General features: G+C 35.9%; 4 protein-coding genes, 2 long non-coding RNA genes and 1 pseudogene across 10 annotated transcripts; 3 read left to right on the forward strand and 4 right to left on the reverse strand.

Moving 5' to 3' along the window:
• Positions 1 to 98120: 98120 nt before the first annotated feature.
• LOC141406301 (uncharacterized) lies at positions 98121 to 107025 on the forward strand. Its single transcript, XR_012413356.1, has 3 exons — positions 98121 to 98369; positions 98449 to 99105; positions 106094 to 107025. It is a non-coding gene; the product is annotated as an uncharacterized lncRNA (long non-coding RNA).
• Positions 107026 to 142298: 35273 nt separating this feature from the next.
• Positions 142299 to 846749, reverse strand: sbb (scribbler). Of its 5 annotated transcripts, none has more exons than XM_073991706.1 (11): positions 846615 to 846721; positions 846238 to 846465; positions 664051 to 664213; positions 634375 to 636268; positions 574791 to 574905; positions 472008 to 472944; positions 396709 to 397594; positions 301269 to 301452; positions 301010 to 301218; positions 229889 to 230883; positions 142299 to 142875 (listed from the first exon to the last, which is right to left on the reverse strand). In XM_073991706.1, the coding sequence occupies exons 2-11, from the start codon at positions 846250 to 846252 to the stop codon at positions 142802 to 142804; spliced, it is 5472 nt and encodes a 1823-aa protein (XP_073847807.1). In that variant the 5' UTR covers positions 846253 to 846465; positions 846615 to 846721; the 3' UTR covers positions 142299 to 142801. The 5 variants fall into 5 exon arrangements, with proteins under 5 accessions (XP_073847807.1, XP_073847808.1, XP_073847810.1 ...); XM_073991707.1 differs by having other exon boundaries at positions 846533 to 846680; XM_073991709.1 differs by lacking the exon at positions 664051 to 664213 and having other exon boundaries at positions 846615 to 846735.
• On the reverse strand, positions 272049 to 276834 carry LOC141406372 (small ubiquitin-related modifier 3 pseudogene; annotated as a pseudogene).
• LOC141406373 (uncharacterized) lies at positions 313191 to 347224 on the forward strand. Its single transcript, XR_012413373.1, has 4 exons — positions 313191 to 313319; positions 346444 to 346886; positions 346987 to 347066; positions 347143 to 347224. It is a non-coding gene; the product is annotated as an uncharacterized lncRNA (long non-coding RNA).
• Positions 807488 to 819356, reverse strand: LOC141406370 (uncharacterized). The gene is made up of 2 exons (XM_073991712.1): positions 817291 to 819356; positions 807488 to 817222 (listed from the first exon to the last, which is right to left on the reverse strand). Exons 1-2 carry the CDS (start codon positions 818685 to 818687, stop codon positions 814381 to 814383), a joined length of 4239 nt encoding a protein of 1412 aa, XP_073847813.1. The 5' UTR covers positions 818688 to 819356; the 3' UTR covers positions 807488 to 814380.
• On the reverse strand, positions 807488 to 821415 carry LOC141406371 (uncharacterized). The gene is made up of 2 exons (XM_073991713.1): positions 821328 to 821415; positions 807488 to 809297 (listed from the first exon to the last, which is right to left on the reverse strand). The coding sequence occupies exons 1-2, from the start codon at positions 821398 to 821400 to the stop codon at positions 808468 to 808470; spliced, it is 903 nt and encodes a 300-aa protein (XP_073847814.1). The 5' UTR covers positions 821401 to 821415; the 3' UTR covers positions 807488 to 808467.
• LOC141406012 (uncharacterized) lies at positions 834095 to 846057 on the forward strand. The gene is made up of 2 exons (XM_073990980.1): positions 834095 to 834244; positions 845272 to 846057. The coding sequence occupies exons 1-2, from the start codon at positions 834095 to 834097 to the stop codon at positions 845626 to 845628; spliced, it is 507 nt and encodes a 168-aa protein (XP_073847081.1). The 3' UTR covers positions 845629 to 846057.
• Positions 846750 to 928862: the final 82113 nt, after the last annotated feature.

Below are 928862 nucleotides of genomic sequence, written 5' to 3' on the forward strand. Positions count from 1 at the left end.
TCGTTCCCAACCCCACACTCACCCGTAGGGAGCGCGTACAACCCATTGTCCGAACTAGAGTTAACAGACAAATTTCTGCAACAATTTGTACAACTTTTGAGTAACCAAACAGACCCAATATCACACAAAGATCTAAGAGGATTACTTAATTCAAAGTTTGTTCCCAGGGTTTAAAAGACAGCATTTAAAAACCTTAGCTTTAGCTGTACACATTAACTACTATACAAAATTGACACACACGGCCAAATAAGCAAGCGACTGCATACTTATTTTTGTGCACCTTTGCTTATTTCGTATTTGACACCTAAGCTTTTTTCGCTACGCATAATCGACAACCATGCTACATATTTAGCACTCCACTGACCATTGGTCGCAGCAAATGTCCAAACGAGGGGTGTTTTCGTGATTAGTGTTGCCACTGCGCAAACGCAAAAAGATGACATTTGTTGTCAAAATAGCGAAATATTTATTTTTTAATATACCACATATTAATAATATGAGAAGATACATATCTCATTATTTAAATAATACAAAATAGTAAAAAAAATTGATATTATACGTATATCACGAATATTGTAAATTGTTTCATATTCCATTTCAGAAAAAAAGGATAAATTTGTTTCGTGCTACATCAACGATTTTTGATATGTAGGCTAAGAAAAAAATTCGCAGTACGAATCTGGTCGCGAGACAATTTTTGGTTGTTGCGGACAAAAGTTATGGCGCTTTTATTTCGCTTTTTAACAAAGAAAATATTATAAAAACGCTAATTATTTTAATGAGCACATATGTTACAAAAAAGTTCTCTCGAAGTGACTTCAGCGAGTAGATTGCATTATACCAGCAAAATGTTACACAGAATTCGCGGAATTTACATAAAATTGATAAATTATTGAATTTAAGTCCACTTTTTTTCAAAATTAAGGCCCATTTAGTTGTCATAAAATTACATAAAAATTTGTTGTGGATCAAAACTTCACGGCGAATCAAATGAGACTACACTCATAGTTTCGATGTAACAGCCAAGATAAGCACATATTTTGGCAAAAAAACAAAATAATTTTTTGTTTGAAAAAATATTTTTTCACATGCATTATGTAGTAGAAAATATAGCAATACTTCCTTCATTTTGCTTAAATCTCCCAATAAAATAGACGGATTTTGTTTTCTCGTTGGAATCGAGCTTGATGATCAATCAATAATGCAAGTGAAAAAGGAAAGCCGACGATGACTCGAACCCACACACTAGAGCTGGCAACCCATCGATATTCCCAACATTAGGTATTTTCGATATAATGTTTTAAAATATCGATTGCTATCGATATTATCGTTAAGATGCCATCGCCATTAATTTGGAGATGAAAATGGCGGAAATGTTAATGACTTTCTTGAAATTATGCAAAAGTAGTTCACAGAAATGTAAAGTAGAATAAACAACTGCTTTATTAAAAATGTAAAAAAATACATTTTATTTTACCGAAAAATGTGTACGTGTGACTACGGACTTACTTTCTTACACACACATAACCGAAAAGCAGCGAAATTTCTATTTATTTCAACGGATTTCAGGTTTGGGGTTTTTATTGCGATAATATCGATGGGCAAAATTATCTATCGATATTGAATTTTTAAATAACAATCGATATTATCAATAGTGCCATTGATTTTTTGCCAGCTCTACCACACACCCACCACTATGTGAAGTGACATGTTTCGACTTTGGTAAAGTCTCCTCAGACACATCTGATGTGAAGCGGCTTCGTTGTCCTCGAACTTTTCTTCTTTCAAATGCATATTGTTTTGTTTTTTACAACAACAATGGGGATTTTCCCATTTAGTTGTGCTTTCATGACAAACGCTTAGCGCTGCCTTTGAAAGTAATGAGTTTGGCTCTGAACGCTAACACTCCGTGACAACACTTTTTTCCTGTGTTTTTCATGGACGTGGGTTCAAACCCCAGCCTGGCTCAGCTGATTTTATTTTTATTTGAAAATTTTGCCTTTTTAGGCGAAGATCATTTTTAGTATTAATTTTTAATTAATGTCTCGTTGGAATCGAGCTTGATGATCAATCAATAATGCATTATTAACATTCGTATTAAAGCTTTCCCATTAGGGAAGGCAATGGGAAAGCCTTATGAGGATATATATCAAAGCTTCTGAAATGGAAATAGATGTCAAATAACCCATTTTAATTTATATGCATTTTAAAATACGTGTAAATCGCCTAATTATCAAAATCGTTTTGTCCTAATTTGCGCAAAGTGTATACAATTTTTGTCCGCATCCGATTTCAGTGTCCACCATGAAAATCTATATCTATTTCAAGGCGATCTATAAAGAACCGTGGATGTAGCATCACACACTATTTTTTGGGATAAAATGAATGTAGCTTCATTATCAGTGAAGTTTTTAAATCTCTGTTTCTGCTAAAACGAAGATGCACTAGTTTTTTCATGGCAGTGAAAACGATCCGCAGAAAAGGTGATAAAATACGCGATATTTTCAAAAAAAAAAAAAATTAGGTGATTTTTCTACTTTGGAATTTCTCGTAACTCGAGTTTTAGTAGATGGACTTTCACGAGGAATAATTTATTGGATCCGGAACGTAAAACACTAAAATGTCCAATGGAGTACGAGGTGTTCTAGAGACAATTGCAAATATTAAACCCGAAAAATATGATTTTTAGAAAAATGATTGCACAAAATTTCCGCATTTGGATGCAGATTTCTATGAAGCTGTGCAGACTACATTCACAATATACGTATCAAATAACTCAGATCCGCAAGCAATACAATCCTATATATGATATTTTGAAAACCCTGTTTGCGGAATGAAATTAGAAGAAAATTTCAAAAAACACTGTAAATCTGGCTTCAAAATGTCAGCATCATTTAATGGTAGAAGCAGTTCAAATTTTGAAAAGTAATACATTAGTGAGATGGTCCTTATTTAGTTTGCTTCTACTTTTACTTTGACAGGAAAATCATGAGAATTGTGGTTTACTCACAAATCGAGAGAAAACAAAACAACCCATTTTTACCCATTTTTTAAAATAAATTATTTTTTAAGGGCAATATTTTTTGCCACGTCCAAAAACATTTCATTTTATCCAAAAATATTTAATTTGTATAATATACAACCACAAGTCGCGTGTTCTAAAAGGGTAAACCTTGGCTTCAGCTATGTTAAATTTTTAAAAATATTAGTGATATATATTTTTTTAGATATATAAGATGACAAATCGAATAAGATGACAAATACTATCTATTATATTATTGTTTAAAAATAAAAAAAATATATAAAGATTCAAAAAGGTCGAAATAAACAAAACTAATAAAAAAATATTTGTTAAACGGCTTCATCAAAAATTTACATGGAAAAAGTGATTTTTAATGCCTTAAAAGTGGCACGAAAAAAGTGATTTTTAATGCCTTAAAATGGGCAACACTGGTCGTAAAAACTATTGTTTGCTGAAAGCGTGTCTGAGCAGTTGAAACTATGTTGCGTATTCTCTTTTCTGTTATGTGTTGATCATGTCGCTCATTTACTCAAAGTGTGGCAATACTCAAAAAATGTGTTTTCTGAGTTAACAATTTCTATTTTTCCCCGACTTCTACTTTATCTTGTGTCAAATTTTCAAGTTGATATCTCTAAAACTCAACGAGTTACAGCTTATTTTCTAGGAGTTTGGCATAAATCACCAAAAAAGTTTTTTGCATTTATTAAGCATTAAAACACTTCAAGTCATGCACTGATATCTGGCTAAATCTCTGCAAAATATGGTCCAACTAGTTATTTTAGTTTTTGTGTAATAATCTTTTTAAGTTGGTATTATGGGCAATTTTCTGAAGTCACTGTAAGCAGGTATATATTGAAAATAAACTTTTGAGCCATAAAAATGTAAAAGCTTCTTTCAAAGATATCATTTTTCAACAAAAAAATTCAAAATTTGTTCAAAGTGGTTTTTGTATGCCCTTTTTTCAATATTTGAAATAAATAAAAGTTATTATAATCATTATTATGCTTGAGTTTATTAATTCGTTCAAAAGGAAATAATTTTTGAGATTTTTTTTCATTTTATACATTATTTCACAAAATAGTTTTTCAAAATCGATTTGTGCGCTACCTTTTTCTTACATTTCGTTGGAATTAGCGTTATTTTAGTGATTAATAGGCAAAAGTTCAATCAGGAAATCATTTTTGAGAAAAAAATGCCGATAAGTCATAATAAATGCGAATATATCCTTTGTTCCTGTGTGTAAAAATATTCAGGTATAGCTGTGTTCCAGAACTAAAAACTTTTTACAATTTTTACGACTTTTACACATTTTACTCGAAAAAGCGTTCCCGTACACAAAAAAGTTGTAAAATGTTCACTTCTCTTTAAACAAAAATGGCGCTGAATGACGCTCTCTTTAAAAACTTTTTACACGACAAATTTGGGCGAGTAAAAAAATAGTAACATGGTTGCCGGCGTCTGATTGGCTGATACGCCGACTTTGACATTTGTTCCAGTTTTTTTTTTTGAAGTATTTTCCATTTTTCCGTTCCCGAACTATTTCAAAAAACTTGTGTGTGAGAACAAATTTTTTTCAGTTCTCTCTTTTACGAGTTTTACTATTAAAAAGTACGGGAACGAAGCTTATGTGATGAATTTCGAATCGATTTGCAATGAAAACGATTTGCCCAAAACGAGTGCATTGTTTTTAGATTTGATGGGAACCGCATCGAATTTCAATTCCACGTTGTTTATATTTCATTAAATTTAAAACAGACTAGTGATCCCTAATCTGCAGTTAAAAGAAGAAAAATAGAAATAAAAAACAATTTTTTTATTTTTGGCGACTGCAAAAGCCGAAAAAAATTAAAAAGAAATCAAATAAATTTGTGTTCTTGTTTAAATTGGCCTATATGGAATTTTAGTGTCGAGATTCTTTTTCCTATTTATCCTACTACATGAGAACTATTGACAGTGAGAACAACATTTTACGCGGGTGTTCACAATTTTTTAGAAAACAAACATGTTAAAAGTAGATATTTTTATCTGTGCTTTTTTATCAAAATATCAAATATTTTCGTATCAAAATATACCAAAAATAAGGCAAATAAATGTAAATTTATCTAGTCTATATCCGCGATAAAATTTCAAGATTTTTTTTCCTAAAAAATTCTGAAAATTCATTACATCGTTTATAAATGGACCACAAAACTATGACCGTTTTTAAAACGAGTTATCGGATTGCATCACACATTGTTTTGATCAAGTTTTCCATAGAACACAATGGAATATGAAACCGATATCGAAAACAATTCGAAATCGGAAAATGTACATGCACCTACAGTCGTTTTTGACTCGTTTTGCGCTCGAAATCGATTTACATCACATACCTGATTATATTTTACTAGCAAAATGCCCGCTACTTCGTAAGTGGAAAAGGAATAATATACAAATAAACAATATTTAATATGGAGAGCACTACCTATTTGAATTGATATTTAATTTCTTTCAAGTACTGCTCGTACACGTCAAAAAAACCTCTACACTTCAACAGCGGCCTACATTTAAAATTCCAGTTCATGTTTTATTAGAATGGTATGGGTATTTTGAAAATTTTATCCACATTTTCCAACCGATTTTTAGAATTTGTGATATCAAATGGGGGGCCATCGTGGTGCAATGGTTAGCACGTCCGCCCTGCACTCAGAAGGTCTGCGGTTCGAATCCCAAACCAAGCAACATCGAATTTTCAACGGTGGCAAAATTCCCTCTCAGTAATGCTAGCGACATTTCCTGAGTATTTAAGCCATGAAAAACTTCTCTGCAAGTGGTGTCGTAAGACACGCCGTTCGGACTCGGTAATAAAAAGTAGGTCCCATATCATTGAGCCAATATGAATCGGCGTGCACTCATTGATATGAGGGAAGTCCCCCTTGTCTCTTCGGGGATTTTGTGGGAACATATGTATGTATGTATGATATCAAATGTAGAAAACCATTATTCAGTAGTTCGATTCTCTAACTCATTTTTAGATTTACCGACATTTGTCGGTAAGATTAAAATGCTTTTAATTTCGGTTATTACCGATATTTTTCGGTAAGTTAGCGATGAATAAAAAACAGTCGTAAAGTTCTACCGATAGCACAAGTGTTGTCAACTTTTATTTGAACTTTTCATTCATAATTTTGCGTTCTAATTTTACCGGTTTTTGTCGGTAACTCAAAAAATGTGTTAGAGAATCGCACTACAGAAGATATTACCCTATATAACAGTTAATTTTTGAGACATTTTATTTTAGGCCTTTTTTATCAGGATGTAAAAAAGTTCTTGTAAAACATTAGCCGCATATATCTACCTTTTCAAATAACGAATAACGTTTAGAATAGACAATAATGGTAAAAACCATTTTGTTGAAAAGGTACGTTGACTTTTTGATTTCAGTACATTATTTAGAAACTGAATTCGTGTTAACCTAGTACATTATTCATAACAATTTTTAAAATCCAGGACCTTAGCTCAACTGTAACAGTTTTAGCTCTACTTATTCACCCAATGTCAATGGTATTACATGTAGAAACCTTTCATACATTTAAAGGCGGATTTAAATAAACATTCTGATCCAATCTCAACAGTTATCATTATAACAAATTTCATTTATCGATTCACTCAATACCAGTGCTTCAATATTTAGTATTATTTAATACTTCTAGTACACGACCACCTATAACAATGAACCTGACAAATCAATAATATATCAGAATTTCACTTCTATTCCTTAGCCCAATATTAAATTTATTGCAATTTTGTACTTTTCAAGCACTAATTTCAATTACTATCTCCAACAGTAATTGCGAGCTCCAAATTTAGTACCATTTATTACTTTTCGTACCCATAAGTAGGAATTTCCAAAACTTCCTCAATCCCACACTCCAACCGTAACCTTAACTCAAATTTTCAGGATTCCAGCTCTATTCGTTCACCCAAATATAAATAGTACCAAATTTAGTACCATTTAGTACTTTCCGTACCCATAAATTGTACCAAATTTAGTATTTATCGTACCCATAAGTACGAATTTCCAAAACTTCTTTAGTCCTACACTCCAACAGTAACCTTAATTCGAAATTTCAGGATTCAAACTCTATCCGTTCACCCAAATATAAATTGTACCAAATTTAGTACATTTAGTACTGTCCGTACCCATAAGTAAGAATTTCCAAAACTACCTCAATCATACACTCCATCCATTCGAAATTTCAGGATTCCATCTCTATCCGTTCAACTAAATTTAAATTGTACCAAATTTAGTACCATTTAGTACTTTGTACCAAATTTAGTACCGTTTAATACTTTTCGTACCCATAAGTAAGAATTTCAAAACTACCTCAATCCTTCACTCCACCACTAATCTTAATTCCAAATTTCAGGTTTCCATGTCTATCGAAATCCAAATTGTACCAAATTTGGTACCATTTAGTACTTTTCGTACACATAAGTACGAATTTCCAAAACTACCCCCATATCTCAATCGTACACTTCAACGGTAATCTAATTTCAAATTTCCGGTTTTCAGCTCTATCCGTTCACCCAAATCCAAATTGTACCAAATTTAGTACCATTTAGTACTACTCGTACACATAAGTACGAACTTCCAGAATCATTTCCTTATATCAACACCACTTCCCAACCTTAATTCCCATACCAAATATGAAGATTGTAGCTATATCCGCTCAAAATATACAATCGGTACCAAATTTAGTAACTTTTCGTACACTTATAGGTCGAATTTCCAAAAACCGTTTGGTACATCTTTCTAACTCTCCATCACTTACCCTCGTTCCAAACTTCAGAATTCTAGCTCTTCCCGTTTGCCTAATACAAAGGGTACTATATTTAGTACCTTTTAGTACTTTTCGTACCCTTCTAGGTCGAATTTCCAAAAACCCAGCCTTATCTCACCCCTACACACCGACAGCAACCCACAGTCAAAATTTCAGCTTTCTAGCTTCAGCGGTTTCGTCTGGGCGATGATATGTCAGTCACTCACTCAGTCACTCACTCACTCACTCACTCACTAAGCTCTTTTATATATATAGATAGCAAACTAATAGAAAACTGATTATATCTCATTATAAGAACTGCAGAATTAGAAGCAAATTTTGTTTATTTTGGATATTTAGTTGAATATAGTTGCAAACATAAATAAATAATAGCTGATGGCCTTAGTAGCCAATGCTACCTTCTTATTAACTTTGTATTTACTACTAGTTAATGTAAATAAATAAATAATAAACAAAAAAAATTTTGGTGCCCTAAAATACATACTTTAGTAACACATTGTTGTTATTTAAACACTTTGCCTCTCAATGCTCTCTCTCTCTACGAAAAACTGAAAATTTACCCAAGCAAAATTGCCCAATGTAAATCTCTTTTAAAGGCTCTAAATTGCCCTAGAGTAAGTTTACATTTACGAAATCCACTCGATTTCAACTTTTAATTTCATTGCTTAAACGTCAAATGAAATCCAATCGATTTCGGATGAGTTTTCATTTGACGTATACGCAAAGGCATTGACAGTTGAAATCGAGTAGATTTCGTAAATGTAAACTAACCACTAGATAATTCAAACAACAAAATATGACGAAGTTCGCGGATCTTCCAGTATTTGAATAAATTAATTAAAATTCAAATTGTTTTTATTTCGATTGCTTGAGTGGAGTATTCCCCCATTGGCTCAACTTCATTTATAACCCTGTATTACAGAGAGTACTGTTTTTCAAAACGAACAATAATTTTTCTTCTTTTGTTCATGCTGTAATATGCAAGTGATAATACCAATCTATAATTTTGGTCTCAAAATTTTCTACGCGTTATCTAGATTCTGTACGTATTTTTAATTTATTTTTTAAAGATATATATGGACTCTGGATAAATAAAATTTACTCCAAAATAGCTTCATAATTTTTTGATTTTGATGCTGTTAATGATTTATATATACATACATTTTCTTATTACAACACGAAAGGAAATTTTTAAATATTTTTTCTTTACAAAGGAATAAAACCCCCCATAACTTTTGGCGCAGCATCTAATTTTGTGAACGCGAACGGATTTGAAACCACGCAAAAAATATTTTTTCTTTACAAAGAATAAAACCCCCCATAAATTTTGGCGCAGCATCCAATTTTGTGAACGCGAACAGATTTGAAACCACGCAAAACATTTTTTTTAATTTTTTTTCCAATGGAATTGTAAAGGAAATTTGAAATTTACCATATACAAACATACGTAAGTGATACAAATGTATTCAAATTAGTTAAGTTCTTCACAGTCTATGAAGAAAATTGTTCCATAGACTGTAATCAAATGAAATAAAACTTTTAATTGTTTAAGTTCGGCTGAGCCGAACTTTTTATACCCTCCACCATAAAATATTCTGAACTAAAAGGGAATTATTATTTTCTATGCCGTCTATAATTTGAGGCGGAGATATTCTGTGACCACTGATACCTAAATAAGGTAAAAAATGTCTTCAATCGGCTGACAACCTTATATGGGGATAAATCGAAGTGTGGACCTATGTTGATAATTGTTGGTGGAGAAGTTTTGTGACCACTGGGAACCTTAAATGTCGAATTACAAATAGTTCGATTAAACATTGTTGTTTAAATCCCCAAAATACCAAAAATCTGAAGGTACCCTTATATGGGGGCTATACCAGAACGTGGACCTATGTTGACAGTTTTCGGTGGAGATGTTTTGTGACCACCGGAAACCTCAAACGTCAAATTACAGGTAGTTAGGTTAAAAATTGTAGCTAAAATCCCCAAAATACCGCAAATCGGGAAGTACCGTAATATGGGGGCTGTACCAAAACGTGGACCTATGTTGACTGTTTTCGTTGGAGATACTTTGTGACCACTGGGAACCTCAAACATCAAACTACAGGTAGTTCGATTAAAAATTGTAGCAAAAATCCTCAAAATACCGAAAATCGGGAGGTACGGTTATATGGGGGCTATACCAAAAAATTGACCTATGTTGACGGTTTTTGGTGGAGATTTTTTGTGACCACCGGGAACCTCAAACGTCAAATTACAGGTAGTTCGAGTAAAAATTGTAGTTTAAATCCTAAAAATACCGAAAATCGGGAGGTGCTGTTATATGGGGGCTATATTAAATCGTGGACCGATATACATAGGCCATCTTCGATCTTGACCTGCCTATGGAAAAAAGACATTCGGGTGCAAAAATGTAGGGCTCTAGCTTATTTATTGCGATCGCTAGAGTGATTACAACAGACGGACATGGCTAGATCGTCTTAGAATTTTATACTGATCAAGAATATACATATATACTTTATATGGTCGCAAATGATTAGTTCGATGTGTTACAAACAGAAAAACAAATTTAACATACCCTCCATACTATGGTGGAGGGTATAAAAATAAAGAAGCCAAGAAACAGAAGGGGTTGAAATTCTATTCTTATATCGAACCACCTAAGTAAGTAACCTACTTACTTACTTAGCTGGCCCATTACAGAACATTTCTTCCATAAGCTGAACTAACACAAGATCTCTAATTCTCTCTTTTTGTTGCTACGCTTTTTGGAATACTGCGCCTTGTCATCTCTTCTTCCACTTGTTTGCTCCATCGAACCCTTGGCCTGCCAGTTCTGCGTCCACCACCATGTGGGACGTGTTTATACGACTTTTTATCGCGTTCATCATCGCTCATTCTTATGACATGGCCTAGACAACGCAATCGTTTCATCTCGATGCGTTTACCTATACTGGTGTCGTCGTATAGCAGATACAGCTAGTGGTTCATACGATGTCGATATTTTTCGAAAAAAAAAATTTCTCTCAAACACACCAAGCACTGCCTTGTTTGCTTGTGCAAGTACCCAGGCTTCGGGACCATACACCAGCACGGTAGTATCAGTTTTTTGTAAACCGTTACTTAAGCCAAAGTAGCATCTGTTGGTCAATACAATTCTCCTTTTTATTCCACAACTAATGTTATTTGTTGTGTTTACGGCGGTGCCTTGGTAGACAAAGTCTTTTACTACCTCAAAATTATAAGAGCCAACTTCAACAGTTGGTCCGAGCTCTATGGACGCATTGCTTGTCGACACCATCAACCGTTTACCACCAGACCCACTTTAGCAGATTCTCCTTCGACCTTCATAAAGGTATCAGTTACTTCTTTTACTGATCGACCCATGATGTCCATAACATCAGCATAAGCAAATAACGTGTGGCTATTGGTGTATATTGTGCAATTTCTTTTAACGTTTGCCTCTCGTATAACATTTTCCAGCAGTAAAAAGCACTTTTTGGTACAAAACTCTTCGGAGAGGTTCTTTCCTATCTTAACTGAGGATCAAGTGTTAGTTAATATCATTTTACAAAGCCGACTGAGCTTTGCTTGAATACCAAATTCAGACATGGCTTGGAATATCGTTGAATGTAGAGGGCTGTATAACTTCGATACATTGGTTACGCCAATGTATACGTTCGATACTTTGTTTCCCCTTCCCAGCATTCCAATTAACTACGTTAATTGGCCGCTCGTTCGAGCTCTATGGGGAAATCTTCTCTGCACTTCTTCCAGGAGCCTTATTTGTAGGAGAGAATTCCCTCTTTTTCTACTATCTCTCCTGGAAAGCTTTATTCGCATAGTTCGGTTGCAGAGGGGCGCTTTCCAATGCTGCGGTCGTAGTTGATTGTCACGGCCTTATTATCGTTATTCTGCCCACCTGCAACTTCACTTGTTCTTTCGCTCTTGTTAACGACACACGCGTAAAGGTAAAGTCTTGTTTCCTTCAAACACACCAACTTTACAAATAAAGAATTGAAAATATTTACATAAACAAAATTACATACACAAATTGTTTATATTTTTCTTTTCTTTTTGGGTTTCTCACACTGGTATCACGCCAACATTTTGATCCAATCGGGCCGGATCAATAACCTGCAAGTGAAGTTGTTGCTAATTTTGTTTTTTCCCCTATTTCAAAAGGAGAAAAATCAACAAAATCATCATCCCCCCTCATCAGTGCGCATCGCCTCACCATCATCCACATCAAAAATCATCAAAATAATCTAAACATCATCCACAAACAACATCATACATTCAAAGGTACGTAGTTCAGTTTTTTTATATTGAGCATACCGCGAGTGTTGTTGTTTTGCATTTTTTCGGTTTTAAAAAGTGATATTTTTGATATTTCGTTCGCTACGTCGCGTACTGGTCGCCCTACAATTGCCTTAACGCGTGTGTTATAAACAAAAAATCATCATACAGTCCACTTATCGTCGTTCAATTTGCTAAATAATCGTATTAAAATAACCAATAATCTCAATATTGTGCCTTTATTTTAATACTTTCGCTGATTATTTACAAAAATCGAAATCATTCCAATTTAATTTCTGCCCAATTTGCATTTGTTCGCATACTATTGCTTTAATTTGTTTGTCGGTGATCGATTCTGTAGTGCTTTTTTATTATTTCTCTCTAAAGACTTTCTTACACACATTCTTTCTGTCGTTGAAATCGTCAGTCACTAGTGAGAAAATACAATAACAGCGCTACTATTATCCATCGTGCCCTTTTTCTTGCATTTGAAAAAAAATACCAACAATTTTCTAATCGTCCAACATTCAATCATCAATCATTTTTCGTTTGGGTTTTTGTCGCGCAATTGCAACAACAATAATACCCAAATATTCCAAGCAGCATCGTTAGTCGATCGGTCTATTCATATATAAGCTACCAACAAATTATTCCTCTTCCTACCACTAGTGCTGGTTCGTTGTCGTTGGTTGGTTTGGAGTGTGGTGGTTGACCGTGATAATTTTCTTGTGTATAAGTTCGATACATTGGTTACGCCAATGTATATGTTCGATACGTTGTTTCCCCTTCCCAGCATTACAATTAACTACGTTAATTGGCCGCTCTTTGAGCCCTATGGGGAAATCTTCTCTGCACTTCTTCCAGGAGCCTTATTCGCCTAGTTCGGATTGTAGGAGAGAGTTCCGCTCTTTCCTACTACCTCCCCTGGAAGCCTTATTCGCATAGTTCGGTTGCAGAGGGGCGCTTTCCAATGCTGCGGTCGTAGTTGTTGATCACGGCCTTTGATCGTTATTTTGCCCTCGGCAACTTCACTTGTTCTCTCGCATTCGTAGAGTACACACGCATAAAGGTAAAGTCTTGTTTCTTTGAAACCCTTAAACTTTACAACAAAGATTTGAAAATAAACATACAACAAAATAACATCCACAAATTGTTTTTATTTCTTTTTCTTTTTGGGGTTCAAATACTGGTATCACGCCAACATTTTGATCCAATCGAGCCGGATCAATAACCTGCAAGTGAAGTTTTTTTTTCCCTATTTCAAAAGGAGAAAATCAACAAAATCATCATCCCCCCTCATCAGTGCGCATCGTCTCACCATCATCCACATCAAAAATCACCAAATAAACTAAACATCATCCACAAACAACATCATACATTCAATGGTACGTAGTTCAGTTTCTTTTATATTGAGCATACCGCGAGTGTTTTTGTTTTTGCATTTGTTTCGGTTTAAAAATATTGATTTTTTGATAATTTGTTCGCTACGTCGCGTACTGGTCGCGCTACAATTGCCTTAACGCGTGTGTTATAAACAAAAAATCATCATACAGTCCACTTATCGTCGTACAATTTACTAAATAATCGTATTAAAATAACCAACAATCCCAATGTAGTGCCTTTATTTTAATACATTCGCTGATTATTTACAAAAATCTAAATTATACTAATTTAATTTCTACCTAATTTGCATATGTTCGCATTCTATTGCTTAATTTGTTTGCCGGTGCTCGATTCTGTAGTGCTTGTTTATTATTTCTACCTAAGGGCTTACATACACACATTTCCTTAATCGTTGAAATTGTCAGCCACTAGTGAGAAAATACAATAACAACACTACTATTCTCCATCGTGCCCTTTTCTTTGCAATTCTAAAAACTACCAACAATTTTCTAATCGTCCCAACGTTTGGGTTTTTTGTCGTGCAATTAATATATAATTGTTCCACAAACATCCCATGCGGGACAAGGGAGACTTCTCTCATACCAATGAGTGCACCCCGATTCATTTTGGCTCAATGATATCGGACCTACTGTTTATTGCCGAGTCCGAACGGCGTGTCCTAAGACACCACTTGTAGAGAAGTTTTACATGGTTGAAATACTCAGGAAATGTCGCCAACATTACTGAGGGGTATTTTCCACCGTTGAAATTTTTTTGATGTTGCCTGGCCGGGGAACCGAACCCACGACCCTTAGTGTGCACCACGGTGGCAATTGCAACAATAATAATCGTGCAATTGCAACAATAATAATACCCAAATATTCCAAGCAGCATCGTTCGTCGATCGGTCTATTCATATACAAGCTACCAACAAATTATTTTCCTTTGTTATTTATATTCGTTGCTGGTTGTCGTACCTTGGGCACCAGTGTAAAAAATAATATTTTTTGTGATAAATTTTTAATAATTTTTTTTTTTTGTTATTTTTTCTCGAATATAATTTCGTGTCGCGATTCAATATTGATTGTTCGTGATATTATTCGGATAAAGCACCCTACAATCGGCATTATTCCTATTATTTATATATTAAATTCGTATTTTTATTAATTTTTTGGAAATTATTTATAAATATTCATTTATAAATTCAATTTTAATTCTTTTTCGAAACATTTTTTGGATAAATTCGTTTTTATCACATAGTGTGACGTGCACCCTACTGTCGGAAATAGACGATTTTCTCATTTTTTTCAAAAACTTGTGATTTTTCGAAATTTTTCGTACTTTTTTTAAGCTTTTCGTTGCTATTAGCCATCGTGCTTATTTCTCCCGATCTTTTCCTGCAAATTAGGCCGTGTGCACCCTACATTTGGTTCTAATTGACTTTCTAAAATAGTAAAAAAAGTGATTTTTCGAATTTTTGTTGATATTTTTTTGGGTTTTTCATCCTTTCAATCATGTTGGTCACTTCTGTCACCGAATTCATTCGTGCTTCTGACAATGTTGTCAAATTCATTGCTGGTTTTAATCTGATTAGGCCAGAAAATCAGATGATAATAAACGCATTCTGGTCCATAACCATCTTAAGCTCCTATTCGACCTTCCGCTGTTCGAAGCTGGGACTAGTTCTAACTTGAAAACCTTGCTGCGTGGAATCAATAGTTGTATTTCTGCTATGTCAGTCTATGATGTAGCCACGGATCATTGGGATCCAGTTTTGGTATTTATTTGTCAACAGCGTTTGCCTAAATTAACTGCAACTTTGTGGGAACAGAGTATTGGAGACAAATCTTCTTTATCCTCGTGGGATGAATTAGATAAGCTCCTAATAGAAAGAATCCAAACATTAGCTTGCCTTAGGGACATGAGAGGTTCTTCTTCTATTTCAATTCCGAATAGTAGAGTCAAAACTAATCTTGCTACTTCTTCGGTCAAAGATAAGTCGAAATCGGCACTTTGTCGCAAAGAATCTCATTCATTGCGTTCTTGTCCTAAATTTAGGGCGCTATCATTTGAAAAAATATTTGAAGCCGCTAAAAAGCAGGGTTGTTGTCTTAATTGTCTTTCAGTGGGACATTCAGTCTAAGACTGCTCTAGTACCCACAATTGTAATATTTGCAAAGGTCGCCATCATACAATGTTGCATAAGCCTCCTTCAGCTCCTTCTAGACAACCTACCTCATTCCCCTCGTTTACCAATACCAATCCTCCTCAAGTACTTGATCATGTCGCATCAACATCCACTGGTGCTAATTCTAGAGCCATGAATAGTCAAGTGTTCCTGTAAACAGGGATCTATACCGAGGAAAGAACAAGAAGTCTTTCCCAGTTGAATGTTTAATATGCACTGTTTATTAAAATTAAAATTATTCTTAAGAACTAAATAGTAAAATATTACTTAAACTACTTAACTAGTGTGTAGAAAAGAGAAATTGAGAGTGCACATATGTGTACGAACGCATCTGCCATACAATCTTATGGAGAGGTCGTAAAATACTCTTATCTTACATGCGCATACATGTAGCAAGCAACCACATGGTTATTAGACTGCTCATAGATTGCCTGTACCAATCTATTTCAGACATACCACATGTGTCAATGGAAATTCTTATCTCCTTTCTTCTAACGACCTCCCACGATAAGGAGGTCTGCTTGCCACATGTTTACCCTTTTCAAGTGGACTGTATTTAAACTAGATCCCTATTTAACAAAATGATATCTCTAATCTACACACGCAACCCTCACCAAGACATTCATTATCTTTATTAGAAAATTAATATGTTCACGTGAACATCTTGGGGGCCCAAAAAATGCTTATGAAATATAATCAAAATTATTTTATAATACCAAAATTAGAAATACCAACTAAAATTCTAAATTCAATCAATATTATTGTAGCAGCAATCTAAGTAACAGCACCCAGAAAGCTTCTCCATCGCTTCAGCCACTCCTTCTTGCTCGTACCACCTTTGTCTGCCGGCTTCATCTTCCAGGCAGAGTCGTCTTCATCTGGCGGCTTCTTCACTCTAGCAGTAAAAACGTCATCCTTCTGAGGTGGCTTCTTCTTACTGGCTTTAAACATCTTCTTACCACGTTGAAGAAAGTCATCCTTCTCTGGCGACATCATCTTTTTGGCCCTAGATATCTTCTCCTTCCAACGTTCCAGGCAGCTATCCTCCTCCGGCTTTTGCTTGGCTTTTACCCCTGCCTTCACACGAAAATCCTTCTTCGTCCAATTGGTTTTATTTACTACCGCGTAGTTGATCTCTACTATATGCAATTTGTCTTCTGCACAAAATTTCTCATTTGTCGTCTTGATGAACTCGCTGCTATTTACCCTAATTTTGTTGGCCAAATGCTCACTTTCCACGTTAGCACTATTCGCCTTATCCAAATTTGCAACCTTCATCGCTGCATCCTCATTGGCTATAAGTTTTGCAGCCAATACATCACGCTCGTTTTCCGCTAAATGTCGAGCTTTCTCTGCGCTAGCCAATTCTTCATTCAATTTTCTCACTTCTGCCTTCACAGCCGCCAACTCACAATTTCCCTCTTGGATAGCTGCTATTATTTCTTCCTTAGCTATCCTCGATTCCTCAGCCTCACGCTTGACTTGCTCCTTTAGTGTAGTGGCAAGCTTGACTGCATCTTCCTTCTCCGATTGGCATGCGGTCATAGCAACTTCCATTGCCATGATCTCCCCTTCCATAATCTTCATAGCTTCTACCTCGTCCCTGCGTTGCATTCGCTCGTTGTACAATTTTTCCTGCAGGCCTCGGACTTCCATTTTGGCCTCTTCATCTTTAGTGTGTAGGTCTCGAATAACCTCACACTGAGCGCTCAGTCTGGCTTCAAGGCTTACTTTAGCCTCTTCAGCTTTCTTCAGATCCATTTCAAGAACCCTATTCATGGCTCTCGATTTCGCCGTTTTACGCTCCAATTCCCATATCACCTGGTACATGGTGTCTATTTTCTGTTTTTTCCTTTGTCCTTCTTCCTCCAATGACAGGGGTAAAATGGGAAATTTCAACCTTCCGACCATCTCTTTTACCGCCTGTCTCATCAGCTCATCCTTCTTGGTAAACAGTTGGAGCATTTTCTCCTTTACCAATTTGTTTTCAACTGCCAGGTTCGATGATGCAGCCCGTTGAGTCTCGACGTACTCACAAATCTCTTCGTGGTAGTCTTCAGACTGGGTTTCATTGATCTCCTCAATAGCCCAGATGAGGAGACCAAGAAGCCTCTCCACTTCATCCTTTGCCTTCGTTTCCATTTGAAGCAGCATGGTGAATGTCCCTTCCCCTATGGTCAATATCCCCAATTGGATATTAAGACTTCACCAACCAGCTGACCCAATTTCCTCCCTTTGAGGCAAATTATCAGCTTCCCAGCTCTTTTTGGAATCGGCCACTGATCCGGCTCGAAGGACCAATGTAAACAGGGATCTATACCGAGGAAAGAACAAGAAGTCTTTCCCAGTTGAATGTTTAATATGCACTGTTTATTAAAATTAAAATTATTCTTAAGAACTAAATAGTAAAATATTACTTAACCTACTTAACTAGTGTGTAGAAAAGAGAAATTGAGAGTACACATATGTGTACGAACGCATCTGCCATACAATCTTATGGAGAGGTCGTAAAATACTCTTATCTTACATGCGCATACATGTAGCAAGCAACCACATGGTTATTAGACTGCTCATAGATTGCCTGTACCAATCTATTTCAGACATACCACATGTGTCAATGGAAATTCTTATCTCCTTTCTTCTAACGACCTCCCACGATAAGGAGGTCTGCTTGCCACATGTTTACCCTTTTCAAGTGGACTGTATTTAAACTAGATCCCTATTTAACAAAATGATATCTCTAATCTACACACGCAACCCTCACCAAGACATTCATTATCTTTATTAGAAAATTAATATGTTCACGTGAACAGTTCCATACCTCCCAAAATCGGAACGTTTTGTTAGGTACTGCGATGCGATACAAAAGTTATTTGTTGCCCCAGCGCCTTGAAGCTTTATAGGGGCTTACTAAAAGTACAAAAATTCATAAAGAACGGATTCTGTATTATCTCATTTAAAATTTTGAATATGGAAACAATTCACATGAAACTGGTATGAAAATTTAAGGAAATAAAAAAAATTTACATCAGAAGTATTTCGATATTTCTTAACAAGTATAACTTTATTTCTCGTTTAAATGAAGAAATTCTTGAAAGATTTTTAATGTTGTCGGGTATATGGTTAAATTCTATGCACCCACTGTGCTCTATTCTTTGTTTCGATGTTTCCAGTCTGCATCTTTTTACTCTTAGATTTGCTCTATTCCTGGTGTTGATCATAGTTTGATTGATGTCAAAATGAATGGAACGTGGGCCAATATTATTAATTGCTTTATATATATATATATGTTATCAGTTGTAATTTATAAGTACCATACAATATGTTTTTGGTTACATTGCTATATAACTGCAAAGTTGGGTAAAGCCTTGGCAAATTGTAAACAATTTTAAGAGCTTTGTTCTGTACTCTTTGGAGCGATTTCAATTGCGCAGTTTTCCTATGAGCATAGACCAGTGCCATGTAGTTTAGATGACTTTGTATTAATGCATTGTATAATAAAAGTTTGGTTCTGGTATCAAATTTTTGTCTGAATTTATGTAGAATTCCTACAGCAGGAGCAATCTTATTTTTTAACTCATCAATATGCAGATTCCATGTTAGATTATGTTGCATATATATTCCCAAATACTTAAGAGATAGACTCTCATAAATAATCGTATCGGCAATTGTTATATTAAATGTTGCGTCATGTTGTGAACAGCGGGGTCGAAACCTTATAATTTTCGTCTTATTAGAGTTAACTGTAAGTTTGTTCAATCGACAGTACTCCATGATAAGATTAGCATCATGCTCCATTTGACATTTAAGCACTAGTTCGTGATTATATGGATATAGAAGTGCAATATCGTCTGCGTACATAATTAGTTTTCCATATAGATCTAAATTAGATATTAGTTTCGTATCCCGCTAGGGCTCTTATCGATCCCGGTTCAGAGGCTTCGTTTATTACAGAAAATTTGCAAAAGGTTCTTAAATTGCCAACTCGGTCCATTAATACATGCTTCTGGTGTCAATGGTTCTACCTATGCCACTTCAAAGAAAAATTGTCCACTTCGCATTGGTTCACCAATCGATTCCTCCTTAGTAGTAGAGACATTTGCATTTGTTCTTCCAAAAATTTCTGGAAGTCTTTCATCATTTTCCCTCAGTTCAAACATCACTTCTCGCTTGCCTTATCTTCGTTTCGCTGATTCCCACCTCTTTGATTCTAGACCTGTTGAATTGTTATTGGGGGCGAATTTGTATCCACAAATTTTGCGGGAAAGGACTCCTTGTTAGCCCAAAACACGATATTGGGCTGGATTCTGACTGGTCCCATGCCTTCTTCCTCAGTCCAGGTCTTTTCGACTGTGTTGGATATAGCTGAGGGGGAATCTCTCAACAAAACACTACTCCGGTTCTGGGAACTCGAAGAAGTTCCCAGATTAAAACATGTTTCTCCATCGGACATGTTTTGTGAGAAGAATTATCGTGCCACGACCGTGCGAGATTCGGAAGGACGTTACGTAGTAACGCTTCCCTTTAAATCCGAATTTCCGCAAACTTTGCAACTGGGGGACTCTCGTAGTAACGTTTTAAAACAGTTTTGTCGGTCGGAAAATTCGCTTCTTAGAAGACCTTTAGCCAAAATAGTTTATGGCCAAGTTCTACAAGAATACTTGTCGTTGGGACATATGTGCCCAGTTCAGCCCCCAACAGTCTACTAGTTCTTTGGCTTGCTACCTTCCACATCATCCATTTATTAACCCTGACAAACCGACCACAAAACTTCGGGTAGTTTTTAACGCTTCTAACAAAACTTCAAACGGTGTTAGCTTAAATGACCTTCTCCATGTTGGGCCAACTCTTTAAGCAGATTTATTTCTCTTAATTTTGCGATGGCGTTTATACAAATTTGTTTTCAATTGCGATATCACTCAGATGTATCGCCAAATTTGTGTCGATCGCAAAAATTTTCCATTTCAAAGAATTTTGTTTAGATCTTCTCCTTCAGACCCCATCGAAGATTTTGAGTTGCAAACGGTCACGTTTGGTGTTAACTGCGCGCCCTTCCTAGCCATTCGCACTCTTCTTCAATTAGCTCAGGACACTCAGTCCGATTATCCTCTCGCCGCGCATATTCTGCGCAATTGTATGTATGTAGACGACGTACTTGCTGGCGCTCACGATATTCACACCGCATTATCATATCGTGATCAGCTTGTTGAAGCCTTAGCTACTGCAAAGTTTGAACTGAGGAAGTGGACATCAAATCACAAGTCCATTTTATCTCGTTTTTCTCCCAACGAACTCGTTGATGCCCAGGTCCTTTCATTTGTAGAATCCAGTAGTTCCAAACCCTTAGGAATTCGCTGGAATGCCCATTCCGACACTTTCTTTTTCGTTGTAGACTCCATTCCTAAAAAGGCCCAATACTCCAAGTCTTGTCAATTATAGCCAAACTTTTTGACCCCGTATGTTGGCTTTCGCCTGCAATTGTTGTCGCAAAAATGATTATGCAGCAAGTTTGGTTAGACAAGATAGATTGGGATGACTATTTGCCTACCAATACAAAAGCCTCTTGGGATTCTTTTATTGCAAATTATTCTTCTGTTAACTCGATTAGTATCCCTCGTTGGGTTCAATATAGTCCAGAAGACCTAACTGAGCTACACCTCTTTTCTGATGCCTCGGAAAAGGCATATGCGGGGGTAGTTTATTTGCGTACTCAGTCTCCACTCGGTCAAGTTAATGTTCATCTTTTAACCTCTAAAACCAAAGTGGCACCTATAAAATCGGTATCATTGCCTCGTCTTGAACTTTGTGGTGCTACATTAGCATCGGAGCTTCTAAAGTCGGTAGTTCAGGAAATTCAAATTCCCGTTAATAGAGTTTATTGTTGGACCGATTCCACTATAGTCCTCTCATGGCTTCGTAAAACACCTTCCACTTGGAAAACTTTCGTAGCTAATCGAGTATGTCGAATTCAGGAAAATGTAGGGAATGGTCAATGGTTCCACGTTAGATCCGAAGATAACCCTGCTGATTTGGGTTGTCGTGGTATCTCGCCCCAGGACTTAGCCAATTCTTCACTTTGGTGGCATGGTCCTGAGTGGTTATTGTCAGATTCCTCTCAATGGAAAATAAATGATACCACATCCATAGATACTGATCTGGAAATTCGTCCTGTCAAAAGCAATTTTACTTTCTTTTCCTCTTACCAAAATATTGTCTTGTTTTTAGATTTTACAATAATTGTCGTCCACACTCTCAAAGTCGCAGAACATTCACTTCTACTGCTTTATATCCTTCTGAAATAAAATCGGTTAAGCTTCGTCTAGCAATTCTTGCACAAAAGGCGTATTTTGCTGAGCAGTATAAATGTTTATTAGACAAGTCTCCTTTGCCTTCAAAAAGTTCACTTCTTCCACTTAACCCTCGTTTGGACGATGATGGTGTCATGCGTCTTAATGGCCGTTTAGCAAAGTCCCCAACACTGTCATACGCTGAACGCTATTGCCATATTCTGGTAGATTTGTTCGTCTGCTTGCAGAATTCGTACACGCCATTTCCATTCAATTCCTGGGTTCCTCGCCCAAAAAATCTTGTTCGTTGTGTCATTAATCGTTGTAAGACGTGTATGCTTGAGAAAAAGCGGTCATGTAATCAAATCATGGCTGCTCTGCCTCGGGAACGAACGGTAGTCACTCGTCCCTTTCACACTACAGGTATTGATTTCGCGGGACCCTTTCATATCAAGACATTTACAGTAGAGCGTGTCGAATTAACGAAGGTTATGTATGTGTCTTCGTCTGCTTTTCGACTAAAGCAGTTCACATAGAAGCCACTTCTGACTTATCTTCTGCGTCATTTCTGGCAGCTTTCTATAGGTTAGAGTTGTAGATCTTCGGACGGAACAAGGCATTGTTCGGCGACCAGTTACGAAGTTAGTTTCAATTGATCAAGAATAATTAAACACATTTTTGCCGTATAAATCTTTGTTTAGATATGGAGTCATCATCGGAAGTTTTCCCCTTCGTGGTCTTGTCCGACAATGAAGGAGACATGATGTTGGACGAGGAAGTTGAAAAGGACATGTTACTGTCCCGAATTGATGTGGCGGTAGCAGCCTTGAATAAACCTGCTCCCGTTCCATAAAAATCGAGAGATGTCGCTCCTGCTCAACCAACATCGTCATCAACGCATTCAGTCGCCGCCACTAGGAACGAAGCCACTCGATGCCGTCTCTGCCCTTATCCACACGCCCTCTATCGCTGTCATAAATTTAACAAAATGTCGACCCAGAACCACCTTCGGTTTGTAATCGCCAATGGTTACTGTAGCAATTGTTTGCAATCCAACCACAAAGCTTCCTCGTGTCGTGTTTCTCGAGGTTGCCAACACTGCTCCGAATCGCACAACAGCCTGTTGCATTCCCGTAAACGTTCTCAGAACACACCTCGGCGTACAAGTACTGCCGGTCGTCCATCTCCTTCGTCTCCGTCCGTCAATCCCTCCGTTGCAGTGCCCGCAACTAGATTCCTTCCACCACTACCGATTTCTCGCGTCGTCATGCTTGGCCCCACTGCAGTGGTTCGCCTCTATTTTCAAAATGGGAGTATGTTGGGTCGAGTTTTGTTGGACCCGAGCTCGGGGGTCAGTCGAGTATGTGAGGATTTGGTCGCACGGTTGCACTGGCCCGTTTCTTTAGTCGATGGAGTGCGATACTGCGATCTAATGGTGACCTCTAGCTATGACCACTCACAGCGACAATATATTACAGCTCAGGTCGCGAAATTGTCATGTGGCCGAACTCCGGCGCTTTCGATACCCTCTTCAATTCTCGATTCCTTCGTCGGTTTGCAGTTAGCAGATCCTGAGTTCCACCGATCGAGTGCGGTTGCCATGATATTGGGCCCAGAAGTATATTCTAAAATTATAATACAATCTCGGGTCATGGCTCAGCCAGGATTACCAACTGCCCAATTAACCACGTTCGGCTGGGTAGTATCGGGTGCAGTACACCCCTAAACACAAAATGTAATATGTATTAGTAATTATATTGAATAAATGATGAAAATGAATTGAATTACACAAAAATGCTCAATAGAAACTGAAGTATCGTACCATTTAAAACATACATCACTACTAACTCTAGTTTAAGTTTGCTCGCGAATTAGTCTAACCCTGTTGCCTTGCAGATAGCGCGTCAAGGTGGGCGGCAAATGTATAAGTTCGATACTTTGTTTCCCCTTCCCAGCATTACAATTAACTACGTTAATTGGCCGCTCTTTAAGCCCTATGGGGAAATCTTCTCTGCACTTCTTCCAGGAGCCTTATTCGCCTAGTTCGGATTGTAGGAGAGAGTTCCGCTCTTTCCTACTACCTCTCCCGGAAGCCTTATTCGCATAGTTCGGATGCAGAGGGGCGCTTTCCAATGCTGCGGTCGTAGTTGTTGATCACGGCCTTTGATCGTTATTTTGCCCTCGGCAACTTCACTTGTTCTCTCGCATTCGTAGAATACACACGCATAAAGGTAAAGTCTTGTTTCTTTGAAACCCTTAAACTTTACAACAAAGATTTGAAAATAAACATACAACAAAATTACATACACAAATTGTTTTTATTTCTTTTTCTTTTTGGGTTTCAAATACTGGTATCACGCCAATATTTTGATCCAATCGAGCCGGATCAATAACCTGCAAGTGAAGTTGTTGCTAATTTTGTTTTTTTTCCAATTTCAAAAGGAGAAAAATCAACAAAATCATCATCCCCCTCATCAGTGCGCATCGTCTCACCATCATCCACATCAAAAATCACCAAATAAACTAAACATCATCCACAAACAACATCTTACATTCAAAGGTACGTAGTTCAGTTTCTTTTATATTGAGCATACCGCGAGTATTTTTGTTTTTGCATTTGTTTCGGTTTAAAAATATTGATTTTTGATAATATGTTCGCTACGTCGCGTACTGTTCGCCCTACAATTGCCTTAACGCGTGTGTTATAAACAAAAAATCATCATACAGTCCACTTATCGTCGTACAATTTGCTAAATAATCGTATTAAAATAACCAATAATCCCAATATTGTGGCTTTATTTTAATACATTCGCTGATTATTTACAAAAATCTAAATTATTCTAATTTAATTTCTACCTAATTTGCATTTGTTTGCATTTCTTTAGGCGATGGAGTGCGATACTGTGATTTAATGGTGACCTCTAGCTATGACCACTCACAGCGACAATATATTACAGCTTAGGTCGCGAAATTGTCATGTGGCCGAACTTCGGCGCTTTCGATACCCTCTTCAATTCTCGATTCCTTCGTCGGTTTGCAGTTAGCAGATCCTGGGTTCCACCGATCGAGTGCGGTTGCCATGATATTGGGCCCAGAAGTATATTCTAAAATTATAATACAATCTCGGGTCATGGCTCAGCCAGGATTACCAACTGCCCAATTAACCACGTTCGGCTGGGTAGTACCGGGTGCAGTACACCCCTAAACACAAAATGTAATATGTATTAGTAATTATATTGAATAAAAGATGAAAATGAATTGAATTACACAAAAATGCTCAATAGAAACTGAAGTACCGTACCATTTAAAACATACATCACTACTAACTCTAGTTTAAGTTTGCTCGCGAATTAGTCTAACCCTGTTGCCTTGCAGATAGCGCGTCAATGTTGGCGCAAATGTATAAGTTCGATACTTTGTTTCCCCTTCCCAGCATTACAATTAACTACGTTAATTGGGCGCTCTTTGAGCCCTATGGGGAAATCTTCTCTGCACTTCTTCCAGGAGCCTTATTCGCCTAGTTTGGATTGTAGGAGAGAGTTCCGCTCTTTCCTACTACCTCTCCTGGAAGCCTTATTCGCATAGTTCGGATGCAGAGGGGCGCTTTCCAATGCTGCGGTCGTAGTTGTTGATCACGGCCTTTAATCGTTATTTTGCCCTCGGCAACTTCACTTGTTCTCTCGCATTCGTAGAATACACACCAGAGGCCTGCAATGAATCACCGCAACAATGTAGTGTATAAAATCATTTCATAAACAAATCATTCATTTTACAGAGTAAAAATTTCGTTAGCATAATCGAATATGCAAAAATCAACATACGCTAAAAACTGCCAATGATTACCTTTGTTCGGTCAAACAATCGTTTTGATCGTTCACAAATATGTATGCATTAAAAACTACTAATGAATGGTGGGTGAATGTAAAAAACAACCACCGAATGAATAGAGAGTAGTACCGCTTAATTGAAAAGAGTATGAGAGAACATAAAACAACAACAACGCAACAGTAAGAACATAGCTGTCCAAAAATATAAAAAATTTATGAGAGAGATGTGTTCCTTTGTTGTGCAAAGGCTGTGTTAGGCAAAGAGAGAACACGTTTCGTGTGTTGTTACGGCAATGTACACGAGTGGACATAAATGTCATTACATTTGATCAACGATGCTCCGGCCACACGAAAAAGTGCAAACAAACACACTTCTTGTTTCTTTATTTTCATCTGCAGTGGTTTAACAATGTCAATGCTGGCTTACCAATATCAAGGCAACAATAATAATACCCAAATATTCCAAGCAGCATCGTTCGTCGATCGGTCTATTCATATACAAGCTACCAACAAATTATACCTCTCCCCAACACTAGTGCTGGTTCGTTGTAGTTGGTTGGTCTGTAGTGTGGTGGCTGACGTTGATAATTTGCTTGTGTTTTATTTTCCTTTGTTATTTATATTCGTTGCTGGTTGTCGTACCTTGGGCACCAGTGTAAAAAATAATATTTTTTGTGATAAATTTTTAATAATTTTTTTTGTTATTTTTTCTCGAATATAATTTCGTGTCGCGATTCAATATTGATTGTTCGTGATATTATTCGGATAAAGCTCCCTACAATCGGCATTATTCCTATTATTTATATATTCAATTTGTATTTTTATTAATTTTTTGGAAATTATTTATAAATATTCATTTATAAATTCAATTTAAATTTTTTTTCGAAACATTTTTTGGATAAATTCATTTTTACCACATAGTGTGACGTGCACCATACTGTCGGAAATAGACGATTTTCTCATTATTTTGTCAAAAACTTGTGATTTTTCGAAATTTTTTGTACTTTTTTTAAGCTTTTCGTTGCTATTAGCCATCGTGCTTTTTTCTCCCGACCTTTTTCTGGAAATTAGACCGTGTGCACCCTACATTCGGTTCTAATTGACTTTCTAAAATAGTAAAAAAGTGATTTTTTGAGGATTTTTCGAATTTTTGTTGATATTTTTTTTGGGTTTTTCATCCTTTCAATCACGTCGGTCACTCCTGTCACCCAATTCATTCTGACAATGTTGTCAAATTCCTTGCTGGTTTTAATCTGATTAGGCCAGAAAATCACAATATTTTCAATCTTGAGATTCGTATCACGGAACTTCAAGATTTGTGGAAAAAAGTGAAGGATACTTATGATAAGTATTTGGATCATTTGCTTTCCGTCCAGGGTACTACTTCTGAGGACATTTCTTCAGCCGACGCAAAGTATCAAACTACTTGGGAAAGCTACGTCGCTTGTTTGTCTACAATTAATGAAAAACTGGAGGAGCTTAAGTAGGTTAAGTCTCCCCCTGCTTCCCCATCTGCCTTGCTCATTAGTACTCCTCAAAACCGTCCATCCCAAAATAGTCAACAATTCGATTCTCCGATTCGTGGGTCTAATAGACTAAACCTTGGTCAACCACCTGCTTCTAATGGTGGCAATCTATCTATTAATAGTTCGATTCCTTCACGTTTGTCGAATACTGTTCATCCAGATTTTCAGAACCCTTCGGACATTTCTATTGCTAATTGGAGTTTGCCACCGTATGTTTCCAATAGCATGCATAATCTCAAGTTACCCCCATGTGATATTGAGGTTTTCCATGGGGACTTTTTATCGTGGCCCACTTTCCGGGATCTTTTCTCAGCCATGTTCATTAATAACGCTGGACTAAGTGACATTGAGAGGCTTTGTCACTTGGTACAAAAAACAAAGGGGGAGACTAGGGAAATCGTGGCAAAGTTTCCGCTCACCCATAGAAGTTTCGTTTTAGCTTGAATGTCGTTAAAAGATACGTACGAGATGATAATAAACGCATTCTGGTCCGTAACCATATTTTGCTCCTATTCGACCTTCCGGTGTTCGAAGCTGAGACTAGTTCTAACTTGAAAACCTTGCAGCGTGGAATCAATAGTTGTATTTCTGCTATGTCAGTCTATGATGTAGCCACGGATCATTGGGATCCAATTTTGGTATTTATTTGTCAACAGCGTTTGCCTAAATTAACTGCAACTTTGTGGGAACAGAGTATTAGAGACAAATCTTCTTTATCCTCGTGGGATGAATTAGATAAGTTCCTAACAGAAAGAATTCAAACATTAGCTTGCCTTAGGGACATGAGAGGTTCTTCTTCTATTTCAATTCCGAAAAGTAGAGTCAAAACTAATCTTGCTACTTCTTCGGTCAAAGATAAGTCGAAGTCCTAAATTTAGGGCGCTATCATTTGAAAAAAGATTTGAAGCAGCTAAAAAGCAGGGTTGTTGTCTTAATTGTCTTTCAGTGGGACATTCAGTCTAAGACTGCTCTAGTACCCACAATTGTAATATTTGCAAAGGTCGCCATCATACAATGTTGCATAAGCCTACTTCAGCTCCTTCTAGACCACCTACCTCACTCCCCTCGTTTACCAATACCAATCCTCCTCAAGTACTTGATAATGTCGCATCAACATCCACTGGTGCTAATTCTAGAACCATGAATAGTCAAGTGTTCCATACATCCCAAAATCGGAACGTTTTGTTAGGTACGGCGATGGTTGACATTGTTCATTTAGGAGTTTCGTATCCTGCTAGGGCTCTTATCGATCCCGGTTCAGAGGCTTCGTTTATTACAGAAAATTTGCAAAAGGTTCTTAAATTGCCAACTCGGTCCATTAATGCATGCTTCTGGTGTCAATGGTTCTACCTATGCCACTTCAAAGAAAAATTGTCCACTTCGCATTGGTTCACCAATCGATTCCTCCTTAGTAGTAGAGACATTTGCATTTGTTCTTCCAAAAATTTCTGGAAGTCTTTCATCATTTTCCCTCAGTTCAAACATCACTTCTCGCTTGCCTTATCTTCGTTTCGCTGATTCCCACCTCTTTGATTCTAGACCTGTTGAATTGTTATTGGGGGCGAATTTGTATCCACAAATTTTGCGGGAAAGGACTCCTTGTTAGCCCAAAAAACGATATTGGGCTGGATTCTGACTGGTCCCATGCCTTCTTCCTCAGTCCAGGTCTTTTCGACTGTGTTGGATATAGCTGAGGGGGAATCTCTCAACAAAACACTACTCCGGTTCTGGGAACTCGAAGAAGTTCCCAGATTAAAACATGTTTCTCCATCGGACATGTTTTGTGAGAAGAATTATCGTGCCACGACCGTGCGAGATTCGGAAGGACGTTACGTAGTAACGCTTCCCTTTAAATCCGAATTTCCGCAAACTTTGCAACTGGGGGACTCTCGTAGTAACGTTTTAAAACAGTTTTGTCGGTCGGAAAATTCGCTTCTTAGAAGACCTTTAGCCAAAATAGTTTATGGCCAAGTTCTACAAGAATACTTGTCGTTGGGACATATGTGCCCAGTTCAGCCCCCAACAGTCTACTAGTTCTTTGGCTTGCTACCTTCCACATCATCCATTTATTAACCCTGACAAACCGACCACAAAACTTCGGGTAGTTTTTAACGCTTCTAACAAAACTTCAAACGGTGTTAGCTTAAATGACCTTCTCCATGTTGGGCCAACTCTTTAAGCAGATTTATTTCTCTTAATTTTGCGATGGCGTTTATACAAATTTGTTTTCAATTGCGATATCACTCAGATGTATCGCCAAATTTGTGTCGATCGCAAAAATTTTCCATTTCAAAGAATTTTGTTTAGATCTTCTCCTTCAGACCCCATCGAAGATTTTGAGTTGCAAACGGTCACGTTTGGTGTTAACTGCGCGCCCTTCCTAGCCATTCGCACTCTTCTTCAATTAGCTCAGGACACTCAGTCCGATTATCCTCTCGCCGCGCATATTCTGCGCAATTGTATGTATGTAGACGACGTACTTGCTGGCGCTCACGATATTCACACCGCATTATCATATCGTGATCAGCTTGTTGAAGCCTTAGCTACTGCAAAGTTTGAACTGAGGAAGTGGACATCAAATCACAAGTCCATTTTATCTCGTTTTTCTCCCAACGAACTCGTTGATGCCCAGGTCCTTTCATTTGTAGAATCCAGTAGTTCCAAACCCTTAGGAATTCGCTGGAATGCCCATTCCGACACTTTCTTTTTCGTTGTAGACTCCATTCCTAAAAAGGCCCAATACTCCAAGTCTTGTCAATTATAGCCAAACTTTTTGACCCCGTATGTTGGCTTTCGCCTGCAATTGTTGTCGCAAAAATGATTATGCAGCAAGTTTGGTTAGACAAGATAGATTGGGATGACTATTTGCCTACCAATACAAAAGCCTCTTGGGATTCTTTTATTGCAAATTATTCTTCTGTTAACTCGATTAGTATCCCTCGTTGGGTTCAATATAGTCCAGAAGACCTAACTGAGCTACACCTCTTTTCTGATGCCTCGGAAAAGGCATATGCGGGGGTAGTTTATTTGCGTACTCAGTCTCCACTCGGTCAAGTTAATGTTCATCTTTTAACCTCTAAAACCAAAGTGGCACCTATAAAATCGGTATCATTGCCTCGTCTTGAACTTTGTGGTGCTACATTAGCATCGGAGCTTCTAAAGTCGGTAGTTCAGGAAATTCAAATTCCCGTTAATAGAGTTTATTGTTGGACCGATTCCACTATAGTCCTCTCATGGCTTCGTAAAACACCTTCCACTTGGAAAACTTTCGTAGCTAATCGAGTATGTCGAATTCAGGAAAATGTAGGGAATGGTCAATGGTTCCACGTTAGATCCCAAGATAACCCTGCTGATTTGGGTTGTCGTGGTATCTCGCCCCAGGACTTAGCCAATTCTTCACTTTGGTGGCATTGTGGTTATTGTTAGATTCCTCTCAATGGAAAATAAATGATACCACATCCATAGATACTGATCTGGAGATTCGTCCTGTCAAAAGCAATTTTACTTTCTTTTCCTCTTACCAAGATATTTTGGATAGATATCCGTCACTTGGAAGGGCTTTGAGGGTATTGTCTTATGTTTTTAGATTTTACAATAATTGTCGTCCACACTCTCAAAGTCGCAGAACATTCACTTCTACTGCTTTAGATCCTTCTGAAATAAAATCGGTTAAGCTTCGTATAGCAATTCTTGCACAAAAGGCGTATTTTGCTGAGGAGTATAAATGTTTATTAGACAAGTCTCCTTTGCCTTCAAAAAGTTCACTTCTTCCACTTAACCTTCGTTTGGACGATGATGGTGTCATGCGTCTTAATGGCCGTTTAGCAAAGTCCCCAACACTGTCATACACTGAACGCTATCCTATTGTATTGCCATATTCTTGTAGATTTGTTCGCCTGCTTGCAGAATTCGTACACGCCATTTCCATTCATGGTGGAAATCAGTTAATGCTTCGTATACTTCGTATCGAATATTGGGTTCCTCGCCCAAAAAAATCTTGTTCGTTGTGTCATTAATCGTTGTAAGACGTGTATCCTTGAGAAAAAGCGGTCATATAATCAAATCATGGTTGCTCTGCCTCGGGAACGAACGGTAGTCACTCGTACCTTTCACACTACAGGAATTGATTTCGCGGGACCCTTTGATATCAAGACATTTACGGGTAGAGCGTGTCGAATGACCGAAGGTTATGTATGTGTCTTCGTCTGCTTTCCGACTAAAGCAGTTCACTTAGAAGCTACTTCTGACTTATCTTCTGCGTCATTTCTGGCAGCTTTCTATAGGTTTATTGGTCATCGTGGTTGCCCCAAGAGAGTGTTTTCTGATAATGGGACCAATTTCGTCGGGGCTTCTCGTGAAATCGAAAAGATTTTCAAAAATTGCATTAAAGAGGGTCGGGAAAAAGTTTGTTCTTCGCTAGGATATCAAGAGATTTCTTGGCAGTTTATCCCAGAGGGTGCTCCCCATATGGGAGGCCTGTGGGAAGCTGCAGTTAAAAGTTTCAAGAAACTTTTTCGCCGTCACGCAAAAACATTTAAATACACCTTCGAGGACCTTTCCACTGTTTTAGTTCGGATCGAGGCTTGTTTGAATTCCCGACCCCTTTGTCCCATAAATGACAATCAAACTGATGCAGTCGCACTTACCCCGGGCCATTTCCTCATAGGTTCTCCTCTTCTTTCGCCTCCTGAAGAAGTAATAGTAGATTCCCCTCTAAGTTTGGTCAATAGATATCGCAAATTAAAAGCTCTCACTCATCAATTTTGCATTCGTTGGAAAGATGAATATTTAGTAGAATTGCACAAGCGATATAAATGGAAACGTCCTCAGCGCGATATCCAAGTAAATGATTTAGTTGTGCTCCGTCATGAGCAATTACCTCCTACTTCGTGGAAGCTAGGTCGCGTCGTGCAGGTCCATCCTGGAACTGATGGTCACGTTAGAGTTGTAGATCTTCGGACGGAACAAGGCATTGTTCGGCGACCAGTTACGAAGTTAGTTTCAATTGATCAAGAATAATTAAACACATTTTTGTCGTATAAATCTTTGTTTAGATATGGAGTCATCGTTGGAAATTTTCCCCTTCGTGGTCTTGTCCGACAATGAAGGAGACAGGATGTTGAACGAGGAAGTTGAAAAGGAGATGTTATTATCCCGAATTGATGTGGCGGTAGCAGCCTTGAATAAACCTGCTCCCGTTCCAATAACATCGAGAGATGTCGCTCCTGCTCAACCAACATCGTCATCAACGCATTCAGTCGCCGCCACTAGGAAAGAAGCCACTCGATGCCGTCTCTGCCCTTATCCACATGCCCTCTATCGCTGTCATAAATTTAAGAAAATGTCGCCCCAGAACCGCCTTCGGTTTGTAATCGCCAATGGTTACTGTACCAATTGTTTGCAATCCAACCACAAAGCTTCCTCGTGTCGTGTTTCTCGAGGTTGCCAACACTGCTCCGAATCGCACCACAGCCTGCTGCATTCCCGTAAACGTTCTCAGAACACACCTCGGCGTACAAGTACTGCCGGTCGTCCATCTCCTTCGTCTCCGTCCGTCAATCCCTCCGTTGCAGTGCCCGTAACTAGAGTCCTTCCACCACTACCGATTTCTAGCGTCGTCATGCTTGCCCCCACTGCAGTGGTTCGCCTCTACTGTCAAAATGGGAGTATGTTGGTTCGAGTTTTGTTGGACCCATGCTCGGGGGTTAGTCGAGTATGTGAGGATTTGGTCGCACTCTTACACTGGCCCGTTTCTTTAGTCGATGGAGTGCGATACTGCGATCTAATGGTGACCTCTAGCTATGACCACTCACAGCGACAATATATTACAGCTCAGGTCGCGAAATTGTCATGTGGCCGAACTCCGGCGCTTTCGATACCCTCTTCAATTCTCGATTCCTTCGTCGGTTTGCAGTTAGCAGATCCTGGGTTCCACCGATCGTGTGCGGTTGCCATGATATTGGGCCCAGAAGTATATTCTAAAATTATAATACAATCTCGGGTCATGGCTCAGCCAGGATTACCAACTGCCCAATTAACCACGTTCGGCTGGGTAGTATCGGGTGCAGTACACCCCTAAACACAAAATGTAATATGTATTAGTAATTATATTGAATAAAAGATGAAAATGAATTGAATTACACAAAAATGCTGAATAGAAACTGAAGTACCGTACCATTTAAAACATACATCACTACTAACTCTAGTTTAAGTTTGCTCGCGAATTAGTCTAACCCTGTTGCCTTGCAGATAGCGCGTCAAGGTGGGCGGCAAATGTATAAGTTCGATACATTGGTTACGCCAATTTATATGTTCGATAATTTGTTTACCCTTCCCAGCATTACAATTAACTACGTTAATTGGCCGCTCTTTGAGTCCTATGGGGAAATCTTGTCTGCACTTCTTCCAGGAGCCTTATGCCTAGTTCGGATTGTAGGAGAGAGTTCCGCTCTTTCCTACTACCTCTCCTGGAAGCCTTATTCGCATAGTTCGGATGCAGAGGGGCGCTTTCCAATGCTGCGGTCGTAGTTGTTGATCACGGCCTTTGATCGTTATTTTGCCCTCGGCAACTTCATTTGTTCTCTCGCGTTCGTAGAATACACACGCATTAAAGTAAAGTCTTGTTTCTTTGAAAACCTTAAACTTTACAACAAAGATTTGAAAATAAACATACAACAAAATTACATACACAAATTGTTTTTATTTCTTTTTCTTTTTAGGTTTCAAATACTGGTATCACGCCAACACTTGTGTTTTATTTTGCTTTGTTATTTATATTCGTTGCTGGTTGTCGCACCTTGGGCACCAGTGCAGAAAATAATATTTTTTTGATAAATTTTTGTTTTTTTTTCTCGAATATAATTTCGTGTCGCGAGTCAATATTGATTGTTCGTGATATTTTTCGAAAAAAGCTCCCTACAATCGGCATTATTGATAATTATTTATGTATTAAATTCGCATTTTTATTAATTTTTTGGAAATTATTTATAAATATCCATTTATAAATTCAATTTTAATTTTTTTCGAAACATTTTTTGGATAAATTCGTTTTTACCACATAGTGTGACGTGCACCCTACTGTCGGTAATAGACGATTTTTTCATTATTTTGTCAAAAACTTGCGATTTTTCGAAATTTTTCGTACATTTTTTTCGTTGCTATTAGCCATCGTGCTTATTTCTCCCGATCTTTTTCTGCAAATTAGACCGTGTGCTCCCTACATTCGGTTCTAATTGACTTTCTAAAATAGTAAAAAACTGATTTTTTGAGGTTTTTTCGAAGTTTTGTTGATATTTTTTTGGGGTTTTCATCCTTTCAATCATGTCGGTCACTCCTGTCACGCAATTCATTCGTGCTTCTGACAATGTTGTCAAATTCATTGCTGGTTTTAATCTGATTAGGCCAGAAAATCACAATATTTTCAATCTTGAGATTCGTATCACAGAACTTCAAGATTTTTGGAAGAAAGTGAAGGATACTTATGATAAGAATCTGGATCGTGTTATTACCGTAGAGGGTACTAGTTCAAATGACATTTCTTCGGCTGACGCAAAATATCAAACCACTTGCGAAAGTTATGTCGCCTGTTTGTCCGCAATTAATGAGAAATTGGAGGAGCTTAAGTCAATAAAGTCTCCCCCTGCTTCCCCATCTGCTTTGCTCGTTAGTACTCCTCAAAACAGTCCATCTCAACATAGTCAACATTTCGATTCTGCGATTCGTGGGTCTAATAGACCTAGCATTGGTCAACCACCAGCTTCTAATGGTGGCAATATCTCTATCCGTAGTTCGATTCCTCCACATTTGTCGAATACTTCTCTTCCAGATGTCCAAAACTCTACGGACATTTCTATTGCTAATTGGAGGTTACCACCATACGTTTCAAATAATATGCATCATCTGCATTTACCACCATGTGACATTGAAGATTTCCATGGTGACTTCTTATCATGGCCCACTTTCAGGGACCTTTTCTCAGCCATGTTTACTAATAACGCTGGGCTAAGTGACATTGAAAGGCCTTGTCACTTGGTGCAAAAAACAAAAGGTGAGGCTAGGGAAATCGTTGCAAAGTTTCCGCTCACCCACAAAAGTTTCGCTTTAGCTTGGAAGTCGTTGAAGGATACGTACGACAACAAACCTATTCTTGTCCATAATAATCTTAAACTCTTATTTGATCCTCCTGCATTTGAAAATGAAACTAGTTCCAATTTGAAAACTTTACAGCGTGGTATAAATAGTTGTATTTCGGCTATGTCAGTTTATGATGTAGTCACGGATCACTGGGATCTAATTTTGGTTTTTATTTGCCAACAACGTTTGCCTAGACTTACTGTTTCTCTGTGGGAGCAGAGTATTAAGGACAAATTGTCATTATTTTCGTGGGAAGAGTTAGATAAATTGCTCACAGAAAGAATCCAAACTTTAGCTTGCCTTAGGGACATGAGAGTTTCTTCTTCTATTTCAATTCCGCAAAATAGAGTCAAAACTAATGTTGCTACTTCTTCGGACAAGGATAAGTCGAAATCGGTATGTGTACTTTGTTGCAAAGTATCTCATTCATTGCGTTCTTGTCCTAAATTTAAGGCGCTGTCATTTGAAAAAAGATTTGAAACCGCAAAAAGCAGGGCTGTTGTCTTAATTGTCTTTCAGTAGGACATTCAGTCAAAGACTGCTCTAGTGCCCACAATTGTAATATTTGCAAAGGTCGCCATCATACAATGCTGCATAGGCCTACTCGCTTACCAATACCAATCCTCCTCAAGTACATAATAATGTCGCATCAACATCCGCTGGTGCTAATCCTAGAGCCATGAATAATCAAGTGTTCCATATATCCCAAAATCGGAATGTCTTGTTAGGTACTGCGATGGTCGACATTGTTCATTTAGGAGTTTCGTACCCTGCTCGGGCTCTTATAGACCCAGGTTTAGAAGCTTCTTTTATTACTGAACGTCTGCAAAAGCGCCTTAAATTGCCCACACAATCAATTACTGCTACTGTTTCTGGTGTTAATAGTTCAACATATGCCACTTCGAAGAAAAATTGTTCGCTTCGCATTGGTTCTCGTTTCGATTCCTCCTTAATTGTAAAAACTTGTGCGTTTGTTCTTCCAAAAATTTCCGGAAGCCTTCCCTCATGTCCCCTCATTTCAAACATCACTTCTCGATTGTCTAATATTAGTTTAGCCGATGATCGCCTCTTTGATTCTAGACTTGTCGATTTGTTATTGGAGGGGGATTTGTATCCACAGATTTTGCGGGAAGGGACGCGTCAAAATATTCTAGGCTCCAGTCTAGGTCTTTACGACTGTGTTGGCTATAGCTGAGGAGGAATCTCTCAACGAAACACTACTCCGGTCACCATCGGACATGCTTCGTGAGAGGAATTATCGTGCCACGACCGTGCGAGATTCGGAGGGTCGTTACGCAGTAACGCTTCCCTTTAAATCCGGATTTCCGCAAACATTGCAACTGGGGTATTCTCGTAGAAATGTTTTGGAACAGTTTTTTCGGTCGGAAAATTCTCTTCTTCGAAGACCTCGTTAAAAAATCGATTATGTTCAACCCCCCAAATCTAATTCCAATTCACTCGCTTGCTACCTTCCACATCATACTGTCATTAACCTTGACAAATCGACCACAAAACTTCACGTAATATTCTATCCTCCCAATGGTATTAGCTTGAATGATCTTCTCCATATTGGCACAACTCTCCAGACAGATTTAGTTCTATAGATATGGCAATGACGTTCGTTTAAATTTTTTAACAATTGCTATATCATTCATTTGTATCGTCAAAGTCATTTCGATCCCAAGCATTTTCTTGTCCAAAGAATTTCGGTAGAACTTCTCCTTCTGACCCTATACAAGATTTAAGTTGCAAACGGTCACATGTGGGATAAACTGTGCGCCCCTTCCTCGCCAATAATACACATTGTCAATTAGTAGATGACACTTAGTTTGATTATTCACATTCTTCATCGATGTAGGCAGATGACGTTATCGCTGCCGCGCATTCGTTAGCCTTAACTAGTTCAAAGCTTGAACTGAGAAATTTTACATCAAATCATAGGACAAATTTGTCTCGTCTTTCTCCGCATGAACTCGTTGATGCTAAGGTTCGTTTCTTCGTAGAACTATTAGAACATTTGGATTCTTTCTTTCGATCCTTGCGAAATAATCGCAGTTAAGCTTAATTTAGCAGTTCTTACTCAAGGAGTTATCTTGCTGAGGAACCCCTTTTAATAAACCTACATTTGGACTAAGACCCTCGTTTGCGTCTTAGTAACGGCCTTGATAAATGTCCAATACTGTCCTACACTGAGCGTAACCCGATTGTATTACCGTATTGTTGTCAATTTGTTCGCCTTCCTGCAGAATTCGTTCACGCTATTTCCATTCACGGTGGAAATCAGTTAATGCTTCGTATACTTCGTATCGCATATTTGGATCCTCGTCTAAAAAAATCTTCTTCATGCCAGTTCTTCCTCCGAACGAACTGCAATCACCCATACGTTTCAGACTATAGGAATTGATTTTTGCGGGACCCTTTGATATGAAGACATTTACGGGTAAAGCGTGTCGAATTACCAAAGGTTGCGTACAGTTCACAGTTCACTTAGAAGCCACAGCTGACCTATCTGCTGCTTCATTTCTGGCAACTTTCGGTTTTATTTGTCATCGTAGTTGCACTAGGACATTGTTTTCGAATAATGAGATCTATTTAGTCGGAATTTCTCGTGACATTGAAAGTAATTTCAAAAATTTAATTTAAGGGGGTCGTAGATCTTCGTACAGCGAACAATCACTATCTTTTCTATGCCATTATGGCCCAATTTGGTTTGCCCACACCCCAAATATACGTCACTTGCGTGCCTCTTCGAGTTTAGTACATCGCTAAATTGCAAAAATATATAATACTTGCTGAATTAAATACAAATTGAATTACAACAAAAAAAATGCTCAATAGAATCTGAATTATCGTACCTCTCACTTGAATCACCACTCCACTACTAACTCTAGTTTGAGTTTGTTCGCGAATTAGTCTAACCCTGTTGCCTTGCAGATAGCGCGTCAAGGTGGGCGGCAAATGTACAAGTTCGATACATTGGTTACGCCAATGTATACGTTCGATACTTTGTTTCCCCTTCTCAGCATTCCAATTAACTACGTTAATTGGCCGCTCGTTCGAGCTCTATGGGGAAATCTTCTCTGCACTTCTTCCAGGAGCCTTACTTGTAGGAGAGAGTTCGCTCTTTTCTACTATCTCTCCGGGAAAGCTTTATTCGCATAGTTCGGAAGCAGAGGGGTGCTTTCCAATGCTGCGGTCGTAGTTAAATGTCACGGCCTTATTATCGTTATTCTGCCCACCTGCAACTTCACTTGTTCTTTAGCTCTTGTTAACGACACACGCATAAAGATAAAGTCTTGTTTCTTTGAAACCCACCAACTTTACAAATAAAGAATTGAAAATATTTACATAAACAAAATTGATTACACAAATTGTTTTTATTTTTCTTTTCTTTTCGGGTTTCTCACACTGGTATCACGCCAACAAGGGCTGTCGAAGTTTGCTTTATAATCGACAAAAAGGTGGTGGTATCTGGTCAATGGTGGACTTGCCAGGTCTAAAGCCGCATTGGTGTGGTCCAATTATTTCGTTGACCATCTGGGCCGGGTGGTATACATTCAATACCATTCACGGTGCTCTTGAATCAAATTTAAATGGAAAGTTCTTACACCTGGGAAGTTTTTGCGGATTCTGAAACTACAATGTTCATAGATTTTTTAGGGTTTTTTAGGTTTTAACGATTTTGCTTGGAAACCGCAAGTCCGTACGAAATGGGACTTGTAGCTATGAAAATTCTCTACAAGATTGGTTTTTATGATATCTTGGTAGTTTTTACCATTATTGAGATATAGAAGCTCAAATTAGGACAATGATTGACTGTATCGCTTTCTTATAAAACAATGTCATGACTGCAATTTCCCAACTTAAACTTATATATCTCAAAAATGGTACAACCTAGGAAAAAATACAAAAGCCAGTCTTGTAGAGAATTATTACAGCAACAATATATTCTTTAGCCCCATTTCGAAAGAATTTGCAGTTTTCAAAAAAAAAATCCTGAAGACCTATGAAAAAAATCTGAAAGATTGATCTGAACCTCTACATCTCAAAAATGGTAAAACCTAGGAAAATATCAAACAGCCAATCTTGCACAGAATTTTCGCTTATAAAACATTTTCTTTAGCTATTTCAATAGGACTTGCGGTCTCCAAGCAAAATTGTGAAAACCTAAAAACCTTTTTAGAAACCTATTTTAGAAAATCTTTTTTTTTCGATCGTTCCCAACGCCACTCTTTCCCGCCCCTGCCGACCGAGGGGGCCACCTCCCCTTAACGTAGCGCACACCTCATATTCCCGGATATGGGGGATTAGTAGACTAGGGAAAACCAGCTACAGCAAAACATCAGCTGGTTAGAAAGTTACATTTTAAAGACAAACACATCAAATAATAACTAGGTCTTATCTAATATATTGCCTGGCAACTGCTACAACAACACTAAGAACGTCAGATAAAGTTTTTTATGACATGCAGAGGTTCGGATAAAGACATCCTATTATATAACTTGTTATATTCATCACATAAAGATCGGAGTGGATTACTTATTTCATAATTAGATTTCGCTAACGTTAATTTAAGTGGTATGTAGTTTCGAGTACTACGTGAAGGTACATTAAAATTTATTCCGCCAATTAAAAACTGTGATTCAATTTGTCCACGCAAGAGTTTAATAATGAATATAGATCTGAGCATTAACCGTCGTTTTTCCAACGTTGGAAGGTCAATTAACTTTAGACGGTTTTCATATGGTGGAAGAGATTCATTTGTGCTCCACCCTAAGCCTCGAAGAGCAAATAAAGGAAATTGAACTTGTTCTGATTCTATCTTATCAGAATAACATTGGTAAAAAGGACTCCAAAGTACACAACCGTATTCCAATGTTGGTCGGACAAGGCTAATGAATAAGCATTTGGTCACGTATGGATCGTCAAATTCCTTAGACCAGCGTTTTATAATGCATAGTAATGACTTAACTTTATTAACACAAGACTCTATATGTAAGTTGAAACGCAATTTACTGTCTAAAATAACTCCAAGATCCACAAACGAGTTTACATTATCCAATTTGTGCGGACCTATAAAATTAAAATTTTTTACATTTTTTAAGTTTAATGACATACCGTTGCCACTACACCAGTTGGAAAGAGAATACAAATCATGTTGCAGATTAATTGATTGATTATAAGAATCATGATTGCTAAACAGTTTAACATCGTCAGCAAACATTAATACTTTGGAGCAACGAATAACAGATGGAAGGTCATTTAAGTAGAGTACAAAAAGTAATGGACCTAAATTGCTACCCTGAGGAACACCAGAATGCACAGTTAAATTTTTTGACAGAATATCATTAAAAGAAACCCTTTGGGTACGGTCCTGTAAATAAAAACGTATCCAAGACAAGAGTATTGATGGGAAACCCATAGAATTAAGCTTATATATTAACAATTAGTGTACAAAGGTGTCAAAGGCCTTACTGAAATCTGTGTATATAACGTCAGTTTGACATTTATTTACGAATCCATTGTGAACGTGACATGTAAATTTGTCAAGGTAGACCAATAAATTTGTCAAGGTAGACCTACCCTTAACGAAACCATGTTGGTAAGGTGATATTATATATCTAGCGAAATGAGTTATTCGCGTGAAACCAGAGGCTCAAAAAGTTTAGGAATTGTACTTAGTTTTGCAATACCTCTATAGTTTTCAATCACACATCTACTATCAGATTTATGCAAAGGAATAATAAAGCTAGATCTCCAGACAAGTGGGAAATATCCTAATGTCAACGAGTCATTGAAAATAATTGTTAGGGGACGATAAAGTTCATATGCACATGATTTTAAAATAGAAGTCGGTACACCATCTGGACCTGGTGAGTTTGAATATTTCAATGACAATAAACCATTTAATACTTCATCCTCAGTGAGAATAATGCGAGGAAACTGGTTAAGTTTATGAATATTATAAGGGTAATTAAGGGAGTTAGTTGAAAATTTTAAGTAGGTATTTTGAAAAAAGTCAGCAAACATATTTGCAATGTCATTAGGGTCACATGATTCTCTACAACCAAGTCTTATGCTAGTCTCTCGCATTTTAATTAAGTAATTTGAATAACACCTTGAATTTTCTGTGTTGAACGCATTTCTAGCTTTTGCAACATTCTACTTTTCATATTGCGCAAACTCCTGAGATGTGGAGTAATAAAACAAGCAGGACCCATTTCTGACCTACTTACTTACTTAGCTGGCCCACTAAAGAACATTTCTTCCATAAGCTGAACTAAGACAAGATCTCTAATTTTCTATTTTTGTTGCTACGCTTTTTGGAATACCGCGCCTTGTCATCTCTTCTTCCACTTGTTTGCTCCATCGAACCCTTGGCCTGCCAGTTCTGCGTCCACCACCATGTGGGACGTGTTTATACGACTTTTTATCACGTTCATCATCGCTCATGCTTATGACATGGCCTAGACAACGCAATCGTTTCATCTCGATGCGTTTACCTATACTGGTGTCGTCGTAGAGCAGATACAGCTAGTGGTTCATACGACGTCGATATTCACCGTCAACGCAGATAGGTGAATAGATCATTCGAAAAAAAAATTTCTCTCAAACACACCAAGCACTGCCTTGTTTGCTTGTGCAAGTACCCAGGCTTCGGAACCATACACCAGGACGGTAGTATCAGTTTTTTGTAAAGCGTTACTTAAGCCAAAGTAGCATCTGTTGGCCAATACAATTCTTCTTTTTATTCCACAACTAATGTTATTTGTTCCTCAAAAAATGTTCGTGAGTTAAAGGGTGATGTGGAGGCATGTAAACAAGTTTCCTCGACTGTTAGTGATCTACAGAGCAAATTGGATAGTATGGAGAGTCAAAATAATGTACTGCAAAGGCGCTTGAACAGAGCAAATATTATAATTGATGGATTGCCTCAAGGGCTAATAGATATTAGTCAGGCTGTTATAAAATTGTGTAGCCTTTGTAATGTAGCTCTGAATGTGTCTAATTTGCAACACTGTTGCTATTTCGCCAAAGGTAAATCTATCCTGGTGAAGTTCAACTCTGTGTTGACCAGGGACTTGGTTATGGCGAGCTACCATCGTGCGAGCAAAATTAAAGTTAATGATGTCATTGGAGGTGAATTACTGTCGAGGGTCTACCTTAATGATCACCTTACTCCTGATGCTGCTAGGCTTGTTTATATTTGTCGTCAGCTGATTCGGCGTAAGCAGATAAAAAAATATAAGCTCATAAATGGTGATGTACCGAGAGTAGAAATTTCTTATTCTGATAAGCCAAGTCAAACACTTAATGTGAGAGAATGCGAAAGTATATTTGGAGATTTTAATAATGAATAATTATGTGATTTTGTATTAGAATTTTTCGATGAATGTATGTATGTCATTAAATTAAAATTTTTCAGGAACATTTTTATGAATATTTTTGAATTTGTTTTCATGATTTATGTTATGTTTTTCAACATTATTGTTATAATGGTAAATTTTTGGTTCCCCAGCATTTTTTTACACTTTTCTCAATGGCACATAATGTAAACATTGGGCCCATCGTTAATAATGCGGACTTTTTTAAAAATTCTCTTCGCAAGTATAAGAATAACATATCCTTTGCACATCTGAACTGTCAAAGTATCTGCCCGTCAAATTACAACCTGAAGTTTCTAGAGGTTAAAGATTTGATTAATGGGAGTAGTTTCGATATTTTTGGCCTATCAGAAACATGGTTAAAGGACCATATCGCTTCAAGGTCTATATCTATTCCTGGCTACTCTTTTGTAAGGAACGATCGACCTACTTCTCGAGGAGGGGGAGTTGGAATGTACATTTCCAACAACTTGAAATTTCGTGTAGTATATCGGTGCCAGGAATATGGTGTCTGTGAGTCAATTTTTGTCGAATTTTCTTCTAACAGTGACGTGATCCTTTTCGGAGTAGTTTACTTGCCACATGGTCAAGTAAATGTTTTTGAAGAATTTCATGATGAGCTTTTTGCCAGGTATTCGAATATAGTCGTGGTTGGAGACTTTAATTATAACCTATTTGACCTAAACAGGTCTGAGCATATGAGATCGCTATGTTCGCGCTTGGGATTATCTGTAGTGCATAATTCTTTGCCAACTCATCTCGATGTATCACACATGTCTACTTCATTAATAGATTTTTCTTTATTAAGTCGCAGCGAATTGTTGGAATACTCAGCACAGGTTCAATGCCCATCGATCTCACATCATGCACTTATTTTCGGTTCACTGAAAGTTTGTTTGCCTCAGCGTGATTCATTCATTGAATATCGTGATTATAATAGAATTAAATGGGATGATTTTCACCAGTTTTTATCGACTGTTAATGTCGATTCTTTCTCCTTTATAGCAGATGCCAATGAACAGCTCGAAGTTTTGAATTATATTATATCAAACCTGCACTCATTTGTACCTGTTATTAAAAAGAAAATAAGTTGTTCGAATGATATGTGGCTTAAGTCCAAATCCATTTTGTTATCGAAGTCCTTAAGGGATCTAGCCTACAAGGAGTATGTGCGTCGGCCTACACCAGAAAACTGGGACATCTTCCGTTCATACAGGAACAGAGCTAAATCTGTCCTTCGTCGTGAAAGAAGAAATTACTTCACTAAATTGTTTAGAGGATTAAATTCCTCACAGATTTGGAGTAGGTTGCGGGCAGGTGGTTTAATTGGTGATGATGCTGGATGTGTTGGTAGTCAATTTGATGTTAATGAACTAAATGATTTTTTTGTCCAGTCTGCGTCTGATCCAATTGCTGAGAGAGTAGACTTGTCTGGGTATATTGGAGAACATCCCTTTTTTTCTTTTGACTGTGTATTTGAGGAAGATATATTCAATGCGCTGAATGCTATTAAATCTCAGTCCTTGGGTATTGATGGAATACCAATTTCTTTTATAAAAATTATATATCCATATCTGTCAAATTTATTTCTTCACTTTTACAACACAATATTTACAACATCAGTATTTCCTACTGCATGGAAGGTTGCCCGTGTAGTACCCATACCCAAAACTAAAGGTTGTTGCTCTGTTGACAACATGCGCCCAATAAGTATTCTCCCTTCACTTTCCAAGATTTGTGAGCATCTCATGAAAAAGCAAATGTTGAATTTTATTGAAAACCATAAATTACTAAATCCATTTCAATATGGTTTTAGGCGTGGGCATAGTACGGTTTCGCACCTATTGCATCTTACAGAGACAATTAGGGAAGCAGTAGATGTTGGTAATAGTGGTGTATTGATTTCGTTAGATTTGTCTAAAGCTTTTGACAGAGTAGACTATGCGACCCTTATCCAAAAATTGAGTAGGGATTTCTTCTTCAATAATACTGCTTGCAGACTTATTTTTTCTTACTTAAATAGTCGCTCTCAATTTGTTGATTATAATGGGTCTGAGTCTAGAGTACGTAGTGTTAGTAGTGGGGTTCCACAAGGTTCAGTTCTTGGCCCCCTGCTATTTATTTTGTACATTAACGATTTCAATGTTTCCGTTGATATGAATACCTGTCTTCCATTTATATATGCTGATGATATCCATTTATTTTTTCAGTCTGCTAATACTATTAGCTTGTCACCAACAATTAATTCAACTTTAAATATAGTTGCTTCTTGGATGCAGGAAAATAATTTTGTAGTTAACGTTAGCAAGACAAAGTCGTTACTATTTGGTCCCGTTCGGCAGAGTAGCCATATGTTTACAATGAGTATGAATGGTAATGTGGTTGAAATTGTTGATAAAATAAAGTGTTTGGGTATTTGGGTTGACTACAAACTTGATTTTAGTCCCCACATTGATACTTTATTTCCTAAAGTGATATCTATATTGCGTAAACTTCGTGGTACAAACTTTTATCTGCCACTTTTTGTAAGGAAACAGCTTGCGCATGCCTTATTGATCTCCACTATTACTTATGGTATTGAAGTTATATCTGGCACGAGTCAATCATGCTTAGATAGGATTTTGCGTATTATTAATATGGTAGTTCGTTTTGTTTATGGATTGAGATATCGTGATCATGTTTCGAGCTATGTCAAGGAGTTTTTGGGTGTCTCCTTTCAATCGTATGTTAATACTCGTGTTTTGACTACTTTCTATAAAATTATAAAAAATGGAGCTCCTGAAAAGCTTTGTGAGAAATTCTCTTTTTCTCGGTATATACGCAATCAACAAGTGCGGCTTCCTCGTTTTATATCTGTAATGTGTGATCGATCATTCGTCGTAAGAGTGGCTAGGGTGTGGAATTATCTTCCTCTCAATCTACGTAGTTTCGCCAGTTCTCCTAGTACATTTAAACGAAATTATTTAATGTACCTTCGTCGACGTCAATCTGGTTCTTGAAATTAAATTTTAGGGTCAGCATTTTAACTATGAGTCTTTTTTATTTTTATTTTCATATATATCTTATTGGCTGGGGAGCCAAAGTTTTTCCAATGTTACATTTATATATATATATATATTTTTGATATTTTTATCTTAATTTTTTTCTCAATAATAAGTATAATCTAAATAATTTTCCTTAAAGAGTTATATTTGGTCATGTACATATGCTGAATTTTTGTATTCTATGTAATGCTAAATTTGGTCTGAAAGACTTACTGGCATTGTAATGTATGAATAATAAATGAAATGAAATGAAATGAAATGAAAATTATAAGAGCCAACTTCAGCAGTTGGTCCGAGCTCTATGGACGCATTGCTTGGCGACAACATCAACCGTTTACCACCAGACCCATTTTAGCAGATTCTCCTTCGACCTTCATAAAGGTATCAGTTACTTCTTTTACTGATCGGCCCATGATGTCTATAACATCAGCATAAGCAAGTAACGTGTGGCTATTGGTGTATATTGTGCCATTTCTTTGAACGTTTGCCTCTCCAGCAGAAAAAAAGCACTTTTTGGTGCAAAATTCTGCGGAGAGGTTCTTTCCTATTTTAACTGAGGATCAAGTGTTAGTTATTGTCATTTTACAAAGCCGAATGAGCTTTGCTGGAATACCAAATTCAGACACGGCTTGGAATACCTTTGAATGTAGAGGGTTGTCGAAGGCTGGAGAGAAGACCTATGGCCCTGTAGTTGGAGCATACAGTCTTATCTCCTTTCTTGTGGACGGGACACAGGATGCTCCCCAGCAAAATTTTAAGGAAGGGGTTCCATGCGATGACGTGATTTCACGGCATCTTTTGCATTGGTTAAAACGAAGTTGTGAAAGATCCCATCTTTTCATTAGCATTTGGACCAATGCAAAGGAAGTCGTGAAAGATCCGATCATTCCATCATCGTTTGAACCCATGCATAGGAAGTCGTGAAAGATCCGATCTTTTCATCAGCATTTGAACCCATTCCATCGATCCAATAGAGATGAATTTTGTGTTTTTATTTATACACATTTTTCTTAATATATAAGATTATTTATTTATAACAGGCTTGATGTTGTCGGAGACTCGAAATCACAACCAACGTTGTTAAAACTCTCGTCGTAATGATAACGTCATTGCAAAGGGTTGGTGAAAATGACATGCCAAAGCATTGGTTGAAATGACATGCCAAAGCATTGGTGAAAATGACATGCCAAAGCATTGGTGAAAATGATATGTCAAAGCATTGGTGTAAATGACATGCTTTGGATCCGAAAATGAATAGCATCTTTTGGGGTCCACGCTCATATAAAATTCATCGATGAAGATGCTTAAAAGATGACATGCCAGATCACTTTCACCCATGATTGAATAGCATCTTTGGCATCGAACATTTTGCTGGATCTTCCTGGCAGATGGTGCTAACTAGCTGATGCATACACCTTATCAGCGTGTCGCCTCCGGTTTTGAACAGCTCGGGTGGTAGGCCATCGGCTCCTTATTATTCTTCATCGGGTTAATTGCTGTCTTTACCTCATCTTGGAAGGGTGGTATACATTCAATACCATCCACGGTGCTCTTGAATCAAATTTAAATGGAAAGTGCTTACACCTGGGAAGTTTTTTGCGGATTCTGAAACTACAATGTTCATAGATTAGAAAAATCAAAAAAATAAAAAAACCGCCGGAGCGCTTTTTAAATAAATCGCGATTCAAGTTGACATTTTTAAGGGTTTTTTAGGTTTTAACGATTTTGCTTGGAAACCGCAAGTCCTTACGAAATGGGACTTGTAGCTATGAAAATTCTCTACAAGATTGGTTTTTATGATATCTTCGTAGTTTTTACCATTATTGAGATATAGAAGTTCAAATTAGGACAATGGATTGACTGTATCGCCTCCTTATAAAACAATGTCATGACTGCAATTTCCCAACTTAAACTTATATATCTCAAAAATGGTACAACCTAGGAAACAAATACAAAAGCCAGTCTTGTAGAGAATTTTTACAGCAACAACATATTCTTTAGCCCTACTTCGAAAGAATTTGCAGTTTTCAAAAAAAAAAAAAAAATCCTGAAAGCCTATGAAAAAATCTGAAAGGTTGATCTGAACCTCTACATCTCAAAAATGGTAAAACCTAGGAAAATATCAATCAGGCAATCTTGTACACAATTTTCGCTTATAAAACATTTTCTTTAGTGCCATTTCAATAGGACTTGCTTTCTCCAAGCAAAATTGTGAAAACCTAAAAATATGAATTTTGATCGCGGTTTATTACAAAATCTTTTTTTCTATCGTTCCCAACGCCACTATTTCCCGCCCCTGCCTGCATTTTGAAGGCAAACACATCAAAAAATAAATAGGTCTAATCTAACATATTGCCTGGCAACTGCTACAAGAACACTAAGAACGTCAGATAAAGTTTTTTATGACATGCAGAGGTTCGGATAAAGACATCCTATTATATAACTTGTTATATTCATCACATAAGGATCGGAGTGGATTACTTATTTCATAATTAGATTTCGCTAACGGTAATTTAAGTGGTATGCAGTTTCGAGTACTACGTGAAAATACATTAAAATTTATTTCGCCAATTAAAAACTGTGATTCAATTTGTCCACGCAAGAGTTTAATAATAAATATAGATCTGAGCATTAAACGTCGTTTTTCCAACGTTGGAAGGTCAATTAACTTTAGACGGTTTTCATATGTTGGAAGAGATTCATTTGTGCTCAACCCAAAGCCTCTAAGAGCAAATAAAAGAAATTGAACTTGTACTGATTCTATCTTATCAGAATAAAATTTGTAAAAAGGACTCCAAAGTACACAACCGAATTCCAATGTTGGTCGGACAAGGCTAATGAATAAGACTCTATATGTAAGTTGAAACGCAATTCACTGTCTAAAATAACTCCAAGATCCACAAACGAATCTACATTATCCAATTTGTGCGAACCTATGAAGTAATCGCAAGAATCAGGACGAGATCTATAAAATGACAATTTTTTACATTTTTTTAAGTTTAATGACATACCGTTGACACTACACCAGCTGGAAAGAGAGTACAAACCCTGTTGCAGATTAATTGATTGATTATAAGAATCATGATTGCTAAACAGCTTAACATCGTCAGCAAACATTAATACTTTGGAGCAACGAATAACAGATGGAAGGTAATTTAAGTAGAGTACAAAAAGTAATGGACCTATATTGCTACCTTGAGGAACACCAGAATGCACAGTAATATTTTTTGACAGAATATCATTAAAAGAAACCCTTTGGGTACGGTCCTGTAAATAAAAACGTATCCAAGACAAGAGTATTGATGGGAAACCCATAGAATCAAGCTTATATATTAGCAATTCGTGTACAAAGGTGTCAAAGGCCTTACTGAAATCTGTGTATATAACGTCAGTTTGACGTTTATTTACGAATCCATTGTGAACGTGACATGTAAATTTGTCAAGGTAGACCTACCCTTAACGAAACCATGTTGGTAAGGTGATATTATAGATCTAGCGAAATGAGTTATTCGCGTGAAACCAGAGGCTCAAAAAGTTTAGGAATTGTACTTAGTTTTGCAATACCTCTATAGTATTCAATCACACATCTACTATCAGATTTGTGCAAAGGAATAATAAAGCTAGATCTCCAGACAAGTGGGAAATATCCTAATGTCAACGAGTCATTGAAAATAATTGTTAGGGGACGATAAAGTACATATGCATATGATTTTAAAATAGAAGTCGGTACACCACCTGGTGAGTTAGAATATTTCAATGACAATAAACCATTTAATACTTCATCCTCAGTGAGAATAATGCGAGGAAACTGGTTAAGTTTATGAATATTATAAGGGTAATTAAGGGAGTTAGTTGAAAATTTGAAGTAGGTATTTTGAAAAAAGTCAGCAAACATATTTGCAATGTCATTAGGGTCACATGATTCTCTACAACCAAGTCTTATGCTAGTCTCTCGCATTTTAATTAAGTAATTTGAATAACACCTTGAATTCTCTGTGTTGAACGCATTTCTAGCTTTTGCAACATTCTACTTTTCATATTGCGCAAACTCCTGAGATGTGGAGTAATAAAACAAGCAGGACCCATTTCTGACCTACTTACTTTCTTAGCTGGCCCATTACAGAACATTTCTTCCATAAGCTGAACTAAGACAAGATCTCTAATTTTCTCTTTTTGTTGCTACGCTTTTTGGAATACCGCGCCTTGTCATCTCTTCTTCCACTTGTTTGATCCGTCGAACCCTTGGCCTGCCAGTTCTGCGTCCACCACCATGTGGGACGTGTTTATACGACTTTTTATCACGTTCATCATCGCTCATTCTTATGACATGGCCTAGACAACGCAATCGTTTCATCTCGATGCGTTTACCTATACTGGTGTCGTCGTATAGCAGATACAGCTAGTGGTTCATACGACGTCGATATTCACCGTCAACGCAGATAGGTGAATAGATCATTCGAAAAAAAATTTTCTCTCAAACACACAAAGCACTGCCTTGTTTGCTTGTGCAAGTACCCAGGCTTCGGAACCATACACCAGGACGGTAGTATCAGTTTTTTGTAAAGCGTTACTTAAGCCAAAGTAGCATCTGTTGGCCAATACAATTCTTCTTTTTATTCCCCAACTAATGTTATTTGTTCCTCAAAATTATAAGAGCCAACTTCAGCAGTTGGTCCGAGCTCTATGGACGCATTGCTTGGCGACACCATCAACCGTTTACCACCAGACCCATTTTAGCAGATTCTCCTTCGACCTTCATAAAGGTATCAGTTACTTCTTTTACTGATCGGCCCATGATGTCTATAACATCAGCATAAGCAAGTAACGTGTGGCTATTGGTGTATATTGTGCCATTTCTTTTAACGTTTGCCTCTCGTATAACATTTTCCAGCAGGAAAAAGCACTTTTTGGTGCAAAATTCTGCGGAGAGGTTCTTTCCTATTTTAACTGAGGATCAAGTGTTAGTTATTGTCATTTTACAAAGTCGAATGAGCTTTGCTGGAATACCAAATTCAGACACGGCTTGGAATACCTTTGAATGTAGAGGGTTGTCGAAGGCTGGAGAGAAGACCTATGCCCCTGTAGTTGGAGCATACAGTCTTATCTCCTTTCTTGTGGACGGGACACAGGATGCTCCCCAGCAAAATTTTAAGGAAGGGGTTCCATGCGATGACGTGATTTCATGGCATCTTTTGCATTGGTTAAAACGAAGTTGTGAAAGATCCCATCTTTTCATTAGCATTTGGACCAATGCAAAGGAAGCCGTGAAAGATCCGATCATTCCATCATCGTTTGAACCCATGCATAGGAAGTCGTGAAAGATCTCAGCATTTGAACCCATTCCATCGATCCAATAGAGATGAATTTTGTGTTTTTATTTATACACATTTTTCTTAATATATAAGATTATTTATTTATAACAGGCTTGATGTTGTCGGAGACTCGAAATCACAACCAACGTTGTTAAAACTCTCGTCGTAATGATAACGTCATTGCAAAGGGTTGGTGAAAATGACATGCCAAAGCATTGGTTGAAATGACATGCCAAAGCATTGGTGAAAATGACATGTCAAAGCATTGGTGTAAATGACATGCTTTGGATCCGAAAATGAATAGCATCTTTTGGGGTCCACGCTCATATAAAATTCATCGATGAAGATGCTTAAAAGATGACATGCCAGATCACTTTCACCCATGATTGAATAGCATCTTTGGCATGGAACATTTTGCTGGATCTTCCGGGCAGATGGTGCTAACTAGCTGATGCATACACCTTATCAGCGTGTCGCCTCCGGTTTTGAACAGCTCGGGTGGTAGGCCATCGGCTCCTTATTATTCTTCATCGGGTTAATTGCTGTCTTTACCTCATCTTGGAAGGGTGGTATACATTCAATACCATCCACGGTGCTCTTGAATCAAATTTAAATGGAAAGTGCTTACACCTGGGAAGTTTTTTGCGGATTCTGAAACTACAATGTTCATAGATTAGAAAAATCAAAAAAAAAAAAAAAAAAAAAATAAAAAAACCGCCGGAGCGCTTTTTAAATAAATCGCGATTCAAGTTGACATTTTTAAGGGTTTTTTAGGTTTTAACGATTTTGCTTGGAAACCGCAAGTCCTTACGAAATGGGACTTGTAGCTATGAAAATTCTCTACAAGATTGGTTTTTATGATATCTTCGTAGTTTTTACCATTATTGAGATATAGAAGTTCAAATTAGGACAATGGATTGACTGTATCGCCTCCTTATAAAACAATGTCATGACTGCAATTTCCCAACTTAAATTTATATATCTCAAAAATGGTACAGCCTAGGAAACAAATACAAAAGCCAGTCATGTAGAGAATTTTTACAGCAACAACATATTCTTTAGCCCTACTTCGAAAGAATTTGCAGTTTTCAAAAAAAAAAAAATCCTGAAAGCCTATGAAAAAATCTGAAAGGTTGATCTGAACCTCTACATCTCAAAAATGGTAAAACCTAGGAAAATATCAATCAGGCAATCTTGTACACAATTTTCGCTTATAAAACATTTTCTTTAGTGCCATTTCAATAGGACTTGCTTTCTCCAAGCAAAATTGTGAAAACCTAAAAATATGAATTTTGATCGCGGTTTATTAAAAAATCTTTTTTTCTATCGTTCCCAACGCCACTATTTCCCGCCCCTGCCTGCATTTTGAAGACAAACACATCAAAAAATAAATAGGTCTAATCTAACATATTGCCTGGCAACTGCTATAAGAACACTAAGAACGTCAGATAAAGTTTTTTATGACATGCAGAGGTTCGGATAAAGACATCCTATTATATAACTTGTTATATTCATCACATAAGGATCGGAGTGGATTACTTATTTCATAATTAGATTTCGCTAACGTTAATTTAAGTGGTATGCAGTTTCGAGTACTACGTGAAAATACATTAAAATTTATTTCGCCAATTAAAAACTGTGATTCAATTTGTCCACGCAAGAGTTTAATAATAAATATAGATCTAAGCATTAAACGTCGTTTTTCCAACGTTGGAAGGTCAATTAACTTTAGACGGTTTTCATATGGTGGAAGAGATTCATTTGTGCTCAACCCAAAGCCTCTAAGAGCAAATAAAAGAAATTGAACTTGTACTGATTCTATCTTATCAGAATAACATTTGTAAAAAGGACTCCAAAGTACACAACCGAATTCCAATGTAGGTCGGACAAGGCTAATGAATAAGACTCTATATGTAAGTTGAAACGCAATTCACTGTCTAAAATAACTCCAAGATCCACAAACGAATCTACATTATCCAATTTGTGCGAACCTATGAAGTAATCGCAAGAATCAGGACGAGATCTATAAAATGACAATTTTTTACATTTTTTTAAGTTTAATGACATACCGTTGACACTACACCAGCTGGAAAGAGAGTACAAACCCTGTTGCAGATTAATTGATTGATTATAAGAATCATGATTGCTAAACAGCTTAACATCGTCAGCAAACATTAATACTTTGGAGCAACGAATAACAGATGGAAGGTAATTTAAGTAGAGTACAAAAAGTAATGGACCTATATTGCTACCTTGAGGAACACCAGAATGCACAGTAATATTTTTTGACAGAATATCATTAAAAGAAACCCTTTGGGTACGGTCCTGTAAATAAAAACGTATCCAAGACAAGAGTATTGATGGGAAACCCATAGAATCAAGCTTATATATTAGCAATTCGTGTACAAAGGTGTCAAAGGCCTTACTGAAATCTGTGTATATAACGTCAGTTTGACGTTTATTTACGAATCCATTGTGAACGTGACATGTAAATTTGTCAAGGTAGACCTACCCTTAACGAAATGAGTTATTCGCGTGAAACCAGAGGCTCAAAAAGTTTAGGAATTGTACTTAGGTTTTCAATACCTCTATAGTATTCAATCACACATCTACTATCAGATTTATGCAAAGGGATAATAAAGCTAGATCTCCAGACAAGTGGGAAATATCCTAATGTCAACGAGTCATTGAAAATAATTGTTAGGGGACGATAAAGTACATATGCATATGATTTTAAAATAGAAGTCGGTACACCATCTGGACCTGGTGAGTTTGAATATTTCAATGACAACAATGAGTTTGAATATTTCAATGACAATAAACCATTTAATACTTCATCCTCAGTGAGAATAATGCGAGGAAACTGGTTAAGTTTATGAATATTATAAGGGTAATTAAGGGAGTTAGTTGAAAATTTGGAGTAGGTATTTTGAAAAAAGTCAGCAAACATATTTGCAATGTCATTAGGGTCACATGATTCTCTACAACCAAGTCTCATGCTACTAGGAAATTCACGTACTTTTCTTTGAGAGTTTACCAATTTATAAAAGTTTTTAGGATTTCTATGAAAATTATTTCGCATCTTAATTAAGTAATTTGAATAACACCTTGAATTTTCTCTGTTGAACGCATTTCTAGCTTTTACATAATTGGTAAAATTTAAAGTGGAATTACATCTTTTAAATATTTTATACATTCTACTTTTCATATTGAGCAAACTCCTGAGATGTGGAGTAATAAACCAAGCAGGACCCATTTCTAAGCACATCTTTAAGAGAGGGACTGATACTGTCAATGCATCATTAAGTACTTTATAAAAATTTAAAATACGGGAATCAATGTTGCCCTGAGGTAACCAAGTATTATTTGATAAGATAGAACGCAGAAGGACCACATTAGTTTTACCAAAATTTAGTTTACTTGGCTTAGTTTGCGATAAAGTTTTAGTAGTTGAAATATTATTAAGTTCAAGAGTTACTATAAGAGTGGGATGATACATATCTTCAGGTTCTGTGAATGGAGGACTTGCACATACAGATGAGTTTATGGTTGAAGAAAACACTAAGTCTAAGTTGCCTTTAGAATTATAGATATTATTTATTTGATAGAGACATTGGTCAAAAATATTTTCCCAGAAGGATAACATGTCTGTAGAGAGTTCTGTTGATGAAACAGGTATGTACATAAGTTTGATAAATTAAAATCACCAAGACAAATCAATGCAGAATTTGCTGAATGCCGTAATGAAACTTCTTTTATTAATTCGGAATGTTTAAGATAAATGCCTATGTGTGAATTTGGGGCAATGTAGGAGCACGTTATAATAAAGGATTGATTTAAATATTTTATTTTAACGAACACAAATTCAATATAAGGGTATTCTGTAAGCATAATTCGCTCTGATGCAATGGAACTATGAACTGCAATGATTACTCATCCACCAATTTTGTTTAATCTATCTTTTCTGTATACTTGATACTGATCTGACAAAATCTCAGTGTCACGAAAAAACGTGAACCTATGTTGACTGTTTTCGTTGGAGATATTTTGTGACTACTGGGAACCTCAAACGTCAAATTACAGGTAGTTCGATTAAAAATTGTAGCTAAAATCCTCAAAATACCGAAAATCGGGAGGTACGGTTATATGGTTGCTATATCAAAACGTGGACCGACATAGGCCATCTTCGAACTTGACCTGCCTATGGACAAAAAGACATTCGGGTGCAAAAATTTAGGGCTCTAGCTTAATTATTGCGATCGCTAGAGTGATTACAACAGACGGACATGGCTAGATCGTCTTAGAATTTTATACTGATCAAGAATATACATATATACTTTATATGGTCGCAAATCATTAGTTCGATGTGTTACAAACAGAAAAACAAACTTAACAAACCCTCTACCATAGAAGCCAAGAAACAGAAGGGGTTGGAATTCTATTCTTATATCGAACCACCTAAGTAAGTAACCTACTTACTTACTTAGCTGGCCCATTACAGAACATTTCTTCCATAAGCTGAACTAAGACAAGATCTCCAATTCTCTCTTTTTGTTGCTACGCTTTTTGGAATACCGCGCCTTGTCATCTCTTCTTCCACTTGTTTGCTCCATCGAACCCTTGGCCTGCCAGTTCTGCGTCCACCACCATGTGGGACGTGTTTACACGACTTTTTATCGCGTTCATCATCGCTCATTCTTATGACATGGCCTAGACAACGCAATCGTTTCATATCGATGCGTTTACCTATACTGGTGTCGTCGTATAGCAGATACAGCTAGTGGTTCATACGACGTCGATATTCACCGTCAACGCAGATAGGTCAATAGATCTTTCGAAAAATAAATTCTCACACCAAGCACTGCCTTGTTTGCTTGTGCAAGTACCCAGGCTTCGGAACCATACACCAGCACGGTAGTATCAGTTTTTTGTAAAGCGTTACTTAAGCCAAAGTAGCATCTGTTGGCCAATACAATTCTTCTTTTTACTCCACAACGAATGTTATTTGTTGTGTTTACGGCGGTGCCGAGGTAGACAAAGTCTTTTACTACCTCAAAATTATAAGAGCCAACTTCAGCAGTTGTTTCGAGCTCTATGGACGCATTGCTTGTCGACACCATCAACCGTTTACCACCAGACCCACTTTAGCAGATTCTCCTTCGACCTTCATAAAGGTATCAGTTACTTCTTTTACTGATCGACCCATGATGTCTATAACATCAGCATAAGCAAGTAACGTGTGGCTATTGGCGTAGATTGTGTCATTTCTTTTAACTTTTGCCTCTCGTATAACATTTTCCAGCAGGAAAAAGCACTTTTTGGTACAAAACTCTTCGGAGAGGTTCTTTCCTATTTTAATTGAGGATAAAGTGTTAGTTAATGTCATTTTACAAAGCCGAATGAGCTTTGCTGGAATACCAAATTCAGACACGGAATACCTTTGAATTCAGACATGGAATACCTTTGAATGTAGAGGGCTGTCGAAGGCTGCTTTATAATCGACAAAAAGGTGGTAGGTCGATCTGCATTGCCAGGTCTAAAGTCGCATTGGTGTGGTCCAATTATTTCGTTGACCATAGGCTTAGGCGTTCGCATAATATCTCTGACACTATCTTGTAGGCAATAGGGAGAAGACCTATGCCCCTGTAGTTGGAGCATACATTCTTATCTCCTTTCTTGTGGACGGGACACAGGATGCTCCCCAGCAAAATTTTAAGGAAGGGGTTCCATCATCATTTGAACCCATGCATAGGAAGTCGTGAATGATCCGATCTTTTCATCAGCATTTGAAACTATTCCATCGATCCAATAGAGATGAATTTTGTGTTTTTATTTACACACATTTTTCTTAATATATAAGATTATCTATTTATAACAGGCTTGATGTTGTCGGAGACTCGAAATCACAACCAACGTTGTTAAAACTCTCGTCGTAATGATAACGTCATTGCAAAGGGTTGGTGAAAATGACATGCCAAAGCATTGGTTGAAATGACATGTCAAAGCATTGGTGTAAATGACATGCTTTGGATCCGAAAATGAATAGCATCTTTTGGGGTCCACGCTCATATAAAATTCATCGATGAAGATGCTTAAAAGATGACATGCCAGATCACTTTCACCCATGATTGAATAGCATCTTTGGCATCGAACATTTTGCTGGATCTTCCGCGCAGATGGTGCTAACTAGCTGATGCATACACCTTATCAGCGTGTCGCCTCCGGTTTTGAACAGCTCGGGTGGTAGGCCATCGGCTCCTTATTATTCTTCATCGGGTTAATTGCTGTCTTTACCTCATCTTGGAAGGGTGGTATACATTCAATACCATCCACGGTGCTCTTGAATCAAATTTAAATGGAAAGTGCTTACACCTGGGAAGTTTTTGCGGATTCTGAAACTACAATGTTTATAGATTAGAAAAATCAAAGAACTAAAAAAATCGCCGGAGCGCTTTCTAAAAAAAACGCGAAATGGGACTTGTAGCTATGAAAATTCTCTACAAGATTGGTTTTTATGATATCTTCGTAGTTTTTACCATTATTGAGATATAGAAGCCCAAATTAGGACAATGGATTGACTGTATCGCCTCCTTATAAAACAATGTCATGACTGCAATTTCCCAACTTAAACTTCTGTATCTCAAAAATGGTACAACCTAGGAAAAAAATACAAAATCCAGTCTTGTAGAGAAATTGTGAAAGTCTAAAAATTTGAATTTTGATCGCGGCAACTGCTACAACAACTATAAGAACATCAGATAAAGTTTTTTATGACATGCAGAGGTTCGGATAAAGACATCCTATTACATAACTTGTTATATTCATCACATAAGGATCGGAGTGGATTACTTATTTCATAATTGGATTTCGCTAACGTTAATTTAAGTGGTATGTAGTTTCGAACACTACGTGAAAGTACATTAAAATTTATTTCGCCAATTAAAAACTGTGATTCAATTTGTCCACGCAAGAGTTTAATAATAAATATAGATCTGAGCATTAAACGCCGTTTTTCCAACGTTGGAAGGTCAATTAACTTTAGACGGTTTTCATATGGTGGAAGAGATTCATTTGTGCTCCACCCTAAGCCTCTAAGAGCAAATAAAAGAAATTGAACTTGTACTGATTCTATCTTATCAGAATAACATTTGTAAAAAGGACTCCAAAGTACACAACCAATGTTGGTCGGACAAGGCTAATGAATAAGCCTCTATATGTAAGTTGAAACGCAATTCACTGTCTAAAATAACTCCAAGATCCACAAACGAATCTACATTATCCAATTTGTGCGAACCTATGAAGTAATCGCAAGAATCAGGACGAGATCTATAAAATGACAATTTTTTACATTTTTTTAAGTTTAATGACATACCGTTGACACTACACCAGTTGGAAAGAGAGTACAAATCCTGTTGCAGATTAATTGATTGATTATAAGAATCATGATTGCTAAACAGTTTAACATCGTCAGCAAACATTAATACTTTGGAGCAACGAATAACAGATGGAAGGTAATTTAAGTAGAGTACAAAAAGTAATGGACCTAAATTGCTACCTTGAGGAACACCAGAATGCACAGTTATATTTTTTGACAGAATATCATTAAAAGAAACCCTTTGGGTACGGTCCTGTAAATAAAATCGTATCCAAGACAAGAGCATTGATGGGAAAGCCATAGAATCAAGCTTATATATTAACAATTCGTGTACAAAGGTGTCAAAGGCCTTACTGAAATCTGTGTATATAACGTCAGTTTGACATTTATTTACGAATCCATTGTGAACGTGACATGTAAATTTGTCAAGGTAGACCAATAAATTTGTCAAGGTAGACCTACCCTTAACGAAACCATGTTGGTAAGGTGATATTATAGATCTAGCGAAATGAGTTATTCGCGTGAAACCAGAAGCTCAAAAAGTTTAGGAATTGCACTTAGTTTTGCAATACCTCTATAGTTTTCAATCACACATCTACTATCAGATTTATGCAAAAGAATAATAAAGTTAGATCTCCAGACAAGTGGGAAATATCCTAATGTCAAGGAGTCATTGAAAATAATTGTTAGGGGACGATAAAGTTCATATGCCCATGATTTTAAAATAGAAGTCGGTACACCATCTGGACCTGGTGAGTATGAATATTTCAATGACAATAAGCTATTTAATACTTCATAATCAGTGAGAATAATGCGAGGAAACTGGTTAAGTTTATGAATATTATAAGGGTAATTAAGGGAGTGAGTTGAAAATTTGGAGTAGGTATTTTGAAAAAAGTCAGCAAACATATTTGCAATGTCATTAGGGTCACATGATTCTCTACAACCAAGTCTCATGCTACTAGGAAATTCACGTACTTTTATTTTAGAGTTTACGAATTTAAAAAAGTTTTTAGGATTTCTATGAAAATTATTTCGCATCTTAATTAAGTAATTTGAATAACACCTTGAATTTTCTCTGTTAAACGCATTTCTAGCTTTTGCATAATTGGTAAAATTTAAAGTGGAATTACATCTTTTAAATGTTTTATACATTCTACTTTTCATATTGCGCAAACTCCTGAGATGTGGAGTAAACCAAGCAGGACCCATTTCTGAGCACATCTTTAAGAGAGGGACTGATACTGTCAATGGATCATTAAGTACTTTATAAAAATTTAAAATACGGGAATCAATGTTTCCCTGAGGTAACCAACTATTATTTGATAAGATAGAACGCAGAAGGACCACATTAGTTTTACCAAAATTTAGTTTACTTGGCTTAGTTTGCGATAAAGTTTTAGTAGTTGAAATATTATTATCTTCAGGTTCTGTGAATGGAGGACTTGCACATACAGATGAGTTTATGGTTGAAGAAAACACTAAGTCTATGTTGCCTTTAGAATTATAGATATTATTTATTTGATAGAGACATTGATCAAAAATATTTTCCCAGAAGGATAACATGTCTGTAGAGAGTTCTGTTGATGAAACAGGTATGTACATAAGTTTGATAAATTAAAATCGCCAAGACAAATCAATTCAGAATTTGCTGAATGCCGTAATGAAACTTCTTTTATTAATTCGGAATGTTTAAGATAAATGTCTATGTCTGAATTTGGGGCAATGTAGGAGCACGTTATAATAAAGGATTGATTTAAATATTTTATTTTAACAAACACAAATTCAATATAAGGGTATTCTGTAAGCATAATTCGCTCTGATGCAATGGAATTATGAACTGCAATGATTACTCCACCAATTTTGTTTAATCTATCTTTTCTGTATACTTGATACTGTTCTGACAAAATCTCAGTGTCACGAAAAAACGTGAACCTATGTTGACTGTTTTCGTTGGAGATATTTTGTGACTACTGGGAACCTCAAACGTCAAATTACAGGTAGTTCGATTAAAAATTGTAGCTAAAATCCTCAAAATACCGAAAATCGGGAGGTACGGTTATATGGGTGCTATATCAAAACGTGGACCGATATAGGCCATCTTCGAACTTGACCTGCCTATGGACAAAAAGACATTCGGGTGCAAAAATGTAGGGCTCTAGCTTAATTATTGCGATCGCTAGAGTGATTACAACAGACGGACATGGCTAGATCGTCTTAGAATTTTATACTGATCAAGAATATTACATCTTTGTGTTTATTTCAGCTTTAGTCCATATTTTGTTGTATTCAAGTATTTGAATAACAACAAAATGTTTTACAGTGGATATGAAATTGATTAGTTGCGGGCGGAGGGTAGGGAATACTATAGTTTCAGTTGTCACCAAACAACTTCATCAGTTCCCTTTTCCGCCGACTCTGTATCGATAAACAGGTCAATAAGCCCATCCAGCAAATTAAACAAAATGAGAAATTTGCTATATGGCCCTAAAACTGATTACCCTACAATTTGAGTCGAACTAAAGAATTTTATATCCACCACTGTTTTTATGTCGTCTTTGCTTTGCAAAGAATACGAACATAGGAGTGTTGCTTCAATAAGCGGGGGTAAAACAACGAGAAAGTTGTTGTTTTTGCATTACGCATTGATCAACAAGGCCGTGCTGATGCCTATTATTGTTGTTGGCGTTTTTTTATTGTTGGACTGCAGAATTTTACATCTTTGTGTTTATTTCAGCTTTAGTCCATATTTTGTTGTATTCAAATATTTGAATAACAACAAAATGTTTTACAGTGGATATGAAATTGATTAGTTGCGGGCGGAGGGTAGGGAATACTATAGTTTCAGTTGTCACCAAACAACTTCATCAGTTTCCTTTTCCGCCGACTCTGTATCGATAAACAGGTCAATAAGCCCATCCAGCAAATTAAACAAAATGAGAAATTTGCTATATGGCCCTAAAACTGATTACCCTACAATTTGAGTCGAACCAAAGAATTTTTAAGAATTGAACTTGTACTGATTCTATCTTATCAGAATAACATTTGTAAAAAGGACTCTAAAGTACACAACCAATGTTGGTCGGACAAGGCTAATGAATAAGCCTCTATATGTAAGTTGAAACGCAATTCACTGTCTAAAATAACTCCAAGATCCACAAACGAATCTACATTATCCAATTTGTGCGAACCTATGAAGTAATCGCAAGAATCAGGACGAGATCTATAAAATGACAATTTTTTTACATTTTTTTAAGTTTAATGACATACCGTTGACACTACACCAGTTGGAAAGAGAGTACAAATCCTGTTGCAGATTAATTGATTGATTATAAGAATCATGATTGCTAAACAGTTTAACATCGTCAGCAAACATTAATACTTTGGAGCAACGAATAACAGATGGAAGGTAATTTAAGTAGAGTACAAAAAGTAATGGAACTAAATTGCTACCTTGAGGAACACCAGAATGCACAGTTATATTTTTTGACAGAATATCATTAAAAGAAACCCTTTGGGTACGGTCCTGTAAATAAAAACGTATCCAAGACAAGAGCATTGATGGGAAAGCCATAGAATCAAGCTTATATATTAACAATTCGTATACAAAGGTGTCAAAGGCCTTTCTGAAATCTGTGTATATAACGTCAGTTTGACATTTATTTACGAATCCATTGTGAACGTGACATGTAAATTTGTCAAGGTAGACCAATAAATTTGTCAAGGTAGACCTACCCTTAACGAAACCATGTTGGTAAGGTGATATTATAGATCTAGCGAAATGAGTTATTCGCGTGAAACCAGAAGCTCAAAAAGTTTAGGAATTGCACTTAGTTTTGCAATACCTCTATAGTTTTCAATCACACATCTACTATCAGATTTATGCAAAAGAATAATAAAGTTAGATCTCCAGACAAGTGGGAAATATCCTAATGTCAAGGAGTCATTGAAAATAATTGTTAGGGGACGATAAAGTTCATATGCCCATGATTTTAAAATAGAAGTCGGTACACCATCTGGACCTGGTGAGTATGAATATTTCAATGACAATAAACCATTTAATACTTCATCCTCAGTGAGAATAATGCGAGGAAACTGGTTAAGTTTATGAATATTATAAGGGTAATTAAGGGAGTGAGTTGAAAATTTGGAGTAGGTATTTTGAAAAAAGTCAGCAAACATATTTGCAATGTCATTAGGGTCACATGATTCTCTACAACCAAGTCTCATGCTACTAGGAAATTCACGTACTTTTATTTTAGAGTTTACGAATTTATAAAAGTTTTTAGGATTTCTATGCAAATTATTTCGCATCTTAATTAAGTAATTTGAATAACACCTTGAATTTTCTCTGTTGAACGCATTTCTAGCTTTTGCATAATTGGTAAAATTTAAAGTGGAATTACATCTTTTAAATGTTTTGTACATTCTACTTTTCATATTGCGCAAACTCCTGAGATGTGGAGTAAACCAAGCAGGACCCATTTCTGAGCACATCTTTAAGAGAGGGACTGATACTGTCAATGGATCATTAAGTACTTTATAAAAATTTAAAATACGGGAATCAATGTTTCCCTGAGGTAACCAAGTATTATTTGATAAGATAGAACGCAGAAGGACCACATTAGTTTTACCAAAATTTAGTTTACTTGGTTTAGTTTGCGATAAAGTTTTAGTAGTTGAAATATTATTAATTTCAAGAGTTACCATAAGGCTGGGATGAAACATATCTTCAGGTTCTGAGAATGGAGGACTTGCACATACAGAAGAGTTTTTGGTTGAAGAAAACTCTAAGGGCCATTATTATATATATATATATATATATATATATATATATATATATATATATATCTGATGGATTTGAAAACGCAAAATAAATCAATTTGGAGGCATTAAAAATCTAATTTTTACATTAAAAGTTAATGCAATGAAGCTCTTCCTTGAAATAAAATCATCATTTTTAACTTTAGGTTAACAGGAACGCAATATATTCGTTCGGTAAATCCAAAATATAACAAAAGAATACCCATAATAATGGGGGTATATCTAAAATTTTGCCTTTAGAATTATAGATATTATTTATTTGATAGAGACATTGATCAAAAATATTTTCCCAGAAGCATAACATGGCTGTAGAGAGTTCTGTTGATGAAACAGGTACATAATCTACTATGTTGTCGCCTGAGACCCATGTTAAGTTTGGTAAATTAAAATCACCAAGACAAATCAATTCAGAATTTGCTGAATGCCGTAATGAAACTTCTTTTATTAATTCGGAATGTTTAAGATAAATGTCTATGTCTGAGTTTGGGGCAATGTAGGAGCACGTTATAATAAAGGATTGATTTAAATATTTTATTTTAACACATACAAATTCAATATAAGGGTATTCAGTAAGCATAATTCGCTCTGATGCAATGAAATTATGAACTGCAATGGATACTCCTCCACCAATTTTGTTTAATCTATCCTTTCTGTATACTTGGTACTGATCTGACAAAATCTCAGTGTCACGAGTACCTGGTTTCAGCCAAGTTTCTGTAAAAGCTAGGATTTTGAGATCAAAACCAAAAGATTTTAAGTAAATATGTATTATTAAGTTTAGTATTAAGATCTCTAACATTTTGGTAAAGTAAGGATAGCGAACTTATTGTTTTTTGAAACAGGCACGACTGAAGGAATAACTACAGGATTATTAGAGTAAGATTTCTCTCTGTATACATATATATTCCTTAACAAGTGTACTTTCTGGCCAAAATTATTCATTTAATATAACATTAAAGAACTCATGAGGCACAGTTAATTTAAAAGATGATATGACACGAAGCGTTGATGAATTATATTTCATAATTTTGCAGTCAGTGTCACGTAAATCGTTCAATCTAGCTTTTAGGTAATTATAAATTTTTTCTACAGTTGTATTAGGATGTAATCTGGAAATAAAAATACTTTTTCTGGAAGGAATTACGATTAGTTCATTACTACCCCCGGACCAAGAAGGATTGGAATTTAAAGTTGGATCAGTTTCCTGAATTTGAGATGTAATTGGAACAGAAGCATTAACATTTGAACAGGGTGCATTAACAGTAACTAGAGGAACAGAATTAGTTAGAGAAAATATGGGTAACATTTCTGAAGAAGGCATTTCTATTGTCGAATTTATCTTTGAACTTGAGACGATTGGAAGTGATGAACGCTGCCCCGGAAGGGCCAGGCTATTTTCCGAAGGTAAGGTCTCAACAGACTTGCGTGGCGGAACCACAGCTGATGAATTAAGGCTAATTAAGTTATCACCAGAAACAACAGTTGAGTTTTTTTTACGTTTCGGAGAGCCATCAGCGAAATGAAAATTTTTAAAAAACGACTTCAAAATCCTTTCTCATGGCAGCAAGATTTTATTTTTTTTAGATTCCCTGAAGAGACGATAAAAATCTACTTCCAGGGACCTGCAATTGGCACATGCCCAACGAAATCCATTATTGCGATCAGTAATGATATCAAAATGCTTGCCAGTGAAACCTAAGCATTTCAAATGTTCATGCTTCTCACATAGCCAACAAGTCAACAAACGCTCTTTCAAACTTGTAACTTTACAGTCTTTATATATACATTCCATTAGTAATGAATATGCCTAAAAGTATGCTATACCAGAAGCCAATAAAAAGTTGTAAAAAATTTAAAGCTAGTTAATTTAAAAACCGGGTGACGCAGGGGATTAAAGATACCAAGCAACGGTCCTGACCGGGTTTAACATGGCAAAGCCCAGGATTTATCTTGGTCCCTCTTTCATCCCAAGTGGACACTGACCTCCCCGTGGTGTCACCTGGGGAACTGCCTTCAACACCCGTTAAAGGTAGTGAGCTAACATGTGCCGCGCGTTCACCCATAAGAATGTTAAAACTTGGGTTTGGGCGTCGGGTTAGTAACCCTCCCCTAGAAAAAACAGCCTACTATGAAAAACGAAAGAAAAGAAAAACAAACCCCTCTAAAGTTGACGAACCCCGCAAACGTTTTAAGGACCATGATCTGCGAATCTGCACCTGGAATGTTCGCACTCTTTATAGAGAAGGTGCAGTCTTCGCATTGGCAGACATACATGAAAAGTACAAGACCGATATTACTGCCATACAGTAAATACGATGGATTGGGAAAGGCGTCACAACAACACCTAAAGGTGACGCACTGTATTATAGCTGCCATGGCGTAAAGCATGAGTTTGGTTGTAGATTCGTAGTTAGTCGGAGACTAAAACATCTGGTATGCAGTTTCACCCCAGTGAATGAAACATTTGCTGCAATTCGAATAAAAGCTAAATTCTTCAACATCAGCTTGCGCTCATGCTCCCACTGAAGAAAAGGACGAACAGACCAAAGATATATTTTACGAGCGCTTAGAAGAAACATATGACCGTTGCCCTGCCCATGACATTAAAATAATTCTAGGCGATTTTAATGCCAAAATTGGAAAGGAGAATATCTTTGGCCCAACAGTCGGGAAATTCAGTCTCCACAGTGAAACATCTGACAATGGTATGAGGCTGATAGACTTTGCAGCTGCAAAAAACATGGTAGTAAGCAGTACCAGATTTAATCATCTCGATATTCATAAGGGCACCTGGCTGTCTCCAGATCAGAAAACAAGAAACCAAATTGACCATGTTGTGATACATGGAAGACATTCATCGAGCGTGTTGGATGATACGATCGTTCCGAGGCGCAAACATTGATTCGGACCACTACCTTGTTGCAGCAAAGATACGCACCCGCTTAAACGTAGCAAACAAAGTACGAACAGACACAACACGAAAGTTAGACATCGGTAAGCTGCAATCACAACAGATAGCCACAGCATATTCCACTCAACTAGCCCAATTGCTTAATCAAAGCACTCATCATCCCGATAACGTATCAGCGCAATGCACAGTGTCCGATTTTCCGAAAAACCTGGCCAAAACTCTAAAAATGAATGGATTTTGACCTAACCTTTGGTTCTTATGTTTTTCGGCCCGCTGATTACATTTTTGATATTATTTAACCCTCAGGCGGTCATTTAAGGGCCCTTTTTTGTCCCTCCTCCTATAAAAAGTGATCTTATCGGATCAAAATATTCTACAAATTTCTTCGCAATAAATTTTTACTATAGGTCCTAGAATACACCAAGACTCTATATCTTACCTTAACTCCAGAAATATGCAAATTAGAAAAACATTTTAGGGTTAATGTCGTACTTCATCAACGTTTTGGCAAAATTGTCATACAAAGCATCATTTTAGAAGAATGGCGTCAAAGACAAAAATGTTCTCAGCTAAATTTCACTACAAGTCACCAAAGAAATGAAACCTCTATTTGCATTACATACCAAGGAAATATCGGTATCAATTTTGCCAAAAAAACCAAGAAACTAAAATAGGGGTGCAAGCTTCAACCATTTCTACAGTCTTGGAAATATTTGAGTTAAGATTACTTGGAATCCTTGCACTTTAGTTGTATAATGTCCTTGGCAACTTTACTGACAAGAATGCAAGGAATATTTGTCTTAAAAAAGTAACCCTCGTGCGAGTCATAAAAAGGTTCCTTTTGGTCCCTTTTTCCACAAATCTTTAAAATCTCCTATAAAATGTGGTCGGATCAGACCAAAATATTCTAGAAATTTGTTCGCCATAAAATTTTACTATAGGTCTTAAAATATATCAAAACTCTAAATTATGCCCAAACGCAAAAAAGTGACCCTATACTATATTCTGACATTCTGAATGAAAGAAAATCTGTATATACCTGCAAGACAAAATATCACATAAAAACGAAAAGTGCAAATATGTGCAGGATGTTTCGATGGAAATTGGTAAAAAACCCTTCCATTTTTATGAAATGATAAATTACACGGCCCAAGTCGATCTTACTCACAACTATTTTCATAATTTAGTGTGAAAATTGATCTTGAAAAAAATTAACAAGTACGGACATCAATTATTAAAGAACGCACAATTCATTGGCGACACTTTCATTACAATTACAAAAAGAAAATATTTAATAACCGTTGTTTATTTTGCATATTATCATAGATTTATAAACAACTTAAATATTAAAAAGAAAAATAAAATTCCAAATAGGGTCACTTCGACCTGCTTTTATACCCACTTATTAAACAAGAAATGTATATATTTTTTCATAACTACACGCACTGGGATCCTATAAACAATATCTGACCCTTTTTAGTGTAAATTGATAAATTTGCTTTTTCGATTTTTGGCCAGGTTTTTTGGAGAATCGGACACTGTGCAATGGCAAAGCATTGCCCACTCCATGCAAACAGCCGCAAAATGCATACTTGGATACCAGAGACCTCCACCAAGGAATCCATGGTATGATCAGGAGTGTCGTGCTGCCACCGAAGAGAAAAATGCGGCATATAGGGCTACTTTACAATCCGTAGCAACGCGTAGCGCACGAGAGAGATACAGGGAGAAAAGGAGAGAGGAGAATCGTCTTTTCCGCAGGAAAAAGAGAGAGATGGAAAAGCGGGAGTGTGAAAAAATCGAGATGTACAGGAGCCAGAATGAAGTCCGAAAATTCTACCAAAGAGTCAAGCATCAAACTGATGGCTTTGGTACAGGCACATCCTCCTGTAGAGACCAGCAAGGTAATTTGGTAACTGATACAGATAGTGTACTCAGGATATGGAAAGAACATTTTTCAAATCTGTTGGTATCCACTAGCAGCGAAGACGACGAAGATACCACAGTCCCAATCCCAGAAGATGGTATTGAATGTATACCGCCCAGCCAAGATGAGGTAAAGACAGCAATAAATCGGCTGAAGAATAATAAGGCAGCAGGAGTCTCGCAGGACGAAAGCGTACACAACCATTGGAACCTGAGCATTCTGTGTCCCGTCCACAAGATGGGACTACAGGGGCATAAGTCTTCTCCCTATTGCCTACAAGATCGTGTCAGGGATATTGTGCGAACGACTAAAGCCTATGGTCAACGAGATAATTGGACCATACCAATGCGGCTTTAGATCTGGTAAGTCCACCATTGACCAGATATTTACCCTGCGGCAAATCCTGGAGAAGACCCAAGAGATGCAGATCGACATCTACCACCTTTTTGTCGATTATAAAGCAGCCTTCGACAGCCCGCTACGTTCAAAGGTATTCCAAGCAATGTCTGAATTTGGTATCCCCGCAAAGCCCATTCGTCTTTGTAAAATGACTCCAACTGACACAGGATCTTCAGTTAAAATAGGAAAGAACCTCTCCGAAGAGTTTGGTGCCAAAAGAGGTTTCGGACAAGGAGACAGCCTTCCGTGTGACCTCTTCAACATCCTGCTAGAAAAGGTTATACGAGAGGCAAACGTCAAAAGAAGTGGCACAATCTACACAAATAGTCACATGTTACTTGCTTATGCTGATGATATAGACATCATGGGCCGATCAGTAAAAGAAGTAACTGATACCTTTATAAAGGTCGAAGGAGAATCTGCTAAAGTGAGTCTGGCGGTAAACGGTGAGAAGACCAAGTTGATGGTGTCGACGCGTAATGCGTCCATTGAGCTCGGACCGAATGTGGAAGTTGGTTCCTATAATATTGAGGTAGTAAAAGACTTCGTCTACCTCGACACCTACGTCAACACAATAAACGACATCAGTTGTGAAATAAAAAGAAGAATTGTATTGGCCAACAGATGCTACTTTGGTTTAAGTAAGCAGTTTAAAAACAAAGCCACATTTCGTCAAACAAAAATAACGCTCTACAAAACACTGATACTACCCGTGCTGATGTATGGCTCCGAAGCCTGGGTACTTGCGCAAGCAGACGAGGTCGCATGAACCACGAGCTGTATCTGCTATACAACGACATCAATATTGTTAAACGTATCGAGATGCAGCGATTACGTTGGCTAGGCCATATCATAAGAATGAGCGATGATGAACCCGCTAAAAAGGCGTATAAATACGGACCGCTTGGCGGTGCACGCAGAATTGGCAAGCCAAGGAATAGATGGCGCAAACAAGTGGATGATGAGATGAAAAGGCGCGGTATTCAAGAGTGCGAAGCAACAAATATAGAGGAATGGAGATCTCTTCTTAGTTCGGCCTATAGAACAAATGTTCTGTAATGGGCCAACTAAGTAAGTAAGTAATTTAAAAACCGCCTCAAAGTATGCTCTAAATCTTAATCCAATAAAATATTACGAACAAATAAAAGCACAAGACAGAAAAATAGCAAATGTCAAAAATAAAAAAAAAAAAAAACAAAAAAAAAACACTAAGAAACACTGAGACAGACACAAAATTAAATTTTACTTATCTGCCAAACTAATATGTTATAAAACAGAACTTCACTGAGCACTAAAGCGTTAAATTATATATTTTTATTATTTCGGTAGATCAAACACGAAAAAACACTGAAACTAATAACATTTTTATAATAAATTATCCACTTTGCAGAACACAAAAATAACACAACTAAACACAACAAGAGTTGCCAGAGAATTTCTTTTTCTTCCAGATATTTTTTCTTGTTTTTGGAGTTTTCTCTTCTATAAACATAGCTGTTTCAAAATTTGCAAAAACTTCCCTGGTGTAAGCGGTTTTCATTTAAAGTTAGTTAAGGTGCACTGTGTATAAAATTATTTTATAAGGAGGCGATACAGTCAATCCATTGTCCTAATTTGAACTTCTATATCTCAATAACGGTAAAAACTACGAAGATATCAAAAAGTCAATATTATAGAGAATTTTCGTAGCTACAACATCTTCCTTAGTCCGATTTCAATAGGACTTGCAATTTCCAAGAAAAATCGTGAAACTCTAAAACCCTTGAAAATGTCAACTTGAATCGCGATTTATTTAAAAAGCGCTCCTGCGATTTTTTTAGTTTTTTTGATTTTTCTCATCTATGAACATTGTAGTTTCGGAATCCGCAAAACTTCCCAGGTGTAAGCACCTTCCTTTTAAATTTGATTCAGGAGCACGGTGCATCTTCTGGGATTGGATCTGTGGTATCTTCGTCAACTTTGCTACTATTGGATACCAATAGTTTGGAAAAATGCTCTTTCCATATCTTTAGCACACTATCTGTATCAATTACCAAATTACCTTGCTGGTCTCTCAGGAGGCTGTGCCTGTACCAAAGCCATCAGTTTGATATTTAGCTCTTTGGTAGCATTTTCGGACTTCATTCTGGCTCCTGAACATTTCGATTTTTTTCACACTCCCGCTTTTCCATCTCTTTCTTTTTCCTGCGGAAAAGACGTTTCTCCACTCTCCTTTTCTCCCGATACCTCTCGTGCTCTACGCCTTGCAACTGATTGTAAGGTAGGCCTATATGCCGCATTTTTTTCTCGGTAGCAGCACGACACTCCTGGTCATACCATGGATTCCTTTCTGCAAGAAGGTAATGCTCCGAGTGTATGTTTGCACCTCGGAACGATCGTACATACAACATGCTTATCTATCACAACGTGATCAATTTGATTTCTTGTTCTTTGATCTGGCGACAGCCAAATGTCCTTATGAATATCGAGATGCTTAAATCTGGTACTACTAACTACCATGTTTTTTGCCGCTGCGAAGTCCATCAGCCTCATTCCATTGTTAGATGTTTTACTATGGAGACTGAATTTCCCGACTGTTAGGCCAAAGATATTCCCCTTTCCAATTTTGGCATTAACAGAATAATTTTAACGTCATTGGGCAGGACAACGGTCATATGTTTCTTCTAAGCACTTGTAAAATATATCATTGGTCTGTTCGTCCTGGTCTTCGGTTGGGGCATGAGCGCTGATAAGGCTAATGTTGAAGAATTTTGCCTTTACCCGTATTGTAGCAAGTCTTTCATTCGCTGGTGTGAAGCTGGAGACCAGATGTTTTAACCTCCGACCAACTACAAATCCGCAACCAAATTCATGATTTGTGTCATGGCAGCTTTAATACTCGTACAGTGCGTCACCTGTAGGTGTTGTTGTGACGCCTTTCCCGTTCCATCGTATTTCCTGTATGGCAGTAATATCGGCCTTGTACTTTTCAAGTATGTACATCTGCCAATGCGTAGACTGCACCTTCTCTATAAAGAGTGCGAACATACACATGGTCCTTAAAACGTTTGCGGGGATCGTCAACTTTAGAGGGATTTGTTTTTCTTCTCTTTTGTTTCTCATATTAAGCAGCTTTTTTTCTAGGGTTTTTAATGTTCTTAAAGGTGAACGCGCGGTACATTTTAGCTCACTTCCTTTAACGGGTGTTAAAGGCAGCTACCCCAGGTGACACACGGTCAGTGTCCACTTGAGATGAGAGAGGGACCAAGATAAATCCTGGACTTTGCCATGTTAAAGCCGGTCAGGACCGTTCCTTGGCATCTACGTCACCCCAAGTAACGACGAAGATTTTTATTCTCATACATATTTAACTGTACTTTATTTATGACATTAACTTTCCGGTGATATTTACAATGCCGGGAGTCTAAATTTCAACGTTCAAACCTACCCTAAAACTCAGAAAGAAATGCTGCAATGACCGAGTTTTATTGCGTTTACACAACTGACTACTTACTGTTCACACTCTTTTCAAATTCTGCCAGTTTATTGTGCAAACCACTGAATTATATAGTTTCAGTTTACAATTTATTTACGACAATTGTCTGTGCCAACACAAAACAAGAGTCACAACATTCCCTATCATACTCATTATTCATTAGTTAGGTTATTTAATACAGTTCGGTTATTAGGGTTAGTTTTTTTAGACAGTTCGGTATGAAATAAAGCCATTGAAAATTTCAGCGTTTATTCCTTTCGATATAGCAAATGGATGCATTAACTTTCCCAAAAAAATATTCATAATTTAATTTTCACGAAAAGGGATCCACCTATTTATGAAAACCCAGACTCAATAGCTAACCACATCGGCAACAATTGCTTGAGTTTGCTTTAATCATGTACTTTTTCGATTGGTAGTGAGTGGTGATATTAACTTGGATCAACTATCCAACTGAGGTTTACAAAATTAAATACGCACGTAGAAATATTAGTTTCCGAATATCGAAAATTCTCTAACCACATCTAATGCGTGACCAGTTAATGAAACGATCGTCACTTAGAGGTTGATGTGTGATACAATCTCTTAGTAGATACAATTTTTTCATATTGCTCAATTAAGTACAATTATTAAAAATCTCATTAATAATATTAATAATGACATTCGCATTAATAGAGCAAAAATTAAACAAACGCAACAAATGCTATAAGTTGATCATTTCTTTTATTTTCAACCACAAAAAAGACACTTTTAAACAAATAAGTCTTATTTTAATCCATATTGCTTTTAAAAATTAAATCATTTTAAGATTTTGTTAACATTTGGAAATCAGTTAAAATTTCTTTTTTTTTGGGTGTTTATAACACCAACATATTTATTTCAAAGGTCAATAGTTTTTTGCATTTTTTGTTCCCATTCCAATTAATTTTGCATTAAAAATTAAGAAAATTTAAATATGTTGCTTAAATAAATTAGTTATTGTATATAGTCGGTAACTATAACCTAAGTGTCGGTATGCCACAAACGCACGCACTTCAAACTAGGTCTAATATGGCCGAAAATTATTATTATTGAAGTTATTTTTATTAATTATACTTTAAAGTATTTATTTAACATATTTTTACAATTTCGAGTTAAAAATAATTGAAAAGTCGCAATTTTTTTACCCCATGACGACTTCTGGAAAACTTTACATTTTATTGTCCCTAAAGTCGACATCAGCTAATATGGCAGAATTAAATTAATTTTGTAATCGGTCATGTTCTGAAATTCACCGTGTATCCATTTCACATCACACATGTACTTCATCTGTGAAAGCAATTGCGTTTCTGCATTTCACGTGAAAAGAGCTTTCATATTTCAAGAAAAGAACTTTCGAAAGCTTTATTAGAGCTTTCAAACTTTATCATTTACTATGAAAAACATATCAGTCTGCGTTGTTCGTTTGATTGATTACGAAACAGACGTAAATAAACGTCTAAAGAGCCACATGTTGAATAAAGTACTTTAAGAAAAATAACTTTTTATAGCATATTTTGTTAAGAGAATTAAATAATTTTTAAAAAGATCATAGAGAACACATTGAATTTTAGTATTATGCAGTTTTTTTGTGGAAATTTTCAATTAGTTTCTTAAAAAAAATAAGGATTCACTCGGCTCTCGCCATCAAAATTACAGTGTGAGGAATACTCCCCAATTAGGTGTAAAGAGTGTTGCAGAACAGCTTTAGGTGTGTTCGATACACGTGAGGTGCAGAGGTGAATGCCAGAACATGCCCGAATAATTTATTTTTCTAATGTGTTCTTTTGAATATTACACTGTGCAACATTTTTAAGGTAATCTTGTGCACACAATTCGAACTGAGAACGACAAGAAATCCTAGTTGGGTTTCGTTGTGTCAGATCCAGCTCGGATTTTATGGCCCCATCTAAACACGGTAAAATATTGAGTTTTTAAAGAAATTCGGGGCTATATCTCTGAAACCAATGCGAATCTTCTTCTGACCTCTGAAGCAAATTTGTAGATAAGGACAAGAATAAAATATTCGGAGAAATAATGAACTCGAAAAACTACATTTATTGTCTCAAATTTCAAAATATATGCAAAAATAATTGTTGTACATTTCGCACCGTATCTCCAAAACCGTTAATTTTTTCTGCATATTTTCTTTTGGAAAAATATTCCCTACATACACAAACAACTCTTCAGAACATGTCATTGTTGTAAAATGACTCTATCCCGTTGTTTTCAGTACATTTTTCAACGACGATTTAATAAAAATGTCAATAATGTAGTGAAATCCGAAATGCGAGAATAAACTGTTGGTGTGAACTGTGTTTGAAATACGTGTTGTGAAAGAAATGATGTAAAATACCGCTGAAACAAAACGAAGTAAGCATTTTAGAGTTTCAGAATGTTCTGAAGAATTGTTAACAACTTTATTTGGAAGATTTTTGCAAAAGGTTACTTGGTTCAACTCCCAATATTTTAGCTGATACTGACCAGAATTTCAGCAATTATGTAAAATTTTCTATATTTTATAGATTTTGATGCCATAGATGGAGTTTTTCTTATGTGGTCTGTTCAAAAGATAAGTTCTACTAGTTTAGGGCTACAATATTGCTAAAGACAACAAGGCCAAATTCCTATTCGTTTCTGAGATGAAGGCCTGATAAATCCGAACTGGATCGGACAGGACAAAACACTACTAGGGTTTTTGTAGTCTAAATATGTACTTTCAAAAAATGCATTCTACTCGTAGAAGATGTTTGCATTTTCAGTGTTGCATAGTGTTATCTACCATCACAACAAATTTTTTATTGAAAATTTGTTAATTTTAATATAATTACAGACATTTTTATGTTGACAACACCACTAATTTTTTCTTAAGAGACATGCATTTTCGGTTGTGGTGAAAAACGCTCACTAAAAGTTAAATTCCGATATAATAAATGGTCATAGTTCAATGAAATTTTACACAATGTTAGCTGAGAGCATTGTTGAAGCTTTTCTAACGTTATTTTTACAGTTTGTTACAGTAATTTTGAGTTATTTGAAATCAAATACGAAAGATGGTACATGCCGGAGTTAGGAGCATTTACCTATTCTATAAAACATTTTTGGCGTATTTTGTTGTTGAGAATTGTTTGGCTGTAGGCTTTTCATAAATAAAAATCCAATTTTCAGATTTTGAAGCTTTATTTTCCAATATTTCGATTGGACTCTCCAATCATCTTCAGGGAACTACAAATTATTTTTACAAGTTAACAACAATTTTATTTAAATATATTTCATAATTTATTTACTTGAAAGATAGTTGTGGTAACTTCTACCAAGAGCTTTCTTCAACTAAAACTTGGCGCGTTTGTATTTGTTCACTGTGTGTCTGTACATTTGAGCGCAGTTGTCAGTGTCTGTTTTGTAATTTAATCTAATATCGTTTGGAGTGTTAATAATGTGTAACATCTCAAGAGTGTAACGTTTATGATAGTTACTCTCCTGAGTCAGTATTTTGATGTTAAAATCCGGAGTGTGTTGTGTCAATGCACAGTGGGCTGCAAGCGCCGTCTTCTGTTCTGAGGGTTTATTAACTGCTTTCTGGTCTGATTTGTGACTTGACACTCTAGTCTTAAGTTTAGACTTGGTAGTGCCCACATATACTTTGCCACATGAGTTGGACTTGTCACCTTTACATTGTATGCGGTAAACCACATTGGATTTGTCTTCATCCTTAATTTTATCCTTAAGTCTGCTGAATAAACTGGAAAGGGTATTGTTTGACTTGTAAGCAAGTACATATTTTTCCTCATGATATATTTTTGATTTTCATAATCTTTCCGAGAAGCCTTTCGTATATGTGATGGTTTTGTAAATTTTCTGTTCTTTATTTGGATCTCTAATTGTATTGTTAATTGTGACACGTTTAATTAAATTGTCAATTGTTATGGTCGGAAAGTCATTTTTCCGAAGAATTTCTTTAATAGTGATGATATTTTTCGAATGAAATTCTTCGTCGCTAATCTCCAAAACTCTTCTTATAAAATTGCTTGCTGTGCTTATTATTGTTCTTCGTGGATGTTTAGACGTGAAATTTATGAGTCTTCCTGAAGCGGTGGGCTTCTGGTACCAATCTACCTTCAGCTTGTTTCCGCTTCTTATAACTACAGAATCTAAATATGGCAGTTTGTTATTATTCTCTATTTCCATAGTGAACTTGATTTGAGTGTTATATGCATTTAATATGTCCAGTGTTGACGCAATGTCATTTTTCTTTATAACAGTAAAAATATCGTCTACGTATTTTATCAAGATTTTGGGTTTGGTGTGCATTTTCTGTATAGATAATTGAAGTAATTTTTCCATGACGATGTCTGCCACGACTGGTGATGCCGGGGATCCCATTGGCATGCCCTTGTTTTGTTTATAAATTTTGTCTCCATAGCTAAAATATCGTGTATCCTTTATACAGAGTGTCAATATCTCCATGAAAAGTTCTTTTGGTATCGCTGTATAAGACCGAATAACGTCCAATTGTTCTTCTATCGCGTTCAGCGCAAAATTGACCGGAATACTGGGGAACAGCGATACCACGTCAAATGATACAAGGACTTCGTCCTCGTCGACTTTAATGTCCTTGATTTTGGTTCTAAATTCCTTTGCTTCCTTTATATTGTAGACCGACTCCTCGGTGAGATGTTTAAGAATATTGACGATGTATCTACAAAGTCCAATGGCGGGAGAGTTCACAGTTGAACAGATCGGTCTAAGAGGAGTTCCACTTTTGTGAATCTTAGGTAACCCGTAGATTCGTGGAGCAACCGCCGTTTTGGTAGTCAGTTTAAGTTTTTCTATTTCATTAATTATGTTTAATTTGTATAATCTATCTACAAGTGAATTGTTTTTGGTTTGTAGGTTGTATGTGGGATCTCTTGAAAGTCGTCTATATGTGCAAAGGTCACCTACAATCGCTGACATTTTGGACATATATTCCTTTTTATCCATGGCCACCGTTTTCCCACCTTTGTCCGCACTCATAATTAATATTTCTTCGTTTTCTTTTAAATAGGTTTTACACCGTCCCACTGTGTTAAGAATTAATTTGTCTGTGGTGTTAATCGCTGTATTCTTCATTTGATTATCAATGATCGAAATTAATTTTGTTCTCGCCACCTCCTGTTTCTCCTTGTCATTAATAGTTTGTACACAGTCTTCTGCTTCTGCAATGGCTTTCAGAAGTGGAAAGGTTTTTGTTGTTGTGGGTGTTGCGTACTTTGGACCTAACGAAAGTAACCACTCAATGTCTTCAGGTATGTCTTTTATAGTTTTGTTGACAAACCAACCATTATTGTTGTTCATTGTAATTTCTGTCTTCTCTTGTCGTAATGACTGGAGCTTTTTTATTTGCGAACTCTTGTGTGTGTTCGTGTAGCTCTCAAGTAATGATGTTTCGCTCTCCAAAAATCGTTCCATATCGATTTCTTCGAGGAGAGTAGCTAATTGTTTTTGTAGTTGAGACTGCGATAATTTGTTCTTGTGGGTCAGATTGTGTTTCTGTTTTATTAAGAGATTGAGAACTTTGTGGTGGAAATTGTCGACAAATTTGTCTAAACTCCATTTAAAGTTTGGCGGGATGTCATTGTTTACTTTAAAAAATTGATAAATGTTCTTTGTACTGTTGCTGATGAAGTTTGGTGTTATGCCAAATTGCTTGCATTTCAATAGAAACGATGTTGATGTTTTTAGTTTGGCTGTTAATTTGTTACCTTTCGTGTATCTTTTAATGATGCGTTGGGTATTCTTGTTGTAGTTTTCCTTTAAGGTTTTGTAGATAGTCATGTTTACGGCGAGCCTTCCGTGTTTTGTGTTGATGAGAGTATTGTTTGCCTTGTTAATACGATTTTTGTTGTTGAGAATTGTTTGGCTGTAGGCTTTTCATAAATAAAAATCCAATTTTCTGATTTTGAAGCTTTATTTTCCAAGTTGTGGTAACTTCTACCAAGAGCTTTCTTCAACTAAAACTTGGCGTATTTTAAAATGTTGAGCTAGCAGCAGAAAATATGTAATGGTTGCCTTTAATAAGCAGTATTTTAATTGGAATTATACTGTACCTTTGTGATTGAGTGCCCATTAAGAGATTTTTCAATATATTTTAATTAAAAGTTTTATTTATTTAAGAGAAATTTGGATATAATGGAATAAAAATTATAAAATAGAATACACTTAACTCAATGCCGACAACGAAGAGGGAAGGCAAAATGTAAATGTGTTAAAAACATTGGCAATTAATGACAGTGTGTTAGTACATAAGTTTGTATGCACGCAAGCTACAAAACAAATAAAAACATTTGCTGTCTCTTCAACGCTTTTTCTTTGCGTTCGGGTCGTGTGTGCGTGAATTGCCGAGAACTTCGTAACCAGCGACAAATGGCTGTTCGGCAATAACTTAAGCTGTATAACAATACCAAAACAGAATAACAAACACTACGCAGTTGTCTCTGCTGTCCCTCCGTGTGTTCAATACGTAAAGCCGAGCACATTTTTATGTTGGAGAATATTCTGCAACAACAGCAAAGCAAAGTAAAGCGGAGCACATTTTTATGTTAGAGAATATTCTGCAACAACAACAAATGTTTATGTTATACATACAGTGATTGTCAAACATATTTTGTTTTAAATTTTACCATTAATAAGACCTTAGTATTTTAGAAGCCCATACCCAAAAAACAAAAAACCAAGTACTTAAAAAATGTTGGTCCTATATTAATTAAAAACTGTGCATAACTAAACCTAAATAACGAGGGGACGTACACAAATATTTCACCAACCTACCAAAACAACGCTCTCTGAGCTTCCGTATTACCCAAATACGTTGAGTCCCAAATCACATTTAAAACACAAAATCCGCGACCGAAACTTATGGGTCGATTCCATATTGCGACGCGAGTTGTGTCGCGTTGCCAGTTGCAATTTTTACATTACGAATGGCAAAAGTCGCCCGACGACGTCAAATTCTGTCGCCATAAAGTTCATTTTCCGGCGACAACAAATTAGCTGTCGCCGTGCATTTTTGCAAACAGCAATTTGAAATGCTGCTTGAAAAAATGGAAGCCCTCCGAAACGTAGTCAGACTTTTTGGCGAAACTAAAGCCAATTTTGATGAGGTTTGGAAGGATGTTGTGGAGCAATTAAATAGTTGTGTGCGTACACCAGATGAATGGAACAGAGTATGGACTCATTTTAAATCCAAACAAAAGAAAAAAAAATGTCTCAAAATAAGAAGAACATTACAGCTACAGGAGGTGGACCATCATAAGAAATATCTTTGTAGTCGATGGAGTAAGCGGTAGCAGACTTACTGCAAATTAATATGGTTTCAAATCCTGCAGGTGCGATCTATGGAATTGAAGAGACATGGGATGATAATAACAGTGAAATTGGACAAATGAAAAACATCAAAATGAAGTAGAAATTAACGTACTTGCCAACAAAACGGTTAAACTAAAATATCCTTTTCTATCCAGATATAAATAGAGAACATCTTTTTGAATAAAATAAGTTTTTTTACGCTTTTCCTCTTATGTTAATTTGGTAACAATCCAAATTTTATACAGTTTTCCTCTATTAACTCCAGAACTTCTCTTAATACCTTTGACAATGTGGGTTGAGCCATCCCGAGGTTAAAATCATTGCCATGGGATCTTTGAAAGCTTCCTTCTGCAATGAAACACACACACACTTTAAAGAGGGGCTGTATTGCTGTTGATCTGTGGATTTTTAAAAGTCATTTTTAATGCCTCTACTATATAAATAACAGCGTCTTTTGGAAGCCGAAAATAGGCTTTAAACCTAAAAAATTAACAATTATTTTGATGAATGTTGGAAACCAAACAAACTCTCAATACTGATGGCAATTCTAGAGGACTAGATTTAACTCTTAAGTGTCGTCTGATAGATGCTACGTTAACTATAGCTCTGTTCCAGAACTAAAAAGTTTTTACAATTTTTACCGCTTTTACACATTTTGCGTTCCCGTACACAAAATTTATATGAAAATCGTTTACGACTTTTACCACTTTATAAAGTACGGGAACAGGCCATATATCTTCTTCACTATCATCAAAAAATAGTTGCACTGAGCTTATCATTTTAGAAAACTATAACTTTGGTGTACAACTTGTTCTGATATTTTTTCTAATTTATTATTTTTACGTAGTGCATTTTTTAAAATTTGTCACAGAGACGATAGACGACGCGACATGACTCGCCTCGCAATACGGAATCGACCCATTAAATGTTTTCATTCGTAAAACAAATAATTTTCCTTTGCAATGAATTGTATTTCATATTTTGTTGGGCTTTTTTTAAATACAAAACACACACATGCAAACACTAATGTTCTGTCAAAGTTAAACTTATTCAACTTACAAAAAGTATACGCTCGAAGTATTTCAGTAGTTATCATAAGAATACATGTGTTCTACTTTTTCACCACACACGCCCTGGGTATACGTCCGTATGACTTTTTTACAACTTCATATCCCTGTATTATAGCATGATGAGTTTCTACATAAGATTATATAAAATTGTAATAATAAGGTGATTCGGTGAAAGAACCTCATACACAAAATGATTTTAAAATTTGAATCTATCAGAATTATTGGCAATTTTTTTAAGTCACTGTAAGCAGATACATATATAATTGAAAATAAACTTTAGAGCCAAAAAATGTCGTAAACGCTTTTTTTCAAAGATATACATCCCAATCATGAATATTCTTGCGGAATGCAGTTCTCGCGGAATAGATTTATCTCGAGAGAACATTCCTGCTATCATGAATAATGTGAGAAAAATAATCTTTGAATTTGGCAGCACTGAAGGGTCTTTTTCATACCTTGTGTGCTCTAATTGTTGTGAAAACAAAGAGAAAATGTTAAGTGTTTGTGTTTTTAGACAAAATAAACAAATTTAATCAAATAAATCACACTTTTACACATCAAAGATATTCAGAAGATTTTACTTACTATGAAAAACATTAAATAAGATTGGAAAATTCCAAGCAAACAGTGCATTGTGCAATGGAGCTGCCACTATCATGAATGTATTAAAAACAAGTGTTTTTAATAAAAAGATAGCAAAAATTGATAAAATATGAATTTTGAAATAACAATAATTGAAAATATGCATTTATCCAGTGCTTTCAACAATAAACACCGGTGTTTTGTATGTGCAAAATTCTGCCATCCCATCGTTGATCGGTACAAAAAATTGAGAGAGGCTGAGTTTGCAAACTAATGTTATTTTGTAAAATATGTTGTTTTTAATAAATTTCCAACCGCGAATTGAAGATTTTAATATAAAAACCCAACAAAACTGTTTATTTTGCATGTTTTGAACAACATTTTTCGAAAATACCAACTTTTTTATAATCTCCCTTCAGTTTTGCAAGGGAGATTTTTTGGAGGAAAACACATGCTCGAGAGCGTTCATGATACCTACTTTTTCTCCATCGGAATTTTTTTCTGTGCGGATTTTTTGTTTGTGTTAGGACAGAAGAGAAAAGAGAGAAATTCCGCACGGAATTTTCATTCGTGATTGGGCTGATAATTTTAAAAAAAAAAAAAATCAAAATTTGTTCAAAGTGGTTTGTGTATGCCCTTTTTTAATATTTGAAAGGAATAAAAGTTTTTTTAATCATTAGTGGGCTTAAGTTTATTGATTCGTTCAAAAGGAAATATTTGTTGCGATTTTTTTGGTCATTTTATATATTATTTCAAAAATATATTTTTACAGAAACTTTATTAACAGATACTGAAAATCGTATTTTGTATGTACAGGACAGAGTTTCAAACCTGGAAAGAAAAACCTGCGAATGTGAACTTTTTAAAACTGAGATTGTTAATCTACAGACCGAGCTTACTAAGACAAGAGAACTCACATGTAGCCTGCGAAGTTCGAGTTAACGGATGCTAAATGCGAACACTTCGCAACGGTATTCCATAATATTTGCCGCTCCATTAACATTGACACCCACCGCACAAAACATATTCATCGTCTACATAACAAATAACACCAAGAATATAAACTCACCGGACGGGGTCATCCTAGTGAAATTTCTGTCACCTTATGACAAAATTTTTTTTCTGAAAACCGTTTCAACATTTAAAAAGGCCAATAATAAGTTGTGTCTGAATTCTTTTGGATTTTCATCAACTGCGCGATTCTACATCAATGAAAACTTGTCTAATACAAACTACTTACTCCTTCAAGATGCAATACAGCTGAAGAAAAAAGGCCCATACAATCAGCATATACATTTCGTGGCCTTGTTTACATCAAAGGTCTCAACTGCAATGATCCAATATGCGTTTACCATCCTACGATTATTGAACAGTTTCGCACTTCAAGGATTATATGATCAACAGCAACAATATTCACAAACTATTACTGAGTATCTATTTTATTTAATATTTTTTCTTATATTACTTATCAAAATTGTATTTAATTGCTCTCATTCCAAAACTGTTATGCCTTCATCACTTTTTAATCACACCATATTCAATCATCTTATATTTCACCTTCTACCTTATATCATCGTTTTCATATATTTTGAGATCGATATTTTCACTCATACACAGTGCTGATCTCTTCATTTTGAGTAAATATAATAACGATACAATTGGGTAGATTAGATAGTATTTCCAGAGATGTCACCTATAACTTAGTTAAAATCCTAGCCAAGCAAAGGGAAGGATTAAAAATCTGTAATATCACTGCACAGAGTCTGGTGAATAAGACTGAAGATTTCAAATACATATTTGAAAACTCAGGCATCGACATAGTGTGTGTTTCGGAAACCTGGCTTTGGTCTACAATTCCTGATGCCCTCGTCAATTTAAAAGGTTATACTATGTTCAGATCAGATGGGCAGCGTCGTGTAGATTTCTTACAAATAAGGAGATGAAATTAAGCATGTTTTTATCGAAGTAAAATCGAACAATAAAAAATGCTTATTGTTTGTATATATCGATCTAACAATAGTATCGACCTAACCATTCTCCAGGACATTCTTGAAGGCGTAACTCTGGTTTTCACGAAGTGATAATCACTGACGACTTCAATTCGAATATACTGGCAGATTCCACGTTGATAAACAATATGCTAGCGTTAGGGTTATACGCAGTAAATAATATCTGTCCTACTCATTTTTCCTCCACAACTAACACACTCCATGACCTATTCTTTATTAATAATACTGCAAATGTCCATTTATATGATCAGGTTTCTGCGTCATGTTTTTCTAAACATGACCTCATATTTCTTATTTACAACTTCGATACACTCCCTCTTGGAGAAACAAACTCTTTCCGTGATTACAATCGACTAAACTATGGTGTTTTGGAAGATAGATAGCGACAAATCAATTAGAAACAAATATATCATTTAAATTCCGTCGATCAACAATCCCAATTTATTCAAGAAAACCTTCTAACCCTTTATGACGATACCGTTCCCTTAAGAAGCGTGTCGTTGCAACAAATAAGCCCTGGTTCAACTCGACTGTCAAAGCTTATATTAATGATAGAGACAGAGCTTATAGTAGGTGAAAACGTTTTAAAACCCCCGAATTATATGATGAATTTCGGTCCGCTCGGAGAATAGTTAACAACCATATTAGTCGTCTTAAAACTGAATTTTACTTTACAAAGTTCAACCAAGCATTAGACTCCAGAAGTAAATGGAGGGTCATTCAAGAAATTGGCGTCGATAAGTCCAGGGATTCTACTTCTTGACGTTTCGGAGTCTATAATAAGTGTCGTCGACGATGAGAAGACTTGTTTTTAGTGATCTTAGATCATTCCAAGGCGTTTGATACAGTCGATCACAGCAATCTCTGCATAAAACTTAAACGCTTTTTCAATTTCTCCAACACTTCCACGTCCAAATCTTATTTGTTAGACCGTACACAATCGGTATACTCCAGGAGATCTATATCTAAGCCATTAGCTGTACGCAAAGGTGTGCCGCAGGGATCTATAATAGGCCCTTTACTATTTAGCATATATGCAAATGACCTTCCCAACCAACTAGTCCGCAGCAACGTGCATATGTATGCCGATGATGTCCAAGTCTTTTTAAGCACACATGTCAAAAATGTAAGTCAGTCCATACTTAAACTAAATGTTGATCTTGAAAGAATATGTAAGTGGGCTAACGCAAATGGCCTTCTAAACCCGAAAAAATCTAAATGCCTAATTATACATAAAAACAAAAATATGCAAATTGAAAACACTGACATATTGGTGAATAACGAAAAATTAAAATTGTTTCTCAAGCAAAAAACCTGGGTGTAATATTTAACTGCACACTAAGTTAGTCAAACTATATAAGCCAAGCGGTTGGACAAACTTACTCAAAATTACGCGCTTTATGGTTAACGCAATCGTTTACCCCCTTCCCAATAAGACAACTTCAACGAAAACCTTTCTTATACCGGGTTTGATATATGGATCAGATCTCTACACATACAGCGATTCCGTGAGTAGAAGAAAGTTGAACGTGGCTTTTAATACCATTATTCGTTACGTGTTTGGTCTGAGAAGAACACAGAGTGTGTCCCAATTTGTATGCTCTTTTTATGACATTAGTTCGATTTCTTTCTCCATATGAAAGCCATATTATATCTATACAAGATTATTTATAAACAAAAACCGAAATATCTCTATAATAGGATAAAATTTGCCAGGCCTTATAGAGAAAAAAATATACCCCTTAGACTGCGTAACAGGTCATCCGAAAGGCATTTCTTCATAAGGACCATACGTCTTTGGAATACCCTACCATATGGCTTACATTGCATCAGCAATGTGTATAGTAGAGATGGGCGCGTGCCTAAAACAATAGGCACGAACACGGACCAAAATTTTTATGCACATTTACGCACAAACACAGCGTTTTTCCAGAAGGCACGAACACGCACACTCACGCACGAAATTACAAAACCACTAAGGAAAGGATTAAAGTCTGGCGGGGCCGACTATATAATACCCTACACCACTGTGAATATGTAAAATATATATGGGAGCTAAATCCAAATCAGAACAGATTTAATTTTTCACTTTTATTTGTAGACCAAGTTCCGTCACATAGTCCAAATTTCATCACAATCGGACAAATATAGCGTGTTTCGTGCATCAAATACCTCAAATCTGCCTAAAATATATATGAGAGCTATATTCAAATCTGAACCGATTTCGATATAATTTGGCACACTTGACACACTAGGCCAAATCCCGACAAACATTCCAAATTTTATTGAAATCGGACATATGTGGCCCGTTTGGTGCATCAAATACATAAAATCGGCCGAGAATATATATGTGAGGTATATCCAAATCTGAACCGATATCTATATAATTTAGCACACTTATTTTTAGGCCAAATCCCGGTAAACATTGCAAATGTTATTGAATAGCGCGTTTCGTGCATCAAATGCCTTAAATCGGGCGAATATATATATGGGGGCTATATCCAAATCTGAACCGATTTTTACCAAAATAAATAGCGTTCGTCCTTTTGCCAAAAAACTATCTTCCCCAACTTTCATGCGAAGCGGACAATAAATGCGACCTGTACTTTGTTTACAAAAATACATGGGCAGACAGACGGACATGCGTAAATCGACCCAGAAAGTGATTCTATGTACATATATCCCTAAAAGGAACTATGGGTCTATCTCGTTTCCTTTTGCATGTTTCAAATTAATGCACAAAGACATAATACCCCTTACCACAAGGTGGTGTAGGGTATAAAAAGGAGAAATCGATATAGGTGTACATTTATTTGTTTTTAAAAAATATTCCTATGAACTTCTATTTTTTCTATTCTTCTTATTTAAAAACATTATTTTGCCGAAGTTAGAACTCAAAAGTCTAGTACGCCTTTCGTTGAGAATATTTCCAGATGCGGAAAAAATATCTCGCTCGTTGCTGAGCTGACGGGTATAGCAAAAAATTTCCTGGCTAATTTTTCTAAATATTTTAGATTAGACTGTTTCCAAAAGTTTAAAACATCAGTCGGGCTAGATACGGCACTCGATAATATGTATCAATTTCTGTATCAAGTGGAGACTTTTTCATTTTCGTCTTTTTGCCATTTTGATCCAAAAACTCTGATAATTAGTGTAAATGTGGCATTGTAATTTCCTGCTCATCATATGTTCTCACTTTGTATTTTGCTTTTACATTAGCTAATAAAAAATCATCTTCTTATAGGTCATTTAGATATGATATGACTTCATTAGCCGGAATTAGTGCATTATCAGGTTTTATTTGCTAAATCCGGTCAAAATCTACTAGATTTCCCATACAAAAATAAATCCTCGTATTGGGTGGATTTATTTTAAATCCGGCATAAATTCTCGTATACAACTCTGTTTTTGCAACATGTTGCTAGAAAATACAAAAAGTTGCAAGCTGGGACACGAAACAAGGTTGATGCATCGGTAAATTGCTATTACAAATATAATTACATAAAGTACCAGTTATATTTTTTTATGCGTGCACAATAAAGAAAAAACTAGAATCGTGTGGTGGACGTTGGAAACAGAAACCAAAACATAAATTTGAACATTATTATTATGGATCTTCACTAGCTTGCATATTCATTTTATTCGTGTTTTATGAAACATTCAATACAAGGCAAACATATCATTCATCATTTGTATAACTATATCACACATGCATTTGTTTAAATAAAACATATGCTGGGAACATCAAACTGGGAACGTCTTGCATTTAATCCGATTTGCAGTGCCACCAAAATAATTCATTTCCACAAATCGATATATGCACTCTCCGCCTTATGTGGGTACCACTGTTGACATTCAGTTGCCCACTGAATACTTAGGATCATCTTTTCGTGTAACAAACCTCACTGCAATTAAAACAAAAACACGATAGTTGAAACAGAACACTATTATGATATGTTGATTTTTAAACTCACTTTATCTTTTTTTCTTTTCTGGAGTAAAACTCTTTATGGAAATAACTCCATACTAAATATATTTCTTGCTTCATGCGTTTGCTGACAATATTTGATTTGTTGATATTCTCTTTGAACTTTCATTCATAAATTTTACTGTTCATTGATAGCATCAATTTATCTATCGTTTTACTATATTCACCACTATAGTAAATTTGCGGTTGCTGTCTTCGCTTTATAAATGTCACAGTATGCATAAATTATTTAAGAACCATTCTTTTTAGAATATACATAGGAAAAAAAGTAATTTTAGCATACATTTTCGTGTTCTACACTATTTATTTGTTAAATAAAAATTATTTCATTTATAAGTAACAATATCGATAAATTCGATAACAGAATATGTTGTGGGGTGGCAACGTTGAGGATTGCAATTTGTCATTATACATTATTTCACATTACATTTTGTACACTATTTCGTAGCAACCAACTTAACTTTGATTCCTTGTAAAGAAAAATTATTAATTCTTTCTATTGGAAATCGTTCAAGTATTCAGACATTCCTAAGTCAGAAGAAAATATCTAAAAAAATCTTTTCCATCAAGTTGTTAAGCATAACTTTTATTGAAAAATTGTGTTTTTACCATCACTTCTTCATACCATCATACAAATTGCAAAGGTAATAAGTGCAATTTTTACTGAAAATAAAGTTTCTAAAGTGATTAAATTATAGGAAACACACTTACATCAAATAGAAATCGTACAAGCCCTCTGGGCTTCCGACCAGTGGACCAAAGTGTTTCCATACCCCACCATAATCTACATAAATCAGTGCCACTATTGGAACAAGTTAAATTGCATAAACGTTTGTTATCCACCAACCCACAACATTTCCGGACAACACACTACATTCAGATCAATAGTGCTTGTCGATAGTCTGCTCACAATCCCATAGGATCTCACAATCCCATAGGGTCTTGGGAATCAACTAAGCAAAAAGTTCCAAACATTCTCCTGCAGTGGTGGTATAAGACGAAAGATCACACTACCCACAGGGTAGTTGTGCATCAATCCAACCCGGCTATGCAAAATTACACAACTATGAAATCCATATAACCGCATCATAACCTACAAATTCGGATCTTATGCACGGAATTATCCGCCATGATTGCATAAGACACAAATCTTTCCATAAATTCATCTATAAGTAAACTCTGGGCCTACATTTGTCAAAATTCGTATGATACCGAGCTTATTTCTGATGACTTACATCACCGAATAATGTCGCCAGGAGATTCTACATCAATCCCCAAACATCCAGCACGTCACGTTCTATTATACATGTCGAAATTGCCTATTGGAGGAGTTCGTATGGTCACAATCGAATAATGGTCAAAAATCAGATGTGATATTCATCTTCAATTCGGGACCACCCCAATAATCAAAAATATATAACCACCTTAGTGACCATGATGGTGGTCATGGCATTTTTAATGATTGAGTAGAATCGAATTGTCACAAAATATATTATAATATGCCTGCTGTCAACATTTATCATCGTTAAAATAAGTACAATATACATTTACATACGTACATTTTATAAACATGATATACATGGTTCTAAACATATGGTTTCCAAAAATCAATGTTATGATTAGCTTAACTAAAAACCCACTTGAATGGTGATTTTTGCTATGTACTACAATCAAAGATTGAACTCAAATTTCTTCCAGTGTATATCATGTTCATAAAGTTTAATTTAAATTTAAAATCTAATAGTATCTTTTATTGCATATTCAATCATTAGAATTCTATCGCATGATATAATTTTATGATATCACTTCATTAAGAGAAAGTTTAAATAATCACCAGGTGAATTAACCAGCTTCCACATATTGGAGAATGCATTTATCAATACCGGAGAGCGGGTAAGTGGAATGAAACAAGTGTGTATTACTCTTTAGGTATATTTTTTTTCAATTGGATTAAGAGATTAGTTGTATGAGAACAATAACAACATAGTTAAAGTCTCTTTATTATTATTTTTTAAGAGCCTTAAATATCTCGATTCTTATATTCTAATGATTGATCTCACTACATAACTATATAAATGTTCCACAAACATCCCATACGGGATAAGGGAGACATAACATAACTACTCAATGTAATATTCAATTTCTCATTTCAATGAATTATACTCTGTTTCGGATAATATTCCACCCAAATTATTAACCCATTAAGGGACTAAATTACATTAGCTAAAAGTTAATGTTTTATACGTTAATATTTATATAGTAATGAAAATAATCAGCATTCATAAAGATAGATCCTTTTAATATTGTTTAAGACACAATTTTGTCTTCTTCTTCTTTATTTGCCATTCCGTATTCGGGTTTTAGCGATCATACAATTACATAATGATAATTTGGTATATTTAACAGTTTATTAATTTATATATAATTTTCTGTTTTTGGCGGCATTCAGAAGAGTTCTTTCATTATGGTGTCCAGTCCAGTCTTGAATGTTTTTGAGCCATGATGTTTCCTGTCGCCCTCTTGGTCTTCTCCCATCGATTTTTGTTTGGATAATTGTTTGCAGAAGCTTATATTTTTCATGCCACATAACGTGACCAAGATATGCGATTTTTTGTGTTTTTATAATTGTTATTAATTGGCGTTCGACTTGCATGCGTTCTAACACTTCGTCGTTTGTAATGCGCTCGGTCCATGGGATCTTTAAAATTCGACGATATATCCATATTTCAAACGAGTTTAGTCTTTTTTCATCTACAGCTTTCAAAGTCCATGTTTCCGCAGAGTACAATAAAACGGACCATATGTAACATTTTACAAATCATATTTTTGTAGTAAGACTTATGTCGTGGCTAAGTAAAACTTTGTTATGTTTGAAAAAATTGCTTCTTGCCATTTCTATTCGGCATTTAATTTCTCTTGATATGTCCCATTTATCGTTGATTTGAATTCCGAGGTATTTGTAGGTTGTCACTCGCTCTATTTCATCGTTATTTATCTTTAGTTGCGTATTATTGTCGGCATGATTCCTGCTTACTACCATATATTTTGTCTTCTTAACGTTGATTTTTAATCCGTATATTTCGCTATTTTGTGTTACTGCGTCTATTAATTTTTGTAGTCCAGCTATGCTGCTTGCTACTAATACGGTGTCATCGGCATAGCGCATGTTATTTATTAAGGCGTTGTTTAGTTGGATACCAATATTCTTTCCACGTACAGATTCTTCGAATATTTTTTCGGAATATATGTTAAATAAAAGAGGGGACAATATGCAGCCTTGTCTTACGCCTCTTGAAATTGGAACATCGTCAGTTAATTCATTATCTACTTGAATGTTTGCTATCTGTTTCCAGTATAGGTTTTTAATGCAGTTTATGTCACTGTCTTCCAATCCGATTGAAAGTAGGATCTCTATCAATTTATCATGATTTACCGTATCGAACGCTTTTTCGTAGTCTACGAAACATAAAAATACATCTTTTTGTACCTCTCGACAATTTTGTATTAATACTTGTACAGTTAGTAACGCTTCTCGTGTCCCCATGCCTTCCTTGAATCCAAATTGTGTTTGTCCCATGTGTGCTTCGCAGATCGGATAGATTCGTCTATGTATTATTTTCAAAAATATTTTAAGAGCGTGGCTCATTAGACTTATTAGTCTATAGTCGCTGCAGGTCTTCGCATTATTTTTCTTGGGTATTGTGATAAATGTTGATTTGAGCCAATCTTGGGGATATTGTCCTGTTTTATATATATTGTTGAATAGTTTTAAAAGAAGCTTGGTGTTATTTCCGTCTATTAACTTAAGTACCTCGGCAGGTATTTCGTCTGGACCCATTACCTTTTTATCTTTCAGTGACATAATAGCTAGTTGTAATTCATTCTCAGTAATGAGTTGGATAAGGATGTTCGTTGGTGATCGATAAATAATTGCTTAATATATTCTTCCCATAGTTTTTTCTTTTCTGCAGTTTCATAAATTGCTACTTTATTATCATTGTAGATAAATGTTGACGATCTCTTTGGATAAATACCAGATGTCTCTTTTAATTTTTTGTGGAGATTGAAGTCGTCATGAAGTATTTTAAGTCGTTCAATTTCCTGACACTGCTTATTTATTTGCTCATTTTTTGCAGCACGTGTTGCGATTTTAATTTCTTGGTTTATCTCCCAATATCTTTCATAGTTTACATTTTTGTGTTTACTTCTTTCTTTCCGAAGTGCTCGAATTTCATCCGTTATCCATGGATCTTCTTTTTTGCGCATGTTGGTTCCAATTATATTTTTTGTGACATCTTTTATGGATTTTTTCACTTGGTTCCATAGGTTTTCGACATTACATATTGTTGCATTTATTTCAATGAGATCGGCATTTAATTGTTCCTTTATCGTTTGTTTCGTTAATGGGTCATTCAGTTTTTCAATATTGATTCTTGGTTCCGGCTTTTTCTTGCGAGTGGTAGCAAGTTTAATTCTTAAATTGCACATTAAAAGGTTATGGTCTGAGGGGACATCAGCACCAGGGTAGGTAGTACATTTGGACACACACGTACAGTACCTCTTATTTATCAAAATGTAGTCTATTTGGTTTCTCACTATGTTGCCATTATTATCCTGAGGTGATTTCCACGTATAAAGTCGCCTAGGGTGAAGACAAAATAATGTGTTGGTGATTTTGTATTTATATTCTTGGCAAAACTGAATCAATTTCTCTCCTCTTTCATTCCGTTTTCCCAGTCCGAATTTGCCTGTAACTTCAGCTGTTATTTCTTGCCCGACTTTGGCATTAAAATCCCCTTGGATTATTGTGATGTCGTGCGGTTTTGTCATTTTCAAAAATTTTTCCAAGTCGTTGTAGAACTGTTCTATTTCGTCGTTATTACTATCAGAGGTGGGTGCATAAACTTGTATTATGTTTATATTAATTGGTTTTCCAGATATTTTCACCATCATGACCCTATCTGATATTGGAACCCATCCAGTGACGCTGGCAGCTATTTTGTTCTTGATCAGAATTGCGTCACCTCTTTTATGAATTCCTTCAGGATTTCCGGAGTGATAAACTTTTATATCATGAGATACAAATTCTCCATATTCGGTCCACCAAGTTTCACTAATGCCCAGCACATCTATCTGTAACCTTTTCATCTCGTTTATGGTATTGTCCAATTTCCCAAGTTCGTAAAGACTTCTGACATTCCACGTTCCTACGTTTAGTTTGGTTTTACCTCCGGGGATTCTTAGCACCCTCGAATTGCCGGAGACTGAGGGCCGTTTGTTATTTCCTGTATTTATTGTAATTGTATGGTTTTCAAGGGATTATACTTCAGTGGTTTCCCGTTGCCTTCTGAAGGGTTTATAGTTTTCCTTCTTTTTTGTTCAGCCGTTCCTCTGGAATACAGACGCTGTTTGTAGCCGCCCAATATGGGTCAGACGCTACCGATGAAAATGGAATGTGCTTGGCTTGCTCCAAACCGATATTCACATTTCGCTATGTGTGTGCCGCTTTCGCAGTTTCTGCTACGCCACCCACTCTCCAAAAGCGACCATATTAGTCGACTCGACATCTGACCGCCAGTGATACTAAGGGACCAGCTGCAGTCCCTTTTTGCTGTCCAATTTTTTCACCCTTCTATAAATTATTTATGAATAAAATCGTCTTGTAAATTCAACATGAATCTATATATATAAAAATGGTGTAAAAAATGTATAGTAATTCATAAAATGAGAACGGCTAGACCGATTTCTGTAAAATTTTTTGTCAGTTATTCGTATTTTGGAGGAGAAGGTCTTTACGGAAGAAAATTTTGGAAAATCTCTCTCGAAAAGTCGGAAAATTGGAAAAATCAAAAATTGAGTTTTTGTATGAAATTTTATTCCTTAATAGCGAGACGAAGTTCGCCGGGTCCGCTAGTTGGTAATAAAATAACAAACGTTTTCTTGCAAAAGGGTAATGCCAATCTAGATTTAAAGTTATAGGAGTAGGGGTCCAATAAAATAAATATGCCTTTAGGACTAAGGTAGGAGTGGGTAAAGAGGTGATTTCTTAAAAACATCTGAGAAATTCTAAATGCTTTAGCTTCTGTTGAGACAACATTCCTTTTCAGTGTTTTTTTTTTTTTAATTTTGATGGGGTCATAGTATTTTTTTTTTTTGCCACATTTGGTCCACATAAATTTTAGTAAGTTTTTTTAGGGAGTCTACAATTAATACTTGTATACTAAACGTGCATTGGTTGGAAGTTCCCGACTGCAGCTACCTTTAAATGGCTCCCGCTGTCTTCTTGTAACCAAAGGTTCAAATACATCCTAGATGTCAAATAATATTCGTGTACGTTACAGTATTTTGCGCCCAGCACATGGGGCCTGGAAGATTATTGAATACCGGCTCTAGTTCCGTTTTTTTTAGATTTCAATATTTTCGGAAGTTATCAATTTGTTGTTATTTTGAGATGTGTTGTCATAGAATACTTGTAAGATTTCTTCTGGATTTTCGTCATTTGGAGTTTACTTCGAATGAATGACCGAAGACTGAACTACAACATTTTCTGTTTCAACCTGTTTCTAGTGAAAACAAATTGTTAACATGTCTTCGTTTTAGTATCTTTCCTATATGTTATTACATTTTTGACTTAGAAATTAGCGCCTTTATCGGCAGATGGAAATGCATTAATTTTGCTAATGGCGATTTAATGACCTCTGTTGAAAAGACGAGAGTTTAACATCTAAACTCTAAGCTGGTGTGTTATTTATAATAAGATTTTTAAATGATATCAAAAATTCTATAGACCAGTATTATTTGCCTTTGTCTTAATAGTAAGCGTTTTATCACTTCTTCTATTTCAAGCATTACCTAGCAAGAAACGTTAAAATCTTAATGAAAATTTTTCTTAAAATCTTTCTAATTATATCAAATATTTTCACCACACATATCACATACTGATATTATTGTTTCAAGTTGGAATACATATTCTAAATTTTCTTTGAAATTGTGCCAACAAAAATTTGTTTATAAACGGTTACACACTGTTTATATTTAACAATATAGATACAAGTTTTTGACAAATAATTTATTTTTTGCATCCTAAAGATGGCAGAACAAGCACCTAATACACCAGAAGACTCGTCTTCTGCTCCTAGTAATTCGGTATCATATGCATGCCGTATTTGTAATGCACAAATGTGCGAAGGACAAGATTGCTTGATAATAAGTCAATGCCTACACTCTTTTCACAGAGACTGCATTGAATCCCATTTGTCAAATTCTGCACAATGTCCTGTGTGTCAGCATCCTTGCCAGCTCAATGACCTAAGGACTTACGTTGTCACACCCAAAAGACTCGTATTAATAATTCAAACCAAGGGGCAAGGCAACAAATCTACAAGAGGAAGAGGGGCAATGTCCCGCACTTATAATACCAGAAGTGTTGTTAAGAATTTATTTTCTGGCCTGCAATTGACGTCTGTCAATAATGAAGCAAATTCACATACAGAACCACAACTAGGTTCAAATACTGGAAGTGCTGGCATTAATTTATTCTCCGACCTTCAAAACATATATTCTAATAATGTAGTAAACCAACGTCCAGAACCACAACAAGGTTCAACGCAAAACAATAATTCTTTGAATAATGATAATTTTATCTTATCACCATTCCCATCCAATGTTAGTCAAACTGGTGGAAATCCTCCCGCCATCGATTATGCTGAAATCAATCGGATGATTGAAACTAGCATAGCCAGAATTTTACAAAATTTAAATCTTACTCAAAACTCTTCAGGGACATCCAACAATTCTAACCCACAACCTTCTGGAAATAATAATAATAATCCTGGAAATAATAAAACTAGTGGTAACACCCCAGGTTCTACTGCCAATGGCGGCAGTGTCCCCAATCAAACCAATAATAGTATTCCACATCCTATAGCAATGCCAATAATTCACAACCTCATCAACCCCCTATTCTTAATACAACTTCTAATTTGTCTAACGCAACCAGTTTCAGCAATTTGCATGCAGATAGAGTTACGTCTATCATAAATAATTGGAACCTCAAATTTGATGGTTCTGCAAACGGTCTAAATATACAGGCATGTCACAGAAACGAATTCCGAACAAAAGTGGAATTAATTCCGTATTTAGCTTCTTCAGAAATCGAAAAACAAAGAATTTTTCGGAATGAAAGCACTTTTGATTTTGCAAACGGAATTGTATTTTTATTTTTTTCACTTTAAAGTACTCTAAAAACACTTAGAAGTAATAAAATGTTGCTTTGTTAACAAATTTACATTTAATTTCATATTTAAACTAAGTAATGAAGCTTTCCGATTTTATAAAATCGATCGGAATGTGAAGAAGCTAAAACAAAAACAATCGAAATGAAATTACGGAATTGAAACCATTCCGATCGGAATCTGTGACATGCCTGATAGACGAATTTTTGTATAGGGTCACAACCCTTACCGACGAAACTTTTGATGGCGACTTTTCTCTTATCTGCAAAAAGCTCAATACATTACTGGCTGGAAAAGCGCGTGAGTGGTACTGGCGGTACCATAAATTGGTCAAGACCATAACATGGGAAGAATTTTGAATGGCTATTAGAGGGCAATACAAGGACATGAAGTCCTCATTCGATCTCAGAGAAGAACTGAGAAACCGAAAACAGAAACCCGCGGAAAGTTATGACAACTTTTTCGATGCACTGTCTATGTTTAGAGTAGTTTATCATTATCATCCTAATTTAAGAATTTGAATTGTAATTTAAAAACAAAATGAATTTTTATTTATATTGTCATTATCTGAATTTTATAATGACCTTTTATATCGATAAATACAACTATGAGTTAATTCCTTTCATTTCATAATAATATGGCAACAATTGTAATCTATGTTTTATCCGTGCTTTTGTTCGGCCTTTCTCTTGTGGTTGCCGATGGGCAGCATGACAAATGACTTTTTCTTCTGGATTTAACACTCAAGCCGACAACAGCACGGATCGCACTTTAAGATCTCAATAACTCACAATAAACAACAAAGAATATGTAAGTTTGAATTCCGAACATATCTTCTCTTGTCATTAAAAGTCGACAGAATTCCTTAAGTAATCCACTTCTCAGGACCTTAGTCCTAATCCTACTGCGTTTTCCCATTAGAACCTTAGTTCTACACTTCGAACATTTGCTCAACCAACTAGAACCTAAGTTCTACTTCGATACGTATTTTCTCGTCATATTATGAGAGCTTTTACATTAATCATGGTCCTTCGAAAATTCAATGAAATCAGCCTATGAAATCACGTTCATTAATCCAAATTAAAACAAAAAACAAAAAAAAGAATTGTAAAATTCGCCATAATTCTAATATCCAAATAATTGGATTCCGTATCACACCTGCTGAACACCATTGTTATCACAACTGGATTTGACAGCAGTACGGTAACACGATCATCGTTATTGTGAATTGTCATTTTTCTTGACATTCGCAAAAAAAAATACATTTCTATCACATGGCAGACAAAATTTACAAGTAATATTTTCGCAAATTATAAAGGAAAACATATAATCCATATCTTCAAAAAACACAAAAAAAACAGCAACAAAATAACTTTTGCAGTTTGGCCGCAAAATAAATTGTGGTTAATTATTGGGAGGAAAACATCACTACTTACCGAACATAACCACAATTTAAATGAACAGAGAATTCCAGACAATTACTCACTCGCAAACTTAAGCGAGCACACTGCCTGGACATAAGCATTTTTATAGCGTAGAACAGGCCAACCCTTCAACAAATCAATTACTAAGCAATTCCTATCTTTTGCAATCTTTGGAAGATAAGAGGAAGTTGTTCTGGTGTTTGGTGCACTCTGTCCTAATCAGATTGCAAACACTGTTAACAACATTCACCCAGTGTCTACTTCCACATAAAACCTCAAGTTACCAAAATTGTGCCCACCATCAGAGAATTGTCCGACTACAGTGAAGTCGGAGACAATTAATACGCAAAAAACTAAAGTGATGTTCTTCGGGAACGTGCAGGATGACTCAATAAATGTTTCCATTTATAGTACGTCTATAAATGTTGTAAGCTCCATGAAGTGTCTTGGTTTGTTTCTTGATAGTGCTTTAGTGTTCGACGTGCATGTTAATTCTTTAGTGTCCAAGGTAAACTTCATTTTAAGGAAGTTATATTGTTTGGACTTAGTTCTGCCTAAGAACATAAGAATTCAATTGGCTCATGCACTCATAATGCCTCATTTTGTGTATTGTATTGAGGTTTTAGGGGGTAGTCGTGGTTTTGTCTTACGAAAGTTAAAACTTCTGTTCAATAAAGTTATGCGCTATGTTTATCATGTTAGATGTCGTGATCATATTTCTCTGTATGTTAAAGAGTTCCTTGGTTGCACATTTGATAATTTTGTGAGTATTAGATCAATGTTATTCTTCTATAAGGTACATAAAATGCATACACCTTCTACTGTATTAGACCTTTTTACATTCTCCAGATCGGAGAGGAACAAACAAATACATGTGCCGTGTTTGACTCCATTGTTGGAGAAGTCTTTTCTTGTAAGAGTATCTCGTGTATTTAACACTTTGCCACCAGAGCTTAAGGTATTTAATTCCTCTTTAAATTGTTACAAACGAAAGTTATATGAGCATTTTAATAGCAGTGTAATATGAAATTCATGGTTTGTTATGTTAATTTGTTATCGAACTATAATTGCATGGCTGGTTTAGAACTTTTGCTTTAACATTGTATTCATTTGTTAGATTTATTGTTTTAAGAATCAGATCATTGTTAAATTTAAGTTTTTGAGAGTAGTAAATGTATAGTGGTTTTTGGAACCGATCATGGCCCTATGGGCTAGGTTTTTACATGAGCATAAATAAATAAAAAAAAAAAAAAAAAAAAAGCAAAAACCATCCATAAATAACAACAGTTCTGTGTCGTACATACATCATAGATCCATTCTCTCAGAACAAACAACGTCATCAAGATCTGCTACCAAGGAACAGTACAAGATTTTCGCCGAGTTTCTCTGCAGAATTTCCAATCTGTGGAAAGGGAAGTTGCACAAATTTACATAGGTTCGTTCACATCAGAACCTTGGGAAGCTTTTGGTGTGCTTCTTCAAACTCGGAAACAAAACCTATGTAAGCTTTGGTGAGCATATTCACACTTGGGTTTGAAACTATCCCTTCAATTACGGCAGGTATAAAAAGTTCTGAGATAACAAAATTTCAAACGTAGAATCCAAAATTTATAATTCTCCTGTTTTCCCATTATAATAGGTTAATAATTGTGCTCAGTGACTTTTTCGAACTATAGATTCACAGAGTGCTAGTTTGCAAAGTTTTCTGTGAAAAAGTCAAGCACAATAACACCACCAACAGCGCCAAATGCTTATTGTGGACATTGAGGTAACATTTGGAGTTCTAGCAACATCGACTTAAATCGCAGTTACATTCCCAATTTGTCATCACTCTCAAAACTGTGGAAACATTGACTCAACATCTAGTAATTCAAGCAACATTGAGTTTTGTCGCTGCTACATTTCTGACTTGCACCCTTGGAAACATTGCATCAACATCTAGTATTTCAAGCAACATTGATTTTAGTCGCTGTTACGTTTCCAATTTGCCATCAGTATCAACATTTGGGGATTGCACATCAAGTGAGAATTACGTCAGTCAACCAGTGAGAGCACATTTCACTACTCCAAGAAAAAGAAGAGATTGACACCGCCATCGTCTTCAAAGTTGTGAATAATTTCTCTCTGCCATCAATTTCGGAGCACTGATGCTCGGATGGACATCCTGTAAACAACATACCCCGCCAACAGCAAAGAAAACGAGAATAACGTTTCCAAGAGCTCTCCGGATAAATAAACATACAAGACGGCCTTTACTTAATTACGAAGCAACAAGGTTTGAACTCCACGGAGACACGTAAGTCCATATTTACGAATGTATTCTTGTGTACCTCATACACATCATTTCAACCCGCAATCATAGCCATATTCCCACTTGCCATAAATAACTAACATTAAAGATCACATATGTTCTATAAAAAAGTAACTGAAACATCAACAATTGCAACGTATGCACATGCATACAATTTGGAAAAGAACTGTTCGATACTTTGTCAACCTTGCATCCAAAATTTGTTCAATCCTGTATTCATTCCATATCTTGCATTGTGAAGATTAATTTACACTTCTACTGAAATTACAGAAAAAAAATCAGGTTTATATCTGTAAAAATATAACTATTTTAATAACCTTTTTGTGGCACGAACAGTTTGAATATCGCCTTTGTAAATCCCTTTACATACTCATTTCATTAAAAGTAAAAACATTTAAATATACGTAAACGAAGGTTATTTTCAACGTCATTGGGAAAGGCTGTTGCACACCTTTTGGACATAAGAAGGGTTAAATATACATCTCGTTAAGTAAACAAACTCTAATATAGTTGAGCAACACACTCTGTTAATCGCAGAGAAATTATGTTTGCATCTGGTTAGACACACGCTGTTAATTACAGTGGGAGTAGCTTTCAGTAATTTTACTCTCCGCAGGGTCTGTTAACAATACCCTGTTCTCTCCCTGCAATTCTCTATGTACAAAAGAATTATTTCTTTCACAAATATACGTTAAATTGAGGACGTTATTTTGCAAAACATGTAACAGGGAAAGTATCTCAAATCGCAAACATCTGATGCCATATATCAATTAGTGTCGTATAATATATTCCATAAGCGCTTGTTGGCTTTAATTATTGAGAAATAACGTGTTTGGGAACAATTGTGAAATATATGTACATGCATATGTTCATATGAAGAGATCAATGAACAACATTAACAGCATAACACAAGGTTATTCAGCAAAGTTTAGACAAATGTAAATGTGAATGAAAGAGAAGTTTTCTTCCCCATTTGAAATCATTTCACAACACCACTCCACAAACCCTGTTAAGGTCTTAACAAGTAAAACTTTGTCTGTCAACTTAAAGAGTTTTTTATTCATTTGATAAGGGAGTAACAGCAGAATATTTCTCTTTTATCTACATTCTCAATGAGCGTACTATCTGTTTAAGCTGGCTGTTGAAGAAACGAAACACTTCCAATATATTTTAATGCTTATCTATGAATAACAAAAAGTGCAAAATCACACTGAAAAATACCATTTAATTGCGTTTTCAGAGAGAGAGAGTTTTCTGCCTACTTGGAGAACACATTTTTTACTTCATGTGGAATAGATAAAGTTGCCACTCAAATGAATTACATTGCTTTTCTGTAAATAAATTTGGTGACACACTCATGGAATATGTCTAGCAGCTCCAGATCTCAAGTTCTGGTAACAAACGAAAATTAAATTTGCAGCACAACATCTATTGCTCTATTGCTTTTACTGGCGTTAAATAATATCAAATTATAACCACTACTGTTGGAACTGAAGTCCCTTTATTCAAATCTCTTCTCTTTAATTTATTTACTGAACTTATCTCTTTTCATTTGTTTGGTGATTTTGTCAATCACGCTACTACATATTCCACTGATACAGTTGTACTTTTCTACCAGGGAAGACCATACAGATTTGCGTTATTTTTGTTCACAATATATGTTATACGAAATACATATATTGAATTAGAACAATTATATAGCGATTTTCCAAGGATTCTAAGAACAAACTGTTAACACACTTTGATATTTCAATAAATTCGGCGGAAATCTCTTTGCCAAAATGGAAAATGCACAAAGCGATTTCATTTTTGACTCTGATGATTTAATTATGTTTACATCTGCCCTTGATAAGATTCCCACTACCGAACATACAGATTCTTCACTAGATGTTGTTCTGCAAGATCTAAGTGAAAGATGGGTAAATGTTCAAAAGTCGTATCGGAAAATTTTCACGTATGCCAAAGAAATCGATGAAAAATTTAAGGAATCAGCCCAAGAAAAATATTCCGCATGTACCAAAGCCTTTCACTTCTCTAAGGCTAAACTACTAGACTTACAAAAAACTCTAAAAACTCAAAAGCCCTCATTCCGGGATATGTTCACAGCGGTCTACATTAATCATGCCAAACTAACATCTGTACAAAAGCTCCATTATTTACGTCTAAAGGTTAAAGGTCCCGCTGCAGGCATTGTTCACAAATATAAGTTGTGCGAAGAAAATTTTTCACTAGCGTGGGAAGCTCTTAATTCTCGCTATGAAAATAAGAGAATTCTAGTGGACAATCAACTCCGAATTTTGTTCAACTTAAAAGTAATAAATTCTGAGAGCAGTGAATCCCTACAAAGAATACAGACATCAATAAATGATTGCCTAGCAGCCTTACTGGCGCAAAATATCGCAACCAAGGACTGGGATCCTATTCTCGTCTATTTATGTTCCACCAAACTACCTCATGAAACTTTATCCCTGTGGGAACAATCCCTTAAATCCCATAGAGAATTACCCAAGTGGGAAGATATGAACGAATTCTTATCGAATAGATACGAAGTTGTCGAAAGACAGAAACGGTTCAAAAAAGACAGATATTAACACTTTCCAAACTGAAAGCGTCATACAAATTGAGTGTAAGCTTTGTGGAAGTAACCATGCCCTTAAAAACTGCTCACAATTTCTTCAACTAAGCCCTACAAAACGTAATCAGTATGTTTCTCAAAACAAAATCTGTCTTAATTGTCTTTCTTATAAACATTTACGGAAAGATTGTAAAAGCAAATTTGTTTGCATGGAGTGCAAACGAAATCATCATACATTGCTACACTTTCCCAGTTCAAAATCACAACAAAATTCCCAAAATAATACTAATGCAAACTTTGTCAGCACATCAACCCACAACTTCTCTGATGATATTCCTACCAGTTCTTCCCAAGGTGGAGAGCCATCAGTTCTTCAAGCATCTACACATATGGTTACAAACAATAATAATTCTACAAACGAAAATATTTTATTGCCTACCGCAATTGTTACAATTCGTCATAATGGCGATTTACAGCCCGTGCCTTTTTAGATCAAGGATCTGAAAGGTCATTCATTTCAAAAAGGTTACAACAACATCTCCTACTCCCTACAGAATGCAAAAACTATCAAATACGGGGTTTAGGGGGGCAAATTGTAGCTAATTCCAATTTATTATGCACTCTTTCCCTATTTTCTGAACTTTATAATCGTGCAATCGACATGAAAGCTATTGTTGTAAATAAAGTTACTCGTCTGTTACCTAGTTTTTTCATGACTAAATCTGACGTAGCCCTAGAAGGATTGGAAGGTTTAAAGTTGGCAGATCCAAATTTCCATTCACCTAGTCATGTTGATTTACTTCTAGGAAGTAATGTAATCCCAAGTCTATTACTAGACGGGGTAAGGAAAATTGGTCCATCTCTCGTTGGACAATCTACCATCTTTGGTTGGATCATAAGTGGCTCAGTCCCCACTGAGACAGTTTCCTCCTTTTCAATTGAGACGTCGGATGATCCTGAGGTTTCTCTTAGCCAACAACTCAGAAAATTCTGGGAACAGGAAGAAATTCCCGAAAAAAGTCATCTATCTGCTAACGATGAATACTGCGAATCACTATTTAAAAAAACCACCGTGCGAACTGCCGATGGTCGCTATATGGTTCGTCTCCCCTTCAAAAGCAATTATCAGGTTGAAACACCTACATATATCACCCTCTAGAACTCAAGCCCTAATACAATATGTTAGATTGGAACAATCTTTCAAAAACAAACCTGAAATGGCAAAAGCATACAATGACGTATTGCAAGAATATATCTCACTAAACCACATGAAACCCACAAATTCTACAGAATGTTTAACAAATGGTTCATCCAATTCGTTCTATTTGCCACATCATGCAGTTTTAAGACCGCAGAGTGTTAGCACTAAGTTGCGTGTCGTATTCAACGTATCAAAAAAATCTCATTCAGGATATTCTCTAAATGATACTCTACATGTCGGTCCCACTCTCCAATCCGACTTGTTAACGTTGATACTTCGCTGGCGTTTCTATAAATACGCTTTTAATGGAGATATTGAGAAAATGTATCGTCAGATACTTGTACATCCCGAAGATTCCAACTTTCAAAAAATTCTTTGGCGCCCTTCTCCAACCTCGCCCATAACAGATTATTCCTTAAAACAGTAACATTCGGAGAGAATTGTGCCCCATACTTAGCTATGAGAACTCTCCTCCAATTAGCAGATGATTCAGTGGAATTATATCCCCAAGCATCACAAATTATTAAAAAAGACATGTATGTCGACGATGTTCTCTCTGGAGCTCATAGCCCAGAAGCCGCTATAGATTCCCTATCTCAATTAATATCGATGCTAAATTCAGCAGGCTTTCCTTTAAAGAAAATTACTTCTAACGATCCTGAAATATTGAATTCCGTCCCAGAAGAAAACATTTTGAATTCAAAATTTTTGAAGTTCTACGAAACTAGTGGCACTAAAACACTAGGCGTTCAGTGGAACGCAATGCAGGATATTTTCTTTTATAAAGTCGAAGCCCCTTCAACGACTAACTCTATTACAAAACGACAAATTCTATCAATCGTTTCAAAAGTTTTCGATCCCGCTGGCTGGATATCTCCAGTAATCGTAGTAGCCAAAATTATGCTTCAACAGTTATGGATAGAAGGCACACAATGGGACGAAAACGTTAAGCCTCACACATTGCAAAAGTGGAACCAATTTGCAGAATCAATAGCTCAAATCTCTCAATTCCATATCCCTCGCTGGGTAAATTTCTCCCCTACCTGTATTTCTCAAATACATGGATTTTGTGACGCCTCTGAGAAGGCTTTTTGTGCTGCTATTTATCTTAGAGTAAGTCTTGGAAGTTCTATTCACACACAATTGCTTGTATCAAAAACCAAAGTAGCTCCAATAGATCCGGTAAGTCTTCCTCGTCTAGAGCTCTGTGGAGCAGTTCTTCTCTCACAGTTAGTTAAGCACATTACAGTCGGACTACCATTGCATAATTACGAAATATTTCTCTGGAGCGATTCTTCAATTACACTTAGCTGGTTAGACAAGCCTCCGCATACTTGGAAAACCTACGTAGCTAATCGAGTTGCAAAAATCATTCGAAACGTTGGTAATAATTCCTGGCGTCATGTCCGATCGAATGATAACCCAGCAGACTTGGGGTCTCGTGGTTGCACTCCAGAAGAACTCTTCAACAGTTCGTTATGGTGGCATGGCCCAAACTGGTTGAGCAATCCTCCCGAAGAATGGCCTAAAAGCCCTCTCATAAATGAAGAGCCCCCTGAAGCTCGGAAAATCGAAGTATTCCATACATCGCAATCCGACGAAGATTTTCTAAAGCGATTTTCACGTTGGGATAGAGCCATTCGTGTTATTGCCTACGTACTAAGATTCTATAAAGCTGCTCGTAGAATGACTAATTACCACTCTCATTTAATATCTCACGAAGAATTCTTAGAAGCAAAAACTCGAATGATTAGATTAGCACAGCAGCAATATTACAGTCGCGAATACTTTGGACTCAAACAATCGAATAAAGTTCATAAGAAAAGCTCGCTATTTCCTCTCAACCCTTTCATCGATAAGCAAGAAATTCTTCGGGTAAACGGAAGAATTTCGAACTCGGATCTCCCCTACAACTCACGTCATCCCATAATACTTCACAAGGATGCGGAATATACCAAATTATATATCAGTTTCATCCACGACGTTTTGCTTCATGCAGAAAATAGTTTAATGTTACGATCCCTTCGCGAAGAATATTACATCTCTCGGCTGCGATCATCAATTAAAAAATGTATACGGAATTGCAAAACATGCATTATTTACAAGCAGAAAGTTCAATCCCAAATCATGGCAGCCCTTCCCTTAGAGAGAAGCACATTTCACTCCCGTTTTCGTACACAGGACTAGACTTTGCCGGCCCATTCTCCACAAAAACTTCCAATGTACGACAAGCAATCTACCAGAAAAGTTATGTCTGCGTATTCGTGTGTTTTAGCACGAAAGCTATTCACCTAGAATTGTGCTCAAGCCTTTCCTCTGACTCATTTTTATCTGCATTCGTGCGCTTCGTGGGTCGCCGAGGGTTACCTCTGAAGGTAATGTCTGACAACGGAACAAATTTCGTTGGAGCTGAAAAGAAGTTGCGATACGAGTTCACACTATTTTTAAAAAGTACTGCGGAAGACGTAGTTAAAAAGTACACACCCCAAGGTCTTCAATGGTCGTTTATCCCTCCAAACGCACCACACATGGGAGGGTTGTGGGAAGCAGGTGTTAAGTCATTTAAATCTCTCTTCAAAAAAGTTGCTCAAAACCAAAAATACACGTTTGAAGAGTTTAATACGTTGCTCGTACGTATTGAAGCAGTACTGAATTCCCGCCCTTTATCCCCAATGACTGATAACTCTCATGATCTATTAGCTTTAACACCGGGACATTTTTTACGAGGTGCTCCACTCGTAGCGTTGCCCGAACATTCCTCCGACGATTTATCCCCCACCGATAGATGGGAAAAACTTAAAACTCAACAACATCAATTTGCTCGTCGATGGAAAAATGAATACATCACAGAATTACAGCGCAGATATAAATGGCAATCCACTACCGAGAATATCGAACTTAATCAACTAGTAGTAATAAAAGATGACCAGTTACCACCTTGCGAATAGAAACTTGGTCGAATAAAGAATCTACATTATGGTATTGACGGCATGGTAAGAGTAGTGGACATTCGTACCGCTACGGGAATCATAACTAGAGATATAACTAGATTATGTCCCCTCTTCTCTCATAATGATCATAATTAATCAAAATATATTCTAACATTCTCATCTCATTACCTTGAACATTCATTCCCTTGCTGTTACACGACATTTGGTTATATCACAGAAATAACTAATTCATTTCCTTTTTAACAGGGCACCCCGTAATCCTCAAATTCACAAATGCCTTGTTTGCGAACGTTTCCACTCATTAAGATTTTGTAGGAAATTCCTGGACATGGATATTGGACAACGTAGGAGAGAAGTACGACGCCTAGGGTACTGTTTCAATTGCCTTGCTCGGTCCCATAAAAGTTATGAATGTCCATCCGAAGACGCGTGTGCTCGATGTGGCGAAGAGCACCACACTTTACTTCACCTTCCTTCGGTACAAACGTTCACATACGATCAAATTCTGCAGGGTCAGAGAAGTTCGCTAAGAAGTTCATAAAACCATCAGCGTTATCGGGTAGATGACCGAATTAGCACATCGGCAAGGTCCAATTCCACACAAAGCGTAGGGAGGAGATTCCGTAATTTAGAAAGAGGAGGAAGGGTCAATTCTACAGAGGAAAGAGTTCGCACTCCAGTAAGAAGAGAAAGGTCTAATTCCACAAACATCGTTGAGAGGTCACAGAATATGATGAAACGACGTAGACTTTTACAACAGGCTATCATGGCATTAAAGCGTTTGAATGGAACTTTTGATGATTGACCCATGTCAAGAGGCGGGAGGATGTTTAGAGTAGTTTATCATTATCATCCTAATTTAAGAATTTGAATTGTAATTTAAAAACAAAATGAATTTTTATTTATATTGTCATTATCTGAATTTTATAATGACCTTTTATATCGATAAATACAACTATGAGTTAATTCCTTTCATTTCATAATAATATGGCAACAATTGTAATCTATGTTTTATCCGTGCTTTTGTTCGGCCTTTCTCTTGTGGTTGCCGATGGGCAGCATGACAAATGACTTTTTCTTCTGGATTTAACACTCAAGCCGACAACAGCACGGATCGCACTTTAAGATCTCAATAACTCACAATAAACAACAAAGAATATGTAAGTTTGAATTCCGAACATATCTTCTCTTGTCATTAAAAGTCGACAGAATTCCGTAAGTAATCCACTTCTCAGGACCTTAGTCCTAATCCTACTGCGTTTTCCCATTAGAACCTTAGTTCTACACTTCGAACATTTGCTCAACTAACTAGAACCTAAGTTCTACTTCGATACGTATTTTCTCGTCATATTATGAGAGCTTTTACATTAATCAGTCTACAATAGCTGACAGATTTCCCAGGCCTTTGTTAGAAGAAGAGTTCATTGAGATAATTGCCAGGAATTTACGGCCAGAGATACGACAAGATCTCTTATACGTACCTATAATGTCGTTGTCGCACTTAAGAAAACTTGTGCAAATGCGCGAGAATATCTTAAGTGACGAATACGTAAGGAAGACCTTGTCTCAACGTAACCCCATTCCTGCCGCAATTCACCGTAGAGTGGTTTCTGAACTAGATCAGGATCCATTCATAAATTCAGAACAAGAATATATTGTGGAAGCTGTTCAAAGAACCGAGTCTAACTTTAAATGTTGGAACTGTGATGGCTCTGGTCATCATTGGCAAGATTGCCTTGAGACCAGAACTATTTTCTATTACGGCTGCGGTACAAAGAACGTGTACAAGCCCCAGTTCAAAAAACATGAGACCCATGGGCCCTCAAAAGGAACAAATATAAACGAGGGACGCTCATTGGAATTAACTAAAGTTTTTAAACCAACAATAACCCCGAATTCTAAACTGGAATATAAAATTCCAAACCTTACCAAAACAACTGATATTCAAAAACTTACAAATACAAAATCAGATGCCGATCCGGAACGGAACCATCTTCATTCTGACCCAAATAAAATCGTCAGCCTTAAAAGACCACATATCTCTCCGAAGATTACTGCCGATGTACCAAATAATGTCATTTTCCCCAAGCTTCCTCTCCACAAGCGTTGGGAAATGTACATTAAACGGAGAAACGAAATCTTTAACGTTTCTTCCTTAGATTTTCCTAAAAAACCAGAGAGATCTACTCTTCGTCTACGAAGATTTTTCAAAATCAGTAAACTTTGTTCCAAATCCAAATTTCAACGATTGTATCCAACCCTCAAGACATGCGATACTACGCTAAGGTATTGTTTTTAGATTTTAAAAATTTGGGCTCCTCGATACAGGGGCTAATGTTAGCTGTATTGGTGGAAATTTGGCCAAGACCAATTTTTCAAAATTCCCGAACTTTTTTGATTGTAAGTCATATGTGAAGACTGCTGATGGCAATCGTCAACATGTTTTAGGGTGGATACAAGTTGATGTTTCTTTCATGAACAAAACCGAAAGTCTTAAGCTGTTCATTATTCCCACTATCTCCCAGAGATTGATTCTAGGGATAGACTTTTGGAAAAGTTTTAAATTATTGGACAATGTTTTAGGAGTTTCTGATATTATTGGCACTAGTGCTAATGGAATTTTTACCCCGGACATGTCCTCTATTGATGTCCCTACGGAAATGCAGAACTCGGTAGAGATAGATGACTCATTTTTCCCACTAACCTGTCAAGAACGCAAGCAGTTGAATGCAGTAATTGCATTATTTCCCAATTTTGAAGTGCAGGGTCTTGGCAGAACCGATCTCATTACACATTCGATTGACGTCGGGGACTCCAGCCCCATAAAACAACGATTCTACCCCGTTTCGCCGGCGGTAGAAAAGTTGATGTTTAAAGAAATTGACAGAATGTTGAGTTTAGGGGTCATTGAGCCATCCAACTCACCTTGGAGCTCACCTATGAGGCTGGTTGTGAAGCCTAACAAGGTGCGGTTATGCCTCGATGCCCGTAAACTCAATTCTGTAACAAAAAAGGATGCGTACCCACTTCCGAATATTGAAGGCATCTTCTCACGTCTTCCAAAGGCGAACATAATATCCAAATTGGATTTAAAAGACGCCTTTTGGCAGATTAGTCTAGACCAAAAGTCCAAGCATCTTACGGCATTCACAGTACCCGGACGGCCACTTTACCAATTTGTGGTTATGCCGTTCGCACAGCCCGAACGAATGCCCCGCAAACGATGTGTAGGCTTATGGACGAGCTAATCCCGCCAGACCTTCGCCATTCGGTATTCGGGTACTTAGACGATATGATCATAATCTCTGAGGATTTCAAAACTCACCTAGATGTCCTCATTCGCATTTCATCCCAATTCAAAAAGGCTAACTTGACTCTTAACGTGTCTAAGAGCAAGTTTTGCGTAACCAAGGTTAACTACCTTGGGTATGTAATTGGCAATGGTGGCATTACAGCCGACCCTGAAAAGATAACCGCTATATCCAACTGGCCAGTACCCAAAAACTTAAAACAAGTAAGGGGTTTTCTCGGACTAGCCGGTTGGTATAGACGGTTTCTTAGCAATTTCTCAACCGAAACATTCCCAATTACTGAGGTGGTTTCCACCAAGAAAAAATTTAAGTGGACCGAAGAGGCCCAAAAGGCATTTGTTGCTCCAGTGTTAGCGAATCCTGACTTCACCAAAAAGGTTTTTCTACACTGCGATGCAAGATTTTGGCATCTGCGCCGTTTTAGTTCAACATGACGAAGAAGGCAATGACCGACCAATAGCTTTTATGAGCAAAAAGCTCAACTCCGCTCAACGAAATTATAGCGTTACGGAGCGTGAGTGCCTCGCGGCTCTAGAAGCTATCAAGAAGTTCAGGTGTTACCTGGAACTTCAGGAATTCGAAGTTATTACGGACCATTCGAGTTTGGTCTGGCCCATGCGCCAACCCGATCTCAGTGGACGATTGGCTCGTTGGGTGTTTAAGTTACAACCCTATCGATTCAATGTCAGCCATCGCAAAGGGAAAGAGCATGTGGTCCCAGACGCTCTGTCTCGGATTCCCCCTGATGAGATTTGCAGCCTAGAAGTCCTTGGTCCGATAATTGACTTCGATTCCCCCCACTTTGATGATTCTGATTACGTCGATGCGATACGAAAGACCGCAATAAACACCCAGACCTTAAAATCGTAGACAAGTTCGTCTACTATAGGACTGAACATTATTCTGGCGTTGGATCCCAGGAACAACAATGTTGGAAACTGTGGATTCCCCAGAAATTGCATCAGTCCGTGATTTCAAAGGCCCATGATGCCCCTGAAGCTGCACATGGTGGCATGGCGAAGACCTTGGAGCTTCTAAGGCGGACCTTCTTCTGGCCAGGAATGGTCTTAGATGTTCGGGAATACGTGCGCAATTGCGACGTATGTAAGACAACCAAAGCGCCGAATATGATTATGAAGCCACCAATGGGTCAACTAGTCGAGTCCATCCGTCCCTTTCGACGACTCTATATTGACATACTCGGTCCTTACCCAAGAAGCAAGACCGGCCATATTGGGATTTTGATCGTACTTGACCACTTGTCAAAATTTCATTGGTTGTGTCCGCTTAAAAAGTTTTCGGCCTCCCCCATTCAATACTTTCTGCTTAAGCAGATTTTTCATGTCTACGGGGTGACAGAAACCGTAGTGAGTGACAATGGGAGTCAGTTTCGCTCGAATGAATTAAATGCCTTCTTGACCTCCTACGGCATCAACCACATATACACTGCCCTGTATTCCCCACAATCGAACGCATCAGAACGCGTAAATCGTTCACTGATTGCGGGAATACGGGCATATCTGAAGAAAAACCACAATCAGTGGGATGACAATTTAAGTCACATTAGTTGTGCACTACGGAATTCATTCCATCAGTCCATACAGTGCTCCCCATATCGAGCATTATACGGCTTTGATATGGTCACCCACGCCTCATCGTATGGTCTGCTAAGGAAGTTAAACGTAATGAACGAACCTACTTTTACCCTATCCAAGGAGGACAGTCTCCAAGTCATCCGTCATGATTTACGAGATCACATTAAAAAAGCGTATGACAAAAATCAAAGCTCTTATAATCTTAGAGCTAGACCACAAAACTTTTCAGTAGGACAAATCGTTTACCGGAGGAATTTTGCGCAGAATACTCTGGAAAAATCCTTCAATGCCAAATTGGCCCCTGTTTTCGTAAAAGCCAAGGTAAAAGAAAAACTTGGCCAACATTACTATATGGAAGACATGGAAGGCAAAGTTATGGGTACATACCATGGGAAGGCCATAAGAAGCTAAGTCGTCCTTTTTCCCTCTAATTATCGTTCGATAATTATCCCTTTAATTATCCTCGTCTAATTATAGGGTTTGTGGTGGACGTTGGAAACAGAAACCAAAACATAAATTTGAACATTATTATTATGGATCTTCACTAGCTTGCATATTCATTTTATTCGTGTTTTATGGAACATTCAATACAAGGCAAAGATATCATTCATCATTTGTATAACTATATCACACATGCATTTGTTTAAATAAAACATATGCTGGGAACATCAAACTGGGAACGTCTTGCTTTTAATCCGATTTGCAGTGCCACCAAAATAATTCATTTCCACAAATCGATATATGCACTCTCCGCCTTATGTGGGTACCACTGTTGACATTCAGTTGCCCACTGAATACTTAGGATCATCTTTTCGTGCAACAAACCTCACTGCAATTAAAACAAAAACACGATAGTTGAAACAGAACACTATTATGATATGTTGCTTTTTAAACTCACTTTATCTTTTTTTCTTTTCTGGAGTAAAACTCTTTATGGAAATAACTCCATACTAAATATTTTTCTTACTTCATGCGTTTGCTGACAATATTATTTGTTTTTTTGATATTCTCTTTGAACTTTCATTCACAAATTTGACTGTTCATTGATAACATCAATTTATCGTTCTACTATATTCACCACTATAGTAAATTTGCGGTTGCTGTCTTCGCTTTATAAATGTCACAGTATGCATAAATTATTTAAGAACCATTCTTTTTAGAATATACATTGGAAAAAAAGTAATTTTAGCATACATTTTCGTGTTCTACACTATTTATTTGTTAAATAAAAATTATTTCATTTATAAGTAACAATATCGATAAATTCGATAACAGAATATGTTGTGGGGTGGCAACGTTGAGGATTGCAATTTGTCATTATACATTATTTCACATTACATTTTGTACACTATTTCGTAGCAACCAACTTAACTTTGATTCCTTGTAAAGAAAAATTATTAATTCTTCTATTGGAAATCGTTCAAGTATTCAGACATTCCTAAGTCAGAAGAAAATATCTAAAAAAATCTTTTCCATCAAGTTGTTAAGCATAACTTTTATTGAAAATTTGTGTTTTTTACCATCACTTCTTCATACCATCATACAAATTGCAAAGGAATTAAGTGAAATTTTTACTGAAAATAAAGTTTCTAAAGTGATTAAATTATAGGAAACACACTTACATCAAATAGAAATCGTACAAGCCCTCTGGGCTTCTGACCAGTGGACCAAAGTGTTTCCATACCCCACCATAATCTACATAAATCAGTGCCACTATTGGAACAAGTTAAATTGCATAAACGTTTGTTATCCACCAACCCACAACATTTCCGGACAACACACTACATTCAGATCAATAGTGCTTGTCGATAGTCTGCTCACAATCCCATAGGATCTCACAATCCCATAGGGCCTTGGGAATCAACTAAGCAAAAAGTTCCAAACATTCTCCTGCAGTGGTGGTATAAGACGAAAGATCATACTACCCACAGGGTAGTTGTGCATCAATCCAAGCCGGCTATGCAAAATTACACAACTATGAAATCCATATAACCGCATCATAACCTACAAATTCGGATCTTATGCACGGAATTATCCGCCATGATTGCATAAGACACAAATCTTTCCATAAATTCATCTATAAGTAAATTCTGGGCCTACATTTGTCAAAATTCGTATGATACCGAGCTTATTTCTGATGACTTACAACATCCCAAACATCCAGCACGTCACGTTCTATTATACATGTCGAAATTGCCTATTGGAGGAGTTCGTATGGTCACAATCGAATAATGGTCAAAAATCAGATGTGATATTCATCTTCAATTCGGGACCACCCCAATAATCAAAAATATATTATGTACCACCTTAGTGACCACCATCATTTGTTTCATGGCCTTTTTTATGATTGAGTAGAATCGAATTGTCACAAAATATATTATAATATGCCTGCTGTCAACATTTATCATCGTTAAAATAAGTATAATATACATTTACATACGTACATTTTATAAACATGATATACATGGTTCTAAACATATGGTTTCCAAAAATCAATGTTACGATTAGCTTAACTAAAAACCCACTTGAATGGTGATTTTTGCTATGTACTACAATCAAAGATTTAACTCAAATTTCTTCCAGTGTATATCATGTTCATAAAGTTTAATTTAAATTTAAAATCTAATAGCATCTTTTATTGCATATTCAATCATTAGAATTCTATCGCATGATATAATTTAATGATATCACTTCATTAAGAGAAAGTTTAAATAATCACCATTGCAAATACCAGGTGAATTAACCAGCTTCCAGATATTGGAGAATGCATTCATCAATACCGGAGAGCGGGTAAGTGGAATGAAACAAGTGTGTATTACTCTTTAAGTATATATTTTTTTTCAATTGGATTAAGAGATTAGTTGTATGAGAACAATAACAACATAGTTAAAGTCTCTTTATTATTATTTTTTAAGAGCCTTAAATATCTCGATTCTTATATTCTAATGATTGATCTCACTACATAACTATATAATTACTATAACATAACTACTCAATGTAATATTCAATTTCTCATTTCAATGAATTATACTCTGTTTCGGATAATATTCCACCCAAATTATTAACCCATTAAGGGACTAAATTACATTAGCTAAAACTTTATATTTTATACGTTAATATTTTGTATAGTAATGAAAATAATCAGCATTCATAAAGATAGATCCTTTTAATATTGTTTAAGACACAATTTTGTCACCCTACTATGAATTATTTATGAATAAAATCGTCTTGTAAATTCAACATGAATTGGTAATAAAATAACAAACGTTTTCTTGCAAAAAGGTAATGCCAATCTAGATTTAAAGTGATAGGAGTAGGGGTCCAATAAAATAAATATGCCTTTTGGACTAAGGTAGGAGTGGGTAAAGAGGTGATTTTTCAAAAACATCTGAGAAATTCTAAATGCTTTAGCTTCTGTTGAGACAACATTCCTTTTCATTGTTTTTTTTTTTTTAATTTTGATGGGGTCATAGTATTTTTTTTTTTTGCCACATTTGGTCCACATAAATTTTAGTAAGTTTTTTTAGGGAGTCTACAATTAATACTTGTATACTAAACGTGCATTGGTTGGAAGTTCACAAGAACCCCCCTTCCCGACTGCAGCTACCTTTAAATGACTCCCGCTGTCTTCTTGCAACCAAAGGTTCAAATACATCCTAGATGTAAAATAATATTCGTGTACGTTACAATCGACAGAAGGTCATAAAAGCAAGAAATGTCAATAGCCTTAGAAAATAGAAGAAATGCCTTATGTCACCCAATTTGATTGAACCATGCTAAGGTGTTGGCAGCATGGTAGACCCACCCTTCCTGTTTACCATATAAATTCAACCCAGAGGAAAGAAAATTCTGTATGGCAAACCCACATGTGATTTCCCTTCTTTACCTTCCCGAACCTTTTCTAAATCAAATCCTTAGTAGTTAGTTCAGAATATGTTTATAAAAAACAATAAATTTATTGAAAGAAAATTCCATATTAAATCTAAATACTAAAATCTTACAAAATTCAACTCATTATATGAAGAAAACTTAGAACCAATATTCATTAAAAGAAATTCGCTCAAAGAAATTATCTATATCTTTTTAGAACTGAGATAAATAATATAAAAAAAAACAACTTAGCAATATTTTAATAATACCAACTAGGACCAAATGTCATTCAAAATAAACCTCAACAAAGTGTTCAACGTTATTGAAGAAACTATTCAGAAACAATAGTTCATAAAAAAAATGATATTCAAAATTTAAAAACATGAAGATATTTTAACGACAAAATGTTGGAAAAGTTGTTAGTGAAACATTTTATATCCGCAGGTAATGCGTTATGATTTTTATGTAAATTATTAAAATTGTAGGTATGTTCGTGTGTTTTTTCAGTTTTTCATTATCATTTCACTGTCGTTCCAACAAAACGATCAGCTGTTGTGTCATTGACCTCTATATCGAGTGTTCACACACACTCACTAGCATTGATTTTGCAAATTATTTTGTATCGAAATATTCTTGTATATTTTTCATCGTAATTTTCACCAACATTTTTTTAGTACGTGATACCAAGCGACAAAAATAAAATGAAGGCTGATAGAAGGATGGATACATATTTGAAACCGAATTGTTTCAAATAATCAACAATTTATTGTAAAAATCAAAAAGAACAAAACGAGTTATACACACTCACATTCAAAGCTGTTCTTTTCAAACTGTCATGTATAAAAGAGCGAGTTAACAGAGTTGTGATGTATTTAACATTCGTTCGTCTGTTAACCTAAAAACACACAACCGCACATCCATCCAACTAGTACAGCCATGTATATGAACAGCAGGAAATGAAGATGGGCAAAAACAAACGAGTGAGTCCTTTGAGTTATCGTTAGATTGCATTTAAAATCATTTATATTATATTTTAAATTATTTAAAAAAATGAATTATTATCAAAAAAATATTTCTCAAAAATTTTGCTAATTCCACAATGGGAGAATGAAGTAACGGTTCACTCCCTAATTGTGGGACTCATTTGTTTCTGCTCTTAATAAAAGAGATTGTGGCTTACCACTGGTTTGCTGGAGCTCCCACGACGAAAGGCCTTTCAAGGGTGGGTGAGGTTGGCAGAATTTAGCCAAAAACTCCAACACTTAGTGATTTTTGGTAAATAAAAGTTAATTTCACTGCACTTTTTCACTATTTTTAATTTAATTTTACTAAATTACGTTATGTATTTTTCTAAATTCAATTTGCATTATCAAAATTTAGCCAAATGATCAAACACAACAACAACAACAGTTAATTTTTCTCATTTAAATATTAGAAACCAATTCCACTAGATTATCGTATACAAATTAGCAATTCTTATGCAACAAAATTATTGATAGATGAACACTCATTATTTATATCGAATTTCTATGAAAATTAAACCATTTTATATAAATTTTCCGTTGGAAATAAAGGATCAACTAGGGATTTTAATAATTATTCTTCACGATTTTCTGTAATTCCCGATAAAAAACCTGACAATCACCAAAAACCGACGCCAACTCTGTCTGGTTGATCCCCCGACGGAACAGAAACAACTGGCTGGTAGGGGTTTTCTATGCTTCTCTCACCTCCTTATTGCATTTAGGTGGTAGGCAAATCGCACAAGGGAAAGGGAATCCTAGGAACAACGAAATGGGGTATGAAAGAAAAAAAATTAGATCTCATATATTTGAGAATCTAACAGAAAAGATGATCTTACCAGAGGAAAAATTCATCCACAAAAGGAACGAAAGGTATAGGCGGTGACAAAGACAGCTCCAACGAAAATAACAAAGGCCACAAAATGATGTATGTAAGTTGTGTTATCAAACCAAAAGAAGTGACTACTTGGTAAGTAGATCTTTTAGCCAATCAACACCACAAAATCAAAATCAAATGTTTTATTTTATTTATTATTTAACTTTACACAACTTGGTCACGGCTTTCAATCACCAATTCAAAGGATATGAAAACTTTAACGACGGATATAATCCTTTTGATAATAACTTGGTGGCAAACGTATAAATTTTGGGTGTTGACCGGTTAGACAAAAGAACAAAATGACCTCCATGAGTACCTTGCCACTGCCTTTTCTAACCTCGGCAATATCATGGGGCAAATAGCTGAATCACCAATACAAACAATAATCCCCAAAAATCAATATGGCTTCTTAAAAGTTTCTGCGGCATTCAAGTCTAAACGTCGATGTATTGGTATTCACTCAAACAAGAAAAATGAGGTTGAAAGATTGTGACCAAATTTCGCCACTTCCAGTAGGGGAAATTATGGTAACACATACTAGTTGAATACCAACAACTAAATTCGCCGATTATGTCAACCAATGCCTAAATCTCTCGCATATCAAATTTCGTACTATTTTTGTTTTAACATTTTGCCAAACAAAATGACATAATAAACAAGTAAGCAAAGGCTATAGTCGGACAGGGCCGACCATGTGATACCCTACACCACAACCCTGCGAATTAGCTTTCAGCAAATCAAAATTCCTTTTGGAACATGGCAAATATAATCCTTAAATGTCGCCAATATTACTGAGGGGTATTTTGCCATCGTTGGAAATTTGATGTTGGTTGCCCGTGCAGCGTGTAAGGCGGGTGTGCATACAATTGTACCTCGGTGGCACCAATAAATAATTTTACCATAGAAATTTGAGGATGTTGAACTATAGATCCACTCTTTGGCATAATATTATATTTTTTGGTATTGATCTTTAAAAATCGGAAAATGTAAAATTTCCATGTTATGACATTTCTAATAAGGTGCCAGCGTAGTGCAATGGTATTAAATTTTCAACGGTCGCAAAATACCCCTCAGTAATGTTGGCGACATTTCCTGAGTATATCAGCCATGAAAAACTTCTCTAAAAGTGGTGTCTTAGGACACGCCAATATTTTGAAGGTTGTGGCGTCAATATACCACTGAAATGGCTGACATTTTGTATTAAGTCTTTGTTGGGGTATAAAACTTTCCACCCGAAATTTGTGGGTATAGGTACGCGTCTACATATAGCTCCCATAGAACGGTACCTCTCGATTTCGGCATTTTTAAGGTTGTGGCCTCAATATCCCTCTAAAATGGCTGATATATTTATTAAGTATTCGTTGAGGGTATAAAACTTTCGACCTGAAATTTGTCGGTATAGGTCCAGGTCATCATATAGCTCCCATAGAACAGTACCTACCGATTTTCTGCATTTTGAAGGTTGTGGCCTCAATATCCCTCCGAAATGGATGAAATTTGGTACTAAGTCTTCGATGGGCGTATTGAACCTTCCACCTGAATTTTTTATACCCTCAGCCTTAAGGCTAAAGAGGGTATTTACACGTTGATACGACCAAAAATGTGCCTCATCGAAATAATGGTTTTAGACCCCAAGTATATTTGTACGATATCCGTTTCAGATAATTTTGAGTAGATCTAGCAATGTCCGTCCGTCTGTCTGTCTGGCTGGTGCGCACGATAACTCTCGAACGGATCAATCGATTCGGTTCAAATTTTGGGTATCGAAATATTTTGCTCAAACTTAGTCTACGTTCGAAGATGGGTTATATCGGTCCACTCCTTTCGGTACCTCCCCCACAAAAGTTCGAAAACGAACCTCCCACACAAAATTTCGGAAAAGTTCAGTTTAGGACATGCTCACGAATCGCGTTGATTTTTGTTGTAACAACATGTATTCGCAAAAAACCCCCCATGACACCGTGTGTAGTGGATGAAGCGCAACATAAATCTCGAACGGATCTGCCAATTCGGCCATAGTTTAAGTTCGAAGATACGAGTAAACCATATCGGTCCACTCCTTCAGGTACCTCCCTCACAAAAGTTCAAAAATGTTCGGAAAAATTATGCGCACGATAACTCTTGAAGGGAGTGACCGATGTAATCCATACTCTGCACATCCAAATATATCTACCAGATATAGACCAGGTTCGAATATAGACTATATTTGACTACTCCTTTTGGTACCTCCCACACACAATTTCGGATAAGTTCACTTTAAGACCTGCTCTCGAATCACTTTGATTTTTGTTGAAGCGATTTGCATTCGCTACCTCCATTACGACGGTAAAAGTTTTTTCAGGGGCAAGTCCATATTTCCCGAAAGATGTAAAAACCCCTATGTCACCATATGTGGCTCTCGAACTGTTCTACCGATGTGGTGCAACATTTGGTCTTCGTCATCTTTTATCCAAACTTAGTTTCATGGACCCTATTGGTCCTTCCTAAGGGTACCTCCCCCACAAAAGTTCAATATTTGTGTTAATTCCTAATCCACATTTTTGTCGACATGTTCAAATGTTCAAAAAGGGCCACAAAATTCTGAAGAAACCCAATTCTCATTGGCTGAGGGTATATCTCAGTCGGCAAAGCCGACTGACACATTTTTACTTGTTCGGTATAGGTTTAGGCCTTCATATAGCTTCCATAGAACGATAGCTCCCCATTTTCAATATTTTGAAGGTTGTGGCTGTGGTTACAGATTTCTCAGATTGACTTGCCTGAAGAGAATTTTAAACAGAAAAAATGTACACATAAACACTTTAGAAGATATCTTTGAAATATTTAATGCATACGAAAAAATGTAAAATACATATATTTTGCATATGCAAATATTATTTTTTATACATTATCCATATTTTTGGGTATGTGATATATTTCGATTAGAATTTAATCAGAAGCCAAAAATATGCCCAGTCCCAAAATTTGACAAATATAGAGTTAGCATAAAATTCCGCCGTCTACATATCATTGAGCTAATATAAATCGGGGTGCACTCACTGATATGAGAGAAGGCTTCTTTGTCCCTACAGGGATGTTTGTGGAACAATTATATATTCTATACATTTCTAATAAATGTTCTTAAATTAGAAAATTGGCTCCACGCAATTTGCAAAAACTGGGTATTTCTCTGTAGTGATAGAGACAATTTGTAGCATGGGAGGAAGAGGTGGTTCTCTTCACAAAACTCATTATATTTTAGGCCCGTTATCAAACACACATATTATTGCAATTTTCATCAGATGAGAGGTGAATAGTTATATTTCCATATATAGGCGACTTTGCCGGTATATGCCCTCCAGGAATTCAAAAATGGACGAAAAATAAAATGTGTTGCGGTCTCTATTGTGCTTATGATTACACTACAAGCAAAAAACTGGATATATTAGGCTGTAACTCTGTTATCTGAACGCGTAAATCAACATAATTGGTATCAATGGAAAGGGCAAGAGGTGGCCTTCTAAATATTATTTACTTTGGCGGAATGTGTTTTTCAGGAATAAAGATATAACCGGTATATTACAAATTTTCACAATTTTCACACAAAACTTTTGGTCCATTTGACCCTCTAAACATCACCCGATCACCATCTCAAATTGCAAGTATCTTCTTTGTCATATACTGTTACCTTGTTCGAATTTTTGCGGCAATCGGGCTATTATTACGACCAACAGAGCAGCTACAAAATCGGATAAAAATTATGTTTTTGGTCCATTTCACCCGCTAAATATTTCACGATCATCACCAATAAGAATAGGGATCTATTCTGGTCAGAACCCGACCTCCATGCAAAATTTCGTGACGATCGGTCCATAGTTGCGGCCTGGAGCGTGTTTACAATTTATAATGGACAGACGGACGGACGGACAGACACACATTTCAAAATCGCTTTATCTCGTCGAGATATGAAGATTGGTATACCACATTGGGGGTCTCCGACGAATATTTCGCGGTGTTACATGAATTTTTCCCAAATAAACTTATAATACCCCTCCCCACATAGTGGTGTAGGGTATAAAAATAAAAAAGAAAATTCTAACCAATGGACCTGGGAATAGAACCTGGGTTCCTTGGCACACAGCCGCAGACGCTACCACTAGGCTACTGGTAGCCTGCGAGTTACAGAAGCTCAGTGAATATTTAATCAGGCAAACACTGTAACTACGTTACAAACAGAGATCTATAAATAGATTAACACTGTAAATAGTATCCACAAAGTGGATTACATTAAAGGGAAATGTAATAATGTAGGATTATGTAGCGAGTAATGTTAAACAGCCTTAGATGTCAAACCATATCACCTGAGGTGCCATATGAAATCAAAATAAAAAAAAATTATTCAATTTGTGAAAAATCTACATGCCCCGCTATCAAACGATAAAATAATTCTTTATTTGCTCATTAGTTAGCATTAGTAGCATAATAAGCTAACATTTTCAATATTAAACAATAAATTTGTTATTTGCCGTATGTTTTTTGAGACGAGTTCAATTTACAACAACTTCTTCTGACGTTTCAAATTCGATCGGATGGGCTGATGCATCTACCTTGGTAATTGTGCTATGAACAAAAATCAGCTGATTGAATTTTAAATCCTCGAAAAGGTATATCTAAATGCAATGAGATTTGTACTGGATTTATTAAATCCAGATGAGGATTTATGGCTAGTCTAAATGAGCTATTAAACGGCGGAAATAAACACGTCCCTATACATGCTTAAGATAAATTTCTAAATAAAACAACAAAGCCAATGTAAAAAAATGTAATTTTGTATTGTTTTGGTAAAATAACAAATGTTTCACACGGGTATAAAGGAAAAATTGTATTGACAATTTTTAAAAAATTCAGAAAAAAAGTAATCGTCCGAATCCCATTACCACATAGGACTTAAAATTTGTGTAATTGAACGTAGTTTAATACAAAAATAATTAAAGAAAATCGAAGGGGTCGAACATCTTTAAAAATTGATTTTAAATATTAAATCGCGAAAATAGCACCCATGCCCACTTTGCAAATTTTTTTGCTATTTTTTATTAAATTGCTGATAAAACAACAAAACATACAAAAAAAGATTTTTTCAAATTGGACCAATATTAAAGAAGTTATGAGTATTTCATTGCATGTAGTTTTTACAGAATTTGACTTTTTCAAGGCGCGATATCTCTGGGACCGTTAGTCAAAAAAATCTGAAAATATACTAAAATGTTTTGCTGATGAGCAGCATCACCATAGCAAAAAATAAAGGAAATCAAAAACCTCATCTTGAAAAAGTGTCCGATTTCACTCAGAAACCCCCATATGTTGAATTCCAACGTGTTCTTATATCTTGTTTTAACATTTTCGACAGTTTGTTGTTTAGCTCCGAGTGTTTAAAATATCTTACAACGTTTTTTGGGCAGTCAATCAGTTTTCTCAATTCGGGAAGAGGATGTTTTTCAATAACATCATCCATAAAATAATACAGTCAGATAAACATCTGATTTGCAAAGAGAGTATATTGCGTTAACCCTCTGAGTAGATTTTGTATTTGCTTCTCTCATGAACAAAACAAATGGCAAACAAACATCATCTTTTTTCACTCATACTCTGGCATCTCCATAACAAAACGGCAATAAGTACCAGACTACAAAAGAGAAGCAAATAATTTTAGGAATATTTTGGTCGGTTTCTTGTTCGATGTACATGTTTAGTAAGGTATCTTGCACGACTTCTAAAGGGAGACCAAAAATTTAGCACGATCGTGTTACATAGTGCAGATCGTGTTTAGTCGTGTCGTGCAAAACCGTGTCGAACAAAAAAACACGATCACGCACGGCCAAAAATGCATTCCGGCATTCAGAATAGGGAAATGATGGCATAATATAAGTTTTCACGTTTTGCTAAATAATTATCAATTAAAATGTTCATATTAAAGATATTCATAAATTTATAAATGTTATTCTAATTAAAATTATAAGTTTTTGTAATTAGGTTAAGTTGGATGTATTTCTTAATAGTAGTAATCCTGCACTGTAATTTATAAGATCTTGATCTTGTTGCGCAGGAAGAAACAAATAAATAAATATTTACAACAAAACTGGAAAAAAGTCGATTTGTGCGTTAACTAGTATACATTTATAATAAATGCGAATATAACCTTTGTTCCTGTGTGTAAAAATATTATATTTTATTGATTAAATATTATACCAAGGAAAAACGCTATCCTACAAAGGAGAGAACTAGTTATATCTCATTATAAGAACGACAGATTTAGAAGCAAATTTTGCTTATTTTGGATATTTAGTCGAATATAGTGGAAAACATATTTCCATAGTATAAATGGTAACTCAATAAACAACATGAATGACGTTCGCAGTATACGCACTCTTCTGGTGCGTACATGTAAATAGTTATTTTAGTCTCTAAGTTAAACTCCTACAGTGAAGTCACATTTTAGTTTCTTTTTATTATTTCAATACACTCTTCTTTTTATAAACCGAACAACACAAGTGTTTTCATCAATAGGAATAATAGATTTCACGAATCAAATAATCCAGATTACGTAAATAAGCCGATGATTTGTTAAGTGTTACAAGGCTATGAAAAGCTTTTACCTTCTGATTTTTTGGAATGTAAGTACGTATTTTCTATCTTTTGAACTCATTTAGAACTCGGTGACCAACTTCAACACAATTAAGGGCGGTTTAGCTGTTATTTTTCAAACGATTTCGCCATCTTACCTCCCAATTATTGTTTTTGTCTGGCTTATTTGTTTCACGAAATGTATTATTCCTATAGGGTAAGTGCACCAATAGTCGGCCACTTAATTTGTTGTTCCTATTGTCGGCCACTTAATTTGTTGTTCCTATTATCAGGGTTATCATGAATATTTCCCTCGGAATTTTCCGCACGGAAAATAATTTTAAAAGGTTAAATTATTTTAAAATCAATATTTTAAAAAGTTGAAAACTACTAGAATCACTTAATTATGGAATATTCTTGCCGAATCGACAAACATATTCCCTTTTTGGACATAAATATGGAAATAAAAAATTATGAAATTGGGGAAAGGGAAAATTCCGCACGGAATTTTTATTCATGATAACCCTGTATACAGGGTTATCATATGCAGATCATTAATTTTATTAATTTGTGGTCTTGTTTGAGTATAAAAATAACTGTGTTCTTATCTTTCGACGTTTATATAAAATGTGGGCGAATACTGAAACCGGCCGACAATAGGAGCGTTTACTTATCGTAACTTGTGCACACGTTATGAACTGTATTCGACAAAATATTCAAAAATAAGCTAAATTTCCTTTTGTTTCTGCCGTTTAATGATATATAACCAGTTGTCTCCTTTTTAGGATAGCGATTATCCTTGGCGCCAAAATTAAACTAATTTGCTATAAAATATAATATTTTAGACACAACAACAAAAGCCATTTTTTAAAATGTATATAAAATTGCCGAAAAGGATGGATAATGACCTGTTATTTGGCAAACTACTTAACAAAAGTTAAAAAACGGAATATTTTTGACGCGTAGAAAACAGGGTTAACATGGTGTCGAAAAAACAATGTGATTGGATGTAGGATATATTTCGCATCTACAATTTTTTTAATTTCTTTAATATAAAGGCAGCACCTAATATCTCAACTTAGCGCTGATAGACTTAACATGTATGTACATGTGGTTCATATTGTTCTGTTATGCTAACAAGACGATAAGAACTACAGTGAAAATCATTAGGAGAAATGGTAAATTACAAGAATGAATGGTAAATTACAACAATCATGAAATGCAAAAATTTGAACCTTGGCAAGACTTTATGCACACTATTCCTAAAATACAGTAATTTTTCCTGTGTATAGGTAAAATTGAAATCCGAATACTTTTGACACTCACTGTATTAGGGGCAAAAAATTCACAAAATTATTTTTTTAAAACGCCTACCCCCTAGATTTTTTCCATTTGATCCATTAACCTTATATATGAAAATTTATGGCGATCGGTAAACCCGTGCCACCAGAGGGATCTTTGTTTCCATAGCAATTTGTATGAGATCAAAGGGCAATTTTCACGAAAATGCTCTAAAGGCCGTATTTATGGTCCAATCGATGAAAATACTTTACCAGTACATTGGTGTGGCTAAAAAACGATTTCTACAAACATTGTGATGATCGGTTAACGTTAACCCGTGCCCCCGACCGATCTTTATTTCCATAGTACTTTGTATGGGCACCAAAGGCGAATTTTCCGGAAATCGCTCTAAACGTCACGATTATTTTCCAATCGATGAACAAATTTTACCAATTCATTGTTGTGGCTAAAAAACGTCTTACAAAAATTTGTGATAATCGTTCACTTGCATTCAATTTATATTAATGAACAAAACCTGCACGAAAGTTTCCGAGATTCTTTTTTTTAACAAGTTCTTGTTACTTTAAAAATAAAACACAATTTAGACACTGAAGACATCAGACATTTTGTCACATTTAGATTTTTCTTTTTACTTTCATATCTTCATTCACAAATAAATAATAGTCTTTAATACCGTTTACAAATACTCGAACTATTTTATTCTTTGCTTGGACAATGAATATACAATGATATTTATGAAATTCCAAGTACACAGTTATATTTCTTCTCACTAATAAACAATGTTTAATACAACAAAAGTATATTCCATAATATAAATAACGGTAAATTTTACAAAAACCAAAAAATGATACTTTCAAAATTATACGTACGCCCCATGGAAATATCAGTATTACCGTACAATTAATAAAATTAGCAGCAAAATTTATGCATTTTATTGTTTTGGCGAATGTGCCTGGGAGTCTGATATATATTTTAAAGAAAAAATAATAATTTTTGGGGGTTAAATGCCGTTACACTGTGTGTAATTTTTTGTGTCATGGAAAATTAACCATATTCTGACACCGCAGCGTAATGGAAGACGAAAAATAAGAAGACACGTGTGTCGGCGTTTTTCCCTGTTACTTCGAATTTCGCGGTTATGGGCCCCCAAAAACCTGAGGCCTTGATGTCAAAAAGGACCATTTTGTCAGGCTCATATCTTCTAAACCGCTAAGAATTTTGGTTTACTCGTTGAGGCAAAGTTGTAGCTCTCATCTTAATGAATAACAATTGTGAAGACATAAAATCCATTCAACCTTATCTTCAAGGTCAAAATCGTTAAGGTCAAGTTTCCGTTATAATTTTTTCCCAGATTTTGGCCTACAGATATCAAACCGATCAAAATTGAATCAAACAACCAACTACAAAAATGTACCTTAGATCTTAATAAACAACTTCCTAGAACATACGAACCCTGTAGAAATGGTTCTTAAAGGTCAAAATAGCAAAACAAATGCAATTTTTATTTTCTTTTTTCGGTTTCTGCTCCATAGAAAATAAACCACTTAAAATTCAAGAAAACATTCAAACACAATGATGTAGCGAATATATCAGTATACAACTTTGTGGAACATCAGAGCTCTCCAGTGTTGCCGTTCAAAAAAATTTTTTCGGCCCAAAATTTTCCTAAAAACGGCCCAAAACGACCTAAAACGGCCCAACATTAAAAATTAAAACAAAAATATATATTTCTCATAGATACCTTTTATTACTTTAAGAAAAATCGAAAAAATATTGTCTATTTTTACGTAAAGGTAGTATGTCGCAAAAATTGTCTGAGATATAATGATTGGAAGGCAACAATTTATTGTAACTTGAATGTAGCATATAAACTTTAAGTGCGTGTTTCTCGAAAAGGCGTTTTTGAATCAGCGTTTTGTATAGTGTTATTTTTGTTTGACGAGATGTGGCTTTGTTTTTAAATTGCTTACTTAGACCATAGTAGCATCTGTTGGCCAATACAATTCTTCTTCTTATTTCACAACTGATGTTGTTTGTTGTGTTTATGGCAGTGCCGAGGTAGACGAAGTCTTTAACTACCTCAAAATTTTAGGTTCCAACTTCCACAGTTGGTCCGAGCTCTATGGACGCTTTGCGCGTCGACACCATCAATTTGGTCTTTTCGCCGTTTACCGCCAGATCCACTTTCGAAGATTCTGCTTCGACCTTCCTAAAGGTATCAGTTACTTCCTTTACTGATCGTCCCATGATGTCTATGTCATCAGAATAGGCAAGTAACATGTGACTATTGGTGTAAATTGTGCCATTTCTTTTGACATTTGCATCTCGTATTACCTTTTCCAGCAAATTCAACATATTATTCATGTGAGCTTATTAAATACATAAAACGCTTGCCTTTAAGCGAGACAGATTAAAAAAATTATTTTGCCCAATTTTTTGACAAAAACAGTAAATTTTTTTCGGTACAATCGAAATTTTGACTTTGACAGCTCAATTTTTTTTTAAATTCTGTTTTATTAGGTTCCTAAGACGCTTACCAAAATATACTATGATCGGCCCATCCGTTTTCGAGCTATCGTTGGCACCCCAAAACGCTTTTACAAAAAGATGGTCTCGCAGATAGCCACTTACCTCAAGAATATGCACTATTTTTAAACAACAAAAATTCCAAAGGTATTATAAGATGTGTTCAATTTTGGGAATAAGTTATTCAAGCTCGAGGTCTTCGAGCTTGAATAACTTATTCCCAAAATTAAAAGTAAAAAAGCTTAAATAACTTTTTCCCAAAATTAAAAATAAAAAAGGTCGAAGAATCAAAACTAATAAAATAAGATTTGTTCTTTGAGATGAAAGAAAGTATAGTTTCACCGAGTCTGGGAAAATGTAATAATAGGGAAAACTTCGTTTGAGGTTTCCTTATATGTGGTTATTGTATTTAGTAGTTTAGGGGCCATTATTAATTACATAACAACAACAACAACATTGTTCCACAACATCCCATACGGGACAAGGGAGACTTCTCTAATATCAATGAGTGCACCCCGATTCATATTTAGCTCAATGATATGGGACCTTAAGGCCTGCGTACATAAGCTGCTTTGCCTGATTGCCTTGCTTACCTGCTTCATTTCTGACGTAATAAAAATAATAGAATAAAGACGAAATTTCGAACTGGGTTGCCATCAGTTGGAAATTGGGTCGGCCTTCTTTGTTCTTTTATTTTTTTATTGAAGCAGCAAAGCAAGGCAATCAGGCAAAGCAGCTTATGTACGCAGGCCTTTACTGTTTATTGCCGAGTCCGAACGGCGTGTCCTAAGACACCACTTGTGGAGAAGTTTTTCAAGGCTGAAATACTCAGAAAATGTCGCCAACATTACTGAGGGGTATTTTGCCACCGTTGAAAAATGTTTGATGTTGCCTGGCCGGGGAATCGAACCCCCGACCTTCTGCGTGCAAGGCGGGCGTGCATACCAGTGCACCACGGTGGCACCCTTTCTTTTACTATTGGATGGTATTTCGATCACTTTTATAGTCTATTCTCTTATTATTTTGATCTAGTAATTTAATATAAAACTCCAAAACAGCAAATTTTATTTCAAACTTTTCATTTTCCGTTAAGTAAGACTGCATGAATGTAATTGTCTGCTTTTGTGCCCACAAATATTTATGAAGTTTCGAGCTGGTACGATTTATTTTTGTAGTCAATGTCAATATATTGATGCTCTTTTTCATTTATTTTTTTTATAAAAAAAAAGACAATTTGTGTTGATACTTGGATATAAATAGGATAAACCTGAACTATCTGCTTGAAATTCATTCTTAAGGTTGTTAATTATAGGTAAAATATATGACAAAAATAGAAAAAACCCTCTAGCTTGGCATGATTCCGTTGCCACCAATTCATTATGAACTTTTTTATTTATGAACACAATGCATGAATCTTTACCAAATACTTAAGTATCATGAAAAATATATTTCAAAATCCGGGTAATTAAAAGTTAAAAGTGACCATTAAGCTACTAGGAGGACCTTCTTGGCATTAAGTTTTAATGTAAAAATTATATTTTTAATGCCCCCAAATTGCTTTATTTTACGTTTTCAAATCCATCCAATAGTAAAACTAAGCATGTAATAATAGCCCAAAGACTAATATTTGATATTTTATAAAATATTGTTTAAAATTATTAGCATGAAAAGGGCCCAAAATGGATTTGGGCCGCCCATCGGCCCAAAATTAAAAATTATTTTTTATTCGGCCCAAATTTGGGCCGAAATGCCCAAAACGGCAACACTGGAGCTCTCTATGAACTGTTCTTAAAGGTCAAAATAGCAAAAAACTTTAGAAAATATTCGATTTTTATACATTTTTCTCCGACTCTGGTCCATAGATACCGAACCGTTCAAAATTCAAGAATAAAATTAACTACAAATGTTTACCTAAGATCTCAGTTAACAACTTCCTAGAACATATGAACATTCGGGAACGGTCCTTCATGTTCAAAATTCACTAACAATTATATTATGGTTAATGCTCAGGTCTGGAAATAACAAACTGTTCAACACTCTAGAAAAGGTTTGTTATTTACGGACCTGACCAGGAAAGAATGGGTAAAACTAATGGAATTTTGAGCTTAAAGGGCCGCTCCTAGAATGTTCATATGTTCTAGGAAGTTGTTAACTGAGATCTTATGTAAATTTTTGTAGTTCATTTTATTCTTGAATTTTGAACGGTTCGGTATATATGGACCAGAATCGGAGAAAAAAGTATAAAAATAGAATATTTTCTAAAGTTTTATGCTATTTTGACCTTTAAGAACAGTTCATAGAGAGCTCTGCAGTGGGATTCTGTAACTCATTTTTGCTGTTATCGATAATTGTCGGTAAAATTAAAATGCTTATAATTTCGATAATTAGCGAAAATTTTCGGTAAGTTAACGATGAATAAAAAGTAGTCGCTAGTCTCTACCGACACAAATAGTGATGCCAACTTTTCTTTATGTTTTTAGTCATAATTTTGCGATTTAATTTTACCGATTTTTGTCGGTAACAACAAAAATGAGTTACAGAATCCCACTACTGATGTTCCACAAAGTTGTATATTGATATATTCGCTACATTATTGTGGTTGAATGTTTTCTTAAATTTTAATGGTTTAATTTCTATGGAGCAGAAACCGAAAAAAGAAAATAAAAATTGCATTTGTCTTGCTATTTTGACCTGTAAGAACAATTTCTACAGGGTTCGTATGTTCTAGAAAGTTGTTTATTAAGATCTAAGGTACATTTTTGTAGTTGGTTGTTTTATTCAATTTTGATCGGTTTGATATCTGTAGGCCAAAATCTGAGAAAAAATTATAACGAAAACTTGACCTTAACGATTTTGACCTTGAAGATAAGGTTGAATGGATTTTATGTCTTCACAATTATTATTCTTTAAGATGAGAGCTACAACTTTGCCTCCACGAGTGAACCAAAATTCTTAGCGGTTTAGAAGACATGAGCCTGACAAAATGGTCCTTTTTGACATCAAGGCCTCAGGACTTTGGGGGCCCATAACCGCGAAATTCGAAGTAACAGGGAAAAACGCCGAGACACGTGTCTGCTTATTTTCTTCTATCACGCTGCGGTGTCAGAATATGGTTAATTTTTTTCGTGTCGCACAGTGTTATTAATTGTCAGACTTCTTGTATAGCTCGTTAAAGTGGACCCTTGTTGATCTCTTTCCTTTTTAGGTATTTTACTTTATAAAAGCCACAATATTAGTTTCAGATTGCAGATCTTGCGATCCTATGGGCCGATTCCGTACAGCGAGGCGAGTCGTGTCGCGTTGCGAAATGCAATTTTTCGATTCCGTATGGCAATATCGCCTGACGTCGTCAAATTTTGTCGCCGAAATGTTCATTTTCCGGCGACAACAAATTAGCTGTCGCCGTACATTTTTACTAACGAATAAAAAAAAATAAAAATAACTTGTTATCGACGATTATTTTCTATCGCTGTACGTAGTGCATTTTTTAAATTTTGTCACAGAGACGATAGACGACGCGACATGACTCGCCTCGCTGTACGGAATCGGCCCACTAGAAAGGTTTTTAGTTGTCCTTGTGCATAATATACCTTCCTGCGTGTCGATAAATTAGCATTTTTACTGGGGTATCTCAGGAAGTTAATAGATTCCGCGGAATTCTTGTCTCAAATTACATACAGAAGGCCTTGAATTGCCTTTTAATATGGTACAATACCATCCCTGGGTATTAATTGAATGAGAAAAGTGAAATATTCTATTAAAACATGCTCCCAAAGCAACAAAATATAAGCACTACTAAAAAAACATGAAATTTACACTGTGAACAACGTCGTTTTCGTATTATGATCATTACCGCCAACATAGTGGCGGAAAGTTCCGGATAAGTGTATATTATTTCTGATTCACTTGATGCCCAGGGATGGTATTGTACCATATTAAAAGGCAATTCAAGGCCTTCTGTATGTAATTTGAGACGCGGAATCTATTAACTTCCACAGATACCCCAGGAAAAATGCTAATTTATCGACACGCAGGAAGGTATATTATGTGTAGGGACATAATACATATTTTTGTACTTTTTATAAATATGTACTTTGAAATTGTTAATGTATTTTCATCAAGTTTGCTTTGAATAATTATATTGAATTTTCCATATTTGTTCATTTTCAATTGTATGTCATTCGATAAAAACTTATTATTAAATAAACACGTTTCTACAAAATATAAACCGTGTCCCTACATCTGGCGATCCTGCCTGGAGCATATAGAAGAACAATTTTTATAAGGATTCTCCTTCTCGATTCCTTATTGTTAAACAAGATTTAAAATTGGATTCAAGAGCCTGAACTTTTACGGGCATCGAAACTTTTGAAACAAGATTTAACCGGAAATTTAAATTTACGTGCTCAGATTGGATTCAAGAACCAGAACTATTGCGGGCTTCAAATACATCAATCAAATATAAAGGAAGATTATTGTTGCAGCTATGTTGGGTTTCCATGAAAAAGAATAATTTTTGCAAGTCAAGGAATCCAGAAGAAAATGCAACATCCACGCTAAGCTCTCTTCGTGACCACAAATTAAAACGAGTCAAATCAAACCGCAGAAAATTCATCTTTTTAAAACAATACCTGGAATTTAAAGTTAATTCAATGACATTTATGTTACACATTAAATATCCTGGATCTTTTGGATTGCTGTAAGTCTCGTAATTAGTAGGAAGGTAACGAAAATTTGTTACAATTGTATTTTTTTTTTGCATTAATTATATATATATAAGTTCTTTATATAAAATCTATCTCACTGTCAATATCCGTCAATCAGAAACAATAGTTTAATTATATAATACAGTTACATTTTACTGTAAACTCTCCTTCCACAATGAGTCACTCAGATCTAAATAGTAATGACTCGTCCAGCCGGCTGGGCGCAAGCGCAAACAATGTATGCTCAGATTCGGGTACCACGTCTTCAAACAATATTGAAATAGCAGCAGCTTCTGTAAAGCTACCTCAATTCTGGACCAATTGTCCAGAGGCATGGTTCGTGCATGCGGAAATGCAATTTGCAATAAAGGGTATAACATTAGTTGTGTCTTTTTACTTTTTCAGTAATAATTATTCAGTAACTTCTTTTCAGAGAGTAAGAGAGATTTTACTCTTTGATACGAAAATAGAGACAAAAGTAAAAAGACAGCATTTAGTAAACTTTAGCAAGATAACAGTTGATAACCAAAACAAAAACATTGCCGCCAATGCATGAAAGAAAACCTAACTCCAAAGCAATGAAAAGGTTCTTAAATTTTAAGCAAAATAAATAAAAAATAATGAATATATTAATAAAACAATCAATAAATATAGCTGATTTGTAATATTTATAGTATTTTTCCACAAAAATAAGATAAACATTGAGCAGCTGACCATTAGCAGATGATTAAAAAACAGCTGATCTAACTTGCTAAATGTTGCTGGGAAAAATTCTTTCAGCAACTTTTAGCAATTTCTCAGCAAACAACTGCCAAAATTGTACTCTCACTTCGCTCTCTTTTACTGAACATTTGTGTAAAAAGACAGCATTTAGTAACATTTCGTAATAATTATTACAAATTATCACGTAAAAAGACACACCTAATATCAAATACCAAGTATGAGTACATAGTCACAGCCTTATCACAAGATGTTATAATGAGTGTTCTCGATTTTATTCAATCTCCACCACAAGGAGATAAATATGATAACTTCAAGCGTATTTAAATTGAGCGTCACACAATCAGTGAAAATAAGAAATTGGATTTATTATTGTCAAATTCAGAGATAGGTGATCGCAAACCATCTGAATTTTATCGTTCCTCACTTTTGCTGGCAGGAAATAGTTTAAGTATAGATATTTTAAAGCAACTCTGGATAAAGAAATTGCCGAGAAAGCTGGCCGTTGCATTGAATAGCTCGGGAGTTACTGACATATCGGAACTGATAAAATTAGCAGATAGAATATGGGATGTCTTACAGGAAGATGAAGTCGCAAGTGTAGTAACTTCCGGAAAAGCAGGTAAATTTGAAAGGATAGTAGGCAACTTGACGCAAATGACAAACTGTTTGAGTGAGGAATTTAAGAATATGTCCGCGGAAATGGGTTCAATTAGAAGAGAACTAAATGATTATCGAACACATAATGGCCGCAAATTTTTGAGAAACAGATCGCGATCCCGACCAAGATCTGATAGCAGAGATTGGCTTTGTAAATTTCACTATAGGTTTGGGGAGAACGCTAAAAAATGTGAGGAGCCGTGTTCATCTGCACGCCGTAGACAACAACAACAAAAAAACTAGTTAGTCCTGCTGTTAGGGCGACAAACAGCGGCGAGCAAATATCTACAGTCGCCTTTTTGTTTACGAAAAAGCAAACAAAATTAAATATTTAATTGATAGTGGCGCAGATATTTCGGTTCTGCCGGTTTCTAAGTTTAAGAATGAAAAAGGAAATCAGATTTAGTTTTAACCGCAGCAAATGGTACTTCGATTCCAATATACGGTAAAAAGCTATAAAATGTTGATATAGGATTACGGCGTGAATTTCCATTCGTTTTTACAATAGCTAATATAGAGAAACCTATAATTGGAGCCGATTTCTTACACAAATACGGCCTACTTATAGATGTTAAGAATCGGGCATTACTTGACCCTTTAACGAATGCTTCGACAAAAGCGAGCGGTCAGTTATGCGATGTATCTTTACCTAAAATATTTGCTGTCGAAAATCGTTACACAGAACTGTTAAGGAAGTATCCATCACTCATAACTGAGCCAGACTATTCAAATCCAGTTAAGCATTCTACTGTGCATAGGTTAATAACTAATGGACCACTGCCATTTTCGAAACCCAGACGATTAGATCCAGTTAAATTCAAACTAGCGCGAAAAGAGTTCGAGTATATGGTTAAAACAGGCGTATGCAGGCCATCAAATTCAAGTGTTTGTTCGCCTATACATTTAGTCCCTAAGAAAGACGGAGATGATTGGCGTCCCTGTGGAGATTTCAGACGGTTGAATTGTATAACAGAACCTGATAGGTATCCCTTGCCACATATTCAAGACTTCAACATGAATATGAAAGGAAAAAGTGTATTTTCAAAAATCGACTTGGTGCGTGCTTATCACCAGATTCCGATGGCAGGCGAAGATATTCATAAAACTGCTATCACCACTCCTTTCGGAATGTACGAATTTACACGAATGCCATTTGGCCTTCGGAATTCTGCACAAACTTTCCAAAGATTTATAAATGAAGTACTTGGTGATTTCAATTTAGTTTTTGTATACATTGACGATGTACTCATTGCTAGCAAAACGGAGAAGGAGCATTTACTACATTTGGATAAAGTTTTCAAAAGATTAGTTGAATATGGTCTGAATATTAAACCAGGGAAATGTACGTTTGGAGTTTCAAATGTAGATTTTCTTGGCCACAACATATCAGCAACGGGAATTAAGCCATCAGAATCAAAAGTTTCAGCAATTCGCGAATTTGAGCGACCAACTACCCTAAAGCAAATTAATAAATTTATGGGAATGGTGAATTATTACCATAGATATATACCAAAATTAGCTGAGATGGCTTCTCCTATAAATAGAATGATCGCACAGGCACTAGAGAAAAAGCAAAAACTTTTGGAATGGACTGAAGACGCTACACTGGCTTTTGGACTACTGAAGGAAAGTTTCGCGACAAAGGTACTTTTCATCACTTTGACAACGATGCAAAGCTGACCCTTACAGTGGATGCATCTGGTGTAGCAACCCAGCTAAGAATTTCTGAAAAAATATCCGATTCTGATGACGAATTCGTACCGAAAGTTGTATAGACGTGGTCACCGAATTCGGAAAGAATTTTCTAAGGAAATTCTTAAAAAATATTAGAGTTTCGCGACGAATTCGGTCCGTATTCGGAAGAAAATTCTTGGAAAATTCGGAGAAAATTTTAGATTTTCTGACAGAATTCGGTCCGAATTCGGAAGAAAATTCTGGAAAATTCGATGACAAATTTAGATTTTCTTAAGAAAATCCGTCCGAATTCGGAAAGAAATTCTGGAAAAATTCGGAGAAAAGTTCAGATTTTCTGAAAAAAAAAATCGGAAACAATTCTGACGCTGATGCCTTTGATATTAACACAACACGTGTCGTGCTGTACTGGAAGATTCTAATTTCAAACTTTCTAATGATTGTGCCTGTTGTTATCATTTTATTATTAACAGTAGAACAATGTGCAGAAGCATGTTGAAGCTATCAACACTAGCTTGAATTGTTGTATGTTGCATTTATATTAGAAAAAATTTTAAAATTGTATATGCGAATTTTATGACCAGTCATTTTGTTCTTCGACATCAACCGAAAAAAATTCCCTTAGAAAATCCATTAGAAATCGGAACGAATTCGGAATGACGATTCTTAAGATTCTTTAGAAAATGTGCAAAGATTGTTAAAATAAACTTATAGAAAATCGGTCAAAATTCTAGGAAAATATTAGAGAAATCGGCCACATTTCTAAAAAATATTCAGAAAATATCAGAAAAAATCTGATATCAGAGCCCTCGGAAAAAATTGTTAGCTGGGAATAGGTGGATTACTACAGCAGGTTAGAGGAGACAGAGTAGAACCTTTAGCTTTCTTTTCGAAAAAATTGAGTCAATCCGAGTGCAAGTACAGTGCGTTTGGTCGCGAGCTGTTAGCAATATATATGAATATAAAACATTTTCGACATATGTTAGAGGGTAGGCAGTTCACAGTCTTTACGGATCATAAACCGCTGGTTTCTGCACTGAATTCGAGAACTGAAAGAAGTCCAAGACAGACTAGACATCTTGAGTTTATATCACAATTTACCAGTGACATTCGATACGTAAAAGGAGAGTCAAATTTGGTTGCGGATACGCTTTCCAGGTTTTTTGAAGTTGAAGCAATTGCAAATAGCGATTTAAATTTGAAAAGGTTATACGCGGAGCAGGAAAAGGACAACGAACTCAACGACATTTTGCTTGATAGGAATAAGCATCTCAATCTGAAAGCCATCGGCGTAGATTTTTTGAATATACATTTGTGGTGTGAAACTTCGATGCGAACTCCCAGGCCATATGTTCCCGTTAACATGCGTAAAGAAGTTTTTGATCAAATGCACGGTTTGTCACATCCTGGAATAAGAGCTACAAGGAAATTGATATCGAGTAGGTATTTTTGGCCAAACATGAACAAAGAAATTAACACTTGGGCTAAGACTTGTTTAGGTTGCCAAAAAGCAAAGATTACTCGGCATACTAAATCACCTATTGAAAAAATAGAAATTCCTAAAGGCAGGTTTGAACATATCCATATTGACATTGTTGGTCCCTTGCCACCATCTAACGGGCATCAATATATACTAACAGTTATTGACAGGTATATACGTTGGCCAGAACCTATCCTTTAAGAGATATAATGTCCGCAACGGTGGCGAAGACATTTTTTAATAACTATATAAGCCGTTTTGGAGTACCAGTAACAATAACTAGTGATCAGGGAGCACAATTTACTTCTAAACTTTTCGCGGAATTGATGCATTTATTAGGAAGTCATAGAATACAAACTACGGCGTATCATCCACAAGCTAATGGTATGGTAGAAAGGTTCCATAGACAGTTGAAAGCATCCATAATGGCAAGAGAAAATTCTCAACATTGGTACGAAACATTGCCGATTGTATTGCTTGGTCTGCGGTTCATTTTTAAGGAGAATTTGGGAGCTACTCCGGCAGAAATGGTTTATGGGCAAAATTTTCGGTTGCCAGGTGAAATAGTGGTGCAGAGCTCACAGGAAGTATCTTCTGATTGTATGGCTAAATTAAAAGAGAGATTTAAGGAAGCACATTCAAATTTGTCACATCATACAAATGTAGGTGGTAATGTTTATATTTCTAAAGATTTAAAAAGTTGCAAATACGTATTGGTTCGTGTGGAACAAAAAAGATCATTGCGATCCCCATACGAAGGCCCGTATAGGATTATTGAAAAGAATAAGAAATATTTCGTAATTGAAAAAAAAAAACGGTGAAGCTACAACTATTTCAATTGATCGGCTCAAACCTGCATTCGTGGAAGCGTCTGATTTTGAGAAAACGGATTCGAATAAAAAAGGGAGTATTGTAGGGACATAATACATATTTTTGTACTTTTTATAAATACATATGTACCTTGAAATTGTTAATGTATTTTCATCAAGTTTGCTTTGAATAATTATATTGAATTTTCCATATTTGTTCATTTTCAATTGTATGTCATTCGATAAAAACTTATTATTAAATAAACACGTTTCTACAAAATATAAACCGTGTCCCTACATATGCACAAGTACAACTTGAAACCTTTCTAGGATCTCAAGATCTGCAATCTCACACTAATATTGTGGGTTTTATAAAGTAAAATACCTAAAAAGGAAAGAAATCAGCAAGGGTCCTCTTTAACGAGCTATACAAGAAGTCTGACAATTAATAACGGCATTTAACCCCCAAAAATTATTATTTTTTCCCTAAAATATATCTCATACACATTCGCCAAAACAATAAAATGCATACATTTTGCTGCCAATTCCATTAATTGTATGGTAATACTCATATTTCCTTGGGGCGTACGTATACTTTTGTAAGTATCATTTTTTAGTTTTTGTAAAATTTACTGTTATTTATATTATGGAATATACTTTTGTTATATTAAACATTGTTTATTAGTGAGAAGAAATATAACTGTGTACATGGAATTTCATAAATATCATTGTTTATCTAAAACACGAGATTTATGGGGCGTACGTATACTTATGTAAGACTGTTTATATCGAGATTTTGTGATTTGTTGTTTTTTATATGGTGAACAGAATTAAAGTGGGCAATATGTATACTTTATAGCCTTTCAAATAATGTGTGCGCCACAAAAATTTTTTAGTGTCAGTCAAAATAAAATTTTGCCAATTACCATGTAAAAAATATTTTTTCTCTGTGTGTGTACTTTTATCTAGATCAGGAAAATAATTTCCTGTCTATTTCCATGGTGTATAATTGTAAATTCGATGGGATGCTCGGTGCATCCAACAGACTGCCGCAGCTAGTCTGTATATGAATTAATAAGATGAAGCAGTCGGTCTGCTTTAGTTGAGTGCGTGTAAGACACTAATTTATTCAAAATATTTACAATTTACGTGCTACTTTACTAAATATTTCTTAACCTAGGCAATCAATAACACTGCTCAACAAAATTGAAAAAGTTGAATGTTTCAGACGAAGTTGCAGTTGTTTCTAGATGAAATCGGCGAGTTATTTTCAAATCCGGTCCCAGGTTTTCTCCATCAGCTCTTGTTTTTGAGATATAGCTCAAAATCGGTTTTACGAGTTTTACCCAGACTTTCGTTATTTTCGGATACAAACAAATATTTTTGGTGGGTTTTTCGACATATATATATTAAGGGAATGTTGTACGCTCGATACAAATCGTTTTTTAAATAATTATGGTGAGTATATATCAAAAAATATAGAAAATATACGACGGACCTTGTAAAAATTGCATATTTTGAGTACTTTAAGCTGTAATTACGTCATCAGGGGAAGTCATAGGATCTTCATATGGTACTCCGAATATGCTTAGGGTGTTTACTATATAATCCAGTATTCAAATGTATAATATAAAGTTCATAGCGCCCATGATTCCGCCATAACCTAAAAACCATCATGAAGAATTCTATTGAAAAGTAAATGGCTTATGTGGTAATGATATCACTGGTAAATGATTTCCCTTTAGCAGTCTTCATGGTGATTTTTAGGTTATGGCTGAATCATGGAGGCTATGAACTTTATATTATACATTTGAATACTGGATTATATAGTCGACACCCTAAGCATATCCGGAGTACCATATAAAGATCCTATGACTTCCCCCGATGACGTAATTACAGCTTAAAGTACTCAAAATATGCAATTTTTGCAAGGTCCGTCATATATTTTCTATATTTTTTGATATATTCTCACCATAACTATTTCAAAAACGATTTGTATCGAGCGTACAACATCGCCTTAATATATTAATGTCGAAAAACCCACAAAAAATATTTGTTTGTATCCGAAAATAACTAAAGTCTGGGTTAAACTCGTAGAAACCGATTTTGAGCTATATCTCAAAAACAAGAGCTGATGGAGAAAAACCGGGACCGGATTTGAAAATAACTCGCCGATTTCATCTAGAAAGAACCGCAACTTCGTTTGAAACAAAAGTCGTGTTGACCAGTGTAATTCCTATCTCTAAACTCTTCATTGACCAAATCAAAAAACCCGTTGATCAGTGAAGAATTTTCCAACATCGTGTGTGCCATAAAATGAGTCATAAAACCTTAAGTGCGACAGCTCGTAATGCACACAGTGATAGCAGCTACCGCTGCATGTGGGATCTTAAACGCTATCTTCTATTTAATGTGTTCACGAAATATGGAATTATAATTTACCACTTATGATAAGAACTTATAATTGTAATAAAATATTGATTTATTTAGGCTGCTGTAAATTCTAGTGAAAGATTTATTTTTAATTATCAAATTTTCCAGCGCCTCGACATGAGCCGAAGGTATGTACAAAAGTTATTTTTACATTCTCGCGGCCGGCTAAAAAAATAGTTTGGAGTTTAATTATTAGTATTGAGATATGTATAAATACATGAAATTAAGAAATTAAAGATTCGTTGTGGACTGTATCTAAGAAATTTATGTTTAAGAATTAAACATTCTGGGGCGGGACTTAAATATGTAAGAATTTTTTAAAATATCAGAACAGAATTGCAATAAGTTTGAAATTAAAATAAAGTCGGGAATATAGTATAATTGTGACCAAAAATCTACCTCCGCATTTACGTGATGGCACCCGTCAATCGCTGCAACCATCTCTCCCAAGAATCTCTGGTGCGTTTCCCTCCACCTTTATCGGTCAACCTCATTCAGCTGGCTACTGAATTTTTCGGAAATTGTTTCTTCCAAAGTTTAAGGCAGTCATCCTTCTCTGAATCGCTATTCATCTCGCGCCGTGGTTTCCATTTCTCAGAAGTATACACTCTGCCTTCTTTATGTATCGGCATCATCTCGTTTTCAGCATTAGATTCGTCTGTAGTTGTTGTTCGAGGAAATGCTGGTTTCTCAGATATCTTTCTAGGCTTCGTATGGAAGCGATTTCAGCTGCTGATGATGGCAACTCACATTTCTCTTCGCTGTTGATTGAATTCGTTGGTGCATTGTCACCGGAAGAAGCATCGATTTCAGCCATAATTTCCATATTAGTGTCATTGTTCGTATTACATGATATTGGTGTCTTGGTTTGTAGTTGTCCATTACTGAAATCTGTTTCTTTGAATGTGAGGTTGGTGTTCTTGGAGGAATTATCTTCTTGTTTCTGCTGCTGCTGATTCATGTTGCCGATGATAACTATTCAGATGATTGTGGCGACTATTTGAAGCTGACTGGTCGTTTTAGATGTTGTTGCACCGTTGTTGCACTGTTGTTCGTAGAATTAAGATTCTATTGAATGTGGGTTTCTCGTTCTCTGATGAAATTTTTCGTATTTCGTTTGTTGACGACTCCTGCAATTTTTCTCCCACAACGGTGTTTATTTCTTCAGATTGATTATTGCCCATGGATGATGTTTCAGCTGCTGGTGACCAGGAGTATCTTTGTTTCCATAATTAAACGATTTCGTTGTGTTTTCCTTCGATTTAATTGAAAAATCAAATTTGGGCCGATCGTATACTTTATTCTTAATTTCATACAACTTCTTCCTAATTTTCGCTGCTCTAGGACGATATTCATGTCCGCCCGCTCCCTCTTTTCCTTCAAAAAATAATCCGCTCCTCCTTTAAATGCAATCTTGGTATAGATGTCCTCGAGTCTCCACATCTGGTTGTCCAACTTGTCGAATAATTCTCTTAGAAGGTATTCACTCTCCACGTATTCTCCTTCCGCTATTGTCTTCCTTATCTCTGCCAACTGAAGATTAAATTCGCCCTTCAGGCACCTCAATTCTACTGCTTGTGCCATAGCTTTCACTTATTCCTTTGTCGGATTTTTTCTTACTCTTAATCTTCTCTCGTCGTACTCGTTAATCTTCTCCTCTTCGGTTTACGAATAATGCGAACTCAAATTCGTTTTTGGATTTCTTGTAGAGTAATGCCCTTCTTGTAAATGAACACACTCTTGTTGTTTTTTTTTTTTTTTTTTTAGTAGTTCTTCTAGTTGCTTCCGTTGATTGTATTTCTTTTCTCGACGTCAATCGTCGCAGAATTTTTGTTCTTCTTCGTCGTTCTACTTGTCCGTTCGTTCTTCTTCTCATTCGTTTTCGCCGCCGATCTCCTTCGTAGTTCTTTCGTCTTCGTCTTGTTCATCGTTTCGCTTCTTCTTTGTATAACTTCTTCGTATCTGTTCGTCGTGATGAATAAACTTAAGCCTACTATTAACTAAAATAACCTTTATTCCATTAAAATATTGGAAAAGATCATGTACAAACCACTTTGAAAATATTTTGTTTTTTCTTTTTTTGTTACAAATTGATATCTTTGAAAACAGCATTTGCGACATTTTTGTGATTCTCAGAATTAGTGAGAAACAAATGTTATGTCACTGTGGTTGTCTAATGTGGCTCTAAAGTTTATTATCAATTACATATCTACTCATAGTGACTTCATCATCAGAAACTCATCACGCTATGATACAGGGATATAAGGTTGTAAAAAAAACATAAACCTAATGTACATAACGTGTTGCACCAAATGCCTAAAACCGATTACAATATAAATTGACAAACTAAAAGTTCTAAACCACTAAGGTTGGAAAAAAAAACTTTTCTGAACCACTATGCGCCGTTGAAATCCTACGATGCGGATTGTTATTAGGTTTAGCGTTCACCATCGACCTTATATATATACGTATAGGTGGCCCTACCAGCAGCGACATTGCTCTCAGGATCTTCACGCTTACTAGACCTCTTCATCGCGTTAAGATGACAATCCATCGAGGAGAAACATTAGTCAAAAACAATTTCACAAAATAACCATACGGAAACTGAGCATTTCCAAAATAGCCGAAAACTTTTGGATGTATAAGAATCAAATTCTGAAGTTTCACATTTTAATACGAACGACTAGTGTAACAAGCAAGCATAGTTACAAAAATAGGCTATATGGGCTAAATTCTAACTTTAACACGCGTTGTTTTTGAGACAAATTGCTTGTATTGAAATTTTTTGTTTGTTCGACTTTTTACATACTTACTGCGAAATATATACTCCACACAAAACCTTGGATTTAACGATTGTTGTTATGCTCCAAGTCTATTTAAATATTTATTGGCTACGTTACTCATAGAGAATCAAATACAAAGTTCATCAGTTAAATTGCGTTATTATAGTTCGATTTTGGGATGGGGAAACATTTAAATAAAGTACTTATAATATAAAATAAAGGTGTATGTACAGGTGAGAAATAATTAAATCATAACTAAAGCTATTTTAACAATAGTTCTTGTTAAGTATATGCGGCTTAATTAAACCGCACATTATTCAGCTTTTCTTAGCAAATAATAAAATAAATATTAAAATTATTATGAATTTGTAATTTTACCTTGATATTTTAAAAACTTATTTATTTAATAGTTGTAAGCATAATCATCTGACATCTGCTTTAGCCTTATAAGTCTGCCTTAAAATATCGAGCTACTTTTATTTAATACTATTTTTTTATTACCGTACATTGATACTCATAAATTAGTTTTTATTATATGATATTAAAATAATCTGCCAATTTCCTTTTACTTGGTTGGTCCTGGTGGAAAAGGATTTATCACAGCTACAGCAGCAGCTTGTTGACTTGCAAGTACAGCAGCTGAAAAGAAAAAAAGAGTTTGACTATCAGTAGATTTATAATCGAGCAAATTCGCATTTCGATATTCAATCAAACTTATAAACTGCCTAAATTGGCAGACCTCAAAATAATTGTGTATGTCACAATACTACGTGGAAACAAAATAAAACTTGTAAGCAATTTAATTTTATGCGTCAGTATAACAATATAGAGAATTGTTGCTGAATATAGAGAATCTAAAATAATATAGACAGAACGTTACATAGATAGAATGAAGGTGGATTTCAGAGGATGTCGCACGGTATTGCCGCAGTGGACAACAACTGAAAATGTGATGTTAACTTTTATATATGTTTACGTTTCTTTCTTACAGTATACACATCAGATAAGACGAATCTGAAAAAACTTGCTCTTAAAATATGAAAAATGTCCAAGGTAATCTAAAGCGATAATCATATGAAAATTAGACGACCTTTAAAAACAAACTATTTCCGAAAATGTTGTTGATAATATTAAAAGTTGTTGATGAGGATTTTATGGGTGTCCTATAAATATAAAATTTTAGTACAATAAGTTGACATCAACTGGACATGGGAAAAGTACCGTAACCAAGAATAAAAAATTTAAATTTAATAAAAGTATAAATTCTTAATATTTCGTAGAGTAGATCTTTTGATTGCCACCTAGGATCTTGGTTTCCGTTAAATGGACATCTCTTCCGAAGAGAAATGTGTAAAAACTTTCTGACCATCCCTGCAACCTTCTGAGATATATCAATATTTTAATGAATAGTCCATTTTATATTAATGAAAAACAGGCCGACTTTCGTATTGTCAGTTACATTGTATTCGTGCATGAAACTAGGGGTTCTTAAATCGAGTTCCATACTTGAGGGGGAAATCGATTTAAGCAACTGACAATACGGAAATCGGCCGCTATCAGACCAATTACGAATATGAACTTCCCGTGAGTTTTCGCACTTTTTCCTTTAAGTTGAAACGGCAGAAAGACAAAACTCACGGGGAGTTTACATTCATAATCACCCTGTATACCTTTTCTGTTTCTTTATGAATGTGTTGCCGTTTCCTTTTTAAATAGAAGGAGTTGACCTGGGTTGATGAATTTTTGTGCAAGATCTTATGACTGCATAGGAATGAAAATTGCAACTTTGGTCCATAACGGTTCAGATTTGGAGATAGTCCCAATATATATCTTTCCCCAATTTTTCTACAACTCGGTCAATTGTAATTGAATAGCCTTAAAATTTGATACGCGATATTTTCTTAAGCCCCTAACTATGTAGGTTTTCTAATTTTCACGAAATTCGGACCAGATTTGGATATAGCTCCAGGATATATGCCCAATATTAGTCCGCTTTTGGAAGGTCATAACATCAGCTCATCATGAGTTGTGTTATGTGCACTCTAATTTTTTTTCCCAAAAATTGTTGTTTTTAACATTGTAACTTTTTGGTTGATTTTTAAGAGGTGCATAATAATCACCAAAAAGCCGAGTAATTTGTAGAAAATAAGAAATAAGGGTGGGTATCAGCATAAAGTATTGAAAAAACTGCAATTAAGATCAAATATGCTTAAAAGTCAACACAAACTGCATTGATTCCTCACTTTTACAACAAAAAATATTTGAAACTCAACATAAATAACAACAAAGAGAAGACACGCGTCTTGACGCTCAGTTGGTTGTGGTTCTCTGTATTGCGTATATGATATTCTATTTTATTGTAAAAGATTGTACTTTGTGAAATAAAATAAATAAATAAAAATATAAATGTGCAATATATGTAAAAAAGTGTCCATAATTGTAAACAATAAAGTCGGACTGTTTTGCGACGCAGAGAGCAGACTTTAATGATGTGGAAAATATGCCAACAGTAAGAAATGTTTTGGAGAGCAGGCCAATGATGAATTTGGAAATATCAAGATGCACATCTAATTTAAAAGCATCCCAATGAAAGCTTATGGCTACTTTACACGATATGTTTTTAATATATGGGTTGTCACTTTTTAAATACAAAATGTATATGCAAAGTGACAACCCATATGTAAAAAACATATCGTGTAAAGTATCCATTACTCGGATTTTCAATATTGAGGGTGCAGAAGTTGTTAATGGTATCTTAAGGGCATTACGTAACTTTTTTATGAGATATACATAATGATTTTTAAGAAATATAAAGTACTATTTAGAACTATGTATATACTTGTAAACTGGAACATGTAACTAATGAGCATTATTTCTTCCACAACTTGTAAGTTACTGTATATAAAAGCTGATATTTATAAAAGAACATAAATGTATTTATTAATTGGATTAATCGAGCTAATATGGCCTAAGGAGTTTTGTATTGAAAAATGAATTCTAGCGAAATACCACACACTCAACCATTACGCTACGATCGTTTCGCCTGGTGGTTTAAGCCAGGCTCATCAGGCGTATTTGAATGCTAATGGCTAGAAGACAAAGGCTGATTTTTATAACTTCTATTTATACAAACATTTTTACAATTTTGTAATTATGAAGTATTTATGGAAGTCTTTTTCTTTATCAAGAAAATGATTCCTAGACAAGACACTAGGGTGACTTGATAAAGAAAAAGACTTCCATAAATACTTCATAATTACAAAATTGTAAAAATGTTTGTATAAATAGAAGTTATCAAAATCAGCCTTTGTCTTCTAGCCATTAGCATTCAAATACGCCTGATGAGCCTGGCTTAAACCACCAGGCGAAACGATCGTAGCGTAATGGTTGAGTGTGTGGTATTTCGCTAGAATTCATTTTTCAATACAAAACTCCTTAGGCCATATTAGCTCGATTAATCCAATTAATTAATTAAAAACTTTCATAAATAATGGCCTTCGTCCTAAAAAGACAATAATAAATAAAAATCTTCACAGCAGAGCCCGGCTGCCCCGGCTGAGGTTTGAACCTGGGTTCTCTCCAACAAACAGACAATGTTGTCGAGATCTCAGCGTTCTAAGCCACTGCCAATGTATCATATCAACAAACTAGTCGACATGATGCCAATGTATCATATCAACAAAACTAGTCGACATGATATCCAAAACTTCAAAAACTGAAGGCATTACAATTCATGAAGGAAACCCCCCTTCGATTGTATATGTGTATGTATTGAGAAAATGATTCCTAGACAAGACACTAGGGTGACTTGATAAAGAAAAAGACTTCCATAAATACTTCATAATTACAAAATTGTAAAAATGTTTGTATAAATAGAAGTTATCAAAATCAGCCTTTGTCTTCTAGCCATTAGCATTCAAATACGCCTGATGAGCCTGGCTTAAACCACCAGGCGAAACGATCGTAGCGTAATGGTTGAGTGTGTGGTATTTCGCTAGAATTCATTTTTCAATACAAAACTCCTTAGGCCATATTAGCTCGATTAATCCAATTAATTAATTAAAAACTTTCATAAATAATGGCCTTCGTCCTAAAAAGACAATAGTAAATAAAAATAAATGTATTTAATTTAAACAATTGTAGATACTTCACCAACAGATGAGGAGAGGAACCGAGAATATATTTCATACATTTGGTTGGAAAGGGAAATGACTAGCATAAAACCAAATTGTGATACAATTTCTTGAATCTTGCTACTAAAAATGTATTTTACTTGTGGAAATATGTGATTGTTTTAAATAAAATATCTTCCTTCTCCTGCCAGCAAAAATGCATTTTCATTGGATACATTAATAAATTACTCACAAATTTGCTTAATTTTTATTGCAATTTACAGGCAAAATTGTGTAAAATGACGACAAATTGTTGTGTAAAATCACAACATAAATGTGTGCAAATTTAAACACATTTTGCGTAAAAATCTTACGACAACAAATACATTGAAAATTTACATTTGTGCGGCCTATGATTACACAGTACAACAAAATCGAACTTTTTTTAAAATTACAAGACAATTCGAAAAGATTATGAAAGAGGGCCGAAAAAAAGAAGATACGTGTATCGGCGTTTTGAAAGTTTACGTCGGGAAGTAATCTAAATAGGCGTGGCAAGTTCCGCCCATTTCTACAGGTTTTGAAACATTCGACATTAGATTCCTTGGAATCCTTGCATTTTAGGTATAAAGTGTCCTTGGCAATATTACTGACAGCAATGCGGGGTATCTTTTTATGAAAAAAATTAATCCTCATGCGAGTCACTAAAGGGGTCTTTATGGCCCCTGTTTTCAAATACTATTAAAAACTCCTTTAAAATAATAATACGATTAGATCAAAATATTCTACAAAATTATTTGTCATAAAATTTTACTATAGGTCCCCGAATACACAAAAACTCCAAATCGTACCTAAACGCCAGGAATCTGCCAAAAGTAACATCACGTTTTAGGGTTAATGTTGTACTTTATCTAAGTTTATTAAGTTTTGTCCCACAAAACTTCATTCTAGATAGAAGACGTCAAAGACAAAAATAATCTTCATCAAATTTCAATATAATTCAGTTAATTTTATCAGAGCAGGAGTAGCTACCATCATTAGAGTATTTAGGACCATGCCAAAACCATGGATGTTAGGACTCTTATGTCAGATATATATTCACTGGACAATATCCGTAGACTATCCCTGCATTTTCACATACAATATCAGGAACCTTTGACTTATCCTGATGACGTTATTTTAGTTTATGGTACTAAAATACGTAATTTTGGGTTATCAATATTTCCCTATATATATTCACCATAGATATTTCAAAAACAGTTTGGATCGAGCACACATAATATTCTGAAAGAATTTATTATCAAAAAACTCCAATTAAATATATTTTGTTACCGCAAATAATGAAAATGTGAATAAAAACGTTAGATTATGGTTCTAAATCATATATAAAAAGCGAAAGCTTCTAGAGATGTTAAATATAATAGCATGGTAGAAAAAACCAGGTAAAGTAAGTACTACAACAAATACAACTCAACAACAACCAGATAGGAATTTGTTTTTGTTTGGAACGTTAGTGTCAAATATAAATGTAAGCAAAATAAGGAAATGTCTATAAATTATTGGAATTTAAAAACTAATAATTTTTCACATTTGCTTGAATATTTTGAAAAACATGAATGAAAACTTGTAAGATTTTCAGTTTGAATGTTTCCATATCATTCCACTAAATGCATAATATCACGCAGGAAGTAGAATTCTTGCAAAAATGTTTGGGGTCGCTGGTAATTCATTGAAAAAAGAGAAGCATGTCAATGATATGAAGGAGTCTTTATGGCAAATTGGTTTTATTTCAGATGAGTAAATTTTTTCTTCAAACAAGTAAGAAAAGCATTAAGTTCGGTCGGGCCGAACTTTTTATACCCTCCACCACAAATTTCAGCCATTTCGGTGGATTAATGTGGCCACAACCTTCAAAATACCGAAATTCGGAAGGTACCGTTCTATGGGGGCTATATGATGGCGTGGACCTATACCTACAAATTTCTAAGGGGAAAGTTTTATACGCCAAAAGAAGACTAAATACCAAATTTCAGTCATATCGGTGTGATAATGAGGCTAAAGCGTTCAAAATATCGAAAATCGGGAGATATTGTATTATGGGGGCTATATCAACACGTGGACATATATAAACATTTTATGGTAGAAATGTTTCTTAGCCTCTGGAAACACAAAATACAAAGTTACAGCCGATTCTTTGTTCAAATGGGTCTAATATATTCAAAATATATTAAAATGACGCGAGTAATGTATTTGGTGGTTTATCCAATTATTAAATCCTTTTGATATTCGTTCTTTTATCTTTTATTGAAAATTCAATATATTTTGAATTCAAATTGAAATTGATTTTTATTGTACAACTTATTTATTCAAAGGGAAATATAAAAAGTGACAAAATAATATTGTTTGAAAAATATGTTTAACAGGAAATGAAAATTATGAAATAACAGTAAATTCAAATATGTCGACAGGGAAATTGTACAAAGTGGTATTAAAATTACAATAGTGATGAGAACAAAATCTATAAGTTTATCAATATAATAAAAATGTATGTTAACAAACAATAAACAGAAAATTAAGAGATTGAAGGGAAGAGGGAATGATATTTAACTATTAAAAACATTAAGATAATAAATCATATTGATATATGTATTTGTAATGATAATACTATCATTACTTCTCCCCCATTAAACAATCATGTAATGTTGTTGTTTTTAGGATTACAATATTAAATTGAATTTGAAAATGCCTATCAAGTTACAGCTTTTAGAATAGAGTAAACAGCAGTAAATATCAATAATATGTAGATGAGAAGGGAACAAGAATTATTTACAAAAAGTAATGGTATATATAGATTACAATGATTAGTACAATGAAATATGATGAGAATGAATGATATTGATTTCTTATAACAAGTTATGATGATTTTAGGATTAAAATAATGATAAGCATCTTAAACGATAACATAGTAAGTTACAATTTTTTCTAGGCTTAATGTGTATGTGTATATATACTAATGATACAAACGAATACATACATCACAAAGATTGAATTTCTCTAACATAATTTAAACATTGTCTATTGAACATTCTGAGGTGTGTTTAATAATCCACTAAATTTGGCTTCACGTTTTATGTTACTATTATGGATATCTCGTAAATCACAAAGTCTAAATTTTGGCTCTTCCTTATGTCTAACAGATTTATAATTTTTGATAAATCCTATATCTCTATGTTCAGTGTAATTTTCTCTATTTAAATTCTTTTTTTGAATGTTATTTTTTTTATTTTCTAAAATTCTATCATATATTTTCGGTTTATTTCCAGATTCAACTACAAAAGGCTTCTCCTTAATTACGGAATGGTAGCTGTTATTATATTGTTCGATTGCTCTACTCATTTTATCTTTAATACCTAATGAGTTTCCTTCTATATACAATATTCTAATTTTTTCCGAAAGAGTGTTGTGCAATCGTTCTATATCTGCATTACCTGTATGTGTATTAGGTTTTACTAAATGTAACTCTATTCCTTCTTCTTTAAAATACTCTTTTATGTTTATACTTTTAAACTCGTTATCTGTTATTATTTTTTTAAAATATCCTTTCTGTGATTTATATAATCGTATTTTCTCAAGTATTGTCTGATTGTTTCTGTCCTCTAAATAGTATGCAGTGGCAAATTTGGAAAATCGATCGATAAATGTTAAGAAATTGGATTTCGAGTTAGTGTAAATATCCATATGAATAATTTGCCCTGTATCAGTCGGTGTCTCAGTTAATTTAAATTTATCTTTTATGGGCTTACGGTCAAACTTTGATCTGTTACAAGTGTCGCAGTTATTTATATATTTTTGTATAAATGTTTTTAAATTAGGATAATAAACTTTCCTTTTTAAACCTTCATAGTTCTCTGTAATGCCAGCATGTCCAGTTTCATGTCGATGATAATGACTTATTTGTTGATATGTTTCTTCTTCTGTATTTAAATCTCATGCGAAGTACGAACATCTAACAAACTTAACAGCAATATTCCCTTGAAATAACTCTTTTAATTTTTCTTGAAGAATGTTATATTTGTGATCATTTAATTCAGTATATATGCCTATTTTCCCCTTATCTATATTTTCCTTGAGAATTGTATCAAGATTATTCTCTAAGTCTGTAGATGATATGAAAATTCTTGTATTTCCATGTATGTGTTCTAAATCTTTCGTTTTGTTGTCTGTTAAAATAATTTGATGCTTAAATCTATTAACCACTGTGTCCAATATACCTATATAATCTTTATCACCTTCTGTTTGTGAATGAACTGTGGCTAATTCAGCATCGTTATTATTATATAATGAACTACTGTCGTCATCAATATGGTTTATCTCGCCAGTATCATTGTTTATCCTGCTTAGGAAGTCAGCTACATTGTTATCTTTGCCCTTAATATAATTCACATTTATATTGAATTCACTAAATTTCAGCATCCATCTAAAAAGTCGAGGATTTAAATCTCTACTTTGTGCCTTAACAAACAACCACCTTAAGGGTTGGTGATCAGAAAGGACTTCAAACTTAACTCCATATAAGTAGGGGCGAAAGTATTTTGTGGCCCAAACAATTGCCAAAAGCTCTTTTTCGGTAGCTGAATAATGTTTTTCATGCTGATTCAAAGTTCTGCTGGCATAACATATTGGGTGTCCATTTTGTTGTAAAACAGCGCCAATTGCGTCATTGCTTGCATCTGTAGATAATTGAAATGGTTTCTCAAAGTCCGGGTACTTAAGCACCGGTGCTTGAGTAAGAATATGTTTCAATTTCTCAAATGCATTTATATAATTCGGGTCATTTACATTTAGTCGTATTCCCTTTTTTAAATATCTAATCATAGGAAATGCGACCTTAGAAAAGTCTTTTATAAATTTCCTGTAAAATCCTGCCATACTTAGGAAAGATTTTATACCTTTTACAGTTTGAGGAATATTGAGTTTTAAAATCGCTTCAATTTTCGAAGGATTCGGCTTGATTCCTTCAGTAGTTAATAAATGTCCTAAATACATTGTCTCTTTGGCAAAAAATGTGCATTTATTTATTTGAATTTTTAAATTTACTTCTCTTAGTCTTTGGAAAATTGAATTTATATTTGAAATGTGTTCCTGAAAGCTTGTAGAAAATATGAGTATATCATCTAAGTATACGACACATATTTTATTTATGAACTCTCGCAGAACCCTATTAATTAGTCGCTGGAATGTTGCCGGTGCGTTTTTTAGTCCAAAAGGCATTCGGATAAATTCGTAATGCCCATATGGTGTAGAGAAGGCAGTTTTGCATCGGTCTTGAGGCTTGACTAAAATTTGGTGGAAACCCTTCGCCAAATCAATCGTGGAGAAATATTGGGCTCTTCCTAATTTATCTAAGATATTATCTATGTTAGGTATTGGGAATTTATCATCTATAGTAATTTCGTTTAATTTACGATAATCCACCACCAAACGAAATTTTTTCTCCCCGGAAAAGTCCTTCTTTTTGGGTACTATCCACAATGGACTGTTATATGGGGAATTACTTTCAGCAATAATGCCTTGTTTTAACATATCATCTATCTGATTGGAAATTTCCTTTTCATAGATATGTGGATAACGATACATTTTGGTATAAATAGGTTTATCATTCATTGTTTTTATTTCATGTTGTACAACATTTGTATTTCCTAATATTTGACCTTCAGTATATATTAAATCACTGAAAGTGTCTAAGAGATTTTTTAAAGCGGATGTTTCCTCTTCATTTAATTTCGAAAACAGATGTATCAATACTTTTTCATCAATATCGAGATGTTCTAGTTGATATATTTCTGCGGATTCATAAGGACAATATTTAAAAAATGGTATGATCTTCCCATTTATAGTCAATGTTTCAGTTCCTAAGTCTATTTTCGCTCCTAATGGTTGTAAAATATTTTGACCTAATATAGCGTCAAAGTATTTGTCACCGAAATCAGTCAATTTCCACGACATAGTGGCATCTTCTCCAAATTCTAGGGGTAAATCTGTTACAATCTCATACAAAATATCTGTTTTACTATTTAATGATGAAAAATATATTTTTTCTTTTAAGGGTTTTCTTTTATATTCTAACAATTTCTTTTCGTTCAACAATGAAGTTGTAGACCCAGTATCAATCAATGTTTTGATTCTATTTTTACCTATTGTGAGATTTATTATTGGAAGTGCCTTTTTGAGGCAGTTAAATGAAAGTTGAAATGATTATCTCCCTCCTCTGGATAGTCGACCATTGCATCCAGGTGGTCGATCTCCATTTCATTGGGAACGGACTGTCTATATCTGCTACTATTATTACTATAGTATTGAGAATTATTCTGGTTGTTAAAATTTTGTGTTTGATTGCTAAAATTGTTATTATAGTTATTTGGAATATTTTGAGGATTTGTTCGAAATTTTCGAGTTTGTGCGTTGTGATGCTGATTGCTATTACTGTAATTTATGTAACTCCTATTAGAAAAATCTGGATTTGTTGATCTATTTTGATTTCGGTTACTATAACTTAAATTTAATCTTGGGATTATAGCGTTGTTACTGCGGCTGTGATCATTATGACTGAAGTTCTGGGTATGTTGTGTCCTATTTTTAAAATTTGTAATCTGATTATAGTTTAATGGTTTTTTAAAATTATTTCTAATAAGACCTTGTTGTTCCAGTAAATTGTACTATTGTAAATTGTAATATTGGTCGAAAAGTTATCTAGACATGGACAATTGCCGAAATTTTTTTCTGTTCAAAGTGGTTCATCTCTAGATAAATTTTTAGCCAGTTTTTAGTCAGTTTAAAAATTATCGATCTATTATCAATCATTTTATCAACTGGTTAATAAAAGTCCGACAGGGATAATAAATCATATTGATATATGTATTTGTAATGATAATACTATCATTACTCGCGTACTTTATAAGTGGTCTTATGTGGGGACTATACCAAAACGTGGACCTATATAACCCAACTTTGGTAGGAATGTTTTCTGGCCTCTGAAGACACAAAATACCAAATTACAACCAATTCTGTGGTCAAATGGGTCTAATACATTCAAAATATATTAAAATGACGCGTACTTTATATGGGGCCTTATATGGGGGCTATACCAAAACGTGGACCTATATAACCCAACATTGGTAGGAATATTTTTTGGCCTCTGGAGACACAAAGTACCAAATTACAACCAATTCGGTGGTAAAATGGGCCAAATATCTTAAAAATTCCTTAAAACGACGACGCGTCACGCGTCATTTTGTATGGGGGGCTATACGAAAGCGTGGACCTACATAGCCCGCTTTCAATACCAAAAGTCCTACGTAAATATAACATATTTTCCCAAAATTTCATCAACCTACGTCAATCCGTTCGGACGCTAGAGTGATTTCCACAGACGGACAGACAGACAGACGGACGGACATGGCTATATCGATGTAGAATTGCACGCTGATCAAGAATATATATACTTTGTGGGATCTACAATGATTATTTCGAGTAGTTACAAACGTAGTGACAAACTTAATATACCCCCATCCCATGGTGGAGGGTATAAAAATATATATCCCTAATATACATCGAACATAGAAATAAATATATATATAAAATGTATGTAATTTGACACTAACACTACAGCCCAGTTCAGTCAGCTGGGTATTGCTGCTACCTTTTCTTGTTCTACCATTATATAATAGCTACAAATTTCTTTTGTTCAGAGACTCATAATGAAATTTGATTTGGAACATTTCTTCTTTTAACACAACCCCCAAAAAGTGAGGTATTTTAGGAGATTTTGACTCAGTATGGAATAAATTTTAATTAAAGCTGAAAACACATCCAACGTTTGGGTAAAGTTTTGTGTCGTTTTGGCCGTTTTTACACTGTTCGGCATGATGCCGAAAAATTCAAATTCATTTGAAATATATGCCGACAAACATATCAACGCTGGACTTTGGTGTCGGCGTCGCCCTGTTGTTGTTGTTTTTTTCTCAACTCCCAACACAAAACTTTACTCAAACGTTGGATGTGTTTTCAGCTTAAGAGTCTAAAAGTTTAACAAATATTTTCTACCTATAATATCTAATTTTGTAACGTCATTTTCTTAACAAAGTATTTTACTCAGATATAGAGTTTGTTCCGGGACATACAATGAAATTTTTTGTAGAATATTTCTTCTTTTAACACCTTTCGTCTAGAACTAAATTTTATGTTACTTTCATGCATCAACTCAAAAAAAGAACAAAACAAATTTATTCAAAAATATTTAGGTGTTTTGTTGGCAATCTTGATGTATATATTTTCTTGATATATATTGCAAATACATATTTCATTTATTCGGCGACATATGTATATTGAAATTTGATGGAGATTATTTTTGTCTTTGACGTCTTCTATCTAGAATGAAGTTTTGTGGCACAAAACTTAATAAAATCAGATAAAGTACATTAACCCTAAAACGTGATTTTACTTTTGGCAGATTCCTGGCGTTTAGGTACGATTTAGAGTTTTGGTGTATGCGGGTGGTGTATGCGTTAAAATTTAGACAAATAATTTTGTAGAATATTTTGATCTGATACGATCACATTTTAAAGGAGTTTTTAAAAGTTTTTGAAAAAAAGGGACCAAAAATACCCCTTTAGTTAATTCTTTTCATAAAAAGATACCCCGCATTGTTGTCAGCAATATTGCCAAAGACACTTTATACCTAAAATGCAAGGATTTCAAGGAATCTGATGTCGAATATTTCAAAACCTGTAGAAATGGGCTGAACTTGCCATGCCTATTTAGGTTACTTCCCCAACTAAACTTTCAAAACGCCGATACACGTGTCTTCTTTTTTCGGTCCTCTTTCATAATCTGGTCGAATTGTCTTGTAATTATTTTTTGTGTTGTTCAGTGTTATCATTGCAATCTTCAACAGAAATAATTTAGAGTGTGGTCCTCGGCAATCGCCAGAGGGATATAGTGCTGGTTGAGCAGATCGATAGCTCTACGTTTTGCACGGTCAAGGAGGGGCGAATTAGCGACACAGATCGCCAGACATAACCATCGTGTCACCTGGTCTGACGAATGACGTTACCTGGTAATCTGTCGTTTCTCTTGTGTCAGACCATCTCCCCATAATTATCTCCATCACAAGACCCGATTTCATCAACTCTGAACGCTGCACTTTTATCAATCATGGGAAAAATTCTCATTGATTCTCATTGAAGTTTTTTCTTTGTTCACCTTTATACTTCGAGCTGATGATTGATGTTTGGGTATAAAAAGTTTTTTGTTGAAGAAGTTATTGAAAAACAAGTGAACAAAGGCTATAGCCGGGACGGGCCGACCATGTGATACCCTACACCACTACCCCTGTGCATAAGCTTTTCACCAGTTAACATTTCTTTTTATCAAAATAGCGACCTGTAGCGTAATTGCAAAAAAAAAAAAAATGGAAGAATTGTATGCATTGCCGACTATTGTGGTATCCCCCTTGTTTGACCACCTTCACCACCCTACTTTACCCCAGGCATGACCAAAAAGAGAACGAAGAAAATGTGAATGTATTCAAAATATTGGCAACTTATAACAGTGTGTTAGTTAGTTTGTATTCACGCAAGCTGTAAAACAATAAGAAATCAAAACATTTGTTCTCTTTTGTACGCTCCTTCTGTGCATTCGGGTCGTGTGCGTGTAAATTGCCGAAAATCATCGACACCGCCGTGCCAAATGTGACCATGCTTGCTTTTTCTTTTTCCATTGACAGGCTTTGCCGTTGGAATACCCCTACTAGAAGCCGATATATTCACATTTGTCTCCACATTAGTTTTTCCCCATTCCGACCCCTAAATATTATCCGACTATCACCAAAATCAATAGGCTTCTTCCTCTGAGGGGCCCTAATCGTGATTACAAAAAATGTAAAAATTGGATATATTACTGACTTTTGCGATATCTCGGTTGTTTGCCCACTTACGCCAACATACTTTGCATCAATATAAACGAGATCTTTCATTGACGTGCTTTCCTTTTGGAATACTCCTACCTGAAGCGGAGATATTCGCATAAGAAAAAAACTTCGACTTTTCTCCGCATAAGCTTTTTGCTTATTCCGACTCCTGAATGTTATCCGACCATCACCAGACTTAATAGGCTTCTTCCCCTGTGGACCCGCATCAACTCCCAAAAAATTCGTGACGATCCGCTCAAAATTGCGACCTGTAGCGTGATTACAAAAAATCGGAAAATGGGATGCATTACCGACTATTGCGATATCTCTGTTGTTAGACCATCTACGACATCCTACTTTACGTCGTTGTAAAGGCGATATTTTCTACTTTCCTTGGCTTTTGATACACCTATTAAAGAAACAGAGATATTGGCTTTGAAATAAAACGTTGACATTTTCTCCAAATAAGTTTTTGCACATTCCGACCCCTGATTATTATCCGACCATCATCAAAATCAATAGGCTTATTCCTCTGTGTGACCCCCATTAACCCCCAAAATTTCGTGACGATCTGATCAAAATTGCGACCTGTAGAGCGATTTCGAAAAATTTAAAAATGGGAAGTATTACCGACTATTGCTATATCTCAGTTACTTAGCCACCTACGTCAACCTACTTTCCATCATTGTAAAGGTGGGATATTCTACTTTCATAGTCAGGCTTTGCTTTTGGAAGCTCCCCAGCCAAAGCTGTTATATTCGTCATTATTATTATTAAAATCGCAAAAATGAAAAGATGGGTTGTATTAGCGACTATTGCGATATCTTCGACAACCTACTATACATCGTTGTAAAGGTGATGTTTTCTACTTTCATTAGCAGGTTTTGCTATTGATATACCCCTTATAGATGCGGAGATATTCGCGTTGAAATAAAACGTTGACTTTTTCTCCAAATAAGTTTTTTGCCCATTCCGACCCCTGAATATTATCCGACCAACACCAAACTCACCCAAAATTCGGTGACGATCCGATCAAAATTGCGACCTGCAGCGTGATTACAAGGTTTAGATGGACAGACGGACGGACGCACATAGCCAGATCGACTCAGCTCGTCGAGACATTAATTTTGGTATATATAAATATGGGTCTGCGACCATTATTTCGATGCGTTACAAACTTTTTGACCAAAACCAACTTATAATACCCTCCCCACGTAGTGATGAAAGGTATAATAACTTCGGTGGAGAATATCCACACACAAGAAACAAGGGAACTGATGAGATCCAGTGGCGAGAATCGAAACTAGTCTTCCCTGCCTTACCCCTTGGTGTTTAAAATATTAAAACAACAACAATGGCATTAAGTCAGACTATTTTGAAAAAAAACAACATCCTGAATTACTATATCGTCGGTGTCATGCTTAAGTGTTCCATACGCCATTTTTGACTTTTTGAGATACAGGTTGTTTCTAGGGTTTTCCGGTATGCTCTTTCTTTCCTAACTGCTCTAGTTTCCGAGATATCCATGCATCGAGGCGAAAGCTTAAACATTTTTCAGTTATGAAATTAATATTTCAAAAATTTACAAGTTTAAAAACACCAGGGTTTAAAATGCTAACCTCATATTAGCAAAAGCAACGAATATTTGCAGCTTTGCCTGCTAAAATTTCTTCGTAATATGTAAAGCAACAATGAACAACGGCAACATGTAGCAACAAATTTCACAAAAACATTGCTAGCGGTGCTGATGCTATTTGATATTGTTGCTTTAATAAAAAAGCATCAGACACACATACTCATATTTTGCAGCACAGATGATCAACACATATTAGAAAAGAGAATAAGCAACAAAGTTTCAACGGCTTAGCCATGTTTTCAGCAAACAATTGTTTTGAGATCAGGGCTACCAGTGTAATGCATTAAAAATCACGATATAATTAATTCCACTTTTTCATTCAAAGGACATGTGAATTTTTGGTGAAGCCGTTCAAAATATATTTGTTTATTTTTTAACAATAATAATTAGTATTCTTTAGGTTCTACCATATGATGGGAGCATTTTGACATTAAATGACATGTTTTTTATTTCTGCGTTGGCAACTCTAATGACAAAAAACACCCTCTCTGGCTAATTCGCTGCGACGAATGGTCAGCCAACTGCTAAATATGTAGCGTGGTTGTCGATTATGCCTAACGCAAAAAAGATTAGGCGTAAAAAACAAAATAAGCAAACATGTACAAAAATAAATATGCGTTCGGTTGCTTATTTAGCCATGTGTGTCAATATTGTGAAGCAGTTGAAGTGTACAGCTAATGCTAATGTTTTTAGATGCTGGCTTTTAAACCCTGAAAAACACATTTCAAAAATCAGAACTTGAATTTCGCTTTAGAAGTATTTAATTTGTTGAGACAAAGATATGAAATTTTTTTGTCGCTTTGTTCCATGTGATTTACAATATTTCACATTTGTGTCATAAGTGTGGATATGGAACAAATGGACAAAAATTCTTTTTTTTTAAATCTGTATAACTTTTATATTCCAATACATATTCCCCTATATTTTTGCAAATATGTTCTATATACTATTATTAATATTTCAAGTCAAAAATATATATATTTTCGTTATTCAGCTCCACGCAGTTATTACGCAAAACATTAAAATGCGATTATCTCAAAACGGGCAAATGGCATATGGAACACTTAAGCATGACACCTACGATATGCCTTAAGACAATTGAATATACTAATATAAATTAATGATTTGGAAAATGTACTTATTATTTTGTGCATAAATTTTTATGGCTTGTTTTATTACTATCGCGTATAGAAGTTTATTAATCCTGAATATTTTTTATATAAGTTCAATACGTCTTTGGAACACTCTTTCCCCCGAAATTCAAAGCATCAGTAACGCGTTTTTATTCAAAAAGCGACTTTTCACTTTTTTCATGACAAAAATGTTTTATATATGTTAATTAATTGTTGTCATATTTATATCACAATGTATGTTTCACTTTAAAAATATCCTTATAAGCTAGTTTTCTTTTTATTTAATCATATTAATTTAAAATGTTTGTTTGTTTTTTTCATTCTTATGTGTACTTAAATTTTAAATTTTTTTTTGTATTACATTAATCGGATTAATTATAGAACAATCAAACATACACTGTAATTTATAAGATTCTTATCTTGTTGTGTAGGTAGTCAACTATAAAATAAATAAAATAAAAAATAATATAATATAATATATAATTTATGTTGTAAAAACTAAATATAAACAGAACTTCGTGTTACAATGAAAACATCTCTTGAATTGAAAATGAAAAATGTTTTTGGCGACAAGGGGTTGTGTGCAAAGGTATTCTTGCAATATATTAGCAAGGAAAATTATTTATTTCTTATTGTTTCAGATTCGTATTACATGTTTATTTAATATTGTAGTGATACGTATTATTTAACGATATATGATAAAATGTGAACTACCCTAATACCGATCACCTGTTGTATGTTAAGTAGATCAGCTGATTAACATCTTTAGTTTTACGGATTGTTTTTATGACTAAGAATGATCATGGCCCAATTACAGGTCCCCCAGCAAAATCAGATGATTTCGATTTGAGCTGTCGAAATTCATATTTGTCATTTGAATTCGCTGTGAGGTATGGAAATGTCAAACTGTACAGAAACAGGTAGATGTACCTCGAAAAAAGCAAACAAATAAACTTAATGTTGTACACGTAATATGTCAAAATTTGTTGTATTTTGTATGAGAATTTAATTTAGGCTGACTTCCGTATTGTCAATTGCTTCGTGTTTTTTAAACTTAGTTAAAATATTTCAATTGCACACTCATACATTGTACACAACAATGCAACTGTGAACATTGTTTACATTGACGATCTGGAACAGTTGGCAGATGTTATTAGGGAAAACAAAAAAAACATGAAGAACGCGGACGCAAAAAATTTCGTTAGAACATTTTTTTAATTTATCACAATGCGTGAATGGAACCTCCAGTCAAAATTTGCTGAGTGTGATAAACACAATAAAAAGAAAAGAAATGTTTTAGAATCATCTGAACATTTGCAACGCAGAAAGATTCCAAAGACATGTAACCATGGACCGAGCGCATTACAAACGACGATGTGTTAGAACGCATGCCAGTCGAACGCCAATTAATAAAAAATATAAAAACACAAAAAACCGCATATCTTGGTCACATTATGAGGCATGAAAAATATAAGCTTCTGCAAACAATTATCCAAACAAAAATCGATGGGAGAAGACCGAGAGGGCGACGGGAAACATCATGGCTCAAAAACATTCAAGACTGCACTGGACACCATAATGAAAGAACTCTTCTGAATGCCGCCAAAAACAGAAACCTATATATAAATTAATAAACTGATTTGTTAAATATACCAAATTATCATTATGTAATTGTATGATCGCTAAAACCCGAATACGGAATGGAAAATAAAGAAGAAGAAGAAAAAAAGTATATTTTTCGATACAAATTTAACAAACACTTAGAGTTTAGGAGATTTTAAGAAAAATCAACACAGAATTTGGCTTGCTAAACTTTAGTTAACAAGTTAATATATTATAACATTTTCGTGCACTGTGATTCTACTTCTTGAAGTCAGGTTGTTTTGATCCACTTTAGAAAGGAATTTTTTCGATTTCATTCAAATTTTATTTCGATTTTCATCGTTATGTCGGTTACTCCTCTAGACTGTTTCATCAGAGCTACAGATGCTCTCATTACGTTTGATTCCAACTTCACTTCTCTCCGAGATGAAGATCTGGATATCTATATTCTGTGTGGCATTCGACAAATATCGGTAAAATTAAAATGATTATAATTTCGGTAATTAGTTAACAACCAAAATAAAGCTGTTGCTAAATTCTACCGATAGCAACAGTGCTGTCAACTTTTATTGATACTTTTCATTCATAATTTTGCGTTTTAAAGTTACCGATTTTTGTCGGTAACTCAAAAAATGAGTTAGAGAATCGCACTACTGGAAGCTCAGGCCGCCGAATTTAAAATAATGTGGAAAAAAGTAAAAGAGATGTGTGACGAATGTCTTAATTTCCTAAAAACTGCTGATAAACCCGATCCCAACGGCATTACATCAGCAGAGTGTAAATATCAGGTAGCTTTCAAGGCGTATATAAATACAATTGCAATAATCAATCGGAAAATTTATGAACATAGAGCTAGGTCAATGAATTCTTCTCCCACTTCTGGCGAAAGATTTTCTGTTCCTGAATGTTTGAATATACAATGATGTTTTACATAGTTTAAACCTTCCACCATGCGATATTGACATTTTCAATGGCGATTTTCTTTCATGGCCTAAGTTTAGAGGTCTTTTTTTTGCATTGTTTATTGACAACAAGCGCTTGAGTGACATAGAAAGGCTATGTCACTTATTGAAGAAAACTAGTGGCGAAGCGAAAGATATTGTTTCAAAATTCCCTTTGACGAGTAGGAGTTTTAATTTGGCTTGAAATGCTTTGAAGGAGACGTACGACAACGTACGAATTCTGGTGAATAACCAATAATGTTATTGTTCGACCTTCAGGTCCTTGATATAGAATCATGTTCAGGATTGAAACAATTAGAGCGGGGTATAAATAGTTGCATTTCTGCTATGGAAATTTATGGTGTTTCGACCAAAGATTGGGATCCGATTCTTGTTTTCAATTGCATCCAAAGATTACCCACAAACACTGTTTAATTGTGGGAACAAAATGTTAAAAATAAATCGGTCCTATCTTCATGGAAAGATTTAGATGTCTTTCTTACAGGAAGAATTCAGACACTTACGTGTCTTCGTGACATTAGGGGAATTGAATCCAATAATAAACATGAAAGCAAGTTTTCCAAACTGAGCCTTTCCAATTCCTCATCCACCTCTTCAAGTCGATTTTGTATTATGTGCCCTAAGTTAGTTCATCCCTTAAGATTCTGTCCCAAATTCTTAAAATGCTCGATCGATAGTCGCTTTTCGGCACTTCGACGTCATCATTGTTTTATAAATTGTCTAACCCCAGGTCATGAAGTACATAAATGTCAAAGTAAGCATAACTGTTCAAAATGTAACAGGCGACATCACACGCTGTTAAGGCCAGAACAGAATCAATCGTCGCTTGCTAACAAATGTCAAATTATAAAGGAATGCCAGAGCCTCTTAAAGGGGAACGCAGGCGGATTTGCAAAGAGGCTCTGGCATTCATTTATAATTTGACATTTGGGGAAGCAAGCAAGCGACGATTGATTCTGTTCTGGTCTTTACATCGTGAAAATTCCTTCCATATGGGCTCTCCTAAATCGACTTCGTCACATTCTTATTCAAGTACGCCTAAAGTGTCGCAAAATGTATCAGTTCAAAGCCCAGACCTCTCTTCTTCGTCGTCTGGCACCTTTGCAACAAATAGGCAAGTGTTCCACGTTGCAGAAAATAGGAAAGTCGTATTAGGAACGGCTAGAGTAAATATTGTTCACCAGGGAGTTACACACCCAGTTCGTGCCCTTAATGACCCTGCATCAGAAGCTTTCTTCATTACTGAGGAGTTACAACAAAGGATTGGTATTTCTACCACATACACAGCGGTAACCAAGCAGGGGTTAATCACGCCGTTTCAATGAGATCGAACAAGATGTGTTCATTCTGTATTGGTTCCACAATCGGTGATGAATTTCGCATAAACCTTAATGCTTTGGTAGTTCCTAGCATTTCCAACAATTTGCCTTCTACTTTCATTGGTACTGGATTTTATTCGCGTCTTCCAAATATTCGTTTAGCTGACCCTCAGTTATTCGACTGTAGACCAGTAGACATTTTGATAGGTGCTGATCTATATCCACAAATTCTTTTACAATGAAGTAAGTTCAATGTTTTGGGTTCTTTGGTTGCTCAAAATACGGCTTTTGGTTGGATCATTATTGGTCCTCTTTCTCCAAGTATAAGAAAGAGTATATTCTACATTAGTGAGATATACAAATCATGAGGAAAATAAAAGTTCGAAATGCAATTCTTACAGGAAAGGAACTATTTGAATTCATTTTCTCACATGTTAATGTGAAGCATTCGCCCTTTTTTGAATTTAGTGTTATTGACTACATCAAAGTACTTTGCTACAAATCTTCTTCAACGTAATCTTGAATCTCCTCGACAATCGTTTACCAATTTCAAAACTGAAAACATTCATGCTGTAATACAAATACTATCTCTTAGAGGTGTAATAGTATTTTAATGAAATATTCAAAAAGACATACAGTTGTCATCGGTACACGATGTTCAAATGGACGATTTCGTGGTTCTTCTGATCGAACAATTCTCGCACTTCGCATAAATTGGTCGTTTAATATAAAACGTTTTTTCGGGCGTTAACCCTGGTCTTCAATTCGTGAAAAAATAACACGGTGTTGTGGGACGACCAAGGATTTAATTGGTTTCTTTTTTCATATAGTAGAAAATTATGGGTGCCACCGTGGTGCAATGGTATGCACACCCGCCTTGCACGCAGAAGGTCGTGGGTTCGATTCCCCGGCCAGGCAACATCAAAAATTTCAACGGTGGCAAAATACCCCTCGGTAATGTTGGCGACATTTCCTGAGTATTTCGGCCATGTAAAACTTCTCTATAAAGTGGTGTCGTAAGGCACGCCGTTCGGACTCGGCGATAAACAGTAGGTCCTATATCATTGAGCTAATATGAATCGGGGTGCACTCATTGATATGAGAGAATTCTCCCCTGTCCCGTCTGGGATGTTTGTGGAACAATTATAGAAAAATTGTATAAGACAACCTACTCTCAGCTATTACTAGTCTGACGAGTAAAAATGTATGAATATTTACAAATCACCTGTAGTTGAAGAAGATGAATAGTAGTCAAACAGAACCGGCCAATAAGGCGGAAAAAGTTGTGGTCGCTCCTATCCGTGAGATTGCAATCGGTCCTCCAGTAGAGTGTAGTGCCCTTCAGGCAAAAGAAGTGGTGGACACTCCTATTCAGGACATTGCACACAACCCTCCACTACATGGTTTTGCCCTTAAGGCCAAAGGCACCGAGGTCGCTCCTATCCGGGAGGTTGCACCCACACCTCGTGCTACTTGTTTAAAAGGAAAAATTAAAGTAGCTCCAATCCGGGAGATGTGATTGTATCGAATCGCTCCTATCCGGGAGGTTGCACTACGCTTCGGTACTAAGTAGTAGCGCCAATGGAAATTGGCATGGGTCCTCCGGACCACATGGGCTTTCCGAGCCATTTGTATTATAAAAATGTACAAAAAAGAAAGAAAATGCTAAAATGCTCAATCCTGACGGTTCCGCCATTCAATATAAAATATTATTTCATATGTATTCCTAATTTAATAACTAGAATATAAGTTGAAATATCGCTGAATATTTTAAGGTGGCCGGCAATGTTTAATTACGAATAGTTCTATTCAGTTTTCAAATTATGATGTTTCATTTCTTCCGTTAGAACTTGACCATTTAGCATAAGTGCAACTTTGTGTTTTCGCACAAAGTGAAAGATGTCAAATTCTAATGAGAATGTACTAAAAATTGGCGCTACTTTGCAGTGCCTCCACAACAACAACGACAGGTTGCAGGTCAACCCTATTTGGCGATCCTGCCAAACACGGGCACGACCAATCAGCAAGATTTACCACAAGGCCCAAGACGACAATGGAAGAGAAATTGACACAAATTCCCCCAACACAAAAACCAAAGCATAGCAGAGGAAGCCGAATGGTACGCCTGCGCCGACAAATAGCAGCGCTTAGAGAAGCTGTCAACACTGATCCGGCACCATCCTGGCAAAAATCCTCAGAAATTTGGTTACAAATTGATCCCCTAGAAGCAGAAATGAGATCTGGCAGAAAAACACAATGTTTAACCAAAAATGAATAAATAAAACACACAAAAAACTTGTATGAATTTTCGTTTATTGTTTTGTATAAATATGTATTAAGAAACACAAAATTTAAAAAAGGGAAGAAGAACACATCGATTGATACTACAAAAACATCATAAGCAAGAATATAAAAAGCAAAGCTAAAAATTACACACATGCATAAATTACGTTGATTATAGCATTTAATCACTTTAAATTAAACGAAACCTATTTAAAAAATTGTTAAATCACAATTAAAGCACTTTTTTAGTCGAAAATTAAAAATTTCACAAAAGAAGAACACAATAATAATCGCAAAATGATGTTTGTAGAAAGTAAAAAGAAATAAATAGTAGTGGTATCTTTTTTAAGTGTTTAATTACAATAGTTCTATTTAGTTTTCAAATTACGATGTTTAATTTCTTCCGTTAGAACTTGACCATTTAGCATAAATGCAACTTTGTGTTTTCGCACAAAGTGAAAGATGTCAAATTCTAATGAGAATGTACTAAAAATTGGCGCCACTTTGCAGTGTCCATCGTTTGGTTTTATTCTCTCCTTTGCAAATAAAGGGTTGTCATTCGATTTTCGTCGATTGAAGTAATATCTTGGATTTTCGTCCACCTACTATTGGATATTCGTCCACAACAACTTTGTAAACAAAAGGTACATATATTGTTTATACGAACAATATTTCTTAAATAAGGGATTAATTATTTTTATTATAACAAAATTGATACTGCTGGTGTTTTGTTTTCTTTTTGGTTTTTCTTTTTATTGCCTACGCCAGGGACGAGCTTCTTTGCTTAGATCGTATAGTGAGGGCGCCCACTGAGTTGTTTTTGCATTTGCTTCTCTCTCTCACGTACAGTGTAAATTAATGAAAACAAACAAAAACATAATGTGGTTGTTGCTTTTTTCACTCATACGTTCATACATGTCTTCGCTTTGGTTGTATTTCTGTGGTCGTCGCTGGCCTACGCAAACATTGATCGCTTCGAACCATATAAACATTGATTTTTTGAGCATCGATTGGTCCAATCGAGCCGAATACATTGCTTCCAGCAAAAGGAAATTCGGATTCTCTTCACTTGGGAAGCAACAGCAATTGGTTTTTTCTTGGCCCTAACATTGGCCCTACAACGCCGTCGCGACTTTATTGTTGTTGTTGTTATTTTCTCCAAGAATAACTACATTTCTTTTTCGGGTACTCACAATAATTAAAGAGTGTAGTGATCCGTATTTGTTGGCATTATTTTCTATTCGAGAAAAAAACATTCATATCGTTGTTAGTGTTTTTTCAATGCATATTCAAATTGCCAAATAAAAGAAATAAAGAAAGAAGAGAAAACACTAACAACTCTACTGGCAACTATCCGTTGAGTTGTAACAACAAATACCCATCACTTGCAGTCATCTGTTCTTGTTGATCGATTGTTAATACACACACACGTGTTATTAATATACGAGGGCCGCGCCAAAAGTTAAATATACGAGGGGTACGTGAAAAGATTATTATTCATTCTGAATATTTTAATGAAAATTCTTTTCGGTTTTTTTTCAAAATAATTATTTTTCTTGCTTCGTTGACAATTAGTGTGCATCTTACAGTCCGTGCACCCTACAATAGGTCAATACTATTCAACATTTTAGGATTTTCGTCTATTTTTTTTGACATTTGTGGAAAGTTTTTAGTTTTTTATTTCGTTTTCTCTTCAGAAATAATTTGTTTGTGTTTTATTCGATACTCTCACCCGAGATTTAGTACACTGAGAGAAATTTTCCGCACTTTCAGTACACGGTGTTATTTTTCATTTTCGTGAAATTTATTGTGTTTTTCGGTGCAATAAAATAAAAATAGAGTATTTTTCAATAAATTGAGGAATTTTCATATAATTATTGTTGACCTTTGATCAATATCTTCTTCTTATGTTAATTTGGCTTGAGGTCGGTAAAATAAAAAACAGACAAAGTTTGTTTTTTAATGTTGATTTATTTTCCGATATTTCGACTATCATCGATAGTCATCATCAGGGATTTATTGCTTTAAAAAACAAATAATTATTTTTACAAAGTTATAAAACAAATGTTATTCTATTAATTACTTGGTTTTTATTACTCTGACACCTTTTCACATCCTCTTTTGTTGACAGGAATTTTCCAACTAATTTTTCTTATGCTTTTCGATGACATTTCTGTATATTTGGGCACAGTGATCGGTGTCTGTTTTATAATTCATACGTTCTTTAATTGGTACATTTACAATGTGTAACATTTCTAGCATGTATCTACGTTTAAAGTTGTTCTCTTGTGCCAGAATTTCCACATCTTCGAAATTGGGTGTATGTCCTTCATGCATGCAGTGGGTAGCAAGTGCTGTTTTTTGTTCTGATAGTTTATTTCTAGCTTTTTGGTCCGACTTATGGGCACTGAGTCTAGTTTTTAGTTTTGATCTTGTTGTACCAACATATGTCTTTTGACATACGTTGGACCCGTCACCGTTGCATTTAATCTTGTACACTAGATTTGATTTGTCTTCATGGGGTATTTTTGACTTCGTTCTACTGAAGAAATTGTTGTTTGTGTTAGTGCTTTTGAACGCAAGTTGGTATTTTTCTTTATTGTACATGCTAGATGAAGAAAATCTTTCTGAAAATCCAGGTATGTAGGTTGCCCTCTTGTATGTCTTCTCAGCGTTTTGAGGAGCTTGATCTGGTCTATTACGTTCTGCGTGTTTAATCAATTCATTGATGGTTTTATTTGGGAAGTCATTCATTTTTAGTATTAATCGTATTTTGGTTTTGTTTGTGGCATGGAATTGGTTGTCACTGATAGTCAATACTCTTTTGATAAAATTTGTTGCCGTGTTTATTTTGATTCTACGCGGATGTTTCGAGTGGTAGTTTATGATACGCCCGGATGCCGTGGGCTTTTGGTACCAATCCATTAGTAATATGTTGTTTTGTCTGTATATTATGCAATCCAGGTATGGCAATTTATTATCTGATTCACACTCCATAGTGAACCGGATTTGTCTATTAAAAGCATTTAGTGTCATTAAGGTGTTTTCGACTTCGTGTTTCTTTATAATACAAAATATGTCGTCAACATATTTTGTTATTATCCTAGGTTTTGTAGTCAGTTTACTCATTGTGTCGTCAAGTAGTTTTTCCATTAAAATATCCGCAATTATGGGCGAAATGGGTGATCCCATTGGCATACCTTTTAATTGTTCAAATACTTTGTCTTTATATACAAAGTATCTGGCGTCCTTTATGCATACATTTAAAATATCAATGAAAATATTAATTGGTATGTTAGTATGTTTATTGATGATTGCCCATTTTTCTTTAATTACGTTGATAGCTACATTAACAGGAACGCTCGGAAACAAGGACACAACATCAAAAGATATTAAGATTTCATCCTCTTGAATTTGTTGTTTATTAACCCTTGATTTAAATTCGATCGAATCTTTCACGTTGTATTTTGAATCAATTGTTAACACTCTAAGGATATTGGCCATATATTTTGAGAGTTCATAGGTTGCAGAGTTTGTGAATGAGCATATTGGACGCAAGGGGGTTCCCTCTTTATGGATTTTGGGTAGTCCATATATTTTTGGGGGACCGAAGTTCTGTTTATCAGCTTATTCTTTTCCATCTCATTGATTATCTGTATATCGAATAATTTCATAACTAATTTATTACTCTTTTCTTGTAGACTAGTAGTTGGATCCTTTCTTAACCGTTTGTAGGTGCACATGTCCATTAAAAGCTCATTCATCTTTTGATCATACTCTGTGTTTAACATCGCCACAGTTTTCCCACCCTTGTCTGCATTAAGAATCAGAATTTGTTTATTCTGTTTTAAGAACTTAGCTGTTTGACCCACTGTGCTGAGAACGAAACGATCTCTCTTACCCAACGTTGACTTTCTCTTTTGGTCATTTTTTATTTTACCGACCTCAAGCCAAATTAACATAAGAAGAATAAATTGAGGAACATTTTGTGACTTTTCGGTACACCTAAAAAAATTAATTCCTCTTTTTGGTGGATTTTTTAGACTTTTGGTGTATTTTTCGATACATTAAAAATAAAGTTGGGTATTTATCGATACCAATTTACACAATTGTTATATAATTGTAATTTTTTGGAATTTTTCGGAACTTTCCTCTATTGTACGTTTTACATTGGTAATTTGGCACGTTTTATTGAATTTTTCGGTACGTTAAAAAAGTAGGAAATAACAAACGGCCCTCAGTCTCCGGCAATTCGAGGGTGCTAAGAATCCCCGGAGGGGATTTGTATCTCATGATATAAAAGTTTATCACTCCGGAAATCCTGAAGGAATACATAGAAGGGGTGTCGCAATTCTGATCAAGAACAAAATAGCTGCCAGCGTCACTGGATGGGTTCCAATATTAGATAGGGTCATGATGGTAAAAATATCGGGAAAACCAATTAATATAAACATAATACAACTTTATGCACCCACCTCTGATAGCAATAACGACGAAATAGAACAGTTCTACAACGACTTGGAAAAATTGTTAAAAATGACAAAACCACACGAGATCACAATAATCCAAGGGGATTTTAATGCCAAAGTCGGGCAAGAAGTAACATCTGAAGTTACAGGCAAACTATCCGTTGAGTTGTAACAACAAATACCCATCACTTGCAGTCATCTGTTCTTGTTGATCGATTGTTAATACACACACACGTGTTATTAATATACGAGGGCCGCGCCAAAAGTTAAATATACGAGGGGTACGTGAAAAGATTATTATTCATTCTGAATATTTTAATGAAAATTCTTTTCGGTTTTTTTTCAAAATAATTATTTTTCTTGCTTCGTTGACAATTAGTGTGCATCTTACAGTCCGTGCACCCTACAATAGGTCAATACTATTCAACATTTTAGGATTTTCGTCTATTTTTTTTGACATTTGTGGAAAGTTTTTAGTTTTTTATTTCGTTTTCTCTTCAGAAATAATTTGTTTGTGTTTTATTCGATACTCTCACCCGAGATTTAGTACACTGAGAGAAATTTTCCGTACTTTCAGTACACGGTGTTATTTTTCATTTTCGTGAAAATTATTGTGTTTTTCGGTGCAATAAAATAAAAATAGAGTATTTTTCAATAAATTGAGGAATTTTCATATAATTATTGTTGACCTTTGATCAATATCTTCTTCTTATGTTAATTTGGCTTGAGGTCGGTAAAATAAAAAACAGACAAAGTTTGTTTTTTAATGTTGATTTATTTTCCGATATTTCGACTATCATCGATAGTCATCATCAGGGATTTATTGCTTTAAAAAACAAATAATTATTTTTACAAAGTTATAAAACAAATGTTATTCTATTAATTACTTGGTTTTTATTACTCTGACACCTTTTCACATCCTCTTTTGTTGACAGGAATTTTCCAACTAATTTTTCTTATGCTTTTCGATGACATTTCTGTATATTTGGGCACAGTGATCGGTGTCTGTTTTATAATTCATACGTTCTTTAATTGGTACATTTACAATGTGTAACATTTCTAGCATGTATCTACGTTTAAAGTTGTTCTCTTGTGCCAGAATTTCCACATCTTCGAAATTGGGTGTATGTCCTTCATGCATGCAGTGGGTAGCAAGTGCTGTTTTTTGTTCTGATAGTTTATTTCTAGCTTTTTGGTCCGACTTATGGGCACTGAGTCTAGTTTTTAGTTTTGATCTTGTTGTACCAACATATGTCTTTTGACATACGTTGGACCCGTCACCGTTGCATTTAATCTTGTACACTAGATTTGATTTGTCTTCATGGGGTATTTTTGACTTCGTTCTACTGAAGAAATTGTTGTTTGTGTTAGTGCTTTTGAACGCAAGTTGGTATTTTTCTTTATTGTACATGCTAGATGAAGAAAATCTTTCTGAAAATCCAGGTATGTAGGTTGCCCTCTTGTATGTCTTCTCAGCGTTTTGAGGAGCTTGATCTGGTCTATTACGTTCTGCGTGTTTAATCAATTCATTGATGGTTTTATTTGGGAAGTCATTCATTTTTAGTATTAATCGTATTTTGGTTTTGTTTGTGGCATGGAATTGGTTGTCACTGATAGTCAATACTCTTTTGATAAAATTTGTTGCCGTGTTTATTTTGATTCTACGCGGATGTTTCGAGTGGTAGTTTATGATACGCCCGGATGCCGTGGGCTTTTGGTACCAATCCATTAGTAATATGTTGTTTTGTCTGTATATTATGCAATCCAGGTATGGCAATTTATTATCTGATTCACACTCCATAGTGAACCGGATTTGTCTGTTAAAAGCATTTAGTGTCATTAAGGTGTTTTCGACTTCGTGTTTCTTTATAATACAAAATATGTCGTCAACATATTTTGTTATTATCCTAGGTTTTGTAGTCAGTTTACTCATTGTGTCGTCAAGTAGTTTTTCCATTAAAATATCCGCAATTATGGGCGAAATGGGTGATCCCATTGGCATACCTTTTAATTGTTCAAATACTTTGTCTTTATATACAAAGTATCTGGCGTCCTTTATGCATACATTTAAAATATCAATGAAAATATTAATTGGTATGTTAGTATGTTTATTGATGATTGCCCATTTTTCTTAAATTACGTTGATAGCTACATTAACAGGAACGCTCGGAAACAAGGACACAACATCAAAAGATATTAAGATTTCATCCTCTTGAATTTGTTGTTTATTAACCCTTGATTTAAATTCGATCGAATCTTTCACGTTGTATTTTGAATCAATTGTTAACACTCTAAGGATATTGGCCATATATTTTGAGAGTTCATAGGTTGCAGAGTTTGTGAATGAGCATATTGGACGCAAGGGGGTTCCCTCTTTATGGATTTTGGGTAGTCCATATATTTTTGGGGGACCGAAGTTCTGTTTATCAGCTTATTCTTTTCCATCTCATTGATTATCTGTATATCGAATAATTTCATAACTAATTTATTACTCTTTTCTTGTAGACTAGTAGTTGGATCATTTCTTAACCGTTTGTAGGTGCACATGTCCATTAAAAGCTCATTCATCTTTTGATCATACTCTGTGTTTAACATCGCCACAGTTTTCCCACCCTTGTCTGCATTAAGAATCAGAATTTGTTTATTCTGTTTTAAGAACTTAGCTGTCTGACCCACTGTGCTGAGAACGAAACGATCTCTCTTACCCAACGTTGACTTTCTCTTTTGGTCATTTTTTATTTTACCGACCTCAAGCCAAATTAACATAAGAAGAATAAATTGAGGAACATTTTGTGACTTTTCGGTACACCTAAAAAAATTAATTCCTCTTTTTGGTGGATTTTTTAGACTTTTGGTGTATTTTTCGATACATTAAAAATAAAGTTGGGTATTTATCGATACCAATTTACACAATTGTTATATAATTGTAATTTTTTGGAATTTTTCGGAACTTTCCTCTATTGTACGTTTTACATTGGTAATTTGGCACGTTTTATTGAATTTTTCGGTACGTTAAAAAAGTAGGAAATAACAAACGGCCCTCAGTCTCCGGCAATTCGAGGGTGCTAAGAATCCCCGGAGGGGATTTGTATCTCATGATATAAAAGTTTATCACTCCGGAAATCCTGAAGGAATACATAGAAGGGGTGTCGCAATTCTGATCAAGAACAAAATAGCTGCCAGCGTCACTGGATGGGTTCCAATATTAGATAGGGTCATGATGGTAAAAATATCGGGAAAACCAATTAATATAAACATAATACAACTTTATGCACCCACCTCTGATAGCAATAACGACGAAATAGAACAGTTCTACAACGACTTGGAAAAATTGTTAAAAATGACAAAACCACACGAGATCACAATAATCCAAGGGGATTTTAATGCCAAAGTCGGGCAAGAAGTAACAGCTGAAGTTACAGGCAAATTCGGACTGGGAAAACGGAATGAAAGAGGAGAGAAATTGATTCAGTTTTGCCAAGAATATAAATACAAAATCACCAACACATTTTTTTGTCTTCGCCCTAGGCGACTTTATACGTGGAAATCACCTCAGGATAACAATGGCAACATAGTAAGAAACCAAATAGACTATATTTTGATAAATAAGAGGTACTGTACGTGTGTGTCAAAATGTTCTACCTATCCTGGTGCTGATGTCCCCTCAGACCATAGCCAAGCCGGAACCAAGAATCAATATTGAAAAACTGAATGACCCATTAACGAAACAAACGATAAAGGAACAATTAAATGCCGATCTCACTGAAATAAATGCAACAATATGTAATGTCGAAAACCTATGGAACCAAGTGAAAAAATCCATAAAAGGTGTCACAAAAAATATAATCGGAACCAACATGCGCAAAAAAGAAGATCCATGGATAACGGATGAAATTCGAGCACTTCGGAAAGAAAGAAGTAAACACAAAAATGTAAACTATGAAAGATATTGGGAGATAAACCAAGAAATTACAACACGTGCTGCAAAAAATGAGCAAATAAATAAGCAATGTCAGGAAATTGAACGACTTAAAATACTTCATGACGACTTCAATTTCCACAAAAAATTAAAAGAGACATCTGGTATTTATCCAAAGAGATCGTCAACATTTATCTACAATGATAATAAAGTAGCAATTTATGAAACTGCAGAGAAGAAAAAACTATGGGAAGAATATATTAAGCAATTATTTATCGATCACCAACGAACATCCTTATCCAACTCTGGGGATGAAATTAATTTTACAGGGACACCCATTACTGAGAATGAATTACAACTAGCTATTATGTCAATGAAAGATAAAAAGGCAATGGGTCCAGACAAAATACCTGCCGAGGTACTTAAGTTAATAGAGGGAATTACACCAAGCTTCTTTTAAAATTATTCAACAATATATATAAAATAAGACAATATCCCCAAGATTGTCTCAAATCAACATTTATCACAATACCCAAGATAAATAATGCGAAGACCTGCAGCGACTTTAGACTAATAAGTCTAATGAGCCACGCTCTTAAAATATTTTTAAAAATAATACATAGACGAATCTATCCGATCTGCGAAACACACATGGGACAAACACAATTTGGATTCAAGGAAGGCATGGGGACACGAGAAGCGTTACTAGCTGTACAAGTATTAATACAAAATTGTCGAGAGGTACAAAAAGATGTATTTTTGTTTCGTAGACTACGAAAAAGCGTTCGATACGGTAAATCATGATAAATTGATAGATATCCTACTTTCAATCGGATTGGAAGACAGTGACATAAACTGCATTAAAAACCTATACTGGAAACAGATAGCAAACATTCAAGTAGATCATGAATTAACTGCCGATGTTCCAATTTCAAGAGGCGTAAGACAAGGCTGCATATTGTCCCCTCTATTATTTAACATATATTCCGAGAAAATATTCGAAGAATCTGTACGTGGAAAGAATATTGGTATCCAACTAAACAACACCTTAATAAATAACATACGCTATGCCGATGTCACCGTATTAGTAGCAAGCAGCAAAGCTGGACTACAAATATTAATAGACGCAGTAACACAAAATAGCGAAATATACGGATTAAAAATCAGCGTTAAGAAGACAAAAATATATGTAGTAAGCAGGAATCATGCCGACAATAATACGCCACTAAAGATAAATAACGATGAAATAGAGCGAGTGACAACCTACAAATACCTCGGAATTCAAATCAACGATAAATGGGACATATCAAGAGAAATTAAATACCGAATTGAAATGGCAAGAAACAACTTTTTCGAACATAACAAAGTTTTACTCAGCCACGACATAAGTCTTACTACAAAAATACGATTTGTAAAATGTTACATATGGTCCGTTTTATTGTACTCTGCGGAAACATGGACTTTGAAAGCTGTAGATGAAAAAAGACTGAACTTGTTTGAAATATGAATATATCGTCGAAAGATCCCATGGACCGAGCGCATTACAAATGACGAAGTGTTAGAACGCATGCAAGTCGATCGCCAATTAATAAAAAATATAATAACACAAAAAACCGCATATCTTGGTCACATTATGAGGCATGAAAAATATAAGCTTCTGCAAACAATTATCCAAACAAAAATCGATGGGAGAAGACCGAGAGGGCGACGGGAAACATCATGGCTCAAAAACATTCAAGACTGGACTGGACACCATAATGAATGAACTCTTCTGAATGCCGCCAAAAACAGAAACCTATATATAAATTAATAAACAGATTTGTTAAATATACCAAATTATCATTATGTAATTGTATGATCGCTAAAACCCGAATACGGAATGGAAAATAAAGAAGAAGAAGAAAAAAAGTATATTTTTCGATACAAATTTAACAAACACTTAGAGTTTAGGAGATTTTAAGAAAAATCAACACAGAATTTGGCTTGCTAAACTTTAGTTAACAAGTTAATATATTATAACATTTTCGTGCACTGTGATTCTACTTCTTGAAGTCAGGTTGTTTTGATCCACTTTAGAAAGGAATTTTTTCGATTTCATTCAAATTTTATTTCGATTTTCATCGTTATGTCGGTTACTCCTCTAGACTGTTTCATCAGAGCTACAGATGCTCTCATTACGTTTGATTCCAACTTCACTTCTCTCCGAGATGAAGATCTGGATATCTATATTCTGTGTGGCATTCGACAAATATCGGTAAAATTAAAATGATTATAATTTCGGTAAGTTAACAACCAAAATAAAGCCGTTGCTAAATTCTACCGATAGCAACAGTGCTGTCAACTTTTATTGATACTTTTCATTCATAATTTTGCGTTTTAAAGTTACCGATTTTTGTTGGTAACTCAAACAAGTAAGAAAAGCGTTAAGTTCGGTCGGGCCGAACTTTTTATACCCTCCACCACAAATGTCAGCCATTTCGGTGGATTAATGTGGCCACAACCTTCAAAATACCGAAATTCGGAAGGTACCGTTCTATGGGGGCTACATGATGGCGTGGACCTATACCTACAAATTTCTGGGGGAAAGTTTTATACGCCTAAAGAAGACTAAATATCAAATTTCAGCCATCTCGGTGTGATAATGAGACTAAAACGTTCAAAATATCGAAAATCGGGAGATACTGTATTATGGGGGCTATATCAACACGTGGACCTATATAAACATTTTATGTAATGTTTCTTAGCCTCTGGAAACACAAAATACAAAGTAACAACCGATTCTTTGGTCAAATGGGTCTAATACATTCAAAATATATTAAAATGACGCGTACTTTATATGGTGCGTTATATGGGGGCTATACCAAAACGTGGACCTATATAACCCAACTTTGGTAGGAATGTTTTTTGGCCTCTGAAGACACAAAATACCAAATTACAACCAATTCTGTGGTCAAATGGGTCTAATACATTCAAAATATATCAAAATGACGCGTACTTTATATGGGGCCTTATATGGGGGCTATACCAAAACGTGGACCTATATAACCCAACTTTGGTAGGAATATTTGTTGGCCTCTGGAGACACAAAGTACCAAATTACAACCAATTCGGTGGTAAAATGGGCCAAATATCTTAAAAATTCCTTAAAACGACGACGCGTCACGCGTCATTTTGTATGGGGGCTATACGAAAGCGTGGACCTACATAGCCCGCTTTCAATACCAAAAGTCCTACGTAAATATAACATATTTTCCCAAAATTTCATCAACCTACGTCAAACCGTTCGGACGCTAGAGTGATTTCCACAGACGGACAGACGGACGGACATGGCTATATCGATGTAGAATTGCACGCTGATCAAGAATATATATACTTTGTGGGGTCTACGATGATTATTTCGAGTAGTTACAAACGTAGTGACAAACTTAATATACCCCCATCCTATGGTGGAGGGTATAAAAATGAGTTAGAGAATCGCACTACTGGAAGCTCAGGCCGCCGAATTTAAAGTAATGTGGAAAAAAGTAAAAGAGATATTTGACGAATGTCTTAATTTCCTAAAAACTGCTGATTAACCCGATCCCAACGGCATTACATCAGCAGAGTGTAAATATCAGGTAGCTTTCAAGGCGTATATAAATACAATTGCAATAATCAATCGGAAAATTGATGAACATAGAGCTAGGTCAATAAATTCTTCTCCCACTTCTAGCGAAAGATTTTCTGTTCCTGAAGGTTTGAATATAACTGAATGTTTGAATATACAATGATGTTTTACATAGTTTAAACCTTCCACCATGCGATATTGACATTTTCAATGGCGATTTTCTTTCATGGCCTAAGTTGAAGAAAACTAGTGGCGAAGCGAAAGATATTGTTTCAAAATTCCCTTCGACGAATAGGAGTTTTAATTTGGCTTGGAATGCTTTGAAGGAGACGTACGACAAAGTACGAATTCTGGTGAATAACCAATTGATGTTATTGTTCGACCTTCCGGTCCTTGATATAGAATGATGTTCAGGATTGAAACAATTAGAGCGGGGTATAAATAGTTGCATTTCTGCTATGGAAATTTATGGTGTTTCGACCAAAGATTGGGATCCGATTCTTGTTTTCAATTGCATCCAAAGATTACCCACAAACACTGTTTAATTGTGGGAACAAAATGTTAAAAATAAATCGGTCCTATCTTCATGGAAAGATTTAGATGTCTTTCTTACAGGAAGAATTCAGACACTTACGTGTCTTCGTGACATTAGGGGAATTGAATCCAATAATAAACATGAAAGCAAGTTTTCCAAACTGAGCCTTTCCAATTCCTCATCCACCTCTTCAAGTCGATTTTGTATTATGTGCCCTAAGTTAGTTCATCCCTTAAGATTCTGTCCCAAATTCTTAAAATGCTCGATCGATAGTCGCTTTTCGGCACTTCGACGTCATCATTGTTTTATAAATTGTCTAACCCCAGGTCATGAAGTACATAAATGTCAAAGTAAGCATAACTGTTCAAAATGTAACAGGCGACATCACACGCTGTTAAGGCCAGAACAGAATCAATCGTCGCTTGCTATGCTTGCTTCCCAAATGTCAAATTATAAAGGAATGCCAGAGCCTCTTAAAGGGGAACGCAGGCGGATTTGCAAAGAGGCTCTGGCATTCATTTATAATTTGACATTTGGGGAAGCAAGCAAGCGACGATTGATTCTGTTCTGGTCTTTACATCGTGAAAATTCCTTCCATATGGGCTCTCCTAAATCGACTTCGTCAAATTCTTATTCAAGTACGCCTAAAGTGTCGCAAAATATATCAGTTTAAAGTCCAGACCTCTCTTCTTCGTCGTCTGGCACCATTGCAACAAATAGGCAAGTGTTCCACGTTGCAGAAAATAGGGAAGTCGTATTAGGAACGGCTAGAGTAAATATTGTTCACCTGGGAGTTACACACCCAGTTCGTGCCCTTAATGACCCTGCATCAGAAGCTTTCTTCATTACTGAGGAGTTACAACAAAGGATTGGTATTTCTACCACATACACAGCGGTAACCATAGCAGGGGTTAATCAGGCCGTTTCAATGAGATCGAACAAGATGTGTTCATTCTGTATTGGTTCCACAATCGGTGATGAATTTCGCATAAACCTTAATGCTGTGGTAGTTCCTAGCATTTCCAACAATTTGCCTTCTACTTTCATTGGTACAGGATTATATTCGCGTCTTCCAAATATTCGTTTAGCTGACCCTCAGTTATTCGACTGTACACCAGTGGACATTTTGATAGGTGCTGATCTATATCCACAAATTCTTTTACAATGAATTAAGTTCAATGTTTTGGGGTCTTTGGTTGCTCAAAATACGGCTTTAGGTTTGATCATTATTGGTCCGCTTTCTCCAAGTATAAGAGTGAGATAGTGAGATATACAAATCATGAGAAAAATAAAAGTTCGAAATGCAATTCTTACAGGAAAAGAACTATTTGAATTCATTTTCTCACATGTTCATGTGAAGCATTCGCCCTTTTATGAATTTAGTGTTATTGACTACATCAAAGTACTTTGCCACACTTCGTGCTACTTGTTTAAAAGGAAAAATTAAAGTAGCTCCAATCCGGGAGATGTGATTGTATCGAATCGCTCCTATCCGGGAGGTTGCACTACGCTTCGGCACTAAGTAGTAGCGCCAATGGAAATTAGCATGGGTCCTCCGGACCACATGGGCTTTCCGAGCCATTTGTATTATAAAAATGTACAAAAAAGAAAGAAAATGCTAAAATGCTCAATCTTGACGGTTCCGCCATTCAATATAAAATATTATTTCATATGTATTCCTAATTTAATAACTAGAATATAAGTTGAAACATCGCTAAATATTTCAAGGTGGTCGGCAATGTTTACTTACGAATAGTTCTATTCAGTTTTCAAATTATGATGTTTCATTTCTTCCGTTAGAACTTGACCATTTAGCATAAGTGCAACTTTGTGTTTTCGCACAAAGTGAAAGATGTCAAATTCTAATGAGAATGTACTAAAAATTGGCGCCTCTTTGCAGTGTCCATCGTTTGGTTTTATTCTCTCTTTTGCATTTGTAAAGAAATTGACAATACGGAAGTCAGCTTTACAATAACTTGTTTTAGCAGTTCAAGTTCGATCAGCTGGTATTTTCTGTTTTGTCGAACAAAAATAACTACGGTAACAACTTTTTCTCGGAAAATGTTTTGTATGTATCTACTGAATTGGCAGAAAATAAATTCGCATCAACAATTTTTTTCGCTTCTGTTTATGAATTTTGACATTTAAAATCTTTGTTTTTCTTTGAATTCGCTTGCTGGAGGACCTGTAATTGGGCCATGGAATAAATTAACCCATTAGTGCATAGCGTCCGTTTAAACGGACGTTTTTATTTCTTACGCCAATTCTTTATTTAGGCTGATGCACTGTTTAAAACTGTTTGGAATGATTGGAATGATTGACAACATATCACAATTTATAATTATGAAGTGATTCCCTCCAATATTCAAGTTTATAGTGCTTTTTTATTACAAAAAATGAGAAAAATACTAAAGTTCATTGCTTTCAATAAATGTAAACTCGATAATATTCGTTACGACGTAAAATATCACATGATTTACTTCAATCAAACCCAAAGATGATGTCAAAAAAGTAAATGAACTTATCTCAAATGCAACAAATAACGCAAAACCAAGAACAGTAACAAAATATACCACACGCAAAGCGTTCAAAGTGGATAGCGTCCGATATAACGGAGGTCTGTAAAACCTAAGATAATGTATAAATGACAAAAGTTGTTCTTGAAATGTTTTATTTACCTTACTATTATTCTAAAACCAACTAAAAGTATGAATAAAATTCGCTAGGGAACTTCATGTATTAATGGGTTAAGTAAACAAAATCTTTGATTAAGTACCGTTATGTTGAGTATATATAATCGTATAACACGGTGTTGTGGGACGACCAAGGATTTAATTGGCCATTCTGGTCAAAAATGAAATGTTCGTGATGAATATAAATTGGTTTCTTTCTTTTTTCATATAGTAGAAAAATTGTATAAGACAACCTACTCTCTGCTATTACTAGTCTGACGAGTAAAAATGTATGAATATTTACAAATCACCTGTAGTTGAAGTAGATGAATAGTAGTCAAACAGAACCGGCCAATAAGGCGGAAAAAGTTGAGGTCGCTCCTATCCGTGAGATTGCAATCGGTCCTCCAGTAGAGTGTAGTGCCCTTCAGGCAAAAGAAGTGGTGGACGCTCCTATTCAGGAGATTGTACACAATCCTCCACTACATGGTTTTGCCCTTAAGGCTAAAGGCACCGAGGTGGCTCCTATCCGGGAGGTTGCACCCACACCTCGTGCTACTTGTTTAAAAGGTAAAATTAAAGTAGCTCCAATCCGGGAGATGTGATTGTATCGAATCGCTCCTATCCGGGAGGTTGCACTACGCTTCGGTACTAAGTAGTAGCGCCAATGGAAATTGGCATGGGTCCTCCGGACCACATGGGCTTTCCGAGCCATTTGTATTATAAAAATTTACAAAAAAGAAACAAAATGCTAAAATGCTCAATCTTGACGGTTCCGCCATTCAATATAAAATATTATTTCATATGTATTCCTAATTTAATGACTAGAATATAAGTTGAAACATCGCTGGATATTTCAAGGTGGCCGGCAATATTTAAATACGAATAGTTCCATTCAGTTTTCAAATTATGATGTTTAATTTCATCCGTTAGAACTTGACCATTTAGCATAAGTGCAACTTTGTGTTTTCGCACAAAGTGAAAGATGTCAAATTCTAATGAGAATGTACTAAAAATTGGCGCCACTTTGCAGTGTCCATCGTTTGGTTTTATTCTCTCTTTTGCAAATAAAGGGTTGTCATTCGATTTTCGTCGATTGAAGTAATATCTTGGATTTTCGTCCACGTACTATTGGATATTCGTCCACAACAACTTTGTAAACAAACGGTACAGATATTGTTTATACGAACAATATTTCTTAAATAAAGGATTAATTATTTTTATTGATACTGCTGTTGTTTTGTTTTCTTTTTGGTTTTTTTCTTTTTATTGCCCCCGCAAACATTAAGAATAATCGATTGATGAATACTGGGTACCCGTTCAACTGTATATGCAACCCTGTGTTTCTTAATTTAGCACTGAATGACCGTTAAAAATTTGAATAAATATTAAGGATTCTTTAGACTATACGATTTTTTAGTGATAAATTTAACATATTAAACTTTATTATGGGAAGATTAAATGAAGTAAAGAATTAAATGGAGATAGAAGAATGTATTAGTGAGCTAGAAAAATAAATAAATTTAAGGGAAAGCAAAAATAAAATTTTTACAAAAAAGTATATTAAAGAAAAATTTGATAGATTAAAAGAACTGGTAAATACGGTGAATAATTATAAATGTGAAAACGATAGTGATTTTCAATTAAAAGCAGATTTCAATGAATTAAAGATAGAAATTTAGGTTTTATTAAAAGGATTAAAGCATAAAGAAGAAAAAGTTCAACATAATTTGGTAGAAATGGCGCAATTTGACATGTCAATGGTGAGCAAGAATTTGCATGTTTTTATAATACTTCGAGCTGACGATTGATGTATGGGTATAAAAAGTTTTTTGTTGAAGAAGTTATTGAAAAATAACTTCGATGGAGATCCAGTGGCGAGGATCGAAACTAGTCTCCCCTGCCTTACCCTTGGCGAACAATGCCAACCTTTTTCCAGTAAAAAATTAGTTGTTTTAAAATATTAAAACAACAACAATGGGATTAAGTCAGGCTATTCTGAAAAAACAACATCCTGAATAACTATATATCCTAAGAAAATTGAATATACTAATATAAATTAATGATTTCGAAAATTTACTTATTATTTTGTCCATCAATTTTTATGGCTTGTTTTATTACTATCGCGTATAGAAGTTTATTAATCCTGAATATCTACACAAAAAACTTGTTTTAAGTACCATTTATGTTGGAAAAACTAAATTTAAACAGAACTTCGTTTTATAATAACAACATCGATTAAAGTCGAATGTAAATATTTAGAAGATTTTATTTCTCAAGCAGAATTACTACATGATTTAATTCAAGAAGATGATAGAGAGTTGTTCGTTTTGTACGTCCACAATTTCAAACTTTCAGCCCAAGTAAGGAGTATTTTAGGGCGTTCGAGTGAGCTAACAATATTTTCGCAGTTGGAAAAAAGTATTAGAAAGCGCAAATCCTAATCCAAGAATACTACAACAGTTATTAACTATATTAGGAGCAACTACACAAGGAAATTATTCAATGACTTCATGTAGAGAGAAAATTTCTGAGCTTTGCGATGAGTTAAACAGGTTTGAAATATCGAATCTAAAGAATCCATTTCAGGAGACTAAGAATGCGATATATAAAGTTAGTGAGAGTATGGCTCTGAACGTTTTTATTAAAGGAGTTAACCCAGAATATCAGCCTATTTTATTGCGAATATGCCAACAAGTTTGAATGAGGCGACCCAGAGATGCTTCACAGCTGAAAAGAGTTTAGGCCTGCATACAATGGTAATCCAGAAAACTGGAAAAAATCGAATCATGATTTCAACAAAAATCGTAACAACTTCCAAGGAAACAATAGCCGTAACAATAGTACGAATACAGGATAATAAACACCGCAGACACGGCAATGGTGGAAATAACAATTTTAAAGATCAAAGTTACAAACATTACGAAGGCAGAGATTATAAAGCTTTTCCATGTACATGTCAACAGGGAAACTCGGACGGCCGGATGAAGAAAGAATTGAGGATTTTTAATGTAGCTTTGACAACAAACGCTTTTATCTCACTGACATACTTAGGATCCAAATGTCTCATTTTGCTGGGAATCTAAAGCTACCCAGCAAACTGTTCGATGACAAATCATGAGTTGAATCATGGGTGTAAGTGATCTGGCATGTCATCTTTTTGTCATTTTCACTCATGAATTTTATATGAGCGTGACCCCCAAAAGATTACGTTCTTTTTGGATCCTAAGTATGTAATTTTAACCAATGCGCTGACATTTCATTTTCACCAATGCTTTGAAATGTCATTTTAACCAATGCATTGACATGTCATTTTCACCAATGCTTAGGCATGAAATGTTCGTGTCTTGTTTGGAAAATGAAAAATGCTGTATTAAAATATGATTTTTATGACCACCAAAACTCTTTATTAATTCAAATGAATACATGAAATAATCACAACTAATTTATCAGCAAAAATTTATATAAAAATTTGAAGATAAATTGGAAGAAAATTCTAAAGAAGCGAAGAAAATTGCAAAAAGCATGGCGGAGAAATTTGCCAAATTTGACGATAAATTAGAAGAAAAATTTGAGGAAAAATTTTCTAAATTCAACGATAAATTGGAGGAAAATTCCACAGTAATTAACGAGAAGCTCGAGAATGTTACACAAGTTATTGAAAAGCGAGTGGAAGAAGTCGAAGTACAAACAAAAGAGATGTACAGAATGGAATTAAGGGGAAGAGTCAAGAAGCCAAATGAAACCCGACAAGACTTTGCTACCGAAGTTGAGCGGTTGGCGCAGTTGGCATATCCGGGAGAGGACCAGCCATTGGTGAACCGTATGAGACTACTCCAGTGCATGGAAAAATCTACCAAAGGATAAGCATGGGTGACAAATCGAAAAGTTTCAAGTTCGTAGTGGCCGATATAGTGGACGAAGTTATAATTGGTGCGGACTTCATGATAGCCTTGACATCAGCTCGGACATGAAGCACCGCGTGATGACTTGGTCCAATGACGAAATACCGATAAATGTGGGTTATGACGAGGCTCTAGTACAGAATCTGACGAGATCGCTATAAATGTCCAATGCATGAAAAAATCTACCAAAGGATAAGCATGGGTGACAAATCGAAAAGTTTCAAGTTCGTAGTGACCGATATAGTGGACGAAGTTATAATTGGTGCGGACTTCATGTTAGCCTTGACATCAGCTTGGACATGAAGCACCGCGTGATGACTTGGTCCAATGACGAAATACCGATAAATGTGGGTTCTGACGAGGCTCTATTACAGAATCTGACGAGATCGATATAAATGTCCGTGAAAAATCCCATTCTTGGCGCAAGAAGGAAGATGAAGCGAAGATGTGCAAATATGAGAGGTCCGTTGGAAATGAAAATTAGTGGCGGTGCTGCAAAGGAAGTCAAGTCGCAAGTGCCATGTTCAAGACAGAAATTTGAAAGGTTTACCCAGGGTTGTTTTGAGAGCAAACGTTTCCGAATATCCCAATTAAAGGAGCAACGGCTCAAAGCCGTTAAAAAGCCGATAAAAAAGGATACCTGATCCAAGAATTGTGCCTAGTCAGGACGAACAGGATTAAGCGGGAGCAGTGTAACCAACGACTATCTCACCGAGCTGGAAGTGTGCCTATTCGGGACGAACAGGCTTAAGCGGGAGACAATGTTACGAAAGTAACTGGTAGATTTAAGACAATTTAGATGAATTTCTGTTAATTTAAGAATTTGAATTGTAACGTAAGTTTTCATTAACCATCTATTCCATTTAAATAAAATTTCAACAACAGTTACTTTATAAGAATTCCAATCACTACTTTTTTATGTTTGCTTTGATCTTGTTGTATACTTTCAGTTCTTTCTCTCTTATTTATTTTTACAACAACAACTGTATTAAATTCATTGCAATTATGAAATTATCGTTTAGTCTTAATTTACATTATTACTTAGCTATTGTTGTTGTACTCTTTCTTTCTATTTACTTTGACTATTCGATTATGCTTCTCCCCTCCTTTATCTACTAGATCAGCCCCATTAGTTGGAAACACTCAACGGTCTGTTTGCATATGCGTACATGCGTATATTTGCAAATTGGTTAGCAGTTCGTCTGAACATTGTAGAAGCTTCCAGAACAAGCGGACTAGAACAGTCTATGTAGCAGAGGGCACATATAAATGCGAGAAAGGGGAAGCTGGGAGTTTAGTTGTGAATACTAAACCGCTTTAAACCGTAAGAGTAATCTAAGGAGTAAAGAAGTAACCTAAATAGAGTAAAGCTGGGTGCTTACTAGAGATAAGCTTTGTGCTAGAAGATTTGGATTGTATTTTGCAACACAGTAAACGATTGATTCGTTCGATACACATTGTTGAATATCCATATTAGCCTTCCATAGCTCAAGTAATGTTGGATTATTGTAGTTAATCCATCGATCTACAGCTTTACGGTTTAACAAGCATATCCGGCCACCGTTTTGTTTAAGTTCAGCGGTTGAAGCATCTACTATGTGCGTTTGTGTGCAAACTGGTCTTGGCATGTTGAATCGACATACTGAAGAAGTCGGACCATTTTTCTTACACATTTGTGTATGATGATGAATCTGACACTTCTTTACTAATTCATACAATTCAGTTCCTTCAGGTGGCATTTCACATGAACATATCGTCGGTGTCATGCTAAAGTGTTCCATACGCCATTTGCCTGTTTTGAGATAATCGCATTTTAATGTTTTGCGTCACAACTGCGTGGAGCTGGCTAAAGCAAATATTTATATTTTTGGCTTGAAATATTAATAATAGTATATGGAACATATTTGCGAAAATTTAGAAGAATATGTATTGAAATATGAATGTTATAGATTTTTTTAAAAAAAGAATTTTTGTCGATTTGTTCCATATCCGCACTTATGATAAAAATTTGAAATATTGTAAATCACATGGAACAAAGTGACAAAAAAAATTTCCATCTTTGCCTCAATAAATTAAATACTGCTAAATCGAAAATTAAAATTCTGATTTTTGAAATGTGTTTTTAAACTTGTAAGTTTTTAAAATATTAATTTCGTAACTGAAAAAAGTTTATGCTTTCACGTCGAGGCGTTGATATCTCGTAAACTAGAGCAGATAGAATAAAGCCGACTAAAAATTCAGAAAGAGCACAACCCTAGAAACCACCTGTATCTCAAAAAGTCAAAAATGGCGTATGGAACACTTAAGCATGACGCCGACGATATGTTATTGATACGCTCAATCCCAGCAGAAGTTTCAATCGGATGGATGCCCTTCGATCCATACTACCATGTGCAAATGAGGGCTTCCACGAATACTTCCTTGTTGTTCTTCAAAAATTTCATTAGGGCTTTTACTCGTACCACGAAGTGACGACTTACAACTACCGGGTAGAGTTCAACGAGTCCTTGTATTTCATTGATAGCAATGTTCTTTGGATCTTCATCTGGTCTTCCATCAGCTATTAGCAGCGTTTTAAGCATATCAACCCAATGAAGATTATTACAACTAAAAGTCACGAAGTAAGTTGGTGGGCCAAGACGCCTTATTTGTGCTATTAGGTCATTCAAAGCGGTGAGCCAATATGCAGACGAATCCCTATGATTTTTCATATAGAGATGTAAATCTTTTGTACCATTTTGACCTTCAACCTTTCTTCCACATGCAGCTATTAGACAAAGCATAGTTTGAACTGATAGTAGTCCAACGGTATTATTTTTACATGTCTACTTTCTTTCAATTCATTTATACGTGTGGAAACAGATAATACCAAGCAAACTCTTGAGCTTTCAGTTCGTATTCTTCATTAACAATATTAGCCTTCATCTTGGGTCTTATTTCATTGGCATTATCTGATACCTCAATCTCATCTTCAACATCCGGCTGTACACGGTCAATAGGGATAATTACTGATGTTTGAATTTGGGTATGTTGTACTACGTTTGGATCATCTTGACATAATGAATAGACATCCACGTAGTTGATAATATACTGAGTGTTATTTGACCCAGTTGACCGCTTAAATACAGGGGTGCCAAGTTGGTGGTTTTCCCGCTACTTGTTGTGATTTTTGACGTACAAAAACCACTGTTTAATCAGGAATGTCAACTGTTTTAAGGTAAAAATCGCTACAGACCTATAGTGCGTATGTGGCTGTAGCGATTTTTACCTCGGAACAGTTGCCATCCCTGCTTACATATACGATAAAGCTCTTCTATACTATCACATTCGATTATACATGCTCTCCCGCTAGCTGCACTAGCTCCTTTGGGACCACAAGAATGAGAATCTACAGACTTTGATGTTGCTGTTAGAATTCCCGCTGACCCTGTTCTGGATAGTTCTACGAGAGATTCATACAACGTTTTACCGATATTGTCTCTATTCACACTGTCTTTTAAACTACCAAATAGAAGTGTATTTTCATCGTAATCTATTTGGAATGATCTATTGAATATTATAATATTATTCTTGATGCAGTCAAAGTTCTGTATTTCTAAATAGCCATTAATCGGTATTTGTTCGGCAGGTGCTTTTTGACGAATAGTTCTGTAAAGTTTATCACCTTTTAACAAATTTGCATCCAGAGTCATAGTAGACCATCTGTTTGAGTGAAAAAGAGTTGATCTCTATATATTAGAAACAGTCATTGCTGTACATTGAATTCCTGCAAAGTCTGGAAACACGTCAGTGTTCCCTTCATGTCAAGATGCTCGAACTATTCTTATTAACTACTTCAGATTGATTTCAATTGTCTCATTTATATTTTGGTTGACTACTTGGATTATATCTTGTTGGTTTATAATTACACCTTCAGTAACCATCACATGTTTGTATAGAGGGATTAGGGTGTCCAAAACCGAATCCGGTTAACCGGTTTTTCGTTAAAACCCGAAACCGGTTTTCATCAAAAAATAGTAATATTTTCAATATTTCATTACAATTTAACTCTTGAAAGTAAAATAAACTCAAATAACATAAAATACGACAAATTTTTAGATGCCAAATGTGTTTAAAAGTGAAAAGTATTTTGTTTAAAATGGTCTTAAAGCAGCTTTCGGCAGGTTATTTTTGTTGCATACTTCAGGGAGCTTTAATGGTGTGAGTGGAGAGAAGCTCTCTCTGAGGACACGAGTATTCCTTTTTGACGCACAGTGTCCTAAAAATTAAATAATATTCAGAGAGTATTGTTGTAATTACAATTTAAAACGAATATTTAGTACAATATTTTCATTATTCAAAGAAATAATTAGGCAAAACCTGCACATATAGTCGAAAAAAAAAATTCCCTTCTTTAGACCAAAAAAATGAATTTTCAAAGAAAAGTCATCCATTTATCAAGAAGGTGATTTATAACATATTAATTTTCGTCCCCAAGATATACTTTATGGAGAAATTTGATTGTAATTACCACGATCTTTAGTCGAATGCCAGGTTACAAATAAAATGTAATGATAATAAAATGTATGTTTGATTCAGACATTTCACAATAATATGAAGCTTACAAGCAAGGCGACGTAAATTGTAAATTTAGTTCATTTGGTACATAATTTTATATTAGTAACAGTTTATACTATTCTTAAAGCACAATTAATCAATTCAATCTTAATATTGCTGTCCCAATTTCAAGGTTGAATGTCAGATATCATGGATTTGATGAGATAATTATATAACAAAGTCGTTAATTTACCCCTTTCCACCAATTTTTAATCAAATTTTTATGAAATATAAGCAATTTTATAGTTATTTAAAACCCGGTTAACCGGTTTTTGAAAATTTTAACAACCGAAAACCGGGTTTTCAGTATAGCGAAAATTTCGGTTAACCGAAAAGAGTTTTGTTTCAAAAAACCGGTTTTTTGGACACACTAAGAGGGATACTAGTAGACATCGGATTTTGCATATTTTTATAATAAAGATACAAAGATTCTGATTGGACCAAAATTCGTTCCAACGAAAACTGAATTCAATAAAAGGATCATATTTTGTATTTTTGTTGCATATGCACAAAGTTTAGGTCGTGCCAAAGAAATTCTCGATCAGAGTGTTTCTTTGGATACGTATCTATTTGAGCGAGCAATTGACACTTGGGTATAAAAAGTTTCTTGTTGAAAAACAAGAAACAAGGGAACTGATAAAGATCTGTGGCGGGATCTGAAACTATAGTCTTCCCTGCCTTACCCCTTGGAAAACATCGCCAATTTTTCCCACTAATAAATTAAAGTTGTTTTAATAAAATATTAAAACAACGACTATGGGATTAAGCCTGACTACTTTGAAAAACAAAATAGAAGTCATCATCCCAAATAAAAAACGCCAACCCTCCTTATTGATCAGCATAAAATTCTATGTCGATTTAACCATGTCCGTCTGTCAGTCCGTCCGTCTGTCTGTTGAAATCAAGATACAGCTCGCAATTTTAAAGATAGAGATTCAATATTTGGTACAGAAGTTTTTATTACTTGCATCGGTCCACGTTTTTATATAGCCCCCATAGAATGGTACCTCCCGATTTTCGGTATTTTTATGGTTTTAGCTTCATTAACCTACCAAAATGGCTGAAATTTGGTATTTAGTTATCGTTAAGTGTATAAAACTTTCCACCTAAAATTTGTTGGTATAAAATGGCTGAAATTTGGTATTTAGTTATCGTTAAGTGTATAAAACTTTCCACCTAAAATTTGTTGGTATAAGTCCACGCATTCATATAGCCCCCATAGAACGGTACCTGCGATATTCGGTATTTTGGAGGTTTTAGCTTCATTATCCCACCAAAATGACTGAAATTTGATATTTAGTTATCGTTGGGTGTATAGAACTTGCCACCTGAAATTTGTTGGTATAGGTTCACGACTTCATATTGCCCCCATAGAACGGTACCTCCCGATATTCGGCATTTTTAATATTTTAGCTTCATTATCACACCAAAATGGCTGAAAAAACTTTCCCCCAGAATTTTGTCGGTATCGGTCCACGCCTTCATATAGCTCCATAGAACGGTACCTCCCGATTTTCGGTATTTTTATGGTTTTAGCTTCATTATCACACCGAAATAGCTGAAATTTGGTACTTAGTCTTGTCGGTATCGGTCCACGCCTACATGCAGCCCCCATAGAACGGTACCTCCCGATTTTCGGTATTTTGAAGGTTGTGGCCTCAATATTCCACCGAAATTGCTGAAGTTTGGTATATAACCTTTTTTTTGGGATTATAAAACTTCCCCCTCTAAATTTGTCGGTATAGGTCCACGCCTTCATGTAGCCCCCATAGAACTGTATCTCCCGATTTTCGGTATTTTGAAGGTTGTGGCCTAAATATTACCCCTAAATAGCTGAAATTTGGTATTCAAACTTCGTTGGGGGTACTCAAATTTCCCCTTTACATTTGTCGGTATAGGTCCACGCCTTCATATAGCCCCATAGAACGTTACCTCCCGATTTTCGGTATTTTGAACGTTGTGGCCACAATATTCCACCGAAATGGTGATATAAAACTGTTCCCCAGGTATATGTCTGTACAGGTCCACGCCTTCATATTGCCCCCATTCCCGTCTAAAATCCGTCGGTATAGGTCCACGTTTGATCAATATCCCACCGAAATTACTGAAATTAGTTATTTAGTCTTCCAAGAGGTTATAAAGTATTCCAGAACAGTATTATCAGTATAGGTCCAGGTCTTCCTATATCCCCATAGAAGCGTACTTCTTGATTTGCGGTATTTTTCAAGTTTTAACCACATTCTCTTACCGAAATATTTGGTATTTAGTCTTCTTTGAGTCTAAAAACTTTCCGTCAGAAATTTTTTTGGTACAGATCGTCGTGCCTCACATTGTTTTACCGAAATTGCTGAAATTTGGTATTAAGTCATACACGAAAGAAAACTATTCTATTTTACTTCAATACAACTCGTGGTGGAGGGTATAACAAGTTCGGCCCGGCCGAACTTAACACCGTTCTTACTTGTTTATTATTAAACTACGCAAAAATATAAAATTTTTTAAATTGTCAATTGTGAAATTCAATATTTTCTTTATCTAAATTTGCTGCATAAGGCTGGTTTTAACTCAAAGGAAAAAGTCGATGTCGGATTCTTTTATGCGGCACGCCCTAAAGAGTTTAGTTTGGTTAGATTTTAAGATTGTAAAGTTTGAGCACAATTGGAATATGTTAACACGTTTCACTGGGGCCTCGAAGTTATGCAAATCTCGATTTTTTGGCTATTTGGCGACTTCGGCGACCCATATCTCTGGAATCGTTAAAGCTATTATGCATTAAATTAAAGGCCATTCTGTTCTTAACATTTCTTGCTGAACAACAAAATACGCTTTAGGGCAAATGCGCTTTAGGGCAAAATGGAGTCTACCTGTTAGGGCGAAGATCATTTTTAATATTAATTTCTCGCACAACCACTACTATCTGACATGTTTCGCCTTTGGCTCATCAGCCATATCGGCTATGGAATGGCTTCGCTGTCGTCATACTTTTCTCTTTCAAATGCAATTTTGTTTTTATAAAGATTGATATTTGTCCATTCATTGTATGGCTTCCATGACAAAAGCTTACATTTTGTTCATATTTTATTTATTCAAGGGACTTACATAATGTGGTTTTGGTGCCATCTGGATACAGATGGCTACTTGCTAACGAACTTGACTCCTTGCTCTGCTATGTCGTTCACAACTTTCCAGTTGTTTACCATCCTTTGCCACTCGTGGTAGTTGATGTTCTGTGGCCAAACATCGCCAATTTTTTCCCACTAATTAATTAAAGTTGTTTTAATAAAATATTAAAACATCGACTATGGGATTAAGCCTGACTATTTTGAAAAACAAAATAGAAGTCATCATCCCAAATAAAAAACGCCAATCCTCCTTATTGATCAGCATAAAATTCTATGTCGATTTAACCATGTCCGTCTGTCTGTTGAAATCAAGATACAGCTTGCAATTTTTAAGATAGAGAGTCAATATTTGGTACAGAAGTTTTTATTACTTGCATCGGTCCACGTTTTTATATAGTCCCCATAGAATGGTACCTCCCGATATTCGGTATTTGTAATGTTTTAGCTTCATTATCGCACCAAAATGGCTGAAATTTGGTATTTAGTTATCGTTAAGTGTATAAAACTTTCCACCTAAAATTTGTTGGTATAAGTCCACGCATTCATATAGCCCCATAGAAGGTACCTCCCGATATTCGGTATTTGTATTTTAGCTTCATTATCGCCCCAAAATGGCTGAAATTTGGTACATAGTCTTCGTTGGGGGTATACAACTTTCCCCCAGAATTTTGTCGGTATCGGTCCACACCTTCATATAGCTCCATAGAACGGTACCTCCCGATTTTCGGTATTTTGATGGTTTTAGCTTCATTATCACACCGAAATAGCTGAAATTTGGTACTTAGTCTTCGTGGGGGTATAAAATTTTCTCCCAGAATTTTGTGGGTATCGGTCCACGCCTACATGCAGCCCCCATAGAACGGTACCTCCCGATTTTCGGTATTTTGAAAGTTGTGGCCTCAATATTACCCCTAAATAGCTGAAATTTGGTATTGAAACTTCGTTGGGGGTACTCAAACTTCCCCTTTACATTTGTCGGTATAGGCCCACGCCTTCATGTAGCACCCATAGAACTGTACCTCCCGATTTTCGGTATTTTTGAAGGTTGTGGCCTAAATATTACCCCTAAATAGCTGAAATTTGGTATTGAAACTTCGTTGGGGGTACTCAAACTTCCCCTTTACATTTGTCGGTATAGGTCCACGCCTTCATATAGCCCCATAGAACGGTACCTCCCGATTTTCGGTATTTTGAACGTTGTGGCCTCAATATTCCACCGAAATGGTGATATAAAACTGTTCCCCAGGTATATGTCTGTACAGGTCCAAGCCTTCATATTGCCCCCATTCCCGTCTAAAATCCGTCGGTATAGGTCCACGTTTGATCAATACCCACCGAAATTACTGAAATTTATTTAGTCTTCCAAGATTATTATTATTTAGTCTTCCAAGAGGTTATAAAATATTCCAGAACAGTATTATCAGTATAGGTTCAGGTCTTCCTATATCCCCATAGAAGCGTACTTCTTGATTTGCGGTATTTTTAAAGTTTTAGCCACATTCTCTTACCGAAATATTTGGTTTTTAGTCTTCTTTGAGTCTAAAAACGTTCCGTCAGAAATTTTTTGGTATAGATCGACGTGCCTCACATTGTTTTATCGAAATTGCTGAAATTTGGTATTAAGTCATACACGAAAGGAAACTATTTATTCTATTTTACTTCAATACAACTCGTGGTGGAGGGTGTAACAAGATCGGCCCGGCCGAACTTAACACCGTTCTTACTTGTTTATTATTAAACTATGCAAAAATATAAAATTTGTTAAATTGTCAAATATCTTATGTGAAATTGAATATTTTCTTTATCTAAATTTGCTGCATAAGGCTGGTTTTAACTCAAAGGAAAAAGTCGATGTCGGATTTTTTTATGCGGCACGCCCTAAAGTGTTTAGTTTGGTTAGATTTTAAGACTGTAAAGTTTGAGCACAATTGGAATATGTTAACACGTTTCACTGGGGCCTCGAAGTTATGCAAATCTCGATTTTTTGGCTATTTGGCGACTTCGGCGACCCATATCTCTGGAATCGTTAAAGCTATTATGCATTAAATTAAAGGTCATTCTGTTCTTAACATTTCTTGCTGAACAACAAAATACGTAAGTATTACTGAATTCGAGATAATAAAGCCTATGTCCCGAAAAACGCTTTAGGGCAAAATGGAGTCTAGCTGTTAGGGCGAAGATCATTTTTAATATTAATTTCTCGCACAACCACTACTATCTGACATGTTTCGCCTTTGGCTCATCAGCCATATCGGCTATGGAATGGCTTCGCTGCCGTCATACTTTTCTCTTTCAAATGCAATTTTGTTTTTATAAAGATGGATATTTGTCGATTCATTGTATGGCTTCCATGACAAAAGCTTACATTTTGTTCATATTTTTATTTATTCAAGGGACTTACATAATGTGGTTTTGGTGCCATCTGGATACAGATGGCTACTTGCTAATGAACTTGACTCCTTGCTCTGCTATGTCGTTCACAACTTTCCAGTTGTTTACCATCCTTTGCCACTCGTGGTAGTTGATGTTCTGTGGCCAAACATCGCCAATTTTTTCCCACTAATAAATTAAAGTTGTTTTAATAAAATATTAAAACATCGACTATGGGATTAAGTCTGGCTATTTTGAAAAACAAAATAGAAGACATCATCCCAAATAAAAAACGCCAACCCTCCTTATTGATCAGCATAAAATTCTATGTCGATTTAACCATGTCCGTCTGTCCGTCCGTCCGTCTGTCTGTCTGTTGAAATCAAGATACAGCTCGCAATTTTAAGATATACTTTATGGAGAAATTTGATTGTAATTACCACGATCTTTAGTCGAATGCCAGGTTACAAATAAAATGTAATGATAATAAAATGTATGTTTGATTCAGACATTTCACAATAATATGAAGCTTACAAGCAAGGCGACGTAAATTGTAAATTTAGTTCATTTGGTACATAATTTTATATTAGTAACAGTTTATACTATTCTTAAAGCACAATTAATCAATTCAATCTTAATATTGCTGTCCCAATTTCAAGGTTGAATGTCAGATATCATGGATTTGATGAGATAATTATATAACAAAGTCGTTAATTTACCCCTTTCCACCAATTTTTAATCAAATTTTTATGAAATATAAGCAATTTTATAGTTATTTAAAACCCGGTTAACCGGTTTTTGAAAATTTTAACAACCGAAAACCGGGTTTTCAGTATAGCGAAAATTTCGGTTAACCGAAAAGAGTTTTGTTTCAAAAAACCGGTTTTTTGGACACACTAAGAGGGATACTAGTAGACATCGGATTTTGCATATTTTTATAATAAAGATACAAAGATTCTGATTGGACCAAAATTCGTTCCAACGAAAACTGAATTCAATAAAAGGATCATATTTTGTATTTTTGTTGCATATGCACAAAGTTTAGGTCGTGCCAAAGAAATTCTCGATCAGAGTGTTTCTTTGGATACGTATCTATTTGAGCGAGCAATTGACACTTGGGTATAAAAAGTTTCTTGTTGAAAAACAAGAAACAAGGGAACTGATAAAGATCTGTGGCGGGATCTGAAACTATAGTCTTCCCTGCCTTACCCCTTGGAAAACATCGCCAATTTTTCCCACTAATAAATTAAAGTTGTTTTAATAAAATATTAAAACAACGACTATGGGATTAAGCCTGACTACTTTGAAAAACAAAATAGAAGTCATCATCCCAAATAAAAAACGCCAACCCTCCTTATTGATCAGCATAAAATTCTATGTCGATTTAACCATGTCCGTCTGTCAGTCCGTCCGTCTGTCTGTTGAAATCAAGATACAGCTCGCAATTTTAAAGATAGAGATTCAATATTTGGTACAGAAGTTTTTATTACTTGCATCGGTCCACGTTTTTATATAGCCCCCATAGAATGGTACCTCCCGATTTTCGGTATTTTTATGGTTTTAGCTTCATTAACCTACCAAAATGGCTGAAATTTGGTATTTAGTTATCGTTAAGTGTATAAAACTTTCCACCTAAAATTTGTTGGTATAAAATGGCTGAAATTTGGTATTTAGTTATCGTTAAGTGTATAAAACTTTCCACCTAAAATTTGTTGGTATAAGTCCACGCATTCATATAGCCCCCATAGAACGGTACCTGCGATATTCGGTATTTTGGAGGTTTTAGCTTCATTATCCCACCAAAATGACTGAAATTTGATATTTAGTTATCGTTGGGTGTATAGAACTTGCCACCTGAAATTTGTTGGTATAGGTTCACGACTTCATATTGCCCCCATAGAACGGTACCTCCCGATATTCGGCATTTTTAATATTTTAGCTTCATTATCACACCAAAATGGCTGAAAAAACTTTCCCCCAGAATTTTGTCGGTATCGGTCCACGCCTTCATATAGCTCCATAGAACGGTACCTCCCGATTTTCGGTATTTTTATGGTTTTAGCTTCATTATCACACCGAAATAGCTGAAATTTGGTACTTAGTCTTGTCGGTATCGGTCCACGCCTACATGCAGCCCCCATAGAACGGTACCTCCCGATTTTCGGTATTTTGAAGGTTGTGGCCTCAATATTCCACCGAAATTGCTGAAGTTTGGTATATAACCTTTTTTTTGGGATTATAAAACTTCCCCCTCTAAATTTGTCGGTATAGGTCCACGCCTTCATGTAGCCCCCATAGAACTGTATCTCCCGATTTTCGGTATTTTGAAGGTTGTGGCCTAAATATTACCCCTAAATAGCTGAAATTTGGTATTCAAACTTCGTTGGGGGTACTCAAATTTCCCCTTTACATTTGTCGGTATAGGTCCACGCCTTCATATAGCCCCATAGAACGTTACCTCCCGATTTTCGGTATTTTGAACGTTGTGGCCACAATATTCCACCGAAATGGTGATATAAAACTGTTCCCCAGGTATATGTCTGTACAGGTCCACGCCTTCATATTGCCCCCATTCCCGTCTAAAATCCGTCGGTATAGGTCCACGTTTGATCAATATCCCACCGAAATTACTGAAATTAGTTATTTAGTCTTCCAAGAGGTTATAAAGTATTCCAGAACAGTATTATCAGTATAGGTCCAGGTCTTCCTATATCCCCATAGAAGCGTACTTCTTGATTTGCGGTATTTTTCAAGTTTTAACCACATTCTCTTACCGAAATATTTGGTATTTAGTCTTCTTTGAGTCTAAAAACTTTCCGTCAGAAATTTTTTTGGTACAGATCGTCGTGCCTCACATTGTTTTACCGAAATTGCTGAAATTTGGTATTAAGTCATACACGAAAGAAAACTATTCTATTTTACTTCAATACAACTCGTGGTGGAGGGTATAACAAGTTCGGCCCGGCCGAACTTAACACCGTTCTTACTTGTTTATTATTAAACTACGCAAAAATATAAAATTTTTTAAATTGTCAATTGTGAAATTCAATATTTTCTTTATCTAAATTTGCTGCATAAGGCTGGTTTTAACTCAAAGGAAAAAGTCGATGTCGGATTCTTTTATGCGGCACGCCCTAAAGAGTTTAGTTTGGTTAGATTTTAAGATTGTAAAGTTTGAGCACAATTGGAATATGTTAACACGTTTCACTGGGGCCTCGAAGTTATGCAAATCTCGATTTTTTGGCTATTTGGCGACTTCGGCGACCCATATCTCTGGAATCGTTAAAGCTATTATGCATTAAATTAAAGGCCATTCTGTTCTTAACATTTCTTGCTGAACAACAAAATACGCTTTAGGGCAAATGCGCTTTAGGGCAAAATGGAGTCTACCTGTTAGGGCGAAGATCATTTTTAATATTAATTTCTCGCACAACCACTACTATCTGACATGTTTCGCCTTTGGCTCATCAGCCATATCGGCTATGGAATGGCTTCGCTGTCGTCATACTTTTCTCTTTCAAATGCAATTTTGTTTTTATAAAGATTGATATTTGTCCATTCATTGTATGGCTTCCATGACAAAAGCTTACATTTTGTTCATATTTTATTTATTCAAGGGACTTACATAATGTGGTTTTGGTGCCATCTGGATACAGATGGCTACTTGCTAACGAACTTGACTCCTTGCTCTGCTATGTCGTTCACAACTTTCCAGTTGTTTACCATCCTTTGCCACTCGTGGTAGTTGATGTTCTGTGGCCAAACATCGCCAATTTTTTCCCACTAATTAATTAAAGTTGTTTTAATAAAATATTAAAACATCGACTATGGGATTAAGCCTGACTATTTTGAAAAACAAAATAGAAGTCATCATCCCAAATAAAAAACGCCAATCCTCCTTATTGATCAGCATAAAATTCTATGTCGATTTAACCATGTCCGTCTGTCTGTTGAAATCAAGATACAGCTTGCAATTTTTAAGATAGAGAGTCAATATTTGGTACAGAAGTTTTTATTACTTGCATCGGTCCACGTTTTTATATAGTCCCCATAGAATGGTACCTCCCGATATTCGGTATTTGTAATGTTTTAGCTTCATTATCGCACCAAAATGGCAGAAATTTGGTATTTAGTTATCGTTAAGTGTATAAAACTTTCCACCTAAAATTTGTTGGTATAAGTCCACGCATTCATATAGCCCCATAGAAGGTACCTCCCGATATTCGGTATTTGTATTTTAGCTTCATTATCGCCCCAAAATGGCTGAAATTTGGTACATAGTCTTCGTTGGGGGTATACAACTTTCCCCCAGAATTTTGTCGGTATCGGTCCACACCTTCATATAGCTCCATAGAACGGTACCTCCCGATTTTCGGTATTTTGATGGTTTTAGCTTCATTATCACACCGAAATAGCTGAAATTTGGTACTTAGTCTTCGTGGGGGTATAAAATTTTCTCCCAGAATTTTGTGGGTATCGGTCCACGCCTACATGCAGCCCCCATAGAACGGTACCTCCCGATTTTCGGTATTTTGAAAGTTGTGGCCTCAATATTACCCCTAAATAGCTGAAATTTGGTATTGAAACTTCGTTGGGGGTACTCAAACTTCCCCTTTACATTTGTCGGTATAGGCCCACGCCTTCATGTAGCACCCATAGAACTGTACCTCCCGATTTTCGGTATTTTTGAAGGTTGTGGCCTAAATATTACCCCTAAATAGCTGAAATTTGGTATTGAAACTTCGTTGGGGGTACTCAAACTTCCCCTTTACATTTGTCGGTATAGGTCCACGCCTTCATATAGCCCCATAGAACGGTACCTCCCGATTTTCGGTATTTTGAACGTTGTGGCCTCAATATTCCACCGAAATGGTGATATAAAACTGTTCCCCAGGTATATGTCTGTACAGGTCCAAGCCTTCATATTGCCCCCATTCCCGTCTAAAATCCGTCGGTATAGGTCCACGTTTGATCAATACCCACCGAAATTACTGAAATTTATTTAGTCTTCCAAGATTATTATTATTTAGTCTTCCAAGAGGTTATAAAATATTCCAGAACAGTATTATCAGTATAGGTTCAGGTCTTCCTATATCCCCATAGAAGCGTACTTCTTGATTTGCGGTATTTTTAAAGTTTTAGCCACATTCTCTTACCGAAATATTTGGTTTTTAGTCTTCTTTGAGTCTAAAAACGTTCCGTCAGAAATTTTTTGGTATAGATCGACGTGCCTCACATTGTTTTATCGAAATTGCTGAAATTTGGTATTAAGTCATACACGAAAGGAAACTATTTATTCTATTTTACTTCAATACAACTCGTGGTGGAGGGTGTAACAAGATCGGCCCGGCCGAACTTAACACCGTTCTTACTTGTTTATTATTAAACTATGCAAAAATATAAAATTTGTTAAATTGTCAAATATCTTATGTGAAATTGAATATTTTCTTTATCTAAATTTGCTGCATAAGGCTGGTTTTAACTCAAAGGAAAAAGTCGATGTCGGATTTTTTTATGCGGCACGCCCTAAAGTGTTTAGTTTGGTTAGATTTTAAGACTGTAAAGTTTGAGCACAATTGGAATATGTTAACACGTTTCACTGGGGCCTCGAAGTTATGCAAATCTCGATTTTTTGGCTATTTGGCGACTTCGGCGACCCATATCTCTGGAATCGTTAAAGCTATTATGCATTAAATTAAAGGTCATTCTGTTCTTAACATTTCTTGCTGAACAACAAAATACGTAAGTATTACTGAATTCGAGATAATAAAGCCTATGTCCCGAAAAACGCTTTAGGGCAAAATGGAGTCTAGCTGTTAGGGCGAAGATCATTTTTAATATTAATTTCTCGCACAACCACTACTATCTGACATGTTTCGCCTTTGGCTCATCAGCCATATCGGCTATGGAATGGCTTCGCTGTCGTCATACTTTTCTCTTTCAAATGCAATTTTGTTTTTATAAAGATGGATATTTGTCGATTCATTGTATGGCTTCCATGACAAAAGCTTACATTTTGTTCATATTTTTATTTATTCAAGGGACTTACATAATGTGGTTTTGGTGCCATCTGGATACAGATGGCTACTTGCTAATGAACTTGACTCCTTGCTCTGCTATGTCGTTCACAACTTTCCAGTTGTTTACCATCCTTTGCCACTCGTGGTAGTTGATGTTCTGTGGCCAAACATCGCCAATTTTTTCCCACTAATAAATTAAAGTTGTTTTAATAAAATATTAAAACATCGACTATGGGATTAAGTCTGGCTATTTTGAAAAACAAAATAGAAGACATCATCCCAAATAAAAAACGCCAACCCTCCTTATTGATCAGCATAAAATTCTATGTCGATTTAACCATGTCCGTCTGTCCGTCCGTCCGTCTGTCTGTCTGTTGAAATCAAGATACAGCTCGCAATTTTAAAGATAGAGAGTCAATATTTGGTACAGAAGTTTTTATTACTTGCATCGGTCCACGTTTTTATATAGTCCCCATAGAATGGTACCTCCCGATATTCGGTATTTGTAATGTTTTAGCCTCATTATCGCACCAAAATGGCTGAAATTTTGTATTTAGTTATCGTTAAGTGTATAAAACTTTCCACCTAAAATTTGTTGGTATAAGTCCACGCATTCATATAGCCCCCATAGAACGGTACCTCCAATATTCGGTATTTTGGAAGTTTTAGCTTCATTATCCCACCAAAATGGCTGAAATTTGATATTTAGTTATCGTTGGGTGTATAGAACTTCCCACCTGAATTTTGTTGGTATAGGTTCCCGCCTTCATATAGCCCCCATAGAACGGTACCTCCCGATATTCGGTATTTGTATTTTAGCTTAGCTTGGGTGCCACCGTGGTGCAATGGTATGCACACCCGCCTTGCACGCAGAAGGTCGTGGGTTCGATTCCCCGGCCAGGCAACATTAAACTTTTCAACGGTGGAAAAGTACGTCTCAGTAATGTTGGCGACATTTCCTGAGTATTTCAGCCTTGTAAAACTTCTCTATAAAGTGGTGTCGTAAGACACGCCGTTCGGACTCGGCGATAAACAGTAGGTCCCATATCATTGAGCTAATATGAATCGGGGTGCACTCATTGATATGAGAGAAGTCTCCCCTTGTCTCGTATGGGATGTTTGTGGAACAATTATATATATATTTTAGCTTCATTATCGCACCAAAATGGCTGAAATTTGGTACATAGTCTTCGTTGGGGGTATAAAACTTTCCCCCAGAATTTTGTCGGTATCGGTCCACACCTTCATATAGCTCCATAGAACGGTACCTCCCGATTTTCGGTATTTTGATGGTTTTAGCTTCATTATCACACCGAAATAGCTGAAATTTGGTACTTAGTCTTCGTGGGGGTATACAATTTTCTCCCAGAATTTTGTCGGTATCGGTCCACGCCTACATGCAGCCCCCATAGAACGGTACCTCCCGATTTTCGGTATTTTGAAAGTTGTGGCCTCAATATTCCACCGAATTGGCTGAAATTTGGTATATAACCTTTTTTGGGATTATAAAACTTCCCCCTTTAAATTTGTCGGTATAGGTCCACGCCTTCATGTAGCACCCATAGAACTGTACCTCCCGATTTTCGGTATTTTTGAAGGTTGTGGCCTAAATATTACCCCTAAAAAGCTGAAATTTGGTATTGAAACTTCGTTGGGGGTACTCAAACTTCCCCTTTACATTTGTCGGTATAGGTCCACGCCTTCATATATCCCCATAGAACGGTACCTCCCGATTTTCGGTATTTTGAACGTTGTGGCCTCAATATTCCACCGAAATGGTGATATAAAACTGTTCCCCAGGTATATGTCTGTACAGGTCCAAGCCTTCATATTGCCCCCATTCCCGTCTAAAATCCGTCGGTATAGGTCCCCGTTTGATCAATACCCACCGAAATTACTGACATTTACTTAGTCTTCCAAGATTATTATTATTTAGTCTTCCAAGAGGTTATAAAATATTCCAGAACAGTATTATCAGTATAGGTTCAGGTCTTCCTATATCCCCATAGAAGCGTACTTCTTGATTTGCGGTATTTTTAAAGTTTTAGCCACATTCTCTTACCGAAATATTTGGTTTTTAGTCTTCTTTGAGTCTAAAAACGTTCCGTCAGAATTTTTTTTGGTATAGATCGACGTGCCTCAAATTTGGTATTAAGTCATACACGAAAGGAAACTATTTATTCTATTTTACTTCAATACAACTCATGGTGGGGGGTATAACAAGATCGGCCCGGCCGAACTTAACACCGTTCTTACTTGTTTATTATTAAACTATGCAAAAATATAAAATTTGTTAAATTGTCAAATATCTTATGTGAAATTGAATATTTTCTTTATCTAAATTTGCTGCATAAGGCTGGTTTTAACTCAAAGGAAAAAGTCGATGTCGGATTTTTTTATGCGGCACGCCCTAAAGTGTTTAGTTTGGTTAGATTTTAAGACTGTAAAGTTTGAGCACAATTGGAATATGTTAACACGTTTCACTGGGGCCTCGAAGTTATGCAAATCTAGATTTTTTGGCTATTTGGCGACTTCGGCGACCCATATCTCTGGAATCGTTAAAGCTATTATGCATTAAATTAAAGGCCATTCTGTTCTTAACATTTCTTGCTGAACAACAAAATACGTAAGTATTACTGAATTCGAGATAATAAAGCCAATGTCCCGAAAAACGCCTTAGGGCAAAATGGAGTCTACCTATTACCAGGTCAGGCAATGTGCGATTGCTGAGAGCAAGTGAGCGAAAACTTCAATGTAAAATGCATTGAAATGTATGCTCACTTGCTCTCAGCAAGCGCACATTGCCTGAACTGGACCTATTAGGGCGAAGATCATTTTTAATATTAATTTCTCGCACAACCACTACTATCTGACATGTTTCGCCTTTGGCTCATCAGCCATATCGGCTATGGAATGGCTTCGCTGTCATCATACTTTTCTCTTTCAAATGCAATTTTGTTTTTATAAAGATAGATATTCGTCCATTCATTGTATGGCTTCCATGACAAAAGCTTACATTTTGTTCATATTTTTATTTATTCAAGGGACTTACATAATGTGGTTTTGGTGCAATCTGGATACAGATGGCTACTTGCTAATGAACTTGACTCCTTGCTCTGCTATGTCGTTCACAACTTTCCAGTTGTTTACCATTTGTGAATGTCTTTCGTATTTCAATAAATCTTCAACGCGGTTTAGGTCTTGTACCTAAAAAATATTTCTAAATATAGTTTTCACTATTTTTTGTATTAAACTCAATCCATTGTCTCTATTCCTTTTCAACCTATTGATTATGTTTATCCAATCTATCCTATATTATATCTATATAAACATTAACTTGTTCATAATACGTTTTGTAAAATCAATAACCCACACTGTTATTTATAACACTCAGTTGTTGTTGTGTGGGATACCAAATTAATAAATAAAATAAAAAAGCATTCTGGGGGCGTTAAACCACGCTTAAATGATGAAAACACAAACGGCCTCTTGTTCTTGGGAAGTCAGCTGGGAAGCAGTTTTAAAGCATTCTCGCCTACATCGAACTTGGATTTGTCATTCGCAGACTATTCTTATAGAAATCGCTTGAATATGTTTGGTTGTTGTCCGATCAAAAATCCCTCTCTAACATCCGCTCCGGCTGGTGAGACCCTATTATTCTAGGCATTCGTCTTGTTACGCCCCTGAGCTACTATCAGAAGTTGTTCTTTACCCCCATGTGATACCAGAACAGCAACCCGCTCTTTCTGCTCTGTTTTGAGAATACCTGGTAATATTTTTCCATGCCAGTGCACGCAAATAGCCACCTTGAAGTTGTTGCGTTAAACATTCACAAACAAATATCAGAAAAATGAAATAACAAAATGATAAATAATCTGTGATAACTTAGTGCTGAACTTGTTGACCTGGCATTTTTGGTCCGACAGTGCAAAACGCCGTAATATTCGATATTCGATCCAAACATACAAAAGAGCAACTGCCGGAATTACTAGGAAAAGGTCTACCTGGCGTAATTAAAAGTGGGACTTCTTGTTGTGAAGAGATTAAACATTAACTCCGAATTTTCAGGAGGCGCAAGGGATGGTATAAAAGCTTGAGAGTTGTGAACGACATAATGGAGCGAGGAGTCGATCTCATCACAGATTACAACCAATTAATTACAAAGGACGAACAACTAAAATAATGCGTCCTCCAAGCAGTCAACTGTACCCAGATAGCTCCAAAACCAAATGATGTCAGTCACTTAAATAAACTAAATAAGAATAAAATGTAAAAGGCATTTCGCTCGTTTACTCAAAAAGTAAAACATCTCAAATTTCGAGAAAAACGGGTTTTGAGTTGGCGATTGAAATTTGACTTCCCAACATAAAAAGATTATTACACAAAAACTAAAATAACTACTTGGACCATATTTTGTAAACAGCTAGCCAGATATCACTGCTAATTTCGAAAAACGTTTTTGTTGAATTATGCCAAACTCGAAGAAAATGAGCTGTAACTCGTTAAGCTTTAGAGATATCAACATGAAAATTGGGACACAAGATAAAATAGAAGTCGTAGAAAAATAGATATTGCTAACTCAGAAAACGAATTTTTTGAGTTATGACACTCTTTGAATAAATGAGCGATTAGCTTTCCTTCAAAAAATTGATAAAAAAGAAGAAAATGTTTTTTTTTTTTAATATACTCCATTTTCGCCCTAAGGCGTTTTTCGGGACATTTCGAATTCAGAAATACATACTTACGTATTGTTTAAGTTAGATACTTTTTGGGTATTTTCACCACAAATCTCCAGGGAGCATTTGTTCGCCTAGTTGGGATCGCAGAGGGGCCTCCCTATCTTATGTATTCTCTACAAACCCTCCGAGAAACTATGTTCGCTTACGGCGGATCGTAGGGTGATATTTATTACCCTACAAATCTTCTCGGAGACTATGTTCGCTCAGTGCGGATCGTAGAGAGTATTCTCTTAGTAGTGGAATTTCTCTGCAATTTCTCCCTGGAACTATGTTCGCTCAGTTCGGATCGTAGTGAGAATATTCCAATAAGCAGTGATTGCCACATCATCTATTTATCCGTACGGAAGTACTTCTCGGTTTACTCGCGAATTGTAACGCGTCTCACCCACACCAGGTAAAGTCATCAGTACTTTTCGCCTTAATAAATCACCCACACCAATATTATTATTTATACAAACTAAAAACATTTGTTTTTTATTTCCTCCTCTTTAACACTATTCTCTGCGGCCTTTCTGAGCTACACCTAAACATTTGGTCCAGTCGAGCCAAATAAGTTCCTTTTGATTTTGTTGTTGTCCACTAAAACATTTCATCCAATCGAGACGGATCAGTGGACAACTTACACGGTGTTGTTTGTGCTAATCGGAGTTTTTTTGTTCTCTTCTTCACCACACAAAAGATTCCCCAATCACCCCCATCCTCATCATCTAAACATCATAAAACCAACATCACCAACACACATATTCCACCAAAAAACATACCAGATAGTGTTTTACATAAGTGAGCAAATCGCGAGAGTTCAATTTTTTGTCTTATTCGCATAAAAAATATTTCGGTATACTGATCGCCTTTTAATCACCCTATCGTTCGGTAATTACAAATAATATATTCATACAGTCCACACAATAAATCTTTTAATAGTTATTCTCACCAAAATACGGTTGTGTTCCCTTTAAAATTCATGCAATAAATCTAATATTCGGCATACTGTGTTTCTTTATTATTAACAAACAAGTCAACAAGTGTAGTGATCGCCAATACGTATTGTTGTTGTTCTTCTATTTATTTCGGTTTATTTTTCTCACTATCCCTACGTCCACAATTATTCCAAAGGGAGAGCCCTTTAATGAGAATTGCAAACAACAAACGTCTTACAAATCACCCACCTTTTTAGCTTCACCTAATAAAACGAAAAAACAAAACCTACCAACAACAATTCAATACGTTGTGGTCTCTCTACCTGCTTGCCTACTATTACATACCAGCATACGTCTACTGCGGCATCGACGCTAATTGTGTTTTCGTTTCGTTTTGTTGTACATATTCGCAGGTGGAAAAAATTATTTTTTTATAAATTATTTCTTAATGTTTTTTTCGGAAAAAGAATTATTTGCATATTTTTTGAAAAATAATAGGTATTCGGCGTAAACGGGTTTTTGGACATCGTACACCCTACAATCAGCATTATATATTTATATTTTTAGTAAATATAACATATATTTATTCAAATATTTAATATAAATTTATATTTATATACTAAAATCACATTTTTTATTGACATATTTGAATTTTTGGTTGCGGTTTTTTGCTTTTTTGGTTGTTCTGAAGCCGTGCACCATACATTCGGTCCCTTTGGAATTTAAAATTTTCCTTTTGCACAAGAAAAAATTCTCAATTTATTCGGTTTTCGATATTTTGACCATTTTTGTTCCCCCTTTCACACAAAATTAATCGGTTTTTTACATTCAGGCACTGATTCACCCTACACATAGTTGCTAAAACAATAAATTCAATTGATTTTTTTTTTTGCAGATTTTTGAAATTTGTTGCCTTATTTGCAATCTTTTGAACGGATTCTCGGGAATTTGTTTAATTTTTCGGCCATTTGGTTTATTTGTGTTTCCTCTTCATCTAAATAAATTTGTTTTGGAACATTTAGTCCTTGATTCACCCTACACCTCCTGCAAAAATAATAAATTCTACTGAATTTTTACAATTCTTCTTCTTCGTGGAAATTTGTCTAATTTTTCGGAACAAAGAAATTCTCTACAATGCCGGTCACGCCTTTAGATCTCTTTAGCAGAGCATCGGATGCTTTAATCAAATTCGATTCTAATTTCAACCAAATTCGGGATGATCACTTAGATCAGTACGAATTAGAGTTTCGTAGCACAGAAATTGACAAGCTATGGTCAAATGTCCAATCGGTAGATTCGAAAAAGGATGACACAGATTCATTAGATAGTAAATACGAAGTGTGTCATCAGACTTACATTACTTGTAGGTCAACTATGAATCGCAAATTGAGCAAAATTCTTCTATCCTCCAAATGTTCACATCACACCTCAATAAATCGTTCGGACCTCCCGGCAGAAGAATTTCACGGTGACCAAGCAAATAATATGAGTCGACACCTGCATCTCACGAAATCAGTACTCAGGTGGATCATCCAGTCCCTTCATTAGTTCAAAAAAGTTTTCAATAATAATGGAATAATTCGAATTTCAAATGGAATAATTCGAATTACAAATGGAATAATTCGAATTACAAATAGAATAATTGGAATAACAAATGAAATAATTCGAATTACAAATGGAATAATTCGAATTACAAATAGAATAATTCGAACTACAAGTGGAATTCTCGGATTACAAATGGAATGTTACGAATTACAACTAAAATGATTCGAATTACATCTGAAAAAGGTGTAGCGCCCATAATTGCAATATATGTCGTGGAAGACATCACATCCTCCTTCACCGTTCTACCCTCCCTCAACTCCTTCTTCATCAAATTCTACACCTTCTTCTTCTCGCTATGCTGTACTTCACCACAATGACAATATAGCTTCCACCTCCACCGGTGCCAATCCAACTATAGTAAGTCAACAAGTTTTCCATACATTACAGAATCGTAATGTTCTTCTGGGAACTGCTATAGTGAATCTAATCCATAACGGTAAAGAGTATCCATTTAGAGCTCGGATTGATCCAGCGTCTGAGTGTTCTTTCATTTCTGAAACCATTAAAAATCGGTTACATTTGCCCAATCGCGCTTCTCTAGCTCGTATTTCAGGCGTAAATGGAACGGCATCAGCTAATACTCAGAAAAGTTGTTCTCTGAAAATCGGTTCAAGAATCAATTCTTCTTTGGTACTTCAAACGGAAGCATTTGTTCTCCCTCGGATATCGGATGACCTTCCATCTGTCTCAATGGATCCCGATAAAACACATTGTTTGCCAAACATTCGGTTAGCTGATCCACACTTCTTTGATAGTAGACCTGTAGATCTATTGATCGGAGCTGACTTATATCCAAAAGTTTTAAAAGTCGGAACTCAGCAAAATATACTCGGCTCATTACTTGCACAAAATACGGTATTTGGATGTATTCTAACTGGTCCAATGTGTAATATAAAATTTGAATTTAACAATAAACTTGCCTGTACAGTACTATACCCTTGTGTATTAGCGTACGAACATCGATAACTTACTACTAGTTACTTTGACAGTTTGATGTGCTCTCTTCTGTTTGTGGTCTCTCTTTTGTGGTCTCTTTACCTGTTTGCCTACTATTACATACCAGCATACGTCTACTGCGGCATCGACGCTAATTGTGTTTTCGTTTCGTTTTGTTGTACATATTCGCAGGTGGAAAAAATTATTTTTTTTATAAATTATTTCTTAATGTTTTTTTCGGAAAAAGAATTATTTGCATATTTTTTTGAAAAATAATAGGTATTCGGCGTAAACGGGGTTTTGGACATCGTACACCCTACAATCAGCATTATATATTTATATTTTTAGTAAATATAACATATATTTATTCAAATATTTAATATAAATTTATATTTATATACTAAAATCACCTTTTTTATTAACATATTTGAATTTTCGGTTGCGGTTTTTTGCTTTTTTGGTTGTTCTGAAGCCGTGCACCATACATTCGGTCCCTTTGGAATTTAAAATTTTCCTTTTGCACAAGAAAAAATTCTCAATTTATTCGGTTTTCGATATTTTGACCATTTTTGTTCCCCCTTTCACACAAAATTAATCGGTTTTTTACATTCAGGCATTGATTCACCCTACACATAGTTGCTAAAACAATAAATTCAATTGATTTTTTTTGCAGATTTTTGAAATTTGTTGCCTTATTTGCAATCTTTTGAACGGATTCTCGGGAATTTGTTTAATTTTTCGGCCATTTGGTTTATTTGTGTTTCCTCTTCACCTAAATAAATTTGTTTTGGAACATTTAGTCCTTGATTCACCCTACACCTCCTGCAAAAATAATAAATTCTACTGAATTTTTACAATTCTTCTTCTTCGTGGAAATTTGTCTAATTTTTCGGAACAAAGAAATTCTCTACAATGCCGGTCACACCTTTAGATCTCTTTAGCAGAGCATCGGATGCTTTAATCAAATTCGATTCCCATTTCAACCAAATTCGGGATGATCACTTAGATCAGTACGAATTAGAGTTTCGTAGCACAGAAATTGACAAGCTATGGTCAAAGGTCCAATCGGTAGATTCGAAAAAGGATGACACAGATTCATTAGATAGTAAATACGAAGTGTGTCATCAGACTTACATTACTTGTAGGTCAACTATGAATCGCAAATTGAGCAAAATTCTTCTATCCTCCAAATATTCACATCACACCTCAATAAATCGTTCGGACCTCCCGGCAGAAGAATTTCACGGTGACCAAGCAAATAATATGAGTCGACACCTACATCTTACGAAATCAGTACTCAGGTGGATCATCCAGTCCCTTCATTAGTTCAAAAAAGTTTTCAAACTCGAGAATCCTTCTTTTCACCCAAGCCGGACAGTGTACATAATCTAGTACTCCCTCCCTGCGAAACCTTTCATGGTAATTTCTTGTCGAGGTCAACTTTCCGAGACCTTTTTACCGCGCTATATGTAAATAAATCTGGTCTTAGTGACATTGAGAGACTCTGTCATTTAATTAGAAAGACAGACGGCGAAGCAAAGGATATTGTACCTAAGTTCCCACTAACTCACCGTAGCTTCGTCTTAGCATGTACAGCTCTCAAAAATCGGTTTGACAATAAACGGGTTATTGTCAATAGTCACTTGAAGCTTCTTTTTGATCTTCCATACATCGATCAAGAAACTAGTTCGGGATTGAAACCCCTTCAGCGCGGAATAAATAGTTGTTTTTCTGCTATGGCCGTATATGATATCACCACAGTACATTGGGATCCTATCATAGTCTTCATTTGTATTCAGCGTTTACCGCAAATAACTGTCACTCTGTGGGAACAGAGTGTTAAAGACAAATCGGCTGTGTCTTCTTGGGAAGACTTGGATTCATTTATTTCTGAAAGAATCCAGACACTTGACTGTTTGCGTGATATTAAAGGCCCTGAACCCAATAAAAAAGTCTTCTTCGAAAGAATTTAAATCACCAATCACCAACAATTCGGTTTATAAAAAAATTCAAATCACCAGCTACGATAACTTGTCTTCTGTGTCCTGCGGAAATTAATTCTTCGAATTATTCCATTTGTAATTCGAATTATTCCATTATTCCGAGGGTGTTTGTCAGTTCTCCTACCGGGCGCGTCCCCACCGGCGGATAGGGGGAGGTGGATGGTCGGGCTACTCTATCATTTACGAGGGAAATCACTTGTGACATGACCCGTCTAGGGTGGAGTGGCACGACCACCTACCTCTGGAACCTCTGAGGTTCCCGCGGACAAAAAACTGACTACGGGGGTGTTCCCCTAAAACAAAAAACAAACATGGAGGACAAAGAAGGAATAAAAGTTACGGTGCAGGGCCTAAATAACCCAGTACCGGCGGGGAATAGTGATCTGCCTGCGAGTCACACCTCGTCGTCATCAAGCGATCGTGAGCAAACATCTCCCACAGATGTGGGTGCCTTGGCATCTGTGGTCGACGGTACTGCTACAAGCACGCAACCGAAAGGTAAAAAAGATGAGGAGAAAGGGAAGCGAAGGGAGAGTTTAATCTGGACCCAGCCATCCGAGGATGGGAGCGACCCTGACTCCGAATCAGACAGCAGTTGCAAAATCAACACCACCGTTGTGGAGAAGCCCGTTAACGAGGAGGTCCACAAGATGGTAGAAGAGGTAAGCGAAAGCATATCTAAACTTACAACGGAGAAAAAAGTTCGGTGGACTGGAGCCCAGAGACGTAGGTACCAGAGGATCCAGGCACAGCTAAACAAAAAACAGCGGGCCGCACCAAAAGAGATCAACAATCCCTCCACTTCCTCGGAAGCGGCGAAGAGGATTAGATCTCCAGAGGAAGAAAATACCGCCAAACCAAGTAAGAAGAAAATGAGCTTCCCACCATCAAATGCCCCAAGCAATTCCTTTCAAAACCCACGCGAAGGAGACTGCCCAAAGAACCCTTCGACGGAGGGCGAAAAGGAGTGCTCGGGCACGAAGAAGGTGAGCGCGACCGCGGAATCCTCTGGAAGTACCAAGGGCTCTGATAAGAAGCCCAGGGCCTTCCAGAAGAGGAAGATGGGCGCAGAGACTGGCTCGGAGCCGCCATCTACTTACGCCAAGGTGGCCAGGAAGAACTACAGGGACGAGAGGTGCTATGCAGTGATCGATACCAGTAGAGGGTCCGGCAGATTACCTAAAGAACACCAGCAGGCCATCGAAAATATGGTCAGCGATAAAATACTGGAACACATTCTAAAGAGTGGGCCAATAAAAATAGTCAGCAGCGAGCTCAAAGGGGACCTCTTAGTATACCACTTGGGACCGCACGCGAACCCGGCCGCTCTCGAGGAAGTCATCAACAGTGTGACAACTCCTTGGGAAGGCGGAAAATTGAAGCTGGTGAGGAAGGACGAGATACCTCATCTGACTAAAGCGACGGTTTACGTCAAAGGGTATGGCTGCAAGTTCGAGACAGAACGCATGCTCGAGGTCTTTGGCAAGCAAAATGAGACCTTGGAAGTGAAGAGGTGGGAAGTCTTCCACAGGGAGGAGAAAGAGGATGGCACTCTCCTTGTGGTTGGAATTGACGACCTCTCACTATCCAGTCTTACAAAGACAAAGGGTAAGGCGTACTACATCTGTAATGCAGTCACCTTTAAAGTTGGAAGGGCACGAGTCGGGGAAGAAGAAGAGGATGCCCACCAAACCAGCAAGGAGGACAAACCACCGAGCAATTCCGAAGAGGGGGTCGAAGCCATCAGCGACTCCCAAGAAGCACGCTTACTGGATGACTCATGATTGAGGTCATTCAGATAAACCTCCATCGGAGCGAAACGGCAACTCAAGCCCTGATGGATAAAATAAACAAAGGTAAAATACACATCGGGTTAATCCAGGAACCTTGGACCGTAAAGAACAAGGTTTCCGGACTAAACCACATTAATTACCAACTCTTTTACGCTAATACAGGAAACCGACCGAGGACCTGTATTATATGCCATAAAAACTTATGCTTTCTTTTCTCCCCAGAGTTGTCAACCTCGGACGCCACAGTGTTGAAGCAAGGGAATGGTAATATATACCTCGCATCAATCTACCTGCCGTTCGACTCGCCAACATTACCACCTTCGTCGGAGCTACAGCAACTGGTGAGGAAAATCAAGCAAACAGGTAACGAAGTACTAGTAGGTAGCGATGCTAACTCTCACCACATTTCGTGGGGTAGTACTAATACTAACAAGAGGGGTCAAGCCCTTCTAGAATTTTTGAATACTAACGACCTGATAACCCTTAACATAGGAAATACACCAACCTTTGTTAACAGAGTTAGGGAGGAAGTATTAGATGTAACAATATGTTCAGAAAATCTAATAAACGAGGTACATGAGTGGAGAGTTTCAAAGGAACACTCCTTCTCTGACCATAGGTATATTAGGTTTAAAATATCAAGGCCACCGCCGAATCCGATAACTTTCCGAAATAAATCCAAAACTAATTGGGCTAAATTCGGAAAACAAGTTAAAGATAGACTAGGGCAAGAAGTTGAGGTTTGCCTAAGCAAAGAAGATATTGATAGGAATGTCAATAAACTAACAGAGGCTCTAGTAAGGTCTTTCGAAGAAAGTTGTCCACTTCGAGAGAGGAAATCTGCCTACGAAAAACCCTGGATGACAGGGGAAATTCGTAACAAAGGCAAAGAGGTCCGAAGACTTTACAATAGGGCAAAACGTAAAAAAGCAGCTGTATTCTGGGACAACTACCAAACAAAACTAAAAGAATACAACAAAATGACAAGAAACGCCAAACGGAACTCCTGGAAGCTTTTTTGTGAACAGGTAGATAGCGTGAATGACGTCTCTAAAATTAAAAAGTTTCTATCTAAAACTCACTCACAACCCGAGCTTCTGGTTGATGAGACGGGTAAAAAGATGGAAACAGCCGAGGAAACTCTAAGCCTTCTGATGAGAACGCACTTCCCGTCGAGTACTACGGCACATACAGTGTCACCGATGGAGATAGCTTATGCATCAGAAGAAGCACCAAAAATCAACAACTTGATGATTAAAGAAGCAATAATGAGCTTCTCACCATACAAAGCAGCGGGACCAGACCAGATTTTCCCAGCCTTACTTCAAAGGGAAGTGGACTATATTTCGTCCAATCTGGTCGAGATTTTCAATGATTGCTTAAACTTTGCGTATACTCCATTGGCCTGGCAAGAGGCAAGGGTAGTATTCATTCCCAAGCCCGGCAAGTCAAGTTATGCAATACCAAAATCTTATCGTCCGATAAGTTTAACTTCATTCTTACTCAAAACAATGGAACGGACGGTCGACACCATGATAAAGAGTAACATCCCTAACGATATGCTCAAGTACAAACAACATGCATACGTAAAAGGTAGATCAGTGGAAACCGCATTACATGAGGTAGTACACCACATAGAGAGAACCTTCGAGATGAAATTGTATACTCTCGCAGTTTGCATCGACATCGAAGGAGCGTTCAACAACGTCAGCACCGAAACGCTAATCCACTCCTTAGACGAGTTTCAGGTAAACCGGGCCTTGAGGCACTGGATAGACCACATGCTAAGGAATAGATGGATAAGCTGCGCGCTACAAGACGTAACAAAAAGAGACAAAGTTGGTCAGGGGACGCCACAGGGAGGAATACTATCACCTCTCCTATGGGTTACCACCATAAATAGTATACTAAGGAACTTAACCGACGAAGGATTTGAACCCATCTGCTATGCAGACGACGTTATAATACTTCTTAGGGGAAAGAATCCAAATATACTCTGTAGAAGGGCCGAAACGGCTCTAAAAATAGCATACAACTGGGCTAGACCGAGAGGTCTAAATGTCAACCCGGAAAAAACAGAATTATGTCTATTCACTAGGAAAACGAAAATAGGAGCTTATGAAGAACCCGTTTTCCTAGATAAGATGATAAACATTTCTCCAACAATTAAGTACCTGGGAGTAATTCTAGACAGGAAACTTAAATGGAGAGACCATATTCAGGAAAGGGCTAATAAAGCCCACAGACGTTGGTCAACCTGCAGAAGAGCTATAGGCTCAAAATGGGGTTTCAATCCTAGGATGACACACTGGTTATACAGAAGCGTAATTAGACCGATTCTAACTTACGCTTCTGTGGTATGGTGGACAGCTACGGACAAGAAATGCAACGTAAAAGTACTGCAAAAAGTCCAAAGAACGTGCTGCTTAAGTATTAGCGGGGCAATGAGGACTACACCAACTAGGGCTTTAGAGACAATTTTATTTGTCCACCCAATAGAAATTCAGGTAAGGTATGAGGCAGCCATCGCAGCTATAAGACTTAAGTCGATGAGCGAGTGGATCGTAAGAGACCACCAAACATACCACCAAAACATATTACAGGTTACAACGGGTGAGTCAATAGATCATATTGTATCAGACCGTATACCTGAAACAATTGAATCCGCCTTGTGTGAAATTTTAATACCAGACAGGGACATGTGGATCGATGGAACCCTAGAACGGATGCCAACTGGAAGCTGTGGGTTCACAGACGGGGCCGTTCTAGGGGGGAGAACGGGTCTGGGTCTATATATCGAAGACCAGGAAACTAGAATCTCCCTTCGACTGCCGGATCATAATACGATCCTACAGGCCGAAATCCGAGCGATCACAGAGTGTCTGAACTGGTTTAAAGCTAACACAAGGCCAATCACTGTAAACATCCTAACGGACAGTAAAGCAGCAATTAAAGCAATAACAAGCAAGACGGTGAAATCAAAAACTGTCCTGCAGTGTAAAAAATCAATCAACGACTACTCCCACCATGGTTCTGTTAACATTATATGGGTACCAGGACATAAAGGGATTAGGGGTAACGAGATAGCCAACTCCTTGGCAAGGCAAGCCAGAGAGCAAGCTACGATAAGCCTAGATAATGCTAAGCCTTTAAAAGCGGCGCGTCTAGAGTTAAAAGCATGGGCAGAAAACGCCCATACATCCCTCTGGAATACTGAAGAGAAAGGGAAAAATACAAAAATCCTCTGGGGAAACCCAGACCAGGATAAAACAAAGGAACTCCTTCAAATGAGTAAAAAAGACATTAGTAGACTGACAGGCATCTTTACAGGACACCTAGGGCTACAAGCACACCTGCACAAAATCGGTTGTGCAGAAAGCAGCGAATGCAGAGCATGCGGAGAGGACGACGAAACGTTGGAACACTATCTCTGTCATTGCCCAGCCTTCGCGACGCTAAGAAACCAATTTCTAGGAAATAACACTATACCAGAACTCCACCAAATTAGGGCAAGCGAGTTCAAAAACTTAAGAGATTATGTCAATGGCACAGAATTTCTTAACTGATAAATTTATTTTCTTTTCAATAAATTAAGCAATAAAAAATTATTCCCCTTAGGCTTCCGAAATTAGAGCGCACAACAGGCCTATACTGGCTTAAGTGTATGCCCCATACGGGCATGTGGCGATTCTTATATTCGCCCCTCTTTTCAACCTAACCTAACCTAACCATTCCATTTGTAATACGAATAATTTAATTTGTAATTTCAACTAAAATAATTCGAATTACAAATGGAATAATTCGAATTTCAAATGGAATAATTCGAATTACAAATGGAATAATTCGAATTTCAAATGGAATAATTCGAATTACAAATGGAATAATTCGAATTACAAATAGAATAATTGGAATAACAAATGAAATAATTCGAATTACAAATGGAATAATTCGAATTACAAATAGAATAATTCGAACTACAAGTGGAATTCTCGGATTACAAATGGAATGTTACGAATTACAACTAAAATGATTCGAATTACATCTGAAAAAGGTTTAGCGCCCATAATTGCAATATATGTCGTGGAAGACATCACATCCTCCTTCACCGTTCTACCCTCCCTCAACTCCTTCTTCATCAAATTCTACACCTTCTTCTTCTCGCTATGCTGTACTTCACCACAATGACAATATAGCTTCCACCTCCACCGGTGCCAATCCAACTATAGTAAGTCAACAAGTTTTCCATACATTACAGAATCGTAATGTTCTTCTGGGAACTGCTATAGTGAATCTAATCCATAACGGTAAAGAGTATCCATTTAGAGCTCGGATTGATCCAGCGTCTGAGTGTTCTTTCATTTCTGAAACCATTAAAAATCGGTTACATTTGCCCAATCGCGCTTCTCTAGCTCGTATTTCAGGCGTAAATGGAACGGCATCAGCTAATACTCAGAAAAGTTGTTCTCTGAAAATCGGTTCAAGAATCAATTCTTCTTTGGTACTTCAAACGGAAGCATTTGTTCTCCCTCGGATATCGGATGATCTTCCATCTGTCTCAATGGATCCCGATAAAACACATTGTTTGCCAAACATTCGGTTAGCTGATCCACACTTCTTTGATAGTAGACCTGTAGATCTATTGATCGGAGCTGACTTATATCCAAAAGTTTTAAAAGTCGGAACTCAGCAAAATATACTCGGCTCATTACTTGCACAAAATACGGTATTTGGATGTATTCTAACTGGTCCAATGTGTAATATAAAATTTGAATTTAACAATAAACTTGCCTGTACAGTACTATACCCTTGTGTATTAGCGTACGAACATCGATAACTTACTACTAGTTACTTTGACAGTTTGATGTGCTCTCTTCTGTTTGTGGTCTCTCTTTTGTGGTCTCTCTACCTGCTTGCCTACTATTACATACCAGCATACGTCTACTGCGGCATCGACGCTAATTGTGTTTTCGTTTCGTTTTGTTGTACATATTCGCAGGTGGAAAAAATTATTTTTTTTATAAATTATTTCTTAATGTTTTTTTCGGAAAAAGAATTATTTGCATATTTTTTGAAAAATAATAGGTATTCGGCGTAAACGGGTTTTTGGACATCGTACACCCTACAATCAGCATTATATATTTATATTTTTAGTAAATATAACATATATTTATTCAAATATTTAATATAAATTTATATTTATATACTAAAATCACCTTTTTTATTAACATATTTGAATTTTCGGTTGCGGTTTTTTGCTTTTTTGGTTGTTCTGAAGCCGTGCACCATACATTCGGTCCCTTTGGAATTTAAAATTTTCCTTTTGCACAAGAAAAAATTCTCAATTTATTCGGTTTTCGATATTTTGACCATTTTTGTCCCCCCCTTTCACACAAAATTAATCGGTTTTTTACATTCAGGCATTGATTCACCCTACACATAGTTGCTAAAACAATAAATTCAATTGATTTTTTTTGCAGATTTTTGAAATTTGTTGCCTTATTTGCAATCTTTTGAACGGATTCTCGGGAATTTGTTTAATTTTTCGGCCATTTGGTTTATTTGTGTTTCCTCTTCATCTAAATAAATTTGTTTTGGAACATTTAGTCCTTGATTCACCCTACACCTCCTGCAAAAATAATAAATTCTACTGAATTTTTACAATTCTTCTTCTTCGTGGAAATTTGTCTAATTTTTCGGAACAAAGAAATTCTCTACAATGCCGGTCACGCCTTTAGATCTCTTTAGCAGAGCATCGGATGCTTTAATCAAATTCGATTCCCATTTCAACCAAATTCGGGATGATCACTTAGATCAGTACGAATTAGAGTTTCGTAGCACAGAAATTGACAAGCTATGGTCAAAGGTCCAATCGGTAGATTCGAAAAAGGATGACACAGATTCATTAGATAGTAAATACGAAGTGTGTCATCAGACTTACATTACTTGTAGGTCAACTATGAATCGCAAATTGAGCAAAATTCTTCTATCCTCCAAATATTCACATCACACCTCAATAAATCGTTCGGACCTCCCGGCAGAAGAATTTCACGGTGACCAAGCAAATAATATGAGTCGACACCTGCATCTCACGAAATCAGTACTCAGGTGGATCATCCAGTCCCTTCATTAGTTCAAAAAAGTTTTCAAACTCGAGAATCCTTCTTTTCACCCAAGCCGGACAGTGTACATAATCTAGTACTCCCTCCCTGCGAAACCTTTCATGGTAATTTCTTGTCGAGGTCAACTTTCCGAGACCTTTTTACCGCGCTATATGTAAATAAATCTGGTCTTAGTGACATTGAGAGACTCTGTCATTTAATTAGAAAGACAGACGGCGAAGCAAAGGATATTGTACCTAAGTTCCCACTAACTCACCGTAGCTTCGTCTTAGCATGTACAGCTCTCAAAAATCGATTTGACAATAAACGGGTTATTGTCAATAGTCACTTGAAGCTTCTTTTTGATCTTCCATACATCGATCAAGAAACTAGTTCGGGATTGAAACCCCTTCAGCGCGGAATAAATAGTTGTTTTTCTGCTATGGCCGTATATGATATCACCACAGTACATTGGGATCCTATCATAGTCTTCATTTGTATTCAGCGTTTACCGCAAATAACTGTCACTCTGTGGGAACAGAGTGTTAAAGACAAATCGGCTGTGTCTTCTTGGGAAGACTTGGATTCATTTATTTCTGAAAGAATCCAGACACTTGACTGTTTGCGTGATATTAAAGGCCCTGAACCCAATAAAAAAGTCTTCTTCGAAAGAATTTAAATCACCAATCACCAACAATTCGGTTTATAAAAAATTCAAATCACCAGCTACGATAACTTGTCTTCTATGTCCTGCGGAAATTAATTCTTCGAATTATTCCATTTGTAATTCGAATTATTCCATTTGTAATACGAATAATTTAATTTGTAATTTCAACTAAAATAATTCGAATTACAAATGGAATAATTCGAATTTCAAATGGAATAATTCGAATTACAAATGGAATAATTCGAATTTCAAATGGAATAATTCGAATTACAAATGGAATAATTCGAATTACAAATAGAATAATTGGAATAACAAATGAAATAATTCGAATTACAAATGGAATAATTCGAATTACAAATAGAATAATTCGAACTACAAGTGGAATTCTCGGATTACAAATGGAATGTTACGAATTACAACTAAAATGATTCGAATTACATCTGAAAAAGGTGTAGCGCCCATAATTGCAATATATGTCGTGGAAGACATCACATCCTCCTTCACCGTTCTACCCTCCCTCAACTCCTTCTTCATCAAATTCTACACCTTCTTCTCGCTATGCTGTACTTCACCACAATGACAATATAGCTTCCGCCTCCACCGGTGCCAATCCAACTATAGTAAGTCAACAAGTTTTCCATACATTACAGAATCGTAATGTTCTTCTGGGAACTGCTATAGTGAATCTAATCCATAACGGTAAAGAGTATCCATTTAGAGCTCGGATTGATCCAGCGTCTGAGTGTTCTTTCATTTCTGAAACCATTAAAAATCGGTTACATTTGCCCAATCGCGCTTCTCTAGCTCGTATTTCTGGCGTAAATGGAACGGCATCAGCTAATACTCAGAAAAGTTGTTCTCTGAAAATCGGTTCAAGAATCAATTCTTCTTTGGTACTTCAAACGGAAGCATTTGTTCTCCCTCGGATATCGGATGACCTTCCATCTGTCTCAGTGGATCCCGATAAAACACATTGTTTGCCAAACATTCGGTTAGCTGATCCACATTTCTTTGATAGTAGACCTGTAGATCTATTGATCGGAGCTGACTTATATCCAAAAGTTTTAAAAGTCGGAACTCAGCAAAATATACTCGGCTCATTACTTGCACAAAATACGGTATTTGGATGTATTCTAACTGGTCCAATGTGTAATATAAAATTTGAATTTAACAATAAACTTGCCTGTACAGTACTATACCTTTGTGTATTAGCGTACGAACATCGATAACTTACTACTAGTTACTTTGACAGTTTGATGTGCTCTCTTCTGTTTCATTATTGTACTTCAAGAGAGGCAAGGGGTTTGCTTGTTATAATTGATATTCAACATCATTCTTTTACATCGAACTATCAAGCCATACAGAACACCAATAAGTTTGCATAGTCTTAAACTTCAGCAGTTCATCCATATTTATACAAATTCCTTAAAATTTATAAGTTTCTATCAAAGAATACCTGCTAAAAAAACCCCAAAACCCTAATTTATTTCGCTAAATAATAATAATATATTCCGAGGTAATTATAATTATTATAAATTATCTGTAAAAATTGATAGAGTAGTCAAGCTCGAGGTCTATTTTTGTAAATATTTATTTATTTAATCATCAATATTTCGCAATTGCATTGAATTGCTTCATCAGGATTATCTACAAATACAGATGGATACACAATAATTTATTATTAACCCCGAGGTATACATCATATTACAAAAACAACTAACATACCATGTTCGCAAAATACGTAAAAACAAACTTAAAAAATATTTACTTATAACTAGAGTAGAATAACCACCATCGTCATGTGAGGTAAATATTGCACTGTCGTTTTCTTTCGCATTGCGATCCATTTACATTCTTTGTTTTGTTTATGAGTCCACGGTAGCTTAACGCACTGTTGTCAACGTCACTTTTGAAGTTCATGCGTTTTGTTGTTGACACATTGAGTATGTGGAGCATCTCCATCGTGTAGCGTTTGCTGTGGTGAGTTTCCGTATCTAATATTCTCACTCTCTCCAATTGTGGGTGATGACTTGCGTTGGCACAGTGGCTTACTAGTGCTGTTTTGGGTTTTTCGTTTTGATGCCGTAATTTAATATCGGACTTATGAGATGATAATCTTGTTTTCAACTTGTTTTTAGTTGTTCCGACATATAACTTATCACATTTTTCGTTAAAACTGCCGCCATCTGTGAAAAGTGCGTAAAATTAATTTTACCATATCAGCCATTGTTAAAATTTGGCCACTTAAAAAACTTTTTATCGTTTGTAGTTACTTCCTCATTATGAGTACAATAGTAAAAACTAGATTTAGCCGTACATTTAAAAGAATGCATTTATGAAAAGACATCTTTTGAATTCTCAGATTAGTTTATGAAGTTTAATGAATTATTATTTTGTAATAAATATGCAACTCAATGTGAGTAGATAAATTACTATTCTTTTTCTTACATGGTGTAATCAAATAGTGACTTAGTGGTGCATTAGGGATTTTAACCAAAAATATCCTCGATGTTAGATAGACTTGATTCGCCAATGCCGCAACAGGAATTGGTTGAGATTTTGACCAGAAACTTACGGCCTGAAATCAGACACGAGCTTCTTTACGTCCCCGTTTTTCCCACTGCACATTTGCGCAAATTAGTGCAAATGAGAGAATCACTTCTAGGTGAAGACTATTTTCGAAAAAATATGTCCTCAAACATTCCATTCAATCGCCGTGCCTGGTGCCTGGTTGAAATCATAGGTGGGGTGGGAACATAGCACCTGATTTCCTAACATCTGGGAGTCCAACATTGTATTTGATTGATTGTAGTTTTCCGAATCACTTGTAGAACGTTGACCAGTGTGGGGAATTTTGTCATCTATTTCATCGAGGTCAGTTTATATTATTTATTTTTTCGAACCAGTATGTCTTAGGGAGTCTATAAATTTATTTCTTGTGTGGACTATATTTGATGGAGTTGAGCGAACAAGAACGTCCCCAAACCGGCTGATAGCCAGCCCAATAAATGGCTCCCGTCCGCTCCTCAACACCAGTAAGCGATTGAAGTCTAATTTTTGAAAATTTTGAATTGGTCCATTACAGAAATTGGTGCCCAACGTGGGGCCTAGGAGATTTTAGCTCTATATAGTTTTGATCTTCTTGACCTTACAAACAATCCATGTTAGATTTTAGATTTCTTACCAAACAATGAAGGAAAATGTTTTAATCTGTTTCTTAAGGCAATTGTATAGATAAATTCAAAATTCGTTTTGGAAATTTTGATTGTTTGAGTTGTTTTTGAACATATCAACCAAATTAATTCTGTAATTCATTCTATATGAAAGTCAGTGAAGCAGTTTGATTCTTTGGATATCATTGTTATTTGGAATTCAATGACATTGTCTTTCAGGACAAGGCTACCTTCCTCCTGCCTTAGAGTAGGATCTACAAAATAGTTGCTGCTTTCACATTTTGTCCATTATAAGTAGACAGCGGAATTTTATGCAACCCCTATTTTTCGTCCGATTTATGTAAAATTTTGGGACTGGGCATATTTTTGGCTTCTGATTACATTGCAATCGAAACATATGACATATGCAAAATGCATAAATTTTTGCATATGCAAAATTTATGCATTTTACATATTTTCTTATGCAACAAATATTTCAATAATAGGTACAAAAATGTTTGTGTGTACAATTGTTCTGTTTAAAATTCTCTTCAGACAAGTCAATAAAATACCGAAAATCGGGAAGTACCGTTCCATGGGGGCTTTATGAAGACGTGGGCCTATACCGACAAATTTCAGGTGGGAAGTTTTATACCCCCAATGAAAATAAAATACCAAATTTGAGTCATTTCGGTGAGATATTGAGGCCACAACCTTCAAAATAATGAAAATCGGGAGGTACCATTCTATGGGGGCTATATGAAAACGTGGACCTATACCGATAAATTTCAGGTGAAAAGTTTTATACCCCCAACGAAGACTTAGTACCAAATTGCAGCCATTTCGGAAGGATATTGAGGCCACAACCTTCAAAATACCGAAAATTGGGAGGTCCCATACAATGGGTGCTATATGAAGATGTGGACCTATGCCGACAAATTTCAAGTGGAGTGTTTTATACCCCCAACGAAGACTAAATACCAATTTTCAGTCATTTCGGTGGGATATTGAGGCTACAAATTTCATAATACCGAATATCGGTAGGTACCGTTCTATGGAGGCTATTTGAAGACGTGGACATATGCGGACAGATTTCAGTTGTAAAGTTGCATACACCTAACGAAGACTTACTACCAAATTTCAGCCATTTCGGTGGGATATTTAGACCACAAATCCTTGAATATATTTTTGCATATGGTTTTGCAAACGCAGGTCCACGCTCTCTTATAGGCCCCATTTACCGGTACCCCGATTTCGAGTATTTACCCAAACCTGGGGTAAAAACTCTTTAACTGCCGAATCACTCGACGTAGGCTGACCAAATTTGGCTGAAATCTTACTTATGTCAAGAGAACACCTGGTATTGAAAATGGTCTCTGGGTCCATGTTTTGATATAGCCCCCATATAACCGTGCCTCCTGATTTAAGGTATTTTTTACCCATTAGCCACATTTTACAATCATATTGGCTGAAATTTGGCACAGTGAGTTCTCAATATGTAGACAATATCCTTGCAAAGATTTGTCAACATAGGTCCACGTTTTCTAATAGCCCCCATTTAAGGGTACCCCGATTTCGAGTATTTACCTAAAAGTTGGGTAAAAACTAATTGACGTAGGTTGCAAAAATTGGACTGAAATCTTTGTTTTATCAAATAACTTCTGGTACTGAAAATTGAATCAATGGGTCCACGTTTTGATATAGCCCCCATATAACCGTACCTCCCGATTTCAGAAACCCATATTGGGGCTACAAGAAAACGTGGATTTACGTGGACAATTTATTGCAAGGATATTTTATACAAATTGGACACTCACTGTACCAAATTACAGTCAGTACGATTGTAAAAAGTGGCTAATAGGTAAAAAATACCTTAAATCGGGAGTTACGGCTATATGGGGGCTATATCCAAACATGGACCCAGGAACTTCATTTTCAATACCATTAATACTATTGATATAAGAAAGTTTTGAGCCAAATTTTGTCAGCCTACGTCAAGTGGTTCGGCAGATAATACGTTTTTACCCAATATTTGGGTAAATACTCGAAATCGGGGTACCCTTATATGGGGGCTATATGAAAACGTGGACCTACGTTGACAAATGTTTGCAAGGATATTTTATACTCATTGAGGACTCACTGTGCCAAATTACAGCCAATTTGGTTGTAAAATGTGGCTAATAGGTGAAAAATACTTTAAATCGGGAGGTACGGCTATATGGGGGCTATATCAAAACATTATTAATACCTTTAATACTATTGATATAAGAAAGTTTTGAGCCAAATTTCGCCAGCCGACGTCAAGTGGTTTGACAGTTAACAACATTTGGGTAAATACTTGGGTAAAGTATTGTAAAACTGTCCATTTTGAAACGATTTCACAACCTATACCCAAGAATTGGGTGTAAGATGTTGTATTGGCGATTCAATATAGTAAATACCCAAATAAATACCCACAAATGGGTTTTTACCCGGTCGTCGACTGAATAAGTCGGCGTCTACCGTTCTTCTGTGAATCGTTCTTTTGCTAATTTTTAAACATACGCGATTTTGTATTTGACCAGAGGATGCTGTAGCATCATTTTTGGATGAATATGAACAATATCGGCTAATGTTTTGGTATAGCCCCCATATAGCGGTACTTTCCGATCTTCGGTATTTTGGATACTTAAGCCACATTTTCCTACTAAATTAGCTTTAATTTTGTACTTAGGGTTGTACCTCAAATTGGGGGGTGCTTTAGTTTTGTCCGCTTATATTTGTGACCTAAAATATTTTTTTTTTAATTTTAACTTTTGTTTATTAAATTCTAAATTCCTTATTTTTGTGTTTCCAATAATAAAGATATAAATAAGTAAAAAGAAAAATAAAAAATAAATTTATTACTTTGTTTTCTTAAAAAAATTATCATTTAAAAAAATGTACTGAGGGGGTGCTATAGTTTTGGCGATACTGTAAATCTGAAAAGTGTGCAAAGTTTCAGTTCAACTGCAACTGTTAGATTTTAGATTTCTTACCAAACAATGAAGGAAAATGTTTTAATCTGTTTCTTAAGGCAATTGTATAGATAAATTCAAAATTCGTTTTGGAAATTTTGATTGTTTGAGTTGTTTTTGAACATATCAACCAAATTAATTCTGTAATTCATTCTATATAAAAGTCAGTGAAGCAGTTTGATTCTTTGGATATTATTGTTATTTGGAATTCAATGACATTGTCTTTCAGGACAAGGCTACCTTCCTCCTGCCTTAGAGAAGGATCTACAAAATAGTTGCTGCTTTCACATTTTGTCCATTATAAGTAGACAGCGGAATTTTATGCAAACCCTATTTTTCGTCCGATTTATGTAAAATTTTGGGACTGGGCATATTTTTAGCTTCTGATTACATTGCAATCGAAACATATGACATATGCAAAATTATGCATTTTACATATTTTCTTATGCAACAAATATTTCAATAATAGGTACAAAAATGTTTGTGTGTACAATTGTTCTGTTTAAAATTCTCTTCAGACAAGTCAATAAAATACCGAAAATCGGGAAGTACCGTTCCATGGGGGCTATATGAAAACGTGGACCTATACCTATAAATTTCAGGTGAAAAGTTTTATACCCCCAACGAAGACTTAATACCAAATTGCAGCCATTTCGGAAGGATATTGAGGCCACAACCTTCAAAATACCGAAAATTGGGAGGTCCCAATCAATGGTTGCTATATGAAGATGTGGACCTATGCCGACAAATTTCAAGTGGAGTGATTTATACCCCCCACGAAGACTAAATACCAATTTTCAGTCATTTCGGTGGGATATTGAGGCTACAACCTTCATAATACCGAATATCGGTAGGTACCGTTCTATGGAGGCTATTTGAAGACGTGGACCTATGCGGACAGATTTCAGTTGTCCGTGCCTCCTGATTTAAGGTATTTTTTACCCATTAGCCACATTTTACAATCATATTGGCTGAAATTTGGCACAGTGAGTTCTCAATATGTAGACAATATCCTTGCAAAGATTTGTCAACAGAGGTCCACGTTTTCTAATAGCCCCCATTTAAGGGTACCCCGATTTCGAGTATTTACCTAAAAGTTGGGTAAAAACGAATTGACGTAGGTTGCAAAAATTGGACTGAAATCTTTGTTTTATCAAATAACTTCTGGTACTGAAAATTGAATCTATGGGTCCACGTTCTGATATAGCCCCCATATAACCGTACCTCCCGATTTCAGAAACCCATATTGGGGCTACAAGAAAACGTGGATTTACGTGGACAATTTATTGCAAGGATATTTTATACAAATTGGGAACTCACTGTACCAAATTACAGTCAGTACGATTGTAAAAAGTGGCTAATAGGTAAAAAATACCTTAAATCGGGAGTTACGGCTATATGGGGGCTATATCCAAACATGGACCCAGGGACTTCATTTTCAATACCATTACCATATAAGAAAGTTTTGAGCCAAATTTTGTCAGCCTACGTCAAGTGGTTCGGCAGATAATACGTTTTTACCCAATATTTGGGTAAATACTCGAAATCGGGGTACCCTTATATGGGGGCTATATGAAAACGTGGACCTACGTTGACAAATGTTTGCAAGGATATTTTATACTTATTGAGGACTCACTGTGCCAGATTACAGCCAATTTGGTTGTAAAATGTGGCTAATAGTTGAAAAATACCTTAAATCGGGAGGTACGACTATATGGGGGCTATATCAAAACATGGACCCAGGGACTCCATTTTCAATACCTTTAATACTATTGATATAAGAAAGTTTTGAGCCAAATTTTGTCAGCCTACGTCAAGTGGTCCGGCAGATAATGCGTTTTTACCCAATATTTGGGCAAATACTCGAAATCGGGGTACCCTTATATGGGGGCTATATGAAAACGTGGACCTACGTTGACAAATGTTTGCAAGGATATTTTATACTCATTGAGGACTCACTGTGCCAAATTACAGCCAATTTGGTTGTAAAATGTGGCTAATAGGTGAAAAATACTTTAAATCGGGAGGTACGGCTATATGGGGGCTATATCAAAACATGGACCCAGGGACTCCATTATTAATACCTTTAATACTATTGATATAAGAAAGTTTTGAGCCAAATTTCGTCAGCCGACGTCAAGTGGTTTGACAGTTAACAACATTTGGGTAAATACTTGGGTAAAGTATTGTAAAACTGTCCATTTTGAAACGATTTCACAACCTATACCCAAGAATTGGGTGTAAGATGTTGTATTGGCGATTCAATATAGTAAATACCCAAATAAATACCCACAAATGGGTTTTTACCCGGTCGTCGACTGAATAAGTCGGCGTCTACCGTTCTTCTGTGAATCGTTCTTTTGCTAATTTTTAAACATACGCGATTTTGTATTTGACCAGAGGATGCTGTAGCATCATTTTTGGATGAATATGAACAATATCGGCTAATGTTTTGGTATAGCCCCCATATAGCGGTACTTTCCGATCTTCGGTATTTTGGATACTTAAGCCACATTTTCCTACTAAATTAGCTTTAATTTTGTACTTAGGGTTGTACCTCAAATTGGGGGGTGCTTTAGTTTTGTCCGCTTATATTTGTGACCTAAAATATTTTTTTTTAATTTTAACTTTTGTTTATTAAATTCTAAATTCCTTATTTTTGTGTGTTTCCAATAATAAAGATATAAATAAGTAAAAAGAAAAATAAAAAATAAATTTATTACTTTGTTTTCTTAAAAAAATTATCATTTAAAAAAATGTACTGAGGGGGTGCTATAGTTTTGGCGATACTGTAAATCTGAAAAGTGTGCAAAGTTTCAGTTCAACTGCAACTGTGTTAAAACTGAGTTACTAGATTTGAACTAAACAGACAGGAAACAAAGCAAGTTAAATAAAACACTGTAAAAATAACATTAATTTTTCATACATTTTATAACTAATTTAAAATTTTTAAGAAAAATAAGTATATCGTAGCCATACAAAGATGAGTGGAAAAACTTGTAAACATAAAATACTGTCAGCTTATGAAGCTAATTGGTGTCGGGAAGTGGAAAAGAGCTAAAATATTTTTGATAGGAATCGCGGGATATTGTACAAAAATATCTTTCAATTTTAAAAAAAATTCAAATGCAAAAAATATGCAATTACCATCTCTCAATAAAGAAAGCGGCGCAGACAATTTTCTTTAAATCGCACGATTTTTTACTAAAATATTTTTCCAAAAATGCAAAGTTATTTAAAAATTATGTAATTACCATTTCTAAGTTACGAAAGTGCCGTAGGCGAAATTTTTTTTATATCGTGCAATTTTTTACAAAAGTATTTCGACAAATTAAGAAAATACAAAGTTTTTGTAAAAATATGTAAATATTCTTTTTTCGAACATATCTTTGTAAAAAATCGCTCGATTTTTTTCAAAAATATTTTTACTATTTAAAAAAATAAAAAGTTTTTGTAAGAATATGCAAATATTTTTTTAAAAATGAATAGCGCCGTAGGGGTAAAAATTTATTTGCAAAAATATTTTCACTGCTTTAGAAAATAGAAAATTGTTCTAAAAAATATGCAAATATTGCTTGAAACCAAAATCGGCGCAGGCGAAAATATTTTTGAAAAAACGCGTGATTTTTTTACAAAATTATTTTTACTATTGAAGAAAATATGAAGTTTTTATATTTTTTAAACGAGCCGCAAGCCACAATATTTTTGAAAGAATCGAGCCGTTTTGCTTCACGGACATAACTCCAAACGAATTTTGGGAGTTATGTCTGCAAAGCAAAGCGGACATAATACCCAAAATCATTTTGGGAGTTATGTCCGGGCTCCTTTTCTTACTTTATCGTATTCCACATTAACAACAACACCTTTGCACCCACTTGTTATGAACAACGTACACCGCAGACCTACAGTGTTGTTATTTATTTTCTGTTTACATCTTAACCGCAATGAAGATTCAGTCAGCCAGGTATTAGACAGAACAAGTCCTCATCATACAGAGGCAAGAACAAAAACAACAACAAATAGACCTACAGAAAATTAGAAATTAATGACAGTAAAACTTAGAAGAAAAGCAAAACATAAAATAATGTAAAACTAAACTTGTAAGTACAATTAAACGAAATGAATAAATTTAGAACAAAAAATAGTTCAAATTTCCAACGAAGTAGTTAATGTTTATAAAATCAATATACCCGGGATGGTTGCACCAACATCCCAACAGGGACAAGGGCGACTTCTCTCATACCAATGAGTGCACCCCGTTTCATATTAGCTAAATAATATGGGACCTACTCTATATCGCCGAGTGTCTTAAGACACCACTTACATGGTCATTTCACATGGCTGAAATGAAGCCAACATTACTGCGGGTTATTTTGACAACGTTGAAAATTTGACGTTTCCTAGAATAGAGATCGAACTCGGGCATTCAGCGTGGTAATTCACCCCTTTTTTACCAATCGTATATCTTAGTATTGGTGGCAGGGTCTTATTGTTTTCATTGATTATAATACACTTACCTCCGTAAGGTGCAGGGTACATTGGATAGCCAAGGCCAACGTGTGTGTGGTGATGGGTATGAACATGCCTTTGGGGAGGGGGGCTTCGAGAATCAGGACCCCCACTAGCACTAACGTTGGCAACTGTACTGCTTGATATAACTGAAGAATTGCTTGTCTGAGATTTCTGCGATTCACTGTGCGTAACACTTCCCACATTCGATCCACTTACTTGTGACTTTTGCCCCGAAACTTCTGCTTTATTTGAAGCCACCGGCATTGTGTGTGATAAATTGTGGGGTAGTTGTGATGAACTTGTCGATTGAGTTGTATTGGGATGATGACCAGCGGTATTGCTGTTCATAGTAGAATGTTGAGTGGTACTCAAGCTTGGACTGGAAACACTAACCTTGACAGTATTTGGCCCATTGCTATTATTATTAGGCGATTTAAGAGCTCTTTCACTGAGCTCATGAATTTTATGTGTAGTATAATATTGGCTTGCAGCATGATGGAGAACGTCCAAAGCTTTCGCTCCAGTATTTCTCGAAAGGTCTTCTGGAGCATGGTATCTGGGCAATGGTAAATGGTAAGGTGCCGTGTTGTATGGTGAAGCCGGGGGCATCAAAACATTTCTATACATAGGATGGTTTGGATCAAAACCAAACGGTGTTGGAGCTATGTATGATGGATGTAAAAAATATTGCGATGTCGGAGGAGGGGGTGGACCTTGTGTTTCCATTGTAGGTTTTTGTCCTTCTTGTTTTATAACTTTAATGTCTTCATCTTGCTTCTGTTTTGGTGGAGATTCTTTTGCACCCAGCATGTGTTTGTTGCTTATATTGAGTGTAATATTCTGTTTGGTTTTTATTTGCTGTTGTTGCGAAGTGGGGTTACCTTGGGCAGATAAAGAGTCATCTTTACATTGGTTACTACATCCCTGATTTTGATTATTCATATTAACACTCGATGTAGTATTGTTTTGCCGGCGCTGCTGATCGGAAAATATATAGTATCTATAAAAAATGAATGTTAATACAAGTAAGATGCCATTTCTACAATTATATTAACTTAATATATAAAATAACTTAGTGATAAGTGAGTTTCTGATTGAGTTACTGACAGATCATCGCCCAGAAGGAACGACTGATGCTAGAAGATTGATTTTTTTAACTAGAAGGGTACGAAAATGTACTAAATATAGTACCCTTTGTATTAGGCAAACGGGAGGAGCTAGAATTTGGAAATTTGGAAGAGGGTCACTGATTTGATTTGCATATTTTGAACAAATATGGCTAGAATCTTGAAATTTGGTATTGAAATCAAGGTTGGGAAGTGCTGTTGATATAAGTACACGATTTTGGAAATTCGCACTTATGTGTACGAAATGTACTAAATGGTACTAAATTTTAGTACAACTTGGATTTGGGTGAAAGTATAGATCTGAAATCCTGTAATTTGGAGTTAAAGTTATTGTTAGAGTAAAGGATTGAGGTAGTTTTGGAAATTCGTACTTATGCCTATGAAGAGTACTAAATGATATTATATTTATTACAACCATAGACTAATAAATTCATAGACAAAGAGATTGTAGTGTCTTCTCTTTTTGTAGGTGTCGCCGGTATGCAAAGTACCTGATCTTTTCACACAATTGCACAATGTTTTGGAGCAAATTACAATATTTTTTTGGATTTGTTTATATGAGGATGTTGATCTGGCCAAAGATTATCCATATTTTGTCTTTTATCAGAATAAATAGTTTAAAATCTATAGTAACTTTAAATAAAACTACTAACGCCATCTACCAATTTTCGAAAATTTCGAAGATAAATGCTGAGAGCAAATAAACGTCTATGAATTTATTAGTCTATGTTACAACTTGGATTTTTGGTAGACGAAGAGAGCTGGAATTATGATTACTATTGGAGTATAAGATTTAGGTATGCGTCCAGAAAGTACTAAATGGTACTGAATTTGGTACAATTTGGATTTGGGTGAATGGATAAAGCTGGAAACCTCAAGATTGAAATGTCAAGGTTCAGATTTCTGTTGGAGCGTAGGATATAGATATGGAGGTAGTTTTGGAAATTCGCACTTATGTGTAAGAAAATTACTAAATGGTATTAAATTTAGTACAATTTGAATTTAGGTGAAGGGATAGAGCTGGAAATCTGAAATTGGGAATTAAGATTACTGTCGGAGTATAGGATTGAGGTAGTTTTCGAAATTCGTACTTATGCGTACGAAAAGAAATTATACCCAGCAAAAAGAATAATTTCAAAACGGGAAGAGCTAGAATTCGAAAGATGAACAAGAGGGTTTTTGAAATTCGACCTATAAGTGTCCGAAAAGTGCTATTAATTACTAAATTTGATACTAAGTGTCTATTTTTTTTATCAAGAAACGTCATGTCGATCTTGCAGATTACCTTTTGAAGTCATTGAAGCTTTAAGAGCAAAAAGAAAAGCAATAGAAATTCATCCCTCCTGGACGTATTTTAAAGTGCATTAATCCTCTTCAATTGCGAATGTAAACACTCTTTAAATCAGGGATGCCAACTGTTAGGAGGTAAAAATCGCTACGAACAAGTTGTGTTAAAATTAAAAAATCACAACAAATCTCTACTGACTAAAACCAAAAAACACTACGAAATGTGTAAATACGGCAACTATCCGATCCCATGCTCCTCTATATTTTTGAAGACGATCTGCCATTTAAGTGTATCAATATCTATGTTAAGTGTATCAAACTCAATGTTGCGTAAAAATCGCTATAGCCGCTACCTTAAACAGCCAAAATCGTTACTGTAGTAATTTAAAATAAAAAATCACTACAACTCTTAAACTGTGGTTTCTGTACGTAAAAATCGCCACAAGTAGCGGAAAAACCACCATCTTGGCATCCCTGCTTTAAATTGATTTCCGGATGCACCGTATTTCACAATAAATTATTCCCAGTAGGGATAGGTAATGGAAAGCAATAATCGATTTTTCGATTTTGGTCTAAAACTAAAAATGGGATTTTTCGGTCTTGCGATTATTTCAGTTGTCATAAAACTCGACTTTCGACTTTTTCATAACCGCAGAAAATCGATTATAATCGACTATTCGTCGATTTTCGAGTTTTCTTTTGAAACTGTAAAACCTCCAAAAGTGTAAAATCGCCAAGTCAGCAATATGTGTGTTCGTTTACTTAGAATTTGTACAAATTGTTACTGGATTTTGTTCGTTTACTCTACAGTACAATGCAAAATAACTTAGTCGATTACAAGAAGTTACTGGGCTTGTACAAATTGTTGAGTAAACGAACACACCTAATATATGGGCAATTATGCGATTTTCCCTCCAGACAAAAGTCGACTACGATTTCTAGATTTGTGACTGCAAAAAGTCGATTAATCATTAACCGAAAATCGGCTTACCTATCCCTAATTCACAGGTAGAGCTATGCAGATTTGCTTCTACTCTAAACCTTTTAAAATATCCCCAAACTTTCATAAAACCTATACCGATTTCACTTGATTATAGACTATGTCACAGATGCCATTGGTTGATCAAGTATGGGATTTGAACAAATACTGACTAGATATTCCTTGACCGCATAAATGGAAACCTTACAAAACAGGTAATACAAACCGAAATATTAGTATAAACGACCTTGTTTTAATGGCAACATAGAGTTTTAATTTTGGTAATTTTATTTTTGCTGTTCTATGGAATATTCGATTTATTTGTCGATAAATCTTAAAACTGGCAAATTCCAAAAAATATTAATCTACGGATTATAACATAAATTATTTCGGCTTCCGCAAATTGTTGCTCCTATTAATAAACAGTAACGATGGCATGCTCCAATGGGATTCTTAGCACAAATTACTTAAATTTGTAGGTTTTTTTGCATCCAGTTAGCCTGTAAACATTGAATCTAGAGAAAGTCACTACACTCACTTTTCTTGTTTTTGACACATAATTTTCGGTTTAGACTTGAATTTAACTTTTTCTTCTACTCACTCCACGCCAATTGTAGTCATGGCACAATTATATGATTATACGAATATGATAATTTCCCCAACAACATAAGAAAATTTTGATGTAACATCTTCAAAATTTTACGATACCACTACCTGTAGTGGGATTCTGTAACTCTCTACCGATGGAATTAACGACAAATGTCGATAGTTAGCGATATTTGTCGGTAAGTGCTATTCTGTATACAAATTCTACCGATTTTCATGTCGGTAATTATCGAAAATCATCGGTCAGTTACCGACGAAAAAAGTCTACCGACATAAAAGAATTTTCATATTTTAAACAAAAAAATCAATTAAAATCAAATTTTTAAGAAATGATTTTGGAATATATTTCATTGCAAATAAAAAGTTAAGCTGAGTTACATTTTTTACGCATAAAAAAGAAAATTCTGCGACATATTGTGGATCCTTTCAATATAAGTAATAGGAAGCTTATGACACTTTACAAATTGGAAATGGATACATTTTTTAATATAATGGATGAAATTGGGGTTCATTTGGTAACCTCCAAAATTGCGCGAAAAATCTCTGAGAAAAAATAATTATTTTCAGTACGAACAAAATATTTTCTACCCATATAAAAATTTATTGGTGGTTTTGATTAGCATCAACAATAAAAGAAAGAATATCACCATGGTCGCCATATTCCCTGATAATACGTAATTCTGAAATAACATCAATAAAACAAATTTAAAAGATCCTGCTCAAAATATACATATTGAATGTTAGGATTCTACATCTTCTTTTCTTCACTCTATATTCGATCGAATTAAAAATACCCCTACACATCATACAAATTCTGAAAAAAAAAACAATTCAACCAATTTGTCGCATATTACACCACGTTTACATTAGAATTTGTCGGGTTATGAGGATTTTTACGTATACCCAATGGATTTTACAACAAAAATCCACTGGAATAAATAAAAAAATAAAACAAATATAGCTATATGTAAACGTACATTAATAGTTTTAACTACGATTTTTAATTTTTAAGTTGAATTTTTCTACATGTAATTTGAAACATAATCATTTTATATACAATTGTGATTAAAATAATTACATTAGAAATTTGAATTATGTTCATTTTGAATAAGCATTATGTCGTTTAAAGTGTTATTTCTCCATTTCTCCTAAAAATAACAAGAAACGTTTAAAAATTAGAATAATTTTTATACTTCGTATAGGCTTTTCATTTTGAAATGACGTACATCTTCTTTAAAATTCCGTCATTCTACCGATATTCGTCGGTAAAATTTTTGTATCGATAACATTGAAATACAGAATAGCATTTTCGGTATTTCAACCGAACATTTTCGTTAATTAACGATTTCGGTTCGGTAGAAAAAAAGTTACAGAATCCCACTACTGGTCGATTTGCTTTGCTTGTAGTATTTGTTTTTGTCGTTGTCATTCCTTGCTGACAAATTATTCTTATGCTCTATTCATAGAGATGGACAGTGGGTAAATACCCAATTGGTATTTACTATATTGAATCGCCAATGCAACATCCTACACCCTATTTCTGGGTTTAGGTTGTGAAATCGTTTCAAAATGGATAGTTTTACATTACTTTAAACAAGTGGGTAAATACCCGAGTATTTACCCAAATGTTGGGTAAAAACTCTTTAACTCATTGAGGACTCACTGTGCCAGATTACAGCCAATTTAGTTGTAAAATGTGACTAATAGTTGAAAAATACCTTAAATCGGGAGGTACGGCTATATGGGGGCTATATCAAAACATGGACCCAGGGACTCCATTTTCAATACCTTTAATACTATTAATATAAGAAAGTTTTGAGCCAAATTTCGTCAGACTACCTCAAGTGGTTTGACAGTTAAAGAGTTTTTACCCAACATTTGGGTAAATACTCGGGTATTTACCCAAGTATTTGCCCACTTGTTTAAAGTATTGTAAAACTGTCTATTTTGAAACGATTTCACAACCTATACCCAAGAATTGGGTGTAAGATGTTGTATTGGCGATTCAATATAGTAAATACCCAAATAAATACCCACAAATGGGTATTTCCCGGTATTTACCCACCGTGCGGGTATTTACCAGGTAAATACCCGGTAAATACCATCTCTAAAAATAGCTTATCTGACCACAATTGGCTGAGCTGCAATATTGATGTAAACACTAAATCTGATGATACTGTGAGTATAGAAAGAACCCATATTGACTATCGCAAGTTGTCTACCCTGTTGCAGAATGAGCTTAGAGGCATGGAAAGTCTAAACAACGTTTCAGACAAATGCGAATCTTTTAATAACATTGTTTCTTCAGCAGTGACGCGTACTACGACTACACACAAAACCAGGGTTAATATACAAGACAAATTAACCCCATGGACTAATGAAAGCGTGTATGCACTTATATGCTATAAAAGGACTGATTTGAAGAAAAGAAGAAAAGCATCAGATAAGAATAAATATCGTGAGATGTTGAAAAGGCTTAGTAAAGTAATAAAAAAATGCAATATTACTCTTATAAATAATTATTATATGGATAATATAAGATCGTGTCAAAACGATGTGAGAAAGATATGGTATTTTCTGAATAAAGATCTGGGACGTGTTTCTAAGCCTATAAATGAAGTTACAACAGAAGCTCGTGAAACCGTTACATCTGCTGAGAGAATAGTGGAAGAATTCAGTCGATATTTTGTAGAATCAGTTCAAGACCTAAAACAGCATTATTATGCGTAATGATGATAACATCAATGTATTTGGTACAATTCAACAGATATAAAACAATTTTTACTTGTCTCCGATATCCCCGAACTATGTGATGGACATTTTGAAGTCTCTTGATATGAAGAAAAGTGCTGGTTATGACAAAATTACACCGAAGGCATTGCTTGTTGCGCAACCATTAGTTGATGATGTGCTGGTAGATATATACAACGAAATGATTGTTAGTGGTACGTATCCTAAGTGTCGTAAAGTTCGTAAGATAGTCCCTATATCAAAAAAGCCTGGATCACGATCAATAAGCGAATTTTGGCCAATATCGGTTTTGTCAAGCATCTATTAAGTCATCGAAAAAATTATATTTCAGCAATTGTCTGATTATATTTCTGAAAATAAGATTTTATATGAATGCCAGTACGGATTCCAGAAAGGTATGGGGTCCGAAGAAGCACTGGTAGATGTAATGGAAACAATTTGCACTGGTTTGGATTCTGGTTACAAAGGAGTAGCAGGAGTATTTTTCGACTTCTCTAAGGCTTTCGACCTTGTATATCATGATATCCTGGTACATAAACTGGAAAGCATCGGCGTATCTGGAAATTCCTTGTGTGTGTTGGAAAGCTATTTGGATGAAAGATTTCAATATGTTCAAGTTGGAGAGAAACAAAGTAATTTGCGACAAATAAAGTATGGTGTACCACAAGATAGTGTACTTGGGCCCCTTCTTCTCAAGATTTACATTACCGATATCAAGAATCTAAATTTCTACGAGAAGCTGTTTATGCTTGCTGATGACGTTTGTCTTTTGTACAAGTTGAATATGTTCTGCATTACTTTCGGAGTTTGTTCGAGTTAACAAGTTAATCCTTAACTCTGCTAAAACAAAATTCATCAGGTTCAAGCCTCATGCAAACTTTAATGCAGATATGGTCATATACGTACATGGGTTGCCAATATGTGAGTCTCAGTATGTAAAATATGAGCCATAATTTATCATGGGATAACCATATTGAGAGTATTATATCGAAAATTTCTCCTGGCACCGGTGTGCTTTATAAATTTAAAAATAAACTGAGCAGCAATACAGAGATGATGATTTACATGACACGTATACACTCTCATCTCACATATTTACCTAATATATATGCTTATAAGAAGACCAGAAGCATGAAAGCAACGAAGTCTTATATATACAAGCAACGAACTCTTATATATACGTTTAGGGCTGAAAATAGCTCAAATAGAATGCTCTTTGAAACTAGCTATTCTCATAGTGAAATTCCAACAAGACATTCCAATAACCTCAGGATTGCGTGTTGTCGTCTTGAAGTCACAAAGCAACGCATTGGTTACGCTGGGCCTAAACTGTTTGTCCACATTTAAGTTGCATTTAAAAAACATCTATTGTAAAATGTTGAAACACTTCTAAATTAATGTTATTTCGATTATGGATTTTGATACGTTAATATAATAAATATATTGTTAACAAGTTGCCATTTTGCCTCTATAATGCATTTTTACGACGCAGGGGCTTTTATTGTAAAACTTGAATGAATTATGAATCGAAATAAATAAATAAAAAAATTCTGTTTAATAGATTACTCGATTTCATTTAAAAATGAGAAGGTTTTGATGAAGTAAGTTTTCTATATAAGGTATTGCTAGAAGCACTATCGCAAGGACACCCCGCTTTTCTAAAAATGGTCAATATTATCCAGCTAATTAGGGTCATACGTAGAAAAATCAACTTTAAGGTTAACAGATTCACATTTTTGTACAACAATTGCTTGTATTAGTTAGTTTATAGTGTATTCAACTGATTTCATGCTTAACACCCACCGCAAGTCCTTTAAGGGGCCGATGTATTACTATAATTCCTTATAATGTGATATTTATTTGGCTCTTAATAACAAAAATTATATTTTTAGTAACCCCAAACAACATTCAGAGCCATACACTGCAATTACCGCTCCTTAAATTGCTTATTAATCATTTTGTAGGGTGAAAATCCTATTTGAAGGATGAGTTATGAGGCATTTTTAATTAAAATTTTTCGAAACTCAACTCGTTTTTAAAGCTTTTCACGCATCTTAATGAGAAAAGGCCTTAGAAAAATTACTAATTTTGAAGAAAAAATTTATAAGTGAGTTTCTGAAACAAAGGACTATTATTCACGCCTTAACTAAAGTTGGCGGATTTAAAAAATTCCCTAAGCTTCGTTTTTCCTACTTATAACAATTCCTGTAATTTGCAAAGTTTACTAAATATTTTAGTTATAATATTGATCAAAAAATATATTTTGTTTAATTCTTTATTAGTATTAATTAACAATTTCATATTTATACAAAAACCACGCAGCTATGTCTAAGCTTGTCTGTGGGTAAAATACATACATGATAACTATCGTTGTATGCCATTTTTGGCTGTAGACTAACATATACTTATATATTTGAATTAATATTCATAATATATTCATATAATAATTCTTCAAGGACTTCATTCTGGTATATATATTTGTTTCGTATTCATTCGGGACTTCGTTTAGTGTAGATGGGAGAGCGACAGATAGAGAGTATTTTCCGTAGTCGTTTTTGTACTTCGGAACTTCATATTTCCCCTGGGATCTTGCTCTGGTGTTTTGGTTATGGCTAATTTTCTTCTCCAGATTATTATCATCCACGAACTCTTTGATAATTGTTATGGACTAGAGTTCTTTAATGTTGAGTATTTTTTGATTTTTATATAATTGTTTTGCTGTATTAGCAATAGAGTGTGAGGAAAGGTTTTGTGTTGTTTTGTATGAGGATTTCACGATCCTTGTTTGTGATATTTGTAGTTGGCTGCAGCTTTTAGTGTTTCCCCACGCAGTGATTCCATGTCTTAGGTAAGAATCGACCATGGAAAAGTATACTTGTTTTATCACACAGTATGGAGAGCAGTTTCCTATGTGATATAGTGCCTGCTAATTAGGGACATACGTAGAAAAATCAACTTTAAGGTTAACAGATTCACATTTTTGTACAACAATTGCTTGTATTAGTTAGTTTATAGTGTATTCAACTGATTTCATGCTTAACACCCACCGCAAGTCCTTTAAGGGGCCGATGTATTACTATAATTCCTTATAATGTGATATTTATTTGGCTCTTAATAACAAAAATTATATTTTTAGTAACCCCAAACAACATTCAGAGCCATACACTGCAATTACCGCTCCTTAAATTGCTTATTAATCATTTTGTAGGGTGAAAATCCTATTTGAAGGATGAGTTATGAGGCATTTTTAATTAAAATTTTTCGAAACTCAACTCGTTTTTAAAGCTTTTCACGCATCTTAATGAGAAAAGGCCTTAGAAAAATTACTAATTTTGAAGAAAAAATTTATAAGTGAGTTTCTGAAACAAAGGACTATTATTCACGCCTTAACTAAAGTTGGCGGATTTAAAAAATTCCCTAAGCTTCGTTTTTCCTACTTATAACAATTCCTGTAATTTGCAAAGTTTACTAAATATTTTAGTTATAATATTGATCAAAAAATATATTTTGTTTAATTCTTTATTAGTATTAATTAACAATTTCATATTTATACAAAAACCACGCAGCTATGTCTAAGCTTGTCTGTGGGTAAAATACATACATGATAACTATCGTTGTATGCCATTTTTGGCTGTAGACTAACATATACTTATATATTTGAATTAATATTCATAATATATTCATATAATAATTCTTCAAGGACTTCATTCTGGTATATATATTTGTTTCGTATTCATTCGGGACTTCGTTTAGTGTAGATGGGAGAGCGACAGATAGAGAGTATTTTCCGTAGTCGTTTTTGTACTTCGGAACTTCATATTTCCCCTGGGATCTTGCTCTGGTGTTTTGGTTATGGCTAATTTTCTTCTCCAGATTATTATTATCATCCTTGAACTCTTTGATAATTGTTATGGACTAGAGTTCTTTAATGTTGAGTATTTTTTGATTTTTATATAATTGTTTTGTTGTATTAGCAATAGAGTGTGAGGAAAGGTTTTGTGTTGTTTTGTATGAGGATTTCACGATCCTTGTTTGTGATATTTGTAGTTGGCTGCAGCTTTTAGTGTTTCCCCACGCAGTGATTCCATGTCTTAGGTAAGAATCGACCATGGAAAAGTATACTTGTTTTATCACACAGTATGGAGAGCAGTTTCCTATGTGATATAGTGCCTGCTAATTAGGGACATACGTAGAAAAATCAACTTTAAGGTTAACAGATTCACATTTTTGTACAACAATTGCTTGTATTAGTTAGTTTATAGTGTATTCAACTGATTTCATGCTTAACACCCACCGCAAGTCCTTTAAGGGGCCGATGTATTACTATAATTCCTTATAATGTGATATTTATTTGGCTCTTAATAACAAAAATTATATTTTTAGTAACCCCAAACAACATTCAGAGCCATACACTGCAATTACCGCTCCTTAAATTGCTTATTAATCATTTTGTAGGGTGAAAATCCTATTTGAAGGATGAGTTATGAGGCATTTTTAATTAAAATTTTTCGAAACTCAACTCGTTTTTAAAGCTTTTCACGCATCTTAATGAGAAAAGGCCTTAGAAAAATTACTAATTTTGAAGAAAAAATTTATAAGTGAGTTTCTGAAACAAAGGACTATTATTCACGCCTTAACTAAAGTTGGCGGATTTAAAAAATTCCCTAAGCTTCGTTTTTCCTACTTATAACAATTCCTGTAATTTGCAAAGTTTACTAAATATTTTAGTTATAATATTGATCAAAAAATATATTTTGTTTAATTCTTTATTAGTATTAATTAACAATTTCATATTTATACAAAAACCACGCAGCTATGTCTAAGCTTGTCTGTGGGTAAAATACATACATGATAACTATCGTTGTATGCCATTTTTGGCTGTAGACTAACATATACTTATATATTTGAATTAATATTCATAATATATTCATATAATAATTCTTCAAGGACTTCATTCTGGTATATATATTTGTTTCGTATTCATTCGGGACTTCGTTTAGTGTAGATGGGAGAGCGACAGATAGAGAGTATTTTCCGTAGTCGTTTTTGTACTTCGGAACTTCATATTTCCCCTGGGATCTTGCTCTGGTGTTTTGGTTATGGCTAATTTTCTTCTCCAGATTATTATTATCATCCTTGAACTCTTTGATAATTGTTATGGACTAGAGTTCTTTAATGTTGAGTATTTTTTGATTTTTATATAATTGTTTTGTTGTATTAGCAATAGAGTGTGAGGAAAGGTTTTGTGTTGTTTTGTATGAGGATTTCACGATCCTTGTTTGTGATATTTGTAGTTGGCTGCAGCTTTTAGTGTTTCCCCACGCAGTGATTCCATGTCTTAGGTAAGAATCGACCACGGAAAAGTATACTTGTTTTATCACACAGTATGGAGAGCAGTTTCCTATGTGATATAGTGCATAGCCTGATTGTCTTAGTTTTTTTGCAGGTATTGTATATGTGGTTTCCAATTGAAGTGTTCATCTAAGTGTATTCCCCGATACTTATACGTTTCGACGACTTCGAGGACTGTATTGCATTTATCTGTCATTTGGTTGTTACTGTTGTGTAGACATTCAGAATCGTGGAATTTTATGTGTATGTTGGCTTTACGTATATGCCTAGGCCTGATGTTCATAATTTTTGTTTTTTTTGCGTTTATTATTAACCCGTGATCGTGACACCAAATAGCAATTATGTTCATCTCGTTTTGTAAAATATTTTCTGCGATGTTCAATGATTTATGACAAACAATGATCGCCGTATCATCAGCGTATGTGAAGCCTGTGCTATTTAAATTCGTGCTATTTTAATTCGTGTATATCATGTATAATATTGGTCCAATTTTAGATCCTTGAGGTACTCCGTATGTAGTAGTCATTGTGCTACTTTTTGTATCTCCAACTTTTACGCTATACGATCGACCTGATAAGTAATTCTCGAACCATCGTAAAGTAAGTCCTCTTATGCCACTTCTATTCAGTACTTCTATTAGTTTTCCATGAGGTAACGTATCGAAGGCTCTGCTGAAGTCTGTTATTATGACTCAATGTTTGGTTAACGTGGTTAGTAAAATAACCTAGCAGTTGGTTGATATTTTTCCCTTTTTGGAAGCCAAATTGGTGTTTATTAATAATTTTGTATTTGGTTAGGAAACCATTGAGCCGTCTTACCATTATTTCCTCTAAGACTTTTTCCATAACTGGCAATATTGAAATCGGTCTGTAATACTGTGCTACAAAAGTTGACAACATTTTTTGCAGGAGTTCTGATGCATATTTTCAGTTTTGTGGGAGTCCATGGAAGACGAAAATACCTTTGGTTTCTTTGGGTCACTTCGTTTTTTGATTTTATAATGGTAAATGTAGTGGAATACGGGGTTTCTTGGATTTTCAGCTTAAAACGGACATAACTTTTTTCCACAATGGACTTTTACAGTTTATTTTTTATTTTAAAGGTAAAAATCATGTCTTTCGAACAAGACATAATAAAATCGGGTAACAAATGGTTAATTTATAGTGATTTAAGTGTGACAAAAACCTATTAAAAACAGGAAAATTCTTTTCCTCGTGCTCTTGGCTGCGTAGAAGACTCCAAACTGCATAATTAATTACTTTTATCAAGAATTTATTTAGCTTTATAAAACGGGGAAACCAATGAAATCGGTTGAAAAATAGATGAGTTATACCATTTTTTGTGTTTTAACTTTTTGGTTTTTCCTTTTTAAAAGTTGGTACCGTAGTGCGTATGATTGTAATTCGAATTTGTCTACTCAATAATTACGCACAAGGTACCAATCTTTAATAAAGGAAAAACCTAGAAGTTAAAACACTAAAGATGGCGTAACTCACGCATTTTTTAGCCGATTTCATTGGTTTTTACCATTTTGTAAAGCTAACTAAATTTCCTTCTTGATAAAAGTAAATAATGACGCACTTTGGTGTCTTCTATGCAGCCAAGAGCACGAGGAAAAGCAATCACAATAAACGAACCATTTCTTACCCGATTTTAAAAAATTATGGCTTGTTCACCTTTTAAATAAAAAATTAGCTGTAAAAGTCCATTGTGGAAAACACAAGTTATGTCCGTTTTAAGTTGAAAATCCAAGAAATCCAGATTTTCACTACATTTGCCATTATAAAATCAAAAAGCGAATTGACCCAAAGGTATTTTCGTCTTCCATGGACTCCCAGAATACCGAATTTATGCATCAGAATCCCTGCAAATTTTCACTGTAGCACAGTGTAATTATTGTATTCAGTTTTATTTCCATTTTTGCAAATGGGTCGTAATATCGCCTGCTTCATTTGAACTGGTACTAATGCTTCACTGATACTTTCATTCACAAGTTTTGTTATAATTGGTGTAAGTATATTGGCGTTATTTTTTATGTCTGATGATCTGATGTTGTCAATACCAGCACTTTTTCTTATATTAATTGATTGTAATATGTTATGAATCTCCGTTTCAGTCGCTAATTCAACGAACATTGAGTTTTGTATATATTTTTTTGTGTATTTGTGTCACAATTGAACAAGGATGTATTATTTTCATCACATTTTGGTTAAATTTTATGGCAAAGTTTCCTGTAATTTCTTTCAGCGTTTCATTTTTGAAGTTTCTTTTTATTGCTTCATCGATGTTATCAGTCTTTTTTCCGGTGATTTTATTAATCAGTTGCCAAGTGCCTCTTATATTTCTTCGATTCTGCACGAATTGATGATAAAAATGATCATGTTTAGCTTTATTTATTATTTTATTTAGTTGTTTCATTAATTTTGTTATTTTTGTTTCTAATCCATTTCTTGTGAAGTTGATCCCTTATATTACAACAATTTAATATATATTCATTCAACCATGGATAAGCGTTTCTCTTTTTATATTTTACTGTTTGCCGTGTTGAGCATTGGTATATTTCATTAAACGTGTTGCAAATATTATCAAACAATTCATTTGTGTTATTCGATATGTTAATTATTTCTTCCCAGTTTGTGTGTTTTATAAGGTGAGTTGTTTTTATGTTATTTATTTTAGATGTTTCATTGTATTGTGTATCTTGGATATAATTTGTAGTAGCTTTATTTACGGTCATGCTTCCGAGTATGGCATAGTGGTCGGATATATCCGATTTAACTACTGCAGAGTAAGGGGTTGCACTTTTATCATCCCTTCTGCAAAATAAGTGGTCACTAAAGCTGTCTATGTTTTCTTCTACGAAAATCATATTGAAGAAAAAACATTAGTTTAAAATGTGTTTATATTTATTCAGTTTTTTATATTACTTACAAAAATAGTTTTTATAGTACATTCAGCGCATATATGGAATTTTTATTCATTTATAGATTTGTACGACTGTGGGAAAAACGAGTTATTTTATGGTTTGGTTCATATGTACAGTTGCGTTCAAAATAATAGGAGTGCCCATACGCAAAATGGAAAGGTCCAAAAAACATGGTTAAACTTGTCCATTTTCGTAAATTCTGCATTTGTTTAACATTGTTGACATCCCAACTGTTAATTCATTAACAGAAATGTGGCAATATGTTTTAAATTATTTACTGTTTACACCAACATTATAAATCGCCTTCAACTTTTTTGTTCAAAAAAATAGGAGTGTGGAAGAAAGAGGACAATAAAAATATATTTAATTGAGTTTACAACCAAAACTGTAAATATTTTAGTTAATAGTAGTAAATTCAATAGATTTGAAGTTTGTTTGAAAACAAAAATCCTTTGGTGGTACCCAAAAACAGGATATTGTCCTAGTGGCTATTTTTCCCATAAATTGAGCAATTATTGGCCAATTAAATGGATTTTATAGACAAAACCTTTAGTGATTAGAGTTCTTTAACACTCTGGATGTTACATCGAACAATATATAATGATTATTATTCCATTAATTTGTGTATTTTGATCCTCGAGCCCCAGTTAAGTCAATTTCCATTAGAATTTTATGTAAGGATCGGCTTAAAAAGCATATCTATAAAGCATTTATTCCTCCACCAAATAATATTTTGAGGTCCTTAGGATGTAAGCTTTGTTTACACAATCAATTTCGCTTCTATTCAAAAAATTGTTAAAACGTGATACCTTGAAATGTAGTTATACCCCATTTTGTGATAGGCAGGCTTTGACTACACTAGGTTTAGTATACACCGTACTATATTTTTCTACATAAACTTACGTTTTTCATTCAAAAGTTCTTCATTTAGATTAGTTCCATTAGAAAACTGTGTTTTATACGATTCAAAACCTAATAAACGTATTCGTAGGGCAACTTCAAAAGTATTTCATTAAAGTTTGCTTTTTAAGAAAGCGTGTAAAAAAATGTTTCATATGTGCCAATCATCCAATTTTTCAAATATGAAAAAACGAATTATTCTGGGGGGAGATAAGATGTTGAAGGCCTCAAAACATTCTTTGGTCGAGGAATACATGCCTTATAGATACGCTTTTTTGGCCGATCCTTACATAAAGGGGTAGTGGAAATTGACTTATCCTGGGCTCAAGGATCAAAATACAAAACTTAATAGGGTACTAATCATTATATATTGTTAGATGTAACAGTCAGAGAGTTAAAGAACTCCAATCTCTAAAGGTTTTGTCTATAAAATGCATTGAATTGCTCAATAATTGCTCAATTTATGGGAAAAGTCGCCACAAGGACAATATCCTTTTTTTTGGCTACCACCAAAGCATTTTTGTTTTCAAACAAACTTCAAATTTATTGAATTTACTACTATTAACTAAAATATTTACAGTTTTGGTTGTAAACTCAACTAAATATATTTTTATTGTTCTTTTTCTTCCACACTCCTATTTTTTTGAACAAAAAATTCGAAGGCGATTTATAATGTTGGTGTAAACAGTAAATAATTTAAAACAAATTCCCATATTTCTGCTAATGAATTAACAGTTGGGATGCCAACAATGTTAATAAAATACAGAATTGTCAAAAATTTAGAAGTTTAACCATGCTATTTTGGACCATTCCATTTTGTGTATGGGCACTCCTATTATTTTGAACACAGCTGCATATCTGTTTATTTTTAGTTTGTTGAATTAATATTTTCGAGATCTGCGGAGTTTTTTATAATTGTATGAGAAGATGTTTCATTTTTTCGAGCGTAGATACATCCGTTCTTAACCCAGACAAATTTCCACCCACATTCCTTGGCCTTAGTTTTTGTCATCCCTAGCAGACGTTTGTTGTGTAGAGTGAGTTCATTATTTACAGATAGTATATTATTTTCTCCATTGTTTTATTCTTTCTCTTTTTCTTTCTTTTCTCTCTTTTTTATGCTGTGTGGAGAGTTCAACAATCACTTTATTTTTTCTTTTCACATTGAGTACTTTATTTATGTCCGTGGGGTTTATTTCAACACCAGTATTTTCACATATTTATACCCTCAGCCTTTAGGCTAAAGAGGGTATTTACACTTTGATACGGCCAAAAATGTGCCTCATCGAAATAATGGTTTTAGACCCCAAGTATGTTTGTACGATATCCGTTTCAGACAATTTTGAGTCGATCTAGCAATGTCCGTCCGTCTGTCTGTCTGGCTGGCTAGTGCGCACGATAACTCTCGAACGGATCAATCGATTCGGTTCAAATTTTGGGTATCGAAATATTTTGTCCAGATTTGATTTAAGTTCGAAGATGGCCCATATCGGTCCACTCCTTCAGGTACCTCCCCCACAAAAGTTCTAAAATGTTCGGAAAAATTGTCCGCACGATAACACTTGAAGGGAGTAACCGAATTAGTCCATACTTTGCCCATCGTGACATTTCTACCAGACATAGATGAGGTTCCAATATGGACACTATTGGTTCACTCTTTCGGGTACCTCCCACACAAAATTTTGCTTAAGTGCAGTTTAAGGCCTGCTCTCGAATCGCTTTGATTTTTGTTGCAGCCACTTGTATTCACTACCCCCATTACAACGATATAATTTTTTTCAGGAGCAAGTCCATATATCCTCAGAAATCAGCACGAAAACTGCAAACAACCCATATAATACCATGTGTCGTAGTTGGAGTACACGATATCTCTCGAACGGATAAACATATTTGGTTAAAATTTTGGGTCTTTCAATATTTTGTCCAAACTTAGTTTAAATTCGAAGATAGACCATATCATATACCATATATTATTTTCTCCATTGTTTGTTTTGTATTCGATTCTATGTCTCTTAATTTTATTTATTAGCTCTCTTTTTTTATGCTGTGTGGAGAGTTCAACAATCACTTTATCTTTTCTTTTCACATTGAGTACTTTATTTATGTCCGTGGGGTTTATTTCAACACCAATATTTTCACATATTTTATTTATTACATCTTGTACATCCATACTCTCTGCAACATTGCCAATCTCGATGTTGTTGTTTAATACTCTTTGCTCCAATTATTCAATTCTACCGTCTAGGTTTTTTGTTTCATCGCTATTTTCGTTGGTTCTTCTTTGGAGTTCAGTGACTTATTTTGTTATTGTTTCCACGTTCCTATTTATGTCTGCAATGTGTTGTTCAATTTTTGTATTAATGTCTGTTACTATCGTTATGTTAAGAGTTAATTGTTTGATGCAATTTTGCATATCGATCATTCCTGCTCTCATTTCGGATAGCTCTTTCCCTCGTGTTGTTGTTTCGTTTGATGTCATTATTGGTGTATTTCTGTAGCGTTTACTTGCAATATCATCCTCATCCCTTTGCTGTTTTGTGTTTATTTGTGTCTCATTGACATTGGATTTAGATATCTCCTTCTCATAATTATATGATTTGTATATGATGTTGGGAGATTTTGCATTTTGTTGCCATATGTGGCAAACCCATTCTCCGTTTTTTGCGAGACCCATGCTACGGTATGAGATCTCTGTGAGAGAACAACAAGGGCTATAGTGGAATTGCCGATTGCAGTGGAAACAACTCACATAATTATTCGTTTTAATTTTTGTTGAACATTGTGCACATATATTCCCAGCAAAATTTGAAGGAAGGGGTTCCATACGATGACGTGATTTTATAGCATCTTTTGCTTTGGTTCAAACGAAGTCGTGAAAGATCCGATCTTTTCATTAGCATTTGAAACAATGCAAAGGAAGTCGTGAAAGATCCGGTCTATTCATCAGCATTTGATCCCATGCAAAGGAAGTCGTGAAAGATCCGATCTTTTCATCAGCATTTGAACCCATTCCATCAATCCAATAGAGATGAATTTCCGCGAGAGAGCAAAGTATACAGACGTGTTCATAGTTGTCTCTTATTTAATTTGAAATATTTAAGTAAACAAACAGCTAAGTGGTAAAAAATTATATACATTTACCTAATTTTTTTATCGTTCGTTCCCACGCCTCTCACACCCGCCCCTGCCGACCGAGGGGGCCACCTCCCCTTACGTAGGGAGCACGTACACACCATGGACCGGTCAATGGCGGGTTAGTTGGGGACAAAACTACCGGCTACAAATTATATCAGCCGATATAAAAATTTAATTACAAACTAGAACAACAACATAATTTAATTAGGGAAATTAATATGTATTAACATTAAAGGCTCTTTAGGCTGAATACTACTGGTTCCGCTGAGGGAGATGTAGTTTGCCGTTAAACAGAGCTCAATTTTTTAGACACTCAACTTTAGAATGAACGAGGGTGATAGATATAAATTAAAAATAGTTTCTGCTCATTAGCTGTGTTCTACTGTTCCGCAGAGGGAGTTGTAGATATACATATGCTGAGCTGAAGGGTTCTTAACAAGCACAAGTAGTTTACAGAACAATAGATTCTGGGCGGACGAGGCTAACAAACAAACGTTTCGTAACGTATGGGTCATCAAATTCTTTAGACCAACGTTTTATAAAACCCAATAACGATTTAGCTTTATTAACACAAGAATCAATGTGCAAATTGAAGCGCATTTATGATCTAGTAAAACATCTAAATCTAGGAAAGAGACAATATTTTCCAATTGATGTGAACCAATATAATAATTAGAGAAAAACGGAAGTGATCTAGATAAGGACAATTTTTTTCACTTTTTGAGGTTCAAAGTCATCTCACTTGTGTAACACCAATTAGTAAGAGAGTGCAGATCATATTGTAGATATATTGAATTACTTAATGAATTCATTTGAACGAAGGAAGGAGGATCGTTAATATATAGTACAAATAAAAGTGGGCCCAGGTGGCTACCTTGTGGCACACCGGAAGAAACGAACAAGTCCTTGGAAAATGACTCGTTAAATAAAACTTTTTGGGTGCGTCCTCTTAAATAAGAGGAAATCCAATTCAATAAAGATTGTGGAAATCCCATGATATCAAGTTTATAAAGCAAATGTTTATGCACTACGGTATTAAAGGCTTTACTAAAATCGGTATAAATAACGTCTGTCTGTTTTTTAAGTTTTGCTATACCCCTATAATTTTCAACAAAGCATCTATTACCAGATTTGTGAATTGGAATAATGAAGCTCGATCTCCAGAAAGTTGGAAAGTAACCATTATTTAAAGAAAAATTAAAGATTTTTGTAAGAGGTTGATAAATTTGATTGGCGCAAGATTTAAGATTTCAAAAAAAAAAAAAAAAAAAAAATTGAAATAAAACATCAAACAAAGCGTTTCAATAATAAAATAAGGATAACATTACATCAATAATATACAATAAGAACAATGCAGTCTAACAATATTAAGCAGTCTCGCAAAATGTTCTCTACTCCAATAACAAAAAAGGCGCGTATCGATGATACCCGATCTCCTCGCAAAACAGATCACCCAAAATTCTCAATTTAATGGAAACGAAATTTATAAAACAAAATGAAATAATGATTGCCAACATAAAAGAGAGTGTAAAACAAAGTGTTGATGAAGCTTTCACTGACATAAACAATAAAATATCATCTCTCTCGCATAAAGTTCAAGAACTCAATGAGAAAATTAACTTCATAGAATACAAACAACAAGAAATGCAAAATATAGAAAACGAACTTCGTACATTAAAACAACAAGTTGCAACACAAGAAACCTCAACGTCTCCACAAACATGCGTCTCTGTGGAGTACCTTACCACCAAAATGAAAACTTATTTACAAATTTCGAACACCTGTGTACGTCACTAAATATTGTGCAGCCAGCAACTAAATCAGTACAGCGACTAAAGCGAAACAACAAAGGGAACACTGCAACACATTTCCGCCCAATATCTCTGTTGCCACTAATATCAAAAGCTCTGGAGAATATAATGTACAAACAAATTAATTACTATATTACTAGCAACAATCTACTAACAGAACGCCAATCTGGATTCAGAAGTAACCGAAGCTGTGTCACGGCTCTCATTGATGTCACCGATGATCTCAGAAGCAACATGGACAAAATGAAGGATTCACTTCTTATACTGTTAGATCCTAGTAAGGCCTTTGACACTGTGAATCATTCTATACTGATACAAAAGCTTGAAAAATTACTTTACTTTTCAACTTCTGCCTGTCGACTTATAAATTCATATGTCTCAAATCTTACTCAAACTGTCTTTCTTAATCGTAAATACTCTGTGCCATTAACTGTAAGCACTTGTGTACCCCAAGGATCAGTTTTGGGTCCTTTGCTGTTTTGTTTATATATAAATGACCTTCCTGATGTTCTGAATCACTGCAAATTACATATATATGCAGACGATGTGCAGTTATATATTGGATTCAATTCACGTAACATTCATACAATACTAAATAATGTTAATGATGACTTAGAAAGAATTAACACCTGGGCCAAAAACAATAATATCACGATAAATCCATCAAAATCAAAATGTATTTGCATTACCAAACATAAACAAATCCAAAATTTAGAAAACTTGAAGATAAATGGTTCCAGAATCGAGTATGTGAGCTCTGCTTCCAACCTTGGAGTAGTTTTTGATGATAAACTTTCATGGTCAAGTCATATAAATGCGTCAGCTGGCAAAGTCCACGGAATGCTAAGAAACCTTTGGTCAGTCCAAGCCGCAACACCTCTGGAAATTCGTATGCTACTAGCTAAGTCATATCTTATCCCTAAACTTCTGTATTCAATTGAACTCTTTTACAACTGTGATGTTTCCGATCAACTAAAACTAAATATAACATTCAACAATATAGTAAGATATGTCTTTAATAAAAGAAGAAGTGATCGAATATCTGCTTATGCCTACCACATTTTCAACATGAGTTTCGATAATTATCTCAAGTACAAAAGCCTCATATTTATTCACAAAGTTATAACGAGCAAGAACCCTACATATCTAATGGAAAGAATCCAATTTGCAAGTTCCAAAAGAGGAAAGCGAATCACACAATTTAAATTCAAAACCACAAGGTCGGAAAATCATTTTTTTATACCAACAATACGTCTTTGGAATAGCCTTCCACCAAATTTGCAAATATTAAGCAACAACCTGCGTTTTAAAAACGAGTTAAAGAAATACTTCAGTAAAAAAAAATAATACTAAAACTGTCAAATAATTAAAATTTATTTAGTTTATAATTTACTTTCCTGTAATTAGAAAATTATACCACACACCACTAGCACTAATCTAGTATAAGAATTCTATTATTCTCATTGTGCTAGGCTTACTGAAAAAAATTAATAAAAATAAATAAATTTATACACATTTTTCTAAATATATAAGATTAATTATTTACAATTGGCTTGATGTTGCTGGAGACTCGAAATCACAACCAACGTCGTTAAGACTCTCTTCGTAATAGTAATGTCTTTGCAAAGCATTGGTGTAAATGACATGATTTGGATCCAAAAATTAATAGCATCTTTTGGGGTCCACGCTCATATAAAATTCATCGATGAAAATGCTAAAAAGATGACATGCCCGATCACTTTCACCCATGATTGAACGGCATCTTTGGCATCGAACATTTTGCTGGGTTATTATTGGGCACTTCTAACATCGACATATTTAAAATATATTTCTTGACAGACTAGGAGTACTGATTAGATTTTGTTATAGCCGAGCTAGGTTTAGTAATAAGTAACACTGTTATATCGACCAGAGTTTAATGCGCGTTGCGAAAATGTACATCTGCTCACTTTGAAGTCTACAACCAGTGTTGCCAGTATTGGGGATTTTTCCCCAAACTGGGGATATTTTTTCGATAATAGGGAACAAAATTTAGGATTGGGGAGCTTGTAACGAACCACCACGCGGGCCCTACTTCCTCCAGGAGTGGCTACCTCCTTGCCCCGGCCGTGCTCAGTCTTGGGGCAGTTCTTTTCCCTTTGGAAGTAGACACGGTTTCGTATACACAAAAGTTAAAATAAGGTAGCTCTTTGTATAGATAGAATAGAAATGGAAAGAATAGATAAAAATAGGAAAATAGAAGGGAGAAGGGGAAATAAATGATGATGATGTTACCATGGGGGACAGTTTAAGATGGTATTATACCGCCTCAGCATACCCACCCTACCATGCTGATATTATATTTCAGCCCTATTGACCTCTTACTTACAGACCTTTATTTTTCGCAAATAATAATTGAGTGAACTTAAGATTTCATTATAATTATATTTAACAATTAGGTAAACAATAGTAAGAGTTAATATTGGTGAACATTAAATATGATCCAATATAATATTATATTATGGATATATTAATTATTATAATTTGTAAGACGAAAAAAAAAAAGAAATAAATATATCTATATTATGCGATGTAGTGTTCTATTAGATGTCTCAACGAGATCTTTTAATATAATATGAATGATTCAAGAGCTAATACAAACATAATAAGAAGGATAACTCACCATTTAACTCCCGCGATGTCATCAGGCCTGTTGACTTTGGGTTGCTCAATAGGTAAATCCGGCTGTTATTATAGAAATGAGATTATGTTTGCTTAGCTCAATCCTTAAGTATACTACTGATTAATGCGAATGATTGAAACAAATGTGTAGAAATTTAAACATAAAAATCTGGAACTGCGTGGTTCAAAAGATTTCAAAGTTGATAATTTGCTATTGCTTTAACTGCCAAAATGCTTGAATAATAGTCTATTGGGTTGAATTCATAATTGTAAAAGGTCCCAATAGATGTCCTGTTTAAGGAGAAATTGGTTTAGATTTTATTCCCTCCTTAGCGAGAATCTTCTTTAAATGAGCTTAATTGCTGTTGTTGCGGCTGGTTAATTATAAAGTTTACAAATCCGGTTTAAGATTTTTCTTAATTCAAATAACAATTGTCAGATAAATTCGTTTCGGTTTGATTTTCATTAAAAATTTATGGTTTCTTTTTTTTTTTTAACAGGATTATATTCTCAGAAACCAAATTTCAGGATCAGGGATGTTAAGGGCGTTCAAAATTATATATAATATTTGCCAGCGATTGAAGGTCTTTAGTTGATCTCGGATTCGCCGATTCTGTGAGGAATCGGCGGACTATACAATGAAATGATTTTTATTTATCGTTAACACGAAAATATTTCACAAAGAAAACGCTATGCTTACCGAGATAAAATTCCTATAATATAAAATTTCCGTGTGTCCTTTAATATTTCCCGTTTTGAAAGGATAACAAATTTTCAAAATTGTCCTTTTTATGTTTTCTGTTTTATATTTATTTGGATTAAATGGGAAAGTCTTTACGCTTTAACTGTTTGAAGTGAAATGAATTTTAATATTTTCTGTACAATATATGTATAGAAAATTTTGGAATTTTCCAACTCGAAATTCATAGCCTAAACAGTTGTAACAAAAATAATCGAATACAGTTTTTATTTTTTTATAGTGAAATTACTTGTAACTTCCCGCTGTCACAAACCATACCACGCTTACAAAAAAAAAAAAAAAAAAAAAAAAAAAAAAAAAAATTAAATACACTATGTCCAAATATCTTTCATATGATAAACTCCAATCTTTCCACTATCACAATCTTTTAACTCGTAATTTACTTTACCAATCTTTCGTAGAACTACAGCTTTAATGCCAACAGGTGCTAATTTTGAACTAAAGTGATTCAAATGAGAACTTTGTACAAAATTTCTTCGTATGACCTCTTGTCCGATAAATACTTTTCTATCTTTAGCTTTTGCATTATACAACCTTTCATTCTTTTTATATGCTGCCATCATTTTTCCCTGTATCTTATCTCGTATTATTGTGAATTTATCGTCTCGCTGAATTTCTAAATCATTTTCTTCCAGTAATTGTAGTTTCCTTAATAGTTTATAGTCTTGTCCATTTGTTATCATTTGCTGTCCGAACACAACTTGATATGGTGTTTTACCTGTAGTCTGATGGATTGTGTTCCTGAGGGCACAATTCACACTGGGGAGATATATGTCCCATTGTCGATGATCATCCTTTACATATGATCGAAGAGCAGCGTTGACACTTCTATTCACCCGTTCGCTAGCGTTAGCCTGGGGACTGTAAACCGCAGTGCACATATGTTGAACACCAAATTTGGACAGAAACTTTTCAAAATCATTGCTTTTGAATTGAGTCCCGTTGTCGGACACTAGTACCTCTGGTACACCATAGCATGTAAATATTTCATCTCGTAAATACGTGATTATAGGTTTTGCTACCAATTTCTTTAGAGGTTTAAGAAATATAAATTTTGAGAAATGGTCAAGTATTATCAATATCCCTATATTACCACTACGTGTACGAGGAAATGGCCCAATTATATCAACATATAATCTTTGGAATGGCCTCTGGGTCTTTACCATATTACCCATCGGTGGTCGTAAAGCCATGGCAGGAGCTTTTGATGTTTTGCAGACATCGCACTTATCAATATATCTTTTCACATCGGCAACTAACTTTGGCCAGTAAAAATATCTCCTTATTACCTCTATGGTTTTGGCGATTCCACAGTGTGAGGAATTGGGTATATCATGGACTGAATAAATAACTTCTGGACGTAATTCCGGTGGTACTACCAACTTCCAAGAACAAGATTCATCTTCATCAAGGTTGTGAAACTTTGTCCTTCGATAAATGAACTTTCCTTCAATTTTAAAATCAGGATGTTCAGTACTGCTTATCTCTTCTCTTAATTTACAATATTCTTCCCCACTAAAGGCATCTGAGTCAAGATTTATTAACGGTTTTACTTCAATTTCTGAAACATTGCATTCAAAACTTCGAGACAAAGCGTCCGGCACAATGTTGTCTTTCCCTCGCCTATGTTCAATAGTGAAATTGAAGCCCTGTAATTTCAATGCCCATCTGGCCAATCTCCCTGACAAATCACTCTGCTTCATAAGCCATTTAAGGCTGGCATGATCTGTTACCACTTTGAATTCATGCCCCTCTATATATGCCCTAAACTTCTTAATAGCAAGAACTACGGCTAAACATTCTAGCTCGGTTATCGTATAGTTCCGCTGGGCTTTATTAAGCTTTTGCGACATGTAAGCTATGGGCCTTTCAATACCTTCGCCGTCTTCCTGCGCCAACACTGCTCCAACACCGACAGTACTAGCGTCGCATTGTAGTATAAATGGCTTATTAAAGTTGGGATGTATCAGTACTGGTGCTCGGCACAGCTTGGATTTAAGTTCACTGAAAGACTTCTGAGCGTTATCGTTCCATTTAAAAGATTTCTTCTTCGATAACAACTCAGTTGGTGGAAAAGTAAGTGTAGAAAAATCCGCAATAAAACGTCGGTACCAACCTATCATTCCTAAAAATTGACGAAGAGTTCGTACCGATGTTGGGGTTGGAAAGTCTACGATTGCTTTCACTTTGTCTTGATCCACACTCAGGGAACCTTCTCCCACAATGTACCCCAAATACTTAACTTTCCTTATGGCGAAACTGCTTTTCTTAACATTAATGGTAAGTCCAGCCTTTCGAAATTGCGAAGCAACATCCTTAAGGTGCTGTAAATGTTCTTCAAAACTTTCGGACATAATCAATAAATCGTCTAAATAAACGAAGACGTGAGATTTCATATTATATGGTATGACCTGATCCATAAGGCGGCACATAGTTTGGGGTGCATTGCACAACCCGAATGGCATTCTTGTGAATTGGTAAAGTGGCCTGTTTGGAACCGTGAACGCAGTTTTTGGCTTAGATGACTCATCCAATTTTATTTGCCAAAATGCATCTTTCAAGTCCACTTTGGAAATAAACTGGACTGATGGCAACCTCGACAAAATTCCGTCTATATTGGGAATTGGGTAAGAATCCTTAATGGTTACAGAATTAAGTTTTCTGCTGTCTACACAGAATCTTACTTTGTCCGGTTTAACTATTAACACACCTGGTGATGACCATGGTGACTGGGGGCATTCCTCGATAACACCGAGTGACAACATCCTGTCGATTTCCTCACACAGGATCTTCTCTCTGGCCGGAGATATGGGGTAATACCTCTGTTTAATCGGCTTTGAATCACCAGTATCTATTGAATGCTCAACTAAATGTGTACACCCCAATCCTTCTCGCTCAGAACTCGGGAACATTTCTACCATCGTGTCCAACTTCCGTTTCTCATCCTTAGACAACTCTATGTATACATCGTCTGAATCAGTATTTCCAATCTCTCCAATTTCATTGGTCATGGATATTGAAATATTAAATTTCTTCCAAAAGTCAATACCACAAATTATGTCTTGTTTTATTGACTCAATAACTAAAAACTCAAAATTATATTCAAAATCTTGAAGCATAAATTTCACGTTGGCAATGCCAGATATATTTTGTCTCTGGCCATCGGCCGTCTTCACGTTTCCATGACATTTTCTAAACACTGGTAAATTTTGAATTTTGCGACACAATTCACCCCCGATAACGCTTTTATTAGCACCACTATCCAATAAAGCGAAATATAGTTTCCCATCGATAGTGATGGGGATATATGGTCTATTGTCATTATTCACTGTAGTTATGGAGGCAATTGTATATCTCCTAAATGATTTCAATCTTCTCCAGAAAGATTGTATTCGTCTCGAATTACGTTTTTGCTTTCCGTGTTTAAAGTTAATATGTGTACGTCCGGTTGTTGTAAGTCTATGTAAAATATTTTCATCTTTATTTTGTGTCTGGTTTAGATTCACTTGTGAAGGTAAGCTTATTATTTCTTGGGATGTCCTCTCTTCATCTGAGGGACACCCTTTTTGACGTTTCCCGGATCGTTGCATTTAGGGCAAGTTGGTCGATAAGTATTGATCAGACCACAACCATAGCAGAATATTGTTCGGTCCTTCATGCAACTTTTATATGTGTGACCACTCTGACGGCAGTTCCAACACGTAACATCACGATGAACTTCCATTACGTCGCCGTTGTCCGATTCATCAAGGTCCTGAAGTCCCTCGTTGTCAACTTCGGCAACTTGGTCTTTATTCCAGTATCGGTTCCGCTTGTTAGAAGCTTGCAACTCTCTAACGAATTTTTCGTGTTTTCTCACGGATTTTCTTAGCTGGGAAACACTTGATATTTCCAAATGAAGTAATTCATGCCTTATTTCTGATCTAAGATTTCGAACCATAGTTTCGCATAGTTCCACATCTGACATAGGCACTCGTAGTCGATCAGCTAACGTCATGATGGAATCATAAAATTCGTCGAACGTCTCGCCTTGTCGCTGTTTCCTTCGACGAATATCATCCTTCAAATCGAAATCAGTAAAGCAATCCTTGTATTGTATCTTTAACGATGTACATAAGCCAGTCCATTCAACTACCTCATTCTGACGATGGTACCTCCAATACCATTCCAACGCCTTGTCTTCAAACAGAATATGAATATAACGACATAACAATTCGAAATTGCCACCAAGGGTATTAGTGGTCATAATATTTACTCTATAAATAAACTCTTCGACTGGTATATCCGTTTTATAACCAGAGAATGATAACTTCCAATTTCGAATTGTATTCATAATCTTTTCAGGATTTTGAATGTTGTTTGAACCTGCATTTCTGTCGGATCCCGATCTCATTTCTGAATTATTAGAATGTCTGGCTTCGGTAGAATTTCCATTTATATGTAGGCCCTGAACTACCCTTTCAATTTCGTTGGTGATAGTAGATGTAATTTCAGCGCGCATATCAGTAATAGATTCTGAAATTAATAAACGGATTCTACTTTCATCTACTCTACTCGTTCTTTCAACACTGGCAGAAAGTGTTCTAGACCGATCTGCCTGTAAATTCCTTACCCTAGACCTAGTTCTATGAGCCACCCCAGGTGAACTAGTATCATCTTCCTCTAACACATAAGATGCATTTGCTTGTGCATCGCTATTAGTATTTCTCTCGTTACTACGCGTAACCGGCATTATATGTTTATTTAATATTATAAAATTCGGATTTAATATACAAATGTAAACTGAGTTTATTCAACCAGCGCAAAAATAGAAATTTCAAAGGTTTACGACCAATATTATAATATAATTTGCTACTCAGATAAAGGTACTATAAGTAGAGGTAATGTGTTATAGTAACATCATCATAAAATGAAAATTAATGTACTTCAGAATATAGGGTATTTTCTCAGTATAAACACCAAGAATACAAGTCCTCTATAACCTGAGAGTACAATTAAAGATATCTCTGAACTAACGAGGTGGTAATAAAACGACATAAAATCATTCAATTAAGTCCTATCCACGATAGTACAGGGATGTAACGATAGAATAGAAAAGTAGAAACAATTATTCCTCTAAACTACTGCAGCGGTAATTAAACGATTTCAACCATTTAACAAAATCCATTCTGAAATAGTTTAAAAGGAAATAGATAGAAGGGAAGATCTCCTGAAATAAATCTGGTACGAAATTCGCATTAGCTAAAATCGTAAATCCAAAAACCATTCAAAAGATCTTACAGTTAGATAGAAATGTTTTAGAGGACCAGCATTAAGGTGTTGAATTATTGCTAAAATTTTTACAGTTAGCCAGATAACGGCTTTTGCTGGGCCCCACGTTGGGCGCCATTTAATTTATGTAACGAACCACCACGCGGGCCCTACTTCCTCCAGGAGTGGCTACCTCCTTGCCCCGGCCGTGCTAAGTCTTGGGGCAGTTCTTTTCCCTTTGGAAGTAGACACGGTTTCGTATACACAAAAGTTAAAATAAGGTAGCTCTTTGTATAGATAGAATAGAAATGGAAAGAATAGATAAAAATAGGAAAATAGAAGGGAGAAGGGGAAATAAATGATGATGATGTTACCATGGGGGACAGTTTAAGATGGTATTATACTGCCTCAGCATACCCACCCTACCATGCTGATATTATATTTCAGCCCTATTGACCTCTTACTTACAGACCTTTATTTTTCGCAAATAATAATTGAGTGAACTTAAGATTTCATTATAATTATATTTAACAATTAGGTAAACAATAGTAAGAGTTAATATTGGTGAACATTAAATATGATCCAATATAATATTATATTATGGATATATTAATTATTATAATTTGTAAGACGAAAAAAAAAAGAAATAAATATATCTATATTATGCGATGTAGTGTTCTATTAGATGTCTCAACGAGATCTTTTAATATAATATGAATGATTCAAGAGCTAATACAAACATAATAAGAAGGATAACTCACCATTTAACTCCCGCGATGTCATCAGGCCTGTTGACTTTGGGTTGCTCAATAGGTAAATCCGGCTGTTATTATAGAAATGAGATTATGTTTGCTTAGCTCAATCCTTAAGTATACTACTGATTAATGCGAATGATTGAAACAAATGTGTAGAAATTTAAACATAAAAATCTGGAACTGCGTGGTTCAAAAGATTTCAAAGTTGATAATTTGCTATTGCTTTAACTGCCAAAATGCTTGAATAATAGTCTATTGGGTTGAATTCATAATTGTAAAAGGTCCCAATAGATGTCCTGTTTAAGGAGAAATTGGTTTAGATTTTATTCCCTCCTTAGCGAGAATCTTCTTTAAATGAGCTTAATTGCTGTTGTTGCGGCTGGTTAATTATAAAGTTTACAAATCCGGTTTAAGATTTTTCTTAATTCAAATAACAATTGTCAGATAAATTCGTTTCGGTTTGATTTTCATTAAAAATTTATGGTTTCTTTTTTTTTAACAGGATTATATTCTCAGAAACCAAATTTCAGGATCAGGGATGTTAAGGGCGTTCAAAATTATATATAATATTTGCCAGCGATTGAAGGTCTTTAGTTGATCTCGGATTCGCCGATTCTGTGAGGAATCGGCGGACTATACAATGAAATGATTTTTATTTATCGTTAACACGAAAATATTTCACAAAGAAAACGCTATGCTTACCGAGATAAAATTCCTATAATATAAAATTTCCGTGTGTCCTTTAATATTTCCCGTTTTGAAAGGATAACAAATTTTCAAAATTGTCCTTTTTATGTTTTCTGTTTTATATTTATTTGGATTAAATGGGAAAGTCTTTACGCTTTAACTGTTTGAAGTGAAATGAATTTTAATATTTTCTGTACAATATATGTATAGAAAATTTTGGAATTTTCCAACTCGAAATTCATAGCCTAAACAGTTGTAACAAAAATAATCGAATACAGTTTTTATTTTTTTATAGTGAAATTACTTGTAACTTCCCGCTGTCACAAGCTGGGGATTTGATGGGGAAAAGCCTAACAAATTTGGGATTTTATGGGGAAATTTTGTGTACAAATCAAAATGGATTTTTATGAAAAAGAAACACAATCGCCAATCAAATACTATTTGTTTTTCAAATCTTGTAGTTCTCATCGAGAATAATGTTCTTTGAATATTTGCATTTTGTTGGAACAGGCCGAAATTAATAAAATATGTAGCAAATAATATACCACAAGACGTGTAAGTCAAGTCTCTATGATTGTAGCCGACTGTTTTGGTGTGTACGTCAGATGACCTATTGAATTACTTCATATTTTCAAATGATGAGGTGGAAAATAAGATTATATTTGATGCCATCTCGATTTGAATCTTTGTCATGATAACACCAAATTTCTCAGAGGTTGTTAAACTCCTCAGTGGAAGACACATTTCTAAATATATCGACTACATAAAACTTCATCGAAAGGAATGTCGTATTATGCGCAAAAAGTTGTTTGAATTCAGTGTTAAGCTGGTCAGCAGACTTGATGATTTAAAATAAAATCGGCTTATATAAATTCATTTACCCTGCGTTTACACATGACAGGACAGTTGAGTACATCTATTGATTGTCAAAAACCCAAAACTTGCCTGTGTGACGTAGGCGTCCAGACAGCTGCAAAAACAGTTGTAAAATTATGAATGAAAATCGTCGATATCTTTTTGTTTTCCGTTCACATATTTTGTTTTTGTTTTCAACAGATTTCAATTATTATATGACCTATTTTTACAAAAATGTCAAAAATTTGTTAACCCGACTGTCTGTGAAAAAATGATGGACAGCTGGACGACAGCCGACAAATGTATGTATGTGTTGTATGTATTATGTAGTAAATCAGAGTTGTATTTGAAGACAAACTGTCTGGTGTAAACGCCTAGTTACACCCTTTGGAACAAGAAATTTGAATTTATGAGTTAGTATAGGGCGATGTTGCAAGTTAGAAGTTTTTATCAAGTCGGGTACTATCGATGAAATGCGTAAAGACAGCTTAAGTAGGTATGCAAGACAATTCGAAAGAATTTTTATCATACACGTAATAATTAAAGTTCTATTGGAATGTTCACATTCCAAACACTTCTTACACTTTTAAAATCGATAGAGGGAAGGAAATTTACATACCGGATGCACTAACATTGAGTCAAAAGTAATACGAGTAAATCAAAAACATTCCCTGATAGTAGTAACAAAAATGAGAAATCTCGTGGACAGATCTACCAGTAACAAAAAGAAGGGGACGGAGAAATCATCGTTTTCCTGAATAACCCGGCAATAAAGTGAAATATTGATACAATTATTAAGAATTTTCACTAATTTTCGTCTAAATATTTCTTGGGAATTTTTTCTGGGGAAAAAGGAATATACTTTCCAAGCATTTGTAAGAATCACCACTAGTTCCAAATTGAAGCCAAGGGTCCGAAGATTTCAAAACTGATTAGACATTTGCGGTTTGGGCAATTATGGCCAAAAGTTTAACTCGGGTTTTAGGTGCTTAATTTATACTTTTTGGAATATTTTTATATTCATACAATACAAAACCAGTAAGGATCAAAGTCCGGCGAGGCCGACGTTATGAGCTATATATGAGCTATATATACATAAATTAGAAAAATAAATAAATATATAATCAGAACCGATTTCGAAGTAACTAGGCACACTTATTTCTAGACCAAATACCATCACACATTCCAAATTTCATCAAAATAGGACATATGTATATAGCCTGTATGGTGCAGCAAAAACGTGAAATCGGCCTAAAATATATATGGGAACTATATCCAAATCTGAACGGATTTCGATAAAGTTTGAAGGGACATTTCCCGCGGGAGTTCGTCAGTTCTCCTACCGGGCTCGTCCACACCGGTGGATGGTAGTACCACTCTGTCAAATACTTGTTGCATGGTGGGTCTGGGGCAGAGTGGTGTCTACCTCTGGAAATCTTGAGTTTCCCACGGACAAAAAACTGACTACGGGGGGTGTTCCCCTAAAACAAAAAGCAAATATGGATGAAGGTAAAAATGATGAAAAAGTTACGGTGCAGGGCCTAATAAACCTAGTGCCGGCGGGGACCAGTGATTTGCCTGCGAGTCACACCCCGTCGATATCATGCGACCGTGAGCAAAAATCTCCCATAGATGTGGGTGCCTTGGTATCTGTGGTCGAAGGTAATGCTACAAGCACACAACATAGTGTTACAACGGAGGAGGATAAAGGGCAGCACAGCGGGAGATTTAACTTAACCCAACCATCTGAGGATGGAAGCGACCCTTAATCCGAATCCGATAGCTTCGGCAAAACTAACATCACCGTTGTGGAAACCCCTATAAAAGAGGAAGTCCACTGAAGAGGCGAGTTGTGACATGAAGAGGGTAGCGCGACGTCGGAATCTTCTGAAATGGCCCAGGACATAGAAAGGAAGCCTAATGTCATCCAGAAGAGGAAGATGGACGCGGAAACCGGAACAGAGCCGCCATCGTCTTACGCCAAGGTACCCAAGAGGTGCTACAAGGACGAGCTGTGCTATGCAGTAATTGACACTAGCAAAGGATCTGGAAGGCTACACCATCTATCGGAAATCGAGAAATCGATCAACGACAAAATATTGGAGCAAATCCCGCATGGACAAGTTTCAATAAAAATCAACTTCTGTGAACCAAGGGCGGACCTCCTATTGTACCACCTGGACTCACACACAAACTCTGCAGCTCTCGGGGAGGTAGTCACCAGCATAGCAACTCCATGGGAAGGTGGCAGGCTAAAGCTGGTGAGGAAAGACGAAATTCCTCATCTAAGCAAAGCATCGGTGTACGTCAAGGGGTACAGCTGCAAGCTCGAGACGGAGCGCATGATCGACGTATTTGGCGTACAAAAAGAGACTCTAAAAGTCGAGAGGTGAGAGGTCTTCTACAGGGAGGAGAAAGAAAACGGCACTCTCCTTGTGGTGGGGATCAACGATCTCTCACTAGCCGGGCTCACCAAGCCGAAGGGCAAGACCTTCTTCTTCTCGAACTCGGTCTTCTTCAAGATTGGAAAGGCAAGAGTTGGTGAGAAGGAGATTGCCAAACCTAACAACCAGGAGGTCAACCTACCAAACGACATAAAGGAGGAAGGAGCAGATGAAATCAGCGACTCCCAAGAAGCCAACCTACTGGAGGACCCATGATTGAGGTCATCCAGATCAACCTCCATCGGAGCGAAACGGCAACACTAGCCCTGATGAACAAAATAACTAAAGGTAATGTCATGTTCACACGAGCGTTTGAAGTACGTTGTTCACCTCTCGGCATACGTACACGAATTAACCCGTTTCCGCGACACCATTCGTAATTAAGAGAATCATAATTTATTTTCCTTACTTTTTGTTTCCTCGTTTTCATGAGAATTTGAACACATAACACGTGTAACACATATTAAATGAGCAGGAAAAACACTAACATTTCCTGCGAATGTATATTTTACATTTAATTTCACACTTTTCATTCATATTTTCTATTAATTCTGAAAATTTAGGTATTTTCTGTACATTTTTATATGTTTCTATTTTCAAAATTAATAAGAGAGACATGTCAAAGCAATATTGGGTATACAGACTTTCTGGGAGGTATTTGACTTTTGTTTCTAGATTCGTACGCAAATTTGAAACAATGGGCAAAAAATGTAACTACAATGAAAGAGAATAGAAAATTTGATATGCTTTGGATGTATACTAATCGTTGAACCGTTTACTTTTCATTCATGATTTGCAGTCTTTCTAAAAAAAGCCCTAAATTTTTAAATTTTGTATTTTGTCTGTCATAATTAATTTATTTCGATAAATGCTCTCATTTGTTAGAGATGAGATATATTTCATCGTTATTCGGAGAGTATTTCTACTTGAACAACGTAGAAAAATCGTCGTTCGTTCTTAGAATTTTGTATGTGTAGAGAGAACGAACGGCGTACCGTGGAAACGGGACCATACAAAGCAAGGTTTCTGGACTTAGCCATATAAATTATCAACTTTTTTACGCAGTTGAAAAGGTTTTTTGTGTAGTGCGGGCCCATGCCGCATACTGGGCAGATGTCTTGCACGGCGCGATCGATTTCCGCCCAATAAGAATTTAGGCGACTGCAATATCCCGAGCGTAGTTGAGCCAAAACTACTCTGGTTTGGCTGAGGCTCCTCAGCTGCGATAGATGGGGGATGTACTCCGAGTACTTTATTCACACTATAATTGCTTAAGGCCTTGGCAACTGCGTTCGTGTGAATGCTATTCAAACCTGCTTGATATGCTTGTTGATCTAGGGGTTATCTCCTATATTGTTGAACCTCCCTCTCTAGAGCATGAATATCCTTCCTGATATGCCAGCAGATGGTGATTGAGATGGTTCTCACGGTAACACCCCAGCAAGTACTGCAACGAAAGCATCTCATTGGGTTCGTTTACTGGAAGAATCTTTGCCTCCTCATGTAGATGGTCTTGAGGAGACGCCCTCTTGGTGTTCTCAGGGCGGCATTCTGGCAGGTTTGAATCGTTTTCCAATTCGTATCACATAATCCCGGGGACCAGACTGGCGCCGCATAGCTTACCACAGACCGACCTATCGCGTTATATGTGGTCAACAAGGTTTCTTTATCTGCACCCCAAGTGCTACCGGCTAGGGACTTGAGGACCTTGTTCCTACTTTTCAGTTTGTCGCAGATAGCTGTGGCGTGCGCGCATGACTTGAAAGTAGTGTAGAATGTGACCCCTAAAATCCACACATATAGTTGACTATCCAAAGTTTCAAGCTTGGCCGGAGGGTTGTCTGCTCAATGTCCTCAAACAGCGCGGAGTGCCTGACTGTATCAAAGGCTTTTGATAAGTCAAGCGCCACCATCACTCTTCTATCACACGGCTGTCTCTGGTTGAGTCCTTGACAAATATATGTGGAGATGGCACGCAGCGCTGTTGTTGTGCTGTGCTGCTTACGGAATCCAGGCTGATGATCATCAACTTGATAGCTATTCCTGATGCTGGGGAGGACTAAGGCTTCACTTTTGCTGGCATCCTTGCCTGGCTTCGGTAGCGGGACCACCTTGCCCATTTTCCAGACTTCGGTGTCTAGCGAGAAGTTGAGAACTTTAGTGAAATACTCCACTCCCGGCTTATCCAGCTGCTTCAGCATTACCATTGAGATTCCATCAGGGTCCAACGCTTTGGATGATTTAGCGTTCCTGATGGCATTCGCAACATCATCCATTGTAAACTGTGGTGGTTCATCCTCGGCAGGAAGGGATCTGATGCGACGTAATACTCTCCTCTTCGCCCTGTCACTCTCGGGGTGTTTGACAAACTGTCGATTGAAAAAACTTGCGAATCTCCTCGGGTCAGTCAACGTAAATTCGCCAAATGTGACTGAAGTTCTATCTTCCATCCTTCCAGGATTCGAGAGTGACGTAACCGTTGCCCACAATTCATTTATACCGGCTCCAATGTGGCAACTCCTAAGATGATTTAACCACTTGTTCCGCTTATGTTTGCCAACCAGCCTGTTAACTTCCAGTGTTAGCTCCCTGACTCTGGGGTCATATGGGTTGGCTCGACGAAGCTCATCACGCTCATTTGCTAATCCCGTCGCCTCTGCTGGGAAGTTTGGTCTTACTTCGGGTATTCGAACAGCAGGGATATGGCGAGCGGCTGCAGCAGTGAAACTCTCTGAAACTCGACCAATCAGCTTTCCTATGATTCACGAACGTGCGGCGTTCAGAGGTGATGAAATCGGGTGGTCTGCTAATGGAGACAATTATGGGGAGATGGTCTGATCCAAGGGAAATGACGGGTTGCCAGGTGAAGTTATTTGTCAGACCAGGTGAGACGATGTCTGCCGAACTGTGACACTCTCCTCTAATTCTGGTAGAGGTGTCCTCATTGACCGTGCAAAACGTATAGCTATCAATCTGCTCAGCCAGCGCTGAGGACCGAATACCACTTCTCATGTCGCGCATTAAAGTCCCACAGAACCAGACGATTATGACCTTCCAAAAACGGGCTATTATGTCAGTCTCGTAATATGAGATACAGCTATTTCTCGGCGGGATGTATACGTTCAGCTGCTCTATCTCGGCAGTCCCACACCTGACTGCTACACCCATACATTCCATTTACGGTTCATTAGAGACAGGCTCAAGCGAGATAGGTCTGTATTGGACAGACTGGTGCAATAGGAAAGCTAACCCCCCACTTCCATTTCTGGTTCGATCCTCCCTTAACACGTTGTAACCATCACAACGTTGTAAGCTACAGTTGTTGTTGAGCTTGGTTTCTTGCACCGCCGCGACCTTGATGTTCTTCCGACTCATGAAATCTACTATTTCCTCTTGGGACAACAACGGCTGGTGTTAAAGGCTGCGTGTGCGGTTGCTGTCGAGGGGACTGCGGGGGAGTTTCATAATCAGACGAGGAGGGAGTTTCATAATCCGATGACGACCTGCTGGGGACTGTATCAACGCAGCATGCAGCAACATAGTCCCTGTCGTAGCCTCTCACGTGGACAAGCCCTGAGCAACCCCTTTGATGCACCCACTCCTGACATCTATTGCATCTCACCGAAGGTTGGATATGGGTGAAGATGCATGAACAATTTGCTATGAGGATTTATTAAACCCATTTTAATTCTTAAATTTGTTCCAAGGATGCTTTTTCTCCTCATTAGAGTCTGTCTACTACCTTAAAATACGACTATGTACTTCGTACATAATATCAAACGTAATGACAGAATCTAATGAGTGACGTTTCAGAAAAGCCCGCCTCTCAGTATCTACGCTAGAGTTATTAAAACTAACACCAACTATAGGATCACGTCCTACTCGTCAAACCCTTTGTACAAAGGTAATACCGTTCCACGAACGTTAAATCAATAAAAATACAGTCCACTGCGATTAGAAAAAATACTTTCACATCGTGTTTTATTTTTCTCTAATTTTCTTTTCATATTATACGATCGGTCTCTGCCTTCATAAGGAAAACCCAAAAAGCAACGACTACGTCGCAGCAACAACAGCAAAGGATCAACCACATCAATTTATTTTCCAATAAATTGAGATTTTTACCATCACAACAAAGGTATGTACACATTTCATTACGTGAAAAAGTGACATACCAAAATTTACAAGTGTTGTGCATAATTAAAAGTAAAAAACAAAACCGTTTGTCGTTTTACACCTACGTCCGCCACCTACGATATTGCCGTCGGTAAAATTCATTTAAAAATACCAACAAAACTAAGTGTCAAATCGCCCACTATTTTCTCACATAATGGCAACAACAATCACAGTGAGTTTTTATGTTTATTAATTTCCACATTTATTGGTGTTTTCACACATTTCTTTTATATTTAATATAAATCCATATTGTTATTGTCATGTTTTCCTTTTATTATCTTCTTCGTGTTCGCCAAAAACACAAAAATCATCACAACAATAACAATTCTAATATAAAAGAATAAATATCATTCACTTGTCATTACTTCTGATTGATTAATACGGGTGGCAGATTTGGCACTCATATACCATTTACACTACGATCGACTGTATCAGGGGTATTCCCGTGTACTAAAAATTAAAATTATTTTCGTAAAGATATTTTAGTGCTGTTTTCTCGTATTTTTTGAGTTGAATCCTTCGGATATTAACTAAAAATAAATTTTATTCGTGTTTTTTACACCGTGCCCCTACCGTCGGTATTAGTGAAGTGGTTTTGCGAATTTTCATTTTTTTAATATTTTTGGAAATTTGTTTTCGCAAGTGCTATCTTCGGTACACTGCCATAGTTTACGTGTGTTATACGATACACTCTAAATATTTTGCGAAATTTGGAATACACTGAGAGAAAATTGGATTTAGTTTTACATTTTCTTCAAATTTATAGAATTTTTTGTGGTTTAATCACGTTAAACCTCAAATATATTGCCGTATCCACGATACATTATTGAAATAGTCTACGACTACTAATAAACTCAGTGTATTTAAAAAAATGTAAAAAATTATCATTTTATAGATCTCGTCGTGATTCTTGCGATTACTTCATAGGTTCGCACGAATTGGATAATGTAGATTCGTTTGTAGATCTTAGACAGTAAATTGCGTTTCAACTTACGTATAGAGTCTTGTGTTAATAAAGCCAAGTGTCCTTACTGGGCTTTATAAAACGCTGGTCTATGGAATTTGGAATTTGATCCATACGTGACCAAACGCTTATTCATTAGCCTTGTTCGACCAACATTAGAATACGGTTGTGTACTTTGGAGTCCTTTTTACAAATGTGATTCTGATAAGATAGAATCAGTACAAGTTCAATTTATTTTATTTGCTCTTAGAGGTTTAGGGTGGAGCTCAAATGAATCTCTTCCACCATATGAAAACCGTCTAAAGTTAATTGACCTTCCAACATTGGAGAAAAGACGTTTAATGCTCAGATCTATATTCATTATTAAACTCTTGCGTGGACAAATTGAATCACAGTTCTTAATTGGCGAAGTAAATTTTAATGTACCTTTACGTAGTACTCGAAAGTACATACCACTTAAATTAACGTTACATATAATCGGATTAACCCAGTGGGTTTGGGTTTCAGCTGTCATTTCCATTGCTTATACTTCAACTAAATCCTCATAGAGAAGGTTAACCCTGCAAAAATCTGTAATATAAACGCCGTGTAATTATGAAATAAGTAATCCACTCCGATCTTTATGTGTTGAATATAGTAAGTTATATAATAGGATGTCTTTATCCGAACCTCTGCATGTCATACACAATTTTATCTTACGTTCTTAGTATTGTTGTAACAGTTGCCAGGCAATATGTTAGATTAGACCTGTTTATTTTTTGATGTGTTTGTCTTTAAAATGTAATTTTATAACCGGCTATTGTTTTGCTGTAGCTGGTTTTCCCTAGTCTACTAACCTCCCATATTCCGGAATATGAGGTGTACGCGCTCCCTACGTAAAGGGGAGGTGGCCCTCTCGGTCGGCAGAGGCGGGAAAGTGTGGCGTTGGGAACGATCAAAAAAAAAATAATTTTATTTTGAAGCATCACGTGTTTTAAAATTATTTTTTCTAATACTTTAGTGAAAATTTACTACCTTTATTGGATTTTCGCATACAATTTTTGACATCACATGTCATTTCCAAAGTAATAAAATAATTTTCGTGCAATTTTGTTGAATTTGTACAACTACGTGCATTATTTAGGAAATTTATTTAGTCTTCGACTACATTTAATTTCTCAATACGACATTTCGTGTCACAAATTATCTTTTTTTTTTTACTTTAATCCTGAATTTCAGTCAAAATGCCCCTCACTCCTTTAAATTTATTCAACAGAGCTGCTGATGCTTTAGTCAAATTTGATGCCTACTTCAGTTCCCAACGGGACGATGAGCTCGATGTTTATATCTTAGAATGACTAGGAGCTGAGGCGAGAACATTATGGGAAAAAGTTAAAACAACAATCTGATATATGCCTCAATTATCTATATGAAGATAAAAATTCCAATAAGAACAACCTTGTAGCTGCCGACATCAAATTCGATGTCGCATACAAGTGTTTTATGAATGTTTTATCGTCCATTAATAGAAAGTTATGTGTACTCCGGACCTCGTCTCAGTCACCTACTTTCACTTCTCCAAAATCTCATATAGATAAACCTACAGTACCACGTTCTGAAGATACAACGACGATTTCTGATGTTTCACATCGATTGACACCTTCAAATAACTCATCCTTCACATCCTGTGGAGATGTAAATGCTGGTCACAGACATAATTTACCCACCTGTCACATCGAAGTGTTTAATGGCGATTTTCTCTCCTGGCATACGTTCAGGGATTTATTTCCTGCCATCTATATAAACAACAGCGGCATAAGTGATATAGAACGCTTATGTCATTTAAAGAAAAAGACCAGTGGTGATGCCCATGATATAGTGGCTAAGTTTTCGCTTACCCACACAAATTTTAGTCTGGCGTGGAATGCTTTGCAACAAACTTACGACAATCCACGTATTTTGGTGAACCACCAACTAAAACGCCTCTTTGACCTACCAGTTTTAGAAGAGGAAACTAGTTTAGGGTTGAAGTCTTTGCAAAGAGGCATAAACGGGTGTATTTCGTCCATGTCTAATTATGACGTGCCGACAGAAGACTGGGATCCAATTCTAGTTTTCCTTTGTCTTCGGAGATTACCTAAACACTGCGTTGTGTTATGGGAACAATGCATTAAAAACAAATCTGCATTGTCCTCGTGGGCAGATTTGGATCAATTTCTCACGGAAAGAATCTAAACTCTGACCTGCTTACGTGATATTAGGGGCTTAGACTACGTCGAACCTCTAAATCACAACAAAAGACTTTCCCATTCCACGAATGGTGAAAGCACTAAAACATCTGTGGCCACGCCACAAAGCACACTTTTTTTTTATTTCTCGTCTATTTACATTTGGATCTAGCTCTTATTAGTTGACTCTTTTTAAAAATACAAAAAAACATTAAGTTGTATTAAATTTATTTGTTTTTCATTTTTACAACTAAAAAGGAAATCAATTGAAAATGTATGTATATAACGCATTTTGTTGTTATTGTATGAGGAAATTATATAGAATGATCTGAATGCTGTGCGGGAAAGTTAAATGTGAATTTGAAGTACAAAAATTATGACAAATAGATGAATAGAGGTTATGAATTCGACACAATTTTCATTCATTTTCAACAGTTCCACCATACATTATTTCAATTGAAGCTGGGTTTGGATTAATTCGGTTTGGACATTTATGTTCGACTTTTTATATTTTTTAAATATATTAAAATTATTTCTTTCTTTTCATGAGTTTTTTATGTTTATTAAGAGTAAAATTAGATTTGTTGTATATATAAAATTAATAGTAAATGTTGTAGCCACCGTCTGTTGTTGATAAACTTCAATAGTATCGCCTTCTTCCATTTCCAAGGAGGTTGGTGTGTCGTTCTCGTTTATAGGTTGGCCATCAAAACGAAACCGAACAACTTGCATAGACAAATCCGCTCTGTCACAGTAGGCATTCATCAATTTTCTCAGTGGAGTATGTTTTTTAATTTTGAATTGTACCACTGCATTGCCCTGTCCCAAAACTTTCAAATTAATATGTTCGGTTTCTGATCCCTTCTTTTCGTCAGACATTTTTATTTAATTTGTGTTTAGCCTTTATTTATTGGAATTTACAATGTAAAAATATTTTTAACACTAGCAATTTTTTGTTACTTTGAACAATTTTACAAGTTTTCTCGCTGCTTGTTCGTTTAACACACTTGCGGGACAATCAAATACACCTCGTTCTTCACGGTATTCTCGTGCACCCTCGCCTAAATCGTGTGCTCACGACAAAGGCACCATCTTAGGGTTTGCCAAAAATTCCTTAGACTTTCAGTTCCTGAAAGGATAAGTGGAGTTAAGAAACATTACTGTTGTCTTAACTGTTTGTCTCACGGACACAAGGCTTCACACTGTAATAGTGTACATAAATTTTGCATTTTAATGTTACCGATTTTTGTCGGCAACTCAAAAAATGAGTTAGAGAATCGCACTACAGGTCCACTGCTTGAGTTTTAAAAATAGCAAAATCCTAATATTAGGATATATGTCGGAACAAGCGATATTTATTTGTGTGGGCTATTGTAATGTCCCTACATTTATTGTATCGAAATGGTAACACTAATTATCTCAGTTGAGAACTGTCTCACTCTTTCCTTATATTGTATTCTTAGTTAAGTGTTGAATTGATAAACGTCATGATATGAACATCTAAAAGCGCGTATTTCAATAAAATCAAATAAATACATAAAAGTGGAGAGAAAAAGTAAAGAAAAAGAGGATTCAATTCGATTAATTTAATTATTTCAAAACATAAATAATGGATGAAACACAGTTTGCGAGATTGATGGAAACTGTCCGACTTGCTGCAGAAAATTTTTCAAACACCAAGCAGCGAACCACAACAGCAACTGAGTGCTCAACCAATACAAGTATTGCTGCCGATATTTGAGCGCTTCGTTGGAAAGATGGAACATTTTTGGTTATACAAACAACATTTCGAGAATTATTTAACCATGAAAGAGTTTTCAACAATAAAACAACTTGTCATCAAATGCTCGATTGAGGCAACGCATTACAAACTTTTGGTGTCGATTGTTGCCCCCTAAGCTTGTAACCGAAATTGATCACGACGATCTAATCAAGAAATTGGAAGATCCTTTATGCCCAAAGAAGACTATTTTTGTAAGCCAGCAAAGATTCCTGTCAACCTTTCTAAAGGAAGATCAAAATATTGCAGATTACGTTGCATTGTTACGCCGGGATACAAATGAATGCAATTTTATGTCAACATGCGATTGTAACGTAGATATATCAAATATTTTTCTAAGGGCACAATTCTTTCTTGAAATACACGACAATTCAATTAGATACTTTCTACTACAGTCGGATGAAGCCGAGTTCTGCCAAATTAGCCGGGAAATCAACACAACAAACACACCAGTGACGTCAACAGAATCCAAACAAGAAATTCCCGTCAAGGCAATCGCCTGAAATACAATCGATCATCAAAATTAAACCACCGTTCGAAGTCAAGAGTAAAATACAGCCAGTTGCGAACTGATCACTTGTGCATAATATGTGGATGGGATAATCATAAAAGCAATGATTGCAGAACAAATCAAAATAACCTCAAATGAAAGTCGTGCAGGAAAGTATGTACCAAAACTTTATTAAAATCTTTAAACTATAATTCGGCGTATCACAACAATGAAGATAACACAGTCCACAAGATTTGTGGCATACACCAAATTTTTGAATTTGAAGTCGACTCAGGAGTTGGCTTTACATTAATTCCAAAGTCACAATACGATCCATTACAAAAATCTACACTTGCATTTAGATCATATACCAAAAACATCATAATTCCGGAAGGAAAGGCTAGAAATACACTGTTTAAAGAAAGCTTTTTTGTGCGAAAAGAAAGTTGATGTTTATCGGAATTTTAATTTTTTTTTTATTGTTTCTGTAATCGAGTTGCAAAGTAATTAACACATCATTGAAAAATACCTTGTTTGATTTCTTTCTTATTTTGTTTTCTTTTTTACAAATGTTCTCACGAAAAAATTATGTGGCAATACTTTGTAATAATTGGTTTTGTTAATTTAGAAATAATGGAAATTTGCGATTTGTTTTACTCGTAAATAAAATTATAAAAATATGAATTTAATTGTAATTTTGTTAATAAACAATATTTTTAAGTGTTTTTGAAGTGTTTTAAAAGGGACATGTTCCCAAAAAAAAAAAAAAAAAAATAAAATTCCACTTGAAAAACCAAAAGTGGTTTCATTCGGAAAACATTTTCGTTTTCTGAAGAAGCTAAATACGGAATTAATTCCACTTTCGACCGGAATTGGTTTCTGTGACATGCCTGATAATAAGAAAATGTCAAAACAGGAATTATATGTTGTGCCGGACAAGTATGATACATTACTTTGTAGGCTATGCGATATTTATTTGTGTGGGCTATTGTAATGTCCCTACATTTATTGTATCGAAATGGTAACACTAATTATCTCAGTTGAGAACTGTCTCATCTTTCCTTGTATTGTATTCTTAGTCCCGGTCCACACTAGCGTGAATTTCATTAAAAAATTTCATGAAATTAGGTGTTCTTAAATCGAATTCCCCACTACAGCAATTTTATGATTTTGCTCTTCTATGGACGTCGATCTAGAGACGCATAATTTCATATCAAAATTTCAGGGAAATTACTGTAGTGTGGCCCGGTACTTAGTTAAGTGTTGAATTGATAAACGTCATGATATGAACATCTAAAAGCGCGTATTTCAATAAAATCAAATAAATACATAAAAGTGGAGAGAAAAAGTAAAGAAAAAGAGGATTCAATTCGATTAATTTAATTATTTCAAAACATAAATAATGGATGAAACACAGTTTGCGAGATTGATGGAAACTGTCCGACTTGCCGCAGAAAATTTTTCAAACACCAAGCAGCGAACCACAACAGCAACTGAGTGCTCAACCAATACAAGTATTGCTGTCGCCATTTGAGCGCTTCGTTGGAAAGATGGAACATTTTAGGTTATACAAACAACATTTCGAGAATTATTCAACCATGAAAGAGTTTTCAACAATAAAACAACTTGTCATCAAATGCTCGATTGAGGCAACGCATTACAAACTTTTGGTGTCGATTATTGCCCCCTAAGCTTGTAACCGAAATTGATCACCGAAAATGCCCAAAGAAGACTATTTTTGTAAGCCAGCAAAGATTCCTGTCAACCTTTCCAAAGGAAGATCAAACTATTGCAGATTACGTTGCATTGTTACGCCGGGATACAAATGAATGCAATTTTATGTCAACATGCGATTGTAACGTAGATATATCAAAAATTTTTCTAAGGGCACAATTCTTTCTTGAAATACACGACAATTCAATTAGATACCTTCTACTACAGTCGGATGAAGCCGAGTTCTACCAAATTAGCCGGGAAATCAACACAACAAACACACCAGTGACGTCAACAGAATCCAAACAAGGAATTCCCGTCAAGGCAATCGTCTGAAAAACAATCGATCATCAAAATTAAACCACCGTTCAAAGTCAAGAGTAAAAAATGGATGGGATAATCATAAAAGCAATGATTGCAGAACAAATCAAAATAACCTCAAATGTAAGTCGTGCAGGAAAGTAAGTACCAAACCTTTATTAAAATCTTTAAACTATAGTTCGGCGTATCACAACAATGAAGATAACACAGTCCACAAGATTTGTGGCATACACCAAATTTTTGAATTTGAAGTCGACTCAGGAGTTGGCTTTACATTAATTCCAAAGTCACAATACGATCCATTACAAAAATCTACACTTGAATTTAGTTCATATACCAAAAACATCATAATTCCGGAAGGAAAGGCTAGAAATACACTGTTTAAAGAAAGCTTTTTTGTGCGAAAAGAAAGTTAATGTTTATCGGAATTTCAATTTTTCTATTGTTTCTGTAATCGAGGTGCAAAGTAATTAACACATCATTGAAAAATACCTTGTTTGATTTCATTCTTATTTTGGTTTTTTTTTTTTTACAAATGTTCTAACGAAAAAATTGTGTGGCAATACTTTGTAATAATTGGTTTTGTTAATTTAGAAATAATGGAAATTTGCGATTTGTTCTACTCGTAAATAAAATTATAAAAATATGAATTTAAATGTGATTTTGTTAATAAACAATATTTTTATTATTTTTAAGTGTTTTTGAAGTGTTTTAAAAGGGACATGTTCCCAAAAAAAAAAAAAAAATACAAATCCACTTGAAAAACCAAAAGTGGTTTCATTCGGAAAACATTTTCGTTTATGAAGAAGCTAAATACGGAATTAATTCCACTTTCGACCGGAATTGGTTTCTGTGACATGCCTGATAATAAGAAAATGTCAAAACAGGAATTATATGTTGTGCCGGACGAGTATGATGCATTACTTTTAGGCTATGGATTCGTCAATTGAACTTCGTCAAGTTGATGGTGAGTGCTACGAACATATTTACACCGTTCGGAAGGCAAATTTAGATTCCATACCAGATATTGTCAGTGAATTTGAAGACGTATTTACTATGAAAGTAGGATGAGTTAAACACGTTGAGGTGACCTTGTCATTAAGAGATGGAACCAAACCCATTGTTATTAAGGAACGTGAAGTTCCATTCGCACTTCGAGCTAGATGATGATTTGGAAACGTCTCCCATTCGGCATTAATACTGCCCATCAGAATTTAACCGAAAAACTAAACAAATTTGTTCTCTGGACTGAATAAAACCATGTCATATTTTGTTCATGGGTCCACAGAAGCAGAATGCAATGTTTAAAGCCATTACGGGAGCATGATCAACATTTAAATCATAATAAGTGCTCATTCTTACAAACAAAAATTGTATACCTTGGTCACGCCGTAGAATTCAACAAAATTTCGAAATCACCGTAAAAAATTCTTGCCATTTCAAATATACAACGACCAGCCACGACTACAGGGTCAATGGAGAAGAACGTCCTGTTGCGTATGCTTCACGACACTAACAGTAGCCGAAAAGAATTATAGCCAGATAGAACGAGAAACTTTGGAATTCGTATTTACGATTAATAATTTTTTATATACCTAATAGTCCGGTCAAAATAGACATGCGTATAAGGGGGAAATAGCAAAAATTCCCACAAAGCTGAATTTTGGTGAAGAGCTAGGGTTGGCCATTATAAGCAACGTCCTAAAAGTCCCCATCGATCCCATGTGTGCAAAACAAGTTGTTCGGGGTCAAAGTCATTTTTGGAGGCATTATTCAGTTTTTTTAATTTTTCTCAAAAACGGTAAGACTTAGCAAAAGCCGGCTAAAGTAAAAGTTGTAGATTCAATAATTGTCCATAAGAGTTGTCTTTATGGTTCTTAAAAAAGACTTACAATTTTCGACATATCGCGATCTAAAGGTCAAATAAAAAATTAGCCGCCTAAGTACATTATGAGGCGAACAGGTTAAAGTAACGACACTACGTGCTAGATACTTCCGTAAGCTTTCAAACTATATCCACTTTGTGCTAATCGGTTCAGTAGAACCGGGTCTAACCCGGTTTTTAAATTTGGCCTTTCGGGTCGAATAACCGGCGAACCGGATCAGCAACAGTTGAAAATTATACATTTCCGTAATCAGCGCAACACACCCTACCTTCCGACAAAAACGTGAAAAAAATCGGAGAGTTTTCGTTGGGGTCGTTCCCGTTGGGCTTTCGATTATACATGTGGGTTAAATGGTCTATTTTTGTATAAAATGACTTTAACATTGAATAATTCTACTAAACACTCTCCGATTTTGTTGGAATTTTTTAAAAGATAGCTATAATTTCGCTCTACAAGAAAATATATATTTTTTGGGGGACAGACCCGATTATTTCGCTTATTTTAGCCGGTTTGTCTGAATATGTGCATATTTCCCTTATAAGTGCATAAAAATCATGTGTTTTTTAGAACAGCTATATCTCAAGAATGGTTCCTTCTAGGGAAAAAATAATAAAGGTCAAACTTGTAGATAATTTTTCTGTCTACAATATTTACTTTAGTCCCTTTTTGATTAGATCAACCGTTATCAAAAAATAAATCAGAAAACCTAAAAACGCTTAAAATTCGACCTTTGACCCCGAATAATTTTTTTTGCACACATGGGATCGATGGGGACTTTTAGGACGTTGCTTCTAATGGCAAACCCTAGCTCTCCAGCAAAATTCAGCTCTGTGGGAATTTTTGCTATTTCAATGTCTATTTTGACCGGACTATAAATGGTCGGAAATTTCAATTGGTCACTGATAACAGACCACTAACTCGTATTTTTCATCAAAATAATAAACTACCATCAATAACAGCAACCAGACTTTTAAGGTATGTCGAGTTTTTACAAAGTTTCCAGTATGAAATAATATACAAAAAGGGATCTGATCATTCAAATAAATGCTGACTGCGTATCCAGAGCTACTCAGCCTCAACAGAAACCATCCACGGGTACACATATCAACGACGAAGTTAGCCAATTATACATTGAATTAATTTTGGAAATATCAATTGATTTTTGAATATCAATTTTGGCAAATTAAATAAATTCATCAAGCCATGTTGACACATATTCGCTAAATTCAGGAATAATTTTAAATGATCAAAGTGTAGTTATTCCACGTTGTCTTCAGTCTAGCATACTCCAAGAACTTCAGCATACTCATCCAGGAATAGGATTTTTCAAAAATGAATCGCTCCAGGGCACCCGAACACAAATGCATTAGTCGAGCGTACAGTTAAAATTTAAAAGGGCCAGCTCAAGGCAAAGTTATCGGAACCAGGCTCAATGCAAAACATAGTGAATGAAATTGTTTTTAAAAAGAAGAGAGTTGTATATTTAAAAAGAAGAGTTCGAATAAATCTAGATGCATTAAAACTTAAACAGGAATTCAAATATCAGTGTCAAAAGTGGGAGAACGTATTAAAGCCATACATATACAATAAATACATTTGGAAAACTGGAACTGTCTTAAAGAAATTTCGATAACTACATTACTTAATTTAACTGGATGATGGCTATATGGCAAAAACCAAAAATGTTTTACAATCGATGAATCCGAGTTTCACCCATTCAGAATTCGCGAACTGTTAACATATTCTATATAGTATGACTGAAATTCTTTAAAATTAAGTGTTTTAGGAGTAATCCCATAAGGTCGATCATTAAAATTAATTTACGTGGAAGCTGTGTTGGCATCATTGTAGAAAAATAGGTAAAAATGGGTTGAAGCCAACAAGTGTTTTTATGCTCCCTTCTGATTTCTTCGATATATCCACTGCATCCACCTAAAATTGATGGCATTTTGAAGCCGGAATATTGGGGTTTTTTTGATTTTTTTTTTAATAATTTGGAGGCGCAATAAGATAATATTCAAAACTCATAATAATAGGATTATAGAACTCGTGATTTTACGTTGTATCTCATGAGTGTGCTCCTTAGAGCATTCTAGTAATTGAAGTCTAAAGGCCAATATTTGATGCGTGAATTTTTTTAAAAAACCTTTTTTGTGCGTTTAAAATTTACAAGTGTCATTCAATTTCCTTTGTAGCCCGCGTGAATTCAGTTTTTTTTCGCGACGGATCTAATGAGACCTTCGGCGATCGAATCCATCCACTAAAACCGCGGATATAGATACCTTGGAAATACGAAAATCGGCAAAAATTTATTTTGACAAATCGGCGTATTAAACCGCGATTTTCTTTAACATTTTTTACATAAATAGAATCCTTTATACGCGATTATAATATGTGCGAAAATATGTGGAGGCACATCCGTGTTTCTTGAAGAATCTGTTTGAAATATGTGTATATAGACGTATTTTTGATGGGGCTACTGAAACCGGAGGCGCATCAAAATCGTATACAAGTTGCGCGATTTTTACCCTCTTTAAGGTTTTTTCCATTGTGTGATGCAACTGGCGGCACAATTTGACTGCTGAGTAAAACATCGAAATATGCATACATATTGAAAGAGATTGATTCGCTCTATCCAAAAACGGATGCGCATCAACTGGTTTTAACTTATTCGCGAATAATAGGCTTTTTAATTTTCACATTTTTTGAATGATTGTAATTTCAATATTACTCTTAATTTCCTATCCTTATAAGTTATCACAGTAAGCAAATAAGCTTTCACGATGGTAAACCATATTTCTTGATGAAGTTTTAGCAGTAAACATTAATTATTGTATGAGATTTTAGCGAAATAGTTGGAGAACTCTCAAATATTTTTTTTTTCTAATTTTTCGAATCAAACCAAAAAATATATTTGCAACAATATTTTCCAACAATAAGTTTTTCTCTTTTGTTGTTGCTATCATGTTCAATTTTGTGAACGCGAACAGATTTGAAACCAGATTTTGCTTTTAACCTCTATGTCAAAAATTGTATATGTGCTCGCAAAATTGTTTTTAATTTTTTCAAATGGAATTGCAGCAAAGGATTTTGGTTTTTGCCATATGTACTTTAAAAATGAACATAGTGGAAACCATCGAATCCTAATACGAATGAAAATAATAATCAACGGATGTATGATTTAAGTTATTATTAGGGATTTTCCATCCCGGGAATTCCCGCATTTCCCGCTTATTTTTCAATCCCGCAATCCCGGGATTTCCCGGGAAAAATCACTTTTCGAAAACAATTGGCAATCACCCTTGATCATGAAAAACAGCTGTTTTGTTAACAGCTGATGTGTAGTAATTTCTCATAAACATAAATTATTCCGGTTGTGTTCGAGGAAGGTAAGCAGAAAACGAAACTAAAACATAATTAATTAGTTTTTGTTGTTATTTTTGGCCAATTTTATGTTGTTATCCTTATGTTGTTAGATTAGCTATTTGACCTTAGGTATTTAAGCAAATAAAACGAACGATTTATTGCTGTTTCATCCCAACGTTTCGTCGCTATTTGGCGACTTTTTCAAGGGAATTGTCTATTTAATAAAAATAAATTATTTTTTTACAATTAAATTTTTTACAAAAAACACCAAGATAGTAAACAAAGTTGTACTTACAATATTAATATATTAAGGCGCGTTACATTGATTCTATACTAATTTAACATATAAAACAATTAACACGGCTTAAGAACTAATATCACAGCTAGTTTACGTTATTGCAATTCCATAACTTGCGCTTATATTGTGAGTATCATCTTTTAAATTTATTGTCCTGTCAATATTTTGTTGTATTCTTAGGCTTTCTATTAACATTCTCCTTTTTTCTTTCCTCTCCTTATCTAGTATTTTGACGTTGTCAAAATCTGGTGAGTGTCCTGTGTGCAGAGCATGTTGTGCCAAAGCTGTCGTTTCTTGTTTCTTCTCTATGTCAATTTTATGCTCTCCCATTCTAATGCTCAGAGATCTTTTTGTTGTGTCCAGAGTACGTAAAAATACTTTAAATAACATTTCCAATCGTTTCGTTTCGTATTTTCCATAGGAACAATACAAAACAAAACATAACCCTCGTTGGCCGAGCTCGCTGTTTGGTTTTGTTTTGTTTATATTCGTGAGTGCGAACAAAACGAAAAGCGAAAAGTACTCAACTCCACAAGAGCAGATAGAAAACGGAATAGTACTAAACACATGTGAATAAATCAAAAACGTTTGGTGGTTGATAAAATTCACTGTGGTATGCTGATTGGTGGTTGATAAAATTCACTGTGGTATGCTGATGCTATCTTATAGGGTTGTTAAGCAATCACATGTGTGTGTGGCTGAGTGTGTCATTGACAATACGCACGGAAAACGTTTCCCAAAAATACTTCCTGTTTCGGTGGTGAATGAAACAACTCGGCAAAGCATAACCGAAGTAACATTTCCGCAATCGTACGGTTTCCATCTTTTTACATTGAAAAGTTTGTGTTTTTGTTTTGGTTGTGAGAATGAAACGATTCAGAGAAGCTGAAAAGTTTGTGGCTTTGTGTGATTGGTACGGGAATAGTTTTGTTTGTTTCCGTTCATTGGTTGTGCCAATGTATATCTTATTACAATCGTCGTTTGTTTTCCCTTTGCAATCGATATAGACAACATTATTTTGTTGTTGTTTGTCAATTGGGGCTTTCGTGTTCGTAAATATTGAATTCAAAGTTGTGTTGGCTCTGTATGCAAAGGTTATATTGTTGTTGTTTATTACGTTACGTAGATGATAATTGTCAAAGAGGCCAGGTATGTATGTAAGTTACACTGTAAAAATGTTTATCTTTTTCTGGTTGTGAGCAATAAGTGTCTTTATAACCTTGATTGGGAAGCTATTGTTTCTCAGAATGTTTGTTATGGTATGTATTTTTGTTTTTGTTATGGAACTGAACGTCGCTGATGGTTAAAATCCTGTAGATTAGACTTTTAGCTGTATTTATAATTTGTGATTTTGGTTGTGTGGCATTGTAGTTAATTATTCGCCCAGAGGAAGTCTCTTTTGTGTACCAATCAAAAATTATTTTGTCTCGTTTTCTTTCCAATTTTACGTCTAGATATGGTATAGTTCCCTCCTTTTCCAATTCTATTGTAAATTGTATTTTATTATGGTATCTGTTTAAGGTTGTTAATATTTTATCCGCATCGTCTTTATTAATAATTGCTAAAATATCATCTATATATTTGACTATGTATTTGATATTTATGTCCATAAGTTGTAGCTCAGCTAAAGTGTCGTCAAGAAGTTTATCTAATACTATATCTGCGATGGTTGGTGAGAGAGGGTTTCCCATAGGCATTCCAAATATTTGATTGTAAATTTTATCATCAAATGCGAAGTAATTCGAGGAAAAGTTTCTTTGGAATCTCCGTCTGCTTTGTTATGTGGTCCCATTTTTCCATTATTATTTTTATAGCCGTATGGACAGGAATGTTTGTGAAGAGTGAAACAGCGTCAAAGGAAACTAGGATATCTGTTTCTGCTAATTTAAAATCTTTTAATTCTTTCTTCAATTGAGTGGAGTTCTTTATATTATACTTCTCAGATATAATATTTTTCAAAATTTGGCCAACCAATTTGGATAAATTGTAACATGGTTCGACATCAAAACTAATATTGAATTCCCATTTGAATGCAAATGGATACTATCGTTGGGTAAGAAGTTTGCCTTACCGATAACAAAAACAAACTTTTCACCTTTACATGCTATTGCTGACATTGAACAATGCATTATGGATTTAGAAGAAAGCGATAAGGAAATATATAGAACTAAAATTGCCAATAGAGTCAACAATTTTAAAAGGAACAAAAAGGAATCTCCAAAGGAAGAATTCATTTATCTATATATATGTATAAATGAGCTTGGTGATAAGTGATTGACTGACTGACTGACTCATCATCAACGCCCAGCCAAAACGGCTAAAGCTAGGAGCTTGAAATTTTACCAATGGGTCACTGTTGATGCAAATGTGCGAGATAAGGCCGGGTTTTAGAAAATTCGTCCTGGAACCACAAAAAATAACAACAACAAAAATCCTTATTTTTCATTACTATTACGTACTTATTCACTTAGTTGGCCCTCTGCAAGACATGTGTAAAATTAACAATGCCATAACTTCTTGATATCGTAAGAGATCACACATAATTTCAAATTTTGTAGTTTACTTCTAGGCGCACTTATTTTATCGTAAACCACTAAATAATAGAAAGACAAGACATTTGTTATCTTCCATTGCAACAGATGTCGCAGTTGGTGATAATGGTGTATAAACATCAATTACGCAAATGAACAAATGAGTTGCTGTTGAAGACAACATTAGGGGAATAAATTCAGAAATCGGCCAGAAATAACAACAACTAAAAACTGTATGGACCTGACTTTTTGGTAATAACTAAATGTTTGCAAATCAATGAAAGTGCAATAGAATTGTGCATATTACCACGATTTATTTGCAATTAAGAATTTTATCGTATATGGAGATGTACAGTCATAACTATTCAATTTTCAATTTCAAAATCTGTAATTTGATGAAATCGCTAAATAATTAATGAAATCAATAATAGGCCCCAGGAATATAGGAATTTGGTATGGAAATCAAGGTTGGGAAGTGGTGCTCCTAAAAGGAAATGGTTTGGAAAATTACCAATCATGTGTACGAAAAGTACTAAATTTAGTACAATTTAGATTTGGGTGAACGTAAAGAGCTGGAAACCTGAAATTTGGAATTAAGGTTACTGTTGTAGTGTAGGATTGAGATATGAGGGTAGTTTTGGAAATTCGTGCTTATGTGTACGAAAAGTACTAAATAGTACTAAATTTGGTACAATAGGGATTTGGGTGAACGGATAGAGCTGGAATCCTGATATTTGGAATTGAGATTACTGTTGGAGTGTAGGATTGAAGAACTTTTGGAAATTCGTACCTATGTGTATGAAAAGTACTAAATGGTACTAAATTTGATACAATGGGGATTTGGGTGAACGGATAATAGCTGGAATCTCGAAATTTGGAATTGAGATTACTGGTGGGGTGTAGGATTGAGGTAGTTTTGAAAATTCGTACTTATGGGTACGAAAAGTACTAAATGGTGCTAAATTTAGTTCAATTTGGATTTGAATGAACGGATAGAGCTGGAAACCTGAAATTTGGAATTAATATTACTGTTGAAGTGTAGGATTGAGATATGAAGGTGGTTTTGGAAATTAGTACTTATGTGTACGGAAAGTACTAAATGGAACTAAATTTTATATAATGGGGATTTGGGTCTACGGATAGCGCTGGAATCTCTAAATTTGGAACTGAGATTACTGGTGGAGTTTAATATTGTGGAAGTTTTGGAAATTCGTACATAGGGTACGAAAAATGCTAAATAGCACTAAATTTGGTACCGTTTCGATTTGGGTGAACGGATAGGGCTTGATTCCTCAAATTTGGACTGAGGATCACTGATGAAGAGTAAGAAAGATGCACCAAAGGGTTTTTGGAAACTTGAGTGTACGAAAAGTAATAATTGGTACTAAATTTAGTACAATTTGGATTTGAGTGAACGGATAGAGCTGGATTCCTGAAATTTGGAATTGATATTAGTGTTGGAGTGTAGGACTGGGGAAGTTTTGGAAATTCTTACTTATGTGAATGAAAAGTACTAAATGGTACTAAATTTGGGACAATGGGGATTTGGGTGAACGGATATAGTTGGAATCTCGAAATTTGGAATTGAGATTACTGGTGGGGTGTAGAATTGAGGTAGTTTTGAAAATTCGTACTTATGGGTACGAAAAGCACTAAATGGTACTAAATTTAGTACAATTTGGATTTGGGTGAACGTATGTATGTAGCTGGAAACCTGAAATTTGGAATTAAGATTACTGTGAAGTGTAGGACTGAGATATGAGGGTGGTTTTGGAAATTCGTACTTATGTGTTCGAAAAGTACTAAATTTGGTACAATAGGGATTCGAGTGAACGGACAGAGCTGGAATCCTGAAATTTGAAATTGAGATTACTGTTGGATCATAGGATTGGGGAAATTTTGGAAATTCGTATTTATGTGTACGAAAAGTACTAAATGGTACTAAATTTATTACAATTTGGATTTGGGTGAACGGATAGAGCTGGAATCCTAAAGTTTTGAATTAAGATTACTGTAGGGGTGTAGGATTGAGATAGTTTTAGAAATTCGTACCTTTGGGTACGAAAAGTACTAAATGGTACTAAATTTGGTACAATTTGGATTTGGATGAACGGATAAAGCTGGAATTCTGAAATTTGGAACTTACCCTGCGTTTACAAATGACAGGACAGTTAAGTTCATGTATTGATTGTCAAAATCGCACAACTTGCCTGTGTGACGTAGGCGTCCCGACAACTGCAAAAACAGTTTTAAAATTTTGAATGAAAATCGTCGATTTCTTTTTATTTTCCGTTCACATATTTTGTTTATGTCCATGTTCTTTTGTTTTCAACACATTTCAATTATTATTTCACCTATTTTTACAAAAATGCCAAAAATTTGTCTTCCTTACTGTCTGTGGAAAAATGATGGACAGCTGGGAGACAAACGACAAATGTATGTATGTGTTAGTAAATCAGAGTTGTATTTGAAGGCAAACTGTCTGGTGTAAACGCCTAGTAAGATTACTGCCGGACAGTATAATTGAGGTAGTTTTGGAAATTCGTACTTATGGGTACAGAAAGCACTAAATTCGGTACAATTTGAATTTTAGTAAACGGATAGTGTTGGAATTAGGAATTAAGATTACTGTAGGAGTGTAGTATTGAGGAAATTTTGAAAAGTCGTACGAGTGCGTACGAGAAGTACTAAATGGTACTAAATATGGTACAATGTGGATTTGGGTGAACGGGTAGAGCTGGAATCCTGAAATTTTTGTTTGGGAAAGAAATGGTACTAAATTTGATACAATTTGGATTCGGGTGAATTAATAGAGCTGGAATCCTGAAATTTGGAATTACGATTACAGTCGAAGAGTAGGATTCAGGTTGTTTTGAAAAAGCAAACTTATGGTTACGAAAAGCACTAAATGGTACTAAATTTAGTACAATTTGTATGTAGGTGAACGGATAGCGGTGGAATCCTGCAATTTGAAAGTATGATTATTGTAGCCCTGTTGCGTTGAGGAAGTTTTGAAAATTGGTACGAAAATTCTAAATTGTTCTAAATTTAGTACAATTTTAATTTGGTTTAACGGATAGAGTTTGAATCCTGAAATTTGGAAGTAAGATTACTACTAAAGTGAAGGATTGAGGTAGTTTTGGAAAATCTTTCTTATGGGTACGAAGAGTTCGACTTGATACTAAGTTTGGTACAATTTGGAATTGGACGAACGGATACAGCTGGAATCTTGAGATTTGGAATTACTGTAATTATTATGGAATTTACTGTAATTATTTTGTATTAATGTCCGTGTATGGCTGAGATATGTCGTCGAAATACGTACCATAAGTATACGAAAATTACTTAATGGTACTCAATTTGTTTTTGGGTGTAGGGACAGTGCTGGAATTTTTATTTTTTGGAGTTAGGGTGTGTATTGGTGGGCAACGTTGATCTCGCTGTTAATGTGTAAGGGTGAGATACGGCTGATCTTTTTTAAAAACGAACTTAAGGGGTACGTACAGTACTAAGATAAAAATAAATATTGATTCAAATTGGTATTAGTGCGACCAAATTTTCAGTGTTTGTCATTTCCATATTATATATTGTTTATTTGTTTTTTTTTTTTATATCCTTTCCGCATACGAAGTAGCGGGCATTTTGCTAGTACAATATATAAGAGAACAAAAAACTTCCTCAAGGCCAATAAAGAAATCATAATAGTACAAGCAGATAAGGGCAACAAGACAGTAGCAATGTTTAGGAAAGACTACACAAATAAAATGGAAACACTTTTGCAAGATAAAAACACATATAAAATTCTAAGAAATGATCCAACGAATCATTTCCAAAAAACAAATAACAAATAACCAATTAGTTCTACAATTGCACAAAAATAATTATATTAACCAATTTGAAAAGAAAAGACTACATTGTTCAGCGGCAAACGCCCCCCGTATCTATGGACTTCCAAAAGTTAATAAACAAAACACACCATTGCGACCTATTGTATCATCTGTAAATGTTCCATGTTACAATTTATCCAAATTCCTTGGCCAAATTTTGAAAAATATTATATCTGAGAAGTATAATATAAAGAACTCCACTCAATTGAAGAAAGAATTAAAAGATTTTAAATTAGCAGAAACAGATATCTAGTTTCCTTTAACGCTGTTTCACTCTTCACAAACATTCCTGTCCATACGGCTATAAAAATAATAATGGAAAAATGGGACCACATAACAAAGCACACGGAGATTCCAACGAAACTTTTCCTCGAAATTCTTCAATTTTGCCTAAAGGATAATAATTACTTCGCATTTGATCATAAAATTTACAATCAAATATTTTGAATGCCTATGGGAAACCCTCTCTCACCAACCATCGCAGATATAGTATTAGATAAACTTCTTGACGACACTTTTGCTGAGCTACAACTTATGGACATAAATATCAAATACAAAGTCAAATATGTAGACGACATTTTAGCAATTATTAATAAAGACGATGCAGATAAAATATTAACAACCTTAAACAGATACCATAACAAAATACAATTCACAATAGAATTGGAAAAGGAGGGAACTACACCATATCTAGACGTTAAATTGGAAAGAAAACGCGACAAGATAATTTTTGATTGGTACACAAAAGAGACTTCTTCTGGGCGAATAATTAACTAATGTTGTCTATCAAATAGATTGCAAAGGGAAAACAAACGACGATTGTAATAAGATATACATTGGCACAACAAAAAGATCTCTAGCCTTACAATGAGAGAGTATAAAATTGACAGAGAAGAAAAAAGAAACGACAGCTTTGGCACAACATGCTCTACACACAGGGCACTCACCAGATTTTGACAACGTCAAAATACTAGATAAGGAGAGGAAAGAAAAAAAGAAAATGTTAATAGAAAGCCTAAGAATACAACAAAATATTGACAGGACAATAAACTTAAAAGAAGATACTGACAATATAAGCGCAAGTTATGGAATTGCAATAACGTAAACTAGCTGTGATATTAGTTCTTAAGCTGTGTTAATTGTTTTACGAGTATATGTTAATTAGTATAGAATCAATGTAAAGCGCCTTAATATATTAATTTTGTAAGTACAACTTTGTTTACTATCTTGGTGTTTTTTGTAAAAAATGTAATTGTAAAAAAAATTATTTTTATTAAATAGACAATTCCCTTGAAAAAGTCGCCAAATAGCGACGAAACGTTGGGATGAAACAGCAATAAATCGTTCGTTTTATTTGCTTAATTACCTAAGGTCAAATAGCTAATCTAACAACATAAGGATAAAACATAATTATTTGTTATTAAATGGTGCAATTTAATATTTAGATGGAAACATAAGTGGTGTGGACACATTTTAAAAGAGGAACAGTGGATACTGCCGTCTGCAATATTTGTTCAAAAACTATTTCTTGTAAAGGGAAAAGTACGAACGGTATCATACGACATTTAAAAGGAATTCACTCAACAATTATTAATAATAAGGAAACGAGTAATCCAGTCAACACTAGATAAGTATACATCAAAAAAGGATTCTTTATGTGTTGTTGTTGGAAAACTTGCCGCTGTTGATGGAATGTCAATCGGAACAATTACAAGGAGTTCCTTTATAAGAGAGTCTATGTCCATTCAAGGTTTCCATTTACCAAAAACTGAGAGAGACATACCACAGCTAATAATTCAGCATTTCACGGAAGTGAAATCATGCATGAAAAATGACATTGAAAGTATGTTGAATAAACGGCAGAGATTTTCACTTGTTATGGACACGTATCAATCACCGAAAATATTTAAACATCTGTCTCTTAGGAGATGAGAAAACATTTTTCAACTTAGGTACGATCTATATTCCTGGAAAAAGTGGAGCCAATGAAATAAGAGATTTATTAGACGATCGTTTGCAAGAATATGGTATTAGTTTGGAAAACCAAATAGTTGCAACAATTACTGACGGTCCTAATGTTATGAAGAAATTTGTGAATAATAGCCCCGCCAATGGAATATTTTGCCTCAGTCATGCAATACATTTGGGTGTAACGGATGTATTTTTCAAGAAACCAACTGCTGAACATCCTGATAGTGATTCTTCTGTGAGCGATGGTGACGACTTTAATTTTGAAAATAATGACATTGATGGTGTCGGGGAGACTCTTTCAATAGATATTACCTAGAAAACAGTTTTGAACCAAACACGCAAAATAATAAAATTATTCAGAAGAAGTCCTGCTAAAAACAATATTTTACAAAAATATGTCGTTGAAGATCATAACAAGGTAATTGCATGAGAACTTGATATTGTTTTTGAAAAAAAAAAATCAATTAAAAAAGCATTGATATACATACTCGTATTTAAATAAGGCGGAACTGTGGATTGAAAGTAATATTAATGTGTTACAAACTTTAGTCGATGTTTTGGAGCACATCAAAATAACTGTTGAAGCGCTTTGTCGTCGGAATAGCAATTTAATTTCTGCTAATGCAATTTTGAATGTTCTCTGTAAGCAAATATCTACGATTAAAAATCCTGTGGCTCAAACAATGTTTGATAATTTAAAACATCGCATAGAAGAAAGAAGAGACAAAAGACTTTATACTCTTATGCAGTATTTAAAGGATCCAAACCTTTTTAATAGTACCGACCCAAATTGTTTATTTACGCGTGCTTCAAAGACACAAACAATTATGTATGCTGAAGATTTATTTGCTCGTCTTTTTGGTGATACAAATGCGAGTGACAACAATATAATTGTCGAGGAAGAACAAACATCAGATATTTCGTTCCAGGAAATTATCAATAAAGCTATTGATCAAGCCAACTTGACCACAAAGCCAATATCGAAAATGTGTCTGAAACAGGAATTTAAATATTTGGAAGGAAGTGGCAAGATGACGGATAACCTCCAATGTTTATTTGACGCTCTTTTGACAATACGTCCCTCATCAGTGGGAAGTGAACGTATTCTTACTTTGGCTGGAATATTTGTCAATAAAATAAGAAACAGACTTTCTGATGAAACTATAAATGCTTTGTCAGTTCTAAAAACTTATTTTTCTTCTAAACAAGAGAAACATGTTTAATTTATTTAGATTTATTTATTTATTTTTTGTTTGTTTTGTTTTACATACAAGGTTCCTGAATTGTTAATGAATTGATCTCAAATGTTTAAGTTTACTTTATTTTGCCCATTTGTAGTTAATAAAACTATTTTTAAAAAATGTTTGCGGCTTTTTCTTATGGGCGGGAATTCCCGGGATTGACAAATAATTCCCGATTTCCCGGTAAATGGATGGGACCGGGAAAAGAAAAACCCTAGTTATTATCTTCATGGAGTAGTTCAACAAAATCAACAAAATAATCCATCTGAAAATATACGGAGGAAACAAACGATGTTTGTAGCCTAGGCAGTACGCAGAGTTGCCAGACGCCATTTTACATTTCCATAGTGAATAAGTTATTCGCTGCTAAACATTTAATTTAAGGAATATTATCCGACTATCACCAAATTCAATATGATTCTTCCCCTATGGTATAAAAATTGCGACATGTAGCGTACTTACAAAAACAAAAAAAAGATGGAAAATTGGATGCATTACGGAATATTGCGATATCTGCCTTGATTGTCCGCCTTCGCAACCTACTTTGTATCAAGGTAAAGGTGATATTTTCTTTCTTCTTAGCCGTTGGGATACCCTACTGGAAGCAGAGATATTCGCAAAAGAATACAACTTTGAATTTTTCTCCACATTAAGTTTCGTCCATTCCGACCCCTGAATATTATCCGACCATCACCAATAGGCTTCTTCTTCTGTGGCACTCGCATCAACTCCCAAAATTTCGTGACGATTCGATCAAAATTGCGACCTATAGCGTGATTAAAAAAAATGGAAAATGGAATTCATTACCGACATTTACGATATCTCCATCTTTTGACCACTTACGCCAACGTACTTTACATCAATGGTGACCCAAATTGCGTGATTAAAAAGTGGAAATTTGGATGTATTACCACTACTGAGATATCTCCGTTATTAAGCCACCTACGGCAACCTACTTTGCATCATTGCAAAGACGGGATTTTCTACTTTCATAGTCAGGCTTTGCCTAGCAAGGTCCCCAACCAAAGCTGTGATATTCGTCATTATAATTAAAATCGCAAAAATGAAAAGTTGGGTTTTATTTGCAACTATTGTGATATCTCCGTTGTTTTACCACCTACGACAACCTACTTTACATCGTTAGAAAGGAGATATTTGCTACTATCATTGTCAGGGTTTGCTGTAGAAGCTGAGATATTCGTTTTGGAAAAAAATTAGTTTTTCTCCAAATAAGTTTTTTGCCCATTCCGACCTCTGAATATTATCCGGCCATCATCAAAATCAGTAGTATTCTTCCCCTCTGGGACCCCTCATTACCACCAAAATTTTGTGACGTTTTGATCGGATCAAAATGGCGACCTGTGATTTAAAAAAAAATGGAAAAATGGGATGTATTACCGACTATTGCGATATCTCCGTTATTTGGCCACCTAGGAAAACCTACTTTGCATCACTACAAAGATGGGATTTTCTACTTTCATATACAGGCTTTGCTTTTGGAAAGTCCCCAACCAAAGCTGGGATATTCGTCATTATAATTAAAATTGTGATATCTTCGTTGTTTGACCACCTACGACAACCTACGACATATTGTTCGAAAGGTGATATTTTCTGCTTTCATTGTCAGGTTTTTGCTTTTGGTATATTCCTTATAGAAGCTGAGATATTCGCTTTGGCAAAAAACGTTGACTTTTTCTCCAAATAAGTTTTTTTTGTCCATTCCGACCCCTTAATATTATCTGACCATCATCAAAATTATAGGCTTCTCCCCTCCGGGACCCTCATCAACACCCAAAATTTGGTGACGATCCGATCAAAATTGCGACCTGAAGCGTTATTACAAGGTTTAGATAGAAAGATGGAAGGGCGGGCGGACGGACGACTGAGCTCGTCGAGACATTCATTTTGGTACATATAAGTATGGGTCTACGAACATTATTTCATTGCGTTACAAACATTTTGGCCAAAACCAATTTATAATACCCTCCCCACATAGTGGTGTAGGGTATAAAAACAGTAATAAACATTATGAAATTTTTAGGAAAACATGAAAATTAAATTACATTTAAAGATCAAAAACAAAACAGGTGATCATGCCAAACGTTTTAAATTATGACAAATGATTTATGAAAAATAACTTTCTAGTCTTTTTTAAAGGTACTTACATTGTTGATGCATTGCAAATCGGATGGTAGCGCATTCCAATTGCGTATTGGGCCAAAAAAATTACCTTTCAGACACGAGGCTCCTCATCTAAAAGGTACAATCTTCTTTCCTCTATGTGATCTTGTTAATGTTAGTCTGTCGAATAGATACTTTGGGTATCTTTTGATAATAGTCTTATAAAGAAATTGTAACGATTCCATTTTAAGGGGAGTGTCGACATTTACTCCATAAAGAGATTTGGAGTATTGTGTGATATGTTGTTTTTTTTCTAGGCCATATACATAACGTGTTGTGCTATTAAAAACAACGTTCAGTTTACGACAACTCAGGGAATCGCAATTAGCGAATATTTCACATCCATACAGTAACCCTGGCACCAAAAACGTTTTTGGCAGCAGATAGAGAATGTTAGGAAGAGTGTATGAATGTGTTAGCCACAAAGTGCGAAGAGTAGGTTTGAAGAACGACATATATTGCATGAACCCGACATATCGTTTGAACCCGGGTTGATCGGTGGAAGAAATTTCGAAAAAATTCGATCGCTGTGCTTCAAAAGACGTTTATAAGATGGATGCAGGTGACGAATCATGGAAAATAGCAGCAATCGCCAGAAGATGCTGTAAAAGCGTTCAAAAACCACGATTTTGAGGTGTCTCAATCAAGCCACTGTAAAAAAACACAAGACATGATCGTATGTTAAACTGTCCCGAGTACGTCTAGCCTGCAAACTGTCAAACTTAAAAAAAAAATGTCAAATGGCATCTGGCGTCTGGCAACACTGCGTGTTGCCTAGGCCAGCACCTTTTTTAGTTCCGCTCGTAACTACTACTATTTTCAGTCATCCAGATAATTCACCAGTGGTAACACCTCGACGACTGCATCAAATGCAAACTCCTCCTGTTCTTCGAAGATCTGAAAGAGTCCGGAACAAACCTTGTCATTTACGAGACTATCTATCTATACTTATAAAAGAGTTGAGTAATGATGACTGACTGATTGATAACACTGTGCAACAAGGTTTCTGTGCGGTGGAAAATTCCTTTTGGAGATGAAAGCCCTTAGTGAGTATATTAAGAACCCAAAAGGAAATTTTCCCAAAGGTCAAGTTTCTGAGACATCGCGCTATGAATTTTTTTGAATTTTCGCCTGTGATGCTTGAGAAAATAGCTTTATATCTCTGTTTGCCGTTATTGTAGCTTCATTTTGAGATTACATGTCTTCAGTCAAATCGAATGGCGAATCTTTTTGTTGAACATTTCATTCTTCTAACTCAATTCCTTTCATGTCCTTTTCGTCCTTTCTTTCTTGAACCGTAGTAAAAGTACCACAAGATGAGATTTTTCAGCATCCAAATATTCTGCAAAAATGTTGCTCAGAAGATTTTAGGTACGGTTCTCTCTGACAACTAATCGATTTTGTCCCGTTTTCATTGTCATTTTTGACATTTATTCGGACTTGGTTCAGAATTAAACTATATTTTGTTTTTCTGTATATTTGTTATTAGTTATGTATTGGTAGGTAGACATACCCAGTTGTTCAAGAAATAGCAATTGTCTACTTTGACATAGTTATGTAACTAGTTACTCATTGATCCTAGTTACCTTACACCCAAAAATGGCACACAAAATAGCCTATAGCCTGCTTTTGTCACTGGAAATGGGCTTTCCTGCCTATCAAGTAAATTCACTAGTTACTGGTAATGCGGAGTGTAATATATTGACTATTTTATAGACTACCGATGGATAGTGTAATCAACAATGTTTCTCTCTTGTAATCTCTTTTCAAAATTATTATTTCTCTTTTTGAAAACAAAATAGAAAAAATGTCAATTTAATTTATTTTTTTTTTTTGAATTTATAAAAGACGTATTTTGATGCGTTGATGTGCAAAAATTTGTTGTTAAATGAAGATACAACAAACGTGAAGAACATTTGGTAAGTATCGATATTTTTGGGACAATAGATTTTTTTTATTATCTCATTACATTTTGTACATTTTATTTCAGGTACTTCTGAATTATCTGAAGGACACTTGAGATGAACATTCCCAGTACCAAATATAGAGTTCTAGTTAATGGATTCACACACAAGTTTCAATAACAAGAATCAAAAGATTAACATTAAATTGTCCTTTGTGATATATGTACGTATATACAGAGTAATGTAATTAAATAAAGCGTGGTTAGCGCATATACAGATTAATATAATTATATTTTTAAACTTATATAATATCCGTTACACGTTAAGCATTTACCAATTTAGCTGATCAAAATATACTAGTGGTTTTGGCTATCATTTCTAACTATCGATACAACTGGTTACTGCAATGAAGTTTGACCTACGGCATAACTGTCCTTCCGGGTTCATAATATTAAATTCATCCACTTTCATCGGCCAAAAGAATATTTCACCCACCAAGCTTGGATCTTCTTATTTACGCGCAGTGATATTTTTCCTTAAAAACGGTTCAAGAATACGGGTTTTTTGTTTTAGCACAGAACTCTGGTAAGATGCTGTCAAAAAATTTATTTTCCCTGATTGGCAATTTTATTAGCTTTCTAATGGTATACATATAACCTTAATCGGTTACTTAAAATCGGTAAAAAATCCGGGTTTTATATCGCTATATCCGGTTCAAAATATTAGATAACCGGATCTATTCTCCAAGAAAATTTGTCATTAACGTGTTCAGCATATCGGGAGCTATATATGGCAAATATTTCAGATACATCCCAGATGTCAATATAAGCGATAACCAATGGGTATGTCTACCTACCAATACATAACTAATAACAAATATACAGAAAAACAAAATATAGTTGAATTCTGAACCAAGTCCGAATAAATGTCAAAAATGACAATGAAAACGGGACAAAATCGATTAGTTGTCAGAGAGAACCGTACCTAAAATCTTCTGAGCAACATTTTTGCAGAATATTTGGATGCTGAAAAATCTCATCTTGTGGTACTTTTACTACGGTTCAAGAAAGAAAGGACGAAAAGGACATGAAAGGAATTGAGTTAGAAGAATGAAATGTTCTACAAAAAGATTCGCCATTCGATTTGACTGCAATGTAATCTCAAAATGAAGCTACAATAACGGCAAACAGAGATATAAAGCTATTTTCTCAAGCATCACAGGCGAAAATTCAAAAAAATCATCGCGCGATATCTCAGAAACTTGACCTATGGGGAAAATTTCCTTTTGGGTTCTTAATATACTCACTAAGGGCTTTCATCTCCAAATGAATTTTCCACCGCACAGACCTTGAGTTCCAATTTGTGGCACAGTGTAATCAACGCCCAGGCTAAACGGCTGAAGCTAGAATCTTCAAATTTTGGGTGAGGGTCACTCTTGGTCCGAAGGTGTCAGATAAGGCTGGGTTTTTGGAAATTCGAACTGGAACGGTACGAAAAGTACTAAAAGGTAATAAATATAGTACCATTTGTATTTGGCGAACCGGTAGAGCTAGAGTTCTGAAATTTGGAATGATGATCACTGATAGAGTGTAGAATAGATGTACCGAAAGGTTTTTGGGTATTCGAAAAATAAGTGTACGAAAAGTACTAAAATGTACTAAATTTGGTACCAATTCGTATTTTGTGAACAGATAAGGCTTAAAGGTTGACATTTGGAGTGAGTATCAAGGTTAAAAAGTACGGTTGACTGAATGAGGTGGTTTTGGAAAAGTGTACACCTGTGTACGAAAAGTACTGAATGGTACTAAATTTGGTACAATTAGGATTTGGGCAAACGGATTGAATATTGAAATTTGGATTAAGCTTACTTTTGGAGTGTAGGATGGAAGTTGTTTTGAAAATTCGTACTTATGAAGTACTAAATGTTACTAAATTTGGAATCCAGAAATTTAGAACTGCGATTGCTGTTGAAGTATATGATTGATGTAATTTTGGAAATTCTTACTTATGGGTACAAAAAGGACTAAATGGTACTAAATTTGTTGGTACAGATTGGATTTAGGTGAACGGATAGAGCTGGAATACTGAAATTTTTAATGAAGGTTACTGTTGGAATGCAGAATGGAAGTAGTTTTGAAAATTCGCACTTATGGGTACAAAAAGTACTAAATTTGGTTCAAATTGGATTTGGGTGAACGGATAGAGCTGGAATACTGACATTTTGAATGAAGGTTACTGTTGAAGTGTAGAACGAAAATTCATACTTACGGGTACAAAAAGTACTAAGTGGTACTAAATTGGTACAATTAGAACTTGGGCGAACGGATATAGCTGGAATACTGAAATTTTGAATGAAGGTTACATTTGGAGTGTAGAATGGAAGTAGTTTTGGAAGTTCGTACTTATGGGTACAAAACGTACTAAGTGGTACTAAATTTGGTACAATTTGGATTTGGGTGAACAGATAGAGCAGGAATCCTGAAATTTGGAATAAGGATTGCCGTTGGTGTATAGGGTTGAGGTAGTTTTTGAAATTCGTACTTATGGGTACGAAAAGTGCTAAATGGTACAATTTGAATTTGGGTGGACGGATAGAGCTGGAAATCTGTAGTTTTGAATAAAGATTGCTGTTGGAGTTTTGGGTTGAGGAAGTTTTGGAAATTCGCACTTATGGGTACGAAAAGTACTAAATGGTACTAAATTTGGTACAATATGGATTGGCTGAAAGGATAGAGCTGGAATCCTGAAATTTAGAATAAAAACTGCTGCTGGAGTACAGGATTGAGGAAGTTTTAAAAAATTAGCACGAAAAGTACTAAATGTACTAAAATTGTTTTTTATTTTATTTGTGCGAACGGATAAAGCTGGAATCCTGAAATTTAGAATTAAGATTGCTGTTGAAGTGTAGAATTGAAGTAATTTTTGAAATCCGGACTTAGAGTACTTAATGATACTAAATTGGGTACAATTAGGTGGACGTATAGAGCTGCAATCCATAAAGTTGGAATTGCGATTACAGTGTAGGATTGAGATATGGAGGTAGTTTTGAAAATTCATAGTTATGTGTTCGAGAAGTGTTAAGTGATAATAAATTTTGAACCTTTTATTTTAAAAATTAATATGATCACTGTTGGTGTTTAGAATGGAGATGAGAAAGAAATCTCGGAAATTAGTGCTTATGTTGTAATAAGTAAATATCGAGTGTAGGAATAGATGGGGAATTCGGAAATTTGGTACTAATGTCGGTGTTTGTATGTAGGGTTAATATATGGATGTGGTTGTGGAAATACGTACCATAAGTTTATGAAAGGTACTAAATGGTACTCAATTTTTATTTGGTGTCAGGGTGACTGTTGGTACGTACTTTCGGTATATGGAGTTTATTTAAGTAATACGTTCTACAAATTAGGTATTTGGTCGAGGAGAAGAGCTCGATTGCTAAAATTAGAGCCACTCTTGATGTGCGGGGTTAAGATATGGTAGGGGAAAAGGTAGAACTGGAAATGTAATGAGTAATTTTTGAAGTTTGGTCCAATTTGAAAAATTGTATTGAATATTTTACCATTCGTTTTATGTGAACGCGAAGGTGATTTTTATTTTTCAACAAAATTTAGTTTTTATTCTGAACGCACATAAATTGAAATACCTCGCTGCTGATTTATAGGGGTGATAAACGTCCGATTTTGGAAAATCTAACTAAAGTGTTACAAATTGTACTTAAATGAAATTAAATATCAATTAAAATAGGTAGTAGTACAACAAAATTTTCAGACATCACCATTTCGCTGTTAAATATTGTTTGTTATTAGTTTTTATTTCCTTTCCCCATACGAAGTGGCGGGCACTTTGCTAGTATTGCCTAATAATTGCATTCGCATTACAATATTTATACCCTACACCACTATGTGGGGAGGGTATTATAAGTTGGTATTGACCACAATGTTTTTAACGCAATGAAATAATGTTCGTAGACCCATACAACCTCTTTTGCCAAAGCGAATATCTCAGCTTCTATAAGGAATATACCTAGAACAAAACCTGACAATGAAATCAGAAAATATCACCTTACGAACGATGTAACGTAGGTTGTAGTAAGTGGCCATACAACGAAGATATCACAATAGTCGCAAATAAAACCGAACTCTTCATTTTTGTGATTTTAATTATAATGATGAATATCACAGCTTTGGTTGGGGACCTTCCAAAAGCAAAGCCTGAATATGAAAGTAGAAAATCCCGTCTTTATAATGATGCAAAGTAGGTTGTCGTAGGTGGCTAAATAACGGAGATATCACAATAGTGGTAATACATCCAAGTTTTCCACTTTTTAATCACGCAAATTTTGATCGGATCGTCATGAAATTTTCGGGGGTCAACGTTTTATTCTTAAACGAATATCTCCGCTTCTAGTAAGAGTATTGAAAAAGGAGAGCCCATCAATGGAAGAAGAAAAGTTCCCTGCTACATTGATGTAAAGTACTTTGGCGTAAGTGGTCAAAAGATGAAGATATCGGTAAAGTCGGAAATGAATTTCATTTTCCATTTTTTTTATTTATTTTATTTTATTTATTTTTAATTATTTATTTTATTTTATTTTATTTATTTTTAATTATTTATTTATTTTATTTGTTAACCTAGCACAATGAGAACATTAATATTCTTATGGATTAGTGCTAGTGGTTTAGAGTTAGCATCAAGATAGATTGAATGTAAATTATATAAAAACAAAAGTAAAAAATTATGTAATGCTTGATAAGTATGAAATTAAAACTTACTTATAATACTTTTTTAACATGTTTTTAAAATGCAGGTTTTAACCACGCTATAGGTCGCAATTTTGATCGAATCGTCAAGAAATGTTTGGAGTTTATTCTAGTGCCACAGAAGAAGAAGCCTATTGGTGATGGCCGGATAATATTCAGGGGACAAAAATTAATTTGGAGAAAAATTCAAAGTTGTATTCTTTTGCGAATATCTCGGCTTCCAGTAGGACATCCCAACGGCAAAGAAGAAAGAAAATATCGCTCATTTACTCAAAGAATAGCAATTTCTATTTTTTCTACGACTTCTACTTTATATTGTGTCAAATTTACAAGTTGATATCTCTAAAACTCAACGAGTTACAGCTTATTTGCTAGGAGTTTGGCATAAATCATCAAAAAAGTTTTTTTGAGGTTATGATGCACTTAAGCACTTCAAATCATGCTTGATTTTGCACAGAAATTTAGCACTGATATCTGGCTAGGTCTTTACAAAAGATGGTCCCATTAGTTATTTTATTTTTTGTGTAATATTTTTTTAAGTTGGGAAGTCAAATTTCAATCGACAACTTAAAACTCGTTTTTCTCGAAACTTGTTTTTTTGAGATGTGTCACTTTTTGAGTAAATGAGCGATATTACCTTTACAATGATACAAAGTAGGTTGGCGAAGGTGGTCAAACGAGGGAGATATTGCAATATTCCGTAATGCACCCAATTTTCCGTCTTTTTTTTTTTTGTAAGTACGCTACATGCCGCAAATTTTTATCCCAGAGAGGAATAAGCATATTGAATTTGGTGATAGTCGGATAATATTCCCTAAAATAAATGTTTAGCAGTGAAAAGCTTATGCACTGGGGCCCCGCGTCCCGACTATAGCCTTTGCTCACTTCTTTTATAATAAAGATATCATATAAACGTGGGAGGCTGTTATGCCCCAATTTTTTTGTGTCGATAACAGTAATTATCTCAGCAGTTAAGAACTGTCATCACTCTTTCCTTACATTGTATTCCTAGTTAAGTGTGGAATTAATAAACGTCATGAAATGAACATCTATAAGTGCTTGTTTTAATCGAATCAAGTAAATACATAAAAGCTATAAAGGGCCGATATATAACCGATATGTCGTTATCGTTTATATACAATAAATAATATAATTTAATACCTTCTTAACTCCTCTTCGCGTGATAACTGCTGAGAACTCAATGCCATAGGATGTCTTTGGTATATATTCGAGTAGGACCCCATACCTTGCATATCTTTATTGTGTGACGGAATTTGTGAAATTTGCGATGAGTTCATGTTCGCTGATTCTGCTTTCAAATTTTCAGTTTTTGGAATTCCTTCAGATTTCACGGCCTTATTTAACGTGTTCTAAAAAAAAATCTAATTAAAAAAAACAAATGGTAGTCTAAATCATTTACCTGTTGCTGGACTGTCGGGCTGTTTATATCGTTCCCCCTATCATCTTTGAATACAATAGAGTTATGTTGTTGATCATTTGGACTTAATGTACCAGAGTGTCTGTTACCTTTTCCGTCGTCGGCAGCAATTGGAATAGGAGTATAGTTTTGATCGACATTGAAGGGATAGCTAGGTGACATGTAGCTAAAATTATAGAATTAAAAAATGTATAATTATAAAATAGAAAAAGTAAATGTATTTAATTTTTTATCATCCTGCAATATATATATATATATATATATATATATATATATATATATATATATATATGATACAATACATTATATTTTAAGCAAACGTATTTATACCCATTGAAATATTTAAGGAATATTTGTGCACGTACGCAAAAATGAAACCCCGGCTGTTAACTAATTAAGCGCTTTTCTTTTAATCTGGTATAAAAATCATTGATGTACAACTACTTTTTTAAGAAAACTGAAAGAAAACTACGATATCTAAGATATATATTTCGCCAGTCAAATCGAATCTGCAGATTTTGTTATACCCAAGATATTGTGCTTATCTGGGTTCCAACGAGATCACAAATTTGGATAGTGTTTTAAGTTGTCTTGCAGGGAATGGGGATCTTCTCAGATGTGTACTTCGTTACGGAAAGTCTCTGATCGTCACTCACTTGGGAGTATTCAGAGATGATTCATTTGTTGATTTTTCCAAGCAGCTCAATACCTTCGATTTTATATCAAGTGTTCCCTGCTGATATCGAACAGACAACCGTTTGTTGATAGCTAGAGTGAGGCGACCTTGCCTAGAGGGTTTGTTGGCAACCCAACGCTAGGATCGGACGCTGTGGCCCGATTAGCAGCACGTCTTAAATTAAATCGATTAATACAAGAATGAATTAAGATACCCAACCCATTGAAGACTTTTAGACCACGAACAAGGATTGAGTTGAACAATGGAATGTTAGAATACCAATTCCAAAAATTAAATGTGATGGTACGGAAAAGATTAAACAACATATTCCATTTTATACGTAAACACGGAATGGGCATAAGAACAACAATGAAGAAATGTTAGTAGGAGACTGCCAAACTTTTGACATGGTGATTGGAGGATCCATAGGACAAAACGTGACGTGCGCTCAAAAAAGGCGCCGATATAAATAGTGAAATTAGAAAAGAACTACCGAAAAGTCAATGGAAACAATATCAAACGATTGGATGTAAATGTTGTATATGAGGAAAAGTCTAAATTTTTTAATACTCTATTAGAAAAAAATTAAAATTTTTTTTTGAAGCTACATGAAAGATTTTTGGAGCATGGATTGAGAAAAAATTCCCATTCTCAAATCTGTTCAAGATACTAATTTTGGTTATTGCGCGCAAAAGTTATGGCGGTTTCAACTCTGATTATAAGAAAAAATCTTATAAAAAAGATAATTATTATATTGAGATACAGTGACAATATGTGGCTTCCTACATACTATATCTTTACTGAGGTGCCATAACTTTGTTGAAGAAGTTGTAAATTTTCGCGGAAATTAAGAAATTATTCTGAAAAATTGCTGGCTTGCAACTTGTTTTAATAAAATATTAGCTGTTTATGGATCGGAAAAATATTTTAAAAATGTGTACGTAATCTAAACATCGCGAAGATTCAAATGAAATATACAAATCTGTTTAGCGGTTTGCATATTATATCAAAACCAAAAAATATATTGAGGGAATTATTAGGGTAACCCTAGTACTACCACATAAAATGCAACAATCTGGCAGCATCATAGCAGTGTTGCATGCATCAGTAGTTTTAAGTTATTATCTCTCTCTACTCATTGTCAGTACACAGTCGGTTAGTTACTTTGCAACCACCAATTAATAGACATCTCATCTGTACATATTTCGTTATATTTCATTGTTCTTCATAATTAATACTTTATTTCAACTCATAAAACAACTTAAAGTTTTATTCAATAAATGAATTGATTGTTATGTTTAAACATCGTCTTTCATTCAATCGACCACCTCCGTAAGAACATAACAATTTGGCGACGAGGATTTTGGAACAAAGATGTATCATTCTCGCTAACAATTTGGCGACGAGGATTTTGGAACAAAGATGTATCATTCTCGCTAACAATTTGGCGACGAGGATTTTGGAACAAATATGTATCATTCTCGCTAACAATTTGGCGACGAGGATTGTGAATTGAAAACAGCACTCAGTAACAAAAGGAATTTCACAATTTCATCAGAACTTTCAACAAGGCTGCGTAATAACATCAAGACATCGCACACAATAAAAGTTGTGGCAGGAAGATTTTCAAGGAAAACATCAAAACGCACAGGCGCAAGTTCATCAGGAATATTCTAACAAGAATTTTCAAGAAATCTTCAGCGATCAACACTCACACAAACAACAGTTTGCAGTCTCACACATACAGAAATTTTTTTCAGCTCCACACTCTAGAACATGTCGGAACAAGCGAATATTTTACAAATACTTGCGAATCAACAGGATTTGCTCAACAAACTCACACAAATCATCGCTGGACAACAAGGTGCAAACGCAGTTTCATCATCAGTTCCATGTGGAGAATCATCAGTGGCAAAAGCCCACCTCATGGAATCTTTAGCTAATTCCATGACGGATTTTTACTATGAGCCTGACAGTGATTTATTATTTGAATCGTGGTACAATCGTTTCAAACACATCTTCGAAAGGGAAGCAAGTGCACTGGACGATGCAGACAAAGTAGGACTTTTGTGGAGAAAAATGTCCAATCACATTCATGAACGATTCAAGAATTTCGTGTTACCAAAACAACCTCAAGAACTTTCATTGGCAGACACAATCAAGCATCTTACAAGACTATTTGGCAGAACAGAAACACAAGTAAGTCTACGATACAAGTGTCTCCAAATCACAAAGATGGAAAATGAAGATTTTAAAGAATACGCTAGTCGTGTCAATCTTCAGTGTGAACTTTTTAAACTGGATGACTTAACTACAGACCAGTTCAAGTGTTTAATTTTCATACTTGGTCTTAAATCATCACAAGACAGTGACATCAGAATCCGTTTATTAAGGCATCTTAATGAAAGTAAGGAAGTAGTCAACTTAGAAAAGCTAGTTGATGAAACACAAAGCATTTTGGATTTGAAAAGTGACACAGCACTAATTGAGGGAAGTCAAAAACAGTGCAACAAAATTGGTAAGCCTCAACAAAAACAAAAGATACCAAAAACAGCATGTTGGTATTGTGGAGATATGCATTATGCAAAACATTGCCCCTACTCCAAGCACAAGTGTACCAAGTGTCAACAGATTGGTCACAAAGATGGTTTTTGCAACAGCATGCACAGGCAGAGCAAACCAAATCACAACAACAACAAACCTCAACAGAGCAAAACCAATCATGACCAAAATTCTAAACAGAACAATGTGAGTCATCAGAATTTTAACAACAACAAAACAAAATTCAGCACAAAAACAGTATCTACAACAGATCCAGTCAAAATCAAGCAGGCAAGAAAATATGCTACAGTGAGTATTAATTCAAAGCAAGTGAAACTACAGTTGGACACGGCATCAGACATTACCATAATTTCCAAATCAACGTGGAAAAGAATCGGAACGCCGGATGCATTTGAAACCACAGACACCGCCGAAGATGCCGGTGGCAATAAACTTACATTTTTTGCAAAACTTTTTCCAATAGAAGTGTCAGTTGCAGGAAAGTCAAAAATTGTGGATTGTTACATTTCAAATTTGGAATCATTAAATGTCCTAGGCATAGATTGGATTGAGAAATTTAATCTATGGGATATTCCAATAGCAAAATGGTGTCATCAGATCAAGTTCACAGGAACTAAGTCATTTAACAATGTTTATCAAGTACTCAATGCTCACTTTCATCCCAGCCCAAATAGACAAGTCAAAACAGCACTCAAAAAAAGGGAAGAGGAAGGAGCGACCGCAAAAGCATCTTCAAAAAGAAAAACTCACAACGTATTCAACGTTCATAATAATCTATGTTCATCAGTCATGGACAGAAATCAGAAAAAGGAAAGTCAGTATAATTCCAAACACGGAAGGCGCATCAAGGTACATGCAGATAAACTTCAAACAAAAATAGGCGATACTTCTGCTTCATCAAACAAATTATCACCTTTGGACATATTACTTCGAGAATTCAACATTAAATTGCCGTATACAGATTCTACAGCATATCAACCAGAATCATCCACTGAAGACAACCAGTTGAAGTAATATCCCGAACCCAGGTTCAAACTTAAAAGGGGAGATATTAGGGTAACCCTAGTACTACCACATAAAATGCAACAATCTGGCAGCATCATAGCAGTGTTGCATGCATCAGTAGGTTTAAGTTATTATCTCTCTCTACTCATTGTCAGTACACAGTCGGTTAGTTACTTTGCAACCACCAATTAATAGACATCTCATCTGTACATATTTCGTTATATTTCATTGTTCTTCATAACTAATACTTTATTTCAACTCATAAAACAACTTAAAGTTTTATTCAATAAATGAATTGATTGTTATGTTTAAACATCGTCTTTCATTCAATCGACCACCTCCGTAAGAACATAACAGGAATTTATAAAATTTTCGTAAGAGAAAACATTTTTTCAAATTTATGTTGTGAGTTAGTTGAAAAAAATGTGGGAAAATTAGGTCGGAGTTATTCTTCTATTTCACTTAAATTTCACGCAAAAAATCACTTTTTTTCTAATCACTTCTCGAGTACACGCTAACATCTACCGGAAGATATGGGTAGTGTTCAAATAAATTTTGGGTTCCTTTGAATGGGGTATAATCTTCAAATAAAACTGTATCGGGTAATGTTCATTTTGAAATGCGTGTAAATCACGAAATCCTCAAAATCACTTGATAGAGTTGTATAGTTCATGAACGAACTAGTTCAATTGAACGATTCATTGAATAGAGCGTATGAACTAGATCAGTCGATATAGTTCATTATAGTTCAATAGTTCACTGAACTATAATCAGTCGGCGACCGTACAATCAACGAACGAACGATTCACAATCTAGTTCAACATGTCGTTCACATATGCATAAAGTTACGCCGTCGTCAGTGTTAATTGATGCCTTCGTAATGTGATGAGTTTGTTTACGTTTTGGATCAAGGTACAATGAATAGCTGTTTGAAAGTGAAGAGTTCTTCAAAAACACAACAAACTCCACATATTCCCATATTGTTCCCTTGTTCTGGGGCTCAATTCTGTTTCTATGAAAATGTGAAATGAAAACTTTTATAAAGGAAAAAAACTGTCAAATGATAAATATTGTAAAGAAAATATTTTTCATCTCAATTTTTCATAGAACAAGAACCCAGCACCTGGATAGAAAAAAATAAAAAGAAACACAAACGCACAAAGCTTTTTCGCATTGACAGTTTCTACACACACACAACAGAACATTTTTGCTATTGTTTGTTTCTATTTGGTGTATGTATGCGTTTGATTGAACGATTATGATCCGAATGAATGAACTGGATAGTGAACTATGAACTAGATTACTGAACTAGTTCAGTTAAAAGAGCTAAACTATTGAACTAGATCTTTCAAATGAACTAGATTGTACAACTCTAATGCGCATGCAGTTTATCAATACTGTGAATTCTTCTCTTTTAATTTGTATACATTTGCCAGGATTTACTTTGGCGGCTAAGATGTAGCATCGCCTGCAGCGTAGTGTGCAAAAAAACGGTATAATGCTTATAATTTGCACAAAGGGCATACACTTTTTATGCGCATCCGATTTCACTATCATACATGAAAAAATACTTCGATCTAAACCTATTTCGATAAAATCCATCAAGAACCGTGGATGTAGCATCACACACTATTTTTGGGATAAATCGGATACAGCTCCACTAAATTTTGTAAACCGCTGTTTTCGCAAAAACGCAAGTGATGACAAGGAAACAATCCAGAGAAAACGCGATTAAATCAGCGATATTTTCAAAAAAAATTTTTGCACATTTTCGCCGTTTTAGTGGATGGATTTTCTCGATCTATGATTTATTTGATCCGTACCATCAAAAAAACTATAATATTTTGGGGTTCCAGCACAATCAAAAGGATATTGTAAGTACTGTACCCAAAAAATAGGGTTTTCGAAAAAAAAAATATCTCACTATATTTTGGCCTTTGGCAGTGGATTACTGTGATGCTGTGTGGGCTACATATACATATAAAATTATGCGTAATCGCGAGTACTTTAATCCTATTAATGGTTCTTAGAAAAAGCGGAATGAGCGTCCCTAATAAATAAAAAATACAAAAAACACCTAAAATCTGTCTTCAAAATGTCAGCATCCATAAAAGGCGCAAAACACTAAAGATGGCATAACTCACGCATTTTTCAGCCAATTTCATTGGTTTTCCCCATTTTGTAAAGCTGACTAAATTTCTTAATAAAAGTAAATAATAATGCAGTTTCGTGTTTTCTACGCAGCCTAAAGCACGAGGAAAAGCATTTTCCTGTTTTTTAATGCGTTTTTGTCACACTTAAATCACTATAACTCAAACATTTGTCAACCGATTTTTAAAACTTGTGGCTTGTTCAAAAGACATGATTTTCACCTTTTAAATAAATGGAAAAAAGAAGTTATGTCCGTTTTAAGTTGAAAATCCAAGAAACTGCGTTTTTCACTACATTTACCGTTATAAAATCAAAAAACGAAGTGACCCAAGAAAAACAATTTTATTTTCGTCTTCCAAGGACTCCCACAAAACTGAATATATGCATCAGAACCCCTGCAAAAAATTTTTGTCAACTTTTGTAGCACTGTGTTATTATTTGTATACTCACAACAATTACTACTTTAGTCTTAAATAATATAATGTAATTTTATGATCAAAGTAAACTTTGCCAGTCTGTACTTAAAGTCAATCAATACTGAAAATAAATGTAATAATTCTGTTGTACACACTGAAAATTTTTTGAAAATAAATAATGGGGGAATATAATTCAAAGAACAAAACGTTTGCCTCCGCTTTATCCACAATGCAAATCGTGCAAAGGAATGGAAGACAAAATATTTCTAAGAGCATCAAATCTGGAATCAGAGACTGACAAACGAAAGGATGCGTTGATGTTACATCATCTTAGAAGTTAGTCGTTGGAGATCTTTAATCCCTTTGATGTGGATATTAATACAGTTAAGTATGAGGATCTAGTGCGAATGTTGGGGTCACATATTACTTCAAAGGCAAATATTGTAATGGAAAGGCACAGATTCTGCACGTGTAAGCAGCAAGATAATCAAACAATCGATGAATACGCAACAATTCTGAAAAAATTTGAGTTTAAACTTCGAATTTGGAAATTTGAAGAATGATTTGGTTCGCGACATTTTTATATGTGGATTGTCATATAAGTACTATAATATCAAAGAACAGCTTCTGACAGAGGACAAAATTAATCTAGAAAAATTGATTGAAATATGGTGTTGACCAAAGCAAATGTGACGACACTGCAAGAATATGGTTTTATTGAAGGTGCTGTTAATGTTGTGAGAAAAACAAATTCAAGAAGAATTTACAACTACAAACCGAACAATGTCAAAAGTGAAAACAGAGAAAATGCGATCAGAATCACAAATACAAGTGGCCAGCCGAAGGACAAAATGTTACAGATGCAACAAATTGAATTATTTCGCTCGAATTTGTATGAGACGAGGAGAAGCGGATGAAGTTATGAGGTGAAACGGGTGAAGGTGAATGAAATCATCCAACTTTTGATTTATTTGTTGGACTTTTGAACCAAAGGGACAAATCATAGATATAATCATAGATACAGGTGTATAGGCGAATATAATGTCGGCAGACCCGACTGGAATGCCGGAAATCAAAGATAAGTTGAAGAAAAGTGCTACGATAATCTTTACGTTTAGTGGAGAAAAATAAAAAAATTTGGAGTAGTTGATGTTAAGCTTTGTTATAAAGAACAGGTATTTTATTCAAATGTATGTAGTAATTATATTCTGCATATGTATTATTGTTTTAGAGACCGCTATAGATATGGACTTGATTAGACTTGTTAATAATAGTTCTATCAAAAATAAATTAGTTGAAAAATATCCAGTAGGTTTCCAAGGCAATCTGAAACTTAGGGATGGCCGGTGGTTAACCCACCACGTAGAATTCCATTCAAAATGTATAAAAGTTTACAAGAAGAATTAGATTGTATAGTTAAAATGAGTGTTATAGCCCCAGTAAGTGTGCCAGCGGAGTGGGTGAGTTCCATAGTTCTTGTAAGTTAACCCAATGGCACTATAAGACTTTGTTTGGACCCAAGACATTTAAATAAAGGAATAATGAGACCACAGCATCCATTCCCCAGCATTGAGGAATGTAAAGCAAAAATTAGTGGAGCAAACATTTTTACAGCACTAGATGCCAAAAGTGGTAGCTGAATGGTGACGTTAGATGACAAGTCCTCCAAGCTTTCTTAATTTAATACACCTTTTGGACGTTATCGTTTCCTAATGCTTGGTTTACATTACGAAATCCACTCGATGTCAACTGTCAATTCCTTTGCGTATACGTCAAATGAAAACTCGTCTGAAATCGACTGGATTTCATTTGATGTTTAAGCAAAGGAATTGACAGTTGAAATCGAGTGGATTTCGTAAATGTAAACTTACTACAAGATTGTCTTTCGGCATTAATGCGGCCCCGAAATATTTCATGCTGAAATGGTGAGACTATTTGGTGACATTCCCTGGTTGGTAATATATATAGCCAATTTTTTAATTTATTCATCGAATGTAATTTTTCAGGTATCCGAACCGATGACGAAAGGATTAGAGCAATAGTTAGTATTCCAAGGCCAGAAAATGTTAAAGATTTGCAGAGATTTTATGGTATGGTTAATTACTTAGCTTCCTTAATAGAAAACCTTTCGTAAAAGAAAAAGCATCTTAGGGAGTGTTTACGAAATGACGTCTTATGGCACCAATTCTTTATTGGGATTAAAATAAGTAAGGACCGGCGTTTTCGTACCTTTTTGAATGTAAGATTCATTAGAAATAATATAGATATGAATGTTACTTCATATTTATGTTCCGTAGTTGAGTACTAATGCCCTTTCTAAAGAATATGTTAGGAAAAGGCAACAAATTAATTAATTTTAGTGGTATAAGAATTTACCCTTGGAGTCGGAGCCGGAGTCGTGAAAAAAAACAGGTGTGGTGTCGGAGTCGAGGTATTTTTGGCTGCTTTCAGATTTCCTGCACGGAAACCATCTGCCTGATCCAACTTAACGTACCTGTGACCTAAATATAATTTTCAGTCCATTAACTCCACACTAACTCAATTCTTTGCACTCTTCAATTATAATATTAGTACTTTTCTCTTACGAATTTCCACAAAACCAGCCTTATCACACACCTACCCTTCAATAGGAACTCTCAGTCAGAATTTCAAGATTTTAAATTCAACCGTTTTGCCTCGGCGTTGATTTCCAGACATTTACCCACGAGTATGTATGTAAGTGCGTTTTGTAAGACATGTAAGTGCTTTTTGTAAACTTCTAGTACGAATTTTAAAAAACCCAGCCGTATCGACCACCTACGTCCCAAAACTAACCCTCACCTAACATTTCAAGATCCTAGAATCAGAATCGTTTTTTGCTGGACAAAATTCTTCATTGTGCTTTGAGGTTTGGTGTTATACCGGAGTTTGTTATGGTGTTTAATTATTCCTTATGTTGTGGTGGGTGCTTGTGGCTTTTTGTTTGTCTTTGTTGTCAGCCAATGCAGCAAACCATGTATTGTGTTCATCAATGATTGCAATATTATACGCGACATTTATATCCAAGTTATGTGAAAAGTGTATATGAGAAGTATATACACTCAAATCAAAAATTTCTGGGCTGGTTTTCTGGGTTGACAATACTTTTTGTAAACAAAATTAGATTATGATAGTTCCTACAATCGGTATTGTTAACGATTTTAACAATATTGCGGAAATTCGAAAGTTGTTTTTGTTTTCTATGTTTGGAACAAAAGATGGTATTTTTGGATTTGGATTACAATGTTTGAACAAAACAAACACATTTTTGGAACCAAAACAGATATTTTTGTTCCAACAAAAGCGAAAAATATTTTTTCTCTGCGTGTACCTTAATCAGCTTTACGCAGAATAAAAACAGTCAAATTCAAGGACAAAATTAAAATGTTGCGTTGTTTTACTATTTTTCGTCAAAATGTGAGTCTTTTTTGATAATAAAATCTCATATAAAAACTCAGATATTGAAAAAATGTCCACTTGTGTAAAAAACAGTAATTAATATGGACAAAACATTCTTACCTATGAAACTTCCTAGAAGTAGCTATTTCTTTCTCCATAAATTTGCAAAATTTATGGGGAACATTTGTCGTCTTTAGGAGCACGCCACACCTTACAATATCTTTTTACCAAATTTTTGGTTTCCTTAGTTTCATATGATTACTATGTCCCGGTCCACACTAATGCGAATTTCATTATTATATCATTTCTTAGATCGAATTCCTCACTACAGCAATTTCATGATTTTAATCTACTATGGAACTCGATCCAGAAACGCATAATTTCACGATTTTTTTTACTGAAATTGCTTTAGTGTGGACCGGGACTATCGAGTCCTTTATAGAAATTAACTATCGCTAGTAAAAGTAATTGCAAGTAAAATATACAAAGAAATATCTAAAAATTATCATTTCAGGGCCGCCCCCTGACTACGTCGGTGACCATCGGTGACGAACAAAATTAGGGGTTTGGCGAGGAAAATCAATTTCTGAACCATTGTACACCGTGTTTGTTGTTGTTGTTATATTTTATTTATTTATTTTTTTTATATATTTATTATTTATTTAAATATTTTATATATTTATTATTTATTTAATACTTATTAATTAATTTGCTTGGTTACTCCTGCACAACAACATAAGAATATTATAAGTTATAGTTTCAGGGTTATTGGTGAACTATAAATCCTTCTTAAACTAGGTACAATTAGGGGGTGTTTAAGTTTAGCTTTGAAGGCTGACACGTTGTTGATGCTTTGTATTTGACTTGGCAGGGAATTCCAAAGACGAACTGTACCAATAAAAAATTATCTTTGTCGCTTTCCACATTCTTTGTGTTTGAAAAAGCGTATTTAGTTCTATCCTCGTTACAATCTGCATACTCTTTTTTTATTTCAACTGAAGTGTCAAAATGCAGATTCTAACGAGTATGGAATTACCACCAACGCCACCTTTCCATGTTATTATTGTCACTTATCTCTCGCCTACCAACCAAACCAGGTAATCTGTCTTCCCTTTCTCTCTTTTTATTTACTTATTTCCCAATAAAGCAACTGCTTGTTATTTTGAATTTAATCAATAAAACGTTCGTGTTTTATTTGGTTTTTATTTTCACGCAATTTCGGCGTAAACATTAGAGCTGGCAAAAAATCGATGGCACTATCGATAATATCGATTATTTTTTAAAAAATACAATATCGATAGATAGTTTTGTCTATCGATATTATCGGATTAAAAACCCCTAACCTAAAATTCACTGAAATTAATAGAAATTCGAGGCTTCTCGGTTTTGTGGATGTAAGAAAGTAAGCTGGTAGTTACACGTAAAAATTTTTCAAAAAAGTAAAATGTATTTTTATTAAATAAAAGCAATTGTTTTTTTCTCCTTTTTGATTTCTGTGAACTATTTGTGCAAAATTTCAACAAAGCGTAGACATTTCCGCCATTTTCATTTCCAAATTAATGGTGGTGACAAATTAACGATAATATCGATAGCAATCGATATTTTAAACTATTATATCGAAAATATCTAATGTTGGGAATATCGATGGTTTGCCAGCTCTAGTAAACATTGGTCCTATCGAGCCTGGATACGAGCTTTTCAATTTTTTTTGGTTTTTTGATTCGGTTTCTCGCAGCTTAATCATCGTTAACAACATCATCATCAAGAACATCATCTTCATATTCATCTCTATTTACAAAACAACAGGTAGGTCAGTGCAGTAATCTTTTTATTTGTGAGCTCGCGTTAAAAGAATAAAAAAGTAAACTAACAAAAAAGTTATATTGCTTAAAATAATATATTTTACAACAAAAAAAAAAATATCGACTGCTTTACAACGCACCGCGTAACCCTTTTTGTGCCTCCGTCTATCGTTCCATCGTTAATTAGTCGCGGACGGACGTTTAGTGAACAGTGAAAAAAAAGAAAAATCACAAAAAAATATTTGGAAAAAAATACCATTAAAAATTAAATAATTATTCTAATTAAAATTGTGGTGTAATATTTAGTTGCAGTGAAAATTAGTTGTTAAAATAATCATAAATATTTCATTTACTTCCACTCTAGTGTTCATTTGTTTGCGTAATAAGAATACAAAAGACACCACAATAATACGCCAAATAATTTCCTCGCATATTCCCTTTTTTCGCTGATCAATAATACACAATTATATTTACAGATTTACGCGCAAACATACGTACGCTTGGCGGTCTATCGTTTAGCCATACACACACGCTAGCTACATACATACCATTGGTTTAGACAACCGTCGCATGCCTATTATAAACATACATACGTTTTGTTATTTCGTTTCTCTTTTATTACGTGTGCGCTACACCAATCGGTTCGGTCGATTGTGGTTAGTTAATACGTTTGTTATAAAGGAGAAATATTTTTGCTAACTATATTAGTAGTGTGTGTGTAGTGAACGAGTATTGGAAAAAAATAAATATCGTGCACCATACAGTCCACATTGGTCGACACTTTATTCGGTAGTAAGGGGAGAAATATCCAAATTTAGGAGAAAACTTCCCTTTGATTTTATTTATAAATTTTATTAGTTTATACTGGGACATGAATAAGTCGCAATGCAGTATTCGTCCTCAGTTTCTCTATTGCAATGTAACCTTAAGGTTTCCAAAGTCTAAGAGAATATTATTTTATATATTTTATTGGTTTTTCCAAATAAAACAAAGGCAGTTAAGCTTCACCAACTTTATTGTTCTGCAGCTCGATCACAATAGAAAGAATAAAAATCATTTCTATGACCAGCTGGACATCATAAAAATCTTTAACATCGTTTAGAACTTATCTACTATTCATACGTTAATATATTAATACGATAAGTAACAAATATTGAGTCTATATTGATCTGCAATCTGTAACAATGTAATAGCTACTTTGCATAAATATCGAGTGTTTGAGAACAATTGAGCAAAAGAGAAAACAAACAGATATATTGTCGTTAAGTTTAATCTTTGAGAGAACATTGACGAAAACAATGCAATAACAATTATAATATGTTTTTTAAGTTCAGAAGAAGAAGCGTATTTATTGAGTAAATGAGAAAGTTATTTAGTTGCTCCTTCGAGTGAAATTATTTTAACTCTGTAACGAAATATCGTTTAACATTGGATGTAAACATTGGACGTTAACATTAACATGAGAATGACGTTAAGATACATATGTATAAATGTAGTTGAAAAGAAGATGTTAACTAACATTATTTATCTTTATAATAATATGTATTTTGGTTATAGTCATAATATAAAATATTGTAATAAATAGTGAAACGGGCCGCTACAACCTCCCCCTCTGTTGCATTAATCGTCCCGATGATGCAAACAGGATACCATCACTTCTTATTCTTTAGACGCAAGGATCTTCTTAATGCTGGTTGACGGGAATGTTGATTTCGGTTGTGAACATTTTGATGGTTGGTTAGTTGTGGTAGATTTTGACCCTCTTCTTGTTTTTGGCGTTGGCTGCCTTGTGTAAGGTATTGTTGGCTATGTTGTTGTTGACGGTCTGGTTGTTGAAAGCGTTGTTGCTGTTCTGTGTTGCTTTTAGATGGGCGACCCCTTTTTCGTTTAGGATATATTGGTATTTCCTTCTCGCCTTCATATAGAGTTGATGCATGTAGTGTCGCTATAGGGATATCAGGTTCGGTTTTTGTAGCTATGACGTAACAATTATATCCTTTCTTATCTTTTATAATGTACGGTTCATCTCTACGAGGCGCGAAGTTGGAAGTTATGCCATCTTTTGCTTTGCTTAACATATGTGTAACAATCAAAGCTTTATTACCGATTTCACAATCAGGTTGCAATCTACGTTTCTTATCAACGAAATCCTTGTTCTTATCCTGCATCTTGGTTTGCGACTCATTTGCAATTTCCAATGCATTGGCGAGTTTTAAAAAATGAGGAGTTATCTGTGGGACAAAGTTTTCTGCCAAAACAATAGCTTTAAAATCATAATGAACTTCTGTAGGCGTTCTCAGCTCTCTTCCAAATGTGAGATAAGCTGGTGTTTTACCTGTACTATCAGATTTTGCAGTGTTCATAGCAAATCAGATTGTGGGTAAAAACGTATTCCAATTCCTGTGATCTTTTCCCACGTAGATAGATACTTGTTTGGGTTTTGAGATCACGGTTTCTCCTTTCTACTGGATTTGATTGTTGATGATAAATAGGCGTAAAAGTCTGTTTTATACCAAGACAGTAGGTTTGTTTCTGCATCAAAGCCGAAATGAATTGCGTTCCATTGTATGTGTGTATCCTGTGGGGAACCCCATATCTCAGAATAACTTCGTTCAGCAATGTCAGTGAACAATTTTCTGCTGATGCTACCTTCAACGCGAATAATTCCACTCATCTACTACAAATGTCATCTACTATCAGTATCCATTGGTGTCCTTCTGCCGTTTTTGGTAGAGGCACAAAGAGATCAACTGCCAAAATTTCAAAACGTTTGTTACTGCTTACAGTTTGTAATAAACCACACGGTTTCAGATTCGTTGGTTTGTAGCGTTCACATTCTTCGCAGGCTTTCACATATTCTGCTATATCCGAACGAATACCTGACCAGTAAAATAGTGGAATAATTCGATTTATTGTTTTGTCGATTCCATAATGTCCTGATAGTGGTTCCTTGTATTACTTTTCCAAAATTTGGTTATGCAGAGATTTCGGTAATACCAATTGACCATTTTCTGAGTCTTGTTCCGAACAATATCTGTAAAGAATTCCATCTATCATTATGTAACCCCGAGTAGGGTGCCTTGTTACATTTTCGTCGTCGCTTTCAAAGGACATTATTATATCTTTTAGCTTGTCGTCTTCCAACTGAGCTTTTCGAAAATCTTCTAATCCTTCTCTGGGAAAATCGATGTCTATTGAGTAACATGCACAAGATTCAATGCAGAGTTCATTCTCACACGGCGGTCGTGATAAAGTGTCAGCTATGACGTTTTGTTTGCCTGGTGTGTAGTTCAACTTCAAATTGTAGCTTTGTAATTAATAATAATGACTATCTGGCTAATCTACCAGTGGGTGATTTCAGTGAAAAAAGCCACTTAAGTGGTTGATGATCTGTAAGGACCGTAACTTCGGATCCTTCGATGTATCCTCTAAACTTCTGCACTGCCCATACTACAGCTAGTGCTTCACGTTCTGTCGTGGAGTAGTTCCTTTCTGCTGCTAGTAGGAGTCGGCTAGCGCATTCTATTTGATGCTCGTTTTCCTTCTCCCCCTGGAGTAGTACAGCCCCGATCGCGTTATTGCTAGCGTCGGTTCTTAGAAAAAATGGCTGATTCTCTTTTACTTGCTGCAACACTGGTGGAGATGTAAGCATTTCCTTTATCTTCTCAAACGAGTTGTTCTCTTTTTCTGACCATTTCCATACTGCTCTCTTCTTCGTCAGATTGGATAATGGGTTTGATATCTTGGCAAAATCTGGGATGAATCTTCGAAACCAGGAGCAAGTTTGTAAGAAGGCATTAGCTGCTTAACATTTTTGGGAATTGGCCAATTTAAAATGGCTGCAGATTTGTCAGGATCGATCTTTATTCCATCTTTTGTGAGAATATGCCCAAATACCTCACCTCGGCTTTACAGAAAAAGCATTTTTCGCTGTTTAAATGAAAGCCAATATTCTTTAATTTTTGAAAAACAACACTGGTGGAGATGTAAGCATTTCCTTTATCTTCTCCAACGAGTTGTTCTCTTCTTCTGACCATTTCCATACTGCTCTCTTCTTCATCAGATTGGATAATGGGTTTGATATCTTGGCAAAATCTGGGATGAATCTTCGAAACCAGGAGCAAGTTTGTAAGAATGGCATTAGCTGCTTAACATTTTTGGGAATTGGCCAATTTAAAATGGCTGCAGATTTGTCATCTTTTGTGAGAATATGCCCCAAATACCTCACCTCGGCTTTACAGAAAAAACATTTTTCGCTGTTTAAATGAAAGCCAATATTCTTTAATTTTTGAAAAACTTGAGCAAGATCTTTGGTGTGAGACTCGAAACTTTCTGAGCAAAAGATAATATCGTCCAGATAGGCCAGAATTAAGACTGGAACGAAATTTATCTATCGGGTATGTGATGAAAACCGAATCGACTCGATTTGCAGAATCGAAATGGTATATAATCGGAGTGCCGTTGATGATATATATAGTTTTGCTACGCAAGCGCCCCTTATTTGATAAATATTTTTAAAATCCATTTTAAATTTTATTAAAATATTCACCAAAAAAATTAGAGATATCAAGCTTTTTGTAGAAAATTAACTTATGTTGAAACTGAGGTATGGGGTATTGTAACTCGCGATCAGTTTTACTATACCATAACTTTTGACCGCATTTCGGCAAAATAAACTGTTTTAGCCCGATTCACCGAGGGATTTCTTAAAATAATAATTTGAGCGGAAGCTGTGGTCGTACTAATGTAAAAAAATCGGAAAAAAATCGTTGAAATAAACGAGTTTCATTATGTTATTTTCCAATTAGTGGTTTTACAACACAATGTAGAGCTTAATGTTCAAAGGAGAAGTTAAAGAGCACACTTCAGAGTTGAAGTTTCTAATGTATGATTTTTTAATATATCCACTGTATCTACCTCAAACGGATGCTGACATTTTGAAACCTGAAAAATTGGGTTTTTTGAATTTTTGCTCTAATCGGGACGCGCAGATGGATTTCCCTAAGAGCTTATTATTGGATTGTAGTACTCGCGATTTCGCATTTTTTTACGTATAACATGAGGGTGTAGCCCTCACAGGATCACAGTAATCTGCGCCTAAACACGAAATTTTTGTGCGTAAATTTTTCTTAAAAACCTATTTTTTTGGATTAAAATTTACAAACGTCATTCGATTTCCGTGGAAACCCGCGTAAATTTAGTTTTTTTTACGTTCTGAATCTATCAAGCCACGACGCGTAAAAATCCACCCACTAGATCGGCGGATATGATACTCCTAAAATTTCGAAAATTTGCAAAAAATTATTTTGAAAATATCGCATATTAAAACACGTTTTTGATGTGTCAGTTCTACTTAAATAAATAGATCGAAACGCGTGTTTAAACTGCGCGAAAACAGATATTTCAAAACTATCGCTAATCCAGAGATATAATAAATTATTTCTAAAAATTAAGTGCGATGCTACATCCACGGTTCTTGATGGATCGCATTGAAACGGCATAGAAAGATGTATGTTTTAATGGTGATTATTGAAATCGGATGCGCATAAAATGTAAATGAACTTCGCGGAAATTATGACCATTTTACTGTATTTTTCACCCTTAAATGCAGCAGATGCTACATCGTGGCCGCCAAATAGAATTTGACAAACTGTACATCAAATAAAAGGGATTGATTCGCTGTGTTGGAAAATCGGATGCGCATCATGTCATTTTCATAATTACGCGGTTTATATGCGTCTCAAATTTTGTAATATTCAATATAACATTATTTTAACGTTATGCCACAATTGGAATTCCTTGTGATTTAATATAAGGTTCTAATAATATTATCCAATAGGAAAACTATAAGCGAAACATTTGTTACAACGGAATATAATCATTGTTGCGTGAAATTTTGACGAAAATGCCGAAGAACTCAAACATTTTTTCTCCAACTTTTCCTATAAAACCATAAAAAAATAAAATTAGAATAATATGATTTTAATTTTTTCGTAATATTTTCTTCGTATTTTTGCAAATAACATGAATACTATAGCTCCAACCTTCACAACTTAGGTTTCATTTTATTCCTCAAAATGTCTGGATGCTGTTATAATTTTTTTATATATATTTTTCGTAACTATGAGCGCTATTGTTTCAAAAATATGTTTGTAAATACGAGAAATTATTTAACAAATTTGATTTTTCGCGAATCCACTGAGACTTTGCGGTTATTTTTTGCATCATCGCAAAGGGTACGAATTCAGTTAACGATAATAGGATATAACAGCTAACTATATTAAGCCGCGATTTTTTTAGAATTTTTTCTAATTATCATAATTAAAACGGTCATATCTTTTGCGCGCAACGATCAAAGTTAGTAACGAAAACATATTTGGAATGCTGATTTTTTTCTTACTCTATGTACCAAAAATCATTGATGTAGCATCAAAAAATTTTTTGAATTTTTTTGAAATGGAAAAGTCAATTTTAGACATTTTTCCTGATATACGATTTCGATTTATGGCAAAACGAGTCGATCGTTTTCCATCACATACCTGTATGACTCGTTGAAATGTTGCAGGAGCGTTTTTAAGACCGAAAGGCATTCTGTTAAAAGCAAAAATTCCGAATGGTGTTGTGAAAGCTGTGTTGAGTTTATCTTCTTCTGACATGCTAATCTGTCAATAGCCTGATATTAAATCCAACGTCGGCATGAATGGCGTGGTTTTTGCTGCATGTAGAAGGTCTTCCATACGTGGGAGTGGATATGTATCTGTTGTCGTTATGGCGTTTAGTTTCCTGTAATCGAAAGAAATGGTGTTGTCCTTTTTGGGAATAAGTACCACAGGAAATGCCCATGAAGATTCAATTTCTTCGATGATACCTTTCTCCAACATATTATTGATTTCGACCTTTAATTTCTCCTTCATGGCATGTGAAATTCTGTATGGTGGATCGGAAATTGGGGCATGTGTTCCTGTTTCGATTTTGTGGACAATGCCTTTAATTGGAGTGCAGATATTTTCAAAAATGTCTTTATTAGAATACAGAAAATCCACCAAGATTTGTTTTTCATCTGGTTTCAAACTAGATTTTTCTTCTTCGCATATTTTGAAATCAATGGAGTTTAGTTCGAAACCAATAGGGCTACAGACTGTCGAATTCTCCGTAGCTTTCTTTAATGGGGGAAACAAGTCTGGCTGATTCGGCATCTGGAAATCGTTGGGCAAAGTGTCTGAAAACATTCTGAGCAAACCACCAGGGGAATAATCTTCAGGTTTCGAGGAAATTTCCGCTAATATGGGGGGCTCTTCTTCATAATTTGATTCAAACCAGTTAATGAGATCGTTTATGTTTTCTGCAATTCTTGGCTTTTCCTTTCTCATTATAGTCTGATTGACTTTTATGTCCTTTAAATCAGACGATTTAGTTTTAAATGAAAATACTTCTTTTGGCGAGTGTTTAAAATACCAGATCCTCTGAGCCAAATCCATTACTATACCAGCTTGTTCGAGAAAATCAATTCCAAGCAGAGTTCTGTTATTCCTGGTATACCTGATAAGTTTTAGCCTCTTTCCAATCATAATTTTGACAACAGTGGAACAAACAATTTCTTTTCGTACCACTCCATCAGCCAATGTTATTTCGGCATACACTTTTTGAAATTCTTCCTTCATCTCCACTAGTTTTTTAAAAAGGTGATAACCGGCAACACTAGTCCTAGCGGCCGTATCTAAATAGGCTTCACCTTTGGGACCATTGACATTGACGTCTACTATAGGTACGTTGTGGCTTATTATTGTCGTTTGAACACTATTGAAATCTAAAAGTTTAGGGCTTACCATGACATTTCGGTTGCTGCAAGTTGGACAATTTGAACGATAATAACCAATAGCACCACAACCATAGCAGTTGAGCTTGGTTTCTTCGGGTTTTCCCCGCTTTTCCATCTCGATACGCTTATAACGTACATCAGCTGCAGTACGAACAACGTGACTGGAACTTTTCCTTTGCATCAAATTGATGGGACGACGTGGCCATTTTACTTTCATTTATGGACATTTCAATGTCCCGAGCAATTCTTGGAAAGTCTTTATGCTCTCTCGAGGTATTTTTTCACGAATTTGTATCGAAATCTGCGAAAATAGCATGGTTATAATTGTGCTTTCAGGTAGCCTTTCTTTTAATTGAGCGAAGAGACTACTTTTACGGCACACAAAAGCGTCAGTTGACTCATATGGTCGCTGTTTATCTTGGAAGATTTCCGCATAGATCCTCCAATCTGGTTTTTGGGGGAGAAAACGCGTTTCGATGTAGATCAATGGCTTCGCTGAAAGTTTTGGCCTCATACTGGACACCTTGACACCAAGAGGATGCATAACCTTCTAAAAGAAGTGGAAAGCTAAGAAGGGCCCTTTCATCCGAAACATTTTCGGCTTGCTTGAAAACTAGGATAGTCGCTATAAAATCTTCTACTTTTGACGTATTTTTACCACCATTAGAACGTGAGCTACATGAACTGAGACTGATTTTTATCTCCTGACGAGCGTCAATGCTTCCTATTAAAGAAGACAGCTGACTCAAATCGGAGATATTGAGACTCACAGGGGCATTATTTGAAGCTGAGCTGGACGGACAAGAATTCGTATTAGATTGGTTTGATGGCGCATTTTGCTTTCTACCAGAAGGCGCAGTAGAAAGAGTAGATTGGGTGTTAGGGGAATTTACTGGGGAACTAAACTCGTCAGAACGATTTTCCTGCTCTGCGAGGGGAATCATGGCACTAATGGAATTCATAGTTGTTTTCGGCACTTTAATTTTTCTTAGTTTCTCTACCAAGAACCAAATAACCACCACAATAATTTTCCACAAAAATCTAATATTCTCCAAATAACTTCCTTTCAACACTCGTTTATTTTCTTGAAAGCAACAAACAACACTTTTGCGCAGGAATCAGCAGTTTAGTTGAAGTTTTTTTCTATGACCAGCTGGACATCATAAAAATCTTTAACATCGTTTAGAACTTATCTACTATTCAATGTACGTTAATATATTAATACGATAAGTAACAACAAATATTGAGTCTATATATCTATCTGTAACAATGTAATAGCTACTTTGCATAAATATCGAGTGTTTGAGAACAATTGAGCAAAAGAGAAAACAAACAGATATATTGTCGTTAAGTCACTGATGGGCAAATTGCGAGAGACTCATGTATTTTTTACACTTTTGTGTATGAGGCAGAGCATTTCTGCCCATCAGTGCGTTAAGTTTAATCTTTGTGAGAACATTGCCGAAAACAATGCAATAACAATTATAATAACTTGTTCGTTAAGTCAAGAAGAAGAAGAAGCGTATTTATTGAGTAAATGAGAAAGTTATTTAGTTGCTCCTTCGAGTGAAATTATTTAAACTCTGTAACGAAATATCGTTTAACATTGGATGTAAACATTGGACGTTAACATTAGCATGAGAATGACGTTAAGATACATATGTATAAATGTAGTTGAAAAGAAGATGTTAAGTAACATTATTTATCTTCATAATAATATGTATTTTAGTTATAGTCATAATATAAAATATTGTAATAAATAGTGAAACGGGCCGCGACACGGTTCGTATAAATAATAATTTTTCGTATAATTTTATACTAAATTGAATACTTTTGGAAAATTATTGATTTTTTCCCTATTTTTTGATATGTATAAATTTTTTTATTGATCTTTTTATATATTATTATACACAAATATTTTAATATTTCATACTATTTGGCAAATTTTGTTACTTTTTTGATTTTTCGTGGGAAATAAGTTTGTTTTTTTTCGAAATTTTGGAGACATTTCGGTAATTTTTTTTTGAAAATTTTGTAATTAATTGTCGTTTGATTAACTTTAGTGAGTTCTTTGGAAAATTTTACAGTTTTTTGGAGATATTTTCAGTTTTTTTTTTTTGTTGAAATTTGGTGCCATTCCGATAATTTTGTTGAATTTCGTGGAAAAATATTGCGATTTTCCAAAATTTTATTGAATTTCTTGAAATTTTAGTTAACAAATGCTTTTTCGAGCAATTTGTTGGAATTTAGGGAAATTTGTGCCTTTTTGAGCAATTCGTTGAAAGTTTCGCTAGAAATCGGAATATATGTATCGATTTTAATTCTTAATTAATTCTTTTCTAGAAGCAATTGGTTTCTCTCGTGAATAATTAGGTGGTTTTTCGTATAAAATTTTAATCTTATCGAGATTTTGGTTGATTATAAATCACATTTTGTCTTTGATCGAGAATAATTTGGTTTTTTTTTGGAGAATTTTTGGAAAACTTTTGAATTTTTTTGTGCGAGTGTTTAAATAAAATTTACAAATATGCCATTCAGTCCCTTGGAAAGTTTTATCAAAGTTTCTGATGCCTTCGTTAGATTGGTGGAAAATATTCGGGCAATGAAACCTGAGGAAATTAATCTCTGTGAATTAGAAGTTCGTAGCGTCGAACTAGAAAAGGTTTGGAGAGATACTCAGGATAAGTTTAATTCGTTTGGAAACGTCTGAGGATACAACTAAAGATATGGTTGAGTCCGCTGATCACAAATAAGAGGTCGTGTATCAGTAATATATGAAATGTTTAACAAATTTAAATGTTCAACTGTCTGAATTACGAGGTTCTAGGAAATCGTTGAACTCTTCTAGTTGTAGTTCAGTAGTTTCGTTAGCTTTAGCATTCCGGTGATACTCCAAAAGTATTACAGTCTAACGATGCAGCAGCAGGTAGAACGAGCTCTTCTACTCATACTTCTAAGGAAGTAAGTGTCACTAGCTCCCCAATATCGAGTATTGGGTATCCTAGTGGTCGTCAGAGTTTTATGGATCCTCCTAATAATGACAATGTTCATAATTTAGCATTACCTCAGTGTGATATAGATGTTTTCGAAGGAGAATTTCATTCGTGGCCCACCTTTAGGGACCTTTTTAGCGCAGTGTATATATTTCCATTGACACACCGCAGTTTCGATCTAGCGTGGAATGCTTTAAAGGATAATTATGATAATCCTAGGTTACTCGTTTATAACCAATTGAAAACACTTTTTCGCTTTGCCAGTCCTCCAGAATGAGTCTAGTTCGGGTTTGAAGACAATACAACGCGGAATTAATGGTTGTTTGTCAGGGATGTCTATTTACGACATTCCTACAGAAAATTGTGACCCATTTTTTTTAGTATTTATTTGTCTTCAGCGGTTACCAGAATTAGGCAAACGCTGTGGGAACAAAGCGTTAAAGATAAATCGACTATTTCGCTTTGAGAAGATTTAGATAGCTTCTTAACATAACGAATTCGAACTCTAATGTGTCTACGTGATATGAGGGGTAGTGAACAGGCAACAAAATATAACGTCAGAAAGGTCCAAACGCACTTAACTAAATCGGATTCTTCGAATAATCCCAAGTCTCCACAAAAAACCGATTGTATTTTGTGCCCTAAACATAGTCATAAATTTTTGGAATGTCCTCGGTTTAAAAATATGTCGATCTCCACCCGGTTTTCTATTGTTAAACATCGTCGCTTATGTGTCAATTGTTTGCGAAAGGGACACGAGGTTAACACTTGTATAACCCAGAGAACCAAATGTCGGATGTCCGACAAGTCTGAACAATTTCGGAAGCAATGTCGTTCAGATTTCGTTCCGATTTCTAAACGATTTTTCGGTGTGGAAATAGTTCAGATTTTGTACCGATTTCGGAACGAATGTCGGAAAGAAATTTCCTTTCCGAATTTCCCAAGGATTTTCTTCAGATTTCGTTACGAAATCGGATCGAAATCGATACGATGTCGCTCCGACATTTCGTTCCGAAATTATGTCAACCACTTCATACAACTTTCGTTAAGATATCGTTACGATTTCGGATCAGACATCGGACGTATCGTCCGAATTTTGTTCCGATTTCGTTAAGATGTCGGTACGATTGGTTTGCTGGGTAAGTAAGTTTCGGTGTTTTAAATGTAGTGGTACACATCACCCGTTACTACATAGGAATGATTCTTCTTCCCACCAATCGACTTCTGCTACAAATGTCGTTAACAGAAATCCAAACAACGTCGAAAATAGGCCTTCTAATTCCTCAATCGAACCTTCTCTTCCTTCCACTTCAGCGGCAGGTAAACCCCGAAAAGTCTTCCACGCAGCTTAAAATAAATCTGTGCTTTTAGGAACGGCGCTGGTAAATTTGATTCATAGTGGTATCTCGTACCCGGCTAGGGCTCTGATAGACCCCTCTTCGGAATCTTCGTTTTTGTCTGATCGGCTTCAGAATCGCCTTAAACTTCCAGTTTCTTCTACGAATGTTAGTATTTCGGGCATTAACTGTGCAATTACAGCAAATTCACGCAAAGCTTGTTCAATTCAAATTGGAAGTCCATACGATCCGTCGGTTTCGTTATCAACTAACGCATTAGTATTGCCACTAATTTCGGGAAGTTTGCCATACTTTACTGTCTCTTCAGATTTTAGGTCGCAAATGCCAAATCTTCGTTTGGCGGACGTCAATTTATTTGATTCTCGTCCAGTAGATCTGCTACACGGTGCAGATTTATGTCCTAAGATCTTGTTAGAGGGATGTCGTTCCATTATATCGGGAACTTTGTTAGCACAAAATACCGTTTTCGGTTGGCTTGTCACTGGGCCAATTCCATCGTCGGAAATTAGAACCTTTGCTACGACAATTAATATTGAGGAAGAGGATTCTCTTAATTAAACTTTATTGTGATTCTGGGAATAAGAAGAAGCTCCTAAACGGAACTGAGTTAGGCGTAAACGGGTACTCAAGCAATTCCTTTGGAATGAGGCGTTGTTATTGAAAAAACCGGAGGTAAAAGTTATATAGGATAAGGTCCAGACTTAATATTTAGAGCTGAATCATATGAAGTCAGATTCTGCTGTCAGTGCTAGCACACTTTCGAGTTATTTGCCTCACCGTCCGGTCATCAACTGCGAAAATCAGACAACTAAATTACGGGTCGTATTTAACGCCTTGAATAAAACTTCCAACGGGAACAGTCTGAACGACATTCTACATGTCGGGCCCACTGTGCAGCTGGACATTGTACTTTTGAAGAATAATTTATACTACGAATATTTGAAGAAAATGAAGGAAGAAACTATAATCACAAAAGCTGACAAGAGTAACAAAACTGTAGTAATGTATAAAGAAACATATAAGAAAGGAATGAAAGATCTCCTAGACGATAAAACAACATTCAAGAAAATAAGAATGGATCCCACACAAAAATTACAGAGAAAAAATAACAAAACTGTTATAGGCCTTTACAAACAAAACCATATAACAAATCTGGTCCAACGCACCTAGACTTTATGGCCTCCATAACGTACATAAAGAAAATATGCCTCTAAGATCCATATCGTCCTCCGTAGAAGTACCGTGCTATAAATTATCCAAGCACGTTTACTAAAAAAATTTTTTTAGTTGAAGAATACATTAAAAATTCCTTCGAACTTAAGAAGAAACTAGACGAAATAACTCTCGACGACAATGATATCTTAGTATCCTTTGACGTGGTATCATTATTTACTAATATACCGATACATTTGGCCATCAAAAACATAATGACACAGTGGAGGAACATTGAGAAACATACGAAAATACCAAAACAACAATTCTTGAAAATTTTACAATTTTGTCTCAATGAAAACAATTATTTTATGTATGACGGAGATTTTTACACCCAAGCATATGGAATGCCAATGGGAAATCCACTATCCCCAACAATAGCCGATATAGTTCTCGACACCCTCTTGTCGCAAATAATAGACGATCTTGCCAAACAAAATATTAAATTCAAATTCTTTACAAAATATGTTGACGATATGTTTGCCATTATTAAAAAAGGAGAGGAAACCAAAATATTAGAAACACTAAATAACTACCACAATTAGCTGAAATTCACGATTGAAATGGAGGAAAATGCCTGTATACCGTTTTTAGATATAAAAATCCACAAATGTGGCTATAAAGTACATACAGATTGGTATATGAAAGAAACTAACAATATAACATCTGGCAACACCAAATACTATAGCGTGCAATACATACCAAGGCTTACAGAAACAAAACTAATAGAAGAAATTACTGATAATGAAGAAATAGGTCTAGCACACAAAGCATACAGAACGATATCATCACTATACACAAAAACCAAAACAAAAATAGAAAAGAATGACCAAAATAATGTTGTGTACCAAATAACATGCAATGGCAACAAAGAAGACAAATGCGGAAAATTATACATAGGAACAACAAAACGAAGCTTATCGACTAGAATAGCAGAACACTACAACGATATTAACAAAGGTAAGCAAACTACAGCTTTGGTGCAACATTGCATTGACAACAAACATACAGCTGATCTTGACAACGTCAGAATATTAGATAAAGACAGAACCGAAAATAAACGATACACAATAGAAGGCATAAAAATTCAACAAAAAATGGAACGTGATATAAATAGAAAAGATGATAAGGATAATACCAATGCAATATATACATTAGCAATATTTTAGTCGTATTCTAACTTCTGTGATTTTTAGCATTAAACTACTGTGATATTTACATTTATACATTTTAATTATTCTTGCATTTATTTTTATTTTATTTGTTGTGTTGTTTTTTATAACCTACAATTGACTTTATTTTTTAATGTAAAATTTGACGAAAGATTATTTGTAATATTGTATTATATTTTTATGCCAGGAACACCAAAGAGAAAAAATACACAAACTAATTATTGTATGTATATTTGTTGTCGTTTCCAGATTAATAAAAATTACCCCTGAAGATGTTGGAAAATCCCAACGAAACGTCGGGTAGAAAAACGGAATAAATAGTCTTTATTTTTCATTGATAAACGTAGACCTAATAGCCCGATAAGACGAAGTCCTAAAAACCATATATGTATAAAGATTCAAAAAGCTCAAAGAAACTTAAAATAAAGAGAAAAAAGTGACTTTCGGTTTGAATTGCGCCCCTTATCTAGCGATTAGGACATTATTGCAACTGGCGGACGAAACAGAAACTCAGTATCCCCTAGCAGCGCATATATTGCGAAAATCCATGTATGTATGATTCATGACCTTGAGACCGCGGTGACTGCTAGGGATCAACTCATTTCGGCACTTTCTTCGGCAAAGTTTGAGCTTAGAAAATGGACGGCCGATGATAAGTCGTTGAATCGTTTCCCTCCAGAACATTTGGTAGATGCGCAATTATTGGCATTCGTGGAAGCTAGTAGTTCGAAACCCCTTGATATCGGGCGGAATGATAGGTTGGATACAATCTATTTTGATGTCAAGTCCATAGAGAAAAAAGCTAGTTATACTAAACGGGAAGTTCTTTCGGCAATAGTTAAGTTGTTTGACCCTGTTGGTTGGTTAGGGTCAGTTATTGTCACAGCAAACATTATTATGCAAAATGTCTGGCTGGATAAAATCGGTTGGGACGATCCGTTTAGAGCTTTGTGGTGCTGTGTTAGCGTCGGAACTGTTGAAAGTCATCGTCAAGGAGATCGACATTGAATTTCGTCAGAGTATTGTTGGACGGCTTCGAAAAACCCCCTCTACCTGGACCACCTTTGTCGCAAATCGAGTCTGTAGGATTCAAAAAAATGTTGGAAATCATATTCTTTACGTCTTTTACATTGGCGATTCGTGCAGTTGCTTATATGTTTAGGTTCGTTCGTCAGACCAACTCTCGGTACCGAGGTAGATACACTTACCCTTCGAAAAGAATTACCACTTCGGAATTCAATGAGGTTCGGATGCTCCTTGTAATAAATACTCAAAAAGTCCATTTTGCAAATGTAGGAAGAGAGAAAATTAGGCCTACCACAACATAACAAACAACCCCCACAAGTTAGTGTTAGAGAAGCATTCAAACCGTGCAAGCGAAGAAGTCTAACCGAGTAGACGTGCATTCAACGACGCGCAATCGCAACGACGCACGTTGGGGCAAGATTGAAAAAAACGGGTCTTAATTGAAAAATTAAAACACAAATTTTTGATAATCTGTCTTGACAGGGTTAACGAGTACAAAATTCTACCTCACTAGCCAAAATAGCAAAGTCGTATGTTGTTTACTTTTCGTGTAGCACAGTGTTAAAGTTGAACATATTTTTAAAATTTAAGAAACAGGTGAAAATTATTAAATTTTGCTGCTTTTAAATCGCCATAACGTAGTTTTTGCTACATAAACTTGGCATTTTCAAAATAGATATTTCAAGCAGAAGTAATCCTTAATATTTTAGGAAAAAATTGTACTGAAAAAGTCTTGTAGAAATGTGTTTAAAAAATTCCTCAAAATGTGTCCAGATTTTGCATAATTTTGAAATGTATTGGAGTATAACAAAAAAGAGTGTCGAGAAGGTCGTGAGAACTTTTTTTGTATTTTTCTCTTGATTGTTTTCTTTGATATTGCGCAATCAAAACTTGCTCCCTGCTTGCTCATTTTAAGTTATGTCAAAAATGGTGGAAATAGCTGTGGGTCAAATGTTTGCATTTTAGGGTTTTTGTCTTCATTTTCCCTGTTACTGTTGTACAGTATGTCGTGTTTTGGTTTAATGTCTGTGGTCACCCTACATAACACAACTTGTGCAGGTCTACCATTATGTTATAGTTACTATATATAATGATTTATATAAAATGATGCCGATGTACAAGGGGTGAAATATCAAAAAATGGAGATTAATTAAAATAAATTAAATTCGGTTTTTGGTATAACTGTCGTTACATGGTAATATGGTACAAAATTGTAAGTCTTTAACCAAAATGTCAAGATCATATATTGTTTACTTCTACAGTTACACTGTCATAAAGCTAAAGAATTTTTAATAATTTAAAGAGCACCATAATTAAATTAAATTTTGGTATATAAAGAGAAATATTTTTTTACGCATCAAAAGTGCCGCTTTTAGTATGGAATCGTCAACTTCAGTTAGTAATCTAAGTCTTAGAAAAACATATTTATGGCAAAAGAAGTTTAGAAGCATATTAAAAATTAAATTAAAATGTAGCCATTTTCCCTATTTTTGAAAAGTATTCAGAGTTAAAAAAGTAGCGGAATATTTTATATGGAGCTTATTCCAAAACGAGAATATATAGAGATGATGTTTGATAGAAATATTTTCAATCCCTTCAAAATGTCCAATTCACAATTTGAACCAGTTTAGTTGCAATATATGCATATAATATTCGAAAACTCCCAAATTTGACTGCACCTCTATATGGGGCCTATACCAAAACATTGACCTATATGAATTCTTCCTATGAATTCTTAGGCATTCAGAACTATAAATCCTAATTTACAGATAAATGTACTAAAAAATGTGGTCAAGTACCTCGAAATACATAAAATTGGGAGATACCGTTGTATGGGAGCTACACTAAAATATTGGCCTAACTTAATAATTTTTTGCCAAATATTAGCTTAACCAATAATTTATCATATTAGAAGATTTTGGATTCATCAAATAAGAAATGAAGGCAAAACCGTAAAAACACTTCATGGTTTTATGAGAGCTTCGAATATACCTCTCCAATCCCTCAATTTGCACCAAAACTGTGTTCCGTTATATTGATTGAAGTGTAAACATTCGAAAAATATTAACATTAGTTCACTCAAATGCTTCCCTGAATTAATCTCCGTTTTTTGGAATCTTGCCCCAATGTGCGACGGGCGGGAGCAAATCATAAACTCCATTCGATTCATTTTATTTACTACATTAATCAATTCATTTTATTACATACATACTCCATTCCATATTATTTTAGTAACATTCAATAAACTCATTACTTTTAAATTGTTTAATCTTAATAAACAAAACTCTTTCAATCCATCTTGTGAAGGGATAAGTATAATCCGAAAGGGATTCTGCAAAGATTCCCATAAATTTGGGGGCTCAACCCGGATGTAAAGTGAACATTACAAGCCGAATGTAAAGTAATTATACCCCAAAATCGACGAAATAAAAAAAAATGAACATTGCAAACGGCAAACTCGACATGAAAAACAGAAATTCTAAGTGACGAAATTACTCACTGTAATTTGAAACATTGTTGCGAGAATTGAACAATAGAAAAACAACGAAATCTCTTTCGAACTCTCTAGATCATTTACTAAAATGAAAAGAAACGTGTGAAAGTAAAATTGTTAACCGTCAAAATGCCTATGCTCGGAGATTTTGTATTGGTTAGAAACAATTTGGCGACGGCGAAGAAAACGTCAGTTACTACTACTATTTTGGGCAGTTTTCATGCTAATAATTTTAAACAATATTTTATAAAATGTCAAATATTAGTCTTTGGGCTATTATTACATGCTTACTTTTACTATTGGATGGATTTGAAAACGTAAAATAAAACAATTTGGTGGCATTAAAAATAAATATATTTCACATTAAAACTTAATGCCAAGAAGGTCCTCCTAGTAGTTTAATTGCCACTTTTAACTTTTAGTTACACGGGTTTTGAAATATATTTTTCATGATACTTAAGTGTTTGGTAAAGATTCAGGCATTGTGTTCATAAATAAAAAAGATCATAACATTTTGGTGGCGACGGAATCAGAGTTTTTTTTTCTATTTTTGGCATATATTTACCTATAATTAACAACCTTAAGAATGAATTTCAAGCAGATAGTTCAGGTTTATCCTATTTATATCGGATTGTCAACTCAAATTGTCTTTTTTATAAAAAAATAAATAAATAATAAAATAAAAAAGAGCATCAATATATTGGCATTGACTTCACAAATATTTGTAGGCACAAAAGCAGACAATTACATTTATGCACTCTTACTTAACAGAAAATGAAAAGTTTGAAATAAAATTTGCTGTTTTGGAGTTTTATATTAAATTACTAGATCAAATATAATAAGAGAATAGACTATAAAAGTGACCCAAATACCCCCCTTTATTACAACTCTTCTTTTGTTATAGTTTGGATTTTGCGTACAGATTTATAGCGTTTCGGCTAACTTAAAGTTAAAAGTCATGATTAAAATTGAAGGAGGACCTTCTTTGTATTAACGTTTAGTGTGAAAATTACACTTTTAATGCATCCAAATTGGTTTTTTTGCTTTCAAATCCATCCAATAGTAAAAGAAAGGATGTAATAATGACCCTTAAACTACTAAATACATATAAGGTAACCTCAAACGAAGTTGTGCCTATTATGAACCAGGTATTACATTTTCCCAGACTTTTAGAATGTGACCCCGATTTAATAGCAACATATTGGAATTTGCTAAGACCCGGTGAAACTATACTTTCTTTCATCTCAAAGAGCACATCTTATAATACCTTTGGAATTTTTGTTGTTGAAAAATAGTGCATATTCTTGAGGTAAATGGCTATCTGCGAAACCATCTTTTTGTAAAAGCGTTTTGCCAAGCCAACTATAGCTCGAAAACGGATGGGCCGATCATAGTATATTTTTGTAAGCGTTTTAGGAACCTAATAAAATAGAATTAAAAAAAATATTTTTAAAACTATTTTGAGCTGTCAAAGTCAAAATTTCGATTTTAACGAAAAAAATTGATTGTTTTTGACAAAAAATTGGGCAAAATAATTTTTTTAATCTGTCTCGCTTAAAGGCGAGCGTTTTATGTATTTAATAAGGTCACATGAATAATATAATAAGGTCATATGAAGATAGGTGAATTCGTTTTAGAGCTATCGTTGGCACCGACTTCAAAAACTCCGTTTCGAGATACACACACTTAAAGTTTATATGATACATTCAAATCACAATAAATTGTTGCCTTCCAATCATCTCAGACAATTTTTTGCGACATACTACCTTTACGTAAAAATAGACAATATTTTTTTCGATTTTTCTAAAAGTAATAAAAGGTATCTATGAGAAATATATACTTTGTTATACCCTCCACCATAGGATGGGGGTATATTAAGTTTGTCACTACGTTTGTAACTACTCGAAATAATCATTGTAGACCCCACAAAGTATATATATTCTTGATCAGCGTGCAATTCTACATCGATATAGCCATGTCCGTCCGTCTGTCCGTCTGTGGAAATCACTCTAGCGTCCGAACGGATTGACGTAGGTTAATGAAATTTTGGGAAAGTATGTTATATTTACGTAGGACTTTTGGTATTGAAAGCGGGCTATGTAGGTCCACGCTTTCGTATAGCCCCCATACAAAATGACGCGTGACGCGTCGTCATTTTAAGGAATTTTTAAGATATTTGGCCCATTTTACCACCGAATTGGTTGTAATTTGGTACTCTGTGTCTCCAGAGGCCAAAAAATATTCCTACCAAAGTTGGGTTATATAGGTCCACGTTTTGGTATAGCCCCCATATAAGGCCCCATATAAAGTACGCGTCATTTTAATATATTTTGAATGTATTAGACCCATTTGACCACAGAATTGGTTGTAATTTGGTATTTTGTGTCTTCAGAGGCCAGAAAACATTCCTACCAAAGTTGTGTTATATAGGTCCACGTTTTGGTATAGTCCCCACATAAGACCCCTTATAAAGTACGCGTCATTTTAACAGATTTTGAATGTATTAGACCCATTTGACCAAAGAATCGGTTGTAACTTTGTATTTTGTGTTTCCAGAGGCTAAGAAACATTTCTACCATAAACTGTTTATATAGGTCCACGTGTTGATATAGCCCCCATAATACAATATCTCCCGATTTTCGATATTTTGAACGATTTAGCCTCATTATCACACCGATATGGCTGAAATTTGGTATTTAGTCTTCTTTAGGCGTATAAAACTTTCCCCCAGAAATTTGTAGGTATAGGTCCACGCCATCATATAGCCCCCATAGAACGGTACCTTCCGAATTTCGGTATTTTGAAGGTTGTGGCCACATTAATCCACCGAAATGGCTGAAATTTGTGGTGGAGGGTATAAAAAGGGCGGCCCGACCGAACTTAACGCTTTTCTTACTTGTTTTAATTTTTAATGTCGTTTAGGTCGTTTTGGGCCGCTTTTAGGAAAATTTTGGGCCGAAAAAATTTTTTCGAACGGCAACACTGGTTACTATGCTTCATCAATTTGTTTTTGAGAACGAAGGAGACAGAGGTAATCGTAAACGCCTGCAAAGTTTTGAAGGTTTCTCTTTTGGTGAAGACGACGAGGAGAAATACAACAAAAAATCAGAATATGTGAAGACACACATGAAAACATCAGACTTTTTTTCTATTTGCTGTTTTTTAGGAATCGACTATGACGTAGACGATTTGTTTCAACATGTTTTGCAAATTTGAAAAAGGGGATGTTGCTGACAACTGCGGATGTTGCTTAGGGTGATGACCTCGACGTCACCGACGAGGAGGAGAACGAAGAGAATGAAACCGATGAAGAACAAAACTCGGCTAGCAACGACGAAAACGATCAAACCATAAAGTCTGTCTGGTTCTTTTCCCAGCAAGAATTGTCCAGCAAGAACTTTCTCAGAGATTAAGGGGTTTTTATTCTCTTTTGCTAGAAAATTGTAAAAAGTAAACAGACACCTTCCCAGCAAAAACCAGCAAGCAATCAGCTGAATTGCCAAAACAATTTGTCCGCCAACAAAGGAAGCAAACACGTTGTATTTTATTACAAATAAAAAAGAAAATGAAACAAAAAAGTATTTTTCCACTTTACAAATTTGTTCTCCATAAAACAATACACTTTAACTACGTTATTTCCATAATAAAATTGATTTTAATTTAACCAACCAAAACTTAAAAACAGTTGATTGATTGTTTTCAGGAAGAGGTAAAAGTTCTTGCTAGAAGAAATTTGTGCAGCAAGAATTTGCAAACTCTCAGTGAAAGAACTGTCAAAATGTCTCTCTCGAATCGCTCTCTTTTGCTGGTTTTTTGTGTTAACAGACGACTTCCAGCAACAATTGGTACAAATTGTTACAAATTTTAGGGTAACCAGACACACCTATAGTCAACACTCAAAACAAATTAGAACTTTTACAAGACAACGACGAAGATAGTGATGATGATGAGGTTCCTGCTCAAACACGTCATAATGAAGTTAACTTGTGCGCCTCACGGTATGCACTGAAATATGAAGATAATGCGACGAAGAATAAAAATACATGCAACAATAAGAAAACACGAGAAAAATAATAATGAAGTTAACTCTGCGGTTAAACAGAAAAAAACGACTTAACAATAATCAAAACAAAACAAGCAACGATGAACATTTGATGTAGGGATACGCAAATCGATTCTCGAGTAATCGATTCCTCGATTCTTTGATTTGAAGAATCGAAAAATCGGAATCGAGTTTTGGCTTCATAGAGAATCGTAAGATCGATTCTCTATTATGATTCTTCGATTCTTGCAGTGGGAATCGAATGATCAATTCTGTTTTGACTTTTTGATGTACCACGAAAATGAAATATACAGATTACATTGGTAAGAGCAAGACAACAATATTATATTATTTGTTGTACTGATGAGCAAAGTTAATCTAACGGTACTATGAACACACTTTTTCTTTTTAAAGTAAACCAGTTGGATAATTTTAACTAATTTCCTTGAAAGCGAATACGAGAAACATGAATAACATAACATAATAACATGCTGGAAGGAGTATTACTCAATGACATTGCAAGTGAAAGAAGAAAAAACAGCCTTATACACAGGAAGCACAGAGAAATTCAAAGACACAACCAAAAACATCAAGTTCGGCCACAAATAAATACGTTGTCGCTGCCAGAAAAGTCATCACCAACAAAATTCACCAGTTGCAGTCCTTAACGTACCGCAAGAACGTTACCAGTAAGTGTTCACTTCAATGATAGCAATGTTGAAATGCCTACAAGCATTTCGAAAGGCCAGCTTCAAATGTATGTATATGTGCTTGCACATTTTCCACAATTTCGTCCCAACATTGCCAGGCTGGAAGATCAATATGCCAAAACAGAAAAGTGGGTGATGTTATATTATTTTGTATATCTTTAATATACTTTATCTGTGAAGAAGCTCAAGCGCTTCAAGAATTATTACTTCGCCTTGCAGTCGAAGAAAACCACTGTTCATACGACTTACTTAATGCTGTTAGTTTTGTTATGTCCGAAGTGACAAAGATTATATTGGGTCAATTGTTTTGTTTTGGCATGTAACGCTATGTGGTGGCTCGTTCCTTGAATGTTACCGTTTTGGCATGATGTGAAACAAACAAATTCAGTGAACGTTTTCCACAGATGTCATTGTCTATAAAGGTTTAGGTTTGATGCTGGGTTGGCACACAGGTAATACCTTCGGTATGCATTTCCTAACGATCCTCAAACAGTCCTTACACTACACTTAAGCGAATATATTCCACTTTTTTAAGGTAGGTACTCGAAGGTGTTGTCCGACAAACATATATCCTTTATCGTGGTTATCAGTTGTTGTAGATGGTGCCGGCTGAAAGTATGGGCACGAAGTTCTTTTCGCCGAGCGACTTTTGACATCGTTGTAAACGTAATGGGCGTTCGATTCGCGGTTACGATTTCTATAGCATCACGACTGTTCGGGGTTCAATTTGACCATTTTACCAAAGGTATTGCTTGTGTGATGTGTTATGTAATGTCTACCCTATGCACATTGTGATATTTCTTTGAAAAGTAAAAACTCCTTTCCATCACAGCTAAATCATCTCTTTTAAGTCCAGTGTAAGGGTTGTTTTGAAATTTTCCTTAAAAAAATGCTTCCAAAGTTATATTTAGCTCCAAGATGGACTATGTCATTCCTTTTCTGTACCGTTTTTTTTTTTTTGAAAAAGTGCAATATTTTTGCGCTTTAGTCAAATGTATCAGCAAAACATCAGCATTTGTGCAAATTATGCAAAAGTTCCAAAAATTCACAAAAATCTTCTTTACGTTTCTGTTCTTTTTTTGAAATTTCAATTAATGTATGTATCCCGATGAATACACAAGTAAGTAACTTGCAGACAGTTGTGTATACATACATATCGTCACCATAAATGCCGGAAGACGTAACCGACATGAAAATCGAAATTCGTTTTTTGGTGGAATCAGATACATAAAGCTAAAATACATGCTCTGGCAAAATTTCAAGCATCTATATTTAAAAATCACGATCCTATACAAGAAATGCCAAAAGACGTAACAACATACTGTAATTTTCATAAAACACAAAAGGCATAACCCTCACTATTTTAAAATGAAACATCAGTAGTGTTCAATGTATTCTATGATTTTTCCAGAAAATATTATGCCAAAAGTAGGGTTTATTGCGTTGATTACGAAAATGTATAATTTTCATGTGGAGCGGATCCGCTTATCCGGTTATTTGACCCGAAAGTCCAGATTCAAAAACCGGGTTAGACCCGGTTCTACTGAACCGATTACTACAAAATGAATATCGTATGAAAGCTTATGGAAATACCTATCACATGGTGGGTTACTTTAACAGTTTTGGCTCTTAATCAGCTTATTTCTCCATATGTTTAATTTGACTCTAAGATGACGATACCTCAAAAATGGTGGCTACTTTCAAAAATCACAAACACCATTCCTGTAGTTAATTTTTAAATCAAACACTTTTAGTTTAGATGGTTTTCAGTATGCCTTACAGAAAAAAATCCATAATTGAAAACAATTGAAGAGGATGACAGAAGACCTGTGCCCTGATTTAAATAAACATCTAAAACGGCATATATGGAAAACAATATGTTAAACGGCCAAAAGGAAGTGGTTATTGGGAAGGCAATGCAAGGCAAATGAAGCCTGGATGTACATCATCATTTTGCAAAGGCAGGTCGCTTCGAAATTGCTCATTTTTTCAAGAGAAAGAACGAACGGAAATACTCAAAATTTCTGACAGCAAAACGTACGTAACAAGAATATTGAGACGTTTATACGAAAACGTGTATATGTTCAAAATTCACGTCGTTCCAATACAAAGAAATTTTTGTATTGGTTTACTTAGACAAAAAGACAGGAGTTCCTACAGTCAATAAACTGCGAAATGGCTTATGATCCTAGTGATATAATCTGTTTTAAAACTGATATCAAAAACGACTACCAGATTCTACCATAGAAGAAGTTCCGCAAATTTTGAAGCAGTGCATCCTCCATCCTACTTTTATGACAAAATTCTTTATGAGAATTAAGAATTTCATTTAAATTATTACAGATCACTTAATTTATATTAACTACATTTTGATAAATTGACATAAATACAACAATAAATATAATATTCTAGATCTGATGATTTAAATATAGTCTAATACAATTGAACTTATAAATAATTATAGTGATGTTATACTTATAAATAATTATAGATAATTATAGTGATGTTCACCTAAGTGTGGTCCATTGAAATATCACCGTTAAGACTGGGAATTGAACCCAACACCGTCAGATTGCTAGTTTAAAGTTCGCTTAGCCGGGTAGGCCAATAAACTAATTCTAATTTAATTATAATTTTTCATTTATACACCTTTCTTCAAATGTATACTCAATAAATTGTGGGTTACGTCGTTTGGCATTTCAGAAAAATACAATACCATAAGACGTAACCCACACAGCTTCTAACATTCTGGAAAAAAATTTAATTTTTTTCCAAAAACATATTTCATCTCTGTCTTAAAACACGATACTAAAAATTTTCGATATTTTATAACACCGTATCCATTTTATAACGTTTTTTGCTTCTCCTGTAAAGTTTTATTTTTGTGGGTTACGTCTTCCGGCATTTATGGTGACGATATTATAATCGAAACTTCAATTTTGTCGAATTGACAATTGTATGTGTAGACTATCAAATTGGCTTGTCCATCCGATGAACTCCTTCTGTGCGTGTGTGTTTGATAATGCCGGGCATACACTATGGGCATGCAGGACAGCATTTGTAATAGTATTAGTAAATTTTGAAGTTTTTGTCAATGTATTTGGGAGTAGTTTTGGCAGGATTGAAATCAAAATAGTTTTGATTTTGTAAATGAACCCTTTTCAATCCGATGAATTTTGTTTATTTTCCAAGTAACCAACAAATAATTTTTGAAAACAACAAATATTATTTGTGAGGAAATTAAAAATTTGAAAAACTTCAACCCAAAATCGAGTTCTGGAGGAAATTTCATCATTTTTGCAATATGGATTGAAGGAATGCCACACACTATTCAATCACACACTTACACAAGGGTTCATCGGTTGCTGTCCTGCCTTCAATCTGCAACCGAAATCTTCAAATTGTCCTCTAAAAACGAATGAACTTAAATTTTTTTTATTTATTTTCAAACACAATGTTTTCTTTTTTTCACAATTTCTTTTTGATAATTTTGAAAATAAACCCTATTCATCGGATTGATTGGGTTTCATTTTGAAAATCAAAACTATTTTGATTTTCCTCAATCCATAAAATACACACACATTCTCATATTTTGAAAAATGTACACATACTACTACAAATGTTGACATCAAAATTTGATAGTGTATGGGGCGCTTAAAGGCCCCCACTCATTAGTCAGTCTGACTGCCAGCATATATGGTAGTATGTGTAAATTTTTGAAATTTTGAGAATGTATGTGTGACTTTTTAAAGACTGATGAAAATCAAAATAGTTTTGATTTCAAAATGAACCCCCATCAGTCTGGGTGAATTGTGTTTATTTTTAAATTGTCAATAAACAATTTTGAAAAACAGAAAATAATGTTCGTGTAGGAACACAAAAAACGTAGAAATCATTCATTTGTGGAGGAGAAATTCAAGATTTTTAGACTTGACTGATGGTTGGTGCTACACACTGGTCAGTCACACATACAGAAAGGGTTCATCGGACTGACCGCACAGACTGATAAATGAGTGGGGGCCTTAAAAGTTCGGAAAAAATTGAAGGAACTTCTTTCAAGTCACTTGCACTGATTAGTCCACATCCTAAATTAAGCGAGCAAAATATAATATTGCATACGTACAGATGTAGCTGTTTCTGATTTGACATAATGAGCTAAAACCGTAGATTCCACAACTCCCACGCAATAAGAACCAACTTATTTCTGGTAATTTTGACGGAGAAGAAATGATTAAGGATTCGGTGGTTTTTGGTCGAGGAAATAGTCTCTAGTCCCCTGAATAAAGAAGGCGCTATGGGACGTATTTTCACAAACGACATGGATATTGGTTTGGATATTGCCAGTGTATTAGCCGATGGGCATTGTATTGTGAACATAACAAAAAGGAAGACGGTCAACTATAGTCTGCAATACGAGCATACCCTTGGGGAATTTAACGGATCCGTTTACAGTCTCCCTAATTTCATTAGCCGAAGATGAAGATCAGCGTCCACAGTTATACAAAATCAGGTTTCCATTTTGTCATTTTACATGTACCAGTGGCAAATCAAAACAACAAGCAAGTTATGTCAAACTGTGGAGATTTAAAAAGAAATGTTGTCTTGTCCGTTGGGGTTGTTAATACTACCAGGGAAAATCTTTAATATTGTAACATAAACCCATATAAAAATATACAACAATATCTTTATGATGATCGCTGTTTTTATCGTAGGTGCAATTGAATTTCACAAAAAATGGATAACTAAGACATGGGAAAAATCACTTCTGCGCTTCTCTCTAAATATTATTAGAATAATAGAAGAGCCAAGATCCTTTCTCCACTATTTGTAAATATTTGCGGTAACATACATATCGTCACCATAAATGCCGGAAGACGTAACCAACAAAACGAAAACTTTACAGGAGAAGCAAAAAACGTTATAAAATTAAAAACTGTTTTATGGATTATTAATCTCATGAAGGCGAGTATATGGGATATTATCGATCATATACGAATGGTAATAAGTAGTGAAACCAAAACCGCTTAAGTGCTTAGTTTTGAGATCCTCCATTACAATAAAATGTGCAATATTATCCTATTTTCCGAAATGCCATTTCTTGAATAGGATCGTTGTTTTTGAACGTAGAAACTTGACATTTTGCCAAAGCATGTATTTTAGCTTTATGTATCAGATTACGTCAAAAAACGAATTTCGATTTTCAAGTCGGTTACGTCTTCGGGCATTTATGGTGACGATATGTATCTTTAGTGTGATTCTCTAATTCATGTTTACAATTACCCCGATTTTTGTTCGATAACTCAAAAAATTAGTTAGAAAATCATACTACTGAAATATTCGCGATATGTTCCTATATTACGCTGAGGGGTTTTTCTTGCCATCGTTGTGGCCTGGATCAGCGCAGTACGACATTCATGCTAACATTCTCTGTGATCATGGTTTACAGCGATATAATGCAATATAATGAACCTCCTCTGCAACATTTTTGCTCTTTAATCAACAACGTCTAAAAAAGTTCATAAAACACGAAAATAGTTTTCAATGTTTTTGTTCTTCAATTTTGAAGTTTCAATTTATGTTATTTATTCTAGGGCGAATTCATGGCACAATTACCAGGGTAGTGGCATCGTAAATTTTTAAATATGTTGCTATGTTTTTGGGGAAATTACCACAAAAAAATTTTTTGTAAAGGGATTTGACTTTTCATATTAGAACAGCTGGTGTGATACCACTACCTGGGTATTTGTGCCATGGACGAATTCAAGGCACATTTATAGAAGGTAAATTCATGAATTACAACTGCTAACAAATTTACAAAAACAACATTGCTGTTCAAGACACATTCATATAAGGTAGAAGTGACAATAAACTGTATATTTTTTTTTTGTAAATTTGGTTTTCAAAATGTAATAGGGTCTACTCATGAAAATTGAAACTTCGAAATTTGCTACCATTAAATACTTCATTTCACCATAAACGTGTCATAACAATTACCTATGACAGTTCAGTGTCCTTTAAACTTACATTTTGATTCAAACTTGTTCCGTTTTAGAGGATTTTCAAAATTTATTTTTATGTTTTTATCACCTTCTTTCTTGTACCATGTTAGACCATGGCACAATTACCCAGGTAGTGGCATCGTAAAATTTTGAATATGTTATGTCAAAACTTTCTTTATGTTACAACAAAAATAATTTTTTTATAAAGGGATTTGACTTTTCATATTCGATCAGCTGGTGTGATACCACTACCTGGTAGTTCTGCTATGATGTTAGACCGTAGACCCTATTACATTGTCACTTCTACCTTCTATAAATTTGCCTTGGGCGAATTCAAATTACAACAATTGTTTTGACATATTAGCTCTGTTCCTTAACGTACATATATTTTGTAGGTCCGGTTCCACACTAGAGTTATTTTACTGAAATTTTGACAGGCAATCTTTCGTTTTTAGGTCATTGGACGTTTGTCTGAACTATGTGTAAGGCAATAGTCTATTTGCAAAATCAATTTTTATGAGGGCTATTTCTATTAGTATAAACTTTCTTTTCGCTAACGAAGAAGAGGAATATAATAACTTTTTATAATAAATAAACCAGAGTGCCAATATAATTTATACAGTTGACAATTATTTTAGGTAAAATAATAATGGCACCGAGTTTTGTATGGCAGTATTTTGAAAAAATTTATGGAGGATCAAGAGTTGTTTGTGCAATTTGTAAAAGTGTGTTCAAGTTTAACGGAACCACTTCAACTATGGCAAAACATTTGAAGGCTATCCATAAAATACAAAACAATGTACAAAATAAAAACGATTCTGCCGAATCAGTTGTCAAACAACCTGAAGTTTTTTCTGGGCCCTTGGACAAAAGTTTTAGGTTGATTAATGCATTTGCAGGTAACTACTGTACGAATTTCTATATTTCAAAAATGTAATATACATTTTTTTGATAGACAATGGCCACAAGCAAAAGTCATTGCTTAATGCTTTGTTATTTATGATAGTGAAGGACAATATGCCCCTCCAGACCCCTCAAAAAGAAGGCTTCAGACATTTTTGCAAAAAGTTACAACCTCTATATCAACCCCCTTGTGTAACAACAGTTGTGAAACACCTGGAGAGTAAATATGAAGAGCTTTGTCTAAAAGTAAAGGGAGAAATGGCTCAATCTGACACAATTTGCCTTACCACAGATCTTTGGACCCACAAATTTACAATGCAAAGTTACCTAGGAGTAACCGCTCATTATCTACAAGGTATTTCACTTTTCAATACACTTATTAATTTATTAAACAAATATATGAGGAAAAGTCAAAATTTTTTAGTTTCCATGAAGCCAAGGTTTGCACTATTATAATACGCGAACTATTGTAGTTTACCAGTAACTATGACTATTGCTGGATTAATTTAGATGTTTTTGTACAAAGCTCAAAAATTTAGCAAAAAAATTTAAATTACGTGGTAGTTACGACCGCGTAAAGGAAAAAACATAGGTAAAAAACGTTGAAGCTAAACAGGTTTTTTACATTGCTATTCGATTTCTGATTAAACCATTCAAATGACGGACATCTGTCCAAAGTAAAAGTAGGAGAATACAAAATGAAGATTACACTTCTAATGCATCACTTTCCAAAATTTCCACTGCATCCACCTTTTATGTATGCTGACATTTTGAAGCCGGATTTCAGGTGTTTTTTGTATTTTTTATGTAACTGGGACGCGCATTCGGATATTTCGAAAAATACATTATAGGATTAAAGAACTCGCGATTTCGCATAATCTGATATGTATATTGAGTATGTAGCCCACACAGCAGCAGAGTAATCTACTGCCAAAGGCCAAAATTTAGTGTGATATTTTTTCTAAAAAACCTATTTTTTGGGTACAGTATTTACAATATCGTTTTTAGTGTGCTGGTAAGCCGCGATATTTTAGTTTTTCGACGATCCGGATCATATGAATCACAGATCGTAAAAATCAATCTACTAGAACGGCGGAAATGGCTACTGCAAAAATTGAAAAATTTGCGAAAAATGTTTTTCAAAATATCGCTGACTAATTCGCGTTTTATGTGGATCGTTTCCATTTCAATGAAGAAAGTGAATCATCACTCGCGTTTGTGCGAAAACAGCGGTTTGAAAAATTTAGTGGCATGGGAGCTGTATCCGATTTATCCAAAAAATATTGTGTGATGCTACATCCACGGTTCTTGATGGATTTTATTGAAATATGTTTAGATCGATGTATTTTTTCACGGTTGATAGTGAAATCGGATGCGCATAAAAAGTGTATGCACTTTGTGCAAATTATAAGCATTATACAGTTTTTTGCACACTAAACTGTAGACGATGCTACATCGTACCCGCCAAAATAAATCTTGTTAAATGTATTCAAAGGAAAAGAAAACAATTCGTTGTATCGGGAAACCGCATGCGCATCACCTGATTTTGAGGATTTCGCGATTTTCATGCATTTCGAAATATAGAGTTGTATTTCAAGACTATTCTCCCATTTAAAGGAACACAAAATTTATTTGAACGTTGCCCATATCTTCATTTAGATGTTAGCGTGTACTCGAGAAGTGATTAGAATAAAAAATGTAATTTTTTGTGTGAAATTTGACTAAAATAGGAGAATAACTCCGACCTAATTTTACTACATTTTCTTCAACCATCTCCTAAAACAAATTTGAAAAAAAAATTTTCTCTTACAAAAATTTTATAAATTCCCACAATATATTTTTTGTTTTTGCTATACTATGCAAACCGCTAAATAGATTTGTATATTTTTGGTTTCATTTGAATCTTTGCGATGTTTAGATTACGTACATATTTTTTTAAAATTTTTAGAATGCATAAACAGCTTGAATTTATTAAAACAAGTTGCAGACTACAATTTTTTTCAATTCTTTCTTAATTTCCGCGGAAATTTACAACTTTTTCACTAATGTTATGGGACCTCAGTAATCATATAGTACGTAGGAAGCCCTTACTTAACAATGTTTCGCAATATAATGATTAGAGTCTTTTAAAGATTTTTTTCTTTTTATCAGAATTGAAACCGCCATAACTTTTGCGCGCAACAACCAAAATTAGCATCTCGAACAGATTTAAGAACGGGATTTTTTTCTCAATCTATGTACCAAAAATCTTTCATGTAGCTTAAAAAAAAATTTTTAATTTTTTTTTTATGGAAAACTAAAAAATTTTGTCTTTTCTTCATATACACATTTTAATAGATGTAAATATGAAAACAGTCGAGCTAGGCGCATACCCAATGAATGAGCGGAAGACCATAGAGAATTTAAGGTCTCTTCTCAGAAAAATATGCAATCAGTGGGAAATTTCAGATGGAAAAATAACTGCCATACTTTCTGATGGAGGGTCCAATATTAAAGGGGCAATAAGGGAGGAGTTCGGGTTATATAAGCATGTGTCTTGCTTTGCCCATGCATTAAATAATATTGCTCAGCGCGTTATAGAAATTAATACGTCTCAAAATCTTTTGGGAGAAGATGAGGCTGCTGGTGGTATAAATATTCCCGATACTCCAAGCGACGAGGAAAAAATGGACGATTCCTTTGAATTAAATGAAATTCCGTTAAGTCCATTAAGAGAGATAATTAAAAAAGTAAAAACGATTGTCAAGTTTTTCCGAAAAAGTGAAGTGGCGACAAAAGAGCTGGAAAAACTGCAAACGGAGAGTGGACAAAAAAGTTTAAAACTCATTCAAGAATTCAAAACTAGGTGGAACTCCTGCTTCGAAATGCTTGATAGATTTATTTTGTTAGAAGACCTTGTGGGAAGGGTACTCATCCAAATGCAAATTGATCGAAATAGTCGATGTAAGCCTCCGGCTATGCTAACAGGCGATGAATTATACGTTGTCGAAGACATTCGAAATATTTTGAGACCACTTTACCTTATTACAAAGGAAATTAGTGCTGAAAAATACGTCTCTATAAGCAAATGCATTCCACTCGTATCTGGGTTAAAAGCAGTAAGTTTTTATAATCAAAAATTTTCACAAATAATTTTATTTGAATGTATTTCTCAGAAAATTTCTTCGTCGAGAGCTTCTACTCTTATCGGGAAACGAGTCAATGACACATTGTCAAGTGAAATTGATATTAAATTTCACGACATTGAACGAGTTGAAGCATTTTCATTGGCAACACTGCTCGATCCACGTTTTAAAAAATATGCTTTTTCCAACGCGAAAGACGTCTCAAACGCGTTAATAACATTAGGTATTTTTGTGTTTTATTACCCTTCATATAAAATTATTGAGATTTTTTCCAGGTGATCTAGTGGAAGCAGAAATACTTAAATCCAGAGAAGCTGCTCAGCCAGAATTTGAAAGTGTTCAAGAAACAGAAATGGTACAGTTAGACCCAGAAGACATATGGCATTTCGTAGATGCCAATATTGGAAATGTAAAGCATTCAAGCATAGATGATTTGGGGTTCCCACCCCAATTACGTCAGTACATTAGCGCACCAGCAGTCAGTCGCAAAGGTAACCCAAACCCTTTCTTGACATGGAAGGCTTTGGAAAATGAGTACCCGTTTGTGGCCAAAATTGCCAAAAAATATTTATCAGTTGTTGCAACGTCAGTACCATCCGAGCGCATGCTGGACTCATTGCCAACCAAATTAGATCCCGCCTGTCCCCCGAGCATGTAAATATGCTTGTGTTTCTAAGATCATTAGAAAAAGACATGTGGTCTTGAATTCTATTTATTGGTATGTCGGCTATATAATTATACAATTTCTCAAAAATTATAAAAATTAAATGTATATGGGCTGAGATTATATTATTATCACTTTTTTCATTTCTTTTCAGATTTTACAAATTTGCGAAACGTACCATTGACTAGCGATACAATTTAAGCTGTGATGAAATCATAACAGTATTTTTTCCTGGTTGGTATATAATTGACTTGTTAAAGTCTAAATTTCAATATTTGTTTAAAACGTAATAAAATATTTGATCTTGCAGTACTGGAACAAACCAAATGTTATTTATTCTCTAAGCACGAAATGTATCTTCCTGGATGAAAATGTTATCTATTATAACCATGTAAAAAACTAGATATACCTTAAATATAAATGTAAATATACCTCTACTCATTAAATTTAAAAATATCTTTAACAATAGCATAAAAATTCAGCAATATTAGCAAGTAAAACTAAAAATGTTTTAACATAAAAATTAATATATCGTTGCATATATAAATTTTATTTAAAAAAATCATTTTTCTCATGGTACAATTATTACAACAACTTCATATGTAAATAAAACCTAAGCAGTTTCAATAAATTATTTTAGTTTTACAATATATTTTTAACATCATTAATTCTGTATATAAAAATATAAATACCTCTATATAAATAAAATTTAAACATAAAATGTTAATTACATACAAATACAGTAATGTTAGAAAATAAACTAAAAATATTATTATAACATAAAAGTTAATATACAATGTATATAAATATGATAAAAAATCATATTTGTCATGATACAATTACTACAATGTACAAAATTATTACAACAACTTTATTTCAACAATAATCACATTGAAATCATATGTAAACAGAACATAAGAAGTGTCAAAAATTACTTTAGTTTTAAAAATAAATATTTTTACATTTGATTAAATGTATTGAAAAATTAATTTCTTGTATGTTTAGTTTATTCCATATTATTCCTCTAAATTTATAGTTGGTAGCAAAAAGTATGGCCGAATTCCGATTTGCAAATTTTATATTTCATTCAAATATCTCAGTCACACTCCAATATATTTGGATTAACCCATTGGGTTTGGGTTTCAAATGCATAGCGCAAACGTCAAATAAATCGTCATGGAGTGGGTTAACTCAGTAACCGTACTATAAGAAGCCTAATTTCATGAAATTTTTAATGAAATTCACGCTAGTGTGGGCCGGGACTAGGGAAGAGGGGCTAAAACTCTGTACACAAGGTTATTCAATCTGAAACTATTCTTTTAGTTCAAATTCGTAATTCTCAAACCAATGTAAAACAGTAAAAATAAAACAAGGAGGAAAAGCGTTAAGTTCGGTCGGGCCGAACTTTTTATACCCTCCACCACAAATTTCAGCCATTTCTGTGGATTAATGTGACCACAACCTTTAAAATACCGAAAATCGGAAGGTACCGTGCTATGGGGGCTATATGATGGCGTGGACCTATACCTACAAATTTCTGGGGGAAAGTTCTATACCCTCAACGAAGACTAAATACAAAATTTCAGCCATCTCGGTGTGATAATGAGGCCAAAACCTTCAAAATACCGAAAATCGGGAGATATCGTCTTATCAAAACGTGGACCTATATAAACATTTTATGGAAGAAATATTTCTTAGCCTCAGGAAACACAAAATACTAAGTTACCATCGATTCTGTTGTCAAATGGGACTAATACATTCAAAATATATTAAAATGACGCGTACTTAATATAGGGCGTTATATGGGGGCTATACCAAAACGTGGACCTATATAAACCAACTTTTGTAGGAATGTTTTTTGGCCTCTGGAGACACAAAATAACAAATTACAGCCAATTCGATGGTAAAATGGGACAAACCTACATAGCCCGCATTCAATACCAAAAGTCCTACGTACAAATAATAGATTTTCCCCAAATTTCATCCACCTACGTCAATCCGTTCGGACGCTAAAGTGATTTCCACAGACGGGCAGACGGACGGACATGGCTATATCGATGTAGAATTGCACGCTGATCAAGAATATATATAGTTGGTGGGGTCTACAATGATTATTTCGAGTAGTTACAAACGGAGTGACAAACTTAATATACCCCCATCCTATGGTGGAGGGTATAAAAATATTCATATGAAAAAGCTTTATTTGTCATTGTAGAATGATTTTTACTTCCATTTTAGAAATAAGGGTAAAGACTTTTCAATGAAAATTTTCATAGTCTGGCACAAGGCAACACCAAATTTTCAATGACAATATTTTAATAGTATATATTTTATGCGGTCCTATATAGAACATATTAGAAATCTTTTTATTCAATTTTGGAAAATCCTTATAAAAACTGTCAATTTGGTTTAAAAAGAGAAGTAAAACACCGCTGATTGTCACGTACACATTATTGATAACTCTATCATGTAAAGCAATGTAAAAAAATATTTTGAAAATAAAATCAAATGATCGAAAAGTAGACTTCTCCGTTTTGAGTAAGAATCAAAAGATCGATTTTTGATTCCTACGTAAGAATCGAAAGATCGATTCTTGAGTTCTAAGTAAGAATCGAAAGATCGATTCTTGAGTTCTTAGTAAGAATCGAAAGATCGATTCTTGAGTTCTAAGTAAGAATCGAAAGATCGATTCTTGAGTTCTAAGTAAGAATCAAAAGATCGATTTTTGTTTGGTAATACGTATCCCTAATTTGATGAAACAACAGTGTGACCTAGTTAAAGTGAATGTACCAAGATTTTCCATGAGTTTTCGAGACATAGAATATTCAATGCGATTGTTTGATGGATCTGGCACATTGTCAATCCAATCATGGCTCGAAGAATTTGAAGAAATGGCTAGTGTTATGTATGATTTCCAGAAATCTTTATTCGCAAAAAAATCATTGACGGGATTAGCTAAATTATTTATTTCAAGTGAAAGAGGAATCACATCATGGAACAAATTAAAAAATCCTCTTTTGTGTGAATTCGAATCATCCATGAACAGTGCTCAATTACATAAACTACTCACTGAGAGAAAAAATGAATAAAAGCGAAAGTGTGCATGAATATTTCCTACATATAAAAGAATTAGCATCTAGTGGTTCTATAGAGGACAGTGCTTTAATTCAATATTTTATCGACGGTATTAAAGACTCTATTTCGAACAAAGCAATTTTATACGGTGCGCGTAACTTAACAGATTTTAAAGAAAAACTTAAGTGTTATAAAACAAAGTGGTTTAAATTCAGAAACAATAACGATACGTAGAGATGAACAGTGGGTAAATACCCAATGGGTAAATACCCGGTAAATTGGGTAAATACCGGGTAAATACTCATTTGCGGGTATTTATTTGGGTATTTACTATATTGAACCGCCAATACAACATTTTACACCCTTTTTCTGGGTTTAGGTTGTGAAATCGTTTCAAAATGGATAGTTTTCTAATACTTTAAACAAGTGGGTAAATACTTGGGTAAATACCCGAGTGTATTTACCCAAATGTTGGGTAAAAACTCTTTAACTGCCGAACCACTTGACGTAGGCTGACGAAATTTGGCTCACATCTTACTTATATCTGGTGTTGAAAATGGAGTCCCTGGGTCCATGTTTTGATATAGCCCCCATATAGCAGTACCTCCCGATTTAAGGTATTTTTCACCTATTAGCGACATTGTACAACCAAATTGGCTGTAATTTGGCACAGTGAGTCCTCAATGGGTATAAAATATCCTTGCAAACATTTGTCAACGTAGGTCCACGATTTCTTATAGCCCCCATACAAGGTTACCCCGATTTCGAGTATTTACCCAAATATAGGGTAAAAACTCTTTAACTGCCGAACCACTTGACGTAGGCTGACGAAATTTGGCTCACATCTTACTTTTATCAAGAGAACATCTGGTGTTGAAAATGGAGGCTCTGGGTCCATGTTTTGATATAGCTCCCATATAACCGTACCTCCCGACTTCAGAAACCCATATAGGGGCTACTAGAAAACGTGGACATACGTCGACAATTTTTTGCAAGGATATTTTAACACATTGGGAACTCACTGTACCAAATTACACTCAGTATGATTGTAAAATGTGTCTAATAGGTAAAAAATACCTTAAATCGGGAGGTACGGTTATATGGGGGCTATACCAAAACATGGACCCAGGGACTCCATTTTCAATACCTTTAATACTACTGATATAAGAAAGTTTTGAGACAAATTTTGTGAACCTACGTCAAGTGGTTCGGCAGATAAAGAGTTTTTACCCACTTTTGGGTAAATACTCGAAATCGGGGCACCCTTATGTATATGGGGTCTATAAGAAAACGCGGACCTACTTTGACAAATTTTTGCAAGGATATATTATACTCATTGAGGACTCACTGCGTCAAATTACAGCCAATTTGGTTATAAAATATGGCTAATACATGAAAAACACCTTAAATCGGGAGGTACGGTTATATGGGGAATATACCAAAACATGGACCCAGGGACTCCATTTTCAATACCTTTAATACTACTGATGGTTGCGGAGGCAATAAAAGAAAAAACCAAAAAGAAAACAAAACAACAGCAGTATCAATTTCGTTATAATAAAAATGATTCAATCCTTTATTTAAGAAATATTGTTCGTATAAACAATATCTGTACCTTTTGTTTACAAAGTTGATGTGGACGAATATCCAATAGTAGGTGGACGAAAATCCAAGATATTTCTTTAATCGACGAAGATCGACTGACCACTCTTTATTTAACAAAAGAGAGAATAAAAACAAACGATGGACACTGCAAAGTGGCGCCAATTTTTAGTACATTCTCATTAGAATTTGACATCTTTCACTTTGTGCGAAAACACAAAGTTGCACTTCTGCTAAATGGTCAAGTTCTAACGGAAGAAATGAAACATCATAATTTGAAAAGAGAATGAAACTATTCGTAATTAAACATTGCCGGCCACCTTGAAATATCCAGCGATGTTTCAACTTAATTTCTAGTTCTTTAGTTATGAGTACATATTTTACATTAAACGGCGGAACCGTCAATAGTGAGCATTTTAGCAATTTCTTTCTTTTTTGTACATTTCTTATAATATAAATGGCTCGGAAAGCCCATGTGGTCCGGAGGACCCATGCCAATTTCCATTGGCGCTACATCCACTACTACTTAGTACCGAAGCGTTGTTCAACCTCCCGGATAGGAGCGATTCGATACAATAACATTTTCTTGTAACTAAAAGAAACGAAAAGTTGTTAAATCTCCCGGATAGGAGCCTCTTCGTTTTATTTCGCCAGAAGGGCGCTACTGACCAGCTAAATTAAAGTCAAAAACGAAGAATTGTTAAATATCCCGGATAGGAAAGTCTTCGTTTTATTTCGCCTGAAGGGCGCTATCGACCAGCAAATTCTAAACTCCCGAATCTGCTTCCAACTACATGTGGTTTATAAATATTCGTACATTTTTACTCGTCAGACTAGTAATAGCTGAGAGTAGGTTGTCTTATACAATTTTTCTACTATATGAAAAAAGAAAGAAACCAATTTATGTTCATCACGAACAATTCATTTTAATTAGAATGATTATCTAATTTCTTCGTCGTCCTACAACACCGTGTTACATTTGCACAAATTGAAGACCACGGTTAACACCCGAAAAAACTTTTTATATTAAACGACTCATTTACACGAAGTGCGAGAATTGTCCGATCAGAAGAACCACGAAATCGTCCATTTGAATATCGTGTACCGATAACAACTGTATGTCCTTTTGAATATTTCATTCAAATACTATTCCACCTCTAGGAGATAGTATTGGTATAACAGCATGAATGTTTTCAGTTGTAAAATTGGTAAACGACAGACAAGGAGATTCAAGATTATGTTGAAGAAGATTTGTAGCAAAGTACTTTGACGTAGTCAATAACACTAAATTCAAAAAATGGCGAATGCTTCACATGAACGTCTGAGAAAATGAATTCAAATATTTCTTTTCCTATGAGAATTGCTTTTCGAATTTTTATTTTCCTCATGATTTGCATATCTCACTACTGTAGAATATACTCTTATACTTGGAGAAAGTGGACCAGTAATGATCCAACCGAAAACTGTATTTTGAGCAACCAAAGAACCCAAAATATTAAACTTAATTCCTTGTAAAATAATTTGTGGATATAGATCAGCACCTATCAAAATGTCTACTGGTCTACAGTCGAATAAGTGAGGGTCAGCCAAACGAATATTTGGAAGACGCGAATATAATCCAGTACCAATGAACGTAGATGGCAAATTGTTGGAAATGCTAGGAACTACCAAAGCATTAAGGTTTATGCGAAATTCATCACCGATTGTGGAACCAACACAGAATGAACACTTCTTGTTCGATCTCATTGAAACGGTCTGATTAACCCCTGCTATGGTTTCCGCTGTGGATGTGGTACAAATACCAATCCGTTGTTGCAACTCCTCAGTAATGAAGGAAGCTTCAGAAGCTGGGTCGATAAGGGCACGAACTGGGTGTAAAACTCCCTGGTGAACGATATTCACCACAGCCGTTCCCAATAGGACTTTCCTATTTTCTGCAACATGAAACACTTGTCTATTTGTCGAAGACGTACCAGACGAAGAAGTGGAGAGGTCTGGGCTTTGAACTGATACATTTTGCGATACTTTAGGGGTACTTGAATAAGAATTTGACGAAGTCGATTTAGGAGAACACATATGGAAGGAATTTTCACGATGTAACAGCGTGTGATGTCGCCTGTTACATCTTGAACAGTTATGGTTACTTAGACATTTATGTACTTCATGACCTGGAGTTAGACAATTCATACAACAATGATGACGTCGAAGTGCCGAAAAGCGACTATCGATCGAGCACTTTAAGAATTTGGGACAAAATCTTAAGGGATGAACTAACTTAGGGCACATAATACAAAATCGACCTGAAGAGGTGGATGAGGAATTGGAAAGGCTCAGTTTGGAAAACTTGCTTTCATGTTTATTATTGGATTCAATTCCCTTAATGTCACGAAGACACGTAAGTGTCTGAATTCTTTCTGTAAGAAAGGAATCTAAATCTTTCCATGAAGATAGGACCGATTTATTTTGAACATTTTGTTCCCACAATTGAACAGTGTTTGTGGGTAATCTTTGTATGCAACTGAAAACAAGAATCGGATCCCAATCGTTGGTCGAAACATCATAAATTTCCATAGCAGAAATGCAACTATTTATACCTCGCTGTAATAGTTTCAATCCTGAACATGATTCTATATCAATGACCGGAAGGTCGAACAATAACTTTAATTGGTTATTCACCAGAATTCGTACATTGTCGTACGTCTCCTTCAAAGCATTCCAAGCCAAATTAAAACTCCTATTCGTCAAAGGGAATTTTGAAACAATATCTTTCGCTTCGCCACTAGTTTTCTTCAATAAGTGACATAGCCTTTCTATGTCACTCAAGCGCTTGTTGTCAATAAACAATGCAGAAAAAAGATCCCTAAACTTAGGCCATGAAAGGAAGTCGCCATTGAAAATGTCAATATCGCATGGTGGAAGGTTTAAACTATGGAAAACATTATCATTGTATGAAGCGGATACTTCAGCTGATGATCTAGTTATATTCAAATCTTCAGGAACAGAAAATCTTTCGCCAGAAGTGGGAGAAGAATTCATCGGCCTAGCTCTATGTTCATCAATTTTCCGATTGATCATTGCAATTGTATTTATATACGCCTTGAAAGCTACCTGATATTTACACTCTGCTGATGTAATGCCATTGGGATCGGGTTTATCAGCAGTTTTTAGGAAATTAAGACATTCGTCAAACATCTCTTTTACTTTTTTCCATATTACTTTAAATTCGGCCGCCTGAGCTTCAAGAATATAGATATCCAGATCTTCATCTCGGAGAGAAGTGAAGTTGGAATCAAACGTAATGAGAGCATCTGTAACTCTGATGAATCTGTCTAGAGGAGTAACCGACATAACGATGAAAATCGAAATAAAATTTGAATGAAATCGAAAAATGTCCTTTCTAAAATGGACCAAAACAACCTGGCTTGAAGAAGTAGTTCACAATGCACGAAAATGCTATAATATATTCACTTGTCAACTAAAGTTTATCAAGCCAACGTCGGAAATCAGTGTTGATTTTTCTTAAAATCTGCCAAATTCTAAGTAGTTGTAAAATTTGTATCGAAAAATACACTCTTTTTTTATTTTAATGTACCGAAAAATACAATAAAACGTACCAAATTACCAATATAAAACGAAAAATAGTAGAAACATCTCAAAAATTCCAAAAAATTGAAATAAACCAACAATTGTGAAAATCGGTATCGAAAAATACCCAACTTTATTTTTAATGTATCGAAAAATACACCAAAATCCAAAAAAACTGCAAAATATTCTTTTCGAAAAGTCACTAAATTTTGTTTAGTACACAAATGTATCGAAAATACACTATTTTTAATTTATTGTACCGAAAAATACAATAAAAAGAACAAAATTGACAAGAAACGTAAAATTTTAATTGTTCGCTGTGTACTGAAGACTTTTAAAAATTTCTCTCAGTGCAATAAATTTCGGCTGTGCGTATCGAATAATACACAAACAAATTATTTCTGAATTGAAAACCAAATGAAAAACCACAAACTTTCCAAAAATTTCAAAAATGGACGAAAATCCTAAAATGTTCAATAATGTTGAGTGCACGGACTGTAAGATGCACATTAATTACCAACAATAACAAGAAAAACAATTATTTTGTAAAAAATAATCGAAAAGAAATTTCATTAAAATATTCCGAATGAATAATAAAACTTTTCACGCGCCCCTCGTATATTTACCTTTTGGCGCGGACCTCGTATATTAATAACACGTGTGTGTGTATATCGATCGAACGATCAACAGAACAGATGACTGCAGTGATGGGTATTTGTTGTTACAACTCAACGGATAGTGGCTAGTAGAGTTGTTAGTGTTTTTTCTTCTTTCTTTATTTCTTTTATTTGACAATTTGAATATGCATTGAAGAAACACTAACAACGATATGAATGTTTTTTCTCGAATAGAAAATAATGCCAACAAATACGAATCACTGCACTCTTTAATTAGTTTGAGTACCCGAAAAAGAAATGTAGATATTCTTGGAGAGAACAACAACAACTATAACGTCGCGACGGCGTTGTAGGGCGAATGTTAGCAATAAATTAAACACTTTATTATATTTATTGGAGAACAAAAATTACACTCGCGAATGCTCACTTATTTGACGGTACTCACCTTACTTAAAATAATGAAGTTGTTGATGACAATTAATATGAGGAATGATGATGGTTATTTATGACTTTGTTGGTAGCTGACGGAGTCAGAGCGCCTTTGTAAAACAACGAAAAAACCAATTGCTGTTGCTTCCCAAGTGAAGAGAATCCGAATTTCCTTTAGCTGGAAGCAATGTATTCGGCTCGATTGGACCAATGGGCAATCGAGGCTCAAAAAATCAATGTTTATCCGGTTCGACTAGGACCAATGTTTGCGGAGCAATAAAAGAAAAAACCAAAAAGAAAACAAAACAACAGCAGTATCAATTTCGTTATAATAAAAATGATTCAATCCTTTATTTAAGAAATATTGTTCGTATAAACAATATCTGTACCTTTTGTTTACAAAGTTGATGTGGACGAATATCCAATAGTAGGTGGACGAAAATCCAAGATATTTCTTTAATCGACGAAGATCGACTGACCACTCTTTATTTAACAAAAGAGAGAATAAAAACAAACGATGGACACTGCAAAGTGGCGCCAATTTTTAGTACATTCTCATTAGAATTTGACATCTTTCACTTTGTGCGAAAACACAAAGTTGCACTTCTGCTAAATGGTCAAGTTCTAACGGAAGAAATGAAACATCATAATTTGAAAAGAGAATGAAACTATTCGTAATTAAACAACTGATATAAGAAAGTTTTAAGCCAAATTTTGTGACCCTACGTCAAGTGGTTCGGCAGATAAAGAGTTTTTACCCTATATTTGGGTAAATACTCGAAATCGGGGCACCCTTATATGGGGGCTATAAGAAAACGCGGACCTACACTTACAAAATTTTGCAAAGATATTTCATACTCATTGAGGACTCACTGTGCCAAATTACAGCCAATTTGGTTGTATGGGGGCTATACCAAAACATGGACCCAGGGACTCCATTTTCAATACCTTTAATACTACTGATATAAGAAAGTTTTGAGCCAAATTTTGTGAACCTACGTCAAGTGGTTCGGCAGATAAAGAGTTTTTACCCACTTTTGGGTAAATACTCGAAATCGGGGCACCCTTATGTATATGGGGCTATAAGAAAACGCGGACCTACACTTACAAAATTTTGCAAAGATATTTCATACTCATTGAGGACTCACTGTGCCAAATTACAGCCAATTTGGTTGTAAAATGTGGCTAATAGGTGAAAAATATCTTAAATCGGGAGGTACGGTTATATGGGGGCTATATCAAAACATGGACCCAGTGCCTCCATTTACAATACCTTTATTACTATTGATATAAGAAAGTTTTGAGCAAAATTTCGTCAGCCTACGTCAAGTGGTTCGGCAGATAAAGAGTTTTTACCCTATATTTGGGTAAATACTCGGGTATTTACCCAAGTATTTACCCACTTGTTAAAAGTATTGTTAAACTATCCATTTTGAAACGATTTCACCACCTAAACCCTGAAATAGGGTGTAAGATGTTGTATTGGCGATTCAATATAGTAAATACCCAAATAAATACCCACAAATGGGTATTTACCCGGTATTTACCCACCGTGTGGGTATTTACCCGGTAAATACCATCTCTAACGATACGAAACATTCTGCCGAGAAATCGAATGTTAAAAGTGACAAAAACATTTTATGCTTTAAATGTGGAAATAAAGGACACTTGTCGAAATCCTGCAAGGACAAAGGAAAAGGACTAAAGTGTTTTAATTGTGACAAATTCGGACACATATCAAAAGATTGCCAGTGCAAATAGACAATGAACAATATGATTTGACATTTCATGTCAAACACCATATCGATATAGACCCTAAAGCTAGCGATGATTCAATCCTGAAAGTGAAGAATATGATCCAGAATAATAAACCTCAGAAGATCAAGACGACGAATGTAGATATGCGTATTACCCTGACTGACGACAATCCGATATATTGTACACCACGAAGACTTCCATTGAAAGAGAAAATAATAGTCGACGAACAAATAGATAAATGGCTTGAATAAGGTATCATTGAACCATCGGAATCGGAATTTTGTAGTCCAATTGTTTTAGTCAAGAAGAAAGACTCTACACACAGACTTTGCGTGGATTATAGGAAGATAAACAAAGTCATCGTTAAAGACCAGCTCGATAGACTTCAAGGAGCGACGATATTTAGTACCATATATTTACGCAACGGTTTTTTCATGTCAATGTTAACAGCGATAGATGAAAATATACATCTTTTGTTACCCATAACGGACAATTCCAATTCCTTAAAGTACCTTTTGGACTAAGTAACTCACCTGCCGTTTTTCAACGACATGTAAATGCTATATTTAGAGACTTAACACGAGAATGTGTAGCGTTACCTTACGTTGATGATGTTATAGTTCCAGCGAAGACCGAAGAAGAAGCTGTATAAAATTTAGAAAGAGTTCTAGATACATGCAGGGATTACGGATTAGACATCAACATTAAGAAATGTCATTTTCTACAACGACGACTCCAGTTTCTTGGTAACATAATAGAGAATCAACAGATTTCACCAACACCAGAGAAGATATCCACAACCGAAAGATATTAAACAAGTAGAAAGATTTCTTGGATTAGCAGGATATTTTAGAAAGTTTATACCAGATTTCGCATTGGTAGCAAAGCCTTTAACCGAGTTAAAGAAGAAAAATACTCCGTTTAAATTCGACGATGAACATATAACAGCTTTCAACAAATTTAGACAGATTTTATGCGACGTACCTGTTTTAAGGATTTTTAACCCGAACTATGAGACTGAAGTTCATACAGACGCTTCAATAGATGGATACGGGGCTGTGCTTTTACAAAAGTCACCAGAAGACAGTCTATTACATGAGTCATAAAACCAGCGACCCCGTAAGGAAATACACCAGCTACGAACTAGAAGTGCTAACAATCATACAAGCTGTAATGTACATTCACCATGAACAATCCAAAACAATCATGCTAATTCTTATTAGGAAGAATTACACTTTAAAAACTCACTCACTGTGCATATTTCCAATTCCATGGCATATAAAGCATGTAGAGATTCGATCCAAAATTATTTACATTTTTGTCGATTTGAGTCAGCATCCCAATCAATCCAGAATTCCTTTTGTACCACTGTCTATCCATCCTCTTGAGATATGTAATTATGTACGCATAGCAATAATTTAGCTGGTTAATACACACTTGTTTACGTAGATATTTTCCAGTCAACACTTATTTTTACAAATATGCAACAAATCTTAAAATTACCACGATTTTGATCTCCTTTATTAATTTAATTCTTCACAAAATGCTTTCTAACAAATTTACCGTACGGCACAGATCACTTGTTTAATTAAAGATAGCAATAGTACGAATTAGTTAATAACAAATCAGATAAAAAGCAACATTGACAGTTATTCAATGATCGCTCTATTTTTCATTGTTTGTCTGATCTTCTGCGGAGTGGTGACTTCAGCTATAATCTGGATCGTAAGTGGTTTGTCACTAACAAACGGACATATGTTTGTCAAACATATCTCATAATAAATCAATCCAGTTATCAAAAACAATATTAGCAAAACAAGCGATTAAGGAATAGACATTTAATAATTCCTTATTGTTTAAGCCATTTTTTTTTATTTTTTTATGATTTTTTCATAAAAAATCAGTCTAAATGATCAATTTTATTGAACATAAAAACACTACTTTATGTTGCATCTTTCAGTCATCTGTCTTAATGTGGCAAAATTATCTGCTAATTTGCAATGTTTTAAGCAATTGTCATTTGTCAGAAATTTTAGGTAACAAGATGTGAAACTTCATTTGCCAACTTCCTTTTTCTTTCAACTCCTAAAGTGATAACATCTTGTGGATAAAAAAATTAATCTGTGAACAACTCATATATCTTATTGTCAGCAAGGCAAATAACTGTCAATTTTCATAAAAGTGAACATCATTTAACTTTTTTTTGAAAAACTAAAAGATGAGCATTAGGAAATGTGTCTTAATTCGCAAATTCTGACATAAGGATTTATTTCAAGGCTTACGCATTGGATGGTAAACAAATTTTGAAAAATCAACTAGCCATACAGAATAGCCAAACTCTCGGCATTGGAAGAAATTTGCTACTCCAGGGTTCACGCTGCCCACAGGGTAGCGTGATGAAATTTTTTACGTTTGGCTAAACAAATTCGATGAAGATGTTGTATTTGACATAACCAACAAGTGTATGGCCGTCAATCCACTGCAAGAATGTTTGTCTGGCAATTTTGCCCTATGTAACCCTTACGGACCATAACATCCATCTGGAATGTTTTCATAAACTGAGCCATTAAATGAAATTCCCTGGTCATCACTCGTTATCCAAAAAATAAGCCCTGAGGAGATTTTATGATATTCCATATAACTTAAACAGCACCAAGTGTCACTACAACTGAACAAACCACCTTATACATGCGAATTTTGTCCAGGAACATTGTTTTAAGAAACCGTCATAAATGAGATACACCAACGTACATCATTGGCGAAATAATGATGTAAAACCCCATATTGTCATAGCTGATGGTGATTCTTAGCTGACCACCAAACTCCAACTGGTCTTAACCACTCAATACCTTGATTTTTAAGTATTTAATTTTCATCATATTAAATTCATAATCAACAAGTAAAAAAGTATCAATCGGCTTTGCCGACAGAGATATACCCTCAGCCTGTGCATATTGAAACAATTTTTCCCCAAAATACGTATGTATTTAGAGGCTTTTATGATTAAAGGTCAACAGTTTTGCGGAGGAGATACTAAAACGAATGGATCAACATTGACCGTTATGGAAGTGCATCTCCAGCCACAACATATGGTGTCATAGGGGGTTTTTACGCTCTTTGGGCTCAAGAAGTACGGACTTGCCCCTAAAAAAACTTTTACCATCGCAATTGAGGCAGCGAATGCAAGTTGTTCGATATTAGGTCTTAAAGTGAACTTATCCAACATTTTGTGTGGGAGGTACCGGATGGAGTGGACAAATATAGTCCATATTTGAACCTGATCTATATCTGGTAGATATATTACGATGTGTAAAGAATAGACCAATTCGGCCACTCCCTTCAAGAGTTACCGTACAAACAATTTTTCCGAACATTTTTGAACTTTTGTGGGGAGTTACCTGAAGGAGTCGACCGATATGGCTTATCTTCGAACTTAAACTATGTTTGGTCAAAATATTACGAAGGCTAAATTTTGGACCGAATCGGCAGATCCGTTCGCGAGTTATCTTGCGCTCCAACCACCTCACACGGTGTCATAGGGGTTTTTGCAACTTTCATGCCATTTTCCCAGGAAGTATGGACTTGCCCCTGATGAAACTTGTACCGTCGTATGGAGGGCACTGAATACATGTTGCTCAAACAAAAATCAAAGCGATTCGAGAGATGGCCCTAAACTGAACTTTTCCGAAATTTTCTGTGGGAGGTACCCGAAGGAGTGGACCTGTTGAGACCATATTGAAACTTCATTTTACTCTGGTAGAAAGTTTACGCTATACACAGTATGAACCAAATCGGTCACTCCCTTCAAGAGTTATTGTGCGCACAAACTTTCCGAACATTTTCGAACTTTTGTGGGGGAGGTACCGGAAGGAGTGGACCGATGTAGCTCATCTTCGAACTTAAACTAAGTTTGGGGGAAATATTACGAAAGCCTAAATTTGAACCGATTCGGTTCATCCGTTCGAGAGTTATCGTGCGCTCCAGCCAGCAGGACAGACAGACGGACGGACATGGCTAGATCGACTCCAAATTGTCTGAAACACATTTCGTCCAAACATACTTGGGGTCTAAAACCATTATTTCGATGAGGCCCATTTTCATCGTATCAAAGTGTATATACCCTCCTTAGCCTAAAGCCTGAGGGTACAATTACTTGAGTAACCTATATTTTGAGACAAGACAAAAAAAAAGGAAGAAAAAAAAAAGAATCACACAACTCGATTTATATACTTATATTCAAATGTAAGTATGTAATTGCTGTTAACTCTATATTTTTTTGTATCTACGCTTTGTGATCACATATGTTTTGCTTTTAAATAAGAAAAAGATATTCAAGCTATATTAACACCTTAAGGGCCGATAACAACTCTAGTTATTGTAATGATATTTTATATATAAATTTATTACTCTTTAGTATCTATATAACAGAAAAGGTATATGGTAAATTTCAAATTTCCTTTACAATTACATAGAAAAAAATTAAAAACTTTTTTGGCGAGCACATCCGCCATTTTTGGTACATGGGTTACGAAAAAAATCGTGGTTTCAAATCTGTTCGCGTTCACAAAATTGGATGCTGCACTCAAAAGTTATATGCGGTTTTACTCTCTTGTAAAGAAAAAATATTTAAAAATTCCTATTGTGTTGTAATAAGAACATTATATATGAATCGTTAGCAGCATTTGATATCTATCCGTAGATGCTAAAATAGTTGCTAAATTTATTTTTATTTTCGCGGAAATCAAAAAATATTGAAGAAATCTTGCAATAAATTTTATTTATTCTAAATCAGAGTTCAAAAAATCTCTAAAAAAATAATTTAAAAATACGTACAGAATCTAGACAACGCGTAGAAAAATGTGAGACCAAAGATCGCGTTTATAACTTGCATATTACAGCAACAACAAAGAACGGAAACTTATTGTTGGAAATTATTTCAAAAATATATTTTTGGTTAAATACGAAAAATTTGAAAAATAAATGTTGGGAGTTATTCTATTATTTCGCTAAATTTCGATCCAAATCCTGAAGTATTTTGCTTAAACTTCTACGGGAAAAGTGATTAGTCATCGTGAAAGTATATTTGCTTTCTGTGATAAGCAATAGAAATAAGAAGTAGAGAGTAATATTGAAATTACAATCAAAGAAAAAACATAGAAGTTAAAAACCGTATAATTCGCGAATTGGTTTAAATCGGTTGAGGTGCATGTGCTTTTCGGATACAGGGAGTTCATGTCTATCAATATGCATGGATTTTCCCATGTTTCATTCAGCGGCCAAAGTGTGCCATCAGTTGCATCTTACTATTCAAAAAACCATCAAGTGGGCAAAAATTACGCGATGTGCATATGATTATAAGGTGCATCCGATTTCAATGGCCCCCTGTTAAAAATACGTCAATATAAATTATTTTAGACAAATTCATAAAGAACTGCGGATGTGCCACCGCATTCTATTTTGGGATAAATAGGGATATTACTCCTGAATCTTTGTAATTTGTGACACACCTTTTTGGCAAATATTATAATCGCGTATAAAGGATTACATTTATGCAAAAATAATCAAAGAAAATCGCGGTTCAATTCGCGGAATTGTCAAAATATATTTTTGCAGATTTTCCTACATTCAAGGTATCTATATCCGGCGTTTTAGTGGATGGATTCGACTGCGGAAGAGCTCATTAGATCCGGCACGTAAAAAAATTAAAATCACTCGGGGTTCAGTGGTACCTGTACGACAGTTGTAAATTTTAAAGCCAAAAAATAGTTTTTTTCAGAAAATTTACGCACCAAATTTTTGCCTTTTGACTCCTATTACTAGGAAGCTGTACGGAGCTCACTCATCAGATATACATCGAATGACGTGGAATCGCGAGTTCTACAATCCTATAAACTAGTTTGGATTATTATCTAGTTGCACCCTCTAATTATAAGAAAAATTCGAAAAACACTGAAATCAAAACTTCAAAATGCAGTGGGGGATGCAGTGTATATATCCAAAAGTCATACACTAGAACCATGTTGCCCAAGGGGTATTGTTTAGTTCTTTCTTTGAGCACAGGTTCGAATTTTGCGTGGTTTGGCCAGAAATCAAAAAAGAACACAAAAAAACATGTTTACTTACTTCAGCACATTTTTCCCATTTTTTATATTACCACCAACGCAGCTTCCACGAAAATTATTTGTTATGGTCCATATTATGAGATCGTGGCTAAAACACTTCAATTAATATAAATATATTCATATTTTATAAAATATATTAACAGTTCGCGACTTATTAAATGGTGAACCTCAACTTTAACGATTGAAAATCTTTTTTGAATATTAAAAAAAAACATTGTTCCACAACATCCCATACGGGACAAGGGAGACTTCTCTCATATCAATGAGTGCACCCCGATTCATATTAGCTCAATGATATGGGACCTACTGTTTATCGCCGAGTCCGAACGGCGTGTCTAAAGACACCACTTGTAGAGAAGTTTTACAAGGCTGAAATACTCAGGAAATGTCGCCAACATTACTGAGGGGTATTTTGCCACCGTTGAAAAATGTTTGATGTTGCCTGGCCGGGGAATCGAACCACCGACCTTCTGCGTGCAAGGCGGGCGTGCATACCATTGCACCACGGTGGCAATGGTATTTATGTTAGGATATCATGATAATTGTTTAAATATATTGAATTTTGTAGCCGAAATTATGGCTTGGTAATAAAATTCCTGTTTTCTTGCCCAATGACGTGAAGAAGAAACAAGTGTAAGTATTTTAGGGTACTGGTAATTATCTAATAAGACTCACAGGATAATGGTTGGGGTTTGAAGTGCGTTCTCACACAACATCGGCGAGGACATTTGTATGGAAGACAGCGGTATCTTCAGTTTCATATTCTTGTTTTTTTTTTTATTTATTTCATGTGACTAATTTGGGGCAGTTTTTTTATTTATTCATTCCGGTCCACAATAGAGTTCAATATTAAACAATTTTTTTAGAATAAAAAGGGAGTCTATTAATAATTTAGTGTAGTGTATACAGGTTTATTTTGGATTAAGGACCGAACCTCCCCACTCGACTGACTGCTAGTGACTTAATGGCTCATGCAGCCCTTGATCCTAGTAAATTCTTTGGTGTAAAAGATTTATCTTACGAAAAGGTACACCTAATCCTCCGGGTCACTACAAAGCTTTGAAAAAATTAAGAGTTTACCTGATCGGAATACGTTTTAAAATAGACACTGATTGCAATGCCTTTGTGAAGACGTTAGACAAAAAGGATTTGTGCACCAGAGTAGCACGTTAGGTATTATTCCTGCAAGAATATGATTATGTTATAGAACATCGTTCCGGAACACAGATGAGACATGTCGATGCTTTAAGCAGGCACCCGATTATGGTAATCAACAAACAGAATTTGACGTCGAAGATAAGTCGCTTACAGATACAAGACGAAGATCTCAACACCATTCGAGAAATTTTGAAAGATAAGCCCGACTATAAAGATTATTTAGTAAAAGGAGAAATTTTGTACAAACTAGTTGATGATTACGAACTGATAGTTGTACCGAAAGGAATGCGTAGCGAAATTATTCGGACTGCTCATGAGAAGAGTAAAGAAAACCACAGAGATAATTGCAAAAGAGTATTTCATTCCGCAATTAGAAGAGAGAATCCAGAAACAGATATCGAACTGTATCCCTTGTGTTATTTTAAATCGAAAGCGTGGTAAGCAAGAAGGCGAATTAAATCCAATACCCAAAGACGATACACCACTACACACGTACCACATATATTTTCTTGGACCTCTTCAATCAACAAGTAAACTTTACAACCATATTTTTGCCGTTAATGATAGTTTTACTAAACTTTGTTGGCTGTATCCCACAAAAACGACTTTTGCCAAAGACGCTATTTCCAGACTTCCAACACAAAGTACTATTTTTGGTAACCCTGCGAGAATTATATCAGATCGAGGATCGGCTTTTACGAGTGATGAATTCAAAACGTATTGTGAAGAAGAAAATATAGTTCATATCAAGATAACTACAGGACTTCCTCGTGCAAATGGTCAAATCGAAAGATTGAACAGTATCATAGTATCCGTACTATCAAAATAAGTTATGGACGATCCAGTTAAATGGTATAAGCATGTTAGTGCAGTACAACAACTTATAAACTCAACGTACCAGCGAAGTGTGGATACAACACCATTTCAAATGCTAATTGGAACGAAGATGAGAAGCAAAGAAGACTTACATTTGAAAGAACTACTCGATCAAGAACTTATTGCTATTTACGACGAACAAAGAGAATCTATAAGAAATTCTGCAAATCAACAAATTCTTGCCGTACAGGAGGAAAATAGGCGTATTTTCAACAAAAAACGTAAACCAGCGAACCAGTACAACGAGAACGACGTGGTAGCAATTAAACGATCTCAGCTTGGAGGAGGACTCAAGCTCAAATCCAAATATTTAGGACCATACAAGATCGTTAAAGTCAAATCAAACAACACTTACGACGTAATCAAAATTGGTAGCAGTGAAGGACCGAGATATACAACAACTTGCGCCGAATACATGAAAACATGGCCCGATGACCTAAGTGATGACGACATACCTGATTGCAGGATGGCCGAGTTGTAGGAAGAGAGAAAAATAGGCCTACCACAACTTAACAAACAACCCCTACAAGTTAGTGTTAGAGAAGCATTCAAACCGTGCAGACGTGCAAGCGAAGAAGTCTAACCGAGTAGACGTGCATTCAACGACGCGCAATCGCAACGACGCACATATGTAGATATTGAGTAATTAGGCGGCCAAAATTCTAAATACTAGCTAGGCACAAAATTTTGAATTCTAGGTATAGTAAACACTTCCGCGAATTACCCCCCCCCTTTGTTTTTTTAAACTATACGTCACCGATTCCGTGCAGTTAGACGCAATTTGATTGTTGACTTGATACGTATTTCTATTTGGGCGCCCAAATTATATCAAATTTTGCAATACGTATATATTTTTATTTTAAGTTGTGTAGTGAAGTGAAAGTGATAGTGATTCCTATAGCTCAAGTAAGCTTCTATTAAATAGATAATAGTTTTATCTTTAATTTTTAACTTTCGTTATATTTTTCAGTAGTTGAACATACCCTTTTTTTATTTTATGTTTTTTGTTAAATATGGAGATACCTAGTTCGTCGGGGGTGAAAATAGTGACCCGTAAATGTCTGTTTGAGCAAATGCAACTACAAAATTTACCAAGTTTGGATGGGAAATTGGAGTTTTTAGAAAACAACTTGCTATTGTCTTGCGGAGACTCTGTGGAAAGAAAAAAGAACCTTAAGCATAAATTTTCCTACATCAAATACGAATTTAAAAGGAGATGGCTAAAAGCTCATAAACTTGAAGACGTTTTTATGAAAAACAACCAGAAGTGGCTGGAAGGCACTTTTGAAATACCAGTGCATTCGCTTAATAAACCAGGTCGTCCGAGCAAATCATTTTCGGATTCGAGTGAACGAAGCAAGAGAAGAAAAACTGAGGAAATTCGATCAAATGTTGATGATGAAATGATTATACATGCCGCACAAGTCGTATTGCAAACGAATGGAAAAAGAACTGCCTCAAAATTGCTCAAAGAAATAGGAAAATCACCAACAAAGGCTAGTAAATATAGAAAAGCTTATTCCAAGACCAATGAAACAATTGCTCCTTTGACCCCGTTCCAAGCACTCTAAATGTTCGTAGAAGCTGATCTAACAAGACGACAATATGAAATAATAAGGGCAACTAACCCAAAGCATTACAATTGTTACGACCTTTTGTTGAAAGCAAAACAAAATGCTACCCACCAAAGACGGCATTGCGAGTAACGGCTACCAGCGAAGAAATTAATTTACAATGCCTAATGGATCATGCTATTCAACGGTTATCAATCTACCTGGAAGAAGTGTTATCAACCCTTAACGAAAGTGAAAGAAATTCATTAACGATAATTTATAAATGGGGGTGTGACGGGTCACAACAAGCTCGGTACAAACAAAAATTCTCGGAAGACGCCGAATCCGATGCTAGTATATATTTGAGTTTATTTGTCCCACTTCATATTATTTGTGGTAAAGAAAACAATAAAGTGTTGTGGCAAAACCCAACACCATCATCACCACGATTTTGCATAACAGGCATTAACCACGAATTAATACATAGATTTAAAATCTTATTAGAGGCGATTTCAAGTGGACACAAAATAAATACAACAAAATTCGAAGAATATGCCTTCAACACCGCGCAAATGTATGTGGAATTATACGACTGGCATCCCATGACTCCAACAATGCATAAATTAGTATTACATGGGGCGACCATCATAGATAATGCAATGCTGCCAATCGGTCAATTGTCGGAGGCTGCAGAAGCTCGAAATAATCACTTTCGGTCATACAGACAGAATTTTTCAAGAAAATTTTCAAGGGAAGAATGCAACCGTGATATTTATCAAAGATTGCTTCTTACTTCAGATCCACTCATAAGTAGTGAAAGATCGTTAAAGAAAACTTCACACAAGATGTTTTCCAGTGAAGTTATAGAACTATTAGAACCTGCCGAACTCCACACACAATCATGCATTGAGCACGAAGAAGTCGAGATAGAAACCTCTTTTAATAACACAATTTAATTTATTTATTGTTTTGTTCTTTGGCCAATTTTTTTATGTTATTAATAATGTTTATGTTTAGCTTTAAGGCCTTTGGTTTTTGTAGCAAATAAAACAAATTATTTTATTGCATATTGCTCCCGACGTTTCGTCGCTTTTTTGGCGACTTCTTCTGGGGAATTCGTCTATTTAAAATCAGAAAGTACAATTAATTTTTTTTGCACAAATCACAAACAAAGTAAACTCACAATATTATTTTTAAGAAGAGTTTACATTGAACTAATGGTAGAACATATAATAAACTATACGACTTAAAAATTAATATCACAGGCAGTTTCACTTTATGGCAACTCCATAGCACAAGCTTATGTTGTCGGTGTCCTCCTTTAAATTCATCGTTTTGTCAATATTTTGTTGTATTCGTAGGCTCTCAATCATTAGTCTTTTCTTCTCCACTTTTTCTTTGTCTAATATTTTTATGCTATCAAAATCTGGTGAATGACCAGTGTGAAGGGCATGTTGTGATAGCGCCGTTGTCTCTTTATGTTTTGCTATGTCTGCCTTGTGTTCATCCATCCTTGTGCTTAACGATCGTTTTGTTGTCCCGGTGTAGATTTTTCCACAGCTTTCATTGTCTTTGCCTTTACACTGAATTTCATAAACAACGTTATTTTGTTGTTGCTTGTCAATAGGTGTTTTTGTGTTTGTGAAAATGGTTTGTATAGTTGAGCTTGGTTTAAAGGCAAAGTTTATGTTGTTGTTTATTATTTGACGTAGTTGTTGATTGTCAAATAATCCAGGGATGTATGTTACACCGTAAAAAACTTTTTCTTCATTATTTTGCAATGTGGTGCTGTTATTGGTAGATGTCAATGTGTTATTTCTTACTTTTATTTTAATTTCGTCAATTAGTGAGTTGATGATTTTAATTGGAAAACTATTGCACTTGAGAATTTTTATGATTATTTCGCTATTTTTGCTGTGGAATTTGGTATCGCTGATTGTAAAAATTCGGTGAATAAGGCTTTTTGCAGTGTTGAGAATTTGATTCTTAGGCTGTGTTGCGTGGAAATTTATAATTCTGCCAGATGAGGTGTCTTTTGTGTACCAGTCAAATTCTATGTCCTCTTTATTTCGTATTTTTCTTCCATCTAAATACGGTATTGAATAATCTTTTTCCATTTCAATGGTAAATTGAATTTTGTTGTGGTATTTATTTAGTGTTTGCAAGATTTCATCCGCCTCGTCCTTTTTTTATAATTGCCAAAATATCATCTACATATTTGGCTATTTATTTGATATTGATGTCCTTGGTTTTTAGCTCAGCTAACGTTTCGTCAAGTAGTCTATCTAATACTATGTCAGCTATTGTCGGCGATAATGGGTTGCCCATGGGCATTCCAAATACTTGGTGGTATATTTTTTCTTCGAACATGAAGTAATTGTTATCTTGGAGGCAGAACTGTAAGATTTGGAGAAATTGTCTCTTTGGTATGGTTGTGTGTTTGCTTAGTTCATCCCATTTTTCCATTATAATTTTTATCGCCGTGTGGATGGGGATATTTGTAAATAAAGAAATCACATCGAATGAGACCAAGATGTCCGATTTGTCAAGTTTGATATTTCTTAGTTGCTGTTTCAAAGAAGCGGAGTTTTTTATATTGTATTCTTTGGAAATAGTGTTTTTTAATATTTGGCCAAGGTGTTTGGAGAGTTGGTAGCATGGAACATTCATTGATGAAACAATTGGTCTTAATGGTATGTCAGCTTTGTGAATTTTGGGTAGCCCATATATTCGAGGGGCATTAGCAGCTGGACATAATAGTTTTTTCTTTTCAAATTGACTAATGTGATTGTTTTTGTATAGTTCTGAAACAAATTTTTGTTTGTTTTTTTTTTTTTTTTTTTTTTTTGTAAGTAGGATCGTGTCTCAATATTTTATACGTATGTTTGTTCTGTAAAAGTGTTTCCATTTTACTGTTGTACTCTTTCTTATGCATTGCTACGGTTTTGTTTCCCTTGTCGGCTTGTAAAATTAGGACGTCTTTATGTGAATAAGAATTTTCAGAATCCTACGAAAAGATACTCTAATTGTCACATTTACTCTGAATGTTCCATTATACCTATTGGTTTATATGCACTTAACTATCGTAGAAATTTTGTTGATAGCTTGTCCAATCACGAAAATACATTGGTTAAAGACGTTTACAATCACCAACGTGAATTTAGCTGGTCAGATACCAAATATTTGTCTCCTGTTGGCATCATAAGGGAAAATATACCGAATGATTTTAATCCAACATCTTCGCTCCTCGCTGATTTTTACACTAACACAACTCCTGGCTCTCATAGAGGCTAGTCTTTTTTCTTTTCTGCATCTTTAATATTAAAAAGATTTCGTTTTGTATTTATTATTATTTTTTTTTAATTTTAAGTTAGTATTAAGTAAAATTAGTTTAAGTTGTTTTTATGGAAATAGCCACTATTATTTTAGACAAAGTGTCGGGAGCAAACACTGGTAAACTACTAATACATGTTCATTTTTGAAAACTCTTCTACGAAGCAAGTTGCTATTAACCTCTCAACGAATTAAAATAATACTTTAAAATTTTAATATCTCCTTGTTATACGTCAAATATTTCCTTATAATTGTGTAAAAGTCTCAATAAAATATATCTTGAATCTTGAATCTTGACGTCTTTATGTTTTTTGAGGAACTTTTTTGTATTTTCATATATAGCTTGGATAAATCGCTCTTTTTGATTGTATTTTTTGTTGCGTTTGAAGTTATTTATTCTGTTATCAACTTTTGTTCTGCATTTATCTTTGTCATTCTCGTCAAGATTTGATATGCATTGCTCAATATCTGCAATAGCATGTATGGGTGAAAAACTGGACTTTGTTATTGGCAACGCGAATTTTTTACCCAGAGACAATATCCATTTGCTCTCAAATGGGAATATGATATTAGTTTTATTTTCGAACCAATTGTCGTTATATTTGAAACCAAATTTTTGAAACATAATTTCTTCAAGTGTATTAATTTTCTTGTCTTCTTAATTGCATTAGCTCTACTTTTTTGTTGTGGTATGAATGACAAATAATCATTTGTCTCTAATGTGCTTTGAAGATGGAAGTTTATGCGTTGCATGATTTTATTTGTTGCTTTTATGTTAATGTTTGTTTGTGTGATTTCTAGATTGAGTATTTTTATGTGGAATCTCAACTCTATTTTTGAGTACTGACTTTGTGTTGTGTCGTTATGGAAAAAATGCTTTACCTGCATAGTTGTGTGTTGTGTGTGGTTAGGAATAATGCCGTAGCTTCTGCATGTTAAAAGGAATTTTAGTCGCATTTGCTGTTGTGTCTGTCTCTTCAGCTCGTTACAATAGTGCTTCATTGTTTGACTGGTGTTGTTGTCATATTTTAATGCTATGTGTTGAAAGTATCCCTTCATTTTGTGCTTTGGTTAAACGAATTGTTGATTTGAGATGTTTAAATATGAGTTTGCGGCAGGCTATCCGTGTTCGTTATTGTTTTGTTCTTTGGCCAATTTTTTTATGTTATTAATACTGTTTATGTTTAGCTTTAAGGCCTTTGGTTTTTGTAGTAAATAAAACAAATTATTTTATTGCATATTGCTCCCGACGAAAGTAAACTTACAATATTATTTTTAAGAAGAGTTTACATCAACTCACTAATTGACGAAATTAAAATAAAAGTAAGAAATAACACATTGACATCTACCAATAACAGCACCACATTGCAAAATAATGAAGAAAAAGTTTTTTACGGTGTAACATACATCCCTGGATTATTTGACAATCAACAACTACGTCAAATAATAAACAACAACAACATAAACTTTGCCTCTAAACCAAGCTCAACTATACAAACCATTTTCACAAACACAAAACACCTATTGACAAGCAACAACAAAATAACGTTGTTTATGAAATTCAGTGTAAAGGCAAAGACAATGAATGCTGTGAAAAAATCTACATCGGGACAACAAAACGATCGTTAAGCACAAGGATGGGTGAACACAAGGCAGACATAGCAAAACATAAAGAGACAACGGCGCTATCACAACATGCCCTTCACACTGGTCATTTACCAGATTTTGATAGCATAAAAATATTAGACAAAGGAAAAGTGGAGAAGAAAAGACTAATGATTGAGAGCCTACGAATACAACAAAATATTGACAAAACGATGAATTTAAAGGAGGACACCGACAACATAAGCTTGTGCTATGGAGTTGCCATAAAGTGAAACTGCCTGTGATATTAATTTTTAAGTCGTATAGTTTATTATATGTTCTACCATTAGTTCAATGTAAACTCTTCTTAAAAATAATATTGTAAGCTTACTTTGTTTGTGATTTGTGCAAAAAAAATAATTGTACTTTCTGATTTTAAATAGACGAATTCCCCAGAAGAAGTCGCCAAAAAAGCGACGAAACGTCGGGAGCAATATGTAATAAAATAATTTGTTTTATTTGCTACAAAAACCAAAGGCCTTAAAGCTAAACATAAACAGTATTAATAATTTATTTATAATTTTTATTTTTTTATGATTTATGAAAATAAAATGTGTTTTTATTATAAAATATATGTTTTTCTTATTTATTTTGTTAAATAAATACATATTTTTTAAAAATACTGTCTTTCGAAGCCATTAACGTCCAAAAATATCTTTGGCCGCCTAAATATTTCAAATCGACCACTGTGCGACGGGCGAGAGCAAATCATAAACTCCATTCGATTCATTTTATTTACTACATTAATCAATTCATTCTATTACAAACATACTCCATTCCATATTATTTAAGTAACATTCAATAAACTCATTACTTTTAAATTGTTTAATCTTAATAAACAATAGGGATTCTGCAAAGATTCCCATACAAATCAGTACAAAAGTTTGATGGGTAATAAACCGGTGTCAACGTCGAGTTGTTTAGCTCCTCTCAATTCCGTCCTTGATGAAGACGGTGTCATGCGTATGAATGGTCGTTTAGCGCAGTCACCCCCACTTTCGAACTCGGAAAGCTGTCCGATTATTCTCCCCTATAGGAGTAGGTTCGTTCGACTTCTGGTTGAATATGTTCACACGAAGTGCGTGCATGGTGGAATGCAACTGATGTTGAGGATTTTGCGAACGGAATATTGGATTCCTAGAGTTAAGAATTTGATACGTGCGGTTGTTCGTAACTGCAAGGTATGCTTGCTTGATAGAAAGAGACATTGTAGTCAAATTATGGCAGCTCTTCCGCCGGAAAGAACTATAGCCGATAGGGGGTTTAATACTACTGATGTGGACTTTGCTGGCCCTTTTGAGTCAAATCGTTTACTGGACGCGCTTGTAAAATTACAAAATGATATGTTTGTGTATTCGTTTGCTTCGCGACTAAGGCCATTCATCTGGAGGCAGTGTCGGATTTGTCGACTGCCAATTTCATGGCCGCATTACATAGGTTTATCGCTCGTCGAGGTTGTCCAAGAACTATATTTTCCGCTAATGGCACAAATTTCGTAGGCGCTTCTCGTGAACTTAGAAAAGATTTTATTCGAGATAGCTGTGATGCGGCCTCTGATGCTCTTGTACATCGAGGTCTTTCGTGGAAATTTGTTCCAGCTGGTGCACCACATATGGGTGATCTCTGGGAAGCTGGAGTTAAAAGTTTCAAACTGCATTTTCGGAAGCATTGTCAAAATCTTCGTTTCATTTTTGAGGAATTAGCGACAGTTTTAGCTCGAATAGAGGCTTGCCTTAACTCGCGTCCACTTTCTCCCATGTCCGACGATCCGCAAGAATTAGTTTCTTTGACACCAGGTCATTTTTTAATTGGCGCGCCGTTACTTGCTCCTCCTGAACCTTCATATCTGAACAACCGATATCGCTTGTGAATAGGTATAGAAAACTTCAAGCGCTCGTCTATTCGTTTTGTGATAGGTGGAAGGAGGAATATCTTAAAAATTTGCATATGCGGTACAAATGGAAATTCCCGGAAAGAGAAGTAGTAATTGACGATTTAGTCGTGGTTAGGCACGAGAATCTCCCTCCGACCTCGTGTAGAAAAGGTTTATCCGGGAGTCGACGGACACGTTCGAGTCCTGGACATTCGTACGGCAAACGGCGTTGTAAAGGGGGAAACCTGAATCCATCACTGTGGATTCACATATTCCCGTAGGCGAATCGAGCAATCGTCCGTAAATGCGGACGTTTAGGATGCTCAGATTCCATATAAGTACAGTTGTCGCGTATGTAATCATCGGCACTCCCTTAGGTCGTGTAGGGAGTTCCTTAATATGTCTCTAGAACTACGGATCCGAACCATTGCAAAACATAAATGTGGAGGGGATCATCACTATATGTTGCATGAGGATCGGAAAAATGTTGGCGCCACTCTATCATCCTCATCCAGTTCCCGTCAAACGTCTCATCCGTATAAGGTTTTGCTTCTCGTCCGAGCTTTAGGTCTGATTCTCGTTTGTCCGTCGATAACAGACCTATGGAATATTCGATAACTTCTCCTATCCATCGCTTGTCCCTTCAATCGGTGGCGACACTATCACCCAGTTTGGTGATGAATATTCACACTGGCGGACTAGAGTGCCCTGTTCGCTCTGTATTGGACTCTTGTGCAATACAAAGCCAAATATCCGCGTCGATGGTAGAGAATTTGAATCTATCCACCTCAAATCTTGACGGAGTCCGATTTTGTCGTGTATATGATCCGACGCAGTCGATAATAGTATCGGCTAGAGTGACAAATCTCCGAAATGTTTTCACGCCGACGGAATCGATCTCAGAAAAAATCAAGGACGCGTTCCTTGGATTACCTTTGGCAGATCCTTCCTTCTACCGACCTAGCCGTATTGCCTTAGTAATCGGTCCCGATGTTTATGGAAAGGTAGTGACCAATCGCGTACAAGTCTCGCCGGGTTTGCCTACCGCTCAGTATACCATATTTGGATGGATATTGTCGGATATTAGATCTATGTATCTTAAATATTGAAAAAAATAAAATAAATTGAATTGAACTGAATTTGCTCACCTAACTGCACTGCCTGCCTTACTCTTTATCATTAATTTTATCATGTAGTTTTAAGTTTTCTTGTCGTTACAACATTAATAATGTTGCAATGTTGCTTTAATTTATCTTTGTCGCTTTCCACATTCTATGTGTGTTGAAAAAGCGTATTTAGTTCTATCCTCGTTACAATCTGCATACTCCTTTTTTATTACAACTGACTGTCAAAATGCAGATTCTAACGAGTATAGAATTACCGCCAACGCCACCTCTCAATGTTATTATTATCACTTATCTCTCGCCTACCAACCAAACCAGGTAATCTGTCTTCCCTCTCCCTATTTGTATTTATTTATTTCCCAATAAAGCAACTGCTTTTTATTTTGAATTTAATCATTAAAACGTTCGTGTTTTATTTGGTTTTTATTTTCACGCAATTTCGGCGTAAACAACGGTACTTCCAGTTTTTTATTAATTATTTCAAGATTTTGTCTGTTGTGTTCTTTGGTGGTATTCTGTGTTGTGTTCTTTGGTGGTATTAAACATCTTGGGTAGGTCCATGGTCGATAGAGGTCCATGTTTTGGTATATCTTCCATATAAAAGTACCTCCCGTTTTTTTATTATTTCACGATTTTGGCCATATTTTCCAACTGATTGTGCTGAATTTGACATTTCATCCCAAAATTCATCAATATATGTCCACATTTTGGTATAGTCCTACATCATGTTAACTCCCAATATTTGGCATACTTAAGTATTTGGCCAACATTTTCTACAAAAGCGTTTGTAAAAATCATGACAGTTTATGAATTTTATTCTTGATAAGGATTAACTGGTAACAAATATTAACAGTATGAGGCACAGAATATTTTTACTAGGTGGGTTAACATATCGACCAAGGGCGTACCAAATTATATTAGATGTAAACAATGTCCTATAGGCCTCAATGTGGGAATATCTGGAAACTAATATCTTTTATGAGATTTTTAGTTCGCGAGGATGTGTTGGCATCTATTACAATAAATACTAGCTACCGATATTTCGATTAGGAAAGTTCCAGATCGACTAAAAATAGATATATAAACAGTAAACAAGACCAAACAGGTGGTCCTGCTTGAAGATTTACGTTGTTTAGTTTTCTGTGTGCAGCTTAAATCTACGGCAGGCCTCCCGCGTTTTTACTTTCAACGGCAGATAATTCTTGAAGTGACATGTATCCTTCAAAAACAAGGGTTCTTTTATGGCAAGCCAATTTGCATGATGTTTATCAATTTTTTTGTTCTCTTGTTCTGTATCCAGATTTTTGAAATTCCTTTGCAAAGATAGTGTATAGAATCTGATAACTTAGAGAAATCATATCGAACATTGGTGGCGTCGTTCTTTATTATTATTATTTTTTATTGGGATAGCTAATACAATTTTTTTTTTTCAAAATAGTCTGGCTTAATCCTATTGTTGTTGTTTTATTATTTTAAAACAACTAATTTATTAGTGGAAAAAGGATGGCATTGTTCGCCAAGGGTAAGGCAGGAAGACTAGTTTCGATCCACGCCACTGGATCTCATCAGTTCCCTTGTTTCTTGTTGGTGGATATTCTCCACCGATGTTATTTTTCCAATAACTTCTTCAACAAGAAACTTTTATACCCAACCATCAATCGTCAGCTCGAAGTAAAAAGGTGAACAAAGAAAAAACTTCAATGAGAAGTTTTTCTTTGGCAACTTAACACAACTCCGACGAAAGTGTTTGTGAAACAAACCAAACCTTTTCCCACTGCTATGTGCGTCGAATTTCGACGAATGCACATAACAAAATTTAGTTGGTAGCTTGTCGCAGCCAACCATACAAACGGTGACAGTGTTTCTCAAATCGAACATTGGTGGCGTCGTTTTTTATTGGGATAGCTAATACAATTTTGTTTTTTTTTTTTTTTTCAAAATAGTCTGGCTTAATCCCATTGTTGTTGTTTTATTATTCTAAAGGTAAGGTCACATTAGGCAAATATTTGGTCCAGCGCCAGGAAATGTGCGCTTACAGAGAGCAAGGGAGCGCAAATTATGCATTGAAATTTATGCTCACTTGCTCCCAGTAAGCGCACACTGCTGATCGTTGCAGCAAATATTTGCCTAATGTGACCTTACCTTTAAACAACTAATTTATTAGTGGAAAAAGGTTGGCATTGTTCGCCAAGGGGTAAGGGAGGGAAGACTAGTTTCGACCAATGGTGTGCACGGCCATCCACTGGTGGTTTCTGTAAAATACTCTTAATTTAGTTAATTCAACTACACTTGGGCGTTTAAGTATTTTTTTGTAATAATTCATTTGTAGCACGATTTTAGGTAACATTAGTGCTTAAAAATGTCTAAATATGTAACGAAACAACAAGGCATCAACCTATACCAACAAATTTCAAGTGGATAGTTCTATACACCCAACGATAACTAAATACCAAATAAAACCTCCAAAACACTGAATATCGGGAGGTAAAGTTCTATGGAGGCTATATGAATGCGTGGACTTTACCAACAAATTACAGGTGGAAAGTTTTATGCACCCAACGATAACTAAATGCCAAACTTCAGCCATTTTGGTAGGATAATGAAGCTAAAACCTTAAAAATACCGAAAATCGGGAGGTACCGTTCTATGGGGCTATATCAAAACGTGGACCGATATATCCCATTTTCAATACCAACCATCCTGCAAGTAATAAAAACTTCTGTACCAAATATTGACTCTCTATCTTTAAAATTGCGAGCTGTATCTTGATTTCAACAGACAGACGGACGGACGGACATGGTTAAATCGACATAATTTTATGCTGATCAATAATATATACACTTTATAGGGCCACCGACGAATATTTCGATGTGTTACAAACGGAATGACAAATTTAATTATTAATTATATAAAAATTGCAGATGTTCTGATGTACTATTTTTTATTTTATTACGGCAAATGGTCGACTAATATTCGAATAAGCTATATTTTTTTAAAAGCGATTAACAAATGGTTATGTTATAGTGGTTGAAGTGTAAAAAACGCATTTAAAAAGGGAAAATGCTTTTACTCGTGCTCTAGGCTGCTTAGAAAAAGCCAAACAGTGTAATTTATTTCTTATGTTATAATATTTAATTTATTATTTTTAAGTTAGCTTTCGAAAATTGGAAAACCCAATGAATTCGATTAAAAAATATATGAGATATATATTTTATACCCTCCACCTTTGTATGGAAGGTATATTAAGTTGGTTTTTCCGTCTGTAATGCATTGGAGTACTTATTTGCAACCCTATAAAGTATACATATTTTTGATCAGGATAAAATTCTGAGTCGATATAGTCATGTCAGTCAGTCTGTCGAAGGCAAGATACAAATTCAAATTTTTAAGATAGAGCTTTATAATTTGGTATAGACGTTTTTATTATATAGGTCCAAACTTAGTTCAAGTTCGAAGAGGGCCATATCGGTCCTCCTCTTAATTATTTGTGGTATCAAAATGTGTTGTGCCAGTTTTAAATAGATATTTTGATTTAATCATTAAAAACAGTTTTATTCAAGAGCGCATAGATGGAATTCTTTAAAGTATGTTTGGGCGATTTATGTCTCGTAGAAATATTGAGATATGCAAAGTATGGACCAGAGTTGTCGTGCGAGCCATTTTAGCGAAAAGTTTTGAATGTTTATGTGGGAGGTACCTGAAGGAGTGGACCGATTTGGCTCATCTTCGAACTTAAACTAAGTTTGAACAAAATATTACGAAGGCCAAATGTGGACCGAATCGGTTGATCCGTTCGAGAGTTATTGTGCGTCCAGCCAGCCAGAGGGAAGGATAGCCACCTCCTCGCCACCACGACTCCAAATTGTCTGAAACAGATTTCATCCAAACATAATTGGGGTCTAAAATAATTAAAATAATCTATGAAAGTGTATATAACCTCATTAGCCTAAAGCAGGGTCGCCCATCTGTATACTGCGGGCGCCCACTGAGTTGTTTTGCTTTTGTCATTCTCCCTCATTCACAGTGTACATGAGCAAAACACGACTGATAAACATAATGTGGTTGTTGTTTTTTCACCTATACATAAACACTTGCTTCAGTTTGATGGTATTCTGTTGGGCGACGCTGGCCTAAAGGCTGAGAGTATAAAAATGCCATACTAAAACGTGGACCTATGTTCGCAATTTTGACCACCTAGAACTTAGAATGCCAAATTTTAGCCAATTTAGGCCGAAAATTTAGGTAGTAACTTCCACATACCCAAACCCAACATTCAAAACTAAAGCAAATATACATATATGTAGATAAAATCTTGAATATAACTGAAATCGGGAGGTAGCGTTATATGGGGCTAACCTATGTCCATAATTTTTGGTACAGATTTGATCATCCTAAATACCAAATAATAGCTAGTTCGGTCTTTCCAAAACTTTAGTGCCCTATCTCAATTTTTGTGGATGATCAATTTTACCATACCATTTTACCATTACCCATTTCGTCCCGAGACAATTTTTTTTATTTATTAATAAATATACTTTTTATGGTAATAGGGCCCACTGATGTCAAAAATCTACTCAAAAATTCCAATTTTTTGTTTTCCCGGAAAATGGTGTTCGAAATTTCGAACACTGACGAGAACACTATACAGTGGCGGCCATATAATTAAGAACGACATCGTATTAAATAGTAGTAGTTGACTTGCTAAGTTCCAAATATTTGAATATTTACATGGAACAAAATTTGTAAATAAAGTACACGGTAAGCACTTTCAAATAAAGCCAAAATATGTTTTAATTCCCCCTCGTTTATACGAAAGAAACCATGATTTATTAAAATGTTTCATTTCCTGTCTACTACCTGCAGACAACAACCCTACCGATTTATAAGGTGGAAATGGCTCATACGAAACTATTTCCCAGATAATTCCCTCGTAAAGGACTCAAACAAGTGGGATAAAAGCCAATTTAAGGGTAAATAAGCGCCGATTATGGAACGACAATCACAGGGTATCGTTCAGAGCGTCGTCGAGGGAATGAGAGAAAGCCAAAACTGTGGCTTTAGATCCCAAAAATAAAATAAGTTCGTCAAATTATGGGCAAATTTTGGAAAACCTTAGGTATGCCCTAATTATCAAACGTAGACTCAATAATATGTACCATTGAAGGACATTTGATACTAAAAATTAATCATAGTAACCGATTTCTAAAATACATAACGATATATTCACATATTGTGTATGAAAAATTTTCATTGAAAATTACCTTAAAGTAACCTTTACTTATATCGTTCTTAATTATGTGGCCAGGTCGATTTATGACTATTTTAATAAATCGTGGTTTCTTTTGTATAAACGAGGGAGAATTAAAACAGGTTATGGCTTTATTTGAAAGTACTTACCGTGTACTTTATTTACAAATTTTGTTCCATGTAAATATTCAAATATTTGGAACTTAGCAAGTCAAATACTTTTTAATACGATGTCGTTCTTAATTATATGGCCGCCACTGTATGTGTAACAGTAAAAAATGATTTATTTGCTGTTTTATAGATTTATTTTATTTATTTATTTTTTTTTTTTTTGAACGAAAAAATTATTGAAGAAATGTTTGTAATTTAATACATATTTAGTCTTCTTTGGGGCTACTAAACTTTCCTCTAGAAACGTGCACTGGTCCATGTTATATATAGTCTCAGTAGAACGGCCCTTCCGGTTTTAGGGTTTTTCGGGATTTGATCCTGACTACGCCCGTGCTTTGAAATAAGTTTTTTCCCAAAATTTCGTGACGATCCAATCAAAATTGCGACGTGTAGCGCGATTACAAAAAATTAAAAAAATGGGATGTATTACCGACTATAGCGATATCTCCGTTATTTGGCCACCTTCACCAACCTGCTTTACATCATTTTAAAGATGGGATTTTCTACTTTCATAGTCAGACTTTCCTTTTCGATGGTCCCCAACCAAAGCTTTGATATTCGTCATTATTATTAAAATCGCAATCAAAATTGCGACGTGTAGCGCGATTACAAAAAATTAAAAAATGGGATGTATTACCGACTATAGCGATATCTCCGTTATTTGGCCACCTTCACCAACCTGCTTTACACCATTTTAAAGATGGGATTTTCTACTTTCATAGTCAGACTTTCCTTTTCGATGGTCCCCAACCAAAGCTTTGATATTCGTCATTATTATTAAAATCGCAAAAATGAAAAGTTGTGTTCTATTAGCGGCTATTGCGATATCTTCGTTGTTTGACCATCTACGACAACCTTGTTTAACTCCCATTGCTGGAAGCGCCAGTGACCAGAGCCATTCCACCACTCCCCATTACCCGTCTGGTTACTCTGGCACCTACCGCTTTTGTCCGTCTCTGTTTTCGAAACGGCAACATGTTGGTTCGCGCGCTAATTGATCCGTGTTCCGGTGTTAGTCGCATTAGTGAAACTCTGGTCGCTCACTTAAATTGGCCCACGTCGTCTGTTGATGGACTCCGTTACTGCGATATCATGATGATGTCACGTTACGACTCTTCTCAGCGGCTAGATTGTCTTGTGTTCGAACACCTGCTTTGTCTATACCGCCATCGATCTGCGATTCCTTTACCGGCTTGCAGTTGGCAGATCCCAATTTGTTTAAATCACGCGCGGTCGCAATTTTTCTGGGTGCAGAGGTCTATGCTAAAATCATTATACCCTCGCCCGTTATGGCCCAACCCGGCACGCCCACCGCAAATATTGTCTACCAAAATGTTATAGGTTTAAATTTCAAATCGATTTCCTTACTTCCTTATTTTGATTTTAAACAGCATATTATTGTTTTCACTGAAACATGGCTACAGTGCAAAATTTACAATTCAGAAATTTTATGTCAAAAGTACAGTATTTGCAGATGTGATCGCATAGATCTATACACATATATAAAGAAGAAAAATATTTGTACGTTTGTTTGTTTGGAGTTTATGGACTCATACCCCGCTGAACCGATCCTCCTCAAAATTTCAGAGTATACCACTACATGGCCTGAAAGTAACATAGGCTATAAAAATTCTGAAATTCCGCGTTCATCCGGAGATATAGCATCAGAGTCTGAGGTACCTCAAAGAAAATAGATTTCTTACGAAATATCTATAGAATGGTAACAGATAATGTCTCCAAATTTTGATTGTGCGAAGGAATTTGGTCTAGAAATAAATTTGCCAAATTATATTGAAATCGGTTCAGATTTTGATATAGCTCCCATATATATTTTCGGTCGATTTCATGCATTAAACACGCTATGTATGTCCAATTTCATTTTCGTCCGATTTCATGTATGTGTTTGATGCACCAAGCTCGCTATATATACTCGATTTTAATGAAAGTTGGAATGCGTGACGAAAATTGGTCTCCATATTCGGGGTAGCGAAGCGCACCGGGTTCAGCTAGTAATTCTATAGAAGCTGGTGGGGTAGTTCTTAAGCAGTATCTTCAGATTTCTTGTCTGAAGAAATTGTACATTCCGATAACCATATTGAGTTTGTAGCTGTGAAAATTCGTATTCATTTTTATTCACGCTCTTATGTTCCATCCCGTTCTGATATGGATGTTTATTTAAAACATACGGCTGCCATTAGATCCGCTTCTCAATCGTCAAAACCAGTCGATACGTTAATTGCGATTGGCGACTTTAATATACCATCAATTAAATGGGATACAACATCGGATACAAGCAAATTAATACATTTGACATTAACATCTTCCTGCAACGAGTTTACAGAGTCAATGTCTAATTTTGGATTGTCACAGTTGAAAAGATTATTTAATAGTAGTGGGAATCTTCTACTTACACTTTCTTTATGCGACACGTTAACTCGACCTGAAGACAGTTTTCATCTCCCAATAGAACTTATTACAATCCTCCTTGCTTCATCCTAACATGTCTAACATCAAACATCGATATTGCATTGCACAGACCGATTATAACAAATTGAATTCATTACTTTCTTTGATTGATTGGTCTATAATTCTTTCAAACAGAAGTTTTGATAATCAAATTTGTAAATTTTTTCTATTTCAAAATCTGTTCCAAAAACACTTCCTTTGGCCTCTGGAAATCCAAACTACTAATTAAATTAAAAGATAAGAAAAATTAATTATACAAAAAATTCAAGAAAATGGACTGTTTATGTGAGAAACGCTACATTGGTATCACTGTAGCGTACACTGAACATATCTAGCATAAACGTTGTTACTCATTATCACCCATTTTTTATTCTCTTTCTCTCTTGCTACTTTAATATGTACTATTATTACATGTATATTGTTGTAGAAATAACATAACAGAGAGAAAGACTAATAAATAGACACCGAAATCCTATGCAAATGCATATATGGTTAGGATGGTCGTAGGGAAAGTCTGATTAGACAGAAACTCGTTTTATCACAAACTAAAACGAACTAGGCCCAGAAATTTTTGCATATCTTGAATATTTTGACATATTTGCATAAAATGAGCATATGCAAAACCATATTCAAGGACATGTGGCCAAAGTATCCCACCGAAATGTCTGAAAATTGGTATTAAGACTTTGTTGGGAGTATACAACCTTCCTCCTGAATTTTGTGCGTACAGGTCCACGTTTTCATATAACCCTCATAGTACGGTACCACCCGATTTTCGGGTATAAAACTTTCGACCTGAAATTTGTCGCTATAGGTCCACGTCTTCATATAGCCCCCATACGACGGAACCTCCCGGTTTCCGGTATTTTAATGGTTGTGGCCTCACTATCCCTCCGAAATGGCTGAAGTTAGGTACTAAGTCTTCGTTGGGGGTATAAAACCTTCCAGTTGGAATTTGTCGGTATATGTCCACGTCTTCATATAGCCCCGCCCCCATAGAACGGTACTCCCCGATTTTCGGTATTTTGAAGGTTGTGGCCTCATTATCACCCCGAAATGGCTGAAATTTGGTAATAAGTCTTCTTTGAGGGTATAAAACAATCCATCTGAAATTTGTCGGTATAGGTCCACGTCTTCATATAGCCCCCATACAACGATACCTCTCGATTTCCGGTATTTTTATAGTTGTGGCCTCAATATCCCTCAGAAATGGCTGAAATTAGGTACTAAGTCTTCCTTGGGGGTAAACAACTTTCCACCTAAAATTTGTCGGTTTTGGTCTCTGTTTTATTGACTTGTCTGAAAAGAATTTGAAACAGAAAAATTGTACATACAAACATTTTTGTACCGATTATCGAAATATTTGTTGCATAATTTTGCATATGCAAAAATTTATGCATATTGCATAATTTTGCATATGTCATATGTTTCGATAGCAATTTAATCAGAAGCCAAAAATATGCCTAGTCCCAAAATTTGACATGAATCGGACCAAAAATAGGGGTTGCATAAAATTCCGTTGTCTAGTAATAAAGCAAGGGAAAATATTGAACTTGCTCTCGCAAATATCGATGGCATTAAAGTAGAACTACATTATAATTAGAACATCACTCGAAACAGAAGTGAATTACTCTAAGAAAGAGTTGTAAATATTTAGCCAACATGAAATAGGTTAAGTTTAGGTTAGGTTGAAAAGAGGGGCGAGGTTTTTTTGAAGAAGGGTCTCTACTGTATTTTATTTAAGGAACTCTGTGCCCTTAACAAAATCCCGTAATTGTTTCAGGTCGTCTACAATTGCCTGATTAAGATCTGGTATTGTGTCGTTCCCTAAAAACATGAAGTAAAATTCGATTTTATACGAAATAAATGTTTGAAAATAAATTACTCTACGAGTAAATGTGTTCGTTTGTTTGGAAATAAATACTATCCAATTGAGGAAGTCAATTGTTGTTTATTCGGAGTAAATATTAATTACCCGAGGAGCAAGTGATTTGATTTCAACCAAAGAACCAACCAGGCAAGTCCCACGCTTTCTCAAATTGGAGATACTAAGCAAGAGCTATGTCGTTCGCTGTCTCATGGGTAAGCTGTCACCAGTGGGCAGGTGGAACGTAGAGTTTAGACGAATTGTGTTTTCCTTACCCCGTCGCCTAGTAAAGGTGAATTGTTAGCTTTGCGTAAGGCCTATGGTAGTTTGCTCCAGCCAGGGACGGAAAGTTTCAATTGCTGTGACCGGGAATTTGTTGCTGGCAAACCGAGTTGACAAGGGATTGTGGATCCGTGGTGGTTATACTTTAGAGAGTTGGTGAGTGTCCCTAACAAGAGTATCTCCGTAGACTTTTCAAATTATTGTATTACAAGATCTCAGTATATTATAAATATGAAGAATAAACTGCAGAGTAATCTTAAAAGATTTATATATATATATATATATATATATATATATATATATATATATATATATATATATATATAAATATATGTATATATATATATATATATATATATATATATATATATATATATATAATTGTTCCACAAACATCCCATACGGGACAAGGGAGACTTCTCTCATATCAATGAGTGCACCCCGATTCATATTAGCTCAATGATATGGGACCTACTGTTTGTCGCCGAGTCCGAACGGCGTGTCGTAAGACACCACTTTGTAGAGAAGTTTTACATGGCTGAAATACTCAGGAAATGTCGCCAACATTACTGAGGCGTACTTTTCCACCGTTGAAAATTTTGATGTTGACTGGCCGGGGAATCGAACCCACGACTTTCAGCGTGCAAGGCGGGTGTGCATACCATTGCACCACGGTGGGACCCTTAAAGATTTTACCATTATAAAAATTCAAAACGTAGATCTTGTAATTTTCCAAAATGTATGAAATTTGGATCGATAGAGGCTGACCACGACCTTACTAACAGTAATATTTTTGCAGATTACGTCGCAACAACCTATTCGAATAAAGTACATATATGATAAAACTTGTAACTACACGCAGAAACAAATTTCCTCTCTAACATATGTCCCAAACATATTTTGCAGCAAACATATATTTGTTTGCAAGAAGTCCCAAATATAATATCGTCTTTCATAAAGAAAAAAATAATGATTTTTCTGAGAGATTAAAAAAACAATATTGGCGAGTTTTTGTTTTTATTGACTAACAACCACCACACACCACCAAACAAAGCAGAGACAAATTTTGCTGCTTTTTATTTATTAAGTATTTTATTTTGTAATATTGTAACATACCGTTTCTTCTAAAGATTTTCACTGTAGTTGTTATCGTAAGCATAGCAGAACAATATGAATCATAGGTACGTACATACATGTTGAGTATATCAGCGCTAGGTTGAGATATTAGATGTTGCCTATATATTAAAGAAATTACAAATTAGTAGTTGCGAAGTATTTGACTATACGAAATTTGTTTTTTTGTCGGTTTGTCAGTTAACTAACAACAATTGTTGTGACAGCGGTAGTTGTTGTGTGTGTGGTTTATTGATAAAGTCTCAATGTTATCGTGAGACGATGGTGGGGGTTGTGTTGTGGTTAGTTGATACATTGTCAATGTGATGGTGAGACGATGACACCAATGAAAATGTAGGAAATAACAGCCCAGCAAACCAATCGTACCGACATCGTAACGAAATCGGAACAATGCAGACAGCTCTTTATTATAAACCAGCATTCCACAGCTGCGAGAGCCCTGTTGTTAATCTCGTTGACCACAATCCTCACCACCCATACATATTAAATTGAGGTATGTTACAAAATGTTGCAAACATATATTTGTTTGGATCCAAACATATATTTGTTTGCAATCAGTCCCAAACAAATATTTGCTTGGATCCAAATATATTTCTAACATATATTTTTCTGCGAGTACCCATATAAGATTCAAAAAATTGTGCCAAATCAATGTTATGGCAATTAGTAAAGTAAAAAAAGTAAAGTAAAAGCTGTAAAAAGCACATTTAATCCTGTACCGGATGGTATACCTTCAAATATTCTTAAGTATTGTGCCAATAATCTCGTTCTTCCAATTTCATTACTTTATAATAAATCGTTACATTTTGGGTATTTGTCAGCTTTATGGAAGGAAACATTCATAATAACCCCATTTAAATCCGGTCCTAAAAATGTACGGCAGTACAATATTACAATATTTCACTGATTTCTTTTAACAACGGAGTTTTTGTATGAGCATATGATATGTTAATAAGGATAAGGGTACACAATGTAAATTCCGCCTTATTGCGAAAAATCTTCTTAATGCATTTACATAAGTGTTAACTGTGTAGAATAACATGGGGCAGTTTCGCGACTGTTGCGCCTTCGCTAGCGCCGATTTCATTGAAGCTGCATAAAGATCATCAAAGAGAAATTGTAGATCTTCGATTAACTCATCACTCTCCCTTGGACCACCTTTAAGTAGCATCAATTAAATCGGCGCTAGCGAAGGCGCAACAGTCGCGAAGCTGCCCCATGCTACCCTACGTATGAAGACTGCGCCAACCTTTGTTTTACTTATTAAAGAGGAAAAACGTTAGCTACTGCTTCAAAAGAACTCAAGTGTGGTACTGCTATGTATGACCTATACCAATGTCCTTAACACTATATTTCTACAAGGCTTTCGTTGGCTTTAATTTAGCATTGAGGCCAACACGTGAATAGTATTACTATAACCTACTTTGTTCTGTGATAATCTTATAGATTTAAACTCAGCATCACTAACAGTCAGAATACTAAAAATGGCGTATAAGCTTGGATTTTCGAACTTTTTATACTCTCCGCTATGAGAAATTTCATTTAATGTGGGCGTGAATTGAATATGTGAATATATAAACTCAAATGACGGTAACGTGGATCCACGATCACTGAAAGGGGTTTAGGTCATGTCAAAAATCAAAGCTCAATCATCATATGGCGAAGCTAGCTCTTTTTACACTGTTCTGAATTTCCATACAGAGCGCCACAACCCAAAATATGACCCCAACTTTTAATTAAAAAATACAACTGCGCTTTTAAAAAAGATTAATGATGATTTTATCACTTTTATTTCTTTTAAATCACACACACAATAAAAACATCTTAAGAAATGCTTCTTTACTGGCATCCGTAGTCATCGAAAAGACAAACATTTGAGCCACATTCCTTCAAAAATCTGAATTGTTTCCTTCTTAAATGCTTTATGTTTTGTATTCGCGACGAAATAATGTTTTCAGCTTCAAAATATATTTTAATTAATATTAAAATATAATAATTGACATTTTTCTTCACATTGATATTCGTCGGTATGAGTTAACGACTTCTACAATCGGTAACATAAAGTTACAGAATAGCACAATCGTTAAATCAACCAAATATTTTTGTTAATTACCGATGTCGGTTCGTTATTTAAAAAAATTGCAGAATCGCACTACTGAATATTATGCGACCATCACCAAAATCAATAGCTTTTTCCTCTGTAGGACCCCCATTAACCCCCAAAATTTCGTGACGATCCGATCAAAATTGCGACCTGGAGCGTGATTACAAAAAATGGATTAAAATAATATGGAAATGGGATGTATAACCGACTATTACGATATCTCCTTTATTTGGCCACATACGCCAACCTGCTTTACATCATTGTAAATTTGGGATTTTCTACTTTCATTGTCAGACTTTGTTTTTAAAAGGTCCCCAACCAAAGCTGTGATATTCGTCATTATTATTAAAATCGCAAAAATGAAAATTTGGGTTCTATTAGCGGCTATTGCGATGTCTTCGTTGTTTGACCATCTACGACAGCATACGTTATATCGTTGCAAAGGTTTTGCTTTTGATATACACCATATAGAAGCGGAGATATTCGCTTCGACACCTGAATATTATCCGACTTCTTCCCCTCCGGGACCTTCATCAACATCCAAAATTTGGTGACGAACGGATTAAAATTGCGACCTGTAACGAGATTACAAGGTTTAGATGGACAGACGGACGGACACAAAAGGCCAGATCGACTCAGCTCGTCGAGATATTCATTTTGGTATATATATGTATGGGTCTACGACCATTATTTCGATGTGTTACAAACTTTTTGGCCAAAACCAACGTATAATACCCTCCCCACATAGCACAGTGGATCCACCCATTGGCCAAAAATAAAAAAATTAATGTCAAAATGTTGGTACAACATCTGGCAACGCTGACAGCTATGACATGGACCTTTATAAAAAATATATTAGCTTTTGCTTCATTCTGACGCGATATTCTTAAGATTAGCTCCAAAAATCGGAACATTTGACTTCTATTTTTTGTTGTGAGTACAACATATATGTTAAGTGCAAGTAAATGTATTCAAAAAATCGCGAAACTAATACGTATTGCAAAATATTGTTACGAAAGTAACTGATAGATTTAAGTTAATTTAGACGAATTTCTATTAATTAATCAATTTAAATTGTAACGTAAATTCTTATTAAGCTTTTGGTTCATTGAAAACAAATTTACAACAACAATTACTCTATAAGAATTGTTATCACTACTTTTCTTTGTCGCTTTGATCTTGTCATTGTACGTCTTCAGTTTTCTCTCTCTCATTTATTTCTGCAACAACAAATATTACTGCAATTATGAAATTATCGTTTAGTCTTGATTTACATTGTTTACTTAGTTATTGTTGTTGTACCCTTTCTTTCTATTTACTTTAACTATTCGAGTACGCTTCTGCATTGTAACCCCTTCTCCTCTCCCTTATTTACTTGAACAGCCCCATTACTAGTTGTAAACACTCAACGGTCTGTTTTTTGCATTTTCCTGCATTTCGCCTGAACATTGTAGAAGCTCCTAGATCAAGGAGACTAGAACAGTCTATGTAGCAGCGGGCACATATAAATACGGAAGAGGAAAAGCTGGGAGTTTAGTTTTGATCATAAACGCGAGCTATAAACCGTAAGTGTAATCTAAAGAGTAAAGAAGTAACCTGAATAGAGTAAAGCTTTGTGCTTACTGGAGAGTTTGCTGTGTGCTAGTAGAGAAATAAAGGCTTGGGTGAATAACTGAAGTGAATAACGTCAATAAAGCATTGTAGAATCGTAATCCAAAACGAACCCTGTTTTATTTGGTACAAATCGTACTGGGTAATAAAACAACGTCTACACGGGATTAAGTTCAAACCCTAATTCCGTAACAATTGGTGTCAGAAGCGGGATTACCAAGATCGTACAATGAAGTACAAGGATCTACGAGTGGAAGACTTGAAAATGGAGCTTCGCAAGTTTGAGTTGCCGACTACCGGAAATAAGGCTGAGCTGCAAAAACGACTTTTGGACGAGTTCGAGAAACGCAATATGAACATCGATGCATAGGAGTTCGACATTCCGGAAGAAGGCTTACAGGCAGCTGCGGATAGAGGTGATGTCAAGGCAATGCTGGCATTGATAGTGCTGCAATTTAATGGCACAATGAACGAGAACTCAAGGAAACTAGATGAAAATACCAAAAGTTTGAAGGAGGAAATTGCCCAAAGCATGGCGGAGAAATTTGCCAAATTTGACGTTAAATTTGCCAAATTTGACAATAAATTAGAAGAAAATTCCAAAGAAGCGAAGGAAATTGCAAAGTGCATGTAGGACAAATTTACCAAATTTGACAATAAATTAGAAGAAAATTCCAAAGAAGCGAAGGAAATTACAAAGTGCTTGGAGGAGAAATTTACCAAGTTTGACGATAAATTGGAAGAAAATTCTAAAGAAGCGAGAGAAATCGCTAAGAGCATGGAGGAAAAATTTGCCGATAATTTAGAAGAAAATTCTAAAACTCTCAAAATGGAATTAAAGGAGAGCATAGACGAACAATTTTCCAAATTCGACGACAAATTAGATGAAAATTCCAGAATAATTAAGGAGAAGCTTGAGAATGTTACACAAGTTATTGAAAAGCGAGTGGAAGATAATAAAGTTCAGTCCGTTGATCAGAAATGTTTGGCTTATGATGAACAATTTTTGGCTTACGACAAGAAATTTCTGGACGTCGAGAAGAAAATATCCGAATTGGAAATCCTCCATTGATTTCCCACGAGAGTTATAGATAACACTGTGCAAATCAAACCTCCTGTGTTCGATGGAACTACGTCATTCAATGAATGAAGATTGAGTCTTTTATCAATGGTATACGGGACCCTGAGATAAAATATGCGACATATGCGGCACCGATGGGAATATTGAAGAAACCGTGTCGTTTGCATTGGCCCAAGAAACCGCGAGGAAAATTGCTAAACCTCCAGTCTTCAACGTGCGGAGGCTAGAAATTGAGGACAACAATCCGCAGACCGCTGTCGACCTGGTGAAGGGAGCCCTAAGGCAGATTATATACGAGGTAAAACAAGAAAACAGAAGGAAGAGGAGCACATGCTATAACTGCCAAAAAGTAGGACACATCGCCCGGGAATGCAGGGCAGAACGAAGAAGGGCCAGATCCGCTTCACCTTCCGAAAGCGATGTCCAATTGTTGAACAGGAAGCCAGGTAATGAGCCACGATGCGAAACGAAGAAGGTCGATACACCAAACTGCAAACGTTCCCCATCACCTACGCCACCGCCATCAAACAGTCGTAATGAGGTGATCCAACATGCATCTAATGAAGTAGCTTTAAATCGAGCTAGTCCAGCCGGGCATGAAGTGGCTTCAGTCGACGATGGCCCCACAATCTCCATAGCGATTGTTCAGCAAGAAAGTCACAACTTAACGGTTATAGGCTTCATTAATGGTGTAATGCGTACCCTGACGTTGGACACTGGTGCATCGAAGTCCATAATTAGACCGGATTTGGTAAAAGGAAAAGTACTGCCGCTAATTGGAGTCAAATTGCGTACAGCCACAGGCGAGACTACACCAGTGCATGGAAAGGTCTACCAAAGAATAAGCATGGGCGACAAATCGAAATGTTTTGAGTTCGTAGTGGCCGATATAGTGGACGAAGTGATAATTGGTGCGGACTTTATGATTGCCTTTGACATCTAATTTCGAAATACCGATAAATGTGGGATACGATGAGAAGAAAAACCGGTACGGCTCTAGCACAGAATCTGACGAAATCGCCGTAAATGTCCGTGCGCTAAAGGTGGAAGGTGCCGGTAATGGGTCGGTAGAAAAGTGGCGAGATCCCGCAAAGAGTAAGAAAAAGCGAAGGTGTACATCCAGCAGACGTCCACTGGAAATGTCGAAACGCGGCCGGAAGAAAGACCTTTCCAATGAAGGGCGGATGGTACTTGGAAGAAGTGAGACCAAGATAAAAGAAGAAATTAAATTAAGTCCCCAACGGGAATTTAAAAGATTCCCCCACAGTCATATTGAGAGAGCACAACGTCCAGTGTGTTATCCAGATGAGCAAACATCCAAAGCCAGGGATAAAGAGCCTGCATCAAAAGTGGTTACCGCCACAACGGAACGGGAATTGTTCGCAGCCAGGACGAACAAGCTTAAGCGGGAGGAAGTTTTTCCCAGACCCATCACACTGAGCGGGAACTGTGCCTATTCGGGACGAACAGCCCCATTATTAGTTGTAGATCAAGGAGACTAGAACAGTCTATGTAGCAGCGGGCACATATAAATACGGAAGAGGAAAAGCTGGGAGTTTAGTTTTGATCTTAAACGCGAGCTATAAACCGTAAGTGTAATCTAAAGAGTAAAGAAGTAACCTGAATAGAGTAAAGCTTTGTGCTTACTGGAGAGTTTGCTGTGTGCTAGTAGAGAAGTAAAGGCTTGTGTGAATACCTGAAGTGAATAACGTCAATAAAGCATTGTAGAATCGTAATCCAAAACGAACCCTGTTTATTTGGTACAAATCGTACTGGGGAATAAAACAACGTCTACACGGGATTAAGTTCAAACCCTAATTCCGTAAAAATATTATAGTGGATTTTGAAACAGGAGGTAAAAGCTTTTTTTTAAATAGTGTTTTAGCGTGTTGTGGTATTCCAGTATGCTGTATATTTTCTTAGTGTATTTTGTAATGCCAATTCGACCTAAGGTTTTAGTCATGATGCCCACCAGTGATTACCTCCGGAATAAGTTTCCAAAGTAGGTCATGGGTTTAAGAGTATCCAGTATTACTATAAGCTGCCACCTAGTGTGTTTTGTTTCCCCAAGCCTATTTTTGAATCATAAGATAATCGGGACTTTTGTTCATGTCATTTTGTATTAACAGCATAAAACAATTCTTTCCGTATACCCCCTCCAGAGGGGAAAGGGGGAGAATGTAACGCTCGTGATTTCTTAAAACAATCTTTGCAGCCGCACAAAGCTGTAACCGGCGCATTGGCTTGATATTTACACTGAAAATATTTTTCGCCACTTTCTCCAAACAAGTGGATCCACTGTGCATAGTGGTGTAGGGTATAAAATTGTTTTAGACAGTTCTTACGAACATTGCCATTCCAAGTATACTCGATATTATCCAATTGTCAACATTGTTTTAGGAAATCACGCTGAACCGTCACAAATTTTCTAGAATTGACAACAGTTGTAAATTAGGTTTTATGCAATCAGACACTATTCACACGGATTTCTGCAAGGCGTTTGATAAAGTGAATCATGATTTACTACTTGTAAAACTAGATAAAATGGGTTTTTGTAACTGCCATTTAAAATGGCTTAAATCCTTATTTATCAGGAAGAGCACAAAAAGTACAATTTAACAATGCTATCTGAATCCCATGGAAGTCATCTTGGTCTTTTCAACATATTTATTAATGATTTGCCAACAACAAAATATTCAAACGTAAAATTTGTTTGGTTCTTTCAATGATCCAACGGAGCAAAAATTGCTCGGATCTGACTTAGATTGTTTTAACAAATGGCGCAACGTAAATTTAATGGAATTAAGCAGACGCAAATGCAAACATATTTAATTTTTTAGCCTACGTTCTTTCCACGCGAAATATTACTTTGACAACAAGGAGCTAGAATCTGTAGAATCTTTCCACGATTTGGGGATATTGTTGGATATACGATTACATTTTCGTCAGCATACATCTTTAATGGTAAATAAAACCAAGGGTGCATTAGGGTTTATGAAACGATGGAGTAAGGAGTTTTTAGATCCTCAAGTCACTAAGCAACTATCTTTTTCTTCTGTTCGGAGTGTGCTTGAATATGGTGCTATAATCTGGCATCCCTGCTATGTAATACATTCCAACTTAATTGAATCGGTTGTTGTGGAATTCTGTAATGTTTGTCGTTACAAAAACAAAACGGTTAAATTAAAACGATAGTTGCAATGAGAAATTTAAGAAAAATTTTACACTTGTGAAATTGGTAAGTTTTAGTGACAAATTAATTTTAAACGCTAAATTAATCATTAATTAATTAATTGGATTAATCGAGCTAACATGGCCTAAGGAGTTTTGTATTGAAAAATGAATTCTAGCGAAATGCCACACACTCAACCATTACGCTACGATCGTTTCGCCTGGTGGTTTAAGCCAGGCTCATCAGGCGTATTTGAATGCTAATGGCTAGAAGACAAAGGCTGATTTTGATAACTTCTATTTATACAAACATTTTTACAAATTTGTAATTATGAAGTATTTATTGAAGTCTTTTTCTTTATCAAGTCACCCTAGTGTCTTGTCTAGGAATCATTTTCTCAATACATACACATATACAATCGAAGGGGGGTTTCCTTCATGAATTGTAATGCCTTCAGTTTTTGAAGTTTTGGATATCATGTCGACTAGTTTGTTGATATGATACATTGGCAGTGGCTTAGAACGCTGAGATCTCGACCATGTTAGCTCGATTAATCCAATTAATTAATTAAAAACTTTCATTAATAATGGCCTTCGTCCTAAAAAGACAATAATAAATAAAAATCTTCACAGCAGAGCCCGGCTGCCCTGGCTGAGGTTTGAACCTGGGTCCTCTCCAACAAACAGACAATGTTGTCGAGATCTCAGCGTTCTAAGCCACTGCCAATGTATCATATCAACAAACTAGTCGACATGATGCCAATGTATCATATCAACAAAACTAGTCTAGCCATTAGCATTCAAATACGCCTGATGAGCCTGGCTTAAACCACCAGGCGAAACGATGGTAGCGTAATGGTTGAGTGTGTGGTATTTCGCTAGAATTCATTTTTCAATACAAAACTCCTTAGGCCATGTTAGCTCGATTAATCCAATTAATTAATTAAAAACTTTCATTAATAATGGCCTTCGTCCTAAAAAGACAATAATAAATATTAATCATTAATAGTTTTCAATAATTTTTGGTGAAGTCAATTTAATTTTTTTAAAGCGGGGTTTCTTTTATGTAATTATGTGAAAGGAAAACATATTTGTGAATTTGTTCACGCAAATATTCGAAAGAAAGCAGACATAACATCTTAAAATATTTCTCTTAGCTGCACGCAGAGAAAAAAATATGTTTGATCCAACAATATTCCAAGAGCAAAATATGTATTGTTAACTATTGTTGGATTCCTCATGTAGTATTGTAAATCCAAAAATAGTTTGTGTCAACTGAACAATATTTCTCTCTTTTCTTCGAAAATTTGTTTCTCTTCTCTCGCTATTCGATGCCGTGTTGAAAAAACAATTTTGGTGAGTTGTAGTGTGTTTGTATGACATGCTGCCTTTACCTTTGTTTTTGTGTGTATGTACTTGTGAGACTCTTGTTTTTATTTGTTTCTGTTTTGTTTCATTCTTCTTTCCTTTTCATGTTTGTTATGGTGTTTAATTATTCCTTATGTTGTGGTGGGTTCTTGTGGCTTTTTGTTTGTCTTTGTTGTCAGCCAATGCAGCAAACCATGTATTGTGTTCATCAATGATTGCAATATTATACACCACATTTATATCCAAGTTATGCGAAAAGTGTATATGAGAAGTATATGCACTTAAATCAAAAATTTCTGGGCTGGTTTTCTGTATTGACAATACTTTTTGTAAACAAAATTAGATTATGATAGTTCCTACAATCGGTATTGTTAACGATTTTAACAATATTGCGGAAATTCGAAAGTTGTTTTTGTTTTCTATGTTTGGAACAAAATATGGTATTTTTGGATTTGGATTAGAATGTTTGAACAAAACAAATACATTTTTGGAACCAAAACATATATTTTTGTTCCAACAAAAGCGAAAAATATTTTTTCTCTGCGTGTGTATATGATAAACAACTATCAACTCCCAAGGAAAACGAGTCGATTTGTGAAAATAAATAATAACATATTTTACTTACTTAAATGCATAAAAATGAGAAACGGACTTAGAAGGGCCAGATGAATTTATTGCACTGGATCCTACAGGTAAGCTGTTTGCCACCTGGTTGGGTATAGTAGAATTCTGAACTTGGCTGGAGTCTTTATTGGAATCATGTGGAGATGGGCTAGAATCCGGCATTGTTGAAACAACAGGTTTCGTCATTAGATCTAGAGGTGGATCTTTTCTGTTGACATCAATATTTTTAGGCATTTGCTGCGACGTACAGGACACAGTAATTGATTGTTGGGCAGCATTTCCCATTAAACAGTTTTTGTTTGATTGCTGTTCAATTGAGGGTTGTCCCAGAAATTGCTGTTGCTGGTAAAATTGATAAACACCATATCCGCTCAGTGACGATTGTACTGAAGTTTGAACATTGGAAGTACAAACTGATCCCGACGAAAGCACCGTATCAGGGGATTTCTTTGCACTGTCAGTGTTTTTCTGAGGAACAGGTTTCTGTAAAATTTGCAGTTCATTAACAGGGGTAGAATCATCAGATATGTCGCTGTATGCAGGGCTCTGTACCTCTTCCCTCGATGGAATATTACATGTATTGAATCCATCAACATCGAACTCACTAGGACCGGGTGGACCAGGCGATTTTCTAACTTTCTTCTGTTTCCCAGTAATAGGAGATTTAGAAGATTGGTTATTTTCCTGACTATTGGAATTTGCTAATGATTCCTTGTTTTCGCACAATAACTCGCTTTTTTGCACTTGCTGTGTACTCTCTTTGCACGGTTCCCTCGTAGAACCGTCTTGCTGAATTTGGTTTAATGTTTCTTCATTTTCCACAGTCACCAAGATTGAATCGCGTTCGTTGGATTCTGCCTGTCCAAAACGTAATACTCCTGCATTATCTGTAAGTACAGACCAAATATATAATTTGTTATTCGTCACAATATTAAACAAATTATGGTTGAATAAGACTCCGTCAAATGCAAATTATTAATAAATAGAGAAATATAAAATCTTAAATACTATACATATACAGAAACAAATTTTTGAAAATTTGACGGTCAGGGGGCGAAGATCTTTTTGATTTTTATTAATTTTCTCGTTTTAGAGTTGAGCTTAATGACAGATTATTTATGCAAGTGAAAAAGGAAAGCCGACGATTCGAACCCACACAACCACCAATTTATGTGACTAGTTTCGCTCTTAGTTTTGGAGCTCATCAGACATATCGGCTGTGAGAGTCATACTAAAAATTAAAAAAAAAATTGTTTTTCTTGTTTTTATTTTATTATTTTATTCATCCAATATTTCGATCATCTTTGATGATCATCCTCAGGGATTGACTTTAAAAAATAAACAAAAACATTTGTTAATATAAATTTGAACAAAGAACTAGAAAACACAATAATTGCATTGATTTTTGATATTTTTGTTTCAAAAACAACAAATTGTTCTTCCACTCTTCTCCAAGTGCAAATATCAACTAATATTTGTGGTGTTTCTCTATGAGGCTTCGGTATTTCAGTGCAGTGTTCTGTACCTGTCTTATAGTTTACTCTGTTTTCCACAGGGACATTTACAATGTGCAACATTTCTAACATATATCTTCTCTTGTAGTTGGCATCCTGTGCTAAAGTCTTCACCTCCTTAAAATTGGACGTATGCCCAGTTAATGCACAATGCGTAGCTAGACCTGTTTTTTGCTCCAAAGTCTACTTTTTGCCTTTTGATCAGAGTTGTGACCACTTATCCTAGTTTTGAGCTTTGTCTTAGTAGTTTCAACATAAACCTTTTGTGTGTTTGAATTGTCGCCATTGCACTTGATTTGGTACACAAGGTTTGATTTTTTGTCTTCAGGTGTTTTTGACTTGGTACGGCTAAAGAAGCTGCCATTAGTATTGTTGCTTTTTAGAGCTATTTGATATTTTTCTTTGTCATAAAGGTTTGAATTTGAAAAGCGTTCAGAAAAACCAGGAACATAGGTCGATTTTTTGTATATTTTCTCACTTTTCTCAGTCCCCGTGTTGCCATTTTTGTTGTTTTTTGCATATTTTATTAGTTCTTCGATGGTTTTATTAGGAAAATCGTTCATCTTAAGCATTTTTCGGACGATTTTCAGCTTTTTATGATGGAAATTCTTCGAATAAAATTCGTAGCTGTGTTGATTTTTATGTGTCTGGGATGTTTTGAATGGAAATTGATTGTCCTGCCTGACGCAGTAGGTTTTCGGTACCAATCAAGCAATATATTGTTACCTTGTCTACATATAATAGAGTCAAGATATGGAAGTTGTTTATTGGATTCGCATTCCATAGTGAAACGTAGTTGTCTATTATATTCGTTTAATATCTTGAGTTAGGGATAGGCAGTGAATTGCAATAATCGGTTTTTCGATTATTCGGTTTTCGTGAAAAACTTAAAACTCGATTTTCGGTTAGTCGATTATTTGAGAGTGTTCTAAAAGTCGACTTTCGATTAATCGTTAACCGCCGAAAACCGATTATATTCGAATATAATCGACCATTTTCGTTAATGCGATCCGTGATGGTTATACATATGTATAAAAAAGTACGTTTATGCTGTTTTAGCACACCCAATAGTCAATTTCGATTAATATTCGACCACGATTGATAGCCGACTAAGAATAATAATAGACTACGACTAATGGTTGACTACAAATGATAGTTGAGTCCGTCTTCCGAAAGTCGACTAAGAATAATCGATTATCCGGTTTTCGCAAAGTCAATAGTCGACTACGACTTTTGGAAATTTTACGGTTAATAATCGATTAAACGAAATCGATTTTACCTATACCTATCTTGAGTGTATTGTAGATTTCGTCTTTCTTTATTATGCAAAAAAAGTCGTCAACATATTTGGTTAGTAGTCGTGGTTTGACAGTCAATTTGCTCATGTTTTCGTCAAGTAATTTTTACATGACGATATCGGCAATTGTGGGCGAAATCGGTGATCCCATGGACATTCCTTTTTGTTGCTCATATATCTTATCATTGTATATAAAATATCGCGAGTCCTTAATACAAACTGTAAGAATGCCTATAAGTAAGTTAATAGGGATATTTGTATAATCCTTGATAATTGTCCACTTTTATTTTATTATGTTTATTGCTAGATTGTCAGGTACACTTGGGAATAGTGATATTACATCGAATGATACCAGTAATTCGTCATCTTCAATTTGTTGATTTGCAATTCTTGTTTTGAAATCAATTGCGTCCTTTATATTATATAGCGAATCTTTCGTCAGGGCTTTTAATATGCTTGCCATACTTTGATAATTCATAATTGAGCGAGTTTATAAATGAACAAATTGGTCGGAGCGGAGTGCCTTCCTTGTGGATTTTTGGAAGTCCATCTATTTGTTTTTTTTTTTTTTTTTGTTGGGCGGTACTGCAGTTTTGTTTTTTAATTTATTCTTTTCTGACTCATTAATTAATTTGGTTCCAAAAAGCTTTAATACTAGTTTATTGCATTTTTTCTGTAGTCCTGTAGTAATTTGGTTCCAAAAAGCTTTAATACTAGTTTATTGCATTTTTTCTGTAGTCCTGATGTAGGGTCCTTCCTAGCTCGCCTGTACGTACACATGTCCATAATTTCCTTAATTTTTCCTTCATATTCGTTTTTTAACATCGCCACCGTCTTTCCCCCTTCCCCGAATTAAGTATTAGAAGATTTTTATTTTCTTTTCGCAATTTTGTCGTTTGTCCCACTGTATCCAATACAGTATTAGTGTTACTAAATTAATTCTAACATTCTTCTGTTGCTCTCTGTTACCTATCGTTTGAATACAATCTTCTCCCTCTGCTATAACGCTGAACAAGGGGAACGTCGTTTTTGTAGTTGGAAGAGAGAATTTTGGACCAATCGTTCACCAACAACTACAAATGCAACCGCTCCGTTTGTGTTGGGCACACACACGTGATTATCTATCCCTCTCTAGATAAACATCGTGTGCGTTGATCATTGATGCTCAAAATAAAAAAGAGAGTAATGTAGTGAGAGAATCACAAGAAAATTTGTATCAACATTTAGTGGTTGCTAGACCTGTGACCAGTAAACATTTGGCGGGTGTGTGCGGTTTTGTTCAGTGTCCCTACTAAAATTATGTGTATATCCACACACATGTTTACTTGTCGGCTGCTCAACGACGACTGATTGTTATTCTCACATACGTTAACGTATATGGATGATCTTGGCTGGCGTTGATGAAATAATATGATCGGTGGTGAGAGTAACGTTCAAACTCACCACAATTGTGATTGTGTGTGTTCACACAAACACGGCTCGCGAGCCCAGTGGTGATTAACACTGCAATAGACCAACCACCGTATATTACTTTAGAATAGACCAGTTACCACTTTCAACACCCATCTTATAAATCAGCATCCATCATCATCACATCCACCCCGCTAAACCACTCTACATCAACAAATCTGCTACATACCAATCACCGTCTCATCTTTATTATAAACCGTCACCTAGCGTCTATCATCATCACAACCTCAACAACAATACATAAACATCTCTATAATAGACCAACCACCGCACATCACTGCAGTATAGACCAGTCACCACACACAACAACTTGATTATAAACTTACATCCACCATCACAACCTCAGCAACAATCTATAAACTTACATCCATCATCACAGCATCACCTACACACTCAACTTCACAAACAAATCCGCAATAGTCCAGCATCTATCATCATCACATATAGTCAAACCACAACACACAGTTTCTTTAAGGATGATCACAATGGACCACAAGGTCTCCGAGTGAAGTAGCTGCCAACAACGGTAGCTGCGCGTCCTAAAACCAAACCAAACCAAATGTTGTCCTAGTATGTGTTGTTAGTTTTGAATATGTTACATGTATTCTTTGTTGTGTTAAAAATGAAGTTGGGTATTATACCAGATTCCTTGCACTTGTCAAGTGCAATGGTGACAATTCAAACACATGCCAAAAGTTTTATGTGGGAACTACCAAGACAATGTTAAAAACTAGGATAAGTGGTCATAAGTCTGATCAAAGGCAAGAAGTAGATCTTTGGAGCAAAAAACAGCTCTAGCTGCGCATTGTGCATTAACTGGGCATACGCCCAATTTTAAGGAGGTGGAGATTTTAGCGCAGGAGACCAACTACAAGAAATGTTGCACATTGTAAATGTCTCTGTGGAAAAATGATTAAACTATAAGACAGATACAGAACACTGTGCACATATGTATATACCGAAGCCTCATAGAGAAACACCACAAATATTAGTTGATATTTGCACTTGGAGAAGAGTGGAAGAAGAATTCGTTGTTTTTGAAACAAAAATATCAAATATCAATGTAATTATTGTGTTTTCTAGTTTTTTAAATTTATATATAACAAATGTTTTCGTTTATTTTTTAAAGTCAATCCCTGAGGATGATCATCAAAGATGATCGAAATAATGGATGAATAAAAAATAAAGAATTTCCAGGAAAAGTCCATACCTACCGGTTAAAGGTAAGGTAATTTTATTATTCTAAAGCTGGCAATATGGGTGTCGGTTTAGAGCTTATGCGGAGTAATGATGTGCGCGAAGTCAACATTTGCATCGCCTAGTAAATATATTTTTGGCTTAAAATTAATTTAATAGAACAACAAGATTAATTAATACGTTGTTAGATATTAATTTTGAGGAAATTATTCGATATGTTTGGTTAATACATCTTCCGATCTTCTTATCCAAAGAAGACCAGGAATAAATATGCTAAAAATATTGGGAAATCTTTTCGCGGAAATACTCTTGGTAAACATAATGACACGTATGCATTCTCTCATATGTGGTCTAGATATAGAGCACCGAAAAAGAAAAATTAAGGTAAGACAAACCATGGATATCTCATTTTGTATGTCAAAATGTGTGGAAACACTACGGTTATCTTCCACCGAAAAGAAAGATGTCAAAAGGGGTGTAACATCTGAGATTTTGGCGAGGGTCTTCACAATTTCATGATAATTTCTAGACATGCGTTGAAAAACTTCACATAATTTGACCTAGAACTCTAAGTGTTTGGACCAGACAATAGGCACTTGGGGGGGGGGGGGGGGACAGGTGCAGCAAAGGCTCTCCCAGTGCAGTGTGGTGTTATCGTTTCATTTATCGATACGTCCACCTATTGATCCCCAAAATATAACAACTGTTCCGAACTCACACCTGTTTTAAACACCAGCTGTTTTAGAGCACGTGTGTCCATCAGGGAATATCTGGTTAAGCAATTGAAAGCCCAAGAAGAGAGATTAATCAGAATTCCACCCACCGAAAAGGCAAAACATAATCGAGGAGGGAAACTTGTTAGACTTTGATGTCAGTTAGCTGATTTGAAAGCCCACATCAAATCTCATCTTCCTTGATTCACCAAGGAACATCGCTTAGAAATCTCCATGTCATCCTTCTCTCTGTGGATTCGGCTAATACCTTCTTCGCCACCATTGGCAGCCACTACGAAATCCAATGAATTATTATTATCCATTAAATCTTGATACTCTTGCCGCTGTTGTGTCATTTCATCATGGCACCGTTGTAATTCAGCTTCCACTTTGGCAATATCAGAAGCATGACGTCTACGTTCATTGGCCAGCAATTTTTCCAAATAACAATTTCGGCCATTCAATGCAGCATTTGTAGATTCCAATTCTCGAATGTAACTATTAAAGCCATCAATACGTGTACGAGTGGCACGTAATTCTTCAATAGCACTTAAAGCAGCAACGAACTCACGATTGGCTTCGGCATGAAGATACTTCATCTCCCTTTTTAGGAAACTCCCTCAAATATTCCATCAATATTGACGATTCAGTATTGTATCTTTCTTTGATGTCTTCTACCTTTGGAGACTCATTTCTTATCATTTAAAATATACTCAAAATTTCTTATTAAACAGCCTTTCAATGTAGTAGTATGGAGCAGTATGTATCTTTTCTTATACTGTTCCAATGGACTTAAGCTGTCCATCTCAGCTATATATTTATATATAGAAAGAATTCGTGTATCTAACGAATCCTTTTTTGATTCGATCTCAAAATCTATCCTTACTTGACGATTTAAGAAGTCGAACTTTTTTATTGCATACCGCACACCTGAGTCGAATATGCTATGCATTTCATATGGGAATTTTCCCATATCGCGGAGCTCCCTATCATTGTCTAAAAAATCCCTTCTTGCTTCCGTGAAGGAACTAACAATTTTAAACAACTTTTCCCTTGTCCCCTTGGCTACACTGTTCTGAGCAATTTTGCTCATTTCTAAATATAACGACACAATATACTCGCACAACATCCTTTGATGTTGGATGAATTCTTCGAAATGCATTTTCGGAAGCTATATTTTTTGCCACTTTATTTTCACACTTGGTTTTTATAAATTTTAGAATCCTAACATAGAAACTTTTTCACTACGCGATTCTTTACTAGTGATCGACGCAACACTGCCTTTTTCGACTGTTGGCCTTTCACCTAACTAACATCCAAAAACCTAACGTAGTCACTTTTTACTACGCGCCTATTGCGTTAGTTAAAATAACGGATAAATTTAACGTAGTAACTTTTTACTACGCGCTTATCTCGCTACTAAATTACGGATAGACTACAGCACTTTTCTTTTTTAAAAATGCGAGGCAACACGTCACTACACTAAAACGAATAAACTACACAAATTCCCTTTTTGAACTCGCGAGTCTATCACGTCATCTATCACCGCAGTATTTTTTTACACTACGTGAACTATCACTTTGGCGTCGACAAATGATGAGGTTGACTCCTTGCCTCATCACTAAGTGCAGCCAGAAAATCTAAGGAAAACCGAAATGAAACGCTGAGTTAGATGTTTGTTCGTCGACGTCTCTAAAGAAACTCAAATTTATTCGAATATTCTACCCATAACTAAATCTAAAATTAACACACATACAAATACATTTACTAATGCACGCTGTGCCTACATACATAAATGTACCCCACGCACACACTGCGTTGCGGGTGATGAGAAACATACATATTTTACGATCGTCACTTTTTATCTTAACTCAAGTATTTTGTTACATTATTTATGTTTACATTATTTATTGTTACATTATTTATGTTTAAAAATAGATTGTTAGCACGCACAAATGCATTGAAATAAATCTACCTGTCTGTATTTATACACAAAAACAGTTCTACAAAACTGTAGAATAATATACATACTCAGTTGAATTGTCAACATTAATTTTACCACTTTCAAAACTGATGTCGCCTGGCCCGGGATTAGAACCCGGGTATGCAGAATGCCAGCCGAGCATGCTTTCCATTGCACCACCGTTCCATGTTATACTAAGATAGATTAATGGCCTTTATATGTTCAACTATGTGCAAAATAAATAAATGTAAACAATCCCTTTTTTGATCTAAAGTAAGGTAAGCAAGGGATTCTACACAAGGTTTAAAAAAATAAGTTAGAATGAGATAATGAGCATGCTTCAATTAAATTGTTTTTGAAAAATGACAACAGTCGCTTTTTACACTTTTTCAGACACTTTTAGAAGACGCATTTGCTAAGAGAAGATATATTTAACTTCCAAATGTTTGGAGGGACGTCATTTGTAAATACATGTCACTAGAAGCACAGAAAGGACGGAAACATGGTGGTATACTGATTTTCCTGCTTAGACATCCAAAACTCTCCAATGTACATCAAGGTCAAACTTGAACTAGATTATTGGTTACGTAAATAAGCAGATGGCTTGGGATGTGTTACACGGGCATGAGAAGCTTTAACCTTATGATTTTTTGGAAAGTCATAGAGGACTCGGTGACCAATTTCAAAAAAAATTTATGGTGGTTTAGACGTAATTTTTTTCTATCAGTCCTTGGTTTTGGGTGGCGTATGTGTTTCACGAGAATAATAGATTCTTATATTATCGTGAGTTTTGCACATGATTTCAACTATATTCGCCTGAATATTCAAAAATAAGCAAAATTTCCTTTTGTTTATTATTATTATTCTATTTTCTAGGATAGGGGTTTTCCTTAGCGCTAAATTTGATTAATCTGCTGTAAAATATAAATATTTAATACAGAAACAAAGATTCTGTTCACAATTATTAAAATGTATACTAATAATCTTGCACAAAAAGGTCGATAATGACCTGTTTTTGGCAAAATATTTAACAAAAGTTACAAAAGTCAGTCTCCGTCTGACTGCTTGCTTATACGGTTGTACGCAATCTCTGTGCAAAGTGCTTCAATCCGCTAAAATCAAAATTCATCGGCTGTCATTTATGCCGAGCAAAGTTTCATTTAATCTGTGCCAAAAATGAAGACAAATTCGGCGAAGCTTTTATTAATAATCCCAATATTGTTTATAACTGCAATGACTGTGTTAAAGTTACAAGTCTAATTTCTCATGTTTCCTCATTGTCAAGAGCAGTGAGAGAATTGCGAGAGATTGTTGAAACCTCGGTGTCCGCTCAGTTACTTGCAATAAAATAGAGTATGACGGAGTGCAACAAACAAGGGAGTCAAAGAAAACAGTGTTACATACATAAATGCACCCCACGCACACACTGCGTTGCGGGTGATGAGAAACATACATATTTTACGATCGTCACTTTTTATCTTAACTCAAGTATTTTGTTACATTATTTATGACCGACAGCTGTTATGTTTAAAAATAGATTGTTAGCACGCACAAATGCATTGAAATAAATCTACCTGTCTGTATTTATACACAAAAACAGTTCTACAAAACTGTACAATAATATACATACTCAGTTGAATTGTCGTCAACATTAATTTTACCACTTTCAAAACTGATGTCGCCTGGCCCGGGATTAGAACCCGGGTATGCAGAATGCCAGCCGAGCATGCTATCCATTGCACCACCGTTCCATGTTATACTAAGATAGATTAATGGCCTTTATATGTTCAACTTTGTGCAAAATAAATAAATGTAAACAATCCCTTTTTTGATCTAAAGTAAGGTACGCAAGGGATTCTACACAAGGTTTAAAAAAATAAGTTAGAATGAGATAATGAGCATGCTTCAATGAAATTGTTTTTGAAAAATGACAACAGTCGCTTTTTACACTTTTTCAGACACTTTTAGAAGACGCATTTGCTAAGAGAAGATATATTTAACTTCCAAATGTTTGGAGGGACGTCATTTGTAAATACATGTCACTAGAAGCACAGAAAAGACGGAAACATGGTGGTATACTGATTTTCCTGCTTAGACATCCAAAACTCTCCAATGTACATCAAGGTCAAACTTGAACTAGATTATTGGTTACGTAAATAAGCAGATGGCTTGGGATGTGTTACACGGGCATGAGAAGCTTTAACCTTATGATTTTTTGGAAAGTCATAGAGGACTCGGTGACCAATTTCAAAAAAAATTTATGGTGGTTTAGACGTAATTTTTTTCTATCAGTCCTTGGTTTTGGGTGGCGTATGTGTTTCACGAGAATAATAGATTCTTATATTATCGTGAGTTTTGCACATGATTTCAACTATATTCGCCTGAATATTCAAAAATAAGCAAAATTTCCTTTTGTTTATTATTATTCTATTTTCTAGGATAGGGTTTTTCCTTAGCGCTAAATTTGATTAATCTGCTGTAAAATATAAATATTTAATACAGAAACAAAGAGTCTAGTCTGTTCACAATTATTAAAATGTATACTAATAATCTTGCACAAAAAGGTCGATAATGACCTGTTTTTGGCAAAATATTTAACAAAAGTTACAAAAGTCAGTCTCCGTCTGACTGCTTGTTTATACGGTTGTACGCAATCTCTGTGCAAAGTGCTTCAATCCGCTAAAATCAAAATTCATCGGCTGTCATTTATGCCGAGCAAAGTTTCATTTAATCTGTGCCAAAAATGAAGACAAATTCGGCGAAGCTTTTATTAATAATCCCAATATTGTTTATAACTCCAATGACTGTGTTAAAGTTACAAGTCTAATTTCTCATGTTTCCTCATTGTCAAGAGCAGTGAGAGAATTGCGAGAGATTGTTGAAACCTCGGTGTCCGCTCAGTTACTTGCAATAAAATAGAGTATGACGGAGTGCAACAAACAAGGGAGTCAAAGAAAACAGTGTTACATACATAAATGCACCCCACGCACACACTGCGTTGCGGGTGATGAGAAACATACATATTTTACGATCGTCACTTTTTATCTTAACTCAAGTATTTTGTTACATTATTTATGACCGACAGCTGTTATGGTTAAAAATAGATTGTTAGCACGCACAAATGCATTGAAATAAATCTACCTGTCTGTATTTATACACAAAAACAGTTCTACAAAACTGTACAATAATATACATACTCAGTTGAATTGTCGTCAACATTAATTTTACCACTTTCAAAACTGATGTCGCCTGGCCCGGGATTAGAACCCGGGTATGCAGAATGCCAGCCGAGCATGCTATCTATTGCACCACCGTTCCATGTTATACTAAGATAGATTAATGGCCTTTATATGTTCAACTTTGTGCAAAATAAATAAATGTAAACAATCCCTTTTTTGATCTAAAGTAAGGTACGCAAGGGATTCTACACAAGGTTTAAAAAAATAAGTTAGAATGAGATAATGAGCATGCTTCAATGAAATTGTTTTTGAAAAATGACAACAGTCGCTTTTTACACTTTTTCAGACACTTTTAGAAGACGCATTTGCTAAGAGAAGATATATTTAACTTCCAAATGTTTGGAGGGACGTCATTTGTAAATACATGTCACTAGAAGCACAGAAAGGACGGAAACATGGTGGTATACTGATTTTCCTGCTTAGACATCCAAAACTCTCCAATGTACATCAAGGTCAAACTTGAACTAGATTATTGGTTACGTAAATAAGCAGATGGTTTGGGATGTGTTACAGGGGCATGAGAAGCTTTAACCTTATGATTTTTTGGAAAGTCATAGAGGACTCGGTGACCAATTTCAAAAAAAATTTATGGTGGTTTAGACGTAATTTTTCTCTATCAGTCCTTGGTTTTGGGTGGCGTATGTGTTTCACGAGAATAATAGATTCTTATATTATCGTGAGTTTTGCACATGATTTCAACTATATTCGCCTGAATATTCAAAAATAAGCAAAATTTCCTTTTGTTTATTATTATTATTCTATTTTCTAGGATAGGGTTTTTCCTTAGCGCTAAATTTGATTAATCTGCTGTAAAATATAAATATTTAATACAGAAACAAAGAGTCTGTTCACAATTATTAAAATGTATACTAATAATCTTGCACAAAAAGGTCGATAATGACCTGTTTTTGGCAAAATATTTAACAAAAGTTACAAAAGTCAGTCTCGGTCTGACTGCTTGCTTATACGGTTGTACGCAATCTCTGTGCAAAGTGCTTCAATCCGCTAAAATCAAAATTCATCGGCTGTCATTTATGCCGAGCAAAGTTTCATTTACTTTTTGTTGTGACCAATAATGTATGCTTTTTATACTGAAATGTGTTGTTGTTGGGCTTTTTGGTCAGGTATTTTTAATGAGAATAAAAAACTAAGTTTTATTTCATTTCCACTCGACGTTTCGTTGGTTTTATTCCAACTTTCTCAAGAGTGTTATTTTATTGGCGAAATTCTAGTAACAAAATAAAAAAATAAAAAGGGGATTCTTATTAGACTTTTTTCTGTTAGATATTACACTTGTTTTAACTTACATTAGATATTTCACATTATTTTAAACTTTTTTCCTTATATTAAAAAACGGGACTGCACACACATAAATTAATATAAATAATAGAAAAATAATTGCAAAAATAATTAAAGTTAAAACTAAGCTAATATCACAGAACTGTTACTACTTGATTGCAATGGAATACTGATGTTTTGTCTTGTCTTTATCTTCTTTTGTGTTTACTGATCTGTCAATTCGTTGCTGTATCCTTAAACTTTCTAGTGTGTATCTTCTGTTCTCTTTTCTTTCCTTATCCAGTATTTTGACATTTTTTAAGTCCGCTGTGTGTCCACTATCTTTAATGTGTTGAGAGAGTGCTGTTTTTTCTGAACCATTCCTAATGTCAGTTTGATGTTCGCTCATTCGTATACTTAGCTTTCGTTTTGTTGTGCCAACGTATTCTTTTCCACATTCCTCTTCGTCATTGCCTTTACATGTAATTTCGTAAACAACATTGCTCTGCTGTAATCTGTCTCCTTTTGTTTTGCGCCTTTTAAATAGTGTTTGAAGTGTTTCGTTTGATTTGTATGCCAGTGATGTTGTTGTGTTATCAATGATGTCTTTCATACATTTAGTCTCTGTAAGTTTAGGAACATATGGTAAACTTAGGAAACATTTTTCCGTTTTCTCAATGTTTTTATTATCGTTTGTGTTTGTACTAGTTATGATTTGGTTTATTAGTGCAGGTGGATAGCAGTTTTTGGTTAAAATGTCGGTAAATTTGTGTATGTTGTTGTTTTTGAATTGCTCGTCGCTTAAGAAAAGGATTTTATTCAGTAAACTTTTTGCAGTATTCACTTTCATACTTTTCGGTTGTGTCGAATGGAAGTTTATTATTCGTCCAGATGCCATTTTTTTAGTGTACCAATCTGTTTTGATTTTATCCATGTCTCTTATTATCAACATATCCAAGTAGGCTAGTCTATTGTTTTCTTCTTTCTCTATTGTAAATTTGATTTTTTGGTGATATGTGTTAAGAAGGTGTAATATGATTTGTTCGTCACTTTTGTTTATAATTGCAAATATGTCATCGACATATTTGGTCAGTAATTTTATATTGATTCCCTTTTCCTTCAATTCCATTAGTACTTCGTCCAGTAGAGTGTCCAATACGATATCAGCGATCGTAGGGGATAATGGGTTCCCCATTGGCATGCCATAGGTTTGATGGTATAATTTGTTATTGCACTTAAAATAGTTGTTGTCATTGAGGATAAATTGTAGTATTTTGAGGAAATGTTGCTTTGGGATACTGGTTTTCTCTTTTATAATTTTCCATTTGTCCATTATGTTCTTAATTGCTAGGTGTGTAGGGATGTTTGTGAATAGCGACACCACGTCAAAAGATACTATTATGTCATCCTTATCCAAGGTAATGCTTTTGAGTTTTTCCTTTAATTCAAACGAGTTTTTTATGTTATGTATGGGTGAAATTAAGAATTTTAGAGTTTGTCCAATGTATCGTGCTAAATTAAAGCAAGGTACGTTGAATGATGAAGATATTGGTCTTAGTGGGATGCCATCTTTATGTATTTTCGGTAATCCATATAGTTCAGGTGCACTAGATGATGTGCATGTTAGTTTTGTTTTTTCCCATTTTGTTATGTAGTCTTTCTTGTGCAGTTCCGTAACAAAATTATTGTTAATTTTTTGTAATTTTTCAGTAGGATCTTCTCGAATCACCGTATATGTTGCCTTGTCTTCAAGTAATTGATTGAGTTTTTCATTGTAGTCTTTTCTGTACATGATAACCGTCTTATTTCCTTTGTCTGCTGTCGTAATTACAATCTCATCATCAAAGCTTTTGATAAATTTCTTAGTATCTTCAAATATGGCTGTTATAAATTTTTTTTTTTCATTGTTACATATGTTTCTTTTATACCATGAAACTCTATTTGCAATTTTTGCCCTTGTTATTTCTTTTTCCCTTTCATCCTTTATAGTCTGCACCCATTGTTCAATGTCGGCAATGATTGGTATGGCAGAGAAGTTTTTAGATGTAATTGGTAGGGCGAATTTTTTGCCCATTGACAATATCCATTTGTGTTCCTTATTAAATATGATATTTGTATTATTAATGAACCAATCATCATTGAAAATTAAATTCAATTTTGAAAATTTTTGATTTTTCAATCTATTGAACTTGGATAAGTGTGTCTTATTTGATTTTGATCTAATGTTATAGTATTTTTTCCATTGCTCGTCTTTAAATCTTTTCAGTTCTGTTTCGTCCTACCAGTTACATCTAAAAACTTCTCTGCCATACCAATCATTGCCGACATTGAACAATGGGTGCAGACTATAAAGGATGAAAGGGAAAAAGAAATAACAAGGGCAAAAATTGCAAATAGAGTTTCATGGTATAAAAGAAACATATGTAACAATGAAAAAGAAAAATTTATAACAGCCATATTTGAAGATACTAAGAAATTTATCAAAAGCTTTGATGATGAGATTGTAATTACGACAGCAGACAAAGGAAATAAGACGGTTATCATGTACAGAAAAGACTACAATGAAAAACTCAATCAATTACTTGAAGACAAGGCAACATATACGGTGATTCGAGAAGATCCTACTGAAAAATTACAAAAAATTAACAATAATTTAGTTACGGAACTGCACAAGAAAGACTACATAACAAAATGGGAAAAAACAAAACTAACATGCACATCATCTAGTGCACCTGAACTATATGGATTACCGAAAATACATAAAGATGGCATCCCACTAAGACCAATATCTTCATCATTCAACGTACCTTGCTTTAATTTAGCACGATACATTGGACAAACTCTAAAATTCTTAATTTCACCCATACATAACATAAAAAACTCGTTTGAATTAAAGGAAAAACTCAATAGCATTACCTTGGATAAGGATGACATAATAGTATCTTTTGACGTGGTGTCGCTATTCACAAACATCCCTACACACCTAGCAATTAAGAACATAATGGACAAGTGGAAAATTATAAAAGAGAAAACCAGTATCCCAAAGCAACATTTCCTCAAAATACTACAATTTATCCTCAATGACAACAACTATTTTAAGTGCAATAACAAATTATACCACCAAGCCTATGGCATGCCAATGGGGAACCCATTATCCCCTACGATCGCTGATATCGTATTGGACACTCTACTGGACGAAGTACTAATGGAATTGAAGGAAAAGGGAATCAATATAAAATTATTGACCAAATATGTCGATGACATATTTGCAATTATAAACAAAAGTGACGAACAAATCATATTACACCTTCTTAACACATATCACCAAAAAATCAAATTTACAATAGAGAAAGAAGAAAACAATAGACTAGCCTACTTGGATATGTTGATAATAAGAGACATGGATAAAATCAAAACAGATTGGTACACTAAAAAAATGGCATCTGGACGAATAATAAACTTCCATTCGACACAACCGAAAAGTATGAAAGTGAATACTGCAAAAAGTTTACTGAATAAAATCCTTTTCTTAAGCGACGAGCAATTCAAAAACAACAACATACACAAATTTACCGACATTTTAACCAAAAACTGCTATCCACCTGCACTAATAAACCAAATCATAACTAGTACAAACACAAACGATAATAAAAACATTGAGAAAACGGAAAAATGTTTCCTAAGTTTACCATATGTTCCTAAACTTACAGAGACTAAATGTATGAAAGACATCATTGATAACACAACAACATCACTGGCATACAAATCAAACGAAACACTTCAAACACTATTTAAAAGGCGCAAAACAAAAGGAGACAGATTACAGCAGAGCAATGTTGTTTACGAAATTACATGTAAAGGCAATGACGAAGAGGAATGTGGAAAAGTATACGTTGGCACAACAAAACGAAAGCTAAGTATACGAATGAGCGAACATCAAACTGACATTAGGAATGGTTCAGAAAAAACAGCACTCTCTCAACACATTAAAGATAGTGGACACACAGCGGACTTAAAAAATGTCAAAATACTGGATAAGGAAAGAAAAGAGAACAGAAGATACACACTAGAAAGTTTAAGGATACAGCAACGAATTGACAGATCAGTAAACACAAAAGAAGATAAAGACAAGACAAAACATCAGTATTCCATTGCAATCAAGTAGTAACAGTTCTGTGATATTAGCTTAGTTTTAACTTTAATTATTTTTGCAATTATTTTTCTATTATTTATATTAATTTATGTGTGTGCAGTCCCGTTTTTTAATATAAGGAAAAAAGTTTAAAATAATGTGAAATATCTAATGTAAGTTAAAACAAGTGTAATATCTAACAGAAAAAAGTCTAATAAGAATCCCCTTTTTATTTTTTTATTTTGTTACTAGAATTTCGCCAATAAAATAACACTCTTGAGAAAGTTGGAATAAAACCAACGAAACGTCGAGTGGAAATGAAATAAAACTTAGTTTTTTATTCTCATTAAAAATACCTGACCAAAAAGCCCAACAACAACACATTTCAGTATAAAAGTTTCATTTAATCTGTGCCAAAAATGAAGACAAATTCGGCGAAGCTTTTATTAATAATCCCAATATTGTTTATAACTGCAATGACTGTGTTAAAGTTACAAGTCTAATTTCTCATGTTTCCTCATTGTCAAGAGCAGTGAGAGAATTGCGAGAGATTGTTGAAACCTCGGTGTCCGCTCAGTTACTTGCAATAAAATAGAGTATGACGGAGTGCAACAAACAAGGGAGTCAAAGAAAACAGTGTTACATACATAAATGCACCCCACGCACACACTGCGTTGCGGGTGATGAGAAACTTACATATTTTACGATCGTCACTTTTTATCTTAACTCAAGTATTTTGTTACATTATTTATGACCGACAGCTGTTATGTTTAAAAATAGATTGTTAGCACGCACAAATGCATTGAAATAAATCTACCTGTCTGTATTTATACACAAAAACAGTTCTACAAAACTGTACAATAATATACATACTCAGTTGAATTGTCGTCAACATTAATTTTACCACTTTCAAAACTGATGTCGCCTGGCCCGGGATTAGAACCCGGGTATGCAGAATGCCAGCCGAGCATGATATCCATTGCACCACCGTTCCATGTTATACTAAGATAGATTAATGGCCTTTGTATGTTCAACTTTGTGCAAAATAAATAAATGTAAACAATCCCTTTTTGATCTAAAGTAAGGTACGCAAGGGATTCTACACAAGGTTTAAAAAAATAAGTTAGAATGAGATAATGAGCATGTTTCAATGAAATTGTTTTTGTAAAATGACAACAGTCGCTTTTTACACTTTTTCAGACACTTTTAGAAGACGCATTTGCTAAGAGAAGATATATTTAACTTCCAAATGTTTGGAGGAACGTCATTTGTAAATACATGTCACTAGAAGCACAGAAAGGACGGAAACATGGTGGTATACTGATTTTCCTGCTTAGACATCCAAAACTCTCCAATGTACATCAAGGTCAAACTTGAACTAGATTATTGGTTACGTAAATAAGCAGATGGTTTGGGATGTGTTACAGGGGCATGAGAAGCTTTAACCTTATGATTTTTTGGAAAGTCATAGAGGACTCGGTGACCAATTTCAAAAAAATTTTATGGTGGTTTAGACGTAATTTTTCTCTATCAGTCCTTGGTTTTGGGTGGCGTATGTGTTTCACGAGAATAATAGATTCTTATATTATCGTGAGTTTTGCACATGATTTCAACTATATTCGCCTGAATATTCAAAAATAAGCAAAATTTCCTTTTGTTTATTATTATTATTATTATTATTATTATTATTATTATTATTATTATTATTATTATTCTATTTTCTAGGATAGGGTTTTTCCTTAGCGCTAAATTTGATTAATCTGCTGTAAAATATAAATATTTAATACAGAAACAAAGATTCTGTTCACAATTATTAAAATGTATACTAATAATCTTGCACAAAAAGGTCGATAATGACCTGTTTTTGGCAAAATATTTAACAAAAGTTACAAAAGTCAGTCTCCGTCTGACTGCTTGCTTATACGGTTGTACGCAATCTCTGTGCAAAGTGCTTCAATCCGCTAAAATCAAAATTCATCGGCTGTCATTTATGCCGAGCAAAGTTTCATTTAATCTGTGCCAAAAATGAAGACAAATTCGGCGAAGCTTTTATTAATAATCCCAATATTGTTTATAACTGCAATGACTGTGTTAAAGTTACAAGTCTAATTTCTCATGTTTCCTCATTGTCAAGAGCAGTGAGAGAATTGCGAGATATTGTTGAAACCTCGGTGTCCGCTCAGTTACTTGCAATAAAATAGAGTATGACGGAGTGCAACAAACAAGGGAGTCAAAGAAAACAGTGTTACATACATAAATGCACCCCACGCACACACTGCGTTGCGGGTGATGAGAAACATACATATTTTACGATCGTCACTTTTTATCTTAACTCAAGTATTTTGTTACATTATTTATGACCGACAGCTGTTATGTTTAAAAATAGATTGTTAGCACGCACAAATGCATTGAAATAAATCTACCTGTCTGTATTTATACACAAAAACAGTTCTACAAAACTGTACAATAATATACATACTCAGTTGAATTGTCGTCAACATTAATTTTACCACTTTCAAAACTGATGTCGCCTGGCCCGGGATTAGAACCCGGGTATGCAGAATGTCAGCCGAGCATGCTATCCATTGCACCACCGTTCCATGTTATACTAAGATAGATTAATGGCCTTTATATGTTCAACTTTGTGCAAACTAAATAAATGTAAACAATCCCTTTTTTGATCTAAAGTAAGGTACGCAAGGGATTCTACACAAGGTTTAAAAAAATAAGTTAGAATGAGATAATGAGCATGCTTCAATGAAATTGTTTTTGTAAAATGACAACAGTCGCTTTTTACACTTTTTCAGACACTTTTAGAAGACGCATTTGCTAAGAGAAGATATATTTAACTTCCAAATGTTTGGAGGGACGTCATTTGTAAATACATGTCACTAGAAGCACAGAAAGGACGGAAACATGGTGGTATACTGATTTTCCTGCTTAGACATCCAAAACTCTCCAATGTACATCAAGGTCAAACTTGAACTAGATTATTGGTTACGTAAATAAGCAGATGGTTTGGGATGTGTTACAGGGGCATGAGAAGCTTTAACCTTATGATTTTTTGGAAAGTCATAGAGGACTCGGTGACCAATTTCAAAAAAATTTTATGGTGGTTTAAAAGTAATTTTTCTCTATCAGTCCTTGGTTTTGGGTGGCGTATGTGTTTCACGAGAATAATAGATTCTTATATTATCGTGAGTTTTGCACATGATTTCAACTATATTCGCCTGAATATTCAAAAATAAGCAAAATTTCCTTTTGTTTATTATTATTATTCTATTTTCTAGGATAGGGTTTTTCCTTAGCGCTAAATTTGATTAATCTGCTGTAAAATATAAATATTTAATACAGAAACAAAGATTCTGTTCACAATTATTAAAATGTATACTAATAATCTTGCACAAAAAGGTCGATAATGACCTGTTTTTGGCAAAATATTTAACAAAAGTTACAAAAGTCAGTCTCCGTCTGACTGCTTGCTTATACGGTTGTACGCAATCTCTGTGCAAAGTGCTTCAATCCGCTAAAATCAAAATTCATCGGCTATCATTTATGCCGAGCAAAGTTTCATTTAATCTGTGCCAAAAATTAAGACAAATTCGGCGAAGCTTTTATTAATAATCCCAATATTGTTTATAACTGCAATGACTGTGTTAAAGTTACAAGTCTAATTTCCAGAGTTCGAAAATAAACAGTACACTAACATAGTGTACCGCTCCGAGAACAGTATCACTAAAATATTTTTAGCGTTAGTGTTCCGGAACACAAACACTAAAAAATATTTTAGTGATACTGTTCCGGAGCACAACGAAAAACGTAGTGTACCACATTTTGGTACACTAAAAACGTTGGGTACCGCAGTCGGAACACTAAAAATCGTAGTGCTCCGCAGTCGGAGCACTAAACATCGTAGTGCTCCGCTGTCGGAACAATAAAAATCGTAGTGCTCCGCAGTCGGAACACTAAAAATCGTAGTGTTCCGCCGCCGGAGCACTAAAAAATCGTAGTGTACCACATGTCGGAACACTAAAAAATAACGTAATGATAATGTACCACACACGAGTTTATTATGATTTGGGAGGAAAATTAAATATTTATAATTTTTGGGATAAGTACAAATTAAGACATAAAAACACAGATACACCTGTTATATCCATGTATGTATACATATTAATTAATAACGTTGGGAACTTAAGTAGAAAATATGACAAACTTTAATTCGGTTCTTGTACAATGGCGCACTAAAAATTGTAGTGTTCTGACTGTGGATACATAGAAAATACCACAAAGGAGTTTATTATGATTGGTGAGGAAAATTAAATATTTTATAATTTTTTTAATAAATACAAATTAAGAAATAAACTTTAATAGAACACGTGAAAACGTCTGATTTGATTTTTGAGAATGGATCAATAAAAATCGTAGTGTTCGGCTGCGGAGCACTAAAAATCGTAGTGTTCCGACTGCCAGATCACTAAAAATCGTAGTGTTCCGACTGCCGGATCTCTAAAAATTGAAACAAAGGATCAATAAAAATCGTAGTGTTCGACTGCGGACCACTAAAAATCGTAGTGTTCCAACTGCCGGATCTCTAAAAATCGAAACAATGGATCAATAAAAATCGTAGTGTTCGACTGCGGAGCACTAAAAATCGTAGTGTTCCGACTGCCGGATCTCTAAAAATCGAAGCAATGGATCAATAAAAATCGTAGTGTTCGGCTGCGGAGCACTAAAAATCGTAGTGTTGCGACTGCCGGATCACTAAAAATGTTAGTGTTCCGACTGCCGGATCTCTAAAAATCGAAACAAAGGATCAATAAAAATCGTAGTGTTCGGCTGCGGAGCACTAAAAATTGTAGTGTTCCGACTGACGGATCACTAAAAATTTTAGTGTTCCGACTGCCGGATCTCTAAAAATCGAAACAAAGGATCAATAAAAATCGTAGTGTTCGGCTGCGGAGCACTAAAAATCGTAGTGTTCCGACTGCCGGATCACTAAAAATGTTAGTGTTCCGACTGCCGGATCTCTAAAAATCGAAACAAAGGATCAATAAAAATCGTAGTGTTCGGCTGCGGAGCACTAAAAATCGTAGTGTTCCACGAGCCGCAACACTTAACAAATAACGTAAAGGTAATGAACCACACATACGGTTCTTATGATCTGTGTGGAAATGTTAGAATTTTTGATAGGCGTTTTACATGTAAATGTGTCCAAAATTTAGTGGCATAATAATGTTCATTTTTGTTTTCATAATAACACTATCTTGTTATGAATACAAAAATAAACATAATTATGTCGGGTTTTTATATAACACATAGTAAATTTGCCTGCTACTTTGTGGTACCAATAAAAATATCTAAAATATATAAATATTTCATCTAAAAATTTAAATAAAAACCCTCTGGGGCACATAATATCTTTAAGTTAAATATTTTTGGTTCTGGTTTAGAAAAATTGGAAGTGCGTTTTGATTTTTGGTACATTATACTCATGTTCCTATAATTGTGTCCCAAATGTATAACAGATTTTAATAAATTTTATTTATTTATATTTAATTCAAATTAATAAATACATAAATACATATAAACATTAAAAGTTTAACATAAAAATTATATTATAAATAAACATAATACTACCTCAACAGATAACTTAGTCGTTACTGAACTGGTAATTAAAAATACCGTTAACTTTTACCATTAGTATATGCTCAAGATTTAACGCTGATAATCGATTACGCTGATCGGACAGAATGTATTTCATAACTGAAAACAACCGTTCCACACTTACTTGGGTTGATGGTATTGCCAGTACAATTTTAGCAATACCACTAATATTGTTTTTCTGAGAATCCCAATATTCTATAACATTTCCGTTCAGTGGTAATGTAGACTGTTGCTCGTAAATGGAGAATTCGGGTTCAAGATTTGCGAGATTTGAAGAATGCGGCGTATATGTAGTAGGATCTAAAATCTGCAGATATTCGGAAAAAGATTTCGCTGTACTGGCCCTGCTTGTTGACGGCATATCATTTAGTATTGTGTAGACTGTGTTATCTGCGGGGGATTCTGAAATATAAAATGTGATTACAGTAAAATTCTGTTCACTTGTTATGCAGACTTTAACACGTGGATCCAAAAACAAGGCTGCATTGAAGAGCTCGTTATCAAATAGCTTATCGGTTCGTGTTTTCAAGGACCCTTTTAGTAGAGTTTTCATTTCCGAGTTTGGCAAAGCGTCAATTTGGAATGTTATATCCATTATAATAATATATAATAGTGCGGTTACACTACAGTTTTTTGCCGGGTTAACCCACATTATGAGGATTTATTACTTAATCTGGTCAAATCCACCAAAAATACAGCGTTGTATTCGGTATTTGTGCAAAAAAATCCAACTCTACTCAAAAAGTACCAAAAGTTGCAACTGTTTTTGCAACAGAATTTGTCGTGTTTTACACGTTTACGATTGGTCGTATGAGATTTTATGGAGTTAGTAAATCTAAAGTTATTTGGAAATCATAAAATTATTTTTTTTTTTTTATTAGACACTTTTTTAACAAAAAGTACGCTTGATACCATGATACAAAAATGTATCCCTATGTAAAATATACCAATATGAGCAAAGAGGGGACGATATCTCATACGAGAAATCGTAAAAGTGTAACACACGACTTTATTAGTTATTTTGTATGTATACGTAAACAAACATCAGCTGACAGTTTATATCCTCGAAAAGCTAAGTGTAACCAGCAAAGATTAACCCACTGGATCTATTAAACCCAGTGGGTTAACCTTCAACAGTGTAACCGGGGTATAACTCTCTATAACACAGTTGTTCGGTTTGCAGCTTCAATGTAGCTGTATAAATAGGTTTAAATATTCCAACAAATTCATTGGCGAAGGACCAGTCATCAGAACAGAGAAATAATTCCATATTATTCGCGCTTAATGTAGTTACAATCTCTCTCATTTCCAAAAAGCGTTCAATCATATTGTATGTCGAATTCCATCTTGTTGCACAGTCGATTATAGGTTTTTTGTGAAGTTCATTTTTAAGAATATTTATAAACTTTTTAGTTGGAAGTTTTTTGACGACGTCTCTTAGGTTTTCTATTTTTTCTTTTATTGCCTGTTGCTTTAACACATCATTGACGCATAGTTGTAGCGTAAGTAGTTGTATTAAAGTCAATGGACTCAATATTATTAATAGCTGCTTGGCAATCCACATCATCATCATCTACGTTATCCAGAACTTCCTCATTCATCATCAGTTGTAAATCGGAGTTCAAATTATTAACAGTTTTTATCATGTTTGATCCGTTGTCGGTTGTTATACTCAAAATGTTGCGGGTATCAACTCCATATTCTTTTAGAACTTCCAATATAATCGATTTAAGGTATTCAGCTGTATGCCTGGACTTAAGCTCTTTTACTGCCAACGTTTTAATAACGATTTTCCCATCTTTGATGTATTGTACATTGATACCGAGCAATCTTTAGAGAGAGTAATATCCCCTTCAAATCATCACATATTTCCGTTTTAATATTTTTGGAAAAAGCTATTATTCTTTCCATTATGTTGTGTTCGTTGACGGTTACCCCAAGCAAACTTAGAACTGGTTCCATAAGAATTTTAAAGGCTCTATCTTCTGCCATGTGCAAAGGACGTCCATGTTTGGTGAATAGTTCCACTATTGCCAGTTCGATGTTTTTTGGATTCACACTTGTACGTAGTAACATTGTTTGGACACTATTTTGAGTAGTTTTTGCACGCTTTTGTTCGATATAGTTTGCATATAGATCAGGGTGCGATCTTTTTAGATGGCTTTCCAAATTTCCGGTATGTACACTTAAAATTTTATTGCTACAACTTTGAATATTACACACTATTTCGTTTGATTCGTTTGTATTAAACATGTCAAAAAGAATACTGTTTTTGGCCTTGGCATTTTGGTATTTATTCACTCGATGTTTGATAGGAACTGAAGAAGACCCACGATTCACTGTTAAAAACAAACTCTTTAACAGATACCTAAACGTTTACGGGTTTATCCAAATTCCAATAAGACTACCTGTACTCAGTGTTATATGTACCTGTACGTTGATTGGCTATGCGGAAAATCCGCGTAAAACTGCATTCATTGAGGAATATTTTTTGATGTACAAAAACCAACAAGTACAATTTCCCTAATGGCGGAAAATCCGCGTAGTTAATTGATGAATATTGTTTCGTGTACAAATGGCAACAGGTACAATTTCGCCAAAATAATAAGTGTGGTTATATTTATCCCGAAATCATAAAGTTGACTTTAAATGTACAATCCTACTTGCGGAAAATCAGCACATTCTCATTGAGTGATTTTGTTTGTTGTACAAATATCAACAGGTACAATTTCCCTAAAATAATAAGTCACAAGTCTACTTGGGAAAATCCACATACTTTCTTCAACTGCATTCATTGAGGAATTTTGTTTTTGATACAAAAAGTTACAGGTACAATTTCCGCAAACATTGTGTTGTTATCAATATTTTCTGTTTGCTATTTCTTTTGTTCACATTAAAAAGATTAAGTAATTCATGAAGATCAAGAAGACCATTTTTATACGAATATGTACATCTTTCTTCAGCCATGTAAAACTTTTCTACAAAGTGGTGTCTTAAGACACGCCGTTCGGACTCGGCGATAAACAGTAGGTCCCATATCATTGAGCTAATATGAATCGGGGTGCACTCGTTAATATGAGAGAAGTCTCCCGTATGGGATGTTTGTGGTTTATAAAAATTTGTACCGCATACATCTTGTCATATTTTCTACTAACATTCTCAAACTAATTTTAAGTACATGGATATAACATGCTCATATTAATTTGTATTTATTAATTTTTACTTGAGCCAAAAGCCATCAAATATTTAATTTTCCTCATAAATCATAATAAACAGATGATTACCTAAGCGTCGAACAGTAGCATTTTTACTGCTCCATTGTCCAAAAACCAGTCAGTCGTTTTTCATATTTCCTACTTATTTTTATTTCTTAATTTGTATTTATTAAAAAAAAAAAAACATAAAATATTAAATTTTCCTCACGAATCATAATAAACTCATGTGTGGTACATTACCTTATTGTATTGCTCGTGGTACACTACGATTTTTAGTGATCCGGCAGTAGGAACACTACGATTTTTAGTGATCCTGCAGTAGGAACACTACGATTTTTAGTGCTCCACAACCGAACACTACAATTTTTATTGATCCATTGTTTTGATTTTTAGAGATCCGGCGGTCGGAACACTACAATTTTTAGTGATCCGGCAGTCGGAACCCTACGATTTTTAGTGATCCGGTAGTCGGAACACTACTGTTTTTAGTGCTCCATTGTCCAAAATTCAAATCAGATATTTTACACATTTACTTCTAATTTTTATACCCTCCACCGTAGGATGGGGGTATATTAAGTTTGTCACTACGTTTATAACTACTCGAAATAATAATTGTAGACCCCACAAACTATATATATTCTTGATCAGCGTGCAATTCTACATCGATGTAGCCATGCCCGTCCGTCTGTCCGTCCGTCTGTCCGTCTGTGGAAATCACTCTAGCGTCCGAACGGATTGACGTAAGTGGATGAAATTTTGGGAAAATCTATTATTTGTACGTAGGACTTTTGGTATTGAAAGTGGGCTATGTAGGTCCACGCTTTCGTATAGCCCCCATAAAAATGACGCGTGACGCGTCGTCGTTTTAAGGAATTTTTAAGATATTTGTCCCATTTGACCACCGAATTGGTTGGTTGGTTGGTATTTTGTGTCTTCAGGGGCCAAAAAACATTCCTACCAAAGTTGGTTTATATAGGTCCACGTTTTGGTATAGCCCCCATATAACGCCCCATATAAAGTACGCGTCATTTTAATATATTTTGAATGTATTAGTCCCATTTGACAACAGAATCGGTTGCAACTTTGTATTTTGTGTTTCCAGAGGCTAAGAAACATTTCGACGATAAAATGTTTATATAGGTCCACGTTTTGATATAGCCCCCATAGGACGATATCTCCCGATTTTCGGTATTTTGAAGGTTTTGGCCTCATTATCACACCGAGATGGCTGAAATTTGGTATTTAGTCTTCGTTGGGGATATAAAACTTCCCCCCAGAAATTTGTAGGTATAGGTCCGCGCCATCATATAGCCCCCATAGAACGGTAACTTCCGATTTTCGGTATTTTGAAGGTTGTGGCCACATTAAACCACCGAAATGGCTGAAATTTGTGGTGGAGGGTATAAAAAGTTCGACCCGACCGAACTTAACGCTTTTCCCACTTGTTATTTATTAATATGTATGTATTTACCCAGCAAAATGTTTGTAGCCAATGAAGTAGTTGAATCATGAGTGCAAGTGATTTCGGACTACATCTTTTTACGTGAAAGAAGTCATGAATTTTACAAGGGAATGGTGCATTGAGGATACTGTCTAACAGGGACGTACGCAGGGGGGGGGGGCACAGGGGGCCCGGGCCCCCCCCGAAATGGTTTGGTCGAACAAAATTTGTTAAGCTACTGTAACTACTTATTATATTTTTTCTCACATAAAATGTTTGTATGAAGATTTCAAATTAAAACTTATACTTTTCTTAAGTTTCTGAACAGAAATGGTTCATCATTAACAAGTTTTGTGAGAAAATATTTGAAAAATTTTTGTTTGTATGCTGTTTTTAGAGAAACTTCCAATGAAATCTGAATTACTTCTTCATGTCATATCATTCCACTATCATGCGAATTCCATAATGAATATACTCCAACTTTATGTCGTATTCGAACTATATATAGCTCTCGAAGCTTAAAACTCATTCTGTAACAACAAAAATAACGAGTTGAGTATTGTGGGAATGGAAGTCTATGAAAAAATGTCTATTGGATAAAATGTATGAAGAGTCGGGCCTTCGTGGACTACATCATGAAAGCCATTTAGAAATTTGTTTTACTGGCATCGCCAAAATTTTGTTATCATATTTTAGACAAATTAGCTGCCAAACAGTATGAGAAAATAATGAAGACAAATGCATTTTTGTGCGTCACTTTTTTTTTCCTTATCATCACCGAGTATAATTGTAGCCTCAGACTTTAAGGTTACGAGATTATATACACTAGGATATGAAACAAATAGGTCTAATCAAAATAATGAGATTAGACTCCACATATGTTTGTACGATATTCGTTTCAGACAAGATGGAAGTACTTACCACCGTCCGTCCGTCTGTATCTCTGTTTGTCTGGCAGGTTGGAACTCATGATAACTCTCGAACGGATCAACCGATTTGGTCCAAGATATGGATCTCGTAATGTTTTGTCCAAATTAAATTGAAGTTATATCGGTACCTGTTGAAGCCACTTCAACAACATAGAATAAGATAATATGAATTGAAATGTATAGTATTGAATTAATGGATTTAAAACTAACTGAATTTAAGCGTAAAAGATGAAGCCAACATATGGCAACCCTTATCCACTAGAACCAAAAGCTTTTACTCAGTGGATAAGGAGTTCTTTCTATTTTTTGATTCTCGTTGTTTGTCCTAAAAGAATAAAAGTTGAGAGCATCGCTTGTACAAAAGCATCTCAACGGTAAGCAACATTTTTTTCAATAAAACGGACATTGCAGAAGTCTACGCGAATCACCATTTTTTTGTTTCTTTTATTTTCATATATATGAAATTGGAATGGTTTTTCTATAAACCCAAATGAAGCTAATACAACCCGCTAAATACAGTCCATTTTTTACCCACCGACGCATTAGCTCATTTGTTCATGGTCCATTCGATCCGTTCAAATAGGAATCAAAACCGCTTGGAAACCTTCCGCCGCTACTGAAACAAAAAATCGACTGAAACCGCTTTATATACATATAACCTTACTGCAATGGAAAAAAGGTATGTAAGTCTTTATTAATTTGTGAGCGGTTAGAAATTCAAACTTAGATCTCATACATCCAAAAGTGTTACATAGTACACAAGGGTTCAAAACGCTCTGGAAGTTATTCCGAAAAGAGTACATAACGTATACATCTGTACATTGTGCTTGTTCGATTCTGGTTATGTCATATCGATACAAGAACCAACAACATTTATAACTTCATATAGGTACGAACATAACAAAGTCAAAGGAAAAAAACAAGAGAAAAAAATCTCTTTACTTGGAAGTTTCATTAGTGCTAACATATTCACCACACAAAAAAAAAAAAAAAAAAAAAAATAAAAACAACTATCATTAACTCTTAAGAAAGAGTGGAAAAAACCAACATCAAAAACTCTATCTTCGAAAAAAGAGATCTTTAAATAAACAGCCGTCCACATACTCGACTGCAAAGATAACAGTCATTAGTTTGTGATCTAAATAATTAGCAGACGTCAATCGCTCTAGCCCACTTAGCGCCGAGTAATATTTTTTGAGAATTTTATGGGAAAAAAAGTTTACTCTAAAACGTATAGTTCTCCAGCAATCAGGCTTTCTTTAAAAGTGTCAAAAATTCCTGTTTTTTGATTGGAAACAAAATACTTACTACATTCCTAACAAATTCCTGACTTTTTTATGCTTAAACCTTTAACGCTTATTTAGAGTTTTCATCAAAAGTCAAAATTACCACAACAAACGATTTTTAATAGCTTGAGTTTTAGGCCTATTGCGTGGAATGCATAGGTCAAATAAAACTTTATAAGCGTGAAATAATAAACAACAGACAATACAATAACAAAATTAACAAGTAAAAAAGCATTAAGTTCGGCCGGGCCGAACTTTTCATACCCTCCACCATAAAATATTCATTCCTGTCCCCAACTTTAAGTGAGTACGTTAAAATGTCAGATAATGTACATAAAATGCTTCATTCGGGAGGCCGTTTTTTATTGTGCCTATATCTAACTGTTGACAATTTTTAGCGGACTAGAAATTGGGAGGTACTGTTATATAGGGGTTATAATAAAACATGGGCCTATGTTGACGGTTTTTGATGGGAGCCTTTAATGTTAAATAACTCCTAATTCGGTTAAAAAATTTAGCTAGAATCCTCAAAATATCGAAAATCGGTACATAACGTGGGAACTTCAAATCTCATTAACAGCTAGTTCGGAGGTATCTGGGCTATACGAAAATATGAACTTAAATGAACAATTTTTGTTGCAGAATTTTTGTTGACTTTTAAATTTCAAATTACAGAAAGTTCGTCCAAAAAATAAAGCTAAGGTAAGGAAAATCGGGAGGTTTGTTTTGGGGCTATACAAAAACATGGACTTACGTTCGGTTAAACATTTTAAGTAAAATCCTCAAAGTACCGAAAATAGGGAAGTATCGTTATATTGGGGCTATGTTGAAAATTGTGGATGCAGATGTGTGGTGACCACTACAACCTTCAAATGTCAAATTACAGTTAGTTCTGTTAAAAATTGTAGCTAAAATTGCCAAATTACTGAAAATTGGGAGGTACCGTTACATGGGAGCTATATCCGAACATGGACCTATGTTGACAATTTTTGATGGAGAGGTGTTGTGACCACTAAGAACTTCAAATGTCAAATTACTGCTTGTTCGGTTTAATATTGTAGCTAAAATCATCAAATTACTGAAAATCGGGAGGTACCGTTATATGGGGGCTTTCTTGACAATTTTTGGTGGAGAGGTGTGGTGACCACGAAGAATTTCAAATGTCAAATGTTCAAATTACAGATAATTCGGTTAAAACTTGTTGGTAAAATTCTCAAAATACCTGAAATCGGGCGGTAACGTTATATGGGGGCTATTCCTAAACATGGACCTATGTCCACTAGTTATATAAGTTTATTGACATTTAAGAACCCTAAATGTCAATTGATAGCTAAATCGGTCTGAAAATGTAGATAAAAACGTCAAAATGCTGTAAATCGGGGGTACCGTAATATGGGGGCTATACCAAAACTTGGACCTAGGTCCACAACTTTTGTTATATAAGTTAAGTTACACTTAAGAACCCTAAATGTCAAATTAGCTATATCGGTCTGAAAATGTAGCTAAAAACGTCAAAATACCGTAAATCGGGGGGTACCGTTATATGGGGGATATACCAAAACGTGGACCTATGTCCACAAGTTTTGTCACATAAGTTTATTGACATTTAAGAACTTCAAATGTCAAATTATAGCTAAATCGGTCTGAAAATGTAGCTAAACCCGTCAAAATACCGCAAATCGGGGGGTACCGTTATATGATGGCTATACCAATACGTGGACCTATGTCCACAACTTTTGTTATATAAGTTTATTGACTTTTAAGAACTTTAAATGTCAAATTATAGCTAAATCGGCTAGCTAAACCCGTCAAAATACCGTAAATCGGGGGGTACCGTTATATGGGGGCTATACCAATACGTGGACCTATGTCCACAACTTTTGTTATATAAGTTTATTGACTTTTAAGAACCCCAAATGTCAAATTATAGCTACATCGGTCTGATAATGTAGTTAAAAACGTCAAAATACCGTATATCGGGGGGTACCGTTATATGGGGGCTATACCAAAACGTGGACCTATGTTCACAAGTTTTGTTATATATGTTTACTGACACTTAGGAACCCTAAATGTCAAATTATAGCCAAATCGGTCTGAAAATGTAGCTAAAAACGTCAAAATACCGTAAATCGGGGGGTACCGTTATATGGGGGCTATACCAAAACGTGGACCGATATAGCCCATCATCGAACTTGACCTGCCTGCAAACAAAAGACGCATTTTCCCAAAGCGTCCTATCTCCATTTTTGTGGATGCTAGAGTGATTACCACAGACGGACGGACGGACGGACGGACGGACGTGCTCAGATCGACTTAGAATTTTACCCTGATCAAGAATATGTATACTTTATAGGGTCGCAAATGAGTATTTCAATGCGTTACAAACGGAAAAACAAACTTAATATACCCTCCATACTATGGTGGAGGGTATAAAAACTCCACAAAATTATTCGAAAGAGTCACATAATTAACAACTGTAAACATATAACAGGGTTAAATACAACACATGCTGTTAGTTCGCTAGAAGAGACCACACGTTTTCTCTTTGTATGACCGCCACAGCCGCCGTCAACGTTGCTTGCTGCCATCAGTATTAGCAGTATTAGAAAACTAACCGCCAACGACGCGGTTGTTATTAAAAGAGACTGCACAAGTTTCTCTTCTGTGTCAACCACAAACATACATCAACGCAGCAATGTTAATAACAGGCCGCAGTCATTAATTTGAAGCATTTACAAACATATGTGACGTTCGATTGCTGCTATGCAGTAACAGCACACACGTGTTCTCCTCAATAACAGCAAAAGAGGACAAGAAAAATTGATATTATTTTCTGTCAAGTGTCAGTCGGTTGGTGCCGGCAAACAAAAGAAATTAAATAAAATAATAAATAAGTGTAACTGGGAAAAATACATGTGGAATTTAATTAAGCTTTATAAAAAGAAACTAATTGCTGGATAATAAGCATAAGGAAACGAGGAATGCCCCGAAATTGTTGGAAGCTACAAATTAAACAACAAAGAGGAATGCCCTGAAATTGTTGGAGGCTATAAATTAAACAACAAATAAGGAAGAAGAAGAAACATAACAAAGGTAGAATTAGAACAACGCAACTGAAAAAAGTAAGTCTAATTTCTTCCATAAATAAAAAAAATACAATACAATAAAATAGAAAATATTACCTATAAATGGTTCAACAAAAAAGAAAACAACAGACGTAAATTCAGCGATTAAAGGAACATAAATCAACAACACTAGGTTTGCATGGTTTACGAAAATATGTATGATTTACACGAATAGTTAGTGAATGCTGTTTATTAGAAAACAAATTTGCAAGTTCTTCACTGAATCAAACGTTTACAGAAGAGACTTTTCTAGGAAACAAATATACGCATATTTTCGTCGAAGGGGGATATATGGCGTAAGTTGTAATACCTCGATTACAACTAAGCGGATTAACCCAATAGGTTTGGGTTTCAAGTGTGAATTCCATAGCGCAAAGGTCAAATACATCCTCGTAAAGTGGGTTAACCCGGCGAAAAGATTTAGTGTTAACGTGCTATAACAAACACGCAAAAGAATTATATCATGATAAGGTGTTTACAGTAGTCCTCATTTATAATTCATATAGGTTCCAGAGAACAAGAAAGTCGGACAACGCTAACTAAACCCTAGTTTTACCTGGACAAATAACTTCAATATTCCTAAAAAAGGCAAAAGTGGGTGTTTGTATTTTCCTTTTAAATGTTTGGTGACAAAACAAACAAAAAATCACATTCGAAGTTAGTATCAAATGTCATTTGTGTGTTTGAAAGACAAAGGAAACTATTTATTTCCAACATATTTCCTCACATTTTATGGGCTTTCATAACGGAAATTGCTGTGCTGTAAACACATTAAAATCAGGGACAAGTTATTAATAGTCATTTGAAATGATCATACATTCAAAGGTTTGGAAAAATTGTTTCGAAAAATGTCAGTAAATTGAATATCTTTTGGATCGTCACAAATAACAAAATTGTCATCAAGTTAAAACAAAAAAAAAAAAAAAAAAAAACAAAAAAAACAAAAACCAAACCAAAAATTTACAAAATCTACAACAATTTTGCAACAACCAAAGTTAAAACGTATATGTGTGTGCATAAACGATTCGTTGAGGGAAACCCGTCTACGGTCGTTGTTCCGAAACAAATCAAATAGGTTGTTTACTTACTCCGAAATTGGTAACAATTGTATCAATACTGATTCATCAGTGCAGACAAAGGAATTTATAAGAAATACATAATTGGAAAGAGCTGCCACCAACAATAGAGTTGGGCGTTCATAATTTAAATCAGATTGAAGAGCATAGATCTTGTTGCTCGTGTATTCTTAACATCAATATCCTAAGATTTGGACATTTCGTTTACTAAGAGTTTGCAAGTTCTTGCCGTACAAATTCCTTCTGCCAAGCTTGCAACTCTTCTACCTGAAGACATTCAATCGGTTTTTAATTTTTCGTTAATTTATGCATCTGAAAATTTAAAAACAAATTTATTGTAGAAATAGAAAGCCTCATTGTATTGCTTTTTTTCTATGGAGAACTACATTGCAATGTGAAAAAAATCTTTTTTCTCATTTCCTTTTAAAATACTAAATGTTTGTTTCCATCAAAAGCGGACAAATTGTTTGGGGAAGTCAGCTGATAAGAGAAAAAAAATCCTCACCCTCTCAAAAAAGTTCTTGCGGTGTTCAGCCAACGGTGAGCACAAAGAAAGCATTTGTATGGTAAATCGAATGGAACCGTAAAAGCGCTCGCTCTTCTTGTTCATATCTGAACCAAACATACCTAGTTTCTACTATACAAATGTTTAAACCCGATTGAAAAATTCGTTCAAAATTGCCTTATTACTTAAAAACTACACACTGTTTATAATATTAAAGTTTAAAATACAACCCAATGAGAAACTGTTAAATCGCTAACATTTCTGCTTCAACTGTGGATACACACATGCACTTTCGTTGGCGTGCAATATTCTTTTGATTTCGCCAACTTTCACTCTAGAAGTGTTCCCTTATTTCGGAGAGTATAGAATTATATGAAAACAGTTCGCAACTTTTACTACTTCTGCTAATTGTACCATTTGAAAAGTAAAGGAACAGGTCCATATAATTTAAGGGATTTTAAACTAAAGGAATTAACGTGAAATACGGTTACATTCCATACAAATAGAATTGGGTATTCCAAGTGTATGATGTACATTTATAAATCGTAATAGAGTAAAATAAACTTTATTGGAAAAAATTTTCTCAGTAATGTGTAGCAACAGTTGTCAAAATTTGAGTAAATGAACAATGTTCAATACAACTTGCACTAGCTTGGTGCTGTCAAATTCTTGAGGAATTGTGATAAATTCCTTTGAGGACATCGTTGTGTCAGTGTAAAATTAAATTCGCTCTAGCATTCACTAATTTTCGTAGTGTTTTCATAAACTTTCTTGTTATATGTTCGAAAACTAGTCGAGTGACGAAATATATTTTCATTGACTGCCTGAAGGATTTTCAATTTCATATATTCTGCGAAGAATAATTGATTGTTTGTTAGTTTCTTCGTTGATGCAGAGGAAATTTCACGAGAGAATTTCAGATAATCACACAAATTTTGCACATTAAAATGACCTCAAAAAGGTTTATTTTCTTCTCTGATCAGGTAGTGACTCATTGTGCTACCTTTGCCAGCATTCCGATCGAAGATCATACATCATCAAGTCTGCAAGTTGAACTTGACGACTTAGAGAGATGTTGGCGGCAGTTAGTTAACATTTACGAATCAGATATGACATCTGATGATCCCGATTTAACAGAAACAATGAGAGAGTCCATCTTTGCAAAATTTACAGAATCTTGCAAATCTTATAAAGGTTGCAAAGCCTCAATTTTAGATCTGATGTCTATCGAAAAACAAAAACTTGAAAAGTCACAGTCAACTACTAATTCTGAGAGTAAATGTTCCGAAGATAGCGGGTTTTCGTTAAAACTTCCTCCATGTGATACAGAACTTTTCAGTGGAGGTTATGATAAATGGCCAAGTTTTCGTGACATGTTTACTGCCATTTACATAGAACATAAAAAGCTGTCGCCCGCACAAAAGCTTTTTCACCTAAGGTCTAAAACGAGAGGGGAAGCAAATCAAATAGTGAAGAGATTTCCTTTAACAGACGACAACTTTGCCCTTGCTTGGGAAGCATTGCGACAAAGATATGAAAATAGACGAATTCTCATAAACCACCAATTAAGAAAGATGTTTGAAATAGATAATGTTCCAAGTGAAAAAGGGAAAGCCTTAAGGAATCTTCAGTACACAATAAATAATTGCTTATCTATTTTACGTACATATAACATCTCCGTGATTTACTGGGATCCAATCCTTGTATACTGGGTTTCTTCCAAAATGCCAGAAGAAACTTTAACCGCATGGGAAAATTCATTAACTGATCACAAAGAGATGCCATCTTGGACTCAGTTAGATGAATTTATTACCAAAAGACTTGACATGTTGGAATCCATTTCTGACATGAGAAAACCATCCAATCATCATTCTACACCATCCGCAAGATCAAATTCGTTCAATACCAATACTGATCCCAGTCATAGGTTGTGTAAAGTCTGCAAACAAAATCATCCGCTCCGATTCTGTGTGAAATTCAAATCGTGGTCTCTCTCTGAGAAGAAAAAATTCATAGCCACAAACAAAATTTGCGAAAATTGTCTTTCATATGGACATGTTGTTCAAAAATGCAGAAGTGAACATGTTTGCCAAAAGTGTCAACGCCCACATCATACTTCCTTGCATCCTGACTCTCAGTCAAAAACAGCATCTTTTCATCTAGAAACCCAATATGATGAACAGCCGACTACGTCAGCTACCGCCTATCCGAACAATGTTCAAACCGCATCATTTCATCTAGAAACCCAATATGATGAACAGCCGACTACGTCAGCTACCGCATATCCGAACAATGTTCAACCCGCATATCATATTGAGTTTCAACATAACCCATCTACAACGTCGGCTTCTACTCACGTGGACCCGTCGTATATTATGTCAAATTACACTGAGTCAAAAGAAAGAACTATTCTACCCACCGCTTTAGTCAATATCGACCATCAAGGAAGTACGTTTACACTTCGAGCTTTCATTGACCAAGGTTCACAGGAATCATTCGTTTCTAACCGCATCATTCAACGCTTTTCAATTCCGACAAGAAAATCGTTTACAATGATTTCTGGCCTTGGTGGAAAAGTTCTTGAGAATTCTACAAAATCATGTAACCTGACTCTAAAATCAAGAAAATCAAATTTCAAAATTGATTCCTCGGTCATAGTAGTCTCAAATTTGAACCATTTCATGCCTTCGGCTCCTGTTGTACTCTCGGATTGGACCGAGTTGAACGATTTGGACCTAGCTGATCCAGAATACTTCAAACCAGCTCCCATTGACATTTTATTGGGAAGTGATATTCTCCCATTTATTTTAAAATCGGGCATCCAAAAGAATGTACACGAAAATCTCCTCGCTCAAGAGACCGAGTTTGGTTGGATTGTCAGTGGCAATCCTACTGTAAGATCGATTACTTCTTTCGCCTCCTGGACAACAACACCGGATCCTATATGTGACCAGCTTCGACGGTTTTGGGAATTAGAGAATATTCCCGATGAAAAACCTCGGACCGAATCTGATATTTGGTGTGAAAAGTTCTATGAAAACACTGTTGAACGAAGATCTGATGGCAAGTACATTGTCAGATTACCTTTCAAACAAAGTTTACCACCCGAAGTTTTTTTAGGAGCGTCGAGACGAACTGCCATGGGACAATTTATTCGAATGGAAAAGACGCTTAGTAAATCTCCAGAGTTGGCATCAGAATACAACAATGTATTGTCAGAATATATTACCCTCGATCACATGGATCAAACTACAGGAAATGAAATATCAGAAAACGGACGCTACACTTCTTTTTACCTACCGCATCATGCGGTAATCAAACCAGAGCGAACAACTACCAAAGTACGGGTAGTTTTCAACGCATCCAAGAAAACTGAAAGTGGATATTCTTTGAACGATATTTTACACACTGGCCCAACACTTCAAAATGAATTAATGAACATAATATTACGATGGCGATTTTTTAAGTATGTATTCAATGGAGACATACAAAAGATGTACCGACAAATCCTTGTTCACGAAGATGATCAAAAATATCAAAGAATACTATTTCGAACAAATTCTCACACAAATATTCAAGACTTTTGCTTAAAAACAGTCACCTTTGGGGTAAATTGTGCTCCGTATTTAGCGATTCGCACATTACTGCAATTGAGCAAAGACGGGAAAGAATCTCATCCAACCGCTTCTTCCATTTTACAAAATCAAATTTATGTGGATGATATTCTTTCAGGAGCTCATACGTTATCAGAAGCTAAATCACATGTACTAGAACTAATTGATCTTCTAAACACCGCTGGGTTCCCTTTAAAAAAGTTGACCGCAAACCATTCTCAAATTCTTCATCTTTTGCCGCGGGAAGATCTTCTTAACGAAGATTTTCTCAAATTAGAGGACGTTAGCGAAACAAAAACGCTAGGTGTACGATGGAATGCTATGGCAGATCAATTCTTGTATAAGGTGGAAAAAATTTCTATACCCGATCCTCCTTTAACTAAAAGAAAAATTTTGTCAGTAGTGGCAAAATTGTTCGATCCAGCTGGTTGGATATCACCCATTATTGTAGTAGCAAAAGTCTTGATGCAGCAATTGTGGATAGAAGGCACAAACTGGGATGAAGAGATAACATCAAATTCGTTAGAGCAATGGAATGCATTTATTTCGAACTTCCTCGACATTGAAAACATACGAATTCCTCGATGGATTAGATACTCACCGGAATGTGATATACAAATACATGGCTTTTGTGACGCCTCGGAAAAGGCTTATTGTGCATGTCTATATATTCGTTCAGCTTCAAAAACTATGGTAGACTCTCACTTATTGGTATCAAAAAGTAAAGTTGCACCATTAAAAACTGTCAGTTTACCAAGACTCGAGTTATGTGGAGCCGCACTTTTGGCAAAACTTTTGAAATCGGTTTGCAGTAATCTCCAAGTTCAGGTACAGAAAATATACTTATGGAGCGATTCCACCATAACCTTAGCCTGGCTTAGAAAACCGCCATTTCATTGGAAGACATTCGTTGCAAACAAGGTATCTGAGGTTTTAGATAACGCGGGCAACGCAAATTGGCGACATGTTTCGTCTGGCGAAAATCCTGCAGACATGGGAACCAGAGGATGCACTGCTGTGGAATTAAAGGAAAGTATACTTTGGTGGCATGGTCCAAAATGGTTGCAGAAATCCCAAGAGCATTGGCCAAAACAAACCGAGCTTAAAGAGCCAACGATCGAAGTAAAGGTTGCAGCATTGGAAACAGAAATTTCAATTGAAAAATTCCTTGAAAAATATTCCAAGTTTACTCGAGCCGTTCGAGTTTATAGTTATGTGCTTCGTTTTATTTACAAAACCCGAAAACTTCCAGGCCATACAATGAAATTGACACAATTAACAGGTGAGGAACTGTTAATTGGTAAATATGGACTTTTGAGATATGCTCAAATTTCCCATTTTCCGTTGGAATATGAAGCATTAATCAACAATCAACCGATTCATTCCAAAAGCAAACTAATAACGTTGAACCCATTCATCGACGAAAATCAGCTAATGCGATTAAATGGTCGCTTAGCAAATTCCGATATGAGATTCAAAGAAAGACATCCAATTATCCTTCCAGAAAACTCTCGCCTGTGTAAACTAATGATAGAACATACTCATGAAGAGCTTCTACATGCAGAACACCAGAGTATGTTGCACGCTATTCGACAAGAATATTACGTCATTCGTCTCAAAAGCAAAATCCGGCAATGTATACATAGCTGCCGAACATGTACAATTTTCAAACATCGTGTTCGAAATCAAATTATGGCGGCGTTGCCACCAGAACGTTGCACATTTTCTCTTCCCTTCACTAATACCGGAATCGACTTTGCTGGACCTTTCGACTTGAAAACGTCACGACTTCGAAATGCCAGAATTCAGAAGGGTCATTCAGCTGTTTTCGTTTGTTTGTCTACTAGAGCAATCCATCTAGAAGTTTGTTCCGAACTGTCATCGGAGGCATTCCTGGCAACTTTTTCAAGATTCGTTGGCCGTAGAGGTTTTCCAAGCAAAATCTTTTCCGACAACGGAACAAACTTTGTAGGTGCAAATCGAACTATCACCAATGAGTACAAGAAATTTTTAAAATCTGCTGAAATAGCCATTACTGACAAATACAGTTTGCATGGATTTTCTTGGCACTTTATACCTCCTCATGCGCCTCATATGGGTGGTTTATGGGAAGCCGCCGTAAAAAGCATGAAAACTCATTTACGTAAAGTTGCTGGCAATACCAAATTCACATACGAAGAGTTTTCAACACTACTGGTACGAATCGAGAGTGTCTTAAATTCACGACCCTTATCACCTATTACCGAAGATCCTACCGAATTAGTTCCTTTAACTCCAGGTCATCTGTTAAGAGGTGCTGCTCTTATCGCCACTCCCGAAGACTTTTCTGACAATTTGACTGTTATCAACAGATGGCAACGGTTGAAAATTATTCAACTTAATTTTGCCAAACGTTGGAAAAATGAATATATTTCAGAGATGCAAAAAAGATATAAATGGAAATCTGCTCAACAAAATCTCAAAAAGGACGATTTTGTTGTTGTCCAAGATGACCATTTGCCGCCAACTGAATGGCGCCTCGGTAGGGTAATCAAAGTCTATACTGGAAAGGATTCAAAAGTCCGTGTTGCGGAATTACGTACCCAAAATGGGAACATAGTTCGCCCATTAGTTAAACTATGTACACTTCCAAACTGTTAGCAAATTTCTCCCGCTCACAAACTTAATAATGCCTTACATTTTAGCAATTCCTCTAGTACCCCAAGATGTCGAATCTGCAACGAACGACACTTCCTGAAGAACTGTCCTCAATTTCAAACCATGTCTGCACCCAAGAGGAAAATAGAGGCCCAACAAAAAGGATTTTGTTTTAACTGCCTATGCACCTCCCACAAACGCGAGTGGTGCCCCAGCAGGAACACGTGCATGGTTTGCAATAAGAAACACCACACAATGCTTCATGTGGACGAAGACGTGAAAAGTTCAACAACATCTTCCAGACCACACAAACGCCAAGTATCCAGATCACGGAGCTCTAGTCCAGAACCACCAAGGCAACAACATCAGAGTAGAACAACGAAACGCTCAACGAAAAGAGAAACACGCCCGCGATCATCAACGTCCACAACCACTCAGAGCTCAGCTAAACGTCCACGCACCAGTGTCAGTGATCGCCTTAGTGTCCGCTCAAAGACACACATCTTCCTGCCTACAGTGCTCGCTAGGGTTCTGACCCCCGACGGCCGTGACAAAGCGAGATTGATAGTAAATACTGGTGCAGCACAAACAGTTGTTCTGGCCTCTTTGGTGGAGCGATTAAAGCTGAAGACAACTCGAAGAGGCAGCAAATATTACTGCACTCTGAACCTGCAGTCGTTCCATGACCAATCAGCCAAGATTCAAATCAGCGGGGAAGTTAGAAGCCAACTAAACACAACATTTCCCGAATCTACCGATGTGAAAAAACTTCAAGCAACCTATGATCACTTGAATGATTTGGCTGATCCGCATTTCTTCAACCCTATCAACATAGAGGTCATGCTTGCTAACGATCAAATCCCGAGAATTCTTCGAGCTGGCCTCATCCAAACCTCTTCCAGCATGCCTATCGCGCAGAGCTCCATATTCGGGTGGATTATTTCCGGAGGTTACACATATTAAGTTGCAGCAAAGCAAAGGGGCCGGCATGTTGAAGCCACTTCAACAACATAGAATAAGATAATATGAATTGAAATGTATAGTATTGAATTAATGGATTTAAAACTAACTGAATTTAAGCGTAAAAGATGAAGCCAACATATGGCAACCCTTATCCACTAGAACCAAAAGCTTTTACTCAGTGGATAAGGAGTTCTTTCTATTTTTTGATTCTCGTTGTTTGTCCTAAAAGAATAAAAGTTGAGAGCATCACTTGTACAAAAGCATCTCAACGGTAAGCAACATTTTTTCAATAAAACGGACATTGCAGAAGTCTACGCGAATCACCATTTTTTTGTTTCTTTTATTTTCATATATATGAAATTGGAATGGTTTTTCTATAAACCCAAATGAAGCTAATACAACCCGCTAAATACAGTCCATTTTTTACCCACCGACGCATTAGCTCATTTGTTCAGTACCTCTGCCATAAAAGTTAAAAACTGTTAACTAAAATGGTCGAAGGGACTAACCGATTCAATCTAAAATCGAACCTAGTATGGACTACCTAGGTCCACTCGCAAATTTACTTCCAAAAGTACATCAAGTTCCAAGAGAATTTTTTTGGACAACATCTTCAGGTCCCTCATACAAGTCTAACATAACTGCAGTGTAAAGACTGTTCGAGGATCCTTTGGACGTTTTGTAGTATTGTTTACAGCGATATCCTATTTTTCGTGGACAAGTTCATGCTTCCTGACAAAAATGTAAATACTACGGTGATCGAAATGTTTGATTAATTCAAGCTCGAGGTCAATTTTACAAATATTTTTTTTATTTACTATCAATATTTCGCAATTTCTTGAATTTCATCTTCAGGATGTGATCTACAATAATTTTCAAGAAGAAACATAATAAAATAACATTATTAAAAACACAGAAGTTTTAATATGAAGCTAACAACAATAAGTATCATACCATAAATTCGCTAAAAAAAACACGTAAAAAAACCAACTAAAATAGCTTATGGGTGCGGTAACTATCGAGAGGAGTGTCTCTCAAAATAAGATCCGTTTCCAAAATTAATTATCTTATTATTAGCGAATAATTATGTGGGGTTCAATAAGGATCGATTGTTATTTGTCAAAACTATATAGAACTAAGTCCATCAAAGTATTTGTCATCAAGTCCAAAAACTTATAATCGTACAATTAAGAAGAACAAAAATTATAACGCTTCTTTTGTAACATTATATTAAAAGTAAAAACAAGTGGAAAAAGCATTAACTTCGGTCGGGCCGAACTTTTTAAACCCTCCACCACAAATTTCAGCCATTTCGGTGGATTAATGTTGCCACAACCTTCAAAATACCGAAAATCGGAAGTTACCGTTCTATGGGGGCTATATGATGGCATGGACCTATACCTACAAATTTCTGGGGGATAGTTTTATACCCCCAACGAAGACTAAATACCAAATTTCATCCATCTCGGTGTGATAATGAGGCCAAAACCCTCAAAATACCGAAAATCGGGAGATATCGTCCTATGGGCGCTATATCAAAACGTGGACCTATATAAACATTTTATGGTAGAAATGTTTCTTAGCCTCTGGAAACACAAAATACAAAGTTGCAACCGATTCTGTTGTCAAATGGGACTAATACATTCAAAATATATTAAAATGACGCGTACTTTATATGTGGCGTTATATGGGGGCTATACCAAAACGTGGACCTATATAAACCAACTTTGGTAGGAATGTTTTTTGGCCTTTGGAGACACAAAATACCAAATTACAACCAATTCGGTGGTAAGATGGGACAAATATCTTAAAAATTCCTTAAAACGACGACGCGTCACGCGTCATTTTGTATGGGGGCTATACGAAAGCGTGGACCTACATAGCCCGCTTTCAATACCAAAAGTCCTACGTACAAATAATAGATTTTCCCAAAATTTTATCCACCTACGTCAATCCGTTCGGACGCTAGAGTGATTTCCACAGACGGACAGACAGACAGACGGACAGACGGACGGACATGGCTATATCGATGTAGAATTGCACGCTGATCAAGAATATATATAGTTTGTGGGGTCTACAATGATTATTTCGAGTAGTTACAAACGTAGTGACAAACTTAATATACCCCCATCCTATGGTGGAGGGTATAATAATCCTGGAATCAGACTCTATCTCCTCCGGTAAATAACATTGTGCAACATTTTTAAGGTAATCTTGTGCAAACAATTTGAAGTGAGGATTTTGTGAAAGTACAGACCCAAAATACAAAAGCCCTAGTTGCGTTTTGTTGAGTCAGATCCAGCTCGGATTATCCAAACATTGTTAAATATTGACTTTTTAAACAACTCGGGGCTATATCTCTGAAACCAATGAAAATCTTCTTCTGAACTCTGAAGCAAATTTGTAGATAAGGACCAGACCAAGGCAAATTTATATAAGGTATATGCATGAATTACAACTACTAACAAATTTACAAAAACAACATTGTTGTTATTGAAAATTAATTGTCAAAAATAAATATTGAATAATAGTTCCAAAAAATGTTTCAGGAAAGACATAAATACATTTTGAAAATCCCCTAACATTTTGAAAACTAAATTTACAAAAAAAAAAAGTAAGAATACAGCAGGTTGTCACTTCTACCTTGTACATATAAATAGTCCTTGGGCCAGACTAAAATATTTGGAGAAATAATGAACTGGAAAAAGTACATTTATTGCTTCAAATGTTATAATATATCTAAAAATTCCATAATTTGTATACATTTCGCACCATATCTCCAAAACTATTAAATTTTTCTTAATGTTTTCATTTGGAAACATATCAACGACAGACGATATTCTTAAAAATTAAGCTAAGATCATCGAAATAGTGAAAATCTTTCTATAGCAGAGATAACTGCAATTCTTTGTGTTTGTAAAATTCTGCGATAAACCATAACGTGTACCTATATGACTATATTCTATTTTCAATTCTAAATATCCTACTCTGAAAATATTTAAAATTGTATGCTAAATATTATGAATTCTTTCTATTGAATTTATATGCTATGTATCAATATTTCATATAAAATTCGAAAAATCTATTTTTTTTGCTCATTTTAAAGTACATGTAGAATAGAATATGGGTCAAAATCTCCAGTCCATCGGACAAACATTTACCAAGATATGAGATTTCGAAGGGAAACATGTATTGTGTTTTGTATGTAGCATAGAAACTAAAAACGTCTTTTCCTCGAAGATGCACTTTTGAAAGCGGTACCCACAGTAGCTCGAAAACGGATGCTCCGGTCTTTATATGTTTTTGTGGGACTATTATACGCATAAAGCATGTGATTAACCGAGAGAGTCTTTAAAAAACTGCTGACGGAGCCCAACAAAAATATCAATTTTTTTACAGTTTTTTATTTTTGTTAAAATCGAAATTTCGATTTTAATTTTTCAAAAATTTTAAAAATTGTTTGTTTTTTTTTTAATTCCTTTTCGATAATGGACAAGATTATTAGTTTCGTAATGATCCCACAAAAATATATGCTGATCGGTTTATTCTTTTTCAAACTACAGTGGGTACCGTAAACTGCTTTAGTATAAACAGTGCTTTATAGGCGGGCATTTGTCAGATTTTCTCAAAAAAAAAAAAAAAAAAAAAAAAAAAAAACAAAGAAGGTAACTCAAGGTATAATAGATTTCTTAAACAAATACATGAAAATGGATTCTTATAAGTGACCATAACCCATTAAAAAAGCTTTACGTAACGCTACACAACATTTTTTAATTTCATGATTTTTGGTCAAGTTGGGCCCCCCCCGAAATGAAATCCTGCGTACGTCCCTGCTGTCTAATTTGCATCTCAAGCATACTTTTTGCATTAGTTCTTTGAAGTGAATAAATATACATTCCATGGAATGAAAAAATTATTTAAGAGTTGTGGCCACTTTTAATTAATGGCCACTAGTTTTCTCTTTTTATCGCTTGTGTTTGTCTATAAATCGAACGCATGCTATCACTTTCTTTTGCAAATAACTGGCAACCGTGGCCTGTTTCTCTAGGATGATTCGAATTAAAATTCGTTCAAATTACTACCAAACTCATGTTTTTGTAGTACATTTTTGTTTCTCCCAATTTACATTGGACGAGTTTCTCTGCGGCAATTTTTCTTGTTCCCTTTTAAAATTGCCTCCTGCGTCTACACACGGTATTCTTTTCCGGCAAGTCTTGTTTTCACAACAATGAAAGTAAAGTCAAATATGAAAAATATAAAAGGAATTGCCTGAAAATTGCCAGTACGATCAATTTTTTTCCAATTCCATTCCCCTAAGTCCTAATCTACATTGGGCAAGTTTACTTGCGGCAAGTCTCTGTTCGCTGGATAGACACGTAAGGGAAGGTAATTGGAAAAAATGGTGATTAAGATCTAAAATTGACTGCATCCTAGCTGCACCCTTATAAAAATCATGACTTCTTTCACGTAAAAAGACATAGTCACTTGCACTCATGATTCAACTACTTTTTTGGCTACAAACAAAGACGTAGTCCGACATTTCTTGCTCTCATGATTATCTTTTTGGATTCAAACATTTTGCTGAGTAATTAAAATAACATAAATTGTTTTTTTGTGTTCCTAAGAATTTTATATGCAAAATGTTATTATGCATCTAAACATTGCTAAAATATGAAAATTTTATAAAATGGATTCAAATCGGACATTGTCAAAATGTGAAGAACGGAATGTATATTTCATGACTCTGCATGCACTGCTTCTAAAAAAGCAATTCAATCACTACTTCACATAGAACAACTTCAAATAAATTTTGCTGGGTATTTATCCTAAAAACATAAAATATTTAATTTCCCTCATAAATTATAATAAACAGACGATTACCTTAACGTTATTTTTAGCGTTTTGGCTCGTGGTACGCTACGATTTTTAGTTCTCCGGCAGTCGGACAAACTATGATTTTTAGTGATCCGGCAGTAGGAACACTACGATTTTTAGTGATCCTGCAGTAGGAACACTACGATTTTTAGTGCTCCACAACCGAACACTACAATTTTTATTGATCCATTGTTTTGATTTTTAGAGATCCGGCGGTCGGAACACTACAATTTTTAGTGATCCGGCAGTCGGAACCCTACGATTTTTAGTGATCCGGTAGTCGGAACCCTACGATTTTTAGTGATCCGGCAGTCGGAACTCTACGATTTTTAGTGCTCCATTGTCCAAAATTCAAATCAGATATTTTACACATTTACTTCTAATTTTTATTTATAAATATGTATTTATTTATCCTAAAAACATAAAATATTTAATTTCCCTCATAAATTATAATAAACAGACGATTACCTTAACGTTATTTTTAGGGTTTTGGCTCGTGGTACGCTACGATTTGTAGTGCTCCACAACCGAACACTACAATTTTTATTGATCCATTGTTTCGATTTTTAGAGATCCGGCGGTCGGAACACTAAAATTTTTAGTGATCCGACAGTCGGAACACTACGATTTTTAGTGATCCGGCAGTCGGAACACTACGATTTTTAGTGCTCCATTGTCCAAAAACCAAATCAGATGTTTTTCACATTTTCTTTTAATTTTTATTTATTAAAAAAAAATATATATATATAATATTTAATTTCCTCAGAAATCATAATAAATTAATGTATGGTTCATTACCTTATAGTTTCAAAACGTGGTACAAAACGATTTTTAGTGCTCCGGCACAACGATCTTTCTGCTTCATTCCACAAAAACTAAATATTGTTTTTTCATAATTTTGACCCTATTTCGCAATGTGTTTAACTAATTTAAACATACATGGATGTAACAGTTTATCTTAATTTTTATTTGATCAAATTTAACCAAATATTTAATTTTCCTAAGAAAACATAATACCTTTATTATTTTTTAGTGTTCCAACACGTGGTGCACTATGATTTTTAGTGATCCGGCAGTCGGAACACTAAAATTTTTAGTCCTCCGCAGTCGGAGCACTAAAATTTTTAGTGCTCCGCAGTCGGAGCACTACGATTTTTAGTGCTCCGGCAGTCGGAACACTAAAATTTTTAGTCCTCCGCAGTCGGAGCACTAAAATTTTTAGTGCTCCGCAGTCGGAGCACTACGATTTTTAGTGCTCCGGCATGCGGTACACTACGATTATCGTTGTGTTCCGGTACAGTATCACTAAAATATTTTTTAGTGTTTGTGCTCCGGAGCGGTACACTATCGTAGTGTACCTATCCACCTTGGTACGGTACAGAACGGTACGGTACGATATTATAGTGTTTATTTTCGAACACTGCTAATTTCTCATGTTTCCTCATTGTCAAGAGCAGTGAGAGAATCGCGAGAGATTGTTGAAACCTCGGTGTCCGCTCAGTTACTTGCAATAAAATAGAGTATGACGGAGTGCAACAAACAAGGGAGTCAAAGAAAACAGTGTTGTTGTACCTAGTACTTCATCAACAATTCTAAACAAAAAGGCAGATCAAAATAAAAACGTAATATTTCCCGCTTTGTCATGTTAATGTAGGACATTATTTTTCGTACCCATACTTACAAACTTCAGGAGTTCCTCAAGGGAGTGTGCTGGGCCCTTTATTTTTTAACATATTCATTAATGATGTTTCGTCATGTTTTTATACTTCTAAATATCTACTTTATGCTGATGACCTAAAGATTTTCTCTAAAGTAGATACATTGCTAGATGCTGTACATTTTCAGTCAGATTTAGATAATTTCTACAGATGGTGCCTTCTAAAAAATTACCGTTAAATATTTCAAAATGTTATGTCTTATAACAAACATCATCATATTCAGTGCTCCTTTAAATTAGGTGAAAATACGCTTGAAACAGTCACTTCAATTCGAGATATTGGCGTTGTCTTTGATTCAGCCATGACATTTGTACCTCACATTGACTACATTCTTCCTAAAACTTATACAATTCTTGCTTTTATAAAAATAAACTGTGATGATTTTTCGGATCCTCATACTCTGAAAGTCATTTTTACAGCATAATAGGCTGTATATACATATTACATATTATGTAAGATCAAAGATTGAATATGCTTCAATTATTTGGGATCCTCAAGGTAAAAATAATAGTTTTCGCGTTGAGAGAGTCCAAAGGGTGTTTGTTAAATATTCTTTAAAATTTTTTTCGTTTGTGGGTCTTACCACCTATACATCAAAATGTCTTTTGTTGGGATTGCAATCCCTTGAGCACCGACTAAAAATTTAATCGGTTCTTTTAATTTATGATTTGCTTAATAATGCAATTGATTCATCGGAATTATTATCATTGATACCGCTGTATGTTCCACATAGACATATGAGATGTTAACATCATCTGAGTTATCAAACGAAATTTCAAGAACATACAGAGTTCTGCAATTCAAAAGATATTTTCTGTTGTTTTTAATTGAAATATTACATTTAAATATTACTTTATATATTATATAATATCATAGTCTGTAAGGAATGTATATTCTAAAGACTGAAATAAATAAATAAATAAAAACCCGAATATTTTTGACGAATAGAAATAAATAAATAAAAACCAAATATTTTTGACGAATAGAAAACAGGGTTATCAAACGTTTCTTTGTTATTCTTGCTTATGGGGTTGCCCTGGATATTTGTTATATACATTTTTTTATTTGCCACAGGACCAACATTTTTTCAAGTATTTGGTTTTTTGGTTATTGGGCTTCTAAAATACTGAGGTGTTATTATTGGTAAAATTGAAAATCGATTATTGTTGACACTCACTGTATTTCATTTATTATGTTAGAAATATATTTTATTTCATACAAAGCCACACACTCAAAAACACTTAAAATTAGAATATTTACACAAAATACACTAAAACAAATAAGAGGTCTGTACGATAACTTTCCCAGCAATAATTGCTCAGGAAGTTCCAGCTACATTTCTCAGTGAATTTTACTCTCTCAAGCAAGAAAAATTGCAGCAAGTTATCGAACATTTTGTAAGAACTTGCAAGTTAAAAACATAAATTTTAAATTTGCATTTTACTTATTTTAAGCAATATTCCCATGTACAATGCTTTACAATCTAAAAAATGTGAAATTGTGAAAAGTTCTTGGTCAAAAATGTTAACGTTTCAAGTTGTATACATTGAACAGCTGTTTAAAAGTCAGCTGGCCAAACTTACAAATTTTTACGGGACAAATTTTCCCAGCAAAAATTTGCAAGGTCTTAGTCACAGAACTGTCCCACCTGCCCACCTGACCAAAATTTGAAAGTTCATGTTAGCTAAAATATCTTATTTAGGAAAGATGTAAACCTTATTTAAGACTTATTTTACTGATGAAATAATTTTCATTACTATTTTTTAATTCAAATGGCGTAAGACTTCTTGGCCAATTTTATCTTGTTTTTAGAACTTTTTTGACAATATGTCGCAGTTAATATATGGTCAAAACAATGAATATATTGATAATCCCATATATTGTTGGGCGTATCATTTATCAAATAATTCACAACTACAGTGAATGTTATGGAATTCAGTGATATCACTTCGGTAAGGCCAAAAGAAATCGAATAAAATCGGAAAACCTTAGAAATATACATTTAATTTTCAAATATCTTAACATTATAATTTTCAAAAATATGCAAAAATCCGATGTCTAGTTATCACAAAGAATTTCTGAAGGCCGAGAACTAATGCTGGGCAAAAGTTAGTCTATCCATCAAAAAATTCTAGCACCTAATCGCGGTTATGTAAATGACAAATCCTCTCGCCAAATCGTGCATCTGTCAATAGACTAATTTTGACGTCCAATCGTCGAACTTCACTTATAGAAATTCTGGTTTCCTATCGTGGATCTTAACTCCGCCAAAGACGGTCCCAAGCCCGGTTGCAAAAGGAGGAGGGAATTGTCACGAGCCCAGGAGGTGAACTGATTTTGCTCCACAGATCACCTTTGGGACGAATGACATATATATACACTTTTAAGATCAAGGTAGTGGGAGTTGTGCTGAGGATCTGAATGGCCGACAAGTGTCTAAAGACGTCTGGTCGCTAGCAATCCCCCCTCGGCGCCAGGGCACGGGTCGAGTTGTACTTATTAGTAGCCTAGTCTGCGCAAGCCGTCACTGCGTACGATGGTCCATCCCCTTACGGCACACTCGTGGGAACAACATATGGAGAAAAATACATCAGAAAATAAAAACAAAACTCCTCGGTTGCAGTCTGGCAACTATTCCGAGGATGACCTTTTAGCATCCAGCCAGGAGCTGGTAGCTAGCCAACTAAGTGTTGTCGGTTCTGATCGGTTCTTCATCAGACAACCACAAAAACAGCAACTCTGACCGTCTCTGAGGATGGTAAAACTACACAAACCAATAAGAAAAGTCCAGCCGACGTTCGAAAGGCCCTATACCAGAAGGCAAAATTCATTCTCGGCAAGATCGCCAAGAATGCTGCAAATGGTACGGTCCACGAACGGGATGAGCTGGACAAAATAAAATACACTAAAACCGTCGAGTTGGATCGCCCAACTTCCCAACTTGTGAGTACAACCTATATTTTAAGTGCAAGTAAATGTATTCAAAATATCGCGAAACTAATACGTATAGCAAAATATTATAGTGGATTTTGAAGGGGGAGGTAATAGCTTAATTTTCAATAAAAAATAGTGTTTTAGAGTGTTGTGGAATTCTAGTTAGCTGCATATTTTCTTAGTGTATTTTGTAATGCCAATTCGATCATATACTTAAATTTGACCTAAGGTTTTAGTCATGATGCCCACCAGTGCCCACCTCGGGAATAATTTCCCAAAGTAGCTCATATGTTTGAGATTATTCAGTATTAAAATCAGCTGCCATCTAGTGCCAGACTATAAATGGTGGGCCGCTGACTAAATCTGCCCTAGAATAGAGTTTCTATGGTTATATTGGCGTATAACTCTTTTATCTGACCACCTACATTAACATAATTTGTATCAGTGGCAAGATGAAGAAATCTTCTTCCAAATTTGTCTTACGTTGGCGGTACGCGCCTTCCAGGAAGAACGCTATAAGATCTTTATTAAAAATTTTACGAATTTTCAGACAAAAATTTTGATTTTTTTAATCCGCTTAATTAGTTGGAGATTGTTTTGTTCTGGAGATTATTTTGTTTCCCCAAGCCTATTTTTGCATCATAAGATAATCGGGACCTTTGTTCATGTCAGTTTGTATTAACAGCGTAAAACAATTCTTACCGTATACCCCCTCCCGAGGGGAAGGGGGGAGAATGTTACGCTAGTGGTTTCTTAAAACACTCTCCGCAGCAGCACAAAGCTGTAACCAGCGCATTGGCTTGATATTTATACGGGAAATATTTTTGGCCACTTTCTCCATACAAGTGGATCCACTGTGCACTAGGGAGACTCGGCAACAAACTGTTCTTTGGCGTGAGGGAAGCCAAAGTAAAGATACTAAGATCGCATGGCCCGAACGGAGAAGACGATGCAGATGACATCGACGATGCCGGAAAGCTGCTAGTTAATATGCAGCTAGAGGGGCCATCAACATCATCCCCACAATAAGATGATGCTCAAGGTCGTGCAGATCAATCTGAAGCACTCTAGAGTCGCTTCAGATAACCTGCGGATCCTTCTAGTAGAGGAGGATCTTGACATAGGCATCATCCAAGAACCCTACGTTTACGAAAACGAAGTAAAGGGTCTTAATAGCAGAGGATGTAAAACATTATACATGAAGGATAACGTAAGCCTAGATCATGTCTAATTGTTAAAAATAAAATAAACGCATTTTTATGTCCAGAGTATTGTACAGCAGACTTCACCGTTGCAAAAGTGGAAATGGACAATGGCAAGCAGTTCTTTATTGCCTCATGCTACATGGCCCACTCAAGAGAAGCCCCACCAAGCGAGGTCTGGAGCGCCATGGAGGCCATACACCCACTCAACACCATCATCATTGGCTGCGATGCAAACGCAAGGCATTCCCTATGGGGCAGCACTGAAACGAACGACAGAGGTGAGTCAGTTCTAGACTTCATTAATACTAACAATCTTACCATATGTAATAGAGGTACTAACCCAACTTTTGTATTTCCAAGGTCATTGACCTCACACTGGTATCCGATAAACGTCATGTAGAAATAGCTAACTGGATAGTATCCGATAAAAAATCGTTCTCAGATCACAATTGGATACTATTCAATATATCACAAAAAGCAACGTCAACTAAATGCTTTCGCAACCCGAAAAGAAAGAACTGGGAGAAGTTCAATAGGGTTTTGCGGGACAAATTACCCAGCATTCCACACAAAAGCGATTCTACGGCGGGTATAGATAAAGCTGTATCTATTTTGGAGAAATCTCTAGATACAGCTTTTAAAGTATCATGTCCTAGGACGCGCTCGAAAAAGCACTATCCACCATGGTGGACATCCGAGCTCTCTAAACTGCGTAAACAGTCACGGAAAGCTTTCAACGACAGCTACCAAAGCGGATCCTGGCAGCCATACAAGGATAAGCTAAAGGAGTACAAAAAGGCCATAGCCAGAGCGAAAAAGCAATCATGGATTGAATTTTGCGGAGCACTAGACAGCACCAAAGATACAGCCAGACTAAGCAAAGTTATGGCAAAAGGTCACTCGAATCCCACATATATAAAGAGAAACAACGGCACATGGTCTGATAACTCAGCCGAATCTCTTGAAATTCTGCTTACGACGCATTTCCCTGGCTGCTCTGATAGAACCAGCGAAGTGCAATCCAATACTAATACAGATATAAACGATACTGAAGTCAATAAGACAATAAGTCCGAATAAAGTTACATGGGCTATTAACAGCTTCTCTCCCTACAAATCTCCGGGGCCAGATGGTATCATACCAAAAATGCTGCAAAGTACGGAGACCATAACAAACCCTTGGCTAGTGTACATTTATAGTAGATGTATATCCCTTAACTACGTTGCTGCGAGTTGGAGACAGGTCAAAGTTGTCTTCATACCCAATGCAGGAAAACCTAGTAATGAAAATGCTAAAGACTTCAGACCCATAAGCCTTTCATCATTTCTACTTAAGACGCTCGAAAGACTCATCGACGTGCATATTCGAGAAAAGATGGATAACTCAAACAACATATCTTCCAGTCAACACGCCTACATAAAGGGACGCTCGACAGATACAGCCCTACACGAAGTCGTTAGGACTATCGAGAAATTCTTAGAACATAAACAATACACCTTGGCTGCTTTTCTTGATATAGAAGGTGCCTTCAATAATGTCAGTACAACAGCAATAAAACAAGCTCTAGATAACTTTGGCGTGGAATCATTCATCAGTAGCTGGATAACCACCATGCTGCAAAGTAGAGTTATTACCGCCTCACTAGGAAACAGTGCGCTGTCAAAGCACGTAAACAGAGGAACTCCACAGGGAGGAGTTATATCCCCACTGCTTTGGCTCCTTGTCATTAACGAAATCCTTATCAAACTTGACCATATGGGGATTAAGGTGGTTGCTTATGCGGACGATGTGGTAATACTCGTCTCTGGTTTGTTCCCATCCGTGATAAGTGACATCATGAACGGGGCCCTGAAATCACTAGATACTTGGGCCACAAGCTGTGGACTGGGTGTGAATCCAGGGAAAACTGAGATGGTACTATTCACCACAAAGACCAAATATTCAATACCTAATCTACCACGACTAAGAGGTCAAGAAATACCCCTATCAGATCACGCCAAGTACCTAGGCGTCATCCTAGATTCAAAGCTATCATGGAAACGTAACATGGAACATCGTGCTCACAAAGCAACCGTTGCATACTACACGTGTCGCAAAATGTTTGGGAGCCGTTGGGGCCTTAAACCTAAAATGGTGTTATGGATGTACACCAGTATAATAAGACCAATTCTCACATATGGAGCACTAGTATGGTGGCCAGCAGTGGAAAAGAAAACTACGCAGAAAAAACTATATAGCATACAAAGATCAGCATGCATCGGGGTGACGGGGGCAATTCGGACTTGTCCGGCTGAAGCCCTCAATGTTATGATGCACATTCTGCCAATAGACATACACATCAAAGCAACTGCAACATGTAATGCGGCGAGGCTGCGGGCTCTAGGAATATGGAGCGATAGAGCCTACGGACATGCGTGCGTGCTTCACAAACTACCAAAAGAAATAGCAACTACTGCTGATTACTGCGCTCCTACAATGACTTTTGATCAGCCTTTTGAAGTCAAATTTCCAAGCAGGAAAGAATGGAATAATGGATCACCAATGACAGGTCATGACATCAATGTATACACAGATGGTTCCAAGATGAAATGTGGAGTCGGTTCTGGTGTCTTCTCATATGATGCAAATATATCTACATCCATAAAGCTACCTGACGACTGCAGTGTTTTTCAGGCGGAGATACTGGCCATAAAGGAAGCTTGCTTTATTCTCTTACAACTCCACAGACCAAACTCGATAGGAATTTTTGTCGACAGTCAAGCGGCACTCCTTGCAATAAAATCAAACTCTGCCACATCGAAGCTGGTGAAAGATTGTAAAGAAGAACTTGCTAAACTAGGGCGTCTGTTAAGAGTAACTCTCACCTGGATCCCCGGCCATAAAGGACTGGGACATAATATCGCCGAGATAGCCGAAGTAGGTCCGGGAGACCTTCTACGATTTCTCAACTCATCAGGCTGGTTTTAACTATCAATTTAATACTACGAAATAACCAGCGTACGTAAAAATACTTTAAATAACATTTCCAATCGTTTCGTTTCGTATTTTCCATAGGAACAATACAAAACGAAACAAAACCCACTTTGGCGGAGCTTGCTGTTTAGTTTTGTTTTATTTACATTCGTGAGTACGAACAAAACGATAAGCGAAAAGTACCCCACTCCACAAGAGCAGATAGAAAACTAAATAGTACTAAACACATGTGAATAAATCGAAAACGTTTGGTGGTTGATAAAATTCACTGTGGTATGCTGATGCTGACTTATAGGGTTGTTAAGCAATCAAATGTGTGTGTGTGTATGCCTGAGTGTGTCATTGACCATAACGCACGGCAAACGTTTCCGAAAAAATCTTTTTTTTTCGGTGGTGAATGAAATAACTCGGCAAAGCATAGCCGAAGTTACAATTCAGCAATCGTACTGTTTCCATCTTTTTACATTGAAAAGTTTGTGGTTTTGTTTTGGTTGTGAGAATGAAACTATTCAGAGAAGCCGAAAAGTTTGTGGCTTTGTGTGATTGGTACGGGAATCGTTTTGTTTGTTTCCGTTCATTGGAAATAACAATCCTTGAACGAGTGGTGTGGTTTTCAAAACGGTATTCCTTACATACTAATTGAGGCTATAAAGTGTAGCCACCACGTAAACCAACCAACCAACCATCCTGGATCTTCTCATAAATTGATCAGGAACAAGGGAAACTCTGGAATCCAGTCTTAAATTCTTTTAATATGAAATTATGTCGCCCAATCCAAGGCCTATACATGTATACATTCTTTTAAACACAATTTTTCCCAATCTACATTTTTTATACCCTCCACCATAGGATGGGGGTATATTAAGTTTGTCACTACGTTTGTAACTACTCGAAATAATCATTGTAGACCCCACAAAGTATATGGTAAATTTCAAATTTCCTTTACAATTACATAGAAAAAAAATTAAAAACTTTTTTGGCGAGCACATCCGCCATTTTTGGTACATGGGTTACGAAAAAAATCGTGGTTTCAAATCTGTTCGCGTTCACAAAATTGGATGCTGCACTCAAAAGTTATATGCGGTTTTACTCTCTTGTAAAGTAAAAATATTTAAAAATTTCTATTGTGCTGTAATAAGAACATGTATATATGAATCGTTAGCAGCATTTGATATCTATCCGTAGATGCTAAAATATTTGCTAAATTTATTTTTATTTTCGCGGAAAATCAAAAAGTATTGAAGAAATCTTGGAATAAATTTTATTTATTCTAAATCAGAGGCCAAAAAATCTCTAAAAAATAATTTAAAAATACGTACAGAATCTAGACAACGCGTAGAAAAATGTGAGACCAAAATTATAAAGATCGCGCTTATAACTTGCATATTACAGCAACAACAAAGAACGGAAACTTATTGTTGGAAATTATTTCAAAAATATATTTTTGGTTAAATACGAAAAATTTGAAAAATAAATGTTGGCAGTTGTTCCATTATTTCGCTAAATTTCCATCCAAATCCTGAAGTATTTTGCTTAAACTTCTACGAAAAAAGTAATTAGTCATCGTGAAAGTATATTTTCTTTCTGTGAGAAGCAATAGAAATAAGAAGTACAGAGTAATATTGAAATCACAATCAAAGAAAAAACACAAAAGTTAAAAAGCGTGTAATTCGCGAATCCGTTTAAATCAGTTGAGGTGCATGTGCTTTTCGGATACAGGGAGTCCATGTCTATCAATATGCATGGATTTTCCCATCTTTCATTCAGCGGCCAAAGTGTGCCATCAGTTGCATCTTACTACTCAAAAAACCTTCAAGTGGGCAAAAATTGCGCGATGTGCATATGATTATAAGGTGCATCCGATTTCAATGGCCGCCTATTAAAAATACGTCAATATAAATGATTTTAGACAGATTCGTCAAGAACTGCGGATGTGCCACCACATTCTATTTTGGGATAAATAGGGATATTACTCCCGAATCTTTGTAATTTGTGACACCTCTTTTTGGCAAATATTATAATCGCGTATAAAGGATTACATTTATGTTAAAATAATCAAAGAAAATCGCGGTTCAATTCGCGGAATTGTCAAAATATATTTTTGCAGAATTTCCTACTTTCAAGGTATATATATCCGGCGTTTTAGTGGATGGATTCGAACGCGAAAGGTCTTATTAGATCCGGCACGTAAAAAAACTAAAATCACGCGGGGTTCAGGGGTGCCTGTACGACAGTTGTAAATTTTAAAGCCAAAAAATAGGTTTTTTCAGAAAATTTACGCACCAAATTTTGGCCTTTGGGCTCCTATTACTAGGAAGCTGTAGGGAGCACACTCATGAGATATACATCGAACGACGTGGAATCGCGAGTTCTACAATCCTGTAACTAGTTTGAAAATATTATCCAGTTGCACCATATAATTATAAGAAAAATTCGAAAAACACTGAAATCAAAACTTCAAAATATCAGCATCGATTTTATTGGGATGTAGTGTATATATCGAAAAGTCATGCACTAGAACCATGTTTCCCAATGGGTATTCTTTAGTTCTTTCTTTGAGCACAGGTTTGAATTTTGCGTGGTTTGGCCAGAAATCAAGAAAGAACACAAAAAAAATTGATTACTTCAACACATTTTTCCCATTTTTTATATTACCACCAACGCAGCTTCCACGAAAATTAATTGTTATGGTCCATATTATGAGATCTTGGCTAAAACACTTCAATTAATATAAATGTATCCATATTTTATAAAATATATCAACAGTTCGCGACTTATTAAATGGTGAACCTCAACTTCAACGATTGTAAAACTTTTTTGAATATTACCATATATATTTTTGATCAGCGTGCAATTCTACATCTACATGTCCGTCCGTCTGTCCGTCTGTCCGTCTGTGGAAATCACTCTAGCGTCCGAACGGATTGACGTAGGTTGATGAAATTTTGGGAAAATATGTTATATTTATGTAGGACTTTTGGTATTGAAAGCGGGCTATGTAGGTCCACGCTTTCGTATAGCCCCCATACAAAATGACGCGTCGTCGTTTTAAGGAATTTTTAAGATATTTGGCCCATTTTACCACCGAATTGGTTGTAATTTGGTACTTTGTGTCTCCAGAGGCCAAAAAATATTCCTACCAAAGTTGGGTTATATAGGTCCACGTTTTGGTATAGCCCCCATATAAGGCCCCGTATAAAGTACGCGTCATTTTAATATATGTTGAATGTATTAGACTCATTTGACAACAGAATTGGTTGTAATTTGGTATTTTGTGTCTCCAGAGGCCAGAAAACATTCCTACCAAAGTTGCGTTATATAGGTCCACGTTTTGGTATAGCCCCCATATAAGACCCCTTATAAAGTACGCGTCATTTTAATAGATTTTGAATGTATTAGACCCATTTGACCAAAGAATCGGTTGTAACTTTGTATTTTGTGTTTCCAGAGGCTAAGAAACATTTATACCATATAATGTTTATATAGGTCCACGTGTTGATATAGCCCCCATAATACAATATCTCCCGATTTTCGATATTTTGAGCGTTTTAGCCTCATTATCACACCGATATGGCTGAAATTTGGTATTTCTTTAGGCGTATAAAACTTTCCCCCAGAAATGTGTAGGTATAGGTCCACGCCATCATATAGCCCCCATAGAACGGTACCTTCCGAATTTCGGTATTTTGAAGGTTGTGGCCACATTAATCCACCGAAATGGCTGAAATTTGTGGTGGAGGGTATAAAAAGTTCGGCCCGACCGAACTTAACGCTTTTCTTACTTGTTATACTCTCAGCCTTTAGCCAAAATGTGCCTCATCGAAATAATGGCTTTAGGGCCAAAGTGTGTTTGGAAGAAATCTGTTTCAGAAAACTTGGAGTCGACTTAGCTATGTCCGTTCGTCTGGGTAGCTGCCTGGAGATCACGATAATTCTCAAACAGATCGACAGATTCGGTCCAAAATTTGGCCTTCGTGATATTTTGATCAACTTCGAAGATGGGCAATATTGATCCACTCTTTCGGCAAACTTCCGCAAATTTTCAGCGAAGTGCAATTTAAGATCTCTCTGAATAAGCTGTGTAAGCTTAAGACCTCAATGGCCATGGCTTCACTTCATTTATGCTTATAATTTAGTTATAAGTAAAAAAAACACAAGAAAAAGTGTTGTCACGGCGTGTTAGCGTTCAGAGCCAAACTCATTACTTTCAAAGGCAGCGCTAAGCGTTTGTCATGAAAGCACAACTAAATGGGAAAATCCCCATTGTTGTTGTAAAAACAAAACAAAATGCATTTGAAAGAAGAAAAGTTCGAGGACATCGAAGCCGCTCCACATCCGATATGTCTGAGGAGACTTTACCAAAGTCGAAACATGCATGTCACATAGTGGTGGGTGTGTGGGTTCGAATCGTCGTCGGCTTCCTTTTTCACTTGCATTATTCATTGATCATCAAGCTCGATTCCAATGAGAAATTCATTAAAAATTAATACTAAAACAATGATCTTCGCCTAAGAAAGGCAAAATTTTCAAATAAAAATAAAATCAGCTGAGCCAGGCTGGGGTTTGAACCCACGTCCTTGAAAAACACAAGAAAAAGTGTTGTCACGGCGTGTTAGCGTTCAGAGCCAAACTCATTACTTTCAAAGGCAGCGCTAAGCGTTTGTCATGAAAGCACAACTAAATGGGAAAATCCCCATTGTTGTTGTAAAAACAAAACAAAATGCATTTGAAAGAAGAAAAGTTCGAGGACATCGAAGCCGCTCCACATCCGATATGTCTGAGGAAACTTTACCAAAGTCGAAACATGCATGTCACATAGTGGTAGGTGTGTGGGTTCGAATCGTCGTCGGCTTCCTTTTTCACTTACATTATTCATTGATCATCAAGCTCGATTTCAATGAGAAATTCATTAAAAATTAAAAATATGAAATTAATAAATAAAAAGAACTCTCTGGAAACGCTTTGCTTTTTTGCCACAAGTGTTCTCGGGGCCCCTATTACTACAGTACAATTTTTTCAGAGGCAAGTCTATACTTCCAGAGAAAATGGCCCGAAAGCTGTAAAGAGCACCTACGGCAATCATGTGTAGTGGCTAGTGCGCACGACAATTTTCGAACCGGACACTGCGTTGGTCCAAACTTTGTTTATCGCAATATTTCAGCGAGCCTTATATATGCAAAATTCGAAGATAGCGCTTTTTGGTCTACTTCTTCTGGTATTTCCCCCCAAATTTCAAGAATTTTTGCTATAGTGGTATGCGCGAGTTTTCTAGAACGGAGCAACAGATTTGGTCCAAACTTTGGATTTAGTAATATTTTTTCCAAACTTAGTTTTTGCTGGAAAATGGGTCATACTGGTGTACCTCCCTTACAAACCTTCAAAATAGTTGTTTAAGTGCAGTTTAAAGTCTATTTGAGAATCTTTAGACATTTTTACTGAAGATATTCCCTGTGTTTAGAGCGGTATTATGTTTTTCGTGGGTAAGTCCATATTTCCTGACATAAGGGTCAAAAGGTGAAAATTATACTGTGGCGAACTGAAATGACTGGTGGGCGCAATATCTTTTAAAAGGAATGACTCCCAAAATAAGATCAACTCCCAAAATTAACTATGTCGGTCCGGTCCATTTCTCCATACCTCCATACCTTGCAAGTTCATACGTCCGAAAATGGCTACAATTGTAATCACTACATGGCCTGAAAGTAACATAGGTTATAACAATTTCTGAAATATCGCGTTGATCCGGAGATATAGCATCAGAATCGGAGATACCTCCAAAAATGTAGATTTTTTATGTAAATATCTATAGAATGGTAACGGATAATGTCTCCAAATTTTGGATGTTAACAGGAATTTGGTCTAGAATTAAATTTGCCAAATTATATTGAAATCGGTTCATATATGTATATTTTCGGCCGATTTCATGTATTCTATGCATTAAACACGCTATGTATGTCCAATTTGGAATGTGTGACGGAATTGGGTCTAGAAATACATTTTCCAAATTATATTGAAATCGGTTCAGATTTGGACATAGCTCCCATATATATTTTCGTCCGATTTCATGTATTTGATGCACCAAACACTCTTTATATACCCGATTTTAATGAAAGTTGGAATGAGTGACGAAAATTGGCCTATAAATAAATTTGTCAAAATATATTTTACCTTATTCGGGGTAGCGAAGCGCTCGGGGTTCAGCTAGTAAAATATAAACATTGACCTCAAACTCAATAATTTTGATTTTATTAACATTCGAAAGGTCGAACAAAATCTAAAAAATCGACAGAAAAATCCTTTTGTCCAATAGATATTTACGACACTGCGGAGGAACAGAAATTATATCATAATATAATATCCTTGCTACGTCCCTAATATACATCGAAAATGGAAATAAAAATATAAAATGTCGTATGGAATTTGACACTAATTTTGCAGCCCAGTTCAATCAGCTGGGTATTGCTGTTACCTTATCGTAGACTCATACATACAGTGAGTCAATTAAGTATTTTGCCTCTTTAGAAAATTGAAAAAATTTCTATAAATTCGTTTGTGGATAGTTTAAGATCCAATATATGCAAGAACCGCTGCGAAATGCTTAATGGTCTTCTAGATATTGACAAAAACCTATAACAACGAAAACTATTTTACCTCAAAAATTTATTTGACTTTTACATATTTTTTGAGAAAATACATTTTTGTTACACGCACCATTCCACCATCTTGAGACATGTTTTCGCGGCTATTTTCTCCAATTTTCCTACATTAATCTCTTCGACAATATGTTAGATTAATTTTGGTCATTACCGACATTAATCTCTAAGATAATCAGTGAAAAATGATTCGCCGCTACCTTCAAATCATAACAAATGCATAAAAAAATAAAAGGCTAAGATGCATCGCTAATAGTGAAAAAAATTACAGTTTGGAACTATGAAAATCAATAACAGAAGCAAATAATTATTTGAAAAATTGCGAAGATCCTTCCTGGCCGTTTCCAAAAATTAATCGGGTCTTCAATATGATGGTCGGATAACATTCAGGGGTAGGAATGGGCAAAAACTTATTTGGGGAAAAAGTCAACATTTTATTTCAAAGCGGATATCTCCGCTTCTATATGGGGTATATCGAAAGCAACGTAGGTTGTCGTAGGTGGTCAAACCAGGGTTTCGGAGTCGGAGTCTACGAGTCGGAGTCGAGCAATTTTGCTGGAGTCGGAGTCTGAGTCGAAAAAAAAAATAACTCGACTCCGACTCCGGGCAATTTTTTTTTCGTTATAGAAATATAACATTAAATTCGGCACACCAAAATTTTTTCCAAAATCATTATTTATTTTAAAAGAAAGCGATAAGAAAACATATATACAAACGGTATATTATACTATGTTAGAGGACAATTCACAGGATATATACTATCCTCTGACTTCTAGTCAATTTATCCCTATTTTGTTGGTCCAATCGATCCTTTAAATGTTTGCAAACAAAAGTATAGTTCTGTGACAATCGAATTAAGATTAGACCTTTAAAATCTTTTGCCAGAAGAACTACAGGTCTTCTCACAAAGGTCTACTGGTCTTCTCAACTTGTTTTTTATGAGAAGTCATACTTGTCTTCTATTAAAGACATTGTGGCCTATGGACAAAAGAAATTTTAATAATGCGTCCAGACGCCTCTCGCACCTCTTAAAGCAATTTAAGAATAAGGAAATAGGTGACTTTTTAAAAAATCTTGATGTGAGAGTCGCAATATGTAATGACTACAATTTGTGGCGTGCTACAAAATATCTGAAAAAAACTACAAAAGTTGACACAATTTTTTTGCAGGGGTTCTGATGCATAAATTCGGTACTGTCAGAGTCCATGGAAGATGAAAATACCTTTGGTTTCTTTGGGTCACTTCGTTTTTTGATTTTATAACGGTAAATGTAGTGAAAACGGGGTTTCTTGGATTTTCAACTTAAAACGGACATAACTTCTTTTTCCACAATGGACTTTTACATTTTATTTAGTATTTAAAAGGTGAAAATAAGGCATGATTTTCGAACAAGCCATAATTTTTAAAAATAGGTTAACAAATGGTTAAGTTATAGTGATTTAATAGTGACAAAAACGCACTCAATAACAGGAAAAGGCTTTTCCTCGTGTTCTAGGGTGCGTAGAAGACAAAACTGCATAATTATTTAGTTTTATCAAGAAGGATATTGAAAATCGGTTGAAAAATAGATGAGTTATGGCATTTTTTGTGTTTTAACTTTTTGGTTTTTCCTTTATAAAAGTTGGTACCTTTGGGCGTATGATTGTAATTTGAATTTTAAGTTGAAAATCCAAGAAACCCCGTTTTTCACTACATTTACCGTTATAAAATCAAAAAACATAGTGATCCAAAGATACCAAAGGTATTTTCGTCTTCCATGGACTCCCACAATACAGACTTTATGCATCAGAACCCCTGTAAATTTTCACTGTAGCACAGTGTTATTATTACTTTTTATTTATTATATTATGGATATTGATGAAATTAGTCGTATTACACTATGCAACACTGAAAATGCAAACAACTTCTAGTATGCATTTTTTGAAAGTACATATTTAGACTACAAAAACCCTAGTAGGGTTTTGTCCTGTCAGATCCAGTTCGGATTTTATGGCCTCATCTAAACCGGGCTAAATCTACACTTTTTTGCACTTATCAGGCCCTTATCTCAGAAACGAATAGGAATTTGGCCTTGCTGCCTTTAGCAATATTGTAGCCCTAAACTAGTAAAACTTATCTTTTGAAACAACCACATAAGAAAAACTCCATCTAGGGCATCAAAATCTATAAAATATAGAAAATTTTACATAATTGCTGAAATTCTGGTCAGTATCGGCTAAACTATTGGGAGTTGAACCAAGTAACCTTTTGCAAAAATCTTCCAAATAAAGTTCTCAACTATTCCTTAGAACATTCTGAAACTCTAAAATGCTTACTTCATGTTGTTTCAGCGGTATTTTGCATCATATCTTTTACAACACGTATTTCAAACACAGTTCACACCAACAGTTTATTCTCGCATTTCGGATTTCACTACATTATTGACATTTTTATTAAATCGTCGTTGAGAAATGTACTGAAAACAACTGCATAGAGGCATTTTACAGCAATGACATGTTCTGAAGAGTTGTGTATTACATTCCAGGGAATATTTTTCCAAAAGAAAATATTCAGAAAAATTTAACGGTTTTGGAGATACGGTGCGAAATGTATAAAAATTGTGGAATTTTTGAATATATTGTGAAATTTGAGGCAATAAATTTAGTTTTTTGAGTTCATTATTTCCCCAAATATTTTATTCTTGTTCTTATCTACAAATTTGCTGCAGAGGTCAGAAGAAGATTCGCATTTGTTTCAGAGATATAGCCCCGAATTTCTTTAAAAACTCAATATTTAACCATGTTTAGATGGGGCCATAAAATCCGAGCTGGATCTGACACAACAAAACCAAACTAGGGTTTCTTGTCGTTCACACCAACAGTTTATTCTCGCATTTCGGATTTCACTACATTATTGACATTTTTATTAAATCGTCGTTAAGAAATGTACTGAAAACAACTGCATAGAGGCATTTTACAGCAATGACATGTTCTGAAGAGTTGTGTATTACATTCCAGGGAATATTTTTCCAAAAGAAAATATTCAGAAAAATTTAACGGTTTTGGAGATACGGTGCGAAATGTATAAAAATTGTGGAATTTTTGAATATATTGTGAAATTTGAGGCAATAAATGTAGTTTTTTGAGTTCATTATTTCCCCAAATATTTTATTCTTGTTCTTATCTACAAATTTGCTGCAGAGGTCAGAAGAAGATTCGCATTTGTTTCAGGGATATAGCCCCGAATTTCTTTAAAAACTCAATATTTAACCATGTTTAGATGGGGCCATAAAATCCGAGCTGGATCTGACACAACAAAACCAAACTAGGGTTTCTTGTCGTTTGGGTCTGTACTTTCAAAAAATCCTCATTTGGAATTGTTTGCACAAGATCACCTTAAAAATGTTGCACAGTGTTATGTACATTAATCACAAAAACATACATTGTATACAAGTAAATGACTAAAATCTGACTTTGCATATGAATGCTATAGCATTCACGTCATCCTACGTCACCATGAAAATGAATGCTATAACATTCACTCCCGCGAACGTGTTAATGTATTTCGACAATACCTTGACACTCCACTGCAAATGGATTTTCCAATAAAACACATTTCACCGAGGAAAATTACAGAAGAAATAGACTTAAAAACAAAAAATCGCCTGGTTGTGATAAAATCAGTGCAATCGTAGCCAAATCTTTACCAAGAAAAGCTGTTATTCTGCTATGTAAAAATTCCATTTTAAGAATTCAACACTTTCCAATTCAATGGAAATGAGCTGAAATTGTCATGTTGCCGAAACCCAACAAACCAACAGAATTAATTACATCTTTCCGGCCAATAAGTCTATTGCCAGTTTTCTCAAAAATTTTCGAAAAATTGCTGTTGCGGAGGTTATGGCTAATTTTACAACAGAGTCACATCATACCAGACTATCAATTCGGATTGACATCGTGTGGTTAATGTAATACGAGACGCCCTGGAAAGAAAGAAATATTGTAGCGGAATATTTTTGGATATAAAACAAGCATTTGATAGAGTTTGGCATAATGGTTTACTTTATAAACTGAAAAGGGAACTCCCTGCGCCATGGAAGGACAGTCTGACTTTCTATCTGTTGCTAAAATCCTATCTATCAGAATGATACTTTTACGTAAAAGTAAAATATGAACTAACAGTTGTACGAATTATTAAGGCTGGCGTCCCCCAGGGAAGTGTTCTAGCTCCCGTTCTTTATACAATATATAGAGAAGATATGCCTATACACGATGATGTAACTATAGCGACATACAGTTTGACAAGCAATTGTTTTCAAACTGAGAAAACGAACACTTTTCATGCATTAATTACTAAAAAATGACAATGATAGTTGTAATAAAAATGTCGGGTTTTTCGCAAAAATTAGTTGGTCGACTTATTTAAGACCAAAATGAATGGATAAATAAAAAATTAACCCGCTTAGTTTAACAATAATAACCAAAACAATAATTAACATGTAATTCAAGGTGCCAAGAAAATGTTTTCAAAATGTAATTGAGGTACCAAAATACCCCATGTTTTCGGTAAATACTTAAAAATCATGATATTTTATGAATTTTATTCTTAACAAGGATTAGTTGCTAACAAGTATCAACAATATTAGGCATGGAATATCCCCACTAAGAGGGTTACCATATGGACCAAGAGGGTACCAGATCGTATTACATGTAAACGATGTCCTATAGGTCTCAAACCGGAAATATCTGAAAACTAAGACATTTTATCAGTATTTTTAGTTCACCAGGATGGACTTCCATCAATTACAATAAATATTGCCTACAGAATAGCTCGATCCGGAGGGTTGCCAGATCGACTAAGAAAGTACCAGGTCTTATTAACAGTAAAAGGGACCAACTAGGCCTACAAGTGGTTCATTCAACTCAAAATTTATTAAGAGATAAGAATATTTCATGAAACAGTCGAAAATAGCACATTTGGAGACTAATATTCCTTAGAAATTTGTGGGGTACAGATTTCTACAATTTTCGCAAATGCTTACTATGACCTACTGGAGACATTTCGTGTACTGTGAAGTAATACCGTGACAAAAAATTCTAAGTGACGGGGAAATAATGCTACAGTGTTACCATGGTATACCATCAAAGCAAAAAAACTTACGAACTTACAAAAATACTCATAAAACGTCTTATTTTTTAGATATTCTCGGCTTGAGACCTATAGGACATTGTTTACATGCAATATGATCTGATGCACCCTTGGTCCATATGGTAACCCTCTTAGTGGGGATATCCCATGCCTAATATTTCTGATACTTTTAAGCAACTAATCCTTGTTAAGAATGAAATTCATAAAACGTCATGATTTTTAAGCATTTACCGAAAACATGGGGTATTTTGGAACCTCAATTACATTTTGAAAACATTTTCTTGGCACCTTGCATTACATGTTAATTATTCTTTTGGTTATTATTGTTGAACTAAGCGGGTTAATTTTTTATTTATCCATTCAATTTGGTCTTGAATAAGTCGACCAACTAATTTTTGTAAAAAAGCCGACATTTTTATCACAACTATTTGTAATTTTTTAGCAATTAATGCATGATAAGTGTTCGTTTTCTCAGTTTGAAAACAATTACTTGTCAAACTGTATGTAGATGACACTGCATTGTTGTCTACAAACGAGTGCCAAAAATTAACAGCAGACATCTTGCAAGAAGCAATTAACAGCATAGAAGCTTGGCTTATCAAATGGAACATACAAGTAAATCATGAACAATGTGTTAATGTTACTTTCACACTTAGAAAGTCAGACTGTCCTTCCATTCGAATGTATAACCGAGATATTCCTAAACAGGATTGTGTTAAATACCTGGGTATACATACACTGTGCAACATTTTTAAGGTGATCTTGTGCAAACAATTCGAACTGAGGGTTTTTTGAAAGTACAGACCCAAACGACAAGAAACCCTAGTTTGGTTTTGTTGTGTCAGATCCAGCTCGGATTTTATGGCCCCATCTAAACATGGTTAAATATTGAGCTTTTGAAGAAATTTGGGGCTATATCTCTGAAACCAATGCGAATCTTCTTCTGACCTCTGAAGCAAATTTGTAGATAAGGACAAGAATAAAATATTTGGAGAAATAATGAACTCGAAAAACTACATTTATTGCCTCAAATTTCAAAATATATGAAAAAATTACACAATTTTTATACATTTCGCACCGTATCTCCAAAACCGTTAATTTTTTCTGAATATTTTCTTATGGAAAAATATTCCCTGGGATGTAATACACAACTCTTCAGAACATGTCATTGTTGTAAAATGCCTCTATGCCGTTGTTTTCAGTACATATTTCAACGACGATTTAATAAAAATGTCAATAATGTAGTGAAATCCGAAATGCTAGAATAAACAGTTGGTGTGAACTGTGTTTGAAATATGCGTTGTAAAAGATAAGATGCAAAATACCGCTGAGTTTTAGAGTTTCAGAATGTTCTAAAGAATTGTTGAGAACTTTATTTGGACGATTTTTGCAGAAGGTTACTTGGTTCAACTTTCAATAGTTTAGCCGATACTGACCAGAATTTCAGCAATTATGTAAAATTTTCTATATTTTATAGATTTTGATGCCCTAGATGGAGTTTTCTTATGTGGTTTTTTCAAAAGATAAGTTCTACTAGTTTAGGGCTACAATATTGTTAAAGACAGCAAGGCAAAATTCCTATTCGTTTTTGAGATAAAGGCCTGATAAATGCAAAAAAGTGTAGATTTAGCCCGGTTTAGAAGAGGCCATAAAATCCGGACTAGATCTGACAGGGCAAAACCCTACTAGGGTTATTATAGTCTAAATATGTACTTTCAAAAAATGCATACTAGAAGGTGTTTGCATTTTCAGTGTTGCATAGTGATATTGACAAGCGGCTAACGTGGAATCCGCATATACAAGCAAAAGTAAAGCAATTAAAGCTTAAATCAAGAAAAATGTACTTCTCGGTCACAAATCCGAGCTAAGTCTAGATAATAAGATCCTGTTGTACAAAGCCAATTTGGACATATGCAGTTCAGTTGTGGGGCACAGCGAGCAATTCCAATTTAGAAATACTTCAACGGTTTCAATCGAAAATACTTCCAATGATAGCAAATGCCCCATGGTATATGACGAATAAAAACCTTCATCGAGATTTACAAATATCAACTATTAAAGAAGAAATAAACCAGCTATCAGCAAATTATTTACGAAGACTAAGTAACCATCTTAATACTCTTGCCATAGTCCTATTAGATGAATCAGAACAAGTATCCCGACTAAAAGATTTGATATTTTTGATCTTCCATATATACATATATATATATATATATATATATATATATATATATATATATATAAATTACACAATACATATAATATATTATCAATACCTCCAAAATTTGTTGAATTGTTAGAATTCATACTATGTAATTTATGTAAAAAGTTTTTATTTTATAAAATTTACTTATAGTTTACTTTTAAACTGATTGTAAATAATAGAACATGAAGAACAATTTTTTTCTTTATCGCGAAAAAGTTTCCGCACCAAATGCATTGAAGTTCAGTAATGTATTATCTAATTTTATTTGTTATAATGACATATACGCTTTTCGTAATAACTTATTAATAGTTTTAAACCAATTTAAAATCAATATCAAACCATTCTGGACCAATTTATTATCAAATCGCGATATTTCAGAGCATTTACTGCACTTTTGACAATATTGCAATCTTTGTTTTTCTTTATAAACTCGCAAATTTTGTGTTTGTATTTATTGTACCTATCGGACAAGAGAATATGTAGTCATTAGCAAAGAATTCGCGAAAGTTACAGACTGTTTTAAATGACATTGCCTGTGAGAATCGTATTTGTTTTCTATAAATATTTATTCAAACAAAGCAAATTTTAAATTTTAAATAGAAAAAATATCCAAGGGGCGGAAACTTTTTTCGAACTAACACACGCGTTTTCGTTATAAGGACAATATTCCGCACATGCTACTGGCGTGCTATTTTTGGTTATAGCCCTAGTAGTTATGATGTAATGTAAAGTTAAATTTCTAAGGCCTTAGTAAAAATTGTTATGGCATTTTTCATTAAGATCATTAATAATCATATACATACATATAATTATACATTAGAGTGGGGCGATTTGAACACCATCACGGGCGCCTGGAGTTTCTGATTCTTGGGATTGTACTAAACAAAAAAGTCAACTAGACTATATGTCTACGGTGAAAATCGAGCCCCCGGATTTTGACTTGAAGTTTTTTTTTTCAAGGATTTTTGGATATTTTGGCATATAACAGCCAAACCACTGAGATTTTCGATCCAACACAAAGAAAACAATTGTTGCAAAGACAATAATAAAGAACTCTCTAGTTCATCGCAAAAGCATTGGAACGCTCCTTCAGACAGTTATGGCCTCGAGAAGGTGCACATTTTTCGGAAAATATCGATAAATGGCCTCGAGAAGGTGCACATTTTTCGGAAAATATCGATAAATGACACTGTGCTACAAAATGGGACTCAAATTCAGTGGGTGGAAAATTTCTTTTGGAGATGAAAGCCCTTGGTAAGTGTACTAAAAACCCAAAAGGAAATTTTCACCATAGGTCAAGTTTCCGAGATATTGCGTGATTAATGGTTTAATTTTGGCCCCTTAATTTGTGAGAAAATAGCTTTATATCTCTCTAAAGCGTTATTTTAGCTTCATTTTGACATTACATGTCGTCAGTCAAATAGAATGGTGAATCTTTTTGTAGAATATTTCATCCCTCTAACTCAACTCCTTTCATGTCCTTTTCGTCCTTTATTTTTTGAACCGTAGTAAAAGTACCACAAGACGAGATTTTACAGCATCCAAATATTCTACAAAAACGTTGTTCAGAAGATTTTAGATACGGTTCTCATTGATGACCAATCGATATTTCCCCGTTTGCATGGCCCTTTTTGACATTTACCCGGTTTTTGTTCAGAAAACTATGTTTTGTTTTTATGTATATTCGTTATTGGTATGTTTTGCTTCTGAAATACTTACCATAAATAGCTCTTGTAATGACGAACACGTTAATAAAAAATTTTATTGAAGGATAGATCCGGTTATCTAAATTTTTGAACCGGATATTCTGATATCGACCGGTTTTAAGTAACCGATTAACCGTATATCTACATCCCCAGCAAACACAATGTCGGACGTCCGACGCGTCTGCTCAAAGTCGGAAGTTTTTTCCGACGCGTCTGACCGACTTCGGTCCGAACTCTGTCCGACTAGTCTGACGAACTTTTTCATGTCATCTCTCTCCCTCTCTGAACGGAATTTTTCTATTTTGTATTGTGCAAAATTAAGTGTAAATAAGCAGAGAGAAAAGAGTTGTACATGTTTCGCTCGCACATTGTAAATGTGTAATTGTTGATGTGCCGACGTTGATGCAGTACGAACGAAAAATTGAGTGCTCGGGTTTTAATTTCTGTGTCGGGGAACAAATTTGGTTTATTTTGGTTTTTGGTGTTGATGCATGATATTGTTTAAATGTTATTCATAGTGATCGGTTGCATATATATTTCTTTATTTTTATGAAGTTAATGAAAGTAAAGATTTTCTTCGTCAAACTTCAACACTATACTATTCCGTGAAAAGTCATATGTTTTATATTCGTATATGGCCAAAGTTAAGTTTCTTAACACTTTTAACAACATTTTTTGCATGTGAAGACATGTATTTTTCATATATTAATAAAAATTGTTTTACATATTTCACAGATCGTGTTGACGAATTTGTTGTTCTCCACAGTTTGTTTTTCCACCAAGTCGCGCATTTCACACAGCATAAGTTAATATTAAAGCTTTTAATATGTTTATAGTAGATAAACTTTTATAGGATTTGGATATATCATGAATTAATTGTGTATTTTCAACATCTTTCAATAATAAAAACAAATTCTGATCGAATGCTGGTAAATAAATCTGAAGTTCATACGATAGTTCATCTGACTTCGGACCAAATTCGGTGCGAAAGTCGGCAAACACTTTCGAATTTCATAAGATTTTACTTCCGAATTCGGATCGATATCTGTCCGAAAGTCGGTAAATAAATCAGAAATTTATACGATAGTTCATCAGAGTTCGGACCGAATTCGATTTTGGTTTGCTGGGTAATTAGAAAGCTAATAAAATGGTCAATCAAATGACAGCAAGTTGCTGATTACAATTTTGTTGGTTCCGAAGCTAGAACAAAAGTTGAACCACGTTTGAACCACGTTTACATCAAAATCGGTTTAAGAAAGCGGTTTTTTTGTTCTAGCTTCGGAACCAACAAAGTTGTAATCAGCTACTTGCTGTCATTTGATTGACCATTTTATTAGCTTTCTAATGATGTAGATATACGGTTAATCGGTTACTTAAAACCGGTTGATATCAGAATATCCGGTTCAAGAATTTAGATAACCGGATCTATCCTTCAATAAATTTTTTATTAACGTGTTCGTCATTACAAGAGCTATTTATGGTAAGTATTTCAGAAGCAAAACAGACCAATAACGAATATACATAAAAATAAAACATAGTTTTCTGAAAAAAACCGGGTAAATGTCAAAAAGGACCATGCAAACGGGGAAATAACGATTGGTCATCAATGAGAACCGTATCTAAAATCTTCTGAACAACATTTTTGTAGAATATTTGGATGCTGTAAAATCTCGTCTTGTGGTACTTTTACTACGGTTCAAAAGATAAAGACGAAAAGGACAGGAAAGGAGTTGAGTTAGAGGGATTAAATATTCTACAAAAAGATTCACCATTCTATTTGACTGACGACATGTAATGTCAAAATGAATCTAAAATAACGCTTTAGAGAGATATAAAGCTATTTTCTCACAAATTAAGGGGCCAAAATTAAACCATTAATCACGCAATATCTCGGAAGCTTGACGTATGGTGAAAATTTCCCTTTGGGTTTTTAGTACACTTACCAAGGGCTTTCATCTCCAAAAGGAATTTTCCACCCACTGAATTTGAGTCCCATTTTGTAGCACAGTGTCATTTATCTAAATTTTCCGAAAAATGTGCACCTTCTCGAGGCCATAACTGTCTAAAGGAGCGTTCCAATGCTTTTGCGATGTACTAAAGAGTTCTTTATTATTGTCTTGGCTACAATTGTTGGATTGTGTTGGATCGAAAATCTCAGTGGTTTGGCTGTTATATGCCAAAATATCCAAAAATCCTTGAAAAAAAACTTCAAGTCAAAATCCGGGGTCTCGATTTTCACCGTAAACATATGGTCTAGTTGACTTTTTTGCTCAGTACAATCCCAAGAATCAGAAACTCCAGGCGCCCGATAAGACTTTTTTCCTTCCATACAAATCGCCCCGGCCTATTATACATACATATTTTCCAGTGGGTATGATATAATTTTCTCAAGCATTTGTATGTGACAATCAAAAAATTCATCACGACGTAACTCAAAAACTTGATATATGGCGAAAATTTCTTTTTGGGTCCTTGTAGTTTTTCAAATGGACACGACACGTACCTTAATTTCTAACAATCCTTGCAAAGGCTGCAATTGAAAAAGCAACATGTCTTGATATGAAACTTCTACAGCGAAATTATATGTCCAATGCACAGAGGCAAATTTTCTAAAAAACCTGGCCAAAACTCCAAAAATGAATGGATTTAGACAAAACCTTAGGTTCTTACGTTTTTCAGGTCGCTGATTTCATTTTTCGTATTTTTTTAATTAGACGGTCACTAAAGGGGTATTTTTGAACCCTTCTCATATAAAATGAGATCGTATTAGATCAAAATATTCTACAAATTAGTTCGCCATCAATTTCAACTATAGGTCCTAGAATATACCAAAACTCCATTATCCATCCATCCATTTTGACAAAATAGCAAGAAACTAAAATAGTGTGGCAAGCTTCTACCATTTCTACAGTTTTGGAAATGTTTGAGTTAAGATTTCTTGGAATCCTTGCACTTTAGGTGTATAATGTCTTTGGAATGTCTAGAAATTTGTTCGCCATAAAATTTTAATATAGATCTTAGAATACATCAAAGCTCTAAATTATACCCAAACGCCAGAAAGGGACCCTATACTACATATATTCTGACATTCTGAATCATAGATAATCTATACATATCTACAAGACAAAATATCACATAAAAACGAAAAGTGCAAATATGTGCAGGATGTTTCGATGGAAATTGGTAAAAAAAACTCTTCCCTTTTTATGAAATGATAAGTTACACAGTGCCACTCGATCTTACTCATAACTATTTTCATCGCTTTTTGTGAAAATTCATCTTAAAAAAATCAATATTGAGAATTTTTTTTAAATAAGGTTACTTGGACCTGCTTTTATACCCACTTACTAAACAATAAACGTATATATTTTTGCACAACTACACGCAGTAGACTCCTATAAACAATATTTGACACTATTTAGTGTAAATTGGTACAACTGTTTTTTTTTTCGATTTTTGGTTCGGAAAATTGGCCTCTGTGCAATGGTACTATTCATAAAATGACAAACATTGAAATTTCTTGTTTTCCATGTCATGCATTCCATTAACTTACCAGATGTAATTGCCATCAACGTCTATTTGTAATTTATAAAGGCAAATGTTAAAATGGTGATCTTTTTTCATTGTCGCGGATTCTGAGCATTGTTTACAATAAATAAACAAAATGAAAAGGATAGCAAGGTGCGCCTTAACTAACTTTAAATGAAAAGTGCTTACACCTGGGAACTTTTGTGGATTCTGAAACTACAATGTTTATAGATGGATAGTTTTCGCCATGTATCCGTAAATTTGTTTAAGTCTCTTGCTTTTTTGTGTATTATAATCCCGGAAATATATGAAGATCGTATCATCCGTTTTCTAGCTACACTGGGCATCGCTTTCAAAAGCGCAATTTGGAGAAAAACATTTTTAGTTTCTCTTCTATATACAAAACCCAAAAAATGTTTCTCTTCCAACGCTCATATCTCAGCCAATTTTTGTCGGATCGCAACATATCCTATCCTACCTGTACGTTAGAATGAATAAAAACAAAAAAGAAATCGATGTTTAAAAATTGGCAAGTGGCTTTACCCCTTAACAGTGACAATATATCTGCTACATTTTCTTATACAATCAAAATTTTTAATATTTCAAACGCAGTTGTTTCTCGTTGTATACACAATCGTTTCCCTTTTTGTGATATGGTATGACTTCATAAATGCAGCATTGCGATACATTCTTACAATGTCCATAAACGCTTTAGATTTTTTGTTAGCAGCATCTGTGTTCATAATCGCATGACACTGCTTTCCCATGCGCAGTATTTACTACATATTTATTTAGTACTGAGTTTTTAACTGAACCATAATAGTCAATAAATTCTTTTGGAAATGTCGGATTAGTAGGGAGTGTTCATAATCATTAATTTTATTTTCAAAATTATTTTTGATTTATAAATTGAATTGTGAGCACTAAAATTACTTGACGTTTTTCGCAATGTATGTGGGGCTATACATGTTTTCTTTGCCTTGATATCGCTTTGTCTTGCATGATGGCAATACAGTGTTGCATTTATGAAGTCAGTCATGTTTTAAAATATGTATGTTGTATAAAAAGAATTAAACAAAAATATTTAATTATAACCAAAAACATTCGTACATACCAGAATGGTTTTGTTCTGAACGGAGTTCGGACGACTGCTCCATTTTCGAAACTGTGTTAACATCGATGTCGTTTTCATGTACTTCGGTTCGCTGGCCAAGTGTTAGTTCAGAATTATTATTAGTTGCATTAGCTATTTTTGAACAATTGGATTGGGTGGGAGTATTGTGTAAAATGTCGCCGCTTGTAGTAGATATTATTTCACTATCGTTTTCCGTAGCATTTGCCGTAAGCAGCGACGCTGAAGACTCCGCTTCTGGCTCCGGGAAGTTACTCTGTGATAATTTTGAGGGGTCTGATATCTTAAGTGTTGATGGTTGTGTGACGTTTAATGTCGATACAGTTTCTATGGCTTCAGATTCATTAGAAGTGGTTCCCAAACAAACCGGACTATGAATAGGAGTTATATTAGAGTCGTCAATATCTGCTATGGAATCGTCGTCGACCATGGAAACACTGCCATGAGCATGGGATTGATGGTAACGTAAACCATTAGCATGCTTGTACTTTTTACTACAATCTTGTTCGGGACATTCCAAAAGAATGGGGGATATAGCACATGGCGTTGTGTTTATTTTCTTCGTATTTATTTGAACATTAAGACCAGTCACTGGATTTATCAAACTTTGTGGTTGGTTTGTCAATCCTCCCCCACTTACAGAAATCGGAATACCACTAGCATTTACCAATGGAGAAACCAGTATCTCATTGTCTGTATTAAGTGGCGACGCAGGCTCATCTTTAGACTTTCGTTTCTCTGCACGAGGTGGTAAAAATGCTGTTGGTGACGTGCTTGGAGTGGAACCTCCATTGCCGGATGAAACAGATGAACCTCCTCCACTTTTTTCTGTGGAAGATGATGACCTCGAATTGCCACGGCCACCCTTTGTACTACCATTTCGTAATTTGGAATGCACGTGTGGATGTGAAAAATATATCTTTAAAAAAAGAGAAATTGGTTAAAAGCGAGTATATATAAACATAAACCAAAAAATCGTATAATTTAATACAAAAATATTTAAACTTAAAATTTTCCTTTTAGGGGTTGTATTTATCGAACTATGAATCTGTTTAAATTACATGAAAGGGAATTTTATGTTCAGAAGAGGATGATCTCATCTTTAAAAGAAAAAGTACAAAATACCAAACAATAACAAAATGCAATTTGTGATAATGTCCGAAACATATGACGTAAGAAAATAAATTTGTAAACTTAAAAGAAGTGAGCAAAGGCTATAGTCTGGACGGGCCGACTATGTGATATCCTACATTTATTTTATGGAGATACACTGGCTTTTTATACCAAACTAGCAAAGTGCCCGCTACTTTGTATGCGGAAATACCAATAGACATTATTTAATGTGGAAATGGCGAACATTGAACATTTTGTTGCACTAATACCAATTTTAATCAATATTAAATTTTATTTAAGTACGGTCCGTACCACTTAAGTTCGAGCTACATTTTTTGAGACATTTTAATTAAGTGTTTTTTGTGTCATCAGTAGGCAAAACATTATTGTAAACAAATAAACCCAAGACCAATTTTCGTATCATTTAGTATTTTTGTAGTATCCAATATTGAACTTTTTGTACTTTTCAATACCATTTCACCTGGGTATAGTCACAAAAAATTACCTTCTTATATCAACCATTTATACCAACCGCGAATCTCATTTCCAGCTTTATCAGTTCTTCCAAACCCAGTAATAGTAATTTACACATAAGTACCAAAGAAAGGATTTCCGAAACCTCCTCTAAAAAATTTCAAAACATCCTGCTAACCCCTTTACACAATAACAAATTATATAAAATTCTGTGCCATTTACTACTCTTCATAGTATGCATTTTCAAAAAATAGTATGCAAAGAAAAAATTTAGAATTTCAGATCTGTTCCTATACCCAATGCAACATTAGGACCGCTTAGGTACTTTTGGCAATTTATGGTACGTATTTCTTAAAACACGCCCATATACCAACGTTACACACTAATACTCACCATAACTCCAAAAATAAACATCCCACCTCTGTATGGGCAAATTGAGTACCATTTAGTAATTCTCGTATACTTATGTTATGTTTTTCGACAACCTCATATCTCAACCCTACACTGACATTAATACAAAATAATAACAGTAATCTTGATTCCAAATCTCAGGATTTCAGTTGTATGCGTTCATCCAAAACCAAATTGTACCAAACTTAGAACCATTTAGTACTCTTCGTACCCATATGTACGATTTTTCAAAATGACCTCAATCCCTCTCTTTAACGGTAATCGCAATTCCAAATTTCAGGATTCCATCTCTATCCGTTTGCTCAGATGTACCAAATTTAGTTCTTTCCGTATGCATAAGTACGAATTTCCAAAACTACCGTAATCCCACACTCCAACGGCAATCTTTAGTCCAAATATCAGGATTCCAGCTCTATAGGTTCACCAAATTTAGTTCTTTCCGTATCCATAAGTACCAATTTCCAAAACTATCTCAAACCCACACTCCATCGGCAATCTTTATTCCAAATATCAGGATTCCAGCTCTATAAGTTCACCATAATACAAATTGTATCAAATTAAGTACCATTTTGTTCTTTTCGTATCCATAAATACGAATTTCCAAAACTTCCTCAATCCCATACTCCAACAGTAATCTAAATTCCTTATTCCAGGATTGCAGCTTTATCCGTTCACCCAAATCCAAATTGTACCAAATTTAGTTCTTTCCGTATCCATAAGTACCAATTTCCAAAACTATCTCAATCCCACACTCCACCGGCAATCTTTATTCCAAATATCAGGATTCCCACTCTATAAGTTCAGCAAAATCCAAATTCTATCAAATTAAGTACCATTGTGTTCTTTTCGTATCCGTAAGTACGAATTTCCAAAACTTCCTCAATCCTATACTCCAACAGTAACACTGTGCAACATTTTTGAGCCAATCGCGTGCAAACAACTTCTGTCCAGAATTTTATGAAAGTAGAGGACCAATAGGCAAAAACCATATTTGGGTTCAGTTTTCTTAGATCGGGTTCGGTTTTTATGGCTTCATCTAAACATGGTTAAATATCGAATTTTTAAAACAAATCGGGGCTGTATCTCTGAAACCGATACGAATCTTGTTTTGACATCTGCAGCAAACTTGTAGATAAGAGCAAAAAGAAAATACTTGAAGGAATAGTGAACTCGAAAAACTGAATTTATTGCCTCAAATTTTATAATATATCTAAAAGTTCTATTACTTGTGTATATTTCGCAGCGTATCTCCCAAAGTGTTAAATTCTTCTTAATGTTACCTTTTGGGAAATATTCTCTGGAATGTAATACACAACTCTTCAGAACATTATATTGTTGTAAAATGCCTCTATCGCCTTGTTTATAGCAAACTTTTCCCCAACAATTTGGTAAATATTTCAATAATTAATTGAAATCCCCAACATGAGAATAAACAGCCTGTATGAACATTGTTTTAAATATGTTTTGTAAAAGGTATGTTATGAAATACCCCTTAAACAACGTGAAATAACAATTTTAAAGTTTCGGAATGTTCTGAAGAATTGATGGTCACATTATTTGGAACATTTTTAGAACGGCTACTGGTTTCAAATTCCAACAGTTTAGTTGTTACTGACCAGAATTTCAGAAATTATGTAAACTTTTCTATATTTTAACAAGTTTGATACGCTAGATGCAGCTTTTCCTAGTTCATCTGTTTGACACATAAGTTCTACTACTTTAGGGCTACAATATTGCTGGAGACTGCAAAGCAAAATTCTTATTAGTTTCGGAGATAAAGGTCCGATCACTGGAAAAAAAGGGTCATTTTTGGTAGGTTTAGATGAGGTCATAAAATCTAAACCCGATCTAAGAACACAAAACCCAATTAAGGTTTTTGTAGTCTCAATATGTACTTTCAGAAAATGCCCATTTGAAATTGTTTGCATTTCCAGTGTTGCACAGTGTAATCTAAATTCCCAATTCCAGGATTGCAGATCTATCCGTTCACCCAAATTGGACGAAATTTAGTACTTTTAGTACCATGAGTACCAATTTCCAAAACTTCGTCAATCATACTCTCCAACAGTAATCTTAATTCTAAATTTCAGGATTCTCTATCCGTTCACCCAAATCCAAATTATACCAAATTTTGTACTTTTCGTACCATAAGTACCAATTTCCAAAATTTTGTCAATCCTACACTCCAACAGTAATATTAATTCCAAATTTCAAGATTCCAGCTATATACGTTTACCTAAATTTTACTGTGCCAAATTTAGTACTTTTCGTACCCGTAAGTACGAATTTTCAAAACTTCCTCAATCCTACACTCCAATAGTAATCTTAATTCCTACTTCCAGGATTGCAGCTTTATCCGTTCACCCAAATCCAAATTGTACCAAATTTAGTACCATTCAGTACGTTTCGTGCCCATATATACGAATTTTCAAAACTTCCTAAATCCTACAGTTTAATTCCAAATTTTTTCCGTTCGCTCAAACCCAAATTGTCCCAAATTTAGTACCGTTTAGTACGCTTTGTACCCATTAGTACGAATTTCCAAAATTCAGGATTCCAGCTCTATCCATTAGCCCAAATCCAAATTGTACCAAATTTAGTACTTTCGGTACCCATACGTACGAATTTCCAAAACTACCTCAATCCTGCAGCCCAACAGTAATTTTAATTCCAAATTTCCAGCTCTATGCGCTCGCTCAAATTCAAATTGTACCAAATTTAGTACCATTAAGAACTTTTCCCATAAGTAAGAATTTCCACAACTACCTAAATCCTACTCCCCAATAGCAATCTTATTTCCAAATTTCAGGATTCCAGATCTATCCGTTCACCCAAATACAAATTGTAACAAATTTAGTACCATTTATTTGGCCTCGTACCAATAAGTACGAAGTTCCAAAATATCCTCAATCGTACACTCCCACAGTAATGTTGTACCACACTTAGTACTATTTAGTACTTTCCGCACCCATATGTACGAATTTCCAAAACTACCTATATCCTACACCCCAATAGCAATCTTAATTCCAAATTTCAGGATTCTAGCTCTATCTGTTCACAAAAATCCAAATTGTACCAAATTTAGTACCATTTAGTACTTTCCGTACCCATGAGTACGAACTTCCAAAACTACCTAAACCCTACACCCCCATAGCAATCTTAATTCCAAATTTCATTAAAAATTTCTTAATTTGAATTAATTTTTCACCCAAACAGAGGATAGTTTCTGCATTTATGAAACAGCTCTTTGTGTTGTTTGTTTGTACCCAGCAAGCCATTTTGTAAAGATTTACAAAAGTTCGCCAAAATATGCGAAACAAATATACTTTCTACCATTGAAAATTTATTGATTGATTTTCAATAGCATTGCTATATTGAAATTGCAAAATTCAATACCTATAAGTTCAGTTTGATTTTGTGTGCATTAAAAATGGGGATAATGTACAAATTAATTTGAACTAAACCATTTCGTACTTGGTGTTCGATTTTTCGAACAGTAAAATCACTTTTTCCAAAAAAATGTTTATGGATGAAAAAGGTAAAATTTTGAACAAGTTTTAGTATATACATATATTAAGTCTCATCTGTCAGCAAATAACGAAAAAATCTTTCGCTGAAAACTCCCCCTACCCTCGATGGTAGGGGTATATTTTTGAAACTTATACTTTTTAAATTAATTTAAAAAAATATAAAAAAATGAAATTTTAAAAGTAATGATGGGGAATTGCCGATATATGTAACCGTTTCACAAAATAAAAAGAACATATTAGTACGTTGATATATAACCGGATTTAACAAACCCACTGGGTTTCAAAGGAAAAGAGGAAAAGTTAGATGATAGCGAAGCCGCTCCACAGCCGATATCTGATGAGCCTCCACCATAAGCGAAACATGTCACATAGTTGTGGTTGTGTGGGTTCGATTTTCAAATAAAACTTTCCAATAACTGTTATTTCCATTAAGTATATCTATCAATTCTGTTGGAATTTTGTGAGAACCAATCACTTTGGGGTTTCAGAATCCACATCACTTCGTTTTGTGTAAGGGATTCAACGAAATAAGATCCTCCAAGGGTAGGCTGTAGCTTATTGTAGAAACGACGTTAGCTCTTCGCACTTGACAGTGCATCATCCATGTGCTTAGTGCGCATATTTTGAAGAAGGCTTTGTATGTTTTGTAGCCAATCCTGCTTTGTACGATTTTAACTGAAATCCTTAACATTATGTTGTGATGTTAAGTTATTTATATCTGGTTTTCAAAATATCTGAAATCTCATAGTTTTTTCGCAAGTATTTTTGGTAAACTGTCCTCTTTGTAATCATACGGTACTCAGTTAATGTAATTTAAGTGGTTGTTTGACCCAATCCATATGAAACCACTTTTAATGTTTTGCGATTCAGCGAAAAAACTTTGTAGTGTTTTTATTTATTTCATCATAATATTTCGATTTTCTAACAGTAAACACATGCAGGTAACTTTTTCTTTCACAGAAAGTTAAAAGGGTATAAAAAAGAATTGAACACAAAAGTAAAAAAATGAGTTCTCGCAAGTGGCAAGTGGAAATTAAACATATTTCTATATATTTTCCAAACAAAACATTAATACATAATGAAAGTAGACAAAAAAGTCTACAATATGTGCAAAAAAATAGTTTTAGTTATTAAAAAAAAATGCGCTCAAAAAAATTGGTTCCATATGGAACCGCCACATAATATTCCTATTTTTTCGGGTTTTTATGTTTATAAAAAGGATTGTTTATATATTTTTTTGGACTATAGATATACAAGACTTTTTAGACTTTTTGAGTGACGAGGATTGTAAAGAAGAAGAAATCGTTGACGTTTATGTACATTAGGCCGGCCCAAAAAAATCAACATTTTTTTCTATTTGATCCGAAAACCTTATATTTATATGAAATTTTATGGCGATTGGGTATTGCTAACGCGTGCCACTAGCGCGATCTTTCTTTCCATAGAAATTCCATACAAATTCCAAAGGTGCATTTTCACAAAAATTTTCTGATAGTAATCCTTAACATTATGTTGTGATGTTAAGTTATTTATATCTGGTTTCCAAAATATCTGAAATCTCATAGTTTTTTCGCACGTATTTTTGGTAAACTGTCCTCTTTGTAATCATACGGTACTCGGTTAATGTAATTTAAGTGGTTGTTTGACCCAATCACCGCGGTGGTTCCATATGAAACCACTTTTAGTGTTTTGCGATTCAGCAAAAAAACTTTGTAGTGTTTTTATTTATTTCATCATAATATTTCGATTTTCTAACAGTAAACACATGCAGCTAACTTTTTCTTTCACAGAAAGTTAAAAGGGTATAAAAAAGAATTGAACACAAAAGTAAAAAAATGAGTTCTCGCAAGTGGCAAGTGGAAATTAAACATATTTCTATATATTTTCCAAACAAAACATTAATACATAATGAAAGTAGACAAAAAAGTCTACAATATGTGCAAAAAAATAGTTTTAGTTTTTAAAAAAAAATGCGCTCAAAAAAAATGGTTCCATATGGAACCGCCACATAATATTCCTATTTTTTCGGGTTTTTATGTTTATAAAAAGGATTGTTTATATATTTTTTTGGACTATAGATATACAAGACTTTTTAGACTTTTTGAGTGACGAGGATTGTAAAGAAGAAGAAATCGTTGACGTTTATGTACATTAGGCCGGCCCAAAAAAATCAACATTTTTTCTATTTGATCCGAAAACCTTATATTTATATGAAATTTTATGGCGATTGGGTATTGCTAACGCGTGCCACTAGCGCGATCTTTCTTTCCATAGAAATTCCATTCAAATTCCAAAGGTGCATTTTCACAAAAATTTTCTAAAGGCCGTATTTATAGTCCAATCGATGTTCGACAAGGGAATCGACGTAGAAAATTCCACCGAAATGAAGAAATAAATATGTACATATTCCGTCAAATATGCCAAACTTGAAGGACCTATTCAAATGGTCCTTCTGCATTTCATGCCTCGAAGACTATTTTCCAGATGCAAGCTTTAGGGATTGCAGCAAGAAAGTTCATTTCTTGTTTAAACAAAGACGATTTGAACAAGAAGATGTCAAAACTAAAATTGCATACGTCGTTCAGTCCCTGCAGTGGTTCCATATGGTACCGGGCAATAACGGGTAAACGGATAACAGTACAGCGTTTTCATTGTGATTTTCGGATTCGGGAGGTCAAAATTAGTTAATGAGAGAATTTTCAAGAAAAAAATTTCTTCGCAGGGATTGGGTTAAGGTATAAATATGGCCGTTGTCAACACCAGTTTTCAGCTTCAGTATATACACTCCACGTCAGTAGAATAGAACACCTAAATTTTTGTTAATGTTAGCGTATTTATCCCAAAACGAAATTTAATCTTGTAGGGATTTAAAGCCTATGATTTACCGTATCAATCGCAGAAACAATTATGTTTCTAGCTTTTCGCGAAATGATTTCTGATCATTTTTCCGATAGTACTATGAAAAATAGGCATTTATTTTTGGTCATCAGGATAGAACAGTCATTTTATTTTCGTGAATTGTGGAGGTATTAACGCCGAATTTTCTTTCAGTCGATAAAGCGGGGCTTTCTAATCATTTTTCACCAATAAAACCATATAAATAATTCCGCGGACGCCGAAATAACAGCGTAAACGGGTTTAAATTGACAGATAATAGAAACATCTCGGAATATCAATAAGATTCGCGCAGCTATGTCATATTTCTTCACAATAAGATAGAATATGACACAGACAACCTCGACGGATACAATCGAGTGCTTCGAATGCTGAAAAGATGGAACATTTTCAAAATAAGTATGAAAAACGTCAAAATTTCTTATAAAAACCTTGATGTTTTGTTCAATAAAATGATTTTTCCGCGAACAAGTCTGCCGTTTAAAGGTTTGGAAATATGCTCCACATTTTGAGGAAGATAATCTGATATGAAAACAACCGCTATTTTAATACACTGAGCGAAATTTTAGTACCTTTTAAAAGCAACTTACGCAACCTAAAACCTCAATTTCCATGACTGTGTTTTCCCGCGAAAACGAGGCTTATGCATATGCGAGTTCAGTTAAAAAAACGACTATTTCGTAAAATCCGGTATGGAGAGCATAACCTGGTCCATTATTATTGGAACATAACACTATTGAGAACAGTCGCGGACGCCGAAATAAGAACACATATAAAATGCAAAGTCCAAAGTGTGTGTTAAATTTGAAATATGTGCTAAAATTTCCCTCAGTGTATTAAAATAGCGGATGTTTTCATATCAGATTATCTTCCTCTAAATATGGAGCATATTTCCAAACCTTTAAACGGCAGACTTGTTCGCGGAAAAATCATCATATGGTTTTATTGGTGAAAAATGATTAGAAAGTCCGCTTTTAGCCAGTTGGTTTTTTTTTTTTTTTTTTTTTTTTTTTTTTTTTTGTGAAAGCTTGGGTTTAGAAATCTATCCAATGTATGGATATGCTGAGGTGATTGTGATCTCAGTGCCCTTATAAAACCATTTTTCTTTTTGAGATATCTTTCCTCCTTTGCGGAATATCATTATTTTTTGTGTATCAAAGGGTATTCCAGCAGAAACAGAAAAATGTGCAGTTAGCCACGACTTATCGTCGGATCATTCCCCAGTATTTCTAGCATTGTATTCACAACATGTTCAACATAACCAAAAATGTAAACTACATAATAAAAAAACTAACTGGCACTTATTCCGGCATCTGATCAGTAACACACTGAATCAAAATGTATCTCTAAAAACTGAAGAAGAAATCTCATCTAGTGTAGAACACCTCATATCTGTCGTTCAAATGGCCTCATGGAATTCAACGCCTCAGACAAGTTTAGAAAACCCCCAAAATACATCTAGTGCAGTACAAGCAAAGCTGTTAGAAAAGCGAAGGGCAAGAAAAAGATGGCAGCGAACAAAACATCCTGGAGACAAACGAAAACTAAATAAAGCTACTTCTGAACTTCAAAAATTATTGAAAAGTATAAATAATAGACAAATTGAGATGGAGATCCAAAATTTGGGACCAACAAAATCAACTGATTATTCACTGTGGAGAATAACAAAAAAGGCTAACCAACAGCCCAATACAAACTACCCAATTCGAAAACCGGACAACAGTTGGACCAAAAGTAACATGGAAAAGGCCACGACATTTTCCAATTACTTATATAACGTATTTACGCCCAATAATAATGAAGAAACTCCATTTAATATTCAGATCTATTTGAATGAAACCCACCAATTAGATTTACCGATCAAAAAATTTTCTAAAGCTGAAGTTAAACAAGCAATAACGTCCCTAAACCTTGCAAAGGCTCCTGGGTATGATTTGATTACCCCAAAAATACTCAAAGAGCTTCCTCACGAAGGTATAAATCTAATCACGTATATCTTTAATGCTTGCCTAACGCGAAACTTTGTTCCTCCGCAGTGGAAGGTAGCTCAAATCTCAATGATCCAAAAACCTGGCAAGCCTGCAGAAGATGCAAAATCGTATCGGCCAATCAGCCTACTACCTGTCCTCTCGAAACTTCTAGAAACACTTTTCCTTAAAAGATTGATGCCTATCATCGAAACAAAAAAACTTGTACCACATCATCAGTTTGGCTTCAGGAAAAAACATGGAACAATCGAACAGATTCATCGACTTGTTGAAACAATAAATACTGCATATGAAACAAAACAATATTGTACTTCCGCGTTTCTAGATATTTCTCAAGCGTTTGATAAAGTATGGCACGAAGGATTGCTGTACAAAGTCAAACAGCTTCTTCCAATCAACTATTACCTGTTTATAAGATCGTACTTACAAAATAGGTATTTCTATGTGTCCGAGAATAACGAAATGAGCAACTTAAAATGTATAAGAGCAGGAGTGCCCCAGGGAAGTGTTATGGGACCAATTCTGTATATTCTATACACATCAGATCTTCCTCAATCAGATACGACAGTCATTGGGACTTTTGCAGATGACACAGCTGTCTTAGCAGTAAATGAAAATCCTGCAAAGGCAAGTAAATTACTTCAAGACTACTTAAATAAACTTAGCTCATGGCTACATTGCTGGCGAATAAAAGCTAATGAATCAAAATCCACCCATGTGACATTTACACTGAAAAACGGAACCTGTCCACCGGTTTATATGAACCAGATCGAACTTCCTCAGGCCAATGAAGTGAAATATCTCGGTATATACCTAGACAAAAAGCTGCTGTGGCATAAGCATATAAAAGCGAAAAGAAAATCGCTCGATATCCAAGCTAATAAAATGAATTTCCTTATCGGATCACACTCGAAATTAACTTTTGAAAATAAGTTACTAGTATACAAATGCATCATAAAACCTATCTGGACGTATGGCATTCAGTTGTGGGGAACTGCCTCCAACACAACAATCAAACTACTTCAGCAATTTCAATCGAAAACACTGAGAAAAATATGTGGTGCACCACAATATGTAACTAATAAGCGAATACATGAAGAGCTGAATATGAGAACGGTCAAAGAAGAAATTGTATACCAATTACAAAACTACAAATCCAGAATCGAAACACACCCAAACCCGTTGGCATCTCAGCTGATGACAAACGCAGAAACGTTCACAAGATTGAAAAGAAGAGCTCCTCAAGATCTTATCTAAGGTACGCGAAGAAAGAACATACAAATAATAATATGTATATAAAAACAACTAGCACAATTGTAAACCATAATAATATAAGGCTAACCACTGGGTGAGCACTATAAATTAATGTAAATATAAGTACATCAAATAATGTAAATATCAAAATAGATAAAAGGCATTAATAAAATAAATAATAAAAAAAAAAATTATTTTTGAATTTTCCATATTAACCTCCATGTAACACATTTTACAAAAGTCTTCTCAATCCTATCCAGGAGAACGATGTCGTCGGCATACATAAGAAGCCTAGTGATAGTAAACAACCTTGTTTTACACCAATCGCCTTGTGCAATTCTTCAGATAGTTGTTTTCCTGCCCAAACTGAGAATTTTGTGTTGTCATATATTTTCTCGATAAAGTTTAGGGTTTTTGTTGCTATGGAGCTTGCAAATCATTGCTTTCCGTCAAACACGATCGAAAGCTGCTCTAAAATCCATGAAAAAGGCATAGGTTTACCAATTTAGGTGTATAATAGATGATAAGTTAAATAAATTGTCAGCAGTAGAATAGTTTTTCCGGAAGCCGGCTTGGTACTCATTAATCTTTTCATGTTTTTTCTGCCCAATTAGACAATCTATCAGTGATAACACCCATAATTTTTTTAATAAACAATTCTTAAACGATATACCACGATAGTTCTGTGCTTGCGTGTTATCGCCCTTTTTATAACCTACACCACTATGTGGGGAGGGTATTATAAGTTGGTTTTGACCAAAAAGTTTGTAACGCACCGAAATAATGGTCGTAGACCCATACTTATATATACCAAAATGAATTTCTCGACGAGCTGAGTCGATCTGGCTATGTGTGTCCGTCCGTCTGTCCATCTAAACCTTGTAATCACGCTACAGGTCGCAATTTTGATCGGATCGTCACGAAATTTGGGTGTTGATGACGGTCCCGGAGGGGAAGAAGCCTATTGATTTTGGTGATGGTCGGATAATATTCAGGGGTCTGAATGGACAAAAAACTTATGTGGATAAAAAGACAACGTTTTTTTCCAAAGCGAATATCTCAGCTTCTATATGCGGTATACCAAAAGCAAGACCTGACAATAAAAGTAGAAAATATCACCTTTCTAATGATGTAAAGTAAGTTCTCGTAGGTGATCAAACAACGAAGATATTACAATAGTCGCAAATAAAACCCAAATATTCATTCTTGCGATTTTAATTATAATGACGAATATCACAGCTTTTGTTGGGGACTTTTCAAAAGCAAAGCCTGACTTTGAAAGTAGAGGATCCCATCTTTACAATGATGCAAACTAGGTCGGCGTAGGTGACCAAGTAACGGAGACATTGCAATAGTCAGTAATACATCCCATTTTTAATTTTTTTTTGGAAATCACGCTACGAGGGCGGTTCGGAAACTTCTTAGCCTAACAATGAAAGAGAATAGTTAGTTTTTCAAAAATATTTTTATTTTTCAATATAATCTCCTGAAACTTCAATACACTTAGTCCAACGCTTTTCTAGCAATTCTATCCCTTGATTAAAATAGTTTTCCTCAAGGTCTTCAAAATAGTGGTTTACAACTGTAATTGCATCTTCATTTGAGGTAAAACGCTTGCCAGCAAGTAATTTTTTTTAGATTTGGGAACAAGTAAAAGTCACTGGGAGCTAAATCAGGAGAATAAGGTGGGTGGTCAAGCAACTAGTACTTTAATTCGTTGATTTTAGCCATTGTTAAAACACTCTTGTGCGCTGGTGCGTTGTCTTGATGAAAAATTATTTTTTTGTGTTGTAAGCCAGGACGTTTTTCTCGAATTTGTACATTTAATTGATCCAAAAGGTTGCAATAGTACTCTGAATTTATTGTTTTACCCTTTTGCAGATAGTCAATCAATAAAATAACTTTGAAGTCCCAAAAAACCGTTGCCATAACCTTACCAGCCGATTGAATTGTTTTTGCCTTCTTTGGGGCACTTCCTCCAGCTTCAGTCCATTGTTTGGATTGTTCTTTTGTCTCTGGAGTATAGTGGTGGGTCCATGTCTCATCAACAGTTATGAAACGACGCTTAAAATCCATTTTATTTCGCTTAAAACGATCCAAACAAGCTTGAGAAATGTTCATTCTTATGCGTTTTTGATCAACTGTTAACAAATGCGGCACCCATCTTGCAGAAAGCTTTTTCATCTGTAGTTCTTCATGCAAAATTAAATGGACTCGATAATTTGAGATGCCCATGATATTAGCAATTTCACGCACTTTTATTCGTCGATCATTTAATACCATATCATGCACTTTGGCTACAATTTATGTTGTTGTTGCTGTTTTTGGACGTCCACTACGTGGTTCATCTTCAATGCTTGTACGATCACGTTTAAATTCAGCAACCCAATTTTTTACTGTTGCATATGAAGGAGCACTTTCACCTAACACATTCACCATATCATTATGAATGCCTTGACCCGATAAACCTGTTTTATGTAAATATTTAATGACAGCACGTATTTCTAATTTTTCCATTGTAAAAAAATTGCGGATGAGTCTTTTTTGAACACCTGTTTCTATATGAAGGAGTTGTCAGATCGAAACAAAATTTAACATGTGTTCATAACAGAGATGGAAGTTTTCAAAACACTTAACCTTTTTCTGTTTATACCGCGCTCTTTGTGCTAGGCTAAGAAGTTTCCGAACTGCCCTCGTACACATCGCAATTTTGATCGGATCGTCACGAAATTTTGGGTGTTGATGGGGGTCCCGGAGGGGAAGAAGCCTATTGATTTTGGTGATGGTCGGATAATCCAAAGCAAATATCACAGCGTCTATAAGGGTTATATAAAAAGCAAAGCTTGGCAATGAAAGTAGAAAATATCACCTTTAAAACGATGTAACGAAGTTGTCCTAGGTGGTCACACAACGAAGATATCGCAATAGTCGCTAATAGAACCCAACTTTTCATTTTAGCGATTTTAATAATAATGACGGATATCACACCTTTGGTTGGGGACCTTCTAAAAGCAAAGCCTGACTAAGAAAGTAGAAAATCCCATCTTTAAAACTATGCAAATTAGGTTGGCGTAGGTGGTCAAATAATAGAGATATCGCAATAGTCGGTAATGCATCCCTTTTTCCACTTTTTCTGCAATCACACTCCAGGTCGGAATTTTGATCGGATCATCATGAAATTTTCTCACAGAGATAGAAGCCTATTGATGTTGGTGATGTCGAGAGTAGTCAAATATAAAAACTAAATATTAATTATTTTGGTTCAGTTCGCCTTAAGTCATTTGGTATAAAAGCCAGATAGGTGAAAACTTTCGTATCTCCGTAAAAGAAATGTTTTCGAGTGAAAAGATTATCCACAGGGGTAGTGGTGTAGGGTATCACATAGTCGGGCCCGTACCGACTATAGCCTTTTCTAACTTGTTAAAAAATGGGTAGATAATGTTTTTACGAAAGATGTGTCAATTTCTGCTCTTTGGAAATAAAGGTTGCAAGCGCGCACTGTTTCATTTAAAACAAGTATGAAAGCGTTAAGTTCGCTCGGGCCGAATTTTTTATACCCTCTACCACCAACTGATAATAGTCACATTATACAGATAATTTTCTTTTTAGGGGTTGAGATCCCAATATACCAAGTTACATCTCCTTCAGAGCTCATTAAAAGCGCTAATCGTTGTTCTCTCTATTCTCTGACTAAACACAATATCAAATTACAATAATCTCTGTTCCAAAATTTGACAAAACTCCTCGATATACATAAAATTGGGCAATACCGGTCCATGACGGTTAAAATAATCCTACATATATTTGAATGGATAGTTTTTTGCGAGTATCTTCTGGGAACAAAAAATTGCAATTAACAACAATGAATTCGATAGGAAAATCTTCAAACAAATTTTAAATTGGGAGGTAACATGGGACCCTTGGCAAAACGTGGACATATGCTGTCTGTTTTTAAAACTTTTAAAATGTCAAAAATTTGTGAGTTCAGTCTTAGACGACTATATAAAGACCTATACGGACAAATTTCTGGCGGAAAGTTTTATACTCCAATTCCAGTGATATATTGAGTTAACAACCTTCAAAAGACCGAAAATCGGGAAGTACCATTTGAAGACGTGGACCTATACCAACAAATTTCAGTTAAATATTTCAGCCATTTTGGTGGTTATACCATTATACCACAAACGAAGACTAAATTCCAAATTCCAGCAATTTTAGTGGTATATTGAGGCTAAAACTTTGAAAATGCCGAAAATCGGGATGTAGCTTCCCAGCAAAATTTTAAGGAAGGGGTTCTTTGCGATGACGTGATTTCATGTCATCTTTTGCATTGGTTCAAAGGAAGTCGTGAAAGATCCGATCTTTTCATTACGATTTGAACCAATGCAAAGGAAGTCGTGAAGGATCCGATCTTTTCATCAGCATTTGTACCCATTCCATCGTTCCAATAGAGATGATGTTTGTGTTTTTATTTACACACCTGTTTATTTTCATTTTGGTATGTTCCAGTACTGCAAAAATCTACTAATTTCTACTATTTTTTTCCGATGACATAAAGGAAAAATGGTTATCGTAGTAGGTTAACAGACCAAAGTTGTTAGAACTGTCGTCGTGATGTTATCTTACATTTCCTGCATATCAGACAACTAAAACTTCTAAACAGTTGGTATTGTATGAAGCTCGAAATGTCTGCAATAAAAATGAAGTCCCAATCATCGAGCTAAAAATGGAATCGGACTGCACACATTGCTATTTTAAAAGTTCCCTTGTCTGTTCTAAATCTGACATACATAGAACGAAACCAATCAAATCTCGCTTCTTGGAATTTGAAAAAAAGTCCGAAACGAAAAGGAACAAGAATCTGAAAATAAAGAAACGACTTTGGGAAAGAAACAATTAAAAATAAATTAATTAAGCATAAATGGTATTTTCCAGAAAAAGTCTCTCCTCCCCGTTCGTTACATTTTGTTCTTAGAGATCCCTAAAGCAAGCCGGGTTGTAGATCCCTACATATTTTCGTCACTAAACAAAAGAGTATAAATTTCCAAAATGTTGTTATAAAATAAGAAAATTATAAAATAAAAGTAATTTACGAAATAAAAATACTTAGAGGAGTACATTTGGAGTCCATGTCGATATTTGAACTGGTGATGGGAAGATAATAGAAAAAACCTTTTGTAAGATGAAAGAATATCAGTTGCGGAGAACGGAGGAAGTAATCTTTTGCGTTGCAGCGGTGGTGATTACATTGCAATTTTGGATGTAAACTTTTTGCTGATCAATTAATTGTCGTTATTTTGTGAATTCGTTTGAATTAATAAAGAGTTTTGTTTGTCCATATTTCAATAGAGCATTTCTATTTTCCAAACAAGACATGAAAATGTCATGCCAAGGGGTTGGTGAAAATGACATGTCAAAGCATTGGTTAAAGTGACATGTCAAAGAATGGGTGAAAATAACGTTCAATGCATTGGTTAAAATGACATGCCCAGGGTTTAAAATGCTAACGCCATATTAGCAAAAGCACCGAATATTTGCAGCTTTGCCTGCGAAAATTTCTTCGAAATATGTTTAGCAACAATGAACAACGGCAACATGTAGCAACAAATTTCACAAAAATATTGCTAGCGATGCTGATGCTATTTGATATTGTTGCTTTAATAAAAAAGCATCAGACACACATACTCATATTTTGCAGCACAGATGATCAACACATATCAGAAAAGAGAATAAGCAACAAAGTTTCAACGGCTTAGCCATGTTTTCAGCAAACAATTGTTTTTGAGATCAGGGTTACCAGTGTAATGCATTAAAAATCACGATATAATTAATTCCACTTTTTCGTTCAAAGGACATGTGAATTTTAGGTGAAGCCGTTCAAAACATATTTTTTTTTTATTTTTAAACAATAATAATTAGTATTCTTTAGGTTCTACCATATGATGGGAGCATTTTGACATTAAATTACATCTTTTTTATTACTGCGTTGGCAACTCTAATGACAAAAAACACCCTCTCTGGCTAATTCGCTGCGAAGAATGGTCAGCCGACTGCTAAATATGTAGCGTGGTTGTCGATTATGCCTAACGAAAAAAAGATTAGGCGTAAAAAACGAAATAAGCAAAAATGTACAAAAATAAATATACGTTCGGTTGCTCATTTAGCCGTGTGTGTGAATATTGTGTAGCAGTTGAAGTGTACAGCTAATGCTAATGTTTTTAGATGCTAACTTTTAACCCTGGACATGCCAAAGCATTAGTGAAAATGACATGTCAATGCATTGGTTAAAATGACATGTTTAGGATCCAAAAAAGAACGCCATCTTTTGGGGCTCACGCTCATATAAAATTCATGAGTGAAAATGACAAAAAGATGACATGCCAGATCACTTGCACCCATGATTCAACTCATGATTTTGCATCGAAGATTTTATTGGGCTTCTGTGGGAGGTATATCAAAACGTGGACCGGTACCGACAAATATCTGGGGGGAAGTTTTGTTTCCCGAAGACGACTAAATACCAAATTTCAGCCACTTCGGTGAGATAATGAGGCTAAAACCTTCAAAATACCGAAAATCAGGATGTACCGTTTTATGGTGGTATCCCAGAAAATTGTTCGATGCCAAAGATGTCATTCAATCATGGGTGCAAGTGAGCTGGCATGTCATCTTTTTAGCATCTTCATCGATGAATTTTATATGAGCGTGGACCCCAAAAAATGCTATTCATTTTTGGATCCAAAGCATGTCATTTACACCAATGTTTTGACATGTCATTTTCACCAATGCTTTGGCATGTCATTTCCACCAACCCTTTGCAATGACATTATCATTACGACGAGAGTTCCAACAACATCAAGCCTATTGTAAATAATTAATCTTATATATTTAGAAAAAATTTTATAAATAAAAACACAAAATTCATCTCTATTGGGTCGATGGAATGGGTTCAAATGCTGATGAAAATATCGGGTATTTCACTACTTCCTTTGCATGGGTACAAATGCTGATGAAAAGATCGGATCTTTCACGACTTCCTTTACAATGGCTCAAATGCTAATAAAAATAACGGATCTTTTACGACTTCGTTTGAACCAATGCAAAAGATGCCATGAAATCACGTCATCGCATGGAACAAATTCCTTCAAATTTTGCTGAGTATATTAAAACGTGCACCGATACCGACAGATTTCCGTGGGAAAGTTTTGTAGACCAAAGGAGGACTAAATACCAAATTTCAGCCACTTCGGTGTGATAAGGAGGCTAAAACCTTAAAAGTACCGAAAATCCGGATGTACCTTTCTATGAGAGATTTATCAAAACTTGGACCGATGCCGACAAATTTCTGGGAGAAAGTTTTGTGGTCCCACACAAGACTAAATACCAAATTTCAGCCATTTCGGTGTGATAGTGAGGCTAAAACCATCAAAATACCGAAAATCCGGGGGCAACGTTCTATGGGAGGTACATCAAAACGTGGACCGATACACAAATTTCCGTGAGAAAGTTTTGTAGCCCAAAGGAGGACTAAATACCAAATTTCAGCCATTTTGGTTGGATAATATAGCTTAAACCTTCAAAATACCGAAAATCGGGAGATAACGTCCTATGGGAGCTATATCAAAACGTGGACCTATATAAAATTTTTTTGGTAGAAATATTTATTAGACTCTGGAAACACAAAATACCAAATTGCAACCGACTCAGTGGTCAAATGGGACTAAAGCTGAAAACACATCCAACGTTTGGGTAAAGTTTTGTGTCGTTTTGGCCGTTTTTACACTGTTCGACATGGTGCCGAAAAATTCAAATTCATTTGAAATATATGCCGGCAAACATATCAACGCTGGACTTTGGTGTCGGCGTAGCCCTGTTGTTGTTGTTGTTTTTTTCTCAACGCCCAACACAAAACTTTACTCAAACGTTGGATGTGTTTTCAGCTTAATACATTCAAAATACCCTTAAATGACGCGTACTATAAATGGAGCGTTATATGGGGGCTATACCAAAACGTAGGCCTATATAAACAAATTTTGATAGAAATATTTCTTAGCCTCTGCAGACACAAAATACCAAATTACAACAAAATTGGGTGGTCAAATGGGACAAATATCTTAAACAATTCTTAAACGACGACGTCACTTTGTATGGGGCTATACGAAAACGTGGACCTACATAGCCCAAAAGTCCTACGTGCATACAATAGATTTTACCAAAATTTCATCAACCTACTTCAATCCGTTCGGAGGCTAGAGTGATTTCCACAGACGGACGGACATGGCTATATCGATGTAGAATTGCACGCTGATCATGAATATATAGTTTGTGGGGTCTACAATGATTATGATTTCACCATCTTATGGTGGAGGGTATAAAAATCATCTCCAGAGTATTTGTAGAATTCGTATGGGATACGATCTTCTCCAGGGGCTTTATTAAGCCTTGTTTTATTTAGTGTTTTTTAACTTCCAATAGACATATTTCTTTATCCAAATCATCATCTTCACGTATACAGAACGAATAATAAATATCTTGGGATATTTGCGATTGATTGAGAAGGTTTTGAAAATATGACATTAAATCAGCCTCTTCCACATATATATCACAGCCCCTTTCGTCGTTTCTCAGCTCTTTTACCAAATTCCACCAATCACGAGAGTTGTTCACATTGTCTATCTTCGTTTCCAGCGAGTGTTCGTATTCCATTTTGGACTTTTGACAAATTTCTTTATATTGATTATAACACTGGTCAACACGACTTTTGTTTCAACCGAAGTTGCGGTTGTTTCTAGATGAAATCGGCGAGTTATTTTCAAATCCGGTCCCGGTTTTTCTCCATCAGCTCTTGTTTTTGAGATATAGCTCAAAATCGGTTTTTACGAGTTTAACCCAGACTTTCGTTATTTTCGGATACAAACAAATATTTTTTGTGGGTTTTTCGACATTAATATATTAAGGAGATGTTGTAAGCTCGATACAAATCGTTTTTAAAATAGTTATGGTGAGTATATATCAAAAAATATAGAAAATATACGACGGACCTTGTAAAAATTGCATATTTTGAGTACTTTAAGCTGTAATTACGTCATCGGGGGAAGTCATAGGATCTTCATATGGCAATGCGGATATGCTTAGGGTGTCTACTATATAGTCCAGTATTCAAATATATAATATAAAGTTCATAGCGCCCATGATTCGGCCATAACCTAAAAATCGCCATGAAGACTGCTAAAGGGAAATCATTTACCAGTGATATCATTACCACATAAGCCATTTACTTTTCAATGGCATTCTTCATGATGGTTTTTAGGTTATGGCGGAATCATGGGCGCTATGAACTTTATATTATACATTTGAATACTGGATTATATAGTAAACACCCTAAGCATATCCGGAGTACCATATGAAGATCCTATGACTTCCCCTGATGACGTAATTACAGCTTAAAGTACTCAAAATATGCAATTTTTACAAGGTCCGTCGTATATTTTCTATATTTTTTTATATATACTCACCATAATTATTTCAAAAACGATTTGTATCGAGCGTACAACATCTCCTTAATATATATATGTCGAAAACCCCACAAAAAATATTTGTTTGTATCCGAAAATAACGAAAGTCTGGGTAAAACTCGTAAAAACCGATTTTGAGCTATATCTTAAAAACAAGAGCTGATGGAGAAAACCCGGGACAGAATTTGAAAATAACTCGCCGATTTCATCTAGAAACAACTGCAACTTCGTCTGAAACATTCAACTTTTTCAATTTTGTTGAGCAGTGTAATCAATCAATAATTATTGAATCTTAAGTAGTTCTGTCTGGACTCAATACTGGGATGTCTTCTGAATATATTCAAATATTCGAAGGAGTTTTTCTGGCATTAAAACAAGTCAAGTTCAACCTTTCTTCATGTGTTTAAAAACTCATCTTCCTCTCAGCTACAGTTCGATGTGCTATGTTGACAATTTCGTTAAAATTTAAGTGTGGTTGCTGAGTACGAGTTCTTACATTGTTCAACTTTGGTAACAATGTATTTTCTTACCATATTGGTTGTTCTGAACATCATCGTTAAAACTATTGGTATATGGTCGGACTTTAAATGTATGCATTTTTGACAGAATTTCTTGCAATATCGCACATACACATAGCCCAGAAAGTATGCGTTCACCTTATTACTTTTCAAAAATGATACTAAAATTTCATAAATGGGTAAATGAGAACAATGTTTCTTCCATAAATATTTTATTGGCACTCTTTAGTACAAGAATAAAATGAAAAACTCCAGAAAACCCATTACTATTACGGAGATGACGGTATGAAAGTGTTACAACTGCTAAATTAGAGAACCAAAAAATCTGCGTTCACTACCAAAAAGTCTGCGTTCACTTTATATGTTGTAATAGTACCGTTAGTTTTTTTCCCATTTTTTAATCAATATTGTCACAACTGATCCTTCTGTGAGCTCGTTTGCACATTTAACTTAAAAGAGTGAATAATTTCAATAACGGAAAACAAGGGCAAGGAAGTTAGCATTGATGATAGGAAAATTGTAGGTGAATCATGGAAAAAAACTATCGAAATATCGGTGAAACATGGGTAGAACATATTCGTCCATTCAGAGAGTGATAAAAAAAATATTATTAGAACGGGAGGAGCGTAACATAACTAATAAAATTAAACAAACCGTCCGATAAATACTTCGAAATTTTTGAGAATATGAAAGTGGTATTCAAAATAAGTATTTGTGCAGAAACTGCCAGAAAATTACTGCAACAAGGTAGATATCACGGTAGAGTCCCACGGCAAAAACCATACATATCACTAGTGAACAGGCAGAAGCTCATTGAATTTGCTAATGAATAGACATCGGATTTTTGCATGTTTTTTATTTCTCATCCGATTGGACTCAAATTTTGGATCTAGGCGTTTTGAGGGCCATTTTTTCGATATTTGGGGTCATATCAAAAATATGCAAAAAATATGCAAAAAATATGCAAAATATATGCAAAAAATATGCAAAAAATATGCCAAAAAATATGCAAAATATGCAAAAAATATGCAAAATATGCAAAAAAAAATATGCAAAATATGCAAAAAATATGCAAAATATGCAAAAAATATGCAGAATATGCCAAAAATATGCAAAATATGCAATCAGTTTTTGGGCGAAAATCGTCATAAAATCGTCATTAAAGTTGGAAAAAATCATAAAAAAACTTTAAAGTGTCCTAAATTAAGACTGTTGGCCATTTAACGCCGATTTTTTAACGGATTATTTTGTTATTGATACCTCTAACGACGGTGTGGTGTGGGGTATATGGTATTGGTATACTATTTTTTATTGTTAAACTACACAAAAATATAAAATTTGATAAAATATCAATCATTTTATGTAAATTCAATATTTTCTTTGGCTTAATTTGTAGCTTTAGGCTGGTTTTAACTCAAAGGGAAGAAATCGATGTCGGATTTTTTAGGCGGGGGTGCCGCCTATACTGTTTTCTTAGATTAGATTTTAGATAGATTAAGATTGCCAATTGAGCACCATTGGAATAAGTTAACACGTGCTACTGGAGCCTCGAAGTTAAGAAAATTTCGTCTCTCTCGGCGACCCATATCTGTGGAACGGTTAAAGCTATTTGCCCGTATTATGCATTAAATTAAAGGCCATTCTGTTTATTTTATATTCAAAAACAAAATGCGTAAGTTTTACTAAATTCGAGATAGAAAGCCAGTGTCCCGATTAACGTGACTGGCGTACGTAGGGCGAAAATTTAGCCTATCTGGGCATAGCCGACTACTTGGAGAACGCATTGTTTTAGTTGTTGGTCCTTTATATTTAATTGGTTGTAATCTGTGGTGAGCTCGACTCGGAGTTAATGTGACCTTTTTATGAATTTCGAACAGTTGTTCTTTTGTAAGTTTGGGTCGAATATTTCCGGAGAAGTTTCCATCTTCGCTTTGTTAAGTTTTTTGTCGCCATTTGACTCTTTACGGTGTTTTGCACTGTTGGATCAAACAATGCCAAGTCAACAAGTTCAGGACTAAGATACCACAGGTGATTTTTGTTTGTTTTGTTTAATTCCTTTTTCTGCCTATGTTTTCGTATTTCAATAGATTTTCAATGAGGCCTAGGTCTTCTTTTGATGCTAAACGCTTCATAGAACCTGAAGAACCATCTGTCCCGAAAATAATCAAGCGCAGCTTCAACAAAAACTCCTAACCATGAAATTGTCATTGCTGCTGGATCCCTGTAAAGTGTCCTATAGGAACGTTAGTCGAATCATTTTATCTACAGTAGAAGCTCTCGGAGAGGACCCCAACCAATATATGATCCTTAGAAGCTTTATCCGTTTATTCCGGAGAATAAACAGTGAAAAATACTAGCAACAACTTCATGAAGATACCCCAAAACAAGGCTATTTGCGTGCACTGGCATGGAAAACTATCACCAGGTATTCCCAAAACAGTGCAGAAAGAACGGGTTGCTGTTCTGGTATCATCTGGTATGGAGGTAAAGAACAACTCCTGGGCGTTCCTGAAACTGACAGTAGCTCAGGGGAGAAACAAGGCTTAGCAGTGTACGAATGCCTAGAATAATGGGGTCTGGTAGCTTGAGCAGATGTTAAGTCGTAAGTAAGCTTGAGCAGATGTTAAGTCGAGAGCTTCTTTACCTGCGTACAGATTTATAAGAAGTATTGTTGAAAAGGATTTTTGACTGCAAGTTTGGCAGCACATCCGGGCATCAACCAAACATATTCACGCGATTTCTATAAGAATAGTCTGCGATTGACAAATCCAAGTTCGATGCAGGCGAGAATGTTTTAAAACTACTTCCCAGCTGACTTCCCAAGAACAAGAGGTCGTAGAAGCACTTTGTGTTTTCATCTTTCGAGCCTGGTTTAATGCGCCCAGAACGTTTCTTATTTTGTTTATTTATTTTGTATCAAACGACAACAACTGAGTGTTATAAATGAGAGTGTGGGTTATTGATTTTACAAAGCGTATAATGAACAAGATAATGGTTATTTAGATATAATATTGGATGGATTGGGTAAACATAATCTATAGGTTGAAAAGGATTAGAGACAATAGATTGAGTTTAATACAACAAATAGTGAAAACGAAATTCAGAAATATTTTTTAGGTCCAAAAAAAGACCGCATTGAAGATTTGTTGAAATACGAAACAAATATCAGAAAAAAAATAACAAAATGATAAATCATCTGTGGTATCTTAGTCCTGAACTTGTTGGCCTGATCTGATAGTTCAAACCACCGTAAAGAACCAAATGCGACAAAAATCTTAACAAAGCAAGCAAAAGAAGATGGAAAAAACCAAACTAATAGTACGGCTACACTAGAGTTTTATGCCGGTTTAACCCACTTCGGTAGGATTTATTTGACGTTTGCGCTATGGAATTGACATTTGAAATCCAAACCCACTGGGTTAATCTGGCTAAGTGTAACCGGGGTATAACAAAAGAACAACTGCCGAAATTTCCAGAAAAAGTCTACCAGGCGTAATTTCTTGAAAAAGATCCTGTAACTTGACCGCAGAACATCAATTACCAGGAAGGGTAAAGGGGATGTTAAACAATTTGAACGACATAGCAGAGCAAGGAGTCGAGTTCATCACCAAGTAGTCATCTTTACCCAGATGTCTCCAAAATCACATTATGTCAGTCCCTTAAATAAATTTAAATATGAACAAAATGTAAAAGACATTTGTTTTCATTCCCAAAAATTGATAATTTGGGAAGAAATAAAAAAAATTTAAAAAATTAAGTTACAATGTTTTATTTATAAAAGCACTTAAAACTAGAACATAATTTTTAATGATGGATTCTCTGAAATAAAACGCTGGTGGCCACTTAATATTGCCACAATTTTTCATTCAAACGCAAGCGTTTTATTTGAGAGATTTAATCATTAAAAATTATTTTCTAGTTTTAAGTGCATTTGTAAATAAAACACTGTAACATATTTTTAACTATTTTTATACCCTCCACCATAGTATGGAGGGTATATTAAGTTTGTTTTTCCGTTTGTAACACATTGAAATACTCATTTGCGACCCTATAAAGTATATATATTCTTGATCAGGGTAAAATTCTAAGTCGGTCTGAGCACGTCCGTCCGTCCGTCCGTCTGTGGTAATCACTCTAGCATCCACAAAAATAGAGATAGGACGCTGAAATTTTGGGAAAATGCGTTTTTTGTTTGCAGGCAGGTCAAGTTCGATGATGGGCTATATCGGTCCACGTTTTGGTATAGCCCCCATATAACGGTACCCCCCGATTTACGGTATTTTGACGTTTTTAGCTACATTTTCAGACCGATTTGGCTATAATTTGACATTTAGGGTTCTTAAGTGTCAACAAACATATATAACAAAACTTGTGGATATAGGTCCACGTTTTGGTATAGCCCCCATATAACGGTACCCCCCGATTTGCGGTATTGTGACGTTTTTATCTACATTTTTAGACCGATTTAGCTATAATTTGAAATTTAGGGTTCTTAAGTATCAATAAACTTATATAACAAAAGTTGTGGACATAGGTCCACGTTTTGGTATAGCCCCCATATAACGGTACCCCCGATATACGGTATTTTGACGTTTTTAGCTACATTATCAGACCGATGTAGCTATAATTTGACATTTAGGGTTCTTAAGTGTTAATAAACCTATAAATTAGAAGTTGTGGACATAGGTCCACGTTTTGGTATAGCCCCCATATAACGGTACCCCCCGATTTGCGGTATTTTGACGTTTTTAGCTACATTTTCAGACCGATGTAGCTATAATTTGACATTTGGGGTTCTTAAAAGTCAATAAATTTATATAACAAAAGTTGTGGACATAGGTCCACGTATTGGTATAGCCCCCATATAACGGTACCCCCCGATTTACGGTATTTTGACGGGTTTAGCTACATTTTCAGACCGATTTAGCTATATTTTGACATTTAGGGTTCTTAAAAGTCAATAAACTTATATAACAAAAGTTGTGGACATAGGTCCACGTATTGGTATAGCCCCCATATAACGGTACCCCCCGATTTACGGTATTTTGACGGGTTCAGCTATATTTTCAGACCGATTTAGCTATAATTTGACATTTGAAGTTCTTAAATATCAATAAACTTATGTGACAAAAGTTGTGGACATAGGTCCACGTTTTGGTATAGCCCCCATATAACGGTACCCCCCGATTTACGGTATTTTGACGTTTTTAGCTACATTTTCAGACCGATTTAGCTATCAATTGATATTTAGGGTTCTTAAATGTCAATAAACTTATATAACTAGTGGACATAGGTCCATGTTTTGGAATAGCCCCCATATAACGTTACCGCCCGATTTCAGGTATTTTGAGAATTTTACCAACAAGTTTTAACCGAATTATCTGTAATTTGAACATTTGACATTTGAAATTCTTAGTGGTCACCACACCTCTCCACCAAAAATTGTCAAGAAAGCCCCCATATAACGGTACCTCCAGATTTTCAGTAATTTGATGATTTTTGCTACAATATTAAACCGAAGAAGCAGTAATTTGACATTTGACGTTCTTAGTGGTCACAACACCTCTCCATCAAAAATTGTCAACATAGGTCCATGTTCGGATATAGCTCCCATGTAACGGTACCTCCCAATTTTCAGTAATTTGGCAATTTTAGCTACAATTATTAACAGAACTAACTGTAATTTGACATTTAAAGGTTGTAGTGGTCACCACACATCTGCATCAACAATTTTCAACATAGCCCCAATATAACGATACTTCCCTATTTTCGGTACTTTGAGGATTTTACTTAAAATGTTTAACCGAACGCAGATCCATGTTTTTGTATAACCCCAAAAAAAATCTCCCGATTTTCTGTACCTTAGCTTAATTTTTTGGACGAACTTTCTGTAATTTGAAATTTAAAAGCCAACAAAAATTCTGCAACAAAAATTGTTCATTTAAGTTCATATTTTCGTATAGCCCAGATACCTCCGAACTAGCTGTTAATGACATTTGAAGTTTCCACGTTATGTACCGATTTTCGATATTTTGAAGATTCTAGCTAAATTTTTTAACCGAATTAGGAGTTATTTGACATTAAAGGCTCCCATCAAAAACTGTCAACATAGGCCCATGTTTTATTATAACCCCTATATAACAGTACCTCCCAATTTCTAGCCCACCAAAAATTGTCAACAGTTAGATATAGGCACCATAAAAAAGGGCCTCCCGAATGAAGCATTTTATGTACATTATCTGACATTTTAACGTACTCACTTAAAGTTGGGGACAGGAATGAATATTTTATGGTGGAGGGTATGAAAAGTTCGGCCCGGCCGAACTTAATGCTTTTTTACTTGTTTATTTTTAACTTTTCAGCATTTATTTTTTTTTGATCACTGGGAACCTCGTAACAAAAATTATAGCCAATTTAGGCCGAACAAACTTTAAAATACTTGAAATCGTGTTGTACCGTTATATAGAGGCTATACCAAAACCTTGACCTAAGTCCAACATTTTTAGTGAGGAAGTTTCTGTACCATTGGGAACCCCAAATGCCAAGTTATAGCCAATTCGGCCTAAACATTTAAACAGAATCCTTAAAATATTTAAATCGGGTGGTACCGCTATATGGGGGCAAAGTTTTAGTTCGATTGGTCAACTACAACTGTGTGGAAAATAAGTTACTAGATTTGATCTAAACAGACAAGTTAAATAAAACACTGTAAAAAGGGCTTTTTCATAATAGACTCCATTTTCACCCTAAGGCGTTTTCAGGACATTAACTTTATTATCTTGAATTCAGTACTACTTAGGTATTTTGTTGTTCGGCAAGAAATATCAAGAAAAGTATGGCATAATTTAATGCATAACACAAGCAAATAGCTTTAACCGTTTCATAGATATTGGTCGTTGAAGTCGTCAAATAGCCAAAAAATCAAGATTTTCATAATTACGAGGCCCCAGTGGCATGTGTTAACATACTCCAATGGTGTTTAAACTTTAACAATCTTAAAATCTAACCCAACTAACAACTTTAGGGGAGTGCCGTATAAAAAATTGGTCATCGATGTTTTCCCTTTGAGTTAAAACCAGACTATGCAACAAATGAACACAAAGAAAATATTGAATTTTACACAAAATATTTGACAATTTAACAAATTTTATATTTTTTAATAGGTTAATAATACAAAAATGGTATTACAATAGACATATAACCACATTTTTATATCCACACTGTGGTAAGGGGTCTCAATAGCACAATAATCTGCTAAAAAAGCGACGTTAAACGGCAAACAATCCTAATTTAGGACACTTTGAAGTTGTTTTGATCATTTTTTCCAACTTTAATTGTGAATTTTACGACTTTTATGACGATTTTCGGCCAAAAACTGTTTGCATATTTTGCATATTTTTTGCATATTCTGCATATTTTTTGCATATTTTGCATATTTTTTGCATATTTTTTTTCATATTTTGCATATTTTTTGCATATTTTGTGCATATGCAAAATATGCAAATATGCAAAATAAATACAAAATATGACCCTGCCATTGAATTTAGATTTCTTTGAAACGAATTTTGGTCCAATCAGAATCTTCGTATCTTTATTATTAAAACATATGCAAATATGCAAAATCCGATGTCTACTAATGAATATGTGTAGAGATGGTATTTACCGGGTATTTACCCGGTAAATACCGGGTAAATACCCATTTGTGGGTATTTATTTGGGTATTTACTATATTGAATCGCCAATACAACATTTTTCACCAAATTCTTGGGTATAGGTTGTGAAATCGTTTCAAAATGGACAGTTTTACAATACTTTACCCAAGTATTTACCCAAATGTTGGGTAAAAACTCTTTAACAAACCACTTGAAGTAGGCTGACGAAATTTGGCTCAAAACTTTCTTATATCAACAGTATTAAAGGTATTGAAAATGGAGTCCCTGGGTCCATGTTTTGATATAGCGCCCATATAGCCGTACCTCCCGATTTAAAGTATTTTTCACCTATTAGCCACATTTTACAATCATATTGGCTGATATTTGGCACAGTGAGTTCTCAATATGTAGATAAGATCCTTGCAAAGATTTGTCAACATAGGTCCACGTTTTCTAATAGCCCCCATTTAAGGGTACCCCTATTTCGAGTATTTACCCAAAATTGGGTAAAAACTCTTTAACTGTCGAACCACTTGACGTAGGCTAACAAAATTTGGCTCAAATCTTTCTTATACCAATAGTATTAAAGGTATTGAAAATGGGTCCATGTTTGGATATAGCCCCCATATAGCTGTAGCTATCGATTTAAGGTATTTTTTACCTATTAGCCACTTTTTACAATCATACTGACTGTAATTTGGTACAGTGAGTTCCCAATTTGTATAAAATATCCTTGGAAAAACTTGTCCACGTAAATCCACGTTTTCTTGTAGCCCCAATATGGGTTTCTGAAATCGGGAGGTACGGTTATATGGGGGCTATATCAAAACGTGGACCCATTGATTCAATTTTCAGTACCAGAAGTTATTTGATAAAACAAAGATTTCAGTCCAATTTTTGCAACCTACGTCAATTAGTTTTTACCCAACTTTTAGGTAAATACTCGAAATCGGGGTACCCTTAAATGGGGGCTATTAGAAAACGTGGACCTATGTTGACAAATCTTTGCAAGGATATTGTCTACATATTGAGAACTCACTGTGCCAAATTTCAGCCAATATGATTGTAAAATGTGGCTAATGGGTAAAAAATACCTTAAATCAGGAGGCACGGTTATATGGGGGCTATATCAAAACATGGACCCAGAGACCATTTTCAATACCAGATGTTCTCTTGATATAAGTAAGATGTGAGCCAAATTTCGTCAGGCTACGTCAAGTGGTTCGGCAGTTAAAGAGTTTTTACCCAATATTTGGGTAAATACTCGGGTATTTACCCACTTATTTAAAGTATTGTAAAACTATCCATTTTGAAACGATTTCACAACCTAAACCCAGAAATAGGGTGAAAGATGTTGTATTGGCGATTCAATATAGTAAATACCCACAAATGGGTATTTACCCGGTATTTACCCAATTTACCGGGTATTTACCCATTGGGTATTTACCCACTGTCCATCTCTAAATATGTGAACAAGCCTCCAGAATTCTGGAAAAAGTGATATTTTCGGACGATAGCATTATGGTTGAAATAAATGGACGTCAAATAGTTTGGAGCAAAGCTGGAATAGCGTTTGAAAAACAAAATCTTGTTTGGCACGGTAAAACATGGTGGGGGTGCTGTTATGGTTTGGGGTGTATGGCAACTTCTGGAGTGGGCCAACTTATATTTATTGAATCGACAATGGACCTTAACATCTTGAGACACAATTTGAACCAAAATGCAAAAAAACTTGGCTTAGCCACGACATTTTGATTCGAACAAGATAAATCTTCAAAGCATGCGGCTGAGATCAATGTTCCAGGAAAGGGAATTATTGTGGAACACAAATAGCTTATCTTATCGTCGTTATTTGCAATATGGACGAATATGTTCTACCTACAGTTTCACCAATATTTCGATAGCTTTTTCCATAAATTACCGATAATTGTCCTTTCATCAATGCTAATTTCTTTGTTTTTTTTTTTAAGTTAAATGTGCAAACAAGCTCACAGAACGATCAGTTGTGACAATATTGAAAAAGTGATCGCCGACTTTTTGGTTCTCCAATTTAGCAGTTGTAACAATTTTATACCGCTATCTACGTAATAGTAATGGGTTTCCTGGAGTTTTTCATTTTATTCTTGTACTAAAGAGTGCCAATAAAATATTTATGGAAGAACAAATTTTCTCATTTACCCATATATGTAAAGTTTTAGTATAATTTTTGAAAAGTAATAAGTTGAACGCAGACTTTCTGGGCTATGTGTATATCATTAACAGAGGTTCCAACAGTGCTAACGAAAGTATATTCGCCTAGTTCATCACATTTTGCCATGCCATTTGCAATCACCTATCCATGGTCGTGACAAAAATTCAAAAAATTGCTTCCTCTTGTATTTATTTCCGCATCTTTGGATATTTTTTCTTAAGTACCAGCATGAAATTTCTCTTTAAATATATCATCAATGTCTTTTTGCATATTTCAAATTCTAACATTCAAATCGCCCATTATTATAGGAATTTCTATGTCTAGTTCTTTGTGTATAGAATCACCTTACTCTTATGTACATTGGGTATGATATTGAATTTTAATACAGGTGTTGATGAAGATAACAACCGACGTGCAAAATTTAAAACACTAGGAACGTTGCGCCTCCAGCAGAAGGAGCGGATGCGGTCAACCAAGCATACGTACATTCACAAATCAACACAAGAAGTATTGAACCAAAATATCATTCAGGAGTGTACTCTACTAAGAGAAGAAATATCCCTACTCAAGCAATCACATAAGGAAATTTTTGAAGTCTTATCTCATCCCCATTCAACTCAATTGCTCTAATATAACCCCCAAACCTTAATAATGGAAAAGCGAGGATTGGTAAACGAACTTCACTCTTAAGCACGAGGAAAATTTAAGAGAAAAAATCTTCGTGTGGGTGATTATGTTCGTATCAGCAAATACAAACATCAATTTGAAAAGGAATATGCCCAAAACTGGACTACGGAAATATTCAAAATAAGAAAAATAAGGATAACAAACACTGCTACTTATTTACTCCAAGACTACGGAGGAAATCCATAACATAGATGCTTCTATAAAGGAGAACTTTTACCTACAAAATACTCCAATAAATATTTGGTTGAGAAAATATTAAAAACAACGGGTGATAAAGTCTTTGTTAACTGGCTGGGATTTTCAAACCAACATAAATTAATGGATAGATAAGAATAATGTATTGTAATTCTCCATATTTTGTATTTTACTCAATAAAAAAACCTATATAAACATTAGACAGCGGAATCCTATGCAAATGCATACATGATTAGGATGGTCGTAGAGATCTGATTAGACAGAAACTCGTTTTATTACAAAATAAAACGAATTAGGCCCAGAAATTTTTGCATACTTTGCATATTTTTACATATCTGCATAAAATGAGCATGTGCAAAACCATATGCAAAAATATATTCATGGATTTGTGGTCTAAATATCCCACCGAAATGGCTGAAATTTAGTATTAAGTCTTCGTTAGGGGTATGCTAATTTACAACTGAAATATGTCCGCATAGTTCCACGTCTTCATATAGCCCCCATAGAACGGTACCTCCCGATTTTCGGTATTTTGAATTTCAATATCCCACCGAAATGACTGAAATTTGGCATTTTGTCTTCATTGTGGATATAAAATGTTCCACCTGAAACTTGTCGGTATGGGTCCACGTCTTCATATAGCGCCCATAGAACGGTACTTCCCGATTTTCGGTATTTTGAAGGTTGTGGCCTCAATATGCCACCGAAATGACTGAAATTTGTCGTTTTGTCTTACTTGTGGGTATAAAATATTCCACCTGAAATTTGTCGGTATAGGTCCACGTCTTCATATAGCCCCCATAGAACGGTACCTCGGGATTTCTGGTATTTAGAAGGTTGTGCCCTCAATATCCCTCCGAAATAGCTGAAATTTGGTATCAAGTCTTCGTTGGGGGTATAAAACTTTCCACCTGAAATTTATCGGTATAGGTCCACGACTTCATATAGCCTCCATAGAATGGATTTTCGGTATTTTGAAGGTTGTGGCCTCAATATCCCACCGAAATGACTGAAATTTGGCATTGTGTCTTCATTGTGGGTTCAGGCCTTCATATAGCCCCCATAGAACGATACCTCCCGATTTTCGGTATTTTGAAGGTTGTGGCTGTGGTTATACATTTCTCTATTTTATTGACCTGTCTGAAGATAATTTTAAACAGAAAAATTGTACACACAAAAATTTTTGTACCTATTATTGAAATATTTGTTGCATAAGAAAATATGTAAAATGCATAAATTTTGCATATGCAAAAATTTATGCATTTTGCATATGTCATATGTTTCGATTGCATTGTAATCAGAAGCCAAAAATATGCCCAGACCCAAAATTTGACATGAATCGGACCAAAAATAGGGGTTGCATAAAATTCCGCTGTCTAATAAACATATGTGTATTTTGTCTTTTTACTTATTACGACAAAGAATCTTGCAATATCAAGAACGTTTACTTTAACCGAAAAATCTTCAATTTTACACTCAAACTATTCACATCCTATTTAATTGGGAGATGGTAGTAATGAGTGTTGCTTAATTGATTTTCATTCATACAATTCAAAATCAAACGTGGACAATGATAATAATCTCTTTCATATTGAATATTCCCATAGGTTCATATGAAATACAAGACATTGGAGACACAGCACAGAGCAATCCACATTAACATATCCATTGAGATTAAAGTTAACAATATGTTTTTTATTTTGTGGATATTATGACCGTATTTATTTATTAATATAAAGTGGTTTTCACTGGGCTAATTTGGTCAGTTATGTATAAAAAACTAATTTATTTCATTATCTAGTCAACGTTTCGTTGGCGACTTTCCAACTTCTTCAGGAGTTTTTATTAGAAAATCCTATTGACAAAAATACAATATTTGTTTTATACAGCTTTGTTTTTGATCATTGGTTTAATTTACTTACAATTAGTTTTTATAGCTTTTCCAATAATTATTATTCTTATTATAAAAAACGGGACTTCACAACACAGATTTTGTATAATTTAAAAATTATAATTACTAATAATGTATAAAAAAATATTGCAGAAAATCCTTAACCTAAATCACAGAACCGTATAAACTTAAATGATTGCAACAGAATATTGAAATTTGGCATTGTCTTTGTCCTCTTTGGTGTTAATGGACTTATATATTCTCTCTTGAATACGTAAACTTTCAAGAGTATATCTTTTATTTTCTCTTTGTTCTCGGTCCAGTATTTTGACATTTGTCTAAATTCTTTAATATGTTGAGATAGTGCTGTGCTTTCTTTTCCTTTCCGCACATCTGCTTCATGTTCATTTATTCTTGTGTTTAGCATTATTTTTGTTGTACCTACGTACACTTTATTGCATGGCTCGCCTTCTTTTCCATTGCAAGTTATTTCGTAAACAACATTGCACTGTTTTAATCCACTTAAAGCCACTGGTCGTTTAAAAGCCAGCAAAAAATGTGCACAAAAATGCAGGTAAAAAACAGTGAGAAAAGTGTTTTTTTGCGAGATTTGTTGTATTTTCTAATTGCTTGCTCATATGTCTATCCTTCCTCGTTCATAAATTGACATTTGACCTGCGTAGTTTTTCGCGGTTCGGTCACAAAAATAACCCTTTTCGTGAAGTAATTTTTTGATTTTCTTACAATGGTAAAAAACACATTAGTAGATAGGTTCCACTTATACATCGCAGAGATTAGTTAGAAAAGATGTGAAAGTATTATTTTAAAAACATAAATTGTGAATACAAAGCAAGAATTATTCTCTATTACACTGCAAAGTTAGCTGTCCGTTTAAACGGACAGTGGCAAAACCCACTACCGTAAATTTGTATGGGAAATTGGTGTTTTTTACAATTATGGTTAACATAAACATGCCGTTCTTTAGGGCGTACGATGGAAAATATTTGTAAAAAACACCGATTTCCCATACAAATTTACGGTAGTGGATTTTGCCACTGTCCGTTTTAACGGACACCCGATTGCGGAAAAACTATAAGTTTTAAGAAAAAAAGTTATTTTTTAAAAAATGCTTAAAAATGAAAATAAAACTGAATTCAATAAAAAAATTTAAATTAAAAAAAATTAAAATTCTGGCGCTAAGAGGGTTAATCTGTCAGTTCTGTTTCGTTTTGAAAATAGTCTATGTAATGTGTCATTTGATTTGTATGCTATTGTGGATTTGCTTTCGTATGTTGTTGTAACTGTTCTCAATGCATTTCTATCTGTCAATTTCGGTATGATGTTTGGTTTCTTTATCATTAGTTTTTTGTTGATTATATTTTAGGCTTTTCAATTTTCTATCTATTAATTTGTTTATTGTATGCTTCGGATAAATGTTTTTCTGTAATATCTCTGTGATTTTGTTTTTGTTGATATTTTCGTATTCCTCATTGCTAAGGTTTGCTGTACCAGTTTGTTTTAATTTGGTCTTTGTCTCTAATAACTGTCATATCTAGATATGGTAGTTTATTGTTAATCTCCATTTCTACGGTAAATTGCAGTTTATTATGATAAGAGTTGAGACACCGACGTAGTCAGGTCATATTTTGTCTTGCATATGATATTAGCTTATGCTACACACTTTTTTAGTTTTTTCCTAAAATTTTATACTGTTTTAAATTTGAAAAGTATTGGAGGAAGTATTACTGATTATAATTTAACTACATCTGTATACTTATTATCCAAAATACAGTATAGTCTCGTTAATCCGGACACCACATGTTTCGGCGATGTCCGGATTATCGAATTGTCCGAACACATAATTTTGTAAGTTAAAATCATTAATATCGGAGGTTTACTAGATAGTACCCTGACATCTACGGTAACCGAATTCATATTAAGCAAATATCACGGGTTGCGACCATTTTATGCAGCTTTCCTGGCTACCAAATTTTCTTCTTAATTTTACTCCTCCAGCGTAATTTAGGTGACATTTCCTGTGTATTTTTGCAGTCTAAAACTTCTTTACAATTGGTGTATATTTATTCATAGTTTTATTCAACGATATAAGCTTCGTATCCCATGTACACATATTGATTTTCAGTGTCCATGGGACATAAGTCTCTAACGACTTGATATAAAACTTCAAATGTTTTAAACGTTTCTAGATAAAATATCATTGAAATACATTGCACAGTTCCAAGGGACTTTCTCACTAATCGGAGACCTAAAGAACTAATTCCTTCAGAGGAAAGGAACACCCGACATCGATTTTTAAGGGAACTAGGCTACCCAACACTACGCTGAAAATACTGTTGCTTATCATAGTTAGACATCGATGATTAAAGGGTAGAAAAATCATTCGACAGATTCAGATAGTTAATTCCATATTGACTGTATAACTGTGTCAACAGTGGCTGATCAAAAAGACGAGATGTGTGCCGAAAACTTTGAAAAACTTAATTTTTCTTATTTATACACCAATTGCTATTGCTAAGAACGAACACGTCAATGAAATGAAAAAGAATCTAATGCTCAAGATAGGAAAGAATATTGATGTCCGGATTATCGAGGTACGAAAAATATGAGATGTCCGGATTACCGAGTCTACAATGTAAAAAATTCTTGTGTCCGGATTACCGCTTTGCCCGGATTAACGAGTGTCCGGATTATCGAGACTATACTGTATATGATTAATTTTCTGCACAGTTGATTTCAAGTTTAAAGTCGTTTTTGAAGGGTCTAATCGTAATTTGGACCGACTATAGTGTTACTGACTTCAGAACAATGTAATATTAATTGAACGTTCGTGGCATAAAACGTCCAATACTACTTTAGCTTATGAACAACATCATGGAACAACAACTAGAAAAACATTTCTTGTGATTTTTTGATTTTCAAATTTTTGATAACATCAATTCAACAATAAATGAACTCGTTTTTGTAATGAGCTATTCTGACTATTTTAAAAATTACAAACTCTTTATTGTACTTAAAATTTTCAAAAAAATATATATTAACCATTTTTCATGATACAACTTATGTTCCACCGCAGTGATGTCTGTTAAGATTATGTTCAACTGATCTATTTGTTTTACTTCGAATAAGTTTCAGAGATACAGCGTACGTTAGAAAATAAGCCCTATTTTGAACTCTTCTAAAATGTCTATTGAACGAAAAAGGAATTTTCTGCTGATTATTTTTTTTTTAATAAAGGCAGAAAAGTTGATTTAAACCGACTGCATCTAGCATAGAAAAATAGGACGCTATGGAATAAATAAGTACTTTCAATGGATGCATAATATTTCTAGGAATTTTCCTATGTCTTCTTCGAATTTGGGATGACAAAGGAAAAAACTGTTCCTCATAATCTCAACAAGTAAAAACGTAGCAGTCGGGTTTGCTGAGCCGGGTAAGGCTGTATCGCTCTAAACAGGGAGTACCTTCTGTAAAAATTTCCAAAGGATCCTCGAACAGACTGCACTTAAACAAAGATGTTGAACTTTAGTAGGGGAGTTACCCTAAGGAGCGCCCCGATATGGCGAGCTTAAAATAATTTTTCACAAAATATTACTAAATCCAAAGCTTGGACCAAATTTGTTGCTCCATTCAAGAAATATCGTGCCTACCATTTTAGCGAAAAAGTTTGAACTTTTGTGGTGGAGGTGCCGAATGTAGTGGGCCATCTTCGAACTTTATTCAAGACTCGCTGAAATATTACAAAGTTGGACCAACGCTTGCCCCTGAATAAAATATAACGTCGAAACAGGGGCCTCGAACACAACCTGTTTTAAATGCTTTGAGAGCAGGGCTTAAACTGCACTTTTGGAAAAAAATTAAAATTTTGGGGGTTACCCGAAATTGATCTACTTTTGTACAAAATATTATGAGGCCAAATTTTGGACCCAATTGGTTGATCCGATCAGGGTGGGCTCCAAATTGCCTAAATCTGATTAAAAACAAACTTGGGGGCTAAAAAAATGATTGGGATGAGGCACATTTTGGTCGTATGAAGTGTGCCTAGAGCAGCGTCGCCCAACAGAATACCATCAAACTGAAGCATGTGTTTATGTATAGGCGAAAAAACAACAACCAGTTTATCAGTCGTGTTTTGCTCACGTACACTGTGAATGAGGGAGAATGGCAAAAGCAAAACAACTCAGAGGGCGCCCGCAGTATACAGATGGGCGACCCCGGCCTATAGGCTGAGGGTATAAAAATGTAGATTGGGAAAATTGTGTTCATTGATTTTTGTGAAAATAAGAATTCTTTACACGGCTTAAGAGTTTTTGTATATGTACAAGTATAGTTCTTGGAGAGGGCGCCAGCATTTAATTTTAAAAGAATTCAAGACTGGTTGTCGTAGTTTTGCTTCTAAACAATTTAGGAAAATATCCACGATAGGAAACCAGAATTTCTCCAAGAGAAGACATACGATTGGACGCCAAAATTGGTATACGGACAGATGGATTTAGGGAATAACTACAATTGGTTTCTTTATGCAAACAACAATGATTGGAATATTAATACAAACAGAACCGTCATTAGGAGTCAGAAGTTGCCCATTAACATACCACGATTGGTCAATTAACAAACCCACGTCTTGGTGCTAGAATTTGTATTTTAACTGTGCATAATTTTTGGGTCATAGAAAATTGACCATATTCTGACACCGCAGCGTGATTGAAGACCAACAAAGAGGACATGCGTTTCGGCGCATCACTTTCACAACTCCTGAATTCTATCTGTCTATACAAAATACAAGTGGATGACGCCATGATGTCCCAACGTTCCTTCTGCATGGATCAATTCTCATCTAATCACATCATCTAATAAATTACTCAAAAAATTAGAGTGAAGAATTGAAGCTGTAATTTTGAACTTTTGTTCTTTATTTATTCTTTTATTTTTATTTATTTATTCTTTTATTTTTATTATGTCAGAAATAAAGCAAGGCGAGAAAGTCAGACGACGAGGCCTTTAATATTCCATGGTCACATGTATTTAAAGCAATTTTGGCCGTGGAAGATTGGATTTTCTATGAAATTTTATAGTTATAGTATCCACAGCGCTACAACCACTTTGGCTAAATTCTCTGTGCTAAAATAAATATGTATTTGTAAACAAAGAAAACATTATTTTTTAAGATATTTTCTAAGGTTTTCCGATTGTATTCGCTTTCCTTTGCCATTTAACTACATTTGTCTTACCGAAGTGATATCACTGAATTGAATGATACTTATATACTCTAGTTGTGATTTTAAGCCTACTTCTGAAGTATTTTGACGAAGATCTCCAATTTGATACATGAAACCAAAAATATATACAATTATTAATAGACCCATTGTTTTGAACATATGTGTATTAACTTCTATTTATTGTTGAAAAACGCGAAAATTGGTCAAGAAGTCTTATGACATTTCAATGAAAAAATAGCAATGATAATTATGTTATCAGTAATATAAGTCTAAAACAAGGTTTACATAGTAGGTAAATAAAAAGTTTTCGCTAACATGAACTTTCAAAATGAAATCCTGGCTACGTCCCTGAGTTGAGAAGTTTTAATGTTGTTTCCACGTATTTTCTATCTATTATGGCAAATATATCGTCTACGTATTTTGATATAAGTTTTATGTGCATGTTGTCTTGTCTTAATTCCTTTAATACGTCATCCAATAGATTGTCTAAAACAATGTCGGCAATTGTTGGCGATAGTGGATTACCCATTGGCATACCATATGTTTGAGTATATATAGTTTCGTCGTACTTAAACTAGTTGTTGTCTATTATACAAAATTGCAAGAGGCCCAAGAATTTTCGTTTAGGAATTGTCGTGTGTTTTTGCAGGATTTCCCATTTGTCAAGTATGTTCTTAATCGCTAAATGTATCGGTATATTGATAAACAATCATACTACTTCGAATGATACAAGTATGTCCTCTTTATCCAAACTTATTTCGTTTAATTTTTCTTTGAGTTCCATAGAATTTTTTATATTATAGTCCATTGAAATGATGTTTTTGAGTTTGCCTATGTGTTGGGACATATTGTAACATGGTACTTTTGTAGATGAAGATATAGGTCTTAGGGTATATTTTCCTTATGGATCTTGGGCAGTCCATAGAGTTAAGGAGCTTCAGATGAGTGACATATTAGTTTAAATTTTTCTATTTTTGTGATATAGTCGTTTTTGCATAGATCTGCTACAATATTGTTATTGGTCCTTTTTAATTTTTCTGTTGGATCAATTCTGCATGTTTTATATGTTGTTTTGTCATCTAATAATAAGCTCATTTTTTATTTGTATTCATTTTTGTATAAAATTACGGTTTTGTTTCCTTTGTCAGCTGTTCTATAGTTGTTTTCGTACCGCGTAGACGTGTTTTTCTAAGCTGCCGAACATACTCTACTTTCCGGTTTAAAACCAAAAAAAGATAGCCTTAAGCCAAATCAACAAGTGCTACACCCTGTGTTGAAATATAAATAAAATAATTTCCCATTGTTTGAAAGTGTTATCTTAAAATTTTGGCAAATCTATTTTGGCATAAAATTCATAAACAAATAAGAAGAAATTGATCATACCACGTTACAAGAACAACTAACTAGAAACATAAACACAAGTGAGAACTGCACTGCGAGGAACAAACGCAAGTGAGAGCCGAACTGTGAGAGTAAAGAAAAGTGTCAAACAAAACGTCATTTTTATTTGTGAAAGCTCTCTAAATGTATGTAAATAAGTTGCTTCTTCTACAGACTCTTTAAGCTTTTTATAACAGACACACATAAAATATATAAATAACCTTGGCCTAAAAGTAGGCAACACTTTTTAATAAGTCTTTACCTAATAAAACTTTTAAAACATAACCGTTGTCAAACGAACCACCCTGTGAATCGTAAACTTCCACCGAAGACCGTATACGTACGTTTCTCCACACATCTACGAGTCTTCCTGTGCTTAAAACATTTATTATATCTCTAAACCACCAAAAAATCGTTATCTTTAAAATGTCTGATCAACACGAAGGAGACACTACACAGGTAGACATACACGTAGAAAATGATCGTGTTGTAAGAAATACACGGGCACCCAAACGTGACAGAGAAAGCCTCACATATCTCTCACTCGGAAATTTAACAAAAACACCTCGCTCATCTGAATCCCCTTTACGAATGTACCAGATGCTCGACGAGCGCTTCAATAAGCTAAGTGAAAGGCTAATGGCTCAATTCAAGGAGATGCTAAAGGAGACAGAAACACGTATTTTGAATGAGATTGACCACAAATTGGCAAACATACAGGCATGTCACAGATTCCGATCGGAATGGTTTCAATTCCGTAATTTCATTTAGATCGTTTTTGTTTAAGCTTCTTCAGATTCCGATCGATTTTGTGAAACCGGAAAACTTCATTATTTAGTTTAATAAGATATTAAATATAAATTTGTTAATAAAACAACATTTTTATTATTTCTAAGTGTTATTAGAGTGTTTTTAAATGGCAAATTTCAAAAAAAAAAAAAAAAAAAAAAAAAATACAATTCCGTTTGCAAAATCAAAAGTGGTTTCATTCCGAAAAAGTCTTCGTTTTTCGTTTTCTGAAGAAGCTAAATACGGAATTAATTCCACTTTCGATCGGAATTCGTTTCTGTGACATACCTGATAATACATGATTTAAACGATGTGTACGCACGTGTTTCAAACTTAGAACGTGTAGCTGATACGGCCAAGTCTGAAATTATGGAACTACGAATGGAACTCTTGAAGCAAGAAAATGCCCCAGTGGCATGTGAAATCCGAATAAATGTAATTCCTTTCCATAGAGACGAAAACTTAAATGAAGTGTTCAACAACATTTGCAATTCAATGAGGATAGTTCCACCTTTAATAAAATCCTGTCACCGCCTGAAAAACAGGAATAATACTAAACAACGAAATTCTCCAGATGGAGTTATCCTTATTAAATTTTTGTCCCCATATGACAAAATTTTTTTCCTGAAGTCTGTATCAGGATACAAAAAAAAAAAAAAAAATAACAAACTATCTCTGAGGATCATTGGGTAGGGTATAATTCCGACTCGCCATATTACATTAATGAAAACATTTCAAACAACAATTACCAATTACTACAAGAGGCGATACATGTTAAAAAGAAAGGGCTTATAAAATCGGCATATACCTTTCGCGGGCTGGTGTACATTAAACGCATTGATAGCAATGAGCCCATATGCGTTTATCACTCCAAAGTTCTTGATGAATTTCGGTGTACTCCAAATGAACCTTGTCTACATTCACAGAGCTAATTCTAAACTTTTTTTAATATACTGTGTCGTATTTTTTAAACATATTATAATATTTGTAATCATGCATAGACTTATGATCTTATCTGTTAATCAAATTTACATATTTCATCATATTATGAACCGTATTACATTTAACGTTGCACTTTTTATAGGAAATTTGACTTTTTATAGCGATGCTGATGCCATATACATTAACTTTTCAAACGCCTTTAATGACACATATCGGTAACGAATATAGATATTCCAAAGACGGCACTAGACATCTAGTCAGAATATTGGTCAAACAAAAAACTGGATTGAAAATTTGTCACATAAATTCGCAAAGTCTTGTAAACAATGTTGAAGAATTCAAATATATATTCGAAAATTCGGGGATTGATATTATATGCCTCTCTGAAACTTGGCTAAGTCCCAATATTCCAGATTCTTTGATTAATTTAAATGGCTATAAAGTATTCAGATCAGATAGGGAGAGTCGAGGTGGTGGTGTTGCCATATATGCCAGGAATCCTCTTAAAGCTAAGTTTCGGTTAAAGTCGGCGATTGGCGATCAGATTGAACATGTTTTTGTTGAACTTTCCTCAAATTGCAAAAAAATATTAATTGGTTGTATCTATCGTCCGAATAACACGATTGACATAAATCAGTTGCATAGCGTTTTAGAAACTGTTTCATTAGGATACCAAGATGTAATAATCACAGGAGACTTCAATTCAAATACTCTTGTGGATTCGTCTTTAACTGACAGTTTGTCGACACTTGGCTTATTTGCAACCAATTATACAAACCCCACACATTTCACACCTACTGTCAATACTCTTCTAGATTTGTTTTTCGTTAACAATCGTCTAAACATATTATTGTACGACCAGATATCAGCCCCAAGTTTCTCAAGGCATGACTTGATTTTTCTTGCTTACAAGTATGTAGTAGAAGAGGAGGAGGAAAACTTTGTTTACCGTGATTTCAAAAAATTGAATTACACGCTTTTCGATTATATGTTTCGCCAAGTCAATTGGAATGAAATGTATTCACTCATATCTGCTGATCAGCAAATATCGTTTATTCAGGACAATATACTGCGTCTATACAATGAAACAGTTCCTTTGAAAACATATAAAACTTCTACCAGAACCAAGCCATGGTTCAATTCAGAAATTAAAAGTCTTATAATGGATAGGGACTTAGCGTACAATCGATGGAAGCGATTTAAGACTCCCGAGCTGAAAGAAGAGTTTCGTGAGGCTAGGAAAAAAGTTAACATTTCTATTAATACTGCTAAAAGGGAATATTATTCGTCTAGATTCAATTTCGCTATTGACTCAAAAAGTAAATGGAAGTTAATACATGATATCGGGGGTGGAAAAGCTAAGACCAACACTAGGTATAACGGTGACTTGAATGATCTCAATAGGACTTTCGTAGACATACCTGATACAGAAATAGATTTTCAATTTTATAATAATAACGATGCAATGTTCATTTATGTTCATGTTGAATTTAGATGTGTCAATCAAAGTGAAGTCTATAATAGCTTTGCACGAGTCAAGTCAAATGCAATTGGCCTTGATGGTATTGATCCTAAATTTGTTAGAATTTTACTTCCAAATCTCTTACCCTATTTGACATACCTGTTTAACACAATTCTGAGCTCAAGTGTATATCCTGAAATCTGGAAACATGCCAAAATTATCCCTATTCCTAAATCAAATGTTGATTATCGACCTATCTCCATCTTATGCTATTTCTCAAAAGTTTTTGAGAAACTTCTACATACTCAGATGTCCGACCGAGAGTCAATGTTATCAGATAGGCAGTCAGGTTTTCGCTCCGATCACAGCTGCATTACAGCTTTGGTAGAAGTATCGGAAACAATTAGAAAAAACATTGATCACAATAATGTCAGCTTTTTAGTTCTATTAGATCACTCTAAAGCTTTTGACTCTGTGGATCATTTAAACTTATGCCAAAGACTCCAGAGGTTTTTCAACTTTTCAACAACAGCAACCAATTTAATCATGTCATATCTCACTAACAGGCTACAATCTGTTTTCGGGGGAAATACTAAATCAGATCCGTTATTGGTACCTAAAGTGTCCCACAGGGTTCAATCATAGGCCCACTCCTTTTTTCGCTTTACGCCAATGACTTACCACGTCAATTGAACCACTGTGATATTGTGATGTATGCAGATGATGTGCAGTTATATTTAAGTGCATCGGTAAATAACGTAGATGACTGCATAGCCAAACTGAACGAAGATCTCACTCGCGTCTACAATTGGGCGACCGCAAATGGCTTATTATTGAATCCCAAAAAGTCAAAATGCTTAATTATTCATAAAAACAAAAAAATCAGTTTACGCCCGGCAGATATATTAATCAACAATCAAAAGATTGATGTAGTGCGAAGCGCAAAGAATTTGGGTGTAACTTTTAATAGTTCTTTGAGTTGGTCGGACCATGCAAGCACTCACCAGTAAGGAAAGGATCAAAGTCGGGCGGGGCCGACTATATGATACCCTACACCACTTTGAATATGTAAAATATAAATCGGAGCTATATCCAGATATAAACCGATTTTGATATAATTTGGCACATTTATTTCCAGACCGAATTCAGTCACACATTCCAAATATCATTGAAATCCGACTTATATAGCGTGTTTGGAGCAGCAAATACGCGAAATCGGCCGAAAATATATATGGGTGCTATATCCAAATCTGAACCGATTTCGATATAATTTGGCACATTTATTTCTAGACTGAATTCAGCCACACATTCCAAATTTCATCCAAATCGGAAATATATAGCGTGTTTGGTACAGAAAATACGTGAAATCGGCCGAAAATATATATGGGAGCTATATCCAAATCTGAACCGATTTCTACATAATTTGGCACACTTATTTCTATACCAAATTCAGTCAAACATTCCAAATTTCATTAAAATCGGACGTATATAGCGTGATTGGTACATCGCATACGTGAAATCGGGCGAACATATATATGGGAGCTATATCCAAATCTGAACCGATTTCGATATAATTTGGCACATTTATTTTTAGACCAAATTCAGTCACACATTCCAAATTTCATCGAAATCGGACATATATAGCGTGTGTGTTACAGAAAATACGTGAAATCGGCCGAAAATATATATGGGGGCTATACCAAAACTTGGACCGATATAGCCCATCTTCGAACTTGATCTTCCGACGGCTAAAAAAATGGTATTCCCCAATTTTCAGCGAAATCGGTCAACAAATGCGACCTGTATGTTGCGAACGGACGGACGGACGGACGGACATGCATAAATCGACTCAGAAAGTGATTCTATGTATATCCCTAGAAGGAACTATGGGTCTATCTCGCTTCCTTTTGTATGTTACATACAAATGCACTAACACATAATACCCCTTACCACATAGTGGTGTAGGGTATAATGATTCATGCCACCATATTTTGAAAGAAAAATATATATTATAGATAAATGGTAACCTCTTCATATTTTAATAATACAATTTTTGAAATATTTTAAAATGATGTGGTAGCTGCCGAAACATGTTGTGATTGGCTGTAATAAGTAGTGTTTTTATTGGAATTATACTGTACCTTTGTGATTAATTGCCCATTAAAAGATTTTTCTAGATATTTTAAACAAAAGTTTTATTTATTTAAGAACACTATGGATATAATAGAATAAATAAGTATAATATAAAATACACTTATACTTAAAAACATTAAAAAAACACTATGCAGTTCTCTCTGCGTTTGTTCCATACCTATACCGAAGACATGTTTATGTTGGAGAACATTACGAAACAACAACAGATGTTTATGTTATACATACATTCTTTTTCTTATCACTTCTTATTTCGATCACTTGCATACGATTTTTATTAATTATTAATTACAAAATGAAATAATGCACAAACTTTGCAAGAAACATTCGGAGATTCTTTTTATTCTACAACTGAAAGAAAATGAAACACAACTCCGGCACTGATATCTTTTTGTCACTATTTGATTTTCCTTTCTACACATTTTCATATCTTCATCACAAATAAATTGTTGTCATTAATACCGTCAACAAATACTCGAACTATTTAATTTTTTGTTTGGAATCTGTTGTTACTAATTTTATACCATTATTTTAAATGAAAATTTAACAAAATTTACAACCTTTTTACTCAGCGACAGAACAACTAATGAGAGAATATGTATTTTCTTTTGGCAGTGAACAGCTGTTCCTAGTTTTTGACACTTCATATGTCAAAATGAGAAAGTTAAGCAGATTGTGGTTGGATTGCCCATGAGATAATTATGAAAATATTACCATATATCAAGATTTTGTGATTTGTTGTTCAAACTTATGCTAAACTGCGTGTTTTATGGATCACACATTGCTATACACCAATTAATATTCGGATTCTACTTTCAATGTCGTACCTAATTCCAAGTTTGATTTATGGGTGCGAGCTCTTTGCAAACTGCGATTCCTCCAGTCTTCGCAAACTTAATGTCACTTTCAACAGCATTATTCGAAATATATATGGTTTAAACAGGTCACAGCACATTTCACAACTTTCGAATTCTCTCTATGGCTATAGTTTTAACAATCTTCTTGAAATCGGATCTTTAATTTTGTTACATAAACTTATAGTGAAACAAAAGACTAAATATCTGTTTGAAAAACTTATTTTTGCCCAATCTGGCAGAGGAAGAATATTAAAACCATTCACACGTCGGAGCTCTATGTCCGACAAACAAATTTATATCAACACTATACGTCTTTGGAATAATTTACCGCACAATATTCAAAGCATCAGCAACGCTCTCACATTTAAAAAACGCCTTATTCAGCACATTCAGCACATTATTAGTCAACGTGGATATTAATGTTTTTCAAATGTTTTTGAAATTAATATTTATCAGGTTTTATTTAATTTCGTCCCTTTTTATTCATTGCGACCCTACTTAACTAGGATATTTCTTTCTGATTATATATCTATTTTTAATTTAATTATATTTATTTAATTCGTCCCTTTTTTATTCATTCGTTATTGTTCATCTTTCTTCTATGATTTGATATTCTGCCTGCTATTTTTGCTCGTATTATATCTTTTTCTCTCTCGTCTTTTATAGTATGTACCCACTGCTCTATGTCCGCCATGAGCGAAATTGTTCTTGGTAACTGAGAGAGCAATATTTTTCAAATTGACAGAAGCCATTTACTTTCCACAGAAAATTTAATATATGTATAATTAACAAACCAGTCTTCATTGAATTTTACTTATTTATTTATTTACTTATTATTTTGTTAAATTCTTATAGGAAGTAAACTGGAGAACAACTGGATTATGCTCCCTGAATCATTGCATTCCTTGGGAAATCAAGACTTATGTAATTTTGTACCCAACGCTTAAAATATAACGGTTGTTTTCAAATGACTTCGGAGTTGATATTAGATAAACTAAAATTGATTTACACATATGTATGTTCATATCGACACCACAAAACCATGGCCGAATTCAACATCAAATTGGATCTTTTGTTACCACATTTTTATTTTCATCAACTCAATAACATGCATTATTGTCATCATTGCATCGAGTTCGTGTCTAATCAAGTGATCCCTACTTTAGTATGAATAACGAGATGGTTATGAAGGCGGATAATGAATGTATAAAATGATATGAAAGACCTGCATAATGAAAAGAATTTGTTGAAGGTACGTCGATCATAACTTTAAATCAGATCAATGCATGCCTGAAAAAAAATTCATTGTGGTATTTAGAACAAAAACTAACAAGAACGGCGTTAAGTTCGGATGGGACACACTGTATTGAAGTAAAATAGAACAATTAGTTTCCTTTCGTTTATGAATGTACTAAGCTTTTATTCCAGGGAGAAGTGGAATATGCTTACTGAAGATTATCACTTTCTAATGAAGGTTTAATACCAATGAAACATTAATGTTTTCTACCCATTTAGAGTTGGAAAAACAAAAAAATGGAGGTACCTTCAAACCATTAAAAAGCCAAAACCGGAAGGTACCGTTCTATGGGGACTATATTAATAGGCGGATCTATACTGACAAATTTCTGGGGAAAAGTTGTGAAGCTACGAATAAGGCTAAATGTCGTTCTATCGTTGCTATATCAAAACGTGAACCTATACTGAGAAATTTCTGGGGAAAGCATCAAAGTCCAAATCTACATCAAGCAATTTTCTTTGCGGCAATTGTCTGTTTGTCGGTGAGAGAGGATGTTGAGAGTTTAAGGGCTACCATATGCCTCACCTCTCTCTCCATCAAACTGATAATTGCCGCAAGGAAAATTACGTAATGTACACGCAGAGAAAAAATATTTTTTTAACTGGTGGTGGGCAAAATTTTATTTTCGCTGGCACCAAATAATTTTTGTGGAGCACATATTATTTTTAAGGCGATAATGTATATTGCCAATTTTGATTCTGTTCACCATATAAAACAGCAACAAATCACAAAATCTTGATATATGGTAATATTTTCATAATTATCTGATGGTCGATCCAACCACAATCTGCTTAACTTTCTCATTTTGACATATAAAGTGTCAAAAACCAGGAACAGCTGTTCACTGCCAAAAGCAAATACTTATTCTCTCATTAGTTGTTCTGTCGCTGAGTAAAAAGGTTGTAAAATTTTTTTAATTTTCATTTAAAAGAATGGTATGAAATTAGTAAAAACAGACTCCAAACAAAAAATGAAATAGTTCGAGTATTTGTTGACGGTATTAATGACGACAATTTATTTGTGAATGAAGATATGAAAATGCGTAGAAAGAAAAATCAAAGAGTGAAAAAAAGATATCAGTGCCTGAGTAGTGCTTCATTTTCTTTCACTTCTTAAATAAAAATAATCTCCCAATGTTTCGTGCAAATTTTGTGCATTATTTCATTTTGTAATTAATAATTAATACAAATCGTATGCAAGTGATCAAATAACAAGAAAAAGAATGTATGAATAACATAAACATCTGTTGTTGTTTCGTAATGTTCTCCAACATAAACATGTCTTCGGTATGGAACAAACGGAGAGACCACGGAGAGAACTGCAGAGTGTTTTTTAATAAGTGTATTCTATATTATACTTATTTATTCTATTATATCCAAAGTGTTCGTAAATAAATAAAACTTTTATTTAAAATATATAGAAAAATCTTTTAATGGGCAATTAATCACAAAGGTACAGTATAATTCCAATAAAAATACTACTTATTACAGGCAACCACAACATGTTTCGACGGCTACCACATCATTTTAAAATATTTCAAAAATTGTATTATTAAAATATGATAGAGGTTATCATATATCTATAATATATATTTTTATTTCAAAATATGGTGGCATGAATCATATTTTTTCTCTGTGTGTAGATGTGGACAAAGAAGACTAAATACTATATTGCATTCATTTCGGTAAGATACTGTGGCTAAAATATTCAAAATGCGGAAAATCGGGAGGTACCATTCTATGGGGGCAATATCAAAACATCCTAGGGGTAACAGTAACTTTTATACCAAATTATAAAGCTCTATCTTAATTATTGCGAGTTGTGTCTTGATTTCAAAAGACGAACAGGCAGACGGACATGGTTATATTGATATAAAGTTTTATGGCGATATACAATATACAGTGCTGCTCAAAACATTTGCAACTGGAATGACTAGTTCATATTTTATATAGTTCTGAGGTAGTTTGTGGATTTGAAATGCCAATATTTTTTCAGATTGATTGTTTATTGAATCCTTTTTAAAGATTTAAAAGTTTATTTGCACAAATTTCACTTATTTTACAAAAAATATACAAAACAAAGCTCGAACTCACTTTTGGTTCTGCTCAAAACATTTGCAACTGAGAAAATTTTATTCAAAATCTGAAGAAATTATTTTTGTTTTGATAATATATTGTGAATTAAACATTTTATTTATTATCTGGAGACATCGTAAAGGAAACCAGTTAACTAAATAAGTTAATATATCCTTTGGAATCCTGTGCTCTAAGGATAATTGTTAAATACCAAGGTTTTATTCGATATTTAATAGTCTAGAGTCCAGATTAGAGTCCCGGAACCTCCTATATGAATTTAGATTACTATAGATGATTGCGTCAGATAAGAACTTAAGCATATTTTCAAAAAATTACTAGTTTTACGTGGTTATATATACGTTTCGAAGCGGTATTATGCCAAAACATTCTGTTATACGACAATTCTGGAGTGTACATGGTGAGATGCTGACATGCTACCTGTCCGGTTAGTTCTTGGATCTGATAAATATCTCGACCTCATGTATCCTGTACCATTTCTGTCCATAAAAATACCTCCAGTGCAATATAAAACACCTTCTACATTTTGGGTCAACTTTTTCGTATAAGGGGACAAATTCTATTATCTTTAGTTTTGGTGATCAATCAAATTTTTTCAAGTCATATAACTTAAATATTGATTTATATCGAGGAGAAGTACTCGATTTCACTACTCCAAAAATATAACCACACATTTTTTGAATAATTTCTATGAAAAATTCCATTTTTCCCGGAAATTACTGTTTTCCCAAAATTTGCCTATTTTGGTATACCGGTGTCTTTGGTATGTATCGGAGGTGTTTGTATAGATTTATCGGTGTCAAGTCTTTTTTAACATCTGTTGATGACCTCTGAGAGATCTGCTTAATAATTCGTATACTTTTTTGATCATCCCCTGCAGTAGATGTTGTTGTCCTTGCATCTCCTTCCCATCTTATGGCGATTTTAGTTATTTTTACGCGGTATCCAGCTCTGTTTTAGATATTGTGATGTTCCTATTATTAGTTTTGGACCTCGTTGGATCCACAATTTCCAAAAATTACCATTTTAGCAAAGAGTTGATACAAATTTCTGGTCGTAATTTAAGTTTTTCTTAAAAAATTGGACATGTCTTGTTTTCGGCCTACTTGTCTATCAAAAGTAAACATATGTTGGATAAAAGTACTCCTCATGAAAGCTTTTTGCCCCCTTCTTCTGATTAAAATCAATTTGATGCCAATCAATACAAAAAACTCGTCAAAAATGAACTAATAGATATTCGTACCACGGAGTTGCAAATGTTTTGAGCAGGCTAAAACATGTGGTCCTCCAATATTTCAGACATTTTTTAAACATAAGTGTTCATAACTGGATAATGCTTTTTAAATCTTAAAAATATGGTCAATGAAAAATCAAATAACAAAAACAAACATATTTCAAAACTCAAAATGTCCCTAAAAATAGATTGAATGTGATATAGGCATCTGAGTTGCAAATGTTTTGAGCAGCACTGTATATATATATATAGCTTATAAGGTCTTCGACGAATATTTCGATCTGTTACAAACGGAATGACAAAGTTAATTATAGTCCGTCAGGGGTAACAATCTTGACGCGATACAGGGGCTTAGGTCGCAATCTCTCGATACTCGACATGGCATCTTAAACGGACTAATAGAGCTCCGTTTTACTTGACTTTTTTGAGCGCGAGAGAGTGCGGCTGACCAAAGGTTATCCAGGTAGTTATCTCCTACCCATCAGAGATCCCCCAACACCGGGGTGTTATGCGTAAAACTCGTGCCTATCGGTGTTTTAAAGTTTGCAGCGGGGTACCTAAAACTGTATTCGAACGGAGCCTCGTTGACACCTGGGCGAATCAACGAGTAACGAACTTGTTCTTCTGTCAATGCCGTGGTAAGGAGGCAATGCCACGGTTGACCTCCCATCCTTCCTTTAAACCAAATAGCCTATGGATAACAGAACTTTTAACCCCCCCCCCCCCCAAAAAAAACAAAAACCTCCAAAAAACAAAAAACCCCGACTGATGTTGGTGTGGATGCCTTGGCACCCTTGTTGGGTAGGTAAAAATGAATAAATCCACAACAATTTAATTTTATAAAAAAATTTAATGTTTATTTTTCAAAAGAAAAATTAGAACTAACTAGAAAAATGAAAATTATTTTGTTTGTCACAAAATACATAAATTATGAAAATCAATGCTAAGTTGATAATAGAAAATTACAAAGCCAAAGGCAACTTGATGAAATAAAAATAATATTTGTAAAGTAAATAATAATTGAGTATTTTCAAGCCGCCACAGTACTCACCCTCCAGCGTTGTCATTCACGAAACGAACTTTCTTTATTATGGGTTTTGATTTCTTTGCCTCTTGTGCTTGATCGTTCAATTCATCGGATACTATATACGGCTTCAATCTATCAATGGAAACAACTTTCTCTTTTCCTTCAACAAGAATCATGAAAATTTTATCGCTTCTGGAAACAACTTTGTGTGGGCCTGTGTACGGCGGTTGCAGTGGTTTCTTGACTGCATCACATCTTAGAAAAACATATTGACATGTTTTCAGCTGTTTGTTGACGTAAGGTTTATTACTCGTGTGATATCCTGTAATAACTGGCTTTAAATTGATCATCTTGTTTCGGAATTCGGCTATCCAATCGGATTCTTCTTGTAGCTGTTGCGAATCAATGATAAGTTCTCCAGGTAATGATAGACTGCTTCCATAAACCATTTCAGCAGCGGATACCTCAGAATTTGTGATAATTCGGGTTCTTAAGCCGAGCAGGATTAGCGGTAGTGCACTTACCCAGTCCTTATTGTTATTACATCGTAAAGCTGATTTTAAAGTTCGGTGCCATCGCTCTATTAATCCATTTGCTTGAGGATGGTAGGGAGTTGTGTGCTTTACTCTTGATCCGCATAATTTCGTAAGTTGCCGGAATAATCTGCTTTCAAACTGTTTTCCTTGATCCGTAACAATTTCCGTTGGTACACCAAATCGCGAAATCCATACGCTGACAAAGGCTTCCGCTACTGTTTCAGCTTTAATGTCTGCAAGGGGAATTGCTTCTGCCCATTTTGTGTACCTATCGATGTAAGTTAAGAGATATCGATAACCTTGACAGGGCGTCAATGGGCCAACAATATCTATATGGATGTGGTTGAAACGTTGAGTTGGAGGTGTGAATTCGGCATGTGGACTTTTTGTATGTCGTTGAACTTTTGATCTTTGGCACACGATACAGGATTTAGCCCATTCGCTCACGTCCTTCCTCAGCGATTTCCAGATGTAACGTGATCGAATTAAATTTACCGTACCTTTCACTCCAGGGTGAGATAATCCATGAAGAGTGTCAAAAACCAACTTTCGAAATGACGGTGTTACGTAAGGTCTTATAGTAGAGCCGGATACATCACAGTAAATCTCATATCCTTCATTTTTCATAAGCTTAAGTTGTAGGCCAGAATTTTTGTCTGATAAAATTGATTTCAATTCTTCATCGGATTTCTGTTCCTTTGCTAGTTCTCTAAAATCTATGCATTGGGGTGTTTTGATTGCTTCTATACGTGACATGGTATCAGCAATAACATTATTTTTCCGCTAATATGTCGTATATCTGTTGTGAATTGCGCAATGTAATGTAGATGTCGAAGTTGCCTTGGAGATGCCTTCTCTGGACGCTGCCTAAAAGCGAATGTTATAGGTTTGTGGTCCGTAAAAATGCAGAACTCACGACCTTCTACGAAATACTGGAAATGCTTCAGTGTAGAATATATAGCCAACAGTTCACGATCATATGCACTATAATTTGTCTGAGTAGGCGACAATTTCTTAGAAAAAAATCCAAGCGGTTTCCACTCACCGTTGACATATTGCTGTAGGACACCACCCATGGCATAATCGGATGCATCGACACAAATTGATGTTGCAGCATTTTCACGCGGATAGGACAATAAAGTAGCACTTGCTAGCTCTTGTTTGCACTGCTCAAACGCCTGTTTTTGTTCCTCAGTCCAATTTATAACGCTTTTATCGTTCTTCACATTACCGTTGTACATGCTGTGTAAAATTGCTTGTGAATTTGCAGCACCTGGCAGCACCTAGAAGTTGATCATACCCAGGAAACGGCGAAGATCCTTTATAGTGCTGGGAAGCTTATATGTTTGTATTACCTGAACTCTGCTAGGAAGGGGTTTCAATCCATCCTTGGTCACAAGATAACCAAGAAATTCTAATTCAGTTGCTCCAAATACACTTTTATCGATGTTGATAGTGAGACCGTACTCGCGAAGTTTTTCAAATAATTTCCTAAGATGCTGTTGATGTTCTTCTGGACTCTTTGATGCAACGAGAATGTCGTCTATATAAACGTAAACGAAATCCAAGTCTCGACATACCTCGTGCATAAATCGCTGGAACGTTTGTGCAGCGTTGCAAAATCCAAATGTCATCCTGAGAAATTCGAAATTCCCTATGGGTGTTGTTATTGCTGTCTTCTTTACATCTTCTTCGGCCACCGGTATATGGTGGTATGCTTTCACTAAATCAATCTTGCTAAAAAACATCTTACCATCAAGCAATGAACCAAAATCATGAGTATGTGGAACTGCGTATCGGTCTGGAATTGTGCGAGCATTCAAACCTCGGTAGTCTCCACACGGGCGCCACTCTCCATTGGGTTTCTTCACCATATGTAGCGGACTAGCCCAACTGCTATTTGATGGGCGACATATACCAAGACGAATCATTTCCTCGAATTCTTTTTTCACAACTTGCAATTTTTCAGGTGGAAGACGTCTAGGTTTACAGAAAACGGGTGGACCTTTGGTTGTATCAATGTGATGCTGAACTGAATGCTTTGCCTTCGATTTGAAATTGATCTTTGTTAAATCATGGAATTCTCGAAGTAATGAGTTATACTCAGATGCGGTTGAGATGCATTTAATTGAGGAATCCTCCACACTTGCTACGGATCCACTACATCTCCGATTGGTATGGGGGTCTATAAGACTATTATTTTTAATATCAATAAGTAGTCCATATTTACCCAAAAAATCTGATCCAATAATAGGTTTCTGTACATCAGCAATCACAAAATTCCATTTAAACAATCTATTCAGCCCCAAGTCTATGGAAAGGGTTTTTGTGCCATACGTCCTGATCGGTGTCTGGTTAGCGGCATACAAAATCAATTGACTGGGAGGTTGACTGCGCATGGATTTTGAGACAGGATACACCGTTAAATCCGCTCCTGTATCTACTAAATACCTGATTTTCGATTTGGTGTCTCGAACAAACAGGCGACATACTTCTGGGGTACACTCGTCCGTCACCAAAGACGGTGCACCATTCAGTTTTCCGATGTTGGTGTTCTGTAATTGCATGGTGCAACACATTTTCTGGCTTTCTCGCCAAATTTGAAATGATACCAGCAATACGGTTTTGATTTGCTTCCAGAATTCGAACGTTGATGTTTTGAGGATGACTTACCACGGCTTCTTGCCATCCGTAATGAACCCATCCGTGTGCAAAGGGCTTCTAATTTCTTCTCTATTTCTTCTAAGCGAGTGTTTGATGGAGAGAAGCTACATACATCTGATTCGCTACTATCCGCAATCCTGTCGGCCATCGCTGCCAATTTTTCCAGGCTGTCTTCACTAACGGATAAAATTGCTTTCATCTGTGGCGGAAGTCGTTGCATCCACAGCTGCTTCAAAAAATCGTTGGAAACCTTACCCTGAGATAATGACCGCATTTCGGATAATAGTTCGGAAGGCTTTTTGTCTCCGAGCTCAATGTTCGTCAAAAGCTTCTTGAGACGCTTCTCCTCTGAATCCGAGAAACTGCTAATAAGTTTGCTTTTTAACGTGTCATACATATTTTCAGCAGGAGGATTGATGATTATATCAGCAACTTTCTCCAAAATATTGCTTTCAATCGATGCAACAATGGTGTGGAATTTTGTAGAATCTTGCGTAATGCCGGCCATGATAAATTGTGATTCTATTTGCTTGAACCAAAGCCGCGGATCGGAACGCCAAAATGGAGGAGCTTTCACAGCTACTCGTGAAACTTCCATTGTTGATGATGTATTTGTTGAGCTTGATGGGCTTGTTGATGCATTTGTAGCGTCCGTTTTCATTAGAAGTTCTTTATTTGAGTTCTTTTGTCGGGGGTCACCAATTTGTTGGGTAAAAATGAATAAATCCACAACAATTTAATTTTATAAAAAAATTTAATGTTTATTTTTCAAAAGACAAATTAGAACTAACTAGAAAAATGAAAATTATTTTGTTTGTCACAAAATACATAAATTATGAAAATCAATGCTAAGTTGATAATAGAAAATTACAAAGCCAAAGGCAACTTGATGAAATAAAAATAATATTTGTAAAGTAAATAATAATTGAGTATTTTCAAGCCGCCACACCCTCAGTCTTCACTTCCACAAGCGCAAGTACCTCTCTCTCGTTGACGATTAGGAATATGGACACGGACAACTCTCATTTAATCTCCCCCTCCACTTCGCGTGGTACCCCAACCAGGGGTAAGGTCGACAGCCCTACGTTAGACATAATTAACGACAGTCTAAACAGACAGAGCAGGGTCCTCCTATCCAAAATAGATGAGAACTTTCTCACATCAACAAATTTGGATGACGAACAGGTCGACGAGGTAAATGACTCAACTTTAACCAACGAGGAAGAAATGATGGAAACCACCATTACATTCATCTGCTGCACTTACCGGACGGACGTGTTCTGTGTTGCGGCACATTAAGCAGCAAATTTCACTGTCTGCAGCCTGTTCTGATTGGTGAACTTCTGTTGTATTGGAGTGCGGATATCTCCTGGACATTCCTCCGCCGAAGAATTGGAAAAAGCTTCGGTGAGTTCCAATATAATTAACTTTTATTTTGCATCAAAATTGATTAAAAAAGCAAAATAAAATAATTTTTTGTTGAAAGAGACAAAAACACTTCATCGGTCTGAATTGTTGTTTACAAAATAAACATACAAAATCAGCTGGTTGTCCCTCTCAAAAATAGTGGTTGTGTTGTATTTTCCCAACACTTCAAATACAGTGTTGCTTCGGAAAGTAATAAGCTAGATTTGTACTAGGTTGGCAATGCGTGTTCAATCTGGTGTGTGTCTTGGATACACACTAACATTGCAACATCGACATGAGTCACCCGGTGTCAGATCGAGTAAATTATGAATCTGGAGAAGTAACGCCACGCACCAGCATTGGTTTTCTCCGATTAAACAAACTACAAAAGTTGGAAAAAACGAATGCGGAATTAATTGCCCAAAATGAGAAATATGAGCAATTATGCTTAAAACTACAAAAAGATGTTGAATATTTGAAACAACAAATAAACAAGCAAAATGAATCATTCGGAACTGACGAAGACGAACTTCAAAAAGAAATAGGTCGGTTTGACAAACCGTCTGGAAACTCACAAGAAGATAATAATTCTCAACAAGAAATGGGTCGGTTTGGCAAACGACCTGAAAATTCACAGGATGACTATAATCCGAACAATCAATGGCAAACAAAAAACCACAAAAAACGCCAAATAGAGAGCCCAGAAAAATCAATCAATAAGAAAAGACCAGCAACTGTTTCTAAGTACTGGTTGAGTAAAACTCCGCAATCATCGAATCGATTTGCATTACTCGACAATGATAATGTAAACCCAATACAAGACTCATCAATTCCTATCGATAAGGAAAAAAACATAAAACCACCTCCAATTTTCGTCGAAAAAGTGTCAAATATTCAACCATTGATTACTCTACTCTCGCAAACTGTTCCAAACCAGTATGAAATAAAAGTGCTCAGAAACGAGCAAGTCAAAATTTTTCCAAAATGTCATGAGACATACAAAAAAATAGTTATAGAATTAGATCAGAAGAATACAGAATTCTATACCTATAAACCAAAAACTGAAAGAGGATTCAAAGTCATCCTAAGAGACCTGCATCCATCAGTTAGCACTGAATCTATTAAAGAGGAACTTTCAAAACTAGGCCATGAAGTAACTAATATATGGAATATAAAAAGTCGCTTCACGAACAAACCACTTCATCTTTTCGAGTTAGAACTAATAAATAAACCCAATAATAAAGAAGTATATTCTATCACAAGGTTGATGGAACATATCATAAAATTTGAACCTCCACGCCCAAAAAAAAAACTGTTCCACAATGCTCTAACTGTCAGCAATATGGTCATACGAAATCATATTGCCGTAAGAAGCCTGTTTGTATTAAATGTGCCGGGAACCATGAGTCTAAACTATGTCCAAGGAAAAACTGGGCGAACGACGTAAAGTGCGCTCTTTGTGAAGGCAATCATCCAGCAAATTATAAAGGATGTACAGTATATAAACAAATATACACCCAACACTACCCCTCTCTTAGAAAGAACAGAGGAAACCAAGAAAAAAACTTGCAACCACCATCTAAATCACTGGAACGGAGTGAAAATATTTCTTATTCACATATAATCAGAAATTCTGATCAATCCCAACAAAAGGAATCAAACCCTGAAACCCAAATACCTTCACATCCCGCAACAAAAACATCAGAAATTAAAGAAATGTTTAACAGCCTTACACTAATAATGCAACAAATGACAAACCTTATTGCAAATATAACTCAAAAACTCTCTAACATTTAAAATGAGTTTCCTAAAAAAAGTGTTCTGGAATGCAAATGGTTTGTCGCAGCATTCCCTAGAAGTTAAAAACTTTCTGATATCAAATAATGTTGATATTCTTCTAATATCAGAGACGCACTTTACTCAAAAAAGCCATTTTTCAATTCCAAAATATAACTTCTATCATGTTATGCACCCTAGTGGGAAAGCACGTGGTGGGTCTGGGATCCTAATAAATGAATCTATTAATCATCACCAAGGCACTCCATATTGCACCGATGAAATTCAAGCTACAAATGTTATCGTGCAAAGCTTACTCGGACCATTAACAATATCTTCACTTTACAGCCCACCAAGACATAACATGAAAAAGGACCTATATATTAGTTACTTCAAAACTCTGGGAAACAAATTCATAGCGTGCGGAGATTATAACGCCAAACACATGCAATGGGGTTCTCGTCTCACAACACCAAAGGGCAGGCAGTTGTCTTATGCCATAAAAGAGCTAAATCTGAGAACAATATCACCAAACTCTCCCACATACTGGCCTAGCGATCCAAACAAGACTCCTGATCTCATTGATTTCTGTGTTTCTAAAGGGATTCCAGTCTCGTCTGAAACATGTTTCGTTAGACACGATCTGTCCTCTGATCACTCTCCAGTTTTTCTGAATTTACACTCACATCATATCGCATATGACCAACATTGTGCATTACATAACAAGAAAACTAACTGGTGTTACTTTCGATTTCAAGTATCTCAAACGATTAATTTAAAACTATCTCTGAAAACTGAACATGAAATCACAGAGAGTGTTGAACACTTGGTAAAAGTAATTCAACACGCTTCATGGAATGCTACACCAAAATTAAGTTTTGAAAAACCTCCTGTACCTAACGTAGTGAAACGGAAAATATCTGAAAAAAGAAAGGCTAGAAAGCGTTGGCAACAAACAAAAGCTCCAGAAGATAAAAGAAAACTAAACAAAATTACAAAGGAACTTCAAAAACTTTTAAAAGATTTGAATGAAAAAAATGTTGAGCGTCAGATCCAAAACCTGGGTGCAACAAAATCAACGGAATACTCTCTATGGAAGATAACCAAAAAGGTAAAAAAGCAATCCAAAACAAATCATCCTATTCGTAAGGCTGACAATAGTTGGACTAAAAGCAATTTAGAGAAAGCTACAACATTTGCAAATTATTTACATGATGTATTTACGCCAAATAGCAATGAAGATACGCCACTTCATATTAAAACTTTTTTAGAACAAGTCCACCAACTTGACTTACCGATAAAAAAAAATTTCGAAAGCGGAAGTTTCTCAAGCAATAAAGTCTTTAAATATCGCCAAAGCACCTGGCTATGACCTAATTACCCCGAGGGTTCTAAAAGAACTCCCGGAAGAAGGTATAAGTCTCATCACGTACATTTTTAATGCTTGTTTGACTCGCAATTTCGTCCCCCCTCAGTGGAAAGTTGCGCAAATCTCTATGATTCAAAAGCCTGGAAAACCGGCCGATATAGTAAAATCTTATCGACCCATAAGTCTGTTACCAGTGTTATCCAAAGTCCTCGAATCACTGTTTCTTAAAAGGTTGATGCCTATTATTGAAAGCAAACATCTAATCCCACCTCACCAATTTGGGTTCAGGAAAAATCATGGAACGATTGAACAGATCCATCGCCTAGTGGAAGCAATCAATACTTCATTCGAATCAAAAAAATACTGCACTTCCGCATTTCTCGACATTTCCCAAGCCTTTGACAAAGTATGGCATGAAGGATTGTTATACAAAGTCAGAAAACTTGTTCCCATAAACTATTATTTGTTTATCAAGTCCTATTTACAAAATAGATTGTTTTACGTCTATGAGTCAAACGAATTAAGTGGTTTAAAATGTATAAGAGCCGGAGTTCCACAAGGCAGCGTTATGGGCCCCATATTGTATCTTCTGTTCACATCAGATCTCCCTCAATCCGAAAATACTGTCATTGGTACATTTGCCGACGATACTGCAGTATTAGCAATAGATAAAAATGCTTCAATTGCTAGTAGTAAACTACAAATCTACTTGGACACACTTTGTAAATGGCTAAAGCTCTGGCGTATAAAAGCAAATGAATCCAAATCCACCCATGTTACTTTTACTCTAAATCACGGAAATTGCCCGCCAGTTCAGATGAATCACATTGAACTTCCACAGGAAAAAGTGGTGAAATATCTCGGACTTCACTTAGATAAAAAACTCAACTGGAACACACACATAAAAACAAAAAGAAGGGCTTTAGATATTCAAGCACACAAAATGAATTACCTTATCGGACAAAATTCCAAAATGTCACTCGAAAATAAACTTCTTGTTTACAAATGCATCATAAAGCCAATTTGGACATATGGCATCCAGTTATGGGGAACCGCCTCCAATACAACAATCAAAACCCTGCAACAATTCCAATCAAAAACCTTACGGAAAATTGCTGGTGCACCTCAATACATATCAAATGATCGTCTTCACAAAGAATTAAACATAAGAACCGTGAAAGAAGAAATATCATACCAGATTCAAAACTACAAATCGAGGATAGAAACTCATCCGAATCCCTTGGCAGCAAACTTGATGAATAATCCTGAAACATTCACTAGGCTAAGAAGAAGAGCGCCTCAAGATATAATATAAAATTTAAATCAAATGTCACTAATCTTTTTGAAATGTTATTTTGTTTATGGGCCTACCACTGGGGAAGCCCTATTGAACGACTGTAAATAACCATTACATCTAAGCATAATGTAAATATCAAATATATGATAGAAAGCATTAATAAATTGAATTAAAAAAAAAAAAAAAAAAAAAAATTATTCCCTCCACAGGTCAAACTGAGTCGTCACCTCTGTCCGACAAAATCGTTCCTCCAGTTTGTTCAGGAGAAAAACCCTCACAGCTTCTTAGACAAACTGCGGTTGATGAAGTTGTCGGAGAGTGCGACGCAACCATGGAAGTCATGGATGAGTCGCAAAAACCCACAACCTCAAAACGTGCAAGCAAAGAGGCTATGGATAGGAAAGACTATCGCTTTGCAATCTCGTATTGTGGGCGATTTGTCGATAAGGACCCCAAGACCATCACCGAAAGGGAATTTAAATTGATTAGGAAAAACCTAAAGTTTGTGAGTAGATTTGAAAGGAAATATCCTCACCTAACGATTAAGGATTTCCTAATCAATAAAATTCCCACGTCGAGTGAGGGAGGGTATTCTGCCGTAACCCGTACGGATGTGACGACAGACCACCCTCCTACTACTATACCCGCCGGGGACCTGGCAAAATCACACTCTATTCCTGTAAGAACTCCATTGGTAAAAGTTGGGGTCTCAAACCAAAGATCATACACTGCACGATGGGGCCAATAGCAGGTTTTCGAGGCAAAAAGTCAATTTTTGAAGTGAACAATTTAAAAAAAATAATAACGGATTTCGATTGCCAACACTCTGAATCACTAAAAATAAAAAAATAAATCAATCTGGTAACATCACATAGCGACATACTGATCTGGCAATGGTGACATAGTTTCTTATGCATCATTTTCTGACATTCATAATAAATAAGTAGTGAAAGCATTTTAGGCGCCAAAAAGAACCTTTCAACATTTTTATATTTTTTAAAAATGGAATGCTCTTCAATTGGTATGTAAAATAAGATAGTGTTAACAAATAATAAAAATTTTATGTGTGGTAAATGTATTTTTGAGGTAAGGTGTGATGTCTTTTTTGGAGTATTTAGCATTGTTATCCATGTGTTCTCTGGAGTATAACTTTTGAGATCTGGGTAGATCTAGGATATTATATATATGTGGTGAAAGGTATTAATGTGTACTATCATTTTGTGAAAAAATTAGCTGCGCCTATCTGCGCCTTTTCATAAAAATCTGATTTCAGATGACGTAATACTTAATAATCGGAAACCCATTAATGTCATCAATTGGATTTCGGAAAAATTTAATAGAAGTATTGGCGAACCAAATGGTGAACCTAAAAAAGGCAATTAATATAGTCTGTGCGCACCTTAAACAGAAGTGGTTTAAATATGGCCGGAAAAAATACCGTTTTCTAAAAAATGATCGAGTCTGGTTATCTATTGAGACCATTTTTAAACTAGTAGATAATGATGTTGTGAGAAAAAAAGGTCGTCCATATGTTGGTTATAGTGAGGGAAGCCAGCGACAAAAGAGAAAAATTTCCTCAGAAGTGTCATCTGAATACAATACTCAGCTGTTGCTTCATGCCGCTTCTGTGGCTTCCAATAAAGTAAAAGAAATTGATTTAAATTTCATTCTTAAGGAAGCTGATTCGTCTCCATCTCACCCAATTAAAAAAAATATAACTTGACAAATTTATTTGTAGTCCGAATTCCGTAACATTTTCCAAATTTTATTGTAATTTGATGGAATTTGCATGGTCAATCGTTTGCCTGAAATCGGGCGAACATATATATGGCAGCTATATACAATTCTGAACCGATTTCAATATGATTTGCCAAAAATTTTTCTATACCAAAATCCGTCACACATTTCAAATTTCATCAAGATTGGACATACATAGCGGGATTGGTGCACCAAATACCTAAAATCGGACGAAAATATATATGGGAGCAATATCAAAATCTGAACCGATTCAATATAACTAGGCAAATTTATTTGTAGTCCTAATTCCGTGGTATTTTCCAAATCGCATAAAAATTGGGCAGAATTTGTGTGTTTGGTCCAAAAAATTGCTTGAAATCGGGCGAAAATATATACTGGAGCTATATGTATATATGAACCGATATGAACCAAATTTGGCATATTAGTTTCTAAGCCCATTACAAACATCTGTACAAAAATTTGAAGGTCTAGCTTGCCCCAGTGATTTGTTGCCTCGAAAACCTGTCATTGGCCCCATCGTGCACTGGTTGTATGATACCGTGGTTCTCCCAATTCTTACCTATGGTGGGCTTGTCTGGTGGCATGCACTCGGGAACAGTGCACTTCTGTCCAAATTATCTAGTGTTCAAAGAGCTGCATCTCTGCTAATCTCTGGTGCCATTAGAAGTACACCTCAAGCTGCACTGAATGTGATACTGGATCTCCAACCTCTGGACATTACTATCAACTTTCAGGCGGCGAGGACGGCTTTCAGGCATAGAGGGGCAGGTATGTGGCAGTGTTCACGATTTGGACATGCAAAGGTCCTTTTCCCCTTCACCGATTTAGTTGAGTCCAGTGGACCCGATCACATCAGTGATTATATACCCACTGTGCTCAACTTCAACCAAATTAACGTCACAATCCCAAGCAGAGATGCCTGGTCTAGTGGTAGCCCTCCTCTTAGCGGTCTGGCCATCTACACAGACGGTTCAAAGATGGAGGTTGGCACAGGTGCCGGGGTCTTCTGCGAAAACCCACAAATTAAGCAATCCTTCAAACTCAACGATAACTGCAGCGTCTTTCAGGCAGAGATTTTTGCAATTAGGAAAGCAGTGGAGATGATCAAAGAACTTGGGAGTGTCCTTAAAGGACCGGTGACTATTTTTGTCGATAGTCAAGCGGCCCTTAAGGCTCTCAAGTCATGGACCATAAACTCAAAAGCTATCCTCGATTGCAAAAACGCTCTGCCTGAAGTACGCGACTTCGTTGATCTTTGCTGGGTTCCAGGACACAGTGATATGAAGGGAAACGAAGAGGCGGATGAACTAGGAAGGGGTGGCTCTCAGTCGACTGACTTACCAGTTGAGTCATCTATCAGACCTCCAAAGTGCAACTACATCCGGAAACTTCGCGGTTACTTCCTTGAGAAGGCGGGGCAAAGATGGCAAATGGAAACTGGCTGTAAAGTATCCAAGGCAATCTGGCCCAGCTATTCTCAGAATAGAACCAACTCTCTTTTCTCACTAAATAAGTTAGGGATAAAGACCACTGTAGGTATCATTACAGGTCACAACATGGTCAGGTCCCTAACTTCTAGATGAGTGGTGTAGACTACTGTAGGCTATGTCAAGATCCGGAAGAAACAGAGACGGTCGAACATCTACTATGTAGATGCGCCTCGTTACTCACGAGGAGACATCGATTCTTCGGTAGATATGAGATAAATACTCTGACTTTCTTCTCCGACATAGACCCCATCTACTTGTACCAATTTGCCAGAAATCTCACATGGCTGGCAAACAAAACTAATTAATCATTGTTTTTTCTCTCTCCTTCACACAGGGGGATAGAAATCGGCTCAACACTGAATAACACCCTCAGCGGCAATACACCCACATCACATTCACTACATCAACAACTTTACCACAATCACAGCAGTCGCGCAACCATATCCATTACTCACCACACCCGTCACACCAAGCCACTTTACATCAACAAAGCGACAATAGCCCAACCACCTCATATTACTTCAGAATAAACCAGTCACCACTTTCAACACCCACCTTATAAATCAGCATCCATCATCATCACATCCAACCCATCTAAACTTACATCCACCATCACAACCTCAGCAACAACCTATAAACTCACATCCATCATCACAGCATCACCTACACACTCAACTTCACAACAAATCCGCAATAATCCAGCATCTATCATCATTACATATAGTCCAACCACAACACACAGTTTCTTTAAGGATGATCACAATGGACCTCAAGGTCTCCGAGTGAAGTAGCTGCCAACAACGGTAGCTGCGCGTCCTAAAACCAAGCCAAACCAATTATAGTCTGCATATTATGGTGGAAGGTATAGAAAAACTTAAGCTCACCATAAATATTTGAGTTTCAGAAAAACACGGTGCCGATGGGTTTTCCAAACAACCTACAAATGGGCTTTTTTCCTGTCAAATTTTTCCAATTTCGTCAGAGGAATGTTTTGTACAACAACAATAATTACATGCCTTTCGTATTTAATTAATTCAATTCGTCTAGCAATAGCCATGACAAATAAATAAATCGTAAGAAAAATAATCAACTTCAATCTACCTTCAATAAGTGCGAGACGAAGTTCGTCAGGTCCACTAGTTTACAATAAATACAGCCATAAACAAAACACAAAACACATTCATCATCAAGTTGCCAAACCGACTGTACCTCCTCGAACGAAGGAAAATAAAGAATTTTTAAAGCTTATTAAATTAAAAGTAAATTAAATGTCTGAAATACTCAATATTAATGAACGTCCACCTTCTGATGAGAATATTGTAAATAGAGACTACCACAGCTATGTTCCATATATATTTAATCATTTAAAAATAACGATGAAATTCGTATAAGTATACAAAATTAAGATTAAGATGGTAGTATGTAACCATCGGAGAGCTATCTATACATTGAAGGAAATTTGAGAAGTGTAGGATTGAGCTATCGAGAAAGCTTTGGAAAGTCGTACTTATGACTACGAAAAGTACAAGATGGTACAATTTGGATTTGATTGAACGGATGGAAATAGAAGTAAGATTTTTGTTGGAGTGTACGATTGAGATAATATTTTGAATTTCGTATTTATGTGGAAGAAAAGTACTAAATTCGGATTTGTGTGAATAGGTAGAGATGGAATCTTGAAATTTGGAGTGGAGGATTGAGATATGTAGATAGTTTTGGAAATTCGTACCTATCTGTACGAAAAGTACCAAATGGTACTAAATTTGTTACAATTTGGATTTTGGTGAACGGATATAGCTGGAATTCTGAAATTTGGAATTAAGACTACTGTTTGAGTGGAAGTTATAGTTAGTTTTGGAAATTCATACTTATGTGTATGGAAAGTACTAAATGTGATACAGTTTGGATTTGGTGAACGCATAGAGCTAAAATCCTGAAGTATAGCATTAATATTATTATTGGAGTGGAGGATTGAGGTAGATATTGAAATTCGTACTTTCGTACGGAAAGCATTAAATGGCACTGAATTTTGTATTGTAGTTGCTGTTGGTGTGTAGAGTTAAGATATGGATGTGTTGTGTATAAACGAAAATTACTGAAAAAATGTGGTTCAAATTCATATTAGGTAAATGGGTAGAGCTAAAATTGTGAAATTCGGTGTTAGGATAGCAGTTGGCGTTTAGTGCAGAGCTAAGGAGGAGGCTTTGGAAATTCGTACTTATGTCTACGAAAAGTACTGAATACAAGCCTAAATTAACATATCTTAAAAAAGTAAGTAAATTTTTTTGAATAAAGTTTTTCTACATTTTGATATCTCAAATTCCGAAATTACAGCTACTTCGGTTGGAAAATGGGGATAAAATCTTCAAAATACCCGTAGCGTTCTAATAAAACGTGGACTGAAATTTAGAATTTTGATCAGTCTTGATGTGTAGGGGTGCGATAAAGTATTTTTTTTACGAACAATACATAAATTAAACTAAATATCTATTAAAATAGATATTGGTACATCAAAATTATCAGTGTTCTCCATTTTCATATTGCTAATGCGAAATTTTCCTGATCTGGTCACCCTAATTGCATACTCCCAGTTTCGAATGCACCCACACAAGCTTTGTTTGTGTAGGTGTTACTCTTTCACTCAAAATGTCCGTTTGTGTCCTCTCTGTGGCTTTGCTTTTTCCTTTAAATAAATGCTATTCATTTGTTACCAGAATCCCAACCAATATTGTTGTCAGTTCGGTAAGCGCTATTCAAATATCCAAATTTGAATACAAAATTAAGAACCATTACTGATCTTTCAAACAACTGCAAACGGGAGGAAAATATTTCGAATTCCAAGAAATATTTTCATCAAAAACAAGGTAAGTTTGTGCTTTTATTCCCCAAATACAATAGTGCATTTCAATTTCAAAGTGTAAAGTGTTTCAATTTGATTAATTAGTTTCACTTGTTCCTCCGTGCTAATTAACGTAAATTAATTTCCAATTTTTTTCCTTGTATTAAAGTGAAGAATCAAATTAAAATAATATAATTAATTTTTTCATTTATTTTATAATTCCAATTATTTGCATTTTATTTTCCATTTGCATTTATTTGTTTGCAATTATAACATTTATTTTATTTTTTCCATTCGCGACAGTGTGCTTCTCTTCATATCGTTGTTCTATAATTTTCTTGCCGCGGGAATATTGTGTGTTTATACGTGTCACCCACCACCGTTTTATTCCACTGCAGTTGTTGTTGTTGTTAGAGAAAGTGCCGATTAGTCTCTTCAACAACTGATCCACATATAAACACCCATACCCAGCAAAAAGTTTGCCTCCAAAGAGGCAGTTAAATGATATGTACAAGTGATCTGGAAGTGCATGAAATTTTGCATTTTCACTCATGATTTTTACAAGAGCGTGACTACGGAAAGTGGCACTCCATTGCACTGCATTTTAACTGACCCTCTGGCACTGCATTTTAACTGACCCTTTGGCATTGCATTTTAACTAACCCTTTGGGGTAGAATAGGAGGCAGTCCAAAGCACGTGTTTTGATACAGGCATTCTGCGGAAATTGTGCAAGCCATTACAAAATATCCCAGAACAAATAAAATACATTATTTGTGTAAAACAAAAATATTAAGAACTTTATTACATTAACACAAATTATGAAAATTCTCCATTGAATTCAATCGCAAACATGCGTGTTTCCTCCGCTCTCCATTTGTTCCAAGCTGAACTGTTTTTGCTTCATTTGCTAAATGGGTTGTCTTCCCATCAGCACTCCATTCCGATATTTTCTTCTCTTGAGTTTCCGGAAAAATGTTCACAAATTAAATATTATTTAGTTTGTATTAACAAATGTTTGGAAATGTTAACACGCTTATCTCTTTTTGTAAAACATATACCGCTGCCTGTAGAGATGTACAAACTGATTTATGTACATATAGGGATCTCTAACAACTGCTAATAAAATGTAGCGAACTGAGTGCCTTTTTCACGACTCCGTTTGGACTGCATCCGGATGCTGTTAAATTGTGAGGAATTGGAGTGCCTTTTTCACGACTCCGCTGAACTGCATCCGGATATTGTTAAAATGTGACAAGTGGATGTGATTCTTTGGATTGCATCCAAATGCAGTTAAAATGTGAGGACTGGAGAGAACTGCATCAAAACATGCCGCGACAGAACTAGTCCACATTGCACTACTTCCAATTTATTTTGCTGGGTACTATTTCTTGTTGGTCGCTGTTGAGTCGTTCATCCACTCAGCCAACACAGTGTATGTTGGTGATTTCCACTCAGCAGAGATTGATCTCTTTATTGATATTCTCCACGTTGTGCTCTTGAATATACGTGCATCCTACAGCAAGCCCGTTTATATGGTCGGTTTACAACTTGTGTGCGACGTATAAATATTTTTTATATTATCGTATATATTGAGGAGAGGTGTCAAGATACCTCATTCTTATAATATATAATTATATAATTATCCATATCGCCGCTAGAGGGCGTTGCTTATATACGCAAAATCCTAATATTTCCAATATTTCTTCCAATTATTTCGTGATTTTGGGTATTATTCCACAGCCATTGGAGTTATTGTCTATAACACACCGAAACTTTTATTGCCGCTAGTAGTCGCCCCACAGATAAGAAAATGCCTTAAAAAGCCCTATTTTTCAAAATTTTTCCTGTTTTTGGTGTTTTTTCAAATCTTCCGAGAAGGTCTACGCTATTGTGGATTTGGTTCCTGTCGCGGATACGTAGTGCTGCATATCACCACTAGAGGTCGCTTTTAAATAAATCAATTTTTTATATATTACGATACTTTGACCTGATTTTTTCCCAATATTTCTGAAGTTTTTTCATAGCTTTCGATACAATTTTCGATAATGGTGAAACTTTTGTGCTGTTTTGTGGTATAGTGCTACCGATTTCTGCCAGAGGTCGCCTTTCCTGTAAGGAAGTATCGACAAAAACCGCGTTTTTCCATATTTTCCTCGATTTTTTCCAACGTCTGTGGAATTTAATCGCCCTCTTTTCGAGAACTTCCTCTTCCAACCAGAGAATATTACTCTGTCGTACTGTGGGCAGATAAAATTAAGCTGTTTTTGCGCCCTTAAAGTCGATTTTCCTGATTTTACAGAGAGTTCTTCAACCAAAGGTTCAAGTTCCCGTCGTGCCATTGCAATTATTCCTAATCCACAATGTCGTTGGATGCATTTAATCGCAACGCTGGCCAATTGGTTGCATTCAATGCTGGAGTAGCCAACGGCACTATTCCGTTAACCTCCGACCAGCTGCTAAAAATTTACATATTCGAATTTAAAGCTTTGTGGGAACGCGCAAAATCACCATTTGAGAAGTTCATGACCGAGAGAGCTAGTGAGGAGGGTGAAGAGGAAGAGGATGGTGAGGAGGTAGCTTTCTAGTAAGCTTTCAGACTCCTTCTCCTCCAAAATCTTCCGAATCCCCATCTTTACCCTCCAGTAGTCCCGTTCCATCGAAACATCGAGATCAAGGTCATTCCTTCCCCCTTCCTCCGTGTGACACTGAAGTCTTCAACGGAGATTATATGTCATGGCTTACATTCCAAGACATGTTCACGGCTGTGTACATTAAAAACTCCAGTCTCAGTCCAGTCGAGCGTTTATTCCACTTAACGCAGAAGACAAGAGGTGAAGCCCGAGACATAGTCCAAAGATCGCCATTGACTAATCAAGGTTTCCAATTAGCCTGGCAGAACTTATGCGCTAGATTCGAAAACAAAAGAATTCTTGTGAATGGTCAGCTCAAGGTTCTTTTAGAACAACTGCTTCGAGTGTCAAAAGAGACACATGATAGTTCCGAGCATAGTCGTCCCTCTAATCTTTCTTCCAACCCCAATAATAACTCAGCTCTGAGTGCTACCTCTGTTCCCTTCACTCCTAATTCCGTACAGTCCACTAATTCTGGGAACGGATCCAATGATCCAATCCTGTTTCACAACGAGCTCAAGAGGAGTTTTATTGAGGACTGCTCTGGTGAATGTTAATCACCTAGGTGTCTCGTATCAAGCACGAGTGCTTCTCGATTCTGGTTTGCAGAGAAGTTCTTCAACAAATTAAAACTTCCACACCAGCGTACGAACGTGCAGATTTCCGGTCTCAACAATACCACTGCAGCTTCCGTTCTAAAACTTTGCTCCATTCTTCTATGTTCCAGATTTGAGAAAAAAGCCCAGGCATTTGCCGACGTCACAGACTCTGCCGACGTCTTTGTTCTCTCGTCTTCCTAACATCAAGCTAGCGCATCCGCATTTCCATAAAAGTTCCACTATTGATCTGCTAGTAGGAGGTGATTTTATTCCAGAAATCATGCGATCCGGGGTAATGCATAACTTGTGCGAATCCCTAATGGGCCAAGAGATCATCTTTGGATGGATTCTCACAGGTCCAATTCCGATTTCTTCTTCATCATCCACTGTAGTCTCAAATTTCTGCGAGATTTCCCTAGATAAGGAAATTCGTCGTTTCTGGGAGGTGGAGAACGGTCCAAGAAAGAGGTTCACTTCTAATTCCGACAAGTCCTGCGAAGAGCTATTTGTCTCAACTACCACGAGAAACAAAGATGGCAGGTATGTCGTTCGCCGTCCTTTCAAAGAAGGTTTTCCAAATGAGATTTTCTTAGGACAATACCGTCCAAGCGCGGTCTCTCAGTTCCTCCGCAATGAGAGCCGTCTACTCCGAACTCCGAGTAGAGTATGATCAGGTGCTGGACGAGTACATTCAGTTGAAGCACATGATTCCAATTCAAACTCCGAGCTCCAGTGCTAATCCAAGCCACTATATGCCTCGTCATTCCGTTGTTAACCCTGAGAGATCAACCACAAAGGTTGGTATGGTTTTCAACGCATCTGCTCGTTCATCCAATGGTCAAAGTTTGAACGACATTTTGCACATAGGTCCAGTGTTGCAAAATGACTTGACCACGCTAATTCTCAGATGGCGATTATTCCAATTCGTGTTGAATGCTGACATCCAAATAATGTACCGCCAGATTCTCGTTCATTCTGATCATACTCCGTTCCAAAGAATTCTCCTTCGCAACCACCGAGGTGAAAACATTCAAGATTTTGAGGTACAAACTGTCACCTTCGGTGTCAATTGTGCTCCATACTTGGCTATTCGCACGCTTCTGCAACTAGCTGATGATGTCCAATGTAACCATCCAAAGACAAGTTCAATTATCAGTAATGATATGTACGTGGATGATGTACTTTCCGGTGCACATTCACTTTCCGAAGCAATTCAATCCAAAAATGAGCCTAAATCCGCTCTAGCATCAGCTGGTTTCTCCCTCCGAAAATGGACAGCGAATTCAATGGATATTCTAGCGGATCTTCCTAATAATCATTTGTTGTGTGAAGATTTCCTGAACTTCGACGATAATAGCACAACAAAAACGCTAGGAATTCGTTCGTTCAGATTCACAGCACCTTTTCCAAATTCATGTTCCTACACAAAGAGAGAGATTCTTTCCCTGACCCCCCAAACTTTTTGATCCTGCAGGCTGGCTCTCGCCATGCATCGTTGTGGCAAAAATTATAATGCAGAAGATATGGTCCGACCACACTGCCTCAGTGGAAAATTTTCCAATCCGACTATTCTAGTCTTGATCGAGTCCGAATTCCAAGATGGCTCCATTATACTCCTTCCGCTGAAGTTCAATTTCATGGTTTCTGCGATGCCTCCGAAAAGGCATATGCAGCTGCTTTATATGTGCGAGTAGCTCAAGGTTCCTCCATATTCACCCACCTGGTGTATTCCAAAACAAGAGTTGCTCCAGTAGTGGGATTCTGTAACTCATTTTTGCTGTTATCGATAATTGTCGGTAAAATTAAAATGGTTATAATTTCGATAATTAACGAAATTTTTCGGTAAGTTAACGATGAATAAAAAGTAGTCGCTAGCCTCTACCGACACAAGCAGTGATGCCAACTTTTCTTTATGTTTTTAGTCATAATTTTGCGATTTAATTTTACCGATTTTTGTCGGTAACAGCAAAAAATGAGTTACAGAATCCCACTACAGTTAACACATTATCCATTCCACGTCTAGAACTATGTGGGGCTGTCCTCTTAGCAGAAATGATTGATACACTGCTTCCTACTGTCGATATTCCTAATTATTCCATGTTCTGCTGGACAGACTCGACAACAGTTCTCTCCTGGCTCTCCAAACCACCGTGCCAATGGGTAACATTTGTAGCCAATAAGGTTTCCAATATAGTCCAGGTGGTTAATCCTTCCAAATTCCATCATGTTCCATCCGAATCCAACCCGGCAGACTTAGCGAGTCGTGGTCTTCTACCATCGGATATCGTTGATAATGATCTCTGGTGGTTCGGACCGACTTGGCTTCGTGACTCCGCCGATCGATGTCCGGACAGTGTTCCTATTCCAGACACAAGCGCGGAACTCAAACCCCTTAAGGTCTACTTTTCCTACTTCGAGGATTCCGCCGATATTCTTGAAAACTTTTCGTCGTGTCCCCGGGCCCTTAGGGTGTTTGCTTACGTAAATCGGGGTTTCAGGCGGACACGTCCAAGATTCCGTTCCGATTTTAGTCACGATTCACACTTGGTTTCCAGTTGGTTTCCTTGTTGCTCGAAATCTGCTGGTAAAATGGTACCAAAAATGTCTCTTTCCAAATGAATACAAGGCTTTATCCTGCAAGCAACCAATTTCTCCATCCAGTTCTATTCTAAGTCTAAATCCGTTCTTAGATTCCCATGGCTTAATCCGTTCCTGTGGTCGTTTAGATTTAGCTCCATGCATCCTGTACGATGAGAAACATCCTATTGTCCTTCCGTACAACTGCCAATTTTATGTGTTGATTTTGTCCATAAAATTACTATCCATGGCGGTAATCAACTGGTTTTTCGAGTAATAAGATCTCAGAACTGGATCCCTAAAGTCAAGAACCTAATTAAGACCACCATCAATAAGTGCCGGCCTTGTATTCGGTACAAAAAGCGATGTCAACAACGAATAATGGCTGCGCTCCTTCCTGAGCGTACCAAAATCTCTCGTCCTTTCTTCCGCAAAGGCCTCGACTTCGCAAGTCCCTTTGACATCAAAGCTTATTCCGGTCGCACATGTCGTATCACAAAAGGATATGTATGCGTTTTCATTTGTTTTTCGACCAGGGCAATTCATCTCGAGGCCACTTCCGATCTTTCCACATCATCGTTCTTGGCAGCCTTCCACAGATTCGTCTCTCGGCGATGATGCCCCTTTGTACTCTGACAATGGTACGACATTTGTGGGTGCTTCCAAAGTTCTCGCGAGATAGTTTCTCCAGGCATCTCTTGCTGCAGTTGTCGAAAGATTTTCCTTCCAAAATCTCAGTTGGCATTTTATTCCACCTGGGGCGCCTCATATTGGTGGCCTCTGGTAAGCCGGGGTTAAGAGTTTCAAAACCCATTTCCGAAAGTTCGCCGGCTCCTACAAATTCACTTTCGAAGAGTTCTCGACACATCTTTCCAGAATTGAAGCTTGTCTGAATTCCCGTCCGTTATCTCCTATCTCTAGTGAGCCGACTGATTTCGCCGCTTTGAAGCCAGGCCATTTTTTGATCGGGACTCCCATTCTAGTTCCAATTGATCCAAGTATAGAGGGGAGTCCGATTTCCTTGATCAAACGATGGCAACGTCTGAAAGCTTTTCATCAGTTTCTGTGCTCGTTGGAAAACCGAGTATCTCCGAGAGCTTAAAAAAGGTCATAAGTGGCAAACTCCAGAGATAGATATAGAAGATAACACACTGGTGGCCATTTATGATGACAATCTTCCGCCGAATTCTTGGCGCCTTGGTAGAGTCTCCAAAACCTACCTTGGCTCAGATCGGCATGTTCGAGTGGCTGATATTGTGACACAGAAATGCGTTATCACGCGTCCGGTTACAAAGCTGGTTGTACTGCCAGCTAATTAAATTCACATTTTTAATTTTTTTCCTTTCCATCCTATGTTGTTCCGTCCGTACGTTTCGTAGATCCACCATGCCCAAACATTCGTCCAACAAAAAATGCAATAGTTCCAAGTCGGCTCATAATAGACAGTTCCTGCGCCGCCTCAGCCAGCGACCTCATTCGTTGCGACGATGCTACCGGTTCCTGGACATGGCAGAGCTGATGAAGGTTGTTCGGGAGCACAAATATTGTGTGAACTGTCTGGCCCTAGACCATTTCCGGGGTTCGTGTTTGAGTGACACCGGCTGTCGTTACAGCAACAAGTTTCATCACACTTTGCTCCACGTGGATCCTAAGCTCCGGGATCAAATTCTGCCGCGGAAATCACCTTCTGCCGAATCACGGTCTCCCTCCGTTTCGCCCCAGCCATCAACGTCCAAGGCCGCCCTTCGTCTGCTCCAGCACCGGCCAAGAAAGGATATCTTACAGCGTTGATCCAGCAGAATCGCACTGTTCTCCTGCTTACTGTAGTTGTGAGGATTGACGCCAAGTGTGTTGCCAGGTGCCTGCTTGACTCTGCATCACCAGTAAGTCGCGTCTCGAGGACCTTTGCTGAGAAGATAAAGGCAAACATGTGCCAACTCACCCTGTTCTCCCGATTCGACTCCAACGTTAAGGTAGAGGGCACGTTCCGTGTGGATAACCGGTTGACGACGAAAACGCCTGCAGAGTCACTTCCGGAAAGTTTCAAGAGGAATTTTCCACACCTTTACTTCGCTGACCCCAAATTTTACCAATCGGCGGGAGTAGATATCGTGATTGGTGTTGATATCTAAACCTTCTAGAGATCTTATATTTGTTGGGATCCTCTCCGAGAACTTCCACTTTAACCAAAATGATACGAGTCACGTTCCTATCGGACACCTTACAGAGGTCCATCAGCAATGACAATTTCGTGGATAGGATTTTCTTGAAGATACCCTTGATTCTTTTCGGGATAGATGGTGCTGCAGATTCTTCGATGTGTTTAGCATCAAAACATGACCTAGACCTCATTGAAAATCTATTGAAATACGAAAAATCGACAAACAAATATCAGAAAAAAGAAATTAAAAAATGAAAATTATCTGTGGTTTCTTAGTCCTGAACTTGTTGCCTGGCATTACTTGATCCGACAGTGCGAAACACCATGAAGAGTCAAAATGGGACTTCTTGTTGTTCAAGAGATTAAACATTAACTCCGAATTTCCAGGATGTGCAAAGGATGAACGACATAGTAGTGCGAGGAGTCGAGCTCATCACAGATTATAAACAATAAATTACAAAGGACGAACAACTAAAACAATGCGTTCTCCAAGTAATCAGCTGTACCGAGATAGCTTCAAAGCCACATGATGTCAGACACTTGAATAAATTTAAATAAGAATAAAATGTAAGACATTTGTTTTCATTCCCAACATTTATAAAAAATTAAGAAAATGGGTTTTTTTAATAGACTACATTTTCGTCTTAAGTCGTACCTAGTCACGTTTGTCGGGACATTGACTTTTTTAACTCGAATTCAGTAATACTTACGTACTTTGTTTTTGAACATAAAATGAACAGAATGGCCTTTAATTTAATGTTCCACGAGATATGCTTCGCCGAAGTCGCCAAATAGCCAAAAATCGAAATTTTCATAACATCGAGGCCCATCTGCACGTTTTAACATATCCCAATTGTTCCTAAACTTTGGCAATCTTAAAAACTAACAAAACTAAAATGCTTAGGCGGCACCCCGCTCTAAAAAATCCCACATCCATTTGTTCCTTTTATTTAAAAACAGCCTAATGCTACAAATTAAGACAAAGAAAATATTGAATTTTACATAAAATGTTTGATATTTGATAAAACTTTATATTTTTGCACAGTTTAATAATTAAATAAAAAAATGTCATTATAATACCATATTTTAATACCCTACATCACATTGTTGTAATAGGTCTAAATAACATAATAATATGCATATGAAGATTTTTGATGTTTTTACAACATTGACAATTTGACGACTTTTATGACGGATAAGAAATAAAAAACATGCAAAAATCCGATGTATAGTAATCATGAAGCGTTTCCAGGTTGAAATGTGTTTCTTATTAAGTGGTCCAAAGTGTCAAGAATCTAATTTATTCAAATTACTAATTTATTCAAATATATGACTTGAAAAATAGAGTTTTTTGCCCATTGGGCCCATAGTGCAATGTTTGTAATAGTGAGTTGAGTTTCTGCGTTTTCAGCAGTTGATTAACATACATTTTTATCGTTGGTGCTCCTCAAGAGAATCAATTCATGTTTACTGTTGAAAATTACCTAATTAAAGTCCTCTGCAAACCGCAGTATTGTATTTATGTCACCATCTTCATTACTCATAGCCTTGCTTTCGGATTCACTTAGAGAAATCCAATTTTTTACTTTTGTTGTTGTGCCCAGATAACGAGTACGATCAATTTCAATTCCATTTAGTTCATAGCGAATTTCATCAGTCATGTATCCCACACAGTTATTCCTCAGCAGTCTAGCATTCTGTGAAACACAATTTTAAGTCTCTCATAAACGTCGTAATTTTTTCTTCAAGGGAAATTACCTTTGGTGGGCAAAGTTCCTTGGCCAATTTTAAAAATTCATCAACAATTTTAGGTTTGTTGGAAGATGACCGATGACCACGTGAAGCATCTGAGACATTAGGGAGACAAAATTCTTGGCGCCTTGGTAGAGTCTCCAAAACCTACCTTGGCTCAGATCGAGTGGCTGATATTGTGACACAGAAATGCGTTATCACGCGTCCGGTTACAAAGCTGGTTGTACTGCCAGCTAATTAAATTCACATTTTTCCTTTTTTTTTCCTTTCCATCCTATGCTGTTCCGTCCGTACGTTTCGTAGATCCACCATGCCCAAACATTCGTCCAACAAAAAACGCAATAGTTCCAAGTCAGCTCATAATAGACAGTTCCTGTGCCGCCTCAGCCAGCGACCTCATTCGTTGCGACGATGCTACCGGTTCCTGGACATGGCAGAGCGGATGAAGGTTGTTCGGGAGCACAAATATTGTGTGAACTGTCTGGCCCTAGACCATTTCCGGGGTTCGTGTTTGAGTGACACCGGCTGTCGTTACAGCAACAAGTTTCACCACACTTTGCTCCACGTGGATCCTAAGCTCCGGGATCAAATTCTGCCGCGGAAATCACCTTCTGCCGAATCACGGTCTCCGCCGCCCTTCGTCTGCTCCAGCACCGGCCAAGAAAGGATATCTTACAGCGTTGATCCAGCAGAATCGCACTGTTCTCCTGCTTACTGTAGTTGTGAGGATTGACGCCAAGTGTGTTGCCAGGTGCCTGCTTGACTCTGCATCACCAGTAAGTCGCGTCTCGAGGACCTTTGCTGAGAAGATAAAGGCAAACATGTGTCAACTCACCCTGTTCTCCCGATTCGACTCCAACGTTAAGGTAGAGGGCACGTTCCGTGTGGATAACCGGTTGACGACGAAAACGCCTGCAGAGTCACTTCCGGAAAGTTTCAAGAGGAATTTTCCACACATTTACTTCGCTGACCCCAAATTTTACCAATCGGCGGGAGTAGATATCGTGATTGGTGTTGATATCTAAACCTTCTAGAGATCTTATATTTGTTGGGATCCTCTCCGAGAACTTCCACTTTAACCAAAATGATACGAGTCACGTTCCTATCGGACACCTTACAGAGGTCCATCAGCAATGACAATTTCGTGGATAGGATTTTCTTGAAGATACCCTTGATTCTTTTCGGGATAGATGGTGCTGCAGATTCTTCGATGTGTTTAGCATCAAAACATGACCTAGACCTCATTGAAAATCTATTGAAATACGAAAAATCGACAAACAAATATCAGAAAAAGGAAATTAAAAAATGAAAATTATCTGTGGTTTCTTAGTCCTGAACTTGTTGCCTGGCATTACTTGATCCGACAGTGCGAAACACCATGAAGAGTCAAAATGGGACTTCTTGTTGTTCAAGAGATTAAACATTAACTCCGAAATTCCAGGATGTGCAAAGGATGAACGACATAGTAGTGCGAGGAGTCGAGCTCATCACAGATTATAAACAATAAATTACAAAGGACGAACAACTAAAACAATGCGTTCTCCAAGTAATCAGCTGTACCGAGATAGCTTCAAAGCCACATGATGTCAGACACTTGAATAAATTTAAATAAGAATAAAATGTAAGACATTTGTTTTCATTCCCAACATTTATAAAAAATTAAGAAAATGGGTTTTTTTAATAGACTACATTTTCGTCTTAAGTCGTACCTAGTCACGTTTGTCGGGACATTGACTTTTTTAACTCGAATTCAGTAATACTTACGTACTTTGTTTTTGAACATAAAATGAACAGAATGGCCTTTAATTTAATGTTCCACGAGATATGCTTCGCCGAAGTCGCCAAATAGCCAAAAATCGAAATTTTCATAACATCGAGGCCCATCTGCACGTTTTAACATATCCCAATTGTTCCTAAACTTTGGCAATCTTAAAAACTAACAAAACTAAAATGCTTAGGCGGCACCCCGCTCTAAAAAATCCCACATCGATTTGTTCCTTTTATTTAAAAACAGCCTAATGCTACAAATTAAGACAAAGAAAATATTGAATTTTACATAAAATGTTTGATATTTGATAAAACTTTATATTTTTGCACAGTTTAATAATTAAATAAAAAAATGTCATTATAATACCATATTTTAATACCCTACATCACATTGTTGTAATAGGTCTAAATAACATAATAATATGCATATGAAGATTTTTGATGTTTTTACAACATTGACAATTTGACGACTTTTATGACGGATAAGAAATAAAAAACATGCAAAAATCCGATGTATAGTAATCATGAAGCGTTTCCAGGTTGAAATGTGTTTCTTATTAAGTGGTCCAAAGTGTCAAGAATCTAATTTATTCAAATTACTAATTTATTCAAATATATGACTTGAAAAATAGAGTTTTTTGCCCATTGGGCCCATAGTGCAATGTTTGTAATAGTGAGTTGAGTTTCTGCGTTTTCAGCAGTTGATTAACATACATTTTTATCGTTGGTGCTCCTCAAGAGAATCAATTCATGTTTACTGTTGAAAATTACCTAATTAAAGTCCTCTGCAAACCGCAGTATTGTATTTATGTCACCATCTTCATTACTCATAGCCTTGCTTTCGGATTCACTTAGAGAAATCCAATTTTTTACTTTTGTTGTTGTGTCCAGATAACGAGTACGATCAATTTCAATTCCATTTAGTTCATAGCGAATTTCATCAGTCATGTATCCCACACAGTTATTCCTCAGCAGTCTAGCATTCTGTGAAACACAATTTTAAGTCTCTCATAAACGTCGTAATTTTTTCTTCAAGGGAAATTACCTTTGGTGGGCAAAGTTCCTTGGCCAATTTTAAAAATTCATCAACAATTTTAGGTTTGTTGGAAGATGACCGATGACCACGTGAAGCATCTGAGACATTAGGGAGACAAAACGATGAAATAGCGTTAAAAACATTTTTGCTAGATTTTTCTTTCCTCTCAATAGCGGCTAATAGTATATTCTTTTTCAACTCTACGTACTTTCAATATTCGGGACATCCTCTAAAACTAGCTGGGTGACCGCGGTTTTTACAGTTTACACAAAAAGGTAGATTTCCCTCACTCTGAACAAAAGAACATTGACCTGGTTCATGATTTTTATCAAATTTCACACAACCAGATTTTCTATTGCAGTTGGGGGACATATGTCCCCACTGCTGACATCTATAACATTGAATATCGCCCGAGGAAGCTCCCAAAATGCTCTTTGGTCCAATACATATCGTACTGCTTTCAATTCAGATGTAGATTTGCTAAATTGTAGCGTTACCAGAAAAAGACCCGTATCGAAATTGTTTTTCTTCGAGAGAGATGTGGTAAATTTTGTGACACTGTACAGAATCCGAAACTAGAGTATCTAAATATGCTTTGATGTCGTCAACTTCTGTGTTATGTAAAAAACCACGAAGAACAATCGATTGGCGCTTCATCTCCTTGAGAGTGCAGGAATAAGAGTCTAATTTTTTTACAGGAACTCTCTTCTGATCTTCATTATCTGATTTCACATCTAGATCCCCTGATAAAGCAAATCTGTTGCAAGACGGGAGGGATTGACCAGGAGTTGTGGCCAAACTTATAGGCGTATTTATACGAAAATAAGACATATCTACCTTAGCCTTTTTTGAACCATGAGCAATTTTCCGTTTTCTTTCTACAAGTTGAAAAACTTCATCGTCTGAGGGAGCAAATTCTTCTATATCAATAGAATTATCCTCTTCAATGGGCTTAAATGCAGGCAACTGTTCAACATTTGTCACCACGGCTTTATGATTCCCTTCATTGACTTTTGATGAAGCTGCTGAAAGTCCATTTTCTTGTCCCAGATGCTTCAAGTTTTGCGAGAGATTTCCGAATTCAGAATCAGAGTTCGTATTTATACATGATTTATCTGGGGGTATATTCTCCGAAGGATTGCAAGCGCGCTTGCCCAATGAGTTCAAATCCATTTGAAAAATCAGAATCCAAAGGAAATTCTATTTTTCAAATTCCAAGAAAAAAATTAATTTATTTTATATGACTGAAAAACGTCTGCCTTGTTTGAAATATTCGAAGCAAATTGTTATATAGATATATTATAGAATAGATTGGGTAAACATAACACCCCAGTAAAATCTTCGATGACAAATCATGAGTTGAATCATGAGTGCAAGTGATCTGGCATGTCATCTTTTTGTCATTTTCACTCATGAATTTTATATGAGCGTGACCCCCAAAAGATGACGTTCTTTTTTGGATCCTAAGCATGTCATTTTAACCAATGCATTGACATGTCATTTTAACCAATGCTTTGATATGTAATTTTAACCAATGCATTGACACGTCATTTTCACCCATGCTTTGACATGTCATTTTAACCAATGCTTTGGCATGTCAGTTTCACTAACCCCTTGGCATGACATTTTCATGTCTTGTTTGGAAAATGGAAATGCTGTATTGAAATATGGTTTTCATGACAAACAAAACTCTTAATTAATTCAAACGAATTCATGAAATAACTACAATTAATTTATCAGCAAAAAGTTTACATCCAAAATTACAATGTGATCACCACCGCTGCAACGCAAAATATTATTTCCTTCGTTCTCCGCAACTGATATTTTTTCATCTTACAAAAGGTTTTTTCTATTATCTTTTCATGACCAGTTCAGATTTTGACATGGTCTCCAACTGCACTCCTTTAAGAATTTTTCGTTCGTAAATTACTTTTATTTTTTTATATTTTATTATTTTATAACAACATTTTGGCAAATTTATACTCTTTTATTGAGGGACGAAAATATGTAGGGATCTACAACCCGGCTTGCTTAAGGGATCTCTAAGAACAAAATGTACGAACGGGGAGGAGAGACTTTTTCTGGAAAATACCTTAATGCTTTAATTATTTATTTTTAATTTATCATCTTTTCTTTCCAAAGGTCATTTCTTCTTTATTTTCAGATTCCTGTTTATTTTCGTTTCGGACTTTTTTCAAATTTCGAGAAGCGAGATTTGATTGTTTTCATTTTATGTCAGATTTAGAACAGACAAAAGAACTTTTAAAATACCAAAGAGTGCAGTCCGATTCTATTTTTAGCTCGATGATCAGGACTTCCTTTTTATTGCTGACATTTCGAGCCAATTGTTTAGAAGTTTTACTTGTCTGATATACAGGTAATGTAAGACAACATTACGACGACAGTTTTAACAACTTTGGTCTGTTCCAGAACCTGCAAAAATCTACTAATTTTTAAAAATTAGTAGATTCTTGCAGTACTGGAACAGACCAAAAAGAAAATAAACAGGTGTGTAAATAAAACCACAAACATCATCTCTGTTGGATCGATAGAATGGGTACAAATGCTGAATATGTCGGATCTTTCACGACTTCCTTTGCATTGGTTCAAATGATAATGAAAAGATCGGAAAAATCTACTAATTTTTAAAAAATTAGTAGATTCTTGCAGTACTGGAACAGACCAAAAAGAAAATTAACAGGTGTGTAAATAAAACCACAAACATCATCTCTATTGGATCGATGGAATGGGTACAAATGCTGAAAATGTCGGATCTTTCACGACTTCCTTTGCATTGCTTCAAATAATAATGAAAAGATCGGATTTTTCACGACTTCCGTTGCATTGGTTCAAATGATAATGAAAAGAAAGGATCTTTCACGACTTCCTTTGAACCAACGCAAGAGATGACATGAAATCACGTCATCGCATAGAACCCCTTCCATCAAATTTTGCTGGAACTGTGATACAAAAGTTGACAAAAAAATTTTGAAAGGGTTCTGATGCATAAATTCGGTTTTGTGGGAGTCCATGGAAGACGAAAATACCTTTGGTATCTTCGGGTCACTTCGTTTTTAGATTTTATAATCAATGAAATCGGTTGAAAATAGATGAGTTATGAAATTTTTTGTGTTTTAACTTTTTGGTTTTTTGTATATTTTCCCTTATAAAAGATTGGTACCTTGTAATTATTATTTAGTAAAATTCAAGTTAAATCATACGCACTACGGTACCAAACTTTATATGGGAAAGTTGTAACGTGACCGTTACATTACCAAACCGCCTCTCTGACATTACATCCAGTATCAATACAAAAGTACCTTATTTGTGCATGCTTAATCCCTACTTCATGCATAGTTACTACTCTATTCGAACATTATTCAAACTTCAGTGTATTTCCTGGTTAACTCGCCTTACAAATAATTCTCATTCACTCCGTAAACCCAGATGGATAAGGTGTTTAGTTTTCGTCGCTGAATTTGTCGAGTGCTGGCGTTAAACGAAGTACAAGATAAGACGTGTGGCATTGTCCGCAGTCACTTGAACCGAACCTAGCAACAGCCGTCGGCCCTGCCGATTCGTTCGCTCCTTGCGATTTGTTCGCTCCTGTCGATTCGTTCGCTCCTGCCGATTCGTTCGCTCCTGTCGATTCGTTCGCTCCTGCCGATTCGTTCGCTCCTGCCGATTCGTTCGCTCCTGTCGATTCGTTCGCTCCTTGCGATCCGTTCGCTCTATTGCCTAACTATACCCGACTCTTCTCTTTACAGAGTAGCAACCCGAAGACCACAGAGCCGACGCCTGCCGAGCCGACAGCCAACCAACGAGCCGTACTCAACACCCGAAGACTAACGAACCGAACTCAACACGCGAAGACTACCGAGCCGAACTCAACACCCGAAGACTACCGAGCCGAACTCAACACCCGAAGACTACCGAGCCGAACTCAACACCCGAAGACTAACGAACCGAATTCAACACCCGAAGGCTACCGAGCCGAACTCAACACCCGAAGACTATCGAGCCGAACTCAACTCCCGAAGACTACCGATCCGACAGCAATCCGAATAACGCCGAGCCGTGCGATACGCCAACAACGGGAACTACCGGCCCATCGCCAATCCGAGTATTGCCGAGCGAGGGCTGACGATCAGAAGATTGCCGATTTCACTATTTCCGAGCCGAGTGTTATCGACCGACTGTCAACTACCAAGCCCATCTTCTATCCGCCGATTACCACCTACTTCATACCCACCAATTCGAAGCGATTCCACCCGAGGCTGTTCCCCAACTTTACCAACATATCAACTTATCTCCATATTATCTGAAACTTATGTTTACGAAATTATATAAATAAAACTCTGAAGCACAGTTCAATCGTGTCTCATCTTACTTAAGGTTTGAGGGTCCTTGAGTCGACCCTGGCAGCGGCTGAGCTAACCTCAGCCTTCGGTAAAACCACTCGTTATAAATGGCGCCCGAGCGGAAAATCTAAACCAGCCGCCAGCGATAATTTGTCCAGGTCTATGAGCAACATGGTTGGTGATTCAGAGAAGGAGGTTAAATCATCAGTACCCGAGAAGCAACACCCGACCATCGTTGAAGAACCAGCAACAGTGCAGAAGATGTGTATGTCAGACTTGGATGTCATGAATATAATTCACCGATGGTCACTGAAATTTTCGGGTGACAGCGACCTCGTCGATTTCCTTGAGCGGTTCGAAGAGTTGGCGGAATGTCATTCCATCCCATTCGATCGCCTTCTCCCGTCATTGTTCATCATTTTGGAGGGGAACGCGTTGAAATGGTATCGGGTCAAAAGAGACGAGATCAAATCATGGTCGGAGTTTCGGGCCGAGGCTGAGCGATTTTCCTGTCTAAGCGATACATGAGCCAAATAGAGCATTCGTTCTACAACAGACGGCAGCACAATAAAGAAAGGGCGAAGGATTATATATTGGCAATGCTGACAACCTCTCGACGACACCCGCAACTACGCAAGATGAACCATTTGGATCGCATTTACGATGGCCTGCGACCAGAATACAGGCACTACGCTAGACGTCAAGATTTTACAACATTGGACGAATTGATGGAGTTAACCGATGACTTCGAAATATTGAAAAGGGATGAAGCCAGACTAGAAAAGCCGCACACCTCCCATAGTATTCAAGAGGTTGCAGTGCAATACGCTCGTGATACTCACTGCTGGCGCTGCAAACACCCAGGTCATTTCCGGTTTCAGTGTCGGAGAACTCCCATAAAGTTCTGTTCGCGTTGTGGCAAGGATGACGTACTTTCTCGAGAGTGTAGCTGCGTCAAAAGGGAAACAATCAATTCGGAGACGAATGCTTCCTCACGAGACAGTCGATATTTTATCCCAATATCAGTGGAAGGGATAAAGGTCAATGCGCTCATCGACACGGGGTCATCGCTTAGCTACATCGACCAGAAATTGTGACAAATGTTGCAGTCCAGGGGTGTGCAGCCGGGTACGTCAAAAAGAGCTATCCAGATGGCAGTTCAAAGGCTTGCGGAGTGTGAGACCGATATTCGGTTACGAGTACAGTATAGAGGAAAAATGTCAAATCTTTTGTTACGGTAATCCCAACTCTAGCCGAGCCGCTTGTATTAGGGATGGATTTCCTGGCAGAGAGAAGTTGCAGTCTGACCCTTGATGGAGAGACCGTGTTAACATCCATGGCCGAGCGGCACACGGATTCCATTCACACCGTTGTATCCCTCTCCAACCAGGAATGTTTAAAAAGCCATACAAACCCAAACCAAACCGGTCCATCCCAGTGGCAGGGAATGGAAAACCCGTCAAAATCGGATGTTGTAACCAAACCAACAAAGATTAGAAACAGCAAACCATCTCGGAGTCCAATTCGCAACGTTCCTAAGAAAGCCGACGATCACCAGCACAAGGAGGGCGCAAAAACTGGACCAGAGCAAGTTAGAATTAAATGTCTTCATCCTAATGTTCCCAAGCCAAATCGGACATCAACGCCCGCAGCCGAGAACCCACAGGTACTAGGGCCAATTGTAAAGATATCGTCGCGGAATACGGATAGTCACGAAATTGGTTCAGCGGGTGATCGAAAATGGAAGCGATTTAACCCAAGCTCTCCCACGGGGAGTTAACTACTCCTGCCCATAAAAGTAAAAAAAAACAATATATAGAGAAAAAAACATACCTTATATGTTTTTTTACGAAGTAAGGGGGGGATGTAACGTGACCGTTACATTACCAAACCGCCTCTCTGACATTACATCCAGTATCAATACAAAAGTACCTTATTTGTGCATGCTTAATCCCAACTTCATGCATAGTTACTACTCTATTCGAACATTATTCAAACTTCAGTGTATTTCCTGGTTAACTCGCCTTACAAATAATTCTCATTCACTCCGTAAACCCAGATGGATAAGGTGTTTAGTTTTCGTCGCTGAATTTGTCGAGTACTGGCGTTAAACGAAGTACAAGATAAGACGTGTGGCATTGTCCGCAGTCTCTTGAACCGAACCTAGCAACAGCCGTCGGCCCTGCGATTCGTTCGCTCCTGTCGATCCGTTCGCTCCTTGCGATTTGTTCGCTCCTGTCGATTCGTTCGCTCCTGCCGATTCGTTCGCTCCTGCCGATTCGTTCGCTCCTGTCGATTCGTTCGCTCCTGTCGATCCGTTCGCTCCTTGCGATTTGTTCGCTCCTGTCGATTCGTTCGCTCCTGCCGATTCGTTCGCTCCTGTCGATTCGTTCGCTCCTGCCGATTCGTTCGCTCCTGCCGATTCGTTCGCTCCTTGCGATCCGTTCGCTCCTTGCGATCCGTTCGCTCTATTGCCTAACTATACCCGGCTCTTCTCTTTACAGAGTAGCAACCCGAAGACCACAGAGCCGACGCCTGCCGAGCCGACAGCCAACCGAATACCAACGAGCCGTACTCAACACCCGAAGACTAACGAACCGAACTCAACACGCGAAGACTACCGAGCCGAACTCAACACCCGAAGACTACCGAGCCGAACTCAACACCCGAAGACTAACGAACCGAACTCAACACCCGAAGGCTACCGAGCCGAACTCAACACCCGAAGACTATCGAGCCGAACTCAACTCCCGAAGACTACCGAGCCGAACTCAACACCCGAAGACTACCGATCCGACAGCAATCCGAATAACGCCGAGCCGTGCGATACGCCAACAACGGGAACTACCGGCCCATCGCCAATCCGAGTATTGCCGAGCGAGGGCTGCAGCGAGCAAAGAACCACGTGTCTCTGTGTTACTACTTTTTTCTATAGACAATTGTACTAGTAAAACCGTCGACAATTTGCTTATTATTTGCGAGTAGAATTTCGTTAGAGGCACGGGCTCTAGCGATTTTCTAATTACAGTGTCAAAGAACGCGTCAACAGTTTGTTTTTTTGTCGTTATGCTGTGCATATTTTTTGTTGTTTACTGTCAATAGATACACATTTTTATGTCACTTGTTTTGTAGATCGCATCGGAGGAACACGTGCTCTGAGCAATTAATTCGTTTTGTGATTTACTGTGAAAAAATGTAATTGATATAATTTCCATTAATATATATAAATAAAATGAGTGAAAAAATCTTTAAAACTTTACCTAAAAAACAAGAAATAGTGTTTGAAGACAGAAGTTAGCAATGCGACCAAGAAAATAGTGAAAACAAATTTGTGGGAGACGGCAATTTTCTGATGATTTCGCGAAAAATATTGTGGAAGACTTTGTAATCATACCCATTTTACACAACTGCTTTCCAGAAAAATTCCAAGTATGGATTGCAACTGCTGTACAAAAAAATTTCTAGCGAACAATCCAACCTTTCCAAATGAAAAATTAATTATTTTCTCCCCAAGGTAATGGCCAATACTAAGTGCTATATTTTTAATAATATGAAATAATTGTCTTCATCTTTTTGGTAGCTAATCCACGAAGTTTCCAGAAAACTTTTCACGGTTCCTTAGATTTTGGTTGAGCTCAAAGTTTTGCTGGATCGTGTTCTTTCTCATAACACAATTATCGATAATATTATGTAAATTTTTCCAAAAACTAAAGGAACTCGACAGTCTTCTTGCAACACAATCAGATCAATATGTAAGTATCCTAGTTTTCAGAAAATAGAATTTACAATTAAGTAATTATTGTTTTAACAGATTCAACAAAGGAAAAATATCTTTGGAGGAGACGCTGAACGCATAAAATATTTTGGGAATAATAATAATGTCTACAAGACTTTAGCAACGTACTTGCAGCAATGAAGCTATATTTGTCTAAAAACAGATGTAATATTTAAAATACGCATTCCAACTGCAAAAGAAAAAATATTTCAAACAAAACAGCCGAAACACAAGAATTGTGTAATTTTTATGTTGCCATAAAAACGCTAATTATTTAAATATAAATTTACAGCCTGCTTTTGTATAAAAAGTTTTTGCCCAATCGTTCGTCTATTTCATGAACGAAAACACAATTTGGTTTTCATAGCAATTGACATTTTTATTCGTGTGACAAACAAATAAAAGCTTTTCATTTTCGTAATTTTTTGGTTCTCGTAACAAAGTCAGACGAACGAATACGTCAGAAATTAACGAATGGAAAAGACCCATCGTTTTTAGTGAAAACTGAATTGTTTGAGTTATAAATAGCACAAAACGCATGAAAACTAGTGCGGAATGTTATTTTATTTATTTTCACAGAAGCACAGAAAAAGGAATTACCGCCGATCGTTCATATTTTGCGAATTATTTTTTAACACATTTGTTTACATTTTTCTCTTCTTTTTTGTTTGCCATCTGTTTATCGGGGTGCCATCAAGTAACACATTTTACGTGCAGATGCCTATGCAAAATTCACAAAATAAGTATCATGGAAACCCTGAAATATAAAAGCTTTTATGAAATAGACGAAAGCTTACTATTTGTTTTTTTTTTTAGTTTCGGTTCGAGAGTTTTTAGGTGTTTCGGTTGAATTCGCATTTAAACGAATTCATCAGTCACACTTATCCTTGAGCTCGAGTCGTCATAAAATTGGGGAAGGGTTCTTTGTTTCAATACAAAGAACTAAGAGAACTGATGAGTCCAAGTGGCGTTGGTCGAAACTAGTATTCTCTGCCATCTCCTAAAGTAATCATTTCTAACCACATCCCACTTTAAACTTGTTGTTTTTAAATTTCAAAACAACAAATATGAGATTAAGCTTGACTTACATACAAACAGTAAGTAAAACACACATCTCAACAAAACTGGCAAAGTGAATCTAAAAATAGACGATAAAGACGAATGGTTCGTAAATTTTTACAAGAACCAAATTTGGAACGTATGCGTTTTATTACGAACGGTTCGTGTGACAGTCAGGCATTTTTACAAAAACAGGCTGTTAAGATTTAACTGTGATTTATTTGGTTTTGTTAATTAATTGATGTATTTAATAATATTTAACGTTTTTAACTCTTGTAGTGACTATGTGGTTCAAATGTCTTCATATAGTCCCAAAATAACTACCTAGTCAATAAAGTTAAAGCCTACCTCCACCCAACATCTTGTGGTGAATTCTTGCTTCAAATGTCTACATGTCGCATGTGGACATTTCTACCAATAAGTCACAACAAGACTATTTGGTACAAATGTCTCTGTATAGTCCCAAAAGAACGACATAGTCAATATAGTTATGGTCGACTGGTACTTTTCCAATGACAAGCCTATGTTAAATGTCGATAGGAAATTACATTGGTTGGGGTACACTTTGTCAGTAGTACTGGCGACAATGTCACTAGTAAAACACTATTTTTTTTTTTTTTGAGAGAAAAGCTGTCTTTGCTGGCTCGCGAGTAAGGGGCTGAGGAATTCTGAGTTAGAGTCTACACAAGTTGTGAGCGAGAGTAAATTTACGCTCACGAAACTCACAATGCCTCACATTGCATTAAAACAACAACAACACTGTCAACTAAACATACAACATAACAAGCATTGGTTTGTCAATAACACAGGCATTGACATACCCAACAACGTTGGTTGCTATCTCTGGGACCAAAGTTCTTTTTACCAACAACAAAAACAACGTTCCCCTTGTTCAATATAATAACTGAGGGAGTAGAGTGCATTCAAACTTTGGAGAGCAGAGAACAACAAGAGAATGCAAGAATAGGCTTCATAACTCTCATTAATGACCACAAAAGAAATTCTACGTCAGCGTCTGGCACCATACTTTTCTATTACATACTTTACGGCAAGGGTAGGCATTGTGACTCACAAGAGAGCCCATTTGCTCTAAGTGAGCGTAAATTTGTTATCGCTCACAGCCTGTGTAGATGCTAACACGTTGTGAACAACAACAAATTTTCGCTCATTGAGAGCACAAGAGAGACCCAAAAATTTTCTCTGCCTCACTCTGCTTTACGGGTTGTCATTGTGTGAGTGTATGCTTTTTTAATTGGTTGAATTGTGTGTTTGGAGAGAGCAACGTTCAATGAGCACACGTGGGCGCTCTCTCGCTGTTCTCTCTTTGACGCTGTTCTAGAGATCGTTTCGTGCTGAACACAATGGGTCAAACAGCTCAATTCTTAAAACAAAATAAACAAATTTTGATTCTTAATGCCGACAAGGGTGGGAAAACTGTAGCCATGTTAAAAACTGAGTATGACTTGAAGATGAGTGAGATAGTAATGGACATATGCACATACAAACGTTTAAAAAAGGATCCAACTACAGGGCTACAAGAAAAGAATAATAAATTAGTGATGAAACTATTCGAGCTAAATATACTCAACGAAATTTAAGAAAATAATTTAATAAATAGAGCTGCAGTCCCCCCCAAAATATATGGACTACCGAAAATCCATAAGGAGGGCACACCTTTGCGTCCAATATGCTCATTCATTAATTCCCCGACCTATGAACTATAAAGATATATCGCCAGCATCCCCAAAGTTTTAACTAGCAGTTCCAAATACAATGTAAAAATTCGTTTGAATTCAAATCAAGGATAAATAATCAACACATAGAAAATGACGAAATCCTGATATCATTTGATGTTGTTTCCTTGCTTCCTAGCGTCCCTGTCAATTTAGCTATTAACACAATTAATGAAAATTGGTCAGTCACGAACATATTAGCATTCCAATGACTCTTTTCATTGACTTGCTAACAATATGTATAAAAGACGCAAGATATTTTATATACAAACAAAAGGTATTTAAGCAATTAAAAGGTATGCCTATGGGGTCACCCATAATTGCAGATATTATTATGGAAAAAACTACTTAATGACAAAATGAATAAACTTACTACAAAACCTAGGATACTAACAAAATATGTTGACGACATATTTTGTATTATTAAGAAAGAAGAAGTTGAAAACACCCTAATGACATTGAACACGTTCAACAAACAAAGCAGATTCACTATGGAATGCGAATCAGAAAACAAATTACCATACCTGGACTGTATAATACACAGACAAAGTAATATACTGCTAATGGATTGGTATCAAAAGCCCACATCCTCCGGGAGAATTATAAATTATCATTCCAAACATCAACGGAGAATTAAAATTAACACAGCTACAAAGAGTATTGAAATCTAGCGATGATATATTCCATTAAAAAACCAAATCAAAATAAGATCTATTCTAAAAATGAACGATTTCCCAAACCACACGATCAACGAATTGTCAAAACACGTAAAACTTAATAAACTATTTCAAGTTGTACAAAACACTGAAAAGACGTACAAGAGAGCAACTTACTTACCTGGCTTTTCAGAGAGATTTTCTTCATCCAATTTGTACAACAGGGAAAAATACCAACTAGCATTTAAGAGCAATACAGCAATACAAACAACAATTTTTTAGAAGCATTGTGGCGTTCTTTTATTGTGATAGCGTTTGCAATTTTGTTTTTTTTTTTTTTTTTTTAAATAGTCAATTCAAACCTCTTCCACTAGTATGTGTCGTCGAATTTCAACGAATTCACACACCAAAAATTTGGTTGGTCTGCTTTACAGCAAAAACAACACACGTCGTGCCAGTGTCTTCAATTAGAAGCATTGTGGCGTTTTTTATTGGGATAGCGTTTCCAATTTTGTTTTTTCAAAATAGTCTGGCTTAATCCCATTGTTGTTGTTTTAATATTTTAAAACAACTACTTTATTAGTGGAAAAGATTTGGCATTGCTCGCCAAGGGGTAAGCCAGGGAATACTATAGTTTCGATCCATGCCACTGGATCTCATCAGTTCCCTTGTTTCTTGTTTGTGGATATTCTCCACCGAAGTTATTTTTCAATAACTTCTTCAGCAAGAAACTTTTTATACCCAAACATCAATCGTCAGCTCGAAGTATAAAGGTAAGCAAAGAAAAAAGTTCAATGAGAGTTTTTCCTTGGCAACCTCATACAACTCCGACGAAAGTGTCTGCGAAAACAATTCAAACCTCTTCCACTAGTATGTGTCGTCGAATTTAAACGAATGCACACACCAAAAATTTGGTTGGTCTGCTTTACAGCAAAAACAACACACGTCATGCCAGTGTCTTCAATTAGAAGCATTGTGACGTTTTTTATTGGGATAGCGTTTGCAATTTTGTTTTTTCTAAATAGTCTGGCTTAATCCCATTGTTGTTGTTTTAATATTTTAAAACAACTATTTTATTAGTGGAAAAGATTTGGCATTGTTCGCCAAGGGGTAAGGCAGGGAATACTATCGTTTCGATCCACGCCACTGGATCTCATCAGTTCCCTTGTTTCTTGTTTGTGGATATTCTCCACTGGCACGACGTGTGTTGTTTTTGCTGTAAAGCAGACCAACCAAATTTTTGGTGTGTGCATTCGTTGAAATTCGACGACACATACTAGTGGAAGAGGTTTGAATTGTTTTCGCAGACACTTTCTTCGGAGTTGTATGAGGTTGCCAAGGAAAAACTTCTCATTGAACTTTTTTCTTTGCTTACCTTTATACTTCGAGCTGACGATTGATGTTTGGGTATAAAAAGTTTCTTGTTGAAGAAGTTATTGAAAAATAACTTCGGTGGAGAATATCCACAAACAAGAAACAAGGGAACTGATGAGATCCAGTGGCGTTGATCGAAACTATAGTATTCCCTGCCTTACCCCTTGGTGAACAATGCCAAATCTTTTCCACTAATAAAATAGTTGTTTTAAAATATTAAAACAACAACAATGGGATTAAGCCAGACTATTTTGAAAAAACAAAATTGCAAACGCTATCCCAATAAAAAAACGCCACAATGCTTCTAATTGAAGACACTGGCACGACGTGTGTTGTTTTTGCTGTAAAGCATACCAACCAAATTTTTGGTGTGTGCATTCGTTGAAATTCGACGACACATACTAGTGGAAGAGGTTTGAATTGTTTTCGCAGACACTTTCGTCGGAGTTGTATGAGGTTGCCAAGGAAAAACTTCTCATTGAACTTTTTTCTATGCTTACCTTTATACTTCGAGCTGACGATTGATGTTTGGGTATAAAAAGTTTCTTGTTGAAGAAGTTATTGAAAAATAACTTCGGTGGAGAATATCCACAAACAAGAAACAAGGGAACTGATGAGATCCAGTGGCGTGGATCGAAACTATAGTATTCCCTGCCTTACCCCTTGGCGAACAATGCCAAATCTTTTCCACTAATAAAATAGTTGTTTTAAAATATTAAAACAACAACAACGGGATTAAGCCAGACTATTTTGAAAAAACAAAATTGCAAACGCTATAACAAAAAAAAAAAACGCCACAATGCTTCTAATTGGAGACACTGGCACGACGTGTGTTGTTTTTGCTATAAAGCAGACCAACCAAATTTTTGGTGCATTCGTTGAAATTCGACGACACATACTAGTGGAAGAGGTTTGAATTGTTTTCGCAGACACTTTCGTCGGAGTTGTATGAGGTTGCCAAGGAAAAACTTCTCATTGAACTTTTTCCTACGCTTACCTTTATACTTCGAGCTGACGATTGATGTTTGGGTATAAAAAGTTTCTTGTTGAAGAAGTTATTGAAAAATAACTTCGGTAGAGAATATCCACAAACAAGAAACAAGGGAACTGATGACATCCAGTGGCGTGGATCGAAACTATAGTATTCCCTGCCTTACCCCTTGGCGAACAATGCCAAATCTTTTCCACTAATAAAATAGTTGTTTTAAAATATTAAAACAACAACAATGGGATTAAGCCAGACTATTTTGAAAAAACAAAATTGCAAACGCTATCCCAATAAAAAAAACGCCACAATGCTTCTAATTGAAGACACTGGCACAACGTGTGTTGTTTTTGCTATAAAGCATACCAACCAAATTTTTGGTGTGTGCATTCGTTGAAATTCGACGACACATACTAGTGGAAGAGGTTTGAATTGTTTTCGCAGACACTTTCGTCGGAGTTGTATGAGGTTGCCAAGGAAAAACTTCTCATTGAACTTTTTTCTTTGCTTACCTTTATACTTCGAGCTGACGATTGATGTTTGGGTATAAAAAGTTTCTTGTTGAAGAAGTTATTGAAAAATAACTTCGGTGGAGAATATCCACAAACAAGAAACAAGGGAACTGATGAGATCCAGTGGCGTGGATCGAAACTATAGTATTCCCTGCCTTACCCCTTGGCGAACAATGCCAAATCTTTTCCACTAATAAAATAGTTGTTTTAAAATATTAAAACAACAACAACGGGATTAAGCCAGACTATTTTGAAAAAACAAAATTGCAAACGCTATCCCAATAAAAAAAATTCCACAATGCTTCTAATTGAAGACACTGGCACGACGTGTGTTGTTTTTGCTGTAAAGCAGACCAACCAAATTTTTGGTGTGTGCATTCGTTGAAATTCGACGACATATACTAGTGGAAGAGGTTTGAATTGTTTTCGCAGACACTTTCGTCGGAGTTGTATGAGGTTGCCAAGGAAAAACTTCTCATTGAACTTTTTTCTTTGCTTACCTTTATACTTCGAGCTGACGATTGATGTTTGGGTATAAAAAGTTTCTTGTTGAAGAAGTTATTGAAAAATAACTTCGGTGGAGAATATCCACAAACAAGAAACAAGGGAACTGATGAGATCCAGTGGCGTGGATCGAAACTATTGTATTCCCTGCCTTACCCCTTGGCGAACAATGCCAAATCTTTTCCACTAATAAAATAGTTGTTTTAAAATATTAAAACAACAACAATGGGATTAAGCCAGACTATTTTGAAAAAACAAAATTGCAAACGCTATCCCAATAAAAAAACGTCACAATGCTTCTAATTGAAGACACTGGCACGACGTGTGTTGTTTTTGCTGTAAAGCAGACCAACCAAATTTTTGGTGTGTGCATTCGTTGAAATTCGACGACACATACTAGTGGAAGAGGTTTGAATTGTTTTCGCAGACACTTTCGTCGGAGTTGTATGAGGTGCCAAGGAAAAACTTCTCATTGAACTTTTTTCTTTGCTTACCTTTATACTTCGAGCTGACGATTGATGTTTGGGTATAAAAAGTTTCTTGTTGAAGAAGTTATCGAAAAATAACTTCGGTGGAGAATATCCACAAACAAGAAACAAGGGAACTGATGAGATCCAGTGGCGTTGATCGAAACTATAGTATTCCCTGCCTTACCCCTAGGTGAACAATGCCAAATCTTTTCCACTAATAAAATAGTTGTTTTAAAATATTAAAACCACAACAATGTGATTAAGCCAGACTATTTTGAAAAAACAATTTTTTCAGCCGAACAAAATCTAAAATACCTCATGAAGATAAATCAAACATTGTATATAAGATAAAATGCAATGGTGACGGGTCTTTTGACATATGTCTTTTGACATACGTTGGAACAACAAAATCAAAACTAAAAACAAGACTTAGCGCTCATAAGTCGGACCAAAAAGCTAGACACAAGTCCTTAGAGCAAAAGACAGCTGCTCACTGCACACAAGAAAACAATTACAGACGTAGATACAGTATCGGCCAAAACTAAAGCACCCCCTCAGTAATTTTTTTTGAAATGATAATTTTTTTATGAAAACTAAATTATAAATTTATATTTTATTTTTCTTTTTATTTATTTATATCTTTATGATTGGAAAATACAAAAATAAGGAATTCAGAATTTAATAAACAAAAGTTAAAATTCAAAAATAAATTTTTGTCGCAAATATAAGCGGACAAAACTAAAGCACCCCCCAATTTGAGGTACAACAAAAACTATTGAAATCAATATTTCGTTGCGTATCCTCTATTCTGGATGACACAATCACATCTTTTTGGTATAGAAGATACTAAATTATTTATTACTGCAGGCGAAATAATTGATTTTCGGAAAATTTAGCTTAAATCCTCAAAATACTGAAAATCGGAAGGTACCGTTATATGGAGGCTATACCCAAACGTGGAACCAGGTCCACGATTTTTGGTGGATATGTTTTGTGACCACTAAGAACCCTAAGTACCAAATTACAGCTAATTTAGTAGGAAAATATGGCTTAAATATCCGAAATACCGAAGATCGGAAGGTACCGCTATAAGCCCCCTTACCAAAACATTAGCCAATATTGTTAACATTCATCCAAAAATGATGATACAGCATCCACTAGTCAAATACAATACGCTAACGTTTAAAAATTAGCAAAAGAACGAATTGCAGAAGAACGATAGACGCCGGCTTATTTAGTCGACGACCAGCAAAAAAAAAAACCTTTCATATCGACTAAAAATGAAGGAGCCAGACTGGCATTCGCCAAGACCCATTTGAACTGTTTTCCGATGAATCTATGTTTAATTTAACGTATTCAGATGGTAAAAGGCTTGGACCAAATGGGCAACCGTTAAATCCTAAATATTGCAAAGACGCTGTAATACATGGATGCGGAAGGTTTTTTGCTGGTCGTCGACTGAATAAGCCGGCGTCTACCGTTCTTTTGCAATTCGTTCTTTTGCTAATTTTTAAACCTAAGGGATTTAGTATTTGACCAGAGAATGCTGTAGCATAATTTTTGGATGAATATGAACAATATCGGCTAATGTTTTGGTATAGCCCCCTTATAACGGTACCTTCCGATCTTCGGTATTTCGGATATTTAAGCCACATTTTCCTACTAAATTAGCTGTAATTTGGTACTTAGGGTTCTTAGTGGTCACAAAACATGTCCACCAAAAATCGTGGACCTGGGTCCACGTTTGGGTATAGCCTCCATATAACGGTACCTTCCGATTTTCAGTATTTTGAGGATTTAAGCTAAATTTTCCGAAAATCAATTATTTCGCCTGCAGTAATTAATAATTTAGTATCTTCTATACCAAAAAGATGTGATTGTGTCATCCAGAATAGAGGATACGCAACGAAATATTGATTTCAATAGTTTTTGTTGTACCTCAAATTGGGGGTGCTTTAGTTTTGTCCGCTTATATTTGCGACCAAAAATATTTTTTGAATTTTAACTTTTGTTTATTAAATTCTGAATTCCTTATTTTTGTATTTTCCAATCATAAAGATATAAATAAATAAAAAGAAAAATAAAATATAAATTTATAATTTAGTTTTCATAAAAAAATTATCATTTCAAAAAAATTTACTGAGGGGGTGCTTTAGTTTTGGCCGATACTGTACATGCTAGAAATGCTACATATTATAAATGTCCCAACTAGCCAACGAATGAATTATAAGACAGACACCAAGCACTGTGCTCAAATATACAGAATTGTCATTGAAAAGCACAAGAAAATTTAGTTGGAAAATTCTTGTCAACAGAAGAGGATGGAATTATTAGAATCATAAAATAAGAAAAGAACAATGCAAATATTATTTCTAATAATTGTTTTATATTTTTAGTTTCACTTTTGGCAGTTTTGTTGAGATGTGTATTATTTTATTGTTGTAAAATAATTCAGCTAAATCTCGGGTTTTGTTGTTTTTAAATTTTAAAACAACAAGTTTTATTTAAAGTGGGATGTAGTTAAAATTGATTTAATTTCGGGAAAGGCAAAGAATCTTAGTTTCGTCCAACGTCACTTGGACTCATCAGTTCTCTTAGTTCTTTGTATTGAAACAAAGAACTCTTCCCCAATTTTATGGCGACCAGAGCTCAAGAATAAACGTAACCGATGAATTCGTTTAAATGCGAATTCATCAGAAACATATAAAAAATCTCGTAGCCGCATATGTAAACCAAGTAACTACTTCCCACTGTTATGGTCTTTGCATTGCAAAGAAACGCATAACAAATTTTGATGGTTTGTTGTAAACAACAACAAACTATTGTCACCGTGCTTTAACTACATCCCACTTTAAATAAAACTTGTTGTTTTAAAATTTAAAAACAACAAAACCCGAGATTTAGCTGAATTATTTTACAACAATAAAATAATACACATCTCAACAAAACTGCCAAAAGTGAATCTAAAAATAGACACACAGCACGGTGACGATAGTTTGTTGTTGTTTACAACAAACCATCAAAATTTGTTATGCGTTTCTTTGCAATGCAAAGACCATAACAGTGGAAAGTAGTTACTTGGTTTACATATGCGGCTACGAGATTTTTTAAATGTTTCTGATGAATTCGCATTTAAACGAATTCATCGGTTACGTTTATTCTTGAGCTCTGGTCGTCATAAAATTGGGGAAGAGTTCTTTGTTTCAATACAAAGAACTAAGAGAACTGATGAGTCCAAGTGGCGTTGGACGAAACTAGTATTCTTTGCCTTTCCCGAAATTAAATCAATTTTAACTACATCCCACTTTAAATAAAACTTGTTGTTTTAAAATTTAAAAACAACAAAACCCGAGATTTAGCTGAATTATTTTACAACAATAAAGTTTTATATTTTTATAAAAATAATAATGTGTTTTTTAAAGATAACATATCCCTGATGATGACTACCGAAGATAGTCGAAATATCGGAAAAATAAACCAACAATAAACAACAACATTTATCTGTTTTTTATATATGACCTCAAGCCAAATGAATAGAAGAAGAAGATACTGATCAAAGTTCAACAATAGTATATAAAAAAAAAACAAACTTTAAAATATGTAGACAATTTTTTGCTATATCGGGGTCACTATGTCAGCAGAAAATGGCGTAGAAGAGGGGGTTGACAATAGACTTAAAAAAGCTAGATCGGCATTCGGAAAACTCAACAGAACCTGGCGATCATGCCAGATATCGTACAAAACAAAACTGCGTTTGTTTAATGCATGTGTGAAGTCCATATTGCTTTACGGAAGCGAAACTTGGTCCGTAACAAACACCATTGCACAAAAACTCCAGGTATTCGTAAACAAATGCCTCCGAATAATAAGCAAAATATTTTGGCCCAACAAAATCTCTATACCAGATGGCAAATGAAGAACCAATCGCCCGACAGATTACAAGGAGAAAATGGAAATGGATAGGACATACGTTGCGAAAACCAGCATTCCCAGGATGGGATTGGAATGGAACCCACAAGGAAACAGACGCCCAAAAATTACATTGCGCAGAACCATACTCAATGAGCTGAAGAAAGCAAACACAACTTTACATGATATCAAAATACTATGTAACGATAGAATAAGTTGGAACAATCTTGTAGAAGCCCTATGTTCCCAGGTGGAATAATCAAAGAAAAAAAATTAAAAGATGCTATTTTAGCACGCCCACTTTTTAAATATGTTATATATCCAAAACTACTGAACCGATTTTCCTGAAAATCACAGAGAATATACAGGGAGGACCCGTGGTGAAAATAGGATTTATATTTTGTTGAATTTCGTCAAAATTTCAGAGAATGTGCAGGGATGGCTCTTGGTGAAAATAGGATATATATATATATTGTTAAATCTTAAAGAGGGCAAAACATACGAACGAATCTTTCTGAAAATTAATTTGCGAGACAATGGTGGTTGTGTCTCCGATCCTCGGTACTTCTTTGGGGCCATAAGACCCGACCACGCCCAAGTTCATAAATATGTTATACCTTGAAAAATAATGAAGCTATTTTCATAAAATGTTCAGAAAATGTCCTGCAATGTGCCGTGCCTATTTAAAAAAGGTATTTTTCTAAAACTTATGAACGAATCTGTTTCCTAGGTGACATCTATATGCAGAAGTGCCCACGGCAATGCAAGGGGCAACTCAACGAAATCTCTACATAGCAAACAAGGAAAACGCGTTGAGGGATATCCACATTAATTTTCCACCACCGAACTTGACTGGTTGCATGCAGTTCTTCCTTTGAACGCAAAATTTTTTATCTTCGTCTATTTATAATCAACGCTCGAGAGTCAATATAAATCGAAAGATTGGTAGAAATTGGAAACCAGATTTATACGATAATATTACCAACATGCTTCCCAACAAACTCAAATAGCCTTCGGATTAAATTTAAATACTGCAGCGCAGAGTATAGGCTGAGATTGCGTGAGGAGGAAAACAACCCAGCAACGGAATATCAATATGTACAATCATAAGCGTTTACAAAAACGTGCCTTACTGAATTCTATTAACAAAATCAGTTTAAATATGATAAATAAAAATGCTGCAGTATTCATCAATTGATACAGTTGTGCGAAATGAAGATGACACAAATTATCCCATTGAATTTTTAAATTCTTCGGTGTACCCCTCATTCCTATGATATTAACAGACTTAATTTCAAAACGATTTCCTATCCGCCTGGCATTTGCGAAGACGACTAATAGAGCTTAGTGTCACTATAAAACTATTTTAAGGCCAGCAACGCGGACCGGGTTTGCAATAAGTTCGTATAAATAGAGGTTATTAAAAACGACCTGTATATAGCCAATCACATCTGTGGGCCTATTCTGTAACTTTTTAACGACATTCAATATTGTTATTTTTCGAGAAACTCGTTTAAACAACATAATTAACAACCTTCGTGTTCTGTAAACAAATTTTAACAGCTTTTGTTAAAAATGTCGTTATGAAAACAACACATAGTAGTTGTTAAAAAGTCGACAAAAATTTTTAATATTGGATTTGCCTTTGGTTTGTTTGTATGTTTTGTTTATGAATACATTCAAAATTGAAAGCTTTTGGAAGTTTACAGACAATTTGTCTACATTTTTACAGAATAGTATAATCGTTACTGCAAACAATTTTTAGTGTCGACAACGTTGTCGATTGTCGGATTATTAAAAAGTTACAGAATAGGTCTACTGATATGCCTGATTAAAAAGCGAAACGATCGTAGCATATTGGTTTTATGTGTGGGACTTCGCTAGATATCACATTTTCAATATAAACTTCCTATGTCATGATAGCTCAATTATGTCAATTAATTAAGAATTTTATTTTAATTGGTTACGTTGTTATTTTTATATATTAATAAAAAATGTATATTATTATTATTTACAACTTTACTTTTTTAATTTTCTTTTTTGAAAAAGTAGCGCATTCTTAACCCTGCACTTTGGTTCCAAATGCGAAATCTTTGGCCAAAAGTCAATTTTTTGGAGTTTTGGAGAAACACTCCAAAACAACAAAACAAAGTTCGTTTGTACTAAATTTTACCGTTAAACGAGAAGTTGCCAAAGTTGAGATTTATTTACTATGTTTTAATAGAGTTGTATCATTATTTTGTGATAATCTCTGTAGTAATAAAATCACAACAGGAAAATTAAAAAGAATAAAACTTAAATATGGAAAAGATAGATAAAAGTAAGTAGCTTCATTTCCTATAAATTTCGGAAGAACAACTCGGTATAAGAACGAAGTTATCAACACACTTCTGGAAACCTCATAAATTATAAATTATTTTTTTAATTTCAAAGACTGCTTTGGGCTGACATTAAATTGGCTGAGAATAAGCTGTATTGAAAGAAAATCAAATTTAGTTTGATGTGTTTTTTTATAAAATACTGGTTTCACGTTGCGATTCGTTGCGATAAATGAAGCTTAATTTTTTTTCTCAAGGTACATAAGTATCTTAAATTCAGAACTATTTAATATTGGGTGGTACAATTTTGAACAGATTTTCCGGATAAATAACAATTTGTACTTTGAGTGACGAGAGAACTTCTATACCGAACACAATCGACCAATTTAGGGTATTTTGAAAGTTCTAGCTAAATTTTTAAGCCGATTCTGCTGATTCAGATATTAGGTGGTAGAAACCTTCTGTATCAAAAAATATCAACATACATAGCTCAAAGTTTTAGTTTAGACAACATACAATTGGATCACCCTGTTCAATGTATTTTGACGACTGTCAAAAATCAATATTTTGTGACAATTATGAATAACAATAAATATCAGTACAAAATTTTAATAGAAATAGTTTTGGCATCTTTTAAATTGTGTGCTTTTGCTAGTTATCCACTTACCGAACTTCGAGTTTCAGTAAAATTGCTCAAATCAGGAGTGGTTACAGCTCGCCCACGTTTCCCCCTACCTTTAGGAGTTCTGGAGTCCAATTCTTCTGATGGCGAATCGCAAAATCTATTGTAAAAAATATATTAGAAAAAAGAATCATTATGATCAATAAAAACATAAAGTTAACATTAGTGATTTCTAAAAAAAAGGTATTTAATGTATACAAAATTGATGTGTAATTTTAATTTCGTTTCTACTTCTTCCACTTATTTTATAGACAAAACAACGGAAAAATTAAATTTTTACACTGAAATTGTAAATCTTTTGAACACGGAAGCATAAATTTTGAATGGAAAAAAATACAATTTACAAATGAAATAATAATAATAATGCAATATATTTTGTTTTTCAAAATAGTCAGGCTTAATCCCATAGTCGTTGTTTTAATCTTTTATTAAAACAACTTTAATTTATTAGTGGAAAAAAATTGGCGATGTTTACCAAGGGGTAAGGCAGGGAAGACTATAGTTTCAGATCTCGCCACAGATCTTCATCAGTTCCCTTTTTTCTTGTTTTTCAACAAGAAACTTTTTATAGCCAAGTGTCAATTGCCCGCTCAAATAGATACGTTTGCAAAGAAACACTCTGATCGAGAATTTCTTTGACACTACCTAAACTCGAGCAACTTTACTTGCAAACGAAACCAAATCTTTCCCACTGCTATGCGTTCGTCGATTCTCGACGAAAAAAACACATAACTAATTTGTTGGTATTGCATACTACAGCAATAAACAAGATTTCGACGTTGCCCGGTCTCACAATTATTAAAACAACTTTAATTAATTAGTGGGAAAAAATTGGCGATGTTTACCAAGGGGTAAGGCAGGGAAGACTATAGTTTCAGATCTCGCCACAGATCTTCATCAGTTCCCTTGTTTCTTGTTTTTCAACAAGAAACTTTTTAGACCCAAGTGTCAATTGCCCGCTCAAATAGATACGTGTGCAAAGAAACACTCTGATCGAGAATTTCTTTCTAGTTGAAAAACAAGACACAGGGGAACTGATGAAGATCTGTGGCGAGATCTGAAACTATAGTCTTCCCTGCCTTACTCCTTGGTAAACATCGCCAATTTTTTCCCACTAATAAATTAAAGTTGTTTTAATAAAATATTAAAACAACGACTATGGGATTAAGCCTGACTATTTTGAAAAACAAAATAGAAGTCGTCATCCCAAAAACGCCAACCCTCCTAATTGTGAGACCGGGCACCGTCGAAATGTTGTTTATTGCTGTAGTAGAACGCCTAGCAGTGGGAAAGATTTGGTTTTGTTTGCAAGTGAAGTTGCTCGAGTTTAGGTAGTGACACATGGGTATAAAAAGTTTCTTGTTGAAAAATAAGAAACAAGGGAACTGATGAAGAACTGTGGCGAGATCTGAAACTATAGTCTTCCCTGCCTTACCCCTTGGTAAACATCGCCAATTTTTCCCACTAATAAATTAAAGTTGTTTTAATAAAATATTAAAACAACGACTATGGGATTAAGCCTGACTATTTTGAAAAACAAAATAGATTAGTTATGTGTTTCTTCGTCGAGAATCGACGAACGCATAGCAGTGGGAAAGATTTGGTTTTGTTTGCAAGTGAAGTTGCTCGAGTTTAGGTAGTGCCAAAGAAATTCTCGATCAGAGTGTTTCTTTGCACACGTATCTATTTGAGCGGGCAATTGCCACTTGGGTATAAAAAGTTTCTTGTTGAAAAACAAGAAACAAGGGAACTGATGAAGATCTGTGGCGAGATCTGAAACTATAGCCTTCCCTGCCTTACCCCTTGGTAAACATCGTCAATTTTATACCACTAATAAATTAAAGTTGTTTTAATAAAATATTAAAACAACGACTATGGAATTAAGCCCGACTATTTTGAATAACAAAATAGAAGTCGTCATCCCAAATAAAAAACTCCAACCTTCCTAATTGTGAGACCGGGCACCGTCGAAATGTTGCTTATTGCTGTAGTATGCAATACCAACAAATTAGTTATGTGTTTTTTTCGTCGAGAATCGACGAACGCAAAGCAGTGGGAAAGATTTGGTTTTGTTTGCAAGTGAAGTTGCTCGAGTTTAAGTAATGCCACAGAAATTCTCGATCAGAGTGTTTCTTTGCACACGTATCTATTTGAGCGGGCAATTGACACTTGGGTATAAAAAGTTTCTTTTGAAAAACAAGAAACAAGGGAACTGATGAAGAACTGTGGCGAGATCTGAAACTATAGTCTTCCCTGCCTTACCCCTTGGTAAACATCGCCAATTTTTCCCACTAATAAATTAAAGATGTTTTAATAAAATATTAAAACAACGACTATGGGATTAAGCCTGACTATTTTGAAAAACAAAATAGAAGTCGCCATCCCAAATAAAAAACGCCAACCCCCTAATAATGCAATATATAATAATAAACTTTGTACCAAATATTTGTCTATGATATTACGAGGCGCCATTTGATTTTTTTTCGTGCTTAATTGGGCTTGTTACTTTCGGCTTCTTGGTCCCAGCGGTTTTTCCACAACAATTTGTTAAAAAGTATGTACACCTTGTTGTTTCTAATTTATTTTTTAAAGTTACTAACGTTTTTAGGTTATTATTTTAAAGCCCGTGGGGTTAGAATCTATTTTTTTCTTGAATTTTTACATATTTTCATTCATGATATAGTTGTTTCGTACTATGTACCTTACATAAGATAGTTGTGAAGTTTCTTATTCCATCCGAAAACCACTATTTTTTCACAAATATGTAAGATTTTCAGGAGATGCCGAAACACTTTCCTAATTTTCCCTACATTCCCATTAATTGCTTTCGTATTTCCTCTCTTGTTTGGTAAATTCTTTCAACTTTCTTCTCTTTTTCTTTTGAATGGTCTTATCGTCTTTTTTATCGAACATTCCCAACGCCACTCATTCCCACCCCTACCGACCGAGGGGGCTGGTGGAAGCTAAGTGATCGTTGAATATCATCTACAGTAGAGTTGGGTAATCTAGTTCCTAGTGCCTTGTACTCATTACACATTCTACTTAGAGGTTCACAGGACAAATAATTTGTACGATGAAAATCAGTATATAATATATGATAGTTTCTACTAGATCTAATAGGAAAATTTAATCTAATAGACGAAATAAAGAAGTCTGAAGGTATATTGCCATTTAAAATTTTCAGTACAAAAATAGTGTTCATCATTATGCGTCTACTTTATAATGTGAATAATCTAATTAATTTTAGCCTGCTAGTATATGAAGGAAGGACAAAGTCACTATTCCAATGAAAACTTCTCAAGGCAAAGAGAAAACGCTGTTTTTGAACGGATTCTATTTTATCGGCATAAATTTCATAGCGAGGATCCCATATTACCGACCCATATTCTAATATAGGCCTAACAAGGGAAACAAATAATTGCTTAGTAACATATGGGTCTGAAAATTCCATAGCCCATCGTTTTATAAAACCTAATACACCATTGGCTTATTCATAATTCATAATGTGATTATTAAAATTTAATTTTGGATCCATTAAAATACCGAGATCAATAAACGATACTACGGAAATCAAAACTGTCCCATTTTTAGGTTTAAATTCATGTTGTTAAAATCACACCACAGAGCGAAGCTATTTAGATCATTTTGAAGTAGATCAATACTTTCTTAAGACTTATGAGTAGACATCGGATTTTTGCATGTTTTTTATTTCTCATCTGATTGGACTCGAATTTTGGATCTAGGCGTTTTGAAGGTCAATTTTTCGATATTTGGGGTCATATCAAAAAGTATGCAAAAAATATGCAAAAAATATGCCAAAAAATATGCAGAATATGCAGAATATGCAAACAGTTTTTGGTCGAAAATCGTCAAAAAAGTCGTAAAATTTACAATTAAAGTTGGAAAAATCATCAAAAAAAAAACTTTAAAGTATCCTAAATTAAAACTGTTGGCCATTTAACGTCGATTTTTAGCAGATTATTGTGTTATTGATACCTTTTACGACGGTGTGGTGTAGGGTATATGGTATTGTAATACTATTTTTATTGTTAAACTATGCAAAAATATAAAATTTGATAAAATATCAATCATGTTATGTAAATTTAATATTTTCTTTGTCTTAATTTGTAGCTTTAGGCTGGTTTTAATTCAAAGGGGAGAAATCGATGTCGGATTTTTTAGGCGGGGGTGCCGCCTAAACTGTTTACTTAGATTAGATTTTAGATAGATTTAAATTAAGATTGCCAATTGAGCACCATTGGAATAAGTTAACACGTGCTACTGGAGCCTCGAAGTTATGAAAATCTCGTCTCTCTCGGCGACCCATATCTGTGGAACGGTTAAAGCTATTTGCCCGTATTATGCATTAAATTAAAGGCCATTCTGTTTATTTTATATTCAAAAACAAAATGCGTAAGTATTACTGAATTCGAGATAGAAAGCCAGTGTCCCGATTAACGTGACTACGTACGCCTTAGGGCGAAAATGGAACCTATCTGGGTTGTTCGTCCTTTGTAATTAATTGGTTGTAATCTGTGGTGAGCTCGACTCGGAGTGAAGCTGTGACTTTTTTATGAATTTCGAACAGTTGTTCTTTTGTAAGTTTGGGTCGAATATTTCCGAAGAAGTTTCCATCTTCGCTTTGTTAAGATTTTTGTCGCCATTTGACTCTTTACGGTGTTTTGCACTGTCGGATCAAACAATGCAAAGCCAACAAGTTCAGGACTAAGATACCACAGGTGATTTATCATTTTTTATTTCCTTTTTCTGTCTATGTTTTCGTATTTCAATAGATTTTCAATGAGGTCTAGGTCTTCTTTTGATGCTAAACGCTTCGTAGAGTCTGAAGCACCATCTGTCCCGAAAATAATCAAGCGCAACTTCAACAAAAACTCCTAACCATGAAATTGTCATTGCTCCTGGATCCCTCTAAAGTGTTCTATAGGAACGTTAGTCGTATCATTTTTTTTACAGTAGAAGCTCTCGGAGAAGACCCCAACAAATATATGATCCTTAGAAGCTTTATCCGCTTATTCCGAAGAAAAAACAGTGAAAAATACTAGCAACAACTTCAAGGAAGATACCCCAAAACAAGGCTATTTGCGTGCACTGGCATGGAAAACTATTACCAGGAATTTCCAAAACAGTGCAGAAAGAACGGGTTGCTGTTCTGGTATCATCTGGTTTGGGGGTAAAGAACAACTCCTGGGCGTTTCTGAAACTGACAGTAGCTCAGGGGAGAAACAAGATTTAGCAGTGTACGAATGCCTAGAATAATGGGGTCTTACCAGCTTGAGCAGATGTTAAGTCAAGAGCATCTGTACCTGCGTACAGATTTATAAAAAGTATTGTTGAGAGGGATTTTTGACTGCAAGTTTGGCAGCACATCCGGACATCAAACAAACATATTCACGCGATTTCTATAAGAATAGTCTGCGATTGACAAATCTAAGTTCGATGTAGGCGAGAATGTTTTAAAACTACTTCCCAGCTGACTTCCCAAGAACAAGAGGTCGAAGAAGCACTTTGTGTTTTCATCTTTCGAGCCCGGTTTAACGCGCCCAGAACGTTTCTTTGTTTATTTATTTTGTATCAAAGGACAAAAACTGAGTGTTATAAATGAGAGTGTGGGTTATTGATTTTACAAAACCTATAATGAACAAGATAATGGTTATGTAGATATAATATTGGATGGATTGGGTAAACATAATCAATAGGTTGAAAAGGATTAGAGACAATAGATTCAGTTTAATACAACAAATAGTGAAAGCGAAATTCAGAAATATTTTTTAGGTCCAAAAAAAGACCTAAACCGCATTGAAGATTTATTGAAATACGAAACAAATATCAGATAAAGGAAATAACAAAATGATAAATCATTTGTGGTATCTTAGTCCTGAACTTGTTGGCCTGGCATCTATTATTAAAAAATATGCAAATATGCAAAATCCGATGTCTACTTATGAGTATAGTACATTTTGGCATCATCTGCATACATAAGTAATTTTAATTCAATTCAATTCAATTTTATTGAAATTGTAATTCAAAGCCAACCGGCCCATCAGTGTAAATTACAAAATGCATAAAAATTGCTTAACCAAATAAAAGGAAAAACTACTCGAAAACATAATGTAAGACCACGAAACTAAAAACTAATGTAAAAAATATGCATACCAATAAAATATACAGATTTACTTTGAAACTACTCCAAAACAATTTCATTCAATATGCAACATCCAAATCTCACATGACATAACGTCACTTAAGCAAAAGTAATAAATAATATATATATATATATATATATATATATATATATATATATATATATATATATATTATCTAAGTGCACTTTCTAAAAAATCAAAAAAGGAGGCAAGCAACAGATGAAAAAGTAATATACTGGAAGAATACAATATTAAAGTCACTAACTGTTCAATGGTACAAAGGCACGTACCGAAGTGAAATGCCGGATAAGTAATTTAGTAAACGAATTAACCGATACACTAAAATTTCTTAATTGGCCAGGCAATACATTAAAAATACGGATTGCTCCGACATAAGAAGAGAAGCATTCGTCATAGTCAACTGATTCAGACGCGTAGAGTGCAAAAAACGGAACGTCTGTAAAAGAAATACGGGAGTTTGGTTCTTAGTGCACTTGAAAAGCAACAACAACAACAAACGAAAGGCCAAGGAATTGAACAACATAGGGTGTAATTTGCGTACGATGATTTAACTTGTAAACATAACGAACGGATCTATTGACCGCCAGTTAAATAAAATCAAATATTCCTTGCGTGGTGCCAGAATAAACCTCCAAACCATACATAATCGTTGGCAAAATAATAGCACGTGCAAGTCTCATCCTAACTTCCAAAGGGAAGTCCATATCAGTATTGTAAAGACACCTCAAACTGAAATTAAGGAACAAACATGTTTATCAAAAGAAAGCCGGCTATCCAAAACAACACCCAGACATTCCAAATCATTTACAAACTGAACATTCGTACCATCATAAGAAATACTAATATCAGTATGATTATTACTGGAAAAATATAATGCTTTAGTTTAGCTGGGATTAACTCTAAGGTTATTCCTCAACATCCAAGGCACTAAGATATCCATCACAAGGTCTATTTTGGATTGAGCAATTTGTCACCTTTGAAAAGCATCTGTATATCATCAGCATATGATCATTCATAAAAAAAAAGATCATTCATAAAAATGATGAAAAGTAGTGGACCCAAGACAGAGCCTTGTGGGACTTCACTCACAACTGGCAACATGCCACTGTATCTGCCACCAACGCAACAAAACAAATGATATCACAGTTGGAAAGCAAAATAGAACATACACTTGACGAAACAGAACTGAAAAGGTTCAAAGACGAGCAATGGAAACGATACTACAATATAAGATCAAAATCAAAATCGATACATTTATCCAAGATAAGAAAGCTAAAAGACCAAAAATTTAAAGAATACAATTTAATTCAAAATGAGGATTGGTTTATTAATTACACAAACATACAATTTTCAAAAGAACAAAAATGGATTTTATCCATGGGGAAAAAGTTTGCCCTACCGGTGACCTCCAAAAACTTCAATCCCGTTTCCCTCATAGCCGATATTGAACAGTGGGTTCAAACGATAAAAGACAACACAGAAAAAGAAGTTACTAGAGCAAAAATTGCTAATAGGATCTCTAACTATAAAAGAAACATATACAACAACGATAAAGAAAAGTACATATTAGCAATATACGAAGACACAAAAGGACTACTAAAAGAAATTGGAGACAAAATAACAATTACATCGGCCGATAAAGGCAACAAAACCGTCATTTTATACAAAGATGAATATACAAAAAAACTCAATACACTATTAGAAGACAAATCAACATATAAACTAATCAGAGACGATCCGACGACAAAACTTGAAAAAACAAACAATAATATAGTAACCGATCTTCATAAGAAAAACTTAATAACAAAATGGGAGAAGACACAACTAACCAGTATAGCTGCAGTAGCCCCAGAACTGTACGGACTACCAAAAATACACAAGGACAACATTCCATTAAGACCAATAGCCTCCTCAGTAAATGTACCATGCTACAACCTAGCACAATACATCGGTAAAATCCTGAAGTCGTTAATTTCAACAAACTACAATATAAAAAATAGTATAAACTTAAAAGAAAAACTAAACAATATTCATTTGGAAAAAGACGAAATACTTGTGTCTTTCGACGTAATATCTTTGTTTACTAATATTCCAACCCATTTGGCAATAAAAAATATCATGGAAAAATGGAAAGTAATTCAAGAAAGCACAAAAATACCAAAGCAAACGTTTTTGAAAATTCTAAACTTTGTCCTGAAGGACAACAACTATTTTAAATGCAACGATAAATTCTACCAACAGACGTATGGTATGCCAATGGGCAATCCCTTGTCACCTACGATAGCAGATATCGTACTAGACACACTTCTTGACGATGTTATTACGGAACTTTACAAAAATGGTATTAAAATTAAACTTCTGACGAAATATGTGGACGACATTTTTGCGATCATAAACAAAAACGATGAAAACATTATCCTCAATCTATTAAATAACTACCACCAGAAACTCAAATTTACAATAGAAAAGGAAAATAACAAAAAACTACCATACCTTGATATGTGGATAATAAGAGATGGGGAGAAACTGGTAACAGAATGGTATACGAAAGATACTTCTTCAGGACGAATTATTAACTTTCACTCAACACAACCAAAAACTATGAAAATTAATACTGCGAAAAGCCTATTTAACAAGATAAATTTAATAACGGACGAAAAATTCATGGACAAAAATATTAAAAAATTTATAGGAATACTGAAGAAAAACAGTTACCCGCAAAACATAATAAATAATATAATTAGCAATCCGAAAAACAATAAAATTGAAAACCATAATAATAATAACGAAACCAAATCACAACTTTTTATCAGTGTACCATATTTACCCAATCTGACAGAATCAAAGAACTTAAAAAATATCATAAAAGGAACAACAACAATGATAGCACACAAATCGAACGAGACGTTGCAAACGATATTTAAGCGAACCAAAACCAAAGAAGAGAAACTTAAACAAAACAATGTAGTATATGAAATAACTTGTAAGGGTAATGACAATGAAGAATGTGGGAGAGTGTACGTAGGCACAACAAAACGTCTGTTAAGTGTGAGAGTGGGAGAACATGAAACAGATATCAATAAAGGAACAGAAAAAACCGCGCTTTCACAACACATAAAGGAAACTAAGCACACAGCAGATCTTAAAAATGTCAAAATTTTGGATAGGGAAAAAAAGGAGAACAAACGATACACATTAGAAAGCCTACGAATACAACAGAGGATAACAAAATCAATAAACACAAAAGAAGACAAAGATAACACTAAGCTTCAGTATACAATTGCGATAATGTAGGAACGGTTCTGTGATAAAATTAGCTTAAGTTTAACTGTGATTTTATTTATTTATTTAATTATTTATTAATTATTGTATTAAATGTATGTTGTGGAGTCCAGTTTTTAATACTATAAGGAATAAATAACGATGAAGAAATAAGAAAAGTGAGTTAAACTTAAGTGCAATAATTAACAACAAGCCATACACTAAAAAAATGTTAACTTTCATTTATTTTGTTACCAGAATTTCAAATAAAAGACGCTCTTGATAAAGTTGGAAAAAAGCCAACGAAACGTCGAGCAAAAATGAAATAAAATTCTTTTTATTATCATTTAAAACTATTACTGACCAAAAAAGCCCAGTAACCAACAATTTCAAAAAAGCAAACAATTTGGCTCCGATATATCAAATATGAACGAAGCAGAGAACACGCACTATCAGAGAACTTATAGATGGAACCAAATTTACTTAACAACAATACATGGTCTACTCTATCAAACGCCTTTTCTAGGTCCAACGAGAGTAAAACAGAGAACTTGGTACTGAAACAATTGCCACGAATAGAGTCCGTCAAACCTATAAGTAATGAGGTCGTACTCCTATTTTTCCGAAAACCACATTGAGCATCATCCAACAATTTATTAGAGTCCAAATGCAACAGAATCTGCATTTTTATGACATATTCTACTACTTTAGATAAGATTGAAAGCATTGAAATAGGGCGAAAATCGTTAGAACAGGATCCATTCTTCCTGATTGAAACAATTTTCTATCTTCCAATCATCTGGATAAAGTGAAGTTATCAAAATTGTATTCACAATACGCAAAAAATGGCGGGAGAGAAACTGGTAAACTTTTCTAAGAAATTTCAAAGAAAACCCATCTAACCCCGCTGCATTGGATTTAACCATAAAAAACGCTTTATCTAATTCCAAAATGTCAATACAACGAAAAGATAACCCTTCCCTACTAAAAGTCTGAAATTGACACACACTATCAGACACAGGTATCTGATTACGAAAACACATTTGATTCAAGTCATCGGCATCTGATAGTTCAAACCACCGTAAAGAGCCAAATGCGACAAAAATCTTAACAAAGCCGGGTTAACCCACTTCGAGAGGATTTATTTGACGTTTGCGCTATGGAATTGATATTTGAAATCCAAACCCACTGGGTAATTTCGGCTAAGTGTAACCGGGGTATAACAAAAGAACAACTGCCGAAATTATCAAAAAAAAAAAATCTACCAGGCGTAATTACAGGGTATACTTACTTACTTGTTGTTCAAGAGATTAAGCATTAACTCCGAATTTCTTGAAAAAGATCCTGTAATTTGACCGCAGAACATCAAATACCAGGAAGGGTAAATGATGTTAAACAACTTGAAAGTTGTGAACGACATAGCAGAGCAAGGAGTCGAGTTGATCACCAAGTAGTCATCTTTACCCAGATGTCTCCAAAATCACTTTATGTCAGCCCCTTAAATAAATTTAAATATGAACAAAATGTAAAAGACATTTGTTTTCATTCCCAAAAATTGATAATATGGGAAGAAATAAAAAATAATTTAAAAAATTAAGTTACAATGTTTTATTTATAAAAACACTTAAAACTAGAACATAATTTTTAATGATGGATTCTCTCAAATGAAACGCTGGTGGCCGTTTAATATTGCCACAATTTTTAATTCAAATGCAAGCGTTTTATTTGAGAGATTTAATCATTAAAAAATATTTTCTAGTTTTAAGTGCATTTGTAAATAAAACACTGTAACTTATTTTTTTAACTATTTTTTATTTTTAACTTTTCAGCATTTAATTTTTTTGACCACTGGGAACCTACCTCATAACAAAATTATAGCCAATTTAGGCCGAAAATGTAGATAAAAAACTTTAAAATACCTGAAATCGTGTTGTACCGTTATATAGGGCTATACCATATATCTGTACCATTGGGAACCCCAAATGCCAAGTTATAGCCAATTCGGCCTAAAAATTTAACCAGAATCCTTACAATACTTTAAATCGGTTGGTACCGCTATATGGGGGCTCTAAGAAAAAATGGACCCATATTGGTTTTGGTTTCATATTCATGTATTGCCATCCAAGTCTGAAAAGTGTCAACTACAACTGTGTGGAAAATAAGTTACTAGATTTGAACTAAACAGACACAAAAGCAAGTTAAATTAAACACTGTAAAAAGGGGTTTTTCACAATAGACTCCATTTTCACCCTAAGGCGTTTTCGGGACATTGGCTTTATTATCTTAAATTCAGTATTACTTACGTATTTTGTTGTTCGGCAAGAAATATTAAGAATAGTATGGCATTTAATTTAATGCATAACACGGGCAAATAGTTTTAACCGTTTCATAGATATGGGCAGCTGAAGTCGTCAAATAGCCAAAAAGTCGAGATTTGCATAACTACGAGGACCCAGTGGCATGTGTTAACATATTCCAATTGTGCTCAAACTTTCACAATCTTAAAATCTAACCAAACTAAACACTTTAGGGTAGTGCCGCATAAAAAATCCGACATCGATGTTTTCCGTTTGAGTTAAAACCAGACTAATGCAACAAATTAAGACAAAGAAAATATTGAATTTTAAATAAAATATTTGACAATTTAAAAAATTTTATATTTTTAATAGGTTAATAATAAAAAAAATGGTATTACAATATACATATAACCATATTTTTATATCCACACTGTGGTAAGGGGTCTCAATAGCATAATAATCTGCTAAAAAAAGCGACGTTAAACGGCCAACAATTTTAATTTAGGACACTTCGATGATTTTTCCCAACTTTAATTGTGAATTTTACGGCTTTAATGACGATTTTCGGCCAAAAACTGTTTGCATATTTTGCATATTTTTTGCATATTCTGCATATTTTTTGCATATTTTGCATACATAAGTAATTTTAATTCAATTCAATTCAATTTTATTGAAATTGTAATTCAAAGCCAACCGGCCCATCAGTGTAAATTACAAAATGCATAAGAATTGCTTAACCAAATAAAAGGAAAAACTACTCGAAAACGTAATGTAAGACCACGAAACTAAAAACTAATGTAAAAAATATGCATACCAATAAAATATACAGATTTACTTTGAAACTACTCCAAAACAATTTCATTCAATATGCAACATCCAAATCTCACATGACATAACGTCACTTAAGCAAAAGTAATAAATAATATATATATATATATATATATATATATATATATATATATATATATATATATATATATAGATATATATATATATATATATAATATCTAAGTGCACTTTCTAAAAAATCAAAAAAGGAGGCAAGCAACAGATGAAAAAGTAATATACTGGAAGAATACAATATTAAAGTCACTAACTGTTCAATGGTACAAAGGCACGTACCGAAGTGAAATGCCGGATAAGTAATTTAGTAAACGAATTAACCGATACACTAAAATTTCTTAATTGGCCAGGCAATACATTAAAAATACGGATTGCTCCGACATAAGAAGAGAAGCATTCGTCATAGTCAACTGATTCAGACGCGTAGAGTGCAAAAAACGGAACGTCTGTAAAAGAAATACGGGAGTTTGGTTCTTAGTGCACTTGAAAAGCAACAACAACAACAAACGAAAGGCCAAGGAATTGAACAACATAGGGTGTAATTTGCGTACGATGATTTAACTTGTAAACATAACGAACGGATCTATTGACCGCCAGTTAAATAAAATCAAATATTCCTTGCGTGGTGCCAGAATAAACCTCCAAACCATACATAATCGTTGGCAAAATAACAGCACGTGCAAGTCTCATCCTAACTTCCAAAGGGAAGTCCATATCAGTATTGTAAAGACACCTCAAACTGAAATTAAGGACCAAACATGTTTATCAAAAGAAAGCCGGCTATCCAAAACAACACCCAGACATTCCAAATCATTTACAAACTGAACATTCGTACCATCATAAGAAATACTAATATCAGTATGATTATTACTGGAAAAACATAATGCTTTAGTTTTGCTGGGATTAACTCTAAGGTTATTCCTCAACATCCAAGGCACTAAGATATCCATCACAAGGTCTATTTTGGATTGAGCAATTTGTCACCTTTGAAAAGCATCTGTATATCATCAGCATATGATCATTCATAAAAAAAAAGATCATTCATAAAAATGATGAAAAGTAGTGGACCCAAGACAGAGCCTTGTGGGACTTCACTCACAACTGGCAACATGCCACTGTATCTGCCACCAACGCAAACAATTTGGCTCCGATATATCAAATATGAACGAAGCAGAGAACACGCACTATCAGAGAACTTATAGATGGAACCAAATTTACTTAACAACAATACATGGTCTACTCTATCAAACGCCTTTTCTAGGTCCAACGAGAGTAAAACAGAGAACTTGGTACTGAAACAATTGCCACGAATAGAGTCCGTCAAACCTATAAGTAATGAGGTCGTACTCCTATTTTTCCGAAAACCACATTGAGCATCATCCAACAATTTATTAGAGTCCAAATGCAACAGAATCTGCATTTTTATGACATATTCTACTACTTTAGATAAGATTGAAAGCATTGAAATAGGGCGAAAATCGTTAGAACAGGATCCATTCTTCCTGATTGAAACAATTGTCTATCTTCCAATCATCTGGATAAAGTGAAGTTATCAAAATTGTATTCACAATACGCAAAAAATGGCGGGAGAGAAACTGGTAAACTTTTCTAAGAAATTTCAAAGAAAACCCATCTAACCCCGCTGCATTGGATTTAACCATAAAAAACGCTTTATCTAATTCCAAAATGTCAATACAACGAAAAGATAACCCTTCCCTACTAAAAGTCTGAAATTGACACACACTATCAGACACAGGTATCTGATTACGAAAACACATTTGATTCAAGTCATCGGCATTAAGGTCACAACGATAAGAGTCGGTACCCAACAACCCCTTAGATTTGACAAACCCCCAAAAATTGCTAGAATTAGAAATATTTTTAAATAAGCTAGAGTGGACCTCCATTCTTACTTTTCTAATCATCGACTTTGCCCTATTTCTCGCCTTACAATAGTTTCTCCAGTTCAAAGCAGTCTTGTCCAGTAAATGTGCCTTAAAAGCTAAATCTCTAATAGAAACAAGATAATCCGAGAATCACTAAACCAATCATTATTCTGATACCTCACCTTTTTCCTCTTAATAGGAAAAATAGAATGCAAAGATGCGAGGCATTCTACAAAAAATCCCACCGAACATTTACATTATAAGTTGAATATAACATTGAAAAATCACACGAGAGAGCAGCATCCCGTATATCCTCAGAACTCACAGCATCAAAATTCATAAACTCAAAATATTGGTCAACTAAATGTTGATTTAAACTCAATGAAATAAAAATAACCGGTCAGAAATGCCAGGACAAAAAAATTGCTTCGATAACTGGACATCAGACATGTTAGAAACCAAAAAGTAGTCCAATAATGACGTGGAGCTGTGGGGAACGCTAAAGTGGGTTGACAAACAATTGTGAACAATAGAAAGATTTAACCTCATACAAACATCCCTACAACACATCGAAGAGGAAACATTGAAAAGATATGTATTGAAATCACCCATGATGTTAACACTACTCAACAAAATTGAAGAAGGTGAATGTTTCAACAGAAGATGTTGTTGTTTCTACATGAAATCGGCGAGTTATTTTCAAATCCGGTCGCGGTTTTTCTCCATCAGCTCTTGTTTTTGAAATATAGCTCAAAATCGGTTTTTACATGTGCATTCAAAACCTTAGATGGAGCATCAGGGAATGAAAGGAGAACACATGTCGAAGTTTCCGACACCGATACACCAAGTTAGCAGCAGGGGATGTTAAATGATCATTCAGTTACAGGTGAGAATTAGTTTCACTGTTCAAGATCTCACGCAGAAATATGGAACTATGACGGGAATACTTTGCCATTATCATGTCTCTAAAATGTACAGAATTAAATTTAGCCAGGACAGATTTTCCATTGTTAATATAACAACAGTGGTGAACCCCCTGTAATCAATGTGAACTCCACACACTCTGGCAATCTTAACAATTGGCTCGCGCAGGATTTTTATAGCCCGAAGAAGTCCATTAATGAGAACATCGCTTCTATTAATCCTTCGCTCAAACACAAGATTGAGACGCTCTATAGCTAATAGCTTTTCATCAAGGATCGGCTGCATACCCAATAACCTTCTTTCGTAAGTGCACAGGTCCTCCTTCATCTCCTGAATGTGTGACATAATCTCAGACCGATAAGCATTGACCATATCACGCAAAAACACTTGAAAATCCACCATACATACAAATGTATTATGCTGATATTTGCATAGAAGGTAAATTGGTGAGATTCGAAGTTGATTCAGGGTCTGGTTATTCACTTTTACCCCGTAGTCCATTTGCAAAATTAAACTTGAACAACAAAATAACTTCTACGAATTATGTTGAGATAATCCCCAGACGATTAATTCTGTGAGGGACACAACAGAAGTGCAGGAATTTGTTCACGAATTTTTAAGTGTGTTCAAACGAAGCATTGTACGCATACCCAATTACGAAGTTACGCTGCAGTTACGGGAAAATGCTACTCCAGTTTACACTAAAGAGCGTCAAATACCATATGAATTAACATAACGCGTAAACAAAGAACTGGATGAGCTGGAAAAGGCAAAAATAATTACAAAAGTGTCCAATAGCGATTGGGGATCACCATTAGTCGTAATTCCAAAAGCAGATGGCGGTGTACGTTTATGCGTCTTTGGGTTTGGCTGTTACATATATGCCAAAATATCCAAAAAACCTTGAAAAAAAACTTCAAGTCCATCCGTCTGTCTGGCTGGAGCGCACGATAACTCTCTAACGGATCAACCGATTGGGTTCAAAATTTGGCTTTCGTAATATTTTGTCCAAAATTAGTTTAATTTCGAAGATGGGTTATATCGGTCCACTCCTTCCGGTACCTCCGCCACAAAAGTTCGGAAATGTTCGGAATTTTTGTGCCCACGATAACTCTTAAAGGAAGTAACCGATTTGGTCCATACTTTGCAATCGTGGAATTTCTACCAGACTTAGATGAGGTTCCAATATGGACTCAATAAGTAAACTCCTTCGGGTACCTCGCACACAAAATTTCGGAAATGTTCAGTTTAGGACCTGCTCTCGAATCGCATTGGTTTTTGTTGTAGCAACTTTCATTCAATGCCCACCATACGACGGTACAAGTTTCATCAGGGGCAAGACCATAATTCCTAAGAAAATAGCCTGAAAGTTGAAAAAACCCAAATTTTCGGATAAGTTCACCTTAATACCTGCTATCGAATCACTTTGATTTTTGTGAAGCAGCTTACATTCGCTGCCTGATTACGATGGTAAAAGTTTTTTCAGGGACAAGTCCATTCTTCTTGAAAAACAGCCCGAAGGTTGTAAAAACCCCCTATGGCACCCCCATGGTCTATGTTGGACCATTCTTTAAGTACCTTCTCCGCAAAACTTTTGAACTTTAATCCTAATCAAAATTTCTCTCGGATCATACGCCCAAAATTTTGAAAGCCCCTAAATACATAAGTTTTTTGTGAAAAAAGTGTTTCAATTTACACAGGGTGAGGGTATATCTCTGTCGGCAAAGCCGGAATGGTTCTGGAATGGTTAAAACTGTTTGCCGTATTATGCAATTAAAGATCATTCTGTTCTTAACATTTCTTGCTGAACAACAAAATACGTATTACGTAAGTATTACTGAATTCGAGATAATAAAGCCAACTTCCCGAAAAACGTCTTAAAGCAAAAATGGAGTATATTGCAAAAAACATTTTTCTTCCTATATTATCAATTTTTGGGATTGAAAACGAATGTGTTTTACTTTATTTGAAAATTTTGCCCTTTGCCTATTTATATTAATTTTTATTAATTTCTCGTTGGAGTCAAGCTTAATGACCGATGATTTTTGCAAATGAAAAAGGAAAGCCGAAGATTCGAACCCACACAACCACCTCTATGTAACATATTTCGCCTTTGGTAGAGGCTCATCAGACATATTGGCCGTGGAATGGCTTCGCCATCATCAAACTTTTGGGGCCATCTGGGTACAGATGACAACTTGGTGATGAACTAGACTCCTTCCTATGTCGTTCACAATTTTCAAGTTGTTTACCATCCTTTACCCCTCCTCCTGGTAATTGATGTTCTGCGGCCAAGTTGCAGGATCTTCTTCAAGAATTTCGGATTTAATGTTTAATCTCTCGAACAACAAGTAAGTCTCACTTGTAATTATGCCTGGTAGACATTTTTCTAGGAATCTCAGCATTTGTTCTTTTGTTAGTTTGGTTTGAATATTTCTATTATATGTATTCCTTTTCAATCTATTGATAATGTTTACCCAATATATCATATATTATATCTATATAAACATCTTATTCATTATACGTTTTGTAAAATCAATAACCCAAACTCTCATTTATAACGCTCAGTTGTTGTAGTGTGGGATACCAAATAAATAAACAAATTTTTACAGAATGTTGTTCGATAACAAAATTTTCCAGAAAAAGAAAGCGAGTTGAGAGAGAATTTTTGAGAGTTCTGTGACTGAGAACTTGCAAATTTTTGCTGGGAAAATTTGTCCCGTAAAAATTTGTAAGTTTGGCCAGCTGATGTTCAATGTAAACAACTTAAACAGTTAAAAATTTTGGCCAAGAAAATTTTACAATTTCACACCTTTTAGATTCTAAAGCATTGTGAATAGGATTTTTACTTTAAATAAGTAAAATGCAATTTTAAAATTCATGTTTTTGTTCCATTTTGTTTAAAATATCAAAAGAAACAAAAATAATCTTTATACGTCTCCGGAAACAGCTAACTTTCTTGCAAGTTCCAACAAAATGTTGTTTGATAACTTTCTGCAATTTGCGCAATTGGCAAAGTTAACAAATGGGAATAATTCTACGCAGGACCAACAAAGCAGTAGCACTAACTCCAGTCCCAACACCAGTATCAATACAGCTTTAGTGCCAAATGTTCGACTCATCAAAGGAAACTTACCAAAATTAAATCGAAAGGTTTTCCAATTATGTAACCATGAACTATTAAAGATCACCTAGCGCCAAAGAGGAACGTGTTGGTAGCTCAACACAGGTTTTTAACCAAGTACCAGACCGAGGGCGAGTCAGTAGCTAATTTTGTGGCATCACTACGTGGAGGTATGGAGTCGTGTGAATTTGTATCACCTTGTGAATGCAGGAAGTCTTTTGTTGATGTTTTCCCAAGGACACAGTTTATACGAGGCATCCACGACAACAGTATTCCGGAGCAACTTCTGCAATCAAGTGCAGCAGAATTTGAAAACATTGTTTTAAAAGCATTGGAAGTGGCTAAGGTTGACGCAAGGGAATTATCACAGATTAACAGCTCCCTTGACATCAACTATGTAATTGGCAAAAATAAGCCACCGAAATTTTATAGTCGGCGTTCAGCACTAAAAGCAAGAGTTAACTACGAGCAATTAGGAATTTCAGGGTTGTGTTTACGATGTGGCAAAAACAACCACTTTGCGAGAGAGTGTTGAACAACAAAAATTTTAATTGTAGTAAGCAAGGGCAAAATGACTATACATATGCACAAATCTATTATGCTGATATTTGCATAGAAGGTAAATTGGTGAGATTCGAAGTTGATTCAGGGTCTGGTTATTCACTTTTACCCCGTAGTCCATTTGCAAAATTAAACTTGAACAACAAAATAACTTCTACGAATTATGTTGAGATAATCCCCAGACGATTAATTCTGTGAGGGACACAACAGAAGTGCAGGAATACTCCAGTTTACACTAAAGAGCGTCAAATACCATATGAATTAACAGAACGCGTAAACAAAGAACTGGATGAGCTGGAAAAGGCAAAAATAATTACAAAAGTGTCCAATAGCGATTGGGGATCACCATTAGTCGTAATTCCAAAAGCAGATGGCGGTGTGCGTTTATGCGTGGGCGTAAATCAAAGGCTTGTGAACGCGCATTTCCCAATACGGAAAATAGATCTAAGAGACCCTAAATTCTTTTGTCGTCTAGATTTATACAAGGCCTACTTACACGTGCCTGTCGACGAAATGCCCAGTCAGATACAGACGATTTTAACACAGAAGGTTACGTACTAAATGAATCGTCTTTCATTCGGTATCAAAACGTGGAATCACAAAAACAGAATCTTATTTTGATAACATTGTTGACCATGGTTCAACGATGGAGGAATGCAAATTCAATTTGAGAGCATGTTTAACTCAGTTGCGGAAGTACGATCTGCATTTAAACATTTCAAAGTGTACATTTTTCAAAGAACAAATCGAGTTTTTGGGTCATGTCATACGTCACAATAAGATGCAAAAGTTTTCATCAAAAGTGCAAGCTATTTTCAAAATGCCAAAACCAGAGTGCGTTTTTCAAGGATGTGTGTTCAAACCCCAGCCTGGTTCAGCTGATTTTAATTATTTGTTGTCACGGCGTGTTAGCGTTCAGAGCCAAACTCATTACTTTCAAAGGCAGCGCTAAGCGTTTGTCATAAAGGCACAACTAAATGGGCAAATACCTATTGTTGTTGTAAAAAAATCATTTGAAAGAAGAAAAGTTCGATGACAGAGAAGCCGCTCCACAGCCGATATGTCTGAACAGCCTCTGCCAAAGGCGAAACATGCATGTCACATGGTTGTGTGGGTTCGAATCGTCGGCTTTCCTTTTTCACTTGCATCATAGGTCATTAAGCTCGATTCCAACGAGAAATTAATTAATAATTAATATTAAAATCACATAAATAAAATTAGCTGATGAAAGCTGTGGTTTGAACCCACGTCCTTGAAAAACTCAAGAAAACTCATTACTTTCAAAGGCAGAGCTAAGCGTTTGTCATGAAAGGACAACTAAATGCGCAAATACCCGCTGTTGTTGTAAAAAAAAATGCATTTGAAAGAAGAAAAGTTCGATGACAGAGAAGCTGCCCACAGCCGATATGTCTGAAGAGCCTCTGCCACAGGCGAAACATGCCCGTCACATAGTGGCGGTTGTGTGGGTTCGAATCTTCGGCTTTTCTTTTTCACTTGCATCATTGGTCATTAAGCTCGATTCCAACGAGAAATTAATTAAAAAATAATATAAAAAATGATCTTCGCCCTATAAGGCACAATTTTCAAATAAATAAAATCAGCCAGGCTGGGGTTTGAACCCACGTCCTTGAAAACACAAGAAACAAGTAAGAACGGCGTTAAGTTCGACCGGGCCGAACTGTTATACCTTTTTTTGGACGTAATGATAGCGCGCTATCAATAGTGGTCCTACACTGGAACCACCACCCCGGGACCGCTTTCGAATTACTTCGGGGTGGGGTTCATTGGCTGCTCTTTACAGTTCTTGCATTGATCTATTCCGCCGTCCATTGTATATTACTAACATGATTAGGGGTTCGGTTCCTGTCTGCGTTGGTACAGTGTTTTCTCCATCATCACATCTTGGATGTATACTGCATATTTGTTCCAGTTTCCTTTTGACTCTAGCATTTTCATTACAATCTCTTTTATATTATCGTTCGAATTTAGAACTATATCGTGTACAAGTCTTTCGGTTTCCCAGTGCTTGCATTTAAGCAGTGAGTGTTCCACAGTGTCTTCGTATTCGTTGCAAATTTCACATATTGCACTTTCGTTAATATGAAACCTATGCAAGTAGGTGTCGAAATTTCCATGACCACTGAGTAATTGTGTTATGAAGAAACTTGCTTCTCCGTGCTTTCTGTTCCTCCAGAATTATTTCATATGTATATCTACCAGGGATTTATTTCATATGTATATCTACCTTTGCTGCTACTTGCCATTTTCAAGCAGTTTACGTCTAGCGTCATCCTTGATTTGCTGTATTTCCCTGTTGGTATGACGGTTTGGGAGGGATTTTCGTTGTTCATATACATATCTTCTTTTCTCGAATTGTAAGGCTATGGGTGGTATACCAGATAATACCGACAGAGCTGCTGCTGATACTGTTCTGTACGCAGATGTTACCCGCAACGAACACACACGATGAACCTTTTCAATGATATTCGAGAGTTTTTTACTATTCTGTCATCTGGGTAACTGTCAATCATTTTGATGAGATAAGACGGAATTTCCCGAGATCTTAACGTTTGTCGTATTATATTCCAGTCGGCAGAATTAAACGCATTTTATATATCTAGTGTTATTACTGCACAAAAACGCTTTTGTTCCATGGTTTTCTTTGACGTCTCCACCACTTCTTTTATTGCGTCTACTGTTGACATTCCCTTAATGAATCCAAACTGCACCTTTGACAATCCTCCACTTTTGCTTACTTCGTCTTCAAGTCTGCATAATAGTAACTTCTCCAAGAGTTTACCAAAGGTATCTAACATGCAGAGCAGTCTGTATGATGACGGGTTGTTTAGCGGTTTATTGTTTTTTTTTTGGAGTAGCACAAGTTGTTGGTTTTTCCATATTTTTGGGAAGCTACCCAAGATTAGGCACTTATTGAAAGTGTGTAGGAGGATCTCTGGCCACAGATTTCCAACCAGTGAGATAACCTCATTTGGTATACCATCCGGGCCTGGTGCTTTTCGCTTTTTAAGCTTTCTGCAAATGTTTTGAATTTCAGTTATAGTAAAATACTGCACATTATATGTCTCGGGGAAGAGCATTTGTTCTCGAGGCGTCAAACTTTTTGGGAACAGCGTGCTTACAATTGTTCTTGCCCACTGTGGGTTTCTTATTCCTGGTATACATTTTCTGTTGCCAGTCTTCTTCATGATTACCTTGTACGGGAGGCCCCGAGGATCATTTTCAATTTTTTCGCACAACGCTTCACACGATTTTTTCTTAGACTCTTTTATTGCCGTCCGAAGGTTGTTTCTTGCTCGTCTATATATCTCCGTTGCTTCAGCGTCGCCTTTTTCCCTGGTTGCCACTCTCTTCGCTTTGTGGCACTTTTTGCGTAGCTCTGCGATATCGCTGTTCCACCAATAGGCTTGTTTTTTTTTTGGATACACCAATATTTGTGGTTTTTGGCATACCCGCATCACAAATTTGCGCTAATAAGTCGGTAAGATCTTTTACTGTAATATCAACATCTCCTTGGTCATGATACCTTTCTCTTAACTCCATTATTTTTTTCTTAATCTTTCGGGATTCATTTTTTTGGTCTTGGTGGATTCACAGGGCTTGTGTTATGCTTTATTGCCATAGTAATATATTGATGGTCGCTTAAAGTTTCATCGCTTAAAACTTCCCAATGCACATAGGTTTCAATCAGGAAATTTTTGGCCAAAACCCTATTTTTGAAGTTTCGCAATTTTAATTTTTTTTGCACAGAATAATAAAAAACACTTCAAGTCATCTGAAAATAATTAATTTTTGTAAATAACGTTAGTATTCGTTGATTGGCGCAGTACCAAAGTTGAAATTTTTTTATGTAAAAATAAAACAAACTTTGTGCTGTAAAATATACAATTTTTGTTGTATTGCGTCGCTGCATAAATATACATGAGACCAAAGTTATTATGAATCGGGAAGCTGTTAATGAGTACTTTCATAATATTTACAAAAAGAACGATGAAATTTGTAAAATTAGCGTAAAATCAATGTTTATATATATATTAAAAATTATTTGTTACAAATATTTTTTACATATACTTAAACTTTAAAAGAAATGTCCAAATATGTCCACCTCCAAATCGAATTTGAAAGATAGCAGGGGTCTGTACTAATAAATTCAGAAGTAAAATCGTGCTCAAATTTGCCACAGTTAAAATAAAGTGGATTTTTCTATTTTAAGATGGGAGAATTTTCTGTAAATATCTATTGTGACTGTACGTATTATACAATTGAAATAGAACGGTAATACCCACATCTATCAACCGATTTTCCTTAAAATTCATATTTAAGGGTTTCAGAGTGTAAAAAACAAGCATGTATAATTTTTTGAAAATTTGTCAATTTTTTGTCATAGCCCCCACATAAAAGTACCGTCCGATTTTAGATATTTTGTGGATTTTAGCGACACTTTATGACCGATTCTGCTGAAATTTGATATTTTGACCTCTTGGAAGATATGAATCCTTCGTACCTAAAATTATTAACATAGGTCAATGTTTTGGTTTAGACCCCACACAACGGAACCACCCTGTTCTACAAATTTTGGCAGTTTTTGGTCATTTTGGTCGATAAAACGTAAGAATTGCTGTTTATACACATTTATTATAAATAATAATTAATTTCAACATAAAATGGACGGTGAAATAGTTTTGGCCAGAAAATTTGGATTTGGGACCATTGGGCAATGGCATGTTTTCCTCGCAACTGTTGTAATACAGTAGTCTGCCCCATTTAGACCTATGGTTGTCTCGTCTGGTGGCAGGCCCTGAACAATAGGTCTGACTTGCCCAGGTTAGCTACTATGCAACGAGCTGCGTCAGTTTTTATCACTGGAGCAGTGAAGAGCATCCCTCAGGCAGCACTGAATGCAGTACTGAATTTCCAAACTCTGGATATGCTGGTGCAGAATCAAGCATCCCGGTAATAATTCCTGATAGGAGTGACTAGCAGCACGGCAGACCATGTTACGAGCGTGCTACTAATAACATCTTTTATCGACAATCTAAAGTCAAGGCATGATTGAATATTTGATGGCTAGCTCTGCCGTGGTGAGGTTACTTGACCCGGGTTATCAACTCGCAACATTAGAATTTCTCATGCCAATAGGAATAACCACATTTTTCCATCATAAAAACAAAAAAACTTGTGTTTTGGCATGGACTGAATAACAAACAAAATTACTGGTGTCTGATGTATTTGACACGGAAGTGCACTTCTACCACCCTATTTACACGCCTATGGCAACATGAGCGCTCGGAGTTTATTTTGTTACCCCTTTAAAAGGACTTTCTACCTACTCACTTTATTTGATCTGACATTTATCTTCATTTATCGATGAAATAATTAGAAATCCATTTTAATATTGTTATAAAGATTAACAAATATAATGGAAAAGAGAGAAAAATTTGGCATTATGTACAATTAATGTATATATTTTCAAAGAAACAGACATAAGGGGGTAATTAGCAAGAATTTAAATGTAATTTGTTTCTCTTAACTATTATGGTCAGTGTATGCTCATTTAAGAGAGTCAGTTTGTGGGCAATCTTTCAGCAAACTCAAAATTCAATGGTAGATCTCTCTTAAATGTCATACATCATGAGATTCCCACAACTACTTACGACTACCATATTATAAATAACAAATAAAACAGCAACAACGATGAATTGAAGAGAGGCAGCAACAATGATGAAACGATACCCGCTTGCAATAAAAATTCCAATTGCTGTGATTTAAGTAGTCCAGAACTACGAGGGCAGTTCGGAAACTTCTTAGCCTAGCACAAAAAGCGCGGTATAAACAGAAAAAGTTAAGTGTTTTGGAAACTTCCATCTCTGTTATGAACACATGTTAAATTTTGTTTCGATCTGGCAACTCCTTCATATAGATACAGGAGTTCAAAAAAGACACATCCGCAATTTTTTTCCAATGGCAAAAAAATAGAAATGCGTGCTGTCATTAAATATTTACATAAAAAAGGCTTATCGGGACAAGAAATTCATAATGATATGGTGAATGTGTTAGGTGAAAGTGCTCCTTCATATGCAACAGTAAAAAATTGGGTTGCTGAATTTAAACGTTGTTGTACAAGCATTGAAGATGAACCACGTAGTGGACGTCCAAAAACAGCAACAACAACAGAAATTGTAGCCAAAGTGCATGATATGGTATTAAATGATCGACGAATAAAAGTGCATGAAATTGCTAATATCATGGGCATCTCAAATGATCGAGTCCATTTAATTTTGCATGAAGAACTACAGATTAAAAAGCTTTCTGCAAGATGGGTGCCGCATTTGTTAACAGTCGATCAAAAACGCATAAGAATGAACATTTCTCAAGCTTGTTTGGATCGTTTTAAGCGAAATAAAATGGATTTTAAGCGTCGTTTCATAACTGTTGATGAGACATGGATCCACCACTATACTCCAGAGACAAAATAACAATCCAAACAATGGACTGAAGCTGGAGGAAGTGCCGCAAAGAAGGCAAAAACAATTCAATCGCCTGGTAAGGTTATGGCAACGGTTTTTTGGTACTTCAAAGGTATTTTATTGATTGACTATCTGCAAAAGGGTAAAACAATAAATTCAGAGTACTATTGCAACCTTTTGGACTGAACATATTCGTACCTATTATTTACATTGTTCTGGTATAAAAAAGGAATACGAAGGAAATATACAATTTGCCCATCTTCTTCTCTCTACCCGATGAAAATTCCAATTGTCACAATTAGTCCAGAACTAAGTATGGGCCGAACTAGTACCAAATCGTCACAAAGTAATGCGAAGGAAACCAATTGACTCCTTTTTATCCCCAAGTAAACGACGAGGCGTCAGTTGCGATTATTTACTCTTATATTAAATCCACCACTTTTTTGAGCAACAACAGAAGAGAAGAATGATAAACATACTGGTATATGACTGTAAACTTGGAACTAGTACAATACTATCTACAGGTAATGCATAAAAAGTCAATTGGTTGCCTCCTATGACTTCCCAATGTTAAAGTTTACAGTTGATTGCACTGTGAGGGGTCTAAAGTGGAACTAGTTACTGTAACCTTAAGAATCGACGACTTACCGATGCCGAACTAGTTCATCTTGCAAGCGGGTAGGTACACAGCAACCATGAGGAGTAGCAACAGCAACAATGTGAATAAGATAGAAGTAACAACAGGGTAAAAATTATGAATAACAGCCACAACGCAGAATTGATGAATAACAAACAAAGCGAAATGGAGTTGACACTATGATTTAGAATTCTTCTTGGGCAAATTCCACTAGTGTTGTATTTGTATTATCGATTGCATTTCACAAGTGGTACAGGAGTTAGGGTTAGCTGTTTCTTTTACATATTTAGCTGTACGCCACTTCCAAAACATTTTGTCAGCCTCTTTAATCTCGTTTGATTAGCTTGTCTATTTTGTTTTGGCAAACATTATAATTTGCTAGGAGCATTTAATGGTATTTATGTTTTTTTTTTTTTTTCTTTTCAATTTTCTGTACCATAGTTACATTCTTTTTTTCTTGTTTAAGCACTATCAAGGTTCTTTTCTTTTAATGTGTACACTTTACGATTTATTTATTGATTAATATTTTAGATTTTTGATGTTTACAGTATATTTTACACAACTATAGGTAGTGGTCAATTCATCTTCTTGTCTTGTGCCATAATTATTTAGATTTTTCTTTGGTAATAGCCAAGTTTTCTCTATATTTTTTTATGGATTTTCGCGGTTTTATGAATTCATATGTAATTTCTTTACTGATCATACAGAGAATTCCACATGCCTTCGACATCGAGAATTTTTAAGTTTTTTCATTTTTTTCTGTTAACACCGCACATTATTTAAAACATTAATAATAGTTTTTTTATTTTAGTTTTGACAATCGTGCAAACACAAAGTTTTTTATTTTTCTTGATGTACACGCGAAGCGAGGCTTTCTTGTCTGTACTTAAGCTTTTAATGACTTTTCGCTATTGACTGATGAAGTTTGCCGATTGTTTTGTTCAGAATATTTTTGTCACGTGGATCATTCTAGATCTCGGTCTACAGTATCATATGTTTGTCCTTGTTTGGAAAGGGTTGTCACTCATCTGTCATTAGAACAGAATATACCTGTCATAGGAAAACTGGTGATTTTTGGTGTGTATTTAATATCGGTATTTTTTTGTATTTGTTAAATAATGGTGCAAAGATACAAAGAAATAACCAGGGTTGGGTATTCATTATAGACTAATCACAATAGTGACGATTACTCCTGTTGGGTGGTATGTCCGTTAACACAAAATTGATTTTTTTTTTTTTTTTTTGAAAAAAGAAACTCAAATCCCTAACAACCACTGCCCGATAGCCTATCCATTTTTAACGATGGTTCAAAGATGGAGGAAGGCACCGGAGCTGGTGTGTACTGCGAGGAGTTAAATATCAGATGCTCATACAAACTTAGTGACAATTGCAGTGTTTTTCAAGCAGAGGTTTTTGCAGTGTTGAAGGCCCTAGAACTACTACTTGAATTGACGGACCATGCAGATAGGATAGCCACGGTTTTTGTGGTTAGCCAGTCTGCACTTAAGGCGTTAGGATCCTACACTATTAAATCTATGATAGTTCAAAATTGCAGGTCTATCTTAAAAAATTGCAATATATGTACACGTAAACTTTTTTTGGGTACCAGGGCACTGTAATGTTGAGGGTAACGAGATAGTTGATGAATTAGCAAGGCGAAGCTCCCAGTCCTCGGACTATAGGACTGTGATAAGCCACCGCTCTGCTTCTTCCTCAGCAATCTCAGTAAGCTCTACGCAGAGAAAACCACAAGAACTTGGCAAGACGTACCTGGCTGCAAGGTATCGAAGTCAATCTGGCCGGTAATCTCAGTCAGAAATCAAGATTGCTATAGGGCCACTGCGGTGTAAGATCTATGACATGCAAGTGGGATAACAATGACATTGAGTATTGTAGGTTATGTGAGGACGAGGAGGAGACGGAGACAATCTAGCACCTCCTATGTCGGTGTCCTAGACTGTCGGTCAAAAGACACAGGCTATTTCGTGTATATGTGATTGAATCCCTCTCTTACTTTTCCTCTACTGATCCTACCGGCTTGTTATCATTCTATAGATGCCCTAAGTGGCTATGGGGCGGGTCAATATAGATTATGTTTATTCTAGAAAATTTTCTTTAAGCTTTTATCTAACCACTTCCATCTAATCTATCTTCTGTAATTAATCTTTCTTCTACCTCTCTCTCTGCCCTAGTTCCCACTCTCATTCCCTTCACTTTTTCCTATTTAATTACAACCCACCTCCTGCATCTCCATAAGCGACAACTGTAATATAATAGCCCGGAATCCATCACTCACTCATTGCGACAACAGCTCCTTCCCCTGCAAATATTTGGAAGATTGTTGGATGATTTTTTGATCAGATTATTCTTCTGCGCTTCTTTCCGGCGATCTTTTTAAATAAAATCCACCCACGCGAATAATTTGCCATTCGTATACGATTCTCAACAATTATTGTTTATTATCAATCGCTACAACGAATCTTCTGCTATGCATCTCGGCGATCTTTCTGCGAATTTGTATTATGTTTCGCTTGTTGTTAGTGCATGCGAATAATATATTATTCGTCCGAGCCCCGATCACGCGATTGTTACTAAAATTTTTGATTTGGTTCCATATAATTCTCATATACATATTCTACATAACTTTGATACAAATGGTACGTATAACATTATGAGTATTGACAAACACAAATATGTCCTGGTTTTGCCAAGTGAAATGAAGAAAGTGAATGGAACCAGTATACAAGCACTACAACGTAAGGAATAATTAAAAATTATAACAAATCAGAAAGGAAAACAAAAAGGGTAAAAATCAAAGACAACAAATGAAAGAAACAACGAAGAGTGAAAAATAAATTTCCTTTAATTTTTTCTTTATATTTTCTTCTTCTTAAGATCTTCCATATGATTCATCTGCGAATCTTGGTCGCGATTCGCATTGCCTAAACACTTGCTTTAGGTTGGTGATACGAGGAAGATTTTCAGGCGATATCGCCTGCGACAAATTAATCGCCCAGGAAAATAGCGAATTATTCTTAGGCGACAGAAAATGTTTGCAGGGTCACAACATCACATCTATAACCACACCTATAACCATATCTGTAACCACACCTATGATCACATCCACAATCACCATCATCCACACATCTACATCCATCACTATATCACGAAAAATGTATAAAATTGTATTTTCCATTTTGTTTACGTCAGATTATGTATCCTGGGTAGTCCTAATAAAGTTTGCTAACTCCCATTGAGTGATATTCTTTTTGTGCTCAACAACGAACTTTGTATGCTCTCTCTCCGAATATTTTCCTTTCAATATTGTTATAATAAACACTCGTTACCAATCTATCGACCACTATTGTTGCCAATTCGGTAAGCGCTGCTCAAATTCCCAAATTTGAATACCAATAAAGAACCAATATTGTTCTTTTCCACAAACTAATACGCCCGTGTTTTATTTCTTTTCTTCCCATCCTGCCATAACTGCAAACGAGAGGAAAATATTTCGAATTCCTAGAAATATTTTTCTATATAAAAGAGCAGTTAATCCAACAATTTCTTCCCTTTAGAAATACCCATTCAAGGGAATTGGTTAAGAAGCCATGTCAAAGGGTTGATAAAGATGCCATGCCAAAGGGTTGTTTAAGATGCCGTGCCAAAGAGTTGGTGAAGATGTCATTCCACCGGGTTAGTGAAAATGACATGCCTAAGACCTGAAAATGAATTCCATCTTTTGGGGGTCACGCAAAATTTTATGGAAGTGTCATGTCATGAATGCCATGATTTCACTGGATCTTTTGCATTGGTTCAAATGAAGTCTTGAAAGATCCGGTCTTTCCATCAGCATTTGAACCCATTCAAAGGAAGTCCTGAAAGAACCGATCTTTTAATCAGCATTTGAAACCATTCAAAGGAAGTCCTGATAGATCCGTAGTGCGATTCTGTAACTAATTTTTTGAGTTACCGACAAAAATCGGTAACATTAAAACGGAAAATTATGAATGAAAAGTTTAAATAAAAATTGATTGGAACGGGTAAAGTGAGGTTCTTGAATCGACTTGGAAAAATGTTACGTGGGACGGGTAAAGTTAGGTTCTTGAATCGACTTGGAAAAATGGGACGTGGAACGGGTAAAGTCAGGTTCTTGAATCGAAATTGAATCATTTACATTTCAAAAAAATTAAAAAAAAATTTGTTACTACATCAATGATTTTTGGTACATAGATTAAGAAAAAAATCGGCATTCAAAATCTGTTTTTGTAACTAACTTTGATCGTTGCGCGCAAAAGATATATGTGTTTTAATTTTTAAAATTAGAAAAAATTCTAAAAAATCGCGGTTTAATATAAGCTGCTATATCCTATTACTGTTTACAAAATTGTTACCCTTTGCGATGATGGAAAATACTTATGAAAAGTCTCAACGGATTCGCGAAAAATCGAATTTCTTACAAAATTTTACGTATTTACAAACATATTTTTTAAAATAATAGCGCTTGTACTTACAAAAAATATATTAAAAAATTACAACAGCATCCATACACTGTGAGAAATAAAATGATGCCTAAGTCATGCAGCTAGGAGCTATAATATTCATATTATTTGAAAAAAAAAAAAACGACGAAGATATGAAGAAAAATAAAAATCATGTTATTCTAATTTTAATTTTTTTTATGGTTTTATAGGAAAAAAATGTTTGAGTTCTTTGTCTATTTCGTCAAAATTTAACCCAATAATGAAGATATTCCGTTGCAACTAAATGTTGGCTTATAGTTTTCTTATAAGCGAACATTTTTAGATCATTATATTAAATCACAAGGACTTCCAATTGGGATATAAAATTAAAATGAAGTAAAAGTAAATATTACAAAACTTGAAACGCATAGAAACCGCGTAATAGTGCATATCACAAGATGCGCATCCGATTTTCCAAAACTGCGAATCAATCCCTCTTATTTGATATACACTTTGTGAAATTCCATTTGGCGACCACGATGTAGCATCAGTTGCATGTTAGGGTGAAAAAACATTAAAATGTCCATAATTTCCACGAAGTACATTTGCATTTTATGCGCATCCGATTTCAATGATCACCATTAAAAAATACATCATCCTATGTCATATCAATGCGATCCATCAAGAACCGCTGATGTAGCATCGCACTCAGTTTTTAGAAAAAATCTATTATATCTCCGGATTCGCGAATATCTGTTTTCGCATATTTTAAATAGGCGTTTCGCTCTATTTATCTAAGTAGGAATAACATATCTAAAACGCGTCTAAATACGTGATATTTTCAAAAACATTTTTTTTCAGATTTTCGAAATTTGAGGGTATCATATACGCCGATCTAGTGGATGGATTTAGGTGCACCGAGGCTTACTAGATTCAGAACGTAAATAAACAAAATTTACGCGGGTTTCCAGGGAAATCGAATGACCTTTGTAAATTTTGAATCCAAAAAAACTGGTTTTTTAGAAAAATTACGCACAAAAATTTCGACTTTGGGCGCAGATTGACGTGGTCCTTTGAAGCTTACATATTATGCACTAAAAATTGCGAAATTGCGAGTACTACAATCGCATAATAAGGTTTAAGATAAATCCGGCTGCGCGTCGCGATTAGAGCTAAAAGTCCAAAAACCCCATTTTTCAGTCTTCAAAACGTCAGCATCCGTTTGAGGTATATAAAGTGGATATATTTAAAAATCATACATTAGAAACCTCATCTCTGAAGTGCATTCTTTAAGTTCTTCTTTGAGCATAAAGTTCCACATTGTGTTATAAAGCCACTAATAGGAAATTAACACAAAAAACCTCGTTTCCTTCAACGATTTTTTCCTATTTTTGTACATTAAAACGATCACAGCTTCCGCTCAAATTATTATTTTAAGAAACCCATCGGTGAATCGGGCTAAAACAGTTTATTTTACCGTAATGCGTTCAAAAGTTATGGTATAGTACAACTGTTCGCGAGTTACAGTACCTCATACCTCAGTTTCAACATAAGTTAATTTTCTACAAAAAGGTCAATGTACACAACCATTTGTCAACACGTTCCAGCCCTGCAAACATTTGGAAGATTGTTGGACGATTTTTTGATCAGATTATTCTTCTGCGCTTCTTTCCGGCGATCTTTTAGCGAATGTTTATATAAAATTCACCCACGCCAGTTATTTGCCATTCGTAGACGATTCTCTACAATTATTGTTTATCAATCGCTACAACGAATCTTCTGCTATGCTCCCCGGCGACCTTTCCGCGAATTTGTTTTATTATTATGTTTCGCTTGTTGTTAGTGGTTTCATATAATTCTCATATACACATTCTACATAACTTTGATATAAATGGCACGTATAATATTATGAGTATTGACAAACAAAACACATGTCCGGGTTTTGCCAAGTGAAATGAATGGAACCAGTATACAACCACTACAACATAAGGATTAATTAAAAGTTATAACAAATCAGAAAAGAAAACAAAAAGGGTAAAAATCAAAGACAACAAATGAAATAAACAAAACAACAAAGAAGAATGAAAACTAAATTTCCTTTTAATTTTTTCTTTTTATTTTCTTCTTCTTAAGATCTTCCATATGATTCGTCAGCGAATCTTGATCGCGATTCGCATAGCATAAACACTTACTTTAGGTTTGTGATACGCGGAAGATTTTTAGGCGATATCGCCTGCGACAAATTAATCGCAGAGGAGAATCGCGAATTATTCTTAGGCGATAGAATATGTTTGCAGGGAGCCAGCATATGGGAGTGAGATTCTCACTTCCTCTATCAAAAGCAATCGCATTCGGAACTTCTTTTCTATAAAATAGCGATTCTTTATCATTTTACAATAACAAATGTATTTCTGTCCCATTTCGATCTTTTGGAAAAACTGTTTAGTGTCAGAAAAGGAGATCGAAATTCTATTATTGCTTGTTTACACTAACAATGCTACCGTCGCGTGGGCAATCACTTTCTCTGGCCTATGCAGACACTTTGATTGTTTACGTTCATTTAAGGCGTGTACAACCTTGAACTAATATACAGTGTTGGTCACACAATTAGCACACCCCACTACCAACATTTATTTTGCCTAAAAATACCTTCAAAAGTAGTTGTATTTAATAAAGTATTTGTACTAATATATTCTCAGTAGTATGCTTAAAGAATACAACGCAATACAGAAACTGAATCATAAATGTCAATTTCAATAACCTCCAAAAATGTAAAAAAGGTCCTAAATTCACTGGACACGTAATTAGCACACCTTAAAAGAATCACTAATATTGTGAATAGTTTCAATATTTTAGTCCATATTCAGTTTTAAATCCCTTTCGTTTGGGAATAAGTTCCATTCTGCTAGTTATACTCTCCACCAGTCTCCGAAATTTCAGTGTCAGAAGTTAGTTATATGGGCTACACCTTGGGTCCCAAGGACTGATGGAAATTTCATTTTTTTAGTGTTTTTTATCGATTTTCTCACATGTAAACAAGTTCATTGAGGCAAGTAGTTCATAGAAACATCAAATAAAACATCATATTCTTGTTCCTCTTTGTAAATTTTGCGAATAGTGGGATGTACCCACCAGCAGTTTGCATCTGCAAAGTCCGTTTGACACAAAAATTTTCATTAAAAAACTGGAATATGATGCTTTGAGCTATTGATTTTATAAATACTTATCCATCTGGACTGAATTTTACCGATATGTTGTGGTGTATGCCACGATAAACCTATGTTGATCTCTATGGTACCTACGCAAATTTCAATAATTTTCTAAACAAAAGGCAAATGGGAGATAGTCTAGTGAGACCGCAAGAAAATATGTTTCCCGGAGCTTAAACCGATTAAATTTAAAATCAATAATCCAGAAAACATTTATCTTGAATAGTATATGCCTACTTTCTGGGATTTTAACCAATTTCAGCAAACCTCAAAATCCTTTATGGTCAGAAAGGGGTTATACCATTAAACATACCCATGTGCTACGTGTTCATCTAGTGCTTGGTTGGCTGTTTTGTAATGATAGGTCCTTGGTGTTATTCAGACGTGTAATTTTGAATTACAAATGGTGTTATAAGTCGATACTTCTTCACATAAGGGTGCATTTTATTGATCTTTTTTCTATAAACCCCATACAAATCGAAAATTTTCTTGAATGAATCATCGACCTTAAACACTTTTTGAAAAGTTTTTGTACTTTATATTTAAATTTCGGTAATCGGTTAACAATTCCAATAATTTCAGATCCAATTGTACATTTGTTTTTAAAGTTTCGGCGACTTTCTGACGTTTAAGTGTTCATTACGAAAAATGGTCCGCTATTGGGATATATTTTGAGATTCCGGGGTGATAAATTATTTTTTCTTTCAAAAAATGATTTGTTCAATACGTTTTGAATATGAATTAACTTCAATATAAATTTTTGTATATTAATTGAATTAAATTAAAAATCGTAGGGTGTGCTAATTATATGTCCCCTTGATAATTTGGTCGTCTTCACAAAACTTTTATTTTCTAAAAACCACTGATAATACTATCCACTTATATCATTAAATATGTTAAATACATTATAGAAAAGGATTTTGTTTACGAAAATATTTCAATTTACCCTATCAAAACTCTTAGCCGACTGAAATCATTTTGCCACAACGGGGTGTGCTAATTCTGTGACCAACACTGTAAGACATTAGTCTATCTGATGCTTATATGGTACGGTGGTGCAGTGGTAAGCATGTTCGCTTTGCATTCTTAATATCATGGGTTTGATTCCCAGGTCAGGCAATATCACATTTTTAAACTGACAAAATTAATGTAGACGACAATTTTAACTAAGAATAGTTCTTTAAAAAAGTATGTACTTTAGAAAAATAACTTGAATAATAAAAAAATTTAAATTAAAAGAATATCACAAAATGTTTTTTTTTTTCGTCCAACCAATTTTATCGCTAAAAGAACTTCGAGAAAGTCTCGAAAGCGGCATTCGCAAGTAGTCTCGTGGACGTGGTTAATTTCTTCCCGAACGGTTAGACTTCATCGATTAGAATGCGAGATCGCGGGTGTGTGTTTCTATCGCCTGGGAGTGACTGCTTCGGGTAATGTGCGATTGAAAATGCTTGCTGGGCTCCACCACATCATCATCAGCACAACTGTCATCTAACTGTCTACAACCACCATCAAATGCATCTGCCAACATCACCATCTCATCACCACCACATCTACAACCATATGTACGGTATACACATCTACTCCCTGCAAACATTTTCTATCGCCTAAGAATAATTCGCCATTCTCCTGGGCGATTAATTTGTCGCAGGCGATATCGCCTAAAAATCTTCCGCGTATCACCAACTTAAAGTAAGTGCTTATGCAATGGGAAATTTATTTTTCATTCTTTGTTTCTTGTTTCTTTCATTTGTTATCTTTTATTTTTACCTTTTTTCTTATCTTTTTGAAGCATTGTGGCGTTTTTTTATTGGGATAGCGTTTGCAATTTTGTTTTTTTCAAAATAGTCTGGCTTAATCCCATTGTTGTTGTTTTAATATTTTAAAACAATTATTTTATTAGTGGAAAAGATTTGGCATTGTTCGCCAAGGGGTAAGGCAGGGAATACTATAGTTTCGATCCACGCCACTGGATCTCATCAGTTCCCTTGTTTCTTGTTTGTGGATATTCTCCACCGAAGTTATTATTCAATAACTTCTTCAACAAGAAACTTTTTATACCCAAACATCAATCGTCAGCTCGAAGTATAAAGGTAAGCAAAGAAAAAAGTTCAATGAGAAGTTTTTCCTTGGCAACCTCATACAACTCCGACGAAAGTGTCTGCGAAAACAATTCAAACCTCTTCCACTTGTATGTGTCGTCAAATTTTGACGAATGCACACACCAAAATTTGGTTGGTCTGCTTTACAGCAAAAACAACACACGTCGTGCCAGTGTCTTCAATTTGAAGCATTGTGGCGTTTTTTTTATTGGGATAGCGTTTGCAATTTTGTTTTTTTCAAATCTTTTCCACTAATAAAATAGTTGTTTTAAAATATTAAAACAACAACTTTTTTGTTATCTTTTCTGATTTGTTATAATTTTTAATTATTCCTTATGTTGTAGTAGTTGTAACTGTTTCCATTCACTTTCTTCAATTCACTTGGCAAAACCCGGACATGTGTTGTGTTTGTCAATACTCATAATATTATACGTGCCATTTATATCAAAGTTATGTAGAATGTGTATACGGTGCTCTTGAAACAAATTTAGATGGAAGGTGCATACCCCTGGGAAGTTTTTGCGTCTTCTAAAACTACAATTTTCAAAGATGAGAAAAATCAAAAAACAAAAAAATCGCCGGAGCGCTTTTTAAATAAATCGCGATTCAAATTGACATTTTTAAGGGTTTTTTTAAGTTTTCACGATTTTGCTTGGAAACCGCAAGTATTATCGAAATGGGACTAAAGAAAATGTTGTAGCTATGAATATTCTTTACAAGATTGACTTTTATATTACAGTGGAAATCGCTTATAAGGTCGGTCAAGGGACCGACCAAACTCGGACGATAGTCGTTATAAACGATATTTATAAAAGAGGTGAAATTATATTAGGTACAGTAATTTTTTGGGTATAAATACATTGTTTTATTAGTAAATAAAACTCAATAAAGTATAATTATAAATTACTTAAAAAAAAATAAAAATAAAGGTATTAAATTCATTCTGCAGCAGATATATTATGTTATATGGGATATGGTTATATTTAAAATATTCTGTTCTTTTAGTTTGGGATTTAAATTCCAACATAAAGGCATGGGTACATACCCTGCCTCGCCTGCTTGTCTTGCTTGCTTCTTTTAAAAGAATAAAGAAGGACAACCAATTTTCGGACTAGGTTGCTTTTTTATTAGAAGCAAGGCAAACAGGCAAGGCTGCTTATGTACGTAGGCCTTAAGTTATAAATTTAACTCAGACCTGAGATTTGAAAGGGTTTCCAAAACACATTCGTGGCTTGTAACATTTTCGGAGTAAAAAAAAAAATTGTGAAGAGTTTCTACTGCTAGGCACGCCTCTGACACTAACGGTAATTGAAATTCTGGCTCTGTAGTATCCTCAAGTTCTTCGGTAGAATTGCCATCATCTAAAACTTCCAATATTATGTACTTGTCATTATACATGGCAGATTTGAAATATTGTCATCGATGGCAAATAATTCATCAATATCTTCTACGTATTGGGAGAAATGAGAATGGAGAGAAGTGTATTTAGAAACGTTCAAAGGACTATTAATCCCGCATAATGAAAACAATTAGCAATGACAGGCGACGTCACACTTTTCCACGCTTAATCTAAAAATAACACGGCATTCCACACATTTAATTTCGGACTTTTATCCTTTTCTATTCTTGTCAGGATAGTGTATATTTGCCGATTCCGGTAAAGCGATTTTAATTATTTTATTACACTTTGGTACATGGGTTGTGAAACAGATGTGACATTGGGTGGCAAAAATTCAAGCTTAATTGACTTGAGACCGAGCGCCTACATGTTAGTCGTAATTCAGTTGTCTTGGAACATGTTGCGCATATGTTTGGTATTTTGTAGTTGTTTGAAAAAATATACATACAACAAAATTTTGAGAGAAATTTTTCTTCTTCGTATAGTTCGACGTTACAACCGATAGCAAAGTTTAAATATTTCCCAAAAAACCGACGTTACAACCGATATGACGTTATATACGATGACGATATAAGCGATATTTATTTGTGTGAAATATAAAGGGCAGAAATTCGGGACTTTTGCATTTCGTCGTTATAAGCGATATGACGACTGTATCTTCGTAGTTTTTACCGTTATTGAGATATAGAAGTTCCAATTAGGACACTGGACAATGTTATGACTGCAATTTCCCAACTTAAACTTATATATCTCAAAAATGGTACAACATTGGAAAAAAATACGAAAGCCAATCTTGCCCATTTCGAAAAGATTTGCAGTATACAAGCTGAATCCTGAAGACCTTAGAAAAAAATCTGAAAGTTTGATATGAACCTCTATATCTCAAAAATGGTAAAACCTAAGAAAATATCAACCAGGCAATCTTGTACAGAATTTTCACTGCTACAACATTTTCGTTAGTCCGATTTCGATAGGACTTGCAGTTTCCAACCTTAATCGTGAAAACATAAGAAAAACCCAAAAAATGTGAACTTTGATCGCGATTTATTAAAAAATCCATTCAGCGATTTTTTCTAGTTTTTGGATTTTTCTCATCTATGAACATTGAATCCGCAAAAACTTCGCTGGTGTAAGCGGTTTTCATTTAAAGTTAGTTAAGGTGCACTCTGCATAACATTGTAATATAAGGAGGCGATACAGTCAAATTGTCCTAATTTGAACTTCAATATCTCAATAACGGTAAAAACTACGAAGATGTCATAAACAACATTCTTTCAGTCTCATTTCGATAGGTTTTGTGGTTTCCAAGCAAAATCGTGAAAACCTAAAAAACCCTTAAAAATGTCAACTTGAATCGCGATTTATTTAAAAAGCGCTCCGGCGATTTTTTTGTTTTTGATTTTTTTCATCTATGAACATTGTAGTTCCAAATTCCGCAAAAACTTTCGAGGTGTAAGCACCTTCCATTAAATTTGTTTCAAGAGCACCGTGGTATATGAGAATTATATGGAACCAAATCAAAAATTTTAGTAACAATCGCGTGATTGTGGTCCGGAAGAATAATATATTATTCGCCTGCACTAACAATAAGCGAAACGTAATACAAATTCGCGGAAAAATCGCCGAGATGCATAGCAGAAGATTCGTTGTAGCGATTGATAATAAACAGTAATTGTAGAGAATCGTCTACGAATGGCAAATAACTCGCGTGGTTGAATTTTATATAAAAATTCGCTTAAAGATCGCCGGAAAGAAGCGCAGAAGAATAATCTGATCAAAAAATCGTCCAACAATCTTCCAAATGTTTGCAGGGCTCTCCATTTTAAAGCATCGCCCATCAATACATCTTATCAACATATACACACACACAAATCATCATCACAACATCATCTACATCCGCAAATCAATAACCCTGATCACACAAAGTTCATCATCACACCAATCATCTTTACTACTAATTTAATTACCAACATTCAGGATGATCACAATGGACCTTAAGGTCTCCGAGTGGAGTAGCTGCCATCACAGCAGCGCATCCTAAACCTAACCTAACGAGAAATTAATTAAAAATTAATATTAAAAATGATCTGAAATGAAATAAATTGATCAAGCTTAGACCTCGAGCTTGATCAATTTATTTCATTTCAAACAATTATAAAGGTCGAATAAAAAACCAAAATTAATTAAAAATGATCTAAAAGGGAAAAGTTTCAAATAAATTGAAGTTATTTGCTTCAAACATCACATTTGTAAGAGAATGTTCTCACTCTCATAAAAAGTCGAAATCCGCAAAATATCCCGAGATAATGTTGTATAATGGTAAATCTCTTGAATGTCCTATATCCTTGAAATATCTAGCCGTAAATGGGTCCATAATGGTACAGATGTGTGTGAAATATATTATTTTTGCCATAACTGATAATAATCAAAAATATAAATAAGACATTTTTAATTTTTGGTATAAAAAAGGTATAAAAATCAATAGAACAAGTTTGTCAAAATACTATTGCAAAAGAGCAAGCGTACATTTGAATTGATAAAATTTATTACTAATTTTAAGTACTCTAATAAAGGATTATATTTTCCAGAATATATTTTCATATTTTTGTAGATGACTAATCCGGTAAAAACACATCATTTTTTCAATTTCAATCCAGCAGTCGAGCTTACAGTCGTCCATACCATCAAGTGCAACAAATGGTTCTCCGATCCAATAAACGCAAACAAACAAAACGATTCCCGTACCCTCGATCCCGCGACGGCCGGTTTTATGCACCGGATTGACTCGGAGGAATCTTCGACCAGGGGCCGTCACCTCAAAAATTATGTGTTTGTGTTAGTGTTTTTTTTTTTCACCATGGGAAAGCCTGCTCCGAGCTCTTCTGGTCCGTGCCGGGATAGAAATGAACCCCGGGCCAGTATGGATCTGTTCCGTTTGCCAGATCCGCATCCACCACATGTCAACAATGGTGAGATGTAATGGATGTATGGAATGGGTGCATTTTCGTGGGTGCTCTGGACTTAGTAGCACCAGGGATTACAGCACTGGTATGTTGCTGCTTGCTGCGTCAGCGCATCACCTAGTGCGTCTTCTACGTCGTCGTCTGACTCTTCGTCGTCGTCGGAATACTAGACCCCCCACTGTGGTTTTGCTTGTATGGGAGAGAGCGACAAAAATATTTCTAATCAAGATATCGATCTGAAAATTTTACCGTAAACTCGTAGCGACTAGAAGATAATTTTCCCCAAAAATCGTCAAGATTGGTTCACTCCTAGGTACAGACCCCCATAACGGTACTTCCAGTTTTTTATTAACTTCAAGATTTAAGCTATATTTTCGAAGTGAATTCGCTGTAATTTGGCATTTTGTGTTCTTTGGTGGTATTAAACATCTTGCGTAGTCTATGATCGATAGAACGGTGCGATAGAACAGTGATGGTGGCTCTTGACTTATCAAAAGCCTTTGATACAGTCAGGCACTCCACGCTGTTTGAGGACATTGAGCAGACAACCCTCCGGCCAAGCTTGAAACGTTGAAACTATATGTGTGGACGCCAGTCGTACGTGGAATTCAGGAATAAGAAGTCCAAACCCCGTAGAGTAAAACAGGGAGTTCCCCAAGGTGGGGTGATATCTCCGGAACTGTTTAACCTCTACCTCTCCTGTATTCCACCCCCTCCAGACGGCATTGAGATCGTGACGTATGCGGATGATTGCACGATCTTGGCGTCGGGTACCTATCCTGATGACATCTGTGAGAGACTGAACAACTATTTAACTGATCTTACCACCTTTTTCCATTCGAGGAATATGCAGATTTCCACCACAAAATCTACAGCCACTCTGTTCACCACATGGACAGCGCAGTTTGGACGTGAGTTGAATGTCGTGGTCGACGGTAGCAGAATTCCGACCACAAACTGCGCTAAAATTTTAGGGGTCACATTCGACACTACATTCACGTCGTGCGCACACGCCACAGCTATCTGCGACAAGTTGAAAAGTAGGAACAAGGTCCTCAAGTCCCTGGCCGGCAGCACTTGGGGTGCAGATAAAGAAACCTTGTTGACCACATATAACGCGATAGGTCGGTCTGTGGTAAGCTATGCGGCTCCAGTCTGGTCCCCGAGATTGTGTGATTCGAACTGGAAAAAGATTCAAACTTGCCAGAATGCCGCACTGAGAACAGCGACAGGGTGCCTCCTCAAATCTTCAGTGGACCATCTACATGAGGAGGCAAAAATTCTTCCTGTAAAGCAACACAATGAGATGCTTTCGTTGCAGTACCTGCTTGGATGTTATCGTGTGAGCCACCCCAATCACCATCTTGTGGGTAGGCCCGCCCCATTCAGGGAGATCAGGAAGGATATCCATGCTCTAGGGGGAGAGGTCCAACGATACAGGAGAGAACCCCTAGATCAACAAGCATATCAAGCAGGATTGAATAGCATTCACACGGACGCAGTTGCCAAGGCCTTAAGCAATTATAGTGTGAATAAAGTACTCGGAGTACATCATCCATCTATCGCAGCTGAGGAGCGTCAGCTGCCACGACAAACTAGATTAGTTTTGGCTCAACTACGCTCGGGATATTGCAGTCGCCTAAATTCTTATTGGGCGGAAATCGATCGCGCCGTGCAAAACATCTGCCCTGTATGCGGCATGGGCCCGCACGACACACAACACCTTTTTAACTGCCCCGCCAAACCTACCCATCTAACTCCAGTGGATCTGTGGCTACATCCCATCGAAGCAGCCATTTTTCTGGAACTGGAGATAGACCCAGAGCCAGATTGAACAGAGGAACGAACAAATAAACATTACAAAAACACTGTTACAACAACAACAACATGGTCGATAGAAGTCCATATTTTGGTATATCGCCCATATAGACGTACCTCATGTTTTTTATAATTGCACGATTTTGGCCATATTTCCAACTCAATGTACTGCAATTTGACATTTCGAGTTTATGATCTGTATCAATCATACTTGCCAAAATTCATCAATATATGTCCACATTTTTGTATAGTCCTATATCATGTTAACTCCCGATATTTGACATATTTATGTATTTGGCCTAAATTTTCTACAAAAACGTTTGTAACAAGTATCAACAATATGAGAAACAGAATATTCTTACTAGGTGGGTTAACATATAGACCAAAGGCGTACCAGATTATATTAGATGTAAACAATGTCCTATAGGTCTCAAACAGGAAATATCTGGAAACTAAGATGTTTTATGAGATTTTTTAGTCGGGAGGATTCGAATCTATTACTATAAATTGCAAAAAAAATACTAGTACAGGATATCTTAGGAGATTTAGGAGAGTTCCCAGATAAACTAAAAATGTACCAGGATATTTAAACAGTAAACAACACCACACATATGGTCCTGATTGCCAATTTAACCATTCTACATTGTTAATTTTTTTTGTGTGGAGCTTAAATCTACGGCAGGCCTTCCATGTTCTTACACTCAACGGCAGATAATTCTTGAAGTGGCATGAATCTTTCAAAAATAATGGTGTCTTTTATGGCGAGCCAATTTGCATGATGTTTATCGTTTTTTTTTTTTTTTTGGTCTCTTGTTCTGTATCGAGATTTTTGAAATTCCTTTGCAGAGATAGTGTATACGATCTGACAACTTAGAGAATTCATATCCCGCAACATCCACCTGAAGGTTTTCTATTTCTTCGAACACCGTCCGTCCGGCTTTGACAAAGATTTTGAACACCATATATGAAAAACATACAAATGTGAAAACACACATTCATACTGTAGTCCTAAAAAAAATCATTTTTTATAAAATAAGATCGAAACAAAATACAAAACAGTAACACCGATTGCTTGAAAACACCCAAAAACCCTGTACTAAACATTTACAAAACTCCGAGTATAGTCAGCATAATGAAAACTGAATGCCGCTCGGCAGCTTTCGGCAGACGAAATATTTTTTTCCAATTCCGGCCACTTCCACGAAAATTTAAATAAAAATAACGTGAGGATCCGCGAGGATCCAAGGTACTAAAAGTCTATTTCTTTTCACAATATTAAATAAAAAAACACTCACAAAAAGACATTACAAAAGAGATCAGTTTTACTACATAATAAAAATACAACTTTATGATGTTATCAATTAAAAATAATAAGAATACCATCAACTTTAACTTTCATTTCTTACTATAGTTTTATTACACATTACGTTTTTGTGATATCACTTGTAACTTGACTCTACGTTAAAGGAAATTGCAATGTCTCAATTTCTTCAAATGGAAATGCTCACTTCTGTGGCTCTGCTTTAGCTAGTACTGTTAGAAGTTGTAAAAAGAAAGCCGGAATACTAAAACTTGATGTGTCTACAATAGTCTTGAATAGTTACAATCATAATTTGTAGACATCGATTTTTGTATTTTTGTCGCGGGCTGGGACCACAGTGCGCCCCCGCAGTCTCAACAACAACAGCGTTCCCACGACAATTGGATCTTCGCTCCGGAACGACCCGGGAACATCCCGGCCAGAGATTGTCAACCCAGCGACAGCTGTATCAACCGGAAGTTTTTTCCACAGGTGAGCAAAATATGCCGGCAACTTTGCTCGCCATCCTTCTAATTCGAGCCGGCATTGAACAAAACCCCGGTCCATCGATCTGGATTTGTTCAGTGTGCAATAGGCGTATTGCGGCAAACTCCACCTCAGTTAGATGTAACGTCTGCAAGAACTGGTGCCACCTGAGAAGGTGCTCAGGTCTCACCACACACCGCGACTGGTCACAACGCTTCATTGCCAGCTGCTGTCAGCAGCCAACAACATCGAGCACGCCGTCCCCTGCACCTCAGAGCAATTCCAACCTCTCGCAGCAAACTGTTCAGCCTGTCCAATGGTTCTGTTCAGTATGCAGAGGTGTAATCCGGGAAAATATAACATCAGTTAAGTGCAATGGCTGCAAAAACTGGTGCCATATGAGGAGATGTACCACCTTGCGTACTCACAGGGACTGGAGTCCCAGGTTCCTAGCCGCATGCTGCTCCAAAATTCGTGCAGCAAGGACTAGCACTTCCGCTAGGTATTCATCCAGTACTGCGACTAGCGCTCCGTCTAGTATTCCATCCAGCAGTGCCAGCTCTAGTGTCCAAACTAGTAGCGCATCTAGCTATTCAACTAGCTACTCTTCCAGTGCCACACTTCCATCCAGTGGCGCATCTACTAGTTATTCCACTAGTATTCGTTCCGGCTCCAATATTCCATTTAATGGTAGCCCTATTCCAGCTAGTTATTCTACTAGCATTCCAGTACCACTATTCCATCTGTTGGTACATATACTAGTTTCCAATCTAGTATTTCTGCTAGTACTCCTGCTATTCCTTCCCGTGGTACTACAGCTAGCATTCCGACTAGTTTGTCATTCAGTAGTACCCCTACTAGAGTCCTCGCTAGTAGTGCGGCTAGCATTCCGCCTAGTCATCCAGATCCAGTGAACCACGCCAATCTCCATTCCAGACAACAGCAAAGCAGTGATCCTTCCATCCAACAGTCTCAGCAAAGGCACCCACAGCAGCAATTAGTGCAGGTTGGTGACTCGATGGCCTCGTTCCAAATCATGCAGTTCAACTGCAATGGTTTAAGGAATAAGGTTATTGGCATCACTAATTTCATGCACGACAATAACATCCTAATTGCTGCTCTCCAAGAGACGAAGTTGACCAGTAATTGTTCCCTCTCGTCCTCAGGGAATTATAACATCATCAGGCGAGATAGGGAAAGGGATCATGGAGGTGGCCTCGCATTTATCATCCAGCGAGACGTCAGATATACTCTGACGCCGCCTCCTGTTCCCCCCCGTTTCGATCCTTTCCTTGAGGTCATGAGCATTTCAGTTCATTCCGATGATTCTGATATCGAGATCATCAATGTATACATTCCGCCCGTCAACAGCATTGGGGCAAGTTATCACCCTAGCATAACTCATCTGCTTCAAGGGGATAACCGAATTGTTCTTGTCGATTTCAATGCTCATCACGAGATATGGCACTCCCAGTTGCCGAATGATCCACGCGGTATTCTTATTGCGGACCAGATAGACGAATCCGACTTCGCATCCATCAATGAGGAATCCTCCACTAGAATTACAGCCAGATGCTCGAGTTCTCCGGACATTTCCATCGTTAGTCCCTCGCTCCTTCCTTTCGCATCTTGGCAAACAAAAGTCGCGCTAAATTCCGACCACATTCCAATCCTGGTCACAGTGGAGAAACCTAGCGATTTCGTTGAGCCCGACAAGCGCACATTCGTGAACTACAACAAAGCCAACTGGCATGGCTTCACGAATTTCATTGACGACTCCTTCCGTCACTTGCCGCCGCCCTCATGTGCCAGAAAGGGTGAGAGAATACTAAGGGAAGTAATCCTCAAGGCGGCAAAGCGCTTTATTCCAGCGGGCAGAATTCCTCTCATGAGACCAAATTATCCATCCAGGGCATCCCGTTTGGCACAACAGCGCGATCAAATACGTGTCGATGACCCAGCTGACGAAAGAATTGTGCAATTGAACGCGGAAATTGAGAACCTGGTTCTCGAACACAGGCGTTCCAAGTGGATTCAACATCTCGACCACTGCACAATTAATTCCAAGCAACTTTGGTCCACAATTAAAAATCTATCTGGTTCCAACAAGAATAGAAATCTCCCTGCTATAGCCTTCAATAACATTACATATTCCGATGCCAAAAAGTGTGCAACACAGTTCTGCCGCCAATTCATTGAGCATCCATCTTCGCAGAACAGGTCCAGGCGAGCCGTTTTCCGGAGATGCAAGTCACTAAAGCGTGATTTGCATCCCATCTCCTTCACATCCAGTGAAGTCGAGAGAATTATCTCCAAATCCAAACCATCTAAAGCCCTTGGGCCAGACGGCATATCCATGGTATGTTAAAGAAGTTGGGAGCAGTAGGTTTGAGCTACTTGACAAAGGTCCTGGAACTATCAATTTCCCAATTGGTAATTCCGGACGTTTGGAAAGTGGCTCGTATAATTCCTATTCTAAAGCCAGACAAATCCGCTACAAATGGGGAATCCTACCGCCCGATCTCCATGCTTTCACCGGTAGCAAAGGTTTTAGAGTCCCTATTGCTCCCATCCCTGAAACAGCATTTCCACCTTGCTTCGCACCAACATGGTTTCAGGGAAGCTCATAGCACAACCACGGCTTTGCAAGAGATAACCACAAAGATTGAGAACGGCCTAAATCAGCGACGACCACCCAAACGGACCATTGTGGCAGCGCTTGACTTGTCCAAGGCGTTTGACACGGTCGACCATTCCATGCTGATTTCTGACGTCATGAATTCCACCCTTCCCAATGACGCCAAGCGTTGGATTCCCAATTACCTTAATGGTAGGCAAGCCTTCGTTGAATTCCGAGGCCAAAAATCCAAATTCCGCAAGATTAAAATGGGAGTACCCCAAGGTGGAGTACTATCCCCCATTTTATTCAACATCTATCTTTCTAATCTCCCTCCTCCGCCAGCAGATATTTCGGTGGTGTCGTATGCTGATGACTGCACCATAATTTCATCCGGTGTTGACATCGACGACGTAAGTGCTAGAATTTCCAACTACCTAGCCACCATCACAAATTTCTTCCGGGAGCGCAATCTTCAGCTATCCCCTACAAAGTCCTCAGTGTCCTTATTCACTTCCTGGACGAAAGAAGTTAACAACCAGCTTGATGTATTTGTCGACGGCAGGCGTATCCCCACTGTTCATAGTCCAAAGATCCTTGGGGTAGTTTTCGACAATCTTCTCCACTTCTCTTCGCACGCCAGCTACATCAACCAGAAAGTGAAATCCAGGAACAAAGTCCTTAAAGCTTTAGCTGGCACCTCCTGAGGCAGAGATAAGGAGACATTGATAACGACCTATAAGGCCATCAGTCGGTCTGTCTTCAATTATGCTGCCCCGGTTTGGACTTCCTTCCTGAGTGACACCCAATGGAGAATCCTGCAGACGACGCAAAATAATGCTCTCCGAATTGCTACGGGTTGCGTCCAGATGTCACAGGTGGATCATCTTCATGAGGAGACCAGGATGCTGTCAGTCAGGCAACATAATGTGTTGCTGACTAGACAGTTCCTGCTGGCTAGTCATCAGCCGAGTCACCCTAACCATCAGGTAGTGATGGAAGATCCACCACCTAGACGCATCCGTAAGGACTTCAGGTGTTACCGTGATGACATCCAAGACGTCATTCCATCGGACGTCAACCGATTGTCTTACACGGACTCCCTGAACATTGTGCACCAACGGGCGGTCTCCGAAGCCATAAGTGTGTACAAAAACAATAAAGTCCTAAATCAACATCCTCCAGCAATTTCGGATAGTGAGAGGCTTCTTCCAAGGCAAACTCGTTCCATACTGGCACAACTTATGTCTGGTTACAGTAGCATTCTCAATTCCTACAGAGAACGCATTGTTCCCGGTACCATAAACAGGTGCCCCTCCTGCCATCAAAGCCCTCACGATACTTCACATCTATTCAACTGTCCGTCCGCCCCCACAAATCTAAGGCGCTACTCCTCCCCACGATGAGAAGGTGTTTTCCAGTTGCCCAACATCAACATGGATTTCGGAAAATGCATAGTACTACAGCAGCATTAGACGCCATATCCACACATATCAGTAGAGGACTGAACCAGAAAAGGCCAAGCTGTTCGAGGATATAGAGAAAACTAATCTCCAGTCATGTTTGAAACGTTGGGTAATCAACTATATGTGTGGACGCCAGTCGTTTATAGAATTCAGAAACAAGAAGTCCAAAACCCGTAGAGTGAAACAGGGAGTTCCCCTATCTCCGGAACTGTTTAACCTCTACCTTTCTGAAATTCCACACCCTCCAGACGGCATAGAGATCGTGATGTATGCGGATTGTACGATCTTGGCGTCGGGTCCTATCGTCGATGACATATGTGATAGGTTAAATGTCTACATAGCTGACCTAGTGCAGTTCTTCCATCTGAGGAATATGAAAATATCCGCCGCTAAATCCACAGCCACGCTGTTCACCACATGGACGGCTGAGATGAGGCTCCCACTGAACATATTGGTCGATGGTGCACTGATTCCGACCACTAACTACCCTAAAATACTGGGTGTAACGTTCGATAGCATGTTCAAGTCGTCCGCGCATGCCACAGCTATTTGCAATAAGATCAGAAGTAGGAACAAGGTTCTCAAGTCGCTGGCCGGCAGCACTTGGGGTGCTGATAAAGAAACCTTGTTGACCACCTACAATGCAATAGGCCGGTCGGTGGTAAGCTATGCGGCGCCAGCGTGGTCCGCAAAGGTTAGCGCATCGCAGTGGAAGAAGGTTCAAACCTGCCAGAATGCCGCCCTGAGGACTGCAACAGGGTGCCTCCTCATGACACCAGTGGACCATCTTCATGAGGAGGCGAAGGTTTTACCGGTGCGTCAGCACAATAGGATGTTGTCGATGCAGTACCTGCTTGGGTGTTATCGCAGTGAGCATCCCTGTCACGATTTAATGGACAGGCGCCCCCCACCCAGGCACGTCAGGAGAGACCTTCATGATCTAGAGAGAGAGGTCCAAAGGTATAAAAGAGAACCGCTAGATCAACGAGCCTATCAGGCAGGCTTGAATCGCATTCACACCAACATGGTTGCGCAAGCAGTACGAAGAAACAGTGTGAATGCCGTACTTGGAAACCAGAACGACAGCTGCCAAGGCAAACACGAGTGGTTTTAGCTCAGTTAAGATCCGGACGATGCAGCCGCCTCAATTCGTATTGGGCCAGAATTGACGCCACGATACCCAACATATGCCCAGCATGTGGATTGGGACCACACGATACTCTGCATTTATTCAACTGCCCAGCTAACCCCACTCACCTGTCTCCTCATTCTTTATGGACGCAACCAGTCCATGTTGCAGAATTCTTGAGTCTGGATACAGAGGAACTTGATAACTGAAATAATACACAAACGAACATATATGCGTTGCTACAACAACAACAACAACAGCAGATGCAGCATTTAACACCACATGTTGTTGTTCAACGGCCCGGAAATGCATCATTCCTGCAATTCAATTGCAACGGTCTCCGCAATAAGGTCAGTGAAATTGTGGACTTTATGAGTCGGAAAAACATCATGGTCGCCGCGATCCAGGAAACAAAGCTCACCGCCACCTGTAGCTTACGTTGTGATGGTTACAACGTTCTGCGGAAGGATCGCACAAGAAGCGGAGGAGGAGGACTTGCCTTCCTAATACACCAGTCTGTCCAGTACAGACCTATCTCGCTTGAGCTTGGCTCTAGTGACCCATACATGGAGTGTATGGGGGTAGCAGTAAAGTGTGGTACTGCCGAGGTAGAGCTGCTTAATATGTACATACCGCCGATGAATAGCTGTGCCCGGCGTTATATGCCCGTTATATGCTTGCTTTTAGAGGGCGATAATCGTCTGGTGCTAGGGTCTTCAATGCTCATCATGAGCGTTGGCATTCCGTCCTAGGTAATGACCAGAGGGGTACAGCGCTGACAGAGCAAATCGATAGATAGCTCCACGTTTTGCGCGGTGAATGAAGACGCTCCTACGAGGATTAGAGGAAACTGCCACAGCTCGCCATTGTGGCACCAGGTCTAATAAATGACGTATCGTGGCAATCCGCCATTTCCCTCAGTTCGGACCACCACCCTATCATCGTCTCCGTAAACAGACCACCCGACTTCATAACCTCTGAACGCCGTACTTTCCTGAACACCGTGGGAAATCTGATTGGCAAGGTTTCAGAGAATTTACCAATCACCGCTTCAGACAATTACCCACCCCCTCAGATCCTCGGGTAGCTGAGAGAACTTTCCGAGACATCATCACCAAAGCAGCCGCTCGCTACATACCTGCAGGTCGAATACCCGAAATAAGATCAAATTTTCCAGCAGAGGCGATGGGACTAGCAAATGAACGTGATGAGCTTCGTCGTACGAACCCCGAAGACCCAAGAGTTAGAGAACTTACTCTTGAAGTCAACAGGCTAGTAGGCGAACATAAGCGGAAAAAGTGGCTAGACCATCTGAAGCAATGCAACAATGGTGCAGGAATAAGTAAATTGTGGGCAACGGTTAAATCACTCTCGAGTCCGGAAAAGAAGGACAGAACGGCTGTTACTTTCAACGGCGTGACAGTAACTGACCCAAAGAGGTGCGCGTGTTATTTTAACCGGCAGTTCATAGAGCACCCCGAGATTGATAGAGCGAAGAGAAGTGTGCTACGCCGTATAAGAAGAGCTCTTCCAGCCGAGGAGGTACCACCACAATTTACGATGGGCGATGTTGCAGATGCCATCCGAATCGCTAAATCATCCAAAGCGTTGGGCCCGCACCGAATATCAATGGTAATGCTTAAGCAGCTGGATGAACCTGGAGTTGAGTATTTAACAAGTGTTCTCAAGCTATCGTTAGCCACCCATGTTGTACCAGACGCCTGGAAAGTTGGCAGGGTGGTCCCGCTACTGAAGCCTGGCAAGGATGCCAGCAGAGGTGAATCGTACAGGCCGATTTCACTCCTGTCGCCAGTAGCAAAGATCCTAGAGGCGCTACTCCTCCCCACGATGAGAAGGTGTTTTCCAGTTGCCCAACATCAACATGGATTTCGGAAAATGCACAGTACTACAACAGCATTAGACGCCATATCCACACATATTAGTAGAGGACTGAACCAGAAAAGACCTATCGAAGGCCTTCGATACCGTCAACCATGCCAAGCTGTTCGAGGATATAGAGAAAACTAATCTCCAGCCAAGTTTGAAACGTTGGGTAATGAACTATATGTGTGGACGCCAGTCGTTTGTAGAATTCAGAAACAAGAAGTCCAAAACCCGTAGAGTGAAACAGGGAGTTCCCCAAGGAGGGGTGATATCTCCGGAACTGTTTAACCTCTACCTTTCTGAAATTCCACACCCTCCAGACGGCATAGAGATCGTGATGTACGCGGATGATTGTACGATCTTGGCGTCGGGTCCTATCGTCGATGACATATGTGATAGGTTAAATGTCTACATAGCTGACCTAGTGCAGTTCTTCCATCTGAGGAATATGAAAATATCCGCCGCTAAATCCACAGCCACGCTGTTCACCACATGGACGGCTGAAATGAGGCTCCCACTGAACATATTGGTCGATGGTGCACTAATTCCGACCACTAACTACCCTCATAAAATCTACTATCTCCTCGATCTTACCTCGGAGTCCATTGCAATTCAATTGCAAAAAGGCTGCATTTTCGGGGATTGGGACAACAACGGCTGGTGTTAAAGGCTGCGTGTGTGGTTGTTGTCGAGGGGACTGCGGGGGAGTTTCGTAATCAGACGACGAGGGAGTCTCGTAATCCGACGACGACTCACTGGGAACTGTGTTCACACAGCATGCAGCAACATAGTCCCTGTCGTAGTCCCTCACGTGGACGAGTCCAGAGCAACCCCTTAGATGCACCCACTCCTGACATCTATTGCATCTCACCGAAGATTGGATGTGGGTGAAGATGCGAATGTGACAAACTGAGCACAGATATATTGGTCCAGGGTTTTCTTCCGTCCCGGCTCGGACCAATAGAATTCGGAGCAGGCATTCCGGGATATGCTGCTCCCAACACAGAAAAACGAAACAAATACGAACATGTACACACTGAGGTGGCAGCCGCTGGCCGGAACATTGGTTTTGTGTTGTTCCGGGTCAATCCGGTACGAAAGAACCCGCTGCCGTGGGATTGTTTCAGAGAGTTCACCAATCACCGCTTCAGAGAATTGCCCAATCCTTCTGATGTTCGGGTAGCGGAAAGGACGTTCCGGGACATCATCACTGCTGCAGCCGCTCGCCATATCCCTGCTGGTCGAATACCCGAAGTAAGACCAAATTTCCCAGCAGAGGCGACGGGATTAGCAAACGAGCGTAATGAGCTTCGTCGTATCAACCCCAATGACCCCAGAGTCAGGGAGCTGACACTGGAAGTTAACAGGCTGGTCGGCGAGCATAAGCGGAACAAATGGTTAAATCATCTGAAGAGCTGCAACATTGGAGCCGGTATAGGTGAATTGTGGGCAACGGTTAAGTCACTCTCGAACCCTGGAAGAAGGGAAGATAGGACCTCAGTCACGTTTGGCGACGTTACGTTGACTGACCCGAAGAGGTGCGCAAGTAATTTCAATCGACAGTTTGTCGAGCATCCCGAGAGTGACAGGGCGAAGAGAAGAGTATTACGTCGCATCAGATCTCTTCCTGCCGAGGATGAACCACCACAATTTACAATGGATGATGTTGCCAATGCCATCAGGAACGCTAAATCATCCAAAGCGTTGGGCCCTGATGGAATCTCCATGGTAATGTTGAAGCAGCTGGATGAGCCGGGAGTCGAGTATCTCACCAAAGTCTTCAACTTGTCGCTAGCCACCCTCGTTGTTCCCGAAGTCTGGAAAATGGGCAGGGTGGTCCCACTACGGAAGCCAGGCAAGGATGCCAGCAAAAGTGAATCGTACAGACCGATTTCGCTTTTGTCGCCCGTAGCAAAGACACTTGAGGCCTTGATCCTCCCCAGTATCAGAAATAGCTATCAAGTTGCCGATCATCAACATGGATTCCGTAAGCAGCACAGCACGACAACAGCGCTGCACGCCATTACCACATATATCTGTAAAGGACTCAACCAGAGACGGCCGTGCGATAGAACAGTGATGGTGGCTCTTGACTTATCAAAAGCCTTTGATACAGTCAGGCACTCCACGCTGTTTGAGGACATTGAGAAGACAACCCTCCGGCCAAGCTTGAAACGTTGGATAGTCAACTATATGTGTGGACGCCAGTCGTACGTGGAATTCAGGAATAAGAAGTCCAAACCCCGTAGAGTGAAACAGGGAGTTCCCCAAGGTGGGGTGATATCTCCGGAACTGTTTAACCTCTACCTCTCCTGTATTCCACCCCCTCCAGACGGCATTGAGATCGTGACGTATGCGGATGTTTGCACGATCTTGGCGTCGGGTACCTATCCTGATGACATCTGTGAGAGACTGAACAACTATTTAACTGATCTTACCACCTTTTTCCATTCGAGGAATATGCAGATTTCCCCCACAAAATCTACAGCCACTCTGTTCACCACATGGACAGCGCAGTTTGGACGTGAGTTGAATGTCGTGGTCGACGGTAGCAGAATTCCGACCACAAACTGCCCTAAAATTTTAGGGGTCACATTCGACACTACATTCACGTCGTGCGCACACGCCACAGCTATCTGCGACAAGTTGAAAAGTAGGAACAAGGTCCTCAAGTCCCTGGCCGGCAGCACTTGGGGTGCAGATAAAGAAACCTTGTTGACCACATATAACGCGATAGGTCGGTCTGTGGTAAGCTATGCGGCTCCAGTCTGGTCCCCGAGATTGTGTGATTCGAACTGGAAAAAGATTCAAACTTGCCAAAATGCAGCCCTGAGAACAGCGACAGGGTGCCTCCTCAAATCTTCAGTGGACCATCTACATGAGGAGGCAAAAATTCTTCCTGTAAAGCAACACAATGAGATGCTTTCGTTGCAGTACCTGCTTGGATGTTATCGTGTGAGCCATCCCAATCACCATCTTGTGGGTAGGCCCGGCCCATTCAGGGAGATCAGGAAGGATATCCATGCTCTAGAGGGAGAGGTACAACGATACAGGAGAGAACCCCTAGATCAACAAGCATATCAAGCAGGATTGAATAGCATTCACACGGACGCAGTTGCCAAGGCCTTAAGCAATTATAGTGTGAATAAAGTACTCGGAGTACATCCTGCATCTATCGCAGCTGAGGAGCGTCAGCTGCCACGACAAACTAGAGTAGTTTTGGCCCAACTACGCTCGGGATATTGCAGTCGCCTAAATTCTTATTGGGCGGAAATCGATCGCACCGTGCAAGACATCTGCCCAGTATGCGGCATGGGCCCGCACGACACACAACACCTTTTTAACTGCCCCGCCAAACCTACCCATCTAACTCCAGTGGATCTATGGCTACATGCCATCGAAGCAGCCACTTTTCTTGAACTGGAGATAGACCCAGAGCCAGATTGAACAGAGGAACGAACAAATAAACATAACAAAAACACTGTTACAACAACAACAACTAACTACCCTAAAATACTGGGTGTAACGTTCGATAGCACGTTCAAGTCGTCCGCGCATGCCACAGCTATTTGCAATAAAATCAGAAGTAGGAACAAGGTTCTCAAGTCGCTGGCCGGCAGCACTTGGGGTGCTGATAAAGAAACCTTGTTGACCACCTACAATGCAATAGGCCGGTCTGTGGTAAGCTATGCGGCGCCAGCGTGGTCTGCAAAAGGTTAGCGCATCGCAGTGGAAGAAGATTCAAACCTGCCAGAATGCCGCCCTGAGGACTGCAACAGGGTGCCTCCTCATGACACCAGTGGACCATCTTCATGAGGAGGCGAAGGTTTTACCGGTGCGTCAACACAATAAGATGTTGTCGATGCAGTACCTGTTTGGGTGTTATCGCAGTGAGCATCCCTGTCACGATTTAATGGACAGGCTCCCCCCACCCAGGCACGTCAGGAGAGACCTTCATGATCTAGAGAGAGAAGTCCAAACGTATACAAGAGAACCGCTAGATCAACGAGCCTATCAGGCTGGCTTAAATCGCATTCACACCAACATGGTTGCGCAAGCAGTGCGAAGATATAGTGTGAATGCCGTACTTGGAGTCCATCCCCCATCCATCGCAGCAGAAGAACGCCAGCTGCCAAGGCAAACACGAGTGGTTTTAGCTCAGTTAAGATCCGGACGATGCAGTCGCCTCAATTCGTATTGGGCCAGAATTGACGCCACGATACCCAACATATGCCCAGCATGTGGATTGGGACCACACGATACTATGCATTATTCAACTGCCCAGCTAACCCCACTCACCTGTCTCCTCATTCTTTATGGACGCAACCAGTCCAGGTTGCAGAATTCTTGAGTCTGGATACAAAGGAACTTGATAACTGAAATAATACACTAACGAACATACAGTTTGACAAGTAATTGTTTTCAAACTGAGAAAACGAACACTTTTCATGCATTAATTACTAAAAAATGACAAATAATTGTGATAAAAATGTCGGGTTTCTTGCAAAAATTAGTTGGTCGACTTATTTAAGACCAAAATGAATGGATAAATAAAAAATTAACCCGCTTAGTTCAACAATAATAACCAAAAGAATAATTAACATGTAATGCAAGGTGCCAAGAAAATGTTTTCAAAATGTAATTGAGGTTCCAAAATACCCCATATTTTCGGTAAATACTTAAAAATCATGACATTTTATGAATTTTATTCTTAACATGGATTAGTTGCTAACAAGTATCAACAATATTAGGCATGGAATATCCCCACTAAGAGGGTTACCATATGGACAAAGGGGGTACCAGATCGCATTACATGTAAACGATGTCCTATAGGTCTCAAACCGGCAATATCTGAAAACTAAGACAATTTATGAGTTTTTTAGTTCACCAGGATGGACTTCCATCAATTACAATAAATATTGCCTACAGAATAGCTCGATCAGGAGGGTTGCCAGATCGACTAAAAAAGTACCAGGTCTTATTAACAGTAAAAGGGACCAACTAGGCCCACAACCACAGCCTACAAGTGGTTCATTCAACTCAAAATGTATGAAGAGATAAGAATATTTCATGAAACAATCGAAAATAGCACATTTGGAGACTAATATTCCTTAGAAAATTGTGGGGTACAGATTTCTACAATTTTCGCAAATGCTTACTATGACCTACTGGAGACATTTCGTGTACTGTGTAGTAATACTGTGACAAAAATTTCTAAGTGACGGGGAAATAATGCTACAGTGTTACCATGGTATACCATCAAAGCCAAAAAACTTACGGGAATTCCTCAATCTGGCTGTTAATAGATAAAATTGGATGTCTATAGCAAGCTCAGTATAATTTAGGAATATCTTCCATATGCATCTCTAACCGATTTCTGTACTTCTTGGTTATATTTTGGTTTGTTTTAGTGAATATTCTTATCCCTAAGTTAAATTTCAGTTAAATAAACCACTTTTAAGATCTAATTGTGGCCCTAGTTGGTCCCTTTTACTGTTAATAAGATCTGGTACTTTTTTAGTCGATCTGGCAACCCTCCTGATCGAGCTATTCTGTAGGCAATATTTATTGTAATTGATGGAAGTCCATCCTGGTGAACTAAAAATACTCATAAAATGTCTTAGTTTTCAGATATTCCCGGTTTGAGACCTATAGGACATCGTTTACATGTAATGCGATCTGGTACCCCCTTTGTCCATATGGTAACCCTCTTAGTGGGGATATTCCATGCCTAATATTGTTGATACTTGTTAGCAACTAATCCATGTTAAGAATAAAATTCATAAAATGTCATGATTTTTAAGTATTTACCGAAAATATGGGGTATTTTGGAACCTCAATTACATTTTGAAAACATTTTCTTGGCACCTTGCATTACATGTTAATTATTCTTTTGGTTATTATTGTTGAACTAAGCGGGTTAATTTTTTATTTATCCATTCATTTTGATCTTAAATAAGTCGACCAACTAATTTTTGCAAAAAACCCGACATTTTTATCACAACTATTTGTCATTTTTTAGTAATTAATGCATGAAAAGTGTTCGTTTTCTCAGTTTGAAAACAATTACTTGTCAAACTGTACATGCGTTGCTACAACAACAACATTCCCGTACCATTCACACCAAACTTTTCAGTTTCTCTGAATCATTTCGCTCTCAAAACAAAGCAAAACCACAAACTATTCAATGCACGAATACGAAAACCGTACGATAACTGAAATGTACTTCGGATATGCTTTGCCGAGTTGTTTCATTCACGACCCAAGCTAAAAGAATTTTTGGTAAACATTTGCTGTGCGAAATGATCAATGCCACACTCAGCCGCACACACACACATTTGATTGCTTAACAACCCTATCAGCTAACGTCATCATTAGTGATTGGAGGTAGAAGCCCTCTTTGTGGTGTTTTACATTTATACGATTGCTCGTACGAGATTTCGTCTCCTCTTTGTGGTGGTTATTCTTGTTAAGCAGAGTTGCAAAACATAGTGCTGTTTTACATTTAAGCGATTTATCTTACGATTTTTTGTCTCCTCTTTGTGGTGGTTATTCTTGTTAGGCAGAGTTGCAAAACATAGTAAGAGAAATTGAAACATAATTTAGTTTTGCAATGAATTTTGTGCATAAAAAATCATTTAAAGCATAAAATGATTATTTGTTATAAGCATTTTAAAAATTGTATAACATATTTTTATAAAATACCTTCTTTTTACATTAAGTATTTTTAACAAAATGTACACTTGGTACCATGTTACAAAAAATGCAACCCTGTGTGTGAAATTTACGAAGATGAGCAAAGAGGAGACAAAAAATCGTAAGACAAATCGCTTAAATGTAAAACAGCACTTAGTAAGAGAAATTGAAACAGAATTTAAGTTTTGCAATGAATTTGTGCATAAAAAATTATTTAACGCATAAAATGATTATTTTTTATGAGTTTTTTAACATTTTTATGAAATATTTTTTATAAAATACCTTCTTTTGACATAAAGAATTTTTAACAAAATGTACACTTGGTACAATGTTATAAAAAAATGCAACCCTGTGTGTGAAATTTACGAATATGTGCGTTTTCAGACCATAGGGTTTGACTGCTCAAAAACTTGTTGTCCGTTTTGGTTATCATTCGCAAATTGTGCAAGTGTTGAAACAAAATGTGGAAGTAAGTGAACGAAAACGTACATAAAGTACTTTTTTTGATAAATTCGTTCATGAAATATTTATACCCTATACCACAATGTGGAAAAGGGTATTATAAGTTTGTTTTTATTAATTATATATTATGATTTTTTAATTAATTTCTTTTATAGTTTTCGTAATTGAGATTATTTTAAATGTTTTGAAATAAAAAATGTTCGAATAGAATTGTTTGTATAAAAGAAGAAAAAAATCCGTCAAGGAAAATTGCCTAATGTAAATATCATCATGGTATAAGTAATAACTGTTTCCTCACATATTTTTATAAAATGAAGAATGTGTGAATGTGTGTGCGAAATGTGTAGGAATAAAAATGTTAACAAATAAACATTTTTGTATTAAATGCTGTAAGAAGTGACATGTCGGATAACAATTTAATAGAGATTTTAATTAATAAATATCAAGAAAACGAAAACCTATACAAAGTTCGGCATCCAAAGTATCATCTTACCTAAGAATTATTACGTTATTTTTTACATGACAGACGATACGAGGCAACAACTTAAGCAACCCATACATTCTACCCAATTTTATGGGATTCACAAGAATTACTTTTTTTAAATGTTCATGTACAATACACACAAACCTTTTTGGTACATTTATGTAAAACCGTACTTCTTTTTGTTCAAAAAGTACGCTTGTATAAAATGACTTCAAAAACGCAACACTAGATAGGGAAATTACGAATGAGAGTCAAAACGGAAATCGCGTTTTTGAGCAGGCAAACCCTATCGTCTGAAAACGTTCTATGATCAAAGAGGAGACAAAATCTCGTACGAGCAATGTATGTAAATGTAAAACACCACTTTGCTTGCTCGCGAGAAGCGGAATGTTGTTTATTCTACCACCAAATGAATTATTCATTGAATCATTCCTGTGTTTTAACGTTTTCGTTATCTATCTGTTGTTCTGGAGTTGAGAACTTTTCGCTATTCGTTTTGTTCGCATTCACGAATGTAGACAAAACAGTGAGTTCGGTTAACGTGGGTTATGTTTCGTTTTGTATTGGTCCTATGGAAAATATCATACCATAAAGTGCAACAAATGGTTTTCCGATCATAGACAACGATTCACCCACTACATCTTATTCAGGACCACCCACTGGAAACAACAACGAACAGCCTGAGGAGTTCCCAAATACGTATCAAGAAACAGAAATAACAGAAACGCCAGTTCGACGTATGTACATCAAGAATACAGCGTAGATCAACATCGTTTTTATATTCTAATAATTGGATTAAATAAAGTAATCGATATTACATAATCAAAGCGTGCATTATTTCACTCGATAATTTTTCAACAAATACAACACTAATTATATCTATAAACTTACCTTGGTGGAGCCCAATCATGGCGAGTACAATCCAATAGCGTTCCCACATACGTTTTGCCCCTCCATGTCACATTTACCACAAGTACACCACCTTCAGTTTCATGCCAAACAATGCCTTCCAGAGTTACTGACGTTCCAGGTTCACAGGGACCTAAACAGTCGGGTTCTGTAATAGTTCCAACCGATGTGCCAATACAAATGTCCACTGTTTCCTTATTGATAAAATTAGATCCATGCACTTTACCATCATTTGGCTTAGCTCGCTTTGGAGGCGGAGATTTTGAACATTCGTCTGCCGAAGCATTTGTTTTGGATGTCATTGCGCTGGATAAGTTTGCGGACATTGGTAAGTCATTTGTTTTATTGGAGAGTGGAATTGAAATTGAATGGTGTATTGTAGCTGAAATTAACCCTGGAGCTGTTTTATTTTGATGATCCGTATTATTGGTCTGTTGCATGTTAATATCTGTAGTATTCATAAATGATCCGTTGACGGAAGCTGCAGCTGCTGCCAATTGAGCAGCAATGTGAGAAGATATTTTGATGTTCCCACCCGAATTAGAGTCCTTATTTGGCGGGCCAGGGGTATTTGCCGCACCACTCATTGTAGAAGAAAGTGAACTAGCCACAGGCGAAGAAACAGATAAAAGAGCTGCTGCAGAAACAGCTACAGTTGGAGCTTCAGTTGATGGTGTAAATACCCCAGGTGGTACCGTGGTGTTTGTACTTGATAAACGTTGTACGGAACCTTCATTTCGACGAATACAAACACTACTAGAACACGTGGACACAGAATTGTCTGAATTATTACATTTGCATACATTTTTTTCTGCTACTTCCTTTTCCATATTTGGGGAAATATTTTTTTCGTTTATGTTGCGATTGGAATGTAATGTCTTATCTTTAACCTTTTCGCGTCGGTGGCCTGAGCTTGTTCTTTTTGGCCCCATTTGGTTTGTTTGATTTTGGATACTAGACGATAAAATTCCACTGGACATATTGTTTGTGTTATTATTTCCGGAAGAAAAATTATTTAACTGAGTTGCATTGTTGTTTAAACTTTTCTTGTTTCCATTTGATGTTACGTTCTGAGTGGAAGTGCTTCCACCACTACTTTGTGTGGGGGGGTTAGAGTTTGCACTTGAAATTGAAGTCGTACTTTCTTCTGTGCTGTTACCAATGCTCCCAACCGGTATTCCATTTTGTTGCTGTTCTGTGGCTTTAACAATTTCATGCTTTGCTTCTGAACTTTTTGTGCCTGGTTTCGTACGTTTAATCTTCATTTTTAAACCCTTATCCAAAGTGGCTTGGTGGTCTATTGACATTTTTGTGTTTGACTTATTGCTGTTGGACGACCCACTCTGGCCACTATTTGCATTGCCTACTCCACCGGAACCAACATTGGTGCCACTGTTGTTATTATTTACGGTTTGTGATGACATTCTTTCCGAAAGTAATTGATTATTTGTCTGAAATAACCATCCAGCTTTAAATGGCGAAATAGTTGCAGCTGATGTGTCAGATTGTGATGAAATAAGTTGTCCCCCTTCTGAAAATCCTGTAAATGCAGAGGTATTCCTATACCTTGGCAAACCGTTACACTGCCTTTTGTAACAACTTATTTTATATCCCGATTGTTCCAAAAATTCATTTGATGATTTTGAATTTAGATCGCGTTCATTTGCATACGACTGTTCGCCACTCGAGCGGCTTGAAACTTGTTGTGTATCCACGCCAAACGATTTTTCAATGTCCGCATCTAATTCATTCAGTAGCTCAGGAATTCCGTCAATATCCCATTCTTCCTCGTATTCAAAATTTGCTTCTTTATTGATATCTTCGTTTGGGAATAGACCTTGTGATTCACAGTTATCTTTGTTTAAAGTATGGCAGTCTGAAATAATAATAATTAATTTGTTATTCAGTTGTAATTATTCTACACAGAATAAAAAATAAATTTTTGTTCCAATGAAAAAATTAGGAGAACAGGTGGGGATACGTGGAGCTTAACTACCGTTGTTGTTGTTTTAATATTTTAAAGAAACGAATTTGTTAGTGGAGAAAATTTGGCATTGTTCGCTACAGGATCTCATCAGTTTCCTTGTTTTTTGTTTATGGATATTCTACACCGAAGTGGTTTTCCAATAACTTCTTCAACAAAAAAAAATATATACCCAAACATCGATCGCCGGCTTAAAATATAAGAGTGGCCAAATAAGAAATCTCAGTGAGAAGTTTTTCCTTGGCAACATCATACAACCCCAACAAAAGTGTTTGCAAAACAAGACAAACTTTCTCCACTGTTATGTGTCGTCAATTACAACGAGAAGGGCGTTTGCATTAGAGCTTTATTCTGGGCTAACCTCTTTTATGAGGATTTATTTGACGTTTGCGCTATGGAATTGACATTTGAAACCCAGTGGGTTTATTAACAAAATTTTTGTTGGTCTGCTTATTATAAAAAAACCCCCAGAATGATCTTTCAACCCAGAATGACCTTTGACCCCGAATAACTTTTTTTGCACACATAGAATCGATGAAGCCTTTTAGGGGTTTGCTTCAAATGGCAAGCCCAAGATATCCAACAAAATTCAACTTTGTGGGAATTTTCACCTTTTTACGCATGTCTATTTTAACAGGACTACAAATATTTGTAATTGAATCTTTCTTATTTTAACTGATATTCTACATGTTAATATTCTGTTCGATATTTTAGTTGGAATAATATCTTTTTGCCTGCTCTGTTAATAATTGAAGCTTCTCTTTGTCACTTATCTGAATTGAAAATTTGGAACCAATTGTATTTTGGTTTCTTTCCTTGGTTACGAACATACCGGTTCACTTGGCCATAAAATATTATGGCCCACTGAAATAGCTAAAGAGCCACACATACCAAAATAGCAATTTTCAATTTAATTACAAATTTACACATAAATTCACAAAAAAATTAGAAATAATAACAAGTGTCTTAAACACTTAGCAAGTTATGAACTATAATTTGTACATCTTTTTTGTAATCTTTGCTCTAACTCTCTCGATGAGCATAAGACAATCGATTGGTTGATAAGGGTTAAAAACAATATTTAATCATAGGCGACCAAGAAGAGAACAGACCAAAATGTGAATGGATTCGAACTATTGGCAACTTATGACAGTGTGTATGCGCGCAATCTGCAAAACAAAAACAAATAAAAACATTTGCTCTTTCTTGGCAATCTTGTTGTATGTGTGTAAATTGCCGAAAAACTTCGGCACTACCGTGTATTGCGTGGTCATGTCGTCATTTAATGTACGACGTACAACAAAGTAAGGCTGACTACCAAAACGTCATAAAACTGCGGTGTTTCATTTATTGCTCGTGGATTGTAAAAGTTTCCCCACAAGACTTCAAGATTTTTTTGCTAAAATGGTGCGCACAATAACTCTCGAAGGTCCAAATCGATTTCTCCTTCAGGCACCTCACACGAAATTCTGAAACTCCCTGACTACACAATTTTTAGGGAAACGATTTTGGTTAGCCTCAACTCACACAGGCTGAGGGTATGGTCTCTGTCGGCAAATTCGCCTGATACCTTTTTACTAGTTTTTCATAAGTTGGCATCCGATGTGCCGACAGAAGTGGTTAATCTTTGGGCATAGTCCTTGGAAGGTTTTTAATGTCATCGAGTCCATAAATATGCTCCCTACCATTAAGATAGAACTAAGCCGGAACAACAACCATTGGGGTATCAGATGGAGTTTTTCGATTTAAGATATTTTGTCAGGACTTTGCTAAAATTTTGCTATTAAATATTTGTGCAAATCCCATATATGGATTTCGTAGTCTCAAACAGTACTGCGAGTAGGATTCGGAGTCTATGAGTCGTAGTTTGTATCTCCCTACACCTGATAAAAATGTTTTCTTTTTTTGTTTCTTAAAGTCATTTTCAGATTTTTTTAGTTGGCGTAAACGGACTCTAGCACTTCTTTATATTTTTCTTATTGTTTTTATATTTTTCTTACAATAGCTGTCCAGCAAAATTTTATGGAAGTGGTTCCATGAGATGTCATGATTTCACTGGATCTTTTGCATTGGTTCAAATGAAGTCGTGGAAGATCCGATCTTTTCATCAGCATTTGAAACCATTCGAAGGAAGTCGTGAAAGATCCGATCGTTTCATCAGCATTTGAACCAATTCAAAGGAAGTCGTGGTAGATCCGATCTTTTCCTTAGCATTTGAACCCATTCCATCGATCCAATAGAGATGAATTTTGTGTTTTTATTTTTACACATGTAGTATATATTCTTTTATTTGTCTAAATATGTACGTTTAAAGCAATGTAAGATTTATTATGCTAGGAAGTCCCAATCATTGAGCTAAAAGTAGAGTCGGACTGCACTCTTTGGTATTAGTCGCGTTCCTTTACGTGCCTGAGGTTAGAGTTGGGTAATCTAGTTCCTAGTTCCTTGTACTAGTTCCAAAACGTATGAGTAACATCATGAAATATAACGTGTGATAGGCCATTGGAACTGCGTAGTGAACTATATAGTTCCATATAGTTCCTTTGGCACAACTCTACCTGAGGTTACCAGTTTTTACCCGCATAGTGTTTCCTTACTTTTAAAAGCATACAATTTATATGAGAGCAGTTCACCAATTTTACCATTTTTAAAAGTAAAGGAACATAACAATTATAAAAGTTTCCTTGCCTGCTCTAGAGAACCCTGCTCAACAAGTCGATTTGTAGATCTCTACAAAACAACAAAAAATTCCAAAACGTTGTAAAATAAAATTCACGAAATAGTAATCTGCAGTTGGAGTCAATGTCGAAATCAGCACTGCACTGATGGGAAGTAAAATCCTTTTGTAAGATGAATCAAAACCTGTTGCGGAGGAAGTAAACTCTGTTGCGTGCAGCGGCGGTGTTTAGACTGAAACAGCTGGGACGACCGGAAGTCAAGATTCTCACTTATGGTCTGTTCCTTTACTTTTAAAAGTGGTAAAACCGGCATATTAGCAGAGGACTCACTCAGAGCAAGCCGTGCTCATAATCTAGAAAGAGAAGTCTAACGTTACAAGAGAGGACCTCTAGATCAACAAGCCTTTCAACCAGGTTTAAGTAGCATTCACACGAATGCAGTTGCAGATGCAGTAAACAGTTATCGTGTGAATGCGGTCCTTGGAGAACATCCACCATCTATCGCAGATGAGAAGCGCCAGCTGTCAGGAAAAACCAGATTAGTTTTGGGTCAATACGCTCGGGATGGTGCAGACGTCAAAATTCCTATAGGGCAAGTACTGATGACACCGTGGAAAACATCTGCCCAGCATACAGCACAGGCCCCCACGACACACTGCTCCTTTTCAATTGCCCTACCAATCCTGCTAAGAAACTTAAGTTTGCAGCTTTGTGGTTACAAACCATTAGATTAAGCAGAAAAATGAAAATACAAACATATTAACTACTGTTACAACAACGAGAAGAAACTGCAATTATAGATGTAAACTTTATGATGATAAATAAATTATAGTTATTTCATTAATTCCTTTGAATTAATAAAATAAAAAGATGAAAATAATTTTTCAATACAGCATTTTCCATTTTCCGAACAAGACGTGAAAATTACATGCCAAAGGGTTGGTGAAAATGACGTGCCAAAGATTAGTGAAAATGCTATTCTTGGGAATTGGTTAAGATGGCATGCCAAAGGATTGGTATAGATGCCATGCCAAAGAATTGTTGAAGATGCCATTCCATCGATTTAGTAAACATGACATGTTTAGGATCTGAAAATGAATTGCATCTTTTGGGGGTCACGCTCTTGTAAAAAGAATGAGTGAAGATGCTGAAAAAATGACATTCCATTTCACTTGCACCCATTCTTGAATAGCATCTTTGGCATCGAACATTTTGCTGGGTGGATATACAATCAATTTGAAAAAAAGGCGCCGTGGAGAATTTTTGATTGAAAATATTCTATACAAGTCTAATCTGCACTCGCGGATTCGAGTTATTTTTCTGTTTGGGTTTATTTATATCAACTAGCAAAATGCCCGCTACTTCGTATGCGGAAAATGAATAATATACAAATAAACAATATTTAATATGGCGAACACTGAAAATTTTGAATTTATATTTAATTTAATTTACCCGCCGATTACACATGCAAGTGCCAGTTCGAAAAATACCAATACCAATACTCACACATATTCACTGCCAAACCAACAACAGTGACGATTCAATTTCCTTGTGAGTAATCAATGTAAGTGCTTTGAATGTAACTTCATTTTTTTCCGAATGTTTACACATGCAATGTTTTATTAGAACGTTATGGGTATTTTGAAAATTTTATCCACATTTTTTATCCCCATTTTCCAACCGAATTTTGGAATTTGTGATATCAAAATGTAGAAAACCTTTATTCAAAAGATGTTACCCTATATAACAGTTAATTTTTGAGACATTTTATTTTAGGCCTTTTTATTCTCAGGGTGTAAAAAACTTCTTGTAAAACATTAGATCTACCCTTTTAAATGAACTTACTATAACGTTCAGAATAGACAACAATAAAAACAAATTTTGTTGAAACGATACGTTTCAGTATATTATTTAGAAACCGAATTCGTGTTAACATGAAAACAATAGTACACTATTCAGTACAATTTTTAAAATTCACGACCTTAACTCAAATTTTTCAGTTTTAGCTCTACTTGTTCACCCAATGGTATTACATGTAGAAACCTTTCATACATTTAAAGGCGGATTTTAATAATCATTCTGATTCAATCTCAAAAGTGATTCTCATAACAAATTTCATTTATCGATTCACTCAATTCCAGTGCTTCAATATTTAGTATTATTTAATACTTCTAGTACCTGTTAAATAAATAATAAATCGGAATTCCACTTCTATTCCTAAGCCCAATACAAAATTTATTGCAATTTTGTACTTTTCACACACTAATTATATAATTCCAGCTTCATTGCTACACACTACGTCAAATTTAATACCATTTAGTACATTTGGTATTTCACAATAAATCAGCCAGCCCTCAGCCTAATTTCAGAATTTGTATGCATTTGAAAAAATTCTTATCTAAACACCAACACAAAACTTTTCGTAACAATAAGTACGAACTTCCAAAACTATCTCAGTCCTAGACTCCAACAGTAATCCAAATTTCAGGATTCCAGCTCTATCTGTTCACCCAAATCCAATTGTACCAAATTTAGTACCATTAAGTACTCTCCGTACCCATAACTACGAATTTCCAAAACTGCCTCAATCCCGCACTCCATAAGTAATCTTAATTACAAATTTCAGGATTCCAGCTCTATCTGTTCACCCAAATCCAAATTGTACCAAACTTAGTACCATTAAGTACTTTCCGTAACCATAAGTACGAATTTCGAAAAATACCCCATATCGCAATCCTATACTCCGTCAGTAATCTCAATTCCAAATTTCAGGTTTCTAGCTCTATCCTTTCACCCAAATCCAAATTGTACCAAATTTAGTACCATTTAGTACTTTTCGTACACATGAGTACGAATTTCACATACCATTTCCTTTTATAAACACTACTTCCCAGCCTTTATTTCCATACCAAATTCCAAGTTTCTAGCTAAATCCGTTCAAAATATACAATTGCTACTAAATTTAGTACTTTTCGTACACTTAGAGGTCGAATTTCCAAAAACCCTTTGGTACATCTTTCTGTCTCTCCATCAGTTACCGCCATTCCAAATTTCAGGATTCTTGCTCTTCCCGTTTGCCTAATACATAGGGTATCATATTTAGTACCTTTTAGTAGTTTTCGTACCGTTCTAGTTCGAATTTCCAAAAACCCAGCCTTATCTCACGCCTACACACCGACAGCAGCCCACAGTCAAAATTTCAGCTTTCTAGCTTCAGCGGTTTCTTCTGGGCGATGATATACATGTCACTCACTCACTCATTTATCACTAAGTTCTTTTATATATCACGAATATTGTCAATTATTTTATATTCCATTTCAGAAAAAAAGGATAAATTTTTTCGCGCTACATCAATGATTTTTGATATGTAGGTTAAGAAAAAAATTCCAAGTACGAATCTGGTCGCGAGCCAATTTTTGGTTGTTGCGGACAAAAGTTATGGCGTTTTTATTTCGCTTTTTAAGAAAAAAAATATTATAAAAACGCAAATTATTTTAATGAGCACAAATGTTACAAAAAAGTTCTCTCGAAGTGACTTAAGCGAGTAGATTGAATAATACCTTCAAAATGTTACACAGAATTCGCGGAATGTGCATAAAATTGATAAATTATTGAATATAAGTCAAATTTTTTTCAAAATTAAGGCCCATTTAGTGGTCATAAAATTACATAAAAATTTGTTGTAGATTAAAACTTTACGGCCAATCAAATGAGACTACAATCATACAGATTGGTGTTATAGTTTCGATGTTACAGCCAAAATAAGCATATATTTTGGTCAAAAAAATAATTTTTTGTTTGAAAAAATATTTTTTCACATGCATTATGTAGTAGAAAATATTGTAAAAATCTATAGGAATACTTCCTTCATTTTGCTTAAATCTCCCAATAAAATAGACGGATTTTGCTTTATTGACATTCATATTAAAGCTTTCCCATTAGGGAAGGTAATTGGGTTGATGAGGATATATCTCAAAGCTTCTGAAATGGAAATAGAGGTCAAAGAACCCATTTTAATTTATATTTATATAATTATTTATATTATATTTATATAATTATCAAAATCATTTTGTCCGCATGTGATTTTCATGTACAGCAAGACCATATCTATTAAGTTGTATATATTTTTCGAAATATACTTTGGACTCTAAGATGTAGCATCGGCTGCATCTTAGAATTAAAAACCCTATAAAATATCGCTAATTTGCGCAAAATGCATACAATTTTTGTCCGCATCCGATTTCAGTGTCCACCATGAAAATCTACATCGATATATATCTATTTGAAGGCGATCAATCAAGATCCGTGGATGTAGCATCACACACTATTTTTTGGGATAAAATGAATATAGCTTCCTTATCAGTGAAGTTTTCAAATCTCTGTTTCCGCTAAAACGAAGATGCTCCACTAGTTTTTTCATTTCAGTGGAAACGATCCGCAGAAAACGCGATAAAATACGCCATATTTACAAAAACAATTTTAGGTGATTTTTCTACTTTGGAATTTCTCGTAACTCGCGTTTTAGTAGATGGATTTTCACGAGGAATGGTTTATTGGATCCGGAACGTAAAAAACTAAAATGTGCAATGGAGCACGAGGTATTATATAGACAATTGCAAAAAATTAGACCCGAAAAATATGATTTTTAGAAAAATGCTCGCACAAAATTTCTGCATTTGGATGCAGATTTCTATGAAGCTGTGCAGACTACATTCACAATGTACGTATCAAATAACTCAGAATCGCAAGTACTACAATTCTATATATGATTTTCTGAAAAATCTGTTTGCAGAATGAAATTAGAAGAAAATTTCTAAAAACACTGTAAATCTGGCTTCAAAATGTCAGCATCATTTAATGGTAGAAGCAGTTCAAATTTTGAAAAGTAATACATTAGTGAGATGATCCTTATTTAGTTTGCTTCTACTTTTACTTTGACAGGAAAATCGAGAAAAGTGTGGATCACTCGCAAATCGAGAGAAAACAAAAAAAGACATGGTGGCTTCAACACATTTTTACCCATTTTTTAAAATAAATATAGCCACAGCTTCCACGCAAGTTATCTTTTAAGGCCAATATTTTTTGCCACGTCCAAAAACATTTCATTATATCCGAAAATATTTAATTTGTATAATATACAATCACTAGTCGCGTGTTCTGAAAGGGTAAACCTTGGCTTCAGCTATGTTAAATTTTCAAAAATATTGGTGATATATAGATTTTATATTTTATATTTTGTATTATATATTTTATAGATTTTATATTTTATAACTATGAAATTCACAAATCTATATCAATCCTACTCTCCAACAGTAATATTAATTCTGAATTTCAGGATCCTAGCTCTATCCGTTCACTCAAAACAAAATTGTACCAAATAAGTACAATTTAGTACTTTTCGTACGCAATAAGTATGAAATATGGAAACTGTTCAATCTTATATTCCAACAGTAGTCCTATTTTCAAATTTCATAACATAAATACGAAATTCCAAAACCACCTCCATATCTTAATCATCCACTCCAATAGTAATCTTAATTCCAAATTTCTGTTTTCCATCTATCCGTTCACCCAAATCAAAGTTGTACCAAATTTACTACCGCTTAGTACTTTTCGTTCGCATAAGTACGAATTTCCAAAACTACCTCAATCCTATACTCAAACAGTAATCATTATTCCTAAGGTTTAGGTTTCCAGCTCTATCCGTTCACACAAACCCAAATTGTACCAAATTTAGTACTTTTCGTACACATAAGCACGAATTGCCAAAGTTGTCTCCATAACTCAATCCTACTCCTCAACAGTAATCTTAATTCGAAATTTCCGGATTCCATTCACCCAAATCCAAATTTAGTACCATTTAGTACTTTTCGTACACCTAAGTACCAATTTCCAAAGGTACCTCCATATCGCAATCCTACACTTCAACAGTAATCCTTATTCCAAATTTCAGGTTTCCAGCTCTATCCGTTCACCCATATCCAAATTGTACCAAATTTAGTACCATTTAGTACTTTTCGTACATATAAGTACAATTTTCCAAAACGACCCTCATTTCGTTTTCAACAGTAATCTGAATTCCAAATTTCAGGTTTCCAGCTCTATCCGTTCACCCAAATACAAATTGTACTAAATTTAGTACCATTTAGTACTTTTCGTACGAGTGCGTATTCCCCAAACCATTTCCGTTTTAAACAACACTTTCCAACCTTGTTTTCCATACCAAATTTCAAGATTCTAGCTATACCCGATCAAAATATACAATTGGTACTAAATTTGGTAACTTTTAGTACACGTAGACGTCGAATTTCCAAAAACCCTTTGGTACATCTTTCTAACTTTCCATCAGTGACCCTCATGCAAAATTTCAGAATTCTAGCTCTTCCCGTTTGTCTAATACAAAGGGTACCATATTTAGTACCATTTAGTACTTTTCGTGCCTTCTAGTTCGAATTTCGAATTTGATAAAAATTTGTTCGATTGAAAACTTCCCAGGAAAATGTTCGATGACAAATCATGAGTTGAATCATAGGTGCAAGTGACATGTCATAGGTGAAAATTTAGGTGAATCACCGATGACATTTACAAGTGAGTGACACATGATTTCACGAATTCATTGTCATAGCATCTTGCACCGGTTCATTGTCATGGCTTCTTGCACCAGTTCATTGTCATGGCTTCTTGCACCAATGCTATGGATCCGGATTTTTGCCAATCAGAAATAAAATTCGCAATACAATTATGTAATTTGTTGAATTAATAAGAATACAATGCGCAGATGATTTGTATCGCCAGATGTTATTTTTCTTTATTTTGTATGTAATTTTCAAAATTATATATTATATTAATCTGCAATATCATATTTATCTCTTCCGATAGCCGTTTTTCCAATATTCGATAAATTATATGTCAATCTCTGAACCAAGCTCATCGTTTGGGAAATCTGGTATAAATTTGAATTCTGTTATTTTATTTCAAAAGAAAAAGCTTATCCTGTAATAGTTACCACGTTATGGTCTCTTTTATACTTATTTTACCGATCTTCTACTTTGCTTCTCTCACTTTGCATGCCATGCTCGTGATATCGTGATCTTTCCATTGGAGTTTTGTTCCCTCGGGTCGCATAACGTCAAATGGCTCGTATTCATATGCCGGTGGCATCTTTATCCATCCTGTTAACATGGCCCAACCAACCCAATAATTGCAGCTCGATATGCTTTACTATATCGGTGTTGGTCGGCTGGGGAAGCTCGTGGTTTATAGACCGGGTCTTTTTCATACTTCTTTTTAATATCCACAAAACGAAACAGGTTTCCAAACACAAAATATATTTTTCTTTTGTTTTATATCAATTTACATTGTATTTTTAATTAAAATATATAAATTTTGCCACTATCGACCACTTTCATCTGACTTCTATTTTCATTTTAACAATTACTTTTGCAAGTACACAATTATTCGGGTATATGAGTATTTGATAATTTATTGTGCGGTTACTTATCAATTTATTTGAACTCATGACAATATTATGACAAAGATCGGATATTTCACGACTTCAATTGCACTCATGAAAATTCGATGAAAAAGATCGGATCTTTCACGACTTCGATTGCACTCATGAAAATTCGATGAAAAAGATCGGACCTTTCACGACTTCAATTGCACTCATGAAAATTCGATGAAAAAGATGGGATCTTTCACGACTCCTTTCGCACTCATGCAAAAGAACCAGTGAAATCATGATTTCACATGGAATCACTTCCATTTAATTTTGCTGGGTTAATAAGGCAAAAGTAATAAAAAAACTTTTTAATGGGCCTGAAGTTAGTGTGTGATATCTGGATATGTACTTTAAAGAAGAAAAGGCGTTATGTTCGGGCCGAAAGAAAAATTTTTTTGTTATTGCGTCAATGCTCCTCTAAACTGGCTGAATTCAATTTTTTCTAGTCATTATTGTTTAAATACCCAGCAAAATTTGACGGAAGGGGTTCTTTGCGATGACGTGATTTCATGCCATCTTTTGCATTGGTTCAAAGGAATTCGTGGAAGATCCGATCTTTTCATTAGGATTTGAACCAATGCAAAGGAAGTCGTGAAAGATCCGATCTTTTCATCAGCATTTGTACCCATTCCATCGATCCAATAGAGATGATGTTTGTGTTTTTATTTACACACCTGTTTATTTTCATTTTGGTATGTTCCAGTACTGCAAAAATCTACTAACTTTTTACCATTTTTTCCGATAACATAAAGGAAAAATTGTTATCGTAGTAAAAATAAGTAGATTCTTGCAGTTTCTGGAACAGACCAAAGTTGTTAGAACTGTCGTCGTGATGTTGTCTTACATTTCCTGCATATCAAACAACTAAAACTTCTAAACAATTGGTATTATATGAAGTCCCAACCATCGAGCTAAAAATAGAATCGGACTGCACACATTGCTATTTTAAAAGTTCCCTTGTCTGTTCTAAATCTGACATAGAATGAAATCAATCAAATCTCGCTTCTTGGAATTTGAAAAAAAAGTCCGAAACGAAAAGGAACAAGAATCTGAAAATAAAGAAGAAACTACTTTTGGAAAAAAACAATTAAAAATAAATTAATTAAGCATAAATGGTATTTTCCATAAAAAGTCTCTCCTCCCCGTTCGTTACATTTTGTTCTTAGAGATCCCTAAAGCAAGCCGGGTTGTAGATCCCTACATATTTCCGTCACTAAACAAAAGAGTATAAATTACCAAAATGTTGTTATAAAATAACAAAATTATAAAATTAAAGTAATTTAAGAAATAAAAATACTTAAAGGAGTGCATTTGGAGTCCATGTCGAAATCTGAACTGGTGATGGGAAGATAATTGAAAAAAACCTTTTGTAAGATGAAAGAATATCAGTTGCGGAGAACGGAGGAAGTAATCTTTTGCGTTGCAGCGGTGGTGATTACATTGCAATTTTGGATGTAAACTTTTGAAAAACTAAACTGATAAATTAATTGTAGTTATTTCATAAATTCGTTTGAATTAATAAAGAGTTTTGTTTTTCATGAAAACCATATTTCAATACAGCATTTCCATTTTCCAAACAATACATGAAAATTTCATGCCAAGGGGTTGGTGAAAATGACATGCCAAAGCATTGGTTAAAATGACATGTCAAAGCATGGGTGAAAATGACGTGTCAAAGCATTGGTGAAAATGACATGTCAAATCATTGGTGGAAATGACATGCCAAAGCATTGGTGGAAATGACATGTCAACGCATTGGTTAAAATGACATGCTTAGGATCCAGAAAAGAACGTCATCTTTTGGGGTCCACGCTCATATAAAATTCATCGATGAAGATGCTAAAAAGATGACATGCTAGATCACCTGCACCCATGATTGAATGTCATCTTTGGCATCGAACATTTTGCTGGGTAGTTACATTTTTTAATCGAAGTCATAAGAATTTTTATAACTCCATTCTTTTCAGTTTTTTTTTTTTGTATTTTATAAACATTGAAGTTTTGACCATATATTGGGTATTGTTATCCTTAAAACTCCAGCAAAAGTTCAAGTAATAACAAACAAGTCGCGATTGTGTAAAAAATTAGTTCAGGTTAGCGGAATTTCTGCATGTTCCTTACGAAATTGTTCTCCAACCATCATTATCAGCCCTATTCTGAACGCATGGGAGTTCCCACATTTTCGTATTCTGAATAAAATTTTGTGGGAGTTGTTTTCCCATTTCCCATCTCCCCTCATTCTGAATGAAGTTCGAATTGGGAATTTGTTCCCATGGGACAAAAGTATACATTCTCTATCTTGAATTGTGGGAGAATTTTGTGCCTTTTTGTGGGAAAAATCTCCCCAGCAAACAGTGTGGGAGTTTGAAAAAAAATTTCAAGTAATTTCATATTTTTATGAAATTTCATATTTTAACACACCTACACGACAAAATTATTGCAAATATTTATAATCGCCATGTATTTGCTTAATAAAAGCATACAAAATGTACTATAAAATATGTCATTAGTAGCCCAGCAAAATTTGAAGGAAGGGGTTCCATGCGATGACGTGATTTCATGGCATCTTTTGCATTGGTTCAAACAAAGTCGTGAAAGATCCGATATTTTATTTGCATTTGAACCAATGCAAAGGAAGTCGTGAAAGATCCGATCTTTTTATTAGCATTTGAACCCATGCAAAGGAAGTCGTGAAAGATCCGATCTTTTCATCAGCATTTGAACCCATTTCATTGATCCAATAGAGATGAATTTTATGTTTTAATTTATACACATTTTTCTAAATATATTTGCTAAATTATTTACCATAGGCTTTATGTTGTCCAAGACTCGAAATCGCAACCAACGTTGTTAAAACTCTCGTCGTAATGATAATGTCATTGCAAAGGGTTGGTGAAAATGACATACCAAAGCATTGGTGGAAATGACATGCCAAAGCATTGGTGAAAATGACATTTCAAAGCATTGGTGTAAATGATATGCTTTGGATCCAAAAAATGAATAGCATCTTTTGGGGTCCACGCTCATATAAAATTCATCGATGAAGATGCTAAAAAGATGACATTCCAGATCACTTTCACCCATGATTGAATGACATCTTTGGCATCGAACATTTTGCTGGGAGACTTCGGATTTTGCATATTCTTATATGATACAAAAAGCTGCAAGAATCAAACATGTTTTACACCGATATAAAATTTTCCATTATGTTATCGAACAAAACAAAAAAAAAAAGTAGTAAAAATTAGATTTTTGCAGTTCTGGAACAGACCATATGTATTGAAATACGAGAAAAAGAGTCATGGTTGATTCTATTAACGCAGCACAGCAAGTAAAAACAAATCAATTTCAAATAAATTTTTGGCAATAATTATTAAAATATATTGGAAAATAACCATAATATATACAATCTCTACAACATTTATTTATTTTTGTAATATAACCTTCGGGTTTTTTTAAATCAGACGACTAACGTTCTATTGAAAACGTGTTAGTCTCCTCAACGACACGACAACGACCACACAAACGTACATACATATATGCCAAATTATTGCAATGCTATTCCATTTTCCGAAATGCCTTTTCTTGAATATGATCGTTATTTTTGAACGTAGAAGCTTGAAATTTTGCAAGGCCATGTGTTTTAGTTGTAGATTCAATCAAAAACGTATTTTATTTATGTATTTATTTATTTATTTATTTATTTATTTTTTTTTTTTTTTTTTTTTTTTTTTTTGAGATATGTCTTCGGAAATTTATGGTGACGATATGTAATAACACGCAAAAATATGTAATAATCGAGAAAAATATCCGAACTTATATAAGTAAAACTAGCGATATACTGTTAAAAGACGTGTTTTAATATTGAAAACAAGCAAACGAATGAAAATTTTATTTTCGATATATACATATAAAACTTATGTATGACAAACATTATATCAAAGCAAACTACAATGTATATTATTACAGTTTATTTTATCAAAGTACAATCTTCAATCTCAACACCCCCACTAGATTGGTCTTTGATTCCAAGTAAATTGCAGCAGTGGATATGCTTAGAGGATGGCAATGCTTTGGTCATCACGTCTGCTACCATATCTCCTGTTTTTATATAGGATATCTTTATTTGATCTTCTTCAATTAATTCTCTAATAAAGTGGTGGCGAATGTCGATGTGTTTAGACCGAGCATGAATCTTGCTATTTCGAGAAAGACAAATTGCACTCTTGTTGTCACATTTGATTTCGATAGATTGAAATTCATTAAGCTCTGTGAGAAGTGATTTCAACCACATGGCTTCTTGTGCTGAAGTCGATAGTGCCATGTACTCAGCTTCGGTGGTAGAAAGTGCTGTGGTTTGTTGCTTCTTTGAGTTCCAGGATATTGGCCCGTTTTGGAATTTGAAAACATAACCGGTGGTTGACTTTCTATCGTCCACGTCACCAGCCCAATCAGCGTCGGTAAATCCATCTATTTGGCTTGAATCATCTTTGCTGAATTCCAATGCGTAGTGGTTTGTGCCTTTCAAGTACCGAAAAATTCTCTTGACCGCTTGCCAATGAGCTTTCCCCGGATTTTTATTAAATCTCGAAAGCACCGAAACTGCATATGAAATATCTGGTCTTGTTACCTGGGCTGCATATATAATGCTTCCAATAGCTTCTTGATATGGTACGTTTGCCATTTCACTTATTTCTTCTTCGCTTGTAGGACACATATCTTTAGTAATTTTCTGATTAATGTCCATTGGAGTTGATATTGCGTTGCATTGATCCATGTTGAACTTTTTCAGCATATCATCTATATATAGTTTTTGATCCAACCATAGCTTTCCATTTTCTCTATCTCTTGTAAGTTTCATCCCCAATATGTAATGCGCCGGACCAATGTCCTTCATCTTGAAGCATTTTGAGAGACTTTCCTTTATATGTACTTTTCGCTTTTGATTATTTGAGAAAATTAATATGTCATCGACATAAATAGCAACGTACGTTTTCTCTCCATTTTGTGTTTTGAAATAAATACATGGCTCGGTTTTGGATTGTGTAAGACCAATTTTTTTAAGTTCTTCGTCTAATTTTCTGTTCCAAACCCTACTTGCCTGTTTCAAGCCGTATATCGATTTCTTTAGGCGGTAAACTTTGCGTTTGTCCTCATTGCTCCCTTCTGGAATCTTCAAGTATATTTCTTCCTTGAGATCACTTTGTAGAAATGCAGTCACCACATCCATTTGATCTATGTCCAAATCGTAACGCACTGCCAAGCTCAGGAGGAGTCGAACTGATGAATAGCGCACAACAGGAGAAAAGGTTTCACTGTAGTCGATTCCTTCTTTCTGTGAGTATCCTTTTGCTACGAGTCTCGCCTTGTAGCGTTCAATTTCACCGTTGGAATTTCTTTTTATTTTGAATGTCCATTTGCTATCAATTGCATTCTTTCCTGGAGGCAAATTTGCTATTTCCCAAGTACCATTTTCAGCTAAAGCATTTAGTTCATCAGCGATAGCTCTTTTCCAGTGTTCACTTTTTAGAGCTTGTTTCATACTTGTCGGCTCTTCAGGGCATTCAATATGACTCACTTGCGCATATTTTGGGTTGGGTTTCATAGCTCTGGAAGACCTTCTTAATTGCGGAGATGTGATTCCAACTTCATCATTCATTTCGTTTGTCAAATCAGTACATTCTTCAAACTCTTCTTCGGAATTTTCTTCCGGACCAGTAATATTTTCAATGTTGTGTACTTCCTGAATGATGGGACTTTCTTCCCCCACTGAATCACATCCAAGATCAATTTTGTAAAATGAAACTCCATTTTGTTTAGGTTCCGATTCGTACATGAAATCTGTCTCGAAAAATTTCGCATCTCTACTTAAGATTACATTGTTGGTTTTGGAATCGTAGAATCTGTAAGAAGTCGGATGTTTTGAATAACCAACAAAAATAACCTCTTTGCCTTTTGGGTCCAACTTCTTGCGTTTCTCCTTTGGAATCTGAATGACAGCTTTGCATCCAAAAACTTTTAAATTTTTCACATTAGGCTTTACACCATACCAGGCTTCATCAGGACTCTTGAAATTTTGGCTTTTGCAAGGAGTGCGATTTAATAAGTATACCGCAGTATTAACAGCCTCTGCCCAAAAATCTTTAGGCAGATTGGAATCAATTAGGAGGCATCTTGCTTTGTCGATAATAGAACGATTCATTCTTTCGGACTTACCGTTCTGTTGCGGTGTGTAAGGCACGGTAGTTTGATGCTGAATACCACTTTGCACGGTGATAGATTTCATTCTGGAATTGCAGAACTCAGATCCATTGTCGGTCCTGAGAATTTTTATTGTTTTGCCAGTCTCGTTTTCGACATTGTTCTTGAATTCCAAAAACTTATCAGCCACTTCACTTTTCGCCTTTAAAAAATATACGAAAACTTTTGAGGAAAAATCATCAACAAAGATCAGCATGTATCTTGAGCCTGCAAATGAACAGCATTCCATTGGACCGCAAACATCACTGTGTATCAACTGAAGGACATCAGTGGTACGATTTGCTGATTCGTGAAATGGATGCCTTGTAAATTTTCCTTTGTAGCACGTAACACACTCAATGTTGCATGGCTCACAAGAGATCCCAGCTACAGCTCCTTCAACCATTTTCTTTAAAATTTCACTACTCACATGTCCTACTCGCTTGTGCCACATTTTACCATCTTGTGGAGTTTTGCCCATGTAAGCACCATGATTTGAAGTCTTCAATTGAAACATGCCATTCACATGATATCCAGCTGCAATTAGTTCCTTATCTTTGTTGATAACTTTGCAGCCATTATTATTAAAATGAACTTCGTGACCATTTTGCACTATTTTTGATACTGACAAAAGATTAAGGCACAATTCAGGTACAAGCAGTACATCATTGAGCACAACGCTTCCGGATTGCTTATCCACACGAGTTGTCAATTCCACCTTACCCATGCCTTTAACATTGATTTTTGAATTGTTCGCAATTGTCACTTCGGCAGTCTTGGGTTCCAGCTTCCCATTGAAGAACATCTCATTGGAGGACATATGAGCCGAAGCTCCAGAGTCAAAATACCAATTTTCCTTTGCGGTGCTACTTACAGAGAAAGAACCAATCATAGCATTTGCCTTCTTCTTTGTATTCGACTTATTTGGACACTTAGCAGCAATATGTCCAAATTTCTGGCAATTAAAACATTTTGGACCTTTCGATTTTTGTTTCTGGCGGCTAGGAAGAGCTAGATTTTCGTCATCACGGGTTCGTACATCCTGCAAAAGTTTGAGCTTGATAGAATCACCAGTGATTTTCATTCCTGAACTTTGTATGCCCATGATCATTGGTTTGTACTCCTCTGGAAGACCAGCCAGCATCATGGATCCGACCCATTCTTCATCCAACTTCAATCCAGCACTCCTTAGCTTATGCGCACTCGTCAATATATCGTTTACATACGCTTCCACGGACGCAAATCTATTAAGTTTCGCTGAACAGAACCTCTGGATAAGGCCGACTCTTCTTATTAGACCAGAATCAGCAAAGACTTCGTTCAATGTATCCCATATTTCTTTGGCACTGCTGCACTCTCGAATATGAGGATACACACATTTATCCACTAACATTATTAATTCTGCTCTAGCTTGGGTCTTCTTCTCCGGCTTGGTTTCCGTGCCTTCCACGGACGCCCATAATTCCTTCATTTGAAAATAAGCCATTACGGCAAACTTCCAATCCTCGAAGTTTTCATTTCCGCGTAGCTTCTCAATAAGGTTATTGTTCGTTGCCATTACAGATCGATGTCGTAATCTCAAAAAAGTTTAACAAATTAAAATCTTTTACGCGTTCAGGCCCATAACCTGTTAAAAGACGTGTTTTAATATTGAAAACAAGCAAACGAATGAAAATTTTATTTTCGATATATACATATAAAACTTATGTATGACAAACATTATATCAAAGCAAACTACAATGTATATTATTACAGTTTATTTTATCAAAGTACAATCTTCAATCTCAACATATACTCGTTAAACCCCTAACTAAAATTACTCCGTATCAACATACAATTTTTAAATTCGTTACAAACTTAAAAAGTTCCTATTACTTTATACACAAAAATTATGTTTGCCTACTAATTAAAAAAATGCTTACACCAATTCGCACATTCTGAAGAAAATGTGCTTATTAAAAACATCACACATCGTTGACTCCATTCACTTAAAAAATCCATAAATCAATGCACCGTTGTTGAATTGAGTGAGTTGTGCTTTTGCTAATCTAATTCAAAAACCGCGAATTTAATGCAAATAGGCATTTTGTATTACAAAACAAAATTACAGCCCCCAAAAGTATGCTATAATAATTTGGTGTAACTAATTTCGAATTTCGAAATTTCAGCTCCCATGTTTTGCTGCTCCCACGTCGTAGAAAATATGGAAAATGTGGGAATGGGAAATTTCGCTCCCATGAGAAACAGTTCCCATGGGAATGTTCTGAATAGGCCTGTATATCACGAATATTGTCAATTATTTCATATTCCATTTCAGAAAAAAAAGGAAATTTTTGTTTCGACCTACATCAAAGATTTTGGATATGTAGGTTAAGAAAAAAATTCCCAGTACGAATCTGGTCGCGAGCCAATTTTTGGTTGCTGCGGACAAAAGTTATGGCGCTTTTATTTCGCTTTTTAAGAAAGAAAATATTTTAAAAACGCTAATTATTTTAATGAGCCCCATTGTTAAAAAAAAGTTTTCTCGAAGTGATTTCAGCGAGTAGATTGCATAATACCTGCAAAATGTTACACAGAATTCGCGGAATGTACATAAAATTTATAAATTATTGAATATACGTCAACTTTTTTCAAAATTAAGGTCCATTTAGTGGTCATAAAATTACATAAATATTTGTTGTGGATCAAAACTTCACGGCGAATCAAATGAGATTATTATTATTATTTTTATTATTTTTTGTTTGACAAAATACTTTTTCACATGCATTATGTAGTAGAAAATATTGGAAAAATCTATAGAGATACTTTCTTCATTTTGCTTAAATCTCTTAATAAAATAGACGGATCATGCTTTATAGACATTCATATTAAAGCTTTCCCATTAGGGAAGGTAATTGGGTTGATGAAGATATATCTCAAAGCTTCTGAAATGGAAACAAATGTCAAATAACCCATTTTAATTTATATGCATATTAAAATACTTGTAAATCGCGTAATTATCAAAATCATTTTGTCCGCATGTGATTTTCATGTACAATGAGACTATATCATTTAATTTATATATATTTTTCGAAATTTACATTGGAGGCTAAGATGTAGCATCGGCTGCATCCTAGAATTAAAAACCCTATAAAATATCGCTAATTTGCGCAAACTGTATACAATTTTTGTCCGCATCCGATTTCAGTGTCCACCATGAAAATCTACATCGATTTATATCTATTTGAAGTCGATCAATCAAGAACCGTGGATGTAGCATCACACACTATTTTTTGGGATAAAATGAATGTAGCTCCCTTATCAGTGAAGTTTTCAAATATCTGTTTCCACTAAAACGAAGATGCTGTACTATTTACTTCATTGCAGTGGAAACGAACCTTAGAAAACGCGATAAAATACTCGATATTTCCAAAAACAATTTTAGATGATTTTTCTACTTTGGAATTTCTTGCAACTCGCGTTTTAGTAGATGTATTTTCACGGGGAATGATTTATTGGATCAGGAACGTAAAAAACTAAAACGTGCAATCAACTACGAAGAAATCGAATGACAATTGTTAAAATTAGACCCGAAAAATATGATTTTTAGAAAAATGTTCGGACAAAATTTTCGCATTTGGATGCAGATTTCTATGAAGCTGTGCAGACTACATTCACAATATTCGTATCAAATAACTCAGAAACGCAAATACTACAATCCTATATATGGTTTTTTGATAAACCTGTTTGCGGAATGAAATTAGAAGGAAATTTCAAAAAACACTGTTAATCTGGCTTCAAAATGTCAGCATCATTTAATGGTAGAAGCAGACGAAATTTTGAAAAGTAATACATTAGTGAGATGATCCTTATTTAGTTTGCTTCTGCTTTTACTTTGACAGGAAACTCGAGAGAAGTGTGGTTTACTCACAAATCGAGAGATAACAAAAAAAGACATGGTGGCTTCAACCAATTTTCACCAATTTTTTAACATAAATATAGCCACAGTTTCCACGCAAATTATCTTTTAAGGCCAATATTTTTTGCCACGTCCAAAAACATTTCATTTTATCCAAAATTATTTAATTTGTATAATATCCCAGCAAAATGTTCGATGCCAAAGATGCTATTCAAGAATGGGTGCAAGTGAAATGGAATGTCATTTTTTCAACATCTTCACTCATTCTTTTTACAAGAGCGTGACCCCCAAAAGATGCAATTCATTTTCAGATCCTAAGCATGTCATCTTTACTAACTCGATGGAATGGCATCTTCAATAATTCTTTGGCATGGCATCTATACCAATCCTTTGGCATGCCATCTTAACAAATTGCCAAGAATAGCATTTTCACTAATCATCTTTTTATTTTATTAATTCAAAGGAATTAATGAAATAACCATGGTATAAGTAAAGAGGTAGATTTAAATGAAAAAAATCTATAGAACCCTTGTTTTTCTTGAATTCCTAAAACTTCAAAATAAAAGCAACAAGTGTGTTTGTTTACAATGCATTTTTTGAGCATTTTATAAAAAAAGCGAAAAATGAATGAAGAGTTAAGTTTTCTTCACACAATCGAGTTGTGAATATGATAAACTGATTGTTTCAATGCAAATCTCACCAATTTCTTCCATACAAATGGTCTAAAACCAATTTTAAAAATCATTAAATTCGATTGTTTTTAAAATTGTTTGGCATATTATTCAAACACCACAAACACATACACAGTTTGTTTATATTGTTTTGAAGTTTTCGGCATACTCGAATGAAAAAATTTAAATTGTCATAAAGCTTTGGCTAACCTTTCTTATTAAACCATGGAAATAACTATAATTTATTTATCATCATAAAGTATGCATCTATTATTGCAGTTTCTTCTCGTTGTTGTAACAGTAGTTAATATGTTTGTATTCTCATTTTTCTGCTTAATCTGACTCTGGGTCTATCAGTCGTAAGAATGTGGCTATTTCGCTATTTATATGGTTTGTAACCACAAAGCTGCAAAATTAAGTTTCTTAGCAGGATTGGTAGGGCAATTGAAAAGTAGCAGTGTGTCGTGGGGGCCTGTGCTGTATGCTGGGCAGATGTTTTCCACGGTGTCATCAGTACTTGCCCTATAGGAATTTTGACGTTTGCGCCATCCCGAACGTATTGACCCAAAACTAATCTGGTTTGTCCTGACAGCTGGCGCTTCTCAGCTGCGATAGATGGTGGATGTTCTCCAAGGACCGCATTCACACGATAACTGTTTACTGCATCTGCAACTGCATTCGTGTGAATGCTACTTAAACCTGGTTGAAAGGCTTGTTGAGCTAGAGGTTCTCTCTTGTAATGTTAGACTTCTCTTTCTAGATTATGAGCACGGCTTGCTCTGAGTGAGTCCTCTGCTAATATGGGGATGGAGATGGCCTTCAGCGGATCCTATGCTATTGATCGGCAACTGGAAAGTTATTTCTGATGCTGGAAGAACTATAGCCACAAGGGTCCTTGCTACGGCCGACAAAAGCGAAATCGGTTTGTAAGATTCACCTTTGCTGGCATCCTTTTCGGGCTTCAGTATATTTTCCAGACTTCGGGAACGATGTGTTTGGCAAGCGACAGGTTGTAAATTTAAAGCTCTGTTCCTTTACGTGCAAGAATCTTCAAGGTTTACCACTTTTTACTCGAAGAGCGTTCCTTTACTTCTGACACCATACTATTCATATGAGAGCATTTTACAACTTTTACAATTTTTGCCGGTTTTACCACTTTTAAAAGTAAAGGAACAGACCATAAGTGAGAAACTTGACTTCCGGCCGTCCCAGCTGTTGCAGTCTAAACACCGCCGCTGCACGCAACAGAGTTTACTTCCTCCGCAACAGGTTTTGATTCATCTTACGAAAGAATTTTACTTCCCATCAGTGCAGTGCAGATTTCGACATTGACTCCAACTGCAGATTACTATTTCGTGAATTTTATTTTACAACGTTTTGGAATTTTTTTGTTTTGTAGGGATCTACAAATCGACTTGTTGAGCAGGGTTCTGTAGAGCAGGCAAGGAAACTTTTATAACTGTTATGTTCCTTTACTTTTAAAAATGGTAATTGTTGCAAAAATGGTAAAAGTGGTGAACTGCTCTCATATAAATTGTATGCTTTTAAAAGTAATGAAACACTTTGCGGGTAAAAACTGGTAACCTCAGGCACGTAAAGGAACACGACTAATACCAAAGAGTGCAGTCCGACTCTACTTTTAGCTCAATGATTGGGACTTCCTAGCATAATAAATCTTACATTGCTTTAAACGTACATATATAGACAAATAAAAGAATATATACATGTGTAAAAATAAAAACACAAAATTCATCTCTATTGGATCGATGGAATGGGTTCAAATGCTAAGGAAAAGATCGGATCTACCACGACTTCCTTTGAATTGGTTCAAATGCTGATGAAACGATCGGATTTTTCACGACTTCCTTCGAATGGTTTCAAATGCTGATGAAAAGATCGGATCTTTCACGACTTCATTTGAACCAATGCAAAAGATCCAGTGAAATCATGGCATCTCATGGAACCACTTCCATAAAATTTTGCTGGGATTAGACCAGTGTTCACCAGCAACAACAAATTCAACCGCTGCGTTTGTGTTGGGCACACACACGAGATTATCTTTACCTTCCTAGATAAACATCGTGTGCGTTAATTCATTGCTAAAACAAAGAAGATGATCGGTGGTGAGTAACGTAGAAACTCACCACAATTTAGATTGTGTGTGTTCACACAGACACGGCTCGCGAGCCCAGTGGTGATTAACACTGGTCTAATAGTATTTATCTTCAATATCGCGCAGAACCTTAAACTGGTCATTTGGTATATTATGTTTGAAAACAATTTCTAATTTAAAATCAGTCAAAGTCATATAACAACAATTGTAATTCGCGTTTTTTATCATTAAGGATGCTAAAGCTAATATTAAGTATTAAATGGGTACACATTATTCGTTTAAGTCAGGGTTTCGGAGTCGAGGTATTTTTGGCTCGACTCCGACTCCAGACGAGTTTTTTTTTTCACGACTCCGACTCCGTGTCGACTCCGAGAGTGAATTCCTATACCACTAAAAATGAATAAATTATGCACAAATTTTTAACTTTTTCCTATATTTTGGCCTATAAAGGCCAATGTGTTAGTTTTTCCTTACACATTCATTAGAAAGGGCATTGGTTCGAATCAGGGTTTAAAAGCCAGCATCTAAAAACATTAGCATTAGCTGTACACTTCAACTGCTACACAATATTCACACACACGGCTAAATAAGCAACCGAACGCATATTTATTTTTCTACATTTTTGCTTATTTCGTTTTTTACGCCTAATCTTTTTTTCGTTAGGCATAATCGACAACCACGCTACATATTTAGCAGTTGGCTGACCATTCGTCGAAGCGAATTAGCCAGAGAGGGTGTTTTTTGTCATTAGAGTTACCAACGCAGTAATAAAAAAGATGTCATTTAATGTCAAAATGCTCCCATCATATGGTAGAACCTAAAGAATACTAATTATTATTGTATAAATATAAAAAAATATATTTTGAACGGCTTCACCAAAAATTCACATGTCCTTTGAACGAAAAAGTGGAATTAATTATATCGTGATTTTTAATGCATTACACTGGTAACCCTGATCTCAAAAACAATTGTTTGCTGAAAACATGGCTAAGCCGTTGAAACTTTGTTGCTTATTCTCTTTTCTGATATGTGTTGATCATGTGTGCTGCAAAATATCAGTATGCGTGTCCGATGCTTTTTTATTAAAGCAACAATATTAAATAGCATCAGCATCGCCAGCAATATTTTTGTGAAATTTGTTGCTACATGTTGCCGTTGTTCATTGTTGCTAAACATATTAATTTTTATTTAATTGTTACTCAATTTTTTCGCAGATTTTTTTTCTTCATCTGAAAGAGAAAAATATTACGAAGTTTTGAGGCCGTCTACGAAACCCAGTTTTTATTAAAGCATTTTGCGGTGCCAACTCTAGCTCGAAAGCTAATAAACCAATTGTCATATATTTTTCGATTTCGAGGAAAACATAGTTTATATGCTGCATACAAAATAAAATAAATGGTTCCCATCCAACGCTCATACTAAGGCAATATTGTGCTGATCGACTTAAAAATTTGACCACATATTCTTTTTATACTTTCTACTTTTTTTTTGAAATTTATAAGTAGGGATCAGCCCTTAAACTAAAATTCAGCGCTAACATTTTGAACTTTGGTGTGGAGTGGATAATTTTAGTGAAATATTTGAGATATATTGTGGACACCACTCAGCACCTAGGCAGATGGATATTTTCTGTAACTGAAAAATTAGCAGACGATGAGATTTCGTGCATGAAAATATTCTACAAAAATGTTGATAGGAAAATTGTATGTAGGGTCGGTCCACTAGGACAAGAAATCGATATTGTCATGTTTTCATTGTCCTTTATCACTTTTACCCGATCCTTCCTCATGAAAACTCTATGATTATGTATTTCATTGAATTTCGTATATGCTATTGATTGTGTGGAAAACTCGGATACACTATATCTGTTCCTGGCGGACAGATCCCGTTATTTGAATGTCTACATCTAAAGCCCTCATTGAGTATATAATGAATCCTAGAAGAAAGTTTCGCCGTATGTTAGACTTCTGTGTTATGGCGGGATGAATCTGTCGTTGACCAACAACGAATTTAAGATGCCCTAATTCAGAAGCCTCCGAAGTTTTGCGAAATTTACCGAAATACATAAACATACGGATTTTTGAGAAAGTAACGAGTAAACCCCATAAAGGACAATGAAAACTTGACAATATCGATTTCTTGGATATGGGAACCTACATATAATTTTCGGTGGAACATTTTTGTAGAAAATTTCATTTTGTTTTACTTTTTGAGTTCAAGAAGAAAAAGGACGTGGAAGGAACTGAGCTAGAAGGACAGCATATTCGACAGAAAGGTTCCTCTTTCTATTTAACTGAAAACATGTCATCTAAAAATGATGAAACAATATCTCCAAACAGAGATATAAAGCTATTTTCTCAATGATTGATGGGGGTCAATCAAAAAATTCATTATGTCGTAACTCAGAAATTTCAGCTATGGGATCCTTTGGGGTTCTCAATTGGGCCTTTCATTCCGAAAAGGAATTTTTCCTCCCCCAGATAAGATTTCCCTTAGAGACCACAATGTCTTCAATAGAAAACAAGAATGACTTCTCATAAAAATCAAGATAAGAATACCAATAGACCTTTGTGAGAAGACCAGTAAGACTTCTGACGAAAGAGGTTAAAGGCCCAGTCTTAATTCGATTGTAATATAATTTTACTTTTGTTTTCAAAAATGTAAAGAATCAATTGGATCAACAAAATAATGATGAATAGACTAAACTTCAGAGGATAGTAAATATCCTGTGAATTTTCTTATACCTTTCTTGTTCCAAATTTAATGTTGTATTTCTATAACGTGTAAAAAATTTCGTCCGGAGTCGGAATCGAGTTATTTTTTTGCGACTCAAATTCCGACTCCAGCAAAATTGCTCGACTCCGATTCCGAAACCCTGGTTTAAGTTTGATATTAAGCTAATTTATTGACTTTTATGTAGTGTGCGCTTAAACGAATGTCGAATAATTTTGTAAGTTTTTAGAAAAATTTCCGCGATTAATCGCAGCTGTTTACTATTGAATGTATTTTTCTCTTAGTTTTTTTTTTTGTTTGTTTTTTTTTTTTTTTAATTATAATTTAATTAATTGTTCTGTAATGAAGAACGTAATAAAATGTATAATTTATATATTTTTTAAATTTAAACGAATGTCGATCACTGTATATAGGTTTTAAAGCTATATGTATACATATGCAAACAGTGACTTTAAAATTGCCCAAAAATATAAATAAAAATTTTAAAATCACGTTTTTAATGGAATTGCCACACGAATCAAAATATGACACAGGGATATGAGGTGGTAAAATGTCATCACCCTAATGTTTACATTAGCTTCGTTCTAGAACTAAAAAGTTTTTACACATTTTGCACATTTTTCCCCAAAATGGGTTCCCGTTCACCAAAAAGTTGCATAATGTTCACTTCTCTTTCAACATAAATGGCGCTGAATAGATTTCTCTTTAGAAACTTTTTTCCACGACAAATTCGGACGAGCAAAAATGTGCAACATGTTTGCCGGATTCTGATTCGCTCACACGCCGACTTTGACATTTGTTCCAGTTTTTTTAATGGTTCTGCCATTTTTCCGATCCCGTACATTTTGGAAAAATGTGTATGTGGAACTAATTTGCGTCGGTTTGCTCTTTTGACGCTTTTACCATTAAAAAGTACTGGAACGAAGCTACTTACTCGTTTGATTTTTTTCTTAGTATACCAATTTTCCCACCTTGGTCAAATAAGTGGATTTCAATTGGTGTAAGTTAGATTCATACATTTTTCTCTATCGAAAATAATTTAGGAAACCTTAGTTGGATAAGTGCTATAGATCAATGCTAGGCGATGGGAGTCCCCTAAAGAAAGAGAACATTTGTTTATCAATTTAGAATTTTCAACATAGCCTGCAAACATTTGCTATCTGTTTCTTGCCCAATAAGTCACTAGAATACGATTGCACCAACATATGCGATAGTCACATTGTTATCCAAAATGTTCAAGCTCTCGGGAAGAACTGTTCAACTCATTAGATATTTTTTGTGAGTGTCTCATTGGACACAAAGTTATTAAAACGAAAATATTGATAAGCATGTTCGCTTTCCATCTGAATGTAATTGTTATTGTATTTTAGACAATTATCGCATTTTTAAAGAAGAAGATTCACTAAAAAGTCAAACATTGTTGAGAGAAGATAAAACACACATCAAAATGCGGTCAGGGTACAAACTCATTCTTTGACAAAAGACAACCCAACGTACTAAAATTACGTCAGAAAATATTATAAAAACCGTTTAAATGTGTACTTTATTCTAAGCGATCCTTGTATTTGTTGAAGAAGCTTATAAATATTAATTTGTTAATTTTAGTTTAATAGACATTGGTATTGGTAATTGGTATGTTGGGTACCTATAAATATTTTTGTTTTTCAAGAAAACACAATTACAAAAATGTATGTATCGGTATGCCGACGGTTGCAATAGATGCAATAAAAACGTCTATAAACGTAAAACAAGAGGAAAAACAAAAATAAAATTTAGTTTTTTAATATTTTTTTCCTTTTTCAAGGACAAAAAAAAATTTATTTAAAAATGTTTTACGTACCAGAAATCTTTAATAACACGGGTTTAAATCCTGTTCCTTCTTCCACATTAGAAAAGCTATTTCGCGGTATATATTCTCGTAACTGTTTAGAATATCCGATGTCTGGATAATATATATGCTGTGTATCGATGTTTCCTTCCTCTATCCTAGTGTCGTTAAGTAGCTGATAAAATAAAATATATGATTTTATTTATAATTATATATAAAATACAGTCGGGAACTAAACATTACATACACCCTGTAAAAGAACTATTCCATGGAATTGAACCTAGGCCGCTTTATTTTATAGGAACCATATTTAATTTTAAATGTTAAATTTACTTACACTGTTTAAACTTATAACTTCCCATCATATCAGCAACTGTGATATTATTCGAATGTTCGCCACAAGTTTCGAAAACGATATCATTTTCGAACATTTGGCAAATATTTTTTCTTCACAAACAAAAAATGTTTCGAGAAAAATTTTTTCTTTGGAAATTTTTTCTTTTATAAAAATAACCTTTTTTGGTTTGCTTTTTTCAAATAATTTCGATATACATGCTATGTAAAATATAAACAAAAAGTGTGGATAAACACAACATATGGGTAGGTTACTAAATACAAGACAACAATGTTTATCAACAGTTACATATCGAATCGCAAACATAACAAAAAAAATAAAGACGAAAAAGGTACATAACAGAAGCATCAAGAAACTCCGCCAAATTTTTTTCGCCACTATCGTCAAAAATATCGCCAATTCATTCGCTAATAATATTATTACCGATATTCGAAATCGAAGGTTTCCTGCCACAAAACGATATTGTTTTCGATAGCAATGGTATGGTGGGTTCCCAAATGATCACAATGCCAATATGCCTTATATAATAATTTCAAGATTTTCATTATATCAAGTTTAACCGTTTGTGTCCCGACGTTGCCTGTACACAATTCTGTATGTTTGTGGATGCATATTTCGCACACAGTTTTAGATATTTATATAGACTAAAGGTAAGGTCACATTAGGCAAATATTTGCTCCAGAGAGCAAGTGCATCTGTTGGCGCTAGAAAGTTTGCCGAAATATCTTGTATCTGCAATATTTTTTCTTTTATATTGCGACATGTCGTCTTCTACGAAATGTTTTACCTGCCCTACGTGTAGAAATATTGTTAAAAATAACCAGAATAGTGTTGGTTGCAGAGCTCCGATTCACTCGCGAGTGAAAATTTGGGGGGAGGCGGTAATTTTTTTTGGTTGCAATATTTTTGGTAGTTGTGGGGCAAATTTATTTGGGGTGGGATAAGTTTTTGTTTGGTGTTGCTCGAATTCGTGAAGAGTTTCACTCGCGAGTGGAATTCGAGCGAGTATTCGGAGCTCTGGTTGGTTATGGCATATGCGGTTTATACTCCCTTGTGTAAATGTGACTAAGGAGCAGCACAATGTTCTATTTAAGACCAGGAAAAATAAAATGTTTTTATTTAAATGCCCTTCTTGCATTAAGAAGAAAGTTGACGGTAATGTCAACAATACTGGCAGTGAAGCAGAAAATGCTGATGTCAGCGGTGAAGAAATTGGCGCGCAGGCCCTTCAATCAATTCAAACGGAGTTTGAATATTACAAGTTGTGCTTACAACAATAATTTGAAAGCTTTATGGTAAAAGTAAAAGATGTTGTCAAAACGATCCGGGCGGATGTTGATGTGCGGTTTAAACAGATGAAACAGTAAAAGACTGTTGCTACTTAGACTGTTGCACTATTGCAAAGAGATTGGAGAAGGAAATGCAAGAGTCTGAAATTGAAAATGACATACTAAGAAGGCGCTTAAACAGATAGAACATAGTTATCAGAGCCTGTGAAAAAATATCTGAGTTGTGCGGCATTGAAATACAACCAAAGGATATTAATCATTGATGTTATATCTCTAACGGAAAGTCAGTGCTTGTAAAATTTAATTCTGTTCATGTGAGAGACTGCCTTATGACCAATTACCAGACGCGACGTAATCCTCTGATGCTTGGTGATGTCACAGGTGCGGCAGTTAGGAGTCGAGTTTATTTAAACGATCATCACAATCGAGCTGCATCCAAGATATTGTGTGTTTGTCGTAGGCAATAGAGGAGTCAAATAATAAAAAAAAAAAAAAAAAAAAAAAAAAACAAGTTAAGTACCGACAGCCCAAAGGTTTTGGTTATGCTACCTAATGGGACGGAGAGTGAGTGCGACATGAATCAATGCGTTAATATGCTTGAAGCTGGAATGAATGTTGTTTCTGCCTCTGATAATGATGCCGGCGGCTTGGCAGATACTGGCTGACTTCATAAATGCAGTATTTACATTGCAAAAAATGACAATATCATAAAAAGAAGAAGTAATATGTGTGGCAACACTGACATTGTCAAAAAAAGCGACGTGTCATTTTGCTGCATTTATGAACGTTTTTTGAAAATAAATTTATTATATTGAATAATTACCACAAATCCGCCATTTATAGTTGTTTCTTATGTATTTTTCCTGTTTTCTTTGCAAATGTCAGTCGGCATAACAGTACTAAAGAAATGTCAATTGGTGTGCAGTCCACTTGGAAACACTGCACATATCATACTGCATTTATGAAGTCAGCCACTGCACAGTGTCCGATTTTACAAAAAACCTGGCCAAAAATCGAAAAAAATTTATCAATTTACACTAAAAACGGTCAGATATTGTTTATAGGATCCCAGCGCGTGTAGTTATGAAAAAATATATACATTTCTTGTTTAATAAATGGGTATAAAAGCAGGTCGAAGTGACCCTATTTGGAATTTTATTTTTTTTAATATTTAAGTTGTTTATAAATCTATGATAATATGCAAAATAAACAACGGTTATTAAATATTTTCTTTTTGTAATTGTAATAAAAGGTATGTGAAACGTATTTAAGATGTTCAGTGTCGCCAATGAATTGTGCGTTCTTTAGTAATTGATGTCCGTACTTGTTAATTTTTTTCAAGATCAATTTTCACAATAAATTATGAAAATAGTTGTAAGATCGAGTTGGGCCGTGTAATTTATCATTTCATAAAAAAGTAAGGGGTTTTTACCAATTTCCTTCGAAACATTCTGCACATATTTGCACTTTTCGTTTTTATGTGATATTTTGTCTTGCAGGTATATACAGATTTTCTTTCATTCAGAATGTCAGAATATAGTATAGGGTCACTTTCTGGCGTTTGGGCATAATTTAGAGTTTTGATATATTTTAAGACCTATAGAAAAATTTTATGGCGAACAAATTTCTAGAATATTTTGGTCTGATCCGACCACATTTTATAGGAGATTTTAAAGATTTGTGGAAAAAGGGACCAAAAGGACCCCTTTTATGACTCGCACGAGGGTTAATTTTTTTAAGACAAATATTCCTTGCATTCTTGTCAGTAAAGTTGCCAAAGACATTATACACCTAAAGTGCAAGGATTCCAAGTGATCTTAACTCAAATATTTCCAAAACTGTAGAAATTGTGGAAGCTTGCACCCGTATTTTAGTTTCTTGGTTTTTTTGGCAAAATTGATACCGATATTTCCTTGGTATGTAATGCAAATAGCGATATCATTTCTTTGGTGACTTATAGTGAAATTTAGCTGAGAACATTTTTGTCTTTGACACCATTCTTCTAAAATGATGCTTTGTATGACAATTTTGCCAAAACTTTGATGAAGTACGACATTAACCCTAAAATGTTTTTCTAATTTGCATATTTCTGGAGTTAAGGTAAGATATAGAGTTTTGGTGTATTCTAGGACCTATAGTAAAAATTGATGGAGAAGATATTTGTAGAATATTTTGATCCGATAAGATCACATTTTATAGGAGGAGGGACCAAAAAGACCCCTAAAATGACCGCCTGAGGGTTAAATAATATCAAAAACGTAATCAGCGGCCAGAAAAACATAAGAACCAAAGGTTAGGTCAAAATCCATTAATTTTTAGAGTTTTGGCCAGGTTTTTCGGAAAATCGGACACTGTGCACTGTTTTGTAATTAGTATATTTATTTATTGAAACATTTTGTAAAGTAAGCCTTAAGGCCAATAAGTTTTACAATATTTATAAGAAGAGTTCCTACCCCAATATATAGTAATATGAATAGTGTATGCAAATTCATATATAAAAGTTATTTATAAGCTAAAGTTATAAATATGTAAATGTTTTTTTCTGTACAACAGGATATGTGAGATATTACTCATATGTTGATGTAATGTATAAAAGAAAGCGCTTTCGAAAAGTAGAAATAGAGAAATTGAACGTTTTTAGATTATTGGGAAGGGAATTGAAGAGACGAGAAACTCAAACTTGAAACCATCCATCCACTCGTCCATCCAAATCTTATAAAAATCTTATAAAAAAGGAGGCACCGAAGGTTAATCAGATCATAAAATGTGCATCATAAAAAATCTATTGCGAAAGGCGTTATGTGTGAAAAGCGTTTGGTGGAATATAGATAACGCATAGCATTGTTGAAGGCTTTTTATCAAGTTTCAGTCTGGACAAGGTAGTTCATAAAACAAACACGAATAAGTATAAAAGAATGGACTGAGGTTATACAGCAGTATAAATTTCGGGGATATCATACACCATTGTGTTATTTGTTATTTTCCACGTTAATGTCGTCGAAGAGACATTCTTCCAAACCAATTTTCGAACATTTATGTTACATGTGGTCAACTATGGTGGATTTGTGGGCATGATAATACTTAAATTTGTACTGCAAGGATAGTAAAAAAAGAAACTTGAGCTAAAATGCCAAATATTTTCAATGACCTTTCTAATTTATCGATCCTAATAATATGGCTAACACTTGGTATTTGCTTTCAGACAATTTTCGAAGCTCAGAAGAGATCTAACGAAATCAACAAGTCATTTAAAGCAGGTTTATAAAACGTTTTTGTTGGAATATTTCTTGATTTTATCTGAAAGTTCTTGGTAACTTTTCCAAGGTTGAGAATTGAACCCACGTTCAATAATAAAGCGGGTCAAATTTGTTGTAGGATTTATCAGAATGTTCCATTTTACTAAACTAAACCGAAATACTGCCCAATATTTGCATGGGTAGTACAATTTTTAAATTTTATTTGATTCAAACCTATTCTGGTGATCGCAAAAATTGGACACTTTTTTGTGAATTTTTTATTATAATTGGGATATTTTTCGAAAATATGAAAATATAGTACAGGACGCTCAAAAACTAAATAGTATGCATCTGTAAAACGGACACACCCGAAGATACATTAACATATAAAAAAAAATTTTCAAACCTATTCAGACGATCGCAAGTGTATAAAAATGGCCTTACCAACGTTAATACCAGTCATTGTGATTTATTACCATTTTTTGCTGTCGACGCTGAGTAGTGGGAAATTAATACTTGAAATCTGCCGAACGTCGGTCATATTTTTCTTGAGCTACAGATAATGTACCAGACTCGTTCCAAGACAAAATCAAAAATGGAGAATACGAGGGCGGTTCGGAAACTTCTTAGCCTATCAATGAAAGAGAATAGTTAGTTTTTCAAAAATATTTTTAATTTTCAATATAATCTCCTGAAACTTCAATACACTTAGTCCAACGCTTTTCTAGCAATTCTATCCCTTGATTACAATAGTTTTTCTCAAGGTCTTCAAAATATTGGTTTACAACTGTAATTGCATCTTCTTTGAGGTAAAACGCTTGCCAGCAAGGCATTTTTTTAGATTTGGGAACAAGTAAAAGTCAGTGGGAGCTAAATCAGGGGAATAAGGTGGGTGGTCAAGCAACTCGTACTTTAATTCGTTGATTTTAGCCATTGTTAAAACACTCTTGTGCGCTGGTGCGTTGTCTTGATGAAAAATTATTTTTTGTGTTGTAAGCCAGGACGTTTTTCTCGAATTTGTACATTTAAATGATCCAAAAGGTTGCAATAGTACTCTGAATTTATTGTTTTACCCTTTTCCAGATAGTCAACCAATAAAATACCTTTGAAGTCCCAAAAAACCGTTGCCATAACCTTACCAGCCGATTGAATTGTTTTTGCCTTCTTTGGGGCACTTCCTCCAGCTTCAGTCCATTGTGTGGATTGTTCGTTTGTCTCTGGAATATAGTGGTGGATCCATGTCTCATCAACAGTTATGAAACGACGCTTAAAATCCATTTTATTTCGCTTAAAAAGATCCAAGCAAACTTGAGAAATGTTCATTCTTATGCGTTTTTGATCCACTGTTAACAAATGCGGCACCCATCTTGCAGAAAGCTTTTTCATCTGTAGTTATTCATGCAAAATTAAATGGACTCGATCATTTGAGATGCCCATGATATTAGCAATTTCACGCACTTTTATTCGTCGATCATTTAATACCATATCATGCACTTTGGCTACAATTTCTGTTGTTGTTGCTGTTTTGGGACGTCCACTACGTGGTTCATCTTCAATGCTTATACGACCACGTTTAAATTCAGCAACCCAATTTTTTACTGTTGCATATGAAGGAGCACTTTCACCTAACACATTCACCATATTATTATGAATTTCTTGTCCCGATGAACCTTTTTTATGTTAATATTTAATGACAGCACGCATTTCTAATTTTTCCATTGTAAAAAAATTGCGGATGCGTCTTTTTTGAACACCTGTTTCTATATGAAGGAGTTGCCAGATCGAAACAAAATTTAACATGTGTTCCCAAACACTGAACTTTTTTCTGTTTATACCGCGCTTTTTGTGCTAGGCTAAGAAGTTTCCGAACTGCCCTCGTACAAACCAAAACGTGCCTACCCCAGTAACTACAACAGCTATTAAGCTACCACATTCCTGGGGGAGTTTGCCATTCTCCTACCAGGCGCGTCTTCCCGGGTGGCGGATGGGAAGGGGGTCACTGCAATGTGTGGAGACGGAGCCGGACCTGACCCCGCATATCGTGGAGACCCTGGGGGTCTTCGGACCCCTCGTGGACCAAAAATTGGATCGGGGTAGTTCCCTTAAATAAATTAACTAAAATGGCTAGAAAGAACAGGAGAAATAAAGTTACGGTGCAGGGAGCTAATAACCCAGTACCGGCGGCAAGCGTTGGTGTGACCACAAGCCATGTGTCGTCGAAATCAAGCGATTGTGATCCGGCTGTGTTAGGTGTGGATGCCTTGGCACCTACAGCTGTACCTGTTACAAGTGCATCAACCCCCAAAATAGATGACGACCCGGCAATTCAAACGGAACATGATTTAGCCAAGGCTGGTGAAAGCCAATCTACGGCAGACAGGACCGCAGTTGTAGGCGGGGACGACCTTCACGGGACCCTCAGAACTATTCATGACAGTTTAGAGAGGCAGAGTAGGGAACTCCTCGACCAGCTGGATAGGCTTGTATCAGATGAGCATTGTGAGGACATACTCCCGGAGGAATTGTTACACAATCTGACCCTGACTGATGATGAGCTGGACACCACGGTGATCCCGGCCAAGTCTACACAGGAAGATTGCTGTGGCTCTAGCAAAGGGAGTACGAGCCCTGATACCCAACCGGATGCAAGTCTGATTCCGACTGGTCCTGTGTCGGCACTTGCCAACAATAGGCTTCAAAGGCAGACGGCAACTGAAACGATGTCCGACGACAGGGAATCTAACGAGACCCCGACAACGGGCAGCGACTCGAAGGTTGCATCGTGCTCTATCCTATCTCCGCAAGTTCGTAGGGAGAGATGCGAACTTGCATTCGGCGAGGGAGGTCCACCTCATCAGGGGTAAGCTGAAATTCATAAGGAAGTTCGAGAGAACTTACCCGCTTGAATTTCATCGCGATTTTCCTCCCGGATAAAGTAGTGGAGCCGGCTAAACCTACTGCCTCTGGCAAATGTGCTGCGCCGAAACCTGTTCAGAAGCTTAACCCGAACCGACAGGTAAAGGAAAAGGCTAATGAGTGCACCCCCAAACCTACGGGCACCCCTAGCGATGACCGACCGGTAAAGGACTCTGCCTCAAAGCCCGATTCTGCTCCGAAAGGCAAGGGTGAAGCGGCTGGAAATGCTGGTCTCAATAGGAAGATGTTAGGGCAGCTAAGGAAACATTGTCTTCTGGTGGAACGAACAATGCCCCGCAGCATAAATCTGTGAAGCGCGTTCGTTCCTCCGAGGGTCCACAGCCTTCACCTAAGAAGACGATGACTTCTCAGCTGGTTGAACCATCAACCTCGTATGCGGCGGCTGTTGAGCGTACAACCAAGGGGAAGCAACTGAGTACGGAAAAGGCATCCACCTGCTCTGGAAAAGTTAACCCCAAGGCGCACGGTCAAGGACGCAAAAAGCCATACAGTAGACCAGTCACAGTGGCAGATGATAAAGACCTTCATTTGGCAATCATCGACAGAGCTGACCCAAATGGTAGAATCAGCGATAGTCACTGGTTGCTTTTTGAAACTGGTCTTCGGTCTGCCATAGTTTCTGGACCGGAAGATCAGGAAGACCTACAGATTGGCAGCGCCTTCTTACGAAAGGGTGTCATGGTTATTAACTGTCTGAACAAGAAGTCACGAGATTTTCTTGTTAGGACAGTTGAGGGTTTTGGCGCTCTGTGGGAAGGAGCTGATCTTCTGGCGGTCTCCCTATCCGATATTCCGTCCAGGAAGATTCTTTCACCTACTGTGGACAAGGAGCTCCTGCTGAAAATGCTGAGATTGCAAAATCCCAACCTCACTACATCGGGCTGGACTGTAATAAGTCTAGGACCCTGTAACGAGGATGGTAGTTTGGTTGCAAGAGTGGCGGTTGACCCCCTGGGGAGTTATATCTTAGAGAACGTGAGGGAAAACTGAATTTCGGTTCAGGATGGGTTCGGTTTCGACTGAGTCCACCCCACGAAACTCAGTAAGGGTAGGGAAGCGGCAAAGGCTGCGCATCTTGCAGATTAATCTGCATCATTGCAAAGCCGCCGCCGCTGAACTACTACTCAGACCCACCAAACCTGGATGTCCGACGGTTGCTCGGCGATATGATGGGTACCTGCAACGTGATCCTGGGATGCGACGCAAACGCTCACCATTTCCAATGGGGCAGCAAGGACACCAACAAAAGGGGTGAGTCTATATTCGATTTTATTTTATCATATAATTTACGAATATGTAACAGGGGTAATGATCCAACCTTTAAAATTAGGGATAGGGAGGTCATAGACCTAACCCTCTCTAATCTAGATGACTCCGTCCTAAGGAATTGGAGGGTATCTAAAGAATGTTCCTTCTCGGATCATATGAAGATATTCTTTGATGTCTTTTTGGCGAAGAACAAACTGGGAAGAACAAACTGGGATAAGTACACGAAACTAACTAGTTCTCAACTGACTCTAAATATAATTTAGAAACAGTTGAGGATCTTAATGGCACCGTAAATAATCTTACAGACGTTCTTCTCCGTTGCCATAAGGAATCCTGTCCACTAACCTATCCTGGGAAGAAATCTCAGCCCGTGTGGTGGGACAAGGAACTTGGCGAGCTTAGAATAACCACCAGGCGACTGTATAACAGGGCGCATGAGACTAAACTCGACATTGATTGGGACTCCTAAAAGGTGAGTTTCAATAAATACAAGAGTGAGATCAAGCGAGCTAAGAAAAAATCTTGGGTTAATTTCAGTGAGTCAGTAGAAGGAGTCAACGACGCAGCTGGGTTTCGAAGATTACTCTCCAAGGACTCTAAATCCATCTGAATTATCAAGAAGCAAGATGGTGCGTGGACAGACTCTGCTACTGAGACTCTTAACCTCTTGGCAGAGACCCACTTCCCAGGCTGTAAGTATGCGGACACCGTCAATAATGAATGTGACGACTTCCAAATTCAAGAGCCTATGGATTCGGATCTCATTGATAAGGTGGTTAACAGAAATAAGATTAAATGGGCTGTCAACACTTTCAAGCCATATAAGTCACCTGGACCGGATGGTATAACGCCGGCGATGCTTCAATTTGCATCGCCACTTACTTACTTACTTACTTACTTAGCTGGCCCATTACAGAACATTTGTTCTATAGGCCGAACTAAGAAGAGATCTCCATTCCTCTCTATTTGTTGCTTTGCTCTCTGGAATACCGCGCCTTTTCATCTCAACATCCACTTGTTTGCGCCATCTATTCCTTGGCCTGCCAATTCTGCGTGCACCGCCATGTGGCATGTATTCATACGCCTTTTTAGTGGGTTCATCATCGCTCATTCTTTTGACATGGCCTAGCCAACGCAATCGCTGCATCTCGATACGTTTAACAATATTGATGTCGTTGTATAGCAGATACAGCTCGTGGTTCATGCGACGTCGATATTCACCGTCAACGCAGATTGGTCCGTAGATCTTTCGAAGAATTTTTCTCTCAAACACACCAAGCACTGCCATGTCTGCTTGCGCAAGTACCCAGGCTTCGGAGCCATACATCAGCACGGGTAGTATCAGTGTTTTGTAGAGCGTTATTTTTGTTTGACGAGATGTGGCTTTGTTTTTAAACTGCTTACTTAATCCAAAGTAGCATCTGTTGGCCAATACAATTCTTCTTTTTATTTCACAACTGATATCGTTTGTTGTGTTGACGGAGGTGCCGAGGTAGACGAAGTCTTTTACTACCTCAATATTATAGGAACCAACTTCCACAGTCGGTCCGAGCTCAATGGACGCATTGCGCGTCGACACCATCAACTTGGTCTTCTCACCGTTTACCGCCAGACCCACTTTAGCAGATTCTCCTTCGACTTTTATAAAGGTATCAGTTACTTCTTTTACTGATCGACCCATGATGTCTATGTCATCAGCATAAGCAAGTAACATGTGACTATTGGTGTAGATTGTGCCACTTCTTTTGACGTTTGCCTCTCGTATAACCTTTTCTAGCAGGATGTTGAAGAGGTCACACGAAAGGCTGTCTCCTTGTCTGAAACCTCTTTTGGTACCAAACTCTTCGGAGAGGTTCGCCACGTTTATATCAAATCCTGGAGGAGATCTATAGGGCCTGTTTGACTCTCTCGTATGTACCGGGTTTGTGGAAAGAGGTAAAAGTTACTTACATTCCCAAAGCGGGAAAACCTAGTCACTCTGCACCAAAGGACTACAGACCCATCAGTTTATCATCCTTTCTCCTTAAGACTCTCGAAAGACTGATCGATCTGGAGATAAGGAGCCATGTAGACACAGCCTCTTTAAGCAACTCACAACACGCCTATATCAAAGGCAAATCTGTGGAGTCTGCCTTGCATGAGGTGGTTGGCTTCATTGAGAGGAATATGGAAAACTCAAACTTTACCTTAGCTGCCTTTCTGGACATAGAAGGAGCTTTTAACAACGTAGAACTTGAGTCCATAAAACTCTCTCTCAAGAAAGTTAACACACCTGAACCTCTAACTTGTTGGATAAATAATATGCTAGAAAGCAGAATTATAAACTCCAGCATAGGGGAGACAAAAACGAGAAAAACAGTAACTAGAGGCACCCCCCTAGGCGGGGTGGTCTCACCGTTAATGTGTCTACTTGTTATAAACAATATTTTGACTGAACTGGACAATCAAGGTATAAAAGTTGTTGCTTATGCGGACGACGTAGTACTACTGATTTCGGGTAAGTTTCCGGCAACCATTTCGGAACTTATGCAGGGAGCATTATCGACGCTGTCGCGCTGGGCTAAGGCCAATGGCCTTGGAGTAAATCCAACCAAGGCAGAACTGGTAATGTTCACGAGAAAGCGTTAGCTCGGCGTTTTTGTACCACCAACACTGGATGGAGTGCAGCTTCAGCTCTCGCCCGAGGCAAAGTACCTTGGCACAATCCTGGACTGTCAATTGCGATGGAACAGGAATGCTGAGGAGCGGGCGAAGAGAGGATTGATTGCGCTTTATTCATGTAAGAATTCTATTGCGAAAAGTTGGGGTCTAAACCCATCGATTAAACACTGGTTGTATAACACCGTGGTTATACCCATCTTATCCTATGGTTCTCTTGTTTGGTGGCACTCACTGCGCCAAAAATCGAAATCCAGTCGAAATCCAGGAGCACGCCACAGGCTGCTCTGAACGCAATGCTGAACTTAAAACCACTGAGTCTTAGCATTAAGTGTCAGGCAACTCGCAGTGCCCTACGGCTGCATGAACAGGATCTCTGGCGCGGTTGTGCCTATGGGCATGGATGTACCCTGAACGAATCAGGTATAAATGTGAACCAACGCGGGAAACTGAGCGACTACATATCACCAGTCCTGAGATTTGACGATATAGACGTCGTTATATCTAGTAGAGACGACTGGAACCGCAGTAACCCCCCTCTGGGCGGTCTGGCTTTTTATACAGACGGATGAAGGTACCGGGGCTGGCATCTTCACAGTAGGCTATCTCTTGAGTACACCTACAGGCTAGACAGCAACTGTAGCGTCTTCCAGGCTGAAATCTTCGCGATTTGGAAGGCAGCGGAATTGATAAAAAGTTTGGATGCAGTAATCTTTGAACCGGTGACTATCTTTGTGGGTAGTCAAGCGGCTCTTAAAGCCATCAAATCCTGCAACATCAAATCCGATGTCGCCCTTACGTGTAGATCAGCCTTGGGAACGCTAACTAACGGCTTTCGGCTATGCTGGGTACCAGGACACCGCGACTATCTGGGTAATGAAAGAGCAGATGAATTAGCTAGACGAGGATCGCAGTCTACAGATCTAGCTATCGCTGACTCCATCAAACCACCCATTTGTCATTTCTTCCAAAAAATTTAAGCGTTCTCTGACGAAAGAGGCAGTGAATTGTGGCATAATGAACCTAGGTGCATTGTGGCAAGATCCATATGACCGTCTCTGTCAGTCAAAAGAACGAACTCTCTGTTGAACCTGAGTAAAGCTGAAGTAAGAGTAACGACGGGAGTCATCACTGGACACTGCTATATCAGGGCTTTTACCATCAAATAGGATGAGGAGGAGTTGGAGACGATCGAGCACCTCCTGTGTCGTTGTCCAGCCCTGGCTCGTAGACGACATAGGTTAGTAGGTGTTCACTTTCCACCGTGTCTAACTTTCTACTCAACTGTGGAACCTGCTGTGATCTACATCATCAAAAATCTCAAGTGGCTGGGGCAGCGCAACCTGAACGCGTAAATGATGTTTCTATTATTCTGCCTACCATCAAAATAAAACTGTTTCCCTTCTCTATAACTATTCCTTCTCTCTTAAACTTTCTTGTAATTTATTTTTTTTTTTTTACTTTTTAATAACTTCCTCTTTTTATTTCTACCTCTCTCCTCTTTTCTCACAATGGACCGGAAGGTCTCCGAGTGACGCAGTTACAAGTTAGTGGCTCCACATCCCCAAACCTAACCTAGCCTAAGCTACCACATTAGCTACGACAACTATTAACATCTTCAGCAACTACTTCTGCTGATAGAATCGCTTTTACTACTGATGAACTCATCCTTAACGCAACTACATCAAGACCAGCAACAATATCGTCTGGATCAGATTTTCATGGTTTTGAAAAAAGCCAACAGTTAACGCCAAATGCTTCAATTAATTCACCAGATTTCATGAGTGAAGCAGCTAGAAGAGTTATACAGGATTACCGACAGAATCGTCAACAGAATCACTCAGTTGCTAACTCATAAAATGAAACCAACATAGCTCGAGAAGGACTTCGCCATATCGAACTATTGAAGTCGACCGAAATTTTGATTCTTTCAATTGTTCAGTCCACGATTATCAGTTTATCTCAACAGTATTGAATTATGCACCAACGTATTGAATTATCGTCATGATGTAGAACAAAAGATAACAACAAAATATGCCATATCCACCTAATTTGCAAAATCAACATAATCAACCAGCAATAACATCGAATAATATGAATTCAACGAATGATCATCAATCTTCGAATAATATGAATGCGGCAAATTTTTCGAATTATAATAGATATAATCAAGCTTCGAATAACGCAAACCTAACAAATTTTATGAATCGCAATTTACCTAACATGAATTTTCCGCCACCAAGGGTTAATCAAGCCCATTATTCTCAAGCAAATTCAGCTTTGAATAATCCAAATTTAGGAATATGTTCTGGGAATCAATACGATTATATTATATTATTTTATTATATTATTAGACATCGGATTTTGCATATTTTCAAAAATTCAAATAGAAATATTTTGCTATTGTAACGTGATTTTGAATATATTTTGCAAAATTTTTACATATTTTGTTATATTATATGCAAAATGTTAGAAAAAATATATAAAATCTCCCAAAAATATCAAAAACTTTTTATTTGAAATTTTGAAAAGTATGCAAAATAATCAGGCATGTGATCGAAATCGATTTCGAGCTTATTGTTCACGGTTAGTTACTTTCTTTTGGGAAGTCCACTGATGACAGTTTATGTCGTTAGATGTTGCAACCATTAAGGGCTATCAAACGCGACATTTTTCAAATTTCCTTCAAATCTTCTTTCTCTCACGCAGAATAAAAAACGACTTACCAACGTTAATACCAGTCATTGTCATTTATTCCCATTTTCGCTGTCGACGCGGAGTAGTGGAAAATTAATACTCAAAACCTGTCGAACGTCGGTCATATTTTTCTTGAGCTACAGATAATGTACCAGACTCGTTCCAAGACAAAATCAAAAATGGAGAATACAAACCAAAACGTGCCTACCCCAGTAACTACAACAGCTATTAAGCTACCACATTAGCTATGACAACTACAAACGCTTGTCAATCAACACCTTCAGCAACTAGACGATGACTTCTCAGCTGGTTGAACCATCAACCTCGTATGCGGCGGCTGTTGAGCGTACAACCAAGGGGAAGCAACTGAGTACGGAAAAGGCATCCACCTGCTCTGGAAAAGTTAACCCCAAGGCGCACGGTCAAGGACGCAAAAAGCCATACAGTAGACCAGTCACAGTGGCAGATGATAAAGACCTTCATTTGGCAATCATCGACAGAGCTGACCCAAATGGTAGAATCAGCGATAGTCACTGGTTGCTTTTTGAAACTGGTCTTCGGTCTGCCATAGTTTCTGGACCGGAAGATCAGGAAGACCTACAGATTGGCAGCGCCTTCTTACGAAAGGGTGTCATGGTTATTAACTGTCTGAACAAGAAGTCACGAGATTTTCTTGTTAGGACAGTTGAGGGTTTTGGCGCTCTGTGGGAAGGAGCTGATCTTCTGGCGGTCTCCCTATCCGATATTCCGTCCAGGAAGATTCTTTCACCTACTGTGGACAAGGAGCTCCTGCTGAAAATGCTGAGATTGCAAAATCCCAACCTCACTACATCGGGCTGGACTGTAATAAGTCTAGCACCCTGTAACGAGGATGGTAGTTTGGTTGCAAGAGTGGCGGTTGACCCCCTGGGGAGTTATATCTTAGAGAACGTGAGGGAAAACTGAATTTCGGTTCAGGATGGGTTCGGTTTCGACTGAGTCCACCCCACGAAACTCAGTAAGGGTAGGGAAGCGGCAAAGGCTGCGCATCTTGCAGATTAATCTGCATCATTGCAAAGCCGCCGCCGCTGAACTACTACTCAGACCCACCAAACCTGGATGTCCGACGGTTGCTCGGCGATATGATGGGTACCTGCAACGTGATCCTGGGATGCGACGCAAACGCTCACCATTTCCAATGGGGCAGCAAGGACACCAACAAAAGGGGTGAGTCTATATTCGATTTTATTTTATCATATAATTTACGAATATGTAACAGGGGTAATGATCCAACCTTTAAAATTAGGGATAGGGAGGTCATAGACCTAACCCTCTCTAATCTAGATGACTCCGTCCTAAGGAATTGGAGGGTATCTAAAGAATGTTCCTTCTCGGATCATATGAAGATATTCTTTGATGTCTTTTTGGACGGAGGTCGCCAAATTCCTTATAGGAACCCGCGAAGAACAAACTGGGATAAGTACACGAAACTAACTAGTTCTCAACTGACTCTAAATATAATTTAGAAACAGTTGAGGATCTTAATGGCACCGTAAATAATCTTACAGACGTTCTTCTCCGTTGCCATAAGGAATCCTGTCCACTAACCTATCCTGGGAAGAAATCTCAGCCCGTGTGGTGGGACAAGGAACTTGGCGAGCTTAGAATAACCACCAGGCGACTGTATAACAGGGCGCATGAGACTAAACTCGACATTGATTGGGACTCCTAAAAGGTGAGTTTCAATAAATACAAGAGTGAGATCAAGCGAGCTAAGAAAAAATCTTGGGTTAATTTCAGTGAGTCAGTAGAAGGAGTCAACGACGCAGCTGGGTTTCGAAGATTACTCTCCAAGGACTCTAAATCCATCTGAATTATCAAGAAGCAAGATGGTGCGTGGACAGACTCTGCTACTGAGACTCTTAACCTCTTGGCAGAGACCCACTTCCCAGGCTGTAAGTATGCGGACACCGTCAATAATGAATGTGACGACTTCCAAATTCAAGAGCCTATGGATTCGGATCTCATTGATAAGGTGGTTAACAGAAATAAGATTAAATGGGCTGTCAACACTTTCAAGCCATATAAGTCACCTGGACCGGATGGTATAACGCCGGCGATGCTTCAATTTGCATCGCCACGTTTATATCAAATCCTGGAGGAGATCTATAGGGCCTGTTTGACTCTCTCGTATGTACCGGGTTTGTGGAAAGAGGTAAAAGTTACTTACATTCCCAAAGCGGGAAAACCTAGTCACTCTGCACCAAAGGACTACAGACCCATCAGTTTATCATCCTTTCTCCTTAAGACTCTCAAAAGACTGATCGATCTGGAGATAAGGAGCCATGTAGACACAGCCTCTTTAAGCAACTCACAACACGCCTATATCAAAGGCAAATCTGTGGAGTCTGCCTTGCATGAGGTGGTTGGCTTCATTGAGAGGAATATGGAAAACTCAAACTTTACCTTAGCTGCCTTTCTGGACATAGAAGGAGCTTTTAACAACGTAGAACTTGAGTCCATAAAACTCTCACTCAAGAAAGTTAACACACCTGAACCTCTAACTTGTTGGATAAATAATATGCTAGAAAGCAGAATTATAAACTCCAGCATAGGGGAGACAAAAACTAGAAAAACAGTAACTAGAGGCACCCCCTAGGCGGGGTGGGGTCACCGTTACTGTGTCTACTTGTTATAAACAATATTTTGACTGATCTGGACAATCAAGGTATAAAAGTTGTTGCTTATGCGGACGACGTAGTACTACTGATTTCGGGTAAGTTTCCGCCAACCATTTCGGAGCTTATGCAGGGAGAATTATCGACGCTGTCGCGCTGGGCTAAGGCCAATGGCCTTGGAGTAAATCCAACCAAGGCAGAACTGGTAATGTTCACGAGAAAGCGTTAGCTCGGCGTTTTTGTACCACCAACACTGGATGGAGTGCAGCTTCAGCTCTCGCCCGAGGCAAAGTACCTTGGCACAATCCTGGACTGTCAATTGCGATGGAACAGGAATGCTGAGGAGCGGGCGAAGAGATGATTGATTGCGCTTTATTCATGTAAGAATTCTATTGCGAAAAGTTGGGGTCTAAACCCATCGATTAAACACTGGTTGTATAACACCGTGGTTATACCCATCTTATCCTATGGTTCTCTTGTTTGGTGGCACTCACTGCGCCAAAAATCGAAATCCAGTCGAAATCCAGGAGCACACCACAGGCTGCTCTGAACGCAATGCTGAACTTAAAACCGCTGAGTCTTAGCATTAAGTGTCAGGCAACTCGCAGTGCCCTACGGCTGCATGAACAGGATCTCTGGCGCGGTTGTGCCTATGGGCATGGATGTACCCTGAACGAATCAGGTATAAATGTGAACCAACGCGGGAAACTGAGCGACTACATATCACCAGTCCTGAGATTTGACGATATAGACGTCGTTATATCTAGTAGAGACGACTGGAACCGCAGTAACCCCCCTCTGGGCGGTCTGGCTTTTTATACAGACGGATGAAGGTACCGGGGCTGGCATCTACTGTGAAAGGCTATCTCTTGAGTACACCTACAGGCTAGACAGCAACTGTAGTGTCTTCCAGGCTGAAATCTTCGCGATTTGGAAGGCAGCGGAATTGATAAAAAGTTTGGATGCAGTAATCTTTGAACCGGTGACTATCTTTGTGGGTAGTCAAGCGGCTCTTAAAGCCATCAAATCCTGCAACATCAAATCCGATGTCGCCCTTACGTGTAGATCAGCCTTGGGAACGCTAACTAACGGCTTTCGGCTATGCTGGGTACCAGGACACCGCGACTATCTGGGTAATGAAAGAGCAGATGAATTAGCTAGACGAGGATCGCAGTCTACAGATCTAGCTATCGCTGACTCCATCAAACCACCCATTTGTCATTTCTTCCAAAAAATTGAAGCGTTCTCTGACGAAAGAGGCAGTGAATTGTGGCATAATGAACCTAGGTGCATTGTGGCAAGATCCATATGACCGTCTCTGTCAGTCAAAAGAACGAAATCTCTGTTGAACCTGAGTAAAGCTGAAGTAAGAGTAACGACGGGAGTCATCACTGGACACTGCTATATCAGAGCTTTTACCATCAAATAGGATGAGGAGGAGTTGGAGACGATCGAGCACCTCCTGTGTCGTTGTCCAGCCCTGGCTCGTAGACGACATAGGTTAGTAGGTGTTCACTTTCCACCGTGTCTAACTTTCTACTCAACTGTGGAACCTGCTGTGATCTACATCATCAAAAATCTGAAGTGGCTGGGGCAGCGCAACCTGAACGCGTAAATGATGTTTCTATTATTCTGCCTACCATCAAAATAAAACTGTTTCCCTTCTCTATAACTATTCCTTCTCTCTTAAACTTTCTTGTAATTTATTTTTTTTTTTTTACTTTTTAATAACTTCCTCTTTTTATTTCTACCTCTCTCCTCTTTTCTCACAATGGACCGGAAGGTCTCCGAGTGACGCAGTTACAAGTTAGTGGCTCCACATCCCCAAACCTAACCTAGCCTAAGCTACAACATTAGCTACGACAACTATTAACACCTTCAGCAACTACTTCTGCTGATAGAATCGCTTTTACTACTGATGAACTCATCCTTAACGCAACATCAAGACCAGCAACAATATCGTCTGGATCAGATTTTCATGGTTTTGAAAAAAGCCAACAGTTAAAGCCAAATGCTTCAATTAATTCACCAGATTTCATGAGTGAAGCAGCTAGAAGAGTTATACAGGATTACCGACAGAATCGTCAACAGAATCACTCAGTTGCTAACTCATAAAATGAAACCAACATAGCTCGAGAAGGACTTCGCCATATCGAACTATTGAAGTCGACCGAAATTTTGATTCTTTCAATTGTTCAGTCCACGATTATCAGTTTATCTCAACAGTATTGAATTATGCACCAACGTATTGAATTATCGTCATGATGTAGAACAAAAGATAACAACAAAATATGCCATATCCACCTAATTTGCAAAATCAACATAATCAACCAGCAATAACATCGAATAATATGAATTCAACGAATGATCATCAATCTTCGAATAATATGAATGCGGCAAATTTTTCGAATTATAATAGATATAATCAAGCTTCGAATAACGCAAACCTAACAAATTTTATGAATCGCAATTTACCTAACATGAATTTTCCGCCCCCAAGGGTTAATCAAGCCCATTATTCTCAAGCAAATTCAGCTTTGAATAATCCAAATTTAGGAATATGTTCTGGGAATCAATACGATTATATTATATTATTTTATTATATTATTAGACATCGGATTTTGCATATTTTCAAAAATTCAAATAGAAATATTTTGCTATTGTAACGTGATTTTGAATATATTTTGCAAAATTTTTACATATTTTGTTATATTATATGCAAAATGTTAGAAAAAATATATAAAATCTCCCAAAAATATCAAAAACTTTTTATTTGAAATTTTGAAAAGTATGCAAAATAATCAGGCATGTGATCGAAATCGATTTCGAGCTTATTGTTCACGGTTAGTTACTTTCTTTTGGGAAGTCCACTGATGACAGTTTATGTCGTTAGATGTTGCAACCATTAAGGGCTATCAAACGCGACATTTTTCAAATTTCCTTCAAATCTTCTTTCTCTCACGCAGAATAAAAAACGACTTACCAACGTTAATACCAGTCATTGTCATTTATTCCCATTTTCGCTGTCGACGCGGAGTAGTGGAAAATTAATACTCAAAACCTGTCGAACGTCGGTCATATTTTTCTTGAGCTACAGATAATGTACCAGACTCGTTCCAAGACAAAATCAAAAATGGAGAATACAAACCAAAACGTGCCTACCCCAGTAACTACAACAGCTATTAAGCTACCACATTAGCTATGACAACTACAAACGCTTGTCAATCAACACCTTCAGCAACTAGACGATGACTTCTCAGCTGGTTGAACCATCAACCTCGTATGCGGCGGCTGTTGAGCGTACAACCAAGGGGAAGCAACTGAGTACGGAAAAGGCATCCACCTGCTCTGGAAAAGTTAACCCCAAGGCGCACGGTCAAGGACGCAAAAAGCCATACAGTAGACCAGTCACAGTGGCAGATGATAAAGACCTTCATTTGGCAATCATCGACAGAGCTGACCCAAATGGTAGAATCAGCGATAGTCACTGGTTGCTTTTTGAAACTGGTCTTCGGTCTGCCATAGTTTCTGGACCGGAAGATCAGGAAGACCTACAGATTGGCAGCGCCTTCTTACGAAAGGGTGTCATGGTTATTAACTGTCTGAACAAGAAGTCACGAGATTTTCTTGTTAGGACAGTTGAGGGTTTTGGCGCTCTGTGGGAAGGAGCTGATCTTCTGGCGGTCTCCCTATCCGATATTCCGTCCAGGAAGATTCTTTCACCTACTGTGGACAAGGAGCTCCTGCTGAAAATGCTGAGATTGCAAAATCCCAACCTCACTACATCGGGCTGGACTGTAATAAGTCTAGCACCCTGTAACGAGGATGGTAGTTTGGTTGCAAGAGTGGCGGTTGACCCCCTGGGGAGTTATATCTTAGAGAACGTGAGGGAAAACTGAATTTCGGTTCAGGATGGGTTCGGTTTCGACTGAGTCCACCCCACGAAACTCAGTAAGGGTAGGGAAGCGGCAAAGGCTGCGCATCTTGCAGATTAATCTGCATCATTGCAAAGCCGCCGCCGCTGAACTACTACTCAGACCCACCAAACCTGGATGTCCGACGGTTGCTCGGCGATATGATGGGTACCTGCAACGTGATCCTGGGATGCGACGCAAACGCTCACCATTTCCAATGGGGCAGCAAGGACACCAACAAAAGGGGTGAGTCTATATTCGATTTTATTTTATCATATAATTTACGAATATGTAACAGGGGTAATGATCCAACCTTTAAAATTAGGGATAGGGAGGTCATAGACCTAACCCTCTCTAATCTAGATGACTCCGTCCTAAGGAATTGGAGGGTATCTAAAGAATGTTCCTTCTCGGATCATATGAAGATATTCTTTGATGTCTTTTTGGACGGAGGTCGCCAAATTCCTTATAGGAACCCGCGAAGAACAAACTGGGATAAGTACACGAAACTAACTAGTTCTCAACTGACTCTAAATATAATTTAGAAACAGTTGAGGATCTTAATGGCACCGTAAATAATCTTACAGACGTTCTTCTCCGTTGCCATAAGGAATCCTGTCCACTAACCTATCCTGGGAAGAAATCTCAGCCCGTGTGGTGGGACAAGGAACTTGGCGAGCTTAGAATAACCACCAGGCGACTGTATAACAGGGCGCATGAGACTAAACTCGACATTGATTGGGACTCCTAAAAGGTGAGTTTCAATAAATACAAGAGTGAGATCAAGCGAGCTAAGAAAAAATCTTGGGTTAATTTCAGTGAGTCAGTAGAAGGAGTCAACGACGCAGCTGGGTTTCGAAGATTACTCTCCAAGGACTCTAAATCCATCTGAATTATCAAGAAGCAAGATGGTGCGTGGACAGACTCTGCTACTGAGACTCTTAACCTCTTGGCAGAGACCCACTTCCCAGGCTGTAAGTATGCGGACACCGTCAATAATGAATGTGACGACTTCCAAATTCAAGAGCCTATGGATTCGGATCTCATTGATAAGGTGGTTAACAGAAATAAGATTAAATGGGCTGTCAACACTTTCAAGCCATATAAGTCACCTGGACCGGATGGTATAACGCCGGCGATGCTTCAATTTGCATCGCCACGTTTATATCAAATCCTGGAGGAGATCTATAGGGCCTGTTTGACTCTCTCGTATGTACCGGGTTTGTGGAAAGAGGTAAAAGTTACTTACATTCCCAAAGCGGGAAAACCTAGTCACTCTGCACCAAAGGACTACAGACCCATCAGTTTATCATCCTTTCTCCTTAAGACTCTCAAAAGACTGATCGATCTGGAGATAAGGAGCCATGTAGACACAGCCTCTTTAAGCAACTCACAACACGCCTATATCAAAGGCAAATCTGTGGAGTCTGCCTTGCATGAGGTGGTTGGCTTCATTGAGAGGAATATGGAAAACTCAAACTTTACCTTAGCTGCCTTTCTGGACATAGAAGGAGCTTTTAACAACGTAGAACTTGAGTCCATAAAACTCTCACTCAAGAAAGTTAACACACCTGAACCTCTAACTTGTTGGATAAATAATATGCTAGAAAGCAGAATTATAAACTCCAGCATAGGGGAGACAAAAACTAGAAAAACAGTAACTAGAGGCACCCCCTAGGCGGGGTGGGGTCACCGTTACTGTGTCTACTTGTTATAAACAATATTTTGACTGATCTGGACAATCAAGGTATAAAAGTTGTTGCTTATGCGGACGACGTAGTACTACTGATTTCGGGTAAGTTTCCGCCAACCATTTCGGAGCTTATGCAGGGAGCATTATCGACGCTGTCGCGCTGGGCTAAGGCCAATGGCCTTGGAGTAAATCCAACCAAGGCAGAACTGGTAATGTTCACGAGAAAGCGTTAGCTCGGCGTTTTTGTACCACCAACACTGGATGGAGTGCAGCTTCAGCTCTCGCCCGAGGCAAAGTACCTTGGCACAATCCTGGACTGTCAATTGCGATGGAACAGGAATGCTGAGGAGCGGGCGAAGAGATGATTGATTGCGCTTTATTCATGTAAGAATTCTATTGCGAAAAGTTGGGGTCTAAACCCATCGATTAAACACTGGTTGTATAACACCGTGGTTATACCCATCTTATCCTATGGTTCTCTTGTTTGGTGGCACTCACTGCGCCAAAAATCGAAATCCAGTCGAAATCCAGGAGCACACCACAGGCTGCTCTGAACGCAATGCTGAACTTAAAACCGCTGAGTCTTAGCATTAAGTGTCAGGCAACTCGCAGTGCCCTACGGCTGCATGAACAGGATCTCTGGCGCGGTTGTGCCTATGGGCATGGATGTACCCTGAACGAATCAGGTATAAATGTGAACCAACGCGGGAAACTGAGGGACTACATATCACCAGTCCTGAGATTTGACGATATAGACGTCGTTATATCTAGTAGAGACGACTGGAACCGCAGTAACCCCCCTCTGGGCGGTCTGGCTTTTTATACAGACGGATGAAGGTACCGGGGCTGGCATCTACTGTGAAAGGCTATCTCTTGAGTACACCTACAGGCTAGACAGCAACTGTAGTGTCTTCCAGGCTGAAATCTTCGCGATTTGGAAGGCAGCGGAATTGATAAAAAGTTTGGATGCAGTAATCTTTGAACCGGTGACTATCTTTGTGGGTAGTCAAGCGGCTCTTAAAGCCATCAAATCCTGCAACATCAAATCCGATGTCGCCCTTACGTGTAGATCAGCCTTGGGAACGCTAACTAACGGCTTTCGGCTATGCTGGGTACCAGGACACCGCGACTATCTGGGTAATGAAAGAGCAGATGAATTAGCTAGACGAGGATCGCAGTCTACAGATCTAGCTATCGCTGACTCCATCAAACCACCCATTTGTCATTTCTTCCAAAAAATTGAAGCGTTCTCTGACGAAAGAGGCAGTGAATTGTGGCATAATGAACCTAGGTGCATTGTGGCAAGATCCATATGACCGTCTCTGTCAGTCAAAAGAACGAAATCTCTGTTGAACCTGAGTAAAGCTGAAGTAAGAGTAACGACGGGAGTCATCACTGGACACTGCTATATCAGAGCTTTTACCATCAAATAGGATGAGGAGGAGTTGGAGACGATCGAGCACCTCCTGTGTCGTTGTCCAGCCCTGGCTCGTAGACGACATAGGTTAGTAGGTGTTCACTTTCCACCGTGTCTAACTTTCTACTCAACTGTGGAACCTGCTGTGATCTACATCATCAAAAATCTGAAGTGGCTGGGGCAGCGCAACCTGAACGCGTAAATGATGTTTCTATTATTCTGCCTACCATCAAAATAAAACTGTTTCCCTTCTCTATAACTATTCCTTCTCTCTTAAACTTTCTTGTAATTTATTTTTTTTTTTTTACTTTTTAATAACTTCCTCTTTTTATTTCTACCTCTCTCCTCTTTTCTCACAATGGACCGGAAGGTCTCCGAGTGACGCAGTTACAAGTTAGTGGCTCCACATCCCCAAACCTAACCTAGCCTAAGCTACAACATTAGCTACGACAACTATTAACACCTTCAGCAACTACTTCTGCTGATAGAATCGCTTTTACTACTGATGAACTCATCCTTAACGCAACATCAAGACCAGCAACAATATCGTCTGGATCAGATTTTCATGGTTTTGAAAAAAGCCAACAGTTAAAGCCAAATGCTTCAATTAATTCACCAGATTTCATGAGTGAAGCAGCTAGAAGAGTTATACAGGATTACCGACAGAATCGTCAACAGAATCACTCAGTTGCTAACTCATAAAATGAAACCAACATAGCTCGAGAAGGACTTCGCCATATCGAACTATTGAAGTCGACCGAAATTTTGATTCTTTCAATTGTTCAGTCCACGATTATCAGTTTATCTCAACAGTATTGAATTATGCATCAACGTATTGAATTATCGTCATGATGTAGAACAAAAGATAACAACAAAATATGCCATATCCACCTAATTTGCAAAATCAACATAATCAACCAGCAATAACATCGAATAATATGAATTCAACGAATGATCATCAATCTTCGAATAATATGAATGCAGCAAATTTTTCGAATTATAATAGATATAATCAAGCTTCGAATAACGCAAACCTAACAAATTTTATGAATCGCAATTTACCTAACATGAATTTTCCGCCACCAAGGGTTAATTAAGCCCATTATTCTCAAGCAAATTCAGCTTTGAATAATCCAAATTTAGGAATATGTTCTGGGAATCAATACGATTATAATTAGACATCGGATTTTGCATATTTTCAAAAATTCAAATAGAAATATTTTGCTATTGTAACGTGATTTTGAATATATTTTGCAAAATTTTTACATATTTTGTTATATTATATGCAAAATGTTAGAAAAAATATATAAAATCTCCCAAAAATATCAAAAACTTTTTATTTGAAATTTTGAAAAGTATGCAAAATAATCAGGCATGTGATCGAAATCGATTTCGAGCTTATTGTTCACGGTTAGTTACTTTCTTTTGGGAAGTCCACTGATGACAGTTTATGTCGTTAGATGTTGCAACCATTAAGGGCTATCAAACGCGACATTTTTCAAATTTCCTTCAAATCTTCTTTCTCTCACGCAGAATAAAAAACGACTTACCAACGTTAATACCAGTCATTGTCATTTATTCCCATTTTCGCTGTCGACGCGGAGTAGTGGAAAATTAATACTCAAAACCTGTCGAACGTCGGTCATATTTTTCTTGAGCTACAGATAATGTACCAGACTCGTTCCAAGACAAAATCAAAAATGGAGAATACAAACCAAAACGTGCCTACCCCAGTAACTGCAACAGCTATTAAGCTACCACATTAGCTATGACAACTACAACAGCTTGTCAATCAACACCTTCAGCAACTACTTCTGCTGATATAATCGCTTTTACTACTAATGGACTCATCCTTAACGCAACTACATCAAGACAAGCAACAATATCGTCTGGATCAGATTTTCATGGTTTTGAACAAAGCCAACAATTAACGCCAAATGCTTCAATGAATTCACCAGATTTTATGAGTGAAGCAGCTAGAAGAGTTATACAAGATTACCGACAGAATCGTCAACAGAACCACTCAGTTGCTAACTCACAAAATGAAACCAAAATAGCTCGAGAAGGACTTCGTCATATCGAACTATTGAAATCGACCGAAACTTTTATTCCTTCAATTGTTCAGCACACGATTACAAGTTTATGTCAACAGTACGCCAACGTATTGAATTAAGCACCAACGTATTGAATTATCGTCATGATGTAGAACAATGATAACAACAAAATATGCCATATCCACCTAATTTGCGAAATCAACATAATCAACCAGCAATAACATCGAATAATATGAATTCAACTAATGCTCATTAATCTTCGAATAATATGAATGCAGCAAATTTTTCGAATTATAATAGATATAATCAAGCTTCGAATAACGCAAACCTAACAAATTTTATGAATCGCAATTTACCTAACATGAATTTTCCGCCACCAAGGGTTAATCAAGCCCATTATTGTCAAGCAAATTCAGCTTTGAATAATCCAAATTTAGGAATATGTTCTGGGAATCAATACGATTATAATTAGACATCGGATTTTGCATATTTTTCAAAAATTCAAATAGAAATATTTTGATATTGTAACGTGATTTGAATATATTTTGCAAAATTTTTACATATTTTGTTATTGTTGTGCTTTTATTGTTGTTAAATAAAAGACAATATTTAATAATACTAAAGGTTTAAATGATTTATTGGATGATGAGCGTTCACAGCTACTAACTTAGAAAATATGATGAAATTAGAAGACTACTGAGAGTGTTTACTGCGAATGAAGTGGCGATTGATTAAGAGTGTTGCCATATTGACAGTGTTGTAAAACGTGATGCCACTCTACTAGTGTTGCAATATGCGATGCCATATTGGTATTGTGGAATGTGTCCCTAACATCTCCCTCCTGAAGATGAAATGGGAGATCTGGAAATAGTCTCAACTGGTTGTCTGCGACATGTGATCCTTTTGGGAGACCAATGCGGTGAACCTGTTGGCGTTGCAAAGTGTTCTTGTTGTTGTGTTGGTAGATCAATTTCGAATTCTTCAAGTAGGAAGTCCAATGGCAATTTTGAAGGTTCTTCGCTGCTTGGAGAATCTGCGTCTCTGTGTCTTAGTTGATCGGTATGAGCGCGTACGAGAAATTTTCTATCTCCAACGTCAATTAGAGCGTTGTAAATGACTTTACCTTTGCGTTCGACGATTTCGCCTGTAGTGCAATAACTTTTGTTTCCTTTGAAGTTCCTTGCATAAACTAAGTCTCCGTTATTGAACTCTCTGTTTTTGGTACCGTGTTTGGTGTTGTACTGCTGTTCCATTTTGTGATTGATGTTGTGCTCAGTTGGTTGTGGTTTTATTAATGCGTCGAAAACTGTCCTCATGTTTCTTCCGATGATTTGGTGTAGATCTGTAAACTTCCAGGAATGTCTGAAGAGCTTCCGTAGGCGTTTCCTCCCCTTCGAGTTTTTTAATGCACGTTTAAGTGTATCAACGATGCGTTCTGCTTGCCTGTTTGAACTTGGATGGAAACGTACAGTTCTGGTGTGTTTGATGGCTTTCTTACTGCACCACTTTTCGAACTGTTCTGAACAGAATTGTGATCCGTTGTCTGAGACTAATTGTTCTGGATTTCCGAAGAGAGCACAATATTTGTTCAGCATTTTTAATGTTGCATGTGTGGTTGTAGTTGACGTCTCGTAAATAACTGGGTATTTCGAGTATGAATCGAATTTACCTTTTACTGGACGTGCATAATCTATATGGATCCTTTCAAGAGGGTGTGTGGTTAATGGCCATGGACAAAGATTTGTTTTTACTGGACTCTTTGACGCATGTTGAAATTTTTGACATTTTCGAGCATAGTCCTCGATTTGTTTCTCGATGTTAGGCCAATAAACATAGCTTCGAGCAATGGCTTTGCTGCGTTCTGCCGATATGTGTCCTCTGTGAAGTTGTTGTAGAATCTTCTTTTGATGGGCTTGAGGGATTACTGCGCGATTGTTGAATAGAATACATCCATCGATAATTAAAAGATTTTCTTTGCGATTGTAAAATTTAATTATTGATGGGTTAACGTTTTTGTTGCTTTCTGGCCAGCCAGTGTGTATGTATTTGATTACCATTTGTAGATCGGTGTCTTTTGCTGTTGCATCCACGATCATGTTGAATGAGACTGGAAGAACTGATATAGCTTCGTTTACCTCGTTACGTATGTCTTCTTCGAATGATATTGAAGCCACAATAAAGTCGTCTGGTGGTTTTTCGTGATTGTTGACTGATCTTGATAAAACGTCTAGGTGACCAAAGTCCTTTGTGTTTGTGTATTTGATTTCGAAGTCGTAAGCGAGTAAAATGAGAGCCCATCGTTGTAAACGATTCGCTGTGTACACTGGAATACCTTTCTTTGATCCAAATATTGCCAGTAATGGTTAGTGATCGGTGTGCAAAGTGAATTTGCGTCCGAATAACATTTTGTGAAACCGCCGAACTGCAAATATAAGGGCTAAGCCTTCTTTTTCAATTTGGCTATAGTTCTTTTCAGCTGGTGTGAGAGATCTTTATACATGATGTATTGTTTTCATAGTGTTGTCTGGAAACATATGATATATAACTGCGCCTATTCCGTGTGATGATGCATCTGCTGCTACGTGTATGGACAGGTTTGGGTTATAATGTGTTAAAAGTAAATCCGATGTCAAAATGTTTTTTGAAATCGTCTAAGGATTTTTGACACTGTGACGTCCACTCGAACTTGGTGTCCTTCTTTAGTAGATCGTCAAGTTGTTGTTGTTGACAAATTTCCCGTAATGATTTATAGAGCCTAGTAATGATCTTACCTCTGAAAAATATAATGAGGTTAGAGCAAGAACTTTTGGAACACCTTCCGATAAGATTGTGAAGACCAGACCGAGATATAGAAAACGCCAAGAAATTAGGAAAGAAATAGCTTCCACCATTTTAAGCGAAGAAGCTGATTGTCAAATATAAACCTCGATTAAGATTAATGGACATTATATTCATGGTTTAATCGATAGCGGTGCAACAGTTTCCGGTTTAGGAGATGAATGTTTAGATTTCGTTGAGAAAGAAAAGCTAGATGTTTCTCCGAATAATTCAGTCATACGAACAGCTGATGGTGGGTCAGTAATACATTTCAATGGACGTTCGAATCCAATAGATTTTTATTTGGTACCGTCATTCAAAATGCAGCTTACCTTGGGTATTGATCTTATCAAAGAATTTAACCTGATTAAATTTGAAGTCGATATTTTAGATACAACAGAAGACAGTATCATCGTATATATGTCTCAAATGACAGACAGAAAGCTATTTGAGATCAAACCAAAGCTTTGTTGCCATGTTTTTAAAGAAAGATCAGGGGAAGACAACAGTAGAAGTACACAATATAGACACCGGTAAGGCTGTACCTGTGAAAGAGAAACACTTTCCGAATTCACCAGGGGTTCAAAAACTTATGAATGGGGAATTGGATAGGATGCATTCACTGGGAGTGATCGAACCGAGTGAGAGTCCATGGAACAATAGAGTTACGTTTGTACAGAAAGGGGAAAAGTACATTTATGTCAACGATGAACTTACTGGAGATAATAGGCGTATCTTATGGATGACTAAAGTAAAGGCTAAGGAAAATGGATGGAAGTATGTTTGGGTAAAGGATGAAAGCTCAACACAAATAAATATAAACACCGTAGCAGATATTGACATGATCACAACACAATAAATCTCTCGGTTAATGCCTTTTTTCAACTTTCTACTACGAACAGTTTTCAAAATTAAAAATAAAAAAAAAATTATCTGCCTATTTTTTTAAAAACTTTTTTTTTGTAAAAAAAAAAGAAAACAAAACAATCTGCCTATTTTTTATACTTTTTTTATGAAAAAAGTAAAAATTGAAATAAAAAACAAAAAATGAATTATGGAAATGAAACTCTCAATTCTTTTAATGAACTGCATGAGCATCTACATAAATAGCACAAGGATTTCGGTAATATGCATGAATATTCGTTCTATTAGGAAGAATTTCACCGAATTTATGACTAGAATTATTAATTCTAGTCTAGCATAATAAACAAATTAACAATAATTATCCTCACAGAAACAAATATTAGCGATGACGAAACCCAATTTTATGAAATAAGGAGGAGGAATCGCTCTTTACATAACAGATCAAATATCATTTAAAAATGTTGCTATAAATACTGAATTTGTCGAATCCTTACAAGTTGAAATATAAATAAGTCACAACAAAATAATAACAATTATTCCTTGCTATCGGCCACCCCATTTAAATCAAAGAACTAGATAAATGCCTTAAAAATATCAACAAAAAGCAAGATATAATATTAGCTGGTGATATGAACTTAGACATTACGTCCAATAACATGTCAGTATAGAACTATTTGGATATGTGTGCTTCTAATGATCTTGAATGTACAACCAGAGAATGTGAACGCACTAAGAGTAAAACCTGCATTGATCATCTATTTATAAGACATAATTCGCGAAACACTGTTAAATCGGCCATAATCGCTACGACCATATCAGACCATTATACGATATTTGGATGTATCGAACCACATCAATATATCGATCCGACATAGCATTGGAGAAAACAACACTGAAAAATAAAAAAGTAAATAGCTATATAATAGCTCATTTAGACTAGCCATAAATCCTCGACTGAATTTAATAAATCCAGTACAAATCTCATTGCATTTAGATATACATTTTGGAGGATTTAAATGGCAGTCAGCTGATTTTTGTTCATAGCACAATTACCAAGGTAGATGCATCAGCCCATCTGAACGAATGTGAAACGTCAAATAAATTGTTTGTAAATTGAATTCGTCTCAAAAAACATACGTCAAATTACAAATGTATATATGTATGTATTGTTTAATACTGAAAATGTAAGCACATTATGCTACTAATGCTAACTAAAGAGCAAATAAAGAATTATTTTATCGCAGTTTGCCCATCTAAAATAAATAAACGAATTATTTTATCGTTTAGACATCATAAATATTAGTCTTGGTTGATTAAAATCAACTTTGTACATCAAAACAAATTTAATTTTTCCGCCTTGTTTACAAATTTTTACATTTTAAATTATTTTTAGTGTAGCAATTCACCGATGCATCTACCTTGTTTCTTGTGCCAGCTTGCAACTTTTTGTATTTTCTAGCAACATGTTGCAAAAAACAGAGTTGTATACGAGTATTTATGCCAGATTTAAAACAAATCCACTCAATAGGAGGAATTATTTTTGTATGGGAAATCTGGTAGATTTTGGCTGGATTTAGCAAATAAAACCTGATAATGCGCTAAATCCGGTTAATGGTGTCATATCTAAATGGCATATAAAACAAATAGACGGGGGTAGTATTGTCAATGAAGATTATGGAACAAACAATTTGTTTAACAAAATTCACACAATTTTTACTGAAATTTATAAAAAGTCAACCGAATGCAAAAAAAAAAATTATAAGAAATAGAAGTGGGCAACCCTGGCTAAATGAAGAGCTAATAAACTGCTGTAATACGAGGGATGTGCTGTATAAAAAGTATCGGAATAGTAAAAGTGCAGTTAATGCGAAACTCTATAAAGTTTTCAACAATCAATTGAATAAAAAATTATATTTGCCAAGAATGCATATTACTACGGTAAATTTATCCAATGAAGAAGCAATATCCGCGAAACATGGGCGACAATTAATGAAATTACTGGAACGAAATGCAGTAGTATTGATGAAACCGTGAAACTTAACATTGCAAACTGGAACGTCCTCGAAGTCACCGAACATTTTGCAAACCAATTCAAAACTAACGTCGAAAAATATATTGCATGTATGTAATAAACAAACTCTTCCTACCACACAAACAAACATTCTTCATTCAATCTTTCTGGAAAACACAAACATAGTAGAAGTCAGAAACATTTTTAAAAGTCTCAATACAAGGAAAAGTGCGGGAACGGATTGCAATCGCGCTATGGACCTTAAAAAACCATGCGGACTTAATGTCACCAATTTTAACGGATCTGATAAATAAAAGTCTGAACGAATCGATAATTCCCGATCTTCTTAAAATATCAATTGTTCGTCCAATCCTCAAAAGTGGTAGCAAATCAAACTGCGAAAAATACAGACCCATATCAATTTTACCAGTCCACAGTGGATCCACTTGTTGTATGGAGAAAGTGGCCAAAAATATTTAGAGTGTAAAAACCAAGCCAGTGCTCCGGTTACAGCTTTGTGCTGCTGCGAAGAGTGTTTTAATTAACCACGAGCGTAACATTCTCCCCCTTTCCCCTCTGAAGGGGGTATACGGTAGAAATTGTTTTATGCTGTTAATACAAAATGACATGATTATCCGATTATCTTATGATGCAAAAATAGGCTTGGGGAAACAAAACAATCTGCAAAACAACATAAAATCCAGACAATTTAGCGGATTAAAAAAATCAACATTTTTGTCTGAAAATTGATAAAATTTTTAATATAGATCTTATAGCGTTCTTCCTGCAAGGCACTTACAGCCAACGTAAGACAAATTTGGAAGAAGATTTCTTCATCTTGCCACTGATACCAATTATGTTAATGTACGTGGTCAGATAGCAGAGTTATACGCTAATATATCCATAGAAACCCTATTCTAGGGCAGCTTTAGTCAGGGAGCCACCATTTATAGTCTGGCACTAGATGGCAGCTGATTTTAATACTGAATAATCTTGATCCCATGAACTACTTTGGAAAATTATTCCCGAGGTGGGCACTGGTGGGCATCGTGACTAAAACCTTAGGTCAAATTTAAGTATATGATCGAATGGACATTACAAAATACACTAAGAAAATATGCAGCTAACTAGAATTCCACAACACGCTTAACCACTATTTTTTAATGAAAATTAAACTATTACCTCCTCCTTCAAAATCCACTATAATATTTTGCTATACGTATTAGTTTCGCGATATTTTGAATATATTTACTTGCACTTAAAATATAGGTTGTACTCACAACAGAAAATATTGGTCAAATGTTCCGACTTTTGAAGCTATTCTTAAGAAGATCGAGTTCGAATGAAACAAAAATTAATATATTTTTAAAAAGGTCCATGTCATAGCTGTTAGAGTTGCCAGATGTTGTACCAAAATTTTGACATTCATTTTTTTATTTTTTGCCAATGAGTGGATCCACTGTGCAGTCGTTGAAAAAGTTCTAGAAGAGATAGTTGTGAGGAGATTAAATAACTTCTTAGCAAAACACAACATAATACACAAAAATCAGTACGGATTCCAAAAAGGAAAAAATATCAACCAACTTCTGGGAAATTTCACAAATATCATAAATCAAAACCTTTCTGAACAAAAACAGTGTCTGGTCATGTTCATCGATTTTGGCAAAGCATTTGATACTCTGTCACACCCAAAATTGGTAAGAAGCATACTCGAAAACAATGGAATTAGAGTCTCAACTGGTTTAAACAGTACTTAAACTGCCGAAGGCTTAAAGTCAAGATCGATAAACAAACAAGCAGTGAATACATGTCGGATTATGGAGTACCTCGAGGCTCGAAACTTGGGCCTGTCCTATTTATAATATATGTCAATAATATGGTACAGTCACTCGAGGATTGCATTACTTTTTCATATGCAGACGACACAGCCATTATTGTAGCGGATAAATACATACGTACGGCAGAATTTAAAATGCAAAATACAATGAAAAAATTGACAAACCCAGCAAAATGTTCGATGCCAAAGATGCTATTCAAGAATGGGTGCAAGTGAAATGGAATGTCATTTTTTCAGCATCTTCACTCATTCTTTTTACAAGAGCGTGACCCCCAAAAGATGCAATTCATTTTCAGATCCTAAGCATGTCATCTTTACTAACTCGATGGAATGGCATCTTCAACAATTCTTTGGCATGGCATCTATACCAATCCTTTGGCATGCCATCTTAACCAATTCACAAGAATAGCATTTTCACTAATCTATGGCATGTAATTTTCACCAACCCTTTGGCATGGAAAATGCTGTATTGAAAAATGGTTTTCATTTTTTTATTTTATTAATTCAAAGGAATTAATGAAATAACAATAATTTATTTATCATCATAAAGTTTACATCTATAATTGCAGTTTGTTATCGTTGTTGTAACAGTAGTTAATATGTTTGTATTATCATTTTTCTGCTTAATCTGACTCTGGGTCTATCAGTCGTAAGAATGTGGCTATTTCGTTATTTATATGGTTTGTAACCACAAAGCTGCAAACTTAAGTTTCTTAGCAGGATTGGTAGGGCAATTGAAAAGGAGCAGTGTGCTGTATGCTGGGCAGATGTTTTCCACGGTGTCATCAGTACTTGCCCTATAGGAATTTTGACGTCTGCACCATCCCGAGCGTATTGACCCAAAGCTACTCTGGTTTGTCCTGACAGCTGGCGCTTCTCAGCTGCGATAGATGGTGGATGTTCTCCAAGGACCGCATTCACACGATAACTGTTTACTGCATCTGCGACTGCATTCTTGTGAATGCTACTTAAACCTGGTTGAAAGGCTTGTTGATCTAGAGGTTCTCTCATGTAACGTTACACTTCTCTTTCTAGATTATGAGCACGGCTTGCTCTGAGTGAGTCCTCTGCTAATATGGATATGGAGATGGCCTTCAGCGCAGTTGTTGTGCTGCTTACGGATCCTATGCTATTGATCGGCAACTGGAAAGTTATTTCTGATGCTGGAAGAACTTTAGCCACAAGGGTCCTTGCTACGGGCGACAAAAGCGAAATCGGGTTGTAAGATTCACCTTTGCTGGCATCCTTTTCGGGCTTCAGTAGCTGGCCTATTTTCCAGACTTCGGGAACGATGTGTTTGGCAAGCGACAGGTTGTAAATTTAAGTGAGAAACTTGACTTCCGGCCGTCACAGCTGTTGCAGTCTAAACACCGCCGCTGCACGCAACAGAGTTTACTTCCTCCGCAACAGGTTTTGATTCATCTTACAAAAGGATTTTACTTCCCATCAGAGCAGTGCAGATTTCGACATTGACTCCAACTGCAGATTACTATTTCGTGAATTTTATTTTACAACGTTTTGGAAATTTTTGTTGTTTTGTAGGGATCTACAAATCGACTTGTTGAGCAGGGTTCTCTAGAGCAGGCAAGGAATCTTTTATAATTGGTATGTTCCTTTACTTTTAAAAATGGTAATTGTTGCAAAAGTGGTAAAAGTGGTGAACTGCTCTCATATAAATTGTATGCTTTTAAAAGTAAGGAAACACTTTGCGGGTAAAAACTGGTAACCTCAGGCATGTAAAGGAACACGACTAATACCAACGACTGCAGTCCGACTTTACTTTTAGCTCAATGATTGGGACTTCCTAGCATAATAAATCTTGCTTTAAACGTACATATTTAGATAAATAAAAGAATATATACTACATGTGTAAAAATAAAAACACAAAATTCATCTCTATTGGATCGATGGAATGGTTCAAATGCTAAGGAAAAGATCGGATCTACCACGACTTCCTTTGAATTGGTTCAAATGCTGATGAAACGATCGGATCTTTCACGACTTCCTTCGAATGGTTTCAAATGCTGATGAAAAGATCGGATCTTTCACGACTTCATTAGAACCAATGCAAAAGATCCAGTGAAATCATGGCATCTCATGGAACCACTTCCATAAAATTTTGCTGGGAAAATGGTGCCACGACAACGGATTGGTAATAAACGCTAATAAAACCAAACTAATGAACTTTCGACCAAAACACATACCTCCCACAGAAATCACCATAAAATTTCACAACTACGAGTGTCTTCACCGAAGTACTTTCGAATATCAACAAAGATATGACGCCTGCACAACGCAAATTGGAGTCGTCGAAACATTTAAATATCTAGGAATAATATTGGACTGCAATATGAAATGGAAACCTCAGATAGATAATGTTAGAAAAAAACTACGTATATCATTTGAGTAACTGTGCCCCTTATCACGTTTTGCGACAAGCATATTTCTCACTCGTCGAATCGTACCTAAGATATGGGATATCTGCATGGGGTAATGCATCAAACTGCCGAACCCTCCAACTTGCCCAAAATAGCTTGCTTAAAATACTTGAGAAAGGCCTACATCGACATGAAGAAAATCAACAACAGCGAAATCAAAATGGAAGTATATACAAACATCTTCATGTATTAAACATAGAAAACCTATACAAAACAACAATAATTAACGAATTTCACGACAAGAAGAACTTGCTACAACCTATAGATCAGTCAGAATACGAGACAGCGTGCCGAAGGAAGATTCAAAATACCGTGTTTCAAAAATAACTATGGCAAAAGATCCCTACATGTCAGCCTCCCCACAACAATGAATTCAATACCAGTATATATACTAAAAATAAGTAACAAATTTAAAAGAAAAAAGTTGATAAAAAAATTGCTTATAACTTCACAGTAATATTTTTCCTCTCTTGAACTAAAGTATTATTAGTATTGTAAATTATTCTCGCTAATAATATTATTATATTGTAATACTACAGCTGAACTACAAATTGTTTTTAAATATTTGTATATAGTCAAACTACATTTTAAGTTCATCCCGCAGACAAGCCTAAAGCTTCGCGGGATTAATAAATAGTATACGATTATTATATGAATAAATAAATACTTAAAAAAATTCGTAAGCTCAACGATCTTACAGTGAAAGACGTCTATCCTCTTCCCCATATAGAAGGTTTATTAAGTCGACTAGGAGATACACATTTTATTTCCAGTATAGATCTCAAGGATGCCTTCTGACAAATCCCTTGTCAGAAGCATATAGAGAAAAGACAGCGTTCACAGTACCAGGACGACCCTTGGTCTGTGCAACGCGGCCAAACGTTATGTCGTTTAATGGACAGGGTCGTGCCAGCTAGGTTAAGGGAAAAAGTGTTCGTATACTTGGACGATTTATTGATTGTGTCACCGATTTTCAAGGAACATATTGAGTTAATGAAAGAAATAGCTAAATGCTTAGCTAATGCCGGTCTTACTATTAATATAAGCAAGTCTAAATTTTGTTGTCGTGAAGTAAAATACCTAGGTTACATAGTGGGAGGAGGTTTGTTAAAATCAGTTCCTGAAAAGGTTAAAGCAATTGAAAAATTAGCTTACCCCACTACAGTCAAACAAGTTAGAAGTTTTATAGGAACCACTGGAACCTTAAAAAAGACAAAAGAAATAATTTTCGGAAGAAGCAATGTTGGTTTTTGATAAGCTCAAGGATTGCCTGATTAACAGTTCAGATTTAACATACTGCCTGGTTTTGAACGTACCTTTTTTATTCAGTGCGATGCATCTGATGTAGGAGTAGGAGCCGTTACTTAGAAAGAGCAGAACATCCTATAGCCTACTTTTCTAAAAAGCTAATAACATCGCAGCGAAACTATACAGTAACAGAGCACGAATGTTTAGCGGTTGTTTTAGCTATACAGCGTTTTCGTCCATATATTGAACTGACCAATTTTGTAGTGATTACCGATCACTCGAGCTTTAAGTGGCTCATGTTACAAAAAGAACAAAAAGATTTATCCGGTCGTTTAGCACGATTAGAAAGACGATTTAATTGACTTAGAATCTCCAGCTTTTAGCTCTGAAGAGTACCAAAATCTTAAGGATTCCATTTTGAAAGAAAAGGACATGTTTCCAGATATTAAGGTTGTAGAGCATTACGTATACAAAAGAACTGTATCATTTTGCGGTGATGCAACTCAAGAAGCTCACGCATGGAAATTATGGGTCCCAGGAGAGTTGACTCAAGAACTTATTGTTAGAGCGCATCAGCCACCGAAAGCTTGACATGGGGGTGTTGCGAAGACAATATGTAGAATCAGAAAATATTTTTATTGGCCACACCTTAACATTCAAGTTAGAGACTTTATTAACCGATGCGATACTTGTAAAGAGTCGAAACCATCTTATGGTGGGATGGGACGTGAAGGACCTTATACGATATCCAAGAAAGGAAATTGTGTTATCTTCATAGCAATGGATTATTTTTCTAAATATGTTTCCTAAAGTCTATGGCTAAGGCTAACGTCAAAAATGTCATAAACTTTTCGATTCACGAAATATTCTGTAAATTCGGATGAGGAAACAATTATATAAGATAATGGCGTACAATTTGTAAGCAAAGAATTCGCCGATTTGATGAATACCTTCGGGATAGAGCACATTAGAACAGGGAATTATGCACCTCAAGCGTACGCTGCAGAGCGCGAAAACCGATCGGCTCTCGCAGCCATTAGGTCATATTTCACTGACAACCAACAAGATTGGGATGTACATATTTGCGAAATCGAATGCGCACTCCGTTCATCAATACAACGATAACAAAATTTAGACTTGCTTACATTAATAGTAAGACCTGCATTATCTAAGCATTTAGCTGTTTCTTTCATTAACTCAATATGTTCCTTGAAAGTCGGTGACACAATCAATAAATCGTCCAAGTATACGAACACTTTTTCCCTTAACCTAGCACGACCCTGTCCATTAAACGACAAAACCTTTGGGCCGCGTTGCACAGCCCAAAAGCACGATCGTAAAATGGTACAGTGGCCGTCCTTGTACTGTGAACGCTGTCTTTTCTCTAGATGCTTCTGACTAGGGATTTGCCAGAAGGCATCCTTGAGATCTATACTGGAAATAAAATGCGTATCTCCTAGTCGACTTAATAAACCTTCTATATGGAGAAGAGGATAGGCGTCTTCCACTGTAAGGTCGTTGAGCTTACGAGCGTCTAAACAAATTCTAAGTTTTTCCCCTTTCTGTACAAATGTAACTCTATTGTTCCACGGACTCTCACTCGGTTCGATCACTCCCAGTGAAAGCATCATATCCAATTCCCCATTCATAAGTTTTTGAACCCCTGGTGAAATCGGAAAGTGTTTGTCCTTCACAGGTACAGCATTACAGGTGTCTATATTGTGTACTTCTAGTGTTGTCTTTCCCTGACCTTTCTTTAAAAAACATGGCAACAAAGATTTGGTTTGATCTAAAATAGCTTTATGTCTGTCATTTAAGACATATATACGAGGATAAGTGTCTTCTAAATCTTCGGAACTGTCTTCTGTTGTGCGAAACTATTGACTTCAAATTTGATCAGGTTAAATTCTTTGATAAAATCAATACCCAAGGAAAGCTGCATTTTGAATGACGGTACCGAATAAAAATCTATTGGTTTCGAACGTCCATTGAAATGTATTACTGACCTACCATCATCTGTTCGTATGACTGAATTATTCGGAAAAATAACTAGCTTTTTTTTCTCAACGAAATCTCAACATCCATCTCCTAAACATGAAACTGTTGCACCGCTATCGATTAAAGCTTGAATAGAATGTCCATTAATCTTAATCTTTGCTTAGACTGGCGGAAGTGTAGTGAACGTTTGGCGATAATAAATGTCTATATTTTTACTCACTGGCAAATGAACAAATTTACCAAATTTTTTGCAACACCCAATACTCAAATCAAAATAAAATAAACAACGACGAGAAATTGTCCACATCTGAAACACTGTTTTATCTATATTTTGCACATTCGTAAACAATATTTACCTCGAATTCATTATCGTTTCTGCATAAGCATATTCTTCTGCATAAAGATTATTTCCTTCTTTGCCCTTTTCTTTACATCTCCATCTAATCCATATCATAATTGGCGTACATTTCAGTGGCATTTCATATATAATAATTTCTGCATTGAATTTCATTATCCACATTAGATTTCATATCAACACTTTACTATAAATTAATTAGTAACTTTTACCAATTTTTTTCTGTTCTTCACATAAATAGATAATAGATTTTTGTAAATGACAAAAATCGTCTTAATGAACGGTATAATTTTTATGTCTATTGAAGCGTAATTTATTGTTACGAAATGGTCAATGAAAAATAGTAAAATGTTGACAGTTACAAATAAGATCAATATCAATCTCATTTTTATATTGATTGTTTTGATCCGCTATTCTACTGCTGAGGTGACTTATAGATCGCAAAACTAGATGGTTTGTTACTGACTATATGCGAACTGTTTGGCAAACATATCAAGCAATCCCGCTGGCCAAATGCAAAGCAACGAAAGATGCAAATATTTATTGTTTTTTTTTTTTAAATTAAAAAAGGTTTATTTATTTATATACATCTAGTTAGTTGCCCATATAATAAAGAGAAATTTTGCGAAAGACCAACCTTCACTTTCTATCAAAAAAACAAAAATATTAATACTCCTATTTGCAACATTGAGTAGTATAAATAAATGTGGTAACACGAATAAGATATTTTCTATGTTTTACATAAATGTCAAATTGGCGAAAATTTGAGGTATCAACTTCTGTTTTTATTGAGGATTCACGCTGCCCACAGGGTAGCGTGATCACTAGACATCGGATTTTGCATATTTTTTAATAATAAAGATACGAAGATTCTGATTGGACCAAAATTCGTTTCAAAGAAATCTAAATTCAATGGCAGGGTCATATTTTGTATTTATTTTGCATATTTTGCATATGCACAAAATATGCAGAATATGCAAAATATGCAAACAGTTTTTGGCCGAAAATCGTCATAAAAGTCGTAAAATTAACAATTAAAGTTGGAAAAAATCATCAAAAAAACTTCAAAGTGTCCTAAATTAAGATTGTTGGCCGTTTAACGTCGCTTTTTTAGCAGATTATTCTGCTATTGAGACCCATTACCACAGTGTGGATATAAAAATATGCTTATATGTATATTGTTATACCATTTTTTTATTATAAACCTATTAAAAATATAAAATTTATTAAATTGTCAAATATATTTTATGTAAAATTCAATATTTTCTTTGTCTTAATTTGTTGCATTAGTCTGATTTTAACTCAAAGGGAAAACATCGATGTCGGATTTTTTTTCACTCCCCTAAAGTGTTTAGTTTGGTTAGATTTTAAGATTGTTAAAGTTTGAGCACAATGGGAATATGTTAACACATGCCACTGGGGGGACTCGTAATTATGAAAATCTTGATTTTTTTGGCTATTTGACGACTTCAGCGACCCACATCTATGAAACGGTTAAAGCTATTTGCAAGTGTTATGCATTAAATTAAATGCCATACTATTCTTAATATTTCTTGCCGAACAACAAAATACGTAAGTAGTACTGAATTCAAGATAATAAAGCTAATGTTCGGGCATTTTAAAGTTTTTATCTACATCTTCGGCATAAAATGGCTATAATTTTAATATGAGGTTCTCAGTGGTCAAAAAAATTAAATGCTGAAGAGTTACAAATAAAAATAGTTAAAAAATAAGTTACAGTGTTTTATTTATAAATGCACTTAAAACTAGAAAATAATTTTTAATGATGAAATCTCTCAAATAAAACGCTTGCATTTGAATTAAAAATTGTGGCAATATTAAACGGCAAGCGTTTTATTTGAGAGAATCCATCCTTAAAAATTATTTTCTAGTTTTAAGTGCATTTATAAATAAAACATTGCAACTTAATGTTTTTAATTATTTTTTATTTCTTCCCATATTATCAATTTTTAGGAATGAATTCAAATGTCTCTTACATTTTGTTCATATTTAAATTTATTTAAGGGACTGACATAATGTGTGTTTAGGTGATAGCTCAGAAAGGCCGCAGAGAATAGTTGTTGTTTGTGGAGATGAGCAATGGTGATACAAACCCGAGTGTTACCGATAAATAAAAGGAGGGGAAATAAAACACAAAGGTTTTTAGTTTGTATAAATAATAATATTGGTGTGGGTAATTTATTAAGGCGAAAAGTACTGATGACTTTACCTGGTGTGGGGTGAGACGCGTTACAATTCGCGAGTAAACCGAGAAGTACTTCCGTACTGGTGAAGAGATGACTAATAAGTGTTTTGTGTATAAAAACCGAAAGTGAATCAAGGCTGAGGAAATCACTGCTTATTGGAAAGTTCTTACTACGATCCGAACTGAGCGAGTACAGTTCCACGGAGAAATTGCAGAGAAATTCCACTACCAAGAGAGTACTCTCTACGATCCGGGCTGAGCGAACATAGTCTCTGAGAAGATTTGTAGGGCAATGATTGGAAATATCACCCTACGGTCCGCCGTAAGCGAACATAGTTTCTCAGAGGGTTTGTAGAGAACACTTAAGGAAGGGAGGCCTCTCTGCGATCCGAACAAGGCGAACAAAGGATCCCTGGAGATTTGTAGTGAAAATACCAATAGAGAGTTTCTAACTTAAGCAATGTGATTTTGGAGCCATCTGGGTAAAGATGACTACTTGGTGATGAACTCGACTCCTTGCTCTGCTATGTCGTGCACAACTCTCAAGTTGGTTACCATCCTTTACCCTTCCTGGTGATTGATGTTCTGTGGACAATTTGCAGGATCTTTTTCAAGAAATTCGGAGTTAATGCTTAATCTCTTGAACAACAAGTAAGTATCCCCTGTAATTACGCCTGGTAGATTTTTTCTATGAATTTCGGCAGTTGTTCTTTTGTTTGGTTTTTCCATCGTCTTCTGCTTGCTTTGATACGATTTTTGTCGCATTTGGCTCTTTGCTGTGGTTTGAACTATCAGATCAAACAATGCCAGGCCAACAAATTCAGGACTAAGATACCACAAATGATTTATCATTTTGTTATTTCCTTTATCTGATATTTGTTTCGTATTTCAATAAATCTTCAATGCGGTTTAGGCCTTATTTTGGACCTAAAAAATATTTCTGAATTTCGTTTTCACTATTTTTTGTATTAAACTCCGTCTATTGTCTCTAATCCTTTTCAACCTATTGATTATGTTTACCCAATCCATCCTATATTATATCTATATAAACATTATCTTTTTTATTATACGTTTTGTAAAATCTATAACCCACACTCTCATTTATAAAACTCAGTTGTTGTCGTTTGATAAAAAATAAACAAAATAAAAAACCAGGCTCGAAAAATGAAAACACAAGGTGCTTCTACGACCTCTTGTTCTTGGGAAGTCAGCTGGGAAGTAGTTTTAAAACATTCTCGCCTACATCGAACTTTGATTTGTCAATCGCAGACTATTCTTAAAGAAATCGCGTGAGTATGTTTGGTTGATGCCCGGATGTGCTGCCAAACTTGCAGTCAAAAATCCCTCTCAACAATACTTCTAATAAGTCTGTACGCAGGTAGTTGTTCCAGGAGTTGTTCTTTACCCCATACCAGATGATACCAGAACAGCAACCCGTTCTTTCTGTTCTGTTTTTGGAATAACTGGTAATAGTTTTCCATGCCAGTGCACGCAAATGGCCTTGTTTTGGGGTATCTTAACCTTTCCTTGAAGTTGTTGCGAGTATTTTTCACTGTTTATTCTCCGAAATAAAGGGAAAATGTTTTAAAGATCTTATATTTGTTGGTGTCCTCTCCGAGAGCTTCTACTGTAGATCAAATGATACGACTAACGTTCCTATAGGACACTTTACAGGGGACCAGCAGCAATGACAATTTCATGGTTAGGAGTTCTTTTTGAAGCCGGGCTTGATTATTTTCGGGACAGATGGTTCTTCAGATTCTACGAAGCGTTTAGCATCAAAAGAAGACCTAGACCTCATTGAAAATCTATCGAAATACGAATATATAGACAGAAAAAGGAAATAACAAAATGATAAATCTTAGTCCAAAATGGTATCTTAGTCCTGAACTTGTTGGCTTGGCATTGTTTGATCCGACAGTGTAAAACACCGTAAAGAGTCAAATGGCGACAAAAATCTTAACAAAGCGAAGATGGAAACTTCTCCGGAAATATTCGACGCAAAACTTACAAAAGAACAACTGTTCGAAATTCCTAAAAAAAGTCACATTAACTCCGAGTCGAGCTCACCACAGATTACAACCAATTAATTACAAAGGACGAACAACTAAAACAATGCGTTCTCCAAGTACCCAGATTGGCTCCATTTTGCCCTAAGGCGTACGTAGTCACGTTAATCGGGACACTGGCTTTCTATCTCGAATTCAGTAATACTTAGCCGTTTTGTTTTTGAACATAAAACGAACAGAATGGCCTTTAATTTAATGCATAATACGGGCAAATAGCTTTAACCGTTCCACAGATATGGGTCGCCGAGAGAGACGAGATTTTCATAACTTCGAGGCCCCAGTAGCACGTGTTAACTTATTCCAATTGTACTCAATTGGCAATCTTAATCTTAAATCTATCTAAAATCTAATCTAAGTAAACAGTTTTGGCGGCACCCCCGCCTAATAAAAACAGACATCAATTTCTTCCCTTTGAGTTAAAACCAGCCTAAAGCTACAAATTAAGACAAAGAAAATATTGAATTTACATAAAGTGATTGATATTTTATCAAATTTCATATTTTTGCATAGTTTAACAATAAAAAATAGTATTACAATACCATATACCCTACACCACACTGTCGTAAGAGCTATAACACAATAATTTGCTAAAAAAAAAATCGACGTTAAATGGCCAACAGTCTTAATTAAGGGAACTTTAAAGTTTTTTTTGATGATTTTTTCCAACTTTAATTGTAAATTTTACGACTTTTATAACGATTTTCACCCAAAAACTGTTTGCATATTTTGAATATTTTTTGCATATTCTGCATGTTTATTGCATATTTTGCATATTTTTTGTATATATTTTGCATATTTTTGATATGACCCCAAATATCGAAAAATTGACCCTCAAAACGCCTAGATCCAAAATTTGAGTCCAATCGGATAAGAAATAAAAAACATGCAAAAATCCGATGTCTAGTGATCACTTTTCATAACCGGCCGAAAACCACTAAAACCCAATTGCTAAGGAATATTGAAAGTTGTTACACAATTCTGTTTTTATATGCGTTGTTTCCATGGGAAGTGTTAATGACTAAGCATTGCAACCAGGAAATCGCCTACCCATAACTAGAAGTGCCAGTGCGAATCGATAATTCCAAATAACCTACTCTGAAGGAAATTCCATAGAAGTCATTGCAAATTCCACATCCCTTTATATGGACTAACATTACGTCTAATTATGTCTAACAGCCTGTTTTTGTAAAAAGTTTTTGCCCATTCGTTCATCGATTTCATGAAGGAAGACACAATTTGGTTTTCATAGCGATTGACGTTTTTATTCGTGTGAAAAACAAATGGAAGATTTTTATTTTCGTTTTTTTGTTGATTTTCGTAACAAACTCAGACGAACGAATACTTCAAAAATAAACGAATGGAAAAGACCCATCGTTTTGAATAAAAATCATGATGAAATTATAAGGTGGCGTTAAACGGCCAGCTGATTGGTTTCAATCTGTCAAATATTTTGATATTGTGAATAAATTGTATGAAAACGTAAACAAACATTTTGACATATTGAAGAATTTTCGGCCAAAATAGAGTTGTTGTTGTGCTACTTACGTGACCTGTTAAATAGATCTTGATGAAAATTAAATAATTTGAGTAATAAATGGCACAAAACACACGAAAACTGGAAGGGAATGCAATTTTATTTATTTCCATAGAAGCACACGCGTATATGGCAAATTGCAATTCCATTTGAAAAAAATTAAAAAAAAATTTCGCGAGCACATCTACGATTTTTGGTATAGAGTTAAAGGAAAAAAATCTGGTTTCAAATCTGCTCGCGTTCACGAAATTGGCCGATGCGTGCAAAAGTTATAGCGGTTTTTATCCTCTTATAAAGAAAAAATATTTTAAAATATTTTTATTTTTATTTTTTGTATTGAGAAAATGTAAGCATATATCAGTAACAGCATTTGATATCCATCCGTAGATGCACCAAAATTTCCAAAATGTGTTTTTATTTTCGCGGAAAATCAAAAAAAAAAAAAAATTAAAAAAATCTGGTAATAAATTCAAATTATACTAACTCAGAGTCCGTATAAACCTCTAAAAACTAAATTAAAAATACGTAGAGAAACTAGATAACGCGTAAATAAATGTGAAACCAAAATTATAAACATTGGCTTTATAAATTGCATATTATAACAACAACAAAAGAGAAACAACTCATTGTTGGAAAATATGGTTATAAATATATTTTTTGGTTTGTTTCGAAAAATTAGAAAAAAATATTTGAGAGTTATCCAACTATTTCGCTAAAATCTAATACATAAATTAAAGTATTCTGCTAAAACTTTATCAAAATATATGGTTTACCATCTTGAAAGCTTAACTGCTTACTGTGATTACTTATAAGGATAGGAAATTAAGAGTAATATTGAAATTACTATCATTTAAAAGATATGAAAATTAAAAAGCCTGTAACTCGCGAATGATTTAAATTCGGTTGATGCGCATCCGATTTTGGATAAAGCGAATCAATCTCTTTCAATATTTATGCATATTTCGATGTTTCAGTCAGCGGCCATTGTGTGCCGCCAGTTGCATCATGCACTGCAAAAACATTAAAGTTGGTAACAGTCGCGCAATGTGCATACGATTTTGATGCGCATCCGGTTTCATCAGCGCCCATCAAAAATACGTCAATATACACCTATTTCAAATAGATTCTTCAAAAACCGCGGATGTGCCTCCACATTCAATTTTTGGCGAAACACCCATATTACTCGCGTATCTCCGTTTTTTTATGACACGTGTTTTCGCAAATATTATAATCGCGAGTAAAGGATTCCATTTATGTAAAAAATTTTAAAGAAAATCGCGGTTTAGTACGCGGATTTGTCAAAATATATTTTTGCTGATTTTCCGATTTTCAAGGTACCTATATCCGCGGTTTTAGTAGATGAATTCGATCGCGGAAGGCTTCATTAGAACTGTCGCGTAAAAAACTAATTTCTCGAGGGTTTCAAAGGAAATTGAATGACAATTGTAAATTTTACACGCAAAAAATATGTTTTGTAAGAAAATTCACGCATGATTTTGGCTTTTCGACTCCAATTACTAGGATGCTGTAAGGAGCACACTCATGAGATATGCACCAAACGACGTAAAATCACGAGTTCTATAATCGTGTTATGAGTTTGGAATATTATCTTCTTGCGCGTCCGGATTATTAAAAAAATTCAAAAAACCCCGAAATTCCGGCTTCAAAATGTCAGCATCAATTTTAGGTGGATCCAGTGGATATATCGAAAAATCATACACAGCTATCTTATTGCCCATGGAGTATTCTGTGATTCATTTTTTGGGAATAGGTCTATAAAATGTAAGGTTAAGCCAGAAATCGCATGGGCACATAAAAAAACTTGTTGGCTTCTACCCATTTTTACCCATTTTTCTACATTGATGCCAACACAGCTTCCACGAAAATTAATTTTAATGGTCGACATTATGGGATCCCTCCTAAAACACTTCATTTTAAAGAATTGTAGTCATACTTTATAGAATATGTTAACAGTTCGCGAATTCTGAAAGTGTGAAACTAGGATTCATCGATTGCAAAACATTTTTGTTATTTACCATATCGACACCTCCAAATAATAGTATGCTAAGTCTAAAAAGTGAGTTTTGCAGGAGAAGCTCTCAAAGTTTGGAAATTTTTTTGAACTTCAGTACTATGCTAAGTAAATATTTGTTTATAACTTCTGTTCGGATTGACCGATCATTACCAAAATTAGACAGAATTTAAGTTAAAGGACGTTCGACACCTCCAAATAATAGTTTGCTAATTCTGAAAAGCGAGTTTTGCAGGACAAGCTCTAAAAGTTTGGAAATTTCTTTGACCTTCAGTACTATGCTAAGTAAATATTTGTTTATAACTTTTGTTCGGATTGTCTGATCATTACCAAAATTTGACAGAATTTAAGTTAAAGGACGTTAAATATAAAAATGCAAAGAACTTGAAAACATGCTAAGTCGACTTAGCATACTATTGTTTGGAGGCGTCGATATGTACATCCGTTTCTTCATATTATCACAATTATTTCTGGACAAATTTGATTACATTTTTTTCTTATTTTTGTTTGTCATCTGTTTATCAGGGTTGCCATCAAGTAACATATTTTACGTGCAGATGCCTATTCAAAATTCACAAAATAAGTATTATGGAAACCCTGAAATATAAAAGCTTTTCTGAAATAGACGAAAGCTTTTAGATAAAAACGAATGGTTCGTAAAATTTTACAAGAACCTAATTTTGAACGTATACGTTTTAGTACGAACGGTTCGTGTGCCAGGCAAGCATTTTTACAAAAACACGCTGCAAATCATCACTTTTTATGTTCGCAACATGCTGAACTTGCGTCTTGATGGTGTTCCAAAGATGACCACTGGACATCAACTACTTGCCGTTTCCCAATGTACCCGTATTTAAGTATTATTCTGATTTAACGTCATCTTAAATAAATTATATTTTTTTATATTTTATTGAGTATATGGCAAATAACAAAATTCCTTTGCAATTCCATTTGAAAAAATTAAAAAAAAATTTTCGCGAGCACATCTACGATTTTTGGCATAGAGTTAAAGGAAAAAAATCTGGTTTCAAATCTACTCGCGTTCACGAAATTGGCGGATGCGCGCAAAAGTTATAGCGGTTTTTATCCTCTTATAAAGAAAAAATATTTTAAAATATTTTTATTTTTATTTTTTGTATTGAGAAAATGTAAGCATATATCAGTAACAGCATTTGATATCCATCCGTAGATGCACCAAAATTTCCAAAACGTGTTTTTATTTTCGCGGAAAATCAAAAAAATTAAAAAAATCTGGCAATAAATTTAAATTATACTAACTCAGAGTCCGTATAAACCTCTAAAAGCTAAATTAAAAATACGAACAGAAACTAGACAACGCGTAAAAAATGTGAAACCAAAATTATAAACATTGGCTTTTTACATTGCATATTATAACAACAACAAAAGAGAAACAACTCATTGTTGGAAAATATTGTTACAAATATATATTTTGGTTTGTTTCGAAAAATTAGAAAAAAATATTTGAGAGTTATCCAACTATTTCGCTAAAATCTAATACATACATTAAAGTATTCTGCTAAAACTTTACCAAAATATATGGTTTACCATCGTGAAAGCTTACCTGCTTACTGTGATAACTTATAAGGATAGGAAATTAAGAGTATTATTGAAATTACTATCATTTAAAAGATATGAAAATTAAAAAGCCTGTAATTCGCGAATTAGTTAAAGTCGGTTGATGCGCATCCGATTTTGGCTAAAGCGAATCAATCTGTTTCAATATTTATGCATATTTCGATGTTTCACTCAGCGGCCATTGTGTGCCGCCAATTGTATCATGCACTGCAAAAAACCTTAAAGTTTGTAAAAGTAGCGCAATGTGCATACGATTTTGATGCGCATCCGGTTTCATCAGCGCCCATCAAAATACGTCAATATACACCTATTTCAAATAGATTCTTCAAAAACCGCTGATGTGCCTCCACATTAAATTTTTGGCGAAATACCCATATTACTCGCTTATCTCTGTTTTTTATGACACGTGTTTTCGCAAATATTATAATCGCGAGTAAAGGATTCCATTTATGTAAAAAATTTTAAAGAAAATCGCGGTTTAGTACGCGGATTTGTCAAAATATATTTTTGCTGATTTACCGATTTTCAAGGTATCTATATCCGCGGTTTTAGTAGATGAATTCGATCTCGGAAGGCTTCATTAGAACCGTCGCGTAATAAAACTAAATTCACGCGGGTTTCAAAGGAAATTGAATGACAGTTGTAAATTTTACACGCAAAAAATATGTTTTGTAAGAAAATTCACGCATGATTTTGGCTTTTCGACTCCAATTACTAGGATGCTGTAAGGAGCACACTCATGAGATATGCACCAAACGACGTAAAATCACGAGTTCTATAATCGTGTTATGAGTTTGGAATATTATCTTCTTGCGCGTCCGGATTATTAAAAAAATTCAAAAAACCCCGAAATTCCGGCTTCAAAATGTCAGCATCAATTTTAGGTGGATGCAGTGGATATATCGAAAAATCATACACAGCTATCTTATTGCCCATGGAGTATTCTGTGATTCATTTTTTGGGAATAGGTCTATAAAATGTAAGGCTAAGCCAGAAATCGCATGGGAACATAAAAAACTTGTTGGCTTCAACCCATTTTTACCCATTTTTCTTCATTGATGCCAACACAGCTTCCACGAAAATTAATTTTAATGGTCGACATTATGGGATCCCTCCTAAAACACTTCATTTTAAAGAATTGTAGTCATGCTTTATAGAATATGTTAACAGTTCGCGAATTCTGAAAGGTTGAAACTAGGATTCATCGATTGTAAAACATTTTTGTTATTTACCATATCCCAATTGAGTTAAAATTTTTACACCGAGCATTTTCGTTTTGTAAGAGACAGCTTTCCGAGTGGCAATATATTTTTCTTTGCAGCAGCAGCCATCAATCAGATTCTGCAGGAGGTGTTCTACAAATCATGATAAAGGTGGTAAGTTCGATCAGCTGTTTATTTATTTGAGAATTTTGCCTTTTTAGGCGAAGATTTTTAGTATTAATTTTTTAAATAATTTCTCGTTGGAAATCGAGCTTTATGATCAATAATGCATCTGAAAAAGGAAAGCCGACGACTCGAACCCACACACCCACCACTATGTGACATGACATGTTTCGCCTTTGGTAATGAAGGCTCCTCAGACATATCGGATGTGGGGCGGCTTCGCTATCATCTAACTTTTACTCTTTCAAATGCAATTTGTGTTTTTACAACTCTGAATGTTTTGTTCAGTAATTGTTGGCTCTCATGACAAACGCTTAGCATAGTCTTTGAAAGTTATGAGTTTGGCTCTGAACACTAACAAGCCGTGACAACACTTTTTTCCTTGTGTTTTTCAAGGTCGTGGGTTCAAACCCCAGCCTGGCTCAGCTGATTTGATATATTTGAGAATTTTGCCTTTTTAGGCGAAGATCATTTTTAGTATTAATTTTTTAATTAATTTCTCGTTGGAAATCGAGCTTTATGATCAATAATGCATCTGAAAAAGGAAAGCCGACGACTCAAACTCACACACCAACCACTATGTGACATGACATGTTTCGCCTTTCGTAATGAAGGCTCCTCAGACATATCGGATGTGGGACGGCTTCGCTATCATCTAACTTTTACTCTTTCAAATGCAATCAGTTTTTTTACAACTCTGAATGTTTTGTTCAGTAATTGTATGGCTCTCATGACAAACGCTCAGCGTAGTCTTTGAAAGTTATGAGTTTGGCTCTGAACACTAACACGCCGTGACAACACTTCTTTCCTTGTGTTTTTCATGGGCGTGGGTTCAAACCCCAGCCTGGCTCAGTATTGTTTAATGAGAAATCATAGGGGAATGCAAATTAACTCAGTTGATTGATTCTCAATTTGTGGGAGTTTCATATATTTTTGTATAACAGTTTCAAGTCTCAATTTCATTCCCGTATGATGTCTCAGAACTGGTTTTTAATAAAGCAAAACGTAAAATCACATATTGTTACATACCAAAAAATAACTAAAGCAAATCTATAGATGTAAACATTGAATTTTTTGTATCTCTATTTTCTTCAGCTTGTGATTTTACATTGTTTTGCAGTAGGGATATTTTAGATAGCTTAACCCCTTAAGGGACCGAAATCATTATATTCCTTGTATAGCTTTTGAAAATGAATTAATTGGTAGTTCAAGTATTATTAATATATATTTTTAAACATATTAGGTTTGTCCTTTTACGTACTGAACTTTACTGAACATTGTTTCTTCAGTAATGTTTAGCAACATTTCAATTATACAATTGTCAAAACTTTACTGAAGAAAAAATGTTTTTATTTATTATTGTCTTTTTAGGACGAAGGCCATTATTTATGAAAGTTTTTAATTAATTAATTGGATTAATCGAGCTAATATGGCCTAAGGAGTTTTGTATTGAAAAATGAATTCTAGCGAAATACCACACACTCAACCATTACGCTACGATCGTTTCGCCTGGTGGTTTAAGCCAGGCTCATCAGGCGTATTTGAATGCTAATGGCTAGAAGACAAAGGCTGATTTTGATAACTTCTATTTATACAAACATTTTTACAATTTTGTAATTATGAAGTATTTATGGAAGTCTTTTTCTTTATCAAGTCACCCTAGTGTCTTGTCTAGGAATCATTTTCTCAATACATACACATATACAATCGAAGGGGGGTTTCCTTCATGAATTGTAATGCCTTCAGTTTTTTGAAGTTTTGGATATCATGTCGACTAGTTTTTGTTGATATGATACATTGGCATCATGTCGACTAGTTTGTTGATATGATACATTGGCAGTGGCTTAGAACGCTGAGATCTCGACAACATTGTCTGTTTGTTGGAGAGGACCCAGGTTCAAACCTCAGCCGGGCTCTGCTGTGAAGATTTTTATTTATTATTGTCTTTTTAGGACGAAGGCCATTATTTATGAAAGTTTTTAATTAATTAATTGGATTAATCGAGCTAATATGACCTAAGGAGTTTTGTATTGAAAAATGAATTCTAGCGAAATACCACACACTCAACCATTACGCTACGATCGTTTCGCCTGGTGGTTTAAGCCAGGCTCATCAGGCGTATTTGAATGCTAATGGCTAGAAGACAAAGGCTGATTTTGATAACTTCTATTTATACAAACATTTTTACAATTTTGTAATTATGAAGTATTTATGGAAGTCTTTTTCTTTATCAAGTCACCCTAGTGTCTTGTCTAGGAATCATTTTCTCAATACATACACATATACAATCGAAGGGGGGTTTCCTTCATGAATTGTAATGCCTTCAGTTTTTTGAAGTTTTGGATATCATGTCGACTAGTTTTTGTTGATATGATACATTGGCATCATGTCGACTAGTTTGTTGATATGATACATTGGCAGTGGCTTAGAACGCTGAGATCTCGACAACATTGTCTGTTTGTTGGAGAGGACCCAGGTTCAAACCTCAGCCGGGGCAGCCGGGCTCTGCTGTGAAGATTTTTATTTATTATTGTCTTTTTAGGACGAAGGCCATTATTTATGAAAGTTTTTAATTAATTAATTGGATTAATCGAGCTAATATGGCCTAAGGAGTTTTGTATTGAAAAATGAATTCTAGCGAAATACCACACACTCAACCATTACGCTACGATCGTTTCGCCTGGTGGTTTAAGCCAGGCTCATCAGGCGTATTTGAATGCTAATGGCTAGAAGACAAAGGCTGATTTTGATAACTTCTATTTATACAAACATTTTTACAATTTTGTAATTATGAAGTATTTATGGAAGTCTTTTTCTTTATCAAGTCACCCTAGTGTCTTGTCTAGGAATCATTTTCTCAATACATACACATATACAATCGAAGGGGGGTTTCCTTCATGAATTGTAATGCCTTCAGTTTTTTGAAGTTTTGGATATCATGTCGACTAGTTTTTGTTGATATGATACATTGGCATCATGTCGACTAGTTTGTTGATATGATACATTGGCAGTGGCTTAGAACGCTGAGATCTCGACAACATTGTCTGTTTGTTGGAGAGGACCCAGGTTCAAACCTCAGCCGGGCTCTGCTGTGAAGATTTTTATTTATTATTGTCTTTTTAGGACGAAGGCCATTATTTATGAAAGTTTTTAATTAATTAATTGGATTAATCGAGCTAATATGACCTAAGGAGTTTTGTATTGAAAAATGAATTCTAGCGAAATACCACACACTCAACCATTACGCTACGATCGTTTCGCCTGGTGGTTTAAGCCAGGCTCATCAGGCGTATTTGAATGCTAATGGCTAGAAGACAAAGGCTGATTTTGATAACTTCTATTTATACAAACATTTTTACAATTTTGTAATTATGAAGTATTTATGGAAGTCTTTTTCTTTATCAAGTCACCCTAGTGTCTTGTCTAGGAATCATTTTCTCAATACATACACATATACAATCGAAGGGGGGTTTCCTTCATGAATTGTAATGCCTTCAGTTTTTTGAAGTTTTGGATATCATGTCGACTAGTTTTTGTTGATATGATACATTGGCATCATGTCGACTAGTTTGTTGATATGATACATTGGCAGTGGCTTAGAACGCTGAGATCTCGACAACATTGTCTGTTTGTTGGAGAGGACCCAGGTTCAAACCTCAGCCGGGGCAGCCGGGCTCTGCTGTGAAGATTTTTATTTATTATTGTCTTTTTAGGACGAAGGCCATTATTTATGAAAGTTTTTAATTAATTAATTGGATTAATCGAGCTAATATGGCCTAAGGAGTTTTGTATTGAAAAATGAATTCTAGCGAAATACCACACACTCAACCATTACGCTACGATCGTTTCGCCTGGTGGTTTAAGCCAGGCTCATCAGGCGTATTTGAATGCTAATGGCTAGAAGACAAAGGCTGATTTTGATAACTTCTATTTATACAAACATTTTTACAATTTTGTAATTATGAAGTATTTATGGAAGTCTTTTTCTTTATCAAGTCACCCTAGTGTCTTGTCTAGGAATCATTTTCTCAATACATACACATATACAATCGAAGGGGGGTTTCCTTCATGAATTGTAATGCCTTCAGTTTTTTGAAGTTTTGGATATCATGTCGACTAGTTTTTGTTGATATGATACATTGGCATCATGTCGACTAGTTTGTTGATATGATACATTGGCAGTGGCTTAGAACGCTGAGATCTCGACAACATTGTCTGTTTGTTGGAGAGGACCCAGGTTTGTATAAATAGAAGTTATCAAAATCAGCCTTTGTCTTCTAGCCATTAGCATTCAAATACGCCTGATGAGCCTGGCTTAAACCACCAGGCGAAACGATCGTAGCGTAATGGTTGAGTGTGTGGTATTTCGCTAGAATTCGTTTTTCAATACAAAACTCCTTAGGCCATATTAGCTCGATTAATCCAATTAATTAATTAAAAATGTTCAGTAAAGTTCAGTACGTAAAAAGACAAACCAATTGTTATAATATAATAAATAATAGGGGTGTCTTTTTACTTACTAAATGTTGCTGAAACATTTTTTTCAGCAACTTTTCCTTTATTCAACTGTCAAAATCTGCAACATTAGTAATAATTATTACTAATTATCAAGTAAAAAGACACAGCTAATATGATTTGAAATTCATTAAAGTTGATATGCCAAGGAATGGTTCGATAAATTAAACCATATATGTTTTCATGACAAATGAGTCTGTGAAGAAAGAAACGTAAGTAAATAAGGGGTCCTGATTATATTATTTTTGTGCTAACAGGATACAGGATGGAGAGGGTAATGATGCAATTTCTCACATTTACATCGGTGAGAAGAATTCATGAGAAGGCAGTGATATTTGTGTTGCGTATACTTCTATGTCTAATTTGGGAATTCTTTATAGTTAGTCATCCTGGCCCATATTTTAATTCCGTTAATAATAATATTTTTTTCCTATTACACTGTGAACCGAAACTTTGGGGGGTGGAAAATTCCTATTGGAGATGAAAGCCCTTGGTGAGTATATACAGAACCCCGAAGGACAGATTCGTAGTGGGTAACAGACTTATGAGGATAAGGACAGAACCTCCCGACCGAACAATGGCTCCCGCAGTCCTACATCCTTACTTCTTCGGTGTTAAATTGTTATTTTTGAGAAATGTTCACCATGCCCTTTGGGTCACTACAGAAGCTATTTCTTTCCTAATTTCTTGGCGTTTTCTATATCTCTGTCTGGTCTTCACAGTCCTATCGGAAGGTGTTGCAAAAATTCTTGCTGTAACCTCATTAAATTTTTCCATGCGCATGGGGCTGTATTAGAATATTGAACTTCGGGTTCGGTTTCCAAATTGACATTTTCTTCGTCTCGGATTCGAGACTGATATTTGAGTTACGGGTAGTCGAATTAGGTTGAGAATTGTCCGAAGATGATGCTTTTAATGTTGTTCTCCACCCCTGATTGAGTAATGTTTGGGTTTTTGTTTCCCTGACAAGTAGCACATTTTGGATAGACAGAATTATCATATCCACATTTATTAACAAAACGTTCTAAGTTTTTCAGAAGTAAAATCGAAAAAGGTATGACCTTCATCTCGACAACTCGAACATATTAATTTTCTTTCTCTAGCAATAGCATCTAAATCTCCGCACACTTTCTGTTCTTCTTGTTCAAAACGTATTTCAATGATATGTTTCTGTGGATATCTAGGGTTGAAAGTTCGTTGATTGTTAAGCATATTTTCAGCTCTTCTAGCTTCTGCTCTAAAATGATCTAAACGACAAGGTCTGATAGCAAAAAGAAGTGGCATCATTGATGGTTTCAAATTATTCTTCATAATATCAACTAGATCTTGTTCATCAATAGGATGTCGTTGTTGATTTCTCAAATGCAACACAGCATTATAAAATTCATCAAAAGGTTCATTATACAACTGTCTTCTATCTAAAATCTTCTTTTGAATATCAAAGTCACTCTCGAATCTATGAAAATTCTTTACCAATGCATCTTTTACACTAGCCCAACCTGAAATATAATTATGCATCCTTCTATAATCCCAAAGCCAATCTAAAGCTGGTCCGCTTAAAAAGTGATGAAAATTCCTAAGTACTTCTGACCAAGGACAATTATAATCAGCTCTGAGAGTCTCTACTCTGAAAACAAAATCTTCTACTCTGTGAGTTTTCAAAGTTCCGTCGAATTTAAGACACCACTTGTCTATACGTAGACAATTATCTACAGAATGTTTAGATATTTAAGGCTGTATATTTCTAACTTGGCTCACATCTCCGTGTTGTTCGGCTAAATTGGCTCTAAACTGTTGCTCAATCTCATGAAATAGATCATTCAGGTATGTGATGAATTTCGAATCGATTTGCAATGAAAACGATTTGCCCAAAACGAGTGAATTCTTTTTAGATGTGATGGGATCCGCAACGAATTCCACGTTGTATCAATATCGTTAAATTCCCACAAACAAAAAACGGACTGGTGATCCCTAATCTGCAGTTGACAGAAGAAAAATAGAAATAAAAAACACTTTTTTAGTCTTGGCGATCGCGAAAGCCGAAAAAATGTACTAACAAATAAAATAAATTTGTGTTCTTGTTTAAATTGGCCTATATGGAAGTTTAGTGTGGAAATTCTTGTCCAATTACACGAGTAGAACTTTACAAACAGTGCAAACAACATATTAAGCACATGTTTTCACTAAACTAGAGGAAAAAAACATGTTCAAAGTAGATTTTTTGATCCGTGTTTTTTTTTTATCGAAATATCAAATATTTTCTTAACCTTTTGAACCCCGATTTTTTTTCCGTAGAGATAAAAATATTTTTCATATTTATTATGATTAGTAATCACAAAAATAAGTCCTTTATGCAAAAAATTCGTAATCATTCCTTGCGATTAGGGAGGTACGAAATGTTGCCTGTGGGCAACATCGGGCCATTGTGGTTATAAAAATTAACAAAGTTTGTTTCTTAAGTCTTTGTATTATCGTTACATTTTTTATTATTAATGATGTGGAAAAGCATAAACTGGTGAGTTTGTTTAATTCTAGAGGAAAATTGAATGGAAAATTGGTCTATATTTATCATATATAGTTCACAAATTAGCCAATGTTGACGTATATGGTGGTGTTCATATAACTTGAAATGTTCATATTGACATTTTTCAGAGTGAAGCGTTTGAAAAATATTTTCTATTTTGTATGCAGACTCTAATCCTGATAATATTGGCCTTCATCCAATACATAAAAAAATCATCATCGATATTCGAACAGATATTCGCTTGATATCTTACAAATTCCTAATATGTAATATGTATATTCACTAAAAAACGTGTCAATCTCCTCTTAATTCAAAAAATGTTGGCTGAAATTATTCAATTCGTTATGCATGCAACGGCATTTTATAAAATCACTAAAATATTTCATGTCCAAATTTGTGCTCGGCTACTTATACTTAAACAAGCATAACTTCGCCAATCTAGCTATTTATTTAAAAACAATTTCAGTTTTTTATTCTTCCTTAATCAACCTACTGACACCCATATATTATATATAAATTTCTCAAAAGGTGTGGGAAATACAGGCAACATCGGGCCACAAAGGGTTAACAAAATATACTAAATATAAGGCAAATAAATGTAAATTTATCTATTCTATATCCGTGTTTAAATTTCAAGTTTTTTTTTCCTAAAAAATATCAAAATTCATTACATCGTTTATAAATCGACCACAAAAATATGACCGTTTTCAAAACGAGAAAAATAAACGATTATCGAATTACATCACACGTCTTTTTGATAAATTTTTGCATAGAACAAAATGGAATATGAAATCGATATCGAAAACAATTCGATATCGGAAAATGTACATGCATCACACATACAGTCGTTTTTGACCCGTTTTGAGCTCGAAATCGATTTCCATCACATGCCTGATTATTTTGCATATTTTTCAAAATTTCAAATAAAAAATTTTTGATATTTTTGGGAGGTTTTATATATTTTTTTTAACATTTTGCGTATAATATAACAAAATATGTATAAAATTTTGCAAAATATATTCAAAATCACGTTACAATACCAAAATATTTCTATTTGAATTTTTGAAAAATATGCAAAATCCGATGTCTAAGTATAATCGTATTGATTCCCAGAACATATTCCTAAATTTGGATTATTCAAAGCTGAATTTGCTTGAGAATAATGGGCTTGATTAACCCTTGGTGGCGGAAAATTCATGTTAGGTAAATTGCGATTCATAAAATTTGTTAGGTTTGCGTTATTCGAAGCATGATTATATCTATTATAATTCGAAAAATTTGCTGCATTCATATTATTCGAAGATTGATGAGCATTCGTTGAATTCATATTATTCGATGTTATTGCTGGTTGATTATGTTGATTTCGCAAATTAGGTGGATATGGCATATTTTGTTGTTATCTTTGTTCTACATCATGACGATAATTCAATACGTTGGTGCTTAATTCAATACGTTGGCGTACTATTGACATAAACTGGTAATCGTGTGCTGAACAATTGAATGAATAAAAGTTTCGGTCGATTTCAATAGTTCGATATGACGAAGTCCTTCTCGAGCTATGTTAGTTTCATTTTGTGAGTTAGCAACTGATTGGTTCTGTTGACGATTCTGTCGGTAATCTTGTATAACTCTTCTAGCTGCTTCACTCATAAAAACTGGTGAATTAATTGAAGCATTTGGCGTTAATTGTTGGCTTTGTTCAAAACCATGAAAATCTGATCCAGACGATATTGTTGCTTGTCTTGATGTAGTTGCGTTAAGGATGAGTCCATTAGTAGTAAAAGCGATTATATCAGCAGAAGTAGTTGCTGAAGGTGTTGATTGACTAGCTGTTGTAGTTGTCATAGCTAATGTGGTAGCTTAATAGCTGTTGTAGTTACTGGGGTAGGCACGTTTTGGTTTGTATTCTCCATTTTTGATTTTGTCTTGGAACGAGTCTGGTACATTATCTGTAGCTCAAGAAAAATATGACCGACGTTCGACAGGTTTTGAGTATTAATTTTCCACTACTCCGCGTCGACAGCAAAAATTGGAATAAATGACAATGACTGGTATTAACGTTGGTAAGTCGTTTTTTATTCTGCGTGAGAGAAAGAAGATTTGAAGGAAATTTGAAAAATGTCGCGTTTGATAGCCCTTAATGGTTGCAACATCTAACGACATAAACTGTCATCAGTGGACTTCCCAAAAGAAAGTAACTAACCGTGAACAATAAGATTCAGTCGCAAATAGTTTGTTTCACACACTAGGCCGCCAAGATTTACTGAACTATCGAACCACAAAAACATGATTCGTTGCAACAAGACGGGCAATTATTATCTGCCTTGGACTAACGAACTAATAGGTTGGGTACTGACCTACAACAGTTTTATTTCCAATTCTTCCAAAAATCTTTAACTATTCCTAAACTCCCTCAAAAGTATGTTTAGACATTTTCCTATACAATATAAAAATGAAATCAAGCCTGTACTCCCTGTGGAAGTTCTATAGGTTTGGATATTGTCATTGAATGACACGATAGATTTAAACAAACATTGGCGACCAGTCAGATTTTATCAGATTCACTTGCCCCACGTTGGGCGCCAGAATTAAATTATTAATAACTGTCACGATTCAGTTCAACAACTGTCCCACTTCTGCGCTGCTCACTGGCTACTTGTCATTCGGTGTGCGGCTAGAGCTCGTCGGCATTAGGGGTGTTCGTTGCACGCAGAGGGGAGAGCATCGTGGTTAACAATTTAACACTTGTAATCAGTGCTCGAAAGCGAATGTCAAAAGCAAGAAAACACAAGAGGAAAAGCGGAAATACGAACCAAAAAAACTGTTTCATCTGTCAATCGATATCACTCTTATTGTCAATCAAAACAAAAAAATCGTGGTGAAAAGAAAACTAATGGTGGAATTAACAAGTTGGTGTTTGTCCACTGGCTACCCTACCACGGTTATTCACCCTAATCTTTCCATGGTGACTGTATAAGTTCGATACATTGGTTACGCCATCAAATCACATTTGCTAAAGAGAAGAATCTTGGATACCCACATTTGTTGTTGTTGTTTCCATCAGAGCAACTTGCTATCGTTGTGAAGGAAATAACTCATAATTTAGCAACATCATTCCTTCATCGTCATACATTCCATCAACAAAACACAGGTACGTAAATCAGTTTGAGCGTTTTCAGACGATAGGTTTTGACTGCTCAAAAACGCGTTGTTCGTTTGGATTGTCATTCGTAAATTGTGTCAGTGTTGAAATAAAATGTGGAAGTAAGTGAACAAAAACGTACAAAAGGAACTTTTTTGATAAATTCGTTCATGAAATATTTTTATTTATTTTGTAGTACTATACAAAAAATTGTTAATGTAAATGTTATAATTTTTTTTTTTTCTTTTTGCGATTGAAATTATTTTGAAAGTTTTGAAATAAAAAATTTTATGAAAATAATTGTTCGTATAAAATGAGAAGAATTTCCTTATTTCATAAAAATCTTTCTTGAAAAATATACGTCGGTAACGCAGGTATCATCCTTTTTTTAAATATTACGGTATTCTCTATTAACAATTTTAACCCATTCGTTTTACCTGCTTTTATGGGATTCACAAGAATTACTCTATTTTATGTTTAAATACAATACGCACATGAAAATTTTAGGTAACTTTATGTAAAGCCGTACTTCTTTTTGTACAAAAATACGCGAGTGTTTGTTTTTCAAAAAAATAATCTCTCGAAAATAATACAATTTTCCTTTAAAAAATTGTTCGCTACATCGCGCATTGGTCGCCTTCTCAATTGCCATTTGCTAGTGCATCATTATTTTTGCCTCACATCTTATACAGTCCACTCATTTAGTCGTTGCAGTAATTGTAGTGATCCTCGCCAACAGTGCTGCTTATTTGAATTTGTTGTTGTCCCTTTATTATTTAGGTTCTATTTTCGAAAATAAAACACTTTAATAGTAAATACAACAACAAACTTCCTTCGTTCGTTGATCTTTTCAGAGATCATTTCTAACAGTGCTGTTCATTTGAATTTGTTGTTTTCTACTTTTCTCGTTTGGTTCTGATCTCAAATCCCTTTCATCCTGATCCCTTTCAGAGAAATAATAACAACAATTTCACTACAATTATCCGCTATTCGTTTTATTTCTCACTCAAAGGCTACTTACACACCCCCGCTTTCTCGTTAATATCCACAGCCAGCCGTGAGAAATAACAATAACAACATCCCTTTCTTCCAATAACTTTGCTATTATTATTTATTTTATTTATTATAATATTAACAATGTAGTTAATACACTGTTAATAACAGATGAAATAGCGTTGGCTACAATGGCCATCAGCTAAAACTGGTAACAAATTAAAAACTTAAAATTATGTTATAAGGTTATTTTGATTTGCTTTATGTAGTTATATATTTTGTTGATGTTTGCTACTGTGGGGGATTTAAGGATATTCAGTCCATCATTGTTGAGGTAGGTGAGGCGGGCATTATTGAAAGAGGTGCATCCTTCTAAAATATGTTGAACTGTGCAGATGCTATTACAATTTGGACATTTGATGTGTAGCTATACTATGTCCCATTCGAAGACGTGAAAATATGCGTATTTAATTTTTATGAACGTTGGTAGGATATACAGGTTTTATATTGTTGGGATTGACTTGGTTGTAGTGGATATGATTATATAACAGTTGCTCGTGTTTGCATTGTTCCTTTAGTTCATGTTTGATATAAGTTTTCAAATCAATTTTTTCGATTATGCTATCGAACATCAAAGGTGCTGAGCATGCATATTTAGCAGCTTTGTCAGCAAATTCGTTTCCTTTAATACCGACGTGACCAGGTATCCAGTATAGCTTTATATTATTGTTGTCGTTAAGCATGTCACGAATTTTGTTTACTGAGGCCCAGTTGTTGTTTGATATACACGACACAGCCTTGAGAACGGATAAGCTATCAGTGAAAATAATAGTTTCATGTTTGGAAGAAGCTGCTATGTTAATGGCTTCCAAAATCCCAGCAGCTTCGGCAGTAAAGATGGATGTAAAATCAACAAGAGTTTTAACGGAAAGGATTTCTCCTTTGGAATTGACAACAGCGCATGAAGTAGTGCAGCTTGCTTTTGAAGCATCGGTGTATAAAAACTGGTAAGTAGAGTGTTTGGAGGAGAAATGTTGAAAATGTTGTGCGTAAATTTCATTAGGAGTTTTACTTTTCTCTAGAGTACTGAGAGATGTGTCACATGCATTAACTGGAAACATCCATGTTGGGAACTTGGCTTTGAAGGATGTCACCTGCTCCTTAAAATTTACTACATTGTCTTTTATTGAATTATAAATGGCCGATAGCTTTTTAGGTTTCCTTTATGCTGACATAACTTTAGAAACATCGGAGTAAATAACAGAAGACGATAGAACTTTCGGCAACAACATATTTCTTGACTCGAGAATCCTTTGCTCAAGAGAAGGTAAACCAGTTTCAATAAATAGTGTATTGATGGGTGTTGTTCTGTATGCATAGATACTGGATTTAAGGCTATCATTGTATACTGCTTTTATTTGTTTTAAAGTAGAAGTGGGACTATCGCCAAAAAAGAACAAACCGTAGTCAATCTTGCTAAGTACGAGAATTTTTACTAAGTAAGTGAGGGTATAGATATGTACAAAACTCCTGGATGAAAGATATTTTATAATATTTGACCGAGGTATCAGGTCCTTCTTCAATTTGAATATGTGCTCTTTCCATCGATAGTTTTTTTCAAAAGATAATTCCCAAAATTTTTTGTTTGTTTACGTATGGTATGTTCATACCATTAGTGGAAATGTCGGTAGGTTTACAGTTGTGCTTCCGACATATATGTAAAATTGAAGTCTTAGACGGTGATATTTTGGCGCCAGATGTCTTGGCCCAAGTACTTATGTCATTTATAATATTAGAGAATTGATTGTTAATAACATTGTTGTCTTTATTGGAGCTAAGAACATAAAGGTCGTCAGCGTACAGGCAATGATAAATTCTGGGATGTTTGCTTATGATTTTGCTGATTTCATTAAAGGCTATTTGGAACAGTACGACTGACAGCGGGGATCCTTGCGGTATAGCATTTCCATTGCAAATTGGTTTGAATAAAAGTTGTTGATTCTGACTACAAAATTGCGACCAGTTAAAAAAGCCTTAATGAAGTTCAACATTTTGTGACCTACACCCCATAATTTTAAGGCATCTAAAATTATATGTATTCCTATACGATCGAAAGCTTTTCGAAGTCGATTGAAAGAACTGAAGTGTGACTCCTGGTAGAAATAGCTTTGGAAGCATAGCAGTCAATGTGCAGAAGCACGTCGGTGCAGCCTTTGTTAGCTTTATATGCAACTTGGTTGGTTGAAATCAGGTTACGAGCATTCATAAACCATGATAAGCGGTTGGAAATTATACGCTCCAACAGTTTGAGAGGCAGGACAATAAAGATATTGGCGGATATGAGGAAAACTCTGATCTGCTCTTATTTGGTTTAGGTATCGGAATAATAACTGCTGATTTCCATGAATGAGGAATTATAGCAGTGTCAAATATTGTGTTGTAAAGGTGGAGTAATTTATCAGGCATGTTCTGGCATTCACCTCTGCACCTCACGTGTATAGAATACACCTAAAGCTGTTCTGCAAAACACTTTACACCTAGTTGGGGTGTATTCCTCATACTGTAATTTTGATGGCGAGAGCTGAGTGAATCCTTATTTTTTAAAGAATCTAATTAAAATTTTCTACAAAAAAACTGCATAGGACTAAAATCTAATGTGTTTTCTATTAGCATTTAAAAAAAAATATTTAATTTTCTCAACAAAATATGATTTAAAAATGTATTTTTTCTTGAAGTACTAAATTCAACATGTAGGCGCTCTTGTAAGAGTTCGTTTCTTTTTTTACGTCTGTTTCGTAAACAATCAAAAGAACAAAGCGTACATACCCACACACACATGTGTATTCGTTGATGCGCCAACACAGACTGATACTTTTTCATTGTTAATGATAAAGTTTGAAAGCTGTAATAAAGCTTTCCAAAGTTCTTTCGTGAAATATGAAAGCTCTTTTCACGTGAAACACAGAACATCAATTGCTTTCACAGGTGAAGTGCATGTGTGATGTGAAATGGATACACGGTGAATTCCAGAACATGCCCGTATATTTGCTCTTGCTGGATATATTCTTAAGCATAGAATATGGTATTTTATCGCGTCCTGGTGTGGTTCCTTTCACCTTACCAAAAGCTAATTGTAGTTCAGAAAATGTAAGTTCCTTTTCAATTATTGACGCTTGCTATTATTTTTTGTAATCTAGTTTCTAACCCAATCGATCTCTTTTATTAGTAGTTATTGTTGTTATTCCCCAAGGTCTTTTCTAACGAAGCCCTTTAGTTAAGGATTTGCATTGGCAAATTTACCATAACAACACATATACAGTCATACATTGTCGTTTGGTTTATTTTGTTGTTACAATCCTCTCCAACCAAAAAATATTTGACGTGTTGTTATTCTCCTCGTTTTACTAAAAACACTTTGAAAATTTGCATTCCCAAATTTGCAGTACTCATCTCGCACCTTTGGTTTATTTGTTGTATAGATCGTTCTTCACCAACCAAACGCATTCGTTTTTATTCTCCTTGAAGTATTGATATTCCTATTTGAGAATTTGCATTCTAATTGCAATAACAACGTACATCTTTCCACGCATAATTGTAAAGCGTCGGTTAGATTACATTGTAAACATACCAACAAAGTTCTGTCGATCACTGTTTGGTCGTTTGTAGCGACGGTACTTGAGTGGAGCTTCGCTGCCCACGCATAGCCATTTCTCTGCTTGTGTTTTACTACCTTTTGTGTGAGGTATTCGTAGTCGACACTCGCACAGAGGACATATCGTCTCAAAATATTTATTTTTTCTTATATTTTTTGTTGAATATTTTCGAGTAGACTTTATTGCTTTTTACTTCATGTGGTGGTACAATACCATTTGTTGTTGTTTATCGTCGGTTAAGGCACCCTACTTTCGGCATTTTTGCTGTTTATAAATATAATTATATTAAATTTGTTTGAATTGAATTGCAAATAATATCGATATTGTTTATGCAAATTAGTCGTTTTTGAAAAATTTTCATCCAAAAATTGTGTACCCTGCAGTCGGTACTGGTAAATTTTATCATTGGTCGAAGCAAATAACTTTAAAAAAAAAATCGGGCAATTTAAACATTTTTCTATTTTTACCTGCTGCTTTCGTTTAGAAATCTCGTTCTTGATATTTGTTTTTGGAAGTTTTCTTCTTGTATTTCGTTGTTTGCGCTAATTTCTCAGTTGGAAATTTATATTTGTCGTTGTTGTTCAATTCTTTTCGAAATAATATTGAGAATTTGGTCATATCTATACACCCTAGTCGGCAAATTGTCCCATTCTTGTGTTCAATTTCTTATCTTCAACTCTCATACTTTACTGGTGGAATTTTATATTTCATTGTCGCAATTTAGAATATTTTCAATCCTTTCTTTTGTTGAGTGTTCACATTCGGTTACACTTCTTGTTTTTTTATTCCTATTTTTGTAGAAGTCGCACTTTTGTTGTAGCTTCAATTTCAGTATAAAAATTTCGATCGTTATCGCCTTTCTAAATTTGCGACGCTTGGATAAAAATAGTTTGTCCTAAACTTCTGAGCCCATATATATTTTTGGAACAGATTCGTTTCCCTCTTTCGTCCCCACTCTCTAAATTCGTTGAAATGTCCATAACTCCCCTCGTGCGTTTCATTCGAGCTGCCGACGCTCTTGTTAAATTTGATTCGTTTTTCGAACGTATAAATCCGAAATACACCGTTCCGAACTTTCTTAATTATGGACAACATTCAAAAGCACTCATCAGAAGTGTCTTGACCATCTGGCGACATTACAGAGTCCTCAACCCTCTGACAAAAATGTCGAGGGTAAATACGACACTTCCATTCGGGCTTATCAACATTGCCCTTCGGCAACAAACCAGAAGCTAGACGAGCTAAAATCGTCCAAGTCTTCTCCATCTTTGAATGCACCAACCCCACCCAACAATCCACCAATGTTTCCTCAACACCTCTCACCTTCGGAGGAACTCCAAGCTAGTACATCTGCTTCACCTTCCATTTGCTTGAACACAATACCCTCTGTACCAAATATTTGTGAAGAAAAAACGACTGATTCCCAACGAAGCGACTCAACTGCATCGATTTCAACCCAACCACACTCCATTAGTCGTCTCTCTCATGTTGATTACCTTCAATTTAGTTTTGCCTCCTATCGACATCGAAGTCTTTAGTGGAGATTTTATTTCATGGCCAACCTTTCGAGACCTCTTTAGTACAATTTTCATCAAAAATTCTCGCTTGAACGACATTGAGAAATTATGTCACTTAGTTGAAAAAACCAGCGGTGGGGCTCGGAAAATTGTTTCGAAATTTCCTCTCACCCAGCGTAGTTTCGAATTGGCTTGGAAGGCATTGTCGGATGCGTATGATAATAAAGGTATCCTCGTATATAGTCACATTAGCCTTCCCGCAATAGAAAAGGAATCCATCTCTGGTCTGAAAACAATTCAGAGCGGAATCAATAGTTGCATTTCCGCTATGTCTGTTTATGATGTTGTAACGGATCATTGGTATCCAATTCTTGTTTATATTTGCATACAACGTCTTCCTGAACAGACAATCGCTCTGTGGGAACAAAGTGTCAGAGAGATGTCGTCTCTTTCGACATGGAATCAATTAGATTCGTTCCTAACAGATAGAATACAAACTTTGTTGTGTTTTGAAAACTTTACTGCTATGGAAACTTCCAAAACATCATATTCGCAAAAATGTCGATCTCCACCAAAATCATCTTCACCAATTAGTCGTCCAAATTATAAAACTAACTCATGCATCTCATCAAATTCGTCAATTAGTCGTTAAAAATCTAGCTCATCTATCTCCTCATAACCAGCAATTAGTCGTTCAAAATCTAGATTATCTATCTCCTCAAACCCAGCAATTAATCGTTCAAATTCTACAACTAGCTCATCTAAACTGAAATCTTCGTTGAATCATGCTTGTGTGATGTGCCCAAATCACGGACATCTGCTTCGACACTGTTCTCGCTTTCAAAACTTTAATTTGAGAACAAGTTTTCGTTTGTTAAAAAACATTGCCCTTGCATTAACTGTCTCTCGAATGGACACCAAGTTAGAAAATGCAATAGCAAACGCAATTGTTCGGTCTGTGAAGGTAGGCATCACACGCTACTCCATCGTGGCAAAAATCGTAACACTTCGACAAACTCGTTGATTTCTCCCTCATCCAATCCTTCTATTCCCTCGGGCTCCGCTTCTAGTAGATTATATTCCAATCAAAATTCTAAATCTTGTTTCGTCAACCGGCAAGTTCCGCACTCAACACGAAATAGAGATGTGCTCTTGGGAACTGCCATTGTAAATGTCGTCCATAATTGCAAAAATTATTCTGTCCGAGCAATAATTGATCCTTCGTCGGAAGTCTCTATTGTCACAAAGAGACTACAGGAAACAATTGGAGTTAAAACAAGTCCTGCTAATGTCACTCTGTCTGGGGTAAACAGTAGTAGTAATTCAAACGAAATTTGTTCTTTGAATTTAACATCACCCAAAAATTCTGCAAATATCCTACATACGGATGTGTTGGTCTCACCTAACATCTCGAAAAACTTCTTGTCGTTGTCTTCCATTTCGAATCTGCGTACTAAATTGTCTCACTACGAATTAGCAGATACATTCGAAGACAAGCCAATTGATTTGTTATTGGGCGCTGATCTCTACTCCTAAATTTTGTCGCCTGAGTCGCCTTACATTGTTTTGAATCCGCTGGTTGCTCAGAAAACTGTGTTCGGTTATATCCTAACAGGCCAAATACCTTGTAGTCAAATTACATAGTCGACCAAGCGAACACTTTTAACTAAATCGTAGTTTAATTGCATTAGAAAATCTCGCACATTATTTGAACATGCTTAATTGAAACTTGATTTACGTACCTCTAAATTGAAACACAACCTACTAACTGTAGTTTAAGTTTGCTCGCGAATTTAGTCTAACCCTGTTGCTTTGCAGATAGCGCGTCAAGGTGAGCGGCCAATGTATAAGTTCGATATATTGGTTACGCCAATGTATACGTTCGTTACTTCGTTTCCCCTTCTGCAGCATTCCAATTACACACGCTAATTGGCCCCTCTCACGAGCCCTATGGGAATATCTTCTCTGCACTTCTTCGAGGAGCCGTATGCGCCTAGTTCGGATTGTAGGAGAGAGTTCGCTCTTTTCTACTACCTCTCCTGGAAGCCTTATTCGCATAGTTCGAATGCAGAGGCGCGCTTTCCAAAGCTGCGGTCGTAGTTGATGTCACGGCCTTTGATCGCAACCTCTTGTCAACGCACTTGCTATTTAACTTTCGAAGGAGTCGCACTCCTATTGCTTTCGTTCGTAGCTTCACATACAAAAGATAATGTTTCTCATTCACAGAAACCCTATACCAACAATGAACCGAAAATATATTTGAAACTGATACACTCTTATTTGTCTTTTATTTTCTTCTCTTTTCATCCCTGAGCTATCGACGGTCAGTGGTATCACGCCAACAGTGACTCTAGGCCTAATCTCATATCTCCCCGAACATTTTTGATCACCACCAAATACCTACCTGTTGTTCCTACATAGCCATCATCAACGCAATTAAGAAGATTCGGAGATATCAAAATTCATATACATTTTATTCGTTGGTAAAGTCTTTAAACTCTTAGGTGGTATTTATGTCTGAATCTAACATTTTATCGATCATATAAATTATCAAAAATTCATTCAAATGTTATTCGTCAAGACGAAAACTTTGTTCAAGGTGTCTCAATATTTAGCACCTGACAACGAAAAATATAAAACCCCAATTTATAGCGCTATAAACTGAGATGAACCAGTCTGTATTGGTTAGATTATTCAGGAACAGAGCTAAAGTTTTGCTTAACAGTAGATACTCAAATCAACTTTAGTATGTCTGAACTAAAAGCTGGGAAATCTTATCTTCATCACTTTACGGTAACAAAACAAAATTGTTACTAATTCAGGTTTGTAACTACGGCACAAAAACTAAATAAAAATAAATGAGTGATCTGTTTAAAGTTTAATCTAATTTATCATGACTGAGATAAAAAAATTACCTTTAAAGTTTAAATTTTTGATCCATACAAATTTTTATATAAATATAATATCAAGTAGTATAAATATCATCATATCACTAAGAAATAAATTCATACAAATAATCAAGATGTTTTTAAATGAATAACATTTTCAAAATAAATGTAGAGATAAAAATGCTTTCTTTCCACAGCGTAATCTACAGATTACAGCAATAATCATTAAAATCGTCAATCGAATTTTCATTGATGTTTTCTCTACTTACGCAAGTATTTGCATTCTTACTACCTTAATATGTGTGAGTATTAACGGGCGGAACACTGTTAATGCAAATATTTCCCAAAACACAACATGTTTGATGCTGATGACGTCACATCGGTATTGTCTAATTATTGTTTTACTTCGGCTGATATTTGCTGGTATACCTCTTTTGCTGCTGTTGCTATTTGTTGTTACGTTCTTTGCTGCTGACTCGCTTGTTCCTCGCTGCTCGAATTATGGTTACAAAACTCCTCGTTGTTGTCGTTGTTTAAATCGGCTGTTGTTATGCTGGGCAAGCTCGTTTGGATTCTCGTTGGTACACTTGGCTTGGCGTACTGTTTGTTTCCTTATTGTCCAACGAAATTAGCTCTTGCACAAAATAAAACTGTGCTGCTTTCAAACAAAATATTCTTAACTTACTCGCTGGTTCTGGTTGTCGTCTCTCTTGTCGTGGTTTCTTGAAGTTGTAGAGATGTTGATGGACGAAGAAATGGTAATGGATGCGGCTGATGACATCTAACCCCCCACGCTCACTTTTTATGGTTGCTTCGGCTTCTGCGATGTTATATGTGGTGTCTATTCTTGCTTTCGTTGGTACTGAATACTGCTATTTTGATGGCGATGTCGGGCTTGCTGTATTTACCACTTCAAATACGCTGTAGTTGGTGGCGGTTCTGCCGGTGTGATATTTGCTTAACGCTCGTTGGTATCGGGTGTTGCAAATTTCTTCCCCCTGAATTGCTAGCTGCCGCTGAGGTGTTAGCTGTCTTCTGCTGATGTTTTCTTTTTGTAGCTGCTTCCCGTAGCTGTGGTTTACTCGGAACTCATGGGGACACTATTAGCTGGTGTTCCAGTACTATTTTGGCACACTATTTATTATCCGCTCTTTCCTGTTTTCAATGGTTTTGTCCTCAATGGCCGCATACCAAATCAAAACACAATATGAAAGGAAGATGACTGATTTGTTTTTGGTTCTTTTCTTTTTTCCTTTGTTTTGGTACGGTGTTTGTTTTATTCTTCATTTCTTTTGCGAAGACAATTTTTGACACAAGGTTGTTGATGGCCGCTGAATTACAAATTCGATGGTGCTCAGATGTTTATGAATCCCTACGGCACGTTTGAGGTATGGCTGGTTTGCTCTCACCCTGTTTCGGTACATGCCATTTCACCTATTTTGCCACAGTATTCCACGATGTATCACTTCATACAACACTCTGGCACATGTCCACACCGGCTATGCAGTGAAAACACCTTGGAATACAGAAGCTTGAGTGGGGAATGTTGGGCTATTTCAAAAATTCTAATGGGCTATTGCCAAGTGTTTTGCTGTCATACACTTCAATCAAACATCCGGATTACATTATAATTGGGCGCCATACTTTTACATGCGCTGTTGTAGGGGGTCATTTCCTAATGGGGCCCTGGCTAACCTTGTCGCCTCTCTGGGTGTGGTCCCAACCCGTCACCCCTTCCCCTCCCCTCCATACCAGTTGCTGATATTATTCGAATGTTCGGCACATCATTCGAAAACTACCATCACTGTCGAATGTTTGACAAATGTTTTTCGTGTGTACACAAGCACGTTGTTCTATTGTTCGTCAAAAGTTCGAAAACGATATCATTTTCGAACATTTGGTGAATGTTTTTTCTTCAAAAGAAAAATATTTTCGAGAAACATTTTTTATTTGGGTTTTTTTTTCAAAAATAATTTTCTTTAGTTTGTAAAAAATTCCCATTTGCCTTTTTCAAATAATTTCGATATAAATGCTACGTATAATATAAACAATAAGTGTTGATAAACACAATACAAGACAACAATGTTTATCAACAGTTACACATCGAATCGCAAGCACATAAAGAAATAAAGGCGAAAAGGCACATGACAGAAACATCAAGAAACTCCACCAAAAATGTTTTTCGCCATTATCGTAAAAACTATCGTTAATCACTCGCAAATAATATTATTAACGATATTCGAAATCGAAGGATTTCCTGCCACAAACTGAGCGACGAGTGAATCGTTTTCAATTCATTCTCGTGTGTCATTCTCGAACAAAATATCCGCAAAACTATCGAGATACATTCGAAAACGATATCGTTTTCGATAGCAATGGTATGGTGGGCTGACATGTAGCAATTAAAATAAGGACACTATACAAACAAAATCTAACACATCATTGGGTCTCATGCATAAAACGGGAGCTTGAGCTCGGACTCGATTTTTTGAGTAAAAGGTGCTTGTCGTATGCATAATAAAATTTGATGTATTTGCTTTTCTCACTGCTCACGTTTGATCTCATCTTGCTCAGTTTGAACTTAGAAGTTGAAGTTAGATGAGATTGTTCTCATTTTCATATGCATAAAAACAAGGTTTTGCTTACTTTTGTGAGCTCATGCTTAAATTTTGTGGAGCATGCCTTTTAGTTTACTCGGGTACACTAAAAAGGAATCATGGCTGAATATTTTGTACCACAAATAAATAAAAAAATGTTATCAACAGCGTAAGACAAATTTAGCAAGTGAGGATAAAAAATTATACAGGTTTGTAATCTTAATTATTATTTTTTATATAATTAATAATAAAATGATAAATACATAGATTTGATGGTAGTAGCATTTGCTGGTTAGCTAATTATTTTTTTGAGGAGTCAGAAGAAAGACATGGTGGTGCCCTCAGGAACATTGATAAAATTCGACTCTATTTAAGATTCTGTGCAGATCCTGGATTCCAAAATGGTATAGCCACAGATATTGGAGTCCATCAATCAATTGTGTCGCGAACAATTGCGGAAGTTGCAAAACTTGCTTGTACTTCTACTTCACTTCCACTTGACGACATGTTTGCACTTCAATAACAATTAGACGTTTGATCTCAATTTACTCAAGTAATTGCAATAGGTTTGAACTCATTTTTATGCATACGAAATTGAGCAAAAGCTGTTGCTGTTCGATCTAACTCAACTTACGAGCAATTGCTTACTTGACTCAACTCATCGCTTTTACTCGTTTTTATGCATGAGGCCCATTGTCTTACACACATCATAAACTCATATTTATTAATTTAAGATCCTATTACTAACAAAATTATTATTTTAAATACTAAAAGTTTTTTTGTCTTTAATGTTTTTAATGAAGAAAAATAAAAGTAAAAAAACAAATTTTCTAACAATATAATTTGAAATTACAAAATGTGTTTGTTTTAATTCACCCTTGTTAGGAAAATTTTTAATTAAGCGGCTATTGCCAATTAAATTTAAATTCGACAGGCCCTTTAACCAAATTACTATTATACCCAGTGGGTTAACTTTCGCCCTGTTGAAATGGACATCAACATTCAAACAAAGAAATCAACATTCGCAAAGTGATAAACAGAATCCTCTTAAAAAGGAATTTCGCCAAAACATCATAATAAATTATTTCAGACCACCCTAATGTCCTCACAAAAGAACTCTTTTATAAAGTGACCTAAGGGGAAATAACTAATCAACATTTTAAAACAATATTCTCAAACAAAATTTCTAACTTTGTGAATGCTGAAACAAAGAAAAAGAATTACATACAAAAACAGTAAAAATTAAATAAAAAATAAAGTCAAATAAAAATAAATATATATAAAAATGGTAAGTAATATTGGCATGCAAAAATATTAAAACTGAGTATGGATAAACTATGTATGTTAATAAAAATCTTCAACGTACTAAAAAGGTTTCAATTTGGTTATGTCTAGTTTTAAATTATAATGCTTGTTTTAATATATTTCATTTGTCAATCCTATTAGTCTAGCATATGATGGCAATATCGTTAGTTTCCAGTCAGTTTTTGGTTGAGATTAGCAAATTTCATCAAATTTTCTGCGCTTGGAATTTTCAGTAAGCCAGGTGCACGGTAAAATTAGCACAGTTCGTTCATATGGTGTGGATTGTGTTCAGTGTCTTGGATACTGGTATATTATAGCAAAGTTAAGTGCTGAACCGAGATCAGTGGAGTGATGGTCTAGCCACTGTCCCATAGATGGCGATCGGCAAGAGATTCTTCTTTAGATAAAATACAAATTTGGCTTGCCTATTCAAAAATATAAAATTTAATATTCTCGTTTAGAAGAGTTAGCCACTTTTATGTATTACCTTTGCGGCTTTCGCCTAACACTTGTTATTTTGTTAAAACGCTGGGGGTAAGAACACAAAAAAACGAAACACTCTACAGCAAACCTAATTTGCAAAGAATATTTTAACTCTTTTTGTACTAATATCCAATTATTTCAAATTATCACCTTTTCTTTAATTTTTATACCCTCCGCCGTAGTATGGAGGGTATATTAAGTTTGTTTTTCCGTTTGTTACGCATTGAAATAATCATTTGCGACCCTATAAAATATATATATTCTTGAGTCGATGTACATATGCATGTCAGTCCGTCCATCCGTCCCCCCGCCGGGGATAACAATCTTGGCGCGATGCGGGGGCTTGACGCCACATTCAATTCAATTTCTTTGAGTGTTGAACTGGGGGGTTGTGACTGACCAAAGGTTATCCACTCCTTGTCGAAGACCTACACAATACACTGAAATCCTACAGTGTATTTTTGGGGTGAGTGACATATATTTGGTTACTGATCTCCTACCAAAATAATTCGAGATCCCCTAACACCGGGGTGTTAAGCGACCACGTGCCCATCGGTGTTTAAGGTTTGCAGTCAGGGTACCGACTGTATTATAACGGAGCCTCGTTGATACCTGGGCACCTCAACGAGTAGCAATCATGGTTGTGGAGGGCTATGCCATGGTTGTACTCAGTTCCCCCATCTAAAAATCTCTCTATGGATGAAAAAATTTTAAACAAAAAAAACAACAAAAACCCAAACCCCCTTGATAACGACCCCTGCTATGACTATGGATACTGCAATTAACCTAAATTTGGGCGGGGACGACTGTTCCACACCGACCCTGGACAGAGTTAGCGACTCAATAAACTCGCAGAGCAGGGAATTGCTCAATCTCCTGAGGGAAAGTGCGTCCCTTCACCTGAGTCGGGAAAGTTCTCCCATAAGCAACTGGGAGGACATCCCCCTGTCTGATGACGAGATGGATACTACGGTTATCCCATCTCAGAAGGAAAAGGAGATGTCCCCTCGGTTGCTTCTGGGAGCACAAAACCGGATGGGAAGGGAGTAACTCCGTCAGGGGATGATACGTCGGTCGCGACCGATAGACCCAGTCTTCCCAGGCAGGACGCCTTGGTGGATGAGGCTATGGATGATGAGACTGGAAATTCTCTCACCTCCCAATCCATCAAGAGTAGTAAGGCCCGGGAAAGAAAGGACAAACATGGCTACAAAAGAGCAGTTAACTACTGGTCTAGATTTGTAGACAAGTCTCCAGGTGAGGTCTCCCCGGCGGAATTCCGGGAGATAAGGTTGAAGCTCCGCTTTTTGAGGCGTATTGAGTGGAAATACCCTCATTTTGAGAAGCTTCCACTTCCAATCGACCGGATTCCGAGGCCGGATCCGGAGGTAGGCGCCAGCCCAATGACTGGTTTGACTTCCCCGGAACCAGCCATAGAACAAAATCCAGTAGTGCCGGCCTGTTCTAACCCTTGGCGGACACCTAATGTGTCTGCGGTAGGGGAAGACACCCGGACCTCACTGGCCCCACCGACACGTTCCTCGAAGTCGGAGAAGCAAATTGTGAATTCACGGGAGGAGTTGCCACATCAGCCCCGCCGGTGAATGCCACAAAAGCTGCTGGGGAAAACATGGGCTGGAAATGCTCTGATGCCGCTGATTTGCGGAAGCCTGTTAAACAGGCACCTGGGGTATCGGTGACGAGGAACAAATCCAGCCCCTCGGGGAACAACAAAATTGGCCCGAAAGGGAATATCGGCTCTGCTGGAGGTCGGGTGATTGACGGGACTGACGGTCCTTCAACCTCAAAGCTGGCTAGCGGTCAGAAGATACCACGAGGTATGAAGAGAGTGAGGTCTTCTGAGGATCCTCACCCAGATGCTAAGAGGCTGGGTGGTCGCCAGTCTGATAATCGACCGGCATCGTATGCAATAATGGCCGCTCGACAGACGGTTGGTTAAGGGAGCTCAACCAGGGAGGGCCTGTAAAGGCAGCCCGGGCCAAAAACTTCCTAAACCTGCTGGAGAGAAGCCATATGAGCCACACAAGCCTGCGAGAATGACGGCCCCAGATGACCTTTTGGTGGCAATCATTGATAGAACTGACCCTGAAGGTAGGATCAGTGACGATCACTGGTTGCTGGTAGAAGGTCTTCTGAGGAATGTCATTACTTCCGATGATGTGGATGAGAGGAAGACCGGCTTTGGCAGGGCATCCGTATACAAGGGTGTCAAAGTTATTAACTGCAAGGATGAGGAATCGCGTGATTTCCTCACCCAAACAGTAAAAAGCTCTGACGCTCTGTGGGACGGCTGCAGGCTGGCTGCGATTCCCATCGCCGAGATCCCATCTAGAGTAGCGGCTACAACATGGGTACCACCTCCTGCTTCGAATGTGGCACAGGTGTTGAAGCTGATCAGGAAGCAAAACAGGCCCATCCAGACCGACAGCTGGAAATTGGTGAGATCCTACCCAGAAGGCGGAGGCACGGTGATGAAGTTCACCATGGACAGTTCAAGCGCAGAGTTCATTAAGAATTGTAAGGGAGAGCTGGACTTCGGGTTGGGTTGGCTTCGGTTCCGCTTCTCGCAGCCTCAGTGAGGAGTTCGGGCAGCAGGCCTTAGCGTTGTGCAGATGAGGAAACCTATCTCTACAAAAATAGGGTTTCTGGACTAAACGATGGGCGGTACTCCCTGTTCTATTCGTCGAATGAGGAGAAGGTAAGATCTTGTATTATAGTGAAGAAAAGTTTAAACCCTATTCATCTCTATAATTACAGTGATGGCGACACGGCGGTAGTGAGGCTGGAAGTAGGCTCCGGAAGGGCCTTGGTGCTAGCCTCGGTCTACATGCCGTACGAGGTACCTGACCCACCTAGTCGATTGGTGTGCAAGCTAGTCGATGATATCTCGGGCAGTTGTAATCTCATAATGGGCTGTGATGCAAATGCCCATCACTTCCACTGGGGTAGCAGTGACACTAATACGAGAGGTGAGTCCATATTCGATTTTATTTTAATTAATAATCCACGAGTGTGTAATAGGGGAAATAGGCCACCTTCCAGAATAGACATGCCCATTAACTTATCCAGGTAGGAGAACACAGCCCGTTTGGTGGAACAAAGATCTAGCTAGCCTCAGGAAGGTTAGCAGGAGAGCATATAACAAAGCGAACAGGACCAAACTTAGTACGGATTGGGATCTGTATAGGAACAGTTTCAATAAGTACAAAAGTGAGGTCAGGAAAGCAAAGAGAAGCTCCTGGATTAACTTTAGTGAGTCGATAGAGCGAGTAAACGAGGTAAGGTAATCTCAAAGGACCCCAAACCTATTGGGAGCATCAAACGAAATGATGGCACGCGGACGAACTCTGCTCTAGAGACTCTTGACCTATTGGCAGAGACCCACTTCCCGGGATGCAAGGACGCTGTTTCGTATCCGAGCTCGGAAACGAACAGAACCTATACACCCGATGAGAGGTTCTTCGTCGATAGGTTGATAAGTGACTCAAGGATCTCTTGGGCGATCAGCACTTTTCAACCCTATAAATCTCCTGGCCCAGATGGTGTCATTTCGGCGATGCTTCAGAACGCACCACCGATATTGATCACTATCCTAGCAAAATTTTATGGAAGTGGTTCCATGAGATGCCATGATTTCACTGGATCTTTTGCATTGGTTCAAATGAAGTCGTGAAAGATCCGATCTTTTCATCAGCATTTGAAACCATTCGAAGGAAGTCGTGAAAAATCCGATCGTTTCATCAGCATTTGAACCATTTCAAAGGAAGTCGTAGTAGATCCGATCTTTTCCTTAGCATTTGAACCCATTCCATCGATCCAATAGAGATGAATTTTGTGTTTTTATTTTTACACATGTATATATTCTTTTATTTATCTAAATATGTACGTTTAAAGCAATGTAAGATTTATTATGCTAGGAAGTCCCAATCATTGAGCTAAAAGTAGAGTCGGACTGCACTCTTTGGTATTAGTCGTGTTCCTTTACGTGCCTGAGGTTACCAGTTTTTACCCGCAAAGTGTTTCCTTACTTTTAAAAGCATACAATTTATATGAGAGCAGTTCACCACTTTTACCATTTTTGCAACAACTACCATTTTTAAAAGTAAAGGAACATAACAATTATAAAAGTTTCCTTGCCTGCTCTACAGAACCCTGCTCAACAAGTCGATTTGTAGATCCCTACAAAACAACAAAAAATTCCAAAACGTTGTAAAATAAAATTCACGAAATAGTAATCTGCAGTTGGAGTCAATGTCGAAATCTGCACTGCACTGATGGGAAGTAAAATCCTTTTGTAAGATGAATCAAAACCTGTTGCGGAGGAAGTAAACTCTGTTGCATGCAGCGGCGGTGTTTAGACTGCAACAGCTGGGACGGCCGGAAGTCAAGTTTCTCACTTATGGTCTGTTCCTTTACTTTTAAAAGTGGTAAAACCGGCAAAAATAGTAAAAGTTGTAAACTGCTCTCATATGAATAGTATGGTGTCAGAAGTAAAGGAACGCTTTTCGAGTAAAAAGTGGTAAACCTTGAAGATTCTTGCACGTAAAGGAACAGAGCTTTAAATTTACAACCTTTCGCTTGCCAAACACATCGTTCCCGAAGTCTGGAAAATAGGCCAGCTACTGAAGCCCGAAAAGGATGGCAGCAAAGGTGAATCTTACAAACCGATTTCGCTTTTGTCGGCCGTAGCAAGGACCCTTGTGGCTATAGTTCTTCCAGCATCAGAAATAACTTTCCAGTTGCCGATCAGAGCAAGCCGTGCTCATAATCTAGAAAGAGAAGTCTAACGTAACAAGAGAGAACCTCTAGATCAACAAGCCTTTCAACCAGGTTTAAGTAGCATTCACACGAATGCAGTTGCAGATGCAGTAAACAGTTATCGTGTGAATGCGGTCCTTGGAGAACATCCACCATCTATCGCAGCTGAGAAGCGCCAGCTGTCAGGACAAACCAGATTATTTTTGGGTCAATACGCTCGGGATGGTGCAGACGTCAAAATTCCTATAGGGCAAGTACTGATGACACCGTGGAAAACATCTGCACAGCATACAGCACTGGCCCCCACGACACACTGCTCTTTTTCAATTGCCCTACAAATCCTGCTAAGAAACTTAAGTTTGCAGCTTTGTGGTTACAAACCATATAAATAGCTAAATAGCCACATTCTTACGACTGATAGACCCAGAGTCAGATTAAGCAGAAAAATGAGAATACAAACATATTAACTACTGTTACAACAAGGAGAAGAAACTGCAATTATAGATGTAAACTTTATGATGATAAATAAATTATAGTTATTTCATTAATTCCTTTGAATTAATAAAATAAAAAGATGAACATCATTTTTCAATACAGCATTTTCCATTTTCCGAACAAGACGTGAAAATTACATGCCAAAGGGTTGGTGAAAATGACATGCCAAAGATTAGTGAAAATGCTATTCTTGGGAATTGGTTAAGATGGCATGCCAAAGAATTGGTATAGATGACATGCCAAAGAATTGTTGAAGATGCCATTCCATCGAGTTAGTAAAGATGACATGTTTAGGATCTGAAAATGAATTGCATCTTTTGGGGGTCACGCTCTTGTAAAAAGAATGAGTGAAGATGCTGAAAAAATGACATTCCATTTCACTTGCACCCATTCTTGAATAGCATCTTTGACATCGAACATTTTGCTGGGATACTGAAGGTTATTTTTAGGGCTTGTCTATTGCTGTCGCACGTACCGGCACAGTGGAAAGAGGTAACAGTGACTTATATCCCCAAGGCTGGGAAGCCAAGCCACGCATTGCCGAAGGACTACAGACCGATAAGTCTTTCCTCCTTTCTATTAAAAATTTTAGAACGGTTGCTCGACTTGGAGATCAGATCGTACATAAATTGTGACCTTATAAGCAGCTCTCAGCATGCTTATATGAAAGGGAAATCGACAGAAACAGCGCTACATGAGGTAGTAAGTTATATAGAGAAGAATATGGATAACTTGGATCACACATTGGCCGCTTTTCTAGACATAGAGGGAGCGTTCAATAATGTGAAGCTTGAATCCATTCATTCTTCTCTAGAGCTTTTGAGTGTCCCCTCTATCCTAATCAACTGGATTGACAGAATGCTGGAAAGCATACTGATCAATTCCAGTACTGGAGAGAGTTCCGTAAGGAAGTCAGTCACTAGGGGCACCCCACAGGGTGGAGTCTTATCTCCACTGCTGTGGCTTCTAGTGGTGAATGGGATACTCAAAGAGTTTGATAGACTAGGGACTAAAGTAGTAGCATACGCTGACGACGTTGTCCTTCTAATCTGTGGGAAATTCTTGTCGACGCTGTCGGAACTGATGCAGGGTGCGCTGGTTAAGCTCTCTCGCTGGGCTCACCACAATGGTCTTGGGGTGAACCCTGCGAAGAATGAGCTGGTACTATTCACCAGAAAAAGAAATATTGCCGAATTTGTGCCGCCAACGCTGGATGGAGTGTGGTTGGATCTCTCTACGGAGGCGAAATACCTGGGAGTGATCCTGGACCATCGGCTAAGATAGAATAGGAACACGGAGGAGCGGTTTAATCACGATTTATTCCTGTAAGAACTCCATAGGCAAGAGCTGGGTCCTCAGACCACATGTAATACATTGGCTGTATAGGACAGTGGTCAGTCCATTCTGACCTATGGTTGTCTCGTTTGGTGGCATGCCCTAGGCAATAATTCCAATCTGTCCAAAATAGCTACTGTGCAAAGAGCTGCGTCAGTACTCGTTACTGGAGCAGCAAGAAGCACCCCTCAGGTTGCATTGAATGCCATACTGAACGTCCAACCTATGGACATTTTTGTACAGTATCAAGCATCACGATCTGCCTTGAGGCTTAAAGAGCTAAATCTGTGGCGTGGTTCACATCTTGGACATGCTAGTGTTCTACAGCGGATAGGTATCCAGATTGGACTAAGAGCCAGGGGAGATGAGACTGACTACATCTCACCAAGCCTGGACTTTGACACAGCTGAAGTATTAATCCCCGACAGGAGTGAGTGGGCACGAGGCAGACCACTTCCCGATAGTCTGTCGATCTTCACCGATGGGTCGAAGATGGAAGAAGGCACGGGATCTGGTGTGTTTGTAAAGAACTAGACATCAGGAGCTCATATAAGCTTAATGACAATTGTAGTGTTTTTCAGGCAGAAGTTTTTGCGGTTTTGAAAGCCTTGGAATTAATAGTGGGAATGACGGACCTTATAGATAAGGCAGTCACTGTTTATGTGAACAGTCAGGCTGCTCTAAAAGCGTTAGCGTCATACAGGATAGTTCAAAGATGCAGGTCTCCATTAAAAACATTTAACATAGTTGTTAGGTTTTGTTGGGTTCCAGGGCATTGCAATGTTGAGGGAAACGAGATAGTTGATGAATTGGCTAGAAGAGGATCCCAATCCTCGGACCTCACGGTAGAGGATTGTGTCAAGCCACCTCTCTGCTTTTTCCTCGACAAACTCAGTAAGCTCTACGCAGAGAAAACCGTTAAAGTTTGGCAAGATGTGCCTGGATGTAAGGTTCTAAGTCAATCTGGCCGGTTATCTCATGGCGTAGAACTTAGTCCCTCCTCTCGCTGTGCTAATCAGAAATCAGAACCGTTGTGGGGGTAATAACCGGTCACTGCGGAATAATATCCATGACTTGCAAGTGGGATGACAATAACATTGAGTACTGTAGGTTATGTGAGGATGAGGAGGAAACGGAGACAATCGATCACCTTCTATGTAGATGTCCTAGACTGATGGTCAAAAGACAAAGACTATTTGGTGAACATGTGATTGAATCTCTTTCCTACTTCGCCTCTATTGACCCTACAGTGTTGGTAGTTTACTGCAAGAGCCTTAAGTTGCTCTGGGGCAGGCCAGCACAGACCTAAAACCATTAGTAATTAAATCGTAGTTAGCTACTAAACCATATTCCTTCTTTAAATAACCTGATTTCTCCAGTACAGTCACTAATTATTCTTACTCTTCTCTCTTGTCATACCAATTTCCGCTTCCCTTCCTGACCAACCTTTCCAACCTAATCATCTCCCCCCCTCACAGCACATTACATCAACAGACATACAGTTTGTCAAGTAATTGTTTTCGAAACAAGAAAACTAACTTTTTTCTGTATTAATTCATGAAAAATTACTGATAATTGTGATAAAAATGTCGGGTTTTTTGCAAAAAATAGTTGGTCGATTTATTCAAGACAAGATAGGACGAATAAATAAAAAATTAACCCACGCAGTCCAACAAAAAGTAACGAAAACCAATAACTACATATAATGCAAGTTGTCAAATAAATGTTTTCGAAATGTAGTGAAGTTCCGAAATATCCCATATTTTTGGTAAATTCTTGAAAATCATGACATTTTATGAATGTTATTCTTAAAAAGGGTTAACTACTAACAAGTATCAACAATATTAGGCATAGAATATCTCTACTAGGAGGGTTACCATATGGACCAAGGGAGTACCAGGTCATATTACATGTAAACTGGGTCCTATAGGTCTTAAACCGGGAATATCTGAAAACTAAGACGTTTTATGAGTTTTTTAGTTCACGAGAATGGACTGCCATCAAATACAATAAATATTACATACAGCATAATTAGATCAGAAGGGTTGCCAGATCGACTAAAAAGGTACTAGGTTATATAAACAGTGAACGAGGCCACCTGGGCCCCGAAACAGGGCACCGAAGTTTGCTTTTTTACTTAAAATTAATTAAGAGATAATGGCATTTCACTCAACAATCGGAAATATCGCAGTAGGAGACCAATATTGCTTAGAAATGTATGGGGTAAAGGTTTCGACAATTTTCTGAAATGCATACTTCGACCTATTGGACACATTTCGCGTACTCCGCAGTACTACTGTAGTACATTTTTAAGGGGAAAATTATGTTGATGGGTAAATAATGCTTCAGTGTTAGCATGGAAGCAAAAAACTTAGAGAATTCCTCTGAACTCGCTATAAACAGTTGAAATCGGAGGTCTATTAAAAATCAACATAGACTGACTATATCTTATATATGCATTTCTAAGCGATTTTTGTACTTTTATGTCGTATTTTGGTTTATGTTGGAGAATTCCCTTATCCCTTAATTCAATTTGAATTAAATAAACAAATTTTAAGCCCTTGTTATGGATCCAGGTGACCTCGTTTACTGTTTATATAACATGTCACCTTTTAGTAGATCTGGCAACCCCCCTGATCTAATTATTCTGTAGGTAATATTTATTGTAATTGATGGCAGTCCATCCTTTTGAACTAAAAAACTCATAAAACGCCTTAGTTTTCAGATATTCCCGGTTTAAGACCTATAGAACCCTGTTTACATGTAATATGACCTGGTACTTCCTTGGTCCATATGGTAACCCTCCTAGTAGGGATATTCTATGCCTAATATTGTTGATACTTGTTAGTAGTTAACCCTTCTTAAGAATAACATTCATAAAATGTCATGATTTTCAAGAATTTACCAAAAATATGGGATATTTCGGAACTTCACTACATTTCGAAAACATTTATTTGACAACTTGAATTCTATGTAGTTATGGACTTTCGTTATTTTTTGTTGGACTACGTGGGTCAATTTTTTATTTATACATCCTATCTTGTCTTTAATAAGTCTACCAACTATTTTTTGCAAAAAAACCCGACATTTTTATACCAATTATCAGTCATTTTTCATAAATTAATACAGAAAAATGTTAGTTTTCTTGGTTCGAAAACAATTACTTGACAAACTGTATATCATCACCCACAGTCACACAGCACCACATAGCTCCATCCACAACAGGCACCACATCACTTGTCTTCCACACCACCAATATCTTCAAACACTATCATCATCTGAAATAGCCACGCATCATCATCTACAGATATATAACATATCTTTTTGCACAGTCACCATATAGCCATCAGTTACACATCATCACCATCTACAAGCACAAAACACAATATAGCCGTACTACAAGTAACCCATGCATAACCATCACATCTCTCATACACCATCGCCCAATCAACATCAACACACATAGCCATATCCATCATCTACAATCAAATAGCCCAAACCACAAATCACTACAACATCTTTCACCTCTACAACACACACAATTCAATAGCTTGGATGATCACAATGGACCTCAAGGTCTCCGAGTGGAGTAGCTGCCAGCATGGCAGTTACGCATCCTGAACCTAACCTAACCTAATCACTCTAGCATCCACAAAAATGGAGATAGGACGCTAAAATTTTCGAAAGATGCGTCTTTTGTTTGCAGGCAGGTCAAATCCGATGATGGGCTATATCGGTCCATCGTATATCGTTTTGGTATAGCCCCCATATAACGGTACCGCCCGTTTTCAGGTGTTTTTACGTTTTTAGTCACATTTTCAAACCGAATTAGCTATAATTTGATATTTAGGGTTCCTGGTGATAAACAAACTTATATTCCAAAAGATATGGGCATAGGTCCACGTTTTGGTATAGCCCCCATATAACGGTACCTCCCGATTTTCGGTATTTTGAGAATTTTACCTACAATTTTTAACCGAACTAGCTGTAATTTGACATTTAAGGTTATCAGTGGTCATGAAACTTCTCCACCAAAAGTCGTCAACATAGGTCCATGTTTTGGTACAGCCCCCATATAACGGTACCTACTTATTTTCCGTATTTTGAGAATTTTAGCTACAATTGTTAACCTAACTAGCTGTAATTTGGCATTTGAATTTATCAATGGTCATGAAACTTCTTCACCAAAAATCGTCAACATAGGTCCATTTTTTATAGCCCCCATAAAACGGTACCTCCAGATTTTCGGTACTTTGAGAATTTTAGCTACAATTCTAAACTAAACTACCTGTAATTTGACATTTGAGGTTCTCAATGGCCATGAAACTTCTCCACCAAAAATCGTCAATATAAACGCCACAATGTTTCCAATATATGTAAGTCTATATTTTGGTATTGCCCCCATATTAGGTACCTCCCGATTTTCGGTATTTTGAGAATGTTAGATCAGAAGGGTTGCCAGATCGACTAAAAAGGTACTAGGTTATATAAACAGTGAACGAGGCCACCTGGGCCCCGAAACAGGGCACCGAAGTTTGTTTTTTTACTTAAAATTAATTAAGAGATAATGGCATTTCACTCAACAATCGGAAATATCGCAGTAGGAGACCAATATTGCTTAGAAATGTATGGGGTAAAGGTTTCGACAATTTTCTGAAATGCATACTTCGACCTATTGGACACATTTCGCGTACTCCGCAGTACTACTGTAGTACATTTTTAAGGGGAAAATTATGTTGATGGGTAAATAATGCTTCAGTGTTAGCATGGAAGCAAAAAACTTAGAGAATTCCTCTGAACTCGCTATAAACAGTTTAAATCGGAGGTCTATTAAAAATCAACATAGACTGACTATATCTTATATATGCATTTCTAAGCGATTTTTGTACTTATATGTCGTATTTTGGTTTATGTTGGAGAATTCCCTTATCCCTTAATTCAATTTGAATTAAATAAACAAATTTTAAGCCCTTGTTATGGATCCAGGTGGCCTCGTTTACTGTTTATATAACATGTTACCTTTTAGTAGATCTGGCAACCCCCCTGATCTAATTATTCTGTAGGTAATATTTATTGTAATTGATGGCAGTCCATCCTTTTGAACTAAAAAACTCATAAAACGCCTTAGTTTTCAGATATTCCCGGTTTAAGACCTATAGAACCCTGTTTACATGTAATATGACCTGGTACTCCCTTGGTCCATATGGTAACCCTCCTAGTAGGGATATTCTATGCCTAATATTGTTGATACTTGTTAGTAGTTAACCCTTCTTAAGAATAACATTCATAAAATGTCATGATTTTCAAGAATTTACCAAAAATATGGGATATTTCGGAACTTCACTACATTTCGAAAACATTTATTTGACAACTTGAATTCTATGTAGTTATGGACTTTCGTTATTTTTTGTTGGACTACGTGGGTCAATTTTTTATTTATACATCCTATCTTGTCTTTAATAAGTCTACCAACTATTTTTTGCAAAAAACCCGACATTTTTATACCAATTATCAGTCATTTTTCATAAATTAATACAGAAAAATGTTAGTTTTCTTGGTTCGAAAACAATTACTTGACAAACTGTATATCATCACCCACAGTCACACAGCACCACATAGCTCCATCCACAACAGGCACCACATCACTTGTCTTCCACACCACCAATATCTTCAAACACTATCATCATCTGAAATAGCCACGCATCATCATCTACAGATATATAACATATCTTTTTGCACAGTCACCATATAGCCATCAGTTACACATCATCACCATCTACAAGCACAAAACACAATATAGCCGTACTACAAGTAACCCATGCATAACCATCACATCTCTCATACACCATCGCCCAATCAACATCAACACACATAGCCATATCCATCATCTACAATCAAATAGCCCAAACCACAAATCACTACAACATCTTTCACCTCTACAACACACACAATTCAATAGCTTGGATGATCACAATGGACCTCAAGGTCTCCGAGTGGAGTAGCTGCCAGCATGGCAGTTACGCATCCTGAACCTAACCTAACCTAATCACTCTAGCATCCACAAAAATGGAGATAGGACGCTAAAATTTTCGAAAGATGCGTCTTTTGTTTGCAGGCAGGTCAAATCCGATGATGGGCTATATCGGTCCATCGTATATCGTTTTGGTATAGCCCCCATATAACGGTACCGCCCGTTTTCAGGTGTTTTTACGTTTTTAGTCACATTTTCAAACCGAATTAGCTATAATTTGATATTTAGGGTTCCTGGTGATAAACAAACTTATATTCCAAAAGATATGGGCATAGGTCCACGTTTTGGTATAGCCCCCATATAACGGTACCTCCCGATTTTCGGTATTTTGAGAATTTTACCTACAATTTTTAACCGAACTAGCTGTAATTTGACATTTAAGGTTATCAGTGGTCATGAAACTTCTCCACCAAAAGTCGTCAACATAGATCCATGTTTTGGTACAGCCCCCATATAACGGTACCTACTTATTTTCCGTATTTTGAGAATTTTAGCTACAATTGTTAACCTAACTAGCTGTAATTTGGCATTTGAATTTATCAATGGTCATGAAACTTCTTCACCAAAAATCGTCAGCATAGGTCCATTTTTTATAGCCCCCATAAAACGGTACCTCCAGATTTTCGGTACTTTGAGAATTTTAGCTACAATTCTAAACTAAACTACCTGTAATTTGACATTTGAGGTTCTCAATGGCCATGAAACTTCTCCACCAAAAATCGTCAATATAAACGCCACAATGTTTCCAATATATGTAAGTCTATATTTTGGTATTGCCCCCATATTAGGTACCTCCCGATTTTCGGTATTTTGAGAATGTTACCTACAATTTTAACCGAACTAGTTGTAATTTGACATTTAAGGTTCTCAGTGGTCATGAAATTTCTCCACCAAAAATCGTCAACATAGGTCCATGTTTTGCTATAGACCCCATATTACAGTACCTGCCGATTTTCGATATTTTGAGAATTTTAGCTAAAATGTTTTTATCTAACTAGCTGTAATTTGACAGTGGTCACAAAACATCTCCTCCAACAATAGGTCCACACGTTGATTTATCCCTATATAAGGTTGCCAGCCGAGTGAAGACATTTCTATATGCATTTTTTACCTTATTTAGGTATCAGTGGTTATAATTATTCCGTTTTAGTTCAGAATGTTTTATGGTGGAGGGTATAAAAATTTCGGCCCGGCCGAACTTAACACTTTTTTACTTGTTTTTCTTTTATTTAGATTTTAGTCTGTTTATAGTTGTAAGATTTACACTAAAATTTCACTATTCACGTATAAAAAGGTTTTTTTTTTCTCGATCAGCACCATTGTCTTAACTACACTGTGCAACATTTTTAAGGTAATCTTGTGCAAACAATTTGAACTGAGGATTTTTGGAAAGTACAAACCTAAACGACAAAAACTCTTAAGTTTCAGAGATATAGCCCAGAATTTGTTTAAAAAGTCAATATTTACCATGTTTAGATGAGGCCATAAAATCCGAACTGGATCTGACAGGACAAAATCCTACTAGGGTTTTTGTAGTCTCAATGTGTACTTTCAAAAAATCCTGGTTGAGTCCTCGACAAATATGTGTGGAGATGGCGTGCAGCGCTGTTGTTGTGCTGTGCTGCTTACGGAATCCATGCTGATGATCGGCAACTTGATAGCTATTTCTAATGCTGGGGAGGACTAAGGCCTCAAGGGTCTTCGCTACAGGTGACAAAAGCGAAATCGGCCTGTACGATTCACCTTTTCTGGCATCCTTGCCTGGCTTCAGTAGCGGCACCAGCCTGCCCATTTTCCAGACTTCGGGAACAATAAGGGTGGCTAGCGACAGGTTGAGAACTTTAGTGAGATACTCCACTCCCGGCTCATCCAGCTGTTTTCAACATTACCATGGGGAAATTCCGTCAGGGCCCAACACTTTGGATGATTTAGCGTTCCTGATGGCATTCGCAACATCATCCGTTGTAAACTGTGGTGGTTCATCCTCGGCTGGAAGAGATCTAATGCGACGTAACACTCTTCTCTTGGAGGTATTGGTTGAGCTTGGTGTGGAATATGTGTTTCTTGTAGCGCTATTAGGCGAATCGTCCCTAATTATTAGTTGAAGATCTGCGTAGTTATTTATTAGTCCTTTAACATTCCATTGAAAGATTGTGAATCTGTCCATGGAAATATGTATTAAAAGATAGATAAATATAAAAAATTCTCCGTTCCAGAAACTGCAAGGGCCTATAATTTCATTTCATTTATTTCATACATAGTAATAATAAGCTAAACATAGCCAACATACACTACCGCTCACTTGAATAGAACCCCCCTGCAAAATTTTTTTCAACCTCCATTTTTTCCAAATTATGCAAGATATGAAATTATTAAGTTTTATTATATTTTGCTTCATGTGTTTGGAGTAAACTTAGTCATTCATTTGCATTCAAATCTAATTTTTATAAGAATTATGCAAGGAAAACAAAATAAAGTCAAAAATTGAATTAAAAAATTGGCTCATTTGAATAGAACCCCCCTTTAAAACTTGGGAATACAGAAAGATTGTAGTAGAATATCGATGCATATTTACTCTATATTGAAAACGAAGTACTTTCAGTAATATTCAGTAAAAGTATATCCCTCCTGATTAAGGATACACCCGTATATCCTGCTTTGGCAAGGATTCTTTAAATAATCGGGTGTAATGCCCAACAAAGCTTGCTTTTTTCATTCAACAAGTTTATTTTTGGAAGCGTTCTGTCTCCTTTAATCGTATATTTTACGCATAAATCATTCCCATACATTTTAGAGAATATTTACAGCTGTAGAATATGGCGGTCCAGCAAGGACAACCGCATTTCTTTTCAAAATTTTAAGTTTTTGTGACTCGAAGTGTACAAACGTTTATAAAATCGTGATGAAATTTCCACACGGTATATCTAAAAATGTTACTCACTACTAGATACGTCTGTTTCAGAACTCCTTTATAAATTGCCGTACGCATTAAGGTGAAGAAAATTGACGCTCATGTCCTTAATAATTAGTAATGCCTTCCAGCACCATAAAAGCACATTCATCGCTACAGAAACAATTAAGAAGATGGTCTTCCATTCAATAGACACGAAAAAAATAGTTATATAGTTATGCAATTGTTTACTTAATAAGGATAGTCCTTACCAATTATGAAGGACTTGGGCGTCAATTTCTTTCACCCTAAATGCGCACGACAATTTACAAAGGAGTTCTGAAACAGACATATCCAGTAGTGAGTAACATTTTTTGATATCCCGTGTGGAAATTTCATCACGATTTTATAAACGTTTGTACACTTCGAGTCATAAAAACTTAAAATTTTGAAAAGAAATGCGGTTGTCCTTGCTGGACCGCCATATTCTACAGCTGTAAATATTCTCTAAAATGTATGGGAATGATTTATGCGTAAAATATACGATTAAAGGAGACAGAACGCTTCCAAAAATAAACTTGTTGAATGAAAAAAGCAAGCTTTGTTGGGCATTACACCCGATTATTTAAAGAATCCTTGCCAAAGCAGGATATACGGGTGTATCCTTAATCAGGAGGGATATACTTTTACTGAATATTACTGAAAGTACTTCGTTTTCAATATAGAGTAAATATGCATCGATATTCTACTACAATCTTTCTGTATTCCCAAGTTTTAAAGGGGGGTTCTATTCAAATGAGCCAATTTTTTTAATGCAATTTTTGACTTTATTTTGTTTTCCTTGCATAATTCTTATAAAAATTAGATTTGAATGCAAATGAATGACTAAGTTTACTCCAAACACATGAAGCAAAATATAATAAAACTTAATAATTTCATATCTTGCATAATTTGGAAAAAATGGAGGTTGAAAAAAATTTTGCAGGGGGGTTCTATTCAAGTGAGCGGTAGTGTAATTATACCCTCAGCATTTATGCTAACGAGGGTATATGAGGAAAAGCCAAAAATTTTTAATATTCTATTTGAAAAAAATTAAAAATTTTTTTGAAGCTACATGAACAATTTTTGGTATATGGATTGAGACCAAATTCCCATTCTCAAATCTGTTCGAGATACTAATTTTGGATATTGCGCGCAAAAGTTATGGCGGTTTCAATTCTGATTATTAGAAAAAAAAAAATCGTATAAAACCATTATATCGGGAAACATGGTCCCCCCTGGGGTCCCATAACTTTAGTGAAAAAGTTGTAAATTTTCGCGGAAGTTAGGAAATTGGTAGTTTGCAACTTGTTTTAATAAAATACAAGCTATTTATGCATCTGAAGAATATGTACGTAATCTAAACATCGCGAAGATTCAAATGAAACCAAAACTATACAAATCCGTTTAGTGGTTCGCATATTATAGCAAAAACAAAAAAATATATTGAGGAAATTTATAAAATTTTTGTAAGAGAAAATATTTATTAAAATTTATTTTATGAGTTAGTTGAAGAAAATGTAGGAAAAATAGGTCGGAGTAAATCTTCTATTTTAGTTAAATTGCATGCAAAATTTCATATTTTTTTATTCTAATCACTTCTCGAATACACGCTAACATCTAGCGGACGATATGGGTATCATTCAAATAAATGTTGGGTTCCTTTAAATGGGGTATAATCTTGAAATAAAACTGTATCGGGTAATGTTCTTTTTGAAATGCGTGTAAATCGCGAAATCCTCAAAATCACTTGATGCGCATGCGGTTTACCAATACAGCGAGTTCTTCTCTTTTAATTTGTACACATTTGCCAGGATTGACTTTGTCGGCTAAGACGTAGCATCGCCTGCAGCGAGTGTGCAAAAAACGGTATAACGCTTATAATTTGCACAAAGTGCATACACTTTTTATGCGCATCCGATTTCACTATCATCCATGAAAAAATACATCGATCTAAACTTATTTCGATAAAATTCATCAAGGACCGTGGATGTAGCATCACACACTATTTTTGGGATAAATCGGATACAGCTCCCATGCCACTAAATTTTTTAAATCGCTGTTTTCGCAAAAACGCGAGTGGTGTGTCAGTTTCTTCATTGAAATGGAAACGATCCACAGAAAACGCGATAAAATCCGCGATATTTTCGAAAACATTTTACGCACATTTTTCGGTTTTTGCAGTTGCTGTTTTCGCCGTTCTACTGGGTGGATTTTCAGGATCTATGATTTATATGATCCGAACCGTCAAAAAACTAAAATATCTTGGGACCCAGCACAATCAAAAGGATATTGTAAATACTGTACCCAAAAAAAGGGTTTTTCGAAAAAATATCGCACTAAATTTTGGCTTTTGGCAGTGGATTACTGTGATGCTGTCTGGGCTACATAGTCAATATACATATCAAATTATGCGTAATAGCGAGTACTTTGCTACTATTATATGTTTTCTGAAATACCCGAATGCGCGTCGCAGTTAGATCAAAAATACAAAAAACACCTAAAATCTGGCTTCAAAATATCAGCATCCATGATCGGTGGATGTAGTGGAGATTTTGAAATGTGATACATTAGAAGTGTAGTCTTCATTTGGTATTCTTCTACTTTGGAAAGGTATCAGTAATTTAAACGCTCTAACCGCCAATCGAATGACAACTTAAAAAACTCGTGTGCTTCAACGTGTTTTTACCTATTTTTATTCATTTACGCGGTCATAGCTTCCACGCAAATTAACTTTTTTAGCCACATTTTTGAGCTTTGATTAAAAACACTTCGTTTGATCCAACTATGGTCATATTTCGTGGTCCACCTCAATATTTCGCGAATTATAACAGTACAAACCTTGGATTCATCAATGTTAATTATACCCTACACCACACTGTGGTAAGGGGTATTATGTCTTTGTGCATTTGTATGTAACATAAAAAAGGAAACGAAATAGACCCATAGTTCCTTTTGGGGATATACATATAATCACTTTCTGAGTCGATTTATGCATGTCCGTCCGTCTGTCCGTCTGTCCATGTATTTTTGTTCGCAACGTACATGGTCGCATTTTTTGTCCGATTCAGCTGAAACTTGGGGACTACAACGCTATTGCTTTTGGTGAAAATCGGTTCAGATTTGGATATAGCTCCTGTAGTAAGATAACTAAGAACACACCTATTATAAGTAAAACACATATTGATAATTATTAGAATGATAACGAGTAATCGTATATTTGGAATGTAATCGATAACCACATTGTTAGACGATAAGAGTTGAATCAATAAAGGGCGTCATTCGTTAGTCTGATTGCCGAACTGAGTAGACGTGTATAGATCAGGTGTGACCGAACGCACGCGTACGTTGTGAAATTAAAAAATTCAACCACGCCACATATTGTGAAATTCGGATCAACCAGCGAACAGTGAATTCTTTTAAACTAAAAAAAACTAAGGAAATTCAACAACGAAAAGTGAACGTTGTGGAAAAAACTGAGGAACTAAAACAAATTAAGTGATCGCTGTGAAAAAAAATTAAACAGCAAATCAAAAAAGAAAAGGAATGGTGCGCGAAAATTTGGTCGCCCAGCTAAAGCTGGCTGGAATAGACTTTCCACACACGGCCACAGTGGCCCAGCTACGAGAATTATTAAAAGAGGTGGTAGGGGCAAATACTTCCGCCGGAGCGTCATCTTCGCCACCACCACCGCAGCAGCAAGTAGAAAACGTTGAAATACAGCAGCAGACAAGCAGCGCAGCTGAGACAACGACACAGCAACAAGCAGATATTCGTGTACACACACCACTTCAACTGCCGGTAAGCACATCGTCGCCAAAAACATCAACAACAACAAAAGAAATGGGAAGCAAAGAAGGGCATGCAAACGGTCAAACAGTTGAGATGGTAACAGACAAAGAAGGGCATGCAAACAAACGAGACGAAATAACAAGCAAACCAGGGCATGCAGACGAACAAGAGAAAATAGTGCAAGATCTAGAAAGGCAAATAAAAATCTTGAAACTAAACATAGAAATTATTGAGTTGGAAGAAAAATTAGAAACAAGAAAGAGCGTTGCCACGTTTTCTGATGTAGAAGGTGCGTTGCCAAAATTTTCGGGGGACGACCAGCTAATAATAACAAAGTGGATACAGGAATTTGATAACATAACCAACGTAACGAAGTGCTCCAAAACAGAACAGTTCATTTATGCCCGACGTATGTAAGAGTCAGTGCAGCCCTGTTTTTACGCGGCACAAAATCAAATTCCTGGGAAGGCTTGAAGGGAGAACTGGTGAATGAGTTTGGCAGAGCAGTCGGGGCCAAGGAGGCTCTACGAAAACTGGATGCAAGAAAGTGGGACAAGCAGATGGAGAGTCTACATCGGTATGCCCTAGAGATGCAAGAGCTAGCGGCTGACACCCCCCTCTCGCAGAAGGAAGTGGTGGAATACATAGTAGATGGTATGATGGATAAATCAGTGGCATCCTCAATATTTTTCAAGGTGGCCATGGTAGCAGATTTTAAAGAGCTGATACCAAAATATGAGCCTTGAGTCCCAGTAGAACCGGGTCTAATGATCATTTTATTTCTTCCTTACTCGACACGGGTAGCCCATGTAGTTTCGTTAACCAATCCGTGATTCGGTCGGTGTCCCCACAAATCAAGATGAAGAGAAAAAGAGTTTCCAAATATAAGGGGTTGGATGGGAGAAAACTAAAAATATGTCAAAAGAAAAATGAATTTTATTGTTTTACCAGATAGTGCCCCGTGTACCTTGGTGCTCGGGCGTGACTTTCTAAAAATATTTAATGTAGTTTTATGTTTAAAAAATGGGAACCCGAACCAAATTGAATTTTGCGACAAATTCGGGAAAAGTGTATCAATTTGTTTTTAAAGGCGGACCCTCAACCTGAATTAAATCCAGGGCCGCTTAAAATACGGTCAACCAAAAAAGTCTACATACACCCTATAAATCTCGGGTTTTAAGGGTAAGGAAGCATTTTTATGAAAATCCAAGTACATAGTTCTATCTCATATCCCTAATAAACAATATTACATACAACAGAAATATAATCCATAATACGAATAACGGTAAATTCTATAAAAATTAAAAAAAATTATAGGGAAAAAGTGTACATACACCCAATGAAATATTAAGATTACCGTAAAATTTATGGAATAAGCAATACAAATTTTACAATTTATTGCTTTATCTAATGACTCTGGTTGTCTATGGTATATTTTAGCCAAAATAGTAACATATTTGTGGATTAATTGCCGTTATTTAATGTCAGACTTCGCGTATAGCTCGTTAAGGCGGACGCTTGCGGATTTCTTTGAGTTTTTCGGTCTGGTTGTTTATGAAACCCCAGGAAAATACAGTGGGACTGATAATTTTGAGATCCTAGAGCGCTTCGAAGTTGTCCGTGTAAACATTAAATGCACCTGAACTTCGCAAAATGTACGAATTCCTGACTTTTCTCATAAAGTTTATAGGTTTCACAGCATTCCAAGGGGCAAATTACATGCAGAAGCCTTGGAATTACCTTGTAATAAGGTCTGGTACAATCCTCGAGCATCCATTGAATAAGCAATGTAAAAGTATCCGACATTTATAGCGCTTCAAGTGACCCTAACGATCATAATACGAGAGCATACTAGTTAACAGTGTAAATTTCATATAAATTGCATGCATTCTTTGGTGGTGCTTTTATTTTGATACTTTGGAAACTTTAGGGGCGGGTTTGTATAATAATGTTGTACATTTCTGATTGAGTTAAGGTCCAAAAATGTATTACAAGCTAACTCCAAGGTTCTTGCTTATAATTTGTCCCTTGGAATGCCGAGAAAACTATAAAATTTATGAAAAACTCAGGAATTCGTTTATTTAGTGAAGGTCAGGAGCATATATTATCCACAAGAACAACTTCGAAGCGCTCTAGGATCTCAAAATTATTAGTCCCACTGTATTTTCTGGGGTTTCATAAACAACCAGACTGAAAAACTCAAAGATATCTGCAAAGGTCCGCCTTAACGAGCTATACGCGAAGTCTGACCTTAAATTACGTCAATTAAAGCACAAATATGTTCCTACTTTTTCTAAAATATATCATAGACAACTAGAGACAATCGATAAAGCAATAAAATGTAAAATTTGTATTGCTTATTCCATAAATTTTACGGTAATCTTAATATTTCATTGGGTGTATGTACACTTTTTCCCTATTAATTTTTTAATTTTTATAGAATTTACCGTTATTCGTATTATGGAATATATTATTGTTGTATGTAATATTGTTTATTAGGGATCTGAAATAGAACTATGTACTTGGATTTTCATAAAAATGCTTCCTTACCCTTAAAACCCGAGATTTATAGGGTGTATGTAGACTTTTTTGGTTGACTGTAAATGAAAAAGTGAAACCAAATGGAAGTGGTGTTCTTTCTGGGAATAATAAAGGGGAGGTAGCTGGGATATACAGGCCACAACAGGAAGGGTCTACTCTGGTAGGGGCGTTAAAACATGGTAAAAATATAAAAGAACATGGGGAATCGGATGCTGGGGAAACAGTCAGCAATGAAATAAAAACAACAGATAACGAGATTGTATGGGAAAATAAGCCATGCACAATAGAAGAAATAAAAGAGATACAAGGGTCGGAAACAGTAGGCAACGCGGAACCGGAAGACTTTGAGGAAAACTGGGATATTAATCCGAAACTAAATGAAATGAAAAAAAGTAGACTACGTAAGTTAATCCAAGAGAATTATTTTGGGAAACTCGAAGATGAACCGAAAACATCAGATTTCAAAGCTTCGATATTAGTAACCTCAGGAAACGCGACCTACTGTTCGCCTAGAAGATTGTCTTTCGCGGAAAAACAGGAAGTGGGGAAAATTATAGCAGACTTGCAGGAAAATGGGATCATACGACCAAGCAATTCCCCTTACGCTTCGCCCATAGTACTAACCAAGAAAAAAAGTGGTGAGGTGAGGATGTGCGTGGACTATAGGGCCTTGAATAAAATCATAGTACGGGATAATTACCCCCTCCCACTAATAGAAGACTGCTTGGAGTACCTTGAGGGGAAGGCGTGGTTTACCATAATGGACCTCAGGTCGGGCTTCTACCATGTTAGGTTAGAAGAGGAATCGGTGAAATATACATCGTTTGTGGTACCAAATGGCCAATATGAGTTCCTAAGGTTGCCATTTGGCTTGAAAAATGGGCCGGCGATATTTCAACGATTCATTGCCGGAATTTTTCAAGATTTCCTGAAGCGGGGTGAAATGGTCGTGTATATGGACGACATAGTGATAGCGTCAAAGACATTGGAGGAACATACTCGATTAGTAGGGAAAGTACTGGACCGTTTAGCTATGTATGGACTCCAAATAAAAATGCAAAAATGCAAGTTCGCGTATAATGAAATTGAATACCTTGGGTATAAGGTATCGCGAAAAGGAATCGAACCATCAGACGGACATGTGGAAGTAATCGATTAACCTCGAGTCCAATCCTAGCTATTTATAACCCAAATAGGGAAACAGAGCTGCACTGCGATGTAAGTGCAATAGGATTTGGATCAATATTGTTGCAAAAACAGGATGATGGCGTGTTCCACCCTGTAGCCTACTTCTCAAAGAGAACAACGGACGCAGAGACAAGATATCATAGCTTCGAACTGGAAACGCTAGCGATAATTTATTCTCTGAGAAGATTTAGAGCGTATTTAGAAGGGATTAAATTCAAAATAATGACGGACTGCAACTCGTTGACTATGACTTTGGGAAAGCGAAACATCACATCCGCATTGCACGGTGGGCCCTTGAACTAGAGAATTATAATTACACAATTGTGCATAGGCCGGGGGAAAAAATGGCCCACGTCGATGCCCTGTCCATGATCGAACAGGAAAATAAGGACAAAGTAATAGCAACAATTGAGATAGAGGATATAGATTTCCAATTGTGTGCGGCCCAGGCTAGGGATAAGGAAATAAGTGAGCTAAAGTCGAAACTTGAGAAGGGAACCGTGAGTGGATATGATATGGTAAACGGTGTTGTGTATAGAAAGATTAATGATGAATGAATTTGCGTCTCTTCGTACCTAAAAGCATGGAAATGGAGGTGATACGGGAAATGCATGGAAAGTTAGGCCATTTAGGGGTTGACAAATGTTACTTGAAATTAAAAGATCACTATTGGTTCCCGGAAATGAAACAAAAAATAGAGGAACAGAAAAAGAATTGTATCAAGTGTATCATGTATTCAGCCCCCCATAAACCGAATGCGAGGGCCTTACATAGTATACCAAAGGAACCCAGACCTTTTCACACTGTTCACTTGGATCATTTGGGCCCATTACCGTCATTGCAGTCGAAGAGAAAGCACATTCTAGTTATAATCGATGCTTTCACAAAATTTGTTCGACTTTATCCGGTTTTAACGACGAGCACCAAGGAAGTAAAGGCAGCACTTCTTAAATATTTTGACCATTACAGCAGGCCGGTTAGGTGTATAACAGACAAAGGGAGTTGTTTCACATCAAAAGAGTTCGCTGACTTTTTAGAAGAGAAGAATATAGGTCATGTGAAAGTAGCAGTACATTCGCCCCAGGCAAATGGACAGGTTGAGCGGGTAAATAGGACTTCGGTAGGAATGCTAGCAAAACTCAGCGAACCTGTAGCACACGCCGATTGGGTGAATCAACTCAGCAAAATAGAGTTTGCACTTAACAACACTGTAAATAGATCTATTGGTGACACCCCTAGTAGAGTCTTGTTTGGAGTTAACCAGAGAGGAGAGATAGTAGATAAACTGTCAGAATACTTAGAGGAGAATTTTTTGGACCCGGGGGAGCGTATCGAAAAGATTAGAGACAAAGCGGCAGCCGCGATTGCGAGGTCCCAAGAATATAATGAGAGGAGGTGTGAGGAGAAAGGGCTTACCGTGAGTTCGTTTAAGGAAGGTGATTTCGTGGTAATCAAAAATGTGGACACCACCGTGGGGGTTAACAAGAAATTAATTCCAAAATTTAAAGGGCCATACACCGCGCGTAAGGTGTTACCAAACGACAGGTATGTCGTCGGTGACATAGAGAATTGCCAAATCACTCAGATCCCTTATGAGGGAGTGATAGAAGCATGTAACATGCGTTTATGGAAGATGAATGATCCGGATAACGGGACTCAGGGTTGCTCCGACCCTTAGTGTATAAAGTAGTAGTCGATTGTACATAGTTTTTAGGTTAAGTTGAATAAGTATCTAGTCCATTAGTTTAAGTACACTATTCCATTTCAAATTTACCCCGTGTGACCGGGGCGGTCACAACCGTCAGGTTGCCCGAGCTGTAGTAAGATAACTAAGAACACACCTATTATAAGTAAAACACATATCGATAATTATTAGAATGATAACGAGTAATCGTATATTTGGTATGTAATCGATAACCACATTGTTAGACGATAAGAGTTGAATCAATAAAGGGCGTCATTCGTTAGTCTGATTGCCGAACTGAGTAGACGTGTATACTCCCATACAGTGTTGGTCACAGAATTAGCACACCCCGTTGGGGCAAAATGATTTCAGTCGGCTAAGAGTTTTGATAGGGCAAATAGAAATGTTTTCGTAAACGAAATCCTTTTCTATAATGTATTTAACATATTTAATGATATAAGTGGATAGTATTTTCAGTGGTTTTTTGAAAATAAAAGTTTTGTGAAGACGCCCAAATTATCAAGGGGACATATAATTAGCACACCCTAATATTTTTAATTTAATTCAATTAATATACAAAAATTAATTTATATTGAAGTTAATTCATATTCAAAACGTATTGAACAAATCATTTTTTGAAAGAAAAAATAATTTATCACCCCGGAATCTCAAAATATATCCCAATAGCGGACCATTTTTCGTAATGAACACTTAAACGTCAGAAAGTCGCCGAAACTTTAAAAACAAATGTACAATTGGATCTGAAATTATTGGAACTGTTAACCGATTACCGAAATTTAAATATAAAGTACAAAAACTTTTCAAAAAGTGTTTAAGTTCGATGATTCATTCAAGAAAATTTTCGATTTGTATGGGGTTTATAGAAAAAAGATCAATAAAATGCACCCTTATGTGAAGAAGGATCGACTTATAACACCATTTGTAATTCAAAATTACACGTCTGAATAACACCAAGGACCTATCATTACAAAACAGCCAACCAAGCACTAGATGAACACGTAGCACATGGGTATGTTTAATGGTATAACCCCTTTCTGACCATAAAGGATTTTGAGGTTTGCTGAAATTGGTTAAAATCCCTGAAAGTAGGCATATACTATTCAAGATAAATGTTTTCTGGATTATTGATTTTAAATTTAATCGGTTTAAGCTCCGGGAAACATATTTTCTTGCGGTCTCACTAGACTATCTCCCATTTGCCTTTTGTTTAGAAAATTATTGAAATTTGCGTAGGTACCATAGAGATGAACATAGGTTTATCGTGCCATACACCACAACATATCGGTAAAATTCAGTCCAGATGGATAAGTATTTATAAAATCAAAAGCTCAAAGCATCATATTCCAGTTTTTTAATGAAAATTTTTGTGTCAAACGGACTTTGCAGATGCATACTGCTGGTGGGTACATCCCACTATTCGCAAATTTACAAAGATGAACAAGACTATGATGTTATATTTGATGTTTCTATGAACTACTTGCCTCAATGAACTTGTTTACATGTGAGAAAATCGATAAAAAACACTAAAACAAATGAAATTTCCTTCAGTCCTTGGGACCCAAGGTGTACCCCATATAACTCCCTTCTGACACTGAAATTTCGGAGACTGTTGGAGAGTATAACTAGCAGACTGGAACTTATTCCCAAACGAAAGGGATTTAAAACTGAATATGCACTAAAATATTGAAACTATTCACAATATTAGTTATTCTTTTAAGGTGTGCTAATTACGTGTCCAGTGAATTTAGAACTTTTTTTACATTTTTGGAGGTTATTCAAATTGACAGTTATGATTCAGTTTCTGTATTGCGTTGTATTTTTTAAGCATACTACTGAGAATATATTAGTACAAATACTTTATTAAATACAACTACTTTTGAAGGTATTTTTAGGCAAAATAAATGTTGGTAGTGGGGTGTGCTAATTGTGTGACCAACACTGTATATATTTTCGCCCGATTTCACGTATTTTCTGTACCACACATGCTATATATGTCCGATTTCGATAAAATTTGAAATGTGTGACTGAATTCGGCCTAGAAATAAGTGTGCCAAATTATATCGAAAACGGTTCAGATTTGGATATAGCTCCCATATATATTTTCGGCCGATTTCACGTATTTTCTGTACCAAACACGCTATATATTTCCGATTTCGCTGAAATTTGGAATGTGTGACTGAATTCGGCATAGAAATAAATGTGCTAAATTATATCGAAATCAGTTCAGATTTGGATATAGCTCCCGTATATATTTTCGACCGATTTCGCGTATTTGCTGCACCAAACACGCTATATAAGTCCGATTTCAATGATATTGTGAATGTGGGACTGAATTCGGTCTGTAAATAAATGTGCCAAATTATATAGAAATCGGTTAAGATCTGGATATAGTTCCGACTTATATTTTACATATTCACAGTGGTGTAGGGTATCATATAGTCGGCCCCGCCCGACTTTGATCCTTTCCTTACTGGTTTTTTTTTTTTGACTTTTCGTCATATACACTTTCATACGGGCAAAATTTGCCTCATCGAAATAATGGTTTTAGACCCCAAGTATGTTTGGACGAAATGTGTTTCAGACAATTTGGAGTCGATTGAGCAATGTCCGTCCGTCTGTCTGTCTGGCTGGCTAGTGCGCACGTTAACTCTCGAACGGATGAACCGATTTGGTCAAAAATTTGGCTTTCGCAATATTTTGTCCAAACTTAGTTTAAGTTCGAAGATGGGTTAAATCGGTCCATTCCTTCCGGTACCTCCCCCACAAAAGTTCGAAAATGTTCGGCAAATTTGTGCGCACGATAACTCTTGAAGGGAGTAACCGATTTGGTCCATACTTTGCACATGGTAAAACTTCTACCAGGCTTAGATGAGGTTTCAATATGGACACAATCGGTCCACTCCTTCCGGTACTTCCCACACAAATTTTCCGATAAGTTCAGTTTAGGACCTGTACTCGAATAGCTTCGATTTTTGTTGTAACAACTTGAACTCACTGCCCCCCATACGACGGTACAAGTTTTATCAGGGGCAAGTCCATTCTTCCTGAGAAAATGGCCTGAAAGTTGCACAAAAACCCTACGACACTGTCTTTAGTGGTTGAAGCGCAATATAACTCTCGAACGGATCTGCCGATTCTGTCCAAATGTTGGCTTTTGTAATATTTTGTCCAATCTTAGTTTAAGTTCGAATATAAGCCGTATCGATCCACTCCTTCAGTTAGCTTCCCCACAAAAAATCAAAAATGTTCGGAAAAATTGTGTGCACGATAACTTTTGAAGTTAGTGACCGACTTTACACATCCTAATCTATATACCAGATATAGATCATGTTCAAATATGGACTATATTTGTTCACTCCTTCAGGTACCTCCCACACAAAATTTCGGATAAGTTCACTTTAAGACCTGCTCTCGAATCACTTTGATTTTTGTTGAAGTAACTTGCATTCGCTGCCTTAATTACGACGGTAATAGTTTTTCTGGGGCAAGTCCATGCTTCTTGATAAAACAGTCCGAAAGGTGTAAAAAATTCCTATGGCACCATATGCAGTTGCTGGAGAGCACTATAACTCTCGAACTGATCAACTGATTTGGTCCAAAATTTGGCCTTCGTCATATTTTGTCCAAACATAGATTCAGTTCTAATTGGCACATCTCTCGCCGCAGAAAGGGTTGTTCGCATCCCCTAATTGCGAAGCCAAACAAGTAGTCTTGAAATTCTGAAATCTTAAAGTATTTACAATTGGCACAACTTAGGATCTTTTAATATTTTATCCAAATTTAGTTTAATTTCTAAAATGGCCCATATCGGTCCTCTCCTTAGGGTACCTCCCGCAAAAAGTTCAACATTTGTGCCTAAGTGCAGTTTAGGATCTGTTCGAAGATCCTTCGGAAATGTGTACCAATACTGTTCGTTGTGGTCCTGTTTAAAGCGATATTATGTTTTTCGTGGACAAGTTCATGCTTTCTGGTATACTGGTCCAAAAGATATACGAAGACCCACTGAAATGACGATATCTATCGAAATGATATGACTCACAAAATAAAATTCACTTCCATAATGGTCTATGTTCGGCAAGTTCAAATGTCACGAATGCTGAGGGTATATCTCTGTCGGCAAAGCCGACTGATACTTTTTTACTTGTTTACATTACAATATACTTCACCATTTAAATAGCAACTACTATAACAATATTATATTCGTAATACAAAATTAATTATTAACCTAAAAACAATGCAAAATGCATAAAGAGTGGTTCCCCAAATGCATAAGTAATATCAGAATGATTATTACAAAGAAATAAAAAAATTCAATGAATTTTATATTATAAGAACCCAGCAAAATCTATTTGAAGTTGTTCTATGTGAAGTAGTGATTGAATAGCTTTTTTAGAAGCAGTCCACGCAGAGTCATGAAAAATGCATTCCGTTCTTCACATTTTGACAATGTCCGATTTGAATACATTTCATAAAATGTTCACATTTTAGCAATGTTTACATTTATAATAACTTTTTGCAAATAAAATTCTTAAGAACACAAGAAACAATTTATTTTATGGTATTTTAATTATTTTCATTTCATTTATTCATCAATTGTAATATAAAAAAACCAACATGGCCAATAACTTATATTATCTTACTACAATATCCAAACACCAAGAACTTAGAAGTAAATAATTAAAATTAAATATATATGTAAATACATAAATAAAATATATACATAAATACTATGCATACTATGATTAATGACTATCAAAGGAATTCATTGAAATACAAATATAAATAGACTCCCTATTCATAGCCACTAACCACTGCACTTCACTTAACAAATGTTAAGAAAAGTGGAGGGGAGATGAGCAAGGGACGTCCCTACACAATAAATGCTATGTTTCACTCAATCACTAGAGTGAACATAGAAGGTCTCAGCAAAATGTTTGTATCTAAAAAGATAATCATAGGTGCAAGAAATGTCAGACTGTATATTTGTTTGTAGCCAAAAAAGTAGTTGAATCATGAGTGCAAGTGAGTATGTCTTTTTACGTGAAAGATGTCATGATTTTTACAAGGGCATGGTGCAGTTAGGATGCAATAAATTTTAGATGCTTATCACCTCTTTTGCATGACTCTATGCAAGCAGTGTTTAAGATGTTTTTGGGTATTTTTGAGTAATAAAAGCTAACTTTCTAGAATAAAAGTATTTGATTTTTATTTGCACTCAGTCGCTTTTTAAAATAATTTATTTGAGATATTCCATTGTTTTATATTCATTACTAGCAAAATGCCCGGTACTTCGTATGCGGACAGGATTTAAAAAACAAATAAACAATATATAATATGGAAATGGCAAACACTGAAAATTTTGTTGCACTAATACCAATATTAATCAATATTTATTTTTATTATCAGCCGTATCTCGCTCTTACACATTAGCAGCGAGATCAACGTTGCACACCAATACTCACCCTAACTCCAAAAAATACCAATTCCAACACTGTCCATATACCCAAAAACAAAGTGAGTACCACTAAGTACTTTTCGTATTTCGACGACATATCTCAACCATACACTGACATTAATACAAAATAATTGCAGTAATCGTAATTTCAAATCTGAAGATTCCAGCTGTATCATTTCGTACTCTTCGTACCCATAAGTAATATTTTCCAAAACTACCTCACTCCTTCACTTTAACAGCAATTTTATTTCAAAATTTCAGGATTCCAGCTCTATCTAACGGATAGAACCAAATCCAAATTGTACCAAATTTAGAACAATTTAGAACTTTCGTACCCATAAATACGAATTTTCAAAACTTCCTTAATGCAACAGGGCTACAATAATCATAATTTCATATTCCAGGATTCCACCGCCTAGATCCAAATTGTACTAAATTTTGTATCTCTTCGACAGGATTCCAGCTCCAGTAATTCATCCAAATCAAAATTGCACAAAATTTAGTACCATTCAGTACTTTTCGTACCCATAAGTACGAATTTCCGATACTACCTGAATCCTACACTTATACAGTAATATTAATTCCAATTCAGGATTCCAGCTCTATCCGTTCACCCAAATCTATATTGTACCATATTTAGTAACATTTAGAACTTCTCGTATCCATACGTACGACTTTTCCTCAATCCTTCACTACAACAGTAATCTTAATTCCTAATTCCAACTCTATCCGTTTACTAACATCCAAATTGTACCAAATTTTTTGCTTTCCGTATGTTCAGACATTCACATTGCCTAGTATGATTAAGCACATAATGCATTGCAAAAAAGTAAACAAACAAAATGTTCTACTTGAAAGTGCAAACGCAGACTTACTATCATTACCTAAAAATGTAAAAAATCAATGTTGTAGTATTGTTGTGGGGCAATGAACCACAACGTTTCTTTTCATAATAATTATTTTGTAAATTAAGCAATTTCTACAACACACTAGACACCAAACAAAATGTGCAATTTAGCAATAAGTTAGTATTTAAGAACCAATTTATCAATAAAGAATGTGAGAACTTGAAAAAGCCTTCTTGTGCATACATCATTTCCTCTCCGATCTTAACCAAGTTCATGTGCTTGTGTTAAAACTATAATTTATCTTGGTGACACTGCCTTGATAAACGACATTTACAACCTCATTTAATTTATCTTGGTGATCCGCCTTGATAAACGACATCTAAAAACCTCATTGAAGGACAAAACAGTCCATTCAATAAACATTTGGTGACCCCGAGTCCTTCCGATAGGACGAAACACGCAACCACATTTGGTGACCCCTAGTCCTTCCGATAGGACGAAACACGCAACCACATTTGGTGAGCCCGAGTCCTTGCGATAGGACGAAACACGCAACCACATTTGTGACATCGAGTCCCTCCAATAGGACAAAATACATCCCAAAATATTTCAGATCCTGTAACACGGCACAGGATCAACATTCGCAAGTTCACCAGGACATCAATCGGCATTCTAGAACAGTAGCGAATCAAGCACAGAATACCGTAATTTTGGTTGGACAATACACGGAAAACGCGAATAAATTGCTTCCAAAGGATTACATATAGCCACTGTTGCAGAAGGCAATCTTCGGGCGAATTCCGGACATTAACTAATTAAAAATGGCAACCGGTGAAGATTCTACAGGCATGACCTTGTTCAGCCAATTGGTAGATGCTCAACGAGCCACGGGTGATCGGATAGAGACTATCATCCGTAATGCAAAAAAGGAGCCGATCTCGAAAAGAACAACTAGCTTCTACAAGGATCGACTCACTAAATTAGACGCCGCATGGGCCGAATTCGAAATCACAGACTCGAAAATACAGTGTCTCGAAAATTATCCAAAGGACCACAAGTACTTCACCGAGAAGTACTACCAGCAGGTGTTTCCGGTTGATACAGCTCCATTCTCCACTTCTCTTCGCACGCCACCTACATCAACCAGAAAGTGAAATCCAGGAACAAAGTCCTTAAAGCTTTAGCTGGCACCTCCTGGGGCAGAGATAAGGAGACATTGATAACGACCTATAAGGCCATCGGTCGGTCTGTCTTCAATTATGCTGCCCCGGTTTGGACTTCCTTCCTGAGTGACACCCAATGGAGAATCCTGCAGACGACGCAAAATAATGCTCTCCGAATTGCTACGGGTTGCGTCCAGATGTCACAGGTGGATCATCTTCATGAGGAGACCAGGATGCTGTCAGTCAGGCAACATAATGTGTTGCTGACTAGACAGTTCCTGCTGGCTAGCCATCAGCCGAGTCACCCCAACCATCACGTAGTGATGGAAGATCCACCACCTAGACGCATCCGTAAGGACTTCAGGTGTTACCGTGATGACATCCAAGACGTCATTCCATCGGACGTCAACCGATTGTCTTACACGGACTCCCTGAGCATTGTGCACCAACGGGCGGTCTCCGAAGCCATAAGTGTGTACAAAAACAATAAAGTCCTAAATCAACATCCTCCAGCAATTTCGGATAGTGAGAGGCTTCTTCCAAGGCAAACTCGTTCCATACTGGCACAACTTAGGTCTGGTTACAGTAGCATTCTCAATTCCTACAGAGAACGCATTGTTCCCGGTACCATAAACAGGTGCCCCTCCTGCCATCAGAGCCCTCACGATACTTCACATCTATTCAACTGTCCGTCCGCCCCCACAAATCTAACCCCTGTTGATTTGTGGTCACATCCAATTGAAGTAGCACAATTCCTTCAATTGCCAACATCAAATCCTATTCACACAACTGATTAATAATATATTCCATTTCCTTTTCTCGTTCCATTCTTCCTTTATAATTTTCAGGAAAGAGCTTCCGAATACAACCGAACTGTTACAACAACAACAACCAGCAGGTGTCTGAACTTACAATGAAGTACCGGGAGCTATTTGAGTCAGCCATGTTGGAGCCTTCAAAAGGATCAGAAACAACTGCTCATAAACCTCCTGCAAAGAAATCAACCATAAACAACGGCGGCTCAATAGCTTCAGTATCCTCAACCAATTCGGCAATCAGAAGACAAAACGTTATGATAGCGTCTCTGAAGAGGGTACTTACCATGGATCCGACAGCATCCAACATGAAACTAAAGGAAAAACTGTGGGAACAAATTCAAGAACTGCATTTCTCAATATGGGAAAACAGTTGCAATCCACAGGAAGAAGGCTACGATATGGACTCCTACACCACTCTGGAGAATATGGTAGTAGAAAACTTCAAAACAACAACACCAACTGCAGAAAAAGGAATAGAACTTGGGCAAGCGAATGTGTTGCCACTGCCCAAAATCACAATCCCAAAATTTAATGGAGATTATCTAAAATGGCCGGCCTTCTTTGACCTTTTCACGCAGTTAGTAAACAATCAACGCATACCCACAGTACAAAAGATGTGGTATCTGAAGGCCAATCTCACTGGTGAAGCGGAAAATTTGATAAGTCATATCTCAGCAACAGCCGAAAATTATGAAGCAGCATGGAAAATTTTGCAAGACCGATACAACAACAAGCGAGTGCTGGTAGCATCGCTTATACATCAACTGATTGATCAGCCATCAACTGGATCATCAGCCGCGTCCATAAAGCAGCTACATGACGTCACACAAGAGTGCTTACATGCGCTTAAGAACGTGGGAGTCGACACGTCCTCTTGGAGTCCAATACTACTTCATCTACTATCGAAAAAACTAGACCGAAGTATTTACAATCAATACGAAAGATCAATTGTCAACCCAAGGGAATTGCAGCAAGTTAGTCAATTCCTAGAATTTCTGGAGACTCGATTCCAGTCAATGGAGGCAATGGGTCAAAAGGAAAAACCTTCATCTAAATCTTGTGCTACAGTGGCATCGGCCAACCAAGGAAACAACATATGTACTCTATGTAAAAATGGCACCCATAAACTATATCACTGCCAGAACTTTCTCAAAATGACACCACCAGAACGACTAAATTTCACTCAAAAGCAAAAAACGATGTGTGAACTGTTTAAAGGCGGGTCATTCATCGAAGCAATGTACTACGCGATGCTGCATGAAATGCAACAAGAAACACAACACACTGTTGCATCTAGAACGCAAGCAAGGGTCTACAAGCAAACAAGATAGTCGTATGACTTCATCAGCTGAAACTGGTACAAAGCCTGCCGGAGGGGTAGCCTCCGTAAATACTGAGTCGCCCAATAATCAGGAAGCCACTGCGCTGGCCGCTGCCAATAAAGCACAAATCAGCTCGTATGTTCTACTCAGCACAGCACTAGTCAAAATAAAGGTGGATGAAGCAGAAGTGGAGTGTCGCGCTTTGCTTGACTCGGGTTCACAAGTCAATTTCATCACAGAGCGTTTAGTAAAGCGACTTGGCATTTCAATGCAAAATTCAGCAATTAGTATCAACGGAATCGGTGCAACCAACAGTAGAACAAACCATCGAGTAAATGTAGCTCTGAAGTCTCGAATCAACAATTATTCAACTCGACTTGAAGCTTTTGTCTTGCCTCGTATCCTGTCACCACAGCCATCACAATTCATTAATGTTGAAGATTGGTCGATTCCAAAGAATCTGACGCTAGCTGATCCAGCCTTCAACCGTCCTGATAAAATTGATATATTATTAGGTGCAGAACACTATCACGAACTGTTGTCGATTGGACAAATAAAATTAGCCAAGGATCTCCCCACAATGCAGAACACTGTGTTTGGGTGGATAATATCAGGAAAAATTCAAGAGGAAAAGCCCAGGAACTTTACTTGTGGAATCTGTACCACGGATGAATCGCTTGACGCCTCTATCGCCCGGCTATGGGAATTGGAGGAAATCAAGACAACCAACAAACCAATGTCCATCGAAGAAAGACAATGCGAAAATCACTTTGAGCAGCACACCATCAAGGACAACAAAAATCGATTTGTAGTCCGAATACCCTTTCATCAAAACCCTGACGCGTTAGGAGACTCACATGGGATCGCAATCAATCGATTTTTCTCCCTCGAACGCCGGTTGCAGAAAGATCCTGAGTTGAAGGAACAATATGTCAGATTCATGGAAGAATATGAGAACCTAGGACACATGACAAAAATATCGGCGGATGCTATTCGCTCACCACACTACTTCATCCCACATCATTGCGTGCAACGACCTGAGAGCACAACAACAAAGCTTCGTGTAGTATTCGACGCATCGGCCAAAACTTCGTCATCGCATTCGTTAAATGATCTGATGTACACAGGACCTACTGTTCAAAGCGATCTGTTCTCCATACTACTGAGATTTAGGCTACCCAAATACGTTTTCACAACTGACGTCGAGAAAATGTACAGGCAGGTCCTAATCTCTCCTGAGGACCGCCAGTTTCAACTAATAATTTGGAGAAAGGATGTCTCTCAGCCTATAACCTACTACCAACTCAACACAGTCACATATGGCACAAGAGCCGCCCCATATTTGGCAACAAAATGCCTGCAACGATTAGCCAAGGACAACGCAATCCGTTACCCTCTCGCCTCGCAATTTCTCCAAGAGAATTTTTACGTCGACGATGGCCTGGGCGGAGCCGACAGTTTAATAACGGCAATTAATATGCAGCAGCAACTGATTCAAGTTATGAAAGACAGCGGTTTCAACTTACGCAAATGGTGTGCTAATAACCCTCAACTGCTTAAAAACATTTCAGAAGGAGATCAAGAAGTAAACTTAGATTTCGAGAGCTCAAAGGCTGACACCGTTAAAACATTAGGACTAACATGGCTTCCAAAAGAAGACACTTTTTGTGTAAAAGTTAACATTGATTCCGTCAGAAGAATCACTAAACGTACAGTTACATCAGATCTTGCCAGACTTTTTGATCCATTAGGAATACTGTCTCCAGTCACAGTAACGGCCAAAATATTCATACAAGAATTGTGGGAGTTAAAATTAGACTGGGACCAATCGTTACCAGAATCCTTACACTCTAAATGGACCACGTTTCGATCGGACTTAAACGCTCTAAAAACTCTTCAGATATATAGACACATCTTTAAAGGGAGAGTGCCAGAATCAAGGCAACTACACATCTTCACAGATGCATCAGAAAAGGCATATGGCGCAGCGGCTTACATGCGATCAACCTTTAAAGACGGAACTACCATGACACGTCTCCTCTGTGCGAAATCTCGCGTTGCCCCACTCAAAAGGCAAACCATACCTCGTTTGGAGCTTTGCGCAGCAGCACTTGGAGCCCAGTTAGCTTCAAAAATCAAAATCGATCTTCAATTGACGTGTCCAACCTGGTTTTGGACTGGCTCAGAAATCGTGCTGGCCTGGATAAACTCATCATCTGCAGCATTCAACACATTTGTGGCCAATAGAATCGCAATCATACAAGAAGTCACTCAGGCAGAACAATGGCGGCATGTCAGCTCAAAGTGCAATCCAGCCGATGTACTATCTCGCGGCATTTCACCAACAGCCCTTAAAGATTGTGCACTTTGGTTCTGTGGTCCTTTATTTTTACACGGAAAAGACACAATGTGGCCAGCAAAATTTAATCCACATCTTGCAATTTCGACTAACCTTGAGAGAAAAAGGAAGGTACCAGAGGCACTCGTTACCACAGTAACACCAAACGACTTTATGTACAAAATAAATCACAACAACTCGTTCACCCGTCTACAACGAATCATAGCATACGTTTTGCGCTTCATTACTCAGAGCAGGTGCAAAAATATCCTTCGACAGGCCCAAGGATCACTTACAACGATCGAGCTAGACACGGCTTTAAAGCATATAATCAGACACATACAAGAGTCGGACTTTAAGGAAGAAATTCAACAGCTGAAGAAGTACCAAGAATTGCGTGGAGCAAGTAAACTGTGTAACCTGTCACCATTTTTGGACAATGACGGTTTAATTCGGGTTGGGGGTCGTCTTGAAGCATCGTCCTTGTCATTCGACTCCAAGCATCAACTCCTTATTCCCTATAATGACCCAATTTCAAAATTAATTTATGTTAAGTTGTTTTGTGTAACTTTAACGGCCTATCTATTGGCTTTGTTACGAAATGAAATAAATAAATAAATGGTACACAAGGAAAATAAACATTGTGGCGCGCAAACATTGCTGGGAATCGTACGACAACGGTTTTGGCCACTAAAAGAAAGATTATGGCTCGAGCTATGGTTCATCGCTGTACAACATGTAGCAGAGCTAAGCCAGCATTATTTAATCAAGTTATGGGAAACTTGCCTTCCACACGTGTCACACCAGCCAGGCCCTTCATTAATACTGGGGTAGATTTTTGCGGCCCAATAACAGTACATTACAAACTCCGCGGAAAACGGCCACACAAGGCCTACATTGCAGTATTTTGTTGCTTTTCAACAAAGGCAGTACACCTGGAACTAGTGAGTGACCTCACCACCGAGGCGTTCATAGGTGCTCTTAAAAGATTCATCGGACGACGTGGACATTGCCAAAACCTATATTGCGACAACGCAACGAACTTCATAGGAGCCAAAAACAAGCTACCTGAACTATCAACCATAATACATTCAACAAATGCCGAAGAAGCCATTACAAATGCTTGCAATAACAGAGGCATTCAGTTTAATTTCATTCCGCCAAGAGCGCCACACTTTGGTGGCCTCTGGGAAGCCGCTGTCAAGTCAGCAAAACATCTTCTAATCAGGAGCATGGCGAACGCATCCTTGACTTATGAAGAACTCGAAACTTTGGTCATTGAAATTGAAGCCATATTAAACTCGAGGCCTATTTCTCCAATGTCAAATGATCCCAATGATATAGGTGCACTCACTCCAGGACACTTTTTGATTGGAGAACCACTCACTGCACAAGTGGACTCACAAGCAAAGCAACCAACCTTAAGCCTGGCAACTAGATGGAATCTGGTTTCTCGACTTAAGCACGAATTTTGGAGCAGGTGGTCACGAGACTATCTAAATGAATTGCAATATCGTAATAAATGGCAAGAGCAGTCGAAGAATCTACAACCAGGAGCCATTGTCATTATAAAAGAAGACAATGTTCCGGTCATGAAGTGGCCTTTAGGTCGTGTTATCAAAACATACAAAGGAAACGACAATGTAGTGAGAGTTGCTGCCGTAAAAACCGCATCCGGAGTTTTTAAAAGAGCCATCCAGTATTTAGCACCACTTCCGCGACTCGAAGAAGACAATACATGCAAAGATCAGCCGAGCATGCAATTGTCACCAAACCCGATCAATGAGAAAGAGCAGGAAACGCAATCATCTTCAGCATCACCAGACGAACGTCCAAGCAAAAGGAAACGAACGGCTTCAAGCTCCAGCATCATGCTAACGATGATCGTCGCTCTATTTGCACTTCCTTTAATTTGTGCAAACAAAATAGAGGTAATCAAGTTTCAACCCAACATTGGAATACACTTTGAAGGAATTGGCACCACACGTATCTCAAGATCTGAATGGAAACTCATAACGTACTACGAACTACAACCATACTGGCGAGAGATGAACACATTTACAAATGGCACATTGGCACTCCAGAAGTTATGCACCCTTATATCCCAAAGGGCACCATGTCTGAACATTCTGCATACCCTTGAACTCAGTTTCTCAGACCTCAAGGACGGAAACCTTTTACTAAAAAACAAGAGAAGCAAACGTGGTGCTGTAAATATTGTTGGAAACATTGCTAACTCACTTTTAGAAGTTTTGGACTCAAATTACGCGGAACAAATGTCGGACACTATTACCTTGATCAAGGAAGATGAAAACCACATGAAACAGCTCTTAAAAAACCAAACTTCAATTATTAACTCAACCCTCAACATTTTCAAACAAGATGAACTACAACTAAAAGCAAACTTCGACAGCCTCGATTATCAAATGAACAACATTGAGAAACCGCTACACGAAAACGAACAAGAGAATCACCAATTTAATCTGTTCCAAAATATGTTGTCACTATCTTCTCAATTGACATTGATATCAGTAAGGCTACACCGAATACAAACAGCAATAATAACACCATTGTCCGGTTCACATCATGGGAAAATCAGCCCAATGTTACTATCACCGCTACAACTTCAATCAGAGCTCATACAAGTCCGAAATCATCTTCCACCAGCATTGCAGCTACCTGTCCGCCAAGAGAATCTCCTGCAGCTCTACAAAATCATGAATGTAAAGGGAGGAATCACAGATAATCATATAATTTTCTACATAACAATTCCTCTATGTGACCCAGAATCGTTGGAACTGCTTAAGCTACATCCAATTCCTGCACCTGTCAATAGCACCATGATGATCATTAGGCCATGCAGCGACCTCATCGCTATAACTGCCCACAGAGATGAGTATTATACATTAACAGAACAAGAATGGGCAGCATGCACACCACTAACAGAAGATGAAGTCTTATGTCCAAATATGCAGTCCAAATTCAATGCAGACGCAGCCAAGTGCCTATGCGAAATTTCACTTCTTAATAATATCACTCGTCCCAGTTGTACCGTGGACCCATTCATAGGCAACACGTCGATGACACAACTAAAACACGGCAACCAGTGGATGTATACAATGTCACATCAAACTCAAATAACCACTGTATGCAATCAGGAACACTCTCGAGTAATATTGCAGGGCACCGGACTCATTAAAATAAGTCCAGATTGTACCGTAAAGTACAGGTCAATGTTCATTCAGGGACATCAAACATATTCATCATCCCTTCACTCATCATATACAGCCACCGCCAACGCTACAGAAATCAGTTATCCAGACGAACCAAAATATAGCAAAATATATCATAGAAACTTCATTGACCACATCAAGAATATATCTGAGATTCAAAATCAACTTCATCAACAAGTTCTAACTGACTTGCCACTGCAACTTAACAACATCAAGAGACATCATGCAACAGTAGCTTACGCCGCCCTCATTCTTGCAATTGGAATTATTATAACAGCAGTCTACAAAAGAAGACAATTCATTAAAATGAAGCCAAGTCAACAACCTCCCATAGCAGCAGTCCGTCAAAATGTCGCGTCATCAGAATTTGTAGTTTCCGTATCATAATATCCATAAGAAAATAAAATTCATACAAACATTATGTTTGGTGTCTAGGTCAGGAATAACCGCACTACCGCATTTCTTTTTTAACAACAGCAATTAACATCTGTTGTATCAGCAAATCAAATTTCAGTTGAGCATGGCTCAACGGCGGGGAGTATGTTCAGACATTCACATTGCCTAGTATGATTAAGCACATAATGCATTGCAAAAAAGTAAACAAACAAAATGTTCTACTTGAAAGTGCAAACGCAGACTTACTATCATTACCTAAAAATGTAAAAAATCAATGTTGTAGTATTGTTGTGGGGCAATGAACCACAACGTTTCTTTTCATAATAATTATTTTGTAAATTAAGCAATTTCTACAACACAGTAGACACCAAACAAAATGTGCAATTTAGCAATAAGTTAGTATTTAAGAACCAATTTATCAATAAAGAATGTGAGAACTTGAAAAAGCCTTCTTGTGCATACATCATTTCCTCTCCGATCTTAACCAAGTTCATGTGCTTGTGTTAAAACTATAATTTATCTTGGTGACACTGCCTTGATAAACGACATTTACAACCTCATTTAATTTATCTTGGTGATCCGCCTTGATAAACGACATCTAAAAACCTCATTGAAGGACAAAACAGTCCATTCAATAAACACCGTACCCATAAGCACGAATTTCCAAATCTACCTCAATTCCACAGTAGTAGTACTGCTCGTACTCATAAATACGATCTTCCAAAACCATTTCCTTATTTCTACGCCACTTCCCAACCTTGATTCCCATACCATTTGAATTTGAAGATTGTAGCTATATCCGTTTAAAATGTACAATTAGTACCAAATTTAGAAACTTTTAGTACTTTTCGTACACTTATCGGTCGAATTTCAAAAAACCCTTTGGTACATCTCTATAACTCTCCATCAGCGACCCCTCGTTAAAATTTCAGAATTTAGCACCCTTTAGTACTTTTCGAACCTTTCTAGAACGAATTTGCAAAAACCCCTTTACACAAAAACAAATTGTACCAAATTCTGTACCATTTAGTACTTTTCATAGTACGTATTTCCAAAGTCATCTATCTGCCTATATTAACCCCACACACAAACAGTGGCTCTAAGAACAAATTGTAGAACTCCAGCTCAAATTTAGAACGATTTAGTACTTTTCGTATATTTATGGTATACACGTATTTCTTAAACCACCTCCATATACCAACGCTACACACCAACACCAACACAAATACAATAACAAATACAACTCCAATAACAAATTGAGTGTCATTTCGTAATTTTCGTATACATATGGTACGTATTTCGACAACCACATATATCAAACCTACACTGACATTAATAACAAATAATAACAGCAATATTAATTTCCGTTCGTCCAATAAAAAATTTACCAAACTTTAGTACCATTAAGTACTCTTCGTACCCTTTACTTCAACAGGAACCGTAATTCCAAATAACAGGAATCCAGCGCTATCCGTGCACTCAAATCCAAATTGTACCATTTAGTACAATTTGGTACATATCGTACCCATAAGTACGAATTTCAAAAACTACCTCATCTCCAAATTGTACCAAAGGTAGTACCACTTAGTACTTTTCGTATACATAACTACGAATTTCCAAAACTACCTCAATCCTACACTCCAACAGTAATCCTAATTTCAAATTTCAGGACTCAAGCGCTATCCGTCGCCCAAATCCAAAGTGTATCACATTTAGTACCATTTAGTACTTTTCATATCCATAAGTATGAATTTGCAAAACTATCTTTAACTTACACTCCAATAGTAATATCAATTCCTAATTTCAGGATTCCAGCTGTATCCGTCCACCCAAATCCAAATTGTACTAAATTTAGTACTTTCGTACTATGAGTTTCCAAAACCCCTTTGTTACATTTTTCTTACTCTTCATCAGTAACCCTCAGTCCAAATTTGAGGAATCAAGCTCTGTCCGTTCACCCAAATCCAAACTGTACTAAATTTAGTACTATTTAGTACTTTTGGTATCCATATGTATGAATTTCCAAAACTTTCACAATCCTAAACTCCACCAGTAATTTCAATTCCACATTTCGAGATTCCAGCTCTATCCGTTACCCAAATCCCCATTTTACAAAATTTAGTACTTTTCATACACATAAGTACGAAATTCCAAAACTTCCCCAATCCTACACTCCAACAGTAATCTCAATTCCAAATTTCAGGATTCCAGCTCTATCCGTTCACCCAAATCCCTATTGTACCAAATTTAGTACCATTTAGTCATTTTCGTACAAATAAGTACGAATTTCCAAAACCTCCCCCATATCTCAATCCTACACTTCAACAGTAATCTAAATTCCAAATTTCAGGTTTCCAGCTCTGTACGTTAACCCAAATCTAAACTGTACTAAATTTAGTACCATTTAGTACTTTTCGTACCCATAAGTATGAACTTTCAAAACTACCTCAATCTTACACTCCACCAGTAATCTCAATTCTAAATTTCGAGATTCCAGCTCTATACGTTCACCCAAATCCAAATTGTACTAAATTTAGTACCATTTAGTACTTTTCTTACACATGATTACAAATTTCCAAAACCATTTCCTTTTATAAGCACCACTTCCCAAACTTGATTTCAATACCAAATTCCAAGTTTCTAGCTAAATCCCTTCAAAATATATATTTCGTACAAAAATTAGTACTTTTCGTACACTTAGAGGTCGAATTTCCAAAAACCCTTTGGTACATCTTTCTAGATCTCCATCGGTTACCCTCATTCCAAATTTCAGAATTTTAGCTCTTCCCGTTTGCCTAATACAAAGGGTACCATATTTAGTACCTTTTAGTACTTTTGTACCCTACTAGGTCGAATTTCCAAAAACCCAGCCTTATATCACCCCTACACACCAACAGCAACCTACAGTAAAAATTTCAACTTTCTAGCTTCAGCCGTTTCGTCTGGGCGATGATATGTCAGTCAGTCACTCACTCACTCATCACTAAGATAGAATATAGATATTTCAATTTCATTAAGACTATCGGATTATTATCAAACTACTGTTTTTTCAAACAAAAATCTTCTACAAAAACATGAGTTTGGTAGTAATTTGAACAAAACTAAAGAAAGAGGCCATACAATTTCTAAATGAATCGAAAAATCAATTCAAAATACATTTCACGTAGTCCGAAATCAATTGATTCAACTACTTCTTTGGCTACAAACATTTAGCTGGAAACTACTCTGGTAACGCTGTCAATCAAACAGACAATTAAATTCGATTAAAGGCAAATTCAGCATATTTTCTTGCAAAAAAATGGACAGGTATTGCGAAAGTACGTAATAGCTCGGGGAGTTGGTTCCATATCCGTGCTACCCTTACAATGAATGACCGCTCGAAAATCATGGAAGAAAAGTGAGGAAATAAAAGTTGTGTTTGGCGAGTTGAACGCGAAAAAATAAACTTGATACGCAACAACTCAGGGCAGTTAGTGTGGATTATAGAATATAACATTTTCAATAAGCGTTGTTCGTCATATATGTTAAAGGGAAATCCCAAAAATGCAGTGAGTAGCTGGAGACATGATCATAACGCTTTAACTAAAATACAAAACGCAAAATCATGTTATACAACCTCTCAATCTTTCTGAAATTGTCCTGGCAAGTGCCAGAAACTATCTCAGTACAATATGACACACGAGACATAGGCAAAGCAAATGCAAGACATTTCCGAATAAATTGCTGCAAATAAAAATTGTTACAGTACATCTTGCGCAAAGTGGATACTACACGAACCAGAAAAAAGAAATTGAATATTGTTCATTCTGTGGAGACTTTATATCAATCGCACACATTCTTGTTGAATGTCATTCTTCTGCAATTAACTTGGGCATCGATAAGATACTTGATTGTTCCACTAAAATATTTCTACCCCAAATCCGCTCTGCCCTTAATATTCATAATATTAGTGATATCTAATTCAGAGCCTTTTTGTATTAAATAATAGAATATACTTTTTATCATAGAAATTTGTATACCTCACATTGTATAAATTTGTATTCCTCACATTGAATTAAACATAACCCTTGATTATTACTCGTGCGCATAAGGTCTTAGTTACCCGGCGCCTTTTTTCTATATTTTATAAATTTATTTTATAAAGTATTTTGTAAATAAATAAATAAATAAAAAATTGAATATGGTTGGAAAATTTAAGTCTATCATCAAGAATACAGCCTAAATACTTCCTTTCATCCACAAGTTCTATATTAGATCCGTTCATGTATACGTAAATATTTGAAGATGCACTTCTCATAGCCTACATTAACAGTGAAATTATTCGAGGCCAGCCAATGGCTTATAGACTCTAATGTGTAATTAATATCAGATTCTATGTCGGCAATAACGTTGTTTCTAAAAAACAAGTGCACGTCATTCGCATAAAAAAGGAAAACAGTTATCAGTATTTATACAATTAGGTATATCATTAATATACGCTATAAAAAAAGAAGTGGGCCCAAGACAGATCCTTGGGGAACACCACTGCTTATCAGCCTCTCACTGAATAAACACATCACATCCGAAATCTTGACAATTTGTCAAAAAAACGAACGTGTCAGGCCCTTGCAGGCTCCGGAACAGAGCAATTGATTATATTCGTTCTTTCATGTTAACATCTTCACCTAATTCAGGCCTTCTCTTCGAAATTGTTGCTGGAATATGTTTTGGGATTTTGTTGTTTTTGTTCTTCTCAACAGAGGAGTCTCTGGAGTTGTTTTGTTTATTGTTGTTCTCTTTTGTGGTTGTTGCTGCTGTTGTCAAACTAGCAATTTTTGTGTGAAATTGATCAATCAGTTGAATTTTGTCTATTGTTTGATTTGCTCTTTGTTTTACGTGTTGATTTTCTTTTACATCATTGGTGTCCAGAATAAATGAGAGAGAATTGATGAGAGAGTAATGTCCCTTTGTTAAACAACGACTGACATAGCTCTCATTTGAATTCGTGATTCTCTGTTGTTACGACAACGTGCAGGCGTTGTCGGCTTTCACACAGTGTCGTTTTGACGACACCATTTCACTGTTTCCGAAAAAGTTTATTGATGTAAATTTATACACAAAATAATTTTTTTGTTGCATTCATTTATTGTCTTTCTTACCTGCAATAATGTTTTTCATCAGAAGCAATTTCTACACATATGTTGTAATCTCTATTTCAACATATTTCATTAAAACATTTTTGTACATTCGGTACTTGAATAGTACGCTTGGGTAAAAATGTACGATTGGTGCAAAAATCCCACAAAAATTCAACCCTGCTTAGAAAAAAATACGAATGATGCGAAAACGGAAAGCAAGAAATGACGTAGTCTCCGTGACGAAAGTACACTGTGTGAAAGCCGACGTTGACACATGTAAAATTAACAGTAACTGTGAGTACATACGGTGCGACTTTTGATGCATGCATCACCATTTTCGTACTTGTAGGGTTGCATTTTTTCGTAATATTGTAAGAAGCGTTATTTTTGCAACAAACATGTACGATTTTACATACATGTTATGATTGTTGAATGCATGTAGGTATAAATTTTTAAACCAAAATTATTGAAACAGGTACAAAAATTTGTTAATATTTCTCGACAAATGTAAATAACAACCATGTTTTTGAAAATTATTGGAAAAAAAACATTGTTAGGTAAAAATGTATTTTCCAACATTCGGGTTATTCCATTCTACGAGATACAGGTAATAAAACTCCGACATTTACTCTTCTTTTGTTTCATTGTTAACTTTTTAAAAATATGTGTGTTTTACAGTTATTGCTTATTTGTTTTCAATTACAACAATTCCCAGCAAAATTTATTTGAAGTTGTTCTATGTGAAGTAGTGATTGAATAGCTTTTTTAGAAGCAGTCAACGCAGAGTCATGAAAAATGCATTCCGTTCTTCACATTTTGACAATGTCCGATTTGAATCCATTTCACAAAAATTTTCACATTTTAGCAATGTTTACATTTATAATAACTTTTTGCAAATAAAATGCTTAAGAACACAAGAAACATCTTGCAACACCGCTAAAAAAAATGGTGATGCATGCATCAAAAGTCGCAGCGTTTGTTAGGGTTAAGCCTTTTCCTTCTGATCTCAATCGCTTCTTGTAGTGTTTCTTTTGGTAAATCAAATGTGTCAGCTGTTAGTGCACTTTGCATTGCCTCTTTGAAAGAGCATTTGTTCCTTATTTTGGTTTTTAGAACTTCTTTTCTTTGCTTCTTTCATTTGATTGCGCGTTGGAACGATGTTTATGGTTGCAAATTGCAATTAACGCAATGAAGTTTAACACAAGGAGAAGGGTCATGTATGTTTGATGCACAAACCTCACATACAGCGTTGCTTTGGCAGTGTTTTTTTGTATGTCCAAGCTTGAAACAGTTTTTACATTAAATTGGATGGATTCTGAATGTATTCCTTAACGATACAACTCATTATACCCATATCAATGGTTTTTGGTAAATCATAGGAATTAAAACTTAGTACATCATCGGTGTACATATTTGAAACTATGTCATCTTTGTATGATGTAATTTTGTGATAGGCTACAGCCCTTGCAGCCCTTTGGTAATTTCTTCTTCGGTGAGATTAGTGAGCAAGTCAGAAAAAACCTTTGACAGTGTTTAGTGAAATGTGAAGGAAATACATATTATATGGCAAAGATGCCTGAAAGATTCGTGGCCTTCAGAAAACGGTTTGCTTGCATTTCATTTCATGTTAAGGAGAGAAGATTACCGTCTCTAGTGAAGATGGTTTTTAACGATTTTCAGTTGAAATTTCTTGAATTGCTTCTGTTAATAAGATGTTGTAACTTCTTGTTGAAGGTGTATTGTTTTCCCCTCACCTGTATAACAATCTTGAAGCGATATGGGGGCTTAAGTGCACTTCTACCTTTTTGTCTAGGCAATATAGTTTGGGAATTCCCGACTTTTTTCCATTCCCGGGAAATCGGGAATAAAAATTTCTCATTCCCGGGAACCCGGGAATTCCCGGGACTATGAGAAATCGAGTTCGTGGGGCATAGACGTGACAGAGAGCAAACATAAAGGAAATAAATACTCCTTATATTTATAGTTGTATCATTAGTTATATCTTTGGATCAATATTAAAGACGATGCGTCAAAATTTTGAAAGTACTAATACATCTTATATGGCAGCTGGTCAAGCCAACCAATTCTTCCTGACTAATTTGCGGAGATTGTTCTTTTCCACGACCATCCTCGCAAAGGCTTCCTTCACATCAAACATTGCTGTGCGACTCTATTTTTTAGGTCAATGATATGGGATTTTTTTTACTTTATACAGTTTTTACAATAATTTTGGAGAAAACAACGATTCGAATCGATCACAGAATTTATATCTTAGCAAATTAATATACTTCAAGAATGCCATTAATAAAAATATGGACTAGAACAACAAGGAAATGACTCCAAAAAGTTCAGATTTGAGTGAGTTTATTCAGACTTCGAATTCCAGAAAAAACCAAAATGTATGTATTTTACACGAATTATCGCGTTTTTTACTATGGACCCTAAATTTGTTACAAATGATCCGGAATTACGAATTATCGGGGCATGAATAATCGCTATTCCACTATATTTTTAATATCAAATAACTATAAGACAAATTAGATAAGACTTATATATGAAAAATACAAATACCCGTATTCCCGGGAATTTCAAAAAAAATTTCCCGTGAAATCCCGTTCGAACAAAATCGAGAATTCCCGGGAAATCCCGGGACGGGAATTCCCGACCAGAAACTCTACTAGGCAACGTACTTCTAATGTACATTCTGCTTCCAAGTACATTTGCCTGGACTTACTGTGCACTAAAGGTTATTCCAGGTCACTGATCTTCCACCTCAAGGAAGATCCCCTAACACCGGGGTGTTAAGCGACCTCGTGCCTATCAGTGTTCCAAGGTTTGCAGTTAGGGTACCAACTGTATTCGAACGGAGCCTCGCAGATACCTGGGCATCTCATAAGTCATGGTAGTGGAGGGCTATGCCATGGCTGTCCTCAGCTCCCCCATAAACCCCTTTTCTCATGGAAAATCAACTTAAAAACTTCAAAAATCTTAAAACCCCCAATTCCGATCTACCCTCGTTATCGACCACTGCTATGAACACGGACAATGTTGGACCTTGTGCGAATACCCAATCCCTGGGCGGGGACGACAATAAGACGACACTGGACAGTGTTAGTGACGCCATCAACCAGCAGAGCAGGGAGTTGTTCGAGCTCCTGAGGGATAGTGAGACCCTCCGACTCAGTCAGGAGAGCCCCCCTCCATGGGACTGGGAGAGCTGGGAGGATGATGAGATGGATATCACAATTATCCCATCTCAGTCGTCCAACGCAGCTCTCTCTTGTCCAACGCAGCTCTCTCCAACCTTACGGTCGGGGATCCTGCTCCCTCAGGGGCTGTATTGTTGGTCGACTCCGACAAGCCTGCCCTTTGCAGGCAGGATGCTGTTGCGGAAAAGGTTGTGGAGGAGGAAACGACGACTGCCTCCCCCATGTCCCCCTCAACTAAAGCTAATAAGTCTCGGCAGAAGAAAGATAGGTATAATTACCGCAGAGCTATCTTCTACTGCCAAAGATTTATTGACAAGGACCCCTCCGAGGTAACACAGTCGGAATTTAGGGAGATTGGTTTGAAGATCCGATTTGTCAGGCGTTTCGAACGGAAATACCCTTACATTGAGAAGATCTTTCTGTCAATCGACAAAATTCCGACCCCTGTAAAGGCTGCAGTTTCCAGCTCAGCGGCTGTGACAAAGGCAACCTCTACAGGGAAAAACGCAAATCCTGTGTTGTCGAACTGCTCGAGTTCTTTTACGGACATCTTTGATGACCGCGCTAGGATCGGGCAGTTTGGCTCAACTGGCCCCGAAGACGACGGAACGTAAGGGAAAAACTGGTGTGACCCCTCCCGTTTCGAAGTTGGCGCAGGATAAGTTGCAGACACAAGCAAGACAGCCGCTAAAGGTACCGCCTATCTCGACTGTCTCGTCGGTGGCTGCTACTGGACATGCCGGGGTAAAGAAAGATCTAGCAGGGGCGACGACTGTGCAGAGGGCTGGGTAACAGACCACTGTAAAGCCATCGACACCTGCTAGACCCCACCCTTCTGGTGTTAAGAGCAGTGCTGGCATTGTGAGGAGCCATGGGGCGGTGACGAGAGATGGACCATCGACCTCGAAACAGGGCGGACATTCAAAGACATCTGCGCAGGAATGCGTTAAGAGGGTCAGGTCTTCTGAAGATCCTCATCCTGTTGCTATGAGGGTGGTGGACCGTCGACTCGCACTCACAGGGGACCGGTCATAAGAAGGTAGAAAGGGCTCAACCAGGAAAGGTCAGCAAAGCCGACCCAGGTCTGATACCCCCCCCCCCCCCCACAGCCTTCTGATGACAGGACACCGAAGCCAACGAGCTCAGAAGGGTTGATCGCTCCGGAGAATCTCCGAGTGCGATAAGGCTGATCTGGACGGGAGGATCAGCGATACGCACTGGCTCGCATTGGAACGCCTCATTAGGAGAGCAATCACCTCTGATGAGGTAGATGCCGGCAAGACCGGCTTCGCCAGGGCGGTTGTCCAAAGAGGCATCAAAATCCTCTATTGTCAGGATGAGGAGTCGAGAGACTTCCTTATCCAGCTAATAGAGGGTGCTGGTGAACTCTGGGACGGCTGCAGGCTGGGCGCGGTCCCTGCTGATGAGATACTCAGGAGAGTCGTAGCCACAACGTAGGTGCCTCCTCCGGACTCTGATGCAGGGGAAGTGGTCAAGATGCTGAAGAAGCAGAACAGAGGTCTCGTTGTTGAAAGTTGGAGGCTTCTCAACAACTTCAAAGAGAGAGACGGCATGGTGATGCGATTCACCATTGATAGTGAGAGTGCGGACTATATTAGAGACTGTGGGGGAGTGCTGTTCTTCGGTTCTGGTGGACTTCGGTTCCGGATATCGAAGTCGCAGTAAAGTAGTTCGGCAGCATGGCCTTCGGGTGGTGCAGATCAATCTGCATCACTGTAAGGCTGAGACTGCACAATTCAATGTAAAGTATACGACTAATAGGGAGAGAGTTTCAATCGGTATAAAAGTGAAATCAGGAAAGCTAAGAGAGACTCGTGGATACGTTTTAGTGAAGCTATAGTGGGGGTTAATGCAGCAGCGAGTTTCCGTAAGCTGATATCGAAGGACCCAAAACCCTTTGGGAGCATCAAGCGGGATGACGGTACCTGGAATAGCTCCGCTCTAGAGACTTTAGATCTGTTGACAGGAACACATTTCTCTGGAAGTGAGGATGCCAGCTCGAGCATACCTGGTGTGGACAAAAGCAGGACCCGCACTCCGGGGGAGTTGGCTCTTGTCAACAGACTAATAAGCTATCACAAAATCTCATGGGCGATAAGTACCTTTCAGCCATATAAGTCTCCTGGACCTGATGGTATCATTCCAGCGATGCTTCAGAACGCACCGACTGTTTTGACAACCATTCTTCAGAAGATTTTTAGGGCTCATCTGCTACTATCGCACATACCGGCGCTGTGGAAAGTGGTAACAGTGACCTATATTCCCAAAGCTGGGAAACCAAGTCAGTCGCTACCGAAGGACTACAGGCCGATTAGTCTTTCCTCCTTTCTCTTAAAGACTTTGGAAAGGTTGTTAGACTTAGAAATTAGAACTTTCTTCAGCCAAGACCTTATAAGCAACTCACAACATGCTTATATTAAAGCAAATCAACAGAAACAGCGCTACATAGTGTCGTTGGTTATATAGAGAAGAATCTGGATGAATCGAATTTCATCTTGGCTGCCTTTCTGGATATAGAGGGGGCCTTTAACAACGTGAAACTCGAATCCATCCACTCCTCTCTAGAATCACTGGGTGTCCCCTCTATCCTAATAGACTGGATTGATAGCATGCTTAGAAGCAGGCTTATCAATTCTAATATTGGGGAGAGTTCCATTAGGAGATCTGTCACCAGAGTCACACATCAGGGGGTAGTCTTATCTCCCTTGCTGTGGCTACTGGTGATAAATGGGATACTCAGGGAATTCGACAAACTAGGAACTAAGGTAGTTGCTTACGCGGATGATGTGATTATCCTGATTAGCGGGAAATGTTTGTCCACATTATCCGATTTAATGCAAAGAGCATTTGCCAAACTCTCACGCTGGTGTGAATCCGGCAAAGACAGAGCTGGTGCTCTTTACCAGAAAAAGAAAAACCGCCGAGTTCGTATCACCAACACAAGATGGGGTGCAGCTAAATCTCTCTACAGAGGCAAAGTACCTGGGGGTGATTCTTGACCATCAACTCAGATGGAAAAAGAACACAGAGGAGGGGTCTAATCACACTCTATTCCTGCAAGAACTCCATAGGTAAGAGCTGGGGTTTGAGACCACATGTTATACACTGGCTGTTTATGACAGTGGTATGCCCCATTTTAACCTATGGATGTCTTGTTTGGTGGCAGGCCCTAAACAACAAATCCAATCTGTCTAGGTTAGCTACTGTGCAAAGATCTGCTTCAGTTATTATTACAGGAGCAGTGAGGAGCACCCCTCAAGCAGCACTGAATGCAGTACTGAACATCCAGCCCCTGGATATTTCTGTTCAGTATCTAGCATCCCGTAGTGCCTTGAGGCTCAAGGAGCTTAATCTATGGCGCTCTTCAGGGTCTGGACATGCTAGTATTTTACACCAGCTAAGCAGTAAGATCGGACTAAGTGACGAGGGGAGTGTAACTGACTACATCTCGCCTTCGTTGGATTTTGATGCAGCGAAGGTTCTTATCCCTGACAGAAGTGAATGGGAGCTTGGCAGGCTACTACCCGAGAGCCTCTCCATCTTTACTGATGGTTCAAAGATGGTTGAAGGAACTGGAGCGGTGGTGTACTGCGAAGAGCTAAACATTAAACGCTCTTTCAAGCTTAATAAAAATTGTAGTGTTTTTCAGGCGGAAGTCTTCGTAGTACTGAAGGCCCTAGAATTGTTAGTAGGAAAGACGGACCAAGTAGGTAGGACAGTCACAGTCTACGTAGATAGTCAGGCTGTCCTTAAGGCGTTAGGATCATATACCACTAAATCTAGGATCGTTCAAGATTGTAGGTCCACTTTAAAAACGTGCAGTTTAAGCGTCAACCTTTGATGTGTGCCAGGGCACTGCAATGTTGAAGGGAATGAGATTGTTGATGAATTAGCAAGGCGAGGCTCCCAGTCATCTGACCTTATGGTAGAGGACAATGTCAAGCCACCACTCTGCTACTTCCTCGGCAAACTCAGTCAATTCTATGTAGAGAAAACCGTAAGACTTTGGCAAGACGTACCTGGTTGCAAGGTACCGAAGTCAATCTGGCCGGCAATCTCAGGGCGTAGAACTGCATCCCTTCTCTCACTCTGCAAGTCGCAAATCAGAATAGCCACAGGGGTCATAACTGGCCACTGTAGTATTAGATCTATGACATGTAAGTGGGATGGCAACAACATTGAGTACTGTAGGTTATGCGAGGATGAGGAGGAAACGTAGACAATCGAGCACCTTCTATGTAGATGTCTGTTGTAACTAATAATTGTACATATGGCAACACCATTAGTTTGACATTTATCATTATCATTGTTATTTCTTTATGACATTTACATATAATATCGTTCTCTTTTATCACCAACACTCGTAAGATCAACATCGTTTTTATATTATAATAATTGGATTAAATAAAGTAATGGATATTACAGAATTATTCCACTCGATCAATTTTCAACAACTACAACAGTTTGGCGACGAGAGTAAAAATAAATACATTGAGTGCAAATCGAGCAAATAATTAATAAGTGCAAAATTAATTATTTACCGAAATGTTCGACGCATCAAAGGAAACTTACCAAAATTACATCTAAAGGTTTTCCAATTACGTAACCATGAAAGGCGTGCACGAGAATAAAGCGTACCGTGCAATGTTACTCCTTAACTCAATTGGTTCAAAATATTTTAATATGCTGACAGAGTTAGCGGCACCAAAGGTTGCAACAAAATTGGATTACGATGAATTATTAAAAATTTTGGGAGATCACCTAGCACCAAAGAGGAACTTATTGGTAGCTCAACACATGTTCTTATCGAAGTACCAGAGTCTTGTGAATTTTTATCACCGTGCGAATGCAGGAAGTCTATTGCTGATGTTTTCCTAAGGGCACAGTTTATACGAGGCATCCACGACAACAGTATTCGGGAGCAACTTCTGCAATCAAGTGCAGCAGAATTTGAAAACATTGTTTCAAAAGCATTAGCATTGGAAGCGGCAAGGGTGGATGCAAGAGAATTGTCACAGCTTAACAGCACCGTGGATATCAACAAAGTAATTGGCAGAAACAAGCCACAGAAATTTAATAGTCGGCGTTCAGCTCAAAAAGCTAGAGTTAACTACGAGCAATTGGGAATTTCAGGTTTGTGTTTACGATGTGAAAACAACCACTTTGCGAGAGAGTGCCGTTCAAACAATAATCTTAAATGTAGATTATGTTACAAGCAAGGGCATTTAGCTAAAGTGTGCATTGCTTCTCTTTTGGCGGATAGTCCTAATGCCGGACAAAAATGTAAGTCTAACAACAAGTATTCAACCTCCACAAATCAAGTGCAACGAGTGGATTCAGGATATGGAATTTTTAAAATTGTGGATGTTTATAAAAGTGACCATACAGATGCACAAAGGTATTTGCTAATATTTTCATAGAAGGTAAATTGGTGCGATTCAAAGTTGATTCAGGTTCTGGTTATTCATTTTTACCCAGAAGTCAATTTGCAAAATTAAACCTAAACAACAAAATAACTTCTACGAACATAGTATTTCGATCCTATACACAGGACAAATTCATGCCGAATGGGAAAGTTCGGGTGAATATTAGGTACAAAAACAAAACAATAACCGATGAGATTTATATCATTCCAGATGAGTGTTCCGCTTTAGTAGGAAGAACGTGGATACGACGGTTAGGTATCAGCCTAAATGAAGTAGATTATGGTGATATTATCCCCCAGGTGATTAATTCTTTGAAGCACACAACAGAAGTGCAGGAATTTGTTAACGAATTTTCAAGTGTGTTTAAACAAAGCATTGGATGCATACCCAATTACAAAGTTACGCTACAATTACGTGAAAACGCTACTCCGGAGTAGCCAGGAACGTCAAATACCATATGCATTAACAGTGCTCGTAAATAAAGAACTGGATGAGCTGGAAAAAGCAAAAATAATTACAAAAGTGTCCAATAGCGATTGGGGATCACCATCAGTCGTAATTCCAAAAGCAGATGGCGGTGCGTGGACTAAAAAGTGGGCGTAAATCAAAGGCTAGTAAACGCGCAGACTCTAAATTCTTTTGCCGTCTAGATTTATACAAGGCATACTTACACGTGCCTGTCGACGAAATGTCCAGTGAGATACAGACGATTTTAACACATAAGGGTACCTACAAAATTAATCGTCTATCATTCGGTATCAAAACCGCACCAGCAGAATTTAATAGAATCATTGATCAAATATTACGCGGAGTCCCAAAAACAGAATCCTATTTTGATGACATTGTTGTCCATGGTTCAATGTTGGAAGAGTGCAAATCCAATTTAAGAGCGTGTTTAACTCAGTTGCGGAAGTACGATCTGCATTTAAACATTTCAAAGTGTACATTTTTCAAAGAACAAATCGAGTTTTTGGGTCACGTCATACGTCACAATAAGGCGCAGAAGTTCTTCATCAAAGGTGCAAGCCATTTTAAAAATGTCAAAACCAGAGTGCGTAGATGATGTTCGACGATTTCTTGGAATGGTAACGTATTACGCTAGATTCTTACCAAATACATCTACAATTACAGCGCCGTTACGACAGCTTTTACATAAAAATTCAATTTTTAAATGGTCAAACAAATGTAATGAATCGTTTGAGAAATTATTTATTTATTTATTTATTTATTCATTTATTGCGATTAAAGCTTTTAAGCCAATAAACATCGCAATGCGCAAAACTACTACAAAATCATATTCTGCATAACAAAAAATCTTAAAACTATTATTAAGTAATTAAAAAATTAAGTTATTAACAATTTTTAAGCAAAAACAAAATATAGTATAGGCTCCCCAGCCATAAATAAATAAATAAGTATAAAAATTACATCTATTGCTGATGGTTCAAAATCAAATCAAAGCCAGAGAAAGCAGAAACTACTCAGCAACATCAGCCGACGCTGCTATAAAAAATCATTAACATACATATATGTATGTGTCATGTCGAACCTACTATGGTGCAGCTGGTCTGAGAGCAAAGCTTTCAAACTTGTTACGAAATACTCTTCGGGAAAAAGAAAATTGACGTAGCTCATTGGGAAGTCCGTTCCACAAATGCGCAGAGCGAACAATAAATGATCTTTCGTAAACGGATGAATAAAATCGTGGATAACGTAATTGTGTATTCCTAGTAGATTTGAAAAAACACAGTCTTTCTCGTAGAACAGTAGGTAGGTCCAAAAGCACAGATTTGTAAAGAAATGATATAACACGTTCTTTAACATATATTTTAAAGGGAACTCCAAGAAAGTTACAGGCATGAGCAGAAACATGTTGAGATCTACGCAAATTGTAGACAAATCTAATTATCATATTGAAAAGTCTTTCTAGTTTATCAATGTTCTCCTCCGTTGTACCAGAAATGACTTCTATGCCATAAGATATAATAGACATTAACATGGAATAAGCTAAGTTTCTCTTAATACTAAATGGCAAAAACAGTTCGGTAGAATACAACCTTCGAAGTATACTTATTACCCTAGGGTATAAGCCATCAATATGGGCAGAAAAATCCAGCTTTGAGTCTATAACAACTCCTAAACATTTTAATCTGTCAACAAACCCAATCGTTGAGCCATCAATCTGTATATTCATACTACCATCCATACGCCATATTGGACCGAATAGCATGGCTTTAGTCTTAGAAGCATTTACAATCAATTTGTTGTTTCGCAGCCAATTTGAAATGGCGCATAAGTTAATATTGACGTTATCTTCCAATTGAGCAACAGATTTCCCATTAAAAAATAAATGTATGTCATCTGCATACAAAAAAGGGCGACAGGCATTGCCCAGAACACAACTACCAATGTCATTAATATATAAAATAAAAAGAAGGGGTCCCAAAATGGACCCTTGGGGCACACCACTGTAAATATTACGCCTGTTGGAAATACTTCCATTGTATGTAACATACTGGGAACGCCCTGACAAGAATGAGTTGATTAACTTACACGATGTCGAATCAAACAAAAACCTAGATTTGAGTTTATCAAGTAGTATTGTGTAATCTACTCGCTCAAAAGCTTTAGATAGATCTAGGGCAATTAAGACACCACTGTCACCTCTATCAACCGTCTCCCTTATCGAGTCGGTAAGATCTACTAAAAGTGAAGTAGTGCTAAGTCCACGTCTGAAGCCATATTGATAGTTGTGGATACATTTTCTGTCATCAACAAATGCTTGAATTTGATTCAAAATAAGGTGCTCAGCAACTTTTGATAGCGCTGGCAAAATGCTTATTGGTCTCATGTTATCGATTGTATGAACTTCTTTTACCTTGGGAATGGGAACGACCCTAGCTACTTTCCAAGCTTGTGGAAAGACTGAAGTGGTGAAAATAACATTGAAAAAATAAGTCAAATACCTTGAGATATAGGGAAAGATGAGTTTTAAAAACTTGACGGGTATACCATCTACGCCCATAGCTTGCGATTTAATACGCCGCAAAGCCTCGAAAACGTCCATCTCAAAAACACAGCTAAATGAAAAGTTATTACCTTCGACGTCGTGAAAGTTTGAAGATCCATTATTACAAACCCCATTACCCTCTGTAAAAAAATCATTCAATGCATTAGCATCAATACTATCACAATGACTATCATCGTTACCAATGATACCATTATTCCGGAGATGCCTCCACACCTGTGTCGGGCCAAGTCTACCAAAAAATGTTTTGTAGTATTTACTACGCTCACTTCTCATAACAGATTTAGCTCTGTTTCTAAGACCGCAATATGTTGACCAATTCACTTGAGTGGGGTAACGCATATAATGTTTGTACGCCATATCACGAAGAGACTTGGACAATATTATTGCTCTACTTTTTAACCACGGCTCTAAACTAGAAGATACACGTTTGGTTACAATGGGAACAAAACAAAAAAGATTGGCAATAAGAGTGTCGAAGAATGAAAGCAACTCATTGACATTAGTAGTTTCATAGATAATGCTGAAGTCAGTATCCACTAAATAATTATGCAGGCTTTGCCAATCAATGTTATTGTAATCACGATATTCGACCAAGCGCTCTGTGAGATTGATGTTTATATTGATGGCACCAAAAATTAAAGAGTGATGTGAAATAGCAGGACATTGAACTTGGTCAGTAAAAATAATAGAGCACGATTGACTATAAACTACATAATCAATCAAGGAAACAGTGTCAGTGGCCATATTAAAATGTGTAGGCAAGGAGTTGTGATTAATAGACAGACCAAGACGGAGACATGTGTTCCTCATTTCATTCGATTTCGAAAATTCAAATAAGTTGCAGTTAAAGTCGCCGACTGCAATAACAGATTCGTACTGTGACAGAATATCTGCATGGGTTTCCTCAAAGCTGGAAATGTTGCCATGTGGCAAATAAACCACACCAAATAGAACTTTCCTACTACCAATAATAATTTCAATAAATAGGGATTCACATACACCTGGTTTATTAGAACGGAAAACAACTTTGTATTTAACACCATTCAAAATGTATATACCGACACCTCCACCCCTAGCAATCAGCCGGAAATTAAAAAGGAGATTGCAAGTGACCGCGTGTTCACACCATTCAATCCAGATCTACCACTGCAGCTCGCGTGTGATGCTAGTCCGACCGGGATAGCTGGAGTGCTGTCTCACATCGTCAACGGCGAAGAGAAACCTATTGCTTTTGCTTCAAGGTCATTGACGGCGGCGGAGAAAAATTACTCTCAATTAGATAGGGAGGCTTTAGCGATTGTGTATGCAGTACAATACTTCCATGAGTATGTTTACGGAAGACTATTCAAACTTGTTACGGATAATCAGTCATTGTCAAGAATATTCCATCAAAATTCAAAGTTACCTCAAATGACGTCATCGAGACTTCAAAGGTACGCAGCGTTTCTTACTGGATATAACTACGAAGTAGTCACAAAGAGGAGTGAAGAAAACATAAATGCCGATTGTCTATCCAGAGCACCAGTGGAAACAGGTACACTGCACCCCGGTTATTTACCTCTCTGCTTAACTGCCTTTCCCGTTTAATTGCCTCACAATCTGAATCCCCAAAGTTTTTTCATATAAATGAGTTCAAACTCTCCCGCTTAACTACTTTTCTATAAGTACCCAATTCGGATATTTGCCCGTCAAATATTTCCCCAAAAAGAACATTTAACAATGTTTTTCTCGGTTTATTACCCCCACTGGTGTATTTATGAGAAAATTAATTTCGACGACTACGTGAATTGTGATGAAGATGTCCAGTGTTATGTTATGGTGTTATGCTCACCGATGACTAAATTTCTTATTGATTCAATAATATAACTTATATATTTTTAGACTTATTTACTATAGACCGTTTTGTTTTTTGGTGATTATGTTCTAATTGTTGTCATTTTTTGTAAGGCTGAGATGAGATTTTTGTAACTACCCACATGAGGTAGTTATGCAGGATTTTCGTAACTGCCTTTCCCTCATAACTGCCTCAATTTTTTGGAATTTTATGAAAGGTAGTTAACCGGGGTGAAGTGTAAACAAATCACAAATTATATCGATTATGAAGTACATTCAATATGCGTATCAACCGTACAACAAATCAATTCTTTAAAATTAAATTTCAATACAATTCGTGAAGAAACAAAGAAGGACGAAAAACTTTCAAATTTAATTAGTGAACTACGGAATTCGAATATAATTGATTCTGAATATACAATTGATTGCAACATTTTATTTCGAGGATCGAGAGTAGTCGTTCCAACCACTCCACAATCATCTGTTTTAGAGGAACTCCATTACACACACATTGGCATCACAAAGATGAAACAATTAGCAAGAAGGTATGTGTGTGTGAAGGTCGTCAATATCGATATCGAACAATTTGTACAAAAGTGTTCTGCGTGTGCAGCTGCTAAAAAGAGTCCCCCAAAGAACCAGAACATAATTGGCAGCGTATTCATATGGATTATGCGGGAGCGTATTATGGATATTACTTTTTAGTGGTCGTAGACTCAAAATCAATATGGGCTGAGGTTGGAGTATTATCTTCAGCACCAACATCTTCATCAACAATTAATATTTTACAAAATATATTTTCGAGGAATGGTTTTCCAGATGTAGTCATTTCTGATAACGCTACTATTTTCAAAAGTGAAGAATTCACAAAATTTTGTACAAACCTCGTTACTACACAGCCAATAAATCAACATGGAAATTCGGAGTCGTAAACAAGAAATTATGTAATCTTCATTATATTGTAAAGCTCGATAATGGATTCGTCTTCAAACGTCACATAAACCAACTACGTGCGAGCAGTGCAACAATCCCAGAGAGAGAGGAAACTTCACATTCCAATTCGAATTCAAACAATGAACATGAAATGTATTTACCACTGTTTCAGCAGCCGAGCTTACAGTCGTCAGTACCATCAAGTGCAACATTTGATTCTCCGATCATAGACAACGATTCACCAACTACATCTTATTCAACACCACCCACAGGAAACAACGAACAAGCTGAAGAGTTACCAAATGCAAATCAAGAACCAGAAGTAACAGAAACACCATGTCGGCGTACATCAAGAAGACAGCGTAGAGCTCCACAGTATTTTAGTGATTATGTTCGACATTAAAAATAAGTTTTAGTTAAGTGAGGGAGAATTGTTGTAACTAATAATTGTACATATGGCAACGGCATTAGTTTGACATTTATCATTATCATTGTTATTTCTTTATGACATTTACATATAATATCGTTATCTTTTATCACCAACACCCGTAAGATCAACATCGTTTTTATATTATAATAATTGGATTAATAAAGTAATGGATATTGCATAATTAAAGCGTGCATTATTCCACTCGATCATTTTTCAACAACTACAACAATGTCCTAGACTGATGGTCAAAAGACATAGACTGTTTGGTGTACACGTGATTGAATCTCTTTCCTACTTCTCTTCTATTGACCCTACAGTCCTGGTAGTATACTGCAAGAGCCTCAAATGGCTCTGGGGCAGGTCGGTTCAGACTTAGAACCGTTAGTAAATAAATCCTAGTTAGATAATAAATATTTTCTTCTCAAAACAGTCTGTTTTCTCCTTTACAGTCACTAACCATTCTTAACTTAACTTCTTAACTTATTCTTATTCTCTTCTCTTGTCTTACCAATTTCTACTTCCCTTTCTGTCCAACCTCTTCAACCTAACGCACCATCTCCCCCCACATAGCACATCACATCGTCGTCTACAGTCACACACCATCATCTATAATCATACAACACCATATAGCTTAATCAATAACAGGCATCACATCACTCGTTTCTTCCACACCACAATCACCTTCACACACCATCACCATCTGCACGCACAAATCATTCTACACCATCATCATCAGTATGCACACCATATAGCCATCAGTCATACACCATCACCATCTGCATGCACAAATCACCATATAGCTGCACTACACCCCATACATAACTAACAACACATCTTACATCTTTCACACACCATCGCCAGATCAACAATCGAAACACCTTTTAACAACACTCATAGCCACATTCATCATCTACAACAAATAACCCAATCTACACATCACCACATCACAACAACAGCTTCATCTCTACAATCCACATAAGTCAATAGTCTGGATGATCACAATGGATCCCAAGGTCTCCGAGTGGAGTGGCTACTACGCATCCTAAACCTAACCTAATCTTCTGGTATTTTACTTTTCATCACAACATATTGGGGGCATGGTTGGTTTTTTTTTGGCCTGAAATAGTTGATGATAGTCCATTGTATTTCCTAGACTGTATGTAATATTTCGTTTTTGTTTTTTTTTTTTTCGTTTTGGTGATGTGATATTCCCATCAGCTTGGCTGAGAATATCGTAATAATTTCCTCCCGAGGAGGAAGCCATAGTGAGAAAACGTAATGTCACTTAAAGTTCTTTATTTTTTACAAGATTATAAGATTTACGGCATTTGTGTATAATAACTTAAGCGATCCGAAATGTGATTAAAAAAATCAAATTGAGAGAGAGCGAACTTTTCACAACGAGTGTTAAATGTTAATTTAATTTTTATTCATTTCAAGGCCAAGGCAGAGGATCTGACTCGATTTATACAACTACATTTAAATATTCCAATGAAAGAAAATTCAAAACCACCGCTTCTGCGCTCTACGGTGCCCGCAGAGGGAACGTGCAGAGGAGATGCACGATGATGTCAATCAGCATCCGTGATCAACTGAGCTCGGGAAGTTGAGTTGGAACGTATCAAACTTATACAAGTATAAAGTAAATAAAATTGAATGACAACTACTCTGATTCTCAGATTCGTTATAAAAATTATTATCTGCTCTTTTTATAGTGTTTAATAAATTCATTTCCAATTATTCATTATAAATTTTGTAAAATTCAACTAACTACTCATAACTTTCCCTTCCCTTAAAATAAATTAACATTTACCATGAATGTCAGTGATACTCAAACAATAAATAACTACATTATCCTTTGTTAATAAGAAAGTAAAGACTTTTTAACCGTAAGGACTAATCGAAAAGATCTTTAATGACGAAGGTAATACATTCCATAAACGAACAGCTCTATTATGAAATGAATGGTCCATACATGAAGTACTAAACCGTTCTATAAGAATACTAAAATTTCTAGTGGTATTTAAAAATGTGTAGGTGTTTAATAAATATGAGGACTTGCCGTATTTAATAGTAGAGAAGATGTTACAAGGCATCCAACACTAACTAGATCTTCAAAAGAGCAACCTATAAATTGGACAGAGAGTGATTGTTGATAACACTGACCAACACGACTTTTGTTTCAACCGATTTTTGTTTCGTTTCTAACTGAAATCGGCGAGTTATTTTCAAATCCGGTCTCGGTTTTCTCCATCAGCTCTTGTTCTTGAGATACCTATAGCTCAAAATATTTTTTTTACGAGTTATACCCAGAATTTCGTTATTTGCGGATACAAACAAATATTTTTTGTGTTGTTTTCAACACCAATATAAGTAGGAGATGTTGCACGCTCGATACAAACAGTTTTTGGAATAATTATGGTGAATATATATCAAAAAAGTATAGAAAACATACGACGGACCTTGTAAAAATTGCATATTTTGAGTACTTTAAGCTGTAATTTCGTCATCGGGGGAAGTCATAGGATCTTCATATGGCTTACCGGATATGCTTAGGGTGTCTACTATATAGTCCAGTATTCAAATATATAATATAAGTTCATAGCGCCCATGATTCGGCCATAGCCTAAAAATCGTCATAAAGTCTGCTAAAGAGATATCATTTACCAGTGATAGCATTACATACCTCATAAGCCATTTACTTATAGTTGGCAGATTTTATGAGGATTTTTAGGTTATGGCCGGGTGGCGGATGGGAAGGGGGTCACTGCAATGTGTGGAGTCGGAGCCGTCCTTGGGCAACCAAAGCCGGACCCGACGCCGCAGACCCTGGGCGTCTTCGGACTATTCATGACAGTTTAGAGAGGTAAAGAAGGGAACTCCTCGACCAGCTGTATAGGCTTGTACCGGATGAGCATTGTGAGGACACACTCCCGGAGGAATTGTTACACAATCTGACCCTGACTGACGATGAGCTGGACACCACGGTGATCCCGGCCAAGTCTACACAGGAAGTTTGCTGTGACTCTAACAAAGGGAGTGCGAAACCTGATACCCAACCGGATGCAAGTACAAACGTGCTGTATCCTATCTCCGCAAGTTCGTAGGGAGAGATGCGAACTTGCATTCGGCGAGGGAGGTCCACCTCATCAGGGGTAAGCTGAAATTCATAAGGAAGTTCGAGAGAACTTACCCGCGTGAATTTCATCGCGAGCTCCAGGTGGAAAGGATTTTCCTCCCGGATAAAATAGTGGAGCCGGCTAAGCCTACTGCCTCTGGCAAATGTGCTGCGCCGAAACCTATTCAGAAGCTTAACCCGAACCGACAGGTAAAGGAAAAGGCTAATGAGTGCACCCCCAAACCTACAGGCACCCCTAGTGATGACCGACCGGTAAAGGACTCTGCCTCAAAGGCCGATTCTGCTCCGAAAGGCAAGTGTGAAGCGGCTGGAAATGCTGGTCTCAATAGGAAGATGGTTAGGCCAGCTAAGAAAACATTGAGCCTACAACCAAAGGGAAGCAACTGAGTACAGAGAAGGCATCCACCTCCTCTGGAAAAGTTAACCCCAAGGCGCACCGCAAGAAGCCATACAGTAGACCGGTTGCAGTGGCAGATGATAAAGACCTTCATTTGGCAATCATCGACAGAGCTGACCCAAATGGTAGAATCAGCGACAGTCACTGGTTGCTTTTTGAAACTGGTCTTCGGTCTGCCATAGTTTCTGGACCGGAAGATCAGGAAGACCGACAATTTGGCAGCGCCTTCTTACGAAAGGTTGTCAAGGTTATTAACTGTCTGAACAAGAAGTCACGAGATTTTCTTGTTCGGACAGTTGAGGGCTTCGGCGCTCTGTGGGAAGGAGCTGATTTGCGGCGGTCTCCCTATCCGATATTCCGTCCAGGAAGATTCTTTCACCTACTGTGGACAAGGAGCTCCTGCTGAAAATGCTGAGATTGCAAAATCCCAACCTCACTACATCGGGCTGGACTGTAATAAGTCTAGCACCCTGTAACGAGGATGGTGGTTTGGTTGCAAGAGTGGCGGTTGACCCCCCTGGGGAGTTATATCTTAGAGAACGTGAGGGAAAACTGAATTTCGGTTCAGGATGGGTTCGGTTTCGACTGAGTCCGCCCCACGAAACTCAGTAAGGGTAGGGAAGCGGCAAAGGCTGCGCATTTTGCAGATTAATCTGCATCATTGCAAAGCCGCCGCCGCTGAACTACTCTTGTCCCTCACGACCTATGAAGTGGACATTGTCTTAGTCCAGGAGCCTTATATCTATAAGAATAAGGTTTCTGGACTAAGCAATGCCAATTTCGACATCTTCGCCGCGTCCGAGGGGGCGAGGTGAGGACTTGTATAGTAGGTAAAAAGAGCTTAAATCTAATCTTTCTATCTAATTACAGCAACGGTGACATGTGCACGGTTAGGCTGGAGCATGGTACGGGGGTGGCCACGCTGCTGTCATCGGTATACATGCCTTTTGAGGCCCCGGACCCACCAAACCCGACGGTTGCTCGGTGATATGATGGGTACCTGCAACGTGATCATGGGATGCGACGCAAACGCTCACCATTTCCAATGGGGCAGCAAGGACACCAACAAAAGGGGTGAGTCTATATTCGATTTTATTTTATCATATAATTTACGAATATGTAACAGGGGTAATGATCCAACCTTCATAATTAAGGATAGGGAGGAGGTCATCGACCTAACCCTCTCTAATCTAGATGACTCCGTCCTAAGGAATTGGAGGGTATCTAAAGAATGTTCCTTCTCGGATCATATGAAGATATCCTTTGATGTCTTTTTGGGCGGAGGTCGCCAAATTCCTTATAGGAACCCGCGAAGAACAAACTGGGATAAGTACACGGAACTAACGAGTTCTCAACTGGCTCTTAATATTAATGTAAATGACCGTAAAAAATCTTACAGACGTTCTTCTCCGTTGCCATAAGGAATCCTGTCCACTAACCTCTCCTGGGAAGAAATCTCAGCCTGTGTGGTGGAACAAGGATCTTGGCGAGCTTAGAAAAACCACCACGCGACTGTATAACAGGGCGCATGAGACTAAACTCGACATTGATTGGGACTCCTACAAGGTGAATTTCAATAAATACAAGAGTGAGATCAAGCGAGCTAAGAAAAAATCCTGGGTTAATTTCTGTGAGTCAGTAGAAGGAGCCAATGATGCAGCTAGGTTTCGAAGGTTACTTTCCAAGGACCCTAAATCCATCGGAAGTATCAAGAAGCAAGATGGTGCGTGGACAGACTCTGCTACCGAGACTCCTAACCTCTTGGCAGAGACCCACTTCCCAGGCTGTAAGGATGCGGACACTGTCATTAATGAATGTGACGAACTCCAAATTCAAGAGCCTATGGATTCGGATCTCATTGATAAGGTGGTTAACAGAAATAAGATTAAATGGGCTGTCAACACTTTCAAGCCATATAAGTCACCTGGACCGGATGGTATAACGCCGGCGATGCTTCAATTTGCATCGCCAAGTTTATATCAAATCCTGGAGGATATCTATAGGGCGTGTTTGACTCTCTCATATGTACCGGGTCTGTGGAGAGAGGTAAAAGTTACTTACATTCCCAAAGCGGGAAAACCTAGTCACTCTGCACCAAAGGACTACAGACCCATCAGTTTATCATCCTTTCTCCTTTAGACTCTCGAAAGACTGATCGATCTGGAGATAAGGAGCCATGTAGACACAGCCTCTTTAAGCAACTCACAACACGCCTATATCAAAGGCAAATCTGTGGAGTCTGCCTTGCATGAGGTGGTTGGCTTCATTGAGAGGAATATGGAAAACTCAAACTTTACCTTGGCTGCCTTTCTGGACATAGAAGGAGCTTTTAACAACGTAGAACTTGAGTCCATAAAACTCTCACTCAAGAAAGTTAACACACCTGAACCTCTAACTTGTTGGATAAATAATATGCTAGAAAGCTGAATTATAAACTCCAGCATAGGGGAGACAAAAACTAGAAAAACAGTAACTACAGGCACCCCCTAGGCGGGGTGGTCTCACCGTTACTGTGTCTACTTGTTATAAACAATATTTTGACTTATCTGGACAATCAAGGTATAAAAGTTGTTGCTTATGCGGACGACGTAGTACTACTGATTTCCGGTAAGTTTCCGTCAACCATTTCGGAGCTTATGCAGGGAGCATTATCGACGCTGTAGCATATAACGTATGATGTCGGAGGAAGGTGTTGTAAACGGCTTTGTGTAGAAGTAGGAGCACGTACACCTCCGGCCTTATCGCTCTCCGTAATGGGGTGGATTCGTAACTTCTAAGCCCTTTTCCTCGGCTACGCTATATTATTTTAATTATCGTGCTCTCATTACACAAAAGAAAGATAGCAGAATAAACAATACACTACATTAAATGGATATTGAAAGGTGAAATTTGCATACTCCTCATGAGACAAACACCGGAAAAGGAATAACAGACGAATTGATGTTACCTCGTCTTTCAAGCCCACCCAACCTTACCACAGAATTTATCCTACAAAATAAAAAAAATTTGAGACTGTGGTCCCATATGTGGGATAGCTTTCCCCCCTTTACCTTACATGACTTCAGAGTCAAACAGAGACATCATCTACTCTATAAGAGCCATAATTTTATTCATGATCAAAACAATTCAGATTTAACAAACTATCTAGCATAACTTATAACAAAAAAAACTGCATATGTTCTTTTGACGACGCAGTTAAAATATAACTAAATGACATGAGTACGATCTAGTTTTGAATTTGGTATGTAAAACTGGAGTTCATAAATGTAGAATAAAATGTAATTTGTGTATATATCTATGTACATATCCGGGTATTCAAAACAAAAAAAAAGAAATTACGCAGATAAAGATTATCAACATGAATGTATCTGAGTAGCAAAACGATACGAAACAGATGCTTTTGAAATAGATATTGTTTTAGGGTGTCAGTAGAGGGGTAATGCCGGTTCTGGATCAGTAATTTGATACCTTTTTACCTCCTGTCTGTGTGTGTGTGTGAGAGAGAGTGTGTGTGTGTGTGTGTGAGAGAGAGAGAGAGAGAGAGAGAGAGGGAGAGAGAGAGTGTGTGTGTGTGTGTGTGTGTGTGTGTGAGAGAGAGAGAGTATTTGGAGAGCGAGGGTTAAATTTAACTGCACAGTGGGTTAAAACAACAAAAAATTACAAGAAATATGATAGGCTAAGCCACCTATATGAACGGATGAGGGGGAGAGAGCTCGAGAATTTGAGAGAGATCCACATTTTTTCGATAATATAATCAAGAATACATACATACATATGTAAGTGTTTAAATATAAGCGAGGCAAAATATGAAACAATGTTGCATATTTTACCTCCTGTATGTGTGAAGCAAAATATGAAACAATGTTGCATATTTTACCTCCTGTATGTGTGAAGCAAAATATGAAACAATGTTGCATATTTTACCTCCTGTATGTGTGAAGCAAAATATGAAACAATGTTGCATATTTTACCTCCTGTATATGTGCTGTAGAGAGCGAGACCGAGATTTGAGGAGAGAACCACATTTAACCAGACCAGAGCGAGAAGTTGAGAGAGAACCACACTTAACCTGTATATATATAACCAATATAACCAAGAATACATACATATGTAAGCTTTAAAATATAAGCGAGGCAAAATATGAAACAATGTTGCATATTTTACCTCCTGTATGTGTGAAGCAAAATATGAAACAATGTTGCATATTTTACCTCCTGTATATGTGTGGGAGGGAGCCAGACCGAGAAGTTGAGAGAGAACCACATTTGATCGCTAATGTAAACAAAATACATTTCAATATATGTCTGTCCGTAAGCATGCCGAATCATGATCGTAATCAAAGTGGATTTTTCCGTCCGTCCGCCAGTCTCTCTGTGAGCATGTTCATTCATGTTCATAACTTAACATATGTATGCCCAATTAATTTCACAATATTGTGAAATTATTGATGGTGGTTGACAAATTTCGTATAAAAAGCAAAAATTCGAAAATAAGATTCACAGTATAAAAGTTAAAGTACAAGTGAAGACATGGCGAGCGGAGATTTAATTACTTTCTTCAATTCCTTCAACATCAAATCAATAATTCCTTTGAAGGATATGGAGGACAACAAGGATTACATCATCACCGGAGCATTCAAGAGCAAAACAAAATATGGGGAGAGAATTGTATTGAGGATAAATGACTCTATTCTTTACTTGCCAACAAGATTTCTTTCACTAGGAGACGAACATGTGAAACAATTAGCTGGTGGAGGATATGCTATCACAAAATCTACCCTGAAAGATTCCAGCGGAGCAGATGTATATAAATTAGAGTTAAAACAATTGGAAATTCCAACATTTTATTATCCACCGTATTAAACAAAAATAAAGAATTTTTATAAAATTTAAAGTTTCTGTGGCTTCTTATTTAAATTTGGGGGGATAGAGGATTCAGTATGAAAATAGTACTTTAGTTAGAAAGATGTCTGCGCTTAATAGGGAAGACGAGCGTTTAAAAACCTTCAATGGTTGGCCATTACCATATCCAGATACAAAGACGATGGCTGCAGTTGGATTTTATTATATTGGTATAGGAGATTTGACCAGATGTTATTTTTGTGAATTAGTTATTCATCAATGGGAAGAAGCTGACTGTCCTGTTGCAGAGCATTTACGAATGTCATACAGCTGTCCGCTAATGAGAAGACTTTAAACAAACAATATTCCCATCAATCAAGATATTTTAGATGATATCCTCCCTGAAATTGGTCTAGATGTTTGCGGCACCAGAGAGTTTTAAACAATATTAGTATTATTGTTCACATTCATTGCTTACACTTCTATGAATAAAATTTGAGAAAAATTAAAACACTCAGATCTTTGTTGTTTTATTTATAATCTTTATTTTATGTTTTGGTTTTTACAATCCATCTTGTATTATATCACGAATATAATACCATTTCTGTTCAATGAAAACAAATATCTTAAATACATTATTAACAGCACATTTATACTTAGAATCTATATGTATTGGACAGTTGGTGAAATAATCTTGACGAGTTCTAAGATTCATATTACTTTCTAAATTAACAATATTAGTTTGAAGATAGTTTTCCAAAAAGCATTTCTTTTCTTTCCCATTTACAAAAACGTATTGATAGTTGTTTAATGGTGAGAGAACATCCTCGATATCATTGTAGCAGATTTCTCCATCGGTCCAGTCTAATCCATTCACATGTGCTTTGGTGTAGTTGATTGTTCTGAGTGCTTCTCCATCAAGCTCCTTTGCACTATAAGGTGGTCGAAACAAAAAATGATTCGGAATAACAGAAGTTCCACACATAAATGAGAGCTCCTTCATGAAAATGGTTTTATCATTTCCATGACAATATTGAAAGTCGGCAAATGCTACATCCGATCTTTGGATTAGATACGACATCTTGGATAAGTTGTATTAGACTGTAGAGAATACTTTTGTTGTTGATGTATTTTATTTATAAAATCTTGCTCATTTCCATTAAAAACTTTAAACAAAGATGGCCGCAGTTGTATGTATTAAATCGTTGATCTCGTTTATAATTATATGTTGTAGCTGATCCCAAGTAACGTAAAATTTCAGCTGGAGGTTGAAGATTGCCAAAACTATCGTAATAGTCGATGATATTATTATTCTTATAATATGCCACCCAATGTGTGCCAGGCCCACTGTCAATATCCAAATTTACGACACCACATTCGATTCGATAAGGCTTTTTAGGTAGTTTATCTCGCATATAAACACCTCTAAAGTAAGGGATGTATTTCTTTCCAAATGTATTGATATATGTATCTGTATGTGGACCTTTGGGCAGCTGTTTTATTAGTTTTTTGGCGTTTCATTTTCATCAACATAAATTCCATAGCCTTTTTTGTATGGTTTGAGATAGAGACCTTTACCCATAGCTTCTATGGTTTTGTTGTGTCTGGTCTGCTCTTGCAACTCTTCTTTGGCTTTTTTAGCATTCAAAACTGCATTGGTTATCGCTGAACTGCCCGAAGCTAATGCACCCAACGCTCCCAACCCAGTTAGAATAGGTATGAGAGGAAGAAATCCTCCCCTTTTGGGTACCCTTATTACTCTTGGTATAACCACCTTTGACTTTTTTCCTCGGAATGTCTTTTGTATTTCTTTCCTTGCTATTTTGATGGCAGCATTAATATCAGTTGGTTTAACGCTTTTAAGGGAATCTGTTGCATTCTTTATAGCATTTTTAAATATTTGTTGACCAAGTATTTGTTTGGGTTTCTTATTACCCACCCCCATTCCAAGCTTTGTCTTTGCCTTCATTATATTAGTTACAAGATATGCGTTTATTTTTTCTCCAATGCTACTATCCTTTGATTTTAGTCGTTCCCAAGCTCGTTCAGTTAGTTCACGATCAGCAATATGTCGTTGTTCAATATCTTTGTTCTGTGAATAAGCAATATCGTGTTTTCTACAAGCAGCATCCAGTGGATTAACACCTTGATCTCCTCTTTGTATACGTTTTCTTAGCTTTGTACCTGGGCCACAAAATTGATAACCTGGTAGATGAAGTTCGACTGGAAGAGAGTTTATCAACTTATTTACAAGTCCTCCTCCTTTAACGGCTTTCTTTCTAATAAATCGATTTGCGTTGTAAACAATCATTTTATACTTTTTCACATGTGCTAAACAAAATATATATGTAAATTGATTATATATATTATAAATAGTCATGTGTTCTTATACTAGTCATTAGTTGTAAACATGAGATTAGTTGAGCAACAAGCTAAAATTACAGTACGAAATGGGGACTTTATACAAAAGAAAACCCCTCGACATAGTACTTTGTTACCCAATACTATACGAGCATTAATAGTGGGTCCATCAAACTGTGGAAAGACGAATGTTATGCTTAGTTTGATTGAAAGCCCAAATGGATTAAAATTTGAAAATGTTTACATTTATTCAAAATCGCTATATCAACCGACATATGAGTACCTAAAGAAACTGATTTCCTCTGTAAAAGGGATGGGGTTGTTTACATTCACCAATAATGATGATGTTATACAACCAGATGAAATAAAACCAAACTCAATCATGATTTTTGACGATGTAGCGTGTGATAAACAAAACAATATTAAAAACTACTTTAGTATGGGACGACATAAGAATGTTGACTCATTTTACTTATGTCAAACATACACCCGTATCCCAAAGCATTTGTTGCGTGATAATGCCAATATGATAATCATGTTTAAACAAGACGATCTGAATTTAAGACACATATACAACGATCATGTGGGGTGCGACATGAGTTTTGATATCTTCAAAGACATGTGTCATGAATGCTGGAAAGAAAAATATGGATTTCTAACGATTTCTAAAGATGATGAAATTCACTCTGGGAGATATCGAAAAGGCTTTCATACATTTATTCAACCATAATATTATTTAAAAGATGTTATATAGTATATTTACATTAGTACACCTGCAACCATGGAGGAAGCAATGTTGAAACGACTTGTAAAGTCCAAAAATGTTTTGAAAAGAAAATTTCAAAGCATTAAAATGGGCGAAGATGCTAAAACTACTGAATTGACAAACACTTTTAAACCATTAACAGAACCCATAAACAAACTACTAAAGCTTTCGACTGAGAATGCAAACAAAATGATTGCACCCAAGAAGGAGAATATGGATTCATTTAGAGAATCTTTTGTAGCGAGTACACCCTTTAAAAAATATAAACCGGAGATTAAGCTTGAACCAAGTATATTGGAGGGGAAAGAGGATAAAGGAGATTATTCACAAAATGATGATACTTACAACACCTCGAAAGATGACACATTTTATTCAGAAAATGAGGATGATGAAGACGATCCTATTAGTCTAACACTCTTGAAGAAAAATAAAAAACTAGATACAGTATATGGACCGCATAAAGATGAAAATGGTGAATGGATGTTTGGAGATAAACCACTGAAAATCAGCGATGAAAAGATTACGATTGGAAATAAAAATTGGGCATTTACACCAGGACTGTTTGAACTCTTATTTTATCAAAACCCCAAAAAATATGATCCTACAGAACTCGACATATATAAAACAATCTTGTTGGACTCAAATGCATTTAAAATAAACTATGACCCTAATGGTAGAATCAAGGGGAACAAAGGACAAAAATATAAGCGGATAATTAAAAAGTTAATGGGGGATACTCACAGTGGCAAAGGCTTAATGACACTAAGTCCAAGTAAACCCAACTATATATACTGGGACGATCCCAACGAGTTGGTAGAACGATTAAAGCTGTTGATGGCATCACAACAAGCCGGAAACAATAATCATACTAATGAGATTGTTTCCATTATCGAAGAACTGCGAGAAGGCAACATAATCTATTAAGTAAACTTTAAAGGAAACAAACAACCTATGACTGTTGACAAGTTTGGTCATCATTATAATCCAAAAACCCACTCAATAGAAGTAAGAGAAAATGTTTCGAGAATACTGGGAATTAATATTGACGAAGATAACAACCTTGACGTGCAAAATAAAAAAATTAGGAACGTTGCACCCCCAACAGAAGGAACGGATGCGGTCAACCAAGCATACATACATTCACAAATCAAGCACATACAAGAAGTATTAAACCAAAATATCATTCAGGAGTGTACTCAACTAAGAGAAGAAATATCCCATCTCAAACAATCACATAAGGAAATTTTTAAAGTCTTATCTCAACCCCCATTCAACTCAATTGCTCTAATATATCCCCCAAAACTTGAATAATGGAAAAACGAGGATTGGTGAACGAACTTCACTCTCAAGCACGAAGAAATTTTAAAAGACGAAGGGTTATTACAAAGGGGATCGATGATCTTTGGCAAGCTGATTTAGTTGAAATGGGCAACTATTCCAAAACAAACAGGGGATACAGATTTATGCTTACTGTTATCGACACCTTTTCGAAATTTGCCTGGTGCGAAGCACTTAAAACAAAAAGAGCAACGGAAGTATATAAAGCATTTGAAAAAATTTTGAAAGATGGAAGAATTCCAAAGAATTTGCAAACCGATGATGGAAAAGAATTTTTCAACAAGGAATTTAAAAAATTAATGCAGAAACATTCAATAAACCACTACTCTACATACAGTGTCTTGAAAGCCTCAATTGTTGAACGCTTCAATAGAACTCTAAAAGGTATGATGTGGAAGGAGTTTAGCTACAATGGAAATTATCAATGGATTGATATTTATAGAGACCTGGTTGATCAATACAACAAAACTCGTCATCGAACAATAAAAATGGCACCTATTCAAGTAAACTCATCGAATGAGCAGATGTTGTTAAAAACTGTATATAACCACATAAAAATCTTTAAGAGGCAAAATCTTCGTGCTGGTGATCATGTACGGATCAGCAAATATAAACATCAATTTGAAAAGGGGTATACTCCAAATTGGACTGCAGAAATATTCAAAATAAGAGGAATACGATTAACCAACCCTGCTACTTATTTACTAGAAGACTACGAAGGAAATCGCATACATGGATGTTTCTATAAAGAAGAACTTTTACCCACAAAATATCCCAACACATACTTAGTAGAAAAAATATTAAAAACAAAGGGTGATAAAGTCTTTGTTAAATGGCTGGGATTTTCAAACAAGCATAATTCCTGGATAGATAAGACAAATGTATTGTAAACTTAACACATTTAAATAATTTTAATAAAATAAATAAAAACCTTATATAAACATATGTATATTTGATGTTTTACTTATTACTAGAAAGAATCTTACAATGTCAACAACGTTTACTTTGACGGGTAAATCATCAATTTTACACTCAAACTATTCACCTCCTATTGAATTGGGAGAGGGTAGTTATGAGTGCTGTTTAATAGATTTTCAATCCTACAATTCCATTCCAAATGTGGACAATGATAACAATCTCTTCCATATCGGAGACAAAATTATAAAGATACCCATAGGATCATATGAACTACAAGACATTGCTCACTACTGGGAGACACAGTATAGAGCAATCCACATTAACAGATCTATTGAGATTAAAGCCAACAATAATACGCTACAGATAGAGATCTTATCCTCTCATGATCCCATATACTTTGATAAAGAAAAATCCATTGCAAAACTCTTTGGTTTCACCGGAAAAGTTTTGGAACCTGGCAAAAAGCACATTTCAAACCTTCCAGTTAACATTTTAAAGGTTAATGCCATACAAATACATTGCAATATTGTTACCGGCTCATTCATGAATGGGTCGCCTGCTCATATTCTGCACGAATTCGCTCTTGACGTCCCTCCAGGCTATAAATTGGCAGAGAGACCGATGAATCTCATTTATTTGCCGGTGAACGTCAAAGAAATAAGTCATCTGGAGATACTCATATTAGATCAAGAAGGCCGCTTGATAAACTTTAGAGGAGAAGAAATTACGCTACGAATTCATATAAGACCCAGACAGCCATGATTATTTACAATAAATACACCCATAAACAAACACCAAAACACATTCATCATCAAGGCGCCAAACCGTCAAGACCTCCTCTCAGCAAGGAAAATAAAGAATTTTTAAAGCTTATAAAATTAAAAGTCAAACCAAATGTCTGAAATACTCGATATTAATGAGCGCCCACTCTCTGACGAGAATATTGTGAAGAGAGACTACCATAGCTATGTTCCATATATTCAATCATTTAAAAATAACGATGAAATTCGTATAAGTATACAAAATCAAGATCTTTACATACTACCATCGGAGAGCTATCTATACATTGAAGGAAATTTGAAAAACTCAAAGGGGGGTGTTTCGCAGAATGCTAAACTAAGGAATAACTGTGTGGGTTACATGTTTGATGAAATTCGCTATGAACTAAATGGAATTGAAATTGATCGTACTCGTTATCTGGGTACCACAACAAAAGTTAAAAATTGGATTTCTCTAAGTGAATCCGAAAGCAAGGTTATGAGTAATGCAGGATGGGCTCCAGATGGTGACGTTAATACAAGCTCATTCAATTTTTGTGTTCCCTTGAATCGTCTACTGGGCTTTGCAGAGGACTTTAATAAAGTAATTTGCAACAGTAAACATGACCTGATTCTCTTGAGAAGCGCCAACGATAAAAATGTATGTTATTCAACTACTGAAAACGAAGAAATTCAACTCACCATTACAAACATTGTTTGGAAAGTACAACACATTCATTTGTCAGACTATAGAAAAATCAATTTCTTGAAAACAATACACCAATTCCTCAAAATACCTCAGCATATTGCTTAATTATCCATGATCGTCTGGTGGAGTATGTTCCATTGACTGGAATCGTTCGAAAAATAGTATAAGTTCTTTGCATACTTACCATTATATCATGTAAACTCAATAATAAAATAAAACACATTGTTTTGTAATTTCAATTATAAAAAGTATTGTTTTATTTTTTCAAAAAACGTTATAAATGTATGTAGTTTGTAATAGTACATAGATAATTAGTAAAAATAATGGTTTTTATGTGTAAAGTTAGTATTATTATTAATAATATATTGTTATTTAGTAAAACATTGATAAAAAAGATTAGTACAAATACCATGTGTAATTTCTAAAAAGTAACATGAAAATAATGCTGAAATTTTAATGATAATATGTTTAAATACTAGCAGTAAGGCAATTAGTAACCAATATTTATACATTAGATTTTATTCCTTAATTTATTTTTATTCCTTAATTTAATATATTTACATTTTAATCAATGTCCATTGGGACAGGTGAATCTAAATTATCCGTGTTTAAATCCTCATTTATATTGTTTAGTTTATAGTGGCCCCAAGCATATGTACTTATACCATCTTCTCTTATAAAACGTTTGTCGTCTTGATGGCTTAGAGATATTTTTGTAATTTTGTCTGTGGTTATAGTATGCTGTCTTGACCTAAATGTATACATTGTGTCATACAAAACCTTTTTATCATATAAGCATTCTCTATATGTATCTATTGTATATTTTTTTATTACGGATTTTTTAACACCCTTAGATTTCTTCACATCGTCGCTATCAACTACTTTGATAGCATAGACTTTAGGACGAAGACCTACAAACTCAATCATGGTTTTTCCGTTATTTTCATCCTTCATCATACCCAATTTCTTTTTATTAATGAGAGGAATACCATACTTATTGTTGGGTGAGAAGTCTGATGTGTCAAACCTTTCCTCTATTTCTTTCAAAGTCAATACCCTATATAGATTAAGTCCTTTAAATGTTATGATGAAAGAGTCCGTGTCCATATAATTTAAAATAAAGGCGTCGCCGAATTTTGCTTTCAGAAAGTCATAAAGGAAAGCATACATTAACAGCTTTGATATTTCTAGCACGCAAAAGCCTAAATATAATGGTTTATCATATTTTACTTTTACGTTTTGCATCTGGATAGCTACCATATTTTCAGAAAATATAGAAAGACTATGGAAATTGGGTTTAGCAATTAGCTTGCTAGCTACATTTCTTTTCTTCTTGTTATTCTTGTCCTCCCACTCTGTTACAATTTTAACAGTTTTCCTCTTGTCTATATTTTCCATAGTCTTACCGTATACCGAGTTATTCAGCAATTTGAAAAAATCTTTTTCAAATGCATTTTTAGCATTTTCTCGATGCATATTATTCTTTAATATATAGGGAGCTAACCAGGCACGTTGTGTAAATGACAAAACTCTATGTACTTTCTTAAGAATCAGTCCATGTTGCAAACATTGTTTTAAAGCAGAATAATGAATTGTGTACGATTTTTTGTCTGTCAAGTCCGCAATTAACTTTTTAGTTTTAGACCCCCCAACACATTTGTTTTCTGGACAAAAGGGTAAGTCATTATGTTTGTCATGAAGATGCTGAGGGTAATCGAGATCAACCTCTAATATGTAGCCAGTTATATTATCATCTGGAATTAATTGTATCACATTAGGATCATTAAATATTTCCAAGTCCTCTTCCCACTTGAAATTTTTTTCTGGGAGAGGTTTTGTCATGGCTGTTCCATATAAATTATTAACGTCCAAATAATATATGTTTACTTCTGGCTTGCTTTTATCATAATTGGGGACATCTTCATTATTGGCTACGGAATGTCTATTGGAGCACTGGGTTAGTCCACCTCTAATAGCATTTTTACAGAAATTGTACATATTTATATCTGTAAAAAGCTCAAGCTCAACCTTGGTGCAGAGAAGCATTGCATCCCAAGATAGAGATGGAGCTGTGAAATATTGACAAGGATCTAATTTGTGAATATTCATACAGACATCTCGAAAATTTTCAAAGACGTCTGTTAGTAAGAGGACATCTGTTTTCAGGTACAACTCCATATAATCTTGCAAAGTCTGACAACGAAAATGTGACCAAACTTGTTTTGCATGGTTATAGTCCTCTACTGAACATTCAGAATCTGTCATTTTATTGTAAAATTCTTCTATGGGTGGTAGTTGGGTATCTTTTAGTTTTTCAAATGATGAAAGATAATCATAAGGAAAAACACCTTTCCTTGTCAAGAGCGTAAAATCTTTCTCCTTAGGGAAATATGATTTCACCGCATGAAAATCGTCTTTAGGCAAATTCTTCGCCAATTTGTCTAAACTTGTAGGCATGAATCTAAAACTGTCCAGGAAACGTAGTTCAAGTCTGTTTTGTCTCTTCTTTTTCTTCTTGTCTTTTTCACATTGTCTTTCCCCCCCTACATCTTCTCCCTCTGAATCCTCTCCCTCATCACTCCATTCTTCTTCATCCTCTTCTCCTACAACAACACTACTATTGGAGCTAGTAGTGTTATTCGACTCATCATCTTTCATATTAATGAAATAAGACATGGATATATAAAGTTCCTTATTTTGAGGAATTACTTTTATATCTCCACCAAAATTAGATAATTCTTTAATAAAAAGGTGACAGTCATATGATGAGAAGTTATGGAAAAAAATTGGGATGAATTTAGGTATTTGATACTGCAGATTACAACGATTATGTGCAGGCCCGCGATATTTACCAGTTAGGTGGCAATGATCACGAACTCTATCACCACCTAACGGTTCATCGCATATGTGGCATCTGACACTTGTTTTAAAGTGTAATTCTTCTTCGGGTGTTAATGTAATCATTGGTTTAACTTTTGACAAATAGTTATTATAAAAAAACTTGCAATCATTAATTAAATTTTCTAAGAAAACTTTAGGAGCATCGGGGCCAGTATAAGTAAAGAACTTATCTAAACTAGAGTCAAAACTACATTTTATATTATAACTAAAAGCACATGGTACGTGCTCTTTTACTTGCTCTGTTTTTCCGATGTTATTGGGTTCCTGCTCCTTATGTTTCAATACGCTCTCAGCATCAGCATATATACTAATGCCCACCCTCAGCATCTTTTTGTAGTTTACAAATTTGAGTATCGCGTCCTTCTTTGTCTTGGGCATGCTGCAAACTACACCTCCACATTGCTTTTTGTGAATATCGAGGTCCTTCTCCTTATGAAAATGTTGGGCGCAACCGTTGCAGATATACACTGCGTGTTCATGAGCACTTAGTTGTGACGATAAAAGTCTGAAATTAACAGAAATATACAATTAATTAGTCAATGATTTGAGTATTATTAAATGTTGATATATTACCGTGACATGTTCTTAATCCATATGTAATGGAATTTATCCCCATCGTTGAGTAAAATCAGGTTAATATGATGTCTTTTTTCCTCCTTTGTAAGGTAGTATGGACCTTCAATGGAATATCGCTCATATCCGTAAACATTTATGCTGATTTCGGGGTTGGCTTTTTCAAATTGTTTTACATCCTTTAGAGCCAATGGAAAACTTAAACCCATAAAGTTTAATGTTATTCCTGAATCGAGACGGATGACATCCTGCTTGACATCGACTTTATATGTAGATGGTCTATCGACATTCATTGTTCTCGGGAAACTTAGTGCCGCTACCATACACCATTTAAAGCAATATTCATCTTTATTTTGAATGTTTATGCATGCATGTTTTGTTCTCAATGTTGTTGGTGTTGGGATGAATTGTGAACCTCGAGTTAAATTGACTTTGTTAATATTGATGTCAATTTTTAAAAGTTTTTCCAAGGCCCAACCAGAACCTCTTTCTTGAAACTCGTCTGATTTGTCGACAAGTTCATTCTCTTGGTTGGTAAAGATTTCATCTAGATCATCACCTAGGGACAGGATTACAGTCTTTGATATGTGATTAAACACTTGTTCTGTTGCTGTCGACTCTGTAGATTTTGACTGATTCTCTTTTACAGCGGTGGGCTTCACATATTGTCCCTGCAGCTCCATATTGACTTTGATACAATTTTTTTCAATCAACTCAAATTTTAAACATTTTATTATTGAGTCTTTAGCGTCTCTTAGAAAATCACGGGGTAATATTATGTCTTTAGTGTTTTCAATTTCATAACAAGTAATGTTCTGATTGAATGCACTTTTTATAATTTTTATATTTTTTTCCAAATTTTTTCTAACAACACTGCGATGATTCTCACTTCGAATATGAGATATCATATTCTTCACTGTAACGTTGCACTCTTCACATAGCTTATCGGCCCGATTAATTTTGTCTATTTTAGGTGCATTCATCTGCGATACAGTTGGTTGTTCTTGTTGTTTTGGTTTCTGATTAGATGTTACAGTTGGTTGTTGTTGAGAAAGAGTTAAAGCTTGTTGTTGTTGAATTTGTGAGATTTGATTAGATGCAATAGTTGGTTGTTGTTGGATACCAGTATAAACTTGTTGATGTTGTTGAAGTTCTGAGCTTTGAATAAATGATTCAGTTGGTTGTTGTTGTTGGGTAACACTTAAAACTTGATGTTGATTAATGAATTGTATATTTGTTTCACTTGATTGGGCATGTTTTGTCAGTTGGTGAAATTTTAGTTGATAACAATTACTAAACAGTTGACCACAATTTTTACAATGCATTTTTACGTGTTTTAAAAACTCGCGTTTAACATTGAAAGTAGTAGCACAATAAATGCAAGTATATTTAGCCATTTTTAAAAGCAATTAGAATTTTGGAATGCGATGTTGAATAATCCGTGACTTGTTAAGTACTGATGATGTTCTCAACAATTCCCATCAATATATAATTATTTGAATGAATCAAAGTATTGATTGTATTCCAGAATCAAAATCCGCCTTCAACCTAATCCCCACATCACACTTGACCCCCTATCCCCCTCCACATGATGGTCAACATAAACACATGCATTGCAGACTCAAACTGTGTAATACCCACAAAGGGCAAGAATTCCTACGAACAAAGAAATATTCTTGTAGCATAGAATACTGCAGATTTGTTTACATTTGTTAAATGTAAACAAATGACCTAATGCTCGTTGACAAAAATCAAATTTTTGGTCAATGTATCGATCACCAGTACGCTAACATGGAGTAAAACAATGGAAAGAATTTGTACGAATCATTTCATGGCCACTTAATGTTTACTCTTGGGTTTTTGTTGCAATATGAGAAACTCTGACATTCATCTCAACTCATAGCGTTATGAAATTCAAAAGACGAACGAACCTGACCATCATCAATAATTTCACAAACTTGTGAAATTAATTGGGTATACATTGAATCTTATTTAAGATTATTTGCTTTTTATACGAAATTTGTCAACCACCATCAATAATTTCACAATATTGTGAAATTAATTGGGCATACATATGTTAAGTTATGAACATGAATGAACATGCTCACAGAGAGACTGGCGGACGGACGGAAAAATCCACTTTGATTACGATCATGATTCGGCATGCTTACGGACAGACATATATTGAAATGTATTTTGTTTACATTAGCGATCAAATGTGGTTCTCTCTCAACTTCTCGGTCTGGCTCCCTCCCACACATATACAGGAGGTAAAATATGCAACATTGTTTCATATTTTGCTTCACACATACAGGAGGTAAAATATGCAACATTGTTTCATATTTTGCTTCACACATACAAGAGGTAAAATTTGCAACTTTGTTTCATATTTTGCTTCACACATACAGGAGGTAAAATATGCAACATTGTTTCATATTTTGCCTCGCTTATATTTAAAAGCTTACATATGTATGTATTCTTGGTTATATTATTGAAAAAAAAAATGTGGGTCTCTCCCGCATATATACAGGTTAAGTGTGGTTCTCTCTCAACTTCTCGCTCTGGCTCTGGTTAAATGTGGTTCTCTCCTCAAATCTCGGTCTCGCTCTCTACAGCACATATACAGGAGGTAAAATATAGCTTACTCCTACACACAGGAGGTAAAATATGCAACATTGTTTCATATTTTGCTTCACACAAACAGGAGGTAAAATATGCAACATTGTTTCATATTTTGCTTCACACATACAAGAGGTAAAATATGCAACATTGTTTCATATTTTGCTTCACACATACAAGAGGTAAAATATGCAACATTGTTTCATATTTTGCTTCACACATACAAGAGGTAAAATTTGCAACTTTGTTTCATATTTTGCTTCACACATACAGGAGGTAAAATAAGCAACATTGTTTCATATTTTGCTTCACACATACAGGAGTTAAAATAAGCAACATTGTTTCATATTTTGCCTCGCTTATATTTAAACGCTTACATATGTATGTATGTATGTATTCTTGATTATATTATCGAAAAAATGTGGGTCTCTCTCAAATTCTCGGGCTCTCTCCCCCTCATCCGTTCATATAGGTGGCTTAGCCTATCATATTTCTTGTAATTTTTTGTTGTTTTGACCCACTGTGCAGTTAAATTTAACCCTCGCTCTCCAAATACTCTCTCTCTCACACACACACACACTCTCTCTCTCTCCTTCTCTCCCTCTCTCTCTCTCTCTCACACACACACACACACACTCTCTCACACACACACACACACACACACAGACAGGAGGTAAAAAGGTATCAAATTACTGATCCAGAACCGGCATTACCCCTCTACTGGTGTCCAATAGCCAATATGAAATTTCTCATTCGTATTACAATAATAATGTTGATATTATTAAAAGAGTTTAACGGTTATCACTTACTCAATTGTTGTTGTTCTGGTGCTCATCCCACGACGAAAGGCCTTTCGAAGAGACTTGCTGCAGTAAGAGATGGTGATATATTTAAATGAATTTCTTTTTGGCTGTCGGTTCTACCTCTCCGCAACAATGTTGCTAAACATGTTTACAATATTCATCATCCGCAACACGCTTATGGATTTACGCTTAGCAATTCAAGATACATGCGTTGTTCTATCAACAATTAGCCAATCACACAACCCAGTATTCCGTTAATGATGAGAACAAACAATTAGAATGTTTGTATGTAACACTCAAATCTATGTTATGGCATTTGTGTATGATGATTGTGTGGTTGCCTTTGTTGGGGAGATCGTTTGTTAATAAAAAAGAAATAGAATTGAACGGGGTATAAAATCGCCAGCCTATGAATTTACAACCAATGAAATATTAACGATGACGTCATTGAACACTTAACACGTCAGGTAGTTAATAAATTTTGATAATTCTTTATAATTACACAGCAAATCACTGCCAATCTAAAACAAATCTAATTCCATGGAATGATGGTAAATTCATATTCTGGGGATTTCGCACTTAGATTTCACAATTTGGTTGGGAATACTTAATTACACTTATACTGATCACTAATCAACTTTTGCTGGTCTGGCACGCTGCCTTCAGTGCTGTTTTGTTGTTGCCCCATTTCACAGAGGGGTTACTTATGGAAATTACACTATGGTCAAACGCAAACTCCAGACACGTTCTTCCAATTAGATCATTAATATAGCTTCTGGCACTTTTCGATAAGGATGAATCACAACGTTGTAATAGGTTTTTGATCCTTGTTACTTGTTCCTTTATAGGCAATAAAATTACAGGCTGTGTGGTCGCACTTATTTCTTGAATCACAGTTCGACAATAAATGAGATTCCGTTGACGATCAATGTAACGTGAACAAATAACCAAACTTGGTGTTGACAGAAAACCAGTATTTTTATTGCTTGTTAATTCTCTGCCAGCAAATACTTGCACAAGCTACCAGGCGCCGATTCTAACAAGGGGGAATGAGAAAAATTTGATTCTCAATTAAATTGAGACTAATAATAAAACATATGGCAAAGTATTACCGATTGTACGAAAGGGCACCAGAACGAATAGAAAAAAATTACTGTTGATGACGTGGAGTAGAGGTGAATGATTATATATGCAATCTTGTCGCTCACAGATGTGTAGATTTCTGGTGATTGAAATAATCTAAATAATAAAATGCAATCGTTTGTGAGCCATCATCAAAACTTAATAAAATCAGTTCGGCACAACTTACCATGCCTTGAGTAAGGCCAAGATTAAAAAAATATTAGTGTGTAAAACTATATTACAATTAGATCAGAATTAGACTTTATCAACGACTGTGAACCGTTCCTCCGGAATGGATGACGACAAAATGGTCGAGAACAGGAAGTTTTACAAACTCCTTAAGTTAGGTGACATATTTCTGAGCAAAAGCGAGTAACAATGAAACAGGTGCAATTAACCATAAGCTGATAAATAGCCAAGTTAACCATCCAAAAAAGTACAACCAGATGGCGGTAGAGATGCTCGTTAACATTTTGTAACGAGTTTTGTGGTTTGAAAATTAAACAAGGCAATAAGCTGGTTGAATGATATCAAAAAGGGGAAAAATACACAATTCTGGCAAGCGCGACACTACATTCCCCCCCGCCAGGATCAGACTTCGGGGAAGGATTCCGACACGAGTCTGACAAAGCTTGCCATACAAAGAGATACCATGTAAATGCTCATTGGCGAATGTCCTTGGCATGATAAGTGCCAACCACATTCCCTTGTAAATCCTCAAGCTCATAATACGACTGCCCTATTTTCCTTCTGACACGGGCCTTCACAAAGGTAGGGGCTAATTTGGCGTTGTAACCCTGCTCAAAATTACTTTGCTTGAAATTTCGCCTGAAAACTTCTTGGCCTACAACGTATGAAACTTCTTTACAACGCAAATTATATGCCTTCTCATTTCTACAAAATTGTTTAGCCATCAAGTCTGAAGCTTTCTTCGCCATTACTTCTCTCGAATCATTTCTATCGAAACGTACACCCCGATCCTCCAACAGCTCCAACTGCCTAAGGAGTGAATAAGTAGCACCATTTGTTATCATGTTCTGTCCGAATGTGAGATAATAGGGGCTAGTCCCTATAGCCGAATGAATCGAGGATCGTAAAGAGCAGCAAATGCTACTCAGAAATTCATCCCAGTTCTTTTGATTGGGCTTGACGTAGGACTTAATCGCAGATAACACCGACCTATTTACCCTTTCGGATGCATTTGCTTGGGGTGTATGCACAGCAGTGTAAACGTGCTGTACACCATATCGTTTAAGTAGTTGGTTAAATATGTTAGACTTGAATTGTGAGCCATTGTCTGAGACAATGGTTTCCGGGACCCCGAAAGTATGAAAAAGGTCACTCTCTAAGTAGGTCGCAACAACATCCGCCGTGAACTTCTTCACCGCTTTTAAAAAAGGAAATTTGGAGTAGTGATCCAACACAACAAATATACCAATGTGCCCTGACCTCGACCTTGGATACGGACCCAGGAAGTCGACATACAATTTTTGGAAGAATCTGCAAGTCGAAGAGGTCTGACCCATCGGAGGTCTGAGGACGGTATTAGGGTGCTTGGTAGACTTACAGGTTTCACAATTATTAACGTACTCCTTGACATCTATTACCAAGTTGGGCCAGTAATAAAATTTACGTATTCTCGCCAAAGTTTTATTTATGCCTCCATGCGACGCCAAAGGTTCATCGTGAGCTTTACGTAAAACATCGGGTACTAGCTCCCGTGGTACCCACAACTTCCAGGCCAGATCATCATGAATCTGGTCCCCAGTAGCATGCTCTGTCCTCCGGTATAAGAATCCGTCTATGATTTTCAAATCAGGCAGGTGATCAAGGTTTTGACTTATTTTATCCCGAAGCTGCAAATATTCGGTGGATTGAAAATGTGGCGATTTCAAATCTACAAATAACCCAGAGTTACTTTCAATTTCTGATAAACAACCTATCGCAGACAGATCGTCCGTATTGGCCCTTGAAAGGGTATCAGGGACTATGTTCAAACTACCACGTCTATGCTGTATGCTAAATTTGTATCCCTGCAGTTTTAAAGCCCATCGAGCCAGCCTTGTACTCAGATCCGTTTGGGACATGAGCCACTTCAATGACGCATGGTCAGTGATTATCGTGAACTCATGTCCTTCCACGTAAGGTCTGAACTTTTTAACACTCAGCATTGCTGCCAAGCATTCTTGTTCGGTGACTGAATAATTGCGTTGGGCTTGGTTGAGTTTCCTCGACATAAAGGCGATAGGAACCTCTTCACCCTCCGCATTCTTCTGCACCAATACGCTTCCTATTCCTGTTCTGCTAGCGTCACAGTGTATGAAAAACGGCTGTGAAAAGTTCGGGCTGTGCAGAACAGGGGCTGAACTCAAATGAGACTTTAAAACCTCAAAAGCCTTTTGGGCTTCCTCGGTCCATACAAACTTCTTTTTTCCTTGTAGCAAATCAGTCATAGGCGTGGTTATCGAAGCATAATCCCTAATAAACTTCCGGTACCAACCGGTCATTCCTAAAAATCTACGAACTTGTTTAACAGATCGAGGTGGTGGGAAATCGGTTATAGCCGAAACCTTCTCAGGGTCAGTTCGTATTACCCCGTTTCCAACAACATGCCCCAGATATTTGACTTCAGGCACGCAAAAGTGGCTTTTTTCCACGTTAATTGTGAGACCCGATTCCCGAATACACCTGGCAACACGTCTGAGCACATCCAGATGCCTTTCAAAAGACTCCGATATGACCAGAAGATCGTCAAGATAGACGAACACCTCCGCCCTGAGGTCCGCCGGTATCACTTTATCCATCAAACGAGTCATGGTCTGAGGGGCATTACATAGCCCGAATGGCATGACCTTAAAGTGATACAGGGGCCTCCCAGGGACGGTGAAAGCTGTCTTTTCCCGAGATTTCTGGTCCAAAGGAATCTGCCAAAAGGCATCCTTCAGGTCCAGACTCGTTATATACTCTGCTTTCGGCAGCCTACTCAATATACCGTCAATTTGGGGCAAGGGATATGCATCCCCTACAGTGACAGAATTAAGCTTTCGGCTGTCCAAACAGAGGCGGTTTTTTCCCGGCTTTCGATGCAATACTACCGGGGATGACCAGGCGCTGCTGGACTCCTCAATAACATCGAGAGCTATCATTCGGTCAAGTTCCTCGTATATGAGTTTTTCGATGGCAGGGGATACGGGGAAATGCCGCTGTTTGATAGGCTTAGCTTCACCCGTATCAATAGAATGGCAGAGAATATCCGTACGACCGAGACCTTGCTTAGAATATGAGGGAAAGAGATCAACAACTTGGTCTAAACGTTGCTTCTGAACTTGTGAGAGGGGGATCTGGTCACAAAGTTCTGATATGCCAGCCAATGACCTGTTAGCATTCCGACTGAATTCCGTTGGCAATAGGTTAAATTTCTCCCAGAAATCTACTCCAAGGTAAAGGTCTCCGTCTAGACTGGGGATAATGAAAATGTCTATTGGCATTTGAACGCCTTTAAATGTTATAGTTGTTTCTACCAAGCCCACTACATTCTGTCCGTTTCCATCAGCAGTTCTGACTGTTGACTTTAGACTCTTAAACGGGGATTTGGAACTCAAAAACTTCTGAGCTGCTTCAGCCCCTATACAACTAATTGAGGCTCCCGTATCCAGGAGTCCCAACATTCTATTACCGAACAAAACCACTTCAGCGTAAGGTCTTACATCCGAAGGGTTACCCAGAATGGAAGAAACTAGCTTGCGCTGGAATCCTTTAACTTTCTTCCAAAAGGACTTTATTCGCTTGGATGACCTGGAAGTTTTGACTTGCCCCTCTTTAAAAATCCTCTCCCGAGCAATCTCGTATTCCCTCATCCGTATGTGAAATGGCTTAAAACTACAATTTCTTGTCTGCGTGGAATTCATAGAGTGTCCCAACCGAGGTATTGAGTCTTTAGACTCTATAAAGTCGGATTTAGTCGCATTATTGATTGGTTTGTCAAGTCCGGGTGTGTGTCTTTTAACGATTTTTACTCTTGATGCATCGATCTGGTTGGAAATGTGGCACTCTTCAGTGCATTCCCTTTGGAGTTTTTTGGACTGCATTTGGAGCAGCTTGGCTTGTAGGTGTCAGGGGCACCGCACCCATAGCAAAATATAGTGCGATCAGAAAGACATTCCTGATAGCGATGTCCACCTTGCTTGCAGTTCCAACACACAAGACTTACAGCTGAAACTTCCTCCAGGGTTAAGTCTGGAGTGTCCAAAACTTCTACTCCCTCTACCTCCAGCTCCGAAATCCTCTTGCCCATTGGTACTGGTTTCGCTGTGGCGAACCCATGCCTGCGTCTCATGTCCTGCATGAAAAATTCACGGCGACGACAGGTATCCCTCAAATGTTGCAAAGAGTTCAGTTCGATGTTGAGGATTTCGTGTTGTATCTCGGGTAGTAGGTTTCTTCGAAGGGTTTCCACTAACGTCTTCTCAGAAAGGGGAGTCTTAAGCCGATCTGTCAGAGTAACAATCGACTCGTAGAAATTGTCAAAAGACTCATTAGGTCTTTGCTTTCTCTCTCTAATAAGCTCTCGTATGTCTAAATCCGTGCGCGAGTCCCGATACTGCTCCCTTAGAGCTTTGCATAACCCATTCCAGTTGATTGAACTGACGGACCGATGGTGCCGCCAAAACCAATCATTGGCCTTACCGTCGAACAGTGAACTAGCGTTTCCGCATAGTATCTCAAAATTTCCCTGCAACGTTTGATAAGTCAACGCTTCCACACGGTATATGAAATTGTCAACCGACAAACCGTTCATTCCACCGTTAAACTTTAGTTTCCAGTTTGACATAATCTGGAGAACTTTGTCTGGACGCAGGTGGAGATCTGAGGAAGCGTTCGTGCCGTACCCCGAAGAATTAAAATCTAAATTAGAGCGCATCGGTTGAGATCTGTTAGAGGCACTAGTATTATGATCATTAGGGGGAGGAATACCAAGCTGGTCTCTAAAAGTTTGATCCTCGATATCGGGAAGTGTCTGCATTCGTGGAGGGGGTACTGCTTGTTGCGGTGGTACATTGCTCTGAGCGTTATTTGACAACAGTCTGGCGATGGCTGATGCCACGCTTGCCTCAACCTGTTGAGTCATCTGGGCGCTAATCACGGAAATCTGGGCAGAAACCATACTGCTAACCAACTCTTGAATTCCGTCAGCAGAACCACCATCAGAATTCGCAGTGGCTGACGCGCCGATGACTTTTATAGATGTGCTACCATTCTGTGATGTGGTCGCATTGCTTGCAGTCTTAGATTGCGATCTTGTCGTACGTTGCGAAGAACCAGGTGCTTGATGCACAACAACAACCTTCTCGTTGCAAACGGGACAATATGGCCTGGTTTTCATGGATATATCCAAACAGGATTTATGGAACATATGACCACAGGCAAGTTTTTGTGGTTGTGCATCAGAAGTAACCACATTTCCACATGCATTGCAAATGGATTCACTCGCAGGGGCGGAGGACGTGTCAGTACTATTTGTGGCCATTATTCAAAGGGTAATAGGCAACCACAACAGCACTAAAAACAGAATGGCAAACAAGGGCCTAATAAACAAAATGGATAATGGAGCAGTTGCAAGGCGAATTCGATTTAGTTCTCAAGTTTTCATCCAGTTCGAAATTACAAGAAAACGTTCGCCAGTATGAACAAACAAAACAATTATACTTTCAGATACCGAACTAAATGTACGATTTCAGAAATAGTATCTAAGTTCTAAGCTCTATATTCATTAAAACAACTTCACCAGAGTTTAAATGTTTTTCCTGTCAATGTATCGAAAATGTAAAGTAATCCTCCAAAAGGAAGAGAGAAAACAATGTCTTCAAATACTCTTTTGGCAAACAATATCATAGCAAAATTCCACGCTATACTCAATGGTAGATAGAACTTACATAACACCAAAATTCTTGCTTAGGTAGAAGACTAAAAAAAGGTTTCACGGTCTGACACTAGTTGCGATAATAGCTATTTTTGTACACTATCGTTTACATAAACTATATCAGTTTCTTTAGAATATGTTAGTCCAAAGCTTACTCGAATTAGACTAACACCCCCCAAAGAACAAAGAAAGCTAACCAGCCTTCAACGCGAAACTTATTCCAACAAATAATTTGATAATTCCAACAAATAATTTGATAATTCCAACAAATAATTTGATATAAAAAATATCATCTCGGTATGAATTATTTTATAAATATATATTATATAAGATTTGCGTTATAATTCGGATGTTGTTTGCAAAGCCAAAGCTTGACAAACACCACGGTATAATTTTCAAAATTCGAAAAAAAAACTATATAAATTGTCCGACTCTGAAGCATGCAGGAGAGGTAAGCTACCTATAAAACCGGTAGTCACAAGAAGTATGAAAATATGAAAAGAAAGGAAAAAGAGATTACCATAAGCCGGAATGGAAGCTGCATCTATTCCAATATTCCGATCTTATGAAGACTGACGTTAATAATATTATCTTTCTCCGAGGTCAGAACTAGTAAAATTACCAGAGTCTGCATTCCAATCAGATCAAGGGCTAAAATTACTAACATCTATGATAGAACATGCAAAGAAATATCCTCAAATTTGGTTACGAAGAAATTAATAAAATTATGATCCTTCTACATTCCATCAATTTGAAAATATCTCACAGAAAATATAAAGACAGAAAGTTGGAAAGAAGAAAAAGAAATATTTTACATGAAGCCGAACAAATGTTCTGAAATCAAATACAATAAGCATAATAATCAGATGATGTTACTAGTTAATAAGTTTATTGCTCGGGCTCCACGCGTGGGCGCCAAAAAATAATATATACTGTAGCATATAACGTATGATGTCGGAGGAAGGTGTTGTAAACGGCTTTGTGTAGAAGTAGGAGCACGTACACCTCCGGCCTTATCGCTCTCCGTAATGGGGTGGATTCGTAACTTCTAAGCCCTTTTCCTCGGCTACGCTATATTATTTTAATTATCGTGCTCTCATTACACAAAAGAAAGATAGCAGAATAAACAATACACTACATTAAATGGATATTGAAAGGTGAAATTTGCATACTCCTCATGAGACAAACACCGGAAAAGGAATAACAGACGAATTGATGTTACCTCGTCTTTCAAGCCCACCCAACCTTACCACAGAATTTATCCTACAAAATAAAAAAAATTTGAGACTGTGGTCCCATATGTGGGATAGCTTTCCCCCCTTTACCTTACATGACTTCAGAGTCAAACAGAGACATCATCTACTCTATAAGAGCCATAATTTTATTCATGATCAAAACAATTCAGATTTAACAAACTATCTAGCATAACTTATAACAAAAAAAAACTGCATATGTTCTTTTGACGACGCAGTTAAAATATAACTAAATGACATGAGTACGATCTAGTTTTGAATTTGGTATGTAAAACTGGAGTTCATAAATGTAGAATAAAATGTAATTTGTGTATATATCTATGTACATATCCGGGTATTCAAAACAAAAAAAAAGAAATTACGCAGATAAAGATTATCAACATGAATGTATCTGAGTAGCAAAACGATACGAAACAGATGCTTTTGAAATAGATATTGTTTTAGGGTGTCCAATAGCCAATATGAAATTTCTCATTCGTATTACAATAATAATGTTGATATTATTAAAAGAGTTTAACGGTTATCACTTACTCAATTGTTGTTGTTCTGGTGCTCATCCCACGACGAAAGGCCTTTCGAAGAGACTTGCTGCAGTAAGAGATGGTGATATATTTAAATGAATTTCTTTTTGGCTGTCGGTTCTACCTCTCCGCAACAATGTTGCTAAACATGTTTACAATATTCATCATCCGCAACACGCTTATGGATTTACGCTTAGCAATTCAAGATACATGCGTTGTTCTATCAACAATTAGCCAATCACACAACCCAGTATTCCGTTAATGATGAGAACAAACAATTAGAATGTTTGTATGTAACACTCAAATCTATGTTATGGCATTTGTGTATGATGATTGTGTGGTTGCCTTTGTTGGGGAGATCGTTTGTTAATAAAAAAGAAATAGAATTGAACGGGGTATAAAATCGCCAGCCTATGAATTTACAACCAATGAAATATTAACGATGACGTCATTGAACACTTAACACGTCAGGTAGTTAATAAATTTTGATAATTCTTTATAATTACACAGCAAATCACTGCCAATCTAAAACAAATCTAATTCCATGGAATGATGGTAAATTCATATTCTGGGGATTTCGCACTTAGATTTCACAATTTGGTTGGGAATACTTAATTACACTTATACTGATCACTAATCAACTTTTGCTGGTCTGGCACGCTGCCTTCAGTGCTGTTTTGTTGTTGCCCCATTTCACAGAGGGGTTACTTATGGAAATTACACTATGGTCAAACGCAAACTCCAGACACGTTCTTCCAATTAGATCATTAATATAGCTTCTGGCACTTTTCGATAAGGATGAATCACAACGTTGTAATAGGTTTTTGATCCTTGTTACTTGTTCCTTTATAGGCAATAAAATTACAGGCTGTGTGGTCGCACTTATTTCTTGAATCACAGTTCGACAATAAATGAGATTCCGTTGACGATCAATGTAACGTGAACAAATAACCAAACTTGGTGTTGACAGAAAACCAGTATTTTTATTGCTTGTTAATTCTCTGCCAGCAAATACTTGCACAAGCTACCAGGCGCCGATTCTAACAAGGGGGAATGAGAAAAATTTGATTCTCAATTAAATTGAGACTAATAATAAAACATATGGCAAAGTATTACCGATTGTACGAAAGGGCACCAGAACGAATAGAAAAAAATTACTGTTGATGACGTGGAGTAGAGGTGAATGATTATATATGCAATCTTGTCGCTCACAGATGTGTAGATTTCTGGTGATTGAAATAATCTAAATAATAAAATGCAATCGTTTGTGAGCCATCATCAAAACTTAATAAAATCAGTTCGGCACAACTTACCATGCCTTGAGTAAGGCCAAGATTAAAAAAATATTAGTGTGTAAAACTATATTACAATTAGATCAGAATTAGACTTTATCAACGACTGTGAACCGTTCCTCCGGAATGGATGACGACAAAATGGTCGAGAACAGGAAGTTTTACAAACTCCTTAAGTTAGGTGACATATTTCTGAGCAAAAGCGAGTAACAATGAAACAGGTGCAATTAACCATAAGCTGATAAATAGCCAAGTTAACCATCCAAAAAAGTACAACCAGATGGCGGTAGAGATGCTCGTTAACATTTTGTAACGAGTTTTGTGGTTTGAAAATTAAACAAGGCAATAAGCTGGTTGAATGATATCAAAAAGGGGAAAAATACACAATTCTGGCAAGCGCGACACTACAACGCTGTCGCGCTGGGCTAAGGCCAATGGCCTTGGAGTAAATCCAACCAAGGCAGAACTGGTAATGTTCACGAGAAAGCGTAAGCTCGGCGTTTTTGTACCACCAACACTGGATGGAGTGCAGCTTCAGCTCTCGCCCGAGGCAAAGTACCTTGGCACAATCCTGGACTGTCAATTGCGATGAAACAGGAATGCTGAGGAAAGGGCGAAGAGAGGACTGATTGCACTTTATTCGTGTAAGAATTCTTTTGGGAAAAGTTGGGGTCTAAACCCATCGATTACACACTGGTTGTATAACACCGTGGTTAGACCCATCTTATCCTATGGTTCTCTTGTTTGGTGGCACTCACTGCGCCAAAAATCGATATCCGGCCTCGATTCTCATAACTGGAGCCACCAGGAGCACACCACAGGCTGCTCTGAACGCAATGCTGAACTTAAAACCACTGAGTCTCAGCATTAAGTGTCAGGCAACTCGCAGTGCCCTACGGCTGCATGAACAGGATCTCTGGCGCGGTTGTACCTATGGGCATGGCTGTATCCTGAATGAATCAGGCATAAATGTGAACCAACGCGGAAAACTGAGCGACTATATATCACCAGTCCTGAGATTTGACAATATAGACGTCGTTATACCTAGTAGAGATGACTGGAACCGCAGTAACCCCCCTCTGGACGGTCTGGCTTTCTATACAGACGGTTCCAAGATGAAGGAAGGTACCGGGGCTGGCGTCTACTGTGAAAGGCTATCTCTTTAGTACACCTACAGGCTAGACAGCAACTGTAGTGTCTTCCAGGCTGAAATCTTCGCGATTTGGAAGGCAGCGGAATTGATAAAAAGTTTGGATGCAGAAATCTTTGAACCGGTGACTATCTTTGTGGATAGCCATCAAATCCTGCAACATCAAATCCGATGTCGTCCTTAAGTGTAGATCAGCCTTGGGAACGCTAACTAACGGCTTCCGGATATGCTGGGTACCAGGACACCGCGACTATCTGGGTAATGAAAGAGCAGATGAATTAGCTAGACGAGGATCGCAGTCTACAGATCTAGCTATCGCTGACTCCATCAAACCACCCATTTGTCATTTCTTTCAAAATATTAAATCAGTGGAAATTTTGACAGTAGGGTTATCTCAACGACCACTTGAACCAAACGTTGTCCAAACTTTTATACCTTTGTCGAAAGCTTAGAAGGCAACATATAAACAAACATACATACAAACATTTATTTATTTATTTATTATATTAACATGTAGTAAATACAATGTTAATAAGAGATAGCATTGGCTACTATGGCCATCAGCTAATACTTATAATACAAAAAGTTCTTATACAAAAGAGAGGGAAAAAAACTCGATAGTTTAATAAGAAAAGCAGAACTATAGACTGTTTCTAATGTTTTTTTGACACGTAGACTTGTGTGTTGTGCGCACGAAAAAGAATGTTGACCGTTTACTGCGAGAGCTAAAGGTGAACTGTGACATACAAACATATTTTATACCGTTAGAAGAAAAAAACAATTACAAATGTCAATGTCAATATATTAATATTTGGAAATATGTAGGGGGTGGGGCGCCTACGCCATGATAGGGTGGATTGATATGAGAAATATGAGATGTCCTATAGAACTCTACAATGGATAGATTGCAAAATAATTAAACCTCTGCAAAAATACAATAAAAACAATATAAAGTAAATAGAGTGTAGTCTCTGCAAAATGTTGATGCAGAAATAAAAAATTTATATTGGAAAACTGAAGTTAAAGACTGCCATTGTGCCTGTTGATATATTTTAAAAAAATCGTATGTGCAAAAAGTCTCGTGCTGCTTTTGGAGAAGAAGAAGCAGAAAATTGGAATAATTATTGGCGCTAATGCACATTGTTGTTGATCACCAACATAATTAAATGTCTTGTCTATTATCCTGAAGGTGTTAATATTAAATTGGATATCGTTGACGAAAATGTCATCCAACAAACAAGTTTATAAATGTCCCAAATGCAACAAAAGTGTTCAAAACCAACATAGCATTGGCTGTTGCATTTGCAATGAGTACTATCATATAGTCTGCGTTAAAATTACGAAAGAACAACATGCCTTTTTGTACAAAGCGAAGACATTCTTATATAAATGTCCCAATTGCATCAGAAAGAAAATTAACATTGTTATTGATGATGGGAAAAATAAGTCTGCAACAAATATACCTGAGACTGAGGCTGCTAATGATAGTGTACTCGAAAATATGCACAGGTGTTTTAATAGATTTACCACTGGCTTGGAAACACAGTTCGACGCATTTAAATCCGATATCCGAAATTATGTACAGGAAATGGAAAAGCTTATTTGTGAAACAATGACTTCATTAGAACACAAATTGAATACCAGAATGAAAAAGGTTGAACAAGAGAAATAATAAGCTGTCTAGCAATTACTAAGCAGTCAGAAACATCTTGTAACAATAATATAAATGAACTGCTTATCCATAATGATATCCAACAAAGAAGGCTAAATCGTGCAGATATCATTATAAATGGTTTGCCAGATGCCATACACGACTTAAGACAACCTATAATGAGAATAGTCTCTCTATGTCACATCACATTAGTCCCTCAGGATATTCAGCACATATGCTACATATTTAACAAGTTTAAATTTGTTTATATTAGATACACTGTTATATATTTGACTTAATCCATTTTACATATTACATACAATAAATTACAACTGTGTTATTAGTATAAGTGATCTCTCATACTTGTATAAGTGATCTCTCATAACAGTGGCGACGAGGATAAAAAAATTGTTTGAGCGGTCGTTTGTTCTTTAGTGCTAGTGCCCTAACAACAAAAATTAATTTTTAACAAAATGCCAAACGGCGCGAGTTCAAGTGAAACTATACAATTGCTAATACAGCAACAGCAAAATTTTGCAAGAAGCCAACAACAAATGTGGATGCAAAATATGATGGACAAATTTGCATCGTCCAACACATTGATGCTCAAAATAAAAAAGAGAGTAAAGTAGTGACAGAATCACAAGAAAATTTGTATCAACATTTAGTGCAGCATTCGGCACACAACAACAACAATTTGAGCAAACACTGTTGTCAGTGCATGGTTTTTCAATTAGTGAGTGGAGAGAGCTCTCTCGCGGAAGGCTTCATTAGAACCATCGCGTAAAAAAACTAAATTCACGCGGGTTTCAAAGGAAATTGAATGACAGTTGTAAATTTTACACGCAAAAAATATGTTTTGTAAGAAAATTCACTCATGAAATTTTAGCCTTTCGACTTTAATTACTAGGATGCTGTAAGGAGCACACTCATGAGATATGCACCAAACGACGTAAAATCATGAGTTCTATAATCGTGTTATGAGTTTGGAATATTATCTTCTTGCGCGTCCGGATTATTAAAAAAATTCAAAAAACCCCGAAATTCCGGCTTCAAAATGTCAGCATCAATTTTAGGTGGATGCAGTGGATATATCGAAAAATCTTATTGTCCATGGAGTATTCTGTGATTTATTCTCTGGGAATAGGTCTATAAAATGTAAGGTTAAGCTAGAAATCGCATGGGAACATAAAAAAACTTGTTGGCTTCAACCTCAGTGTGTACATGTTCGTATTTGTTTCGTTTTTCTGTATTGGGAGCAGCATATCCCGGAATGCCTGCTCCGAATTCTATTGGTCCGAGCCGGGACGGAGGAAAACCAAGGACCAATATATCTGTGCTCAGTTTGTCACATCCGCATCTTCACCCACATCCCACAATAGATGTCAGGAGTGGGTGCATCTAAGGGGTTGCTCTGGACTCGACCACGTGAGGGACTACGACAGGGACTATGTTGCTGCATGCTGTGTGAACACAGTCCCCAGTGAGTCGTCGTCTGATTACGAAACTCCCCCGCAGTCCCCTCGAAAACAACCGCACACGAAGCCTTTAACACCAGCCGTTGTTGTCCCAATCCCCGAAAATGCAGCCTTTTTGCAATTGAATTGCAATAGACTCCGAGGTAAGATCGAGGAGATAGTAGATTTTATGAGTCGGAAAAACATCAAGGTCGCGGCGGTGCAGGAAACCAAGCTGAACAACAACCACAGCTTAGAGCATTGTGATGGTTACAATGTTCTGAGGAAAGATCGCACCAGAAGTGGAGGTGGGGGATTGGCTTTCCTATTGCACCAGTCTGTCCAATACAGACATATCTCGCTTGAGCCTGTCTCTAATGACCCGTATATGGAATGTATGGGGGTAGCAGTCAGGTGTGGAGCTGCCGAGATAGAGTTGCTGAATGTATACATCCCGCCGAGAAATAGCTGTATCCCTGATTATAGGCCTGACATTAGCCCGCTCTTGCAAGGTCATAATCGTCTGGTCGTGGGGGATTTTAATGCGCATCATGAGATGTGGCATTCGGCCCTAGGAAACGACCACAGAGGTACAGCGCTGGTTGAGCAGATTGATAGCTCTACGTTTTGCACGGTCAATGAGGACGCCCCTACCAGAATTAGAGGAGAGTGTCACAGTTCGCCTGACATAACCATCGTGTCACCTGGTCTGACAAATGACGTTACCTGGCAACCCGTCATTTCCCTTGGATCAGACCATCTCCCCATTATTGTCTCCATTAGCAGACGCACGTTCGTCAATCATAAAAAAGCTGATTGGCCGAGTTTCAGAGAGTTCACCAATCACCGCTTGCCCAATCCTTCTGATGTTCGGGTAGCGGAAAGGACGTTCCGGGACATCATCACTGCTGCAGCCGCTCGCCATATCCCTGCTGGTCGAGTACCCGAAGTAAGACCAAATTTCCCAGCAGAGGCGACGGGATTTGCAAATGAGCGTGATGAGCTTCGTCGTATCAACCCCAATGACCCCAGAGTCAGGGAGCTGACACTGGAAGTTAACAGGCTGGTCGGCGAGCATAAGCGGAACAAAGGGTTAAATCATCTGAAGAGCTGCAACATTGGAACCGGTATAGGTGAATTGTGGGCAACCGTTAAGTCACTCTCGAACCCTGGAAGAAGGGAAGATAGGACCTCAGTCACGTTTGGCGACGTTACGTTGACTGACCTGAAGAGGTGCGCAAGTAATTTCAATCGACAGTTTGTCGAGCATCCCGAGAGTGACATGGCGAAGAGAAGAGTATTACGTCGCATCAGATCTCTTCCTACCGAGGATGAACCACCACAATTTACAATGGATGATGTTGCCAATGTCATCAGGAACGCTAAATCATCCAAAGCGTTGGGCCCTGATGGAATCTCCATGGTAATGTTGGAGCAGCTGGATCAGCTGGATGAGCCGGGAGTCGAGTATCTCATTTAAGTCTTCAACTTGTCGCTAACCACCCTCGTTGTTCCCGAAGTCTGGAAAATGGTGAATCGTACAGACCGATTTCGCTTTTGTCGCCCGTAGCAAAGACAGAAATAACTATCAAGTTGCCGATCATCAACATGGATTCCGTATGCAGCACAGCACGACAACAGCGCTGCACGCCATTACCTCATATATCTGTAAAGGACTCAACCAGAGACGGCCGTGCGATAGAACAAAAAAGCCTTTGATACAGTCAGGCACTCCACGCTGTTTGAGGACATTGAGCAGACAACTCTCCGGCAAAGCTTGAAACGTTGGATAGTCAACTATATGTGCGGACGCCAGTCGTACGTGGAATTCAGGAATAAGAAGTCCAAACCCCGTAGAGTGAAACAGGGAGTTCCCCAAGGTGGGGTGATATCTCCGGAACTGTTTAACCTCTACTTCTCCTGTATTCCACCCCCTCCAGACGGCATTGAGATCGTGACGTATGCGGATGATTGCACGATCCTGGCGTCGGGTACCTATCCTGATGACATCTGTGAGAGACTGAACAACTATTTAACCGATTTTACCACCTTTTTCCATTCGAGGAATATGCAGATTTCCCCCACAAAATCTACAGCCACTCTGCTCACCACATGGACAGCGCAGTTTGGACGTGAGTTGAATGTCGTGGTCGACGGTAGCAGAATTCCGACCACAAACTGCCCTATAATTTTAGGAGTCACATTCGACACTACATTTACGTCGTGCGCACACGCCACAGCTATCTGCGACAAGTTGAAAAGTAGGATCAAGGTCCTCAAGTCCCTGGCCGGCAGCACTTGGGGTGCAGATAAAGAAACCTTGTTGGCCACGTATAACGCGATAGGTCGGTCTGTGGTAAGCTATGCGGCTCCAGTCTGGTCCCCGAGATTGTGTGATTCGAACTGGAAAAAGATTCAAACTTGCCAGAATGCCGCCCTGAGAACAGCGACAGGGTGCCTCCTCAAATCTTCAGTGGACCATCTACATGAGGAGGCAAAAATTCTTCCTGTAAAGCAACACAATGAGGTGCTTTCGTTGCAGTACCTGCTTGAATGTTATCGTGTGAGCCATCCCAATCACCATCTTGTGGGTAGGCCCGGCCCATTCAGGGAGATCAGGAAGGATATCCATGCTCTAGAGGGAGAGGTACAACGATACAGGAGAGAACCCCTAGATCAACAAGCATATCAAGCAGGATTGAATAGCATTCACACGGACGCAGTTGCCAAGGCCTTAAGCAATTATAGTGTGAATAAAGTACTCGGAGTACATCCTGCATCTATCGCAGCTGAGGAGCGTCAGCTGCCACGACAAACTAGATTAGTTTTGGCTCAACTACGCTCGGGATATTGCAGTCGCCTAAATTCGTATTGGGCGGAAATCGATCGCGCCGTGCAAGACATATGCCCAGTAGGGCTATAACCAAAAAAATACCACCACATAGCCGTGTAGAGCATGGAAAACTATTATGAAACACGGTGTCAATTTTTCTCTATCGCGAAAAAAGTTTCCGCACCAAATGCATTGAAGTTCTGTAATGCATTTTTTAATTTTATCTGTCATAACAACATATTTGCTTTTCATTAAAATTTTTATTTTTTTGTAATCTAATTTAAAATCATTATCAAAGCGTTCTGGACCAATTTGTTCTCAAATCGCGCCATTTCGGACCATATTAGGATTTTTGACACTATTGCAATTTTTGGTTTTTCTTTATAAACTCGTGAATTTTATGTTTATATTTTTTTAACCTATCGGACAAGAGAATATGGGGTCATTTGCAACGAATTCGCGAAAGTTACAGGCTGTTTTTGTTGACTTTGCTTGTGAGAATCGTATTTGTTTTCTACAAAAATACAACGCCAGTACCATGTGGGGAATTTTGTCCTAATAATGAAAACGCGTTTCTAAGATCGATTCGGTGAAAAAAGTCTCCGCACCCACTTTGATTACTAAAACCCTTTTGATGCTTTTTCTACTTATAATTTTAAATTTGCTTTGTTTGAATAAATATTTATAGAAAAAAATACAATTCTCACAAGCAAAGTCAACAAAAACAGCCTGTAACTTTCGCGAATTCGTTGCAAATGACCCCATATTCTCTTGTCCGATAGGCTAAAAAAACTCACGAGTTTACAAAGAAAAACCAAAAATTGCAATAGTGTCAAAAAATCCTAATATGGTCCGAAATGGCGCGATTTGAGAACAAATTGGTCCAGAACGCTTTGATAATGATTTTAAATTAGATTACAAAAAAATAAAAATTTTAATGAAAAGCAAATATGTTGTTATGACAGATAAAATTAAAAAATGCATTACAGAACTTCAATGCATTTGGTGCGGAAACTTTTTTCGCGGTAGAGAAAAATTGACACCGTATTTCATAATAGTTTTTCATGCTCTACACGGCTATGTGGTGGTATTTTTGATATTTGCAAAAAAGTGCAAAAAGTTATATCCCTAATGCCCAGTATGCGGCATGGGCCCGCACGACGCACAACACCTTTTTAAATGCCCCGCCAAACCTACCCATCTAACTGTGGATCTGTGGCTACATCCCATCGAAGCAGCCACTTTTCTGGAACTGGAGATAGACCCAGAGCCAGATTGAACAGAGGAACGAACAAATAAACATAACAAAAACACTGTTACAACAACAACAACGACGATAACTTTACCAAACCTAGTGTTAATATCAGTTATAGTTTCTTCTAAAACGTTAATGTCGAATAAAAAGCGCTTCACATCTACCTTCCATGGAAATTGAAGATATAACTTGTGTTTTCAGAGATGGTTAAACATAAATAGCAGTTCCAATACCCCTATAGCTACAACGATCATTTTTGAAAAGACAAAATCCCGGGATATTAATCGACTTATTGGAGACATATCAGTTACGGCAACTACACCTAAAGAGTCACTAATTAAAACATTTTTCACTTCCAAAAATTTTGAAGAATTTCTGCTAGGCTTAAGAGATATTTGAGCACTGTGAAGAATAAGTCTTTTATGAACGAGTCATCACTGACAACATTGGCAATAGGGCTAACCGAAGTCATAATTAGAATAAAATAGATAAAGGGAAATGTGTGTTAATAATAATGTAACATTAATAACATTTAGCATTCAAATGATTATAAAAAACTGGTTAATAAATATAAATAAAGTGTGGAAATCAAAATGATAGAACAAAAGATAAGGTTGTTAAATTAAATTAAGATTGTTAAGTTATTAAAAAACGTGCTCGGTTTTAACCCAAAAATTGAAATTTTGACGTTTTTGGTCCACCATTTCAGTAAAATCTAATATTTTTTAAAAAATCGATCTATGAAGAAAAACCCACAAAAATATATGGCGATCGGTTAATTAATAAAATAAAAAGTAGGCATCGCAAAACGCTTTTACAAAAAAAGGGTTTCGTAGACAGCCATTTACCTCAAAATCACATAATATTTTTCAACAAAAAAAAAATGCCCTTTGGGGTATACAAATGAGGGTCACGCCTTAAAATAAGCCAATAACATTTGTTTCGTTCTTTTTTATAGTTTAAATAAAGGTAACCCCTTAAAAACATTCAGGGACATCCAACCTACTAACATACCATACATACTCTGAAGTACATCCAAAAACACAAGAGCGTGACCGCCAAAATATCCAAATCATTTTCAGATCCTGAGCATGGCATCTTCACTAACCCCGTAGAATGACATCACTACGAACCCTTGGCATAAATTGAACACTCTCCCATCCTAATAAAAAAAATCTGAAAAATCGGAAATTTTCGTTGCAGGTACGTATTTTCGTACTGATTACAAAAGTATACACTTCTTTTGGGGGAATTCCATACTTTGAAGTTCCAAAGATTCCGTTGTTGAAAGGTCGTACCCGAGATTTGCTCCTGTCCGTAATGTTACGGTTACACTGGAGTTTTTTGCCGGGTTAACCCACTTTCTGAAGATTTATTTGACGTTTGTGCTATGGAATTGACATTTGAAACCCAAACCCTAACCCGGTATCGTGTAACCGGGGTATAAGAGAAAGTCTCAAATCCCCCGCGCGTATCCGAAATATGCACCTGTCCATAGGAGAAAGTCTTAAATCCCTGGCCGAAGGCCGGCTACTTAAGAAAACAATTTTAAAGATACTTTTGTCCGCGTAGCCGAAATTTGCACATGTCCATAGGAGAAAGTCCCCCCGGCTAGTAAGAGATATATTGTTTTGTATATGTATACATTCCGTAATATAATCGCATCCGTTCAAACATGGTGATATTATAAACACGGGCATTTTCGGAACATTAAAGACACATATCTAGAAAAGTATGAAACTTCCTAAAAAATAACTTAATATTTTTGTAATAAAAAAATATGATTTTCCGTTAGTGGGAGAGTTTTCAAATTGTTCAAATGTTGAAGAAAATATCGGATCTTTCACGACTTCCTTTGAACCAATGCGGAACATTCCTAGTTTGACTATAATCGTCCGATCTATTTGAAATTTTTACCATAGATAGATCTCGATGCCCTGATTACGAAAATATAAAATTTTGCCGGCGGTCATAACCGGTTATCCCGTTGTTTTAATCGAAAGTACGAGTAAAAATCGGATATACAACCGGGTTTTCTGAACCGATATGGGTATTAAAAGAAAGCTTAGTAAAACACCTATCCAGAAATGTAATATTTCCAGCTGTATATAAACCGGTTACAATTCTAGAGCAAATTTTGGGTACGCGGGCAAAAGTTTCTTTAAAATTGTAAGTTTTCTTAAGTAGCCGGCCTTCGGCCGGGGATTTAAGACTCTCCTATGGACAGGTGCAAATTTCGGCTACGCGGAAAAAAGTATCTTTCAAATTGTAAGTTTTCTTAAGTAGCCGGCCTTCGGCCGGGGATTTAAGACTCTCCTATGGACAGGTGCAAATTTCGGCTACGCGCACAAAAGTTTCTTTAAAATTGTAAATTTTCTTAAGTAGCCGGTCTTTGGCCGGGGATTTAAGACTTTCTCCTATGGAAGGGTTCAAATTTAAGCTACGCGGACAACAGATTCTTTAAAATTATATATTTTCTTGATTAAAATTTTAATAATTACCAGAAGTCTTAAGCAAAAAATAGAGTAAAAATACACTTTTTTCTCTAACTCCTAAACCGGGTTTTGCATCTTAACGGAAAATAAAACATTAAAAAAGTTATAAAATTTCAGACTTATCCGACAGTTATAGCTAAACTAGGAATAAGCCAATAGCTAGCTATAAAGTAAGGTGGATTGTTTATACTTATATATGAATTGGTCATTGAATTAACCATTTGGCGGCATAAGACGGGAATACAAGCGCACACCCGATCTGGGAAGTCCATACTTCCCGAGATATAGGCCTTTAAAGTTCCAAAAATATGTAGCCGAAGGCCGGCTAATTAGAGAAAAATTAATAATATAAAATAAAGTTTTGTTTCCGTTCCCTAGATTTGCACTTGTCCATAGGTGAAAGTCTTAAATCCCCGGCCGAAGTCCGGCTAATTAGAGAAAAATTTATAATTTAAAATAAATTTTTGTTCCCGTTCCCTAGATTTGCCCCTGTCCATAGGAGAAAGTCTTAAATCCCCGGCCGATGGCCGGCTATTGCAAAAGAAAATTATAAAAGTATGGACTTCCCAGAGATGGTATATATCAGGAATATTGTCAATTATTTCATATTCCATTTCAGAAAAAAAGGATAAATTTTTATCGCGCTACATCAACGATTTTTGATATGTAGGTTAAGAAAAAGATTCCCAGTACGAATCTGGTCGCGAGCCAATTTTTGGTTGTTGCGGATAAAAGTTATGGCGCTTTTATTTCGCTTTTTAAGAAAGAAAATATTATAAAAACGCTAATTATTTTAATGAGCACAATTGTTACTAAAAAGTTCTCTCGAAGTGACTTCAGCGAGTAGATTGCAAAATGTTACACAGAATTCGCGGAATGTACATAAAATTGATAAATTATTGAATATAAGTCTACTTTTTTCAAAATTAAGGCCCATATAATTACATAAAAAATTGTTGTGGATCCAAACTTCACGGCGAATCAAATGAGACTGCAATCATACGGATTGCTGTTATAGTTTGGATGTTACAGCCAAAATAAGCACATATTTTGGTCAAAAAATAATTTTTTGTTTGAAAAAATATTTTTTTCACATGCATTATGTAGTAGAAAATGTTGTAAAAATTTATAGGAATACTTCCTTCATTTCGCTTAAATCTCCCAACAAAATAGACGGATTTTGCTTTATTGACATTCGTATTAAAGCTTTCCCATTAGGGAAGCTAATTGGGTTGATGAGGATATATGTCAAAGCTTCTGAAATGGAAATAGAGGTCACATAACCCATTTTAATTTATATTTATATAATTATTTATATTATATTTATATAATTATCAAAATCATTTTGTCCGCATGTGATTTTCATGTACAGCAAGACCATATCTATTAAGTTGTATATATTTTTCGAAATATACTTTGGACTCTAAGATGTAGCATCGGCTGCATCTTAGAATTAAAAACCTATATAACGTCGCTAACTTGCGCGGAGTGCGTATGCTTTTTGTCCGCATCCGATTTCAGTGTCCACCATAAAAATCTACATCTATATATATCTATTTCAAGGCGGTCAACGAAGAACCGTGGATGTAGCATCACACACTATTTTTTGGGATAAAATGAATGTAGCTCCCTTATCAGTGAAGTTTTCAAATCTCTGTTTCCGCTAAAACGAAGATGCTGTATTAGTTGTTTCATTGCAGTGGAAACGAACCGCAGAAAACGCGATAAAATACGCGATATTTCCAAAAACAATTTTAGGTGATTTTTCTACTTTGGATTTTCTTGTAGCTCGCGTTTTAGTGGATGGATTTTCACGGAGAATGATTTATTAGATCCGGAACGTAAAAAACTAAAATGTGCAATCAAGTACGAGGAAATCGAATGACAATTGTAAAAATTAGGCCCGAATAATATGATTTTTAGAAAAATATTCACACAAAATTTCGTCATTTCGATACATATTTCTGTGAAGCTGTGGAGGCTACATTCACGATATACCTATCAAAAAGCTCAGAATCGCAAGTACTATAATCCTATTAAAGCCTTTTTGAAAAATCTGTTTGCGGAACGCGACTAGAAGAAAATGTCAAAAAACACTGTAAATTTGGCTTCAAAATGTCAGCGTCATTTAATGGTAGACGCAGATGAAATTTTGAAAAGTTATTCATTAGTGAGATTATCCTTATTTAGTTGGCTTCTACTTTTACTTTGACAGGAAAATCGTGAGAAGTGTGGTTTACTCACAAATCGAGAGAAAACAAAAAATGACACGTTGGCTTCAACCCATTTTTACCCATTTTCTAACATAAATATAGCCACAGCTTTCACGCAAATTAACTTTTGAGGCCAATATTTTTTGCCACGTCCAAAAACATTTCATTTTATCCATAAACATTTAATTTGTATAATATACAATTACAAGTCGCGTGTTCTAAAAGGGTAAACCTTGGCTTCAGCTATGTTAAATTTTCAAAAATATTGGTGATATATTTTTGTTTTCAGGACAACGAGACCTACCTGTGGTAAAAATTTCAAAAAAAATAGGGTGTGCGCTTGTATTCCCGGCTTGTTCCCATCCCATATGGGACAAGGGAGACTTCTCAGCGATGTAAAAATTCTCTACAAAAGTGGTGTCCTAGACACGCCGTTCGGACTCGGCCATAAACTGTAGGTCCCATATCATTGAGATAATATGAATCGGGGTGCACTCATTGATATGAGAGAAGTCTCCCTTGTCCCACTTTTGCTAAGCTTAAGAATAATAGGCATAAGCCGATTTTAGGGCGCGATCCCGGATCTTATTGACATATATACCACAGATAGATTTGGGGTTCTGAGTATAACGATATAAATTTTGTCTTGCACTAGTCTATACTTTCCGAGAAATGGGCCGTTAAATTCTGCAAATATCAATGATATTTTTCATATTTTTACAGCCGACCAAGGCAATATCCGTATCATTGCAAAGCTTTGGAGGACTTTCCATTTTTAAAGGAATAGGAAAAAATCTAAAATTCCAAGCCGAAGGACGGCCACCCACTTAAGCTTCTAATTTTTAAAGGAAATTTAAATGCGGGCTTTACAATTATACACATATGTGTATACATATTCCATAGGTTGGCTGTAAAAATATGAGAAATCTTATTGGATATTGTGGAATTTTCAAGGCCTATATCTCGGGAAGTATGGACTTGTGTAAGACAAAATTTATATCGTTATACTCAGAACCCCCAAATCTATCTGTGGTATACATATCATCAAGATCCGGGAACGGACCCTAATCTCGACTTGTTCCAGAGTAGTTAAAATCAAAGTGGAGGCTTTGTTAGAAGATGAAGGTTAAAATATACCTAATAATTAAATTGAACTATGCGTCTTGGCTTTTTGGGTTTTCCAAATCGGATGTCTTGGCTAAAACAAAGACAACAGGTGTTTTGTTTTGTGTCAAATTTGGGTTTCCTAAATCTGGTGTCTAGGCTTTTTGGGTTTTCCAAATCGGATGTCTTGGCTAAAACAAAGACAACAGGTGTTTGTCGGAAATTGTAGTGATTCAATGAATGGAATGCATTTTGAATTGATAAATATGTGTAATATGTGTGTTCTCTTCTAGGGCGAAGTAAACGTTCAACAAGAGGCACTGCAATCATTTTTGCAAACCGCCGAACTGCTGCCAGTCCAGTCCGAAGAAAAGGAAAAACCGAAACCGCCCACTCCCGTACTGGACGATCAGAAACTAATGAAATCCATACCCAGTACTATACGTGCTGTTAATGATGCTACCGCGGCAACACAAACTATTGATATACCCTTGCTCCAGCCCGCAACACAATTGCAAATACCCAACCTGCAAACACAGACGGCAACAGTACAAAACACCACACAGCATCATATTCAGACACAATTGCAACATATAACCTCAAATCGAATGCCGGCAGCACTTGGGGACAAAGAAACTTTGTTTAAGTAATAGGCCGGAGTCTGTAGTAAACTATGCGGGGCCAGGGTGGTAGGCAAATGTTAGCGTTACGCAATGGAAGTATATTCAAGTCGGCTCGAATGCGGCACTGATGACTGTAACAGAATGCCTCCTTCATGAGAAGACCAAGATCTTACCGATGCATCAGTACAAGATCTTATCAATGCAGTACCTGCTTGAGTGTTATCGTCTTTAGCATCCCTGCTACAATCTTGGGGACGCCTTCCTTCCCCCACCCTGGCACGCAAGGGAAGATCTTCAAGAAGGAAGGAAGGCTTGGACAGCATTCACATTGATCAGTTTCACACATAGTTCAAAGGTATGCGGGTATGTTCGAGACACACTTCACCACTCGCTTCACGTCTCAAGCATTTCCTACACCCCAATTTACTCCTTTTTTTGCGAATTTCTTGATGCTAAGATTCATTAGGGTACTTAAAAAGAGGGGTACAAGGGGTACACCCTACTCCATCCATAAAATACTCGAAAAATAACAAAATTCTTAAGTTGTCTCTTAAATCACAAACAATTTGTTAATTACTAAATAGATGGCCAATTGGAATTCGAATTTTAATATGAATTAGCAAAGTTTTTAATTACCTCCTTTTTTTCCATTCCATAATACAATAATGCGTTGGGCTCCTATGCAATATTAATCACATTTCGGCCTTCATTTATCGGGAATCTGTGGTTGTTACATTTCTAAATTGTAAATCGCCAATATCTTGAAGAGTAAGTAAATAATTAACCGGAATGCTCGAGTTTTTGTATTTTTTTCTTTTTGCGACGCTTATTTCCAGTATTAACATGCAATTTAAAGAGTATATGCTAAATTCAACAAAACAAAAGGTATAGAGAAAAGTAGCACTGGAAGTTTAACATTCGCAACTAATACCATTATGTTAACGCTTTTTAATTGTCCACTATTTTTTCTAAATCTTTGTAGCTTCTTTATTCGCAAATATTATTATTTTTACCGGGCACAGGAATAACAATTTGTTTAATTTGTTGTTTAAGTTAATACAATTCTGCTGGAAATTCAGTAATCAATGCGTTACCATATTTTTAATTTCCAGTCTGCAATAGTGATGCCATATCGCATTGATACTGTCGATTCAGAGTTGCCACAAAACAAAATTTTGTGGCAACTCACACGAGACGATTCAGCGTTGCCACAAAATAAAATTTTAAGACAATTCACACGAGACGATTCAGCGTTGCCACAAAATAAAAATTTAAGACAGGGTTGTTTGGGTTGATATCTTTGACCAGTGTTGCCAAATATATGTGATCGAAAATTGTAAAATGAGGGAGGTTTCTTCAGTTCAAATTTTGTTATATATTTTTTATTTATATATTTATTTATTCATATTTGTATCACATGAAGCCTTAAAGTCTGGCAATACACTGGTCTCACATTTCAAATACACAAAAAAAATACATAACCAATTGAGGTATACACAAAACATAGACGTATTTTACACGAGCGAACAGTTCGCTCAAAAATTCGTGTTTCATTCGCAGAGCTTTTGTGATGAACTTGTACATGAAATAATTATTTTTGCTCTGTTCCAGAACCTGCAAGAAGCTACTACTTTTTACTACTATAAAATTTTTTCCTATATGTTATCGAAAAAAATTGTAAAAATTAGTAGACTCTTGCGGTACTGGAACAGACAATTTATTTACTTAGGCGGCCATCAGACCATCTGCTTTTTCACATGTATGTTGTCAATTATTTGGGTATAGTCATATACAGAACAGGTGATGTCATACATGTGAAAAAGCAGATGGTCTGATGGCGGCCTTAAAATTGAGTTTTTGGGCAATAGGAGGTAGTAGGGAATATTAGGAGCTCTTTTCTCCCCGCTCTCTCCCAAAAACTCAATTTACTTTCCCGAGTAATTTGTGCGTGTAAAATTTCTAACTGAATCGGATGCCAGCAATCACGATGTTAGATCAGCCAAACTTTTCAAGTAGAAGATAAGAGAATGACATTTTTGTTTTCGCTGCCATAAGTTTTAGGTACAACTTTTGCTATTTTTGGAACACTTATTTAGCAATATTATTCTGGAGCATAACTGAAGTGGTTTTTATTTTTTACTCTATTTGGTATTTTTAAAATAAAAGTGAAGTTTTAGATTACATATGTTTTTGTAAAACCGAGTAACTGTGCATATACATCTACCTTTATTATTTCTCCACGTTTGTATTTTTCAGCGATTTTCATATCTGGCCTACCTGTACTTTATTATACCATGATACAAAAATTTATTTTTGTGCATGCTTATTTCGGCTCGAGGTCAGGTGAATATAAAAACAAAGTTTGTTTTTTTATTTTTGATTTTTTATTCTTCCGACATTTCGATCATAATTTACTACAACATCCCTGAAGGGACAAGGGAGACTTCTCTCATATCAATGAGTGCACGCCGATTGATATTGGCTCAATGATAAATGATATGGGATGTTACATTCTGGCCTATGCGGCGTCATGGTGGGGTTCCGTTTAGCTCAGGAAGGAGCGCAATTCAGCGGGGGTTTTTAACCCTGCCACCATCAAACCTAGGGAATGTTCCAATAGTGAAAAATGGATCTTCAAACAAACACAAAAACAAACACATACACAACATACACCTATGACAAAGGAGCTTGGTGTTTAGTACTCCCCCACTATGCCCGCCCATCCTTGACTCTTTCGTCCAGATTATAATATAAGAGTTTTAAAAGGGCCCCACACAAACTGATTTAGCACGACGTATTAAATTTACTCAATCAAACATAAAATCTATTCATTAATATAGTCGCAGACTTCCTTAATCCTAACAGAGAATTACGTTTCGGATCATCAATACCCGCAAAAATCATTATAGGTGAGCCATTAACTCAGATTACCTTTCACTTCCTTAGATGTACCGCCAATCGAGGCTAATATAATAAATATAAAAATCCTGACTAAAGGAGCTCGCTTAGTAGATTTTGGGACTTGTCAAATCTTATGTCCGCTGAAGTTTAAAATAGCAATCTAGATTTATGTGAAGGTAACCCTATCTCACATTAATTCAACATTCAACTGGGCATTACTAATCCTCACAAAATAACTTAAACACTATTGATATTAAGTACTGACAACACGGTTAATTTAAAACTAGACACACATTAAGTATAAATTGAAATTGAGGTTTATGGTTAGGAATACTTAGGTTTCTACAGTCATATTCAAATATTTTATGGTTATTGGAATTTTTATATCTCATTTCAGTGGCTATGCGATTATGGGCCGCTTAGGCCCGTTTCCCAGTGGATATCAGTCGGTTATATAATGAAATGGACGGGATCTTGAAAAGGTGTGTATTTAGGTTCTCCTTTTTACCTGATTAATTGTACTTATTCAAAATTTCGTTCTCTTTTCTGGATACTGGCAGCCGTTTTAAATATTCTCCCAGGCCCCCACGTATGTGTCGCCTGTAGAACAGCACACCACTTTCCAATAATTCCCGTCACTGATCAATGCCGATTTTTGGGCCTCTTTAACAGATGACCTATTGTTGTTTATTTTAGCCTTATTGAATGGCTGGTGCTAATTATGCAGGCCGGCGTAATCTTAAATAAATAAGACATAACACTTGTAACCTCTATTATACTAAGGATTTATAAGGTTAGACTTACATTTTTGTTTGTATATGCCACACATACAATAAAGCACATAACACCGTCAATAAAGTCAAATTTGAAATCTGTTTGAATAAATATGTTTGGTTTGTTTTCTTTTCCTTTTTTGTTTGGAAAATATAGGACACACTTGATCCTTTCTTTGATCGACGCCACTTATTAATGATGGCGTTTTTAGTCGGTTTAGTCGCTTAAATACGGCTGTCACAGACGCCACTCCACATTTTCCCTCTTTTCTGAAATTTTCCACACTTTTCCGACATTTATTTATTTGGTTTTCACCAGCTGTCATCTAAACCCTATAGTAATATCAGGGTTGTATTTGCCATACGTCTTGGCTCAAGCATTGCCCTGTTGGAAAACAACCTAGACGGCCGCACTGTGTATATGGTTTTCTCTCGATTCGACTTCGCGCAAAAACCCCGGCAATTTCCTTTGCCAGCAAAATTACTTCGTCATCAGAAACACATGCAACAGGGACCTACTTTTTATTGCCGAGTCCGAACGGCGTGTCTTGCGACACCACTTGTAGAGAAGTTTTTCATGGCTTTAATACTCAGGAAATGTCGCCAGCATTACTGAGGGGGAATTTTGCCACCGTTATAAATTTTGATGTTGCTTGGCCTGGGATTCGAACCGCAGACTTTCTGAGTGCAAGGCGGACGTGCTAACCATTGCACCACGGTGGCCCCCCATTGTAAAGATTGGATTTTGCAAAACGCTCTGAGAAACCAGGAACGTATGTGGATCTTTTATATACTTTTTCTGTCCTTGGTTTGATGCATTGAACTCTCTCGGACTTCACATGTTTTATGAGTTCAGTGATGGTTTTGTTGGGGAAATCGTTCATCTTCAGGATTCTTCATTCTTGAAATGGAATTTTCTGTCGCTGATATTTAAAACTCTTCTTATGAAATTCGTTGCGGTATTTATTTTTATCCTTCGAGGGTGTTTCGAATGATAGTTGATTAGTCGCCCAGAGGTCATGGGTTTTTGATACCAATCTAATACTATAATTTTATTTTGTCTAATTACTTAAAGTGTCGATTCACTTTCCATTGTAAACCGCAGTAAACCGCAAAAATATCGAGACTCCTTGATGCATATTGTTAAAATGTCAATAAATAAATTTAAAGGGATATTTGTACACTGCTTGATTGTGGTCCATTTTTCTTTAATTGTGTTGATTGCCAAATTTACGGGTACACTCGGAAATAGTGATACGACATCGAATGATACGAGCATTTCCTCTCTGTCAATGTATTGGTTATTGATCCTCGATTTGAATTCAACAGCATCTTTAATGTTGTACTTGGAGTCTTTTGTCAAGGTTTTGAGTAGTGTGGCTATGTATTTCGATAATTCGTATGTGGGGGAGTTCATAAAAAAACATATCGGTCTCAAGAGCGTTCCTTCTTCATGGATTTTTGGAAGTCCATAGATTTTAGGAGGTACTGATGTCTTGTTTATTAGCCTATTTTTATACCCTCCACCATAGGATGGTGTCATTCCGTCTGGGTGCCACCGTGGTGCAATGGTCTGCACGCCCGCCTTGCACGCAGAAGGTCGGGGATTCGATTCCCCGGCCAGGCAACATCAAACATTTTTCAACGGTGGCAAAATACAGTAATGTTGGCGACATTTCCTGAGTATTTCAGCCTTGAAAAACTTCTCCACAAGTGGGTCTTAAGACACGCCGTTCGGACTCGGCGATAAACAGTAGGTCCCATATCATTGAGCTAAATATGAATCGGGGTGCACTCATTGATATGAGAGAAGTCTCACTTGTCCCGTATGGGATGTTGTGGAAAAATGTTTGTTTTATTCCGTTTGTAACTACTCGAAATAATCATTGTAGATCCCACAAGCTATATATATTCTTGATCAGCGTGCAATTCTACATCGATATTGCATGTCCGCCCCTCTGTCCGTCTGTGGAAATCACTCTAGCGTCCAAACGGATTGACGTAGATGGTTGAAATTTTGGGAAAATCTATTATATGTACGTAGGACTTTTGGTATTGAAAGCGGGTTGTTTTGGTCCACGCTTTCGTATTGCCCCCATACAAAATGACGCGTCGTCGTTTTAAGGAATATTTAAGATATTTTGTCCCATTGGTTGTAATTTGGTATTTTGTGTCTCCGGAGGCCAAAAACATTCCTACTAAAGTTGGTTTATATAGGTCAACATTTTGGTATAGCCCCCATATAAAGACCCATATAAAGTACGTGTCATTTTAATATATTTTTAATGTATTAGTCCCATTTGACAACAGAATCGGTTGTTACTTTGTATTTTGTGTTTCCAGAGGCTAAAAAACATTTCTACCATAAAATGTTTATATAGGTCCACGTTTTGATATAGCCCCCATAGGACGATATCTCCCGATTTTCGGTATTTTAAAGATTTTGGCCTCATTATCACACCGAGATGGCTGAAATTTGGTATTTAGTCATCGTTGGGATATAAAACTTTCCCCCAGAAATTTGTAGGTATAGGTCACGCCATCATATAGCCCCCATAGAACGGTACCTTCCGATTTTCGGTATTTTGAAGGTTGTGGCCACATAAATCCACCGAAATGGCTGAAATTTGTGGTGGAGGGTATAAAAAGTTCGGCCCGACCGAACTTAGCACTTTTCCTACTTGTTCTCCATGCCATTGATTATTTTTAAGTCAAATAGTTGCATTACTAACATATTGCATTCTCTTGCAATCTTGTCGTGGGATCCTTTTTTATCCTTTTATATGTGCATATATCTGAGAGTATTACATTCATTTGCATTGCCACTGTTTTACCACCCTTGCTATAATTGAGTATTAGAATATTTTTATTTTCCCTTCAGAATTTTGTCGTTTCTCCCACCGTATCTATTATGTAACGATCTCTCTTACCCAATTTTGTATTCTTCATATGGTCATTTATGAGTGTTACTAGGTTTATTCCGGCGTTCTATTGCCGTTCTCTATTTTTTAGTGTCTGAATGCACTCTTCTCCTTCCGAGATAATGTTAAATAAGGGAAACGTCGTATTTGTTGTATGTAGAGCAAATTTTTTTCCCTAGAGAGAGGAGCCACTCTACGTTGGTTGGTATGTTCGTGTCTGTTTTGTTAACAAACCACTCATTGTTTTGTTGTAAATTGAGTTCAGATCGTTGTTGCAGTTTTAGTGAGTTTAACTTAGTGATGTGTATTTGTATTTGTCTGCTAGTAGGATGGTATTCTCACTCTCAATGAGTGAGGTTAAATCTTCTCTTTCTAAGAGGTTGTTTAGTCGAGTTTTATTGTTGTCTAACATCTCTTTTTTCTTATTTGACGGTTTGTGCTTTTCTTGTATTAGTAACTTGAGTATTTTCATATGAAAGTTGTATATGAGTGTGTCTTGTTGGTGTTATGTTCTTAATTTTGAATATGTTAAGTGTGTTTTTTTGTTGTATTGGAAATGAAGTTTGGTATTGTACCTGTTTGCTTCCATTTGATGAGAAAAGTTGTCGTCGATTTTAGTTTTGATGATTGCCTGTTATATTTCGCGTAATCCTTGATGACGTTTTGTGTATCCTTGTTATATTTTTGCTTAATATCATTATATAGATGCATGCTAATTGTTTGATTTTTACTATCATTCGAAACACCGTCGAAGGATAAAAATAAATACCGCAACGAATTTCATAAGAAGAGTTTTTTGCTTACCTGCACAATCAAAAATTGCACGACTTCTTGTGCAGCAATCCCCAAAATGCAGGAAGCTTAAATTCGCTTACCTGAAATAATAAAGTGAGAGAAATTTCAAGTTCGGGAGAGAAAACCTTACAATTTTTTACAATTCATTATCTTTTCTTGTGTTTTGCACACTTCTTATCAGTACAAAATCAGAGTGGTTGAATTTTATCCTTGTTTTAGTTCGCAAAAAATTTAAAATTCTTTCTTGTGCAGATATATGTAAATTTTACAACCAAATTGAAGTAAAATCACCAAAATTTTGATGCAGCTATTCCGAAAATGCAGCTATTGAATGTGCACTAAAACATAAATCTCGAACGGAATCTAGCGAATAGTTGCCTATAAACAGATTATTGATCAGCATCAAAATGCAGCTATGAATGATGCAGGTAACCAGAAATTACTGTAAAAGACCCACATACGTTCCTGGTTTCTCAGAGCGTTTTGCAAAATCCAATCTTTACAATGAGGATCAATTTCAATTAGCTTTAAAGAGCAGCAACACTAATAATGCCTTCTTCAGTAGAACAAAATCGAAAACTGCTCTAGAAAAAAATCAAACGTCGTGTACAAAATAAGTTGCAATGGTGGCAAGTCCAACAACCATACACCACATAAATCCTTAACAGGACATACCCCTAATTTCGAAAAAGTAGACATTCCAACACAGGAAAATAACTATAAACGAAGATACATGTTAGAAATGTTACATATAATTAACATTCCTGGTGAAAAGCGCATGAACTTAAAACAAATACGGAACACTGTGCGCAAATCTATAGAAACATAATTGAAAAACACGGAAAAATTTAGTTTAAAATCAAACTCAAACGAGATCAGAACGCGAAATGTGGCGATCAGAAAGAAAAATAAATGTAATTTTTGTAAAAATGTTATTTTTGCTAATATACTTATGTAGAAATTTCTCGATATTGTTTCTTTTTTAAGTCAACTCCCTGATGATGATCATCAATTATGAGCGAAATATCGGAAGAATAAAAAATCAAAAATAAAAAACAAACTTTGTTTTTATTTTCACCTGACCTCGAGCCAAAATAAACTATAAGAAGATTTTTGTACATGTTTTGACGTTTTTGATTGAGTTTTACTAGGGTTTTACACAAGACAAATTGTCTTAAAATACAACCCTGATTTACTATCACATACATACATTGACATTTGTCTCCCAGCTGTCCATAACTTATTTCACAGTAGAAGGGGTAACAAATTTTTGACATTGTTGTAAAAAATAGTGGAATAATAATTGAATTGTTTCAACAGCCAATGTTGCCAAATATATGTGGTCGAAAATTGTAAAATGAGGTTTCATCAGTTCAAATTTTGTTATATATTTTTTATTTATATATTTATTTATTCATATTTGTATAACATGAAGCCTTAAAGTCTGGCAATACACTGGTCTCACATTTCAAATACACAAAAAAAAAAATACATAACCAATTGAGGTATACACAAAACATAGACGTATTTTACACGAGCGAACAGTTCGCTCAAAAATTCGTGTTTCTTTCGCAGAGCTTTTGTGATGAACTTGTACATGAAATAATTATTTTTGCTCTGTTCCAGAACCTGCAAGAAGCTACTACTTTTTACTACTATAAAATTTTTTCCTATATGTTATCGAAAAAAATTGTAAAAATTAGTAGACTCTTGCGGTACTGGAACAGAAAATTTATTTACTTAGGCGGCCATCAGACCATCTGCTTTTTCACATGTATGTTGTCAATTTGGGTATAGTCATATACAGAACAGGTGATGTCATACATGTGAAAAAGCAGATGGTCTGATGGCGGCCTTAAAATTGAGTTTTTGGGCAATAGGAGGTAGTAGGGAATATTAGGAGCTCTTTTCTCCCCGCTCTCTCCCAAAAACTCAATTTACTTTCCCGAGTAATTTGTGCGTGTAAAATTTCTAACTGAATCGGATGCCAGCAATCACGATGTTAGATCAGCCAAACTTTTCAAGTAGAAGATAAGAGAATGACATTTTTGTTTTCGCTGTCATAAGTTTTAGGTACAACTTTTGCTATTTTTGGAACACTTATTTAGCAATATTATTCTGGAGCATAACTGAAGTGGTTTTTATTTTTTACTCTATTTGGTATTTTTAAAATAAAAGTGAAGTTTTAGATTACATATGTTTTTGTAAAACCGAGTAACTGTGCATATACATCTACCTTTATTATTTCTCCACGTTTGTATTTTTCAGCGATTTTCATATCTGGCCTACCTGTACTTTATTATACCATGATACAAAAATTTATTTTTGTGCATGCTTATTTCGGCTCGAGGTCAGGTGAATATAAAAACAAAGTTTGTTTTTTTATTTTTGATTTTTTATTCTTCCGACATTTCGATCATAATTTACTACAACATCCCTGAAGGGACAAGGGAGACTTCTCTCATATCAATGAGTGCACGCCGATTGATATTGGCTCAATGATAAATGATATGGGATGTTACATTCTGGCCTATGCGGCGTCATGGTGGGGTTCCGTTTAGCTCAGGAAGGAGCGCAATTCAGCGGGGGTTTTTAACCCTGCCACCATCAAACCTAGGGAATGTTCCAATAGTGAAAAATGGATCTTCAAACAAACACAAAAACAAACACATACACAACATACACCTATGACAAAGGAGCTTGGTGTTTAGTACTCCCCCACTATGCCCGCCCATCCTTGACTCTTTCGTCCAGATTATAATATAAGAGTTTTAAAAGGGCCCCACACAAACTGATTTAGCACGACGTATTAAATTTACTCAATCAAACATAAAATCTATTCATTAATATAGTCGCAGACTTCCTTAATCCTAACAGAGAATTACGTTTCGGATCATCAATACCCGCAAAAATCATTATAGGTGAGCCATTAACTCAGATTACCTTTCACTTCCTTAGATGTACCGCCAATCGAGGCTAATATAATAAATATAAAAATCCTGACTAAAGGAGCTCGCTTAGTAGATTTTGGGACTTGTCAAATCTTATGTCCGCTGAAGTTTAAAATAGCAATCTAGATTTATGTGAAGGTAACCCTATCTCACATTAATTCAACATTCAACTGGGCATTACTAATCCTCACAAAATAACTTAAACACTATTGATATTAAGTACTGACAACACGGTTAATTTAAAACTAGACACACATTAAGTATAAATTGAAATTGAGGTTTATGGTTAGGAATACTTAGGTTTCTACAGTCATATTCAAATATTTTATGGTTATTGGAATTTTTATATCTCATTTCAGTGGCTATGCGATTATGGGCCGCTTAGGCCCGTTTCCCAGTGGATATCAGTCGGTTATATAATGAAATGGACGGGATCTTGAAAAGGTGTGTATTTAGGTTCTCCTTTTTACCTGATTAATTGTACTTATTCAAAATTTCGTTCTCTTTTCTGGATACTGGCAGCCGTTTTAAATATTCTCCCAGGCCCCCACGTATGTGTCGCCTGTAGAACAGCACACCACTTTCCAATAATTCCCGTCACTGATCAATGCCGATTTTTGGGCCTCTTTAACAGATGACCTATTGTTGTTTATTTTAGCCTTATTGAATGGCTGGTGCTAATTATGCAGGCCGGCGTAATCTTAAATAAATAAGACATAACACTTGTAACCTCTATTATACTAAGGATTTATAAGGTTAGACTTACATTTTTGTTTGTATATGCCACACATACAATAAAGCACATAACACCGTCAATAAAGTCAAATTTGAAATCTGTTTGAATAAATATGTTTGGTTTGTTTTCTTTTCCTTTTTTGTTTGGAAAATATAGGACACACTTGATCCTTTCTTTGATCGACGCCACTTATTAATGATGGCGTTTTTAGTCGGTTTAGTCGCTTAAATACGGCTGTCACAGACGCCACTCCACATTTTCCCTCTTTTCTGAAATTTTCCACACTTTTCCGACATTTATTTATTTGGTTTTCACCAGCTGTCATCTAAACCCTATAGTAATATCAGGGTTGTATTTGCCATACGTCTTGGCTCAAGCATTGCCCTGTTGGAAAACAACCATGGCAGAACCAACAGGTAGTGGTATCACACCAGCTGATCGAATATGAAAAGTCAAATCCCTTTATAAAAAAAATATTTTTGTTGTAATTTCCCCAACAACATAAAGAAAGTTTTGACATAACATATTCAAAATTTTACGATGCCACTACCTGGGTAATTGTGCCATGAAAACAACCTAGACGGCCGCACTGTGTATATGGTTTTCTCTCGATTCGACTTCGCGCAAAAACCCCGGCAATTTCCTTTGCCAGCAAAATTACTTCGTCATCAGAAACACATGCAACAGGGACCTACTTTTTATTGCCGAGTCCGAACGGCGTGTCTTGCGACACCACTTGTAGAGAAGTTTTTCATGGCTTTAATACTCAGGAAATGTCGCCAGCATTACTGAGGGGGAATTTTGCCACCGTTATAAATTTTGATGTTGCTTGGCCTGGGATTCGAACCGCAGACTTTCTGAGTGCAAGGCGGACGTGCTAACCATTGCACCACGGTGGCCCCCCATTGTAAAGATTGGATTTTGCAAAACGCTCTGAGAAACCAGGAACGTATGTGGATCTTTTATATACTTTTTCTGTCCTTGGTTTGATGCATTGAACTCTCTCGGACTTCACATGTTTTATGAGTTCAGTGATGGTTTTGTTGGGGAAATCGTTCATCTTCAGGATTCTTCATTCTTGAAATGGAATTTTCTGTCGCTGATATTTAAAACTCTTCTTATGAAATTCGTTGCGGTATTTATTTTTATCCTTCGAGGGTGTTTCGAATGATAGTTGATTAGTCGCCCAGAGGTCATGGGTTTTTGATACCAATCTAATACTATAATTTTATTTTGTCTAATTACTTAAAGTGTCGATTCACTTTCCATTGTAAACCGCAGTAAACCGCAAAAATATCGAGACTCCTTGATGCATATTGTTAAAATGTCAATAAATAAATTTAAAGGGATATTTGTACACTGCTTGATTGTGGTCCATTTTTCTTTAATTGTGTTGATTGCCAAATTTACGGGTACACTCGGAAATAGTGATACGACATCGAATGATACGAGCATTTCCTCTCTGTCAATGTATTGGTTATTGATCCTCGATTTGAATTCAACAGCATCTTTAATGTTGTACTTGGAGTCTTTTGTCAAGGTTTTGAGTAGTGTGGCTATGTATTTCGATAATTCGTATGTGGGGGAGTTCATAAAAAAACATATCGGTCTCAAGAGCGTTCCTTCTTCATGGATTTTTGGAAGTCCATAGATTTTAGGAGGTACTGATGTCTTGTTTATTAGCCTATTTTTATACCCTCCACCATAGGATGGTGTCATTCCGTCTGGGTGCCACCGTGGTGCAATGGTCTGCACGCCCGCCTTGCACGCAGAAGGTCGGGGATTCGATTCCCCGGCCAGGCAACATCAAACATTTTTCAACGGTGGCAAAATACAGTAATGTTGGCGACATTTCCTGAGTATTTCAGCCTTGAAAAACTTCTCCACAAGTGGGTCTTAAGACACGCCGTTCGGACTCGGCGATAAACAGTAGGTCCCATATCATTGAGCTAAATATGAATCGGGGTGCACTCATTGATATGAGAGAAGTCTCACTTGTCCCGTATGGGATGTTGTGGAAAAATGTTTGTTTTATTCCGTTTGTAACTACTCGAAATAATCATTGTAGATCCCACAAGCTATATATATTCTTGATCAGCGTGCAATTCTACATCGATATTGCATGTCCGCCCCTCTGTCCGTCTGTGGAAATCACTCTAGCGTCCAAACGGATTGACGTAGATGGTTGAAATTTTGGGAAAATCTATTATATGTACGTAGGACTTTTGGTATTGAAAGCGGGTTGTTTTGGTCCACGCTTTCGTATTGCCCCCATACAAAATGACGCGTCGTCGTTTTAAGGAATATTTAAGATATTTTGTCCCATTGGTTGTAATTTGGTATTTTGTGTCTCCGGAGGCCAAAAACATTCCTACTAAAGTTGGTTTATATAGGTCAACATTTTGGTATAGCCCCCATATAAAGACCCATATAAAGTACGTGTCATTTTAATATATTTTTAATGTATTAGTCCCATTTGACAACAGAATCGGTTGTTACTTTGTATTTTGTGTTTCCAGAGGCTAAAAAACATTTCTACCATAAAATGTTTATATAGGTCCACGTTTTGATATAGCCCCCATAGGACGATATCTCCCGATTTTCGGTATTTTAAAGATTTTGGCCTCATTATCACACCGAGATGGCTGAAATTTGGTATTTAGTCATCGTTGGGATATAAAACTTTCCCCCAGAAATTTGTAGGTATAGGTCACGCCATCATATAGCCCCCATAGAACGGTACCTTCCGATTTTCGGTATTTTGAAGGTTGTGGCCACATAAATCCACCGAAATGGCTGAAATTTGTGGTGGAGGGTATAAAAAGTTCGGCCCGACCGAACTTAGCACTTTTCCTACTTGTTCTCCATGCCATTGATTATTTTTAAGTCAAATAGTTGCATTACTAACATATTGCATTCTCTTGCAATCTTGTCGTGGGATCCTTTTTTATCCTTTTATATGTGCATATATCTGAGAGTATTACATTCATTTGCATTGCCACTGTTTTACCACCCTTGCTATAATTGAGTATTAGAATATTTTTATTTTCCCTTCAGAATTTTGTCGTTTCTCCCACCGTATCTATTATGTAACGATCTCTCTTACCCAATTTTGTATTCTTCATATGGTCATTTATGAGTGTTACTAGGTTTATTCCGGCGTTCTATTGCCGTTCTCTATTTTTTAGTGTCTGAATGCACTCTTCTCCTTCCGAGATAATGTTAAATAAGGGAAACGTCGTATTTGTTGTATGTAGAGCAAATTTTTTTCCCTAGAGAGAGGAGCCACTCTACGTTGGTTGGTATGTTCGTGTCTGTTTTGTTAACAAACCACTCATTGTTTTGTTGTAAATTGAGTTCAGATCGTTGTTGCAGTTTTAGTGAGTTTAACTTAGTGATGTGTATTTGTATTTGTCTGCTAGTAGGATGGTATTCTCACTCTCAATGAGTGAGGTTAAATCTTCTCTTTCTAAGAGGTTGTTTAGTCGAGTTTTATTGTTGTCTAACATCTCTTTTTTCTTATTTGACGGTTTGTGCTTTTCTTGTATTAGTAACTTGAGTATTTTCATATGAAAGTTGTATATGAGTGTGTCTTGTTGGTGTTATGTTCTTAATTTTGAATATGTTAAGTGTGTTTTTTTGTTGTATTGGAAATGAAGTTTGGTATTGTACCTGTTTGCTTCCATTTGATGAGAAAAGTTGTCGTCGATTTTAGTTTTGATGATTGCCTGTTATATTTCGCGTAATCCTTGATGACGTTTTGTGTATCCTTGTTATATTTTTGCTTAATATCATTATATAGATGCATGCTAATTGTTTGATTTTTACTATCATTCGAAACACCGTCGAAGGATAAAAATAAATACCGCAACGAATTTCATAAGAAGAGTTTTTTGCTTACCTGCACAATCAAAAATTGCACGACTTCTTGTGCAGCAATCCCCAAAATGCAGGAAGCTTAAATTCGCTTACCTGAAATAATAAAGTGAGAGAAATTTCAAGTTCGGGAGAGAAAACCTTACAATTTTTTACAATTCATTATCTTTTCTTGTGTTTTGCACACTTCTTATCAGTACAAAATCAGAGTGGTTGAATTTTATCCTTGTTTTAGTTCGCAAAAAATTTAAAATTCTTTCTTGTGCAGATATATGTAAATTTTACAACCAAATTGAAGTAAAATCACCAAAATTTTGATGCAGCTATTCCGAAAATGCAGCTATTGAATGTGCACTAAAACATAAATCTCGAACGGAATCTAGCGAATAGTTGCCTATAAACAGATTATTGATCAGCATCAAAATGCAGCTATGAATGATGCAGGTAACCAGAAATTACTGTAAAAGACCCACATACGTTCCTGGTTTCTCAGAGCGTTTTGCAAAATCCAATCTTTACAATGAGGATCAATTTCAATTAGCTTTAAAGAGCAGCAACACTAATAATGCCTTCTTCAGTAGAACAAAATCGAAAACTGCTCTAGAAAAAAATCAAACGTCGTGTACAAAATAAGTTGCAATGGTGGCAAGTCCAACAACCATACACCACATAAATCCTTAACAGGACATACCCCTAATTTCGAAAAAGTAGACATTCCAACACAGGAAAATAACTATAAACGAAGATACATGTTAGAAATGTTACATATAATTAACATTCCTGGTGAAAAGCGCATGAACTTAAAACAAATACGGAACACTGTGCGCAAATCTATAGAAACATAATTGAAAAACACGGAAAAATTTAGTTTAAAATCAAACTCAAACGAGATCAGAACGCGAAATGTGGCGATCAGAAAGAAAAATAAATGTAATTTTTGTAAAAATGTTATTTTTGCTAATATACTTATGTAGAAATTTCTCGATATTGTTTCTTTTTTAAGTCAACTCCCTGATGATGATCATCAATTATGAGCGAAATATCGGAAGAATAAAAAATCAAAAATAAAAAACAAACTTTGTTTTTATTTTCACCTGACCTCGAGCCAAAATAAACTATAAGAAGATTTTTGTACATGTTTTGACGTTTTTGATTGAGTTTTACTAGGGTTTTACACAAGACAAATTGTCTTAAAATACAACCCTGATTTACTATCACATACATACATTGACATTTGTCTCCCAGCTGTCCATAACTTATTTCACAGTAGAAGGGGTAACAAATTTTTGACATTGTTGTAAAAAATAGTGGAATAATAATTGAATTGTTTCAACAGCCAATGTTGCCAAATATATGTGGTCGAAAATTGTAAAATGAGGTTTCATCAGTTCAAATTTTGTTATATATTTTTTATTTATATATTTATTTATTCATATTTGTATAACATGAAGCCTTAAAGTCTGGCAATACACTGGTCTCACATTTCAAATACACAAAAAAAAAAATACATAACCAATTGAGGTATACACAAAACATAGACGTATTTTACACGAGCGAACAGTTCGCTCAAAAATTCGTGTTTCTTTCGCAGAGCTTTTGTGATGAACTTGTACATGAAATAATTATTTTTGCTCTGTTCCAGAACCTGCAAGAAGCTACTACTTTTTACTACTATAAAATTTTTTCCTATATGTTATCGAAAAAAATTGTAAAAATTAGTAGACTCTTGCGGTACTGGAACAGAAAATTTATTTACTTAGGCGGCCATCAGACCATCTGCTTTTTCACATGTATGTTGTCAATTTGGGTATAGTCATATACAGAACAGGTGATGTCATACATGTGAAAAAGCAGATGGTCTGATGGCGGCCTTAAAATTGAGTTTTTGGGCAATAGGAGGTAGTAGGGAATATTAGGAGCTCTTTTCTCCCCGCTCTCTCCCAAAAACTCAATTTACTTTCCCGAGTAATTTGTGCGTGTAAAATTTCTAACTGAATCGGATGCCAGCAATCACGATGTTAGATCAGCCAAACTTTTCAAGTAGAAGATAAGAGAATGACATTTTTGTTTTCGCTGTCATAAGTTTTAGGTACAACTTTTGCTATTTTTGGAACACTTATTTAGCAATATTATTCTGGAGCATAACTGAAGTGGTTTTTATTTTTTACTCTATTTGGTATTTTTAAAATAAAAGTGAAGTTTTAGATTACATATGTTTTTGTAAAACCGAGTAACTGTGCATATACATCTACCTTTATTATTTCTCCACGTTTGTATTTTTCAGCGATTTTCATATCTGGCCTACCTGTACTTTATTATACCATGATACAAAAATTTATTTTTGTGCATGCTTATTTCGGCTCGAGGTCAGGTGAATATAAAAACAAAGTTTGTTTTTTTATTTTTGATTTTTTATTCTTCCGACATTTCGATCATAATTTACTACAACATCCCTGAAGGGACAAGGGAGACTTCTCTCATATCAATGAGTGCACGCCGATTGATATTGGCTCAATGATAAATGATATGGGATGTTACATTCTGGCCTATGCGGCGTCATGGTGGGGTTCCGTTTAGCTCAGGAAGGAGCGCAATTCAGCGGGGGTTTTTAACCCTGCCACCATCAAACCTAGGGAATGTTCCAATAGTGAAAAATGGATCTTCAAACAAACACAAAAACAAACACATACACAACATACACCTATGACAAAGGAGCTTGGTGTTTAGTACTCCCCCACTATGCCCGCCCATCCTTGACTCTTTCGTCCAGATTATAATATAAGAGTTTTAAAAGGGCCCCACACAAACTGATTTAGCACGACGTATTAAATTTACTCAATCAAACATAAAATCTATTCATTAATATAGTCGCAGACTTCCTTAATCCTAACAGAGAATTACGTTTCGGATCATCAATACCCGCAAAAATCATTATAGGTGAGCCATTAACTCAGATTACCTTTCACTTCCTTAGATGTACCGCCAATCGAGGCTAATATAATAAATATAAAAATCCTGACTAAAGGAGCTCGCTTAGTAGATTTTGGGACTTGTCAAATCTTATGTCCGCTGAAGTTTAAAATAGCAATCTAGATTTATGTGAAGGTAACCCTATCTCACATTAATTCAACATTCAACTGGGCATTACTAATCCTCACAAAATAACTTAAACACTATTGATATTAAGTACTGACAACACGGTTAATTTAAAACTAGACACACATTAAGTATAAATTGAAATTGAGGTTTATGGTTAGGAATACTTAGGTTTCTACAGTCATATTCAAATATTTTATGGTTATTGGAATTTTTATATCTCATTTCAGTGGCTATGCGATTATGGGCCGCTTAGGCCCGTTTCCCAGTGGATATCAGTCGGTTATATAATGAAATGGACGGGATCTTGAAAAGGTGTGTATTTAGGTTCTCCTTTTTACCTGATTAATTGTACTTATTCAAAATTTCGTTCTCTTTTCTGGATACTGGCAGCCGTTTTAAATATTCTCCCAGGCCCCCACGTATGTGTCGCCTGTAGAACAGCACACCACTTTCCAATAATTCCCGTCACTGATCAATGCCGATTTTTGGGCCTCTTTAACAGATGACCTATTGTTGTTTATTTTAGCCTTATTGAATGGCTGGTGCTAATTATGCAGGCCGGCGTAATCTTAAATAAATAAGACATAACACTTGTAACCTCTATTATACTAAGGATTTATAAGGTTAGACTTACATTTTTGTTTGTATATGCCACACATACAATAAAGCACATAACACCGTCAATAAAGTCAAATTTGAAATCTGTTTGAATAAATATGTTTGGTTTGTTTTCTTTTCCTTTTTTGTTTGGAAAATATAGGACACACTTGATCCTTTCTTTGATCGACGCCACTTATTAATGATGGCGTTTTTAGTCGGTTTAGTCGCTTAAATACGGCTGTCACAGACGCCACTCCACATTTTCCCTCTTTTCTGAAATTTTCCACACTTTTCCGACATTTATTTATTTGGTTTTCACCAGCTGTCATCTAAACCCTATAGTAATATCAGGGTTGTATTTGCCATACGTCTTGGCTCAAGCATTGCCCTGTTGGAAAACAACCATGGCAGAACCAACAGGTAGTGGTATCACACCAGCTGATCGAATATGAAAAGTCAAATCCCTTTATAAAAAAAATATTTTTGTTGTAATTTCCCCAACAACATAAAGAAAGTTTTGACATAACATATTCAAAATTTTACGATGCCACTACCTGGGTAATTGTGCCATGAAAACAACCTAGACGGCCGCACTGTGTATATGGTTTTCTCTCGATTCGACTTCGCGCAAAAACCCCGGCAATTTCCTTTGCCAGCAAAATTACTTCGTCATCAGAAACACATGCAACAGGGACCTACTTTTTATTGCCGAGTCCGAACGGCGTGTCTTGCGACACCACTTGTAGAGAAGTTTTTCATGGCTTTAATACTCAGGAAATGTCGCCAGCATTACTGAGGGGGAATTTTGCCACCGTTATAAATTTTGATGTTGCTTGGCCTGGGATTCGAACCGCAGACTTTCTGAGTGCAAGGCGGACGTGCTAACCATTGCACCACGGTGGCCCCCCATTGTAAAGATTGGATTTTGCAAAACGCTCTGAGAAACCAGGAACGTATGTGGATCTTTTATATACTTTTTCTGTCCTTGGTTTGATGCATTGAACTCTCTCGGACTTCACATGTTTTATGAGTTCAGTGATGGTTTTGTTGGGGAAATCGTTCATCTTCAGGATTCTTCTGACGTCATGTTCATTCTTGAAATGGAATTTTCTGTCGCTGATATTTAAAACTCTTCTTATGAAATTCGTTGCGGTATTTATTTTTATCCTTCGAGGGTGTTTCGAATGATAGTTGATTAGTCGCCCAGAGGTCATGGGTTTTTGATACCAATCTAATACTATAATGTTATTTTGTCTAATTACTTAAAGTGTCAAGGTAGGGGAGACAATTATTCGATTCACTTTCCATTGTAAACCGCAGTAAACCGCAAAAATATCGAGACTCCTTGATGCATATTTTAAATGTCAATAAATAAATTTAAAGGGATATTTGTACACTGCTTGATTGTGGTCCATTTTTCTTTAATTGTGTTGATTGCCAAATTTACGGGTACACTCGGAAATAGTGATACGACATCGAAGGATACGAGCATTTCCTCTCTGTCAATGTATTGGTTATTGATCCTCGATTTGAATTCAACAGCATCTTTAATGTTGTACTTGGAGTCTTTTGTCAAGGTTTTGAGTAGTGTGGCTATGTATTTCGATAATTCGTATGTGGGGGAGTTCATAAAAAACATATCGGTCTCAAGAGCGTTCCTTCTTCATGGATTTTTGGAAGTCCATAGATTTTAGGAGGTACTGATGTCTTGTTTATTAGCCTCTTTTTATACCCTCCACCATAGGATGGTGTCATTCCGTCTGGGTGCCACCGTGGTGCAATGGTCTGCACGCCCGCCTTGCACGCAGAAGGTCGGGGATTCGATTCCCCGGCCAGGCAACATCAAACATTTTTCAACGGTGGCAAAATACAGTAATGTTGGCGACATTTCCTGAGTATTTCAGCCTTGAAAAACTTCTCCACAAGTGGGTCTTAAGACACGCCGTTCGGACTCGGCGATAAACAGTAGGTCCCATATCATTGAGCTAAATATGAATCGGGGTGCACTCATTGATATGAGAGAAGTCTCACTTGTCCCGTATGGGATGTTGTGGAAAAATGTTTGTTTTATTCCGTTTGTAACTACTCGAAATAATCATTGTAGATCCCACAAGCTATATATATTCTTGATCAGCGTGCAATTCTACATCGATATTGCATGTCCGCCCCTCTGTCCGTCTGTGGAAATCACTCTAGCGTCCAAACGGATTGACGTAGATGGTTGAAATTTTGGGAAAATCTATTATATGTACGTAGGACTTTTGGTATTGAAAGCGGGTTGTTTTGGTCCACGCTTTCGTATTGCCCCCATACAAAATGACGCGTCGTCGTTTTAAGGAATTTTTAGATATTTTGTCCCATTGGTTGTAATTTGGTATTTTGTGTCTCCGGAGGCCAAAAAACATTCCTACTAAAGTTGGTTTATATAGGTCAACATTTTGGTATAGCCCCCATATAAAGACCCATATAAAGTACGTGTCATTTTAATATATTTTTAATGTATTAGTCCCATTTGACAACAGAATCGGTTGTTACTTTGTATTTTGTGTTTCCAGAGGCTAAAAAACATTTCTACCATAAAATGTTTATATAGGTCCACGTTTTGATATAGCCCCCATAGGACGATATCTCCCGATTTTCGGTATTTTAAAGATTTTGGCCTCATTATCACACCGAGATGGCTGAAATTTGGTATTTAGTCATCGTTGGGATATAAAACTTTCCCCCAGAAATTTGTAGGTATAGGTCACGCCATCATATAGCCCCCATAGAACGGTACCTTCCGATTTTCGGTATTTTGAAGGTTGTGGCCACATAAATCCACCGAAATGGCTGAAATTTGTGGTGGAGGGTATAAAAAGTTCGGCCCGACCGAACTTAGCACTTTTCCTACTTGTTCTCCATGCCATTGATTATTTTTAAGTCAAATAGTTGCATTACTAACATATTGCATTCTCTTGCAATCTTGTCGTGGGATCCTTTTTTATCCTTTTATATGTGCATATATCTGAGAGTATTACATTCATTTGCATTGCCACTGTTTTACCACCCTTGCTATAATTGAGTATTAGAATATTTTTATTTTCCCTTCAGAATTTTGTCGTTTCTCCCACCGTATCTATTATGTAACGATCTCTCTTACCCAATTTTGTATTCTTCATATGGTCATTTATGAGTGTTACTAGGTTTATTCCGGCGTTCTATTCCCGTTCTCTATTTTTTAGTGTCTGAATGCACTCTTCTCCTTCCGAGATAATGTTAAATAAGGGAAACGTCGTATTTGTTGTATGTAGAGCAAATTTTTTTCCCTAGAGAGAGGAGCCACTCTACGTTGGTTGGTATGTTCGTGTCTGTTTTGTTAACAAACCACTCATTGTTTTGTTGTAAATTGAGTTCAGATCGTTGTTGCAGTTTTAGTGAGTTTAACTTAGTGATGTGTATTTGTATTTGTCTGCTAGTAGGATGGTATTCTCACTCTCAATGAGTGAGGTTAAATCTTCTCTTTCTAAGAGGTTGTTTAGTCGAGTTTTATTGTTGTCTAACATCTCTTTTTTCTTATTTGACGGTTTGTGCTTTTCTTGTATTAGTAACTTGAGTATTTTCATATGAAAGTTGTATATGAGTGTGTCTTGTTGGTGTTATGTTCTTAATTTTGAATATGTTAAGTGTGTTTTTTGTTGTATTGGAAATGAAGTTTGGTATTGTACCTGTTTGCTTCCATTTGATGAGAAAAGTTGTCGTCGATTTTAGTTTTGATGATTGCCTGTTATATTTCGCGTAATCCTTGATGACGTTTTGTGTATCCTTGTTATATTTTTGCTTAATATCATTATATAGATGCATGCTAATTGTTTGATTTTTACTATCATTCGAAACACCGTCGAAGGATAAAAATAAATACCGCAACGAATTTCATAAGAAGAGTTTTTTGCTTACCTGCACAATCAAAAATTGCACGACTTCTTGTGCAGCAATCCCCAAAATGCAGGAAGCTTAAATTCGCTTACCTGAAATAATAAAGTGAGAGAAATTTCAAGTTCGGGAGAGAAAACCTTACAATTTTTTACAATTCATTATCTTTTCTTGTGTTTTGCACACTTCTTATCAGTACAAAATCAGAGTGGTTGAATTTTATCCTTGTTTTAGTTCGCAAAAAATTTAAAATTCTTTCTTGTGCAGATATATGTAAATTTTACAACCAAATTGAAGTAAAATCACCAAAATTTTGATGCAGCTATTCCGAAAATGCAGCTATTGAATGTGCACTAAAACATAAATCTCGAACGGAATCTAGCGAATAGTTGCCTATAAACAGATTATTGATCAGCATCAAAATGCAGCTATGAATGATGCAGGTAACCAGAAATTACTGTAAAAGAACCACATACGTTCCTGGTTTCTCAGAGCGTTTTGCAAAATCCAATCTTTACAATGAGGATCAATTTCAATTAGCTTTAAAGAGCAGCAACACTAATAATGCCTTCTTCAGTAGAACAAAATCGAAAACTGCTCTAGAAAAAAATCAAACGTCGTGTACAAAATAAGTTGCAATGGTGACAAGTCCAACAACCATACACCACATAAATCCTTAACAGGACATACCCCTAATTTCGAAAAAGTAGACATTCCAACACAGGAAAATAACTATAAACGAAGATACATGTTAGAAATGTTACATATAATTAACATTCCTGGTGAAAAGCGCATGAACTTAAAACAAATACGGAACACTGTGCGCAAATCTATAGAAACATAATTGAAAAACACGGAAAAATTTAGTTTAAAATCAAACTCAAACGAGATCAGAACGCGAAATGTGGCGATCAGAAAAAAAAATAAATGTAATTTTTGTAAAAATGTTATTTTTGCTAATATACTTATGTAGAAATTTCTCGATATTGTTTCTTTTTTAAGTCAACTCCCTGATGATGATCATCAATTATGAGCGAAATATCGGAAGAATAAAAAATCAAAAATAAAAAACAAACTTTGTTTTTATTTTCACCTGACCTCGAGCCAAAATAAACTATAAGAAGATTTTTGTACATGTTTTGACGTTTTTGATTGAGTTTTACTAGGGTTTTACACAAGACAAATTGTCTTAAAATACAACCCTGATTTACTATCACATACATACATTGACATTTGTCTCCCAGCTGTCCATAACTTATTTCACAGTAGAAGGGGTAACAAATTTTTGACATTGTTGTAAAAAATAGTGGAATAATAATTGAATTGTTTCAACAGCCAATGTTGCCAAATATATGTGGTCGAAAATTGTAAAATGAGGTTTCATCAGTTCAAATTTTGTTATATATTTTTTATTTATATATTTATTTATTCATATTTGTATAACATGAAGCCTTAAAGTCTGGCAATACACTGGTCTCACATTTCAAATACACAAAAAAAAATACATAACCAATTGAGGTATACACAAAACATAGACGTATTTTACACGAGCGAACAGTTCGCTCAAAAATTCGTGTTTCATTCGCAGAGCTTTTGTGATGAACTTGTACATGAAATAATTATTTTTGCTCTGTTCCAGAACCTGCAAGAAGCTACTACTTTTTACTACTATAAAATTTTTTCCTATATGTTATCAAAAAAAATTGTAAAAATTAGTAGACTCTTGCGGTACTGGAACAGACAATTTATTTACTTAGGCGGCCATCAGACCATCTGCTTTTTCACATGTATGTTGTCAATTATTTGGGTATAGTCATATACAGAACAGGTGATGTCATACATGTGAAAAAGCAGATGGTCTGATGGCGGCCTTAAAATTGAGTTTTTGGGCAATAGGAGGTAGTAGGGAATATTAGGAGCTCTTTTCTCCCCGCTCTCTCCCAAAAACTCAATTTACTTTCCCGAGTAATTTGTGCGTGTAAAATTTCTAACTGAATCGGATGCCAGCAATCACGATGTTAGATCAGCCAAACTTTTCAAGTAGAAGATAAGAGAATGACATTTTTGTTTTCGCTGTCATAAGTTTTAGGTACAACTTTTGCTATTTTTGGAACACTTATTTAGCAATATTATTCTGGAGCATAACTGAAGTGGTTTTTATTTTTTACTCTATTTGGTATTTTTAAAATAAAAGTGAAGTTTTAGATTACATATGTTTTTGTAAAACCGAGTAACTGTGCATATACATCTACCTTTATTATTTCTCCACGTTTGTATTTTTCAGCGATTTTCATATCTGGCCTACCTGTACTTTATTATACCATGATACAAAAATTTATTTTTGTGCATGCTTATTTCGGCTCGAGGTCAGGTGAATATAAAAACAAAGTTTGTTTTTTTATTTTTGATTTTTTATTCTTCCGACATTTCGATCATAATTTACTACAACATCCCTGAAGGGACAAGGGAGACTTCTCTCATATCAATGAGTGCACGCCGATTGATATTGGCTCAATGATAAATGATATGGGATGTTACATTCTGGCCTATGCGGCGTCATGGTGGGGTTCCGTTTAGCTCAGGAAGGAGCGCAATTCAGCGGGGGTTTTTAACCCTGCCACCATCAAACCTAGGGAATGTTCCAATAGTGAAAAATGGATCTTCAAACAAACACAAAAACAAACACATACACAACATACACCTATGACAAAGGAGCTTGGTGTTTAGTACTCCCCCACTATGCCCGCCCATCCTTGACTCTTTCGTCCAGATTATAATATAAGAGTTTTAAAAGGGCCCCACACAAACTGATTTAGCACGACGTATTAAATTTACTCAATCAAACATAAAATCTATTCATTAATATAGTCGCAGACTTCCTTAATCCTAACAGAGAATTACGTTTCGGATCATCAATACCCGCAAAAATCATTATAGGTGAGCCATTAACTCAGATTACCTTTCACTTCCTTAGATGTACCGCCAATCGAGGCTAATATAATAAATATAAAAATCCTGACTAAAGGAGCTCGCTTAGTAGATTTTGGGACTTGTCAAATCTTATGTCCGCTGAAGTTTAAAATAGCAATCTAGATTTATGTGAAGGTAACCCTATCTCACATTAATTCAACATTCAACTGGGCATTACTAATCCTCACAAAATAACTTAAACACTATTGATATTAAGTACTGACAACACGGTTAATTTAAAACTAGACACACATTAAGTATAAATTGAAATTGAGGTTTATGGTTAGGAATACTTAGGTTTCTACAGTCATATTCAAATATTTTATGGTTATTGGAATTTTTATATCTCATTTCAGTGGCTATGCGATCATGGGCCGCTTAGGCCCGTTTCCCAGTGGATATCAGTCGGTTATATAATGAAATGGACGGGATCTTGAAAAGGTGTGTATTTAGGTTCTCCTTTTTACCTGATTAATTGTACTTATTCAAAATTTCGTTCTCTTTTCTGGATACTGGCAGCCGTTTTAAATATTCTCCCAGGCCCCCACGTATGTGTCGCCTGTAGAACAGCACACCACTTTCCAATAATTCCCGTCACTGATCAATGCCGATTTTTGGGCCTCTTTAACAGATGACCTATTGTTGTTTATTTTAGCCTTATTGAATGGCTGGTGCTAATTATGCAGGCCGGCGTAATCTTAAATAAATAAGACATAACACTTGTAACCTCTATTATACTAAGGATTTATAAGGTTAGACTTACATTTTTGTTTGTATATGCCACACATACAATAAAGCACATAACACCGTCAATAAAGTCAAATTTGAAATCTGTTTGAATAAATATGTTTGGTTTGTTTTCTTTTCCTTTTTTGTTTGGAAAATATAGGACACACTTGATCCTTTCTTTGATCGACGCCACTTATTAATGATGGCGTTTTTAGTCGGTTTAGTCGCTTAAATACGGCTGTCACAGACGCCACTCCACATTTTCCCTCTTTTCTGAAATTTTCCACACTTTTCCGACATTTATTTATTTGGTTTTCACCAGCTGTCATCTAAACCCTATAGTAATATCAGGGTTGTATTTGCCATACGTCTTGGCTCAAGCATTGCCCTGTTGGAAAACAACCTAGACGGCCGCACTGTGTATATGGTTTTCTCTCGATTCGACTTCGCGCAAAAACCCCGGCAATTTCCTTTGCCAGCAAAATTACTTCGTCATCAGAAACACATGCAACAGGGACCTACTTTTTATTGCCGAGTCCGAACGGCGTGTCTTGCGACACCACTTGTAGAGAAGTTTTTCATGGCTTTAATACTCAGGAAATGTCGCCAGCATTACTGAGGGGGAATTTTGCCACCGTTATAAATTTTGATGTTGCTTGGCCTGGGATTCGAACCGCAGACTTTCTGAGTGCAAGGCGGACGTGCTAACCATTGCACCACGGTGGCCCCCCATTGTAAAGATTGGATTTTGCAAAACGCTCTGAGAAACCAGGAACGTATGTGGATCTTTTATATACTTTTTCTGTCCTTGGTTTGATGCATTGAACTCTCTCGGACTTCACATGTTTTATGAGTTCAGTGATGGTTTTGTTGGGGAAATCGTTCATCTTCAGGATTCTTCTGACGTCATGTTCATTCTTGAAATGGAATTTTCTGTCGCTGATATTTAAAACTCTTCTTATGAAAAATGTTTGTTTTATTCCGTTTGTAACTACTCGAAATAATCATTGTAGATCCCACAAGCTATATACATATATTCTTGATCAGCGTGCAATTCTACATCGATATTGCATGTCCGCCCCTCTGTCCGTCTGTGGAAATCACTCTAGCGTCCAAACGGATTGACGTAGATGGTTGAAATTTTGGGAAAATCTATTATATGTACGTAGGACTTTTGGTATTGAAAGCGGGTTGTTTTGGTCCACGCTTTCGTATTGCCCCCATACAAAATGACGCGTCGTCGTTTTAAGGAATTTTTAAGATATTTTGTCCCATTGGTTGTAATTTGGTATTTTGTGTCTCCGGAGGCCAAAAAACATTCCTACTAAAGTTGGTTTATATAGGTCAACATTTTGGTATAGCCCCCATATAAAGACCCATATAAAGTACGTGTCATTTTAATATATTTTTAATGTATTAGTCCCATTTGACAACAGAATCGGTTGTTACTTTGTATTTTGTGTTTCCAGAGGCTAAAAAACATTTCTACCATAAAATGTTTATATAGGTCCACGTTTTGATATAGCCCCCATAGGACGATATCTCCCGATTTTCGGTATTTTAAAGATTTTGGCCTCATTATCACACCGAGATGGCTGAAATTTGGTATTTAGTCATCGTTGGGATATAAAACTTTCCCCCAGAAATTTGTAGGTATAGGTCACGCCATCATATAGCCCCCATAGAACGGTACCTTCCGATTTTCGGTATTTTGAAGGTTGTGGCCACATTAATCCACCGAAATGGCTGAAATTTGTGGTGGAGGGTATAAAAAGTTCGGCCCGACCGAACTTAGCACTTTTCCTACTTGTTCTCCATGCCATTGATTATTTTTAAGTCAAATAGTTGCATTACTAACATATTGCATTCTCTTGCAATCTTGTCGTGGGATCCTTTTTTATCCTTTTATATGTGCATATATCTGAGAGTATTACATTCATTTGCATTGCCACTGTTTTACCACCCTTGCTATAATTGAGTATTAGAATATTTTTATTTTCCCTTCAGAATTTTGTCGTTTCTCCCACCGTATCTATTATGTAACGATCTCTCTTACCCAATTTTGTATTCTTCATATGGTCATTTATGAGTGTTACTAGGTTTATTCCGGCGTTCTATTGCCGTTCTCTATTTTTTAGTGTCTGAATGCACTCTTCTCCTTCCGAGATAATGTTAAATAAGGGAAACGTCGTATTTGTTGTATGTAGAGCAAATTTTTTTCCCTAGAGAGAGGAGCCACTCTACGTTGGTTGGTATGTTCGTGTCTGTTTTGTTAACAAACCACTCATTGTTTTGTTGCAAATTGAGTTCAGATCGTTGTTGCAGTTTTAGTGAGTTTAACTTAGTGATGTGTATTTGTATTTGTCTGCTAGTAGGATGGTATTCTCACTCTCAATGAGTGAGGTTAAATCTTCTCTTTCTAAGAGGTTGTTTAGTCGAGTTTTATTGTTGTCTAACATCTCTTTTTTCTTATTTGACGGTTTGTGCTTTTCTTGTATTAGTAACTTGAGTATTTTCATATGAAAGTTGTATATGAGTGTGTCTTGTTGGTGTTATGTTCTTAATTTTAAATATGTTAAGTGTGTTTTTTGTTGTATTGGAAATGAAGTTTGGTATTGTACCTGTTTGCTTCCATTTGATGAGAAAAGTTGTCGTCGATTTTAGTTTTGATGATTGCCTGTTATATTTTGCGTAATCCTTGATGACGTTTTGTGTATCCTTGTTATATTTTTGCTTAATAACATTATATAGATGCATGCTAATTGTTTGATTTTTACTATCATTCGAAACACCGTCGAAGGATAAAAATAAATACCGCAACGAATTTCATAAGAAGAGTTTTTTGCTTATCTGCACAATCAAAAATTGCACGACTTCTTGTGCAGCAATCCCCAAAATGCAGGAAGCTTAAATTCGCTTACCTGAAATAATAAAGTGAGAGAAATTTCAAGTTCGGGAGAGAAAACCTTACAATTTTTTACAATTCATTATCTTTTCTTGTGTTTTGCACACTTCTTATCAGTACAAAATCAGAGTGGTTGAATTTTATCCTTGTTTTAGTGCGCAAAAAATTTAAAATTTTTTCTTGTGCAGATATATGTAAATTTTACAACCAAATTGAAGTAAAATCACCAAAATTTTGATGCAGCTATTACGAAAATGCAGCTATTGAATGTGCCCTAAAACATAAATCTCGAACGGAATCTAGCGAATAGTTGCCTATAAACAGATTATTGATCAGGTAACGCCAAAATGCAGCTATGAATGATGCAGGTAACCAGAAATTACTGTAAAAGATCCACATACGTTCCTGGTTTCCCAGAGCGTTTTGCAAAATCCAATCTTTACAATGAGGATCAATTTCAATTAGCTTTAAAGAGCAGCAACACTAATAATGCCTTCTTCAGTAGAACAAAATCGAAGACTGCACTAGAAAAAAATCAAACGTCGTGTACAAAATAAGTTGCAATGGTGACAAGTCCAACAACCATACACCACATAAATCCTTAACAGGACATACCCCTAATTTCGAAAAAGTAGACATTCTAACACAGGAAAATAACTATAAACGAAGATACATGTTAGAAATGTTACATATAATTAACATTCCTGGTGAAAAGCGCATGAACTATAAAACAAATACGGAACACTGTGCGCAAATCTATAGAAACATAATTAAAAAACACGGAAAAATTTAGTTTAAAATCAAACTCAAACGAGATCAGAACGCGAAATGTGGCGATCAGAAAGAAAAATAAATGTAATTTTTGTAAAAATGTTATTTTTGCTAATATACTTATGTAGAAATTTCTCGATATTGTTTCTTTTTTAAGTCAACTCCCTGATGATGATCATCAATTATGAGCAAAATATCGGAAGAATAAAAAATCAAAAATAAAAAACAAACTTTGTTTTTATTTTCACCTGACCTCGAGCCAAAATAAACTATAAGAAGATTTTTGTACATGTTTTGACGTTTTTGATTGAGTTTTACTAGGGTTTTACACAAGACAAATTGTCTTAAAATGCAACCCTGATTTACTATCGCATACATACATTGACATTTGTCTCCCAGCTGTCCATAACTTATTTCACAGTAGAAGGGGTAACAAATTTTTGACATTTTTGTAAAAAATAGTGGAATAATAATTGAATTGTTTCAACAGCAATGGAATAGAAGTCCTTAACTTGGCGTTTACACAAGACAGATTAGTTACCTTGGCACTGTCTGGTAATTTTCGTAGACAGTAAACATGGACATTTTTGAACAAATGAAAACAAATCTATTTCAAATAACAAAAAGGACTACAGGACTGGGATGCAACAAAAATATGTGAACGGAAAACAAAAAGAAATAGAAGATCTTCATTCATAATTTTACAACTTGTTTTGCAGTTGTCTGGACGCCTACGTCACAAAGGCAAGTTTTGGGTTTTTGACAATCAATACAAGTACTCACCTGTCTTGTCATCTGTAAACGCGGGTTAAGTCACCAATGCTATCTACAATTTTAGGCTTATATAAAGCTGACATTTTTGTAAAAAATAGCGGAATAATAATTGAATTGTTTCAACAGCAATGGAATAGAAGTCCTTAACTTGGCGTTTACACAAGACAGATTAGTTACCTTGGCACTGTCTGGTAATTTTCGTAGACAGTAAACATGGACATTTTTGAACAAATGAAAACAAATCTATTTCAAATAACAAAAAGGACTACAGGACTGGGATGCAACAAAAATATGTAAACGGAAAACAAAAAGAAATAGACGATCTTCATTCATAATTTTACAACTTGTTTTGCAGTTGTCTGGACGCCTACGTCACATAGGCAAGTTTTGGGTTTTTGACAATCAATACAAGTACTCACCTGTCCTGTCATGTGTAAACGCGGGTTAAGTCACCAATGCTATCTACAATTTTAGGCTTATATAAAGCTGAGCTTCCGTTAACACATTATTTTTTGTGCTGATTTCAACGAGATTGAGATATGGTCATCTGAAGTTTCCTTGTTAAAGGCTGGTTACTTGGAGAAAAATTTTCAATTTACAAGATATTTTGTTCCCGTGCCCTAGATTGGCTCCTGTCCCTAGGAGAAAGCCTTAAAGGAAGTGGTTCCATGTGTCCAACGAAATTGACTAGCACAATAAATGAGATAAATCTTGTACCCGAATAATTGTTAACTTACAAAAGAAATTTTTAAAATGAAATTAAAAGTCAGGTGAAAGTAATCGATAGTGGTAAAAGTTTACATACATATTTCAATTAAAAATACTATTTTAATTAAAGTACAGTTAAAGAAAAATATATTTTGTGTTTGGAAACCTGTTTCTTTTTGTGGAGATTAATGTGAAGTTTAAATGAAACCCGTTCGTATGAACCACGAGTGACACCGATTTAGTGCTTTTTCCAAAACCTGCAATAAAACGATAAAAATTGTCCTTTGTTATATCGAAATAGTGAAAGTTGAAAGATTCTTGCAGTACTAGAACATACCAATAACAACAAGTATGGCGGGGCCATGTCAACAGGATGGATAAAGCCATATGACGTCCCAATGGCCAAAACTCTGAAAGACCAAGTTTAAGATGACATCAAAAAGCAGAATCCAAAAATGGAGAATCAAACTGGAAGATCGATGTGTTTGGAAACCTATTCTTTGTTCGGCTTATAGAACAAAATTCTGTTTATAAAAGACATCTAAAATGCCTGTTAGACTTTACACTTATAACACCCCAGCAAAAAGTTTGCATCCGCTTGCTTATCTTTTGAAGAGATGTGTAGGGATCAACCAACTGTTTTTTTCTGTAGGGATCTCTACAGCAACTGCTTATAAAATGTATCGAACGGAATGCATTTTTCATAACTCTGTTGGACTACATCGAAAGATGTTGTGAAATCATAACTCCAATTGCACAACTTCCAACATTTTTTGCTGGGACGTTTTAGAGCATTATCTCGATTTATTTGACATATATTGTATGAAAATGACAACTGAAATCGACTGGATTTACTGAATCCACCATTGTGTAAACGTACTATAAGTATAAATGAGACCCACCAAAAAGGTAATTATTACAGAATAACTTGTTTAAAGATAAAATAACAGAAATCAAAATATTTCTAGATTTCCCATATTCCAAATAATTCACCGAATGTTCGAAAAAAACGAAATGGAACGCAAGTTTGAAGAAATATGTATCTTGCAGACATCGAAGGAGACAAATAGACTTTTAGCAAAACAAAATAATACCTCGATTACACTTAACCGGATTAAGCCAGTGGGTTTGGATTTCAAATGTCAATTCCATAGCGCAAACGTCAAATAAATCCTCATGAAGTGGGTTAACCCGACAAAAAAACTCTAATATAACCGTACTTGGAAATTAAATCAAAAATACGTCAAATAAATCCTCACAAAGAAGTTTAATGCTAAGTTTACATTTACGAAATCCACTCGATTTCAACTGCCAATTCCATAGCTCAAACGTCAAATGAAATCTCATCTGAAATCAATTGGATTTAATTTGACGTTTAACCTATGGATTTGACAGTTGAAATCGAGTGGATTTCGTAAATGTAAACCAAGCATAACCCGGCAAAAAGCTTTAGTGCAAACGCCGTTGTACACACATTTGTCGTTTGTCTCCCAGCTAGAGCTGGCAAACCATCAATATTCCCAACATTAGTGGTCTGTTCCTTTACTTTTGAAAATAGCATAACCGGAAAAAGTAGTAAAGGTTGTTAACTGCTACCATATGAATTGTATGGTGTCTGAAGTAAAGTAACGCTTTTCGATTAAAAAGTGGTAAAACTTGAAGATTCTTGCACGTAAAGGAACAGAGCTTAGATATTTTCGATATAATATTTTAAAATATCGATTGCTATCGATATTATCGTTAAGGTGTCAACACCATTAATTTGGAGATGAAAATGGCGGTAATGTCAATGCTTTTCTTGACATATTGTACAAGTAGTTCACAGAAATGTAAAGGAGAATAAACAATTGCTTTTATTTTATAAAAATAATAAAAAAATGAATTTTACTTTTCCGAAAAATATGAACGTGTGACTACGGACTTACTTTCTCACACACACAAAACCGAAAAGCAGCGAAATTTATATTTATTTCAATGAATTTTAGGTTGGGGGTTTTTGTTCCGATAATATCGATAGGCAAAACTATCTATCGATATTTGAGAGAGATTTCATTTGACGTTTGAGCTATGGAATTGACAGTTGAAATCGAATGGATTTCGTAAATGTAAACTAAACATAAGTCCGTAAAATGTGTCTTTGTACATATTTATTAAATAAAAGCAATTGTTTTTCTCCTTTATATTTTGTTCTGTGAACAACTTGTGTAAAATGTCAAAAAAGCATAGACATTTCCGCCATTTTCATTTCCAAATTAATGGTGATGACAAATTAACGATAATATCGATAGTAATCGATTTCTTGTTTTGGGAACACGATAATGCACAGACATAACTAGGCGTTTACACAAGACAGTTTGTCTTCAAATACAACTCTGATTTACTAACACATACATACATTTGTCGGCTGTCTCCCAGCTATCCACCATTTTTTTCACAGACAGTAGAGTTAACACAATGTTGACATTTTTGTAAAAATGTGTAAGATAATAAATGAAATGTGTTGAAACCAAAAGAACATGAAAAAAAATAAAATATGTGAACGGGCGACCTCGCGTACACACCCATAACCCGAATCATGATGGGGCAATATGTGCAGGGAGAATTCCAGCTACAGAAAGTTCTTCAGCCAGCTAAACAGTATTATAGCTAATTACAATAAATAAAATTATGCATTTAAATAAGAAATTAACAGCCAGTTTCTGTATGTCGAAAGAAGAATGTGTGCGAATGAAACACGCCCGACCTTTAGTTTTCGAAATAATTTTACCTTTGCTTTTCCTTCAAAACAAAAAGCAAATTTGAATAACACACAAGAGTTTGGACGTGTTTCTTTCGCACACATTCTTCTTTCTACATACAGAAACAGGCTGTAAATTTGACTTTATAACTTCAATATTCATGTAAAAGTCAATGTTACTATAAAAGAGGTTATGACTGGTTTACATTTACGAAATCCACTCTATTTCAACTGTCAATTCCGTTACGTATACGTCAAATGAAAACTCATCTGAAATCCATTGGATTTCATTTGACGTTTAATCAATAAAATTGGCAGTTTAAATCGAGTGGATTTCGTAAATGTAAACTTACTATTAAAAACAGAATACATTAGGTATGTCTGGTTACCCTAAAATTTGTAACAAATTGTACCAATTGTTGCTGGAAGTCGTCTGTTAACACAAAAAGCCAGCAAAAGAGAGCGAATCGAGAGAGACATTTTGACAGTTCTTTTACTGAGAGTTTGCAAATTCTTGCTGGACAAATTTCTTCTAGCAAACATTTGCAACTCTTCTTCTTCCTGAAAACAATCAATCATCTGTTTTTAATTTTTCCTTGATTTATGATTGTGAAAATAAAAAACAATTTTATTGCGGAAATAGCAAGTCCAATTGTATTATTTTTTTGTAGAACAAAGTTGCGATGGGGAAAAATCCATTTTTGGGTCATTTTCTTTTTTTATTTTTAATAAAGTACACATTTTTGGTTCCACAGTTTCCTTCATTGGCCGACAAATTGTTCTGTTTTGGCAAGCCAGCTGATTACTTGCTGGTTTTTGCTAGGAAAGTGTCTGTTTACTTTTTATAATTTTCTAGCAAAAGAGAATAAAAACCCCTTACTCTCTGAGAAAGTTCTTGCTGGACATTTCTTGCTGGGAAAGTAACCAGACAGACTTATTTTGCTAATAGGTTTACTAGACGAATAGTTAGTACGATTGATGTTAGTGTACAGAAATTTTAAGAATCTAGAATGTCTAATTGGAACATTTATTTTAATTGATGCAACAAGGAAGTCTGATGGTACATCTCCAATTAATATTTTGTAGACCATAATTGAATTAAGTTTGATCGTCGACTTTTTAATGTTGGTAATCTGATTAGTTTTAGTCTGCTAGTGTACGGGGGCAGTGCAAGATTACCATTCCAATTCAAACTCCTAAGGGCGAAGAGTAAAAATTGTATCTCTACCGATTCAATTTTATCGCTATAAATTGCATAATATGGATCCCACACTACGGAACAATATTCCAATATAGGTCTTACTAGAGCAGTAAATAGCTGTTTAGTAGCATAAGGATCTGAGAACTCCTTAGCCCAACGTTTAATAAAACCTAGGACACTATAAGCCTTATTTACCATAGTTGTAATATCGTTATTGAAACTTAATGTTGTATCCATCAAAAGACCAAGATCGATAAATGAATCGACTGTCACCAGCACTGAACCACTAAGACTATATTGTATACTCAATGGAGATCTTCTAGAGAAGTACATATGTTTACATTTCTTTAAGTTAAGGTCATATTATTTATGTTGCACCATTTGGATAGTGAGTCTAAATCATTTTGGAGTTGCTTCAGTTTGAGACTTATGACTTAAGAATATCTTAACATTATCAGCATACATAAGTTACATAAGTATTGTTACGGAATTAGGTTTAACTAATCTCCGTGTAGACCTTCGTTTTATTCCCCAGTACGATTTGACCAAATAAAACAGGGTTCGTTTTAGATTACGTTTCTACAATGCTTTATTTACTTTATTACACTTATTTGGAACCGACTTTAATTACTGAGCACACAGCTTGTCTGCAGTTAGCACGAAGCTATTACTTAACCGATCTGTTCAGTTCAACGCTTAAACACAACTAACTCGTCATTGCTAGTTCCCCCTGTATTTATACCCCAAAATCTCCCTGTTCGAGAGTCCTCTAGAATACGTCTGGCAACACCTCGAATCTGTACAACGAACACACAGACGCACATTCGCACTAAGCGAACAACCGGACTCACATACATGGGGGAAGATCAATACAAACACACTAATGACGTAATTACAACAACAAACAAATAGAAGAAATAAAGAAGTAGCAAACTAAACGATAATTGCATGATTATGGCAAAACAAAAGCACATTAATGAAAGGTAAAGTAAGAACTAGAAGGATGAAGATAATTCTAAATGGTAGTTGTTGTTGCTTAAATAAAGTAACTGCGTAATAAAACTTTACGTTACAATTCAAATTTTTAAATTAACGGAAATTAAACTAAATTAACCTAAACCTATCAGTTACATTCGTAACATTGCCTCCCGGTGGTACGGGCATTGGTAACACTGGCTTCTGCTTAAGCCTGTTCATCTTGACTGGGCACAGTCTTCGTTCCATAGCGGGCCAACCGTTCTAGATGTACCACCTTCATCTTCGACCTAGGGCTGTCGCTCTTCTGTATGCGATACACGACGTCATTTATTTTCGTGACTACCTTGTACGGGCCTTTCCAGTGCGTTTGGAGTTTGGGGCACAGTCCTTTTTTTGTTGTGGGTTGCACAATAGTACCAGTTGCCCTTCTTGGAACCCATCAGAATTTGCCGCTCGATCGTACCTCGCCTTCATGCGGTTGCTGACCATTTTTATCCGATGGCGTAGGGCATCGTGGACTTCGCTGAAAGAGTTTTGACTGTTTTCATCATAATCAGTTTCGGGGTTTGCTTTGGCACCGAATATCAAGTCACCAGGTAGCTTCAACTCATTTCCGAACAGAACTTTGGCTGGGGTTCGAGGTGTGGAGTCATGAATGGCCGACCTATAGGCTAGTAGGAATTTTGGAATATGCTCATCCCAGTCTCTTTGACCGCTATCTACCACCTTCCGTAGATGCTCTTCCAGGGTGCGATTAAATCTTTCCACCATGCCACCTGATTGTGGATGTAGAGGCGTTGTCCTTTTCTTGATTCCGTATGTGTCACACATTTCTTTGAAAATCACTGACTCAAAATTTCTTCCTTGATCGGAATGGACTTCGGATGGGACACCATAGCGACAAATCCAATTGTTACTGAACACATCCACTATTGTCTTGGCTTCCTGGTTTGGGATGGCATAAACCTCGGGCCATTTGCTGAAGTAATCCATGACCACCAAGGCATACCGGTTCCCAGAGTCATTTATTTGGAATGGTCCAGCCACATCCATTGCGATTCTCTTAAATGGAGCTCCTGAATTATACTATTACATTTAGCCTCGACTCTTCCTGGTTGGACCTTTAGTTTTATACACCTCTCACAATTGGCAATCCAGTCGACAATGGATTTCTGACAGCCGACCATCTGCTTTATCTTTTCAGCAGTTTTTGTTACACCAAGATGTCCTCCACTTGGCCCATCGTGAAACTCTGACAGGACATCTTTTATTTTGGAGTCTGGTACGACAATCAAGTTACGGTGAGTTTTCCCATCGTCGCTCTCCCACTTACGATGTAGGCACCCATCTATTAGAAGTAGATTGTTCCTCTGGGCCCAATAAGATTTCAAAAGGGAGCTTTCGGGCGCTATTTCTTTGCGACTAAGGCGTTCGCCCATTTCAATAGCAGAAATTATTTTGCCCCGGGTGCGATATTTTCTTTGTTCCGCCGATACTTGCTTTGCCTTCAGCCTTCGAGCAATGTCTGCATTCAATTTTGCATGGCCGACGAGACAGGGCATCAGCATTACCGTGTTTTCCACCTTTTCTGTTTTCTGTGTTCAATGCTTAGGTTATAACTCTGAAGCCTTTCGATCCAACGGGCCAATTGACCTTCCGGGTTCTTAAACTGGAGCAGACATCGGAGAGCTGAATGATCGGTCCTTAACAGGAAATGCTGTCCATACAGGTATTTGTGATAGTGTTTGACGCTCTCCACAACTGCCAGCAGCTCTCCCCTCGTCGCACAGTAATTCCTCTCAGGCTTCGACAATGTTCGGCTGTAATACCCGATGACTTTTTCTTGGCCGTCTATTTCCTGGGAAAGGACACCGCCGATACCGTATACACTGGCGTCAGCGTCCAACTCAAACTTACCGCCGGGTACAGGGTACGCCAAAATAGGGGCTGTGCAGAACATGCCATTGAGTTTTTGGAAAGCCTCTTCCTGGTCGTTGGTCCATAGAAATTTCTGCCCTTTTTGAGTCAGTCGGTGTAAGCTTGCGGCAATGCTGGTAAAATTGGGGACAAACCGACGGTGCAGAGACCCAGAAAACTTCGCAGCTCATGGAGGTTTCGAGGTTGCGGCCAGTCCCTGACGGCTTTAATCTTTTCGCTATCCGTCGATATGACCTCCGTCGTCACATGGTGCCCCAGGAACTTCACCTCTCGCTGGAAGAGGCTACACTTCTTCGGGTTAAGTTTTAGACCCGAAGACGATAGCTGCTGGAATACATTCCTTAAATTAGTGAGGTGTTCGTCGAAGGTCTGTCCCATGACTATGATGTCATCCAAGTATATAAGGCACGACTTCCACTGCAACCCTTTCAGCACCCGCTCCATCAGTCTTTCAAAGGTGGCCGGGGCGTTGCAGAGCCCGAATGGCATGACATTAAATTGCCAGAGACCGCCGTTAACGCCAAACGTTGTCTTTTCCTTATCTTTTTCGGCTATCTCTACCTGCCAGTAACTACTCTGCAGATCGAGGGTAGAGAACCATGACGTCCCGGCTAAGGTCTCTAGTGTGTCATCGATTCTTGGGAGCGGGTAGCTATCTTTCTTGGTGACCAGAACTACTGGGGAACACCAGGGACTCGACGATGGTTCGATCACACCACTCTCCTCCATTTCGCTTATCAACTTCTGGACTTCGTCCCTTTTTGCCAGTGGAACGCTTCTTGTGGCCTGTTTTATTGGTCTTGCGTCTGCCGTGTTTATTTCATGTTTCACCACAGATGTTCTTCCTTGATGCCCTTTTGTAGACGCAAAGGTAGAGGCATGTTTCCATAATAACTGCTTGGCCTTGTTCTTCTCGGAGGGTGATAAGTTGTGTGTCCACTCTTTGATGTAACAATCGAGTTGCTTCTTTTCCATGGCTGCTGATTTTTCGGTGTTATTTTCCAAATTGATTACAGCTTCGGCTGGTGTACATTGTCCAACGTCGGAAAATTGGCAAATTTGCTCTTGCTTGTCTGACAGGTTCAAAACTCAAACTGGAATCAATCCATCGTCGTTGCTTTTCACCAGGGCATTCGCTATTAAGATGTTACTATTTTTGTTCTCTGCGGGTTCCACCACCCACAATTTCCCGACTCCACAATCTCCATCCATTGGTTCCCATATCAATGTTTCGGCAAAAGGCGGTATAATCTCTGGATATTCCGTAGTCAGAAGTCTAATAGGTGTGTTTTCATCGTAACCCATATTTAATGGAATTTCCACATTGGACCATGTAATCACACGTTCTTTCATATCCAGATTAAGACCAAAGGCAATCATAAAATCTGCGCCTATTATAACTTCGTCTACGATATCAGCCACTATAAACTCGTAATCGATCGATTTATTGACAATAGTTAGTCTCACGGTTATCTTTCCATGTACTGCCGCAGGCTTCCCTGTTGCTGTGCGCAGTCTGACTCCATTTAGTGGCGTTATCTTTCCCTTCGCTAGATCTGATCTGATGATGGACTTTGATGCGCCTGTATCCAAGGTCAGAATTCGCTTATCGCCATTGATGTAACCAGTTGTTGTAAGGTTGTGGTTTTTCTTTTGTACTATCGCTATGAAGATTGTGGGGCCGTCGTCGATGGGAGTCAGTTCACGCCCCGCTGGACTGGCTCGATTTAGTTTAACGGTGACTCATTTGCAGAACGTTGAGCCACTCTTTCACGTTCTTTTGACGGGGGTGGTGACGATGACCTCGATCGCTTGCGCTTCGCTCTACATTCACGCGCAACATGATCCATTTTGTCGCAATTGTGACACCTACCCCTGGCCTTAGTTGGTGCTGCCGTATAACTTTCTTTTAATGCCTGCTTCACTGCTGCCACGATCTCGTTAGTAAGAGATTTGGGTTCATCGAACTCGGTATCCAGTTTGCGGACCTTGTGAGTCTGAGGATTGGTGATTATTCTTGCCGTCTCTTGTGTAAGGGCGTACGACACGGTTTCAGCAAATGACCATTTTGGTGACGCATACGTTGCACGTTTGATCTCGGGGTCACGTATACCATTCAAAAATGTTTCGATTTTCATACGGTCCAACAATGGATGGTTTTCTCCTGGATACGTCATTAGCACCAAACGTTCTACCTCCGTTGCGAAGTCCTGTAAGGTCTCATTTGGCTTCTGTATTCTCCCGCTTAATTCCATTAAGTAGATGTTTTGCTTATGTTCGCCACCGTACTTACGTTCAAGAGCAGCCATTATATCTCCATAACTGTTTCTAGAAGCGGCAGGAATAGTCTGTATTACCTCAGCAGCACCGCCCTGCAATGCCATAAGTAGTGCTACAGCCTTGTCGTTCCAAGAATCTCTAGCAGCCACTGTCTCGAACTGTAATTTGAACACATTGAAAGAGGTAGGGCCGTCGAACACTGGAGGCTTAATTTTTAATGCGTTATGGATAGCTCTCACTGGACCGCCTTTAATTTCCAGTTCCGATATTTTCTTTTCAATGCCCAGAATCTTCTCATCTTGAGCCATAATCTTTTTATCCAAATCTTTTACTTGTACCTCCACGTTTTCTACTCTCTTTTCAATCACCATCGTGATGTTCTCCAGTTTCTCGTTAATTGTTCTCGAATTTACCTCTAATTTCTCTTCCATGTCTTTAGCGATTTTTCTAGAGTTCTCTTCCAATTTTTTCTCTAATTTCTTGGGATTTTCTTCGCTCATTCTACAATTTTCTGCCTTCATTTCCACCATGAGTCTTGAAGTTTCTTCATTCTTTCTAGACATCTCTTCTAACATTTTACTGAAATTTTCTTCAACCATTCTACAATTTTCTTCCTTCATTTCCATCATAATTCTGGATGTTTCTTCGCTCATTCGACAATTTTCTGCTTTCATTTCCATCATAAGTCTAGAAGTTTCTTCGCTCTTCCTGGAATTTTCTTCCATTTTCTTATTGATTTCCATGGAGCGTCCTTCTATTCTCCTAATTTCCATCATCATCATAGCCAGCATTGATTTGAAATCGTCTCCATTGGCAGCAAGCGACGAAACTTCCTCAACGCAGGATTCGACCTTTGCCGATAACTCGACTTTCTCCTTACTGTCGAACTCATATGCGTCGATGGTCATTCCACGACGCTCGAACTCTTCCAACAAGCGTTTGTCAGTAGAAGACAACTCCAACTTACTTAGCTCCTTCTTCAAGTCTTCCACTCGTAGATCCTTAAACTTCATTGTAGGAGATCGTAATCCCACTGCTGACACCAATTGTTACGGAATTAGGTTTAACTAATCTCCGTGTAGACGTTGTTTTATTCCCCAGTACGATTTCTACCAAATAAAACAGGGTTCGTTTTAGATTACGTTTCTACAATGCTTTATTTACTTTATTACAATTATTCGGAACCGACTTTAATTACTGAGCACACAGCTTGTCTCTAGTTAGCACGCAGTTATTATTTAACCGATCTGTTCAGCTCAACGCTTAAAACACAACTAACTCGTCATTGCTAGTTCCCCCTGTATATATACCCCAAAATCTCCCTGTTCGAGAGTCCTCTAGAACACGTCTGGCAACACTTCGAATCTGTACAACGAACACACAGACGCACATTCGCACTAAGCGAACAACCGGACTCACATACATGGGGGAAGATCAATACAAACACACTAATGACGTAATTACAACACAAACAAATAGAAGAAATAAAGAAGTAGCAAACTAAACGATAATTACATGATTATGGCAAAACAAAAGCACATTAATGAAAGGTAAAGTAAGAACTAGAAGGATGAAGATAATTCTAAATGGTAGTTGTTGTTGCTTAAATAAAGTAACTGCGTAATAAAACTTTACGTTACAATTCAAATTTTTAAATTAACGGAAATTAAACTAAATTAACCTAAACCTATCAGTTACATTCGTAACATTGCCTCCCGGTGGTACGGGCATTGGTAACACTGGCTTCTGCTTAAGCCTGTTCATCTTGACTGGGCACAGTCTTCGTTCCATAGCGGGCCAACCGTTCTAGATGTACCACCTTCATCTTCGACCTAGGGCTGTCGCTCTTCTGTATGCGATACACGACGTCATTTATTTTCGTGACTACCTTGTACGGGCCTTTCCAGTGCGTTTGGAGTTTGGGGCACAGTCCTTTTTTTGTTGTGGGTTGCACAATAGTACCAGTTGCCCTTCTTGGAACCCATCAGAATTTGCCGCTCGATCGTACCTCGCCTTCATGCGGTTGCTGACCATTTTTATCCGATGGCGTAGGGCATCGTGGACTTCGCTGAAAGAGTTTTGACTGTTTTCATCATAATCAGTTTCGGGGTTTGCTTTGGCACCGAATATCAAGTCACCAGGTAGCTTCAACTCATTTCCGAACAGAACTTTGGCTGGGGTTCGAGGTGTGGAGTCATGAATGGCCGACCTATAGGCTAGTAGGAATTTTGGAATATGCTCATCCCAGTCTCTTTGACCGCTATCTACCACCTTCCGTAGATGCTCTTCCAGGGTGCGATTAAATCTTTCCACCATGCCACCTGATTGTGGATGTAGAGGCGTTGTCCTTTTCTTGATTCCGTATGTGTCACACATTTCTTTGAAAATCACTGACTCAAAATTTCTTCCTTGATCGGAATGGACCTCGGATGGGACACCATAGCGACAAATCCAATTGTTACTGAACACATCCACTATTGTCTTGGCTTCCTGGTTTGGGATGGCATAAACCTCGGGCCATTTGCTGAAGTAATCCATGACCACCAAGGCATACCGGTTCCCAGAGTCATTTGTTTGGAATGGTCCAGCCACATCCATTGCGATTCTCTTAAATGGAGCTCCTGAATTATACTATTACATTTAGCCTCGACTCTTCCTGGTTGGACCTTTAGTTTTATACACCTCTCACAATTGGCAATCCAGTCGACAATGGATTTCTGACAGCCGACCATCTGCTTTATCTTTTCAGCAGTTTTTGTTACACCAAGATGTCCTCCACTTGGCCCATCGTGAAACTCTGACAGGACATCTTTTATTTTGGAGTCTGGTACGACAATCAAGTTACGGTGAGTTTTCCCATCGTCGCTCTCCCACTTACGATGTAGGCACCCATCTATTAGAAGTAGATTGTTCCTCTGGGCCCAATAAGATTTCAAAAGGGAGCTTTCGGGCGCTATTTCTTTGCGACTAAGGCGTTCGCCCATTTCAATAGCAGAAATTATTTTGCCCCGGGTGCGATATTTTCTTTGTTCCGCCGATACTTGCTTTGCCTTCAGCCTTCGAGCAATGTCTGCATTCAATTTTGCATGGCCGACGAGACAGGGCATCAGCATTACCGTGTTTTCCACCTTTTCTGTTTTCTGTGTTCAATGCTTAGGTTATAACTCTGAAGCCTTTCGATCCAACGGGCCAATCGACCTTCCGGGTTCTTAAACTGGAGCAGACATCGGAGAGCTGAATGATCGGTCCTTAACAGGAAATGCTGTCCATACAGGTATTTGTGATAGTGTTTGACGCTCTCCACAACTGCCAGCAGCTCTCTCCTCGTCGCACAGTAATTCCTCTCAGGCTTCGACAATGTTCGGCTGTAATACCCGATGACTTTTTCTTGGCCGTCTATTTCCTGGGAAAGGACACCGCCGATACCGTATACACTGGCGTCAGCGTCCAACTCAAACTTAGAGCCGGGTACAGGGTACGCCAAAAGAGGGGCTGTGCAGAACATGCCATTGAGTTTTTGGAAAGCCTCTTCCTGGTCGTTGGTCCATAGAAATTTCTGCCCTTTTTGAGTCAGTCGGTGTAAGCTTGCGGCAATGCTGGTAAAATTGGGGACAAACCGACGGTGCAGAGACCCAGAAAACTTCGCAGCTCATGGAGGTTTCGAGGTTGCGGCCAGTCCCTGACGGCTTTAATCTTTTCGCTATCCGTCGATATGACCTCCGTCGTCACATGGTGCCCCAGGAACTTCACCTCTCGCTGGAAGAGGCTACACTTCTTCGGGTTAAGTTTTAGACCCGAAGACGATAGCTGCTGGAATACATTCCTTAAATTAGTGAGGTGTTCGTCGAAGGTCTGTCCCATGACTATGATGTCATCCAAGTATATAAGGCACGACTTCCACTGCAACCCTTTCAGCACCCGCTCCATCAGTCTTTCAAAGGTGGCCGGGGCGTTGCAGAGCCCGAATGGCATGACATTAAATTGCCAGAGACCGCCGTTAACGCCAAACGTTGTCTTTTCCTTATCTTTTTCGGCTATCTCTACCTGCCAGTAACTACTCTGCAGATCGAGGGTAGAGAACCATGACGTCCCGGCTAAGGTCTCTAGTGTGTCATCGATTCTTGGGAGCGGGTAGCTATCTTTCTTGGTGACCAGAACTACTGGGGAACACCAGGGACTCGACGATGGTTCGATCACACCACTCTCCTCCATTTCGCTTATCAACTTCTGGACTTCGTCCCTTTTTGCCAGTGGAACGCTTCTTGTGGCCTGTTTTATTGGTCTTGCGTCTGCCGTGTTTATTTCATGTTTCACCACCGATGTTCTTCCTTGATGCCCTTTTGTAGACGCAAAGGTAGAGGCATGTTTCCATAATAACTGCTTGGCCTTGTTCTTCTCGGAGGGTGATAAGTTGTGTGTCCACTCTTTGATGTAACAATCGAGTTGCTTCTTTTCCATGGCTGCTGATTTTTCGGTGTTATTTTCCAAATTGATTACAGCTTCGGCTGGTGTACATTGTCCAACGTCGGAAAATTGGCAAATTTGCTCTTGCTTGTCTGACAGGTTCAAAACTCAAACTGGAATCAATCCATCGTCGTTGCTTTTCACCAGGGCATTCGCTATTAAGATGTTACTATTTTTGTTCTCTGCGGGTTCCACCACCCACAATTTCCCGACTCCACAATCTCCATCCATTGGTTCCCATATCAATGTTTCGGCAAAAGGCGGTATAATCTCTGGATATTCCGTAGTCAGAAGTCTAATAGGTGTGTTTTCATCGTAACCCATATTTAATGGAATTTCCACATTGGACCATGTAATCACACGTTCTTTCATATCCAGATTAAGACCAAAGGCAATCATAAAATCTGCGCCTATTATAACTTCGTCTACGATATCAGCCACTATAAACTCGTAATCGATCGATTTATTGACAATAGTTAGTCTCACGGTTATCTTTCCATGTACTGCCGCAGGCTTCCCTGTTGCTGTGCGCAGTCTGACTCCATTTAGTGGCGTTATCTTTCCCTTCGCTAGATCTGATCTGATGATGGACTTTGATGCGCCTGTATCCAAGGTCAGAATTCGCTTATCGCCATTGATGTAACCAGTTGTTGTAAGGTTGTGGTTTTTCTTTTGTACTATCGCTATGAAGATTGTGGGGCCGTCGTCGATGGGAGTCAGTTCACGCCCCGCTGGACTGGTTCGATTTAGTTTAACGGTGACTCATTTGCAGAACGTTGAGCCACTCTTTCACGTTCTTTTGACGGGGGTGGTGACGATGACCTCGATCGCTTGCGCTTCGCTCTACATTCACGCGCAACATGATCCATTTTGTCGCAATTGTGACACCTACCCCTGGCCTTAGTTGGTGCTGCCGTATAACTTTCTTTTAATGCCTGCTTCACTGCTGCCACGATCTCGTTAGTAAGAGATTTGGGTTCATCGAACTCGGTATCCAGTTTGCGGACCTTGTGAGTCTGAGGATTGGTGATTATTCTTGCCGTCTCTTGTGTAAGGGCGTACGACACGGTTTCAGCAAATGACCATTTTGGTGACGCATACGTTGCACGTTTGATCTCGGGGTCACGTATACCATTCAAAAATGTTTCGATTTTCATACGGTCCAACAATGGATGGTTTTCTCCTGGATACGTCATTAGCACCAAACGTTCTACCTCCGTTGCGAAGTCCTGTAAGGTCTCATTTGGCTTCTGTATTCTCCAGCTTAATTCCATTAAGTAGATGTTTTGCTTATGTTCGCCACCGTACTTACGTTCAAGAGCAGCCATTATATCTCCATAACTGTTTCTAGAAGCGGCAGGAATAGTCTGTATTACCTCAGCAGCACCGCCCTGCAATGCCATAAGTAGTGCTACAGCCTTGTCGTTCCAAGAATCTCTAGCAGCCACTGTCTCGAACTGTAATTTGAACACATTGAAAGAGGTAGGGCCGTCGAACACTGGAGGCTTAATTTTTAATGCGTTATGGATAGCTCTCACTGGACCGCCTTTAATTTCCAGTTCCGATATTTTCTTTTCAATGCCCAGAATCTTCTCATCTTGAGCCATAATCTTTTTATCCAAATCTTTTACTTGTACCTCCACGTTTTCTACTCTCTTTTCAATCACCATCGTGATGATCTCCAGTTTCTCGTTAATTGTTCTCGAATTTACCTCTAATTTCTCTTCCATGTCTTTAGCGATTTTTCTAGAGTTCTCTTCCAATTTTTTCTCTAATTTCTTGGGATTTTCTTCGCTCATTCTACAATTTTCTGCCTTCATTTCCACCATGAGTCTTGAAGTTTCTTCATTCTTTCTAGACATCTCTTCTAACATTTTACTGAAATTTTCTTCAACCATTCTACAATTTTCTTCCTTCATTTCCATCATAATTCTGGATGTTTCTTCGCTCATTCGACAATTTTCTGCTTTCATTTCCATCATAAGTCTAGAAGTTTCTTCGCTCTTCCTGGAATTTTCTTCCATTTTCTTATTGATTTCCATGGAGCGTCCTTCTATTCTCCTAATTTCCATCATCATCATAGCCAGCATTGATTTGAAATCGTCTCCATTGGCAGCAAGCGACGAAACTTCCTCAACGCAGGATTCGACCTTTGCCGATAACTCGACTTCCTCCTTACTGTCGAACTCATATGCGTCGATGGTCATTCCACGACGCTCGAACTCTTCCAACAAGCGTTTGTCAGTAGAAGACAACTCCAACTTACTTAGCTCCTTCTTCAAGTCTTCCACTCGTAGATCCTTAAACTTCATTGTAGGAGATCGTAATCCCACTGCTGACACCAATTGTTACGGAATTAGGTTTAACTAATCTCCGTGTAGACGTTGTTTTATTCCCCAGTACGATTTCTACCAAATAAAACAGGGTTCGTTTTAGATTACGTTTCTACAATGCTTTATTTACTTTATTACAATTATTCGGAACCGACTTTAATTACTGAGCACACAGCTTGTCTCTAGTTAGCACGCAGTTATTATTTAACCGATCTGTTCAGCTCAACGCTTAAAACACAACTAACTCGTCATTGCTAGTTCCCCCTGTATATATACCCCAAAATCTCCCTGTTCGAGAGTCCTCTAGAACACGTCTGGCAACACTTCGAATCTGTACAACGAACACACAGACGCACATTCGCACTAAGCGAACAACCGGACTCACATACATGGGGGAAGATCAATACAAACACACTAATGACGTAATTACAACACAAACAAATGCAAGAAATAAAGAAGTGGCAAACTAAACGATAATTACATGAGTATGGCAAAACAAAAGCACATTACTTTACGTAAGAACTAGAAAGTAACTGCGTAACAAAACTTTACGTTACAATTAAAATTTTTAAATTAACGGACGCCCTATGTTCCTAAAGTGAACCATTTGTTTTTTTATACAAGTGAAATTATTGTACGGTATCATAATTTACTTCTTGCTTAAAAAAATGAATAAAGGACAAAAAGAAACTAAATTATCCTAAACCTATCAGTTACATTCGTAACAGTATTTTAGAGTTATGGATTGAAATAGGCAAATCATTCACAAATAATAAAAACAGAATAGGACCAAGGTGACTACCTTTAGGAACGCCAGATGGTTCTTTAATTGATTTAGATAAAGAGTTTTGAAAAGAAATGAGCTGAGCTAAGACCTGTCAAGCAGATAAAAATAGATCCAGCACAACAACTGTTTTTGCAGTTGTCGGGACATCAAGGGACAGGCAAGTTTTGGGATTTTGACAATCAATACATGAATTCAACTGTCCTGCCATGTGTAAACGCAGGGTTAGGGTTGTGTCATGGCACAATAATACAGGGGCTGGATTCTTGTTCTATGAAAATTTGAAATGAAAAATATTTCCGTTCATAGACATTTGTCTGTTCCAGAAAGTTGGTTATTGATGACTTTGCTACAATATTGTGGTTGATTGTTTTCTAAACCGTTAGTATCTATGGAGCAGAAGCCGAGAAAAGAGGATACAAATCGAAATTGTTTTGCTATTTTGACCATTAAAATCCGTTGCTACAGAGTTCGTATTATCTAGAAAGATTATTCTTGAGATCTGAGGTACATTTTTGTAGTTGGTTGTTTGCTTCAAATTTGATCGGTTTGATAGCTGTATAACAAAACTTGAGACAAAATTTAAAAGAAATGTTACCATGGCGATTTTGACCTTGCAGATGAAGTTTGATGGATTATATGTGTTCACAACTTTTGTTCTTTGAGACAAGAGCTACAACTATGCCTCCGAGATAAATTCAAATTTCCTAACGGTTTGTAAGATATAGCCCTGACTAAATGACCCTTTTTAAACCAAAGCCTCAAAAATTTGGAGGCCTATAACCGCGAAAGTTGATGAGATAGGGAAAAACGGCGAAACACGTGTCCTCTCTTTTTTGGTCTTTTATCACGCTGCGGTGTCAGAATATGGTTAATAATTTTCATGTTGCACAGTGTTGTATATTTTTAACGGATATAGCTAGAATGTTGAAATTTGGTATGGTAATCAAGGTTGCGAAGTATTTTTGATGTAAGGAAATGGTTTTAAAAAGTCGTAATTATGTGTACGAAAAGTACTAAATGGTACTAAATTTAGTACAATTTGGATTTAGGTAAACGGATAGAGCTATAAACATGAAATTTGAATTAAGATTACAGTTAAAGTGTGGGATTGAGATATGAGTGTGGTTTTGGAAATTCGTACATATGTGTACGAAAAGTTGTACATGGTACTAAATTTGATACAATTTGGATGTGTTGCGGTGGACGGATAGAGCTGGAAACTTGAAATTTAGAATTAACATTACTGTTGGAGTGAAGGATAGAGTCATGGAGGTAGTTTTGGATTATGGTACTTATATGTACGAAAGGTACTAAAATTGGTACAATTTGGATTTGAGTTAACGGATAGAGCTGTGAAACCTGAAATGTGGATTTAAAGTGTAGGAGTGAGATATGGATGTAGTTTTGGAAATTCGCAGTTATGTGTACTAAATTGTACTATATTTGGTACAATTTGAATTTGTGTGAACGGATAGAGCTGGACTCTTGAAATTTGGAATAAAGGTTACTGTTGGAATACATGATTGAAGTAGTTTTGGATATTCTTACTTATTCCCCCGCCGGGGATAACAATCTTGGCGCGATGCGGGGGCTTGACGCCACAATCTGCTCATTCAATTTCTTTAGTGTTGAACTGGGGGGTTGTGACTGACCAAAGGTTATCCACTCCTTGTCGAAGACCTACACAATACACTGAAATCCTACAGTGTACTTTTGGGGTGAGTGACATATATTTGGTACTGATCTCCTACCAAAATAATTCGAGATCCCCTAACACCGGGGTGTTAAGCGACCACGTGCCTATCGGTGTTCAAGGTCTGCAGTCAGGGTACCGACTGTATTATAACGGAGCCTCGTTGATACCTGGGCACCTCAACGAGTAGCAGGCTTAGTTGTCAAGTTCCAATCATGGTAGTGGAGGGCTATGCCATGGTTGTACTCAGTTCCCCCATCTAAAAATCTTTCTATGGATGATAATATTAAAAATAAAACAACAAAAACCCAAACCCCTTTGATAACGACCCCTGCTATGACCACGGACACTGCTGCACCTAGTGCAATTAACTTAAATTTTGAGCGGGGACGACTGTTCCACACCGACCCTGGACAGAGTTAACGACTCAATAAACTCGCAGAGCAGGGAATTGCTCAATCTCCTGAGGGAAAGTGCGTCCCTTCACCTGAGTCGGGAAAGTTCTCCCATAAGCAACTGGGAGGACATCCCCCTGTCTGATGATGAGATGGATACTACGGTCATCCCATCTCAGAAGGACAAGGAGATGTCCCCCTCAGTTGCTTCTGGGAGCACTAAACCGGATGGGAAGGGAGTAACTCCGTCAGGGGATGTTACGTCGGTCGCGACCGATAGACCGCTCTTCCCAGGCAGGACGCCTTGGTGGATGAGGCTATGGATGAGGAGAATGGAAATTCTCTCACCTCCCCATCCATCAAGAGTAGTAAGGCCCGGGAAAGAAAGGATAAGCATGGCTACAAAAGAGCAGTTAACTACTGCTCTAGATTTGTAGACAAGTCTCCAGGTGAGGTCTCCACGGCGGAATTCCGGGAGATTAGGTTGAAGCTTCGCTTCTTGAGGCGTATTGAGAGGAAGTACCCTCATTTTGAGAACCTTCCACTTCCAATCGACCGGATTCCGAGGCCGGATCCGGAGGTAGGCGCCAGCCCAACGACTGGCTTGACTTCCCCGGAACCAGCCACAGTACAAAAACCAGTAGTGCCGGCCTGTTCGGACCCTTTGCGGACCCCTAACGTGTCTGCGGTAGGGGAAGACACCCGGACCACACTGTCCCCACCGACACGGTCCTCGAAGTCGGAGAAGCGAATTTTGAATTCACGGGAGGAGTTGCCACATCAGCCTTCAGCTACTGTGACAACCCCGCCGGTGAATGCCACAAGAGCTGCTGGGGAAGACATAGGCGGGAAATGTTCCATGGTTGCTGATTTGCGGAAGCCTGTTGAACAGGCATCTGCGGTATCAGTGACGAGGAACAAATCCAGCACCTCGGGGAACAACAAAATTGGCCCGAAAGGGAATATCGGCTGTGCTGGAGGTCGGACGATTGATGGGACTGACGGCCCTTCAACCTCAAAGCTGGCTAGCGGTCAGAAGACTACTTCTTCACTACCACCTGGTATGAAGAGAGTGAGGTCTTCTGAGGATCCGCATCCAGATGTTAAGAGGCTGGGTGGTCGCCAGTCCGATAATCGACTGGCATCGTATGCAAAAATGGCCGCCCGACAGACGGTTAAGGGAGCTCAGCCAGGGAGGGCCTGTAAGGGCAGCCCGGGCCAAAAACTTCCTAAACCTGCTGGAGAGAAGCCATATGAGCCACACAGGCCTGCAAGAATGACGGCCCCAGATGACCTTCTGGTGGCAATCATTGACAGAACTGACCCTGAAGGTAGGATCAGTTATGATCACTGGTTGCTGGTGGAAGGTCTTCTGAGGAATGTCATTACTTCCGATGATGTGGATGAGAGGAAGACCGGCTTTGGCAGGGCATCCGTATACAAGGGTGTCAAAGTTATCAACTGTAAGGACGAGGAATCGCGTGATTTCCTCACCCAAACAGTAAATAACTCTGGCGCTCTGTGGGGCGGCTGCAGGCTGGCTGCGATTCCCATCGCCGAGATCCCATCAAGGGTGGCGGCTACAACATGGGTGCCACCTCCTGCTTCGGATGTGGCACAGGTGTTGAAGCTGATCCGGAAGCAAAACAGGCCCATCCAGACTGATAACTGGAAACTGGTGAGATCCTACCCAGAAGGCGAAGGCACGGTGATGAAGTTCACCATGGACAGTTCAAGCGCGGAGTTCATTAAGAATAGTAAGGGAGAGCTGGACTTCGGGTTGGGTTGGCTTCGGTTCCGCTTCTCGCAGCCTCAGTAAGGAGTTCGGGCAGCAGGGCCTTCGCGTGGTGCAGATTAATCTGCATCACTGCAAGGCGGCGGCTGCAGAACTCCTTCTCTCCCTTACAAATTCGGTGATTGACATCGCTTTGGTCCAGGAACCCTATCTCTACAGAAATAGGGTTTCTGGACTAAACGATGGGCGGTACTCCCTGTTCTATTCGTCGAATGGGGAGAAGGTAAGATCTTGTATTATAGTGAAGAAATGTTTAAATCCTATTCATCTCTATAATTACAGTGATGGCGACACGGCGGTAGTGAGGCTGGAAGTAGGCTCCGGAAGGGCCTTGGTGCTAGCCTCGTTCTACATGCCGTACGAGGTACCTGACTCACCTAGTCGATTGGTGCGTAAGCTAGTGGATGAGATCTCGGGCACTTGTAATCTCATAATGGGGTGCGATGCAAATGCCCATCACTTCCACTGGGGCAGCAGTGACACTAATACGAGAGGTGAGTCCATATTCGATTTTATTTTAACTAATAATCTACGAGTGTGTAATAGGGGAAATACGGCCACCTTTCAGAATAGGGTAAGGGAGGAGGTAATAGACCTCACCCTTACAAATATGGAGGATACTTCCAGAACGGACTGGAGAGTATCGGAGGAATGTTCCTTTTCGGACCATAGGACGATACACTTTCGAGTCCCGAGTGGAAGTAAACGGCAACAACCTCATAGGAATCCCAGGAGAACTAATTGGGAGAAATTCAACTCCATGGCCTCTTCAAGACTGTGTGAAATATCTGAACCTCACACAGAGAGGGAAGTGGACAGACGGGTTGAGGATCTCACAAATATCCTCAGGGTTTGCTATGAAAATACATGCCCATTAACTTACCCAGGTAGGAGAACACAGCCCGCTTGGTGGAACAAAGATCTAGCTAACCTTAGGAAGGTTAGCAGGAGAGCATACAACAAAGCGAACAGGACCAAACTTAGTACGGATTGGGATCTGTATAAGAACAGTTTCAATAAGTACAAAAGTGAGGTCAGGAAAGCTAAGAGAAACTCCTGGATTAACTTTAGTGAATCGATAGAGGGAGTAAACGAGGCGGCAAGATTTCGTAAGGTAATCTCAAAGGACCCCAAACCTATTGGGAGCATCAAACGAAATGATGGCACGTGGACGAACTCTGCTCTAGAGACTCTTGATCTATTGGCAGAGACTCATTTCCCGGGATGCAAGGACGCTGTTTCGTATCCGAGCTCGGAAACGAACAGAACCTATACACCCGATGAGAGGTTCTTCGTCAATAGGTTGATAAGTGACTCAAGGATCTCTTGGGCGATCAGCACTTTTCAACCCTACAAATCTCCTGGTCCAGATGGCGTCATTCCGGCGATGCTTCAGAACGCACCATCGGTATTGATCACCATACTGAAGGTTATTTTTAGGGCTTGCTTATTGCTGTCGCACGTACCGGCACTGTGGAAAGAGGTAACAGTGACTTATATCCCCAAGGCTGGGAAGCCAAGCCACGCGTTGCCGAAGGACTACAGACCGATAAGTCTTTCCTCCTTTCTATTAAAAAGGAAAGGCTGCTCGACTTGGAGATCAGATCGTACATAAATAAGCAGCTCCCAGCATGCTTATATGAAAGGGAAATCGACGGAAACAGCGCTACATGAGGTAGTGAGTTATATAGAGAAGAACATGGATAACTTGGATCACACATTGGCCGCTTTTCTAGACATAGAGGGAGCGTTCAATAATGTGAAGTTTGAATCCATTCATTCTTCTCTAGAGCTTCTGAGTGTCCCCTCTATCTTAATCAACTGGATTGACAGAATGCTGGAAAGCAGACTGATCAATTCCAGTATTGGAGAGAGTTCCGTAAGGAAGTCAGTCACTAGGGGCACCCCCCAAGGTGGAGTCTTATCTCCATTGCTGTGGCTTCTAGTGGTGAATGGGATACTCAAGGAGTTTGATAGACTAGGGACTAAAGTTGTAGCATACGCTGACGACGTTGTCCTTCTAATCAGTGGAAAATTCTTGTCGACGCTGTCGGAACTGATGCAGGGTGCGCTGTTTAAGCTCTCTCGCTGGGCTCACCACAATGGTCTTGGGGTGAACCCTGCGAAGACTGAGCTGGTACTATTCACCAGGAAAAGAAATATTGCCGAATTTGTGCCGCCAACGCTGGATGGAGTGCGATTGGATCTCTCTACGGAGGCGAAATACCTGGGAGTGATCCTGGACCATCGGCTAAGATGGAATAGGAACACGGAGGAGCGCAGGTTTAATCGCGCTTTATTCCTGCAAGAACTCCATAGGCAAGAGCTGGGGCCTCAGACCACATGTAATACATTGGCTGTATAGGACAGTGGTCAGTCCCATTCTGACCTATGGTTGTCTCGTTTGGTGGCATGCCCTAGGCAATAATTCCAATCTGTCCAAACTAGCTACTGTGCAAAGAGCTGCGTCAGTACTCGTTACTGGAGCAGCAAGAAGCACCCCTCAGGCCGCATTGAATGCCATACTGAACGTCCAACCTTTGGACATACTTGTACAGTATCGAGCTTCACGATCTGCCTTGAGGCTTAAAGAGCTAAATCTGTGGCGTGGTTCACATCTTGGACATGCTAGTGTTCTACACCGGACTTGTAGCCAGATTGGACTAAGAGCCAGGGGAGATGAGACTGACTACATCTCATCAAGCCTGGACTTTGACACAGCTGACGTACTAATCCCCGACAGGAGTGAGTGGACACGAGGCAGACCACTTCCCGATAGCCTGTCGATCTTCACCGATGGATCGAAGATGGAGGAAGGCACGGGATCTGGTGTGTTCTGTGAAGAATTAGACATCAGGAACTCATATAAGCTTAATGACAACTGTAGTGTTTTTCAGGCAGAAGTTTTTGCGGTTTTGAAAGCCTTAGAATTAATAGTGGGAATGACGGACCTTATAGATAAGGCAGTCACTGTTTACGTGGACAGTCAGGCTGCCCTAAAAGCGTTAGGGTCATACAGTATTAAATCCAGGATAGTTCAAAGATGCAGGTCTCTCTTAAAAACATGTAACATAGTTGTTAGGTTTTTTTGGGTTCCAGGGCATTGCAATGTTGAGGGAAACGAGATAGTTGATGAACTGGCTAGAAGAGGATCCCAATCCTCGGACCTCACGGTAGAGGATAGTGTCAAGCCACCTCTCTGCTTCTTCCTCGACAAACTCAGTAAGCTCTACGCAGAGGAAACCGTTAAAGTTTGACAGGATGTGCCTGGTTGTAAGGTATCTAAGGCAATCTGGCCGGTTATCTCATGGCGTAGAACTTCGTCCCTCCTCTCGCTGTGCAAATCAGAAATCAGAACCGCTGTGGGGGTAATAACCTGTCACTGCGGTATAAGATCCATGACTTGCAAGTGGGTTGGCAACAACATTGAGTACTGTAGGTTATGTGAGGATGAGGAGGAAACGTAGACAATCGAGCACCTTCTATGCAGATGTCCTAGACTGATGGTCAAAAGACATAGACTATTTGGTGAACATGTGATTGAATCTCTTTCCTACTTCGCCTCTATTGACCCCACAGTGTTGGTGGTTTACTGCAAGAGCCTTAAGATGCTCTGGGGCAGGCCAACACAGAACTAAAACCATTAGTAACTAAATCGTAGTTAGCTACTAAATCATCTTCCCTCTTTAAATAACCTGACTTCTCCAATACAGTCACTAATCATTCTACACTGCACCCCGGTTAACTACCTCTCATAAAATTCCAAAAAATTGGGGTAGTTATGCGGGGAAGCAGTTACGAAAATCTCGCATATCTACCTCATGTGGGTAGTTACAAAAATCTCATCTCAACCTTACAAAAAATGACAACAATTAGAAAACAATAAGTCAAAAAAATAAAACCAAGTCTATGAGTATAATGTAAGTTGTATTATTTAAACAATAAGAAATTTATTAATCTGTGATCATAACACCATGACATAATACTGGACATCTTCATCACAATTCACGTAGTCATCGAAATCGATTGTCTCAGAAATATACCTTTGCTGGTAATAAACCGAGAAAATTATTAAGGAATGTTCTTTTTGGAAAAAATATTTGACAGGTAAATATGCGAATTGGGTACTTATAGAAAAGTAATTAACCGGGACAGTTTGAACTCATTTATATGAAAAACTTTTGGGGATTTAGATTATGAGGCAATTAAACGGGAAAGGCAGTTAAGCAGAGAGGTAAATAACCGGGGTGAAGTGTTATTATTCTTACTCTTCTCTCTCTCTCTTCCGCTTTCCTTCCTGTCCAACCTTTCCAACCTAATCACTTTCCTCCCACACAGCACATCACACCAACAGACACATATCATCATCCACGGGCACACAGCACCACACAGCTCTATCCACAACAGGCACCTCATCACTTGTCCTCCACACCACCAGTACTTTCACATACACTATCATCATCTAAGTAGCCACATATCATCATCTACATATATATAACACATCTCCTTGTCATCACCTGAATGCACAAAATCACCATATAACCATCAGCTACACATCATCACCATCTTGGAGCACAGCACATCAACAGACTTACATCATCACCCACAGTCACACAGCACCACATAGCTCTGTCCACAACAGGCACCACATCACTTGTCCTCCACACCACCTTTATTTTCACATCAGTTACATATCATCACCACCTACAACTCAACCAACATCAACACACACAGCTATATCCAGCATCTACAATCAAATAGCCCAAACCACACATCACACATCAATACAACATCTTCCACCTCTACAACACACATAATTTAATAGTTTGGATGATCACAATGGACCTCAAGGTCTCCGAGTGGAGTAGCTGCCAACATGGCAGCTGCGCATCCTGAACCTAACCTAACCTAACCTACTTATGGGTACGAAAAGTACTAAATGGTAATAAATATGGTACAATTTGAATTTGTGTAAACGGATATGGCTGGGATCCTGAAACTAGGAATTAAAGTTACTTTTGGAGAAAAAAATTGAGGTAGTTTTGGAAATTTGTACTGATTTCTACGAAAAACATTAAATGGCATTAAGTTTGATACACGAATAGAACTGAAATCTGGAATTAAGATGACTTAATAATTAGTATGAAAAGTACGATTTTTTTTAAAAATTGATCTCGGATGAACGTAAATAATAAATAAAAAATTAGAAATAATACTTAATAAATAATAAATATTAAATAACGAACGTAAATAATAAATAAAAAATTAGAAATAATAAATTATACTTAATAAATATTAAATAATGAATAATAAATAATAAATTGTTGGGTATACACGAGGAAAAACACAAGAACACTTTTGTACACTTCGGTGGTTTATTCACAACTGATAATAATTCTACAATAGGTAAAGGTACTTATATGTATACATCTTACAACATATTCAGGTATGTAAATATTTGCATTGGTACATTTCCACTACTCCTCCTCAATGAAAATATTTACATTTCCTTTTTACCTTTACAGTTGACATACAACTTACATTGACATACAATGTTTTCTTAAATATAGACACACTATAAATTATCTTACATTCTAGTATATACAGATACATATTTACATAATTTATTAATTTCATATTATCAACTATTTACATTCTTAACTCTAATAATGTATTTCTATACTTCATATCATATCTTTTTCTTCGAACCAAAAAACCATTTGCATCCTATTGATCGTTCTCTAAAGGTAGATTGTCGTTGCCAGCCAATTCTCTGTAATCGGCGTCAGGATCATTCATACAAAAAGGACACATACAATTTACTGTGTTGTACACCTTTGTCGACCTGCCATGTGCGAAGTGGGCGTCCATCGCACAATTTTTGGTCGTCCAGGTCCTCTTTTACCTGTTGTTTCTTCAATGATGTCTTCATCGCCTTCGTTCTCGTTGGCCGACTCGTAATCGCTCTCGTCCTTTTCTTCTTGATGCACAATTTGCATGTCTGTTTCACTTTGCTTCGATGTTGTTGGCAATAACTCAAATTGCTCATATTCTCTCTGTTCTCGTAATGATTTCCTCTCCTTAATGTGAGGTTTATTGCTCACAAAATCACTGCGCCGATTCGCATGCATTTCCCTCGGGCTGTACAAAAACAAGTTTCCACATTTTCTGGCGAACATAACTGTTTTTCCTCTGTCTATTATTTTAGCACCTCTGCTATCAAACTTCACTGTTGCCTTTTTTGCGATCTTGCCCACAGACATAAAATTGCACTGCATCTTAGGCACATACAGCACGTCGTTCAGCATGATGTCACAATCTGCCAGCCACACACTGCCTTTGCCCCTAGCACCGATTTTCTTTTCGCCAACCAAATCGATCTTTTCTGTGTGCTCTGCAAATTCCTCGAACAAGCTTCTGTCACAACACATATGACTTGATGCTCCGCTGTCGACACACCACACGCTGGAGTTCAACACGCTCTTCTTGTTCGACGATTGCAGCACTGCATATGAATTTGTGTGTGTTTCTTCGCTGGACTTTCCCCTTTCTCTGCACTGTGCGGCAACATGTCCTCGGCGACCGCAATTGTAACACTTCACATTGCCTTTGTTGTTACCTGAGCGCCTGTTGCCATGGTTGTTGTACACACGCTTGCTTGATTCTCTGCTGCTTTTACCTTTTGCACCACGGTCTCTACATTGTGAGGCGTAATGTCCTGAACGCCCACAATTGAAGCATTTGAAGTTACGATGATTTTTCAGCTTACTGGTACCGTTATTTCTGCCCTCGTTGCTTCTTCTTCTGCGTGCCATAAAAATCTGGACATCGTCATCTCCTTGTGCGCTGTTGTTGTTGACTTTTCGACGATCGCATTCTTCACCCAATTTGATCTTGAGGGTACTCAATTTTGGCAGCTCATCTCTCGCTTCTAGCGCAACAACTAGATTTTCATATGATGGTAGCAGGCTCGCTAACAGCATTATCACATACAGCTCCTCCTGTAGAGCTATTCCCGTTTCGCAAATTTTCCACAATGGTAACAAATTTGCAAATGTACTCCTGTACATCTTCACCATCTGCCATGCGCATCTAAAGTAGTTGCTTGAACAGCGTCACTTTTCGTACCGGTCCCTTTGGCCGATGTACCTCTTTCAACGCTTCCCAAGTCTCCTTCGCTGTTGTGCAGTTCTTGATGTGAGCAATCTGCACCGGTGTTGCACTCAATATGATGGTTGCTGTAGCCTTTTCGTCGTTGCGCTTCCATGCTGCAACCTCGTTGGCATTCTTTTCATCTGGTACAGGCTTTTCCATCTCTCCATTAACCACCGACCACAAGTCTTGATGACTATATAGTAGACACCCTAAGCATATCCGCATTGCCATATGAAGATCCTATGACTTCCCCCGATGACGTAATTACAGCTTAAAGTACTCAAAATAAGCAATTTTTACAAGGTCCGTCGTATATTTTCTATATTTTTTTGATATATACTCACCATAACTATTTCAAAACCGATTTTTATCGAGCGTACAACATCTCCTTAATATATTAATGTCGAAAAACCCAAAAAAAATATTTGTTTGTATCCGAAAATAACGAAAGTCTGGGTTAAACTCGTAAAAACCGATTTTGAGCTATATCTCAAAAACAAGAGCTGATGGAGAAAAACCGGGACCGGGTTTGAAAATAACTCGCCGATTTCATCTAGAAACAACTGCAACTTCATCTGAAACATTCAACTTTTTCAATTTTGTTGAGCAGTGTAATAATTCTACAATAGGTACAGGTACTTATATGTATACATGTTACAACATATTCAGGTATGTAAATATTCGCATTGGTACATTTCCAATATAAATAATAAATAATAAATAATAAATAATAAATAATAAATAATAAATAATAAATAATAAATAATAAATAATAAATAATAAATAATAAATAATAAATAATAAATAATAAATAATAAATAATAAATAATAAATAATAAATAATAAATAATAAATAATAAATAATAAATAATAAATAATAAATAATAAATAATAAATAATAAATAATAAATAATAAATAATAAATAATAAATAATAAATAATAAATAATAAATAATAAATAATAAATAATAAATAATAAATAATAAATAATAAATAATAAATAATAAATAATAAATAATAAATAATAAATAATAAATAATAAATAATAAATAATAAATAATAAATAATAAATAATAAATAATAAATAATAAATAATAAATAATAAATAATAAATAATAAATAATAAATAATAAATAATAAATAATAAATAATAAATAATAAATAATAAATAATAAATAATAAATAATAAATAATAAATAATAAATAATAAATAATAAATAATAAATAATAAATAATAAATAATAAATAATAAATAATAAATAATAAATAATAAATAATAAATAATAAATAATAAATAATAAATAATAAATAATAAATAATAAATAATAAATAATAAATAATAAATAATAAATAATAAATAATAAATAATAAATAATAAATAATAAATAATAAATAATAAATAATAAATAATAAATAATAAATAATAAATAATAAATAATAAATAATAAATAATAAATAATAAATAATAAATAATAAATAATAAATAATAAATAATAAATAATAAATAATAAATAATAAATAATAAATAATAAATAATAAATAATAAATAATAAATAATAAATAATAAATAATAAATAATAAATAATAAATAATAAATAATAAATAATAAATAATAAATAATAAATAATAAATAATAAATAATAAATAATAAATAATAAATAATAAATAATAAATAATAAATAATAAATAATAAATAATAAATAATAAATAATAAATAATAAATAATAAATAATAAATAATAAATAATAAATAATAAATAATAAATAATAAATAATAAATAATAAATAATAAATAATAAATAATAAATAATAAATAATAAATAATAAATAATAAATAATAAATAATAAATAATAAATAATAAATAATAAATAATAAATAATAAATAATAAATAATAAATAATAAATAATAAATAATAAATAATAAATAATAAATAATAAATAATAAATAATAAATAATAAATAATAAATAATAAATAATAAATAATAAATAATAAATAATAAATAATAAATAATAAATAATAAATAATAAATAATAAATAATAAATAATAAATAATAAATAATAAATAATAAATAATAAATAATAAATAATAAATAATAAATAATAAATAATAAATAATAAATAATAAATAATAAATAATAAATAATAAATAATAAATAATAAATAATAAATAATAAATAATAAATAATAAATAATAAATAATAAATAATAAATAATAAATAATAAATAATAAATAATAAATAATAAATAATAAATAATAAATAATAAATAATAAATAATAAATAATAAATAATAAATAATAAATAATAAATAATAAATAATAAATAATAAATAATAAATAATAAATAATAAATAATAAATAATAAATAATAAATAATAAATAATAAATAATAAATAATAAATAATAAATAATAAATAATAAATAATAAATAATAAATAATAAATAATAAATAATAAATAATAAATAATAAATAATAAATAATAAATAATAAATAATAAATAATAAATAATAAATAATAAATAATAAATAATAAATAATAAATAATAAATAATAAATAATAAATAATAAATAATAAATAATAAATAATAAATAATAAATAATAAATAATAAATAATAAATAATAAATAATAAATAATAAATAATAAATAATAAATAATAAATAATAAATAATAAATAATAAATAATAAATAATAAATAATAAATAATAAATAATAAATAATAAATAATAAATAATAAATAATAAATAATAAATAATAAATAATAAATAATAAATAATAAATAATAAATAATAAATAATAAATAATAAATAATAAATAATAAATAATAAATAATAAATAATAAATAATAAATAATAAATAATAAATAATAAATAATAAATAATAAATAATAAATAATAAATAATAAATAATAAATAATAAATAATAAATAATAAATAATAAATAATAAATAATAAATAATAAATAATAAATAATAAATAATAAATAATAAATAATAAATAATAAATAATAAATAATAAATAATAAATAATAAATAATAAATAATAAATAATAAATAATAAATAATAAATAATAAATAATAAATAATAAATAATAAATAATAAATAATAAATAATAAATAATAAATAATAAATAATAAATAATAAATAATAAATAATAAATAATAAATAATAAATAATAAATAATAAATAATAAATAATAAATAATAAATAATAAATAATAAATAATAAATAATAAATAATAAATAATAAATAATAAATAATAAATAATAAATAATAAATAATAAATAATAAATAATAAATAATAAATAATAAATAATAAATAATAAATAATAAATAATAAATAATAAATAATAAATAATAAATAATAAATAATAAATAATAAATAATAAATAATAAATAATAAATAATAAATAATAAATAATAAATAATAAATAATAAATAATAAATAATAAATAATAAATAATAAATAATAAATAATAAATAATAAATAATAAATAATAAATAATAAATAATAAATAATAAATAATAAATAATAAATAATAAATAATAAATAATAAATAATAAATAATAAATAATAAATAATAAATAATAAATAATAAATAATAAATAATAAATAATAAATAATAAATAATAAATAATAAATAATAAATAATAAATAATAAATAATAAATAATAAATAATAAATAATAAATAATAAATAATAAATAATAAATAATAAATAATAAATAATAAATAATAAATAATAAATAAATAATAAATAATAAATAATAAATAATAAATAATAAATAATAAATAATAAATAATAAATAATAAATAATAAATAATAAATAATAAAAGTTAAGGACTCTCGTCCTTGTAAGTTAAAATAAAAAACACTCCGTCAACAGACGGAAATAAATTGACACTTAAAGATATTTTCTGATTTGCACTAGTTTATTTCAATTAAACTTATTTAACACTATTTCACTAATTTAAGTAGATTATGTTTAAATGGAACACTATCACCATTCACTCCCGAACTCCAACTGAATTCTGCCTTTTGCTGTTCTTGGCTTCAAGCCTCCAGTTGTTGGCAGCGATGCCGTAATTATGCTGCCAAATATGTTTCCCATAAATGCAATATGTTGACGGTGCGACTCGTGTTGAGGTTGAGTGTCTGTGGGAAGGTATCATATTCCAATTTCGCAATATATTGAAAGTGCTAAATGCAGGTTCAGTGTCCATGAGAACATATCGTATTGCAGTTTTGCAATGTATGGTAAATGCTGATTATGCGGCACGTGTAATAGAGAAATAGCTTGGCACAGTGGTTTGGGGCGACTGTAGTGTGTTAACTCTTCCCCCCCTAAAAATCTGCGTCCCGCAGATCAGGATGTGAGGGCGTATTTTGTTGTAGTATTGACAGGTTAAGTTTAGGAAGTTTTTTCTTTGATGTCAATTTCCTCCAGATTATTAGAATTAGACCCATTAGTAGGAACAGGCCCAATGATCCTGTCGTCATGAACCATGTCGTTTTCTCCTTTAGGTAACCCAAAAGCCGTATATTCGTTGAAGCCATTTCGTGAATGAGATTAAGGTTTACAGACAAGCTTTTATTCGTGATGGTGGCTAACACAGGTGGGAGAACTTGCATTCCAGAACTGGTAATACTCCAATACATTTTATTGTTGATCGTCAAGGATTCGTTTTCCATTTGTAGAATGAAGGAGCCATCGAGGTGGCGAGACGTCTTGTTGGACCAAATGCTACCGTTAAAGTTGTCCAAAAATAATGTGTCCTCCTTAAGTAGTTCAACCTTCGATTCTGAACTAGTTATGTAGCGGCAAGCTGTTTGGCCACCCTTCAAAAGTCGTGGCAGGCAATCTTCCTCTGACAACAGATCAAGCGTGTCCTTTTTACATACCATGGCAGTGCTTAGACGAAGGCATTTGTCCTTGATACCATATGTTTCGTCCTTGTTCATAAGTATCGTTTTATAACCCAAATCCACTTTTTGACCCTTTTTGAAAGCTTCTCGTACAATCAGGTGATTGAATTTGGTTTCCTCTACCTTTGGCATCGACAATATGTAGAGCAGGCGGGTGCCATTCGAGTAAATAGAAGGTTCGCTATATTCGATGGCTTCGATGAAATTGCTGTAGGGAAGGACTTCTATTTCGCCTATTAATTTATTTATCTCTTCTTTGTTCAAGAGGTTACTATTTACAATTTTAGCCTTGGCCATTTGGCAAGCTAAGACTAATTCGCCTACTTCATCTTTTAGAATCATAACCTTGTGTTGTATCTCTTGTGAAAACTTTGCTTGAATATTGTGTCCCAGTATATCATTTGTTGCAGTAACGGCTCCATTAAGAGTTCGCAAAATCTCCTGAGTTTTTATGGAAATTTCAGAGTTTATCTTGTATTGCTGATTGTCATTAGAAATTAGTGTAGACTGACTTCGCAGAATCTCATCCCAATCTGAAGCATCAGGCGAGCCAGCTAACCATTTCCAGGCTGACCCAATCCAGTTAATTGAGCGTTTGCGTCTCTCGACTTTGGGTCCCTTCAGTTCGTCGAGTTGAATTTGAATTTTTTCCAGCTGAAACTTAATAACATCCTTGATACCGCTGGTTTCGTTCATCATGTTGTTTTCATCCTTCAATCAATTCAATATGTTCTCGTAGCGTTGTAAGTCGATATTGTGAATTAATTTGAAGTGTCCATTGATCATCCAGCCATAGTCATCACGAATCGTCAAGATTGGGGAGTCCAGATTAAATACAACATATGCTTGTGCAGATGCACAGAGACACAACCTAAGAAACAATTATAGTCTAGTGGCTTAAGTCTATCAAGTGTATTAAAACATAGCAGTTGTTTATGATAAAAAAATGTAAATGTAAAATAATTCTTATTTCATAGATATTGAACCAAAATTGTAACAAATAATTTAAAATTTCGAAAGTGATTGAATAATTATGTAGTAATTATTACTGTTATGTAATTATGCAGTGCTAAAACTATTTATTCTAAACATTCAATAACAATGCCAAATGTCAATGCCGAATTTTTTAAACTTTCTTAATTTTTATCCAATTTAGATTGTAAATGATAATTATCGAAATCTTCTTATTCTAATGGGTTAGTAGTAGAGTGTTAGTTTAATGGAGTGAGAGGAGTTCGGGGACACGGAGTAGTTTCCATTAGATGAAACAAATAACAGGGAAGTGGGATATTTGTTTTAATTAGTAATGATTAGTACGGGCTTTCTTTTTTTTTATTTATGACCCTTTGGGTTCCTTTTAGTTTTTTTTTTATCTGTGACCCAATGGGTTCCTTTTGTTCGTAATATTTTGTATTTTTGACCCAATGGGTTCCTTTTATTTTTAATATTTTATATTTGTGACCCAATGGGTTCCTTTTATTTGTAATATTTTGTATTTTTTGACCCAATGGGTTCCTTTTTTTGTAATATTTAGTATTTTTGACCCAATGGGTTCCTTTTAGTTGTAATATTTTATATTTGGCGATTACTTTACTCAGATGACATAGGAAGGCCCATGTTGATCCCTTTTAGCCATAGCCTTTAGCCATTGCTATAGCCTACTCATGGCATGAGTACCTTCACCGTCAATTAAAGCCATAGAATCCCGGTGGAGTTGAGCCACTTCGAATACCACCTCTCGGACCACCGAGTTAACTGGAATTGAACCAATGCGATGGATCGAATACAAATATTGGACAATTTGCACCCAGACCGCCAGGGCTAGATATCTATGCATGAGCCATCTTACCTCTTGACCAGTAATCGCTTTTGTGGTTTAAACATTTTTAATGTCTGATTTGTGGAATTTCTTTCCACTTTGTGTAATAATAGTGACGTTTCAATCTTGAGAAACAGTTTCTTTTTTATATAAGGGTTTTTCTTTGCTTTTTATTTGTTTGTTGGAAATGAATAATTCATCTCCATTAGTGAAATCGCGAGGGGGCGAGCGAGTTTTGTTATTTCGGGCTTTTCTTGTTTCTTGTTCGTGTAGTAAAAGAGCCTTAATATCTTCGAATGTGTGTTCTCTAAAGTTTGCCATCTCCTGGTAATTTATTCTAGCAGTTCTATTAAGGAAAACATCAGCGGGTTTTCGTTTTGTAACAGAATGTATGGTATTATTGTATCTATCCACGGTTATAGCTACACGCTCCTTAGGTGTCAATCTAGGGAGATTTTTACAAAGACACCGATATATTTCGATTAATGTGGAATGCAACCTCTCTATCTGCCCATTTGTTTCACTTCGCTGTGTCGGCGTTTGATAAATTTCAATCCCTAATGATCGAATGTAATTTAACACAAGCGGGGTTAAAAATCCACGCTCGTTGTCTATAACCAGAACGCGTGGAACGGTAAAATAATGAAGGGCAATAGTTAATTTCATTTTTAAATGTGGGGATGACTTTTTTTAATTGAAAATAGCTTTGCAAATTTAGTAAATTTGTCAATACAGCTTAGGTATTTCTGTTTATCTATATCAAATAAATCAATATGAAGTATTTCACAAGGATAACTTGGAATTGGAGTTGGCTGCATATGTGGCTTTGAGGGATGTCTGTCGTACTTATTTATTTTACACGTCTCACAATTTTTAATGTATTCGCGAATTTGCCTTGACATAGCTGGGAAATAATATTTCTCAAGAATTTGTTCCCTATTTTCGCGTGCATTACGATGAGCACGTTTATGTTCCTGTTCTATAATGTTAAAAACTCTGTCAGCTAACCTGACATCCTCAACGATGCGTTGTGTTATTCGGATTCTATATCTATAAAAATGATTGGTGTAGACATCTTGTAATGAGGGAATGAAGGATTCCGGAATTTTTATTCCGTTTATAACGTTAGGATTTAAAATTTTCTTCAGCGCATTAGTAAGGGATTCACTAGTCATTATAGGCAATGTAACGAAAAATCTTTTATAACCCTGATGAGGCTCTTCACTACACTCAAAACTCGCTCCCTGTCGTAAAATTATTTGATTTTTGAATACATTTATTGGTGACTCTACATGCGGTATTAGGTCTGAACTGTCTTGTTCAGCTGAATGCATTGTACCCTCTGAGGCAGTGTCGGTTTCGGATGACGGATCAGCTGGATGCAATGTACCCTCTGAGGCAGTGTCGGTTTCGGATGACGGATCAGCTGGATGCATTATACCCTCTGAGGCAGTGTCGGTTTCGGATGACGGATCATTTGTGGAGGATGCTGGTTGAGCAACGATGGAGTCGGTGAGTGCGTTCACTTCCGTTCTAAGACGGGAGAGTGCATCGGCGACCACATTCGTTTTTCCCGGTTTGTAGATTAACTCGCAGTTATATTCTTCGATACGCGCTTTCCATCGCTTGAGCTTGGCATTATAGTTACGGTTACTTAAAGAAAAGGTTAAGGGTTGATGATCAGTATAAATCCTTATTTTTCTCGTGCCATAAAGGTACGACCGCAAATTATCAAGTGCCCAAACGATCGCCAAGAGCTCCTTCTCATTGGTGGCGTAATTTTCCTCCAACTTGTTGAGTGAACGCGATATATAGGCAATAGGTCTATCCTCGCCGATAGTACCCTGTGATAGCACCGCTCCAATAGCGTAGTCTGATGCGTCCGTAGTTAGATTAAATGGTTTTGTAAAATCGGGGAAGGCCAAAACGTCGGCAGAAACTAATAGCTGTTTTAATTCCCTAAATGCTGTTAGAGCCTCTTCGTTCAATTCTATTTTTACTTTTTTTGAAGCATTTGCCCGTATTTGTGCATTTTCTCCCCTAGTCAAGTTGGTTAGTGGTTTTGCTACCTTGGCATAATCTCTAATAAATTTCCTATAATAGGAGGTCATCCCAAGGAAGCTTTTCAATTCTTTAAGGTTTTGTGGAGGCAAAATAGTTTTTATGGCTTCTACTTTCTTTGAATTGGCACGTACTCCATCTGGAGTTATTACATAACCAAGAAACTCAACTTCCCTTTCCAGGAAGCAGGTTTTTTCCAAATTTGCTTTTAAATTAGCGTCCATAAGGCGCATGAATACTTTCTCCACATTATCCAAATGTTCTTCTAAATTTTTTCCAAATACAATTATGTCATCAATGTAAACATAACAAATTTTCACAATATATTGTTTCAACACGTCATCAATCATTCTTTGGAAAATTGCAGGTGCGTTCTTTAAACCAAATAACAACCGCAGAAATTCATATTTTCCATTCATAGTAGAAAATGCTGTTTTTGGTATGTCAGAATCTTTCATGGGTATCTGGTGGAAGCCTGAGGTAAGATCGATTGTTGTAAAATAATTAGCCTCACCGAGGCTGCAGAGGGTTGCATTTATATCAGGAATGGGGTAGGTATCAGCAATCGTTATGCTATTCAATCGTTTATAATCTATTACCATACGATATAGCTTTTCCCCATTTGGTTTTGGGTTTTTTGGGACTAATCAGATTGGGGAATTATAAGGACTTTTTGATGGACGAATTATTCCTCTCTCAAGCAATTCATTTACTTGTCTCTCTACCTCATCTCTCATACAAGTGGGATAGGGATAACTCTTACTATAAATAGGGTCAGAAACGGATGTTCTTATCTCCGCCCGTATGTTTGTATCCACTAATTCATTACCACTAAGTGGCTCAAAAAGTTTCGAGTATTTTCCCAATATAGTGTCAATCCTACCATGAATACGATGGGGTAAATTCTTCCCTATTGTGAAGAACACATCTGATGAAGCACGCGCTTTGAGAGGGATTTCATACTTCCCTATTATAAGGAGATCGTTTTTCCTGTCTATCATTGCCCCCACTTGTTTTAATGTATCATCCCCGATGATACCAGAAAAATTACCTAAATTAGGTAATATAAAAAATTCAATTTTTGTCGCGTTCCCAATGCTGTTGAATATTTCTATTTGTGATTTGTTTTTAATAGTAACGTTTCCCCCGACAGACGCCACCTTAAATATCCTTTTTACAGGAACACAGCATTGAACTATCCCTTCCTTAATGTAATTTTTGTTTGCACCTGTATCAATTAAAAAATCTAGTACCCGACCATCCGATAAGACATATTCTATGTATGGTACACTAGATGGCCGGACTCCAAAAAACCCTCTGGGTTCTCATCATTCAATTGATCTTGGTTTAGTTCTTCACCTAATTCTCGTTCCTCTTTATTTTCTGAAAGAGTGTGATAAAGCTTTTGTTGCTTGCGCGGATAATTTTCTGACGCTCCTCCTCTTTTGAAAGGATTTGGTCTATTCATATAATTTACATTCTTGGTTTGAATTGAAGGGTCCACCTCCATTTTTTCCACCGAAGGATATGAAGAGGAATTTTGGTTTCCTCGCTGTGGATAGCGATGTTCCACTGAACTTTGTTGGCGATGATCTTGGAAACGCCAGTGTGGTTTTGGTGGCAATTGGGGTGGCTTATTTTTAGTCTGATAAGAAGGATTATTTGGCAGACTGTTAATTGGCACTGAAACTCGATTATTAACTGATTGGTTATGAATGGAGGAATTCCTAAAATCAACATTTTGAATTTCTAAGCATGCGGAATAGGCTTCAGGCAAGGTTTTTGGACGTTGTATAAGTAACATCTTGGAAATGTCTCCACTCAGACCCCGAATGAAAACATCTAACGCTCTATTACGATAAGTGTCTACGAGGACACGTGCCGTCTCTTCTGAGTATGACTCGGTTTTTAATTTGTTTATAATTAATGAAAACTGATGATTTCTCTGGCGTAAAATTCATCTATTTTCATGCCTTTCTGATTGAGACGATGTAATTGATGCTCAAGGGTTCGTATGTCCCTCTTATCCGCATAATGTAGTGACAGACACTCTTTAATGTTTATCCAGTTGCTATCAAATATGTTATAAGATATGAGTGCGGAATCAGCTGCAACCCTTATTTTTTGTCTAATATGTTGCAGGATTGCGCGATACAAGGGTTTGCCTTTTACAACCGAAAAATCTGCCAATATACCTTCGACAGAATGAACCCACGATACATAGTGTACTGGGTTTCCATCAAAGACCTGAAGCTCCTTTACACAATCAGGAAGACGACTAATCTCCCTGATATCGTCAATGGTAGTGGGAGCTTGTACAACCTCCTCTTGGTTCGCATCGGGTTGATTACTCGCCGAGGCCGTATTCGCAGCAGCGCTTAAAGCGTCTAAATGTGACACTCTTCTTTCTTGTGCGTTGATTTTTTCAAGGAGGGCATTCACTGCCCCAGTGATCTGTGTCACGTTCGATCTTAATTCCTCCATTGTGGTGCTTGTAATATGCCTATTCTAATTACTTAGGTGAGGATAATAAGTTTCATATGCTTAGGAGGAAGAGCTTGTTAGTTTCTTTGTTTTCGGTAGGATAATAAAGGTTTTTGTTTTCTTTCACAATGCACTTCACTATTATATTTTGTTTCACAAGAAATTATTATTTTTTTCAAAAGAATTTGATTAGTATGCTTATTTTACTGGAAATTTTATTGATTTTTCTATTCACAATTATTTTTCTTCTTTTATCCTTTCCAAGGATTTCACTATTATATCTTGTTTCACAAGGAATTATTCCTTTTTTTTAAAAAAAGAATTTAATAATTATTATTATTTTACTGAAGTTGCTATTGATTTTTTCACAATTATTTTTCTTTTTTTATCCTTTCCAAGGATTCTCTTTTCACTGCTTTTTTTTAAATAAGGACCTCCAAGTGGGTCCCTGTTTGCTCGGGCGCCAGTTAAGGACTCTCGTCCTTGTAAGTTAAAATAAAAAACACTCCGTCAACAGACGGAAATAAATTGACACTTAAAGATATTTTCTGATTTGCACTAGTTTATTTCAATTAAACTTATTTAACACTATTTCACTAATTTAAGTAGATTATGTTTAAATGGAACACTATCACGATTCACTCCCGAACTCCAACTGAATTCTGTCTTTTGCTGTTCTTGGCTTCAAGCCTCCAGTTGTTGGCAGCGATGCCGTAATTATGCTGCCAAATATGTTTCCCATAAATGCAATATGTTGACGGTGCGACTCGTGTTGAGGTTGAGTGTCTGTTGGAAGGTATCATATTCCAATTTCGCAATATATTGAAAGTGCTAAATGCAGGTTCAGTGTCCATGAGAACATATCGTATTGCAGTTTCGCAATGTATGGTAAATGCTGATTATGCGGCACGTGTAATAGAGAAATAGCTTGGCACAGTGGTTTGGGGCGACTGTAGTGTGTTAACTTAAATAATAAATAATAAATAATGAATAATAAATAATAAATAATAAATAATGAATAATAAATAATAAATAATAAATAATAAATAATGAATAATAAATAATAAATAATAAATAATAAATAATAAATAATAAATAATAAATAATAAATAATAAATAATAAATAATAAATAATAAATAATAAATAATAAATAATAAATAATAAATAATAAATAATATATAATAATTAATAAATAATAAATAATAAATAATAAATAATAAATAATAAATAATAAATAATAAATAATAAATAATAAATAATAAATAATAAATAATAAATAATAAATAATAAATAATAAATAATAAATAATAAATAATAAATAATAAATAATAAATAATAAATAATAAATAATAAATAATAAATAATAAATAATAAATAATAAATAATAAATAATAAATAATAAATAATAAATAATAAATAATAAATAATAAATAATAAATAATAAATAATAAATAATAAATAATAAATAATAAATAATAAATAATAAATAATAAATAATAAATAATAAATAATAAATAATAAATAATAAATAATAAATAATAAATAATAAATAATAAATAATAAATAATAAATAATAAATAATAAATAATAAATAATAAATAATAAATAATAAATAATAAATAATAAATAATAAATAATAAATAATAAATAATAAATAATAAATAATAAATAATAAATAATAAATAATAAATAATAAATAATAAATAATAAATAATAAATAATAAATAATAAATAATAAATAATAAATAATAAATAATAAATAATAAATAATAAATAATAAATAATAAATAATAAATAATAAATAATAAATAATAAATAATAAATAATAAATAATAAATAATAAATAATAAATAATAAATAATAAATAATAAATAATAAATAATAAATAATAAATAATAAATAATAAATAATAAATAATAAATAATAAATAATAAATAATAAATAATAAATAATAAATAATAAATAATAAATAATAAATAATAAATAATAAATAATAAATAATAAATAATAAATAATAAATAATAAATAATAAATAATAAATAATAAATAATAAATAATAAATAATAAATAATAAATAATAAATAATAAATAATAAATAATAAATAATAAATAATAAATAATAAATAATAAATAATAAATAATAAATAATAAATAATAAATAATAAATAATAAATAATAAATAATAAATAATAAATAATAAATAATAAATAATAAATAATAAATAATAAATAATAAATAATAAATAATAAATAATAAATAATAAATAATAAATAATAAATAATAAATAATAAATAATAAATAATAAATAATAAATAATAAATAATAAATAATAAATAATAAATAATAAATAATAAATAATAAATAATAAATAATAAATAATAAATAATAAATAATAAATAATAAATAATAAATAATAAATAATAAATAATAAATAATAAATAATAAATAATAAATAATAAATAATAAATAATAAATAATAAATAATAAATAATAAATAATAAATAATAAATAATAAATAATAAATAATAAATAATAAATAATAAATAATAAATAATAAATAATAAATAATAAATAATAAATAATAAATAATAAATAATAAATAATAAATAATAAATAATAAATAATAAATAATAAATAATAAATAATAAATAATAAATAATAAATAATAAATAATAAATAATAAATAATAAATAATAAATAATAAATAATAAATAATAAATAATAAATAATAAATAATAAATAATAAATAATAAATAATAAATAATAAATAATAAATAATAAATAATAAATAATAAATAATAAATAATAAATAATAAATAATAAATAATAAATAATAAATAATAAATAATAAATAATAAATAATAAATAATAAATAATAAATAATAAATAATAAATAATAAATAATAAATAATAAATAATAAATAATAAATAATAAATAATAAATAATAAATAATAAATAATAAATAATAAATAATAAATAATAAATAATAAATAATAAATAATAAATAATAAATAATAAATAATAAATAATAAATAATAAATAATAAATAATAAATAATAAATAATAAATAATAAATAATAAATAATAAATAATAAATAATAAATAATAAATAATAAATAATAAATAATAAATAATAAATAATAAATAATAAATAATAAATAATAAATAATAAATAATAAATAATAAATAATAAATAATAAATAAATAATAAATAATAAATAATAAATAATAAATAATAAATAATAAATAATAAATAATAAATAATAAAAGTTAAGGACTCTCGTCCTTGTAAGTTAAAATAAAAAACACTCCGTCAACAGACGGAAATAAATTGACACTTAAAGATATTTTCTGATTTGCACTAGTTTATTTCAATTAAACTTATTTAACACTATTTCACTAATTTAAGTAGATTATGTTTAAATGGAACACTATCACCATTCACTCCCGAACTCCAACTGAATTCTGCCTTTTGCTGTTCTTGGCTTCAAGCCTCCAGTTGTTGGCAGCGATGCCGTAATTATGCTGCCAAATATGTTTCCCATAAATGCAATATGTTGACGGTGCGACTCGTGTTGAGGTTGAGTGTCTGTGGGAAGGTATCATATTCCAATTTCGCAATATATTGAAAGTGCTAAATGCAGGTTCAGTGTCCATGAGAACATATCGTATTGCAGTTTTGCAATGTATGGTAAATGCTGATTATGCGGCACGTGTAATAGAGAAATAGCTTGGCACAGTGGTTTGGGGCGACTGTAGTGTGTTAACTCTTCCCCCCCTAAAAATCTGCGTCCCGCAGATCAGGATGTGAGGGCGTATTTTGTTGTAGTATTGACAGGTTAAGTTTAGGAAGTTTTTTCTTTGATGTCAATTTCCTCCAGATTATTAGAATTAGACCCATTAGTAGGAACAGGCCCAATGATCCTGTCGTCATGAACCATGTCGTTTTCTCCTTTAGGTAACCCAAAAGCCGTATATTCGTTGAAGCCATTTCGTGAATGAGATTAAGGTTTACAGACAAGCTTTTATTCGTGATGGTGGCTAACACAGGTGGGAGAACTTGCATTCCAGAACTGGTAATACTCCAATACATTTTATTGTTGATCGTCAAGGATTCGTTTTCCATTTGTAGAATGAAGGAGCCATCGAGGTGGCGAGACGTCTTGTTGGACCAAATGCTACCGTTAAAGTTGTCCAAAAATAATGTGTCCTCCTTAAGTAGTTCAACCTTCGATTCTGAACTAGTTATGTAGCGGCAAGCTGTTTGGCCACCCTTCAAAAGTCGTGGCAGGCAATCTTCCTCTGACAACAGATCAAGCGTGTCCTTTTTACATACCATGGCAGTGCTTAGACGAAGGCATTTGTCCTTGATACCATATGTTTCGTCCTTGTTCATAAGTATCGTTTTATAACCCAAATCCACTTTTTGACCCTTTTTGAAAGCTTCTCGTACAATCAGGTGATTGAATTTGGTTTCCTCTACCTTTGGCATCGACAATATGTAGAGCAGGCGGGTGCCATTCGAGTAAATAGAAGGTTCGCTATATTCGATGGCTTCGATGAAATTGCTGTAGGGAAGGACTTCTATTTCGCCTATTAATTTATTTATCTCTTCTTTGTTCAAGAGGTTACTATTTACAATTTTAGCCTTGGCCATTTGGCAAGCTAAGACTAATTCGCCTACTTCATCTTTTAGAATCATAACCTTGTGTTGTATCTCTTGTGAAAACTTTGCTTGAATATTGTGTCCCAGTATATCATTTGTTGCAGTAACGGCTCCATTAAGAGTTCGCAAAATCTCCTGAGTTTTTATGGAAATTTCAGAGTTTATCTTGTATTGCTGATTGTCATTAGAAATTAGTGTAGACTGACTTCGCAGAATCTCATCCCAATCTGAAGCATCAGGCGAGCCAGCTAACCATTTCCAGGCTGACCCAATCCAGTTAATTGAGCGTTTGCGTCTCTCGACTTTGGGTCCCTTCAGTTCGTCGAGTTGAATTTGAATTTTTTCCAGCTGAAACTTAATAACATCCTTGATACCGCTGGTTTCGTTCATCATGTTGTTTTCATCCTTCAATCAATTCAATATGTTCTCGTAGCGTTGTAAGTCGATATTGTGAATTAATTTGAAGTGTCCATTGATCATCCAGCCATAGTCATCACGAATCGTCAAGATTGGGGAGTCCAGATTAAATACAACATATGCTTGTGCAGATGCACAGAGACACAACCTAAGAAACAATTATAGTCTAGTGGCTTAAGTCTATCAAGTGTATTAAAACATAGCAGTTGTTTATGATAAAAAAATGTAAATGTAAAATAATTCTTATTTCATAGATATTGAACCAAAATTGTAACAAATAATTTAAAATTTCGAAAGTGATTGAATAATTATGTAGTAATTATTACTGTTATGTAATTATGCAGTGCTAAAACTATTTATTCTAAACATTCAATAACAATGCCAAATGTCAATGCCGAATTTTTTAAACTTTCTTAATTTTTATCCAATTTAGATTGTAAATGATAATTATCGAAATCTTCTTATTCTAATGGGTTAGTAGTAGAGTGTTAGTTTAATGGAGTGAGAGGAGTTCGGGGACACGGAGTAGTTTCCATTAGATGAAACAAATAACAGGGAAGTGGGATATTTGTTTTAATTAGTAATGATTAGTACGGGCTTTCTTTTTTTTTATTTATGACCCTTTGGGTTCCTTTTAGTTTTTTTTTTATCTGTGACCCAATGGGTTCCTTTTGTTCGTAATATTTTGTATTTTTGACCCAATGGGTTCCTTTTATTTTTAATATTTTATATTTGTGACCCAATGGGTTCCTTTTATTTGTAATATTTTGTATTTTTTGACCCAATGGGTTCCTTTTTTTGTAATATTTAGTATTTTTGACCCAATGGGTTCCTTTTAGTTGTAATATTTTATATTTGGCGATTACTTTACTCAGATGACATAGGAAGGCCCATGTTGATCCCTTTTAGCCATAGCCTTTAGCCATTGCTATAGCCTACTCATGGCATGAGTACCTTCACCGTCAATTAAAGCCATAGAATCCCGGTGGAGTTGAGCCACTTCGAATACCACCTCTCGGACCACCGAGTTAACTGGAATTGAACCAATGCGATGGATCGAATACAAATATTGGACAATTTGCACCCAGACCGCCAGGGCTAGATATCTATGCATGAGCCATCTTACCTCTTGACCAGTAATCGCTTTTGTGGTTTAAACATTTTTAATGTCTGATTTGTGGAATTTCTTTCCACTTTGTGTAATAATAGTGACGTTTCAATCTTGAGAAACAGTTTCTTTTTTATATAAGGGTTTTTCTTTGCTTTTTATTTGTTTGTTGGAAATGAATAATTCATCTCCATTAGTGAAATCGCGAGGGGGCGAGCGAGTTTTGTTATTTCGGGCTTTTCTTGTTTCTTGTTCGTGTAGTAAAAGAGCCTTAATATCTTCGAATGTGTGTTCTCTAAAGTTTGCCATCTCCTGGTAATTTATTCTAGCAGTTCTATTAAGGAAAACATCAGCGGGTTTTCGTTTTGTAACAGAATGTATGGTATTATTGTATCTATCCACGGTTATAGCTACACGCTCCTTAGGTGTCAATCTAGGGAGATTTTTACAAAGACACCGATATATTTCGATTAATGTGGAATGCAACCTCTCTATCTGCCCATTTGTTTCACTTCGCTGTGTCGGCGTTTGATAAATTTCAATCCCTAATGATCGAATGTAATTTAACACAAGCGGGGTTAAAAATCCACGCTCGTTGTCTATAACCAGAACGCGTGGAACGGTAAAATAATGAAGGGCAATAGTTAATTTCATTTTTAAATGTGGGGATGACTTTTTTTAATTGAAAATAGCTTTGCAAATTTAGTAAATTTGTCAATACAGCTTAGGTATTTCTGTTTATCTATATCAAATAAATCAATATGAAGTATTTCACAAGGATAACTTGGAATTGGAGTTGGCTGCATATGTGGCTTTGAGGGATGTCTGTCGTACTTATTTATTTTACACGTCTCACAATTTTTAATGTATTCGCGAATTTGCCTTGACATAGCTGGGAAATAATATTTCTCAAGAATTTGTTCCCTATTTTCGCGTGCATTACGATGAGCACGTTTATGTTCCTGTTCTATAATGTTAAAAACTCTGTCAGCTAACCTGACATCCTCAACGATGCGTTGTGTTATTCGGATTCTATATCTATAAAAATGATTGGTGTAGACATCTTGTAATGAGGGAATGAAGGATTCCGGAATTTTTATTCCGTTTATAACGTTAGGATTTAAAATTTTCTTCAGCGCATTAGTAAGGGATTCACTAGTCATTATAGGCAATGTAACGAAAAATCTTTTATAACCCTGATGAGGCTCTTCACTACACTCAAAACTCGCTCCCTGTCGTAAAATTATTTGATTTTTGAATACATTTATTGGTGACTCTACATGCGGTATTAGGTCTGAACTGTCTTGTTCAGCTGAATGCATTGTACCCTCTGAGGCAGTGTCGGTTTCGGATGACGGATCAGCTGGATGCAATGTACCCTCTGAGGCAGTGTCGGTTTCGGATGACGGATCAGCTGGATGCATTATACCCTCTGAGGCAGTGTCGGTTTCGGATGACGGATCATTTGTGGAGGATGCTGGTTGAGCAACGATGGAGTCGGTGAGTGCGTTCACTTCCGTTCTAAGACGGGAGAGTGCATCGGCGACCACATTCGTTTTTCCCGGTTTGTAGATTAACTCGCAGTTATATTCTTCGATACGCGCTTTCCATCGCTTGAGCTTGGCATTATAGTTACGGTTACTTAAAGAAAAGGTTAAGGGTTGATGATCAGTATAAATCCTTATTTTTCTCGTGCCATAAAGGTACGACCGCAAATTATCAAGTGCCCAAACGATCGCCAAGAGCTCCTTCTCATTGGTGGCGTAATTTTCCTCCAACTTGTTGAGTGAACGCGATATATAGCTTTTCAATTCTTTAAGGTTTTGTGGAGGCAAAATAGTTTTTATGGCTTCTACTTTCTTTGAATTGGCACGTACTCCATCTGGAGTTATTACATAACCAAGAAACTCAACTTCCCTTTCCAGGAAGCAGGTTTTTTCCAAATTTGCTTTTAAATTAGCGTCCATAAGGCGCATGAATACTTTCTCCACATTATCCAAATGTTCTTCTAAATTTTTTCCAAATACAATTATGTCATCAATGTAAACATAACAAATTTTCACAATATATTGTTTCAACACGTCATCAATCATTCTTTGGAAAATTGCAGGTGCGTTCTTTAAACCAAATAACAACCGCAGAAATTCATATTTTCCATTCATAGTAGAAAATGCTGTTTTTGGTATGTCAGAATCTTTCATGGGTATCTGGTGGAAGCCTGAGGTAAGATCGATTGTTGTAAAATAATTAGCCTCACCGAGGCTGCAGAGGGTTGCATTTATATCAGGAATGGGGTAGGTATCAGCAATCGTTATGCTATTCAATCGTTTATAATCTATTACCATACGATATAGCTTTTCCCCATTTGGTTTTGGGTTTTTTGGGACTAATCAGATTGGGGAATTATAAGGACTTTTTGATGGACGAATTATTCCTCTCTCAAGCAATTCATTTACTTGTCTCTCTACCTCATCTCTCATACAAGTGGGATAGGGATAACTCTTACTATAAATAGGGTCAGAAACGGATGTTCTTATCTCCGCCCGTATGTTTGTATCCACTAATTCATTACCACTAAGTGGCTCAAAAAGTTTCGAGTATTTTCCCAATATAGTGTCAATCCTACCATGAATACGATGGGGTAAATTCTTCCCTATTGTGAAGAACACATCTGATGAAGCACGCGCTTTGAGAGGGATTTCATACTTCCCTATTATAAGGAGATCGTTTTTCCTGTCTATCATTGCCCCCACTTGTTTTAATGTATCATCCCCGATGATACCAGAAAAATTACCTAAATTAGGTAATATAAAAAATTCAATTTTTGTCGCGTTCCCAATGCTGTTGAATATTTCTATTTGTGATTTGTTTTTAATAGTAACGTTTCCCCCGACAGACGCCACCTTAAATATCCTTTTTACAGGAACACAGCATTGAACTATCCCTTCCTTAATGTAATTTTTGTTTGCACCTGTATCAATTAAAAAATCTAGTACCCGACCATCCGATAAGACATATTCTATGTATGGTACACTAGATGGCCGGACTCCAAAAAACCCTCTGGGTTCTCATCATTCAATTGATCTTGGTTTAGTTCTTCACCTAATTCTCGTTCCTCTTTATTTTCTGAAAGAGTGTGATAAAGCTTTTGTTGCTTGCGCGGATAATTTTCTGACGCTCCTCCTCTTTTGAAAGGATTTGGTCTATTCATATAATTTACATTCTTGGTTTGAATTGAAGGGTCCACCTCCATTTTTTCCACCGAAGGATATGAAGAGGAATTTTGGTTTCCTCGCTGTGGATAGCGATGTTCCACTGAACTTTGTTGGCGATGATCTTGGAAACGCCAGTGTGGTTTTGGTGGCAATTGGGGTGGCTTATTTTTAGTCTGATAAGAAGGATTATTTGGCAGACTGTTAATTGGCACTGAAACTCGATTATTAACTGATTGGTTATGAATGGAGGAATTCCTAAAATCAACATTTTGAATTTCTAAGCATGCGGAATAGGCTTCAGGCAAGGTTTTTGGACGTTGTATAAGTAACATCTTGGAAATGTCTCCACTCAGACCCCGAATGAAAACATCTAACGCTCTATTACGATAAGTGTCTACGAGGACACGTGCCGTCTCTTCTGAGTATGACTCGGTTTTTAATTTGTTTATAATTAATGAAAACTGATGATTTCTCTGGCGTAAAATTCATCTATTTTCATGCCTTTCTGATTGAGACGATGTAATTGATGCTCAAGGGTTCGTATGTCCCTCTTATCCGCATAATGTAGTGACAGACACTCTTAATGTTTATCCAGTTGCTATCAAATATGTTATAAGATATGAGTGCGGAATCAGCTGCAACCCTTATTTTTTGTCTAATATGTTGCAGGATTGCGCGATACAAGGGTTTGCCTTTTACAACCGAAAAATCTGCCAATATACCTTCGACAGAATGAACCCACGATACATAGTGTACTGGGTTTCCATCAAAGACCTGAAGCTCCTTTACACAATCAGGAAGACGACTAATCTCCCTGATATCGTCAATGGTAGTGGGAGCTTGTACAACCTCCTCTTGGTTCGCATCGGGTTGATTACTCGCCGAGGCCGTATTCGCAGCAGCGCTTAAAGCGTCTAAATGTGACACTCTTCTTTCTTGTGCGTTGATTTTTTCAAGGAGGGCATTCACTGCCCCAGTGATCTGTGTCACGTTCGATCTTAATTCCTCCATTGTGGTGCTTGTAATATGCCTATTCTAATTACTTAGGTGAGGATAATAAGTTTCATATGCTTAGGAGGAAGAGCTTGTTAGTTTCTTTGTTTTCGGTAGGATAATAAAGGTTTTTGTTTTCTTTCACAATGCACTTCACTATTATATTTTGTTTCACAAGAAATTATTATTTTTTTCAAAAGAATTTGATTAGTATGCTTATTTTACTGGAAATTTTATTGATTTTTCTATTCACAATTATTTTTCTTCTTTTATCCTTTCCAAGGATTTCACTATTATATCTTGTTTCACAAGGAATTATTCCTTTTTTTTTTAAAAAAGAATTTAATAATTATTATTATTTTACTGAAGTTGCTATTGATTTTTTCACAATTATTTTTCTTTTTTTATCCTTTCCAAGGATTCTCTTTTCACTGCTTTTTTTTAAATAAGGACCTCCAAGTGGGTCCCTGTTTGCTCGGGCGCCAGTTAAGGACTCTCGTCCTTGTAAGTTAAAATAAAAAACACTCCGTCAACAGACGGAAATAAATTGACACTTAAAGATATTTTCTGATTTGCACTAGTTTATTTCAATTAAACTTATTTAACACTATTTCACTAATTTAAGTAGATTATGTTTAAATGGAACACTATCACGATTCACTCCCGAACTCCAACTGAATTCTGTCTTTTGCTGTTCTTGGCTTCAAGCCTCCAGTTGTTGGCAGCGATGCCGTAATTATGCTGCCAAATATGTTTCCCATAAATGCAATATGTTGACGGTGCGACTCGTGTTGAGGTTGAGTGTCTGTTGGAAGGTATCATATTCCAATTTCGCAATATATTGAAAGTGCTAAATGCAGGTTCAGTGTCCATGAGAACATATCGTATTGCAGTTTCGCAATGTATGGTAAATGCTGATTATGCGGCACGTGTAATAGAGAAATAGCTTGGCACAGTGGTTTGGGGCGACTGTAGTGTGTTAACTTAAATAATAAATAATAAATAATGAATAATAAATAATAAATAATAAATAATAAATAATGAATAATAAATAATAAATAATAAATAATAAATAATAAATAATAAATAATAAATAATAAATAATAAATAATAAATAATAAATAATGAATAATAAATAATAAATAATAAATAATAAATAATAAATAATAAATAATAAATAATAAATAATAAATAATAAATAATAAATAATAAATAATAAATAATAAATAATAAATAATAAATAATAAATAATAAATAATAAATAATAAATAATAAATAATATATAATAATTAATAAATAATAAATAATAAATAATAAATAATAAATAATAAATAATAAATAATAAATAATAAATAATAAATAATAAATAATAAATAATAAATAATAAATAATAAATAATAAATAATAAATAATAAATAATAAATAATAAATAATAAATAATAAATAATAAATAATAAATAATAAATAATAAATAATAAATAATAAATAATAAATAATAAATAATAAATAATAAATAATAAATAATAAATAATAAATAATAAATAATAAATAATAAATAATAAATAATAAATAATAAATAATAAATAATAAATAATAAATAATAAATAATAAATAATAAATAATAAATAATAAATAATAAATAATAAATAATAAATAATAAATAATAAATAATAAATAATAAATAATAAATAATAAATAATAAATAATAAATAATAAATAATAAATAATAAATAATAAATAATAAATAATAAATAATAAATAATAAATAATAAATAATAAATAATAAATAATAAATAATAAATAATAAATAATAAATAATAAATAATAAATAATAAATAATAATAAATAATAAATAATAAATAATAAATAATAAATAATAAATAATAAATAATAAATAATAAATAATAAATAATAAATAATAAATAATAAATAATAAATAATAAATAATAAATAATAAATAATAAATAATAAATAATAAATAATAAATAATAAATAATAAATAATAAATAATAAATAATAAATAATAAATAATAAATAATAAATAATAAATAATAAATAATAAATAAATAATAAATAATAAATAATAAATAATAAATAATAAATAATAAATAATAAATAATAAATAATAAATAATAAATAATAAATAATAAATAATAAATAATAAATAATAAATAATAAATAATAAATAATAAATAATAAATAATAAATAATAAATAATAAATAATAAATAATAAATAATAAATAATAAATAATAAATAATAAATAATAAATAATAAATAATAAATAATAAATAATAAATAATAAATAATAAATAATAAATAATAAATAATAAATAATAAATAATAAATAATAAATAATAAAAATAATAAATAATAAATAATAAATAATAAATAA

This window comes from Musca autumnalis, unplaced genomic scaffold (genome assembly GCF_047663935.1).
Source record: "Musca autumnalis isolate F117 unplaced genomic scaffold, ASM4766393v1 scaffold_5, whole genome shotgun sequence".
Lineage (NCBI taxonomy): Eukaryota > Metazoa > Arthropoda > Insecta > Diptera > Muscidae > Musca > Musca autumnalis.

What these genes read in the sequence shown, in the direction of transcription:
- LOC141406370 (XM_073991712.1), bottom strand. Translation starts at nt 818,687, where the DNA reads ATGGCTAAATATACTTGCATTTATTGTGCTACTACTTTCAATGTTAAA. An exon ending in TGGATTAAGAACATGTCACG is followed by an intron (nt 817,223 to 817,290) that starts GTAATATATCAA and finishes TGTTAATTTCAG; the next exon opens with ACTTTTATCGTCACAACTAA.
- LOC141406371 (XM_073991713.1), bottom strand. Translation starts at nt 821,400, where the DNA reads ATGGGGCAACAACAAAACAGCACTGAAGGCAGCGTGCCAGACCAGCAA. An exon ending in GATTAGTGATCAGTATAAGT is followed by an intron (nt 809,298 to 821,327) that starts GTAATTAAGTAT and finishes TATTTTGTTTAG; the next exon opens with CACATGTGAAAAAGTATAAA.
- sbb (XM_073991706.1), bottom strand. An exon ending in TTACTGAAACTCGAAGTTCG is followed by an intron (nt 472,945 to 574,790) that starts GTAAGTGGATAA and finishes CTTTTTTTAAAG; the next exon opens with ATATATTTTTCACATCCACA. An exon ending in CGCGAAGAGGAGTTAAGAAG is followed by an intron (nt 230,884 to 301,009) that starts GTATTAAATTAT and finishes CATTTTTTATAG; the next exon opens with ATACTATATATTTTCCGATC.
- LOC141406012 (XM_073990980.1), top strand. Translation starts at nt 834,095, where the DNA reads ATGCCAAACGGCGCGAGTTCAAGTGAAACTATACAATTGCTAATACAG. An exon ending in TGCTCAAAATAAAAAAGAGA is followed by an intron (nt 834,245 to 845,271) that starts GTAAAGTAGTGA and finishes GTTCTCTTCTAG; the next exon opens with GGCGAAGTAAACGTTCAACA.